Here is a 1,030,066-nt window from a genome sequence, read left to right on the forward strand (position 1 = left end):
AATGTTAGTTGCGAATGACACCTTTTCTAATCGGTCCTCAGTTTTCTTCCCCGATGGTATTTGTCTTTTTGATATTGAGTAAGCATGTACCAACTAACCCAACAAAAAGATTTATTAAGGTGGCGATCCCTTTCCGGCAGCACCCACTCTGCATTTTGTCATTGTTTGTTGACATTCCAAGCTCAGCCTAATCTTGTGAACTGTATTGCAATAAAAAGCTTATATTCTCCACTTTATAATGAAATCTAGTATTGTCGCCTCGTCCAAAGCAGTATTGCAGAGCAATCAAAACAGTGCAAGCAAATACAAGGGCTTTTGTTCTACAAGCCTCCGTTGCACTGGCAGTGTGGCAAATTCATGAACATAACCAAATGAAATTTTCTGAGCCTCTTCAATAATCATTATCCAAATTTTCTTTGAAAAGAAATAGCCAGCAAAGAAATCAGAAAGTCATGCAGGCTTCAATCAAAATGGGCAGTACAATGTAACTTCATGCGTACATAGCTTTTTTATTTCTTTTTTTTTGTGTGTAGAGAAAAATATTGAATTGGTTTCCAGCCTACAATGTACGTGATGTCTACATGAAGTTCTTTTGCAATCTGAAGAATAGTTCAAGAACTATAACTACTTGAACTCACAAACTTATGGATAATCTTGTTCAGGAATTACCGACGAGGCAAAAAACTGTCCAAGATGAAAATCAGAAATTTTCAATATTGAAGCAGCAAGCCTTTCCACGAAGAGAAAATTGTGGTAAGTTGATTAGAAAAATGTAAACACCAGTAAATTTGGCTCATTTTCCTGCTTGCCAGGTTTGTGCCAATTTACTTTTTTTGTTGTATTGCTAATTCACAACATTTATCGCACATTAGAAGGACCGTGTCGTGTTTGGTAATTACCGGTGCTCACTAACTTTACGTAGCAGAGCATGAACCAAAAGCTTTATAACAAATAATAAATCTTGCAAACGTTTTCTGGTGGTGGCGTCATGCGTGAAAAGAACCATGAAATTGTCTTGTGTCAGTTCTGAAGTTTGTCAAAAGTGATGGCGCTGAACATCACTATGCCGCGAAACACGTATGGGTTATTTTTGCAGATTCTAGACTTGGGTGCCTTTTAGCCCCGTGGGTAAATCTAGTCGCTACGTCTGCAATACACAATTTACCCCCAAGAAAATGATGAAAAAAAGAAAAATAACGAAAGGGAGTGACAAAAAGAATGAAGGCGACAAAGCGTGCCACAATCCTCACATTGTGGTTTTGAAATTGTGCCGAGTATTCTAGCACCTGCTTGGTAGCTCGTCTCTATAGCCAGGGGACTACAGAAGCGCTTCTGAAGTACACAAAAAACTTGACCTTGCCCTCTTCTATTTTGAGACTTGTAGAACATAACACATTGGTTGAAGGGTAGTATAACAATGAACCTTTTTCGAGAGGCTAGCCTGCACATGCGAAGGGGTGGCGAGATGACGCACATCAGATTTTTTATTGGGGGGGGGGGGGGAGGGGTGTCACAAGGTTAGGCAGCCTCCATTGACGTTGCACAGGGTGGTGAAAGGTGCTAACTGAGAAGTCCTCCGAATAATCTGCATATAATTTCTGAAAAGTATCAAGCCCCCGATATTTCTTTACCGGTGCGTGGCGGATAACTTCAGAGGCCGGGTACCCCCAGTTTCGATTTCGGTGAGCTCTAGGGAGGCACTTTTCAGACTTGAAAAGGGCCCATTGACAAATTTGTGGATAGTTTGCGGGCAAGTTTGTGGAAAACTAACTTGATTATGCTGAGTAATTGCATTGTAAACTGTGAGTTTTGTGTAGCGATAGCCAGGAAGTAGTAAAAGATAGCTTTCCGGGTAGCTTCTGCATGTACCGGCATAAGTATCAAGCGGAGCATGTACAACACCCGCAGTAAATGTGCAGAGGGGTTGATGGGAACACCAGAGCAGGTGTAGTCTGCTCTGGTGTTTTTTGTTTTTTTGCGAATTGCCACATCTAGTGGCCACATGATCAAGTAAAGAAGGTGACGTTTAACGTCCCCGGAAACGGGCTTGTCACCCTCGCCAGCCATCGCTCGTGTCTATTAACCCACTACACTCCCACTCTAGAGTACCCAGAAAGAGTATGAATAGCACAGGCAGTGAAAAATGCTGCCGGCTGGAGAGTAAAGCACCGAAATGGGGGGGGGGGGATCTTAGCACCTTTGTGGATGGTAGTATAATTGATTTATATGTGGGGTTTAACGTCCTAAAACCACCATATGAAGATGAGAGATGACGTAGTCGATGACACCGGAAATTTTGTCCACCTGCGGTTCTTTAACGTGCACCCAAATCTGAGCACACGGGCCTACAATATTTCCGCCTCCATCGGGAAAGCAGATTCCACAGCCGGGATTGGAACCCGCGACCTGCGGGTCAGCAACCGAGTACATTAGCCACTAGACGACCGCGGCGGGGATTTCTCTAAGAAAGAGTGCACGATGTAGAGCAGAGGTGTATAGAAGAAAGTAGCAAGACAGAAAAGCGTGCAGCTTACAGATGCCGCAGAGATGTCTGACATTATGGCCATAAATATGCTGCCTCACAAAAACTGGTGTGCAGCTGCGGCGTGCTAGCAGTGTTCCAAAAATGCAGGCAGATGTTCAGAAACACAGAAAGTAAATGGTTTATCGTAACTGGAGCTGCTCTCAAGTGGAATTTCGATGCTTTCGTCTTTTTTTCTGTTTTTGTTAAGTATGCTTTAAGCTCGGAGGCATTATAGAGGGGTACATATTAGAGTAATTTGAGTGTCAGAGAGACATCTTGTTGTAAAGGAAATGTCGTAAAATGCATTTATTCTGTTGCTTTCCACAAGGCAAAATGTTGCTAACAGAAGATATACCAGTATAATGATGGCTAGACATTGTACCTGAATTAGCCATGTTTTGTTGTGAATTTGCAGCTTAACATGGTTTTCAAGGGAATGCCTCAGCGAAACTTCTGATTCTGCATCTTCATAAAAAGGAAGTGCATAAATTTTGAATCTTACATGGCAACTTAGAGCAAAAAACTAAGCTTGTCCTATTGTAAGAAATGGGAATACTTTATTTCAGGGAAATGCATGAAATTGGGTTCATTTTTTTTTGATGCTTTAAATTTAGAATTTCGAATCTGGAAGAGTGAGGAGCACTCGTTGAGCTAACTATTAACCAAGAATTTTTTGGTCAACTGTCACTTTTTAGAATTAACAAGGTGGTGTATCGAAATAGAAGAGACGCATAAATAACGCTTTGCAAAGAAAACAGTTCACTGATAGTAGCACTATTATGGGATGGTAGATTATCAGTAGTAAACACATGGTATGAATGCTGAGTGGCAATGTTTATTTTTGTCTTAGGAGGGAAATACGTTAGCAAAGATAGAAAGCAAGTCTATAAGTATTTCTTTTGTTTGAATAACAACATTTTTTTCTCTGGAAATAGTTGAACTAGGCCAAATTAACACAAAATAAAACTCTGCTCCTTAATTATTATATTATGTACTCCGTCTCTACTTAACAAAATATAACGAAAAATTCAGATATTTCGCCTTCTATGTGAGTGGCATCTCCAGTATACACTGGCACCAAATGAGCAAAGGTCCCCGAATTCACTGCCTGTCTCGTATGTTTTTCACATTCGGTAGGGGGCCATGGTTGTTGTTGCATGCTGACTAGTCACGGCTTCTGAACCACGGCTCGAGAAGCTTATTCTTCCGTCACCTTTCTTACCGAGTTAGCGTCCTCGCAATATGGAAGTCGAAGGCTTGCCCCAATGTGAAGCAGTGTTTGACGAGTTATGTCTTAAAATGCGCAACTTTTGTGACCTTTTTTTTCGCTTCTTAAGCATCGTTTACCGCTTGCTGTCTGTTTTGCAAATCTAAGGGTTGTCGCAGTAACTGCACGGTACCTTGTAAACAACCCTGCTTTGATCCTGCTTTGAGGGGTGCGGTGTTTGGGCTCAGTGAACACGTTTTCCAAGGTACAATGAGGCTTGAAAATAGTTTTAATGCCCAGCGGACGAAGCGCTTTTCGAACAGAGTCTGACGAACCCTCAACATACGGTATAGAAACAATTCATGTTGTTATTTCTCGTGGCACACTGCTTGTTTCCTTTGCATGTGTTTCTATGTGTCCTAGATAAATATTCTCAAATAATGACTTTGTTTCAATGCAATAACCACATTTATCATCTTATATGACTGCAAACTCTCATCAGAACAAACAGTGATGAATGCAACACCACATGCATCAGTTGAAGAGGCAGTAAGCGGCCAACAAGGCTACAGGAGCACAAAGGGGACATTGCAAAAGTCGCGCATGCCACGCATTTCAAGACGGAACTCTTCGAATACTGCTGGACAACGGGGCACGCCTTACTCTTCAGTACTCAAACGACGCTGGCTCGGGAACAAAAGTTGGTGAAGGAAAATCTTCTCGAGTCATGATTCATTCATTGCGACAAGTTGGCATGCAACAAACACCACGGCCGCATACTTGATGTGTAGAGACATGCGACACAAGCAGTAAAGTGCGTGATCTCTGCTTATTTGATGCCAGGGCATACTGAGGATGTCAGCCACAGATTTGGCGAAACCTCTTTGTAGATTTTGTTATATTTTGCTGTGTAAGGTCTGATTCTATATTGTTATTCTTGAATTCACCCGTATTTTGCAACAGTTTTGCATCGACTTCTTATTTATTACTGTGCTTCATACGGTAGTATACCAAAGAACCTGCTAATTTTATTTTGACGTTTTGATTGAAATGTTTTTATTTTGTTTTAGGTACATATGCAAATGCTGGAAGACGAAAATGTGATGCCGAATTTAATCTTAGTTTGCCACCAATGCAGCTGATGAGGGGTGACAAAAAGGAACAGTACGCTGTGAGAGCCATATGCTTGGTAAGCACCATATTATATGGCAATTTTAAACCTCTAGCACTTGTTTTGTGGATCATATATGTTAACTCAACGAACATTGCCACTCTAAATACAACTAGGTAGACTTAGTGTGTTTGAGCTAAAGCTGAAATAAGAATGTGAGTAAACTTCGAATGTCGATTCTTTGCTTTCATTTATCAGTAAAGAGGCAATGGTTGAGCACAAGATAGAGCTTCACAAATTTTGTGTCTGCACTATTCAAGTTTTCTCACTGCTGTGTTTTTCTACTGCTAGATTGTTACATAGCTTTGTGTCAGTCATGGCACAGCTTTCATAGAATCGATCATTTGAAAACAAAATGAAAAATAAATACACCAGATTATTTCGAATCAAGTCCAATTGTTTTTTTTCTTCAAAATTCTTTCTTTCAAAGCCCAGGGTAGGTTTTGACCCGAGGATATTTAGAAACGCGCTATTTTTCATTGAGAAAAGTGGTGCAAATCTAGCGCCACCTAGACGGCGTTGTATCGATTAGTAGCTGAGCCAACACCTTGCTTAAGTACACACTTCAGGTCTCCATTTTGATGTCTCTGGTGAGCTTTGAGCCGAACCGTTTGGCATTTCGAGTCGCTCTTCAAATTGTCTGTGTGTGGCTTAGCTCAGTGGTGCCAAACAGGCGGTGTCGACAAACGCCGCTTATAAAAGAAAAGTAGTCTTAACTTCGTAGATTTGATCCAACGTTCAAGCCAGACGAGACTTTGGAGTGCATGAAAAAAAATGAGCGTCGCTGCTGCAGCGTCGGACGACATTGAAGGAACTCTGACTATGCGCTCTTTTAAAAAGTGCGGCATATCCAGTGCTCTTGATAGCACCAAGAATTGCGCACTGTTTGAGGACAACAACTAAGTAGTCAGCGACGAGGCAAGCAGGGACTGGGAGTCTAAATGAGAATTTTAGTCTAAGTATAAACTATGTACCTGATGACAACGATCCCAGTAATAAACTAAGCGAGAACCCCCTCTTCCCATACTTCTTGTGGTCGTGACAAGACACATTGTTCCAAGATGTTCCCGAGTTTGTCGTCTGAGTTGAAGCGTTTCTCTATCATGTTTTTGATTGGCATGGAAATCGTAGGTGCTGAATCGTGGCCAATTTGACACCGGATGCTGTCAGAAATCTGATAATGCAACGCTACTCTTTGATGAGTGCATCAAATTTCATTCGGACTTGGCGATATGAACACCATCTGGTTCTCTCACGCACAGCCGCATCAATTGGACGGTGTTCTTTATAAAAGCCTCTGCTATTTTCTACGCATGTGAGCACCACCACGTGATACGATCCATGGCAGATACTCCAATCTCCTCCTTCATCTTAGGTGTTTTGATACGTTCTCCCATAGCAGTATAGGCATCTATGTCAACGGTCATCTTGTTACCCTTCATATCTTTTCATTTCAATACATCTTGTAGCAGACACATCTTAGCTCGTTGTCTGCATTTTTGGAGAAGTGTTCTCATTGAATTATTTGTTTGCTTGATAAGCTACTGGTATTCGTATAATCACTTCACCTTCATAGTACAGGCTCTCATTGCCAACCAATCGTCTCGTTTCATGACTTGTTCTACGGCCGTCAGAGCCACCATCTTGGATTTTCTGTTTGTGGACATTGTCGACAGTGTACCTCTCTTGGACGCACCCTGACCTGGCAAGCTTGTTCACTCAAGTTGAACCACATTGGCAATCTCGTGTAAAGACTGGTAACTTCAATTTGCTGCTCAGTTTGCATAAGTGAACTCCACTGGGCATGTGAACTGTATTGGCAGTATGGCTGTTAGTTGCTTCTATGACGGTGATGCAGGTTGGTGTCCATTTGTCATTCTACTCTAAAAAAATTGCATTTCCTGTGCCTGCTGCTGTTCTTGTGCCCACCAGTATGATTGCATGTAAATCCTTAGTTGAACATATATAGTGTTATATTCTTGTGAGAAAGAGGCTACCCAGTAAGAATACTCCTTCCGAATTACATCAAAAAATGAACTTCCTCCCTAAAGACTTCCAAAAACCAGTGAGAGTACTTTGCAACTGTTCCTAAAATGCGCCTAACCACTTGCTACAAAGAATCAACTTCGAAGCTGCATTCATTGAAGAACCAACAAATTTGAAAGTCTTAAATTAGTAGCATGCAGAACGCGACAAGAGTATAATTGAAAAATACTAGACAATCACGCAGAGCAGCTCTTAACATTCGAAAGATAACATGAGCTCACCTCCAGATACAAATAATAAAATATGAACTGCATGAACAAAAACATTTGTTTCAAGGCAGTTTCATTATTTATGGTCCAATGAACAAAAGGACAAGAACTTGTTAATGAACTGAACAGACAATAGTTGCACCCTTGTGTATTCGTTACGTTATCGATATTTTTCGCTTGGTTGTGGCTGGGAGGTCACTGTCCTGTGCGAATTACGCTGAGCAGTTGGTCCACTAATCACATTTTGCTTCTTCTGACCGGGTGTCGGCTACCTTGAATTTCAAAGGCCTATTTTTATGTAATCAAGGGGTCACAAATAATGAGTCGCTTTTTACTGAATGCTTGCCAGCCAGTACTCATAAAGTTCAGTTGCTCTAAAACTGATAAGAACCTTCTTTTGATGTGCAACATGTTTTGCTACACAGATATCGGCAGGTTTTTTTTGTTTTGGTAAAAATGGGTTTTCTATTGAACCTTTTAGGGGAGATGCTACTCGAACACACTTTTTTAAATATTCACCCTAGAGCAACAAAACTTGAGGTGTTTATGGAACATTTTGGCTGGTTTCAAATATATAATTAGTCTTCTTGGAAGTTGCATACTTTTAGCTCTGCAACATGACAAAGTGAAAACCTTAACCCTCTTGCCCCTCTCTTTTCACCCCTGAACTACCATAATTTTTACATTTATTAGTTCATAATATTTAAAGTAAAGTGTAAAATGCAAATAACGAATTACGAAGCACATACAAAGTTTGTAATAGTCATAAAAATTAATAGACATGAAAAGTCCATATTTGACATATCATAGTAAAGGTTTACATACCGTTTTTATTATACAATAACCTATTGAAACGTAAGCTAGATAATTGTATTTGTCATACTTTGGAAAAATATTTGGGCAAAATTTCATGCAGATCCGTGCGCTAGAAGTGCGCGAAGAGGGAGGGGCACACTGAAAAAATTTTCATTGAGGAAAACAAGTATCAAAGTTAAAATTGAGTTTTTATTGATTAAAAATATCAATAAATCTGAATAAATTTGACAACAAAAAAGAACAATTATTCCTGTAGTGGCCACTGCCGCTAGAATACGCCAGCACCATAACTTTGTCCCTCTCGGCTTTTTCGAGCCGAATCCTCACAGACGTTTCGCTTACAGACAGGGCCATGAAACGCTTGCCAAACTTTCACTCCATCTGGCAGAGCCATGTGCCAACTGCAAGCTAGAAAGAAGTTCGACAGGACTGCGAGATCGAAACTAAGTCCAGTGTCATGCCATTATGCGGCCAGTTTGTGCCACAAACCGTCGTATTGCAATATCGTCCCTGCTAAGTTCCCTCACTGCGAGCTCTTTCGACTTCACAACACTGGCGCTGACGTCTTTCGTTGCCACATCATGAACTTTTCGGCTGACGTGTGTGAATGAGTTTGATGAACTATCTTTTGCTAGCCAACAACTGCCGCAAATCGGACCAGCTGCTCATAGAATATTCCTACAGAGCGCACCGCAAAACGGCTTTCACTTCCAAGCATTGACTTTTTTTTCATTCATAACGGAGATAATAACACGAGAAAATCTTTGTTCAACTGTGCTGCTCGACAAGACATGGACCCCGCAAATAGGCACATACAGGCGCGCAGCGGCCGATGGCGGTCTCCCGATCCGTACCACGTGATAAGCCAGACGCAGCGCTCGGAAAACGCGCAGCAGCGTGCTTCTTTTAGGGGCGCAGCTCCTTATGGCAGCACCCGTTCGTCCCTCGTAGCCGTTATAGTGTGTAACAAGTATAACATTTTGACCTAAAAGGTGGTGCCGGTGAGAGATTTCTTCTGTCCGTTGTCGAACAATAAAAAAATAGTGCTCAATGTACATGCCATTGGCTTCTAATGGGGAACGAGAGACAGGAGCGTTTGGCTTTTAGTTAACGCGCACGCTGCAATCACCATTAGCAGCCATTGGCATGTACATTGAGCACTATCTGACAAAAAAGGGTTGCTACGTTATACTCGCTGGGTGTAAACTCCTTAGTTTTAGAAAGGTTTAGCGAGCGTTGAGCCGCAGTGCCATGAATACAATGAACTAGTATATACCATGAACTCGAGGTGGTAAAAGGTGGGAAGTAGATACGAAGAGAAAGCCGTAAGAAAGTAAAAGCCGACATCTCCTGTCTCTCATTTCCCATTAGCAGCCATTGGCATGTACATTGAGCACTATCTGACAGGAAAAGGTTGCTACGTTATACTCGCTGGGCGTAACCTCCTTGGTTTTAGAAAGGTTTAGCGAGCGTTGGGCCGCAGTGCCATGAATATAGTGAACTAGTATATACCATGAACTCGTGGTGGTTAAAGGTGGGAAGTAGACCCGAAGTGCAAGCCGTAAGAAAGTATGCGTGCGCCACCTCTCCTTCAGTCCTTGAAATGTCCACTGGATGACGGTGCTTCTATATGGGGAATATATGATGAAAAGTTGCGAGATGGTGGTATTTGGAGTGTTGAATAGATGGACGAACGGACACACAGACAGATGCATGGATGGACGCATGAACGGAAGCAGGGGCGAATGCATGGACGAATGCAGAGACGGACGCACGAACAGACGCACGCGTGGCCGTGTGGATGGACGCATAGACGGTCACACAGACGGACGAACGGACAGACGGAAGCTAGAACGAATGAACGGACGAATACTTCGCCCCACTCTCCATTGTTCAATCCGTGGACATGCTGCCATTTTTTTATTATTTCTAGCGCTGCATCAGCGAGGGAAAGTTTTGTTGTTTGAAGAGTGAGGCTCGACTCTTTGGTTTATGCGATCAATATGGCTAGTGGTGGCGCATTATTGGCCGTAAGGTGCTCGAAGACTGCCAACTTTGGACTTTTTAACAGGCATCTTGTGCACTTTAGATGCAATTTTAAAGCATTTATTATACAGTTAAGTCTTGACCTGTATGTTTTTCCATAACAGTAGAGGTGCTAATCTTATCAAAACAGGCAAAAATGAAAAATCGGCAATTTCGAAACAAAAACTCGCGTTTTCCGACCCGCATCTCCCCTTAAGCTCCGTCAAAACAAGCTGTATCTCAGTGGAATGTGCCAGTATTTCAACGTCGCTGTATTGTCTCTGTTGATGAAATCGTGACACAGACAGCCAACAGTAGTGGCATCCTTTCATTATATAAAACGCATGCCTCACTGTTAGAACATTATCAACATTGCAATGACTGTCTATACTATTCGTGTCCTCCTATGTTGATGATGATGATGATGATCCTTGACACTCTGGCGCACACCCACAAAGGGGGATCGGCCAAGAACCGGGCGGCAGGATCTTAACTAAAAGGCTAATGGTTTTTCAAAGAAAACATAATTTTGGGCTAGAAAAATATAGAAAGGAAAGCCGAAAATCGAAAAAGGAGTATATCTGAGCAGGGAGCGATGCAGGCCATCAGATGCGATTTGAGACAGAGGTAATGGCGGGTCTATATATATATATACATACATATACACATATACACATACATACACACACACATATATATATATATACATACACACACACACACACACACATATATACATACATATATAGGCAGATTAACATGGCAATCGCTTTGTTTCAATTATGTATTCAAATACCGCAGAGCAGACGTCCCTGTGGCTATAACCGAATTTAATGCTGCCAAACGACAAAATTACTGCCACATTTAATTCTAATCCCAATTTTTCAAGTGGAGCTACCAGGTATCTTTTCCGCTGATGAGAATACCGGCGACAGAACAAAAAGAAGTGATCTATCGTTTCCATTTTTTGGCAAGTCTGACATAAAGGTGACGCCTTTTATGTATTTGACACAAAGTTTCGTCAGCCTCTTCTTCCTCGTCTACGCCCCAATCCATTGATATTGTAAATACTATAAATAAAACCTTTTTTCGTAAAACTTTTCGTAAGGTTGTATAAACAAGATGTGTTCCATTTTGCATCTGTACATGTTTCTTTACGACCCAAAAGTTGACATATTATGAAAAAACTTGCAACGTGTCTTGTTTATATTTAGTATTCAATGCTTAAAATGTGTTTGTAACACTCCCATTCTCGTCTTGCTCTGTGACAATGACAAATAAATAAAAACTGAGTAATCTTCGTAAATGAATGCCTTCTTTTTTTTCTTTCATATAGCATTCAAGCTCTTCGGCATGTTCTTTACTGCCTAAGCGGTGGGACTACCAGTCCTCATGGTTACTACAATTCTGAACATGAAAATACTCCACTCTCAACACATGTTCTTCTAGTGTAGTCATAGCTTACACAGAGCAAAGCCACATTTTTCAATGCTCTAACAAAAATGCAGCATGCACATCACATGCGTTGCAAGCTTTAAGACTTAAAAAGTCTGTTCTGGGTCTTAACGGCACGCACAAGTGTGTTCTAACATTTTATAGTTTGGCTGTTCTAACACTACTTGTTTTTGCACGTACATATGCGTTAATAAATAGCTATTAGGAGAGTTTTTCTGCATGTGCAATAATTATGCAATTTTTCACACCATATCAGAGCTTTTTTCCTGGCCAAAAGCTCCAGGGCGGTCTCCGTAACAAGTCAAGATGCGGAAGAGCGGCTTTTTGGACTAGTTGGTTAAACTTCATTGTAATAGGGGCTGCAGGGCAAGCTCGAGAGTGCTGGAAGAAAGGCAAACAGAAGGCGACGATTGGTAGGCAAACAGGACAACACAAGTTGTCTGCTGTGGCGTCTATTCCTCACCTTCTGTTTGCGTTTCTTCCAGCACTTTTGTGCTTGCACTGCAACCCTTATAACAATGGAAGTCATGATGCCTTTTATCAATAATGCGCACACAGTAGTATGTATTTTCTGTGCACGTTGCATGAAAGTCAACACGTCACGCACCAATGTTGATACTACGTTGCCGGTATGTTGCGAAAACAATGCCTTGATGTTGAAAATGTTATCCTGGATGTTGCTATATTATCCTGAATATTACAAGCAACGTTATCATTTCATTAAAAAAGAGGACCTTATGGCTTTTACGCAACGTTGCTGACTGACAACCGGGTGCTTTCATTCAACGTTGGGATAACATTCTGCGTTACTTGGGTGTGGTCAAGGCTTGAAAAAAAAAAGACCTTACTTATAGCGATAGCTGTTCCCAGGTGAGCCACTGTCAATGAGCGATAGCACAGTCTTGTTAAGCAAGCAGGGCAAGTGTTGAACTTCAAGGAAGATGTGGAAATTTTTTTCAGCCAAATTCGTGATGGTCCCAAATACGCTGTTTGACTTGGAATGGAATGCCACTCTAAAAAAAATTGGCTGTGGCTTTATTCAGTTATGCGTTAGTGTGTGTAGCGAGAGGTACAGTTATTCTTATTGAAACAATTTTGCTAGACTCCGGAGCAGCTTTGCGAACAATGCCTGCCATAGGAAATGATTCGCAAGCTGCATCAACAGAGCAGCTATGTATACCCACTAAATGTGTCTTTTGTTTTCAAATTGACTCTGCAAAGCTATGATTTTCAAGGCCTGTGGCCCATTCTTCATCTGTGTCCTTAGCTCGCAGCCTCTTTTTGGTCTCGTTCCGACATCCATTGTTCCTTTAATGCCATGGCTCCTACTCCATTTTTATATCTGCTGACGATTCTGACCGAGCTGCCCCTTTTAAATTTACAATGCAACGCCAGCCCCTCCTCTCTTAAGTCTAAACAGCACAATAGAGTTGAACACGCACACACAATGTTGACTTTCAATTGCAAATGCAGTTGCAATGGGGTTTGCTACTCCTCTGTCGCATGCCAGATGATGCGGCGAGTGGTGCAACCACCGAATGCAGCAGAAAGGCGATAATATAGTAAATGTAGCTCCCGCTGCGAAATTTTGAAATTAATATGCATAGTAAAATAGGAGTACTTTAAGGTCCAACTAAGCATTTATTTACAATACTGCTGACCCCAGTCAAGGGGTCGTAGCAGGGTGGAAAGAAACGTGTGCTACATTTCACAATAAAACAGACAAAACGAACGCATAACATACATAAAAAAACCAGAAAAAAACCCAGATAGCATTATTAGTATGCGTAAAAGAGGCATGACAGTGACAGTGAGAGTCCTGATATCGTTTTTCTTGACTGGCATGCGCTGATCATGTTGTTTGAGAGGATTAGGCAATAGTGATAGCGTCTAGAGATGAGGCGTCAATGATCAGTGACACAAGGAGCACATTAGCGGGTGGTGTCGACACAGGGCAGCTTGCACATGTGAGGTGGAAACACTTCATTAGCAGACATAACTACTAATTAACAAACCCTTGAAAATATTTAAATTCACTCGGAGCAAAAGAAATGTATGAGTGGTACTAAAAGAAACTAAAAGGTGGTAAGCTTCGGGCTTCGCAGGTCGCATGCTTGTTTCAAAATTTTCCTGAAGCATGAGCACTGTGGTGCTGCGCATTGAAGAACATATGTTCGCTATCTAATGATAAATATAGCGCGTATGCTTGTGTTGTTCCAATCAAACATAGGCACTATCTTGAGGCCATTTTCGCATGTACTAATATTTTCGAATACTGTTTCTTTCTGAGCATGATTGTTTACTTGAATGACCTATATGAGTTATTTCTTTTGTTTTATACCAAATTATGCTTAGGATGATATGATATTTGTTTTGTTGAACAACTTGTGATGTTGTCGTTATTCTTTTCTATTGTAATTATGTAGTCAACTCCTGTAATAGTACTTCATTAGGCTGCAGCACTTGAAAATAATTCAGCAATAATCATCAGTCGCTTGTGCCTGCCACGTTGACTTCATTTGGGACAAAACATGTGACCAATAGCTGCGGTTTTGACAAGTCACCTAAATACAATCGTAGGTTCACTGCGATTTAAAAAAAATATCCTCGCAAATCCTGGTTCCATAAATTTGCACACTGCGCAAAAGCATAGCATCTTCTCACATGCCTCTCTCGCGTCGATGGCAGCTTGGCGTGAGCACATATTGCTGCATATGCAGTTTAAGTACAGCGCACGCAAAGCTTCGCATTTGCGTTGCGCGTGCGTTCTGGGCCAACCTCCCGCAGGCCCCTTTCACATGACGCTCGCAAAGCTACACCTGCAAGCTTTGCGTACGGTATCCTTTACGCAGGTTACAAGTAGCTAGCAGTCAGCAAGCGCTCTCAGACTTGACCTAGTTCGTTAAACGCAGTGTGGTTGATCACATCGCAAGTACGGGGGCGGGAATGCTCTTCTTGGATGAGGCTAGCGAGAAAAGAAATTAAACATACGCAGACAATACGCGGGCCATGCAAGAAAGAATTAGAAATTTTACTTCACCTGTTGTATGCAGAATTACGGTGGCTTAGCGGCAGCCTGTATTCTCATCGGTGCTCTCTGTAAGTACTGTAGGCATCTCCAGGAGTAAAGTCGTCAGCGTCCTTGCGGCTCCATTGCCACACTAAGTTGGCAACTACAACCACACGCTCTTCGCACTTATAACCTTGTGGACCTTTGTCAAACAGCTACATTAAGTATAAAAACTGCGTCTCAGCAACAATTGACATGCGAGTGATCATTCACGCACGCAAGATTCTTCGTGAAAAGCAATAGAAAGAAAACACGCTAGTGTTGCTAACAAAGCCGTAGAAGTGGATGTTGCATTGCTAAAAAAAGATATACTAGCAGTAAATCTTCTTGGCCTATCAACTTTGCTGTTTCAATAGAAAGAACCGGAACTCCAAAGCATAAATAAAGCTGTACCAAGCATAAAACGCTATCAATATTTTAACATGTTGTCACTTTTTGTGTAGTTGGTTTCGGTTTCAAATGACACTAAAGCAAGTCAGTTTGTATTTTATTAGGACGCCCAGGATTGCCCGTATTTTTTTTTGGGGGGGGGGGGGGGCGGGGGGCTCAGGATTATTTTCTTAGCAATAGTTTTAGCCGGTAAGATCATGCTGGTGCAATAATCAAAGCAATAATTACGTACGTGCCCAGCATCTTAAATACAGCTTCAGCCTTCCACAATTTCTACAGAAATTCTTCCGCCTACTTTTCTAAGAAATAACACGAAATATTTTAAGCAGTCAGGTTAATTCTGCCGCAATGTGACATCAAAAAAACTTGATAAAAAGTTGCTACACTTCGGATTCGAACTTGTGACAGGCGGAGTAGCGTACTCGGTGGAAGCGCGCCTATAGTCTCAGCTATAGCAGCACAATGACGAGATAGTGCATAACAGCACATGTATGATTGTGCGACAAAATACAAATGTATGACTGATATAGCATGGTGCGTTTGTGTGCACGCGTGTGCTTATACGTGCGCAGGGTTTCTTTGTTTTTGCGTCAGTACCGTGCACCTGTTGAAATAATGGGCCTGTGGAGGTGTTGGCCAGTCAATTGTTGGCGCGTAGTCATACATCAAAAATCTTTTGCGGAATGTATGGAGCCAGAAAAAGTATCGTCAGCTACTCTAGATGCCGCTTATGTAAGTGCTTTTTGAAGGAACTATTGTCATCTGTAAATCTAGATTAGCACATGGAGCGCTTACTTACAAGCGTGGCAGCTTGGGATAGTTGGTATGACATGACGATAGTTATAGCGCGAGAACAGAACGACGACCTTCGTGTCTCCGTGTCGTCGTTCTGCTGTCGCGCTGTAACTATCGTCAGGAGCCGTTACGTTCGCGCTCATGTGACGCAACCGCTTTTTTTTTTGCCCTAACTGACAGCTTTCCTCCACTGGACGATGTAGTCAGCTGTTTCCCGTCTATGCATCAGCTGGGCGCCCAGCGCGAAAGCAGGGGGGGGGGGGGGAGGATGTTGTAGTAGGGCAATAATGGGAATAACCTGTCATTACGCATATATATGGAGGTTTTAATTAAGTTTAATCTTTAAAAAATGAATGAAGTAATTATTACTAAGTAGTGCAAGCCGAGATAGAAACAATCTCTGGCGTGGAATGTTTCTGTTTAAGCTACTATGTGCTTTTCTTGTAAAAAAGTTAACCTAATAAAAAATTCTTTTAAGGAATAATAAATGAGCTGCGTTGTGATGTTAATATTTTCATTTGGTGTTGCTAGTTATTCAATATGCTTCGCATCTTGCGAAAAGATAGTGATAGAGTAAATGGTGTGGATAAGACGTAATAATTGTCTTTGCTTGCCAGAACCATGAATGGTATATTCTGAAGATTGTACGGTAAAAGCTTCTGTGATCTCTTTATGATCGCATCAATTTGCTGTCCTCATTTTCAGTTTCACATCTGCTGTGAGTGCAATCGAAGCTCAAATATCATGAGAGTCATTTTGAATGCAAAAGTAGCATGCAACGAAATGAACTATTACAAGACATGATCCCTGGCTCGTGGTCCTTGCTAGGTTGCTTAGTTGCGGAAATCAAGAATACATTGCCCGTTGTCCAGAATATCCATAAGAGATCAGTGAGTATCATGAAGTTTGAATAGTATGTACTTTTTATTAACATGCTATACTGGTGGTTCCATGAAAGGAAAAAAAGCAAAGAAACGTGGTGAACTTGTTAGAGCATGTGTCCTGCCCGCTTAAGTGTGTGCTACTGCCTTCATACAGACAACAATCGACAGCTGCTGTTGTCGTTGATTTCAGCTTCTATAGGTGAGGGCCAACTTTGTCATGCCGCTCTCATGTTGTTTGTTGCTCTGTCTACAAGTTCGCCTATGTGCTTACACTTCATGATCTAACATTTGAATGGATAAATCCTTTATATTGTCTTACCGCTGTTTTGTTTCCCTTTTTTCTATGTAGGCAAGTTGAAATACGCTAGCCTAGTACATTGTTGGATTCAAACATGAACCAAGTGTATGGGATGATTTTTTGTCTCTTTAACAGTGAGCGAAGTTTATGTGGATTCGGAAAGTAGTAAAAAGGCTTCTAAAGATGCTCGAGCCATCGATGGTGATGCTGTTCTTGAATTCTATAAAATGAACTTCAGCAGTAATGCCTTCTCGCCACGTTGTGAGCAGATCGGTACCTATGAGCTAGCTGTTGATTTCGTTTTAACAACAAGACTGCAATAGACACAGGTTGATGGCTTAATGAAGCTGCAGAATGAAATATTTAGAAAACAAATTTCCGTCTATTGAAAGGCGTACAAATAAAAATCTTAAAAGCTCATTTAACTCTGCTATACAGATACATTATACGGAGATGACTGTGAGTAAGTGTGAAACATTAGAAAGGCGGAGAATAATAGCTTAGCTTGGTGCATCTAGTGATGTTGACCCTATAGTGTGGTTCTGTTGGCCCCGTGCACGAGTACGGGTAGAGTTGATGATGTCGGGGACAAAAGAAACAAAATAGCTGATTGTACGTCCCTAACAGAGCCAACCGCGAAAATGTGTCAATATCCTTAGCTCCGATGAGGATGTGATGAAAAACTTGTATCATGTCGTGGTGTCAGGGTACAGTAGGAACTGATACTTACGTGTACCTAATTTTTCAAGGTGCCCTTATTCTTACTATTGCACTATGCAGGGTCCTTGAAAGCTTGGCGTTTTATTTGATGCTAAAACAAGCAACTGGTAATTTTTGGATCACAACTTTAGAATACAGATTTCACATACTCTAAGCCATTTCATTTGTGCCACTTAAAATTTTGGCAAACTTTTCAAGCCCCGTATAAGTGGATGAAATTTATAAAATAATTATATTTGTAAGTCTAGTGGCTGAAGTACTCTACTGCTGAGCTGTAGGTCGCGGGATATGATTCTCGCTGCAGTGGCTGCATTTTAGATGAAGGCAGAAATTCAGTAGACTGGTGTGCTCAGATTTAGGTGCATGTTAAACCACCCCTGGTAGTCAAAATTTCCGGCGCCCTTCACTACAGTGTCTCATAATCATAGGGTGGTTTCGAAACGATAAACCCCATATATCAATCATCACCAAGCTCTGTTGCATTTTGTGATAAGAGACTTTGAACAATAAAGACTAAATGCATTCAACACTAATGCTACTTTTTACAACTTTGGAGTGATCAGATGAAAAAGCAAGCAACGGCTCAACTGCCCATTCATTGTCAAAGAAGTGGTTGCAATCCTTATTTTGATAAGATGAAATCAGGTATTGTCACAGGGATTGACAGTCTTGAGAAATCACGGAAGCTTTTTATACGCCACTAGAAGGTGATATTTGTATCAGTCAGTCTTTCCTAGCACTATCAGTAGCAGAAGTTTTATTTCTCGCAGATAGCTTGCACGTTCCATCTTCTACATATCTTTTGAACACGTTCGTGACTTTGAGCTTGCGCAATAGTTTTTTCTTGTCTCTTTTTTGCTTTTTAGATAATATTTAGTCCGCTTTTTTGGAATTAAAATTAGTTGCGTGTCAGTGCTGTAGTTTGTCTTTTCTTTCCCGTCCCTATTTTAGTCGTGCCTTTGCCCGTCAAGATAACATCGTCTCCAACAGTGGCATTCTTGCTCATTATTATCAAACTTAACCATTCATTGTGCTTCAAGTCGACATTCTCGCGTCAAATCGTGGACTGCTTATGTGGATACGCACAAGGTTACCTGTATAGATTGGCCCGGATGCATTGCCTGTTGCAAGTTGGTTGAGAATCGATGTTCTGCTTGTATTTGATCTGTACACACTGCGTTTAACCTCAAAGTACTCGAGGTTCTACGAGAATGAGCATTTTCAGCATAGTTTATGTGACGACCGCTATATTTTTTACCAGAGTGATCTTGCTCAGACAAAGAAAAATGGCCCAAAACGTCTTTAAATGTTTCAAACAAGTTGACACAATGCAATACAAAAATGTTCCACAAAAACAGTACTCATGTTTCCTACTTTTGACAAAGAAGACGTTGTAAAAAAACAGTACCCATGCTTTTTACTATTCACCAGACAAGATTTCGTAACAGCTATCAATACACAGCAGAGTGGGAGGTATTAGAACAACTTCAACTTCTTTCTCACATTTTTCAACTTTTCAGAAAGCACCTGAATTAATTTCTTGTTAAAAATTAAAAGAAATCATACTATCATTCCAAAAAATAACTTTGCTACTCTAGCCATCACGTTCTCACTATGAGTGGAGCAACCTAAAAGATGCAATAACAACCGCTCAAGAGTTTCAAGTCCAATCCAAAACAGATTACATACTATGTGGTTTTCCTGAAATGCCTCTAGACAGCTTTCCCAAATGCTTTTAATGTAAAAGGTGGTGTGAGAGATGATGTAGGCAACCTTCTTGAAAACACCTCACTCGAGTGAGAGCACTTTTGTGTGGTTTGGGCGCGGTGGCCCAGAGGTACTTGTGAGAGATTCTAGGCACTTTTTGCACGTTGTCACTTTTTCAGATTTTTGCGAGCGTACCCACGAATGTAGACCACTCAGAGTGGATTACTGAAGACAACCATGTACCGGAAAAAGTGACACTGACATGTGCATGCTATAAGGTTGACAAATGTGAACACTGCGATTGAGAAAAATATCTACTGCTGCGATATGAAGCAATCCTAAAAAATTATGGTAACTGGTATAAGATGACAGATTACGTACGATTGTGTTGGTTTATATGGGAAATACATCCTAAACAAAAACAGATATATTCACTGCTTTGAAGGGAGCGCGACATTGGACAAATGAAGGAATGCCACCGATGTGCAGCTCCCTAAGTATCGAGTGCGTTGTACGTCACATGCCTTTTATCTGGCACTTCTATTTCAGGCGGCTCCTCTAAACTGTTATTTGGGCATTCGAGTTGCACCATGTATTTGGAGGGGGGAGGGGAGGTATTGGCTTCTTTGGAGCCTTTGTTAAGAACATTACTTTTGAGTGTGTGCCTCGATCATGCCCTAAAATTACGTTGTCGGATAAACGACTTTCAATTCACCTATACTTATATTTAAACATTCTTGCACTGTTTGCTTCTACTGCCACAACGTTAAAGAGCTAGTTTCGCAGAAACTTGGATGTCAGCCTCTACGGTTGTCAGCCAGAAAACATCATCTTGTCCTTGACAAAAAATCAAGAAACTTCTCAAAAAATAAGTAATAACGAATTTCATTCGAGTACGGATTGAACCGAGGCTCTCTGCGTAGAAATCAGTGTTATACTTTAGAAGCACGCCAATGGTCGAAATTGATTCGAACCGAAAAATTATGAATGTCAAGTATAAGTTCTCAATGATATTGTGTCTAACCAAAAAAAGCGAGACCCTATGTTTACATCTCTTTCGCTCATGTAGTAGAAGGAATCCTTTTAACGCATGAAATATCAAGCGGTAGGCAGCGTAGAATTGCGCAAGCCGCCAAAACATGTGAAATGCGCAACGAGTGGGTGTTTTAACGGCCCACTCGCTCCACAGTGTTCAAACATAAGTCCTTGTGTACCCTTAAGCACGCGTAGAGGTTCCTTCATTGATTGGCGTAGTTGGCGCTTAACAATATTACTTTTCATTGACATTCTACGAAAATTTTCTAACGCCTGTGTTGCACGCACAGTCATCCGTTCAATCTTGGAGGGGTTGATTCATACATTGATAGTGAAGCTAGGCTAGTAATTGAGAAGCGAATTCGTGCACTGCCCAGTTACGCTATCGCAGTCAACTGTTGAAGGCGAAGCTCAAGCGTTGTCCAAATTTTCGAATTACTGTGTTTGTGAGAATTGTGTAATTGTTTCACGCAATACGTAAATAGTATTTGGTGGCATCAGCTCTCCCATATCCACTAATCGACCAGGTGTTTGAATAATAATAATAATAATAATAATAATAATAATAATAATAATAACAATAATAATAATAATAATAATAATAATAATAATAATAATAATAATAATAATAATAATAATAATAATAATAATAATAATAACATTAATAAATATATTATTGATATTATTAATAATATTATTAATGAAATGATAATGATCATTTTCTCACAATTATCCTGTCTCAGGCTACGTGTAACGCTATGGAGGGATTTCCTTACTATCGTTCGTCCGCCAGTCAGTCACTGCAGGGCGAAATGAACAGAAGCTACATATACGAGCTCCTCACGTTGCTTAGAGCAGCTTTTATTTTGGCCCCTGTCACTGTGTAACCGTGTGCACAAAACTGCTGCAGTGGATTAGCTTGGCTATGACAGGACAAATGTAGCGTTAGTAGAGGTTCAGCTGAATGTTTTCAGCTTTTCTGGTTGTCTAGATTGTGTAGGATTAGCTTCATTTTCATGATTATTTCTGCTGCAATGACAGATGAGGTGTACGTATAATGTGGAACATGCATAGTTATTCTTGCTCGACGTCACATCGCTTTCCTACTGCCACAAAGCCGGTTTGGTGATCAGTGAAGTGACACGCTGCTGCCTCTATGCCCCCCCCCCCCCCAATAGTATAGAAGTCCATAGAACTAGGCCATACAACGGGTCTAAGTTTTCTTAAAGTTAGAAAAGTTGTTGACAAAAGAATATGGCATGAACTTCACGTGCAAAGCCTCGAACAATATGTACTGGCGGGTACGGCTCCGAAGGGGCGGCGCTTGTCGCTAACACCATCGATGCATAATTTTGCCGAAGGGGAAATGAAATGGTGGAACGAAATTCTCGATCACGCCACACAGGAGCTAACTAAGGTCACCATCGAACACTGTAGAAAGACTATAAACGCACTGACAGACGAGGAGCGGTATTTAAGAAATAACTTTTCTCTTTCGGAGTGAGAAGCTAAAGAACTCGACGTACTTGAGCACAAAAAACGGAGGAAATTGAAAAACTTAAGAGGAAGAAATTCGCGCGGGACAATGTGTCACAAGCTATACCCACTGCTGCTTACAGAAAAAATACCAAAACATCTCACGTTAAAAAAAATTTGCCACCACACCCCAAAGAGCCAAACGTTATTAACCTTTCCGACAAAGAACTTGGCAAAGAAGAATTGAGTATACTATCACGCGGACTTACATTCTGCCCTGGCAACGGCATTCACGCTCCTAAAAGACCTAGACAACTTCGCACGAAATTTACGATTGGAGGAATATTTTTTTGATAAACCCTAAAAAGATAACGCACTTTTTCGTGGGGTAATCGAACGGCAATGGACCCCAGACGCCAATAGAGATCGACACCTGGATTTCTATATAGATGCGGTTCAAAAAGATGTTATACATGCGTACAAGGTGCACAAACCAAGCATGAATAACATATCAAAAAGAGAAAAAGAGGCACTACTCACGTTGAGCAACTGCGAAGATCTCGTCATTAAACCGGTAGACAAAGGAGGCGTGATTGTTGTTCTGAATAGATTGGACTACATTGAGGAAGGCAAGCGACAACTAAATAACAAACAATTCTGCAAATACCTCAAATTTCACCCTACCACGGAGCACAAAAAGATCATTGTAACAACCCTAGAGGATCTCACACGTGAAGGCGCCATTGATTCAAAGCTTAAATAGGCACCTATTACGTTACATTCGGCGCCTGGTCGTTTTTACATGCTGCCGAAGATTCATAAAGAGAATAACCCTGGCAGACCCATTATATCAGGCATGGGAACGTTAACGGAACCTATTTCCAGTTATATTGATTCTTTATTCAAAGACATACCACCCACACATGAGTCCTTCTTGCGTGACACAAACCACTTCCTTCGGGAAATAGCAGACGTGAAAATTCCAGATGGTGCATTTCTCGTAACATTGGATCTTAGCTCACTCTACACAAATATCCCACATGACGATGGTGTAAGGGCGCTTGTTGAATCGTATGGCGCACACAACCCTGTCACTTATCCAAGCAAAAAAGTAATTGAAATCTTCACAAGACTTGTACTTGATTTGAACAGCTTTGAATTTAGCAACCATTACTATCTTCAAATCAGCGGCACGGCAATGGGTACAAGAATGACCTCAAACTACGCTAACATATTCATGCACCACATAGAGTCCAATTTTCTTTCATCTTGTAATATCAAACCATTACTCTATAAATGGTACCTAGATGATATATTCATAATTTGGACACATTCGGAAAACGAGCTCCTCAAATTGATACAGGCATTCAACCAGGTACACCCCAACATTTATTTTACTCACTCCTACTCTAACACTGAAATAAACTTTCTTGATGTACTCATTCGAGTTGACGATGGTGCGTTAGTAACTAACGTATACAGAAAACCTACGGACAGGCAACAATACCTGCACTTCAAAAGCTGCCACCCGTGACATTGCAAGACCAGCATTCCCTATTCCCAAGCACACAGAATCTGACGAATCTGCTCTCGCACCGAGGACTTCCACAAAAACAGCACACATATGCGCAAAGTACTCCTTAATCAAGAATACCCGCCAGCTATCATCAATGAAGCCATCAAAAAAGCTGAAAATCTGGACCGCCAGATTCTTCTCAACCACCAGAAAAACGCCGACCAACACCGCAACAAAAACTTGCTAACTTTCACGAGCAACCCACCGAACATAAACAAGGTCCTAAGAAAACACTTTATCATATTGGAACAGAGCGTGCGACTATCCAAACTTTTCACTTCTCCTCCTTGTGTTGTATACAGACGGCCGAAAAATATAAAGGATCATTCAATAAATTCAAAGATAGGTGTGAAACCTCAAATTCGGTGTCAGCCTTGCGGAAAAAACAGATGCAAGGTATGCAAACACATGCAGACAACGACAGTGGCGAAAAGCACCCACTTGGATTTTAAGCACAGGATAAGAGGTGCACTAGACTGTGACTCAGGCAACGTCATATACTTCCTGGAAGGTGGGGTAAGTAACAAGCAATACGTGGGCCAGACAAATACTCCGTTTCGAATTAGATTCAAGAACCATCGGGCACATGTACGATCTCTGCCAGGCCTTCCACTTTCAAAACACTGCACATTAAAAGACCACAGCTTTGATGACATCAAGGTTACACTACTAGAAAACAACTTTCTAACAATCAGAGAACGGGAACAACGGGAATCTTATTTTATCTACAAATTTAACACGATAAAATACGGAATAAATGAACATCCAGGCACTCTGTCAGCGTTACGACCGCTAAAAGACGCAAACGCTTCTCTCTAATCAGTCCGGTTTCATTACGACAATAATATTACCCACTAACAAAGCTTTCGGCCTATGCATATGACAACATAGAAATGATTTGCCTCATGAAGCACAGCCAGAACGCACAGATAAGTGGTCCCGAATGTCGTACGGTTTCCCCCCCTCCCTTTTTCTTTTCTTTTTTTTCTTCTTTTTTATGTTTTAACGCACATTCTGTTCCTTCACTGACAAGGAGCTGACAGCTAGGTGGTTTCGTTAACTTTTTCATACATGCGCGCATGTCTTCCCAGTGAGCCGCCACTGTGTGGTGACTGTCCCGGATCTCGTACAGTCTCCCCCCCCCCCCCCTGTTTTTTTCCTTCTCTAATTTTCAACGCACATTTTGTTCCTTCACTGACAAGGAGCCATTGCATATAATGAATATCGATGGCGGTGCCTCAATCACCGGCTTTTTCATTCCTCCCGACGCCAGCAACACGCACTCGAAGCATTTACCCCCGAATGCAGAGATGGTACTTGGCTCGCGACTTCAACTTAACTTGAGCAAGTCGGCGTGAAGCAAGCAGTGTACTTCAAAACGCCCAAGTCAGCCTTCGCGTTTCATGGATGCTCAGGCTGTCTTGCTTGGTCAAGTCAAGAACGAGCTTCGAAGCAGAAACTCGCTGCTCGCCTGCGAACGAGGGTAATAATGAAGTTGTTTGCGTAAGGCGTGCATTACATAAAAAAGGCCATACGTTTTAAAATAACTATAAAAACGAAGGGCCACAAGCATATTCTTGCCATTTTACGGCTAACGAGCGGCACGTGGTGCCTGCCGCCACAGCGATGCGCAATGTTGCTTCTATAAAGCGTTCGTTGCCCGCTGGTTTTAGTCGCCACCCAAATGCGGGGCGTTTCTCCATGGTTGCTTGTTTGGAGACGAAACAAGCATCGCGTTGGGTTCTTCTGTCGTTTTTTTTTTTTAATCGAATGCCAAGGCATGTATTTGTGCTGACCTGGCTCACGAGGTGACACGATTTTCATGGTATTTGCTTTTCTGTTCGCCTGTGTGCATGCCTGTAGTGGGCTAGGTTGCAGTTATATATGAAAAAAAAACAAGTTCTTGGAACAAATTTGATTCGTATCCTTTGCTTGAGCTTGGTAAACAATAGAAAAAGCGGGTGTCAGGACATTGCCCTCAGCAGAATTCTGTTTCGCGGGGTGCAGCAGTGTCTCGCTGCATGATGGTGAAGCGAATAAAAAAACCCGTGATAGGGTCACCTCTTTTTTATATGTGCTGAATTTTACGTAGCGTTGTGCTACAAGCGATGCATTTCTGAGCGAGAAACGGCGCCCTAGACGGGACGAAAGGATAGACGAGGCACACAGACACAGCACTGAGTCAATTTTGTACTGAAAGAGGCGGCAATTGTCATCGTGCTTAAGAAAAAAACAGAAATGGCCTTTGCGGTTGCGGCACACTTCGGCGTCGTCCCCACCGAAGCTATTAATATGCACGTGTGTGTAGTCGACACAGCCTTTAATACCAGAGAACTCAGCCACTTCATAAAAGTCCCACAGTCCTGCCGGCTGCGGAAAGCGCACCAGCATTGCGCACAGGTGCTTTGCGACGAGTAGCCTAACTTTTCCTACTGCACGGCAAATTGTCGACTACGTAATGCGCATGAGATTGCCGGTGACTGTTTGGAATGTGCCAGCACCGTAAAACCCGAGATCCATCAGTAGCAGTAACACTGGAGGCACAGGCTGTCCTCGGTTGTCCCCACTTTCACGGAGCGGCAACATACCCAGCAGCTGCCGCATGGCGTTCTTCGTGAATCTGTACCTAGCGTGGAATTGTTGCTCGTCGTACAACTCCATCGGATTTACTTGGTCGCGTAAAGCGGTTCCAAGAATCTTCGGCAGGCAGTGCGCCTCAAAAAAATATTACGCTTATGGCGAGGCAAGCAAACTCAAAAGCGGCCACCTTTCACGCGACGTCCATTCGAGAGGTGGCCATGTTGGAATGACGCGTGAAGTCGCTTTCAAGCTAGCCCCGCAGCTGATTTGAAACTTGTCCTGACTTCGACCGAGCCAAGTCGCCCTCAAGTCATCCGCAAGTTCGAGAACGATTTATGGCGACCGGCAAGACTGTCTTGAGTCAAGAACGAGTCAAGTACGAGTGAATTAACATCTCTGCATTCGGGAGTTAAGCCCTCCCCATTAACTTGTGCTAAACTTCAAAGAGGAACGAGCCGCCAGCGGACTACACGGAAAGGTGAAGCACAAGAACGGCGGCTCACTGCCCACTTGGGGAAGAGTGGGTGCGGGGGAGGTATTGTTGACAATGATGACATTGCTCATCTACCTCTGCCCTACTCTGTTGAGATGCGGCCCCTTTCTAATTACGCCGTGTCGGTCTTGCTTCTTCTCCTAGATTTTCTATATTTTATTTAATGTTTGTCCTCGTGTTTCGCTGTTTCTTCGTCTCTTTTTTTTCTCTCTCTCTTGTCTTTCTTTTTTTCCTTTTTTTCCTTTTCTTTTGACCCCTTCCCTCCTATCTCGACAGGCTATAAGAAGACACGGAACATGTATAAATAGTATTATGCCTTGAAAAAGACGTTGTTCCCGTCGAAACGTCGGCACAATAAACAGTTGTTATGTGAAAGCGCATTTACTTTCATATTTATAACCCTGCGGCAACCGAAATTATTCTTCTGCATATATATATATATATATATATATATATATATATATATATATATATATATATATATATATATATGTGTGTGTGTGTGTGTGTGTGTGTGTGTGTGTGTGTGTGTGTGTATGTGTGTGTGTGAGAGAGAGTGTTTGCTGTGTACATATACAAAGAAGGTAAACTTCTCAAAACGATTCTTGGCACCACTGTCTGCCTACACGCTTGACACCTAATAATAAAACTACGCTTATATTACAAAACATCATCATAAATTTGCTCGCTTGCAATGACATTACGCTAATAAAATATTTGGAAAACAGCACAATTCAGGCAGTCGATACAAATTGAGAACTGCTTACAATAAATTTACGCAGATTAACATACAGGCTATATATAAAATTTGCAAATTTTAGTAAGTTTGTGGGTTGTTTTAATAATTTTAATATGTACTAGGCCTTTCAGTAAGCAATAATTACTTTCTGCGAAGCTGGCATGATAAAACAGTGTCGTCACCGATTAAAGTTGTGACAACGTCACTTATACTCGGATTTCTCGTGAAACAATCGAGCGCTTGTAGGCTCATACGAGGAACACTGTGCTCTGGATATCGTAGAGACTGCCGACAAAACGAGCGTATGATTCATTCACAGTTTTGATACCTCTCCTCTCTTTGTAGTTCGCCAGTAGCCACTTGAGAAGTAACGCAGCTCAAAGTGTTGATTGAGTAACAAGCTAGGCGGATCCGTACAAATTACGATTGACATTTTTTGGTGTGTGTGTGTCGGCAGGCTCTTGAAACAGTAAATGTATCGACGCAGTTTCGGCGTGCTTGCATATGCACCATGATGCGTAGCAGGTGCGTCTACTGATAAAGACTCAGAAACGCATTAAACGCGCTAAAAACGAGCAAATACACTCTTTCGTCCGCTCGAGCACGCGTACTCCAAATGCAGACGCTCCTGTGATCTTCAGTATCATGGGACTACAGCGCCGCCGCTACTGTCACCCACCGAAGAATCAGCCGAGATGCGGCACGGCCACCTCGTTCACTCCACTGCCCCCTTCTAGTACACTGTAGCTCCGGTGCGAACGCTGTGCGACATCACTGAAATTTGCGCATGCGTAGCATGGCTCTTAATGTGCCGCACAAAACGGGCTTGGCTAGGCCAGAGTAGCTAACGCTACAAAAATGAATGAGCAAACAAACGAGCAAGTTAAGTGAAGTGGAGTCGCCATTGCAGTCGTCACTGTTGGAGCACAGCGCAAGGCAAGTCGGCGTACCTCAAGTGTAGATAAATCTGCTTCTCCTCGGTACGCTTCATACGTCGCAAACACGTTTAGTACACGATACTAAGCAGTGTGAGGAAAACGAGAAGTCACGTGTAAATACAGCACAGCATTCACGGTAACTGCTTGCCATGAGGCCATAGCCGCTGCCAACCACAACACGCACGCCCGGGGCCGAGGGAGACAAATCAAACTGTAGTGCCACTAGTTCTCGCGACCGCCACCCGGCCGGTCTTTCCGGGGATCTTTCCAACTAACTTTGTACTAATAAAGTTGGTCATTCCAGTGGACGGCGGTCGCGAGAACTATAGCGACTCTGCAGCAAAATATTGCGCTACTCTAGGTTCATCGTCTGCAACAGCAGCCGACCACGCTCTTGCTCGTGGTGTCTTTTTTTCTTGGTGTTACTATTGTCAAGCTGAAATACTTATCACGCTTCCAGCCAACATTCTTCTGTCACATTTGTGACCTACTAAAATGCAAACCCACAAGGTCGCTTATATACATTCTTCGAAATACGGTGCTCAATCGTTTTTCAACTATAACGGTGAAGCTTCTAGAACAATCAGTCGTGGTTGGCGCTGACCGTCGATGACAGTATTTGGGAGCGTAAACCAAATACAACACGGAAAAATTAAGAAAACGAGCGTGGTAATGCCTCCCTCTGAACAGCATCGTATCGATGCTTGTTGAGCCTCTAGATGTGGCCGTTGATCTGTGAGTGGTACGCTGTTGTCGGGGGGTGGCTTATCTCGCTGTATGCCTGAATACCCTCAGTTAGGTCAACAGCAAATGCCACAACTCTATCTCTGATGAAGACTTCCGGGATGCCGGGTCGTAAGACTAAGTTTTCGAGGAATGATTTTGTTATTTCGGATGCTCTGCCTTCACGCAGGGCTTTTGTCTCGGCGTAGCGAGTAAGGCAGTCAGTAGCTACGACGATTCACTGGTTCGCTACAGCTGACGTCAGGAAGAGCCCAAGTAAGTCCATACCAATTTGTTGGAACTGTAGTCGAGGTGGCCTAATGGGCTACAGGAATCCCGATGCACTTGTCGGCGGTGTCTTGCGTCGTTGACAGCCCCGTGATGTGAAGCATGTGGCATGTTGCAAGCTTCCCATACGGGCCATCAGATGTCGCCCTCATCAAAATGATGACAGTGCAGTGCTGGCAGCGGTAATAGAAATGCCATCTAAGCCTTTTCAGACTTGAGAATAGTAGGCATAAGAAACTTTCTTATTTATTCTAGATATCCAGAAGTGCGCATGGTGTGAACGCGTAGGAAATTGAAAAGTGACGCACTTTAGGTGGCAGCGTGGACAAGAAAACAAACAGTCAAGCTGCACGGCTCGTGCGCCGCACTGATCGTGCAATTTATTCACGTGCGCCACACGCGGATATATTGATAGCAATTACAGAAAGCTTGCCGAATACTGCCAAAGAGTTGTGAAATCTTAAGGTACAGAAGTGCAGAGGCGTAAACGGTATACCCTTACTTACACCAGCCAGGCTTTCGCGAAGTCCGATGTGGATATAAGGGAGCGCTGGACGGCTTTGTTGCACCATGAATCTTAATTGGGGCTGTGCGTAGCACGTACCTTGTATGCACAAGATCGTTGATGCATGCACAATGTTCTCTACTGTACATGCTAAAATGCTACTTACGGGTCTCTTATTTATGTAAACGTCAATTGATTGACTCGCAAAGAAACAATTTATTGCTGCAAGTTTGTGTGATACTCGTTGTCATTTATCTAGGCCTCTATGCGGCAAGAAAACTTAGTGAAGTAAGTATGGCAAATACTTGTGAGCTTCTAGTACGTGGTTAACTGCAATAAAAGCTGCGGCAATGGCGTGGTGAGAGCATTCGCCTCGCATCAAAAGGTTCGTGATTCAAATCCTGGTGCCGCGCAATTCCTAACCGGACAAAAAAAATTCGCGTGGTGATGTAACTGCGTTAAGAGGCCTGGGGAGGGGCCTCACCGTCTACCACCACCGGTAACACAATCTCTCACCAGCGAAGCATTGGCCACTCTGGTGCAGTATCGGGCCAATACCTCCCACATGCATACGTCAATCGACTCACGGCTCTCAGTCCTCAGAAGCTGCGAAGCAACTGACCACCGCGGCGTTCAGATCTGCAACGCATCAGAGGGTGCTAATTATCTCTGGATCCGGACAGGCCACTATTGGAACCAGAACTTGGCAACGTTTAACGCTACAACCTTATTTAGTGAGGCAAGTCTAGCTGTACTGTTCGAGGAGATAGAGTGTGTTAAATGGGATATGATAGGGCTCAGTGAGGTTAGAAAGACAGATGAGGCCTATGCGGTGCTGATACGCAAGAAGAAACTGATACGCAACAAGCCAATCAATGAGCTATCACTGAAAAGGAAAGTACAGGAATTCAGGGTCTCGATTCATAACAGGTACATGGCTCTGATTGAGGAAAGCAACCTTAGCGTAGATAAAAAGAATGGTAATCTGACGAGTATCATTACGGAGGGTGCAGTGGAAGTTGGAGGCAAGGTAGTTAGACAGGACACTGGCACTCTTTCCCAGGAAACGAAGAATCTCATTTAGAAGCATCAAAGCATGAAAGTCGCAAGTACAGCAGAAAAAATAGAACTGTCAGAGCTTTCGAAGTTGACTAATAAGCGTGAGGTATCTGATATAGGAAGGTATACTATGGAGAGAATTGAACATGTTCTGAAAAACGGAGGGAGCGTCAAAGCAGCTAAGAGGAAACTTGGGATAAGCAAAAATCGGATACCTGCATTAAGGGACAAAGAAATCAAAATAACTACCAATATGAGTAGGAGGGTTCAAATAGTGCAAGAGTTTTACATTGATATGTACAGTAGCCTGGACAACCACGACCTTAATGCTATAAGAACTAGCAATAACCCGGTTGGCACCCCACAAGTAATAACAGAAGAAGTCAGAGAAGCCTCAGAGAGCATGCAAAGACGCAAAGCTGCTGCTGAACATCAGGTAACATCTGATCTGCTGAAAGATAAAGGACAGATCGTGTTAGAAAAACTTGCCACCCTGTTTTCGAGGTGTCTCCTGACAGGAAGACTACCAGAGTCTTGGAAGAATGCCAAAATCCCCTTAATACATAAAAAAGGAGATGACAAGGACATGAAGAATTATAGGCCGATCAGCTTGCGCTGCTTAGTATACAAGCTATTTACCAAGGTAATTGCTAACAGAGTTAAGCAAACAATAAAATTCAATCAACCAAAGAAACAAGCAGCAATTCAAACAAGCTAGTCAACAATCGATCACATTTACACTATCAATCAGGCAATGAAGATATGCTCAGATTACAGCCAACCACTATACATAGCCTTCATTGACTACGAGAAGGCATTTGATTCAGTAGAAATATCAGCAGTCATGCGAATACTGTGGCATCAGGGCGTTGATGAAGGATACATAAACATCCTGGAAGAAATATACAGGGGATTGACTGCTGCCCTAGTGCTTCGTAAAAAAGCAACAGAATACCAATCAAGAAGGGTGTAAAGCAGGGGGATACAATCTCCGCAATGGTATTTATCGTGTGCTTAAAGGAGGTTTTCAGAGGCCTAGAATGGGAACAGTTAAGGATAAGAGTTAATGGAGAGTTCCCTAGTAATCTGCACCTCGCCGATGATAAAGCGTTGCTGAGAAACCCAGGGGATGAATTGCAACTGATGTTTAAGAAGTTAGACAAGGAGAGCAGAAACGTGGGTCTTAAAATTAATCTGCAGAAAACGAAAGTAATGTACAACAACCCTTGAAGAGAGCAGCGCTTCGAGATAGGTAATAGTGTACTTCAAGTTGTAAAAGACTATGTCTACTTAGGGCAGGTAAGAACCGCGGAGCCTCACCACGATATTGAACTAACTAGAAAAATAAAAATGGGGTGGAGCACGTTTGGCAAGTACTTTCAAATTATGACAGATAGATTGCCACTATGCCTCAAGAGGAAGGTATATAACAGCTGTATCTTGCCGGTACTTAGCTACGGAACAGAAACATGGAGACTTACAAAGAGGGTTCAGCTTAAATTGAGGACGACGCAGCGAGCAATGGAAAGAAAAATGGTAGGTGTAACCTTAAGACAAAAGAAGAAAGCACAATGGATTAGGGAAGGAATGGGGGTTATGGATATTATAGTAGAAATTAAGAAGAGGAAATGAACATGGGCTAGGCATATAGTCGTAGACAGGATAACCACTGATCATTAAGGGTAACTAACTGGATTGCCATAGAAGGCAAGTGGGTTAGGGTAGACAGAAGGTTAGGTGGGCAGATGAGTTTAAGAAGTTTGCGGGTATAAATTGGCCACAGCAATCAAAGGAACACGGGAGAGGCTTTTGCCCTGCAGTGGACGTAGTCTGGCTGATGGTGATTATATGAAAACGATAGAAGTTGAGAACGGGGGCTTCTACAGCGAGTGGAAGACAGCCATGGCGTAGAAGCAGGTGACGACAGTGTCGTCCGCTTTGAGGAACGCCTGTCGCCATATCAAAATGCCCTCGTGCTTTTGCAAGCTTTTTCATTTTTTGCACAGCAAATAACTACACAAACAGTATTTTTAGTTGTTATTTGTTCGATAATGTTATTTGAGAGTAAAAATAACAAAATCTTTTTCAGTTGTATGTAAATTGGTATTTTCGCGATCTTTTTACAACTGCCCCAGAATCTAAACAGCCCTATCATCGCGTCCGATTTTCATCCCCATTGACTCTATGGGCATGTCACTCCCTTGGCCATGTCCTCACGCAACGAGTGACGTCAGTGGTAGGCGTGGCCAGCACTACATTTCTATTATCCTCTCGAGCTTGCGTCCTAGGTGGCCACCCATTGGATTGTCCTGCAGGGAGTGGAATAGTTTTGGTCGAACAGCTGCAGGCACAGCATGGTACTCGCCTCGAAGCGGTGAGAAGTTCTACTTCTGGAGAAGGTCGCTTTGCAGCAATAACGACACAAGTTCCAACTTGAATACCTTCGAAAAAACGGTAGCTTTGTCTTCGATGCAGTCTATTAGGCTCGTAGTTTCCTGGTTGGCCCTCTATCATTCATCGACCTTATCCTAGTCGATGAACAATAAGGTAAGTGGTGGATCGACAGGAGCACGAGAGTTGCAGTTGGCGTCAGGGTTTTCCGCCTTACTTTTGATCGAAGGTAATGTATTATAGCAACGCGTGCTTTTATTTTAAGTTTTCTTTCATACGGATTTCGCCCACAAAACCAGTCAAGAATTCTAAGTGGAAACTGCGCCTCATTGTTCGAGAAGGTTCGCGTATAATGTGAATCGCTCTGGTAACTTCTCGTGCTGGATGCAAACACATGAGCTTGCGCGGCGACCAGTGATAACCCTAGGATAATCAACAGCATACGCACCAAGTGCGATGGGCTTTGCCGCTTGTCAGTTGATCAATGGCCCATGGTCTAGCCGGCGCTGCGTATCATTCCCTATAGATCTAACTTCACCTTCTGTTTAGGGGGTCACGAATTCGGCCCAAAAAGCAGTTTCATCTTTAACCCATAGCCTGCTCCCATTGTCGACGTCATGACTCCGTGACGTCTCTTGGAGGTGTGCCCTTTCTTGTACCAGACGCCCTCATCATTCCGTGACACAAGCGGCAGTCGGGAAGACATCAACGACGACCCCGAGAAATGCACAAGCAGCAGGCAACAACGTTTACAGAGAGAGTTCGTGCCTATACTTGAGAAGACCCGACAGGAGGTCAAGAGCCTCATCTCGGCCGCAGCGACAATGACAGATCCTATGCCATCTGCAACTATCCTTCTCTGGCAACCCAGGAAGCCGCCAACTTCCACAGCTCATCACTCGAAGATCTTAAAAGCTGGATGGGAGCGTAAGACCACGTAGCAGTTTTCAACGCCTGGAGCCGGTATAACAAGCTATGGTACGTCTACTATGCCATGCAAGATTAGCTTGCTCAGGAAAAGGTTTGGAAACTAAGAGCGCGACATTTTTAGTAGGACAGCGTGGAACATATTTAGTACCAAGCTCCTGGCAATACTCAACAATGTCGTCTGCAAGGAGAGAGCTGAAGCTTTGCACAAAATTCGCGTACAGCTGGCAAACGAAAACGTGGCACTATTCCTGGACAAAATATAGGCCTGTTCCACCATGCTGATCAAGATATGACAGAAGGCAGGAAAGTTCGCTGTTTCATGCGAGCATTGAAGCACGAACACTTTGCGGTACTGATGCTAAATCCACCCACAGCGTAGAAATATTCTTCTCACAAACAATGACGATTGAGAAGCCGCTAGAAAAAGTCGCAGCTTTGCCGCAAAGGTGAAGCATTGATCGCGATAACAAATAATTGAAAGGTCAAGCGGAGAATGGCAAGCAAATCGAAACGTGCCCCGCGTTTCTCACAAACAAATGACGCAGGAAACGTACTCGCAGGTACAGATGCACGCGAACAAGCGTCTCAGTTGTTACTTTGCTGTGGCTGAAAAGCGTTTGCTTTTCGCAAACGTGGACTGCAATAATTGCAGTGACCTTTGTGTGCCCGGGTACTACAACAGAATCGTTCCAGGTAGAGCCTGATTCCAGCCAAAACGTGCGATTCCCCCCCCCCTTGACATCAGAATGGGCGAGGAAGCATCGCCCCCTCCTCAAAGCGGGGCAAAGTGCACGAGGAGGATGAGAGCGTGCGCCGCCGAGTTATGTGGCCACGCGCGCACATTGCGCCATCTGGCTGGTAATGCTGAAAACATGATCATTCTCCCCGACATGTGCATCAGCGAAGGTAAGTGGTAAATATGAATTGATTGCCGTTTGAACGTTGAAGGACGTGCTCCTCGTTGGCTCAGTGGAGAACGCCTCACACTTACGATGCAAAGTGCCAAAAATCAATTGCGCGTGCCGGAGTCTTTTTCTAAATTTGTTTCTTTCTTGCATCTTCACATATATAAATACGTATACACACACGGAGAGTGACGGTGACACTAACGCCGACGCCTGCGGCAATATCCAGCCGCGAGTGTCCGTATAATTGCTATCGCAATGAAATGCGCACCCGCCTTCCTCAACAAAGCGCAGCTGTAAATGCCCTCCGCTTAGACGACCTGCGCAAAACCTACCAAGCGATCGCTAAGGACTACATATAGTACTGCGTAGTGCGTACGCACTAGTAAGCGTGACATGTTTAAGCGACGCCGGCGAAAAGTGGAATAGCTATTGTCAGTCGTCAAGGCGTAGCAGGTGCGCCCATCGGAGCTTGGCGTGCTTGGAGACGGCGGCGCAGAGATATAGAATGCTTCTTTTCACTGTCTCTATTTGCTGTCTTTAGGCCACAACGCACTGTACGTATCAGCACTGGAGTGGAAAATGCCGGCACTTGGGGTTGTGTCTAGAAATTGCGGCCGTGGTTTAGTTCAGATTCATCAACAACCACATCGTTCTGTGTCTGCTCGAAGAAATTATAGATCACAACTACGTGTAGACGAGTGACAGCTAGACGGCTGCGACATAGAGAGAGAAGGAAAAACGTGGGAAACTTACGAAGTGGACTCTTATATGAACGTACATATATCCGTCTTAGTTTCAGATGCGATCGATGTAGTTATCCTCCGCATCGCAGAGCGTGTAGAGCGATGCTTGAGAGGAAAGACGTTTCAGATGCGATGTCGCACAGTAAACAGAGTGGGAAATACACGCGCTTGAACAAAAATGGGGTTGAGGAGCAAGGCACGGGTAAAGTGTGTACGCGTCAATCGAAGAATGCCAAGCCAGCCGAGCTGCGAAGACCATGGACCATTTAACGAAGGCAGTGCGCATGCGCCACTAAGAAGCTGCTCGCCGCGGCCTGGTGAGTGCACCGAACAATCAAGTGACGAATTGGCCACAGTCACTGGCTGCGTAAACCTAGCGTAGCCCACATTGGCCCACGCGACCTGATGCTCCGAACACGTTGGACTTTATCTAGGCCATTAGGGATGAACTACGCAGTCTGTTGCCATAAATACAGCTTGCCATGAATACAGCTTGGATAGTGATCATGAACGCATAACATATTTGTAGCGAGAGAGGAAGATGGCACGGCGGACAACGAGGTCGTGTCGTACTCTCGCCACTTTATTCTATGCCTGAAGCGGAGCCGCGTGGCTTTCCACGTCCGACACACCAAATGCGCTAGCTTGTTCTAATCCTCGCGCAGCTCGAGCTAGCATCAGCTGCGCGAGAGGCGCGGCGCGGTCATTGAGAAAATGATGATGGTGATGATGGCACTACAGTGCTCCCCCCTCCCCCCCCTAGCGCTTTGCGCGATTTGAAGGCATATGAAAAAAGAAAGAGAGCGACAATTGCTATATACATGAGCGACAACCATAAAGTGTTCATTCGGCAAGTCAAGGTTGTCAACGTTTATGGGCCATCGGTAAGCATTGTGTCTCCGGTGGGCGACTCTGGGAGAAGCGCAAGGGACGAAGAAGGAAGTGCCGGGTCGCTGTGGTTGCCGACAAGCGGGTCTCACCTGGTCGGACAGGCCAAGAGTGGACCGTGCGTCGCGAAGTCATGCTGCTAACGTCGGCAGAGGGTCAGCAGTGCGGGTTTTGACGTTGGGGTCGACGCAACACAGACCTCAAAGTCTAGCGGCGTCTGACGTGCCGGTATAGATAGACGTGCCGACGCACGCAGGAACGTGTCCTAACAATGCCGCCAAGTGTACGGTGGGTAGTCGGGTACACGACTGGTGGTGGGACATTGCGTCAGATAGGCCGAGTAGGCGCTTGCGCGGTCTTCAGGGCTGAGACTGCAACTCGTGGCTGCGTAGCATGGCGGCTCAAAAGTTGCCGCAATGTGTGATGCCAAGCACGTTGTCGTCGCCGACGTAGGGTAATGGATGGTAGACACGTATGAGGTATGGGCGTTGTCGCGGTTGTGACACATGATCTGGCGTTGTGGACACACGTCTGGTTGTTGCCGTCCTGAGGCAAAGGCTCCGGGTATTGGTGGTGGTGGAACCCAGTCAGCGTGGGCTCGCCCGGAGTATTAGACGGGACACCTGTGCTCGTGTAATGACCTCTGGTAGTCCGCGCACGAGGGTTGGCGTGTAGGTCTGCATAATTGATGGCTGCGTCTAGCCAACACTCCCTAGATTGCTCCACAGCATGCGTGGTATGCCTGGTGAGCCCTGTCTGAAGCGGACCGGGCACTTCGCCCTCCAGCGCGTCCGTCATAGTCGCAGCGTCTTGGAAGCTTGGCCATGGTTGATGGCTGGTGGCTTTAACTTCAGCTGCGGGAAACTGCGAGGACGATGGCGGTCGTTGCTGGCAGGACGTGCAGAGCATTGAGGCTGGTCGACAGTCACCTTCGGACATCGTGGAGGGTGAAGGTTCCGCAACCGGGAGGTGAATAGCGGGCGTGACAATGCCCATATTCGTGGTAGCCACCAGGGCGTTCGGGGATGTTGCCGTAGTAGAACCTGACGTGTCAGCCGTGTTGTGAGCCATGGAGGTCGGCCGGGATGAGCCGGTGGTAAGCATGCCTGCAGCGTCGTCGGCCGAGGACGATGAAAACACAAACCTCGTGGCTGACTGGTTGTATTCAGCCCAAATGTCGAGAACCTTGGCGGAATGCCATTCGGGCGCAGGACACGCGTCGCTAGTGGCCAGACGAGAAGTTAAGTCTCGTTTATCGGACGTTGTTGAAGGCGAAAGCTTCAAGTTCGGGAAGTCAATAACGGGTGAAAGGTCACCTGTGCCAGGCTCCGAGGCGGGCGGCAAGGGGGTCGTCATGGAGTCTGATGGGGCCATGGTGTCGCGTGCCGTCGCTTTCGTGGAAAACGTGCAGGTAGCAAGCGTGCCAGAAGGACCATCGGCCGAGAACTTCAAAAAAATGCACTTCGTGGTGGACAGGTTGTCGGCAGCAGGAACGACTTCAAGAACCTCATCGGATCTCTGACTGGGTGCGAGAATCACTGCGCTAGTGACCGGACGGAAGGTGGAGGGAGACTTTGTCGGGGAAGTTGGGTTGCGGTCAGATGAGAGCTTCGGGCTGGATGGTCCAGCACGCTGCGACGCAGGGAAAACCTGAAAGTCGCGGGTTCCCGGCAGCGGGTGGTAGGTGAGGCCAAAGCTGGCAAGCACCGCAGAGCAGAGGTCATCATAAGGCTGCTGGCTGGAGGTTGAAGTGGCAGAAAGATGTCGCAACTCTACCAGAAGGGCGTCATAAAGAATGACGTGCATCAGCGGCTGGTCCGTGACGCCATTCAACGCAAGAACGGCATCGAGCTGCATGAACCATACCTTGGGGTAGGTCGATTGGAGCGGTGGTACTGGCGGGCAGAGTTGCGGGAACATGGGAGCGGGCCGCTCGGCGAAGGGCGTGTTCTCCGGGTCACCAATGTAGCGAGAGAGGAAGATGGGACGGCGGCCAACGTGGTCGTGTCGTTCTCTCGCCACTTTATTCCATGCCTGAAGCGGAGCCGAGGGGCTTTCCACGTCCGACACACCAAGTGCGGTAGCTTTTTCTAATCCTCGCGCAGCTCGAGCTAGCATCAGCTGCGCGAGAGGCACGGCGCGGTCATTGAGAAAATGATGATGGTGAGGATGGCACTACATAATAAATAGAGTACAAAACTGAAAATGAGAACATGGAGTCAAAATTAGGAAGCACGTATTTTAGTGGTACACAACTAACAAATATAGCCGAAATAGTCCCGCACGACGATGAAAAACTAGCGGGCAAAGACTGGCCATACAATGAGCTGTTACATGTATTTACGAGAGAATGGAAAGTGCGAAGAAAGTGCGAAGAAAGCCATAAAGGTGGTGGAACAGAGAAATCCGAGGAGCCTTTGAGAAGCGACGTGAGGCATCACGGGAGTACACACAGGCCAAATAGAGAATAGCGGCCACAGGACAAAATCAGCCAAATATAGGACACATATTAAGAAAAAAAAATTGTTTATCACAAATTGGCCGAGGCAAAAATTAAAGTACAAAATGAACGCTGGATGACAAAAATTTGCGATAAAAGGGATGCTGCGTCTAGAGCAATAACCTGTTTGTTCTTACTCAGTGTACAGAAATATCTAAAGTAGAAATGAGGCCCTTGTGCGCAGCTTATCTGAACATCACTCGTGCGTATGACAACGCTAATCAGAAAATGTTGTGCAACCTACTGAAGTAAGCGGACATAGGTGACGACTGTATACAGGTTTTGAGAGAAATATGGCGACAAAATGCAGTTTCAACAGAAGAAGAAGGAATAAGTAGTTATGACAGCGTTGAAATTAAGAAGGGGCTGAGACAAGGATGTCATTTGTCCCTGCTTTTATTCATGCTTTGCATGAGTAAGAATAGAAAAACAATATTTGGTTCAGTCTGCCACAAGAGCAAACCGGCGTGATGATTTAGCAGATGCTTCCAGGTTCATTTCATGCAAACAATATTGTCCTATATGCGGAGAGTTACAGAATTTAAATCGGCTGGCAGATATATGCGAATGGGAAAGCGAGGTTTGTGGGCTCAGATTTAGTGCAACAAATTATAGATTGATGATATTGAATGACCACGGACACCAGGTGGTCTCAATACAGGGCCAAAATATACCGAGGTTAAGCGTCTACAAGTACCTTAGAGTATGAATAAATGAGGGAGATAGATATATGGAGGTACAGAAAAAAGCATTGGCAGCAAAAAGAAAGACGAATGCAGCAATAAATAAGCACAGAGTTTCTTGAATACAATCAGTACAAAGTGTTTTTAAGTCTTTAGAAAGGCATAATGATCCAGTACATCCACGAGCACAGGGGTGTGTATTAAGTCATAGGTGCAATCAGGAATGGATATCATAGGACTGTGGGACGCCTCGCGTCGGGCGCTCACAGGACGACAACGAATGAAGCTGTAAGGGGGGTTGTGGGATGGACAGACTTCGAAGTAACGGAAGCTCATGGCAAAATCAGATTTGAAGAAATACTTAGTAGAATAAAGAAGAGTAGAACGGCAGGGAAGGTGTCAAGGTATTTTATAGGAAGAACGTGGGCACAAAGTGCAAAAAAGAACTAGGAGGCTCACCAACAAGTATGAGGCTAGCAAATTGGGCAATATTGCAACAAAGAGCATTTAGCAAAAAGTCAGAGAAGCAGAGAAGATTATTTGAATGACAGCAATCGAAAAGAAACCGGCCCTCAGTGACTACCGAAAAGGCAAGAACAAAATATTGCAGCAAAATTTTTATCATAATTCAAAGGGAAGTGCTTTAATGTTCAAAGCAAAGTCGGGTTTTCTGAGAACTTGCGGTCATAAAGCGAGATTTATTAAAGAAGAAGAACAATGTACATGCTGTTGGGGAGCAAGCGTAACGATGGAGCTTACTCTGATTGAATGGGGTGATATCCATTCGGGTATACGTGACGGTACAGACCTTCATGAGGCTATGAGCTCTAGGGTAAACAAGGAAAACTGAACACGTGTGCCATTGAAGCAAGTAAGAGAAGCAAGATAGGATCGTTTATTCATAGTAGGTAAGGAGTTAGGCCAACGTAAAAAGAAAGATTATTTTTCGTGTTTTTTTTCTTACGAGCCTAGTGGCACACATGTCACCAACCGGTTATAAAGGTGACACTCATAGCATCTATTCATCCATCTATCCACGAAAGGCCGAAGTTAAGCCTATGACGACGCTGCGATGGAACCCCAAGAACCCACCGCAACGTCTACGTAGTCCCAACGTCGAAACTTCGCGGCCAGAACAAGACCTGACGACGCCACGTCACAGCAGCGGCACAAACTGCCATAGCCATGACCCGATGCCATGACAAAACTAACAACGCGATGTGACGAACTAGTGAACAGAACGTCCTCATGCACGGTCACAGCATCCCTGCTCTTGTAAGCACTGGAGCAGTGGGACATTCGCCGCGAAGTTGAAGAAAGTTACGACTGTTTGGGAAGGCCCCGGAATTCTTTAGGCTGAAGGTCACGTAGTTAATTCGGCAGCATTCTTCACTACCGGAGTCACCATTAAAGGGACACTAAAGGCAACTATTAAGTCAATGGTAATTGTTGAAGTAGTGGTCTATAAACCTTGTAGTGTTACGTTTGTGCCAAGGAAGGAATATTTTGAAATAAAGTCACGTTTTTCTCACCCGCATCAGGTAAGTGAACTTCAAATTACCCGATTCAGGAAGCGGACAGACTCACGTCACTGTTGCCGCACACGACGTTGCCCGACTTTACTGCGCAGTCGGCAACCCTAGTAGACAAATAAAAAGTAGTGGGAGCCAGAGCAGCAATAATGGTCATTGAGCAATTTCCTGCCAATTTCTCCGAGACGGCAGACGTGTTCAATGTAACGTTCAGTTCAGACTGGCACATTAGATGAACGTGATTTGCGAGGGTTTGCGATCCACTGCACAAGTGTTTTTGCATGTTTCGAGCTTGCTTGTAAAAATAATAGGGCAGCAGTGTAAACCTTTATAGCACCCATTCGACTGTCTGGCTTTTGGGGGTGTCAGTCACGAAGTATTTACTTGTTTGTGTGTGTGTGTTTTTTTTCTCCTAGACCGCGTGGTGGGGGTGCACGTACACCCAACACACCAAACTTTGTAGTAGAGCTTTGACTTTTTTCTTTTGGGTAGAGTTTGTCGTATGCCACGTTTTGTATTTATCGAGTGGGACAATTTAGCAGGATAACTGGTGTGAAAAAACATCGTTATAAAAACTGTAAACTGTTCAGGATGCGGGGTGCGTTTCAAAATGGAGGCTAGTGTGAATGCGAATGAATAGGAAACTGACGCGAAATGTAGGCAATGTCAGTGTGATGCGGGTTCTTGTTGCTGATTTGTTTTTCTCCCGGGCTGAGCCTCAGAGAGTTTTTCTAATAAGGACAAAGCCGTTCGGTTTCCAAGAAACACACAAAAAGTTTAATTGAAAAGTAAAAAGGCAAAGATTCCTCACAAAACAAAACACTTAATAAACAGTTGACTGGACATGACGAAACACATCTGTAAACACCCAACAAGAACGTTCAAAGTCAGTAACTAAACCTAACGTTCGAAAGGGGCTGAGTGATGGGAGTAGCGCAAGAGTATCGGTGCAGTCTCACCCACAAGTTGGTTTTCGGCGGTGATGAGAAACCGGAACGCCGTGACTCCTGCGTCAATGCGTGGGCTGGACGAGGACGAGGGAACGCTGGCTGCTGGCGACACGTCGAAAAGCCCTACCAAATCGTGATGGTTTCGGCTTGAGGAGCGTGGACACGTCGGAGACGGGAGAACGCAGGCTGGTGGCGACGCGTCCGGGAACTAGGGTCGACCTAGTCAAGCAGCTGGGCGCACAGCTCGGGCCCGGAGCCCGACGGCTGTAGCTCGCCTGCCGGAACCAAAGTCCGCAGGCCCTGGAAAGGAGTTCAGGACCGGATGGCCACGGTCCTTTGGAGCGGGAACCCGACAGCAGGAGGCCCCGGCCGGTGGAAGTCCTGTAGGCTCGGGTCCGGAACCCAACGGCCCATCTTCAGCGCCCGGTCCGGTGACGACCTTCCGCTTGCACTGCCTGCCTCGAATTCCCCTTGCTCTGGTCCCCCCAGGCTCCTGCTTCAGCTCTGGCCCACTTGTCTCGTTCTCATTGGAGATACTGCTGTTTCGTGGTGTCAAGCCATTGGGCCTTGAAATCTCCGTGTTCGCTGCCCATTGGATGTTTTACCTTTTGTTTACTTCACGTCCTGCCACGCATCCTCGTGCTTGACGCTCTTTAACGTCGTCATTCTTGTTTAAGCAGCACCGCACGTGCACTCTGGTATTTCTCCTTTTGTTTTTTTTTTTTCCGTGACGCGCACTTTTCGAAGGCGCGCACTTTGAACGCGCACCACACATCACAGTCAGGTAGAGGAGAAATATTGGTAAAATGTTGGTTGCCCAGAGTGAACTGGTGATGACGATCGCCGAGCTGGGGACTGCGTAGGCGACAGAGTGACAAAAACAAGGATGTGGGGAGAAATGCTTAAGTATGCCGAGGAGGCACTAGCGAAGGTGAACGAAGGAGCACCCGATGGTGTACGGGTTGATAAAAACACATCTCAGGGACATGGAACAACCTTATAGTGTTCGGAACTTCGTATAGGAATATTGTTATATAACGAAAAGCAGCAGAAATAAAGGTGGTATTGGGGCAGGTATTCATAAACATACACACTGGCAAACGGTGAAGCAGGAGTGCAGGGAAGATTTATGGCTAAAAGATAAAGTGGCAGGGCAAATGACGCTCCTGGGTTTTGTATGCTGGAGAAAAGGGGAAACAGTGAAACAAAAAAACCAAAAGATGGTGCAGTGCAATGAACTAATATTGTTACAAGTAACTTCTTTAATAACCTATTTACGACGCACAGAACTCGACGAGCAAGATGGCGCCAGTCCGGCATCAAACGAAAAACTCACTTCGTCCTCTTCTTTCATGCAGCCGTGTTTAGCGGCTCTTATGTATCATAACCCGTGGCAGTAGAAGCAGCGTATTCGGGCTTTAGCTGAGCCACGTGAACGGTGTCGCTCGGAGCTGACGACGACTTTGTTGGATCGGTTGGAACAATCTCGTACGTGACGTCTGTCACTTGGCAAACAATACAGAATGCTTCAGTGTAGGGCAACAACAGTTTCTCAGACAGTCGAACGAGCCAAGTAGGTGACCAGAAGAGCACGAGAGAGCCCGAAGAAAAGTTCGCGACCCTATGAGGAGAATCGTAGAGCTGTTGTTGATGCGCCTGTGAAGCCTGTAGACAGTTACCAGTGACTTGGCGTGCGTGGTCGGCGTGGGCAATGGCTTCCCCGGCATATTCAGTGGCCGCAGGTAGCAAAGTGTCTAAGGGTAGAGTTGGGTCCCAGCCTTATAGGCGATAGAAGGGTGAATAACCGGCAGTATTGTGACGGGATGAATTGTAGGCTAACGTCACATACGGCGAAGGAATGTCCCAATCCTGGTGGCCTGGCGCAACGTATTTGGCAAGCATATCGCTTAAAGTCGTGTTGAGGCGCTCCGTGAGGGCATTTGACTGGGCATGGTACGAAGTATTAAATTTGTACTTGGTATGGCAAGACCTCATGATTTCGTGAACGACAGCTGATAAGAATATGTGGCCACGGTCGGTGGGAAGTTGGCGGGGAGCACCGTGCACTTTTATTATGTCGTACAGTAACAAGTCCGCAACGTCGGTCGCGCAACTGGTCGGGAAAGCTCGTGTAATTTCGTAGCACGTCACGTAGTCTGTGGCAACAACAATCCATTTATTTCCAGCTGTGAAGAGTGAAAAAGGCCCAACAGGTCGAGACCAACTCGAAAGAAAGGCTCAGTGGGGGCGCCGAATGGCTGAAGGTAGCCGGCCGAGATGGCAGACGGCGTTTTCCGCCGCTGACAGTGCTCACAAGCGGTGACATAGCGTCGAACCGAGCGGGCAAGTCCAGGTAAAAAAAACCGACGTCGTACCCGATCTTATGCGCGAGAAACACCCAAATGACCCGTCATGGGAGCGTGATGAAGTTGATGCAGGACAGTGAAACGCAAGTCGCTGAGATGACAGGAAGTCTGATCCAAAGGAATCAAGGTTACGGCAATATAAGATCCCGTCTTTCAGCAAAAAAACATTCGTAGGGACGGCTCTCGAGGCGATGACTCCAGTTTGTCAATGATGGCTCGTAAAGAAGCATTCTGACGTTGCTCTTTGCCTATGTTCAACAGCTGTGACACGAAAAAAAAACGTCCGTGATAGCATCAGTACCGGTTGCTTTGTCAACAGGGTAGGGGGATAAACAATCCGCATCCTGATGTAATCGCCCTGTTTTATACATTACAGAGAACGTGTATTCTTGAAGGCGTAGAGCCCAACGAGCGAGACGTCCTGTGGGGTCCTTCAGGGAGGCTAGCCAGCAGAGCGCGTGATGATTCGTGACAACTCGGAATGAGCGTCCGTACAGGTATGGACGAAACGTGGCGACTGCTCAAACAAGAGCGAGGCACTCGCGCTCCGTGGTGGAATAGTTGCGCTCAGCTAGAGATAGCAGTCGACTTGCGTAGGCTATAACATGGTCGTGTCCCCATTGTTTCTGCAATAGCACAGCTCGTATGCCGTGTCCACTGGCGTCCGTGTGTACCTCGGTTGGGGCTAACGAATCAAAGTGAGCCAAGATTGGTGGCGTTGTAAGCAGTGTCGTAAGTTGGAAAAACAGTGACGCTTGGTTATGACCTTAGATAAACGAGGCGTCTTTCTTCAAGAGGTCTGTTAGGGGGCGTTCAATGGTCGCAGAATCCTCAACCAAACGTCTGGAATATGAGCACCGTCTCACAAAACTGCAGACATCTTTTGTGGTCCTCTGAACGGGAATGTTTGTGACTGCGCGAATTTTCTCTGGGTCTGGATGCACGCCTTGGGCATCGACAAGGTGACAGAGCACGGAAATTCTACGACGGGTGAAGTGGCACTTGGAGGCGTTAAGCTGGAGTCCGGCTCGACGTAAAACGTCCAGAATAGCTGACCAATGATCGAGACGCGAGTCGATTGTTGGCGAAAAAACAATAACACCGTCAAGGTTACACAAACAGGTGGACATTTCAACCTTTTGTGCAATGAGCCCATCATTCTTTCAAATGTGGCTGACGCATTGCAGAGATCACAGGACATCACCCTAAACTGATAAACGCCATCAGGAGTGATGAATGCGGTCTTCTCGCGGTTAATGTCGTCAACGGCTATCAGCCAGCAGCCTGACCGAAGGTCAATAGTTGAGAAATAAGTAGCACCGTACAGGCAGTCAAGGGCGTTGTCGACGCGAGGTAAAGGATAAACGTCATTTTTTAAATTTTGTTGAGGGGACAACAATCGACACAAAAGCGCCATGTTACATCCTTCTTTTTAACAAGGACGACTGGAGAAGCACAAGTGCTGCAGGAAGGCTCGATAATGTTTTGACAAGCATTTTGCCGACTTCATGTTGTAATACTGCACGATCCGACGCAGAGACATGGTAGGGGCGTCGGTGAAGGGGCATGGCCAGTTTTTATGCGATAAGTGACAATGGTCTTTTGGCCTAAAGAGTTGCTGGCAAAGTCGAAAATGCTACGATAGCTCTCAAGACTGTGGCAAAGCACTGCAGCTTGCTCAGAAGTGAGGTCCGATGACACTATTCGCTCGATGTTGGCGCCCCAAGAACGTGATGGAGTGAAACCACTGACTGAGCAGCAGCAATCGTCAACACTGCAGGGCTCGACATTGTCATCTTGGAGAGTGGTAATTTTGGTCAGCAAAATGCTCTGTGGTAGAACTTGGGTGGTGAGTGAGAAGTTGACCGGTGGAAGGAAGGTGCGGTTTCTCGTAGTCGTTAAATCACATGCAGCACAGCAACCTCATGCGTAAGCATCACGACAGGGACCGGGGCACTATGTAATCACCTTCAGGTAGTGGCGGCGTGGAGCACAAGTCGACATGTGTGACAGAGTTAGGTAGGAGCCCGTGAAATCAATTGCAGCAGAGGCTGGTTAGCAGTGAGCTGGTCATATCGGAAAAAAGAGGTAAATCGAGATGGAGGGAGCCAGCTGAACAGTCTATGAGGGCAGAGTGCGTGGCTAGAAAATGAGTTCATGAAGACAATGCTCGATAACGGCGAAAAGAACGGCAGTGCTTTTCTCCCTAATAGACACTCGCGCAGAGTACATGCGGAGAATTGAGGCAGTTGTTCCATCGGCGACTCGTACAATTCGGTTGAGGGCGGGCGTGACAACTTTTTAAGTCAGTGGCAAGGTTAGCACTCATAATGAACACATGCGCGCCAGTATCTATCCATGCACTGACACGAACATTGTCGACTTAACGTCCAAAAGGTTCCGGTTCGTCGTTAACGTTAAGTGAGGATTTCTTACGAAAGTCGTCAACGCAGCTGCACTTCCAGAAGCTGCACGGCCTAGTTTTCCGGTCGGAAGTGCTGCGAATAGGTCAGGGAGGCAGCACGGCGTTGTGGGGGCGACCGGGTCTGACGACGAGACAGGGACGGTGACCGGTCGTAGCGAGGTCTACTCAGAGGTGCTGCAGGAGCTGAAAATGTGGTCGGCGTTGATGGAGAAAGTGATGGGGACGACTGGTCGACAGAAGTGGCGTGAGACTTAGGCGCATAATGAGAGTTGGAGCCCAGGGGCTGCGGCAGTGACGAGCGATATGACCATATTGTCGACAGTGAAAAACTATGGGTTGTTCATAAAGGGTGCGCCATTTGGACAGATTGCGTTTTATGCGAGGAGCAGAAGGGAGACGGTAAGAAGGCTCAGCAGAGTATACAGCAGGAACAAGATTTAGGCCGACATTCAATAGCTCTTGACTAACGACGGCTTGTATTAAAGACATCGTGGTCGGGGAAGGTGCAGGCGTCGGTAATGGCGTGGCTACCAGTTGTGCTGCCTCAACCTCTCGACGAATGATGCGTGTGAAGCTGTCACATCGAGAGGCCTGGTGGAAGCCGTCATCACACAAGAAAATGGCCGCTGTGTTCGGAAGGCGCACAATGCCTTGGGCTACGCGGCGGGATTTAGCTTGCTCGAGACGTCGGCATACTTTAAAAATGGCGTCGATGCTTGAGACGTTGTTAAAAACCAGCAGGTAAAAAGCATCGTCGGCAATGCCTTTCAAGGCGTGGTTAACCTTTTCATCTTCCGACATGCACTGGTCGGCCTCGGAACAAAGGGCCAAGACATCAAGAATGGAGGAGACGTAGGATTTTGTAGATGACTGGACCTGTGTGGCAAGAGTCCTTTTCGCAGCGAGCTGACGATCAGATAAATTGCCTAAAAGGTCGCATATCTTTTCTTTGAAGAGATCCCAGCTTGTTATGTCGGCTTCGTGGCTTTCAAACCATGCTCGAAGAGTGCCGTCCAGGTAGAAAAGCACGTTGGTGAGCATGAGCGTGGGATCCCTGCGCTGACTAGCACTGACGCGCTCGTACCGGTTCAGCCAAGTGTCAAGATCGATCGTACCACCACCGGAGAAAGTGCCGGGATCCCGGAGGTGCTGGGTTGTGACATAGGTGGTGGCTTGGACTGATGAGGGTGGCGTAGAGGAAGTGCCAGCAGTCGAAGCAGTCGAAAGGTCACCGATGGTGTGACCGCTACGCGTCTCCATTGAGGTACGGGGGTTGTCCACCTTCACCAATAACGCTACGAGTAACTTCTTTCATAACCCATTTACAACGCACAGAACTCGACGAGCAAAATGGCGCCAGTCCAGCATCAAACGAAACAGTCACTTCGTCTTCCTCTTTCATGCAGCCGTGTTTAGTGGCTGTTATGTATCAATATTGATGAACCAGGAGAAAAGTGCTAGGTATTTATACTAAGATATATGAATGCACACGCAGAAGTTATGGATGTATATACTCACCCAACAAGCAGCATGCTAATAGATATATGTGAAAGGCATGATTCAATCAATTGCAACAGTGCCGAGAAGTGTGAAGGTCTGATAACATGATGGTGGGAAGTCTGCATTCGACGATAGATCACGCAGTGATGTTACATAGGATGCATGATTAGCTAATGCTGATGAATGTAGACGAATATGTGTCAACGCAAACATATCAAGCTCAGCTTTGGAAGAGAGAAGAAAATGAGAAGAAGACATTATGAGCAACCTCATGGTAATATTTATTGGAAAGTCAAATAGAAAGAGCAACTAAAGAGATTTAGAAAATAATCACCTAAGATAGTAAAACATATTGGGCATACACAAATGTAACTCGATTGTTTGAGCTAGACCTTGGTAAGGTACGATTCAAATCAACCGGGAAAAGAAGACACAAACAAAAGAGCTGTTGGGAAGAAGAACTTTAGAGAGCCACAGTAAAATGTCAGGAAGCCTCCAGGGAACGCAGGTGTGCTAAACAGAGGGTTGAAACGGAAGATGAAGTCAAAAGAAAATGGGATAACTTTTTGAGCTGCAGAAGGAAGTGTCCGATTTGATAAGTGACAAGATTAGAAGAAAGCCGGCCCAATGAATGGCGGAAGTAAAGAAAAATAATTAAAAAGCAGCGGCAAAGTTTTGGAACCATCTCGATTTTATGAGTAGTAAGACAAGCATCAAACATCGGTTTTAACTACAGTTCAAGTGGTTAGCCTGAAAGGAGCTGAGGAATTAGAGTATATAAAAACAATTATGACAGAAAAATATAAACACCAAGAAAACGCTTCATGCACCATAGAAGAGGAGGATGGGCCAATTACCTGAGTGGTTCCACTGGGACAAAAGACTAGGAAATCTCAGAGAAAAGCATTCCTAATGGAACAACAACAGGCCCAGACGGCATCCCACTCATGCTAATAAAGAAAAAGTGAGACAAAACTTTAAGCAAACATTAAGAGAGGCAGCGAAAAAAGCAATACTGTATTGTGAAACCCCCAATGGCTGGAAACTAAGCAGGATGAGCATCTATAAAGAGAAGGGGGACAAAGCCAAATAAACAACTACCGTTTTATAATAGTGACAATAGTAGTCTACAGAATGGTGATGCAAATGGTAAAAGAAAGACTACAGACATGGGTCGAAGGCTAAGGGGGACTGGGAGAACTACAAAATGGTTTCCGTAAAAAACGAAAGTTGGAGAAAATGCTGTTTTCATTGAATTAGTGTATTTAAATAGCGGAAAATAACACAAGCCCCTGTGGCTGGTGTTTCTACATATCCAGGAAGCTTACGATAGCGTGGTTCAAGAAGACGTGTGGGGAATACAGGACACACTAGATGTTGAAAATGGAATAACTAGTCTTCTAAAGGATATCTACAAAAGTAACAAGGCAGTGACAAAATTGTAAGAACAGGTATCCAAACCTATAGAAATGTAACGCGGGCTTCGTCAGGTTGCAATCTTTCTTATTTATGCTGTATCTACAAAAACTAGAAGCCAAATTCGCGGCTGGTCGACTGGGCTTCCACCTCTTTTTTGTTAAGCCAGAGAAACACGTTGAACAGACATACTCAGCATTGATGTATGCAGTAAATATATTATTATATCGACGACAAATATGATCTGCTGGGATTGTTAGATCTTTGCGGTAATTAAAGATATAGGTTAAATTTGAACATCAGTAGACAAAATCGGCAATCATAATATTTATAGATAACGAAGGCAGTGAGCATAAGACATATGAAGGCACGCTAGAAGTAGTAAATACATACAAATATTTGGGAGTGTAGATAAATAACGAAGCTGAGTACCAAAGGGAGCACGAAAGATACGTAATGACAAGGGTAGCAACAGTTTAGCTGTAATTAAAAATAGAGCATTGCGAAACAACTATAAGTATGACATTCTGAGAGGGATTTGGAAAGGTGTCATGGTCCCGGGTTTTAGACTAGGTAATGCGGCCTTGTGCATGAGATCAGAGGTTCAAGCAAGATTAGGAATAAACAACGTGGCGTAGGTACACTTTTTTGGGAGCACACGGGAACACGCCAAATCAGTGGGTATAGACTGAGATGGAATGAAAATCAATCGATTGCAAACAAGTTAGCAGAAGGATAAAATTTGAGGAGTGATTGAGAAAATGGGAGTCGAATGTTACCCTAGGAAAGTTTTCAGGTACTTGTTCATGAATAACGTTTATACTAAATGAAGGCAGCGAACTCAAAAATTGTCAAAACGTATTCAGACAACAGCAAAATAATAAGCCTTAGGGAAACTTCGATTAAAAAGAAAGTGAGGCAAACAGAGCGGGACATGCGAAAAATTGGAATGTTCACAAAATCAATACTGGTTACCAACCGAACTTTTAAGCCGGAAATTGCAAAAGATGTACCATAATTGTCGTAATATGTCTCTGCCGTTCGAGGCTGGAGTATTGCGGACCAAGATGTACTGAGCTAAATACGAAGGCACAGACAACGTTATTTACTGCGTTGTGCGAGGAGGAGAAAATCGTTGAACACTTCATAATGTTTTGTGAAGGGCTCCACCCTATAGTCCAAGATAATGAAGTGCAATTTTTCAAACGAAAGGGATATGGGGACAGTAAAAGCAAAATAGACTTTGAGCAGGTAGAAATATTTAGGAGAAGGTTAACCGATTGGTGGCTGCACTCAAGGCACAAATGAAATTCAATCCTGCAACACATAGTGATAGTACATAACTTTATGGCTGGGTGGCGTCGACTCGATGAGTCGTAAGGGACTGAAAACGATATTCGGTTTGCCCAGTAGCACTAGCAAGGAGAAACTTGAGCAAGTCAATCAGCTTAACACAGCCGAAAAAATTTTTGAGGGTCAGACAGGGGCACAGATCACACGCCTGTCGTGGACACAGGCAGGCTTTATCATCGTACGAGGCGCAGAATTTTGCCCAATTTTTCAACCAGAAAAAACATACCAACTTGGTAATGACGTGAGGAAACACATTATAGTTGAGCCAATTCCCTGCAACGTTCATTCAACGTTCAACAAAGGGCGAAGGAAGGACAGAGCGAGGGTGCTCAAAAAGAAAGCAAAAAAAACACAACATGCACGCGCTATTCGTAGATGCTGCTCGCTACTATGGCAGGGAGGCGTTTGCCATAGCGGTCGTTGATATTGACGGAAACCTCATAAACGCAGCAACCGTCCAAACAAGTCATGTCTACGAAGCAGAGGAAATGACGATCGCGCTAGCCTTGCAGAGCTGCCAAGCCTACTCCACAGCATACCCAGCCTCTAAGACGGCGGCACGAACGTTCACGGCCGGCCTAGTAGCTAGAGGCACTCGACAACTCACCGTCAACGCTATAAAAGAGTACGAGAGCAAAGGAACCCTTGTTAAAAAAGAGAAAGCTCAAATATACGTATTCTTGTTCCCAGCCCACATGGGAGAGTTACCAAGACTTGACCACTGCAATCCTAACGAAGAGCTCAACCGCCTGGCGCTTGAGCTCACATGCTGGGCCGCGGACAACAACCCCTCGATGAGTGAGTGGTACGAGAATCTCTGCAGCCAGAACAAAGCACTCACATACCACGAGATCACTTCAGATTACCGGAGATAAAGACGTGCCTACCCAGCACCACACCCAAAACTTAAAAAAGCACAAGCTCTAATTTAAGAAGATAGCAAACACGTACGTACATAACACCCTCCACCTTACATAGAGTCAACCCCGACACACCACTCACATGCTCTCTTTGCAACCATCCCTATTGCGATTTCGAAAACATGCTTTGGCGGTGCCCTACCCACAGCGCAGCACAGCTGAATACCCAAGAGGCTTGACAGGAGCCCTCAAAAGCAACGAATACAAGCAGCAACTACAGGCGGTCCAGAGAGTCCGGGACATTGTTACAAGCTTTCGGCTGCCAGCGCCATCCTGGGTGGAGCCTCTAGGTTGAATGAAGGGTCGGAATGGCCCTTTCTCAGCCTCCTCAGGATATGTTTAAATAAAGTCCATCCCTCTTTCTCCTACTGCAGCGCATATAGTGTTGTGCATTTACCTTAATTTCTCGGTAAGTAGGGCTCAGCTGTTCATAATATTTTCGTTTTAGATGTTTTCATAGGTTGAGCTTTAACTTCGACGAAAATTGTTGTTTGACGTAAGTGCCCTTTCACTGCCATATTTATTCTGTAACCTTCGTCGTACTAAATACAGCATTCCTCGAAATTTTTCATCGTTCATGTATGAAGTTTCGAAACATCCGTGATGCCGTTATTGACCCGAGGACGAAGTCAATAACACTATCCACAAAAAAGCACTTCTGAAGCTCATGCATACAGAAACCCACGCCGTCGTTGCGCTGTGAGAACAAGTTGCTGTTCCGTCTCAGTGAAGCGTCATCATTTCTGTCGGAACTGCAAAACCAGAAAACTTCGAAGACTTCAAGGTCATTGAAGGCAACCAGCACCTGTTGGTCAACCGCGATATTTGCGTCGCAAGAGGAATAACCGATCTGCATAGACAGAAAGCAACAATGATACTCGTAAACTTCAGCAGTGAGTAGAAACACGTCAGTAAAGACACGAAGATCGTTTACACCAGAGAATATTCTGAAGCCACCAGCGTTTTCACGTTTATTGAATCTACTAATCCTACTAAACAAACTAAGCTCCTCAGCCAAGATTCGACGTGAACATTGTCCTTCAATGTGCAAGCAAGACGAGCTTATAGCCCTGCTCCTGCAGCGAAAGTTTTTCGTTACCTTCAGGTATTCGGCAAGCTATAGTCGCCAAACAACCAATCATGACAAAGGAAAGTGCTAAGCCACTTCGTCAGAGCCCGTGCAGAGTTTCTACGCGAGAGCGCGAGGCTGTAAGGGAACACGTTAAGGAAATGCTATGCGATGACATCATTCACCGATCCAAGAGGTCGTGGGCGTCTCCTGTGGTGTTAGCGAAGGAGAATTGAACCATTGTGTCGAACACTACGCCTCTGTGTCGACGTCGACCATGACACCACTGTGTCAAACAAGATCACGAGCAAGGACGTATTTCATGTGGCTGTCACCCTAGTTTTTGGTGCTCTGATGTGAAAACATCAGAACACGTAGGCGGTGGAATACACACGGAAGTAGGTGAGATGAACGTTGGTGACATGGACGTTGACCCCCACGATGGGAAGGAAGAAGCGGGGGATTTACTGGATGCTGAAGTGGCAGCTGTTGAGGAAAAAAGAGCTGAGAAGGACGCAGGAGGTGACGACAGCACAGATGCCATGAAAAAGCAGTTGATAGTGCAGGCATTGAAGGCGCGGAGGAAGTGAACGAAGTCAAGTATACAAGGAGGGTAAAGACACCACTCGAGACGGTGAACGGGACGAGATGCAGTGCGTGGACACAGACGATGCAAAGGTAATGAATGGCATGTGCCACGAGTGCTAAGGGTGAGAGAGCTGTAGCAATTTCGGACAACGACACTGAGAACTTCGAAAAGGACGAGAGGAGTGAAGGGAGAAAGCCTGTGTTATTTCTATCGCGAGCGCTGACAGACCACCAGATGAAGAGGAAGAAGTAAGAACAAGCGCAAGAGAAGAAAGAGTCCTGCAAATATTTAGCATGGTCTGAATGGGCTCATACTAATTAATAAAGCTACTTTTGCAGTCACTGCAGTTATTACCACGACATCTGCTATTGGAGAAAAGACCCACACGGTGACTGCGTCATAAAATCACTGCAAGCTGCTCATCCAGAAGACAGACACTGCCGCACGCCAAAGTGTCGAACTTCAGAGCGACCTAGAGCAGGCAGCATCGCTGGACGCCAAGATGATCGAGTTGCGAGAGAAGTTTTGTGAGGGGCAAATGTGCTGTGAACGTCGAAAGAGTGACAATGCGACCAGGATAACCGAAGCAGAACAGCTGCTTTCTGAGCAGTGATGACATCGTAAAAGTTTGGAGCATAAAATTGAAGAACTAATGACGAAAGCTGCTCACGAAGTCTTGGTTATGGCGTACGAGGCAAATGTACTGAAAGTGACCCTGGACTTGAATGACATGGGAAAACTGCTGCTTAGAGCAAAAGAAAAGTTATGGCAGGTGGCCTCGTTGGTGCGCAAGATGCCGCAGATTGTTCAGAATGACACCATGGCAAATTAATCCGAGGACAAGAACAGCCAGATGGCTTGAGGAATGTTCGCACCAGCAGACGACAGGTAGTTCCGCGCGATTGGTTGGCCTGGAGAACAGTCTACAAGAGTCAACACAGTCAATAGGAACCTGTGGGCGATCGCACATTCGATAACACCATAAGGTCATCGAGAAGCTTAAAGGGCAGTTCGTGCCGCTTGCCGAAGACACATCCAGTGGCTATATTGCAAGCATCGGTGACAAAACAACTGAACTCTCACACCAGAACAGCATCCTAGACAAGAAGACCTTGCGGGACGTTTTTGCGAAAAGGCGCCTGCATGTCGCAGTGTCGAAAAAACAGACTGAGAGGCCCGTTGACACGATTGCCAACAGCCGCAATCTGGCGGCAAAAGAGATGCTTGGTGCGCATACCAAGTGGAGAGAGAAGCTTGACAAAACGAAGAGTCGGTTTGAAAAATAGACGGCTCTTGATGCCAAGACAAGTCAGCATCGACAGTTGTGGAAGATCATAGAGAACATTCAGTTGAGAAGTTCAAGTGGAGACGTCCATTCTTTCACTGCGAGACAACACAGGGTGTTATCGTAACAAGGCCTGCCCCAAAAATGTAGCACCTAAAATTATGCGACGGACTTCAATGTGTGGCCGGGAATGTTAATTCTATCGCGAGCACTGGCGGACCACTAGACGAAGAGGAAAGAGTAAGAACAAACGCGAGAGAAGAGACGGGGTCCTGCAAGTATTTAGCAGGGTCTCGATGGTTTCATACTAGTAAATAAAATATCTTTACTATCTCGACAAATCCGAGCCCTCCTACGCCTGCTCCACGTACTAATCTCCCACAGCCTGGGAAGCCAACGCTAGGAATATGCAAGAAACAGTCCCCGTCAGAGAAGATGCTGTTAAGAAATGCTGATCTAAGCCCGAGGCATGCCACGTGATGCAGCAACGACACAGAGGGGGATCACAATGATGTTGAGGCGCACATTTCTTAATGCCGATGTGGCACAAACATCAGCGAAAAGCGAGGAGTGGCCGGCGAAGGCACACGCAGCCACGCCTTCTATGTAGACGTCACGCCTTCATGACTGGCGAGATCACCGGTCATGACTGGCGAGGTCCCTGAGAAGTGGCTGCCACCCGCACGTGGGATGTCTGGATGGTTACAACGGCAACAACATACGGCCACGGCTTATGACTCAGTGTGACCACTGCTGCACTAGGAGTATAAATGTAGCGACATTCTCTTGCCGATGACCCTGGTCATCAACCTGAACGAGTCCGCTGCACCTCCGTCTTCGGACGGCAGCGGAGCGTTGCCTGTCGGCTAAGAAAGTTCCTAGACCCTACCTGGCGGCTAATGAAGCGCCTCGAAGAGCTTGGCCTTGACTTTGCCGACGTGTCAGTAACATGCACCACGTGCAATCCGCTGTGGCCAAGGCTAGACAGGACATTTGCGTGGGCTAGTTTTGTGACATCGCTCATGTCCGTCTTCGCAGCTTTTTTCGGAGGGGATGGGGCAATATGGGAGTGGCATTCGCGAGCGTGCCGATTGTAGGAAAAAGACGACAATGACCACCCCCATCGCGGATGCGTTCGTGGCACACGGCAGCCGCTGGTGGTGGGCAGTTGCGGTCGAAGCTTAAAGGAGTAAACACAGTTTCCATCGGCCCCCACCTCTTTCCCAAAAGGTTCTTGGGCCAGCCTCAGCCTCGAACCCCTACAATTCTAATCCGAATAGACAATGCCCTTGTACGACTCCAGAACGCGAAATGCCTTTCATAGAGAGACCTCAAGACAGCATACTGGCTTAGTTGAGCCCCCGTGAGAAAGAAGCGAAGTGGTGAACTTGTACCACCAGATTGAATTTAAACCTAATTGAAAGAATTATTAAAGAGGAATATGAAGAAACTTTGTAAAAAAACTTATTAGGAAAAAATAGAAGCACAAGCTAACACACAGCCTGCCAGAGAATGAACAAAAGGAAAGGTTACGAAAGCAAAGGTTAGTTTATAGGAAAGAGAGAAGATTGATATAGAATCAGATGGTGTGCTTCCAATTGAGAATGGTGTAGAATAGGGGTCTGAAGAGCTAAAAACTTCATGCCTCATCATTTGTGACGAGCGTGTCTCTTGTTCTGCAAGAAAGCAGCGAAGTGGAGTGACAAACGGCTCGTTGCGAATATGGTGTTGAGAGCCTGGTAGCCCGGTCAGACGAAGTGCCTTGATTAACCGTCGGGCCTGTGCACTTAGGTTTCACCGGTAACATCATTTGTGTGTTTCAAGCATGCTGCTAGCATTTTCGTTTCATGCATAAAGTTTGCCAGGTAAATCCATTTGGTTTCTAGACCTCACATTAACGTTTCAGCCCTGTGGTCTGCTCTTCATTTCTTGTGACTGCATAGTCGTGCACTGTGTAAACATGTTGAAGTACTGTCACGAACTGGCCCAGCTTTCAGTCCTTCTACAGTATATTTCTTCTACATCGCGCTCTTTTTTTCCGTTCTAACAAAAACGAAAGCGCACGTTTTTTGTCCTTATTTGTGTACGCTTAGTCGTGCACTTTGTATATAGTATCGTCCTCATCTTCTCGTTTGCTGGAAGTGTAGCCGAAGGACTGAAAAGAATCTTTTGCCCTATGATTCATCCCACTCCAGCTGGTCAAAAGAGGTATCGTTAATTTTTGTCTGCCAAATGCTGTTCGAAGAGCTGCAATCATAAAATGCAAGATGGCATAGTTGAGCAGCAAAATAGACTTCTCTTGGCTGAATACTCTAAGTAGTTGACAACCTCTGTTGCTGAATAAGTGTTTAAGAGCCTCAATGTAAAACACAAGTGATGGTGGTGTTTGAGATTAGACCATCTTTGTGGTTGTGCCTTGTGTGCAAGGAACATTACGCAGAATAAAAAAACGTTGTTGCGGAATCGATGTCAAGCTGGTCTCTTGCGCACCCAGAAACCTCGCGGGCCATTGTAAGAGGGTTGCGCAGCTTGGCACGCAACACAGATATAGCGAGAAAAATATCTAAAGAAATACTGGGCCTGTAAGACCTGTGTGTTGTATTCGATTTTTGTAAGCTGTGACGAGTTTTACGTTGGACATTCTGATTGATGTGTCATTGTTCAGTTGAGAGAGCATGAAAATCTTCTACCCTAGGGCACTGGTGGTAACTTGCCGTAGCATTGCAATTGCAATATGTGTGGTTGTACGGGCCTGTTTAAAAGTTATAGTTTTCGGTAAGGCTAAATGCAGCGAAAATAGCAGATAATTTACACCTTGCATATCTAGAAATGTGGTCCAGGAAAAAGTGTTAGTGCAGCCTCAATTTATTTCACAAGGAAATAATTTTGCTTCCAGGACCAAGGTGATATGTTCACATTAGGTGTTTTTAGGCTTTTTATCTGGCTTTTTTAGGTTTTTTTCCAAGTACATGCGTTGCATGTAACTGGGAGGGAGGGTTTTTCCGAAATGAAAGTCAGTTGTTACTCCCACGTCTCTGCCGTCTGTTTCTGCCGCTCTGCTTTTTCTGATTTCGATGTTTCGTGGCTTCATTTATAGGTAACTAAGTAAGTACCAACTTGCCCAACAAGCAACTCTCCAGTTCAATCACAAAGAGTGTCAGAAATGCTCAGCGCAAACTGCACCTTATCGTGCGGGAAAGTTTACGATAGTTGCACATTGCGCTATTGAGATCGCGCGCAGGACGCAAACGTTTGAGATTATTTCAGAGCTTGGATGACAACAGGCGATCAGGTTGGAATATTTGGTGGTACATGTATGAATTTCGACGACTTTTGCCCCTTGTCAGTTGATGGAAAGCCGGCGCTCTGTGCACCGCTAAGTGCCAGCTTGTATCGCTGTAATTTGACCTTCAGTTTACCGGACACAATTTCGGTCCAATAGAATTTCTTCTTAGACCTACAGTCTGCTCCCTTTATCGAAGTCACGACACCATGACCGTATTCTTGAAGTCTGAGGCTTCATCATGTGAGGCTACCTGAAGGATCCTTCAAGGTAGCTAACCAACGCCAGTTGTCGTGGTCGCTCAAACTGTAAAGGGCCGGCCATGAAGGCATGGGCAAAAATTCGACGTAGCCCAGATGATAGCAAGGCACTCCTTTTTAGTTGCGGAATAATTGACTTTTGTCATGCTTAGTTACCAAATAGCTAAGTTTAACTCTGTTTCGTCCATCAGTTTTCTGTATAGGAACGGCACCGAGTTCTATTTTGCTCCCATCAGTCTGTTTTTGTGTCTCTGTGAACTCATGAAAGTGCGCAAGTAGCGGAGGCGCCTGCAAGCGTTGCTTCAGTTTCTGAAATGCTTTTTCCTGTCCTGTAGCGTTTTCCACTTCAACTCTAAGTCGGTTCTGGAAGTGAGAGTGAATGGCTCTGCAAGGTGGGCGTATTTTTTGACGAACTGCCAGTAGGCCTGCCGACTAAAAAATTGGTGTACTTCTTTCAAGTCGGCGAGTGGCAAGCAGTCGGCGATGGCAGCTGTTTCGCGTGACGTTATCAGGACTCCAGACGTCTTGATAATGTCTCTCAAAAAGAAGAGCTCCTGATGTCAACCGAACTTGAACTTTATTTTCCATGTATACATCGCACAGATAAGAGGAACACAGATAAAAAGCCACGTAACGGCTTGACGAGGTCGGTGTCCTATTTTTTTTGCGACAAACAGTGAACTGGCGAAATCAATTGTACAATGCATCAAAAAAAACACTTGAATCTGAATCATCGAACAGATCCATATAGAAAGTTTGAAACGCGTCGCTGCACACTTTACACATAATAAACACATAATATCCGTACAAAACATACAACCATAATAAATATTCACTAATAGCTATAAAGATGTTCAAACACATCACCGTTTACTTTAAACATAAAATGCATGTCCCTTAAAGTCAATTAGTTGTGTGATCAACACATCCACCTTTATAACGAGAGAAAGTATGGTTATTAAAAAAGACAGTTAGGTAAAGATGGTAAGACATGACGTAGCATTTTTTTCCATAATTTGCTCGACAATGTGGGACATACAAAATTTCAGTGTATCGTGTACTGGACGTGCCAGAATATGATGAGAGCCGTGGCAGGTGCTCTATAAAACCCATGGTATTTTTTTCTTTCCATCAATATCTGTTTCTTGAAAATTGTATTATACACTGCCTTTATTGGCATGATATCTGATAGGTCAAAGTAGGATCAGTGAGTGCGTCAAATGGAGCTTTTGAAATCGCTTGAATGGCTTCCTTTTGCAACATGAACGAAATATTGGCGTTTGAGCTGGTTGTGTTGCCCTGTGCGAGATGGCAGTAGCTGATACGGGATAAAAAAGGGATAAAGTGAGAGCTTCAATTTTAATAGCGACAAGAGGCGTAATCTTAATAGTATACCTGTAACTCAAGCAAGCTTGTTGGCAATAATGCTGACATGTTCATTCCATAACATGTTCTCCTTAAAAATGACACCTCGACATTTGGCTGAAGGTACTACTTCTATCATGGAGGCTCCTATTTCAAGTCATCCATGAACAATTTGTTTGTCGTCCTTTAGTTAAAATATCACACTTTTGTTTTTGTTGCAATAATAGTTAGGGAATTTGATAAACTCATCTTGTTTATTTGTTCTACAGTATCAGTGGAATTACTGATTAGCTCTCCAACGTTTCTGAAAGAGATAAATAAATTGGTCTCGTCCGCATATATAACAAATCGCGCCGTAGTTTTGATATTCGTTAAATTGTTTATATAAATGTTGAATAATTGTGGTCCTAGAATGCTTCCTTGTAGAGCCCGAGCACGAATTTTTCGAATAGTGATTGCCTAAAACAACAGTTTATTACCTATACTGCAGGTAACGTTTGATGAAGTTCAGAAATGTACTCCTGAACCATAGATATGAATATTTATTAGTAAATGCTGTGATTTATGGTTTCGAAGGCCTTTAAAAAATTGAGAAATATGGCAAGGGTAACCAAATTTTCTTCAAAGCTAAGCGTAAGGAATTCGCCACCTTTGTGACTTGAAGGTTAGCCTGGAGGTCTTGATAGTCTGAAGTACAGCTTCAAGGTGCTTGTCAATGCTCCAGAAAAGCACCAAGATGTCTTCCAAGTACACAATTCAATTAAGTGGGCCACTTCAATCCTGTCAGTACTGCATCCATATTACGTTGGAAAGTCACTTGCGCTGAGCAATGACCGAACGGCGTGACCTGGAACTCGAAAAGGCCATCTGGTGTTTTATTTTGGCGCTAAGTTTTATGGGCGCAAGGGGATCTAAGTCCAAAGAGCGCTAGTACATGCGTTGTTTCATTTCAGGTTATCAGTCTATAACTTAAAACAAATACTGTGTAGGGAATGACTATAAAATATTTAAAACACAGTGCCTTTAAAAGAAACATCACTTTTTACAGGCCTTCATATCGCAGGGTGGAGTCTGGCGATGATTGAGTCAGCAAAGCTCGAGACTCGCATTGCTGAAGTACTTGCCTGAGCAAGAACTGCGAAGGCTCAGCCATACTTGTGTTTTTTGCACCATGCGGTACCTCACACGTGAAGCCCAACCTTGTGTTTACGATGGAATGATATTATCGTTAGAAATTTCACTTTTGCAAGGTAATGTACAAGAGGTCAAACATAGCGCCGAGTGGCAAAAACAGCGCTGGATGGAGTGAAAACAGCGCTGGATGGAAAGCATTCAATCAAAACGGTTTGACTCTCTCCGCTGTGTATACATATAGGTGGATCAGTGCCTGTCAAAAGATGTCATGTGTGGCATAAGTGTGGCCTATTCTGAGCCGTGTTAGAGTGACTTCGGTGAATCTGTTGAGTTTTTGTAGGATAAGTTTCCTTAGTTAAGGTTTTACAATGTGGAGATCGTTTAGACCTCGTTGTCCCATTAAGTTTGCCAGTTGTTGCGTAGCCCTCTACGTACAACAGGTTTTATTTGTACACCCGGGACAAAGGTTCTCTCTTTGGTTTGCCGACCAGCAGCTCCTCCAGCTACCTGTGCATTCTTGTCTACTCTCCAGTGCCCGCAATCCCAGAATGACCTTGAACCCAGCAAATAGCAATAGAAAGCTTTATGCTAGAGGCTGCATAGGTTTAAATAGCGACCTTTTTGAAGGTGGGGTTCTTGCTGTACTTGCCACAAGACAGGGCCTTCACAACACCTAAAGTATGTGTGTACACTATGGACGTTTGTGTCTTGTGTTGTATATTGTGTTGTATATTAAGCAGGATACCGTTGGCTTCCACCGTCAAAATTCTGGTATGTATGCATGGTTCTGGTGTCTGAGAATTTTTGTCCGTAGGCTGGAGAGAATACAGATGTTTGAGACTTTAAGCCATCAGAGAAGAATGCGACTGAACAATATTTGTGTTCAACCAAGAGCAAAGAAATCTTGCTCAATAAATGCACTAGAACAATTTTTTCAAACCTTTTAAAGACCAGTCACAAGTGACTGGACACTGCTAGAAAGGGATGTGATTGGCTAGGTCACTTTCCTGTAAGTCATTGAAAAGAATTCTAAGTTTTTTACTGCAAGTCTTACTGCCAATATAAACGGTGAGGCAATAGGACAGTTTAGGTATAAATGAGTGGGGTACACATCATTCGTAAGTGTTTGCATGGGTGCTGCTTAAGAGACATAATTCCAACTCCATAATTGATACGTGCGCTGATAGTCCAGTGGCCACTGATCTGACTCTGCATAAAGGCTGTGGATATAGCTGGTACGGAAGGCACCAAGTGCCAGCCGGATACCTGGACGTGCGGACCGAGATTCAACTCAACATCACCGCAAAGCATCAACCACATTGCAAGGTACCGAAACTTATGCATGAAAAAAAACGAAAGCGCTTGCTACGATACGTCATCAACTTTTGCTTTCAGCAAACATACATCACTTATGAGACATGGAGCTGGCATTAAACACATTATTCTGCAAATCGTAATTTCGCAATTACCACTAACCTATAGCAACAGAAGAATCGTTAGCAGCATGTTGGCGAGTGTGGCGGCTCCAAATACCACGTAGCCAACATGCCGCTCGGTTAAAAATGTTCATTCGTGTCACCTGGGTGTCGGCGACCCATGTTGATGCGACGTCTGTCCTCATTGATAGTCGCATTCCTGTGTGGCTTGGCACTGATTATCGTCGGAAGTTTCTGCGTTTCACGTATCGCTGGCGCTATTTTTGGTGATCCTATTGAAGAAGGCACGCCGCAAGCGTGTCTCATCACTGGCGTCCATCCAAACTACAGCTATACGTAGATTCAACAGTGCCAGAAACGTGCAGATTGTTATGATTGACCTGCTGGCCTTGACGCCGGTTGAACGCATGAGACATTGTGGCTGAGCCTACCCTCATTTTTCCGAGTTATCGCTCCCAGAGATTCACCTAGAGCGGCGGCAACAGAGAAATCATTCTTGTAGTTATCCCAGGTTGTAGGCGCCCCTCGTCAAACCCTTTTGACACGCCTGACCGACTGATGGATTAGGAAGAGTTGTTGGCCGTCGAGGCGGCGTGCTTTGTCGTCAAGGTGCCCCGGGCAAAGAGCTCAGCGTCTCACAAACGTCTGCGGATGCATATGCCACGTTCTCCGAGGCGCCTTGACGGCGCTGTTCCCACAATTTGTGGTCTGCTTGGCGCCACATAGGCATCACTGCAACAGACTGCGAAATTGACTTCCACGTAAGAATCGACGTATTCGTGTTGTGCTTTGTCATGCGCGGTGTGCAGTGTTTTCTCCCTCGCCATGAGCTAAACTTGGCGTGCCTCTTCCTCCTTTCGTGGGTTAGGAAAGAGGCGGCGTTTCACCTTTACCTTTCGGGGGCGAAGATGAATAAGGCAATTTTCATTGGACTGTTCTGGCCTCCATTGTTTTCCTGCAGGTAATCCTGGGAAGCACCGGACATAAAGTGCGAAGACTGAGGCGCTCGTGACAAGCTCTCACAAGCTCCCAGAAGCTCCCATCGTGCTTCCATCGAGAACTTCCTTGATGCTGCCTCTATCATGTAACACGCTACCTGTAAATATTGTAATTAAAAGTTACTGTTAACAGCTCCGAACTCCTGTGTCGACATTTCCCTGTAACTATGGCTGGCTCCGGTCCACTGGGCAGAACCCCGACTCCATCAAGACATAGAAGAAGCGTTAGCTGCGTGTCTGCGAGAGTGCCGGTTTCAAATACCACAGAAGAGCATCAGAATCCGAATGTCTGTGGCTTCACCAGTAGACGACAAAGATGTCATATAGTCTTGAAGACGTATTGCCTAGCGAGCTCGACGATTCACCATCCGGGGTGGACTCGTGTACTATCGCAACTACAATTCTAATGGCCGCAAGTAGTTGCTGCTGATTCTTCACTACCTACGTCTGCTTCTTTTCACGTGGATGTCCATAGTGGCCACGCCGGTGTATTGATAACCTATGCGCGCCTTCAACTGCAATATTACTGGCATGGAATGTACCACTTTTCCGACAGTACTCACATTCGTGCTCCAAGTTTCAATACAGGAAGAGTCAATCGCGCATAGCCAACGGACAACTGCAGCAGTCGCCTTGCCCCTGCTGGTCTTTCAACTTTGTTGGAATTGACTGGTACGGTCAGCTTCCCTAAGCACTTTAGGGGAGTTGCTGGCTTATCATCACTATTGATCATATAAAATGATATGCTGAAACTACCACGCTGCCTGAGGCACATCACGTGGAGTACGCTTATTACTTATTCACAAAACACAAGCTTGTACTCCGCTGCAGCATGTCTCGTTAGGTATATACTTAGTGACAATGCACGTGCATTCCTCTACAAGGCAGTAAATGTTCTTGATAAATGTAATATAGCACATCGGACCACCAGCGTGTACCATCCGCGAACCAGCAAAAAGACAGTGTGCCTCAATCGTGCACCGGGTGACATGCTGTCCATGTGCTTGTTCACTGGCTACCCCAAAAAGGACTGCATATTACCCTTGGTTACTTACGCTTGTAATAGCACCGCTTAGTCTACGACTGGATTCTATCCGTTCTTCCTTTCTATCTGTTCTTCCGGGCACAAAACTCTGTCATTTATGGATACCATTTTTTGTTTCGCCCGAACGCATCGGCATTCACAACTCTTTGGGAAGTCGCCGCTTATTCTGAGGAATGTAGGTAACTCGCGCGTTCTACCGCGCAAAATATATTGTCAAAATTTAGCGCAACCTTTACTTGGCCGAACACTCACACATCCACCCGAGTTATGCACACACCACTCAGCGCTCACTACTAACTGCTTATTGCTCCTAAATACCGAGAGATGCCTTACCGAGATATGCATTACCGAGATATGCCTCAATGACTGGCTTAGGGTGCATGCGCTAAAGGTAAAGAAAAACCAGGATAAGTATGCACACCTTGTGTCACATATTGCCGTATGTGGGTGTGAACCACGATTCACAGATACAAAGGTTTTTGGGAAGAAGCTTGAATTTATCTGTACGTCGGCTGTTGAAAGCATATTTTATTCAAAACAAAAATAAGGATATCTGGGTCAGCGAGTCATGTTTGGTGTTGCATCAACAAGGAAGATCTTTTCTCGAAGCAAGGCTTTAGTCATTCTGGCTGGTTTATCTGCTTTTCGTGTTCACCTTTTTTTGCTTGTTACTTTTTGTGGGGCGGCGCTATATACCTCACACGCTGAAGGCTTTCCACATGCGCAGTTCTGTTAATTATTGCATTTGTGCATTACTCTGTACGTATATAACAAGGTTATTTAGAAGCAATAAACAGTTGCTAGTGAGCTGTATGTCGTGTTTGCTAATCGGGTTGATGTGGATGTGTTTGTGCAAGTATTTGCGAGAGTCAAGCTTGCGCTAAATTATTCCACTATGAATGATAACCAACTAGCCCAACAACTAGTTTCAATGAGCGCACAAGATGAAGCTCATCAAATTTACCATCACGTCGAAAATCTGCTTACCATATCATAATGTCCAGAAATGTTGGCATGGCTTTGCGTTCCCTTATCTTCTCAATTACTTTACAGAAAGCTACTGCCGAAATACGAAGGCTCATGCCGAGTCCCAAGTGAAGCGTCCTGAGTCAGCTATATATTTGAGCCGGTTCAAGCATTGACGGGCCGACGCCATCGCGGTCGCGAGAGTCTTCACATCAATCGTATAAAGCAGCTCTACAATCCACCCGTTGTACCCATGCCGTAGGTCACCAGGGTGGCTCCTTTTCTGCGGGGGAGTGATTTGCGGCATGGATGTAGGGCACAGGCAGGAGCACTAGCGAATGAAGAGAATGAACACTCTTTCACAGCTAACGCTTCGCTCGATTTACCGTAATTTTCTCTAAACATGTTTCCGGCTCAACGTCAAACCGGTGCAATAAAATTAAGGTTGCCCAGAATACCTAAATACCATGTTGATGCCGCAAATAATAGACATTCAAAACGTTTATGGAATTAAAAACTACCAGGATTATCAAAAGTTGCCATGAGAAGGCAACTAGATGGCTAACGTTTTTTACGTAATTATCTTAACTAGGTGCAACCAACTCACATGATTCATCCATGTCGTGATGCGGTATACGTTCGCATGGTCCATTTAGACGCACGAGGAGCGAGTTTAAGACTGCCACAGGCACACCGTCAACAGCGCTCCGAGGAGGTACCCTCCGCTGGCCGCCATCGAAGCCCCTCGGCGCTGCGCAGCCTCTGAATAGCAGCTTGTGGCGATATCGCTTCAGAGCGCGATGGGCGATGTCACAGCCTCCAGAAGGCCCGGCGAACACAAAGTCGAATGTATTGGGGTTCAGCAAGATTAAATGGTCGCTGGTGGTCTGGTTCATGGGGCGGGGCCATGCCTCACCCCGGCTTGGGGAAACCTGCCAAAGCAAGGACGAAAAAGATTTACGCTATTGGTGCATTCTGTATTATAAATTGAAAAAAGGTACGTGTTATTCTTCTCATGAACTACCTGTATGCGGCTATAGTATAACGTGAGGCTATAACATGATAGTAATAAGCGTGTGTGTTCCGCCTTTGTAGTAGCCACTCAGAGGCTCTGCACTCTTAGAACTTGAAAATACAGGAAATAAGATAATATAAAATATGGACAAAAATGAATTGTTCTGACTACTACTACAGTGACAAGAGTTTTAAAGCTTACCACCCACAAACGGCTGACTTGCGTATGTCTCTTGCGACGCTGTGGCAGTTCTGCATCGGTCACACAAAGAACCACCAGTAGTACATGCGATAGTTTCACGGCGAGAATAAACCGGGGACTTGTCATTGGGATCGCACAAGCCAGATGGACACCTGTATGACCAAAACAAAAATGAAAAACTTGCACGCTCTTTTACTGGTATATGCATTACGGAAAAATTACGAGCTCAGCGCACAATCACGAAGCGTGCACGAAACATGCCGCATAGGTGTAGTATTAGCTGGAGTAGCAGCTGCACAAGAACCAGTTGTCAAGTGTTGAAAGGCGCCCCGCCGCGGTAGTCTAGTGGCTAAGGTAATTGGCTGCTGACCCGCAGGTCGCGTGTTCAAATCCCGGCTGTGGCCGCTGCATTTCCGACAGAGGCGAAAATGTTGTAGGCCCGTGTGCTCAGATGTGGGTGCACGTTCAAGAACCCCAGGTGGTCGAAATTTTCGGAGCCATCCACTACGGCGTCTCTCATAATGATATGGTGGTTTTGGAACGTTAAACCCTACATATCAGTTGAGTGTTGAAAGGCGAGAACTGCAAATACCTAATATTGCCCCGTCGCTGTGATCTAGTGGCTAAGGTACACGGCTGCTCACCCGCAGTTTGCGGGATCGAATGCCGGCTGCGGCGACTGCATTTTCGATGGCGGCAAAATGCTGTAGGTTTGTGTGCTCAGATTTAAGTGCACGTTGAAGAGCCCTCCACTATGGCATCTCTCATATAAATGAGGTGATTTTGGGACGTTAAACCCCCTTATCGATCAATCAAATACTCAATATTGAATGCAATGTCTTACCAGGCACGCATTTATCAAAATGCAGTCCACCTATATGTAGCGCCTTTATCGGATGTGCCTTATGTTCCAAAAAGCACGCGGCGTAGAACGTGCATTCCGACATGAGCTACACATTCGTTTGCAAACACGTTAACCAAACATCAGGTAGTAGTATTTCAAACAAAAGTCAAGAACTTTTGAAACAAAGACCGAAAAATTTCGGGACTCTTTCTTGCAACTGCGCTTATCCAGGTCATGTGCGTTTGTACTTTTACAAAAGAAAAAAATGAAAGAAAGAAACATTGCTCGTGCGATTAGGGTGGATCAGTAGCAAGGAACAAAAAACATTTATACAGCAATGCAGCCGAGTATATAAGGAGGCTAGCGATAAGCAGAGGGAGCATTGCGCATGCACTTTGGTTGACGTTCAGGCATTGCATCTTTCCTTCTTTAAAAAAACAAACAGGTGTTGCAGGGCGTTTTTGCTTGCAAACGATGATAGCTGTGCTAGTTATTAAATTCTGGGCAGTGGGAACGTTGCGGCTCTCGACGTGTGCGCTCACTTCATCAAAGAAAGCTTTGTTGGGCGACTGTTGGTGCTGCTTGGGTTTCTGCAGGCGACTCAGGGACAGGTTTCGCAGCTTCGGTGGCTCAAAGGTGTTCTGTTGTGCGGTGTCGCTGCTTCCCATTGTCTGTAGCCACCCTGTGAGACCACGTTGGCCCGGCAGAACAAACAGCCATAGCTGGAGCCCGCCTTCTACTGTGTATGTCCTATACGGACACTCAGTTCTCACTTAAAGGTCTGGCTCATCCCGTGTCGTTTTGTTCTAGTAGAAACACTGTTTGTCGTACTCCTTGCGGGCAGTGATGAACGTTTCCTGTGAGGAACACCTTCGGCTCTAAGTGAAAGACGAGTACCGGGACTTGACTTCTGTTGTGACGTTCCATGAGCCTTTGAGCTAGTGATTGTAGCCACTCGTCCCTCGTAGTGCTCCGCACTTCCAGCAAGCACTGTAATATTCAAGGGTGGAAAACAGGCATTTGTTAAGCAGGTGCTTAGCTTCCTTAACATTGCATTCTGCTAAGCCGTTGTGGCGTGGAGAGTGGGAGCTCTAATTGATGCGGTTGATGTTAAAATTGCTTGTGAAAGCATGGAAGGCTGCACTGTTGAAAGGCGCCATTGTCACTCATTCAGGTTCCCTGGAGTGCCATGTGTCGCGAAAATTTCTGCACTTGCAATAATTGCAGTAGCCTCGATACCACGAATAAGCTTGCGATCTTCAAAGCAAAACGACTTGAATTTGAACACTATATGGTATTCGTCACCTTCATGGTAAAAAGATCTGTCCCGACATCTTGCCATGGCAGAGTTGATAGCCCGGGGCCGAGCATGGGAGCCTTGCATTCGTTTGTTTCTACTTGTCGCAAACATTACGTGACTTTGCTACACCTGAAATGTTGTATTTATGTTCGGCCAGTACAGTACCTGTCGTGCCCTTGCCTTCGTTTCATCTTCGCCGCATCGTGCAGCGTTTAGTAGGCTAGGAAAGTTTCGGCGTTTCACTGGCAAAAGGCTAGCTTTTTGTTTCTGAGAAGCAACTCATCTGATACGTGTATCACGTCGCGGAAGCTCTACATTGACTTTAGGGCGTTCGGAAGCTGCTGCTTACTTTGGGGGCTATTTTGTACTTGCGTAATTGCAGTGATCGGTCTGTGATTTCATGCTGAGCTGCTGTGGATCTTCAAGGAGAATTACTCGCCAAAAGCTTTACGCAGTAACGAGAGTGGAAAAATATTCGGCTCCTTGCAGCCGCGGTTGTAAACCTTCCGAAGTTGGCATATACTAAAGCTCTCGCAATGTCACCTTGTGAACATGAAAGGTCCAAGCATGTGCATACATTTCCATTCTTCAGTATATGGCGGGACCACGAACACGGTTCTTTCAACTTTTTGTTGACGCCGTCACGTTCTATCTCGTCTAGCTTTGGTTTCACTGGTTCTTGAAGGGCGATAGCAATTCTCCTTGCTGGTTCGGTGGTCGGTCGTACATCAGAATTACAGAGCAGGTGATAGGTGACGACGGCGCGTTGTCCTAGGCCCTGCAAACCATCATCGGAGCCAGATACTAAGATGTCATGATTCGGCGTTGACTGCATCCATGCGTTGTACTACAGTGTCTTGAAGTATACTGCCTAGTGTGCTGAGCCCGCGCATTCCGTACGAGAGAGCGTGGCCACGCATGTGATGACTGCACTCAGATGCCACAAGCAGCGCTGCGTGTCGAGAGGGTGCACGAATGCGCGAAATTCCTCTCGTCCTGTTGCTGCTGGGACCTTGCCACGTTTAAAATCAGTATGTGACAGGTGCCATATGATTTGCTGTGAAGTTAGACGGCGCCGTATGTACACTGCAATACCCTGAGATGTTGAAAGGTAAGCGGTGATTCAGAGAAAGGGCGTGTATTGTGCCGCTCTGTAAAAGAAGTTATCGGTCTGACAAGGGAAAGGTGTCTTGTTTCCCGCACTAACGGATCCAGCATGGTTTCCTTAATGAAAAAGTATGTTGAAGAGGGCAGGCAAAAGGCTGAAACCGAAGGCTGTCGCGTGATAAAAGCAATCTGAGAGTGACTTCATAGAACTATCTTTTCAAATTAGGGTGAACGGTATCGGGAATGAAATCGCTGTTTAGGCAAAATGTCAAATATTAATATTTATCTAAAAAATTGAAAATACCCTAACTGAATTTCATTCACACAGTTTCACTGCCATGTCAACGTCGTACTCCCTTTCCATCAAAGTTTTGGGTATCATATGCAGCGAGTGTAAGATTATTCATTGGCATGTTATCATTCTTTGTTTTCACTCAAATCCTAATGGAATGCAGGCTATGAAATAAAGGTTTCAAGGTCTTTTGAGATAATTCTTGCTCTCAAGAACAAAGCACATTTAAAAACTTACTCTGGGGGTTATACCGTCAATGGTCTTTAAAATTAATTTCTTTGCGTACTGCAACCCCTTTGAGCATGCATCTATCTATCTATCTATCTATCTATCTATCTATCTATCTATCTATCTATCTATCTATCTATCTATCTATCTATCTATCTATCTATCTATCTATCTATCTCTATCTATCAATGTATCTATCTATCTATCTGTCTATCTATCTATCTATCTATCTATCTATCTATTTATTTATCTTTCTATCTATCCATCTATCCATCTGTCCGGCCGTCCATCTGTCCATCCTTCCATCCATCTGTTCATCCGTCCGTCTGTCCATCTGTCCATCCATTCGTCCGCCTGTCAATCCGTCCGTCCTTCCGTCTCTCTGTCTGTCTGTCTGTCTGTGTCTATCTGTCTGTCTATCTGTGTGTCTGTCTGTTCGTCCGTCTATCCGTCCATTCATCTGTCTGTCCGTCCGTCTGTCTGCCTGTCCATCTGACTATCTGTCTGTTCGTTCATTTGTCTGCCTGTCCGTCCGTCTGTCTGTTCGTCCGTATGTCTGTCAGTCCGCGTATCCATATCCAACCTAAATTCTTGTTTTTGCTTTCTCAAAATAGATTTAACATTGATGTAGCGCAGTACCTTCTTCCGCGACCTTTCCAGAACGTACAAAGGGACTACGACGGCAACTTTACAATCTCCAAATCTCGTGTGAACACATACGCACACTCTTATTTTTTCGAGAACCATAAAAGACTGTAAAAAATTGTGAAACGTGAAAAAATTACAATTCAAAACTACAGATTATTTCGTTAGTATACCGTCATGAATGCTACCTACTTTTTTTTCAGTTTCATTGAATTTATTGAAACACAGAAATTCCGTGTGAAAAGTAGAAATTATTATTGTGATGCTTAATGTTCTGCAGTGAATTGTGTATGGGTAATGTTTTGGTAGAGCAAAATATTGTGATGAAACGTTTTTGTTTTTTCTCACCTATGAATTGCTTCTTTAGGCTTGACATGACAGTTTTTATGTCAGGTTTTGTTCACTGTTTATATGCAATGACAGATTGTGGTTTTTAGGTTTTTCGTATAGGATGTTATTTCTTATTTCATGTAAAATTGATTAGATTTATGCCCCACTCCTATAACGGCCCAATCAACCAACAGGTCCTAGAAAAAATTAAGAAATAAAGTTATAGAATAAGAAATTTTGTACAATATTTTAAATTTTCCCTTTATGTGTCGAAAAGTTCGTGTTGACAATGAATACGCTTGCGAATATTGTGTATCTTTTTTACGGCTGTTCAGTGAGATGGTGCTTTTTCTACATAGCAAGGTTATTTCCGAAAAAAAAAAACACTACACACTGCAGTTTGTGTTATGATAAACGTTATCCATTGATTTCTCAAATTTCCAATATGGAGGTACTATATTACTTCAAACGCCTGTTTAGCTCATTTATAATGATTTTTAGGTACTGCTGTCGGAATCAACACGATTCATTGGTAAAGTGGGTGTGTATCCCTTCTTCCTCAAGATCTGCCAAAACATGAACGTATTTGCAATAGCCGTGCCCGCACCCTATTTTACCAAAAAAAAGACAGCTAACGAAAGCACTCCCGAATAAGAGAAGAAACACCCGATCTTCGCACAAGAATGCTCAGACCGAAACTAAAACTACTGTGGCGCGATAGGAAGGCCGGAAAAGGAACCTTGTGACAGCTTAATAACGGCCGCTAGGAGTGCTAGCCGTCATGTTAGCCGCATGGTTCAATGAGACTGTGTTTCAATTCTTAGACAGCACGTAGGCAGTCTACGCAGACTGCTTGGAAGACAGCACCGAGCCCATGCTGTTCGAGAGTTGGAACACTTCTGGATGGCTTTTACGCGACGATGCGTCACCTCGCGGCGAGAAGAAAATGCTACAATAAACGAGCGTAATAGTTCTATTTTCTGGCTTATTTCATGTTGAAATCAAAAACAAATAAACGTTACTCCCATTGAGCCTCTGAAAAAGCGTCTGGTTGTGTGCAGATGACCATTCCGGCGAGATTTGATCTGTCGGAGCAATACGCTGAGCCACCATCTTGTTTAGACAGCAAAGTAGCCTGCATCGTATTTGTCTACGATGTGGTCTTCTCAGAGCTGTCTATTTTGCCGGCTACGCGAGAATCAGAATGAAACTTAAGATGATCATCGTGCATTTAGCTGCCTATTTAGCCGTCTACGGTGACTATTGTAACACAGCCTGAGAGTGTCCGCTCTTTACTTTTACTATGTTACTCTATGGTCGGGCGTCCATTCGGTTATAAATGCGAAGGATTTCTTGGCGAACTCCGGTGACTTTGAGCGTATCTATCTATCTATCTATCTATCTATCTATCTATCTATCTATCTATCTATCTATCTATCTATCTATCTATCTATCTATCTATCTATCCTGGCCGTTTTGATAACGTTATCAATACCAAACTTGGCATGGCATAGCATGACTGTATGAAGAATACATTTGACTTGTTATAATTGAAAATTATGATATATGTCATGAATGTCATGATTTAGATTTCATGGTTCAGCAGCTCTTGTGGTGGTTACGCTCATATCACATGTTGCAAAACTGGTATGGTATGGCATGATTGCATGGCGAACAGAATTGAGAGACCCTAACATGAAAATCATGAAGTGCGTGCGATGTAACAACATGACTACATGCCACGCTCACGAAGCACTCGCGGCCGTTTCGCTAGTGCCACATATACAGAATTTGGTATTACAGTACGTGAATGGATGACGAAGGTATTTGACTGGTGAAAACACGATAATCATGAGATGCGTGTCATGTAACAACATCACTACATGCTGCCTCTTGATGCGCTCGTGACCGTTTCGCTAGCTTCACATGTACTAAGCTCGCTATTTCGCGACGCGAACGGACGGCTTAGGTAAATGACACATCGAAGCATGATAATCACGGCATGCATGTCGTGTAACAACATGACTTCATGCTACACTGATGAGGCTCTCACGGCCGTTTCGCTAGCTTCACATATGCCTAATTTGGTATTGAGTGACGCCAATAGATGACGAAGGTATGTGACTGGTGCAAACATGATAATCATGAGATGCGTGTCTTGTGAGATGTCACAAACAAGTGCTCAAAAAAGGGCGCGCCGCCGAATTCTCGCGACCAAGCGCTAGAGAGACGTCTCAGGGTCAACGGTAAAGAAGAAAACAAGCATCTAAAGACTCCCTGGGTGCGCAGTCCTTCTCCCCTCGGAAGCGTAGGTTAGCCGACCAACCTCCTCACATTGGCGGCCGGGCAAGCCCTGGAAGGTTTTTGAGGGAAAGGGACGTGGTGATGCAGAGTTGCGCCATCTGCCGCGGATGGCCCTCGAACCGTCTTGCGCTTTCCCCAGCCTTCGCTGCGTATCGCGCCGACGAAACGATGGGAATTTTCTGGAATCTGGCGCGGAAGGCATTAACCGAGCAGCAGAGATGGGAAAGCAGGAGAAGGAATGTCACGCCAGTGTGCGCAAGGTTTTTCCGCCGTGTCGTGGGCGAAGACTTTTGTCCTCACTGACAAAGGAGGAGAAGAAGAAAGTTCGCGCCCGTGTGCCTAGGCAGAAGATGAAAGCTTTGCACAAGTGTGCGTAGGGTCTTTCCGCCGTGTGGGCAAAGCCTTTTGTCCTCAGTGACAAAGGAGGAGAAGAAGAGGATTTCCACCTGAGAAGTGAAGACTCGTGCTACTGGCAGGAGTGTGTGTCTACCGCCAGCTAGCGAAGACGCGTGACAACAACTGCGTGTAGGAAGCCGACGTGTTACCGGCGAAGAAGTTTAGTGCTTGGAGAGCGGCGAATTGAAGACGCGAGGTTTCCTGGAAGAGAAACTTCGGGGGCAGCAGAACGACATCAGCGCTGGACTTTGAGTGAGTGATTCTCGGAAGAGTATCATTCAGACTTTTGCTCCAAGGACTTTGGACTGAATAAGTTTTCGAACTCTTTAGTCTTTAAGTGTCTTGGTTGTTCGATGCATGCGACTGCATTGTAGTGCGTATTGTTTTTTTGTGTCCGTTTTTTCGAGTGTGGCTGATTGTACAGAGTAGTACGTTGTTTGATTGGTGCCATATCGTATTCAACTATTGTCGAGTGTTCATACTTGTGTATAGTTTTGATCTGCCATAATTGAGAATATAATTTTGTTTTCTTTATCAACTCTCGGCTCTGGCTTGTTCTTTGGGCCACAGCCGGCGTCCGCTGGCGCGCCAAATAGGACAACTTCTAAATTGTCCACGCTTTTATGGTGCAGTTCGTGGGGCCGATACTTCGGCCCTTGGAATTAGCCCGACGATCAACCTGCCTAATTAACGGGACCTGTGACATGATAACATGACTACATGCTACAGGCTAAGCGTCAATACTTTTCGACGTGACGTGGTGCCCGAGCTGGCCGGCGTTCATTTCGTCGCGTCACGCTGGCGTTCCCACGCCAGGTGCCGGTCCTGCGATATACTCGCAGGTGCGTGCCGCGCTGCGTTGCCTTGACGCATGCGCCTTTAAGTGCGTCCGGCGTCCCTCCATCACGAGAAGATGGAGACGTAGTGCTGTCTTGGTAACGCATTGGCGCGAAATGCAGCATACCACAATTCGCGCTGGTTGCCGTCGGGCTGCGCCGACGGACGCTAGTCGCGCCGGTCGCGCCGGGCGTTTGACTATACAGTGTTCGCGTTTTGCTAGCGTAGCGTCGCTGTGCCCAGCTTGCACGCTCGTTAACGCTACATTGGCGTATACTAGGCCCTTCATGACGTGCTCGGGGCCGTTTTGCTAGCTCCACATAAAGAAAATTTGGTGTTGCGTTACGTCATTGGATGACGAAATATAGGACTGGTGCAAACATGATAAAACTGACGCGCGTGTCATGTAAGAACATGACAACATATCACGCTCATAGCGTGCTCGCGACCGTTTTGTTGGCTCCACATATACTAAATTTGGTATGACGTGACGTGAATAGATCACGAAGGTAAACGACACATCCAAAAGTGATCATCATGACACGGACGTCAAGAATAGCAGCATTTACCTCCACTCCGTGATGTTGTGCTGACTTTAAACTGACATATCAACATTTCTCATTTGTGCTTCGCATATAATTGATTCCCACTGCACGTGGGACCTGCCAATTTTCATATGAAGTTTTCTTCGTCAAGAAAAAGCTTTTTCATCGGCTCGCCCTCAGCATTATCGTCGTCGGCCGTCATCCGATGCTGGTGTTCATGATTTTGCAGCGTTTTACATGCACCTCATTGGCAGAGCTTCACCGCGTTCCATCAGCTCGGCAGCGTGAAGAAGCAACACGGCATCTATTCTCTGCGTCGCTAGAATGGCCCCTCTCGGCAATTGTCGTCGGTGTCATTCGTACGCAGTAAGGTGAAGGTGAAGTCTGAATGTGCACGTGTGTCTTCTGTAGAATGTGCTCGTTTGTGATTTACCGCCCACAAAATGTCTGGCATCAGCGTTACCCCATGTGCGTGTGTGAGTGTATTACTGTGGGGTCGCAACGTGAGAATCTCGGTAATCCTTCGCAGTATGCCTGTGTTGTGCACCCATATCAGTGTTGTAATTGCGGGCGAGGCATGAGAAAAAAGCAATCGAATCGACCTACGAGCGTCACACAGTACGAAAGTAAACAAACTAGGGGGAAAAATTGTGCATTGGTGTATGCATTAAAAAGCAAATTGTGGTCATCGTATGCGTGTGTAATTATTTTGACGCGTGCCATTTGGCACAGCTACGTAACTTTAACGGCGTCTATTGCCACTGGCTAATATTTACGTGCAAAATTGAAGTGTTCGTTGCGTAAGCGCTTGTCTCACGCTCGAAGTACGAACGCCTTCCACGAAAAACGCCCTTTGAGGTTCTTCAATCCACGAAATGACACGAGCTATAAAATATTTCTGCATTGGTCGTTATCGACGCAGCAATCACGATCAATCACGACCAGTTACATCGATCGTGATCGTCACTGAAGCGACGCCGCTAAAGGTATTGTTGAGCGAAAAAAAAGACACATTCCGTTTTTAAGACATTGCATCATCCTTAACAATATTATAATTGGAAGTGTTACTTTTTCTATATATGTTTTGCATGTATTGCGTACGCATAGAGATAGCTCATTTATATTAAATTAGAGTCCCATGAAAGGAAAGACGGATGCATTGCTCTCCGCTGTTAAAGCAAAGTGTGGCATGATATTAACTCGCATTCTCCGGAGAGAGAAAACCCCCTTGCCTGCACAGGAACAACTTCGCACACATTCACGGAAGGTAGTGCCCCTATTGCAGCAAAACTGGGCCCCGCTTTGAAAAAGTTGAATATTCAAGGGCGGACGGGGTTTGAGCAACCCAATGTAAGGCAAATGTCGAAGCAAAAAAAAAAAAACTTCCCCTATAGCTTTTAGTCGCCGCCACTTGGGCTGCGTACATCACCTTGGCCATTAACTTAACGACAACGTATGCAATGATCTCTAGTGTTAGGCACATTGTCTGCTACGCACATTTATTTCGATTAAGTAAGACGTCGAGTGAAACACTGGCGTTTACCTCAAACACGATGACAAGCAAGGTAACACGGAGCACACATTCAGTATTTAAGGCAGCACAAGTATCGAAATTCGCGAAGTCAATCTGAGATCGCTTCTGCGTTATTCGCTTTGAGTCATAGTTGCCATAGTTACAGAAGAGAGCGAAGAAACCGGGCAGCGGAAGTTCCGTAAAAAATTTTAAACAACGTAATGTAATGTTAATATTCCCCCTGTTTCATTTTGTGAAACAGCAAAAGAACCATTTTCTGATTTTAAACTATACGTTAAATGTGGCAATGTTTGCTTAGTACAACTCTATATACCGCGCAGAAACATCACCTTCCAAAGATATACATTGCTTCTTCGTGTGCTCCGAGATGAGTTCAGTGGGAAGGGCGATTTAAACAACATATATATTGCTAAGCGGACGTGGAATTCCACGTCTCCTCACGGTTATTTATCGAGCTTCGGAGTCTGTATTTCAACACCAAATAAGTTTTGTAAGGTAATAACTGCATACGTGAAAATTATGGCCACTGTTCTTGAACTACTTTTTTTGTAGCGCCGAGGCATAGAAAATAAGGGCAATAAGGCCCCATGAGGGGAGCCTATATTTATTCTTATGTTGTCACCAGCTATAGTGACGCTCTTCGTACTGTTACACCGCTTTCTCTGGTTCCACTCTGATACTTACTACAGCTACCACAGGCATGCAGGACCACTTGGATATGTCTGAGAACTAATTGATCATTAATTATGGACGTCACTCATTAGGGACAAGATGTATCACAATTGCATTTACGGCAAACATTGCTTTAGCTGTCAAACACCAACAAACGCTGTAAGCTAACTTTTAACTTACTAATGTAAGGAGATATTTCACTTTCGTGTTACATTAATTGGTATGATGGAGGACACAACCATGATTTCTAAACTTAATTCATGAAACATAGTACATTTTGGGTGCTTTGAAATATGAATCCTAACTATACGGTGAGTTTATGTGTTTACAGTGGACAAAATAGTTCTGAATTCGTGAGACAGAGACGAGGAAGGCTGGAAGCTTAACGAATCATTAGCATCCGGTTCGCTAGGCAGGTGGGAAAATAGGGGCAAGCACTAGAGTGTAGAGAGAGATAAAATAGAAAGAAAACGCACGTGCATTCAAGACCGGAAGCGCGATCAGCCGGTCTTGCAGATTGGTTTTAACCAGAACGCCTTTCCTGTGGATTGATAAAACAGTTGAAGGATTATTAGCTTTGTTCACCCCTGACTGGAAAAGATAGATCTACCTCGGGCATTTGTCAGCAGCTTGTGAAACAGAGTATAGGTGGCGTAGCAGGTAGGGTTTGCTTGACGGCAAGTTGGTGAACTTGTCGGGAGTGTTCGTAGGCCGCTTTGATGCCAGCGTTCATTCGATTACTTGCATCGAAGTGTCATAATGCTGAAACTCTCAAAACGTTTTCTTACGGTGTTATTAGTGTCGTGGTGCAGTACTTCTTCGCTCCGCTCTCAAGCAGCGCAACCACCCCACAAGCGAAGACAGGCACACAGCGAAGGAGTGCGCGTTGTACGGTGCGCCTAAAAAAAACCCTATGCGAATGCGTTCAGGCCTGAGTCACTTTATCACCCTCTTTCAAACGCCTTGGGTTTGATTCCCAGGTATTGCTTTCCTTAGTTGTCTTGTGCTTCTATACCTTTTACGAACGTCATATTCATGACGGATATACGTCACTGGTGTCTTCATGGGTCCCGCCATAAAACACTTTCTTGTTTAACAAAGTCCGATAGACCACAATGAAAAATTGTCAGTTATCAACATTCTTTTGTGAGTTCTCGAGCAATCTTGGCGGCAAATTTATGTCTCTAAACAAAAGGCGTGCCACTTTCTCGACACTATTAGACGCGGCTTTGTAAGAAACAAGTGAGGTCGGTATAGGGACATGTTTTTGGTCTATAACGAGGTAAGCACCATACATGCCAAATCGTGGGATTAAAGGGGTCCACAGCCGGCTCGCATGACCGGGCGAGCGTCTCGGTGAGCACTTTCTCTTAGTCACCGAACACGGGAACCCCATGACTATACATCTGGTGCCGGATTCACAAAACTCACTCACGAAAACATTTTTGCGCAAGAGAAATTTTGTTGAGTAAGTCGATTCACTAAACGAAAAAAAAACGTCGTAAGAGGCCATCGTTGTAATATCGGCCGCTGCAATAAAGCGCGCTGTGACTGCCCGGGAACATGTCAGCGATGGTGATGCAGTTGCTATATTTGCTTACGTTACCGAAAAGTGCTCGTAAGTGGATTCATGAAGCAAAATTTTGCGTAAAAACAACGTAGTTGAGAGAAAATCCTAGGAGTGGTCCGGACCGCTCTTAAGAACGATGTGGCTACTTAGAACCTGCCGCCGCGGCGGTATACTTTGGTGCCCTGGCAGGTTTTGAGTTAATTCACGCCTATTAAGGGCTGCCTGATGACTGCTGATGCGTTTTTGTTTCTTTCGGTGCTTTTCGTTTCGTGTGTTGTTTCTCTTGTACGCAGTGGATGGTGTTGACAACCATCGTCGTCCAATAAGTTCGAATTCGCAGTAATTGAAGAATCCTATTGGGCGTCAATGGCATAAAATTATGCATGTAGCCCGGCCGCGGTGGTCTAGTGGGTAAGGTACTCGTCTGCTGACCCGCAGGTCGCGGGTTCGAATCCCGGCTGCGGCAGCTGCATTTCCGGTGGAGCAGAATTGGTGTAGGCCCGTGTGCTCAGATTTGGGTGCACGTTAAAGAACCCCAGGTGGTCGAAATTTCCGGAGCCCTCCACTACGGCGTCTCTCATAATCATATGGTGGTTTTAGGACGTTAAACCCCACATATCAATCAATCAAAATTATGCATGTAAAGATTTGTGGTTGGATGGAAACGAATGTGCTACGTGAATGGTCGGTGCATTCGAACGTGGCATGGCGTAGGATCAACCCTATTTGTAATGATGTTGTGTTGTGCCCCATCTCATCTAATTAAAAGTACGATTCGAGATCCTTGCCTCATTGGTGGAAGTTACCGCCAAAGAGGTTAACGGGAGCACAATCCTTGCACGCTATTGGAAATAAAAAAGAGAGGAACTTTTTAGTGAGTGGTTCATAAAGCTTGTGCTCTAGTGTAGTTCCATTAGCTCTAACTGTCCAATGGGTGCGATCTGTGAATTACAGCTGTCGATACACTTTGGAACAATCTGGAATGGCGCGTACTTTGTAAACCAAAACGTATTAGTGGTGTGCGTGATTACGCATAGAACTACAAACAAATCAAGCATTTTCACATTCACTGTTGAGAAGCCGATATGTACCGTGACAATATGACGAGCAGTCGGAAAAAATGACCCTAATAACTTTATATGACTCCACAAATACGTGAACCCTCAAGATTCAGGCGCAAACCTTGGCTGAGTTCGTCCCCGCGACAATTACCAGCCATTTAACTTGGCGCACGAACACAATTAAAAGGTAGAGCGAGCCACTGACAAGTATTTTATGTGACGCAGCGACCACTTGACCTGGGAATATTAGCGTTGCGAAGGCGAATCCCCCATCGCATGCTCGGATCGAAGCAGACGACAAACGCGAGCAGACGACGGTTTGGCCGACAGGCACAGCTTGTGATTGGTGGTGAAGCAATACCCTCAACATCAGCTCACTCCGTGACTTTGCCAAAACACTTCCTCCATCTGACATGCCTGTCGTGTTCGGCATATCACCCCCCTCGCACATAGGAGCAAATTTTTTCACGCCGTGAAAATTGCACAAGTTCTTTCCAAGAGCTCTCTTATGTGCTGCGCAGTTGTCGAAAAGTACATGGCGTCGTAAACAGCATATTGGTCGATTCGAATTTCAGCAAACGCTTCTCGCATGATTTACTTCAGCATTCGACCGGATGCGTTGTGATTACGGCAGATCTTTCGATGTGTGTAGCAGTGCAGAAAGCTGCAGCAGTACAATTGTGTACGGTGAAGCGCAGCGAAGCCATTGCGTCGGTGTGTTTATCAAGCGGGGATCGGCGCCGGTGTATCGACGGCAACTAGCACTCGTGAAGCCCGCATTGTGCGTTTGTGTGCCGGTAACAGTTCGTTCGCTTGACTGTCCAGTCTCTCTGTTGGTTGCTGTGCGACATTTCGAATTGACAGCGTTTTGGCACGTAACTTGAGTGACCCAAGTACGTACGGAAACGTATGAACTACGCGCTGTGTTCGGTTCTTGCTTCACCACTGCCTAGCCCATACGCTTCTATTTTCTTGTGAGCAATCTAGTGTTCGGGAGTGAAACGATGTTCGTTGCGAACAGTGGTGCTGTGTTGACGTTTCCAAGACTTCTGAGGAAGCTGTGCTCATGTGACCGAAAATTGAAATACAGCGTTGATAACTGTTTTGGCCTGCGAAGGTGCGGTGGTGGAGCTTGACGCTTTTGTTTGTTAACTCGTCACTTCTTTTTGTGATAACCATAGTTCTAGCGCTGTGATGTGATCAACCAAAGCTGCGAGATGCTACATTCTGTTGTGGATCGTGTTACTTCGGCAGCGCACCTACACTCTTCATCAGTAAGAACTTGAGAGTTATATGTGCCAGCGAGACCCCGTGAACGTCAAGCTTCCCTCCGGCCCCCAGAAAGAGCAAAGATTTCACCGGTGCCTTGCTTTGGATGAAGTTGAAGGCCAATATCGCCTAACTCCAGGTTTCGAGTTCGTCTGGTCATCGTTTTGCACGGCACTAGAGCCTTGACAACAGCCTGCAATGGAGTGTTTTCACACTATATCAAAGGACGTGCAAGCCTGGCCAGCCCTTCATCGCTGTTATCGGCAGCCTCCAGTCTGCAGATGTTATTTGCCTGTTAGCCCTACAGCACACTTGATCCCTCATAACACCGATGGCTACTAAATGCTGCCATTGGTGAGTTGACCTTGCAGAACTAAATTGGTTGCTATTCACGCGGTACTATAACGTGTGCAAGCTTTTACGCCCATCAGATATGATGCTTTCCTATGGTAAGTTCAAGCATGAAAACTTTACTACTACTGTTATATACATACATATGTTATGGAGCAAATACATGAGAAGTTTTTTGTGATTTGATGCAAGTGAACTCTTGTTTGATTATTAGGTTGGGCCTGTCGATTTACCACGTTTGATAGTTGGAAAGTTAATGTGAATTTATTTTCCAGGAGCCAGGTTGCACTTAAGGAATTTACCTTATTTTGGAAAATTAGTTCTATACACGATTACCGCTGTGGTAGCACTATACTTCACTAGGACATATATTTTGCGGTAAGTAAACTTTACATGAGGCTTCAGTTTATTTCAAAGTGAATCTAGCACATTTTGGTCACTTTGACGAAGTGATAACTTTGCCAAACAAGTATTAGAAGTGAGTGCTTTTAGTGATAATTTCTAAATATCTCGTTTTCGCTCTTCACAAATCGCAGACATAGGTTTGTGAAGGTCCTGTGATGCACCGGTTACCCATACTGGCACACAAATCCTCATCATGACTCTGAGCACCTGTACAAAAATAGGAAGAACACGTGCTCCCTAACTGTGCAAGTCTATGTCACTGCTGGGACATTTATCATTCAGCGGACCTGGATGTGACCTGGAAGCATGCATGGCAGCTTGATCTGAAAGGACTGCGATCTGCTTCGGGGCTTTGAGGGCACAAAACTGCCTAACGGCTGGCTGCAAGGTTAGTTTTTCTTCAATACATACGAATAAGTGAGCACCATTTACTGTGCACAAATTGAAAACCCAAGCATGGTTGTTCGCAGTGGATACCTGTATAATTCTCACACATATTTCTTATTCAACATTTATAGAACTAAATTGAGAGATAAAGGGGATTGTTTTAAGTTCGGATCCTGCAGCCTATGAATGAAACTCCAGTCATCTGAGGCTCGAAAGCTTGTGTTTTTGAACGAGCACAAACACTTTGATTCCTGATTGAGCTCTCGAGCTTGTGACTCACTCTGTAGATCAAGTGCTCTGGAAGGAAATAGCAAGTGGGTGAAAATTGCCTGGCTATTCAAAACTTGCAAGGAGAAAGACCTATTGATGAAGCCTTAGACAACATAGGACCAGTAACTGCATCTTTTACTGGATGTAGCTTGTTCCCTCTCTGTTTTGTGGCATGTTGTATTTCAGCCGAACGTGTTCACCACGATTGCATAGTGATATATTTTTTCTACAAATTGTGCCTGAGCTAAGTTTGCATTGTTGATCTCTAAAAGTTACGATCAGTGTGTTTCAAAGCCATGACTCCTCATCTCTCTGTCTGTGGCTAGCCTACTTCAGCAGCAGTGCGATGCAGTCAGCACACATGCAAGCAAAGTCATGGAGTGCTCCTTTGGTGTTCTGTGCAGCACACGGCATATCCATCTGGCAAGGCACTGGTATCAACAATAATGGTGAGTGCTGGTGGCACCCGTAGGAGCTCGTTGTGTTTTTGCGTACGATTATTTCCCCTGATTAAGTGCATTTTTAAAGGTTTTTTTCGTTTGCAATGACAGATGTCAGCAACAAGCTTACTCACAATCCACAAGTGCTTTGTGTCTTCTAGACTGCCCATTTTCTCCTATACGCGGTATGGTGAGCTGGCTATGTTAGACCGCCTTGAAGTTATGAACATTAGCTGTTGCGTTGTAATGCAGTCTAACTTGTGTTTCTTAGTGAACTTATTTGTGGTCTGCTCCTCGCACCTAGGGTAAAGTCGGAATAGAAGAAACTTTAATTGCTCATTATGCTTGGCAGAAGTTTCATGCATCCATCTATAACATTGTAATTTTGCTTTTGTATCATAATAAAATATATTTTCAGTCTTCACTGTTTGTGTATGTGTTAACGCTTGTCAGTGGCTTCTGAAAATACGACATCTGTAAATATTCATGAGCACATATTTAACAGCTATACACTCTAGCATGTAGCATGGTTGTAACAATGATCCGTACTTTCCTAAGTTCCAGCAGTAACAAGGGATACAGTGCTCCACAGTCATGTAAAGTGTATCAAGAACAGAGCACCGAAGATTTACAAGTAGAAAGGGACTGCCAGTTACTGTTCTTCTGTTCAAAGTTTACGACAGCAGAAAGAACACACTGTAATGTCAGGAGCAGTTTGCATTGTATACGTAGAAACATTCTGGGCAGCTGCAGCTTAACTTCTTAGCAGTGCAATATTCAGCATTACCTTTGCTTGCGATTCAAATTATTTAAATTTCGCATGGAAGATACCAAACTATGACACTAATTTGATTGCTGCTGTAGTGTAAGTAGGCAAATAATTTTGAGCTGAAATTTTTAACATGCATGTTAATTAAAGTGCCTGCGTGTCTCTGCATTTAACTGCCATAATTCACAGCATCCATGGGCGGCAATGGTAACTGTGATTTCATTCTTTGTAGTACACGAAGCAAAGCTATGGATGCGGTAATCTTGTACTTAGTCGATATAATTCTTCAGTGTACACTCATTTGTATAGCACCATTGATGCCATGAGTGTATAAGCTCTGGGAAATGAATCTTTGTGGTTTATTTTATTTGGAAGGAAGAGGATCATCACTACTCCTAGTATATCTTACAGTAAATTTTAGTGCTTGTGTATTGTTATCCCACTGCCTGTCCGTCCTTCAACAGTCTACTTCTCTGTTTCTACTGTGTAAGTGTAACTTTTTTGATGTATACTTTTCTCGGATATGTTCGTTCATAATGTAGTTGTGTACTATGCAAGTGACTTATCGTCTATGCAGCTTTACTGAGACTAGAAATTAAAGCATTTATTTTAATTTATATGTAGCTATAGCATGCACTTACGTATATTTTTCTTGGTACCTGTACCATTGTATAGCCCCACAAAGGTACTGGTATAGTTTAATATTGAAGCTGGCATCTTCAAATAGTTTGTAAGTGGAAGTAACAATGTGTTTGCAACCATTATTACTATCCTCAGAATAACTTTGAAAACTCTATGAAAATGTATTTACATTTTTAGACTGTGTAAAGGTAAATGTTGTTGTTCTTTTATTGTGGTCCCTGTTTCATGCAAATGACACATAATTACTTTGTAGTGGCATAGTATTAGTTGTGATTTTAAACATATGTGCTGAGGGTCAACACAGTTGAGGCCAGCAGCAAGACATACATGCAGTGCACTGAAGCATCACCTCACATAATTAGTGTACAGTCGTTGCTCACCAGTCAACTGAATTTTTTTCATGCAGAATAACAGACAGCTGTGTTTATGTGCAAACTTTGAAATCATTTTGAGGAGTGTTTTCGGGGAACGAAATGGGGTCTGTAGTTGTCAATATAAGCACTGTTTTCACCAAAAAACTTAGTAGATTAGAATTGCATTATTCATGTATTCTCTAGAATTGCTTTGCGCTGTGCCGCCTTTCAGCCCAAGTGTCCTAACATGCTTTGTTAGTGTGTTGTGATTGAGCAAAGCTATGTATATAAACTGAGTAATATTGCAGACATGTACGAAATATTGATGCACAGCCCTTTTCTTTAGCATGACATTGTCAAGGGCTTTATTCTTGTGTTTCTTATGAAAACTGCATGTCATTGGGCAGCAGCAGAAACTATGCATCAAGCATTTCCGAGATGGTTTGAGAAACACCGAGTTCAGACATAACAGTGCTGGCGGATTTCTCTCGTAAGTTACTTTCTGTATATGTAAAATGAGTGTATTAGAATTGTTGTTTTATAGCCATTCATCTTAATATTTACACCTCAGTGTATGTATGTATGTATGTATGTATGTATGTATGTATGTATGTATGTATGTATGTATGTATGTATGTATGTATGTATGTATGTATGTATGTATGTATGTATGTATGTATGTATGTATGTATGTATGTATGTATGTATGTATGTATGTATGTATGTATGTATGTATGTATGTATGTATGTTTTAAATGAGAATTCGTTTATCACTGATGCGTAAGTATGGTGATGATTTCGCTGAGTTTGTTTGTAGTTCTTTTCCTTCTGAGCCTTTATGCACAAAAATTAGTTTTTTACTGCACAAAAATAAATGTAACCTTACACAAAATATGTGCATTCCAGAAAGTTGTTTCATTTGACAACGTACAGTCATGAGGAAGAAATTGGGTAAAATGAAACCAACCAGCGAATACTTGTTTAGAGCATAGCTACTCTACATGGCATATCTTGTACACATTGCGTTGCTCAAATATGTTAATTTCAACATATCAATTTTATTCTGAATAAACAAGCTATCACCCATGGTTGTATATGTGTTTGATATTCATGCATATTGTAATACCAGTTCGCAATTATTATTAAGGTCACAAACCTAGCCAAGCTGAATACACGAGTTTTGTCCATGCACCTTTCATCTGTACTGGGACTGGTGTTAATCAAAAATAAACATTGGTTTAAAGATTTATTGTTGTAAAAAAAGCAGAGTATCTCTCTATGACACAAATAAAATTGTCATTGTTCTGTTTCGTTTGGACAACAGGGGACCCTCTCAGCAGAATTCGATCAACTGCTATAATTCAATTTATTCATTGATAGCGACATTACACTAAATCACGCAGCATGACAGATAGCGGGAGGGAAGACACAAACTAATCACTCTGTTTGTGTCTTCTCTAACTGTCTGTGCTCTTTGGCCTTGCTGCATGTAATGATGGCCACCAAATTAGCACGAAAACGTGTCCCGACAAAAGCAGTCAACTTGGCCACAAGCATTTAACTCGCTGCATATGTACACTTTCTTCAAAACACCTTGACGACTGATCGCTGGTCGAATATCCAAACACGTGAAAAGTAATATACCAGGTATGATATTGGTATTTCAGCTCTGGGCACTTTTGAGATAAGAGAGGATGGAGGAAATAATTATGAACCCTGAGGTATGTAATTTATGAAGGAGCACGGCACAGCGCTTTTGGGTCAAAAGGGGAGTGAAAGAAGAAAGCGCAAAAGCCACTTTCTTAAAAATTAGTACCCACCACCACGCATAATCTCAGGCCGGGCAACTTCTTAAAAAAAGTTCTCGGTGGCACTGCGCGGATCGAACTCCGAACCTCCTAGATTGTAGCTGAGCACAGTAACCGCTCGTCCATTGTAGCGATGCTTGCGCTTACCCTAATGCTCATATACCTTCAATGCTTCGAATGAGGCCAAATGCGAAAACGTCTGGTGAAACTTGGTCAAAAATAGAAAAAAAATAGTTATAAAGCGTTTTCCCAAGGTTACTGGAAGATAGAAAGCACCACGTGTGGCTGTATAACCGTGTACTATTTATCTTGTACATTACCTTCATGATGTTGGGATAGCGGGCTATAACGTACGCTACCTTCTCATATAGTTTGCCAATATAATAAAAAATAAAAAATATATATTGGCAGGCGACAACGCTAATCAACTTGCATGTTCGAGGGCGCCTCCGGGGTCAAAGAGATGTGGAGCAAGAGAAATTCAATTACTCCATTACATAAAGGTAATTTTAGTGTGGAAGAGATAACTAAAGGCGATCGAACATACAGGGGCAGAGCATTGGCTGAAAAATTCAATTATCAACTTACTTCCTTAGTAGACAGCGTCAGTGACACTACCGCACTACATTACATGTCCGCGCAGACAGTAGCTTCGTCGGTTTATCTTTCCCCAACTGATGAACACAAGGTTATGGGTGTTTTCAAAAAAATAAAGCAAACTAAATCTAAAGGTATTGATGGGTTAAAGATGGCCTCATTCTATTCCGTCCTAGATATATTAGTCGTGCCCTTAACATACATTTATAAACTAATTTTAGGCACAGGTATGTTCGCAGAACGTATGAAGCATGCAAAGCTTACAGTGCTGTTTAAAGGAGGAGACTAAAGTGATTTGAAGAACTATAGGCCCATTTCTGTTCTACCGTTGTTTTCAAAGCCCATAGAAAAGTTAATACTCAAAAGACTGTCGAACTTCTTTGCAAACCATTTGGTGATTACTCCAGCCCAGTACGGTTTTAGGTCAGGGCTGTCGACAGAGGTAGCATTGTTACGTCAAAAGGAAATTAAATTAGGTAATATAGAGGAGAGGAAAGTTACGCTAGGCATATTTGTTGACTTTTCCAAAGCCTTTGACCGGATAAATCACAATACTCTCTTACTAATATTGCCCTATTGTGGAATTAGAGAAAATGCGCTTAACTTAATTTCTAGTTATTTGAACAATAAATTACAGTGTGTAAGCGTAAACACAGAACAATTATCTTTGCAAAAACTTGCTCAAGGTGTACCCCAAGGTAGTATTTTGGGGCCGTTACTTTTTATCACTTATGTCAACGACATTATAAACATAAATCACACAATCAAATATGTCATATATGCGGATGGCTATTCCTTGTTTTGACAGGTATGAATGTATATGATCTAATTTCTGCAGCAAACATGACACTAGATGACTTGTATGCATGGGCGACTGCTAACTCCCTACAAGTTAACTGTTCAAAAACTAAAGCCGTCATATTTCGTTCAAAAGGAGCAACGTACGAAGTTACTTCAAAAATACACCTGCACAATTCTGTGATTGATTTCCTTCGACCACTAAACCATTGGGAATTGTTTTTCATGAGCATATTTTATGGGATTCACAAACCGAAATGGTAAGAAACAAGTTAAGTAAAGTACATGTCATGTCGAGAAGATGTCAGTCATTTTTACCGAATACTCAGATGCTATAGATATACAGCACGCTTTTTCTTCCCAGTTACGCTACGGCCTTTTGGTGTAGGGTACTGGCACCTTGCACTCTAAGCAGAAATCACTCACACTACAAAAAATGCATTGCGTTCTATTGCAAATGCCGAATATAATGCACATACTTTGTCTTTATCCAACAATTTCAGAGTCATAAGATTTGACAACATGTATTAATATTGTTTACTAGCGTCTTTAAAAACTGAATTTAACCAAGAAAGTAACAATCTAATCTCCATAGCATGCTTAGAGCGCGGCACCTTGACTCGACCTACTAGACAGAATGATTATTGGAAGCTTCTTCGATGCCGAACAAGCTGTTGTCTACAAATCCTGAAATGTTCACTCCCCCACATACAAAATAAATTAAATTTTTCATTGGAGCAATTGTGCCTTCTTTCGCGACAGGATATGTCAAATATTTTTTTTTACCTTCATAACGCAAGAAAGATTTAGGCAGTTCGATAATATTTGTTTTTTATGTTCTGCTTATTTCTATATTTTCGTATTTCCTCAAAGAGTGCGATCCTATCAACATTTCCTAAAATTTTATCTATGCAATATTTCTTATTGGTGCCAGTTTAAACTATGTATTTGTGTTCGTTTAGTTGCTTTGAGGACTTTATGAATTCTGTCACTTTGTCTGCCTTGTATTGATAGAATGTGGGGCTAGTCAAGCTGCGTTTTCAATCGCAGCTTTTTTCCCACATTTCTCACCACACATTGTATGGTGTAACACTGTGGGGAAAAATGAACTTCTACTTCAAACTATTATGAATTCACAGTCACTAGATTCACTTTAACTTGATGAATACTCAGTTTCTTTCCATTAACGTTGTTTAAGGAAGATTTGGCTCATTAACTGACAACTCTCCTAATTAGCATTGAGTTTCTCACATCTAAAGACAGTCAGACTTCATCTCACTTTCTGTGTGGCTGTCACTCTCATAAAACGCGCACTCCACTTTTTTATATTCTCCAAGCATCCGACGCTGCTTTGAGGAAACTTTCCCTGACGTCTGTTGTGCCAGAAAATTGTCTTTATTATCTATCGATTTCAAGCTTTCGTGGAGACGAAACGAGAGTCCCACTCTCTCTTTTTCGTTCTCTTTGCACGTGTGATGACGTCTCTCGACTTCGAGACTCATATACACGTAGCTTGCTTTGTTTGCTCACTCAAACAATGCTGGACGAAATATTTGCACCGTAATTTGAAGAGCATTAGCACTGAAACAGCTCCCGACGAGTCTCCCTCGTTTTACGTAGACACATATCTAAGCGTAATCGTATGCACGTTCTCGCATTCCGTCTTTATAAAAATGCTGCGGTGCATGGAACCAGCGAAATTCTGCTCACAAATTCATTTGATTGCTGTTCTCTATTTCTGCACAATTCGTCCGCAGGAACAAAGTTCGCTCCAGTGTCTTGTAATAAGAATACTGTAAGAAAGGCAACCTTTTACGTCTAGGTACAAAACCCTCCTACGTTCACCACTATACCATGCTCGATTACACCTGATTAGTTGAGTAGCAGCGCAGCTTCATTAAAATGTAAGGTAACTGGTCACACTAAACAGGGGAAGATATTTGAGGCACATTTTCAAACATTGCATGCACCGATTTATGCGTGGTTTCATTGATGTGGTGCATCTGGAGTGTTGTTTACTTATACTTGGCGAGATAGTGCATTGATTGCTCTATGGCTTAAGGCCATCGACCAATTTCTTTTTTAGCTACAGTCATTGGTGAAAGGCGAGTGTTTGGCTTTGCACAGAACACCAAAACATCTACATGGTAAACAACGTACAAGGCATCCCATGAGCACTGTAGCAGACGCTCGCGGAACAGAAATTTGGATGCAGCAAATCATTGGCTATCATCGTATAATCTCGATGCTAGACACTTTGCGTGCTACCTTGATATTATTGACACACACTTATTTCATTCCTTGCAGTTTAATCGGCTATCGTGTGTCCTCCTCGCCCTCCTAAGTACCGAATAAGTTAAATTCGTACCTGCGCCATAGTAATCCCTGCAGATGGGAGAATTATTGGCTAAGAAAATGCGTAGCCAAGAGAAATCTTTGTGAATTCGGCCCTTTGCTAACAGAAGGGCTGAATTCCCGCGCATTTATTAGCCGATGGCCATTTACCATTTATAAATAGCAACATCCAAGCCGCATGCAGTTTCTTGCATTGAGGGCGCGTGTGACGGCCGACACAGGGGTCTCTTGCACTCGTTCTTTAGTGCAGCTCAAAGCACCGGCATATTGTGTGAGGCATCTTCACAGCAGCGACTGCATATTGCAGTGTTCACGCATTGAACAAGCAGTGGAAGGCAACTCAGAATCACAGTGACTGTGGCATCCTAACATTCCATATTAAGCGCAAGTTGGTGCTTACAAAGCAGAGGACGCTCCCACTGATACGGCTGATGGTGTCAAGTATGTCACGCCAACAGTGGTGCCAATTTTTCAGGACCGGCCTCGCGCCCAATAAGATACCTCAGCCGGGAATTTCGATGGAGCAGCTAGCAAGCAGGAGCAATGCTAAATGAGTCAAACTTTTATGAACATTATTTTGAGAAAGTCATGTTAGCGTCACGGTGTCCCACTGACATACTCAACCTCCCATATCTAGGTGGGCCCAGTAGCATGGACATGTCATTAGGTATGCGAAGTTCATTAGCAGTGGCAAGGGTGTTATGTAATGCCATGTGCAATTTTTTATTGGAGTCTGTGCGCAAAGTTTGTGATGAGTGGACCACCTATATGAATAAATGCAATTCCAAGATAGCAAAAATTGAAGCCATGGAAACACCAAGTCATCAAAAGTAGGCTGACATTGCAATGAACAAAGTTGGAAAGAAAAAGAGTCATCGAGTCTGCGTAGTTGATGTAGCAGACTAGGACGGAGAAATATAGTTGGAATATATGCAAGTATAGCTGACTGATACGGTCAAATCCTGCTTGCAACTCGGAGGCTGTTTTCCTTCCTTATAGTGAACAGTAACCTGGAAAAAGCGTACCAGCGCCGAATGGCCCCTAAAAAGTTATTCTGGCGAACCCGTAAATTGACAAGTTTGTCGTAAAGTGACCCCTGTTCATCGCTTTTTTGAATAAATATATCTGTGTGAGTCAATACTATTTCGCTCATTGGGTTAGAATACCGATTTTTACCCAGCTTTCAAGTTGTCCGGACAGTGACAGGAGCCAGAGTATCATATAAACAGTAGCAGTATTTTTTTTTTGGTGGACGTTCACTCAGCGGTTATATATCGCAGCTACAATGGTGAACACAGCAAAAAGTCTTTGCGATGCGCTCTCTGTGTCAAATGATTCAGTCAGTGTCGCAGCGGAAAAGATGTCTATGTTGAGGTTAATGCAGCTGCGCACTCAGTAGATTCAGCTTATACGTAACCGAGCAAACAGCTCTCTGTAAGTCCCTAGTTGTTTCCCCTCGGTTTTCGCACTGGTGTTTCATGACCACAGTGGGTTAAATGGTGCACCATCACAAATGATGTCATAGAATACACCCCCACAGAACAAGAAAGAGGGAATAAATAAGCAGTGCTTGCAATATCTAAAAGAATAGTGTACACGTCATTAGAGTTGCGAAATTCCGCAGTCCTATTAGTTGTAGTTGCTTGTACGCCTGAACAAACGCTTTCTTTGCAAGGCCGATGTTTTCGAAGCAATACGCAACATTTCTACCGTTAAAGCTAGAGAGTTTCGTTGTCTTCATAGAATGTACGCTCGTACCGCGCTCAAAGTGACCACATTGGTCAATACTGCTTCAACTCAACCAATGGTGCCAGAACGCTTCCGAAAAGTTGCCAGTTTTAGCCAAAAGTCGCTAAACAATAATTATGACGGTGATATTTCCTTAGTCTTCAGTTTTTATTTGATAAGCACGCGAATAGGTTATTTTTTATTTAAACAATATTGTAAATTAATTTTGTACATGGCGAATGCAGTTCGACTGCCCTGCTACCACCTGACTATGCCATTTTGGCCCGGTAAGCAGCTGTAGTCCACCTGTTTGCGGTGAACTGTGAACCATTACCCGTTTGGAGGCACTAGAACAGAAGGTATGATCAGAACGGCCACACAGAACGGCCACACAGAACGGCCATAAGACGCTAAGAGCACGCTAAGAGGGTGAATTTGGCGAAACTATCTGGAAGCTTGCTCTTTTCACTGCTCAAGTCATAGAAAAACCACGTCCCGCGGCCGGCGTGCGAAAACTGCTCTGAGACCAATTTTCCCGCTAGGCAAAAGCGAATCCGGATTCCACTTCACGGCTAGACCAAACCACGTCATATGACCAGCCGGCCGCATATTCTACATAGCAGCAAAGACATCGGTGGTGGCTCGCATCGGCTCAAATCGCGAACTATCCACGCAGCACGATGAAGCTCGACGTCCTCAAGAAGGTTGTGTTCACTAAGAGCCTGATTTGGATTACGATTGCCGAAAACTCTGAAATTGAATGATGCAGCAGCAGCGAGTCGGAATGCCCCAGTGTGTCTCGCATTTGTGTACAGCCAGCTGGAGTCGCCGCCGCTGCTGCCGGAGCGCTCGCTCGTGCAGTTTCTGCTGGCTTATCTCCCGAAACAGCGTTTGAAAACAAGCGAGCTGCTTCTCTTCATTGCTTCGCGTGAATAACTAGAATTCGGTACAAAATTTATGCTCAGAAATAAGGCAAAATCTAATAAGTTCAAACGGTAGCGATGGCAGTTGCGCCACCAGACAGAACGAATCTGATCATTTTCGACACGCGTGGTCGTGCTTTTGCAGCCGCTCTGGCATTTTTGTTTTCGCATCACTTCCCAAGTGTGAATGCGAATGCGCCCTAAAGGTCGCACCACCACAAGCAGCTAGAACTTGTATGCTTTGGCCTCATTTATTGAAGCCGGTTCCGATAATTTCTTTGTTCTCATCTCACCATTTCCTCGTTTTCTGAGTCTGTTTTGGAACGCTCTATTGCAAATTTAGAAACTACCCCAAAAAGTCGCTAAGGCTACAATGTTATTGAAATGCCGCTAGTATGACTGAGAAGAGGCTAAATTCAGCAGCTTTCTCGCTAAGTTACACCACTTATAACGGCCACCTTAAACGTATGCGTACTACTTCTCTCCAATGCCTCTCGCAAAAAGATTGTACAACTTGTACAAACAAAATTGAACTTGTCTAGCGCCCAGCCGACCCCTTCAGCGGCCGTTTTCTGCACAAATATTAAAAGAATCACACCTAGCGTAGGCATACTGCATGCTACAGGTCTTTGCGCCAGCAAAAACAAAAGCTTATAGCTCACATAAGGGAGCAACTGCGGATAACAACACCGTTTTTAGCCTCAGGCTCCCCCACTCTTGACATGTGGGATTTTATCTCTACACACACACACACACACACACACACACACACACACACACACACACACACACACACACACACACACACACACACACACACACACACACACACACACACACACACACACACACACACACACACACACACACACACACACACACACACACACACACACACACACACACACACACACACACACACACACACACACACACACACTGACAAACGCATAGGTAGAAAATCCTTGTCCGCCGCAAATAAATTGAGTGCTTGGGGTGACTAGGACGATAAGCTACAAATACTACTAGGACAAAGAAGCTTGAGAGGCATTTAAAGTTTGGCTGCCTTCATTGGGCTGTATAGTTGGTGCAGCACAACTAATTCTTTGTGGTGTTAAACAATGAGTTATTACATAGGACTTGCAAGCGGGTGAATTCAGAAGCACAAGGCAATCATCAAATGGGGGATTATAAGCATGAGCTGGCATTGTCTGTCTGCCTCCGGTCAAGCAAAGTTGACTCGTCAGGTCTGCGCTGGCGACAGGAGCAATTGCTCTGTGCTGGAGGTCGCGATGCAGGAATTCTTAGGTGTGGACTTTCGTCTCAGCAAGGTTCGCGTGAGGCTTCTCAGAAGTGATTCAGCCCCCTACGGTTGTTCCGAACATGTCAGCACCAGTCTTTCATCAGAGGCCAGCCAATAGCCTCACTCAAGGCGGTGCCTGTTGTGCCTCGTCGGTTGTTCACACACAACATCCGCCATCACTAAGCCTATTCATACAGCTCATTTGCTTCGCTAGTGACAACTGGTTAGGATGGAACGCAATGAAAAAAGGAGGCTACACACAAGGCAACAGGTACGACGATGATTTCGTAGTCTTGCAGTCCAGCGCCAAGGCGGGCGACCACCTGACTGAGGGTAACTGAGCCGCTGAGTGTGCGGAGTACCTTAACGAAGTCGCGACGGCGAGGTGAGCGCTGCAAGACAGTGGTTCGAAAAACTAGTCATAGGACATATTGGGCATTATACAGAGGGGAGGTTTAAATAAAGTGTATTTATTTAACTAAGTTGAACACCGACTTAACACCAATACTCACATATTATGTATAATCTCTTTCATCTTCAGCGTATCGCCATCGGTGTTATGAATTAAATGCGCACTTCACAGCTCCAGTGTCAAGGCCAGTGTCATGACAGATCACCCGCTGCTTCCATTGCCAGTGCGAAGCTGACAAGCCAATGTTACATGATCGGTGCCACGCAGACAATGACTGCACATCTCGAATCAACCTTCGATGAAAGCCTTGCGCCTATCATTGTACGCGCACGTGGCCTTCGAAATGCCTCTCAAGCTTCGCAGCCGTCTTTACTGCGCTGTATCTCTTCACTCGATAGCGACACCAACCTCTCTATGCGGCAAAACATGATATGCCGTTGCCCTTCAGTGTTGATTACTAAGAAAGCGAGTACAAAGCTGATTGAGAAACTTGTAGTCATGAAAAGCCGCTTCAACAGAGAGTGTAAAGGTTATCTCATAAAGAGAGGAAGTCCACGTGGAGCCAACTTGAAGAGCCCCGCTGTTGGCGATGACTCTGTGGGCATCGCCCGCTGGATGAGCGCCACGCATTAAGCATTATTGAACATGAAAGTGCTTTGCGTCGGGTTCGTCAAGGCTTCACTGATGAAAGTTTGTGAAGGCCATTACGTTATTAAATTGCGTGGTGACGAATACAAACAGAAACTACAATAATAACTTATGCGCGCAAGCCGCATCATACAAATAGAAGTCGTGTAATAAAGAAATGCAATGAGCATCGAAAGCAGTCAATGATGTCTACGGGTAACTTTCGCGCTATCGTGAAAGGGAGGTTTGTAGATTGAGCTGAAGATCTCTGCGTCTCATGCCCCTGTAGCGCGGTGTGATACATGCATGAACACAGGTTCCTCTGTCACTAGGAAGCGTACTCCTTGGTGTAACGATGTTTGAAGGAATACATAATGAATCGACGTGTTCACCACGTGTTTGCTTATGCCATTTTTGTAAGTTGTCTTATGCTGTGCCGAGGTGTGTGCTAACATTTTCAACTACCACAAAGGTTAAGTCATGATCATGAACTCAGATGTCCGGGTAGAAATGTACGCGTGGGCGTCAATATCGGTGCATGGACGCAAGATGATGCTGTGTCAGCAAGACACCAGTAAATGTTGTACAAGCAGTGATACATCAATTCCATAGAACCAATCAACCGCATCTCTGAAGAGACGTTCCACTTTCGTGCTACAACGAATAATACAACAGAGTGATGAGCCATGTTTTTCAGTTATACTCTAAAAAATATACATACTTACAATTGCCCTGCCGTATTGCAGTGCGCTGACGAAAGCCTTACTTGCAGTGAAACAAGTAACGTGCGTTGTCTGGAGTCTCGCCACAGCTCTATTGTTTATAAGGAAAAATGTATCGAGTTTTCAACAATCTGGTTCCCTTAGTTCAACGTTTCAAGCGTTTGGCTCTGACATCAGAAAAGCTCCCTGGACGCGCATAAGCACAATGAAGCCACAGGTGTTGCTAGAGCGTACATTACAATTCACTGTTGTGCAGAGTTGCCCATTGGAAGGTTCAGTGTAAGGAAACAATTCGTGTCTCCGCATAAAATAAGCGTGGCGCGCTGCATGAGTCTAAAGACGTTGCAAATTATTGTTGCAGTGAATGTGGAGGTGGCGATTGGGGTATCTATTTTCTCAGATTAACAACAAAACAAGTGGAGGAGACCAGTTTAGAGATCACCACCAATGCTGCAGGAGTCACAAAGCTTCGCGAATTTCGTTGTAGCGAATATAAAGGCGGTAGTGGTGTTATCCTTATTTCTTACAGAAAAACGACAAAAAGGTGAAGGAAACCAACGCATGGATGCCCGCCGACCTCCCTTGAATTGTAAAGGCGGCTTTCGTTCAACATCGATCGTTTGATTTAAATTCGTAATTTTGAGAGTGTGAACTCTGAAACGTACTAAATTCTTCATTTGAAGTCTGGTCTAGCGACATCAACGTGATCAGATATATCAAGTTCTTATCGACAAAAACATGCCCTCGGCAGTATACTATGGTGTTGTGGCTGTATATTCATGAAACTGCTACATACGACGACATGATTTTTAGCTTTCAACAGCTCCAATAGCCAAAAAAATAGATTGTAATAGCTTCTACACCCAGTGTAACAGCTATATGTACTCCATGCGAAGACTATCGGTGATTAGAGGTGCGCCAAATACAGGGTTTTCAAAGAAGTATTTTTTGGAATCTTAGGAAGACTGGTGACATGAAATTGTCCCTTTTAGAGCTTTTAATATGCAGAGCGCGTCACAGGTACAAGAGGATCCAACGAATGCGCTAGCAGTGCACAAATACTAGAAATTAAACAAAACAGATGCATGGCAAGTGATTTCCACATCATACAAACACTTCAAGTGCAGTGCTGGGTTTAGAGGATATACGTGGCATTGCGCCCGTACACAAAATTACTGCACAGCCTCTTAGGTAGAAGAGTTGCGATCTAGTTGCGTTGGTACATGCTCACGTGGTTGTGAACCCGCTGAAAAACGACGCTTCTTTTACATGGGAAGTATGTGAGCAGTGTAAATGTATCTACCGACGGCGCAACAAACATGCAGTGTTCGTCCGGTGCAATGGTTGTCCCAGCAATAGCTAATACCCTCAGCTTTAGGACTGGCCACCCCACGAGGTCGACAGCTCTGCTACGCGCTGCACTTTTTTTGGTCACTCGGGAACCAGCTTAACAGTGGTCGATTTTCAGCGACTGCAAGACAGCCCTACAATCCGTGCTATCAGCACTACATCACCAGCCATACGAGCAGCTCGTATTTGAAAGTTCATCTATTAATAAAACACATACTAAAGGGCACCCCGTCTCGTTTCAGTGAGTTCGAAGTTGTTGCGGCGTCATAGAAATTGAACATGCCAATAAAGCCCATCGCGCAGCTCTTGACGGTTTGCATAAAATATTATACCTTCCGCAAGGTCTGAAGCTTAAAGCAGTTTTCTAAGGCGGCTTACTCTATGCTGCCCTTCATGTATTCAGAACAAAGGAAGCAATCCTCAACAATGGTTGAGCTGTTTGAGGAATCTATACATGGCAACTGGACACGGCGAAGCAATGCCAGGCTGATTTATGGTGTACATTAGGTGTGTCATTCACTAAATCTCACTTCTCTGGTATTGAGATAGCCGACAACGCTCTCTGCAATGCGTGCCGTTGCGAAGAGACGCTAGACTACATTTCGTGTGAACGTAAGGTGTATGACGCTCAGTGAAAGGTACTGGCGTCCGTTACAGTTCACCGTGACAATAGACAAGTGTCTGTGACAGTTATAGATTCTAAAATTTGACTCACACCTGCCATGGCCAATAATATATATATATATATATATATATATATATATATATATATATATATATATATATATATATATATATATATATATATATATATATATATATTATTGACAAGGGTAGGTGTGAGCCAAATTTTAGAATCTCTAACTGTCACTGTTGGATCCTGCCCACGGCAAGTGATCTTTTCACCCACTTTTCTTTCTTCTTATTTACATTACAATTGGCCTAATAACTTCCCCTATACTTTCCGTGGCATTATTGTCTGTTAGATCTCATTATTATTGTGTAAAACACCAAAAACACGAAACAAGAAACAGGAATAAGTTCACGTGCTACGTGACGCCAAACAGGCTCATAAAGAGTGTACCACAGTCGCCACCATGGCTACAAGTGGCGCTCACTGAGACTCCCGCGTTTAAATTGACATAGATGCCCAATAAAGTGGCTGGGAGGATGGCTGTCGTGGTAGCTCAGTGGTACAGCATTGAACGAGTTATTCGAAGGTCGCAAGTTCGGATCCTGCCGACGGTAAGTTATGTTTTCACCCACTTTTCTTTCTTCCTATTTACATTACAATTGGCCTAATAACTTCCCCTATAACTTCCTTGGCATTATTGTTTGTTAGATCTCAATAATATTGTGTAAAACACTAAAATCGAGCCCCTAAGTATACACTTGTTTCCCATATATATATATATATATATATATATATATATATACATATATATATATATTGTAGTGGGGAAGAGGGAGAGAGACAGTATCTAGTTGGAGCACCTGAAAGACGACTACGACGAAGAGCTGAGCTCGTGACAGTGACTGACGTTTCTTGAACCAGGCAGTTGGTTTTATTCAATAAACCCCCTTATAATTTGGTGGAAGTGCGGGGTAATCTTCGAAGCTGGAACTACGAAGTCGCACCCTATTTGCAGTACCAGCAATGCCGGAAGAATCCTCCACCCAATGTACCTCGCAAGTTCCCGCGTCTACATGTCCCGGCGTGTGGCCACTGCGTCATTCACCAATCTTCAGTGGCACTGACGGTCAAGACGTTGAGGAGTGGCTGGCTACTTACCACAAGGTGAGCGCAGCGAACAAGTGGGACGATGCGGCTAAGCTGGCCTATGTAAGCTTTTACTTGTCCGGCGTCGCCAGTCTCTGGTTGCGCATTCACGAAGCCGACATTGCCAGCTGGGATTCCTTCAAGGCCTCCCTTTCGCAAGTCTTCGACCGCCCTGCTGTGCGAAAACTCCGCACACAACAACTACTTCGTGAGCGTACTCAACAGCCAGGAGAGACCTTTACCAGCTACAATGAAGACGTTGTTGACTTGCGCAAGCGGGTAAACCCAGCGATGCCTGAATTTGACAAAATCAAACAAATCCTCAAGGGCATATGCGATGACGCATTTCAAATTTTGTTAGCCAAGGAGCCACAAACCATTGCCGAACTCGTCAGCTTGTGCCAGAGTTTTGACGAATTGCACAAGCAGCTCGCCCAAACACGGTTCTCTCTGGAACAACGTGATTCGATCGCGGCCTTGACTCTCGGAGACCAGAACGACATGTTGGCTCGCATAAAGCAGTTCGCGCGTGAGGAAGTCGCTCGGCAGCTCTCCATTTTAATGAGCGTGCCCGAGCCAGCACAAACGCATCCTTTGGCCCCAGATCATCTGGCCCCGGCCATAAGGCACGTCATACAAGATGAGGTAGCTGACACTTTGCCTTTTGCTCGTTCACCACCTCTGGAGGCCGCACTCTTGCCGTATGCGCAAGTCGTTGCAGCCAGAGCACATCGACAGCCCACTTATGCTACCTCACTGATCCCTGTTCGGTCATCACCAGTTCCGTTCAGCCGGCCGATTGCATCGTTTCCGAATCCATGGCGCACCGCACACAACCGTCCGATTTCCTATTCTTGAGGTTACGCAGGAAATGTGGCTTGCTTGTGCCGCCGCCGCCCTCTCGTTCAGAGCGACACCATGCAAAGATCGTCGCATGACTCTCGGCGCTTTAACAACACGGCACGTCAACAAGGATCCTCTTCACCCAACCGCCCTTCCTCAGTCAGTCACCGATCTCTATCTTCCCGACGTCGCTTCCTGTCGCTTACGCGCCGTGGACCCTACCCTTCAGACGCGGAAAACTAGATGCTGCAGTTCCGGAGGGACAAACTGCGTCGTCATCGAAAGAATCAAGTCCTCGAATTTCTCTGACAAACCTCATTGACGTTTTTGTAGATGGTTACCATACTCTTGCGCTTGTGGACACTGGTGCTGCCGTTTCAGTAATTGATTTAAAACTTTGCCGCCTGCTTCGGAAGATTACCACGAGGCCAAAGGAATTGTCCCTCCGTACTGCCAGTGCTCACCATATTTGACCATCAGCTGCCTGTACCGCCCACGTTCTCATCCAAGATGTTTTGTATACCGGTGAATTTCTTGTGCTACAGGCGTGTTCTCATGATGTGATCCTCGGCTGGGATTCTCGGTCTCGTAATCATTTGGTTATCGCCCTGCCACGGTGGTCTAGTGGCTAAGGTACTCGGCTGACCCGCATGTCGTGGGATCGAATCCCGGCTGCGGCGGCTGCATTTCCGGTAGAGGCGGAAATGTTGTAGGCCCGTGTGCTCAGATTTGAATGCACATTAAAGAACCCCAGTTGGTCTAAATTTCCGGAGCCCTCCACTCCGGCGTCTCTCATAATCATATGGTGGTTTTGGGGTGTTAAACCCACATAGGTAATCATGCGGTTATCGACTGTGCTCGTGCTGAAGTGCCCTTCTCTGCGTTGTGTGCCTCGTCTCCGGAATTTCCGTTGAACAATCTGTTTGTCGCTGGCGACTTCGACATACCACCGACTAGCGCAGCCTTTGTTCCCGTATCTTGTGCCGATGTGTCTAAGACTGCAGTGTTGTTTACGCCTTCCCAAACATTCCAAAGTCGCAAGAGCCTCGCGTTGCCGTTTGCAGTTCTAGATATTTTGGCGGGCGCAACCAATTTGTTTGCCACAAATCCCATCCCGTCTCCCACAACCTTGCGTCACGGAGGATGTATTGAAACATTCCAAGACTTAAACGTTTCCTCCATTTTCGACCTTGGCAGTGAAAGTGATTTGCAGCTTAATGCATTGACGCCATCTGCCTATTCACTTGTTCACAAAAACAATTATTTGGCCCCTTGATTGATGGCGAACATGAAGAACCACACCACGGAAAGCTTCTAGAACTTCTTCATCAGTTTCGCGGCTCATTCGATTGCCACCAGACGTCCTTAAGCCAAATACACAACGTTGCCCATCGCATTAACACCGGCTTCCAAGCGCCTCTGCGATGGCGTCCCTACCGTGTATCTCCTGCTGAGCGTCGTGTGATCACCGAGCAAGTGGCCGACATGCTTGAACGTGGCGTCATTCGGCCGTCCAGCAGTTCCTGGTCTTCACCTGTGGTACTTCTGAGGAAAAAAAACGGCTCGATTCGATTTTGCGTTGATTACCACCATTTAAACAAAATCACAATTAAAGACGTATACCCTTTGCCGCGCATCGATGTGTCTCTGGACTGCTTGCAAGGCGCTGAATTCTTCTCATCACTAGACCTGCGGTCCGGTAATTGACAGGTCCCCATGGCACCATCAGATCGTCCAAAAAACTGCTTTTGTGACACCCGATGGGCTATACGAATTTAATGTTGTGCCCTTCGGCCTTTGTAAAGCGCCAGCCACATTCTAAAGGATGATAGATAGCGTCTTGCGTGGTCTAAACTGGAAGACATGCCTAGTTTACTTGGATGATGTCGTTTTCTCCCCTTATTTAGACAGCCACCTCCATCGTGTCAGTGAAGCCTTGAGCTTCCTCACGAGCGCAGGCCTTCAACTAAACATCATGAAGTGCCACTTTGGAGCTCGGACGCTCACAATACTTGGCCACGTCGTCTCAAAACAGGGCGTCCTCCCAGACCCAGAGAAGCTTCGTGCTGTCGCTAAGTTCCCGAAGCCTACGACCGTGAAAGCGCTTCGCAGCTTTGTCGGACTGTGCTCGTACTCTCGCCGCTTTGTAAAGAATTTTGTTTCGATAATCGCACCACTGACACAGCTGATCTCTGGCGATGGACACCTCTCTGATTGGTCGCCAGCATGCAATGATGCTTTTGCAACATTACGCCATCTCCTTACTTCACCACCTCTTTAACGCCACTTCGATCCTACTGCTCAAACCAAGGTGCACACGGATGCCAGTGGCATAGGACTTGGCGCTGTCCTTGCTCAACGCAAGCCTGGCTTCTCGGAGTATGTAGCTGCGTATGCCAGTCGCACCCTAACCAAGGCAGAGCACAAATACTCGGTTTCCGAAAAGGAATGTTTGGTCATTGTTTGAGCATTACAAAAATTTCGTCCTTATGTATACTTATATGGACGCCCATTTGATATATTTACAGATCACCATTCACTCTGTTGGCTCGCTTCATTGAAGGATCCTTCGGGCCGACTTGGGCGTCGGGCGCTACGTTTAAAGGAATTTGATATTCACGTCATTTACCGCTCAGGCCGCAAGCGCACCGACGCAGATGCTCTTTCTCGTTCGCCCCTTTCTTCAGCCGTTGCACCTGTTTCCTTTGCTGAAGCTACCATTGGCAGCATCGATACCGCTGACATGCCTTCGGAACAACGCAAGGACCCTTAGATAGCCTCACTCATCGACGTTCTCTCCTCTTCTTTGGTGACACCACGCCAGCGTCTACCTCGTGCACTACGTCGGCAAATTCCCCATTATGCAATACGGGATGCCATGTTGTACCGTCGCAACTATCAGCCGGATGGTAGGAAATGGCTTCTTGTTATACCTCGTCCTTTGCGCTCCAACATGTGCGCGTACTTCCACGCAGACCCTCAAAACGCGCACGCTGGTGTTTTAAAAACATACGAACGGCTTCGTGAGCGATTTTTCTGGCGTGGAATATACTCGTACGTTCGCAAGTACATACGCTCTTGCACTGAGTGTCAGTGACGGAGAACAGCTTGTCACGCCTCTGCCGAATTACAACCATTGCCGTGTCCAGCTCGGCCGTTTGATAGAATCGGCATCGACCTCTACGACCCACTACCTTGTACTCCTGCGGGAAATCGCTGGATTATTGTGGCCGTTGACCACCTAACCCATTACGCTGAAACCGCCGCTTTGCCAGCCGCTGCTGCACGTTATGTCGCCTTGTTCATCTTGCGTATCTTTGTCCTTCGCCATGGCGCGCCACGTGGGGTGCTTAGCGACCGTGGGCGTGCATTTCTATCGCAAGTCATCCAGGAGCTCCTCGGTGAGTGCAATATTATTCATCGCACCACTACAACCTATCACCCACAGACAAACGGCTTGACAGAGCGCTTTGACCGCACGCTCGGTGATATGTCTTCTATGTACATATCCTCCGACCATTCTAATTGGGACTTGGTGCTCCCTTTCGTGACGTATGCGTATAATAAGGCCACGCAAGCAACTACTGGGTTTTCACCTTTTTTTCTACTGTACCGACGTAAGCCCCTTCTACGCTCGACACGATACTTACTTACCGCCCAGATGCTTCAGAATACCGCCCAGCCTCCGAACTTGTTCAGTGTGCCAAAGAGTGCCGCCAATTAGCGCGTTCATTTACGTCCGTCGCACAAGGTCTCCAAAAAGAACGACTTGACCAAGACAAGCCTGCTCACAGCTTCCCCGTAGGCTCATTTGTATAGCTTTCGGTTCCATTCCAGTCTCCCGGCCTCTCCCGAAAGTTTGCACCCAAGCACAATGGTCTGTACCGCATCATTCAATGCACGTCAACGGTCAACTACGTCGTCGAACCAGTGACACCTGCCGATGACAGACGAAGCCGTGGTCGTGAGACAGTCCACACCAGCCACTTAAAACCTTACTATGATCCCCTTGTGCTTGCTTCGCTGTGAGTCGCCAGGATGGCTTCTCATACCCACCGGGGCAAGTGTAGTGGGGAAGAGAGAGAGACACAGTATCTAGTTGGAGCATCTGAAAGACGACTACGACGAAGAGCTGAGCTCGTGACAGTGACTGACGCCTCTTGAACCAGGCAGATGGCTTTATTCAATAAACCCCCTTATTATATATATATATATATATATATATATATATATATATATATATATATATATATATATATATATATATATATATATATATATATATATATATATATATTGTAGCGACGCCTCCAAACTCTGAAATGGGTCGAACTCTTGAGTACCTCCTAGTGGAGCTACCCAACAAGCACGCCGCTCGCGCTTAGAGCCCATGCTTGGCAGTGACTGTCGCCATTGTATATTCTCGCTCGTTGCCGGCTATTAAACGCCCTACGTATCATGTAAACGCCTTACGATCACGTACACTGCCATCTACTATGTACCACGATGCTTCTCAGCAAACGCCTCCTCCAATGCCACCCCCTTTTCCCGGTGTCCCCAGAATTCGCGATCCACCCATCTTCACTGGCGCTGATAGCACTGACGTGGAGGACTGGCTCGCCATTTTCGAGCGCGTGAGCGTCCCCAACAAATGGGATAAGGACGGCAAGCTGACCAACTTGGTATTCTACCTTACGGGTGTTGCCAATTTGTGGTAGAACACCCACGCGTCCGATTTGGCCACCTGGTCCGATTTTTAAACTGCAATCATCAACGTCTTCGACCGCCCTGCTGTTCGCAAGCTGCAAGCCAAGCAGCGCTTGCGTGAACGTGCTCAGGAGGCTGATGAGTCATTCACCAGCTATATTGTTGACGTCCTGGACCTATGCAACAAATCTAATTACACCATGTCTGAGTCTGACAAGATCCGAAACATCATGAAAGGCATTGACGATGATGCCTTCACGATGCTGTTCGCCAAAAACCCCGGCACCGTGGCTGAGGTCATCACACTGTGCCAGAGCTACGAGGAGCTCCGCCGGCAGCGTTCGATGACCCGATGCTCCGCACCACGAGCTGCTACGCTTGCTGGCTTGGAGGCCAGTTGTGGCCAAGTGGCGTTGATGGCAGACCTGAAGTCTTTTATCCGTCAGGAAATCGTGCGTCAGTTCTCGCTCCTGCCCTTTGCCCACCAACCGGCTGTTCAACAATCGCCTACTACCCTTCTCCCTCCCATCCGTCGAGCGATTGAACAGGAAATAGCGGAGGTAATGCCTTCGTACCACCCCCCGCAGCCTCCGGCTCCTGCGCCCCTGAGTTACGCGCAAGTGGTCGCCAGGCCACCCAAAGTCGTTCCAGCACCCGCCCCTCTGACTTACGCCGAAGCTGCCGCTCGACCTCCGTCTTTTGCAGCGGGTATGCCCGCTACGAATGTGGACGTAACCCCTCAGCCTCAGCTTCAGTCCACCATGCAGCCACCGTTCCGTCCATCGGCCCTTGCGACATGGGTGAGACCTACCCCGGTGAACAGATGGCGCACACCCGACAACCAGCCCATCTGCTTTGCCTGCGGTTACGCCGGTCACGTGGCCCGTCATTGCCATTGCATACTGCCGGCTCCCATTTCTTCACCTGTTGCTGGCCAACTCAGCCGTCCTTATAGCGAAGAACCGCCGTCTATGCCACCTCGGTCTCGCCAAGGTCCATCTCGAAGATCGCGGTCTCCACGACGTCATTCCCTGTCCCCCATGCGGCCAAGTGCGGCTGCTCATGAGCGGGAAAACTAGTCGTAGCAGTCCCCGAGGCAAGCACTGCGACGCTATCGCAATGTGAAAGCCCTCAGAGCAGCCCCTCGAATGTCATTGACGTGCGACGGTGCTTGTGGCTTGTGCATGGGCTCTTATTGACGCTGGAGCTGCCGTATCAGTTATGGACGAAACACTCGGCCGCTTACCTCGAAAAGTGATGACGCCACTTTCTGGGTTGTCCCTCCGTACTGAAATTTTGCATCGTATTCATTTCACAGCAGAGTGCACAGCTCGCGTTATCATCCAGGACATTCTGTATGTCGCCCAGTTCATCATCTTTCCGGCATGCTCTCATGACGTCATCCTGGGATAGGAATTTCTCTCCCGCCATGACGCCGTCATCCATTGTGCCGCCGCCGAAATTGAGCTCTCACCCTTCTCGCATTTGACGCCAGAAGACAGTCCCTTGACACTGAGCAAGATTCTAACAAAAGACGATACAACAGTGCCTCCAAACTCGACGACGGCTGTGTCTGCCTACTGCGCTGGTCTATCCGACACCATTGCACTCGTTTCGCCATCTGACCGCTCTTGCAGCAGGAAAGGGTTGCTAGTACCTTTCGCGACCGTGCAGGTCAACCAGGGCAACGCTCCCGTCCCCGTACACTGTTACCTTGCTACCAACCCGTCCCCATACACTGTTACCTTGCTTCAAGGGGAATGTCTCGGCAGAGCGGAACCAGTCGACGACGCACAAGTCCTGGACGTACCCGATGACAGGCGCTGTCTCAGGTCGCGTATCATTAATTGTGTTTCCACTTCTGATTCGTCATCTGCTGATGTACTTGGCCCCTCTATCGCTGACAACCTTACGGGTGTACAGCGTTCCCAACTTCTGAACCTGTTGCAAGAATATCGTTCTTCTTTCAATGTCAGGCGAAGTTCTCTCGGTCGCACGTCCGTTGTTACGCATCGCATCGACACTGGTGCTCATGCACCTTTACGGCAACGTCCATGTCGCGTGTCGCCTGCTGAACGTCAAGAAATAATGATCAGGTTGACGATATGCTCCGACGCGATGTTATTCGGTTCTCGGACAGTCCATGGGCGTCTCCTGTTGTTCTTGTTGCGAAAAAAGACGGTTCTGTGCGGTTCTGTGCGGACTACAGACGGCTCAATAGGCTCACTCGCAAGGATGTTTATACAATGCCACGTATCGATGACGCGATTGACACCCTTCATGGGGCCAATTTTTTTCTTCTCTCGATCTGCGCTCGGGGTACTGGCAAGTACCCATGGCTGACGACGCTCGACCAAAGACCGCCTTCGTCATGCCAGACGGCTTGTACGAGTTCAACGTTACGCCGTTTGGTGTATGTAATGCACCTGCGACCTTTGAGCGCATGATTGACACCGTTCTGCGCAACTTGAAAAGGTACACGTGCTTGTGTTACCTCAACGATGTCATTGTCTTTGCTCCGGATTTCTCCACGCATTTCCAACGTCTGAACGAAGTTTTCGCACGTGTGAGCAATGCCGGCTTGCAACTAAATCTGAAAACGTGCCGCTTTGCAGCACGGCAACTCACCATACTGGGGTACGTCGTGTCCAAAGACGGCATTATTTCTGATCCTGCCAAGCTTCAGGCCGTGGCAGAATTCCCCAAGCCTGCATCTGTAAAAGAACTGCGTAGTTTCGTGGGCCAGTGCCCATACTTCCGGCGCTTCATACGAAACATCGCCACGATCATATCACTGCTGACGAAGCTCCTTCGAAGTAACGGGCCCCTCAATTCGTGGTCATCCGAGTGCGATGTCGCGTTCGCGAAGCTATGCCATTTCTTGACGTCGCCTCCCATTCTACGCCACTTCGACCCTACATCCCCAACGGAGGTGCACACAGACGCCAGCGGTGTAGGTCTAGGCGCTGTCCTGGCGCAGCGAAAACCCGGATTCCCTGAATATGTTGTAGCATATGCAAGCCGTACGCTCACGAGAGCCGAGACAAACTACACCGTCACGGAGAAAGAGTACCTGGCGATTCACTGGGCCCTTACAAAGTTTCGACCTTATTTGTATGGTCGCCCATTCGATGTCGTCACCGACCATCATGCACTATGCTGGCTTTCATCATTGAAGGATCCCTCAGGCCGTCTCGCCCGTCGGGCTCTTCGCTTACAAGACTACGACATCCGTGTGCTGTATCGCAATGGACGCCAGCATGCTGACGCTGATGCCCTCTCACGCTCCCCTCTACCTCCAGACGGCGTGCCCTTCTCAGTAACCTCAATTGCTGTATCTGCCATCGATGTTGACATCCTCGCTACCAAACAGCGAAAGGATAATTGGATCGCCCCGCTGATCGACTTCCTCTCTGATTCGTCCGCAACACCATCCACGCGTGCCTTGCGTCGTTGAGCTCACCATTTCGTCATTCGTGACGGCCTCCTACACCGACGCAATTACGACTCCAATGACCGGCAGTGGTTACTCGTCATACCCCGCAGTCTGCGGTTGGAGATATGTGAATGTTTCCATTCTTATCCGCAATGTGCGCACTAAGGGGTATTCGAAACTTACCACCGCATTCGACAACGCTACTTCTGGCGCGGGATGTACCGCTACATGCAGCAGTTCGTTCGCTCTCGCCTCACTTGCCAAGGCCGTAAACCGTCAGCACACATGTCGCACGCCGGTATGCAACCGTTACCTTGCCCTGACCGTCCCTTTGGGCGCGTAGGTATGGGTTTGTATAGACCACTTCCTCTGACGTCGGCTGGTAACCGCTGGACCATCGTTGCCGTTGACCATTTAACGCGATACGCGAAACCGCCGCTCTCCCCGCGGCTACTGCGCGCGATGTTGCGTCCTTCCTGCTGCATCGATTCATATTGCGCCACGGACCACCCCAAGAGCTTCTCAGCGATCGAGGCCGTGTCTTCTTGTCGGAAGTCGTCGAAGCCATTCTGATGGAGTGCCATTCTGTCCACTGCAAAACTACTGCTTACCACCCACACACGAATGGCCTTCTCGAGTGCTTTAACCGCACCCTCAGCGACATGCTTTCTATGTACGTCGCTGCCAAACACACTAATTGGGATAATATACTGCCCTTCGTCACCTACGCCTACAACACCACCCCTAAGAGCACGGCCGGTTTTTCACCTTTCTACTTGCTGTACGAAGGCACCCGTCACACACCATGGACACGATACTGCTGTACACGCCGGATCCATCTGAGTGCACACCTGTTTCCGAAACAGCCAGGCTTGCTGAAGAGTGTCGCGAGCTTGCCAAGACATTTACGACGCAAGAGCAAGAGCGGCAGAAGAGTATTCGTGATGGCTCCACCACTTCTGAGCCCACGTTCCTTTCTGGTGCGCTTGTATGGCTCTCGATCCCAACCTCTGTAGCTGGCCTCTCTTCCAAACTACTTTCCAAATACGAAGGCCCCTACCATGTCATCGAGCGCACCTCACCCGTCAACTATCTGATCGAACCCATTGAACAATCTTCGGACATGCGCCGTGGGCGAGACATCGTCAACGTGGAGCGCCTGAAGGCTTATTATGACCCGCTCATAGTAACAAGCTGTTAGGTCGCCAGGTGGCTTCCTCTTCGACCCCGGGGTAATTGTAGCGAAGCCTCCGAACTCTGAAATGGGTCGAACTCTTGAGTACCTCCTAGTGGGGCTACCCAACAAGGACGCCGCTCGCGCTGAGAGCCCGTGCTTCGCCGTGACTGTCGCCATTGTATATTCTCGCTCGTTGCCGGCTAATAAACGCCTTAACAATATATATATATATATATATATATATATATATATATATATATATATATATATATATATATATATATGGGATATGGCACAACGGGAGCGTTGTCAACAAGGATAAATATATTTATTTCCCAACAGTTTCGGGAGGGGACCTCCCTTCATCAGGGGATGAGCTATCAGGGGATGAGCTTCATCAGGGGAGGGGACCTCCCCTGATGAAGGGAGGTCCCTTCCCGAAACTGTTGGGAAATAAATATATTTATCCTTGTTGACAACGCTCCCGTTGTGCCATATCCCATACCTTCACGAAGACTAACTGGCCCATTGAATTATTACTCCCACTATATATATATATATATATATATATATATATATAACTTCGGTTGCCGCAAGGTTATAAATATGAAAGTAGATGCGGTTTCACATAACAACTGTTTATTGTGCCGACGTTTCAACGAGAACCCCGTCTTGAAAAAGACGGGGTTCTCCTCGAAACGTCGGCACAATGAGCAGTTGTTATGTGAAAGCGCATCTACTTTCATATATATATATATATATATATATATATATATATATATATATATACATATATATATATATATTCATATATATATATATATATGTGTGTGTGTGTGTGTTGTAATGACTCTGAATAATGGACGCTCTGCTGCTACTGAAAATGACGATGACGATTGGTGGCAGTAGTAGTAGCTCGTGCACGCCGCTCGCCTGTAGCCATACCTGCCTCTTAAAGCGCATTTCGCTAAGCTGCGTCGGAAGCTTTCTCGACGTACAACACCTCTTATTTAAGTTGTGGAGGAGCCGGGGTTCCCATAAACCTAGAACTTCGCAATCGGACGCCACCCTCACCGTTCACCATGGCTGGTCCTGGCCCTTCTCAAGCTGCCCCACCACCGACAGTCTTCTTTACTGGCGTGCCTCGGCAACGCGACCCACTGATTTTTCACGGCAACGACGATCAAGACGTCGAGGACTGGTTCGCCGAGTACGGAATTGTAAGCGCTTCCAACAAATGGAACGCCTGCGACGAGCTCACGAACGTGCTCTTTTACCTCGCTGATGTGGCCAGCCTCTGGTTCAAGAACCACGAAGGTGAAACCACCAACTGGCCCACCTTCAAGACCCCCATCGTCGCGGTCTTCGGTCGTCCCGCCGTGCGCCGGCTTCACGCGGAACAGCGTCTGCGTAGTCGAGTCCAGCGCAGAGACGAGACCTTTACAAGTTATATCGAAGATGTTTTGTCTCTTTGCAAGCGGGTGGATGCATCTCTGTCTCTTTGCAAGCGGGTGGATGCATGAGAAAATCAAGCACGTAAAGGAGTTGACGACGACACCTTCCAGATGCTCGCCACTACGAACCCACAGACTGTCACCGAAGTTGTCCAGCACCGTCAGGAGTCTGACGAGTTGCCTAAGCAGCATGTGTCGACGCGCAGGGCCGCTGAAGATACAGTTGAAGTTTCCGCCCTTGTGCACGACGTCGCTGCTGATCACACCATCTTACTATCCCAAATCAAACAATTCAGTCGAGAAGAAGTTGCTCGTCAACTTTCTCTGGTGACCAAAGCATCGGAGCCAGTGACCTCGTTAGACTCTCGCCTACGCCAGGTCATTCAGACACAGGTCACGCAGGCACGACCTTCATCGCCATCTGTCTCTACGCCGCTGACCTATGCTGACATTGTTGCTATACCCCCAGCCCCACCTGTCACTGGCGCATACCGGGGCGCCGGGTCCTCCTACCCTACGACGCTGCCTACATACACGGCACCCCATCCTACTACGCCCCCGCATCTTCAGTCACTAACCCATGGCGCACCATCGATAATCGACCCATCTGTATCACATGCGGTTTTGTGGGACATATAGCACGCTACGGTCACAGTCGCAACTTCCAGCCTCCGGACCGTGGGAATTCTGCAAATTACGAGGCTACCCAGAATCCCCAGCGACCATCTTCCCGTATTGCCGACTCACTGTCCCCACGACGCCCTGTCGACTCTCACCGGTCATTACCACCCCATCACCGATCTGCCTCCTCGATGCTTCGGCGCACGAGCACCGCTCGAGTGGAAAAGTGACATCCGCAGTTCCGGAAGCAAGAACTGCGTCGCCGAGGAACTCTTCAAGACTTCCTCTTTGTCCGCCCAACAAAATTGATGTGCTAGTGGAAGGCATTGCTGTACGTGCACTTGTCCACACAGGTGCCGTCGTTTCTGTAATTAGTGAAAAACTGTGTCGCGATTCGAAAAACTTACAACGCCGATTACGAATCTTGCTCTGCGTACAGCCAACTCCCATTTTATCGCGCCGACGGCTCAGTGCACAGCACGGGTTCTTAATCAAGATGTTTGGTACGCCATCAACTTTGTTGTTCTTCCACGTTAATCTTACGACGTGATACTTGGATGGGATTTCTTTTCTACCATCAGGCCTTCATTGACTGCGCTCGTGCTGAACTCACGTTGACTCCGTGCCTTCATGTCAACCACCACAGTCCCTCGAATGTGTTTGCCGCAGCTGATGTCCCCATCGCGCCTTTTTCCGCCGTCATAGTGCCTGTATTTTACCCTGCTGCCACTAACTCGACGCTTCTGTTCCAACCAACTACAGCTAGTGCGCACCACCGAACCCTCGTCCTCCCGTTTGCCGTCATCAACTTTTCCAATGGTTCGGCGGTACTTTATGTGTGCAACGTCTCTGCTTGTCCATACATCCTGCTACGCGCCGAGTTTGTGGGGATCCTCGAGACCTTAAAATGCATTTTCGAAGACCCGATGTATCCCGACAAGCCATTTCTAGGGACTTGTGCCATTACACCCAAAACTGACGCCAATGACCCTGTGGATGTATTCTGCAAGTTCATTGATCGCCACCTCACGCCTGGGCAGCAGGAACAGCTAATCAAGCTGCTCCAGCGTTTTCAAGCCTCGTTTGACCACAATCAGCCTTCCTTAGGTTGAGCGTCATGTGTTGTTCACCGTATAGATACCGATCAAAAGACACCATTACGAGAGCGTATATAGTGTGTGAACTGCCGAACGCCGGGTCATCAATGAACAGGTTGACAATATGCTGAAACGTGACATAAACAAACCATCAAGCAGTCCCTCTGCCTCTCTAGTTGTGCTGGTGAAGAAAAACTGTTCCAACAGGTTCTGCGTGGACAGCCGAAGTCTCAACCGAATCACGCGCAAGGATGTCTATCCGCTGCCACGCATTGACGATGCCTTGGACTGCCTACAGGGAGCGCAATATTTTCTTTTTAGATCTGCGCTCTAGATACTGGCAGGTACCCATGCAAGAGGCCGATCGCGGAAAAACAGCTTCCATCACGCTTGACGGGCTTTACGAATACGCAGTCATGGCTTCCGCCTCTGCAATGCGCCTGCTACTTTCGAGCGAATGATCGACTCTATCCTTCGAGGTCTCAAATCGAACGTTTGCTTTTGTTATTTATATGATATTGTCATCTTTTCAACTGATTTCGCAACCCATTTAACCCGCCTCAAAAACGTCCCCGCTTGTAACTCCACCGCAGGGCTGCAACTGAATCTGAGGAAGTGCCATTTCGCCCCTCGAAAGCTAACGATTTTTGGCCACGTGGTTTCAAAAGACGGCATTCTTCCTGACCCGATGAAACTTACAGCCACTGCAGCGTTTCCCAAACCGACCACCGTGAAACAGCTCCGAAGCTTCATAAGCCTTTGCTCCTTATTCCGGCGCTTCGTCCGCAATTTACGACTATCACCGCTCCTTTGACCAAGCTCCTGGCCGGATCTAGAGACCTTTCAGCTTGGTCTGTCTTCTGTGACGATTCTTTTAATGAACTGCGCCGCTTCCTCACGTCACCACCGATTTTGCGACGCTACGACCCATCGGCACCCACAGAGATCCACACCGACGCTAGTGGTATTGGGCTAGGTGCTATTCTTGCGCAGCAGAAAGACGGCTTCCAAGAGTACGTGGTTGCCTACGCAAGCCGAACTCTTAGCGAATCCGAAATCAACTATTCCGTCACTGAAAAGGAATGCCTCGCCATTATTTGGGCGATAGAGAAATTTCGACCTTACGGTTACGGGTTCCCTTTTGACGTCGTCACTGACCACCATGCCCTCGGCTGGTTGTCGTCACTGAAGGATCCAAGTGGTCGCCTCGCCCGATGGGCGTTACGGCTTCAAGAATATGATGATGGTGTATCGCTCTGGCCGGAAACATTCGGACGCAGACACCCTCTCCCGTTCACCCCTACACCCTGAGCCGGCCTGCTGCGAAAGTCTCATCCGTGATGCCACTGCCGTCAAGATCGCTGACATGCCATCTGAGCAACGCAACTACCCTTGAGTTGCTTTGATTCTAGGCATCCTGGCTGGCTGGATGGCTTCTCCCCCTACTCGCACGTTGCGTCGGCAATTTGTGCACTTCACCACTCACGACGATGTGCTGTACCGACGCAACTACGCACCCGGTGGACGTCAGTGGCTACTCGTGATTCCACGTCATCTGCAATCCGAAATTTGTTCCACGTTTCATGACGACCCCCATTGTGGCCACGCAGGTTTCCTTAAGACATATTCTCGCATATGACTCCGATATTAGTGGCGTGGCATGTACCGTTTTATATGACAGTACGTTCGGGCTTGCTTGACGTGCCAGAGACGAAAGACTCCCCCTCATCACACCAGTGGTACCTTATTACCCCTACCATGCCCATCCCGGCCATTCGACAGTGCCGGCATCGATATCTATGGTCCCTTTTCTAAGACTGCAGACGGTAACCGCTGTATCATAGTTGCCGTCGACCACCTCACATGGTACGCCAAACTTCATCCCTTCCCTCGTCTACAGCAAAAGATGTTGCGACTTTCGTTCTTCACAACGTTGTATTATGTCATGAAGCACCTCGAGAGTTATTGAGTGATCGTGGTCGCGTATCCGTTTCAGACGTCATCACACTATTGTTGCGTGAGTGCCACGTCGTTCACCGCACTACAAGCGCCTATCATCCCCAGACCAATGGAATGATAGAGCGCTTCAACCATACCCTTGGTGACATCCTGTCTATGTACATCTCGTCAGACCACTCCAAATGAGACCGAGTGCTCCCGTTTATCACGTTCGCCTATAATACCACCATACAAAGCACTACTGGGTTCTCTCCTTTTTTCCTCCTTTATGGACGCGAACCTTCTTGCACTATGGACACCATTCTTTCATACAGACCTGAGCCCTGAGAGTCCACAACTCTGTCTCAAAGCGCTACATACGCTGAAGAGTGCCGTAAACTCGTAAGATCATTCACAACTCAAGATCAAGGACGCCAAAAGCACTACCATGACTCATCAGTTAACACTACTTACTACAATCCAGGTGCACTCTTCTGGCTGCATGTCCCTTCTGCTACACCTGGCCTCTCTACCAAGTTGGTCCCCAAGTATCACGGCCCATATCGTGTACTACAGAAAACGTCAACAGTGAATTACCTCATCGAGTCACTGGAGTTATCTTATGACCAACGTCGTCGTGGCCAGTAAATTGTCCACGGGTCGAGACTTAATCCCTGCTACGACCCATTGCTACGAATTTAAGCCTCTCGTCTAATGAATCCGCTGCACTAGAGGCAATTCACCTAAAAGGCATCGTCAAATTTACGCATTGAAAGTCAAGAAAATGTCTTGTAACGGTGTTTGGTGCCCTAGCCAGAACAATGCATGCAATTATGTCTCTTTGCAAACGAATCAGGTACAAGCTTACCCCGACACTTCTTTGTCACCTGCCATTGACAAACATATCGTCAAGGAGCAGAACAATATAGTAAATATTTCGGACATTGTACTAACTGCTGAGGAGTGCAGTGTTCTGTGCCGTGGTCTCAATTTCTGTCCGGCCACAGGCGGACACAGTGAATTTCAATTACTGAAAGACTTGAATAATTTTGCCCGCAACTTACGCTTGCGCAAGTTTTTTCACGACCGGCAAAATACAAATTGTTCCACAGGCGCATTACCTTCTGGGAAACGTTGGGTACTTCCCTCACAACGAGACAGATGCTTAGATATGTATATCAAAGCTGTACAACGAGACGTACTACAGTCGTATCGAAAGCAAACGCTGTTTCGCCATAACTTATCCACCAGTAAAATGAAAACACTAAATGCCTTGTCCTTTCGCAACGACATCGTCATCAAGGCTTCGGACAAAGGTGAGGCTGTTGTCATAATGAACAAGTCTGATTACGAAGCAGAGGCCCAAAGACAGCTCGCATACACGAGTTTTTACAAGCGCCTGGATTACGACCCCACTGAACAATTTAAATCTCTTGTCTAGAGCACTTTGCTAGAGCTTCTGGAAAACAAAAAGGTGCCTGACAATGCGATTCATTCTCTTATTCCCCTAAGTCCAGTTCCCGGTCATTTTTACCTCTTGCCTAAAATACACAAGATCAACAACCCCAGCCGTCCCATTATTTATTTATTTGTTTATTTATTTCAGAAGTGCTGCCAGCCTCACACATGACGCCTTAGGCAGGGGTGGTTGATACAAAAAAGAAAACAAATATAAAGATAAAACAGGAAAGGAAACACGTCACGTAGAGCTACACCATGAAGAACTAGTGCATCAAAGTAAAACGCCAGTACCTACACAATTGTAGTGGTTTACGCGTAAACGTACAGAAAAAAAAAAACTATGATGACTCATACAGAACTAAGAAACAAATATCATATAACGGTTCAAAAATCGGCAACATTTCAAAAATACAACGCATTGATATGGAAAAAGTTATAAAAGTGGAACACAAATGAAAGCCTGTTCCGGATGCGCCGAGGAAAATAGAGCGCGAAGCGCAAAGAAAGATGAAAGTCAAGTGGGTTGCTGGTGTTTAAGTTTCTCCATGAACGACTGAACGGTCTTGCAGTTCACCAGATCGGCAGAAAGAGCATTCGAATTAGTGACAGCGCGCGGAAAAAAGTGTTTTTAAAGGCTTTTGTAGGACAGGAATATTCCTTCAGTTTTTTTGGATGCTCGGAACGAGTTGATCTGCGGTGAACCATTTTTACGTACGCGTGCTTGTCTATGTGTGGCTTGTCGTGGTAAAGTAGAAACATGTACTTCAATCGATCGTGTTGCAGTCTTGCCGGCAATGTATCCAAGTCAACTTTCTTTAACAGTTCACTGGGTGACGTGAGAGCGCTGTAGCGATTATATACAAATCGGATTGCTTTTCTTTGAATCATTTCAAGCGTTAATATTTACTTGGCTATGAGGGTCCCAAAGCACAGATGAATACTTGAGGATTGGACGGATAAAAGTTTTATACGCAATTAATTTTAACTTTGGGGTATATTTGCGCAAAGAACGTCTTAGAAATGCTAGTTTCAGTAAAGCTTTCGTTTCAATGTAGGCAACATGCTCAATCCACCTAAAATCTGCACTTAATAACACCCCCAAATAGTTATAAGTTTTAACAAACAATAGTTTTTGACCATTGGTGGAATAAGAGTGTTTCAAAAGAAGCACCTTGCGCGTAACGGTCATAGCTACCGTTTTCTTTTCATTATTCTTCATTTGCCACCCTGCACACCAAGAAGATATTTTTGCTAACTCTGCGTTTAAAAGCACCTGGTCGTCTGCACTACGTATTTCTTGATAAAGAATGCAATCATCTGCAAATAACTTAATGGAAACCGGGATATCATAGGCTATGTCATCTATAAAAATTAAAAAAAGAAGTGGCCCAAGCACAGAGCCCTGAGGGATTCCCGATTTCACCGGTCGTGAATCAGACTGTACGTTATCTATAGAAACTATTTGATTTCGATAAGAAAGGCAGGCCTCAATCCATTAGGTTATGTACTGTTTTTTAGTATAGGTTTACGTTTGGCGAGAAGTTTTGGATGCGACACGCGATCAAATGCTTTTTCAAAGTCTAGGAAAATCATGTCAGCCTAGCCTTGCCTATCTAGAATAGCTGCAATGTCATGAACGATTTCCAACAATTGTGTGACGGTTGAGAATCCTTTTCGAAAGCCGTGTTGTCGGTCATTGATCAAATTATTTTCCTCGAGAAAAACTGAGAGATGCTTGAATACAATATGTTCTAATACCTTCGCACATGAGCAAAGCAGGGAAATTGGTCTATAGGCGGAGACGAGAGGAGTGTTAGATTATTTGGGTATAGGGATAATTTTTCCGAATTTCCAGTCATCTGGAAGCGCGCGCTGTGACAGTGACTTCTGAAACAAGATGCACAAAAACTTCGAGCACCATTCAGCATACGTCACAAGGAACGCGTTAGGTATGCTATCAATACCAGGCGTCTTTTTGGGATCTGTGTTAAGAAGCAGAGACAAGATTCCTTCCTCAGATATTGTAAGGTCACATATTGGTGGGATATCATGAAGCGTCTTTGAACGTGGCCTACTTCCATCGTCATCAGTAAATACTGAACAAAAAATGTGTTAAATGATTCTGCAATAGTTTCTTTATTTGTTACGATAGTCCCATTTACACATTTATTATGAAAACGCTTCTTGTTTGGGGCGAAATGCTGCCAGAATGTTGCTGGGGATGACAGCAAGAAGTTTTCTAAAGTGACGTTATAGTACTGATCTTTTGCTTCTTTGATACTGTCTTTTAGTTCTTTACGCACGTTACTGAGTTTAGGCACGGTTGACGGAGTGGGGTTCTGACGATGCTGTTTCCTTATCCTGTTTGCCTTTCGCTCAAACGAACAACTGGCATAGTAATCCATGGGATAAATTTTTTTAATATTTTCACTTTTTCCGGCACAAAGTCATAGACGCACTGCAACACAAGGTTTTTGAAGAAACACCAAAGGTTGTTGACAGTATAAATACTACATTCAGAAAGTAAAGCGAATCGAGAAAAATGTAAGTGTAATGTGTCCAGTATTTCTACGTCTTTTGCGCACAAGAAAACAGACACCACGCGTTCTTCCCTCTTGCCTTTTGGAACGTCTTTAGGATTAATGCACAAGTAAACCAATTGGTGATCGGATATTCCATCAAGCACATTGGTGTCTGCCACACGACGCAGCATGCTGTTGCTAACAAAAAAAAGATCCAGAGTTGTAGCAGTAGCATTCTGTACGCGGGTTCGTTGCTTAACTAGTTGAGTTAAATCATGAAAAAGAACTATATCGACTAAACGTTTCGCTGCATTTGAAAACGATACAGGAAAATCAGTATCCTATATAACTGAAGGAACGTTGAAATCACCACCAACTATTATATTACTAGAGCAACTGCGGACCATGCAAAGAAATTCATTAAGCTTATCAAAGAATGCTTCATTTGTGCCTGGGCGCGGTAAAAAACGGCGACTATGAACTTAAGATCGCCTGTGTCTTCTTTCACAATTACGCATTTAAGATCTCGTATATCGGCTAATCTTTCAACTTGTAAGGTTTCCCTAAATATAATTGCAACTCCGCCGCCTCGGCTACTCCAATCTTTGCGATAGATGCGGTAATTCTGGGGCGTGATCTCATCGTCACTAACGTCGGTGCGTAGCCAACTTTCAGTAATTACCAAGAGGTGTGGGTGATACGTTGACACAACACTGTCTAAATCATCGCTTTTTGCTATATTGCTACGGGCGTTAATATTTATGCATCGGAAAAGTCTTCCGTTCTTGTCGTTTCATTTGTTGCGAGTTGCTCTCGTAAGCGGTTTGCTCGCAGAGACCATTCCACGCTGAACTTCATCTATTGTTAGCAATAGATTGTCAATCTTAATTTTGTCATGCACAAGTTTAACCTTTGTGCCACATTTCCTAATATCTGAAGTGCTGTTCCATAGAAACTTCCTGACGTGCCGAGTGCTTGCAGAGAAATTCTCCGAGACTGAGATTCCCTTCACATTTAATTTGAACAACTTTTGAGAACGTTAACTTTTTCCCGATGGTCGAAAAACTTCACGATCACTGGGCGATTTTTACAATGCTGCCTTCACCCTAGCCAATGGATTCGCTCGACTGAGTTTACGTTCACGCCTAAAGTATGCCTGAACACAATGCACACTACGCTATCCATGAGGTCGTCAGAGGCGTCGTTTTCCGGTACGCCGAACACAACAAGGTTGTTACGCCTGCTTCTGTCCTCTAAATCAACAAGCTGACGTTCTCAGTCTTGAACCGTATTTTCGAGACTGCGAAGTTTATCGCTGAATCTTTTAATTATCTCAGAAGTTTCCTCCACAGTTTTCAATTTCAGCTCGATATCATCAAGCCTTTTTTCAATTTTGTTTTGCCCTTCAATCAGCTGTGAGAACAATTCCGCAGTGGAGGGTCTTGGATTGGATTCAACGTCCCCGCATAACATCAGCAGGGACACAAAGACTTGCTCAATGTCACAATACAAGGTATACAAGCTATGTGGGCACGTCAGCTGGAGGAAATAACGATTGCTAGTTTTAACAGATGATACTTCGTTACTAACCTGCACGTAGAAAAGAAGCGCCTTGAACATGGTGCTACAAGATGACCAGCCGACGTGCCCACTGAAGAAATCCGGGGATGGGGGGCGTCTTTTATCCACTTGAATTGACGTTTATGGCGCTGGAAGCAGCGTAGCCCAACCCTTATCGATGATGGCTGACGCTTGCGCAGAAGTAGCATTACGTTCTGTGATGACAAAGTTGGTCGCATCTTGATGTGCGCTAGCCATCGCTGTTGCACCGCACAGGAATATCTGCACGTAGAAAAGGAGCGGCTTGAACAAGGTGCTACAAGATGACCAGCGGACGTGCCCACTCATTAATATTATTATTGGTATAGGTACTGTCACAGAAAAATTGTCCAGCTATGTCGATTCTCTGATCAGTAGTATCCCAGCATGACTTCCGTCTTACGTAAGGGATACTACCGACTTTGTTTCTGGTGTAATTGATCTGATTATTCCTCAAGTTTTCTTTTTGGTCACGCTAGACGTAGCGTCTTGATACACCAACAATCCGCATGTAGACGGAATAGCGGCAGTCGCCAGGTCCTATGAAGCAGCATCACCGGGTAAATTTATCGACAGCAATACATTAGCAGTATTGCTCAGGCTCATTTTAGAGCTGAATAACTTTCAATTTGAAGGGCAACGCTATGTCCAAGTTAGCGGCACGTCAATGGGTACGCGTATTGTACCCATTTACGCCAATATATTCATGGGCCAGCTTGAAAGTGAATTTTTGCAAATCCGCGTGCTGAAACCTTTTTATTATAAACGTTACATCGATGACATTTTCCTTCTTTGGCCGCATGGTGAAGAGGAGTTGCTTTCCTTCATATCTGACTTTAATGATGCCCATCCATCAATATCATTTTCTCACACCTATTCCACATCAACGCTAATTTTATTGATGTAAGCATTTCGGTTGTGAATGATAAGCTATCCACTGCTCTATACAGGAAGCCTACAGACCGGCAACAGTATTTGCACTTTGACAGTAGCCACGTGAAACAATGCAAAACTAGCATCCCCTACAGTCAGGCCTTACGCTTTAAAAGAATCTGCTCAGAGCAATCAGAGTTTCAAAAAAAAACTGCAGAACAATAAAGGATGCTCTAGTCAAACAAAAATATCTGCCGCAAATATTTGATGACGCAATAAATGTGCCGACATGCATAATCGTAAAACTCTGTTGTGCGCTGCTGAAAATTAGACTCTCTCACCGCAGAAAAACTTAGTCCTTACCTATTCTGCACCAGATCCGCGTGTTTCGAATGTGCTGAGAAATCACCACAATATTCTAATGCAAAGGAAACGCTTAAGAACCATTTTCACCAACCGTCTAAAGCAGTGTATCGCACAGCTAAAACTATTCGAGACATACTCTCATCCTCATCATCGCCGAAAGCAGACAGTCCTGACACAATCGGGTCCATCCTTGCCGAAAACCGCGATGCAAAGTATGCCCATACATGCGCACATGCCAACAAGTCATCAGTACTGGTTCCAACTTTTCCTTAAAAATCAAAAGCAATCTTGACTGCAATTCTAAGAACGTGATATACATGATAGAACGTGCGCTATAAGAAATACAGTACATTGGTCAAACAGAAGGGCCTTTTAGACTGCGTTTTAACAACTAGAAATCTCATGCTAACACCTTGCCCCGCTTGCCCATTTCAAGACACGTGCACCTCCCTGACCACTCTTGAAAATCTACAGGTCACATTACTAGAATCTGGTTTCCGCACAAGTTATGATTGAGAAGCCCGTGAATCATTCTTCATCAATAAGTTCGACGCCGTCGTATCTTGTCTAAATGAAAACGTAGGAAAACTTAGTTGCCTATCTGCGTAACCTGTATCACCCAGTCCATCTTTTTTCTACCTTGCTCAGCAAGTCGCACTACATTGTCTGTATCGGTTGATTACGTAGCAGCTTTGTAACGTCTTTGTGATTTTTTCTTATTATTTTAACATTTTTTCTTCTTTTTCTCTTTGCTATTACCAATCGGACTACTCTTCATGTTATGTGCTTTATCTTTTATGCGTTTTATCTTTTCTCTGTAAACAACGTGCTCGCCCCGTGCTCGCGCATGGAAACTATATCTTTTTACTCGTGTATCAGGTGCCCTTCAAATTGTGTGCTTTGCATATATATATGCCCATATATCGCCTTTCTTGCCGGTTTTCATGTTTGTATCTTATTGATATGCACATGTATATAAACAGCACTCGTGCCATAAACTGTATTCTGATGAAGGCTGGACCCTCGGCCAAAACGTCAATAAAATCACTTCGTACGTGCGGCTTCTTCCCTACGGATAATCTTACCCGGACCCAGCATCAATTTTGGTTTTGATATATATATATACATATATATCAGGGAAAGAGGTGTATACCTAAGGACTCGTTTATCCGTGTTTTGACACAATATTAATGAGATCTAACAGACAGTAATGCTAAAGAATGTATAGGGGAAGTTATTAGAACCAATGAAATGTAAATACGAAGAAAAAAAATTGGGGGAAAAAATAACCAGCCGTGAGCAGGAATCGAACCTACGACCTTAGAATAACGCGTTGATATATATATATATATATATATATATATATATATATATATATATATATATATATATATATATATATATATATATATATACAAGGGACTATTGGCCAGCTGCCCTCTGGTAATAAGGTCACGTACGTGCTACGTGACGCTATACATGCTCATGAAGAGTGTGCCACACTGGCAACCATGACTACAGTTGGCACTGACTGACACTCCCGTGCCTAAACTCACATATATACCTAATAAAGTGGCTGGAATGATAGCCGTTGTGGCAACTGAGTGGTAGTTCATTGAGCACGTTATTCAAAGGTCGCAGGTTCAGTTACTGCCCATGGCAAGCTATCTTTTCACCCGCTTTTCTTTATTTGCTTTTACATTGAAATTCAGTCTAATAACTTCCCCTATATGTTCCTTAGCAATATTGTCTGTCAAATCTCAATAATTATGTGCCAAAACCAGAAAAACTAAGTCCTAAATATATATATATATATATATATATATATATATATATATATATATATATATATAAAATAAGGGAAAGAAGTGCATACCTAAGGGCTCGTTTTTCCGTGTTTTAACACAATATGATATATATATAAATAAATAAATAAATAAATAAATAAATATATATATATATATATATATATATATATATATATATATATATATCGTGAAGAAGAAAACGCATCGTTGGCAAGCAACATCGCCACCGCTTGGGTACTGGGTGCTGGGCTTCTCTCGCTCGGCTCGTGCTGATCATCGCCAGCATCTGCTTGACCGTTGCTTTTGCCCGATCGTGTTTCATCGTAGGACCACCGTCGCAACAGTCGCCAATAAACCCTTTTTCAATTTGTGGAGGGTGCTGATATTCCCCGTCGCCTGAACCTGGGTGCTGCCATTCGCCGTCGCCTAAACCTGGAGCTGCGCAACCGAACGCTACCTCCCATCATGGCTACGAACAACGCACAACCTGGCTCTTCCACTGCATCCCTCAGCAACCCCGGCGTTCTTCGCTTGCGAGAGCCCAATGTCTTTAGCGGAGCTGATGAGACCGACGTGGAAGACTGGTTCGCTAACTACGAACTGGTGAGCGCAAAGAACAAGTGGGATGACGCGGACAAACTGACTAACGTCATATTTTACCTCACTGACGTGGCGCAAATGTGGTATGACAACCACAAAAACGACATTACGACGTGGTCCATCTTCAAAACGTCGTTTGCTGACGTTTTCGGCCGACCCGCTGTCCGCAAGTCCATAGCCGAACAACGCTTGTGGACTCGCGCACAGAAGCCATCTGAATCGTTCACCAGTTACATCGAAGACATTATTGGTCTCTGCAACCGTGTGAAAAACTCCATGCCCGAGTCGGAGAAGATTCAACACATCCTCAAAGGGATAAGTGACGGCGCATTTCAGATGCTCCTGGCGCGCAATCCTTCCACCGTTGCGGAATTCGTGACTTTATGTCAAAGTTTCGACGAGTTGAGGAAGCAGCGCGCCCTGACTCGACCATTTTCCTCACACGTTGACTCACTATCTAGTCTTACTTGTGTTCCTGAATACTCAACAACCCTGCAAGAGATCAAAGACTTTGTGCGTGAAGAAGTAGCTCGGCAGCTGTCGTTGATTCCCTTCACGCAGCAGCCGCCGTCCTCTCGTCTGGCCTCACCACTCCGCGACGTTATTGCCGAAGAGGTAGCTCAGGCTGCTCCCGTCGCTGCCCACCAGCAGCCTGTGGCCATGCCTGTTCCCCATGCGCCAGCTATGCAGCCCGTGGCCGCGCCTCTTACTTATGCCCAGGTGGCACGCAGCAGACCCCGCCAGCAGCTTTTGCCACCCATGCCTGCAGTTGCTCCCCACTCTACCCCTCTTTCGACACCTTGGGCCGCACCGCGAGTCAGCAATTCCTGGCGCACTGCTGACAATCGACCGATGTGCTACGCTCGCGGTACTCCAGGACTCGTGGCACGATATTGCGCCGTCGCTTCCAATCGCAACACAACGCTACTTGGCCGTTACCGTATGACCCGCAGCCCACGCACCTACCTGTTCCCTATCCTTCACCGCAGTATGGCTACACTAATCTTCCCGAGTCTCAGTCTCTCAGCCCCCAGCTCCGACTCACTCTCCCCGCTCGCCGTCTCCTCGCAGGCGATCTCTGTCCCCAATGCGTCCCCGACCCGCTTCCTCCAACCGGGAAAACTGAACGCCGCAGTTCCAGAGGCAAGAACTGCGCCGTCATCGAAACGCCCAAGTCCTCGCACTTCACCTGCTAACGTCGTCACCATACCTGTCAATGGTGTTTCTACCTTTTCCCTCATCGACACAGGTGCTGCCGTTTCTGTTATAGCCGCCCAGCTCTGCTGCTCCCTACGCAAAGTGACTACGCCGCTCTCTCGACTACCGCTTCGTACGGCTAGCGCACAACCGGTTCGAACTCTCGGCACCTGCACAGCCCGCATTTTCATCCAAGGCTCTATGTACGTTGTCGAGTTCATCGTCCTTTCGGTATGCTCGCATGACGTTATCCTCGGGTGGGACTTTCTGTCACATCACCTTGCCGTCATCGACTGCACATGCGCTGAAGTTCAAATTTCGCACCTGTCTGACGGACTTTTGCACGAAACTCTTGAGCGGTCCCCAAAACTCGTCATACGTGAAGACACTGAAATTCCACCAGCCTCTCTTGCCGTTGTCCCTGTTTGCTGCGATGACCATAACGACGCTACAGTAATGTTTACACCTTCCGACATTTTCATGAGCCGCAGAGCCGTTTCCTTGCCTTTCGCTACACTCGACGTCACTGCGGGCCGAAGCAATATTTTCGTCCACAACCCCCATTCTGCACCGCTTACGCTACTTGCCGGCGAATGTCTCGGTCGAGTGGAGTACCTCGATTCCTCTTCATTTTTTAACATGCCAGAAGAATCGTGCAGTAGCGCCTTGACCAAAATTCATGCCCTTTCCCCACTGGAATGCTCATCGAGTGACACCTTCTCGAGTTCTATCGCCGACACCTTAAGTGCCCATGAACGCGCCGAGCTTCTTAATCTCCTCCAGCACTTCGTGAATGCATTCGACGTTTCTCAGCCGCAATTGGGTCGGACTTCCGCAGTGCACCACTACATTGACACCGGTTCGCACCAGCCATTGCGTCAAAGACCGTACCGTGTCTCTGCTGCATAACGTCACGTCATCAACGACCAGGTCGAAGAGATGCTACGCCGTCGCGTTATTCAACCATCGCACAGTTTTTGGGCATCTTCTGTCGTTCTAGTTCGAAAGACGGTTGGATTGATTCGATTTTGCGTCAACTACCGGCGATTAAACTAGGTGACGCGGAAAGACGTCTATCCATTACCGCTCATAGACGACGCTCTTGACAGCCTCCAAGGAGCCGAATTCTTCTCCTCCTTAGACTTACGATCTGGATACTGGCAGGTTCCTATGGCAGAAGCTGATCGCCAGAAAACTGCGTTAATTACACCAGATGGCCTGTACGAAATTAACGTAATGCCATTTGGGCTTTGTAATGCTCCTGTTACGTTTGAACCACTCATGGACAACACACTGCATGGACTGAAGTGGTCTGTGTGTCTATGCTACCTCGACGACATTGTCGTTTTCTCTCCCGATTTTCCTACACATCTGCTTCGGCTCCAACTGGTTCTGGCGTGTTTAACCAACGCTGAGCTCCAACTGAACTTTAAAAAGTGCCGCTTCGCAGCGCGAGAACTGTCCATCTTAGGGCACATTGTGTTCAAGCATGGTGTTCGACCCGACCCTGCAAAACTGCGAGCAGTCGCTGGGTTCCCGAAACCCACTACACTGAAAGAATTACGCAGTTTTGTCGGACTATGCTCGTAGTTCCGGCGCTTCGTGCGAAATTTTGCATCGATCATGTCACCACTGACCAACCTCCTACGCGGTGATGCAGACCTTTCATCCTGGTCTTGTGACTTCGACGTCGCGTTTGCCACGCTCCGTAGTCCGCTAACATCTCCTCCAATTCTTCGGCATTTCGACCCAACAGCTGCAACGGAAGTTCACACAGACGCTAGTGGGGTTGCTCTAGGCGCCGTCGTCGCCCAACGCAAGCCGGGCTACTCCGAATACGTCGTCGCTTATGCGAGTCGCTAACTTACTAAAGCTGAGGCCAATTACAGCGTCACTGAAAAAGAGTGCTTGGCGCTAGTGTGGGCGCTACGCAAGTTCCGCTCTTATTTGTACGGTCGCCCATTCGACCTGTTAACGGACCACCATGCACTTTGTTGGCTCGCCACATTGAAAGATCCTTCTGGCCGCCTAGCTCGGTGGGCACTGCAAATCCAGGAGTACGACATTCGTGTCATCTATCGCAGCGGACGCAAGCATTCTGACGCCAACGCCCTGTCGCGTTCGCCTTTACCTCCCGACTCGGCCTGCGGAACCACTGGTACCAACTCCGTCGCATCTCTCGACCTCGACTCCTTTACCAGTGAACAACACAAGGACCCGTGGATCGCTTCCTTTTTAACTGTCTCTCTGGATCGTCAACCATTGCGGTACCACGATCTCTCCGACGTCAAGCTGCTCACTTGGACATTCGCGATCGGCTGCTACACCGACGCAACTACGCCCCCGAAGGTCGTAAGTGGCTCTTGGTTGTCCCGCGCAGCTTGCGATCACAAATCTGCGCCTCCTTTTACGACGATCCTGAATGTGGTCATGGCGGAGTTTTCAAAGCTTACGAACGCATTCGCCATCGCTTCTACTGGCACGGAATGTATAATTTCGTTCGAAAATTCGTTATGGGCTGCCTTGACTGTCAATGCCACAAATCACCGCGTTTCCACTCGTCCGGTGCGCTTAAACCGCTTCCGTGCCCTGCCAAACCTTTCGATCGGATCATAATTGATCTTTGTGGCCCTCTACCGACAACATCAGATGAAAATCGGTGGATTATAGTCGCTGTGGACCATTTAACACGCTACGCTGAGACCGCCGCCCTTCCAAGTGCCACTGCGCGGGACGTAGCATCCTTCATCCTTCATCGCTTCATACTACGACATGGTGCACCTCGAGAACTACTAAGCAACCGAGGTCGAGCCTTCCTATCAGAAGTCGTCACGTCTCTGCTTTCTGAATGCCATGTTGTTCATCGCAAGACCACGGCATACCACCCGCAGACTAACGGGCTCACGGAAAGATTTAACCGCAACCTTGGCGATATGCTCGCTATGTATGTGACATCCGATCATAATAACTGGGATCGCATTCTTCCATTTATCACGTTCGCATATAACACCACGGCACAGTCTACCACTAGATTTTCACCTTTCTTTCTTCCTTATGGACGCGAACCATCCCACACCATCGACACTCTCCTTCCATACCGCCGTGACGCATCCGAATGGCCATCTGTGTCCGAAGCTGCCCGAAATGCAGAAGAGTGCCGTGAACTCGCACGCACCTTTACGTCACAAGAACAACAGCGCCAGAAAGAAAGCAACACCGGCTCTTCACAAAGCCCCCGCTTTTCCCCGGGATCACTTGTATGGCTGGCTGTTCAATACAAAACCCCCGGCATTTCCTCAAAACTCGTTCCAAAGTACGAGGGCCCATACCGCGTTTTGAAGCAAACCTCGCCGGTAAATTTTCTCATCGAGCCACTTTCCCCATCTGGCGACATGCGCCGGCGTGGACGTGACATCGTCCACGTCGCCCGCCTTAAGCCATATCATAGCCCTCTGCCTCCGGACCCTTAGGTCGCCAGGATGGCTCTTTTTTGGCGGGGGCAAATGGTGAAAAAGAAAACGCATCGTTGGCAAGCAACATCGCCACCGCTTGGGCACTCGGTGCTGGGCTTCTCTCGCTCGGCTCGTGCTGATCATCGCCGGCATCTGCTTGACCGTTGCTCTTGTCCGATCGTGTTTCATCGTAGGACCACCGTCGTAACAGTCGCCAATAAACCCTTATTCAATATATATATATATATATATATATATATATATATATATATATATATATATATATATATATATATATATATATCTTTTGACAGCATTGTCGCGTACCAGGCCAACGTCATGAACAGGTTAGTGACTGCAAGTTCGGGTTTGTGCTAATATGTGCCAAATTATGTGGTATTATGTGCCATAGCAAAAACGAAAATGATGAACGACTGCACACAGCGCTTGCGAGGGCACAGGCTGAGGGTCCTTGAATGCAGAAAAGTGTAGTTTAGTGGATAAGTGACTTATGGGGCGGCTTGTGCGTCCCCCGTGGTCGTTGTGCGTAACCTGTGGCACATAACCACATACCGGCGGCATAAACCCGCCCTCGGGCACATCTCCACATGTCCACAAGATACGAAAAACATTGCACGGCGTCATTATCCCACTCACGGTTTTAACAAAGCGCTGACTTCATAATTGTGGTACCTACTCTCGTTTATTCCTTGAATTGTCTGCTAAATGGAGGGACTTGTATATGAAGAATATGTGATAAAAATGAACAAGATGGCGGTACCTGAAGTGTTCGCTGGATGAAAGGACGACCGCACGGACAGACAGACAGGCAAGCAGACGGACAGACACACTGACGAACAAACGGACGAATGGACGCACGAACAGACGGACGCACGAACGGGCGCACGTACGGATGAATTGACGCACGGACGAACGAGTGTTGCTTAGTTTCTTACTAAAACGGCAACAATGAAGCAAGTACTGCACCAATGGTCTGCCATATTTGACCGTCAAGTGAATGCTGCTTCAACTCCCGAAATTTTCACACCCCTGAAAGCAAGAGCCAAGAATAGATTCGCGAGGTCATCCGCTCTGTTATATGCGAAAATATGGAAAAGATCAACGGGACAAGGTAAATTTGTGTCGGTTCTATCATCAGTGTTATCCTTGACGAGGTCCAGCAGGTGCTGCACGCCCAATGTTTTCCGCCAATATCGGTTGATCCAAAAACAGCTCCTGTGTCTATTGACAGTCGCCGTCGTACGTGCGCGGAAGCCTTGCGATCTGCCAAGCCTCTTTCTGGTCAAAGAGTCCCGACATAGACAGTGCTACGCGTCCCGATTTAGACAATGCCATACGTCCCGATCCAGACAATCATGCCTCCAGTCGCGATTCAGTCAGTTCATGCTGTTTTGGACACCGATGGTCACCGGGCACGGACGCGCAAGTCTGATCTCTGGCGTATGCCGGACAGACGACCCTTCTGCTGTCATTGTCGTAAGGCTGGTCACATTTACCGCGAATGCCCACACCGGCAACTTAAACTGCGCAGATTTTCCGTCCATTCCCCTCGTCCCCAAATTGGTCAAAGGTTAAGGGATATTGAAGAATATCTCGCGGAACAGCGTGCACCCTTTACACGACGGCAATCGCGGTCACCATCTCCGAGGAGACCCGGAGCCACTGGGCCACGTTTCGAGGTGACGGCACGGCAACGCTCCCTGAGCCCTCATCGGGAAAACTGAAAGCAGCGGCTTTCGGGAGCAAGGCCGCTGGGACTCAAAGTGCGGAAGACCTACCATCGACGCTTGCACGCAATGCCGAAGGAATTTCGTCAGAGATTGGTCGCAGTACCGAACGAGCGCCGACATCTACATATGAACACAGTGACCGCGTGTTACTTGACACACCTGTGCTGATATACAGTTTTCAGGTCAATGCGTGGGTTGGCACTGGTGCAGACTATTCGATTATCAGAGGGAAGCCAGCAAAAGATCTCAGGAAAGTGATTATGCCATGAAATGGAACGCGAATTCGAACAGCTGGAGGACACGTTGTAACACCACTGGGTCGCTGTACGGCAAAAGTGAAAATTCGTGCGTCAACGTTTGTACTTAGCTCCCTCGTTCTTCGCGACTGTTCACGTCAGCTGATTATTGGCATGGATTTCCTTCTTGAATACGGTACCAGCACAAATCTCCGTGAACGCATCGTGACCTTTTCGACTCAAGGAGCAACAGATTGAGACGCCGATAACTGCCATAGACCGGCACTGCATGTTTCAGACGACAGTGTGACGCTGCTGCCTCGAGCGACTGTTTCCATTGAAGTCACTTGTGAAGACCTCCGAGACGGTGACGTGGTGGCTGAAAGCAACCTATCACTTCTGCTGCTCCAAGGTGTATGCGCTGCCCGAAGTGTTGTGTGTGTCCGTGATGAACAGTCACAGACACTAGGTACGAACTTAAATTACGAGCACCGGCAACTTTTCTGCGGAACTACCATAGCCTATGGGGACCCTGTTGCCGACGTCACGGAGCGCTTCGCGTCGGAGGAAACGCACGAGGATGAGGAATTTCTAGACCACATCGACGTTAATTCGACGCTGTCAGACGAGAGAAAGGCTTCACTTCAGGGAGTTTCAATCCTGCTTCGCCTCTTCTCCCAAAGTCCGTCAAACACACCTCACGAAGCATAGAATTATTACCCACGATGACGTCCACCCCATCCAGCAGCAGCCTTATCGCGTTTCTGTGAAAGAACGCGATGCTATTCAGACACAAGTAAAAGAGATGCTCGATGACGGGATTATTCAACCATCCAGCAGCCCTTGGTTCTCGCCAGTCATTCTAGTGAAGAAAAAAGACGGAACGCTGCGATTCTGTATCGACTATAGGAATCTTAATAGCCTCACGAAAAAAGACGTCTACCCGCTTCCGCAGGTGGATGACTCTCTTGACAGCTTACGACGCGCGAAGTATTTTTCGTCCATCGATTGAAAGAGTGGCTATTGGCAAATTGAAGTGGATGAACGAGACATAGAAAAAAACGCGTTTGTGACTCCAGACAAACTTTACGGATTCTGAGATCTTCCCTTCGGCCTCTGTTCTGCTCCAGCCACTTTTTAGAAGATGATGGACACTGTTCTCGCTGGCTTGAAGTGGCAAAGCTGGCTTGTTCACCTCAATGATGTGATCATCTTTTTCGAGAACTCGAAGAACATCTGAAGCGTCTGAGAAAATTCTGGCGAACTTTTAATCCCTCAACCGATGACGCTATCACACTGACCGATTCCTCTGGCGACCCCATTTCATCTGATATTTGTGCCTCAGTTTTTAACCGTACATTTGCTGAGAACTTTTCTGCCCATTCTGCTGTTAATAACCCCACAACAAACAGCCATACCTTTGAAAGTATGCCACCTATACTAATCAGTACACTTGGTGTTCTTGAGCTCATTGGTGGACTTAGCCTTCATTCAGCTCCCGGCTGTGATAATATTAGTAACAAGTTCTTGAAAAACACTTCGGCCTACGCTGCGTTAATCTTAACTAAACTTTTTCAACAGTCTCTTGATCAGTCCATTCTTCCAAATGAGTGGAAAATTGGGAAGGTCATTCCAATTCACAAGTCTGGAAGCAAGTCATCTCCACTTAACTATCGCCCCATTTCCTTAACCAGCACATGTTGTAAAATGTTTGAGCATATTATTTTCACTAACCTTGTCGGTTTTCTAGAATCCAACTCTTTTTTCTGTTCAGCACAACACGGTTTTAGAAAACAATACTCATGTGAAACTCAGCTAATAACCTTTACTCATGCGCTACATCAAGTACTAGATCGATCATCGATCATTGACTGCATATTTTTAGATTTTTCTAAGGCATTCGACAAGGTTTGTCATAAATTGCTACTGCTTAAACTAAACACGCTTAATATTGGTATTAATTTACTGAAATGGATTGAGTGCTTCCTTTTAAACCGCTCACAATTTGTTTCTTTTAATGGCTTTAACTCAGAGTTTACAGATGTCTATTCGGGAGTTCCTCAAGGTTCAGTCCTTGGGACTTTATTATTCCTAATTTATATTAATGATCTTCCTTCCGTTGTTAACTCTAATATTCTCCTATTCGCGGATGACTGTGTTGTTTTTAGAGAGATAACGAACTCTAATGATGTTGCCTCACTTCAGTCTGATCTTGGCGCAATCGCAGACTGGTGCAGTGAATGGCTAATGCAACTAAATATTAATAAATGTAAAGTCATGCGTGTTTCCAGAAAAACTTCCCGTCCACCACCATACCACATTGATAACATTCATTTAGAATCAGTAACTTCATATAAATACCTCGGTGTTTACATTACTGCAAACCTAAACTGGTCTGCTCATATCGAGCACTTAATTAACAAAGCTAACCGCATGTTAGGCTATCTTCGTCGAAATTTTTATCACGTTCCTTCCTCCTTGAAACTCCTGCTCTATAAAACACTAATCCGATCGAAATTAGAGTATGCCACATCGGTGTGGGATCCCACCCATATCAACTTAATTACTGCTCTAGAGGTGGTTCAGAACAACTCTGTACGTTTCATTCGCGCTAATTACAGTCGCACCGCCAGCATAACTTCTATGAAATCAGACCTTTCCCTCCCATCATTATCACTGCGCAGAAAAGTGTCACGCATTGCCTTGTTTCATAAAATGTATCATCATCCTGATCTGCGCGATCGACTCATCCCTCAACCATCTTATGTATCCCATCGCACTGATCATCGTCACAAAGTTGGATTCGCTTCATGTAATACTGAGTACTTTTATCAATCATTTCTACCACGAACCTCTCGCGATTGGAATGGCCTTCCCGCTGACATTGTAAACATTAATAACTGTAAACATTTTCGCAATTCTGTAGCTAATATTGTATACTCAGGCTCTTTCTAACTTATAGTGCGTCTCTATTGTACTTGCATATTTTGTTCCTTTTATTTTGTTACCTTTTTGTGCTTTTACCACTCCCCCTCTGTAATGCCTCTGGCCCTGAGGGGTATAATAAAATGAAATGAAAATGAAATGAAAAGTTCTGGAAGCCATTCGCACAGCTGAACTCACGCTGAAGCCACAAAATGCCATTTCAGCTATGAAGAGCTGAAATTTCTAGGCGAAGTCATTAGTGCGGATGGAGTGCGACCTGATCCAGACAAAACTGCTGCCGTCGCAGCATTCCCTGTTCCATCAGACTTAAGAGCAGTACCCCATTTCCTCGGCTTGTGCGCGTATTATCGCCGATTTATCGCCAACTTCTCGAAGATAGCTGAACTTCTTACGAGACTCACCCGAGATGACGTGCCCTTTACTTGGAGCACAGAAAAAGATACAGCGTTCACAGTGTTACAATAGATGATGCAAACAGCCCCTGTTCTTGTCCATTTCAACGAGGACGCTGCTACAGAAATTTATACAGATGCCAGCATCGTCAGACGTGGCGCTGTTCTTGCACAACGACACGGCAGCGTTGAGCATGTAATAGCTTACGCCAGTCGTACTCTTTCTCGAGTCGAGACCAACTATTCGACATCAGAAAAAGAATGCCTCGCAGTTGTGGAAGCGACGACCAAATTTCGGCCTTACCTCTACGGCTGTCTATTCAAAGTGGTGACTGACCACCACTCGCTCTGCTGACTGGCCAATCTCTGAAATCCATTCGGCCGTCTCGCTCGGTGGAGTTTGCGTTTGCAGGAGTTCGACATTACGATTGTGTACAGGTCAGGGCGCAAACACGGAGATGCCGACGCGCTTTCTCGAGCGGCTGTGGGACACGCTGTCAGGGGCTGCGAGGATAAAGACGGCTTTCTTGGAGCAGTTAGCGATTCGGAATTCATGTTAAAACAGCGGGAAGATGAAGAAATACGCTCACCTATTGATTCTCTAGAAGGCCAGAACTCTCAGGTCCCTCAACACATTGCTCGCGAGCTGTCCTCTTTCTGTCTATCAAGAGGCATTCTTTACAAGAAAAAACCCGTGGTAGCGACAAAGCCTTCCTACTCGTTGTTCCTACCAACAAGCGTGATGAGATCCTCCTTGCGTGCCACGACGAGCCCCCGTCGGGACATTTGGGCTATTCGTGAACTCTCGCCAGAGTACGCCAACAGTATTACTGGCCGTGACTATCAGGTAGTGTACATCGCTATACAAAAGGCTGCCGCGAGAGCCAGCGCCACAAGACTCCACCTGTGAGACCAGCGGGCCTGCTCCAGCCGATCGCACCACCACGGACATCGTTTAACTTCGTAGAAATGAACTTTCTCGGAACCTTCTATTCGTAGTCCGCTGGGAACAAATAAATTATAGTTGTGACAGATTACTTTACTCGTTTTTCTGAAACAAAAGTGTTATCCCGTGGCACGGCCTCTGAAGTCGCGCTGTTCTTCGTGTACGAAATCGTCCTACGGAAAGGTGCCCCACTATGCCGATTACGGACAGAGGGACGTCGCTTACAGCACGAATGATGGAAGACATTTTTAAATTGAGCTGCACAAGTCATAAAAAAATGATGGCTTATCACCCGCAATCCAATGAACTGACAGAGAGCCTTAACAAGACTATAGCAGATATGCTGTCAACGTACGTGGACGTACCACACAAAACCTGGGCGAGATTCTTTCATGCATCACGTTTGCATGCAATACGGCAACGCAATAAACAACGTAATTTCCGCCTTTCCGACTTGTTTATGAACGCAACGTGTAGACCATGCTCAATGCTATGCTTCCGTGCGACCAAAGCAATGAACTTGCTCCAGATGCTGAGCAATCCACTCAATACGCCGAAGGAGCTCGTCAGCTAGCTCGCATAAACACCAGTCACCAACAAGATGCCGACGCACGGCGTTACAACCTCTGCCATCGAAACGTCACCTACCACCCTGGGTACCGAGTGTGGGTGTGCATCCCTGTCTGGTGACCAGGCTTATCCAAAAAAATCCTAAGCCGTTACTTTGGACCGTACTAGGTTCTTAGACGTGTCACAGATCTTATATACGAGGTATTTCCGGATGCCACAGCGTCTTCTCGTCAACAGCTTCGGCCGGAAACCGTGCAAGTCCTTCGGCCAAAGTCCTACTTCACATGGTAGCCCTTGTGGTTTCACGTGTTACGACACGCCTTGACTTTGCGTTGCGTCTGCGTTTTAAATGCAAAGCATTCCTTAGTGAACTTCGGCGACTTTGAGCGTATCTATCTATCTATCTATCTATCTATCTATCTATCTATCTATCTATCTATCTATCTATCTATCTATCTATCTATCTATCTATCTATCTATCTATCTATCTATCTATCTATCCATCTATCTATCTATCTATCTATCTATCTATCTATCTATCTATCTATCTATCTATCTATCTATCTATCTATCTAGCCGCCTACGGCTTCTAGCTCTCATGGCCGTTTCGATAATGGTATCCATACCAAACTTGGTATGGCATAACATGACTGTATGAAGAACATATATGACTAGTCATAACATGAAAATAGTGATATGTATGTCATGAATGCCATGATTTATATTTCAGCGTCCTGATGGTCTTGTGGTGGTTTCGTTGACATGGAATGTTGGCAAACTGGTATGGTATCACATGATAGCATGCCAAACACAAGCGACCGACCGTAACATGAGACTTTGACATACGTCTCATGTAACAACATGACTACATGCCACGCTCATGCGTTCGCGGCCTTTCCGCTAGCGTCACATACCAAATTTGGTATTACGGTACGCGAATGGATGTCGAATGTATGTGACTGGTGCCAACATGAGAATCATGGGATGCGTGTGATGTAACAACATGACTACATGCCACGCTCATGATGTGCTGGCGGCCGTCTCATTAACTTCCCTTATACCAAATTTGGTATTACGGGACATAAATAGATAATGAAGGTATAATACATGTGCGAACATGATAAACTTGAGAGGCATGTCATGTAACAACATGACATGATATGACTACATGAAACGACATGACATGATACGCTCATGATGCGCTCGCAACCGTTTCGCTAGCTTCACATGTACCAAACTCGGTAATACGCGACGCTAACGGACGACATAGGTAAATGACACATCCAAACAGGATAATCATGACATGCGTGTCATGTAACAACATGACTGCATGCCACACTCATGATGCTCTCGCGGACATTTCGCTACCGTCACTTATGCCAAGCTTTGTAATATGTGTCGCCAATGGATGACGAAGGTGTGCGACTGGTGCAAACATCATAATCATGAGATGCGTGTCATGTGAGAACATGACTATAAAGCACAGTCATGGCACCAATACATTTTGACGTGACGCAGTGTGCGTGCTTGCCGGCGTTCATTTCATCGCGTCATGCCGGCGTTGCAACGCCGCATTTACTCGAAGGCGCGTGCCGCGCTGCGTTGCTTTGACGCATGCGCGCGTCAGCGCGTCCAGAGTCCCTCCGTTACAAAAAAACTCCCAAGCATTTCCCCGAGGGTGAACATGGTTAAGTGCGAATACACGGGGTGATGCTAAGAGGGGTATTTATTAATTCGCACTATTCTATTTATTATTCACACTATGGTGCCTTTATGGTGTAATGGTTCCGGGGAATCGCAATTTGATCACACGGGGGAGTTTACGTTAACTCACTGGCGAATGCCAACGGATTTATCTTTACTCCCCCTCACAACCCGCTCTTGACGGGAGACTGAAAGAGAAGGCGGGCGCGCGAGAGAGGGGGGTGCGCGCGCAGCTGCAGCGTGCGAGGAGGGCGGAGGAGCGAGCGAAGGGGGAGGGGGTATAAGGCGCGTTACTGACACCGATATCAGCGTCGCGTCCGTGGCTTATACGGTAGAGCGTCGCGCTGCGGCCCGCCAAGTCCTCTTTCTTTTAAAGATAGAGAGAAGACTGCGGACGCCGCCGACGGCGGTGGATGGTTTGGGGTCGCTTATAAAGTGTATTCACACTTAAAAAAGGGACACGTATTGTTGTTTGGGTAATGCATCAGTGCAAAAGGCAGCATGTCGCACTTCGCACCGGTTGCCGTCGGGCGGCGCTGACCGACGCTGGTCGCGCCTGGTGTCAGACTATGGAGTGCTCGCGTTTTGCTAACGTAGCGTCGCTGTGCCCAGCGTGCTCGTGCGTCAACGCTACATTGGAGTATATTGGACGCTTCATGATGCGCTCGCGGCCGTTTTGCTAGCTCTACATATACATAATTCGGTGTTACGTGACGTCAGTTGATGACAAAATGTATGACTGTTGCAAACATGATAATCCTGACACGCGTGTTATGCAAGAACATGACAACATACCACAATCATGGCGCGCTCACAGCCGTTTCGGTAGCTCCACATATTCTAAATTTGGTATCACGTGACGTGAATAGAATACGAAGATAAACAACAAATTCGAACATGATATTTACCTCCACCTCGTAACGTTGTGCTGATTTAAAGAGACATATATCAACATTTCTCTTTCATGCTTCGCAATGCATCGATTCCCATTGTACTTGGGATTTGCGAAGTTTTTTATGCTGTTTCTTTTTGCGCTTGGCGTACGTGTTGGCGAAACTTCTTTACTTGCGCTGCGAGTACTGGCACTCTGCTTCTTTTGGTTCTCTAGATCTGCGTGTGTATGGCTTCACTTTTTTTCTTTCTTTACGAGAATGGAGTCGATGCTTTCAACGGGGAGGACTGGTGCCACATGATCTGCTTGGGTGAAATTCATGAGTGAAAAGGACGAAGACGATCTATCTAAGCTTCTGCTTGGCTAGTCGACTCAACAGGTCCATTATATCAAGTATGTCGTGTAAACGTGACAATATTGCAAAGGCGCCATTCCGGGCTGTTCAAAGTGCGAAGCATTTCTTAGCTAACTAAGACGACTTAGAGCGCATCTATCTGTCTATCAATCTATCTAGCGACTTACGTTTGGGTGCTCTGGCGGTCCCCCCCTTAACTTGGCGTCCAACAGGCCTCTTGAGTGGAGCCTATAATTATTCCTACGTTTGCAGACTACAGTGACGCTATTGTGGCTGTTACACCACTTTCTCTCGTTCCGCTATCTCGTTTAATACGGTCACCACAAATATGCAGGACCATTAGGACAGGTCTGGTCAATAATTGATCAAATATAATGAACGCCAGTGATGAGGATTAAGATGTATCACAAATGTATTTACGTTGAACAGTGATTTTGCTGTGAAACTACAACATACAATGTATAGGCTCAAATTGAACTACTACTAATGTTAGGAGATATTTCATTTTCGTGTTACACTGATTGGTGTGACGGAGGAATCAACCATAATTTTTTAATTTATTTCATGAGAGATTAATACACTTATGGTGCTTTAAAATATGAACCCTAATTAGAAGGTGACTTTATGTGTTTGCAGTGGACAAAATAGTTCTGAATTCATGACAGAGAGACGAGGAAGGCTGGAAGCTTAACGAATTTGCACTATCCGGTTCACTAGGCAGGTGGGAAAATAGAGGAAAGAACGTGGGTGTAGAGAGAGATAAAATAGAAAAATAACGCACGTGCATGCGAGATCGCAAGCGCGATCAACTGGTCTTTCAAATCAATTTTAGCCAGAACACCTTTCCTGTGTATTGATAAAATAGATAAGGGACATTAGCTGTGTTCACCCCTAACTGGAAAAGAGAGATCTACCTCAGGCACCACTGCCAGAAGTTTGTGAAATGGAATATAGGCGGCGTAGCAGGTAAGGTCCACTTGACGGCAAGTTGTCGAACTTGTCGGAAGTATTTGTAAGCCGCTCTGATGCCAGCATTCATTCAATTGCTTGCATCGAAGCGCCATAATGCTGATACTCCCGCAAGGTTTTCTTAAGGTGTTGTTAGAGTCATAGGGCAGTACTTCTCCTCTCCACTCTCAAGCAGCGTAACCACCCACAAGCGAAGACAGGCTCACAGCGAAGAAGAGTGAGTTATACGGTGCGCCTAAAAAAACCCTCTGTTATTGCATTGATGCCTGAGTCACTTTGTCGCCCTCTTTCAAAAGCCTTGGGTTCAATTCGTAGGTATTCGTGTTCTTCATTGTCTTGTTCTCGTGTACCTTTTAAGAACGTCATATTCATGACAGATATACGTCACTGATGTCTTCATGGGTGCCGCCATAAAACACTTGTTTTAAAACTTTCAATAGACCACAATGAGAAATTGTCAATCAGCAACATTGTTTTGTGAGTTCTCGAGCAATCTTGGTGACAAATTGATGTATCTAAACAAAAAATGGGCCACTTTCCTGAAATCAATAAGCGCTGCTTCGTAAGAAACAAGTGAGGTTGTTACAGGGCAACTCGTTTTTGCTCTACATCAACGTAAGTACCATACATGCAAAATCGTAAGGAGAAAGGTGTCCACAGCAGGCCAGCATGACCGGGCGTCAGCGAGTGCTTTCTCTTATTCACCGAACATGGGAGCCCCGTTTATAGATCCTGCTAGCAGAAGGGCTGAACGCGCGCGCGTTTATTAGCTGATGGCCGTTTACCAGTTCTAAACGGCACAATCCAAGCCTCATGCAGCTTCTTGGACTGCGGGCGCGTGTGACGGTGGACAGCAGGCTCTATTGCACTCGTTATTTATTGCAGCTCAAAGCACAGGCCTAATGTGTGAGGCACTTTCACAGTGGCGACTGCATATTGTATTGTTCAAGCGTTCAACACGCAGTGGAAGGCAATTCAGAATTGCAGTGAATATGTCATTCTAACAATCCATATTAGGCGCAAGTTGGCGCTTCCGAAGCTGACGATGCTCCCACTGATACGACTGATACTGTCAATTATGTCATGCCAAAAGTGGTGCCAATTTTTCAGGATCAGGCCTCGAGCCCAATAAGATACCTCTTCCGGTTATTTCGAGAGAGCAACTAGCAAGCAGAAGCGATGCTATAGGAGTGACAATTCTCATGAACTTTACTTTGATAAAGTCATGTTAGCGTCACGATATTTCACCGACATACTTAATTTCTCCAATCTAGCTGAGCCCAGAAGCATGGACATGTAATTAATTATGTAATGTTCATTAGCAGTGGCAAGGGTCTCAACTAATGTCGTGCGCAAGTCTTTTTTTATGGGAGTCTGTGCGCAACGTTCGTGATGAGAGGACTACCTATATGGATAAATGCAATTACAAGAGAGCAATAATAAAGCCATCCGAACACCAAGATATAAAAAGTAGGCTGCCATCCCAATAAACAAAGTGGGAAAGAAAAACAGTCAGCGAGTCTGCGCAGTTGATGTAGCAGACTAGGACAAAGAAGTATTCTTGGAATACGTTTAGTTAGAGCTGACTGGGACGGTCAAATCCTGTTTGCATCTCGCAGGCTCATTTCCTTCCTTATAGTGAACAGTAACCTGTAAAAAGCGCGCCAGTGCCAAATGGCCCCTAAAAAGTTATTCTAGCGAACGCCTAAAATGACACGTTTGTTGTAAAGTGACATATGTTCATCGCTTTTTGGAAGAAATCTATCGGTGTGAGTCAACGCTATTTCGCTCACTGGCTTAGATTAAGGATTTTCATTCCAGCTTTCAAGTTGTCCTGATAGTTACAAGAGCCAGAGTATCATTTAAACAATAAAAGTATTTCTTTTCGCGGATGTGCACTCTGCACATCCGCGCTGCAACAACGGTGAACACAGCAACGAGTGTTTCCAATGCGCTCTCGGTGTCAAATGATTCTGTCGCAGCGAAAAAGATGTCCATGTTGAGGGTAATGCAACTGCGTAATCAGTAGATTCAGATTATACTTAACCGTGCAAACAGCTCTCTGTAAGTCCCTGATTTTTTCTCTCTCGGTTTTCGCACTGGTGTTTCATGATCACTGTGTGTTAAATGTTGCACCATAACAAATGATGTCATAGAATACAACCCCTGCAGAATACGAAAGAGAGAATATATAAGCATTGCTTGCAATATCAAAATGAATAGTGTACACATCATTAGATTTACGAAATGCCGCAGTCCTATTAGTTGTAGTTGCTTGGACGCCTGAACAAACGTTTTGTTTGCAAGGCCGATGTTTTCATGGCAATACCCAACAATTCTACCGTTAATGCTAGTTAAAGCTAGAGAGTTACGTTGTCTCTATAGAATGTACGCACGTAGCACGCTCAAACTCACCACATCAGCCAATGTTGCTGGAACTCAACCAATCGTGCCAGAGCGCTTCCAAAATGTTGCCAGTTTTAGCTAAAAGTCGCTAAGCAATGATGGTGACGGTGATTTTTTTCTTAGTCTTCAGTTTTCATTTGATGAAGTACGTGAATAGATTATTGCTTGTTAAAAAGTATTGTAAATCAATTTTGTCTGTGGCGAATGCAGTTCGACTGCACGGCTATCTCCTGGCTACGCCATAATGAGCCGGTGGGCAGCTGTAGCCCACCTGTTTGCGGTGAACCGTGCACCGTTAGCCGTTTGGAGCCACTAGAACTGAAGGAATATTCAAAATAGCCACAACACACGCTAAGGGCGCGTAATGAAGCTAAGAGCACGCTAAAAGAGCCAATCTGGCAAAAGTATCAGGGAACTTTCTCTTTTCGCTGCCCAAGTCGCGGGAAAACTACGTCACGCGGCTGGCGCGCCAAAACTGGTCTGAGGCGAAGTTTTTTGCCTCACGAAAGCGGGTCTGAATCCCACTTCACGGCTAGACCAAACCACGTCATACGACCTGCCGGCAGCACATTTAACATAGCAGCAAAGGCGTCGGCAGTGGCTCGCATCGGCTCAAATTACGTACTACCCGTGCAGCATGATGAAGCTTGACGTCCTTAACAAGGACGTGTTCATCATGAGCCTGCTTTGAATTACGATTTTTGAGAACTCTGAAATTAGGCAATGCGTCAGCAGGGAGTCCGCATGCCCCAACGTGTCTCGCGTTTGTGTACAGGCAGCTGAATTCACCGCCGCCGCTGCCACTGGTGCGCTTGCTCGTGTCGTTTCTGCTGGCTTATCTCCCAAAACAACGTTTGAAAACGTGTGAGCTGCTTTTTTTTAGTGTTTCACGTGAATTACCAGAATTCGGTACAAAAACAATGCACAGAAAGCAGGCAAAATCTAATCAGTTCTCAAGGTAGCGATGGCAGCGGCGGCGTCAGACCCAGAACGAATCTGAACATTTTCGACACGCGTGGTCATGCTTTTCCATCCGCTCTGACGTTTTCGGTTTCGCTTAACTTCTCAAGTGTGAATGCAATGTGCGCTAAAGATCGCAGCACCACAAACAGCTTGCAAACGGGTGCCTTCAGAAGCACAAGGCTATCATCGAACGTGGAATACAAGAATGAGCGGCCATTGTCTGTGTGCCTCTTGTCAAGCAAAGTTGACTCATCAGGTCTGCGCTAACAACAGGAGATATTGCTCTGTGCCGGAGGTCGCGATGCAGCAATACTTAGGAGTGGACTTTCATCTCAACAACGTTTGCGTGAGGCTCCTCAGAGGGGATTCAGCACCCTACGGTTGTTCCGAGCATGTAAGCACCAGTCTTCCATCGGAGGCCCACCAATAGCCTAACTCAAGGCGGTGCCTGTTGTGCCTTGTCGGCAGTTCATACACAGCATCCGCCACCACTTAGCCTTTTCATACAGATCATTTGCCTCGCGAGTAACAAAGATTAGGATGTGACGCAATGAAAAAAGGGAGCTACACAAAGGGCAACAAGTATGACGATTATTTCATGGTCTAGCAGTCCTGGACACAAGGCAGTCGAGCACCTGACTGGGGCAAACTGAGCCGATGAGCGTGCGAAGTAGCTCAAGAAGTCACGACTGCGAGGTGAGCGCCGCTGAACCGAGGTTCGGAGAACTAGTCAGAGGACTTATTGGGCATCATAGAGATTTGGGGCTTAAATAAAGTGTATTTATTTAACTAAGTTTAACACCAATACTCATAATATTATGTATGTTCTGTTTAATCTTCAGCGTATCGTCATCAGAGTTGTAGCGCCTCAATGCGCCGCTCGTCAAAGAAGAAGAAGAGGGCATTTGGGCCACGTGGCGGGAGCAGCGCAATAATAAAAAAAGCAGTTCAAAAACTGAACGCTGTCAGGGCTGGATCTTTCCGGTGTTAGCTCCGACAGTTAATGGTGACCCGATAAAGAACACACAGCCCCAATAATCCCACATGGATCCCGCCGGCTTTGCCACCAATCCTACCCGTCCTGACGCCCAAGAAGACGCCAGACCTAGCGGTGCTGCATTCGCTGCGATTCAACATGTCAACCTGCCACCACTTTGGCCCAAGAGCCCCAGCACATGGTTTCTGCAAGTCGAGACGCACTTCCGTCTACGACAAAACACGAGCCAACAGACCAGGCACTGGCATCTGGTATCCTGCTTACCTCTGAACGTAGCCGACGATTTAGCTGATATTTTAGCGTCGCCGCACCCGAGCCATCCCTACGACACGTTGAAGGCAGCTATCATTTGCCGCAACTCTGAGTCCGAACACAACAGACTCCAACAGCTCGTCACGGCTACAGAGCTCGGTGACCGTCGCCCATCACAGCTCCTGCGACGCTTGCGCCAGCTCCTTGGCGGCCCCTCCGCCCCTCAAGAGGACAAGCTGTTACGTGAGTTGTTCCTCCAGCGCTTACCACAGAGCATGGTCCCGGTCCTCGTAGCTGCAGGAGATGTCCCAGTAGACACACTCGCTGAAATGGCTGACCGAGTGGCGGACTACTCGCGGGCACAGAGCCTCAACGCTGTTACCACACCGCCACCGGCCACCGCTGCACACCCGGCGCTCGCGAGCATCGAGAACCGTTTGGACGCTCTTGTCAGGCGCCTCGATGACTTTGTACCTGCGCATCGTCGACCGTCATCCTGGTTCCAGATACACAGTCGCTCCTCGACGCCCCCACGTTCTCCGGAACTTCGGCCACCCGACACGCCGCGGGACGTTTCATCCTCAACCGTGTGCTGGTACCACGGCCGATTAGGTGCCTCTGCTCGCAAGTGCACTCGCCCGTGCTCCTGGTCGGGAAATGCGACGACAGGCCACTGACGGCGGCAAGTGGTACTGGTCGAAAGTCATGCCGCGTTTTCTATGTTTCTGATAAGATCACTGGCGCTTGCTTCCTAGTCGACACAGGAGCCCAGGTTAGCGTCATTCCGGCCTCGTGTGCAGATCGCCGTCGCAACGAACAGACCTGCCCACCCCAAGCGGTCAACAATTCCACCATTCGCACATACGGCCAACGCTCTCTTACACTTGACCTTGGACTACGCCGTACGTTCGGCTGGATTTTCATCCTCGCTGACGTCTCGCAAGCTGTTCTTGGAGCTGACTTCCTCAGTTTTTTCAACCTTGCTGAGGAGATGCATGCTCATCGCCTCATTGATCTCAACACCCGCCTTTCCGCCATTGGTGTACTCTGTACTTCCTTCTTAACGGGACTGCGAGCTTTCACACCTGCTTCGCCGTATGCAAAAATACTCGACGACTTTCCCAGCATCACGAAGCCGCACACCAGAGAGTCACCAGTGAAGCATTCCATCACTCACCACATTGTGACCACTGGACCTCCCGTTTTTACACGACCCCGTCGACTATCTGGAGAACGCCTCGCCATCGCCCGCCGTGAGTTTGAGCACATGTTTGAACTGGGCATTGTGCGGCCTTCCTCCAGCAACTGGGCGTCGCCACTCCACATGGTGCCGAAAAAAGATCCTGGCGACTGGAGACCATGTGGGGATTACCGCGTTCTCAATGCTCACACCTTCCCAGACCGCTATTCACTTCCTCAAATACAGGATTTCACATCAAATTTGGCTGGGTGCACAATCTTCTCTAAGATTGACTTCGTGAAGGCTTTCTTCGGAATGTAGAACCCGCCTACATTCCGAAGACGGCCATCACCACCCCATTCAGTTTGTTTGAATATCTGAGGATGCCTTTTGGATTGCGCAACTCTGCACAGAACTTTCAGCGCACTATCAACGAGGTCACGCGAGGTCTCGATTTCGTATTTGCCTACCTTGATGACCTCCTTGTATCAAGCTCATCCGGCCCTGAGCATGAAGCCCACCTGCGCACGCTGTTCCACCGCCTCGATGATTACGGCCTCGTAATTAATCCCAATGAGTGCCTCTTCGGCGTCGCTACAATAGAGTTCCTAGGACACCTTGACACTCCAAAGGGTATCCAACCACTCGCCAGCAAAGTGGAGGCTATTCAAGACTTTCCACCCTCGACTTCACTGAAGAGACTCCGAGCATTTCTGGGCCTACTGAACTTCCATCGCCGCTTTCTTTCAAAGTGCGCCACACTCCTAAAGCCCTTGACCGACTTATTGGCTAAAAAGAAAGACCCGGCTGCGCCACTGGAGTGGGCCAAGAACGCTGCATCTGCCTTCGGCACTGCCAAGAAGGCTCTGGCAGACGCTACCATGCTCATACATCCCGTCCCTGATGCCCCAATTGATCTTATCACCGATGCATTATGTGTGGCAGTTGGCGCCGTTCTCGAGCAGCACGTATCCGGTTGGCAGCACCTTGGGTTTTTCTCGCAAAAACTGAAGCCACCAGAGGCAAAATACAGTACATTTGCCCAAGAACTCCTCGCGGTATACTTCGCAATCAAACATTTTCGTCATTTATTGGAGGGCCGGGACTTTTACGTCGTTACAGACCACAAGCCCCTGACGTTTGCCTTCCATCGCAATCACAGCAATTATACTGCACGGGAGATCTGTCAACTATCCTTTATTTCCGAGTTCACCGTGGCTCTCAGACACGTACATAGGCCGGAAAATGCTGCTGCTGATGCACTATCCCGCCTTGATGCCTTGTCGACCCAGCTACCACTAGAAAAGGAAGAGCTAGCAGCTGCCCAAAGCAACGATCCTGAGCTGCATCGTCTTCGCTCTTCATCCACGTCTCTATCGTTCACGTAGTGCCCGCTTTCATTTTCTACCTCATAATAACGTGCGAAACGTCTACTGGTGTCCCTCGGACCTTCGTACCTTCAGCTTTTCGTCATGCAATTTTTCATCAATTGCACAGCATGAGCCATCCTGGTATTCGTGCGACCTGGAAGCTAGTCACATCTCGTTTCCTTTGGCCAAGCATCAATGCTGATGTCCGACGCTGGGCGCGAACCTGCCTTGAGTGCCAGGGCATTATAGTTCACCGTCACACTGTCACGGCAACATCCCCGTTTCGGCATCCAGACGCAAGGTTTTCTCACGTCCATCTCGACATCGTCGGTCCTCTTCCGTCATCGCAAGGAGCCTGTTACCTGCTGACATGTGTAGATCGCTTCACCAGATGGCCGGAAGCGTTTCCCATTTTCGACATTACAGCACCAACAGTTGCCAAGGCTTTCACAAAAGGCTGGGTGTCGCGCTTTGGATGCCCTTCTGTCGTCACCACTGATCGCGGTCATCAGTTTCAATCGGCCCTTTTCAACACACTTGCCAATATCCTGCGCATTCGACATATCCACACCACTGCCTACCATCCTTCCGCCAATGGCATGGTCGAACGGCTTCATCGACAACTGAAAGCTGCCCTCACTGCTCATCGGCCAAGGACACGTTGGCTCGACCACCTCCCCTTCGTACTTCTGGGCATCCGATCAGCATTGATAGTGCATCTCGGCTGCTCATCAGCCAAACTAGTCTATGGCATTTCCCTGCGTCTTCCAGGAGAATCTTCGAGCCATCATCGCCCCCTTCCACTCAAGATGCTTCCACGTACATTCAAGAGCTGCGCACCATGTTCGGGACCTTGCTCCAGTGATTCCTGCCGACCGACACCCCCAGTCTGTCTTCGTCAAGCGGGATCTGCATGACTGCAGTCACGTCTTGGTTCGGCGTCACCAAATACGGCCACCACTAACACCAGCCTATGATGGCCCATTCCGCGTACTCCATTCCGCGTACACCTAAGACGTTCACGCTGGACATCAATGGCCGTGAAGACGTCGTGGCTGACCGACTGAAACCTGCGTATATCGCCGCTCTCGCGCCCGCGGGGTTTCAATATAAAGTCTGGATGCCAACATCCAAGCATGTCCACTGGGCGACTCCTCTGGTGATTCCTACGGCTCTCGCTCTACGGGAGGGAGCCGTGTAGCGCCTCAATGCGCCGCTCGTCAAGGAATAAGAAGAGGGCATTTGGGCCGCGCGGCGGGTGCAGCGTGATAATAAAAAAAGCAGTTCGAAAACTGAACGCTGTCAGGGCTGGATCTTTCCCGTGTTGGCTCTGACAGAGTAATAGATGAAATTCGCACCTCATAGTTCCAGTGTCATGGCCAGTGTTATGACAGATCACCCGCTGCTTCCATCGCCAGTGCGAAGCTGACAAGCCAATGGTACATGATCGGTGCCACGTAGACAATGACTGCACATTCCGATACAACGTTTGATGAAAGCCTTGCGCCAATCAGTGCACGCGCATGTGCCCTTCGAAATGCCTCTGAAGCTTCGTATCCGTAGTCGCAGTGCTGTATCTCTTCAGTCGATATTGACAGCATCCTCTCTATTGCGGTAAAACGTGATATGAAGTTCCCCTACCATGTTGAAGACTATTAAAGCCATCCCAAATAAGCATGGGGAAACTTGTAGGCATGAGAAGCCCCTTCAACAGAGAGAGTGTAAAGTTTATCTCATAAAGAGAGTAAGTCCACATGGAGCCGACTTGCAGAGCCTCACTGTTTGCGATGACTGCTTGCATCGCCTGTTTGATGAGCACCATCTCATTAAGCATAATTGAACATGAAAGTGTTTCACGTCGAATTTGTCAAGGCTTCTTTGACGTAAGCTGGTGAAGGCCATTACGTAAATAAATTGCGTGGTGACGAATACAAACAGAAACTACAATAATGATTTATGCGCGAAACCCGCATCAAATCAATGGAAGTTTTGTAATTAACTAATGTAACGAGCATCGAAAACAGGCAATGATGTCTACGGGCAACTTTCGCGCTATAGTAAAAGAGAGGTTTGTAGATTCAGCTTAAGATTTCTTCGTCTCACGCCCCTGAAGCACAGTGTGATACATGCATGAACACAGGTTCCTCTATCACTTGGTAGCGTACTCCATGGTGTAAGGATGTTTGAAAGATTACATATCGAATTGACGTGTTCACCATATGTTTGCTGATGCCGCCTTCGTAAGTTATCATATGCTGTGACCAGGTGTATGTTAACAGCTTCAACTACCACAAGGGTTAAATCATGGTCATGAATTCAGCTGTTTGGATAAAAATGTGCCCCCGGGCATCATTGTGGTTGCTTGGACGCGAAACGATGCTGCGTCGGCAAGACACCAGTAGACGTTGTACAAGCAGTGATACATCAATTCCGTAGAACCAATCAACCGCATCTCTGAAGAGACGTTCTACTTTCGTGCTACACCGTTTAATATGACAGAGAGATGAGCCTTGTTTTGTAAGTTATACTCTAATAAAAAATATACATACTTGCAGTTGCCCTGCCGTATTTTGGTGCTCTGATGAAAGTCTAACTTACAGTGAAACGTAACGCGCGCTGTGCCGAGTCTCGCCACAGCTGTATTGTTTTAAGAAAAGATGTATTGAGTTTTCAGCATTCTGCTTCCCTTAGTTCAACGTTTTAGGCGTTTGGCTCTAACATCACAAAGCTCCCTGGACGCATAAGCACAATGAAGCCAGGTGTTGCTATAGCGTACTTCCAGTTTGCCGTTGTGCAGAATTGCCCATTGGAAGCTTCAGTAAAAGGAAACAACTCGTGTCTGCGCATAAAATATGTGTGGTGCGCTGTACAAGTTAGAAAAAGTTGCGAATTATTGTTGCGGTGATTGTACAGGTGGTGGTTGTGGTATCTGTTTTCTCAGATTGACAACAAAAATGGCGGAGGGGACCAGTATAGAGATCACCCCCGATCCTGCAGGAGTCACAAGCCGTCGTGAATTTTCGTTGCAGCGAGTATAAAGGCGTTAGTGGTGCTGTCTTTATTTGTTTCTGAAAAACGACACATAAAAGTGAAGGGAACCAACGCATAGTTGCCTGCTGACGTCCCTTGAAGTGTAAAGGCGGCTTTCGTTCAACACAGATTCGTTTGATTTAAATTCGTCTTTTCGAGCGCATGAACCTTGAAACGCACTGAATTCTTCATTTGAAGTATGGACTACTGAGAATATTATGATTAGTAATATCAAGTTCTTATCGACAAGAAGACAAGAACTCCTGCGAAAGCTTGGCAGCTTTGGCAGGAGGTGCTTGCGTCCCTCTGTAATCCAGCGTATGTGGATGCCGCTCATAAGGAGTCTGTCCTTGCATGCCTAGCAGAGAAGTTTCCAGTCCATTCCATGACCCAGGTGCCTGGATGGTAAGGGTGATGGCGGGCCCTTGTAATCCAGCTTAGTTGGAGCCGCGACCTCGGATCATGCCCTCCCCACCTCCTAGAGGTCCGCCTCTGGCAACGTGTGAGTGGAGTCGGATGCTCACACGGCTGAGAGGGAGGCATCAGCGGGCAGTTCACTTCGCCCCATGGTTCTCGTGTAGTGGTTCTCGCTGGCGTGGCACTGCCACGCTGAGGTTGCATTCAGGGTCACTTGTCTTTGTTGGCGTCAGTGCGCGTAGCACAGCGGTGGGCTTGCGACCCACCGATGCTTGGCCATTTTGATAATGGAACTACCTGAAGAAAACCGCCGCATTTCGGCGGTGGTACCAAGCCACTGCTGGTGCGGCGATATACATTTGAGCAGAACTGCTGTGCGAGTAGGGGGGTCACTTTACGGCGCAACCCATTCAAATAAGAAGGGCACCCAGTTGCGCCGTTGAAAAACATCCCCCGACGTGCACGATTATTCATCTCCCGAAGTGCACGAATATACCTGCTCTTGGCAGTATATTATGATGTTGTGGCTTTATATTCATCAGACTACTACATAGGATGCCATGATTTTCAGCGTTCAACAGCTGAAATAGCCAAGGATGACACACTCATGAAAAAGGCTTTATGTACTCTAGGCGAAGGCATCAAGTGATTAGAAGTGCAGGAATGACAAAATTCTCAAATAAATATTTTTTGGATGTCAGAAAGACTGCTGGCAAGATATCGACCCTTTTAGTGGGGAAAATAAACAGAGCACGTTACAGGTACAAGATAATCGAGCGAATCCACTAGCAGTTCAGAAATACTAGAAATTTGACAAAACTGATGCTCGGCACATGGCTTTCAACCCTTCAAGTGCAATGCTGAGCTCAGGGCAAATACATGGTACTGCGCACGTACACAAAATTTCAGCACGGCTTTTCAGGTAGAAAATTTGGGATCTATTTGCGTTAGTACATGTTCACGTGGCTATAAACCAGCTGAAAGACGACACTTTTTTTACATGCCCAGTACGTGCACAGGGTAAATGTAGCTACTGACGGTGCAACAAACATGCAGTGTTTGTCCGGTGCAGTCGTTTTGCCAACAAGAGCTATTGATTGATATGTAGAGTTTAACGTCCGAAAACCACCATATGATTATGAGAGACGCAGTAGTGGAAGTCTCCGGAAATATCGACCATCTAGGCTTCTTTAACATGTCCCCAAATCTGAGCACACGGGACTACAAAATTTCCGCCTCCATCGGGAATGCAGCCCCCGCAGTCGGAATTTGATCCCGCGACCTGCGGGTCAGCAGCCGAGTACCTTAGCCACAAGACCACCATGTTGGGGCTAACAAAAGCTATTACCCTCAGCTTTATGACTGACCAACCCACCAGGTTGACAGCTCTGTTCTGTGCGCTACATTTTATTTGTCACTCGGGAACCAGCTCCACAATAGTTGATTTTCAGCGACTTCTAGGCAGCCCTACAATCTGTGTATCAGCACTGCTTCGTGAGCCATACGAGCAGTTCATACTTGAAACTTCAAGTCTTAGTAAAACACACGAGACAGGGCACCCCATCACGTTTCAGTGAGTTCTAAGTCGTTGCGGCGTCATACAATACGAACAAGCCGTTAAGGTCAATCAGGCAGCTCTTGAAGGTATGCAAAGTGTCATACCATCCGCAGGGTCTCACGCTTCCAGCAGTTTTATAAGGCTTACACAGAAGATCAAGCTTACTGTATTGTGCACACCATGTAGTCAGAACAAACGAATCAATCCTCAACACTGCTTGTGCTGTTTGAGGAATCTCTACATGCCAAGTGGACTCCGCCAAGCAATGCCAGGCTAATTTATGGGGTACACTAGGTGTGTCGTTCACGAAATCTCACTCCTCTGGCATAGGGATAGCTGACAACGCTCTCTGCAATGCTTGTCGTTGCGAGGAGACGCTACACCACATTTTGTGTGACTGTATGGTGTATGACGTTCAGACAAAGGCACTCGCGTTCGTTATAGTGCACCGTGACAATAGACAAGTGTCTGTTGGACCTATTTTTGTGTGCCGCCCACAGACGACATGGCAACTGACTGAAAGCGACCAAGGAACTTCTGAGGTCTCGAAAAGAAAACGAACTTGGACAAGTCACTGTGACAGTTTTGACAGTAAATATAGACTCTAAATCTTTGGCTCACACCCACCCTGAGGGACTAGCCATTATTCGGGTTGCTTAACAGTAAAACACACACAGACACACACACACACACACATATATATATATATATATATATATATATATATATATATATATATATATATATATATATATAGGAAAAATAAGTATACACCTCTAAAAAACTGTTTATTGGTGACGTTTCGATTGGAGACCGATCTTCATCAGAGGGTCTGATGAAGATCGGTCTCTGATCGAAATGTCACCAATAAACAGTTTTTGAGGTGTATACTTAATTTTCCTTAATACTATGGCAACCGAAGCCAGACTCTTTAAAGTGTATATATATATATATATATATATATATATATATATATATATATATATATATATATATATATATATATATATATATATATATTGTAAGGCAACGTTTTGGCTTCAGGACACTTCTTTTACTTGACAAGCCTCTGCCCCACAACACATGTCAGGCTGATGATGATTAGTATGTACATATGATAAAATGACGCGCATGAGCCGCCAACAGTGTGTAGTATTTAATGGCGAAAAATCAAGTTTTGTAAACATCACTTCAGGGGTGCCACAGGGCTCAGTCCAAGGGCCACTTTTATTTTTAATATATATATGAATGACATTTGCTCAGGAATTGATTCTAATATACGGTTGTTTGCAGATGACTGTGTCTTGTACAGAAACATCAGAAATGAGAGTGATGTCGCCCTGCTCCAAAGCGACTTATCGTGCATCCAAGAATGGTGTTCAATGTGGAAAATGACATTAAATGGCAATAAATGCATTCATGTTACTTTCACGCGTAAAAAAACCAAGTTAGCTTCAGAGTATGTAATCTGTAATAGTATAGTAACACAAAAACCGCATTTTAAATATTTAGGTGTAACTTTTTCAGTCGACTGTTTATGGAATGCACACGTTGATTCAGTTGTTGCGAAGGCCGCCAAGTCACTAAATTTTATACAGCGCAGCCTGACACAAGTTCCGGCATGTTTGAAATCAACGTCGTATTCAACATACATTCACCCTATGCTTGAATACGCCTGTGCCGTGTGGGACCCCTGGCAAAGTACTTTAGGTTACAAACTTGAAAAAATACAAAATAGAGCTGCAAGGTTTGTCCTAAGCCGGTACTCAAGAAATGACAGTTGCACAAATATGAAAATTGAACTAGGGTGGGAATTACTCTCAGCGCTTCGAAAGAAACTGCGGCTAAAGCTCCTGTATTAAATATTTCATGGTAAAACCGGCATTCGAAAAGAAAAGTACTTTCACAGTCTTCATTATATATCTTCGCGAAATGATCATTGTTTCAAGATTTTAGAGTACCGTACCAGATCTAATTTGTATGCTAAATCGTTTTTTGTTCGTTTCATTAGAGAATGAAATCACTTATTAAATGAACAAGTGTGCTGTAATAATGAAGATGTGTTTTTCTCGACATTGTAACCCCCCTGCTGCAGCGCCTTTGGGCTAAGCGGGGAAATCATTGAATAAAGAATAAAGAAAAAAAAATGCTCACACTTATTCCCCCCCCACGCTTGAGCGGCCAGCCCGGACGCGTCTTAGACGGAAACTGAACGTCGAACAAATGGCTTCAGACGCGATACGTTGACAATCTCCGAACCACGACAGCAACGATTCGAAGAAAGGTCGCTAGGATCGCCACGGTAGTTCACTGGTGACGTTTGTTCATTGATTGTATAGGGTCCAATGAAGCGTGACTGAAATTTATTGCACAATTATGGAGTACGAATGGGCGTCTAAAGCAACACTTCATCCCCAGGACTGAAGGAGACGTCGCGATCAGAGCTGTCGTAGCGCTGCTTGCGATCTTGCTGATCGGCTTCTGTATTAAGGCGAGCCCGTTTCCGACATTCCTCGAGCCTTGTGATGAACTGCTCTGATACGGTTGCCGAGGCGTCAGTTGGAACATTTAGGACAGAGACGTCGATGGTGAATGTCGGTGAATGGCCGTACACGAGGTAGAAAGGCGAGTAGCCAGTAGTTCTTTAAACAGCGGTGTTATGGGCAAACGTCACAGAAGGCAAAATCGATAGCATGTCTGTTAGTGTCCGATGAAATCTCTCTGTCAGCCCATTAGTTTGGGGGCGGTAGTCTGACCTCGTCTTATGTACTGTACCACAGGTTGTGAGCAGGGTTTCGATTATAGTGGACAGGAACGTTTTGCCGCGATCACTCAGGAGGACGCGAGGTGCACCGTGGCGCAATACAATGGCGTTGAGAAAGAGGTCTGCGACGTCTGAAGCAGAAGTTGTGCGTAGTGCAGCAGTCTCTGCGTACCGTGTCAAGTGATCGACAGCAGTCACAATTCAACGATTACCTGCTGGTATGATGGGGAGAGGTCCCAGTAGGTCTATGCCAACGATGGCGAAAGGAGTCTCGGGACACGGGATGGGTTACAGAAGGCCGGCAGCAGACGAAGTTGGCCGCATCCACCGTGAACACAGATGGCAAGATGCAACGTATTTGGCCACAAAGGTAGAGATGCCAGGCCAAAAGAAACGTTTCCTGATGCGGCTTTGTGTTTTGTGAAATCCCAAGTGGCCTGCACATGGGTCGTCGTGAAAGGCTTCGAGGACTTGGTGACGTAGAGAACGCGGAAGTACTGGAACCCAGCGGTGTCCATCAGTAGTGTAAACATAACGATGGAGCACATTGTTATCGAGCCTAAATTGCTGTAGTTGTCGGCGCAATCTAGCATTAGGAGTAGATGATATACCATTCAGGCGTTGAATAATGCTATTGCAATATGGATCATCACGCTGGCGTGTGGCGAATTCGGTGTAGTGATTTAAAGCCGGGGTGTCGATAACCGCAAGTTGTGATAATGTGAGGGGTGACGCAGAGTTTTGCCCACCAGACGAGCAATCACCTGACGTACTCGATGATGACAGTGGAAGGGGACAGCGAGAGAGAGCATCTGTATCCTGGTGTTTTTTGCCAGACTTATAGATGACGTCAAAATCGTACTGTTGTAGGCGGAGCACCCAACGACCGAGGCGACCAGACAAGTTTTTCAGTGGCAATAGCCAGGACAAGGTGTGATGGTCTGTAATGACTGTGAAGTGGCGTCCGTAAAGATACGGTCGAAATTGTTGTACGGCCCAAACGACAGCAAGGCACTCCTGCTCAGTTATGGAGTAGTACTGTTCAGCAGCCGTAAGAGCACGACTAGCATACGCAATAACTCTTTCCCGTGAAGTGGCCTCCCGCTGTAGAAGAACCGCACCAATGCCATGGCCGCTCGCATCGGTGTGGAGACATGTAGGTGCGTTCTCGTCGAAATGGCACAGAACAAGGTCGGATTCGGATGTTAAAGCATGCTTTAGGGCTTGAAAGGCACGCTCGCAGTCGTAGTTCCAAGCGAAAGTTGATCCGGATGTCAGCAGCTTATGCAGTGGCGACGCGATGGTAGCAAAATTGCTGATGAAGCGGCGGAAGTAGGACGCCAGGCCCAGGAAACTTCGTAGGTGTTTCTGATTTTCTGGCCGAGGGAAGCGTATCATGGAAGCAAGCTTGTCAGGATCCGGGCGAACGCCATCTTTGCTGACCAGGTGGCCCAACACCTTGATATTCTCGTTGGTGAAATGGCATTTCTTTGTGTTTAGCTGAAGTCCAGCAATAGAAATACACGTCAAAACTTCGTCTAAACGATCAATGTGCTGACGAAAAGAAGTTGAGAAAATGACGATGTCATCTGGATAACAAAGACATGTTTTCCATTTTAGGCCGCGTAGAACTGTGTCAATCATGCGTTGAAACGTGGCAGGAGCATTACATAAACCGAATGGCATCACATTGGATTCATACAGCCAGTCTGGTGTTGCAAATGCAGTTTTTTTGTCCGCTTCGTACATAGGTATTTGCCAATAACCAGATCGTAAATCTAGGCTGATGAAAAATTCAGCGCCTTGCAGACAGTCAAGTGCGTCGTCGACTCGTGGGATCGGGTACACGTCTTTTCGCGTGATCTTATTAGGTGCTCAATAATTGGCGCAGAATCGCACCGAACCGTCCTTCTTTCGGACTAGCACTACAGGGAATGACCACGAGCTGGACGAAGGCCGGATAATATCTCGTTTGAGCATATCAGCAACGTTGTTCTCGATGATTTTCCGCTCTGCGGATGATACTCGATATGGGCGGCGGTGTACAATTGTACTGCCTTCTGTTTCAATTCGATGTACGGTGATGGAAGTGCAACCCAAAAGCTTGAAATTTACATCAAATGAAGAACTGTTTTTGAAGGATACCCAAAAGTTCTTGATTTTGCGCGGACGTGAGATCAGGATTTATTGTGGCTGTTAAAGCAGCCGTCGTAGCATCGTCATCAGTACTCGTAAAGAAAGATGGTGCGTCTGCGTGAAGGGGCTCCAGAGAAAGTGGTTCGGTGTCTGTGAAGCAAACCACACTGGTGCCCTGGGGCAGTGCAACAGGCAAAGAAGTAGGTTTAACTGCGGTAACTAATGCTCTGCCATCATGAAAGCGCACCAGGCTAGGAGTGATGGTAAGCCCACCAGAGATGTAGCATCCACACGGTGCTAGGAACACAACACCAGTACTGATCTTATCTGATGTTAGGGTCAGAATATGCTCATTGCTTGGAGGAATAAAACAGTCATCAGCGGTGACGAAGCGCTGGGTATGAGCATCTTTATCGGAAGAAAGCGCAGTATCTGACATACGAATCATCCTGTGACGGCAAGATAACACGGTTGAAGCTGAGGAGAGAAAGTCCCACCCTAAAATGAGCGCATTAGTACACGATGACAGAACGAGGAACTGTATATGGTGAAGGATGCCCTCAATAAAAACTTGTGCTGTGCAAACACCAGAAGGCTGAACGAAAACCGCATTAGCACAGCGAAGAGGAGGGCCATCATACAGTGTCTTCACTTTGCGCAAACGGGAACACAAGTCCACACTAATAACTGAGAGCGATGCACCTGTGTCCACCAAGGCTTCATTCCATATACCCTCAACACACACTGAAAGTACATTTGAAGGGCCTTCCGGAGGAGTTCGATGCAGTCCGCCAAATGCAGCTTTCCCTTCTGAAGCTTCACTGTTTAGTTTTCCGGGCGGTGATCAGACGCCGTGGTAGCCGGACGAAGTGGTGACAAGAAACGGCGCATTGGTGACGGGGAACGACCGTGTGAGGAGCGGAATGTACTGGCTGCGTCGAAGTGCTGTGGAGATGGTGAGCGGCGTTGGTACAGTTGATATGGGTGGCGATGCTGTGAAGCAGTGGCAAACTCATCCCTCTTGAAGTGACCATAGCCCCGCCTTTCGTCGTCTTGACGTTGACGACAGAACCGTGAGATGTGACCACCGTTCCCGTCTCCTGTGCGTATTTCCAACACGACCAAAACTACACGTGCCTCCCGACCACGCTCCCCTTCGCCACTCCGACGCTCTGTTTCACCACTTCGGCCTGTCTCTCAACTGGCTGCCCAGTGATCAGAAAACTAAACAGTGCAGCTTTTGGAGGAAAAACTGCATCGCGGCAAAACGACCCAAGCCCTCGTGAACGACCGTCAAACATATTATTGGTGACTGTGCAAGGTGTGTGGGTGTTGGCTTTGGCGGACGCGGGAGCAACTGTTTCAGTTATGTCTGCTGACTTGTGTTCTCGATTGCGAAAAGTGAAGACACCCTACCTTGAATCATCTTTGATTGGAGCCAATGGAGCAATAATTAAACCATCGGCCCAATGTACAGCGCGTGTCTTCATCAATGGTATTTTTCATCACATCACCTTCGCTGTCTTTATTTCACGTGCTCATGAACTAATTTTAGGTTGGGACTTTCATCAGCATCTGCAATAATTTCTTGCCACCAACGTGTTGTCCAGATGACCATGACCGATCACTGCAGCGAACGCGCTGACGAGAAATCACTGCGTTATTCACAGCTTCCGATTCCCTCCTGCTCCCAGGTCAGGAGTAACTCATCACCATCACTCCTCCAAATATTGCCAATGGTGACGTCCTTATCACCCCTTCCAGCCACTGTCTAGCTCATGGCGTTGTAGTCCGCTCCAGTCTGGTGCAGTTCAAAGACAGTGCTGCGATAATTCTAGACCTGAGCCCTACCTCGGAACCTGTCCTCCTACCACAAGTTTCTGCAGTGTCATGTTATGTGGATACCCAACCGGTATCTTAAGTCTCTCTTGACGCCTTGACAGTTCAGCCACAACTGGGCTAGTGATTTACTTCCTCCCCCTTTGCTACCGGGATAAATAACGACCTAACGACGTTTTTTTTTCAATTTACGTACCTTGAGGCACGTGCAAGAGTGTGTTCAAAGCGAGATGAAATACAGCACGAAACAAAAAAAGCACTGGTGATTTGTACAGATGCCCAATCACACTACCACAAGAAAATGGGGGGTCATTGGTAGTGACAACATTACTAGGGGTGTCAAAATATTTGAAAAACAAATGAAATAGCAGTCGCTAGTCGAATTGAACGAGACATATATGGAATACCTAATATAATTAACGTAATCGGCCAATATGAGACAACCCTGAAGCAGCAAAGCATAGAATCAGCTGAGTGTTTATTTTCTTCCTTAATCTCTGAATTACCACAATAATGCTACCTGAGTATTGGCAACACTATTGATGTTATAGCCATTACCAGATAAAGAATGTTTGCGGCAAAGTGCACTTTCACCCTGTTTCACTAGGGTGGAGCTGCATCGCATTAATCATTTCCTGTCTTCATCATTGAAATTAGAGACTGTGGCTGCATTCACCTTCACGAATAAAAACACACGCAAGTCTTTTATTCGCGTAAATTGATCTTGCAGCTTTCAAGACTTGATTTTTACATGCTCTCTGTAGAGTATATGCCCGAATATATGTTGTGATAGTTTTGTCTATTCTAATAAAACTTTAGCTGAATGAATGGTGTTCCGTTCAAAATTTTTCAGATTTTATGCCAAAATTTTACTTAAAGGCTGGCAACAGAATATCGACTTGAATAATGTAGTTGCGGTGGTACTTCGACATGCAGTTGAATAGTATTTAGAAAGCTCTGGTTGCCGCTGTATACAAGCTTACTACAGTTTTCTTATTTGTACTATTACTTGGTGACAGTTCGTGCATCCTTATTTCAAATAAACTGTTGTGGAGTCTCAGAGTTATTGATTATTTTAAAGAGGTTTTCTGACTATGCCAAAATTATCAGAAGAGGATTAGGGTCGTTTAGGCATTCTATTTGGTTGTACCGCTTTTGGAATGGTATTGAATTCGCTTTTGAAATTCACTACTAACAAAACGCTTTCTTGCGTGCGTCTTGTATAGTATGACATCGGGCTGTCAATGCTTCTTCGCTATACATGTGTGCTTCGCGGTGAAATAAGCAAAAAAAAAAAAACGCCGCCTGGAAGCGGGCTCGTTGTATACACAGCATACAGTAGATTTCGAAGTGTATTTGGCCTAGAGGGAATACGCTGTCATCCGCGTCCTTCTCTTCACATAATAGCGTGGCATCTCGCTCTTGATGTGAACGGAATTAATTCGCGTGTTTATAGAGTGACACTACGAAGATATTCGTTAGCAGGTCTATAGGGAGCTGCTACAGATATTTGTGCTTCTGCTTTCGCATCGCTATCATAATCAGTAGTGGTGGCATTCACTACGAGTAGTCTAAGATATGCCTGAGTGAGTGCAAGCTGATCCTATAATATGTGGCCGATCGATTGACGTGCGTCACGTAGGCACTCAAGTGCTTCGACACCAGCTGTTCGAGCTGCAACAATGGTTTATTGAGTTACGATTATTGTTATATAGTCCGCACATGAACTCTTTACACCGTCATCCTCTAGTTTTTACGGCATATCTGCGTCGACTTCGATGATTCCGGCGATCGTTGCAAACGGAGCGGCGAGTATTTCAGCAGCGTGGTCACCGGCGTGCGCACAGCGTTTCTGTAGCACCTTGGTCACACCGGCAACTATAGCGCCGTCTTCTCATTCATCGTAGACCGTTCGCCAGTACACGTGCATGCGTCAACTTTGTTCTCACCTTCACCGCGGCGTGAAGTTGACGCACGCACGTGTACTGGCGAACGGTCTACGATGAATGAGAAGACGGCGCTATAGTTGCTGGTGCGACCAAGGTGCTACAGAAACGCTGTGCGCACGCCGGTGACCACGCTGCTGAAATACTCGTCGCTCAGTTTGCAACAATCGCCGGAATCATCGAAGTCGACACAGATATGCCATAAAAACTAGAGGATGACGGTGTAAAGAGTTCATGTGCGGACTATATAACAATAATCGTAACTCGATAAACCATTGTTGCAGATCGAACAGCTGGTGTCGAAGCGCTTGAGTGCCTACGTGACGCACGTCAATCGATCGGCCACACATTATAGGATCAGCTTGCACTCACTCAGGCATATCTTAGACTACTCGTAGTGAAGGCCACCACTACTGATTATGATAGTGATGCGAAAGCAGAAGCACGAATATCTGTAGCAGCTCCCTATAGACCTGCTAACGAATATCTTCATAGTGTCACTCTATAAACACGCGAATGAATTCCGTTCACATCAAGAGCGAGACGCCACGCTATTATTTGAAGAGAAGGACGCGGATGACAGCGTATTCCCTTTAGGCCAAATACACTTCGAAATCTACTGTATGCTGTGTATACAACGAATCCGCCTCCGGGCGGCGTTTTTTTTTGCTCATTTCACCGCGAAGCACACATGTATAGCGAAGAAGCATTGACAGCCCGATGTCATACTATACAAGACGCACGCAAGAAAGCGTTTTGTTATTAGTGAATTTCAAAAGCGAATTCAATACCAATCCAAAAGCGGTACAACCAAATAGAACGCCTAAACGAACCAAATCCTCTTCTGATAATTTTGGCATAGTCTGAGAACCTCTTTAAAATAATCAATAACTCTAAGACTCCACAACAGCTTATTTGAAATAAGGATGCACGAACTGTCACCAAGTATTAGTACAAATAAGAAAACTGTAGTAAGCTTGTACACAGCGGCAACCACAGCTTTCGAAATACTATTCAACTGCATGTCGAAGTACCACCGCAACTACATTATTCAGGTTGATATTCTGTTGCCAGCCTTTAAGTAAAATTTTGGCATAAAATCTGAAAAATTTTGAACGGAACACCATTCATTCAGCTAAAGTTTTGTTATAATAGACAAAACTATCACAACATATATTCGGGCATATACTCTACAGAGAGCATGTAAAAATCAAGTCTTGAAAGCTGCAAGATCAATTTACGCGAATAAAAGACTTGCTTGTGTTTTTATTCGTGAAGGTGAATGCAGCCACAGTCCCTAATTTCAATGATGAAGACAGGAAATGATTAATGCGATGCAGCTCCACCCTAGTGAAACAGGGTGAAAGTGCACTTTGCCGCAAACATTCTTTATCTGGTAATGGCTATAACATCAACAGTGTTGCCAATACTCAGGTAGCATTATTGTGGTAATTCAGAGATTAAGGAAGAAAATAAACACTCAGCTGATTCTATGCTTTGCTGCTTCAGGGTTGTCCCATATTGGCCGATTACGTTAATTATATCAGGTATTCCATATACGTCCCGTTCAATTCGACTAGCGACTGCTATTTCGTTTGTTTTTCAAATATTTTGACACCCCTAGTAATGTTGTCACTACCAATGACCCTCCATCTTCTTGTGGTAGTGTGATTGGGCATCTTTACAAATCACCAGTGCTTTTTTGTTTCGTGCTGTATTTCATCTCGCCTTGAACACACCCTTGCACGTGCCTCAAGGTACGTAAATTGAAAAAAAAAACGTACCTAACTACAAGTGATGCGAATTCATGACATGCAAGTAACAAAGTAAGCGTATTTAGTGAAAGTTGCTCTGAATGTTGTAGTCCATAAGCAACAAGGATCAGTTTATAGCACATCTTTTTACTCTTAGCTTATGTCAGTTAACTAAGCATAACAGTGTTCATAAGACCTTATTTATTATTCAATAATTTGTGCAATAATTTTTAAAGCACAAATTAAGACAGCACAAAAGACTCTGTTGAGATAGGAAGAAAGCTAACACAGTCAATTACAAAAAGCTTATGTCAGTTAACTAAGCATAACACTGTTCATAAGACCTTATTTATTATTCAATAATTTGTGCAATATTTTTTAAAGCACAAAGACAGCACAAAAGACTCTGCTGAGATAGGAAGAAAGCTAACACAGTCAATTACAAAAAGTACGTTTTCCAATTCAGCACATGCCCGACAGAAAATGCAGTGAGTGTCAATACATTGGTCATATTCTTGGCTAAATCATGGGCGGCAAGCTGCCTAATTTATTAATGTGCATATAAATAAAATGTACTTTCTGAGAAGCCCCCGCAGGGGCGCCTGCGCAAGTAGGTGTTTGGTGTGTAGCGACACCACGGACCCGAGCTAACGGGGGAGTTTCTACTCCCTCCCACGCCTAGCCGTGCGTGGCTTTGCCGTGTCCGGGGAAAAGGGGATCCTGGGGGTTGAGCCGACGCTGGGTGATTGAACCGTTAAGGCCCCCCGGCAGAGGCAACACACCCCTTTGGCCCCGGCTTCACGTAGACGGCACCCCTGCGCTGACCCACACAGGGGAAATTGGCAGTCGCCTTTTCCTATCTCTTTCTGCCTACATCTTCGCCTTTATCTCTCACTATCTATCTGTCCTGTCTTCTACTCTCTTCCGTTTATTTCCAAACTTCCTGGTGGCTAGGGTTAACCTTGTGTAGTTACCCGACCTTGGGTAGTTATATCTGGTTATAGCGGTGATGTATGACTGGCGCCTTCAAGTGTTCTACCTTGTAGCGTCCCCTTGCTGGGCTCGGTGGTGGGTGGTCACCATTGCCGCCGAACATAAAATGCACCACATGGCAAAAAAACGCCCCACCGTGGTGGTCTAGTGGCTAAGGTACTCTGCTGCTGACCCGCAGGTCGCGGGTTCGATTCCTGGCTGTGACGGCTGCATTTCCGATGGAGGCGGAAATGTTGTAGGCCCGTGTGCTCAGATTTGGACGCACGTTAAAGAACCCCAGGTGGTCAAAATTTCCGGAGCCCTCCACTACGGCGTGTCTCATAATCATATAGTGGTTTTGGGACGTTAAACCTCACAAATCAATCAATCAACCACATAGCAAAATCTTTCCCCCTTCCCAATGATCAGTCCCTGAAAAGGAACCGCTCCGATGAAATCTCCAAACGAACTGGGAGCGATTTTGACCACTTCTCACGATTTCTAGTCATACACTCTCTGGCAGATAACGTCTCTGTTGCAGGACTGTCGGTTTTCCTTATAGCTAAAACCCTTGCTAACCTAATAGGCAAAAAGTACGACGCAAGGAAACTGTCATCCGGTGATCTTCTTGTTGAAGTAAGCCAGAAACAACATGCAAACACTCTCCTTAAACAGAAGCAGTTCGCCCACCTGGACGTATCTATCACCCCCCATCGCAGTCTTAACACTGTTCAAGGCGTCATTTCACAACGTGATCTGATGCGTAAAACTGAAGATGACCTCCTAGAAGGCTTTCGAGAGCAAGGCGTAGTCAGAATCCGGCGGATAACCATCAGGCGAAACAATGAAGAAGTGGTAACGCCTCATATAGTACCAACTTTTAACCGCTCCATCCTGCCATAATCCGTGAAAGCTGCGTTCCTTCACTGCAAAGTCCGCCCCTACATACCCAATCCTAGAAGGTGCTACAAATGCCAGAAATATGGACATGGGTCGAACACCTGTCGCGGAAAACAAACATGTGCAAAATGTGGTGACCATGAGCACCCTACCGAGAGCTGTACTTCCACGCAGAGTGCCCTGTCATGGGCCGCAGGCAGCATACTCGCGGACATGTGAAATTTTTAAAAAGAAAAAGGAAATCATCCAGATAAAAGTAATGGAAAATATCACATTTTCTGAAGCCCGAAAGAAGGTGTCGCTCTTCTCCGGAAGAACATACGCTGACGCAGCGCGCCGGGGGGCCGGGCAGCGTCTAGTGACGGTGGGCACGCAGTACAGCTTTGCTGATGCGTGCACATCTCGGCCCCCCACCAAGCAGCCGCAGGCTGCACCAACGTTCAAAGTCTCGCAGGTCCACCTCCATCAGACCTCGGAGACAAAACAGACAATCCAAACCCCGCAGGACAACCACCGTGAGACCACGGTGACGACGCAGACAACTGAGAGGGCACCTGTCCCTCTTGAAAAACCTCCGTCAGCCTCCGAGTGTTCACACGGGGCAATGGATGTGACACCGGCGTCCTCAGCGTCTCCGACGCTCACGGAATCCATCTTATTGAAGCGGAGCCCAACAGAACGCCTCAGAGGGAAGAAACACCCTCCAGTACAGGCGCCTGACAAACACGGCGAAGTCTGAATAACCCTCCTACCTTTCTTCCTTCTCAAAAATGGCTGCCGAGAGTATCATCTACTGGAACTGCAGAGGTCTACTGAAGAACCTGTATGACATTTATGAAATACTTGCGCAACACCAACCTAACATACCTTGCCTGCAGGAGACACACTTAAACTCAACACACACTAACTTTCTAAGAAGATATGCGGTATACCGAAAGGACAGACATGGCACTGCCCATTCATCCGGCGGTGTCGCTATCGTGGTGCAGAAACCACTACCGTCCGAAAACCTCACTCTGGTCACCGACGTAGAGGCAGTGGCAATACGAACCCTTATTTTTGGACGAATGACAACTGTGTGCTCGTTATATATCCTTCCAGACTACCACCTGTCTACTAAAGAGTTTGAAACCCTAGTCGACCAGCTCCCGCATCCATTCCTTTTGGTCGGAGATTTTAATGCGCACAACCCGCTATGGGGATGCAGAACAGATTTTCGAGGCTCCTTAATCGAAAACTTCCTCTTGTACTCCGGCTCCTGTATATTTAACAAAAAAGAACCAACGTACTTTAACGCAGCATGCAACTCGTACACAGCCATAGATCTTGCTATCGGCTCCCCTTCACTCATGGTAACCACAGATTGGTCTGTTATTCATAACCTCTATGGAAGTGATCATTTTCCTGGCTGCCTAATACACACACACACAGGAAGTACAAGTAAGACGACCACAAATGTATTCAGGTTAAGAGAACAGGATGCTGACTGGACAAAATTCCGAGAACTTACAGAACTGTCGCGTTCTTCTATTGAAAACCTAAACATTGATGACTGTGAAGCATTGGTCGTATCATATCATACAGGCTTCATATCATACAGGCCGCAGAGCGATCGATTCCACAGACATCTGAGAAGACGCGAAACAAACGACGGCGCTGGTGGAATGCGGAGTGCAAAAAAGCTCGGGAGAACCAAAACAAAGCTTGGTCGAAATTTCGGAGGTACCCGACAGCTGATAACCTGATGAATTTCAAGCGTGCAAAAGCAAATGGTAGGCGTATCTGACGAGAATCAAAGAGGCAGAGCTGGCAGTTTTTTCTCTCGTCAGTTTACTCCTATACTGATACGCATATGGTGTACAACAGAGTAAGAGCACTTCAAGGGCACAACACTCATCTGGTCCCTCTCGTCAGTACTGCTGGTGATACGCTGGAACACCAGGCAGATGCCATAGGCCAACACTTTGAGTATATCTTCAGCTCCGCACATTATACAGAGTCCTTTAAACGACAGAAGCTTGCTGAGAAACGTAAGCCTATCCGTGATAGAAGGCCATCTGCTGGAGGCTACAATACTCTGTTTACCATCGACGAATTGAAGGCAGTGCTGGCAACATGTGGCAACTCAGCTGCAGGCCAAGACAAGATTACATATGGCGTGCTGAAACACTTACACGAACACATGCTTGATGTCATTCTCTTACTGTTCAACACTGTATGGTCCTCCGGGCGTCTACCCAAGGCCTGAAAAGACGCAGTTATAATACCCATCCTCAAACAAGGAAAGGAAGCCACACTTGTCGCTATTTATAGGCCCATCGCCTTGACTAGCTGCTTGTGCAAGGTATTTGAAAAAATAGTAAACCGCCGCCTCATGTATTACCTTGAATATAATGGCCTCCTTGACCGCCGTCAAGCTGGATTCAGATCAGGCCGGTCGACAGCTGACCAACTCGTAGAATTCGAATCCTACGTCAAGGATGCCTTCATTCACAAACAACACTGCCCTTCTGTATTTTTTCGACTTGGAGAAGGCTTATGACACGACATGGCGTTATGGCATTCTTCGTGACTTGCAATCCCTTGAAGTGTCAGGGAACATGCTGAATACTATTCAAAGCTACTTCTCTGAACGTACGTTCGTGGTTCGGGTTGCAAATGTCCTTTCAAGGCGGTTTACTCAGAAAAATGGTGTCCCCCAAGGTGGCGTACTTAGTTGCACACTATTCATCGTAAAAATGAACTACATAAACACTATACTGCTTAAAACAATTTCCTACTCTGTATATGTGGATGACATTCAGATCAGCTTCAAATCGTACATCTTAGCCATCTGCGAACGTCAGATTCAGTTGGCAGTAAATAAGCTCTCAAGCTGGGCAGACAAAAATGGTTTTAAGTTTAACTGTGACAAGACTGTCTGCCTACTCTTTTCAAAACTACGTGGTATAAGGCCGCCCCCCAACATTTCAATGAACGGACACAGCATTGCTACTAAGAAGGATCATAAATTTTTAGGTGTTGCGATGGATGAAAAGCTCAGCTTTGTCCTACACATCAAGCAGCTGCGACTGAAATGCTTGAAAGCCTCGAACTTGCTCAAGATTCTCTTGCATCAGTCATGGGGTACAGATCGTGACGGTCTATTAAACCTTCTCGGTAGTGTTGTGCTCTCACGTATTGATTATGGCTCGGTTGTGTACGAATCCGCATCAAGATCCGCACTTAAGATGCTCGATTCAGTGCATCACCATGGGCTTCGTCTGGCTAGTGGCGCTTTCCGTACCAGCCCAATAGCCAGCCTGCATATTGAGACAGATTGGTGGTCATTAGAACGACGACGGCAGTTCACAAGCATCAAGTATGCAACCAAAGTGCTCTCTCATATCGACCACCCATCTCGCGAGCTATTGCAGGATACATCAATTGCCCACCTGTTCTTGAGGCGACCATCAGCCACGCCAACGTATCCCATCAGAGTGGCCTCACACTTTGAAAATCTTAATATACCTGTCTCCAATCTTCAACTAAGTTCCCACAAGGACACCGTGGCACCATGGGAAATGCGAGCTATCAATTGCGGCTTGTCATTCCTAGAGGTAGGAAAGCATGGCCTCCCAGTCGCAATCGATCAGCATTTCATGTACTTGCAGGCAAAATACAGGTGTGCAGAGTACTACACTGAAGCTTTCAAGTCCTCGGACGTCGCATGTGCTGCATACGGCCCGGCGTACTCTGAATCTGCAACATTGAATGAGCATACCAGCATATTTACTGCTGAGTGCTATGGCATACTGCTAGCTATAAGGCACATCTTAAAGAAGAAAGAACCAGCCTCCATCATATACACAGATTCCCTCAGTGCAGCGACTGCGTTGTCTTCCGCAAAGACACATAAAAATCCAGTGACTAATATCCTTCTAAACTGCCTCATGTCAGCCTACAGATCCAACCTGAAAATCACGCTATGCTGAATTCCGGGACACTGCAACATAGCTGGCAATGAGGCAGCGGACCGACTTGCGAAATCCGCTGCACTCCGCCCAACAGTAGACGTAGTCGTCATCCCATATGAGGACTTGAGGCCGCTAATCAGAAACTGAATGCGTAAGCAATGGCAAGAGGAATGGAACGCAGCAATTGAAAACAAATTGCACACAGTAAAGCCAAGAATTGGTAGATATACTTCTGAAAAACGTAACAGGCATCAAGAAGTTGCACTGTGTAGACTCAGAATCGGTCATACACACGCAACACACTCGCACCTTTTAAGCAACTCTCCTGCACCGTGTTGTGAAAAATGTGGTGATCTGCTATCTGTCCTTCACGTTTCAATTATGTGACCGTACTTTGAACCACAAAGACTGCATCACTTCCCAAAGCTATACAAATGCCACATACCGCCTCACCCTTTATTCTTTCTAGGGGACATTCCATGTTTCCCATGAAAGTAGTTTTAAAGTTCTTAGCTGATGTCGGATTCCTGCACTTAAATACATATTCTCACTAATCTCAGCCCTCTCTCAATACTGAGAGAAACACTGAGACTTCTTTACCAGATGTCATGCAGCACGCACTCCTTGTCCTGACAAGGACCACTGCCGCCACTGCGTGACTTTTTAAAACCCATAGGTTTAGACCTTTTTAAACTCATCACACATAGTCATTACACTTAAGTTTAATCCCTATGCCCCACTCTTTTACTCTTGCCACCCTGAGATTTTTTCTATAATTGAACCAATGAAACACCCTGTGTTTGGTGCTCTTTCGCCTGAGTTGCCCTTGCGCCACTAAAATCTACCATCATCATCATCATCATCATCATCATACTTTCTGAGAAGCTTTGGAAGGACCCCTTTTCTAGCTCAAGTTAAGTTTAATGCCTACAAATTCTGGGTGCTTTGTCAAAACCCAAAATAAAAATAAATGCCAATTCTCGCAACACATTTAATTGTTGTCATAAAACAAAGAAAAAAATGCAATGTTGAGTGTTTTTGCCAAAGAATGCTGGGCATGAGACAAATAATTAAGGCTGTCACAAGATGTGTTCAAAATGAAAAAAAGCAACTTGCCATCACGAACTGCTTGCGGAACGTGAAGTCCACATATATTGTTACTACAGCTACATGAGTTGCTTTATATATTTCTCACGGTAATAACACATGTAGCACAACACACTACACTCAGATGTTTTTTTCCGCATTTGGAGATGAAAATATTTTATTTAGGATAAGCTCAGCATATAAATAACAAGCCTGACAACTAATTACACGCATATGGCAAGTGTGTTTTATTTCGATAAAATCGAGTTTCACCAACAAAGACTCTAAGCAACACTCGACGCAGCAGTGTTCCAGGAGCTCCGCGATAACTTGAGATTACCCTGTTGAGTTTGCGGATAGGACATGAATGGTCTAGATCTTATGCAGCCACCAGCAATAACCCTGGAATCTGCGATAGCACATGTATCAAACCAGGCTTGCTGTACTGCTTGTCAGATTAATTATGACCGACCAGGGCAGACTTAATTACGACCGATCAGGGCAGGCTTTAGGTATTGCTTGTAGTTTGACTTTCCAATATTCAAGCTAAGGTTCACTGAAATAAAAAGTTTGTTTTCAATCCCGCAAACTATTGCAGTCTTCAACATTATGACCACATGGCAATATTAGTTTTTGTTTCTCCAAGAGATGTTTACATCTATGAATTCAGAAAGCTGAAATTTCATTTTTTAGAAGTACGTGTATGTAATACTGTAAGAATATGAAATCTAATATCAACAGCTACCTTTTCTTTGTTTTAATGTGAATCCATTGGTGAAGCAGAGCAGTATAAAAGTGCCTTGTTAATGGAGACTATGGTACAAAGCCCATTCATCCTTGGAGCAGCTTCCATTCCAAACTGTTTAGCACAGTATAAAAGGGAATGTTTTGAAACTAATTTCAAAATGAGGCAATGACGTGTTGGTTGCAATTGCCTGCTTTTGGTCCCCCATCATCTCGGATTAGCAATGGTATCTAAAGAGCTCCTATATTTGCACAGGAAAAGTCCTTGGACACCATTACTGTAAAAGAACTGGGGCACAGCTAATAGTTTACCAATTCACAGAAATAAAACACAGTTCAATCTGTTCCATTCTAGTCATTACGCTCTTTCACATACCTTTGCTATTACTATCAACAGCCGCAGACATCTTTGTGCAACTAAGTTCATATGCGTGTGAGTACTCCTAGATGCTCATCTAAAGTACCATCAACACAATTTTCTTATAAGCTCATGGTATCAGAACACTATCGAGGCACGGCCATGCTTCAACATTGCTTAAACTATACTACGCCATTATCCACAGTCATACTACACACTGCATCACGTCATGGGTGAATACTTGTCCAACTCATGCCTTTCCAATTCGTTTCTAAACCAAGCGATGCGCATCGTAATATTCAGTACTCTATATACCAGCGTGTCCCCACTTTTTTAACAGCAAAGTTTACAACAGTGTGTAGTTTACTCGAATATAAACTGGTTATTCTTGTATTTACGTGTCTTAATGGTTTTGTAACTGCGAATGTACTAGAAAAATTCTAATTGGTAAATGCAAATGACACCGGTTTGCCTCTAACAGCAATTTTTGTACCACATACATGCACTAACTACAACAAACACAATACCATATATGCTGCCATATATTTTTGGAATTCAGTACCACTATGCGCTAAGACAATGGTCATTGAACACCTTAAGGTAGACTTGGCTTGTCTGGTGTATCTTTAAATAAAGTCGCTTTTATTTAAGATTTTACTGCCATTTTTTGTAGCCATGTATATTGTCTAAAAACTTTTTGATTATCATTTCTACTAGAATACACATTACGAGTTCGCCTTTTAATTATTCCCCTCAAAATGACTTCCCGCTTTTTTGTTGCCATTTTGCTATGCTTATCAGCATGTATATTTTTCAGAAGAGGTTGCCTTTCAATCCTGTGCAATGGGACTTCCCCTGTATTAACTAACCCTTATTCGTTTATTAATTTTGAAACAGATAAACATATTTGGCTATTTGATCTACCTAGCCATAACAGAGCAGATAAATTGACATGAAAGGCCGAATGGCTTACCCTATAAACTTTTATTATTTTAAGTTGTCTTATAATCAGCAAAAAAATTTCATTTTTTCGGATTATAAACTTGCTAGAAACTGAAGTCATTGCACAGTGAAAAGTACACCTAGCCCTCAAAAAGTTGAGGTGAGTTTGACTTTGATTTCGCCTCTGATGACAGACAGTACTGTGGTGTAACTGTTCTTCCAGATGACTGACCAGGACAGATTTTGCTTGTTTAAAAATACGTGAAAGTGAAAACACTCAGCACTACAAACTTTATTGGCAAATTTTTATTCAATGTATGTATTGTCGCGGTTCAACTTAAGCAGATCACCGAGACGTTGAGTCTGAGAACTGACGGCGTGTGTGTTGATGCAGGAGCCAAGAGTAAGAGACCTCAACAAAAGCACATCGTATTCTTCAGTGTCCCTTTTCACGAGACTGTTGGTGCGCACATCGTCTTCGTTTTCTGTTTCGAGCGCGGAAATTGTCTCCCCTTAAAAGAGCATCGCCCCGATGCCATAGCGTAGCCAGCGATTCATGCACAAAGTCACTTTTTAAAAGCGACGGTGCCTCGCAAAGTCACTCGCTGACGTACGGCTCAATGCACACTACGTGCACATGTTCCGGTCGGTGCTGGCGACGCCTTGTACAGTTAGGGCTATCCGGGACGATTTTGTAGGTAACGTCACTTAGTCATCGCAGCACTCGATAAGGTCCGAAGTATCTTCTGAGCAACTTTTCGAATTGCCCCCGTCTTCGTACAGGCTTCCACACCCATACCCTGTCCGCGGATTCGTACGTTACAGGTGTGTGACCTAGGTTATAGCAACCTGCGTCGTGCTCTTGCTGTTGGTATATTCGCAGACGTGCGAGCTGCCTGGCTTCCTCTGCGCGTTGAGTAAACGCGTCAGCACTCGTTTCGTTGTCATCGCATTTGTGTGGCAGCATCGCGTCCAACATCATCCTTACTTATCTTCGGTGACCAAAGCTGAATGGGGTCATCCGTGTGGTTTCTTGGTTAGCCGTATTGTATGCAAACATTTTGTAAGGGAGAATTTCGTCCCAGTTTTTGTGTTCGATGTACACATACATTGAAACCATGTCTTCCAGAGTCTTGTTGAGTCGCTCGGTAAACCCGTTGAATTGCGGATGGTAAGCCCTCTACTTGCGATGAATAGTACCGCTGAGCACCAACACATGATCTAAAAGCGCAGCCGTGAATGTGGTTACGTGATTTGTTATAACGATCGATGGCGCACCGTGTCTCAGTACAATGTTCTTTATAAACAACCGGGCCACCTCCTCTGCTGTGCCTCTCTGGATGGCTCTTGTTTCGGCGTAGCGAGTAAAGTGGTCGGTCGCCACTATAACCCAGTGGTTACCAACACTAGAGGTGGAAAGTGGGCTCAAAAGGTCTATTACGATCTTGTAAAATGGCGTTGTCGTGATCTGAACAGGGTGTAGCGAACCAGCTGGTTTTGTCGGAGGTGACTTGTGCCGCTGGCAATCAAGGCAGGCCCTAACATGATGATCCACGGCAGCAGTGAGTCTAGGCCAGTAATACATCCCTCGATTTCTGCCCACTTCCCAGTGCGCGCAAGTAGCCTTAATGTCCAAATGTGACCTTGTTGTGGCACGCTTACAATACCTCAGAATTAAGAGTGGTAGGGACGACAAGAAGGTAGGTGGACCCGTCTGACGAGAACCTCATTTTGTAAAGGACATTGTTTCGAAGGCAGAATGATGATAGTCCTCTCGCAAATGCTTTGGGCGCATGCTGGCTTTGTCGATTCCAGTTAAATAATCTAGCCAAGTAGCTCAGGACTATCATGCTGGTGATCTACAATGGTTAACGTGTCGAGGATTCTCAGGAACGCTCCCTCTTCATCAAACGAAGTAGCCGACTTTATTGGTGATCGAGACAGGCAGTCGGCGTCTAGGTGTCGTTTTTACGACTTATACACCATGGTTATATGAAATTCCTGTAGTCTAAGGCTCAAGCATGCCTATCGCCTGGAAGGATCTTTCAGTATTGTTAACCGACACAACGAATTGTGGTCACTGATAACCTTGAATGAGCGGCCGTACGAGTATCGGCGAAGTTTCATACCTGCCCACACATCAGCGAGGCATTACTTTTCAGTGGTCGTGTAATCTGCTTCTGTGCGTGACAGAGTACTGCTTGCGCAAGCGATCACTCTTTCCTCATCGTCCTGGCGCTGCACAACCATAGCTCCGAGGCAAACATTGCTTGCGTGAGTATGGAGCACTGTAGGGGCTGTCGCATCAAAAATGGGCAAGCGCGAAGGTGGTGTGTTGGCGTTGCCGCAAGTCATTGAAAGCAGCTTTCTGTTCGTCGCCGCAAACAAATGCAACGTCATCCCTCGAGAGACGAGTTAAAGGCGAGGCAATGCGCCTAAAATCTGGAATACACCACCGATAAAACTTACAGAGACACAGACAACGCCTGACTGCCTTTTTATGTGATGGTGTTGGAAGCTGTGCGACGGCGGCAACTTTCTCGGGATGTGGACGAACTCCTGCGTAAGTCATGCGACATGGCAAATAACCGTAATTTCTCAAAGCTGAAGTGATATCTCTCCAGCTTGAGCGTCAAGCCTGGGACCCGTATGGCCTGCAAGACCACCTGCAATTTTTCAAGTTGTTCGTCAAACGTTGTAAAAAACACAATGGCGTCGTCAAAGTATACTAGACAGGTTCTTCATTTAAGCCCAGAGAAAATGGTATCCACGAGACGCTGGAAAGTAGCACGCGCGGAGCACAAGACAAATAGTAAAACCTTAAATTCGTACAGTCCGTCTGGCGTTACGAAAGCGGTTTTTTCACAATCCCTGGGGTTTACTTCAATTAGAAAATTTCCGCTCTTTAAGTCCACGGAAGAGAAGTAACGTGCGTTTCGAAGCCTGTCGATCGAATCATCTATGCGGGGAAGCGGGTACACAACTTTTTTTGTAACCTGATTTAGCTTTCGATAGTCGAAACAGAAACGCAGGCTGCCGTCCTTCTTCAGATTAGAATAACAGGCGATGCTCAAGGGCTTTTCGACGATTGAATGACTTAGTCTTCAAGCATTTTTGTTACCTGCTGTTCTATCACTTCTCGTCCTTTGAAGCCACAAAGTACGGATTTTGATAGATTGATCTAGCCGTGTCTTCTGTGAAGATTCGATGCTTGGTCAAGGACGTCCAGCCAACTTTTGAAGTCGACGAAAAACAGTCGTGGAACTCGGCTATCAACACAAGCAGGCGTTCCCGCTGTTGCTGAGTTAAAGTAGGACTGATGTCAAGGTTAGGTACTAGGTCATGTCGGTGTTGTGTAGGTGTTGCTTTGAGTGCTGAAAAGCAGTCCCAAACATCTGCAACCTCGTCAAAATACGCCAAAGTTGTGCCTTTTGGAAGGCGCCGTTGCTAGGAGGTGAAATTGGTTAACAGCAAGTTCGTTCGGCCGTTGGTGACGTTGGCTATTCCTCCTGCTACTGAAATCCCGTGAGTTAAAAGCAGCGAGGTTAGTACGCTGGCGACTCCTTCACCGTCGAACATGCTGCTGAAACAAGGATACAAGATCGAGGCGCCACGACTGTATTGTGGTCTTTGAGGCGAAAGGTTTTGTGCTCTGGTGATGAAGAATCAGTCAGACGAGCACTCTCGTAAAACGAAACCACGCGGTTCTGGATGTTGATTAGTGCGCCATCCTCCCTGAGGAAGTCCATTCCTATCGTTAAATATTTGCGGCACTCTGGGAAAACGATGGAAGTCGCGACGAAAGAAGAATCTCCTATGCTGATTCTTGCTGTGCATCTTTCATTAGGGAGGAGCAATTGACCACCCGCTGTTCCTATATGTGGTCCTGTACATGGCGTTTTTTTACTTTTCTGAAATGATTGGCAATCTTGTGACTTATTATGGAAAAAAGCACCCGTATCTATTAAGACCGTCACTTGCTCTCCATCAATAATTACATTGAGGTCGGCGCTCACCAATTTGCCGTTGTTAGTATTTGTCAGCGTCGAGTCGTTCTGTAGCGGCAGTAGTGGGGACTTTTAGTCATCTTGTGGTCGGGCGACCTTACCCCGAGAGGTCGCCCCTTTAGTTTCCCCGGTAAAGGCTGGGTGACCTTGTTCCCCGAAAGTCAGCAAAAGTACGTCAATTTGGCGACGATGTCGGAGCAGGGGATGGAGAGCGTGACCTGTCGGCGGAATTGGGCTGGTGATTATGAAGCGACTCGTGATAAGGAGACCACGTTGTTGGAGGTTCTCGAAGACCAGGGTCGTCATGGCGAACATTGTAGTCGGCATTGGCATAGCGACTGATGTACCCGGGCCGAGACGGACGAAGCGGTGTGTCGCGGTACCAACAATAGTGAGCTATACACTCTAAAAAAGAGTGAGTGAAAAGGGTGTCTTTTTGTCCCACAACAATAATCGTTATCTATATTGCGTTACATCCCTGCGCTATCGCCCAGCGCCCGGTACGTATCGGTCAAGATGGACATGCCCATTATCAGGGTTACGTTGCATTATCAATAGGAAAGTGGCCAGCACCGAGTTTTCAAGAAAGTAAGCGCACGCAAACCTGATGACGATTATTGTGGGACAAAAAGACACCCTTTTTTTCGATATTTTTAGAAAGTGTGGCAGGCACCACCACAGTTGAAGCAAAGCGGGCGCCGATCGACAGTGCGCCAAGCCTCCCTTCTGCAAATTCGTGGGCGTCCTATGTCTTCTTGTGGAGCTGAGGAAGGCGCGGCAAGTGGTGGCTGGTGGCATGAAGACATCGGAGACATGGGCCGACGTCTGAAAGCCTCCTGCAAAGGTTCCGACGAAGGTTCGGCTGTAGGTGGCTGGCCATCATCATCATCATCATGAGCCTGACTACTTCCACTGCAGGACAAAGGCCTCTCCCATGTTCCGCCAGTTAACCCGGTCCTGTGCTTGCTGCTGCCCAATTATACTCGAAAACTTCTTAATTTCATCTGCCCACCTAACCTTCTGCCTCCACCTAACTCGCTTGCCTTCTCTGGGAATTTAATTAGTCACCCTAAATGAGCAGTGGTTATCCTGTCTACGCGCCACATGCCTGGCTCATGTCCAATTTCTCTTCTTGATTTCAACAATATTATCCTTAACCCCCGTTTTTTCCCTAATCCACTCTGCTCTCTTTTTGTCTCTTAAGGTTACAGCTACCAATTTTCTTTCTATTGCTCGCTGCGTCGTCCTCAATGTAAGCTGAACCCACTTTGTAATTTTCCAGGTTTCTGCTCTCTAGCTAAGTAGCGGCAAGATACAGCTGTTATATACCTTCCTCTTAAGAGATGGTGGCAATATACCTATCATAATTTTAGACTGCTTACCAAATGTGCTCAACCCCATTCTTATTCTTCCAGTTACTTCAATCTCGTGGTTCGGCTCCGCGGTTATTACCTGCCCTAAGTAGACAAAGTGTTTTACAATTTGAAGTGCACTATTACTTATCTCGAAGTGCTGCTCTCTTCTGAGGTTGTTGTATATTACTTTCGTTTTCTGCAGTGTGATATTGAAAGCCACCTTTCTGCTCTCCTTGTCTAACTCCGTAATTATGAGTTGCAATTCGTCCCCTGAGTTACTCAGCAATGCAATGTCATCGGCGAAGCGCAGGTTACTAAGGTACTCTCCATTAACTCTTATCGCTAACTGTTCCCATTCTAGGCTTCTGAAAACCTCTCGTAAGCGTGCGGTGAATAGCATTGGGGAGATTGTGTCCTCCTGCCTTACACCCTTCTTGATTGGTATTGTATTGCTCTCTTCATGAAGCACAATGGTAGAAGTTGATCCTCTGTAGATCTCTTCCAGGATGTTTGTTCATATTTAATCGACGCCCTGATTCCGCAGTGTGTGCATGATGGCTGATATTTCTACTGAATCGAACGCCTTCTCACAATCTATGAAGGATAGGTATAGTGGTTGGTTATATTCTCGGCATTCTCAATTACCTGATTGATAGTATGATTGTGGTCGAGTGCTGAGTAACGTGTTCGAAATCCTGCTTGTTCTTTTGGTTGATTGAATTCCAATGTTTTCTTTACTCTCTTAGCAATTACCTTTGTAAATAGCTTGTATACTACAGAAAACAAGCTGATCGGCCTGTAATTCTTCAAGTCCTTGTCATCTTCTTTCGTATGTATTAAGATGATGTTAGCATTCTTCCAAGACTCTGGTACTCTTCCCGCCAGGAGACACCTCGTAAACAGGGTGGCTAGTTTTTTTAACACAATCTGTCCTCCATCTTTCAGCAGATCTGATGTTACCTGATCCTCACCAGCAGCTTTGCCTCTTTGCATGCTCTCCAAAGCTTTTCCAACTTCTTCTATCATTACTTGTGGGGTGTCATCTGGGTTACTACTAGTTCTTATAGTATTAAGGTCATGGTGGTCCAGGCTACTGTACATATCTCTGTAAAACTCTTGCACTATTTTAACTGTCCTACTCATGTTGGTAGTTATTTCGATTTGTTTGTTCTTTAGTGCATATATCCGATTTTTGCTAATCCCAAGTTTCTTCTCAGCTGCTTTGACGCTCCCTCCGTTTATCAGAGCATGTTCAATTCTCTCTATAATATACCATCTTACATTGCGTTACTTACGCCTATTATTCTACTTCGAAAGCTCTGCCAGTTCTATTTTGCCCGTTGTACTTGAGACTTTCATGATTTGACGCTTCTTAATGAGACTTTTTATTTGCTGGGAAAGCTTACCAGTGTCCTGTATAACTACCGTACCAACTTCCACTGCACACTTCGTAATAATACTCGTCAGATTATCATTCATTGCAACAATGCTAAGGCTGGTTTCCTCTATAAGAGCCGAGTACTTGTCCTGAAGCGAGATTCTGAATTCCTGTCCCTTCGCTCTCAGTGCTACCTCATTTATTGTCTTTTTGCGTATCAGTTTCTGTCGTTCCTTCTTCAAGTCCAGGCGAATTCGAGACCGTACCATTCTATGGTCACTGCATCGTACCTTGCCAACCACTTCCACATCCTGCTCGATTCCTGGGTGTGCAGTCATTATAAAGTCTATTTCGTTCTTATTTTCGCCATTAGGTCTCCTCCATGTCCACTTGCAGTTTCCTTGTTTTCGGTAGAAGGTATTCAAGATCTCCAAATTATTGCGTTGTGCGAATTCTACTAGTAGCTCTCCTCTGGCGTTTCTAGTGCCGATGCCATAATCTCCTACTGCCTGGTCTCCAGCCTGCTTCTTCCCTACCTTTCATTTAAAGTCGCCCATCACTATAGTATACTGTGTTTTTGCCTTACTCATTGCCGATTCCACGTCTTCATAGAAGCTTTCAACTGAAGCGTCATCATGGCTGGATGTAGGCGCGTAAGCCTGTACTACCTTCACGTTGTATCTTTTATTCAGTTTAATTACGAGCTACCACCCTTTCATTAACGCAATAGTATTCGTTTATTTTGCCAGCTATGTTTATGTGAATTAGGAACCCCACCCCCAGTTCCCTTCTGTCAGCCAAGCCCCGATAGCAAAGGGCGTGCCCAATCTGTAGCACCGTATAGGCCTCATCTGTCCTCCTAAACTCCCTGAGCCCCTTTATATCCCATGTAACAGCCTCTAGCTCCTCAAATAATACAGCTAGAATTCCCTCGTTAGATAAGGTTCTAGCGTTAAAAGTTGTCAAGTTCAGGTTAGACTTCCCTCACTAGATAAGGTTCTAGCGTTAAGCGTGGCCAAGTTCAGGTTCAGTATCAATACGGAGTTCGCAGTGGAAGTTGGCAGCAGGGTAGTTAGATAGGACACTGGTAAGCTTTCCCAGCAAATAAAAAGTCTCATTAAGAAGCGTCAAATCATGAAAGTCACAAGTACAACGGGCAAACTAGAACTGGCAGAGCTTTCGAAGTTGAATAATAGGCGTAAGGTACGCAATGTAAGATGGTATATCATGGAGAGAATTTAACATGCTCTGAAAAACAGAGGGAGCGTCAAAGCAGCTGAGAGGAAACTTGGGATAAGCAAAAATCGGATATATGCACTAAAGGACAAAGAAATCGAAATAACTACCAACATGAGTAGGACAGTTAAAATAGACAGTTAAAATAAAAAGCAATAGGTCCGTCTTCCTACAGTTGGGCACTTTCAAAACCAATCCCTTCATGCTAAGTAGCAAGGGAACGCCCCAGGGATTGGTTTTATCCCCGTTCCTTTTTAACGTTACTCTCATACTGCTTGCACGGGAACTTGCCAAACTTTCTTCCATCAATCACTCCTTGTACGCGGATGACATCACCATCAGGGTCAATACTGGCAACCATGGCGAAATCGAATCGAAGCTTCAGTTGGCCGCTGACATTGTTGTTAAACACGCCAACAATATTGGGCTCACCTGCTCGGCAGCTAAATCGGAACTCCTAGTAATTATACTTTAAAAAGCAAGATACATATGTCACATTCAAGTAATGCTTGATGACACCCCTATTCGCATGGTCAATAAAATCAATATTTTAGGCCTCAATATTTCCGACAATGGCTCGAACGCTGACACCATAAAGTTAATCCGCACCTCAGTTTAAACTACAGCTTCCGTCATTAAGCGCATATCCAATCGTCATCGCGGCATGAGGGAAGCAGACACACGCCGCCTCATAGAGGCCTTTTGCCTATGCAGAATTACCTATTCTATCCTCGACCTCTATCTCTCACTTACGGAGATCGAGCAACTTAACAGACTCATTCGTAATGACTATAAAACTGCGCTCCATCGCCCTAAATCAACAGCCACGGATAAACTACTTCAACTTGGGGTGCACAACACTCCGGTAGAGCTTGTAGAGGCGCATCTTTTCAGCCAATATCAAAGACTATCACTCACAGAAACAGGACAGGTACTCCTGCACCGACTTGGAATCAACGTTCCTGGTCACACCATGGCGACGCACGCAGTTCCCGTCACTGTTAGCAGCAATCTATTAATTCCGCCACTCCCCAAAAATTCTTAACCAGAACATAATCGGCCACGACGGGAAGCTCGAGTCAAGTCCCTTCAGAAGCGCTTCCCTCCTAATTCTCCCGCAGTCTATGTAGACGCGGCCGAATATGTACATCATCGAGCTTTCGTGGTAGCCGTCGTAGATGGATTTCAAAAACTGGTCGCTAGTGCGTCCCTTCCAAATTCGACAGAATCACTGGAAGGAGAGGAGGCGGCAATTGCTTTAGCCATTGTTCACTCCTCCGCTGAGTATATTTTTTTTCTGATTCAAAAACTGCAATTCGTAATTTCGCCACTTCCCGAATTCATTCTCCGGCTGCTAAAATTCTTGAATCATCTCTTCCGCCTGATCGCCTCATCACCCTCCTCTGGGTCCCTGCGCACTGTGGACACCCAGGCAACATGGCCGCTCCCACCCAAGCCCGAGCACTCGCCAACTGGGCTCACAGCGACCTGCCTTCGCTTCGAGGTGCCAGGGATCGACTCCTCAGCTATCACGATATCACGCTATTTTACCGAAATTCCCGCCTAACGTATCCCCCGCCACATAAATCTCTCTCCAAAAGTGACCAGGCTTTGTGGCGCAGACTTCAAACGGCCACAGTAACGACTCTTTTTCTTCTCTCCCTTTTTACACATGGCGAAACCTCGCCTCATTGCAACTTATGTCCTAGCACCAGAGCCGACTTCCAGCACATATTTCTGAATTGTCCAAACAAACCCAAGCCTCTGTGGCAAGGGTAAGAACACCAGGAGCGATGGGAGGCTGCTCTGCGCAGCTCGCAACCGGGTTTACAGCTCCGGACAGTGAGCTGGGCCAGAAGGGTTGCCGAAGCACAGCAGTGTACGACCACCTAGAGCGGCCCGACGGCTCGTCGTCATCCTGATTCCAATTCCGCAACCACACCCCCCCTCAAATGATTCCTTCGTGAATCAATAAAGTTGATTACCTACCTACCTACCCTGCCGCCAATTTCCACTGCAAACTCCGTAATGATACTGAACGTGAACTTGGCCACGTTTAACGCTAGAACCTTATCTAGTGAGGGAAGTCTCACCTGAACTTGACAACTTTTAACGCTAGAACCTTATCTAGTGAGGGAATTCTAGCTGTACTATTCGAGAAGCTAGAGGGTGTTAACTGGGAGATAATAGGCGTCAGTGAGGTTAGGAGGACAGATGAGACATATACGGTGCTACAGAATGGGCAAGTCCTTTGCTATTGGGGCTTGGCTGACAGAAGAGAACTGGGAGTGGGGTTGCTAGTTCACAGGAACATAGCTTAAAACATAGAGCAATATAATTGCAAAAATGAAAGGGTGGTAGGAATCGTAATTAAACTGAAGGAGCGATACAAGTAGAAGGTGGTACTGGCTTACGCGCCCACATCCAGCTATGATGACACTTCAGTGGAAAGCTTCTACAAAGACATGGAATTGGCAATGAGTAAGGTAAAAATAATTTTTGTTCAGCGGTGGCGGCTACGGAACAGTAGCTCGTCACTAACGGCTCCTCTCTGACTTTGCAGCCCCGGTGAAATCTTGTTTGCGGATCGGCGCCTGCTGCCACCTCACCTTCTTCGACGCCATATCAAAATCCCGGGTCCATATCAAGAATCGACAACGCCCCCTTTGTGAATTGCGTCAACGAGACGCACCTTCAAAAGGCACAACCCAGACACCGGAGGACCATTTGCTCAGCGGTGGCGGCTACGGAACAGTAGCTCGTCACTGACTGCTCCTGTCTGACTTTGCAGCCCCGGCGAAAGCGTGTTTGCGGATCGGCGCCTGCTGCCACCTTACCTTCTTCGACGCCATATCGAGAATTCCGGGTCCATATTGCCACGTTCCGTTTCCCAAGTTTTCGTTATCGTCCCAAAACACCACACGATTCTCAGCGCAAACCGCGCCGGCAGTTTTCCAGAAGGTTCCGGACTGCAGTAGATCATTTCGATAAGATCACGTTCACTGTGCGAACGGTACAGATTGTTTTGCAACCTACGCCACTGCCAGCGATAACGCTAGAACATTCGATGGCAAGAGTATAAACGCCGACGCGCTTCGCCGCTTGTCTGTTGTTGAACGACGGCCGACGCTCTGTTCGCCGCTATCAGTCCGAGACTGCTATCTGTGCAAGACTGCTGCTGTAATTGGAGTTCCGTATACTGGGCACAGGTTCGCCCAAATAAACAGTTAAATCCCAACACGAAGTCTCCTGTCTTCGGCCACGTCAAGACCCCGTGACATCTGGTGGAGGTGCTGCTTCGTTCATGTACCGCACGCCCCCGTCAAGCCGTGAACCCAGCCCACGTCGCGGAGAAGACACCGACGCCAACCAAGAGCAGTGGACAAGCCGCCGACAGCAAGGTCTCCCACCGGAGTACGGGCTTTTACAAAACAAGGCGCGGAAAGCCAAGGCAATGACCTCTACTGCAGCGACTATCACAACCGGAGCGTCCCAGCCCGCGATCGTCATTCATCAACCCTAGGAACCACCAACGTTTCATGGGTAATCGTTTGAAGACCCGGAAACCTGGCTAGAAACATACGACCGTGTGGCCACCCTCAACCACTGGGACAACGAAGAAAAGCTCCGTCGTGTGTTTTTCTACATGGAAGACACCGCAAGGACCTGGCTAGAGAATCGGGAGTCCACGCTCCGAACGTGGGATGTCTTCTGCGGCGCATTTCTGCAAACGTTCGCAAGCGTCGCTCGCAAAGAGAGGGCCGCTGCTCTACTAAAGACCCGGGTACAGCTACCAAATGAAAGGGTTGGAATTTTTACAGAGGAGATGACCCGCCTATTTTGTCACGCTGACCCAAACATGCCTGAGGAGAAGAAAGTTCGTTTCCTCATGCGAGGGGTCAAACAGGAGCTCTTCGCTAGACTAATGAGGAATCCACCGAACACCGTCCAAGAATTTGTATCCGAGGCGACCACCATCGAAAAAACCCTGGACATGCGCACAAGACAGTATAATCGTCGCCTGACTCCAGAATGCGCTGCTGCTCAAGCCAGTGACTCCGACAACCTGCGTGAAACGATCCGAGCGATTGTGCGGGAAGAGCTGCGCAAACTGTTGCCTTCGGCTCAACCTCAACTGGATTTGATTGCCGACATTGTGCGAGAAGAAGTTCGGCAATCGCTTTGAATTCCCCAAACACCGCTGCCCGAGCCCGAAACTATGAGCTACGCCGCTGCAGTGCGCCACAACGCTCCTCCCCGTTCACGCCGAAACGCCGCCCCGTCGCACTTCCGCTGCCACCACCCCCACCGACGACCTACCGTTCGCCAGCGGGCCAGCGCAGTGCGCCGAGGAAAACCGACGTTTGGCGCACCCCTAACCACCGCCCACTGTGCTACCACTGCGGCGAGGCCGGGCACACTTACCGCCGTTGCCAGTACCGACAGATGGGACTTCGTGGCTTCGCCGTCGATGCACCACGTCCGCAGCCAGGGGAACGACCACGTGATATCGCCGACTACCTGACAGGAACTCAATGGACACCACGAAGTCCTTCCCGTTTGCCGTCGCCCAGCCGCCGCATGTCACCGCACCCCCGGCAGTACTCCGGCCCAACGCGGGGCCGGTCTCCTAGCCCGTATCTGGGAAACTAAGGGCGGAAACCGGTGGAGGTGCGGTTGCTGTGCGACGAACTACCGAAGATCCTCCGACGAAGACGACGCCGCGACGGAGCTTTCCGAACACAACGCCAATAAGGTTAAGCCCTGACGGCAAAAGCTCACTTACCGAAGGTGGCCTGACGACGCAACATGGAAGCAGCGCAACAAGCCGACGCAGCCGTGACCCGACGCCACGCTTTAACTGTAATGCGACACGGCGAACTAGCGACCTCGACGTTTTTATCGACGGCCACAGTGTGACTGCTCTCGTCGATACTGGAGCTGACTATTCTGTCATCAGTGAGTCGTTCGCCGCGAAGTTAAAGAAAGTTAGGACAGCTTGGAAAGGCCCTGAAATCCGCACAGCTGGAGGTCATCTCGTAACGCCTGCAGGAATCTGCACAGCGAGAGTCACCATTAACGGCTGTATTTATCCTACAGACTTCGTAGTCCTACAACGTTGCTCGAGAGATGTCATCCTTGGCATGGACTTCTTATGCCTCCATGGTGCTGTCATCAACCTAAAAACAAAGTCGATAACGTTATCCACAGAAGAAGCACTATCATCGCGCACGCCGTCAGGACACCATGCCTTGAATGTGCTGGAAGAACAAGTCACGATTCCGCCTCGCTCAAGAGTCATTATTTCAGTCAGCGCTCCTAAATCACCTGACTTGGAAAGCGTCGTTGAAGGCAGTCAGCATCTGTTGGTCACCCGAAATATTTGCGTCGCAAGAGGAATTGCAGAGCTGCGGAGAGGCAAAGCAACGGTTAAGCTCACGAATTTCAGCAATGAGTACAAACATGTGAAAAAGGGAACAACGGTCGCATACATCGAAGAAATTGTCGAAGCCACCAGTGCTTTAACCCTCGCCGACTCTGCGGAACCTGCTCAGAGGAACCAAGCCCCTCCCATAGCTTTTGACGTCAATCCCAGACTTCCGAACGATAAGCAAGAACAGCTCAAGGCCCTGCTCCTGCAATACGAAGATTGCTTTTCGTAGTCATCAAAAATTCGGCAGACCCCAATCACAAAACATCGCATCATAAACAAAGAAAATGCCAGACCACTCCATCAGAGTCCGTAGAGGGTTTCGACGCGAGACCTTGAGGCCATGAAGAGACAAGTTGATAAAATGCTGCGGGATGACATTATCCAGCCGTCCAAGAGCCCATGGGCAACCCCCGTGGTGTTAGTGAAGAAAAAGAATGGGACCCTACGTTTCTGCGTCGATTATCGCCGCCTGAACAAAATCACAAGAAAAGACGTGTATCCTCTCCCACGAATAGACGACGCACTTGATCGGCTCCATAACGCCAAGTACTTTTCGTCAATGGACCTCAAGACTGGCTATTGGCAAATCGAAGTCGACGAAAGAGACCGAGAGAAGACGCCGTTTATAACACCGGACGGCCTCTTTGAGTTTAAGGTGATGACCTTCGGCCTTTGCTCAACGCCTGCAACTTTTCAACGCGTTATGGATACAGTACTGGCAGGATTGAAGTGGCAGACTTGCCTTGTGTACTTGGACGACGTCGTCGTGTTTTCCTCAAGTTTCGACGAGCATCTTCGGCGCCTTGAAACTGTGCTTCAAGCCATCAAGACGTCCGGGCTCACACTGAAGCCAGAAAACTGCAGATTTGCGTATGAGGAGCTCTTATTTCTGGGGCACGTTATCAGCAAGTCTGGAGTTCGTCCCGATCCATGGAAAACAGCCGCCATCGCCAACTTCCCGCCGCCCACTGACACGAAGGCCGTGCGCCGATTTCTGGGCCTGTGCGCCTATTATAGGCGGTTCGTGAAAAACTTCGCCCGCATCGCCGATCCTCTCACTAACCTTACCAAGGCCGACGTGGAATTCAAGTGGGAAACGCCACAGGAACACGCTTTCCAAGAGCTTAAACATCGCCTCCAGACGCCTCCGTTACTTGCTCATTTCGACGAATTCGCCGAGACACAAATACATACTGACGCAAGCAGCGTAGGTTTTGGCGCCGTTCTTGTGCAGAGGGCTGACGGACTTGAAAAGGTTATTAGTTACGCCAGCCGATCGCTATCCAAAGCCGAAGCAAATTATTCCACAACGGAAAAGGAGTGCCTCGCCATCATCTGGGCTACGTCGAAATTTCGCCCCTACCTCTATGGCAGGCCCTTCAAAGTTGTGAGCGACCACCACGTCTTGTGTTGGCTAGCCACCTTGAAGGACCCTTCAGGTCGCCTCGCACGATGGAGCCTGAGACTTCAAAAATATGACATTACTGTCATTTACAAGTCCGGCAAAAAACACTCCGACGCCGACTGTCTCTCTCGTGCGCCTGTCGACCAACCGCCACCCGACGACCCGGATGACGACTACTTCTTGGGAACGATAACTACAGACGACTTCGCTGAACGACAGCAGGCCGACCCGGAACTTGAGGCCCTAATAGAATACCTCGAAGGCAGGGCCGCTGAAGTCCCGAAGGTATTCAAGCGCGCACTTGCGTCGTTCTTCCTACGAAACGGTCTTCTACAAAAGAAAAACTTTTCACCGCTTCGAGCTAAGTACCTCCTTGTGGTGCCTTCAGCTCTGCGACCAGAACTCCTGCAGGCCCTGCACGACGATCCGATGGCAGGGCACCTCGGTGTTTCTCGCACGCTCGCGAGGATACAAGAAAGGTACTACTGGCCACGTCTTACCACCGACGTCACTAGTTATGTGAGGGCATGCCGGGACTGTCAGCGACGCAAGACACCGCCGACAAGACCAGCGGGACTTCTGCAGCCAATTGATCCACCTTGCCGACCTTTCCAGCAGATTGGTATGGACCTACTAGGGCCGATCCCGACATCGGCTTTCGGAAACAAGTGGATCGTGGTAGCTACCGACTACCTCACCCGCTACGCCGAGACAAAAGCCCTGCCAAAAGGCAGTGCATCTATGGTAGCTAAGTTCTTCGTCGAAAGTATCGTCCTACGTCACGGCGCCCCAGAGGTCCTTATCACCGACAGAGGAACGGCATTCACTGCCGACTTAACTGAAGCGATCTTGGTATACAGCCAAACAAACCACCGCTGGACGACAGCGTACCACCAACAGACCAACGGCCTACCGAGCGGCTTAACAAGACGATCGCCGACATGCTGTCAATGTACGTCGATGTCGAACACAAGACGTGCGACGCCATTCTTTCGTATGTCACCTTCGCATACAACACGGCGGTGCAGGAGACGACGCAGATATCTTCATACAAATTGGTCTACGGAAGAAGCCCGGCAACGACGCTCGATGCCACGTTACCCAACGTCACCGACGAAGAAAGCCTCGATGTGAGCGAGTACCTTCAACGTGCCGAAGAAGCCCGACAACTTGCGCGTCTCTGTATCAAGAATCAACAGACGACAGACAACCACCGTTACAACCTTCAACGACGCTTCGTGGAATACCAGCCCGGTGAACGTGTTTGGGTGTGGACGCCGATACGCCGACGTGAACTAAGTGAAAAGCTTCTGCGACGCTACTTCGGACCGTACAGGGTGGTTCGACGTCTCGGCCCACTTGATTACGAGGTTGTCCCCGACGGCATCACGAACTCTCAACGACGCCGATCGCGACCTGAAGTCATGCATGTCGCGCGCCTCAAGCCGTTTCATGCGCGTTAACAAACTGAAACAGTGTTTTTTGTATTATTGTTTCATCGTAATTAATTCATTCTACTTTCTTGCATTATTATTGTGCCTTCATCTTTAGTTAAAGCATCGGGACGATGCCTTTTTTCAGAGGGGGGCAATGCCACGTTCCATTTCCCAAGTTTTTGTTATCGTCCCAAAACACCACACGATTCTCAGCGCAAACCACGCCAGCAGTTTTCCAGAGGGTTCCGGACTGTAGTAGATCATTTCTATAAGATCACGCCCACTGTGCGAACGGTACAAATTGTTCTGGAACCTACGCCACTGCCAGTGATAACGCTAGAACATTCAATGGCAAGAGTATAAATGCCGACACGCTTAGCCGCTTGTCAGTTCTTGAACGAGGGCCGACGCTCTGTTCGCCGCTATCAGTCCGAGACTGCTATCTGTGCAAGACTGCTGCTGTAATCGGACTTTCCGTTTACTGGGCACAGGTTCGCCCAAATAAACAGTTAAATCCCAACACGAAGTCTCCTGTCTTCGGCCACGTCACGACCCCGTGACAATATCAAGAATCGACAACGCCCCCTTTGTGAACTACGTCATCGAGACGCACCTTCAAAAGGCACAACCCAGAAACCGGAGGACCATTTGCTCAGCGGTGGTGGCTACGGAACAGTGCCTCGTCACTAACTGCTCCTGTGTGACTTTGCAGGTTGGTGTAAACTGTATTTACAGTTCTCTAATTTGAAGCTGTTTGCCACCACCGCTGTTGCAAGAATTTCCTTATCATTGTAGTTTCTTTTTGTGACCTCTGATACTGTTGAGTCTGTGATTTTTCTCCGTCCGAGATGTCCGAGTCTGATGCCTGCTTAGTCTGTAATGAGCCTCTCTTAGAGAGCGGCTCATATCCAACCTCCTCTGAATGCAAATATGGCTATCACCTGGGAGCATGCTCGGGAATGAGCAAAACGACCTTCAAAAAAGATGATGCCGCAAAGAAAACATGGAAGTGTGAGACATGCCTGGTTTCGGCGGCCCGAAGTGCACGTGGCGATAAGAGCCACGCCGGCGAGCATAATTCGCCGTTCGAGAAAGTACTGATCGAAATTAATAGGAAGCTGGCCCAAATACCAGACATACAAAGAAAGGTGGATGCACTAACGAAAGTAAAAGATACAGTCGACAAATTGAAGCTGTCAGTTCAGCATTTGTCTAATCAATATTGTTACGGGTAACTTATTTAATAAATTAAATACGAGGCACTGTGCTTGGCGAACAAGATGGCGACAGTTCATAAACAACCAGCCACCAACGTCGTCTTTCTCTTTCTTCCAGACAGGCTGTGCCGGCTGTTGCGTATCATAACCCCCCGGTGGTAGAAGCACCGTCTCGGTGCTTGAGCGACGCGGATGCGGTAGGAGGAGGGTGATAGGGCTTGAGCCGAGCTATGTGCACGATGTCACTCGAAGGTGACGATGATGACGTTGAATCGGCTGGAACGATCTCGTATGTAACGTCAGTCACCTGGCGAACGACGCGGTATGGTCCAGTGTAGCGTGACAGCAGTTTTTCAGAAAGCCCTACACGCCGAGTGGGGGACCAGAGGAGGACAAGGAAACCCGGTGAAAAGTGCACGTTTCGATGATGGGAATCGTAGAGCTGTCTTTGGCGCTCCTGTGAAGCCTGCAGGCGGCTGCGGGCGAGTTGGCGTGCGTGGTCGGCTCGCGCGATGGCTTCGCCGACATACTCAGTGACCGAGGGCAGCAAGGTGTCAAATGGTAGGGCGGGTTCTCGGCCGTATAGAAGATGGAATGGTGAATAGCCGGCAGTGTCGTGACGTGACGAATTATATGCGAACGTCCCAAATGGCAAATGAACGTCCCAGTCCCGGTGGTCGGCCGCTACGTATTTAGAAAGCATGTCGGTTATGGTGCGGTTGAGGCGCTCCGTAAGACCGTTCGTTTGTGGATGGTACGAAGTGGCAAACTTGTGCTTGGCAGAGCAAGAGCGCAGAATTTCATCAACGACAGCTGATAGGAAGGTGCGGCCCCGGTCAGTGAGAAGTTGGCGTGGAGCTCCGTGTACTAAAATAATATCATATACCAGAAAGTCCGCCACATCGGTTGCGCAACTCGTCGGAAGTGCTCGTGTGATAGCGTACCGTGTCGCATAGTCAGTGGCGACAGCGATCCATTTGTTGCCTGAGCTGGAGATCGGGAATGGGCCAAGCAGGTCGAGGCCAACTCGAAAAAAAGGTTCGATGGGAATGTCGATCGGCTGAAGGAATCCAGCTGGTAGGGAAGATGGCTTTTTGCGGCGCTGGCAGGGTTCACAAGCGGCGACGTAGCGTCGAACAGAGCGGGCAAGACCAGGCCAAAAGAAACGACGACGTACACGGTCGTATGTGCGAGAGACGCCCATGTGGCCCGCCAAAGGAGCGTCATGAAGTTGGTGGAGAATAGTCGCACGAAGATGTGCTGGTATGACGGGGAGCAAGTCATGGCCATATGGATCGAGGTTACGGCGATACAGGATGCCGTCTTTTACCAGGAACATTTGTAGAGATGCGTCGCGAGGCCTTGACTCAAGTTTGCCAATGATGGTTCGCAGGGAAGCATCCAGGCGTTGTTCGTGCCCAAGGTTGAGTAGCTGCGTCACAGACAGAAGGTCTGGAAAGGTGTCAGTATGGGCAGCCTCTTCCACGGGGTAGCGTGATAAACAATCAGCATCTTGGTGTGACCGCCCTGTTTTGTACGTTACGGTGAACGTGTATTCTTGTAATCGTAGGGACCAACGAGCGAGGCGTCCTATGGGATCCTTGAGTGAGGCCAGCCAGCAGAGCGCGTGATGGTCGGTGACTACCCGGAATGGACGCCCGTATAAGTATGGGCGAAACTTGGCGACTGCCCACACGAGAGCGAGACACTCACGTTCCGTGATTGAATAGTTGCGCTCGGCTGTAGATAGTAGGCGGCTTGCTTGTGCTATAACACGGTCATGTCCGCGTTGATGTTGCATTAGCATTGCCCCGATGCCATGCCCACTAGCGTCAGTGCGAACCTCGGTTGGAGCTGATGGATCAAAATGGGCTAAAATCGGCGGTTTTGTAAGGAGCGTCGTGAGCTGGGAAAAAAATGAGCCTTGATCAGCGCCCCAGAAAAACGGGGTGTCCTTCTTCAGGAGGTTTGTGAGTGGGCGTGCAATGATGGCGAAGTCCTTAACAAACCGTCTAAAGTAGGAGCACAAGCCCACAAAACTGCGAACGTCCTTTGTTGACTTCGGAACAGGAAAGTCCGTGACGGCGCGAATTTTCTCGGGATCCGGGCGGACTCCTGCGGCATCGACGATGTGGCCAAGTACGGTTATTTGACGACGAGCAAAGTGGCATTTCGACGAGTTCAGTTGAAGTCCGGCTCGACGAAAAACTTAAAGAATCGCCGATAAACGCTTGAGATGGGAGTCGAATGTGGGCGAGAAAACGATAACGTCGTCTAAATAACATAAGCAGGTTGACCATTTAAACCCTTGGAGCAACGAGTCCATCATTCTTTCGAATGTGGCCGGCGCATTACAGAGACCAAAGGGCATAACTTTGAAGTGATAAAGCCCGTCAGGAGTGACGAATGCGGTCTTCTCACGGTCCATCTCATCCACAGCGATCTGCCAATAGCCAGATCGAAGGTCGATAGTGGAAAAATACTTAGCATCGTAAAGGCAGTCTAAGGCATCGTCAATTCTAGGCAACGGATAAACATCTTTCTTCGTAATTTTGTTGAGATGCCTATAATCTACACAAAAGCGTCATGTTCCATCTTTCTTTCTGATCAGGACGACAGGAGAAGCCCAGGGGCTACAAGAGGGTTCGATTATGTCTCTTGCAAGCATCTTTTCGACTTCCTGTTGTATGACTGTGCGCTCGGACGCGGAAACACGGTATGGACGTCGGTGAATGGGACTCGCGTCACCGGTATTGATGCGATGAGTAACAACACTCGTTCGGCTTAAAGCCGTGCTGGCGAAGTCGAAAATGTCACTATAGGACTCCAGGACGTGACGAAGGGCTTCGGCTTGATCAGGAGCGAGGTCTGATGGTACCATGTGGTCAACGTCGACGCCTGATGAACGTGTTAGAGTTGGTTCATTGTCTGAGGTGCAGCAATCATCCACTCTGAAGGGTTCAACCGTATGGTCTTGTAGAGCAGTAATTTCGGCCAGGGAGATACCTTGTGGAAGAATTTGGGCAGTGAGGGCAAAATTGACAATAGGAAGGCATGTGCGGTTTCCAACGATTGTCAAAATGGTGTGCGGAACAGCGACGCCATGCGTAAGCATCACGGCATGAATTGGTGCCACCATGTAATCGCCGTCAGGTAGAGATGGTGTAGAGAAGAGGTCGATATGTGTGACACAGTTAGGCGGAAGGCGTGCGAAATCAATGCAGCAAAGGCGACTTTGGGGTGGGTTGGTCAGATCAGCAAGTAGAGGCATTTCAAGGTCAAGACAGCCGGCTGAACAATCTATACGGGCCGAGTGAGCGATTAGAAATTCCATGCCTAGAATTACTTCATGAGGGCAATTTTCTATAACGGTGAAAAGAACAGCAGTGCTTCTATCGGCGATAGTCACACGGGCAGAGCACATGCCAATAATCGCGGCAGTTCCCCCGTCGGCGACTCGAACAGCTCGGTTCAAGGCGGGTGTGACAACTTTGTTTAGGCGGCGACGAAGAGCAGCACTCATTATGGACACATGCGCGCCGGTATCGATCAATGCGCGCACAGGTACATTGTCTAATGTAACGTTCAACAGATTCCGGGTCGTCGGTAATGTTACACGAGGATTTCTTGGAGAGGTCGTCGTCAATGCAGCTTCACCTCCAGAAGCTGCACTGCCTAGTTTTCCGGTCGGGGGCGCTGCGAATAGGTCGGAGAAGCAGGACGGCGTTGTGGGGGCGAACGAGATTGACGGCGAGCAGGGGATGGTGAGCGGGCGTAGCGAGGTCTCGTCAGAGGTGCGGCAGAATAAGAGGATGTGGTCGGCATAGGGGAACCAAAATCAAATGTTGAGGACGACTGGTGGTCAGAAGTGGCTTGGGTAGGAGGCCCATAGCGTGCCGGTGGAGCCCAGTGATTGCGGCAGTGGCGAGCAATATGACCGACACGTCGGCAGTTGAAGCAGATGGGCTTGTCGTCCGGTGTACGCCATTCGGACAAATTGCGCTGTCGAGAGTAGTTGGACCCAAATCGAGGAGCGGATGGACGACGATAAAAAGGCTCGGCAGAGTAGACTGGTTGAATGGGGTGTAGGCCGACGTTCAATAATTCTTGACGAACGACGGCTTGTATCAGTGAGATCGTGGTCGGTGAAGGATCAGGCGTTGTAAATGGAGTAGCTACTGGTTGGGCTGCCTCGACCTCACGACGAATGATGCGGGTGAGGTTGTCACATCGGGGAACTGGGCGGACGGAGTCATCACAAGAGGAAGTAGCAGCTGTGTTCGGCAGGCGCGTGATGCCGTGGGTGACGCGGCGGGCTTTAGCCTGTTCTAGACGGCGGCACTCTGTCAGGATCGTGTCGATTCTCGTGACATTGTTAAAAACCAGCAGGTTGAAGGCATCGTCAGCAATCCCTTTGAGGACATGGTTAACTTTTTCTTCTTCTGACATGCGCTGGTCGACCTTGCTACAAAGCGCCAAGACGTCAAGAATGTATGAGACGTACGATTCAGTAGACGTCTGGGCGCGAGTGGCGAGAGTCTTCTTGGCAGCGAGCTGACGACCAGATGAATCACCGAAAAGATCACGGATCTTCGATTTGAAAAGATCCCAGCTTGTGATTTCGGCTTCGTTGGTTTCGAACCATGTCCGCGGCGTGCCGTCGAGGTAGAACACAACATTGGCGAGCATGAGCGTGGGATCCCAGCGGTGGGTAGCACTGACTCGCTCGTACCGGTGCAGCCAGGAGTCAACGTCGATGGTGCCGTCAGCGGAGAAAGTTCCAGGATCCCGCATGGGTGGCAGGGTGACGTAGGTTGTCGACTCGGATCGAGAGGCCGGTGGGGATGAGGCACTGGCAGTTGAAGTAGCCGAAGAGTCCCCGGTGTTGCGACCGCTGCGCGTCTCCATCGAGGTACGGGAGTCGTCCACCTCCACCAATAATGTTACGGGTAACTTATTTAATAAATTAAATACGAGGCACTGTGCTCGGCGAACAAGATGGCGACAGTTCATAAACAACCAGCCACCAACGTCGTCTTTCTCTTTCTTCCAGACAGGCTGTGCCGGCTGTTGCCTATCAATATGATACGGTGCTAGTTGAAATGCAAAAGCAATCAGCTGAAATTGCAGTCCTCAAAAAACAGGTGCATTCTGCCCAGCTGTCCGACACAACTAAGAACGTCCATGAGCTGCAAAAGCAGGTGTATGCTTTAGAGCAATACAGTAGACGCCAAAATATTGTAATTCACGGCCTGCCTGTCATCCAGAATGAAAACTTGCTCGGTAAGCTCCATAACTTAGCAGTTAAGCTTACCCTTCCTGAACTGACAAGCTCCGAAGTCGAAGGCATACACAGACTTCCACCAAAAACCGGCAAAGTTCCTGTTGTGCTTGTTCGTTTCGTGTCACGAGCAACACGTGACGAGTGGATGGCTAAGAAGGTCGAATTAAAAACTGTTAGCTCTAACGTGTATTTCCTTGACAATCTGACGCCACCAAACAAGAAACTTCTCTGGCTAATGGAGGCGAAGGCAGAGGAATACCAATATCAGTTCGCGTGGCAAAAATCCGGCAAATTTTTTGTGCGCAAGGTGCCTGGTGATCGAGCATTGCGCATTGACAGCGAAAGCGACCTAGATAAGATTCGTTGAACTACTTACGCAACTTCAATTTTCAGTTACTCTCTCAATGGCTGTCTTCCATGAAGCCATATATCATGACGCTCAAACTTTTAAATCAATTTTGCAGGGCCCTTCTTTTAAAGAGCCGGACAGAATGTCGATCTTTCATTTAAACATACGTAGTATGAGAAACAAGCAAACTGATGTGCTGTTTGATTCTTTAAATCATGCGTTCAATTTTTCGGCCTTCACTGAGACATAGTACTCTTGCACGTCCGATGTTGTGTTCATTGAAGGATACAAGCATGAAAGTGTGCATAGACCGAATCGTAGGGGTGGCGGTGTGTCGCAATATATACAAAAAGATGTTCATATGCCGTGTTTCCCGAATTTTGTTGTGTCAGCGCACATCATGAATCCATTGCCGTACAGTGTGTAATGTCCCTGATTGTCACAGTTTATTGGCCCCCATCAGGGGATATTCAAGAATTTCTGTGTTTTATGACTTCAATGCTTGAATATGCGTCCCTGTGAAATTTGTATATTGTGCTTGTCGGTGATATTAGGATGGATTTGTTACTTCTTACTCCACAAAGTAGACAATTTTTAGATGTAATCAAATCATTTTCGTGTAGGAACTTTATAAGTTTGCCTACTAGAATAACAGCAGAAAGTGAAACTATGCTAGACTTATGTATAACTAATTATGATAGATACGACGTCAGTGCTGGTGTGCTAACAACTGATCTGAGCGATCACTTGTCCATATTCTGTTTTTTTCCTGCAACTAAGAAAGAAAAAAATACTGTTAAAGATGCTCCTGTGCCATATCGCTCTTTCAATACCAATGCCTTGTGAGCATTTTATGCTAGTATTGAGAGTATCGACTGGGAGATTGTCTACAGTGAGCAAAACCCTAATATATTGTATGATCTGTTCCTGCAACATGTAAAAAGCTGTTATGATGCTACCTTCCCACTACAATACTATAAAAAGCACGGAAAGTCTAGGAAACCAGGGATTAACAGAGGTCTTTACAATAGAATCAGAGAACGAGATAAACTATACCATAACTTCATTAGGATAAGAGACATATCTATATTACATGAATATAAAAAAGTTCGCAACAAATTAAACTCAGATTTGAAGAGAGCCCGTATTCAGTATTATCAGGCTCGATTTGCAGAGGTCTCTTTCAATCCAAGGAAAGCATGGAACTCGGTACGTACACTCATAGGAACAAGAAAAGATTCTCTTCCTTCAGCATAACAATTGACGGTGTTGAGTTTAGAGAAGCTCGTCTGGCGGATAAATTTAATAATCATTTCTTAACCTCAGGTGCAGCAGCTCAGACAAGAGACGCAGCCAACGACTGTAAAAATACATTTCTTCTTTCTCTGCGAACTCTATTTTCTTGACCCCTTGTAGTCAATTATATATACTTACGTACCTGAAGTCTTTAAATAAAAATACTTCCACTGGTTACGATGACAATAAGGTAGAACGAATTGAACATGTCGCCGAATTACTGTGTGGTCACTGCAGCATATCTGCAATCAAGCTTTTGCCACTGGTATTTTTCCCGATGGCATGAAGATCGCTAAGGTGGTAGTCATCCACAAAGGTGGCTCTCACGACGAGTTGAATAACTACCGGCCTATGTCCGTGCTACCTTTAATTTCCGAAGTTTTAGAATATACATTAAAATCACGACTAATGAAGTTTCTTGGTGACCATCAAATGCTTGCAAGGCAACAGTTCGGGTTCCGTGAAAAGAAATCAACTGAAATAGCAGTCTTGGATATTAAAGAAAAATTACTTATTAACATGGATCATAAGCAATATACTCTTGCAATATTTTTAGACTTCAAAAAGGCGTTTCATTCCACAAAGCATTTCATTTTGTTTCACAAACTTCCTTACTACGGTATTAGAGGTATCGTATTAAATTTGATCCGCAGTTACTTATCTGACAGGGTACAATTCACTAGTCTAAATGGCTACTCTTCTCAATCTCAGCCAATAAAAAATGGCGTTCCACAACGTTCCATTCTTGGACCTTTATTCTTTCTCCTTTACATAAATGATATTGTGAACATACCGCGAACTCCTGGCATAATTCTCTATGCAGACGACACGAGTACTTTTTTTTTCAGGTAAACATCTACTTGAACTTAAAATGTAGCTAATAGATGGCTAACTGAACTTTCACACTGGTTGCATCTAGACCAACTTCAACTTAATGTAAAAAAACTAAATATATTATTTTGAAGAGCAGTAATAAGCCTGTAGATCATAATGCCTGTATAATATTTCAAAACTGCGTTATCGAACAGATTCCTAGTTATAAATTTTTAGGTGTTGTTTTTGAAGAGAATCTGAGCTGGACACCTCACGTAAACAAGATTCATGCAAATATGTGCAGGTCAATTTCAATACTGTATAAAGTTAGCTCCTTGGTGCTAAATGGTTGAAATTGCAGTTATATTACGCCCTCGTTCACTCTCATTTGCAATACAGTCTCCTAATCTGGGGTACCACTACTCAAGCAAATTGTGATAGATTATTATTTTACAAAAAAGAGCTGTCCGTTGCATTGAAAATCTTAAGCGAAATGACCACACAGCGCCATTATTTTGAAAGCTTAATATACTCAGAATAGATCAGCTATTCCAACTAAGACTTGCTATACATACACATAGGCAAATTTAGCTTGCCCCGCAAATCCTGTCCTCATCATCGATATCTGTACATTCACAATATCACCTAAGGTAAAATAGACTCAGAACACCTATGTTCCGAACTAAATATGGTACTCAGACACTAGCCTATTTAATGCCACATTTTCTGAATAATAATCGAGAAATCGCCAATATGATCTAGGACAACTGTTCGACATACAGCCTACGGAAAAAAGTTAAAGATTACCTCTTGTTTAGCTCCTAATCTTCTCTTTATATTGTGCAGTTGCTGTGTTTTGATTTTTTTCCTATTTTGTTCTATACTGTTTTGTAACATTGATCATCATCAGGGCTTGTATAAACATTTTCATGTCAGGCATCATTTGTGTGTACCGAAGATAACTATTCTACCTATTGTGTTTTGATCGCCTGTGCGTTTGTTCTTTTTTGTTTTTTTGCCTTTTCTTGTTACCTGTATTTGTGCTTGTACCGCGGCTTTTCACCCCTGAGCAATGTATGGTTAGGGGGGCCTTTGTCAGGCAGTTGCATCTGCCTTTAGCCCCTTCATCCCAGACCATGACTGTCTGAATAAACTTAAAAAAAAACGCAGTGTGCTATACTGATGGGAGACCTTAATGCAAAAGTAGGGAAGAAGCAGGCTGGAGACCAGGCAGTAGGAGATTATGGTACTGGTACTAGGGACGCCAGAGGAGAGCTACTAGTAGAATTCGCAGAACGCAATAATTTACGGATATTGAATACCATCTACCAAAAACGAGGAAACCGCAAGTGGACATGGAGGAGCCCTTATGGCGAAGATAAGAACGAAATAGACTTTAAAATGAGTGCAAACCCAGGCATCGTGCAGGATGTGGAAGTGGTTGGCAAGGTACGGTGCAGTGACCATAGAATAATACGGTCTCGAATTCGCCTAGACTTGAAGGAGGAACGACTGAAACTGATACACAAGAAGCCAAATAGTTAGCTAGCACTGAGAGGGAAAATACAGGAATTCAGAGTATCGCTTCAGAACAGGTACTCGGCTCTTATTGAGGTGGCTGGTAGTATGATGTAATAGGCGGGAAAGGTGGTGGACGGCGGACAGCGTCGACGTAACTCATTTGACGCTGCTCGCTACTGAGATCAGCTGCTGAAAAAGCATGCCTAAGTTCGTCACGAACGACTGCGGCAACGGCGTCACTGGTGGTTACTGGTGTATCCACTGGAGGAGTCCAAAGCTTCTGAATTTTTTATTGGACAAAATCTCTGATAAAGTCACGTAGGGAGTCCTGATTGTCCAGAGTCACTGAAGCGGCGTTGATTGGGGTGGTAGTGGACGAGCAATCATACTGTCTCGATCTTCGGGCAGAGCACGATCAATGGAAGTGGCTTTTCTTGTAAAATTGCCCACGGTAGTTGGGGCACTGCGCACAAGTCCGGCGAGCAGTTGTTGTTTCTCGCCGCGCATAGGGTAGCACCACTTCTTTCCCTCCGACATATTGGGATGAGCCCGACGACATAGGCGCATCACGACTTCGGCCACCATTGCGTCGCGTTTCACATTGCCACCATTTCGTTAGGTTTTTGAAGCTTTAACTTGAGCAACTGCTAAGCCCGCTCTCTACGGTCAATGCTAGCAAAGATGCCAATCAGCTGATGATGAAAATCTACTCATGTCGATATACGGCGTTCACGATTCTCAAGCCACATGTGAGCGCTGTAATTGAGAGTGAAGTACATGCGGGCAAGCTTCTGTTGGGAGTTCCACTTGATGTCGGCCATGCGTTCGTAATGCTCAAGCCAATCTTCAACATCTTTATGCGGCACACCACTGAAGCGATCAGGTACATGTGGCTGAAGAAGTGTTACCTGGGCAGGATTAGAAACGGGGCTGCCTTGTATCCCTTGGACCACCTGTGGCTGGCTGGCAGAGGCCATTGGAAGAGGTACGTAATGCCTGGTAGAACGTTCGTTCAAGAAGGTCAGCTAAGGAGCAACCTAGCAACCGCCGACTGAAGCGGTGCACTAGTGCGGTAACAGGCGGCTGCGTGTCGGGACATGAACGGCTCCCAGATGGGCTGTTGTGCATCGGCAGGCTTGCAGTCCAGCACCTCCACCAGTGTCACGGTTCAACGTAAGCATATCACCGAGACGTTGAGTCCGAGAACCGACGGCGTGAGTTTTTATTCAGGAACCAAGAGCAAGAGACCTCAACAAAAGCACGTTGTCTTCTTCAGCGTCCTTTTTCACGAGACTGTTGGCGCGCACATCGTCTTCGTTCTTTGTTTTGAGCGCAGCAATATGAAGTCTCAATAGGAGCAGGTTTGATCTCGCAATTCATGGACTTATTTTACAGTTTCAAATGTTACCAAAAGTTATGTTGCACAACAGTTTCCTGTCTGGCAGAATGAGAAGTTATGTGTTAAACGCCTTCAGAAAAAGTCCACAAAGGGGGATGGTGTTCTTATTTCAGTACTTGCTGTGATATGCGAGCCGAATATGACTTTACCGTTCAGAGTACCTGGATATGAAGAATTGACTTCCCAGATAAGTGGAATCTCTAGCAAAGTTACACTATTCGTGAGCTGTGACCTCACGTAATCACATAACTAAATATCTATGCATAGCAGCAATGAGTACCTCTCCATCACGTTGAAGCTAAAAAGACGTATGGTATCGATTATTGGTAGTTACATTTCACCGAGCAGCAGATTTGACGCTGAATACCTGAAGCATGTCATTGACTTGAGTCATGGACCTCACGTCTTTGTAAGCGACTTCAATGCACATCACCATCTTTGGGGCAGCAGCGTCATAATTACTCGGGAAAGACAACTCCTAGACTTCACAAGCAACAATGGCCTTCTTATTCTAAACGACGGATCACCGACATATCTCCGTGGCTCAACGTACAGCGGCTGTCTCGACTTAGCTATCGCTTCTCGGTGCCTTTCAACATCCGCCGCCTGGTGCGCAGACGTTGAAACATAAGGTAGTGATCACATTTATACTTACATACCATTACAAAGGTATACCAACTTTGCAAGTATTCGAAAGCGATGCCCAGATTGGGACCCTTTCCAAGAAGAGCTAGAAAAGTCTTGTAGCTGTATATTTTCTCCGACAGAAATTGAAGAAAGAATAGCCACAGCAGTACAGACCACTACACATGTTGTTACAACATCTAATTCCAGGAAGCCGTTGATGTGGTATACGCAGAGCTGCGAGCAGTTTGTCGTTGAGCTGAAGGCAAATACAGGCGAACGAAATCAATCGCAGACCTGAGGACCTCGCGTAACGCGCAAAAGAAAATTCATAGGTACTTAAAAATGATTGGCCGCCAAAACTGGAAGTAATTTTGCACCACCGTGGACCCACGAAAACCACTGTCTAAGAAAGGGCACGTTGTACGAGCTCTGCTATCTTCTCCTCAGCAACTGCGTCATTTCCGTCCATTGGCCATCATGAGAACATCCAGCAAAAACAGATCGCAGAAGAATTTCGCATGCACTTTTTGGGCTCTGCAACAACGGATGGCTCACTGCTTTGGTGCGCACCGCCTACGGCAGACGTCCGTCTCGACCATTCTTTCACGCTGCAAGAGCTTCGTGCGGCTATGTCCACTTCGTTACGCTCCAGAACACCTGGGCCTGATAAAATCACCTATGCTACCGTGCGCCACCTTGGTCATTGGGCAACCGAAGAACTGCTGTCTTTGTACAACTTTTATCGGGCATCTGGAGCTGTACCGGTACACTTGGAAACTAGCAAGTTCGTGGCATTGATAAAACCTGGCAAGTCTTCCCGTGATATGCTATTCTACAGACCTGTGGCGCTAGCCGTATCTGTAGAAAAAACTCATGAAACGAATGGTTCTGGTGCGCTCGGAATGGTTGCTAGAGAAGCAGAGTATATCCAGCCGGCATGACTGGCTTCTGGAAAGAAAGGTCATCAACTTACAGCGTGATTGATTTGGTGACAACCGTTGAACATCTGAAACAGTTACGGCGAATAACGGCTGCAGTATTTCTTGATATCAAAGATGCATTCGACAATTTACTGCATGGCTCCATACAAGTTGCTCCTAAAGACTATGGCATTGGTTGCCGCATGCATCAATCAATAGCCAGCTATTTATGAGAACGAACTATGTTCATGTCTACTACTGACGGTGACACAAATGAGCATCCCGTCTATCGTGGCGTGCCTCATAGTGGAGTCCTGAGCCCAACATTATTTATTATCATATTTATTGGCCTCGTTAAATTAGGAGCAAAATCTTGATGTCCGTGTACGCAGATGACCTTTGCATTGAAGCACGAGTCTAACACGTTTGCAAGTACAAAAGAAACTACAACGTGCGGTATCGACAACGTCGGCAGACCTCAATACCTGTGGACTGCAACTGTCATGAACGAAAAGTGCAACCCTGCCAATCACGAGAAAATCCATAGCTTGCTACCCATAGTGATCGATGGGAACATAATACCTCCGGTAACTCATCACAAATTTCTCGGAGTTATCATCTATCATGATTTGTTTTAGTCGAAGCAGATCTAATCGCTTAAAATCTAGACAGCTTTGTCCAGGTCATTTGCCATATGTCTGAAAATCATGGGGACCATTGAAATCGTCTATTCTGCAGCTATACCAGGCACTTTTATTGAATCCCTTCGCTACAGTGCTCCTGTTCTCTCCCGTGCTGGCACATCGGCTGTACGTATACTCGAGGAAGCTCAGGCGGGTGCCCTAAGAATTTGCCTAGGAGTACCTCGATGCACTTTTACACGCGGTACTATTGCAGAAGCACGTGCTTGTCCAGCTTGTCTTCATCTTCAACATGAACCACTAAGAGTACATCAGAGGCTACTGACAAGGCATAGAGACCATACAGTAGCAGACACTTTTAACACATGACCCAATGCTGCATACTCTGCAGCCGTTATGTCGCGCCGAGATCTGCTGCCTCCAACTGATGCACCGCATGTTACCTCCGACATACCACTTTGGACGATTCCTAAGCCGATCGTGCGACTTTCGATCCCAGGAATAACAAAGGATTCAGAAATACCAACTGCTTGGCTTAAGTATTTCACTTTGTCTTATATTGACTTATATTGTCACGCAGCAAAGGACGACGCAGTTGTCTATGAGGAAAACAAGTTTATTGGAGCGAACCTGTGCTCCCCTAACAACTGAAAAAATACACAGGCGGCGAAGCAGCGGCCAGCAAACCGACGGGCACGCTAGCGAGTGTCGGCGATCGAATGACGCGGCATCGGCTGTGCGGGAATTTATATCCCTCAGCGCGAGGGTTTCTCGAATAGTCAAATTGTATCGGGAACGCCGTGCTAGCATTTGTTAGAAACGCTGTTCGTTCGTACAGCGTTTCTAACAAACAACGCTTGAAGCGTTGTTTCCATGCATGGTTCGCGTCACTATCGAACAACGCCTGAAGCGTTGTTCGATAGTGTTTGTTCGAAACGCTGTGGTAGCGTTTGTTCCAAACGCTGTGAAAACGGTGATAGCACAGGCCGGCGCAGCCAAGCCGAAAAAACAAAACACAAATAAACAAACCCAATGCATTGTTCGCGGCACAACCCCCCCCCCCCCCCCTCTAAGAGTGCATCGACCCGATGCTAACATAAGGGACAGTCCACACAAATTAAAAGTTCGTCATCATCCGTAGAAAGGTTTTAAGCGAACCACATGGACGACTTCGGGCCGCGTGCGTTGTCGTGATGTACGGGAGTCCCCATCGGGGATCACTTCGTACGTTAGTTCGCCAACACGTCGTAGAATCTGGTAGGGTCCGAAATAGCGTCGTAGAAGTTTCTCACTGAGTCCACGTCGTCGAATGGGAGTCCAAACCCACACACGATCTCCAGGATGGTACTCGGCGTCTCGGCGTCGGAGATTGTAGCGTCCGGCATCCACCAGTTGCTGGTCCGTTATACGAGCTCGAGCGAGCTGGCGGGCCTCCTCTGCACGTTGGAGGTATCCTTGGACGTCGGCGTTGAGGTCGTCGTCTTCTACGTGCGGAAGCATGGCGTCGAGCATCGTAGTCGGTCGTCTTTCATAGACGAGCTCGAACGGTGTCATCTGCGTGGTTTCTTGATCAAGCCGTGTTGTACGCAAACGTGACGTACGGGAGGACTTCGTCCCACGTCTTATGTTCAACGTCGACGTACATAGACAGCATATCCGCGTTTGTCTTATTGAGCCGTTCCGTTAGTCCATTCGTTTGGGGGTGGTACGCCATCGTTCTTCGGTGATCTGTGTTGCTGTAGCGTAAGATTTCTTGCATGAGCTCCGCAGTGAAGTTCGTTCCACGGTCCGTGATTAGGACCTGAGAGGCTCCATGTCGCAGCACAATTTGGTTAATAAAGAACTTTGCAACTTCTTGTGCAGTTCCCCAAGGAAGAGCGGTGGTCTCTGCGTAGCGCGTCATGTAGTCTGTCGCTACGACAATCCATTTGTTCGCGGATCGGGATGTAGGGAACGGGCCCAGAAGGTCCATTCCGATATGTTGGAAGAGCCTCGTTGGGACGGCGATCGGCTGCAGAAGTCCGGCTGGTCTCGTCGGTGGTGTTTTTCGTCGCTGGCAGTCACGGCAGATCCGGATGTAGTGGGTGACATCGGATATAAGGCGGGGCCAAAAGTATTTCGCCTTGAGTTTTGTAATCGTGCGAGCTGTTCCGAGATGTACGGAAGACGGGTCGTGATGGCACGCTTCCAAAATTTCGTCACGAAGGTCTGCGGGGATTACAAGCAGATAATTCGTTCTCGTTCCGGGGTTGAAATTTTTCTTCACTAGGATGGAGTTTTTGAGGCTGAATGCTGGTAAGTTGCGCTTGAACGCCCTAGGCACGGCGACGTTGCGTCCTTCGAGGTAGTCGATCATGGCGCGGAGGTCAGGGTCGGCACGCTGCTGGGCGGCTAGGTCGCTCTCTGTCACGACTCCGAAGAACGCGCTGTTTTCATCGGAGTCCTGTGGTGGTGGGTCGACGGGGGCGTGGGACAGGCAGTCGGCGTCGGAGTGTTTCCTGCCGGATTTGAAAAATATTGTAACTTCAAACTCTTCCAGGCGCAAGCTCCACCGCCCAAGACGGCCAGAAGGGTCCTTCGACTTAGCGAGCCAACACAGCGCATGGTGGTCTGTCACAACCTTAAACGGTCTACCATAGACGTATGGGCGAAATTTCGAAATGGCCCATATGATAGCCAGGCACTCTTTCTCGGAGGCAGAGTAGTTTCTCTCCTCCTTCGACATCCACGGCTTGCATAGGCGATTACCTTTTCATAACTGCTTTGCTTTTGGACGAGGACGGCACCCAAACCGATATCACTGGCGTCCGTGTGCATTTCCGTTTCGGCGTTTTCGTCGAAATGAGCGAGCACGGGCGGGTTTTGCAGGCGTTGTTGCAGCTCGCAGAATGTCTTTGCTTGGTCGTTTTCCCAGCTGAAAGGGGTCCTTTCTTTCGTCAGGCGCGTGAGTGGCTCTGCAATGAGTGCGAAGTTTGCGACGAAGCGCCGGTATTATGCGCACAGTCCGAGAAACCTTCGCACACCCTTCTTATCTTTCGGCCTTGGGAAGTTCGCAATGGCTGATGTTTTTGCCGGGTCAGGTAGGACTCCCGCGGCGTTCACGAGTGACCCAAGAACTTGAGTTCCTCGTACGCGAACCGACACTTCTCAGACTTCAGCGTTAACCCCGACGTACGAATGACCTCGAGTACAGATTCCAACCTTGTGAGGTCTTTGTCGAAAGTCCGGGCGAATACTACAACGTCGTTGAGGTATACGAGGCAAGTGTGCCACTTCAGGCCTGCTAGCACAGTGTCCATGACTCTCTGAAACGTTGAGGGCGCCGTGAACAGCCCAAACGGCATCACCTTGAACTCGTACAGACCGTCCGGGGTTTTAAATTCAGTCTTCTCTCGGTCTTTCTCGTCCACTTCAATTTGCCAGTAGCCGGTCTTCATATCCATAGATGAGAAGTACTTGGCGTGGCAGAGGTGGTCGAGGGCGTCGTCGATTCGTGGCAGGGTGTACACGTCCTTTTTGGTGATTTTGTTTAGTCTCCGGTAGTTAACGCAGAATCTTAAAGTGCCATCTTTTTTCTTCACGAGTACAACCAGCGCAGCCCACGGACTTTTTGATGGCTGTATTATGTCGTCGCTGAGCATGTCATCAACTTGAGTCCGGATGGCTTCGCACTCGTGTGAAGAAACGCGGTACGGTGACTGTCTGGTAGGTCGGTCTCCATCTTCGTTTATTATGCGGTGCTTCGCCAAAGGTGTCTGACGTAACTTCAAGTTCGACGAAAAACACTCGCTGTAGTGACGGATACACTTCAGTCTTCTGTCCCGATTTTCTTGCGACAGCGCCGGGTTCACGTCGAAAGGATGTGGCAGCCTGGAAGCATCTGCGCGTGCGCGTTCAAAGGTGGCGACCGCGATCACTTGACTCGCTTCTTGCGTTTCTTCGAGGAACGCAATTGCAGCGCCCTTGTTTAGATGCTGGTACTCCTCGGTGAAATTGGTGACAAAAACGTGGGATCTGCGTTGCTTAAACCGCGCAATGCCTCTTGCGACAGACACACCGCGGTCTAGAAGCAACCTTTGGTGAGTCTTCACGATAGCGTCGAAGTCAGGAGCAGCACCTTCACAATAGACGGCGATCATCAAGCTTGCGCGGGGTGGCAGGGTGACGTGATCGTCGGCGATCCTTACAGCAGCACGGTGTCCGAGGTACGGCTGCGGCGTCGTGGAGTGATCGGAAGTAAACGTTATCGACCTAGTCTGCTGATCAATTATTGCGCTATTGTCCGTCAAAAAGTCCATTCCGAGAATTACGTCGCGGGAGCAGTTAGGCAAAATGACGAACTCCGAAGGATACGTAGTACCGTCTATGGTGACGCGCGATGTGCACATTCCACTTGGGGTCACGAGGTGGCCTCCTGCTGTGCGTATGTGTGGACCGTCCCATCTGGTCGTAACTTTAGCTTGGACGCGAATGACCCGCTCATGACCGAGTAGTCGGCTCCCGTGTCGATGAGGGCGACTACGTCAAGGCCGTCGATGGACAACTGGACGTCGGATGCCGCTTTCCTCGAATTTCGGGTGCGTCGGGGCGTCGTATCGCGGCTTGCACGTGTTGATGGTCGGGCACTATGCGTCGTCATCGTCGTCTTCTCAGCGGCAGGCTTCGTTATTTCGGGTACGCGTCGCGCAGATGGATTTGATATGTGGAGTTTAACGTCCCAAAACCACCATATGATTATGAGAGACGCCGTAGTGGAGGGCTCCGGAAATTTCGACCACCTGGGGTTCTTTAACGTGCACCCAAATCTGGCGTCGCGTAGCGTAGCTGTCGTCGTTTTCGGGGGTTTCGTCAGGGTGTCGTCGGGTCGTCGGGATGAGGGCATGTCGTGAGTCACGGTCTTGCGTCGTTGGAGGGTTTTCATTTTCTCGCCGTTGTGCAACTTCACCTCCAGAAGTTGCTGTTTTTAGTTTCCCTCTAGTGCGCTGGGGGACCTTCCACGGGCGAAGTCAGCATGGCTGCGACGGTTGGGGGTTTGGTACGGGTAGGGCGACGGTGAACGGTTGAAACGGGATGGTCTACGGCTGGTGTTCGACAGGTATTCTTCGATCTCAAATGGGCGCTGGCCGGCTCGCGGGCGGGGTGCGTCGACGGAGAACCCACGCAAACCCAGCCTCTTGTACGGGCAGCGGCGGTAGACGTGGTCGGCCTCTCTGCAGTGGTAGCACAGCGGACGATTATCTGGCGTTCGCCACACCTCGGTCTTCCTGGGCGTCTGGTTCCGGGTTACAGGGGATCGGGCGGGCGACATTGGGCGGCGGTACGGCGGGGCTTCTTGATAACGGCTTGGGACGGGTCGGGGTCGACGAGCAGCAGCGGAGTAGGTCATCGCTTGTGGTTCGCAAGACGCTTCCGACGGCGTGGAATTCCCCAGTGCTTGCTGAACTTCCTCGCGGACGACGTCAGTGAGGGAGGCGTTTTGGGGCTGCGGCGTTGCTGGGAACAATTTCCTCAGTTCCTCGCAAATGACGGCGCGGATGGTCTCCCGCAAGTCTTCCGTCACCAATCCAGGGGCGTTTACCGGGTTCACCGAAAGGATGTTGAGTGGTCTGTCGTATTGCCGCGAACGCATATCCAAGGTCTTAGGGGGGTTGCGGATGAGTCCAGCGAAGAGCTCTTGTTTAACTCCCCGCATCAGAAAGCGCACCTTCTTCTCTACTGCCATTTCGGGGTCAGCTCTCCGGAACAGCATCTTCATCTCCTCAGCGAACAGTACAACACCTTCGTTAGGGTGTTGCATTCGCGTCTCCAACAAAAAGGTGGCTCGTTTTTTCCGCACAACCGTAGCGAATGTTTTTAGGAATTCGCTCTTAAAACAGTCCAGTCGGTTAGGGAGCCTTGATGGTTCTCAAACCACGTTCGAGCTGCATCCTCCAAATAGAAGAAGACATGCCGAAACGTTTCTTCGTCATCCCACCTGTTAAAGATTCGGATGCGCTCCAGCTTCTCCAGCCACTCTTCCGGGTCTTCACCAGGAGATCCTCGGAATGATGGGGGCTCACGAGGTTGTTGCAGAAGGACGGGAGGGTTGGTAGCGCTGGTCATGGTGCCTGCGTTGATCATCGTGGTTTTTACGTCTTCTTTCCTTTTTTTATCCGGGAGCGGTCCAAACTCTGGCTGAAGGCCTTGCTGTCGGCGGCTGACACGAGTTGGGCATGCTTGTCGGCTTGGAAATGGCTTAGGGTTCATGTACCCCGCACCTCCGCCAGATGTCACGCAGCGGAGGACGACGCAGTTGTCTATGAGGAAAACAAGTTTATTGGAGCGAACCTGTGCTCCCCTAACAACTGAAAAAATACACAGGCGGCGAAGCAGCGGCCAGCAAAACGACGGGCACGCTAGTGAGCATCGGCGATCGAATGACGCGGCATCGGCTCTTCGGGAATTTATATCCCTCGGCGCGAGGGTTTCTCGAATAGTCGAATTGTATCAGGAACGCCGTGATAGCGTTTGTTAAAAACGCTGTTCGTTCGAACAGCGTTTCTAACATACAACGCTTGAAGCGTTGTTTCCATGCATGGTTTGCGGCACTATCGAACAACGCCTGAAGCGTTGTTCGATAGCGTTTGTTCAAAACGCTGTGAAAACGGCGATAGGACAGTCCAGCGCAGCTAGGCCGAAAAAACAGAACACAAATGAACAAACCCAATGCATGGTTCGCGGCAATATGTACGGATATACAGTAGACATTTTTGCAGATGGCTCTGTCACGCAGACCTCCTCGGCTGCAGCTTTCACTGGGCCTCAAATGGGGATCACTCAACGCTTCAAAATAGCACACCAAATACCATTCACTGCCACCAGCATTGACAAGCTGCTTACAACATTTTACAGCAAACTCCAACAAACTTGACATTATTTGACGACTCCAAGCCGGCACCTCAGCTAATTAGTAACAACATGAAACAAGACACTGCACAAAATATGGTGTGTGACGTAATGAACAGGTTGAATGAGGCTGTTCATCGTGGGCATTATTTATTTTTATTTATTTAATTTATTGATACTGTAAGCCTTAACCGCCTCATACAGGAGTGGGAAGAAATTATACAGATTGTTATCTTCACATTAGACCACAAAAAAATGAACACGGGGAAAAATAAGAATGAACAGTACAGACTACTCTAAACAATTACAAATTACAACTGTAGATCTAGTCGAAGAACCAAGAAATAAAATAGAATAAAAACACCACAGGCTAACAGGGAAGAGTGCATATTAGACACAGATCTTAGAATTGAAACATCGAGTGGCATACAAGTCAAAACGTACATTCAATAAAAAGGTGCGCCATTATTCTACAACGCTGCAACTTACTGATCCAAAAACTTTTCAAGATTGGCAGTGAATGATTCGAGAGATTCTGAGGACACTATATCACGTGGCAGGTTATTCCATATTTCTGTTACAGACGGAAAGTAGGAATACTTAAATGAATTGCAACGGGAGATGAAAGGCCTGATACTCTTGTCGTGGTTTGTTCTGGCGGAGCGCTGATATGGTGCTTTCAAGTACTCGTGTTTGTTGATGTTAATGTTGTCATGATAAAGCAGATAAAGAAATTTTAATGCAGCTATGCGTCGCCGGATCGCCAGTGTTTGAATGCTTGCCCTATTGCCGAGTGCGGTTATGTTGACATCTCGAGAATACTGAGAATACACAATTCGGAGCGCTTTATTTTGTATTCCCTCCAGCTGGTTAAGAAGGTAAGTTTGATGCGGATTCCAGATTATACTGCCATATTTGAGGGTTGGTCGTACAAGGCATTTATAACTTGTTAGTCTAACTTTGGAAGGGGCTAGAGCGGGTTTCCTGCGAAGATATCCTAGCTGTCTCTACGCTTTTGTGCACGTCTGGTTAATGTGAACATTCCATTTTAATGTGTTTGTGATGGTAACACCCAAATATTTCACCGACGCGGCCTCTGCTACGTGTAGTCCATTTAAATGATACGCAAATTTTGAGGGTGCTCTCTTTCGGGTTATATGCATATACGAGGTTTTTCCTACGTTTATTTCCATTTCCCATTCTTGAAACCATCTTGAAATGTTAGTTAGGGAGGTATTAAGCCGTAACTGATCGTCGATCGCTCGTACTGCGGTATAAATGACACAGTCGTCAGCAAACAGCCTAACTGTGACGTCAGGTTCAACATGACAATGAATGTCATTAACGAAAATTAGGAAAAGAATCGGGCCTAGCACAGACCCTTGTGGGACCCCCGAGTAAACGTCTAACTCTTCAGATTCAGCGTCGTTTACTTTAACGTGCTGACTGCGGTTTGAGAGGTAGGCGCCTATCCAGTGTACTGTGTTGGTTTCAATCCCGATAATCTTCAGCTTGTCAATTAGTTTTTGATGGGGCACCTTATCAAATGCTTTGGAGAAGCCTATGAATATTGCGTCACATTGAAGTCCTGAGTTAATTACGGTAGAAAAGTTATGTGTTATTTCGAGAAGTTGGGTTATGGTAGAGAGCCCTTTCCGAAAGCCGTGTTGTTTGGAGTAAAGTAGGTTGTTATCTTCTAAATAAGTGGTGATTGCCTTGTTGACTATATGCTCCATTAGCTTGCAACAAGAACTAGTCAGTGAAATCGGCCTGTAATGGGTCACAAGTAATTTGTTACCTCCTTTATGAATAGGAAGGACCCTGGCATGAAGCCAGTCCGTCGGCAGTGTGGCTGTTTGAAGCGATGATATGAAAATTGCATGTAGAAAGGGAGTTATTTGTTCTGCGTAGCGTCGTAGAAAGGCATTTGAAAGATCGTCAGGGCCTGAACGTTTCTTGACGTCAATCTGCAACAACAAGTTAAGTATTCCACAATGAGTTATGACTAGTTCCGACATTGATAATGCAGAATCTAGCACAGTTTTGTTTTGAGCAGACGCAGAAGTGCGTGTAAAAACCGACTGAAAGTACCTGTTAAACATGTTGGCAATAGTGAGAGCTTCATCCGTAATAGTCCCGTTGGTGTCGATTTGAGTAACGTGGTCCGCGGGTTTGGATAGATAGCACCAAAACTTTTGTGGATGCTGTGTCATGAAACTTGTTAATGTCGTTGAAAAGAAAACGTCTCTTGCGTTCCTAATAGATGCCTTTAGCTAATTCGAAAGTCGGCGGATATCGTCAGGATTACGTTTCTTCTTTCGCATTCTTTGCAGCCTTCTTTTCAGGTGGATAACACTATGCGTAATTCACGGGTTTCTGCGTTTTGTACGTTTGAGTCGCGTGGGTACAAATGTTTCCTCACAATATTTTATTATATCTTTTGGTTTAAGCCACAGATTATTCACTGTATGGTGATTTTCAATGAAAAACGTTTCTAACGCTACTTCGAGGTAGTCAATAATGCTGACATCATCAGCTCCGTTGTAGTTTTTAACAGCTACGCGTGATTTAGGAACTGGTACGCTGTGACCGATAGTGATTGTTAGAAGAACAAGTTTATGATCAGATATGCCCTCTTCTAGTGTGACATCAGCTGTTAGATGGTTAGAGATAAATGCAAGGTCTAGCATTGAAAGCGTATGTCCCTGAATGCGCGTTGGTTCTGTGACAAGCTGAGATAATGGAAAACTAAATGCTATGTTCAAAAGCAGCTCAGAACTAGAAACATCTCTACTACCAGCTGTCAGTGTATTGCAGCCAATAGTGGGCAAATTAAAATACCCGGCAAGAATTAACTTAGTACGGTCTTTCAACTTGCCATGAAGGAAGCCGTGAATTTTTATGATGTATTCGTCAGACGCGTTTGGCTTCCTATAAATACCACTAATCAGCACGGGCGATTCATGGGCATATGCAGTGCACCACACACTTTCATGGTCTGGAATGCCTTGCTCTTTACGAAACGATAAACCCTTTTGCACTGCGATAGCGACTCCACCACCGCGACTATCGCGGTCGGTGCGTATAAGAGAATAGGAGGGAGAAACTATTTATGAATCATGAATATCGCCGTGTAGCCATGTTTCAGTTATGCACACAACGTCAGGAAAATGAATGAGATGTATATCTTCTAGTTTTGCAACTTTATTCACAATACACCTTGCATTAAAACTTATTAACGACAGTGAATTCACAACCCGTACTCGTCATGCGTTGTGGTCCTTGGACTTCGCAGCGCCGCCGCGACGCACACTGTTCAAAGGCAGTCTGCATTTTTGTTCATCATTCCATAGGTACAGTTGATCGTTCACTTTGAGCTTATCATACAGTAGTGTTACCTTATCGCCCGCATCGCGCTCTGCTTTAGAAGACTGCCAAAGTTTACTGCGCACTTCACGTACTGAGGCCGACAAGTCTTCCGATATAGATATCGAGCTATTTTTGAGCTTCTTGCAGTTACGCAGAATGGTCATCTTTTCTGTGAAGTTATAAAACCTTATAATTAGAGGTCTTGTACTGTTTGGTCTTTTCTTTCCAATGCGATGTACACGCTCGACTGATCTTGTTTCTACCCCGAGTTTGTCTTTGAACACTCCTTTCACTACCGCTTGTTCTAAATTGGTACTAATTTCATTCAGTCTTTTTTCCAACCCGTAAAAAATAACGTTATTCCTGCGGCTTCTGTTTTCCATGTCATCTATTTTTTTGCTCAGAGTCCTGATGTCCTTACTCATTGTGGCGACATACTACTCGCACTGCTCCACTTTTTGATGGTACTGTTTTATCGATGCTAGGGTACCTTTTATCTCTGCCAGTCTGGATTGTACTCCTTGCAATCCTTCTTCCAATGTTCGTTGCGAAGTTTTAATTTCTGTAACCACTTTTAGGATCTCGTCGAGCGTGTTTGGGCCAGGATTTTCTTCTATATCACCACTAAGCAACAACAACAGTGAGCGAGCAATGCTGAACGATTCATAAACGCAACACAAAATACACTCAGGGCTCGGCAGCACCACAAAGCAAAGAACATCACTTTTGTGGCACTTAGAAAATAGATAGTCCCTTCTAACCTGTACGAGAAGAAGAAAGTGGTTTTTCATGGCGTCCTTGACGGTGCCACCAAGCCCACTGAAGGGAGCACGTGACTGATGGGGCCTTTTGTGTGTTTCGTCCGATGTCGCTGCGTTCCCTGGTTGGCCGAAGGGGCGGTGCGGTGCGATAGTCCAAGTAGCTGGATTCACAGGAAGAAGGATTACCGCCGTCGGCCGTGATAACAGCACAGCGGGGTGCTGTTCTCGATGCAGGATAGCCGACGTTCCCGAGTCATACTGCCGAATTCTCGAAAACTGGTCGCAGCTAGCAGTGGTCCCCTCTAGTCCGAGCAGCGTCTCTACGAGAAGAAAGTGGTTTTTCATGGCATCCTGGACGGTGCCACCGAGCCCACTGAAGGGAGCACGTGACTGATGGGGCCTTTTGTGCGTTTCGTTCAATGTCGCTGCTGTCCCTGGTTGGCCGAAGGGGTGGTGCGGTGCGATAGTCCAAATAGCTGGATTCACAGGAAGAAGGATGACCGCCGTCGGCCGTGATAACAGCACAGCGTTATCACGGCCGACCATTGCGTTGCGATGAATTCCCAGTCATTGTAGCATAGCTTGGAATTAACAAGCTGACGCCGAAGCGAAAATCGCGCACACTAGTGGCGAAGTGATATCAATTCACTTTTCCCGATATGACATAGACGCCTTGCTGTCTATACGTATGAATACCTCTGTGCAAGGACTATGGAATGATCCGGATCAACGCCAAAAGCACTATACCAGGCTTAACTCTTGTGTTTTTCGCCTTCCGTTCCGACTAAGACATAGACTGCGCCTGGGTGTTGCATACACGCGACGAGACTTATGCATGATTTGACAAAAGCAAAGTTTTAACTTCAACTTGTGTAACACGCCAGAAACTATTAATCACATCTTGTGTATGTGCCCTTTATACGATGATGATGAACAATCTCTTAAGTGCCTTACAGTAGACCTAGAATGCCGACCTTTTTCGGAAGAGAAATTTTCGGGTGCTTAAGAACGTGTGGATCACTCACAACGCAGTTTAAAGGGCCTGCTCGCATTTATAAGCAAGACAGGTTTAGATTCCCGTCTTTAGAGAAGCTGCTATCGTAGAGATTTTTGTGCGCGTACTACACCGAGCGAGACATTGTGTGCAGTGACACATTGTGCTATACTAAAATCACTCCTTATTATACCTTCCTCTTTCTTTCCCTTTACCCCTTACCCCCGCAAGGAGTAGCAAGCCAAAAACCCGCTTTCAAATCCGATCTATCCTCCTCCTTCTCATTAAACACGTTCTTCTTCTTGTCTACACTGAGCCGAACAGCAGTACGCGGCAGCATTACAGCTCCAGTCACTGATCCACAATGCTTCGGGGGCCAGTCTCTGAGTGGAGAAGAAGAGAACAAAATGGTTTTATATTTTTAGTTCAGTAACCTGTTCTCTAGCGACATTTTGATTTGTTTTTCAGGACAGTTGCATGCGAAGAAGTCTGCAGTTTTATGTGTGTCTGCATCACAGAGCAAGTCAGAGAAATGACACGACATCGACTACAAGAACCGACAGCTGCACAAGTGGCTAAATCAAAGACTGAATTCAAGGAATGAAAGCAGAGGAAGCTTTGCATTGATGAAAAAAAATATGTGACGTAATTCCGCAATTCTTGTACTAGGGTGCCGTACCGTTCAAGCTGAATACACATGACTCACAATAGTGAGTAGAAGCGATACTCTAATAGTGAGATGAAAGACTGCCAAGTATGGGCTAACTTTCTGTGGTTGGCTACCGCAGCTGCACGTTTAACGAAGCGGAAGAGAATTGCACAAAAACAGAGAAAGAAGCACCGGCCATCATAAAGGCACCTAGAAGCTTCAACGAAAGACGGTGGTGCAGTATTCGTATTGGGGATCCCACTAGCATATGTGTAAAAAGAGGAAATGCTGTCAAGCGTTAAGAAGAAACTGAAGCTTTAAAGCTGACACAAGCAGGATTGATCACAGTGTCACCCACACTGATTAAAAATATTTAATCTGTACCCTAACCTCTGTCACTGGGGCGGTCATGACGGCATCCGGTGGACGTACATGAAGCTAAGCAAGCAGTTCACATGAAACGGCATAAAAGAAGAAACAACAAGATAAGTACAGTCATATCACGAGTGCCAGAATAAGAAGGTCAAGTTTAGGCAGCTGACTCAAGAAATGGTACAATCAAAACACTTTTCTGTGCTGTTGGAGGTCATTTGCATGACCTTCAAATTTTGTGAACATATCCAAAAGTTATGGCTTGTAAAAGGATAGTGGCAGCAAAAGCAGCAAAGGCGATATCAACAGTATGATTTCTTTATGAACTGAAAGAAGTATGACAAAAAGCCAGTCCAATTGAGAGACAGTGAAGCAGATTTACAGAATCATAAACCCAATAAATGGGCAAACGAAAAGCGAACACACTGAGGCTTACCGCTGCATGTATTGCAGCAGTAAATGAGCTAGTGAAGCCAGCTGATTGAGGTATGCTTAAGCATCTATGCAGACTTCTCAGGAGGATGAAAGAGCTGCCTTTAAATAACGTAGCTCATCATGGACAGCCCTAAAAAGCATCTCTCGGGTGCATATCTTTTCTTATGAATTTTTACATAATGTAGCTTCGATTGGGCTATTGCAGCAGTAATTAAAGAAGAAAAACAAGAACAAATCAACATTCATGAATGAACTTTTCACTGCTCCTGCAAAGCAAAATATTTACCAGCCAACGTGGCTGTGAGTTGAATGATGATGAGCCTGACAGAAGAGAGAACTAAAGAGGGTGAAGCTAAGTACAGAAAGAGAGTGGAAAAGAATTTCGACAAAAAAACAGAATACAGCTGAACCAAGAATTTAGGTTTTGGACTTGGTGCCAGTGATGAAAGAATTGCGAAACTTAGCAACGTTACCCCGCGGGCTATTTTCTTTGGTCAAAATGGCATTCCAGCCATTATATTTAAAGATTTCCCGGTACGTGGGCTTCAATGGCACCTTCGAATTGGCCTCCACAGCCAAGGTTCTAAAGGAGTACTGCGCCACTTTTCAAATGCGTGTTTACTCTTCTATGCGGATGTTATGGATACAAAGATGACTCTGAGCAAGTGAGAAGCAAATTAAATTGTGATTAGATATAATATTTTTTATAATAAAGTCAGGTTTCGTATGCCAAATCAGGCAATTCTAGTGACTTATCGCTAAACAATATCAGGCAATATTAGAAACTTATCGCTGCAATCTGTCTTGTTGTGATGACTTTAGATACCAAAATTTACACTCAGCGTCACAAAAACATTTAAAATGACTGCTTGTCGGTTGCATATGAAGCCACAGTACATAGCAGTCGAGCGCGTTTCACGATTTCTCGCACTAGCACTTGACGAGAAGCTTGCATTGTGTCACGATGTTAGGGCACTGTAGAAATGAAAACTAGCTCTTAAATTCATACTGTAAATACTTCTGCAGAGTCCACAGGCTATTAAATTTCCACTCGTAGTGGTGATGGTACAAGAAGTAGGAACGTCTAACCACTATTTCCGGAGTTGCACTTGTATAGCACGTCGTTCCGAAGGACATAGGACTTAAATTCACGGAAGAAACCTCATGGTACCTCTATTTGATGACCCCCCAAGAATTGGATAAGCGGGCGTAGTTCCGAGTTCATTTGCTGACGAGTAGCCATCTCCGACACATTCAGAACTCCAAGAAATGGGATGTCTTGTTCTTGATCAGATGATGGAAACTCCACAGGTGCGCGAGACAGGCAATCCACGTCATTGTGCTTGAGATTGGGCTTGTAGACCATAGTGATGTCAAGTTCTGTAGACGCAGGCTCGATCTAGCAAGTCTTCCTGAAGTGTTCTTGATATTTGCCAGCCAACACAACAAACGATGATCGCTGATTGCTCGAAACAGTCTCCCGTAGAGGTATGGGTGAATCTTGCTGATGGCCCATATAACTGCGAGGCACTCCATCTCTGTGGCCAAGTAATTAGGCTCCGCATTTGATATAGTGCGGCTCATGTAAGCGATAACCTTTTCTTCTCCATTCTGGTAGTGAACGAAAATGGCACCGAGACCAACGTTACTAGCGTCGATATGTATGTATGTATCGGCCTCTTCGTCGAAATGGGCAAGTATTGGAGGAGACTGCAAATGGCGTCGCATCTTTGAGAAAGCTGCTTCTTGTTCTGCCCGCCAAGAGAATCGTATACTTTTATTTGTTAGCCGTGTCAAAGGCTCAGCGACATTAGCAAAGTTTTTGACGACGCATCTGTAGTAGGCAAATAGTCCCAGGAATCGTCTGACGGTCTTTCTGCTTTGTGGTTTAGCAAAAGTTTCAACTGCTGCAATCTTTTCCGGGCCGGGGCAGACGCCCTCCGAACTAACTATGTGCCCGAGGAACCAAAGCTGACGAAATTCAAAGTGACACGTTTCCGGTTTTTTGGTCAGTGTTGCCATGCGATTATCATCCAGTACTGTTTCAGTCGGTCGATGTGCTTCTCGAAGAAAGAGGAAAAAACCGCTACACTGTCGAGGTAGACCAGAAACTAGTGCCGCTTGAGTCCGGAGAGCACAGTGTCCATCATCCTCTGGACGGTAGCAGGGACAGAGCACAAATCTAAAGGGAGCACTTTGAACTCCCACAGTCCGTCTGGGGTCACAAACGCCGTCTTCTCGCGATCTCGTTTGTCCACCTCGATCTGCCAATATCCACTTTTCAAGTCCAATGATGAAAAAAATCAGCAGATCCCGCGTACCTGATAATCCCCGTTATGCGATGCATGCGGAAGAAAGGTGACCGTGTTGAAATTTTTTTATTGAGCGACACGACATGAAACGACCCTAACTTAATGTACAAATGTCGAACACACACACATATGTCGAAGAGTTGCAGATGTTTACATAACCAGTTGCTTGCACTTGCGCATTGATGCCAACTGGGACATGCGTATTAGCAACACCAGAAGCTGATATGAATCGTCGATGCTCGCGAATATGCTTGTCGTGGGCACTGCTACATATATCAACTTCAGTGCAAGGCAAATAACCACATCTGACTTTAACCCGACATGACAGCTGTATCAAAATAGTACATATGTAATGTTTTTGAGATTGGGTAGGCAGCACGGAAACCACTATTAGCGTTTCACGAAGATGGATGATATCATGATTGATAGGTGTGGTTAACGTCCGAAAACCACTATATGATTATGAAAGACGCCGTAGTAGAGGGCTCCGGAAATTTAGACCACACGGGATTCTTTAACGCGCACCCAAATCTGATCACATGGGCCTACAACAATTCCGCCTCCATCGGAAATGCAACCGCCGCAGCCGGGATTCGATCCCGCGACCTGCGGGTCAGCAGCCGAGTACCTTAGCTACTAGACCACCGCGACGGGGCATTTTCACGAAGATAGGATCTATTTGAAAGTAGTTCCGAGACCTGGCGGAGCTCTGTGGTAAAATGCTTCGTTGGCACCCAGAATGCTTGGCTTCGATTCCAGCTGGGACTCGTCGGGCCGACGCTACCGACGTCGGGTATTTCCTAACACTCGCGGGTTAAAATTGCCCATCTGTGTCCTCGTCGTTCTTGGGCAAATACCAAGCTTCAACACCTCTGGCACATAGCCGCATACCAGCGGCACATACCCGCCCATGGGTATCTGCCACTGTTTGGCGGGAAGTGTTTGACGACGTATGCGAAGGGATTGTGACATTATTCACGTCTTGACAAGCGCGTCGTATTCGTCAAACCATCTTGCTCTCGCATGCTAATTTTGGTTCACGCCAAGTAAATTCGGTGACCATGAGAGCACCCAATTGTGAGCGGCTCGATAAATAGATAGATAGATAGATAGATAGATAGATAGATAGATGGATAGATAGATAGATAGATAGATAGATAGATGGATAGATAGATAGATAGATAAATAGATAGATAGACAGATAGATAGATAGATAGATAGATAGATAGATAGATAGATAGATAGATAGATAGATAGATAGATAGATAGATAGATAGATAGATAGATAGATAGATATGCTCAATGTCGCTGAAGTTCGCTAAGAAATGCTTCACAATAAAAAAAGTGAGCATTGCGTAACTTATCCAAGGCATCATCTATCCGCAGAAGTGGGTAGACATCACGCTTTGTGACTTGGTTCAGCTTTCTGTAGTCAACGCAATATCGCAGAGTGTTGTCCATTTCGACTAGCTCTACCGGTGATGCCCACAGACTGTTGCATGGCTGGATCACGCCATCGTTGAGCATTTCGTGTACTTGGTTCTAGATGGCTTCCCTTTCTTTTGGCGCTATTCCGTATGGGTGCTGATGCACAGGTCTCACGTGTTCTTCGACCACGATGCGGTGCTTTGCGACGGAAGTACGTCCTACTTTTCAAGAGGTCGAGAAGCGCTCGGCGAACTCTCTGATGAGGTCAGTAATCTGTTGTTCCTGAGATGACGAGAGCTGTCTCTCAATTTGTACTAATTGGAGTACATTATCTTCTGTCTCTGAAGCTTTATGAAGAGTGAGTGCAAATACCTGAGCATCTGAGGCTTGCACGTACTCATGGAGCGATGCTACGGATGTTCTTTTCGCGACATGCTGCAGGTCATTTACAAAGTTAGTTAATAGGATATACGCACATTCATCCCCAAGGCTGACCAGGCCTCTTGCCACGCATAGTTATTTTTCTAGTAGCACTCCGACGTTTCCGTCCTCTAATCCATCACATTCAGGAAGAACTTCACTGTTCACAAGAACACGAGAGCAGTCACACTAGAACGTGGCGGCACTGTTACATCTTCGTCCACTATGTGGAGAAGTAGAACGATTGGGTTTTCCGCAAGACATATTGCGACGGCATTCTCCATGAAAAACACAACCTGGGATTCTTGCAAGTGAATGACTGCATTGTTTGTTTGGAAGAAGTCCATGCCTATCAGTTCACGGGAGCATTCAGGAAGCACAATAAAAATACTGACATACACGAATCATCTTATTCCTATCCTTGCGGTGCATAATCCCACGAAGCTAAGTGCCCTCCATCTAGTGGCTAAGGTACTCGGCTGCTGACCCGCAGGTCGCGGGTTCGATTCCCGGCTGCGGCGGCTGCATTTCCGATGGAGGCGGAAATGTTGTAGGCCCGTGTACTCAGATTTGGGTGCACGTTAAAGAACCCCAGGTGGTCAAAATTTCCGGAGCCCTCCACTACGGCGTCTCTCATAATCAAATGGTGGTTTTGGGACGTTAAACCCCACAAATCAATCATTAAGTGCCCTCCAACGGTACGTGTCTGAGGTTCGGTCCATTCGGTCATCACATTCTTCAGGTTCTCTACGAGAGCATTGCTGACAACGGAAAGGTCCGCACCAGTGTCTATTTGCGCAATGGCCTCGACGTCGTCGATCGTGACTAATATCTCAGAGGCAACGTCGCTACTGCTGCACTTGGCCGTCGTTCCGTAACTGCCGCCGTCCTGTCGGGCTAACAATGAAGGGTCTCCGGTGTTCAGTATATCAGCGGCTTCACCTCTAGAGGTACCTGGCTCTAGTTTTCCCGCCGCGAGATAAGTGAACGTGTTCTTTGGAGATTTTATGACGGACGAGGACTCAGCGACCGATAGCATATCGGTGCTGTCGAACGTGACTCCCGTTGTTGCTAAGTTGTCTTGAGGTGAATAGCGTGAAGACAAACACTATTCGATTTTGTGGGGCCATTCCCCGTTCTGCGGGCATGGTGCATTGACTGGGAATTCACGCAATCCCGCCGACGATACTGGCACGCCCGGTAAAGGTGACCTGCTTCTCCGCAGTGGTAGCGGAGGAGCCGCCGGTGTACAGTGCGTCATACATCACTTTTACGTAGTCTTGCTTCCGGCATGGGTAGCGGCATACTTGCAGAACACGTCGGAGGCATTACAGCAGCCGTAGCCGTCCGGTTCATGCGTCTGCGGTCATGTGGAACAACTTGCGCGTAGTAAAACTAAGGCTGAGGCTCCGATTGTGCGTGCTGAAGTACTTGTGGTTGTGCTTGAAGAACCGCTTGCCACACTTAACGCAAAACCTCGGCAATCGATTTTGATTGATTCATTTGTGGGGTTTAACGTCACGAAACCACCATATGATTATGAAGACGCCGCAGTAGAGGGCTCCGAAAATTTCGTCCACCTGGAGTTCTTTAACGTGCACTCCAATCTGAGAACACGGGCCTACAGCATTTCCGCCTCCATCGAAAACTCAGCCGCCGCAGCCAAGATTTGATCCCGCGACCTGCGCGTCAGCAGCCGAGCTTCTTAGCCACTAGACCACCGCAGTGAGGCGCCGGTAAGCGACGAAATCACTGGATGACCTTGAGTCATTTGTATTTTCTCAAGCTCTTCCCTTACGACAGCCGTCACCATTTCATGACACGCAAGATCTCAATATTGCTCGTGAGGGTTGCCGGCAGCGTGCTAACAGATAAGACGCTTACACCCCTGCTTTTTGGCGTGCGCCCTGCTACAAGGTCTTTTCTATGATTGTCGCCTTTGTTCTTCATTTCCTCAGCTATGTTCGGGTTGGCCCGGTGAAACATTTGGAACATGTCTTCAAAGTACATAGTGACGCTCACGTTTTTGCGGTGGTTTCGCATGTGAAGAGCGGCTCTGTCTTTTCTTTGCGATCCGTGTTTGAGTACGTAGCTAGGAACTCCTTTCGAAAGTCGTCTCACGACAACAAGGACGCTTCGTGGTTCTCGAACCACGTACGCGTCGAGTCTTGCAGTGCCACGTAGACGTAACGAAGTTTCCTTGCTTTGTCCCAACCGTTCAGTCTGGTGACGCGTTCTAAACCATCAAGCCAGTAATCGCAGTCCTCGAAATTATCACCGTGCAAACAATCTGGTAATCGGAGCGGGTCCATGGCGATTTCAGATGGAAATAAAGTCGCTTGGGTGGCCATTGCAGTGGCTCCGGAACTTATGGTCTCTAGGGGTATCGAAGAATCGAAGAGGGCACCAAACTCATGCTGGTCACGTCGTAGGTGGCAACTCGTGCGTTAGTGTACGGGAGTCAACTGCGCTGGCTCAAACCTTCGGGCTTCTGGGCTATTTTCCCTAATTTGAAATAGGCTTGGAATCATACCCAGCACCTCCACCAGTTTGTAACGAACAAACACAACGCCAGAAGCTAAAACAACTATTTATTTTGGGCGAACTTGTGCCTGTCAACTCAATACACAAAAAAGGTCCTGGGCTCGCTAGTGAAAACCTCTTCAACTTCTTCTGTCAGCGTCTCGCTGCGTGGTGCTCCTTCGAAAAGCCGCCAGCCTTCTTTTTCCAGCGTGTGGTGTGGTGACACATGCAGCCCGCGTTGCATGGCACGTTTAGCCGGGCGCGTTTAGCTTGTCAGTTGGTGTGGCAAAATTTATAACAGCAGGAAGCAGCGCAAGATTTCGGCGCGTGCCTAACAACGTGCGGCAATATATTTTAAATGTTTCACCACATACACGACCTGTATATTTAGGGGAGTGAAACGCAGTAACGGTGCACTCACATTTTGGTGCAAGAATGACAGACTGGACGTGTTAGTGTTGCATATTTGAATCGTACGTTGGTATGACGCTCAATGTAAACAGAAGTAACGCTCGGTGTGCGCGCATCCTCCTTCATTCGTCGTCGCGCCTTACACTTCAAATGGATTTTGGTTGCTCGTTAAAAATACTTCAGATGGCCGAAATTAATCTGGACTCTCAAACCACAGCGTGCCTCCTAAGGATATGATGATTTTAGGACGTAAAATATTATATCATAGCATACGCTCGAGCCGCAGGGGATATATCAAAACGAGTTGAAAAATAACCAAGGCAGATATAAAACATTCCATGGTTTCGAGAAATTTGATGCGGTTATCAGGGGAATCTCAGCGGAACTAAAATGATCTCGATTGTAGTGTGCGTTGCGTGACATGACGACAATCAAGCGAGCAGCCAGAATCAGTGAACATGGTGCATGACCAGGCACGGATATTATCGAAAATGAAACATGCGCTCAGAGAAACATGAGTGGTCGGAGTGGACATAAAATACTTTTTTGTGTGCATCATTACACTTTCAAGGAAGCAGCAAAAAAAATCATGGTATCAGTGATCTTACGATACTACCTTATTAACATCCTATAAAATCATAGGCAAACTCTAATGAAATTGAACACCCCGCATTGAAATGGTGCCAGGGACTGAACAGGGCAGACGCAAGTTTTGTCCTTTCACACTGACCTCCTAATAAATTGAAAGCCCCGTGACAAACTTGGCATTCAAGCAATATAAATTCGAACTCTATACACAAGCGCACGCGAAAGAGTGAAGGTAGTTTGCCGACAGCTCCAAGAATACAAGAATACCACACAATTCCTAACTTGATGGGGCATTTTGCACTAGACCGTACAGTAGCAAAGATACAAGAAAACTTTTTGTTTCCATGCATGCGTAGCTATGTTCGTAAGTATATATCGTAGTGCTTCCAGTCTATAAGCAAAGAGCTTCCTTCCGGAAGTGGGAAGGACTTTTGAACCATATCCCCCTAGGAAGAGGCCATTTGAAGTGGTTGACATGGACCATCTAGGACTCTTTGTGCCAAGCCACCAACGCAACCAGTACCTTTCGGTGATTGTGGACAACCTGACAAAGTTCGCGAGGGTGTTCCCGAGGCACGACATGTCGACGAAGCTGTTGCTCGCAGTGCTACAAGAATTCATAATAGAGAGAGACTTACCTGAACGAATCATTACTGACAGGGGCAGCTGTTTTACATCACGAACGTTTGAAGATTTTTGCAGTGTCAGAGGAATAAACCATGTGCTCAGCTCCACTCGACATCCTCGAACTAACGGCCTGGTCGAGCGAGTGAACCGTACACCTCTACCAGTCATTACTACATCGATGGTCGTTACAGAGCAGCGAGATTGGGACGAAAAGCTCAGTGAGGCAGAGTGCAGCTTGAACAACGCTGTAAATAAGACGACCGGGAAGACTCCCTTCGAGATGTTACATGGTTATCGACCGGAATTTCACAGCGTGGCACTGAAGCGCTTGGTTTAATCTAAATCGTCAGTGTGGGAGGAGCCCGGCGGGCTGCACGAACGTGTACGGCAGTGCCTCATGAGCGAGCAGAAGAAGATGAAGGTCACTTACGACAAGCGCCACTTTCCGACTAAAATATAGGGTGTTAGTGACGTGGTCTTCATGGCGAGGGCTCTAGAACAGACGAAAAGGCCTGCCAAAGCGCCGCCAAATTATACGGGCCCTTTTGTAATCACGGCGGTGTTGCCCGCTGACACGTATCTAGTTACCGACCTTGACGAAACAAGGGTGAGCCGCTTCGCGACCACTGCGCACGTGTCGCAGTTGAAGTGCTGGGCAACGACCAATACGCATTCACACCTTGATGACAACGGAGAGTCTGCGTAGGAGTCAGACGCTCCCGAATGTTAGGTGCAGCGACTGAGGCGTTCGGCCCGTAGCTGCGCCAACATTCATCCCTATGCGAGTGCGCCATAGTTGCATTGGTGTAGTGTTGAGAACTTCAGTGCGTGCCGAGATTTACCGAGTGAACTGTGCAAACTTAAACAGTTGCTCTTTCTTTTTTTTTTGTCTTCTTCGACGATGGAAACAATTCTGTTTGTGTGTTGGCGTGTAGGTTCGTTTATTATTTTTTTCATTAACGGGGACGTTATTGACTGTCAGGACGACCGAGTGTATGCGACTGCTTCAAATCTTCTATGTTTTGTTTATTTCCTTCTTTTTGCGTGTGTTGTGTCATGCGAGTGTCCGTTGGTCACTAGAAGGGGCTGTTCTCCTTGTTTATGGACAGCTGCGATCGGAGAGCCTCCCAGTGCTGCGGGCGCCCAGTCCCCGCTTTATTGAACTTTTCGAAATCGAATGCAAGAAGAGGGAAACATGCCGCTTTGCGCATCCGTGGCCTGCGGGACGTTCGAAACTGCTTCCCGGAATGGCGAAGCGATAGACCTCCCCCACTAACTTCGTGCAACTATTTTTGAACGTGTGTGTGTGTGTGTGTGTGTGTGTGTGTGTGGTGTGTGCGTGTTTGTGTCAGCGTGCGCGTATGTGTACTCGAATCTGTGGTCGAGAGAGGAGAGCGAAAGAGCGCGGGAAGAGCCAGAGACGCAGCGAGAACGGCGAGCGAAGAAGAGTCTGCGAATTGCGAGCAAAATGAGCGGTTGTGCGTTGTGCCATGTGCGGTATTGAGGGGTTGCGCGAGTAATATTGTAACCAAGGTTTCCTAATTAAGTACAGGCTTCTTTTGTTTACGTTTTCTTAACAGTGCATGAGTCGTGTGTTGTGTTTTCTTTCATATTTCACATTTCTACGGCCATATCTGCGACACCCTAAATTTTACCAAAAGCGCGATAGAGGACGCTAACACCTATATGGTGTCGCGCTTCAGACAGGATCAGGTGTTTTATTATAAGTAAGCAAGAACCAATGGACAGAGGAAGTAAAAATCCTGTGAATAATGTCATCTGATTTCTCCTGTCTTAGCATTTTTTTTTCATTGCAACCAACTCACTTTATTATTTCTACGCTTCCATATCAAGCCTTCGCTGTGTTCGGCCATCGTGATGGCTCAGTGGTTGTAGCCTTCACTGTAAGTCACTCTTGCTGCCTTCGTGTGGATGGATGGCTTCAGACAGGCAACATGCATATTCACTATAGGCTCCCAGCAGTTTTTCTTAACTCTGGGACCTGATAATGTGATATTTTTTGCAATATATCTGTTGCATAGCTGTTTTATTGAACTTGACATATATTGACTTGAACACGCTGCGCTCAAGTGTAAGCAGTGTTTTCAGAAACCGAACAAAGAAAGTTCACCTTCATTAGCGAACTGAACTGGACCAGTTGGTATGTACATTACAAAAATGTGCAATTTAGACAAGTCGTGCCGACCTGTTTAAAACTCGCAAGCACAAGCAAGCACCGGAAACTGCTCAAAACATGAATGGCAGTGTACGGCCGTTAGACGCGTTCTCGCGTAGTCCAGTCATGCCGTGGGTTGTCAAACACGCAGCCGGGGATTTGCAGCAGAACATGCTCGATGGTCTCATCCATCGGGCATACCGCACACGCCGGGCTCCCGCAGTTGGTGCAGCGAAATTGCAGCTCAGCGGTGCGGCTGCAGTCAGTGCGCAGACCGAGAAGGAAGGCACGAGCAAGCCTACCGATGCCGGTCCTCGGCAGCAGTCGAATAGGTTTCCCGCAGCTACATGTGAGTCGCGATGGAATGCGCGCACATGGCGCGCAATAGGAAAGTGCGCTACATCACCCGCGCGACGAACGTAGTATTGAGGGTGGACGGGTGGTGGGCCTCCTAGGCCAGGGCGTCCACGGCCTCGTTGCCACGTAGTCCAGTATGCGGAGACAGCCACTAAAAAATCACATCACAGCCACTCCACACAATCACCACGACCTTCCGCGGGAGCCTCTGCGCATTGGGGACGCGTAATGCGGACCGCGAGACGCACAACACAGCCGCTGGTAATGGAAGCGGTTCGGCGAGTTGGTCTGCCACTAGTGTGATGGCAGCGAGTTCAGCTGTAGTTGACGATGCACTGAAAGGTCCGATGCACTGTTCGTGAAGGCCGAGTGCGGGTACCACGCATGCGGCAGCCGCTGCGCCATCGGTGAATATGAGGAGGAAGCCAGAGCGTCGCTGCTCGATGACTGCTGCGGTCTCTTGTTTGAGAACGCACTGAGGGATGTTCCGCTTGGCCCAGATCGTGGTTGAGATCGCAAGGCCCGGATCGTGGTGCGGAAGTATGGGGAGCGTGCCGCAGTTGGGTTGCTGCGGGAGAAGTGCGTGGCTCTCGAGCGCTCGCTCACCCATACCTGAGTGCGGGCAATCGAGCAAATATTCGTCCCCTAAGCGTCCGGTGCATTTGATGTAGGTTTTGCAGGGCAGCGCCTTTTGTTCGCAAGAAAAGAAGCGTCTCTCCGGCCTCCGCGAGGGTGGGGCCGATTGGCGAGGATCACGGTAAGCCGAAGAGGCGGCGCACGATGCCGCGATGATCACCATAGAGCGTGGCCCATTGCGTTGGTTTGAGCCCGAGAAGAGGCACGGCATAAAGAGGCACCGCATAGGCCACTGCGTTGTACAGACGCAAAGCTATTTCCGGGGAGCAGCCTGAGCCGCCCGCGATGAGGCGAGAGGCCATTCCAGCAATCCTTCGCGATCCCTCTCGGATATCGGCTATTGCGGGCTTCCAGCTGAGGCGGTGGTCAATTGTGAGCCCGAGGTATCGGACTCTCCTCTTCCATGGCAGCTGGTGGCCACGAAGGTGCAGCTTCGGGACGTCGTAGCGGCCCCTTTTGCACAGGTGGGCGAGGAGGACCTCGGTCTTAGTGGCAGAAAGTTCAAAGCCTACGCCCCTTGTAAAGCTGTCCACTGCATTTATGGCAATCTGGAGGCTCTCACGGACTCGGCGAGTATAGGAGGCAGGTCCACTCGTGAAGAGCGTGACGTCGTCGGCATAGACGGCCTCACGCACCTCGTAGGCTGTGCCGTGTGGGATGTAGTCGGTGATGCTCGCGAGGGTTACGTTGAAAAGAAAATGTCTCAACCCTGCGGCACACCAGCGGTAACAGTGCGAGGCCCGCTGAGCTCACCGCCGACGCGCTCTAGAAATGAGCGATCACGGAGGAATGCCTCCACATATCTCCAAATGTCGCCGCCCACACGCATGTCACGAAGGGCGTCTATGACGGTGGGGTGCTGGAGAGAGTCCAAGGCACTCCTCACGTCGAACAAGATGAAAACCAGCCTCCCCGTGATGCTTAGCTTCCTCCAGAAGGCTGACGACGTCAGAGATTGAATCCGCAGTCGCCCGATAAGCTCTGAAGCTACTCTGTTCGGTCGCGAGGAAATCAAGTGCAGGGGCTGTCGACTGTAGGTGCCGAAGCGCCATGGCCTCGAACGTTTTCCCCGAAGCCGATGTCAGCCATACGGGGCGGTAGATTGTGGGCTCCGACGTCGCCTTTCCCCTCTTGTCGATCGGGATCACCAGGGCCTCTTCCCTAGAAAGAAGGGAGTTCCCCAGTGCGCCAGATCGTGTTGAAGGCGCCGAAATGCTGCTGCAGGAGGCTACTGTCAGTGTTGCGCATCATCTGAAATATAATGCCGTCCTCGCCGGGCACTGATCGACGCTTGCGGCTGTCAAGCACCGCACGCAGCTCAGAGATGGTAAAATATTCCGAGCAGAGCTCTGCTATCGCCGCGACGATCGCCGGCGTGGTGAAATACCGGAAAGGCGCGAAAAGTTCTGGTCTCGCGTGCTCGGGGAGCTGAGGGGCGGGAGCAGCGGCAGCGTTGACATTGAGGCCGGCGAAGGTGTCTGCCAGTAGCAGCCAGCTTCGCGGCGGAGATGGAGAATGCAACCGCGATAGAGAGCTCGAGCTGACGGGAGACTCGTGGTCGCAGGAGCGCCGGAAAATGCGCTAGGCACGCCGATGGCAGCGTGGGTCATCCAAAGTGTGGCGGAGGCTGAACCAGCCGCGATCCCGTTCTTGGTGGGCGACAAACTGCGTCGATGCAGTTGTAAACGGTCCAGTGCTCTGCCTTATCCGAGCTTTCCGCTCGGCGCTGGGCCAAGCGGTGAGCTGCACGAAGATTGACCAGCTTGATGTCTGGCACAGGTGTTCCGGATGGCAATCGACACAGTGTCGTGGCGGCACTCGCAAAATCAACAATGTGATGTAGGAAGCCTTCCACGACTGCTACTGTAGCACACAGTTCGCGGAAATGGGACCAGTTCACTACACTGTAAACAGTGCAGCGCGGTGCACCGGCGTCGAGGGGCTCGAAGAGGATCGGGTAGTGATCCGAGCCCTCGGTGTCCTGCGCGCGTCGCCGTGTGTAGTGGCACTCGTCCGAGGCCAGCGAGAGATCGAAGGCACTCTGAGCGGTACTGCGGTGGACAAAGTTGTGGCGACCGTTGTTCACGAAGCAGAAACCGGCCGTCACGCTTGCGTCCATTTGGTTCCTGCACTGGCGTCGACTTGTGTGGAGCTCCAGGCCGTGTGATGCGAGTTAAAGTTCCCGCACACCACCGAGTCACCGCCGAGGCGCGTAGCGAGCCGCACGACAAACACATGATTCCACACTCACGGTGAGTGCACGTAAACACTAGCAACACAAGTATCTGCCGCACCGACACGCACTCTAACTGCCGCGCACTCGACACCAGCACAGAGAATGTCAGGGACGGTTATGGGCATCTGCGGGAGCTGTGGGCGAACGTACATGGACGCCTTTGAACATCCGAGACGAAGCGATGAGTCCAAGCAATGTGTGCTGAGGCACGCGCTGCTCTCGCAGGCTGTGGCGCCATGGTATGCCACGTACCATGAGAGGCTCAGCTCCCCCTCCCGAACTCGCGTCTCTTGGAATACAAGAACGTGGAGGTCGCGTTGGGGGCGTGAGCGGTTGAGCTCAGGGTGACGGCAGTGGAGGGAACGCACGTTCCACTGCAGGATCCGCGGCTGTGGCTTCTTCGATGCACTAGCCATGCTGTGCGGTGTCCTCGTAGGCAGCCAGGGCCACGACGCACATTTCGCTCATCTTTGGGTCGCATCCCGCGGTGTCTAGGAGTGCAAAAACAGCCACTGCCAACGTCTTCTTCACCTTATCCCGCGAATCTTCTTAAGGGGTTTGGGCACCAGCTGTCTGTGTGGCTTCTGAAGTGCCTTCTGCATTGGAGTTGCCCTTGAGGGCGTCGCGAAAGAAACGGTCAGGAAGGGTGGTGGCTGGGGTTGGAGTCTCGCATTGAGTTGCTTTAACTGCGGCCTGCTGGATGGCTTGGCGGCGCGTTAGTTTTCTGCCTGAAGTGGCGAGAAGGAAGGCTGCCTGTCGCTGAAGCTCCTAGGACGAGCACCGTGGTTCGTTGGCAGCGTGGGTGCCCCTGTAGTTAATGCAGCGGGGTTTTTTGGTAGTATAGGGGCCTTCTGGGTGGCGCTGGCCACCTTGAATGCAACACCGGTCGCGTGAACAAGTCGCGGTGGCATGTCCGAAAACACCACAGCACGCACACTGGAGTGGGAATGGCATGGGCGCCCGAACAGGCCGTCGCTGCTTGAAGAGTAGTAGTTCCACTTGAACCCCCTACAGTGCCATCGAAAGTGAGCACTAGTGTTGTGCCCCGCCACGCGCACGAGTTCACCTTCACTTGAGACGTGATGTTTTTGGCGATTTTGTCGATGGGGATGTTCAAATCCACTTCGAACAGTTCCCCAACACACGAGTTTGGAAGTAGAATCTTCGCCTTTACACGCACGTCAACAATGGTGTTGATTTGGAGGAGGACGGAGACATCGGCGTTTGGAACGGTGTCCACTGCCACCAAGTTGCCGCGATGATTAACCCGTACCCGCTGCGTGGCAGAGAAACCCGCGAGGAAGGCCGCAATCACGTCTCTTGACGCGGCCAGAAAGTGAGACTTTCGGCTGACTGACCTGCACATGATCGTGTCGCCGATTGCGGCAGCTGAGGAGCCCAAGTCCGTGAGGGAGTGGCTCCTATTTGTGTTTGTGCCCATTTGGGGGGCCTTCGTTGGCGGATCCGCATTTGTGTGCCACGATAGTTGTTTTTTTATTCTTCTGCTTGGTGCCCGATTTGGAATCAAAGGGGCCTAGTGGGGCGCAGAGTGTGACGCTGCCTGATGTGGTGGGGAGAAGTGAAAGCTAGTAGGAGTTCCCTCTCGTGTTGTGTCGGCACCCTATGTCACAGGGACCACAGCAGACCATGCGCTGTTGTTAGAAGCGCGCTGCTTCTACGCTTAACGTGGCCGAGCTGACCCGCTTGAGAGGGGTGTGGCCGGGAGCGGGTGGGTTGCTTCAATTCTTTCTCTCTTGAGAGCGAGTGTGTCAGTGAGAACTTTATTTTGGTCCAAAGGCGGCAGAGACTGGAACGGACTGAAGGCCCCGCCAGCTCGGCCAGGTGGCTCCGCCCAGGATGGTGCCGTGAAGTGGATTATCTCGGCGATGTCCCGGACTCTCTGAACGGCCAGGAGTTGGTTGTCGAGGTCCGTTCTGCGCGTAGCAGCCTCCCAGGATGTTTGGTCTGGTAGTGGTGACCCTGAGTTAAAGGGGCACAACCAGAGCATATGTTCGAAATGACAGTACTCGTGATGACAGTGTGGGCAGTGGGTGAGAACTCTGGGTCGAGTCTGCGCAGTATGGTTGGCATTATGTACGTTTGCCTCTCTAGTTGCCGAAGTTTAACTGCTTGTCCTTTATTCAATTTAGGGGGTGGAAGAGTGAAAACTCTGCCCCCTAGTTTATAAGCTGTGGCAATCTCGGGAATCGTAATCAATCGATCCTTGAAGTTCATACAACTCCATTAACTACCCCTCTGAGAGGGCCACTTACGCCACGGGTAGCTAGTTCGCGTGCAAGCTGGTGAGCCCTCTTTTTCGAATTGCCGGTCGGGTGGGCCGAGAGATTACCCATATGGGCCGGGAACCATGCAATATGTGTCAGGGGAACTTCCGATTCATTTTGCTGAGTAGATTCTTTATTCGTGATGTGAGCAGCCATAGTAGAGACGAAGCCGGATGAGAATGACTGGATGGCTGTTCTTGAGTCCGAAAAGATGGTAACATCCCTCCTTCGTTCGTGAAGAGCAACCGCGATTGCGAGTTCCTCGGCTTCGTGAGTGAATCTGGTGACAACCGTGGCAGCATTTACTAGGCATCCTTTCTCATTAACAACAATGATGACATAAGCATCCTTCTTCCAGTATTGGGCTCCTTCGACAAAGAGGGCAGCTGAGCTTGAGCGCCCGATCTTCCTCATCATGCCCTCTGCTCTTGCTCGTCGGCACCCTTCGTTGTGCACCGAATGGAAGTTCCTGGGGACCGGTTCTACACATATGGCCTCTCTTATCTCATCAGATGTACTCTGTTTTTCTGGTGGCATAACGAGAGGTTGTAGCCCGGCTTCTGAGAGAATCTTGGTGCCTGCTTTGGTAAGTGACAACTGGCATAGCTGCACTATTCGTTGAGCTTCAAATAGCTCTGTTGCTGTGTTGTGCAGTCCGAGCTGTAAGAGCCGCTCCGTTTTTGTGCTTTTAGGAGGATTTAACACCCGCTTTAGCGCCGTCCTGATAAGGGCGTTAATCTAATTTAAGTTCTTTTTTTGTAAGTTTTAGGAAAGGCGTGGCGTAAATAATGTGGCTGAGGAGAAACGCATAAAAGTTATTCATGAGATTATCCTTCTTTCGCCCCTCTCTCTTGTTGGCAACTCTAGAGAAGACCCTACGGAAATTGTGAGCGCTCTTCTCGAGACGTCTGAGTGCCTCTGTGTTGTTGTTGCTGTACTTTCCAATTGCCATGCCTAGAACCTTTACTGATTCACATTTGTGAATTGTTTTACCACTTTTCGATCGCAGACTAATAGGCTGCCCATAAATCTCAAGCCCCCACTTCGGAAAACGCTTGTGTAGGAGGAGTTATGGCTTATCAGGAGATAGCTCCATCCCTGTGCTCGTCAGGAAGTCCTCCGTGACATCGAGTGTTCATTGTAGATTTCTCTTCAGCTTTCCAAGAGTGCCCTCCGCGAACCATATGGTGATGTCGCCCGCGTATATTGCATGGCCAATGCCTGGAACGTCGGCGAGCCGCTGAGACATGTTGTACATTGCAAAGTTGAACAAAATTGAGGACAACACTGATAATTGCGGTGTACCAACGTTACCCAATGTGTACTCTTTGCTCTTTATTGGGCCGATGCTGATTTATCTTTCCGATCTGCCAAGAAAGACTTGACAAAGTTGTAAAATTGTTCACAGAGGCTCAACTTCGAAACTTTGTTAAGAATGTGCTCATGCTTCAATGTGTCAAAGGCCTTCCTCAGATCGAGCGCCAATATCCCTTTGATGTCTAGAGACGTGTTATCAAATACGACCTCTTCATGACAAGCATAGTGTCTTGCGTAGACAGATTTCCGGAAGCCCACCTTATTGTGGCGGAAGAGACCTTCGTCCTCAGTGTGTCCACTAATTCGATTATGAATGACATGTTCCGCCAATTTCCCAAGGTTTGATGTAAGTGATAATGAGCGTAAGTTTTCTGGTCCCAGGAGCTTTCCCGGTTTGGGTATGAGTACGACCTTAGCCCTTCTCCACCCCTCGGAGACATTGCCATCGGACCATACCTGATTGATCTTTTTCTGTAAGGACTTCTATTGGTGCGTTGTCAAGGTTTCTAAGAAGCTTGTTTAAGATTCCGTCTGGGGCGGGCGCCGACCGTCCGTTGAGGTCCCGCAAGGAATCAACGATCCCCGCAACTTCAAAAGGTCTACGCAAGGCTGACTGTGGGGTTCCCTGATATTCAGATGTGGGATTGTCCCACGGTATAGATTTTCCTTCAAGTGGTAAGTATATGCGCGCAAATTTGTCCGCAAAGGTTTGTAAATCGCAGCCTTTCGAGGTGTTCGTGTAGACGAGTTACTCAAATTTCAACCGGACGCTTCTTTTGAATGATTTGGTGCTGTCAGTAAACAGATTCTTGAGTAGGGCGCATTTGCTTTTCTTGCAAATTTTGCCGTCTGCTCCGTTGCAGACCTCATCCTATTGCTGCGCAGCGAGTTTCTTGGCATGCTGTTCTATGTCCTCGTTGAGTTGGGATATCTTGGCTCTGAGCCGCCGGTTCAGCTTTTGTTTCTTCCATCTTTCACGAAGTGCGTTCTTCACTTCCAGGAAATGTGCTAGCCTAGAGTCGATTTCAGGTACCTTCAACTCCACGGAGATTTCTTTAGTTGCCTCGTTAACCGCCTCTTTCAGATTACTCACGAGATGGTCGAATGTTTCTCGGGGCCTGCCTTCCTTGTTTTTGATCTGGCAAAACGTTTCCCGATCAACGTACGTGTATTTTCTTACCGGGGGTTGAGTAATGTGTACGTTGATTTCCGTGATGAAGTGGTCGCTACCCAGGTCCTCCTCTAGGTAGTCTCACTACCTTTCTAAGTGGCGCAGGAAGGCTAAGTCGGGAGTGGTATCACGTTGGACAGAATCGCCATTGCGTGTCAGAAATGGCGGGCCCGTGATGAGTTTTAGACCAAGCGTATACGCACACGCAGCAAGTTTGGTTCTTTTGGCATCATTTTTGGAGTCACCCCATGATTTATTATGCGTGTTAAAGTCTCGATCCTGCAATAATGCCAGGCTTATTTTCGGCCTGTTTTGTAGCCACCAGGAAGAGGCTGTTGAAGTTTCGAAGTCTGTCCCTCGGGGGACTGCAGACGTTTAAAATGAAAATGTTGGCTTTGCTAGCACGAGCGGGGATGATTTCTACCAGCTGTGATTCCAGGCCTTGCTTGATTGCGAGGGTGGTCTTCTCCACAAAGCTGACGTCTTTGCGGACAAGGGTAGCTATACCCTTGCACGTTTGAATTCGGGGCACAGGGTCGGCCTGGTTACCCTGTACCCTGGGAAATTCAGGTTTCGTGGGGATTCAATGACTCTGCTTTCTTGCAGAATAACATGTGGCTTTTTCATACATGATCTAAAGAGCTGTGCTAGACTGTTTTTCCTCTTGTGAAATGAATTACAGTTCCACTGTCACACTTAAGAAGCTGCGGTGAACTATCCATGATGTGGTTGTGCAAGTGTTACGAACCCATTGGCACAATCCGCCTCAGAGTTGTGTGATTCAGTGGGTTCATGTGGCGGTATCACTGGTCTCGGAGAGGACATAAGTGCTGCTGCTGCAGAAGCTGATGCTTGTTTGGCGGTTTTAGGGTGTGCTACTGCTCTGTCTAAGCGATCCAGCCTAGAGTTAATCTGTGCGATCGCCTCTTGTAGCTGTTTTAGCACGGTGCTGATGGTACTCAACGTGTTAGTATGGCTCTTGCGGCGTCGACTCGTGGAGTTACTCTCAACAGCTGAGACGTTGGAGAGGACGTCGCTGATGTCTGACATTCAGTCACTAAACACATCCTCGCCTTCGCTCGACATAGGTGCTACTTTTCTGCGCTTGTGTGTACTTCTTTGTGTGCTTACGACAGTGGGGGCTTGCTCCTAAGGTGGGGAGTTTGTGCAGTGCTATCTGGACGATCGCGAACCATCTTGGTCATTAGTGTCATGAATTCTTCTAGTTTACGCTTTATTTCTCTGTTTTCGCGGTCTAGGGCAAGAATGCGCTTTTATTATTCATTATGCTTTGGTTGTGCCTTACCTCTAAACGGGGTCGAGGGCAGGGGCTCATGTCTCGCTCCGTTGTTGTCACCGCTGCTGCTGCTACCACTCCGCACCTTGTTAGCCCAGGTCAGCTTGGCATCAGACCGAGAGCCGCTCCTGGATCGGCTACCGGCAGATCCCCGGGGACTGCGTTGCTGGTGCGAGCGCCCTCGAGAGCGCTCTCGCTCTCGGCAGCGAGAAGCCTCCGTAGAGCAGGAACGTGCCCTGGAGCTAGAATTTGCCCTGAGAAGGGAGCTTTGCCGCACAGCAGAATCAGATGTGCATTGCTTCATGACCATCCCAGCAGCCTCCTCTTGGTCATCCAGCAATTTGTAGCATCTGTCCCTACGGCGTTTTCTCAATATGTTCGGAACGTGGTATCTCCTTTTGCACGAACGCTCACCCGAGATGTGGTCTCCTCCACAAAGTTCGCATTTGGGGGCGCAACTGTGCGTCTCTCGGGTAGATTCTGGAATTTTCATCCCACAGTTGTGGCACTTTTCCTTTTCCTCCTTGCTCTTCTTACATACGTTGGCTCGGTGCCCCACTTGGCCGCAAGCGTAGCAGATATCCACCGGCCTTCTGTACAGCGAGCATTCCATGTACGCCGACCCGCACGCAACGTGCCTCAGTACGCGTGAACCTTCAAACAGTACGACCACGGCTCGCGTGTTCTTGATTCTCTTCACGCCAATCGCTGTTGGGTTACGGCTGTTCACAATTGCCTGGTTGAGTCGGGGCTCAGTGATAGACGGGTGTATGTTTCTAAGTACCCTTTTGCAGGTATTTTTCGGTGCCGCTGCGTAGGCAGATACCTCGAAGGCTCCAAAGCTTGCGTGTATTCTTCGTATGGTGGCATAAGCCTTGGCATTGGTAGTCACGGGAGTAGAAATGGCGATAATGTTTTGTACCTTGTTCAAGTAAACGAAGTCTTCCTCTGCCTGTTTGTCCGTGAGAGTTGCAGCCATATTCAGAGACTGCAAGAGTGCGAAGCGGTACACTCTGCAAACGTTCGTGCCTCTCTTGGGACGGACGATAACCCTGAGGTGTTCTTCCGGAATTCTGGGGAGTCGGGAGCTGACTACAATCCTTCGAAATGTCGACGGGGTACGATTGTAAGGTCCTTTTTTTCATAATAGCGTCATCACTTTTCATGCCAGACGCAGGCGTCGAATTCTTCATCTGGTCCGGTCGTCTCCGATTACCGTAAGCGGGAATCCAGCCCGCGTCGGAAAGATCATCTTGCGTAGCATCCATTCCTTCCACTGCAATTGCCTGGGGCATTACGTCTGGTTTCGTCGAACGTGGACCTCACTGGGCCCGGCTCTGCCACGTGTAAACCGTAGTCGTGGTCAGCTCGAATGTCGTACTTGCGCTAAGCCTAGACGCTGTCAGGCTCAGCAGCCGATGCACCACGTCGACTGGTCAAAACCTGATCGAAACATTCTCGGAAGTCTCGAAACATTCGCTCACTGCGGAAACGGTGATATTATCGTAAAGAGCGCTGAAGGGCCGTTCACGTAAGTCCAAGAACTTGACTCTAGTTGTCGAAAAGATGGGTTAAATAACATAAAGAAGCGGGAGCCGACACAGACAAGTCCGAACTACTCGGCATCACCTCGCGTCTCTTCTCCCTAAAGAGAGAGTAGGAGAGAGGCTGCCACACCCATCGGGGGCCCGTTGACTTCGGGGGTCGATGGGGTGGGAAAAATTTGATTCTGGCTGCTGCCAGGGATGCTCCCTTGCTTCGAGGTATTTGGAGAGGAGGGTGGTGTGTCATGTGACCACGAGGAAGATGACGCTGTCGGTGGCGAGAATTCAGTCACAGGGCAGGAGGAGCCTCCGCAGGTTGTACTCGTTGTGTCACTCTTTTGTGGGGAGGGAGGCTGCTACAGCTCTGCTTGTACTGCTTGGCTCTCCATCTCGCCGGTGGTGGTTTCCGAAGGCTCGGACCGGTTCCGCTAGCCGGGAGGGGAGGCTGTCATGGCGGCGGCGGCCGTCTGAAGTCTCGTGGCTGGCCGATATTTTGGTGTAACCTTTTTCGCCTGGCGTATTTGGGGCTTTGGTTCTGCTGTGCGTTTGGCATTTTTGGAAAGGACTAGGAGGTTCCCAGCTTCCTTGAGCCTTCTCCCTCGGGCTTGTGTGGTCGGAATCTGATATGGGCGGTGTGTAGGACCTGTGCCGCAGTTTTCAGCAGCAGGTCACAGGCCTTGCTTTGCTCGGCTTTCTCGAGTGAATATCCCGAGGTAAGCCCTCGGGGAAGTCTTCGGCCATTAGTGGTGGCGACGTGGGACTGCAGAATGCAGTGCCATAAGAAGAAGGATGAGACGAAGAAAAAAGGAAGAGGGGGGAATAAAGAAATGGGGATGGACGATTACAATCTGAACCCTGTAGCCCTTAGGAAGGCTGCACGCAAGGTACGATACAAGGCTAAGAATAAAATTAAAAAATACGTGCATGTCAGCGCACAAAATTGAAAAGAACTGGGAACACAGAGGAGGGAAAAAAATGTACCTCCGTCTCTCATGACACGCGTACCTTTTCTAGTGCATTGTACGCGTACGTGTTTTTTGCGTATCTGATAGTGACCTGACTCCTCTTTATCGTTTGCGATTGCACGGTGCGATAACGTCGGGCTGGGATCAGGCATGAATCAGGCGCGAGTGAAGTAGACATGGTGTCGACGCGACGGCAACGTTGTCACGCTCATTGTTCATAAGCATTTGCGGCAGTGAAGAAGCACGAGCAGCAGCATGGATATGCCATAAAAAATGTGCGATAGCGTGCCTGACGTGCGTCGTGGTCTTCGCTTGTTTGGCTGCCTGCCAGCTTGGATACTGGTAGGTATGAACGCTATCAGTACTATGTTAGGTGCGTATTGCGTTTGTCATTGAAGCCTTACGCTAACGTTTCTGGCATTGTGCTCTTCGGCGCAAAGATCTTTTTTGTGCTATTCCCTTCGCGTACTGTTTTCGTGGATTGCTTCGCACGGAAGGAAACTGTCAAGAATGCTTTGCAGCAGGTTTGTGAGAAACATCTTTCTTGGCCCAAGAAATTGAGTCACTGCTCGCATCGCTAGGTTTTTGTTAAGCCACTATCTGTAGTAGAATGCACTGCATAAGTGAGATTTTGTGAAAACTGCAGCTCTGGTCAGTATCGTTGTCTGTGTCATTCGCAAACTGCTTGAAGCGCTAACGAATGCAATATGAGAGAAGTGGCCCAGCCGTGGTGGTCTAGTGGCTAAGATACTCGGCTTCTGACCCGCAGGTCACGGGTTTGAATCCCGTCTGCGGTGGCTGCATTTCTGATGAAGGCGGAAATGTTCTAGGCCCGTGTGCTCAGATTTAGGTGCACAGTAAAGAACCCCAGGTGGTCAAAATTACCGGAGCCCTCTACTACGGCGTCTGTCATAATCATATAGTGGTTTTGGGACATTAAACACCACATACCAATCAATCAATATGAGAGAAGTGGTGAGTATAAAAAAATGTTTACTAGCTAAAGCCAAGACGTAACTTTGAGTAAACACTTCTGCCTCGTTAACAGCCTGCATGTCACCTAAAATTGCTTTGTGTTTGCAGCGGCAACTGCTTTTCACTGTTTTTATGCGAAAGAGCGATGTAGGGTGGGCAAGTGAAATGTAGTGCAAAGGCAGGAAGGAAAACGTAGCCAACGTTAGTGTTGGCTACGTCTGTGTGTTTGTCCCCTTGTTTTCTTGTTCCTCACTATTGACGCCAGTTTTTATATGCAACCTATTTCTTTTCTTTCTTCAGCCGATACCGGAGTAAAGTGCTGAGGCAACCGCGTCGTGCACTGTACGCGTAGTTGCGTGCGTTAATTGTAGTTTATTATGCTGAATGGTAGACGAAGAAAGTGCTTAACAGCGCAAATGACAGGAGGAGATAGAAGAGACGAGAACAGAGCGCCGCACCAACCATGCAGCATCATCCAGCCCATTCAATCGTCTTGTTATTAATCTGCTGAAATTTTTGCTTTATTGTTGCCTTCAAGTTTATTTATTCTGTGTAATCTATGATCATGATATGGCAGGTGCACTTTCGCGTCTCGCAGTGCAATGAACCTCTCTTTGTGCATTTGTTTGTCTAATATTAACAAAGTGGGCATGTGCTCGCCAAGAATATCACTTAAAAATAAAAGATTCGCTCCTCGAATGATTCTCATTTTTTAAATAACTTGTGTGCATAGACACACATTGGCATCGTGTGCTTGCCACTCTAGCAGTGCAGCTTTACGAAGCTCGTCGATGCAGGCAAAGAACGCACTAAAAAATCAAGTACGGCCTCACAGATGAGCACGCACGTCGAAGTAGTCTCGGAGGCTGTATAATAATCCTAGTCACTCAAAAATGGCTTTCAAGACTGTCTTTTCCGCGGTATTCCATCTTTGAGACTGAAAAATTTCACCACTCCCTTTGGTGCGCTGCTAACCCAAATCAGCCACAGGGGCCTATAGAAGTGTCTTCTCTTGGCCTTTTATACTACTCTAGAGAGCACGCCCAAAAATACTTTTCTAGGTGGCGGGGACGTGTCTCTTGTTTGTCTCAGTTTATTTGACGCAGTTCTTTGTAGCCAAGAATTCTTTCTGTTTCTTGCTACCTTTTTTGTCTTTTTCTGTACTCGTTCCTTCAGTCATCCAAGATGCATCTGTTCTCTCACTCATTCAATCAAAGGGGACAAAGAAGGCGAGTCACGGTCGAGTTATTGTGCAGCAGGCACTCGAAGAGCGATTCATGATGTTATCACGAATGTGTAATTGAATGACAAAACGCCCAACAGCTCCTCTGAAACATAAAATTCTTGATTGATTGATTTATTTGTTCATTCTTTTTGTTTAACAGAATTGAATATAAAGTAAATTCTGGGTGGTCCTCCTAGTAAAAGGCTGTGATGAAATACTTTAACTTGGGCTCAGGAGACCAACTACATGGCAAACAGGTGACAGGCGAAAAAACAACCCAAACCCAAAAGTAGCCAAAAAAAAAAGATTTTGCATAAACAAACATGTAAAAAGGCCGCACAAAGCATTATAGGTACACGAGTATTTTTATTACACACTGTTGAAGAATAAACAATGCTGAGTGTATGCTCAAAAGTTACGAAAAATCAATGGCAATAATGCAATCAAACGATATGAATCAATAGCGTACACTACATCCACAGTTTTGGCAGCAAATTACGCAAGACATTACCATCATCCCAATATAATAAAAGAAAACGCTCTACTTTATCATATACACGTATATACAGAAAGAAATAAACGAGTTTGTGAAATAAAGTAAATATATAAAGACTTGTATTTCAGAAATATTTCACGTAAAGTACTTTACTGGGTGCCAACTTTTTGTGGCAGCACAGCCCAAGCTACGAAGCCCGGGCATATCCTTTTTTACTACGCTTCTGCATGTGGTTCACGAACGCCAACATTTGTATACTGCGCAGTATACTGTAAAATATAGGAAGAAAAGATGAAAATATTAGGGTCAAGATTGGACGCATAATTCTTAGGAAGCTTACACCATGCAGGTTTTTTGTTCTTTGCTCTTTCTAGATTCTTAGTTTTCTGATGCCATTTCACCTTTCCCTGCCCCGGTAAGCAATGATGGCATCGCTCGGTTACAGCAAGTTCACATCGAAGCTTCTGAGCAAGCATAAGTGAGTGTTCCGTGGGTGATCTGTATTCATCGAGCAGGTAAAAACGAAGACAGTGGTGCATCCTGAAATATTTTGTTTGCCGCATATGCGATCCCTGAGAAAATTTGTGCGAGGGATACCACCAGCGAAAGTGAGACTATAGTTGCTATAGCCTCTTTGAAATGGACACCGGCAATCTTACAGTCTTTAGGAACACCAGCTGCTTGGAAGGAAAAGTGTCGTTGGAAACTGTACGAGAAAGCAATGACCCTTTCCTAAATTACGTTGCAGACATGGTTGGTATTTCGACTGCCTAATATTGTTGATACGATAACAGTATCGATCTTTACGCAGGGAGTCAGTCTTGGCGCTTCGTGGTAAAAGTAATGCACGAGTATAAATTTACCGGTGCAAACATTCGCCTGTGTAACAGACGCGTTCATGTATATTATCCTGTTGACGTGCAAAAACAGAGCTCTTGGCCGAGTAAAGATTGCGTTTTACCCACTTAGATTTACGAATGCCAGGCGCTCGCTCATGCCGAGGTTTCCGCTTCATGTTGTTGCCTTCACGTTCCCTAAAAATAGCGTAAACATTCCCAGAAAATTCTTGGGTGTCTGAAAGAAGCGAAACAGCAACGCCGACCAAGTATGCACTGCAATTTAGAAAACGACTTCTTCGCTTTGCGTTGTTTTTCTAATTGTCCTCTTGCTGTTCGGCTCTGCCACCATTTTCAATGAAATAAATCTGCACGCTTCAATAAAAATTCTTGTGCTTTTCGTTAAAAATGAACAGTTTATTGATATAGTTATTTTCCTTGTACTCGACTAGCTACAACACTAGCTAAGGACGGAATGTGTTTGAGGTTCAGAATTGATGCCCCTCGATGACTCGAGCGCTGGGTGGCAGCGCGAAGGAAAAGCCGTATTCTGGTGAAGAGACGCTTTATTGCAGCACTTAGGCGTCTCTATTCTACGTTCAAACACCCAATTTTCAACTTTTGGTTGAACAAAGGGTCTCCGCAAAAGCCAATCTCACGTGTTGGCTCGCACCGCCACAAGCAATAGAAGACACTTTCTTAACAGGCACTGAATTGATAAAAACCACATTACGATATATAACATGAGAGAGGAAAGTTTCTCGGCGTGTCACACTCTCTCCCGTGCCAGGTTATGCTAGCCTACGTTGACTGATTTCCGTCGGTAGCCAGTGTTACGCTCGAGCTTCGTCAGCTCTCTCATTGAACGTTGCTTCGTAGAAACCTCCTTAAGCGCGGAAAGTATACTGTGTGGCCCTGTGCACTGACCGGGTGCGCATGCGACAGCGAAGCACCCCGCCATTTAAAAAAAAACTTGGTTATGACGTATAGCGGGGGAAGATACGCCAGTCTCCTTTCTGCAACCATGGTCAGCACAAAGGTCGCGTCGCTGCGGCATTCTCAATAGCGCACGTGCATGCTGACCGCGCTTGACGTGATTCTTGCCAGACAAGTTTCCGAGTGAGCTTTCCTAAGAAGGGGAAAGCTTCGGGGTAAGCTTTTCTCTTCTTGTCCCAGACGGATGTGACCTTGATGGCTCCGCTCATGAACCGTGTGACGGAAGAAGTGTCCTTTCTTTGCCGTGCGCTGGCCTTCCGCATTCGACTTCATAGAACCGATCGGCGTCGCTAGTTGAAGGGTCGGAAACTCACTCCACGCTCTGCAGCAGCCGCATTATTTTCATCACACACTAAACTCCGCTAATGAGTGCCTCATACTAACTCCTCTCCTCTCAAGAGTGTTTCTGGACACTGGATGTCCAGTAATGCGATGCAGAAAAAGAAAACAGAAAATCGCTACAAAATAAACTCATTCTCTATGCGCCCTCACGCATGAACCAATTTTCACTTCAGCTTTAACAATAGAAGTTTCGCGTCCTACTGCAAAATAAACACACCGACACGTATGCAGGTTACTCAAATGGTACTCCGAAAAAAAAAACTCTCGTAATGGACAACAATAAAGAACGCATTCTAAATGAAGTAAGTCCACCGCACCAGCAAGTTCGCGTTAGCTTAAAACAGGGCACACGCACCGTCCATAGTCACGCGGCTATTGTCTCTTAAATTCACCACACCACACGGTCGTTGCCCCAACACATGATACCCACTCCATGTGGCCTCCAGGCCCCGCATAACACACTCAAAGAGAGCGACTGACCCAGCACTATAGGTATATCGTATTCTCAATAGATCGTACCGAGAAAAAAAATATAAAGAACTCACGAACGATACCTTATTTCATGTACATAAATATTCCTACACAACACGTCTAATACACCTGAGAGCAGTTCTAACAATTAAAAGCAAGTTGGTATCTCGAAAACTACAACAACAGCGAAACAAATGCCTAGTACACAACAAACACGGCCTTTTACCATCACGACGGAACTATTAGTTTCTTTGACCTGCTTAACATCACGCATATCACCTAAACGTGCGACACACACCCTTGCACACATATTCAGTTCAAAGAATGTACTTCATTTGCTATATAACAAGAACAAAACAACGCAACCACATGAGACAGCCAAAACATCTTATTAGCTTTAACATTTACAATCACGCATCTCAGTTATACGATATAAAAAAGAGCACCAGCAGCCTTGTCCAGCGCGCCTTTTATACGAACAATTCATTTGTCACATTCGCCTCTCTTTAAACTGAGGACGCGTCCTGTTGCGACTGGCTCAGCTTCCTACTGAATAAAGTGGCTGATCATACACATCAACATGTTTTTTGAAACAGGCAAGAATTGCCATTCACGATACGTCCATGGCTAAGCAAAACACTTTGTTGGGGTCCGAATTTTCCTACCCAGGATTGATGTGAGGGCCTGTTGAACTCAATGAAACGCGACCTGCGCCTGCGAGTTCCACGGCAGAGTATTCGACCTCTCAAACAGTCGTTTCTGATAAATACCTGAAGTTCCACTAAAATGTTTTCACAGTGTCATCACCCTACAGAAATGCACTATACCTACACACTAAAAAGAAAACAAAAAGCTAGCTACTCAAGTAACTTCTTCCCTCGGTGACGAAGCAAAAAAAAACTCTCAAACCTAAATGAACAACCTAAACCAAAATTACCTTCAACAAATTCGGTAGTTAGAGCCTCCAAATAGCTTATGGCTCCACTCTACATTTGAGTCGCACACGTGATTGTCTGCGCCTGACAACCTTTTCTTTTGAACAGGGAATACACAAGACTTAAAATCGACTGGTTCCACCACCAAACCCCAACGCTAGTGGCTTTTTAACGCACTTTCTCGTTTTATTTTCTCAGAAGTTACGGCCGCATAAGTTTTTGTACACTAACACTTTGATTCGGCATGACTTTGGTTCTGCTAACTGTCGTGACTGCTTCCCGTCTACAGCTGCTCTCTATCAGTTGCTTTGGCGTGTGATCCTCTTTTCACCTGGCGCTGCACATCAGCCAGTTGCTCATCTCTCTTTTGCTCTCTGTCGAGTAATATACATCAAATGGACCAAGTCGCTCGCTGGCCGCAGTAGTACCTTCCACAGCAGAAGTACGACTTTTGAACTGCGCCTGCTAATCAAGTGACGCAGAATCAGTCTTTAGCGGCTCCATTTCTAGGGCGTCCTGTTTCTCCTTTGTGCACTGCACAGCGTCAGCGCTAGGGCTTGAACTTCTAGACACATGTTCTAGCTCCCACATTGAGGATACTGCTCCTGTCTAATCTCCTGTCTTACACAGTTAACCCTTGAATCACACTCCTTTAGACCACCAAGAAGCTCCTGCCAGTGATGACGCAGACACTCGTAGGTTTAGGGGGTAAGCAAAACGGATCACACGTAGCCAACTGATCGGTCACTGTGCATCGCAATTTCACCAGCTGAGCAATGCTTCCTGCCGTGGCTGAAAGACCGAGAGGTACCCACACAATACGTATGGTAACACCTTGTTCAAAAGCTTCTGTTAGCCTTATTGTGCCACTACTTTCACTCAAAATCTCAGTGGACACTTCATTCACCTGTAACATCCTGACATACGCACCTGAGTCAACGTGTGTAAAAGGCTTGTTTCCCACAAAAATGTGAAGACGCGGGTCTCTCATCAGTGAGTTTTTTTATGATGGCAGGGGTTGACGACGACGTAGCTCGTCTCTGAAGTGACCACTCAATCTGGGGAGCTACACATGAAACTTCTGCCTGATTAAGAGCTGTATCACTTGAGAGCTCGCCATCTCTCAGAAAGCGGCCCCAATTTCCGCAGCCAAAACACACTCAAGAATTAGGGATGAAATTTGCTCTAGAAAATGGTTTGGCTTGCGGCCTATCATTCAAACTTCTTGGTTTGGTACTGCGGTAACTGCCTAGGCTGCTGCTGCTGCTGAGGTTTTCTTCAAGATGGGTGGCTACTTCCGCAATGTCCTGGAACTTTACAATACGTTATGTTGGGCTAGTTCGTACATATTAAGCTGAAATACGTAGCGCAAGGTTGACAAAGAGAAAAAAAAAGCCGAGGCAGAAAGAGCACCCACTCACAAGTAAGTTTATTTTCTTGAAGCATTCGAAATATATAGGCTCTTGGAGGACATGCGCAGACCATTTAATTGACTGCACGTGCAGGCCTGATCATTTTGATGATATAGCAACCGATAATTGCATTCGTGATATCTGAGCACCTGCAAAAAACAGATATGCCTAATGTAAAGACGTCGGAAAAACCAAACACACCCAAGCCTGCGCAAAAAAAGCGAGGAAAAAACAGCAAAAAAGAACTAACAGACACTTTGTAGCACCCATCTAAAGTACATCTAGATCCAACAATTGGAATTCACTGTTATGCAACACAACAGAAGGCACGCTGACGCACGAGTCACCTTTCTTCATTATGTGAAAGGATTCGAGTAATTCCCGAGCCAGCGCATGCCGGCTCCTTCCAAGTACTCGTGTGCGATCGAACTGCGGCGTGCAGCCACACGAAGCACAGTGAAAGGGCAATTGAGACCCTGTTCCTTTCCTAATCGATAAGGAACGCTCCCTTAGACGGTAATTTGTAGAACGTCCGATCTGGCCTATATAGACCTTGCCACAGCTCAGGAGAATTTCATAAACAGTGACCCCAGCACAACACAGGAACAGCTTTACGTGCTTCTCATCTCACCACCTTGGAACCTCTTGAAGAAACTCGGGCACAGAGCCTTGAAAGCTTATTTGGAGCAGAAAAAGCCACTGGCACATGGTGCCGATTTGCAACCTTTTTCAGGTTGTGGGAAACTTTGTGCATGTATGGTACAACATGCGGTCTTCTCCTCTGTCGTTGCAATGACTCTGGCCTCCTGCGTTCCCCCTTCAGCCTCTGCAGCAATGTTTCAGACACACTGACTAAGACCGAATAAGGAAACCCGGCTGCAGTGAGCCCCGATACCTGAAAGGAAAAAATATCAAACACTGTGTGCTGGCTTGACTTGGACAGCGCAGAACGAAAACACATAGCAGCTATAGACCTCTTCACCACGTTAGAATGTGCATAATGATAAGAAAGCAGTTCTTTTCTCGTTCTATGGCTGAACTTCCAACAGACATGACCCTCGCCCATAGTCAGGTTAATATCTAAAAACTGCAAGCTTTCGTCAATGGGCAAGTCATTCGTAAAAATCAAGCCCTTTCCATGTTGTCGGAACAGGTTCAAAACTAAGTATACCTCGCTAGTGTGCGGTACAGGGTTAGTAGAACTTATCCACAGGCGGAGTTACAAGTTGACCACAGGTGGAGTTGTCTCGTACTAAAAGGATCATGAACTTTCCCTTCTTCAGGCAGACAAAGAAAGCGGATTTGTGGGGATGTCTACTTCCAGTTTTCAGGACAAAGCCAGCTCTGCTATTATGAAGAATTTTGAGCCTACAACTGTAAAAGCGTCAAAGGTAAAACGTCGTGCTGTTGAATTGTGCAAGAGTTTCACTTTAGCCAATCTGGCTAAATAAGTTTTTGAATGCAAGAAAACTTCCTTGGAAGTGTTTTTCTATGTAAAAACGCACAAAGTTGACATGCCGTTTAGGTCAATTGTGACAGAAAATGGTACTTGGCAGCTGCAAGTGAGTCGCTACCTGTTGAAAAGTTTAAATACGTTAGCGTTTGTAGATCCTTTTGCAACAAAAAGCTCCTATGACGTCACAGATTTCTTGAAAAGCAGAAATGACATCAGTTATCTTTTTTCAATTGACGTTGAGGATCACTTTTATTCAGTGCCTCATAATGAACTTTTATCTTGTGTAAGGCACTGTATCGAGGAACTTGGGGGCGCGACTTTTATTAATATCTCTGGCGTGTCTGTTCACAACTTCATGTCACTTTTAGAATTTTACCTTCGTAGCACCTTTGTCTCTTTTAATAATGGGTTGTTTATTCAAAGAAAGGGCATTTGTATTGGCTCCTGCGTTGCACATGTCCTTCGTAGCATTTTTTGGTGTGTATTGATCGTGCTTTAGAAAATGCCGTTGATCCAAGAAAAGTCCCTAAGATTTGTGGATATGTGGACCATTTTCTCGTGGTGTTAACTTCTACTATCCCTGTAACGCACTCCAACGAGATAGACTTAATTTTGAACCTGTTTCGACAACATATAAAAGGCTCGATTTTTACGTATGAACTGCCCATTGACGAAAGCTTGCACTTTTTAGATATTAGACTAACTCTGGCTTAGGGTCATGTCTGATGGAAGTTCAGCACTAGAACAAGAAAAGGACTTCTTTTTTATGATTCGCACATGCCAAGGTAGTGAAGAGTTCTATAGCTACTATGTATTTTCGTTCTGCGCTGTCCAAGTCGTGCCAGCCAACAGTGTTTGATAGTTTTTCCTTTCAGGTATCACGGCTTACTGCAGCCGGGTTTCCTTATTCGGCCTTAGTCAGTGTGTCTGAAACATTGCTACAGAGGCTGAAGGAGGAACGCAGGAGGCCAGAGTCATTGCAAGGGCAGAGGAAAAGACCGCATGTTGTACCATACATGCATGAAATCTCCCACAACCTGAAAAAAGTTGCAAATCGGCCCCATGTGCCAGTGGCTTTCTCTGCTCCAACCAAGCTTTCAAGGCTCTGTGCCCGAATTTCTTCAAGAGGTGCCAAGGTGGTGTGCGATAAGAAGCACGTAAAGCTGTTCCTGCGTTGTGCTTTGGGCACTGTTTATGTAATTCCCCTCAGCTATGGCAAGGTCTACGTAGGCCAGACAAGGCGCTGTACAAGTGACCATCTAAGGAAGCATTACATATCAATCAGGAATGGAACAGGGTCTCAATTGCCTTTTCACTGTGCTTCATGTGGCTGCACGCCGCAGTTCGATCGCACGCGAGTGCATGGAAGGAGCCGCGATGCGCTGCCTCGGGAGTTACTCGAAGCCTTTCACATAATGAAGAAAGTTTACTCGTGCGTCAGCGTGCCTTCAGTTGTGTTGCATAACAGCGAATTCCAACTGTTGGATCTAGATGTAATTTAGATAGGTGCTACAAAGTGTCTGTCAGTCCTTTTTGCTGTTTTTTTCCTCGCATTTTTGGCGCAGGCTTGCGTGTGTTTGGTTTTTCAGACGTCTTAACATTAGGCATATCTGTTTGTTGCTGGTTCTCAGATATCACGATTATAATTATCGGTTACTATATCATCTAAACGTTCATGCCTGCATGTGCAGTGAATGAAATGGTCTGCGCATGTTCTTCTAGAGCCTATATATTTTGAATGCTCCATGAAAATAAACTTACTTGTGATTTGGCGCTCTTTCTGTCTCGACTTTTTTTTTCTCTTTTTCAACCTTCGCCACGTATTTCAGCCTTGAACTTTACCTACTCTTTTACTTCCTGCCTAAGCACAAGTGAACAGAGATCACTTGGCATAACCTGCTTCAGTCTGTTAGCTAAAAGGTACTGCTGAAGACTCTCGAACGTCTCAACCTCTCTAGTTCCCAGGTAGTAGGTGAACATAGTCTGCAGGCGCACCGTCAATTGTCTCCAAGACTCGTCTGCCTGTTTTAATTTCTAAAAAAACATTCGGCGGTACTCGCTTAGCGTCATCCTCAGCTCTGTTAGCACTCTCGACTTCAAATCTGTATACAGCATTACCACAGCTTCTGTTTGATTGGCTACGAACGTGCGCATCCTGTCATTTAAGAGTGGCAATATATTCATGCCCTCAATTTCCTCACGTATGCTCTATGCCACAAAAAGAGCTTCGACATATTTGAACGAAGCGGGAATCATTGCTCCATCAGTGGGCATGGGCGCGAGGAGTGCTTTTAGATTCTATGCGTACCGTCCGATACCAGTAGTATGATTCCGGTTTTACTGCTACTCTGACAAGGTACGCGATGACATCATTTTTTTCAAGTTAATGCTTGAAATTTAACACTTAAACCGCCAGCATCAACTCAAGGGTGCGATTTGATTCATTAACACTATCACCTTCATCACAATTCTATCTGAGTCACCATCTCCCACCATGTGCCCGAACGCAAGTGTATTCAGTAAAAAAAATGGCCTAAGCCTACTTGGTACACTGCAAATATCGTCTTGCGTCTGGAGAAAGTGAACAAACCGTTTATTTGACGTTCTGCGCAAAAGAATCGGTGAATAGTATCTTGGAGGCGCTGCGTTAGAGTGCCTCGAGCGTGTAGTGGAGGTGAACTAGCGCATCAAGGCACGCTAAACACGAGCGCCATCTGGCAGTTATCTTCGAAAACGAAGGCGTGTGCGCCAGCGAAGAAAGATGCGCGCCTGTCTCGGAGGTTATGAAGTGTAGAACGCAAAACGATGGGCAGGTGCCACCACCGTGTCGTCGTTGCGAAACGTTGGAAGCACCATTTTGAGCGTCGCGTCGCACTGTCAGCTCAGTGCGATAAACGCTACAGTCCTTAGAGTTACTTGTGTGTGCCTCTTCGAGTTTAAAGACAGACATACAAAGTATAGACGCGTTGTTATGACGCCTCAGATATGCGTTATAATTGTTTTTAAGTCACAATCGCACAACTATGAGCACTAAAGCTTGAGCAATATGGTGGGCGCTGGAGTTGGTGTTGGCCGTTTGGTGCTGTTTCAGGTATCGTGAAAGGCAGACAAACAGACAAACGTACAGACACACAGACCAAAAGTTTTCAGTCGAAGGTCCCAAAGAAAGACTATCGTCTTTACACAAATATGGGGGGCCCTGAGAGAGCCCAAAACAGACCTCACCATGCAGTGATGCCTTGCCCGAGGACCTACCACGTTTGTTGAAACTGTGTTCGTCTTGTCGCCAGTGATGGTTGCGACGAATCCTTTGATGCTGCGGGTGCTCCACCAGACCACCCCCATCGTTCTCTGACGTCAGCCGTGTTGACTATCCATGCTGCTCTGCTCTAGTTCGCTGCCATGCAGCGCTCTTGCGCTGCCCAAGTTTTGGCGCTGAAGTTCATAAACAGGCTCATCAGGTCCCAAAAGTGGTGAGAGTCTTGTCAGCTTCCCTGGCTTCAGCGCCTTCTACGCACCGGACGCTCCACTTTACTTCACCTGCGACAGTTAATTTTCTCGTCCTCGACTAACTTCAGCACTAGTTAAGAAGGGAATGTGTTTGAGGTTCGAAATGAATACTCCTCGATGACTCGAGTGCTGGGTGGCAGTGTGAAGAAAGAGCCGTAGTCTGGTGAAGAGACGCTTTATTGCAGGCTCAGGCCTCTTCCCGAGTTCAAGCTCGAACCTCCACTCTATATTTCACAGTCAAACACCCTCTTTTCAACCCTCGGTTGAACAAAGGGTCTCCGCACAAGCCAATCATACGTGTGAGCTCGCACTGCCATACGCAATAGCAAAAACACTGTCATATCAGACACTGAATTGGTAAAAAGCACGTTATGAAATACAACATGAAAGAGGATGATTTCTCGGCGTGTCACCCTCTTCTTTCATGTCGGCCCATGCTGGCCTCGGTCGGTTGATTTTCGTCGATAACCGTTCTCACGCTCGAGCTCCATCAGCTATCTCAAAGAACGTTGCTTCGTAGAAGCCTCCTTAAGCGCGGGGAATATACTGTCAGGCCCTGTGCACTGACCAGGTGTGCATACGAGAGCGAGGTGCCCCGCCATCCTAACAACACTTGGTAATGACGTATATCGGGGGCGAATAAGCTCGTCTGTGTGCCGCAACCATGGTCAGCCCAGTGGTCGTGTCCCTGCGACATTCTCTATGACGCACGTGCATAACAACAATGACAAACTCAGACGACTGGGCTTGACGTGATTCTTGCCAGACACGCTTCCGAGCAAGCTTTCAACTTCTAGTCCAGGACGGTGGCGACCTTGACGACTTCGCTCATGAATGGTGCGAATGAAGGAGTCCCCTTCCTTTCCCTACGCAGGCCTTCCGCGCTTGACTTCGCAGAACCGATTGGCGTCGTTAGTTGTCGGGTCCAGAACTCCGCGCTCTGCAGCAGCTGCATTAGTTGTGCCACACACAACATTCCGCTAATGAGTACCTCACACTAGCTGATACCTTTCCAAACAAATGTAGCATTCATTTCATGGTGCTAGGGCGAAAACATGCATGTTGGGTGCACTTGGGATACCGAAACACAAATCGCACTAAAATGATGTACTTGGCGCAAGAACACATGTGTAGCTTAGGTTGTGCTGCCACAGAAAGTTGTTGCCGAGTTTAAGTGCAGCGCTAGGTAAACGTTTATACTCATTTAGAAAACATGACAGCTTATTGATTGATTGATATGTCGGGTTTAATGTCCCAAAACCACCTTATGATTATGAGAGACGCGTATACAGTGGAGGGCTTCGGATATTTCGACCACTTGCGGTTCTTTAACGCGACCCAAATTTGAGCACACGGGCCTAAAACTTTTCCGCCTCCTTCGGAAATGCAGGCGCCGCAGCCGGGATTCGATCCCGGCTGCGGCTTATATTTATATTTAGGAAACTGCAGTGTACAGTCTGCGCGGAAAAGCGGTATAGGCCAATCTCTTATATTACGACTGGTTGTAACAAGATTGTGTCGCGGCACAACAGCAGTTGACTGAAAAAGTCACAGCTTTGTCGCAACGGCAGAGCAGTGAACGTGATAGCAACAAATTTGAAGGTCACGTGCAGAATGGCAAGCCGATCGAAACGTGCCTCGCGTTTCTCACGCATAAATGACGCAAGACGCGTACTCACAAGTACAAATGAACGCAAATAAAGCAAATAAAGGTCTCAGTTGTTACTTCGTTGTGTTTGAAAAGCGCTCCCTTTTCGCAAAAAGAGGCTGTGGAACGATTGCAGTGACCATTGTGCATCTCGTAACTATAACAGAATTGTTCCATTGCAAGCCCAACGCCAGCCAAGACATATGATCCTCCCTACAAGGTGATAAGGGAGCTCAAGAGATCACCACTTCCCTCCCCTCCGAAGGCCAAAGCACGCGTCAGAGATGAGAGCCACCGCGCTCCCCTTGAGTTATCCAACCAATAATATTGAAAACACAATATCTCCCCCGAAATGCCCGCCAACAGCGGTAGTAGTAAACGCCGAAGCTGCCGTAGTAAAAGAAAGGTTCTTGCGCAAATTATTTGCGCGGGAATCCCAACTCGGAAAGCATGAAAATATTAGATGAAGAATCTTATTTTAGTTGACAATATCTATTTTCGGTCGGCGCACAGTCTGCGGACTTATCGCGTGTGAGGTTCAAATCATTAGTTTCAACTCTAAGTTTAATTACCTTTGCATTGTTGGGGTTAATTTTAACTTTGCTTCATGATGAATATAATGTGTTACTGAAAAAACGATTACAACTTTCTACCAACGTTTCTGTATCTGCACCGGAAAATAGTGCAGTGGCACCATCAGCAACTATAAACTTTGCTGACCTATTGTTGTATTCAATAAAAAACAATGAAAATAAAGGGTCCTAATACACTTCCCGGTGGGACACTACTGCTAATAGGCAATGAAGATGACTGATGGTTACCTAAATACAGACATTGTGATCGTTCTGATCAATGTGATTTCATTAGAGCCAGGGATTGTCCAAGGCACCATAGATTTTCAATTTATGATATGGATTACTTATGTGAATGGAATCGCAATCGTCGGTGAAATCAATAGCGAAACCTAATATAAAAAGCCTGCTGTCAATATTCTCTAAAACTAATTTTTGGAGGCGTAACACAGCTTACACGTTCACTGAAACAACACTTAGCACAACTGAAGTCATTTTTTGCGTAAGAAATTGATGATTTACTCTGGAGCAATTTTTTGAAACTGTTGGCAAAAACTGAAATATGTATTATTGGGCGTTAGTTTACAGAACGTTTTCTCACCACCTTTAAAAAGTACAGTCACACAGGAGCGCTTAATTTCACGTGGCAATTTTCTGGGCTGTACTGCTAAGTTATTTTTGCACATATCGACAACGAACATGGAGAGGGGTGAACAGGCTTTTTGCTCCGTATTCAAAAGGAATAAAAAGACGAAGTGATGATTCGTAGGAAACAGCTTAAGAGCTGATGCACTAGCGAAAGCAGTGTTAGACAGCCAGGTATCAATATTTCTCCTACAATAGCTTTTAGAGTAGCAGCCAGATTTCGCAGAGAAAAGATTATTCGAGAATTTTCTACACCATCTTTAAGAAACTTCATGAATTTCAATCATCTGATGACACCCTGGAACACTTCCTCACGCAATAACAAAGGTCTGGAAGCTTTAATGTCTAGACCACGCTGTCGTATTCTTTCATTGAAGTTTTATTTGTTTCGAGCAGGGTTGTCTCCCTCCCCGATTTGTTCTTTTTGTGGTTGAATAGGAAACTGTGGAACAATTTTCGATCTCTTGTTGAAAGTTATCAAGTATAGAAAAGGTATGTGAAATTTACTATTGGTAGGTTCACATACCCTAGCCAACAGCAACAGAAAAGTGTGCAAGGTGGTGCAAGATTTCATTGAATAGTCAAAAAGATTTGCTTAATAACCTCATTGCCAAAAGGTTCTTAGTTAACCCTTGTACTCTACAGTAAAATTCTCTTTGATGTCAATCATTTATTGCTTCTTCAGTCGGAAGAAATTCATTCAATTTTTTGCACAAGAATACTTTACAAAAAATCAACAATTCTGCTAATATTGTTCTCTCTAGTATATAAATTCATTATATATATTTTGTTAAGCTACTCGATTTTTGGGAAATCCTGCAGAGTTGGCGTGAATCAAGAATTTAGGATCTACACCTACATCAATTCTTGGCCAGTGGGTTTGCACCATATTCGATAGGCAAAAAAGAACAAGAACTAATTGGCCGCTCTTCAGCTACTTTTCATGAGCTAGTAAACAGCCTCCTTTAGCACTATATTGATCTTCGTCGAACGTAAGAATATGAACAGCTGTCACAAAAGCAGGAACAGACGGACGAGATTCCACCGGTGAATGGCAGTGCCGTATGTCCTTGTGATGCCGAAACCTATAAAAACCATGCTCTTTCTCAACTGACGCACAACGTTTGTTTTCAGTTACAATTATAACTAGAGCAGTAGCTGGTCAGAATTTTCTTGCTCGTACATGGCCCAGGCTCGAAAGGTTTGGGCCTCGCCACACCCGGTCATTTCAGCAAGATATCTCTTGACCATAAACGAGGCACTGTGTAATATTCGGTTATTGTGAAGATACCTGTTTCAAACAAGATAAAATCTTGGGTGTTTGGAGAACTTCTTCCAGGGTTACCACTTTGTCTGGTCCTGTGTATGCTTTCAGGTAATCCGGCCCGTGAAAATATTGCAAAGTACTTGCACCGTATTATGAATTTTAACTGGAGTCAATACTGAGTAATAAGGCGGGAATGGGGGCTAGTTCGTAATGCTTCACGCTGTAGGGCGAAGAAAACTGCGCCATCTCTGGTTTTTTTCTTACCCTGCAGCCCATCAAAAGCACGAATATATAGCTGGCTGTCTTGCACACCATCAAGCCTTATTTTTGCATTCCGAAGAACTATGACCAATTATAATGCCCCACCCACCTACAGCGAAAATAAAGACAAGTTTCAAGTTTGACTCTACATAAGTTGCATACATGCTGCGGCAATGAAAAAAAAAACACGTGCTCTACCTGTTTCTGGGAAGAATTAACCAGCAGGGCAGCGCTACATAAATAAAGTTGATGTGTGAACTCCTCGACAGGTGACTGTCCGACGTACATTACGTTTCCACACTAAAAACAAGAAACTTGTCTTAGCCACCCTTCTTCCCCGACTCGTCGCCACCACAGTGTCATAGATCTGCCAAATCGAGCCACACTCGTTTGTGATTGAGCAATCATCCCTCCAGTTCCCTGAAGATGCCTATCTTTTCGTCTTCGTCCCGCAAGGGTGCCTGCGCTAGTAGGCGTTTGGTGTGTAGCGACACCACGGACCCGAGCTAACGGGGGGGGGGGGGTTTCGACTCTCTCCCACGCGTGCTTTTGCCGTGTCTGGGGAAAAAGGGATCCTGGGGGTTCAGCTGACGCTGGGTGATTGGACCTTTGGGCCACCCCCCCCCCCCCCGTCAGAGGCAACACACCCCTTTGGTCCCGGCTTCACGTAGACGGCACCCCTGGGCTGACCCACCCAGGGGAAATAAGCAGTCGCCTTTTCTTATCTCTCTCTCCCTACATCTTCGTTTTTATCTCTCAGTTTTTATCTGTCCTGTCCTCTAGTCTCTTCCGTTTCTATCCAAACTTCCTGGTGGCTAGGGTTAACCCTGTGCAAATAGCCTACCTTGCCCTAGGTGCATTGGGTCATAGTGGCGTTGTACGGCTGGAGTCTGCACGTTTGAGCATCCGCAAACTTGTAGCGTCCCCTTTTTAGGCTATGTGGTCGGTGGCCGCCAAGGCTGCTGAACAAAAATAACACAGGCATGCACGGAGCATTCTTCCTACTGCCTGATCGTACCGGCTTAAATCGGGTACACACTGATGACATAAATTTTTTCAATCAGCCAAAAGAAACATTTCCTCACTTCCACGTCATTCACTGCGAGAAAACTGGAAAGCAAGCCAGGACCGTATCACCATTCGTGGTTGCCAGGTGTCTTACTGAAACTTTCGGGGCTGGATACAGAGTAACCAAAATAGCTAGCGCAGACCTTCTCCTCGAAATTCGGGACAAAGAACAATTTGTAAAGCTAGACAGCCTCTCAATGTTTGGTGACGTTCTGATCACCGTAACACCACACAGATCTATGAACACAACTCGCGGAGTGGTATCTGACGCAGACTTACTTGACCTGACCAAAACTGAACTTTTGGAGCGGTGGAAGAGCCAAAATGTCACTCATGTACAGAGAATTATCATCAGAAGAGATAATAAGGAAACACCGACGAAACACTTATTACTTTGCATCTTTTGCATCCAGTAAACTACCAGAATCTATTTAAACAGGGTAGATGAGGACATCTATCAGGCCGTATACACCGAACCCCCGTCGTTGCTTCTAATGCCAGAGGTATGACCTTGGCTCTAAAAGCTGTCGTGGTCGCCAGTCTTGTGCGCAAAGCGGAATCCTAGACCACGTGTCTGAGAACTGCAAACAACCGCCACACTGTGTACACTGTGAAGGAAACCATGCCGCATATTCACACTCCTGCACATACTGGAAAAAAGAAAAACAAATAATTACATTGCAGATGAAGGAGAACATTTCATTTAAGGAAGCACGGCAAAGAGTCGCACCATTCTATGAACCTACAAACGCTGATGCGGCGCGTCAGTGGGCACCGCCGCACCAGCCCTCGCCACACTTTCGGCCCGCGCATAGCGAACTGGCGGTTGTGGCACCTGCCCCCAAGGTGGCTGTAGTTCAGGCTACACCGCCTACTCTCAGACAGAGACCGGAGACTCCTGAGTCCTTAGGTCTCAAGGCCTCGCCTCGCCAGGCGAGGCCCAGAATCCGAACAACCTGGTCTCCCGTGCCGGCATCCAGTGACTCTGAGTAGGCAATGGTTGCGTCGGTACCCTTGGTGCCGAAAGAGCGGCAAGACTCCTTAGAGCGCGTCAAAAAAAGCAACTAACAGGGCCTGGTGATGACCCTGTTACTCGAATTTATTCTCCCCGCCGAAACAGCAACTCGCTCCTCGTACACACATCACTACTTTACCGTCACCATGAACTTTCATATTATACAATGGAATGACTGGGGCCTTCTCAGGAAGCTTGAAGATGTACTATAAATTTTACACGCACGCTCACCAAAAGTGCTGTGTTGACAAGAAACACCCCTAAATGCAAAACACACCAACTTTTCACTTAAATACGCTATTTTCCTAAAGGACCGTGCTGATGCGGTGACATCATACGGAGATGTTGCCATCATAGTGAATCAAGGCATTGCATTCACACACTTTCAACTCCAAACATCTCTTGAGGTAGTGGATGTTCCAGCTGTGCTTTCCGACAAACTCATAAGAAGTTGCACTCTTTGCGTACCTCAAAGCTATCACCTACAAAAACATGAATTCTAGTCTTTAATCGAAGAGCTTCCAAAATCTTTTGTTCTCCTTGGAGCTCTAAATGCGCATAGCAGGCTATGGAGTGACTCTCGTTGAGACGCCCGAGGTCGACTGATTAAACAGTTTCTTCTCCCTTCCAGTGCGCGCCTTCTGAATCGAAAAGAACCAACTTATGATAACCTCGCTAACAATACTTATTCCGCAATAGACCTAAGCACAGTATCTCCATCGCTTGTGCCTCTACTTCACTGGAAAGTCATCACTGATCCCTGCGGAAGTGACCACTTTCCCGTAGTTTTGAGCACACATACATCTACTGAATGCCCGTCACAGGTTCCTAAGTGGCTAATAAGCAAAGCCGATTGGGAACAGTTTTATACCATCACTCATTTAGGTTGGCGCGACATGTGTACTTTAAGCATTGATGCTGCTGTCAACTACTTCACTTCGTTTTTGATTGATGCAGCAACAAAATACATCCTACAAACGAATGGACAACCTGGAAAACGACGTGTGCCATGGTGGAACTCTGAGTGCCAAAATGCACGCAAGGAGCAAAACAAAGCATGGAGGCTGCTTCGGAACTCACCGACAGCCGAAAATCTTTAAATCTTTAGGAAAATGAAGTCTGAGGCCAGGCGAACGCGTCGGCAGGCCAGAAGAAAAAGTTGGCAAAAGTTTTCACCAGGGATCGATTCATATACACAGGAGGCTAAAGTTTGCAACATGGTTGGTAGGGTAGCAGGAAGACAAGTGCACACACTCCCACTCGTAAACACACAGAGTAACACCTGGGAAGATCAGAAGAACTTCCTCGGTGCACACTTCGAGTGGGTGTCCAGCTCATCGCACTACACTGATGCTTTCTAAAAAGACAGAACAAAAATAGAAAAGCAAAAACTTGAACACAAATATACAAGATACGAGCCGTACAACCAAGCTTTCAGCTTACCTGAGCTCCAAACATCACCGAATTCTTGCAGTGACTCCGCTCCACGTTCTTTCCATGTGGTGTACGAAATGTTAAAAACCTACCAAGTGAAATACAAAAAAACCTTACTTTGTACAATGCTAGCTGGTTCTCTGGCACTATCCCTACTTCATGGAAAGAAGCTATTGTTATTCCCATTTTGAAACAGGGCAAGGACCCTTCTTTATTTTAGAGTTATAGGCCGATTGCTCTTACAAGCTGCCTTTGCAAGTTTTTCGAAAAAATGTTCAACTGCCGACTGGTACACTTCTTTAAAACATAGAATTCACTCGACCCATTTCAGTGCGGGTTCCGAGAGTGTAGATCCACCACCGTCCGTTTTGTTCGTATTGATGCACAGATCAGAAACGCTTTCGTTCATAAGCAATACTTTCTTTCTGGGTTCCTTGATATCGAAAAGGCATATGATACAATATGGCGCTTTGGAATACTAAGAGACCTGTTCCACCTTGGCGTGCGTGGCAGAACGTGTACTGTAATCAAAAGCTACCTGTCAAACTGGACATTCCGAGTTCGCGTAGGCAGCGTACTTTCCCAAACATTTGTCCAAGAAACAGGCGTGCCGCAAGATGGTGTACTTAGTTGCGCACTTTTTCTCATCAAAATGAATTCTTTGCACTTGTCCATCCTTTGCAATATGTTTTATTAAACATAAGTCCATGACGTCCACCTTGGCTTGGGATCTTGCAATATGGCCATGTGTGAGCGCCAGGTTCAGCTTGGTTTGAACAAAGTCTCCAATTGGGCTGAAAAAATAGGTTTCGGATGAATGCACAGAAAAGCACACGTGTCTGTTCTCCATGAAGAGAGGTATTCATCCCAAACCCAATATTGAACTGCATGGGCAACGTCTTTCCGTCATTACCCAACACAAATTCTTAGGCCTAATCTTGGACACCAAGCGAACCTTCATACCGCACATAAAATATTTAAAAAACAAGTGCATAGAAGCTATGAACATTCTAAAAGTGTTGTCTCGCACTACATGGGGAAGCGACAAGAAATGTTTAATGAATCTGTATAAAGGCCTCGTACGCACCCGCCTAGACTATGGGGCAATATCATATAAGTCTGCGACACCTCCTGCCCTTAAAATGCTTGATCCTGTTCATCATCTAGGCATCCGCCTCTCTACGGGTGCTTTTCGCACTAGCCCTGCAGAGAGCCTGTACGTGGAATTGAATGAATGGTCACTCCACCTACAGAGGTGTTACATATCTTTTAAATACTATCTTAATGTAAATGCAGACAAGGGTCACGCATCACATTTCACAATCAATGACATGTCAAGCATTGCTGTGGTTGAAAAACGGCCTTCTATGAGACAGCCCTACTCACTTCGTCTGAGGGGTTTTAGCGAAGAAAACCAGTGTGCCACTCGAACACCGCTTGATGGCTTCCGCAGTATGCCTGCCACCGTGGCAGTGGCAGGCGATAGATTGCGACGTGTCTTTCTTGGAGGTTACAAAGCATGCACCAATCACACATATCCAGACACACTTCCTTGAACTAAAACATAAATACACATGTCCTGATTTCTTTACGGTTGCTCAATGTCTAACACTTCTGTCTCGTACGCAGCCGTCGGCCCATCCTTTTTGGAAGCCGGCGTTCTGCACTCTGATACAAGCATTTTCACCGGCAAAGCTTATGCCATACTTGCGGCCATTGAACACATGAAGCAAACAAAACTACAGAAGGCAATATTTTATATGTGACGCTATGATGACTGGGAGACGTGGCCTGGCTCATAAATTATGTTCACTCTATTCTGCCCTTGTTCCTTCTCTATTTCTCCTAACCATCCCAGCCTTCCTACGTCACATATAAAGATTACCTAAGCGTAGTAAAAGCTCTGAAAACACTTAAAAAGCACAAACACCCAGTGCTTGTCTCAGTTTATTCACATCTATTCACAGTATACTGATCCAAGCAGCATGTTGTAGTCTGCTGGGTGCCTGGACACCACGAAATACAAGGCAACGTTGTGGTGGACCAGCTAGCTGGATCTGCCAACAAAACAGCTAGCAATACATTGATACTAGTTCCTGCACTCGACTTCAAAGCCTTCCTAAAACGAAAGCTCAGGGATTATTGGCAAAGCACATGGGACACACACACAGGTAATAAATTGCATATCATCAAGCGGCAACTTGGTTATTGGCTGCCAGTATCAAAATCACGTCACACAGAAGTAGTACTCACAAGGTTAATAACAGGACATACATACACTACACATTCATTTCTTCTGTCTGGTGGCGATCCAACTTTGTGTTAAAGATGTGGAGAAGCGCTCACCGTCCTTCACGTTCTGATCCAGTGTAAGAAGTCAGACACACTTAGAAGACAACACTTTCCATTATCCTACCGACAGAAGATACCCATTCACCCTGTAATGTTTGTCGGTAGGGAACCTCTTTTTACATATATATCATTCTTAGCTTTTTAAGAAAGGTTCACACTTTTCATATTATATATCCGTGAGTTCCGTAGCACAACCTCTCAAGAGGCCTCCACTGTGGTGGCTACACTAAACAAAGCACTTGCCTCACGGCCCTTGAACACAAGGGTGTGAATGATGAAGGCACTTGTGCTAATGCCATACATGTCAATCATTGTTTTTATTATCAAAAACTTTTGTAATGCAATAACACCACACACTTTTCATGGCATAGTCATGTTTTAATTACTTCTATGTTTTACCCTCCTTAGAGCGAGGGATTTTATGGCCCATATACAGCCCATTATCACAACCATTGTCCATATCTCTTGTAACATGAACTGGCGCTCTTTGGCCATTAAATGGCCCTGCGCCACAAAATGTCAAACATCACCATCACTGTCACCGTTGTGTAACAGCCCAGCCAGCACAGAACGTTGGCCTAATGGTGGGGATAAATTGGCAGTTCCTGGCTCAAGATTGGCGTAGGTACAACTTACCGCCAATAATGGCTGGGTCAGCCAAATAGAACGGTGATATTGTCACGGGCTAAGTAGATGCCTGAGGATGACGACGACGAAGTGCTGAACGGGAACGTGCTCGGACTGCAGCAGCGTCGTACGCATTATCTAGCCAGTATATTCGTCAGTACGCTTTTGCTCACCAGTGCATAATTTATTCCCCGTAACACCATTGGTGGAAGGTGCGGGGTACCACTCGCTATACAGCCCAACGAGCTGGATCTTCGCAGCGGACGGCACATTGCAGCTACCACGATGACTGACCAGGCTACTCAATGTCAACAAGATCCGTCAGCCCCGCAGCTGATCGTTGTGGTGCAACCTCGTGACCCAGGTCCATTCAACGGCACAAGTGGCATAGACGTCGATGACTGGCTGGTTCAATATGAGCGCGTCAGCAGCAGCAACCATTGGGGTCCGGCGCATATGTTGGCGAACATCATCTTCTACTTGCATGGCACGACAAAACTCTGGTACGAGACACATCAAGAAGAGTTGACTAGCTGGGACGTCTGTAAGCAGAAACTGCGCTATCTATTTGGGAAACCCATCGGACGTCAAGTGGCCGCAAAGAAAGAGCTTGCGACTCATGCCCAGACATCCACAGAGCCGTACATCGCGTACATCCAGGACGTGTTGGCTTTGTGCCGCAAGGTCGACAAGGACATGCTCGACGAGGACAAAGTCGGACACATCCTGAAAGGAATTGCGGATGACGCCTTCAATTTTCTCCTGTGCAAGGACTGCTCGACGGTGGAGTCGGTCATCGAAGCATGTCGTCGCTTCGAACAGGCAAAAAGTAGGCACATAGTTCACCGATTTGACCGCCTTCCCAACACGGCGGCTACGTCCTCTTGCGAAGATTTGCCCACACTACACCAACCACCAGCGCCAGAAAACCTCACCAGAATAGTCCGTAGGGAACTCGAGGCTATGGCTCCCGCTATGTCTAGCGTCAGCGCGCCAGGACGCAACCTCGATGCTGTTTCAATGATACAGGCCGTGGTTCACCAAGAGATCGCAAATATGGGCATTTCGCCACCTCATCAAAATGCCCCTGCTACTTGCAGCTTGGCTCCAGTCGTTGCGGCTGCCACTCCGAACCACACATTTGCGCCACGACGAAACCCAGCTGAATGGCGCACTCATGATGATCGGCCCATATGTTTCACGTGCCATTGGATAGGACACATCGCTCGCCATTGCCGCAGCCGTTGGACCTCATCACCTCGACCGAGCTTCTATGATTGGCGGCCTCGCTCTGAACGTGCACCTTATGCCCCGTCCTACCGTGCTGAGACAGGTGCAGAGCATAATCCAGAACGTCGGACCAGCCGCTCGCCATCGCCCATGCGTCGTCAGTCCCGCTCGCCCCAACCCCGCCGTTCTCGGTCTCTCTACGACCGTCGCTCGGAAAACTAGCCGGTGCAGCCCCCGGAGGTGACGCTGCATACACGACTCGGACTGCAAATCCTCTGATTACTCCCGACCAGCGGTGCAACCTCCTTACAATTCTCGTTGATGATTTACCTATAACTGCTCTTATTGATACCGGTGCACAAATATCTGTGATGAGCTCAGACCTCCGCCGCCACCTCCAAAAAGCTCTGACGCCTGCGATTGCACCTACCGTTCGTACAGCGGATGGGAGTACTCCTGCTGTGCTTGGAATGTGCACTGCGCGATTAACAATTTCTGAGCATCAAACTTCAGTTATGTTCGCTGTACTGGAAAATTGCCCCCACGACCTCATCCTCGGACTCGACTTTCTGACTTCACACGCTGCGCTCACTGACTGTTCGAAGGGTCTTCTTCGTCTCGAACTACCATCCTTTTCGGAGACCGTCTGTACCAGCCCACCTCGTGTACGCTCTGTCGATTTCCTTAGACTTCCGCCGCAAGCCGCAGTCCAAGTCCAACTCTCGCCATATTCTGCAGTACCCGATGGTGATTATGTTGCTGCCCCAATTTCTGACGTCACCATGACAAGCAATGTTGCACTCCCCAACACGGTGGTTACCGTTAAGGACAACCGAACTTCATTTCCCGTCCTCAATTTCGGCCTCTCAGCGCAAGTTATTGCTCGCGGCATGTCACTTACGCATCTTACACCACTGGTCGACCACACAGTTTCCGCTCTAACCACCGATTCGCCACCCGATTTTAGATGCGGAGCATCTTATACTCGCGCCTTGTAGTGCGCCGTCCGCGCCGTCCGCGCCGTCCGCACCGCTTCTCGAACATTCGACAGCTGACGCGCGCGCATGCGCCGTCGCGCCGTCGCCCACTCTTCCACCATCTGTGCATCCCTTCCTTCTCTACAAACCGCGCGCGCTTCACTCCTCCACCATCTGTGCACCCTTCCTCCTCTACACACCGCGTTCGACATCTACAATTCTCCTGATTCTCCAGTGGACGCGCATGTGGCGTCGCGCTTCGAGAACATTCAACAGCTGACAGTGCATGCGCCGTCGTGCTGTATATATACTCAAGGTCGGCGCTCGCTCGCTCAGTTGCCGTTCGTCGGTTGGTTTGTACGGCGCGTCGACGTCCAAGGTCGCGGTGAAATGAATTCCAACGAATCCAAAAACACAATGATCGACGTCCCTTCGACCAGCGCCGCCCTTTCGCATACGTGTGTTCGTGTTCACTCATTTAACACCCCCTCCTACAACCACGTTAACCAATTTAGCCATCGACCCAAGTAAGTCGCAATTTAACACCCCATTTCACAACCACGTTAACCAATTTAGCCATCGACCCAAGTAAGTCACACTTTAACACCCCGTTAATCAATTATATGGTCCGCATCCTCCTCAGTGTTCCCCCGAGGGAAGCTGCAGGCAATTTTTTTCATCAACGTCGTTCTCGTCACGTTCCTGTACCGACCTTTTCAAGCCAATGCTATCTGACAAGCTCACCTCTGAACAAGTCTCTACTTTCTGCCGTGTGCTTGCTTCTTATCAGGATATCTTTGACTTCGGCGACCGTAATCTAGGCCAGACATCCGTGGTAACCCATCGCATCGACACCGGTGACGCTCGACCCATTCGCCGAGGACCCTACCGTGTGTCGGCCCCGGAGCGTGCTATTATAGAGCGAGAAGTCGATAAAATGCTTGATAAGGCCATAATCGAACCCTCATCTAGTCCCTGGTCCTCACCCGTTGTACTTGTTAAAAATAAGGACAATAGCTGGAGATTCTGTGTTGATTACCGCCATCTCAACCATATTACCAAGAAAGATGTATATCTCCTACCGCGCATAGATGATGCACTCGATTGCTTGCACGGTGCCAAATGTTTCTCTTCAATAGACCTTCGCTCAGGCTACTGGCAGATCGCTGTGGACGACAAAGACAGAGAGAAGACGGCCTTCGTGACTCCTGATGGACTTTATCAGTTCAAGATGATGCCTTTTGGATTATGCAATGCCCCCGCGACATATGAGCGCTTGATGGACTCTCTCCTTCGAGGCATGAAGTGGACCATCTGCCTCTGCTATCTTGACGACGTTATCGTTTTTTCGACTACTTTCGACGACCATCTTACCCGTCTGTCCGCAGTGCTTGATAATTTTCGACGTGCCAACTTGCAACTTAACTCGTCCAAATGCCGCTTTGGGCAACGTCAAATCTGCGTACTCGGCCATCTTGTTAACGCTGCGGGCGTTCAACCAGACCCTGCGAAAGTCCGAGCAGTTCGCGACTTCCCCACACCCCGCTCAGCCAAGGACGTCCGAAGTTTTCTGGGACTGTGCTCCTATTTCCGTCGTTTTGTCGAGAAGTTTGCTGAAGTAGCCCGTCCTCTAACCTGCCTCCTCAAAACGGATGTTGCATTCACCTGGGGCCAACAGCAAGCAAACGCCTTCTCGTCGCTGGTTGACATTCTCACCAATCCACCAGTCCTAGCACACTTCGACCCATCTGCCGCCACGGAGCTTCGTACTGACGCCAGTGGCCACGGCATAGGCGCAGTGCTCGCGCAGTGGCAACAAGGCATGCACCGCGTCGTCGCGTATGCAAGCCGACTGTTGTCGCGATCGGAACAAAATTATTCCATCACAGAACGCGAGTGCTTAGCTCTCGTCTGGGCCATTGCGAAATTCCGACCGTACCTGTATGGCCGACCATTCTCAGTCATTACCGACCACCACGCGCTTTGCTGGCTCTCCTCACTCAAGGACCCTACGGGAGGCCTTGGTCGCTGGGCGCTGCGCTTACAAGAGTACACTTTTTCCGTATCCTATAAATCCGGACAGCTTCACAAGGATGCCGACTGCTTGTCCCGTTACCCAGTCGATCCCCCTCACACGAGGGAAGGTGAGCAAGAGGCCCTCGTTCTTTCAATTACTGACTTCACCGACATAGCTGCTGAACAACGCCGCGACCCCTCTTTGCGTGCTATTATCAATGGTCTGCACTCTCCCCACTCTGACCACTCCTTACAACTGTTTGTTCTTCACAACGACATCTTGCACCGCTACAACACCCACCCTGATGGTGCTGAGCTTTTACTCGTTGTTCCTGTGCATCTTCGCTCAGACGTTTTGGCCCAGCTGCATGATGCCCCCTCCGCGGGACACCTAGGGGTGTCACGCACGTATGACCGCATTCGCCGCCGATTCTTTTGGCCTGGCCTCTACCGTTCTGTGCGACAGTACATTGCGGCATGCGACCTCTGCCAGCGCCGCAAGACACCTGCTCTGAGACCTGCTGGTACCCTCCAGCCCATTGAAGTACCAGATGAGCCATTTTCCCGAGTCGGCCTCGATCTTCTAGGACCCTTTCCCGTGTCGGCCACCGGTAATAAGTGGATTGCTACTGCTACCGACTACGCAACGCGGTATGCCGTTACACGCGCCCTCCCCACCAGCTGCGCTACTGATGTAGCCGATTTCCTTCTTCATAACATCATTCTGTGTCATGGTGCTCCTCGTCAGTTGATCACTGACCGCGGCAGCTGTTTTCTATCTAAAGTAGTCGACGAGCTCCTGCGATCCTGCTCTACCCACCACAAGTTCACTACAGCGTACCATCCGCAAACCAACCCCTCACGGAACGCCTCAACCGTACCTTGACGAATATGTTAGCGATGTACGTCTCCAAGGATCACAAAGATTGGGACATCCACTTACTCTTCATTACCTTCGCATACAACAGTTCACGTCATGATACAGCTGGATTTTCCCCTTTTTGCCTACTGTTCGGTTATGACCCGCCTTTGCCCATAGACACCATGCTCCAATCTGACGCCCCCTCATCGACTGCTCATGCTCGTGATGCCCTGGCCCGAGCTGACATCGCCCGCCAAGTTGCCCGGGATCGTTTATGTGCCTCGCAGCTTAACCAATAGAGTGCTTACGATTGCCGGCACCGCGACGTACAGTACTCTCCGGGGTCACTCGTCTTGCTGTGGTTCCCATCACGTCGTGTTGGTCTCAGCGAAAAACTAATGTCCCGTTACGTTGGCCCCTACCGCGTGATACGCAAGGTCACCAGCGTGACCTATGAGATAGCTCCACTCCATACCACGTCAGTACCAGCTTCAGTGCCGACCGATATAGTGCACGTCTCACGGCTTAAACCATACTTCTCACGCCTCGAGGATTGATCGCACCGGGACGGTGCTTCTGCCACCGGTGGGTAATGTCACGGGCTAAGTAGGTGCCTGAGGATGACGACGACGAAGTGCTGAACGGGAACGTGCTCGGACTGCAGCAGCATCGTACGCATTAGCTCGCCAGTATATTCGCCAGTATGCTTTTGCTCACCAGTGCATAATTTATTCCCCGTAACACCATTAGGCCAGCATTGACAATGTTCCGCTAATAATGGCTTTGGCATTTCATAAAACAGTGATGTTGGACCAGCATTGAGAACTTTCCAACAATATTGGCCTAATCAGCGTATTAGAACGGCCACATTGGACCGGCTGTATAAGCAGCAGCCAATATGGGCGAAGCCGTTCAGTTAGGCTGGCATTTTTGGCCCGTCGTTCGAGTGTTATTGCCAGCGTCGGCTAAAAGCCAAATTCGTTGGCATAACATTGCACCGGCGTGAGCTAATTTCTGCGTCTGCTGCTCTTAGGCGCTGTTCTGGTCCCACTTCACGCGTCGATTTTTCAAGTTTGAGAAAGGAATATTCCGGGCGCTTGATAAATATAGTGTTCTCATTATATCATGGACAACTAGTTGATATGTATGATTGTTGATTGAACTTGCGCAAGGTGAACTATTGTACTGAGACACGTTTGTCGAGCTTGTCACCTGTCAGACGTCTGATGTGGTGCTTTCCTAGATGAAAATTCTGCAGATCTGTGCGGTGAAGCAACCGCGCATGACGGTGCCGTACGCAACGCACTTCGAAGAGACGCAGCGTTCGTTTTGTCGCATCACGCCAGCGATGCCAAGCCAAGCGCTAAGGACTTCGCGGATATCGGACGCAAATCGTATCATATCGTGTGTCCTGCTATGCTATCGCTGTGACCGAATTGATGTTTTTTGCGTTCACAGCTCTGTACCACTTAACGGCATGCAGGTTCTTGACGTATGAGAACCGGGGGTTATATTATGCGTTACGGTAATTGAATCGTACAACGCACGCCTTAATCTGACACACGCACTGACGTTCACATCCTGTATGACAACGACTACACGAATTACCTACAACATTCCAACGAACGGTTAGTAAAGTGTGGTGGAGTGCGAGGGCATCGGGCACTTTGTCGCCGTTGGTTTTCGCGATGATTTCGTTGTGCAACGTTTTTCTGATGATTATTTTGATATACTGTGGCCAAAACATCAGATAGCTTACGCAGTACGTAGACTTAATTGAGCCCGCAGTACAAGCAGAAAAAATAACGTTTCCTTGAGTTCATACGTGCTGATGCATAGAACACGTAACACGTAGGTTAAATTGTTTGTAAACAAAAAACACGCACACTTACGGTGTCATGTTGTTTTCCTAAAATACAGAAGCACAGACTCCTCCCTCTCTCCTGCTCTATTTTAGGGCTGTGCAAATAAGGATGTGCTTTGCACATATCTTGCAAGCTGCTTGCTGTAAAGTAGAGAGTTTTATTTCACATCCGCTGTCCTTTATTTATTTTCCGTTTAGTGGGGCGGCTGAGGCCAGCTGGCTGTCTTTCAAGAAATCAGTTGACGTACACGTTACAAGCCGCAATATGCGTCAAAAATTGCTGTAATCTCCAGAACAGGAGGAAGATCATTTGACAGCTGGTGTCAGGACTGGTCCTCACAACTGAAAGGCAATGTCAATGAATAAATCATAAGCTACTAGTGTGGGACAGTTTGTAGTACTGAATACTGTTGCCTGTGCAGTCTGCAGCTGTGCATTTTTTATTTGGCATGTGTTATCTCCAAATTTCTTTCTTGAAATATTTCTCAATCTACCTCAGTCATATAATTATAGATTCCTTTCTCCGGACTCAGTGCACTAGAGCCAATATTATTGTTGTGTTCAGCAAGTGAATAGTCCATTTGTCTTAACCATTTGTCTTAACACATACTCTGCATGCCATTTTGTGATGTCTTCAGGACGTCCTCTATTCAGTGGGACAGTCAAACACAACTAAAAACAAGCGTAATAGAACGGCTTAGTTGGCCGAAGTAGCAGGTGCGTATCACTTTTCCCGTATTTCATACTTTTGTGACTTATACTACTCTACAAAAATGAAATTCTCATTGGTTTTCATATTCATGTGGCATACGAACATGTTTTCTCAAAACTTTCCAAACTTCAATGACCGTTCTCACTTTTAGTTTGACATGCAGGACACGATATTAACCTTATCAGTAGTAGTAATAGCTGAAATTGTCACTTCCACCAGAGAGGCATTTTAATTGATGAGCCACTAAAGGCACAAACGTGCAAGATGGATGCTTCAAGTTAATCCAATGGTGTAGCCAAGGAATAAAAACGTGCTAAGAGTTGAATGTTGTAACATCGCTCATCTTCCATCCAAGTAAGATAAGGCTACACTGAGAAAAGGTACTGAGGATATGCCATCAGCAAATGATAAAACAAGAACATACAAAGGTTTATTTTCATCCCATAAACAGTCTTCAACTGATAAGGCGTGTAGGCAACTGACCAACAAGGAGTGCACGAGGGAAAGCTGTCACACGAGGCTGTGAGCAGTCAAAAGACAACGCTAAAATTGGGGGGCGGTACCAGGGGTAGGCACAGAGAGGTTGCCGCCCCTCCTCTTCACTCAATTTTCGCCTGGCTCCCCATGATGCATTAAGAATGTGTGTTAAGTCTCTGTTCTTAAAAGGGAACATAGTCGTAACACAATGGCCAAGTTCCCCGTGTCTCTGCTCCTCCTGAAGAACCTCGCTTATCATGGGTGCACCCCCGCTATAGAGCAATCCTGGCACTGACTTAGACTAAAATACAATAGTAACAACAGAAACGTCAAACGAATTGTTAGCACTATACTTTAACTTCTTGCTTAGTGTGCAAATGAATGCGAGCAGTATGTGGAACACCAAAAAAGTACCAAAATCAACACCTGCTATTACCTGCTTTCAAAACAGTACAACGCACTGAAAATGCATGCAAAGAATAATCCTACGAAGGAAAATAGTATAAAGCAACAGGAGGCCCACTGGCTCTGACTGAGACAACACCACAACAAAAAGAGCCTTTCAGTCATGTCAGCAGTTCATGCACAGCAATGAAAAGCCACGCTAAACTTCCTTCAATGCCTTTCTTGCACAAGAACGTTAAAAGGAATACACCCTGATGGAGAAGAAAGCCATTACTCAAAACCGGCTCTTATGCACTGATGGAAGATACTTGGACCTGGATTCCTAACAATGGCTTCAGTGCAACTCTTGAACATGCCCACAAAAGTGCTGACTGCAAGTGGACGAGACATGATGGCAGATTACAAGGCTACACAATGATCACCTAAACTACCAATCATGAACCTATACTAGGGTGGATGCCACAAGAAATCTTGCACATTGGCTCCAACTCAGCGTTCCCAACCAAAATGTTGACCTCCCAGACAATATAGGACTGTTCCGATGACCTATTGGCTCCAACTCAGCGTTCCCAACCAAAATGTTGACCTCCCAGACAATATAGGACTGTTCCAATGACCTGCTGCTTATCGCCTTGATGTGAAACAGGGGAATGCACACACCCAACTCATCTTTACGTGTTTAAACTGCTCTTGCCTCCAGGTTTATAGCAACGGTTTCACCGAATTTCTCTCTAATAAGCTCACCACATTCATTGTTGTTGGGAGTGGGTTCAACTTGAAGGAGAGGGGGCATTGGTAGGGCTGCATGCAGATAGTGTTCTTTGAATAAATGAGCAATGGCCTGCATGGTCATCTTTGACCACTTTTCACTTCTGAGCCATTTTGTATATTCACGTTGACAGGTTAGTGCAGTAGTTGCTCCTAATGACAGGCATGCAAGACATGAATATCAGTAAGAAAGGCCTGTAAACTGTGAGATCTCCTTTATTTATTGCAACATTTGAACTGTGTTACAAACAAAAAAATAAAATGTTGCTGTAACGACACTGTGTACATTGTAGAGAAATATTTGTATTGCGTTTCTGCTATCTTTCTACATGCAATGAGCGGATAAAGCCAGGCTTGCTTCAGCTAAAGTAAGGCTTGGAAGCTGAGCAGAGAATGACGATCAATGTGCTTTCTTGTATAGCCTCGGTCAGACTCGGCTCACAATTTTTATTATTGAATGTAGATAGATAGGGCTCACATGTTCCTCAATTTATATGGCTTTTGTTAAAATCTTATGGTCTGCCTCACTCTAAACAATTTTATTGATACAAAAAATTCTATCGCTAGCTGCCCTCTCACTTTAATTTCCTTGAATGTGTATTTGACTCAGCCACCTGCAGGAATATTTGCTGCATTGACTTTCTGTCAGCGAGAAATTCAGTTCGTAGCAGTAAAGCTGCCGGGTACCTGAATAGCACTATTCCAGTGTGCTAGAGTTAACACAAAAAAGAACTAGTCAGGCAGCATATACACAACAATTATGGCAACAGCGAAGTCGAGAAAAGTTCATACGAGTGGATTTTCACATAAAAAAGTACGGGAAGAACTACCATATGTAATCTTGAGATCCGGTAAGCTTTTTGGTTTTTAGAGTGGCACGACAAAGAAGGAACAAAAACTATTGAGTAACGTGCGCGAGCACAAGCTTCTCGAGTTGTCACGTGATACTGTTATGAAAAAAATTCGCAGATCCCACGTACAGTCGGAATCGATGATATGCGAAGCACGAGTGAATAACGTTAATATGTCACTTTAATATCAGCACAACGTTACGAGATGCATGGAGGTAAATGATGCCGTACATATAACTTCTTTGTCATGATTATCATGTTTGGATGTGTAATTTATATTCGTCATCTATTCACGTCACGTGATACCAAATTTAGTATATAGGGAGCTGGCGAAATGGCCGCGAGCGCCCTGTGAGTGCAGCGAGTTGTCCTGTTCTTACATGACATGCGTGTCAATATTTCATGTTTGCAGATGTCATATATTTCGTCATCCAACGACGTCACGTAACACTAACTTTTGTATATGTGGAGCTATAAAAATGGCCACGAGCGCATCATGAAGGGCCCAATGTACGCCATTGTATTGTTGACGCCCGTGCTCACTGGGCACAGCGATGCAACGTTAGCGAAACGCGAGCACTCATAGTCTTACGCCGTGCGCGATCACCGTCCGTTGGCGTGGCCCAACGGCAACCAGCGCGAAATGCGACATACTGCATTTCGCGCCGATGCGTTACCGAGACAACACTGCGCCTCCCTTTTTTCGTGATGGAGGGACGCCGGACACGCTAAAACGTGCATACGTGAAGCCAACGAAGAGCGGCGCGCGCTTGAGAATATATGACTGGACCGGCGCCTGGCTTGGCAACGCCAGCGTGACGCGACGAAATAAACGGCGAGCACACGCATCGCTTCACGTCGAAATGTATTGGTCCCTTGACTATGGCATGTAGTCATAATCTGACATGACATGTATCTCATAATTATCATGCTTGCACCCGTCACATACCTTCGTCATTCATTGGCGTCACGTAATACCAACTTTCGCATATGTGAAGGTAGCGAAATGGCGGCGAGCGAATCATCAGTGTAGCATGTAGTCAGGTTATTACATGACACGCATGTCGCGATTATCATGTTTGGATGTTCCATTTATCTATGTCGTCGGTTCGCGTTGCGTAATACCGAGTTTGGTACATGTGAAGCTAGAGAAATGGCTGCGGGCGCATCATGAGCCTAGCATGTAGCCATGTTGTTACATGACATGCATCCTATTTTCATCATGTTCCCCAGCATCATACAGTCGTCATCCATTCATGTCCTGTAATAACGAATTTGGTACAAGTGAATGTAGCGAAACAGCCGCAAGTGCATTTTGAGCTAAGCATGCAGTCATGTTGTTACATATGATATGCATCGAATTATTATTATGTTTGCACGAGTCACATACCTTCGTCACCCATTCACGTACTGTAATACCAAACTTGGTATAAGTGACACTAGTGAAACGGCCGCACGGCCGCAAGCACGTCATTGGCGTGGCATTTATTCATGTTGTTACATGACACGCATGTCATGATTTTCATGTTAGGGTCTGTCACTTGTGTTCGTCATCCAATCATGCCATACCATACCAGTTCTGCAGCATGCCATGTGATCGAAACCACCGCAAGAGCTGCTGCACCAAGAAATGTAAATCAAATCATTCATGACATACATGTCATGATTTTCATGTTATGAATAGTCAAATATGCGCTTCATACAGTCATGTTATGCCATTCCGAGTTTGGTATCAAAACAATTATCGAATTGGCTAGGAGAGCTAAAAGTCGTAGCAGGCATGATAGATAGACAGACAGACAGATAGATAGATAGATAGATAGATAGATAGATAGATAGATAGATAGATAGATAGATAGATAGATAGATAGACAGACAGACAGACAGATAGATAGATAGATAGATAGATAGATAGATAGATAGATAGATAGATAGATAGATAGATAGATAGATAGATAGATAGATAGATAGATAGATAGATAGATAGATAGATAGATAGATAGATAGATAGATAGATAGATATGCTTCAAGCCGCCGAAAATCGCTAAGAAAAAGGAACTTATTGAGAAGGTACACTGAAATTTAAAAAAAAAACGATCACGGATCTGTTTTTTTTTTTTCAATTACACTGCAGGGTAAACAAATCCTTCATTCTTGTGTACAACTTGTTTTTTTTTGTTTTTGGTATTGCTTGCCAATTTTGCGTATAGCCATGTATATGTATATATCTGTTCTGATAATTTATTTAAACATCAGCCGTGAATCAGTGCTTGTATTGCTGTGGCTCATACGTTTTTGTAACGTTAGCTACACTGGCCTCGCTGAGCCAATTTCGCGTGGCACTGGTTTGCCCATGCGCAATGATACTCCGCCCGCGTGCGGCTCGACGCCGGTGTGCGCGCAATCGGATGCGCTGCTCAGACGATCAGTGGTGTCACGCACCAGAGCCGGCACCTGCCTCGCACTCGGCTGCAGCCGCGCGTCACTCGCCGCCACTAGTGGGCGCTTAGCAGAGGAGTGCCGTCATAGCCTTGGTAGACATATGGACGCCGACGCGTGCGCCTTCCCTGTGCAGTCGCACAGGGAAGGCGCGTATTTGACACTGCGCTGGAGCCGCATGATACCGCCTCTGACTGGCGTTTGCCACCGTGGTATAGCCATGGAGATGGAGAGGGCAAATGCTGCTCAAGGGTGCAGTAAAGCGGAGAAGCTCAACTCATCGGATCCCGTAGTTGCCTGGCAAAATAAATATACATGTGCCACATAATACGTATACCATGTGTGTGTCATTGGAACAGCTGTAAGCATGATAATCAAGCTAATTCTAGACAATCAGGAAAGCTTTCCAGAGGAGTGAAGTCATTGCCTTGAGAGACATATTGGCGCCAGCGCGGGCGCTGCTATGCGATGCACAGACGATCTGTGGTGTCACAAACCGGAGCCAGCACCTCGCGCGACTCACCACCGCCGCCGGTATGCGCTTTCCAGAGAAGTGACGTCGTAGTCTGGGCAGCCTTAAAGGCGCTGACACGCGCGCAGATATCTGACACTCATTGTCTGACACTGCGCTGGAGCCGATTGATGGCGCCTCTGACTGGCGTTTGCCAGTGTGGTATCGCCATGGAGGAGAGCGCAGATGCTGCTCAACGGCGCACAAGAGCGGAGAAGCTTAACCCTGGCAGTTAGCGTTTAGCGTAGGAGGAATGAACAGAAGGATAAACGTGCTGCGGAGACACTGGAGCAAAGAGAGGAACGTCTAGCAAAGTAGCGTCGCCAGGAGGCTGAGCGACGTGCCCGACCACCTCTGCAGCAGCAACAAGACGCCGTCGATGTCGTGAAGGCTCGCCGATCGACTGACTATACTGTGAAACTTGGCGAAAGCGCCAGTGCGACTCAGACCTTAGAGACGGACTTCATAAACAATTCGTTTGGATATGTGTGTGACGTGTGTGAAAGACTATGGAAAATGAAAGAACTGACGACGCTGAGTAGTGCAATGCGTGAAACGTTGAGTTTAGCGGCGGCACCTGAGTGGGGCGAAACCATGGCGCGGCTTTGTACAACGTGCAACAACTTTGTCGTTAAGCCGAAGATTCCACTCTTTAACGTTACCAATGGGAATCGTTAACCGGCCATGCCGCCAGGTCTACCGGTTCTGAACGATGTGGCCGAGCGTTTACTTTCGCCACGCAATCCCTTCATTAAGATCCGTCGTCTGATGAACTGGAGAAATGGTCCGTTTGGCATTAAGGGACCCGGTGTGAACGTGCCGGTAGACACGGACGAGATGCTAAAGCAGTTGCCTCGTGGCTTGGCAGACGATAATTGCATAGTAGTGAGCATAAAGAGGAGAATGTTTGCCAAGACTACCTATTTGTTGAGCATGGTTTCTCGTAATGTGCTGGGACCATGGGTTGAGGAAATGAGATTCTCAGCACTGTATGAGCACTACGGCATAAACATTGACGAGGGACGTTTGGAGAGGCTGTATCGGGAAGCCATCGCTCCAGATGAAGACTTTAACTTGGAGGCTTGTCCCGATCTTGCTAATTTAGATGATCCGATAAATGTGGCCACAGCTTTGACATTAGACCAGCATACTTTGGTGTACGTTGAAAACGCGGTCTTAACCATGGCACCGGGAGATGGCAAGAGACCTGAGAGCATCTTGTATGATACCTATGCTGAGGAGCTGTCTTTCCCTCAAATTATACTTGGGCCAGGCTCGTTGTATAACCCCAAAAGCTAAGCCTACTCGTTTTCTAATGCCTCGAGTAAGATTCGGAGAAAAGATAGACGGGGGCTTTGCCGATGCACGTACTGTACATGGCTGTGAAGGTGTTGCGTCACCGTGTTTCGTCGCAAATGACAATGATGTATCGGAGCAGCGCGACAACTCGTGGTCTGACGAGACAGGATATCGAAGATCCTGACAAGGTTAAACAGTTCATTGAGCAGGATTTGCTATTCATGGAAGGTGTCTCAAACACTGTGTAGTTCGGCAAGGTTCTGTTTGGCGTTGCTTTGGTTGTTGCCAGACTGAAAGAATCAGTGTTGCCAAACTGCCACTAAATTTAGTCGAGAAATTCACCCCTGTAGTTGTGGCTTCCTCGCGTGAGTTTGGTGTCGTTCGCGGTGCATTTTGCGAGTGCATGAGCAATGCTGGCAGTTTTGATTAACGTAATAAACCGCGCCTTGCAGACGTTGAGGCGTGTTGTCTTGCTGTGTGCGCTGCTGTGCAATTAAAAGATCATGTCTCAGAGTTAAGGAATCAGCTGTGAAACTCGCCCGTACTTGTAAATGGGACCCCACATAAGCATTTAGTATTTGGAATTTTGGTCGTTTGTGCTTATTGCGGGTGGGGCCCTGCAAGTGACGGTGGCTGATCGGCGGGGTCTTATTTACAGGTATGCGTAAGCGAAAGTCGCGCTTAATTCGCTCCAACTGAGTCAATAAGGCAGCCTTACAGGTGTATAAAAGCTGTATCATATCCGACGAACCCGAATTAGCCAGCCTTGGGACGTTTATTCGTCACATTACACGAGTCCGAATGATATGTATTGTGCTGACAAAGCTAGAGGAAGCGCAGCGTCCCCGTCGTGGCACGATCAGCTGTGAAAAAAGAGGGAGGGCGTCGTCCCTAATACTTAGCCGCGATCTTTTAATTGCACAGGTGCGCACATAGGAAGAGAACGCGCCTCGACTTCTGTAACTCGTGGTTCATTACGTTAATTAAGTTGCACACACACTCGCAAAAAAGTTCATCGCACTCGCGAAATGCAGGAAGAACGACGAGTTGTTGATTCCCTAACTCTGAGACACAATCTCTAATTTGCACAGCAGCGCACACAGCATGAGAACGCACCCCGAGTTCTGGAACACTTGTCTTACATGATTAAAAATGAACCAACTCGCCCAAGCTTTAACCTTAACTTGTCTTACGTTCATTTTGTTAATTAAAATGGCCAACGTAGCTCACGCACTCGCAAAATGCACCGCGGACGACACAAAACCCCCACGGAGAAGCCACAACTACAGGGGCAAATTTATCCACTAAATTGGGTGGCAGTCTGGCAATAACCACCCCAAAAACTGGCAACTCACTTATGCAACGCCAAACAAAACCTTGCAGTGCAGTACTGGCACAAAAGCAAGAGCGAGCTGTTCGCCATGATTAGGCAGCTTGGGAAGCCGACGGTGTTTCTGACGCTTTTTGCATCTGAGGTGCATTGGCCAAAATTGCCCGACCTGCTTGCGAAACTGCAGGTTAGGCCCCAGGAGTTGGGCTTTAACGAATACGAGATGAACCAGAAGTACGCGGGGAAGTTGTTGAATAACGATCCAGCTGCGTGTGCAATTCACTTTGAACACATGGTTAGGGTGATTATGAAAGTGCTGTGAAACTCCCGGACAAGCCCATTTAAGCCGTACCACGTGGTGGAAAGTTTCAAGCGTATAGAGTTTCAGCAATGGGGTAGCCCCCATGCTCATCTGCTCTTGTGGCTTAATCAAGCTTCGAATGAAGAGGTGCAAAACAACTTCATGCGAAACACCGTGAGGACGGCAGAGCACCTCCTGTCCGTGGATCACAGTGCTCTGGAGTGCCGAGGTGCCAGGAACACCAGCACACACACCCGTGCTATAAAGGTGGTCATAAGAAGTGCAGTTTCTATGCGCCGTTCTGGCCCATGCTGAGCACTAAAGTGCTTATTCCGCTACAGGCGTCTGCCGACGATGACGAAGCCCGTTTGAAACAGTATTGCTTCCTGAAGAACACTCATGATGCGTTGGATAGTGCTGTCGACACCATTTCCTATCAATCCTTCGCTGAAATGCTTCATTATCATGACCTACGTGACTTTGACGAGTATCAGAAGGTGATTCGCCGTGGACTGGCCAGGCCTACGCTGCTGCTTAAAAGGGATATAGATCATATGAATCTCAATCCCTCTAACTTGAGGATAGCCTCAGTGCTGAAGTCTAACATGGACCTCCAAATAATTCTTGACGGTTATGCCTGTGCACCTTACGTGGTGGAGTACGTGAACAAGGCTAACCGTGACGTCCCATACATGGGCAGAACCATTAAAGCTTTAATCGAACAGGACCCATCGGTCCCGCTGTCGCTTGAAAGTGCTATGCGACAGCTAGGGGTGAGTATGCTGAATGCGTTTGAGATGTCAGCCGAAGAGGCTGCCTGGTTTCTCTTGCGATATGACATATGTACCAATAGCCGAGATGTAATTCACGTTAACACCCATTGGCCAAAGGAGCGCCATCGGAGCCGCAAGACGAAGGCCGAGTTGGGGGAACAGGGAGTGCTGCCTAAGAGTTGTGACATTTGGCACAAAACACCGCTTAAGCGTTATGAACACCATCCCGCTGAAATTGAGGGGGTGACGTTCGCTGAATTTATGGTCGAGTACAATCGCAGTAGCTTGAAGAAGCGTCAGAAGCCAGCCGTGCTTAGGTGCCGAAACTACAGCATTGACGACGTGGTAAACTATAACAGGGAACATGTCATGCTGTATGTGTCGTTTCGTAAGGAATCAAAAATTCTGAATAGCAATGCCTTTGAGATAATGTTTTATGATAACAAAGCAGCCATTATGAAAATCAAACAGAGGTACTTGCTGGTATAACCGTTTCGCAGTTGATTTTGGCTTGCGAGGCGGGCCGTTCGGAAGCAAATCACACAGAGGAAGTGGAACAACCAGAAGAGTCTGCGGTGTCGACTTTGGTGGACATAAACGATAATTCAGAGTTGGTTCCCGAGGAAGTGACGACGAAGACGCAACAGAACGTGGTTGCTGCCACGTGCCCTGAAGCACGTGGCTGTGAACAGCAGGCATCCTTGACACGGGAAGTGATACATCGCGTTACTGACCGGACGACTAAACCACTGCAGATCTTTACCGGACCTGCTGGCTGTGGTAAGACCTTCATGTTGCGCCTCAGCATGGACGTTTACAACCATTACCGTCGTAACTGTACCATCTCGTATGGAAATGGTCAGGAAACCAGTGCGGTCATGGCGTCCGTGGCCTGTGCAACAACCTGTAAAGCTGCCGTTGTGTTGAACGACGTAACTGCACAATCGGCATTCAAGATCGTTATGACCAACAGGAGGGAGAAGCGGGGACTTGGATTAAGTGATTTGAAGACGTTTCGGATGCTGTTTCGCGACGTGAAGTGCATCAATGTGGATGAGGTGAGCAGGCTGTCGTCGGACCTCCTCAGACAAGTGGACTTACACTTGACAGAAATCAGGGCTTCGAAGATGACAGAGCAGTTTGGAGGGTTCGACTTGGTCTTCTGTGAAGACCTTAGGCAGCTCCTTCCGCTGCGAGCAAGTGAGGTATACAAGAGACTGCGGAACGGCGGAAGCATCTACAGTACGTCCATGCTCCCGTGGCACCACCTCTCATACTTCCCTTTAACCAAAGTTGTTAGAGTGATGCAAGCTTCACGGGTCTCCTCACAAAGATAGGCGACGGGAAGGAGTTGAACGGCGACGATCTTCGTGTGCTTGCCGATCGTTTCGTCACTCGTGAACAGGCTGCTATACAGTGCCCCGTGGCAGTCCGTCTCTTCTTTAGTAACAACGACATTGACGTATATAATGGGATGGTTGCTGAATCTTGTGAATACAAGCATGACAGTGTCGCCATACACGTTGCGACTGGCCATCGGAGCAGACAAGAAGAACGTGAGGCCCTCGTGAAAATCCAAGACCTCAGTCGTGCGGAGAGTGGCAACCTGCCATCTGTGGTGACGTTCTGTACTAAATGGCCGTATATGCTACTAAAGAACATTGATGTCACGGATGACTTGGTGAATGGCATGGTCGGTACGCTCATGGAAGTTGAGCTTAACATTGACAATACGCCAGACAGAGTTTGGCTGCAATGTCCCAGTGATGTGGGAACGTTAACCAAGGCCAAAGTGAGCTGCCGTTCTGGCGTGAGGCGGTGTGCACAATGGGTTCCGATTGAGCCCATCACCATGTAGTTTTCCATGAAGGAAAACGCCTTGAGGCATGCATGTATTGGTGTGCAAAACCCAGTTTCCTCTCGCACCAGCAAGCGTCATGACAATACACAACTCGCAGGTTGGTACCTTCGACACTCTGCTATACGACTACGCTAAGGCTCACCCTCAAAAGTTGGTCTACGTTGCCCTAAGTCTTGTCACTACCCTCCAGGTCTCGTATCTGACTAACGTGCAGCAAGACCACACATTCTACCAACATCTTAGCAATCCGGATAACGCTTTGGTGTCAGAGTAGGAGCGCTTAAACAACCACGGCCTGGACACAGCTTGTGCTCGCTGTAGAGCGCTGATGACAAACCCTGCCACAGTCTACACAGTCACCCTGCTCAGTGTCCGATCGTTGATTTGCTATATCGCGGACGTTCATGGTGACCGCCTCTTGACCACTGCTGATGTTCTCCTCTTTACAGAGGTTGGTGTTGCCACGTGATCATAAGCTGTCACAATCCCCAGGTTTAGTATGGTTGCTTATGCCAGTCGTGTTGACGCTACCAGAAGCTCGGGAGTCTGCATCTATGGCAGGAATGGGATTGCTGGCAGTGAACTGCCAAAGATAGCCGTGCCCAACGGTGAAACCTGTGCCGTTTAGCTTGACGAAAGTGGTGTGATAATCGAAGCCGGGTATGTGTCACCAAACAATTCGGTTAAAGACACGATACACGTAGTGGCTACGTCTAGTAGTGCGGTAAGTCTGGCTACGTCTAGTCGCGATATACCTAGTCGTGCGGCGAGTGAACTGTGTGTGGTGGCTGGCGACTTCAAACGTGCTCCAGACTCTCTTTGTGTTCCTTTGAAGGACACATTTAACCTCGACTTAGTCAGTGTTCTAACTGCACGGAAAACCCAGTGTGGAAGCACCATTGATCTTGTCTATCACAGAAAGACAGACAATTCGAAATACCGTGTTGGGGCTATCGAAAAGGCAGCGCGTTACTTCACTGACCACCAAGCCATCTTTGTGGCAATAGAAAAGCTACCTGGACATTGAGCAGAAAATATACATGTGCCACATAATGCGTATGCCGCGTGTGTGTCATTGCAGCCGCAGTAGGCATTATAATCAAGCTAATCCTAGACACTCTGGAACGCTAAGAATAATCAGCTGAACCTTTGCTAACGCTACGTGTATCCTGGCATAGCTAAGCTAAGCAACTGCCATTTTCAATCTTCTTTGTTGTATCGTTCTAATATCATGAATTCTTTCAAACTTAATCTGTAAGTCCTATTCAAGCTTTCTGGCTCCTATAGTTGTATTACTAAACCATGTCATAGCTATGACCTATTCTACCTCTCAAAATGTTTGGAGGATCGTTTGATATACGACAGGGTTCACAGCATTAATCACGGGAACATTGCTTTTTACTGTTCAGGGGCACATGCCCCATCTTAATCTTTCATGTTTGGAAATATGGCTTTACCTTCAAATTTTTATTATGTGAATGAGTCAGGAAAGACAATTCAGCATGACTTACAGTCATGAGCTAGTTGATGAAGAAATAAAACAAAGCTCTATATGCAATACCACACTGTATTTTATTCCAATTGACTGAAAATTCAGATATTTAGAATAGTGTCTTGACCTTCTTTAGGTGAGGTCTGGTTGCAGAAGTCAAGCTCACAGCAAACATAAAGCGACACTTTATTTTTCATAGCACTTGAGCATAAGTACCAGGCAATGGATAATTGAAATTACTTCCTCACTTTTAATTTTTGGCACACGAGAACTAGCACAGTTGCAAAAACCCACGTAAAGCATATAGTTACTGAATATATGAAAACATTAGAGCTCTTATTCAATCAATTTTGTGGCCGTCATAGCTTAGGTGCGACCATTTTTGGTACATTTTTTCGCTCCTAAATTTTATTTCAGATATAACAACTGCACAAAATAACACAAAAGAATATTTTCAGTTTACCTGAAGAATTCATGCTGGTAAAGGTTTTGTTAGCTAGTGTGACGGGAAATTCCATTAACATGCAATTTTAATCAATAATCAAGGCATTGTGGGGAAATGTTATGTAAGTGGGATATTTTTGCTGTTTCAAGCCATTCGTGCACTTATGATGGCTTCTGCATAGGTAGTGAATCATCCGTTTTGTTTCCATAAAACTTCATTAAAGTTACTTGAGAGAAAGGTTTTTTAAAGTTGCAGCATGACATCAATGAGGAATGGTTAGCCCATATCATTTCATTTTGCATGCGTGTACAGGAGTCTAGTTCACTGCTACTATATGTGCATTTCGATGCGCTGTCACAAAGCTATAGGTAGAAGCCTCTTTATGATGTAACACAGACGAGATGTGTTGTGACCGGCAGAAAGGTAGGCTTTGTGACGATCACAATAAAATAACATGGTCACGGCTAAAGCAAGTTTTACAGTGTTACAACTAACGTCTGCCTTGAATTCCATGCATGTACGTTTCATAATTACATTGCTCATTGGTAGCCAAGGCTTGGTGGAATAATGTAGGTCCGTATTATGACGACAGAAAATAGCGCAAAGAAACGGGGACACAAGACGAGGACACACGGCACAAGACGAGGACACACGGCATAGCGCCTGTGCCGTGTGTCCTCGTCTTGTGTCCCCGTTTCTTTGCGCTATTTTCTGTCGTCACAATGCACCAACAAGCCCAAATTTCGACAGAGTAGCTCCGTATTAGCTTTCTCTATCTGCTAGGGTCAAGGATGACTTGACTGATGCAGCCAGCAGCTACAAAAGCAGGCGCAACAGTGCGTAACCTTGTAATGTCTGGAGTGAGCATATATTCCACCGAACGCTGGACCAGGCGTCGAACACAAGTCTACAAGTTTGTCTTTTGCAAGGCAGCAGTATAGTCAATGGCACGATAAGATCCTCAGAAACGTCGCTGAATTAAGTGGTTGGGCCTGCAAGCATATCCAGCAATGTCATAATCTGACCGAATATAGAAGAGCTGCAAAGCATTCAACGCAGGTGGCATGTACCCCCATGTGATGCCTTACACCTTACGTTATCTTCCTAGGAAAGCCTTTATTTTCCTGTGTATTTGAGCATGAAAGACAGTCTAGTGGTGCCAATATGTGTTATTGTGCTTTCAAGGGAACAAAAATGGTCAGTTGGATCACAGCTTGTGTTGAAGCAATTATGTCGCGTGTTACTTGCAAACGACTCCGCACGACTGAAAGTGCAGCGGCGACGAAGCTTATAATTCTTGTAGATGGCAGAAATTGTTGTCATGTCAACCAGTTCCTACTATTTAAGGTCTATATTTTTCTGGGACAGGTGAACATGTTATTGGGCTATGTGACAAGGCATCGATGACAATGTTGACAGCTTCTGTGATATGTTCCAGATATGTTTGATACCTGCTGCAGTTCATTGAAATATGGATGCCACGATTGTAACTGAGGGAGTGTATTATGTACTGATAAGAGATGTACTCATATATTCTGTGTCAAATAGATCACCTATTTTCTTCCATGTAATAATAAAATGACATAAGCACTAACCATTTATGCCCACTTGTAAGAACAATTAGGTATATCACAATTAGAGCGTCTTTCACGTACACCCACGTACACAGGAAATCCAGACTTCCCCAGGGAGGTAACATAAGGTGTAGTATAGCATCACGTGGATGTATATATCACCGGAGTCGATTGCTTTGCATCAAGATTCAGTCGCATTGTGAGAATGCTGGTTATGTTTACAGGCTGACCCAAATGATTCAGTAACATTTTTGAAGATCTATTGGTTTCAGTCTCCACCCAAAAATGCTGTAATGCTCCTCAGATAGTGGGCATAAGTTTTCAGGACATGTCAGGGAACTGACTGGCCGCTCTTTTGACGAGACGGTGATCTAGCACAAATTGCATTCAAGATGTCATTCGATGATGTATAGAGTTCATATTGGAATAATTGGAAGCGCAAACCAACGGGACACAAGAGAAGAGACAAACAAGCGCAGACTGAAACTCAGTCTATTTAGAGAAGTTATATACCAGAAACATCAGAAAAGGAAACAACTGGGGAGAATGTTAAACCTTGATGAGGTGTCGTCCAGATACGATATTTCACAATCTAACAGTGATATAGACGGTGAACTAACACAACTATGAATATTCGTTTTAATAAAAAAGGCTTCCGCCATCACTCTAGTTTTCGTGTCATGATGGCTGTACAAGATAGACGTGCGTGAAAAATCAGGTACGCAGCCACACTTTTCGCAATGAACGGATAAATGTAAACCCGGAACTGATTCCAGCTCCTTGTAGTGTTCTCGCAGGCGAATATTCAAGCAGCGCCCAGTCTGCCCAATGTATAACCTGCCGCAAGACAGAGGCATACAATAAACGACATTAGACCGACATTTGGTGAAGGAATTGACATGCTTGACACCACAACCTTTCCTCACAAGACCTGCTTTCATTCTGCTTTGAAATTCAATTCTACGACACAATTGCTGCAGTTTTCCACGTGCGGAAAACACAACGTCGAGGTTGAATTTTTTTGCACAATTTTTTTACCTTATGCGAAAATTCGTGCACATATGGGACTAACGCAAACTTACGTCGTTTATCTGCCTCCTTTAGGGGCACTCCTTCCCTTTCTCCATACGCAGTACCTTCTGAGCGGCGAAAATGAGGACATTGGACGGAAAGCCTGCCTCTCGCAACCTAGTTATTTGATTAGAAAAAACACGCGCAATTTTGTGGAAACATGATTTCGTTACAGCTGAATTTAGAAGGTTAATTGCTATACCCGATTTTACTACTTTAGAATGCGAAGAAGAGTAGTCCAAGACTGGTTTCTTTGAACATGGAGAGTAGCACCATCATAGATGATCTGCGCGAAAAGATAACTCAAGATCTAGAAACTGCAATATCTTATCATGTGGAACCTCGTGCGTGAAACTTAAACCATGCGCATTTTTTCGAAGGTTTTAATAGTCTTGTCCCGGTTTTTATCCAAAAATGGTGAATGAACGAGTACAAGGTAATCGTTCACATATCTGAAGACAATAAATAAGAGGCTGCTTAGTGCCGTTTGCAAAGCCCTATCAATATATTTTAAGAATATATCGCACAGGACTGGTGCTACACGAGAGCCAATACAATTGCCAGACTTTTGCAGGTAATACTTATTGCCCCATAATACAAGAGTAGAATTCACATAAAAAAAGAGTAGTTCCAAGAACCTCTCAACCGACATCGTACAATTGTTTATGATTGAAAGTTCGTCATTTTCCTGCGTGATGCATTTTTACACACTTAATGGGTTCAGGGTGAGGAACCGGATAAAAGAAATCGACAACGTCGATCCTAAAACCACTGCAGTTAGACAATTTTTTGGTTGCTAAGAAGTCAACAACCTGGTCAGAACCCTTTACAAGAAAAGGGTCCTGAAAATTCAAGGTGGACAAGTGAAACTGGAGGAACGTTGAGACTTCATGCTGCCATGTGCTTCGTTCCGTAATAATTGTTCGAAAGGGGATGTCTGGTTTGTGGGTTTTTGCTGAAAAAAATGGTTCTAATGCGAGTTTTTTCGGTTTCTTCGCTTTCTTCACTTGATCTCTTACTGATGTGGTGGCTCAGTTATTTAGTATATGAAACAGTGATAATGTAATGTGCAATAAGATCGTTGCAACGAAAAGAAGCAGGTGTCTTGCTATGCCTTGAAAACACAATTAATAATTTGACCGATCACTTTGCACCGCTGCAGAACTTTCCTCACTGGTTAAGCTATCGAAAAATTGAAAATTAGCGCTCGTGTTATGCATACTTTTGCTTAGTCCTCGTTATTTTTGCCATGTTTCGCTTATACGTACGCGGGTAGCATAATCTAGTACTTTTCCAGAGTGTATACATTTAATGTTGTTAGGATTAAGTTAATAGCGGACAGGCATAGGTGGACTGTTATGGCTTTGTGCATTTGTTAATAATAAAACATGCACGTGTATACTCTTAGTTATTGTATTTTACGAGCTGCCATATTGTGTTCATGTGGTGTGGTGTATGTCGCACTCAGAGCGAGGTCTGTCTGAAATTGAAAATACACACATACGAGACCATGCTGTGTCACGTTTTCAAGGGCGTAGGCGATGTTCATTTCCGGGTGAAGTGTCGGGCCGACGGTGTGGTTTACGCGGTATTATTGTATTAAAGTGTACAGCTTGAACCCAGCCTTGTGGCAACACCTATCACCGGCCTACCACTTAGTTTAATTAGGACAAAAAATGTGCGCTTGTTCGTGTCTTTACGGCAGGTATTCTCGCTTGGAACTTACGCGTCATTCTCGCACGTACAACCGTGGCTTTTCACGCATGTGGAGTTCATGACTAGTGCAGCTGCATACCATCTGGAGCTTCGGCATAATGAAATGAAATATATGCTGCAATCAGATCAGCTGCTGCTGGTTTTCGCAATTTTGCGAGGATCACCTGAATTTTCTTGCTGACTCTTTGTAACGGTGCCGTTCGATCGAGATCAGGCCCCTCAGGTTGTGTTTGACACAGAATCACACAAACGTTTGGCGCAGATGTCAGCTAAATCACGGCCTCAGAGTCAGAAATTGCGATGCGCAGATCGCGACCGTCTTAATCGCACCGCTATGAGAAGGGTTCGTGTGACACGCAACGCAAGCTTAGCACAGTCGTACGAAGTAGTACGCTTCTTCTTTCGGTTATACAGCGAGCTGGTACAGTATAAAAGCTATAAACTGCATGCTACTCTACTGAAAAATTTCCGTAGTCTCTCGCCAATCCCAACCTCAGTCGTGATAAAAACTTGCCAAGCTGAGCGACAGTGAATTTTGACATTTGCTGGTTGACTACACCATCGCTGCCGTTCTGAGTGGGAAATATTACTTTTCTTAAGGAGGTTTGAAAGCGTTTGCAGTTTTGTTCTGAATAAATACTTTCCTGGCCACATTTTGAGTCATTTCGTCTGATTTCATCGGCATTCTCTTACGAAGACTTGGCAACACTGATTTTGTCATCCGGGTTCGGGGCACACAATGAGAATTTCAGCTGCCTCAGCAATGCTAGTGGCAAGGGAGATTACGTTTGTGAGTATAAGTCACTGTTCTTCTGTACGAGTGCCTTCTTGTTCATACCTTTCACGTCCACCTCAATCAACCGCTTGCCATAGTGTGCGAGTATTCGGCGAGTAATTAGGACGAACAGTTGCGGCTAGTCGCGTACGTGCGGCCCGAGTGATCGATCTTTTTTTTATTCAAGGTAGCATAGTAGAGTACAGGTAATCTTTTGAAGTGCTACTTGTGTAAGCTTACCGCAACACGAAGGGAGCCTATGTCGTCTGCCTATGTTTCGGGTATCCTTTAGAAAAGTGCCTGCCTGTTACAAGACTATGTTTATGAGCCTGCATGTCAAACTTGTGCAGTGGATCGGCAGTGTAAACTAAATGGTGCATACATGTAGCACATGTCGCATTATTTTGCGTAACCGCGTTTTACGGCACACTTAAAACAAGGCCAACTATTGCAGTCTGCCATGAGTTCAGCGTGGCCATTATGTGAATCATGGCCCATTGTAGCTAGGAGCAGTTCTCAGTGTGGGAGGTTAGTACGCTAGACAAGGCTTGTGTAACTTTCTAGCTGGATTAGATAAAACGAGCAGCGACGTTTAAAAGCTTCATTACAACAATACGAATGAATAAAAGTGGCATCAACACTTCTGTCATACCGGTGTCAAACGGGCACTTTCAATCGCGATCAGGGCAATTAGGATCAGTTTTCTTGATCGCGATCAACTTTATGAGCGCTGCTACACGGCTCAAGACGATCTTGTTCGAGCTTGCGTCAGATGAAAGCCCCATGTGGCATTTGTGTGCCGTAAAACATGACACTGAGAAAACTCGGTTTACGGTATATCTATTGAGCCCTTTATCAGCAATTTTATTCGCGCAAGAACCGATCGAACGTCAAAAACCTTGGATGCCACTACAATATTGTTTTTATATATCCATCAATTGAAAAAATTTTTCTAGCACGTACCTATATTGCTCTGGGACCATCTTGACCTTCACTTTTATTTCTGATGGCCCCCGCTCTTAGTTGTGTAGTCGCAGTAAAGCGTCAATCTCGTTGTACGCGCCAATGTTTCACTTCTCACTCATCAAGTCTGTTCCAGTCACTTCTGCCAACGGTGAATTGCAGTCAAAGTCTTTTCATTCGACCACAAAGTGCGCGTACGCCGAGACGTAGTCGAAAGGCTTGCGACACTCATAATCAGTTTGCTTCAAGGTGCTACAACATCTCCGACGGAGCGAGAGTTGCACTAAGCGCTGAAGACAACGGTCGACTGCTTGTCGTCTGATTTTTCCGCAACTACATGCGATTGATGCGAGTCCGAAAATATGCAAGTGCTTCAGATGTTGTGCCCATTTAAACAGTTTAAAATTTGTTTTTTATAAACATATAGCTGTCTTGGAGTGTTTTATTGACCCATTCTAATTTTTTCTGTTTATTGTGTTTTCAAAAAACTCGGCTAGGAGGTGCAGACAACCGCAAAATCGCGATTTCTCAAGTAGATTGCGATGCACGGATCACGATAGTCTGTACACCGAGCATGCCTCATCGTGATTAAAAGTGACCTGTAGCATCACCTAATCTGCATCGTGGTTCTTCCGGATGGACACTGATTGCAATAAAAATTGCCCGTTTGACACTGGTATAAATTACTTCGCAGCGAAGAAAGTGGTGGTAGTGATTATGTTGCAATAGTGGGGTTAGCTTGGCATACAACATAAAGAGATCTGAGTAACTTTTTAATTTTTTCTTGTTTTGTAAGCCCAACAATACCTTTCAGTTTGTTTTGAAAGTTCACTCTTGGCGAGTCAGAAACAAAATAAGAAATTTCATTAAATAATTCATCTGAATTCCTGTTTACCTTGTCTGTTAACTTCATGCATGTGATTTTATTAATATGAATTCCTCACATTCCACAACGATTGATGCTGCTTCTGCGCACTAATGTGCCAAACAAGGTTTCCTGAGCCATCCTAATAAAATCGATGTATTTATGTCATGCTGCATCAGAGTCCCACGTTTGACAGTAAGTATCAGTAACAATAGCATTGCTAGTCTAAACATGTGCTGCTTGATTTCGAGCCAACCAATTTCATAGCCGTGCACCAAGCCTAAGTTTATTAACTGAACAGTGCTGGCACAAAATATGCACTTTGCAAGTTGTGCGCAAGTGCACAACGACCATCAAGCCGTGACAATTTTTTGAAACGGTGCTCTAATGGCGGACTTAAACGCGATTGATTATCTAAGCGCAGCAATCACTCCTTTCGTTTTTCCTTTCACTACCCTACGTTGGCACCTCTTCCGAAGAACCTTTGCCCTCTTATCGAGCACCTCTCCCTATCTTGCGCGGCATACGTCATTCATGACATGCTGCTAAAAACACCGTCTTGATCCGGTTGCCGCGACTCCACCCTCTCTCATCTGTTTGCTTGTTGGCGAACCACTGTTGCTCTGCCAGCCGGTGCTTATGCGAATCGTGCCGGTCTGAACCCTGTGCTACGGGCTACGGTACCTGATTTGCAAGCACGTGCATGCATTGGGGCATCACGACAAACGACAAGTGGCGTGGACAGCTTCTTGCAGTCTAACCGGACGTCATAATTGCTTGCTTGACCAATCACAGCATATTTATTCTTCACGTCAGATTCAACTTCTCAATGACACGTGCCAGGCCGAAATGCACGGAGGAATTGTTTCTTGGGATTTGTGGGGCACTGGTTGCTTGCTGCACTGGCACGTGGAGAATCATTCAGCATGCAGCATTTTTGCCTACTATGCTCATGTTTACTTCAATCGCTCAAAACATATATATATAGGGGTAGTTTAGTGGCCCTTTAAATGGACTGGAGTGGTCAGAGGACTTTAAAATAAGAATTGCTTTAGTGATTTGCTATGCATGAGTAACAATACAGGGCGACTGAGAAAAGGCTATTATAGCGAGACAAAGCTGGGCTAAGGAAACTCTGTTACACCATTGCAAAGCGTAATTTGCTAGAAACGGCGTATGGCAAATGGGGGGGGGTTAATTTGTAAGCATCTTATGTATATAGCGTAAATTATATATATTAAAATAGAGGTGTTGTACGTCGAGAAAGGTTCAGACGCAGCTTGACAAAATGAGCTTTAACAGGCAGGTCTGGCTAATGGCGAACGGCGTGCGCGAGCTACTACTGCAGCCACCGATCATCATCGTCTTCTTCGTTGCCAGCAGAGCGTCCGTTACTCAGATTCATTAATTCATTACAATTACTCCCCGCGAAATAAGGAGCCATCCTGGCGACCTATGGACAAGTAAACACGGGAGGGTCGTAGCAGGGCTTAAGTCTCGAGACGTGGACAATTTCCTGGCCACGACGACGTTGGTCAGAAGATGGTTCCAGTGGCTCGATGAGGTAATTCACCGGTGACGTTTTTTGTAGCACACGATATGGGCCGTGATACTTGGGGACCAACTTGGTAGAAAGGCCAGGTGTAGCAGAGGGAACATGCAGCCAGACGAGTGAATCTGGATCGTAGGAAGTGGTGTTATTTGATGCGTCATGGTGGTGCTTTTGGCGTCCTTGGTCTTGGGTTGTGAATGCTCTTGCCAGTTGGCGGCATTCCTCAGCGTATGTAGCGGCTTGAGACAAAGTCGTGGACTCTGAGGAGTCAGGTTTGTACGAAAGAATGGTGTCCATAGTGCAAGAAGGTTCGCGTCCGTAAAGAAGGAAAAAAGGAGAGAACCCTGTAGTGCTTTGAATGGCGGTATTATAAGCGAACGTGATAAACGGGAGCACTCGGTCCCAATTGGAGTGGTCTGACGAGATATACATAGACAGCATGTCACCAAGGGTGCGGTTGAAGCGCTCTGTCATTCCATTGGTCTGAGGATGATAGGCGCTTGTAGTGCGGTGAACGACGTGGCACTCACGCAGCAATGCTGTGATGACGTCTGACAAGAATACGCGACCACGATCGCTCAGTAACTCCCGAGGTGCTCCATGACGTAATACGATGTTGTGAAGAACGAAAGTCGCAACGTCTTTTGCTGTAGACGAGGGAAGGGATGAAGTTTCGGCATACCGCGTGAGATGGTCGACGGCAACTATAATCCAGCGGTTACCGTCAGCAGTGTTGGGAAGGGGACCATAGATATCGATGCCGACGCGGTCGAATGGTCGAGATGGGCATGGTAAGGGTAGCAAGGTACCGCTGGCGTGACAAGGGGGAGTTTTTCGTCTCTGGCACGTCGAGCAGGCCCGAACGTATTGTCGTATAAAACGGTACATGCCACGCCAGTAATATCGGAGACGTATGCGAGAATAAGTCTTCAGGAAACCTGCGTGTCCACATTGGGGGTCGTCATGAAACGTGGAACAAATTTCGGATCGCAGATGACGTGGAATCACGAGTAGCCACTGACGTCCACCGGGTGCGTAGTTGCGTCGGTACAGCACGTCGTCGCGAGTGGCGAAGTGCTCCACTTGCCGACGCAACGTGCGAGAAGGGGGGGAAGCCGTCCGCCCAGCCAGGATGTCTAGAATCGAAGCAACCCAAGGGTCCTTGCGTTGCTCAGATGGCATGTCGGCGATGGTGACGGCAGTGGCATCACAGGTTATACTTTCGCAGCAATCTGGGTCAGGGGGTAGGGGCGAACGGGATAGGGCGTCTGCGTCCGAATGTTTCCGGCCGGAGCAATAGACCACGCGAATATTATATTCTTGGAGGCGTAATGCCCATCGGGCGAGGCGACCACTTGGATCCTTCAATGACGACAACCAGCAGAGGGCGTGGTGGTCAGTCACGACGTCAAAAGGGCGCCCGTACACGTAAGGTCGAAATTTTTCTATCGCCCAAATAATGGCGAGGCATTCCTTTTCGGTGACAGAATAGTTGCTTTCGGCTTTGCTAAGAGTTCGGCTTGCGTAGGCAACCACGTACTCTTGGAAGACGTCTTTCTTCTGTGCAAGAATAGCGCCTAGCCCGACACCACTAGCGTCGGTGTGGATCTCTGTGGGTGCCGATGGGTCGTAGTGTCGCAGAATAGGCGGCGACGTGAGGAGGCGGCGCAGTTCATTGAAAGAGTCGTCACAGGTGGCAGACCAGGCTGAAAGGTCTCTGGAGCCGGCGAGGAGCTTGGTCAAAGGAGCGATGATCGTCGCGAAATTGCGGACGAAGCGCCGGAAGTAAGAGCAAAGGCCTATGAAGCTTCGGAGCTCTTTCATGGTGGTCGGTTTGGGAAACGCTGAAACGGCTGTAAGTTTGGCAGGGTCAGGAAGAATGCCGTCTTTTGAAACCACGTGGCCAAGGATCGTAAGCTTTCGAGCGGCGAAATTGCACTTCTTCAGATTCAGTTGCAGCCCCGCGGCAGAAATACACGCGAGCACTTTCTCGAGGCGGGTTAAATGGGTTTCAAAATCAGTTGAAAAGACGACAATATCATCTAAATAACAAAGGCAAACGTTCCATTTGAGGCCTCGAAGGATAGAGTCCATCTTCCGCTCGAAAGTAGCTGGCGCGTAGCAGAGGCCGAAGGGCATCACTGTGAATTCGTAAAGCCCGTCGGGTGTGATGAAAGCAGTTTTTTCACGATCGGCCTCTGCCATGGGTACCTGCCAGTATCCAGAGCGGAGATCTAAAGAAGAGAAAAATTCGGCTCCCTGTAGGCAGTCCAAGGCATCGTCAATGCGTGGCAGCGGATAGACATCCTTGCGCGTGATTCGGTTGAGACGCCGGTAGTCCACGCAAAACCTGATGGATCCGTCCTTCTTCTTCACCAACACAACTGGAGAGGCCCAGGGACTGCTTGACGGTTCGATTATGCCACGTGTCAGCATGTCGTCAACCTGTTCATTGATGGCACGGCGTTCGGTAGTTGACACACGATATGGACGCTGCCGTAATGGCGTCTCTTGACCGGTATCTATACGGTGTACAACAGATGACGCTCGACCTAAGGAAGGCTGATTGTGGTCAAACGAGGCTCGAAAACGCTGTAGGAGCTTGATCAGCTGTTTCTGCTGCCCAGGCGTGAGGTTACAATCGATGGACTTGCGGAATACATCCATAGGTTCATTAGCGTCAGTTGCGGGTGTAATGGCACAAGTCGGTAGAAATGGCTTGTCTGGATAGATCGGTTCTTCGAAAATACAATTTAAGGTCTCGAGGCTTCCCAGACACTCACCGCGTAGCAGGATGTACGGGCAAGCAGAAACGTTGCACGCATAAAGTACCGCCGAACCATTGGAAAAGTTGATGACGGCAAACGGGAGGACGATGGTCCGGTGTTGCGCACTAGCTATAGTTGGTTGGAACAGGAGCGTCGAGTTAGTGGCAGCAGGGGAAAACACAGGCACTAGGACGGCGGACAACGGCGCGATGCGGACGTCAGCTGCGGCAAACACTTTCGAGGGACTGTGGTGGTCGATATCAAGGCACGGATTCGTCAACGTGAGTTCAGCACGAGCGCAGTCGACGAGAGCCTGATGGGTAGAAAGGAAATCCCATCCTAGTATCACGTCGTAAGATGAACGTGGGAGAACAACAAAGTTGACGGCGTACCAAACATCTTGAATAAAAACGCGTGCTGTGCACTGAGCTGTCGGCGCGATGAAATGGGAGGTGGCTGTACGCAGAGCAAGATTCGTAAGCGGCGTTGTAACTTTTCTCAAATCGCGACACAGTTTTTCACTAATTACAGAAACGACGGCGCCTGTGTCGACAAGTGCACGTACAGCAACACCTTCTACTAGCACATCAATTTCGTTGGACGGACAAAGAGGAGGTCTTAGAAAGTTCGACGACGACGCAGTTCTTGCCTCCGGAACTGCGGCTGTCAGTTTTCCTCTCGAGCGGGGCTCGTGCGCCGAAGCATCGGGGAGACAGATCGGCGACGGGGTGGTAATGACCGGCGAGAATCGACGGGGCGTCGTGGGGACAATGAGTCGGTGATAGGAGAAGATGGTCGCCGGGGATTCTGGGCAGCCTGGTATATATATATATATGTGTGTGTGTGTGTGTGTGTGTGTGTGTGTGTGTGTGTGTGTGTGTGTGTGCGTGCGTGCGTGCGTGCGTGCGTGCGTGCGTGTGTGTGTGTGTGTGTGTGTGTGTGTGTGTGTGTGTGTGTGTGTGTGTGTGTGTGTGTGTGTGTGTGTGTGTGTGTGTGTGTGTGTGTGTGTGTGTGTGTGTGTGTGTGTGTGTGTGTGTGTGTGTGTGTGTGTGTGTGTGTGTGTGTGTGTGTGTGACGCTATGGTGAATGGGCGACGTGGCCTGGCTGATACCCCTTGTTTATTCCATTCTGACTCCTTCTTTCTTGGCTTCTACCAACCATCGCTACCTTCATACGTCACATGATTCCCCCTTCCCCCGAAAGAATGCGCGAGCTACGAACTATGAAGCATGAACAAGTGGTGTCTCATCATAGGAAAAAATATCACAAAATAGAGTAGTTCCATGCACTTGCACAAAAACATTCACAGGAAATGCAGTCCAGTGACATCTAGAAGACGTTAGGTGGGCGAGGTTGGCTGTTGCATTCTGGCGAGCATAACCATGCATTCGACGTGGAAAATGATGATGACATTGCCTGAATAGTAGCGAAAAACAAACAAGGTTGGGAGTCCTTGTAGCGTTGGAAGTTTGGATGTCTAATGCGTTGGATTCTGAGTCGTTCCTGCTACAGATGCATTGTATCTAGTATGCGTGCTTTTTGAGAGATGGTGACGGCTAAATGCCTGTGTGCTGGCGGCATGCAAGAAGTTGCTCCGCGTATTAATGCGCGTTTTCCGTGGTGTTGTTGTCTGTGTAACCACTGGTGGAGAGAGGGTTTGTGGCGATGTTCCTTCATCTGGAAACGTATTTTTTCTTGAAATGGCCCTTGGATCAAAGTTTTTAATTTTTTAAGTCGTTCAAGTTGGGAGCGTGCTTCCGTTGAAGTTTTCATTCGTCGTCGTCTTTTCTTGATTCGGTAATGGAGCTGAGAAAATTGCGTGTGGTCATCGTCGTTGAATAAGGAGACGCTGTCGGTAGTACCAGCATTATTTACGAGTGGGATGCAAGCATGATTTGTGTCAAGGAAAGCAGTAGATACATTTTTGTTTTTATCGGCGAGACCTGCATACAATAGTGACTCCGTACTGCTTCGACTTTCGGTTTTTCCGGTTCCTGAAGATGACATCACCGCAAACATGGCTTGATGTGGTTCCGAATCCACATGTTTGTTTCTTTGCAGGAGAATTGAGCCAAGCGTTCCTGAAGTACAACAGCTTTTGGAATGGCAGTGGCTTGATAAGTTATTTGGCCGATATTTCAGGTGGTCTGTTACGTATGTGGCGTTATCTTGAGGGGTGCGACGAGAATGACGAGCACCAGACGAGCTACTCGGCACAGAACCGAATGATGGCTTACGTAAGCAAGATGAAGAGTCAAGTACATTGGGTGCTTGAATATTGTCTTGATTTGTGTATTGCATGGAAGAGGTTAGCGTTGGCAACATTTGTGCAGATGCGAAACCAGGTGGAAGGTTGGGCCTTGCAGAAAAATGGCTCGGATGTCTTTCTATAAGCAGATGACTGACTTCGCCTGACGGGAATTGTAAACTTCTGCTGTGTGCTCGAATGCGTGAAGGCTGCGTATGAATGTGATTACTGAGTTTGAATGCATCGATATGGCTGGTTGTAACCGAATCTTGATTATAGTCTTGAAACCAGGTGATCATTTCTTCTTTTATCTTTTGCCAAGACTCGTCTTTCTTGAATATGTGGGTAAGGTAATATTTGAATACCTCACCAGTGACGCAGTCGCTGAAGGTCGTAACCATCTCGCGTTCCGACCAAGATGAAGCGGTAGCGTGGAGCTCTAACAGGTCGAACCAGTTCTGTACGGGTGCGTCGTCTGCTGATCCGGTGTACTTAGGCATGTCAACGTCGTCTGATGCTGCTGTCATGATTCTTGGTGGTCTTGGTGGTCCGCGTTCTTCTGTGGTCCGCGTTCGGTCACTGCGTCTTGCTGAGGTTTTCGATGATGACGGCCGGGCGATGAAGTGGTAGCGAGGTCTTCATCCTGTCGACTCGTGTGACGCTATGATGAATGGGCGACGTGGCCTGGCTCATACCACTTGTTTATTCCATTATGACTTCTTCTTTCTCGCCTTCTACCAACCATCGCTGCCTTCATACGTCACATATATATATATTAATGAGATCTAACAGACAGTAATGCCAAGGAATGTACACAGCTGGTAATTTTTTCATCCACATTTCTTTCTTCTTTCTTCTTATTTTACATTCCATTGGTTCTAATAACTTCCCCTGTACATTCCTTGGCATTACTGTCTGTTATATATATATATATATATATATATATATTGTAATATAACAGACAGTAATATATATATATATATATATATATATATATATATATATATATATATAACGGAAGAACAAGAGGGAGCAAAAAGCCCATAGGTAAGCTAAAAGAATTCGGAAATGCTTTCAACACAAGAAAAAATATAAAATGAGTACAGCTCAACATCAATATTGGCACGTGTTGTTTTTCAAAGCTTGAGATTGCAGAGTGGGATGATTTCAGCCATTTATTTGTGAGTCTTGTGTAAATGCCAGGTGGCGTCGCAATTCGGAGGAGTCATTTTGATGTCATTTTCGCAGCACAATTATGGTAATTCATATTCAAAACAGGCTAATTAGACTCATTTGGCTGAAGCGCTTCATTTCAATCCAATCCAGGTTGTACGAATGCCGTTTCATCTCCATTTTATTGACGCAATGCGGCCTCAACCCGTGCTATGTGATTAATGGCTATTCTCATGTCTTGACCATGAGAATAGCCTCGACGAAGCTACTGTGGCTTCCTTTCATTCTTCTGTTGTATCGCTGTCCCGTTCTAAATAGAACACACACAAAATAGACCCTCTGATTATCTGACTAGCATACACATCTAACTTGAAATAAAACTTTTTACCCTTTCTTTATACATAAAATAACGAATACTTTGCTGCTATAGTCATGAACATACGCTATATATAGCGTTAGCACACAAATACTCTTTATTAAGCTTTTAGTCTTTTGTGCGTGAACAAAATTAAAAAACCTATCCATAAAGTAGGTGCTTATTAGCTGATATTGGGGAGGGGGAGGCATTCGCTCGTAAACAGAACAGTAGGCATAAAATATTTACGTTCAAGTCATCACTTTTGGGGCTCACTTGCACATTAAAATTTGACACCGTTTGCAGCAGGGCACTTGTACCACCTACTGAACATTTGCGAGACCACCTTTGTGCGTAAACAGTGAGAGCACACCCACAGTTAAGGGCAACAGATTTGCCAGAACAGCATTTTTCTACTTTTGCACAATGTTGACACACTTGTGACTTCTATTACTATTTACCGGCGTACAAAGGTGGATACAATGAGTTTTATAAAGAAGGATCAGCATTTGGGATAACATATGTCCCTTCTTGGGGTATAAAATAATAATGATAATAGGGGGAAGGTTACGACATTCGCGTGGCCTTTCTGAACTTGGCCGCCCCTCTGAAAGAGCACATGGAATGCTTGAAAAATACACGCTTCTAAAAATCACTCCAACCGCGCATCGTTAAGGACATTGCCAACGCAGAAAGTTCTCTGCGTCTTTCGTCTGTTTCATTTCTTTTTCTTCTTTTTTCCCGTCTGTTTTTCATAACGTTCCATCTGCCCCTCCTTTTGTGTGTGTGTGTGTGTGTGTGTGTTGCTCTCCTTGATGCTCATTTTCTTTGCATTCTCAGTTTTATTTTTCGTCAGCCAACATGCTGCCAAGTCCTTGAATCTATTCCGCTGAGCGGGCCAGTACAGGGGTACTGAAAGCATATTCCCCATTAAACACGCGCTCTTCAGACCCTATCCGGTATCGCTTACCTTCGACATCTCGGCGTTTAAACGTACGCTGCTTGCTTCTACCCCTGCTTGTGACTGCCTTCTTGTTGTGTATCCCATTATTAGGTGTTCAGGAACAGATGTCGTCGCCACTGTCGGCAAGCCTTTGTAGCAGCCGGACGAGACCACCGTCGGCGGGCTCTTTCATTTCTTCGCGTCTGACGCTGCCACCACTTTTGCAGCATATCGCTCCAACTTTGTGTTTTTCTTTCTTCTATTTCCTTTTTTCACACTCTCCGAAAACAAATTTCGAATCACTACCACCTCACTTTATGGGAAGCGAGGACCGCACTCTTCTGCTTTATAAGTTTTTTTAAGACAATATCTTTCTTGAGGACCTTCGACGCAACAACTTTCGTCTGTCTGTCTGTCTGTCTGTCTGTCTGTCTGTCTGTCTGTCTGTCTGTCTGTCTGTACATTTGTCTGTTTGTCCACTGTTACCGCGATTCAGTTACTTCAAACAGCACCAGCCGATACTCCGAACGGCCGACCACATACGCCGCACTCAAGAATGTTGCTCAAGATTCAGCGTTCATACGCGTGCGATTGTCAATTAAAAAGCAAATATTGCGCATATCTGAGGCTCCATAACAACCCGTATATATTCTGTATGTTTGTCTTCTACTAGAAAAGGAATACATAAGTAATTCTAATAAGGACCGTAGCGCTTATCACGCTGCGCTGACGATGCGACGCAAGCACGGAAAGGCGAGTGTTTCTAACGCTTTGCTAAGAGGACATGGTGGTTGCCCCTACCCGTCAACTTGCGCTCTACACCTTATCACCTCTGAGACGGGCGCACGCCCGTCTCAGGGCCACGCGCTTTGTTTTGCGGGAAAAAAACTGCCAGATGGTACTCATGTCTCACATGTGACGTGGCTTACTGCTCTTGTTCACCTCCGCTGCACGCTCGAGGCGCTCTAATGCAGCGCCTTCGGAATACCATTCACCGATTTTCTTGCACAGAACATCAAATAAAATTTTTGTTCACTCCCTCCACACGCAAGACTATCGTCTTTTGACGACATTTGCAGATTACATGCAAATATGGGGCCATTTTTTTCAGACGGCGATTATCAACTGACACACGAGCCACCACCACGAAAAGACATCAACACTAACCCCTTCAAAACGTCACCACTAACCCTTTGAAGGCACAGTGCCAAGGATGGCACGGCGCCTTTGAAGAAGATAGGTCCTCTTATCAGAACGTTGGCCAGCCAGTCTGAGGCACTTCCACTGTTAACCCTGATTATCCCACTCTCTCGCCAAGGTAACCTAACCGCAGCCCGTGGCAAGCCAGGGGGAGGACCACCAGGCTCGTGCCACCCATGCACTCCTAATTTTCCTATGGTATATAGCGGCGCAGACAATAGCGGTCTACCACATCTGCTTGCCTAGCTGAGATCCATTCTAAGGAAGGTGACCCCTGACTATGAGACCCCTTCGAGAAAAATTTCTGGCAAGGCCCCTGCCATCTGCAACCTCAGCACACTGGGTTCTTTGCTTATAGATCACGTCTGTAGAATGGGCCCATAGCCATTGTCCCTTCCCCTCAGTGTTGTTATGATCTACAGGTGAAAACTTGTTAAGCTTTGAAAACTAGACTATTTTCTAAGAGCTGTCGTGAAATATCACACAGCTTGTGAATAAAGCTTAAAAAACTGGACAGTCCCTATTTCACTGAAAGCTCTGAGCCCCCCCCCCCCCCCCCTTTTTGTCTTGAAGTTGTGTCGTCCTGGTCGCGACATTACATTCCAGCACCATTCCAGCCACGCGAATGTAGCGCCACGGCGAGCCATGGCGCCAACTAATAAGTAGCCTCGCGCTAGGTGCTTTTCTCACGACTGCGTGCGGCCTAGGTACCCAAATGTGCGAACAACCCTAGGCACTTTAGTCCTTAGCGGTGCGCCCGCGCTGGCTGGAGCGATGCGGGTATGTAAAGGCGCCGCTGGCTGCGTTATGGTGTGTCAGCGATTCCTCTATATCGGTGTTGTGCGGCGGTTTGTATTATTGCGATATTATTCCCTGCGAATACGGTGATGCGTAAGTAGTGACTGTTCTGTCTGGACGTTAGTTCAGGATGCGCGGTGCGCTCTGACGTGCTTTAGTGAACGCTATCACACGGGTACTTGCTGCATGTGGTCGCGCTGCACTGTATTTGATCCGGATTACGTTAAAGGGCCATTTACCAGGTTTGGCAGTTTTGAGCTGACAAGCGCAATGCGTAGACGAGGCGTTCATGATCACGTCTGCCAAAATTTGCAAAGCTACTCGCCGCGGAAATGGGTCAAATTTCAAGATGAAAGCTGCTCGCCCTCCCCTCTACTTGCGCACGCGCAGAGAATGAGGGCATGACGTGGGCGTAGGAATTGCCCTACGTACAGCACTGCGGTCACATTGGTCCTCTACGTAGACGACTATGCTCTAACGTTGTCAACAGTATACTACGTGACATGGCAAAAATTATTCAACACAACATGCGTAGTTTGTGTATTTGTTGCTTTAAGAGATGAGTAAAACATGAAACAAATAATGAGACGCAACAAAAAATTGTGCACGTTTTTCTTACATTTTTTTCCCGTGAAATGCTACGAGATGCGGGGCTAGTGTGCCGGTGTTTCACATGCGCTCGGGTTCCCACCGTCAGCGCATTGAACAGATGACCGCCATGGAACGCTCCTACGCGTTCGCGAACTCATTGTGCTCATCTACTCTACCGCGTCTAAGCCAGCGTTTCCAAACAATCCCGCAGAAACAGGCAGAAGACCACAAAGAACGCTGGTCAACAAAGCAACGCCGCTCGCGTGCACGGGGGCTGGGCTTGTTCGGGCACGTCATGCGAACATCACCTCTTGGTCGGATGCCGGAGAGGGTGGGGAAGAGGTTTGGCTTGCGAAGGCTACGCGGAGGAGCGGCAAGGATTCCAACTCGTCTCCTCTCACCCTCGTTTCACGCCGCTTCAAAAAACCCGTTTTCTCCGCTCGTAATGAACCGATTCGAGCAACTTTTGTTTCAATCCTCATCGAACACCCAACAACTTCCACTGTATAACTAAGATTCGGTATGGGGCCTGGTGAGTGGCCCTTTAAACCGTGTAGCGGTGACTAATACCGGTTCTCCTCGAGAAATTTTGATCGCGCACAACAACTTTGTTGCTGCTGCGCTGTACAGCATCGAGTTTGGCGCAGATGCCCTGACCGCGATCACAAGTGTCTGCGTGACACCGGTGGTATGAATATCGCACTATTTCCACTACTTGCACAGATAGTCCAAGTAGCATAGAGAAAAAAAAAAGCTGTGACTGCTGTCGGTGATCACACATGAAGGCTTATACCAAGTTAAAACGTTCAGTTCTGTTCACTTTTGTAGCCTCTACTTCTTTGGCTGCTGCTTAAATGACAATGCAAAAAAAAGCAGTCTATTAATTACATCAAAATTACGCAGAAACGGTGCATCATACTAAGGCAAGTCTCTAAAAAGATGAAACGTCTGCAAAGAAGCCCATGTTCATATTCGGTCTAGCAAACAAGCTTGTTGCTCACGCTTTTGGCAAATGTTGTTGTGAGGGTTCTGCTGACATGTGCCGCAGTAGACCACCACATTATACATATATTGTATGATTGGTGTGTCTAGTGGTCACCTGTAAATTGCAATTTGCATAAAAAGCGAGTGCTTTGCCTTCAGCGCAACTTTGGCATGCTCAGGTTGTGCTTAACACCTAAATCAAAACCTCGTCGTACATTGAAGGTGCCATTATCATCAGCCTGACTACGCCCACTGCAGGGCAAACGCATCTCCCATGATCTGCCAATCAACCCTGTGTTGTGCTTCGTTGTCATGTTATACCTGCAAACTTTTTATTCTCATGGACCCACCTAACTTTCTCTTTCCCCTTCATGCATTTGCCTTCTCACGGAATCCAGTCAGCTACCCTTATAATGACCAGCGGTTATCTTGCCTACGTGCAATGTGCCCGCCTCATGATGATTTCTTCTTCTTGATAACAACTATGATATCGTGAACCCTCGTTTGTTCACTGGCCCACTCTGCTCTCTTCTTCATTTTAAAATCACACCTATCATTTTCCTTTCCTTCGATCACTGAGTCATCCTCAAGTTAATCTCAAGCCTTTTTGTAAGCCTCCAGGTTTCCGATCCGTAGGTATCTACTGGCAAGATGCAGTTGTTATATACATTTCTCTCGAGGGTTAGTGGCCGATTACCATTCATGATTGGAGAATGATTGCTGAATGTGATCAACCCCATCTTCACTCTTCCAGTTACTTCACTCTCATGGTTCGGCTTCGCGGTTACTACCTGTCTTAAGTGGACACATTCCTTTACAACTTCCAGCGTCTCTCCACCCATCGCAAAGTGATGTTTCCTGCCGAGAATGTAGCACATTACTTTAGCTTTGTGCACATTCATTTTCCGACCTATTTTTTGCTCTTCATGTTCATTTCTGTAATCGTGAGCTGTAACTCATCTCCTTAGTTACTCAGGGAGGCAATGTCACCAGCGAATCACAGGTTGCTAAGATACTATCTATTAACACTTATTACTCACTCTTTCTAAGCTAGGGTCCTGAAAGCGTCCTGTACACGATATGAATAGCACTAGAGAGATTGTATTTCCCTGCCATACATCCTTCTTTATTGGGATTCTGCCGCTTTCTTTATGGTGGCTGTGCATCCACTGTAGATTTCTTCCAGTACGTATATGTAGCGTTCTTCGATGCCCTGATTCAATAGTGCCTGCATTACTGCTGATGTCCTGAGTGAGTCAAACACCTTCTTGTACACTATGAAGGCTATGTATAGGTGTTCATTGTATGTGAAGGTGTTGTGTGATATATTTATGGCACGCGATAACGTTACCATTATGGTACAATCCACAGTGCAGTTAAGGGCGGCGTAATTCGGTCGGTGCATCTTCTTTTCATCATCTAGCAGTTACTCATTTTCAGCAAGAATTATCAATTATGGTCTTGTTGTTTTTTTTTTCACTTCTTAATGCAAATTAATTATTAAAAGATACATCTCATACATTATTAAAAGGACCAGGGCAGTGGAGGGCCTTGGCACTTTGATCATGCACTACTATTTTGCAGTTTTCAACTGCAACTCCAAGACCACTGCTTGGCCTATTTGATGCATAATAAGTTCTATTGTTGCAACAATAGTCTGTGTAAACATGCTTATACGATCGACTACAGCTGGTCCATTAGTTTTTAAAAACCACCCAATTAGTACTCCATGCCTACTAATCATAGCACAGCGAAATAGTATTTTTTGAAAATATGCGGTGAATAGGTACGAAACAACAGCGGCGGCACTTTAAGCAAGTTATTTGCAGTTACATAAAAGCTGGGAGCACTTGATCACAGCACTATTTCCGGGAATCTGTCATCATGTACAGATCTTTTGTACGTGCATAAGCTTTTGTACGTAGCTCTCCGTTAAAAGCATAATAAAAGAATTCGATTTACCTCTTGCTGCTAAACATTTCAACGAGGAAGTTTGTTTGGTTAGAGTTAGTTGTGGAGTTACAAGTACTTATGATCTTTAGATGCTATAACACCTCCTGAGGAGGTTCTGGTGGTCAAAAAGAAAATTATTTCTTAGCAGAAAAACTAAAGCAAGGCTTCTGTTGATTGTCACTAAAAAAGCCTTTTCCTAGTCTTTGGCAATTGAGCTTTAACCTTCTTCGCTAACACCAAGGAAAAGTCAGCTGTTTTTCTAGGTCTTAAGCTCTTTTGCTGGCCTCCGAACAATGTTATAATAAGCAATATTTTTACTCTTTATATAGCTTCTTTCCTATCTGTTTAAAACAAACAGCTAATTCCTGAACATTAAATGTCTTGAAATTGAAATAGTTTTGAAGTCAAGATTGTCACAAATTATTCGAATTTTCTTTAGCGTGTGAGGATGGTGTCATAATATATTGAACTTCACTGTAATGAATACAATATTTTTGCTCTGATTGAACAGGTGCTATATCAATGGCCATGCACTTGCACAGATTGTCAAACACATCACAAATGTCCTCATTACGAATGCCTTAACTTAGTAAACAGAAAACTTGCATAAATCAAATGTGTTGTTCTACTGAATCATCTGAAGAAGGCAACATCTTTCAGTAATAGGAATGCTGGTGATCTCCATAGTATTAGAACTAATTTAATTTAAATAATTAGTATTAAGGTTCCACTTTGTTGCATGTACATTTACTAGCATCATAATTATCCCCTTCTTTATGCCTGTGCATTTCATTAGAGATAATTTGACAACCTGGAAGTCATAATAATATTGCCTGTCTTTGTCATATTTCACTCCGACTTAGCATAGTGTTTGATGGTTGATTACAAAAACGATTAATATGTCCCATCTCCCATTCACCACGAAGAGGTTTCTTTTCAAGCTATTGTTTAAGGCAGTGACATTTTTCAGCATTCTACTGTAGATCATATGAGCAATACTGTTTGTTTGTACAGGACGCTATATTATCGATCGCATATACATGCTTTTTTGATCTATACATGTAGCTTTAAAAATCATGTGTAGATGTGGCTGTCTTGATTTAAATATAAAGTAGTGCATTAAAAGAAAGAAAGTCTCTATCTCTATTCTGACCCTAAGGTAAAGGGAAATGGTGCCGTGCAGTAACGGGTGGATCCAGCCAATCATTTTAGGGGGAGGGGGTTCCTTATAGTAACACCGGAGAGAGGGTTGTGGTCACTACTTTTTTTGTTTTTTTGCTAGCCCAAAACTCTATCATACATAACAACGACTAATGTGTGCTTTAAAGAATTTCACTGACTCATTCTAATTGGTGATAAAAGGTGGATAGCAAGCACTGAAGAGAGGGGGGGTGTACTGACAGGCTTTGGGGGGGGGGGATCACCTCTAGCGCCCCTCTTCTGGATCTGCCACTGCGTGCAGTTCTGCACGAGATCACAGGATTGATACCAAACCTCAGGAGTCACATTATAATAGTTGTAATATGTATTAGTGCCCCAGTTCCATGCACACAGAAAAATTATGAGGTCAAAATAATTAAGCTTTCGCTTGAAACAGTGCATCTCATAACCAGATTTTAGTTTTGCGACATGAAACCGTCGAACTTAATTTTATTATTTCTTCTCTAAAACAGCATAGATGTACGGTGCATGCAAAATTCTGCTCCCAGTTTTTTTTTTCATGTGAACGTGCGGTTAATCACAGAATTTATAGCATTATTTAGCAGTGTGATTTTTCAAGGCCTTCCCTATCACCATGACTTTTTCCACGTTTGTTCGAACCAGAAGGCAAGTTCATCAGAGAACATATACTGCATGGGAGGATATTTGAAACAGTTGGCTATGTATGGAAGTTCGCCCATGCACACGCCTTTTGGAAATCAACAATATTTCTTCATCTTCATCAGGCAAAATTATTTATATATTTTTGCAGCAGACATGCTCCTATACTGTCACAGAAATAATGACCCAGACAAATAGAAATGTTTGATAAAAGTTACTGACAAGAAAATGAAAAGTTAGGCGTCTCTCAGTATTCTATGGTGGTTTTGGGACGGTAAACCCACATATAATCAAAAATGATAAGGTAACTTTGCCTGAAAAAGTTGCTTGTCATTTACTACACACCTCCAGGATCGATATAAATTATCTGCAAATAGAGACCTTTAACTCGCAAATAAAGGTGGTGGTGAGTAAGCTGTGCATGCATAAACTTCAGTGCATGACTCGGGCTGCAATTCAAAGCATAAACCCCCATCAGATTTTTAAGTAGAATTGGTTAAAACACAAAACTAAGAAAATGGTTGTGCATTTTTACTGTAAAGTATAGAACAGTAAAAATAGTGTGAAGAGAACACTCGCAGATAGAGCAGCTGAACTGGTAACAATCGTTTCTTGGTTGTACGGGTAGTCACATTCAATGGGCCTCTGGTTTAGCCGTGGCATTGCTATGAAAAAAACATATGCTATCGCCTCCATTCCAACTTCAGTCGCGAGTGGGCACTGTAAAATACCGAGCAAGTGCCCCTTTTTAATTTACAGAAGATTTCGAGTATGTGCCAATGACCGAGCAAGCGCCCCTTCCTTTCGCGCAATCATTTTTCAACATGTTCTCCACTACGAAAGTATGCAGCAGCAGTTCTTTGGAACCAAAATTCTGAGAGCCCTTATATATGCGTAATATTTTTTAACAATTTTACAGTTAGATGAGTCGAGGCTGCATTCTGAGTTGTCAAAAATTGTCTGAACATTTGTATAACATCTTTCCCGGCTTGTGATAACACCTGGAATTGCACACAAGGATTCTCCTCGGGTCTGTAAAACAGTATATGCGTGTGTAATGAATACAACATTTCATTAGAAACACAGCTGCTCATTTTTCCTAAAGGTACTTCTATATTGAATTAGTGTCCGAGACCAAGCAACGGCCCCCTTCCAGATCATTTTTCAGCGTCGAGGGGTTGATTTCTCGGGTTTTTACAGCAGTAGGAAGTTAGAGGTAGGGCGTGGGCCAGCGTGAATCTCTCACGTTGAAGTAATAAGAACCTGGACAGCTTGTACCCACACGCAAAGAGAAGAAACACAGCACACCGAATACGTTTGCACTGTTTCAAATTTTAGTTCACCATGGTGAAACTCGCATGCCCATCAAACAAGATGTGTAAATGAGGGAAGTCTTCAGCCATGTGAAACCTTTGAGCTTCTGAGGACACACTTTCCATGTTACCAGTCAGAGTCAGCATGGCTGTACACTGCTGTCCTTTATGAAAGGGAAAACGTGAGCACGTGGCCTGTGCTCAGCGGCGACTGCCTACAGCACCATAAACCTACAGATGAAGAAAGTATGCCCGCTTCTCTTTTTATCAGCGCCTATCCAACGGCCATAATACATTCTTTTGTTTGCCAATAGATGCCTTCAAAAGGCGATGTGCTTTCTTTAACGGTTGTTTTGGTTGTTCTAATTCAGTTAGTAAATAAAGGAAAGAGAGTACCGACGCAAAAACTGGACGTGTCATTGCTTCTGTAGCAATGAGTGCCTTAAGACCCAGTTATCTTGACTGCAAACGTTTTTTTAACAATGCGCAGAACAGTTAAATTGTTTAAAGACATTTTCATAGTGCTCTGCTTGAGCGTATGAAGGTCGCCTCACAAGGTACCACAGTGTGCAGACTTGTGAGACTGGATATTTTTTTTGCTTGTTTGAGAAAATTAGTGCACGGGCCCTTCTAAATGTACATGTAGTGTGTTTGTTGCAATAAACTGTCCTCTGCGTCACGCTTCCTATCCTCCATTCTTCTAGAATTATACACATTGAGATGTCATACGCCTACCATTAAAACTACAGTGACTTTAATTTATATTTGAGCCAGGTGAATAAGCTGGTCAGCTACTCTACTTCATTCTTAGTTTTTTTGGGTATTCAAGGGACACTAAACAGCAAAATAACTTTTCGCACACTATTAAAATATGATTTCACAACACCACTCTTACCACGACACGACGCTTGGCAAATGCGAAATTGCGCAAAGAAAATGTCTCACCAAACACCACGACAACATTATTTTGATGGCGCTTACTGGGTTCTACATAGGTTATAATAAATAAAAAATGAAGGACATTGTCATCTGTGGGTGTCATAGACCTAGCATACGAAGCTTCAGAAAATATCACCGAACCAATCGCAAAATTTTGAAAAATACATTTAACAACTTTTGACCTCACACATGAACTTTTGGCACAAATTTCAATAGTGAAACTTCAACCTTATTTTCTGCGCTAATAAAGAACTTGGGATAATGAAACATACGGCATTGAAATTAGAGTTCTCAGAGTGCAGTTTGTCAATCTAAACAAGGCCACAATTGCTCTTCAGTGTCCTTGTAATGTTTTTATATAATACACACAAGAATCTTGTGCATCAAGTGCAAAGCTGCACAGTAAACCGGTGTTGGGATTACGGAGTTTGTACAATGTGATTTCATCCATGTCCTATTGCCGCAGTGAAGGGAACCAAACTGCTCGAGATGACAGCAGCAGAAGCATGTAAATCACTCCAGAGTTTCCTTCCACAGTTTCAACCACGAGGGTTTAATAGTGGCAAAACATGACATTTATTCCACTTGTTCTTTACAACTCTAACATAAACATAGACTAACACATGCAGTTTTCTTGGTTTAAGTGTTGTTTTTTTTATCTTTAAGTGGATAAGTAGTTTTGAGGTATTAATGGTAATATTGAAAATTGAATCATTCTGAAGAATAAATTTCATAGCTCCGCTGCTAGCCTCCCTTCTCACATGCACTCATGACGATCACATTCATTGGCAATTGAAGAAGTTTCACCCTATTAGTAAATTTACCATGCATCAACGTTTCAGCAAAATAAACTTCCTAGATATGACCGTATCTATTGAAACATTCTTTATTGTGAGGTATAAAAAAACGAATCCTCTGCCCTCACTATAAACATATAGCAGGCAATGCCAATTAGAAGAGAAAAATAAACAGGGCAGAGCTAAGTGAAATTTCGAGCAGGAAGGATGTGCAGGAGTAGCAGACTCCACCCCCAGTCGAACTGGACAAAAAGAAGAAAAAACAAAGATCTTGGTTTGGTTTACAACGTTGTTCTTGCTGCTAACATGTTTGGCCAAATTTAATCGTGAGTGGCGAATTCTTAAGATGCGCATCCTAATGGGGATGTCTTGAAGTTCTTGCTTTTAGAGTGAAATCAAAGGTTATTCTCTACAAATTCCAATGAATAGCTAACTATTATACATAGACTGCACAAGCCATCATCTGTGACACCACAAAGAAGAAATATTCGTCAGACAGGCAAAGCGTTTAAGAAGCATCTGTACCGACAACGATCACTATGCTCACCTAATAAGTAAACTAATAGAGATATTTGGCGAAATCACCTGCACAACACTCTGAAGAAAATTCGAAATGAAGCTTAAAAATTGAAAAAAATCATCACTAGCTAAACATGTTCTATAGCACAACCTAACCAGCCGCCAGCCTTTGCAATCAAATACTGAAACAGACTATCAGACTTAAATAATATCCTTCGCAAGTATTACCCAACATTAACAAGCAATGAGCCACTTCGGAAAACGTGTCCTAACATCTTAGTGCATGCAAAAGTAAACCCGCATTTTTTTGTACACATGAAACCTAGTTGTCATCTACAATTTAAGACCTGCAAACACCTTCAAGATTATGTTAGAATTAAAAGCACTGGAAGTGATTTATGCGTAGTATTAAATCTAGTTTACCTGCACTAGTTTAAACAATATCAACATAATAAATATACATATTGTCACAAACAGAACAACAGTTTAACATCGTTTAGTAGCACAACTTGAACAAGGACACAGAATACACGAAAACACGACTCGCTTTTCTTGTCATGTGTGTCCCCGTTGAAGTTGCACTACTACACCACATGTAAAATTATATCTCAACAACAAGCACATCTCTCAATCCTACTGAATAAACAGGACAATCGGATACGTTTCATTAAACAGGCATCAAACAAGCATGGCAAATATTTGGAAGTAATGGTGCAGCAATTTATAGTGGCGGGACATATCTTCAACGGTCTTAAAATTTAAATAAAGTAACCAGCTTTTTATTGAAAAAATTGCCACACCTTATTCACAAGTTTAAATCATTCCAGCCAACAAGTATAAATGTTTCAAAGGAGGCACTTGAACCAATTTAACAAGACACTTACACAACGAAAACCTATAAAAAAATAAGCCATTGTTGCAGAAATTTTTTCGGCTAATTATACCAATTGTCAGGTGGTGCTTTCTGGAGGCAAAGATAATTCAGCAAAATGTATTCTCCTTTAGTACCTATCCATGAGAAACCGTTGTTTCCTCCTGCCCCTCATTTCTTTCTGTTTCATGGGCTTTTGATTGATTGTCCCTTTTACATTAGCGCAACCCATCACGGGGGATTGGCTTGCTTGATTCTTTATTTTGTGGATCTCACCCATTAAGGTGGATTTACCAAGAAGCCGGTGGTTAATGCAAGTCAATACCTTTAGGTTTTCTAAACTAGACGAATGGGATTACTTTGTATTGACTTTGAAATTAATTAGATGCAATGTAAAAAAGGAGGGAGAAAAGAGAAGTAATAGAATTTGAATAATTGAATTGAATATCTGAGGTGTAATGATTATATGCAATTTTTCTGAAGGTTAATATATTGCAGTGTAACAGCTAAATATTAAATGGTAGACTGGCTAGTAAAATTCGAGAGCTGATCAATGGCTCAGCAAGGTAATCTTCTTGCGTAATATAGGAATTCGCTGAGAGCCCCACAGATAATCCTGTCGCTGTGTCCTAATGAAGCGGCCCCAAAATACAAAATATTAGGATTAGCAAGTGATATTCCTTCGTTTTTTTTAATAAAAACTTGAAGCAATTTTTTCCTTGATTTTTGAAACGGTGACATGTGATAATAAAATGGTCGATATGTTCAGGTTCATTACAGCTTGAGCACAGATGAGATGGCACCAGACCAGAACTGTTTAAGTAGAAATTAAGAGGTGGTACACGGCTACGTAATTTTGTTATAGAGACTTCCAATTTATGCGTGGGACACAAATTATTATTCCATGCGAAGTGCAGGTGCGAAAATTCTGGATTCAGTATCGTAAATCTTCAGTCTTCAAGAAGGGAAAGTTTTCTAAACCTCGCTGCTGTTACATATGCTGTAGGAGGCATCAACCAGGTTTCCGATGTTGCCAAATAAAACTGTAAAGTCAATTGTAGTAAATGAATATCACAGTCAGATGTAAAAAACGCAATATTATCTGCATATACATATACTTGTACCTTGTCACTCAGTGGTATTTAACTTAACAAAATGTTAAATAGCACAGTCGATAGAACAGAGCCTTGAGAAACACCTCTCGTTTGGCTATACTTCGATGTGGAAACACCAAGTTGGGAGCAATAAAATTTTGTCTTCTAAAAATTCGTATTATCTCATTTGTTATGAACTGCGGGAACGTTAGCTCTTTTAGGGCATTGATAAGAATAGGATATTCAACACTATCATATGCCTTGGCTAAATCAAGGGTTACTAGGGCTGCATGCTGTCGTCTGTGGCGAGCAAGCTTTATACGAGCCTTTAAATCAACGTGCGCCCAACATATAGAGTAACCTGGTCTAAATCCAATTCGGCACGCACTGAGTATTGCATTATCTGTTATGAACTTCGTAACTCTAATCAAAAGTATTTTTTCTAATAACTTTACTACACGTGATGTTAAAGCGATTGGCCTAATGTTATCTATCTGCATTCCTAGTTCCTGTTTTTTAAGAAGCGGTATTATTGTTGCAAGTCTCCAGTCAGGAGGTATCCAACTAATTTCAAATGAATAGTTGACAACGTTAAGGAGGTCTTAAGGAGAGATGTCGAATAATATTTTTAACATTCCTGAATTGACACCATCTGATCCAGGACCTGTGTTCTGCAGAATACGAACGACGTGCGCAAGTTCATCCCTACTTACTTCAATAAAATCAATTCCGAATAAAGGTTTTGCAAACTTTATTTTAATTTGTGATGTAAATCTCTTCTCTAATCCTAATGCAATTCCAGTTAATGTATCTTCCAACTCAATTGGAGGAAAAGTAACTGAGTCAATATTTACGGGTGCTGTAATAGCTTTACGATTACGGAGAAATCTGAATAGAGCTTTCTTGTTGCCGCTCTTGGATAGATAGCTAAACCGTTTTCTTCATAATCGTCTTTGGCTAATGAAACTGTTCTCCTAAACGTAGCTTTAGCAAATAAATAATTTCTCCAATTAGTGGGACATTGGTTGATAAGGAGTATTTTTCATGCAGCTTTGTGGCGTCTATAATCTCTGGCACAATCCAAATTCCACCAGGCAGATATGAATTTTTCTTTTGTTGAAGATAATGAACTGTGACTTTTTATTTGTGCACTTTAGAGTGGAACAAAGGCTCATAGCTCTCATATTTGATTTTATATAGGGCAAGGAAGACAACGTTGAATGTAAATTCTTATTAAATTTAGAGTAGTTTACAAAACTTTTCACCTGACGATCTACCGTCACTAAAGAAACGCTGACTTCAAATACCAGGGGGTAGTGATCACTACTTGTAGCGGTATCAAAAACAGTCCATGACGATATTGTCACATTTGAGCTAGCAAATGTCAAATCTAAGACGGACCTCGAAGTACATCGAACGTATGTGGGAATTCTGGAATTCAAACAAATAAGCTTATTCTGATTAGTCCAGTCCCACAGCCGTTTTTCAGATGAATCATCGCGGAATCCCCACGACACGTGATGGGAATTGAAGTCTCCCGCAAATAGTATACTGTTACTGCAAAAACTCACATTCACATCAAGGGCTCTTTGATCCTTTATTCCAGCGGGAAAGTAGTTGTTGACTATAGATAGTGGCGCGCATCCGGGAAAGTGAATTTCCAGAACCAATACTTCATTATTGTGTGATATTCGATTGTAAACTAAGTGTGCTTTGTGACCAATTTTGAATGAAATGAAACAAATTAATCCTCTACCACGTGAGTCTCTGTCCAGTCGAAACCACTGATAGTTTTGATCAGCAGACAGCAAAGTTTCTTGTAGCATTACGACGTCTGGAGATTGTTGAGAAATTAGGTATAATAAGTCTGTGGTTGCAGAGGGAATTGAACGGCAGTTTCGCTGAAGTACTCTAAGGCGCCCTATGATGATAAGGAAGCAGTAGCAACTGCTTGATCTGAAATACTGTCTTTTAAGAAGTCCGCTTTAGTCCTAGGTTCCTTCACCTTCTTTTTTGTTTTTGGATGAGAAGAATTGTTAAGTTTGCTAGTAGGTGATCTGGTGTGTTTCAAAAGGTGAGCATCATTATCTACATGTCGACTACTTATGGATATTAAATCAGATATACCTTCCTGCTCAGTTGTGTTAGATCGGGAAGGCGTTGCCTCATTATCAATAGAGGCATGTGACTGATGTTCGGCAGGCTTATTTATTGAGGCACTAGGAGGTTGGATACGCTTAGTTATTCGATCAGATACGCCCGATATCTGTGAATCCATAGTTTTAATAAGTGAGTTGAACAGATTGAGCGAAAATTTTTCTAATAATTTTTCTATTATTTTTCTAATACTTTTTCTACTGCCTTTTCTACCATAGCTGAAGTGGACTGAGAAAGTGATGCATCCATAGCAAGAGGTGGACGCGCTGCTATGCCAGCATAACCCTGATTCCTGCTTTGAATTTCTGCCATTGCTTCTATACGTGAGCATAGTCTCCTTTCAATGATTTCAATCACCTGATGTGCCTTTGATCTTGCAAGGCAGTTAGGATCGTCTGCAGCGTAATTACCCTTGCAGAAACAGCGTGTCTTATTGTCTGATTGGCACTCAGCAGTACTATGACCATCCCCGTATATGGCCCCGCATATGCGGAATCGAGTGTCCTTTCTACAACCTTTAGTACTGTGTCCAAAGTGCCAGCATTTAGCACATTGCAACAGACGGGGAGCTAAAGCTTCGACCTTATATATAAGCAGCTATGCCTTGATCTCCGAAGGGCGATTCGTTCCAGTGGATGTGGCAATTACAGTTTCAGTGGGAACTTTCTGTTTGTTTTCCTGTTTGGTACCCCTATTGCAAAAACCAGCACCACTGGGTTCCAGCGTCCCGTGCCATGCCTGATTATGGGCCCAGTATGGCGCTGGTACCAGTGCCTCCCAGCGCAGGTACTGAGACGCTGGAACGGCAGCGTCCCAGTACTCTGCGCAAAATGGCTTCCCAGGGATAAAACTGGGGCGCCCCTTTGTCATAAATAATTAAGTATATAAATAAAACTACGTGCATTCAAAATAAAATATAAAAAATAATAAAAAATGAAAAAAATAAAACACCGCTTGACGGGATTTGAACCTCCTGATTTCTAACCGAGTACGCTACCCACTACGCCACACCAGAGCGTGCCTATGGGGGTTGGTAACTGACTATTTATCCGAAGAATGCGCCGTGCAACTTCATGTTTACAAGTGTGTCAGCTTGGGCTACTTGGTATGGCATGACGATAGTTATGGCGCGAGAACAAAACGACGACACAGACACGAAGGGCACAAAAGACACGAGCGCTATACGAGCGCTATACTATAGCGCTCGTGTCTTTCGTGTCCTTCTTGTCCCTGTGTCGTCGTTTTGTTCTCGCGCCATAATTATCGTCATTCATGTTTACAAGTCGCACAGTCAAGACTGACACGATATTCCTTTCCCAATAACAATTGCATCTTGATTCGACAGTAACGAACGGCTTTCGGGCACCGAAAGACGAGAAGATATTAGCAAGAGCGCAAATTTTTTTGAAGCATCTACATCTTAACTCTGCAAAATCTCAAATTGACTGGAATAGCGCCCACAGATTGCCAGCTGTTGCTGCCGATAGTCTTTTTTTCTTTGATAGTCGTTTCTAGCACTTGCTACTGGTCAACAAGTGCAGATGATTTACATGTCTTGTTTGGTAGATATCCACGCACACGAGTGAATATTGAGTATTTTTATTTCGCGCAAGCGACAATGTAACAGTACACATCTGGCGTGCCAGATTACATAATTGCAGTTGTATCGATATACCTGCAACTAAGCAACGACCGAAGAAATGACTAATTCAATCCGCTGAAAAAGTGTGCCAGTATGCTAGTTCACTAACCCGTACCTAACTGCCAACTCGAAATTGCGTGTTCTAACGTACGAGTCAGAGAAGTACCGGCTTCTGCACTCAGAAGGAAGCTTTTGGTGACAGCCTACGTTGCTCATCGATCGTCACATCGACACATCGACCATCACCGCTCCTTGTGTTGGCATCACACACGCGGATAAATGGTCGATTTAGGCTCAGGGATGCCTAAACTGTACTTTGCCATCATTCTTACACTTTATAATTGTGCCTACTTAAAGTAAAAATCACCGGCAGCATGTACACCGACGCGGGCGGCATGATGGGCCTTGCTGGGAGGGGCACTGGGTAAGGCTGCTTTCGAAGCAGCTGAGGTGCGTCGCTTGAAGTTTTTGCATTTGAGCTTCGCAATATTTCTAACTGTTACCTAAACTGTGTGTGAAGTAAGTGGAAAGTCAATCAATGCCAGATATGCATTTACAGAGTGGCGATGGCGAGCGAAAGCCGTTTTTCTGGCCTCCGCTGGCAGCAAAGAGCGGGCGTGCCAGTGTACAGATATATGCAGTTATATCTATACCGACAATTAAAAAAAACACCCATAGAAATACCAATGCAATCCACTGAAGAAGTATGCCAAGGAAACAGTTCGCGAAGGCGTACGTACTAAATTACCAACTGAAAATTGCGTGTTGTTACATATCAGTTGGAGAAGTACCGGCTAAGTGCAGCCGGCAGCTTTCGGTGACAGTCTGCGTAGCTGAAAGTGCGACGTTCGATCGTCAGCGCTCCTTGTGCGAACATCGACACAAGACAAAATAGTTTATTTATGTTCATGGATGTCTAAACGATACTTTACACTTATTCTCACACTTTAAAGTCGTGAAGCAAGAAGCGCCGGTAACATATATACCAACGCGGCTGGCATGACAGGTTGAATGCTCGCTGGGCCGGGCACAGGGTAAGACCACCTACGTATGCTCGGTATCTGTTAGGGTAGCATCTCATCCTGCCGTCGAATCAAGCGTTTTATATTCAGCGACACCGAAACAAACCACGGCGCGCACTACAATAACATGCACGCTGCAGGTGCTCTGGTCGAAACAGTGCGTGCTCCAGTATTCACCAGCGCTTGCCAGTGAAAATTCCAGCGCTTCCAGCGCTTCGCAATGCGCACCAGCATCATGGCGGTTGAGCCAGTGCTGCTACCAGTGTGACACAGTTTTTTCCCAGTGCGCCCAGCGAAGGGCCAGTGATTACAAGCGTGTACCAGCGTTACAAGCGTTTACCAGTTCCAAAAAACGTACTGGCATCAAGCTGTTTTTGCAATAGGGACAGCGGTAAACAGAAATAACACCTGCTGGGGAAAAGATTCTCAAGATTTCGGCTAGGCTTAGACTTGCGTCTATTCCGCGAACCAATGCTTTGCAGCAAGCTAGAAGAGGTGGGATAAAAGAGCTCACCGGATGTGATGCAAAAGTAGTGCACTTCAGAAATTCTTGGATACAAGCCTTGTTTAGGGAGCAGCATAGTATCCCCCCACGTACAAACTGACGAACCTCTGTTATCAGTAGAGAGTGAGGAGTGATCGCACGAAGTTCCGTTTGGATGGTCTTGGGATTTTTCATGCGGATGAACCCAACGGTGGTCGGAACCAAAGCGACAGGAACGCTGTGGGTTCCATTGCGGAGAAACAACTCAAGGAGCAGATCTTGAGAGGGAACAGAGGCTGACCAGAGGGTAGGCCTCTGCTCCGGAGAAGAAACAGGCATGAAATAAGATGAAGTTACACCTATATATGCACTCAAACAGTTGCGGAAAAAGAGGTAGATTGAATAAAATAAAAGTAACCGCCGGCTACTTGACCGCAACCCTCGAGATGGAACAAGAAACGTTGGGACCTGTGACGCTTTATCCACGAAGAAATGCCACTTGCAAGCTCTCGGTGGAACTTGCCATAGTCTTTCTTGAATGAAACTGGCAAGTTTATCTTGAATCGTGCCACGTTCTCGCGTTCCCGAAGAAGACAACGGCTTTTAACTCACCCAATTCTGCATGCCGACTCCTCGTTTTCATCTCCGGGTTTTTGCATGTGGCCTTCCCTGCTTTGTTTAAGTTGGAGGAGAGGGTAGGAAGAATATACAAATGCACTAAGGTAGGCAAGGGATGAATTTTGCCCTTGTTGTTACAACATATTGGAAATGTTTTGTGGTAATTTGCTGATTTTTAGCTCCTGTGTATGGGGGTTTCCTTCGTCTTGATAAATCTGCTCTATGCAATTCAAATAGGTCGGCAGTTGTAGCCTTTTAAAAATCTGCATGTTGAGACGATGGCGCTGGTGACAACCCGTGTTCACAAATATTTCATCTCTTTAAGCTTGTCTTTCTCTCAACTTCTATTTTTTGTTCATAACATGACACTTCTGATTTAAAAAATATTGGTACTGCCTTGTATAATCCTTGTTAATTGCTCATTTTGTCTGTATTTCGGTAGATTATCAATGCACCCTTTGTCTTGGTATCTTCTGAGCAATCATTTCATTGAGTTAGTGAACCAGGAATTGCTCTTCATCGTTGATTTCCTGTCATCTTTTGTTTATTTCCTGCCATCGTGCGTCTACAGACTAGTACGTACTATACTAGACTGAAAATAAGAAAAAACAAAAAGAATGATGTTTTTACACTGTATCACCGAAATTAGGATATTTAGTAATTGCGTATTTTTATTTCATTACCAGCATGTCAAGTGCCGGAGGCATGAATGCTGGCTAACCAATGAAGTGTTCATTCCTGGGCGAAAGTGAAAAACATTTTACCCCCCGCCGGCGCTCATCTGGAGTTTCTTTTTCGGTGCTTCAATAACTCAAATAGCATAAAAATTTGAAAAGTGGGCCAATTGTGACGTATCACCCTAACTTGTTATGCAGCAGTGAGCAGCCGACTCGTCCATCACTCAGTTTCAGTGCAGCCGATTTTACCTGGTTGAAACACTCCTGCTGCAGATCGGGCACAACAGAAGAGCGACACGTGATCGTAAAACCAGCAACGTGTTTAAATTACATACAAAATAAATGGACATCATGAGTGCGCGTATCGCAACAAGAGAAATACGCAAGACATTCGGCGGAAGTACAGCAAGCAATAAAAGTCTTGCTTTTATTGTCAAGATCTGTATTAGCCTTTACAATATTCTCATAAGGCTGCTGTACAAACCGAGCAACTTGCGGAACGAGAACACTTTCGAATTGTGGTACATTAAATCAGAGCGGTATTACAATTACTGCCACGAAATAATGGTGAAAAAGCGCGTTCACCTGGAGATTAGTTAGAAGTTGACAGGTTACCCGTCCTTGACATGAGGTGCACTATCAAGCTGTGAACATTTGTGTTCATCACTGTCGTCCCTTAAGAGTAGATTTATCGCGAGGAAGAGTGGTTGCCTCAAATAAACGCGTAGCTTGAACTTCGCGCTGGTCGATCGACAAAACCGGAAGCCGCCACGTCACTTTTCCTCACAAGAAACAGACGCAGTGCCAACGAGCCAACGTAAGCCTAAGCTGTTGCGAGCGAAAATTTACGCAGCTACAACCACCAATACCGCAGCGATGACCGGTAATTCGTGCTAATACTTTTTTGTTTTTAATTTTTAATTTAAGCTGTTTGACGAAAACGATCTCTTTACATGCTTGAATTCCAATGTCATCATCATCAGTAAGCCCGCCAAAAGTAAATGCGAAACTTCAAGGCCCCCAAAAGTGCTATTATTATTATTATTATTATTATTATTATTATTATTATTATTATTATTATTATTATTATTATTATTGGTATTATTATTATTATTATTATTATTATTATTATTACTATTAATATTATTCTTACTATTAATATTATTATAACTTGGAGAGAAATGCCAAGGCTCTTCTAAAAATGGAGAAGAGCCATAGTCACGCGCATTCTCAGCTCTGCCTTAGAACACTAGTATGCGAGGCCTTGCAACAAGAAAAAATTATGACATAGAGGAAATGAACAAAACCATAACTACATTGATTCATAAAACGCAACTACAGTTAGGTTAAAGCACTGAACATGAAGTTGGCAAACTCTCCTGAATTACAAAAAACGAAAAAAAAGTATCTACAAAAGCTACGCACTCAAGATCTTAAGTTGAATTAACTGAGCTAAAAGGGCTGATCGACAAAAAGAAAGTTACCGACATGGGGATTAATTGCACCAAAGAATTAGATGAAAAATTCAAAGAAAAGACAGAGGGTGACAAGAGGGAACTATTTACGAATGCACACTCCAACAAATAGAGTAACATATTCAGCAGTCTCAATATCTATAGTAAGGTGGCAGAAGACTTATACTACAGCTCACGAATAAGCCACTTAACAGAAAAACAAGCCAATGATCAACAAAACTCTTAAATTCCACAAGTAAACATAAGCAAAGTTAAAAAAAAACATAAAATCAGAAGCCTAACCAGGAACGAATCTTGTTGGATACTCCACCCTGATAGAATGGAATAGAGTCCTACAAAACATGACCAACAAAAAATCATGCAGCGAAATTGTTGACCCAATAAAGATGGAGAACTCGTGTTTAACAAGCTTGTAACACTTTCTGCACAATGCCTCATGAACTGGAGATCAAATGTGCTACCGAACTGTAAAAATGCGAATACCGAACAAATAATACAGCAAAAAAGATGACAGATTTGAAGAATTATACGCAGGTCAAAAGATGTGCCACTGTGGATCATAGTCATGCGCTGTCAAACTGTAAAATCCGCAGAACGGAACACATCCATTTACTTAGCTTGCAGAGACTAAGAAAAGCCATTTGACTCGTTAAAGATACTAGCACTCTTGGAGTAGCTAGTGCATATTGCATACATGAATACCCTAGCCAACATCTACAGAGAGTCCACAGCAGACAGACAGACAGACAGACAGACAGACAGACAGACAGACAGACAGACAGACAGACAGACAGACAGACAGACAGACAGACAGACAGACAGACAGACAATGAACTTTATTAGGTTCTTGAGGGCCGACTAAAGAAGCCCCTTCATGAGGGAGGAGCTGTGAGAGAGCAGAAAAAAATTATTCGTGAAGTGGATTTGGCAAGCACACAAAATCTGAGAAATATTTCAAAAAAAGCAGCACTTGATAGAGAACAAAAAGGACTAGATGAAAATCTAGCTGACATTACGAAAAAAAAGTGGACCTGGGCAGGTCAAGCAATGTGACGGAGAGACAAGTGACCAGTTAGAAAGATTGTGCGGCTACGAAAAAATGGAACAAATAGCTGAGAAAGGCAAAAAGCTAGATGAGATTTGCACGCATAAGATCGAATAAGCTTGCACAGGTGTGGGAAAATTGTAGGTAATTGGCGCTAAAGCGTTTGTACAGCAATGGACTTAAGAAAGACGGATATACAAGAAGAGCATGTGTTATTGAGCTGTGGCACATTGCAGGTTGGTTTCAATATTAACAGGCTATTCAACTCACATCGCAATACTACTGCTTACGTATTGTAGTTGTACTAGCAACTGCTTTTCGACAGGTTTCTAGCAACGTCGAAACATATCTGAAGCATTTAGCAGAACCATGTGCAGCCATGTCCGCGACTCTGTATAGTGCATTTGCAGCCAGGCTTAATCGGTGGTATGTTGCGGAAGTTGTGGGCTCCGACGTGGTGTACTCAGGAGCACGCGTGACCTACTAGACATGCTGGGCTGCTTTCCACAAGGGTGACCATGTTGAAAGAAGTGCCTGTTTAACCGTAGATGCAAGGTTCTGCAGGGTGCTTTCCGCACGTGAATTCTGAGAGATGTCGCGCTTCGACTGATAACACATGCCTGACTAGGCACTTGTTATTGTGCCTGGTCAAGTATGGTACGGCTGGCATTGCAAAACTTCTTTAGCACCAACCACCAAACTAAAGCACATTGCATGTAGGAGGTAAAAAAATAAGCGTGCCTGCTACCACAATACGGTTTTTAAACTTTTACATAGTTGCTATCACAACCAAATGAAGGCATGACTTCCGCAAAAGGCCATGTTCTACAAGATGTGAGTGTTCTTTTTGGGAAAATCACACCTTCATTTGGTGATGTTACGAAAGTATGTGAATTTATAATTTGTGGCAGCAGGTGTGCTTTCTTTACCTGCTTCGTGCACTTGTTTCAGCTTGGACCTGGAGTGGCTGGCACTGATGAAGTTTCGCGATGCCAAGCGTTCAACAGCACACATCATTGAGGCAAACTGGAAATTGAAGATGAGGCATGCCCGCTCTTTCATACTGAAGCCTGCTCGCACAACCTGGGAAGGCCTCACTGGGCTGGAAAATGTTCACATTGCAGAAAGTGTACGCTATGTACTGAACGAAGGCCCAAAATGTACCTCGAACCTCTGTTTCTGGCTCACTAAATACTGGCATTGCACCGACGAGTTGCGGGGAAAGTCGATGAAGCAGTTAGAGACTATTGCTTACAAGACAATGTCTAAGCTATAGCGAGAATAGGGGGAAAACTCTCTTTGTCAGGAGGATACGTTGGTGGGTGTCGTCATTCTTCAAGTTCAACAATTTGTGCCCGTTTCAAGTGGATAAAGTTAGTGGCTAAGTAGTAATAGACGTAGATTTGTGTAACTTCAAGGCAAGACAAGCAGTATACATTAACTTCGTCTTGTTGAAAGTCATCAAAACAAGTGTTTTGCTTTCAGGAATGCCGCGGAGAGGGCAGTATAAGATTTTATGGCCCTTCTCAAGTTATATGTGAAAGATAGCTCGTACGTTGCTCCTGTGTTGTGCAATTTTTTGTTTGACCATAACCGCTTTATTACGTTCCACCAAAATTTATATTAGTGAGAGGTTTTGGAAGTTTTTCGTATGATGATAATTTTTTTGATTAGTTTAAAGCAACTAACCTCTGTCACATATTAGCCCACTGTTAACAGTTTTCTAGCAGGCTTTCACAGACTGTAAACGGATTGGTGTTTACACATGAGTTGAAGGCTTGTGGGTTTTGCAGTTTTGGTTTAGCGCATTACCTTGCAGAGTTGTCACGGCTGTTGGCTTTTTCGTCTAGGTGTGCTGAAAAATTGCTTCCATACGAATTGACCCATTCCAAAATGGTAAAAAGGGTCATAGCTGAACAATACACAGAATATGCATGTGCAGGGTCACGATCACACGTTATGCAGAAGAGATTTCAAAACCAATTGAACAGGTTGTCTGTGAATGGTTTCCTTCGCATACTCTTTAACGCTGTAGCTGTGTTGCTCCCCCAGACTATCAAGAAGGCAACACGCTACTGGGGTAGAGCAAGCGCGCATAACAGCGAAACCGGGGGTTGTACCGTGTGTGATGGTTAACGGACGTTCGTCACTATGTTTGTTGATAGCGGACGAGAAATCATTAACATGAACTTTTTATTTCATGGCATGGGTGGAACGGCTGACGACGCACGGATACGCTACCGTGTGCAGCGCCGTTGAGTCGGACGTCGCGCCCAACCCAGCAGTCAGGGTCGCAACTCCGGAGGTCCCGGATCAGGCCACGGCTCACGAGGACCACACCCGGTAGGCCTCGCCTACGAACCTGCTCCCGGCCACTGCACCCAGGCAGGAGCCGTTCAGCAGGCCCCGTCCTTGCACCTTGCACCAGCCGGCGGACTCGACCCCGAGCGAACACGCCGGAGCTCGACCTAGCCGACACGTACGGGTCCCACGTCCGGCTCAGGAACGCTCCCAGGAACTCGTCCTCTCGAGCGGCGCACTGCTTCGTCTGCTTTCGTGGCCTCCACCCTCGAGCTCTCTTTTCCGCACGTTCCTTCTTGGCCAGGGCACCGCCAGGTACCCTCGGGTGCACCCTGCAGCTCATGAGCTCGTGGCCCACGTCCGAGTCTGGCCCGTCGCTCGGCACCGCTCGGCGATCCTAGATTCAGCCAGTCTCTCCCCTGGCATCTGAATCCTCGGCCACCCTGAATCCTCACCCGGCTCCGTGCTCCTCTGTGCGCACTCCCGCGTCTCGCCCGGCAGAACATCTCGCTCGTCCCTTGCCGAAGTGCGACGCTCTCGTGACACCGGCGCTTGATGGCATGGGTGCGGCCACGGAGCAGTCAACCCGCATCGGAGACGCGATGCTCCATGCGGGGCATGGCCAGCCCGTCCAGCGAAGAGCGTGCGCCGAGACGCGATGCTCGACGCATCCGTGACCATTAACCAGGCCACGTTCATCGCTGTGTCGAACGGCTGACCGTGGAGACGCCTCGCCGAGATCCGCGATGCCCTCGGCAAGGAAGAGAACAGCAGGCCAGGCCGTGCCCCGAGATGCAGTACTCGTGCCGGCAATGCCGCCCCAGCTGGTAGTTGGACGGCAGCAGCGTGGACGGCCGCGTTCCCTGGCCGAAACCTGGATCACCTGCGTCCGACGCTTCGGCCCGCTGTCTCCCGTCTGCCGCTGCTTCGGCTCGTCCCCAGCCACAAAGCCCACTGCCACGTGATGGTCGCCCGTGGCCCAATTGTGGCACGCCACCTCTATGGGCCATCACAGGTCCTCAGCTGATTGGCGCACAGTTGCCTCGTAATCGCACGTGCCTTCTCTTTTTCATTTCTTGTTGTCGCCTTCGTGCCACCTGCTCTCCGCTCGTCTTCTTCAGTTCTGGTTTGATGCTCCTCGGCGTCTTTAAGTCCTTTCCTTACAATATCCCCCTGCTCAAGAAAGTTGTTTAGGGGGAAAACAACTTTTCTCACACAACAATAAACAGACGTCGCTCTTCGAGGAGGAGCCTTTCAGCCTCCATGCGAGCTATTTCACGCTCATGTTCCGCCTGTGCTGCTAGACGTGCCTCCTCTCGATCTTTCGCTCTCTGGTTCCTCATTTCTTTTTTCTCAGCGCTCACCCATGCCAGCAAAGCCTCTCCACTCAGTTCCATCTCCTTCCCTAGCTCAACTAGCTTTCTCTTGTCGTCCATTCTCGTCCGCCACACACAAACAACGTGAGGCTCTCAGAGGTAACGCGAGAGCTTAATCCTGGCAGGGTCGCCATTTATTGTGATGGTTAACGGACGTTCGTCACTATGTTTGTTGATAGCGGACGAGAAATCATTAACATGAACTTTTTATTTCATGGCATGGGTGGAACGGCTGACGACGCACGGATACGCTACCGTGTGCAGCGCCGTTGAGTCGGACGTCGCGGCCAACCCAGCAGTCAGGGTCGCAACTCCGGAGGTCCCGGATCAGGCCACGGCTCACGAAGACCACACCCGGTAGGCCTCGCCCACGAACCTGCTCCCGGCCACTGCACCCAGGCAGGAGCCGTTCAGCAGGCCCCGTCCTTGCACCTTGCACCGGCCGGCGGACTCGACCCCGAGCGAACACGCCGGAGCTCGACCTAGCCGACACGTACGGGTCCCACGTCCGGCTCAGGAACGCTCCCAGGAACTCGTCCTCTCGAGCGGCGCACTGCTTCGTCTGCCTTCGTGGCCTCCACCCTCGAGCTCTCTTTTCCGCACGTTCCTTCTTGGCCAGGGCACCGCCAGGTACCCTCGGGTGCACCCTGCAGCTCATGAGCTCGTGGCCCACGTCCGAGTCTGGCCCGTCGCTCGGCACTGCTCGGCGATCCTAGATTCAGCCAGTCTCTCCCCTGGCATCTGAATCCTCGGCCACCCTGAATCCTCACCCGGCTCCGTGCTCCTCTGTGCGCACTCCCGCGTCTCGCCCGGCAGAACATCTCGCTCGTCCCTTGCCGAAGTGCGACGCTCTCGTGACACCGGCGCTTGATGGCATGGGTGCGGCCACGGAGCAGTCAACCCGCATCGGAGACGCGATGCTCCATGCGGGGCATGGCCAGCCCGTCCAGCGAAGAGCGTGCGCCGAGACGCGATGCTCGACGCATCCGTGACCATTAACCAGGCCACGTTCATCGCTGTGTCGAACGGCTGACCGTGGAGACGCCTCGCCGAGATCCGCGATGCCCTCGGCAAGGAAGAGAACAGCAGGCCAGGCCGTGCCCCGAGATGCAGTACTCGTGCCGGCAATGCTGTCCCAGCTGGTAGTTGGACGGCAGCAGCGTGGACGGCCGCGTTCCCTGGCCGGAACCTGGATCACCTGCGTCCGACGCTTCGGCCCGCTGTCTCCCGTCTGCCGCTGCTTCGGCTCGTCCCCAGCCACAAAGCCCACTGCCACGTGATGGTCGCCCGTGGCCCAATCGTGGCACGCCACCTCTATGGGCCACCACAGGTCCTCAGCTGATTGGCGCACAGTTGCCTCGTAACCGCACGTGCCTTCTCTTCTTCATTTCTTGTTGTCGCCTTCGTGCCACCTGCTCTCCGCTCGTCTTCTTCAGTTCTGGTTTGATGCTCCTCGGCGTCTTTAAGTCCTTTCCTTACACCGTGTATGCACCAAGCTGCACGCGACATAAAAATGGCTGCAGAAAAAGGTGGAATGCCTATTCTTTTTTCGGCGCCATGAAATTCATCTAAGCTTTCTCATGTATACTATCTGATGGAAGCAACAAAGGTGGGTACGATAAGAGGCACGCCAATCATACACAAATAGTGTCAACGTGGTCGTTTTACGAATTTCCGGTATCTTACGGCAAAAGATGAACGTTGGCCGGGAAAGAATATGCGTGAATGAGCATGCACAGAAACACAAACTTTCAATAAAAAATAAAGATGGGGCACATTTGCTGACGCATTGCGATTCTCATAAGTGTGAGCGGTACCTGGATAAGGTTTAGATAATTGGCAGAAGCAGCTACACAACTACTCGAAAATGCATGGATGCATTCTGTATAAAATCATGAGGTTTATTTGGTATCAATGACTTTTTGTCGTCCTGGTAGGTTGAGAACAAGTTCACAGATTGTGATTAGTTAGCATGCTCTGTTTGTGAGCCGAGCTTACTCCACACGTGTGTGCCTACAGTTTTTGATGCAGGATAATATAAATAAACTGTCGAAACTTTGAGCTCCCCTTGACCCCTTTTCTCATTATTTTGTCATTAAAAACAGCTATATCTTTGTGGCTTCTACAAGAGCATGAACTGATTAGAATAGCAAAGATTAGTTCTAGCCTGATCTTTTTGTCTTAAAAATCCGTAGGGGCAAATTTGACATACAAAAGGGACACCCTGTCTGAATGTTGAAGACTAGGGAGACCTGAGGCTATGTCAAGTTACGGATATGCGAAGACAAGGATAAATATTGCAGTAATTGTGCGAGCATTCCAAGCTGGAAAAAGGCTAGGAGTGACCAGTACCTTTTGTCGCATAAGCCATGAAATAACAAAAGCAACCGCCATCACCTCTGCCGCCATCTGGATTTTAATAGTACTACCAAAGGCTGCATTCATTGTTCTTCTGCACAGGCTTACGACATGCAGCTCCATAAAATAAAAGCGAGGGCACAGAAATGCTTCAATTGTGTTAGTGTCAGAGCGCATACTCAAATCTTTTGCAGCAATTAATTGAAAAATCACTGCTCTTTGTACATAGTCGTTTTAAAAAAACTTTAAATCAGTCTGAGGACAACGTTACACGCTGCAGATTTTTGCTAGTGAATAGAAATTCTTCATTAGGCTGGAAACTTCATAAGATGGTTTTGCTAGATAGAGCTTTATTACTATTTATTAGTAAAATTACACATTGGGGAGCCATGAAAATTTTGCAAACGGGTGGTGGGTGCTAGAGACGATGGTTTGACAAGTGGACTTGTCTTTCACAAAGATAAAAAATTGTGAGAAATTTTGCTCAATACAAGAACCATATTACTTTATCATTGTGCATGTCCCAAGAAATGAAGTTATTTATAATATAGAGGAGAATAGAAATTTAACTTGATGCTAATATTGCACACATGCACCTACGATGAACAAAACCTAATCGTGCACTGGCTACTAAGCGGAAAAAATTGTGCTAATCTGATAGTGATGTAAAGATCACATACTTTTGATCAATAAATACCTCGCAGGAAAACTACAAATAAGACCCAAAATGGCAATGTACTTCCTAAAGAATGAAAAGTCCTTCAATTTTTCATGTGATATTTGATTTAGCAAGAGCGAACACATACATGTGCTTGAATGTATTGTAACATAGGGCAGGATTACACGGACACTAGAGAAAGAACAAATCGCTCTTGTGTCCGCATAGTCGTGCGCTGTGTTAAAGTATGTTAAAGTACTGTCACCAACTGGTCCAGTTTTCAGTCCTACTGGGTAGATGTGCTTATTTGCGGACGTCCTTATATTACAGACCTAGCTACGCAGTATGATGCACCTTTTCAGCATAATTTTGATAGAATAGCTTTGTATACATAGTAAATCGTTTTTCTTGCACGCTCGTCTACTGACGCAGCCAGCAGCCAAGAAGCTAGAGACCACAAGAGCGCACATAAAGGGTTTGAGCATTCGCTCGTGCGATCATACAGGTGTCACACGGACACTTTTGATTGCAATCAGCTAGGGCGTATGCGCCAAACTCAATCCGGCGCAGCAGTGACAGACCTGTCGATCTCGATCAAAAGTATTCGAGTGACACCACTATTAGTCACCGCTAACTGCCCAAACTATTCGGATCAAATACGGTGCAGCTGTCATCTAACTGCTATAAAAAAGAGTGCGACATAACGAACAAGAACCCGTGGGACAGTGGTGTTGTCAGTACAGTTTGTCAGACCCTAAGTCTCATTTGAAAGTATGTCTGCACAGACTTGATCACGCCCAAGCGGGTGTAATTCAACGTTACGGCTCGCATGAAGCAGCCAACACTTACGTATCATCATATGTGCAGAAAACCAAATTTGTCAAATAAACCACCACACAGCACACACAAGATAGGCAGCACTTGAGCATATCACATCGACGCGGCATGCTTGTAATTCAACGCTACCGCCCTCACGAAACACGCACAGCGCTTGCTCTCCCCCCTTTGAAGGATCGGTCGGCCGAGAATCACTGCCACAGCACCAAATTCGCAAGGAATAATACCGCAAGCCATACACACCGCCACACTACACCAAAATCAACCTTGACTAAACTAGAGGAAGCACTGACAGTCGACGTCGGTGCACCGCTAGGGACTAGAGCGCCTAGGAATGTTCACGCGATTTGGGTGCCTAGGCAGCGCGAGGTCGCCAGAAAAGCACCTAAGGCGCGGCCACTCGTATTAGTTCGTGCCATGGCTCGCCGTGGCGCTGCAGGCACTGGCTGCAACGGGGCTGGAATGTAATGTCGCGTCCTGGTCATGGTTCTGGCGATAGACATCTGGTGTACTGTCACCAGGCCAACGGGTGAAGGCCGTTATTACTTTTCCAGGTCGAACGCGCCTTGCAAGGTAGAGGCAGCAATACCCAACCCCACAATGAAAAAAAAACAGCATGAGAAGTTTGGAAGGGGGAGGTGTTGTAGTTAGAAAATTTCTTGGCTTGGGATTCTAACCCGTGCAGGAAACCCTGCATAGTCCACCTTAGCCATTTTACATTAGTGTCTTGCGGAAAATCGTATTGAGATTTGAAAGGGACTGCTCTCGCTAGTCACGGGACACTGGGCATATTGTTCAGTTACTCATGCGTTTGTACGCTGCCTAATTTTGAGTATCAGTATAATCACTGATGTTTATATATGCTACTGGAAATAAATTGAAGCAATTTATGACATTTTCGCTTCTCTAAAAAACAGACTAAGTTGTGCGCCACATTTTTTTCACTACCTGTACTCCTCGGTTTCAGAAATCTCCCAAATTTTATGATGGCGAGCTTGGCAGATCCATATTAAAATTCGCAGGGTCTGTCAAATGATTGGACAGGTTCACCAAATGCTAATATAGACTTTATCATTGTTGGCTCAGTGGGTTGTTCAAATACCAATTTCATTGCAATAGCAGTGCTCGTGTTTACACTACACAATATAGAGGATGTCGAATAGTTTTTACATATTTTGTTTCTAAATGAAAGCCTTACTTTTTATACTGCTCCAGATTTGGTATCTAGTAATAAAAAGGCGTAATTTTTTCCCTGTAACCTGATCAAAATTTACTATTCGGTGCTCCAAACGTATTATTGTGCTGCTCTAAAAATTGCTTCAAATTGTATTTCAGCTTGTTCACCCCTGGCAGAAGTGCAACAGCTGCGCGGATTGCGCCAATTTGACGAAATTCCTAATTTGTGCGCTGAGCTGTGCCAAAACCCACAAAATTGGCTGAACTTGTGCCACGCTGTGCTAAAATGCTCGATCAGCCTCAAAATTTTCTCAATCGCTCTAATTTGAGTGAGAAATAAAGACCACTTTAGCCACCTGTAGTTTGGTTCATCAATCTGTGTGGGCAGACCATAACCTTAAACCACAGTGTAAGATGGCTGCTTATTAGGCCAAGACACTCGCTAAACGCGATAGACCAGATGAAGTAACAACGCCGGGCGCCTCTCAGTCTGCTGACCACTTCAGAATTTTACCGGCGGGACGACACAACTTCAGCACAAAAATATTGTTATGTCTACAAGAGGGGTTTAGTCAGAGGCGACGTCATGGTCGACTCAAGAGTGTACAATGAACGCGCACCTGAGGCATGATGATGATGATGATCCTTGTTACTCTGGCACACACCCACACACCCACAATAGGGGATCAGCCAAGAACCAGGTGGCAGGATCTTTGAGTAAAATGCATATGGTTTTGCAAACACAAAGTTATTTTGGACTGAAAAAAATTATATGGAAAGAAAAGCCACAAATCGAAAAATGAGTATATCTGAGCAGGGATTGATGCTGGCTATCAGATGCGATTTGAGACTGAGGTAAATGTGGGTCTAAAACGAATGATATATATATATTTAGCATCTTTTGACGAGCCATCCTTCCTGCTAGGTGTGAATAAACCGGTCCAGTTCAGCGAGAAGCCAACGTCTACTACAGCCACCTGGCCCTTGTGTCTCGACGAGATGGGCTCTGGCCGACTGACTACCGGTTCACTCAAGCTGAAAGAGCCGCTTCAAAAGCGATTAATGCCAAATCTGGGTGCTACAGGCTACTTAATCTGGCAACGAAAATCGACAACAGCGACGGTGGAAGTGCGCGCCACGGGAAATAAATGCCAGTCTACTGCCTCACACTTTGGGCTCGACACCGCATCGAAAATGTCTGGTTTACGACCCATATTTTTGCAGGTCAGTTATCTCCATCATGCTACCAGCATAAAAAGCAGCAATTATTGTCTTCTGCTGGTATCGTGCCCACCAGAGTGTAGTGATCCAGTGAAACGGGTGTCATTTTGTCTGTCTTTTGCATGTTGTACTTGGTCCGACCTTTTGTTGTTGCTTGCGGGTTACGTTGAGGTAATTCCAGGGTCTATGTCGAAGGCAGAGGCTGACGCATTCGCCCAGGCACTGGAAACAACACGGGAACTCAAAGATGAATACGCTGCTTTGGTTACGCAACATAATACAGTCCTCGGCTAAATTAAGCAACTAAGGCTAAAGGTCAGTGCGTTACAAAAGCTTCAGGTCACCGGAATCGTGGCTAAGGACAGTACACAACCAGCTCTTCGCCATATGTCTGAAAAGCTGCAATCAACTCTACATGAGATTAAGCGCCTAAGTACAAAAGTGGTATCACTTGAAAAGGCACAGTCTTCGGCAGGTGTGAGTTCTAAGGCCACACCTGCAGACACACTGCGAGGATTTACGGATCAGCTTACATCAATATCTTCACGAAGTGATGAAGCGGAAAACAGGATGCGTCAATCCAACCTACTCTTTTCGGTTTGGTAGACAATGCTAATAAGGATTGGGCAGCTTCTGAACAGAAAATTATTAAGTTTTGTTCTGAAAATTTGCAGCTTACACTCACTGGTACTCAGTTTGAAAGGGTTCATATTGTCACGTGCTAAGAGCTCGAAGGAACCTATAAAGGGACGCGACTGTCACAAATCTCAGAGACCAAGAAGGACGTCTCCGCTGGCACGGGTTCCTCGTCTTCGTCTTGCTCGTTCACCGGCACAGAACTGACCCACTGTTCACTGGCACAGAACACCAGGTGGCATTACTCCTCCTCCCTAGAGAGCATCGACCTGATGCTCAAACAAAAGTGTGCACAGCCGTGGGTCGAAGTAGGTAACACAAAAAAACATTAAACAAATTAGTGCACGAGAGAAAATGCGTCCTGGGCCCGGCAATCGGAAATAAATGAAATTTACTGTTCACACGAAGAGTTCAAAGGCACAAGAAGAAAATTCGCATCACCGCGTAAACTATGGTTTTAGGCAGACTACGTGTACAGTCTCCGGACGTGGTAACCTGCGCTGTGATGATGGTGAGCCTCCGTCTGGAACCACTTCGTAGTTCACGTCGCTCACACGTCTTAGTACTTTGTAAGGTCCAAAGTACTTCTTCAAGAGTTTCTCACTGAGATCTCGCCATTTAATGGGTGTCCAAACCCAAACTTGGTCACCAGGTTCATAATAAACTTCTCGATGGTGGATGTTGTACCGCCGTGCATCTGCACACTGTTGAGTTCGGATGTGCACAAGGGCCAGTTGACGTGCTTCCTCAGCGCGCTGAATGTACTCATTGATGTCGGGGGCTAATTGGTCGAGCTTGTCGATGGCCTCATATGGAATCACGGCGTCCAGCATAGTTCTAACATCTCGACCATAAACGAGTCGGAATGGCGTGAAGCGTGTAGTTTCCTGCGTTGCAGTGTTATACGCAAATGTTACGTACGGCAGGATGTCGTCCCACGTTTTGTGCTGCACATCCACGTACATAGAGATCATGTCGGCTAGCGTTTTGTTTAGCCTTTCTGTTAAACCATTACTCTGAGCGTGATACGCAGTGGTCTTTTGATGGGTTGTGTAACTCAACCTGAAGATATCATCCAAAAGTTTCGCTGTGAACGATGTCCCTCGATCAGTGATGACATATGACGGGGCGCCATGCCGTAGCACAATTTGATGCATAAAAAAACTGGCAACTTCAGATACGGTCCCTCGTGGCAACGCCTTCGTCTCAGCGTAACGCGTCAAATAATCGGTTGCGACAATAATCCATTTGTTGCCAGAAGAAGACAAAGGAAACGGGCCTAGGAGGTCCATACCCACTTGTTCAAACGGTGTACGTGGTGAATCGATCGGTTGTAGATTACCTGCAGACTTTAAATGTGGTGTCTTGCGACGCTGGTATTCACGGCATTCCTTCACGTAGCGTTTGACACAGGCAGACATTTTAGGCCAGTAGTAGAGTTGCCGCACCCGATCCATAGTTTTCGAGTGGCCCAGATGGCCAGATGTGGGCTCGTCGTGGCAAGCTAATAAGACGTCATCGCGGAGGGCTTTAGGCACGACGAGATGATGAGATCTGTCACCAGCACCGGCGTTCCTTTTGTATAAGACGTCATTTCGTAGGCAAAATGATGGCAACGTTCGCGACATTTGACGAGGAATGGGCGCGGTGCCACCTTCTAAATGACCTATAATCATTCTTAGATCGGTGTCATTTCGTTGATGAGACATCAGATCCGGTCCGCTGACAGTTGCCACGAAGGCGCCGTCCTCTTCTGCGCTAGTACTGGCGGATTGAAGAGGTGCTCGTGATTGCGTATCGGCGTCTTCGTGCTTTTTGCCTGACTTGTACACGATGGTGACATCAAATTCCTGTAGGCGCAGACTCCATCGTGCTAGTCGTCCTGAAGGGTCTCGTAGATTGGTCAACCAGCACAAAGCATGATGGTCAGTCACCACTTTAAATGGTCTTCCATAGAGATATGGCCTAAACTTTGTTATTGCCCAAATGACCGCGAGACATTCTTTTTCTGATGTTGAATAGTTAGATTCCGCGCGAGACAGTCTGCGACTTGCGTAGGCTATTACTCGTTCAATGCCATCTTGTCTTTGTACCAAAACAGCTCCAAGACCGATATTGCTGGCATCAGTGTGTACTTCAGTGTCAGCATCTTCATCGAAGTGGCCGAGCACGGGAGGGGAAGAGAGCCGGTGCTGTAGTTCCGCAACGGCAGTCTGCTTGTCGTCAGCCCAGACAAATGGTGTATCATCACGCGTGAGGCGTAATAGTGGCTCCGCAATGTTAGAGAAATTTTCAATAAAGCCACGGTAATACGCGCACAGACCCAGAAACCGTCGAAGACTTTTCTTGTCTGTTGGAGGTGGAAAAGCGGTGACGGCATCAGTTTTGTCTGGATCAGGCCGAACACCAACGGCGCTCACGACGTGACCAAGAAACTTTATTTCTTCGTAGCCGAAATGACATTTCTCAGGCTTGAGTGTGAGATCGGCCGATCTAATGGCTTCGAGCACATTCCGAAGGCGACGAAGATGTTCGTCAAACGTTTCTGAAAACACAACGACATCATCGAGGTAGACGAGACAGCTTTTCCACTTGAGGTCTGCCAGGATGGTGTCCATCATTCGTTGGAATTTGGCTCGAGCGGAACAGAGGCCGAAAGGGAGCACTTTGAATTCATAAAGTCCATTCGGCGTTACGAAAGCGGTCTTTTCCTGGTCACGTTCATCGACCTCTATTTGCCAATAACCGCTCTTCAAGTCGACGGACGAAAAATACTTCGCACGTCGCAGCTTGTCCAGAGAATCATCGACTCTGGGCAACGGGTACACGTCTTTCTTTGTGACATTGTTCAACTTTCTGTAGTCGACACAAAAGCGAAGCGTGCCATCTTTCTTTTTCACAAGAACGACTGGTGATAACCAAGGGCTGCTTGAAGGGAGTATCACGCCATCCTGAAGCATTTCCTTAACCTGCGTTTGAATCGCGTGCCGTTCGGTTGGCGAAACACGATAAGGCTGCTGCCGTATGGGATGCGCGTCGTCGTAGGTGATAATACGGTGTTTTGTTATCGGTGTTTGACGTATCTTCGATGAACGTGCAAAGCATGTGTGGAACTCTAGCAACAGCTCGCTCAAGCGCTGCTTGTTCGCTTCAGAAAGCGTTGGATTGATGTCGACGCTGCGGAAAGGCGTTTCAGCAGTGCCGATGGCCTCGGAAGCAAAACACTCGGTAACATTGGCGACTGGGTTGGCGTAGGCGATCACAGTTCCAGGAAAAAGGTGCCGGTGTTCGTAGCTGAAGTTTGTGACAAAAACTTTGCAGTGATCATCACGAAGGTCAACAAGGCTTCTCGCTACGCAGACACCCTGAGACAGCAAAAGCAAGTGATTGCTTTCTACGACTGCTTCACCGTGCATCACTCCGTCCCACGCCACCTGAACCACAACAGTTGCACGGGGTGGTAACGTGACAGCGTCGTCGACGACGCGAAGAGACACTCGGGAGTGGCTGGGGTCGGCGTAAGCTGTTGTGGCGTTTGTGGTCGCGAAAGTGACTAGACGTCGTCGAATGTCAATTATAGCACCATGCTCCCTGAGAAAATCCAAGCCGATAATCAGGTCTCGAGAACACTGCCGGAGAACGCTTAAACTAGCAACAATTGTACAACCGCGGACTTGCAGTCTTGCCGTGCACATACCGAGTGGCGTGACGATATGCCCGCCAGCTGTACGAATTGGCGTTCGGTTCCAAGGCGTCGTTACTTTCTTGAGAAGGGCGGCCAGCTTTTCGCTAATTATGGAATAGTCCGCCCCAGTGTCCACTAAAGCGCTGACTTCGCGACCATCTAGCAGAACAGGAATATCTAAGGACACTCTTCCGCAATCAGCCGGTGGCGTCATTGTCGATGTATCGTCGGTATCTTCAGTCCGCGTCGATAGGGGTCCTTGAGCATGACCAGTGTGAGCGGCCTTGCCCCTGAAGGTCGCTGAGGCTAGTTTTCCCGACGCGGGCTAGGTGACCGGCCCTGTGCCACGCCCGCATAGGTGCGATGATTCGGCGAGAACCGCCGCGGTGATGGAGAGCGTGAGTAGTGCCGAGATGTCAATCCGCGCTGCTGAGCAACGTAGTCAGCGATTTCCGGAGGCCGCTGGCCGAACCTAGGAGGTGGGGAGTTGGCCGAAAAACCACGAAGTCCCAGCTGTCGATAAGTACACTGTCGGTAGATGTGCCCAGGTTCACCACGGTGATAGCAAAGCGGACGTCGATCGGGGGCCCACCACACGTCTGATTTTCGTGGGATCGGTCGGCGGTCACTGAGGTACGGGCCCGCTTGGACTGCCTGAAGCATGGCTGGGGCTGTGGTATAAGGCGGAGTGAAATGTTGTGCAGATTGGCGCAGAGTTTGGTCTGCCGGAAGCATGCCAGGGGCCGCGGTGGGAAGCGGAGCCAAAGGTGGTGCTGGCTGGAGGGGAGTTTGCGCATACGACATGCGAGGGAAGTCATTTAAGGGCCGCGGCTCTGTTTGACAGGACGGTTCTCGTAGTGCCTGCTGAACTTCATCTCGGACGATGCCGGACAAAGAACTGACAGTGGGCGCTGAGGGTGCAGAAAACTTCTGCAGTTCTTCACAAATTGCGGAGCGTATGAGCTCTGGGAAGACGTCGACGTGGGCCCCAAGACCACCCATGTAGTCCGTAGCAGAAGCAAAGTTCACTTGTCGCTCGTACGTCTGGGTCCGTTGCCGAAGCGTGCTTTCATTCAGGACGGCTTCAGCAAGAAACTCTGACGTAGTCTTGGGGGGAGGGGGGCTGCGTACAAGACCACCGAACAACTGCTCTTTCACTCCACGCATCAGGTAACGCACCTTCTTCTCTTCCGGCATGTGAGGGTCGGCTCGTCGAAAAAGACGCGTCATGTCCTCAACATACATTGCTACGCCTTCATTTGGCATTTGCATACGGCACTGGAGTTCACGTTCGGCTCGCTCTCGGCGATCGGGACTTGCATACGTTTCAAGAAGTCGGCGTTTGAAGTCCACCCATGACGTGAACACACCTGCCAGGTTTTCGTACCATTCCCGTGCCCCGTCATTTAAACTGAAGTAGACATGTGGGAGCTTGTCTGTGTCATCCCACATGTTATGAGCGGCAACGAAGTCATAGTGGAGTAGCCAATCTTCAACATCCTCATGGACAGCACCATGAAAGGAATTCGGCGTTTTTGGTTTGAAGAGTGTATATTGCGATGGCGTTGCGCCTTTCATACCGGCTGGGTTGGAGCCGCTTGGGACAGCGCTGCCCGGAATAGTTGGGGCCGTCATCTCTTCAGAGAGAAGTCCGAACTCAGGGTCCAGTCCACGGATCCTGCGGCTAGCACGGTGAACAGGCGTAACCACCGGTATGGGGCTGGAGCTTCTTGTACCAAGAGGGGTTCGGTCCATAGGGTACCCAGCGCCTCCACCAGTTGTCACGTGCTAAGAGCTCGAAGGAACGTATAAAGGGACGCGACTGTCAAAAATCTCAGAGACCAAGAAGGACGTCTCCGCTGGCACGGGTTGCTCGTCTTTGTCTTCCTCGTTCACCGGCACAGAACTGACCCACTGTTCACTGGCACAGAACACCAGGTGGCAATATATAGGGTAAACATGATAAGGAAAAGTGTCGACCAATCATTGCCAAACTTATCTTTTTTAAAGATAAGGACCAAATCTTGTGGCGTGCCCGAAATCTAAAGGGTACTACGTTTTCAATACACAATGATTTTTCATTGACAACGCGACAGACCCACAGAAAGTTAATAGAATTTGCCAGAACTCAAAATAAGCCATTTAGGCTTGTAGTGGACAAGCTGCGCATCGAAAACGTTACTTACATCTATGACGCCGTCTCTAAGTCAGTTATACGCTCAAGCAGATAGCTAGAAAGAAACGTACAAACGTTTAGGAAGCCGGAGCTGCATAAGCCTTGCACTCCTCTATCACTAACAGTATTATTCACTAATATTAGAAGCATCTTATCCAAACGTGAAATAGTGTCATCTTATATCGATGCTAGCCTTTCTGATATTCTTGTCTTCACTGAGACATGGCTTAATGCTGACATCAATGACAACGAGATTTTTACGCATGCTAACAGATACAACGTCTATCGAAGCGATCGTCCAGACAAAAGAGGTGGTGGTATTCTTATGGCTGTTAAAAAAACCATCACGTCTTATGTCGTTGCTTCCTATTAAAAGATTGAAATTATATGGGTAGTTTGCACAATTCATTCCACAAGGATGTTGCTCGACAGCTATTATCGTCCTCCCGATTGTCATCATTATTTCTTAAAAGAGTTGCGCAGCAGCATTAATTCTGCCATCGAAATCTGTGAGGCTCGCATCGTTTATTTATTCTGTGATTTCAATCTACCATTTATTGACTGGGAGCAGCTGTCATCTTCTTGTAAGTACTCAACTGACTTCATTACTTTAACTTTACACTTTCATTTGGCTGAGGTTGTCACTCACTCAACTTGCGGTTAATATACACTTGACCTCGTTCTTACAACTGCACCTGAAACTATTGACCACATCAACTATTTGAATGGCTTTAGTGGCCACAAACTGCTGCAAGTTTATCTTTCTATCTTTCCACCTTTTGCAGGAACCGAATCAAAGAAAATTAGAGATTATAATAAAGCTGATTACGAAGCCATTAACAGGAAACTTGAGTCTTTCCTTGACAATGTGCTACTGCTTTCCTTTTACAGTCGCTCAGTTGAGGAAAACTGGGTTCTTTTAAAGAATGCGATTTCAGCCCTCATATAGAAACACGTTCCGTTGATAACGATTACGAATAATAAAACTAATCCATGGTTCACCAAGTCTTTGCACAGACTTAACAACAAAAAGAAGTGGCTTTATCGGTGTGCGAAAAATTCGCGTTCACACAAGTCTTGCAATATATACGAGGAATGCCTAAAGAAATATTGCCACGAAATTACAACTGCGAAAAATAAATACTATTCCCAGAATTTGCTTTCACTCGTAAAATCTAATCCAAAAAAATTCTGGAAAGTAATAAGTCCTGATCGGGACGATAACTTCATTTCATTACACGATGCAAATAACACTCCTTTTGCCGACACTGATTGTCCTCATGTCTTTAATTCATTCTTTTCATCCGTGTTTACTAGCTAGTATGCTCATCTTCCAGAAATTGTTGAACGCGATTCCTCATTCATGTCACCTATAGATATCACAATTGAAGGCATAGTTAAAATTGTTGAAAATCTCAAGATGTCATCATCTTCTGGTATTCACAATATCAATTCAAAGATAATAAAGAACACTGTTGATGTGTCTGGCCATATCCTGTTTCACATTTTTCGGCAGCCGCTCGCTACAGGAATGTTGCCTTCTGACTGGAAGATAGCGAATGTAGTGCCAGTTCATAAAAGTGCTAGTATAAGTTCACCTGGAAATTATCGCCCCATTTTCTTGACGTGCATATGTTGCAAGATGCTTGAGCATATCATAGCTTCTAACATTTATGCGAATCTAGAATCTAACAGTTTCTTTTTCTCAAACCAGCATAATTCTGAAAGGGTCGTTCTTGCGAGACTCAACTTTTTAAGTTTACCACCGATCTACATTCTAACATGAACAGTATTATACAGACAGATTGTTTATTTTTTGATTTTGCAAAGGCATTTGATCGTGTTGCTCATTGTCGCTTGATAATAAAACTGTCATCACTAAAACTTGATTCACTCACGCTAACATGGCTCAGAAACTTCCTAACTAACCGCCAACAATTCACTATCGCCAACAATCACTCTTCATAAGTCTGTTATGTTTTCTCTGGTGTACCACAGGGCAGTGTTCTTGGTCCCTTACTTTTCCTCATCTACATTAACGACCTGCCTGAAAACTTATCCTCATGTATGCGTATATTTGCCGATGACAGCATCGTCTATCGTCCCATTTGCAACATTAGCGATCATCTAATTTTTCAAAAAGAGCTCGAGCATATAATGGAGTGGTGCAAAACATGGCAGATGCCACACAATGTTTCCAAATGCAAGCTAATCACCTTTAGTCGCAAACGTGATAACTTTATTAGCCAATACAGCCCCGCCGCGGTGGTCTAGTGGCTAAGGTACTCGGCTGCTGACCCGCAGAGCGCGGGTTCAAATCCCGGCTGCGGCGGCTGCATTTCCGATGGAGGCGGAAATGTTGTAGGCCCGTGTGCTCAGATTTGGGTGCACGTTAAAGAACCCCAGGTGGTCTAAATTTCCGGAGCCCTCCACTACGGCGTCTCTCATAATCATATAGTGGTTTTGGGACGTTAAACTCCACATATCAATCAATCAATTATTAGCCAATACATAATTGATAACAGCATTGTAGAACGCACTGATTGTTACAAATACCTAGGCGTAAACTTAACTTCTACACTTTCGTGGTCCACACATGTCACTTCTATCTGTGCCAGCGCATCAAGATCATTTGGTTTTTCGTGCCGAAATCTACACAGTGCTCCATTCGATGAGCGCAAACTGGCTTATCTAGCTCTAATCCGTTCTCAACCTGAGTTCGAATCCTCCATTTGGTCACCATTTCAACAATACCTCATAGATAAGTTAGAATGTATACAGAACAGAGCTAGTTGATTCAAAGCGTGTAATCACAGCTACCGGTCCAGCGTAACACAGATTAAACATAGCCTTGCACTCAAGCCACTGAAAATTCGCCACGACATCTCGCATTTATCACTATTTCACAAACTCATCCACACCAGCATGATGCCATCTGTTCATATTATTCTAGCACATCGAACTTCGAGCAGACTACATAACACCTTTAGCTTATCACGCATGTACGGCAATACTAACGCTTTCAACCAATTGGCTCTTCTACGAGCTATTCGTTTTTGTGGAATGATTTGCCAGATGATCTTGCGCCAGAATAAGACCACACAAAGTTCTCTCATACTCATAAAAATACTTATGCACCAAAAACTGCTCTATCGCATCTTCGTAATCATCAGTGTGTAGAGGACTGTTGCCGATGTTTTTGCACTATTGCTAGGTTGTAGTTACTGTCATAGTAGTTTTTTTTGTGTTTCACCTTCACATACAGTCACTCAGTTTTCTAGTATGTATTTTGCTTACATGTTTATAAATTGAACTGCATTTTCTATTATATTCATTATTTGCCTATGTATGTGTAGATATTATGTATATATGTTTTTCTAACATATTATCGGTACCTTCCCCTTACACAATACTCCTCGAGGGCTCTGTAAGGTGCTGTAAATATTATATATATATATTTATTTATTTATTTAATTGTTTATTTATTTATATAAAGACACTTGAACATGGCAATCGCTACCTGAGACATATTGCCACCAGCCGAACTTCCTCTTCGTCTGGCACCGCCCTGTTCCCCGCTACACAGAGGTACATACCTGAATTGCATATGTGATAACATTTGCCTTTGCCCAAACGAAGCACACTGGGCGACTCAAACGGTCTTTCGAGGAATAAAGCGCTTCAAACGCGCAACATGGGCAACTTGAGTTTTGCTGAACGTTGGCCGTTCGACTGGACACGCACTATGCGGTAAACTAAATCACTGATACGGTCTACAACAAGATAAGGTCCTGCATTGTGCGCTAGCAGTTTCTCGCCCAAACCACGTTTTCTAGTTGTGTCTACAGCACTGTTAGGTCACCGCGATTGTGCGTCACGTGTCGGCGTCGGTGATCAAAATGTGACTTCGAGGGGTCTTGCGAAGCAAGAATGCGCACATAAGCAAGGCGTCTGGCTTCTGCCCGACAGATGATCTTGGATATGAAGTAATCATGGTGGGCCAAACACGAGATGATGGTACTGAGGGTATGACGAGGCGGTCGAGCATATAAAAGAAAGAAAAGACTGTAGCCGGTAAATTCATGCTGTGCGGTGTTAAATGCATAATTGATAAAAGGTAGAATAATGTCCCAATCCTTGATCTGATGCAACATACATAGACAGCATGTTCGTGAGAGTTCTGTTCGTTCGTAGACCGTTCATTTGGGGATGGTAAGGTGTAGACTGCCGAAACTTCGAAGCACAGATACTAAGCATATCTTCCACCACGTATGCTGTGAAATGTCGGCCACGGTCACTGATTACAATTTTGGGAGGTCCATGTTGTGAAATATAAAGCGTAGCATGAAGAAAGACACTTCGGCTGCATTTGCCGACGGTATGGAACCTGTCTCCCAGTACCGTGTTAAATGGTCGGTGCAGACGACTATCCAGCGATTTCGATCAGAAGACTGGGGAAAGGGCCTAAGAAGAGCGATCCCGACTTGCTTGAATGGAGTTCTAGGGGGCGGCCACGGATGTAATCGGCCTGGAGGAGCACTTGTTGGGCACTTATGGCGTTACTACTGGTTAGCACGACACGCATTGTTCCGTCGTTTGGCGCATTTTGGGCATGTAGAATCTTTCTCGATGACGGCAAAGAGTTTTCGCTGTGCTTGGATAACCAGATACTGGGTCATAATGTGTAGCCCGCAAGGCATAAACGTGAAAAATTTTTGAAACCACAAGAAGATATCGTGAGCCGATGCTGGTGTAGTTTTTTTGTAAACTAGCCCGTCTCGGATGCAGAAGAGCGTTGGTGATGATTTTGGTTTGGTAGCAAGAAGTTGCTGTATGGTGCTGTCCCTTTGTTGCTTATCCTTAAAGGTCTTGGTATCAGAAAATGGTTGGTCTATGGATGCGACGTAGGTGTCGAAGTTGTCCGCGTCACATTCCGTCAATGGAAGTGGTAGTCGCGAAAGACACTCTGCGTCAGCATGGCGTCGGCCGCTTTTATAAGAAACCGTGAAGTCTTATTCTAGTAAACGAAGTGCGCAGCGCACCAGCCGTCCAGATGCGTAGCGCAGATTTACCAACCAGCAGAGAGAATGATGGTCTGTCACGATGGTAAAGGGGCGTCCGTACAGGTAGGACTTAAAGCGCTGCACTGCGAAGACTACTGTAAGGCATTCTTGCTCTGTGACAGTGTAGTTACGCTCGTACTTGCTGAGCGAACGACTTGAATACGCTACGAGGCATTCTTGGTTATCCAAGCGTTGAACCAAGACAGCACCTACGCCAATGCCACTAGCGTCTGTGTGAAGTTCAGTGGGAGCCAGAGGATTCAAATGTCGAAGAATCGGATGAGACGTCAAAAGAAACTTCACCTCCAAAAAAGCAGACTCGCATTCCGGGGTCCAGTCAAACTGCGCACCTTTTTGAAGCAGGCACGTAAGCGGGTATGCGATATTAGCAAAGCTGGGAATAAATCAGTGAAAGTATGAACAAAGCCCCTAAAAGCTGCGCAGATCTTTCACCGAGTGTGGTTGCTTGAACGCCTCCACTGCGGCCGTCTTGGCAGAATCCGGTAGGTCTTTCTTTGTCTACTAAGTGTCCAAGGACGAGTGTTTGGCGCTCTCCAAAACAAAATTTCATTGAATTGAGCACCAAGCGTGCTTTGCTTAGGCAGTCCAGCACGAGGCCGAGGCGTGTGTTGTGCTCACAAAAGGTGCGCTTGAAAATTACTACAACAGAATCGAAAGTTAGGCTAGTTGGATATGCATGGTATATTGCTCAGTTAAAACGCACGAAAAACAGACAGGAAGAGAAGACAAGCGCGAGAAAGCGCTTGTCCTCTCTTCCCGTCTGTTTTTTGTGCGCTTTACCTGAGAGTTATACCATGAAATTACTACGTCGTTCAAGTAACACATATACACTTCTCACTTCAGTCCACGCAGAATGTTGTCTATGAAGCACTCAAAAGTTGCAAGCGCGTTGCAGAGTCCAAATGACATAACAATAAATTCAAAAATTATATGTGTTGTAACAAATGCCGTTTTCTCTTTGTCTTCCTTGTGCATTGGAGTCTGTCAGTATATAGCGTCACCTCGAATACTTAGACGAAATGTAAGAGGCCGACGATAGACCATCGATAGCATCGTCCATCCGCGGAAGTCAGTATACGTCTTTTTAGTGATGGCTTTAAGACAGCGGTAGTCAAGACAAAATCGCCATGTGCCATCCTTCTTCTTCACTAGAATTACTGGAGCGGTCCACGGTCTACACGGACTACATTTTTCTCAAGCATCTCGCCAACATCTTCATTGATCACTGCACGTTCTGAAGGTGATACACGATATGGTTTCTGTCACAGAGGTCTGCCACATGTCGTGTTGATTCAGTGTTTTATACGGGAAGCAGGAAATAACGGTGGATTGTGGTGAACGAAATAAAAAATACCAGCTTGTTTGCGCAAAATACTCGCCAGTTTGTTACGTTCGTTGGTACTAAGTGACTTGTCGATAGCCATAATGGTGGTGTCCCGGGCGTGCAGATTATCGCAACGGGTCTTATCCAGGAAATCGCTGCTCGCTGCAAGAATGACAAGTGAAAATACTTGTTGTTCATGAATCTCTGCAAGTTTAAGATCCTTCGGGAGCCCTGTATGTTCACCAGAGTAGTTAATCACCCATAAACCAGTACCCTTTCACGACCGATAGCGTATAGTAGGGTATTAAAACTGCCTTCCTGATGCAACTGGGATGCACGGGCTCTACGGTTGCGCAAATGTTTTCTCGCTTTCAGGTGAACAGACAACAGGGACACATTTGCAGACAATGGCGGCGCAGTTATGTCCATGGACTCGCAAAGAGCACTTTCCTGACTGGGCAAGTTTTCAATAAATGCAATTGGAATACCGGAATCTACTGTAATTTGTCCTGTGTGGCAATCAACAGTGGCCCCACATAGCTTCAAGAAATCATGTCCCAGAATGACGTTATGCATAGTATGAGAGACAACAGCAAACTCTGCAACAAATTTGTGGCACGTCAAACTAACAGTCACAGTGCAGACACCAACAGGTTGTAACACATTTCCGCTCGCTCCACGAAACGTATCAGGACGTTCCTAAGAAAGCCTAACGTTTTGTCCAAGGAAGCGCGTGAAAACAAAACTCGTCACTGACATGGTCGCCCCTGTGTCCACCAACGACATTGTTGGTGCACCATCGATGAGCACTCGAACCTTACTTTTAAACATGGAAGCTAAAGTAGGTGTCGCTGTTAAATCCGAAGACTGTCCGGTGACCTCACCTCCAACAACCACGCCGACTAGATTTCCGTTGGAGGCGAGGGGTGACGGCGCCGAAGAGACGGTGATCTGTTGACGCGAGGAGCAGGCGGTGGTGTCACACTGCGGTCAGAGGCCGGAGATTGCTTTTGTAGCGGGCCTGGATTCTCGTAAGACGCACTTCCCGGGAATGAGGTTGCTGAACGGGGGCTGCCCATCTCTGTGTGGCGGGGCCATGAGAAAGGTGTGGGTCATATCGCAGGTCAGCCGCAAATCAATCACGACTTGGCCACGGAGTTCTAGTTTCGCTGATGGCTGTCACACATACCGATGGTTGCAAAAGAGCTAATGGCACGGCCGTGTAGTAGGATAAACTTGTAGGCGGATGAGGAATGGTTTCGTCAACCTAACCATTTTGTCACTGCAGCTCTTCACGTAAAATTCCCCGATTGGTAGCGGCAAGGTCGGTGGGCGGGCTCACGTCGACGCTGTGACCGTTGTCACATTTGCCAACCTACCAAATCTCGGGGCAATGAAACGAGTCTTCAATTTCTCAAACATGCGGCAGTGATGTTGGACGCCGGAGACAGAGGTGAGGTCACCCCTGCCTATCAGAAAAGTGTAAACGTCTTCCGCTATGCCTTTCAAGAGGTGTCTGACTCTGTATTCTTAAGACATCTGCGGGCTTATAATTTCGCAAAGCTTAAGAACGTCCTCTATATAAGCATTGCACGTTTCTTCAGAATTCTGAGCTTTTTCAGCGGGAGTCCACCCCACGCTTTTATTTTTAAAGTCAAAGTTACTAAAACACTTCTTCAGTTCTTGAGCAAAAAGAGCCCATGTTTTCAAGCACTCTTCGTGGTTTTCATGCCAAATCAGGGCGGTGTCCGTGAGAAACAGCGCGACGTTATCCAGCTGATCAATAGAGTTTCAGTTGTTGTACCGGCTCACCCTTTTGTAATGCGTTAGCCACGCGTCCACATCTTCTCCTGCCATTCCCGTGAACGGGCGGGGTTCCGTGTAGTGATGCCTAGGTGTAGCCAGCATAGACCTGCGCGTAGTTGAGGCGGCTGATTGCTGACCTTAGTTCTGGGCTATAACGACTGTTGTCGGTGGCAGACCAGCACGACGACGCCTCCGACAAACGTCAAACAGCCGTGGCTCCGTGGTACCTCGACGTGAAGTACCCAGCACCTCCACCACACTGTTACGTCTACGAGAGGGGTTTATTCAGAGGCGACGTAAAAGTCGACTCGATGACTATAAAATGAACGTGCACCTCAGACCTGTAGCCACTAACCGAATGTCCTCTTCGTCTGGCACCACCCTGTTCCACGCTACACAGAGGCACATATCTAAATTGCATATATGGTAACAGTATTGTTATGAGACAATCTCCCACAAAAGCGGTTAGATAGGCGCGGAGAAAGACGACATGATTTTGGTGTAGGGCCCCCTTTGTGGGTATGCGCCAGGGTAAAAAGGATCATCTTAAGCTCTTGTTTTGCATCTTGGCTTGCGCGTTGGCGTGGTGTAAATTTATCTTGAAACGCCTAGTATTGCGTGTACATTCACGTAACATTTTGGTGGAAGGTGCTGGGTTACAACGCACGACGGAGTTATGCAGCAGATGCCTAGTCGCTTCTTCCGACATGTCCACCGGCAGCAACGCCTCGTCAACTGCCCAACTGCCGCGCCCAATGCATCAACGGCGCCAACCTCCCCTCTTTTTCTCGTGGCCGCTCCAGCCCGCGATCCCGCCAACTTTTCGGGAACGGAAGGCGAGGACGTGGATAAGTGGCTTAAACTCTACGAGCTCATCAGCGAAAATCACAGGTGGGACCCAACCTTGATGCAGGCAAACGTCATCTCTTGTTTGCAAAGAACGGCCAAGGCATGGTTTAATAACAACGTCGACGCGATCACGAGCTGCGACGTATGCAAGACCAAGTTACGCGAGTTGTTTCGTCAATCTGCCGGCTGCAAGCAGGCAGGCTAGGAAAGAAATTGGCACACGTGTTCAGACGTCCACGGAATATTTCCTGGCGTATATACAACATGTGCTGACCCTTCGCCGTAAAATTGACCGAACCATGGCTGAAGTAGACAAGGTAGCACACGTGCTCAAGGGAATCGCAGACGATGCATTTAACCTCCTTGTGTGCAAAGGCTGTTCCACCGTGCAAGATGTTATCTTGAAGTGCCAACGCTTTCAAGAGGCTAAGAGTCGGCGCATTGCCCCCCACTTTACGCGCCTCCCCAACACTGCTGCAACGTCAACTTGCGAGGATCTTCGTATAGCGACCCAGCCCAATTCACATTCTGGTGACATCACGAGAATCGTATGCCAAAAAATTGAGGCCATATCACCCGCACCCTTGGGAGCACTAGCGCCGAGTGATCCTCAGCCGACCATATCCCTAATACAGACCATTGTTCGCCAAGAACTAGCCAACGCGAGTATTCACACGGTAAGTTCTGTGCACCGTTCCGACGCTGTCAGTTCATCTACCTCCAGCCACCCACAGCATGGTCGCCGGCCTGCTCCACGTAACCGTGACTCAAATGCGTGGAGGACGTCTGATGACAGGCCAATATGCTTTCGTTGTGAACGAGTGGGACACATTTCCTGTCATTTCTGGAGTACGTAGACCTCACCGTATCGGGAAAACTCAAGCTTTTCCAACCTCCATTCACAAGCCTATCTCTAAGGCCGGGAACTACCACGGCGTGATGGCTCAGCTAATTACGACCCGACCACTATGACCACTGCTCAGTACAGTCGCTCACCTTCACCTCGATGTAGATTTTCCTTGTCTCCACCACCACCCCGTTCCCCGTCCCCATCCTCTGCCCGGTGGTTTTCCGCGGAAACCTAATGGCGGCAGCTCCTTGAGGTGCCGCTGCTGATACGACTTGCTCTCGAATACCTCTGTTGACGCTGCCGACCAATCAGAACCTGATCGACGTTGAAGTGGACGGTTTATCTGTTAAAGCCTTGGTGGACACTGGCGCCCATATTTCTGTGATGAGCTTGCACATTCGTAACCGCTTGAATAAAGTCCTTACTACAGCCTCTTCACGCAGTGTTCGTGTTGCTGATGGTGGTACGGCTTCTGTTATAGGCGTATATACTGCACGCGTCACTATCGCCGGCCGCCAAACTTCAGTTTTCTTCACTGTTCTTTCTCACTGCACCAATGATGTGATCCTCGGTCTTGAATTTTCTCCGCTCATTCAGCCCTAATCGGCTGTTTAGCTGGTACTGTGCAACTTGACCTACAGTGTCCGATTGATCCGCTCAGTCCACCCCAAGCTCGTATGTGCTCTGCTGAGCATGTATGTTTGTCAACGCTAACTGTGACCTGTATCACCGTAATGCCCTCACCACCTGTATCCGATGGCGACTATGTGCTCGCGCCCATTACATCCATTCTTTTGACTCACAGTGTTACCTTACCACACACTGTTATTCAGTTACGTACAAACCGCGCATTCAGTCCTGTGCTCAACTTTGCTCTGTGTCCACCAGTGCTCCCGCGTGGAATTGCCCTCGCCATGCCGACTCCCTCTGACGAATGCGTCATCTCAGCTTTGTCACCGAACGATGCTGGACACTGTAGCTACAACCATGCTCGATCTTCGCAACCAAACCCGTCTGCTGACGTTAAAAAAATGATCGCGTCAGACCTTTTGCCGCATCAAGCTGATGCACTCCTTCACGTCGTTGAGTCATACTGGGACGTATTTGACTTTTGTGGTCGTCCGCTAGGTCAAACCACTGCTGTAAAGCACCGCATTGACACCAGCGATGCCTCCCCTGTCCATCGACGGCCATACCACGTATCTCCAACCAAGGGTCAGATAATTCAAGCAGAAGTCGACAAAATGCTCACCAGAGACATAATTGAGCCATCGTGTAGTCCACGGGCTTCCCCTGTAGTTCTTGTCAAAAAGAAGGACAACACTTGGCGATACTATGTTGACTACCGACATCTGAACAAGATTACTAAAAAAGACGTCTACCCGCTACCGCGCATAGACGACGCCCTAGATTGTCTACAAGGTGCTAAGTAGTTTTCGTCCATTGATCTAAGATCAGGGTACTGGCAAATTGCTGTCGACGACATGGACCGCGAAAAGACCGCTTTTGTCCCGCGCGATGGTCTTTAGCAGTTTAAAGTCATGCCTCTGGGTTATGCAACGCTCCGGCCACCTTCGAGCGGATGATAGACTCCTTTTTGCATGGGTCCAAATGGTCAATTTTTCTATGTTACCTTGACGACGTTATCGTCTTTTCTCGGACCTTTGAGACCCACCTCAAACACCTATCCTCAGTATTGGCTGTTTTTATCAATGCCGGTCTCCAACTGAACTCGTCAAAGTGCCACTTCGGACGCCAGCAACGATCCATGTTGGGCCATCTTGTCGACTTCTCTGGTGTACGCCGTGATCCTGATAAAGTGCGAGCCGTGAGGAACTTCCACATTCCGACCTGCACTAAGGAAGTCCGCAGCTTTCTCGGTCTGTGCTCGTACTTTCGACGTTTTGTGAAAAACTATGCGGAAGTAGCCCGCCCTCTCACAAACTTACCGAGAAAAGATGTCTCATTCACATGGGGTTCTGCGCAGGCTACGGCGTTCTCTTATTGCATTGCTAACAGAACCACCTGTTCTGGCCCATTTTGACTACGCCGCCCCTACAGAAGTCCGCACCGATGCCAGTGACCACGGAATTGGTGCTGTTTTGGTCCAGCATCAAAGCGGCTGCGCCCGCGTTATCGCCTATGCCAGTGGTCTCCTCTCACAGGCGGAAAAGAACTACTCAATACCGAATTGGAATGCCTTGCTCTTGTGGGGCAGTAGACCCGATCCGTCTACTCATTTGTTCGCGCTCAAGAATGGCACATTGTACCGTTACAATGTCAGCCCTGACGCACATGAACTGCTCCTGTGGTACCTTCCCACTTACGTGCGAGCGTGATCAGCCAGCTTCACGAAGCTTCCACTGCCGGTCACCTCGGACTGTCTCGGACGTATGACCGTGTACAGCCTCGATTTTACTGGCCCAGTCTTTATCGCTCGGTCCGTAGCTACGTCGCCGCAGGCGACCAGTGTCAACGCCGAAAAAAACCTTCGGTGAGCCCTGCTGGGTTCCTCCAACCACTTGACTTTCCCTTTGATCCGTTCTTTTGACTTGGTCTTGACCTCCTAGGCCCTTTCCCCGCATCCATTTCTGGGAATAAGTGGATAGCTGTTGCGACGGATCACACAACGATGTACGCCATTGCACGGGCTCTACCAACTAGCTGTGCCACAGACGTTGCCGATTTCCTTCTGCACGACGTCATACTTCATCATGCTGCACCACGCCAACTCCTCACAGATCGTTGGCGCTATTTACTTTCCCGAGTAATCGACGTCCTGCTTCGCTCCTGCGAGACAAAACATAAATTCATGACAGTCCACCACCCGCAAAATAACGAACTGTCTGAGCGATTCAACCGGACTTTGACCGATATGCTTGCCAAGTACGTATCGTCTGACCACCAGGACTGGGACGTTGCATTGCCCTTTGTTACGTTCGCCTATAATTCCTCACGCCACAATGCTGCTGGTTTTCACCTTTCTATCTCGTGTTTGGCCATGATCCAACTTTGCCGTTTGACACCATTTTTCCGACAGCCGCCGACTCGACGACTGAATACGCCCGCGATGCTATCGCCAGTGCTCGAAAAGCACGAGAAGTTGCCCGTCAGCGCCTCTTAGCATCGCAAGATCAGCAGCGGCACCGTTACAACTCCCATCATCGCCAAGTTTCCTTTGCTCCGGGTTCTCGTGTGCTATTGTGGACTCCAATCAGGCGCGTTGGACGTTCTGAAAAACTGCTTTCCCGCTACTCGGGACCCTACAACGTATTGCGCCAGGTGACAGATGTGACCTACGAGATAGCCCCACTCGAGTCTTCCTCCTTTTCCCCTTCACTATCTACAGACATTATTCATGTATCTCGCCTAAAGCTTTACCACTCGGCAACATCATAGAAATCACTGACACGGTGCTTCAGCAACCGGGGGTTATGTTATGAGACAATGTCCCACAAAAGCGGTTAAATAGGCGCGGAGAAAGACGACATAATTTTGGTGTAGGGCCCCCTTTGTGGATATGCGCCAGGGTAAGAAGGATCATCATCTTCAGCTCTTGTTCTCCATTTTGGCTTGCGCGTTGGCGCGGTGTAAATATATCTTGAAATGCCTAGTATCGCGTGTACCTTCACGTAATAATATGTTGCCGTAGCCAGCCACCTTTTGTGTGAATTATGAATTTTCTAGTCATCAAGTGCGGCCATGACACGTAAGGAACCATTCGGTGCTAAGGCTGGAAGTGTACAAACTCTCAGCATGTCGAGCTTGTACGCTTCCGGCTTTAGTTCATGCCGTGACCACGTCAGTTGCCATAGAAACGCAACATGTGACAGATATCCGGCGCCGTTGCAAGTTCAACAGGCGCGTGTCATTATTACTTTATCTGGTCAAACGCACCTTGCAATCAAGGCGATAAGTTGTGGCCTGAACCTAACCCCTTCCTGAAAAAATTGGAGGTGGGGGGGGGGGGGCTGTGGTTAGAAACTTTCTTGGTCTTGTTCTAACCTGTGCAGAAACAACGCGTAAGCCTCCTTCGCCATACTACATGGCTGACCTGCGGAAAAGCGTTATAAAATTTAGAAGGGGCTTTTATATATGTAGTCTCTAGACATCGCACAGTTTGTTCAATGATTGATGCAATTATACGCCACATAATTGTGAGTAATAATATGCTCACTGATGTTTAAAAAAGTTACCGGCGAAATGATTTGGAGAACAATATGACATCTTTGTAGCTGTAGAAAGTAAAACAGTTTCTTTTTTTTTCAGTTTTACAAATCTCGTGCGCACCATCTTGGGAGATGCACATTGGAATCCTCAGACTTTGTCAAGTGATTTGACAGGCATGGTAACTTCTAATTTGAACTTCATCATTGTTTGCTGAGTGGGGTGAATAAAGAAAATACAACTTCATTGAAATAGCCGTGCTCACATTCACTAAGCATGATTTAGGGAATTTTAAATGGCTTGTACACACAAAATATTTTTAAATTGAAGCGTTCTCTCCCAAGCTGCTCAAAATTCAGTATTTTCTGGTAAAAAATGAATGTTTTTTTCTTATAACCTGCTTCAAATTGGGCTTTTACTGCTCGTAAAATAACATTGTGTTGCTCCGAAAATTGCTCAAATTGTATTTCGACTGTGGCACCTCTGAAAATGTTTCAGAACAAAATTCACATTGAATGTTCGACCTTGATTTTTATCCAATAGTAATTAAATATATGATTGCGAAACTTGTAGCAATACAGTTCAGACCAAAGTTTGTCCATCTAAAAGACGTGACTTTTTTTCTTTATTGTCCCGAGTATATCTACCTGCGGCCGGCCTAGAGGCACACGCTCGTTTTCTTTACGGCCTATGTACTGGAAAGAGGCCCTGCTTCCACTTTTTGACGCAATCTCGCGCCAAACTAACTTTCTACTGTCCATTGAAAAGAAAGGCTAGCGCACTCAACTAATGCTCAGGTTTATTTCTACTGTAGCACTTCCTGGTGGTACCAACGCAATAGAAACATGGTAGGAAGCATATATAACAACTCTTTCTCATACAATAAGAAAGGACTAAATTGATAAATATTCTATTCTGCACGCATGTACTATTGTGCGTCACGTTTAGAAAGCTTGGCCACATGATGCGTCATCAACTAATAGACAAAATAACAGACAACGTAAACTTTTTTTGAGAAAATTGTTTTCATAACGTTTACTTCTAATCCAAATGCCGGCAGCCAGTGGCCTTGAAAATGATAAATTTTGGCGTTTCTGTTCAAGGTATCACATTTCGTGCTCATTTAAGTAAGTACATCAAAAAGCTGAAAGGCAAAACATAACCGGGATGGCTACTATTTTTCACAAGTAGGTGTGAATAGCAATCACCATAGCAAGCGTAATAACAATGGTGATGAAAATGTAAATAAATATACTATTTTTTCAAAATGAAAACACAGCACTTAGAAACTTGAAAGAGCATGTACTGATACAGTTTTAGAAAGTCGTTGTAGTACAGCGAATAAAAACAACCCCAAGCCGAAGCACATTACGCTGAGTCCTTGCAAACATACAAAATCCCTAATCCACACAAGCCCACCTGCAATCTTCAGCGCAGATGAAAAGATGCGAAACTTTTTATATGCACTAAGGCTCGCGAAATACGCAAAAGAACAATGAATTTAGAGAACGAGAAAATGTTCTCATTACAACTAATATATTTTTATTGCACCTGAAGAAAAAAAAGCACAGTTGGCAAAACTTTGTCATGATGTTTTAACTGAAGTAGTGAAATTGTTTCCAACCAAAAATGCTTTTATGTGGGCTTGTAAACAAAGCCAGATGGCATGTAATTCTGATCCGTTAACATTTTTATGAAATTAACTAGAAGAATCTGGCGAAACGTTTCAGAAGTAATGAGCACCGGCCCTTCTGCGTAACTCTTTTGCGCACTTTCCGGAGAGTTCAGTAGCAGTGAATTTTCATGTATGGCTCAAGAATCAACTGCAGATTGTCAAAGATTTTCGTTCGAGGAAGTTATTTCGCTGATATATTTATGAAAGACGCCATAGTGAAAGGCTTTGGAATTTTCACCATGTGGATTTCTTTAATCTGCTCCTAAATAATAAATCCAACCATACGAGCCTCAAGCATTCTTGAATTCAGGGAATATGATGTGTTCGAACTTTCAAAAAATAATTTTGTACCGGTGATTCTCCAATTTATGAGTGCCAAAAAAATGCAGGCTGCGCCCACACACACCTATACTACTCTCACCTGATCCTACAAATTAAAAAGAAATTAGCATGAGAAGGTGACCGGGAACAGCTGACTTACAATGCAATGCTATGCGACAAAGGGTGCTTTGAAGTGTTGGTTCTCGAAGCCCTGACGTGGAGTGCACTGTCCCTGTATAGAAACAACCATATTGAACACGCGGCGGTACACGCGGCGGTACACGCGGCGGTACACGCGGCGGTACACGCGGCGGTACACGTGGCGGTACACGCTGCGGCCGTAAAAGGAGGGAGCGAGTGAGCACCTCTAGAGCAGCCGTGATCCACCAGCCATTTGTTATTATTGCTCCCTTCACAACTGAGTAGGTATTTGTGCGTGAACAGAAACTCATGCTGCCAAACCATCTATTATTACTGTCCCGATTAATCTTGTTCGCATGACTTGAAAGAGCACTGAGATGAATTTGAAATATTTAGAAATCGTTGTTCCATTCGAGACGATTGGTTTCAAGAAGAGAGTTCTGTGTTGCCTGAAAAGCATCGCATGTATTTTTATTACCTCTACCTTTAAAAGACACTTTCAGTTTCGATATCAAGTGGCTGCCTTCTCCGTGACATTTCAAGGCAGTGTGACATTGCGGGAACTCGGCCATTCGCTACGTACTAATAGCAGATAAGCGGCCTGCTCGTGGTACATATAAACGATGAGTGCATTGCCCATATTGACCATAACAGTGATTCCTGTGATTTAGGTTGCATGGAAGACTCTGTTTGCAAACTTGGAGCACCCTTGTTGATTCGTCACGATAATGTCAACTCCATTCCTTGCCAATACTCTGCAAAAAAAACTTTAAAATCAACGTAACTGTCTTATGCATACTGGCTGACTATTGTGTGGTAAGTGTTAATACTACTCGCATACCGAGGAAACTAAATATCTTTTTTACGATGTCTCAATGTTGTCTCAGTAAATGTCTAAAAGACACTAAAGCCAAAAACAATTTTTCGCGTATTAGTCAAGTACAATTTCTTAATCCAGGAAATACCACTTGTACCATGACACGACGTTTGGTGAGCGAGAAAACGCGCGAAGAGGAAATTGGGTAGAGATGCCGTCATGATCTTCTCGCACGAAACCATGTGACATAATGTAATTTAAACAGGTGTACTGAGTCTTACGTAGATAATTATTCATAAAATTTAAGAGCACTGTCATCTGTCAGTTTAATGAACCTACGATGCAAAGTTTCAAAACTATTCACCAAGCCAATGTGCAAAAATACATTTTCTAAATTTCTACATCATGAAATTTAGGAATAAACTTCAACCCTAATTTTTCTCACCTGATAATGAACATTTGGCATGAGAGGTCTCGATGTGCAGCATGTCAGTCTAAACTGAGACAGTTGGTTCTTTTTAGTGTCCGTTTAAGAAAATATTGCCATCAGCTGGTACAACATGAGAGTCACTGCAAACACTGCTTTGAAGCAATATTTCATTGTAAATGCCCACGAAGTACATTTCAAGTAAAACATCAGAAGTAATATGATGTGGTTCACTGAAATTTTCGTCCTGTAACTTCATTCAACTTGGCCTCGTCGTTGTCCTGTGTTCTGGCGACTTCACAGTGGTCATCATCTCTTTTGGGGGCATGGCGTAGTGTTATTATGATTCCTTTATTATGCCCAATTTAGGGGCTATCGTGATATTTGTGCTGCAGAATGATCCGAAGGCATGCAAAGAATTTACCTGAGATGTCGAAGACCTGTACTACCGTAAAATAGGGTTACATTGTGACAGTTTTTGCATCCATTTTTCTTCTCTTGCTGGCAAATTGTCTATATGTAGGCAAATAAATAATTTCACAACGTTTAAAAAACCTTCATCGCACAACGTCAAGTGCTACTGATCCGCATTTTTTAATACAAACGGCTCTATTGAGGTTACAAGCTGTCACAGTGTTGCCCCATCGTGTGAGGCAACTTTGTGACAATGTTATTTTTGGCTGAATATGATTGGGAAAAAAAGGCTAGCACAAAGCCACAGCATCAAATGTTCATTTGAGTTATTTACAACTGTTTTTGCTCTAGCAACCTCAAAATTGTATGAACGTTTATTCATACATGTACCCCCACATCAAGATGTTTTACATCAAAGATACCCTGTTTGCCTACTGGCATGGTGAATTCAATTGAGTACAGAATTATTTTTTTAGTACAAAATTGCGTCTTCGTCGTCGGGTCATCTCCAGTTCTTTTGGGTCTTCCCTAGCTATAGTGCTTGCTGATGATGTGCCTATGAGGTTTGACTGCTGTCGCTCCTCCCAGGTAAAATGGTGGTTCAAAGTTTACTATGTCGAAGTTATCCTTCTCGAAGGTTTTTTCTACCGAACACACGCCATCGAATCTGAAACGTTGCAAGTATAGAGAACTGGAGCCTGAGTTTTTACAGCCACCCTGGCGTGAGAGCGTGCAATTTTCAGCTGTTCCCACAGACGAGAGTGGCAGCTTGTAGAGGTGGTGCATGCGCGCATCGCTGTAACAAAAGCAAAGAGCGCTGGCGGTACTGCTGCGTAAAGAGAGGACGTAGAAAGAGGAGGCAGCGTTGCATCAAAGCGGTCAGCCGAGCAAATTTCTGCTCTCGTTCTGCTGTCTAGTGCTGTTTGGCTCGTTTCTAAACCGGATGACACGTGTATGCTATATTTATTAGATAGTGAAGGCAGCGACCATTGAAAACCAGGGCCAAACAGCCGGGTTTAAACGGTGTTTTGCCGGAAATAAAATGTGCATAATATGCAAAATACGATATTGTAAACTTTTTTATCTGGCCCGCTGAGCGTTGAGTAGGGAACTTCAAGACAAGAAAATTTTTCATGCGTCCGTCCATTTGACCATGACCACCAAACTCAATCTGATGCCACCTTGTGAAGTGAACGATGCGGTAGACAGGTAGTCTTTTTTTTGTGAACAGTTGCGTCTAAAGGAAAGCTGCATTACCCACAAGACTTGTACGGGGCTACGTTCAAACGCCTCTGAGCTGTCATAAATGCTACTCTCACGGTGAACACTCAATGCCGAAGTGCCTCTGTTTAACTTAATTTGTGCAAAAGACAGGGTTCTTGTTACGAACAAAGCAGCGGACTACTCGAAGCTTAGCTTCATGGAGGCGGCCGATGCAGTAAGCGTTTTTCTCACTGACTGCTATGGCTAAGTAACATCGGAGTTTATGCGTGTCTAGAGAAGTATCAAATTTCTTCGATGTTTACTTGTTGTTTAGTACACCTAACACACAGTTTCAGCTTTTTCCGCTTGCCTGTGTCGGCCTAAAACGAACCTATCTGTTCTGCATCGGTAATTTCTGGGCTTTAATGTGCCAATAAGATATCATTGTGAGGTACGCTGTACTGGGCGTATAAAAATTGTGACCGCTTGGGGTTCTCCAATGCGCACATGTCTCTCGCTTCATGGGTGTTCTTTTGGTATATCGTCCCCATATAAATGCAGCCATTGTGGATGGAGACTGATCTAGCGCTATCAAGCATAGGAGCGCGACACCACCCGTGCTATGCTGTCACAGTGGTTTGCCCCGTAAATACATACCGCAGATAGGGCGTGCATATGCCCCCCCCCCCAAAACAAAGTCATGCCACAGCTACTAAAATTGTTTTTTTACTACAGAAGTGCGCAGTGTGGTATCGTCACCACACGAGCATATAGGCCGGTACTACCTTAGTACAGACCCCAACTAGAAAATGATGACGAGGGAGTCGCCATCAGTGCACAACACAGTCGTTTCGATGCCACATGCATAGATGCAGTCGCTTTGTAGAGCTTCTCTCCGCTTTCAAGTGCCATTTATGTGAGAGTAGCCTTCAGACAGTTTTTTTAAAACCACAGTGCAGTATTACTAGCGCAATATCTTTTAGAGCTGTTCGTTCCAAAATGAAACACGGGAGTTGCACACGTGCGTGCTTTTCCACACGTGCGTCTGGGCGTGGGCGGCTGAGTTGTGTTGCGGCTCTCAGCTGTTTTTCGGCGAGCCACCTATCCAGTCTTGTTCTCCTAAGAGACCAAGGCTTTGGATCAGTGCCAGCCCCAAAAAGCGCGTGAAATTTGGGAGGTTTATTTAGTGCAAAAAAAACAACCTTGGGACCCACTTCAGCACATCTTTCTTAGAATTTGAAGATTCCATAGTAAAATTACTACAGGAGCCTTGCAATATTCCACAAGTGTCAGTGCTGAAATAGGGTTTGCATAGATTCTTTCATCTTGAGTTGTCAATATTGCCGCGACAGGTTGGCCACGTCCAAGTAGCCCGCCGCAATCAACATGGCAAGAGCACCAGAAAGACTCGGCTGGCATGCGCCACGCGTTCGCGCGCTCCAACAACGAGAAAGAGGAAGTTAGTTGAACCTGTGCCTCTCGGCTACTCGGACTCGACGACCATAATCATTAGACTTGTGGGCACAAGTTCGCCCTAATAAAGTTGCTTGTTTTTAGCCTGTCTGCCTCAGCATCGCTACATTTCTGGTGGAGTTGCTGGGTTATGAATCGAAGCCCCGCGAGCTTAAGACAGCGTAGCCCTGACGACCAGCGTATCAACCCCGTGGAAGTGACTCCCGTACACCAGAGGGCAAGTCGCCGTCTTCGAGGTGACTCACCTGAGTTCGGTCCTCTTCACTTCATACCAAGGAGAATTCAAACTATGGATGCCACCACTATGACTACCCAGGTAACACCGGCACAAGTGTTCATTAGCCAACCGCACCAGCCGCCAGTATTCCACGGCGACTCGTACGAGGATGTTGAAGATTGGCTGGACCTGTTCGAGAGAGTGGCGAGCTTGAATGGATGGGACGAAAGAGAGAAGCTCCGTCGCGTATACTTCGCCCTGGAAGACTTCGCAAAGACATGGTTTGAGAACCATGAAACCTCGTTGTCTACCTGGGAGGTATTTCGACGACAAGCGGTGGCTACGTTCGCGAACAAGGACCGAAAAGAAAAAGTGGAAGCTGCTCTTCAATCCAGGAACCAGCTCACAAACGAGAGTGCTGCCACGAACATTGAGGACATGGTCCGTCTTTTCAAGCGTGCGGATTATAACATGGCTGAGGATAAGAAGGTGCGCCATCTAATGCGCGGAGTGAAGCAAGAGCTGTTCGCCGTTCTCGTCCATAACCCTCCAAGCACTGTTGCTGAGTTTTATTCGGAAGCCACGACCATCGAAAAAACACTAGAACAACGCGCTCGGCAGTACAACCGGAATCTTAACTGCGCATCTGCACAGGTATTCTCTGGAGGCGTGCGAAACGACGTTGAAGCCCTGCGAGAGCTCATTAGATCAGTCATTAGGGAAGAACGGAGCAGACTGCAAATGCACCAGACTCCAACTGCACTATCTGTTACAGACGTTGTTCGTGACGAACTGAGGCAGGTCATACGAGAACCAGAGCGTGAGCTGCAGCCGGTTCGACCTATCCGAACGTACTCTGAAGTTCTCCGACAACCCACAGTACACAACAATGCAGCAGTTGCGATGGCGACGACTCCTCTCCCATCTACAGCACGCAGCGCACCTCGTCCACGGGAACCAACGGCTACCTATCTGCCCCCAGGAGCACGTAGCACGCATCGCTATGTGGAGCCTGGGCCCAGGAAAAGTGACATCTGGCGTGATCACGAGCGCAGGCCTCTTTGTTTCCATTGTGGCGAAGCGGGTCATTTGTACAGATTCTGCCCTTACCGACAGGCCGGATTAAGAGGCCTCCCGTCGTATGCACCGTGCCCCCGAAACAGCGAACGACCAGCAGAGATTGAGGAGTATTTGTCCACGCGCCAGAACTCGCCACCTCTACACCAACGTCGGTCGCGGTCACCATCGCCTATGCGCTACCGGTCATCCAGCCCACGTGCACCTTCAAGGCAGCCTGGTCATCGCTCTCCAAGTCCACTCCCGGAAAACTGAAGCAAGCGACCTGTGGAGGTGAGGCCGCTGATAACATCAATTACGAAGATCCTCCAATATGGCTTGAGGGAGACGACGGTGTATTTCCGGTAAATGGGTGCAGCCACGAAAGCGTTACTTCAGATTTGCGGTTGAGAATGGAAGGATGGGAGCTGAATGCCTTAGTCGACACCGGTGCTGTTTATTCAGTGATAAGTCTCAAGATGGTGAAGAAGTTAAACAAAGTTGTGACACAGTGGAGTGGATCGCAGATACGCACGGCAGGTGGTCACAATATTACGCCCCTTGGCAGATGCACCGCAAGACTTGAAATACGGGGCTTTATTTACGTTGCCGATTTCATTGTGCTACCAGAATGTTCAAGAGACCTCAGTATAGGAATGGATTTTTCGCGAGCTAAAGGCGCCGTAATTAACCTGCGTAGGTCCAGCGTGTCGTTTTTCACTAAACGAGCTATACCTGTAGAGGAATCTGAGGAGTGACGCCTAACTGCTCTACGCGTTGTTCATGATGACGTAACTGTGCCGCCACGCTGCAGTATAATGGTGCTCGTAGAGAATGACGCATTTTACAACCGCGAAGGCATAGCGAATACAAATCTAGGGCTGTTTTTGAACAAAGGTGTCTGCGTAGCTAGGGGTTTTGTTCACTTGACAAAAGGCCGTGCAGATGTCCTACTCACAAATTTCTCCAATGAACTTCAACACATCGCTCAAGGCGCGGCTATTGCCTACTTACACGACTTCTGTACGGCGACTGAACTATGCAGCTTAACGACATCAACCACTCGACCAGTGGCCTGCAACATCGACACATCCGTGACCGTCAATCAGAACCTTCCGGACAGTCAAAAGAAACAGATTTACGCCTTAGTAAAAGAATTCTCTGATTGCTTTTCGATTGCCGCGAAGGTCCAGCGCACGTCAATTACGAAACACAGAATTATAACGCAAGACGACACGAGGCCTATATGCCAGCATCCATATCTAGTGTCACAGAAAGAACGGGAAATCATTAGGAAGCAAGTGGAGGAAATGCTTTCGGATGATGTCATCCAGCCTTCGAATAGTCCATGGGCGTCCCCCGTAGTGCTCGTTAAGAAGAAAGACAATACGCTTAGATTCTGTGTCGACTACCGAAAACTCAACTGTGTAACTAAACGAGATGTCTACCCCTCATCACGTATTGACGATACACTAGATCGGCTGCGATCCGCAAAGTTTTTCTCCTCCTTGGATCTGAAAAGCGGATATTGGCAAATAGAGGTAGACGAGCGGGACCGTGAAAAAACGGCATTCGTAACACCAGATGGCCTCTACGAATTCAAAGCGCTTCTATTCGGCCTCTGTTCCGCGCCAGCGACGTTCCATCGAATGATGGACACTGTCCTCGCGGGATTGAAATGGCAGTCATGCCTAGTGTATTTAGATGACGTGGTGGTATTCTCCGCAACGTTCGACAAACACCTAGAGCGACTGCGCGCTGTATTACAAGCCATCCGGTCAGCAAAGTTGAAAATCAAATCCGAAAAAAGCCACTTCTGCTTCGAAGAGCTGAGATTCCTTGGACATGTCATTAGTTCTGACGGTGTTCGTCCTGATCCCGAAAAAACAGCTGCTGTTCAGGGGTTCCCTACACCCAAAGACAAAAAGTCAGTGCGTCGATTTTTGGGTTTATGTGCCTACTATAGGCGATTTGTGGAAAACTTCTCAAAGATTGCGGAACCTCTTACAAAACTAACGAAAGACGACGTGCCCTTCACATGGGAAAGCGAACAACAGAAAGCTTTTGATGAATTAAGAAAACGGCTACAGGGTTCACCAATACTTGCCCATTTTGATGAGACAGCCGACACTGAAGTCCATACCGATGCCAGCAATGTCGGCCTCAGCGCCATCCTGGTCCAGTGGCAAAATGGTCAAGAAAAAGTGTTAGCCTATGCCAGCCGCAAACTATCAAAAGCTGAGGCAAACTACTCTGCTACTGAAAAAGAGTGCCTCGCAGTCATCTGGGCAATAAATAAGTTTCGACCCTACCTTTATGGTAGACCGTTCAGAGCTGTCAGTGACCACCATGCTCTATGCTGGCTAGCAAATCTCAATGATCCGTCAGGTCGACTAGCCAGATAGAGCCTTAGGCTGCACGAGTATGACATTACGGTCGTATACAAATCTGGAAGGAAACACAGTGATGCCGACTGCCTAACACGCTCTTCCGTCGATCCAAGTGTACCTGAAGAGGAAGACTTCCCGTTTCTAGGCGTTGTCGACGCATCCGAAATCGCTCAACAACAACGAGATGACCCGGATTTGCTGGCGCTTATACAACACCTGCAGGGTCTCGACGTTCAAGTTCCTCGAATATTCTCCAGAGGGCTCTTCACGTTCTGCCTTCGAGGAAGTGTCCTTTACAGAAGGAACTTTGAACCTAATGGCGAAACGTTTTTACTAGTCGTGCCCACAGCCATGCGGCAGGAAATTCTGCATGCATGCCATGACAAGCCAACATCTGGCCACATGGGTGTGAGCCGAACATTCGCCAGGATTCGCCTGAAGTACTATTGGCCTAAGTTGCTCGCATCAGTGCAGCGCTACGTGAAAACTTGTCGTCAATGTCAACGGCGCAAAACTCCAGCCGTAAAACCAGCCGGCCTTCTCCATCCAATAAAGCCTCCGGATGCCCCATTCCAACAAGTCGGCATGAATTTCATAGGACCTTTCCCGACATCTTGTGCAGGCAAGAAATGGATTGTCGTAGCTACAGACTATCTGACCCTTTAAGCTGAGACTGACTCTGCGTACAGTGCGACAGCTGCCGAAGTCGCCAAGTTCTTTGTGAACAACATAGTGCTCAGACATGGTGCGCCCATCGTCGTTATTACGGATCGAAGCACCGCATTTACTGCAGACCTTATGCAATGTCTGATGCGCATGACAAATACCGATCACAGAAGAACAACGGCGTATCCCCCTAAGTCAAATGGCTTAACAGAACGCCTCAACCGAACTCGGACCGACATGCTATCAATGTATGTCGATGTTGAGCGTAAAAAGTGGGATGAAATATTACCCTACGTAACATTCGCATATAATACGGCCTGTAATGATGATTGTAGTGGGTCATGCAAATCTCGGCACACACATTGTCAGTGCTAAGCACGAGACGCTCGGCCCGGACTGTCGCTGATTTTGATAGCTAGGCCTACGCTCCTACCTGGTCTCGGATAACAGTTTTGACTGTCTCCGTTCTATATTATAATTGGTGGAGTTTGCTGGGTCTCCTTGCAATCCTGGAGTTGCAAAGCCGGACTCTACCTGCTGTCATGACCACTGAATCTGCCACAAGCCCTCCTCCTATGGCTTCCCAGGCCATCGTGTGCTCCGGCGTGGTCCGTCAGCGGGATCCTCCCATATTCAGCGGCACTGTCGACCACGACGTCGACGACTGGCTGGCTACTTATGAACTCGTGAGTGTCTTGAACAAATGGAACGAAGCCACGAGACGGGCCACTGTCGGCATTTACCTCAGTGGCATTGCCCACTTATGGCTTCGGAACCATGAGACCGACGTTCCCACCTGGACAGCATTCAAAGCAAAGTTCAGCGAAGTCTTTGGTCGTCCTTCTGTCCGCAAACTTCGTGCGGAGCAGCGCCTTCAGTCGAGATCTCAACTGCCTGGTGAGAACTTTACAAGTTATATAGAAGACGTCATTGACTTGTGCAAGCGCGTCGATGTGAACATGACAGAGGTGGACCGTATCAAGCATATTTTAAGGGTATTGACGAGGACGCTTTCCAGATGCTCATTTCGAAAAGCCCTGCTACTGTCGCCCAAGTTACCGAGCTCTGCCAAAGCTATGATGAGCACCGCCGGCAACGTCTCGTCACCCGCCGTGCTGTCCCACATCAGGAATCGATGTCCGGCTTAACTCCCTCGCAAGACCCCGTCCTCCTCTCGCAGATCAAAGATTTCGTGCGCGAAGAAGTTGCCCGCCAACTCTCGCTCATCTCTGGCCTACCGGAGCGCAGTGCACCGCTTAGCCCTACTCTACGGACTATTATACGAGATCAAGTGTCTGAGGTCCTTCCTCCACAGCTGGTGCCACCAGTCAATGCACCATTGACGTACGCCGAAGCAGCAGCACGACCACGACCACAGACGTTCCAAGCGCCGCCTCCACAGCCTGCTCCTGTTTATGCCGCCCTGCCGCCACGACCTCCACTTCGCCGAGTCCCTAATCCATGGCGCACTGCCGACAACCGACCGATCTGCTTTTCGTGTGGTCTACCTGGGCACGTCGCACGTCTGTGCCGCCGCCGTCCACTCCACTCACGTGAAAACCTACGTCCATACGAAAACGATTACACGTACACTCAATACACCCTAGACCCCGAATTGTACGCTCCTCGTCCAAGCCACCGACCAGCTCCTGATCGCCGATCTCCTTCTCCACGTCGACGCTCGCCCTCCCCGATGCGCCGACGCCCCCCTACAATCGACGCGGAAAACTAAATGACGCAGTTCCCGAGGCAAGAACTGCGTCCTCGTCGCAAAGCACAAGCCCTCTTCGTTCGCCGCCGAATGTAATTAATGCCGTTCTTGAAGGTGTACCCGTACTTGCCCTTATTGATACTGGTGCCGCAATTTCTGTCATCGCCGAAAAAGTTTGCCGTTCAATTCGAAAAGTGACAACGCCTTACTTGGGTTCATGTCTTCATACTGCCACTGCACAGCCTGTGCAGCCTGTGGCCGCGTGTACTGCCAGACTTGTAATTCAAGGAGTGCCCACACAGTTCAGTTCGTAGTACTCCCGCACTGTTCTCATGACATCATTTTAGGTTGGGATTTTCTCTCCCATCACCAAGCCGTCATTGATTGCGCCCGTGCCGAAGTCGCCTTTTGTCCCCTTGGTGATGCGCTACCAGTGCACGATCGCCCTTCCGACGCGAAGTTGGTCATTAGTGACGACACCCAAATCCCTCCACGCGCTACTGTCTTCGCACCTGTGTCGTGTTCCACCGTCGTCGACGCTGCCGCATTCTTCACGCCTTCCGCTGCTTTCGTTCATCGCCACCTATCACCGCTCCCAACCGCTCTCGTTACTCTTCAAGGTGGTGCGACCAACGTGCCTGTGAAGAATCCATTCCCATTCACGATTACGCTACTTCGAGGCGAATGTATTGTTTCGATAGAATCATTCGAAACCATCGCTACACTTGACGTTCCTGATGAATCATCGGAAGTCAGTGCCCTCTCCTGTAGTTCCGTGAATGACCCTCCCACTACCGACATTTTCAACCGTGTCATCGACGAAGGCCTAAACCCACAACAGAGGTGTGAGCTTTTGAGCCTCCTTGACGAGTTTCGACAATCTTTTGACAGTCACAGCGCTACTTTAGGTCGCACATCTACCGTATGCCACCAGATCGACACAGGTAATCACCCACCACTACGGCAGCGACCATACCGTGTTTCGCCAACTGAACGCCGTATCATCGATGAACAAGTAGGTGACATGCTAAAGCGAGGCGTCGTTCAACTGTCAAACAGTCCTTGGGCGTCGCCGGTTGTTTTAGTTAAAAAGAAGGATGGCAAGATACGCTTTTGCGAAGATTATCGTCGCCTAAACAAAATAACACGAAAGGATGTTTATCCTTTGCCTCGAATCGATGACGCCCTCGACTCTTTACAAGGCGCAGAGTTCTTTTCCTCCCTTGATCTACGCTCTGGGTACTGGCAAGTGCCCATGAATCCGGATGATAGGCCAAAAACTGCATTTGTTACACCAGACGGCTTATACGAATTTAACGTGATGCCATTCGGGCTATGCAATGCGCCGGCAACATTTGAGCGCATGATGGACACTATCCTACGAGGCCTCAAATGGAACACGTGTTTGTGCTACTTAGACGATGATGTGGTATTCTCACCCGATTTTCCCACGCACCTTCGTCGCTTGGAACAGGTTCTACGCTGCCTCTCTGCAGCCGGCCTCCAACTCAACTTGAAGAAGTGTCACTTTGGAGCGCGCAAGCTGACCATTCTCGGACACGTCGTGTCGAAGGATGGCGTTCTTCCTGACCCCGCTAAGCTACGTGCTGTTCGCGAGTTCCCGAGGCCCGCGTCTCTCAAGCAGCTGCGTAGTTTCATTGGTCTTTGCTCATACTTCCGCCGCTTCGTCCGAGATTTCGCCTCGATCATGGCGCCTCTGACAGACCTACTTCAGGGAGACCGCAATTTATCTGCGTGGTCTCCAGCTTGCGACAGTGCCTTTGCGAAGCTCCGTGAACTGCTTACAACACCACCCATACTGCGTCATTTTGATTCAAGCGCTCCCACAGAAATCCACACAGATGCTAGCGGTGTCGGTCTTGGCGCTGTACTTGCCCAACGAAAGCCTGGTTACCAAGAGTATGTTGTTGCGTACGCGAGCCGCACTCTTACAAGAACAGAAGCAAATTATTCGGTAACTGAGAAAGAATGCCTAGCGATTATCTGGGCCATTACAAAATTTCGGCCTTATCTGTATGGCCGCCCTTTCGATGTTGTTACCGACCACCACGCGCTCTGCTGGTTATCCTCCCTCAAAGATCCCTCAGGACGCTTGGCACGATGGGCTTTACGGCTCCAAGAGTACGACATCCGCGTCATTTATCGCTCAGGCCAGAAGCACGCCGATGCCGACGCTCTTTCGCGTTCGCCTGTTTCTACTGATATTGCGAGTGTCTCCATCCAAGACAACTTCCTTCCACTATCAGGACCCCTCAACATGGCTGCAGAGCAGCGCAAAGATTCGTGGATTGCGTCTCTGATGGATTACCTATCTGAAACACTCGCCCACCCGCCATCTCGAGCGCTACACCGACAAGCCTCTCACTTCGCCATTCGTGATGGAATACTTTATCGCCGCAACTACCACCCTGACGGTCGCAAATGGCTACTCGTCATACCCAGTCATCTCCGCGCCAGCATATGTGCTGCTTTCCATGCCGATCCGCAGTGTGCGCACGCCGGTTTGTTTAAAACCTACGCCAGGCTACGTTTTCGGTTTTATTGGCGCGGCATGTACACATTCGTTCAAAAGTACATTCGATCTTGCACAGAGTGCCAACGCCGCAAGCACGATCCTAGCCGTCCTACTGCACCAATGCAGCCGTTACCGTGCCCAGTGCGACCATTCGACCGGGTTGGAATAGACCTTTATGGTCCTCTACCATATACATCAGCTGGGAATCGCTGGATTATTGTAGCGATCGACCATCTCACGAGATATGCAGAAACGGCCGCTCTACCAGCCGCGACGGCACGTGACGTTGCGTCTTTCCTGCTGCAACGTTTTGTTCTGCGTCATGGCGCTCCACGTGAACTTTTGAGCGACCGAGGCCGCGTCTTTCTCGCGGATGTTATTCAAGAACTTCTTGCAGAATGCCATGTAATTCACCGCTGTACTACCGCATATCGCCCACAAACAAATGGCTTGACCGAGCGGTTCAACCGTACTCTTGGCGACATGCTTTCTATGTATGTCGCCTCCGACCACACCAACTGGGATCTCATCCTTCCTTACGTAACGTACGCTTACAACACGGCACCTCAAGCGACGACAGGCTTTTCTCCATTCTTTTTACTTTATGGTCGAGAACCATCGTCTCCAATTGACACCATTCTCCCCTACCGACCCGACTCATCCGAAGGCACACCACTTTCCGAAGCCGCGCGGTATGCGGAAGAATGTCGGCAATTAGCTCGCACCCTTACAACCCAAGAACAAGGGCTACAGAAATTTCGTCACGACGATGGACGGTCCAACTACCAATTTTCGCCCAACTCTCTTGTTTGGCTGTGGGTGCCCCCCAGTGCTGCTCCTGGTACCTCTACAAAGTTTGTCAGCAGGTACCATGGACCTTATCGCGTCATAGAACAAACTTCCGCTGTTAACTACCTCATCGAACCCCTCACGGCCACTGTGGACATGCGTCGCCGAGGCCGCGAAATCGTACATGTGAATCGCCTCAAACCATATCACGAACCACTTGTCCTCACGACACCTTAGAACACTTACTTGTCATTATCTTCAGCGAGGGGGAAATATGTAATAATGATTGTAGTGGGTCATGCAAACCTCGGCACACACATTGTCAGTGCTAAGCACGAGACGCTCGGCCCGGACTGTCGCTGATTTTGATAGCTAGGCCTACGCTCCTACCTGGTCTCGGATAACAGTTTTGACTGTCTCCGTTCTATATTATAGGCCGTTCAAGAAACAACCCACGTTGCCCCTTTCGAACTAGTATTCGGCCGAAGAGTGACCACCCCACTGGATGCCATGTTACCACTACAGGACGAAAACAGCTATCCACCTGACTTAGATGACTTCTTGCAAAGAGTCGAAGAAGCACGACAAATGGCAAGATACCGAATACGCCATCAACAGCGCATCGACTCTAGTCGGTACAACAAGCGACGCAGTGACGCACTCTATCATCCCGGTGACAAAGTGTAGATATGGATCCCAGTGCGCCGCCGCGGACTCTCTGAAAAGCTTCTTTGTCGATACTTCGGCCCTCATGAAGTACTCAACCGTATCAGCGACGTCACTTATGAAGTCAGATCCGCGGGACACGTGAGCTCAAGACGCCGCAATACCACGGAAGTGGTACACATAGTCGGCATGAAGCCCTATCATGACAGATTGTCGGAAAACTAGTGAGAGGGCGCATATATCATTTCACTCTCTCAAGCATCGGGACGATGCATCTGAGGAGGGGGATAATGCCGCGACAGGTTGGCCACGTCCAAGTAGCCCGCCGCAATCATCATGGCAAGAGCACCAGAAAGACCCGGCTGGCCTGCGCCACGCGTTCGTGCGCTCCAACAACGAGAAAGAGGAACTTAGTTGAATCTGTGCCTCTCGGCTACTCGGACTCGACGACCATAATCATTAGACTTGTGGGCACAAGTTCGCCCTAATAAAGTTGCTTGTTTTTAGCCTGTCTGCCTCAGCATCGCTACAATATGGTGGTCAGTCATCGTCTTGTGTAGTATTATTTGAAGTCTGCCCAAGAATAATCCTGAGTTTAAAGTTCGTGTGGTCGTTTGTCTTGTGCTGTTATAAATTCTTACAGCCATAGGTAAGAGCAGCAGACTAGTTAACCTGGCTTGCAACTCTGTCAGTCATGTTTGCAAATCATGAAATACCTTGTGTTTACTTATAAATTAGTCAAACAAGCTTCTTTTATTCAACTTTTATAGAAACCTCTTCCTAAATATTTCGTTTCTGGCAAATTTTCTTTGCACATTCACCTTTGAAGTATTTGTTCATTTCTTTTCATGATGACCAAATGACATTTGATCTGCCTAGTACATTATACTGTATGCTGTTATTGTTTATCATTGTTTTAGCTGGCATATATGTTATACTGCAGTGCTTAGAACTGACTTTGTCTGGTTTGTTTCTATTCACGTATGCAGGTGTCTGAAAAAGCTCAGCGTTTCATCAAGACGTGGCTGCTGAAGTTTGTTGGCCTCAGTGGAGGTCAGGAAAGGCACTTCACAGATGTCCTCATAGTTTTGCAGCCCGACGCTGCTGCCCCTTGGAGCATGAATCTCCTACAGCCTGTGAAGGTTGGTTTTCTGTCCAATCGCTGCTTTCAGGACCCTGGGAAGCCCACCGTCATTGCCTCATCTCCGGCTGCCGCCTCCAAACCATCACCCCACCCCTGCTGCCCTGGCCACCCCTATGCCCTAGAGCCTTGCTGTTCTGTCCTCCTAGTTTCGGCTGTATTACTGAACAGCAGTTACTTGAAAAACTGCCCTATTGAAAATGCTGGGTTGGTAGATGCTGGAATCGTTGGTTGATATGGTAGAAAAAATAGTGAATATGGTGGAAATATTGGTGAATATGATAGAAACTGTAGTGGATTTAATGGCTGATAACAGCGAGAGAGGAAAAAGTGACGGCAGATGGTGGTGGTGGTGGTGGTGGTGGCGAGCGAATGGTGGTGATGGTGGAATATGCCAGCTGATGACGGATAGAGTGAAAAAAAAATGGTGGCGGATGGTGGTGTTTGTGGTGAGCCAATGGTTGTGACAGTGGTAAATGTTGGCTGTGGGGGGCGAGGCAAAACGTGTTTGGTGGAAGGTTATGTGAGCAAGGTGGATGAAAGTGGTGGAATAGAAGCTTGGTGCATGATGGTAGCATGATGAAAAAGCACATGACAGTGAATAAAATTACTTGTAGTGTTTCATTCTTGTATTCGCAGAGATACATGTTTACGGTAGAAAGAAACCAACGCTGCTCATACCACTTTATAGCAAAATTATTTTTTTACTTTTTTGATGTCAACAACGCTTCGATTTTCGTGGAGCATAGGATAGGTGGCCGTGAATATGTTTACCTTTCGCACACGTATTTATACCAGTTTGACATCCGCGATGTGTTTCTTTGTTGTGATGTTTAAAGACTAAAGGTGTCACTACGAACAGTGACTATAAATGTTTTACATCAGCGCGCAGTTTTCAAGGAATAAACAAGCTCCAGTTCGCAATTGCCCCTTTCAATGTTACGGCAGAACACAGCGGTCACTTGATGTCGCCACGCTAGCGACGCAACTGTGGAAATTCTTGCACACCCTATTGCTTGAGCCGTACCTTTAAGTTAACTAAGTGCGTGCGAGTATGCATAAACTTTCACTTTATACATGCGTCGAGGCGAGCCCGGGCGAATTTGACCTTCACCCTTCTGTTCTACTAACATGATTTCAAGCAAAGGGTAATCCTACCGACCCAGTCCGTACAAGTGTTATCGGCGCTTCTGGGTTTTAGAATGCACAATTTCGACGAGGAAAAATGACAATACAGCACAACTGTGGCATCATTTATCCTAAATGAAGCCTTTTTATTGTGTACGGTGTCCACGCAAGAAATGACAAACCTTGATGTGACGCGCTTGCGGTGTAGTGAAGAGGAATGCCCACTACTGCAGCGACACCGACACATTCGCGCGATGCGCGAGCTAAGGCTGCCTGGTTGCTGCTGTGACGCTGCCTGTTTACTCGGTCTGCTCTTGCTGCTTCTGTATCGACGCTGCTACCGCTTTTGACTTTGCATTTACAATATATTTTTGTGGAGAGTGCTGCGGTCTTTCCCTGTCCTAGAACTGCGTAGCCGAAAGCTGCCGTCCGTCATGCCTAACGACGCTGTCTTCAAACCCCCACCGGCTTCGCCACGCAGGGGCTGTCCCGGTGCCCAGCTCTTGCGAGAACCGGACATCGGCAGCGCCAACGAAGAGAAAGGCGTTGAGGATTGGCTGAAATCTTTTGAACGAGCCAGTGCTACTAACAAATAGGACGATTCCGCGAAGCTAGGTACCGTGGTGTTTTATTTAACGGATGTGGCCAAGCTATGGTACAGAAACCATGAGGCAGATATCCCCACTTGGACGACCTTCAAAGCCTCAATCGCAAATGTTTTTGGACGCCGTGATGTGCGCAAACTTTGCGCAGAACAACGTCTACGAAGCCGGTCCCAGCAAACAGGTGAGACATTCACTAGCTATCATCGAGGACATCCTGGACCTATACTGGCGTGTCCACCCAACGATGGCGGAAACTGACAAGGTACGACATATTATGAAATGCATTTCCGACGACGTCTCTCAAATGCTGCTCTCGAAAAACCCTGTCACTGTCTCTGAGCTCATCGAGTTGTGCGAGAGTATCGACGAGCTCCGACGACAGCGTCTTCTCACGCGATGCTCTAACGTCCCTGATGACACACTCTCAAGCCTAACCACCACCTGTGACCTTGAGTCCCAGTATCGCTGATCAAGGAGTTTGTTCGTGCTGAAGCTGCTCATCAGCTGTCGCTGCTATCTACAGCCAGCCAACCACCTCACCTCTGCCAGCAAACATTCGCTAGGCCATCCAGGAGCGTGTTTGCGCGGCTCAGCCATCTGCCCGTGACACTTCACCGTTGCCGACCCCTGTTGCCTGTGCCTAGGCAAATGCACCTCTAAGCTATGTTGAAGTGGCCGCTCGACCACCTCTCCAGACTTTTACGTCACTGCCATCAGCCATGCCACCGCAACCCACTTCTCGGTTCGCCAGAGAGTCCCTCCAGAGTAGTGGACAATGGCGTACACTCGACAATCGGCCAATATGCTTTGCTTGTGGCCTACCTGGCCACATATCGCAATACTGCCGTCGACGTCTCCCTGTCTACCACCATAGCTACCACCTGAGCTTCGCACCTGCCCCTTATGTGCCACCGCGCATTTTGTGCACAGGCTGTCAGCCCTCTGACCAGATGTAATCTTACACCGTCCCTCCTGTTAACAGCCGTTCGCCATCGCCTCGACGCCGCTCGCCATCGCCGATGCGTCGTCGTCCTTCATCGCCGGTGCGGGAAAACTGAACGCCGCAGTTCGAGAGGCAGGAACTGCATCGCTCGCGAAAGAACCAAGGCCTCTCTCTTCTCCAACGACTAATCTCGACGTACATGTGGACGGCGCGCTGCACTCGCTCTTGTCGACACTGGTACCGCAGTTTCAGTGATCAGTGCCAGACTCTCCCGCTTGCTCAAAAAAGTTATGACGCCAATAGCAAGTATATCACTTCGTACAGCCAACGCAGAGAACGTCACGCCGGCCACTGCCTGTACTGCTCGCATCGCGATTAAGGGCCTCATCTATGTCGTCGAATTGCTCGTGTTGAATTCCTGCTCCCATGACCTTATTTTGGGTTGACACTTTCTCTCCACTAATAAGGCTGTCATCGACTGCTCTCGCGCTGAGGTGAAATTTGAAGTGTTTGGCAACCCTCCGTAAAATTATGCTGTTGAAACCGGGGACAAACTATTTGTTGCTGAAGACGTCATCATACTGCCGCACTCTTTCGCCCTTACCATGGTGTCTTGCAACTCGCTCGCCAATTCGAGAGCCCTTTTCATGCCATCTGCCCTTTTTGTTCGCCGCTACCTTATGCCCTTCTAGAACTTCATGACGGCGTCAGCAAACTTCTCATCTCGAACCTTTTGTCATGTCCTCAAACACTACTTCAGGGTGAGTGCGTCGGGTGGGTTTACAGTCTCGACCCTTCTGCAATTGTCGACATGCCGACTGGTCCTTCCGCCAAACACGAAGTCGCCGGAGTGACCTGTGTTCCATTCGCCGCAGACTACTAGGCCTGAGGTGCTGAGCAGCGCTATCGCCGACACGTTAACAGTATCGCAACGGGCTCAGCTTCTACGACTGCTGGACAAGTTCCGTTCTTCCTTTGACTGCCAGAATACTCCCCTCAGCCACATGTGCTCTGTGTGTCACCGCATCAATACGGGCACCAATGCGCCAATGCGCCAAAGACCCTGTCACGGGTCCGCAGCCGAGCGCCAGGTTATCGATGACCAAGTAGCTGACATGCTCAAGCGTGGTGTCATGCAGCATTCGAATAGCCCCTGGGCATATTCAGTCGTTCTCGTTAAGAAGAAAGACGGGTCAATTCGCTTCTGTGTTTACTACCGTCGTCTTAACAAAATACTTCGAAAGGACGTTTACACCTTACCGGGAATCGACGATGCCCTTGACTGCCTCCAAGGTTCGGAGTACTTCTCTTCTATTGATTTACGAAGTGGCTACTGAAAAGTCCCTCTGGCACCAGAAGATCAGCCTAAAATGGCATTTGAAACACCTGATGGCCTTTACGAACTCTGTGTCATGCCTTTTGGTCTTTGCAACGCGCCCGGAACGTTAGAATTGATGTTGAACAATCTTTTGCGTGGCCTGAAGTGGAAAACATGCCTGTGCTACTTAGATGACGTAGTTGTATTTTCCCCAGATTTTCCAACGCATCTCCGCAGGCTAGATGAAGTACTGCAATGCCTAACTGATGCCGGCCTTCAGCTTAACCTGATGAAATGCCACTTCGGCGCAAGTTAGCTCCCTATCCTCGGCCATGTTGTTTCTAAAGACGGTATTCTTCCTGACACCGCCAAGCTTCGGGCAGTTGCAGAGTTCCCTAAACCTGCGTCTCTAAAGGATCTCAGCAGCTTTCTTGGCCTATGCTCATATTTCCGCCGCTTTATTCGCAATTTTGTGATGGTCACCACCTCCTTGACTGAACTTCTGCGCAGTGACTCGAGAAGTTACAGTTGGTCACCTGCTTGTGATGGTTCTTTTGAAAAGTTTCGCCGCCTGTTAACCTCGCCGCCAATCTTGTGTCACTTTAACCCGACTGCTCCGACTGAGGTACACACCGATGCCATCGGCGTTGGACTCGGCGCCATGCTCGCGAAGCGCAAATCTGTATTCCAGAAGTAAGTAGTCACATACGCAAGCCGTACCCTCAACAAAGCGCAGAAGAATTATTTTGTGACAGAGAAGAAGTGTCTGGCGATTATATGGGCGTTAGATAAATTTAGACCGTACCTATATGGTCACCCCTTCAATGTAGTCACCGATCGCCATGCGCTTTGCTGGTTATCCACATTGAAAGACCCATCCGGCCATCTAGCTCGCTGGGCTTTGCGGTTGCAAGAGTTCAACATGTGTGTTGTCTACAGGTTTGGCTGACGTCAAACTGATGCCGACGCCCTATCACGTTCACCTAACTCCTCTGAAAGCTCTGCATGTCTATCTGCCACGCACGAAATGGTTGCGTTTCCAGAAAATTGTAACTTGGCGTCTGAGCAACGTAAGGATGACTGGATCAGCACTCTTCTGCGATTCCTTTCAGACCCGTTGATTTCTCCATCTTCTGGGACGTTGCGCCGTCAAGCGGCTCACTTTGAGGTCCGCGATGGCCTCCTTTATCTCAGGAATCACAGGTCCGACAGTCGAAAGTGGTTGCTCGTCCAACCTCGCCATCTTCGTGCTGCAATATGTTCGGCTTTCCACACTGATCCTTAGTGCGCACATGCGGGCGTCTTCAAAACACGCACTCGGCTTTCTTCCCGGTTTTATTGGCGAGCCATGTACACCTTTGTGCGCAATTACATTCAGTATTGCCTGCAGGGCCAACGACGCAAAGCTCTCAATCATCCTACCTCTGGTCCGATACAGCCAATTCCTTGCCCAGCCAGGCCTTTCGACCACGTTGGAATCGATCTTTATGGGCCTCTTTCATTCACGGCTTCCGGAAACCGTTGAATTGTTGTCGCTGTCGACTACTTGACGTGATACGGAGAAACAGCCGCTTTGCCTGCTGCCACAGCACACGGCGTATCATCGTTTCTCCCGTGGAACTTCCTTTTCCGTCACGGCGCACCACGTGAACTTCTCAGCGACAGAGGACGTGTATTCCTCTCTGAAGTCATCAACGCACACCTTGCCGAATACCGTATCATTCACCGGACTACCACCGCCTACCATCCGCAGACGAATGGATTGACGGAAAGATTCAACCGTACCCTAGGGGAAATGCTATCTAAGTATGTTGCCTCAGACCACTCCGATTGGGAACTCATTCTGTCTTTTGTGACGTACGCATATAACACCGCTTCACAGGTGACTACGGGCTTTTCGCCATTTTTCTTGTTATATGGCCGAGACCCTTCCTCCACACTAGATTCTATTCTACCCTACCACCCCGATTCCTCCGAGCCTACGGACTCGGAGGAAAACTTCATCTGTTAACTACATCGTCGAACCCGCTACGCCATCCACAGACCAGCGCTTTTGGGGTCGTGAAACTGTTCACGTACAGCGGTTGAAACATTATTACGATCCGCTCGTGCTTTGTTCTCCGTGAGTCGCCAAGACGGCTCCTTTTCTAACAGGGGACGAAATTCAGTGAAGAGGAATGCCCACTATTGCAGCGACATCGACACGTTGGCGCGAGGCGCGAGCAAAGGCAGCCTGGTTGCTGCTGTGACACTGCCCGTATACTCGGCCTGCTCTTGCTGCTTCTGTACCAAGGCTGCTACTGCTTTTGACCTTGCATTTACAATATATCAGTACTTCCACTAAATGTACGCCTCCCCTCATCGACAGCCATCGGTCACGATCGCCGCCACTTCACTGGCTCCTACGCGAGAACACAGACTTGTCAATTCGTATGCTTACTGAACCAATATGTTAGCATAATGTTTCTGGTGCACTGCATTCATTTTGGCCAAGCTGTGATATAGTTGTTCCTAACGACAGAGAAACAGCGGTGCGCTGGCACGGCTGTGCTGTGCGTCGGGCGAAAAACATCACAATCAGTTGTGAGGGCGTATTTATCGAAAGAGCATAGAAGCGCCATAAAGCCTGAAGAGATAACATTCTTTTAAACGAGCGAGAAACGAATAACAAATTTGGCAGTAACCGCCGATAAACTCTATCTGTTGCCCAGTCTACTGTGTTGTTACTTTTTTCGTGGTTCTAAATTGTAACAAAATCATAGCACTGTAGCCATTATCGCAGTGGCAATCGTTACAGACAGCAGTTGGTCGTGCTTATCAGGTGTGTAAATGTTAGTAGCATGTGCAGATCCCGTCCATCTCGAGTAAGCGACAAACAAAACAGAACTTAAACAGTAAGTTTATCAGTTGACTACTTCTTTAACACCGAAGTTTCCATCTGTCAGCGTGGCGCAGTGGTAGTATGCTCAGTTAGGAATTCATAGGTGGCAGGTTTGATTCCGCGCTGTCGCACCTTTTTTACGGGTGCTTTCGACATCCTTTTTTATACAAATATCTTTATTATTTTTTTCGTGGCAGCTCGTCTCGGTGGTTCTGCCGCTGCTTCGCACTCCAGCACTGCCGGCTGGAGCGCGCCGTTCACCATCCGCTCTACTATACACCACCATACACCATGTACCACCAACATTTCCACCACCATAATCCACCAAATCGGTGGATGGTGGAATTCACCATTTCTATGTTGGACGTTTTTAACATAGGGTGAACTGAAAAATAAATGATCTTTACTTAGAAATAGTTTGACTTAGAAGTATTTACAAGTAGTAACTTAAAAATATATAGAAATAGTTATGAAAATTGTGTTGTCGTAGTCTTATTTATAGAATGCTTGTGTGCCGGATATTTGCATCAAGCAGTTTTTTTTTAATTTTAATTAGTTAAGACTTGATGGAACAGCCTAGGTTACAATTTCTTGCAAAACATGAGAAGGAATGCGTGGAGAAAACCAGACACTAACTAGACTTGTGCAGTCATACGCCCTACATGCGGGGAGGGTAATGGGCAACGCAAAAAAAAAATTGGCAGAAATGGATGGTTTAGTGGCATTGTTTAGTGTTTTTACACTAGGTCGTCTAGTGGTCAGTAGCCTCGAAGTATACTACATTGCGAGGATCATACAGGGCTGCTATAAGCTGCTGGGCGAGGTTATCGGGGGTTATTGTAAGGTCTACCAGTTAAGGAATACCAGTAGCAAAAAGCTTCTAATAATAACAGCGAAATATTGGCAAGCCAGTGGTAGCCAATATTCGTCGTAAAGCGAATGTCGGAGTAATAAAGGCATTTCATTGTCAACAACGTGGCCCGAGGATAGCCCTATGCTGGTTGTACGCCGGCAACTAAGTCGGCAAAAAAACGGGCCTTCATAGGCAGGAGTGCAGTGGGCCAGCGTTGTATGAATATTGGCAAATAAAAAGGCATAAGGTCGGGCCTTGGTTGGCTTGAACATCGGTTCTGACATCGGAAGAAGTTGCACTTGACCGAAAATCGAACCTTGGGCCAATATCGCAGCCGGCATTAGCCGCCATGGGTCCAAGGATGGTCCAACACTGGCGTGGTGCCTCGGAGCCGTCGATCCTTTGAAAGTAGAGCCTTTGAAAGTGTTACGTCTCAAAGCAAGACCAATCTAAGGGCTTCGAAAAAAACTATTAGAGCAGCGAAGTGAACCTGCTGGCGACTTCTTTGAAGATGATCGTCGAACAGGGCGCGTCGAGAGTCCGGAGAGCAATCCCCGCAGAGACCCAAAATGTGATTAGCCGCTGATCTCCGAAAGCCTCGGTTCGAACGCGGGGGCGAAGCTTGGCTGCCTGTGGCTCATGGTTGTTTTTTCAGGCTTGCAGCTCACGGCAGCGATAATTCCGGAGAATTTGATGTGGGAACAAAAGAAAAAAAAGCGGTGTCTAATGTGCCAAGAAAAGGTGGAAGACAAACAAGAAGCCAACTTTGAAGAGAGCTAGCGCCCTTGCCGGAGGTCAGTTCTCGGGGACGAGACCTATTGTATTGCTTCAATAGGTTTCATGTTAGAAGGCGTCATTTTTCAGACAATAAAGTAAATTTAATAATAAATTCAGACGGCAAAGCTAAACAGCATGCACAAGCTATTATACAGTTACGTATGAGACCTGGCCTAATACGGGCCTGAGTCAGGCCGTAAGCCGATCCAAGCTCAAAGCTCATGGGCCCAAGCTGGCCCGGGCCTGATCCAACAACCCCTAACTTCTTAGCTCAAACACGTTCCATGAACATTCGTACGTGTACATTGCGACACACTCCCTTCGCAGCATAAAAATATTTAACAAATATACCGTGATGTAATATATTTAAACATGCATATAATCGGATAAATAAAGGTATTTTATTTATGACAGAACCTTACTTTTCATTTTTCTAAATTATCTGAAACAATCAGAATGATGTGTGCCATAAAAGTGAATGCAAACTTTTGTGATCGTCTGTCAGGGTTGAGTCTTCAGTGGTTCTGCTTAGATGACGCCATCGCACGTGCAGTATCCAGGGCCATTTTGTGGTTCGACTGCCAGACCGCGCCTGCGGGAGAAAAATATAGAAACCGATGGTTTCAGTACAGCCTTTTCGAATATAGCGCTTTGACTTTGTAGGACCGTTTCCGTCTTAAACGTAAGAGCACGTCAAGTAAGACTGCTATGTTCATTTCCCATTTATTAACTTCTTTTGATTTTCTATCATCTTGACCAGACGGGCGTCTGGCAAACTATAAACGTCATAACCTAAAGATGAAACCACCAGTGTGATTGTTCTGACCACTACGGGAATGATGCGAAGTAAACGCTTCGGAATGAATCTTTGCCAACAGTTTCAGTTTCATGGTTGGCTCAGCGTGAGTAGCGGGATGAAGTTAAGCAATGCCACTTTGGTCAAAATAGATTGATGACCGCCATAGCTCTCGCAGTTCATTCTGACGTCGCAGCTTTATAGGTTGTATCTGACGAAAATTGGCAAGCTTCGTGGACTCACTGCTGTGGATAGATTTATTGTAGACAAAGAGCGCAAATATGGGATCAACACAGAAAAAAACAATGTAGACAGAAAGGGCGCAAAGTATCGTATGGTTTATTCAATCTTAAAACAGCCTAATATGGGCTATTTTTTCCAAGATCACGAGGTAACGAAATAACAAGAGAAAGTTAGCCAGTTTTCGTGCACTTTATATCACACAAACCTGTGCAGGATATTGCCCTGTGTTCTATATACGTCCATCAAAATGTCGCTTACGCAAAGATCATCATTGTTTTAGTGAAAATCGCTTCCAAGGGATCCTGCCCTACTCTGGTGGTGCATTTTCCTAAAATCTTTATCTTTCTAACCAAAATCTCACATCCCGAGCACACAATGCTATGAGTGGGTATGTGGGTCCCGTCTCTTTTTTTAACAAAAAAGCATGCTATTTAGCGTACTAACTCACGCATCGGCCCGTTTTTCTCACATAAGACCTTCAACATTTAGATAATATTTCATCGGCCACTTTCGTGGTGCATTTTAGGAAGCTATCTGCGTGCTTCGATGAATGAATGAATCTTTTGCGCCAATCTTAGTGCATAGTCCAGTAAGCGTTCTGGGTGCCGAAAAAAATCACGTCCCCACCATGCCTCTTTGCTACCTTTTATTGTTGTAGCTGACCTTGCGTCTATACAAAAATTGGTTTCTTTTTCGGCTGGCAGTGAACGCTGGCGCAGCGTATTTCTTCATTTTTGATCTTAATAAGAAGACTTTCAGCTACTGATGTGATTTTCACACACGGAAATCCCAAGCAGCTATACGCTTGCTTACCTGATTACCAAAGCTATCATGCATTGCATGTGGACACAATTTTGTCAGTGCAGCAGAGTGGCACGCACTTGCACTTGCCCTTCTTACTATCTTTATTTGCACAGAATCAAAGATTATAAGCTTTTTGCGCTCGCAGAGCATATCTCCTGCAGACATGCATACCACTAATTTGCGGGGTATACCGTCTAATGTTTTGTTACAATTTTAATATGCTAACTTGCAATCAGCGGTCAGCGTGAAAGTCAACCGAAAACAAAACTGATTGTTATGCCGTTTACGGACAGAGTCAGCCATAACATCAAAAAGGCGGCAAGTTGGTTTTTTGAGCATCAAGAAAGCTTGCCCTAGATTGGCTCAATGATTCATTATGATATGGGTGCGGAATGAAGCATGTGGATAGCTTCCTAAAGGGTGCCACGAAAATACACCTCTTAAATGTGGAAGGTTTTATGTGAGAAAAACAGGCCGTTGTGTGAATGAGCGCGCTAAGGAGCAAGTCTTGTCAGTTAGAAATAAAAAAGGGGCGCACCTACTCACTCATTGCGGCATGTGCTTAGGGTGCGAGCCTTTGCTAAGGAAAATAAAAATTTTAGGAAAGAAAAGCACCAAGGTAGGCCAGCAACTCTTGGAACCACTTCATAAGAGAAAATGGCGATCTTTGCGTGACACTTGATGAAACTATATAAGGCAGAGCGCCATTCCTGCGCAGGTATGCTTTATATCAGATTCACATAAACTGGCTAACTTTCTCTCCTTATTTCCTTTCCTCGAGATCTTGTAAAAATTGCGTATATTAGGCTGTTCCAAATTAAAAAAAACAGTTGCTTGTCTGTGCTACTTTTGTCTACTTCGTTTTTTTCCCCTTGTGTTTGTCCGAGACCAGTGCACTTTTCGCACAATAACTCATGCACCAGCTCACCCAACAGGAAGTTCTTCTAAGACACCTGCGCATAGATGTAGCCTCCGATGCCTGTGCTAAATTTACGTAAAGTTCGCATCTCTTTAAATGCGCGTCTTGACAAAACTTGCTCAAGTTGACTGCAAAACAATTGTGAAATAAAGTAGACGCATCTGTAGGCGTCGGAGACAGGCCACTTGAATAAACACAACTGGCATCATAAAACATTCAGCGCAGTAGTAGTATTTTTAGAAATACATGATGCGTACTTTCGATCAAAAAACAGGCGAATTTCTTTTCGAGTACCGTAGAAAGTAATTCATTCTGTTCTGCTGCGAAATCAGGAATACAATGGCAGAGGAAGGAATACTATGGTTGTTATAACTGGTTCTCGTTTCTCGTGCACCTGAAGGTCACGAACTGTTTTTGCCATGAGTTTTTTGTACAAAGTAATAAATCAGATTTATTTGGAAACCAGTTCACAAGTACACTCAACCAGCAAGTTTCGAATCTCCGGAACCTAATTCATCCCACACAGATCTGAAGCCTGTGCTTCTTCACATCACCATGGTTCTAGTTCGCTATGCCATGATAGTAAAAAGGTACAAGTGCCGCTGGAGAGCCCGCACAGACGCCAGAATCCCCTCTATGTGTTGTAGACTGAAACTATGTGAAAGACTAATCTGTCTTCATTTCGCACGTGTTCTTCTGCATGCGCTCTGCGTATCTTGCAGACGCCATTCGCGTTCGCGCGCTCAATCCTGTTGCGTGAGAGGATAAGGCCACAGCTGGCATCATGCCAGAGGACCGAAAACTCATCTCCGCGAGTTAAAAGAGTTTGCCCAGAAATTGTAATTGTGCTTCTTGCTCTACATTCTAAAAACTGCAGAGAGCATTGCAGTTTGTGCTGTATACCTCAACATTCTGCAGCGGTGCTCCTCTAACCTGGGTTCCGCCTCCTCAGCACTCTTTACAGTGGCTGGGCTCCATAGTCGTTCCGCTGCCGCGGATGCTCGTGGCCTGTAAATGAAAACACAAGGTGAACCTTCAATAATTCAAACGAAAGTACGTGAAATAATCAGTGTGATTTATTGAAGAATTCAGGAAGAATAGTTATGGCTGGTCATGTTTTCTCAAAGTTAGGTTTCTTTTGCGTATGGTGGAAAGTATCTTCATTCGTGTGTTATACTGCACCCTACCTAGCGGCGTGGCGTATATTGACGGTTGGGCATACAATCTAGTATATTTAAGCAGACAGAGAAGATATAGACCACATCAGTGTGGGGTCTTCGAAGGATATTGCCACCGACTCCAGTACGAGTCTTTCGAAGGGTCACCAGGATATGCGCACATATACCCACTAGTGTTGAAGGTTGGGTGAGTTGGTGCATCGTACTTGAACTGGTGTAGAGCACTACGAGAAAGAGGCCGAGAAGTAGTAGCATGTGTACGTTTGCATCCCAAAATACACGAAATGATTATGAGGAACGCTGTAGTAGAGGACTGTGGCAGTTTGCACCATCTAGCGTTCTTTACTGTGCAAAATAATCGCATAATACTGCCACATGGTTTGCTTGGGTGAGATCGAAGAGTGAAGGAAGACAAAGACGATCTCTCTGAGCCGCTGCTTTAGTAGTCGACTAAACGAGCCCATTTTTATCACGTTTGTCGAGTGTAACGTGACAAGACTGGTGGAGGTGCTGGGTACAACGTCTCAAAATCCACCCGATGCCCAAGACCCCGTCCAGCAGCCGGAACAAAAGCCCTGCACCCGTGGACACTCCTGTTCATAAAGTAAGCCGCCGCCAACGAGGCCTACCGCCTGAGACACCAACCACTGACGCAGTGACTATGACTTCGACACAAGATCCCATGCAAGCTCCGACACCTTCCACGCCGATCTACTGCACCGTCCAGAACCCGCTCATGCCTAGCCCCTTTCACGGAGAGCAGCGTGAAGATGTTGACCACTGGCTGAGTGAGTTCGAACGTGTCGCAGCGATCAATTACTGGGATGATGCCGCGAAGCTCCGGAACGTGTACACGTGCCTAAGAGACGGTGCCAAGACGTGGTTTTTGAACAGGTATGATGTTCTGACATCTTGGCGCGAGTTCCAGCGTCACCTCCTGGAGACCTACAGGAGTCCCGACCGCCGCGAACGGGCGGAGCGTGCACTACAATCACGCATCCAGATGCCCAACGAGACCGTCTCGATGTACGTCGAGGACATGACACGGCTTTTCAAGCGAGCGGATCCTGCTATGGCAGAAGAAAAAAAGTTGCGCCACCTCATGCGTGGTGTGAAGGAACAACTTTTTGCTGGTTTGGTGCGTAGTCCCCCCAAAAGTGTTGCTGAGTTCCTTACTGAAGCGGCAACAATAGAGTGAGTACTGCACCAACGGTCTGCCCAGTTTGACCGTCAAGTGAATGCTGCCTCAACTTCCGAATTTTTCGCCAACCCTGGGAGCAAGAGCCCCGAATGGATTCGCGAGATCATTCGATCTGTCGTCCGGGAAGAAATGGAAAAGATGTACGGGACAAGGCAAATCGATGTTAGTTCTATCACCAGTGTCATCCGCGACGAGGTCCAGCAGGTGCTGCACGCCCATCGTTTTCCGCCCACGTCGGTTGATCCGGAAACGGCTCCTGTGTCTACTGACAGTCGCCGTCGTACGTACGCGGAAACCTTGCGATCTGCCACTCCTCTTTCGGGTCAAGGAGTCCCGATCCAGCCAGTGCCGCACGTCCCGATCCAGACAGTGCCGCACGTCCCGATCCAGACAATGATGCCGTCAGTCGCGATTCAGTCAGCGCACGCTGATTTGGACATCGATAGTCACCGTACACCGACGCGCAAGTCTGATCTCTGGCGTACGCCAGACAGACGACTCCTCTGCTATCATTGCGGTGAGGCTGGTCACATTTACCACGAATGCCCATACCGGCAACTTGGACTGCGCGGATTTTCCGTCAATTCCCCTCGTCCCCGAATTGGTCAAAGGCCAAGGGATATCGAAGAGTATCTCGCGCAACAGCGTGCACCCTTTACACGACGGCAATCGCGGTCACCATCTCCGAGGAGACCCGCAACCACTGGGCCACGTTTCGGGGTGACGGCACGGGAACGCTCCCCGAGCCCTCGTCGGGAAAACTGAAGGCAGCGGCCTTCGGGGGCAAGGTCGCTGGGACTCAAAGTGCGGAAGACCTCCCATCGATGCTTGCGCGCAACGCCGAAGGCATTTTGTCAGAGAATAATCGCAGTGCCGAAAAAACGCCGACATCCGCATCTGAACTTAGTGACCGCGTGTCACTCGATATACCTGTGCTGGTTGACGGTCTTCAGGTCAGTGCATTGGTAGACACTGGTGCAGACTATTCGATCATCAGCGGGAGGCTAGTGAAAGATCTCAGGAAAGTGATCACTCCGAGAATGGAACGCGAATTCGAACAGCTGGAGGACACGTTGTAACACCGCTGGGTCGCTGTACCGCAAGAGTGAAAATTCGTGCGTCAACGTTTGGGCTCAGCTGCCTCGTTCTTCCCGACTGTTCGCGTCAGCTGATTATCGGCATGGACTTCCTTCGGGAATACGGTGCCATCATAAATCTCCGTGAGCGCATCGTGACCTTCTCGACTCAAGGCGCAACAGATCGAGACGCTGATAACTGCCGTAGACTTGCGCTGCGTGTTGCTGACGACAGTGTGACGCTGCCACCTCGAGCAACTGTTCCCATCGAAGTCACTTGTGAAGACTTCCAAGACGGCGACGTGGTGGCTGAAAGCAACTTATCACTTCTGCTGCTCCAAGGTGTATGCGCCGCCCGAAGTGTTGTGCGCGTCCGGGACGGACAGTCAACAATACTAGCTACGAACTTCAATTACGAGCACCGGCATCTTTTCCGTGGAACCACCCTAGCTTATGGAGAACCTGTTGCCGACGTCACGGAGTGCTTCGCGTCTGAGGAAACGCATGAGGATGAGGAATTTCTAGACCACATCGACATTAATTCGACGCTGTCAGACGAGAAAAAGGCTGCACTTGACGACCTTTTAAGGGAGTTTACATCTTGCTTCGCCTCTTCTTCTAAAGTCCGTCAAACACATCTCACGAAGCATCGAATTATTACCGACGATGACGTCCGCCCCATCCGGCAGCAGCCTTATCGCGTTTCTTCCAAAGAACGCGAGGCTATTCAGACACAAGTAAAAGAGATGCTCGATGACGGGATTATTCAACCATCCAGCAGCGCTTGGTCCTCGCCAGTCGTTCTAGTAAAGAAAAAAGACGGAACGCTGCGATTCTGTATTGACTACAGGAAGCTTAATAGCGTCACAAAAAAGGACGTCTACCCACTTCCACGGGTCGACGACTCCCTCGACAGGTTACGACGTGCGAAGTATTTTTCGTCCATCGATCTAAAGAGTGGCTATTGGCAAATTGAAGTGGATGAACGAGACCGAGAAAAAGACCGCGTTTGTGGCTCCAGACGGACTTTACGAAATCCGAGTTCTTCCCTTCGGCCTCTGTTCTGCACCAGCCACTTACTTTTCAGAGGATGATGGACACAGTTCTCGCTGGCTTGAAGTAGCAAAGCTGCCTTGTCTACCTCGATGATGTGGTCATCTTTTCCGAGAGCTTTGAAGAACATCTGAAGCGTCTGAGAAAAGTTCTGGAAGCCATTCGCACAGCTGAACTTACGCTGAAACCCCAAAAATGCCATTTCGGCTATGAAGAGCTGAAATTTCTGGGACATGTCATTAGTGCAGATGGAGTGCGACCTGATCCAGACAAAACTGCTGCTGTCGCCGCCTTCCCTGTTCCATCAGATAAAAGAGCAGTACGCCGTTTCCTCGGCTTGTGCGCGTATAATCGCCGATTTATCGCCAACTTCTCTAAGATAGCTGAACCCCTTACGCGACTCACCCGAACTGACGTACCCTTTACTTGGGGCGCAGAACAAAATACAGCGTTCACAGAGTTACGACAGAGAATGCAAACAGCCCCTGTTCTTGCCCATTTTGATGAGGACGCTGCTACAGAAATTTATACAGATGCCAGCAACGTCGGACTTGGCGCTGTCCTTTTACAACGACACGGCGGCGTTGAGCATGTGATAGCTTACGCCAGTCGCACTCTTTCTCGAGCTGAGACCAACTATTCTACGTCGGAAAAAGAATGCCTCGCAGTCGTGTGGGCGACGACCAAATTTCGGCCTTACCTCTACGGTCGTCCCTTCAAAGTGGTGACTGACCACCACTCGCTCTGCTGGCTGGCAAATCTCAGAGATCCATCCGGCCGTCTCGCACGGTGGAGTTTGCGTTTGCAGGAGTTTGATATTACGATTGTGTACAGGGCAGGGCGCAAACACGAAGACGCCGACGCGCTTTCTCGAGCACCTGTGGGGAACGCTGTCAGGGGCTCCGAAGATGGAGATGCCTTTCTCGGAGCAATTAGTGACTACGAATTTATGTCAAAGCAGCGGGCAGACGATGAATTACGCCCAGTCATTGATTCCCTGGAAAGCCGCCACTCTCAGGTCCCTCAACACATTGCTCACGAACTGTCCTCTTTTTGTCTAAGAAGAGGCATTCTTTACAAGAAAAACGCCCGTGGTAGCGACAAAGCCTTCCTACTCGTTGTTCCTACCGACATGCGTGATGAAATCCTCCTTGCGTGCCACCTCAGGACATTTGGGCTATTCGCGAACTCTCGCCCGAGTACGCCAACAGTATTACTGGCCGCGACTATCAACTAGTGTACATCGATATGTGAAAGGCTGCCGTGAGTGCCAGCGCCGCAAGACTCCGCCTGTCAGACCCGCGGGCCTGCTCCAGCCGATCGCACCACCACGGACACCGTTTGACCTCGTGGGAATAAACCTTCTCGGGCCCTTCCCTTTGTCGTCCTCTGGAAACAAATGGATTATAGTTGCGACAGATTATCTTACGCGTTATGCTGAAACAAAAGCGTTACCCCGTGGCACGGCCTCTGAAGTCGCGCAGTTCTTCGTGCACCAAATCATCCTACGGCATGGTGCCCCGTCATGCGTGATTACGGACAGAGGGATGTCGTTTACAGCACGAATGATGGAGGACATTTTTAAACTGAGCTGCACAAGTCATCGAAAAACAACGGCTTATCATCCGCAATCCAATGGACTGACAGAGAGGCTTAACAAGACCATAGCGGACATGCTGTAAATGTACGTGGACGTACAAAATAAAACCTGGGACGAGATTCTTCCATACATCACGTTTGCTTATAATACGGCAACGCAAGAAACAACGCAATTTCCGCCTTTCCGACTTGTTTATGGACGCAACGTGCGAACCATGCTCGATTCGATGCTTCCGTGCGACCAAAGCAATGAACTTGCTCAAGATGCTGAGCAATACACTCAATACGCCGAAGAAGCTCGTCAGCTAGCTCGCATAAACACCAGTCACCAACAAGATGCAGACGCACGACGTTACAACCTCCGCCATCGAAACGTCACCTACCACCCTGGGGACCGAGTGTGGGTGTGGATCCCTGTCCGGCGACCAGGCTTATCCGAAAAACTCCTAAGCCGTTATTTTGGACCGTACAAGGTTCTTAGACGAATCACAGATCTTACCTACGAGGTATTTCCGGACGGCGCAGCGTCTTCTCGTCGACAGCTTCGGCCCGAAACCGTGCATGTCGTTCGGCTGAAGCCCTACTTCACACAGTAGCCCTTGTAGTTTCGTGTGCTACGACATGCCGTGACATTGCGTTGCTGCTGCTGTTTGTGTTCTCCTGTGTTTTTATGCCTTTTCTTTTTGCGCTTGGCGGAAGCGTTGGCGAAACTTCCTCGTTTGCGCTGCGAGTAGTGGCACTCTCCCTCTTTCTATATCTGCGTGTGTATACCTTCATTTTTTTTTATTAACGAGCATCGAGTCGATGCTTTCAAATTGGCTGACTATTGCCACATGGTTTGCTTGGGTGAGATCGAAGAGTGAAGGAAGACAAAGACAATCTCTCTGAGCCGCTGCTTGAGTAGTCGACTAAACGAGCCCATTTTTATCACGTTTGTCGAGTGTAACGTGACAATACCTACATGGGTCTTTACCATTTTGCCTCCATTTAATTGGAACCACCGAGGCCGAGAGTGAACCCACGACCAAAGGGCTAAACAGACATCCAAGCCAGTTTTATCGGTAAATCGCATCAACTATATACACTTGCACAAGCACACAAAAACACGCGAACATAACGCCAACATTAGACTACACAAACGCAACCTCAGACCAAAGTTTCCCAAATTGTTTACCTGATTAACAAAGAACTTTTCATGTTCCGTTAAAATCCAATGAAGGGAGACTGATACAGGTGACCGTTTCATACATTGCACTTCTGTTATTGCTCGGGTAATTTGTGATTAGTGCTATTTTATCACATCACATATTTACAACAAGGGTGAAAATACACAATCACAGCAGTCAATCCCAATGCGTCCTTGAATTGCCTTGCGCACACTTCAGTGGGGCTTTTTTAGCCTTTCATCAGGGCAGCACCCCACTCAGCCGATATACCTCTTTTAAAATGAAAGTACTATCGACTAAACAACTTCCGCTACACATGGCACGAACCAGGTTTGGTGCTTGGTTGAGCAAAAAATGGTGCGCGATATGGGAGGAAGAACTGCTTAACAAAAGGCTGTAACTTATCTTGCGCCGAAAACGCCACTTTTATTGCCTCTCTTTTCAGTTGGTATGAGTGAGTGATTTTTAAGTAAAAATAACAGGAAAGTGAGCCCCGTAACTGTTTTTCAGGGGGAGGTCACCGCTACAGTAGCTCACGAGGGTTGGGGGTAAAGGAAGGATTAAAAGAATAGGATCAAAAAGGTAAAGTGATAGAGAGGAAGGAGAGAGCAAGATTCATGGACAGCAAACGACAAAAAACGACGGAAATAAAGAGAAGATAGGAAAGATGGACATGGTCGCAGGAGTCTGAGGACGGGGCACCACTCGGCGACAGCTCTTGTCGGCGTCAGGAGATAGCGTAGGGCGAGCTTAGTCGGCCAGGGCTGCGCGGTCGTCGGAGCTCATGGGGGCGCAACCGGTCAGCACAAAATCCAGTGAGCGAGTCCTAGTTAGTGGGAATTCCCAGGCACGTAACGTAAAACTATGGGTTTTTTAAAGCTGTTTGATAGGGGTAAGCTAACAGTTGCAGAAGTTTTATTTATTTTAATCGCTTTCACACTATAGCGGCATAGCTGGGTAGCCAGCGTCCAAAAGCTGTCCAGCTTGAGCTGTGCATAATTGCTCTGCATGACATGATTTTTTTGGGCGAGTTGACTGTTGATTAGACAAAATTAGCAACGCTTACCTTCAACAAATATGGGAACAGTCTAAAAGAGGTTTTCAAGCTTTAGGTGGATGCAGTCAGCCCAGGTGGTCAAGTGAAGGAATGAAGTTTAAATCTAAAAAGTGTGATTCTTAATTGGTATTTTGTGAGTGAATAAAAGCGGTTTGAAATATTCACTAAAAGCCTTCACAATAAACCCGTTCCCTCACTTGCAACTTGAACTACTACAGTCCCGAAGCTTCTCGATCACTGCAGGTGAGGTTTATGCGTATAATTACGTACAGGATGATAACAAAATTGGGGAAGAAACGTGGCGTTCTCCCGTCTGAAAAGGCATCATCCTGATGCTTAAAACATAATATGGGAGAAAGATGCATGCAACAAAAAACAACATTATTGAAAGAATTGATTTATTTTTGGGGTTTAACATTTTAAATTAACAATATGATAATGAGAGATGCCGTAGTGGAGTGCTTCGGAAATTTCGACCACCTAGGGTTCTTTAACATGTACCCAAGTCTGAGCACACACGCCTAGAACATTTCCGCCTCCATCGAAAATGCAGCCGCTGCAGGCGGGATTAAATCCCGCGACCTGTGGGTCAGCAGCCGAGTACCTCAGCCACTATACCACCACTGCGGGGTGATATTGCAAGAAATTATAATACAATGGTACAAGCCATAACGCATGATTATAGAAAAACAACAAATAATACAGACAGTTCCTTCATCGCGCATAAAACAGTCTGAGGCGCACAACATGCAGGACTTCAAGTCCTGTCTGGCGTCGTTGAGAGTTCGTGATGCCATTGGGGACAGCCTCGTAGTCGAGTGCACTGAGACGTTGAACTACCCAGTACGGTCTGAAGTACTATTGCAAAGGTTTTTCACTCAGTCCTCGTGGCGTATCGGCATTCATACCCGAACACGTTCACCGGGCTGGTAGTCCACGAAGCGTCGTCGAAGATTGTAACGGCGGCTGCAGGCCGTCTGTAGATTTTTGATGTGGAGACGTGCAAGTTGTCACGCTTCTTCGGCGCGCCTGAGATAGACGATCACGGTGATGTTTTATTCGTCGCTGAAGTTTGGTAATATGACGTAGACCATCGTGGCCATGCTCCTTCTATACACCAACCTGCACGGTGTCATTTGTGTCATGTCTTGCATGGCAGTCTTGTACGCGAATGGTGCGTACGGAAGTATTGCGTCACACGTCTTGAGTTCGACGTCAACGTAGCTGGCCAGCATATCAGCGATGGTCCTATTAAGACGTTCGGCGAAGCCCTTGGTCAGTTGTTTGTGGGCAGTATTTTATGGCTGTACATCAGCATCGCCTGAGTTAGGTCCACAGAGAAGCTGTACTCTGTCAGTAATTAGGACTTGGGAGATCCGTGATGCAGGAAGATGTTCTTGATGAAGACCCTTGCTACCTCAAAGGCACCACACCTTTGGGCAGGGCGTCTGTCTCCGCGTAACGCGTGAAGTAGTCAGCAGCTACGACGAGTAATTTGTTCCCAGATTTTGACGTCGGCAACAGCCCCGCTAAGTTTATGCCAGTTTGTAGAAACGCTCGGTGAGGTGGCTTGATTGGCTGGAGAAGTCTGGCTGGCCTAGTTGGCGGTGTCTTTTGTCACTGACAGTCCCAGCAGGTCCAGACGTAGTGAGTGACGTCAGTGGAAAGTCCTGGCCAGTAGTAGTTTTCCTGTATTCTTGCGAGCATACAAGAAACACCGAGGTGTCCAGCCGTCGGGTCGTCGTGTAGGGAAAAGCACTTCTGTTGTCCTTACTGTCGGAACCACGGGAAAGTGGTCGGCTTGAAGAGGCGAGAAGCTATCCTTCAAGAGAACTTGGTTTCGCAAGAAGAACGACTCCAGTCCTCTCTTGAAAACATTCGGAACAATCGCTCTGTTACCCTCGAGCTATTTCCAAGGCTTCTGAGTTCAGCGTCTGCTCGCTATTGCTAGGCGAAGTCATCGGCAGTTATCCTTTTTAAGAGGTTGCCCTCATTTAGGCCGTCGGATGGCGGTGGTTCGACGGGGGCACGAGACAAGCAGTCGGCGTCAGAGCCTTTTCTTCGAGACTTATAAACGACAGTCACGTCGTATTCTTGAAGTCTAAGGCTCCACCGTGCGAGGCGACCCGAAGAGTCTTTCAAGTTAGCTAGCCACCACAAGGCGTGTTGGTCGCTCACAACTTTAAAAAGCCTGCTGTAGAGGTAGGGGCGAATATTTGACGTTGGCCAGGTGATGAAGAGGCACTTTTTTATGTTGTGGAATAGTTGGCTTCGGCCTTGGGTAGCGACCGCCCCGCCGCGGTGGTCTAGTGGCTAAGGTACTCGGCTGCTGACCCGCAGGGCGCGGGTTCGAATCCCGGCTGCGGCGGCTGCATTTCCGATGGAGGCGGAAATGTTGTAGGCCCGTGTGCTCAGATTTGGGTGCACGTTAAAGAACCCCAGGTGGTCTAAATTTCCGGAGCCCTCCACTACGGCGTCTCTCATAATCATGTAGTGGTTTTGGGACGTTAAACCCCACATATCAATCATGGGTAGCGACCGGCTAGCATATCTAATAAGCCTTTCCACACCTTCAGACCTTTGCACAAGGTCGGTGCCGAGTCCTACGCTGCTTGCATAGGTGTGTTCTTCTGCTTCAGCTATTTGTCAGCATGTGCAAATATTAGTGGTCTCTGGAGGCGTTAATTAAGTTCCTGAAATGCTCCCACTTGTGGTACCTCCCACTTTACGTCGACTTTTCTTTTCGTAAAGTGAATTAGGGGCTCAGCCATCTGTGAAAAACATTTGTCGAAATGACTGCAACAGCCACACAATCTGAGGAATCGGCATACAGCCTTCTTGTCAGGGGGCTGCGGGAAATTGGAAAAGGCAGCTGTTTTCTGTGGGTCGGGACCGACTTCATACTTACTAATCACGCGTCCCAGGAGGAACGACTTGTCGTACGAGCATTGGAACTTCTCTGGCTTCAGTGTTACTCCAGAGGTGTACACACTTGAAGTACTGCTTCAAGGTGCCGGAGATACTCCCGGAAGTTCGAGGAAAATACGACGTCATCCAAGTAGACAAGGCAAGTCTGCCTTTTTAATCCAGCCAGGACAGGGTCCATATCGCGCTGAGACGTTACAGGCGCCGAGAAAAGACCAAGTTACATAGCCTCAAACTCGAAGACGTCATCTGGGGGGATTAAGGCCGTCTTATTTCGATCTTTCTCGTCAACCTGAGTTTGCCAATAGCCTGTTTTGAGGTTTATTGAAGAAAAGTACTTCGCGCAGTTGAGTCGGCCTTGAGCATCGTCTGTACGTGGGGAGCGTACACGTCCTTTTTGTGAAGTCGCTCAGGCGGTGGTAATCGATGCTATGACGTAAAGTACCCTCCTCTTTTACCAATAACATGGGTGACGCCCACGAACTCTTTGACGGCTGGATGATGTCTTTGCGTGGCACTACGTCGAATTGTTTCTTCACGGTGTCGCGTTTGCGTGTCGAGACGCGGTACGGGTTTTGTCTAACTGGTCGGGCACATACTTCTCTTATGATGTGGTGTTTTGCGACTGCGTTTGTCGAATTTTCGATGACCACGAGAAGCTGTCCTTGAGTTGCAGGAACAGGCGCCTGAGCTGGTTTCGCTCGCAATTCGAAAGTCTTGGGCTGGTGTCGAAATTTGGTTCGGGACCTCAATTTGTATTACCAGCATGGGCAGCATCGAAGAGGGTGAACGAAATGCTGGCCTCCACGAATTAGTCGATTTAGGTGGCCATCTTACGGCGGCTGAGGTGCCTTTTTTCATGACAGAAGTTTTTAGACCCCGCATTTGTTTGTATTTGCAAGTCGAACGGTTTAGAAAAAAACCCACAGCTTTGCCGCAAATGCGAAGTAATGAATGCGATAGCAACAATTTGAAAGGTAACGCGCAATCAAATCGCGCATTTCACGCGCGTGAAAGTAACGCGCAAGCAAATCGAAACGTGCCTCACGTTTCTCGAGCACAAATTGAGCACGAAACGTTCTCACAGGTACGGATCCACGCGAATAAGCGTCCTATCAGTTACTTCGCCAAGTCTGAAAAGCACACGCTTTTCACAAACGGAAACTGTAATGATTGCAGTGACCTTTCTGCGCCCGGCAACTATAGAAGAATTGTTCCACGTGATACCCAAGGCCAGCCAAGACGTACGATTTTCTCCTACTCGCCACCGCGAATTAAGGGTGCGCGAGGAAGCGTAGCTCTCCTCCACTAAGGCGGGTTGAGTACACGTAGGATATTAAAGCGGAGGCCGCTTCGCGATGTGGCAATGTGCTCCCATTGCGCCATCTTTCTGGTAATGCCAAAAACACAGCAGCGGTAAGTGGTAGATACAAATATTTTGCAGTTTGAAAGGTGAAGAACGTTCTCCGGCACGGCTCCGTTGTTAACGCCTCACTTTCACAACGCAAAGGTCCCACGTTCGGGTCCGCGTGCCAGAGGGTTTTTTCTGGATTTTTTTCTTTCTTGCGTTTTTATATATATAGATAAGTATACATACACGGTACATCAAATCGACGCCGACGTCGACACCGGTGGCGAAGTTCAGCCGAGAAGCTCTATGTATTGCTATCGCAATAAATTGTGCTGATGGCTCTCTGCGATGCCTTCAAGGTTTTTGGATTTTCGAAAAATTGCGATGCTACAAAAGACGGAACGGTGACCTGCTCTTCTGGCACATTCAATTTGTGATTACTTGGCGTTTTAGGGGTCGGTAGCGTGTTTAATGAAATTAGCGAGAATAACTCACCTCTCAGATCAATAACAGTGCCATGTTCACTTAGAAAGTCCATCCCAAGTATACCATCCCTGCAGTGATTTCGTAAGATTGAGAATCTCGCAGGATAAGTGCGGTTTTTGATGGTGGCTTGCTGTGCAGATTTCAGTCGGCGTTAATAGGTTAATAGGTAATAGGAACCTCCAGTGGTTCGAATTTCGGCCCTTGCCATGCAGTTCTTACTTTCTTCAACTTCGTCATGAAAGGCCCACTGACGACGAAATAGTCGGCTCCAGTATCGAGGACAGCAGTGAGACGGTGCCCGTTGAATATTACGTCGAGGTCGCTCGTTTGTCATCGTATGTTGCGGTTGGCTCAAGCGTTGCGGTTGGGTCATGGCTACTTGTACTTGCTTCACTGCTTTCACATGATGTCGTGACGTCTTCTTCACGCTGCTAAGGTTCGGCGTCACGATCATCTTGCGGCGGGTGCTTTCAATTTTGTTGTGGCGTTGTCGTCGGTGGAGGACGCTCGGTTGCTTTATATATATATATATATATATATATATATATATATATATATATATATATATATATATGAAAGTAGATGAGCTTTCACATAACAACTGTTTATTGTGCCGACGTTTCCACGGGAACCCCGTCTTATTCAAGGCATATTGCCTTTTTAAGGCATATGCCTTGAAAAAGACGGGGTTCCCGTCGAAACGTCGGAGCAATAAACAGTTGTTATGGGAAAGCGCATCTACTTTCATATTTATAACCATGCGGCAACCGAAGTTATTCTTCTGCATATAAGACTTATATATATATATATATATATATATATATATATATATATATATATATATATATATATATATGGTGTAAGAAGGCAGGGTTGGTTAGGAGAAGTCGAGAAGGAAGAAGCGCTTATGAAATAAACATGGCGTATGAGCCAGGCCTCGTCTGCCATTCATCATAGCGTCCCACGAGTCGACAGGATGACGACCTGCCAGCTCTTTCATCACTCGCTTATCATCTACGCAGTTCTCCGCATGACACCCTGAGCATAAATGGACTATTGTACAAGCTCCTATCATTACGCATCCACCATCATCATGTCAGAAGCATCTACTGACCTTCCCATCCCCAAGTACACCGGAGCAGCGGACGATGGACACGTACAAGACTGGTTCAACTTGTTCAAGCTCCACGTTACTACTGCATTTGGTCGGAACGGGAGATGGTTACGAACTTCAGCGACTATGTCACCGGTTAGGCATTTAGGATTTACCTAACCCACATATTCGAGAACGACGAGTCATGGCAAAAAGTCATTGAGGAGATGATTACCCATTTTAACGACCATGACCAAGACGTACTCATTGCCAACCATCTTGAGACAACCGCACACTATCGTCGACTTCCTAAGCAGTCCTCAATCATTCGAAAGCCCAGCGGGAATCGACAACTGCCTCAAGACGAAGTGGCACATGAGTTTACTTACAGAAGGCCATTCGTATAATGGGAAAAACCCAACCGTCAAAAGCGCCTCTCTTCTGCGCGAAAGTCGGCATTTCCGAAGTCATCGCTTTAGCAGCAATGACACAAGACGTTGCTACACCACCTGATGCCCTTCACTCTTCGTCTCACATACGTGGTCCACCACCTGGGTTTTCGTCACGCGGTTCTTCAAGCGCTCCTAACGCAGACCACTTGCCTTATAAGGCCGCCGTATTCATGGAAGATGACCTGGCACATCAAAAAAATACCCTGTCAAGCCATTCTTCTTCCGTACGGTGTCAAGCATCACCGTCTGGTACACACCCTCGTGAGTCCAAACAAAACAGAAGGCTCAGACGCATCGAACGTCGCACGCTGCCAGGCGCAAAAACTACTCGCAATTAACGGCGAAAAAGAAGCCCCTGAGGAGCTTCGTTTCATTTCTACGGCACCGCAGACTTGCAAAAATCTGCAGTTCAAACCTAGTAATGCCATGCCACCTGTGGTGCCCACCTGCAGAGCTCACCAATTCATGAATCTAGCAAATTCAGAACTACATGATACATCAAACCTCGTACACAATTGTCTTTTGGAAGCGCCCGTAATGAACTCTGTCACCGAAGCCTCTGAAGAGCATGCTAGCAATGACGACGCATTACCAACTATGCCCGACAAGCAAGACACCAGTTCACCATTCATCAGGTAGTCTACAGGACGCGTCAAACACCGAAGGAAATGAATGCCCCTTTCCGAAAGGGGCGCCACTACATCCAGAGCAGCCTCAGCAAAACAACCAAAGCCAAGTTCACGAACTCATGCTAAAACGAGAGAGACTGCAACGAGGGCATCGACGAACGCAAAATTCGTCGGAAGCGCACTCACAAATTGAAGAACATCGGAAAATAAAATCTCTAATTCAAGACGTCAGGCACTTTCGCACAAAGATAAGTCACCAGAGACGCTCCCTGCACTTCCTATTACACCGACTGCACCACCACAGAAAACACCAAGAAAGACGCGGAAGCACTGCTTGCACACCGCAAGCACTCAGGCACTTCGTCACAGTCTGTCAAAAACCACGAAAGCCAGAAGCACCGGAATTGCACCATTCACGATGAAATATACAACCCCAACGACCTACGAGCCGCCGATGCAACAGTTCGTTCGAACCTTGCTATGTCCAGAACAGTTCAAGCACAATTGGCAGTATTCATGTGTAGCGCACCCTGTCCGGAACGCAACAGTCAAGCTCGTTCACCAGAGTCATCATAAAAATCACCGGACTGCCCCCTTGCCCTTCAAGACTTATTCAAATTGTGGAACATCGTCTGGACGTGAAACTCCGAATTTGGCCATTATTTTGTTTATTCTCTTCTTCAATTTGTTGTAGTTTGTAACTGGTGCCATCTTTCGGGGGGAGGAGGAATCCTGTGACGTGAGAAGGCAGCGTCGGTTAGGAGAAATAGAGAGAAAGAAGTGCTTCGGAATAAACATGGCGTATGAGCCAGGCCGCGTCTGCTATTCATCTTAGCGTCAAGCATCATATATATATATATATATATATATATATATATATATATATATATATATATATATATATATATATATATATATATATATATATATATATATATATATATATAGGGAAAATAGAGTACGACGCACGTTGGCTTGCACGTTATATTAAAACTGACGATTCGGTTGGTGGAAGAGCCTTTGTCAAAGTAACAAGTACACGTCAACACGCATGCTTATAAATACGATTCACATGGGATAATAAAGATCGGCGACCTTTATAAGCGATTAGACAATTCATAGCGTGAAGTGTTCATGAAGGTACAGCTAGATATTATGCAAAAACATAAATAAATGTATATACATATATAAAAATGTAGAACACCAAAGAGCAGAAATCACTTTTTAGTGCACACCGCATAACTCTGTAAGAACCGGAGATAGATAATGATAAAGCAACAATGAAAGAAACAATAACAAGAAACCGCGTTATGTTACAGCCAGATTGTGAGTCATATACTCTGCTCAGTCATTGTGGTATGAATAAGGTGTGTAGTCGATGCTTTTATTGCGCGTGCGCGTTCAAATACCGTCTTGCATCCACATTCGTGATAGCGGCGGCGATTAATGAACTCAAGTGACTGTAAACATTGGATACACAAATATACACAATAACTGAAGCTTTAGAGACCGTATTCAACAAGCCTAACCAATCACACTACAGGCCATGGGGTAAAGCTGATAATGCTTAGTGGGCACACTAGAAAGCGTGCCTGTACTTTCGTTTATGCCTGATGACACCGTGTTGAGTTTGTAGATGAGGTAAGAGTTGCGGATTTTCCGATCGTGGTGAGAATGAAAGCCCGATTCAAGTATAGTGAGCCTAATTTTTTCGAACGACTGCCCTGGTAAGCGAATATGTTTTGAGAGTGGGAGGTTAGGTTGCGTATTGGTATGTGACTTATGGTTGTTGAAGCGTATTCGGAACGATGTTTCTGTATGGCCAATATACTGTTCTTGGCAGACATCGCCCTCGAGCATGTATATGACGTTAGAGCTATCGCAATTAAAGGGGCCGCGATATTTAAGGGCGAAATTAGACGACGTATTAACGGCTTCCTGGGTGGTTTTCATATGTAGTCAAACCTTGCAGCGTGGTTTGTTGCAAGGTGCACAGCGAGACGTTATATGTTCGTATAATTTTGACGATGTTAGCATATCGCGGAGATTCCTTGAGCGCCGGTAAACTACGCGAGGTGGTTCAGGAAAGATATTTTTCAGATGGTCACTTTGGGTAGGGATGTTGTGGTGGCAATTGAGTATAGAAATTACCTTTGGCACTGATGCCGAGTAAGTTATCACGAGATTAGTGCCAGCACGTTGTCCAGGCAAACTGTTTGAGCTAAGAATGTCGGCTCTATTCAATTGGTCTGCTCGGTCGATAGCTTCATTCGCCAAGTCCGCTGGATGCCGTGGTTTAATGAGAGCGCTTTTAAGTGGCTCGCAGTTAGATAGGAAGTCTTCGCGATCAGAACACAATCGCTTAAAACGGTGAGTCTGACTATAAGGTATACCTGTCTTACAACGTCGCACATGACTGCTCTGAAATTGGAGAAGCTGGTTTCTATCAGTAGGTTTGCGGTATAACTTTGTGAGCAATTTTCCTTCGGAAAGCGCGACGGTGACATCCAGAAAGATAACAGAATTTGTCGAATAGCTGTGTGAAAGCTTATTTGACATATCGAAATTATTAAATCCATCTCTAAATTTTAAGAATGTGTCCTTCCAATGTATTTAAATAAATGATATATCATCTATAAACCGTCTATAAAACAAAGGCTGTAGGTCAGTGCTGGACAGATAAGTAATATCTAGAATGCCCATGAAAATGTTAGCATAAGTAGGGCCTATTCGGGTTCCCATTGATGTGCCACTGATCTGAACGTAATGACAATTATTAAATTCAAAAATATGGAGTTTAGAGATAAGCTTCAATAACAATTATAGGGCTTCTTTATCGATTGGTTTATCGAGGCAAGAATCCTCGTATGTATTAGGCACTGCAGCAATTACATCGGCATGTGGTATGTTAGTATAGAGTGAAGTGACATCCAGTGTTACAAGTATTGCATTTTGGGGAACGTTAAGACTTATTATGTCTTGTAGAAAATTATTGGTGTCCTTGACGAATGATGGCAATGTCTCGGAAATATGTTTAATAACGGAATCAACATAGCGCGACAAGTTCTCGGTTGTAGTGTTTATACCAGAGCTGATTGGGCGGCTCGGATGCGACATTACATTCCAGCACCGTTGCAGAAAGTGACTGCAGTGCCACGGCGAGTCATGGTGCGAACTAATACGAGTGGCCTCGCCCCTAGGTGCTTTTTTTGGTGACCGCGCGCTGCCTAGGCACCCAAATTGCGTGAACATCCCTAGGCACTTTAGTCCCTAGCGGTGCACCGACGTCGACTGTCAGCGCTTCCTCTAGTTTGGTCGAGGTTGATTTTGGTGGCGTGCGGCGGGGTGTATGGATTGCGGTATTATTCTTTGCGAATCTGCTGATGTGGCAGTGATGCTTGGTTGACCGATCCTTCAAAGGGGGGAGATCGAGCGCCGTGGGTGTTTTGTGCAAGCGGTATCGTTGAATGACCAACATCCCGCGTTGATATGATATGCTCAAGTGCTGGCTGTCTTCTGTGTGCTGTGTGGTGGTTTGTTTGACAAGTTTAGTTCCCTGCACATTTGATGATATCTTAGTGTTGGCTGGTTCATGCGAGCCATGGCATTGAATTACACCCGCGTAAGCGTAAGCATGTTTGTGCAGGCATACTTCCGAATGAGATTTAGGGTCTGACACACTGTACTGACAACACTATTGTCACACGGGTTCTTGTTTGCCCCCTTTTTTCGTACCCTTTTATATCGCAGTAAGATTATGGCTGCATCGTATTTGACCCGATTAGTTAAGGCAGTTAAAGGTTACTAATACTGGTGCCACTCGAAGTTTTGATCGAGATCGACAGGTCTGTCGCTACTGCGACGGATCCATTTTGGCGCAGACGCTCACCCTAGCTGATTGCAATCAAAAGTGCCCGTGTGACACCGGTATGATCGCACGTGCGAATGCTCAACCCTTTTTGTGCGCTCTTGTGGTCTCTAGCTTCTCGGCTGCTAGTTGCGTCAGTACACGAGCATGCAAAAAAAACAGTTTACTACATATGCAAAGCTATTCTATCAAAATGATGCAGAAAAGGTGCATCATACTGGGTAGCTAGGTCTGTAATAATGGGACATCTGCAAATGAGCGCATGTACACAAAAGGACTGAAAGCTGGACCAGTTGGTGACAGTACTTTACCATATTTTAACACTGCGCACGACTATGCGGGCACAAGAGCGATTTGTTGCTTTTCTAGTGTTCGTGTAGTCTTGCCCTGTGTTACAGCACATAGTGTGCACGTGCGTCACGCAGCGCCGATTCGTCATTTCCGAAATGCGCCACCGACATGCCTGGGTACCTACTAGCTCCATGACCAACCGCTGCCATGTTGTTTCCTCATGCATGCGCCCGTTCAGTTTTGCCTAACAATGCAAGTTGGAGCAATTACAGCTGCTGGTGAGGCAAGTTGATATAACAGTCGCCGAAGAGCGAGCGGAGCGTCAGGGTGTACTCTTTGCGGAAAGTTGTTGCCTGAAATTGAGAACGCACACTGCAATTTTCCAAAAAGCACCGGCATGTTTGGCTGGCACAGATTAACGAAAACAACTTGATTAAGCGGTGATATTTGCGTCTTCAGGTGTAACTTCATTACGGGTGTGTGCTATATCCAAGCACGTACCTGCAAACAGAGATAGGTACTCTATATATACAAACTTGTCCGCGACCGCTGCGTGCACAATCAGCGTGTCAGAGAGGTGGTTAATTTTGTAAAGGTTATCGTGAGAATTCGGGTAATACACTCAAACAAACTGTGAAAATGGATGTGAAACGCTATTCGTTCACTCGCGATTTGAAGTATAGACAAATGGCTCGACTTGGGGGGTCAGGTTTTTTAAAAAACTGGTCGATTGATTCCCTAAAAAATAGTTTGCATAAATTTTCAGGTACAATACTGTATCTTAGCGCACAACAACATAAGTAATATACAAGGTAAAAAGTGAGTCATAACATATGCGAAAAAAAAGTGACGGGCGTCAGCGCGGCACGTACCATGCGAAGTCTCTACTTTGCATAATATATATTCCTTGGTTGTTTCCACAAATTCAATCAAAGACGCTCAACATCTGCAATGTTTAAAACACTCGGAGGCCGTACTGCCACTTTGGTGGTGTGGGCCGCGGCAGTATATTTAAATTGTTATTAATAATATATCTCCTATAGACTTGCCTAGCTTTGCACGATGACTCGTTTTTGATGGGAGCTGCGCGCTTCGCTCATCCACTTTTAAGATTGCGGTCGAGAGACTTTAAGCTTTCACTTGTTCTTGGACCACGCAATTTGTAGTTAAAGAGAGATAATGGGCCCTCGTATATCGTGGCGGGCAGCCGGTGTACGCGGTGGCTGGTATACGTGTAACACGTTTTGATTTTCCGATCTTGTATCGAGTGAACAAGCGAGGCCTTCCTGACCCGATGAGCTCGTTAAAGCATGAAAACGAAAAACCACACGGCTTCTCTTTAAACATTGCGCACGGCAACAGATGACGAGCCCTCAACAAACAACGCTGCAGCACGCTAACTGCTGTAGGTACCCAGCCAGGTACCCGGACATCGCGGGAGATGGAGACATCGGCGGAAGTGACATCATGTGAACACTATGTATACGTTGAAGCACATGTATGTGTTCGGTCTTGCTAAATTAAGTATCACTGGAAAATTGAAGGACATTTCATTCTTTAGGAAGTAAAATGTCATTTTAGGTCTTATTACTAGTTTTCCTACGTGTTATTTTTTGACCAAAATGATGTGATGTTTACTTCACTATCAGATTAGCACATTTGTCGCCGCTTAGTAGTCAGTGCACGATACAAGCTTTCGGTCTCCGTTGGTGCTTGTGCGCAATAATAAATAGCATGAAGTTACATTTCTCGGCTCCTCTATATTATAAATAACTTCATTTCCTGGGATAGGCACAATGATAAAGTAATATTACTCTGGTATAGAACAAAATTTCTCAAAATTTTGTTGAGCCTTGTAAAAGACAAGTCCACTTGTCAAAAGTTCGTCTCCAGCACCCATCCCCTGTTCGCAAATTTTCATGGCTCCCCAATGTGTAATTTTTACTAACAAATACTAATAAAACTCTATCTAGCAAAACCATTTTACGAAGTTTCTAATCTGATAAAAAATTATCATTCACCAGCAAATATATGTAGAATGTAACGTCTTCAGACCGATTTAAAGTTTTGTTCAAACGGCTGTGTAAAGAAAAAGCAGTGATTTTTTTAAATTTTGCCACAGCAGATTTGAGCATGTGCTCTGACCCTACCACATTGAAGCATTTATGTGCCCTCGCTTTTATTTTATGGAGCTGCATGCCGTAAGCCTGTGCAGAAGAACAATGAATGCAGCCTTTGGCAGTGCTCTTACGATCCAGATGGTGGCAGAGGTGACGGTGGTGGCTTTTGTTATTTCATGGCTTATGTGACAGAAGGCACTGGTCACTCCTAGTCTTTTACTGGCTTGGAATGCTCGCACAATCACTGCATTCATTCTCCTTGTTATTGCATATCGGTAACATGTCATAGCCACATGTCTCCCTGGTCTGCATCACCCAGACATGGTGTCCCTCTTCTATGTCAAATTCGCCCCTACGTAGTTTTAAGACACAAAGGTCAGACTAGAAGTACTCTTTGCTATTGTAATCGGTACATTTTCTTGTAAAGGCACAAAGATATGGCTGTTTTTAATGACAAAGTAATGAAAAAGGGGTCTAAGGAGCTCAAAGTTTTGACAGTTTATTCATCATATCCTGCATCGAAAATTATAGGCACATATGTGTGGAGTAAGCTCGGCTCACATTGAGAGCATGCTAGTTAATCACAATCTGTGGACTTGTTCTCTACCTACCAGAAAGACAAAGTATCCCTGATACCTAATGAACCTCGTGATTTTATACCGAATGCGTCCATGCATTCTCGAGTAGTTGTGTACCTGCTTCTGCCAATAATCCAAACGTTATCCAGGCACGGCTCACACTTATGAGAATCGCAATGCATCAGCAAATGTGCCCCATCTTTATTTTTTAACGAAAGCTCATGTTTCTGTGCATGCTCATTCACGCATATTCTTGCCCGGCCAACGTTCATCTTTTGCCGTAGGATAGTGGAAATTCATACACGACCACGTTGACACATATTGTGTATGATTGGCGTGCCTCTTACCGTAACCACCTTTGTTGCTTCCATCAGATAGTACACATGAAAAAGCTGAGATGATTTTCGTGGCGCAGAAAAAAGAATCGGAAAGGCTTCTCTGTTTGCGAACATATTTAGGTCATGTGCAGCTCGTTGCATACACGGTACAACCTCAGGTCTTGCTGTTCTGCGCTCTTGCTCTACCCCAGCACCGTGGTGTTCTCTCTTGATAGTCTGGTGGTGCAACTCAGCTACAGCGTTAAGGAGCATGTGAAGGAAACCAACTACGGGCAACCTGTCCAATTGGTTTAGAAAAGTCTTCTGCATAACATGTGAGCACGACCCTGCACACGCATACTCTGGGCATTGTTCAGCTATGGCCCTTTTCACAGTTTTGGAATGCGTCAACTCGTATGTAAACAATTTTTCAGCAAACCAAGACAAAAATGCCAACAGCCGTGAAGACTCTGCAAGGTAATCCGCTAAGCCAAAAACTGCAAAAAGCCACAAGCCTTCAACTCAAATGTTAACACCACTACTTTTTCACTCTGTGAAAGCCTGCTGGAACATTGTTAACAATGCGATAATATGTGACGGTGGTTAGTTGCTTTAAAATAATAAAAAATTATCGTCATACGTAAGAACTTTCAAAACCTCCCACTAAATAAAATGTTAGTTGAACGTAATAAAAGCGGTTACGGTCAAACATAAGAAATTGGACAACACAGGAGCAACATACGAGCTACCTTAACATAAAACTTGAGAAGGGCCATAAAAGCTTATACTGCCATGCCCGTGGCATTCCTGTTGAAGGCAACCACACCACTCTCGTCTGTGCAACTTCTTATGTAGAAAAATAATTCACCATGCAGGACAGAATAAAATAAGTCTTCAACATATACCAAGAAGAAGTACCCATCGAAGGATTCTTTGAAGAAAGTGGATGATACATGGGAAATTCCCAGTTTTAGATGGGTCTCTCATGACAACCGAGCCTAGCAGCTTCATTAAAAACAGACTAATGATGTTCTACCAGATACCTGAATCGCTCACAATTCTCCTGAATGAAACACCCGGCTTATGCGTCTTGGCCGTAAAAAACACAGAAATGGTGTTCTTTTTGCTATCCGCAGTATGCAATAGACTCTGCTAGTCGTGCAAGTTCCGAGTCCTTACTCAGAGTCGCTGCCTTGCTTTTCAAAACTCTTGTTTTGATGACTTTTAACTTGATGAAGTTCATGTAGACTGCTTGTCTTGCCTTGAAGTTACACAAATCTACATTCATTACTACAGAGCCACTACTTTTATCCACTTGAAATTGGCACAAATTGTTGCACTTGAAGAATGACAACAAACACCAACGTATGTATCCTCCTGACGAAGATGGTTTTTCCCCTGTTCTAGCTAGAGCTTAGACATTGTCTTGTAAGCAATAGTCCCTAACTGCGACTTCGATTTTTGCCGCAACTCGTCGCTGCAATGCCAGTAATTAGTGAGCCAGATACAGTGGTTTATGGCTAAATTTCGGCTTTTGTTGAGTACATAGCATAAACTTTCTGCAATGTGAACATTTTCCAGCCCAGTGAGGCTTTCCCAGGTCGTGCGAGTAGGCTTCTTCAGTATGAAACAGCGGGCATGCCTCATCTTCAGGTTCCAGTTTGCCTCAGTGATGTGGGCTGTTGAATGCTTGGCATCGCGAAACTTCTTCTTAGCCAGCCACTCCAGGTCCAAACTGAAGCAAAGTGAACGAAGCAGGTAAAGAAAGCACACCACCTGCTGCCACAAATCATGATTTCACATACTTTCGTAACATTACGAAATGAAGGTGCGACTTCCCCAAAAAGAGCACTCACTTCTTGTAGAACATGGCCTTCTGAAGAAATCATGCCTTCATTTGGTTGTATTAACAAGTATGTAAAATTTTAAAATACGAATTGTTCTGGCAGGCGCGCTTATTTATTTACCTCCTCGATGCATTGTGCATTGGTTTGGGACTGGAATGGTTGGTGCTAAAGAAGTTTTGCAATGCCAACCGTATCATGTTTGACCAGGCACAATAACAAGTGCCTAGTCAGACATTTGTTATTTATTTTATTTATTTTCCAAATACTGTTAGCCTTTCGGCTGTTACAGGGATGGGACATACTAAGAATGTCAAACATCAATACATTCAAATCATACAGAAATTCAAACAGCAACACTTGAACTTAGAATTGTTACTTGACATACATAGGAAACACCGGCTTTGAGGCTGAAGAAAAAATAGTGCAGTCGTAGTAAGCATACAAATAAATTGTAATAAAGTAACATCGTAGACCATGCTTACAGAAAAATATCTTTGAGCCCTTCCTCAAATTTTCCTAATGAATCACAATGAACCAGTGGTAATGGCAAAGCATTCCACTGAAGAATTGTTTTTGGAAAAAAAAGAATTCGCATACACATTGACACGATGTTGTGGCACTTCGTATGTGTAATCATTTACACTTCTTAGGTTTCTTCCGCGGTGTGGCGTTAAGTATTTTGTTGTGTTTATGTTTAATTTATTTTTTGACAATAAAAACAAGAACTTCATCCTTGCCAATTGCCGTCGTTCAGCTAAAGTGGGCAGTTGAAGAGAGCGCAGCATTTCTGTGACTGACTCAGTCGAGGAGTACATTGAAAGAATAAACCTGGCAGCTCGCCTTTGTACTCTTTCTAGCATATTAATGAGGCCGATTTCCGAGTGATCTCACATTATGCTGACATAATCTAATGTTGTCCGAATATACGTAAGATATGCTGCTAGCTTAACGGGAGTCGTAGCAAGTCTTAATTTTCTTCGTAAGTACCATAGTTTTCTCTCCGCCACCGCACAAATGTTTTCCAAATTGGTCCTCCAATTTAGATATCCCGGATATTGTTACACCTAAATATTTTATTTCATTGACGGTAGACAATGTCGAAACTCATCATCTCTCAGAATTCACGGCTGAAAGCGTCCTGAGGAACCATGCATCTACGGTTAAACAGGCACACCTTTCAACACTGCCACACTTGTGAAAAGCAGCCCTGCATGTCTATTAGGTCACGGGTGCTCCTGTGAACACTACATCGGAGACCACAACTTCCGCAAGGTACCAGGGATTAAGCCTGGCTGCAGATGCACTCTAGAGAGTCGGGGACATGGCTGTACATGGTTCTCATAAATGTTCCAGATATGTTTCAACGTTGCTAAAAACCTGTCGAAAAGCAGTTCGTAGTAGTACAACTACAACACGTGAGCAGTAGCACTGCGATGTCAGTTGAATAACCTGTTAGTATTGAAAGCAACCTACGATGTGCAAAAGCTGGATAACACATGCTGTTCTTGTATATCAGCCTTTTTTATGTCCAATTTTATACAAACGCTACCCCCAGTTACCTACAATTTTCCCACCCCTGTGCAAGCTTAATCGATCTTATGCGTGCAAATCCCATCTAGCCTTCTGCCTTTCTCAGCTATTTTTGCCATCTTTTCCTAGCCACACAATCTTTCTAACTGGTCACTTGTCTCTCCCTCACAATGTTTGACCTGCCAAGGTCCACCTTTTTTTTTTCTTAATGTGAGCTAGAATGTCATCTAGCCCATTTTGTTCTCTATCGCGCCCTGGTTTTTTACTATCTCTATATTATCCTAAACATTTTCTGTTTCTATTTTGCATAGTTCTTAGTCTGTTCTGGACTTTTTTTCTTCTTTTTTTACTCTCATTAAAGTTTATGCACCATATGTTAGTACTCGCAGCATACAATAGTTTACCACTGTCTGCTTTAGGGACAGTTGCAAATTGTCTTTTATGATTTGGGAATGTCTGTCATTAAAGCTTTAGCCCATCCATGTTGTACGGTGAATTTCCTTTTCATGAGTAGTGTGTCTTGTGAATATCTGACTTACCTACATATAAATTGTAAGGATTCTAGTGTGCCGTTGCGAACTCTCACTCTCTTGTTTGGCCTTCTAACATTAGATTCTTGTCTTTTACTCATTTATCTGTAGCCCTACTTGAACACTTTCTCGGTTTAGACCCTCACTTCACTGCAGTTCACCGGCACCACTGCTGAAAAGCAAAATATCATTTGCAAACAATAAGTACCGAGATATTCTTTGTAAATGTTTATTCGTGTTTCTTATCAACGTGGTGGCGCAAATAGTTCTGCTAAGCATGCTGTAAGTATTGCTCAGATTTCATTTCCTTACCAGATCCACTTCACGAATAAAATTTTTCTGCTCTGCGACAGCTTCTCCCCCGTAAAGGAACTTCTCTAGTCGCCCCTCAAGCCTTAACAAAGTTCATTGTCTGTCTGTCTTCTGAGGATTCTCTGTAGTTGTTGGCTAGGGTATTCATGCATGCATTATGCACTAGCTACTCTAAGAATGATGGTATTTCTACCGAGTCGAATGCCTTTTATTAGTCTCTGCAAGCTAAGTAAATGAATGTATTTCGTTCGGCAGATTATTTAGTTTGATGGTGCATGACTATAATTCACAGTGGAACATCTGTTGATCTGTATATAATTCTTCAAATCTTTCATCCTTTTTTTCTGTATTTTTTTGGTATTGGCATCTTTACAGTTAGGTTGTACATTTGATTCGCCAGTACGTGAGGCATTGTGCAGAAAGTGTCACAAGCTTTTAAACCCGAGATCTCCATCTTTGATAGGGTCATCATTTCGCTGCATGATTTTTCGTTGCTCATGTTTTGTAGGGCTCTATTCCATTCTCTCAAGGTAGGGTATCCAAGCAGATTCGTTTCTGGTTAGGCTTCTGATTTTATGTTTCTTTCTAACTTTTTTTACATTCACTCATGAAGTTTAAGAGTTTTGTTGGACTTTGGCTTCTTTCTCTGTTAGGTGGCTTATTCATGAGCTGTAGTAAAAGTTTTCTGCCACCTTACTATAGATGTTGAGACGGCTGACTATGTTACTCTATCTGTTGGAGCGTGCATTCGTAATTAGTTTCCTGTTGTGGTGCTTTGTATTTTTTTGAATTTTTTATCTGATTCTTTGGTGCTACAAATCCCCATGTCGGCAAGTTTCCTTTTTGTTAATAAGGCTATTTAGCTCAGTTAATTCAACTTTAGATCTTGAGTGGGTAGCTTTTGTAGATTGTTTTTTTTTCTTTTTTGTGTTTGGGGTGAGTTTGCTTACTTCTTGCCCTAGTGTTTTAACCTAACTGCAGTTGCGTTTTAGGAATCAATGTAGTTATGGTTTTGTTTATTTCCTCTAAGTCATAATTTCTTTCTTGTTTTAACGCTTCGCATACGAGTGTTATAGAGCAGTGCTGAGAATGCGTGTGACTGTGGCTCTGCTCCATTTTCAGAGAAGCCTTGCAATTTCTCTGTAAGGTATAATAATAATAATAATAATAATAATAATAATAATAATAATAATAATAATAATAATAATAATAATAATAATAATAATAATAATAATAATAATAATAATAATATAAAAATAATAATAATTATATAACAATAAAAATGACATTTTTGGGTGCCTTGAAGTTCCGCATTCAAATTTCGCGGACTTACTGATTGATGATGATGACTATGGTATTCAAGCATGTGAAGAGATTGTTTTCGTAAAACATATAAAATGACAGATTAAAAACGAAAACGTATTAAGCACAAATCGCCGGTCATCGCTGCTGTGTCTGAGGTGGTAGCTGCGTTGAATTTTGCTTGCAACAACTTAGGCTTACGTTGGCTCGTTGGCACTATGGCGGCTTGTCGTTGAACCAGCGCGAAGTTCAAGCTACGTGTTTATTTGCGGCAAGTACTCTTCCTCGCGATAAATCTACTCTTCAGTGACGACAGTGATTAACACAAATGTTCAAAGGTTCATAGTGCACCTCATGTCAAGGACGGTTAAGCTGTCAACCTCTAATTGATCTCCGGGTGGACGCGCTTTTGCACCATTAATTTCGTGGCAGTGGTGGTAATACCGCTCATTGTTAATGTACCACAATTCGAAAACGTTCTCGCTGCGCAAGTTGCTTGAATGGTACAACAGCCTGATGAAATTATTATAAAGGCTAATACTGATTTTGACAATAAGAGTAAAACTTTCATTGTTTACCGTACTTCCACAGTACGTGTTGCGTATTTCTCTTGTTGCGATACGTGCAATCATGATGTACATTTATTGTGTGTGTAATTTAAACGCGTTGCTGGTTTTAAGATCATGTGTCGCTCTTCTGCTGTGCCTCATCTACAGCGGGAGCGTTTCAACCAGGTAAAATCGGCTGCGCTGACACTGAGTGACGGACGAGTCAGCTGCTCAGTGCTGCATAACAAATAAGGGTGATACGTCACAATTATCCCACTTTTCATATTGTTATGCTAGTTGAATTATTGAACCACTGGAAAAAAAATTGCAGATTGTTGTCGGCGGGGGGGGGGGATGTTTTTCACCTTCGCCCAGGATTGAACTCTTCATTGGTTAGCCAGCACTCATGCCTCCGGCACTTGACATGTTGGTAAAAAAATAAAAAGACGCGATCACTAAATATCCTAATTTCAGTGCTACAGTGTAGAAACAGCATTCTTTTTGTTTCTTTCGTATTTTCAGTCTTAGTATAGTACGTAATAGCGTGTACACGCAAGATGGCATGAAATAAACGAAGAAGAGTCATCATTGTTTCACTTACACAGTCAAATAACTGTTCCTAGGAAAACCAAGACAATGGGTGCATTCGAAATCTACCAACATACAGACAAAAATGAGCTATTACTAACATGAATTATACAAGGCAGTACCAATTTTATTATTTTTAAAAACCAGAAGTGTAATATTATGAAACCAAAAAAACACAGAAGTTGTGAGGAAGACAAGCTTGAAGAGATGAAACATTTGTGAACACGAGTTGTCGTTTGAGCCATCGTTTCAACATGGAGTTTTAAAGGTTGCAACTGCCGACCTATCTGAATTGTGTAGGGTAGATTTATCAAGATGAAGAGAATGTGGGATACACTGGTGCTAACAATCAGCAAATGACCCCGAAATATTTCACATATGTTGTACCAACAAGGCCAAAAATTATTCCTTGCCTACTTTCGTGCATTTTGTATATTCTTCATACCCTCTCCTCCAACTTAAACAAAGCAGGGAAGGCCATATGCGAAAACGGGGCGATGAAAACGAGAAGTCGGCATGCTGAATTGGGCGAGTTAAAGCTTATCCGCTGTAATGAGTTGCGCCAGGGTAAAAAGGGCAATCAATCAAAAGCCCATGAAACAGAAAGAAATGAGGGGCAGGAGGGAGCAAGTGTTTTGCATGGATGGGTAGAAAAAGCGAAGACAATTTGCTGTGTTATATTTACCTCGAGGATGCACCATTTGACAATGGGGATAATTAGCCTTAAACTTTTTTTGAATAATGGCTTATTTTTTATAGGTTTTCGCTGTGTATGTGCCATGTCAAATTGGTTCTAGTGCCCTCTTTGAAACTTTTATACTTGTTGGCTGGAATGTATTAAACTTGTGAATAATGTGCGACCATTTTTTTTGGAAAGCTGGTTACTGTATTTAAGGTTTAAGATTGTTGAAGATATGTCCTGCCACTATCAATTGCTGCACCATTGCTTCCAGTCATTTGCCATGCTTGCTTAATGCCTATTTAATGAAACGTTAACAGGTTGTCCCGTTCGTTCGGTAGGGTTGAGAGCTTAAATAATTGGTGAAATATAATTTTAACATGTGGCGTAGTAGCACAACTTCGACGGGGACACAGAGGACAGGAAAAGCGAGTGTCGTGTTCTTTTGTACTCTCTGTCCCTGTCGAAGCTGTGCTACTACACCATGCTAAAATGTTGTCCTGTTTGTGACACTATGTATATATATAATCATGTGGATATTGTTTGAACTATGGCAGGTAAAACTAGATTTTATACTATGTGTAAATCACTTTTAGTGCTTTTAATTGTAACATAATCTTGAAGGCGTTTGCAGGTACTAAATCTTAGATGACAACTAGGTATTATGTGTATAAAAGAATGCGGGTTTACTTTTGCATGCACGAACATACCGGGGAACATTTTCCGAAGCGGCTCGTTGCTACTTAATGTTCGGTAATACTTTCGAAAGATATTAATTAAGTTTGAAAATGCATTTCGGTAATTGATTGCAAAGGCTAGTGGCTGGTTAGGCTGTGCTATGGGACATGTTCAGCTAGTGATGATTTCCTCATTTTCAAGCTTCATTTTGGAATTTGTTCAGAGTGTTGTGCAGGACGTTTCGCCAAATGTCTCCTTTGGCCTGCTGAATTGGTGAGCATCATGATCGTTGTTGCTACAGACGCTTCCTAAACGCTTTGCCTGTCTGATGAATATTTCTTCCTTGCCGTGTCATAGATGATGGCTTGTGTAGTCAATTATAGTTGGCTATTTGTTCGCATTATGTAGAGCGTAACCTTTATTTCTCTGTAAGAGAACTCCAATACAGCCCAATTAGGATGCACATCACAAGAATTCACCACTGAAGATTAAACTGGGTCAATCATGTTAGCACCAAGAACAACATTGTAAACCAAACCAAGGTCTTTTTTTTCTTCTTCTTTTTGTGCGGTTCGACTGGGGGTGGAGTCCGATTCTCCTGCACATCCTTCCTCCTCAAAATTTTACTTGGCTCTGACCAGTTCGTTTTTCTTTTCTGTTTGTAACTGCCTGCTTTATGTTTATGGTGTGGGCAAAAGATTTGTATTTTTTTCATACCTCACATTAAAGAATGTTTCAATAGATACCATCATATCTAGGAAGTTAATTTTGCAGAAAGGGTGGTGCATGGTAAATTTTCGACTAGGGTGAAACTTCTTACAATTCCTAATTAATGCAATCGTCATGAATGCGTGTCAGAAAGGAGGCTAGCAGCAGAAATATTGAATCTATTCTTCAAAATGATTCTATTTTCAATATTATCAGTGTTACATCAAGACAACTTATCCTCTGAAAGACCAAAAAAAACAACATTTAAACAAAAAATGCATGTGTTAGTCCCTGTTTATGATAGAGTTGGAAAGAACAAGTGGAATAAATTTCATGTTTTGCCGCCGTTGAACCCATGTGGTTGAAACTGTGGAAGAAAACTCTGGAGGGATTCTTAGGCCTCTGCTGCTGTAGTCTCGAGCAGTTTGGTTTCCTTCACTGCAGCAATGCGACATGGGTGAAATCACATTGTACAAACTCCGTACTCCCAACACCCGTTTGCTGTGCAGCTTTGCACTTAATTCACCAGCTTCTTGTGTGTATTTTACAAAAGCATTACAGCATACTGAAGAGAACCAGTTATCTTGTTTAGATCGACAAACTGCACTCTGAGTACTCGAATTCTAATGCCATATGTTTAACTATCCCAAGTTGATTATTAGTGGAAAAAATTAAGGTTGAAGTTTCACTATTGAAAGTGGTGCCAAAATGTCCATGCATGAAGTCAAAAGTTTTTAAATGTATTATTCACAGTTTTGCGATGGGCTCGGTGATATTTTCGGAAACTTCATATTCTAGGCCTATGACATCAACATATGACAGTGTCCTTCATCTTTATCCATTATAAGTTGTGTAAAACCCAGTAACAGTCATAAAAATTATAGATGTCATGGTGTTTGCTGAGACATTTTTTTTGCGCAGTTTTGCACTTGCCAAGCGTCGTGCCGTGGTAAGAATTGTGACATGAAATCGTACTTAAATGGTATGCGAAAAATTATTTCGCTCTTTTGTGTCCTCTCAACATCCAAAAAAAAACTAAAATGAATAATATGAAGTAGCTGACCAGCTCATTCACCTGGCCCAAAGAGAAATGAAAGTCAGTGTAGTTGTATTGTTAGGTGTATCACATCTCAATGCGTATAATGCTAGGAGGATGGAGGATAGGAAGCGTGACACAGAGGACAATTCATTGCAACAGACACACATTAAATGTACACTTAAACGAGCCAGCGCACTGCTTTTCTCAAAAAAGCAAAAAAATTATGCAGTGTCACAAGTCTGCAGCACTGTAGTATCTTATGAGGCAACGTTCATACGCCCGAGCAGAGCACCATGAATATGTCTTTAATAAATTTAACTGTTCTGCGCTCCGTTAAAAAAGGTTTGAAGTCAAGATAACTGGGTCATTAGCCACTCATTGCAACAAAATAAATGACATGTCCAGTTTTGTGGCGGTACTCTCTTACCATTATTTACTAAATGAATCGGAACAACCAAAACAACCGCTAAACAAAGAACATCGCCTTTTGAAGGCATCTATTGGCAAACAAGAGAATGAATTATGGCCGTTGGATAGGCACTGATAAAAACAGAAGCAGGCACGCTTTCTTCAGCTGTAGGTTGATGGTACTGTAGCCAGTCGCCGCTGAGCGCAGGCCACGTGCTCACGTTTTCCCTTTCATAAAAGAAAACAGTGTATAGCCATGCTGTCTATGACTGGTAACGTGAGAAGTGTGTCCTCACAAGCTCAAAGGCTACACATGGCTGAAGATTGCCCTCATTTACACAACTCGTTTGATGAACATGCTGTAGTGGAGCATACGCACCAACGCGTATGCGCCTTCGGAAGACAACGAAAAGCCCGTGCTCTGATTGCGCGAGAACCTGTGCCGCCTTTGCCAGACTTGCTGTTTGCCCATTTTCCGTCGCGACCTCGTTGCGACTCCTCTGTTCTATAAACATCATCGCATTTGGTGGAGGTGCTGAGATCCCTAAGCAGACCTGGAGCTCCGCTCTCGCAAGTTGGCCGAAAGACTACCGTACAACATGACTGACGCAGTCGTCAACCAGCCCATCCCAGCACAGCCAGCACGATCGGCTGCCCCGTCGACCTGCCCCGGTGCTACCCGTCAGCGGGACCCACCGATCTTCAGCGGCAGTGGTGAGCAAGACGTCGAAGATTGGCTCTCCTTGTACGAACGCGTGAGTGCCAGCAACAAATGGGACAACGACTCTAAGCTTGCCTATGTCATCTTTTACTTGGCTGACGTCGCCAAGCTATGGTTCACCCACCGCGAAACCGCCATCGCCAGCTGGTCCACCTTCAAGACCCTCGTGACCGAGGCGTTCGGCCGACCAGAGGTCCGCAAGCTCCGCGCTGACCAGCGTCTGCGCCACCGAGCCCAGCAACCTGGTGAGACCTTTACTAGCTATATTGAGAATGTGCTCGACCTCTGCAGGCGTGTTAACTCATCCATGCCTGAAGAAGAGAAAACTCGACATATTCTCAAAGGCATCGAGGATGGCGCATTCCAGATGTTGCTGGCGAAGAGCCCGACCACGGTGGCAGTCCTCGTAAGCCTGTGCCAGAGCTTCGATGAATTGCGTCGTCAGCGTTCCATCGCCCGAAAGAGTGTCCCATCACCAGATTCGATCTCGGCCGTCGCACTCGCCAATGGCAACGTTCACCAAGGAACTCTGTCGAACCAGATTAAAGACTTCATCAGGGAGGAAGTCGCCCGACAGCTTTCCCTGCTGCCGCATAGTGACGCGCATACGACAAGCCTCCCTTCGAATATGCAGCAGGCCATACGCACTGAAATTTGCAATGCACTCCCTACAGTTCCGGCCTCTTACCCGTGCACTTCGGTGCCATCTGATCTCTCAACTGCTGGTTACGCACCAACTGCGCCGCCTTCACCTCTCAGCTACGCAGCTGTGGTCGCGCGGCCCCCACCGCATCCAGTCGCCTTATCGGCTCCCCCTCCTCCGGCCTCGCCTCCAGTCTACAGGCCCCCACCTCGCTTTTTCCGTCCATCTAATGAGTGGCGCACCCGAGACAATCGTCCCATCTGCTTCGCGTGTGGCATCGCTGGCCACATTGCACGCTTCTGCCGCCGCCGTCCCACGCCTGTGCACGCATACTTCGGAGCTCCTACCAACGCACCGCAGCAGACCACCACGTCTGCATATGAACAGAGGCACTCCGACTCGGATCGCCACCCATCGACTGCTCGTTTCCCATCACCTCGTCGCCGATCGGCATCGCCTATGCATCGTCGACCACCTCTTGAGGAGGGAAACTAATCAGTGCAGTTCCGGAGGCAAGAACTGCAACTTGTGCGCAATTCCCAAGGCCTCCATTTTCGCCGCAAAATGTTGTTGATGTCGATGTTGAGGGAGTCGCCACATTAGCGTTAATTGATACCGGGGCCGCCGTTTCTGTGATGCACGCAAACTTTTGTAGGAAACTGAAGAAAGTGACCACATCTCTCAGTGGCTTGGTGCTTTCCACGGCTAGTGCGCAACGCATTCATCCCTCGGCTGTGTGTACGGCGCGCGCCGTCATCCGAGACGTTTTGTACGTCGTACAGTTTTTTGTTCTACCATCTTGCTCTCATGACCTTATCCTGGGTTGGGATTTCTTGTCACGTCATGAAGCTATCATCGATTGTTCCCGTGCCGAAGTGTCCCTTGTGCCAACATGTGAATTTCCACCACCCGACCGCTCTCCTCTGCTCTGCAAAGTCATCGCTGATGACGACATCACCTTGCCTCCTGAAGCTTCGGTCCCTATTAGCCTTTCATGTCTGGCGCAACCTGACGGCACGGTGGTGTTTACGCCATCTCCGGTTTTTACTGAACGCAAGGGCATCGTTCTCCCTTTTGCTGTTCTTACAATTGCGTCTCGTTTAACCGTAATGCTGGTCACCAACCACTGCAACTACCCCATTGGCTTACTGCGTGGTGACACCTTAGGATATGTGCAACCTGTTGACCATATCGATGATATTATTCTTCCCGACGAAACGCCATGTCACATTGCTGCAATCACTCATGCGTCTGAGCCATCAAGTTCATCAGCCTTCGACAATGCTATTGACGCAGACCTTCCCCTCTCACATCGCCGCCAACTTGTTGCTCTCCTTAACAAGTTTCGTTCTTTTTTCGACTTTCAAGAACCTACTTTGGGCCGCACCACCACTATCGCTCATACTATTGACACCGGCTCACATTCGCCTCTGCGACAGCGTCCTTACTGCGTTTATGCCGAAGAGCGCCGCGTCATTACGGAGCAAGTAGATGACATGCTTAAACGTGGAGTCATACAGCCTTCTCAAAGCGCTTGTTCATCACCTGTGGTTCTGGTCAAGAAAAAAGATGGCACCGTACGATTTTGCGTGTACTATCGCCGCTTAAACAATATTACGAAAAAGATGTCTACCCGCTACCACGAATAGATGATGCTCTTGACTGTTTACAAGGCGCCGAGTACTTTACATCTTTGGATCTGCGTTGTGGGTATTGGCAGGTGCCAATGACTGAATGTGATCGCCCTAAAACAGCCTTTGTAACGCCGGATGGCCTATATGAGTTCAAAGTCATGCCATTTGGGCTCTGCAACGCGCCTGCCACATTTGAGCGCATGATCGACACCATCTTGCGTGCTCACAAGTGGAAAACCTGCCTATGTTACCTGAACGACATCGTAGTCTTTTCATCTGATTTCCCGAGACATCTTGCTCGCCTCCACGAGATTCTGACGTGTCTAACTTCTGCAGGCCTACAACTTAGCTCCAAGAAGTGCCACTTCGTAGAACAAAAACTAACCATCTTGGGACATGTCATCACCAGAGACGGTGTTCTTCCGGATCCCGTTAAGCTTCGAGCTGTCGCTGACTTTCCGTTGCCCACATCACTGAAAGCCCTAAGAAGTTTCGTCGGTCTCTGCTCCTACTTTCGTCGCTTCGTGCGCAACTTCGCGTCCATCATCGCACCTCTCACGAGTCTGCTTTCCAACAGCAAAGGCATATGCATGGTCACCTGCATATGACGACGCATTTCGCCAGCTGCGCCGCCTGCTGACCTCACCACCTATTCTTCGTCACTTCGACCCTGCTGCGGCCACAGAAATTCACACCGATGCAAGTGGCATCGGTCTTGGTGCAGTTTTGGCACAACGGAAAGGCACCCAAGCTGAATACGTAGTCGCCTATGCAAGTCGCGCTCTCAAGAAGGCTGAATTGAATTACTCCGTGACAGAGAAGGAGTGTTTGGCCATAATCTGGGCGTTGACGAAGTTTCACCCGTACCTTTACGGCTGTCCTTTCGACGTGGTCACAGACCACCACGCTCTATGTTGGCTGACCACCTTGAAAGACCCGTCCGGACGCCTGGGGCGTTGGGCTCTTCGATTGCAAGAATACGACATCCGTGTCGTATTTCGTTCCGGTCGCAAGCATGCGGATGCCGATGCACTTTCGCGATCGCCATTAACACCAGATGTGGCTTCTCTGTCTGCCCCTTTTACCACCTTGTCACCACTCGACACGACTGACATGCTTTCAGAGCAGCGTAAAGACTCACACCTTGCCTTGTTAGTCGACTACCTTACCGATCTGTCTGCTGTCCCTTCCACGAGAGCGCTACGCCGGCAAGCAGCCCACTTTTCCTTACGAGACAACATTCTGTACCGCCGTAACTACATGCCTGGTGGTCGGAAGTGGCTCCTTGCTTTCCCAACTCATATGCGCTCTGACATCTGCATGAATTTCCATGCAGATCCCCAAACTGCTCACGCAGGTGTCCTGAAAACCTACGAAAGGCTGCGCCAACGCTATTACTGGCGAGGAATGTATCGCTTTGTGCAGAAATACGTTCAGTCTTGCACCACTTGCCAACAGAACGAAACACCTCCGCGGCACCTTACTGGCATGTTACAGCCGCTCCCGTGCCCGGATCGCCTATTCGACCGCGTGGGTATAGACCTCTATGGCCCCCTCCCATATAGTATCTCTGGAAACCGGTGGATTATTGTCGGAGTCGATCATCTGACACGCTACGCTGAGACTGCAGCTCTACCGGCAGCGACCGCCCACGAAGTTGCACTCTTCATTCTCCGCAGCTTCATCCTACGCCATGGTGCTCCGCGGGAATTACTCAGTGATAGGGGTCGAGTGTTCCTGTCGGAGGTCATCCAAGCTATCCTCGCTGAATGCAACATTATCCACCGGAAATCTACCGCATACCATCCACAAACAAATGGTCTTACTGAGCGGTTCAACCGCACACTTGGCGACATGCTGAGGATGTACACCTCCTCCGACCACACTAACTGGGACGCTGTATTGCCCTTTGTTACCTTCGCTTATAATACCGCGACGCAAGCGACTACCGGTTTTTCCCCGTTCTTTCTATTGTACGGCCGCGAACCTTCCCACCCACTCGACACTATACTACCGTATCGCCCTGATGCATCTGAGTGCTCCCCGCTTTCGGAAGTCGCCAGATACGCTGAAGACTGCCGTCAGTTGGCTCGGTCTCTGACAAGTGAGGCTCAAGGCCTACAAAAGACTCGACACGACGACGCTCACCGCATAGCTCCTACATTTCGTGCTGGCTCCCTTGTGTGGCTTTGGGTGCCCCCGCACGTTCCTGGCCTGTCTTCTAAACTTCTGGCCCGGTACCATGGTCCCTACCGTGTCATTGACGCGACCTCCCCGGTGAATTACGTCATCGAGCCATTAACACAATCACCAGATTTGCGCCGTCGAGGACGCGAGACCGTATACGTCGACCGTCTCAAGCCCTACTACGACCCCCTCATTGTGCCTACTCCCTGAGTCGCCAGAATGGCTACCCTTCACCCCGGGGGTATTGTAGTGGAGCATACGCACCAACGCGTATGCGCCTTCGGAAGACAACGAAAAGCCCGTGCTCTGATTGCGCGAGAACCTGTGCCGCCTTTGCCAGACTTGCTGTTCGCCCATTTTCCGTCGCGACCTCGTTGCGACTCCTCTGTTCTAATAAACATCATCGCAATGCGAGTTTCACCATGGTGAACTAAAACTTGAGACAGTGCAAACGTATTTGGCATGCTGTGTTTCTTCTCTTTGTATAGGGGTACAACCTTCCAGGTTCTTAGCACTTTAAATTGAGAGATGCACATTGGCCCAAGCACTGCCAACATTTTCATACTACTGTACAATCCCGAGAAATCACCCCCTCGACGCTTAAAGATGATCTGAAAGGGGGTCCTTGTTCGTTCTTGGACACAAATTCAATATAGAAGTGCCTTTAAGAAAAATGCACACCTGTGTTTCTATTGAAATGGTGTATTGAATACACACGCATATACTGTTTTACTGACCCGAAGAGAATCTTTGCGGGAAATTTCAGGTGTTATGACAAGGTGGGAAAGATGTTCTACAAATGTTAAGACAATTTGTGACAACTCAGAATGCAGCCCGGAGGCATCACATTGTAAAAGTGTTTAAAAAATCTTGCACATATATAAGGACTCTCAGAACTTTGGTTACAAATAACTGCTGCTGTAGAATTCCGTAGTGCAGAACAGGTTGAAAAATCATTGCAGGAGGGGAGGGGGCGTTTGCTCTGTATTTTAAATTGCCCACTGATGATTGAAGTTCGAATGGAGGCACTAGCATGTGCCTTTTTCATAGCATTGCCAAGGCTGAACAAGAGGCCCATTGAATATGACTACCCGTACAACCAAGGAATGCTTGCCACCAATTCAGCTGCTCTATCTGCGAGTGTTCTCTTCACACTATTTTTACTGTGCGATACTTTGCAGTAAAACTTCATACCTAATTTCATATTGTGTTTCAACCAATTTTGCTTGAATAGGTGCAGTCCAAACAAAGTGGACACTCATTACAATTTCTTGTGAGAGTTTATGCTTTGAATTCCACCCCGAGTCATGCAGCGAAGTTCATGCATGCACAGCTTACTCACCGCCACCCTTATTTAGGAGTAGAAAGATAGGCTGCTGCTTGACTTGTACAGAAAAATAAAGGAGGAGGTGGAGTAACTTGCTATGTCTGTTACAGGTGGATGTACTTGCTGCCAAGGACCTTAAAAGAGGATAAGGGACAGTAGTGGAAAGGAATCTGCCCTCCAGCCAAGTGCACAACGAGTTAAGTCAGGAACATTATTGAAAGGAACCATAGGAAAAGCATTTTAAAAACTGCTAATAAAGCCTTGTCCTGGCTCTATCATCCAAGATGTGGTCGTTTTCATAATTTTTTTATTTTTCCTAACAAAAACCTCAAGCTGAGCATTCTGTTGTTATTACTAGCACATATGCTTGCAGGTGCTTATTTTGCTGCAATCTTGGATAGCATAATTCGTAAAAGTGCTCAGTGGCATTAATGTTTATCTCCTCCCTAGTTTGGTTTTAGGATGCATTTTTTTCTAGATTTGCCATTTTCTCTAATTGCAGAAAATTCCTTGAGAAGTGTAGTAAATAACAAGCAACATTTTCAGGCAAGGTTACCTTATCATTTTTGGTGATATGTGGGATTTAACATCCCAAAACCACCATATGATTATGACAGACGCCTAACTTTACATTTTCTTGTCAGCAACTTTTACTAAACATTTCGATTTGTCCTAAAACCTTATTTCTTTGACAGTATAGCTGCATGACTACTGCACAATATTTTAAAATTAGTTTGCCTAATGAAGATGAAAAAAAATTTGTTGATTTGCAAAAGGTGTGTGCATGGGCCAACTTGAACACATAACCAACTGTTACAAACATACTCCTATGCAGTAAATATTCCCTGGCGAATTTGTCTTTTAGTTTGATGAAATGTGAAAAAAAAGGTCATGGAAGTAGGAAAGGCCTTGGAAAATCACACTGCTAAATATTGCCACAAATTCTGTGATGAACCACACAATCACATGAAAAAAACTGGGAGCAGCATTTTGCTAGCACTGTACATCTCTGCTGGTTTAGAGAAGAAATAATAAAATTAAGTTCGATGGTTTTATGTCACAAAACTAAAATCTGGTTATGAGATGCACTGTTTCAAGTTAAAGCATAATTAGTTTGACCTCATAATCACCCTTACTGCAAGGAACTAAGGCACTAGTACATATTACAACTATTATAATGTGGCTACTGAGGTTCCGAATCAACCCTATTGGAAAAATTGCCATGGTGGATACTGGAAAACATGGTGGGCGTAGTGGAAATAATAGTGGGCATGGTGGAAATATTAGTGGGCGTGGTGGAAATTATGATGGCTATGGTGGGACGTAGTGGAAAATATGGTGGTTATGCCGGGACATACTGGGTTGTATGGTGTACAGATGATGGGTAAAGTGGAAATGATGGTGGAAAGCAGAGGCTAGATAGTGGGCAATAATGGAACACTCTGCCCACCATTGCGATAATGCTGGGAAGCCCTAAGCATATGGTGGGTGGTGCTTATCATGGTGGGCTACATGGTGTACCAAGCTGAGAAACTCTTCCCACCATTGCGATAATGCTGGGAAGCACTAAGCAGATGATGGGTGCTGCTTGTTATGGTGTACCAAGCTGAGAAGCTCTGACCACCATCGCCATAATGCTGGGAAGCAGTAAGCAGATGATGGGTGGGCTTATAATGGCGGGCAATTTATATAGTGTACCAAGCTGGGATCTGTACACTACATGTTCTACCACCATGATTTCCACCAAAGGTTAGGCCTACTGACCGAGCCCGTACAATTGTGTTATCCGTGCTTCCGGGTTTCAGAATACACGATTACGACGATTAGGTATGACAATACAGTGCAGCCATATGGCATCAGTTAACCTAAATGAAGCATTTTTCATTGTGTATGGTGTCCGCTCAAGAAGCAACAAACATCGATGCGACGCGATTGAAGCATTCCCAGAGAACGTAATTAAGTGTCCTCTCACCGAAAGCCGCCGGTCTCACTCGCCGGCACTTCTCTAGCTTTTGTACGAGAACTCAGACGTGGCAATTCGTGTGCTTGGTGAACCATTATGATAGCGCAATGTTTCCAGCACACTGCATTCGTTTTGGCCAAGCCGTTATGTAGTCGTTGCTTTAGCGAAAGAGCTACAGCATTGCGCTGGAGCGACCATGCACCCTCTACATTATGCGAAAAGCATCCCAATACTCAATCAAATAACTTAGGCGGACGTATCTATGAAATGAGCCTAGAAGCGTCATAAAGCGTGAGCAGATGTCACCCTTTAGAACGAGCGCGAAACGGATATTAAACTTGGCAGACCCCGCCGGTAAACTGTTGCTGCTCCCCAGTCCACTTGGTTTTTTTTTTCCTTGAAGTTGTGAACTATAAAAAAATAGCACTAGTGCCCTTAACATAGTGGCAATCGTTACAGGCCGCAGTTGCTCGTGTTTAATAAATGTGCAATTTTTAGTAGCAGGTGTAGATCTCGTCTATGTTGTGTACACGACAAACATAAGTTGAGCCTTAAGTTTGTATCCCAACTGAGTATTTAACGCGCAATGACCGTCATGTTGGTGTGGCGCAGTGTTTAGCGTCTTCGAATGGGAATATGTAGGTTGCACGTTCGATCCCCCGTGGTGCCATGTTTTTTTTTTTTTACGGGACGGGTGTTTTTTATACCGTTTTTATAGAATTCTTTTTTATTTTCTGTGGCAGCTCGTCACGGTGATTCTGACGTCATTTCGCGCTCAAGTGTTGCCGGCACTGCAGCACCCACCATACCCACCATGCGCCATGGTGGGTGTTTCCCACCATTCACCCACTACATTAATCCACTATAATGGTGGGTGGTGGTTTCCACCATGCCCACCATTCGTTTTTTTTCCGATAGGGAACCCTGTGATCTTGTGCAGAACTGCACGCTGTGGCGGATCCAGAAGGGGGGCAGAGGCGATCGCCCCCGACCCCAAAGCCTGTCAATATCCCCTCTGCCTTTCTCGAGTGCTTGCCGTGCACCTTTTATCACCATTTAGGGCGAATGACTGGGATACCTTTAAGCACACATCATAGTATTCATGCTATGATAGAGTTTTTAAGCTAGTAAAAAACAAAAAGTAATGACCATGCCCGTCTCTTCGGTGTTACATTAAGCAACCGATTCCCCCTAAAATGTTTGGCTGGGTCCACCCCAGAGTGTACGGTACTATTTTCCTTTACCTTAGGGGCAGATCAAAAATACAGACTTTCTTTCTTTTAATTCATTATTTCATCATTAAATAGTGACAGCCACGTTTACAGTGTTGATTTTTAAAGCTACATGTGTAGACCAAAAAAGCATATATAAGCAACCGAGGGTGTAGCGTGCTCATATTTCCGCGAACCATGCATTGGGTTTGTTTATTTGTGTTTTGTTTTTTCGGCCTGGCTGCGCCGGCCTGTGCTATCACTGTTTTCACAGCGTTTCGAACAAACGCTATCGAACAGCGCTTCGAGCGTTCCGAACGAACAGCGCTTCGAACAAACGCTATCACGGCGTTCTCGATACAATTAGACTATTCGAGAAACCCTCGCGCCGAGGGATACAAATTCCCGCACAGCCGATGTCGCGACATTCGATCGCCGACGCTCACTAGCGTGCCCGTCGTTTTGCCGGCCGCTGCTTCGCCGCCTGTGTATTCTTTCAGTTGTTAGGGTAGCACAGGTTCGCTCCTATAAACTTGTTTTCCTTATAGACAACTGTGTCGTCCTTTGCTGCGTGACATCTGGTGGAAATGCGGGGTACATGAGCCCTAAGCCATTGCCAAGCCGACAAGCAAGCCCAACACGACAAGCACGCCCAACTCGTGTCAGCCGCCGACAGCAAGGCCCTCAGCCAAAGTTTGGACTGCTCCCGGATAAAAGAAGGAAAGAAGACGTAAAAACCACGATGATCAACGCAGGCACCATGACCAGCGATACCAACCCTCCCGTCGTTCTGCAACAACCGCGTGAGCCCCCATTATTCCGAGGATCTCCTGGTGAAGACCAGGAAGAGTGGCTGGAGAAGCTGGAGCGCGTCCGCATTTTTAACAGGTGGGATGACGAAGACACGTTTTGTCATGTCTTCTTCTATTTGGAGCATGCCGCTCGAACGTGGTTTGAGAACCATGAAGGCTCCCTAACCGACTGGACTGTCTTTAAGAGCGAATTCCTCAAAACATTCGCTACGGTTGTGCGGAAAGAACGAGCCGCCCTATTGTTGGAGACGCGAATGCAACGCCCTAACGAAGGTGTTGTACTGTTCGCTGAAGAGATGAAGATGCTGTTCTGGAGAGCTGACCCCGACATGGCAGAAGAGAAGAAGGTGCACTTTCTGATGCGGGGAGTTAAACAAGAGCTCTTCGCTGGACTCATCCGCAACCCCCCTAAGACCGTCGCTGAGTTCGCCACCAAGGCTTCGATGATCGAGAGGACCTTGGATATGCGTTCGTGGCAATACGATAGACCACTCAACACCCTTTCAGTGAACCCGGTAAACGCCCCTGGATTGGTGACGGAAGACTTGCGGGAGACCATCCGCGCCGTCGTTCGCGAGGAACTGAGGAAACTGTTCCCAGCAACGCCGCAGCCCCAAGTCGCCTCCCTCACTGACGTCGTCCGCGAGGAGGTTCAGCAAGCACTGGGGAATTCCACGCCGTCGGAAGCATCTTGCGAACCACAAGCGATGACCTACTCCGCTGCTGCTCGCCGACCCCGACCCGTCCCAACCCGTTATCAAGAGGCCTCGCCGTACCGCCGCCCAATGTCGCCCGCCCGACCCCCTGTAACCCGAAACCAGGCGCCCAGGAAGACCGAGGTATGGCGAACGCCAGATAATCGTCCGCTGAGCTACCACTGCGGAGAGGCCGACCACGTCTACCGCCGCTGCCCGTACAAGAAGCTGAGTTTGCGTGGGTTCTCCGTCGACGCAACCCGCCCGCGAGCCGGCCAGCGCTCATTTGAGATCGAAGAATACCTGTCGAACACACGCCGTGGACCATCCCGTTTCAACCGTTCGCCGTCGCCCTACCCGTACCAATCCCCCAACCGTCGCAGCAATGCTGACATCGCCCGTGCAAGGTACCCCAGCCCACGAGGGGGAAACTAAAAGCAGCAACTTATGGAGGTGAAGTTGCAACGGCGAAAAAATGAAAACCCTCCAACGACGCAAGACCGTGATTCACGACATGCCCTCATCCCGACGACCCGACGACACCATGACGAGACCCCCGAAAACGACGACAGCTACGCTGCGCGACGCGTACCCGAAATGACGAAGCCTGCCGCTGAGAAGACGACGATCACGACGCATAGTGCCCGACCATCAACACGCGCAAGCCGCGATACGACACTCCGACGCACCTGAAATTCGAGGAAAGCGGCCTCCGACGTCCAGTTGTCCATCGACGGCCTTGACGTAGTCGCCCTCATCGACACGGGAGCTGACTACTCGGTCATGAGCGGGACATTCGCGTCCAAGCTAAAGAAAGTTACGACCAGATGAGACGGTCCGCACATACGCACAGCAGGAGGCCACCTCGTGACCCCAAGTGGAATTTGCACATCGCGCGTCACCATAGACCGCACTACGTACCCTTCGGAGTTCGTCATTTTGCCTAACTGCTCCCGCGACGTAATTCTCGGAATGGACTTTTTGACGAACAATGGCGCAAAAATTGACCTGCAGACCAGGTCAATAACGTTTTCTTCCGATCACTCCACGACGCCGCAGCCGAACCTCGGACACCATGCTGCTGTAAGGCTCGCCGACGATCACGTCACCCTGCCACCCCGCGCAAGCTTGTCCTGACGTCCACGCTATCGTGGAGACTGACCAAAAGTTGCTTCTAGACCGTGGTGTGTCTGTCGCAAGAGGCATTGCGTGGTTTAAGCAACGCAGATCCCACGTTTTGGTCAACCATTTCATCGAGAAGTACCAGCATTTAAACAAGGGCGCTGCGATTGCGTTCTTCGAAGAAACGCAAGAAGCGAGTCAACTGATCGCGGTCGCCACCTTTGAACGCGCACGCGCAGATGCTTCTAGGCTGCCACATCCTTTCGACGTGAACCCGGCGCTGTCGCAAGAAAATCGGGACAGATTACTGGAGTTGCTCCGTCGCTACAGCGAGTGTTTTTGCTCGAACTCGAAATTACGTCAGACACCTTTGGCGAAGCACCGGATAATAACCGAAGATGGAGCCCGACCTACCAGACAGTCACCGTACCGCGTTTCTTCACACGAGCGCGAAGCCATCCGGACTCAAATAAATGACATGCTCAGCGACGACATAATACAGCCATCGAAAAGTCCGTGGGCTGCGCCGGTTGTACTCGTGAAGAAAAAAGATGGCACTTTAGGATTCTGCGTTGACTACCGGAGACTAAACAAAATCACCAAAAAGGACGTGTACTCCCTGCCACGAATCGACGACGCCCTCGACCACCTCTGCCACGCCAAGTACTTCTCATCCATGGATCTGAAGACCGGCTACTGGCAAATTGAAGTGGACGAGATAGACAGAGCGAAGACTGCATTTATAACCCCGAACGGTCTATACGAGTTCAAGCTGATGCCGTTTGGGCTGTGCACGGCGCCCCCAACGTTTCAGAGAGTCATGGACACTGTGCTAGCAGGCCTGAAGTAGCACACTTGCCTCGTATACCTCGACGACGTTGTCGTATTCGCCCGGACTTTCGACGAACACCTCACAAGGTTGGAATCTGTACTCGAGGCCATTCGTACGTCGGGGTTAACGCTGAAGCCTGAGAAGTGCCGTTTTGCGTACGAGGAACTCAAGTTCTTGGGTCACGTCGTGAACGCCGCGGGAGTCCTACCTGACCCGGCAAAAACATCAGCCATTTCGAACTTCCCAAGGCCGAAAGATAAGAAGGGTGTGCGAAGGTTTCTCGGACTGTGTGCATACTACCGGCGCTTCGTCGCCAACTTCGCACGCATTGCAGAGCCACTCACGCGCCTGACGAAAGAAAGCACCCCTTTTAGTTGGGAAAACGACCAAGAAAAGGCATTGCGCGAGCTGCAACAACGCCTGCAAAACCCGCCCGTGCTCGCTCATTTCGACAAAGACGCCGAAACAGAAGTGCACACGGACGTCAGTGATATTGGTTTGGGTGCCGTCCTCGTCCAAAAGCAAAGCGGTTAGAAAAAGGTAATCGCCTACGCAAGCCGTGGTCCGTCGTAGAAGGAGAGAAACTACTCTGCCTCCGAGAAAGAGTGCCTGGCTATCATATGGGCCATTTCAAAATTTCGCCCATACGTCCATGGTAGACCGTTTAGGATTGTGACAGACCATCATGCGCTGTGTTGGCTCGCCAATTTGAAGGACCCCTCTGGCCGTCTTGGGCGGTGGAGCTTGCGCCTGCAAGAGTTCGACGTTACGATATTCTACAAATCCGGCAGGAAACACTCTGACGCCGAATGCCTGTCCCGCGCCCCCGTCGACCCACCACCACAGGACTCCGATGAAGACACCGCGTTCTTCGGAGTCGTGACAGAGAGCGACCTAGCCGCCCAGCAGCGTGCCGACCCTGACCTCCGTGCCATGATCGACTACCTCGAAGGACGCAACGTCGCCGTGCCTAGGGCGTTCAAGCGCAACTTACCAGCATTCAGCCTCAAAAACTCCATCCTAGTGAAGAATAATTTCAACCCCGCAACGAGAACGAATTATCTACTTGTCATCCCCGCAGACCTTCGTGACGAAATTTTGGAAGCGTGCCACGACGACCCGTCTTCCGGACATCTCGGAACAGCTCGCACGATTACAAAAATCAAGGCGATATACTTCTGGCCCCGCCTTACATCCAATGTCACCCACTACGTCCGGAGCTGCCGTGACTGCCAGCGACGAAACACACCACCGACGAGACCCGCCGGTCTTCTGCAGCCGATCGCCGTCCCAACGAGGCCCTTCCAACAGATCGGAATGGACCTTCTGGGCCCGTTCCCTACATCCCACTCCGTGAACAAATGGATTGTCATAGCGACAGACTACATGACGTGCTACGCAGAGACCACCACTCTTCCTAGGGGAACTGCACAAGAAGTTGAAAAGTTCTTTATTAACCAAACTGTGCTGCGACATGGAGCCCCTGAGGTCCTAATCACGGACCGCGGAACGACCTTCACTGTAGAGCTCGTGCAAGGAATCTTATGCTACAGCAACCCAGATCACCGAAGAACGACGGCGTACCACCCCCAAACGAACGGACTAACAAAACGGCTGAATAAGACAATCGCGGATATGCTGTCTATGTACGTCGACGTTGAACATAAGGCGTGGGGCGAAGTCCTCCCGTACGTCACGTTTGCGTACAACACGGCTATCCAAGAAACCACGCAGATGACACCGTTCGAGCTCGTCTACGGAAGACGGCTGACTACGATGCTCGACGCCATGCTTCCGCACGTAGAAGACTGCGACCTCAACGCCGACTTCCAAGGATACCTCCAACGTACGGAGGAGGCCCGCCAGCTCGCTCGAGTTCGTATAACGGACCGGAAACTGGTGGAAGCCGGACGCTACAATCTCCGACGCCGAGACGCTGAGTACCATCCTGGAGATCGTGTGTGGGTTTGGACTCCCATTCGACGACGTGGACTCAGTGATAAACTTCTATGACGCTCTTTCGGACCCTACCGGATTCTACGACGTGTTGGCGAACTAACGTACGAAATGATCCTTGATGGTGACTTCCGTACATCACGACGACGCACGCGGCCCGAAGTCGTCCATGTGGTTCACTTAAAACCTTTCTACGGACGATGACGAACTTTTATTTTAATTTGTTTGAACTGTCCCTTACGTTAGCATCGGGTCGATCGGGTCTAGTGAGGCGTCACTCAATACTTGTTGGCACTTGGCTTTGTGCAAAAAAGATAGATCAAAAATGGCCGGTCGCAATCTTAGCTGTAAACTTTTACAAACATTAGAAGTACTCAAAAATGCCGACAATGTAGTGACATGGAGCTCTGAACGAATGCTTTTCTCAGCAATCTTCCTACATTTCAGAAATGTTCTAGAAGGTACATGCATAACAGATTTACCAGGAACTGGCAGTCATTTGGAAGCGTTGTCGCGAGCGAGGTTATTCCGGGAAGGGTGGCGGCGGCCCAAGGACTGAGTAGTCTGTGCACTTTCCTCACTCAAGTTCAGGCGGCTCAGAACTGGAGAGTTGATTTCGGCGTCTGGGGAGGGTTGAGGGTAGCACACCCTTGGAGAAGTCTGCGTAGCACCATGTGAAGGGTAACACGACGCGAATTCACACCATAGTGACGCATTGTCTTTTCGCTTGCAGCAAAGTTCACGAATGTGGCTGGCGATGAGAGCGACAGCTTCAAAACTCGGACGAAGACCGTCGGCAGCCAGTAAGCGCGCTGGGGGCAGGTGTTGGAAGCCGTGGTCCAGGAAAAAGACTTTTCTTGAGTGACTGCAGTGACTGCAGTGACAGCAGTGGCTCATTAAACGACGGTATCCAGCGGACTTGGTCGATGACGGTATAGACCGAGCAGACCAATTGAATAGAGCCGACATTCTTAGCGCAAACAGTTTGCCTGAACATTGTGCTGGCACTAATCTCATATTGACTTACTCGGCATCAGTGCCAGAGGTAATTTCTATACTCAAATGTCACCACAACATACCTACCCAAAGTGAGCATCTGAAAATATTATTCCTGAACCCCCTCGCCTAGTTTACCGGCGCTCTAGAAATCTCCGCGATATGCTGACATCGTCAAAATTAAACGAACAAATAACGTCTCGCTGTGCACCTTGCAACAAACCACGCTGCAAGGTTTGACTACATATACATACCACCCAGGAAGCCGTTAGTACGTCGCCAAATTTAACGCTTGAAATTCGTGGCCCCTTTCATTTCGATAGCTATAACGTCATATACATGCTCGTGTGCGATGTCTGCCAAGAACAGTATATTGGTCATACAGAAACATCGTTCCAAATACTCTTCAACAACCATAAGTCACATACCAATACGCAACCTAACCTCCCACTCTCAAAACATATTCGCTTATCGGGGCACTCGTTCGAAAAAAGTAGGGTCACTATACTTGAATCGGGCTTTCATTCTCACCACGATCGGGAAATCCGCGAATCGTACCACATCTACAAATTCAACATGGTGTCATCAGGCATAAACGAAAGTACAGGCACGCTTTCTAGTGCGCGAGTGGTAGCATATCGTATATAGTTGTAGTAGGCCCCGGAAACTCTCAAGTTCAAGTGATCACCTGTAGGGGGCAAAAAATCAACCGCGGCACGTTTTTGCTTCAAACACCCAGAGTGGATCTACGATCCTCTCTCATCACTGGCGCTATTGCACTTTCTTGTAGTGGCGCACTCATCGGGGCCAAGTTTTATTTTAAAATGATCAACTACTATATTTTTGCTTACCGCTACACATAAAAAACAACTTGTTTTTCTACCAAGTAGGTTTTCTTAAACCTGTACTGCGTCATCAATTTTGGTAATAGTTTTTGCTCCAGCTGACTTGAGGTGAGCAGCAGCCTATTGACATCATTATCCTCATTTTAAAGTTGGTGGTAGCCAATAGTTGCGACGGCAGGTGATGGCTCGCGGTGCGTTCAGATGTGTTCCAGGCTGTTTCCTTTCTCTGTAAATAATTCGAGCCTCTACCAACCAACTCACTTTTTCTCGTTCTGTTTATTTTGACTTGTTCAAATGCTTTCGCGAAGGGAATTCAAGTGACTTCGGGGGAATGAAGCGACCGTTGAAGCTTTCATCGGATAAACACCCCTTGCAAGCCTGGGCCGGTGAGTGGAAACCACTTCAGTTTTTAAGGACGGTTGCTTGCAGGGCTAGTTGGAAATCTACACTTCAATAATGTTAAAACTGTAACACTATTAGTTAGATTTTGTGGCACTGCTGAGCTCAACAACACCATGTTTGATCTCAGCCACAGTGGCCATATTTAAATGGGGTGAAACGCTAAGACGCTTGTGTGCTTAAGGGTTTGCTCGAATCACCTGCACAACATGATATATTTTACAAAGTGCTGCACCTCGCCATTTGTTTCAGTGGCACAGCAATATCATCTTCTAAATCGTGTCATTCATTTAAAAAAGTGCAGGAGAGGTACAGCACCAAAACTAGTTCATGACTTTCCTGTATCTTCTGCTCTGAAGGCGCTGGTTTGATGACGCCGCACGCACAGCTTAACAACATAGCATTCGACGTAGGTACTGTACCCACCTTTAGAAATGCGGCATGTTTTGCCAAGATGTTTGCACCTATTTATATTAAGTGAACAAAAATAAGTATTCCACCTTGTCGGCACCTTATCATTAACTTGTGATGCCGAACTGCTAAACTAGTGCTGCACAAGTTCTGAACTTCTCGTTCACAGCTGTGAACCAGTTCCAATTGGTGCAGGTGAACTAAACTGACCCTTAAAAGATGGAAGCTTGAAAATATGAAAAATTTGTTGACATAAGGTGTCAGTGCAAATAATTCGACAAGCAATCTTGTCTCCTGTTAGGCTACAGTATAATTTATTTGAACCCTTGGAAGCCAGAATCAATCTAAAATTGCCCACTACTGTACGACTCACGATCACTTCATACTTCGCATGGGAATCGTCAAAAATTAGTAATTGGAAAATAAACACCCCCGCTGTGAGGGGCAATAACAGGCTTTCCGACATTTATTTTTGCCTTGTGACAGTTTACGAACAACACCCAGAACTGTTTTGGCTTAACTGCATTTACCTCATACAAGTTTACAAAAAGATGCGCCAAAGCTCATAAGGCTGCACTATGTTGCTTTAGCTTTGCACTTATGTTCAACGGGCTCCTACACTAATAGATCATAAAGGTAATGAGCACTTGTAGCACAGCTTCCTCATAGACGTGAATGCTGTCGTGAAGGGCAAGGTTGTGTTTATTGCACGTGGTTCTGTTTTTTTTTTCATATAGCAGGGAAGCGTTCCAGATTTCTTTGAGCACATCTGTTATTGTTTAAATTAAGTTGTCAAGATTATAGTATCTTTCACTAAGAAGTTAAATTCTGTGCACTACGGTCATGAAAAGGAAATTTAGAAAATAGCACGTGTAGTTGAAACAGACATGATCTTGACTTATTCGCAGCCACACTGCAGGAAAGTACGTATTTCAAGTCTTAACCACTGAAAGTAGCACGAAGAAAACAACTTCTGCTTTCAAACACAATTATACTGAAAAACTAAACACTGTAACAAGTGTGTAATAAATGTGACCGTTATTGATCCTGTATTCCGACAGATTCACATCATGTACCACCGATTTCAGGAGAGCTTGCTTGCAAGAGAGTACTCAAGTTCTATCGATATGTCTATGCAAAAAAGAGATTGTGCTCAGGGCTGAGCAGATAGTGTACTGTAAGAGCGCCAAAAAAGATTCACAAACAACAAAATTGTACAATTCATGCCTAAAGCTTACTTTTATCGAATTGGGCTTTTCGATTTGTAAGCACACTCCGCATAAGTGTCCCTTTAGCATACTTTTTTGCTGCATACTCAGCAGACCGCTCATTACCTGCGACGAAAAGTTCTAGCTGTAGTACCTGTGTAACTTAACTGTAAGAATAAATGTAGCAAGCCTGAAATATTTTTAGGCCCATCACCTAAATACATATTACCTATGAGATGGGCTCACGACTGAGAATTAAAACTAGTGCCTACCCTGTCGACACGACGCGACATTGCACAATTGTGAAGTACTCAATGTAGCATTGCAGAGCGAAAAAAACTCAGAAGTGCACGCAGCACGCATCCGCAATTGCCTATTTAACAAATTTAGCAAAACACATTGCTCTCACTGCGCGAGTTATCAATTAGCAATGTGCAAGTTTCCTTCCCGTTCTCACATCATGCATTCACTTCAAGATCAACACTACAGGGCAAGCGCCGCATCTGACGGCAGAATCAGACACTTGTCTTGAAGCCACGCTATTAAGCTCGAGTGCCGCAACACAATGAGACCGACGTTCATTCAGCAATCTCGATGTTAAGCTATATGCATATGCTTGTTAACTTTCAAGAGTCGTTACACAAGGGTTGAAAGCTTTCGATATGTGTATGAGTGACTTGTTTTGTTTAGACCCGACTGTATAGATTGATTGTACCGGCTTGGACACTCGCAATAAACGATGCAAACCTCACTTATTGACGTTGTTTTTGCCAGTCGAGGCCAGCTAGATCACCTGGCGATAATTCCAGGCGCGATTTAGCAAAGACCAAAAAAATAAAACAGAGGGAGCGAGCAGCTCGAACCAGCCGTGGGCCCCCCACCTGCAAAAAAAATCATCTGTTTATTGATAATAATGGTACTACCAGTGCCATCTCGCCTCGCGGTATTGCAGTTCAGTACGCCGCCACTACGTATTTGCATGTTATTTTGGTACAACAGCCAAAAGGTACAGTTTCCGTTCACTAAACTGGTAGGTGTTCTGTGGTTGTAGTATATAGGTGTTCTTTATTGGTAGGTGTTCTCTGCCGGTAGCGAGTCAGTTCACAAGTACTTCGTTTTTTGCGTGTTTTTTAGTAAATTTGTGCGATGACCATCTGTAGTGTATACTCGGGGCTAATCGCGTGCACCGCTGGATGTACCTGGTGGCACTTTTCACGTATGTCAGCTTCACTGTTGATCAATAATACATGGTATTTGCATGCAGAGCTCTCAGCTGTACGATCCGTTAATTCTTCCTCATTATGTCAACTGAGAACGCACGCGAACTTTCGTTTTTATTATTGTAGGCATCGTGTCACGTTTGTAGAAGTTGTGTCGTTCATACGGAAAGAAAAAAAACGTTTCTAGTTATCGGACTAAATGTGAATTTTTCGTATAGTGTGCGCTCACTGCACGTTAGTTGTGTGCACACTGGAATTACACACTTTGCGGGCACGATTGCGCACACAATGCAGTGGTGTCTTCTTACCGACGTGAAGTATGTCAAGCACTGGGCTGGCGTTGTGCAGGATAGCTACTAAGCAAGCTCTCAAAATCTTGTATTGGCGCACTGACACTGCAAAAAAACTGCTAATCAGCCCGCCGGGAAATCTGGCAAAAAAAAAAGGCCTTACGGCGAGTAAAACACGTAAGTCACTGCCGGGTGAGTTCGAATATGATGATGCAGGGGCCGATTGATTTTGATTACGACACGTACCTGTGCTCTGTGCTGTTGCACGAAAACACTTCACAAAGTACTCGAGCACCACGCACTTGGGCTTGCCACGCACGAACAGACTCAGAAAGGTGTGCTTGCGACACTTTACTGCATGCAAACCATAAAATACTCGTGAAGTTTACGCCGGGGCTAAAAGTCCTCGAAGAAGTGAAACAACGCTGAGAGCACGCCACGGAGTGTCTGCTGCTTTGTTTGCCCCGAACTGGTTTGTTTGTCCCATAAACTTGACGTCCCTTCCACCACACTTCTCGCAATGCATTGAGATAGGATAGGGCCTCTCCTAAGTTTTTTCCTTCCCACATGTTATGCGGCACAACTTTGCCTAGGGTTTTCAGCAAACACTCCTTTAGAATGTTGTATGTGGAAACACCTTTGGGTTGTTCCTCTAGTGACAAGCCAGTTTACACCGTAAAGGTGTAAAAATACTGTGTAAAACGCGCGTTTTACCGATTAATTGAGAACAAACGCATTGCAATTGTTTGTTCACCAGTCCGTCGTGCGAGTGCAGGGTACAGTTGACACTCCTAGAATAGTACTCATTTCTGCTTGAATAGGATCACGGGATACCCCTGTGGCTATGTTAGGCAATGCATCCTGCGGACGGCGGACCTCAAACATCTCAGCCGCATCTTGCAGTCGTCCTCAAGGAGACTTTACAAGCGCAGCGTAAAGCTGCCATTTCTCAAGCACCTTATTTTTTTGTGGTGCCTCTCCTCACTCCCTTGCAAGCTGCTGGTGCCGTTTTGAGTCGAACAAGGGTAGCACGCTGCCAGTGTCAGCTTTTTCTTAATGGTCTCGCGTTAAAATGACCAACACCTGTTCTCGCCGTTTTTCGATAGACATAAACTACTATGAATGACCTGTGACAACCCCGCGTACCTGTGACATACCAAACCGTGGGTATGAGCCCAAACTTTAGTGGAAAGGGTTTGACGACGTACACGACGTGCGACGTCATTGTCAGATTCTTCATTTCATTACCAGCGTGTCATATTCCTGAAGTCACCTTACCGTTGTTTCACCTCAAGTAAGGGGTTGATCACCTGAGCACCCAGGCGTATGCGGCTAGATAGATAGATAGATAGATAGATAGATAGATAGATAGATAGATAGATAGATAGATAGATAGATAGATAGATAGATAGATAGATAGATAGATAGATAGATAGATAGATAGATAGATAGATAGACGCCAAAAAAGTGTCTGCAGCCCGCAAATTATAGCTGAGAATGTAAAAAACAAATTGCTGAGTTCCACTTACCATGTCCTGCTGATGAGATTTGTGCTGTCTATGAACTCGCCCCATACACAGGCTTCACCGCCAAGCACCAAGGCCTTTTGCTGAGGTGTACCTGGCAGAGTGACTCACAGATAAATATTGGCGCAGATTACGTGAAAGCAGACGAAGATTGACCTGCCTACTGGCGACACTGGCATGAAACCACTGAACAACACATAGGTATTGAAGAACTAAGAGGTCAAATTTGGTGATCCGCGCTAGATTGCGTCACAACTCACACACTGAAGACCACTGCCGTTACGTCAAGGCCGCATTCTTTTTTAAGTAAGGAACATATTGGGCACGAGGACATACCATGGTGCCACCATGGAAGCATTCCAGTGACGTACAAGATGGCATTTCTCAGCAAGTCCTCTTGCGCACACCCCGCTGTCTTTCACGACTGTTTATTTTGCGATTCTCGTTGCACTTTACTTTTACGAAATCTGTAAAGTATAGGTTTGGCATCTTCGCAGACTGTATGGAATACAAAATATGGCTCCGAAAAAAATGTAGGCTTCTCAAACTGCTTGACATTCGGTTCGCTAGAGTAACTGAATATGCTACCTTTAGGTAGTCCTGTTTGGAGCATATACCGGTACTCTAGGCGTCGCCTGCTGGGACCGCCACCTCTTTGAAAACCACGGGGATATTACCAACTACTTTTGTAACGTAACGCGTCATTCTGCACCGAATGCATGTAATAAGTGGTCATTAAAGCATTCTTGCGGCGAAACAACATATTTTAGTTCAAGAAACACATGCACCCATGCTAGTTCGTGGGTTCGCATCAACATTACGAGCCTTGGTTGACCCAGGAAGCATGCAAAGATTTGCATTCCTATTTAGCGCACATAGTCATACAAAGCACAGCATTCCCCGCTATGTGGAAAGCAACCCAGCACACTTATACCGGTGACACGGGCATCTCGGAGGCCATCGAGCCGATGGTCTATTAATACAACTGACCAGAAGGAGCTGCCACCCGGGCGATTTCGATGGTTATCGAGTGAACAGTTCATACAGTGAACGGAGCACCCCACATGCCTGTTAAAACTTCAAGGACTATTGAGCGATGGAAGCGGAAACAGCGCAAACAAGCACTCTCATTCGCAGTGTGATCAATCCCCAATATGAAAAAGAAATGTTGCGCCATTAGCATGTGTCGGTGTTGTAGATTAACTATGAAAGTATTTGCGCCATTTTGAACGTAGCAACAGCTCATACTCCAACAACAACAATGTGCTGGTTCACCGTGCTCGTTATTTCTATTCAGCTTCAGCCACCATATTGCGCACAGTCTTGTTCAGATGTGCTATGGCAACACAGCTGTGCCTTGTTTTTTATATGTGTTTGTCTGTGTGGAACAGTGAGTTCTCGGTTGCGTTTCTTTTTTCGGTGTAATTACTGCTTTTGTGCATTTTGTGCAGAATGAATGATACGTCGCCACCAAAAAAAGAAAAAAAAAGATGCGCCAGCATCACACCAGCTCTGAGGTGAGCGAGAAACTGCGTGCCTCATAGATTTGTGGGAGTACCGCTTGTTAATGAGGAGTGCTCGTTTGAAAAGACTTCTCGCCAAGCAGTGGCATGATCTCTCCTTGAATCAACGCGCCTAGCGTGAGATAACCACCTTTTTCTGTCTACACTGCGTTCGGTCACCACGTCTATGATCGTCATGAAGTTGTTTACGAGCAGCAGCTCTTCTTCGGCGGCGTGGCTGCCTCCTGCACTGCTTCAAGGCCAGCACCAAACTAAATTATCAAACCCATCTAGAAAACCACTGCAGCGTTTTCTTGTCAAAATTCTGCTTCGTGGTTACTCGTGACGGTGGAAGCTTGCAAAGCAAGCCGCAGCAGCCTGATAAACGTGTAAACAAAAACAACACTGCACAAACACAACCACAAAAGCACGGCCGCAGCTGCTCATGCGGTGAAAGCATTGCTGCCGTTTCGCTGCTTAACCCTTTTGTGCCTGGCGTCCTGTAAAAAGGACGTAAAAAATTTTGCTGCCATATGTGACCTAATGAAGTCAGATATTGGAAGAGGTTTCCGAACTGTCCTCAATACACCTGCGCAAGCAGACTTAGTCATTTTGTTTTTGTCTTCATCTACTTTTGAACTCTGCAAAGTAGAAAACAAAGTGAGAGATTGCGAAAGCGATGACACTCGCTACAACCGAATAATGACTGAACCCTTACTAGTACTCCGCAGAAGCCGTCAGTGAACCTATTAGATCTGTAGCTATCGTATTTTTCATTTTGTTTCTAAGATGTCCAACTTACTTTTAACCAAGTGAGTCTTCCCTAACCCTAGCGTATCACCGGCAGCAGTCGATTTTCTTGCGAAGGCATCGCTTTTGACACCCATCATTCATATTTTCTCTCGTACAGTACAGATTACGGTGGCGCGATTTCTCACACTTAAAATCAGGCAAAATTTATCAGAACCTGTACTGACGGCTTCTGCGGAGTACAACCACTTGTTATTTTCCTGGCGTAGTGAACCGTGTAATTCAAAGATGGTGGAAGTTTTCATTGCAAAATTTCGTTGCCACGTTACCTCCGTTAATTTTTACTAGGATAGATTATGTATATTGAATTGCCCTCTGTGCATTTAATGTAATCAAAACAAATCGATCAGTCATTTTCATTACATTGTCGCCGTTTCGATTTCTTCAGGAAAAATGCATACTAGCACCACCTCTTCAAAAACGGGGCTTGCAATTATCACAACCTGATCTTCTTTCATTTGGAGCCTCTACACTGGGTTTCAGCCACAGGGATGTTTTATTCGCCGTGAAGGAATTCATCATTGCGACTAAACGATTTTCTTGCTAAATGACGGTTTCACTTTTTTCTTTTTTTTCTGCAAATTTGCAATGGGCATTTCAAATCACAATTCAATAACAAAAGTTTTTTAAGAATGACGCAATAATGAAAGTATCCGACAAATTCACCTTATAATCGGCCAACCCCTCCTTCGGGTACGAGCCATTTGCACAGGGAAGCAACAACGACAACCTTCATCTCCTACATGTAGAACACCACGACTCAGTGATTTTCAGAACTCTGAATGCATTCAGGTTAACCCAGATGTTTAGGTCTGCTAGAAGTTTCTGATTGCTTGTTATTCTAGACGAGAAACCTGCCCACATCACTTAGATAATATGTAAGGGGCGTCTAACAGCGAGATAGAACGTGATGAACAATAGTTTGTTTTATGAAATATAGTAATGGTGTGTGAAGAAGAGCAAAGAAGAAGACGTCGGACTATTAGGCCGAGGTCGATGTTAACTGCTCCCTAATGTCAACTGTTAATTGTTAATATTGTACACTGCTCTTTACAGCACACATGGACTCTAAGCGCATGGAAAATTGCTAAAGTTGTGTTGCAGCGAGAAAATCAAAACCCGGATATGTTCTGGAAAACATTCGGCCAATTTCGCTTATATCAAACTTAGTTAAAATAATTGAAAAAAATACCATAGTGGGCTCAGGATCATAGTGGGCTCAGTGGGCTCAAGGCAAGTAGGATTTAAACAGGGGTGCTCGATATGGTCGGCTCAAGTTGATTTGGAAAGCCGAATTTGCCTTGCAAAAGTAGCTGGCGAGTTTTCTGCAGTAGCCACATTAGATATTGCAAAAGCCTGCGATAGTGTGGAACACAGTACATTGATTTTAAAAATAATGGCCTGCGATGTGCCTAAGTACAATAAATCTTTGGTTCAGGAGTTTTTCTTTGAGAGACAATTCTCTTGTTGCCACGAGGAAATTACTTCCTCCTCATATAAGCAAACAAAAGGTGGTCCGCAAGAATCGGTTCTGTCACTTCTTTTATTTAATATCTTATTATCATGAGTTTTAGTTCATAAAAGTGCTTCTGCTTACACCTACGTCAATGATATTACTTTTTTCTCGTAATCTTGAGATATCAATACATTGTATCAAATCTTACACTCGTATTTGAGTGAGCTTGAGGTATAGCTTTGCGGGCTGTCTTTTTCGCTTAACGTTAGCAAATGTGCTCTGCTTGTATTTCCTCTATCCATTCCCGTATTTCTTTCACTGAATTGTCGAAATGATCTAATTCCAAAAGTAACGGCATTAAAATATCTTGGTATTGTTTACATGGACAATTTAAATTGGAAGCAAAAAATAGAATCGAACACCCGTAAAGCAGAACCTGCATTAGGAATTATACGCCGGTTTTGCAATAAGAATTCAGGAATGCGCAGGGATACGTTACTCATGATATACAAACTTTACGTACGCCCAATTCTGGAGTTTGGTTGTGTTCTGTTTTCCGGAAGTGCTGAGTACAAATTAAGACCTCTTGTATTGCTAGAAAGGCAAGCTCTGTGGTTGTGTCTCGGGCTACCAAGGTGTGTTGCGAATAACGTGCTTTATTTGGAAGCTCGAATCATTCACTTGATGCAAGATTTCGACAGCTTACCGAGCAACCATTTTTAAAACTCCACGATGCGCCCCTCTTCTGTTCACAGACAGTTTTCATTAAATATCTAGTTTCTTTTTTTAACCGCCTGTGGTGTCGTTATCAAAAACGCGAAGTCTATGTTATCAAAGCTTTCCCTCCAGCATTTACCTCCTCAAACCATATGCTCAATGCCAGTTCACTTAACTTTCAATTACATTTAAAAAAAAAAACGCCAAGTTACTTCCAAAGCATGCTCTGGAGGGCCACCTTCAAGACAATCTCAGTCATTTTCCTTAATACGTAGTAATTTCGATGAATGGAACGCAAGATATTCAGAAGGCCGGAGTAGGTATTTTTCATCATAAGCTGAACTGGTCTTTTGCGCTACGATTGCCTCAAGTAACGCCAATTTATCACGCAGAATTCCTCGCTATTACGTTGGCTCTTCGAAAACTCAGTTCTCAGCAATTGAAAGCTACTATTATTTCAGATGCTTTGTCTGTTTGTACACAGTTAACATCCGCAAAGCAGTCTCCTCTTCTCAGGATAGTTTGGTCTATCGTACCGCGTAGCCGATCAGAAGTACGGTCTCTTTGGAACCTGGGCATGCTAGAATTGCACTAAATGAAACTGCTGACTTGCTCGCTTCGGCATATTTGAATTTCGCGGCGGTACTAGTAGCTCCTCAGTTTTCTTTTATTACAGCCAAACGATTCAAACACCTGTTAATCTTGAATATACACGAAACATCCCTGACAATCCAAAGAATTTCGGCACTTGCACTTCATATGGAACACTGCAAAATGGCTTTCTCGCCAATGTGAGGTGACCCTCACAACATTTCGTTGTAGAGTTCCTCGATTAAATTTCTATTTTCATAAATCAGGATTTTCAATCACTAACTAATGTGCAGTTTGCAATGAACCTGAAACAATAGATCACTTTCTTCTCACATGCCACCGCTTTGCCTCACTGCACCGAATGATTCTTGAAAAACCGATTGGTATTCTCGGATTGCCAGTCAATACATCCACCCTATTATCGTTTGGAGCCAGTCAGTTAGGTGTAGGCCGCAGTGCTATTCTGTCAGTGCTACATAAATTCATCCAGGCACCCGGAAAGATACGCTGCTATTGGTACTGCCAGATATGATAATGACGAAAATGATGATGAGCCTCCTTGTTACTCTGGCGCACACCCACAGAAAGGGATCAGCCAAGAACAGGGTGGCGGGATCTTAAGTAGAAGGCCTATTGTTTTTCAAACACAAATTAATTTTGGACTGAAAAAATAATATATGGAAAGAAAAGCCAAAAATAGAAAATAGAGTGTATCTGAGCAGGGATTGAAGCAGGCTATTTAATGCGATTTGAGACGAAGGTAATGGTGGGTCTAAAGCGAATAATATATAAATATATATGAATATGTATATATGTGTATATCTATCTATCTATATATATATATATATATATATATATATATATATATATATATATATATATATATATATATATATATATATATATATATATATGTATATGTATATATATATATATATATATATATATATATATATATATGTATATATATATAACCATTATGAGATTAGTGCTTCCCGTGGGCAGGAGCCTGCCCATGAATGACAAGTTATTTTTTCACCCACTTTTCTTTCTTGATAGTTACAATACAATTCAGTCTAATATCTTTCCCTATACTTTCCTTGGCATTATTGTCTGTTAATTCTAATAATTATTGTGTAAAACACGGAAGAACGAGCCCTTAAGTACACACGCCTTTCATCCCCTGATGAATGATGAAGGGAGGACCCCTCCCGAAACTGTGGGGAAATAAATATATTTATCCTTGTTGACAACGCTCCCGTTGTGCCATATCCCATACATTATATATATATATATATATATATATATATACGAGGTTGTATACGAGGGACTATTGGTCAGCTGCCAGTTAGTAATAAGTTCACGTGCTACGTGACGCCAAACAGGCTTATAGAAAGTGTGCCACACACGCCGCCATGGCTAAGTATGGCGCTGACTGACACTCCTATGTTAAAATTGATATAGATACTGAATAAAGTAGCTGGGGGGATAGCTGTCATGGTGGCTGAGTGGTAGAGCATCGAACGCGTTATTCGAAGGTTGCAGGTTCGGATCCTGCCCACGGCAAGTTATCGTTTTACCCATTTTTCTTTCTTCTGAATTACATTACGACTGGCCTAATAACTTCCCCTATACCTTCCTTGGCATTATTGTCTGTTAGATCTCACTAATATTGTGTACACACAAAAAACGAGCCCTTAAGTATACACTTGTTTCCCTTATTCATTAACGAGGGTCTCGTACTGGCAAACTTGGTGCCTTTAGGTTGTGTACGAGGGACCATTGGTCAGCTGCCAGTTAGTAATAAGTTCACGTGCACCAACCTGGAATTTCGGGCATTCCGAAGTTTTGTTAACCTATAAACTGGCGAGTATTTATTATAACACATGCGGCATTACCAAACCACACAAAGATAGCGTTCGCCACAATACCAAACTCGCTGTAAGTAATGAATACAGCAGAAGAGGTTGTCAAACCGGGAAAATCCTCCGGGTCGCAGGCGTAGTATTTCTTCCAATTGGTGCCGTACGATATATGGTCGAGATACCAGCAGGCGGACAGCAGTACTTTGTATCCCGCAGATGTCACTGAAGCCATTTCAAGCTCTTGCGGCTGCTTCCAGACGTGGACAATGGTGTCTTGAGTGATCTGGGACATGGCCAAGGGAGCATTGATAGCAGAGATGAAAGCATAGCCAAACTGTTTATGATATTTATGGTCGCAAAAATTTTTTTGTTTATTGATTTATGCAAGATGCTTTTCAGTGGCTGGGCAGGGTCTGTGAACAAAAATATTTTTGTTCTGAAAAGGAGCAAGAGCTGGCGGGAATTATAAAAAAAAGTGTAGAAATACAGAAGGTTCGATCGGATTAAATTAAGAAAGCCACAAGAAGACAGATGGTAATTGGCTGAATACCTCGAAAACTGACCACAAATAAAACGTAGTTCCACATGTTATACAATTTTAGAGAAAAAAATGGGTAGAAATTTGAAGTTGGATCATTTTTTTGTCAGAAAAGCTATAATGAGAAACGACAGACAAATAAATGAGCTCGTGCTTGTTTATGTGAATCACAAGCTCCAATTTTCGAAAAGCAGGAATTTCAGCTAGTTGGCAAGCCTTCATTCTAGAAAAAATGGGCATGCGAACATAATAAGCTCAGATATTTCAAACGCCAAACACCTGAGGAGGGGCACAGTGGCAAAAAAAAGATGATATTCTGCACTTGTATAGGTACTTCGTGAGCCCGTAATTCCGGCACGCTCGGGGTCTAGCCGAAAGTTAGGCATTTGATTTCTTTTTTTTTGGGTAGAAGTAAGTGGGAATGAATAAGTACGTGGAATAATTTAGGCATTACATACCCATAATGATGGTGGTGGTCAGCTACCATCGATGAACTAGCATGAATAAAAGTTTGCGGATTTTACGTAGAGGGGGAATCGATGATATACAAAGAATGAATGAGAATTGTTGTTATGTCACTTTAAAATCATCGCAGCGTTACGAGGTGGGGTTCAATGATGCCGTACGTGTATTGCGTGTCATTATTATCATGTTTGGATGTGTCGTTTACCTTCATCATCTATTCACGTCACGTGAAGCCAAATTCAGTATAAGTGGAGCTAGCGAAGCGGCCGTGAGCACATTATAAGCGTGGTATGTAGTCATGTTCTTACATTACGCTCGTGTCAACATTATCATGTTTGCGCCAGCCATACATTTTGTCATTCGTAGACGTCACGTAACACCAAATCGGGTACATGTGGAGCTGGCGAAACGGCAGCGAGCATGTCATGAAGAGCCCATTATACTCCAATGTAGCATTGAAGCGCACGCGACGCTGGACACAGTGACGCTACGTTACCAAAACGCGAGCACTCAATAGTCTGACGCCAGGCGCGAACAGCGTCTGTCGGCGCGGCCTGACGGCAACCGGCGCGACAAGCGACATGCTGGATTTCTCGCCGATGCGTTACCTAGACAACACTGTATCTCCCCCTTTTATTGTAGAAGGGACGCCGGATGTGCTGAAACGCGTGTGCGTGAAAGCAACGCAGCGCAGCGCGTGTCTGCGAGTATAGGGAAGCACCGCCACCTGGCGTGGCAGTGTCGGCGTGACGTGACGAAATGAACGCCGGCGAGCACGTGCACCGCGTCACGTAAGGATGCGACATGACACGCATCTCATGATTATCATGTTTGCACCAGTCACATACCTTTGTCACCCATTGGCGTCACGTAATACCAAATATCGCATATGTGTAGCTAGCAAAACGGCCGCGTGCGCATCGCCAGTGTGGTACGTAGTCATGTTGTTACATGAAACGCATGTCGTGATTATCATGTTTGGATGTGTCATTTACATAGGTCGTCCGTTCGCGTCGCAGAATATTGAGTTTGGCACTTGTGAAGCTAGCGAAATTGCCGCGTGCGCATCATGAGCGTAGCATGAAGTATTGTTGTTACATGACACACATATATCATGTTCATAATGTTTCCACCAGTATCATACCTTTATTATTCATTCACGTTCTGTAAGACCAAATTTGGTAAAGGTAAAGCTAGCGAAACGGCTGCCAGCGCATCAAGAGCGTGGCATGTAGTCATGTTTTACACGACACGCATCTCATGATTATCATGTTTGCAGCAGTCACATACCTTCGTCGGCCATCCGCGTACTGTGATACCAAATGTCGTAGATGTGACGATAGCGAAACGGCCGCGAGCCCATCATGAGCATGACATGTATTCAAGTTGTTACATGGCACGCATGTAATGATTTTGATATTAGGGTCTATCGCTTGTGTTCGCCATGCAATCTTGCCATACCATACCAGTTTTGCAACATGCCATGTGAACGAAACCATCGCAAGAGCTGAAGGGTCATGATATGTAAATCATGACATCCATGACATGTATCATACTTTAAATGTTATGACTAGTCAAATATGTTTCTCATACAGTCATTTTATGCCATACCAAGTTTGGTATTGACATTATTATCGAAACGGCCAGGAGAGCTCAATGCCGTAGGTGGATAGACAGACAGACTGACAGACAGACAGATACATAAATAGATAGATAGATAGATAGATAGATAGATAGATAGATAGATAGATAGATAGATAGATAGATAGATAGATAGATAGATAGATAGATAGATAGATAGATAGATAGATAGATAGATAGATAGATAGATAGATAGATAGATAGATAGATAGATACGCTCAAAGTCGCCGAAGTTCACTGAGAAATGCATCGCATTTAATAAATCAAATGTCTTAACAGTTATCTTTCACGTATACCACCACGTTTCCAAGAATGATGGCTTCCCTATTACCTTGCCATGCGCAGATAAGCTTTGTATTTTGTCTCGTTTTCTCCACAGGGCACTTCAGTTTTTATTACGCATTTGTAGTGTCTTCACTTTTTTTTCTGTCTCTTTAAAATCATGTTCAGGAGTTAAAGCAGTCATTTGGGGCAGCTTAGAGAGAAGGATTATTGAAGCTTTACAGCAGCTTTGTAGCATAGAAAGGTGTGATTGTGGGCAGGTCGTGCAAGCTTTAGAACATATTCTTGGGCTGAAACATTATTGTAAAACCACAACCACGTGCACTCGGTTTGCGATCAACAGCGCCATACTTGTACCGCCACGATGGCTGCAACTGTGTCGACGACAGTTTCATTGTTTCTAGTTTGAAAATAAACGAGTGCATGCCCGTGATTTCCGAAAAAAAAGTTAAAAAGTGGGCCTATGGAAACGTGCCAAAATAATTACTATCTTGTGTGACATAAAGAAGCAACGAAAGCATTTCACGGCATTCTTTTGTCGCGCTCTATGGTTTAACCTGGAAAGGGTGCCCAGAAGTGTACGCTACAACAGCAAAAAGATCCACTTTTCATTAAAATTTCTAATAGCAGAAAGCTACTATAACTCAACACACCAATCAATCAATCATCATTCAATAATTTTGTTTTCTTTCGATTAGGAAAAGTACACGATTAAAAGCTCATGAGCTTGACGAGGTTCCGATCCGTTGACAAATCGGCAAAGCACCAGGAACGGCGAACAATCATGCAGATTGAATATGGAAAAAAAGACTCATGCGTATATCATCGTAAAAAGTAATACAATGTTTATGAAAAAAAGCACTGAAATTATAAACACAATAACTGAAATGTATTGCCATGAAGTGGCAAAATTAAGAAAAAGGAACAATCAATGGGAAAGAATGGCCAGAGTTCTGAACGATTATTATTCACGAAAACAACCAAGCCCAGCAAAGTGTTTATTGTGACAGTTTCGTTCAGAAGAAGGATCAAAATCTTTGAAATTTAGGTAGTGTATAAGAGAAGGTAGCCTGTAAGACAATAATTGTTCGTCATAAACATTTGATGGGGTGGGTACAATCCAAAGTTCTTTGTGGCTTGTGAGTCGAAAATTTGGTTTACATTAAGTTTAGCAAGACTAATTGTTGTATTGGTACAACGCCTAACACTCTTTATAACACAACATCAGCCTGCAATTGTACCAAAAACTGGTAGAATATCATATTTGGGAAAACAAACTTTTCTAGAGGGCATATAGTGTTCAGCAGCAATATGTCGTATGACTTTTTTCTCTGATAGATAAATTGCACAAATGCATCACACTGGTAGTAGACCGCAGTATGCTACAGTACTGTAACAAAGATAATACCAGTGCATTGTATATCATAACTTTTAAAAACGATAGTCTTTCTTGGGGACCCTCGAGGCCAAAATTTTGGTCTGTCTGTCTGTCTGTCTGTCTGTCTGTCTGTCTGTCTGTCTGCCTGCCTGTCTGTCTGTCTGTCTGTCTGTCTGTCTTCCTGCTTGTATGTCTGTCTGCCTGCCTGCCTGCCTGTCTGTCTCTCTTTCTGTCTGTTTGTCTGTACATTTGTCTGTTTGTCTGCAGTAACGATCTGCCCTCAAACAGCCAACCCCATCCGCAGCGCCCACCAATTTCGCTCAAGTTTCAGCGTTCGTACTTGTGCGATTGTCGATTAAGAAGCAATTATTGCTCATTTCTGAGGCTTCGAAAGAACACGTTGATGTTTTGTATGTATGTCTTTATACAAGAGAAGCCCCTCCGCCTCCGGTGTTGCTGCGCATTCCTATGGACGCTCATACCGTCAAAACTCCGACAAGTGACGAAATCAGATCAGTGATGCCAAGCATCGGCAGTATAATTGCTCCAATTTTCTAGGGTCCCGGCAGTGGGCAATGCAGTAGCAGCAGCAGCAGCTTCAGCATGTTGCTAAAAGCTGCTTCTTGTTTATACAGGTACGTTATCTCGAGAATTCGTATCTGTATTCGCTCTGATGACCGATTCCTGCTGCTGTTCTATTGCCCTCACAATTGTTTGAGTAGTAGTTTTATTTGCAATGGTTCTTACGTTATGAATTGCCTTGGTCGTCTTCTCATGTGCGGTGACGTTGAGCTTAATCCTGGTCCCAGGAAACCATTGTCCTCTAAAACGAGCAAATCTGATGAATCCCTGGCAAGCCCTCTTAGCTTCCTTGAGATCTCAGCTGAACTCGTAATGTCTAGTTTTGACAACCCTTCTCTTGTGAAAACGATCGCTGATTTAGTTGCCTGCCAGAAAGGTATGTGTGAAGACATATCAGATATAAACATTGCTGTGAATAGTCGTTTCGATATCTTTGAATGGCATGTGGCTGCTGTCGAGAATTCGCTTTCCAAGGCACTGGCGGATCAAGACTCAAATCAGCTTCACCCTGAGATAGTTCACTCAAGGCGCAGTGTTGCCGAACTAACCACGAAATGTGACGATCTAGAAAATTGTTCACGAAGGAATAACATTATTCTTTATGGTATACCTGAAGACACGAACGAGTCTCATGACACACTGCGGTCCAAGGTTTCGAACGTATTCAACAAGCTTTCGCTGCATTGCCCGCGGATGGAACTCTTCCACAGGTTAGGCAGAATGCGCTGTGGAAAGTCTTGTCCTATTATTATAAAGTAGCTTGATTACAGTGATAAGTGGGCAATGCTTTTTGAGAAACGCGCAATACCTAAAACAGACTGGTCTAAAGCTCTCCGAAGATTTTTCATCTAGAGTGCGCTCAGTACGCAAGAAACTCAGGGATGCTTCGATTTATTTATTTATTTATTTATTTATTTATTGTACCCTCAGAGCCAGAGGCAATGAAGAGGGGAGTGGGTTTACAAAAAATGGATTCAAAAGGAGAGTAAAGGGGAGTACAGGATTCAAGGTTTACTGAATAATCAATTTTAGCTGATAACAAAGTTAGTACACAACAGCAGAACAAAAGAGATCTAGTGTACATATTTTAAATAATCTTAGTATACACCTCTAGCTACAAAACACATCAGAACACGCAAGAACATAAAAAAAACGAAAAAGGCACACATCATAAGTAACCTCAGTTTACAATGTTTGTTAGTGCAGTGCGAAACAGCTGATAATCAGTTCTCGCAGCAGTCGCTCCAGGAAGCTGGTTCCAGTCTTTGCTGGTGCGTGGGACAAAAGATTCTGAACACGTTCTTGTTTGGCATATCGGTATACCAACTTTGTGCGCATGATCGATGCGAGAGGACACGTAGGACGGTGAAAGAAAAAGATTAGCACGAAGGTGGGGCTGTTATGGAAGATTTTATGAAAAAGGCACAGGCGAAAAAACTTACGACGAGAAGAAAGGGAAGTCAGCTGCAACGAGTTTTTCATAGCTGTAACGCTTGCTGTTTGATCGTAATCGTGTAGGATAAACCGGGCAGAGTTATTTTGGACCAGTTCGAGGGCTTCAATCAGATAAACCATGCTGGGATCCCAAACTGAAGCAGCATATTCTAATTTACTTCTAACCAAGTTCTTATACATCAGTAGTTTTAGAGATGCAGGTGAAGAAGAAAAATTGCGACGAAGATAGCTTAACATACGGTTTGCATTGTTAATAATGTCGCTTATGTGAACGGACCAGGTCAGGCAAGAAGTAATGTGCACACCTAAGTACCGGTAAGATGAAACACAATCGAGTAGAACATTATTAAGATGGTACGAGGCGGGAGTGGTTGAAGTTCGACATACGCGTAAAACTTTACACTTTTTTAATATTAAGGTTCATTAGCCAAAGACTGCACCAGTTTGAAATAGCGTTAAGGTCGTTTTGTAAAATACTAACATCGCTTGTGTCGTTAATTTCACGAAATAACACACAATCGTCAGCGAAAAGGTGTATGTTTGATGAAACGCAATCAGTGAGGTCATTGATGTAAATTAAAAATAAGAGGGGGCCCAGGACTGAGCCTTGGGGTACGCCCGAATTAACAGAACATTCTGAGGAATTATATGAGTTGGCTGCAACAAACTGTGTACGGCCACACAAAAAGTGTTCCAGCCATTTGAACACATCACGACCAAGGTTAAGTTTGCTAAGTTTCAGGAGGAGGAGATTATGGGACACTTTCTCAAAGGCTTTTGCAAAGTCTAAAAAAATACAATCCGCTTTGGAGCGACGGTCAAGAATGCGGTGAAGCTGGTGTGTAAAAGACAGTAATTGGGTTTCACACGACAATCCCTTTCGAAAACCATGTTGGGCATCCGTGAAAAATGAGTTGGATTCGAGAAACGTTACGATGCTCGTGTACATGACATGCTCCAAGACTTTACTTTACAAGGAATGCTCGTAAGGGATATAGGGCGTTAATTTAAAGGAGATTCTTTGCTACCTGTTGAGCAACGTAACGATGGCTCTTACATTAAAATGAAATTTGATCACGTATTCATTGATAATATCTCTTATAACTGGGAGAGCGTCACGAATAGCTTGGTTCGAGCTGCTGGTTTTGAATCTATGAGCACCAAACCGCCAAACGCATCATTTTTATTAGGTTGACAATTCCACTCAACTATTATGTTGCTGGCACTTTTGAATGGTAATGTTAAAAGCATAACTAACAAATTTCCACAGTTTTTTTTTCTAGTTTATTCATCTTCTCCCTATGTTATATGCATCACTGAAACATGGCTTCATGAGGATATACAGAATTCACTCCTCCTGGTTACGTCGCCATCCGGTGCGACCACCAGCATAAGAAAGGTAGAGGCGTTGGTTTACTCTTGCGCGCTGATTTTAACTTAAAAATTTTTTTCAGGCCCTCCTAATGTAGAATAAGTTTGGTACAGGTTGCTAGCACATAAGCAGAATTAGAGAATTTGTGGTCTTTATCACCCTCCTGATAGCTCCATAACTTCTTCTATAACATTGCTCAGTTCATTCTCGACCATAACCTCGACAGCACAAACGTAATCATTTTTGGCGACTTCAATGTTCCGGGCATTTATTGACCTTGTCTTACATATTCCACCAACAGTTCATCTATCTGTAGGGTATAAATTTCATTTTCCTCGCGCTACAACCTGATACAATTAGTTGAAAAGAGCACGCGGCAGAACTCTATACTCGACCTACTCTTTATCAGTGACACTCTTGCTAAATTAGGCTTTAAATGCGATATATCAGAAGGAATTTAGAACCACGACGGCATTCTTGTACATATAAATTGTCCTATCTCGCATGAACGTTAGAGCTACACAACATTTTGGGATTTCAATAAAGCTGATGATACGACTATCTCTGATACTCTAGCGAATAACATTCACCATTTCTTGTCACCTAGCACTGCGTCTCCTGTCGACAGTGTTGTTGGTTATTTTGAGACATTATTGAAATTCTGCATCAATAAATACATTCTATTAAAAACAAAAAAGGTGAAAAACAATCTGCGTTGGATTAACAGGGATATATTACATTTATCACGCCGTGTTGCCAGACTGCGTAAAAGCAGACATGTTAACGCTGAGCTTCAAGCTTCTTTTGAGAAAGCCAAGGTGGAATTTCGCGATTGCACAAAAAACGCTAAAGACTTCTAAAACCCCAGGTTGTATGAATTTCCGGAGCCCTCCACTACCACTTCTCTCATACTCATGTGGTTGTTTTGGGATGTTAAACACCACATATCAATCAAATATTGTTTTTAAAACAAGATAGCCAGCAGTACAATTATAAATGACGTTTCACGAACATGAAAATTCATATAAAATATAGCTCCAAAACATTGTACGCTTTTTGGTAGAATGCTTCATTAAGACGCAGACTTGCGGGGTTTTTTTTTTCTGCTGGGACTTTTCACATTTATTGATTGCATTCAACGGCTCAACGCTGCCGATGTCAGCATTGAAAGAGGATATTTTTCTTGGGAAGTGCAGAAAATATTGTCTGTCTGCCTTTGTGGCAGTTCTTCTGTTGAACGATCTGTTTTAACCCCTTGCTCAACTCCCACCCATCCTGATCTGATATCTGCGTTCATACTTGTGAACATTGCCAATCAAAATAAATATTGCACATACGTGAGTCGCAACGTCATTACTTATGCGTTATGCCATGTGTATTTTTATGTATAAATTGTATAGAGACGTAAATCTTAAGGTAGAAGTGTTTATTGCGCAGATCTGACAATGCAACATTATGAACAAAAAAGCGGTAATTTCCTACTCTTCGCTAAAAACTCATGGGCTTTAGTGCCACGGCTTTCACCTAGCGGTAGCTCTCTGTTTTAAAAAGAATTTTGTTTCTTCACACTACTGCCAGATGGCGCTACGTCTCAAGCAGCGTGGACTGTCGCGGTTGATGGACGTGTTTTTGAGCGCTCCCAATCGACTGCACAAATAAGTGGTTGTGCATGTTTTGAGCGTGTCTTTGTAAATATTAGGCAGCAGTTGAAATCCCTGTAGCACTTATTTTTTTGTTGGGATTTTTGGGGGTGAGTCACCAGGTATTTATTATATATTGCGTGTGCGTGTGTTTATTTTTGTGTTTTTGTTGTTTTTTCAGCCACCCGTGGGGGAGATGCACGTACAATGAACACGCAAATTTTTGTAGTAGACCTTACACATTCTCTTCTTCGTAGGACAGGGCTCGAGGTTCGCAAACATTGAGTGAGAACCCCGCCGCGGTGGTCTAGTGGCTAAGGTACTCGGCTGCTGACCCGCAGGGTGCGGGTTCGAATTCCGGCTGCGGCGGCTGCATTTCCGATGGAGGCGTAAATGTTGTAGGCCCGTGTGCTCAGATTTGGGTGCACGTTAAAGAACCCCAGGTGGTCTAAATTTCCAGAGCCCTCCACTACGGCGTCTCTCATAATCATATAGTGGTTTTAGGACGTTAAACTTCACATATCTATCAAATATTGAGTGAGACAAGTCATAAAAAAATTTGGTGTCAGAAAGACATTATGACTGTAAAGTATTCAGGATGTGGGGTGGATTTGAAACTTGACCCAAGTGTAGAAACGGATGGAAAAGAGGCTGACGCGAAGTGCAGGTAATGTGATTTTGAGAAAAAAAACGGAGAAAATGATGGTTGCCCCGAGTGACCTGCTGATGAGAATCACCGAGCTCGAGACTGCGTTGGCGACAGGGCAAGAGAAAACGAGGGTTATGGGAGGAAGGCTGAAGTCTGCCGAGGGAGCACTAGCAAAGGTGAACACAGGAGCGGCCTACGGAGTGAACAGTAGGACACCGGCAACCAAAACAGAGGAGAAGAAAGAGCAAGCAAGTTTGGAAAAAACAGGTTCAGCCGGTTCAATTGTTGCAAGCGAAGAAGTGGTGGGGCTGGTAGGGGACAAAGCAGTCGGCGTCAAAGTGCAAGTAACGCCGAGGTGCAAGACGCTCCAACTGAAAAGTCAAAGCATGTGACAAGCGCCGGGGACTCGAATTTAAATCGATGCACAGAAGCCATCAAAGAGAGGGTACAAGGTGACAGGAGGGTTGCAGTAGAGGCGTTCCCAGGACGCAAGCTGGAAGCAGTCATGAGGCAAGCGAGCACAAACTCAAAACTACAGCTGATAGATGAAACCTCGTGATAATTTCAGGTGGTTTAATGGATGTCCTAAATGAAGATACAGCAAGACTAGCAACCACACCGGCGAAAGGCGTTGATGACATGCGCGCCACTTCTACTCAGGTGCAGGTAGTGATATGCACAATACCAGAGGTACCGGTGTTTGATAGCAACCTGCAAAGAGCAGTTGTCATCGCCAACCAAGAGATATGGCGGATGAGTCGAGATAAGGGCTTTGAGGTGGTGGAAATAAACAGAGAGGTGCATAGATGTGGTGGTTTTAAACGAGACAGGATTCACTTCGATGGGCGGCTAGGTCATGAGGTGGGTTGGCGACTTGCAGGCCGCACAGTATATCTTTTAGGGGGGGGAGGGGCAAGTGTGCCCTTTGGGGTGCAGGAAAGCTAGTAACAAAGAACACAACCAGGGAGACTCTTTGACAAGTGGTATGGACAGATACGATTCCAAAGTGGCACCAGTTTCTAAGATAGGTAAACTCCGGGACAGTAATGGACGTAGCCACAAGCACCGAACCAATTCAGACATAGGGTATATTATCATGCAGGGTGGCAGGAACAGGCTGAAGTGGGAAGAATAAGAAGAAGAGCTAAGAGAGGCGAGGTCGATTGTATACGGTTTTGTAGAAACACGTCTCAGGGACATGGAACTTCCTCGAAACAATCTGGACTACGCATGGGAATATTGTAATAGAACAGAAGGCAGCAAAAAGGGGGGTGGTATTGGGGCGTCAATTCATAAATCATACCGGCAAAGGGTCAATCAGGAGTGCAAGGAACATTTGTGGCTAAAAGAAAAAGTGGCAGGGCCAATGACACTCCTTCAGTTGGCGTACTTTTCGACGGGAGCAAAGGCCAGAGAGGAAAACCAGCCAATGGTAAAGTGTATATCAAATGACATTCGGGAGTTAGGAGGGGAGTGCGAGATAATTATACCAAGAGATATGAATGCGCACATAGAAAATTTAGATGGGTATACCGACCCGACAGGCAAAATTATCATGGCATTGTGTGAAAGGCCTGATTTGATCATTTGCAACACTACCGAGAAGTGTGAAGGGCAAATAGCATGGGAGGCAGGCAGGCTGCAGTCGACGATAGATTACGCACTGATGTCACGTAGGATGTATGATAAGCTCAGTGGAATGCACGTAGATGAAGGTGGCTCTAGAAATCTGGGTAGTGATCACAAACGTATCAAGATAAGTTTTGGAAGAGCAGTGAAAGTGGGAAGGATACAAGTTGAGCAACTACAGGAAAATGTTTATTCGGAAAGGGAAATTGAAATAGCTACTAAATAAATTGAGAAAGTAATCACTGAGGATAATAAAACAGTGTGGACATACAAGTCACCCCGCAAAAGAAGACACAACTCCAAAAGTTAGTGGGATGAGGAAGTTAAGAGAGCCGTAGCAAAACGTCAGGTATCCTCTAGGGAAAAGACATGCTAAGCAGAAGGGTGAACCGACAGATGATGTTGAATGAAAATGGGAAATCTTTCTAAGCTGTAGAAGGGATGCATCCCTTCTGATAAATGAAAAGATTAGAAGAAAGGGAGCTCAGTGGCTGGCAGAAGTACATTAAAAGATAGAAGGGCAGCTGCGAAGTTTTGGATCTATATCAACTCCCTAAGAAATGAGACCAGCCTAGAGCAGAGGTTTATAACTACAGCTCAAGGTGCTAGGCTAGAAGGGGACGAAGGTACTGAATATACAAGAACAATGGTGACTGAAAATTTTTAACAAAGAAGAGCTTTATGAACCACAATATACAAGGATGAATCAAGTGGCGCAATGGCTCCATTTTCAACACGAGAGTGGGAAAGGGATGAGAAAAGGGTTCCCAGTAGTACAACAACAGGCCCAGATGGCATTTCAATTTCGCTCATAAAGACATTAGGGTTGAAGTCTAAGCAGGCTTCGAGAGAGGCAGTGAGCAAAATAATAATCGATGGTGTCGTTCCCGATAAATGGTAACTTAGCAGGATGAGCACGATGTATAAAGGAAAGGGGGACCAATCTTACATAAACAACTACCGTCCTATAGCAGTGACATCAGTGGGCTACAGGCAGGCGATGCAGATTATAAAGGAAAAAAATGCAGGCATGGATAGAGAATGAGGGGGTGCTGGGGGAACTGCATAATGGGTTTCGGAAACACAGGAGGTTGGAAGACAGTCTGTTTTCACTGACGTAGTGCATCGATATAGCAGAAAAGAAACACAGGCCCCTGTGGCTTGCATTTTTTGGATATCAAGGGAGCATATGATAGCGTGGTTAAAGAAGAATTGTGAGGAATACTGGACACACTAGGCTTGGAAGATGTAGCCACAAATCTTTTAAACGATATCTATAACAATAATAGGGTAGGTGTAAAGTGGAAAAACAGGTATCCAAGCCTGCAGAGGTAAAACAAGGGCTTAGACAGGAGTGTACCCTGTCACCCTTTTTATTGATGATGTACCTACAAGGATTACAGGCCAAATTAGAAGGAAGTGGGCTTGGCTTCAACCTCTGTTTCGTCAAATGAGGAAATCTCATTGAAGAGGCACTACCAGCATTGATGTACGCAGATGATATAGTGCTAATGGCCGACAACAAGGGAGATTTGCAGAGATTGGTGGACATCTGCGGTAAGGAAAGAGATAAGTTAGAATTCATATTCTCAAAGGAAAAATCAGTAGTCATGTTTTTTTTAATGACAATGAAGAAAGTGAGCTTAGAATACAGGAGGTCACGCTAGAGATAACAGATGAATACAAATACCTGGGCGTATGGATTAGCAATGGGGCTGAGTACATAAGGGAACACGAAATATACGTGATGACTAAAGGTAACAGGAATGCAGCGGTCATGAAGAACAGGGAACCGTGGAATTACAATAGATATGATGTTGTGAGAGAAATATGAAAACGGGTCATGGTTCCTGGTCTGACGTTCGACAATGCGATCTTGTGCGTGAGATCAGAAGTTCAAGTAAGGTTAGAAATTAAGCAACGTGGAATATGTAGGCTTGCCTTAGGAGCTCACGGGAATACACCAAATCTGGGAGTACAAGATAATATGAGATGGACATCATTTGAGGGCAGCTAAGCTAGCAGCAAGATGAAATGCGAGAAGCGATTGAGAGAAATGAGGGAGGAGTGTTGGGCTAGGAAGTTTTTAAGCTACTTGCACATGAAAAATGTCGATACGAAATGGAAGAAGAGAACCTGAAAATTCACTGGTAAATACTTATAAAACAGCAGGGGGCCAAACCAAAAAGAATTATCGGTTGTGAATAAGGTAAAGGAAGCTGAGGCCAATATTGGAGAATTGGCATGTTTAAGAAGTCCGCGCTGGAGATCTGTCGAACTTTTAGGCAGGGAATGGCCAAGGAAAGGATGTATGATAATACTCAGGGTAGTTCGCTACTGTTTGAGGCCAGGACGAGAGTGTTGCGAACCAAGACATACCGGGGCAAACACGAAGGGGTAGACATGGTATGGAGTGCGTGTGAAGAGGAAGAAGAAAGTACCGAACAGTTGATAATGTTCGGTAAAGGGCTTCACCCTATAGTTCAGGATGACGGCCTAGAGTTTTTCAAAGCACTGGGGTTTAGGGACAGGGAGGGCGAAATTGAGTTTAAGCAAGTAGAATTAACGAGAAGGAGGTTACCTGATCGGTGGCTAAATTCAAGGCACAAGTAAAAATTAAACCATGCACTGGAAGGTACGAATCCTCAACCTCACAATTTAAAGAAAAAAAATTAGCTTTTTGGTTCATTAAGTATTATGGCTTGGTGCCGCAAGCCACCGCCAGATCTAAAGGGTACAGCCATATTCATCCATCCATCCATCCATCCATTCATCCATCCATCCATCCATCTATCCATTCATCCATCCATATATCCGTTGAGTTCAGTTCGGACTGGCATGGTGGATGGACGTGTTTATTGAGCGCTCACGATCTACTGCACAGATATGGCGTTTTGCATGTTTCGAGCTTCCCTTTATGATTAACAAGGCAACAGTTAAAACATTTGTAGCACTTATTGCATTGTACGGCTTTTCGGGGGCAATAACCAGGTATCTACTACTTTGTGCGTGTGTGTGTTTGTTTCTTTGTGTTGTTCTTTTGTCTGGCCACTTCGAGGAAGAAGGTGCACGTACAGTCAACACACAAATTTTAGTAGTAGAGCTTGCTTTTGCTCTTTTAGGGGCGAAGCTTCTTATAGCGGCACCCGTTCGTCCCGCGTCCCGTCGTAGTATGTAACCAGTCTTACGCTTTGACCTGCAAGGTGGTGCCGGTGGGAAATTTCTCCTGTGCGTTGTTGAACAATAAAAAAGTTCGCAGCGTGCGCGTCAACTAAAAGTTGAATTCTTTTGTCTCTAATCCCCATTAGCAGCCATTGGCATGTCCATTTAGGAAACGTTAGTAGAAGTAGAAGTGTAAGTGTTAGCTAAAAGCCGACTTCTGCCATCTCCCATTCCCAGTAGCAGCCATTGTTTACCACCGTGATTAATGTTCAAAACGCCGTTGATTGATAAAAAACCAACGAAAGACGCCAGATGTGTTCTAAAAGCAAAACAAAAAGACGCCAGATGTTTCTAAAGCAAAACGAAAAGACGCCAGCTGCTTAACGAAAGACGCCAGGTGTTTTTGTGCCTCGGGCATCTGCACTAAGTATCCACCAACTCTGCCAAAACCGGTCCTTTTAGACAGACGGACGCTTCGCCCCACTCATCGGCATTCACTCTGTGAAAATGCCATGAGTTTTTTTATGTAAGGCAGGAATTGAGTTTTGTAGTTATCAATTGAGACAAGTCATAAGGACAATTTGGGTCATAAAGACATCCTTACAAAGGCTGTAAAGTGTTCAGGATGCGGGGCGGGTTTAAAAATGAACCCAAGTGCAGAATCGAATGAATAGGAGGCTGACGCGAAGTGTTGGCAGTGTGAGGTAGAAGAAAAATGGAGATCTACAGAGGAAGCACTAGGGAAGGTGAAAAGAGGAGCGGCAGACGGAGAGAACAGTAGGACACTGAAAACCAGAATGGTGGTAAAGAAAGAGCAAGAAAATTAGGAAAAAACAGGTTCAGCCGGTTCTATTGCCGTAATGCCCAGCTTCAGAGAAGTAGTGGTGGGGCTGGGAGGGGACAAAGCAGCCGGCGTCACAGGTGGAAGTAACCCCAAGGTGCAGGAAACTCCAGCTGAAAAGTCACTCCACGTGATAATTGCCAATGACTCGAATTTAAATCTATGCACAGAAGCAATCAAAGAGAGGGTAAGAGGTGACAAGAGGGTTGCAGTAGAGACGTTGCCAGGACGCAAGCTGGAAGCAGTCATAAGGCAAGCGAGCGCATAACTCAAACTACAGCTGATAGACGAAACCTTGTGATAATTTCAGGTGGTTTAAATGATGTCTGAAATAAAGATATGCCAGGACAAGTGACCACACTGGCGAAAAGGATCGAAGACATGCGCGCCACTTCTACTCAGGTACAGGTCGTGATATGCACGACACCGGAGGTAGCAGTGCGTGACGGCAACCTGGAAAAAGCAGTTGTCAACGCAAACCAAGTGATATGGCGGATGAGTCGAGAGAAAGGCTTTGAGGTGGTGGAAATACACAGGCAGGTGCATAAATGGGGTGGTTTCCAACGAGACAGAATTCACTTCTGTGGGCGGCAAGGTCTTGGTGTGGGTTGGTGATTTGCAGGACGCGCAGTAGCTTTTTTGGGGCATGTGGGACCTTCGCAGTGCAGGATAGCTAGTAATGAGGGACACAACCAGGAGACAGGGGGTATGGACAGATACAATTTCAAAGTGGTACTAATATTGTCACGTGCTTGCCCAAGAAAGATGATGACAGTTGTGCATGTGCCACGAAGGACTACGAAATGGACGAAGAAGAAGAACTCGCTAGCGCGTTCTAATTAAAAAGATCGACCTGCTTCTGGTGTCTCAGTCTCTACGGCAAGACCTCTGTTTTGACGTCGTGACACTGGTGGAGGTGCTGGGTACAACCGGATGCAGGACAGTCTTCCTCGGACTCGTTCATCTAGTCCAGAGACCCAGCCCCTCGTCACAACTCTGGTGCACCGATTCAGTCGGCGCCTACTAGGCCTAAGTCCGGAGTCCGTACCTGTTCCACCTCTAACCAGCATGGCAGCTCCTACCACATCCACGGCTACCCTTCCATCGCAGACCACACTTCCCTCCCAGGTGACTCTTGAACATCCTCGCGTTCCTGAAGTTTTCCATGGGGAAGAGTACGAGGATGTCGAGGACTGGCTCGAACAGTTCGAACGGGTCGCTGTATCTAACCACTGGAACGAACAGCACAAACTTGGCCGTGCATATTTCGCTCTTGAAGATAGCGCTCGCACGTGGTACGAGAACCACGAGGCTACTTTCCAATCTTGGGAAGATTTCCGCCGAAACCTCCTCGCCACATTTTTGAACACAGACCGACGGGATCGCCCACAGCAACTGATTGAGGCTCGCGCACAAAAACCCAACGAAACAGCCACCATGTACGCAGAGGGTATGATCCGTCTGTTTCGACGAGCTGACCCTGACATGCCTGAGGCGAAGAAGGTGCGTCACCTAATGCAGGGTGTCAAAGAACCAGTGTTTGCGGGCCTCGTGCGAAATCCACCTACAACAGTAGATGAATTCATAAGAGAGGCGACTGTCATCGAGCGCGCACTGCGACAACGATACCGACACTTTGACCGCCTGCCGAACCACACGGCAGTAAGTGCTGCGGCTCAGAACACTGCCGTGTGTGAAAGTTCCCTGCGACAAATGATTAGAAAAATACTGCGTGAGGAACTTCGGGCCCTCTGCGTCCCTACTACCCAACCGCCCGTCGCATCTGTTGCCGAAATCGTCCGCCAGGAGTTGAGGCAAGCCGTTACACCACCGGCGCCAAGTCCTGAGCCACATCCAGCGAGCTACGCTGATGTGGTCCGTCGTCCTCCACCGTCATTTGTGGCGACACCCTTCCTGCCACGACCCGCGGCCGTACCTTGGTGGCAACGGGATTCAATGAGACGACCACCAGTTCGCCGAACTAACTTGTGGCGCATGGCCGACCATCGACCTATTTGCTTCCGCTGCGGAGAACCAGGTCACATTGCTCGCTATTGCCGTCATAGCAATTCCGGCTTCGGGAACTTTTCTCGTCCCGCTTTTTTCCGCTCTGAAGACCGTCATGCCCATGATGCCGATCAACTGTCGACTGGCCAAGCAACTACACCGCGTCGCTGGCGATCTCCATCTCCTGCGCGTCACCATGACTTCCCTCAGAGCTACGCGGACGTCACCAGAGGCCGTTCGCCTAGCCCGCGCCGGGGAAACTAACTGCTGCGACCTCCGGGGGCAAGGTTGCAAATCGTCGAGACACCGAAAAGTTCCCCCTATCATCGCAAGAAGGTATGACGACTACCACGACGAATACGACGACGAATACGACGACGAATACTAATGCCGGTGAAGTTGTACGTGCTGATCTTGGCGTTTTCATTGACGGACATTACGTTACAGCACTGGTCGACACTGGCGCCGACTTCTCAATCATGCGACAAGAACTCGCCGACCGCCTTAGAAAGGTCAAGACACCGTGGACAGGGCCACACATAAGGAGTGCTGGTGGTCAGCTGATGATTCCCACGGGTAAATGCACCGCTCGACTTCGCATTGGGGATTCTAGCTTCGTGGCCACTTTCGTCCTGTTGCCAGACTGCTGTAAAGAGCTAATATTGGGCACGGATTTTCTTCGAGATCATGGCGCTATTATCAACATCCCTCAACGTATGGTGACGTTTTGCACACATCCGTATGTCGATGACAGCAGCGACGAACTACACGGCAGTTTGCGAATAGCCAACGATGTGACGCTCCCACCGAGATCCTGCTGCCTTGTGTCTGTGTCCAGTGGGTTGCCTTCCTATAAGGATGTGATAGTGGAGCACATAGTCGCTCTTTTGCTCACTCAAGGCATTTCCATCGCGAGAGGCATCCTAACGCTAACTGGTGGACAGGCAGAAGTGCTCCTTACAAACTTCAGCAACGAGCGCCGTCAAATCCAGAAGGGTACCGCAATTGCCTACTTCGACAATATAGACCAAGCCGGGGATTGCTGTGCTTTGCAACCAGATGACGCGACAGTCCCTGCCTCGACAACTTTGTCGGTGGACATCTGCTCCACGCTACCGTCCTCTGATAGGAAGCGTCTGCTTGGAATTATACACCAATTCGAAGACTGCTTTTCGCGTACGTCAAAGGTCCAGCGGACACCATTGACCAAGCACCGCATCATCACCGAAGACAACACGCGACCGATTCGGCAGAACCCCTACCGTGTGGCTCCTAAAGAACGCGAGGAGACTCAGAAACAAGTACAGAAGATGCTCGTGGATGACGTCATACAACCTTCGAAAGGTCCTTGGGCGTCCCCCGTAGTTTTGGTCAAGAAAAAAGACGGCAGCTTGCGTTTCTGTATTGATTATCGCAAGTTGAACCAAGTCACGAAGAAAGACGTCTATCCACTGCCTCGCATAGACGATTCACTCGATCGGCTGCGTCATGCGCGCTACTTCTCTTCAATGGACCTCCGAAGCGGCTACTGGCAGATAGAAGTCGACGAGAGAGATCGTAAAAAACGGCCTGATGGCCTTTACGAATTTAAGGTGCTTCCTTTTGGGTTGTGCTCGGCACCAGCCACTTTTCAGCGTCTCATGGACACCGTACTATTGGGCCTGAAGTGGCAAACATGCTTGGTCTATCTGGAAGATGTTGTTGTATTCTCAGCATCATTCGAGGAACATCTCAGCCGTCTATCCACCGTACTCTTAGCCATACGCTCGGCCGGCCTGACTTTAAAACCAGAAAAATGTCATTTTGGTTTCAATGAACTCAGCTTCCTAGGCCACGTCGTCAGTCACGACGGTGTTCGACCTGACCCGGCCAAAATAGACGCCGTAGCGCAATTTCCTGCACCCCGTGACAAAAAGGCTGTGAGACGCTTCGTAGGGTTGTGCGCCTATTACCGGTGATTTATCGAGGACTTTTCGTCTATTGCGGCGCCCTTGACACGACTCACACGTGAGGACGTCCCCTTCTTTTGGGGTGAACAGGAGCAAATGGCATTCATTGAACTGCGACAACGCTTGCAAACACCTCCAGTCCTTGCGCACTTCGACCAGGACGCCCCTACAGTACTTCACACTGACGCCAGCAATGTAGGTCTAGGTGCCGTCCTGGTGAAGTGGCAAGACGGCTGTGAAAGAGTAAAAGCCTACGCCAGCAGAACTCTCTCTCGCACGGAGGAGAACTACTCGACCACCGAGAAGGAGTGTCTCGCCGTGGTGTGGGCAGTCATCAAATTTCGTCCGTATTTGTACGGCCGCTCCTTCAAGGTTGTTAGCGACCATCACTCTTTGTGCTGGCTCACCAACCTTAAAGATCCATCTGGTCGTTTGGCGCGCTGGAGCCTAAGACTTCAAGAGTTTTACATGACCATCGTCTACAAATCTGGGAAGAGGCACACCGACGCCGACTGTCTCTCACGGTCGCCAGTGGAAACTGTCGCTCCTGATGACGAAAACTTCGACGCGGCATTCTTGGGAGTTGCCAACACAGCCACTATTGCACGAGAGCAGCGCAGTGACCCTGAGCTGTTACCACTCATTGAATATTTAGAAGGACGACGTAAAGACGTGCCGCGGTTATTTGCTAGAGTACTGTCATCTTTTTGCTTGCGAAACGATGTTCTCTATAAGAAAAACTTCTCACCAACTGGTAACCCGAACTTGCTCGTCGTGCCTGCTACTCTTCGAAAAGTAATTATGGAAGCGTGCCATGATGAAGCAACTTCTGGTCATCTAGGCTACACCCGAACATTGTGACGACAACGATGCAAGTACTACTGGCCAAAGTTACCTGCTTCTGTTAACCATCACGTGCGAACGTGCACCGACTGCCAAAGACGCAAAGCGCCTCCCAGCAAGCCAGCCGGTCTTTTACATCCAGTCGAAGCACCAGAAAAGCCGTTCACCCAGATTGGAATGGATTTCCTGGGTCCCTTTCCAACTTCCACAACAGGGAACAGATGGATTATTGTGGTCACTGATTACCTGTCCCGTTATGCGGAGACTAAAGCTATGCAGCGTGGCACAGCAGCAGAAGCCGCTCAGTTTTTCATCGAAAACATCGTCCTTCGGCATGGCGCTCCGACAACAGTGATCAAGACAGAGGACCTGCCTTCAACGCAGAGCTTTTGGAGTCGGTTCTCAGACTCAGCGGTACAGCTCACCGGAGAACAACTGCATACCATCCGCAGACAAACGGACTGACGGAGCGCCTCAATAGGACCCTCACAGACATGATCAGTATGTACGTTGACACAGAACATAAAAACTGGGATCAGATATTGCCGTACGTGACCTTTGCTTATAATACCGCTCGACAAGAAACCACTGGAATGACACCATTCAGTCTGATCTATGGTCGCGAAGTCACGACAACATTGGACGCCATGTTGCCGCATGAGTGTGACGACATCCATGTAGACACCGAAGAATTCACTCAGCGTGCCGAAGAAGCCAGACAGCTCGCGCGCGTGCGCATCTGTCATCAGCAGCATCAAGATGCACAACGCTACGACAACCGACACAAGTTTGTTAGCTACTCACCAGGCGACAAAGTGTGGTTCTGGATTCCAATACGTCGACGTGGACTGTCTGAGAAACTGCTAAGACGGTACTTTGGTCCATACAGCGTCACGCGACGCTTAAACGACGTGAACAACGAAGTTGTTCCCGACACTAATTGTAGTTCTAAGCGCCAAAAGCGTTTGCCCGAAGTCGTGCACGTCGTGCGTATGAAACCATATTTATCGAGTTAATTAGCTCCCGGTTACCGTTTTCGTACGACCACTTCATACGCCAAGTAGAGCACCTAAGTTGCGCATAGGGACGATGCTTCTTTCGGAGGGAGGCAAATGTCACGTGCTTGCCCAAGAAAGATGATGACAGTTGTGCATGTGCCACGAAGGACTACGAAATGGACGAAGAAGAAGAACTCGCTTGCGCGTTTTAATTAAAAAGATCGACCTGCTTCTGGTGTCTGTCTCTACGGCAAGACCTCTGTTTTGACGTCGTGACAATATTTAATAGAGTTAAAGTTCGGGGCAGAAATACACGTAGCCACGTGGGCTGAGCCATTTCAGACATAGGGTATATTAACATGCACGGTGGCAGGAACACGCTGAAGTGGGAAGAGATAGGAGAACAGCTAAGAGAGGAGAGGCAGATGGTATAAGGTTTTGTAGAAACACAATTTATGGACATGGAACAACCTGCTAACAATCCGGACTACGCTTGGGAATAATGTAATAGAACAGAAGGCAGCAGAAAGGGGGATGGTACTGGGGCATTCATCCATAAAAGTACAGACTGGCAAAGCGTGATGCAGGAGGGAAAGGAACATTTATGGCTAAAAGGGAAAGTGGCAGGACGAATGACATTATTTGGTTTAGTGTACATGTGGATGGGAGCAAAAGCCAGAAAGGAAAACTAGGCAATGGTAGAGTGTATCTCAAAGAACATTGTGGAATTAGGAGGAGAGTGCGAGATAATTATACTAGGAGAAATGAATGCGCACATAGAAAATATTGATAGATACACCGACCCAACAGGCAAAATGATCATGGATATGCGTGAAAGGCATAATTTGATCACTTGCAACAGTACCCAGAAGTGTGAACGGCAATAATAAGGTAGGTAGAAAGGCTGCAGTCGACGATAATTACGCACTGATGTCACATAGGATGTATTGCCACATTGAATATGCAGCACAAAGAGAACAACGAAGAACACGCGCAGCGAGAGAAGAAGACGAGGCTCTCTTCCGATCAGTTTGCCAGTGTTCTGGTACAATAAAAGTGAGTTCCCTGGATACGACCGCTGCTGATTCTGCATTGTGACACTGGTGGAGGTGCTGGGTAAGTCGGACCCGCGCAAGCTGCACCATACATCTACTACACCGTCTTTTGTAGAAGAGCATCGGGACGCTGCTTTCTGGAGCAGGGAAAATGCCACATTGAATATGCAGCACGAAGAGAACAACGAAGAACACGCGCAGCGAGAGAAGAAGATGAGGCTCTCTTCCGATCAGTTTGCCAGTGTTCTGGTACAATTAAAGTGAGTTCCCTGGATTCGACTGCTGCTGATTCTGCATTGTGACAGTATGATAGGTTTATGGGAATTCACATTTATGAAAGGTGCTCGAGAAGTCTGGGTAGTGATCACAAATGTATTAAGCTAAGTTTTGGAAGAGCAGTGAAAGTGGGAAAAAGACAAGATGAGCAACTACAGAAAAATATTTATTCAGAAAGGCAAATTGAAATAGCCAATAAACAAATTAAGATTGTAATCAGTGACGATAAAAATAGTGTGGACATACACGATTCTGATTAGACTGTTTGAGCTAGAGCTTGCTGAGGCACGTGACAAGTCACACCAGAAAAGAAGACACAAACCCAAAAGTTAGTGGCATGAGGAAGTTAGGAGAGCCATAGCAAAACGTGAGGAAGCCTCTAGGAAACCCAGACATGCTACGCAGCCGGGTGAACCGACAGATGATGATGAATGAAAATGGGAAATTTTTCTAGACTGTAGAAGAGATGCATCACTTCTTATCAATGAAAAGATTAGAACAAAGGAAGCTCAGTGGCTGGCACAAGTACATAAATACGATAGGAAGGCAGCTGAAAAATTTTGGAACCATATAAATTGCACAAGGAATGAGACGAGCCTAGAGCAGAGGTTTATAACTACAGCTCAAGACGCTAGGCTAGAATGGGGCGATGCTATTGAATTTATAAGAACAAGGGTGACAGGAAAATTTCAAAAAAGAATTGCTTCATTCGCCACAATTGACAGTGATGAATCAAGTGGCGCAATGGCTCTATTTTCACAACGATAATGGTAATGGGCTGAAATGGGGGTTCCTAGTAGCACACCAAAGGCCCATATGACATTCCAATTATGTTGATAAAGACACTAGGTACGAAGTCTAAGCAGGCTTTAAGGGAGGCAGTGAGCGAAATAATGATCGATGGTGAAGCCCCTTATGCATGAAAAATTAGCGGGATGAGAATGATCTCTAAAGGAAAGGGAGACAAAGCTGACATAAACAACTACCGTACTACAACCGTGACATCAGTGGTCTACAGGCTGGTGGTGCAAATTTTAAAGGAAAGACGGCAGGCATCGAGAGAAAATGAAGGGGTGCTGGGAGAATCGCAGTATGGGTTTCGGAAACACAGGAGGTTGGAAGACATACTGTTCTTTCTTACGCAGTGCATCGAAGTAGCAGATAAGGAATACAGGTCCTGTGGCTAGCATTTTTGGATATAAAGGGAGCGTACAATAGCGTGGTTCAAGAGGACTTGTGGGGAATACTGGACACACTACGTGTGGAAGATGGAGTCACTAATCTTTAAAATATATCTATAAAGGTAATAAGGCAGTTTTAAAGTGGGAAAAACGGGTATCCAAGCCTGCAGACGTGAAACAAGGGCTTGGGCAGGTGTGTCCTCTGTCACCTTTGTTATTCATGATGTGCCTACAAGAATTAGAGGCCAAATTAGAGGCAAGTGGACTGGGCTTCAACCTCTCTTTCGTCTAACAAGGAAAATTCATTGAACAGGCACCACCAGCATTGATATACACAGATGATAGAGTGATAATGGCCGACAACAAGGAAGATTTGCAGAGATTGATTGACATCTGCGGTATTGAGGGACATAGTTCAGATTTCAGATTCAGTAAGGAAAAAATCAGCAATCATGTTTTAGGGGCGAAGCTCCTTATAGCGGCACCTGTTTGTCCCGCGTAGTATGTAACCAGTCGTACATTTTGACCTGCAAACATTTTGACCTCCAAGGTGGTGCCGGTGAGAGATTCCTTCTGTGCGTTGTTGAACAACAATAAATAGTGCTCAATGTACATGCCAATAGCTGATAATGGGGTATGAGAGACAGGAGCATTCGGCTTTTAGTTAACGTGCACGCTGCGATCTCCATTAGCAGACATTGCATGTACATTGAGCACTATCTGAAGGGAAAGGGTTGCTACGTTATACCCGCTGGGTGGAACCACCTTAGTTTTAGAAAAGGTTTAGCGAGCGTTGAGCCGCAATGCCATGAATACAATGAACTAGTATATACCATGAATGAACTCGAGGTAGGTAAATGTGGGAAGTAGGTACGAACTGCAAGCCGTAAGAAAGTAAAAGCCGAATTCTCCTGTCTCTCAATTCCCATGCAGCCATTGGCATGTACATTGAGCTCTATCTGCCAGGAAAAGGTTGCTACGTTATACTCGCTGGGCGTAACGTCCTAGGTTTTAAAAAGGTTTAGCGAGCGTTGGGCTGCAGTGCCATGAATATAGCGAACTAGTATATACTATAAACTGGAGGTGGTTAAAGGTGGGAAGTAGACACGAAGTGCAAGCCATAAGAAAGTGTGCGTGTGCCACCTCTCGTTTAGTCCTTGGAATGTCCGCTGGATGGCGGTGTTTCTATATGGGTATATATGATGAAAATATGCGAGATGGTGGTACTTGGAGTGTTGAATAGATGGACGAACGGACACACAGACAGATGCATGAAAGGACGCATGAACGGACGCAGGGGCGAATGCATGGACGAACGCAGAAACGGACGCACGCACGGACGGGCGGATGGACGCATGGACGGTCGCACAGACGGAAGGAAGCAAGAACGGATGAACAGACGCATGCTTCGCCCCACTCTCCATCATTCCCTCCGTGGATATGCTGCCAATTTTTTAATGATAATGAAGGGAGGGAGCTTAGAATACAGGAGGTCACGCTAGAAATAACAGATAAATACAGATATCTGGGCGTATGCATAAGTAATGGGATGAAGTATCTGAGGGAATACGAAATATCCGGGACGACTAAAGGTTACAGAAATGCACTGGTCATGAAAAACGGGGCACTGTGGAATTACAATACGTAAGATGTTGTGGGAAGAATATGGAAAGGGGTCATGGTTCCTTGTCTGACGTTCGGCAATGTGGTCTTGTGCATGAGATCATAAGTTCAACAAGAATAAAAATTTAAGCAACGTAGATTATGTAGGCTTGCTTAAGGAGCTCACGGGAATACAACAAATCAGGGAGTATAAGGTCATATGAGATGAACATCGCATCAGGGCAGTGACACTAGCAGCAAGATAAAATTTGTGAAGCGGTTGAGAGAAATGGAGGAGGAGCGTTGGGCTAGGAAGTTATTCAGCTACTTGCAAATAAAAAAAATGTCGTTACAAAATGGAGGAAGCGATCCAGATAATTGACTGGTAAATACTTGGAAAACAACAGGGGGCCAAACCAAAAAGAATCATCGCTTAAGAAGAAGGTGAAGGAAGCTGAGACCAATGTGTGGAGAATTAGCATGATTAAGAAGTCTGCACTTGAGATCTATCGAACTTTTAAGCAGGAAATTACCAAGGAAAGATTTAATGATAGCACTCGGGGTAGTTCTCTACTGTAGGAGGCGAGGACTGGAACATTGCGAACCAAGACATATCGGGCAAAGTATAAAGGGGTAGACACGGAACGCCGTGGGTATTGAGAGGAAGAAGAAACTGCCGAACGCTTCATAATGTTCTAGAAAGGGCTTCACCCTATAGTTCAGGATGATTGCGCAGAGTTTTTCAAAGCACTGGGGTTTAGTTATAGGGAGGGCATAATGGACCTTAAGCAGGTAGAATTAACTAGAAGGAGGTTATCTGATTGCGGGCTAAAGTCAAGGTGGGAGTGGAAATTAAACCCTCCACTGCAAAGTACCAGTCCTCGACCCCACTATTTAGAGGGAGAAGAAAAGATGAATCTAGTTTTTTGGTTCACTAAAGAGTACGGCTAGGTGGCATTAGCCACCGGCTGATCTAAAGGGTACAGCTGTATCAATCCATTCATCCATCGTCTTCTTTTTAGTTGTTATAAAAAGATTGATTTATTTAAATTTGATAAGGCATTCAGCGCCTATAAAGGGAAAGTTGGATGTTTTTTTGTTGCAAGCCTCTTCGCACACATGCCACCGCCCCGCTATAAAGAGGATGAATTAGGATCCATTCATCCATCCGTCTCTAGACAGAAGACTCTCTTTTCGACGTAGTTTGAAGCGTAGAACAGGATAGGAGGCCGATTTCTTCTTAATGGCTAGCGTTAAACTACACATGTCTGTTCTCGCCGTTCTTAGGTATATGTAAACTGTCGGTCACCTTTGACACATACCATCATGCCTGTGGCACTTACCTTCATGCGGGTTTGTGCAACACATTTGGCGGGAAGGGTTCGACGACGCACGCAATGGGATTTTGACAATATTCATGTCATGACGAGGCAATTATATTCGTCATATAATTTCACGCTCTTATAATGATAATTATTTACACCAAGTAAAAGGGGTGATCATGAGAGCACCCCGACTTAGGCTGATAGATAGATAGATAGATAGATAGATAGATAGATAGATATATAGATAGATAGATAGATAGATAGATAGATAGATGGACGATTAGTGCCCTTACTCAACGCCGCCAGCATGGCCTCGTTTCATTTCAACACATATTTATCAGTACATTATTAACATTATTTGTTCATTTCCCAAACGTATGTTTGACTTGAACACTCAACTACTGAACGTCATCAACTAACACCCTAATAGCGAATGACAAACGCACTATTGGAAAACGTGATGATTTCTAGAAATATATTTGCGAGGAAGATGCAAATATGCTCTAAAAACGCAAGCAGCCACCCAGTAACCTAACAAGCTGATGAGCAAGAAAAGAATCCCCAACCCGCCTATTATAGGTGGAATTAGCAGCTCTGGTTTAGCCCAATATTTTGTGACCGTGTGTCACAAGACGTGCGCCGCATGAGACCTACGCTGTTTTGGGTACTCCGAAGTAACATTCGTTCCAAAAATAAATATTTTGGAGTTCACACTCGTGCGTCTCTATCTCGTGCTTGTCTACTGCGGACGCTAAAAAAACTGTAGTAACGCATACTCTTTTTTTTCTTGTGACAGTAGACTTCTTTCTCGCTACAAGGAACATTGATGCAGCGAGCCAATCGGGGTGGTGCGTAGAGATGTTTTCGCGTGTTGCGGAAAACTTGGCTGAATTACGTGTTCAACATTAGATGAAATTTACCATAAATATTATGAGTCCTTTAGACTTAAAGCAACCAGCTTCCCTTTCTGAATATATAGCTAGCCTGGGCGACCTTGTGGTGGTGCATGTGGCAAGTCGGGATGCTTCCTCGTTATCGAGGGCAACGGTTACGCATATCTCTTCACATTTTTTCTGAAAAGTGATTATCCCGTGAAAACAAAATCTAAGGAATGGAATAGAAAGAATAGTGTAGATCACATTACCGAAGGCACTAAGCATGCATGTCACTCGATCAGTCGACTCAACGAGCATAACGTGCGCAATCGGCCCAGGAGTTTTATGCAACTCTGCTTGATGTCGAAAACATACCACGCCCCACAGCAAATACAATTCAGCAGATCCCACGCACCTAGAAATGGATGTTATGCGAAGCATGGGGAGGGAAGGTGACCGTTTTGCAATTTTTAGATTGAGCAACACCTCTTAAATTGATGCTAAATAAATGAACAAATGTTGCACGTACACACATAAGCTGACGAGTTTAAGATGTTTATATAACCAGTTGTTTGCGCTTGCGCAACGATTCCAACTGGACCATTGGTATTTGCAACACCAGCAGCTGATATGAAGCGCTCATTCTCACGAGGATTCTGGCTCTAGACACTGCTAGATAAATCAACTTCTTCGCATGGAGAGGTTGAACGACAATTGACGTTAACCAGACCTGACGGCTGTATGCGAACAGTACATATGCAGTGTTTATAAAATTGGTTAGGCAAAACTGCAGGCACGCATGACTTTGCACCAAGATTGGCATCTGACTGAAAAGTAGTTGCAAGACCTGGCATAGATTTGTGGTAAAATGCTTCATTGCCGTACAGGATGCTTGGGTATGATTCTAGCTGGGGCCCTCACAATTATTCTTCGCATTTGTTGGGTCGATGCTCTAGCGATGTCAGGTATTGCTTAATGCTCACACGTTCCATGTGTGTTCTCGTCGTTTCTGGGTAGATACGAAGTGTCAATCACCTGTGGCACATACCCGCATACCAGTAGCACATACCCACCGATGGGTATGTGCTACTGTCTGGCACAAACTGTTTGACGACGTACGCGTAAGGAAAACGAAAAACGGTGAAGTGAAGTTTATTTCCTTTCATATAAATGAGGAAGCCGGGGCTAGAGGTTGGGGTGCCCGACAATGGCTTCAGCTCCATGGTACAGTCTGGGAACAGTTAACAAAACAATATGACTGAACACATGACATAATAAATATATAAATAAGCTACACTTGAAAGTACAAGATACACGGTTCTTAATCATATAGCAGTGAAAATATTAGACCTAACAGAGACCGGAGTCGAGTAAATATTCTTTTTTTCCTTTTTAATTAATGTGACAATATTCATGTCTTGACCAGTGCGTTATATTTGACAAACTATTGTACCCTACCATCCTAATTTTAGTTCACGCCAAGTTAAATGGGTGACCACGAGAGGACTCAAATGTAAGCGGCTAGATCGATCAAACGACTGATAGATAGATAGATAGATAGATAGATAGATAGATAGATAGATAGATAGATAGATAGATAAGTAGATAGATAGATGACAGACTCACCTGCACTTTGTTGTCGAACACTTCTTGCCAAACCATGCAACTCTTGCGCAATACCTTTACAATCTCGAGCAATCTATAAAAAAAGTCGTGCAATTAGAAAACAGAGCGTTAGCAACTTTTTGGTGCAGTGCCATCACGTGCCACGTTGAAGTACAATACAGATAATCATATATATTACGAGCTGAGCGTACCAGTACATACTCGGTGTGCTCGTGAGATTTTTTATTTAAGTCGTATTATTATTGTAATTATAAATAGTGTAGGCCAATATGCTCTCCGTTCGAGGAGCGTCAATACAATAAACAAACCATTACAAAATAAACCTAATAGTAGGAAATGAAAGAAAGAGTAGACACTTCTTGAAAAGGATGCGACTTAGAGCCATATTGCGGAAGACGAAGTTGTTCTTAGGCAAAATTTCCCTTCCGTGAAGAACTGCGTGCAAGTAACATCAGCGAACTCAAAGGTGACACACTAAACATAATGAAAGAAAAGAAAAGGAACGCACGAAAGAAATCACAAATCAGTCACAAAACAATGAAACTCTCTCAAAATAATAGCAAGGCACTGCACACAGTAAGATGTTCACATTAACATGCTAACTTTTAAGCTAATCAAGTGTCTCCATCTTTCTTGTCCACGTCTACTGTGGACGTTAAAAAGGTAAATATAGTAACACATACTGTTCTTTTTTGTAATATATAGTAACACATACCCGTCTATGTAATACCATAAAAAGAGCAATCAGGGGCAAAAAATATTACGAGGATGTGGAGCTCTGCTCAAGTTTATGCTTCCTTGTTAAAAGAATTGCTGTTCTCATTCTTTTGCAAAGTTACTTGATTGCAAGTCATGAGGAAGGGAATTACATATCAGTATGATTTGCGTAAAGAGTACTATTCGTGTGAAATTTAGTTTTGACAAATTGTGGTGTAACGAAAAAAGCTGTCGAAGCCTTGTTGTTCTTGTTTGTAGAAGTGTTACATAGTGCGGTAGCTGAAGCCGAATTTATAATGCTTTCTGGAAACAGTACACGACGAAGTTTACGACGCTATGCTAGTGAATTTATATTATTATCAAGCTTTAGTAATGCCAAAGAGTCTTCTCTTCTTCATTATCCAATTATAAACCTAACGGCCCTCCTTTGCACATGCTTGATATTTAATGTGTTCTTGATGTGGAGATTTCTGAAAACCACCGCATATTCAATGTCTGTAGGCACTACTATGTTACAGGCTAATATCTTCGCATTTAAAGGTGCTTTCAAGGCTTTATATTCAAAAACAAACTTTTCGCATATCTGCAGAGCAGGTAAGCGATATATGGTCACACCATGTAAATATGTTATTCAGTATTTGTATTTCAACAAATATAATTACCGTGCCGTTTAAAACATAAAAATATTCTAGTTACCTTTTTCGTGATACTCACAGCAAGACTATTTCTCTACAATCATTTCTATGCACAAAGTTCACACCAATCTGAAATTGCTATTACTGAATTCTTCAACCATTGGTAAATGTTTCTTGAGGCTAAGTTTTTAACATTCACCCGCAAAGAAGTTCAAATGCCCTACAAGAGAGATATTGCCTGCTATATGACTTAAATAAATCCAGAACAACAGTGCTTCAAATACGCTGCCTTGCGGCAGGCCCGAAGGTACGTGGCGCGCCGCAGAATATTTCTTAATTTCTACTAATTGCTGGCTGGGTTGAAGATATCCCTGAATCCATGGCATAGCGTTTGAAGGAAGACAATATGCTCGATAATATTTCTCCAGGAGGCACATTACCAAATGCTCAACCAATTAAAAAAATTTTGCAGTTCCCAACCACCTTGAGAATCAACATTATTAACGCCAAGCATGCAGAGGAAAGGTGATGATGTTCTAACCTTTTTATTGGGTGACACGCTAATAAATGACGCTAAATATAGGTACAAATGTTGCATGCAAAGATATATGTTGAATAGGTGCAGAGGTTTATATAACCAGGTATTTCCTCTTGTGCAATGATTCCAAAAGAAACATGAATGTTATATCAATGCCAAAAGCGATAAGCTATGAAACGCTGGCGCTCGCAATGATGGTAGTCCTGGACACTGCTGCATGAATAAACTTCACCGCTTGGCAGCTAACTACAATCGACGTTAACTCGACAGCGCGGCTGCATTACAGGACTACATATGTAACATTTAAAAATGCGGATTGCCAGCACTGCAACTAAGACTGACGTTTTCCCAACAGTACGGTTTATTTGAAAAGTAGTTCCGAGACTTAGCATGGCTCAACTGCCACGCAGAATGCTGGGGATTGATTTCTCCTTTGAACCCGCCATTTACTTTTTACACTCGTCAGGTCAACGCTGCCAATGTCAGAAATTAGATGCGAAGCACCTTAGGGTCGAGCTCAATCCTATGGACGGCGTGACCATCCTTTGCTGACCATCCTTTGGATGCGCTGCGCATCCTTTCCCTCTCTTTTGCCTCGCAGCGCCAACGCACGGAAGCTCTGTTAAAGAGACACTAAAGTCAAATACCGATTTACGTCAAAGTGAATGCTCAAAGTAGGACAACATCTAAAAGGACAATATTATCAACTGCAGTGCCCTACTTACCGAAAAGTTAAGGTAAATGCATAGGAACATATGCGCCGCAGTAGGCCATTTTAAAAACGATTGCGAGGACATCAGACGGGTCACCTACATTTAATTATTTGTAATAAATCTAGCTGCAATAAATAAAGAACCTTCCGTGAATCAAGAGACGCGGTAAAATTCAACTTCTTCGTTTCTGTTTCAATAATGAATAAAATAACTGCTGAACGTTACTATGAGGAATGGCGCGAGTGGCTCAAAAATTGAATTTTCGCGTAGTTAAACAGAACATTTGGTGCCATCTAACAGGGCACAGTTCAACCGAAAAATGTCTGCGATCTCGAAGCCAATGGCAGGAATTTGATGATTGGCTATTGTGGCTGCTGTCACTTCTTCTGCTTTTTGTCTGCTGCTAGTAGCGCAGTAAAGCTGGGCAACGTTTGTTCATCGCAACAGTGACGTGAATCGGTCCAGTCGGTCCGCTTCTTGAGGTGGGTAACTTGAAGTGCGCTAACTTTATGCGGGCCACTGAAACTTCATTTTGTTTAGAAATAGGCCCTTTCTTTACACAAAACCTACACTACGAGGCTTCTGGACCGCTATTTCAACAATCAAAGTCAAAAGAATAGTTGCCTTTAGGGTCCCTCTGACCAATGGTTGCTGTTCTCTCTCTCAAAATGCCGCCCCTCTACACCCCCATTGCGCTTGCGCTTTCGCACCTCCTTTCTCAACTCCTACGCTTTCTCTCTCTCACCCCGTAACACTTAAAAAAGCAGCATCAGTTATTCGCAATGTTCATTGACTGTTGCACCACCTAGCGGAATTCAGAAACGTTCTCTCGAGGAGGATCAGTAGACATACGCTCCCAATGATCCTTCAATCGGCGGTTCTAGCCGCAGTGTTGACACGTTAGCAACAAAAAACATAAACCACTATGCTTTTCTTGTGAATCAGTAAATATACCGGACAATTCGTGACACGATATATCTGATTTGTTCTTGCGAGATGCGAAGATAACGCGAGAAAAACGTGCCAACTCACGCTCTCGGTTATAGCCCGCAGAGTACACATATAAGCTTTGTGATGTTTTCTGCAGCCACATTAGATAGGTAAATGTTATGTGCATAACATTTACCTAGTAAACTAGCCTTGTTTTACGTGCGTATAGCATTCGCAGTACTTTTGTAGTGCATGAATGCTATACCATTCATTGTACGTTGAAAGTAGCGCAGGCTCGCTACTTAATTACGTTTGTAAACCTTGGCCTACGCTGCAACGCGTCTTTTGTTTGCGTTCGTTCATACATAGCAGCACACTGAAGGCGATTTATTTTTTGCCGGGTACTGGAACGAAATGATCTCCGCACGCTGAGATAAACGTACGTGATGAGTAACGCGTTGTTGGTGCTATCGAAGTCGTTGGCAGAGAGAACTCCTCAGATTACTTTCAGCGTTGATGTTCAAGAAAACCGTTTTGACGTCGAGGATTTTTCACTGGACGTAGGTGGTTGTCAACGCGCCGAGAATGACAACGGCGATGAACGATCAGCTGCAGGATCACAATCAGAGAGTGGCACCTAATGTCCCGTCGTGCTTTAGTGTTTTCTCACGCTCGTAAGTCAATTTGATTGTATTTATTGTATGATATCCTTCAGAAAGCTCAAAATAACAGAGTTCATTTTCTTGTGCAATGAATGTATCCCAGTTACAGTAGATATTACAAAGCGCCGCATGCCACCAACACGCTCGAGTTCGACCAGGGAAGCGATATAGTTACGGAGCTACGGAGCCAAATTGAGTGTATCCTCTTGCCACTGAAGTTAGCTGCAAACTAGCGCTCGTATTTTCAACCACGAGCTATAAATGTCCCTCAATCATTTTCTACGTGGAGCTATTTGAGACAGGACGCAGTTCACACTAGTAAAATATTCATGTTTCTTTTAGTTTATCTGTTGTGACTTTGCGCGAGAAAGCCCCGCATTTTTACGTGCAATTCAACCGCGAAGCAGTGTCTGCAGTTATATAAAACGCTGATAGTGCGCCCCCATAACCTTTATTTTATTATTACGTTAAGTTTTATTGGCGCAAGGGCATCTAAGGCCAAAGAGCGCCAGTACAAGTGTTTCATTTCGGTTATTGGTTTAAAAATTGAAACAAATGATTAAAACATGATTAAAAATTAACAAATATCTACGAACCATTTAAAACGCAGTACACTTAAAAGAATGTCACTTTGTTTAAAAAAAATGTCACTTTGCTAAAACCTTCATTTTGTTGGCTGAAGTCTGTGCTGAAAAATTTGTCTGCAAGGCCCAAGACCCTCGCAGCTGAAGTCCTTGCCTGAGCAAGAACTGCGAAGGCTCAGACATACTTTTTATGCACCAGGGGGTACCTCACACTTGAGGCGCAGCCTGGTGCCTAGGATGGAATGATATCATTGTTAAAAATTTCACTTTCCCAAGATAATGAAGAAGCCTCTTAAGGTCAACCACTGCATCAAGTGATAAAAACAGCGCTGGATGAAGTGGGATATGATATTGATAGAGCTGCCTGAAATGGGTCAGTCGTGCTTGGTGAAGCATAGGACATTGTATGAGGACATGCACAACGGTTAGACTCTCTCCACAGTGTATACATGTAGGTGGATCAGTGCCTGTCAAAAGGTGTTTATGTGTGGCTTGAGTGTGGCCTATTCTGAGCCGTGTTAGAGCGACTTCGGCGAACCTGTTGAGTTTTGGGGGGATAACTTTTCTCAGCTGGGGTTTTACAAGGTGGAGTTTGTTGTCGACTTCTCTGTCCCATTCAGCTTGCCAGTGGTTGCGTAGACCTCTACGTACAACAGGTTTTAGATCTACACCCGGAACAGAGGTTATATCTATGGTTTGCCGACCAGCGGCTTCTTGTGCATTCTTGTCCACTATTTCATTGCCCGCAATTCCAGAATGACCTGGAACCCAGCAAATAACAATAGAAAGTTTGAAGTTGTAGGCTGCATAGATTTCATTAAAGAGCTTGTTGAAAGTAGGGTTCTTGCTGTACTTGCCACAAGACAGGGCCCTGACAACACCTAAAGAATCTGTGTACACTATAGACTTTTGTATCTTGTGTTGTTTAATGTTTTGTATAATAAGCAGGATACCATAGGCTTCCGCTGTGAAAATGCTGTTATGTGTATGCATGGTTCTGGTGTCCGAGAACGTTTGTCCATAGGCTGCACAAGATACAGATGTTTGAGATTTTGAGCCATCATAGAAGAACGCGGTTGAACGATATTTGTGTTCAAAGGCCAAGAAATGTTGCTCAATAAGTGCACTTGGACAATTTTCCTTTATGATGTCTTTGAAAGACCAGTCACAAGTAACTGGACATTGCTGCCAGGGAAGGATGTGTTCGACATGGTCACTTTCCTCCAAGTCATTGAAGAAAATTGCGAGTTTTTCTACTGCAGGTCTTATTGCCAATGGAAACGGTGGGGCGATAGAACGACGGTTTAGGTATAACTGGGTAGTAGACACATCGTTCATAAGTGTTTTACATGGGTGCTGCTTCAGAGACATGATCTTAACTGCATAGTTGACTCCTAGATACGTGCGCTCATAGTCTAGTGGCCACTGATCTGACTCTGCATAAAGGCTTTGAATAGGGCTGGTACGGAAGGCACCAAGTGCCAGCCGGATACCTAGGTGGTATACAGGGTCCAACATTTTCAGTGCTGTCCTTGAAGCTGACTGATATACTATGCATCCATAGTCTATACGTGACAGAACCTGGCTTCGAAACAGAGATATGAGACAGTTCCTGTCTGTCCCCCACGACTGATGCGATAAAATCTTTAAAAGGTTCATGGTCTTGAGACATTTGAACTTCAGCTGTTTTATGTGCTGGATGAAGGTGAGTTTGGAATAAAAAATTACACCGAGGAATTTTTGTTCTTTCGCGATGACTATATTTTGTCCATTTATTAGTATGCAGGGGTCAGGATGCACACCTCTTCGTCTCGAGAACAGCACACTAGTAGTCTTGTCAGTGTTAAACTTAAAACCATTCTCGTCAGCCCATTTTGCAAGTCGGTTAACACCTACCTGTATCTGGCGTTCGCATACAGTCAAGTTACACGATTTGAAACTAATTTGAATGTCGTCCACGTACAGAGACTACGATATCGCAGGTGGAATAACAGAGCGAAGAGAGTTCATTTTAACTATAAATAGCGTGCAGCTTAATACTACTCCCTGCGGCACTCCATTTTCTTGGATAAATGTGCGCGATAACACAGTACCTATTCTTACACGGAACTTCCTTTCAGACAGGTAATCTTTTAAGATAGTAATCAACCTGCCACATATACCGAAAGACAGTAGATCTTGCAAGACTCCATATCGCCAGGCAGTATCATATGCCTTCTCAAGATCGAAGAAAACAGACAGACAGTATTGATTGTGTACAAACGCGTCACGTATATATGACTCGAAGAGGACAAGATTGTCAGTTGTGGATCTAGCTGTTCGGAAACCAGACTGGCACGGGTCCAATATGCCATTGTATTCCAAGTAATAGACCAAGCGGCGGTTAATCATTTTTTCAAACACTTTGAGTAGGCAGCTTGTGAGGGCGATAGGCCTGTAACTATTTACCGAAGAGGGATCTTTGCCCTGTTTAAGGATTGGTAGTACTATTGCCTCTTTCCAAGCAGAGGGTATTTTGCCGGTACTGAAAACCTTGTTGTAAAGTGCTAAAAGGCAGTTCAGGGTTTCATCGGGGAGATTTCTGATCATTTCATAAGTAATCGTATCAGAACCAGGAGCAGAACTTCCACAGGAACCAAGGGCGAGCTTCAGTTCGTATACTGTTAGTGGTTTATTGTATTAGTCTGATCGAGCCTTGTTCCGGCACAGAGGTACACTTCAGCTATGCTTTTGTGGCGTAAGAACTTAGTGGTATAGTTTTCTGAGCTTGACATTTTCTCGAAGTGTTCGCCAAGAGCGTTTGCCTGTTCTTCTATTGTATCACCGCAGTCATTCACCAAAGGGGAGGGATTTGGGCCTTGTCCTTTAAGTTTATGCACCCTATTATAAACCTTGCTGACGTCTGTGCAGGAGTTTATTGAGGATATATAGCGTGTCCAGCTTTCCCGTTTGGCTATACGGCGAACACGCCTTCCATTCGCTTTGCAACCTTTAAAGGTTATCAAGTTTACTGCTGTTGGGTAGCGAGAAAAAACCCTCCATGCTTTGTTTTGCCGTTTTTTAGCAACTTCACAATCCCGATTCCACCATGGCTTTGCGTTAACCTTATCATTCCTGGACTGCGGTATGCACTTTTTTGCACAAGTAAGAACATATTCCGAAATATAGTTGGCCATCTCTTCTACTCCCAAATGGTCTACCTCTTCGAGGTGTAGTGTACATAGCTCTCTGAATTTCACCCAGTTCGCAACATGAAAGTTCCACTTTTTGGGATAAGACGGCCGGTCATCCCGTTGTTTTGTAACTAAAAGAGTTGGAAAATGGTCACTACCATATGGATTATTAATAACTTTCCAATCTAAGTAAGGTAGGAGTGATGGTGACCCAATGGCTAAATCTATGCATGAATATGTATTGTGTGTGGTACTGAAGTATGTTGGCTCTGCCTTATTGAGCAGACAGGCTCCAGATGCGAGAAGAATGTTTTCTATTGTACGACCTCTCGCATCACATTTGGTATCACCCCATAGCAAACTGTGAGCATTAAAATCTCCAATTAACACATATGGTTCTGGAAGCTGATCAATAAGCTTTTCGAACTCTGTTTTATTGAATGGTTCGTGAGGGGCTATGTAGATCGAGCAGATAGATATAAGACGGTTGAATAGAATAGCGCGAACAGCCACAACCTCAAGAGAGCTTTGTAGCACAATGTGCTGGCATGCTACGCTTCTTTGTGCAATGATGGCCACACCTCCAGAAGAGAAATTGCCACCATTTCGATCTTTACGAAAAACCACATATTGATTTAGGAAATTCACATGAGTCGATTTTAAACGGGTTTCTTGAACACAGAACACTTTTGGCTGATAGTCATTAAGCAAGTCTTTGATATCATCTAGGTTAATAAATAGGCCTCTGGCATTTCACTGTAGTATTTGCGTGTCCATTTTAGGTGTGTTTTGTGTTCTGTGCTCAAGGATGGAAAGTAAGCTCACGGACCCTTTCCTGGGACCGTGACACGAGATTTTTCTTTTTTGGATCGGTCGACAGAGTCACGCCGATCCTTAGGCGCTGGCTGTGCCTTCACGCTCGGTGTTGTGTTCATTGCCTCTTGCGAGGCGCTGAACACACGCTCTTGCGAGCACTGCATTTGTTTTGAGGGCCTCGCCTGAAAGGACGAGACCTTCGCGGCCCCCAGCCCGGAGGTTGGTGGGTCTTTCTTGGATGGCGGAGCAGCACTTGCTGCAACCGCCGAGGGGGCGGAAGGCGTCACCGCTGGCTCACTACGCGTGTGCCAGACAGGCGCCGGGGGCCGTCGTGGCGCTGCCCCCTGACGCGCCACTTCGGCAAAGCTGGTTTCTGGTAGGCAGGACACCTGTTTTCATGCCTCCCTAAATGAAATGTTTTGTTTCACTTTACTTGTGATAATTTCCTTTTTCTTTTTTCCAGCATGGGCATGACCGTGAGTATGCGGCATGCTCCTCATTACAGTTCGCACAGTGAGGAGAGATTTCACAGGCATCAGATGTGTGGTCTTCAGCACTGCATTTTGCGCAAGTTAGGCGGCCTCGGCAGTTCTGCGAACTGTGGCCGAACCGCTGGCATTTGAAACATCGTAGAGGGTTTGGAATGTAAGGCCTCACTCGAAGCTTGATGTACCCAGCCTCAACAGAATCAGGCAGTACACTTAAAATAAACGTAAGTATTAGGTGCTTAGTCTGGACTTTTTTGCCATGACGTCTCATCCTAATTGGTTTCCCGTTGATGACATTCTGTTCGCTGAAACCCTCCAGGAGTTCAGCCTCAGTCAGCCCTAACAGGTCATCATCTGAAACAACACCACGGGTGGTGTTCATGGTTCGGTGTGGGGTTACTATGATTTTGGTATCTCCAAATTTCACTAGATTAGGCAGTTTCTCATATTGTTTCTGGTTGCGGAGCTCCAACAAGAGGTCACCACTTGCCATTCTCGATGCTTTATATCCTGGGCCAAAGATTTCCGTCAAAGACTTCGAAACAAGAAAAGGTGAAATTGTTCTCACTGGTTTGCCGGGTGTGTCAGCATTGATAACGTGGAATCGGGGAAAGGATACTCTCTGGTGACCAAAAAACTGGAATACTTCATCGGTGCGCCCTCTTTTCTGAGGGCGATCAGGGAGTGGGGGGAAGGAACAAGCCATAAGAAAAAGTTCATTTTCGGCAGCAGCGCCAGCCACCCACCATGGAGTCCTACAAGGGGACGCTGCAGGGTCTGTAAGCACAGGACCTGCAGACGCCAGCTGTACACCACCACTATAACCGAATATGGTGTATCCAAGGTAGGATAGCCACACAGGGTTAACCCTTGCCGCCGGGAAACACGGAAGTCAACGGAAGAGAAGAGAGGACAGGAAAGATTTAAAGTAAGAGAAAAGACGAAGATGTGAGGGGGAGACAGGAAAAGGCGACTGCCGATTCCCTCAGGCGGGTCAATCCGGGGGTGCCGTCTACGTGAAGCCAGGGCCAAAGGGGTGTGTTGCCTCTGCCGGGGGGCCTTAAAGGTCCAATCACCCAGCGTCAGCTCAACCTCCAGGATCCCCTTTTCCCCGGACACGGCAAAGCCACGCACGGCTAGGCGTGGGAGGGAGTCAAAACTCCCCCGTTAGCTCGGGTCCGTGGTGTCGCTACACACCAAACGCCTACCTGCGCAGGCGCCCCTGCGGGGCCCCCATAACCTTTACAAACGTTACGATACGCGCGCCAAAACGGACTACTTTGCGTAGTGCTACATGCGCAGAAGCTCCACCTCCATAGCTTTCCTTTCAGTGCCACAAAAAAAAACTGTTGCCGAATAAAGTCAGTATCTTCATTGAAAAACCGACTGCGCACGCTGCGAAGCCGTTCACTGGCGACCCCGTTTTTATAGGGACAGGATCTTGGCCTCCAAGCTAGTGCAACTGGGAGATTTCTTGTGTTCGTAGTTGAACAATAGAAAATGGCAGCGTGCGCGTTAACTTAAAGCAGACTGAGCGTGTCTGTCTCGAATTTGGGGATCTGGATCATGGCCCCTAATCTCCTTCTCCTTCCTCTCATTGCCGATGAACAGCGATTGACAGGTTCTTAGGAAATACCGGTCCAACACTGCGTGCTTTGTGCCTCCCGAGGTTTCTCTCCTGCGCAACACCGTGATGAGTGCCAGCATCAACGTCGCTGCCAGTGTAAGCGTTAGCGCCCACTGTATCGCATCTACACATGGTTTGCTCGAGGGGAATGTAGTGTGATTTTTTCTTAAAGCTCACGCGTTAAAAAGCACCATCTTCGCTCTCGCCGTTTTTGGGTGGATACTAAGCGCCAATCACCTGTGTCACATACCTCCATACCATTGATGCGTACCCCAGGACAGGCATGTGCCACTGCCCGGTGGGAAGTGTTTGACGGCATACGCAACAAAATTGTTACGTTAATCATGTCATGATGAGTGCGTTATATTCGTCAAATAATCTTGCCCTCCCTACTAATTTTAGTTCACGCCAAGTTACAGGAACACTTAAGTCAAAAAAACATTTGCGTCACAGTGAGAGCTATACGTATGACAACATCTAAAACGACAATAATGTTGCGAGTAACTTCTTTATAATCTATACACAACGCACAGAACTCAGCGAGCAAAATGGCGCCAGTCCAGCATCAACCAAAACTAACTTCTTCCTCCTCTTTCATGCAGCCGCGTTTAGCGCCTGTTTTGTATCGTAACCCCTGGCGGTAGAAGCACCGTCCCCGGGCTAAATCTACGCAGATGATGTCGAAGGGGGGTAATAGGGCTTTAGCCGAGCCACGCGAACGGCGTTGCTCGATGATAACAATGACTTTGTTGGATCGGTTGGGCCAACCCCGTACGTGACATCTGTCACTTGGCAAACGATATGGACTGGTTCAGTGTAGGGCGACAACAGTTTCTGAGACAGTCCTGCACGCCGAGTGGATGACCAGAGGAGCATGAGAGAACCCGGGAAAAAGTGCAAGTTTCTACGATGAGAATCGTAGAGCTGTCGTTGTTGCGCCTGTGAGGTCAGTAGACGGTTGCGGAACACTTGGCGCGCGTGGTCAGCGCGGGCGATGGCTTCCCTGGCATATGCAGTGGCCGCAAATAACAAAATGTCTAAGGGTGGAGATGAGTCCCGACCCTATAGGAGATATAGGAGCGAATAGCTGGCAGTGTATTCGCGGGATGAATCGTAGGCGAACGTCGCATACGGCAAATGAATGTCCCAATGCTGGTAGTCTGGCGCAACGCATTTGGTAAGCATGTCGGTTAGGGTCCTGTTGAGGCGCTGCGTGAGGCCATTAGACTGGGGATGGTACGAAGTGGTAAATTTGCACTTGGTATGTCAAAACCTTGGAATTGCGTGAAGGACAGCTGATAAGAACATGCGGCCACGGTTGGTGGGAAGTTGGCGGGGAGCACCGTGAACTAATTGGATGTCATACAGCAGAAGGTCCGCAATGTCGTTAGCGCAACTGGTCGGGATTGCTCATATGATTGCGTATTCCGCGTCGTGTAGTATGTGGCAACAGCTCTCTATTTATTTCCCGCTGTGTAAAGTAGAAAAGGGCACAACAGGTCAAGACCAGCTCGAAAGAAAGATTGAAAGGGAACGTCTATCGGCTGAAGGTAGCCGGCTGGGAAGGCAGACGGCGTTTTGCAACCCTGGCAGGGCTCATAAGCGGTGACATAACGTCGAACAGAGAAGGCAAGTCCAGGCCAAAAAAAAAAACGACGTTCTACGTGATGGTACGTGCGAAAAACGCCTAAATTACCCGTAATGAGAGCGTCATGAAGTTGGTGCACGACAGTGGAACGCAGGTGCGCTGGAATGACAGCAAGTAAGTCTGACCCTAAGGAATCAAGGCTACAGGGGTATAGGACCCCGTGTTTCACCAAAAACATTCGTAGGGGCGGGTCGCGAGGTGTTGACTCCAGTTTGTCAATGATGGCTCGTAAAAAAGCATCCCGACGTTGCTCATCGCCGATGTTCAGCATTTGCGACACGGGAAAACATCCACGCTAGCGTCAATATCGGTTGCTTCTTCCACAGGTTAGTGGTATAAACAATCCGCATCCTCATGTAATCGCCCTGTTTTATGCATTACAGAGAACGCGTAAAGAGACGTTCTGTGGGGTTCTTCAGAAACGCTAGCTAGAAGAGCGCGTGATGATCCATGACAATACGGAATGAGCGTCCGTAAAGGTATAAACGAAACTTGGCGACTGGCCATACAAGGGCGAGGTACGCGCGCTCCGTGGTGGAATAGTGGCGCTTGTCTGGAGATAGCAGCCGACTTGCGTAGGCTATAACACGGTCGTGTCACCGTTGGTGCTGCAATAGCACAGCTCCTATGCCCTGTCCATTGGCGTCTGTGCGAACCTCGGTTGGGGCTGATGTATCAAAGTAAACCAAGATTGGTGGAGTTGTAAGCAAGCAGAGTCACAAGTTTGGAAAAGGGTGACGCTTGGTCATGACGCCAGATAAACGAGGCGTCTTTCTTCAAAAGGTATGTGGGGAGGCGTGCAATGTTCACAAAGTCCTTAACAAAGCGTCTGAAATAGGAGCACAACCTGAGAAAACTGCGAACATCCTTTGTGGTCCTCAGAACCGGAAAGTTTGTTACTGTGCGAATTTTCTCTGGGTCTGGACGCGCGCCTTGGGCGTCGACAAGGTGACCAAGCACGCAATTTTGACGACAAGCGACGTGGCACTTGGAGGTGTTAACCTGAAGTTCGGCTCGATGAAAAACGTCCAGAATAGCTGATAACCGATCAAGATGTGGGCCGAATGTGGGTAAAGGGACAATACCATCGTCAAGGTAACACAAACAGGTGGATCATTTCAAGTGTAGAAGCAATGAGTCCAACATTCTTTCAAGTGTACCTGGCGCATTGCAGAGACCAAAGGAAATTACCATAAACTGATAAATACCAACAGAGTTATGAATGCTGTCTTCTCGCGGTCCATGCCGTCGATGGTTATCTACCAGTAGCCCGACCAAAGGTCAATAGTTGAAAAATAAGTAGCACGATGCAGGCAGCCGAGGGCGTCGTCGATGTGAGGCAAAGGATAAACATTTTTTTCGTAAATTTGTTGAGGTGACGATAATTGATACAAAAGCGCCATGTTCCATCCTTCTTCTTAACAAGGACGACTGGAGAAGCCCAAGGACTGCATGAAGGCTCGATATTGTTTTTTGGCGAGCATTTTTCTGACTTCCTGTTTTATTATTGCACACTCCGACGCAGAAACATGGTAGGGGCGTCAGTGAATGGGAGTCGCATGACCAGTATCAAATTCGATAGTTATTGGCTTAGAGAGTTGCTGGCAAAGTCGAAAATGCTACGATAGGCCTCAAGAGCATGGCAAAGCGCTGCAGCTTGCCCTGAAGGAAGGTCCGATGACACCATTCGCTCGATTTCGGCGCCACAAAAACGTGATGGAGTGGAACTATTGACTGAGCTGCATCAATCGTTTACTCTGAAGGGCTCGACATGGTCGTCTAAGGGAGCGGTAATTTTGGCCAGGGAGATACCCTGTGGTATAACTTGGGTGGTTATTGGGAAGTTTACCAGTGCAAGGAAGATGCGTTTTCTCGTAATCGTCAGAATCATATGCTGCACAGCAACCCCATGCGAAAGCATCACGGCAGGAATCGGAGCCACCATGTAATCACCATCAGGTACTGGCGGCGAGGAGGATAAGTCGACTTGTGTGAGAGTTAGGTGGGAGGTGCGCGAAATTAATGCAGCAGAGGCTGGTTTGCAGTGGGCTGGTCGGGTAAGAAAAGAGGGGTAAATACAGATGAATAGAGCCAGCTGAACAGTCTGTGAGGGCAGAGTGCATGGCTAGAAAATTCATACCAAGAATGAGTTTGTGAGGGCATTGTTCGATAACGGCGAAAGGAATGACAGTGCTTCTCTCCCCATTAGAATCTAGTTGGAGAGTACATGCCGAGAATCGCGGCAGTTCCTTCATCAGCGACTCGTACAGCTTGGTTGATGGCGGACGTGACAACTTTTTAAAGTCGGCGGCGATGGTTAGCACTCATATTAAACACATGCGCGCCAATATCTATGAATGCGCTGACACGAACATGTTCGACAGTAACGCCCAAAAGGTTCCAGTTCGTCGTTAACGTTAAGCGAGGATTTCTTACGAAGGTCTTCAACGCAGCTGCACCTCCAGAATCTACATGGCCTATTTTTCCGGTCGGAGGTGTTTCGAATCGGTCGGGGAGGCAGCACGGCGTTGTGGGGGCGAGCAGGACTGATGACGAGCAGGGGATGGTGACCGTTCGTAGCGACGTTTTCTCAGAGGTGTTGCAGGAGCAGAAAATGTTGTTGGCTTTATGGAGAAAAAAACGGGGACGACTGGCGGACAAAAGTGGCGTGAGACTGAGGTCCATCATGTGATGGTGGAGCTCAGCGGTTGCGGCAGTGACGAGCAATATGACTAACGCGTCGACAGTTAAATTATATGGGCCTGTCATCAAGGGTACGCCATTCGGACTTGGTGGAGGTGGACGACCTGCGTACCTCAATGGAGACGCGCAGTGGTCGCAACATCGGTGACCCTTCGATTGCTTCGACTGCTGGTACTTCCTCTACCCCGCACCTTCCCCAATATTATAACCAGTAACTTCTTTGATAATCTATTCAGAACGCACAGAACTCGACGAGCAAGATGGCGCCGGTGCAGCATCAACCAAAAAACTAACATCGTACTCGTCTTTCATGCAGCCCCGTCTAGCAACTGGTATGTATCAGTATTAGCAACAGCAATGCCCTAGTTACCGAGAAATTAAGGTAAACGCGCAAGAATGCATGCGCCGCAGTAGAAAATTTTCAAATCGATGTTGATGACTTCAGTAATCCACCCCTAGCTGCAATAAATAATGTTTCTTGCATCAACAGACGCTATAAAATGCTGCTTGTCCGTTTCTATTTGATTCATACGTAAAAGAACCGCCGGACGTTACCATGAGGAATTGCGAAAGTGGCTAAAAAATTCAATTTGGGCGTGGTGGGATAGATAGATAATTGTATCCTGCTATGGCCGTTAGATCAGGTGGTAGCTTACGCCGCCTAACCATAAAGGTAAGTAGTATCACTATGTGTTTAAGGACTGAATTTCACTCGCGCCTTGATTGTAGCCACCAATCAGTTAGCATCCACCTGGTTACTTGAAAAGTAAAAACAGCGCAAAAATATGGACAAGAACAGAGTAGGAGACGACACCACGCTGATCTCGCAACTTAACTTTATTGAAAGATACTCGCACATAAATAAAGCTTTTGACCCGGTCGCGTGGACAACCAAAGACATTTGCGAATCAAAGCAAAAAAGGTATAAAGACAAGCCTATTCATATTGATAATCAACACGTGTTTAACTACCAAGAAAAACACAAAAAACGTGCTTTCCTAGTTGCCAAAACTTACGGAATGGTCCCCAACAGACTAACAATCACTTTAACGTGGCTGCGCTAAACGCCGGCACCGAACTTCTTTTTGACCAAGGGCCACAGACGGCTTGCTTACACACCTTTTCCTCTCCTTTTCGATCAAAAAAGCCTCCATCACTTCCCGGGTACACTTATCTCGATGTCCAAACTAACAAGTGACTTTATCTGCCAAAGGTTGGCAGCCACACTCCATACAATGAGCTGGCAGGTGCAACCCGCCAGCGGCCGTTAAAGAGGTCAAGTGTTCTTTTAGTCTTACGTTAATGTAACACCCGGTTTGTCCTATGTAAGACCCCGCATGACAATGGCAACATATATACAACACACGATGTACACTGAACATATTTATTTTTTTCTCTTCTCCAGACAGTAGAGCAGGTCATTCGTAGACCCGAACTTCTTTTATGCACGCGGGAGCAAATAAAGGACAACTTCTTGGGAGCGGACATCACTACGCGTACCCCATACCTACTGGCCAAAATTTTCAAGCAATGTGAATTCTTGTGCACGTAGGGTACCAAAACTGGTTTCTTTTCATTGCGCACGTGCTCTGTTTTCGTGTGCGTATCTTTTACGCCTTTAACCAACTTGATTAGCTTCTGACAACTCCCTAAGATTTCCGTATTAAGGTAGCCCGCCAATTTCAGCTTTTGCCCCGCCGCGGTGGTCTAGTGGCTAAGGTACTCGGCTGCTGACCCGCAGGGCGCGGGTTCGAATCCCGGCTGCGGCGGCTGCATTTCCGATGGAGGCGGAAATGTTGTAGGCCCGTGTGCTCAGATTTGGGTACACGTTAAAGAACCCCAGGTATTCGAAATTTCCGGAGCCCTCCACTACGGCGTCTCTCATAATCATATCGTGGTTTTGGGACGTTAAACCCCACAAATCAATCAACTTCAGCTTCTGAACCTGGCTCATGAAACTTTCTTTTAACGCATTTGTGCACGTTTTCCGTAGCGCACTCCGTGGCGCAGTATAAATAATGCCCGATTTAACTATCTTGGAATGGCCTGAGGTGACCAGCAAGACACACTTTACGGACCGGGGCTTGTAGCACCAACAGAAATGTTCCTCGTGAAACCGCATTCTAATATCAAAAATAAGAGATCCTTTTTCAGGTAGCTCATAGGTGAACTTGAGTCGTTGGCCAGAATCCTTGAAAAAGTTTAATATGTCAGCTCCCATGCTATGCTGACTCGGTTTTCATTACAATAAGGAAATCGTCAACATACTGAGAACTGCGGCAGGACATATTCATAAATATATCGGCAACAGACCTGTCGACTTGTCCCTGGGAAATATTACTTAAAACTGGTGCCACCCTAGATCCGATGCGAACACCAGATTTCTGGACATCCGTTTCCACTCAACACACATTGACCACAAAAAAAACGTCAGTAATTCCAGAAAGCTTCTAAGGACACACCGCAACTGTTAACAAAATTAACTTCATTATTGTCTTCAACCAAACATGACTTAACACTCTGCAGAAGTTCAACATGCGATAAGGAGTGAAACATATCCTCATTGTCGATGCTGAAAGCCAAGCAATAACCCGGGTTATTAGTTTTGAGAAATTCTACTACACCTTCAGAGTTCTTTACTACAAAAGAGTCGACTACACTGAGGGCTTCCAGGTGCATCTGCAAGTAACACATCTCAGACAGCCAAGTCCTTTTTTCCGATACAATGGCTCTGAAACGGGAATCAAATTTATGAATTTTCAGAGAAAAAAACTTACAAGTTTAATTCTTCTGCCCTTTTCACTCTACTGACAAGACCAGACCGATTCCTATCTTGCAGCATAGCAAAAGCTTGCTCTTTCACCTTCCCTGTTTTAAAGTCCACTTTTTTGAAATTCTTCAATACGACTGTCTCAGATTTTGTATTGTAAACGCCCTCATTCATGACCGCAAATATTCCTTCCTTATCTGACAAACAAACCCTGAGCCCATTCTCCTGTGAAAATTCGACGACCACCTTGTCAGGGGAGAGCCTTCGCCTAGCCAACGACGTTTGAGTGCGTACATCTATACAATGAGACACGCACTTTATCTGCTTGCCTTCAGGCACATACCGGAAAAAGTTCCTTTAAAAAGCTACCTTTTCTGCCGGTAGAAAATTCGGTTCAAACGCGAACTTGTGTTCCAGTTTCAAAACCTTCTTAATGTCCTCCGGGATAAAACAATCACCAAGAAGACGCACTTCATCTTGGGTCAGTCCTATCTTATTCCTGGTTGGAAGTGTCGGTAGCACATTTCCCCGAAGGAACTCGGTGATACCCTTGGTCATCTTCCTTCATGCTTTCAGGCGACGCTGTTGCCTGTAGGTTGGCTCAGTGGAGCAGGCCGCCACCAAACAGTCTTGGAGAAAACGAACTTGCCTCCACTACTCAGAGCGCAAAATGCGGAACATACTTCTGTCGTGTCCCACCGAAGGTTTGAGAAACCCACATATCCCTTGAAGTCCAGGAGGGCACAAAGCCTGTTTTATATACCAAGAGCATACCCTTACTCTGCCCAAACACACGGCTATGGTGGAAGCCAAAGAGGCCGGGTCATCGTGAAGAATGTTGGGATAGAGAGAAGAGCCCGATGCACAAGAAATGAATTGCAATAATTGCGAAAGTTAGGCTAGTTGGTGGGTCAAATTTGGGAAATAAAAACAGCGCAAAACTATATACAAGGACAGTGAAAGAGACGACACCGCGCTAAACTCGCAACTAAACTTTATTGAAAGATACACGCACATATATCCAGCATTTGACCCGGTCACGTGGACAACCAAAGGCGTCTGCGCATCAAAGCAAAACAAGGTATAAAACAAGCCTATTCATATTGAGAAGCAACGCCTGTGTAACAACCACGAAAAAATACAGAAAACGTGCCTTGCTACTTGCCAAAAAACTTACGGAACGGTCCCCAGCAAACTAACAATCACTTTAACGTGGCAGCGCTAAACCCAAGTACCGAACTTCTTTTTCACTAAGGGCCACAGACGGCTTGCTTACACACTTTTCCCTCTCCTATTTCAATGAAAAAAGATTCCATCACTTCCCTCGCACACTTATGTCAATGTCCAAACAAACAAGTGGCTTTATCTGCCAAAGGTTGGCAGCCACACACGCTACAAGGAGCTGGCAGCTGCAACCCGCTGGCAGCCGTTAAAAAGGTTAGATATTCGTTTAGTCTTACGTTAATGCACCGCCCGGTTATCCCTTTGGCAGCAAATTTCTTTAGCAGCAAACCTTTGGCCGCAAACCTCTACTGCCTGGATTGAAATGTATTCCTTGTGCATCGGGCTCTTCTCTCTAACTCAACGTTCTTCACGGTGACCTGGCCTCTTTGGCTTCCACCATAGCCGCGTGTGTGTGCAGAGCAAGGGTATGCTCTTGGTATATAAAACAGGGGTTGTGCCCTCCTGAACTTCTATGGATGTGCAGGTTTCTCAAACCTTCGGTGGGACACGCCAGAAGGATGTGCCACATTTTGTGCTCTGTTTGGTGGAGGCAAGTTCGTTTTTTCCAAGACTGTTTGGTGGCGGCCTGCTCCACTGAGCCAACCTACAGGCAACAGCGTCGCCTGAAAGCATGGAGGAAGACGACCAAGGGTATCACCGAGTTCCTTCGGGGCAATGTGCTACCGACACTTCCAACCAGGAATAAGATAGGACTGACCCAAGGTGAAGTGCGCCTTCTTGGTGATCGTTTTATCCCGGAGGACATTAACAAGGTTTTGAAACTGAGACACAAGTTCGCGTTTGAACCAAATTTTCCACCGGCAGAAAAGGTAGCTTTTTCAAGGAACATTTTCCGGTGTGTGCCTGAAGGCAAGCAGACAAGGTGCATGTCTCATTGTATAGATGTACGCACTCAAACGTCATTGGCTAGGCGAAGGCTCTCCCCTGACAAGGTGGTCGTCGAATTTTCACAGGGGAAGGGGCTTAGGGTTTGTTTGTCAGATAAGGAAGGAATGTTTGTGGTCATGAATGAGGGCGTTTACAATGAAAAATCTGAGACAGTCGTATTGAAGAATTTCAAAACAGTGGACGTTAAAACAGGGAAGGTGACAGAGCAAGCTCTTGCTATGCTGCAAGACAGGAATGTGGCGGGTCTTGTCAGTAGAGTGAAAAGGGCAAAAGAATTAAACTCGCAAGTTTTTTTTCTCGGTGAAAACTCGTAAATTTGATTCCCCGTTCAGAGCCAATGTATCTGAAAAAGTGACTTGGCTGTCTGAGATGTCGTATTACATGAAGATGCACCTGGAAGCCCTCAGTGTAGTCAACCCTTTTGTAGTAAAGAACTCCGAAGGTGTAGTAGAATTTCTCAAAACTAATAACCCGGGTTCTTCTTCGGCTTCAGTATTGACATTGAGGACATGTTTCACTTCTTACCGCATGTTGAACTTCCGCAGAGTGCAGAAGACTGAGGCGCAAAAAACATAACGTGAAGTAGGAAGAGAAGGAGAGAAGACAGAACAGCGCTGTGCTGTCTTCTCTCCTGCTCTTCCTGCTTCAAGTTATGTTTTTTGCGCCTCAGTCTTCTGCACAAAATATGCACCAACTAGCCCAAAAACAAGTCCTTTTGCAATACCTTTCTGCAGAGTGGTAAGTCATGTGTGGTTGAGGACAATAATGAAGTTAATTTTGTTAATAGTTGCGCTGTTTCTTTAGAAAGCTTTCTGGAATTGGTGATCCTTTACTTGTGGTCAATGTGTGTTTAGTGGAAAGGGGGCATTTATGTCCAGAAATCTGGTGTTTGCATCGGATCTAAGGTGGCACCAGTTATAAGTAATATTTTTTAGGGACAAGTCAACAGGTCCGTTGCCGATTACTTGATGAATATGCCCTGCCGCATTTTTCGGTATGTTGATGACTTCCTTATTGTAATGAAAACCGACAGTCAGCATAGCATGAGAGCTGACATATCAAACTTTTTTTAAGGATTCTGGCCATAGGCTCAAGTTCACCTATGAGCAACCTGAAAAAGGAGAGCTTCGGTTTCTTGATATTAGAATGTGGTTTCACGAGAAACGTTTTTATTGGCGGTACAAGCCCTGATTCGTAAAGGGTATCTTGCCGTTGACCTCAGGCTATTCTAAGATAGTTAGTTCGAGCTTTATTTGTGCTGGGCTGCGGAGTGCGCCACTGAAAACGTGCACGCATGCGTTGAAATAAAGTTTCATGAGCCAGGTTGAGAGGCTGAAGTTGGCGGGCTACCCTGATACGGAAATTTTGAGGAGTTATCAGATGCTAATCCAGTGGGTTAAAGGTGTAAGTGATACGCACAGGAGATGAGAGCGCGTGCGCAATGAAAAGAATGCGGTTGTGGTACCCTACGTGCACAAGAATTCACATTGCTTGAAAATTTTGGCCAGTAGGTGTGGGGTATGCGTAGTTATGTTCGCTCCCAATAAGTAGTCCTGCATTTCATCCCGCGTGCATAAAAAAAGTTCGTGTCTACAAAAGACCTGCTCGTACTGTCCGGAGAAGAGAAAAAATAGATATGTTCAGTTTACATCCAGTGTTGTATATATGTTGCCATTGTCATGCGGGGGTGTTACAACAAACCGGGCGGTGGAAGACTAAAAGAACACTTGACCTCTTTAACGGCCGCCGGCGGGTTGCACCTGCCACCTTATTGTATAGAGTGTGGCTCCCAACCTTTGGCAGATAAAGCCACTTGCTTGTTTTGACATGGAGATAAGTGTACCAGGGAATTGATGAAGCTTTTTTTTTCATTGAAAAAGAAGGGGAATGGTGTGTAACCAAGCCGTACGTGGCCTTTGGTGAAAAAAAAGTTCGGTACCTGGGTTCAGCGCTGCCACGTTAAATTGATTATTAGTTTGTTGGGGACCGTTCCGTAAGTTTTTGCAAGTAGAAAGACACGTTTTTTGTGTTTGTGTTTTCGTAGTTGTTACTCACGTGTTGATTATCAATATGAATAGGCTTGTCTTATACCTTGTTTGCTTTGATGCGCAGACGCCTTTGCTTGTACACGTGACTGGGTCAAATACTTGTTGTATGTTTGAAAAATTGAATTGCTGCACAAACTTGAAGAAAAAAAACAAGAGAGACAGCGCTTGTGAAAGCTTTTAGCTAGCGCTTGTGAAAGCCTTCTTAAAAAATACAAGGGCGGGGGTCCAACTGTCGAAGGAAGGCAGAAGAGGCCTATTCATGTTATGCCTTACGTACATAGTGTTTCGCATAATGTAAAAAAGGTGGCTAATAGGTACGGTGTTGATGTACTGTTTTCTGCGCCTACAAAGTTACGTCAGATCTGCTCGTTAATGAATAAACAGAAGAAGGCAAAATGCACAAAAAAGCATGCGAACGTGTTCATTAGGTGTGTATTTGCGGTTGTATATCTGATTCCTTTGTCGTGTGGGAGGGTGTACATAGGGCAGACGGGGCGTTGCCTCAACGAACGCTTGCGTGAGCACAGTCTGGCCGTAAAAGGAAAAAATGGCGGTCATTTAGATTTCCACTGTAGGACATGTGGTTGCTCCCCCCGTTTCGAGAGTGCGTCAGTCATGGCTAAGGCGCGTGAAAAGACCGAAAGAGAAATAATTGAAGCGTACTTTATCAGACAATATGATGACAAGTGCATAAGCATGCCTTCCATTTCACTTTCGGACAGGGAAATGGTCTTCCTGCAAGGTCATGTGTAATGTTGTGGCTAACGCCTTGCATTGTGTTCTCTTCTATTCATCTTTCTTTGTGTTGTTTATTAGTGTTCAGTTTTCTTTCCCATGTGACGCTACGAAATGTTGTGTTAGATTTTATGGTAGTATAGTTTTTGACTCTCTCGGCGTACTGCTTCTTCTGGTTTCTCATTTGGGGCTGCTTGGAGTGAATATGAAAATGTTAATTTATTGTTTTATTTGGTGCTAAGCGCTATTTTTAGGGTTTTAAAACTAAAATCTCTAGAACATGTTTTTATTTTTTCATGCTTTAGTTGATGCTTGGTGCAATGAATAATAAAAGATAAAAGATGAGCGCACACCTTGGGAGTAAGCAGTTTAGATCGTGGTGGGTATCACTTTTGTATTTTGCCATTTTTCACGTTTGTCATTGTGGTGGCAGTCAATTTTGATTTGATTTGGTCGGCTTTGTTTGCGGCGTCTTTGGTTTTGTGCGCATCGTGGAAGCGCAGCGTAGCATGTATATATTGGCTTCAAAAAACGACAATAAACAGTTGGTAGTCTGCACTCTTTCCTGTCTCTCTTGTTTTTTTTCTTCAAGTTTGTGCAGCAATTCAATTTTTCAAGTATGAACCAACTAGTCTGCAAAAAAGTATTGCTTGTTGTATGTGCATGTACCTTTCAATAAAATTTAGTTGCGAGATCAGCGCGGTGTCGTCTCTTCCTCTGTCCTTGTCTATATATTTGAGCTGTTTTTGCTTCCCAAGTATGAACCACCAAATAGTCCAACTTTCGCTATTTTTCTTCAAGGTTATTTGAGCCCGCCTAAATCTTTTTTGTCTTTACTGTCCTTAAACTACAATGGTTTGAGAAATTCCGTGCCATTAGGTTGGATGATAGGATGGAGCCCGTTACAGAACACTATCAAGTGTTCAGACGTTTTCTGCTCTTCTCCACACGCACTCTATACCATGCCTGTGCCTTCGTATTTGGCTGGGTACGTCTTGGTCCACAATTCTCCCGTTCTGGCCTCGAACAGCAGAGAACTACCTCGAGAATTATCGTATGTCTTTTCTTTCGCAATTTTCTGCTTGAAAGTTCGGTAGGTCTCCAGTGATGATTTCCTAAGCATTCCTATAATTCATATGTCCCTCTCTGTTTCCTTCACCTTCTTCATAACCGATGTTTTCTTTCAGCTTGGTGTTCTGCTGGGTTCTGAATACTTGCTTAACAACACTTCAGTGCGCTTCCTCAATTTATAATCAACATTCTTCATGTAAAAGTAGCTGAAATCTTTCTTCGCTTCACGTTTATCTCCTATTTTTCCCAATTGCTCCTCGAATTCTATCTTGCTGCTAGCTTGCCTGCACTCAAACAATGTCCATCACACGTCACCCTGTACCCCTTCATTTGGGGCATTCCCATGTCCTCGAAACAGAAGTATACCTATGCCACGCTGTTTATTTCCTATCTTTCTTGAACCTCTCATTTAATACACAAGACCGCATTTGTGAGCATCGAACCCGGAACCATTACACCTTTCAAAGCCTTCTCACAACGTTAAAATTAATGTAATTGCACACTGCCCTATTTTTTATTACAGCTGCATTCTTGTTACCCTTAGTCACTACGTATCTTTCGCGCTCCCTTATATACTCAGCCCCGTTATTTATTCATACGCTCAATTGTTTGCATTTCTCTACTAATTCCAGCGTGACTTGCAACTTACGCTGACTGCCTTTGTTCTGATTAAAAATCATGATTGCCAACTTTTCTCTGCTGAACTTTCAATTTAACCTAATCACCTCATTACTGCAGATGCCTGTCAATCCCCGCGGATATTCCTTCAGTCACCTATTATTACTATATCATCTGCATACAGCAATACTGGCAATGACTGTTCAATGTGCTTTCTTTGCTTGGCGAAAAAGACGCTGAAGCCGAGTCGACTCCCCCCTTGTGTGGCTTTTAGTTCCTGTGGAAACAGGATAAATAACAAAGGTGACAAGGGACATCTCTGTCGAAGCCTCTCTAAAGGTTTCGATACCTGTTATTCCCATTTAATAACTACTTTTGTTACTTTTATAGATATGCTTTGGAAGATTTGTTATTCCGTCACTGACATCTAGCGTGTCCAGTATTCTCCACAAGTCTTCTTGAATCACACTATCGTAAGCTCCCTTGATATCTAGAAATGCCAGCCACAGGGGCTGGTACTCTTTTTCCACTGTTTCAATACACTGGATCAATAAAAAATTATTGTCCTGAACCTCCTTCGTTTACGGAACCCATTTTGTAGTTATCGAAGCACCCCATCATTCTCCACCCATGTCTGTAGTCTTTTCTTTACTATCTGCATCAGCAGCCTGTAAACAATTGATTTCACTGTTATAGGGCACTGTTATATCGGCTTTGTCCCCCTGTCCTTTATCGACCTTGCTCATTCTGCTTAGTTTCAACCTATTGGGAAATTCACGATCTATTATTGCTTTTATCGCTGCGCCTTTTAATGTTTTTTAGAGTTTGGTACTATTTTTTTCATTAGCGAGATTGAGATGCCTTCAGGGCCTGTTGATGTGCTACTAGAAATTATTTTCTCTGCACTTTCTCACTCTCGTTGTCTCAGTGAGGCCACTGAGCGAATTATCCTTATCTGGTACAGTACATGCCGCGCTTTTTTGGTGTTTAATTTTTTTTGTCTTTATAGATCCCATTGCCTCAATTCCTTCTAGTATGGCCCCTTGAACTGTAGTTTTAAACTTCTGTTTCATGGTTGACTTATTACTCAGAGGATTGAGATGGTTACAAAACTTTGCAGTTGCCTTTCTATCCTTTGTTTACTTCCGCCATTCATCGAGCTTTTTTTCTTCTAATCTTTTCATTGATGAGATAGGACGCTTACTTTCTGTAGCTCAAAAAGCTATGCCGTTGTTACTTGACATGACTTTCTGGTGCAACCCTCTTTTCAGCAAACCTCTGTTCCCCGGAGCATTCCGGACGTCTTACTATGGCGCTCTCCTAATTTCCCAATTCCACCAGCTCCTGGGTTTGTGTCTCTTCTTCCCGGTTGTTTTCACTTGTACTTTAGCAAAAATTACCTCAAACAATCGAGATTGATTCGTGAACGTCCACTCTGTTTTATTTACCTGAGTTATTATTTTCTTGACCTCTTTAGTTGCTATCTTGAAATGTCTTTCTGAATAAATAATCGAATTTGGTTGCTGAAAACACACCCTTTTTATTTTCATTTCTCTTCCAAGACTCTTCTTGATATGTTTCTGATCACTACCTAAGCTTCTCGACTCATATTTATTTATGTTCTTCAGCCTTATACGATCATACATCTTATGTCACATCATTGTGTAATCTCTTGTCCGCTGAACCTTCTCACCTACCATGTTATCTGCGGTTCGCATTTCGCGGTACTGTTACAAATGATTAGGTCATGCCTTTCACACATAGTTATGAGCATTCTGCTTGTTGGGTCAGCATATTCTTACATATTTTCTATGTGCGCACTTATATCTCCTTATATATTTACCTCGATCGAATAACTATCTTACACTAAAGAGGCCGTGCCATCTAGCACAGCGCAGTTGAACAAAAACACGTCTGCCATCTCGGAGCCCATTGCACGAAATCGATCAATGGCTGTTGTGACTGCTTTGGCCGCCGCTGCTTTCGATCTGTCTACAAATGTCGGTGACCGCGAATTGTTCCACTTTTTGTGGCGGGTATTTTGAAGTGCGCTGACCTGATGCCACCCACTATAACGTGATCTTATTTCAAAGTAAGCCCTTCCCTGACGCTAAACTATCACTACGAAGTTTTCAACAAGCAACGTCGACACAAAATAACACTACCGCTATTTCAACAATTAACGTCGACCTAATAGCCGCCTTAGGTGTCCCTCTAAGAGGTGATCGTGAGAGCACGCAGATGTAGGCGACTGGATAGATCGATTAGATAGATAGATAGATAGATAGATAGATAGATAGAAAAATAGATAGATAGATAGATAGATAGATAGATAGATAGATAGATAGATAGATAGATAGATAGATAGATAGATAGATAGATAGATAGATAGATAGATAGATATACTCAACGACAAATTTACTTGGCATTGGAGCGAAGGCTACAAAGACAAATTCCGTGCATCCAACTACCAGTGAAAGTAGTTCTACATTAGCGCCCGTATTTTCAACGTGAAATAGAGAAGTCCCTTCTCCATGTTCTCGTAGAGCTGTTTGAGGCAAGGCGAACCTCAAAGTAGTGGGATATTCAATTTTTTTAATTTGATCTTTGCCTTCGGGTTTTTGAACGCGCGAGAGAGTGCCGCTTTTTTACGTGTACAACGAAGGTTAAGCGGCGCCTGTGTCTGCAAGGAACGCTGATGGTGCTCCCGGTCACTTTTCACAGCGTTACGAGACGCGCGCCAAAACGAATCACATTGCGTAATGCTACATGTGCAGAAGTGCCGCTTCCGTAGCTTTCTCTTCAGCGCCAAGAAAAGTTGTCGCTGAGTGAACGAAAACACGTCTGCCATCTCGGAGCCCATTGCACGAAATCGATCAATGGCCGTTGTGACTGCTTTGGCCGCCGCTGCTTTCGATCTGTCTACTGATGTCGGTGACCGCGAATTGTTCCGCTTTTTGTGGCGGGTGATTTGAAGTGCGCTGACCTGATGCGGCCCACTAAAACATGATCTTATTTCAAAGTAAGCCCTTCCCTGACGCTAAAGTATCACTACGAAGTTTTCAACAAGCAACGTTGACACAAAATTACACTACCGCTATTTCAACAATTAACGTCGACTTGATAGCCGCCTTAGGTGTCCCTTTAAGAGGTGATCACGAGAGCACGCAGATGTAGGCAGCTGGATAGATAGATTAGACAAACAGTTAGATAGATATATAGATAGATAGATATATTGATAGATAGATAGATTGATAGATAGTTTGGTAGATAGATAGATAGATAGATAGATAGATAGATTAGAAGGATAGATAGATAGATAGATAGATAGATAGATAGATAGATAGGTAGATAGATAGATAGATAGATAGATAGATAGATAGATAGGTAGATAGATAGATAGATAGATAGATAGATAGATAGATAGATAGATAGATAGATAGATAGATAGATAGATAGATAGATAGATAGATAGATGCCAGAAGTGCTTGGAGTACGCAAACAATAGTCGAGAGTTCGACGGAATGCCGTCTGGTCAGGTAAAGGCATTGTTGAAAAAACAGGTGACTGACCAATGTCAAATAAAAACAAAGACGTTTCGGGATCCGTACGGATCCCTTGTTCACAATGGAATGACGGCTGGGCAACAGGTTTTTATGTAACATTGAGCGCATGACGCAAAGTCCGGGAGTACGCGTGGTTTAGTGTGCCAGATGATCTATTGATTGCGTTACTTGTCGTTTGAGTGATTAGTGATTCGAGGTTCAGTCTGGTTGTAAAATTCTTCTCCGTGGCCATGATGCGTGCGTTGTCCCAGCTTATCTCGTGGCCCGTCTTCTCGGCATGCTCTGCGAGTGCATTTGTCACTGTGTGGCCCTTGGCGACGTCATTCTTGTGTTGCATCAGACGTCTGCAGTAATTTCCACTCGTGCCAATGTACACCGATTCGCAATCGGCGCATGGTATCTTGTAGACAACACCAGGAAAGTGTTGCCGAGGGAGAGGATCCTTCACATTTAGCAACTCAGCCTTAAGCTTGCTTGCTGGAACATGCGCGATCTGTACACCACGTTTTCTGAATAGACGGGCTAGGGCTTCGCTTATATTTCGAATATAAGGAATCGATGCACGCTTTTTCGTAGACGATGTGTTATGCATGGCTTGACTAGTCGACTGCAGTTTATTCATGACGGATTTAGTTGTTTTCCTAATAAAAACCTTGGGGTATCCATTCCTGATCAGGTCATCTTCAATGGTCCGGAGCTCCTCCTGCAGGCTTCCTTCATCGGAACAAGTGCGAATTGCTCGTTGAACTAAAGACCGAATCACTGAGCGTTTGTGGGCTACCGGGTGGACTGACTCATAGTCGAGGTATCTACCGGAGTGCGTTGGCTTTCGGTACACAGCGAAGGCGAGGCCTGTGGGAGTACGTTTTACAACTGCATCCAAGAAATGGAGGCAACCGTCTTTTTCTTCTTCCACAGTAAGCTTGATGGAGGTCTCGATGCCATTTAGGCAGTCAAGGAAAGCTTGGACGTCTTTCTTCTTTATCACGCAGAAGCAGTCGTCGACGTATCTCAGAAAAACCTTGGGTCTCGGCTGAAATGTTCTCAATGCTTTCTGCTCAATTGCTTCCATTGTGATATTCGCAGTTGTGACCGAAATCGACGCTCCCATTGCGGTACCGAAAAGTTGCCTGTAGAATTCACCCTTGTACGAGAAGTAAGTGTTGGATAGGCAAAACTGTAACAAGGTGCACAGCTCGGTGACGTCGAACGGTGTGCGATCGGCCAATGTCGTGTCCTTGTGAAGCAATTGTCTGGAAGTGTCTACAGCAAGGTCGACGGGAACACTTGTGAAGAGGGAGCAGACATCAAATGAAACCAGTACTTCGTCGACATCCACAGTGATACTCTTCATTTTGCTTATGAAGTCATTGGTGTTCCGGAGCTTAGTTTTAGTCTTGCCTGCAAGGGGAGCCAGGATGCCGTGAAGATACTTTGAGAGGCTGTACAGGGGTGACCTAGTGAAATCTACTATGGGTCTGAGAGGCGTTCCGCTTTTGTGAATCTTCGGTAAACCGTATATCGCTGGAGCAGAAGCATTGGTGCACAGCAGCTGGAAGTATAACCTTTTTTGCTGATGCAGGAAGCGTCTGAAAAATACTAGAGAGCGTCTTTTGCAGGCCAGTTTGGACTTTCGAGGTAGGATCCTTGTTAATCTTGGCGTTCGTTGTACAGTCCCCCACTATCTCCGTCATCTTCGACTCATACGTCGACCGGTCAAGCACAACCTCAACAGTACGTCAAGCTCAACAGTACGCAAACAAATGCTTCGCATTTGTTGAAGAGAATGCCCGTCACCTCCTCTAAGAGAATTGTGAAGAATGCGAATGCATTGCGTAGCATCTACGGCACTGCGCCATGCTCCCGACCGGGTTGCAGAAATTAGGTGCCTTTTCTCATCTTCTAACCACTACCACCACCACCATAGCCGCGTTTTGCACGTAAGAAGCCAGCATCAGAAGAATTAAGTTTTCTTTTTTTTCTTACACCGTGCCACCAATAGGGCCGTCCGCCGCACGTGGTGGTTTTCGGTCATGAAAATTGTGATATGCGTTTCGAGGTCTAGTAGCTAGTGTACACGGGTAAAAAGTACTACCAAGTAAACAAAACAAACAGAGTTCTCGACTCGGCGTTGGCGTTTCACAGCGGCGTCTTAAGCACACACTTCCGGAGGCTCTATAGTGGTAGTAGTAGTCAACATTCATTTAATAAAAGAGAGGTTGCCAGGTTCTAGAGAGACACCCAGCGAACGATTGGCCGAGAGTAACGGACGAGACCAGAGCGCTGGGAAAGAGTAGTGGTGAATTACTGTGCGTAGCCTCTCCTACACTCTCTCTTACTACGCGCTCCAGTTGCTAGAGGTGAGGATAAGCATGCACGGCCTCAGCTGTTGCTATGAAAGGGAGATAACAACTGCTAGCGCGCGGACAACTCCAGATGTCTGACATAACGCGACAAAAAATTCATTTGCATATAAAAATGCCCCTTCTCTCAGAAGGGAATCACGGGGTTTTCTTGCGCCGAGAGAGCGTACCGTTGCCATCAGACACTCGCCTTCATGGACTTCTGCCATCGCCTTGAGAGGCACCCAGCTAGCGAACGGTCCAGAGTGAGCGGCGAGAGGTTAGCTTGTGCTCCACTTGTTACGCACAGCTGTAGCTTGACGGAACTACTTATTTACATCTTAAAAAAGAGAAAAAGAAAGATTGTAGAAAGCATGCATATCTGTGCAATTAGTTCAGTACCACCATTCGCACCTTATACGCATTTGATTTTTTTCTCTCATTCTGATCACTATGAAATGTGGGGTAGTGATAGGTCCAGCCAGAAAAGCTTAGTGGCTGACGGCGCTTGCGCTACACTGCCTTTACCACGTGTATTCACATGTTCTTGCACAAGTTAGATTATATAAAAATTGATATAATAGTTTTGCAGAAAGCTTCCGTCGATAAATTACGTGCATGGCAGTGCTACAAAACAAGTTTGGGTAATAGGACAAGCATGTTTTTTTTCAGACAAAAAATAACCATTGCCTTCCGTCGATCACTAACAATGCCACACAAAGGCTGAAGACACTGCAAAAAACAAAATTTTCAGTGAAATCATACGACATTGTATATGTATAAGACATGCCGTATGAATTATTTTCAACGTACGGGCTCTTTAAAGCGTTCCTAAATTTAAGCACATGGTTGCACACGGCAACTCTGTTTTAGGTACAGTTAAAATACCGATATGTCACAGTTTATGTGATGGTAATATTTCTTTGTAGTACCATAGCCAGATAAACACTACTAAGGCTCCTCGCAAGATCGGAAACTACAGTGCCGTAGCTGCACACCAATCTTTGACGACTTGCGCGTGAAATCACATTTTCACTAATGTGCTCACTAAGCAACCAAACGAACCATCAACACCACATGTCCTTTTTTATGGCTCTCTGCGTGCCCACTGGTATTGATCGAAGAGGAGCCACCCTTCTTCATGGCTTATGGCTAAGAGTGGCATTTAAAGAATCTTATTCAATTGTCATAGGAAGGGCCGACAACACTCTCTACGATGCCTGTCGTTGCGGAGAGACACTACACCATTTCCTGTGTGACTGTCCGTTGCATGACATCCAGAGACAGTCACTGGCGTCTGTTCTAGCGCGCATCTACAACACCCGGATATCTGTGGACGCTATTCTTTCAAGTACCCGAGAGAAGACATTGCAACAGAAGGCGACAATGCTCTGTAGAAATTCCTACGTGACACGGACTCGAACAAGCAACTGTAACAGCAATGTCACACACTGCCAAAGACAACACAGGACTATGATTGAGTGTGCGTGCGTGTGCTGCAGAATGTGCTGTGCTTATCTCTCTTTCCTCTCTTCTCTCAATCTTTCATCTGCCCCATCCCGCTCCTATGTGCATGGTAGCAAACTGGCTGCGTGTAGGCTAGTTAACCTCCCTGCCAGTCTTTCCTCTTATTTTCCTTCCTTCCTATCAACAACACGCGTGTGCATGGCTTAAAACCTGTTTTTTCTTTAACAACCGAGTCGCGGTAAAACGCTGCATTCAAACATTATTTATTAGTCCTCGTGTTTGGGAGGATGCCAAGAGCATTTTGCGATGTGCCTAAAACAGAAAGCGGCACCCACTCTGAAAATATTCTGCTTAGGGGAAGGTATGACAACTAAGCATCCCTCTGGAAAGTTGCACTAGTCAATCACTTCACTATGCATTACCACGCGAGCAAGACCAAATGCTTTCGTATGTCGTTGCAGCCATGCGTAGACGCAGTTACACTCGTGCTTACATGACCGGACAAACAACACTTTGAGATCGTGCATGACGAACGCGCCCATAGAAACACGACGTGGGTAGCAGACAACAGAAGAAGCAATACACACTTCGCCACTTCGGCCAGTTGCCGCCAGACGGCGACTCTGCTCAATCTCGAAGCCAACAGTTTGACGCCAGGTGCAACCAGCGTCCGTCAGCGCGGCCTGACGGTGATCGACGTGAAATGCGACATGCTGCATTTCACGCCGACGCGTTACTAAGATAACACTACGTCTGCCTATTTTCATGGTGGAGGGACGCCGGACGCAGTGAAAGGCGAATGCGTCAAAGCATCGCAGCGCGGCGGGTGCCGGCGAGTATATAGCAGGACCGGCGCATAGCGTGGGAACGCCGGCGTGACGCGACAAAATGAATGCCAACAAGCACACGCACCACGTCACGTCAAATTTTATTGGCACCTAGACCCTGACATGTAGTCAGGTTATCACATGACACGCATCTCATGATTATCATGCTTGCACCAGTATCATACCTTCGTCATCGATTCAGGTTCCGTAATACCATATTTGGTATTATTCCGTAATACCATATTTGGAGGCTAGCGAAACGGCCGCCAGCGCGTCATTGGCGTGGCATGTAGTCATGTTGTTACACGACACGCATCTCATGTTCATTATGTTTGCACCAGTCACACACTTTAGTCATACATTCACGTACTGTAACACCAAATTTGGTATATGTGACGCTAGCGAAGCCGCAGCAACGAATTATGAGCGTGGCATGAAATCATGTTGTTACACGACACGCATGTCATAATTTTCATGTAAGGGTCTGTCGGTTGTCTGCGCCCATGCAATCAGGTCAAACCACACCAGTTTTGCAACATGCCTTGTGAACGAAACGACCGCAAGAGCTGTAGAACAGTGAAATGTAAATCACGATATTCATGATATGCATGACACGATTTTCATGTTACTAGCCAAATATGTTCTTCAAACAGTCATGTTATGCCATACTAAGTTTGTTATCAATACCAAAATCGAATGGCCAGGAGAGCTAAAAACTGTAGGCGGCTAGATAGATAGATTAATACGCTCAAAACCTCCAATTTCCGCTAAGAACTACTTCGCATTTAAAACCTTGCACCAATGACACATTGGGGCTTGAACCCAGATCCGTTGTGTATACCAGCTCATAATTATGCCATTAATTTACGCCGGTGCTTGTAACTTGTCAAACTTTCCTTAGGCAGGCTCGATGTCGGGAGAGCAATCGCATTATTACGACTCAAAAACTCAGCCGATCCCACGTACCTGTGAATCAACGTTATGGAAAGCATGCGGAGAAGAGGTGACCATGCTGTAATTATTTATTGAGCGACACGGAATGAAACGATGCTAAATATATGCACAAATGTTGCACGCACAGATGCCCTGCCGTAGTGGTATAGTGTATAAGGTACTCGGCAGCTGACCCGCAGGTCGCGGGGGCGAATTCCGGCTGCGGCAGCTGTATTTTTGACGGAAGCCAAAATGCTGTCGGCCCGTGTGCTCATATTAGCGTGCACGTTAAAGAACCCCAGGTGGTCGAAATTTCCGTAGTTCATCACTACAGCGTCTCTCCTAATTATATGGTGATTTTGGGACGTTAAAACCCACATATACCTTTATACATCTGCATGCACAGACATATGGTAAAGATGTTTACATAGCCAGTTGTTTGCAGTTGCACAATAAAGTCAACTGCAACATGCGTATTGGGAACACCAGAGGCTGATATCAAGCGCTGGTGCTCGCAAAGATGCTGGCCCTGGACACTGCTACATAAATCGACTTCAGCGCATGGCCATTAACCACAATTGATGTCAACCCAACTTGACGGCTGTATCAAATGAGTACATATGTAATGTTCATAAAATTGGATAGGCAGCAATGCAACCTATGAACGTTTCTCGAAGATTAGCGCCAATTTCAAAAGTGTTTCAGAGACTTGGCGTTGCTCTGTGGTAGAATGTTCGACTGCCACGCAGAATGCTTGGGTTAGATTCCTGCTGGGACCCTGAAATTTATTATTTGCATTCGTCGGAGGATGAATGCTGCCTATGTAAGATTTTTCGTAACACTGACATGCCTTTGTTGGGACGACGCTACTGATATCCGGTATTCCTTAACGCTTGCGCAGTAACATTGCCAATATGTGTTCTCGTCTTTCCTGGGTAGATACTGAGTTTCAATCCCCTGTGGCACCTACCCGAATACCAGTGGCACATACCCGACCGTGGATATGTGCCACTGTCTGGCTGGAAGTGTTTGACGACGTACGCGACGGCATTGTGACATTATTTAAGTCTTCACCAGCACGTCATATTCATCATACGATCTTACACTCCCACGCTAATTTTGGTTCACGCCAAGTTAGGGGGGTGACCACGAGAGCACCCAAACGTAAGTGGTTATATAGATAGATAGATAGATAGATAGATAGATAGATAGATAGATAGATAGATAGATAGATAGATAGATAGATAGATAGATAGATAGATAGATAGATAGATAGATAGATAGATAGATAGATAGATAGATAGATAGATAGATAGATAGATACGCTCAAAGCCACCGAAGTTCACTAAGAAATGCTTCGCATTTAAAATCGTTTTACGACAGCGAAAGAACAACCAGTCGGCGCACGATGAGAATAGCGTAACAAGTGAGCTATTCAATGCTCCAACCAATTACAGCAGTTTGTTCTTGTGTCCCTTTTAACTTTGGCGCCTATCCACTTCAGCCATAATTCCTCATCGTCGTCAGCCAGTGCATGGTCAATTGGCACAAAATTCTTTGCAAGTATTTAGCGGATACCACGCTCCTAAGGAGAATGACCAAAAATAGCAAAGCGAATGCCAGCCTAATGCCCAAAAGTTTATTATTAACGCCCTAGTGGGTACCAAGCCAGTGTGCTTGCAGAAGTTACCCAAAGAGTGTTTTGAAAAGGCTCTGAAAAGCCGCTCTTCTTGCTTTTGCTGTGACTGTGTTGCGACTTTTGCACATACGTGGCGTTTTTTATTGTTGATGACAACGCTATTGTGCGTACTGTGTCCCAAGACCCCGGCCAGCAACTTTAATTGAACGCTGTTACTCCTTGCTTTATGCCGGATGACGACTCCTTGTATATTTTCAATCGCTCTATCAACAGCAAGCTTCGTCCGGATTAACGGAAGCAGTTAATAACCCTTCTGAATGAATTCGGATATTTATTTGAGCTTCCCCAAAAGACACTGAGTCAAACTAACACCATAACTCGCAAAATCTAAACTGAAATGCACCCTCCTTTGCGCCAACGCCCCAACCGCGTATAACTCAAGGAACGTAGTGTAATTACGGAGCGAGCAGACGATATGCGTCTGCATGATTTCATCACGCCACCTTCTTTCCCCTAGTCTAGAACTGTTGTGCTAGTGAAGAAAAGTGCCAGCTTTACCGGAAAGACGAAGCAATAAACGCGATGGCAAGAAAATGAAAGGTGACGTGCAGAATGGAAACCAGATGGAAACATGCCCCGCGTTCCTCATGCACAAATGGCGCACAAAATGGTACGGATGCAAGCGAATAAGCGTCTCATTGGTTACTTTGCTGTGTCTGAAAAACGCGCGCTTTTCGCAAACGGAGACTGCAGTGATTGCAGTGACATTTGTGCACCCGGTAACTACAGCAGAATCGTTCCAGTCAAAGCCCGAGGCCAGCCCAGGCGCACGACCTTCCCTCCTCGCCACCGTGATATATGATTAGGGCACGTGAGGGAGTGTCGCTCCCCTTCTCTAAGCCGGGAAAATACACGTAGGAGATAAGCGCCATCTTGCTGGTAATGCTGAAGATAGAATCCCCCCCCCCCCCCTTCCTCGAGATGCTCGTGAGCAGCGGTAAGTGGTAGATATAGGTAGCTTGCCGTTTGAACAGTGAACCTTTTCTTTTGCAAGTACTTAGTTGTATGCGTAAAAGCATTCATAAAATGCACAGAATATTCGCCATGTTCATCTGAAGCTCTACATGAGAGCGAACATCTAGAACGAACTTGTTTCGGCGTGTTAAGCAAGGAGGGCTGTCTTTGTGCCATCTGTTTCTTAACCAGGTAGTATCACGTTTCCTGCTAATAAGAGACCAGAGAGGCTGCTTTTATGTTCTATATTTCAAAGAACGCTGTCACACCACATGCCTGACTTCTCTGTATCTTCAGACAGGGGAGAACGACGCACCTTGTCACCGTTCTGGCGCAAAGTTGTGTTCTCATATCATTACTTAAGGACAAGGTTTTCGATAGATTACCTAGCTAATGTGAAAAAAAAACGCTCTATGAAAGACTGAATACATAATGTTTTTCCTGTGCCCCTTTACCGTTCAAACTATGAAAAATCATATGAACATGACGTACTAAAGCGAGTGAAAAACATGTATACACCACCCAATGTTAAAACCTTCTTTTTTATACTTCATACGAGAACCTTGCCAGTAAAAACGTGGCTTGAAGAGAGAGGGATGTATGTACCACGGGCAAACAGCTGTCTCCTGTGTAACAAACCTGAGACCATTGGACATGTGTTTATTGATTGTAATAATGCTATTTTCTTTTGGGACAATTCACAGAAGACTTTAAAGGGCCACTCGTCAGGCCCCATACCGAATTTTAGTTAGACAGTGGAAATTGTTGCGTGTCTGATGAGGAACCTTATTCTACAAAAATTTTTCGAATCAGTTCATTACGAGCGGAGAAAACAGGTTTTTTTGAAGAGGCGCAAAACGAGAATGAGAGGATGCGAGCTCGAAACCCTTACCGCTCCTCCGCGTAGCCTTCACAAGCCAAATCTCTTCCCCACCCTCTCCAGCATCCGACCATGAAGTGACGTGCGCATGACGTGCCCAAACAAATCCAACCCCAGAGCACACGAGCAGCGTTCCTTTGTGGACAAGCGTTATTTTGTGGTCTTCTGCCTGTTTCTGCGGGTTGGTTTAGAAACGCTGGCTTAAACTTAAACGCGGTAAAGTAGATGAGCACAATAAGTGCGCGAATGCGTAGGAGCGTTCCACGGCGGTCGTCTGCTGAATGCGCTGACCACGGGGACACGAACGCATGTGAAACACTGGCACATTAGCCCCACATCTCGTAGCATTTCGCAGTAAAGAAAGGAAAGAAAACATGCATATTTTTATTGCGTCTCATTATTTAATTCAAGCTTTATTATTCTCTTAAAGCAACAAATACATAAACTACTCATCTTGTGTTGAATAGTTTTTCTCATGTCACGTGGTATACTGTCGACAACGTCAGAGGGGACTCGTCTACACAGAGGACCAACGTCACTGCATTGCCGTGTACGTAGGGTCATTCCTACGCCTACGTCACACCCTGATTCTCTACGCGTGCGGCAGCAGAGGGGAAAAGGAGCAGTTTTAATCTTAAAATTTGACTCATTTCCGCGGCGCGTAGCGTTGCAAAGGTTGTCAAACGTGATCACGAACGCCTCGTTTACGCATTGCGCTTGTCAGCTCAACATTGTCAAACCTGCTGAGGGGCCCTTTAAAAAAAGATTTATTTCTTACCCCAGAAGGGCGCTGCGATTGCTGATGCGAGCCGACACTTGTTCGCGTCAGCTCCGATTTCTACGCATGAGTTTGCAGCAAAAATCACCAAATACCCACAAGTATTTGGTACCACAAGATCCAGCTCGTCACCAGGACTCATCTGACTCCGCAATCAAGGTGGGAAGAAAAGTTTTCTCTACTGCACGGCTATTTAACATAGGAGCTTGCGGATCGAGAGCTGGGACACGCACATGCACGGCTGTTGCCACTGCCGCTGCCACGAACGCTGCTGAGCTGATAGGTGGTAGCAAGGAAGCACCGGTCGACGCGCCTGAAACGCCTCATTTTTCTAACAAGATGGAAGTCACCGTGGATGGTGAAGAAGTCTCCAGTGATAATCTCGAAGAAAACGCAGGGTGGCGGACAGTAGGCTCAAGGAATTCAAATCGTGGGCAAGCGTTTGCTCCCCACGTGGAAACTGCGGATGGCAACTACAACAAGGAACAAGGCGAGCAGCGTCTACGACAACTCATCAAAGCGAATCGCATGCCACATTTACCTAGAGGCGACTACAAGCTATTTATACGTCCAAGAGGCGGCCTCGGCATCGCTGATCACGGAGCTGTCTGCATAGCAACCAGCGTCGACCTAGCAGCATCATCCCGAAAAAATCTCAAGATGAGGACATGGTCTGCCTTAATATACAACAAAATATCATCGTCGTGAGTACACCCTTCGACGCACATGCTGATAAATATCAACGTATAACCCGCATCCCGGCCGGCCAGAACACGTACGAGACCAGTGCCTACGAGGCAGACCTAGACTATGCTTGCTAAGGCGTAATACGCGGCTTCCCCCTGGAAGATAGCCCCCGCGAGATCACCGCCAGCGTTGTCTACCCATATATCCCACGTTAAAAGGCTGAGTAACACAACAGCATTGATCGTGCTGTTCGAAGGATTCAGAGTACCAACGTACGTTCGCTACGGTGGAGCTCTACTGCGATGCACTCTATACCGGAAACAAGTCGATACATGTTATGACTGTGGCAGACCGGGACACCGCGTGGATGTGTGTCCGAATACCCAAGATTGTATATGTCGAGGATGCGGGGCGCCGAGCCCCCCGGAAGACCACCAGTGTACATCCACATGCCAACTCTCCGGAAGCAACCGCCAGACGGCCGACAGGACCTGCACGGCACGCTACAAGACCCCTTATACCGTTACATATCGCCGCTGGCAGCGCCAACAACAAGTTTCGCCCAAGCCTACAGCCATCATCAACAATGCAAATGAGCAGGACACTCTTCCTGCTTCAGCCCAAATCCCGCACCCATTCAAAGTCCGGATCTAGGTCACAGAGCCGAACAGCCGGACCACACGAATTGATGTGGGCAGACGTGGTAGGGGGAACGCAGCATAGTTCTGAGGAGACCGCATCTAAAAACTCATTGAAAAGGTTAGGGTGAGAGATAGTTTAACTCAAAAAATGCCTAGTCAATGCAATAAAAATAAATGCTTTAGGCGAGGAAAACCTCATGTTCAAAGAGGAGCTTCATAAATTTAATAACACAGAACAACACCCAGTAAATACCCTCCTACAAATTATGCCTGAAACACCTCTGAAACAAACGGAGGAAGGGCCGACCCCTCACCCCCTATACGTAAAGCGGAAACTTCGAATAGTGGGGACGGACCTACACACACTACTGTAAAAATTTCATTCTTGTTGACTTGAATAAATCAGTTGAAGAATTCCGTGCGTGGATGACCACTACGTCTCACCTCATACCTACTCTCACCGTTCGTGTTGATACGCTTACTCAATTATTACAACAACAAAATAAGCACTTTAACCAAATATTGAGAGCAGAGGAGCCGTGGACCTCCTTGCAACCATAGAACGGAATGGCGCCCGAAACTCAACCTCCGCAACCCATTTCGCCACCCACTGGTTTGAATCAGCAGGCTACATTTACACCCCCCACTTCTCAGCATGGCTCAGAAACCTACGTACAACATTTGGCAGTAAAAGTCTCGAAGCTACGCGAATAAGAAAGCTGCTTTAACCCAATATATCTGTGATAAGAACAAGCCAAATATTATTATTCTACAGGAGTCACATGGTTTGGTCAAATTAGCAGAGTACAGCACAATTGACGGTGCCACTGAAGATACCACCACCCTTACAACCATAGTCCGCCGAGACCATACTCTTATACAACACGATACTAAAATTGGGCACATCAATAACATTCTCACTCAAATCATACCACACCACAAAACACAAGCTAGCCTCTTCCTATTTAACATTTACAGTAACCATTAACACAAAAAACAGAGATTTGGCACCTTCTTTAAGAGCACCCTCAACATCGCTGGTTCTGGTTCCATTATAATTGGAGGTGATTTTAAAGCTTCATACACAGCTTAGAGATATTCTTATGCTCACCCAAAAAGTCGCGATCTTTGGCTCGACACCTGAAACGAAGGCTTAACTCTCATCACGGATCCAAGCGCGCCTACCCGTGCCAGCACCAGTTCTAGCAAGGACACTACACCAGATCTCACATTCGTCAAACATACACCCACAGCAACATGGCGTAACACACTAGAGGCTTTAGGTAGCGACGACTACATCATCAATATCCACATAAAAGGGGGCCCTCTCAAACCGGCAGGAAAACAACATAAGCTAGTCGACTGGGCCAAGTTCCGCGAGTCACGAGAAAATAATGTCTCACTCATTGATGATATTGAACATTGGACCAAAACTCTAGGACAGGACATTGTTCACGCTACACAAACAGTGCCCCCAAAGGCACACCTTGAGGAGATTGATAGCCAAGTTCTACATATGTGGGAAGCAAGACAATCACTCCAAAAGAGGTGGAAAACCCAGAAATTAAACAGGAACGTACGGAAACGTATAGCGTTCCTCAACAGAGAGATCCACACATATGCTAAAGAATTAGGCCAGCAACAGTGGCATGAAATTTGCAACTCCATGGAACAGCAAGTTAGTTTCGGAAAAACATGGCACCTTCTCCGTCATCTATTAGACACTGAGAACAACAAAGCAGTCCACCGTCAACATATTGATACAAAACAGCCGCTAAACACGGCTGCATTCAAGAGGAGGACGAAGTGGGTTTTTCCGTTGGATGCTGGTCTGACGCCACCTTGCTCGTCGGGTTCTCTGCGCTGTAAATAGCTCATTAAACAAGTTACTCGTAACATTATTGGTGGAGGTGGACGAGCCCCGTATCTCGATGTAGACGCGCAGTGGTCGAGTTATCGGCGACCTTTCGACTGCTTCGACTGCTGGTACTTCCTCTATGCCGCCCTCATCAGTCCAAGCCACCACCTACGTCACACTACCACACCTCCGGGATCCCGGCACTTTCTCCAGTGATGGTACGATCGATCTCGACACTTGGCTGAAGCGGTACGAGCGCGTCAGTGCTACTCACCGATGGGATCCCACGCTCATGTTCGCCAACGTGCTTTTCTACCATGACGGCACTCCCCGAACATGGTTTGAAAGCCACGAAGCCGACATAACGAGCTGGGATCTCTTCAAAGAAAATATACGTGACCTGTTTGGCGATTCATCTGGTCGCCAGCTCGCTGCGAAGAAGACACTTGCCACACGAGCCCAGTCTTCTACCGAATCGTACGTCTCTTACATTCTTGACGTCTTGGCCCTCTGTTCCAAGGCCGACCAGTCCATGACGGAAGACGAAAAGGTTAACCACGTCTTGAAAGGCATTGCTGAAGATGATTTCAACCTGCTGGTTTTTAACAACGTCTCGAGCATCGACACAATCCTTAAAGAATGCCGACGTCTCGAACAAGCTAAAGCCCGCCGCGTAGCCCAAAGCATGGTGCGCCTTCCGAACACAGCGGCCACTTCTTCGTGTGACGACGCCTTCCACCAGGCCCCTCGATGTGACAACCTTACACGCATCATTCGTCGAGAGGTCGAGGCAGCACAACCGGTAGCCACGCCATTACCGACGCCTGCGCCTTCCCCGACCACGATATCTTTAATACAAGCGGTCGTTCGTCAAGAGCTATCGAATGTCGGCCTACATCCTGTTCCTACCGTATACTCTGCTGAGCCTTCTTATCGCACCCCTTCTGCACCTCGCATACAACGCAATCCGTCCGAATGGCGTACTCTTGATGACAGGCCCATATGTTTTAACTGTCGACGCGTTGGTCATATCGCTCGTCACTGCCGCAGCCGCTGGGCTCCACCGTCCCATTAGGCACCTCAGTATCACACCACTTCTGCTCGCCAGGCGTCCCCACCACTTTCTCCATCAACGCCGACCACATTTGCCGCTCCTACAGCACCTCTGAGCAGACCTCGCTACGACCGGTCACCGTCCCCTGCTCGTCGTAGGTCCCGGTCGCCCCCACAACGCCGTGCTGCCTCCCCGACCTATTCGCAGCATCTCCGACCAGAAAACTAGGCCGTGCAGCTTCTGGAGGTGGAGCTGCGTTGACGACCTTCGTAAGAAATCCTCGATTAACATTAACAACGAACCGGAACCTTTTGAACGTTACTGTCGACAATGTTCGTGTCAGTGCATTGATAGATACTGGCGTGCATGTGTCCAATATGAGTGCTAACCTTCACCGCCGACTTAGAAAAGTTGTCACGCCCGCCCTCAACCGAGCTGTACGAGTTGCCGATGCAGGAACTGCCGCGATTCTTGGCATGTGCTCTGCGCGAGTGTCTATTGGGGAGAGAAGCACTGTCGTTCTTTTCGCCGTTATCGAACATTGCCCTCATGACCTCATACTCGGTATGGATTTTCTAGCCACGCACTCTGCCCTCACAGACTGTTCAGCTGGCTCTATTCATCTGTATTTACCTCTCTTTTCTGACCCGACCAGCCCACTGCAAACCAGCCTCTGCTGCATTAATTTCGCGCACCTCCCACCTAACTCTCACACAAGTCGACTTATCCTCCTCGCCACCAGTACCTGATGGTGATTACATGGTGGCTCCGATTCCTGCCGTGATGCTTTCGCATGGGGTTGCTGTGCCGCATATGATTCTGACAATTAAGAGAAACCGCACCTTCATTCCACTGGTAAACTTTTCACTCACCACCCAAGTTCTGCCACAGGGTATCTCCCTGGCCAAAATTACTGCTCTCCAAGGTGACTATGTCGAGCCCTTCAGAGTTTATTTATTTATTTATTAGAATACCCTCAGGGCCCGTAGGGCATTACAGAGGGGGTGGGTACAACATTTATAACACACAAGAAAAAAAAGACAAAATAAAGAAACAAGTGTCAGATGCGCAAATCAGGAGGGCAACATAAGTCAACTAAAAATGTATAAGTAAGAATTCAAGCACATACAAGACAAAGATAGATAATGGAAACTGCGTATAGTTACAAGCATTGCTGAAAAACTGCAGTCTTGAATAACAAAGGGTCTGTTATTGTTACAACGGAAGAGGGAAGGTGGTTCCAATCGGCGGCTGTTTTCGGTAAGAAGGCTGCTGAAAAGAATTTGGTGCGGCAAAACGGAATGGCAACCTTATGCTGGTGATCAATGCGCGATGAGTGGTATGACGGTTGTGAAATGAGGTCTCGCTTCATTGATGGATGGTGAAAAAATATCTTATCAAAAAAATGCAGTCGCGCCAGTTTCCTCCGGACAGTTAAATTGGGTAGGTCAAGGTTAGATTTCATTTCTGATATGCTAGCAGTACGGGAATAATTAGAACAAATGAACCGAACTGAGCGGTTCTGAACAGATTCTAACGCGTTAATTAAATTTTGCTGCACGGGATCCCATATAGCGGACGCGTACTCAAGCTTTGGGCGAATTAGTGATCGGTATAATAGAATTTTGAGGGACAGCGGAGCGCCCTCAAAATTCTATTGATGATTGCTGCAGCTCAGTCAGTGGTTCCACTCCATCACGTTCTTGGGGCGCCGACATCGAGCGAATGGTGTCATCGGACCTCACGCCTGAGCAAGCTGCAGCATTTTGCCACGTTCTTGAGGGCTATCGTAGCATTTTCGACTTTGCCAGCAACTCTTTGGGCCAAACGACCATTGTCACCCATCGCATAAATACTGGCCATGCAACCCCCATTCACCGACGCCCCTACCGTGTGTCGGCGTCGGAGCGTGCAATATTACAACGTGTCGGCAAAATGCTTGCGAAAAACATTATCGAGCCTTCATGCAGCCCCTGGGCTTCTCCAGTCGTCCTTGTTGAAAAGAAAGATGGAACATGGCGCTTTTGTGTCGGTTACCGTCACCTTAACAAAATTACCAAAAAAGACGTTTATCCTTTACCTCGCATCGACGACGCCCTCGACTGCCTGTACGGTGCCACTTATTTTTAAACTATTGACTTTCGATCAGGGTACTGGCAGATAGCCGTCGACGAGATGGACCGCGAGAAGACCGCATTCATCACTCCTGATGGTCTTTATCAGTTTAAGGTGATGCCCTTTGGACTCTGCAATGCACCAGCCACATTTGAAAGAATGATGGACTCATTGCTCCAAGGGCTGAAATGGTCCACCTGCTTGTGTTACCTTGACGAGGTTATTGTTTTTTCGCCCACATTCGACTCGCATCTTGATCGGTTGTCAGCTATTCTGGACGTTTTTCATCGAGCCGGACTCCAGCTTAACGCCTCCAAGTGCCGCTTCGCTCGTCGTCAAATTTCCGTGCTCGGTCCCCTTGTCGATGCTCAAGGCGTGCGTCCAGACCCAGAGAAAATTCCCGCAGTCACGAACTTTCCCGTTCCGAAGACCACAAAGGATGTCCACAGTTTTGTGGGGTTGTGCTCATATTTCAGACGCTTTGTTATGGACTTTGCCACCATTGCACGCCCACTCACAGACCTCTTGAAGAAAGACGCCTCGTTTACCTGGAGCCATGACCAAGCGTCATCGTTTTCGCAACTTAGGACATTGCTTACAACGCCATCAATCTTGGCTCACTTTGATCCATTAGCCCCAACCGAGGTTCACACCGACGCCAGTGGACACGGAATAGGAGCTGTGCTATTGCAGCAACAACGCGGACACAACCGTGTTATAGCCTACGCAAGTCGACTGCTATCTCCAGCCGAGCGCAACTATTCCATCACGGAGCACGAGTGCCTCGCCCTTGTATGGGCAGTCGCCAAGTTTCGCGCATACCTGTACGGGCGCTCATTCCGTGTTGTCACGGATCATCACGCGCTCTGATGACTAGCCTCCCTGAAGGACCCCACGGGACGTCTCGCTCGTTGGGCTCTACGCCTTCAAGAGTACACGTTCTCTGTAATGTACAAAACAGGGCGATTACATCAGGATGCGGATTGTTTATCCCGCCATCATGTTGACGAAGCAACCGATACTGACGCTATCACGGATGTTTTTTCCTTATCGAAGCTATTAAACATTGGCGGAGAGCAACGTCGAGATGCTTCTTTACGAGCTATCATTGACAAACTGGAGTCAACGCCTCGCGACCCGTCCCTACGAATGTTTTTGGTAAAAGACGGGATCCTATATCACCGCAACCTTGATTTCTTCGGATCAGACTTACTTCCTGTCATCCCAGCGCACCTGCGTTCCACTGTCCTGCATCAACTTCATGACGCTCCCATGACGGGCCATTTGGGCGTTTCTCGCACATACGATTGAGTACAACGTCGGTTTTTTTGGCCTGGACTTGCCCGCTCTGTTCTACGCTATGTCGCCGCTTGTGAGTCCTGTCAGCGACGAAAAACGCCGTCTGCCCTCCCAGCCGGCTACCTTCAGCCGATCGACGTTCCCAACGAGCCTTTCTTTCGAGTTGGTCTCGACCCGCTGGGCCCTTTTGCACTCTCCACAGCTGGAAATAAATGGATTGCTGTTGCCACGGACTACGCGACGCAGTACGCAATCACACGAGCACTCCCGACCAGCTGCGCGACCGACGTTGCGGACTTTCTGCTGTACGACATAATATTAGTGCACGGTGCTCCCCGTCAACTTCTCACCGACCGTGGCCGCACGTTCTTATCAGCTGTCGTTTATGAAATCCTGAGGTCTTGTCATACCAAGCACAAATTTACTACTTCGTACCATCCCCAGTCAAATGGCCTAACGGAGTGCCTTAACAGGACCCTAACAAATATGCTCGCCAAATACGTTGCGCCAGACCACCATGATTGGGACATTCATTTGCCGTATGTGACGTTCGCCTACAACTCATCTCGTCACAACACTGCCGGATATTCGCCCTTCTACCTACTATATGGCCGGGACCCAACTCTACCTTTAGACACGTTACTACCTGCGGCCACTGAATATGCTGGTGAAGCCATTGCCCACGCCGACCACGCGCGCCAAGTCGCCCGTAAACGTCTACAGGCTTCACAGGCGCGCCAACAACAGCTCTACAATTCTCACCATAGGGACGTGCACTTTTCTCCGGGTTATCTCGTGCTCCTCTGGTCACCTACTCGGCGTGTGGGACTGTCGGAAAAACTGTTGTCGCCCTACACTGGACCATTCTGTATCGTTCGCCAAGTGACAGACGTCACTTACGAGATTGTTCCAACCGATCCAACAAAGTCATCGTCAGCTCCGAGCGACACCCTTCACGTGGCTCGGCTAAAACCCTATTACCCCCCTTCGACATCATCTGCGTAAATTTAGCACCGGGACGGTGCTTCTACCACCGGGGGTTATGATACAAAACAGCCGCTAAACACGGCTGCATGAAAAAGGAGGACGAAGTAGGTTTTTCCGTTGGATGCTGGTCTGACGCCATCTTGCTCGTCGGGTTCTCTGCGCTGTAAATAGCTCATTAAACAAGTTACTCGTAACATTATCAATAAGCTCATCTGTGAATACACAGGTACAGAATAGGAACTCTTGCGAGAGGTAGCAAACACACATATCTTCCAAGCACCTCCTCAACTACACCCAGATTATACCGGTCAGACAAATGCAACTCTTGACGAAGAACTTTCGGAAGCAGAGATTGGCACTGTACAACAGCGCCCTAATTCCAAATCCGCTCCCGGTTTTGACTCCAATACGAAAAAGACACTGCGTAACCTAGACGATGAATGTATTAGTCCCCTTACGGACTACATTAACGCATGCTGGACCACAGGACGTTTACCCTCACGACGGAAGGTTGCCAAGATTATTCTTATCCCTAAACCGGGGAAGCCACTGAACATTCACAACCTTAGAACCATCCCCCTAACTTCCTGCGTAGAGAAACTCATGGAGCACAACTTCTTAGCTCGACTAACAGATTACCTTGAAGACAATGACGTTCTCCCAAGCACTATGTTACGTTTCTGAAGGCACCTTTCATACCAGGACACTAAGCTTCAATTGAAGCACCAAATCATAGACACCAAGACCCGCTCAACCAAAGCTATAGTAGGTTTAGATCTTAAGAAATCATTCGATAACGTTACACAAAGTACAATACTCCAACATGTTAACACCTTAAATATCGGAACTCAAACGTATAACTATATTCGCAACTTCCTTATAAACCGACAAGCTGTAGTCAAAGTTGGCGCACTAACATCAACTAAGATAACCATAGGAAGTGCAGGAACTCCACAGGGCTCCGTGATATGTCCTATGTTATTTAACTTGCTCTCCTCGGTATGCCCTCAAAACTGTCCATGATTCCCGGGCTTCATCACAGCATATATGCTGGCGGTATTACCTTCTGGATATGTGATTACAGAGATGGCTCTATAGAAGAACTGCTACAAGAAGCGGTAAACGTAGTGGAACAATACCTACGCGCAACAGGGCTTTCGCGTTTGGCGGAGAAATCCCAACTCCTCTTATACCGCCCCAAACTCAGTGGCAGACCACCCAAATAGTGTAGTCCAACAAGCTCATACACAGACATTACCCTGAAGACAGCTGATGGATGCGTCATGCCGACAGTCTATAAATTACGGGTTTCAGGGCTTTGGTTGAAAGCAAAGGCAAAAATGGTGAGGCAATCCGCAAATTAGAAGGCAAGGTTACAGAAACGATGCGACTCATGAAAAAGTAAATAAACAACATCAGGGCATGAAGGAATGTAGTATTCTCCGGCTTATCCACTCCTTTGTTCTCAGTCACCTTACTTATGTTACTGCCTACCATCGATGGTTCGCGGCGAAAAGAGCTAAACTCAAAGCACTCATCACACGAGTTTACAAACAGGCGCTAGGGCTTTGGCACAGTACCAGCATGGAACTCCTTCTTAAACTAGGCTTTAGTAACACGGTTTAAGAAATATTTGAAGTGCTACAGATGTCGCAGTGCGAGCGCTTTAGCAATACGAAAGCAGGTCGCCAAATTTTTGACATTCTCAGCATCTCTTACTACGCACAGCATAGTATGAAATGTGACATATTACGCGAAATCCGCACTAAACTCATGATACCACAATAGCCAAAAAACATGCACCCTGATCAATACAAACGTAGAAAAATCAGTAGAGCCAAAATTATGCTCCAAACTAATGGAAGAAATAAGAAGGCGGTCTTTGTCGATGCAGCGCGCTATGGAAACTATCGCCGTTTTGTTTCTGCGGTTGTAGGTCATACGTACAAATGCATAACCTGCGCCTCAATAAATACAAATAACGTGGATGCAGCAGAGTAGATCGCTATCAGGCTCGCCATAGCTCACACCGATGCCCAGTATATTATCAGTAATTCACAAACAGCAGTTCGAAATTTCACAAATGGTAGGGTTTCTCCAGTGGCGTGAAAGTCCTTACAACAGGCAAAACCCACTCTGACCACCTAATCGCATGCATTCTTTGGATTCCCGGCCACAGACCTGTCGACCACACGGAGGTCAATCTTAACGAGGGGGCGCGCGATGTGGCTCGAGGTCTCACGTTTCGGGCAACGTCAGTGGTTGACACCAGCTGTAGAGACTCTCTTGTGGAGGAGTGGGAGTGGGGGGATACACTTACAAAATTCAACGACATCATCCAACAATGTAGACTTCAACGACGAAAATACACCCCACCTCACCCCAAGCTCAACCGGGCTCAGTCCGTTCAATGGCGGCAAATAAAAACAGGCAGCTACAATAATCCCGTAATTATGAAACACATTTACCCCGACTTGTATATGACCAATTCGTGCAAGTATTGTAGTAGTAGGGCCACATTAGCGCATATTCTTGGGAGTGTCCAGCACTAATTGGCAAAACGAGAGACACGGCCTCGAATGAGGACCTAAGGAAGCGTTGGCAGACCGCGCTGCTCAGCTCAGGACTAGATAATCAACTCTAGGCTATCCAGCAGGCCAAAGAAGCTGCTGAAGGATATGGTCTCTCAACCAGCTCCTAGGTGGGAACCCAGCCCGGTAACCTGCAGGACGTGAATACAGTTGTTCACTCACTCACTCACTCACTCCAAGTGGAATTCGATTTTTGCCTTGTGATAGTTCTGTGCGAAAATTGGATGTTATATTTTTACTTGGTCTTCATTCGGTTTGGCGTAGTATGCTATCGCACAGACACTATGATGCAAGAGTTCTATCCGTTAATGAGTGTTTCGTTGAAGCTGTTACAAAAGTTCGAGATTTGCATGAGACTACCGAATGTGTTGAAGATGTGATATCTTTGTTGGAATAGTTATCACACATAAAATGCCTGTGATAGTGATTGTCATAATAGCTTTACGTCTAGTCAAAAAGGTAATAAAAAAAACTCCGGAGTGGCTGATTGGTGAGCGCCTCGCTTTCCCGACGCAGAGGTTCCACGTTAGACTCCACGCGCCGGAGTGTTTTTCTGAATTTTTTCTTGCGTTTTCGTATATATAGATACGTATACATATACGGTCCATGACATCGACGCCAACGTCGATGCCGGCGGCAAAATCCAGCCAAGAGTGTCCATATAATTGCTGTCGCAATAAAATTGGGATCGATTAGATTTTGGATGTACTACAAGTGACTGAACGAATTTTTACGGAAACTTGTGTACCCTCTTCTCTGACGTGACGATTCTAGGAATTGCCTAAAAGGTGCCGATTTTTTCGTCTTCACTAGACCTAAGTTCAAATTACTTGCTGGTACCGATGACAGAGTGTTCTTGTCCCAAGACGGCGTTCGTTACGTTGGATGGCCTATCAGAATTTACGATTATGCCATTCGGTCTCTGAAGTGCACGTTTAACCGTTGAACGAATAATGAACCACATTTTACGTGGTCTTAAATTAGAAACATGCTTATGTTACCTTGATGATGTTGTCGCCTTCTCTCTTGATTTTCCTACGCACATTGACCATCTACGCAGAATTCTTCAGTGTCTTACTATGGCGAACCTCATGCCTAATCTGAACAAGTGCTGCTTCGGGGCTCACCAAGTTTTTATACTTGGCCTTGTTATGTCGAAAGATGAAACACTTCACATCCGTACAAACTTCGAGCCGTAGCTGAATTCGCGAAGCTGACTTCACTCAAAAACTTCGGAGCTTCATCGGCTTAAGGTCAAATTTTCGTTGTTTCATCCGCAACTTGATTCAGTATTCAATCGATTAACAATGCTAATCGCATGCTTGGCTACTTACGACGTAACTTCTCCAAAGCACCCTCTTCCTTGAATCTAATAGTCTACAAGTCTCTCATACGCCCCAAACTCAAATATGCATTGGCCATATGGGATCCCAGTCATGTTAATCTCACCACCTCTTTTGAACTAGTACAAAATAACTCTGCTAGGTTAATCCTCTCTAACTGCAACCACTCTGCAAGTATAACTTCAATGAAAAATAAATTATCACTTATTTCATTGGCACACCGATAAAAATTGCCTGTATTTCACTGTTTCATAAAATTTTCCATCACCCTACACTTCATAATGACCTGATACTGCAGCCTCTGTACATCTCAAACCGTGTTGATCATCGCAATGACGTAGGAATCGCATCATGTCACACTAGGTCTTTCTTTCAATCATTTATTCTCCGCACATCTCATGATTGGAACCACCTTCCCTCGAATGTCGCAACCATCACTGACTTCAAACTTATTCACAAAACATTAGCTAACAATGTATAACCTAGAAAATCTGTTACCTATGCTTCTTGCTTCTGTTTTTGTATAATTGGAAATAACTATTTTTGTACATTCTGCAGAAATATTGATATTATCTGTCTTATATTCTATCGTGTGCTCAGATTTGGGCGCACGTTAAAGAACCCCAGGTGGTCAAAATTTCCGGAGCCCTCCACTACGGCGTCTCTCATAATCATATAGTGGTTTTGGGACGTTAAACCCCACAAATCAAATCAATCAATCATCTTATATTCTATTGTTTTATTTGTATTTTTCATGTATTTACCCATTCCTCTCTTCAATGCCGTTTTGGCCCTAAGGGTATTATATATATATATATATATATATATATATATATATATATATATATATATATATATATATATATATATATATATATATATATATATATATATTTGCCCCACTCACGCAATTACTGGCTGGTCCCGCTAATCTTTTTGACTGGATCCCAGCATGTGGCCAAGCCTTCCTTACCTTGCGCCACCTGCTTACGAAACCACCAATTCTGTGTCATTAGGACCCAAGAGCTCCCACTGAAGGGCACAAAGACGCCAGCGGAGTTTGTCCTATTCGCCCAGCGAAAGCCCAGTATTCCAGAGTATGTGGTCGCGTATGCTAGCCAAGCACCGACGAAAGTGAAACTCAGCTACTTAGTCACTGAGAAAGAAAGCCTTGCAATCGTTTTGGCCTTGAGCAAGTTTTGTTTTTGCTTATACGCACAGAGTTTCGACATTTTGACAGAGCACCGCGCACTTTGTTGTTTGGCGTCCCTAAAAGATCGTTCAGGTCACTTTGGACGTTCGGCTCTTCAACTACAAGAATTCGACATTCACCTCATCTACCACTCAGGCCGAAGACATTCTGATGCGGACGTCTTTTCACAGTCACCAGTGATGTACAGCACGGACCCGCATTCAGACGCTGCGTTTCCCAGCGCCCTTATTTATGTCGCGAACATTTCATCTCAACCACGAAAAGCTCGTGGATTACATTTCTGCTTAACATTGTTTCCAACTTCAGTGAAGAGGACCGTGGGCTTTTCGCTGCCAAGTCACACATTTGTAGATACAGGACACGCAATTATACCGCATCAACTACCACGGGGATGATCGTAAATGGCTCATGATTACGCCAAGCCGCATGCGATCTGATGTATTTGCGTATTTTTATGCTAACCAAAAAAATGCTCACGCCGGTGTGTTTAAAACATATCGCCGGCTCCGCCTACGTTACCACAGACTTGGTATGTACACCTTTACGGAAAAATACTACTGGGTAAACTGGTGTGCGCAAGTGCAGGCAAACCACAACAGAAAAGACGAGACAGGGACAAGCGCGAACTTTCAACTGAATTTACTTCATTGTCATCGTTCACATGTAGAGTCACATATAACAAAGTCAAGTGGTCAAAAGGTCAGAACCAAAAATCTTACAGCAGCTGCGCAAAAAATCACGCTCACTATCAGATAATGATAGTGACGTATCACTAACACAAGTGTTACCTCTTGCAGCGATATAAAAGGCTCTCATCAGTCCACGGGCTGTGGTATCAGCACTTATACACAAAACCGTAATCTCTGAGAAAATCTATGAGCACATACACGCTTTGCAATGCGCAGGCAAATGTGTGATGCCGTTATTTCTAAGTGAAAGCTCATGTTCCCTTGCACGGTCGTTCACGTAACGCCTTGTATGGTCTACGTAACATTTCGCACAAGACACGGTCCTGTTCCTTATATGAACAACGAAAGACAACGGCAAATTTACCCTGATTACTGCAGCCTCTACCGTGTCTTGCGCAACCTTTCGACCATGTTCGAATCCATTCATATAGTTCTGTACAGTGCAGCTGGTAACCAATGAATCAATATTGCCCTCAACAGTCTCAAAAGGTACGCTGAAGCAGCTCCATTGTCTTTTGCTGGTGCTCGTGACGTAGCCAGTTTTGTCTAGCGACGCTTCGTGCTCGATCAGGGTGCACCACCTAATTACTGAGTGATCGAGGGCGTGTCTTTTTATCTGAAGTTGTACAATACCTAGTTTGGAGACGTCGCATGGCGCACCACATCTCTACCGTCTACCATCCAGACACCAATGGTCTAACTGAGCGCTTCAACCGAATGCTGGGCGACATGCTCGCGATGTATGTCAATTCCTACCAATCACACTGGAATGTCATTCTCGCCTTTCTTTCTTTATATGGCGGCGAACCATGCTCCAACCTTGATACGATTCTGCCGTATCTCGTCCCGTCGTCTTGAAGTTCAACCCTCTTTCTGAAGTTGTGCAACACACTGAATCGTGTCGTCAGTTGGCACGATCATTCGCCTCATTCAAGGAAGCCTTCAATCAAGAGCACCACGACCATGACCGACAAGTCGAGATTTTACAGTAAGCTCTATTTTCTGCCTCCAACTGCCCCTGCACTGCTTAGTTCTGCCATATTTTGCCCCCGAGTATCACGGTCCTTATCGCGTCGTCAAACGTCGATCTCCAGTTGCATTCGTGATCGAGCCGGTCGTGCCACCTACAGACAGGTACCGCCTTGGTCGTGGTAATGATCCCCACGTGAGTCGCATCAAGCCCTATCACGACTCACTCCTACTCTCGTCCCCGTGACTTGCCACAATGGCTCATCTTCGTCACCGGGGTACTGTAGAGAGGAAAAGGATCATGTGCTACAGTGGGTCACGACCTAAGCGAAAGGGGCCACACGCGAGCGGTTAGTGCTACGACTGTGATTATGCAACGGTTTGCGCGCTCACCTTTAACGTGTGCGAACCTTCAGCAGAAGGGCTACCTGTCACAAACAAAGCCCGTTGCACACGTCATCATGTTACAACAAAGATTTATAGACGATAGTCCTTTTTGGAGACCTTCGACAGAAAATTTTTGGTCTGTCTGTACATTTGTCTGTTTGTCCGCCCCTAACAATATCTCAAACGGCACCGAACGGCCAACCCCGTTCACAGTGCCCACCAATATTGCTCAAGGTTTAGCGTTCATAGTTGTGCGATTGTCAATTAAAAAGCAATTATTGCGCATCTTTGAGGCACCATAACAACACTTCGAAGTTTTGTATGTCTGCATTTAAACTAGAAGAGGCGCACAAAAGTAACTCTAAGAAATGTAGCGTTTTAGAGCGCTGCACTGACAGTGCAACGCAATGCTCAAAAAGTTGTTTCCAACGCTTTGCTATGACGTCATGGTGGTGACGTCTGCCCGTCGCTTTGCGTTCTACACTTTATCACCTCCTAGACTGGCGCGCATCTTCTTTCGCAGGCTGCACGCCTTCGTTTTCGAAGATAACTGCCAGATGGCGCTTGTGTCTAACGTGCCTTGATGCGCTCGTTCACCTCCGCTACACGCTCGAGGCACTCTGACGCAGCGCCTCCAGAATACCCTTCACCGATTTGCTCGCGCTGAACATCAAATAAACGTTTTTTAACTCTCTCCAGACGCAAGACTATCGTCATTCGACTACATTTGTGGTTTAACATGCAGATTTGAAACCAATTTTTTATATATACATTGGTTTGAATGGCAGACTGTGCCATTCGGTAACTAGACTATGAGATATGCAATGAATCGATAACCATATTTTGACGTTTGGTAACTAGACAAGAAATTTATTACAGCTTTCACGAAATTCACGCGCCTCTAAAAACTAAGAGAGCATAGAGAGGGCCCACACGCCGGCATATATTTATGTATTTTCAAGTTACTGAATCATGGTAAAATAGCTGAATTTTTATATAACTCTGGGCACTGTGATTAGCGATGATCTGCAAGTGTCCGTCTAGATTCAGGTATGCGGGCTATCATAAATGATAAATTTTTGGCTTTATAATGAGACCGATTTTATTATCACTGTAAAATAGGTTGGTTCCACGAGAGATCAAACATGCATGTCCAGTAGATATTTTGTTTGGCCTAGGTTTATTATATGTTAGATCGGCTCATTAAAAGTGCAATAAACTAAAATTGTAATTTACAAAGAACGCGCCAAGTGCCAAAAAATATTGAAACTGGCAGTCTCGGGATCCAGTTGTTGCTCACCACCAAATTTTTATATTTCATGGTCAAATCTAACCCAAACAGCATACATTGTGTCGAAAATTTCTTCAACAGGCTTCAGTATACGCGTTGCTGTAAATTATAGCAATTTTGTTTTGTAGAGCGCCCCCAAAAGATAAAAAATGTAAGAACGATCTCAAACTTGGTCCAAAAAAAAAACCTTCATAACTTTGAATCACCGCGTCTCCTGCTCAACAGAGACTTAGAAACGCTGTCAAATATAGACAAAGGCATTGCATCATTTCGTTGAAAGATGTTTTACCAAGAAGGAGCGTGAAAAAAGGAAAGAAATGAATGTAAAGAGATTTTTTTTTTCAGGCACGCAAAGCTGTGCTAACAGAGGTCGTAGGTGTCGCGGGTACCTTTAGCTTTGGCAGGCAGGAAACAAAAAAATTGGTAATGGACATGAAATTGCGGAACGAAACTGCTTTCAAGAAAAACTGTTTTGTGAACGTCTAATAAATGTGACAGAATACTCAGGCCAAATCACACGCACGGCGTGTAGTGAAGAGCTAGGCCAAGTCGAAACGTTTGTACTTAAGAGCTCCTAACTGATTTTGTGCGCTGCTCTCATGATTGTTTCCAGAAGCGCTCACAGTTTCACGTTCTATCACCCAGTATGTTTAAAGGCTTTGTAATGGGATAGTTAACGCAGGGCTAAAATCATAGACAACGTCAATCTTGTGCGGCCAACAACCTTTGTTGTTCTCGGTGTGAGACTGCATTTCAACAAGTGGGCCAAAGACATCATAAATTAGGCTGCTTTGCCACGTATGGTTTGGTAAGACTTAACCGCACGTTTTCTTGCTGCTGAGATGTGGATAACCTGAAGACGCAATCTGCGATCTCGAAAACATGTGACTTGAAGAAGCGAAATTTTACGGCCAGAAAACGTGCGATTTATTTGGGCACACGTGATCAAAGCACCCCAATTGATAATATCTTATCGTCGCCTTGCTAAACTGCTTTCCCACGTCGAGAAGAGCAGAAGTCATTTGGGCCGCGAAAATGACGCTATCCATAATTTTGACAACGAGTGTGGCCCAAACGTTCATTGTTAAACAATGCCTTGTCTTCTGAAGAAACAATAATTGCTTGAGCATCACGGCAGTGAACATAAAGTGTATGCCAGTGTCGTAAGACTGCTCTTTATTCGAATGAGTCCTTTTTTATTCTCTCAACATACAGAACGAAAAACTGACAAAAAACCGTCTTTCAAGCAGCTCGAAAAGCACGTCAGTGCAGTTGCGGCTGCCGAGCGTGCAGAAATTACTAATAGGAAAATCAGAACCAACCTTTGGATGTAGTAGTCCTCGAGTTTGTCAAAGCGCCTTGGAAATCCCATCTGTCTCATGAAACTTGTAACGTTCGGATTAGATATCCTGCAGAAAATAGTAATTGGCAGCAGATTTATTAAAGGAATACTAATGGAAACGATTAGGTCGACGCTTATGGTTGAAATAGGGGTCGAGAAACCTCGTAGTGTTGCTTTTGTGCCAAGAAAGGGCCTATCTTGAAATAAAATCACGTTTTAGCGGTCCGCATCGGGTTAGAAAATAGATTCTGTAGAACCAAGCTCGAAGAACAAAGAAATTCGAGACATAAAAGGTTAACTTAACAAAGCAGAGCAGCATAACAGAGAGCTAAATCTGGAGTTTCATGGAATTCGTAAGACTGAGCATGAGAATTCACTGTAGAAGGTCAATAACATAGCTGCGTCAATTGCGATGCCTGCTCTGAGAGCAAATGATGTCACCGCGATACACCATCTTCCTTCTAAGGCGGACAGGACCACAGGCATCATCGTACGTTTCTCGTGACAGTCAGTTCGAGACAGCTGGCTACATAGTCGCAAGAAGCTAGGGGATGCCAATTCTGAAGTGATAATTCAGAAGATAATAACCAAACAAATGCGAAGTCTACTTTGGGAGGCAAAACAATGGGCGCGAGGAAATGACATTCGCTATGTGTGGTGTGCGAACGGCAAAGTTCTAATGAAACGCAAGAATGGTTTTCCTGCCGTTCTTGTAAAGAGGAGGGAGGATTTCGCGAAATTGACTTGAAACATAAAGATCAGTTGAACCGTGTTAATTTTTCCCTCATATCTACATAAATACATTGGAGACTACTATATGACCAGCATGAAATTTTTCCAACTAAACTGCCAGTCCGCGAGAAACAAATATGCATCGCTAGATTCCTTCTTTTCAGAGCTTCATTTCCGATTTGACATCTCAATGATGACTAAAACTGGGTACACGAATTATGAGAACGCATTTTCTACGCCTGGCTACAATGTGTTCTGTGTTAATCGTACGCACAGTCGTGGCGGTGTCTGCTTACTTGTGAAAGTAACCTTTGATTGTAAAACCCTAACAGAATTTTTTTTTGTTCAAAACCTGATTGTGAAATGCTGACTGCTGTCCTGGGCGATGACGTCATCTCAGTTATGGGCCGTCTTCTATCTGGAAGTATTAGGACATTCACCACTCATTTGGAGAACTAATTTTACCATTGCATGCTGAATAACTACGTAACTGTTTGTCGCGGCGACATTAAGGTTGACATGCTGTCTCATGAAACTTCTAAACATGAGATGACGTGTTTGTTTGAAAGCTTTGGATGATCTAACATAATCAATATGTCAACAAGGAATACTACCAGTTCATCTACATTAATCGATGTCTTTCTTACGTACCTTGATTCCGAGACTAATAAAGCTGGGACCATTTTATGCAATATAAGCGATCACTTTCCTTATTTTTTGTTATTAGGCAATAAATAAAGAGGAAACGGCTTTCTATACCAATGCGTTTTACAACAACCAAAAATCTTGAAAATGTTTGTCGGCAACTAGTTCACACGTCCTGAAACGATGTTCTCGCAAATGACAACCAGAACATTGTTGGTAATACATTAATAGAAAAATTCAAAACTTATATGACCACAACTTCACTCAGATTACCCATCGTCCATCTAAAAAAATTAGGAAGCCATGGATAACATGGGACCTGTTGGATCAAACTAATGAAAACTATGAAATGTATATTGCATTTGTGGTTTTTCGAGACTGACAACAACTTAGAGTTTAAAAAAATTCGTAATCATCAAAACAAAAACATCCAGAAAGCTAGACAAAGCTACTTTCACAACATCTTTATGCAATCATCTGGTAATTCTATTTAGAAAAACATCAAAAGTACAAGGAACACTGACCTGAAATAGCGTAGTTACAGAAATTAGAATTAATGGTTGTGTAATTAGTGGTAGTAACCTATCTAATACATTTCACGAAAATGTAGTAAAATTAGCTTTTCGAGAAACATCTCTTGATGCAACATAATACGTTTCGAATAAATGCCCAAGTACTATGTTTCTAAGACCTACTTGTAAAAGCGAGGTAAACAAAACAATCATATGGATTATAACTAGTAAATTTTGTGATTCTTTTCATTTTCAAATCAAATCTATCTATCAGAGTATCTGCGATACTTCGACTTGCTCCGATAATCTCCAATACTTCAACCTGCTAAACCGTGCATATTGTACAAAAAGGGAGATAAAATAATTTAGCAAATATAAACCCAACTCAATTTTGCCAGTAATTTCTTAAAGTATAAAACAATTCTTCACTCTCAGCTGGCAGAGTTTAATAACAAACATAATATATTATGTGACGCACAATACGGGTTTAGGAAAATTCAATCGACAGAGCTAGCTCTAATCTATCAGAAAGAGTTGATTTTGAATAGCATACAATGTCAACAACTAGTACGTGGCATCTTTATCGACTTCAGCAAGGCTTTCGACTCTCTGAATAGACGGTTACTTTCACGTAAGCTAGATTTATACGGTGTACGAGGCGTTGTCTTAGACTTGTTTGAGTCATACCTAAGTGAAAGGAAACAATACGTGTGTATAAACAATGTTTCTTCGACGACTAAACTGAACCGTCTTGGAGTACCTCAAGGCAGTATTTTAGTCCGTTTTTTTGCTTAACTTATACATAAATGACATTGTAAATATAGATCCTTCAACAAAATTTGTTATTTATGTTGTTATACAAGCGTACTTTTTGCACATGACGATACTGACCAGTTCATTGAAAGAGGAAATAATATATCAGAAAAGATATATAAGTGGGCATGTTCCAATGGGCTAATAATGAACACAAAAAAACCAAAGCGGTTATGTTTCGAGCAAAAGGCAAGCAGGTACAAGTAACTTCTCCGCTCTGTCTCAATAACAGTATGATTCAAATGGGGATAATGTTAAAACATTAGGTGGTGTATTTTCAAACAACATGCTATGGGGCGCACAATTAGAACAAGTATAGCGACAAAAATGGCACGTGTGCATGGTATAATTTAGCGCAACAATCATCTACTTTCATTAAAAACAATGTTTATTATTTATCAGTCTTTATGTCATATGCTAACTATTGCTTTGTAGTAAGGGGTAACGCAACACAAAGAAATATTGATAAGCTCCGTAGACTTGAAAATAGATTCCTAAAAGTTATCGCTAAGAAAGAACCTTATTAATCAGTTATGTGCATGCAACAAAATTATAAACTAATCGATTTTCAATAAGTTTACAATGACAACTTTGTTAGAGTGTAAAAAAAAGAGCTGAAGAAAAAAATTGTGCTATCTAATTTAGCCAACCTACAACTTTCAGAAAATAAGTAAGACACCCGTAAGCGTAAGCTCTGGTTAACATCACGGTCATGCACAAAATGTTTTGACCAGACGATGCGCAATGTTATTCCCAGAATGTTGAAATATTTACAGCATTGATGCAAATATGCAAAGTATGACCACAAAAAATATTGCATTATTGTTCAGATAGATATTCATCATTTCGTTTATTCTTTCGTACCAGTTGAATGTCTTATGCATTCTATAAAACATGTATACATAGCCTTTTCATAGGAACTGCTGTGTCTGGTTCCGTTTAGAATATGTAAATATATTGATTGACATTACCGTATTTTTGTATAGTATGTTTTTTATATGTATGCCAATGCTTCCAACCCAGTCATTTCAGTTAGCGGGAGCTATTCAAGCTATTTTAGTGCAACTTTACTCCCGCTATCCTTCGTGTCGACTCCAACATAAAAAGAAAGATTCAATTCACCTCGTTTTAAATTACCCGCGTCAATAAGCGGACTGACCGGACTAATTTACGTCACTGTTCCTGTGCACGACGTTCACCAGATTTACTGCGCTTGTAGCACCAGGCCGAAAGCAGCGGGAGCCGCAGCAGGAACAATCGCCATTGATCAATTATTCGCCTCTGGCTTCAGGATTGTAGACGTGTTTTGTTTGGGCTGCGCCTCGCTAGACAGCACCACCTGTCTTGTGTAACCACGGGAGATTGAATTTTTGACCACTCGCATCATTCCCCATAGTAACGTCCAGCGGTTCTTTTTTACCTTAATCAAACAGAAACGAACAAGCAGCGTTTTATTGCGTTTCTTGATGCACGAAAGGTTCTTTATTTAGTGCAGTTAGATCGATTACTAGTGAATATTTGTAGACGATCTGTCTGATTTCATCGGGATCGATTTGAAAATATTTTACCGTGGCGCTTGTGTTCTTGTGCATGCACCTTCATTTCTTGTTAAGTAGGGCCCTGTAGTTGATAATATTGTCGTTTGAGATGTCATACATTGAGCTTTCACTCTGACGTAAACTTTATGTGTCTTTAGAGTCTCTTTAGATATAGACATGCCTTCACGTTCGTTCTGTGAAAGGTCTTGCAGTTCACTCTGATAACTGCAAGATAGCAAAGGCGAGATGGAAATGAGTGTTGTAAAAGAGAGAAAAAAGCAAAAAGAGTGGTAGACTTCACGCACTGTGGAGATCGATGTACTGCAAAACAGCCAAAAAAAGAACGCAGCAAACTATGCACTGCATGACATATATATCAAAAATTGCGTCTTCTGACCTACTATTTATGTTCGCCGTAAATGCACGTTATTCACTACCAAGTTTAGTACGTGTCAAGCTAGCGAAACAGTCGCAAGCGTCATGAGCGTGGCATGTAAGTCACACAATGCTTCTCATGGCTATAAATTTGCAATCTACCATTTATTTTCGTCATTCAGACATGTCATGCAAGACCAATTTTGGTGTATTCAAATCTAGCAAACCTACCACGAATGCCCCTTTAGCTTTCCATGTAATACATGTCGGACAAGACATGCATGTGATAATTTTTATATTATTACCAGTTATTCATGTTGGTCATGCAATGACGTCACCCAATTCCGAGTTTGGGGCTTGTCGAAGTAGCGAAATGGCCGCAAGCACCGCATAAACACGGCATGTAAATGACAATTTACATGGCATGCTTTTCACGATATGCCTCTTAAGACGTACCACTTTTGTTCCCTTACATTTATTCCACGCTCATGCCAACTTTGGCATATATCAAGTCAGTCAAACGGCCGCAAGAGCACCAAGACACTGGAAAGCAAACCATACTGTTTATGAAATGGCGTCATGTGTTTCATAGTATCACCTGCCATTTATGTTCGCCATACAGTCTGTTATGCGACGCCAATCTTGGTTAATCTCCTGGTCACAATAAAACCAGGAAAACAAAATTCTATGTGGCTAGAAAGCAGGGCGGGGCAAAAACGCTTTGAAGTTGCATCGCGAAAGGATGCCAGATGCTCTGGCACGCAGTATTTCAAGGACAGATACGAGATACCACCGCACAATTGTTTCCAATAAGACACATCAATATTATTTAGGATATTTTGATACATTCCCCGATTTGTTGAAATCGGCCCCATAATTCAGCAGCGAAAGCCTCTGCGCAAACATTCCTGCTGGAAAATGGCTCAAATGTGACCAATTTCATTGCAATATCGTCAAAGGCCTCTTAGTACTTCAAAAGTTTTGTCTACTTCAAACGATGTTTGGTTACTTACAAAAGAGCTTCTTAGAATTTCCTTTAGCTGCTTGACGAAGCACTGACATCAAATTTACTCATGCCAAGATTTTTGCGTCAGCGACTAGCTATAGACCCCGTAGCAGCGATTCGCAACCTAAAAGGCAACAGAGGGGTGAAGAACTGTCAGTTTTATTTATTTATATCACTGGTATCCACCACTATTCAAAACGGCCGGCAAACCCACCATTTCTTGCTGAGAGCACGAGCAGTGGCGCTACCTCGCGGTCACTTCCAGATCACGTCACAGCTGACCGCTTCTCCATAGAAAAAGTGACGTCAGACTCAGCTGCTCCGCAAACAGTTTGTCTGATGAAACGACACATTGAGTCATGTCTTATTTTCACCTGTGTTGCTGTCGTCGTCGTACAAAGTGTCGATTTGGGTTCAATACGATAGTCTGGAGCTTGGAATTTCCGCGATTCCCGCGATTTTGCTTCAACCGGCCTTTTGCTGAACATCGATTCCGAAATTCCATTCCAAGCAGCAGAGCAGAAGTGCCCGAGGATGCACGCTTCAGCCATGTTCGCTCGTGTGTCTCAGTTAGCTATATTTGTGTGTTTTGGAGTGCAAAGCATTCAGGTATACGCAGAGGGATCAATGCAATATAGCTATCGCGAATAAGAAACAGTGGAGAAATAGAATAAGTTTGCTGCTTTTCAGGTTTTTTTCGTAGATAGAGATGGCCCCACCGATCCAACCTTTCGCGGTTAACACGGTATTATCACTTGTACGTGGACGCAAAGTTTACAGAGGAACTAAAATTCAACGATACATGTGTGGTACTTGTTAGCGATCATATCTGAATATACGCTGTTCCACTTTTGGTAGCTTGTGGTCGTGTTGATGTGTAACACATACGTGGTATGTGAAGACTCCCTCATTGCACTTTTTCCGTGCTTCGAACTAGACGACTGCAATTCAGCTGCAAGTCACAACAAGTTCTCGGAGTGCTGAGCGCAAGCACACGTTTGATCACGCTCTCTTCTTTCGACGTTCTTTTAAAGGTGGTTTTCATCTTGATAGTTTCACGACATCATTCAAAACGGTGCGGCGAAAATCAGATGCGACGAGTTAGTGCGCTTCTGCGCTTCGGCGCCAGTCGACGCCACAATAAGAACCCTAGGGTCGTACACGTGATCGCTACTAGGGCATCATCACTCATGATGGCATTTGTGGAATGTATCACACCAAACACGTAGCACTAGTGTCATTGTCACAGGGCAGTATATTTACCGTTTTTTCTCCTTAGCTTTTCTACGCTGTCTCACATCGAATTAAAATAACTTCAACGCGAGGGATGCCGCTCAAATTCGGCCAAGAAGGCCTATGCATACCAAGCGATTGAATGATGGGCACAACTTGATCTTGAAATTTCGTGTCTCTGCTCCTTTATTAGGACAGCAGTGTACATAGATGTATTATCGGAAGGGAGGGGGGCAACGCAGGCGTGAGCCTCTACACACTAAGAAACGTTTGGGGGGGATGAAATCCTCCCGCTTTCGACAGCAGTCTCTCTTGGCTGCACGCTCGGGGAACCAACAAGTAAGGCGAAATTTCCCGTCACGACAGTAGTAACTCAATTATGTTCTGACGGAAGAATGCAAATGTTATGATCAATGAAAATTACTCAAATTTCGCCAACAATTGCGCTGTGATAATTTTCTTTGTAGATTCTTTGTGGTATAGGTCACCTATGCGGCGGCTGCATTTCCAATGGAGGCGGAAATGTTGTAGGCCCGTGTGCTCAGAATTGGGTGCACGTTAAAGAACCCCAGGTGGTCTAAATTTCCGGAGCCCTCTACTACGGCGTCTCTCATAATCATATAGTGGTTTTGGGACGTTAAACCCCACATATCAATCAATCAGGTCTCCTATGCGACGTTTTTGCGTCTTCTGCTGTGCATTGCAGAGCAGGTAAGCGCTGTGCAGGGGCCCCATAATACTGCATCACTTGTTCAAGTTTTTATTCTACTGTGAATTGTTTATGCAGTTAAGGATTGGAACGAGCAATCTTTTTATGAACCGTTCAAATCATTTGTGGCTTCCGGAACATATTTTTTTTTTCGAAAAGGGTATATCATCACCACGGCTTTATTGAAGCTGTTGCGAGCCGATGAGTGCGACGAATCGATTTTGATGTCAAGTTTTTCCGCACTAATATGTCAAAAAATGTTTTTCAGTCACTGATGAACCTGATCAGCCTTGCTTTAGTAACTTGGAAGCTGAAGCTATAGCGGCAGTTAAACGCGAAAGTAGAATGCGGCTTTACAGAGGTAAGTGAATATTTACTGTACGTTGTTAAATGAGGGTTTATTGAACGTACGTCATTTAACGTGTATATACGTATTCTTGTTGACGCTTGCTACATCTTCATCTCGACGACTAACATCCATGGTAAATTTATTAAACAAGCTATTGTGGTATCTTTAGATGTTAACAGCCAAAGTACATTCAGGGAGAAAGTGGTGTGATAGCAAGGTGACCGTCGCATATTGGACACGAAAATCGGGCTAAGGGCGCCATTCCTTGGCCTCGATCGTTTAAAGTGTGATTTAACTTCGTGGTGCCTGAGAAAGCGCCACCTCTGTCTATGCAGTAAATATATATATGTATATGTATATATATATATATATATATATATATATATATATATATATATATATATATATATATATATATATATATATATATATCTGTAACTGATAGGCCTGGCATCTGAGTTTGTGAGTTTGCTGCATCCTAACCACACAAGCTTCAATATACAGCCTTCATACGATGCCAACAAACACGAGTGTGTAGTTCGACCTGGCCGAGAGCAAGAGCAGACTGTTTATGCAATACCAAATCACCAGTTAACAGCAGCAAGAATGCTTGTACCAAAATATTTCAGTGCACTGCTTATGTGCAGAGCTTACTAAACATGCATATATATACTAAACATGTCTTTTATATTTTTCTTATTTGCTGGAGTTAAGCGTTTGCAATTATTATACTCATTAACGCGCCATAAATGTTTCTTCAATACGAGAACATCTGCCCCTCACAAATGCCTTAGAGCAAATATATTGTCACGTGGTTTGACTATGCAGAAAGCGGCAGTCCCTTTGGCAGAGACGAAACGCTTTATTGGGCTTATTTTCGCATAGAAAACCAAGCAACTCAATGTACAAGCAAAGCACGTGAACGCTGACAAGGACAATGAATGTCGTTGGCATTTGGTAGTCTGACTATGAGCTACACGCGTATTGTTTTATACGACAGTGATAGCACCTTATAGCGTTATTGCTGGGGCTCGCGTAAGCTCCCAAGTGAACTTGAGTGCTCGCGTACTGAGCGTAATTTCAATACTATATGTTAACTTTTACGTCCTAAAACCACGTTATAGTTGTGGAGCACGCACTAGTCGGTACTCCAAATTTTCACTACCTGGTTTTACCATGTACCTAAATCTAGGTACATAGGCCCCTAGCACTTCACCTCCATTGAAATCTCGCCGCCGCTGCTGCAGGGATTGAGCCTAAATGTATCAAAACTATCTCAGTCAATCTTGCAAATTTTGAAATGTTGCGAAACAGCTTGCGCCAAGCGGCGATAGCACTTTTTTACAGCAAGAGCTGTTATGAGATCACTTTTCGGGTCACACGCAGTTGCATGTTGTCCACCGCCGCCATCAGTGTCCGTAACCACATCGCGCGAAAAAAAAACAACAACCTCACGCCAATGGCACAGCGGGGCTCGAACCCTGGTCCTCTGGGGGCCAGCCCAGTATTTTACTACTGAGCTTCACCGGGTTTTTTTAACTGAGCTAAAGCGGTGCTTGTGATTTGTTGCCAAACTTGCCTTAGGCAGGCTTGATGTCGGGAAAGCAATCGCGTCAATACGACTTATAAAGTGTTTTACAACAGCGAAAGAACAGCCAGTCGTCGCATAATGCAAATAGCATAACGAGTGGGCCAATCAATGCTGCAATATATTACAGAAGTTTGTTCTTGTTTCCCTATAACTATGGCGCATACCCACTTAAGCCATAATTCCTCATCAGCGTCAGCCCCTGCATAGACAATTGCCATAAAATTCCTTGCAAGTGTTTAGCGGATACCACTCTTCTCAGAATAATGACAAAAAATAGCATAGCGAATGCCGGCCTGCTACCCAAAAGCCCGGTCTCGACAAAATAAAATAGCGCGCGGTTGTACTGGCAGTACAAGTGCAACACCGCTATTTATGGTACGGCCAAGATGTTTCGGTAATCAGTAATAGTGAGAAATAGAGAGGCAGAAAAAGGCAACATGCTCATAACTGAAATTCAAAATCCGTTGCGTATTGAACATAGATGGTGAAGAAGTGTAAAACAAGATACTTGTCGCACCTATAATATTAATGACCATTAAGCATGAAGTATCTTCAAACAACTTGTTAAAGTAAGACAATAAAAAATGCACATTTATGGAAAATTGCCTGAAGTGGATCATTGGGGAACTCATGAGAAGGACGGATGCTTTTGTACAACAATGTGTCTATAGTCCTCTTCTTGAGACCTTTACGGTTAAATATAAAAATTTTAATTTAAAATGCAAACTTGAATTTTGGGTTTTACCAAGCAATAATTAAAATTTTTGTAGTGTATATTCAACGATCACCCACAAAATGACAAATTTGTTTTTCAAATCACCTTGGCGGACGTTTGAATTCAAGTGAACTGCGATTGTATAAACACTTACGAAAATAAAGAACAGATCAACTAAGGAAGCACCTTTGCTAAAAACTGTGATTTCAAGAGTTCTGTGTTTAGAGATGTATATTCTCACATATAGTGAACACCAATGACATCTCGATATAACAGAACAATTGCAGACACAAAACTCTTTCATAGAAAGGTTGGTATGCGTGTTTAAATTACAATCTAAACAATTAAAAAGGGCTAAAACTTGAAAATGTATGAGTAGCACAATTACATGGAATTTATGCCGGCACTGAACAGACATCAGCCTGCCAAAACCTGACAGGCTGAAAGACAGGCCTCAAGCGTCTCTCACCGCTGAAGACAAAAAAGAAGGACCAGTGTCGAAGACATTCCTCCTTAACTCAAAAGAGGGGCTCCTCCGGCGGAACAAAGAGCATCTCTGTGTACCACCACTCTTTCAAGATCAGAATGAGAATGTAACGGCTACGGCTTGCTGCGAACGCTTCGCAGTTCTTGCGCAAGAGACAGTAAACACCAGAAACAACTAGATAGCAGGCGAAGCAGCTTCGACAAAAACGCTGTGAAGAAACAAAGCGAATTACTTAAAGACTGTGAAATTCTGCATGGCTGGCCCTCCAAAAACACGAGAAATGGCGCACTGCCTCAGAACCTTGGAAAAGAGCAGCGCTTCGAGATAGGCAATAGTGCACTTCAAGTTGTAAAAGACTATGTCTACTTAAGGCAGGTAATAACTGTGGAGCCGAACCACGAGATTGGAGTAACTAGAAGACTAACAAAGGGGTGCAGCACATTTGGCAAGTACTCTCAATTTATGACAGATTGCCACTATCCCTCAAGAGGAAGGTATAGAACAGCTGTATCTTGCGAGTACTCAGCTATGAAAAAGAAACCTGAAGACTTACAAAGAGTGTTTAGTTTAAATTGAGGACGACGCAGCGAGCAATTGAAAGAAAAATGGTAGGTGTAACCTTAAGAGAACAGAAGAGAGCAGAGTGGATTAGGGAACAAACGGGGGTTATGGATATGATAGCTGAAATTAAGAAGAAGAAATGGACATGGGCTGGGCATGTAGCGCGTAAACAGGATAACCGCTGGTCGTTAAGGGTAGCTAACTGTATTCCCAGAGAAGGCAAGCGGGTTAGAGGGAGACAGAAGGTTAGGTGGGCAGATGAGATTAAGAAGTTTGCGGGTATAAATTGGCAGCAGCAAGCACAGGACCGGGTTAACTGGCGGAACAAGGGAGAGGCATTTGCCCTGCAGTGGACCTAGTCAGGCTGATCATGATGATGATGATGATGCCTCAGAAAATGCTGATTTGTTTTCTGTAGAGAGCAGTTCAGGTAAGTTGCTGACCTGACCATTCTCCATCTTTCGAGGCAGCGAAGGACAGAATGTGCGATGAAGTGCTTGGAAAGTGCTTACAATATATAAAAATACAATATATATATATATATATATATATATATATATATATATATATATATATATATATATATATATATATATATATATATATATATATATATATATATATATGTGACGCTATGCTGAATGGGCGACGTGGCCTGGCTCATACGCCATGTTTATTCTACTGTGCTTCTTCCTCCTCAGCTTCTACCAACCATCACTTCATACGTCACACGATTCCCCCTCCCCCCGAAAGCTGGCACCGGTTACAAACTACAACAAATTGAAAACACAATAAACAAAAGAATGGCCAAATTCGCAGTTTCACGTCCCGACGGAGTTCCACAATCTCACTAAATCTTCAACGCCGAGGGAGCAGTTCGGTGATATTTATAAGAGATCTGGCGGTCGAGGCTGATGGTTGCGTCCTGGATAACACAAGAATGCTTTGGACGTGGAGGTAGCGGAAATCGCAGCCGCCATTCTTGTGAAGAAGAAACGAGGTTGGAACACCTTGCAGAATCGACAGTTCGGATATCGCAGGCATCGAATTCTTCGTCGTGGCACAGGCCGTGCAGGCAGCTTGCGTGCGCGTTGATCGAGGTTGATTGGGCGCTGCCTGTGTTTCTGCCTAGGACAAGGGGTGCTTTTGTGGCTTCTGGAAAATTTTCCATAGCGATGTCGCAGATGTTTTGATCGAAGGCCCATTTTTGATCTCTGGTGGAGAATGTATCCACGACGATGGGCCTTTTCGCCATGTCCTTTGAGCCTTAATAGTGGTTTCGATGAAGTTTTCTTTCGTCGTTGACAATGTTGAAGCGTACGTTGACGTTGTAGTTTCTTGCTTTCGTCGACTTGCTTGGGGTGTGACATTGATCGTGGTGTGCCAGGATTCTTAGCGATTCCTCTGCAGGCTTTTACGACGCCAACCAATGCAGCTGTTTTTGGTGCAAGACGATGTGGAGGGTTTCGCGCACTTGAATCTTCTATATTCATAAACTGCTCATTGTTGGTGGTTGCCTGAAGAGTACTTGTGTCATCCGAAGTAGCACCTGGGCTTTTGTTTTCATCTTTGGCAGTGAGGTTGTATATTAGATTCACGTCGCTTTGATCTTTTGATTGATGAATACCAGACACTTCTGCAAAAGACTTTTCTTCACAAGATGCTGATTGTGAATGCTTCTGTCTTTGTTGAGCTGCTGAGCTGAATACTTTGACCGAATAAGATTTCTGTGAACATTCATTGTCTGGTTTGGTTTCGTGCGGATTTACTAACTCATCATGCGTAAATGTGATGGTCTTATGAGGTGCTTCCTCAGGTTGATCAGTAATGTTGATGACAGGTGATACCAAGTTAGTTTGCAAGGTACGCATGCCGCACGAAGTATTAAATGCACCTGGGTCATAAATAGTGGATTCAAATCTTTTATGCAGCGAAGAGTTAAGCATTGGCGATAATTGCGCTGATGAGGAACCAGGTGGAATGTTGTGAAAACAATCCCGTGGTCTTTCCGTTAGCAAGTGGCTAGCTCCACCTGACGGGAATTGTGAATCCATGATCCGTGGTCGAATGCGTGAAGGCTGCTTATGACTGCGATGACGGAGTTCGAATGCACTGAGAGTGCGTGTTTTAATCGAATCTTGATTATAGCCTTGAAACCAGATGATCATTTCTTCTTTTATTTTTTGCCAAGACTCGTTGTTGTCGAATATGTGGGTGACGTAAAACTTAAATGCCTCACCGGTGACATAGTCGCTGAAGTTCGTAACCATCTCCCGTTCCGACCAAGATGCAGCGGTAGCGTGGAGCTCGAACAGGTTGAACCAGTCCTGTACGGGTTCATCATCCGCTGATCCGGTGTACTTGGGGATGTCGAGGTCAGCCGATGGTTCGGTCATGGTGCTGGTTGTTGTCCTCCTAGGTGATGATTCGGTAGTCAATGTACGGTCAGGGCGTCTTGTGTAGAACTGCATCGATGATGAGACACTGATGAAGTGGCTGGGAGGTCTTCATCCTGTCGACTCGTGTGACGCTATGCTGAATGGGCGACGTGGCCTGGCTCATACGCCATGTTTATTCTACTGTGCTTCTTCCTCCTCAGCTTCTACCAACCATCACTTCATACGTCACATATATATATATATATATATATATATATATATATATATATATATATATATATATATAGTCCAGTAGATCCTCTGTGAGTGGTCACAACGTGGTTTATTTCGACGTTTCGGCCTAGAGTCTGGCCTTCATCAGGATTAAAGATACAGTTTGTCGGTGTTTAGCTTTATACAAGGTTCGTTCGATTCACCTGCACCAATTAGAACTGGTTCATGGCTGTGCACGCGAAGTTCAAAAATTGTGCAGCGTGCATTCAGCGGTGCAGGTACAGCGTGACCCCCGAAACAAATGACGATGTGCCAACAAGGTGCAGACCTTATTTCTGTTTGCCTAATTTACACCGTTCAGCTAACACTGAACGATGGCGAACCGCACATGCGGACAATTTATGAGGCGCAAACATCTTGGCAAAAACACACAGCGTTGGTAAAGGCAGATACGGCGCATATGCTCAAGTGCTGCGTCGTCTGCTCAGTTGCATGCACGGCTGCACCAAGCCGGCACCATCAGCGTAGGAGGTGCACGAAAATCGTGAACCAGTGCTGCACCTCTTCTGCACCTTTTGAAACGAATGACAGGATTCAGAGGTCGTCGATGCTGCACCACTGAAACGAATGGCAAAGTGCAGCACCCCGTGAACTGGTTCACGTGGTGCAGGCGAATCGAACGCACCTACAATCTCAAATCAGAGGGCGAGGAAAGAGGAAAAAAAACTGGAAAAAAAAGGAAAGAAAAAGAAGAAAAAGAGAAGAAGAAGAGAAAAATGATATACGGCGGACGCCCCTCAGGTGCCCCCCTTCCACTCTTCCTTCCACTTTCCCCTTCATCTCTATCCTTCTTCTCCCATTCACCTTTCTGATGTCAGCGGTCTGTGTATGTTTCCGTTCACTAATGCATTCCTCCCGATCAGACGGCCCCTCCTGGCACTGGCGGTTCGGTGTGGGGCAAAAAAGAGCTCTTCAGGAAGTCCTGAGCCTTTAACTACTCGTAGTCCCATAAACAATTCGTCGTAGAAGGAGGGGTGCCGCGTATTGTGGCAGAGGCTTGTAAGCGGGCATTTTAAGAAGTTCTAAGCCTTTAACTGCTCCGGGCCCTGTCAACATTTCGTCGTAAAAAGAGGGTTGCTCCGTATTGCGGTAGGCTGTGCAAACGGGTGCAATGCAAATTCCTTGCCCGCTTCTGGGTTACGCGTGTAGTGGGGGCCTCCCGGCTGTGCACAGGGTTGCTGTTGGGCATGTCATGCATGGCACAATTGATTGGGTAGTAAAAATAAAACAGAAAACAGATGACAGCTGCATTTAGGAAGAGTAGGATTTAGAAGGGTAGTAAAAATAAAACAAAAAATAATTTAGGAAGAGTAGCATTTAGAAGGGTAGTAAAAATAAAACAGAACACAGATGACAGCTGCATTTAGGAAGAGTAGTTACACTTGGAATTGTTTTGGGTTGTCCAGTGTCCTTCGCAGCTGCAGTGCCGTGAACTCAGTTACTATTTTCATTGTTGCCGTTATTGTTTTCTAACGCTTTAATTGCTGCAAGTGTACCAGGATTCTCATTTATTCCTCTATCGAAGGTGTTAAATCGGTGGATAAGGTATGACTCTCGTTGTTCACGTTCTCGATTTGATTTAAATCCCGTCTCTAAGAGCGTTACTGATAGTTTGTCGAATGCATGGTCGGGAAGATTGAGATGTTTTGATAGAGGTAGACTTGGGGCTGATTTCGCATGGGCTCTGTAAATATTGAAGCGGATCCTAAATGGTGTTTCTGTTTGTCCGATGTACTACATACCACACACGTTGCATTCGAGTAGGTATACCACATTAGAGGAATCGCATGTTAGGTTTCCTCGTATGTTAATCGAAAACTTGGATTGCGTGCTGGTTGCTTTGTCTGTTTCTCACATCGCCTTACATACAAAACATCGTGGCTTTAAACAAGGGCGGCATGAATTATTGGGGGGTGATGTGTTAATTTGGGAGTGGACAAGGGTGTCTTTGAGGTTACGTGGTCGTCGGTAAACGACGCCTGGAGCGGATGGGAATGCGCGTTTCAGACGTTCACTTTATTCCAGAATGTTGTAATGTCGTTTAAGGGTTTTGTTTACATTGGGGAAGTTTGTGCTGTAAGTCAGGCAGAGGTTTGTTTGTGGCGGGTCTTCTCGTGGTGGTCGCTTCATAAGTAAGTCTTCACGCTTTAGTTTTCTCGCTTTTTGAACAGCGTCATTAATTACATGTGGGGGGTATTTTTGTTTCTCGAGCATAAGTTTTAGTCTCTGTGAGCTCGTGTCAAATTCAGCGTCTCTAGAGCAGATTCGCTTAAACCGGTGAGGCTGGCTGTATGGAATACTGTTTTTACAGTGGCGTGGGTGATTGCTTTGGTAATGGAGGTATTGTTGTCGATCCGTTGGTTTGCAATATAGGGTTGTAAAGATCTTCTCTTCTTCTATAGTTATGGTAACATCAAGGAAATTTACGGTAACTTGCGAGTATGTGTGTGTGAAGTGTATGTTCGGATGTACAGCGTTGTAAGTGTCGATAAAGCTGAGAAGTTCATCCTCACTGTGGGTCCAAATAAGAAAGATGTCGTCTATGTATCTTCTGCATAACATTGGTTTCAAGAAACTTTGTGGAAGAAATTCAGATTCTAGCTTTCCCATAAATATGTTGGCATAATTAGGTGCCATTTTGGTGCCCATAGCGGTCCCGCTGATTTGTCGAAAATACTCTTGGTTAAACTCGAATGAATTTAATTCGAGGACCATCCTCGTAAAAGTTGCAATGGCAGAGAAATCTGGGGTGTTGGATTGTCTATGGTTTGTGTACATGTTTTGTAGTGCAGCTATGTCGTCATCGTGAGGAATATTTGTATATAAAGAAGAGACATCAAGAGTAACCAAGTACGAGTTTTTCGGCACACACATACCTGCAATGTCTCGAAGAAAATGTGTGGTGTCTTTTATGTACAATGCGAGGGTGCATGGAATGTGACTCATTAGTTTGTCCACGTACCCTGATATGGGTTCAGTTATTGTACCGATGCCTGATATGATTGGTCGACCTGGGTTACCGGGTTTATGAATTTTTGGGAGGATGTAGAAGCGACCTGGGCGAGGGTATGCTGCTTGCATCAGTTTGTGGTCAGTGTTGGTTATCTTTTCTGCATCCAACAGTTTCTTTAGTTCTGTTGATACGATACGTTTGTATTCGTCTGTCGGATCACATGGGAGGCGTTCGTAAAATCTTGAGTCGTCTAGTTGGCGGTATGCTTCTTGTAAGTAGTTGGTTGTATTAAGGACTACAATTGCTCCTCCTTTGTCAGCGGGTTTTATTGTTATGTCTGTCCTAGATGCCAAATTTGCCTAGATGCCAAATGCCAGGTCCAAGCACTTGTCTCGATTACTGTTCGGTGTCCAATCATTTGATTTACGACGGTGAATTGTTTCGTGGTTAGAAGGCTTGTCCAAGAAATATTCGCGCAACCTTAAGCTTCGAGCGAAGTTGTCGAGGTCTCGGAGCAAGTGGAATTCATCGAAAATTTTGTGGTCGGGCAGAAGCTTAGTCCCTTAGATAGCAGTTTTTCTTCGTCAGGTGACAAGCTCTTGTCCGATAAGTTTACAACCACAGTGTCACAGGGTGTGTTCCTAGATGGGCGCTCGTCTGTACCATTAGTGATTTCCTGAGTGGTAGTGTTGTAGTGATAAGGAACTATATCAGGAAACGCGGGTTCGGGCACATGGTCTCTTTTGAGTTTATGAGCTTTTGTGGTCATGATGGCTTGGTATTAATTCTGTTCAAATTCTGTTAATCGCGTGATTTCTTCGTTCGATAAAGTGTTGTGGCGGAGAATGGCGTTGGTCATAGCGACCAGTTTCTTTACCTGCTTATCACTGTGATTAAGAGCGATTTCTGTTAATTTAAGAGATGCCTCAAGGAGGACGTTTTTCCATGTTATTTGGTCGTGTTCATCTAAATTTGTAGCGGCTGGTGTGAGGGAGAGTGTCATACCCTTGGGGGCTATTCTAGCACGAAGGTACACTTGCAATGTTGATTTATGCATTTCATGTTTAATTCGTTTGTCAGCAAGTTTTCGTACTTTAAGGAAAATGGCACTGCAACTGGGAAGCGATGAGCTGGACTTACATTTCAGAAGTCAATATTCTTTTTGGTGCGGGGATGGCGCTGATGAGGTGCGCCGGTTGTAGTTATGTCCGGCAGGCCTTCGTCGTTGTGGGGAGGATTTCGGCGTTGGGCTCCCGGCGAACGTGTTCGTTGGCAGTTCCGGGGTCCGCAATAGGGGGACGCGGTTTCGTAGTTCAGCAGGCTTCCCTCTGAGGAGTGGTGTAGTGGTGCTGTCGCGTAGTGGTTTTGGTTTCGACATCCGCAATGGAGGGACGCGTGTTGGCTGTTCTGCAGACTTCCCCCCGAGTAGTGGTGCGCTGTTAATGATGGTGAGGGGTGCTTGTGGCTCGCGGGAGTCACAGTTTCGCTGATCGTCGGGAACTCATCTGTGATGTTGGGTGGGTGTGGCGCTCCTGGTGTATGTTGATATGCAGAAGTCTTCTCGTGGGCGTCTTGTTGTGTTGAACGTAAATTCACGGGAGCTGCTGGTTGAGTAGACAACCCCGTTGTAGCTTCAAAATCTCCACGACTGAGTGCTTTCTTGATGGTTTCGGCAATCAAAGCGACACCCATAAAACTCGGATGGAGCCCATCCGCAGCAAGATATATATATATATATATATATATATATATATATATATATATATATATATATAAGGGAGAGAAGTGTATACCTAAGGGCTCGTAATTCCGTGTTTTAACACAATATTAATGAGATATACCAGACAGTAATGCCAAGGAATGTACAGAGGAAGTTATTAGAACCAATGGAATGTAAATAAGAAGAAAGAAGAAAAAGAATTGGATGAAAAAATTACCAGCTGTGAGCAGGAATCGAACCTACGACCTTCGAATAACGCGTTCGATGCTCTAACCACTCTCTCTCTCTCTCTATATATATATATATACATATATAGATATATATATAAGTATATAAATAACTATATATATATAAATACCAATATATATATATATATATATATATATATATATATATATATAATGAGATATAACAGACAGTAATGCCAAGGAATGTACAGGGGAAGTTATTGGAACCATTGGAATGTAAATAAGAAGAAAGAAGAGTGGATGAAAAAATAACCAGCCGTGAGCAGGAATCGAACCTATGACCTTCGAATAACGCGTTCGATGCTCTAACCACTGAGCTACCACAGCGGCCTTCCCTCTATCCACTTTTTTGGTTTATATGTGAATTTAGAAGTAGGAGTGACAGTCAGCGCCATCTATATGCCAAGCGGTGAGTGCGAAAACACTCTTATGCGCATGTTTTGGCGTCACGTAGCACGTGAACTTATTATGAGCGGGCAGCTGAATAATTGTCCCTCTTATACAACCTAAACACACCAAGTCTGCCAGTACGCGACCCTCGTTCAATGAAATAAGGGAAAGAAGTGCATACCTAAGGGCTCGTTTTTCCGTGCTTTTTCACACAATATTAATGAGATATAACAGACAGTAATGCCAAGGAATGTACAGGGGAAGATATTAGAACCAATGGAATGTAAATAAGAAGAAAGAAAAGTGGATGAAAAAATAACCAGCCGTGAGCAGGAATCGAACCTACGACCTTCGAATAACGCGTTCTATGCTCTAACCACTGAGCTACCACAGCGGCCTTCCCTCCATCCACTTTTTTGGGTTTATATGTGAATTTAGAAGTAGGAGTGACTAAAGCGCCATTTATAAGCCAAACGGCGGGTGTGAAAACACTCTTGTGTGCATGAGTTGGCGTCACGTAGCACGTGAACTTATTATGAGCGGGCAGCTGAATAATTGTCCCTCTTATACAACATAAACACAACAAGTCTGCCAGTACGCGACCCTCGTTCATTGAAATAAGGGAAAGAAGTGCATACCTAAGGGCTCGTCTTTCCGTGTTTTTAACACAATAATAATGAGATATAATAGACAGTAATGCCAAGGAATGTACAGGGGAAGTTATTAGAACCAATGGAATGTAAATAAGAACAAAGAAAAGTGGATGAAAAAATAACCAGCCGTGAGCAGGAATCGAACCTACGACCTTCGAATAACGCGTTCGATGCTCTAACCACTGAGCTACCACAGCGGCCTTCCCTCTATCCACTTTTTTGGTTTATATGTGAATTTAGAAGTAGGAGTGACAGTCAGCGCCATCTATATGCCAAGCGGTGAGTGCGAAAACACTCTTATGCGCATGTTTTGGCGTCACGTAGCACGTGAACTTATTATGAGCGGGCAGCTGAATAATTGTCCCTCTTATACAACCTAAACACACCAAGTCTGCCAGTACGCGACCCTCGTTCAATGAAATAAGGGAAAGAAGTGCATACCTAAGGGCTCGTTTTTCCGTGCTTTTTCACACAATATTAATGAGATATAACAGACAGTAATGCCAAGGAATGTACAGGGGAAGATATTAGAACCAATGGAATGTAAATAAGAAGAAAGAAAAGTGGATGAAAAAATAACCAGCCGTGAGCAGGAATCGAACCTACGACCTTCGAATAACGCGTTCTATGCTCTAACCACTGAGCTACCACAGCGGCCTTCCCTCCATCCACTTTTTTGGGTTTATATGTGAATTTAGAAGTAGGAGTGACTAAAGCGCCATTTATAAGCCAAACGGCGGGTGTGAAAACACTCTTGTGTGCATGAGTTGGCGTCACGTAGCACGTGAACTTATTATGAGCGGGCAGCTGAATAATTGTCCCTCTTATACAACATAAACACAACAAGTCTGCCAGTACGCGACCCTCGTTCATTGAAATAAGGGAAAGAAGTGCATACCTAAGGGCTCGTCTTTCCGTGTTTTTAACACAATAATAATGAGATATAATAGACAGTAATGCCAAGGAATGTACAGGGGAAGTTATTAGAACCAATGGAATGTAAATAAGAACAAAGAAAAGTGGATGAAAAAATAACCAGCCGTGAGCAGGAATCGAACCTACGACCTTCGAATAACGCGTTCGATGCTCTAACCACTGAGCTACCACAGCGGCCTTTCCTCCATCCACTTTTTTGGGTTTATATGTGAATTTAGAAGTAGGAGTGACAGTCAGCGCCATCTATAAGCCAAACAGCGAGTGTGAAAACACTATTATGCGCATGTTTTGGCGTCACGTAGCACGTGAACTTATTATGAGCGGGCAGCTGAATAATTGTTCCTCTTATACAACCTAAACACACCAAGTCTGTCAGTACGCGACCCTCGTTCAATGAAATAAGGGAAAGAAGTGCATACCTAAGGGCTTGTTTTTCCGTGTTTTTTAACACAATAACAATGAGATATAACAGTGAGTAATGCCAAGGAATGTACAGTTGAAGTTATTAGAACCAATGGAATGTAAATAAGAAAAAAGAAAAGTGGATGAAAAAATAACCAGCCGTGAGCAGGAATTGAACCTACGACCGTCGAATAACGCGGTCGATGCTCTAATCACTGAGCTACCACAGCGGCCTTCCCTCCATCCACTTTTTTGGGTTTATATGTGAATTTAGAAGTAGGAGTGACAGTCAGCGCCATCTATAAGCCAAATGGCGAGTGTGAAAACACTCTTATGCACATAATTTGGCTCACCTAGCACGTGAACTTATTATGAGCAGGCAGCTGAATAATTGTCCCTCTAATACAATCTAAACACACCAATTCTGCCAGAACGCGACCCTCGTTCAATGAAATAAGGGAAAGAAGTGCATACCTAAGGGCTCGTTTTTCCGTGTTTTTAACACAATATTAATGAGATATAACAGACAGTAATGCCAAGGAATGTACAGGAGAAGTTATTGGAACCAAAGGAATGTAAATAAGAAGAAAGAAAAGTGAATGAAAAAATAACCAGCCGTGAGCAGGAATCAAACCTACGTTCTTCGAATAACGCGTTCGATGCTCTAACCACTGAGCTACCACAGCGGCCTTCCCTCCAACCACTTTTTTGGGTTTATATGTGAATTTAGAAGTAGGAGTGACTAAAGCGCCATTTATAAGCCAAACGGCGAGTGTGAAAACACTCTTGTGTGCATGATTTGGCGTCACGTAGCACGTGAACTTATTATGGCGGGCAGCTGAATAATTGTCTCTCTTATACAACATAAACACACCAAGTCTGCCAGTACGCGACCCTCGTTCAATGAAATAAGGGAAAGAAGTGCATACCTAAGGGCTCGTCTTTCCGTGTTTTTAACACACTAATAATGAGATATAATAGACAGTAATGCCAAGGAATAAACAGGGGAAGTTATTAGAACCAATGGAATGTAAATAAGAAGAAAGAAAAGTGGATGAAAAAATAACCAGCCGTGAGCAGGAATCGATTGATTGATTGATTTGTGGGGTTTAACGTCCCAAAACCACCATTTGATTAGTGAGCAGGAATCGAACCTACGACCTTCGAATTACGCGTTCAATGCTCTAACCACTGAGCTACCACAGCGGCCTTCCCTCCATCCAATGTTTTGGGTTTATATGTGAATTTTGAAGTAGGAGTGACAGTCAGCGCCATCTATAAGCAAACGGCGAGTGTGAAAACACTCTCATGCGCATGTTTTGGTGTTACATAGCACGTGAACTTATTATGAGTGGGCAGCTAATTATTGTCCCTTTTATACAACCTAAACACACCAAGTCTGCCAGTACGCGACCCTCGTTCAATGAAATAAGGATAAGAAATGCATACCTAAGGGCTCGTCTTTCTGTGTTTTTTAACACAATATTATTGAGATATAATAGACAGTAATGCCAGAGAATGCACAGGGGGAGTTATTAGAACCAATGGAATGTAAATAAGAAGAAAGAAAAGTGGATGAAAAAATAACCAGCCGTGAGCAAGAAATGAACCTACGACCTTCGAATAACGCGTTCGATGCTCTAACCACTGAGCTACCACAACGGCCTTCCCTCCATCCACTTTTTTGGGTTTATATGTGAATTTAGAAGTAGGAGTGACAGTCAGCACCGTCTATAAGCCAAACGGCCAGTGTGAAAAAACTCTTATGCGCATGTTTTGGCGTCACGTAGCACGTGAACCTATTATGATCGGGCAGCTGATTGATTGTTCCTTTTATACAACCTAAACACACCAAGTCTGTCAGTACGCGACCCTCGTTCAATGAAATAAGGGAAAGAAGTGCATACCTAAGGGCTCGTCTTTCCGTGTTTTGAACACCATAATATTGAGATATAATAGACAGGAATGCCAAGGAATGTACAGGGGAAGTTATTAGAACCAATGGAATGTAAATAAGAAGAAAGAAAAGTGGATGAAAAAATAACCAGCCGTGAGCAGGAATCGATTGATTGATTGATTTGTGGGGTTTAACGTCCCAAAACCACCATTTGATTAGTGAGCAGGAATCGAACCTACGACCTTCGAATAACGCGTTTAATGCTCTAACCACTGAGCTACCACAGCGGCCTTCCCTCCATCCAATTTTTTGGGTTTATATGTGAATTTAGAAGTAGGAGTGACAGTCAGCGCCGTCTATAAGCCAAACAGCGAGTGTGAAAACACTATTATGCGCATGTTTTGGCGTCACGTAGCACGTGAACTTATTATGAGCGGGCAGCTGAATAATTGTTCCTCTTATACAACCTAAACACACCAAGTCTGTCAATACGCGACCCTCGTTCAATGAAATAAGGGAAAGAAGTGCATACCTAAGGGCTTGTTTTTCCGTGTTTTTTAACACAATAACAATGAGATATAACAGTGAGTAATGCCAAGGAATGTACAGTTGAAGTTATTAGAACCAATGGAATGTAAATAAGAAGAAAGAAAAGTGGATGAAAAAATAACCAGCCGTGAGCAGGAATTGAACCTACGACCGTCGAATAACGCGTTCGATGCTCTAATCACTGAGCTACCACAGCGGCCTTCCCTCCATCCACTTTTTTAGGTTTATATGTGAATTTAGAAGTAGGAGTGACAGTCAGCGCCATCTATAAGCCAAATGGCGAGTGTGAAAACACTCTTATGCACATAATTTGGCTCACCTAGCACGTGAGCTTATTATGAGCAGGCAGCTGAATAATTGTCCCTCTAATACAATCTAAACACACCAATTCTGCCAGAACGCGACCCTCGTTCAATGAAATAAGGGAAAGAAGTGCATACCTAAGGGCTCGTTTTTCCGTGTTTTTAACACAATATTAATGAGATATAACAGACAGTAATGCCAAGGAAAGTACAGGAGAAGTTATTGGAACCAAAGGAATGTAAATAAGAAGAAAGAAAAGTGAATGAAAAAATAACCAGCCGTGAGCAGGAATCAAACCTACGTTCTTCGAATAACGCGTTCGATGCTCTAACCACTGAGCTACCACAGCGGCCTTCCCTTCATCCACTTTTTTGGGTTTATATGTGAATTTAGAAGTAGGAGTGACAGTCAGCGCCATCTATAAGCCAAACAGCGAGTGTGAAAACACTATTATGCGCATGTTTTGGCGTCACGTAGCACGTGAACTTATTATGAGCGGGCAGCTGAATAATTGTTCCTCTCATACAACCTAAACACACCAAGTCTGTCAGTACGCGACCCTCGTTCAATGAAATAAGGGAAAGAAGTGCATACGTAAGGGCTTGTTTTTCCGTGTTCTTTAACACAATAACAATGAGATATAACAGTGAGTAATGCCAAGGAATGTACAGTTGAAGTTATTAGAACCAATGGAATGTAAATAAGAAGAAAGAAAAGTGGATGAAAAAATAACCAGCCGTGAGCAGGAATTGAACCTACGACCGTCGAATAACGCGTTCGATGCTCTAATAACTGAGCTACCACAGCGGCCTTCCCTCCATCCACTTTTTTGGGTTTATATGTGAATTTAGAAGTAGGAGTGACAGTCAGCGCCATCTATAAGCCAAATGGCGAGTGTGAAAACACTCTTATGCACATAATTTGGCTCACCTAGCACGTGAACTTATTATGAGCAGGCAGCTGAATAATTGTCCCTCTAATACAATCTAAACACACCAATTCTGCCAGAACGCAACCCTCGTTCAATGAAATAAGGGAAAGAAGTGCATACCTAAGGGCTCGTTTTTCCGTGTTTTTAACACAATAATAATGAGATATAACAGACAGTAATGCCAAGGAATGTACAGGAGAAGTTATTGGAACCAAAGGAATGTAAATAAGAAGAAATAAAAGTGAATGAAAAAATAACCAGCCGTGAGCAGGAATCAAACCTACGTTCTTCGAATAACGCGTTCGATGCTCTAACCACTGAGCTACCACAGCGGCCTTCCTTCCATCCACTTTTTTGGGTTTATATGTGAATTTAGAAGTAGGAGTGACTAAAGCGCCATTTATAAGCCAAACGGCGAGTGTGAAAACACTCTTGTGTGCATGATTTGGCGTCACATAGCACGTGAACTTATTATGGCGGGCAGCTGAATAATTGTCCCTCTTATACAACATAAACACAACAAGTCTGCCAGTACGCGACGCTCGTTCATTGAAATAAGGGAAAGAAGTGCATACCTAAGGGCTCGTCTTTCCGTGTTTTTAACACAATAATAATGAGATATAATAGACAGTAATGCCAAGGAATGTACAGGGGAAGTTATTAGAACCAATGGAATGTAAATAAGAAGAAAGAAAAGTGGATGAAAAAATAACCAGCCGTGAGCAGGAATCGATTGATTGATTGATTTGTGGGGTTTAACGTCCCAAAACCACCATTTGATTAGTGAGCAGGAATCGAACCTACGACCTTAGAATAACGCGTTTAATGCTCTAACCACTGAGCTACCACAGCGGCCTTCCCTCCATCCAATTTTTGGGGTTTATATGTGAATTTAGAAGTAGGAGTGACAGTCAGTGCCGTCTATAAGCCAAACGGCGAGTGTGAAAACACTCTCATGCGCATGTTTTGGTGTCACCTAGCACGTGAACTTATTATGAGCGGGCAGCTGATTAATTGTCCCTCTTATACAACCTAGAAACACCAAGTCTGTCAGTACGCAACCCTCGTTCAATGAAATAAAGAAAAAAAGTGCATACCTAAGGGCTCGTTTTTCCGTGTTTTTTAACACAATAACAATGAGATATGACAGTCAGTAATGCCAAGGAATGTACAGGGCAAGTTATTAGAACCAATGGATTGTAAATAAGAAGAAAGAAAAGTGGATGAAAAAATAACCAGCCGTGAGCAGGAATCGAACCTACGACCTTCGAATAACGCGTTCGATGCTCTAACCACTGAGCTACCACAGCGGCCTTCCCTCCATCCACTTTTTTGGGTTTATATGTGAATTTAGAAGTAGGAGTGACAGTCAGCGCCATCTATAAGCCAAATGGCGAGTGTGAAAACACTCTTATGCACATAATTTGGCTCACCTAGCACGTGAACTTATTATGAGCAGGCAGCTGAATAATTGTCCCTCTAATACAATCTAAACACACCAATTCTGCCAGAACGCGACCCTTGTTCAATGAAATGAGGGAAAGAAGTGCATACCTAAGGGCTCGTTTTTCCGTGTTTTTAACACAATATTAATGAGATATAACAGACAGTAATGCCAAGGAATGTACAGGAGAAGTTATTGGAACCAAAGGAATGTAAATAGGAAGAAAGAAAAGTGAATAAAAAATAACCAGCCGTGAGCAGGAATCAAACCTACGTTCTTCGAATAACGCGTTCGATGCTCTAACCACTGAGCTACCACAGCGGCCTTCCCTCCATCCACTTTTTTGGGTTTGTTTGTGAATTTAGAAGTAGGAGTGACTAAAGCGCCATTTATAAGCCAAACGGCGAGTGTGAAAACACTCTTGTGTGCATGATTTGGCGTCACGTAGCACGTGAACTTATTATGGCGGGCAGCTGAATAATTGTCCCTCTTATACAACATAAACACACCAAGTCTGCCAGTACGCGACCCTCGTTCAATTAAATAAGGGAAAGAAGTGCATACCTAAGGGCTCGTCTTTCCGTGTTTTTAACACAATAATAATGAGATATAATAGACAGTAATGCCAAGGAATGTACAGGGGAAGTTATTAGAACCAATGGAATGTAAATAAGAAGAAGAGTGGATGAAAAAATAACCAGCCGTAAGCAGGAATCGATTGATTGATTTGTGGGGTTTAACGTCCCAAAACCACCATTTGATTAGTGAGCAGGAATCGAACCTACGACCTTCGAATTACGCGTTCAATGCTCTAACCACTGAGCTACCACAGCGGCCTTCCCTCCATCCAATTTTTTGGGTTTATATGTGAATTTTGAAGTAGGAGTGACAGTCAGTGCCATCTATAAGCCAAACGGCGAGTGTGAAAACACTCTCATGCGCATGTTTTGGTGTCACCTAGCACGTGAACTTATTATGAGCGGGCAGCTGATTAATTGTCCCTCTTATACAACCTAAACACACCAAGTCTGCCAGTACGCGACCCTCGTTCAATGAAATAAGGGGAAGAAATGCATACCTAAGGGCTCGTCTTTCTGTGTTTTTTAACACAATAATAATGAGATATAATAGACAGTAATGCCAGAGAATGTACAGGGGAAATTATCAGAACCAATGGAATGTAAATAAGAAGAAAGAAAAGTGGATGAAGAAATAACCAGCCGTGAGCAGGAATTGAACCTACGACCTTCGAACAACGCGTTCGATGCTCTAACCACTCAGCTACCACAGCGGCCTTCCCTCAATCCACTTTTTTGGGTTTATATGTGAAATTAGAAGTAGGAGTGACAGTCAGCGCCGTCTATATGCCAAACGGCGAGTGTGAAAACACTCTTATGCGCATGTTTTGGCGTCACGTAGCACGTGAACTTATTATGAGCGGGCAGCTGATTAATTGTTCCTTTTATACAACCTAAAAACACCATGTCTGTCAGTACGCAACCCTCGTTCAATGAAATAAGAAAAGAAGTGCATACCTAAGGGCTCGTTTTTCCGTGTTTTTTAACACAATAACAATGAGATATAACAGTCAGTAATGCCAAGGAATGTACAGGGCAAGTTATTAGAACCAATGGAATGTAAATAAGAAGAAAGAAAAGTGGATGAAAAAATAACCAGCCGTGAGCAGGAATCGAACCTACGACCTTCGAATAACGCGTTCGATGCTCTAACCACTGAGCTACCACAGCGGCCTTCCCTCCATCCACTTTTTTGGGTTTATATGTGAATTTAGAAGTAGGAGTGACAGTCAGCGCCATCTATAAGCCAAACAGCGAGTGTGAAAACACTATTATGCGCATGTTTTGGCGTCACGTAGCACGTGAACTTATTATGAGCGGGCAGCTGAATAATTGTTCCTCTTATACAACCTAAACACACCAAGTTTGTCAGTACGCGACCCTCGTTCAATGAAATAAGGGAAAGAAGTGCATACGTAAGGGCTTGTTTTTCCGTGTTTTTTAACACAATAACAATGAGATATAACAGTGAGTAATGCCAAGGAATGTACATTTGAAGTTATTAGAACCAATGGAATGTAAATAAGAAGAAAGAAAAGTGGATGAAGAAATAACCAGCCGTGAGCAGGAATTGAACCTACGACCTTCGAACAACGCGTTCGATGCTCTAACCACTCAGCTACCACAGCGGCCTTCCCTCCATCCACTTTTTTGGGTTTATATGTGAATTTAGAAGTAGGAGTGACAGTCAGCGCCATCTATAAGCCAAATGGCGAGTGTGAAAACACTCTTATGCACATAATTTGGCTCACCTAGCACGTGAACTTATTATGAGCAGGCAGCTGAATAATTGTCCCTCTAATACAATCTAAACGCACCAATTCTGCCAGAACGCGACCCTCGTTCAATGAAATAAGGGAAAGAAGTGCATACCTAAGGGCTCGTTTTTCCGTGTTTTTAACACAATAATAATGAGATATAACAGACAGTAATGCCAAGGAATGTACAGGAGAAGTTATTGGAATTAAAGGAATGTAAATAAGAAGAAAGAAAAGTGAATGAAAAAATAACCAGCCGTGAGCAGGAATCAAACCTACGTTCTTCGAATAACGCGTTCGATGCTCTAACCACTGAGCTACCACAGCGGCCTTCCCTCCATCCACTTTTTTGGGTTTATATGTGAATTTAGAAGTAGGAGTGACTAAAGCGCCATTTATAAGCCAAACGGCGAGTGTGAAAACACTCTTGTGTGCATGATTTGGCGTCACGTAGCACGTGAACTTATTATGGCGGGCAGCTGATTAATTGTCCCTCTTATACAACATAAACACACCAAGTCTGCCAGTACGCGACCCTCGTTCAATGAAATAAGGGAAAGAAGTTCATACCTAAGGGCTCGTCTTTCTGTGTTTTTAACACAATAATAATGAGATATAATAGACAGTAATGCCAAGGAATGTACAGGGGAAGTTATTAGAACCAATGGAATGTAAATAAGAAGAAAGAAAAGTGGATGAAAAAACAACCAGCCGTAAGCAGGAATCGATTGATTGATTTGTGGGGTTTAACGTCCCAAAACCACCATTCGATTAGTGAGCAGGAATCGAACCTACGACCTTCGAATTACGCGTTCAATGCTCTAACCACTGAGGTACCACAGCGGCCTTCCCTCCATCCAATTTTTTGGGTTTATATGTGAATTTTGAAGTAGGAGTGACAGTCAGCGCCATCTATAAGCAAACGGCGAGTGTGAAAACACTCTCATGCGCATGTTTTGGTATTACCTAGCACGTGAACCTATTATGAGTGGGCAGCTGATTAATTGGCCCTCTTATACAACCTAAACACACCAAGTCTGCCAGTACGCGACCCTCGTTCAATGAAATAAGGGAAAGAAATGCATACCTAAGGGCTCGTCTTTCTGTGTTTTTTAACACAATAATAATGTGATATAATAGACAGTAATGCCAGAGAATGTACAGGGGAAGTTATTAGAACCAATAGAATGTAAATAAGAAGAAAGAAAATTGGATGAAAAATAACCAGCCGTGAGCAGGAATTAAACCTACGACCTTCGAATAACGCGTTCGATGCTCTAACCACTGAGCTACCACAGCGGCCTTCCCTCCATCCACATTTTTGGGTTTATATGTGAATTTAGAAGTAGGAGTGACAGTAAGCGCCATCTTTAAGCCAAACGGCGAGTGTGAAAACACTCTTATGCGCATGTTTTGGCATCCCGTAGCACGTGAACTTATTATGAGCGGGCAGCTGATTAATTGTCCTTCTTATACAACCTAAACACACCAAGTCTGCCAGTACGCGACCCTCGTTCAATGAAATAAGGGAAAGAAGTGCATACCTAAGGGCTCGTTTTACCGTGTTTTTTAACACAATATTATTGAGACATAACAGACAGTAATGCCAAGAAATGTACAGGGGAAGTTATTAGAACCAGTGGAATGTAAATGGGAAGAAAGAAAAGTGGATGAAAAAATAACCAGCCGTGAGCAGGAATTGAACCTACAACCTTCGAATAACGCGTTCGATGCTCTAACCACTGAGCTACCACAGCGGCCTTCCCCCCATGCACTTTTTTGGTTTATATGTGAATTTAGAAGTAGGAGTGACGGTCAGCGCCATATATAAGCCAAACGGCGAGTGTGAAAACACTCTTATGCGCATGTTTTGGCGTCACGTAGTACGTGAACTTATTATGAGCGGGCAGCTGAATAATTGTCTCTCTTATACAACCTAAACACACCAAGTCTGCCAGAACGCGACCCTCGTTCAATGAAATAAGGGAAAGAAGTGCATACCTAAGGGCTCATTTTTCCGTGTTCTTTAACACAATAATAATGAGATATAACAGACAGTAATGCCAAGGAATGTAAAGGAGAAGTTATTAGAACCAATGGAATGTAAATAAGAAGAAACAAAGTGGATGAAAAAATAACCAGCCGTGAGCAGGAATTGAACCTACGACCTTCGAATAACGCGTTCGATGCTTAACCACTGAGCTACCACAGCGGCCTTCCTTCCATCCACTTTTTTGAGTTTATATGTGAATTTAGAAGTAGGATTGAAGGTTGGAGCACACCGGCGACGAGCCGCGGTCGCGCGACCATTTGCGACTGGCGACCAAATTGCGAGCGACGTTCACACCGGCAAGGCTGCATGCGAGCGACCGGAAGTCGCAAACCCGGAGAGTCACGTACGGATCTCGTTATCAACGAGAACTTTGGTGACCGGCGGTGATCGGAGCCCGCTGTGTGCGACGCGCCTGTTTCCGACGGCTGTGTTTGCGTAGCGTTCTCCCGGCAGCATCATGGACTTCGAGTCTAGTGATGAAGAAGAGGTTGTGGCGGTGCTGATGTGCTCTGGCAACGTGTCAGCGCTGGCTGCACGAAAACCTTCACAGCAAAAAAGGCGGTGGTGGGTGCGACCGTCCCTTCGCTCGCGAGAGGTGGCTGGCCACGCAGGTCGTCTGCTTCCCGACTTGCGCTCGCACGACGAGGAGTATTTCCGAAAGTAAGTTTATGGTTGTTTTACGTGCTTATAAGATAGTGCATAACCTGTTATCTCGTTCTCTTTTGGTGGTTAGCTTCATGCGGATGCCGCCACGAACGTTCGACACTTTGCTCGAACTGCTGCGCCCCGCAATATCCAAGCAGGACACAAACTACCGGCCTGCAATTTCAGCGCACGACCGCCTGGCCATGACCATTAGGTAATAGGTTTGAAGATTAATATGCTGTGGCTTGCGGCTGCGCATCGCTTGTAAGGAAGTTTTGCTTGGGTGGGTAGAACTAATTGCATTTTTGACGAATGCGAGCTCGATGGCGCAGTCGTTACTGCGGTCCGCAGTTTACGCGTAGGTGACGGGTTTGATTACGGCCGCATCGTTCGCCTTTAGGTGGAGACGAAATGCATTTAAGTTGGCGCGTCTGTTGCGCACGTACGTTAAAATCTCAGGTGGTGAAATTTTGAAAACCATCTGTTGTGGCTTATTGCGTAAGCACTACGTGGTTTCCGCTTGTAAAATCCCAGAAAATGGGATTCTGCACTACACAATGACATTACATTTCGGGCGTGTCAGTTTCAGTTTTCTGTTTTCCTGATACACAGATACTATATAGAGCGCAATTATTAATGATGTCATAAAATAAGTGAAACACAATCCTAAGCTTAGAGTGTACAATTATGCACAAATTGTTAGGACAAATTGATGTGCTGTTCGAGGCGCTCAAAGAGTATTCATGCCAAAAATATTTTTCAGCATCGGGGAGGGAGGAGGTTTAACCAACCACACTTTATGTATCTGCATGCACGCTACAATAATGCGTATGTTATGTTAAATTGACAGTGACCAAATACACTGTGGACAGTAGTGCAGTGGCAAAACGTATTGTGGACGGTAGTGCAATGTGTGAAAGCAGTTTAAGCAATAGACTTGAGGGATGTATGCTTCGTGAAATAGGTTCACCTTGAATTTCCAGCTTTTCAGAAATCCATGCTAAGCAAATTGCTACAGGTACGTTTAGGTCGCCCATCTTCAACCTGAGTGATATGAGCACGTATACTCTTCCATGAAAAGATTGATGCATGCTTATGATTCGCCAAAATGTGTACGCACATAAATATTCACTGCATATTTGTCAGCTTGCAGAGTTCACAAGCAGTGCAGTGAGATTCTGAATGCTAACTGTCCAGTCACCTGTAAAGTAATTATTGAAGATGCTCAATTAATAAAGAAAGCTCTATCAGAAAGGATTGCCATCATAAGCACCGAGTAGTGTACCTAATGCATGCTAATTTCCGTGTATTGATTTATTTCACTGCTGTATCTCATTGCCTTGCCAGGTTTCTGGCGACAGGCGAAACCCAAAGGGACGTGACCTTCAACTTCCTAGCGGGGAGATCAACCGTTTCTTCCATAGTGTCGAAGGTCAGTGAGGCCCTTTGGCTTGTATTTCAGCCACTGTACCTCCAGCACCCTTCAACAACAGATGAGTGGATGAAAGTATGACAGGCTAGTTTTTCCTGCATTTTCGCAGCAACGATAATGATACATTGCTGGCTTGTGCTGCTTTGTGTGGTGTAATTGAAATGCAGCTAGGACAATACCAAAATAGCACACACTTCAGGACACTGCCTTTCAGGCAATGCACAATATATTGGAACAGGCAAGGACATAAAATCGCTATTTGATAGATTTGTGTATGCATTGGTGAGACAAGGTATCCTGTGTTCAGAGTGTGAAGGTGGTTGACACACAACTCAATAGCAGCAGCTTTACTGGCAAAGTCTAGACAACGCAACGTAAAGGTAACACAGTCATTAAAGGAGTGTGCAACATTGCAACGTTTTCCATAAAAATGCTCATGGCTGATGTGTGAGAGTTTGGTTTCAACTGAGAAATGACTTGAAAAACTGAATGTGCTTGCATGTGAGAAGTGCAATACAAGCACGATCAGCTTATGTCAACGCAAATATATTGTGGCAACACACTGGAAACACACCTTTACTGGAAGGGAGAAATGAGTGTTGAACTAAACTGGGAATGATGTGCTTATGTTTAGCTCATCGTAATCCTGACCCTCTCAACACAGGGGAGCACATGAGGATAATCATATGCAAAATGCATTACACCACAGGCTTCATGTTCATTAGTACTCAATAACTTGCATATATTTGAAGTAAACATTCCGTTTCACTAGGAAATGCAGGTTGCCTATCAGAGTTTTTTGGCAACCTGTTCGGCATAGCATCAGTGTCATAACCTCTGTGAAATTGTCTCAAGAGCCCCTTCAGGAGAGGCACATGTTTAGCTACATATGTTTTTGGCCACAAAAAGTTTTGTGTATTTGAAGCAGCCAGATGTACATTTCGTAGCATTGGCAACGTGTGTGAAGGCGATCATTTGTGGGATTTTTTTTTCCGCAGATTTCACAAGAATTTCACGAGAGGTTGAACATCCCTCACTGCCTCGGTGCTATAGATGGCAAGCACGTGACGATAGAGTGCCCTGCGAACTCCGGGTCTATGAACTTCAATTATAAGGGCTCATTCAGCAAGTCGCTGCTTGCTGTGTGTGATGCCCAATACAGGTGATTCTGGGTTGTATTGAAATGTGCACACTAGTAAGGTAGCATTAACAATTGGTGTTAACAATTTCATTAGGTGTTAACAATTTCATTAATGCACAAGGTAACAAGTGATATTCAAGAGGTTGAGTGATGTGTATGGTTTTCCTTTGCCATGTCTACATGCGTGTGCACATAACTTTAGAAGGCTAAACAGTAGTCCATCCTTCAGAGTGACGGCACTGCTGTGCCACTTGGTAACTCATTAGAGATGAATGCTGCACAAAACAATATAGGTGTCTTGTTATTTTGTGCACCACTGATGTAACAACTAGTATTGTATGCGGGCAACTGTAACATGGTCAACCAACATTTTTCATAGAAAGACGATGGGTTTCAAGACATGCACTGAGTATTGGTGGCTGGCCTTTGCTGATATACCTGAAGTGAAGTCTTATAACTACAGTACTTTTGCACCCAGGTTCATATACGTGGAAGTCGGGCACTCTGGAAATGAGAGTGACGGTGGGATTTTCTCCCGCTGCAATCTCCAAAAAATATTTTGCAAGAAGCACTGGGCTTGCCACCAGTGAGCACTGTGGGCAACGAGGGTCCCCTCCCTTATTTCTTCGTCGGCGACGAGGCCTTCCCGCTGAAAGAGCACGTGATGCGTCCATACGCAAGACGAAGTAAGTTAAGAATGTGTGAAAGAAAGGCTTAGTGCTTTTCAGTTTATGTGAAAGAGCTGTGGAGAAGGTATGCTACAGCAAACCCTGTTGTGATTTTGGACATCACTTAGGTGGCTCAAGGCATCATTACCTGTTTGTGTTTACCATTTTTTAAGTAACAACATAAGCTTTGAGGACTCAAGCCGTTGTATTGTAGCTCTCACATGCCATCTTATTTTTACTAAGGAATTGTTGCACCGTGACGTGTCTGTAGAAATGCAGACTATGCATGTATTTTAGGGGAAAGTGTTGGCACACTTCTCTCGCGATTGGACACAAGTTTGATGTTGTGGGAAAAAAAGTGCTTGCACTGGTACAATTACAACACATTGCACCCCAGCAATATGTAATCCCAATTATGCCTCAACGTTTTTTTTTTCGCGAAATTCCGCGGTTTTGCGTAAATCCTGTTCGGTTGTTCCCGTGTACGGCAAATGTTTTTTGCGCCTTTTGATTTTTCCTTTCTGTTATTGTTTGTTTATTTTTCCAGTTTATGCGGATATTTCAAATATGTTTCATATGTGTATCCACACTCCTGCTGCATTGTATACCTGTAGAGTGTTTTACCCCTCACTCCTCTCTGTAATGCCCTTGGCCCTGAGAGTAAATAAATAAATAAATAAATAAAAAACGTAGGTGAAAGCAGGGCCTCGCTACTTACATTTGGAAAAAAAGAGAGAGAGGTACGAATTCCGGCGTTATACGACTCGACAAATGACCTGGGAGATTTGTAAAAGCAATATGCAATAGGGATGTCTTTGACTAGGCAATCATGCTTCAGAAGCATGCAAAACTGGTTCGGTTGGTGCAATGCGAGAAGAGCCACCAAAACTCAGAACGAGGAGGAAAACAAGGGCGAACTCTTTAAGCACACACTGGCGACCAGTGCGCCTAATTGTGCTTCCTTGTGTGATCATTGTTTTTAATTTTGAGATTTTTTTCTTGCATGGATGTAGGCAATAGCAGTTATACAGTTTATATGTAAGAGACCTTTGAAGGTCTCTTACAGAAACATCTGTAATGGCAAGTTAGCATCTCTGCTGGCCCTTTGCGACAGTGCGGGGCGGTCCGCATGTTTCATTTGTAATCACCAATCATAGCGTTATGTTATATAAGGCTTGTGAGGTTATTTTTCTTACAATGCTCAGTGTCTTCCTTTTCAGCACTGCACGAAGACGACGACAAGTCGTACGAGCGTCGCGTCTTCAATTACAGGATGTCCAGGGCACGCCGCACTATTGAGAATACCTTTGGCATTCTGGCACAAAGGTGGAGGGTGCTACGCCGACCCATTAAGGCGAAAGAAGTCAACATAAAGGCATACATTGGAGCATGCATAGTGCTACATAACTTTCTCCTTAAGGAGTCCACAGCATCCTCCCCTGCCTATTGCCCGCCTGGTGCCACAGACAGCGAGGATTGGGAAGGACATCTTTCACCTGGAAGCTGGAGATATGAGGCAGCAGCCGGCGGAGCGTTCATACCATCAAGGCCTACCGGCTGCAATGCTGCGAGGTATGCTTTTATTCAATTAATGACTGATGAGGTGCCGTGGCACATATAGTGCGCGACCGACAAAAACTGAAGGATGCAGAGAGGATATAAACGAGAGGCACACATGTGTTAGTAATGGGGATTTAAATAGTGCTCCGACAGTAGGTTTTGTGTAAAAGCATACGACAAACACACATTGTAAAAAATGTTGCTCTGCAGTGAAGTTTTTAGAATGCATGTTTTAAAAGAAAACATGTAAAGACATGAACACTACATGTATGTCAAATCGTCTGTGTTGCTCAAGAGCTAGTAAATTTTTACTACTTTGAATTAGAAGCACCTGTTGGTGAAAGTTTTTCAGTACAACCACACATCAAAGCAAGGGAATGTGTACTAATTCACAATGACAATATGAAGAAAGAAGTGTAGTGAAAGAATACCTTGATGCGGGCGAAATGAACTTCTGACCTTCAAATATACCGTTCTATGTTCTACCAAGGTAGCTTCTACCAAACTCCCCGGTCACTTTATGGGAGATTCGTGGGCACAAGTTTTGTCCCTAGAAGTGCCGATATTTACGATTTACGTCCATTTGGTTTCTTCACATTTATATCATAATACCAACAGCATCCTATATATTTACGTTAGTTTTTTGTTTGTTCCAATTACGACTGTGTTTTAACATCCTAGATTCTTTTACTTTTTATTGTAGCTGAATATATGTTAACTAGGAGCAATAAAAAAACATAGAGGTCAACTTTCTTCCAAATTGATGGGCACAGCCATGTGCCGCGTAAGATGAGGTTTTAACAAAAGAAAACGATATTCATGTTGAGTACGTTGCTGATGCCTATTGAACGGGTCCATCAATTATGGTGGATTTTGAACTGACCGAGCTACATTTAATTAGGTTTAACTGTACGGGGCAATCATTCTCTGAAAAGTGTACAATGGTTTTGTCCAAATTGGAGCAGTTGCTGACGTTGGCTGTCACGGAACTTGACATATCAAAATTTCTAAAGTTAATCAGTAAATATGCATTCTATCACAAGCTGTGATGATGCCGTAGAAGACAGGCAGCAGAGGTAGCGCTCATTAATACATCAAAAACGAGGAACACTTTGGCAATATAGCGTCATGACTGCGACACTGAAATTCAACTATGCGTGAGATTTTCAAGCTCAGCATGCTCCTTTTACAGTGTGTGTCTTCCATCATGGCTGTGCCGACAGAAATTTCACATGGCGCTTATGCGTTGTAGGTATGCCAAGGAAGTGCGAGATAAATTGGCGCACTACTTCGTCACAGACGGTCAGGTGCCTTGGCAGGACAAAGTGGTGAACAGGACTTGAGGCATACAAGGTAAAGGTGGGTTGTAAATGCATTTTATTGCTTACAGAACTTATGTACATAGCATCTTTTTAAGCTAAACAAACAGGAGAAAAATCGCCCGTGACACAACAGATACATTACAGAGAAAACTGTCATGTCCAAATATAACCATGAAAACACAAAAATAAATAATCCATGTAAAATATTTGAGTTATTGCACGGTTATCACTATAATTATCACAGAAATAGGTTGCCTTAAAGCGGTCATGAGGCCCCATTTTCAACCATAACGTGTGTTGTATGAGCTGATTCTTGTATGTTCACATACAAACTGGCAAACTTCGAGCGATTTGGTCAAGCTGTTAATTTTAAATCGCATATTTTTATAAACGAGCTAGTCGCCCGACAGTTGGGCAATACTGACGCACTCACTATCCATGACATCACGAACCGCTTGCTCGACAAGCTGCTGCACAGTGTGCATTCTGGCAGACGGTCGTGTTCCGTCATCAACTGCGCTTGCAATAAAATTTTTTTGCATTGTTGAACTCTCCACTAAAGCTAAATGACTTCCAGGGGTCGAAACATGGCTACTGCGTCAGCAATGTAGCGCTGGTAATTGCAGCAAATAATTTCGAATGTCAAAATGGGTCCTGTAAATGTGCAATGCGTATACTATTTGCCATTGCTTCTTCGGCTTGTGACGTCTCGCACGCCATGACAAAATGGCGGTCACTTGCGGTAGGTTTTAAGTTTTAGGAGCCGAGCACTTCTACGGCATATTTTTGACTAAAATAATCTCTTAAGGCCCCTTTTCACACGTGTACTAGCACATTTTACTCTGTAGTTTTGTTTTTTGCTGACAACCAATAATTGTTGAGTGACCAGTCATGACCCCTTTAAGTTAGGACTAGAAATGTGAACACAAGATAAAAAGGTGGGTGTCATTGACATTATATAAACATTTCAATTTGCTTCACTGCTCTGACGCAATTTCACCTCTGCTTCATACAGCATGAATTCTACTGCATGCATTACATCTAGTGCAATGTGCATTGGTAGCTCCCTGAGGCGTGCATCGGTACGTAGAGCGAAGAAACCAATGTTATCTTTTTTGATGACCCCCTTGTTCGCTTTGATGTGTTCAAGGTGCTCCATGCACACTTGCGCCACAGCTTCATGACTTGTGCCCTCTCCTGCATTGCTGTAAAGCAAGTGTGATCTGTGATTCATGTATGTGATTGCTTTAAGGTTGCATTGTTGATTCATAAAGCACCATTTAGCAAAAAAAGTGTGAGAACGACAAGGTAGAAACGGAAGAAACAAGACAGAGCACTGACTTTCAACTGATGTTTGTGATTTTCGGCACTAAGAAAGAAACAATATAGAGCAGCTGAAGCAAATTAAATAGCACACTTAAAAGATAAATGTGTCAATAGGGCGTCTACCTCTCTGTGAGAAATAAATGGGCTTTTGATCTTTAAAACGGACACTCGTGTTTTGGGACAGGGTGCTGATGTTCTGATATTAACGTCTAAATATTACGGTAGTTACATGGGTTCTGTCTTCCTTAGTATAATTGTGCCCATAATAAAAACATCAGTTTAAAGTCAGTGCTCTGTCCTGTTTCTTCTGTTTCTACCTTGTCGTTTTCACACTTTTTTGTTACTATGTCTGTGTACCAACTTGACCGAGCGTTAACCTTATAAAGTTTTGTATTTTGTAGCATGTGCGGTATTGTTAGAAAAAAATCTGCAAGTTTATCCTCTAAGAGTTAGCGGTATATCTCACCTAGCGCCCTCGCAGGTCCGTTCTCGTCTTGCCGAGCGTGACCTGCAGTGAATTATACATATTGCTTAAATGTACAGAAAGAGATCCTTTTCGAAAAGTTGTGATTGTGATCTCTTGCCAGGAGTACCTAAAATATTTTTTTTCGTTTACACACCGTTTTGATGGTGGCTCCTCTCTTGAGGTGGTTGCTGAAGCATCGCTGCAGAAGGAGGCAGTATTATTATACAACTTATAAAGTGTTACAATTGCATGCAGCAGAACCTGGTGTGAAAACATTAGGCACATTCTCCAAATGTGCTAGAACGTGAAGAAGGTTACAAAACATGTTTTTAAGATTTAATAGATTGGCTATTTGTGCATGCCCTTCATTTGTCATTACTTAAGTGGATTCATAAAGGTTTTACCTATTGCTGCAGGTGTCGACACCAGTCTCCTCAGCCGTATCAGGGGTACGTTCCGGTTCCGCTGCATGGCTTGGCCGAGGCTGTGATATGCAGTGATAAAAGCTTCTCTCTATGTATTTGATGATGCCACTAGTACATGGACAGTTTTAGGCATTCTTTGGGAGTTCAAATGCCATTATGATTTCACTCAACACGAGGTTTATTTATCATAAGAAGTCACTTGCGTTACCTCTTGATTGAGCACTGCTGTATGGAAGGTGTGAATACAGGTGTGCCTTTTATGTTAATAAAATGCTATGTAGGCTGCGCATCTAAATGAGAGCAAGAGATATTGTCACGGAGATGAAGTAAAGGTGCATTCTGAAGTAAAGGTGCACATTTTTGTGCATGCTCACCTCTCGTTAGCCTCTTCTGCTGTGATGTGGCTGCTACAAGAGCACATGCAATATGTGATTCTGTCAGTGCTATTGTGTGCATCTTTAGAGCATTTTCACTGTTTTGCTACAATATAAGTACTTATGCTGCATTCTTGTAATGAATATGTGATGCTTGCCTATGAACAGCCTCATGATACATGCAATAAGCGATCTTTTTAGATTTTTAGATTTTGTATTAAGCCTTCCTTCTTTAGATAACTGAGAGTCGAGAATGACACAGAAGTACACTCAATTCTCTCATTCTTAACTGTTCTGTCTTCAATACTCTGTTTAGTGAAGCTGCCCACGTGCCACTTGTATGGTATGCTATATTTTTTTGCGTTCTGCTGATGCATTGTGCTATGCTAACCAAAACATTTCATTTTCTGTTAATGGAGGGTAAGCATTATACATTACCTTTGGTCAATGGCACTCATGTTGCACAGTACCCTGAAAGAATGATGCACAGAGTTATTCTTTGTAGCTGTAGCCACAATTAATTGACATCAAAACAGCCCATTGCCACCATGTTCATGATCACATGCATGCCCACTGTGAATTACTTCTTGGGACTTCTGTGTTTATGTGCAGTGTACTTATGTGTATTGATATGTGTGTATTTATGTGTATATATACCAGTCATGTGAATTAAATCAACTTTTTTTGTTTAGTACTCAAAAGTCAGCTAATATTGAATTTACACCCCAGGCTCAGACTCTCCTTTCATTAATTCAAGCATGGCCTCAAAATGGGGCCATTTTATTGTAGGAATGTCCGCTGCTCCGGCTCCACTTCTTTGTTTTTCACGTATGTCTTGTTGTTTCCTTTTGAAGATGTCACGCAGGTTCTTGAATCGTTTCTCAACAAGGACACCTGAAAACAAAACCCTTGCTGTAAGAATGTCTTGTGCATAATGTATCGCTGATAAATTTTCTACTTTATTTCACCACAATTGTGAGCGGTCTTTATTTTCTTTGCCCAGATCATTTCGGTTGCAGCACCCTAAAATCTGAATTTTGGGCGTCAAAACGAATCACATGCCATCTAAACTTAGGTATTAGTAGGGGCTTAAACATTGCGAAACCACAACATGATTGGGGGAACCTGCAGCCGAGGGTTCCAGAAATGCCACCCACCTAGTGTTTTGGACTGTCCACCTACATGTGCACGACATCACAGCTGACGCAATGATGTCGTCCACCTACATGTGCACGACATCACAGCTGACGCAATGATTAGTTGCGCAGAGAGTTGTGTACACTTTTTCTTGAAGGTAAGCATGTCTGCCAAGCTATTGTAACAGAGAGGCTGTTTATACTCTTGGCAATAGAAGTTCAATTGCAAAAAGTCTATTTCATGAACCAGCACATGATGTTTTTATCACCTTCACAGTGAAGCTTTCTAAGCATTACTGCATTGTGCAAAACTCCACAGGTGAGTATATACCATTGGTATCGGCCAAGCGCAACTGTCGTGTACAGCGGGAGTAATTGTTGTCAAACAAAAACAAACATGTTAAATAACTTGAAAAGAAGGATGAAACTAACTAGAGCAAGATGACAATTTTTGATAGAAAGAAATGCAACAAACATAGTATATGACTCAACGTGTAACATAGAGAGAGCGAGAGGAAGGAAAATATAAGAAAATAAAGGGACCAAAACATGAAAACATACCAACACATAGAAGCAGACATGAAACATTGACTTTAAAATATAGGAACAAAGAAAACAAACAAAAACGGGGCACAGTTGGAAGCGGAGAGATATAACCTCTGGGAATAAAGGAATAATCGAAATATAAAGGCAGCAATAGACAAAAACACAGGAGAGGAAAGGAACAGTTGTAAAGAAATGAGGATTAGATATGGGCCACATTACAGAGGAATAAATTCCCCAATCTGTGCTTTCCTTCAGTGTTTGCCCAGCCACTAGAACACTACCATATCTTTTTTTTCACGATTGCATGTCATTTGGCATCAACAGCATGTCTGACTCCCGAATCCGGACATTTGAGAGTGCTGCTAAACATGTTTTGTATGTCTTAATTACACGCTATGGGCGCACAAAATGCGCTCAAAGCAGAAGCTACTTTGCATTCTTTTTTAAAACAGCACAACTGCAATGCATAAGCACAATTAAAGCGTAACACCTCCCTCACCGCTCACTAGATATTACGCATTGCAAAGGCCGCACGTTCACAAAAGCACACATTCCCTTGGCCAGACGATGGCGTACAAAAACAGCAAGGAGCATGCGCTAGGTGAGTTGGCAACTGCGAGCAGTATTTCGAACGTCTGAGCTTTATTATCAGCTTTACAATTTTTTGTCACGTCGATTTCGATGTTAAACTCGGAAAGTCGCGAGAACAAACGTGCACACAACTGCGCTCGCATACATCACAGTCAATACATCTAATGCAAACTAACCAAGTAACCTTGCAGTACAAATACCAATATTTTCATTGTTCATTCATAGGCAACGCCAGCCATGCAGTACACACCTGTTCTTGCTTACATAGCTACTCAAACAAAAAATCTCTGTACTTACTCGACATGCCGAACATGCGTCCGATCTCTGCCCAAGCCCGGTCCTTCTTTGTGCGATCTTTAATAGAAGGGTGCCGCTTGTCATAGAGATATGGGAACATTTTAATCGCGTCGATGAGGAGCTCGGCCGAGTACTCAGAGCTGGCCGTGGTGGCATTCGCCTGATGCCAGGAAAAATCCATGGAGGAACGTACACGTGTCGTTTGTACATCGCGGCAGTAGGCAAGCGCAATGAGAAAAAAAAATAACGTACGGGGAGGCCAGATGTAAACAAAGACTGACGTCACTTCTGGTCTTCGCTGCTTGGTTCTACTGTTTTGCGACTGCAGTCGCGCGACCAAAAAATTGGTCAGGAAGCGACTGGCCAAAACAGTCGCTTTGCGACCGTTTGCGGCCGTTCGCGACTGCTTGTGACCAGACGCAAATGGTCGCGCGACCGCGGCTAGTCGCCGGTGTGCACCAACCTTGACAGTCAGCGCCATCTATAAGCCAAACGGTGAGTGTGAAAACACTCTTATAGGCATGTTTTGGCGTCACGTAGCACGTGAACTTATTATGAGCGGGCAGCCGATTATTTGTCCCTTTTATACAACCTAAACACACCAACTCTGCCAGTACGCGACCCTCGTTCAATGAAATGAGGGAAAGAAGTGCATACCTAAGGGCTCGTTTTTCCATGTTTTTAACACAATATTAATGAGATATAACAGACTATAATGCCAAGGAATGTACAGGGGAAGTTATTAGAACCAATGGAATGTAAATAAGAAGAAATAAAAGTGGATGAAAAAATAACCAGCCGTGAGCAGGAATTGAACCTACGACCTTCGAATAACGCGTTCGATGCTCTAACCACTGAGCTACCACAGCGGCCTTACCTCCATCCACTTTTTTGGGTTTATATGTGAAATTAGAAGTAGGAGTGGCAGTCAGCGCCGTCTATAAGCCAAACGGCGAGTGTAAAAACACTCTTATGCGCATGTTTTGGCTCACCTAGCACGTGAACTTATTATGAGCGGGCAGCTGATTAATTGTCCCTCTTATACAACCTAAACACACCAAGTCTGCCAGTACGCGACCCTCGTTCAATGAAATAAGGGTAAAAGTGCATACCTAAGGGCTCGTGTTTCCGTGTTTTTTAACACAATATTAATGAGATATAATAGACAGTAATGCCAGAGAATGTACAGGGGAAGTTACTAGAACCAATGGAATGTAAATGACAACAAAGAAAAGTGGATGAAAAAATAACCATCTGTGAGCAGGAATCGAACCTACGACCATCGAATAACGCGTTCTATGCTCTAACCACTGAGCTACCACAGCGGCCTTCCCTCCATCTACTTTTTTGGGTTTATATGTGAATTTAGAAGTAGGAGTGACGGTCAGCGCCGTCTATAAGCCAAACGGCGAGTGTGAAAACACTCTTATTCGCATGTTTTGGCGTCACCTAGCACGTGAACTTATTATGAGTGGGCAGCTGATTAATTGTCCCTCTTACACAACCTAAACACACCAAGTCTGCCAGTACGCGACCCTCGTTCAATGAAATAAGGGAAAGAAGTGCACACCTAAGGGCTCGTTTTTCCGTGCTTTTTAACACAAATTTAATGAGATATAACAGACAGTAATGCCAAGGAATGTACAGGGGAAGATATTAGAACCAATGGAATGTAAATAAGAAGAAAGAAAAGTGGATTAAAAAGTAACCAGCCGTGAGCAGGAATTGAACCTACGACCTTCGAATAACGCTTTCAATGCTCTAACCACTGAGCTACCACAGCGGCCTTCCCTCCATCCAATTTTTTGGGTTTCTATGTGAATTTAGAAGTAGGAGTGACAGTAAGCGCCATCTATAAGCCAAACGGCGAGTGTGAAAACACTCTCATCGCATGTTTTGGTGTCACCTAGCACGTGAACTTATTATGAGCGGGCAGCTGAATAACTGTCCCTCTTATACAACCTAAACACACCAATTCTGCCAGAACGCGACCCTCGTTCAATGAAATAAGGGAAAGAAGTGCATACCTAAGGGCTCGTTTTTCCGTGTTTTTTAACACAATAATAATGAGATATAACAGACAGTAATGCCAAGGAATAAACAGGAGAAGTTATTAGAACCATTGGAATGTAAATAAGAAGAAAGAAAAGTAGATGAAAAAATAACCAGCCGTGAGCAGGAATCGAACCTACGACCTTCGAATAACGCGTTCGATGCTCTAACCACTGAGCTACCACAGCGGCCTTCCCTCCATCCACTTTTTTGGGTTTATATGTGAATTTAGAAGTAGGAGTGAGTAAAGCGCCATCTATAAGCCAAACGGCGAGTGTGAAAACACTCTTGTGTGCATGATTTGGTGTCACGTAGCACGTGAACTTATTATGAGCGGGCAGCTGATTAATTGTCCCTCTTATACAACATAAACACACCAAGTCTGCCAGTACGCGACCCTCGTTCAATGAAATAAGGGAAAGAAGTGCATACCTAAGGGATCGTCTTTCCGTGTTTTTAAAACAATAATAATGAGATATAATAGATAGTAATGCCAAGGAATGCACAGGGGAAGTTATTAGAATCAATGGAATGTAAATAAGAAGAAAGAAAAGTGGATGAAAAAATAACCAGCCGTGAGCAGGAATCAAACCTACGACCTTCGAATAACGCGTTCTATGCTCTGACCTCTGAGCTACCACAGCGGCCTTCCCTCCATCCACTTTTTTGGGTTTATATGAGAATTAAAAGTAGGAGTGACGGTCAGCGCCGTCTATAAGCCAAACGGCGAGTGTGAAAACACTCTTATTCGCATGTTTTGGCGTCACCTAGCACGTTAACTCAATATGAGCGGGCAGCTGATTAATTGTCCCTCTTACACAACCTAAACACACCAAGTCTGCCAGTACGCGACCCTCGTTCAATGAAATAAGGGAAAGAAGTGCACACCTAAGGGCTCGTTTTTCCGTGCTTTTTAACACAATATTATTGAGATATAACACACAGTAATGCCAAGGAATGTACAGGGGAAGATATTAGAACCAATGGAGTGTAAATAAGAAGAAAGAAAAGTGGATGAAAAAATAACCAGCCGTGAGCAGGAATTGAACCTACGACCTTCGAATAACGCGTTCGATGCTCTAACCACTGAGCTACCACAGCGGCCTTCCCTCTATCCACTTTTTGGGTTTATATGTGAATTTAAAGTAGGAGTGACAGTCAGCGCCGTCTATAAGCCAAACGGCGAGTGTGAAAACACTCTTATGCGCATGTTTTGGCTCACCTAGCACGTGAACTTATTATGAGCGGGCAACTGAATAATTGTCCCTCTTATACAACCTAAACACACCAAGTCTGCCAGTACGCGACCCTCGTTCAATGAAATAAGGGAAAGAAGTGCATAGCTCAGGGCTCGTCTTTCCGTAATTTTTAACACAATAATAATGAGATATAATAGACAGTAATGCCAAGGAATGTACAGGGGAAGTTATAAGAACCAATGGAATGTAAATAAGAAGAAAGAAAAGTGGATGAAAAAATAGCCAGCCGTGAGCAGGAATTGAACCTACGACCTTCGAATAACGCGTTCGATGCTCCAACCACTGAGCTACCACAGCGGCCTTCCCTCCATCCACTTTTTTGGGTTTATATTTGAATTTAGAAGTAGGAGTGACAGTCAGCGCCATCTATAAGCCAAATGGCGAGTGTGAAAACACTCTTATGCGCCTAATTTGGCTCACCTAGCACGTGAACTTATTATGAGCGGGCAGCTGAATAATTGTCCTTCTTATACAACCTAAACACACCAATTCTGCCAGAATGCGACCCTCGTTCAATGAAATAGGGGAAAGAAGTGCATGCCTAAGGGCTCGTTTTTGGTGCTTTTTAACACAATAATTATGAGATATAACAGACAGTAATGCCAAGGAATGTACAGGGGAAGATATCAGAACCAATGGAATGTAAATGAGAAGAAAGAAAAGTGGATGAAAAAATAACCAACCTAGAGCAGGTATCGAACGTACGACCTTCGAATAACGCGTTCGATGCTCTAGCCACTGAGCTACCACAGCAGCCTTCCCTCCATCCACTTTTTGGGTTTATATGTGAATTTAGAAGTAGGAGTGACAGTAAGCGCCATCTATAAGCCAAACGGCGAGTGTGAAAACACTCTTATGCGCATGTTTCGGCGTCACGTAGCACGTGAACTTATTATGAGCGGGCAGGTGATTAATTGTCCTTCTTATACAACCTAAACACACCAAGTCTGCCAGTACGCAACCCTCGTTCAATGAAATAAGGGAAAGAAGTGCATACCTAAGGGCTCGTTTTTTGGTGCTTTTTAACACAATAATTATGAGATATAACAGACAGTAATGCCAAGAAATGTACAGGGGAAGTTATTAGAACCAATGCAATGTAAACAAGAAGAAAGAAAAGTGGATGAAAAAATAACCAGCCGTGAGCAGGAATTGAACCTACGACCTTCGAATAACGCGTTCGATGCTCTAACCACTGAGCTACCACAGCGGCCTTCCCCCCATGCACTTTTTGGGTTTATATGTGAATTTAGAAGTAGGAGTGACAGTCAGCGCCGTCTATAAGCCAAACGGCGAGTGTGAAAACACTCTTATGCGCATGTTTTGGCGTCACGTAGCACGTGAACTTATTATGAGCGGGCAGCTGATTAATTGTCCTTCTTATACAACCTAAACACACCAAGTCTGCCAGTACGCGATCCTCGTTCAATGAAATAAGGGAAAGAAGTGCATACCTAAGGGCTCGTTTTTCCGTGTTTTATAACACAATATTAATGAGATATAACAGACAGTAATGCCAAGGAATGTACAGTGGAAGTTAATAGAACCAATGGGTTGTAAATAAGAAGAAAGAAAAGTGAATGAAAAAATAACCAGCCGTGAGCAGGAATAGAACCTACGACCTTCGAATAACGCGTTCGATGCTCTAACCACTGAGCTACCAGCGGCCTTCCCTCCATCCACTTTTTTGGGTTTATATGTGAATTTAGAAGTAGGAGTGACAGTAAGTGCCATCTATAAGCCAAACGGCGAGTGTGAAAACACTTTTATGCGCATGTTTTGGCGTCACGTAGCACGTGAACTTATTATGAGCGGGCAGCTGATTAATTGTCCTTCTTATACAACCTAAACACACCAAGTCTGCCAGTACGCGATCCTCGTTCAATGAAATAAGGGAAAGAAGTGCATACCTAAGGGCTCGTTTTTCCGTGTTTTATAACACAATATTAATGAGATATAACAGACAGTAATGCCAAGGAATGTACAGGAGAAGTTATTAGAACCAATGGAATGTAAATAGGAAGAAAGAAAAGTGGATGAAAAAATAACCAGCCGTGAGCAGGAGTCGAACCTACGACCTTCGAATAACGTGTTCGATGCTCTAACCACTGAGCTACCACAGCGGCCTTCCCTCGATCCACTTTTTTGGGTTTATAGGTGAATTTAGAAGTAGGAGTGACTAAAGCGTCATCTATAAGCCAAACAGCGAGTGTGAAAACACTCTTGTTTGCATGATTTGGCGTCACGTAGCACGTGAACTTATTATGAGCGGGCAGCTGAATAATTGTCCTTCTTATACAACCTAAACACACCAATTCTGCCAGTACGCGACCCTCGTTCAATGAAATAAGGGAAAGAAGTGCACACCTAAGGGCTCGTTTTTCCGTGCTTTTTAACACAATATTATTGAGATATAACACACAGTAATGCCAAGGAATGTACAGGGGAAGATATTAGAACCAATGGAGTGTAAATAAGAAGAAAGAAAAGTGGATGAAAAAATAACCAGCCGTGAGCAGGAATTGAACCTACGACCTTCGAATAACGCGTTCGATGCTCTAACCACTGAGCTACCACAGCGGCCTTCCCTCTATCCACTTTTTTGGGTTTATATGTGAATTTAGAAGTAGGAGTGACAGTCAGCGCCGTCTATAAGCCAAACGGCGAGTGTGAAAACACTCTTATGCGCATGTTTTGGCTCACCTAGCACGTGAACTTATTATGAGCGGGCAACTGAATAATTGTCCCTCTCATACAACCTAAACACACCAAGTCTGCCAGTACGCGACCCTCGTTCAATGAAATAAGGGAAAGAAGTGCATAGCTCAGGGCTCGTCTTTCCGTAATTTTTAACACAATAATAATGAGATATAATAGACAGTAATGCCAAGGAATGTACAGGGGAAGTTATAGGAACCAATGGAATGTAAATAAGAAGAAAGAAAAGTGGATGAAAAAATAGCCAGCCGTGAGCAGGAATTGAACCTACGACCTTCGAATAACGCGTTCGATGCTCTAACCACTGAGCTACCACAGCGGCCTTCCCTCCATCCACTTTTTTGGGTTTATATGTGAATTTAGAAGTAGGAGTGACAGTCAGCGCCATCTATAAGCCAAATGGCGAGTGTGAAAACACTCTTATGCGCCTAATTTGGCTCACCTAGCACGTGAACTTATTATGAGCGGGCAGCTGAATAATTGTCCTTCTTATACAACCTAAACACACCAATTCTGCCAGAATGCGACCCTCGTTCAATGAAATAGGGGAAAGAAGTGCATGCCTAAGGGCTCGTTTTTGGTGCTTTTTAACACAATAATTATGAGATATAACAGACAGTAATGCCAAGGAATGTACAGGGGAAGATATCAGAACCAATGGAATGTATATGAGAAGAAAGAAAAGTGGATAAAAAAATAACCAACCTAGAGCAGGAATCGAACGTACGACCTTCGAATAACGCGTTCGATGCTCTAGCCACTGAGCTACCACAGCAGCCTTCCCTCCATCCACTTTTTGGGTTTATATGTGAATTTAGAAGTAGGAGTGACAGTCAGCGCCGTCTATAAGCCAAACGGCGAGTGTGAAAACACTCTTATGCGCATGTTTTGGCGTCACCTAGCACGTGAACTTATTATGAGTGGGCAGCTGATTATTTGTCCCTCTTACACAACCTAAACACACCAAGTCTGCCAGTACGCGACCCTCGTCCAATGAAATAAGGGAAAGAAGTGCATACCTAAGGGCTCGTTTTTCCGTGCTTTTTAACACAATAATAATGAGATATAACAGACAGTAATGCCAAGGAATGTACAGGGGAAGTTATTAGAACCAATGGAATGAAAATAAGAAGAAAGAAAAGTGGATAGAAAATAACCAGCCGTGAGCAGGAATTAAACCTACGACCTTCGAATAACGCGTCCGATGCTCTAACCACTGAGCTACCACAGCGGCCTTCTCTCCATCCACATTTTTGGGTTTATATGTGAATTTAGAAGTAGGAGTGACAGTAAGCGCCATCTATAAGCCAAACGGCGAGTGTGAAAACACTCTTATGCGCATGTTTCGGCGTCACGTAGCACGTGAACTTATTATGAGCGGGCAGGTGATTATTTGCCCTTCTTATACAACCTAAGCACACCAAGTCTGCCAGTACGCAACCCTCGTTCAATGAAATAAGGGAAAGAAGTGCATACCTAAGGGCTCGTTTTTCGGTGCTTTTTAACACAATAATTATGAGATATAACAGACAGTAATGCCAAGAAATGTACAGGGGAAGTTATTAGAACCAATGCAATGTAAACAAGAAGAAAGAAAAGTGGATGAAAAAATAACCAGCCGTGAGCAGGAATTGAACCTACGACCTTCGAATAACGCGTTCGATGCTCTAACCACTGAGCTACCACAGCGGCCTTCCCCCCATGCACTTTTTTGGGTTTGTATGTGAATTTAGAAGTAGGAGTGACAGTCAGCGCCGTCTATAAGCCAAACGGCGAGTGTGAAAACACTCTTATGCGCACGTTTTGGGCCCCGTTAGCACGTGAACTTATTATGAGCGGGCAGCTGATTAATTTTCCTTCTTATACAACCTAAACACACCAAGTCTGCCAGTACCCGACCCTCGATCAATGAAATAAGGAAAAGAAGTGCATACCTAAGGGCTCGTTTTTCCGTGTTTTTTAACACAATATTAATTTATTTATTTATTTATTTATTTATTTATTGAAAATACCTTACAGGCCAGAAGGCATTGAGTAAGAGGGGTTACAGTGAAAAATCGCATGTAAATTTCAAAATAAAAACGGTACAATGTCGGTTAGTAATAACAAAAAAAAAATTAACAAAGCAATAAGTCAGCAATACGTAAACATGGCGATGAAGTATATAAGAACACTCCGTGACATAAAAACCCTCGGAAAAGAAGTAAAAGAACGTCAAGATGAAATATTAAGGAAATGCGTCTGAACTTTTTGCCGAAACGTGTTGGGGTTGCTATCAGAGGCGATATCGTCGGGAAGATCATTCCACATGCGGATGGCTTGTGGTAGTGCGGATGTGTTGAACGCGTTCGTGTTTCCAAAAATGCGAGTGAAGCTGAGATGGTTATGTAATGTGCGTGACGTGTAGAGCGGGCGTTGAAGGTGCAACAACGATGTTTTGTTACTGTAGACGTACTTATGAAATAGGCATAACAAGGACACGTGACGACGAACATTTAATGCTTGGAGGGAATGATGGAGTTTAAGCTGAGTCACACTGGAATTGATGTCATAGTTTCTAGAAATGTAACGGGTGGCTCTGTTCTGGATTGTTTCCAGCATGTTAATTTGATACTGAGCGGAAGGGGACCAAACAGATGAGGCATATTCAAGTTGCGGGCGGACGAAAGTTAGGTAAGACATTTTGCGAATGTTAGTGGGACAACGACGAAGGTTTCGGCGTAAATACCCCAATGTTTTGGAGGCTTTTGCACAAACGTTAGTGATGTGATCAAACCAGGAAAGCCCTGGTGTAAGGTGGATGCCAAGATACTTGTAAGAAGTCGCCGTGGAGAGCCTGTCACATTGCATATGGTAAGTGAAGTTAGATATGACCTGTTTACGTCCAAAAGAAACAACTTTACACTTATTAGTATTCAACCTCATAAGCCAAGTGCTGCACCAGTTAGAAATAGTGTTCAGATCATCTTGAAGGATGGAGTGATCGTTAGGACAGTTTATAGGTCTGTAGAGCATGCAGTCATCAGCAAAGATTCTGATATGCGATGATATGTTAGTTGGGAGGTCGTTGATGTAGATAAGAAAAAGTAATGGGCCAAGAACGCTCCCCTGTGGGACGCCAGAAGAGACATACGAAGAGGGAGAGGAAGAATTATTAACGATTGTGAACTGCTTGCGAAGTGACAGAAAATTGCGTAGCCAAGATAAAGTCAGGGAGTCTAATCGGAGGGCAGATAATTTTGAAATAAGGCGACAATGGGCGACACGATCGAATGCTTTGGCGAAATCAAGAAATATGCAATCAGTCTGTAGGCCATTATTTATGTTGTAATGAATGTCTGTAGTGAATTCTAGTAACTGTGTTTCGCATGACATGCCCTTTCTGAATCCGTGCTGGTTTGAAAAGAAGAATTTGTTAGTCTCGAGATGACTGTATACGTGGGAGGCGATTATGTGTTCGAGGAGTTTGCAACATATGCATGTGAGCGAGATTGGGCGATAATTTTTAGGTGAGTTCTTATCTCCGGATTTAAAAATGGGTACTACTTTGGCTATTTTCCAGTCGTCTGGAAGTTTTCCAGACGATAGCGACTGTCGAAAAATGTGGTTTAATGTAATGCTAGATATGGAAACAGTATTTTTAATTACCTTAGAGTTGATATCATCTATACCAGCTGATGAGGATGCCTTAATCTGTTTAATTCGACACGCGATACCCTCCACCGTAATTTCAATAGGCTGCATGTATTGGAAGTTGTAATCAGGGATATGTGGTACGTCAGAAGAATCTTCTTGGCTAAATACAGATGAAAAAAAGGTATTAAAAGTAGTGGAGCACTCGTAGTCTGAAAGCGGAATGTTGTTTTCATTAAGTAATGACAACTGGTTGGAACCGTGGTCAGGGGATATGAGGCGCCAGAATTTTTTTGGATTATTTTGCAGAAGAGAAGGTAGGTCGTTGTGAAAATATTTTTCTTTGGCGTTGCATATTGCTTTACAGTAGTCAGTCAAGTACTGCTTGTATTTTTCCCAAGCGGATGGCGTAGCACTGCGTTTGGCATTGCAGTACAGGCGTTTTTTCTTGTTTCTTTGCTTACGAAGGGATTTAGTGAACCAGGGATTAGATAGATCATTAGAAACAGTGATAACAGGGATATATTGGTTTATCAATGAAGACATCTTGTCTCTAAAAAGCACCCAGTTTTCATTTACAGACCTGTTGTAGAATGACGGAAAGAGGACATTGCTAAAAAATTCTTCGAGCTGTGCACTTATTTTGTCAAACTCTGCTTTGCTGTAGTCCCGAATTTTCTTTTTGGATATTCCTGCAAATGGTACAGGTAAGTCCAACGTTACCTCGATTAAATTGTGATCACTGAAGCCCTTTAGGCAAGAGACTGTCCTCACTGAATCAGGAGCATTAGTTAGTAATAGGTCTAACGTATTTAAACCACGGGTTGGTTGATCAATGACTTGCGAGAGGTTAAAGTCCAAGACTAAGTTAATGAATTCTGTGGAAAGGCAGCATGGTGATGAGAAGTTTGTCCAATCAATCAGCGGGAGGTTGAAGTCACCGAATAGGTAAACTACACCAGTAGGGCAAATATCTTTGGTATTTTTGATGCTATGACGAAGATCACGTACAAATGTGTTATTATAATCAGGCGGACGGTAACAATTGCCAACCAGAATTTTAGCGTGTTTAGTCACACACATTATCCAAATTATTTCAATGGGTGAGTCAAGATTCAGTACATACGAAGAGATTGTATTTTTTACACCAAGAAGTACACCACCACCTCTCCTGTCGACGCGATCTTTGCGGTATATGTTATATCTTTCACTGCCAGCAAGAACTTCGTTATTTGTGATTGCAGGGTATAGCCAAGTTTCCGTGAGCACGAGTATATCTGAATTGTTGTCTTCCAGAAAAGAAGACAACAATTCAATAATAAAATATAACATACAGAAGACAACAACAATAATAAAATATAACATACAGTAATGCCAAGGAATGTACAGTGGAAGTTATTAGAACCAATGGGTTGTAAATAAGAAGAAAGAAAAGTGAATGAAAAAATAACCAGCCGTGAGCAGGAATAGAACCTACGACCTTCGAATAACGCGTTCGATGCTCTAACCACTGAGCTACCAGCAGGCTTCCCTCCATCCACTTTTTTGGGTTTATATGTGAATTTAGAAGTAGGAGTGACAGTAAGTGCCATCTATAAGCCAAACGGCGAGTGTGAAAACACTCTTATGCGCATGTTTTGGCGTCACGTAGCACGTGAACTTATTATGAGCGGGCAGCTGATTAATTGTCCTTCTTATACAACCTAAACACACCAAGACTGCCAGTATGCGACCCTCGTTCAATGAAATAAGGGAAAGAAGTGCATACCTAAGGGCTCGTTTTTCCGTGTTTTATAACACAATATTAATGAGATATAACAGAAAGTAATGCCAAGGAATGTACAGGGGAATATATCAGAACCAATGGAATGTAAATAAGAAGAAAGAAAAGTGGATGAAAAAATAACCAACCTAGAGCAGGAATCGAACGTACGACCTTCGAATAACGCGTTCGATGCTCTAGCCACTGAGCTACCACAGCAGCCTTCCCTCCATCCACTTTTTGGGTTTATATGTGAATTTAGAAGTAGGAGTGACAGTCAGCGCCGTCTATAAGCCAAACGGCGAGTGTGAAAACACTCTTATGCGCATGTTTTGGCGTCACCTAGCACGTGAACTTATTATGAGTGGGCAGCTGATTATTTGTCCCTCTTACACAACCTAAACACACCAAGTCTGCCAGTACGCGACCCTCGTCCAATGAAATAAAGGAAAGAAGTGCATACCTAAGGGCTCGTTTTTCGGTGCTTTTTAACACAATAATAATGAGATATAACAGACAGTAATGCCAAGGAATGTACAGGGGAAGTTATTAGAACCAATGGAATGTAAATAAGAAGAAAGAAAAGTGGATAGAAAATAACCAGCCGTGAGCAGGAATTAAACCTACGACCTTCGAATAACGCGTCCGATGCTCTAACCACTGAGCTACCACAGCGGCCTTCTCTCCATCCACATTTTTGGGTTTATATGTGAATTTAGAAGTAGGAGTGACAGTAAGTGCCATCTATAAGCCAAACGGCGAGTGTGAAAACACTCTTATGCGCATGTTTCGGCGTCACGTAGCACGTGAACTTATTATGAGCGGGCAGGTGATTAATTGTCCTTCTTATACAACCTAAACACACCAAGTCTGCCAGTACGCAACCCTCGTTCAATGAAATAAGGGAAAGAAGTGCATACCTAAGGGCTCGTTTTTCGGTGCTTTTTAACACAATAATTATGAGATATAACAGACAGTAATGCCAAGAAATGTACAGGGGAAGTTATTAGAACCAATGCAATGTAAACAAGAAGAAAGAAAAGTGGATGAAAAAATAACCAGCCGTGAGCAGGAATTGAACCTACGACCTTCGAATAACGCGTTCGATGCTCTAACCACTGAGCTACCACAGCGGCCTTCCCTCCATCCACTTTTTTGGGTTTATATGTGAATTTAGAAGTAGGAGTGACAGTCAGCGCCATCTATAAGCCAAATGGCGAGTGTGAAAACACTCTTATGCGCCTAATTTGGCTCACCTAGCACGTGAACTTATTATGAGCGGGCAGCTGAATAATTGTCCTTCTTATACAACCTAAACACACCAATTCTGCCAGAATGCGACCCTCGTTCAATGAAATAGGGGAAAGAAGTGCATGCCTAAGGGCTCGTTTTTGGTGCTTTTTAACACAATAATTATGAGATATAACAGACAGTAATGCCAAGGAATGTACAGGGGAAGATATCAGAACCAATGGAATGTATATGAGAAGAAAGAAAAGTGGATAAAAAAATAACCAACCTAGAGCAGGAATCGAACGTACGACCTTCGAATAACGCGTTCGATGCTCTAGCCACTGAGCTACCACAGCAGCCTTCCCTCCATCCACTTTTTGGGTTTATATGTGAATTTAGAAGTAGGAGTGACAGTCAGCGCCGTCTATAAGCCAAACGGCGAGTGTGAAAACACTCTTATGCGCATGTTTTGGCGTCACCTAGCACGTGAACTTATTATGAGTGGGCAGCTGATTATTTGTCCCTCTTACACAACCTAAACACACCAAGTCTGCCAGTACGCGACCCTCGTCCAATGAAATAAGGGAAAGAAGTGCATACCTAAGGGCTCGTTTTTCCGTGCTTTTTAACACAATAATAATGAGATATAACAGACAGTAATGCCAAGGAATGTACAGGGGAAGTTATTAGAACCAATGGAATGAAAATAAGAAGAAAGAAAAGTGGATAGAAAATAACCAGCCGTGAGCAGGAATTAAACCTACGACCTTCGAATAACGCGTCCGATGCTCTAACCACTGAGCTACCACAGCGGCCTTCTCTCCATCCACATTTTTGGGTTTATATGTGAATTTAGAAGTAGGAGTGACAGTAAGCGCCATCTATAAGCCAAACGGCGAGTGTGAAAACACTCTTATGCGCATGTTTCGGCGTCACGTAGCACGTGAACTTATTATGAGCGGGCAGGTGATTATTTGCCCTTCTTATACAACCTAAGCACACCAAGTCTGCCAGTACGCAACCCTCGTTCAATGAAATAAGGGAAAGAAGTGCATACCTAAGGGCTCGTTTTTCGGTGCTTTTTAACACAATAATTATGAGATATAACAGACAGTAATGCCAAGAAATGTACAGGGGAAGTTATTAGAACCAATGCAATGTAAACAAGAAGAAAGAAAAGTGGATGAAAAAATAACCAGCCGTGAGCAGGAATTGAACCTACGACCTTCGAATAACGCGTTCGATGCTCTAACCACTGAGCTACCACAGCGGCCTTCCCCCCATGCACTTTTTTGGGTTTGTATGTGAATTTAGAAGTAGGAGTGACAGTCAGCGCCGTCTATAAGCCAAACGGCGAGTGTGAAAACACTCTTATGCGCACGTTTTGGGCCCCGTTAGCACGTGAACTTATTATGAGCGGGCAGCTGATTAATTTTCCTTCTTATACAACCTAAACACACCAAGTCTGCCAGTACCCGACCCTCGATCAATGAAATAAGGAAAAGAAGTGCATACCTAAGGGCTCGTTTTTCCGTGTTTTTTAACACAATATTAATTTATTTATTTATTTATTTATTTATTTATTGAAAATACCTTACAGGCCAGAAGGCATTGAGTAAGAGGGGTTACAGTGAAAAATCGCATGTAAATTTCAAAATAAAAACGGTACAATGTCGGTTAGTAATAACAAAAAAAAAATTAACAAAGCAATAAGTCAGCAATACGTAAACATGGCGATGAAGTATATAAGAACACTCCGTGACATAAAAACCCTCGGAAAAGAAGTAAAAGAACGTCAAGATGAAATATTAAGGAAATGCGTCTGAACTTTTTGCCGAAACGTGTTGGGGTTGCTATCAGAGGCGATATCGTCGGGAAGATCATTCCACATGCGGATGGCTTGTGGTAGTGCGGATGTGTTGAACGCGTTCGTGTTTCCAAAAATGCGAGTGAAGCTGAGATGGTTATGTAATGTGCGTGACGTGTAGAGCGGGCGTTGAAGGTGCAACAACGATGTTTTGTTACTGTAGACGTACTTATGAAATAGGCATAACAAGGACACGTGACGACGAACATTTAATGCTTGGAGGGAATGATGGAGTTTAAGCTGAGTCACACTGGAATTGATGTCATAGTTTCTAGAAATGTAACGGGTGGCTCTGTTCTGGATTGTTTCCAGCATGTTAATTTGATACTGAGCGGAAGGGGACCAAACAGATGAGGCATATTCAAGTTGCGGGCGGACGAAAGTTAGGTAAGACATTTTGCGAATGTTAGTGGGACAACGACGAAGGTTTCGGCGTAAATACCCCAATGTTTTGGAGGCTTTTGCACAAACGTTAGTGATGTGATCAAACCAGGAAAGCCCTGGTGTAAGGTGGATGCCAAGATACTTGTAAGAAGTCGCCGTGGAGAGCCTGTCACATTGCATATGGTAAGTGAAGTTAGATATGACCTGTTTACGTCCAAAAGAAACAACTTTACACTTATTAGTATTCAACCTCATAAGCCAAGTGCTGCACCAGTTAGAAATAGTGTTCAGATCATCTTGAAGGATGGAGTGATCGTTAGGACAGTTTATAGGTCTGTAGAGCATGCAGTCATCAGCAAAGATTCTGATATGCGATGATATGTTAGTTGGGAGGTCGTTGATGTAGATAAGAAAAAGTAATGGGCCAAGAACGCTCCCCTGTGGGACGCCAGAAGAGACATACGAAGAGGGAGAGGAAGAATTATTAACGATTGTGAACTGCTTGCGAAGTGACAGAAAATTGCGTAGCCAAGATAAAGTCAGGGAGTCTAATCGGAGGGCAGATAATTTTGAAATAAGGCGACAATGGGCGACACGATCGAATGCTTTGGCGAAATCAAGAAATATGCAATCAGTCTGTAGGCCATTATTTATGTTGTAATGAATGTCTGTAGTGAATTCTAGTAACTGTGTTTCGCATGACATGCCCTTTCTGAATCCGTGCTGGTTTGAAAAGAAGAATTTGTTAGTCTCGAGATGACTGTATACGTGGGAGGCGATTATGTGTTCGAGGAGTTTGCAACATATGCATGTGAGCGAGATTGGGCGATAATTTTTAGGTGAGTTCTTATCTCCGGATTTAAAAATGGGTACTACTTTGGCTATTTTCCAGTCGTCTGGAAGTTTTCCAGACGATAGCGACTGTCGAAAAATGTGGTTTAATGTAATGCTAGATATGGAAACAGTATTTTTAATTACCTTAGAGTTGATATCATCTATACCAGCTGATGAGGATGCCTTAATCTGTTTAATTCGACACGCGATACCCTCCACCGTAATTTCAATAGGCTGCATGTATTGGAAGTTGTAATCAGGGATATGTGGTACGTCAGAAGAATCTTCTTGGCTAAATACAGATGAAAAAAAGGTATTAAAAGTAGTGGAGCACTCGTAGTCTGAAAGCGGAATGTTGTTTTCATTAAGTAATGACAACTGGTTGGAACCGTGGTCAGGGGATATGAGGCGCCAGAATTTTTTTGGATTATTTTGCAGAAGAGAAGGTAGGTCGTTGTGAAAATATTTTTCTTTGGCGTTGCATATTGCTTTACAGTAGTCAGTCAAGTACTGCTTGTATTTTTCCCAAGCGGATGGCGTAGCACTGCGTTTGGCATTGCAGTACAGGCGTTTTTTCTTGTTTCTTTGCTTACGAAGGGATTTAGTGAACCAGGGATTAGATAGATCATTAGAAACAGTGATAACAGGGATATATTGGTTTATCAATGAAGACATCTTGTCTCTAAAAAGCACCCAGTTTTCATTTACAGACCTGTTGTAGAATGACGGAAAGAGGACATTGCTAAAAAATTCTTCGAGCTGTGCACTTATTTTGTCAAACTCTGCTTTGCTGTAGTCCCGAATTTTCTTTTTGGATATTCCTGCAAATGGTACAGGTAAGTCCAACGTTACCTCGATTAAATTGTGATCACTGAAGCCCTTTAGGCAAGAGACTGTCCTCACTGAATCAGGAGCATTAGTTAGTAATAGGTCTAACGTATTTAAACCACGGGTTGGTTGATCAATGACTTGCGAGAGGTTAAAGTCCAAGACTAAGTTAATGAATTCTGTGGAAAGGCAGCATGGTGATGAGAAGTTTGTCCAATCAATCAGCGGGAGGTTGAAGTCACCGAATAGGTAAACTACACCAGTAGGGCAAATATCTTTGGTATTTTTGATGCTATGACGAAGATCACGTACAAATGTGTTATTATAATCAGGCGGACGGTAACAATTGCCAACCAGAATTTTAGCGTGTTTAGTCACACACATTATCCAAATTATTTCAATGGGTGAGTCAAGATTCAGTACATACGAAGAGATTGTATTTTTTACACCAAGAAGTACACCACCACCTCTCCTGTCGACGCGATCTTTGCGGTATATGTTATATCTTTCACTGCCAGCAAGAACTTCGTTATTTGTGATTGCAGGGTATAGCCAAGTTTCCGTGAGCACGAGTATATCTGAATTGTTGTCTTCCAGAAAAGAAGACAACAATTCAATAATAAAATATAACATACAGAAGACAACAACAATAATAAAATATAACATACAGTAATGCCAAGGAATGTACAGTGGAAGTTATTAGAACCAATGGGTTGTAAATAAGAAGAAAGAAAAGTGAATGAAAAAATAACCAGCCGTGAGCAGGAATAGAACCTACGACCTTCGAATAACGCGTTCGATGCTCTAACCACTGAGCTACCAGCAGGCTTCCCTCCATCCACTTTTTTGGGTTTATATGTGAATTTAGAAGTAGGAGTGACAGTAAGTGCCATCTATAAGCCAAACGGCGAGTGTGAAAACACTCTTATGCGCATGTTTTGGCGTCACGTAGCACGTGAACTTATTATGAGCGGGCAGCTGATTAATTGTCCTTCTTATACAACCTAAACACACCAAGACTGCCAGTATGCGACCCTCGTTCAATGAAATAAGGGAAAGAAGTGCATACCTAAGGGCTCGTTTTTCCGTGTTTTATAACACAATATTAATGAGATATAACAGAAAGTAATGCCAAGGAATGTACAGGGGAATATATCAGAACCAATGGAATGTAAATAAGAAGAAAGAAAAGTGGATGAAAAAATAACCAACCTAGAGCAGGAATCGAACGTACGACCTTCGAATAACGCGTTCGATGCTCTAGCCACTGAGCTACCACAGCAGCCTTCCCTCCATCCACTTTTTGGGTTTATATGTGAATTTAGAAGTAGGAGTGACAGTCAGCGCCGTCTATAAGCCAAACGGCGAGTGTGAAAACACTCTTATGCGCATGTTTTGGCGTCACCTAGCACGTGAACTTATTATGAGTGGGCAGCTGATTATTTGTCCCTCTTACACAACCTAAACACACCAAGTCTGCCAGTACGCGACCCTCGTCCAATGAAATAAAGGAAAGAAGTGCATACCTAAGGGCTCGTTTTTCGGTGCTTTTTAACACAATAATAATGAGATATAACAGACAGTAATGCCAAGGAATGTACAGGGGAAGTTATTAGAACCAATGGAATGTAAATAAGAAGAAAGAAAAGTGGATAGAAAATAACCAGCCGTGAGCAGGAATTAAACCTACGACCTTCGAATAACGCGTCCGATGCTCTAACCACTGAGCTACCACAGCGGCCTTCTCTCCATCCACATTTTTGGGTTTATATGTGAATTTAGAAGTAGGAGTGACAGTAAGTGCCATCTATAAGCCAAACGGCGAGTGTGAAAACACTCTTATGCGCATGTTTCGGCGTCACGTAGCACGTGAACTTATTATGAGCGGGCAGGTGATTAATTGTCCTTCTTATACAACCTAAACACACCAAGTCTGCCAGTACGCAACCCTCGTTCAATGAAATAAGGGAAAGAAGTGCATACCTAAGGGCTCGTTTTTCGGTGCTTTTTAACACAATAATTATGAGATATAACAGACAGTAATGCCAAGAAATGTACAGGGGAAGTTATTAGAACCAATGCAATGTAAACAAGAAGAAAGAAAAGTGGATGAAAAAATAACCAGCCGTGAGCAGGAATTGAACCTACGACCTTCGAATAACGCGTTCGATGCTCTAACCACTGAGCTACCACAGCGGCCTTCCCTCCATCCACTTTTTTGGGTTTATATGTGAATTTAGAAGTAGGAGTGACAGTCAGCGCCATCTATAAGCCAAATGGCGAGTGTGAAAACACTCTTATGCGCCTAATTTGGCTCACCTAGCACGTGAACTTATTATGAGCGGGCAGCTGAATAATTGTCCTTCTTATACAACCTAAACACACCAATTCTGCCAGAATGCGACCCTCGTTCAATGAAATAGGGGAAAGAAGTGCATGCCTAAGGGCTCGTTTTTGGTGCTTTTTAACACAATAATTATGAGATATAACAGACAGTAATGCCAAGGAATGTACAGGGGAAGATATCAGAACCAATGGAATGTATATGAGAAGAAAGAAAAGTGGATAAAAAAATAACCAACCTAGAGCAGGAATCGAACGTACGACCTTCGAATAACGCGTTCGATGCTCTAGCCACTGAGCTACCACAGCAGCCTTCCCTCCATCCACTTTTTGGGTTTATATGTGAATTTAGAAGTAGGAGTGACAGTCAGCGCCGTCTATAAGCCAAACGGCGAGTGTGAAAACACTCTTATGCGCATGTTTTGGCGTCACCTAGCACGTGAACTTATTATGAGTGGGCAGCTGATTATTTGTCCCTCTTACACAACCTAAACACACCAAGTCTGCCAGTACGCGACCCTCGTCCAATGAAATAAGGGAAAGAAGTGCATACCTAAGGGCTCGTTTTTCCGTGCTTTTTAACACAATAATAATGAGATATAACAGACAGTAATGCCAAGGAATGTACAGGGGAAGTTATTAGAACCAATGGAATGAAAATAAGAAGAAAGAAAAGTGGATAGAAAATAACCAGCCGTGAGCAGGAATTAAACCTACGACCTTCGAATAACGCGTCCGATGCTCTAACCACTGAGCTACCACAGCGGCCTTCTCTCCATCCACATTTTTGGGTTTATATGTGAATTTAGAAGTAGGAGTGACAGTAAGCGCCATCTATAAGCCAAACGGCGAGTGTGAAAACACTCTTATGCGCATGTTTCGGCGTCACGTAGCACGTGAACTTATTATGAGCGGGCAGGTGATTATTTGCCCTTCTTATACAACCTAAGCACACCAAGTCTGCCAGTACGCAACCCTCGTTCAATGAAATAAGGGAAAGAAGTGCATACCTAAGGGCTCGTTTTTCGGTGCTTTTTAACACAATAATTATGAGATATAACAGACAGTAATGCCAAGAAATGTACAGGGGAAGTTATTAGAACCAATGCAATGTAAACAAGAAGAAAGAAAAGTGGATGAAAAAATAACCAGCCGTGAGCAGGAATTGAACCTACGACCTTCGAATAACGCGTTCGATGCTCTAACCACTGAGCTACCACAGCGGCCTTCCCCCCATGCACTTTTTTGGGTTTGTATGTGAATTTAGAAGTAGGAGTGACAGTCAGCGCCGTCTATAAGCCAAACGGCGAGTGTGAAAACACTCTTATGCGCATGTTTCGGCGTCACGTAGCACGTGAACTTATTATGAGCGGGCAGGTGATTAATTGTCCTTCTTATACAACCTAAACACACCAAGTCTGCCAGTACGCAACCCTCGTTCAATGAAATAAGGGAAAGAAGTGCATACCTAAGGGCTCGTTTTTCGGTGCTTTTTAACACAATAATTATGAGATATAACAGACAGTAATGCCAAGAAATGTACAGGGGAAGTTATTAGAACCAATGCAATGTAAACAAGAAGAAAGAAAAGTGGATGAAAAAATAACCAGCCGTGAGCAGGAATTGAACCTACGACCTTCGAATAACGCGTTCGATGCTCTAACCACTGAGCTACCACAGCGGCCTTCCCTCCATCCACTTTTTTGGGTTTATATGTGAATTTAGAAGTAGGAGTGACAGTCAGCGCCGTCTATAAGCCAAACGGCGAGTGTGAAAACACTCTTATGCGCATGTTTTGGCGTCACGTAGCACGTGAACTTATTATGAGCGGGCAGTTGATTAATTGTCCTTCTTATACAACCTAAACACACCAAGTCTGCCAGTACCCGACCCTCGATCAATGAAATAAGGAAAAGAAGTGCATACCTAAGGCCTCGTTTTTCCGTGTTTTTTAACACAATATTAATAAAATATAACATACAGTAATGCCAAGGAATGTACAGTGGAAGTTATTAGAACCAATGGGTTGTAAATAGGAAGAAAGAAAAGTGAATGAAAAAATAACCAGCCGTGAGCAGGAATAGAACCTACGACCTTCGAATAACGCGTTCGATGCTCTAACCACTGAGCTACCAGCGGCCTTCTCTCCATCCACTTTTTTGGGTTTATATGTGAATTTAGAAGTAGGAGTGACAGTAAGTGCCATCTATAAGCCAAACGGCGAGTGTGAAAACACTCTTATGCGCATGTTTTGGCGTCACGTAGCACGTGAACTTATTATGAGCGGGCAGCTGAATAATTGTCCTTCTTATACAACCTAAACACACCAAGTCTGCCAGTACGCGACCCTCGTTCAATGAAATAAGGGAAAGAAGTGCATACCTAAGGGCTCGTTTTTCCGTGTTTTATAACACAATATTAATGAGATATAACAGACAGTAATACCAAGGAATGTACAGGAGAAGTTATTAGAACCAATGGAATGTAAATAGGAAGAAATAAAAGTGGATGAAAAAATAACCAGCCGTGAGCAGGAATCGAACCTACGACCTTCGAATAACGTGTTCGATGCTCTAACCACTGAGCTACCACAGCGGCCTTCCCTCGATCCACTTTTTTGGGTTTATAGGTGAATTTAGAAGTAGGAGTGACTAAAGCGTCATCTATAAGCCAAACAGCGAGTGTGAAAACACTCTTGTTTGCATGATTTGGCGTCACGTAGCACGTGAACTTATTAAGAGCGGGCAGCTGATTAATTGTCCCTCTTATACAACATAAACACACCAAGTCTGCCAGTACGCGACCCTCGTTCAATGAAATAAGGGAAAGAAGTGCATACCTAAGGGCTCGTCTTTCCGTGTTTTTAACACAATAATAATGAGATATAATAGACAATAGTGCCAAGGAATGTACAGGGTAGGTTATTAGAACCAATGGAATGTAAATAGGAAGAAAGAAAAGTGGATGAAAAAATAACCAGCCGTGAGCAGGAATCGATTGATTGATTGAATTGTGGGGTTTAACGTCCCAAAACCACCATTTGATTAGTGAGCAGGAATCGAACCTACGACCTTCGAATAACGCGTTCAATGCTCTAACCACTGAGCTACCACAGCGGCCTTCCCTCCATCCAATTTTTTGGGTTTATATGTGAATTTAGAAGTAGGAGTGACAGTCAGCGCCATCTATAAGCCAAACGGCGAGTGTGAAAACACTCTCATGCGCATGTTTTGGTGTCACCTAGCACGTGAACTTTTTATGAGCGGGCAGCTGATTAATTGTCCCGCTTATAAAACCTAAACTCACCAAGTCTGCCAGTACGCGACCCTCGTTCAATGAAATAAGGGAAAGAAATCCATACCTAAGGGCTCGTCTTTCCGTGTTTTTAACACAATATTAATGAGATATAATAGACAGTAATGCCAGAGAATGTACAGGAGAAGTTATTAGAACCAATGGAATGTAAATAGGAAAAGAAAGAAAAGTGGATGAAAAAATAACCAGCCGTGAGCAGGAGTCGAACCTACGACCTTCGAATAACGTGTTCGATGCTCTAACCACTGAGCTACCACAGCGGCCTTCCCTCGATCCACTTTTTTGGGTTTATAGGTGAATTTAGAAGTAGGAGTGACTAAAGCGTCATCTATAAGCCAAACAGCGAGTGTGAAAACACTCTTGTTTGCATGATTTGGCGTCACGTAGCACGTGAACTTATTATGAGCGGGCAGCTGAATAATTGTCCTTCTTATACAACCTAAACACACCAATTCTGCCAGTACGCGACCCTCGTTCAATGAAATAAGGGAAAGAAGTGCACACCTAAGGGCTCGTTTTTCCGTGCTTTTTAACACAATATTATTGAGATATAACACACAGTAATGCCAAGGAATGTACAGGGGAAGATATTAGAACCAATGGAGTGTAAATAAGAAGAAAGAAAAGTGGATGAAAAAATAACCAGCCGTGAGCAGGAATTGAACCTACGACCTTCGAATAACGCATTCGATGCTCTAACCACTAAGCTACCACAGCGGCCTTCCCTCTATCCACTTTTTTGGGTTTATATGTGAATTTAGAAGTAGGAGTGACAGTCAGCGCCGTCTATAAGCCAAACGGCGAGTGTGAAAACACTCTTATGCGCATGTTTTGGCTCACCTAGCACGTGAACTTATTATGAGCGGGCAGCTGAATAATTGTCCTTCTTATACAACCTAAACACACCAATTCTGCCAGAATGCGACCCTCGTTCAATGAAATAGGGGAAAGAAGTGCATGCCTAAGGGCTCGTTTTTGGTGCTTTTTAACACAATAATTATGAGATATAACAGACAGTAATGCCAAGAAATGTACAGGGGAAGTTATTAGAACCAATGCAATGTAAACAAGAAGAAAGAAAAGTGGATGAAAAAATAACCAGCCGTGAGCAGGAATTGAACCTACGACCTTCGAATAACGCGTTCGATGCTCTAACCACTGAGCTACCACAGCGGCCTTCCCCCCATGCACTTTTTTGGGTTTGTATGTGAATTTAGAAGTAGGAGTGACAGTCAGCGCCGTCTATAAGTCAAACGGCGAGTGTGAAAACACTCTTATGCGCACGTTTTGGGCCCCGTTAGCACGTGAACTTATTATGAGCGGGCAGCTGATTAATTTTCCTTCTTATACAACCTAAACACACCAAGTCTGCCAGTACCCGACCCTCGATCAATGAAATAAGGAAAAGAAGTGCATACCTAAGGGCTCGTTTTTCCGTGTTTTTTAACACAATAATAATTTATTTATTTATTTATTTATTTATTGAAAATACCTTACAGGCCAGAAGGCATTGAGTAAGAGGGGTTACAGTGAAAAATCGCATGTAAATTTCAAAATAAAAACGGTACAATGTCGGTTAGTAATAACAAAAAAAAATTAACAAAGCAATAAGTCAGCAATACGTAAACATGGCGATGAAGTATATAAGAACACTCCGTGACATAAAAACCCTCGGAAAAGAAGTAAAAGAACGTCAAGATGAAATATTAAGGAAATGCGTCTGAACTTTTTGCCGAAACGTGTTGGGGTTGCTATCAGAGGCGATATCGTCGGGAAGATCATTCCACATGCGGATGGCTTGTGGTAGTGCGGATGTGTTGAACGCGTTCGTGTTTCCAAAAATGCGAGTGAAGCTGAGATGGTTATGTAATCTGCGTGACGTGTAGAGCGGGCGTTGAAGGTGCAACAACGATGTTTTGTTACTGTAGACGTACTTATGAAATAGGCATAACAAGGACACGTGACGACGAACATTTAATGCTTGGAGGGAATGATGGAGTTTAAGCTGAGTCACACTGGAATTGATGTCATAGTTTCTAGAAATGTAACGGGTGGCTCTGTTCTGGATTGTTTCCAGCATGTTAATTTGATACTGAGCGGAAGGGGACCAAACAGATGAGGCATATTCAAGTTGCGGGCGGACGAAAGTTAGGTAAGACATTTTGCGAATGTTAGTGGGACAACGACGAAGGTTTCGGCGTAAATACCCCAATGTTTTGGAGGCTTTTGCACAAACGTTAGTGATGTGATCAAACCAGGAAAGCCCTGGTGTAAGGTGGATGCCAAGATACTTGTAAGAAGTCGCCGTGGAGAGCCTGTCACATTGCATATGGTAAGTGAAGTTAGATATGACCTGTTTACGTCCAAAAGAAACAACTTTACACTTATTAGTATTCAACCTCATAAGCCAAGTGCTGCACCAGTTAGAAATAGTGTTCAGATCATCTTGAAGGATGGAGTGATCGTTAGGACAGTTTATAGGTCTGTAGAGCATGCAGTCATCAGCGAAGATTCTGATATGCGATGATATGTTAGTTGGGAGGTCGTTGATGTAGATAAGAAAAAGTAATGGGCCAAGAACGCTCCCCTGTGGGACGCCAGAAGAGACATACGAAGAGGGAGAGGAAGAATTATTAACGATTGTGAACTGCTTGCGAAGTGACAGAAAATTGCGTAGCCAAGATAAAGTCAGGGAGTCTAATCGGAGGGCAGATAATTTTGAAATAAGGCGACAATGGGCGACACGATCGAATGCTTTGGCTAAATCAAGAAATATGCAATCAGTCTGTAGGCCATTATTTATGTTGTAATGAATGTCTGTAGTGAATTCTAGTAACTGTGTTTCGCATGACATGCCCTTTCTGAATCCGTGCTGGTTTGAAAAGAAGAATTTGTTAGTCTCGAGATGACTGTATACGTGGGAGGCGATTATGTGTTCGAGGAGTTTGCAACATATGCATGTGAGCGAGATTGGGCGATAATTTTTAGGTGAGTTCTTATCTCCGGATTTAAAAATGGGTACTACTTTGGCTATTTTCCAGTCGTCTGGAAGTTTTCCAGACGATAGCGACTGTCGAAAAATGTGGTATAATGTAATGCTAGATATGGAAACAGTATTTTTAATTACCTTAGAGTTGATATCATCTATACCAGCTGATGAGGATGCCTTAATCTGTTTAATTCGACACGCGATACCCTCCACCGTAATTTCAATAGGCTGCATGTATTGGAAGTTGTAATCAGGGATATGTGGTACGTCAGAAGAATCTTCTTGGCTAAATACAGATGAAAAAAAGGTATTAAAAGTAGTGGAGCACTCGTAGTCTGAAAGCGGAATGTTGTTTTCATTAAGTAATGACAACTGGTTGGAACCGTGGTCAGGGGATATGAGGCGCCAGAATTTTTTTGGATTATTTTGCAGAAGAGAAGGTAGGTCGTTGTGAAAATATTTTTCTTTGGCGTTGCATATTGCTTTACAGTAGTCAGTCAAGTACTGCTTGTATTTTTCCCAAGCGGAGGGCGTAGCACTGCGTTTGGCATTGCAGTACAGGCGTTTTTTCTTGTTTCTTTGCTTACGGAGGGATTTAGTGAACCAGGGATTAGATAGATCATTAGAAACAGTGATAACAGGGATATATTGGTTTATCAATGAAGACATCTTGTCTCTAAAAAGCACCCAGTTTTCATTTTCAGACCTGTTGTAGAATGACGGAAAGAGGACATTGCTAAAAAATTCTTCGAGCTGTGCACTTATTTTGTCAAACTCTGCTTTGCTGTAGTCCCGAATTTTCTTTTTGGATATTCCTGCAAATGGTACAGGTAAGTCCAACGTTACCTCGATTAAATTGTGATCACTGAAGCCCTTTAGGCAAGAGACTGTCCTCACTGAATCAGGAGCATTAGTTAGTAATAGGTCTAACGTATTTAAACCACGGGTTGGTTGATCAATGACTTGCGAGAGGTTAAAGTCCAAGACTAAGTTAATGAATTCTGTGGAAAGGCAGCATGGTGATGAGAAGTTTGTCCAATCAATCAGCGGGAGGTTGAAGTCACCGAATAGGTAAACTACACCAGTAGGGCAAATATCTTTGGCATTTTTGATGCTATGACGAAGATCACGTACAAATGTGTTATTATAATCAGGCGGACGGTAACAATTGCCAACCAGAATTTTAGCGTGTTTAGTCACACACATTATCCAAATTATTTCAATGGGTGAGTCAAGATTCAGTACATACGAAGAGATTGTATTTTTTACACCAAGAAGTACACCACCACCTCTCCTGTCGACGCGATCTTTGCGGTATATGTTATATCTTTCACTGCCAGCAAGAACTTCGTTATTTGTGATTGCAGGGTATAGCCAAGTTTCCGTGAGCACGAGTATATCTGAATTGTTGTCTTCCAGAAAAGAAGACAACAATTCAATAATAAAATATAACATACAGAAGACAACAACAATAATAAAATATAACATACAGTAATGCCAAGGAATGTACAGTGGAAGTTATTAGAACCAATGGGTTGTAAATAAGAAGAAAGAAAAGTGAATGAAAAAATAACCAGCCGTGAGCAGGAATAGAACCTACGACCTTCGAATAACGCGTTCGATGCTCTAACCACTGAGCTACCAGCAGGCTTCCCTCCATCCACTTTTTTGGGTTTATATGTGAATTTAGAAGTAGGAGTGACAGTAAGTGCCATCTATAAGCCAAACGGCGAGTGTGAAAACACTCTTATGCGCATGTTTTGGCGTCACGTAGCACGTGAACTTATTATGAGCGGGCAGCTGATTAATTGTCCTTCTTATACAACCTAAACACACCAAGACTGCCAGTACGCGACCCTCGTTCAATGAAATAAGGGAAAGAAGTGCATACCTAAGGGCTCGTTTTTCCGTGTTTTATAACACAATATTAATGAGATATAACAGAAAGTAATGCCAAGGAATGTACAGGGGAAGATATCAGAACCAATGGAATGTAAATAAGAAGAAAGAAAAGTGGATGAAAAAATAACCAACCTAGAGCAGGAATCGAACGTACGACCTTCGAATAACGCGTTCGATGCTCTAGCCACTGAGCTACCACAGCAGCCTTCCCTCCATCCACTTTTTGGGTTTATATGTGAATTTAGAAGTAGGAGTGACAGTCAGCGCCGTCTATAAGCCAAACGGCGAGTGTTAAAACACTCTTATGCGCATGTTTTGGCGTCACCTAGCACGTGAACTTATTATGAGTGGGCAGCTGATTATTTGTCCCTCTTACACAACCTAAACACACCAAGTCTGCCAGTACGCGACCCTCGTCCAATGAAATAAAGGAAAGAAGTGCATACCTAAGGGCTCGTTTTTCCGTGCTTTTCAACACAATAATAATGAGATATAACAGACAGTAATGCCAAGGAATGTACAGGGGAAGTTATTAGAACCAATGGAATGTAAATAAGAAGAAAGAAAAGTGGATAGAAAATAACCATCCGTGAGCAGGAATTAAACCTACGACCTTCGAATAACGCGTCCGATGCTCTAACCACTGAGCTACCACAGCGGCCTTCTCTCCATCCACATTTTTGGGTTTATATGTGAATTTAGAAGTAGGAGTGACAGTAAGTGCCATCTATAAGCCAAACGGCGAGTGTGAAAACACTCTTATGCGCATGTTTCGGCGTCACGTAGCACGTGAACTTATTATGAGCGGGCAGGTGATTAATTGTCCTTCTTATACAACCTAAACACACCAAGTCTGCCAGTACGCAACCCTCGTTCAATGAAATAAGGGAAAGAAGTGCATACCTAAGGGCTCGTTTTTCGGTGCTTTTTAACACAATAATTATGAGATATAACAGACAGTAATGCCAAGAAATGTACAGGGGAAGGTATTAGAACCAATGCAATGTAAACAAGAAGAAAGAAAAGTGGATGAAAAAATAACCAGCCGTGAGCAGGAATTGAACCTACGGCCTTCGAATAACGCGTTCGATGCTCTAACCACTGAGCTACTACAGCGGCCTTCCCCCCATGCACTTTTTTGGGTTTGTATGTGAATTTAGAAGTAGGAGTGACAGTCAGCGCCGTCTATAAGCCAAACGGCGAGTGTGAAAACACTCTTATGCGCATGTTTTGGCGTCACGTAGCACGTGAACTTATTATGAGCGGGCAGTTGATTAATTGTCCTTCTTATACAACCTAAACACACCAAGTCTGCCAGTACCCGACCCTCGATCAATGAAATAAGGAAAAGAAGTGCATACCTAAGGCCTCGTTTTTCCGTGTTTTTTAACACAATATTAATAAAATATAACATACAGTAATGCCAAGGAATGTACAGTGGAAGTTATTAGAACCAATGGGTTGTAAATAGGAAGAAAGAAAAGTGAATGAAAAAATAACCAGCCGTGAGCAGGAATAGAACCTACGACCTTCGAATAACGCGTTCGATGCTCTAACCACTGAGCTACCAGCGGCCTTCCCTCCATCCACTTTTTTGGGTTTATATGTGAATTTAGAAGTAGGAGTGACAGTAAGTGCCATCTATAAGCCAAACGGCGAGTGTGAAAACACTCTTATGCGCATGTTTTGGCGTCACGTAGCACGTGAACTTATTATGAGCGGGCAGCTGAATAATTGTCCTTCTTATACAACCTAAACACACCAAGTCTGCCAGTACGCGACCCTCGTTCAATGAAATAAGGGAAAGAAGTGCATACCTAAGGGCTCGTTTTTCCGTGTTTTATAACACAATATTAATGAGATATAACAGACAGTAATACCAAGGAATGTACAGGAGAAGTTATTAGAACCAATGGAATGTAAATAGGAAGAAAGAAAAGTGGATGAAAAAATAACCAGCCGTGAGCAGGAATCGAACCTACGACCTTCGAATAACGTGTTCGATGCTCTAACCACTGAGCTACCACAGCGGCCTTCCCTCGATCCACTTTTTTGGGTTTATAGGTGAATTTAGAAGTAGGAGTGACTAAAGCGTCATCTATAAGCCAAACAGCGAGTGTGAAAACACTCTTGTTTGCATGATTTGGCGTCACGTAGCACGTGAACTTATTAAGAGCGGGCAGCTGATTAATTGTCCCTCTTATACAACATAAACACACCAAGTCTGCCAGTACGCGACCCTCGTTCAATGAAATAAGGGAAAGAAGTGCATACCTAAGGGCTCGTCTTTCCGTGTTTTTAACACAATAATAATGAGATATAATAGACAATAGTGCCAAGGAATGTACAGGGTAGGTTATTAGAACCAATGGAATGTAAATAGGAAGAAAGAAAAGTGGATGAAAAAATAACCAGCCGTGAGCAGGAATCGATTGATTGATTGAATTGTGGGGTTTAACGTCCCAAAACCACCATTTGATTAGTGAGCAGGAATCGAACCTACGACCTTCGAATAACGCGTTCAATGCTCTAACCACTGAGCTACCACAGCGGCCTTCCCTCCATCCAATTTTTTGGGTTTATATGTGAATTTAGAAGTAGGAGTGACAGTCAGCGCCATCTATAAGCCAAACGGCGAGTGTGAAAACACTCTCATGCGCATGTTTTGGTGTCACCTAGCACGTGAACTTTTTATGAGCGGGCAGCTGATTAATTGTCCCGCTTATAAAACCTAAACTCACCAAGTCTGCCAGCACGCGACCCTCGTTCAATGAAATAAGGGAAAGAAATGCATACCTAAGGGCTCGTCTTTCCGTGTTTTTTAACACAATATTAATGAGATATTATAGACAGTAATGTCAGAGAATGTAGAGGGGAAGTTATTAGAACCAATGGGATGTAAATAAGAAGAAAGAAAAGTGGATGAAAAAATAACCAGCCGTGAGCAAGAATTGAACCTACGACCTTCGAATAACGCGTTCGATGCTCTAGCCACTGAGCTACCACAGCGGCCTTCCCTACACCCACTTTTTGGGTTTATATGTGAATTTAGAAGTAGGAGTGACAGTGAGCGCCGTCTATAAGCCAAACGGCGAGTGTGAAAACACTCTTATGCGCATGTTTTGGCGTCACCTAGCACGTGAACTTATTATGAGCGGGCAGCTGATTAATTGTCCCTCTTACACAACCTAAACACACCAAGTCTGCCAGTACGCGACCCTCGTTCAATGAAATAATGGAAAGAAGTGCATACCTAAGGGCTCGTTTTTCGGTGCTTTTTAACACAATAATTATGAGATATAACAGACAGTAATGCCAAGGAATGTACAGGGGATGATATTAGAACCATTGGAATGTAAATAAGAAAAAAGAAAAGTGGATGAAAAAATAACCAACCTCGAGCAGGAATCGAACGTACGACTTTCGAATAACGCGTTCGATGCTCTAGCCACTGAGCTACCACAGCGGCCTTCCCTCCACCCACTTTTTGGGTTTATATGTGAATTTAGAAGTAGGAGTGACAGTCAGCGCCGTCTATAAGCCAAACGGCGAGTGTGAAAACACTCTTATTCGCATGTTTTGGCGTCACCTAGCACGTTAACTTATTATGAACGGGCAGCTGATTAATTGTCCTTCTTACACAGCCTAAACACACCAAGTCTGCCAGTACGCGACCCTCGTTCAAAGAAATAAGGGAAAGAAAAGCACACCTAAGGGCTCGTTTTTCCGTGCTTTTTAACACAATAATAATGAGATATACCAGACAGTAATGCCAAGGAATGTACAGGGGAAGATACTAGAACCAATGGAATGTAAATAAGAAGAAAGAAAAGTGGATGAAAAAATAACCAGCCGTGAGCAGGAATCGAACCTATGACCTTCGAATAACGCGTTCGATGCTCTAACCACTGAGCTACCACAGCGGCCTTCCCTCCATTCACTTTTTTGGGTTTATATATGAATTTAGAAGTAGGAGTGACAGTCAGCGCCATCTATAAGCCAAATGGCGAGTGTGAAAACACTAATATGCGCATGTTTTGGCGTCACGTAGCACGTGAACTTATTATGCGCGGGCAGCTGATTAATTGTTCTTTTTATACAACCTAAACACACAAAGTCTGTCAGTACGCGACCCTCGTTCAATGAAATAAGGGAAAGAAGTGCATACCTAAGGGCTCGTTTTTTCGTGTTTTTTAACACAATTACAATGAGATATAACAGTCAGTAATGCCAAGGAATGTACAGGGGAAGTTATTAGCACCAATGAATTGTAAATGAGAAGAAAGAAAAGTGGATGAAAAAATAACCAGCCGTGAGCAGGAATTGAACCTACGACCTTCGAATAACGCGTTCGAGGCTCTAACCACTGAGCTACCACAGCGGCCTTCCCTCCATCCACTTTTTTGGGTTTATATGTGAATTTAGAAGTAGGAGTGACAGTCAGCGCCATCTATAAGCCAAATGGCGAGTGTTAAAACACTCTTATGCGCATAATTTGGCTCACCTAGCACGTGAACTTATTATGAGCGGGCAGCTGAATAATTGTTCCTCTTATACAACCTAAACACACCAATTCTGCCAGAACGCGACCCTCGTTCAATGAAATAAGGGAAAGAAGTGCATACCTAAGGGCTCGTTTTTCGGTGCTTTTAACACAATAATTATGAGATATAACAGACAGTAATGCCAAGGAATGTACAGGGGATGATATTAGAACCAATGGAATGTAATAAAGAAGAAAGAAAAGTGGATGAAAAAATAACCAACCTAGAGCAGGAATCGAACGTACGACCTTCGAATAACGCGTTCGATGCTCTAGCCACTGAGCTACCACAGCGGCCTTCCCTCCACCCACTTTTTGGGTTTATATGTGAATTTAGAAGTAGGAGTGACAGTAAGCGCCATCTATAAGCCAAACGGCGAGTGTGAAAACACTCTTATGCGCATGTGTTGGCGTCACGTAGCACGTGAACTTATTATGAGCGGGCAGCTGATTAATTGTCCTTCTTATACAACCTAAACACACCAAGTCTGCCAGTACACGACCCTTGATCAATGAAATAAGGAAAAGAAGTGCATACCTAAGGGCTCGTTTTTCCGTGTTCTTTAACACAATAATAATGAGATATAACAGACAGTAATGCCAAGGAATGTACAGGAGAAGTTATTAGAACCAATGGAATGTAAATAGAAGAAAGAAAAGTGGATGAAAAAATAACCAGCTGCGAGCAGGAATCGAACCTACGACCTTCGAATAACGCGTTCGATGCTCTAACCACTGAGCTACCAACGGCCTTCCCTCCATCCACTTTTTTGGGTTTATATGTGAATTTAGAAGTAGGAGTGACAGTCAGCGCCATCTATAAGCCAAACGGCGAGTGTGACAACACTCTAATGCGCATCTTTTGGCGTCACGTAGCAAGTGAACTTATTATGAGCGGGCAGCTGATTAATTGTCCCTCTTATACAACATAAACACACCAAGTCTGCCAGTACGCGACCCTCGTTCAATGAAATAAGGGAAAGAAGTGCATACCTAAGGGCTCGTCTTTCCGTGTTTTTAACACAATATAATTGAGATATAATAGACAGTAATGCCAAGGAATGTACAGGGGAAGTTATTAGAACCAATGGAATGTAAATGAGAAGAAAGAAAAGTGGATGAAAAAATAGCCAGCCGTGAGCAGGAATTGAACCTACGACCTTCGAATAACGCGTTCGATGCTCTAACCACTGAGCTACCACAGCGGCCTTCCCTCCGTCCACTTTTTTGGGTTTATATGTGAATTTAGAAGTAGGAGTGACAGTAAGCGCCATCTATAAGCCAAACGGCGAGTGTGAAAACACTCTTATGCGCATGTGTTGGCGTCACGTAGCACGTGAACTTATTATGAGCGGGCAGCTGATTAATTGTCCTTCTTATACAACCTAAACACACCAAGTCTGCCAGTACGCGACCCTCGATCAATGAAATAAGGAAAAGAAGTGCATACCTAAGGGCTCGTTTTTCCGTGTTCTTTAACACAATAATAATGAGATATAACAGACAGTAATGCCAAGGAATGTACAGGAGAAGTTATTAGAACCAATGGAATGTAAATAAGAAGAAAGAAAAGTGGATGAAAAAATAACCAGCTGTGAGCAGGAATCGAACCTACGACCTTCGAATAACGCGTTCTATGCTCTAACCACTGAGCTACCACAACGGCCTTCCCTCCATGCACATTTTTGGGTTTATATGTGAATTTAGAAGTAGGAGTGACGGTCAGCGTCGTCTATAAGCCAAACGGCGAGTGTGAAAACACTCTTATTCGCATGTTTTGGCGTCACCTAGCACGTTAACTTATTATGAACGGGCAGCTGATTAATTGTCCTTCTTACACAGCCTAAACACACCAAGTCTGCCAGTACGCGACCCTCGTTCAAAGAAATAAGGGAAAGAAAAGCACACCTAAGGGCTCGTTTTTCCGTGCTTTTTAACACAATAATAATGAGATATACCAGACAGTAATGCCAAGGAATGTACAGGGGAAGATATTAGAACCAATGGAATGTAAAAAAGAAGAAAGAAAAGTGGATGAAAAAATAACCAGCCGTGAGCAGGAATCGAACCTATGACCTTCGAATAACGCGTTCGATGCTCTAACCACTGAGCTACCACAGCGGCCTTCCCTCCATTCACTTTTTTGGGTTTATATATGAATTTAGAAGTAGGAGTGACAGTCAGCGCCATCTATAAGCCAAATGGCGAGTGTGAAAACACTAATATGCGCATGTTTTGGCGTCACGTAGCACGTGAACTTATTATGCGCGGGCAGCTGATTAATTGTTCTTTTTATACAACCTAAACACACAAAGTCTGTCAGTACGCGACCCTCGTTCAATGAAATAAGGGAAAGAAGTGCATACCTAAGGGCTCGTTTTTTCGTGTTTTTTAACACAATTACAATGAGATATAACAGTCAGTAATGCCAAGGAATGTACAGGGGAAGTTATTAGCACCAATGAATTGTAAATGAGAAGAAAGAAAAGTGGATGAAAAAATAACCAGCCGTGAGCAGGAATTGAACCTACGACCTTCGAATAACGCGTTCGAGGCTCTAACCACTGAGCTACCACAGCGGCCTTCCCTCCATCCACTTTTTTGGGTTTATATGTGAATTTAGAAGTAGGAGTGACAGTCAGCGCCATCTATAAGCCAAATGGCGAGTGTTAAAACACTCTTATGCGCATAATTTGGCTCACCTAGCACGTGAACTTATTATGAGCGGGCAGCTGAATAATTGTTCCTCTTATACAACCTAAACACACCAATTCTGCCAGAACGCGACCCTCGTTCAATGAAATAAGGGAAAGAAGTGCATACCTAAGGGCTCGTTTTTCGGTGCTTTTTAACACAATAATTATGAGATATAACAGACAGTAATGCCAAGGAATGTACAGGGGATGATATTAGAACCAATGGAATGTAAATAAGAAGAAAGAAAAGTGGATGAAAAAATAACCAACCTAGAGCAGGAATCGAACGTACGACCTTCGAATAACGCGTTCGATGCTCTAGCCACTGAGCTACCACAGCGGCCTTCCCTCCACCCACTTTTTGGGTTTATATGTGAATTTAGAAGTAGGAGTGACAGTAAGCGCCATCTATAAGCCAAACGGCGAGTGTGAAAACACTCTTATGCGCATGTGTTGGCGTCACGTAGCACGTGAACTTATTATGAGCGGGCAGCTGATTAATTGTCCTTCTTATACAACCTAAACACACCAAGTCTGCCAGTACACGACCCTTGATCAATGAAATAAGGAAAAGAAGTGCATACCTAAGGGCTCGTTTTTCCGTGTTCTTTAACACAATAATAATGAGATATAACAGACAGTAATGCCAAGGAATGTACAGGAGAAGTTATTAGAACCAATGGAATGTAAATAGAAGAAAGAAAAGTGGATGAAAAAATAACCAGCTGCGAGCAGGAATCGAACCTACGACCTTCGAATAACGCGTTCGATGCTCTAACCACTGAGCTACCACAGCGGCCTTCCCTCCATCCACTTTTTCGGGTTTATATGTGAATTTAAAAGTAGGAGTGACTAAAGCGCCATCTATAAGCCAAACGGCGAGTGTGAAAACACTGTTATGCGCATGTTTTGGCGTCACGTAGCACGTGAACTTATTATGAGCGGGCAGCCGATTATTTGTCCCTTTTATACAACCTAAACACACCAACTCTGCCAGTACGCGACCCTCGTTCAATGAAATGAGGGAAAGAAGTGCATACCTAAGGGCTCGTTTTTCCGTGTTTTTTAACACAATATTAATAAGATATAACAGACAGTAATGCCAAGGAATGTACAGTGGAAGTTATTAGAACCAATGGATTGTAAATAAGAAGAAAGAAAAGTGAATGAAAAAATAACCAGCCGTGAGCAGGAATCGAACCTACGACCTTCGAATAACGCGTTCGATGCTCTAACCACTGAGCTACCAACGGCCTTCCCTCCATCCACTTTTTTGGGTTTATATGTGAATTTAGAAGTATGAGTGACAGTCAGCGCCATCTATAAGCCAAACGGCGAGTGTGACAACACTCTAATGCGCATCTTTTGGCGTCACGTAGCAAGTGAACTTATTATGAGCGGGCAGCTGATTAATTGTCCCTCTTATACAACATAAACACACCAAGTCTGCCAGTACGCGACCCTCGTTCAATGAAATAAGGGAAAGAAGTGCATACCTAAGGGCTCGTCTTTCCGTGTTTTTAACACAATATAATTGAGATATAATAGACAGTAATGCCAAGGAATGTACAGGGGAAGTTATTAGAACCAATGGAATGTAAATGAGAAGAAAGAAAAGTGGATGAAAAAATAACCAGCCGTGAGCAGGAATCGATTGATTGATTGATTTGTGGGGTTTAACGTCCCAAAACCACCATTTCATTAGTGAGCAGGAATCGAACCTACGACCTTTGAATAACGCGTTCAATGCTCTAACCACTGAGCTACCACAGCAGCCTTCCCTCCATCCAATTTTTTGGGTTTATATGTGAATTTAGAAGTAGGAGTGACAGTCAGCGCCATCTATAAGCCAAACGGCGAGTGTGAAAACACTCTCATGCGCATGTTTTGGTGGCACCTAGCACGTGAACTTATTATGAGCGGGCAGCTGATTAATTGTCCCTCTTATACAACATAAACACACCAAGTCTGCAAGTACGCGACCCTCGTTCAATGAAATAAGGGAAAGAAGTGCATACCTAAGGGCTCGTCTTTCCGTGTTTTTAACACAATATTAATGAGATATAATAGACGCAATGCCAAGGGATGTACAGAGGAAGTTATTAGAACTAATGGAATGTAAATGAGAAGAAAAGTGGATGAAAAAATAACCAGCCGTAAGCAGGAATCGATTGATTGATTGATTTGTGGGGTTTAACGTCCCAAAACCACCATTTGATTAGTGAGCAGGAATCGAACTTACGACCTTCGAATAACGCGTTCGATGCTCTAACCACTGAGATACACAGCGGCCTTCCCTCCATCCACTTTTTTGGGTTTATATGTGAATTTAGAAGTAGAAGTGACAGTCAGCGCCATCTATAAGCCAAACGGCGAGTGTGAAAACACTCTTCTGTGCATGATTTGGCGTCACGTAGCACGTGAACTTATTATGAGCGGGCAGCTGATTAATTGTCCCTCTTATGCAACATAAACACACCGAGTCTGCCAGTATGCGGCCCTCGTTCAATGAAATAAGGGAAAAAAGTGCATACCTAAGGGCACGTTTTTCCGTGTTCTTTAACACAATAATAATGAGATATGACAGACAGTAATGCCAAGGAATGTACAGAAGTTATTAGAACCAATGGAATGTAAATAAGAAGAAAGAAAACTGGATAAAAAAATAACCAGCCGTGAGCAGGAATCGAACCTACGACCTTCGAATAACGCGTTCGATGCTCTAACCACTGAGCTATCACAGCGGCCTTCCCTCTATCCACTTTTTTGGGTTTATATGTGAATTTAGAAGTAGGAGTAACTAAAGCGCCATCTATAAGCCAAACGGCGAGTGTGAAAACACTCTTATGCGCATGTTTTGGCGTCACGTAGCACGTGAACTTATTATGAGCAGGCAGCTGAATAATTGTCCTTCTTATACAACCTAAACACACCAAGTCTGCCAGTACGCGACCCTCGATCAATGAAATAAGGAAAAGAAGTGCATACCTAAGGGCTCGTTTTTCCGTGTTTTTTAACACAATAATAATGAGATATAACAGACAGTAATGCCAAGGAATGTACAGTGGAAGTTATTAGAACCAATGGAATGTAAATAAGAAGAAAGAAAAGTGAATGAAAAAATAACCAGCCGTGAGCAGGAATCGAACCTACGACCTTCGAATAAAGCGTTCGATGCTCTAACCACTGAGCTACAAGCGGCCTTCCCTCCATCCACTTTTTTGGGTTTATATGTGAATTTAGAAGTAGGAGTGACAGTCAGCGCCATCTATAAGCAAACGGCGAGTGTGACAACACTCTTATGCGCATGTTTTGGCGTCACGTAGCACGTGAACCTATTATGAGCGGGCAGCTGATTAATTGTCCCTCTTATACAACCTAAACACACCAAGTCTGCCAGTACGCGACCCTCGTTTAATGAAATAAGGGAAAGAAGTGCATACCTAAGGGCTCGTTTTTCCGTGTTTTTTAACACAATATTAATGAGATATAACAGACAGTAATGGCAAGGAATGTACAGGGGAAGTTATTAGAACCAATGGAATGTAAATAAGAAGAAAGAAAAGTAGATGAAAAAATAACCAGCCGTGAGCAGGAATCGAACCTACGACCTTAGAATAACGCGTTCGATGCTCTAACCACTGAGCTTCCACAGCGGCCTTTCCTCTATCCACTTTTTTGGGTTCATATGTGAATTTAGAAGTAGGAGTGACAGAATTCAAACAGGAGATGATTGATTGATTGATTGATATGTGGGGTTTAACGTCCCAAAACCACCATTTGATTATGAGAGACGCCGTAGTGGAGGGCTCCGGAACCTTCGACCACCTGGGGTTCTTTAACGTGCACCCAAATCTGAGCACACGGGCCTACAACATTTCCGCCTCCATCGGAAATGCAGCCGCCGCAGCCGGGATTCGAACCCGCGACCTGCGGGTCAGCAGCCGAGTACCTTAGCCACTAGACCACCGCGGCGGGGCAAACAGGAGATGATTACTTGTTTTGACGACTATGACCAAGACCTACTCAATGCCAACCATCTCGAGACAAAAGCGCACTATCGTAAATTCCCTAAGCCGTCCTCAACCATTCGAAAGCCCAGTGCGAATCGACAACTGCCTCAATACGAAGGGGCACAGGAGTTTACTTACAGAAGGCCGTGTGTATATTGGGAAAAACCCAACCGTCAAGCGCGCCGCCCTTCTGCGCGAAAGTCAGCATTTTCGAAGTCATCGCTTCAGCATATGACATAAGACCTTCTCAACTACCTGATGCCCTTCACTCGTCGTCTCGCATACGTGGTCTACCAACTGGGTTTTCGTCACGTGGTTCTTCAAGCACACCTAACGCTCACCACTTGCCTTTTAAGGACGCCGTATTCTTGGCAGCTGACTTGGCGCATAGGAAAATACCCTGTCAAGCCATTCTTTTTCCGTACGGTTTTGTGTATCACCGTTCGGTGCAGACACCCCTGAGAGTCCAAACAAAACAGAAGGCTCAAACGCATCGAACGTCGCACGCTACCAGGCGCAAGAACTACTCGCAGTGAACAGCGGAAAAGAAGCCCCTTAAGAGCTTCGTGTCATTTCTACGGCACCACAGACTTGCCAAAATCTGCAGTTGAAACCTTCTATTACCATGTCATCTGTGGTGCCCTCATGCAGAGATCACCAATTCATGAATAGAACAAATTCAGAAGTACATGTTACATCAAACCTCATACACAGTTGTCTTTTGAAAACGCCCGTAATGAACCCCGTCACCGAAGCCTCTGAAGAGCATGCTAGCAATGATGACGCATTACCAACTATGCCAGACAAGCAAGACACTGGTTCACCATTCATCAGCTGTCTACAGGACGCGTCAAACACCGAAGGAAATGAATGCCCCATTCCGGAAGAGGCGCCACTACAACCATCTCCCGAGCAGCCTCAGCAAAGCAAGCAAAGCCAAGTTTACAAACTCATGCTACATCGAGAGAGACTTCAGCGAGGGCATCGAAGAACGCAAAATTCGATGGAAGCACACTCTTGATTAGAAGAACATCGGAAAATAAGATCTCTAATTAAAGACGTCAGGCACTTTCGCACAAAGAAAAGTCACCATAGACACTCCCTGCCTTAGCTATTACACCGGCTGCGCCACCACAGAAAACGCCGAGAAAGACGCGGAAGCACTGCTTGCACACCGCAAGCACTCAGGCACTTCGTCACAGCCTGTCAAAAAGCACGAAAGCGAGAAGCAATGGAACTGCACCATTCACGACGAAAAATACAACACCCACGACATACGAGCCGCCGATGCAACAATGCGTTCCAACCTTGCTTAGTACCCAGAACAGTTCAAGCATTATTGCCAGTATCCATGTGTAGCGCACTCTGTCCGGAACGCAACAGTCAAGCTCGTCCACCAGAGTCGTCATAAAAATCACCTGACTGCTCCCTCAGCCTTGAAGATTTAGTGAGATTGTAGAACTCCGTCGGGGCGTGAAACTGTGAATTTGGCCATTATGTTGTTCATTCTCTTCTTCAGTTCGTTGCAGTTTGTAACCGGTGCCATCTTTCGAGGGGAGGGGGAATCTTGTGACGTAAGATGGTTAGGAGAAGTAGATGAGGAAGAAGTGCAATAGAATAAATATGGCGTATGAGCCAGGCCACGTCACCCATTCATCGTAGCGCCACATATATGTATATTTCTACATGCATGTATATTCATATTCTAGGAGAGACACGCGTGTGTGCCTCACAACGAAGAGGAAGGCTTGCCCCAGCTTCGTCGATACGGCGTCTCTTCTTTTCCGTAAAATATTTGGTGCAGGTGGAACGCTCCACTTCTTCACCACGAAGCTTCGCAGTGGCCACATTGTTCAGTCTCCAGCCATGGCTACGAATGACAACAAACCGTCCAGCGTCTCCATCTGTAGCTCCAGCTATTACATACCTGACGATGCCCACCCTCCGTGATCCGGTATATTTTCCATAAAACCTGGGCTTGACGTTGACCACTGGCTCCGTAAGTACGAGTGTGTTAGCGAGACACACCGATGCAGCCTACCATGATGACCGCCAACATAATATTTTACTTGGACGGCACCCCACTTGTCTAGTTCGACGCCCACAAGGCCGAGTTCACCAGCTTGGATACCTTCAAGGAGATACTACGCGACATCTTTGGCTACCCATATGGTTGCCATATGGAAGCGCGAAAAGAACTCGCCACTCGTGTGCAGTGCTCAACTAAGCCGTATGTCTCATACATACAGGACGTGCTCACGTTGCGCTGAAAGGTGTACGAGCGAATGACAGAAAGTGACAAGGTGGGCCACGTACTGAAGGACATCGCGGACGACGCCTTCAACTTGCTCGTGAACACCGATGTCAGCACCGTAGATATGATTATCAAGGAATGCCGCTGTTTCGAAATGGCTAAAACCCACCGTGTTCTGCCTCAATTTACGCGACTACTAAACACAGCTGTTACATCAACCTGTGCCGATTTCGGTGCCACACCACCCATGCAGGGCAGCGTGACACGAATAGTTCGACGGGAGCTTGAGGCGTCAAGTCGGGCACCACATCCGCTCCATCATGGTGCCACACAAAGGCCTCCAGCGGTCGCGGTTATTCAAGCTGTCGTGAGGCAGGAAGTTCCAAAGCTCGATTTTCGTGTGGCCTGCTCTGTCTTCCGACCTACCTCTCGACCAATGAAAATAAAGGCACCACGCCATGACTCACACTTTCTTCCGCGTTCCGACAATCTGGCGGAATGGAAAATTGCAGACGACAAACCGATCTTCTTCGGCTGCCACCAAGTTGGCCATATCTCCCACTACTGCCGAAGCACTTGGACGCCCTCAAACTGGAGCTCATTTTCCTCATCTCGTCCATACGAGGACTCCCATCGGTATTCATCCAGTCGTGTGTACCCTTCTTCCGACGTCCCTAACAGCCGCTCCCCCACTCGATTGCTGTCACCTCAACGCCACCGTTCCCCTTCGCCCCAACCACGCAATCATCCGTCGACGGTAAACTATGGATCCTCACGGACGGAAAACTAGACCATGCAGCTCTGGGCGGTAGTGCTGAATCAATTGCGGCTGATCCAAATTCTCCGTTGAAGCTCCCCACTAATACGAACTTCATTGGGGTGTATGTACACGGTATTTTTTGACGGCGTTAGTGGATACCGGAGCTCAAGTGTCCATAATGAGTGTGCACCTGCGTCGCCTACTCAAAAAAGTCCTCACGCCTGCAGCGACTAAAGTCCTCCGTGTAGCTGATGGTGGAACGTTGGCCATTACTGGAACGTGTACCGCTCGGGTTAGCATTGCCAGCAGCCATGTCCCCATTTTACTTACGGTGCTTGAAAATTGCCCTCACGACCTAATCTTCGCCATGGACTTCCTATTGACGCATTCTGCCGTGATCGATTGTGCCACCGGTACTCTCTGCCTAGAACTTCCTCTTCTTCCGGATTCTCACCCCGAACTCCCGAACAGCCTGTGCACCACTGAGTTCTTCCGGATACCACATAAAGCTCTCACATTCGTTCAATTGGCAACACCTTTTCCCATAATCGACTGTGATTATAGCGTGACGCCCATTACTGATGTTCTCTTGGCGCGTGAAATTACTGTTCCACACTCCTTCGCAACCATGGCCTCTAACCGAACATATTTACCTGGTATCAGTCTCGGTTTCATGAAACAAGTTTCACCCCAAGGAATTTCGGTCGCCATGCTAAGACCCATAATAGACGACCACGTCACCTGTTTTACGGCAGAAATATGTCCCGTATACCCACATCACTCGTAGGATGCTACATTTCTCGATGTGACCTTACGCTCCAAGACCGCCTCGGACCTCGAACCTGAGAAGTCAGCTGCGCTATGCTGCCTTCTGGCTTCATACTACGATATATCCGACAACGACAGCCGCCCACTCGGCCAGACTTTGCTCGTCAAGCACCGCATTAACACAGGTGCTTCTCATTCCACTCATCGGCGACCGTACCGGGTGTCTGCCACCGAGCGCAAAGTAATTCAACAAGAAGTCACCAAAATGCTAGCCAAAAGATTTATTGAACCCTCTTCGAGCCCTTGGGCGTCCCCTCTGGTGCTCGTTAAAAAGAAACATGGCACGTGGCACTTCGTGAATTAGGCCATCTGAATAGAATCACGGAAAATGACGTTTACTGTTTACCCCGCATCGATGACGCTCTCGATTGTCTCCACGGCGCCCGATACTTTTCTTCAACAGACCTACGTTCCGGCTACTGCCAGACTGCTGTTGACGAAAAAGACCAAGAGAAAACGGCGTTTTTAACTCTAGATGGCCTTATTAGTTCAAGGTTATGCCGTTTGGGCTATGCAATGCCCCAGCCACGTTCGAGCGCATGATGGACTATCTGTTACAAGAGTTCAAATGGTCAACATGTCTTTGGTATCGCCCCGCCGCGGTGGTCTAGTGGCTAAGGTACTCGGCTGCTGACCTGCAGGTCGCGGGATTTAATCCCAGCTGCAGCGGCTGCATTTCCGATGGAGGCGGAAATGCTGTAGGCCCGTGTGGTTAGATTTGGGTGCGTGTTAAAAAACCCCAGGTTGTCTAAATTTCCGGAGCCCTCCTCTACGGCGTCTCTCATATTATAATGAAGGTTTCGGGACGTTAAACCCCACATAACAATCAATCAATCAATCAGTCAATCAATCAATCAATCAATGTATTTTGTATGTTGAGGATTTCGTCGTAAATTCCCTAAGATTTGAGACCCAATTTCAGCGTTTTTCAGCTATTCTGGACATATTCCGCACTGCAGGCCTTCAATTATACTCGACGAAGAATACCTTCAGACGCCGGCAAATAACAGTGTTGGGCCACCTTGTAGACACCTCTGGTGTGCAGCCGGACCCCGAGAAAGTTTGTGCAGTCACCAGTTTTCCTGTAGCCCAGTCAGTCGAGGACACCGGAGTTTTGTAGGACTTTGTTCTTATTTCAAAATGCTTGTGAAAGATTTCGCAATCATCACTCGACACCTCATATAGCTTCTGAAAAAAGACGTCATATTTACGAGGTGTACCGACCAACCTGCTGTTCAATCTCACTAAATCACACTTCTGACGACTCCACTTATATTAGCTCACTTTGACCCATCCGCTCCGACAGAAGCCCGAACCGATGCTAGTGGTCACGGAATCGCAGCCGTATTAGCCCAACGCCAAGGGGGACACAACCGAGTTCTCGCCTACGCTAGCCGCCTCCTCACAGCTACTGAGCGCAACTATTCCATTACAGAGCGTGAATGTCTTGCTCTTGTTTGGGCAGTCTCAAAGTTCCGCCCATATTTATATGACACAAATTTCTCTGTGACAACTGACCTTGTGCTTTTGGCTTACGTAATTAAAGGATCCTATTGACCGGCTCGGGCGCAGGGCTCTGCGACTGCAAGAGAATACCTACACGGTGACGTACAAGTCCAGACGTCTACATAGGTGCGCAGACTGCCTGTCCTGCTACGCGGTTGCTGAGTCGAACACTATGCCTGACGCCGACACCGAGCCTTGCGTCTTTTCGCTTTCGCAAATGACATGCATCGGTGACGAGTAGTGCCATGATGCGTCCTTGCGTGCTAATATTGAGCGCCTCGAACCATCATCTTCAAATTAGTCCCATCGCTTATTCGGGCTGCACGATGGTGCATTATACCGCCAAAGTTTTGATCTGGATGGACCTGTCCTGCTGTTTGTCATTCCGAAACACCTTCACTCGGGAGTTACCATGAACTTTATGACCTTCCGAGTGCTGGTCATATTGGTGTGTCACTTAAGACCGAATACGCCACCGCTTCTTTTGGCCAGAGTTTGCACGCTCAGTCAAAAGATACGTTGCAGCTTGTGAGAAAAGTCAGCGCCGCAAAACACCATCGACACTTCCCACCAGACGTCTTCAACCACTTGACATTTGGTTCTTCCGCGTTGAATTGGACCTACTTGGACCCCTTGTCTTCCTCGGGTAACAAGTCGATAGCCGTGGCCCCCTAGTACGCTACACGTTATGCCATCACACGAACTCTTCCAACAAGCTGCGCCCCACATGTCGCCGACTTCCTCCTCAAGGACGTGATTTTGCAACATGGAGCCCCACAGCAGCTGCTTACAGACCGTGGCCTCACCTTTTTGTCTAAGGTCATAGCCGACGTCTCGCAGTCCTGTAAAACGAGACACAAGCTGACTGTGCCATACCACCGGCAAACCAATGGTCTCACGGAGCGTCTAAATCGAACTCTTACAGACATGCTAGCTACGTTTGTTTCTACCAACCACACCGACTGGGATCTCGCGTTGCCGTACGTCACATTTGCCTAACAGGTTGCCGATATTGTACCTTGTTCTGCGCTTGAAGCCCCACAACTCTTATAGTGAAGTTGACATTTAGATGCACCGAGACGGCATTTGTGCATATATATATATATATATATATATATATATATATATATATATATATATATATATATATATATATATATATATATATATATATATATATATATATACATATATATATATATTGTGGGCATTCGTTACGCACATCTACCTTCACACATGTTCATCATCATGTGTGTTCGTTGTTTTCATCGGTTGTGGGAAGTCGTCGGCTATAGCTGGTGATTTCTGCCTTGTGTGTAGTCTCTCATCGTGCCTTCGGGGTTAATACAGGTCGCTTTAACCGTGATATTACAAGTGGTGGAGGCTGCTCATCGATCTTCCCTCCTCTCACTGCAAGTTTTACCTCCTGGAGCTCCGCTCGTGTCACCATCATTGACAGGTGTCCGGTAACCTGTCTCAGGACGAGCCAGCCAGTGCTCCTGCATCTACCTCCACAGCCCCGGCTACCACGGCCTATCCACCGAGGATTAACACTAGATACCATCGTGATCCACCTACGTTCGCCGGCGTTTGAGGTAAAGATGTCCAAGATTGGATGCATCAATACAACCAAGCCAGTGCAACTAACAACTGACTGATCTGCCTAAGCTAACCCGCGTTTTTTTCCACCTGACAGGCGCCGCTAAAACGGGGTTTTCAACAATCAACTTGACATCATGAATGGGAAACAATTCAAGCATCAGCTCCGCGATATTTTCGGCACCCCTGCGGTTCATTCAGCTCCCGCAAAGAAGACTCTGAATATTCGAAAGCAACAACGTGGCAAATCTCACACCTCATACATAGAGGATGAGCTTGCTCTTTGCTCCGTTCCAACTCTTTCATTACGGAATCAGAGAGGGTTCGCCTTCTACTGTAAGGCATTGGCACGGTAGCTTAGATTGCGCTGGCCATCAAAAACCCGTCACCAGTCCCCGACGTTGTTTCTACGTGCCAAAGCCTAGATGAACTAGAGTCCCAACGGTTACCACCAGATATCTCCGAAAACACCCAACCACCGATCCCTAATTACGTGCTATGATACGGCTCATTATACAGGAAACGCTGCCCTCCCTTGGCCTCTCTATGGCCCTGAGTCTTCCTTAACCCTCCAGCACACTTCTGCGCGACGTCATCAAGAAGTAGCCGACGTCCTTGGCCAATTCAGCATATGCGGACCCTCCGGCTGCTGGACTCCAGCCTACCTACACCCAAGTCCTCGCTGGTTCACCAGCCATCGTATAATCAATGTCCACACACTCGACGCCTGTCCATTTGGCTCCGATAACTCGAAATGTGTCTAGCCAGCCCATTTGCCTACCATGTCGATCACCTTGTCCTGTATGTTTCAACTGCGGGTATCGAGGCCACATTGCACGCTTTTGTGGGAAGCATCAGCAGGTTGAGTGTAATGAATTCTGCACCTACGAGCGGTATGACGGGGAAGCCGAGGCCACTTTTCAATGCCGTCATTAAAATCTGTCGTCACATCGCTCTCCATCGCGAACTGCGACATGTGCAATAGCACCTCCTTGCCGCCCTACTAGCTCCACTTCCTATGACTGTCACACACAATGAATGGGTAGTTACAGCTGTCGACGATTTAACACACTACACCGAGAACGCTTCGTTGCCTTCTACATCAGCATGCATGAGACTTTATTCTACGAGCAATTTTCCTTCGTCACGGTGCTCCTCATGTCATCCTGAGCAACGGTGGAAATGTTTTCTTTTCGCAACTTGTCAACGAAGTGCTCAAGGCCTCTGGCGCCACTCACAAAAGAAGCTCCAGCTACCACCAGCAAACGAACGGGCTGACAGAGTGTTTTCATCGCACGCTGTCAGACATGATAGCCAAGTATATTGACGCGGTCCACAGAAACTGGGACGCCGTAGTGTTTCTTTTGCGTACAATACTTCCGTTCTGCACACAAGCAGTTTCTCGCCGTTCTGCTGCGTCTACGGTCTCCCCCTCTACTTTCCTCGACATTTCGTTCTTCTCTGTGCCCGTAAAACTATCTGCATTCTCTAGTGAAAAATATGTGCCACGTCTGCTTCATTTCCGCCTGCTAGCCCGCGTAACACTGAAGCAAACAACAGGATTGCAAGGTTGACAATGACGCATCTTATTGTGAAGTGTCCTTCAGCCTTGGCGATGAAGTGCTGCTTCTTACACCCATTCGCACTGCTGGCCTGTGGAAACAATTTGAAATACGCTACATTGTCTCCTGCACTGTTTTGGAGCAAACATCTTCGGTCAATTATAGCGTGGCATTCGCTATTCTGCAAACGGTCCGTTGCCGCCGGGCCACGGAGATTGTCCACGTATCACGCATAAAGCCTTTTACAGCGCGTTCTTTTTCACTTTAAACCGCTTTCACGTGCAAAAGTTAGTGTGGCCATTTATTACGCCCATCTATCTTCACATCATCATGAGTCTTCCTTGTCTTCAACGGTTGTGGGAACTCCGCTTGCTGATCTGTGCCTTGAGTGTGGGTTCTTCATCTTGCCTTCGGGACCTAATAAAGGTCACTCTACAGTGATAATAAAATAAACATATGTAATTGTCATTTTGTGATATCAACTATACCCTGATGTAACCGAGGAGCGGGACACAGGCGTTCACACAGGTGTCGAAGAAGAACTCTTTCAAGGCTTCTTGCTCACACAAAGAACACCATATATTTACACATTCACAGGTGTTCAATTGAATAGGCGTCGAGATGCGCCTTTACACAAGACACGACCGGCCGGAGCGTAGGCCCGAGAGAGCCCTGAGCGAACACGTGAGGAGCACTTTATATCATTAGTCCGTGCATGCACTTCTCTTCAAATGCAGGCTGTCTGTCGTAGAAACGCTGATGCGTGTTCACTGCAGTGCCCCAGGGCACCTCTTGCGTTTCTGCTGGACGTGTACTACGCTTGGCAGGTATAGTGACGAGCGTTCGTTGCAGACTCGTTCTTTTCACTGCTGGTCATAACAGCCCATCCGCCGGCCTAAGAGCCCACGTAAAGCTGCATTGTCACTCCTCCCTGAAGTGGCCGTAGCACATCTCATTGGGCGTCACCCTCATGGCCACCACAACCCATAGCCGCACACCACACAGGGTCTAACAGTAGGCACACCCAAAAGCCTTGGCGTCGCAACCCCTCTCAGTATACAAATACAATTCGTCACAGTAGGCGTCGTCCACAGCTACAAAAGGAACCCCTGCTCGGTTGTTGCCTGGTTCACTGCGGAATGAAGCGGCGCACCAAACCCAACACCGATGCTCAGAACCCTGAGCTCTCCCGAGATCCACTAAGTGTAATCTTCTGCATAGAGAGAGAGAGACAGAGAGAGAGACGAAATCTTTATTATTATATATATATATATATATATATATATATATATATATATATATATATATATATATATATATATATATATATATATACATACAGGAAGTACGATGGAGATGGCTCGATGTGGGCCGGCCCCAAACACACAAGGTGGGCTGCTCGGTACCGAGCTCGAGTCGCAGTGACTCGACTCGAGCTCGGTTGACCAGGGCTTTCCGGCTCGCCAGGTCGGAACAGCTGAACAGAGCTACCTCCCAATCTTCCTGGGATGGCTTTGGTATTGGGGTAAGGTGCGGAGTTGACTGGCATGCCCACACCATGTGGAAGATGCCAGAGGACCTCTCCGCACAGTGCGGGCATTTTCCTGTACACGCAGCATCAAGATATTTCAAAACTGCCGGGCATAGCAGCCTTTTGGTGTAAAGAAGAAGGAGTAAGCGTTCCTCTGCCTTTGTAAGACCCTTACAGGGTTTATGATAAATCTCGTGGCCGAATTCAAAGAATTCAGTAATTTCTCTAAATGTTAAGAGCCACTTACATAGATAAAAAGACAAAATATTCGAACACGGCGAGATTTACTGACGCTGCACCATATCGGGCAAATGCGAAGAACATGGTGGCCGTGGTCACAGACCAAAAAGGAAACGTCACAAGTTTTGCCTCCATATCCCAAGCCTCTATCACAGAAGTGGAGGAGATAGCGATCGCGCTGGCAATCAAGAAGGGAAGGGAGCGAATAGCCCCAATGACAATAACCAGAGATTCGAAGGCTGCATGTAGAAATTACGACAAATGTAGAATATATATGAAGGCCTTCGAAATTCTAACCAAAGCTCATAATGACTTTTCAATTGAATACACCAAAACCATTATCTGAGCGCCAGGGCACGAGGGCGTCACCGGGGACCAGTTTGCGGATGAGGCTGCTCGAGGCTTCACCAATCACCGAGCTTCCTTGCACACTGCAATAGAGGATCCAACGCCCCTAGACCCAAACTTTGGTACAATTCTTCAGTATTACAGAGACAATAGAAAACTGTATACAGCACCGCATAAGAAACTCACAGCAATGAAATCGGTGGCATTACGCAGAATCCAAACAAACACATACAAAAAACTTACACAGGCTGCATACCCCACAGCATACAAAAATATATGTCCGTGGTGTGGGGCTACACCAACCAACACATCACGTGGAAGTGTACGCATCACAATGAAGAACACTACAACATGAACAGCACAGAGGAACAATGGCTGGCACTGCTGTCCAGCTCGGCCATTTTTGATCAGCGCTGGCTGGTCCAACGGGTAGAGATGATGGCTAGGGCCGGCGGAGCCCTGGAATAGGGGCCCGACCATTTGGAACGCTCCACGTTATGCGCAAATAAAGTTTTTTTGTCTCTCTCTCTCTCTCTCGAAATGGTACGGCCGGAAAGGGTTCGGAACTCATTCCGGAAAGGTCTCAAGGCATTACCCGGAGAATGAGCGCACAGGTAGCGTCGTCTGCGGTTTCATCGCCTCCGAGGCCCTTGTGAGCTGGCGCCCATTTGATGCTACGGACATGGGGGCTCCGACGTAATTACTATTTTGTAAGATGTGGTACGCCAGGTGTGGGACGTATACACATTGAATGTTTCTGCGGGCCCCTCTCGAGTCCGCAACGATGATGTGCCAGTCCTGGTCGGCGGCAGCTAGAGTGATGGCGACTTCCTCCGCACGTTTTATGTCCTGTGTTCTGAATGTGAGACCATTCACCGCGATGTTTGGGTGGACGACCGCAGCCGTGTACCACCCCCCATGGTGAGGGCCGGAGGCGTCCTCACAAAATATGCCGTGTTTGTTCCTACAGTGGCGGGCTGGTGGCTCCGCCCTCGCAAGGCACCTGCCTTTGTGGTCGTCACGTGTCATGTTGGCCGTAAGAGGGCGCACGTGAAGGGCGTATCTCCATACTTCTGGGATGCATGCGTGCTCTTCCGTCTCTGTTGAGTGGTGAATGTGTAGACGGGCTAAGAGGCGGCGACCCGACGGAGTGTTCGGAAGTCTCATGTATCTATTGATCAAGTGTACCTCCCAGAGCTCTGTGAAAGTGTTTATGATCCCCAGACGCATAGGTCGCTGGTTGGACGTGGTTATTTGGATACCGAATCCCGCTTGTACATCTTCCTGAGAATCACCTCAAGGGCGTTCTTGTCAAACTTCCGCAGGAGGAGGTAAGGAGCCTAGTAGAGGACTCGACTGGTTACGAATGCATGCGCCAGCCGCAAGGCATCTTTGCAACGTAACTCCCCGCGCTTGTTGGAAACCTGGCAGACCTTACGGCCCACCTGGTCCTCCACCTTACACGGCGATGTTTATGAATGAAGAGACCCAGTTCTCTCATCTCTTCGTGTTCTGGAATGAGTCCACTTCATAAGGACAATTAAATTTTGCCAGTGCACTTTGCCGAGAGGTGCAGGCATGCAGCGTGTGCTGCATGCCTTCAACATAATCCAGGTGAGCCGGGAGTTTTATCATAGCCAGATAATACAATAGGCGTGAGAGGACCGCACCCTGTGGGGGGCCTCTCATACTTAACTGAAAGGCACCTTGTTCTTCACCTTGTATTCGGATGTATGGCTGTCGGTCAGAGATGAATTGTCAAATGTATTGAAACATGTGTCCACAGTTCGTTTGGGAAAGGACATTCAGTAATTTGTCGTGTGTGAAGTTGTCAAAGGCTATCTTCAAATCAAGGGCGAGTACTGCCTTATCATTTGGAGGGTATCTGACAGGATTTAGAATTTCGCGGTTTAATTAAAGCAGGACATCCTGTGCGGACCGGTGTGGGCGGAGCCTCAGAATTGTGTCTGCAAACACGTGTTGGTTTTCCGAAAACTTGGACAAGCCATCTCGCAGTACAGTCTCCATCAGCTTTCCTGTGCAAGACGTGAGAAGAGTGATGGGAAGAAGGTTGTACGTGTTTATGGCTTTGCCGGATTTCGGAATGAAATCGACAAGGGCAGTCTTCCATTCGAGTTGAAGGGGTGTCTCACCAAGTCAGATTGAGTTCATGTACCCGAGGAGTGCGTCGTATGCCACGTCGGGAAGGTTGGCAAGTAATTCCACTGTTACTTCGTCTCTCCCCGGTGCCGTTCCCCGCTTCATTCTGGTCAGAGCGCCTTCAGGTCCTGGAACGGGAATGGTTAATCCAGTTCCGTGTTCTCGGAACCTGCATACGGGTGCGCTGGCCTCTGGATGTCATGTCGGAACCAGAGGTACTGATCGCGTAGTTTGCATGCTAATTTCGTCGTGTTTTCGTCGAAGGCATGCATCGCCCGTTGGAGATGTTTTTGTGTCTTGGCTCTGGTTTGGCTCAGATCAATCAAGGCGCGAAAGCGACGCCAAGTGTTCCGGCTGGACATTTGTTTAGCAGCCATGTTGCATCGGGCTACCCCATTCAAGTCGGCGAGCTGGGCCACGTATGCTGCTGTTCGTTGGGTTAGCTCGGCAATGCGAATTTGGAGTTTTCAATTGTGTTTTTGGTGGCGCCATCTGTGTACGAGGCTGTGCCGTGCCTCCTAGAGGTGAAGGAGGCGATTGTTCACCCCCGGCGTAGCCTATGAGAATTGAACTTCAGTTTCCGTTGAACAAATGTGTGTGATCAATTCTCGGGACTATGCGTGGTAACCTGTTTGGAGAATAGGGGCCAGTTTAGGGTGAAACTTTGTCCAGTCAGGTATGTGGGCTTGGGCATATAATCTTGCCATTGGTTTCGTTTTGACGGCAGTGTTCAGTATGCAGTTGTCACTGTCGAGGGTTTCTTTTGTGTTGGCCTCGTCTGCATGTCTAATGTCTTTCGTGAAGGTAAGATCCGGAGATGGGTACCGAGCCACGGAGTTTCCTACCCGCGTTAGATGTGCAGGGTCAGTGTGAAGAGTGAGTCCCAGCGTGGACACAAGTTCCGTCAGCTTGCGTCCACGCTTCTCATCACGCACATATCCCCATAGTGTGCTCTGAGCATCCAAATCACCCAAAATAACCAGAGGATCCCTGCTGGCAGCATTGAGGGCGCGACTGAAGAGTGCTGCGAACGTTACATTTTTAAGCCTGGTTCAAAGAGATATGCTAAGTACGTGGAATGTCACATCTTGTTTCTTGTGGGGAACAAGTTTCACCATCGCGTAGTAATACAGAGTTTGAAGTTCAGAGTCGACAAGGCTAGCTGTGTAATTTTTATCCACACAGACGCAGGAAAAATGGTCCTGCTGGAAAGTGATGTAATTTTAAGAGTGGTGCCACTCCCAGGCTCCTGAAGGGTAGCCACCGCTGGAAGTGAGTCAAGGGTTGATACGAATAGTCGAAGATGCGCCTGTTTTGTGTGGGAGCGATTGCCTCGACAATTCCACTGAAGAATGTTAACGGGCATGCCGAAAAGGTTTTCGTGAAGCGTATAAGCTTAGGGCTGCTCGCCATAGGCAGTTAGACTGAACTGAGAATGTTGTGGAGCTGCTGCAGAGCCTGCATTCGCAGTGAAAGAGGGGTCCTCAACACTGGAGAGCGAGCAGCTGTCATCATCATCTGTGTCTGTGTTACGTATAGCAGTTTTAACTGAGCGGCCAGAAACGTCCTTGCAGGGACAGCCAATCCAGCGCGAGGGGCGCGATAATTGCAAAATTTGCTGGGCTGTGATTGCGGGGATCGTCTCCTGCAATATAGGCATGGCGGTGACCATTACTCATATTTGGTTTTCATGGTGGCCAATGGGGCGTTTATGGCTCGGATACGGGCCTTGAAACGCGCCTCGAATACGGCGTCCGCGCTTGTTGTCGCCTCTGAGTCCACGAGCTCACTTTGCACTACCTCAGCCACAGGGCAGCAGAGGGCAGAAAGAAGCTGGTTGATTTTGGGGTATAGCAGCGTAATTTTCTTTAGTAGTATTTTGTTTTGGGTCCTGAGTGCTACTATTTTATTTTGTTCCACACTCCGCGCCATTGGGATGGGAGTAAAAAGGGAGGCACGAGAGGCAGCCCCACGCGGACCGCTCACCTGTAGCCTATATATAACGGAGTTAACCCAGGCCCCGGTCTTGCCGTGCGCCTCCGTTGCTCGTTTCTCAGGGTCGCCGTGTGCTTGAGACTACATCGACGGACGCATTCCAGCAGCCCCAGAAAGTGGTACTGGCTTGTCACTTTTCAAGTTATCCCGGCGAGGATGGTCGCAGGGTAACCCATGATGGTTGCTTGTCTTTTTCGGTGCCGGTTTCTTTTTGCCGCCTTTCGGTAAGGTCATCTTCAGTGTTCGGAATTTCGCTGCACATTTGCGAGAATTGGTGGCATGGGTGCCACCACACGCGGGACACTGGGGAACCCATATGTGAGGAGCCCACACCCCCTCCACTAGCGGAACGTGCTATGGAGTCCGCAAAGTTCACATGTGTTCGGCTGCAGATTTGGGCATGCATCCGCGCGATGCTCGACGGCTCCAACACGCTGCAGGCCGGAATAGTTTTGTGGTAGTTCTAGTTGTGTAGTAGCACGGAGATGACGATATTGTCATAGTGCACGTAACGAGGCTTCTCCTTACCCGCGAAGGTGATGCGTCCCTTAGTGGATGTTGAATATTTTTGGATTTTTACGACGGTTTTCGAATGTTAGTATTGGCATGCCAGAAGACTCGATCTTGAAGAGTTTCTATGGTGTCCGTGTTGCAGACCACAATCACTCTGTGGGAGATGTTGCTGCCTTCTTGCCTTAGGTAAACTTGAAGCAGGACTGACTCTTTCTCCAAATTCACTGCAAAGTCTTCAATGAGCAGGTCCGCTGCCTCGATATCCGGAGTATGCACGACAGTGATGTTTCGGTCTCGTGATGGAAGCACGGAGACTCCGTGGTCTCGCTCTGACCAGAGGCGTGCCGAGATGGTGGTGCCGTAGCCGATTTCCGTGAAAGCGTTGCGAAGAAAAACGCGTTCTCTGGGTTTGATTACATAACGCAGTCTTTGGGAGCAGGCTTCAGTTTAGGACGCGGCTTCCACTTCGTGGATGTCTTGCCCTTGCGTCCTGTGCCGCGCGTCGCTGGAGAATTTGTGTTGTCAACCGATGAGCCCGTGGCCGAAGCTGCATCAGACGCGGTCGTCTTGGCTTTCTTCTGGGAGTGGCGTTTCGACGCTTGAATCAAGTCAAGTATATTACATATTTCACATTCGGTTACATGGTAAAATTAGTACAGTAGGAGGTCCCAAAGTTTCATAGAAACTGACGGGGGGACCTCCTATGGTCACATGAATGGGGTAACTAAAAACTACAGCAAAAGTTGCGAATTTGTTAGCAAAGACTAATGAACATAATTAACAGGAACAATACAAATATTGCATACCATGATGGTACTGTTACCAATAAAAGTACACATAAATTTAGTAACAGCAGGGGTTAAAACAAGAACAAAGCAAAAAAGAACTGTACATGACAAAGGCAACTACTTTTTCGTCAGTTATTATGTTGCAGAAAGGCAAATGCTAATATAAAACTAACACTGAACTGTTGAAAGCTACCAACAGTTCAGTACATGAATCAGTTGATTCCATTGGTTCTTGAGAAAATGCTTTTTCTGCTACGCGAAGTGAAATATGAAGGTTGTGCGATGACTTCATTTTGAAGGGCCATGAATTCTAAATTGCTTTGCTAGAAAACAAGGTTGTGAACTTGCCGTAGCTCCTCTTACGGCTGCTAACAGAGCATTATTACTCCTATATTAAGCCTGGTAATATTGCTGTTAGTTAAATGGTGAAGATTATTGCCTGCAATGACCATATCATGCGTGATGAGCCTGCAGGCTACGATTGAGAATTTGTCGTGAATTAATTGTCTTAATGATAGTATATTCGAACTTAGAAATAATGAGCTACAAGAGTGATAAAATGGTTTAAAAATCATTTGTCTAACCGCTTCTGCAGTAACTTCAATCGTTCAATGTGCGTGATGTAAGTGTTAGCCGAAGATGATACGCAATACGAAATATGACTGTAAATGTAGGCAAAATACAAGGAACGTATGACGTGAGGTGGAAAGTACGTACGTGTCTTGATGATGACATAAATTCCAAATATAAACTTTTTAATGAGTGAAGCGGCATGTTTATGAAATTTTTGTTCATTATGTAAGATGACGTCAAGAAATCGTGCTTCAGGGGAAATGTTCATGACGTTATACCGATGTGGAGAGATGTTGGTATATCAAGTGAAATCCGTGGAGAACGAAACACCATAAATACGGTTTTGTTGCATTTATCTGCAACTGATTTCTGTGGCACCATAGAGTTATGTAATGTAAATCTTGGTTGACGTCAGTATGAAGCGTAGAAACTGATTTAGATGATGTAAAGATGGTTGTATCGTCAGCGCAGAGTATTCACTTGGTCCTAGTAAAAATGCTAGGCAGGTCATAATTCACATCAAAAATAATAGTGGGCCTAAAATTGATTCCTGTGGCACACCTGCGTTAATGAACGTGTGTGATGATATGTGACCGTTTACATGTATCATTTGAGACCAATTAGTGAGGTAGCTTTTAATCAGGCTTAGAGAAAGGCCAGGCATGCCGAAAGATTCACGTTTTTCAAGTAGTATGCAATAATTTATTCTGTCGAAAGCCTTCGTCAAATCAATAAAAACAGACCCAACGAGTAGCCCTCTGTAAATAGCTTGTTTGATTTTTTCAGTTCAGGTGATTATTGCCAGCTCAGTCGATTATCCTGGATGAAATCCGAATTGTTGTTGAGACAAGAGGTTACAATTTTTATATAATTCATTGATATTATGTGGAATAGTTTTTCGATTACTTTACCGAAAAATGGGAGGACACAGATAGGCCTATAGCTTTGAACAGAAGCCTTTTCGCCCTTCTTAAGAACGGGAACTATTTTACCAACCTTAAGAAAGCTCGGAAACAAACCTGTAGAAACAGCTCATTGATAATAAGTGACAAAGGTTGGGTTATTATGCCTGAGACTAATTTCTCTTTAAAAGGATCAATATTGTTTAAACCAGAACTCGTGGTCTTCAATGATACGATGACCTGAAAGACTTCATCTTCAGATGTCAAATGTTAATAAGATGAATGACGACACCGTGGGATATCAAATACATGACTTGCTGACTCCTGTAGATGCACAGATGCGCAGAAATTTCCACGAAACGCAGTAGCCCCTTTTTCAGGGTCGGTATATATTTCTTCCTATTGCTTTATTTCTATTGTGGTTGCTAAGCACTCTTTTTTGTTCGGAAATTCTGTAATGGTTCACCAGCAACGTTTCGTGGTACCCGTATTTTTTAAAAAATAACACCCTGGTAGTAGTTTTCTTAGCACGCTTCAATAAAAAAGATAATATTGATGAATACTTCTGGTCGTGGGATTTTCGTGCAAACTTGAAAAGCTGAAACTTTATTTTTTGACAAGAATATTCTGTTTATTATTGAAGCGGTATGAGCCTTTGGACAGAAGATGAAGAAGCGCGAGGGCCGGGGCAGGAAAGAAGAGGGGGATGAAGTGAAAAATAAAGCAGATTAAGATGGACGCCAGTTCCATACTGAAGCTTTAATGCTGTTCCGTTATTTTAAGTAGGAACACTACATTATTTTGGCGCAGCCGGCCATCGAAGCCATCATGTGGGTGACGTTCTTCATAGACGAGACCTCCGAGGAGATCATCTTTTCGAAGTACCAAGTTCAAGACGAAGCAGCGGTAGACCTACCTCGTGAGCTCAGCTCGGAAGAACTCGTAAACCTGGTTGTGGAAAAGGCAGCCGTAGACACTACTGAACTACGACGGAAAGGTGCTGTGAAAGTGAACTTGCGTGTGGCGACCTTCAACGACCTAGTTCTTGAACCAGCGCGTCGAAAACACTCAGGATCACGATCTCCGACGGAAGAGGTGAGCCTCGTTTTGAAAGCTTTTCAGCTGCAACAGGAACAGATGCTTCAACAAAACCAAATAATGACATCTCTTATAAGCTCTCTGAATGCTGAGAGACCGACACCTAATTTCGTAGAACCTGATGCTTTCGACGGTGTGTCTTCAAATCCAGAAAGTTGGCTTGATTTCTACGAATATGCCGCTGGAAAAAACAAGTGGCTCTCTGATGAGGCTAAAATCACCAACATGCGCGTTTACTTGAGAGGTGTTGCGCGAAAGTGGTATGAAACATGCATTCTGGAAGACAGTGACGACTCTTGGAGCCAGTGGAGGAAAAAGTTTTTGACTGCATTCCGAAGCAATCCAGTAGAAAGATGGAACACGGCGCTTAATTTCAAGTCTGAGCAAAGCTGCCTTGTCGAGTACTTCTTTGAGAAACGCCGTCTTTTAAAGCTGGCGGAGCCTTTGCTTCCATCTACGGCCGTAGTTGCCTTAATAATGCATGGATTGCACACTAACGTGTTGAAGCAAGTGCAAATACTGTCACCAAAGACTCTAGATGACCTCCTCGCGTGTCTTCAGAACATACCATCAGCTTCGGAAACAAGCATAACCGCCGAGTCAAGCAGCTGTTTCAGTCGGAGTAAATCGGACTGGTCAAGCCGCGCTCAGCGAGAACCGAGCCACCTCGCAACTCGCACAGATAACTTGCCCTGGCGTGTTCCAAGAGGTCGAGTGAATAATATCGACACTGAAGCTCAGGAGTATTCGACAGAAAAAAACTAATAAACGAGGGTGATCAGTCCCACCCGATGACTCCAAATGAGACTGTTTATTTAAGTTGCTCTAGCCTACTTCACATTCCCGTCAAAGTAGGAAACAAACATATGATGGCTCTGGTAGACAGCGGTGCTTCTGTGTCCATTATAAATGCCAAGCTGGTGGATGCAAATCGCTTGCATAGTGGAAGAATTCTACGAGTACAAGGCTATGATGGAAAAGTAACGTTGCATGATCAGTGGGCCTTGGTAAACATCGAGTTCCAGGGTCAGCAAATAGAGAGCGAAGTGTTGGTGATAGAGGGGGTAACGTACGACTTTTTGCTATCAAGACCAGATATAAAGAAACTAAAGATCAACGTGTACTGGGACGATATGGTTCTAGTAGAAGGAGTAGCAAGGAACGAGACAAATCAGGGTAGACAAGATAATCTACGAGTTGTCAAGTGCGCGGAGGATATCGCAACGACCTACCCTGAACTTGTATGCATAGGAAGCTATCCTCAGGCGATGAAGTCCCACAAGGTTCCTTTCGAACTCGCTGACAAGACCGTCATCCGGAAAGCACCTTACAATATGTCAAGGGAGCGAAAGATGTGGCTCAAGAAAGAGTTGCAGGAGATGCTAGATGCTGATATCATACGACCTTCGGTATCACCCTTCGCTTCTCCCATAACGATCGCACCGAAAGAAGACGGAACCTTCAGATTATGCACCGACTACAGGGTTCTCAATCGTCAGACAGAACTCATACCATTTCCTATGCCGAAGATCGACACAATTATAGATGAGACCGGGGGTTGCCGACATTTTTCCCGCATCGATTTATGCAAAGGTTTCTGGCAGATCCCACTAACCGAAGAAACAAAAATGTACACCGCTTTTATCACGCCATTCGATCTCTACGAATACAACCGGCTCCCTTTCGGTTGGAAAAACTCGCCAGCGTGGTTCCAGAAGATCATGAACGACGTCCTAAAGCCATTCCTTGGTGTTTTTTGTAATGTGTACATAGACGACATTATAGTCTTCTCCAAAACAGAGGCTGAGCATCAGGACCATCTGTCTCAGGTGTTAAACGCCTTGAGCTTGGCACATCTCAAGGTTAATTTTAAGAAGAGTGTATTCTTTCAACGAAAAGTGGTGTTTCTTGGAAGAGTCTTCGATGGGAACACCAAAAGCACAAAACAAGAGTCCGTCGAGAAGATCTCCCAGTTGAAGAAACCATATGACGTCCATTCACTGCGTGTGTTTTTGGGATTGGCAGGACATTTCCGATCTTTCATAAAGGACTTTGCTGTCAAAACTAGATGCCTCACGCGCTTAACGCAGAAAGAAGTTCCCTTTGAATGGAGTGACGAATGTGAGAGAGTCTACCGTGACTTGGTGCACAGAATTTCTTCTGACCCCGTTCTGCGTATACCAGATTTCACTTTACCCTTTGAATTGAACACTGACGCCTCACATTATGGGACTGGTGCAGTGTTGTATCAAAAATGTATTGAAGCATCTGGCCGAGAAAAGCGACACGTAGTCGGTTACTACAGTTACACTTTCAAGCCGTCTGAAACAAACTACACTACTACGGAAAAAGAAGCACTGGCGGTTCTGAAGGCCGTTGACTACTTCCGCACGTACCTGGAAGGTACGAAGTTCACTTTGTTCACCGATCACCAGGCACTCACTCATCTCTTGAATATGACCCAAACTAAAGGGCGTATCGCCAGATGGGTGAATTACTTGCAGCAATTTGACTTTACCATCTCGCACCGACCAGGACCGCTTTTAACCGATGCAGATGCTCTATCAAGATTGATGGTACAAAACAACACAGAAAAATCTGAAGAAATCAATGAAGTGAAGCTGTGGGAAGGCTCAGAACAACTGGTTTTTACGGAAGGTCGGTATCAAGTCCCACCAACTCTTGTTTCCAAAGTGCTTTACTTGTACCACGATAGCCCAGAATCTGGAGGACACGACGGCTTTTGGCGTACCTACAACAAGTTGGTCAAGAGGTTTACGTGGCCTCACATGAAGAAAGACGTTAGTCAGTACGTTCGTTCATGCCATGTGTGTCAAGTACACAAAGTCAAGTATAAACAGCCTACGGACACCATGATACTACCTTGCCACTCGAACGTGCCTTTTGAAGTAGTTCACCTGGATTTCGCCGAACTTAACAAGAAACGGGAAGGAGTCAGAAAAACGCAAGCTTTTCTGCTGGCCATAGATGAATGCACCAGGATGGTCGCGGCACGAGCAGGAAAAGAAGATGCAAATAGCGTCATAACCCTTCTCGAAAGGGACATGTTTAGAACTACGCGGACAATCGTATGCGATAACGGCCCCGCGTTCAAGAGTGAAAAGCTAGTAAGATGGGCTCGAGATCACAATGTATCGATCAAGTTCTGTGCGCCATACCATCCTGCGGCGAATGGGCTTGCAGAACGTGCCATACGGGACGTGAAACAATACATCAAGATGTACGATAGTTTTCCTGGGGGATGGAAATGTTCTTTAGAAGCAGCCGTAAAACATCATAACCGATCCTACACAAGTGGCTTGGGGTGCAGTCCACAGTACGCTTCTACAGGAGAGACCCCTATTCTGCAGGCAGACCGTGAGTTGGGACTCTTGGAAAACCTCAAGATTGTCGAGGAGAGGCAACAAAAATCACAGGAGGAGAGGTACCGAAAACGAATGAAAAAGAATTTCGACAAGAGGCATCGAGCAGACATGCCAGACATTCAAGTCACCGACCTCGTACTAGTGAGAAAAGGAATAAGAGATTCCAGTGCCAAATTTTATGGGCCTTACTCTGTGACCAAGACAGCCACCCAGAACGGAATTTTGAAGACTGTCTGGTACACTGGTGAACGTGGATCTGTTGAATGTGCTTCAATTGGGAATGTCTTCAAGTATTACCCCAGGAGGGGTAATTAAAAGAAAGCGGGAAGGGTGAAGCGGTATGAGCCTTTGGACAGAAGATGAAGAAGCGCGAGGGCCGGGGCAGGAAAGAAGAGGGGGATGAAGTGAAAAATAAAGCAGATTAAGATGGACGCCAGTTCCATACTGAAGCTTTAATGCTGTTCCGTTATTTTAAGTAGGAACACTACAATTATTATACTTCAACAATGAGTTAGTAATCAATGTATTTCTGGGTGAACGATACCACTTCATGACAGTAGTCGATTGGGTACATGCCTCTATACTTTCGACAGTTACTTCTGAGAAAGACTCAAAAGCCTTTTCTGCGCAGGCCTCACAAGTCACCGGAGTCCAGTCGACTGCACTAATTATTTGCCGAAATTTATCTGAACCGAAACGGCGTTTAGTGAAAACGTTCCTAGCCTTTGCTTTATTGAAACCCAAAATGAAAAAAAATGATTGATTGACTGATATGTGGGGTTTAACATCCCAAAACCACCATATGTATATGAGAGATACCGTGATGGAGGGCTTCGAAAATTTCGACCACCCGGGGTTCTTTATTGAGCGCCCAAATCTGAGCACACGGGTCTACAGCATTTCCACTTCCAATGAAAATGCAGCCGCCTCAGCCGGGATTCGATTCCGCGACCTGCGGGTCAGCAGCCGAGTACCTTAGCCACTAGACCACCGCGGCGGGACCCCAATATGAAAAAAAACAGGATTATGATCTGTAGTACTATGATCTAGCACACCAGCAGTTTAAGCACTTGAAATATTTGAGATTATGTGATCTAATAATGTATTCGAACTTAGGAGATTGGTTCTAATTGGTGCGGAAATATGAGAAGCAAAGGCAGTATTGTATAAATATTGCATATACACCCAGGCACGATGCGCTTTTAGGATGAATGATATTTATGTTTAAATTGCCACATAACACAACGTTTTTGTTTCCTTTCGCTAGGTTGTTAAGAACGCTGTTTAACTGAAAAAAAGTCGAAATATGATGAAGAAGGTGACCTCTAAATGGAAGCTATGATAGTGTTACGGCTATTGACTGATTTAAAATAATGGCTAAATTCAAGCCAGGCCAATGCAAAGATGATTGTTGAACATGATGTCAAGACGGCGTGTGTATGTTAAGGATGAATTGACAAGTATTTCACTGCCCCCACGACGACAAATCTCGCCATTACAGTATTCAGAATATTAATCTGGAAATTCATACTAGTTACCGTCATTGTCAAATATTCAAGTCTCTGATAAGCATATGACAGAAAATGAACCATCAAGCAATGAGAACGATGCGACAAAATCATCCTGATGGTTTCTAAGACTGCGGATATTTAAATGCAGTAGTGATAGCACTGGGCACTTTTCGTGTAGCAATTCAGATGTTTGCTGGCATGAAAATGCAGCCATGAATAACCAAGGCTGATTTAAATTGAGAAGTGATAGGATATCTAACAGAATATACAAAGATCTTCTGCGCATGCAATTCAATATACGCGAATATTGTCCGATTTCCTGGCTTTATTTGTGCAGTTGTCGTTTCAAAGGTGCTCCTGTTGATTTGGTTTTTAGAGCAAGAGCTTGCGCGAACAGACGTTTTTGCTCAGGTGGGAGGTGATCATTGGCAAACACTGGTTTAGGGCCTGTGCTTTGAGGAAATCCAATATCTACGGTAGACAGCAGCGCCTTCCTGGCCTTGTTGGCAAATTCAACCTTCTTATTTTTCGAACAAAATTGCGCAACAATGTTGCTTTCATTCTTTGCAGGCACACGATGCGCAGTGTCAATGTCGGTATCATCAAATGGACAACCAATCTTCTCACCGACAACTTGACCAACAGTCAGGCAGTTCTCGCCCTCTGTGTCAGGAATTCCTTTCAGCTCAACAATATTAAGCCACCAATATTGTCCAAGATCACACATCAATTTACTCAGTTGCATATTCTCATCTCTCAGGACCTTGTTTTCTTTGGTCAGTGCCTCACTGTCATTCTTTGTATGTTCGTACAGCTCATTTAATGTCCCAAGGCTTGTTCTCATCTTTACAACCTCCTGCCGAAGAGCCTGTAGTTCCTTTGCTTATTCCGTGCAAGTCGACAATTTTAGGATAAGCAATGAAGAGAGGAAACTCAAATACAAAGCACACAATAAAACAATATATTTAAAAGGCAACAGTGGAAGCGGAGAAAAAACGCAAAAGAGAAAGAGGTGTCAACACGCAACGAACCTGGACAGAGTGAAGAAAAGGGTCAATGCTTGCACACAGCCGCAACCACTGCTGGTAAAATTACGAGCAATGGTGAATGGTGGCGTATTTGTAGGGTTTTTCCTCCTGTACATGGCAAACGTAGTGTCTGCAGTTTAGGGACGTAGTTGCATGTGCCCAAGAAACAGCAGCCACAGCTAAGCAGCGCTGTCCAGAGATCCGTGCATATAAGATTCACTATCTGGAGGGAGTGCGTCCCTCATAATTATATAGTGGTTTTGGGACGTTAAACCCCACATATCAATCAATACCTGAACGGGGTGAAGACAAGGGTCAATGCTTGCACAGCCGCAACCACTGCTGCCGAAAATTGCCCTCTTGCACGGCTTGGCTCCAAATTTTCGGCAAAATTGTCGAACTTGGGTCACTGTTGGTGGAGACTGAGGTCCCCGACATCGCCTCGAGTTCCTATCCACGTAGTTGGAGCACGAAATCAGCCAAGTTTCAGCGAAAGGGCCTATTCCACAGGGCCGAGTGCCGGCATCGGTGACCACGGCACCTCCGTGGTTGGTAGACCAACGGCGGAAAACTCGGAAGAAAATGGCCCACCTGGACGCAGTGGGTATCCAGTTGCGCCGCTTGGTGTTGCGTATTGCACGATGCCGGTTTTGTCCGGGTATGATGATTCGGGCCGCGGCACCCGCCAGAAATTGGCGGAGCCGTTACACTTACACTTCACGTTCGCTCTTATCGCGCGCTTGCAGCGCGCTCCTCTGCATAGCACCTTTCTTAATCTTTTTTGTACAAAAAGTCTACATTTTGTGCTGACCAAGTGAACTTTGCACTTTTGTGATAGCGTTCCGAGTCAACCTTTTCACATGCTCAGGCAATCCTGCACAGAATAACTCTTTGAAGCGCGTTCTTTGAGACGCCTGTCTGAAAATTCGCGTTCCACCACCGGGATGCTTTCCGGAATTTCTCTCCGTGTTTCAGCAATGACAGTACTTGAAGCAAACGTTTGTTTTCGTGCACGCTAATAAAAGGAGAGTCTGAACGACCCCCACCTGCATCCTAATGCTTTCATCTGGCTTATCTCTGGCAGACTAATTATTGTTGAGTAAGAGCCCTCTGTAAGCGCAGAAGCGACAGAAAATGCCGCAGCCTTTTCGCCGCTGAAGAAGCATTGTACTGGCAATCGGTTATTTCCTTTGTCTTTTTCTCGATCTTTAGCATCTTAAGCCACACTCCTGACAGTTCTCGCTTGGCTAGCCACCATCCACGTCTTTGTCTACTGACGATATAGCACGTCTGGCAGTATGATTCCTGGTTTGACGAGTTTTTCTGCACACTCTTCCTGCTCAGTCGAAGATACCACGTCTGCCCCTAGCCGAGAAAAATCTTTCTTTACGACAGAGTCATCTTGAAATTTTTTCATGCTTGGGACACCTGTGGTGCAATTTATACGCATTTGAAATCAGGAAGGAGGCGTTTTCCTTCACCAAAACTCGTGATTGGCTCATTTGAGCCGTGAGGAGTGCCATGAAATATCATATCACGTGAGCCGAATTTGGAGAGAGGTGTTCCGTTCCATCAAGTCACACGCGACTTGCCCAATTGAGTCGTGACGAATGCCGCGATGTTTTATGTCACGTGAGCCAAGGTGTCACGACTCTGATTTCGTACATTTTTAAGACGGAGGCAAAGGAATGGTCGGAAAGACAGTCCGAAACGAGACGAATGGATTGCAGAAGCTGCGAGGAGGCATGAATTGAATTGAAATGTAAGGCCTTCGCGCCTGTCTAGTATCAGGGTATTCGAGACCATGGCGTCGCAGCGGGCTCCATGCACTTACGTTGTTTCTCAATCTTCCACTGTAGCCTTCCCGTCTGTCTGTCCGTGTCCCTTTTCGTAGACAGACAGACAGACACACAGACAGAAAGACAGACAGACAGACAGACACACAGACAGACAGACAGACAGATAGACAGACAGACAGAGAGACAGACAGACAGACAGACAGACAGATGGATGGATGGACGGGCGGACAGACGGATGGACGGACAGACAAACACACAGAAAGGCAGATAAACAGACACATGGACTGATGGACAAACAGACAGACGGACAGAGAGACAGACAGACAAACGCCCAGGCGGTGAAACAGGCGTACAAACGGATGGACAGACAGACAGACAAAAAGACGAACACACAGACGGACGGACTTATATATAGATAGACGGATGGATTTTCACGGTTTATCAATAATGCTTTTTCAAGCTTTGCCCCAATCATCATTCACTGTGAGGTGTTACGATTGTGCTGGCGCCCCTTGCAAAGCCACTAAGCCCGCCCCTCACCGATACTTGGCGCGTCCTTCGCAAACACTATACTCGGCGACAACTTTCTGTGGCAGCACAGTCAAAACTACGTCGGCCTAGCTGCTGCACCTTGGTTACCACGCCAACTGATCCTTTTTCGTTAGATTTCGGTTTTGGCTTTGCAAGCGCATCCAACATTTCATTTCATTTCATTTTATTACCTTAAAGACCCCATTGAAGGGGTATTACATAAGGGGTGGGTACATATATGAAAACGTGAAAGCCATATTTTTTTTACAATGCAAGGTAATTTGTTACGGTGTTCAAAAAGGTGGTAGGACAGGTTATGGCGGTGATTTCGTTAGAAAGGGCGTTCCAGTTCGTAGCTGCACCAAAAAAGAATGAGGACGAAAAAGTGACGGTGCGCGTACGCGGCCGCTCAACTTGTTGCGGGTGACCAGTGCGAAGGGAGATGCGTGCCGGAGGAAGAATGTATGGTGGCCTGCCGAGCGAGCTGTAAAACAACTTGTGAAAAAGGGAAAGACTAGAAATGCGGCGACGAGATGCAAGCAATGATAGGCCAGATTCTGTTTTCAGTGCTGATATGCTGGAGTGACTCGAGTTGATTGATGAGATACGCTTGATGCGGGCTCCAAATGGCTGATGCGTATTCTATCTTCTTCTTTACGAGAGATTGTTAAGCTTGTAATTTGACATTATTAGGAGCGTGACGCCAATGGCGTTTTAAGAACCCGAGTGTTTTGTTAGCAGATGCAATGATGTTCGTAATGTGCGTTGCCCAAGTTAAATCGCTACAAAGGGTTACTCCGAGATATTTATAGGAAGGAACTAATTCGAGGTTTGTGTCAGCAATTTGGTACGGGAATACTATCGGATTTCGACGGCGGTGAAAGGAAACAGTTTTACATTTGTTAGGGTTGAGTTCCATCAGCCAAAGGTTACACCATTCCTGTAAGCTTAGTAAGTCAGTTTGAAGAGACGTGTTATCCGAAACGTTGTTTATTTTACGATAAATAACGCAGTCGTCTGCAAACATGCGTATGTTAGAAGATACATGTAATGGTAGGTCATTAATGTAAATCAAAAACAGAAGCGAGCCTAGGACAGACCCTTGAGGGACACCTTAGGTTACCGGGGTAGTGATAGTAACATTTGATTGTTGACGGAAACTGATTGCGAACGATTAGTTAAGAATTCTTTAATCCATGTTAATACGTCATTATTTAAATTCAACGCGGCAAGCTTTAGTAGTAGGCGCTCAGAAGGAACCTTGTCAAATGCTTTTGCGAAATCGATGAAGATGGCGTCAGTCTGAAGGTTAGAGTCGACATGTACTCTTTCGCAGAACACCATGCAATGAATCTCATATGAGTTTAGAAGGAAATAATTAAATGTTCATTTTTAAGTAAAAAAAAACAGGAAGCTTCTTTGAGCATCAAGATTTATTTCAGAAAAAAGAAAGGTATGGCCGAGCAGGTACTGGGCGATTGGAACAACGCGAAGCAAAGAAATCATTTCCTAAATTGCAGTGCATACTTGGTCAGCATTATTGTTTTCATTCTTTTGTTTTCCTTCATTATTGTTTATTGTTTATTTTTAAGAGACGCAAGAGCTTGCTGGAGGGGCTCACATTATTTTTCAATGTACGCGAAGGCAGCGATAAGAAGCAGAAATTTTGACACCGATCGGTCATGAGCGAGCGTCTGACATTCGTAAATGCAAGTTGGTGGACGCAGTTTTTACTCGACCAAGAACGCTCTTTTTTCTTCACCGTCAACAGGGTAATAATACACATGATTGCAACTTTTACCCAGGCAAAGCGCAAGCAACGACTTCCTACGCAGCATACCAAAGTAAGCGTTCGTGGACTACATGCAGAAGCGCACTAAGAAAGGACGTGCTTGGGCTTCGTAGCCTAGGCTGTGGTGCCACAGAAAAATGTTACCGAGTATAGTTGCGTCTGTCTGAGCAACGCCTTCTCTATTAAGATGTTTGCCGCATGAGACCAAAATCAGCAGCCACATCCTTTTCCTCCTTCATTTTAGAATGTTCTCGGTCGCTAGCGTTAGCTGTGGCGAACGGTGCAACAACGCAACACTTTGCATAGCCTCCGAAATAGTGGTGTACCGTTGCAGGTCTCAAACAACTGTCGACTGACGTGCCCCTATGAGCCACAGATAAAAACCCTTAGCTGGTACCGCCCGCCGCCGTGATGATGGTGTTGGTCGCAAACGCCACCGCAGGGCGCTTGTTTGAAACTGAAGGCAGGACAACTCCGCTGGGAGTGCGAGCCATTCCTCAAGCATCTTGCTAGAGTAGGCATTGGTCTGAGATACGGGGCGCGTCCCACAGAGACGCTGGACGTAAAATTTTCAATTGCGCTCAATTAGTCCTCAAGCTCACGTCACAATTGTGAAACAGACTCTTGAGACCTTGTTCATCTTTCCTGTCTTCTCCTTATTTTTGTATGTGGGTATCTCTCTCCCCGCCCTATCTCTATCTCTATCCCTGAAATCCCCCTATCCCTTTCAATTTCTTCAAACCCCAATCCCTAGTGCCACTGTTGAGGTGTCTCACTATGATGCAGACAGTTATGGGGCTCACGTTTATCTTCTTTTCTCTCTTTCAAGAACCACTTACACTTACAGCCAAAGGCATTCACCCATGTGCTGGGGAAGAACTCTTTCAAATTTTCTTGCTCACAAAAAGAGCACACAAATAATTTAGATTTGTACGGCTGTTCAATGAACAAGCCGTCGAGACGCGCCTTTACGCGAGACCCAACCGGCACGAGCAGCCGTAACAAAAAGCTGGAGAGAGAGCTCTGTGTGAACACACGATGGCTTTTTATACCCTTTGTCCGTGTATATGCGGTCTGTCTGCCCCAGAAATGCTGATGCGCGTTTCATGCAGCACACGCGGACACCTCTTGCGTGTCTGCTGGTTGCGTACCACGTTTGCAAGGTACACCGATGAGCTTCCATTGAACACTGCATCTTTGCACTGCCGGTCTTAACCAACCAATCAAGTTTGACCGTCTATGATCTTCCTGACAAAAATTTGGGAGGTACATGTGAATGTACCTGCCGTTATTGAATGTGCTTAAGTCGTTATTGAGGCTTCATACTTCTGAAAACAGGTGTGTGTTGTCTATATATGTCAAGTGGTTTCTTGGTCATGTCGCTACGACTTATGCCTAGAAGGTCGTTCAAGCTTTGGACACCCAAGTGAAACTGTGTCGCACTAAATAAAGTATATCTTAATAGTGGTTTGCGCAACTAATAAGACACAATTTTTTCTTTCTTTTCAAGGTGCGTATGATATATGACTATATCTCCTTAGGGCAGGTAATAACCGCAGAGCCGAACCACGGGGTTTAAGTAACTAGAAGAATAAGAATGTGGTGGAGCACATTCGGCAAGCACTCTCAAATTATGACAGGTAGATTGCCACTATCCCTCAAGAGGAAGGTATATAACAGCTGTATCTTGCCGGTACTTAGCTACGGAGCAGAAACCTGGAGACTTACAAAGAGGGTTCAGCTTAAATTGAGGACGACGCAGCGAGCAATGGAAAAAATTGGTAGGTGCAACATAAGAGACAAGAAGAGAGCAGAGTGAATTAGGGGACAAACGGGGGTTAAGGATATCATAGTCGAAATAAAGAAGAAGAAATGGACATGGGCCGGGCATGTAGCGCGTAGACAGGATAAGTGCTGGTCATTAAGGGTAACTAACTGAATTCCCAGAGAAGGGAAGCGGGTTAGGGAAAGACAGAAGGTTAGGTGGGCAGATGAGATTAAGAAGTTTGCGGGTATAAATTGGCAGCAGCAAGCACAGGACCGGGTTAACTGGCGTAACATGGGAGAGGCTTTTGTCCTGCAGTGGACGTAGTCAGGCTGATGATGATGTGATGATGATGAAATATGACTATGATAGTTTGTTCATTTTTTATCAGTCTTTGTTTTTCGCCTTGGCGAAAAGTTGCTATGCTCCGCACGTCTACTAATACGAAAAACAAAAACAAAATTCCGGTATTTTATTCACATTTTCTGTTTCACAGATTGCAATATATTAAAATAACAAAGTTTTTTGGAAGCAAACGAAGCGTGAATATGGCCCAAAAATTGTCACCAATTCAGAAAATAACCAGTTTGACTCATACTTCCGCCTATATTTCTCAGTGTGATAAAGACTGGGTTTATCTATTGTTGCATAGCATGCTTTTTTAGTAACACATGAAGAAATCTCCAGAACAGTACTTTTTAACCTAAGGGAAAACAGTATCCATCTGAAGAACCACAAGTAGTCAAGCTTGTCTTCGCCTCACCTTCACTGAATGGCACACCAGCGGGATTTTTTTCGGCGGTGAATGATGAATGTCATGCCACTCTTTTCACTTGTTTTAGTAATACTGCTGTATTGCTGTACAGCATCGTATAAGTAAAATGGACTTGTTTTGGGAAATATAACGCCTGTAGAGGTACTTCACATATACGTACGTGACTTTCTTCAGCATGATCAAAGATGGTCAAAAGCTTACTGGGTACTATATTGGTGTTTTGTTTATGTGAATGATACAAACACTTTTTCGTGTCCAGGTGCCATTCTATTTAGTTAGAACCTCACATTGACACTGACACTTCTACGAAGTAGTTCCCGTATCACAAATGAATTACAGTACTTGAGCAAAATCAGAGTGCAATCTCATAATAATGGTTTGCTCACCAACACAGAAAATCGACTTCGTCTCCCCCCAAGTGCAGGTACTGTTCAGGAAAGACACGTGCCACTTCCGCGAAGAAGTGGGCCAGGAAAGCGTATGTCTGGTTACGTGTTGGGTCTATTGGACCCAGTCGACCATTTGGCACGCCACCTTCATAGCACGTGGTGAGCAGCTCCGGATACGCTTCGCCCCATGACCGCGTGTGACCTGCCATTGAAGCACAAAGCACAACCACCACACAAGATAAAATATATTAAATTTGAAACCGAAAGTAAGCAAAACAGAAAAACTGGTCCCACATCTGCACTGATTTAACCATAACGAGGGGCAAAGCTCTGCGTATCGCATGTCTGAGTAACCCTATGTTGCCCCATATAATGTATATTGAGTGAAATAAAGTGACATGAGGAGTCTAAGTCTACGATAGGTCCTAAGGTCTATTATTTCTACGTGGAAGTCGCCGACTAGCATGAAGACTGTGTGTGTTGTCTCGTCATAACTGGAATTGCTGTTCGTCTATTGTAAGCCTTTTTATTCACATACACACGTAAGTTTTGACTAAAGCAGCAGTTTTTTATACGCCATGACTGCGCACAGAGGGATGCCCCGTCCTTATCTCCATGATGCGTAAGTTGAAGTAAGTCGGTGACAAGTATAAAAAGCGCGCTTTCAAGTGGTTTATATTGCTCTATCACAAATACTATTGATATTAGTCTAAAAATAAACGTTTTTTTTCTCCCACTCACACATATCCTCGTGACGGACATCGCAGACGATGAGACCCATAAATCAGACATAAAGCGTTTCGCCTATAGAAGAGTTTTCACAGAGAACAGCCTCTGCTTCGAGCTCTGTGAGTTTTCTTATTCCTTTGCCAAGATTTATCAATAATCGACACACCTCAGAAAGACATTCCCCCTTAGAAGGGGAGATCAAAACCACATCCAGCAACCGGGACCGGGCTGACCACATCATAAGCGTCTGACGCAAGTTCTCACCCCGGCCCAAGCGTGGTCAACGTTGACAACTCTGGTGACTCCTCCGTTGAAGATAAGGCTTCGGGCAGCGACTACGTCGTCGTACCAAGCCAACGCCTGAAGAGAAAAATCAGCCGGACATCGCCGACTGGCCGGCAAGCACAGACCAAGGCGAGTAGCATGCGGTCGTACACCATTTCGTATGTGCTGACATCGAAGACAGGCATCTTGAACTCTCTAAATAGGCAGAACCTGTCGGAGTACTTTGAGCTCATCGCTCCAGGGAAAGTCGTAGAAATACGCATAAATACTTGAAAGAACATACTGTCCATAGACGTCCCTACGAAGGCCTCAGTGGACAAGCTGAAAGCGATTGTTCAATTAGGAAACATTCTGGTTTGCGCATTGTCCGCGTACGACGAAGAAACGACAACAGGAGTTAAATACGAGGTGGATGAGGAGATAACAGACTCAGGTCTCGAGAAACTGCTGTCATCGTCGGCTCCCGTGCTTGATTTCCACCGCTTTAGACGCACGTGATGTGTTAAAGTATTGTTTCAGTCGAACACGTTACCCACACATGTAAAACTTGGGTACGTGAGGCACTCGGTACGTCCTTACGTACCAAAACCTCTGCGATGTCATTAATGCATGAAATTTGGGCACATTAGTGCAGTTTGCAAGGGTGGTGTAACCTGCAAGCATTGCGGTGGCCTTCATGTTGGTGATAACTGCAATGCTGTGGCCAAATGCCCAAACTGCTCAGGCGCCCACGACGCAACATCACAGAATGTCCTAAAATGAGGAATGAAATTAGTATCCTGAAGAAGATTGTTCGAGACCACTCCACCAATAAAGAAGTGCAGGTGCTTTACGGCGCCGTAAACATCGTTCGCGACAACGACGCAAGCGAAGCCGCAGTGCTCAAAGCGTATCAACTTTGACACAAAAAACTGTGCCCTCACAACCTCCTAGCCTACTCTTGTCGGCCAAAAAGGAGGATACAGATGCTCAAATGCCAATACACTTCACGCAAGTACAATGTACCCAGTTATTGGCTCTCACCACGTCGCAAACTCAGTGGCCTTCACTACCGTCAAGAGCTACGATATCGCCATCATCACATAGTGCCCCTGCCCCCAATGAAGAAAACAAGAAGATAGACAACGCAGATGTCAATGCTATGCTTAAAAATTTGATGGGATCGATGCGTAAGATCCTCATCAGCCTAAACACTCCCGCTGCTAAGGCGGCTGTGCAGGTACTTGAGGTTTTGGAGCCTCTTCTACTGGTTCTTCAGTAAGTGAACATGGCATTGATGTTCGAAGAACGCATGCGCCAGTCACTTGTTATGCAATAGAATGCTCGTGGCCTACGTGGCCGTCTGTCAGACTTCCGACAATGGGTTTTTAAATATCAATTTTCTGTTATCGTTATATGTAAACCAAATATGGTTTCAACTTTTCGTATATCTGGATATATCCAGATTTGGTCCCACGGTGATCAACGCACGAGCAAAGTTCTCGTTTGTATACGCCGTGATTCGACGTTCTTGAGACATGAAGTGGCGTCGCATACCAGCAATGAATACGTGAGCTTGAATATAACACATAAAAAGCGGACATTCTCAGTAATAGGAGGATACATACACCGAAGCGCACAGATGAACTGCATCCACCTGGGGACAATACTTCAAGCAGCACAAAGGCCACTCATTGTGATTGGCGATTTTAATGCACATCATCTTCTCTGGGGTAGCATTACAATGAAATATCGCAGAAGGAATTTGGCCAATTTTTAAAGCAACTATAGACTAAGCGTACTCAACGACGGATCACCTATATTTGTTCGTGGCACCTTCTACAGCAGCTGCCTCGACGTCTGTTTCGTTTCCAGATGCCTTCTGTCTTCCGCATGTTGGTGCACAGATTTTGACACCCGCGGCAGTGACCACCTTCCAACCTATGTTCAGTTTAGGTGGTTTCCCCGCACGCACACACGCTACATCCGTCAAACCGACTGGACACTGTTCAAGGCAGCTGTCAAGTCTGGCTGTGAGCGCACGACTGATCCATCCGAGGTAGAGAACATCATTGCTTCTTCACTGCGTGACACAACCAAACAGGTTAACCTACCGATGCAGAGATCAGCAGTGGACTCCCAGTACGAGGTCCTTCATGCAATCCGTCGCCATGCCGAGCGCCGATACAGACGAATGAAGTCGCCTTCTGACCTTTCCGCCTGTCGTCGAGCTCAACAACATCTTCTTCGGCATCTTGACAAGATTGACAGGCAATGTTGGAGAAAATTCTGTGGCTCTCTGGACCCCAGGACCCCAGGCAACCTCTGTCTAAGATCTGGTGGATGGTACGAAGTTTGCAGACAACTCTCCAACGTCAACCATTTGAAGCTGTTGCTCTACATCAGGGGCAGACAGAAGTTGAGATAGCCAGTGACTACTGTAGCCTCATTGTGGACACCACTGATGGTCTTGCCACTAATGAGCCTCTTACCACCATTGCGCCTCCATCGTCTGACGAGCGCCTTGATGTACATTTTACAATGCATGAGCTTGACGCTGCGATTTCTGCCTCCCGTCGATCATCGGCACCAGGACCTGACGGAATCGCGTATGCTGCACTTAACCATCTTGATACAGAAGCACGACGTATCCTGTTATCTCATTATAACACCTCATGGGAGTCAAGAGAAGACCCAGCTAATTGGAAATGCAGTCGCATTATTGCATTGCTCAAGCCGCGGATGTGTCCTTATGCACTTTTCTTTTACAGACAAATCGCCTTAGCCAGCTGCGTCGGGAAAGTAATGGAAAGAATGGTACTGTCAAGATTAGAGTAGCTTCTAGAGAGCAACAACTCCTTTCCTGCATTTATGAACGGCTTTAGAAGAGGCCGATCTGCCATTGATGGTGTGGTCAACTTGATCACCAGCGTTGGAGAGGAAAGAAGCCGACACAGACTAGTGGCGGCGGTCTTCCTAGACATTAAGGGTGCCTACGATAATGTGCTTCATTATGCGATACTTGACGCACTGGAGGATTTCGACATCGGTGGACGACTGTATGCTTGGACTTTTAGCTACGTTAGGGAACTCACCATTTACATGACGACAAATAACGGAGACACTGATCGATATAAGGTTCATCGTGGTGTTCCCGAAGGAGGAGTTCTCAGCCCCATCCTATTCAAAGTCACAATGATCAGCCTAGCAGCAGAACTTCACAGCACGGTGAAGATCAGTGCATACGTTGATGAAATATTCTTATGGGCATCCGGAACTTCTCGTCCGCAATACTGAGCTCGACTACAGCGTGCAGTGAAGATCACATACAAATATCTACGACGTCAGGGGCTCACTTTTTCAATCGACAAATGCGCAGTGCTTGCGTTCTCGCGCAAGAATATGTCGAAATACCCTACAATCATTAATGGGACAGCGATACCTGCTGTAACGCACCACAAGTTGCTTGGGGTTGTCGTACACGGAGATCTATCGTGGATGAGGCATGTCGCAGTACTTAAATTTAAATTAAAGAGCTTTGCTCTCGTTCTTTGCCACGTAGCAGGAGCAAGATGGGGCCCATCAGAATCATCGCTACTTCAATTGTACAATGCTCTATTTGTGAGATACATTCGATACAGCATGCCGGTGCTTTCGAATATAAGACCTAGTTGTGTGAAGACGCTAGAGATTGTTCAAGCTCAATGCTTAAGAAGATGATTGGGTCTACTGCGCTGTACTTCAGCAAATGGGACAATCGCAGTGGCTCGGGCTTGTCCTATCACTGTATACATGCTCAGCGAGCCACTTAGAGTTCACCTCCGATTGCTGAGCAGACAGAGACAGCACCTACTGTCAGCACTACCCGCCACTCACCCAGATTGCAGTTTCTCAAGAGTAATATCGCGGCATGAGAATATTATACCATCAAGGTTTTCCCCGCCATATGCCCCTGCAGTGCCTCCCTGGGGCCTTCCTAAACCACCTGCTTCTTTTACGATACCTGGAGTTACAAAAAAGTCGCTTTTCATCTGTTGGCCTCAGACAACTGACCCTGTATCACAATTATACAACGTACAGTGACTCTCTGCACGTGTAGACCGATGGGTCCGCCCCACTTAACACCTCCGCCGCAGCCTTTGTCATCCCAGACATAGATATCGCTCGACGATTCAAAGTGGACTATAAAACCACATCAACTGCCGCATAGCTTGTCGCTATCCGGAAGGCAATAAGATTTTTTTCCGGAGAGCGACCTTGAGCCTGGACGATTTTCTGTGATGCCAAACCCGCTTTGCAAGCCATTAATTGCATCATGAAGCAAAGGTCCGTATTACAGCTTGGCAATAGAAATCACAGAACTTATTCAGGTTGCTTCAACAAAAGGCCATCTTATCAATTTTCTGTGGATTCCCCCTCATTGCTGCGTGATGGGAAACGAAGAGGCAGACGCTGAAGCTAAAGATGCCTTAAGCAGTGCCCCTGAAGTACGTATTGCGTTTCCACGACCTGACACAAATGCCCTGCTTGACTGCGTGATGCGCAGCTACACACTTCAGCACTGGACAAAACCAGAACGGCTACACCAGCGACTTTACAAATGGGACCCGGAAATGAGGTTCCGCATGCCCCCTAAATTTAAACGGCAACTCACAAGTATGATCCACCGCATTCGTCTTGGTTTGGAGCACACCAGATGTTACGCACATATCATCGGTCGCAGTGACACCGGTCCTAATTGTGAACACTGTGATGTGCCAGAAACACTTGAGCACATATTTTGTGTCTGCCCAGCATACGCACGTGAACGACCAACATTGATTTCTTCTACTGAACTATATCACAGTAAGTTATTAACTGATGAGACCGTATTGGGCCCTTGGCCAGACACCAACAGTGCAACTGCGGTCACGAGAGCAGTTATAACCTTTTTGGAAACAACTGGACTACATGCGCGGCTATAAAATGTGTGTCAGCTAGAAAGAACACAACATACTCACCTCTCTATCTCACCATCGTCATTCATTATTCCTTCTTTTTGTCCTTTCCCCTTCCCCAGTGTAGAGTAGCAGGCTAGAGCAAGCTATGGCTCAGGCCGACCTCTCTGCCTTTCTGTCAATAAACTTATCTCTCCCTCTTCACCTATGAAAAAATGCCGGTCCTGCGTGGAAGGCGCAGCACTATCACAGCAAAAGCTGGAAGGGCACTATTTCTAAAATCTTTCGCAAACTCTCTTGGGGCTGCAATTACAAGTTTGCTTTAAAACTGCCATTACCTTATCAATTTGTCTGGTGGCTAATGACGATGAAGAATCATGGCGGAGTCTTTCTAATGCGTTAGATGAACTCAATAACCCACTTGTCTCGCAGTCCACGTTGTGTGATGCTTGGTTACACCATTCGCATTCTGTCTCGCTTGCTTGTCATGTTACTCTTCTACCACCCTTTATTACGTATGCGAACGCGCCTCTTCCTGACATACTGCTCGTAAACAATTTTTTGCGCAGGAGTTTCGAGCACCGGCATTGCTTTGTGGAAGAATAATGCACTGCTACGGAGAGGCGCTAGGTTTGAAGCCCACTTTATTTCGAATAATTTTTCCTATTGTTGTCAGCCCCGCAGGAGTATCTCCACAAGTAAGTGTTTGGTGCGTAGTGCTACCATGGACCCGAGCTATCGGGGAGGCTTCGACCCCCTTCCAAGCTTCACCATGCGTGGCTGAGCCGTAACCAGAAAAAAGGGAACCACGCCGGGTGAAGGGACCTTTAGGCCCCCACCTCCCCCGGCGGATGCAGCACACCTCTTTGGCCCCGGCTTCATGAAGACGCCCCCCCCCCCCCGGGCTGACCCAGCCAGACGTAACCGGCAGTCGCTTTTTCCTATCTATGTTTCTCCTAATATCTTCGTCTTTTTCTCTCGCTTTCAATCTTTTCTGTCTTGTCTCTTCAATCTACTTCCATTTTTTGGTTGCAAAGGTTAACCTTGTGTATGTGCTCTCTTTTGAGCACTATACATTTGGTTACAGCGGTATAGTAAGTTTGGCGTATGTAGCGCTTTTAGAGGCGAAGTTCTTTAGGGTGTGGGTCTGTTCTTTCCCCGTTGTTGTATGTAGTCACCAGTGGCACAACATACCCGTTCTACAGCGGGTAAGTGCCACAGGGAATGCGAGATGTGAGATGTGAGATGTGCTCACTTGATAGACACACGGACAGACGAATAGACAGACTAGAAGTCGGACGAACAGATGGACGGACACGTAGATGTATGTATGCATAAACGGATGTAGAGACGGGTAAACTGACTCACGGACTGACGCATTGACAGACGGACGCACGAATGGATGCGAGGATGGTCGCGCAAACGGACGGAAGCAAGAACGAACAGACGGATGGAAGCACGGACGGGCTGACAGACGCGTCGCCTCACTCATCATCATTCCTCCCGTGGATATGCTGAGGTTTATTTTGATGCTGCACGGTAGCCAAGTTTGACTCCATGATGGCCAGTCCCTGCTGCCGCCGAATATACACAGTTTAATGGGAACATGTTCTCTCACTTCTTACTCGATCTTTACCCTCTAAAAAGGGGACATACCGACAAATTAAACCCTTTGGGTGAACTCAGAGCAACCTATCCAAAATGATACATCAGAGCTAGTGCAAATCCAGCAAAACAAGCATAAACAGTTTTCCTACTTCATGTATCAAAGTTTGTGACAGAAGCCTTAAGAACGGGCTATAAAGTGACAAAAAATGGCAAACGGATGATTTATGCTTGAGCTGTTCACAGTGAAAAGTATGAAAAACTTGGAAACCTTGTGACGATTCGCAATAATGAAACATGTCTCTGAACATATATTGTTTTGTTCACGCGGAGTTGTGTCGGAAACTGACCTACTCGAACGGTCAGAACATGAACTATTATAGGCATCAAAGAACATGATGATGATGATATATGAAGTTTATTGGCGAAAGGGCCTTGTGATGGCCAAAGAGCGCCATGAACTCTGATAAGCGAAAAGCAATGGTATGCTATTGAATGGATATGAACAGTATATGGAAAATGATGGCGTTGCGCGACTGTCAAGGGGCCTAAAATTTTGCGCCTGAGGGTTGATTAAGCTAAAAATATTGACATTATGGTGGTGACGTGAAAGGCGTGGCCTTGAATTAATGGCAGTGTTGGCAGGGAGGGGCGCCGCAGCAACAACCTCTGTGCAGAGATCGAGCTGCGGATCACATCTGTGTTTGGAGTGAAAACTGTGTACATCTTTTAAAAAACGTAAATGTGACTGAAATTATAAAAGCGCTCCCCTACTGATGAGCATGACCGGATGTAGTTGTAGCTGCTGCCGGTAAGGCAATAAAAAGGGTTTTTTTTTCTCTAAAACATCTGAATCACTACACTGAACTAGAATGTGTGGAACCGTAGGTGAATCTCAACACCTCTCACCGATGGTTGGGTCATAGCCAGAAAAAAGGAATGAGTGTCTAGAGTGTGGGTGTCCTATGTGTAGCCTTGTAAGTGATACTTGATTGTAGCGTGATCTGGATATTGGTGGCCAATTTCCTAGTGTCTGTTTAATCGGACGTTGATCGGAATTTTCTGGTGTCGGTTGATGTATTTTGTTTTCTGTTTGCCTATCCCATAGATGCTGCCAGCACACCCTGAGCTCCCACCATAGGAAAGGGTTCATGTCAAGTGCAGGGATGGTCATGTGTGTTCTGGCGGTTGTGTGGTCAGGCGCAGACGCAGCTAGCTGGCCTGCCACCACGTTTTCAGGAATTTCACGGTGCCCTGGCACCAGACACGAAACGTGTCGTTTTAAGACGTACATTGTGCATAAAAGAGAGTAAAGCGACACAATTAGGTACAGAATTTTTATTTTATGAGTGTTTTTAAAGTTGTTATGATGCTCAGGAAATCTGTTTCTACTACCACGCATTGTAGTTGTAATTTCTTAACATGTTTGGCAGCCACTGATACCGCATGGCTTTCTGCGGCGAGACTGCTTGTTTGAGGGCGCAATGTACCGAAGTTAGAAAATTATATATGGACAAACACCTGCATAGGACACACCATTGTGAGACTTTGACGCATCTGTAAAGAATTCTGGGTATGTATATTTGTGTTCAATTTTGAAGAAGTGCATGCAGATATGTGTAGTATGCGTTTGTTTAGTTATTAACACATAAAATACAGCGCAGTTGATGCCTTGCCACTGCCGTGGTGGTGGCTGTGCGGCGGGAGCCATCAAACGGTGTTCTAGAACTGGCACACTTGTTTCGTCAGTGAGGTTCCTCACACAGAGGGAGTAGGGCTCCCTCAGCGAAGGATGGGTAAAGAGCAAGGTAGAATAGGACGGATCATTAGTTGTAGAGTGGTAAGATGTTTCTCGTCTGCACGTTATAGCATGTAAGGACATCTAACATCTGAGCTGATATACCGACCATTCATTTGTTTCTGCGTAAAAGATCTCTACGGTGCTAGTTCTGAAAGCACCTGTAGAAAAACGAATTCCTATGTGGTTGACAGTGTCGGTTATATTTAAAGCTGATAGTGTCGTAGAGTGGTAGTTACAGCACCGTAATGGAGACGAGTGCGCACAAGGCTTCTTTGCAAATTCATCAGGCACTTCCTGTACTACCCCACGTAGCGTGTGACAAACGTTCAAAATAATCATTAATATTAAGCGACTGTTCTTAAATACTCCATGTGGAGTATAAAGGTTGGTTTGGTGCCTAATAATATATCCAGGAACTTATCAAGGATGAGAAGGGAAATCTGGGCTAGTTGATGATAGTTAATTTTCAATAACTCACACCTTAAGAAGGACGCAGACGAAGTATAGAATAACACGAGCGCTGACTCTCAAATAAAGATTTATTCAAGGAAAGGCACGAGTATATACAGACGTTAGCCCACTTCGACAGAGCAACTGCGCATGTGCAGCAGTGTCGTTCACGGGATAGCACATTTTCAGGACACGTGGAGCATCTACACGCCTCCAAAAACCAAAAAAACACATAAATTTAATATATGCTATACTAAAGAAAAACAGACTTGTGAAGCATCCTAAGATAGGCGGCACTTTAGAAATTGCAGTTCCTTTTTGCTAAGAGCAACAGACGGATGCCTTATGCACCCTTAACCTTGTCTGTCGATGGAGCAGGCATTCATTATTTCCCTAGTAGTCTGATGCTTATGGTGGAGCAAAATATTTTCTTCCCTCACAATCGGCTGACAAGAACATTATCTGCAGCGCAATTGGCTGGTGCGAACCGCCCGTAGCCCTCAGCGAAGCCAAATGCTCTCTCATTCTAATGTGTAAACATCGTCCGGTTTGACCCCTATATACGCTCCTGCATGACAACGGCAACATGTACACAACACCTGACTTGCATATAATGTAACTATCTTTCTGTTTTTCTGAAGATCAACCGCAAGCTTTACCAACGTCCGACTGTTTTCTATGCAAACGAGAAAAAATGTTGGCAAGTTTGTTTGGGGCGGATAAAGCCTTGCGCCCCCCATATCAGCTTCCTATATTCCTCTGGCAGTGTGAAAGGTTTTGTACGTAAGGCACGACCACCAGCCTCTTTTCATTTCGCCCATGCTCTGTTGTAGTTTTTGCCTTATTAGCACCCTTAACTCACTTAACCTGCTTATGGCAGGCTCTCACAATTTCCATTTTCGCGTGTGCAGCCGTCTGTAGTTTTTAAACTGGTTTTGAAAACTTCCTTTCAGATAATGTGTGCAGTTCTCTTGAAGGAAACCGCGCAAGGCCGCGCTCACAATACCGATTTTCAACGTCTTAGAACTTATGCTCAGACTGCACAGACAGACATTGACCACGACGGTTGATATCGCGATGGGATTGAACACCCCTCTTCCGGCAGAACAAGATGCATGTGCTCTTTTGAGCGTTCAATTTAACGTGTTTCTTATCTGCCAATTGGGAAACCTTGTTCAGCCAAATTGAACCTGCGATTCACAAATTCAGAGGTTGTTAGATTTTAAACAAACCTGTACATCATCAACGTAAGTACAGTAAAAAATTTTGCACGGGATAGCGAGGCGTTCATTTGGACTGTAAAAAGTGAAGCCACAGTCCCTTAATACCGTTCTGGTCACGAAACTTCTCCGTCACTCTATGGGAGAGCTTGATATGGTGCCAAGAGCGGCCGCTACGCGGCGCAAGCCGTCCTAGGGGGGCCATCGCCCGCTGCGCCCGGCGGGGCGCACTGGCCGCGGCGGCATCCCGAAGGCGTTGTGTGGTGGCAGCTCGCGGTTTCTGCATCAGCGAAACGCGAACTTCATGTGCCAGTGCACCGTGCTCAAGGTGGACGGCATGAAAATTCGAATGAACAATGCCTAAGACGTGCTGTGTGACGGGTTGCAGCTCCGGATACCGAAGCAACAAAGAAAAGGCGTCGCTCTTCTGTTTCCCAAGTAGCGCCGAACTCCGAGAGAAATGGAAGCGAGCTATACCGCGGTTGGAAGCTGGTGGTTTCAGCTTCGAAAGTAAAAACGTTCGGGTGTGCGAAAAGCATTTTGATGCCAGCGACGTTGTGAGAACCGACGAGCACATCGTGAACGGGGTGGTCGTGTCGCTTCAGCGAGAGAGACCGAGGCTTCGCACGAACGCCGTTCTAAGAATTTTTCCAAGAATCGAGGGGCTATTTGAAAGTACCTAGCAGCCGTCTTCTTGCTCTCCTGAAAATTGTTGAAGAACATGTAGAGACGTACACGGTGCAAAACATTGCATGCGGTGACGTGTACGCGAGGATTGTTGAGGGCATTTTGCTCGACAGCCGCACAGCGTCAGCAAGTGTAGGTTGTCTGTTGCACTTTTTAGGGACAACAGCTGAGGTTGTACACATTTTTTTGAGATGTAGATTACATTTCTTCACTCGAGAAAAAAACAAAGCCTCGCGGGCAGCTGTGCGCAGTTCATGCCCTGCAAGTGGTGGGTGGAAGCCACAGTGTTAAGCATAATGGCTGTGTATGTGCGCACGCCTTCCCATTTGTATATAGTGTTGTATATCTTGTATACATTACACTGTAATATTTTCGTACTATTCATATTTATCTGCATATAGTGTAAATAGTGTATATTCAAATACAGTTTATTTTAGGCAGTGAGCTAAGGCAGAGTGCAGCTGTTAATGAAACGAAATACACATTGTACAGTAGAGTCACAGATTGTGTAACATTGCTCAGAACAGCTGCAATAGTTTCTAGTGCTTTTCTTCTCCAAAGTGTTGTTCTTAGTGTATTTTGTGTAAATAAATGTTTTCCAACTTTCTCCCCATTACTTGCACCATATGTTAATCTCCCATTCATAAGTACACACCTGACTACTAGGCGGCGTATCATTAGCACCAAATTTAAGATTTATTGCATGCCTTAAATCATAACTGCCCTTCCCCCCCCCTCCCACCCAAGAAATAAAAACAAATGTGTGATGAGGTACCTCGGTAGTGGCAGAGGCGGCCAAGCGGCTAGCACTGGCATCAAAAGGAACTTTCAGATTAGGCTGCTGTACTTCCGTTTCCGGAGAAATCATGGGTTGCCGGCCGGTAAATAATAATGCCCTAAACAGTAAACACAAGGAAACGTCAAGCGGCGGATGTCCCGTGTAAACTGCGTGGAAAGAAGTGATCGATCAAATGTTGGGCACGTTTAGAGCGGTCGCGAAAGCCCTCGGCATCGAAAGTCCCCGCGTCAAAAAAGCGATCGGCGCTCACAAACGTGTGTCCAACACAACTGCGCATTTGGGTGTAAACTCACTTGAAAGGTCTGGAATAAAACTTCTGGCTCAACCATTCAGTTCATTTGAATACTTGGGTAGTAGCGCGCGAGAGGCGAGCCGGATATAAAGCAATGTGATTGCTCCTGTACTACCAAGTCGTGTTTCATTTCGTTCTCCTTCCTCCCCCTATTAGCGGCCCTACCAGAATATACAGCTCACCTACCGCATAAACATAATCGCCCTTTGGCCGGGCGCAAATACAAACATGTTGTCGAGCAGATCAAGCAGTAGCTGCTCGCATCAAGATCATGGATCATAAGCATCGTCTTTCAACACTTGCGAGCTATAGCTCGCAAGTACCGCTTCGAGGCATCGTAAGTGTGCATATAATTGGGCTATGAGACAATTATTGACACAATGCGTTATCGCGCGGTGTGAGAACACTTTTGATGCGCTGCTGTTTATAAGGTGGGCCCGCACTTCCAAGTAAACTACGCGTGCGTTCCAAAGTAAACAGCTCTCATTCGTCGTCGACACTGGATCCCGTTTCGACTTATTTATCTGGTGGCATTGATGCGTTCAGAGACGTTTAAAAAAAGGTAACAGGAAGAACAGCACGCACATAATCGCGTCGAAACGTCGGCCGCAGGGCGCATACAAGCCCAGCAGTGGCGGCGGCTTGTGGCCCCCATACGACGGATGGCACCTCTAGCGACAGATTTTGTCCCTATATCAACCTTCGGGCGAAGTTTCGTGACCAGAAAAGCATTGAAGGACTCTGGTGAAGCTCTATACACTTCCTTGCGGCATTCCTGCTTCCTGGACAAATGTTCGCCAGAATATAGTGTCTAATAGAACACGGAATGTCCAATTGGTCAAGAAGCTTTTGATTATGTTCAACATTCTACCCTGAAAATTGAAGTGTGAAAGGTCTCTCTATATTGAAGTGTAACATAGTATCATAAGTCTTCTCCATATCGAGGAACACATAGAGCCAAACTTGATTATGAGCAAAAGCATCATGGATTTATACCTCGATACGAACATGGTGCTCAGTGGTAAACGTAGCTTCTCGAAACGCGCACTGGTACGGGAAGTAGGTCATTAGTGTCAAGAAAGTGTATAAGTCGCCTGTTTATCACTTTTTGAAAGGCCTTACAAAGACAACTTTTTAAAGCGATTGGCCAATACTATTAAACTGAGGACGGTTCCTTGCCTTTTTTAGAATAGGAATAACTATGGCTTCTTTCCAGTTCGAGGGGCCCTCGCCAGAAAACCATATAGCGTTATGCAGGGAGAAAAGAGCTTTCTGAGTTTTGATGGGCAAGTGTTTCAGCATTTCATATGACACACGGTCTTAGCCACCAGCAGACTTATTGCAGCACTTAAGTGAGGCCTGTAGCTCAGCTAAACAGAAAGGTGTATTGTATGCCTCGGAGGTGGTGGATTTGGGCTGTAGGTTTTTTGGTTATTCTCGCTTTATATTGTTGAAATCCTGCGGTATGGTGTGACCAACTAGAATCCTCCTCGAAATGTGCGGCGATGAAGTTGTCATAGACTTCAAAGCGTTTGCCCTGTGTGTTTACAAGAGGAAGTGATTGTGCTTGTCTTTCTGCTACTTTGCTAACCATGCTGTAAAATTTACCTTCACCTGTATACAAATCTATGACTGTTCAAATTTCTGCCAGCTCTCCCATGTTGCCTGTCGGCGCCCTCTTTTTTAGACTAAATCTTCTTTAGACTATCGAGGTTTTAGGCTGTGGTTGAGTCCCGAAGCAACTTCGATGCTTTAGTTTGTCCATTATGCCAAATTGACACTCGTTATTCTATCAAGTGACGTGCCGTTTCGTGCCAAGTCTCGTTTGTGGGATACGCTTTGTGGCAGCGTCAATTAGAAAAGCTGCCCATCTAAGCTTAGGTCCATCTAAGCTTAGATGGACAGGTTCATCAAAGCTTAAGCCACACATAATAGACCAAATTAGGTTGGTAGCATTCTGAAACTTTTCCTAGTTTGCTTTGTCAATCTGCCATCTGGGAGCCTATGGATGACCTATATTATCTATTTGTGTAGTCAAACTTAAAGGAAAATGGTCACATTATTCTGAATTACTTATGTCTTCCCAGCGTAAAAAAAAGTAGGAGCGATGGAGAGACAATGCTGAGGTCTATCGATGAGTAGGTGTTGTTAGCGAGGCTATAGCATTTCGGGTCCTTTTGATTGAGAAGACAAGGGCCAGAAAAAAGGAGCTGTTCATTTAAACGGCCTCGCGCATCAAAGCGAGAGTCGCCCCATAAACTACTGTGTGCATTACAAATACGGTTCTCGAAGTTCATCAAATAGTGACTGGAATTTGTGTTTGTTCAGTTGATGGCCCATAGGTTTTTATATACCGCAAATTGGTACCGGTTTCTTGAAAATGATGGCTGGGACAACTTCTGCTTCAAGAGATGCTTGAAGCGATAAATATGTACAGGCTGTGCTTTGACGAGTTGTTATGGCGACAACACCGGTTGAGGTGACAGCATCAGTTCGGCTCTTTCGAATGATAACGTAATAGTGTAGAAAGTTAGTGTGTTTCGATTTGAAGCGTTTCTCTTGCACACACAGCCTCTTTGGTGATTGTTTCTGTAAAAGTTCCTGGATATCGCTGAGGCTTCTCAGCAGTCCTCTGATGTTCCTCTGTAGTATTTGTGTCATTTTATTATTGCGTAGTGCTTTGTGTGTTTCTCTTGCACACACAGCCCCTTTGGTGATTGTTTCTGTAAAAGTTCCTGGATATCGCTGAGGCTTCTCAGCAGTCCTCTGATGTTCCTCTGAAGTATTTGTGTCATTTTATTATTGCGTAGTGCTTTGTGTGTTTCTCTTGCACACACAGCCCTTTTGGTGATTGTTTCTGTAAAAGTTCCAGGATATCACTGAGGCTCCTCAGCAGTCCTCTGATGTTCCGCTGTATTATTTGTGTCATCTTATTGTTGTGGGGTGCTGTGTGTACAAAATTATTGCCTTAGCTTACAGGGCATTTGAGGGGCTCTGTAATTTAGCGTTTTTCTTTTTTAGCGCTCTCCAAAGAGTTGCGCCTATCCTTCGGCGTCTGAGGTGCCATAGGTGTGGGCCTTGTATCCAACATTTCTTGTGCGGTGGTGGATAGTGTGTGGTCATCAAGCACTTTCACACAACTGTCGGACCTAACTGCTCTTGCAGTGCTCCTAGGTCCACCAGACACGACGGTTCCCCGACACTGTTTGTCATGTGGCGGAGTAGTACAGGCGGCTCTAGCCGTGGGCGCTGGTGGCACTACCACAGCCACGCTCTGTGGGACAGTCGCGGGTGCAGAAACGTGTGGCGCAGCACCCGGTGCACCACATCGGCGAAGGAGGCAAACTATGAGTTGTGTATTGCGAAAAGTTTACGTGGCTTTTGGAATGACACGTTGGATTTGACCTAGAATTATTATATGTGTCTGTTTTTTCCACGCGGGACTTAGTCGTGAGTAGGCCGGGTGATTTCTGCCACACTACAGACAATGAGCTTCTGAAGTTCGGTTGTCGGGTATGTTTTGAATGAACGCACATTTTGCGCAGATAGCAAGCCCTATATAACTCTGCGATACAAGCCCTTAATGTTGACATTTGAAACATCGACGAAGACTGTGAATGTACGGTCTTATAGGGGGCTCGCAATAGCTGGTTTTGATTGATTTTGGCACGTCATTGGCTCCAAAGGTAATTATTATGTGTTTTGTATGGTTCCGCCTATTGACGCGCCTTATTGTTATTCTTTGAAATTTAACCACGTTCCGGTGCTGCCAACCTTTGAGCAGTTATCTTTCAGATAGTTCAATAAGATCCTCAACGGAATTCACGCAATGGACAGTGTTCATTGCCCTAAGTGGGTCCACCAAAAGAGGAGTTTTCCCAAACGCTACAAGTTTCAAAAGCTTCTGATACTAAGCTTTGTCACAAACTTCCATAAAAATTGCCCCTTCCCATCTCTGTCACTTTATAACCTGTTGATTGATTGATTGATTGATTGATTGATATGTGGGGTTTAACGTCCCAAAACTTTATAACCTGTACACATTTCTTCTGTGAGAGTTTTGTACATGACAAAACGTGAAATCGCTAGGACTGTCTACTTTGTTCTGACTGAGGATAACATATTACTTGGAAACGGCGGATTTGGTGTGTTGAGTAGAAAAGGGTCCTCTGTGCGCCACGTTATTAAGAAACAATTATGAAGAGAGAAAATCATTTGCCATAAAAAAGACTATGAAGTTCATCGATGGTGGTGGCCACCCAGCGCCAAGCCCAACAAGAGTACGCAGCAAGGTTGAATAGCAAGCACTTGGAGACGCCGGCCATACATCGCTCCTATAACCTGCTATAGTTACTCTAGGTTGAATAGCTACACCAGGTGGACCCTTGCCACCAGAAAAATTGGAAGTAAACAGAAATGAGAAGATGACAGGACAGACAAAACGTGTGAAAAAAAGATGAATATGCGGGGAGAGAAAGAGACAGAGAAGGCGACTGCCAGTTTACACTGAGTGGGTCAGCTCAGGGCTGCCGTCTACTTGAAGCTGGGGCCAAAGGGTGTGTTGCCTCAAACGGGGAGCCTTAAAGGTTCAAGCACCCAGAATCGGCTCAATCCTTTGTTCTCCTTTTCCCGAACACGGCTAAGCCACGCACTGTGAAGTGTGGGAGGAGGGCAGCTCCCTCCCCCCTTGGTTCGGGTCCGTGCTGTTGCCACAGACCAAACGCCTGCTTGCGAAGACGCCCCTTCGGGGAAGGGATGGAAAGAACAGCACGTGACCAGGGTAAAAAGTATATACATCAGACGTGACAACAAGGATATTCCAATAAAAACCAAGTCCTAACTTTTGAATTAAGCGTACTACCCGAAACAATTCAAACCGGGTACATAAAACTATCCGTTCGCCCTTACATACCAGACGCTATGCAATGTTTCAAATGCCAGAGATACAGCAACGGCTTCCAGAGCCGCCGAGGTCATGAACTTTGTGGAAGATGTAGAGACCGAGGGCGCCCATTTGATAAATGTACAAACACGTCTCACTATGTTAATTCTGACGGTGATTATGCAGCCTACTAACGTTCATGTCCAAACTAAAAAAGTTACAACACTAAACATAAAAGATAACATCTAACTTACGGAAGCGCGCAAAAAGTGCGCACCTTTCTACGCAACAGCATATGCTGTGTCGGCACGCCGGGGGGCAAAAACGCACCAGCCCCCGCTACAATTTCGGCCTACACAGAGTGTGCCATCGGCTGTAGCACATGCCGCCCTCTTGGCGATAGCAGCCCAGTCTGTTCCACCAGCTCGCGAGCAGGTACCAGAGACCCCAGGGTCATCAGGTACCAAGGCCTCGCCTCACCAGGCAAGGCCTGAAACGCGAAACACCGGCTCGCGCGTGCGGACATCCAGTGCCTCCTAGGAGACAGCGGACACCATAATACCCCTGTTACCGAAAGAGCGGCGCGGCTCCTTTGAGCGCATCAGGACAAGAAAAAAAGCTGATAACAGTGTCTGATGATGGCTCTGTTACTAGGACTCGGACCTCCCATGTAAGTAACACCACCCTAATTTTCGTGCACACCGCATTATTTTACATTCATGATAAACGAAAGAATTGAACATTGGAACGTCAGAGGCCTTCTCGGGAACCTTGACGATGTACAAGAACTTGTAATAAACATTAGCTAAAAGGGCTCTGATTACATGACAACACACTTAAAAACCAAACAATCTGTTTTCGAAGATACATTATTTTCTAATTTCTTGGTTATTTTGAGTACAGCATCATTACAAGAATGTCCTTAATTATCATCATCATGCAGCCTGACTACGTCCATTGCAGGAAAAAGGCCTCTGCCATGTTCCGGCAGTCAACTCAATCCTGTGCTTGCTGGTACAAATTTAAAGCTGCAAACTTCCTAATCTCAACTGCCCACCTGACCTCCTGTCTCCCCCTTACCCGCTTGCATTCTCTAGGAATCCCATTAGTTACCCTAATGACCAGCGGTTATCCTGTCTACGTGCTACATTCCCGGCCCATGTCCATTTCCTCTTTTTGAGTTTAACTATGATATCCTTAACCCCGGTTTGTTCCCTAATCCACTCTGCTTTCTTCTTGTCTTTTAAGGTTACACCTACAGTTTTCTTTCCATTGCTCGCTGCGTCGTCCTCAATTTAAAATAAACCCTCTTCGTATGTCTACAGGTGTCTGCTTGGTAGCTATGTACTGGCAAGATGTAGCTGTTATATACCTTCCTTTGAGCGATAGTGCCAATCTACTTGTCATGATTTGGGAGTGCTTGCCAAATGTGCTCTACCCGATTGTTATTCTAGTTATTTTAGTGTCGTGGTTCGGCTCCGTGGTTATTACTTGTCCTAAGTAGATATAGTCGTTTACAACTTCAAGGGCACTACTACCTATCTCGAAGCGCTGTTCTCTTCTGAAGTTCTTTAGATTACTTTAATTTCCTGCAGATTAATTTTTAGACCTACTTTTCTGCTCTCAGTGTCTAACTCCGTAATCATGAGTTGCGATTTATCCCCTGTGTTACTCAGAAATGCGATGTCATCGGCGAAGCGCAGGTTACTAAGGTATTCTCTACTAACTCTTAAGCCTAACTGTTCCCACTCTAGGCCTCTGAAAACCTCTGATAAGCACGCACTGGGGAGATTGTATCCACCTGCCTATGCCCTTCTTGATTTGTATTCGGTCGCTTTCTTTATAAAGCACTATAATAACAGATGATTCCCTGTAGATTTCTTCCGGGATTTTCACATACGCTTTGTCGACGCCCTGATTCCGCAGTGTCTGCATGACTCCTGATATTTCTACTGAATCAAACGCCTTCTCGTATTCCATGAAGGCTATGTATAGTGGTGCGCTATATTCTGAGCATTTCTCTATGACCTTAGTGATAGTATGAATGTGGTCGAATGTAGAGTAGCCTGTCCAAAATTCTGCTCGTTTCTTTGATTGACGGAATTCTAATGTTGTAATAATACTGTTAGCAATAACCTTCGTGAATAGCTTGTAGACTACGGAGAGCAAGCTGATCGGCCGGTAAGTCCTTGTCATCTGCTTTCTTATGTATTGGGATCATGTTAGCATTCTTCCAATATTCTGGTACTCTTCTCGCCAGGAGACACCTCGTAGACTGGGCTGATCAGCCTGTAAGTCCTTGTCATCTCCTTTTTTATGTATTAGGATTATGTTAGCAATCTTCCAAGATTTTTGTACTCTTCTCGTCAAGAGACACCTCGTAGACTGGGTCGCGAGTTTTTCTAACATAATGTGTCCCCCATCTTTCAGCAGATCTGATGTTACCTGATTATCACAAGCAGCTTTGCCACTTCGCATGCTCTCCAAGGCTTTTCTGTCTTCTCTAATTACTGAAGGGGTGTCATCTGGGTTTCTGCTAATTTTTATATTAAGGTCGTTGTTGTGCTCGCTACTGCACAGATCTGTGTAAAACACCTCCGCTCAATTTACTATTCTATTCATTGGTAGTTACTTTGCCTTCCCTGTCCCTTAGTGCATACATCTGGTTTTTGCCTATCCCGTGTTTTCTCTTCACTGCTTTGATATTCCCTTCGTTCTTAAGAGCGTGTTCAATTCTTTCCATGTTATAAGTTCTTATATCGGATACCTCACGCTTAATAATGAACTTTGAAAGCTCTACCAACTCTGTTTTGTCTGCTGTAGTTGAGGCTTACTTGCTTTGACGCTTTTTAATGAGATTTTTCGCTTCCTGAGGCAGCTTGCCAGGGTCCTGTATAACTACAGTACATCTAACTTCCACTGCACACTCCGCATTGATACTCACCAGATTATCATTCATTGCGTCAACGCTAACAAGGTTTTGCTCAAAAATAGCCGAGTGCCAAATCTGAAGCGAGACTCTAAATTCCTGTATTTTCCTTCTCAGTTCTAGCTAATTTATTGGCTTCTTACGTATCAGTTTCCGTCGTTCCTTCTTCAAGTCTAGGCAAATTCTTCACCGTACGATTCTAAGGTCACTGCATTGTACCTTGCCAAGCACTTCAACGTCCTGCACAATGCTAGGGTGTGCACTCAGTAATAAGTCTATTTCGTTCTTATTTTCCGCATTACGGCTCAATTATGACCCCGTACGGTTGCCTCGCTTCGCCAGAAGGTATTCGAAATCCGTAAATATTGCGTTTTGCGAATTCTACTTGTAGCTCCTCTCTGGCATTTCTAGTACCGATGCCATAATTTCCTAATTCCTGGTCGCCACCGTGTTTCTTCACTACTTTCACATTGAAGTCTCCCATCAGTATGGTATACTGTGTTTTTAACTTAGTCATTGCCGATTCCACGTCTCCATAGAAGCTTTGAAATGACGCGTCATTATGGCTGCATGTAGGCGCATAAGCCGTTACTACCTTCATCTTGTTTCTGCTATTGAGTTTAATTACGATACCTACCACCCTTTCATTATTGCTACAGTATTCCTCTATGTTGCCAGCTATGTTTCTGTGGATAAGGAACCCCACTCCCCGTTCTCTTTTGTCAGCCAAGCCCAGATAGCAAAGAACGTGCTCGTTCTGTAGCCCTGTATAGACCTCATCTGTCCTTCTAACCTTACTAAGCCCTATTACATGCCATTTAATGACCTCTAGCCCCTCAAATAGTACAGCTAGACTTGCCTCGCAAGGATCTAGTGCTAGACGTAGCCAAGTTCCGGTTACAAATGGAGGCCTGTACGGATCCAGAGGTTCTTAGCACCCTCCTTTGTGCTGCAGATCTGACCGCCGCCATTATCAGTTGCTTCGCAGCCGCTGGGGACTGAGGGTTATAAGTTAGTTGACATAGGCATGTGGGAAGTAGTGGCCAGATACTGCACAATGGTGGCCGATCCTTCTTTTGTAAGGTATTGCGTCAACGGTGGTGGTCACTGGTGAGGCTGCACCTCAGGCCTCTAATACAGGTACCCAAATGGCTCACCAAAAAAGCTGATTAGGAAAAGTTCCCAAAAAGTCTTTTCTTAACACTGACGGACTTGTGCACGTTGAACGTAGAGGCCGCTGTCGACTACTTCACAGCTTTGTTAAGTGACCTTACCACCAAAGGTATTCCACAAACAATTAGACTGTCTGGCAAACCACGTGTTCCTTGGTGAAATAATGAGTTTCGAAAAGCCCATAACAACAAAACAAAACGTCTAGATTGCTTCGAGAATCACTGAAGGCCAAGAATCTCACAGATATTAGGAACACAAAGTTTCAGGGCAGGAGAACGTGTAGGCAGGTCAGCTCAGAAAGTTGGCGAAATTTTTATCAGGGATCACATCATATACACATGTGGGTAAGGTCTAAAACAGATTGAGGCGGGTGGATGAAAAGGTGATTGTATCCGGCTGTGCCCTTTTGATCGGGCGATGGCTCATGTCACCTAGCCATAAAGTCAAGTACTGCTACTACGTTTTTTAAGGATTGAATTTTACTCGTGCCTTGACTCACCGATCAGTTAGCCTCCTCCGGGTTATTTCTACCCGCTTAAGGTCTATTTTGCTTTCAACGTCCCTAAACCTCAATTTTTTGCAAAATTTCACGCCATTATCTTGGACTATAAGATGAAGGCCTTTACAGAAGACTATCAAACGTCTAGCCATTTCCTCCTTCTCTACACGAGCCCTACATACCCTGTCTGTGCCTTCGTATTGGGCTCGGTGCGTCTTGGTTCACGACACACCCTTTCTGACATCGAATAGCAGAGAAATACCCCGAGAATTATCATAAATTGTTTGTTTTGCAATTTCCTGCTTTAAGTTCGGTAGATCTCCACTGATGATTTTTTAAGCATTGCAATCTTCCCTACGTCCTTCTCTGTTTTCTTCGCCTTCTTCCTTAAAGATGTTTCCATTTGTCTTGGTATTCTACTGTTGTCCAATTATTTCCTCGACAGTTTTTGAGTTCGCTTTCTTAATTTAGTATAAACATTTTTTATGTAGAAGTAGCTAAAAACCTCGTTATGATCTGTGTGTCTCAAAGGCTCTCCAAAGCCGATGGCATTCATTATACTATTCATGCAGCCATCACCTTATTGTGTACTGGAGGCAGCGGCGGACGAATACAGGCCGCGCTACCGCAAGTCTACTATCACAAACTAACTGCTCTTCAGTGCTTTTCGCGGATATTGAAAGAGCTTTTGTATGGACCAAACCACAGGAGCCTCAAACCGAGAGGTGGAAGCGTTTTAAACACGTCCGCATCACTCTTAAGACTTGTGAAGGCTTGACCCTCCGGGTAGACTCCCTTCATGTTCTAGGTATGACCATCCAATTGATCGGCTGCAATAAGCTGACGGTAACGAGACTCGTGAAAAAAAATTTGGCACATTCCACGTACACTGGGAATTGATTATATGCGAAGCGTGATAAAGAAATGCTGTTATGACACTTTAAAAGCAGCAAAACTTTAAAAGATGGAGGTAAATCGAGCCTTACATGACGTCCCTGTCACGATTAATATGTTTGGATCTGTCGTTTACTTTCGTCATCTATTCTCATAATGCGATACCAAAGTTAGTTTATGTGGAGCTAGCGAAACGGCCGTGAGCACGCTATGAGGGTGGTATGTTGTCATGTTCTTACATGACACGTGTGTCAGTATTATCATGCTTGCACCAGTCAATATTTGGCCATCCCTTGATGCCACGTAACACCAAATTAGGTATTTAGAGCGCTTGCGAAACGGCCATGCGCGCATCATGAAGGGCCCAATATATTACACTGTAGCGCAGACGCGCGCGCACGCTGGGAACAGTGACGCTGCATTAGCAGAGTGCGAGCACTCCATAGTCTGACGCTAGGCGCGACCAGCGTTCATCGGCGCGGAACGACGGCAACCGACGTGAAATGCGACATGCTACATTTCGCGCTGATGCCATAGAATAACATTACTATATGCCGATGCGTTACCTAGACAACACTGCGTCTCTCTTTTTTCGTGACGGAGAAACGCCGGACGCGCTGAAACGTGCATGCGTCAAAGCAACGCAGCGCGGCACGCGCCTGCAAGTTGATGGCAGGACCGGTGCCTGGCGTAGAAACTCCGGCGTGACGCGACAAAATGAACGCCGGTGAGCACACGCACCACGTCATGACGAAATGTGTTGACGCCTTGACTGTGCATGTTGTCATGTTCTCGCATAACACGAATCTCATGATTATTATGTTTGCGCCAGTCACGTACCTTCGTCATTCATTGGCGTCACGTAAAACCAAATTTGGCACATGTGAAGCTAGCAAAACGGGCGCGAGCGCATCATCAGTGTGACATGTAGTGATGTTCTTACATGACACACATGTCGGGATTATCATATTTGGATGTGTCATTTACCTATGTCGTCCGTTTGGGTCGCGTGTTACTGAGTTTGGTACATTTGAAGCTAGCGAAACGGCCGCGAGCACATCATGAGCATAGCATGTAGTCATGTTGATACATGACACGCATCTTAGATTATCATGTTTGAACCAGTAACATACCTTCTTCATCTATTCAGGTGCTATAATACCGAATTCGGTATATGTGACGCTAGCGAAACGGCCATGAGCGCTTCATGAGCGTGGCATGCAGTCATGTTGTTACATGACACGTATGACATAGTTTTCATGTTAAGCTTTGTCGCTTGTGTTCGCCATGCAATCGTGTCATACTATACCAGTTTTACAACATGCCATGTGAACGGAACCACCGCAAGAGCCGCAGAACCATGAAACGTCAATTATGGCATTCAAGACATACATGTTATGAATTTCATAGTATAACTAATCAAATATGTTTCTCATACAGACATGCTATACCCTACTGAGTTCGGTATGAATATCCTGTTTAAACGGCCCAGAGACCTAATAGTCGTAGGGTGCTAGTTAGATCGATACGCTCAAATAGCCGAAGTTCGCTAAGAAATGCTTCGCATATAAAAACTGACAATGCCAGTTAACATATAGCAATAGTTGCCAACAGACAACAGCGACTTTGAAAAGACAACCTCGTAAGTCTGTTGCACGCCTTTAGAATGTGTCCTTTTACCTACATTGCAGTCATGCCCAGCTGGACGAAATAGGAGCATGACAAGCCAACACGTTAATGAGAAAAGCCATCAAGCGAGCTTTACGGGCTCGCCTTGTACATACGCTTGGACAGACTGCTTCGTCTTGGCATGGGCGACACGCCGGAAAAAATTGCGTTGACACAGGAGAGGGTACAATTCGTAAGATTGCCCACCTGGCGTTCCAGAGGAACATCGAGCAGAACAGGGGATCCCACATATGAAGTGTTGTTTGTTAAGTTTTCTCTTTCATATGCGTAAACAAATCAGCTTGTCCTCCATTCTACAAAGTCCACAACGAGAATCGCGAGGGTAGAAGACGGGCCAGTGCTTAGGCTCTACTACAAATTATTCAGGAATACACTGCGGACTGTGACTTCGCCAATACGGCCTGGTATCTAAATTGGAAAGCGTTTGCGGCACCACGAGGGCAGTTTCACGAACTCGACAACGGTTCGGACGATGGTGGCTTTAGCAGCAGAGTAAGAGGCGATGCGTCAGCCTTGCTGGACAGCAGAATTTATTTCGGCTCTACATGGTGATCGTAAGCGGCTTTACGGGTCGTTCGGACAAGATCAAGCCACGCTCAGACTCGTTTGGTTCCTATCTCACATTAAATGCACTGAGGGAGTTCCGCCCATTTGAACGAGTCAGTGTACATAGCTGCGCAGGGACTACAAAAACATGTAGCTATCGGGGGGGGGGGGGGTTGCAGGGCTGACGTTTTGTAGAACCAGGACCCTCCCATCTCGTATAACGAATTGGCGGCTCAGTTATACCTCGCGCAGAGACAATACCCGCCCCCCCCCCCCCCGCACAGAAAGTTAGGCAGACCTCAGGATCTCACACGCAGGCTTATTCAGGACAGGGCGTACCCTAACCCTATGCAACTGCGCACGATGTATCCAGAAATGCAGCCAACTAATACATATCACTTCTGTGGTGATATAGCTAACTTGCCAATTCATCGCACCATCCAAATGAAAGGTGCTATTGCCAGCTCAAGACTCGAGGCTATATGCAGGATCGGCCGAGTTTCGCGAAACTCAAGGTATTCCCGAGCTCTGGCGAAACCCCCTTATGAATGAGCCAAGAGAACGAAAAAGTCAAATCCACCCCTCAGCACGCCGTGTTTCATCGGTTACGATGAAACCAGTCATCACTTAAAGAACGGTCGACTACTTTGGGCGTTTTTTTTTAAACCAAAGGCATCTTTCATTTGTTTGTCGCTACAAGGCATGCAGAAGTGAACCTATGCAATAAAAGAGTCAGAAACATTTCGTGATGATATTTTCGGGTGGCACAGGTGTTTAAATTTATTTTAAAGCTTCTGATGCTCCAGTAAGTCTGTTTTAGAGTAACCAGCACAGTTGCCTCTGAGATGACTATTGGCTCATCACGTTACAACATCGCGAGCACGGCTATATCCGACGCCACATGTTGGTCTGTACATTCTAGGAGGCCTCGTGTCAGCGTGTACTACATTCAAGCGTTGCTCAGGTGGTGCGGGTAGACTTTGTTGTTATCACCTGTTAGCAACCGAGCACGTGCGACTGGCTAATTAGCTAATTAGCCTAACGGTATATTGTGCCAGTTAGGCAAGAACATGCTATGACTAAGCAAAATACACCAAGTCTTGGTAAGGCCCAGGTAATTACGCCACACCTCATCTTAAGAAGAACGTGCTGATTAAGCCATGTAAAGCTATAGCCTGGCTAACTAATGCGTGCAAGTTGAAGAGCTAACTAAACTGTGCTAAAAAACAGGACCTTATGCATGAGCACGCAAATTAAAACTATGATAATCAGCCCTTACTAATATTATGACATTTAGTGTTCTGCTAATCAGAATTACGTCTATTAGCTTCACACTGATCATTACATTGCTCATCGCACACCATATAGTTGCTTTCAATTGAAACTTCATATATAAAAACATGACACCTCAGTGTAAAGGTCATTAGGGCTCCATCGACTAGTTCAATCCAATTCAAGACAGAGCTGATGTGGTCTTCTCTTCGAACCCGATCACGCACATGAGTAGACTACCAACTCAAAAAGCTGCTCGAAGCTAGGTTGTCATAAGCTCCTCCATGACTCAAGCCTCATACAAGTAGTTTAAGCGCCCCGCCGTGGTAGTCTAGTGGCTAATGTACTCGGCTGCTGACCCTCAGGTCGTGCGACCGAATCTCGGCTGCGGCGGTTCAATTTCCCATGTAGGCGGAAGTGTTCTTGGCCCGTGGGCTGAGATTTGGGTGCACGTTAAAGAACCCCAGGTGGTCAAAATTCCCGGAGCCCTCCCACTACGGCGTCTCTCATAAACATATGGTGGTTGTGGCACGTTAAACTCCACATATCAATCAATCAAGTAGTGTAAGCCAACAAAGTTATTTTATAAGCAACGCTGCCGCTTAGCGTTGACTGTATCAAACGCTTGACAAACACAAAGGGAAAATCACAGTCCCGAGTTAAACTCGGGCCTAGAATCAACGAGATTGTATCCGAGATTCCGCGTGAGTCAGTTTGACCGACAGGCGCCTGTGGCGGAGATCGGGTACGTGCAGCTCGTTTGCTCTTGCCGAGGAGCAGTACCCAATTCGAGCGGCATGATTTATCTATCAGTTTTATTGCACAGACTATGCACACACGCACGCAGACGTAAAAGTGATTTATTCACGCGGCTACGATGTCTCGCCTTGAATTTCACTGCGTTCATGGCGTTGCCAATCACAGCCACGTTGCCGCCATGATGCTAGCGCCCCTGATGACCACCTGTTCCTATAATTATCTGCAATACTTGATTAGAGCGAAACGAGCAGCTCAAGCGTAGTGCGTGTGCACCCTTGGCGCCTTCGAGAGTGAAAAATTTCACGCTGCAGGTAGAACGAAAAACGTGCCTAAAGGGGAACAAACGCCCACGAGCACGCCTGTGGGAAGTGCATGTTGAGTTGGCGAAAGGATAGAGTGACAATACGTTGACGTTGCTGAACTATCAAAATGTTGACTGAGTGGCGACGCTGACGTGTTCACACACAGTGTTTTTTTTTTTTTGATACCCGCCGCTCATTTTCCACATGCCTTTCCAACGCCACGCGCGTTCTTTCAACCAATTTTAACAACGCTGCTCTCACGCGCTTCACACTGTCTTCATGCCACGGCCACTGCAGAGCAAGTTCACTGCAAACTGGTCTGCCGAGATGCTCGGGCCATCCTGCATCGCACCCTCGAACAGTTCTGGGCCGTCAAACAGAATCTTGACACAGCGGAGAGACTAAATATTTTGTTTTGACAAGGGAGCGGCCCGCAACGTTCGAAAATGCCTTCAGAAAGACCTAATAAAGTTCATTCATTCATTCATTCAGTGAGAAACGCCGCATTGCTACGACCACAGCCGTCTTTAGACGGCCAGGGCCACATTAATGTCATATCGCGCGGCATCATGGCAGTGCTGTCTTACCGGGTGTGTCGAATTCAGCCATGACACGGATGCCTCTTGTGGTCGCTTCGTCAATAATGTACTGAACATCAGCAGGCTTGTAGACATGGGTCTCTGGGTCGAACGCACCCTGAAACATTTTTTACTGACATTGCTTCAGCCCTGCATTGTACACAGACTGCCGAAAAATCACAATCCTCCTCATGAAAGTAGCATTTCTTCATTGATTGTAGGGTAAACTCTATAGGGTTAACACGGGTGCCTGTCTGTACTATATTAAAACAGCCACTGCTGAAACGTTTGTTGTGTGTTAACCAAAGGTCACTACAACATAGGTTGTGGCTGACTGGAGGCTCAATATCCATTTTCCTTTACATTGTCGAGAGTGAAAGTGCACGCCAAATTTTAATCAATGTGTAGTTTTGTATACACGCAAAAGCAACGAAACTCATGTGTAATCATAGGGTAATAGAATATTGATAAAAGCAGTAGCGCATGCGTGAGTTATTCACTGATTAACGTGCACAAAGAAATCAAAAAATCGAATCCCTCAAGAGTTGTTTTTCCCATCGACCCCCATGCGTGCCGGATCGATACACTCAAAAAACGGGGGAGTGGGAATGAAGAAATGAGCTCCGTTTCTCCTTCGGCACAGTGACTTACTCCTTTTCAGCCGCTTTACTGGTCCCGACATCTCGCGGCAAGAACCTAAGGAGAAACGTTGCTCCTTCCGTGTTGACGTTTCTCCCTAACCACGGTTTTCTTGCCCGTCGTGAGTAATTACTTTTACCTAAGTTTGAGGCATGCAATGCAGGAGTGACGTTTATTTTTCTGTTTTATTGGTGCCTCTGTTTTTTTGTCGCCAGGCACTTGCACGATGCTACGCACACTTCCATGTGTGTCTTGTGTTGTTTCATAATACACATTTGTCGCAAATACAAGGAGCTAGGCTTCCCTAAACAGTCTTGCTTTATCGATTACCTTATACTGTACACAAATATAGCATTTTTTCGGTGTCAACCTACTTATGAAGCATATGCACTTTTAGTTTTGCACAGCACCAATAGCAGTTATGAATTCAAAGAGGCACATAAACAAGCATCAAACTTAAGTTTCCAACATTCCAGAAAACGTGATACAACTGAAGAGTCCATGCGTGAAAGCACAATCATATGCAATTGGTGGAGAGTTATACGTGCCGTTACTGTCATGTGGGTGATCGTCGCACCCCCCCCCCCCCCAACCCCACCCCACTTCATTACGGGCGCCGTGGCCAGAAGTGGAACCCACGTCTTCCAGCATAGTCGAACGACTCCCGAAGAGGCTATGCTACCACGGCAGGAGAAAGCACAAACGAGACAGGCTGCGAAGTCTCACCGAGCGTTTTTTTTTTCCCATACTGGGTTACAATCTCCATGAACGTTTTAAAAATCACAATAACTGCATTTATGTGAAAAGTAAAAGAATGAATTCTGTCAGTTAAACCGAATTCTCGATCGCTTGCGTTTTGAATTGCCAATGCCAGCTGTGAGAGGTAAGACGGAATTATGTACGCATGCAGTATGCCTTTCTCGTCCACACAATTATCCTTTGTCGGAAGAAACTCAAATACAAGATGCAATTCTGGTAACAGCTGTGCACAGCAGGTAAGTAATAACATTCTCACTCACCATTGTGAAAAGAGTAATAAAAAGCCAGAGTAATAGAAACCACCACACCCACAGCGCTAACAACAAAACTGTGGCACGCACAACGACTGAATGTTGACACGCGAGGCAAATCGCGAGACGCATGTGAAGCGAAAAAGTTTGTAGGCACAGCATGCTATAATAACATTATAGTAACTTTGCGCACTGCAGTGCTAGTTTCTCCGATGAAGTAATCTAGCTGCCGCAACGCCAACTGCCACTGCCATCGCTCTCGAAAGAACACCATCGGGTGCGGGGTCATTTCTTATTTTTCTCGCACGACCCACGCCCCGCCGCAGTAGTCTAGTGTTTAAAATACTGGGCTGTTGACCCGCAGGTCACGGGTTCGAATCCCGGCTGTGGTGGCGGCATTTCCGATGGAGGCGGAAATGTTGTAGGCCCGTGTGCTCAGAGTTGAGCGAACGTTAAAGAACTCTTGGTGGTCTAAATTTCCGGAGCCCACCACCACGGCGTCTCTCATAATCATATGGTGGTTTCGGGACGTTAAGCCGCACATATCAATCGTTCAATCGCACGACCTACGTTGTAACGTACGTATACACTGCTAAGACTGTCGTTACCGCATGAAAAACATTGTCATTGGAGGGCTAGAGGTGTACTGTATCCATGGCTAACGGTCACACTTGCGGTAAGCACGTAGAAATAATATAAGCAAACGTTAACACGAAATAACTAAACGAGGTCGAGTGACCAGAGAACATCTACCACGACGAAGGCCAAGTCTGGCCAGCATGCTGCGCCCTCTCCGAATAACAAGTGGAAGAATAAATAAAGACGTGACTTCCGAAATTGCAAGTGCATGGCAAGCGTTTGGTTTCTCGGAGGCTTCAAGAAAAAAAATTACTGTCGCAGTAGTCAACAGATGGCGCAGCCTTCGGAATGCCCATGGCATTCCATGCATGGCTTGGGGTAATCGTTCTAGCGAAAACCTGATAAGATCTAGTCATTATTTCACTCATTCTTGTGCAACCGGTAATAAACTTCCGATTGCTAAGGATCAGATACAACATAATTATCTGTGCGCATGTTGTGGTATGGCTAAAAACGTAAAAATGTTGACCAAAGTTTGCTTGTCCCTTGTGCCACTATGATCACTCGAAATACATTGCTGATTTGATTTGATTTGATTGATTTGTGGGGCTTAACATCCGAACTAAATTCATTGCTATACAAGCTTGCACGCTTTCGTAGTAGTGTGTGAGTAAAGCATTGAAAGTGTGTGCCGCTGTGGAGAATTGTTGCACATACTCTTGTTCATTGCAGTCACTCTATATGGGTATTACCTGTCCTTGTGTGCATGTTTACCTATATGCAACGAATCACCATATATCGGGCGTCCGGTGTCACTGAGTAACAGTGTTGCTAACTTTAACGAAAATTCCTTTGATCAAGAGAATTTTGTTTGTACTTAGGGAAACAGAGAAATTTGTCAACATCTAGGAAAATTTTTTGCTTCTACGCGAAGCATACAAATTGACAGAGAGACCTCCCGCCCAAAACCTCTTTTTTTGGTTCTTTTTTCAACTTTTCTTTTTTTCACCCCTTTACGCTGACCTAAAAGCGCTGTGCCATGCCCAGCAGCGATTCCGAGAGTTCAAAGGGGTGATAGGGCCGGTCTCCGTACCCAACCCTGTGCGAACGCTCCCCTCTCCCTCACTTCATTGCGATTGATTCTTTGTCGTGAATATTCGACGTCTATTGCCTGAATCTCGGTTAGAACCAAAAGAAAAGTGCTCTCTCTGGAGTTCGCCAATCATACGTTTTCGTTTGCACCATCCTCCTATTTTCTCGTCTTTCACCAGTGGCGTTATTTCGTTGTTTTGTTGTTTTTTTATAAGTTTTACTTCTTTTCGAACGCTGTCACGTTGCTAGTGAGCTGCCGCGTAGAGCCATGTGGCTCCGCTAAGGTAACTAAGGTTTCCGTAAGAAGCACGGTCAGAGCAGCAGGAATGTATGCGGTTGTTTGCACAGCTAAATAAAAGCTAAAAAAAGTGGCTAGTGAAAGAACGCAAGGATATATTTGAAAGGAATATATGGCAGTGAACATTTCCAATAAACGTATCTTTTTGTAACCATTCAGCAGGTTGCGAGAGGTGGACTGCCACACAACATAATATGCTTTCATGGTTAAACTATTTTTCGTCACAATATGAAACGTTTTTCAAGACATCGTTTATTATTTAAGAAGTGTGCATCACTTCATGTTTTATATGAACACAGACAAGTATTTTCTGAAGGAGAGTTGCAAAATAACAGAATCGCGAAATATTAACAGAATAACAGAAATTGCAAAAAAACATAATGGATGATTTTTGAAAGCTTGCTCGCCGGAATATTTCACGTGCTGGGCTTTATATGCTCGTTCTGGTTATTATTGTAATTATTAATAAAAATATTGGTTTGTAACTTGCCTGCTATTACAAGTGCACTGTATTGCAGTGTAAGATTTTGTGTTTTGCATTGAACAGCTAGCAGTGCTCCTAAACATTAATTCGATAATTTATCCCTTCTTTGACCTATATGCAATGCTTTTTTCTTGGTGACTTGCATAAAACCTTGCGATACTACATGTCCTCCCCTCCCCTTTAAGTGTGGTGACTGCTTATATTTGCAATTTCACGGGATAAAATGCTTTTAAAATTGTACTGCGACATATTTTCACCTTCAACATTGTAACCTTATTGTATATTTTCGTACAAATCTGCTGTCATATTATGAAAGTAATCTGGAAATTGTTTTCCACAGCACAAACGCATTATAATCTTCAAAACAAACCGCTCTCCTTCAAAAACTAGGAAAATTTTGGAAATTATTTCACTCTAGAGAGAGAAAAAGTGGCTTCTTAAGTTGGCAGCACTGATAAGTAATCCATAAATGGGCTGATTCGCCATTTATCTGCCAGAAGTCGTGCTGGTGGATATGACGACGTACGTTACCGCAGGCAACCTTTTTTTAGTATCGTTCTGTTCCTCCAAGTTGTGCCAGCTACCCACCTACTTCGTGCCTGTGACCATAAACTTTCATACATTGAAACTTAGAGAAGAATCTGGCACTTAATTGTGTATCCCCATGGGAAATATGGCAAGTACAGGCTTCGGATTTGATTGGGGTATCTAGCGGACTTTTTCCCACAGTTTAAGTTTCGTTCTTTGCGCAGCGCGGATAGTGGGGTGAGGTGAAAAAGGCTGAAGCAGTGACTCTGTTGTTCGAAGAGGCCGACGACTGCTATCTCCTAATTTGCTGTGAAGTTGGAGCTTTACGAGTTGTGTTTGAGAGTTTAAACGAAGCGTCGTCCACTCACTGCTGAGCTCGGATGTGGTGTCTTATGTCAGTGCATATTATTGCCGCAAGTTCATGTCTTCCACTCGCATGTCTTGGCTAAAATCAATTTAAATCAACTGCAAAACGATGACGAAGCTAAGTACACGCACCATCACACTCCGCTGACTCGACATCACAAGAAAACCTGAGGTGTGTTGGCGAAAGACCGCTGCGACAGACGCACCTAGCGTCGCAGAAGACGAAACCTTAAGTGTTTCTCACTTATTACTGTACTGTTGTTTTCTTAAATAGATAAGCATACTTTTGAGAGGAAAACAAGCACGTTGGTTTTGAAGTGTTGTAAAAAATAATTTAATAAATATTTACGCAATATCTATAGGGCAATGGTAGAGTGATGCACAGTTTGATAGTTCAATTCACATAGGTTCCACTTTTGCCGCCTGGTCACGAAAACGTTTTACAATAAAGTTTGCGTGCAAATATTTGAAGCAAGATTTAATGAAATTTTAGTTCATGTCATTGTGTTTTACACTCGGAAAAGAAGCCTCGCGAATCTCAAGAATGGAACCCATCCGAAGCGGATCCGAAGTATGTACTTCCCATAGTTCCCATGGGAATACAAGAGCCGCTGAAGAAGCCCACTGATACATTAGTGCCAGATTACCCTCTACGTATTATTGTATGAAACTCTATGGCTGTGACGTTATCACACCTCAAGCTACTTATATAACGTTGAACAACTATCTATCAAAACTGCACTACTGAGTCGGAATGGTTTCGCTGCGATAAAGTCTCCGGTTTGGAGGCACATCTCATGACCTATGGCCCCGTAAACGCATGGATAACATCACTACATTAAGAGTATCTGCGAGAAATAAACACAGCAAGCCTGGCATGCACTTTTCGGGTGAGGACTGTAGTGTATCTGTGTCTTTCAGAGTGAACATCACCTCACTGGCTGAACGAAACCCACTTGCTCCGTCGTTCTCTTTCGCGATGTTTTCATCGCTACAGGTTCATCTGCTTGTTTTTATAATCATTTTGTTCTATATCATGCTCAGTGGGACCATTGTTTGTAACTTTCAGTGCCGTGTACTCCTTATACGTCGAGAATCGATGCATTTCCTAAGCCTACTCACTTCGCTAACCTGGGGTCAGCAGTCTTGATTCTCGTAGGAAGAAACATGTTTCTGTGTGGCAAAAGGAGCAACGTTTCTTTATTTAAAGACGATCATTGCGGACATTACTGTTTGTCCCTAAATGTAGAGAACGTGACTACAATTTTTAAGAGTGTAGGTTCACCTGTTCCCTGTGCATCCGCACATAAGTTTTTCTGCCTTATTATTTTCGCCCGTTTCCGACTTCGCAGTTGTTATTCAGCGTTTAAGGTGTGTCGACTTTTTCTTGCATTGGTGTTTGCACGCCTAGATTGTAGCGATACTTGAGAGCGAGCTCAGCCCTCTGTCATGCTAAGTTGGTCTTTTCTTTTTTAAGAGTGTCAGGGTAGTAGAAAATCGATACAAATCACAGCAATGCTCAAGATAGCGAAACAAAAAGGTTCAGAAAGAGTAAAAAGGCATTGATATTTTAGCGGATAAGGATTTACGTGTGCCGAGAAAACGTACGAGTTTTGCCTGATGTTAGTCCGCTGTTAAATACAAACTTCTCGGCTGATACTCAGTTTTATATTATAGTTTGGCGCTTTGTAACATAAATTCCCGCGTTCCTAATTATACATTTATTGTGTGTTGCGAGCTCTCAGTACTTGCAGCATAATTTCTTATGCATACAATATGCAACAGGCTACCTGCTCTGGACATGCTGGAGTCACTAGGGCATATCAGGCCAGAAAAATTTCCACTGGTCAATGACAGCTATATGTGCTACCTTGTGCTAATGGATTGTGGAATGCACTTCCGGATTTAATGGAATCTGAAAAAAATTTTGATAAATTTTGTCTACTCATCATTTCGCAATATTCTGCATAAGCCTGCAAAAATGTACTATTCTTTCTCTAATAATGTATGTTTAATTACTTCCGGTATAAGAGTTTATTTTTTTTTCGCTCAATCCTTGCACTCCATGTTTTTTCTTTGAATTGCCTGTGCGTATAACCAAATGTGTTGGTTCATGTTCTTTCTAATTGGTTTCAACAGTACATGCGTTAATCTACCCTTTTGCTTCATTTTTCATCATCACGCATTATTTGAATATGCTGTAAAGCTATTTGCATAATTTATTCCATTTCATACTTCATGATGATGCGTATTCACTATGTGTGATAACTTGCTTTTTTTTTGTGATGTCCTCCACCCAATGCCTTTATTGAGACCTTTAAGATTTTTAAATCAAATAAAAGTGTCGGAAGAAAGGAACACTCATGCCTATTCTTTTAAAGGGATACTAAAAGCAAATAGGAAGTCAACGTTGATTGTTGAAATAGCTGTCGAGAAACCTTATAAAGCTCCTTCTTTTGCAAATAAAGTCCCAAGTATAGATAAGTTTACGCTTTAACGGTCCGCGTCACGTTGTTTCACTCCAAACAACCCGCTTGAAAACAATCTTTCTCACGTCACTACTGCTGTGCCCAGCGTTGCCCACTTTTACTGCATGGCAGCCGACTCTACTAGCGTGAGCCACAGCAGCAACCATATCCACTGAACAGTTTTTTACTTCCTTGGTTCAACAGGGCCCCACTAGATGATTCTGCCTTAAACAGGCGAGGACAAAACTTTTGAACCACTCACGTTATTCCCTATAGCAACGTAGGTGGTTCTGATTTCTATAAAATAAACAAAAACAAACAAGCAGCACTTTAATACGTAAATAATTATGCACGAAAGGGACTTATTCTCTGCAGATAGTTTCGTTTTTACCGAATAATTGTATTCAGACGCCCTCACGACATCAGGAAGATTTCGAAAATCGGTAGACCCTTGAGCTTCGCCTTTAAAAGCTGAACGCGATAGCGAAATCTGGTCTCTAGTGCGCCCTTCATTCAATAAGTGCATACTTAGTAATATAATTTTTGACACACACACACGTGCGCGCGCGCGACGTTTTTATAATATTGCAGTGACTGTGCAGTTTGGACACTTCCCTCCGCTAGAATGGCGCTCTGCTGTAGTCGAGACACGTCTTTCGCATTGTCTCACAGACGGCACACAGACACGCACACACACGCATGGGCGCGCGAATGGTACATGCAGGTATTGATCTAAAGCAAGAGTCACATAGCATCCATGATATACGCTACGTGCTCGCCATCTCGGAGGTGATAGGGAGTCTCACGATGCCTCACAGATGGCAAGCACATTATCTATGGCTCACTGTTTGCTTGATCAAGGCCTCTGGAAAGACGTATGTTTTCTGCTTGATGGATATAGGTGTCCATATTTAGAGCTGTTTGAAATTTCTGGGTGCTTTTAGCGGTGATGGCTGCACTCTCTAGGCCTTTTTCGACGTAGTTTGGTGGCATGCGAATTATGCATACAAATCGCCGAATGGGCACGTCCTCGTCATGGCACCTGTCGAACAGAATGCGTTGAGGAGGCTCCTTTCACTACATGGCATTTATGTAGTGTTTTTTCATGAAGCAGCTGCAAGTAGCATCATGAATTTGTGGTAGGACACCTGTTTTCCACGTGATTGACCGGGTTCAATATTTAGCAGTACTCAAGCATTTATTCTTTATTTTATGTGCTTTTCCAATTTTTCGCTCACGGACAATTTTTCGCTCAAAACCAATGGTGCCTACGTCAACAGCGGAATTTCTGCTACACCAGCTCTCTAACGCTATCGCATTAAAATAGTACCACTCGTGGAACACGTCGTGCGATAGATTTAGCTGAACTACTTCGTAAGTACGGTGCAACTACTGATAAGATTTCAGTATTTTTCACAAACAACGGTGCCTACGCCGACGATAGAATTTCGGCGACACGAGCTCTCTTACAATATCCCGGTTTAAATGTAGCACTCGTGGCACACGTCATGCGATACATTTAGCTTCACTCCTCGATAAGTACGGCACTGGTACTGATACTATTGCCGTTTTAGATGTTGTCATACACTAATATTTCACTATGACATGAATGTTTATTTGCCTGTAGTGTCCCTTTAAGAAATATATTTTGCCCTGACTTTGAGGGATCGCATTGCCGCGGTTGCCTAGTGACTGAGGTACTCGGCTGCTGACCCGCAGGCCACAGGATCGAATTCCGGGTGCGGCGGCCGCGTTTTCAATAGAGGCAACATGCTCCGGGCCCATGTGCTCATGCTTAGTTGCACGTTAAAGAACCCTAGGTTTTCCGAATTTCCGGAGCCCTCCACTACGCCATTTCCCATAATCATATGGTAGTTTTGGGACGTTAAACCCCACATATCTATCACCTGTGACTCTGAGGGATAACTCTGTCTGAGACTAATTACACTTTTTCTCACTTGGACGCACTCAGACTCAAAGACATTGACTCATTACGAAGTCAAACTCACTTAAACTAAGACTCACGGCTTGACTTGAGACAGAGCTAGCCCAATTAGGTTGACTCAGTCATCTAAATTATGATGAGCTTTCTCAAAACTGTTGTCGATGCTTGTTGACGCCGATATTTCACTAATCAATTCTCGACAATACTTCTTTTTAGTTTGTGTTCCTAAATACGAGATATTAGTGGTGTCAATCTAGTAAGAATGTTCTTATAAAATACACGGCTGACATGAAAAACGTCAATAACTTCCCGTTAAGGTGCTTGAGTGTGGACTTCTTGACTGTCTCTCCTTCCTTAACTCACGCATCTGTATACTAAATATAGAGGTTGCGCATGAACGCAACAAGGGGGGTTCTGGTATGTGCTAGTAGGCTTGAGCACAATGTTAAGCGAATATAAGTCTCGTAGTAACGCTAAAGAATAGTAGGTATGGTTCATGACACATACGTTTCAATAGAAGTCGGGCAAGTTTTGCCTTTCTAACAAAGTACGTTCGAAGCGCGGGAAACATAGGACCTGCCGTTAACCGCATCTGTAGTGGACGGGCACCATATTTAATTCGAAAGTAACATCTGTATGAAGGTTACTATGGCTGCCCAAACTTTCACCAAGGCAAACAACAATAGCGGTTTTTGCAAGCACCTGATTCGCCACCATGAATCAAGAGCGATAATAGTGCTCAATTGAGAATACAATTGCGAATACTTAAGAAACTGCAATAGAATCACGCTCACATATCTACAAGGCGTCATACCTTACCTTTTCACTCAAGGACGGAAACGTTCTGCTCACGAATGGAAAAGACTGGTCATCTGTGATGTGCCAGTGCAGAACATTCATCTTGTTGTACGTCATGGCATCCTGAAATCACAGTATACAGCTGTTAGGGAGTTGAAATAATGAGCTCGCTTTTGTTGCAGGCAAAGTACATATGATGGCCAGTGCAAATTATCAAGACACATTTAAGTGTGATTACCCAAAAGGGAATTACAAGCTACGTAACTCAAAGGATTGGCTAAAGTTTCGGCTCAACCAAGGTACACAATAGAAGCATATGAAAGAACTTTTCATAGCGAAACTGTCTCAGCTGGCTGTAAAGTGTCGACCCGGCGAATGTCATTGTCATAAACAAGTATTCGTCATAGCACTTGCGGAAATGCCACTCCTTACCACCGCTCCGTTGCCTGTAGTAAGCCTGATGTGTAAGAGAGGAGCACAGTAGAAGAGAAATAAATTGAGAAAGAGAAAAAGAGGAGGAATTATATTGCAACAGCGAGATGTGATGAGATGGTTTTATTTACAGGAGGTGAACGATGGTCGTTTGCGGCAGCACACTGCGATCGTGCCAAGACTCTTCGTCTTCCTCTGCTTCTCTTCTCTACCTTTTTCTAGTCTGTTACATTCCCCCGCAAGCAGACGAAGCCCGTAGGGCGAGTTATGATGCACAAGGAGGGTAGAAAGGTTTCAGGCGAGCAACGTGAGTGAGCTGCGTTCTGCTCGATCGTCGATAATTGGACAAAAGACGAGTTATTACGTAAGTGAGCTGGTTTAGACGCTACAAAACTACAAATAAACCTGAATATCGTGACAGAAGCTTTTGACACAATCCACACTTGCGTTGCGGTGTCCAAAGTAACACCAAGTCACCTTTTTCGAATAAAACCAGTTCGTGACGGTCGTCGTATCGTTCCCTCGAACGACGTTGAGAGGCCAGACTACGAAGACGAGCGATTCGACGGGCTTCTTCCGCGAGGCACAGGGTGTTTGATACAGGGTCGTCATTGTGTAGAATGAAGGGTAAGAAAGTGTCTAGAGGGCTTAGTGGCAACCTTCCGTACAACAGATAAAATGGGCTGAAGTTCGTTCTTTCATGTTTTGCCGTGTTGTACGCGTACGTGATAAAAGGCAGCACTTCATCCCAGTTATTGTGATTAGAAGAAACGTACGTGGCAAGCATGTTGGTCAGCGTTCTGTTTGTCTGTTCAACGAAGTCATTTGTCTGTGGGTGGTACGGTGTGGAATGACGGAACTGTGTCGTGCACATGCGTAGTAATTCTTCAACGGCATCGGCAGTGAACTGGCAGCCACGGTCGCTGATAATAACACGCAGTGGGCCATGGCGAAGGACCACGGAGTGAAGCAAGAAGTCCGCCACGGATGCAGCGGTAGAAGAGAGAATAGCTGCGGTTTCGGCATACCGCGCAAGATGATCTACGCAGACAATTATCCAACGCTTCTTATTGTTAGATAACGGGAATGGACTCATAATGTAAATTCATACTTGTTCAAAAGGTGTGCTGGGTGGTGTCAACGGCTGAGGGGGCCTGGTGTAGCGGTGGCCGGGCGCTTGTGACGTTGGCACGTCTCGTGGCGAGCGACGTAACGCTTCGTTGTTTCGTACATCTTGGGCCAGTAAAAGCGTTCCTACGTGTGGTTCAGCGTTCTAATGAAGCCGAAGTGACCGGACGTCGCATCGTCATGCATGGCACGTAGAACATCGGAGCGAAGGCTCTCGGGGACAACTAGAAGAAAACGTGCTCCAGGTCTGGAGTAGTTAGTTTTATAGAGCAACTTCTCTAGGACGGTAAAGCGACCACGGTGTTGGGAGGCACGTGCGGCGGAAATAAGAGGATCCAAGGTGAGATCTTTGCGTTGTTCTCTCTGGAAATCAGCCGCGTTGGGGAACGTGCTTGTAACAGCAGCAAGGCAGTCGTCAAAATTCTCAGCATCGCAGTCAGTAGTCGCAAGAGGAATCCGGGAGAGCAGTCTGCGTCAGCGTGACGACGGCCACTCCTGTACGACACCGTAAAGTCGTATTCCTGAAGTCGCAGCGCCCAACGTGCAAGGCGGCCAGAGGGGTCACGCAAACCGACCAGCCAGCATAACGAATGGTGATCAGTAATTATTTTAAATGGCCTCCCATAAAGATAACAACGAAACCTCTGTTCAGCGAAAACAGCTGCCAGACATTCCGGTTCCGTAACTGTGTAATTGCGTTCTGACTTGCTCAGGCGACGGCTGGCATATGTCACGACACGCTCTGCACCATTGTGACGTTGCACAAGCACCGCGCCTACACCAATACCAATAGCGTCCGTGTGGACCTCAGTCGGGCAAGACAGATCGAAGTGACGCAACAGTGGTGCTGACGTTAGTACACAATTAAGTTGTGAGAATGCGGCGTCACACTCTGGTGTCCAGTTGAAGGTTGCATCCTGTCGCAAGACGTTTGTCAGCGGATACACGATCTCCGCAAATCGTGAAACAAAACGACAAAAATATGAGTCTAGGCCGACAAATGAGCGAAGTTCTCGTGCGAACTGCGGTGATTTAAAAGAGCTCACTGCTTCTATCTTGCGAGGATCGGGTCTGACGCCATCCTTGTCGACCAAGTGCCCCAGCACGAGAGTTTGACGTTCGCCAAAGCGACATTTTTCAGAATTCAGTACCAGCCCGGCTTTTTCGATGCAGTCGAGAACAAGACTGAGACGGTTGTTAAGTTCCTCAAACGTACGGCCAAAGATCACAACATGGTCATGGTAGCACATGCATATCTCCCATTTTAGACCACGTAATACTGTGTCCATAAATCTTTCAAAGGTGGCTGGAGCATTACAAAGGCCAAAAGGCATGACATTAAATACAAATAAACCATCCGGAGTTATGAAAGCAGTCTTTTCTTTGTCGCCGGGTTCCATAGGTATTTGCCAATAACCTGACCACAAATCAAGCGTTGAAAAATAGGAAGCGGCATGCAAGCAATCTATGACTTCATCAATCCGTGGTAAGGGATATACATCTTTCTTCGTCGCAGTGTTTAGATGCCTGTAATCTACACAGAATCTCCAGGCACCATCCTTTTTCCTGACAAGAATTACCAGGGCTGCTCACGGGCTGGACGACTCTGGCACGACCCCTTTGTTCAGCATGTCCTTTACTTGTTCGGCGATAACTTTGCGCTCAGAGGATGACATTCGGTAGGGCTTTTTGCGGATGGGGTGTGCAGAGCCAGTGTCTATTCTGTGATGAGCGCAGGACGAGGGTAACTGAAGGGGTGCATCTCTATGTTTGAAGTCGAAACCAGCAACGTGCCGGGAAAGGACCTGCACCAGCGCTTGCCGTTCCGTCGTACTGAGAGTCTTGCTGATCATAGCGAGCATTAGATCTTCATTATGGCGAATATCACAAGCAGAGGAAGAGGTGGGGAGGTCCGTAGCTATGGCTGCTATCGAGTTGCATGAGGCTTCATCAAAGAGAGCTATCTTCATCCCGCGAGGAAGCACAACCGGCGTGGCAAACAGTTCAGCGCTCACAATGTTGCTACTCCTTTCGTCATGCACACAACAGAACAAGGCACAAGTATGTCCTTCTTAAAACAGTTCTTGCGCAGAGGCCCCACTACGAGGTCAACACAAGCATCATCAACCGCTGTGGAAGAGACTCGAACGGGTGTTAGGCACCAAGATGGTGCTATCACTTCCTCAATCACACTAAGTGTGTTCCTGTCTTCGCCACAATAGTCGTCTTCGGAAAGTGACGGTAGAAATAAATTGTTTAGTGATATTTCCCCACTACCACAGTCAATGGAAGCCCCGCAATCCTCCAGAAAATCGATACCAAGAATGACATCATGCGAACAACGAGAAAGAACCAGAAATTCCGATAAAAATACTTTTGCAGCCATTGAAACACTCACAGCACATACACCAAGAGGATTAAGTCACTCGCCGCCTACACCACGAAAGGTGATTGTATCGTCCCATGAAAACATAACTTTGCAACCTAAGCGGTTTCTGAAGGCGAGGCACATCACAGACACAGTCGCCCCAGTGTCAACTAACACCATCATTGGTATTCCATCAATAAACACATTCACTTTGTTTTTGATCATAACAATAGGCAGAGGTATATCTTGAAAAGACCGTCCGGCGACCTCACCTCTATTGGCCGCGAATGCTAGTTTCCCGGCGGCGGAGAAGAACGACGCAGAGGAGACGGCGAGCGACGAGAACGGTTGGATGGTGGTGTGAAACTCGGCTCGAATGCTGGCGAATCACTGCGACTGGTCTCGCGCAAAAAACGGTAGCTTGGAAACAAGTCGGTTGTCCGCAGGTCATATGAAGCACCGGGTCTTGGTGGCGAAGACATGGCTGGTGTCCTTCGTGATTGGCGGCGTTGTTGGCGGCAATACCGAGCAATATGCCCAGTGAAACCACAGTTGTAGCACACGAGAGGGTCACGGTTTATACTATAATCAATGGAACGAATCCTGGGCCGCTCCTGTCAGCGAGGAAGTTCGTTATCACGCGAAGAACGGGATTCTGCCACTCTCTGGAATTCATTTTATTCGTCGTAAGTTACATCTTGGTAGTAGGGTTGGTACTGTCCTTGCCGCAGCGGGACGTAGTCCGGCTGAGAACCGTGAGTATAAGAAGGTGGCTGTGCTCGTCGTGATCGTGCGTCATAGGCAGGACTTCTATCGTATAGACGTGGCTGATACTGAGGTCTGGCATCAGAATCCTCAAAGCCCTCCGCCACTCGGTGCGAGGAGAATGAAGCAACGTTTCGCTCGAACTCTGGTGGCTGATAGGGAGGATGAGTGCTTTGGCGGTTTGCCACATGCGCGTACAGGCCGAGTTCTTCACGTACGATCTGCCGGATTGTTGTTGCAAGATCAAGCGCCTGGTTGCTGTCTATACTCGCGATGGTCGTCACATTGGGCAGCCTGCCGAACTTTGGCATGATGCGCCTCGTCTTTAGTTGCTCAAAATTGCGGCAATGACGAATGACAACGGTGACAGATGTCAAGGTGTGTTTCGCAAGGAGGAAATGGTAAACATGCTCGGCGATTCCTTTTAGAATGTGCCCGACTTTGTCTTCCTCAGACATTCCGGAGTCAATGGTCCTACATAGCTTTATGACTTCCTCAATGTAGGTCGTGCAAGTTTCACCTGGCACTTGAGCGGTTGCATTAGCGTCTGTTCTGCTCTTTTCTTTACCGTTGTTGGGTCGATGATAATTAATTTATATGTGAAGTTTAACGTCCCAAAACCACTGTATGATTATGAGAGATGCCATAGTGGAGGGCTCCGGAAATTTAGACCACCTGGGGTTCTTTACCGTGCACCCAAATCTGAGCACACGGGCCTACAACATTTCCGCCTCCATCGGAAATGCAGCCGCCGCAGCCGGGATTCAAACCCGCGCCCTGCTGGTCAGCAGCCGAGTACCTTAGCCACTAGACCACCGCGGCGGGGCGTTGTTGGGTCGCCGAAACGCTCTTTGATTTCAGAAGCAAATTTGTCCCACGTCGTTAGCGTTTCCTCCCGATTCTCGTACCACATTAATGCAGTATCCATCAGAAAGAACGCGACGTACAAAAGCTGAGAAGCGGCATCCCATTTGTTAGCGGCGCTCACCCGTTTGTAATGAGTGAGCGAAGCCTCTACATCTTCATCTGGTCTGCCGGCAAAGGGAGGAGCATCTCTCAGTTGTGGAGCCGAACTGATCGGCGCAGAAGTCGAGAGGGGTCGGTGTTCATTTGAGTTGTGGGACATGTCCAGACAAGATGGATTCGGTGGAAGCCCAGCAATGTGACGGCTCCGCCGAAGAACTTGCGGTTCACGTTCCGTCTTCGGGTGTCGATTACCCAGCACCTCCACCACAACTGTAACAGCGAGCTGTGATAAGATGGTTTTATTTACAGGAGGTGAACGATGGTTCTTTGCGGCAGCACACTGCGATCTTGCCAAGACTCTTCGTCTTCCTCTGCTTCTCTTCTCTACCTATTTCTAGTTTGTTACAATATGTAGAAAAAAAAATTTATATCCTTGCCGAGGAAACTCTTGCCAAGGTATAATCGGAACTAGCACGGCCTCAATCTGAGAACGACGGCTCTAACCACTCTCCACGCTAACAGATTACAGCATAGCTTACTGTAAGGTAGTTACCTTATACTTGGTTTGGGTATGCGCATCTGTGTAGTGGGAAAGAGGAAGGGTGGAGAAAAGGACGTTCAGATAGTTGGAAAAGGAACGTTATTATTGTTTTTATCTCATTTTTCTTTCTTTCAGCAAGCATTGTATGAAAAATTTACAATATAATGTCCAGTGTGGTCAATTCTCCTTGTGAGTATGAGTCAAGATCGTCTAGGTGAGAAGACAAGACAAAGTCTCCAGTGCGAATTCGTTCAACACCTTCAAGTATACCATTACATCACGTCTGAATAAACATCTTTCGAGGATGTAACAGAGTGGTGGAGGTTCAGGGTACCGAACGCCAACGTACTATAGAGCCGCCGCTCTTTCAAATTCTCTGAAGCTGTCGTTTGGTGAATTGCCACCGATAAAATTGTCATGGTCGAGCATGAACACAAAGACTCAGCTACCTCAAATACGCGAAGTCAGGGCCAGCTCGCCCTAGAAATCACTACATCGAACACCGACTGTCCGCAAGGAAAACCGGATGTGTGAACATGTGCATTTCACATTACAAAAAGGTGAGCAGATGCAACCGCTGGAACTCCACCAACCGTGTGTAAATCATCACGCTGTTTATCACAAAAACCACCCTGATGTGGTACGAAATACCTCAAGAAGTCTTTAACAACGTGGAACCATTTTGCTCAAGAACTGAAGTGATTTCGTTAATCTTACTCCAAATAAAAGAGAGTGTAGTTCACTCTGACTCAAAGACCTAGGACTCCGGGAGACACGCGCATCACCTATAGAAAGGGAGTTCTAAAGCTCAAGTTCTTAAATTTTGTAATATCTTAAACTGGCAGACATCTGACGGAAACGCCAGGCCCAGATGGACAGAAGGCGCAGCACATTCATAGCGAAAGCTAGAAGAGTGGACTTTCAGAGCCTTTTTGAACACTCACTGGTAACTGCTGCAAGCACCCTTGTTTGATGCCCACTACGTCACCAATAATAAATATTGCAGGGTAGTTGGTCGACCGCGCTATGCTAATTTTGTCACTCTTCTGAGAAGCATGATATCCGCTAAACTAATGCGAGAAATTTCGTTCCAACTCTTCATGCAGTGCCTGACGACGACTAGTAATTATGCCTAAAGTGGGTACGCGCCACAGTTAATTGCTGAACAAGAACAACCTTTTGTAATTAGTCAGAGTATCGGACGACCCACTCGTTGCACCTGTCGCATTGTGTGATGATTGCTTGTTCTTTCGGTGTGTTAAAGCGCATTATTAGTGATATTAACTCTATTGCTTTCGCGACATCAATCCTTTCTATGGCAAGTGAGCGAACAAGTACTAAGCACTGGCGCTGATCACTTGTAGAATATAAGGCTGGAACGCATTCGACCGAGGTTCAAGCCCCACTGTGTCATAGGTACTAGGTTTTTTTCTGATTTCGCGCGATGGTAATACGGACATTGGCGGTGGTGGCGGCGGTCAATTACGGCACTGCCAGAGACCGGAGTCGCGATCTCATAACAAATTTCGCTGTAAAAACAGCGTCAGATATTTTTAGGAGTATAGCAGAATGCGTCTACAATTTTTTGACAGGTAGGGGCGACCTCAGCCCCGTCTCCAATGCCCAACGTCACTACCGCAAGTTTGAGAAGTTCAATCCCTCGATTCGGTAGCCTAGAAAATGTGACATTAGTCGCCGGCGTCCACGCGAGCCCGCCCACCAATCGTGCGTAAAGAGCTGCAGCAAGAATACGTAAAGGTCGACGACACTGCCAATCACCCGACTAGCCTTCCACCATACTAACGGCACTATTACCTCTTTTACCACCACTATGAACGCCAGCGAAACTAAAACTGTGTGGCCACGTTGGGACTAATTCTCGTCTGACCAATAGTATGGCCAGCGCATTCGTACCCGCCCCGCCACATACAGGCGGGTGTTTCCCGTTCAGCAGGCTGGTCCACCACATTTGGTTAGGCAACCAACCACAGCTCAGTTCCCTGAACAGGGCTTCGGCACACGTCCCCAGTCTGCAACTACAGTGATGTCGAAAGCCACATTGCCAGAAGCTACAATTACCGGCGGCCACCGAGGTACAACGGATCATCGAGATAGAATCGGTCTGGCGTTTCGCTAGCACCGGTATTCCTAGGAAGTGAATATTACGAGATCCCGGGACTGCTACGAAACTATTCTAAAGCCTCTGACCACGGAGTGACATCAACGCCTTCTACGTCAACCGATTGCCGTGTCCCCGGCGCTGCCACCCCTCGCCTCCTCCAGAAAACTATTCATTGTGGCTGTTGGAGATGGGGTCACTGGACGTTCTTAGGTTTTTACAGAAATACATTTATTCATTTGTATGTTTGAAGGCAATGGTTGTGGGCTTATTGGCGGTGTCTCAACAATGGCCTTATGGGCACGCAACCACGTCAGTGAGGAGCCTTGTGATCAAACGCTTCTTTGTACTAAATGTCCTGTTTTGTTGGGATCATGCTAATACGTTTCGCGGAGTTAGCGATGTGTTACAATCTGTCGGTATCAACACTGTGATTGTTTGTTTAGGTTGCCATAAATGATTGCGGAACTCACTGCTCTTCGTCATACTGTGCGGGACATAGTTCTGTGACTCGATTTCCTAAACAGTTTTGCTGCCACAGTCGATTGCCGCACAGGAGAGATTACAGTATATTCAGATGTTCCTCATGCGTTTGCGGAAAACCCAACCTGTCAAGAAAGTTTCGTATTTTTGTGCATGAACGCAGTTGTGTCACCTTTGTCTGCGAAGTGTGTCCTTGTGGTCTCTCCCCTTGCAAGCGATAAAATGTTTGACCAAACAGTACAGCCTGCTCATTTCAGTTGCATAAAGTCTCCTCATATGGTGATGATGTAAGTTGTGCAGGGGCATACTAGTTTATAGGTGATCGGCTGCTCCAATGAACCTATGGTACTGGCGAACGGTCTAAAACTTCCCGAGGTTCATGAGCATCAAGTATTAGGACATTTCATTCTTGTAGAGGGTAGTGATTCCCCAGATGAGGCCCATTCCGATAATCTACTCGCGAAGGACACATCCGTTAAGGCTACAATCGACAAGTCACCCAGCACCAACGAGTGTAATGAGCAGGCGAGCATTCTATCCAAATATGCTCAATGTCTGATAACTGCAGGCTCTATCAGCATTTCTTCCTTCTCGTATAAAGCACTGTATAGGTACGGCATCCCACAGACGTATGAAAGGAAACCGTACAGTGGGTCCCCTTCGGTAAAAGCAGTGAACAATGAACAGGTTTGTCAGATGCAAAAAGAAAAAAAATGCGCAAAAAGGGGTTGTGTCGAGCCCACGTTTCAACAGAAACCCTGTCTTCAGATATTTTATTGCAAGTATTCACTTTCCACTTCCTACAGTTTTTAAGTGTGAAGAGTTTCTATGGGTGCTACAAGCACGTTTGGCATCTATCTATCTATCTATCTATCTATCTATCTATCTATCTATCTATCTATCTATCTATCTATCTATCTATCTATCTATCTATCTATCTATCTATCTATCTATCTATCTATCTATCTATCTATCTATCTATCTATCAATCTATCTATCTATCTATCTATCTATCTATTTATCTATCTATCTATCTATCTATCTATCTATCAATCTATCTATCTATCAATCTATCTCTCTATCTATCTATCTATCTATCTATCTCTAGCGAGCTACCTAGTTAGCGGCCTTAATTGGGTCGCTCTTGTAATCATAACTTGGTGTTATCCAAAATGAGTGTGCGAGGGTAAGATGATATGACAAATAAGACTCGCTGATCATGACATCAATGATGGAACGATCCCGTCGCCTACGCAAAGTTGTTTCTTTTCCGCGAGACGTGCGGCCACAGGTCTGCGGGATATATGCTACGGGAGATTGGCAGCTTATTCTTTACCCAGTAGCGGCGAAAACATGCGTGGGTAATTTTAGGGCTTGAGTGTTTAGAAAAACTTAAGCAGGCAGCGTTGACCGGACAAGTGCAAAAAATAAACGTCAGTGCCCCGGCAGAAATTCAACCCTAGCATTTTTCGTGGAAATTAGGTTCTTTACCACACCGTCATACCAGGTCTAGGAAATAATTTGCAAATAGACACTCATATTCGTGAAACGTTATTTTTGGTTGCAGTACTGGTTGTCGCGTTTCACAAACTTGACGTATTTGCTCCTATGATGCGTGCGTCAGGTCAGATTAACGTAGTTAGGCGCTATTTGCTCAGGTTGATTTGTGTAGCAGCGTTGAGGGCTACCATTCTTGTGAGCCCCTGCGAGCATACCAGCGCTTCATATCAGCTTACCGCTACTGCTGTTGTTACTATCCATGTTGCTGTTGGCACCGTTACGCAGCTGCAAGGAACTGCAAATATAAAACACACACAGTGTTAAATGCATGTTTGTGTGTGGATTTGTACATATATTCAGCGCCTCTTCCTAACATCTGACTCGATAAAATATTACTCTTGAAATTGCACGCGCATTGCCAGGTACGTGGAATCGGCAGTTTTTTAAGGGAAATGTATTTTAAGAATAATGTCCATGGGTCGCTCGAATAATTCTAGTCAAGAAGGAATGTGTGACTTAGCAATTTTGCGTTAGACTACCGCCGTCTTAACGCCGTCACCAAAAGAGACGCATACTCACTACCGCGGATTTCTGATGCTATCTTTTATGGGCCTCATACTTTTTTCTGTCAATTCGAGGTGAAGATACTGCCAGATTTGATAGGATGAAGCAGGCGAGATGGAAATGGTATTTGTGCAACCGAATGGACTTTCTGAATTTAATGAGGTGCCGTTCGGGCAGTGCAATGCCTTGGCAACTTTTGAGCGCCTTATGGACTACGTTCTGCGTGGATTGTAGTGGGAAGTCTGCATGTGTCTCTTGGAGGATATAGGGACTTTAGGGCGCACCTTCTGTGAGTGCAACACACGCGCCGCCTTCGAGCCGGATTGCCTAAGCAAAGCGAGCGTGGTGTGCTCAACTCAAAGAAATGTCACTTTAGCGAGCGCCGAACACTCGTACTTGGACACTAAATGGACAAGGAAAAAACATGACCAGATCCCGCGAACACGGCTGCAGTGTAGGCGTTCAAGCAACCTCATACAGTAAAAGAACTTCGTCGCTTTTTGACGCTGTGCTCTTACTTCCGTCGATTGATTCCTGGATTTGCCAGTATCGCGCACACACTTAAAAGCGTGCTACCAAAGGGTATGAAGTTTGACTGCACCATGGAAGGTACATCCACTTTTTCTAAGTTGAAGTTTTTCTAAGCTTTTTCTAAGTTAAAGTAGGACCATCTCATTTTTGGACACTTCGATCCTATGACTCTCACAGAAATTGACAGAAATCCTAGCAGAATTGGTGCTGGCGCTATATTGGTTCAGCGAACGAAAACCACGTCATGGAGCATGCAAGTAGTTCGCTTCACAGAACAGTGCTTCTGTTCACTAGAGACAAAGTTCTCATCGCTATTTGTGCGTACAAGCAGAAAGTTTATATGCCGCTGGCTCGTCGTGATTGACGTGTTCTTTGCCTCCACACTGCCATGGTCCATCATGAAGCAGCTTTCCTTCGCTACCGAAAGCGTCCTTTTAAGAAAGTGGTAATAAAATATATGCGATGGATTCTCAGGCACCACAGTACTCTATTGAGCGTTCTCGACACTCGTGCTCTTATTTAGACCAACAATTCCAAAATATTTAAAGTTCGTTCTCTTCAGGACCTAGCATTCACATCGTATGATAGAGGTCCTTCAGGACCTCTATCATACGATGTGAATGTTAGGATGCCCTTCAGGACCTCTATCATCAACATCCTATATCTGCACCGATTTTAACGTGAGAGCACTTGGAGGTCGTTACGCTGAAATTCCGGTGTCGGTATCGTTAGTTGTGGGGAAAGAATTATCATCTTGTTCGTGATCGTAAATTCATAAAGGTGCAAATAAATAAATACTCCAAATACCCGGGTGTGCGTGAGGATTCAACCGAGGCTCTTTGCGTCGCATGCTGGTCTTCTACATTACAGCCACGTATTTGTTTGGAAGTACACAGTAAATATTATCCTATTTTTAAGATAACCGCATTAAAATTGTTACGGTCTATCGTCCCGAAACCACCATCTCACTATAAGACACGCCGTAGTGAAAAGCTGCGAAAACTTCAACCACGATTAACGTGCACTTAGATCTAAGCACACGGGACTTAGCGTTTTTGCGTCTATAAAAAGTGCGGCTACACAGCGAAGTTTTAATACCGTGACCTGCTGGTCAGCAGCCGAGTGCCTTAGCCAATACACAACGAAAGGCGGGAAAACTTTTTGCATGCTTTACAAACACCCGCGTCTTAAATACGGGCTTCACAGTACCACATGTAATATTGTTGTAATAATGCGTGGTAGTAACGTACATGCTAATCGGACATGACAACATCTCATTATGAGAGAGTTATAGTATACCGGGCTTACCATGATACCGGGCGTACCGTGATGCCGAAATCGAAGTGCGCATGCGCAGATACGTACGTTACGCGTACCGCTTACCGTACGCACAGTATTTTTCAGATTTAAGGTAGCGTAGGTGCACGTAGTGTACTTAAACATGGCGGCGCTCTCGGACGCCCACTTCGAAGTGATTTTGACGCAGTAGTTGAAAGATTCACCTTGTTCGCAGCAAACAACTGTTCGTAGTGGCTTCGCTTGCCTTCAGTTAGCTTCGATGACTCAGTATTACGGATAGGTTGGCGTAGTTTTTGAGATAGCTTCCCATTTCAAACGCGCCTAGGCCTAACTACAAGATCAATGTAAACAAATCAACAACGTAGATGTTTTCGCGTTTTGTACGTGGTTCATATTTATTTACTTTTATTATCAAAAAAATGAACTTCTAACAATGCTTTGCGCGGTGGCATAGGCAAACATTCTCGTTTTCTTTTTATTTTCACTGTTTAACTTATTAACCATCTGATAGGCGGCGCCACCATCCCACTTGGGGGCACTCAAACCACGTAAGCGCCATTTCGCTAAACTATAATACGCTGCCTAAAACGAGCGTTTGCTGCACGGTAGCGCCATTCCCTTAACCTACGCTATCACGCTAATGCTAAACTATAACTGTCTATTGTAACTACTTTCTCCGTCCTTCACTTCGACTATTTCGCAAAGTATCCACCGTGCAGCAATGTGCTCTGCTCCCGTCGTCATTGAGGACATCAAGTAGGTCGTCATTGAGGACATCATCATAACCGCATGCTGTCAAGACATCACCCTTGGATGGAGTTCTGTCTCTCGTTACAATGGCGTCTTTGAGTGTTAGAGTGTTTTCATAGCCATGTATAATTACTGAACGTTGTTTTGTTGCCTTTTTACTGGAATATATATTGCAGGTTTGCGCTGTTTTTATTCCTATCGAAATTACTTGCTGCTTTCATTTGCCATATTGTTGTACTTATCAACGTGTATACTTCTTACAGGAGGTCCCCTTTGAGCCATTTGCTGTGGGACCTTCTTCTGTATATACTAACCAAAATGGGTTGATCTATTTTGCAAAAAAGAAAGATTTTTCGATCGATTTATTTGCTTCATTGTACCTCCGCAAAAACTTAACTTTCACTGTTCTCACATCTTACGTCAGCAGACAGTCTCCTGGCACTGAGCAAGATTTTGTCAACGACGATGCAACCGTACATCCAAACTCACCAACATCTGTGTCAGTGTACTCCACTGGTCTCTCCGACGCATTAGCACTCATTTCACCATCGGACCGTGGTTGCTGTAGCAAAGCGTTGCTGGTACATTTTGTGACCGTGCGAATAACTCAGGACGTCACCGCTATTTTAATTACTACCCTCTGCTGTACAATATTAAGTTTATGCGAAAGCGATGTCTCGGCAGAGTAAAACCCGTCGACGACCCACGAGTCCAGGACGCACCCAATGACACGCACCGTGCCCCTTTCTGCACAATTAGTGCTGTTTCCAAGTTTTATCCGCCATCTAATGGTGTATTTGGGGCCTCAATTGCTGACAACCGTACTTCGGTCGAGTGTTTTCAGCTTCTGGGCCTGTTGAAAGAATTTGTTCGTCTTTCGATGCCGGGAAAACATATCTCGGCCTCACAGCTACTGTTGAGCAAAACATCAATGAGCATAACACCTAGCCACCACTTCACAGCGTTCACATCACGTATCACCTGTCGAACATCAGATAGTTAATTAGCAAATCGACTTTATGCTTCTACGCGACGCAATGCCGTCCCATGGGTGCCTCCTGTTGTCCTAGTTGCGTAAAAGAACTGCTCTGTGTGGTTTTGTGTGGATGACTGGTGACTAAATAGAATCACTCAAAAGGATGTTTATCCACTGCCGCGCATTGAGGACGTGAATGACAGCTTCAACAGAAACGACTTATCTTCTCGCCATTGGCGTTCGAGGCACTGGCACATATCCGGCTGACAACCTTCGACCAACGACAGCCTTTGTCACACCCGACAAGTTGTGCGAGTTGAACGTCATGCCGTTTGGTATGTGTAATGCGCACGTGGGTTCTTTGTCCTTTAGACTTTGATGGACAGCGTTTTGCGCAACTTGAAATCGCACACGTGCTAGTGTTACCAGGACGACTCTATTGTTTGCGCTTCGGATTTCTTCACTCCACTACAACGTCTTATAGGAGTTTGCACATGTGTGAGCAACGCCGGCCTCAAACTAAATCTCAAGAAGTGCCAATTTGCAGCGCGGACAATTACAACCCAAGATTACATATTGTCCAAGCGCGGAATCATTTCCGATTCTGCCAAGCTTCGGGACGTAGCCAAATTTCCCAAACCCGCTTGCATAGGCCTTTGTTGGTACAATTCACACGCAGAACTGTCACGATCATATAAAGACTGACGTAACGGGCTCCTCAATCCATGGTCATTCGAGTGCCTGATGCGTTTGCAAAGGTCTGCCACTTTTTGGCATCTTCGGCTATACAACGCCATTACAACCCTACGGCCCAAGCGAAGTGCACATGGACGCATTGGTGTAGGTATCTGCTCTGTCCTAGCGCTGCGCGAACCCTACCTCTCAGAATATGTCATTGCATACGCAAGCGGTATGGCCGCGACAGCTGAGACAAGTTACACCATCTTGAAAAAAGAGGGCTTCGCAATTGCCTTCGCTATTACAAAGTTTCGACTCTATTTTTATGGTGACACATTTGATGTCGTCATTGAACATTATGGACTGCGTTGGCTGTCGGCAAGGAACGATCACACAGACCATCTTGCCAGTTGAGTCTTTGCCTGCAAGGCTACGACATCCACGTGCTGTTCTGCAATGGACGTCAGCATGCCCACGCTCTTTCACTGGCCAGACGACAGTGCACCCTACTCAGTATCTTCCAATGCTGCTTCTGTCATCGACGTTCATGTAATCGCCCCCGAACAGTACAAGATTATTGGGACGCCCCGCTGATCGACTTCCTCTCTGATCTGTCCGCAACACAATCCACTCACGCCGTCCGTCATCAAGCTCGTCATAACGGCCTCCTGCACCAACGCTATCACAACCCCGACGGCCGGTAGTCGCTAGTATTGATACCCTGCAGTCTGCGGTCAGAAATATGTGACTCCTTCCGCTCTGATACGCATTGCGCGCACTATGAGATATCCAAACCTTACCGCGGCATTTGGCAATGCTACTCCTAGCAATTGATGTAGCACTTCGTTCGCTTCTGCCTCATTTACCAATGGCACAAAACGTCCTCTTACATACACATATAGCCAGCCGATCTACGAAAGTGGGTATTGTGGGCATCGATTTATATAGTCTACTTCATTTGACGTCAGCTGCACACCGGGCCATCGTCACCGTAGATCATATAACGCAATAAGGCGAAACCGCCGTCCTGCTTGCAGCTTGTGTGCGATGCTGCCTCATTCCTGCTGCACCGATTCATACTGCGTCACGGTGAACCCCAGGAGCTTATCAGTCATCGAGGCCGTCTCTTACTGTTGGCACTCATCAAAGTCGTTCTTACTTAGTGCCATTATATGCACCACAAAACTACTGCTTGTCACCCGCAGATGAGTGGCCTTACCAAACGCCACCACCAAATGTCAAGGCTCTCGGTGACATGCTTTTCATGTACGTCGCTGCCAACAACACGAAATGGGATGCTATACAGCGCTTCGTCACCTACGCCTACAACGTGGCCCCTCAGAGCTGCACCTGTTTTTGACTCTCCTTCTTATACATCTATGACGTAAGAAGGTAGCAAGGGTAAGTAGAAACAGAGAAAGTGTGTCGGAATAAACATAGCGTAAGAGCCAGGCCACGTCTCCCAGTTATCATAGCGTCACAAAAGTAGGAAGAATGAAGACCTCGCAGACATTACATTAACCATTCATCATTATCAAACACCTCAGCAAGACGCAGTGACCAAACGTTGACCACAGAAGCGCATCCGCACTCTACAGCATGACCAGAATTATGACGGAATCATCGACGGATATTTCTATCTCTAAGTACACCGGAGTGGTGGACGATTGGCCTGTACAAGAACAATTCAACCTGTTTGAGCTGCACGCTACCGCTAATCATGGTCGGAAGGAGAGATAATTACAAACTTCACAGACTACATCTTCGGTGTGACATTTAGGTTTTACCTCACACACATATTTGAAAACGACGAATCGTGGCAAAAACCAAACAAAAAATGGTCGCCAGATTTTAAGGATACGATAAATACTCAGCATAAGCCATCAGCTTGATTCCTTTGATCTCGCCCAAAACAATGACGCAAGGTCTTGGCGAAGCAACTACAGATAGCAACCGAGACATCATCCAACAAAGTCGTTGATAGACCCATCATGCGAATTTTCCAAATATAACACACTCGTTCGAGCACCTAGTACGAATGTACAGCTCCCAACAAACAACGTAGAGCCTCAGCGGACTGAAAACCATGTTGCTCATCTGCCTAGGAGACCCTACGTACCAAGTTTGCCATATGCATGCAAGAGAGAGAGAGAGAGAGATAAAGATGCAACAAAAAGCAAGGAAGTTAACCAGACGTACGTTCAATATGCCACCTTGCACTGGGTAAGAAATCAAAGGGAGAAAAAAGGTAGGACAGAAGAACGATACACACAATCTCGCGCATACTCGGAGGAGCACATGCAGTCTACAGGTGGTCGCTCAGCTTCGTTGTCTTCAGGTAATGTAGTAGTGCTTTAGTCGCCTTCTGCGCAATCGAGACACCCGACAAAGTTCGCAGAATATTCTGCACTAAGAATGGTCTACAGTCTAATCTGTTTAAAACCATCCGGAGCTGGCATCGCTGCGTGTCGTAGCAAGCGCAGCTGCACAATACGTGTTCGATCGTGTCTTCAGCTCCTCAAGAGTCGCATGTAGAGGTGTCTACCATATCAATGCGAAAAGAGCACATCTTTGTTAGTACAACACCCAACCAAAGGCGGCATAACAGTTTCGCATCGGAGCGCGAAAGTTGTGATGGTGGCTGTATATTGAGCGAAGTGTCCAGTTCATATGTGATACCTTTGGAAGTTTGTAAACGACTAGAACCTGCGTGCGGTATCTTGAGCCAGCAAGCAAAGTTATTTTACCACATCAGTCCTTGATGAAGTAACTGGGAGCACACGTGCTCTTTCATGTGCCGAGTGGGCTGCATCATTGGCTAATTGATTTACAGTAATATTGATATATCTAGGCATCCACTGATATATATCATGCCCTTGTGCTAGAGCTTTATAGTGGCAATGTATTATTTCATGTACCAGTCACTCATGATTCGTCTTACGTATGGCCGACTGCGAACTCTGAAGCGCTGCCTTCGAATTGCAGAATATGACCCCTTTTCCTCGATGCTCTTGAGCCAGGTATCGTAAAGCGGCTCTTATAGCAGCAAGCTTTCATGCCTTAGGTGAAGCCATATGTGACAACCTAAATTTGATTGTTTTTGCTGCAGCCAAAATCGCACTGGCACATGATGAGCTGCTGGGCCAGACCGACCCATCAGTGTATATCTGCGTTTGGTCGAAGTAGACTCATGTAATATTAGCAGTGTTGCTTGATTCAGTGCTACTCTAGAGTGATTGCTTTCTTTTTGGATAGCTGGAATTTCTAGATGAACCTGTGGCTGGTCATGAAGCGACTAAAGACAAGCAATTCTCGTACCTGGCGTATATTCTGACGGAATGCTGTTCCCCTAATAAGACTGCAAGCTTTACAGAACCACGCGGTTTTCTGTCACGCAGCTCATCAAGTCCTCCTAACGCTCACAGATTGCCTAATCAAGACACTCTGTTCATAACAAACGACCTGACGCATCACGAAAATACGCTGTCAAGCCATGCTCTTTCCGTTTTCCGGACGGGTTCATGCATCAACGTCTGGTGCACACACACTCAACGCATAGAACATCGCACACCGCCAGGCGCAAGAGCCCTTCGTAGTGACCAGTGAAGAAGCCTCTGAAGAGCTTCCTGTCAACTCTGGACCATTAAATTTCACTGCCCGAACAGAATGACAACAGCCCAATGACTACCAGTGGCCGAGTGGACACCACATCAAGTTGTCGAAAAAACCGCCATGGCGTTCGATGAGGGCTCCTACTTTAGCACGTTCCACGACAATAGCAGCAACGCCAGCAATAGCGTGTCCAGTGATCCCAGACACACCAACAGACACACTAACAGGGATGGTGATGCAAAGTGATTGATTGATTGATTGATTTGTGGGGTTTAACGTCCCAAAACCATTATATGATGATGAAAGACGCCGTAGTGGAGGGCTGGCGGAAATTTTGACCACCTGGGGTTCTTTAACGTTCACCCAAATCTGAGTACACGGGCCTACAACATTTTCGCCTCCATCGGAAATGCAGCCGCCACAGCCAGGATTCGAACCCGCGATCTGGGGGTCAGCAGCTGAGTACCTTAGCCACTAGACCACCATGGCGGGGCGGATGCTGAAAAGTGAGTCTCTTTTTATATATATATATATATATATATATATATATATATATATATATATATATATATATATATATATATATATATATATATATATATATATGTCTGTGTGTGTGTGTATACGTTTTTATGTTTATTTATTTATTTTCAAGTACTGCAGCCCTATACAGGGCTATTGCAAGAGTGGGGTACACTTACGTGAACAAAGTACACTGATTACATGGCTGAACAATCACAGAAATAATAGAATAGAAATCACAGAATAGCACAGAAAAAAATGGCAGGATATCCACGGAGTGAAGGATGGAGAGTGGGGCGAAGCATTCGTCCGTCCTTTCGTTCTTGCTGCCGTCCGTTCATGCGTCCGTGTGTAGGACCGTCCATGTGTCCATCCGCCCGTCCATGCGTGCGTTTGTTCGTGCGTCCGTCCTTGCGTTCTTGCATGTATCCATCCTCCGTCCGTTCATGCTTCCATCCATTCATCTGTCTGTGTGTCCGTTGGTCCATCCATTCAACACTTCGAGTACCACCATCTCGCATCTTTTAATTATATATTCTCCATATAGAAGCACCGCCATCAAGCGGACATTCCAAGGACTAAACGAAAGGTGGCACACACACACTTTCTTACGGCTTGCGCTTCGGGTCTACTTTCCACCTTTAACCACCTCGACTTCATGGTTCACTCGACTAGTTCAGTGTATTCATGGTACTGCGGCCCAACACTCGCTAAACCATTCTAAAACCAAGGAAGTTACGCTCAGTGAGTATAACGTAGCACCATTTTCTTGTCAAATATTGCTCAATGTACGTGCCAATGGCTGCTATTGGGAAATGAGAGACAGGAGAATTCGGCTTTTACTTTATTACGGCTTGTTCTTCCTATCTACTTCCCACCTTTAACCACCTCGAGTTCATTCACGGTATATAGTAGTTCATTGTATTCATGGAACTGCGGCTCAACGATCGCTAAACCTTTCTAAAACTAAGGAGGTTACACCAAGCGAGTATAACGTAGCAACCCTTTCTTGTCAGATTGTGCTCACTGTACATGCAAATGGCTGCTAAAGGGGATCGCAGCATGCGCGTTAACTAAAAGCCGAACACTCCTGTCTCTCATTCCCCATTAGCAGCCATTGGCATGTAGATAGAGCACTATTTTTTATTGTTCAACAACGAACAGAGGAAATCTCTCACCGGCACCACCTTGGAGGTCAAAATGTTATGCTTGTTACATAATACAACGGCTACAAGGGACAAACGGGTGCCGCTATAAAGAGCTTCGATCCTAAAAAGAAACAATGAAATACTTAAAACAGCGAATCTACAATATTTGACAACGAGAATTCACGCATAGTGCCGCATAATTCATTCCGCCTTTAAATAACCCTAGGAAAAGATCTCTTCTTAAAAATGTTCAGTGCTCTGCATCTACAAAATCTGACAACGACAATTCCCGAATACAAAAGGTAATTTGTTCCACCTTTCAATAACTCTAGAAAAAAGCTGTTCTTAAAAGTGTTCGTGTAAAGAATGTTCGTAAAAAAAGACTTTAAGTGGTGCCTGTGGTAACACCTAGTTGAAAGAGTATTAGCATATGAGATTTATTCATCAGAAGATAGTCGACAAGAGGAGTGAAGAAATGAATGCAATAGATTTAGGAATCGGTATCCCGTCTGGTGGAGAGGTGAGGGAGTTTTAAAAAATCCATTGCTGAAAAGGGGAAAAGTTGCGATAGTGGCAATGGCAAATGAAGCGAACCACCTCCCTTTGTACATATTCAACTTTGATGACATCACATGTTTTATAGGGTTCCAGACATACGAAGCATGCCCCAGTAGAGGGCGTATAAGGGTTTTTTACAGCAGTAACTTGGTGCATTTCGATGACTTAGATAACGTACGACGCAAGTAACCTAATTTGTTCAGTGCTCAATTGGATTGGATGTAATCAAGAGGTGTTACCCAATTGTTATTTCTATGTTAATTGCTATTTCAAATGGGTCTGAAATCACCTTACCATCTAGTATAAACAATATAGTATCACTTTTATAGGTGTTATAGAAACCCGAAATTTGCGTGGATGGGATTGGGTGGAAATGCTGGAAGTTCAACTAAAAGATAAAAATCTTTAGCTTTTAGCACTTCGCTGCGTAGTTTCAACAAGACACCAATAAATTGAACAATACTGTCAGGATCTTGCATATTTTTGGTGGCGAATACGACGAACGTGACGTGATGTATGCAGTAGAGTTCGAACAAACTCAAGACATGAGGCATATTCGCATAAGGGTTTGACGCCAGAAACGCATTTGGCACAAGAGATTAAGATTGCGCCTAAGATTACAGCTGCGAAACCAGAGGAAACAGCTCCGCCGCGGTGGTCTAGTGGTTAAGGTACTCGGCTGCTAACCCGCAGGTCGCGGGATTGAATCCCGGCTGCGGCGGCTGCATTTTCGATGGAGGCGGAAATGTTGTAGGCCCGTGTGCTCAGATTTGGGTGCACGCTAAAGAACCCCAGGTAGTCAAAATTTCTGGAGCACTCCACTACGGCGTCTCTCATAATCATATGGCGGTTTTTCGACGTTAAGCCTCACGTATCAATCAATCCCGAGGAATCGAAGAAAGATATGAGGAACGACCATCTGAACAACGCGGGGACTAAGACACCTTCCCATCAGCCGTGACCATCGCACACAAAATCTAGAAGCACACTGCCTGTGTCCGCTTTGACACAAAATTTGATGCCTTCGACATCTACACTTTTAATCTCTTATGAACTCCCAAAGTTTTGCGTTGCTCCCAAGATCTTAACCGACTTCAGCATCATGATAAATGGCGTGTTTTCGTTATCCAGTTTGCAACAGCCAGCCTCTTTCACTAATGTTCCGTTAGATATGACCGGACCGTTCCCTCTGCTGTGAATTCTTTATGAGAGTTAAGAACATCTTTCGGAAATGCAACGACAGCACAATATGATATTTTTCACTTTAACACTGCTTTTCTTGTTGTGTTGAATGTAACTCGCGCATTTTTTTTGAGAGGAGAAGGGGGTATTTTGTGATGCAAGAAGGTAGCGATGATTGGTAGGAACGATGAAGAAGGAAAATGAAATAAACTTGGCATATTAGCCAGGCCATGTCTCCTAGTAATCATAGCCTTATATAATGACGCGTGTCTACATGCGAACGAAAACGATTATAGGAGGATTTAGAAAACAAAATAAACATGACGTATGAGCCGGGCCACGTCTCCTAGTTATCACAGTGTTATATATTGACACGTGTCTACATGTGGACGAAAACGATGATGGTTGGTTGGTTCCTAACAATTTGGCGCAACCCACCTAGGGAGATAGACCACGGTGCCCTGCTTTTTGAATTATTTCATTTATTCGAAGAAAGGGTTGAATCAATTAGGTAATATAGGTAATAATATAAAGAAGTTACATTTCTAAACAAAGAAACAAGAAAGCTTGAAAAGAATAACATAAAAACACTCAAATAAGTCTATACATACAACTGAATTTATATATGTTTAGCATTCCATTTTCTTAGATTCTCGAAAGAAATTTGTAACAGTGGTAAAAACGCTGCTATGGATGAAACCAAATGCGATTGCGCCAAGTGAAAGAATCAGCCGAAGTGTCAAGTTTAAGTCCAACTTTCATAGGGATTCTTCTAGTAGTTCCTTTAGTTGACTTTTGTATTTTTGGTATTACAAAAAAGTGCTCCGAAAATTCCCTCTCACAACAGTCAAGGCACAAAGGCGACTGTGCAAACCCGACCTGTGAAAATAAAAGTTCAATGAAGAGACTCTTCAACGCAGCCTTGTAATCACAATTTCTACCTTTCTTGACGAACAGGACTTGTTTTTCCAGGGGAAGTTTGGCTGTGGATAGTCTGATGAAAGCAAAGAAGAATTATTGAAGATATTGGCCATTGTGCGTTTTTGAAAGCGTGCTCCTGTGATAAAGTGAGAAACTGGCAAAATAGGTAAAACAGGACAATCAAGGGAATATACAGCTAGTTTATCTGCGTGCTCATCCATAGCTAAACCTCTATGGCCTGATACCCAAACTAGTCGAACGAGTCGCACATGTCTAGAAATGAGCGAGTAGAAAGTTTCTAAAGTACCTGAAAAAGTTGGTGAGCTTAAGGCAGTACAGACAATTCGCGATATGCTAGAACTACTTCCAGTAGCTCAGCTTGGTAAATAGGGGTGAAGTCGGGTAATCGAATTGAAAAGTCCCGATCTAGAGAGGATGATGCGATTCCTACACCAGCCTTCTCTTCATAAATGGAAGCGTCAGTTGCTATCATAATAGATATTTCTAGATTGGCCAAATGATCTTCCAAAATGCCTATTATAAACTGATATGGGAATTTTGTTTCGCATTCTAGGGATATATATAATCAAATTTGATCCTAGTTGCATCTACAGTGTTGAGTACTAGTATTTCCCAAACGTTAACCTTTGAAGGGTCCAAAAGTTTCTGTGTAAATATTACTTGAGGGCACAGTAGTTTAGACCATTGGCGGATGAAAATTGAGGTCTGCTGGTTAATGAACACATAATGTGACCTCCTCTGAGTTGATGCGTAGATTTCAAGGAATGTTCATACTGTTAGAATATGAAATATTTCGATAGGAGAAGGCCGGCAGGATTCTTCACGTAGAATATTGTTCGCAACATATTTAGGTAGCCTTAGGCCTAACCGTAATGATTCGCGTTCTAACAGAATCAGTGGTCAAGCTTTGTAAATCGGAGCACCAGGAAACAAAGCAAAGCCGAATTCTAATATCGTTCGAATGTACATGCACATGACGAGTACATCTCTTCGCAAACCGGAACGATAATTACTGAGCTGGCGCAGCATCCCTACGGCACGTGCGCTTTTACCAGCCAAGGTTTCAATTTGGGGACTCCAAGTAAGTGTTTTGATGCAGGTTACCCCAAAGTACCTAACTGACTCGACCTGATGAATGACATCTTGTCGGTCGGTACATTAGTGAAATTCGCACTGGGGAATTTTGTGCGAAAACTATGATTGTGCTTTTGTTATTATTGCGGGATAAGTTGATATCCTCTAGCCACGTTTTGAGGCTATTCAAGTTAGTCTGCAGAGTCAGGTTCAGTGTGTGAATGCACGCCGACGCCGCGAAAATCGCAATAACATCAGCACACACATAGAGCTGTACATCTTGTTGTATGGGAATCGCACATAGTAGTACATTGAATAATAAGGGCAACAGTACTGACCCTTGCGGTAGATTTCTCGATTGTCTATATATTGAAGATTTGACACCAGATTGTGAGCAGTAAAATTCTCTATACCTTAAGAAAGCATGGATCCAGACCACAAAGTATTAAGGCAGTCCTAAGTTCTGAAGCGAATCTAGCAGTTTCACATGCTACACGCTCCATAAGCTTTTCTGATATGTAAGTTTACCAATACGGAATATTGTTTCTCATATTGAGCAAGCTGAATTCTGCTCTCTAGATCAACGTGCCCACACTGAATTGATTAACCACCTGAGTCCATTATGACATGAGCTCAGTGTCATTTTTCCGACATCCATCGATCTATAAGTCCATAAAAAATTTCTTCCGTGAGTTTTACTAGGTTCGATGTAAGTGCAATGGGCCTGATATTATTTAAAGTAAACCCAGCACCTTGCTTTTTATTAATAGAATCACTTTTGCTTTTCTCCAATGAGGTGGAATCCAAGAGCTTCTAAGTGAGTGATTATTAATTTCGAGTAGGCCAAGTGGGTATATTTTATGTACTGATCTTATTAGCGACGTCGTCATGCCATCAGGGCTAGGAGCAGTAGGGGGTAGTGTTCTGACTACGTTTGCTAGTTCTACAGGTGTGACCTCTCGGGGGGATTTAGCGGACACCAGATAGTGGGCCTCTGGCTTTACTCGTGAACGAAGACAATGTTGCGGCTCGGCTGTTGAGAACACGCTGCCTACGCGGTCTCAAGGCGTACCTGTATTTTTTTGCGTTGTACTGCAATACTGGTGAAGGTGTGGGTTCACAACCCTGCCTGATGCTCCGCACTCCCGCTTGGAGCAGTTCACCCAGTCCTGACGCATTGTCACCTGCTGCAACTCCTATGCATCGGTTCAGTCGATGGCGTCGAGGCTTGGTGCCAGAGCTCACTTCCTCGCCGAAACCTCCCATGCAACGCTTACCTCAACCAATCGCCAATGCAAGCCACCTACAGGTGTCCCAAGGCAGCTTTCCGAAGCACCCATCTTACGTGACCATCTTTCGACCACTCGTTCACGATCGCTTTAGTGGCGGCGCCCATGAAGACGTTGACGACTGGCTTGACCGCTATGAGCGTGTTGCTAAGATAAATCACTGACCAACACAGGAAAAGCTGTTTTGTGCCTATTCCGACCTGCACAATGGTGCTCGTACTTGGTATGAAAGCCAATCTGTTAACTTGGCCCCCCTTTCGACAAAACTTCGTTGATACCTTCGCCAATGTTATTGGAGCTACGGGTTCAAAAATCTACCGAAACCTTTGAATATCTGCCGAGGACATGACTCGTCTCTTTCGTCGAGGTAACCAGCACATGACGGAAGATAAAAAGTTGTGTTACCGAATGCACGGTGTCAAGGAACAGCTTTTCGCTGGGCTATTGTGCAACCCTCCAAGTACCGTGCTTGACTTTATTAAGAAGGCAACGGCTTTCAAGTGGGCCCTTCATCAACGCTGCAGGCAATATGACTGCATGTCCAGCAATGTCTCAATAAATGCTGCTGCCATAATGTCTGAGAGCCAGAGCTCCTTGCGAGACTTCATAACGGAGATAATTCGCGAAGAACCGCAGAAGTTCCGGATTCCCGTTGTTGAAACTTCCATTGCGTCGGTCGTTGAAGTCGTACGTGACGAAAGCGTTGTCTATGCCCGGTCCTGGGGCTCAGCAGCGTCCCATGAGCTACTCGGCCGCTCTCCGACGTCCGCTACTCGTTACGCTGACGCCGTACTGCCAGGCGACAATGGCCCTTTGGTCACCGCCGCAAAAGCAGACGCGACAGCAACCACCCATGCTACAGCCATACAACCAGCCATCCACAACCACGCCATAGGCATCAAAACCAGGGTAAATGCTCAGACGTCCACCGACCCGAAGAGCAAATTCAACAGACGTCTAACAGACAAACACAGTCAACAGACGTCCACTATGCTTTCACTGCGGAGGTGTAGGTCATATTGACCGTTATTGCTGGCATCGGGGTGATCCATTTCGCCCTCTTCGACCTTGGTTTGACGGTCGACGTGCCAATAGCGAATACACTCCACGCCGCGATGACACCTCTTTCTATGAAGACCATTCTCACTTTGAGGACTGCCGTACCACCACAGAGGAGGCAATGCCTACTCACCCGCCTGGTCTGGGACGTTGAACCCACTCTCCGTATCCCGCGCCTTCACCTTTCTGGTACCGCCGCCCCTAAGCGGACCTCAACACAAGAAGGTCACCTAGCCCGCGCCGGGGAAAGTGAGGGCGGCGGCCTCCGGGGCCAAGGTTGCAGGCCATGACGATGACTAAAAAAAGCCCCCACTGCATGACTTCGTACAGCCCATACGCCGTGAAAGCGATGAAATCGCTACTGCCGACCTTAGTATTCTTCTTGACGACCATAACGTGGCAACATTAGTCGACACCGGTGCTACTTTTCAATTATCAGTCAGGAACTCGCCGACAGCCTCAGAAAGATGAAGACGCTGTCGACGGGACCTTCTATAAGAGCGGCAGGGACCAGGTATTGATGCCATCTGGAAGCCGTACAGCAAGAATTGGCATCAGAGGTTCTCCTTTCACTGCGTCGTTTGTTATTATTGCCGCATGCTGCAGAGATGTAATCCTTAGCACAATTTTTTTATGAGAATGTGGCGCCGTCATTAACATCCCAAAGAGTTTGATTACTTTCTACAATAGTGCGGGCTTACCCGATTATCCAGAGGCGCGATCAAAAAACTGCGTTTTATTGATGACGACGTTGTTCTCCCTCCTAGGCCATGCACGCTTGTTTCTGTGGCCGCCGTTGTCCATTTGAAGCCGAAAGATTTGCCAACCAAATAAGCTCGCTTCCCTTCACCCACAGTATTTCCGTCGCACGAGGTATCGTCAGTCACTGCAGGATGCACAGACTTGCTGCTGACGAATTTTAACGCTGAGCGCCGGCACCTTCCAAAAGACACTTCTGTCGCTTACTTCGACGATGTCATAGATGCCGAAGGCTCCTTGGCGGTAGTTGACGAGGCGCTAAACTCGATTCCGCGCCTGTTTAGGGCGTTAGCATTACTTTGCCAAAAGACGAGTGACGCCGACCCCTTTGAACTATTGACTGAATTCCAAGACTGCTTTCCGACAACATCAAGAGTTGGCCGCATGGATCTAACCAAGCATCGAATAATTATTGAGGAAACGGCAGGACCAATTCATCAGAACCCTTATCGCATGGTTCCAAAAGAACGCGAAGTGATACAACAACAGGCAGACAGAATGCTTGAAGATCACGTCATTCAGCCTTCACAGAGGCCCTGTGCGTTGCCTGTGGTCCTCTATAAGAAAAAAAGATGGAAGCCTGCGCTTTTGTGTGAATTACCGGACGCTAAGTTAGGTGACAAGGAAAGACGTATATCAACTATCCCGTATAGACGACTCTCTCGACAGACTTCGACATGCTCGATACTTCTCTTCAATGAACTTGCGGCGTAGATATTGGAGAGTCGAGGTGAACTCGAGAGACCGCATGAAGACTGCTTTTGTGGCACCAGAGGGGTTATATAAATTTAGGGTCTTGCCATTCGGTTTATGCTCGACACCTGCTACCTTTCAAGGACTCATAGTTACGGTGCTTTCCGGGTGAAAGTGGAAAACGTGCTTAGTATATCTCGACGATGTCATAGTGTTCTCCGCAACGTTTGACGAGCATTTCGAAAGACAATAATTGGTTATACGAGACATAATGCCCGCGGGTCTGACTGAGAAGTGCCACTTATGCTACGAAGAGCTGCGATTTCTCGGTCACATTGTCGGTCATGCAGGTGTTCGTCGCGATCCTGTAAAAGTCGTAGCCGTTGCACAGTTACCTGTGCCGACCGATGAGAAGGCTGTCAGGCGCTTTCTAAGCCTCTGTGCATTTTATCGGCAATTTACTTATTTATTTATTGACGATTTACACATCGCATCGCCGTTAACTCGCCTCATGAGTGAAGACGTCACCTTTGAATTGAAAAATGAAGAGGAAGCTGCTTTTAACGATCTTCGCCAGCAATTACAAACACCTCCAGTCCTTGCCCACATCGACGAGAGAACCCGTATGATTCTTCACATCGATGCTAGCAATGTAGGTCTGGTAACTGTGCTTGTGCAGCAGCAAGAAGGCACAGAAAGGGTAATCGCCTATGCCAGCAGAACACTAACACGCGCTTAGGCTAATTACTCCACGACTGAGAAGGAATGTCTCGCCGTGGTATGGGCGGTTACAAATTTTTGCCCGAATTTACATGGCCACCCTTTCAAAGTAATTAGTGTCCGCCACTCACTGTGTCGGTTAACAAATCCTAAAGACCCTACCGGCCGATCAGCACGTTGGAGTCTCAGGCTACAAAAGTTTGATATGGCAGTCGTACATAGGTCAAGGAGGTTGACTGTGTGTCCCATTCACCTATTGAGTCGGGGACCCTACCCCAGGAGGAGGAAACGGCATTTCTCGGTGTCCTCGCACGATCGCCATTGCGCAGCAACAACGTGACGACGCTGAGTTGCTTGACTTAATTACCTTCTTGGATCGCAGGTCTCAGAAGGCGCCAAGAACTATCGCAAGAGCATTGTCATCGTTTTGTTTACGAGGCGCAGTACTCTACAAAAGGAATTTTCGTTGAAGGGATCTGCCTATCTGCTCGTCATCCCAGCAGCCCTTCGCACCGAAGTACTCAAAGCATGCCACGACGAGGTGACCTCTGACCATTTGGGTTACACGAGAATTTTGGCCAAAGAACAGCAATAGTATTACTGGCCAAGACTTACCACAGCCGTGAAGCACCACGTTCGCATCTGCCTCGACTGCCAGCGACGCAAGTCACCGCCGACTAAATCAGCTGACCTCCTGCAACCCGTGCATGTCCCAATGACTCTATTCGAGCAGATCGGCATGGACATCTGGGCCCACTACCCACTTCTATTTTTTTTTCAAATTCTAAACCTTCTTTGAATTTACGCACGAAAACTGTCTGCATCAATTGGTAAGAGATCCTTCCCGTAAAGATGATACTGATAACGTGCTTAATTTGTTGCTGTGTGATGCGCCGAACATTATTTCAGATATATGTGCTTTGCCCGGCATAAGGAATCATAAGGTCAATGTAGCGGACGCTACATTTCAAAATGAGTGTTTATCGAAAAAAGCCCCTAGATTAATGTATGCATATAACAGGGCTAATTACGCTGCAATTAATCTAGCTCCTGAATCTTACTTTCCTATTTTTGACACATTAGCAGATGAGTTAAACGGGGAAGAGTTATGGATGTACTTAAAGAGAAGCTTTTTGAATTGCGTGCTAAATTTGTTCCCGTTCAAAGCCTCTCATCCAAAAGTTCAAAAGTTAAACCATGATTTAAATGGCAACTTGGCTGTTTATTAGGAAAAATAAGAAAAATCTATCGGCTTAGCAAGACTCATAAATCTGATAGTCGCTACATACAGTGAGCAGAGTTAAAACGTAGTTTTAGAAAGCTCACTGGATCAGCGAAACAAACATGCTTCGCTCACTTAGGCCAGAGGCTGTTAGACGATCCGAAGGAAAATACGCTAAAAGAAAAGGCAAAGAGCACACTTCTGTTCCACCATTGCACTGTTCCGACCAAATTATCAATGATGATCCGAGTAAGGTCGAATTTTCGGTTATTTACTTTTCATCGGTATTTCAGACTGATTTTTCAGATGCTAGTGCAGTTACAATTATTGATTTGTCTTTCCAAGTCGACAAAATGTCTGAGGTTGTGTTTAGTGCGACGCGAGTCGACAGATTATTGCAAGGCTTGAAACACACAAAAGCGAGTGTTGTGGATGATATTCCGGCATCATTTCTTATTACCTGCTCGGGCACTCCCTGTTTATAATTTTGTCGTTTATTTCAAAATTCCTTAAAGGACGGCATTGTTTCTTGGGACTGAAAGTTAGCCGGAAAGGTACCAATCCATAAAAGTGGACAGAGGGACGAAGTTGAGATATATAGGCGCGAGTCGTTAACTAGTATTGTATGCAAAGTTATTGAACATGTGATTTATAGCAGCATCATGTCTAACCTTGTTGCAAATAACCTTCTTCATCCTAGTCGGCATGGGTTCCGGCAGGGCTTTTCTTGTACGACGCAATGGGTAGAATTCATTCATGACCGTGCCTCAGCTGTTGACAAGCAGCAAAGTGTCGACTGTATATTTTTGGATTTCAGAAAAGCTTTTGACGTCATTACGCATAGTCTCTTCATCGCTAAACATCGATATTAGAAATTGCATGATAGGGTTATTGCTTGAATAGCTGAGTATCTTCGCTCAAGGCAGATGTCTTTGGCTCTATGCGGTTGTTCCTTTACATAGGTTGCTGTGACCTCTGGTGTACCACAGGGTTCAGTCGTAGGTCCGCTTTTATTTTTGTTGTTCATAAGTGACAACACTTTCGGTATCACATCATTATTTAGAGTGTTTTCAGATGACTGTATAATATTTAGGGCCATCAATTACGACATTGACAAAAAAGCACTGCCAAACGATTTACATTTATTTGCCGCATGGTGTGAAAATGGAAAATGTCATAGAATGAGGAAAAAGTGTCCACATCACCTTCACTGGAAAACTCTAGCACTGCCGAAATCATTACACGATTATTAATGTTGTTCTTCGGTATGTCACGGAATATAAATATCTAGACGTATTTTTCACTTTTGTTTCGAGATGGAATAAACATGTCACTTTCGTTAAGAACAAGGCGGTACGAACATTAAGTTTTCTGAAACGTAACTTCAGTAGTTTACCACAAAAACTTAAAGAGCAGTTCTATTTTACACACGTTCGTTGTATGCTGGAGTATGCGTGCGTCTGCTGGGACACATATACTAAGAAACTTACAGATAAACTTGAAAAAGTGCAGAATAGAGCAATTCGATTTGTCCTTGGAAATTACGACAGGATGCTTAGTGCGACAGAGAGCAAAATAACATCAAATTGAGATCTTCTTAAAAACCGTCGCTGAAACCTCAGAATAAATAGATTTCATAGGATATATCATTTGAGAACAGGAATCATCAGGCAATTGTATTTTCAACCACCCAACTATGTTTCTCAAAGACGCGATCATCACTTAAAAATACGCGAGATTCTTTTTGGGGGTGACGCTTGTCGCTACTCTTTCTTTGTTCACACTATAAGACAATAAAACAATCTGCCACCGGAAATAGGCTCTATTGATTCAAGTGATAATTTTTTTCATGCTTTATAAATGTTCTTATATGTGTTGGATCATATGTACTGTACCTTCCTTGCTGTAATTCCTTATGTCGAAGCAGATACTTAATAAATAATAAATAAATAATTACTGCAGGGAGCCGCTGAGTTATTATCGCGATAGAATATTTGAAATTGAAAATGAAAATGAACAGATTTTATTTCTGGAGAGGTACAGAAAAACGAAGCAAAGCTAAAGGTCATTCGGCCTGGCGTGGCTTCGCTACGTCAGGCCGTATATGACCCCTTACACCCACACAAAGACTACCCAGAGAGGTACAGCAGTGGAGGTGGCAAGACTTTTCATCGAGAATATTGTACTGAGGCATTGTGCACCAACCGTCGTGATCCCAGACAGAGGAACCTGATTTACGGCGGCTCTTTTAGATCACGTCCTGGTGCTTAGTGGACCAACGCAAAGTAAGACCACCGCGTACCACCTACAAACGAACGGGCTGACAGAGCGTGTAAACAAAGCGTAGACGTTGAACACAAAAACTGGCATGAAATCTTGCCTTGCAAAACATTTGCGTACAACACGGCCAAACAAGAAACGACTGGCATGACCCCGTTCGGCCTCGTTCGTGGACGAGAAGTACGAACCATGTTAGATGCGATGTTACCGCACGCAGGTGACGACGTCTATCCAGATGCCAACACGTTTACGGGACGCGCGGAAGAAGCTAGGCAACTTGCGCTTACGGATCCGCCAGCAGCAAGAGTACGATGCAGGCCGCTCCAATGCTCACCGCAGAACAGTCGTCTACCAAACTGGCGACAAAGTATGGGTTTGGACGCCCGTACGGAAACGAGGACTTTTCGAAAATCTTTCGAGAAAATAGTTTAGACCACACCAAGTGTTGCGAAAAATGAGTGATGTTACTTACTAACTCGTTCCCGACAGTTCGTACAGAACGAGGCGCCGCCAACACCATTCTGAACTCGTTCACGTAGTGCGCTTGAAGCCTTACGTCAGCGAGTGATTGTGTGAGACTTTTCTTTAAAAAAAACTGCATGACTGACTTGGCATTGGGTCGATGCTCTTTAAAAGGGAGGCAAATGACGCATGTCTACATTTGGACGAAAAAGATGATGGGATATTTAGCGGACGCCAGGCTATACTCGAGAACGAAGAAGACAATCTCGTTGCGGCTCAGCTGTTGAAAACATGCTGCTTTCGCTGTCTCAAGGCGTACCTGTGTTTTATTGCTTGAGGCTTGTTGCCTGAGCCGTTGCTTGAGGCTTAAAATTGCTGACAGCAAATTTCAGCCTCTTGTCCAATGAATCCGCCGCACTAGAGGCATTCGCATCTAAAAAGCATCGTAAAATTTACGCATTGAAAGTCAAGAAAATGTCGCGTGATGGTGTTTGGTGCCCTAGCCAGAACAATGCATGCAATTACGTCCCTTTGCAAACGAATCTGGAACAAGCTTACCCCGATACTTCTTTGTCACCTTCCATTGACAAACATATCGTCAAGGAGCAGAACAATATAGTAAATATTTCGGACATTGTACTAACTGCTGAGGAGCGCAGTGTTCTGTGCCGCGGTCTTAATTTATGTCCTGCCAGAGGCGGACACACTTAATTTCAATTACTCAAAGACTTGGATAATTTTGCCCGCAACTTACGCTTGCGCGAGTTTTTTCATGACCGGAAATTACAAATGGTTTCACAAGCGCATTACCTTGTGGAAAACGTTGGGTACCTCCCTCACAACGAGACAAATGCTTAGATATGTATATCAAAGCTGTACAACGAGACGTACTACAGTCGTATTGAAAGCAAACGCCGTTTCGCCGTAACGTAACCACCAGTGAAATGAAAGCATTAAATGCCTTGTCCTGTCGCAACGACATCGTCATCAAGCCTGCGGACAAAGATGGGGCTGTTGTCGTAATGAACAAGTCTGATTACGAAGCAGAGGCCCAAAGACAGCTCGCAGACACGAGTTTCCACAAGCGTCTGGATCATGACCTCACTGTACAATTTAAATCTCTTGTCCAGAGCACTTTGCTAGATCTTCTGGAAAACAAAAAGGTGCCTGACGATGCGATTCATTCTCTTATTCCCCGAAGTCCAGTTCCTGGTCGTTTTTACTTTTTGCCTAAAATGCACAAGTTAAACAACCCCTGCCATCCCATTATTTCAGGTATAGGTACTGTCACAGAAAAATTGTCCAGCTATGTCGATTCTCTTATCAGTAGTATCCCAGCATCTCTTCAGTCTTACGTAAGGGACACTACCGACTTTGTTTCTGGTATAATTGATATGATTGTTCCTCGAAGTTCCTTTTTGGTCACGCTAGACGTAGCGTCTTTATACACAAACATTCCACATGTAGACGGAGTAGTGGCAGTCGCCAGGTCCTATGAAGCAGCATCACCGGGTAAATTTATCGACAGCAACACATTAGCAATATTGCTCAGGCTCATTTTAGAGCTAAATAACTTTAAATTTAAAGGGCAAAACTATTTCCGAGTTAGTGGCACGTCAATGGGTACGCGTATTGGACCCAACTACGCCAATATATTCATGGGCAAGCTGAAAGTGAACTTTTGCAAACCCGCACGCTGAAACCTTTTTATTATAAACGTTACATTGACGACATTTTCCTTATTTGGCCGCATGGTGAACAGGAGTTGCTTTCCTTCATATCTGACTTTAATGAGGCCCATCCATCAATATCATTTTCTCATACCTATTCCACATCAACGCTTAGTTTTCTTGATGTAGGCATTTCGATTGTAAATGACAAGCTATCCACTGCTCTATACAGGAAGTCTACAGACCGGCAACAGTATTTGCACTTTGACAGTAGCTACGTGAAACATAGCAAAACTAGCATCCCTTACAGTCAGGCATTACGCTTTGAAAAAATCTGCTCAAAGCAATCAGAGTTTCAAAAATATTGCAGAACACTAAAGGATGCTCTAATCAAACAAAAATATCCGCCGCAATAATTGGTGCCAAAATGAAACGTGCCGACATGTATATTCGTAGAACGCTGTTGTGCGCTGCTATAAACTCGACTTTCTCACCGCAGACAAACTTAGTCCTTACCCATTCTGCGTCAGTTCCGCGTATTTCGAATGTGCTGAGAAAGCACCACAATATTCTAATGCAAAGTGAACGCTTAAGAACCATTTTCACCGAACCACCCAAAAGCAGTGTATCGCAAAGCTAAAACTATTCGAGACATACTCTCATCGTCATTATCGTCAAAAGCAGACAGTCCTGACATGATCCGGTGCCATCCTTGATTGATTTGTGGGGTTTAACGTCCCAAAACCACCATATGATTATGAGAGACGCCGTAGTGGAGGGCTCCGGAAATTTCGACCACCTGGGGTTCTTTAACGTGCACCCAAATAGGAGCACACGGGCCTACAACATTTCCGCCTCCATCGGAAATGCAGCCGCCGCAGCCGGGAATCGAACCCGCGACCTGCGGGCCGGTGCCATCCTTGCCAAAAACCGCGATGCAAAGTATGCCCGTACATGCGCACATGCCAACAGGTCACCAGTACTGGTTCAAACTTTTCCTTAAAAATCAAAGGCAATTTTGACTGCGATTCTAAGAACGTGATATACATGACAGAATGTGCGCTATGTGAAATACAGTACATTGGCCAAACAGACGGGCCTTTTAGACAGCGTTTTAACAACCATAAATCTCATGCTCACACCTTGCCCCACTTGCCCATTTCAAGACACGTGCACCTCCCTGGCCACTCTTTTGAAAATCTACAGTTCACATTACTAGAATCTGGTTTCCGCACAAATTTGGATAGAGAAGCCCGTGAATCACTCCTCATCTATAAGTTCGACGCCGTCGCATCTGGTCTGAATGAAAACGTAGGAAAACTTAGTTGCCTATCTGCGTAACCTGTATCACTCTGTCCATCTTTTTTAGACCTTGCTCAGCAAGTCGCAGTACATTGTCTGTATCCGTTGATTACGTAGCAGCTTTATAACGTCTTTGTCATTTTTATTAGTATTTTATAGTTTTTTTTTTCTTTTTTTCCTTGCTTTTACCGGTCGGACTACTCTTCATGTTATGTGTTTTATCTTTTATGCGTTTTATCTTTTATTTGTAAACAACGTGCTCGCCACGTGCTCGCGCATGGAAGCAATATCTTTTTACTCGTAGATTAGGTGCCCTTCATCTTATTTGGCTTGCTTATATATATATATGCCCATATATCGCCTTTCATGCCGGTTTTCATATTTGTATGTTATTGATATGCACATGAATGTAAACAGCACTCGTGCCTATAACTGTATTCTGATGAAGGCCGGACCCACGGCCGGAACATCAACAAAATCACTTCATACGTGCCTCTTCTTCCCTATATATATATATATATATATATATTGTAGTGGAGCATACGCACCAACGCGTATGCGCCTTCGGAAGACAACAAAAAGCCCGTGCTCTGCTTGCGCGAGAGTTTGTGCCGCCTCTGCCAGACTTGCCATACGCCCACTTTCCGTTGCGACCTCGCTGCGACTTCTCGGCTCGAATAAACGTCATCACATTTGGTGGAGGCTGCTGAGATCCCCAAGAAGACCTGGAGCTCCGCTCTCGCAAGTTGCCTGAAAGACTACCACGAAACATGACTGACGCAGTCGCCAACCAGCCCGTCCCAGCCCAGCCAGCACCATCGACTGCCCCGTCTACCTGCCCCGGCGCTACCCGCCAGCGGGACCCACCAATCTTCAGCGGAAGTGGTGAGCAAGACGTCGAAGACTGGCTCTCCTTGTACGAACGCGTAAGCGTCAGCAACAAGCGGGACGACGACTCTAAACTCGCTTACGTCATCTTTTACTTGGCAGACGTAGCTAAGCTTTGGTTTACCAACCGCGAAACCGCCATCACCAACTGGTCCTCCTTTAAGACCCTCGTAACAGAAGCGTTCGGCCGACCAGAGGTCCGCAAGCTCCGCGCCGACCAGCGTCTGCGCCACAGAGCCCAGCAACCTGGCGAAACGTTTATGAGTTACATTGAGGATGTTCTCGACCTCTGCAGGCGTGTTAACCAATCTATGCCCGAAGAAGAGAAAATTCGGCAGATTCTCAAGGGAATTGAGGATGGCGCATTCCAGATGTTGCTAGCGAAAAGCCCGACCTCGGTGGCAATCCTCGTAAGCCTGTGCCAGAGCTTCGATGAATTACGCCGTCAGCGTTCCATCGCCCGACAGAGTGTCTCACCACCAGATTCGATCTCGGCTGTCGCACTCGCAAATGTCAACGTTCGCCAAGAAAGCCTGTCCAACCAGATCAAAGACTTCATCAGGGAGGAAGTCGCCCGACAGCTCTCCCTGCTGCCGCATAGCGACGCGCCCACCGCAAGTCTGCCTTCGACACTGCAGCAGGCCATACGCACTGAAATTTGCGATGCCCTACCTACAGTGCAGGCCCCTTACGCATGCACTTCAGCAGCATCTAATCTCTCAGCTGTCAGCTACGCACCACCTGCACCATCTTCACCTCTCAGCTACGCAGCTGTGGTTGCGCGACCCCCACCGCATCCAGTATCCTTATCGGCTCCAACTCCTCCGGCAGCGCCACCGGTTTACAGGCCCTCACCTCGCTTTTTCCGTCCATCTAATGAGTGGCGCACCCATGACAACCGTCCTATCTGCTTCGCGTGTGGCATCGCTGGCCACATTGCACGCTACTGCCGCCGCCGTCCCACACCTGCGTACGCCTTCTTTGGAACTCCTACCTATGCGTCGCAGCAGGCCACCACGTCTGCATACGAACAGAGGCACTCTGACTCGGATCGTCGCCCATCAACTTCTCGTTTCCCATCTCCTCGTCGCCGATCACCATCTCCTATGCGTCGTAGACCACCTCCTGAGGAGGGAAACTAATCAGTGCAGTTCCAGAGGCAAGAACTGCAACTTCTGCGCAATTATCAAGGCCTCCATTTTCGCCGCGAAATGTTGTTGATGTCAATGTTGAGGGAGTCGCCACACAAGCGTTAATTGATACTGGGGCCGCCGTTTCTGTGATGAACGCAAAATTTTGTCGCAAACTGGAGAAAGTGACCACATCTCTCTGTGGCATCGTGCTGTCCACAGCTAGCGCGCAACGCATTCAGCCCTCGTCTGTGTGTACGGCGCGCGTCGTCATCCAAGACGTTTTGTACATCGTCCAATTTTTCGTACTACCATCTTGCTCTCATGACCTCATCCTGGGTTGGGATTTCTTATCAGGTCATGAAGCTATCATCGATTGTTGCCGTGCGGAAGTGTCCCTAGTGCCAAGTTGTGAGTTTCCATCGCCCGACCATTCACCACTGCTCTGCAAACTCATCGCTGACGACGACATCACCTTGCCTCCGGAAGCTTCAGTCCCTATTAGCCTTTCATGTGTGGCGCAACCTGACGCCACGGTGGTGTTTACGCCATCCCCGGTTTTTACTGAACGCAAGGGCATCGTGCTCCCATTTGCCGTTCTTACGATTGCGTCTGGTTTAACCGTAATGCTGGTTACCAACCACTGCAACTACCCCATTGGCTTGCTTCGTGGTGAAACGTTAGGATATGTGCAACCTGTCGACCATATCAATGATGTTATTCTTCCCGACGAAACGCCATGTCAGATTGCCGCAATCACTCAGGCGTCTGAGCCATCAAGCTCACCAGCCTTCGACGATGCTATTGACGCAGACCTTCCCCCCTCGCATCGCAGCCAACTTGTTGCTCTCCTTAACAAGTTTCGCTCTTCTTTCGACTTTCAGAAACCTGCTTTGGGCCGCACCACGACTGTCACTCATACTATTGACACCGGCTCACATTCGCCTCTGCGACAGCGTCCTTACCGCGTTTCTGCCGAAGAGCGCCGCGTCATTACGGAGCAAGTAGATGACAATCTTAAACGTGGAGTCATACAGCCTTCTCAAAGCGCTTGGTCGTCACCCGTGGTTCTGGTAAAGAAAAAAGATGGCACCGTTCGATTTTGCGTGGACTATCGCCGCTTAAACAAGATTACAAAGAAAGACGTCTACCCGCTACCACGAATAGACGATGCTCTTGACTGTTTACAAGGCGCCGAGTACTTCACATCCTTGGATCTGCGTTCTGGGTATTGGCAGGTGCCAATGGCTGAATGTGATCGCCCTAAAACAGCCTTTGTAACGCCAGATGGCCTGTATGAGTTCAAAGTCATGCCATTTGGGCTCTGCAACGCGCCTGCGACGTTTGAACGCATGATAGATACCATATTGCGGGCCCACAAGTGGAAAACTTGCTTGTGTTACCTAGATGACATCGTAGTCTTTTCAGCTGATTTCCCGACACATCTTCGTCGTCTCCACGAGATTCTGGCGTGTCTAGCTTCTGCAGGCCTACAACTTAACACCAAGAAGTGCCACTTTGCAGCCCGCAAACTAACCATCTTGGGACATGTCATCACAAGAGACGGTGTTCTTCCGGACCCCGATAAGCTTCGAGCTGTCGCTGACTTCCCAATGCCCACATCACTGAAAGCCCTAAGAAGTTTCATTGGTCTTTGCTCTTACTTTCGTCGCTTCGTGCGCAACTTCGCGACCATCATTGCACCTCTGACTAGTCTGCTTTCCAACAGCAAAGGTATATCTGCATGGTCACCTGCATGTGATGACGCATTTCACCAGCTGCGCCGCCTGCTGACCTCGCCACCTATTCTTCGCCACTACGACCCCACTGCTGCCACAGAAGTTCACACTGATGCAAGCGGCGTTGGTCTTGGCGCAGTTTTGGCACAACGGAAAGGTACCCAAACCGAATACGTAGTCGCTTATGCAAGTCGCGCTCTTAAGAAGGCTGAATTGAATTACTCCGTGACAGAGAAGGAGTGTTTGGCCATAATCTGGGCGCTTACGAAGTTTCGCTCGTACCTTTACGGCCGTCCTTTCGATGTGGTCACAGACCACCACGCTCTATGTTGGCTGTCCACCTTGAAAGACCCGTCCGGACGTCTGGGCCGTTGGGCACTTCGATTGCCGGAATGCGACATCCGTGTCGTATATCGTTCCGGTCGCAAGCATGCTGACGCCGATGCACTTTCCCGATCGCCATTTACACCAGATGTGGCTTCTCTGTCACCCCCTTTTACCACCTTGTCACCACTCGACAGCACTGACATGCTTTCGGAGCAGCGTAAAGACCCATACCTTGCCTTGTTAGTCGACTACCTTACCGATCCGTCTTCTGTCCCTTCCACGAGAGCGGTACGCCGGCAAGCAGCCCACTTTTCCTTACGTGACAACATTCTGTACCGCCGCAACTACACGCCTGGTGGTCGGAAGTGGCTCCTTGCTGTCCCAACTCATATGCGCTCTGACATCTGCATGAATTTCCATGCAGATCCCCAAAGTGCTCACGCAGGTGTCCTGAAAACCTACGAAAGGCTGCGCCAACGCTATTACTGGCGAGGAATGTATCGTTTTGTGCAGAAATACGTTCAGTCTTGCACCACTTGCCACAGAACAAAACACCTCCGCGGCACCTTACCGGCATGTTACAGCCGCTGCCGTGCCCGGCTTGCCCATTCGACCGCATGGGTATAGACCTCTATGGCCCACTCCCATATAGTAGCTCTGGAAACCGGTGGATTATTGTCGGAGTCGATCATCTGACACGCTACGCTGAGACTGCAGCTCTACCGGCAGCGACCGCCCACTAAGTTGCACTCTTCATTCTCCGCAGCTTCATTCTACGCCATGGTGCTCCGCGGGAATTACTCAGTGATAGGGGTCGAGTGTTCCTGTCGGAGGTCATCCAAGCTATCCTCGCTGAATGCAACATTATCCACCGGAAATCTACCGCATACCATCCACAGACAAATGGTCTTACTGAGCGGTTCAACCGCACACTTGGCGACATGCTGAGGATGTACACCTCCTCCGACCACACTAACTGGGACGCTGTATTGCCCTTTGTTACCTTCGCTTATAACACCGCGACGCAAGCGACTACCGGTTTTTCTCCGTTCTTTCTATTGTACGGCCGCGAACCTTCCCACCCCCTCGACACTATACTACCGTACCGCCCTGATGCATCTGAGTGCTCCCCGCTTTCGGAAGTCGCCAGATACGCTGAAGACTGCCGTCAGTTGGCTCGGTCTCTGACAAGTGAGGCTCAAGGTCTACAAAAGACTCGACACGACGACGCTCACCGGATAGCTCCTACATTTCGTGCTGGCTCCCTTGTGTGGCTTTGGGTGCCCCCGCACGTTCCTGGCCTGTCTTCTAAACTTCTGGCCCGGTACCATGGTCCGTACCGTGTCATTGACGCGACCTCCCCGGTGAATTACATCATCGAGCCGTTAACACAATCACTAGATTTGCGCCGTCGAGGACGCGAGACCGTACACGTCGACCGTCTCAAGCCCTACTACGACCCCATCATTGTGCCTACTCCCTGAGTCGCCAGGATGGCTACCCTTCATCCCGGGGGTATTGTAGTGGAGCATACGCACCAACGCGTATGCGCCTTCGGAAGACAACAAAAAGCCCGTGCTCTGCTTGCGCGAGAGTTTGTGCCGCCTCTGCCAGACTTGCCGTACGCCCACTTTCTGTTGCGACCTCGCTGCGACTTCTCGGCTCGAATAAACGTCATCACATTATATATATATATATATATATATATATATATATTTATATATATATATATATATATATATATATATATAAATATATATATATATATATATATATATATATATATATATATATATATATATATATAAATATATATATATATATATATATATACTTATATATGCCCAAACGTACGGGCACAGCATATGTCACAACAGTGAAACATCACTAGTTTGTCGCTCTCTCCCATTTCTTTCTTCCTCCACCATGTCGATGCGGCATCATCGCACAGCGTCGTAATCGTTCGCGAACCCTGACGAAGACCGCTTCACCGATGAAATAAAAAATGAAATCAAGACAACCGCTGTGTTGTGGCTCTGCCTTTCCAAGTACGTTTGGCCCATATATATATATATAGACAGAGAGAGAGAGAGAGAAGCGTAATTCACACACAATGAACGTTTCAGCACAGAAACGGTTTTGAGTCATAAAAACTATTTATAGAGCACTGTGTGATATCACCCTGTGTCAGTTGTTGACAAGTGATACGGCTTCACAGGATACACGGGTAAATCGCGGCATTACAAACGGGATAGTTTTTTTACAAAGATAATTGGTATGTAAAAAATACGCGTTGCAGATTACAAGTAATCACAATATATATATAAACAGATCGCTTTTCTCAGCAGAGCGCGCTCTCAAATAAAAAGTTCCACTGTCAAAATAGTCGGCTGGGATAAACAAGCAGGCTAGCGTACGCTTGTTCTACTGTTGACGAATATAACCTACGTAGAAGGAAGGCACGTCAATGTTCCTGCATCCTCATTGATACTATCTGCTAAAGTAATGAACTTGAATATCAGGTATGATTCCCTCCTTCCGGAGCTACCCCTTGAAAGGCCCAAGAACGGTTCTGGTGGCCGAGGATGGAGAGAAGTGTTTGATCGTAGGTCGCAAGCTGCGAGGTATGCCAAAAGCATAGGCCTCCCTCGGGATTCTAACCTGGACTACTTGCACCTGTTCCAACCCAAGACACTATTTTTGAGAAAATCTAGATTGACCACGTTGGTCCAATACCGACCACAGCAAGAGGGAACCGATACATCATAGTCGCAGTGGACCACTTTTCCAAGTTCGTGGAGGTTGCTGCATTGCCCTCTCTCGGGGCAAGCTGTGTGAACAAATTCCTGCAGGACCACTTCGAATAGAAACACGGCCTACCTAGAAAGATCATCTCTGACAGAGCGACTACTTACCGTAGTTAAGAACTCCGGACTTACCTCTGAAACGCTGGTGTCGCACAACATTTCACTTCAGCGTACCATCCAAGCGAATGGCTTGACAGAGAGATACAACCAGACTCTACAGGCTCGACTTATTCCTTATTGTAGGAACAAGAAACGAATTGAAGCTACAAGCAGCCGCATATGTGAATAACAAGGCATTCCAGGTTGGCATCCAGAGAGACGCTGATGCTTTTGGCATACCTCGCAGCTTGCGACATACGATCGAACGGTATTCTTTATTCTCGGCCACCAGAACCATTCTTGGGCCTTCCGAAAAGTAGATCGGCAACCCACGTCTTCATCTTCCGGGGCATCATGGATGGCGTGCAGGGTTTCAGAATGCATAGTCGATGGAATGACTAAGAGGGTATGTTCTTCTTGGTTAGTGGTGAAATGTGTCTATGCAATGGTATTCCACGAAGGACTAACTGAATTACTGTGCGTGCCTTCCAGAAGCGTTATTATTGCTGCCAAATCTGTATCGTACTGTTGAAAGTTTGAGATACGCTGTTGCGAGAACCAAATCCAGCCTTCGTTATCTTGTAGAGAGGTTTTCTTGAACCGGTTTAGCGACAGTCTATTGGCAATCTGGTTTAGTGTTCCAGCGCGATGCCTCAGGTCGTAGGTGTAGTCTTGTAGCCAGATGATTCAGTGAGCAAACTTGTGTGTCAGGTGTTGCTTGGCAAACATCCACGCAATTGCAGCATTGTACGTCACTGCCGCGAATTTTCGACCAAACAAGTAGTGCTGGAACTTCTCGTCCACGCTGCAGACCAAAGCTAAACATTCTAACTTGTTTGAATGGTATTGGCAGTCCGCTTCGGATAGCTTGAGGCTAGCGTAATCTACTACATGCTCAGCTCCATCTGGGTCACGCTGAACGAGGACCTCTCCTAGACCAACCTGGCTTGCGTCCATGTGCACTTCATTGTCCCATTTATTGTGAAAATTACTCAAAACAGGACACTAGGTGAGCCATTGCTTGAGTATATGAAAGGCAGCATCCTGTGAAGGACCCCACGCAAAAGTCGACGGTTTCTTAAGCATATTTGTGAATAGGACTGCCGTTGATGCAAAATTAGGAACAAATTAGTGCAGGTATGACGCGAGGCCTAGAAATGCCTGCAGCTGTTTGAGACACATTGGAGCAGGAAAATTAGCTACTGCGGCTACTCGTTCAGGCAAAGGTTGAACGCCATCTGCAGAAATAATGTGTTCCAGGTAGGAGATCATGGGCGATAAAATTTGCCATTTTTCTCGTTTAAGCCGTAATGCGCCGTCAATCAGTCGTTGGAGAACGACTTCCTAATTTTGCAGACGTCCCTTTCCGCTGCTCCCATGAGCAATTTGTCAAGACACACGACACAAGCGTGATAATTCAGTGGACCAAGTACCACATTTATGGTTGCTGAAATGTACTCGGTGCTGTTCGCAGCCCGAAGGGCGTGCGGTTAAACCCATAGAGACCCGAAGGCGTCCGGAACGCATTTTTGCACTTTTATTCTTCGACAACACTAATTTGCCAATATCCCACACGGAGATCAAGTGACGAAAAAAAGTTAGAGTGTCATACGGTGTCTATGGCGTCATCGATGCGAGGAAGCGGGTATGAGTTAGTAATTGTGTGCTTATTCAATTCTCTAATATCGACACAAAACCTGAGGCCCCCATTCTTCTTCCTGACAAAGACGACAGGTGCTGCTCAAGGGCTAGACGATGGTCTTATTACGTCAGCGGCCAGCAATTCCTGCACTTGATCGGCAAGTACGGCCCGTTCGCGTTCGGCGAAACTTCGCAGTGGTGTAGAGATGGGTGCGTGACCATCTATGGGTACGCGATGTTCAAGTAAGCTAGTACCTGGTAGCTGCGACGTGCTTTCCGCGAAAATCGCTCTCTGCCGTTCGAGCACTGAGGAATGTGTTGTAGGCCCGTCAGCCTCACCTCTACTAACTTCAGTCGAGCCCGAGACCAATGGACGCAGAAAGACTTCGCCATGCTTGGTGACTAGCTGTACGTCAACAGAAAGGAGATAGTCGGCTCCCAGAACCAAGTATGTAAGGAACTGCTCGAAGACTAGAACAGCAGTCAGGAATTTACTCCCGGCGTCTGTTTGGAGCTGCATGTCAAGTGCACCGACCACCACATGTACTTGCGTGTCTGAAAACGCTGCCAGGCTTGGGCAGCTCCTCAGAGACGATCTTCTGCGACAAATTATTTGGTGAGTTCTGGCCCAGAATACCTTCGCGCGACAAAGTTGACGGTGCCAGTCCAGGTAATTGTGTCGTCGCCAAACCCATAAAACTCCGGATTATCAGTCTCAGGAAGTAAGCTGAGTGCAGCACACTCAATGTGGACGTAGAGCATCGGGCCGTTTTGTTGAGCTGTTGTGCCAGCATGGCAAGGTCGGCGTCGCCGTACTGCCGTGCAGCCACTGTAGAGGCTTGAACGCCGTCATGGAACTCCGGGAGTAGCATTTCCGATGGAGGCGGAAATGTTGTAGGCCCGTGTGCTCAGATTTGGGTGCACGTTAAAGAACCCCAGGTGGTCTAAATTTCTGGAGCCCTCCACTACGGCGTCTCTCATAATCATATAGTGGTTTTCGGACGTTAAACCCCACATATCAATCAACTCCGGGAGTACTTGTTGACTGGAAAGTGCCACGGATGTAGGCAGGTTAATGAATTCTGATGACTGTACGGTTTGCGACTGCGCCATTGTAAGGAGTGAGAAAGACGCAGCACCCGTTCCTCGGGGAAGCTGTTCTATTCTGTTCTGTGCCAGTCCCAAGTCCATACCCCACATTCCAGTTCTCCTCTTCGCCTTCGGTCATCACACTATATATAGATAAATATATATATTGTTATTTCTCGATGGTTTTCCTGGAATCGGTCGGGTAAACGAAAAAACGATGCTTTATTGCCAGCATTACGGCCGGGGATCGGTCTTCGTCAGGACATACATGCGCACAGAGCATACATACAAATATACGCCCTGACATAGGCCGGTTCCCGGCCGTAAGGTTGGCAATAAAGCATCTTTTTTTCGTTTTCTCGTCCGCTTGATCTGGTGGTATATATATATATATATATATATATATATATATATATATATATATATATATACATGTATACCACCAGATGAAGCGGGATATATATATATACATATATATATATATATATTTGTCTAAACGGTTGTTTTTATTTTATTACCAACGGTTTAGATCAGTGGACCGGTCTTTGTCACGGTTTTCGAACAAGTGCGACGCTATGCGAACATGCCGCATCGACATGGTGGTGAAAGAAGGAAACGGGAGAGGGCGACAAATCCGTGGTGTTTTACAGTGGTGACATAGGCTGTGCTGAACAGTCTCTTCTTCGTCTCATTCGCTGGAGCAAACCAAAAAGAACCAAAAAGAAGAAAGAAAAAAGGAAAAAAAAAGAAACAGGGGGTAGTAGGAGAAAGAAAGGGGAGGATAGGGCGGCTTCCGCGACGCGCCTTTGAAGGTCATGGAGGGACATCGTAGGTGAGCTTGGATAGCAGGCAATTACCTGTAGCAAGACGAGGAACTCCGGCGGGGAGAGTGCTTGATTCAGTCCCCTTTGTGGTAAGTTAGAAAAAGGAAAGGAGAAACACGTGTGTTTCGTTTCCACTGAAACTATACTGACACACTCAATATAAATATATATATATATATATATATATATATATATTGCTGTCAGTTTTGGTGTGTAGTCTGCGGAATATTTGGCCAAGAGGTCGTCCAAGCCATTGCAAGTTAAACGCGAAACCACAGTGGAAACCTTATCTCGCACCATTAGTGCTGCAGGCTTGGAAGTGTTTCGCTCACATACTCAATCAGTCGATTGGACATGCGTGTTTGACAAAAGAAACTGAAATGCAGCATACGAGGTATTTTTTGAAGAACGTAGACTATGTTATCATCAAGCATTTTCAATGACCTTGTGAAAACGTAGGCTATGTTATGATCAAGCATTTTCAATGACCTTGCAAAAATGAAAACCCAAACTTTCAAGGAAGCCGTGGATTGATGAAAAGCTATTGAAAATGATTAAAACAAAAAAAAATGTACCACACATTTGTTCAGTCACGGAACCTGGAGGCGTTGTAGGAGTTTAAAAAATACCGAACTAGGTTGAACACCTACTTAAAGCGTGCGAGGGAAACATATTAGGAAAAGGTATTTACGAAAATAAAAAATGACTCTGGGAAGGTGTGGGACGAGGTCATAAATTTAATGTCAGTGAAAAAAGAGTCACCACCGTTATGTTTTCATACTAATGCAGGTACCTTATCTGATAGTGACGCAGCGAATATGATGAATGATTACTTTGTCACCAGTGCAGAATACAAAAACGTTAGCAATATATCTCCCTGTGTTACAAAAAAAGAGTGTGGGCTTATACACTCCCTGTCACTATCCCTAGTAACAACAGAGGAAGTAATACAATTATTAAACCAGTTAAAAATAACGTAGCCGCTGGATTAATGAGATCAAGGCAACTCCGCTTAAATACGTAGCTGATCTTATAGCTCCAGTGATTGTTTATATAATAGATAGAATGTTTGAAACTGAAGTTTTCCCAGACAGCCTAAAATAGCGAGAGTATGCCCAGTCTTTAAGGGTGGTGATAAACAGCTATTTACAAACTACAGGCCATTATCCGTTCTTTCTGTTTTATCTAAGGTATTTGAGATTGCAATAAACGTACGCTCGTACAAATGTTTTGACAAGTATAATGTGATCAGTGAGGCTTAGTGTGGTTTAAAAAAAGAAATCTTGTGAAGCAGCTTTGCTTAATATTAAACATGAACTGATCACAAACATCGAACATAGACTGTACTCACTAGGTTTGTTCAAAGACTTCACAAAGGCGTTTGATTCGGTATGTTATGAAGTACTAACGGCTAAACTTAGCAAGTATGGTGTACGTGGTGTGCTTCTTGAGTTAATGAAAAACTATCCAACAAACCGCCATCATTATGTTTGCATAAACAAAAGTGCATCCACTTACTTAAACATAACAAGAGTAGTACCACAAGGGTCAATTCTTGGTCCTTTATTGTTGATAATTTATATAAAGACCTGTGTGATATCCCTTGTTCTCCCAAGTTAATAATGTATGCAGATGACACCAACATGTTGTTTAGCGGCACATCCATTTTAGAGCTTGAACACCAGGTTAATAACTACCTAAGAAAGTTGCCCGCGTATCTTAGTTTGAATAAACTGCAACTAAATGTTAGTAAAACCAAATACATTGTCTTTGTTCCACCTAATAAGCCGCGTGACTATAGTTCAACTGTTTCAATTGAGAGCAAAGATATAGAGCAAGTCACCATCCAGAAGTTCCTAGGTGTATGGTTTTCTGAAGGCTTGACATGGAACGCACATAAAGAAAAATTAACGGTAGAACTCACTAAAACCGTTAGATGTTCATATAAGCTCAGCCCAGTCTTACCAAATGGTTACAATGAAAAACATAATATCCCCTTTTCTACTCTGAAATGGCACATGGTATCTGGGTATGGGGTACTACTAAACAAACAAACTATCAAAAATTACTAGTTCTGCAAAAAAGAGTTTTGCGAGCATTCCAGCAATACCATTTTATTATCAGGAACTTGAAAACCAAACCACTCTTTGAAAAATACGCATTACTAACGGTAACAAAACTGTATCATTTCAAACTTCTGCAGTGGATTAAACAAAACAAGCCACAGGTTCTTCAGAACCCGCCTGACAAGACTCATTATACAATGCGTCAGCAGCGCCAGAAAATCCCAGCAACAAGGACAAGTTATGGCAAGCAACACGTTCAGTATCAAATATCCACAATGTTAAATCGTTTACATGGTCTCATAGATTTCAATTTCGTACCTTCGAACACCATTATCAAGTCAATCCTAATGAACCATGATATTGAGTATGCTTATTACAGTTTCAGTACTTGATTTGTTACATCCTATCTATCAATTTCAGTTATGTGTTGTAGTTTTTTTTCTTATGCTTTATTTTACATTCTGTATTGATGTTTTTTTGCGATGACGCTTTTGTGATGAAGTGATTTTTCTAAAGTTTTGCCTGAAATTGTGTAACAAGACTATGCTACATTTTGTTGTATTATGGTTTATTTGGTGTGTTATTTATTTAGTTCTGTGTGTTATTTGTTGTGTTATATATTTATTTCTAAAAACATATGCAACAGATTGAGTGGCCTGCGTGCGAAACTATATTTAGAAGCAGAGGCTCCATGTCAGGCTATATAGCCTTTAGCCTCTGCTCCCGATTCTGTAAGAATTTCAGGACAAATAAACTTCAATTCAATATATATATATATATATATATATGTATTTATTCGGAGCAAGACGGGGCGGCGAGTTCAGCAGAGTGTGTCCATTGGTGCAACTAGAGCAGGCTAGCTAAATTTATAATTTAAATTTATCGCGTGTGCCACAGCTTCTCTGCAACACACTTCGTTATTATGGCAAAAATGGCCAAGAAAAATTGGCTGATCCCACGTGCCGTGGGAATCGAATATACACGAAGCTTAAATGAGGAAGGTAATATGTCACCTTAAAATCAACACAACGTTACGAGGCTAACCTGAATTATGCTATGCATGACTTTCGTCTCATGAATATCTTGTTTGGCGGCGTCATTTACCTTCCTCGTCTATCCAGGTCACACAACACCCAATTTGGTACATAAGGAGCTAGCGAAAAGGCCACCAACGCGCTATCAGCGTAGCATGTAGTCATCTTTTACAAGACAGGCATATCTTGATTACCTTTTTTGGACTTGTCATTTACTTTCGTCATCTATTCACGTCACGTGATAACAAATTTTGTATATGTGGAGCTAGCTAAACGGCTGCGAGCGATTCATGAGCGTAGTGCGTTGTCATGTTCGTGTATGATACACATAACATGATTATCATGTTTGCATTATTTACATACTTTCGTCATATAATCACGTTTCGTAATACCCAATTTGGTGTATGTGAAGCAAGGGAAACGACCGCAAGCGTACCATGAGAGTGGTGTATAGTCATGACTTACATTACGTGCATGCCATGATTTTCACGTTAGAATCTGTTACATGTGTCTATCATGCAGTAATGTCATACCATACCAGTTTTGCAATATGTCATGTGAACTAAACCACTGCAAGAAAAGCAGACACATAAAAATAAATCATGGCATTCATGGCATACATATCATGATTTTCGTGTTATGATTAGTCGTTTATGTTCGTCACACAGTCATGTTATACCGTACCAATTTTAGCATTGATACCAATAATGAAACGGCCAGGAGAGCTAAATGTCATAGATAGATAGATGGATAGATAGATAGATAGATAAGCTTATTGTCGCCGCAGTTCACTAAGAAATCTTAACACTTGAAAGTCGGTACTCGGTGGTCAAAGTGCGCACGAGGGACAGGATAGCACCATCGTGCTCCACTTTTGAAGGCAGAACTTAAGGGTTCCCCAATTTTCGCGTATCTGGTGGGAAACCCCACTCACTTATGTAATAGTTAGCCTAAAACTAAATACAGCTAGAGCTTAATGAGCACGCCTAAAAACGTTTAACTGTTAACACATACAAATAAGGCCGCTTAGATACCAGCGGCTGCCGTGAGGCGTTGCTAGTGGTCCAGTAATGTTTAAGAAAGTCATAAATAGGGTTGTGCAAGGTGTATCGTTTAGCTCAGAGACAAGACGACGATGAACACGTGGCTGGGCCTCGCCATAACGAAAGACCCCTGGCCGTTTATTTGCTGGGCTTAAGTAGCCGCGCTCACAGCGGGGAAGGGGGAAAGAAAGAAAAGGAAGGAACGTAAAGCGCACGAAACGGTGGAGCGGAGGAGAAGACGATATCGCCTAGGGCGAATGCTGATAGCAGATAGTCCGGTCTGTTACATCTTCTCTTCACACATTTTCAAAACACTGATTTCTTTTGCACTCATTTACTTGATGGAAGGATGGCCCGTGGTGAAGGCGCTTCGGTTCGCTGCGCTGGCGTCCTGACCTGCGCAGGCCAGCCAGTGGGCTTCCTGGAGTGTCTGGAGAAATGGTGGCGGTATAACCTTCTTCTGGCTGAGCTGGTTGCACCTGGTGACACCCCAGTGGGTTGTCTGGCGCTATGTTGCCGCGGTGTCCATCACTGAACTTCGTCGGGGGCCTCGCGTCGGGGTTCGGATTACCCTCGGGGCTGACCTTGTCGTTGAAGTTTTCGTCCGTTCGCAGCAAGTGTTGTCGGTTCTGTCTCAGGAGCCCGTGGTCTTCCGTTCTTACCACGTATGATCGTGGTGCAGTCTCTCGTACCACTTTCGCTCGGCGTGACCAGCTTCCATGTTTGATCCGGGCCACATTTCCGGCTTCCAAGGGTGGTAGCGGCCTGCCTCGGGAAGACTGTCGCTGTTTCCATACGGGTATGCCTCCGTCGACGTTGTATTCTGGAAGAGTGGCGTGCAGGCGACGACCTTGCAGTAGTTCTCCGGGTGAGTGACCGCTGTCAAGGGGAGAAGATCGATAAGCCAACAGACCAAGCCATACATCACCCCGGGACTCGTGGGTTTTCTTTAGAATACGCTTCACGATCTGTACCCCCTTTTCAGCTAAGCCATTTGATCGTGCGAACTCTGGACTTGAGGTGATATGCTCGAAGTCATATCGGCGCACGTAGGACGCGAACTCTCGCGATGCAAATTGAGGCCCGTTGTCGGTGCAAACTTGGTTGGGAATGCCGTATCGCGAGAAGATAGCAGATGTCTTGTCGATTACTTCCGCCGCCGTGGTACCTCTGAGTTCCGCCGCCGTGGTACCAATAGCGCCACCATTTCTCCAGACACTCCAGGAAGCCCACTGGCTGGCCTGCGCAGGTCAGGACGCCAGCGCAGCGAACCGAAGCGCCTTCACTACGGGCCATCCTTCCATTAAGTAAATGAGTGCAAAAGAAATCAGTGTTTTGAAAATGTGTGAAGAGAAGATGTAACAGACCGGACTATCTGCTATCAGCATTCGCCCTAGGCGATATCGTCTTCTCCTCCGCTCCACCGTTTCGTGCGCTTTACATTCCTTCCTTTTCTTTCTGGGCGTATCGCTTTTCACTCGGCGTCAGCGCTCTTGAGACGTAGGTCACTGGGCGCCAGTCATCCCCGTGTCTTTGCAATAAGGCAGCGCCAATACCTGTTCCTGAGGCGTCCGCAGTTATCTTAGTTGTTCTTTTTTCATCAAAAAGAGCCAGCAATGGAGGCTTAGCAAGCGCTGCGCAGATCTGGTCCCATTCGCGCTCATGGGCTGTTGTCCACTCAAACACCGATGCTTCTTTCACCAGGCTACGCAGCAACGCCATTTTATCACTCAAATCTGGCAGGTACTTCCGAAAGTAGTTCACAACCCCGAGTAATCTGCGCACACCCTGTTTATCTTTTGGGGCTGGTATGGCACGGACGCTTTCGATTAGATCGGGGTCCGGACGAATTCCGTCTCTTCTGATAACGTCGCCAAGGGATGCAACCTGCGTGGTGCCGAACACGCATTTAGCTGGATTAAATGTCAGCCCTTCCTCTTTTCGCCCGCCTTAGTACTGCGATGACGCGTTCGTCGTGTTCTTCCTTTGAGTCGCCCCATATTAAAACGTCGTTTACTTAGACGCGCACTCCCGGCAGCCCTTCGAACATCTCTGTTAGAGTTTTCTGGAACACCTCGCTGGCTGAGGAAATTCCGAAAGGCAGACGCAAAAAACGGTACCGCCCAAATGGTGTCGCAAAAGTGCATATTCGTGAAGTGACCTCATCTAAAGGAATCTGATGAAAGCCGGCTTTAGCGTCGAGCCGGAAGAAATATTGTGCTCCTGCCAGCTCGCTCTCTATGTCCTCTCTTGAAGGGATAGGATAGTGCTCCCGCTTAATGCTCCTGTTCACTGCTCTAGGGTCAATGCAAATGCGAAGGGTACCATCCTTCTTGTGCACAACTACCAGGGGCTCACCCATTCAGTTGGTTCATCCACCTTGACGATGATTGAGGCCTTTTCCATTCGTTGCAGTTCTTGTCGCAGGCGTCCTTTCAACGCTATGGGTACTCTGCGGGCAGGCTGCACGACTGGAACGGCATCCTCTCGTAGCACCATTTTGTAGGGTCACCTGACGCAGCCGGTGCCGCTGAAGAGGTCAGGAAATGCAATCTGGAATTTCGTTTGCCCATCGCCTACCTTCACGGCGTCCACCGTCACCGGTACCAGACCAAACTGCTGGCATGTCTTTAAGCCAAGAATGGCTTGGCGCCCCTTTTTTACGATAAAGAACGAGACTTAATGCTGTGCTTCGTTTATCTCGAGATCTTCGGTCGCCACGCCAATGCGTTTGATTGTACTGCCATTGTAGGCGGAGAGGACAGCGGCGCTCTTTCGCGGAGTGCTTGCGTGGGCGATTCGGTTAAACAGGGTTAGGGGCAGCAAATTTGCCTGAGACCCGGTATCTACCTTGAATTGTATTTCCTGATCGGCTATTTTTCCGCGAACCATCCAATCCGCTCCTATATCTCCGGTGACGCCGCCAATGCTGATGCCCAAGATGTCAAAATTTTCATCGCTTTCTTCGGCTTTGTGAACCTCGCTTATCCTGCGCGCATTGTTGCAGCATGCGGCGAAGTGATTTCGTTTCTCGCATACATAACAAATTTTTCCATACGCCGGGCACCGCTCGGGGGCATGTATCTTGTTACAATTTCGACACCGAGTTCCATTCGCAAACTTCGTGCGGTGTGTGCGGCGTGTAACGTCAACGTGCAGGCTTTCATTTGACCATGCTGCGCTCTGAATGGCAGCAATCTCAGCAGCTTTGCAAATTTCTTCTGCTTTCTGCAAGTTTAAGTCTTTGTCGCTCAGCAACTTTTCTCGAAGTTTCGCATTATTTGTCCCAAACACCACTTGATCACTGATCATGGACTCTTCAAGCGTACCGAAGTTGCACAGTTTTGCTTGCTTTTTCAAGTCCCGTAGGAACCGCTCAAAGGGCTCGGCCTCTTCCTGCTTTCGCAGTCAAAAAATGTGCCTTTCGTAGACTTCATTACCCTGGTCGACACAATATTCTTCAAATTTCCGATCTAACGTGTCATAATCTTCTTTGCTTTCACCTGCCGCAAACGAGAAGTTGTTGTAGACCTCGAGCGCCTCGTCCCCCGCGGTGCTCAGAAGAATCGCTGCTTTTACGGCCGATGGGCGGGGCTTCTCCGGTTCCGTAGCGGTGATGAACAGCTGCAGCTTCTGCTTGAATATCAGCCAGTTTTTCCTGATGTTGTCGGATAGTTGCAGCGGTTCCGGGGGCTTGACGAGGTCAATTTCGAACCTCAGTATCCCACTTCTGACACCATGTATCGTTCAGCTCAGAGACAAGACGACGATGAACACGTGGCTGGGCCTCGCCATAACGAAAGACCCCTGGCCGTTTATTTGCTGGGCTTAAGTAGCCGCGCTCACAGCGGGGAAGGGGGAAAGAAAGAAAAGGAAGGAACGTAAAGCGCACGAAACGGTGGAGCGGAGGAGAAGACGATATCGCCTAGGACGAATGCTGATAGTAGATAGTCCGGTCTGTTACACAAGGCATACCTGGCACCACCTTTTAAAAGGTGTTGAAGGCTTGGAAAAACCTAACAGAAAGCTACTGTTGAATGAAGAAAGCTCTAAATGGTCTTTGCAAGCTCGGAATCCTAGTAAATGTGGCAAAATGTGTTTTTTTTTTGTAAAATCGCACAGTATGTGGGGCACGGGATAGACCGACACGGTCTGCATCCAACAGTGAACAAAGTAAAAGCAATGTTCAAAGCACCGAATTCTAACAGTGTGACCCAGTTGACGGCATTTTTGGCCCACTTAACATCCATGCAAATTGTTTGCTCGATTGCTGGACGACCACACACGTATCACCAACTTCAGCGTGAAGGCACAAATTTGGCAGTGGTCGCGTCAGTGCAATCAGTGTTCATGCAGTGTAAGCCACTGCTAACTAAAAAACTTTCTTGTAGCTGTATAACGCGAAAAAAATTTTATCACGTGTGATTCTTATCCTTACAGGCTGGAAGCCATTCTATCACACGTAGTGATTGACGTTGAACTTCCAGGCGCATTCACCTCGATATCAATGCCACTCGCGGAAACTATGCTCACATTGAAAAATATGCACTCGTTATCACTTCCGGCTTAAGTAAATTTTATTTGTGTCTGAGTCGCGTCGTTGTTTTCACTGATGACCAGCCGCTCACAGAAATGTTTGAAGCTAGACATTAAAGCAGTGCTGCAGCAGCTGTGCGAATACTTCGTTTCGTCATTTTTCTGTCAAACGACCGCTTTCGCATTTTAAAATAATCAGGGGCAAATATTAGCTATGCTGAAGGCTTATCGAGTCTACGGTTGTCTGAAAACACTGATGATGTAGATAAGATTTATTATTTCTGACCGGTCAGAAAGTTGCATTTATAGGAGTACTGGCATGCTTTGAGACACTGTGAAAGGTACATTTGTAATTTTCTTCGTATGTAGTGTCAACACTCGTCACACACCAGAGTCAGAAAACACGTATAAAATATGTTTTTTTTACTTTTAAATGTTTCTTCGCTGAGTGAGCGCACCATAAGCTAGCCCCATTCCAATGGAGTTTATCCTGACGAGTGAATACAGTTCGTGAATTTGCGAGCGCTGCATAAAGACGGCAGCCAAAATCGCAGAAATCACTATCAGGGTGACTGGACGAGAACTCTTTTTGTTGTATATGTGCGACAAAAAAAACATGGTAAATTTGTCACTAGTACATCGCCAGTTGCTGTCTTTCCATGACGTTACAATGCTCTGACCCGTCACGGAGAAGCCACATTCAATATCTAAACCAAAAAAGTGCCTTAAAGGCAGCGGCTCTAGAAAGATAATCGATGCATTTCCGATCACGACAAGACTCGCTTTCAATTTCTAGAGATCCATACCGTCATTTCGAACAGCAATCCAAATTTTTCCGAAGTTCGTGTCAGCTTTTCTTCAAAAACAAAGGACCCCGCACGTGAAACATTTCCAGACACTGTCTTTAATGCTGCCCGTGAAATGCCATCACATGGCTGGCTGCAATCTCTTGATGTGCAGTATGAACATTTTTTGTGAGATGCTTTGAAGCTTCTGCAGATTAGGGCTGCTTAATTTGAAAGAATCACGTGATTATACCCCCAGGTTATTAGAAGAAAGCACTATAGCTGCTATATCAATGACACTTAAGCATAAGTAAAAAGAAAGCTCTGGCTAGATCATTGGTATGATGGCCGGGAATATTTGATAGCTGCCTCTAGAAATTGTGAAACAGTGTCACATCTGTGAGAGTGTGAGGCAAACAGGCTCGCCAGCACCACTTGCCCCGTCGAACTGGTGAACTAACTGACAGGAGCGAGTGCATCTAGAGAATGCGGAAAACGAAAACAAGACGTTTCTGGTAACCATTGTCTCACCCTTCAGTTGGGTAGATGTACAAATATTATATTCAAATAGTGCTCAAACTAGATTTGAAACAGTATGGTAACTGTTTTGGCAAATACGCGTTGCCTCATGAGTTAGCTACGCACAACAGGTCACAGTTCTAGGCAAAATAGTTTGAATATTTCCTGCAGGCGAATGAATGGCGTCAAGCATACTTGACTCCGACTTATCATGAACAATCGAACGGTGCAGCAGAACGAGTATTGCAGACTTCAAGCAGTCATTTCTGAAGCAGCTGCTAGAGCATGAATGAAGCTATTGTTCAAGGTCCTTGCAACAATAGGTGGAACACTTCGTTTTTCATACAGGACGACGTCACACGCAGTCACCAGTAAAACAGCAAAACAGTTGGTTTTAATGATAAAGTTGCGAACACGACCGTCTGCGCTCAAATCAAACATGCACGGTACGATCAATGTACAAAGCAACATGCACAGATTGAGGCAATCGCGCTTTATCTGTTCGTGGCCCTTTCTAGTGTTTTTTTCTATTTTAGCGCATTTTTTTCTGCATGAATTGAACCAAATAGCCCCTAAAACGTCATGGTTGTGATACCCCTTTGAAAACGACTAGTACACCTTATGTGGCACTAAATTGCGCTGATTTCTAGGTAATTCTTGTTACTGTTAGTTGTGCTCCTCTTACGAATGTGGGGAGAACGTGATATACCCCTGTCCTATTTTCTGAAAGAGAACAAGTATAATTGTACTAAATTCTAGCAGTTTTTTTCGTTTTTTGAACTCTCAAATTGGCATACCAATAATTAACTTTATAGACCGTTACTTTACTAATTGATTTGGTTGATATGTGGGTTTAACGTCCCAAACCACATATGAGAGAGCCGTAGTGGAGGGCTCCGGAAATTTCGACCACCTGGGGTTCTTTAACGTGCACCCAAATCTGAGCACAGGGGCCTACAACAATTCCGCCTCCATCTGAAATGCAGCCGCCACAGCCGGGATTCGAACCCGTGACTTGCGGGTCAGCAGCCGAGTACCTTAGCCACTAGACCACCGCGGCAGGGCTAATTTCCTTCATTCAAGAGCAGAAACCAGGCGGAAGTTTTTCCGTGAGAACGTAGCTAAATAAGTGAAAAACATTTGTTTTCGACACCCTGGCTTGGAGGTGATTACAGACCCATGCGTCTACCATGCAATTAAAGATTTGCACTTAGATATGAGCGATACGTGTAAGCTATGCAAGTCAGCTAAAGCATGCCTTTAACACGTGTTTTGGGAAATGTGCGGTGGTCCACCACGCTGCTCAATTCAGAACTGACGCATCAGCTTTGGTCGTTTAGCGAGCCATTGTGGCAGCGCGGGAGCAACAGCTCCAGGTGGCCATTTAGGTGTCCCGAGATCCGGACCCTCCGTTCACTGAATATTATATAGGCTTATTATTCACCACTTCACAACCAGTTCTATAATCGGCGGCAACTTTTCTTGGCACTCGAATGAAAGCTACGGAGGCGGAGCGTTTGCACATGTTTCACTACGCGAAGTAGTCCGTTTTCGCACGCGTCTTGTAACGCTTTGGAAAGTTACTGCGGCGTATCATCTGCGTTTCATGTATACGCAGACGCCGCTTAGCTTTTGAGGTTTACGTAAAAAGGCGGGGCTTTCTCGTGCGTTCCAAAACGCAGTCACAACGAATAAGGTAAAGTAAATACGACTATCCTAAAGGTGGGAGTTGTGTCTAGTCTCAAATAGCTCCACGTAGAAAATAAAGGGGTAATTTCTATATTTCATAGTGAAAATAGGAGCACTGTTGTGGAACTACATTGATTGGCGGCCCGCGATTTGGCTCGGTAGGCTTCAATCCAATGCCAAGAAAAGTTGTCGCCGAGTATAGCTCTATGAGCACAATCAACAACTCAGTGTCTCATCAGACGCTGGAAGCTACAATCTTGAAGCAGTTCTGTCCCGAGGAGGCTCACGCGGCAATCAGCGGTCAGTCGCGTATACTTGAAAAGCGTTGGCCTCAGCTGAAAGAGCCTACTGTCAACTGCGGGGAGAAAGCTCTTAGGATAACTTGGGCATGTGATGAATTAGGACAGTACACCATCGGGCTTCACTTCGATTTAGAAAATGGTCAAAAGCTTTCAATGCCCATTCTTTTTCATAACGAGGTCTACAGCCTAACACCCAGACTTCTGCGACTTCGGTTACGCTTTATGCGTTACGACTACGAGACCACTTTAATAGCCTATCGAGCAAGCAGCTTGTCACAGGCGTTTAACATTTGTGGGATTTCGGGGCTCTGGCTAAGCTGAGAACCCCTCAACGAAGGGGCGGAGACCGACAGAGCACCATGTTTGCTGATTGGAACCTCGACGGCAACTGTCCGCTGCCAGCGGCTGCTGCTTGCCACGAGCACGCTCACGATCATCGTTCCCCTCTTCTACATACAATCGGCACGCTGGCGGTCACCGCTCCCATACAGTCTAATTTGCTAGCCATTTTCAACGCAGGACTCTAAATAACTCGGAAGGCGCAGTATAAGCGCACTCAAGCGTCTTAATGGGCCTTTTGTCGCCGTAGGTAGCACGCCTTGAGAAATTTGTCATGACACAGAAGCACGATCGGGCAAGTAAAACCATAGAAGCTCTTACGAGCAAGGGCTTTTATTATACAGAACAAAACAGCGCTGTTAGTGGTCTCCGCTCATACCAGCAGCACGCACCGGAGTGGCGCGAGAACTCTACCGCAGAGCCATCCAGTGGGTGCTCTGAACAGCAGCGTAGCTACGAGAACGTACAAGTGAAAAGCCCTGATCATAAACTGCTTCACGTCTGAAACTAAGAAATATGATCGTATTCACTCAGATTTAGCTCAATCGGCAGCTGCTAGCTAGGCAAATTGGTTGCTCAGACAGTGACTAAGAGTAAGAATAACTATTAGCATATAGTAACTGCGGTGATAGTTATATAGTAACCAGTCAAGTACTCAACAGAAAAGAAAACATATCAAGTACGTGCCACAATACCAGCAGGCATGCCACGCAGCAATCGGGCAAACTCCCCTATCACCACTTGTCTACGAGAAGTGGAGTTGTCCTAGTTGATGATTTCACATGACGACAATCGTTCTGGGTCCCTGAACAGTTCACGGCCTTGGAATACGTGGTAAGCCAACGACTCTTCTTATATGAGGACTGTGCCAGCTCATGTATATGCCTCCAAAATTGATTATTTCCTGAACAAAGCGCACGTACACTAAATGAAAAAGTTGCCATCGGGCTGAAAACGTGTTAGCCATATATGTCGCGGAAACCCCCCTATTTACCACTGATCCTCTTAAAATATAGGATCCACGTGGACACTAAGAACATATGCATGTCGTATTGAAATCGGGCCCACCCGCTACCCAGCACAGCACGACTGAAATGTCCAAGTATGGATTACTATGTAAGAATACGTGCGCTTCTTGAATGGCTGCTCAATGGCTCAAATGTTCAATACCTCAATGCTCAAACGTCTGCCGCTTAACAAAGACGCATGACGACCCAATAGGAACTTTAGATGAGCATGCGCAAAACAAAAAAAATACATTCTGTTCTTGAGCACGTTTGATACAAATTCTGTGTCATTTCTGTTCCTTGTGCTACACATATTTCTTGGTAATCCACCTTGAAACAATGAAACAAATTATCAATTTTTTATTTATTAAACACTCACCAGTGTTTCAACAACCTTCTTGAGCGGAATAAAGTGCCTGGAGGTGTCGATGAGGAGACCACGGTGCTTAAATCTTGGGGCATCGTGGATCGTAGTCTCGTTTACGGCGAACTGCGTAGCAGATGTACAACACGAAAAGATTCACATTCAGATTTTCTATTTTTCTTGAATTACAACAAGGAAGATTCGGAGGCTGAAGATATAGCAACACCTGACGAAAGTTCTCTGTACCAGCTTTACAAAATAATAAATAGCAAATATGCAGAACATGTTCATTGCATACAATTTTATTTTGTTACAGCGTGGATTGGAAAAAGACCAACAAAAACTCAGTTCACAATACCAAATGACTGAACGAAAAGAGTCTTTTGTACAGTAGTAAAAAAAAATAATTTTAACGGTAGCATATTTACTTGCTGGTACATTTCTGAAGCTACCATAATTGTGTCCAAAGTAAATAAAAAAATTCACAGAAAAAAATTGAAAACAAGTTAATCTAAACATTGTATGACATGTCATTTCGCAGAAGCCCCAATTGCGTACTTATACACCAAATAGTAGCATGTATTTTAATTCAGCATCCTCAAAGTGAGTGCGTTAATTATTCAAATTCGTCTCAGCTGTTTTCTGAAAAGGTTAGAAATCACATTGAAGTCCAAATCTCCTTCCATCCGGTTAAGAAAAACATGGTTTGAAATTTTATAGTTTTCTTATCATAATTTTTTCGTGTTGTGGGCATGTGTCGCTTTTGTGCTCTAAAGCAATACGCTGTTTATTTTTGTTCTTTATGATATATAATTTTTCACGATGTACTAATTAAAGTAACTTGAGATAGAAGATTTGATCAGCCCTTAACACGTTTCCTATAAATAAAACAAATGGTGGGCATGGTGGAAACTACCGCCCACAATAATAGTAGAATAATGTAGTGGATGAATGCTGGAAAACGTTCTGCATGGTGTAGGTGAGATATAGCAGATGCTGCAGTGCCGGCAACGCTTTAGCGTGAAATTGCGTCAGCATCACCGTGACAAGCTGCCACAAAAATGAATGAAAAGTGATGTTGAAAAACAGGCTACAACGGAGATTCAAACGTGCAACCTGCGGATTCTCAATCGAAGACACTAACCACTGCGCCATACCAACGTGACTAAACTGGAGTGTTAAATAGCTAGTTCAGCCGTCGCTAGTTCACATATGAACTGATGGTTAGACTTCAGTTTTGTTTCTCGCGTACTCGACATAGACGAGACATGCGCCTGCTACTATAATTTTCACATTTAATAAACACAATGAACTGTTTTTGTAACAATTGCCACAGTGATAATGGCACGGGCGCTATGTTTTTGCTAACACTCACATTCGCAAGAAAAAGAAAACCAAGTGGTCTGGGGAGCAGGTGCAGTTTACCAGCGGTGTCTGACAAGTTTATTAACCGTTCCTCGCTCGTTCTCATGGGCGACATCTGCCCAGGCTTTATCACGCTTCTAGGCTTATTCCATCGATACGCCCACCTAATTGATTAAGTATTGGGATGATTTTCGTCCAACGTCGAGCGCAGTCATGCCAGTGTACTGCTGTAGCTAGCAACAACGACATACCGGCTTGGCCAACACGAATGCAGTGCACCGGAAACATCATGCTTTCATAGTGATTCAGCAAGCGTACGAATTGTCAAGTCTGTGTTCTCGCATAAGAGCCAGAAAAGTGCCGGCTGTCGGTAAGAGGAGACGTACGCTCTCTGGAAATGCTGGAATCGCGTCGCATCGATGTTTGTTTGTTCTTGCGCGGACACCTGACACAATAAAAATTTTTATTTAGGTTAATTGATGCCATGGATGTGAAATATTATCATTTTTACTCGTCGCAATTGTGTATTTTTAAACCCAGAAGCGCAGATAACACAAATGTACGGGTTCGGTTGGTAGGCCTAAACTTTGGTGGAAATCATATTGGTAGAACATGTAGTGTGCAGATCGCAGCTTGGCACACTATGTATATATTGCCCGAGGTTATAAGCCCACCATTTATCTGCTTACTGCTTCCCAGCATCATCGCAATGGTGGGCCGAGCTTCTCATATTGGTGCACCCAGTGGCCCGCCATAATAACCATCACTCATCATCTGCTTAGTGCTTTTCAGCATTATCGCAATAGTGGGAAGAGCTTTTCAGCTTGGTAAACCATGTGGCCGACCATAATAAGCACCACCTAACATCTACTAAATACTTTTTCCAGCATTATCGCAATAATGAGCAGAGCCCCCCATGATTTCCCACTATCGACCCGCTACTTCCCACCATCGTTTCCACTTTATGCACTATTATTTCCACAACGCCTGCCATGTTTTCAGTGCCCACCATGGTAGATTTTGCGATAGGGTTATGCTTTATAAATAATGGTTCTGTTCTTAAATCCTGTGGGTAGCCGCTCTATTGCCCAAAACAGCGTAGTAAACGTTTTTTTCAGTATTTCAAATTTTTTATAGTTGCCTTGTGTTGTCGTCCTCCATACTGAACTTCTGTAGCATAAATTCAAGGACAACAGAGCATAATACATTGATTTCATCTGCCTCACAGGGATGAAAGCAGCAGCTCTGTACAAACATCCCACATATTTTTCCAATTCCACTTCTACGCTGTTGATATGTGCATTCCTGGATAGGTGCTCTTCAAAAAAAAAAAACAGAACTTTTCGCGTTTCGACTGTATTGATACACTCCCCTTCATACAGTCCAAATCAAATCCTGGCTAGACTGCACGCCCGCAGGCAGGAAATCGAGTCAAACTATCGCCGCGTCTAGGCGACTAAATAGCCGTGTTGCAGAGAAACCGGCCCGATTTGAGGTGGCCTTCGAATTAGCCAGGACAAAGAATAGCCGGGATTTTAGGCTAAACTTTTCCTGGCAAGGCACGGCCTGCGATTAGGCGTGACATTTAGTAGGCGGCCCGGCCTTGATGCGGTGGCGGGAAAAACGTACTATTTTACGCTTTTCAGAGCGCTTTCTCGCCGAGACTGCGGCGGAAATTATGACTACAGGTAATTATAGTTCTCCTAGAATCACAATTACCCATATTAGCGAGAATAACATGCAAAGCACATCCCTGTAATTGAACTCAGGATCGCATGCACGTGAAGTAGATGGCTTACCCACTGCACCAACGCCACCGCGTGGCGGCGAGTCTTTTTGCCGGAGCATATATCTACCAAGTGGGTTTTTGCAAACCGCCTGCGGAACCTTGAACTGTTTTTGTGCCATGTGCATGCATTTGATCAGCGAATAGTTTGTAGGGCTTCATGAATTCGAGACAACTACGGTGAGCGCTTTCGGCTCCGACTTCGAATTATGCAGCGCCGTTCTGCAAGACCGATTACCGTGTGTTTGTGCGTCGTTTTAGTGCTTCCCCATCAACTGCGGGTGTTACGCTCACCGAAATTCGCGGACGAGGCTGTGTTCGGCTGTCGAAACCTGCGTATGTTCTCCGCATGTGCGTGTGCTGTGAGAAATTGGACCGATTTGTGTCGGAAAGTACACAAGTGTCCGTGACAGTAGCCTATTCTCAGCTGTTTGAAGACAATTCGCTTTCGCACGTAAACGTTGCATGGATATTTTAGCGTACCTACTCTAACATTTGCATTTCGTACGCGCGAACTGCCGCGACTTGTATGCTGGGAAAACAGCACGTTTTAGCATTTCAACGATTAGTTATTTCTGCAATGAGAATTTATGCACAATATTTCGCATTACTGAGTGCTTTTTACTCATTTCTGTCTCTAACTGACTTTATTTAAGGGGAGTGGCTACTCTTATCCTTATTCAGCATCACATCGTTGTTCAAGAGAATGCCAAAACATGCACCAAGGTCAAGTATGACGTACAAAAATTAGCGATGGACAGGTCGGTCTCCCTCCAAATAAATAATGCCTCTGCACATCTCTTTCGTGAACGTCGGCATGCAGTTGAGGTCAAAAAATGGTGCAGAACGAACCTCAAATTATCTATTCTTACTGCTAGCAGTTGCTCTTTAGAAAATGAGGATTTTTGAGCTGGTACATTTTCTCGAGAGCAGTACACTAGTTGTCTTGGTCATGGTTCACTGTTACAAATTCATGCTGGAATATGAGAACTGTACTTAATATTCAAAAGAGTGAGCAAATGTCGCTGACATACGCTCTCCTGCTAACTTCGCTTGATTAATTGATTGATTTATTGATTGATATGTGGGGTTTACGGTCCAACAACCACCATATGAATATTAGAGACGCCGTATTGGAGAGCTGCGGAATTTTCAACCACCTGGGGTTCTTTAACGTGCACCCAAATCTGAGCACACGGACCTACAACATTTCCGCGTTCATAGGAAATGCAACCACCACAGCTCGGATTGTAACCCACGACCGGAGCAGCAGCCGACTACCTTAGTTACTAGACCACCACAGCGGGGCTCTCCAGCTGACTTCTGCACCTGACTTCTGACTTCTGTACTTGATGTTCATTATCAAATTATGCAACCACTAATCAAAGATTGAAAAATAGATTTTCAATTTTGATCTTTTTCTGTCTCGCAGCCCTCGGTTTATTTGTTTTTTGCCATACTTTCTCAAAATCACCAGTTTAACTTGTTTGGTAGAGCATGAGCATGAACATACATAAGCCAGTGTTTCAGAAAGCTGTCATGCGTGCACTAGTACTCTTTTATTTATTGTATGACACAGTGTCATACCTCGACAACTGATTAACGGATAGTTGTTTGTACTTTTTATTGAAGTCAAAGGAGTAACAATGGCACTGATTATCCCAGTGTATACCCAAATGCAGAGAGATGTATGATATTGTAAATGAAGTGTGCCATATAGCATTGGAAAATGTTTTCGTTTCAGACCACCTTTTAGAAAAACGACCATCACAAGACTTTTGCCTCGAGAGCTTTAGCTCTTTACATTCAAAGACTACGTTTGTAACGTCCGCAAACTTGACTATTTCTGGGGAGTCACCGATATTTACTAGATCGTTTACATAAAGTAAGAACAAAAGGAAGCCTTGAGTTGACCCCTGCGGGACACCTTCAGTTATCAATAGTTTGGAAGAAGTGAAGTTATTTACCGTGACTACCTGAAAGCAACATTTTAAGTAACTGTCAACCAGGTTTAACAGCATACCACATATGTCATACTGGACTGTTTTTTAGGCAGTATGTCATCATGGATGCTGTCGGACGCCTTTTTAAAAGATGTATATTAATGATTTTTGTCGAATGACGCCATGGTACGACATTATATACTCAACACTACGTTTATTAGGCAATGCGTCTTAATTCCGTAACCACATAGGCTCCGACTGTAGCGGTCACATTTTTATTACTCAAAATGTGAGAGACCCGTGTACTGACAACGTCAGAACAAGGTAAGCGAGTCTTGGCCCCAAACATCGAAAGCGAAATATTGAGTGAGACAAATTTATGTGGGAAAATAAACCACATTTACAAAATATTAGGGGCAAATAGCCTATAACATGCTTAGGATCAATTTTAAAGTGCATGTCCTGCGACAGAGCGAGATTCGGAGCAGATATTGACGCGGTGTCACAGTAAACAAACTGACGTCACGAGATTGCGTTAGCTGGTCAGTGCGGTTCTGGTTTTTGCCCATTCTTGTGCGAAACACCACTGACCATTTTGCGTGATTGCGTGGCCTGCTGTGTTTACGTAGCCACCGAAGTGCTCCTACTCAGCTCGGGCATGTTTGAAATGAAACTCCGACTGCGCGCTTCAAAAACATCTCTTAAGAGCTACTGATTGTACACTCGCGCAAATGAGGTTTCAAGCAGTGATAAGCAGGTCACAATCTACCGATTGCAACAAAAAAAAAAACAAGGTGCAATTTGGTTGTGCCAGTGATTTAAGCCGTTACAATACGCGTTGAAACGCGCCAGCACGTTTCGTGTGTGCTTGGCATCGTGCACTTGGCATCTGACTGTTGAGAGATAGGCTGTGAGGCTCCGGAAGCTCGGCACCCTCTTTATGGCTACCGAAGCTCGGGTTGCGCTATTAAGGTTCATTCTTAAGTTGCATATTACGTGATATTTTAAAGCGATAGCGATAAAGAGCTCATTTGCCAGGAATCGTTGTTGATTGATATGTGAGGTTTAACGTCCGAAAACCACCACATGATAATGAGAGACGCCGTAGTGGAGGGCTCCGGAAATTTCGACCACCTGGGGTTCTTTAACGTGCACCCAAATATGAGCACACGTGCCTACAACATTTCCGCCTCTATCGGAATTGCAGAATACCACGTATTTTAGGAATACCATGTAATAAGAATACCACGTTAATAAGAATACCACGTATTTTAAGGAGCTTTTTCTATGCTGTTACAATTGCGTGGGTAAGAGAGAATCATGCCAAGCGTCCAAATTTGAAGTAGAAAACAACGTTAGAAGGATAAGAAGAACGATGGAACCAAAGCTAGGCACGTATAAACAACAAAATTTATTTCATTTTTCCGGTTCATCTATATTGCCCCATGGTTGTGACGTTAATAAGGCACGCATGATGTTTCTGAAATTGAACCCGAATTCCAGCTGGGAAATGTAAACTCGAAAGTAGACCTGACACTGCACCACTGATATCGGTGAGCACAGCGTCTGCCGTCGATACGCTGATCAGTGGCATGGTGCGTCGGTTTTATTACATGCGGCAACGAACAATCTAGCGTTATAGCTGGAAGCGGCTTTTTTTTTCAAGAATAAACTCGGTTCTTTGCGTTTGTGTGCTCCAACCTACCCGAAGCTCCCAATATAACCTAAAATGCTCCTATACATTGCAGCACTGTGCAAGGCTACCCGCGCGATGAGCCGATAAATAGATACGTGAGAACAGAGTGTGGCATTGCCTTCTTATTAAAAAAGGCATAGTGCACATTCTTGAAGAGTAAAATGAGGTAAAATATTAAAGCAGGAAACTACAATAAGCAGTAAATTCAAGCAAGAAATTACTATAATAATGCTAAAAAATGGAAGATTTAGCAGTGGGAATCGATTATATGCCAAGCACGAATGATAAAGGTTGATTTATCACTTTAACATCAGCAGAACATTACGAAAGATTTGTAAATAATGCCGTCCATGACTTCCATGACATAATTATCACCTTTGGATGTGTCATCTAGCTTCATTGTCAATTCACCTCACGCAATACCAGATTTGGTACATAAAGAGCTAGCGAAACGGCCGCGAGCGTGCTATGAGCGTAACGTGTAGTCGTACTTCACAGGACATGCATTCACATCACGTAAAACCAAATATGGTATATGTCGAGCTAGAAAAACCACCGCGAGCAAGCTAAGAGCCTAGCATGTAGTCACGTTTTATATGACGGGCATATCAAGATTATCATGTTTGAACGTGTCATCTACCTTTGTCGTCCATTAGCGTTACGTAATACCTAACTTAGTATATGTGAAGGTAGCCTAATGGCCACAAGCGCATATTGAGCGTGCTATGTTGTCATGTTCTTACATGACACGCGTATCATGGTTATCATAATTGCACCTGTCATATACGTTTTGTCAATTATTGACGTCAGGTGCCACCAGACTTGATATATTTGAAGCTAGCAAAATGATCGCGAGTGCACTATGAGCGTAGCTTGTATTCATACTTTACATGGCACGCATGTCACAATTATCATGTTTGGGCATGTCATTTACCTTCGTCGTACGTTGCCATCTCGTAATACCTAATTTGGCTAGCGAAATGGCTGCGAGAGCACCATGAGCGTGGCATGTAGTCATGTTGTCACATGACACGCATCTCATGATTATCATGTTTGCGCAAGCCACCTATGTTAGTCATCCGTTCTAGTGAAGTATTACTGAATTTCGTATATGTGAAACTAACGAGCACATCATGAACGTGGCAAGTAGTCTTGTTGTTGCATGACACACATCTCATTCTTATTGTGTTTGGACGTGTCATTTACCTTTGTCGTCCGTTCGCGTATCGTAATACAAAATTTGGTATATGTGAAGCTATTGAAATGACTGCGAGCGCATCATGAGCGTGGCATGTCATCTTGTTGTTACATGACACGCATGTCATCATTTTCGTGTTAGAGTCTATCGCTTATGTTCGCATAAAGTCATGTCTTACCATAGCAATATTGCAACCTGCCATGTGAACGAAACAACCGCAAAAGCTGCAGTTCCATGAAATTTAAATCACGACATTTGTGACATACATGTCACAATTCTGATGTTATGAGTAGGCAAATATGTTCTTCATACTGTCATGTGCGTTACCAAGTCCAGTATTGATACTATCATCGAAATGGCCAAGAGAGCTAACAGTCGTAGACGGCTAGATAGATAGATAGATAGATAGATAGATAGATAGATAGATAGATAGATAGATAGATAGATAGATAGATAGATAGATAGACAGATAGATAGATAGATAGATAGATAGATAGATAGATAGATAGATAGATAGATAGATAGATAGATAGATAGATAGATAGATAGATAGATAGATAGATAGATAGATAGATAGATAGATAGATAGATAGATAGATAGATAGATAGATAGATATGCTCAAAGTCACCGACGTTCGCTAGGAAATGCATTTATTATCAAAACATATCCACGGAGAGAATGGTGATGTGTTAGTTGAAGAATCTGTGTGTCCATCCTCTGTGCATGCGTCATGTGTCCGATTATTTTCAAAATGCAGACAGTGTGCAAGTAAAACGGACGAGACGCGAGCCAACAAAGCCGAGCGCAAGCGTCTTGAATGCGACTGCCACTCTTCTTCGTCAATGCCCTTCCAATAATTCCCCACATACGGCGACTATCCAGGAGACTGAAAGAGGCACTAAATCTCCGCCTACGCAGCATCATAGAGTTTCTTAATATACACTACAGGGAACTCTGGCGCTAGTGTCTATGAGAGCTGCAACGCACGGCGCTTCAGCGAGCATGGGAATGATAGGTAGTACACATATTTGTCTAATTTTTGTACTTCTGGCCTGCTTCTGGCTGCGTTTTGTGTTCGTGTGGCTTGGAGCTCTTTTTTCACGAAATGAAAAATCAGCAAATGTTCAGTGATTTTGCTTCACCACCTTATCTTTTAAAACATAACTTTTCAAACCAGGTCACGAAGTTCAAAAGGTTTCATACTTTTCTTTAAAACGAAACCGTAAGCAGCAATAAACGAAGCCGCAAGTACGATTCGCCACCCGCAAGTACGAAGACAAGGCAAATGTGTGTACTGCCCATCATTCCCATGGTCGCTGAACGATCACAGCACCTGAGTACCCTCTATTCACTTTTAGGAAACTCTATGCCCAGCACAGCCCACGCAGCAGCCAATCAGAGAGTAGTGGTACAGCAGCCTCTACAATATCCTCACGCAGCTGCAGTTTGTAAGTACCTCTATGATACTGCGCCGTCTAATGAACTATTCCGGAAATACTGCATTCTTTTCTTTCTCGTCTCTTTTCTCTGTTACACGTGACGCATGACAAATTTAGACTATGAGGATCTTCGCCTCTAAAAGCGCACACCTCATGTTCTCTAACGAGCGTAAAAGTGCGCGAGGCGCAAGATATAAACAACTCCTTGCAGCGCACAGCGTCGTTGAAATTTCATAGTGCCTTCCGGGATAACTAGGTAGTCTAGAGCAACCAGTAGTCGAAACTCCTTTTATGACTGATAGTGTCGTCGAAGCAGTTCTCCTGTAAGTCCACGCCGTATTATCTGCGTCAACACCCTATCATGGTGGCCAGGCTCGTATTCCATGAAGCGTCGTCAAATATTTTAGCGGCAGTGGGCGGACCTCTGCTGGTTCTTGATATGTAGGTGGGCCCGTTGTCGGGCTTTCTCGGCGTGCTGAAGGTATAGAGTCACACCGAGGTTTCTTTCGGCAGGGACGTTTTGCAGCATGGCGTCAAGCGTCGTCGCCGTGTACCTTCCGTAAACTAACTTGTAAAGCGTCATTTGCGTCGTTTTTTTGAACAGTGGTGTTGGATGCGAGAACACGAGCGCAAGAAAATCATCTCACGTCTTGTTTTCAACGTAGACGTAAATAGCCCTCATGTCGGCGATAGTCAAATCTAGGCTCTCGGTGAGACCGTCAGTGTGCAACTAGTCTGTAGTAATTCGATGGTGACTTGATTGCTGGCTGTACGCCAAGATCATCTGGGTTAGCTCTGCAGTAAATTCCGTATATCTGTCCGTTCTGAGGACCTTCGAGGCACCATGACACATGACGATGTTTTCAACGAAAGATTTCGCAACCTGAGATGCACTGTCTTTGCACAGGTCTTCTGTCTCGGCGTCTCATCGAAAAATGCAGCTACGAGGCTGCATTTTTTTATCAAACTCGAGGTGGAAAAAGGTTACAGTAAGTCTTTTCAATTTGCTAGAACGCTGGCAAAGTGACTCGATTGACTGTAGAAGTCCAGATGTCGGTGGTTTCTTCCGTCGCTGACAATCATGGTCAGACTTCATGAAACGACCAGCGCCGGCAGCAAGAGGCTGCCAGTAATACTTTCTTTTCAGTTTGGCGGGCGTGCGGGAAACACCCAGGTGTGCTGCTATGAGGTCATCGTGGAGGGCCCTGAGCAGTTCACGATCTGCAAGGTAGCTGTAGAAAATCCTTGGCTCGACGAGTCCAAAAGTTTTCTTTAAAAGGACGTCGTTTCGCTAGATAAACGATGCAAGTGCTTGCTTGAAAGTCTTCAGCATAACTACGGGATTACGCTAGAACCCCTTTAAGAGCTCAAAGTGCCGGGTCAGCTCATTACCGCTAATGGTAACAATGCTTAATCATCAACCCGGTCATTTTGCGGTGGTACGTCGACGGGGACACGGAAGAGGCCCTTAGCATCTTGTAAAATACGGTTATAATTATTTCTTGAAGTCTCAGGCTCCACTGTGCTGGGTAACGCGAATGATTTTTCAGACTTCCTAGCCAACACGAGGCTTAGTCGTCACTCACAACTTTGAAGGGTCGGCCGAAAAGTTAAGGGTGCAAGTGAATTCTAGCCAAAATCATGGGAGGGCGTTCTTTTTCTGTTCTAGAATAATTGGCTTCGTCTTTTGATAGACACCAGTCAGCAAAACTGATGATCAAACAGCCCGTCGTCGGCGTCTCCTAAAAGACGATGAAGTTCCGCCTTATCTGTTCCGTGCGTTCTAGCCGGGCGCAAGAGAGGATGCCGACCGGAACGACAGTGTTTATGGTTGTTCATTATAGAGCAAGCATCATTAAAAGATTTGGTAAAGCCAATACCTCATATCTTGCCACAAGACCCAGATTTGGAACAGCAACGCGCCACTGGCTCGTCCTTCCGCCGACACACCAAGTCTTGCGGCCATCCGTAATTCTTTGATGGCCCCGGTAAGGACCTCAAGCCCCGTTCATTTCGACTGACGATTGACACCACATGACACCGTGAGTCGACGCCGAATTCCACGGTACCCAGACCTGTCATCGCTACTCTCAAGCTACCGAACAGTTTTGGAAGTCAAACTCAGGACTCTGGTTTCTGCGAATCGAGCCCCTCTTCCTGTGACAGCGGGCACCAATACAATCAAAAAAGTTTGTCAACGTCATCGCCACGTTATCACCTGCTGTCATTACCATTGTAAGAGACATTCTGTGCACTACACGTCCTCACACCTTCTACAACAGATTAATATCGTAGCTCATACGTCCGACAACCGAGTCGGAACCGCGTAGGCAGCAGCAGCTTCCCTTCGCGTAGGAATTTGACGACCGAAAGCCTATGATCGCTTGCCTCGCAGCGTCGGCTGGTACTAGTACTGACATGAAACATGCCTTCTTCAGTGTGGTCAGTCATCGCAGATAGCGGGAAACCTACGGGTCATTGCGTGGGCCTGACACACAGTCACCTGTTCCCCGTCACGGACCACGTCACCAAAGTTCGGACCGACACAGGCGCCAAAGTGTGTGTCGAGAACGGCCCCGGTGAGTATTTTTCAATTTGATAGAATGGCCAGCAAGGGGACTCACCAGCCGTTCCTACGCCATCACTCCTACTATGCTAGGGGACCGACGATGAAGCCAAACCACGCCGCCTGTCACCGCTGGTAATGGCTGATCCATACGGCCCTATAGAAAGAGATTTCCTATTCTTAACATCGCCATGAGACGCACACTCCGATAGGCTTCATTCATCGCTAACGTGCGTGTACCAATTACAGCTGTGGATTTTTTTTGGTCTTTCAAGCTTCCGGTAGACCTATGACACAGCCGTCTCGTAGATTCTGAGACTCATCTAGCATTTCAAGGCTTGAGTTCAAGTTGTAGGGTTCTCGGGGCTGTGGGTAGCCCGAAAAATCCTCTGGGAAAAGGCGGAGACTGACAGAAATTATGTTTTCTGATCGAAACCCTTTCCACAACTGCCCGCTGCCAGCGGCTTCGGCGGGCCACGAGCCCACCCGAAATTGTCACCACTGTTTTCTTCCTACGATCGGTGCTCTTGCAGCTGCCGCTGCTATACTGTCCCCTCTCATTCGGCGAACATTTAGAGAGGAGCGCGATGCGGTAGCTTCTAGGCCTCGCCACGATGGAACGCGGGCGGCGCAGAAGACCACATCCCGACACAGTCAACCGCGCCCAGCGGCAAACTCCGCTGCTGCCCGAGAACGGAGGCGCACCGGACTCGCTCACGTTGACGACCACCATCTTCGGCGAGCGCAAGTATGAGCACACCATCGTCGGCGAGCGCATGCCGATGCTCCTGGCGCAGCACCAGTATTGACAAATTATAAGCCATTCTCGTGTGTTGGTTCTGTTGGGGCTATTCGGACCAGTCGCGCGTCGTTGGCGGACATTCCTCCATGTGGTAGTCATCGAACACGGCAACCTCGGCAGCTTTGAGGTACGGACATCCCCGCCGTAGCTCTGTGTGCGTTCGCCTGCGGTGCTCACTTCTTCATCCTCGCTGATGTTGGCACGTGATCGCCTTTTAGGTTCTGTCTCGGCGCAGCTTTGGTCCTTGAAAACAGCGACATCTTAAGCAAAGCCAGACAAGCTGATGCAGTTGCTCACGTTGTCGGCAGCTTCCTTCAACTGCTCCGCCTTTTCTCTCGAGCTTTCCGTGTATTCCTGCAGTGGCCTCACTCCACCCAGTCTGGATTGTTGTTTGTCCACTTACTCCTTGCTTGCCTCATACTCCATCAGTCGCTTCTTCGCCATATCTGCCGTGGCCATCTCTCGTTTCAGCTTTGCAAACTCATCATACATTGTCTCTAGGTCAGCCTCGCAATTTTTTCAGACTGTGCTTCATGGTTGTCTCAATGTGCAACGAAACACTGAGGAGTCCCTGAAATTCGCAGAGCTTTAACAACAAAGTACTAGGGTCAGCTTCGAGCCCTCGAATTAGCTCTTAGTTCTACTTGCAATTTGCTCATTTCTTGCTAAGTTCTAAAGTTAGTGCCTGCGCTTGGCTGACCTCTCGATCGCGTTCCTACTCAGCCTGGGTGAGCTGCGCACTGCACGCGGAGGTCAGCTGCCTGCATTCGCAGCTCTTCTACCTTGAGACTCCTGGAATGCACGCTACCGCTGAAGCTCCTCTTCGCGACTGCACTGCATGTTCGTCAGCTCAGTGTTCTCTCCAGCAAATGTGTTTCGAACTGGGCAGACTGCTGCTGCTGCTGCTGCTGCTGCTGCTGCTGCTGCTGCTGCTGCTGCTGCTGCTGCTGCTGCTGCTGATTCTTCAGGCGCAGCTGCGCATCTGCGAGCAGCTACTCCCAAGTGCGAACCTTGTTTTTTATGTTAGAATTGTGGTGGTTCTTCTCCTCAACGATAGGGGTTGCCCTGGATTTTTGCGTGCGCTTGAGCACGTCGTGTTCATGACGGGTCGGGATCGTGCGGGTGCTTCAGCTCATCATGTTCACGAATCAAGTGTCCCAACTCTCACTCCAGCTGGCTGATGTGAATAGCGCGCTGCAATGTAACCTGCTTGAGACGACCAACTTAAGTCGCAACGGCAGCGTTGTCCCTCACAAGGTCCCGAGCGTGAGCCTGCTATGCTTCCTGCTTGCAACACTCGACTTCCATCGCGTATTCATTCTCGCCATCCACGCTGCAGCCTTCTTCGCATTCGCCAGCCCCGTCTCTCTCTGCACAATGATCGCCTTTCACAAGCTACTCGTCTTTGCCTACAAATCAATGCACCGCACGTCGTTGTGTCTTTCTTTTTTGTTGCTTTCCTTGTTTTCGTATTGTAAACATCACTATTAGAGCCATCGGTAGCTTCTTTTCAAGCCACAGCGCCGTCTCATCACGCGGCGTCTCCAAACATGGCGGCCACCTCCACGCCAGCGACATGCCATGCATCCTCACGACACGAATGGGCCTCTGCCGCGCCTCCATGGAACTCACCTCCACCTACGCGATGACGGATACGGTGGCTGTATATGGCTCTGAAATTTTCTGAGCAAATTGAGGAAGCTCTTCGAGGAACGGAAAGGAGGGGCCTACTAGGTGTAAATGAAAATAGGAGTGGCATCACCGGATAACGTGCAAAACCTTAACGGCCTCAGGAGCAGTGCGGTCCACCCAACGACAGAGCTCCAGCATGGCCTAGACAAAATCGCGCACACCCTCCTCTGGATGTGGCGTTAAGACATCGAGCTCGCGCTGGATATGGTTGCCGTCGGTAACCAGCAGGAACTCCACCCGGAATGCAACGACGAACTAATTCTAGGAATGGAAGGGAGGTTGAAGGTGCTGCCATTGTTCTGGGGCACACGTAGCGCAGCTGGGAGGACCCGCTGAAGCACGCGTTGGTCTCCGAGAATTCGTTGACAGTCGATTACACAAAAAAATGTCACTAATATCGAGGGCGAATTTTATAGAGCCTCGGCACAAAAAGAAGGACATGGTCAGTTCCGTCCTCAGGGCCATGGCTGCAGACTCTGCCAGGTACCTCGATTATGTCGGGATTTTGAGGCTATGCCTAGCCAAAGAACCCCTCAGAGAAGAGATGGAAACGGACGGAAACCAGGTTTACTTATCCCAACCCTGGCCGCAAGTGCCCACTGCAGCGTGCCACGAGCACACCCGCGATTGGCGTCTTCCTCTTCTACCTCCTATCGGCACGCTCACGGCAGCTGCTTTCATACTGCCCCCTCCCATCCGAAAAAGTGGAGAAGAGATGCCGCATAGATTGAGGGGCTATCCCTGGCCACGGCAAACAGCAGGTGACGCACGAGACCACAAGCCGGTGCACTCGATTCGCGCAGGGGACAGCGCCACCGTCGACGCCTGAAGACGGATGTGCAACCGACTCGCAACTGCTTCGCAGGACAGAACTCTATGCTCTTCACGCAGCCCCTTAAGAAAATGTCGTATACTGCGCTTATATAAATTATATTTTGTCGCATATAACCCTATATTTATTTATTTATTTATTTATTTCGACATACTGCCAATCCCATCAGGGATTTTAGCAGGAAGGGCGTGAACATAAAAATTCGAATAGGTACACAATAAAGACATACATCGCGATAAAGTACAGAATGAAACTAACAGAATCGGATCATTTAACAATTTCAGATCAAAGAAGGCATAAAACATTAGTGTAAAGAGAAGTTGTCAGAAGAAAATAAATGCAGCGACTTGGTTGACACATTGGTTGACATATTGGCATATGCATCAAGAAACACAACAAGAAATCACAGCAATAAGAAACTACCCTACAATATGGCAAAGTATTTCAAGGAAGGGCAAATTTATACACACTGAAAAACAGAAATATGTTCAAGAATCAACAGGGCGATTTCTCTTCACCTGGATTCAGTACTAAAAATTGCTTAAAGAAAAAAAAATGATGACATGATACTTCGCTCGTACATTGTTCACACGAATACCCATATTAAAATCAACCAGGTGATTCCGTTTGCATAATACAAAGTTCATTTTCGACAAGGGTTAGAAATCTTGCTAATTCGGTAGTGCTGGAGATACTCGGATCCAGTTTATTCCATTCATTAGTGGCTAACGGAAAGAATGAGTACCTAAAGCAGTTTGCGTTGAAGGAGTATTCGTTAAGTCTCATTGGGTGTTTCTGGCGTGTTTTTCTAGTTTGATCAAACGTAAGATAGGCGGATACTTCAATGTTTAAATGACCATGTATTAATTCATGTATGAATTTTGCACGTGCTAACCTTGTTCTATTACTTACTAGAGTAAGTAATCCAGCTTTTTTCATTAGTTCAGTCGGAGAATCTGTATGTCTGTACTTGTTGTAGATGAACCTCAAAGCTTTCCTTTGTATTCCTTCCAGTTTCGTTAATTGCTGTTTTGTGAATGGTGACCAAATAATATTACCGTATTCCAGTAATGATCGCACAAGGGAAGTGTATGCAAGCAGTTTTAGAGAAGGCGGGGCCTGGCGAAGCCGGTATTTGAGTGTAAACAAACGGCGTAGTGCAGCTGAAGTAACGTAACTTATGTGTGCATCCCATCTTAGATCTTCAGTTATAATAATTCCAAGATATTTATGCTGACTTACTCTAGTTATGGGAATGTCATTAATGGTGTAAAGAAAATTTGACCTAGTTTTTTTTCGACTTACTGATAAAATTGTACACTTGTTTACATTAAGTGACATCTGCCATTTACGGCACCAGCAGGAAACATCTTGTAAAGCACTATTTAAAGCTACATGGTCCTCCGTGGAGTTTATTTCTCGATATAGCACGCAGTCATCCGCGAATAATTTGATTTTTTCTTTAATATTTGTAGGCAAATCATTAATAAAGAGAAGAAACAAAATTGGCGCCAGCACACAGCCCTGCGGAACTCCAGATGTGACGGAGGTGGTAGCAGAGGTTTCATCGTTAAATTCCACATACTGTGTACGATCAGTAAGATAATTTTTGATCCAGTTAAGAACAGTAGAATTTCCTAAGGTGGCCTCAAGTTTTTGAAGTAGTTTCTTGTGCGATACCTTGTCGAATGCTTTGGCAAAATCGAGGAAGATTAGATCAGTTTGTTTTTGGTTGTCAATACTCTGGGATACCTCATGTGTTAATTCCACTAATTGAGTTATGGTTGAAAGACCTCGGCGGAAGCCATGCTGATAGGGAGATAATATACGTTTTTCTTCTAGGAAAACAGTTATTTGTTTAAGAATTATGTGCTCCAAGATTTTACAGATTGTACATGTCAGGGATATAGGTCTAAAGTTAGATATATCATTTCCGCATCCTCCTTTATGCACAGGAACAACTTTGGCCTTTTTCCACTCCACAGGTAAAGAGCACGTTGATAGTGATTTGTTAAACATGACGCACAGATATTTAGCTAGCACCTCTGCATATCTTACAAGAAAGATGTTAGGAATGTTGTCAGGCCCTGCTCCTTTTTTTGTGTCCAAGTTTAACAAGAGATTTATGACACCGGCCTCATTGACAATAATCGGTTCCAGGGTACCTTCCGCACTAGTGTCGATGTCTGGAATGTTTCCGTCATCGACAGTGAATACAGACTTAAAATAGTTGTTCATTTTGTCTGCAGTGATCGGGTTATCTTTTTCTGGGGGTGCGTTGCTTTTGTTGTTTTTTGCAGGCTTTAGGTAGCTCCAAAACTTGCTGGGTGAATTTTTTAGAAAGTTTGGCAATGTTTTAGTGAAATAGTTGCTCTTTGCTGTTTTGATTTTTGTTTTTAAGTCACTCACAGCAGCAGTCAAATTATCTACTGTTACTGCTCCGGGTTTTCGTTTCATTCTCTTTCGTATTCGCTTTACTTTGCGTTTCGCATGTATTACCTCACTGTCATATGTCAGCATATGCGGCTTCTGTTTACCATATATCAATGTATATCTGGCGGGGTAGGTTCACATACGAGCTTATATACATATGGCATGGTTGGTCTATATAAGGAGTCAAATTTGGTCTTATAAGGCGCGTTTACGCCATGTATGACATATGAAGTAGATCCCAAAAAGCGGAAGCCCGGCATTTCCGAGATGAACAACGCATTTATATAGCACCGCGATCACAACCTTTTATGAGGATTTTTATATATAACAATCCGTACACAATATCGACCTGATTATTTTCAGCAACAACAAGGGTATTAAGTTTATATATATATATATATATATATATATATATATATATATTATATATATATATATATATATATATATATATATATATATATATATATATATATATGTATATATATACTGTTCTTAGCACTGCAATAAAACAATAATTAGGCTTTGTGTATCTAGTGGGGGCAGCTACGCATACATTAGTGTAATTTATATTGTACAAGTTTTTCATTAAATTTAGGTTTCCAACAACAAATTACTTTGAATACGTCGTAAATAATGTATATGAAAGCAGACATATTTTACAAGAAAGGAATCTTGGCAGGTCACAAAAAGCATTGAAGCTCCCGAATCTCGCTGTTCTGATCAAGCAATCTTATACAGCACTGCCCACTCATGCTGTACAGCATACAGCATGAGTGGGCAGTGGAACGGAGCGGCCGCCACCATGGTCTCATCTAACCACTTTTTGCTTTTCGTACAGTTGTTCGCAGTCATCAGCACGAGCTCGCCGGACTGCGTGGAACCACATGCGCCTGGCACGCCATACGGCACGTGCCCTCCGCAGCCCGAACCGAGCCGTTATTGCCCGGTGCCACTTCAGCCTCCCGTTCCGGTAACCCCTTACGCTGCCACCAAGCCAACCGCATCGACATCGTCAAGCCACCCAGAAAACTACAAATACAGCCAGCCTTGCACCGGGCGCCTCAGTGGGCAGTGGAACGGAGCGGCCGCTACCATGGTCTCATCCAACCACTTCTTGCGTTTCGTACAGGTTGGTCCCTCCCAAGATTATAGCGCTAAGTGATCTGGCAATTATTGTCTGCTGCTCCTTCCATGCCCACATGTGTTGCTTGATATAGTCGCAGAGTGTTTTGTCGTTATAAAGGAACTTCTTCTTTGCGGGGATATTGAACAGAATCCTGGTCCGAATAGCGAAGTATTAGCCGCCATCAGCAAACTAACCGCACACTTGGATGAGCGTCATGACAACTTGCAGAAGACTATTAACGAAGTTAAAGAAAACCAGTTGCTACTTGATTCCAAAGTAACAGATTTAACCTCCCGACTAACTGTACTTGAACGGAAGGTTATTTCCCTCGAGAGCGTTCCAGACAATGCACAGATGCAAGGTCTTGAAACGGCTGCCGTGCGACACGAAAGTGTCGCTCTCAGTTCACGGCTTGATGACTTCGAGGATCAATCTCGTAGGAAGAACCTATTTTTTATGGGATATTGGATTCTGCTTCCGAAACCTGGGCTGAGTCGGAGCTTAAAATTCGTGAAATCCTGTCTGCGTCCCTTAAACTGGAACTTTCTAATGAAGCCTTCTCCCGTGCACACAGGCTTGGAACATATGTACAGAACAAATGTCGACCTGTTATTGTTCGCTTCAGTTCGTTCAAAACAAGAGAAAGTGTCTTTATTAAGAAATCGATGCTTCGCAGCACCCCCCTGTCAGTTAGCGAAGATTTCTGCAAGGCCACGCGCCACATCCTGAAAAAGCTTTAAAATTTCGCGAAAAGCACTGGGCAGCCATATTACTTGAAGTATAACAAGATACTAATCAACAAGAAAGCTTACGTTTATTGTCCGGTCACCGATCATGTGACTGAGGCAGGACCTATTTATGATAACCCCATCCACGTTGCTCCCGAAGTAAGCAATGCAGAATGAGCAGGGGCCAGCGCTCCTCCTTCACATCGATAGCTAAATAAGCATTTCCGAGCTCACTAATTTTCTTTTTTGCTATGTAATTCTCGAAGTGTTATTAACAAGCGTGATGCCCTATCTGCGCTAATAGATACATGTCTAGCTGATGTCATCGTAGTAACTGAAACTTGGGTGTCCGCGGAAATTGAAAATAACGAAATATTTAACTGTTCAAAAAGTTTAAATTCTACCGCTGTGACCGGGGTACGAGGTGCGGGGGTGGCGTATTGATTGCCATTAGCGACGAGAGTAGCTCGTTCAGCGTGCCTGTTGTTTCACCGCTTCAAATTGTTGTCGCGTGTGTTCGCATTAACCACAAAGATATCGTTGTTTGTGGCTGCTACCGGCCTCCTGACATTACTACCGGTTTCGCAAATGAATTACACGATGTACTAAATAAGTTGCGAGTAAGGTTTCCGGCTGCGCCTGTTTCTCCTAGGTGACTTTAACTTCCCTAATGTTTCGTGGTCTCCCCCTTTCCCAATAATTTCATCAACTTCTGCTGACAGTGCTGCCTTTCTTGATGTGTGTTCAGACTTTAACCTTCCCCAGCTGGTTAACGCTCCAACCCGCATTACCTTGTCCACCTCCTCAGTTCTAGATTTAGTGCTGACCACGCATCCCGACCTAATTAAATCCCTATCAGTTATTCCAGGCGTAAGCGACTATCTAGCTATTTATTTTAACATGACTAAAACAACTAAACGAAATGATAGCTCAAAAGTTTTTAGGGACTACAAAAGAGCCGACTATGTTTCAATTAATAATGAGCTTCAGCTTTTCTTAAACGATTACCTTTCGCAATTTCTGGAAAGTTCCGTGCAACAAAACTCGAATTTGTTTAAGCAGAAGGTAGCAGAACTTACCAATTGTTTTATTCCGCTCCAAAGAGTTACGCAAAACGCAAAGTCCCCTTGGTTCACGCTTACACTAAAAAGACTACTGAATAAAAAGAAACGAATTTTTTGAAGGGCAAAGCTAACTAACAACGCGGAAAGGTGGTCCGCTGATCATCACGCAGCTGACGAGTACACTCGCGCATTATCCGTTGCAAAAGAAAATTATTATCAACAAACGCTTCCCTCCCTGCTTGCAACTAACCCACATAAATTTTGGCAGATGATTAGGGGAAATGAAAAAAAGGCGATAGAATTAATTCATGATGATAACAGCCGTGTACCAAAAGAAGAGTTTGTGTCATTTTAAGCTCTATGTTTTCATCATGCTTTGTTAAACCTACAGCAGTTTCCTTTCCCAATACCTCATCCACAACTTTGTTCCCATAGAATCCCTTTTATTTGACTGTGTCGGCATACAAAAATTGATAGAAAACATCAAATTAGCCAGTGCTCCAGGTGAAGACGGTATCTGTGCAAAGTTTTTGCATAATACCTCTGTTTACTCATCTCTCGTTTTATGTAAGCTTTTCACACAGTCTCTGGAATGTCATTGCCTTCCGGGCGACTGGAAAGCGGGAAAGGTGGTTCCTCTTCACAAATCAGGTGACGTTCATAACCCCCGCAATCACAGGCCCATATTGTTAACAAGTATACCGTGTAAGCTCATAGAACACGTCATCTACTCCCACATAATCACTTTTTAGAAAACAACTCGTTCCTTAGTGATCACCAGCATGGATTCCGGAAACAGTACTCGTGTGAGACCCAACTTCTCTGCTTTACTAATGACCTTTTTCTTGCCATTGACGCTTCCCTTGTTGACTGTATTTTTCTCGACTTTGCTAAAGCTTTTGACACTGTACGCCATAAACTGATACTGCTAAAACTAAGCAAGCTTAATCTTGATGATGTTTGATGTTTTATGGCGCAAGGGCCATTTCACGGCCAAAGAGCGCCAGTTCATCTTACTAGAATTATGGACAATGATTGTGATAAGCGGCTGTATAAGGGCCATAAAATTCCTCGCAGTAAGGCGGGTAAAAACATACAAGTAATAAAATCTTGACCATGCGGTGAAAGGTGTGTGTGATGTGAATAGATGACAAAAGTTGGTGATAATAAAAGACGATGGTGCATATGTATGGCATTAGCACAAGTGCCTCACTCGTTCATACCCTTGCGTCCAAGGGCCGTGAGGCATGTGCTTTCTTGTGTAGCCACCGCAGCAAAAACCTCTCTGGAGAGGTCATGCTACGGTATGCCCGGGTATATGACATGAAAGCTATGAATTTCTTTTAAAAACGCTAACAATGATTTATAACTAAAAAGCGGTTCCCTACCGACAAACATTGCAGGGTGTAAAGGTATATGTTGTCGGTAGGGTAATGGAAAGTGTTGTTTTCTTACAGTGTCCAATTGTTTGCACTCAAATAAAATGTGAAGGACTGTCAATGCTTCACCACATCTGTCACACAATGGTGGATCGCCACCGGACAAAAGGTGTGTGTGTGTCGTGTATGTGTGTCCTATTCTGAGTCTCGTTAGTATCACCTCTGTATAACGCGATTTCGATACGGGCGGCCAATGACCAAGGTGTGGCTTAATAACGTGTAGTTTGTTTTGTGTGTGTGTATCCCACTTGCTCTGCCAGTATACTCTGAGGTTTCGTTTGAGGGATGGTTTAAGATCGAGGGCCGGGATTGATATGGGTGTAGGGGCAGTGCTTTTGTGCACGGATGCAGCGAGCTGATCCGCCCTCACGTTGCCTTGAATCTCACGGTGCCCTGGCACCCAGCACACTACAACATGTTGTTTGAGTGTGTAAAGTGTGCATAAAATAGAGCAAAGTGAGACAAGGACTGGGTTTTTTTGTTTTTTAAGACTGTGCAGAGCCGTTACCACACTTAGGGAGTCTGTATAAATTACTGCTTTTTGTATTTGTAATTGTTTGATGTGTTTAGCTGCCACAAGTATCGCGTACGCTTCCGCTGTGAAGATACTTGTGCGTGGATGTAGTGGACCAGCATCCGAAAAGGATGGGCCTACAGCAGCGTAGGACACAGAGGAGTTAGTCTTGGAGGCATCTGTGAGGAACTCAGGACATGTGTATTTGTGTTGAAGTTCCAAAAAGTATGTTCGGATATGGACAACAGGTGCATGTTTTGTAACTTCTAGGAAAGACACATCGCAGTCTATAGTCTGCCACTGACACGGTGGCGGATATGCTACAGGAGCCATTAAACTGTGTTCTAGTGAGATTCCAGTTTCCTCAGCTAGACTCTTCAGGCGAATAGAGAAGGGCTGCCTCATCGAAGGCCTGTTTTGAAACAAAATTGAGCTCGACAAATCATTAATAGTAGAGTATGAGGGGAAGCTTAATCTTGATGCTAACATATTAAAATGGATTGAATGCTTTCTAATAGACTGCTCCCAATTTGTAACTGCGAATGAATCCTACTCCCCCCTCTCACCCGTAACTTCTGGCGTCCCCCAAGGATCCGTTCTTGGCCCACTACTCTTCCTGATTTACATTAACAATTTGCCACATAAGATCTCTTCTTCTATTAAACTTTTCGCCGATGATTGTGTTATTTACCGCGACATTGAAACCCCTTCTGACCACCTTGCCCTTCAGTGTGACTTAGACAATGTTTCATCTTGGTGTGATACTTGGCTAATGAACCTTAATGTTACTAAATGCAAGGTAATGAGAGTTTCACGTCGAACATGTAATATTTCTACTAACTACGTACTTAATAATTCTCCCCTTACTAAAGTTAGCTCTTACAGGTACCTTGGCATTACAATTTCTGACATCCTTTCCTGGCAGTCTCACATAGACCTTATTGAAAACAATGCTAACCGCACGCTTGGTTATTTACGCCGTAACTTCTCCCTTGCCCCGATGCAACTGAAACTTCTGCTCTATAAAACATTAGTCAGACCAAAGCTAGAATATTCGTCATCTGTATGGGATCCCCACGTAAACATCCATATCAGTAGCACCAGAGCAATTCAAAATCGCGCCGCTCGTTTCATTTTGTCGAACTATTCCGGTACTGCAAGCGTAACCCATATGAAGTCAACTTTAAATCTACCTAGCCTATCATTACACCGCAAAATCTCGCGCTTGTGCCTCTTCCACAAGTTTTACCATACCATGCACTCACTGAGTAACTCGCTTTTTTTGCCGCTGTCCTACATTTCATCCCGCAGCGATCATCACTTCAATGTTGGAATTACAAGAAGCCGTACAAACCTCCATTTTAATTATTTCGTGCCCAAAACAAGCATGGACTGGAATCACCTTCCTGCTTCCATCGCATCCATCACTGACCCGGCCAACTTCAAGAGTACCATAAACGCATACCTTTTTTAAACATGCTCCATTTGTTTGTGCAGATTGTTACTTGTTTTTCCACCTTTCCTCTCTGTAACGCCTTGTGCATTGAGAGAAAATAAATGAAATGAAATGAAATTATGTAACAACGACATTCATGCAACTTATATTGCTCACATTATTGCATAGTAAGTATTGGTACTGAAAAATGGCAGCAATTCTTAGCTTACGCATTGGTGGACGAAATCGCTCATTAATCGAATGTTGTGATGGCTATATGCTCCCTTATTTTAACAAGATTTCATTTATTCTTCTGTTCCTCGATGTGCGATTGGTTTGAGCTGCCATTTACCATTGTAGCGCCACCATCGCCATCATTTTGCTGACCACCGCGCCGCGTCGCTCGTGCAGCTGATTAGAGCTCGAGGTGTGATAACAGAACGAGCACACGCATTTTGCGTGTCGGACGCTGGCAGCTGCCGCAGGTGCGCTTCAGGCCTGAAATGAAGTAGCGAGGTTGGCACGGCCACATCGGCTGCCTTCGACATCTCACGTCTCTACCCTCGCTCGGTATAGTGGTGAGCCGGAGAACGCGTCCTTCACCGAGCTACCGGCTGTCAAGCTTCCGCTACTCTGCCCGCCAGTACCGCCGTTCCAGCCGACTTTACCCAAGGCATGGCTCATGCGGCTAGACGACATTCTCGCTGTGAATGACGTCACGGACCTGCTGCTTATGCAAGCCGTCTTGCTCGATGCGCTGCCGGTCGAGTTTCGCCATCTTGCTGTCAAATTGACCCCAGGCCCGCAGCCACGTGACGCCCTCTGCACTGCGCTGCTTGCTTGCTACGGCCTTACGTACCACCCGCTTCCGTGGTCTCACGACTTCGGGGTCGCCATTGCGTCGCAGCACCCTCTGCCAACCAGCTCGCAACCCTCCATTGATTGCGACCTCGCTATCCGTGCTAAGACACTTTTTACCTCAGATGCAGTCGCAGGAACACCCAATCCTGCACCTTACTACTTCGATGATGGAGACGAACATTCTACTTCGACTGATCTCAGCACCGAGAGGTGCGTTCCCTTGGAGCCTCAGAACAATTGTCCTTCGCTCGTGCCTGCCACCTGCACGTTTTGCTTGAACTCTTCCGTCTGAGACAGCTCAGGCAGGTGAGGCTCTACAACGGCAACCTCCCCGCACGCCTTGGAGCCTGCCGGAACTACGGACATTGCCGCGCCCGCTATTCGCCCCCTATCGCGGAGGAATCGCCATCGACGATGTCCGAAGTTGACTCCCAACCGACCTTAACGCGCTGTACATCTTCCAAGCAGCCACAACTATCTACCTCGACGTCTCCCGCAGCTGCAGTTCCTGCCCGCGACATGCTACGGTGGAAATCCTGGAGGCTGCTACATTAACCAAAGACTACGTGGCAGCTTCATCAACAGCCAAACAGACCGCACATTTTGTACTACCCACGCAGGCGGATAACCGCCAGGCTGCCCCGAGGAGCACGGGTACACCAGCCGACCTTTCGATAGAGCCCACACATTCTGGGTCTCATGACCGTCCTCCAGTGTTTTCGAAGAGAGACACGACCTCGCAACAATGCACGTTGAATTCAGACGTGTCCCTCGCCACGCCCCAGCCATCCACTACCTATCCGCGGTACACTCGCAGAACAGTCGCTTTTTACCTGCTTACTTGCCATGACCTTTGTGCGCTTCTTCGAACACGACGTGTTCACGTCCGTCGAATCGGCCACCAGCGCGAGCGCGGCAGTCGCACTGTAACGCTGAGGTCGGTGTTTCATAGACTAACGCGTACGCATCAGCACAACCAGCCAACTGCTCCTTGTCGACAGCCTTGTCGGTGCCATGTGCGCTGTCGGAGGCTCCGCCGCGACCGTTACATTCAGTCCTCGGTCGTCATGGCTGCACTTTGATCCATCAGGCCGTTTCGCCCACATCGCCAACGCGGATTCTTCAGCACGTTCCCAAGGCTCTAAATCGGGGCACCTTTGTCAGCCGTGCAGCCCCAACCATCGGATTCACTCCCGAATTTTCCCACCGAGCCATCGTAGGACGCACTTGCCTATGACTCCAGCGTCCCGGCACTTTCTTCTCCGTTCGCAGCGTTTCTCCCTGATTCGCCCACCAGAGACCCACTGGCTCCTGATGGTCCGTTCACGTTGACAAACTGGACTTCCAAAATGGACACCTTATAAATTGTCTTTCACGTGGATAGTATCTGTTGTTCTCTTTCTCTTTCACATATTTCAAATCACGCAAAGCGCTAGGAGGAGAGCCCTGTTGGGCTGTCATTGTCATCATTTTCGTGACCACCGCGCCGCGCCTTTCGCGCAGCTGGTTCCAGCTCAAGCTGTGCGAGAGCTTAACGAGCACACGAACTTGGCGAGTTGGATGCTGGCAGCCGCTGCGGCTTTGCTTGATGTCTGAAATAAAGTACCGAGAGTGGCACGGCCACACCAGCCACCTTCGAAATCTTCTCACGTCTCTACCTCGCTCGCTACAACCATATTAGCATGCGCAGTCCGACATTTGGACAAGCATCTTCGAAATCAAAAAAAAAAGAACTTACGTCAGTGCAACTCGAAGGCATTATTATGCCTAAACTTAAGATGGAAGTTGTACTAATTTATTGGAAAAATTCATTTGGCGTTTTCTTTAGCTAAGTATAACATTATTTGCTGTGCAAATTGTACTTTTATTGAAGATTTCTTGAGTGCACTAGTAAAAAATTTATTTACTGTGATGTTTAAGAGCGTCAAATAAATCTCACGTCATACACACCTAACATTCATACGTTATAAAGGATGCAACTAATTCACACATGATAGAATTTACCAAAGCATGTGTAGAGATGCTGAAGCTAAATAGCAACCTTACCGTAGGCTGCTGAATTCACAAAACTTCTATTTTGTGTGGGCGTATTATTAATTAGTCGTGGTTGCTAGTGCGCACGTGCCTCATCAAAATTAGCTTAAACATTACCGTGCGAATATAATTAGTATGACACGACTTTGCGATTAAGGGCTAGCATGGTGCCTAAGCCAAATGCTACGTCATGTACACAGCCCTCAGCGGTGCAGCCACGTAAAAACAAAAATACTTGCAAACATATTCTTTGAACACTAACGCTGCAGTGCATTTGAATATAAAATGTGAATTCCTGTTCATACGGGCGAAAATACGCAATTACACAGTCACGTATAGCGGTTGACGGACATACGGACACTAGCGATTGGTTCCATGAGCCCAAATATTTTCGGCCATATGAGAATACTAAGAGTGTATTATTATTATTATTATTATTATTATTATTATTATTATTAATAATATATCTCGCAAAACGTTCCACGTGTCAAATTCATACTCTGTGAATTCTATGTCGCTATGTAAGGTATATAAGATCAGCGATCTTGGTGTTCTATTTGATAGCATGCAAACTTTTTTCTACTCGCAATAAAAGCGCTGCCATGCGTGGCCTTCGTTCTCTCTCTGTTGCAGAATCTCTTGAGAAATCAGTTATCCTACAGCCTTCTACAAATTGTACCCCACGATATGTCTTGCTAAACATTAGTATATATGCATATCTGCTCTAGAGTGGCCTTGCAAAGTCCAGCAGTAACGCCACTGAGTCCTGAAAAAAATTATAAGCATATACACCCATCATTTTGCAAGGATTTGCTTTGGGTGTCGTTTCAACACTGCTAGAATATTACCTTTGCCATCAATTTGCTGCCTACAGAATTGTGCTGAGCTAATATTTCTGTACAAGTTAGTTTACGGTAGCATACGCTGGCATTCTCGTTTGTAATAATTTGTAAATTCCGCATAAGTTATCCAGTGGGAATCGACCGTTGCATGCATCTGACAGCTTCTTCCAACACTCTATCCTTTACAGAATACCGAGTCTTTCTGACGTCAACTTTCTTCATTCTTTATGTCTTCATAGTATACAGTCCTTTTTTTATTTGGGAGGTTTGTCCTGTCTTAACGTAATTTTGCACATGTACAGGTTCTTCCCTTTTCTTTCTTTCATGAAGCCTTCTGCACAGTTGTGTATATTCCCCGTTATTTCCAACTCCTACTTCACAAATATATTTTATTTTTTTTATTGTTCTGAATTGCGCTGATTTCATTTTGTCTATGCGTCCTCTTTTGTAGACTCTCTGTAATGTATTGTTGCTTATAATGTTTTATTTTTGCGTGCGTCAGCACAAACTACTCTATGATTGTTCCTGGACACGCTAAGTAAATGATTAATACTATTATTGTAAATGCTTGAGAAGTATTATGAAAATATGGCTGTAACGCGTTTTGATAGCCAGCGTACACGAAGCAGTGATTGCAGCTTCACCGCATGCCCGTCTCAATGCTCATGCACCTGCAGCTTTCTGGGCCTGTGGTGAGAAGTTGAGCTCTACTGTTCCAAAAACCCACCTGACCGCACTGAAGCCGCTTGCAAGTATTCAAGGAGTGCGCATGGTAGAGAATGCAAAATGGCATCAGCCAGAGCGTGGAAAATTCGGGGAACGTTTTCTGCATACAGCAGGCGTTCGACGCAACAGACAGGAAAGCATCGCGGCCCATTTTTAGTAAAGACGGACAAAATAGTTTGCGAAAACTATAAGTCGTATGGTAATAAAATTGCGTCATTGACTGTGAACAAATGAAACTGCGCTCGCCAGTAAGCTTGTCAAACCTTAGTTGCAGTGAGAAGCGCATAAATCATCAATTTTAAGGCTAATAAAGGCTGCCCTGTAAAGTATGCAGTGAATCCATTAACGCGATTGTTGCTTCTTCGCTCACCGGAACAATGAGTGCGCATCGTGTTCTTCACTTTTCATTCCTCTTGCTCGTATTTCAGGTTCAACTACTGCTGCGATTTACACAAGATAATAACGCAGCTATAAGTAATCTACTTCGCTGTACGTAGTGGAATTGTGGACGGACGTCGAACGTTTTTGTTTGTTTGTTTGTGTGTGAGTGTGTGTGGGTGTGTGTGTGTGTGTGGGTGTGTGTGTGTGTGTGTGTGTGTGTTTGTGTGTGTGTGTGTGTGTGTGTGTGTGTGTAAAACGCTAGATTGGCCATTGTGAACTTTTTGCGTGAAAAAAAAATTAACGTCCATGCTTGCGGGCAAGCTTCGCTTCACAACTTCTCTCAAAAGCAGTGCGAATGGACGTGGTGGCCTTCAGGTTTTATCAAGCTATGTGGACTATGGGGCTCCGTGAAAGACAAGTCTTGGAAAAATGTCAAGGTAATTTCATCATTGTCATTAACTTCGCACGTTGTTCGCGTGTAATATGATAACCCATAAAACATGGCGCATTCAATGTTTCATGAGTAAATACCTTCATAGTAATCGTAGTTACGTGATTAGCCCGTTTTCTTTACACGATATAGCAACACTATCGTTTTTCCACTTATTCTAGACAGAGCTCTTTTTAATCGAAAACTAGACACCAGCAAAATTTTGATTTTTGACCTATTGTACTTCTGGTAAATATCAAGATCGATACGTAATTATATTTGTTTTATATTTTGCTCATTCCGACGCTTGAATAATTGATAAGGATAATTTACAACAGGTGCAATCAAAAATGAATAACTGTTAGATATCTCCATTTCCAAGGATGTCATGAGGTTTATGAGCCCACTTTCTATTTTAGTCTTTCCCCTTGTTTTTATTATTATGCGTGGCGTGACAAGGACACGCGGTGAGAAGTTTTAGCTAGTTCGGTTGCTAAAAAAAGATTGCAGAGCTCACGGATTAAAGTGGACGACTTAAGATAGCGCATTATTTTGTTTCCTGCTTGTACAGTTGGGGAGGTATATATGTGTAATTTGGACTGATTCGTTCATCAGAGCCAATGTAATCGTTTCAGATATCGCAACATCGCGTAGTTATCTTGAGGAACTGCACATACCGTAGTTACAGAAATATAATGAAATATCACGTTTTAATCCGTGCAAACTCTACATAATTTTACGCAAGCCCACAAATTTAACTCGTCTGATGCATTAGGGCTCTCTACTGTGCGAATAAGCTGGGGGACAATCAAGCTCTGCTTTTCAGAGTTCAACACGATGGCAATATCCTGAACTTTGTGCGTAATTCAACCACTCAGTGGGTACTTTTTTTCTTATTGCTATATAAACAATTTTTTGGTCGAATAATACTGCGTAATTGAGAAAGTTGAAGTGTCTTGTCTAAGTGAAGGATTCGCAAATAGCTCAAATCTGTGTAAAAAGGCTAGCATAGCCTAATCCATGCGCAATACTATGAGCAAAAATGTTTTAAAACTTATAATGCACCAACTACGCAGTCTTGAAGGAATAGGCGGAGTAACGTGTGTGCCTTTTGTAATGATTGCATTTTTTAAAACCACGAATTCACGCAAGTAATAACGTGTTCTGATGCCTGATGGCAATTTACGCTGGTACAAAACAATATTGCTGCGATATTACGTGATCGGCTATGAAACCTGTTTGCAGGACGCCTGTGTTTGTCAAGCATGAAAGATAATTTTCCAGCATTTCCAACCAGAGAAAGCTATTCATACTTTTTTTACAGGCAGAGCCTAGCTGTGCGGATGGCATTTATTATTTTGTGCTATAAGTAGCTATGCTCTGCGCTATGTTTCTTTGTAAAATTTATTCATGTGTTTTTTTTCTTTTTATTTTATAACATTATATCCAGTTTGATGTCCTTTGTCGCTGTGTAACCGCTTGAGTAATTATGTAGGTATGTCACACAATTGGTCCGTATACTAGCCAGTTACGCTATGGGACCAAACAAGCGTTTGCGGAGTTTTTTTTAATATGTGGATGCGAGAGTAACAGTTAAAAAAAACACAAGCTTGCCACGCAAAGGCCTGGTTTTAATAATCACTCAGATCTGCAAACTTTTATTATTTGCTTTATTTGCACTTTTTTTCAATATTCTTGCCGGAAAAAGATAGTTATTCACTCAAAACTACCAACGCCTGCGCAGAAATTTCTGCGGAACGAGCTCTTTAACGCTGTCCCGTTAATAATGCATTATGGGTGGAACGGAAAGTGGGTTTTGTTTTCAAGAGGTTTTTTCAGTGTCCGGTTGGCAATAAATATTGATAAAAGCCTCCGTTGCCACGTAAAGAGAGGCCTATAAACACCAATTTTAGCAGTCACACTATAGGTCATACCTAGTCACAAACTTGTACATCACAAGCCTGCATACCAGTCGCTTTCGACAGAACTCCGTAAAATTTGATTATCAAGTCTTTTATAATACTCAATCCACACCCCGTTTGTAGTCAACAGCAAGAGAAAAATGCTTTTTGACTCACTGTGGGCGCTCAATTGATACGCCAAAACAGCTTCAAATAAAAACACTGTACACTCTCTTTCCGAGCCCCGCCGCGGTGGTCCAGTGGCTAAGGTACTCGGCTGTTGACCCGCAGCTCGTGGGATTGAATCCCGGCTGCGGCGGCTGCATTTCCGATGAGGGAAGAAATGTAGGCCCGTGTGCTCAGATTTGGGTGCACGTTAAAGAACCCCAGGTGGTCCAAACCTCCAGAGCCCTCCACTACGGCGTCTCTCATAATCATATAGTAAATTTGGGACGTTAAACCTCAAATATCAATCATCAACGCTCTTTACAAAACTAAATAAAATATCGATAGATAAGCAATCAATTCAAACACATCCCGACAGGAAAAGTGAACTAGCAGTGGTATTCTCGCACAGCAGTTGCAGCGTACAATACGCAGCTGCTTGATTCACACAGCGCTGCTTTTGCAGATAACCCGTACTGGGCTCCTGTTCATACTGGATTCTTCGTCACGATACAACTGGTTTGCCACAGGTCCAACTTCGGCTCTCCGAGCATCAATCGACGCGCATAAAAAACTGTGCTAGCCAGAATCACCGACCATTCTCGCACAGCTGTGGCAGTGGACAATACATAGCAGCTTGTTTACACTGCACTGCTTTTGCAGGTAACCCGCGCTGGGCTGCCGTTCATGCTGGGCTCCGTTCATGCTAGATTCTTCGTGACGATACAACTGGTTTGCCACTGGTTCAACATCGGCACTTTGAGCATTGTTCAATGCACGTAAAACGACTGTGTCGGCCAGAATCACCGAACATTCTCGCACAGCAGTGGCAGCGGTAATACGAAGCAGCTTGATTTACACTTCACTTCTTCTGAAGGTTGGTCACTTTACGTCGATCCCGAATCATTCCTCAGTACCACCTTCGCCGATAAGAGATCAATCAACTTGTTCACGTTCTTTCATTCAAACGCTAAAATATTAAGAAGAACTAGAAATTTTCTCTCCTCGATAAACCATAAATTCGGCGTGCTCGCGTTTTGTGAGACCTCGTATTCTAGCACTTCTAACGTCACCCTCCTCACTGGCTACGAATGTGAGGCGTTGTACCGTGAATATAACAATGGTGGTGGCATTGCGCTCTATATGAAGAAATCATTTTTGTATAAGGTTATCACGCACTTCTCGGCTATGCTTTCAAGCTCTGAAACTCTATTTATAAAAACATGCCATTTTGTCATGAGAGTTGTTTATCGGCCACCATCACGATCTGTCGCAGATTTTTTCTGCTTTCTGGAATTTGTACTACGTGATCTCACTCTCGTAAAAATTCCGGATTTAATCTTCGGGGATTTCACTATTCATCTTTTCAATCCTCTCCATCTATAGTCCGATTCACAAACATACTGCATTCTAGTGGCTTTTGTAACCTCTTTAACGTTCTAGCTTGCATCACAACTTCTTGCGAGTCTCTAATAAATTTATGTCTGACAATATCACAGGAAAACTTACTACTTCATGGCTCATATCATGTGACCTAGGTGATCACTTGTCTCTATTGCATAGTCCCAAAGCCTTCGATTTACGCGGAGTGTCTTACTAAGCTTTATATACCTTTACGTGCTATAAAACAGGTTCCGATTCTGCACTTTCGCAAGCTGGGGACTTGCGTATATTAGAGCCAGCTATTGCGAGGTGCAAGTGCCGAGTCTAGTTCGCTATATGACGTCATTTTAGGAAAAATATTTGAATTTTATGACCGTGCGTTTCCAGTACCAGTACGAAGGAAGTGCAAAAAAGCCAAGTGTGTTCTCTCTCAAACGTGTTTCTAAGCGTAATAATTATTCAATAAGTTTTTACACAGCAGAGATCCCGAAGTTTGGAAAGAGTACAAAACGTTCTGGAACTGTTTAACTGTGGACCTTAAAAATGCCAGGAAGCAGTTATATTTAAATAGATTTGACCAAAACTATTTTGCCCACGAAAAACATGATGCACCGCCAACGATGTGCTGCAAAGAAAAAATTATAACACACTTACTCAAATTAGTTTAGGTGACAAGAATGGAACAGGAGAAGACCTAGCTGATGAATTCATTTGAAATTTCGTGACTGCGGAACAGTTTGATTGCCCTGTTGATCCAGTAGTACCAATCATTTCAAGGATTTTTATGTGACCAACACTCTGTTCCTCAATTCAACCTCTTCTTCAGAGATCCTCAGCATCAATCTTGAGCTTACATATATTTGCTCCCCAGGTTATATTTAGGGCCTTACATATTAAAATGTCGCCTCTTTGATTTCTGAAGTATTTTGTGATATATCTAATTCGATATTGTAACAGTAATATTGCCTTACCAAATGAAAATTGTTACAATTACTGTTTTTATAAGGGGGCTCCATTATTAATATCAAAATCTAAATCCAATATCGATCCTTCCGTGTTTTTTAAAGATTGTAGAAGAGTGATTACAATAGACTAGCGAAGTACTTGAATAGGTATGACTTGTTATCCGAACAACATTATGGTTTCCAGAAAGCCAAGTCTACTGGGAGTGCCACTTTCAGAATTGAAGAAAAAATATTAGCTATTATAGAAAGTCAACTGTACACTGTCGGTATATCTTTAGACTTTAAGAAAGCATTTCATTCGGTTAAGCATGAAGTTCCCTTCGCTAAAATACCCGGCTATGAAATCAGAGGCGGGACATTAAGTATTATACTAAGCTGATTATTTGACTGAAGCCGACTTGCGAACCATTATGCATGGCATGCCGCAAGGATCAATATTAGGGCCTATCTTGTTCAATATATATATTATTGGCATTATTTTTATTCCTCACACCCCTAAATAGTTCTTTGTGCAGGTGATACGAGTGTTTTCTTTTCTTCTTCTAAATTACCTCGCCTTGTGGACATTTAACAGACTGGTTAAGTACTAATCAGCTAACGTAAATAACAGCAACAAAATTCATTGTATTCCATGCCATTATTAAAGCAGTTCCTTTATCGTCAACGCTAATATTTAACACTCAAGTATTGCAATGAGTTTCCCATTGCAAAATTTTTCGTGTACAATTTTACGAAAACTTGCGATGAACACCACATGTGAAATTTCCTGTAAGCAACATAGTCAAATCAGATACCAGACCTGGTTACCAATACCCTTAAAACGTCAGTTACACTTTACTTTAATTCTTTCTCGCTTGCTCTATTGTGTTCCTATTTGAGGAGTCACGTCGTGGTCTAATCTGAACAGCATGTAGTTTATGCAAAAGAGAGCTCTACGATTTATTCATAACCTATCATTCCACGAACACGTAAATATCACCAGTGTCTCTCCGAGCTCATGTTTTTAGAGCACAGAAATGAGTCTGAATGCTTGCTCAATACCTACACTAACAACGCTCAAAACTATACCATTGGACATTTCACCTTTTCAAACCAAGAACTAAAACAACCTACGGTCAGCAACTTTTGAAATGGCAAATCTATAACCTACTAAATAGTCATTCCCAAATATATAATTCCTATTGAGCGCTCTTCTCCCGTGTTTTTTTTTTCAAAAAGAAGACGGAGATGTACCTCTCAGTTTATATATAATATGCGCGCACTTGGTAATGCAATTTTTTTGCATTTGTATACATGAAGTTTTATTATGTACCCACTTTTCTTATTATTCATGCACATATGCTCTCTTATGAAACACTGGTGTCCGCACAACTATTTTTCTCTTCATCGCTTCTGTTTATTTGCTAAGATACGTGTATGTATTCTAAACAATTTTTTAGGCTGTGTTGTAATCTTTATTTGTATAAGCTTTCTCCTAGTTTTTCGCAATGTGATTGTGTCCTGTTGCTTCTATTTTGTCAATGCAGTCGCTCTGTGCGAAGAATGTACGGTGTGGTGCTGTAGGCTTAGTCAGCCGAGACATAATGTCGCCTTTCGTCTCATGCACCAGGGCAATCATGTATTGTCAAAAAAAACTAACTCAAATAAATCAAAATTGTGCCCACAAGAAACTTTAAATAGATTCAAAATTTACAATTTTAGCAATAATTTCTTGAGATTAACTCGAGATATAAAGAGCATTACATTAACAAGAACGTTGAGAGGATACGCACAACCTTTGTTTTGGAGACGATGGCGACTGCATGCAGACCTGTTAACACACAGCAAAATGTCTAGCTGTAGAAATATTTATGGGGCTATAGTTTATGCTGGCGACACAAGCTGAATTCTTAGAGACGAATCATCTGAATAGATCTATATAAAGGTATCCATATGGGCCATTTTTAACCTTATGCGCATGCCTCTATATATAGTCATATATTGATGACTGCCTTATATTACAAAATGCAGGAACATCCATATATGTGTATAATATATATTAAGTATATCAAGGTATATAAGGCCCGTATATGGCTACATCAGGAATTGGGCATATCAGGTTATACAAGGGCCATATATGGAGATTTCATATAAAGCCTGATACACCCGATTTCTGATGTAGCCACATATGACGTTTTATCATATAGGTCCATATATGAGATTTTCATGAAGCGCATCGGTGCGGTGAATCGTTATCCGTTGTGTGTCGATGCCGTTGTAGCTGCCTGGTCCTGTCACATGCTGGCGGCGGTCACTTCTCCTGGTAGGACTCATTGAACAACGGCGACCTCGACAGCCATGGATGCGTGCCATGGATCCGTGACAATTTTTTCGCTTCACAAAAAAGGCTTGGCTGCCTGTGCCTTTGGTGGCCACTCTTCAGCTCTTTCTGATGTTGGTACCACATCAACTTTGAGAGATGTGCGCCTCGCAATCTTTGTGGTTTCTCTCTGCGTTGTCGCTAAACCACCTGGTGTACCCAAAGCTTAGCTAAGCTTTAGTTAACTGCATCGTTTTCAGCTGAGACGATTTCTGGCATGATTCTAGCATTGGCTTCTCATGCTATTTCACTTCACTCCTCTCAGCCTTTTCGAACTCCTCAGGGTCGTTGATTGAAACTTCTGAGGCTGTCTTGTCCTCAGCACTCGTGGCACCGTTCACGTCATCCACGGCCTTGGCAACGTCGGCGTTCACGCCCAGCATCTCGTCCCATTCGCCATCTCAAGTGCAGCTTTAACCCTCACAGTACTCGAATTCGTTCACGCCCTCTGCGGTTTCACTGTCTGCGCTGTAAGCTGCTCCTTCCCAGGCTTCTGTGCGTTGTCCCCTCTTGCGTTCTCCTCAGCTCCCTTTTCGTCAACGGCCACTGCGTCAACACCCAGAACTCCACTACTGCTTCTTTATTGTCGTGGTGGTCAGTGTCTGCGTAATAAATGCTCACTTTATCTATTTCAGAGTGTTTAATCACCGATGTGCTCCGTGGTCTTCACATCAGCGCGCGGCCCTTTGTGATCACTATTTTCTTCATTTTCCGCCTTTTCTATTTGCCTTCTAAACATCCCTGTTTTCGCCATCGGCTCTTCCTTCTGAATCTGCGACGTCATGTCATCGCGCGGCGTCTCCACACATGCGTCGCAGCTACACAGACGAAGATAGCTTCCTGTTTGCTGGTCCAGCACTCGCCAATAGCCTTCTTGCCACCTCGGGGGTCGTTAGGTTCGTTCCCGGAGAGCTGATCTACCATCACCGTGGTCGGCACGGCATTCAAGCCTCCGGGTTCATGGCAATGCATGTGTCTTCACCGCTTTCGTAGTCGTCCTGTGTTGCCACCATGGCGGACGAGCCCACCGCAACATGTGCCGCCGCTGGCCCTCCCCGAGGCCTCTCTCTCAGCTTCCGCAAACATGCAGTTCTGTCTCTCAGCACACTCATTGTCGAGGTGCCTGTCGTCCACCCTGTGATTCTTGTTGGGTGCCGGTGAGCCGCCTTGGTCATCGAACAACTTTTAAACGTTGTTCGGGCAGCGGCAGCCTTGCTGGTGGAAGATGCGTTGCCACCACATCATTTGTCATTTAGAGGTGCTGCCCGGCTGGACGAGCTCACTACGCCCTCTATGGCATGCACGCGTATCTGGATGCCGATAAAAGAAGCGATGTAGCGACACGCAACAGAGACGCACCGCATCTCGTTGGGAGTCACAAGCCACGGAGTAAGAAAAGGTCGTAGAGTATCTGAACCAGCCAGTGCAGCCGAAACTGGTCACAGCTCCAAAGCAGGTTATGTTTAGGCCGTTTCCCGAGCTTGTGGCCGGTATCACCATCGAATGGGCCGAAGTCGGGAGCCGGTGGGAACCATCGGATGGATGCCGGGGAGCACATGTTAGGTGAGCATCCTTAAAACTGGGCTCAATGTCCGTGGCCGAATGAAAGAGTTTAGAGGCTTGGCTAGCCCGAGACCCCCTCCGCAAAGACGTGAAAATTGACAAAAGGTAGGTTTACTGATCCGAATCTGAGCGGCAACTGCCGCTGGCAGCGGCTGCTACGTGCCACAAGCGCACCCACGATCGCCATCTTCCTCTGTTACCTCCAATAAGCACACTCGCGACCGCCGCTTCCATAAAGGTTACTCCCACTGCATCTTGTTCAACCTTACACCCAAGTGTGCCTTATGAGGTGTATGCCTCTGGAAGAGTTTTCCTGTCTCTTCTGTTGTAGACATTGTACGCCACAATGTCACTCGTCCCATGGCGTCAGCAGTAGCGCTGATGTGGGCACGTCCTCTTGATCTCGCTCCTGAAGGTGATTTTGTGTAAAACAATTGAGCACACGGTCGTGCTCACATACATTCTTCGCTTTTCTGGTGCTTTTTTAGCACCACGATTCATTGTTCCCAAGCCTTCAGGTGGCAAGCAGAGGGTGTGGTGATTAGCGTGTGCTCAACAAAGCCACCAAATCACACCATTACCTGATACCGCACATCCACGACACCACGGCATTGCTGCATTCCTGTACCGTATTCAGAAACGCCGACCTAGCGACAGAATATCCAATAATGTCTATGGACTGAATTATGATAAGTGGGTGAAGCTCTGGATGTACATCCGTAAACCGCGAATGCCACCCGTAGCTGTTCCAGAGTTTTGAGAAGCCTGTCCCTGTGTACTTCCGCGTCAGAAAGCGTGATGATCATATACGGTTAGCTCCACTTGCGAATTATGGCACCCACCGCCCTTTAGTTGCTACCGCGTGAACGAGCTGGTGATGGGAGGGAGGGCTGCAGCTCCTTCTAGTGCGCTTTCCGAAAGTAGGGATTACGGACAAGCCAACACGCAAAGGTGCTTCGCCCCTAAATATAGCTGTCGAGCATCCCGATGTATTGAAGGCTGGCATCATAACACCAAACGGCGTACAACACACGCCCTTCGGTTTACGAAACACTGCAGGCACCTTTCAACTGTAAGGGCGCGTTTACACTAGAGAGACACGACACTGACATGACCCCAACAAAAACGCGCGACATATGCAAGCCATCGGCTGACGAGTCACCCGCTAACAAAGTTGCCCAACCCTATAGTCACACTAAGCCAACGACAAAGACGATGCCTCAAAAGACAAAATTTCGTCATAGTATAACATGATGAGAGACCGAAAACACCAGCAAAACGCATCCGAACACCTGTCGTCAGCGTGTCTTTGGGAGATCAGCGGTTGAGCGAAAGTGTGCCCCATGTCTCTGCTTCAAACGACCACGAAGCGGGCAATTCTCAGGCAATTAACAATGTCCTTTCCGAGGCTTCCACGGCGTCTGAATACGTAGATCGAGCACTCAAAGAAAGTCTTTTTTTTGCTTCCCGAATGTGTCCACCACCCCCGTTCCTCGTTACCATGGATTATGGTAGGAGCTACGGCGCCTAGCCGGAGAGGGACAATGGCAGAGCAAGGAGCATGGCTGAAAATGAGGTGCATGTGTGCAAGTTTAGGCGGTGTGGCTGCATGTGTGCCTCCAGTTTGACTAAACAATTGGTCAACGCCAAACTGTGAGCACGACCAGACGCTGGCAGGGTCTTCTAGAGACAACGAACAGCAGACTGTCATATGTTTTATTAATGCATATAGGCCAACAACAAAAGAAAATACATTTTAAAGACAGCCGGCACACCAAAATTAGGCTCGTGTCTCTCGTGTAAACCGGCCTTGATAGGACCAGGTGCTTCGTTGGTTGACCTTCTGCTTCAAGTATATTGATAACACCCTCATTTTCAGCACCTGTGGAATTCACAAGTATCACCTGCATCAAGTTTTCATGGCACTCCACAAATATCGAATATTCATCCAAGTACTATAGAGCAAGTTCAGAGTCTTGTCACTGGATTCGTTGGCCATCACATGGATTCCCGTGCCATCTGTACAACGGCTCCCCACGTAGAAGCTATCGTACAGTTTCCGTGATCAATAACTTCTGAATAACTGCGTGAATTTCTCGAGCTTGCCAACTATTACCGGTGGTTTATCTCACACTGAGCTGCATCTTTCATCTGTTCACTTCCGGCCAGTCAAATGAACTGGAACTCTCTTATTACCTGCACAGGCAAGCCGAGACAGCTTTCATTTATACCAAAAAAGCTCTGGCCAACGCTATGCTTCTCGCAGATTGAAAGAGAGACGCCTCGGATGTCGCCATTGGAGCAGTCCTTATGCAGTTTGTTGGCGGAGAGGGGAAGCTGATATCTTTCTTTTCACAGAAGCTTTCACAGACTGAGAGGAGTGGAAGCACGTTCAGTGGTGAACTACTGGTGAACTATTTGGCTGTCGAGGAGGCTCTGCGAGAGCGCGAAGAAGCAATACGTGTGGCACATCAGCTCCAACGATTTTTGGCTGGACCCATGGCTCAATCATCTGCACTCCGCGAAGCCCAACGTCCATCGACGCAACAAATCATCTGGACCCCGTTAGAATCACGTTTGACCCAGCAGGTCCAGGTTTCAAGTTTTTACGACCGAAGTTCACCCGGCCACGAGGCGACGCCAATACGCCTAACGGCGACGCCGGGACTTGGTGGCCTGGAATGCTGATGGTGTCGCACCAGCCACCCGAGGTAACATGGCAGCCACGGCGTCTCGCCTGCGGGGTTACGATCGCGAAGGTATGGCCTGGACTATAGTTCCATTCTCTGAAAACGACAACTCCACTGCTCCGAGTTTTCGGCAACAATCACTGAGTGAAGCTGTAGCGCGCCCGTTCAAGCAAATACAGCGGCGTGCAACGCCATCTTTGCCTCCGGAACACCTGCCGGCAAGAGGCAGCCCCTAGTATTGCGCGCTGCAGGCGGCAAATGCAAGGCTATTACGGACTGTAGGCCTCGCCCAATCACAAAAGAGGGCCCAGACGATTTCATGGTCGTGCTCAAGCCACGCGAACATGCGTCGCTACACGAAGCCTTTTCAGAAATCCCGTACGAAGCCGCCTTTACAGTCTACCTAGGATGGGACTTGGCGAAGTAGGTCACGGTTGTGCCGTGCCATGACCAAAACCTCATTTTGATCCACACCCTGAACCTGGCGGTGGCGGATCTGCTTCTCGGGAAACTTTCGGTGAACACTGAGCGTCGGGTGATCCCACTTCATGGATACCTGCGACAAGACGGCCACAATGTGTGCCATGGCGTCATTGTCAGCAGCTCGGACACCACAGAATCACTTCGAGAGAAGGTGAAATGGAGAGCAGGCACCATCATTGATGTTAGGAAATTCGGTTCCTTTAACAAGGCTCGGATCACCTTCGCCAGGAAGGTGAAACCGCGTTTTGTGCATTATGAGAACATACTTATTCCCGTACGAAAATATTTCCGGACTATTCCAGCCTGTGGCTTGTGTGGGTCCATCGGTCATCGAGTGTATGCATGTCCCAACACGCAGCCCAACACGTGAGGACTCTGCGGCCAAGATGCTCTGCCTGCTGTGGAGGGAGTGTGTGCCCCTCACGAGAGTGTTCCGCAGTACTCAGTATGTGGGGGGAAACATTCGACAAACTCGCGAGAGTGCGCGGCAAAATTTTGTACTAACAAGGTGATCGACAATGGTGGGATGAAAATGAAATCGGCAGCTAAGAAGAAGAGCCACCATCAGGGCCTCCTCGGTAAGCCACCGAGCCAGGATGACGACAACATCTGCTAACAACGACGGCAAGTGGCCGCCAAGCAAGCCACCACCACAAGGCGACAACGAAAAACTGTCGATGACGCCACAACCCAGCGAGACCATGACCTAGGCCAATGTTGCAAAACATAGAACGCTAGCGAGTGGTACAGGCAAGGCCGCCCCTCCTCCCCCCATGCGGCACGCACTGCCGAGCAAACCAAGACAGCAGCTCTCGAGGGTAAAATTGAGATGTTGCTGAAAATAGCGCTCCTAAAACCCAAAGCGAAAGAGCTAATTTTTCACCCGCAACGGAGGCTATGGAGAGTGAGCCCACGGCCCCGGTGGCAGCACTGGGCTTGGAACGCTGCACTTGAGGCTCGCCTAGAGGCCCGCATGGACACGCGTCTCAATGCCTTAGGATATCAAATTTCCGCAGCCACAACCTTTGCTCTCGCCGAAATGACCTAAGCGATCTCCGCAATCATCACCCATCACTTGGCACAATCGTCGCGTAGCATCCGACAATTCGGTGGGATGAATAAAGACGTGTCTGGCCGCTATCCCAAAACCTCGCTTCGCGCCATAGAAAATGATGTAGATGACGACAGCTGCACGCTTAAGGCAATTGAGGACGCCATCCTCGCCGCGAGTGCTGGCTCTGCAGCTGCGTCCCTACAACCGTTTTTAACTTGAACGACCATGGCGGGCCATGTTTAAGTTTGATGCTATCCAAGTTACAATTGTCCCTCCTTATTGAAATTACTAAATGGGATTGCTGGGTATTACCTTCCCACGCCAAACAGGCTAACCTTTGGCTTGGCCTGTCGATTCTCGCTTCATTCCCGCACTGGTTGCCCTCCAGGAGCCAGGGAGTGGTGTTAGCCTTCCAAATAATTCCAAATTCCCGCAAAACTCTTCTTCTTCTACGTTCGCGCACAAAAATATACGGCGAACCAAGTCAATTTGGAAACTAATACTAAATATTGCTATGCGATGGTCACCCTTCTTCCACTCAAGAAACGAGATGCACCATTACACAGACTCAACATCTACTGGTCTCCAAACTCAAAAACGTTTCTTTCGCAAAACCCTCAAGTCGCGCCCTGAAGGCTGTAAACAGGGATCCCCTCGTGATCGTGGGCGATTTCAACGCTCACAGCACACTCTGGGGGTACGTGCGTGATGAGAAGCGTGGGCGCAAGCTTGCGGAACTTGTGTCCGCTCTGGGCCTCACTCTTCACACTGAACCTGCTTACCCAACGCGAGCGGGTAACTCTGTGACTCGGGACACGTGTTCAGACCTTAACTTCACCTAAGACATTAGACTCGCAGACTGGGCCAACACCGAGAAAATTCTCGGCAGCGACCACTGCATACTCGACACAACCATCACAACCACACCACTGGCAGGATACTACGCCAAAGCCCGCCTTCCTGACTGGACAAAGTTACAGAAAAACTACACCAATCTGGCCCCGTTTCTCAAAACAGGTCACCATGCATGGTCACAAGAATCAGTTTCCCACCTCCTTTCGACAGAAACTCAAGTTCAGCTCTCAGAGGCTACGTCAGAGGTGGACAACCATCTTCTTCACCTCTGGGAGCCATGGCACAGCCTTGTTCGCAGATAACGCCACCAAAAACAAAATCTAAAACTCAAAATTCGCATTGCCAAGCTCACCCAACGAGTGGCTGACTACGCAGCCTTGCTCGCCGACATGAATTGGGTGGAACGATGCAACATGGCTGCTAGAAAAATGTCCAGCCGGAACACTTGGTGTCTCTTTTGCGCCTTGATTGATCCGAACCAAACCAGAGCCCAGTCACAAAAGCATCTCCAACGGGATATCCAAGCCTTCGATGAAGACACTTGAATATTAGCATGCAAACTACGCGATCGATACCTCTGTGTCCGACGTGACATAAAGAGCCAGCGTACTCGCATGCATGTTTCGAGAACATGGAGGGGGAGGGTGATCAGCCGTTCAAGCTCCAGGATCTAAAGGCGGCCCTGGCTAAAAAGAAGCGAAGAACGGCACCGGGGAGAGACAAAGTAACAGTAAAATTTTTTGCCAATCTTCCCTATGAGGCGAACAACGCACTCCTCACCTACACAAATGCTATCTGTCTTGGAATGTAAGACTGCCCTGGTAACTTTAATTCCAAAAGCCGGCAAAGCTATGAACACGGATAACCTTTGCCTCATCTCTCTCACGCCTTGTGCGGGAAAGCTGATGGAGACCATTGCGCGAGATTGCCTATCCGAGTTTTTAAGAAAACAAAGACATATTTTCTAACATCATGTTCGGGTCCTGTGCACCGGCACAGGATGTCTTGCTTCAGTTAGACCGCGAAATTCCAAATCCTGTGGATTACCTCTGATTGACAAGGGAGTACTCACCCTTGACTTCAAAGCAGCTTTCGACAACGTCACACATGATATCATTCTGACAAACCTTTCCCAAACCAACTGTTGATACAACACATTTCGATACGTTAGACGATTCCTCTCTGACCGACAGTCATACATTCGAATACAAAATGAAGAACACAGCCCCTACCAATTAGGAACGAGTGTTAACCCACAGGGCGAGGTCCTCTCACCCCTACTCTTAATTCTGGCTACGACGAACCTACCGGCTTCGCTGGAAAGTGTGGAAGACATACAACATGCACTTTATGCCGACATTACCCTATAGGCTAAACACGAATCGGTAGAATGCATAGAAGCGAACCTGCAGCAAGCAGCGGAGGTCATGCACACCTACACCCGCCGCTGCGATCTTCATTGCTGCCCGACTAAATGGGAATTTGCGCAAATTCGCTCCTTGCCAAAATGCACAACAAAAATTGGACTGTCCTTTCAAAGCGGACCAATCGCAGAACACGATGAGATCAGAATACTGAGTCTGTTTATTCACAAACATCGCTGAATGTCGCTGAGTGGGGGCGGCAGTACGCTCGCGACCATGTCGCTCACGCACGCATGGCTCTCTTTGCAGTTGATGCCGCTTATTGTCGACCAAACGTTATCAAGCGTGGAACTACCAACTTTTCCGGATCTGCCGTGTCTGCAAGCATATGACGTCACTTGGAACACCCAGTGTGACCAGCCTAGTGGGTTAACGCCGGAAGCCAGCCGCAGCGTGGATATAAAGCCGTCGCCGAGCCCGCCGGACTTCAGTGGGGGCGGCAGTACGCTCGCGACCATGTCGCTCACGCACGCATGGCTCTCTTTGCAGGTTAGTTATTACTCAAAAACAAGTTATCGTTCTAACTGCATTTTTCTTGTTGTGCTGCCGCTCCAACTGGGGCGTTGTGAAATTCTGTGCTCTTTGTGGTCGTATCAGGAAGTGTTACTTTCTGTTGATTTTGAAACAAATGCGGGCCCAACCACTCAGGAACTCCTTCAAAAAATTTTAGACAACCAAAATCAAATGGAGGCCAGGCTTGCTAATATTGAGGGCAAAATTCAATCTCTGGCGTACCAGTGTGGGAGGCTCCTTGGCCTCGAAGAAACCGTCCGCAACCTAGAGCGAACTATCCAGTACCAACAGCAAAGAATAACTGCAATGGAAGATAAAGCCTGACAGAACAATTTGATTGTATTCGGTATTCCGGAAGCTGAGAACGAAACGCGAGAAGATAGACAGGATAAGGTGCTAAAAAGCGTATTCACTAAACGTCTTGGTGCCACTGTGTCGTCCGTAGAGCGAATCTATAGACTTAGGCGAAAAAAGGCCGATAAAGACAGACCTATTATCATGAGGCTATATGACTACAACGAAAAAATCGCGATATTCAACCAGTGTAAAAAAATGAAAGGATCAGAGATCAGTATATCCCATGATTACTCACAGGAAACTCTTGAAAAACGAAGGTTACTTTGGCAATCAGCCCAAAAAGACAAGAAAGAGGGAGCGAAAGTCAAGCTTGTTCACGACAAGCTCGATAATAATGGTGCAATGTACACGTGGGACAAGCAGTCGAATGCTCGGGCCAGAATTCGCAGTAATAATGGAACTGCTTCGCGGGATCGGGACTGACAGCAGGCGAGCAATGGAATTAAGCTACTAAACATAAACGCCCGAAGTGTCGTAAACAAGCTTGAAGAATTGTAGTGCGTATCGTTACAGCATGATCCACATTTAATTGCCATAACTGAGACATGGTTAAACGAAGACATTACGAATGACGAAGTATTTCCCAGTTCATACAGCGTAATCCGTAAAGATAGGGCAACGAGAGGGGGTGGTGTGGCATTGCTGATTAAAGGTTCCATCAAGTATGAGCAGTTACCCCTTTTAGATGACCACGAAAGTGTTTGGTGCAAGATATTTCTTGACGCAATAGCTGTAATAATTGGCGTTATTTACAGACTCCCGGGAAGCCCGGTCAAATGCATTCAAAAAATAGATGATCACTTAACAGCCCTAACTAGTACCAAAAGCTGGATAATTATGGTTGGGGATTTCAACTTGGCTGGAATAGATAGGCAGGCGCGCATTCCTGGGCCCTTAGAGAAGCCTCACGCGGAATGCATATTGGAAACTATGGCAACACACAGTCTTATTCAGGTAGTTGATAGCCCCACGCGAATACAAGGACAGTGCCAGAGTTTGCTGGACCTCGTATTTTTGTCAGAAGAAACGTTTCATTACACAGTCGAAATTGAGGAAGGGATCTCTGACCATAAGATTGTCGTGGCCACGAATCAAATTGCGAAAAAGGGCGTAGTAAAGAATGCGATCGTGAAGGTTTACAATTTCAAACGCGCTGATGACACATCCATCTTGATCTACTAGAAACTGCTCTTGATAAGATGCCCAGAGGAAATAACGTTCATGAACTTTGGGAATACTTTACACTTACTGTGAGTGAATGCTTATCTCGTTTTGTGCCGAAAAGAAAGAAATGATTACAAAAAACAAACCCGTGGGTTAATCGACATATAATTTATTTGAAACGACGACTGCACCGAGCACGACAAAAAAGACCGAGAAATACCCGTTGCCATCGCTACGCTTAGTACCGACGTGCGGAAGGAGTTAAAAACTGCTAAAAAGCATTTTGTTTCAACAACGTTGGCTGATTATTTGAAAATTCACCTTAGAAGTTCTGGAGATACTTGGTTGGGTCAAAGTCGGCTACAACCAGTGTACTTTTAAATGGAAACGTTTGCAGTGATCCAGTTTCAGTTGCTGAAGCTTTTAACAATTTCTTTAACAGTACATATACTAGCCCGACGGACATGGCCTCGATAAGTCAAGAACATGGTAGCCATTGTGAAGATGACATTGTTATTTCTAAGGATGGTATAATTGAATTGCTTTTAAAATTAGATGTCAAGAAGTCTTCAGGGCCTGATAAAATACCGAACGAGTTTTTAAAGTGCTATTGCGAATGGGTTGCATTATTTTTAGTCAAAATTTTTGCCTCCTCATTGGAAACTGGTGTTGTACCGAGTGATTGGCTGCTAGCAAGGGTTGTGCCTGTGCCCAAAGTTGGAGACACGCTGATGGTTGAAAACTATCGCCCCTTTTTCATTACATGTACAGTGTGTAAACTTTTAGAGCATATAATTGGTAAACATCTTGTTGCGTACTTTGAAAATAACAACCTCTTTTACAACAAACAACATGGTTTTCACCGACGCCTTTCAACTGTGACACAGTTATTTGAAACCATTCATCACTTTGCTGCAGCTATGAATTCGAAAGAACAAATAGATGTTATTTCATTAGATTTATGAAAGGCTTTCGACAGGGTATGTCATGCGAAACTTCTAAATAAATTACATGGTTACGGTGTTGATTTACAAATAATTAGGTGGATTCAAGCTTACCTGACGAATCGTCAACATTTTGCTTGAACTCTTCCGTCTGAGACAGCTCAGGCAGGTGAGGCTCTACAACGGCAACCTCCCCGCACGCCTTGGAGCCTGCCGGAACTACGGACATTGCCGCGCCCGCTATTCGCCCCCTATCGCGGAGGAATCGCCATCGACGATGTCCGAAGTTGACTCCCAACCGACCTTAACGCGCTGTACATCTTCCAAGCAGCCACAACTATCTACCTCGACGTCTCCCGCAGCTGCAGTTCCTGCCCGCGACATGCTACGGTGGAAATTCTGGAGGCTGCTACATTAACCAAAGACTACGTGGCAGCTTCATCAACAGCCAAACAGACCGCACATTTTGTACTACCCACGCAGGCGGATAACCGCCAGGCTGCCCCGAGGAGCACGGGTACACCAGCCGACCTTTCGATAGAGCCCACACATTCTGGGTCTCATGACCGTCCTCCAGTGTTTTCGAAGAGAGACACGACCTCGCAACAATGCACGTTGAATTCAGACGTGTCCCTCGCCACGCCCCAGCCATCCACTACCTATCCGCGGTACACTCGCAGAACAGTCGCTTTTTACCTGCTTACTTGCCATGACCTTTGTGCGCTTCTTCGAACACGACGTGTTCACGTCCGTCGAATCGGCCACCAGCGCTAGCGCGGCAGTCGCACTGTAACGCTGAGGTCGGTGTTTCATAGACTAACGCGTACGCATCAGCACAACCAGCCAACTGCTCCTTGTCGACAGCCTTGTCGGTGCCATGTGCGCTGTCGGAGGCTCCGCCGCGACCGTTACATTCAGTCCTCGGTCGTCATGGCTGCACTTTGATCCATCAGGCCGTTTCGCCCACATCGCCAACGCGGATTCTTCAGCACGTTCCCAAGGCTCTAAATCGGGGCACCTTTGTCAGCCGTGCAGCCCCAACCATCGGATTCACTCCCGAATTTTCCCACCGAGCCATCGTAGGACGCACTTGCCTATGACTCCAGCGTCCCGGCACTTTCTTCTCCGTTCGCAGCGTTTCTCCCTGATTCGCCCACCAGAGACCCACTGGCTCCTGATGGTCCGTTCACGTTGACAAACTGGACTTCCAAAATGGACACCTTATAAATTGTCCTTCACGTGGATAGTATCTGTTGTTCTCTTTCTCTTTCACATATTTCAAATCACGCAAAGCGCTAGGAGGAGAGCCCTGTTGGGCTGTCATTGTCATCATTTTCGTGACCACCGCGCCGCGCCTTTCGCGCAGCTGGTTCCAGCTCAAGCTGTGCGAGAGCTTAAAGCTTAACGAGCACACGAACTTGGCGAGTTGGATGCTGGCAGCCGCTGCGGCTTTGCTTGATGTCTGAAATAAAGTACCGAGAGTGGCACGGCCACACCAGCCACCTTCGAAATCTTCTCACGTCTCTACCTCGCTCGCTACAACCATATTAGCATGCGCAGTCCGACATTTGGACAAGCATCTTCGAAATCAAAAAAAAAAGAACTTACGTCAGTGCAACTCGAAGGCATTATTATGCCTAAACTTAAGATGGAAGTTGTACTAATTTATTGGAAAAATTCATTTGGCGTTTTCTTTAGCTAAGTATAACATTATTTGCTGTGCAAATTGTACTTTTATTGAAGATTTCTTGAGTGCACTAGTAAAAAATTTATTTACTGTGATGTTTAAGAGCGTCAAATAAATCTCACGTCATACACACCTAACATTCATACGTTATAAAGGATGCAACTAATTCACACATGATAGAATTTACCAAAGCATGTGTAGAGATGCTGAAGCTAAATAGCAACCTTACCGTAGGCTGCTGAATTCACAAAACTTCTATTTTGTGTGGGCGTATTATTAATTAGTCGTGGTTGCTAGTGCGCACGTGCCTCATCAAAATTAGCTTAAACATTACCGTGCGAATATAATTAGTATGACACGACTTTGCGATTAAGGGCTAGCATGGTGCCTAAGCCAAATGCTACGTCATGTACACAGCCCTCAGCGGTGCAGCCACGTAAAAACAAAAATACTTGCAAACATATTCTTTGAACACTAACGCTGCAGTGCATTTGAATATAAAATGTGAATTCCTGTTCATACGGGCGAAAATACGCAATTACACAGTCACGTATAGCGGTTGACGGACATACGGACACTAGCGATTGGTTCCATGAGCCCAAATATTTTCGGCCATATGAGAATACTAAGAGTGTATTATTATTATTATTATTATTATTATTATTATTATTATTATTATTATTAATAATATATCTCGCAAAACGTTCCACGTGTCAAATTCATACTCTGTGAATTCTATGTCGCTATGTAAGGTATATAAGATCAGCGATCTTGGTGTTCTATTTGATAGCATGCAAACTTTTTTCTACTCGCAATAAAAGCGCTGCCATGCGTGGCCTTCGTTCTCTCTCTGTTGCAGAATCTCTTGAGAAATCAGTTATCCTACAGCCTTCTACAAATTGTACCCCACGATATGTCTTGCTAAACATTAGTATATATGCATATCTGCTCTAGAGTGGCCTTGCAAAGTCCAGCAGTAACGCCACTGAGTCCTGAAAAAAATTATAAGCATATACACCCATCATTTTGCAAGGATTTGCTTTGGGTGTCGTTTCAACACTGCTAGAATATTACCTTTGCCATCAATTTGCTGCCTACAGAATTGTGCTGAGCTAATATTTCTGTACAAGTTAGTTTACGGTAGCATACGCTGGCATTCTCGTTTGTAATAATTTGTAAATTCCGCATAAGTTATCCAGTGGGAATCGACCGTTGCATGCATCTGACAGCTTCTTCCAACACTCTATCCTTTACAGAATACCGAGTCTTTCTGACGTCAACTTTCTTCATTCTTTATGTCTTCATAGTATACAGTCCTTTTTTTATTTGGGAGGTTTGTCCTGTCTTAACGTAATTTTGCACATGTACAGGTTCTTCTTTTTTCTTTCTTTCATGAAGCCTTCTGCACAGTTGTGTATATTCCCCGTTATTTCCAACTCCTACTTCACAAATATATTTTATTTTTTTTATTGTTCTGAATTGCGCTGATTTCATTTTGTCTATGCGTCCTCTTTTGTAGACTCTCTGTAATGTATTGTTGCTTATAATGTTTTATTTTTGCGTGCGTCAGCACAAACTACTCTATGAATGTTCCTGGACACGCTAAGTAAATGATTAATACTATTATTGTAAATGCTTGAGAAGTATTATGAAAATATGGCTGTAACGCGTTTTGATAGCCAGCGTACACGAAGCAGTGATTGCAGCTTCACCGCATGCCCGTCTCAATGCTCATGCACCTGCAGCTTTCTGGGCCTGTGGTGAGAAGTTGAGCTCTACTGTTCCGAAAACCCACCTGACCGCACTGAAGCCGCTTGCAAGTATTCAAGGAGTGCGCATGGTAGAGAATGCAAAATGGCATCAGCCAGAGCGTGGAAAATTCGGGGAACGTTTTCTGCATACAGCAGGCGTTCGACGCAACAGACAGGAAAGCATCGCGGCCCATTTTTAGTAAAGACGGACAAAATAGTTTGCGAAAACTATAAGTCGTATGGTAATAAAATTGCGTCATTGACTGTGAACAAATGAAACTGCGCTCGCCAGTAAGCTTGTCAAACATTAGTTGCAGTGAGAAGCGCATAAATCATCAATTTTAAGGCTAATAAAGGCTGCCCTGTAAAGTATGCAGTGAATGCATTAACGCGATTGTTGCTTCTTCGCTCACCGGAACAATGAGTGCGCATCGTGTTCTTCACTTTTCATTCCTCTTGCTCGTATTTCAGGTTCAACTACTGCTGCGATTTACACAAGATAATAACGCAGCTATAAGTAATCTACTTCGCTGTACGTAGTGGAATTGTGGACGGACGTCGAATGTTTTTGTTTGTTTGTTTGTGTGTGAGTGTGTGTGGGTGTGTGTGTGTGTGTGGGTGTGTGTGTGTGTGTGTGTGTGTGTGTGTGTTTGTGTGTGTGTGTGTGTGTGTGTGTGTGTAAAACGCTAGATTAGCCATTGTGAACTTTTCGCGTGAAAAAAAAATTAACGTCCATGCTTGCGGGCAAGCTTCGCTTCACAACTTCTCTCAAAAGCAGTGCGAATGGACGTGGTGGCCTTCAGGTTTTATCAAGCTATGTGGACTATGGGGCTCCGTGAAAGACAAGTCTTGGAAAAATGTCAAGGTAATTTCATCATTGTCATTAACTTCGCACGTTGTTCGCGTGTAATATGATAACCCATAAAACATGGCGCATTCAATGTTTCATGAGTAAATACCTTCATAGTAATCGTAGTTACGTGATTAGCCTGTTTTCTTTACACGATATAGCAACACTATCGTTTTTCCACTTATTCTAGACAGAGCTCTTTTTAATCGAAAACTAGACACCAGCAAATTTTGAATTTTGACCTATTGTACTTCTGGTAAATATCAAGATCGATACGTAATTATATTTGTTTTATATTTTGCTCATTCCGACGCTTGAATAATTGATAAGGATAATTTACAACAGGTGCAATCAAAAATGAATAACTGTTAGATATCTCCATCTCCAAGGATGTCATGAGGTTTATGAGCCCACTTTCTATTTTAGTCTTTCCCCTTGTTTTTATTATTGTGCGTGGCGTGACAAGGACACGCGGTGAGAAGTTTTAGCTAGTTCGGTTGCTAAAAAAAGATTGCAGAGCTCACGGATTAAAGTGGACGACTTAAGATAGCGCATTATTTTGTTTCCTGCTTGTACAGTTGGGGAGGTATATATGTGTAATTTGGACTGATTCGTTCATCAGAGCCAATGTAATCGTTTCAGATATCGCAACATCGCGTAGTTATCTTGAGGAACTGCACATACCGTAGTTACAGAAATATAATGAAATATCACGTTTTAATCCGTGCAAACTCTACATAATTTTACGCAAGCCCACAAATTTAACTCGTCTGATGCATTAGGGCTCTCTACTGTGCGAATAAGCTGGGGGACAATCAAGCTCTGCTTTTCAGAGTTCAACACGATGGCAATATCCTGAACTTTGTGCGTAATTCAACCACTCAGTTGGTACTTTTTTTCTTATTGCTATATAAACAATTTTTTGGTCGAATAATACTGCGTAATTGAGAAAGTTGAAGTGTCTTGTCTCAGTGAAGGATTCGCAAATAGCTCAATTCTGTGTAAAAAGGCTAGCATAGCCTAATCCATGCGCAATACTATGAGCAAAAATGTTTTAAAACTTATAATGCACCAACTACGCAGTCTTGAAGGAATAGGCGGAGTAACGTGTGTGCCTTTTGTAATGATTGCATTTTTTAAAACCACGAATTCACGCAAGTAATAACGTGTTCTGATGCCTGATGGCAATTTACGCTGGTACAAAACAATATTGCTGCGATATTACGTGATCGGCTATGAAACCTGTTTGCAGGACGCCTGTGTTTGTTAAGCATGAAAGATAATTTTCCAGCATTTCCAACCAGAGAAAGCTATTCATACTTTTTTTTACAGGCAGAGCCTAGCTGTGCGGATGGCATTTATTATTTTGTGCTATAAGTAGCTATGCTCTGCGCTATGTTTCTTTGTAAAATTTATTCATGTGTTTTTTTTTCTTTTTATTTTATAACATTATATCCAGTTTGATGTCCTTTGTCGCTGTGTAACCGCTTGAGTAATTATGTAGGTATGTCACACAATTGGTCCGTATACTAGCCAGTTACGCTATGGGACCAAACAAGCGTTTGCGGAGTTTTTTTTAATATGTGGATGCGAGAGTAACAGTTAAAAAAAACACAAGCTTGCCACGCAAAGGCCTGGTTTTATTAATCACTCAGATCCGAAAACTTTTATTATTTGCTTTATTTGCACTTTTTTTCAATATTCTTGCCGGAAAAAGATAGTTATTCACTCAAAACTACCAACGCCTGCGCTGAAATTTCTGCGGAACGAGCTCTTTAACGCTGTCCCGTTAATAATGCATTATGGGTGGAACGGAAAGTGGGTTTTGTTTTCAAGAGGTTTTTTCAGTGTCCGGTTGGCAATAAATATTGATAATAGCCTCCGTTGCCACGTAAACAGAGGCCTATAAACACCAATTTTAGCAGTCACACTATAGGTCATACCTAGTCACAAACTTGTACATCACAAGCCTGCATACCAGTCGCTTTCGACAGAACTCCGTAAAATTTGATTATCAAGTCCTTTATAATATTCAATCCACACCCCGTTTGTAGTCAACAGCAAGAGAAAAATGCTTTTTGACTCACTGTGGGCGCTCAATTGATACGTCAAAACAGCTTCAAATAAAAACACTGTACACTCTCTTTCCGAGCCCCGCCGCGGTGGTCCAGTGGCTAAGGTACTCGGCTGTTGACCCGCAGCTCGTGGGATTGAATCCCGGCTGCGGCGGCTGCATTTCCGATGAGGGAAGAAATGTAGGCCCGTGTGCTCAGATTTGGGTGCACGTTAAAGAACCCCAGGTGGTCCAAACCTCCAGAGCCCTCCACTACGGCGTCTCTCATAATCATATAGTAATTTTGGGACGTTAAACCTCAAATATCAATCATCAACGCTCTTTACAAAACTAAATAAAATATCGATAGATAAGCAATCAATTCAAACACATCCCGACAGGAAAAGTGAACTAGCAGTGGTATTCTCGCACAGCAGTTGCAGCGTACAATACGCAGCTGCTTGATTCACACAGCGCTGCTTTTGCAGATAACCCGTACTGGGCTCCTGTTCATACTGGATTCTTCGTCACGATACAACTGGTTTGCCACAGGTCCAACTTCGGCTCTCCGAGCATCAATCGACGCGCATAAAAAACTGTGCTAGCCAGAATCACCGACCATTCTCGCACAGCTGTGGCAGTGGACAATACATAGCAGCTTGTTTACACTGCACTGCTTTTGCAGGTAACCCGCGCTGGGCTGCCGTTCATGCTGGGCTCCGTTCATGCTAGATTCTTCGTGACGATACAACTGGTTTGCCACTGGTTCAACATCGGCACTTTGAGCATCGTTCAATGCACGTAAAACGACTGTGTTGGCCAGAATCACCGAACATTCTCGCACAGCAGTGGCAGCGGTAATACGAAGCAGCTTGATTTACACTTCACTTCTTCTGAAGGTTGGTCACTTTACGTCGATCCCGAATCATTCCTCAGTACCACCTTCGCCGATAAGAGATCAATCAACTTGTTCACGTTCTTTCATTCAAACGCTAAAATATTAAGAAGAACTAGAAATTTTCTCTCCTCGATAAACCATAAATTCGGCGTGCTCGCGTTTTGTGAGACCTCGTATTCTAGCACTTCTAACGTCACCCTCCTCACTGGCTACGAATGTGAGGCGTTGTACCGTGAATATAACAATGGTGGTGGCATTGCGCTCTATATGAAGAAATCATTTTTGTATAAGGTTATCACGCACTTCTCGGCTATGCTTTCAAGCTCTGAAACTCTATTTATAAAAACATGCCATTTTGTCATGAGAGTTGTTTATCGGCCACCATCACGATCTGTCGCAGATTTTTTCTGCTTTCTGGAATTTGTACTACGTGATCTCACTCTCGTAAAAATTCCGGATTTAATCTTCTGGGATTTCACTATTCATCTTTTCAATCCTCTCCATCTATAGTCCGATTCACAAACATACTGCATTCTAGTGGCTTTTGTAACCTCTTTAACGTTCTAGCTCGCATCACAACTTCTTGCGAGTCTCTAATAAATTTATGTCTGACAATATCACAGGAAAACTTACTACTTCATGGCTCATATCATGTGACCTAGGTGATCACTTGTCTCTATTGCATAGTCCCAAAGCCTTCGATTTACGCGGAGTGTCTTACTAAGCTTTATATACCTTTACGTGCTATAAAACAGGTTCCGATTCTGCACTTTCGCAAGCTGGGGACTTGCGTATATTAGAGCCAGCTATTGCGAGGTGCAAGTGCCGAGTCTAGTTCGCTATATGACGTCATTTTAGGAAAAATATTTGAATTTTATGACCGTGCGTTTCCAGTACCAGTACGACGGAAGTGCAAAAAAGCCAAGTGTGTTCTCTCTCAAACGTGTTTCTAAGCGTAATAATTATTCAATAAGTTTTTACACAGCAGAGATCCCGAAGTTTGGAAAGAGTACAAAACGTTCTGGAACTGTTTAACTGTGGACCTTAAAAATGCCAGGAAGCAGTTATATTTAAATAGATTTGACCAAAACTATTTTGCCCACGAAAAACATGATGCACCGCCAACGATGTGCTGCAAAGAAAAAATTATAACACACTTACTCAAATTAGTTTAGGTGACAAGAATGGAACAGGAGAAGACCTAGCTGATGAATTCATTTGAAATTTCGTGACTGCGGAACAGTTTGATTGCCCTGTTGATCCAGTAGTACCAATCATTTCAAGGATTTTTATGTGACCAACAATCTGTTCCTCAATTCAACCTCTTCTTCAGAGATCCTCAGCATCAATCTTGAGCTTACATATATTTGCTCCCCAGGTTATATTTAGGGCCTTACATATTAAAATGTCGCCTCTTTGATTTCTGAAGTATTTTGTGATATATCTAATTCGATATTGTAACAGTAATATTGCCTTACCAAATGAAAATTGTTACAATTACTGTTTTTATAAGGGGGCTCCATTATTAATATCAAAATCTAAATCCAATATCGATCCTTCCGTGTTTTTTAAAGATTGTAGAAGAGTGATTACAATAGACTAGCGAAGTACTTGAATAGGTATGACTTGTTATCCGAACAACATTATGGTTTCCAGAAAGCCAAGTCTACTGGGAGTGCCACTTTCAGAATTGAAGAAAAAATATTAGCTATTATAGAAAGTCAACTGTACACTGTCGGTATATCTTTAGACTTTAAGGAAGCATTTCATTCGGTTAAGCATGAAATTCCCTTCGCTAAAATACCCGGCTATGAAATCAGAGGCGGGACATTAAGTATTATACAAAGCTGATTATTTGACTGAAGCCGACTTGCGAACCATTATGCATGGCATGCCGCAAGGATCAATATTAGGGCCTATCTTGTTCAATATATATATTATTGGCATTATTTTTATTCCTCACACCCCTAAATAGTTCTTTGTGCAGGTGATACGAGTGTTTTCTTTTCTTCTTCTAAATTACCTCGCCTTGTGGACATTTAACAGACTGGTTAAGTACTAATCAGCTAACGTAAATAACAGCAACAAAATTCATTGTATTCCATGCCATTATTAAAGCAGTTCCTTTATCGTCAACGCTAATATTTAACACTCAAGTATTGCAATGAGTTTCCCATTGCAAAATTTTTCGTGTACAATTTTACGAAAACTTGCGATGAACACCACATGTGAAATTTCCTGTAAGCAACATAGTCAAATCAGATACCAGACCTGGTTACCAATACCCTTAAAACGTCAGTTACACTTTACTTTAATTCTTTCTCGCTTGCTCTATTGTGTTCCTATTTGAGGAGTCACGTCGTGGTCTAATCTGAACAGCATGTAGTTTATGCAAAAGAGAGCTCTACGATTTATTCATAACCTATCATTCCACGAACACGTAAATATCACCAGTGTCTCTCCGAGCTCATGTTCTTAGAGCACAGAAATGAGTCTGAATGCTTGCTCAATACCTACACTAACAACGCTCAAAACTATACCATTGGACATTTCACCTTTTCAAACCAAGAACTAAAACAACCTACGGTCAGCAACTTTTGAAATGGCAAATCTATAACCTACTAAATAGTCATTCCCAAATATATAATTCCTATTGAGCGCTCTTCTCCCGTGTTTTTTTTTCAAAAAGAAGACGGAGATGTACCTCTCAGTTTATATATAATATGCGCGCACTTGGTAATGCAATTTTTTTGCATTTGTATACATGAAGTTTTATTATGTACCCACTTTTCTTATTATTCATGCACATATGCTCTCTTATGAAACACTGGTGTCCGCACAACTATTTTTCTCTTCATCGCTTCTGTTTATTTGCTAAGATACGTGTATGTATTCTAAACGATTTTTTAGGCTGTGTTGTAATCTTTATTTGTATAAGCTTTCTCCTAGTTTTTCGCAATGTGATTGTGTCCTGTTGCTTCTATTTTGTCAATGCAGTCGCTCTGTGCGAAGAATGTACGGTGTGGTGCTGTAGGCTTAGTCAGCCGAGACATAATGTCGCCTTTCGTCTCATGCACCAGGGCAATCATGTATTGTCAAACAAAAACTAACTCAAATAAATCAAAATTGTGCCCACAAGAAACTTTAAATAGATTCAAAATTTATAATTTTAGCAATAATTTCTTGAGATTAACTCGAGATATAAAGAGCATTACATTAACAAGAACGTTGAGAGGATACGCACAACCTTTGTTTTGGAGACGATGGCGACTGCATGCAGACCTGTTAACACACAGCAAAATGTCTAGCTGTAGAAATATTTATGGGGCTATAGTTTATGCTGGCGACACAAGCTGAATTCTTAGAGACGAATCATCTGAATAGATCTATATAAAGGTATCCATATGGGCCATTTTTAACCTTATGCGCATGCCTCTATATATAGTCATATATTGATGACTGCCTTATATTACAAAATGCAGGAACATCCATATATGTGTATAATATATATTAAGTATATCAAGGTATATAAGGCCCGTATATGGCTACATCAGGAATTGGGCATATCAGGTTATACAAGGGCCATATATGGAGATTTCATATAAAGCCTGATACACCCGATTTCTGATGTAGCCACATATGACGTTTTATCATATAGGTCCATATATGAGATTTTCATGAAGCGCATCGGTGCGGTGAATCGTTATCCGTTGTGTGTCGATGCCGTTGTAGATGCCTGGTCCTGTCACATGCTGGCGGCGGTCACTTCTCCTGGTAGGACTCATTGAACAACGGCGACCTCGACAGCCATGGATGCGTGCCATGGATCCGTGACAATTTTTTCGCTTCACAAAAAAGGCTTGGCTGCCTGTGCCTTTGGTGGCCACTCTTCAGCTCTTTCTGATGTTGGTACCACATCAACTTTGAGAGATGTGCGCCTCGCAATCTTTGTGGTTTCTCTCTGCGTTGTCGCTAAACCACCTGGTGTACCCAAAGCTTAGCTAAGCTTTAGTTAACTGCATCGTTTTCAGCTGAGACGATTTCTGGCATGATTCTAGCATTGGCTTCTCATGCTATTTCACTTCACTCCTCTCAGCCTTTTCTAACTCCTCAGGGTCGTTGATTGAAACTTCTGAGGCTGTCTTGTCCTCAGCACTCGTGGCACCGTTCACGTCATCCACGGCCTTGGCAACGTCGGCGTTCACGCCCAGCATCTCGTCCCATTCGCCATCTCAAGTGCAGCTTTAACCCTCACAGTACTTGAATTCGTTCACGCCCTCTGCGGTTTCACTGTCTGCGCTGTAAGCTGCTCCTTCCCAGGCTTCTGTGCGTTGTCCCCTCTTGCGTTCTCCTCAGCTCCCTTTTCGTCAACGGCCACTGCGTCAACACCCAGAACTCCACTACTGCTTCTTTATTGTCGTGGTGGTCAGTGTCTGCGTAATAAATGCTCACTTTATCTATTTCAGAGTGTTTAATCACCGATGTGCTCCGTGGTCTTCACATCAGCGCGCGGCCCTTTGTGATCACTATTTTCTTCATTTTCCGCCTTTTCTATTTGCCTTCTAAACATCCCTGTTTTCGCCATCGGCTCTTCCTTCTGAATCTGCGACGTCGTGTCATCGCGCGGCGTCTCCACACATGCGTCGCAGCTACACAGACGAAGATAGCTTCCTGTTTGCTGGTCCAGCACTCGCCAATAGCCTTCTTGCCACCTCGGGGGTCGTTAGGTTCGTTCCCGGAGAGCTGATCTACCATCACCGTGGTCGGCATGGCATTCAAGCCTCCGGGTTCATGGCAATGCATGTGTCTTCACCGCTTTCGTAGTCGTCCTGTGTTGCCACCATGGCGGACGAGCCCACCGCAACATGTGCCGCCGCTGGCCCTCCCCGAGGCCTCTCTCTCAGCTTCCGCAAACATGCAGTTCTGTCTCTCAGCACACTCATTGTCGAGGTGCCTGTCGTCCACCCTGTGATTCTTGTTGGGTGCCGGTGAGCCGCCTTGGTCATCGAACAACTTTTAAACGTTGTTCGGGTAGCGGCAGCCTTGCTGGTGGAAGATGCGTTGCCACCACATCATTTGTCATTTAGAGGTGCTGCCCGGCTGGACGAGCTCACTACGCCCTCTATGGCATGCACGCGTATCTGGATGCCGATAAAAGAAGCGATGTAGCGACACGCAACAGAGACGCACCGCATCTCGTTGGGAGTCACAAGCCACGGAGTAAGAAAAGGTCGTAGAGTATCTGAACCAGCCAGTGCAGCCGAAACTGGTCACAGCTCCAAAGCAGGTTATGTTTAGGCCGTTTCCCGAGCTTGTGGCCGGTATCACCATCGAATGGGCCGAAGTCGGGAGCCGGTGGGAACCATCGGATGGATGCCGGGGAGCACATGTTAGGTGAGCATCCTTAAAACTGGGCTCAATGTCCGTGGCCGAATGAAAGAGTTTCGAGGCTTGGCTAGCCCGAGACCCCCTCCGCAAAGGCGTGAAAATCGACAAAAGGTAGGTTTACTGATCCGAATCTGAGCGGCAACTGCCGCTGGCAGCGGCTGCTACGTGCCACAAGCGCACCCACGATCGCCATCTTCCTCTGTTACCTCCAATAAGCACACTCGCGACCGCCGCTTCCATAAAGGTTACTCCCACTGCATCTTGTTCAACCTTACACCCAAGTGTGCCTTATGAGGTGTATGCCTCTGAAAGAGTTTTCCTGTCTCTTCTGTTGTAGACATTGTACGCCACAATGTCACTCGTCCCATGGCGTCAGCAGTAGCGCTGATGTGGGCACGTCCTCTTGATCTCGCTCCTGAAGGTGATTTTGTGTAAAACAATTGAGCACACGGTCGTGCTCACATACATTCTTCGCTTTTCTGGTGCTTTTTTAGCACCACGATTCATTGTTCCCAAGCCTTCAGGTGGCAAGCAGAGGGTGTGGTGATTAGCGTGTGCTCAACAAAGCCACCAAATCACACCATTACCTGATACCGCACATCCACGACACCACGGCATTGCTGCATTCCTGTACCATATTCAGAAACGCCGACCTAGCGACAGAATATCCAATAATGTCTATGGACTGAATTATGATAAGTGGGTGAAGCTCTGGATGTACATCCGTAAACCACGAATGCCACCCGTAGCTGTTCCAGAGTTTTGAGAAGCCTGTCCCTGTGTACTTCCGCGTCAGAAAGCGTGATGATCATATACGGTTAGCTCCACTTGCGAATTATGGCACCCACCGCCCTTTAGTTGCTACCGCTTGAACGAGCTGATGATGGGAGGGAGGGCTGCAGCTCCTTCTAGTGCGCTTTCCGAAAGTAGGGATTACGGACAAGCCAACACGCAAAGGTGCTTCGCCCCTAAATATAGCTGTCGAGCATCCCGATGTATTGAAGGCTGGCATCATAACACCAAACGGCGTACAACACACGCCCTTCGGTTTACGAAACACTGCAGGAACCTTTCAACTGTAAGGGCGCGTTTACACTAGAGAGACACGTCACTGACATGACCCCAACAAAAACGCGCGACATATGCAAGCCATCGGCTGACGAGTCACCCGCTAACAAAGTTGCCCAACCCTATAGTCACACTAAGCCAACGACAAAGACGATGCCTCAAAAGACAAAATTTCGTCATAGTATAACATGATGAGAGACCGAAAACACCAGCAAAACGCATCCGAACACCTGTCGTCAGCGTGTCTTTGGGAGATCAGCGGTTGAGCGAAAGTGTGCCCCATGTCTCTGCTTCAAACGACCACGAAGCGGGCAATTCTCAGGCAATTAACAATGTCCTTTCCGAGGCTTCCACGGCGTCTGAATACGTAGATCGAGCACTCAAAGAAAGTCTTTTTTTTGCTTCCCGAATGTGTCCACCACCCCCGTTCCTCGTTACCATGGATTATGGTAGGAGCTACGGCGCCTAGCCGGAGAGGGACAATGGCAGAGCAAGGAGCATGGCTGAAAATGAGGTGCATGTGTGCAAGTTTAGGCGGTGTGGCTGCATGTGTGCCTCCAGTTTGACTAAAGAATTGGTCAACGCCAAACTGTGAGCACGACCAGACGCTGGCAGGGTCTTCTAGAGACAACGAACAGCAGACTGTCATATGTTTTTTTAATGCATATAGGCCAACAACAAAAGAAAATACATTTTAAAGACAGCCGGCACACCAAAATTAGGCTCGTGTCTCTCGTGTAAACCGGCCTTGATAGGACCAGGTGCTTCGTTGGTTGACCTTCTGCTTCAAGTATATTGATAACACCCTCATTTTCAGCACCTGTGGAATTCACAAGTATCACCTGCATCAAGTTTTCATGGCACTCCACAAATATCGAATATTCATCCAAGTACTATAGAGCAAGTTCAGAGTCTTGTCACTGGATTCGTTGGCCATCACATGGATTCCCGTGCCATCTGTACAACGGCTCCCCACGTAGAAGCTATCGTACAGTTTCCGTGATCAATAACTTCTGAATAACTGCGTGAATTTCTCGAGCTTGCCAACTATTACCGGTGGTTTATCTCACACTGAGCTGCATCTTTCATCTGTTCACTTCCGGCCAGTCAAATGAACTGGAACTCTCTTATTACCTGCACAGGCAAGCCGAGACAGCTTTCATTTATACCAAAAAAGCTCTGGCCAACGCTATGCTTCTCGCAGATTGAAAGAGAGACGCCTCGGATGTCGCCATTGGAGCAGTCCTTATGCAGTTTGTTGGCGGAGAGGGGAAGCTGATATCTTTCTTTTCACAGAAGCTTTCACAGACTGAGAGGAGTGGAAGCACGTTCAGTGGTGAACTACTGGTGAACTATTTGGCTGTCGAGGAGGCTCTGCGAGAGCGCGAAGAAGCAATACGTGTGGCACATCAGCTCCAACGATTTTTGGCTGGACCCATGGCTCAATCATCTGCACTCCGCGAAGCCCAACGTCCATCGACGCAGCAAATCATCTGGACCCCGTTAGAATCACGTTTGACCCAGCAGGTCCAGGTTTCAAGTTTTTACGACCGAAGTTCACCCGGCCACGAGGCGACGCCAATACGCCTAACGGCGACGCCGGGACTTGGTGGCCTGGAATGCTGATGGTGTCGCACCAGCCACCCGAGGTAACATGGCAGCCACGGCGTCTCGCCTGCGGGGTTACGATCGCGAAGGTATGGCCTGGACTATAGTTCCATTCTCTGAAAACGACAACTCCACTGCTCCGAGTTTTCGGCAACAATCACTGAGTGAAGCTGTAGCGCGCCCGTTCAAGCAAATACAGCGGCGTGCAACGCCATCTTTGCCTCCGGAACACCTGCCGGCAAGAGGCAGCCCCTAGTATTGCGCGCTGCAGGCGGCAAATGCAAGGCTATTACGGACTGTAGGCCTCGCCCAATCACAAAAGAGGGCCCAGACGATTTCATGGTCGTGCTCAAGCCACGCGAACATGCGTCGCTACACGAAGCCTTTTCAGAAATCCCGTACGAAGCCGCCTTTACAGTCTACCTAGGATGGGACTTGGCGAAGTAGGTCACGGTTGTGCCGTGCCATGACCAAAACCTCATTTTGATCCACACCCTGAACCTGGCGGTGGCGGATCTGCTTCTCGGGAAACTTTCGGTGAACACTGAGCGTCGGGTGATCCCACTTCATGGATACCTGCGACAAGACGGCCACAATGTGTGCCATGGCGTCATTGTCAGCAGCTCGGACACCCAGAATCACTTCGAGAGAAGGTGAAATGGAGAGCAGGCACCATCATTGATGTTAGGAAATTCGGTTCCTTTAACAAGGCTCGGATCACCTTCGCCAGGAAGGTGAAACCGCGTTTTGTGCATTATGAGAACATACTTATTCCCGTACGAAAATATTTCCGGACTATTCCAGCCTGTGGCTTGTGTGGGTCCATCGGTCATCGAGTGTATGCATGTCCCAACACGCAGCCCAACACGTGAGGACTCTGCGGCCAAGATGCTCCGCCTGCTGTGGAGGGAGTGTGTGCCCCTCACGAGAGTGTTCCGCAGTACTCAGTATGTGGGGGGAAACATTCGACAAACTCGCGAGAGTGCGCGGCAAAATTTTGTACTAACAAGGTGATCGACAATGGTGGGATGAAAATGAAATCGGCAGCTAAGAAGAAGAGCCACCATCTGGGCCTCCTCGGTAAGCCACCGAGCCAGGATGACGACAACATCTGCTAACAACGACGGCAAGTGGCCGCCAAGCAAGCCACCACCACAAGGCGACAACGAAAAACTGTCGATGACGCCACAACCCAGCGAGACCATGACCTAGGCCAATGTTGCAAAACATAGAACGCTAGCGAGTGGTACAGGCAAGGCCGCCCCTCCTCCCCCCATGCGGCACGCACTGCCGAGCAAACCAAGACAGCAGCTCTCGAGGGTAAAATTGAGATGTTGCTGAAAATAGCGCTCCTAAAACCCAAAGCGAAAGAGCTAATTTTTCACCCGCAACGGAGGCTATGGAGAGTGAGCCCACGGCCCCGGTGGCAGCACTGGGCTTGGAACGCTGCACTTGAGGCTCGCCTAGAGGCCCGCATGGACACGCGTCTCAATGCCTTAGGATATCAAATTTCCGCAGCCACAACCTTTGCTCTCGCCGAAATGACCTAAGCGATCTCCGCAATCATCACCCATCACTTGGCACAATCGTCGCGTAGCATCCGACAATTCGGTGGGATGAATAAAGACGTGTCTGGCCGCTATCCCAAAACCTCGCTTCGCGCCATAGAAAATGATGTAGATGACGACAGCTGCACGCTTAAGGCAATTGAGGACGCCATCCTCGCCGCGAGTGCTGGCTCTGCAGCTGCGTCCCTACAACCGTTTTTAACTTGAACGACCATGGCGGGCCATGTTTAAGTTTGATGCTATCCAAGTTACAATTGTCCCTCCTTATTGAAATTACTAAATGGGATTGCTGGGTATTACCTTCCCACGCCAAACAGGCTAACCTTTGGCTTGGCCTGTCGATTCTCGCTTCATTCCCGCACTGGTTGCCCTCCAGGAGCCAGGGAGTGGTGTTAGCCTTCCAAATAATTCCACATTCCCGCAAAACTCTTCTTCTTCTACGTTCGCGCACAAAAATATACGGCGAACCAAGTCAATTTGGAAACTAATACTAAATATTGCTATGCGATGGTCACCCTTCTTCCACTCAAGAAACGAGATGCACCATTACACAGACTCAACATCTACTGGTCTCCAAACTCAAAAACGTTTCTTTCGCAAAACCCTCAAGTCGCGCCCTGAAGGCTGTAAACAGGGATCCCCTCGTGATCGTGGGCGATTTCAACGCTCACAGCACACTCTGGGGGTACGTGCGTGATGAGAAGCGTGGGCGCAAGCTTGCGGAACTTGTGTCCGCTCTGGGCCTCACTATTCACACTGAACCTGCTTACCCAACGCGAGCGGGTAACTCTGTGACTCGGGACACGTGTTCAGACCTTACCTTCACCTAAGACATTAGACTCGCAGACTGGACCAACACCGAGAAAATTCTCGGCAGCGACCACTGCATACTCGACACAACCATCACAACCACACCACTGGCAGGATACTACGCCAAAGCCCGCCTTCCTGACTGGACAAAGTTACAGAAAAACTACACCAATCTGGCCCCGTTTCTCAAAACAGGTCACCATGCATGGTCACAAGAATCAGTTTCCCACCTCCTTTCGACAGAAACTCAAGTTCAGCTCTCAGAGGCTACGTCAGAGGTGGACAACCATCTTCTTCACCTCTGGGAGCCATGGCACAGCCTTGTTCGCAGATAACGCCACCAAAAACAAAATCTAAAACTCAAAATTCGCATTGCCAAGCTCACCCAACGAGTGGCTGACTACGCAGCCTTGCTCGCCGACATGAATTGGGTGGAACGATGCAACATGGCTGCTAGAAAAATGTCCAGCCGGAACACTTGGTGTCTCTTTTGCGCCTTGATTGATCCGAACCAAACCAGAGCCCAGTCACAAAAGCATCTCCAACGGGATATCCAAGCCTTCGATGAAGACACTTGAATATTAGCATGCAAACTACGCGATCGATACCTCTTTGTCCGACGTGACATAAAGAGCCAGCGTACTCGCATGCATGTTTCGAGAACATGGAGGGGGAGGGTGATCAGCCGTTCAAGCTCCAGGATCTAAAGGCGGCCCTGGCTAAAAAGAAGCGAAAAACGGCACCGGGGAGAGACAAAGTAACAGTAAAATTTTTTGCCAATCTTCCCTATGAGGCGAACAACGCACTCCTCACCTACACAAATGCTATCTGTCTTGGAATGTAAGACTGCCCTGGTAACTTTAATTCCAAAAGCCGGCAAAGCTATGAACACGGATAACCTTTGCCTCATTTCTCTCACGCCTTGTGCGGGAAGGCTGATGGAGACCATTGCGCGAGATTGCCTATCCGAGTTTTTAAGAAAACAAAGACATATTTTCTAACATCATGTTCGGGTCCTGTGCACCGGCACAGGATGTCTTGCTTCAGTTAGACCGCTTAATTCCAAATCCTGTGGATTACCTCTGATTGACAAGGGAGTACTCACCCTTGACTTCAAAGCAGCTTTCGACAACGTCACACATGATATCATTCTGACAAACCTTTCCCAAACCAACTGTTGATACAACACATTTCGATACGTTAGACGATTCCTCTCTGACCGACAGTCATACATTCGAATACAAAATGAAGAACACAGCCCCTACCAATTAGGAACGAGAGTTAACCCACAGGGCGAGGTCCTCTCACCCCTACTCTTAATTCTGGCTACGACGAACCTACCGGCTTCGCTGGAGAGTGTGGAAGACATACAACATGCACTTTATGCCGACATTACCCTATAGGCTAAACACGGATCGGTAGAATGCATAGAAGCGAACCTGCAGCAAGCAGCGGAGGTCATGCACACCTACACCCGCCGCTGCGATCTTCATTGCTGCCCGACTAAACGGGAATTTGCGCAAATTCGCTCCTTGCCAAAATGCACAACAAAAATTGGACTGTCCTTTCAAAGCGGACCAATCGCAGAACACGATGAGATCAGAATACTGAGTCTGTTTATTCACAAACATCGCTGAATGTCGCTGAGTGGGGGCGGCAGTACGCTCGCGACCATGTCGCTCACGCACGCATGGCTCTCTTTGCAGTTGATGCCGCTTATCGTCGACCAAACGTTATCAAGCTTGGAACTACCAACTTTTCCGGATCTGCCGTGTCTGCAAGCATATGACGTCACTTGGAACACCCAGTGTGACCAGCCTAGTGGGTTAACGCCGGAAGCCAGCCGCAGCGTGGATATAAAGCCGTCGCCGAGCCCGCCGGACTTCAGTGGGGGCGGCAGTACGCTCGCGACCATGTCGCTCACGCACGCATGGCTCTCTTTGCAGGTTAGTTATTACTCAAAAACAAGTTATCGTTCTAACTGCATTTTTCTTGTTGTGCTGCCGCTCCAACTGGGGCGTTGTGAAATTATGTGCTCTTTGTGGTCGTATCAGGAAGTGTTACTTTCTGTTGATGTTGAAACAAATGCGGGCCCAACCACTCAGGAACTCCTTCAAAAAATTTTAGACAACCAAAATCAAATGGAGGCTAGGCTTGCTAATATTGAGGGCAAAATTCAATCTCTGGCGTACCAGTGTGGGAGGCTCCTTGGCCTCGAAGAAACCGTCCGCAACCTAGAGCGAACTATCCAGTACCAACAGCAAAGAATAACTGCAATGGAAGATAAAGCCTGACAGAACAATTTGATTGTATTCGGTATTCCGGAAGCTGAGAACGAAACGCGAGAAGATAGACAGGATAAGGTGCTAAAAAGCGTATTCACTAAACGTCTTGGTGTCACTGTGTCGTCCGTAGAGCGAATCTATAGACTTAGGCGAAAAAAGGCCGATAAAGACAGACCTATTATCATGAGGCTATATGACTACAACGAAAAAATCGCGATATTCAACCAGTGTAAAAAAATGAAAGGATCAGAGATCAGTATATCCCATGATTACTCACAGGAAACTCTTGAAAAACGAAGGTTACTTTGGCAATCAGCCCAAAAAGACAAGAAAGAGGGAGCGAAAGTCAAGCTTCTTCACGACAAGCTCGATAATAATGGTACAATGTACACGTGGGACAAGCAGTCGAATGCTCGGGCCAGAATTCGCAGTAATAATGGAACTGCTTCGCGGGATCGGGACTGACAGCAGGCGAGCAATGGAATTAAGCTACTAAACATAAACGCCCGAAGTGTCGTAAACAAGCTTGAAGAATTGTAGTGCGTATCGTTACAGCATGATCCACATTTAATTGCCATAACTGAGACATGGTTAAACGAAGACATTACGAATGACGAAGTATTTCCCAGTTCATACAGCGTAATCCGTAAAGATAGGGCAACGAGAGGGGGTGGTGTGGCATTGCTGATTAAAGGTTCCATCAAGTATGAGCAGTTACCCCTTTTAGATGACCACGAAAGTGTTTGGTGCAAGATATTTCTTGACGAAATAGCTGTAATAATTGGCGTTATTTATAGACTCCCGGGAAGCCCGGTCAAATGCATTCAAAAAATAGATGATCACTTAACAGCCCTAACTAGTACCAAAAGCCGGATAATTATGGTTGGGGATTTCAACTTGGCTGGAATAGATAGGCAGGCGCGCATTCCTGGGCCCTTAGAGAAGCCTCACGCGGTATGCATATTGGAAACTATGGCAACACACAGTCTTATTCAGGTAGTTGATAGCCCCACGCGAATACAAGGACAGTGCCAGAGTTTGCTGGACCTCGTATTTTTGTCAGAAGAAACGTTTCATTACACAGTCGAAATTGAGGAAGGGATCTCTGACCATAAGATTGTCGTGGCCACGAATCAAATTGCGAAAAAGGGCGTAGTAAAGAATGCGATCGTGAAGGTTTACAATTTCAAACGCGCTGATGACACATCCATCTTGATCTACTAGAAACTGCTCTTGATAAGATGCCCAGAGGAAATAACGTTCATGAACTTTGGGAATACTTTACACTTACTGTGAGTGAATGCTTATCTCGTTTTGTGCCGAAAAGAAAGAAATGATTACAAAAAAAACCCGTGGGTTAATCGACATATAATTTATTTGAAACGACGACTGCACCGAGCACGACAAAAAAGACCGAGAAACCCCGTTGCCATCGCTACGCTTAGTACCGACGTGCGGAAGGAGTTAAAAACTGCTAAAAAGCATTTTGTTTCAACAACGTTGGCTGATTATTTGAAAATTCACCTTAGAAGTTCTGGAGATACTTGGTTGGGTCAAAGTCGGCTACAACCAGTGTACTTTTAAATGGAAACATTTGCTGTGATCCAGTTTCAGTTGCTGAAGCTTTTAACAATTTCTTTAACAGTACATATACTAGCCCGACGGACATGGCCTCGATAAGTCAAGAACATGGTAGCCATTGTGAAGATGACATTGTTATTTCTAAGGAAGGTATAATTGAATTGCTTTTAAAATTAGATGTCAAGAAGTCTTCAGGGCCTGATAAAATACCGAACGAGTTTTTAAAGTGCTATTGCGAATGGGTTGCATTATTTTTAGTCAAAATTTTTGCCTCCTCATTGGAAACTGGTGTTGTACCGAGTGATTGGCTGCTAGCAAGGGTTGTGCCTGTGCCCAAAGTTGGAGACACGCTGATGGTTGAAAACTATCGCTTCTTTTTCATTACATGTACAGTGTGTAAACTTTTTGAGCATATAATTGGTAAACATTTTGTTGCGTACTTTGAAAATAACAACCTCTTTTACAACAAACAACATGGTTTTCACCGACGCCTTTCAACTGTGACACAGTTATTTGAAACCATTCATCACTTTGCTGCAGCTATGAATTCGAAAGAACAAATAGATGTTATTTCATTAGATTTATGAAAGGCTTTCGACAGGGTATGTCATGCGAAACTTCTAAATAAATTACATGGTTACGGTGTTGATTTACAAATAATTAGGTGGATTCAAGCTTACCTGACGAATCGTCAACATTTTGTGGAAATAGCCGGCGAACATTCATCTTTTTTGCCCATTCCTTCTGGTGTGCCACAAGGGTCCGTTTTAGGCCCAATTTTGTTTCTGCTCTACATTAATGACATTGCAAGTGGTGTACATCCCAACATTGAAGTGCGATTGTTTGCCGACGATTGTCTTTTGTTTACACGCGTCAAGACTGTCTCTGACCACACTTGTTTAAATGTTGCCTTAAACATTATTCACAATTGGTGTGCAAAATGGGCTATGGAAATAAACCCTTAGAAGTCTGCCTGCATGACAGTCTCAAACAAGAAAACGCCTTTAATGTTTGACTATACAGTGAATACTAACCAAATAAAAAGATCCACCCAAATTAAATATTTTGGTATGAGAATTACAGATACACTAAATTGGAATGCACATACTGACAATATCTGCGGATCAGCGCAGCGGAAACTTGGACTACTGAGGCGTAAATTAAGAGGTGCTCCTCCCGAGGTTAAACTTCAGGCGTACAAAACTATTGTTCGGCCTACCTTAGAATACGCTAGTATGATCTGGGACCCGCATCACCAATATCGAATAGTTAAACTGGAGCGTGTTCAGAGGCTAGCAGCGCGATTTATTTTTTCCGTTTATGAGAGGAGGCAATCAATAACAACCCTGCTCACTGAGGTTAAACTTCCTCAACTTGCCATTCGCCGAAAAAATCACTCGACTAAAGTTTTTATGTCAGCTTTACAACAGTAAAATCAATTTAAACCCTTCTTTCTATTTGCGTCCCCCAGGAAGAGTCTCATCAAGAACCAATCACCCACACGTAATTATGCCCTGCACACCGAGAATTGACACATTTAAAAACACTTTTCTTGTAAGAACGATTGTTGACAGGAACTGTCTTGCCGCCGATTTCTTTGAGAATGTAGACACAGTTGAATCTTTTGTTGGTAAATTAGAATTGTCATTGTATGATGTAGTTCCCACTCTGTAACAGCCCGATAGGGCTTACAGTATTGTGAATAATAAATCGATACAGCATTGACAAAACTGCGTAAGGTGGGGGACCAGGTGGGCCGTATGGCTCACCGCGTTTTTAACAAGCACGGGAGTTCATAAATAAAGAGACGCCTTGTGGCTGTCGGATGCATTCGTAACTAGTCGAGTTCCCTATTTGGCTCCTTACCTCTACCTGCGCAAGTTCGACGAGAACGCTCTTGAGATGAATCTCTGGAAGATGTAAAGGCGTGCCCTCGATTTCACAATAACGACGTCCAACTGGCGTAATATGGGCGTGGGCATGGGAAACACTTTAGCAGAGCTCCTGGAGGCACACTAGACCAATCAATACATGATAATTTCAAAGACTCTGTCAGGTCACCGCCTTTTAGCCCGACTACACATTCACTATCCAACAGAGGCGGAGAAGCGCTAAGGCATTCCAGAAGTCTGGAGATACACTCTGCGTGTGCACCCTCTATCAGCCAACATGACACGTAACGACCACAGTGACAGGCGCCTAGCGCAGGCGGAGGCACCAGCTCGCCACTGTGAGAACAAACACAGCATATTTTACGTGGACGCCTCCGGCCCTCACCATGGGGTGTGGTACACGGCTGCAGTCATCCATCAAAATGTCGCGGTGAATGGCCTCCCATTCAAAGCACAGGACATAACATATGCGGAGGAAGTCGCCATTGCTCTAGCTGCCGCAGACCTGGACTCGCACGTCATTATTACAGACTCGAGAGGGGCCTGCCGAAATATCCAAAGAGGGTATCTCCCACACATGACGTACCGTATCTTAAAAAACAGCAATTACGTCAGGGTCCCCACGTCCCGAAGGATCATATGGGCTCCAGCGCACATGGGCCACGAAGGCTATGAAACGACTGACGCCAGCTCTCGCGCACTCACTATCCGGGTAACGTCTTCAAACCTTCCGAAAAGGATCTTGAACGCAATCCGGCCTTAACGATTTGAAAAATTACTGAATTCTAACGATTCTGCCATTCAATTTATTCTAAACCCTGTAAGAGCCTTACAAAGACAGAGGAACGTTTACTTCTCCGCCTTTACACCTAAACACTGCTGTGCCCGGTACTTTTTAAATATCTCAATTCTGTCTGTACAAGAAAATGCCCGTGCTGTGCGGAGAAGTTCTTGGACATCTTCCACATGACCTGAGCATGCCAGTCAAACCCTCACCTCAACTCTAAACTGAACCACACCCGGCAGAACTGGGAGGCGGCCCTGCTCAGCTGCTCCAACCTGGCGAGCCAAATGGCCAAGGTCAACCGAGCCCAAGTCGCTTTGGACGCCAATGGGCTTCTGTATAGAGGAGCCCACCTAATGTTTGTGATGGGTGGCTCGCACCGGGCCACCACCCATATATTCCCTGTATATAGATATAATAAACTTTTTTCTATCTCTCTGGCTGCCAAGCATTTTCGACGCTTCCTGAAAGGTCGGCGATTCCACAATCTCACACACTATATTTCACTTTGGAGTTCCGAAAACCATCCCTAATAACGAGGTCGTCCATTTGACTTCACTCTCTTCCAAAGTCTGTCCCGAATGCTTGGTGTAAACCATTTGAATACGACGGCCTACCTTTGTATTTAGGTGGTTTGAATAGGGTGCGAGGCTTTGCGTTGGCGATTTGATCGGCAACTCAATGCCTCGTTCAGGGCGTAGCGATTTCATCCACTAGACGGGCACTGATCCCCTGTAGCAGTCGTCGTTCTCACTTTTCGCAGCACAAAACTCACGGATGCATCGTCGTCCACAGAAGAAATAGTTTTCGGCACGGCCAAAAGCCTCTCTTGTCAGTTTTAAATGCAAATGCATAACTTAGTTGGGCTATGTCAGGCTTCCATCGGGATCCGTCCACCGCCCTTTTCCTAAGCAACAACTGCAAGCACGCGCGTTTCTGTAACCGGATTCCCCAACATGTAACGCTTTCACGTAGGCTCTTGTCAGAAACAGCTGCGGGCGCACGCGCTCACCCTCAAGAGGTCAAGGAGCGCGTAGCGAACGGTCGCGAGGAACATGGGCTCTGTCAATTTTTAACTGCAGCCACGAAGCTTTCCACCAGACACCGGAAATTTTGTGGCCTCTGGACCCAGCAAGCCACCTCGATTATGGAGAAATTTCATTTGTCAAGGTTGGCTGATATATCAAGAAACTGGAGCGACTTCACCATCTCTCCTCGTGGCGCGTAAGCTGAGCCACATGGCTGAGTTAGCGTGTGGCAGTGGGGAAGTGGACGCTGATGCAAAAATAGGCGCTTTTTTAACTCAGCGCGGCTGCGACCTTGAGGAAATGTCGCGGTCGGCCATGTTACACGTTGGGAACCAAGATTTCGCATCAACGAAGCCCATCCACAATGAAAATCTGTTCTGTCTTGTGAAGAGCCGCTCCCAGCGACGAAAGGCCAAGATGGTCGGGGCCGCAGGCTGCTTCAGAAAAGAAGTCATCCAAACCACCAGCTCCTACCTCATGCAATGAGAAGGAGCATGCCACGCCAACACGGAAGCTGAAGCCTCTTCAGAAATTCCACCCGGACGACATTGTAGTTGTCCTAAAGCCCCAGACTACCCTGGTGCTCAGAGCCACTTTGCAACCATGTGTGCTCAGCCTGTCCTTGCGCACTTACCTTGGTGCGCAATTGGCTGCAGACTTTAGCTTCGTGCTCTCTCGTCAGAAGAACCTTCTTGTCGCAAGTACCCAGAACGCCCACATGGCCGACCCCTTTCTTAGAGACTTCGTTATCAAAGTGGCACAAGGGGATGTGGCCCTTCGTGGCGATCTAAAACAATATTACCATAATGCCAGCTATGGCATCGTCTCCGTAGCTAATCATGAGACGATTGAAGTCCTGAGGAATAGTATTAAATGGGAACAGGAAACTACCTTAGACATTCGCAAGTTTGGGAGATCGAACAAGGCCAGACCCATGTTCGCTGGGAACGTCAGGCCGCGCACTGCCTTCTACAATTCGGAGATCAGCACTGTCCGACCCTACCTCCGGACCATCGCGACCATTGGCGTGTTTGGCACCGTGGGACATAAGATAGACACTTTTCCTGATCCAAAAAAAGATATTTGTGGCCTGTGTCGACAACACGCGCCATTTTTTGAGGGGGTGCAGGCCCTTCGCCTAAGCAGCGCGAAATGGGCAGTTTGTGGTGGTGGCCACGCCACGAACCCAAGAAGCTAGTTCCGAAGCTATGGTCCTTTCAAATGTTAAACGTAATACTTATAAATGCAGGACACCCTTCTTGCAGGCAATCCCCTAGGTCTAAATTGGCTTTTCCCACCATAGTAACCTAATGGAACCGTCGAGTACTTCGGTCTCGTACTAAGCGAGCAAACTTTCAGATGTATATTTCAACTTACTTAAACGCCCACCGTTGTGGCACTTTAGGAGCAAGGAAAGGGCACCACTTAGCAAAATTATACGACATTCTATGAAGACCCCTCGTCTTATCTTTGTGTCCATAAACACTACACTGCCACCATGGGCGACTTTGACCTCTAGATGGAATACTCCTATGTGATGGTGACACTACTTCCCATCCGTAAATCATATCAAACATTACGTACCCTTAAGCTATACTGCACTCCGAAACTGCCGAATGTTACATTCTCATCCTCTTAAGACGCGCGCTAAGAGTTGTGGATAGGCCTGATTGTGGGCGACTTCAACGCTCCCAGTCGAGTTAGGGGGTACGTGTGGGAGCAAGTGTGGGCGCAAGCTGGCGGAACTTCCGTCAACGCTGGGCTCTACTCTTCACACCGGGCCAGTTCACCCAACTCGCATAGGCAAATTTGAGACACGAGATACGTGTCCAGGTTTGACCTTTTCCTGCCACATTTAGCCTACAGAATGGGTCAACACGGAGAAAACCCTCGGTAGCTCCACTGCATTTTCAATACAATAGTCCGGAACAAATCATTGGCACATCTGATATCTCAGGCCCGACTTTCACACTACTCAAAATTTAGGTCAATTTATAACACAGCGAGATTGATAGTCGAGAAGAAGCTACGATGCGTGGTGCAACGAATTTGTTAGGAACCTTCGCTCCACCTAAACCAAAATTCTGCTTTTAGAGGTGGTCTCGGAATGGATATTCACCTGCTCCACCTCTTGGAAACACGGCATTGCCTTGTTAGTCGACGAAGCCAACAAAACATCACCAAAAACTTAAAGCTCGAATTAGCGAGCTCACCCAGAAGGTAGTCGAGTGTGGAGCCCGATGCGCGGACATCAACTGGGTGAATAGATGAGACACAGCAGCGCGACAGATGTCCGGCAAACTACTTCAAGGCTTTTTCGTGTGCTCGTAAACCCAACGCAGACGCGCACCGAAACTCAGAAGCACTTACAAAGTGCAATACATAGCTTTCAAGGTCATGCAACCTAGCTTGCGCAAAAATTAAGGAATTACTATCTGTGCTCCCCACAAAACACGGGTGGATCAGCGTACTTCTATGCAAATGCGGCGAACGTGGAACAGGATCGTTCATTCCCGTTTTTAGAACTTCCAAAAACCCTGGCTAAAATGATACGTGGCAACGCTCCGGTTCGAGACAAAAATACTGTGAAAATCTTAAATAACATTCCCGACCCAGCTTGTAAATCACCTCTAAATGGTTTCAACTCAATTTCGCCAGGGAAAGTGCCGCTTTTCATGCAGTGTAAGACTGCTCTAGTAAAATTTTACTGATACCTGGAAAGCCCATGAACACAGATAACTTTCACCTCATTTTTCTCACATCATGTACGGGCAAACTAATGGAGACGATGGTATGGGATCGTTTTTTTGATTTCATCGAATCTCAACATATTTTCGCTCATTCGATGCATAGGTTTTGCCAGTACAGATACGCGCAAGACATTGTGCTTCAACTTAGTCAGCATATCCTAGACTCTGTCGAGTACCCTCACAAGGACAAAGTTGCACTCGCCTTGGACTTGGAGGGGGCGTTTCACAATGTTGCATATAAGTCAATTTTAGCACATCATTCACAAACCGGCTGTAGCTTCGTGCACACACACCCCTCATCAAGGGCACGGCCCTTGATGAGTCTTACTGGAGACAGTTCAATCCCTGAACAAAAAGAAGTCAGAGTATTGGGGCTCTTCAGTTATCAAAACAGACGGTAAGACACCACATTGGCTAATCTCCAGAAAGTGGGTGACCAGGTGGGCCGGGTCTACCGGTTATCAAATAAACGTTGGGGGCTACGGTGCAGAGATGCTTTGCGGATGCCACATGCATTTGTAGCCTGTAGAACCTCATTCTATTCCATACCTCAACCTGCAAAAGCAGGACGAGGATGCACTTTAAGTCATACTTTACAAAATTGTAGAGCAATCCCATGACTTCCCCGTGAACACCTCTAACCAGGGCCTTCTAGGCCTGGGCATTGTAAATATGTTTGGGGAGCTTCAAGAGGCCCACCTCACAAATCACTCCACTCGACGTTCACAGACGGTAGCGGGGCGCTGCCTATTAGCCCGTCTACACATACAACACATTCACATCGCGGAAGATCTCGTTCAAATTCCATTCGAGTGAAGATGCGCCCTCCACGTGCGTCTTCTTCCAAACAGTATGACAAAAGAGGACTACAAGAGCTGGCGTTCTGTGTGGGCGGAAGTCCTGGCCCGCTATGATGGATCGAAACCCAGCGTGTTCTACGTAGACGCCTATCACCCACACCCTGGGGGCTGCTGCATGACCGCTGTCGTACACGAGAACCAAACAGTTAACGGGCTCCCGTTTCGAACCCGAGAAAATTATGCGGAGGAAGTCGTTATTGCATTGGCCGCTTGTCACCCCAGGACGCCAGCGTTCATCTCCTACTCTCCTACTGCAAACCTACTACTCTCCTACTGCGTCCCACTGCAAACCTACTGCTCATCGCATCGTTCGGATGATCAGGAAATCCCTGCACACCGCCGTATAGTCTGGGTGCCTCTTTACTTGGGAATCGAAAGGAATGAGCCAGCCAACACAACCGCCCACGCGCTCTCTCACAGGGCATTCCCACTCATCTCCATGATCAGGATGACCTTGAATAAAACCCGGTGTATTCTTTCCCTAAATTCTGGATCATTACCAATTCGAACACAGTTTTTATCCACTCCCATGGATGGTTGAATGGATGTTTCTGGCTGTGCCCTTTATATCGGGTGGTGGCTAACGCCACCTAGTCATATCGTTAAGCACTCTCGCTTTGTGTTTAAGGATTGAATTTCACTCGCGCCTTCATTGTAGCCACAAATTATTTAGCCTCCTCCTGGTTATATCTACCTGTGTACAGTCTATTTCGCCTTCACTATCCCAAAGCCCCAATACTCTGAAAATTTCCGCGCCATTATCATGGACTACAGGGTAGAGCCCTTTACAGAAAATTACCAAACATTCAGCCGTTTCTTCTTCTTATCTATATGCACTACGCACCATGCCTGTGCTTTCCAATTTGGCTCGCTATGTCTTGGTCCGCAATACTCTCGTTCTGGCTTCAAGCAGCAGAGAACTACCCCGAGAATTATCCTAGATCTTTTTTTTGCAGTTTTTCTGCTTGAAAGTTTGGTAGGGCTCCAGCAATGATTTCGTGCGCAATCTAATCTTCGACATGTCCCTCTCTGTTTCCTTCACCTTTTTCTTAACTGATATTTCTGTTTGGCTTGGCATTCTGCTGTTGTCTAAACACTGGCTTGACAATTTTTGAGTTCGCTTCCTCCACTTAGTATCAACATACTTGATGTACAAGTAGATAAAAATTTTGCTAGCCCAATGCTCTTTTTCCGTATATCTCGATCGCACTTCAAATTTTATCTTGCTGCTAGCTTCCCTGCAATCAAACATTGTTCATCCTGAATAACCCTGAACCCCCTGATTTGGGGTATTCCCGTTTGCTCTTAAATGAAGTCCACCTATGCAACGTTGCTTATATTCCAATCTTGCTTGAAACACTGATTTCAAGGCTGCAATACCGAACCTCAAAACCGGTGTCATGACACCTTTCCGAATTCCTCTCACTACATTATACCTGCTCTCATTCCACAGTGCCCTAATTTTCATTACAGCTACATTCCTGTTACCTAGTCATTACGTATCTTTTGTGCTCCCTTAGGTACTGAGCCTTGTAATTTATTCGTATGCCCAAACAGTTGTATTTATCCACTATTTCGAACGTCACTGCACGTATCTTATGCTTTCCTATCATTAAAAGCATGATTGCAGATTTTTCCCTGGTAAATCTAAAATTTAAGCTATCTCCCTCATTACCACAAATGTCCATCAATCCCTGCAGCTTTTCCTTGTTGTCGGCTAATAATACTATATCACCTGCATATATCAATGCTGGTATTTATTGTTTATTGTATTTTCGTTGCATGGCACAAGAGAGGATGAAGCCGAGTCGACTCCTCTCTCATTTGAATTCTATTCCCTGTAGATACAGCACAATAAACAAAGTTAACGGGGGACATCCCTGTTGAAGCCCCCGTTATAATTCTATAGGTTCAGATATCTGTTCTTACTATTATAACTGCCTTCTTACAGTTATAGGTATCCTTTAGAAGATCAGTTATTCCATCTTCCACACCTAGTGTGTCCAGTACTCCCAACAAGTCTTCTTGAATCATACTATCGTAAGCTCCCTTGATATCTTGAAAAGCCAGCCAAAGGGGTCTGTGTTTTTTTGCCGCTATTTCAATACACTGCATCAATGAAAACAGATTGTTACCCAACCTACTTCGTTAGCGGAACCCATTTCCTAGTTCTCCATGTACCCCTTCACTCTCCACTCATGTCTGTAGCCTTTCCTTTATTATCTGCATCACCAGCCTGCAAACTGCTGATGCCACTGTTATATGACAGTAGTTGTTTATATCGGCTTTGTGTCTCTTTCCTTCATAGATCATGCTCATTCTGCTTAGTTTCCACCCATTGGGGGCTTCACCATTCATTATTGTTTTGCACGCTGCCTCTGTTATTGTTTTCTGTGAGTTTGGTCCTAGTTTCTTCATTAGCCTAAATGAGATGCCGTCAAAGCCTGTTTATGTGCTATTAGAAACACTTTGCTCTGCCCTTTCTGACTCTCGTTGTCCCAGTGGAGCCACTGCACTAATCGGTCGATCCTCATCTGGTACAGTACATGCAGCGTTGTTTTGGTGTTTAAATTTTTCTGCCGTTATTGCTTTTATATATTCAATTGTCTCATCTGTTTCTTGTCTGACCCCTTGAACTGTAGGTACAACCTGCTTCTATGCTGGTCTTATTACTCAGAGAAGAGATGGTTTGAAATCTTTGCAGCTGCCTTTCTAGCATTTTTGTTTAGTTCCGCCATCTATTACGCCCTGTTCGTTCTAATCTTTTCACTGATCAGAGCTGACGTTTCCCATGCAAAGGCCTAAATAAAGCAGAGAAGCGGCTTTTAATCCGACTCTTCACGAACATTATGCTGTGCCCGGTAGCCCTAAAATATTTCAATCATGTCTTTTCTGGCACCTGATCACACTGTGGGATGTCTTCGGACATCAACCACATGGTGTGGGCCTGCCCATGCCACCCTGCTCTATCCCCTATACCAAACCCTTCACGGAAGCAGTGGAGGTGACTCCGCTTGGCTGCTCTAACCTTCAGACCCAAAAGACATTGGTTCGACGTGCCCAATCAGCAGCCGACGGCAACGCAGTCCCGTACTAGGGATCCCCACCTACTCGTTGTGGGTACCTTTCTCTTATGAGGTGGTCGCTGACTACCTCCTTTTTTGTTGTAAAATAAATGTTTTACCACCACTACCCGCTTATTCTCTCCCCTGGAAACCAACGCCCCTTCTTCTTGACTTGAACGTAACTTGCCATCGCCTCAATGCAGTGCGTTTGAAACGCGTTTCTAGCGTTTCGCTGCCAGCGTTTGTGTAATGTTTGTGTTAATTACACGCTGACATTATGGCTGTCAGGTGCAATGACAGGCGCTGCGCTTTGCCACCCCTTCAATCGCCATTCGCTGTCTTTGCTCCTTACGCCTCATTTTGCCATCCGCTTGCTGGGCGCCTCTCAAGAACACCCAAAAATCTTTGCTCGAGACGCCACTGTGAAGCACCCACATTGATCTAGGAATGCTGTTTGCTTTGTTCACTTCATACTATTTAAAACTGTGCATGCTAGCTACTAGGTCTAGAAGCGCATACCGCGTTTTTCCCGACAGAAAAACGCCAATTGTAGCGAACGGCGCTATTGGCTGCACGGTGTAAGAAAAAGAATAACATTATTCTTCAAACGCTGGGTTATACAGTGCGAAAGGCTGTTATGGATGCTATGCAATACACCCGCATCTCCTCACGATTGCAGTCAGGAATGTCAAGCGCAAGTGGCACCGCGATTGGACGCTGACAATTATGCAAGTTACCTCAGAAATGGCATGGGACGCGTCTGCAAAACCGCCACATCAACACCCACACCCCATGTTTGTTATTCGTGCCAATGCCGCTCGATAAAAAACAAGGCGTGCCCTGCTGTGTGCCGCCGAAGCGGCGGGACGGGCCTAGTTCACTCGCGCCCTTTCTGGCACCACCACTTCTCCTAGGAAAAACGCTTTCACACGAATTTCTACGCGGCACTGTAGACCGTAAATTACATGTTTCCTAGCTAGGCATCACAGGTTTGATTCTGAATAGTTATTAGAAGTACCTATTACATGACATAAGTGAAAAGTCTGCCCTAAAATTGCCACGCGTTTATGGAGTATGAGCCTCAATACTCAGCATGAATGCTGCCTTTTTGTCTTACCCGAAACAAAAATGGTCACTGATTTCGTTCATGGGGAGGCAGTCGGTGGGCTGATTTCAAGACCTGACGCATCGGCCCACGGAAAAGCACCTCAAAATATGAACATTTTAAATCTTGGTTTCTTTAGTGCATTAACAACTCCTGTTGCGGTTCAAAGACAGAGCTAAAAAGCAAAAGCTGACACAAACAAAATATGTATTCCCAAAGAAAGGCCTCACACAAAGTTGCACAATCTGCAGCTAGCACTAATACTCACGATATCACTTAGAAGGTAATTAAAACTACGGGAACGAACTTACTGCGCTACAAATGCAATCTCGCGCATCATAACTAGTGCAAGAACACTTAGCAGCTCCAAATATTCACCATACAAGACTACTACACAACGCTTTGAACGTGTATCAATAATATATTTCATGAAAACAATGAAAAAAAAACTCCAGCGCTGGTCTTCGTCCCAGCTACACTCTTCAACAAAGTATCTAGCGGCGTCATAACTCGATTCTTCAACATTGACTGACTGCATTACACGCCGGACTCCCACCGCTAAAGCATTACAGCTTCTTGGCCAATGTTCACCAACCGTCCTACCCTCCGACATCTCTTGTTTGGATTCTTTGCGGTTTTATGAGCATTCCCAGTAATTTTACTGCACGTACCATAAGCATACCAGGACAGCAGCCTGAAAAAACTGTTTTGTCTGTCCAGTTTGTCTGCGAAAACATTCGCCCCTAAATGACGCCCTATTTGAATGCCTCAATTTCTCCTCATCTGTGCTGGTTAGCTGTCGCATGTGTAGAGGGTGAGGGCACGTCCTAGGCGCCTTTTGATCCTTGCTTTTTTATTCTGTTGGGCGCGCCCTTGAACGGAACTTGCGGCAGGGTGATTTTTCGCTGTCGTCTTGAGTTGGCGGTGTGCGTTTGCTTCAGCGCTAGTTTGTAAAAAATAGGTGCTTTGTGACGAATAATACGCACCACGATACGCTTCTTAAAACTGTAGAGGGGGGGGGGAGTTAACATTTTTTGCACAATCGCCACCCTCAAAATTTTACTTTGCTCTACCCTGTTCATGTTTCATTTCTAATTGCCATTGTCTGCTATATGTTTACGGTTCGGGCTGAGGGTTTTTTATTTTTGACAATAAAAATTGGAATTGCAGGGAAATACGTTATACGTCAATGTAGAGCCTTCTTCCGCGTTCGAACTGCTCAGCGGCGCACAAAAGCCTCATGGCGTCACGTCACGGAAAAATCTTCGACCACACAAGCGTGCACTAAAGAATCGTGTTTGATCACAGGAATGAAGAAACAAACTGCCCCCCGCACATGATCACACACAAGAAAAGCCCGAGAAAGCTCACGTATACGCACAAAGTATTATACGCCTTGACGGGCGAAGCGTCAGTGCCCTCCCCCAAACAGTGGCCGAAGCTGTTGACTATGCCCAGACGCACTCGCCCGATGACAGGGACACGATACAACAGGCCGTACCTCGTTTTCTCATTGAGCGGCCGTGATCGTGCTGCCCGCGATGCACACACTTCTATGTATGGCCCAATATCAGAGACATGTAGTTGCACGTCTGAAGCAGCCGTATTGACGCCGCCTGCCAGCCATTTGTAATGCGAGGCTGCGTCCGTACAGCTGCTGTGGGCGCGCAACTTAATCAGTCAAATATATCAGACCAACTTTGTCAATGCCTTAAAACATATTCCTTAAAATCGCCACACGTTTCCCGAAGCTTTTTGTCCTGCTGCCTAATGCACGCGAAGACACCATTCACCGAATAAAGTCGCCTTTCTCCCACGAATGCCGTCCTCTCAGACAAACGATCTGCCAACACCACACGAAAGCACTTCTCAGTAGCGAAAGCGTCCAGCCAATATATGCACCGACAGTAGACCAGAGGGTGCGACGAAGCTCTTTGAACCACCTCAGCATTATATTGTCACGACGCAGACACAGCAGGAGTTCGATATAGAAGAGCTCACTTTATTTAAAATGGAAAGGCGCTCGTAAAGAGGACCGGGCAAGAGCTTCGTCTTCTTCTCTGGCTGTGCGAGCTCTCCTCTGCAGGTTGAATGCGGCATTTGCCTCCCTCCAGGAAGAGCATCGACCCGATGCTCGGCTACAGAATACGCGGTGTATGTAGTTGACGTATTACGCAACTGGCTCATTGAAGTATGGCTTCATCCGCACAACGTGTACGATTTCAGATTTTTGAGCTCGCGAGGAACTGTCAGGGATGACCTCATAATTCACGCCACTTAGGCGCCGTATAACATTGTAGGGACCAAAGTACTTCTTCAATAACTTTTCACAAAGGCCGCGTCGGCGAATAGGGCTCCAGACCCACACTTTCTCGCCTGGTTGATAAGTGACGTATCGGTGTCGCAGGTTATAACGTTGTGCGTCAAAACTCTGCTGTCGGGCGATTCGCACGCGTGCTAGCTGCCGTGCCTCTTCAGCTCGTTGGGTAAAGGCTTGAACATCCGTGTCTGTATCCTCGCAGTCGTGCAGCAGCATGGCATCAAGCATTGTCGTCACTTCACGGCCATAAAGAAGACTAAATAGCGTGCTCCGCGTAGTTTCCTGCTGCGCCGTATTATAAGCAAACGTCACGTATGGTAGATTGTCGTCCCAATTTTTATGATCCACGTCGATGTACATACTAAGCATATCAGCAATTGTCTTGTTGAGGCGTTCTGTTAAGCCGTTGGTTTGTGGGTGGTAGGAGGTAGTTTTTCGATGCGCTGTTCCACTCAACTCAAGCACTGACTTGAGGAGCATGGCCGTGAAAGCGGTAACTCTGTCTGTTATTATAATTCTAGGAGCACCATGCCTCAGAACGATATTTTCAATAAAAAATCGTGCCGCTTCTACTGCGGTTCCACTTGATAAAGCCTTTGTTTCTGCGTAGCGAGTAAGATAGTCCGTAGCGACAATTACCCACTTATTTCCAGTATGCGAAGTCGGAAATGGTCCAAGGAGATCCATTCCGATTTGTGCAAAAGGCATGGTGGGCACTTGAACTGGTTGCTACAATCCGGCTGGTTTTAAAGGTGGCGATTTTCGTCGTTGACAATCGAGACACGTGCGGACGTAATGCTTTACAGTGCCTGGAAGCTTCGGCCAGTAGTACTTTTGTTGGATTCTGGCCAATGTGCGCGTGTATCCGAGGTGGCCGGAGGTTGGCTCATCGTGGCAAGCGCTCAGGATCTCATCGCGAATGGATGTCGGGACGACAAATAAGTGGGCGTTTCCGCTGGGGGCAAAGTTCTTCTTGTATAGGACACCACTGCGCAAGCAGAATGATGGCAGGCTCCTTGCAAATATCTTGGGAACGCTTGTAGACTGGCCGTTCAGAAAATTAATAAGAGGGAGCAACTCACTGTCTTCTTTCTGCTTAGACGAAATGGTGACCGTGTCGACCACTTCTAAAAATGCCATGTCATCATCTTCTGAGACATCATCTTGCTTTATAGGCGACCTGGATAAGCAATCAGCATCAGAGTGCTGTCGTCCCGACTTATAGACGACCGTCATATCAAATTCTTGTAGGCGTAAGCTCCAGCGCACTAGCCGACCGGATGGGTCCTTCAAGTTCGTCAGCCAGCAAAGAGAGTGGTGGTCGCTGACTACGTGGAAGGGACGGCCGTAGAGGTATGGGCGAAACTTCAGAACTGCCCATACTACAGCAAGACATTCCTTTTCCGTTGTGGAATAATGGGACTCGGCACGGGAAAGCGTCCTACTTGCATATGCAATCACTCTCTCGGCTGAGTCTTGCCACTGGACGAGTACAGCGCCTAAACCTACGTTGCTGGCATCAGTGTGGATCATGGTTGGAGCGTCCTCGTCAAAGTGAGCAAGCACAGGGGGTGTCTGCAGGCGCTGTCGTAGACCGTTAAATGCTGCTTGTTCCTCTTCGCCCCATAAAAATGGAACATCGTCTCTCGTTATGCGTGTTAAGGGCGACGCTATATGTGAGAAATTGGCGATAAATCTGCGGTAGTAGGCGCAAAGGCCAAGAAAACGTCTTACGGCCTTCTTTTCTGTTGGCACCGGAAATTTTCGGACGGCGTCGATCTTGTCGGGGTCCGGACGAACACCTTCATGGCTCACCACATGTCCTAAGAATCGGAGTTCCTTGAAACCGAAATGACATTTCTCAGGTTTCAGCGATAAGCCAGCGGACCGTATTGCTCGAAATACTAATAGCAGCCGTCTTAGATGTTCCTCGAATGTTGGTGAGAAAACAATGACGTCGTCGAGGTATACCAGACACGTCTGCCACTTAAGGCCTGATAGGACGGTATCCATCAGTCTCTGAAATGTTGCTGGGGCTGAGCACAATCCGAAGGGCAAGACTTTAAACTCGTAAAGCCCGTCAGGCGTAACAAAAGCAGTCTTTTCTCTGTCCCGCTCATCGACCTCGATTTGCCAATAACCGCTTTTCAGGTCCATCGACGAGAAGAAGCGTGCATGCCTCAGCCTGTCAAGTGAATCGTCAATACGCGGTAGTGGGTATACGTCTTTCTTGGTCACGCGGTTCAGCTTGCGGTAGTCCACACAGAAGCGTAAGCTGCCGTCTTTCTTCTTAACTAGCACTACCGGTGATGCCCAAGGGCTTTTTGACGGCTGAATGATGTCATCATTGAGCATTTTCTGGACTTGTTCTTGGATTGCTTCGCGTTCTTTCGGTGCCACGCGGTATGGGTTTTGTCGAATTGGTCTTGCCGTCTCTTCCGTTATAATTCGGTGCTTTGTCAGTGGCGTTTCATTTACTCTCGAGGTCGACGAAAAACAATCTTCAAACTGGCCGAGAATATCTAGAAGACTCTGCCTCTGCGCTGGCGATAAATCTGTGCTCACGTCGACAGGCAGTGGTGTTGAAGCGGCCGGCGTCTCTGCCTGTTGTACTGCGAAGCACTCGCGGAATTCTACAATTTCTTCAAAGTACGCAACTGTGGTACCCTCTGCAATGTGTCGACGCTCGTTGCTGAAGTTTGTCAACAGGACCTCTGCTTGCCCAGACACTACACTGACGAGACTTCTGGCAATAGCGATTCCTCGAGAGAGTAAAAGCGTCGATATTTGTTCCGCGACACCTTCTCCACTATGCTGCGTGTTACACGTGACAGAGACGAGGCGGCATGACAACGGTGGCATGGTAACGTCGTCAATCACGCGCATGGGCTTGCGCTGCAGCGCTGCGCTATGGTCCGCTGAGAAGGTCAGTACACCGTCCGGTATATTTATAATGGCACCGTACTCCCGCAGGAAATCCATACCCAAGATGGCCTGTTTACAACACTCAGAAAGAATAATGAAGGTTGCCACGAATGATGAATCCCCGATCTTGATTCGTGCGGTGCACTTTCCGGTAGGTGTCAGCAGCTGGCCTCCGGCTCCTCGAATTTGCGGCCCCGTCCATTCCATTTTTACCTTCTTGAGTTGGTCGGCCAGATTCGCACTCATTATTGAAAAGTCCGCACCAGTGTCGACCAGTGCGGTCACGTCGTGACCGTCAATTGAAAGTGTAATGTCGGCGGTGACAATCTCGTCTTTCGTCGGTTCATTCGAAATGTGTGGCACTTCATGCGGCGGCCATGGGGGATTTTCAAATCTTCGGCAATTCGCAACCTTCCCCCCTAAGGTCGCTGCTTTTAGTTTCCCCGGCGTGGACTGGGAGACCTTCCTCTCGCCATGTCCATGGTGCTACCTCTATTAGATCGGGGAAAATGACCTGGGGAGGGCGAGCGTGACCGGAACCCAGGAGAAACGTCTCGCGGGATCGTCGCGCTCGTTTCAACGTTGCGTCTTCCGTCGAAATAGCGCCGAGGGGTAGTGGACGGAAATCCTTGATACCCGGCAATGCGATGAGGACAATACCGCACGATGTGGCCTGCTTCCCCACAATGGAAGCACAGGGGCCTGTAGTCAGGGGTACGCCATATGTCGGTTTTGCGGAGTGGGGGTCGCATCGGCGTCGACGTTTCCCTGTAGTACCAAGGCACTGTCGGCGGCTGTTGCTGGTGGTACTGTTGAGGTGGCGGCACGTTAGACCTAGGCTGTCGACGGAGAATATCTGCATATAATGGCCTAACTATTTCAGTGTTCGGCTCGGGAAGTGAAAGCGCTTGCCTTATTTCTTGTCGAACAACTTCTGTGACCGACGCAATCGCGCAGTCATTCGGTGTGGCGGCGAGCTTTTTCACCTCCTCTTGCACAATTTCGCGTATCAAGTCACGCAAAGAACGCTCGTCAGGAGTCACCGTGGTCACGGCGGTTGCGCTGATTTGTCCGCTGTTGTTTGGACGGTCGTACTGGCGGTACCGTAGCTGTAGTGCGTGTTCTATGGTGGTCGCCTCCTTCGAAAATTCGTCGACGTTTGAAGGTGGGTTCCGTACGAGACCAGCAAACAGCTGCTCTTTAACCCCACGCATGAGGTGGCTGATCTTTCTGTTCTCGGACATGTCGGGATCGGCTCGATGAAAGAGACGAGCCATGTCTTCAACAAACATAGCAACAGACTCGTTGGGCTTTTGAATCCGTGATTCAAGGAGTCGTTGTGCATGCTCCCGCCTTTCGGTGTTTGCGAAGGTGTCCAGGAACTTCCGCCGGAACTCGTCCCACGTTGACCACACGCGATTCGTGAACCACGTGCGAGCCCCGTCTTGAAGAGGGAAATACACGTACCCCAACTTCTGTGCGGCGTTCCACCCGTTAACGTTGGCTGTGCGCTCGAACTCCTCAAGCCAGTCATCTGCGTCCTCATATGAGTTGCCATGGAAGTCCACAGGAGTTTTAGGGGTGAAAACAGTCACCTGTGTCGTGCTTGGGCTCGTCATGGTGGGGCAACTGCTTCCTGGCGCAGTCATGTTTTCCGTCCAAGGACCGAACTCTGGGCTCAGGCCTAACAGGCGGCGGCTGGCGCGGTGAACGGGTGTTTCGACGAGCGGAAGTCTTTGTGGACTAGATCCCGGGCTGTTGGAAGGTGTCCTGGACATGTACCCAGCTCCTCCACCAGTGTCACGACGCAGACACAGCAGGAGTTCGATATAGAAAAGCTCACTTTATTTAAAATTGAAAGGCGCTCGTAAAGAGGACCGGGCAAGAGCTTCGTCTTCTTCTCTGGCTGTGCGAGCTCTCCTCTGCAGGTTGAATGCGGCAATATGTACCGACCGCCAGGGATACTGAGAAAATGGAACGCTCGCGGAACTCAGTGACACGCTGAAGTGTCAGTGCCTTTTTGGCACGTTTTCAAAGAATGCTTCGTGGACGCTTACTTAATCAGCCATGACCACCTTGCTCACAACTAAAGAATAAAATGATATGCATGTGCAATTTTGGTTTCGCTGCGTCTACTCGCTAGGCTACGCATTGAAAGACTCGGTTGTGCTGCGCCTATTCGCTGGGCTATGTGTTCTGGCGCTACCATCAGATTTCGCAAACTGCATTGCCAGGTGCCTATAGGGATTGCTCCTTCGATTTCCGGGTTTCCCGCTAAAAGAAGAGGTGGTGCCTTTGGCAAGTCGTCAGTGTCTCATAGATGCTGACAAACATGCGTCTTTGCTGCCTTGAGCGTCCGAGCCGAGCGTGTTAAAAAAGACGCAGACAATAACGACAGCGTCTGTGGTTGTCCATCGCAGAGCAAGCGTCAAAATATGTGGTAAAGGAAACACCTTGCGTCTTCCCACAATTCTGTTCACTCAGTTGTCTCGGGAAGAACGACGCCGATTTCTACACAGATCACGTCGGTATATACTTCTGTTCGTCGAAATGCACGTATAACTGTGGTGTCAGCAGGCGTCATATTAGTGCTTGATATGCTGCCTCCAGTGGCGTTTCTTCCTTGAACTCAAAATTGTTCCTGGGAAGGTTAGTAAGTAGCTCGGAACTGTGCGCACTATTCGGTACCTACAACCTGTGATAGGTGCACAGGCCCAGACGTTCAGGCACAGCCTTTTTGTCAACGGGTGGCGGGAACTTGGCGACGGCGCCTGAGTTCTGAGGTCGGAGCGTACTTCAGAGTTGCTTACAGCGTTGTGCAAGAACAACGGTTCCTCCTATGCAAACCTGCACTTTTTTGCTTCAGGGTGAGTCCTGTAGTATTGATTGCTTGATGTACTTTTTGAAGGTGCCGGGGGTTTTCATAAAAAGTTTAGAAAAACACAACAACGTCATCCTTGTACTGAGGCAAGTCTGCCATTAAAGCCGGCCATTTCTGTATTTATCACGCGTTGAAGTGTCGCGAGAGGCGAGCAAAGAACAAAAGACGTGGCGTTAATGTCGACCGGGTTAGGTTGTGTGGTGTAACAAAGTCAGTCTTTTCTCGGTCTCTTTCGTCAACATTGATCTTCCAGTAGCTTGTCTTGAGGTCTATCGATGGAAAGTTGTTTGCGTCATGGAGTCGATCTAAACGTCTATCTGTGGGAGGAGATACACGTACTTCATGATCTTTTTCAAATGAGGATAGTCAATGCAAAAACGCAAGGTACCGTCGTATTTCGGCACAAACACCACAAAATAAGACCAAATACTTGTGAAAGGCTAAACTAAACTGTTGCCATTCGTTCCCCGAATCTTTTTGTTAATGCATCGCATTCTCGTCTTCAACCTCGATAAGAGATCTGACAGTTTAGTCGGGGACTACGTTCTGTTATGATGTGACGTATCACTGCCCGGTCTGTTCGATTCTGAACAACGACAAAACGCAATCTTTTACTTCCAGTGTTTTGTTTGGTCTTGCTCGGGCTTCGGAAGGCTCAGATCGACATCAAGATCTTCTTCAGGATCTCTATTGTTTAAAACAGGTTCAGTAGACTCGGTGAGGGCGATAGATCTGCTGGTTTCAACAATTTCTTCCATGTAGGCGAACAGCATGTCTTTGCTCACGCGCTTGTACACTTTGCTGAACTTTCAGCATCCCTGTTAGTTTCCCTCCTCGTAACTCGGCTATTTCTCTTGCGACGCAAACTTTACTGTTTGTGAACAGGTGCTGCTCACCTTGAACGATGACGTGCTGGCCTGTTCATTATTGTTTATTTGTTTATATATTATTTCTTGTGATAGAAAATATATGAACCCTGTCGGCTGAATTTTGTTTCAATGAATAAATCATTTATTCGCACAAAAATGATAGTTACTATTCGGGATACCAAAAATACGAAGGAAGCTCCGAAATTCAACAGACTGTATGGGGGCCTCCCATAAGCAATGAGCAACAAAAGTGTACAACGTAGCTATATATGAACACAAAGTAAACACTGTAACAAAGAAGCCCGGTACTGACGTGATCTGACCATAAAAAGGGCTAAAAAGTGGTGATGATTAGTGGATGTGCTAAGTACAAGTAAGAAGGAAGGTTGAAGTAATTGTGTTGAAACGAGAGAAAGTGTGAACATGGCATGGCAATGAGTTCCACAGTTCTGTGGCTGAGAAGTTAGTATTGAACTTGCCATAATTAGCTCTGGGTCTCGGTAATAAATAGCTATTGCTGGAAGCAAAGCATAATAGGCAGTGAGTGAGAATGCTGGCTTTTGGTGATTATGAGGAACGGAAGCTTTTCATTGACAGATTTGTGCATCGAAATTGCGAGTGCGCATTTGCGAAGTTTTTCCTTCGACAACATGCAGTTAGAGATTAGCAATGAAGATGCTTCTAATGTATAGTTGCTATGTGTTAAGATAGAAACAGCTTGAATTTTTGTGCGCTGCAAAGGCGATAATTGAACCGGATAGGTGTTTAATTATGACAATATGCAGTAATTATAATATGCATAGGAAAGAAAGCGCACTGAAGAGAGCTCAGAGTTTCTATAATTGAGAAATTGCAAAGTTTATTTATTATTCTAATGCCATAAGCTGTCTTTTTTGTTAACGCTAAATATGCTCATCAAAGTTTAGGAGCTTATCTGATATGACACCAAGAAACATGACATTACCAGTAAGGTAGATTGTGCTGGAAGCAAAATTTAATAACTGGAATCCTGAATAATGGTTTTTCCAACAGGACAACTTGACGAGCTTGGATTTTGTAGCAGTAATATGTAGTTTTTTGTTGACCCCAGGTACCTACGGTATCCGCATTGTGGTCAACAGTATAATGAATCAATGTTTTATCTGAGCAGAAACTAGACGGGGCGTCAGAGTAAAAAATTGCCCGCAGCTTCCCTCGGGGGAACACTGGGGAGGATGCGGACCATATAATTGGTTAACGGGGTGTTAAAGTGCGACTTACTTGGGTCGATGGCTAAATTGGTTAACGTGGTTGTGAAATGGGGTGTTAAATTGCGACTTACTTGGGTCGATGGCTAAATTGGTTAACGTGGTTGTAGGAGGGGGTGTTAAATGAGTGAACACGTACACACGTATGCGAAAGGGCAACGCTGGTCGAAGGGACGTCGATCATTGTCTTTGTGGATTCGTTGGAATTCATTTCACCGCGACCTTGGACGTCGACGCGCCGTACAAACCAACCGACGAGCGGCAACTGAGCGAGCGAGTGCCGACCTTGAGTATACATACAACACGACGGCGCATGCACTGTCAGCTGTTGAATGTTCTCGAAGCGCGACGCCACATGCGCGTCCACTGGAGAATCAGGAGAATTGTAGATGTCGAACGCGGTGTGTAGAGAAGGAAGGGTGCACAGATGATGGAGGAGTGAAGTGCGCGCGTTGTGTAGAGGAGGAAGGGATGCACAGATGGTGGAAGAGTGGGCGACGGCGCGACGGCGCATGCGCGCGCGTCAGCTGTCGAATGTTCGAGAAGCGGTGCGGACGGCGCGGACGGCGTGGACGGCGCACTACAAGGCGCGAGTATAAGATGCTCCGCATCTAAAAATAGTTGTATGATTGTAGGCGTTGTGAATTGTCATTATTATATAATAAGAATAAGAGCAGGCCTAATGTTCAACTCTGTAGTAACTCGATGTTATTTGGCTGCGTGTAAGTGTTACATATTAGTACATTATATTCTCTATTTTTCACGCAGTTTCATAGTAATTTGAGTGTCGGTCCTGCTGTATAAATATAATATAATTTAGCAAAAAGTATGTTGTGAACAAGTGAAAGAATTGTTTTAGGTAGATAAATAAATAATGCTCCAACCAAGTTCCTTAATCAATTACCTGCTGAATGCAAGCTGTAAAATTTAATGATGCTAAATTAGTTGAGAAGGCCTCTCTAAATTGAAATTCATTTATTCATAGGAAGCAAGATTTGGTAAATGGGAAGTCAAGCATGTTAGCACTACTTTTTTGAAAACTTTACTAAAAATAAAATACGAGGGATAGCTATAGAAGGATGGTTAGATATATGACACTTATGCCCTTCTTGAAAACAGGAATAATTTGGCCTTCCTAAATGAAGTTGGAAAATTTCAAATGGTAAAAATAAGGTTGACTGTATGACAAAATGTCGCTGAGATTGAAACTTCTGTCGTTTTAATGACAGATAGGTATAAGAGACTGAGACGAGGCCCCGAATTTTCCAAACTAAATATAAGAGTGGCTTTCAACTAGATATGCGAGAAAAACGCTTTAAGGCATATGTGGGTAAAATTTCTTTGGTGGTTCATGATGCCTTTGGTTCTCAGTAAAAAAGAAGGGAATAAAACAGTTAGCACTATCTGTGGGATTACCCAGAAAAAGAATTCTAGACCTTTATCACTGATATTTCGGCATCCATTTTTGATTTGCCCAACACAAAGTTTTTTACTTTCGATTGTTTTACATCATTTTTAGGCCACCTGAGTTCCTTTTCATAGTGGTGTTTTTTAGCCTGTTTGAGCAGTTTTCCTCATAGAATAGAATATTTTTATATGTATCATGAAATGAGATATTAAAGGGCTGTTTTATTGTTTTTCTTTATATATGTGATTTTTCCTGCAGGCAGTTTAGCAAACTGCATGATAGCCATAGGTTCCGAGGAGTTGAAAACGTTTTCTCTAATTCGTTCTTAGAAAATAAATTTGCAAGGGTGTTTGTAATTACCTTTAAAAATTTATTGTAGGCAGCTTTAGGGTTATCTCATATAATGACTGAGTTCCAGTCTGTAGCAGATAATACCTAAAATAACATTTTTGAATTTCATTTTCTCTGGTAAAGCGCGTGACAGTAGTTCGATGAGTGTAGCCTTAAACGAACAAATTTAGGATAGTGATCAGTGACACAAGCCCAGACAACACCACAATTGGGGTTCGTAAGAAGTTTCGATAGTGCATGTTCAATAACTGTACCTTGTTTACTTGCGGGGCACCGAGTTGGAAGTGTAACTAGGTCCTCATATCCAAAGTCATTTAGGCAGTGAATGTGATCATTGTATAGTGTACGGGATGTATCTAGGAGATTACTATCAATAATTCACGTGGTATTTACATTATTATTCTCAAACAATAATTTGTGCAGCAAATCACCAAGGACTGAGCAGTACGTACGCCACATTATGAAAGTGAACGATAAATGCAACCAACTATCAAGTATTTTTGTATCCTCTGAAAAGAGGGAGTTATCAAATTCCACCCAAAAAGATTCGCAGCTTGCCATGTTGAGTGTCAACTTGAGTACCTGTGAAACATTATTCTGAGGATACGGATATAGCTACACCATCGTGGTTAATGTTGTAGTGGCTGAACTATTCAGCAGAGTTTGAAGGTAAAGTGTACAAGTGGTTGTGAGGGGCACAGATCATTGTGTCACTAATGCAAATAACAGAAAACTTATGACTGGTCGCTGACAACGAAGTTGTAATACATTCCATGACTGGCAAACTGTGTGCATTGAAATTGATTATTGAGTAGCAGGGGAAGAGAAAGTAGGTCTCAAATTTGTGAGGTAAAACGTACGAAGCCATTTCACACAAATGAAAGATACACTACTGCTGCTATTGCAATTTTTATTCAGTATCGCATAAATGAGAATCAGAGGTAATGCAAAATATGCAACTGGCGGGAGTTTTCTGCACCTTTATTAGGCAATGTTTTGTCCAGAAGAACTGTAGGTCTTTTTTAAGGCTAGCACCCGAGAGAACAAACGCGTATTGTCTTAAAATAGGTGTTCATTGACAAATATTGCCTCTGCCTTCTGTCCTGAATACCCTTTGCTTCGAGTGTTCAGCCGGGTCTTTCTTAATTTCTCCGTGAACTCTGTCTTTTTTTTCACGAGAGCAAAAGCACACAATTATACTTCAATTATAATCCTTTCGCCAGACTTTGAAGGAACACGATGCACTTTGTCGACATCGATGGCTGAGACCTTACAGTTCATTTTGTCGCGATGGCAGTAAGGATTGCAGAAGAATCCTCCCCTTGTTTAGAGGGCGCCCTTTTTATTTTGAACTTTCTTAACCTTGAGTACTGCTCAAGGTAGGCAGCTTTTCTTTGAAGGGCATCATTTTATGCTTTGAGAGCGCGGTTTGTGGCACACAGCTCGTGCTGCTGAGAGCGAGTTGAGTCGACTACCTCGTTTAGGATCTTTAGACTGTAATGTATAACACCAACTTCGGTTTTCAATCCACCGAAGTCTATGCCAGTTTGTTCAAGCTTCACTTGTACGCTAGCTACAAGTCGGTAAACTAGTTCGTTTACCTGATGCTTGAGTAATTATTCTAGCTCGTTCAGTGGCTTACAGAGTTCGGCGTTCGTCGGCATTGAGAAAATGGCCAAAATCGTGAGTACAAGGTGAGCCTACAAGCAGTAAAAGAAGAAAAACCGGTAGGACCAACAGTAGCAGCAGCAGCAGTTGATAGATTGACAAATACTCGGAAAATGTCAAGAATAAAAGCAAACAGCCTGGGAAACCAGGAAATTTCGCTTAGGTGCGTGCTTCGAATACAACTGCTGCTGCTACGACAGAGATGCTCTCGCAGTGGGAGCTCTGGATGGATGGGTGGATGGATATGGCTGTACACTTTAGATCGGGCGGTGGCTAGCGCTTCGAAGCCGTAATACTTAATGAACGAAAAACTAAATTTATTTTTCCCCTTAAATAGTGAGGTTGAGGATTCGTACTTTGCACTGAAGAGTTTAATTTTCACTCATGCCTTGATTCTAGCCACCAATCAGATAACCTCCTTCTAGTTAATTCTACCGGCTTAAAATCTATTTTGCCCTCCCTGTCCCTAAACCCCAGTGCTTTGAAGGACTCTGCGCCATCATCCTGAACTATAGGAGGAATCCCTTTACAGAACATTATGAAGTTTTAAGCAGTTTCTTCTTCCTCTCCACACGCACTGCATACCGTGTCTACTCCTTCGTATTTGGCCCGATATGTCTTGGTTTGCAATACTCCCGTCCTGGCCTCAAACAGTAGAGGACTACCCCGATTATTATCTTAGATCTTTTCCTTGGCAATTTCCTGCTTAAAAGTTTGATAGATATCTAGTGCGGACTTTTTATTCATGGCGATTCTCCAAATGTTGGTCTCAGCTTCCTTCACCTTCATCTTAACCGATAATTCTTTTTAGTTTGGCCCCCTGCTGTTTTCTAAGTATTTAGCAGTAAATTTTTTGGTTCGCTTCCTGCATTTTCTATCGACATTCTTCATGTACAAGTAGCTGAAAACCATTCTTGCCAAACGCTACTCCCCCATTTCTCTCAATCGATTCAGAAATTTTATCTTGCTGCAAGCTTCTCTGCCCTCAAATGATGTCCATCGAATATCACATGGTACTCCATGATGAGGTTTATTCCCGTGACCTCCTAAGGCAAGCCTACCTATTCCACGTTGCTTAATTTCTAATCTTGCTTGAACTTCTGATCTCATGCACAAGACTGCATTGCTGAAGCTCAGACCAGCAACCATGACCCCTTTCCATATCCTCTCACAACATCATACCTATTGTAATTCCACAGTGGCCTGTTTTTCATTACCGCTGCATTCCTGTTAGCTTTAGTCGTAACTTGTGTTTCGTGTTCCCTTAGGTACTCGGCACCAATGCTTATCCATACGCCCAGATATTTGTATTTATCTGTTATCTCTAGCGTGACCTCCTGTATTCTAAGCTCACTACCTTCATAGTCATCAAATAACATGACTGCTGATTTTTCCTTACTGAATCTGAAATCTAACCTTTCTCCCTCATTACCGCTGTTGTGGTCCACCAATCTCTGCAAATCTTCCTTGTAGTCGGCCATTAGCACTATTTCAACTGCGTACATCAATGCGGGTAGTGCCTGTTCAATGAGTTTTCTTTTCCGTGTTTGACAAAAGAGAGGTTGAAGCACAGTCCACTTCCCTCTAATTTGGCCTCTAATCCTTGTAGGTACATCATGAATAATAAGGGTGACAGGAGACGCCCCTGCTAAGCCCTCGTTTTACCTGTGCAGGCTTGGATACCTGTTTTCCCACTTTATAATTACCTTGTTACCTTTATAGATATCCTTTAAAAGATTAGTGACTCCATCTTCCACGCCTAGTGTGTCCAGTATTCCCCACAATTCCTCTTGAACCATGCTATGGTACGCTCTCTTGAGATCCAAAAATGCTAGCCACAATTCCTGCGTTCCTTTTCTGCTATTTTGATGCACTGCGTCAGTGAGAACATATTTATTTATTTATTAGAATACCCTCAGGGCCCGTAGGGCATTACAGAGGGGGTGGGTACAACATATATAACACACAAGAAAAAAAGACAAAATGAAGAAACAAGTATCAGATGCGCAAATCAGGAAGGCAACATAAGTCAACTAAAAATGTATAAGAATTCAAGCACATACAAGACAAAGATAGATAATGAAAACTGCGTATAGTTACAAGCATTGCTGAGAAATTGCAGTCTTGAATAACAAAGGGTCTGTTATTGATACAACGGAAGAGGGAAGGTGGTTCCAATCGGCGGCTGTTTTCGGTAAGAAGGCTGCTGAAAAGAATTTGGTGCGGCAAAACGGAATGGCAACCTTATGCTGATGATCAATGCGCGATGAGTGGTATGACGGTTGTGAAATGAGGTCTCGCTTCATTGATGGATTGTGAAAAAATATCTTATGAAAAAAATGCAGTCGCGCCAGTTTCCTCCGGACAGTTAAATTGGGTAGGTCAAGGTTAGATTTCATTTCTGATATGCTAGCAGTACGGGAATAATTAGAACAAATGAACCGAACTGAGCGGTTCTGAACAGATTCTAACGCGTTAATTAAATTTTGCTGCACGGGATCCCATATAGCGGACGCGTACTCAAGCTTTGGGCGAATTAGTGATCGGTATAATAGATACTGTCTTCCAACCTCCTGTGTTTCTGAAAATCATTCTGCAGTTCCCCCAACACCCCCTCATCCTCTATCCATGCCTCTAGTCTTTCCTTTATAATCTGCATCGCCAGCCTGTAGATCACTGATGTCACTGTTATAAGACGGTAGTTGTTTATGTCAGCTTTGTCCCCCTTTCCTTTATAGATCATGCTCATCCTGCTAAGTTTCCATCCATCGGGAACTTCTCCATTGATTATTATTTTGTTCACTGCCTGTCTCAATGCCTGCTTAGACTTCGGACCTAATGTCTTTATCGGCATAAATGGAATGCCATCTGGGCCTGTTGATGTACTACTATGAACTCTTTTCTAAGCCCTTCCCCACTCTCATTGTGAAAATGGAGCCATTACGCCACTTGATTCATCTTTGTCTATTGTGGTGCATAAAGCACTACAATAGACCACAGTTAGCACCACACTTTGTTGAAACTTTTCTGTCACCGTTCTTCTTATATATTCAGTAGCTTTGTCCCGTTCTAGCCTATCACCTTCAGCTTAGGATCGTCTCATTTCTTAGGGAGTTTAGATGGTTCGAAAATTTTGCAGCTGCTTTTCTATCTTTTTTATGTACTTCTGCCAGCCACTGAGCTCCCTTTCTTCTAATCTTTTCATTGATCAGGAGGAATGCATCCCTTCTACAGCTTCGAAAGCTTTTATATTTCTTTTCAACATCATCTGTCGGTTCACCCCGCTGCTTAGCATGTCTGTCTTCCCTAGAGGCTTCCTGACGTTTTGCTATGACTCTCCTAACTTCCTCATCCCACCAACTTAGGGTTCGTGTCTTCCTTTCCGGGGTGACTCGTCACGTGCCTTAGCAAGCTATAGCTCAAACAGTGTAATTAGGTTCGTGTACGTCCACACTGTTGTAATATCCTCTGTGATTGCTCTCCAATTTGTTTAGTGGCTATTTCAATTTGCCTTTCTGAATAAAAATTTTTCTGTACTTGCTTATCTTGTCTCCTTCCCACTTTCACTGTTCTTCCAAAACTTAGCTTGATACGTTTGTGATCACTACCCAGACTTCTGGAGCCAACTTTACCTATGTGCATTCCCTGAGCTTATCATACACCCTATGTTACATCAGTGCGTAATCTATTGTCGACTGCAGCCTTCCTTCCTCTCATGTTATTTGCCCTTCACACTTCTCGGCACTGTTGCAAATTATCAAATCAAGCCTTTCACACATAGCCATGATCATTTCGCCTGTCGGGTTGGTATACCCATCTATGATTTCTACGTGCGCATTCATATCTCCTAGTATAATTATCTCGCGCTCTCCTCCTAACTCCTGCATTTCATTTGATATACACTCCACAATTGTCTGGTTTTTCTCTCTGGCCTTTGCTCCCGTCCACAAGTACACGAAACCAAGAAGTGTCAATTGCTCTGCCACTTTCCCTTTGAGTCATAAATGTTCCTCGCTCTTATGGCAGGGAATCCCTGCTCTTATGACAGGGAATTGCGCCACCTGGTGGCAGCTTGCGGGTTGGTGCAGCGCAATATGTGCCAAGGCCAGAAAAGTAGTCCTTTCTACGCAGGCACGTATGCGATGCACAGGTGAGAATTTAGGCAGTCGCCGTGGTCAGCCAGAAGACAGCCGGTACAGGGAGCCTGGGAAACCAAAGAAGTTCACTTAGGTGAGCGCTTGAGAATGCAAATACTACTGCTATGAGAAAGATGTTCTCGCTGGGAGGGCTTTTATGGAAAGGAATTAACACGCCTGGTGGCAGTTTGCGGGTGGCTTCAGCGGAATTCGCGCGAAGGCCCGAAGAGTAGTTCTTTTTGCGGAGGCAGGTGTAACATGCACAGGTGAGAAGTCAGGCAGGTTCCGCAGCTAACCAGAAGACGGGCGATGCAGCGAGCCTGTGAAACGAAGGAAGATCGCTTATGTGCGTCGTTTGGTCGTTTGTAAAAGGTCGTTTGGAGGCGGCGCCCTGTGATTTTTTGTGATTGTGTGAGTTAGAGATGTGGCGGTGGTTTTAATCGACGCGGGAGGCGATGTGCTGCGATAGTGCTGAGGAAATGTGTGATAGGATATGAGAGGCTCGCCGATGTTCTCTGGGTCGTGGCGGGGCTCTTCATTCAGCTGACAAATTCTCGAGCTTGTCAGTGGGCGGCCATGAACCCCGGGTTCACAGCATGTGCTGAGCCCAGGCGAGATATATGGGAGGTGGGTTCTCGCCTTCGAGGTAGTCGAGGGACTGAAGAAGCCGTAAAGTACCGGGAGCAACGGTACCGCGAACACAATGGGAGATAGCGGTTTTCGAGTCGCTGAGAATCGTAGTGAGCCCGGAGGACATGGCGAGAGCTATGGCTGCTTCCTTGGCTTCGGCATGGTGGAGGGCATGGAGGGAGCGGGCTACTCGCAAGATTGCGTTGGTGTTAGAGGGTGCGAATTGTTATTAAGCTAAGTGCGTACGCAGTTGGTTGAAAGTGATAGCGGACCGCGTCCTCGTATGCCATTTCGGGCTGCGAGGATTAGTCGTCATGTAAGGCTTAGACTCGTGCTCACCGTCTACCATCGTGGTGTCCTGCAATCATGTTTTTCGGCAGTTGTGTAACAAAAAATGGCGACGTAAAGTCACAGGTAAAAAGGCCGAGTTTACGACCGATTGCGAGGTGGTAGCCTTACTTGAGCGAGTATTCAGACGCCGCTCTTGCTACCGTGAAGTCTCTGATTCTGTGCTGTGCGGTACGCCTGGATGAATTCACCGACAGTGTTGTGGATGCCGAGGCTGAGGCGATGCGATGTAGAGGTTGTACGAATGAGGTCAAGAGCCATCTTGTACACTGTGTGAATAAGGCGGTCAAGCTTGTCTCTCTCGCATCCCAGAGTGCGCAGGTATGGAAGCGCGTGCGGGAGACGAGATAAGATACAGGCGTGGATAAGCTGCAGCAGCTTTTTTTCTTTCATCCCTTGCTTTCGAGCGGACACGTGAGCAATAAGGCGGTTTGTTTGAGTGGCGACAACGGCAACGGCAAACAATCCGGCCTGCCTCGAGTTGCCGCGACGCAATATTCCTCGGTGTTCTGATCTTCGCTTTTGTACACTCATGAAAGCTGCGACGACAATAGGAGTCTAAGCTTTCAGTAAGACATGCCTATACACGTGTGCACCGAGCAGACGAAATGTCAAATAAAGATTGAGTCACCACATCTTCGGGCCATGTGATCACATAGGGCGGGACCACAAAAGGCGACCTCTTGGCTCGGCAGCTCTGCAGTGTGTGCACAGCTTAAATTTGGCGGGCTTTGCAGCCGTTTTGAATTGGTTTCGACACTGGTCTACGAATTGATGTTGCATATAGTCATTCGTACATCTGTTGCATAATTAGTAACGAATCGTTACAAGTGCATCAACAAGTAGCGTTGACGCAAAAAAACGCGACATCCGCAGAGTTGTTGTCACCGATCCTTTAAGAGAATGAAAGCTACTTGGTGAATCACAACAAAACTGAAACGAGAATAAGACGAATGAACACAGGAAAAGAAAAATTATGTGAAGCCAACGGAAATGCTGAAGGAGCAGCGAGAGAAAGGTGACTTGGTCTTCAAGCACATTCAGGGCTTGCTTTTCTGGCAGCGTATAAGACAGTAGTGGTTTCACTGTGAATAGCGTTATTGACTTAGATTTCGAAAGGATGACCTTACTGCAAAGGCTTGACGAGTCCATACTGAGAACGACATGCACAATTTCAGCACCGATGTAGTACTGTGGAGCTTGCGATATAAATTCGTTTGCAGATTTTCTCCTACGTTACAAGGCCTTCAGCTGTCTAGATTTCAGGTCTTCCTGGGTGGTCTTGAATCTCTTGACACTCTTCACCTTCGTGGCAAACGATCTACGTATGTCAGAATAATTGGCTGTGGTTTTGACGTGAGCTGTCACGCAACGGCCCCCAATAAGATTGTCGAATTGCTAGTTCATCGCCTCGTGTTGTTGTTAGAGCCAGAGTCGGATCACGGCTGCGTTCGTTGTTCTGCTGCTTCCACGATTTATTGTGACGTTTGTTGCAAAATAATAACGGGGGAACTAAGGAGCGTGCCGCACTCTGTCGAAGAAGATGAAGCAGAAGGTGAATCGGGGCACGCGCACGTGGTCGGAGCAGTTAGCGGCTAAAATTGGCAATAAACGGACGTCTCTCTTTAACGTCTGGGCGACGGCTCATTTCGTTACATTTTGGTGCTGAAACCTGGGACTGCCCCTCGAGAGACTTTCTTTCACGTTACCGCCATGGCAAACTCAGACCACCTTTGTAAGAAGCGCGGCTCAATCAGATCTGGCGTCACTCGAGCCCTGGAACTACTAACGAACCTTCTGCATCAACCGGATCCTGGCGCCTCTCAGGTTAATGGGCATATGGATTAGTTAAAGTAGAAGGAGGCAGTACTATCGAAGCTTGACGACATAATCCTTGTGTCTACAGATGAAGAAGTTTTGGATAACGAAGTAGGAACGGCGCAAGAATACAACGAGAAAATTTTATACGTGGTGTCGCGCACCAAGTTCTGGCTTCAAGAACGTGAGAGGGTGGCCAGAACGCAGGCTCAAGCAACTGATCCCGGGCTTAACTACTTTGCATCACCAGACTTCGCCGACGCAGCAGAACAGGTGAGAGAGCACCGTCCGCGTTCAGTTCAACTACCAAAGCTACAGATACCAAATTTTGATGGTAGTCTTGTATATGGCAGTTTTTTGGGACCATTTCAACGCTACCATTCACAAGAATACCGAGCTGCCACGCATCGAAAAATTTAAGTACCTCCTCACCTACTTGACCGGGAGCGCGAAGCGATCTGTGGAAGGCATTTGTCTAGCAGAGCAAAAATTACGACCTTGCAATCAAGACCCTCACGGATTGTTTTGGACGCCAGGATTTGCTTGTGAACGAGCATGTTGATCGTCTTCTTCCGCTAAGCCCCGTGAAAAGCTTGTCAGAAGTCTCAAAGCTTCGCCTGCTGCACGATAGTGTGCAGTTCCACGTTAGTGCCTTGGAAGGCCTCGGAGTGGCGCCCGACCAATACGCCATGGCCTTCAACCGTTTCCTGATGCAATGTCTTCCAAAGGATCTTGCCATTATGTGCCGACAGACATCAAAGGAATCACACTGCGCCTCCAGCATCGCCGAAACTTCTGAAGACCGAACGCGGCTAGCCGTGGGGTTACTAACGTTTCTCCGCATTCAAGGGGAAATCTCAGAGAGGGCCGGCTACAGCCTCGTCGTGCGTAGCAAGATGAACCGAGGACCTGGATAGCTGAAAAAGTGAATGCCATAGAAAGCATACCATCAGTGTCAGCACTAACCAGATCTAAATTGCCAATTAGACCGCCATGCCAACTATGTCATACCAACGATCATGCCATCGCTGTCTGCAACGCCAACTTATCAGCTGAGGGGAAGCGAGTAAGGCTGCAGTACGCCAATTGTTGCTTTGGCTGTGAAACACGCAATCACATGGCGAGATTGTGCCCAAAATCTATTGGCCTCAAGTGTAATAGCTGCCAGTGCAGCCACCTGACGATTCTCTGCGAGCTATTCAAGCCAGCGGCACATCCATGGCCAAAGAATAAGTCATCCGCGTCTCATAACCCCCGTCAGGTGTCGCGCGAACCGTCGCGACCGCCCAAGACGGTTACATGGAATCTACTCCTGTATTATTGCAGACAGGACAAATTTCGGCAGAGTTCGGAGACGAACGACTCCTTTTGCGATTACTGTAGGATAGCGGCTGTCAGCGGTCATACATTCGCGAAGACCTGTCAAAGATTCTTAAGTGCTCCGTAGCGGAAAAGAAGAGCTATCGTTTTCACGTCTGGGCGACGAGTCATTTTGCTACATTTTGATGCCGAAATATCAGACCTATTAAATGGTCGACAAGCTTGCTTGGAGGCTATGGGGCAAAGGATTTGGACAGAAGTATAAGCGTGGGAATTATTGTGGGAAAACCAGGTGAAACTTCTTCAACTCACATATTGATGGGCCGTCCATATGCCAAAATTGTCCGATATCTGCGATCACCTGCCTGACGGCCTTGCATGCTTGATTCCGCCTTTCGTAGAAGGCCTCCATGAGCAGATCTAGTGTCGGAAACGTGAAAAGTCACTGGCCGGCTAGGTCACGAGGTGAAGTCGGAGTCCACTTGGCATTCATCGCAGACTGTTCGCTCAACGAATATCTGTAAGTTGTCGGGTTGTCGTTCTTCGTGATCTTGCGAATATCGAGCCGTCGTCGTGAAGGGCGAGTCAGGACGAAGCCGAAGTAGTTGTGAGGGCTCCCGTCTCGCAAGCTTCCACGCAATGCCTGCACTCACGTTGATGCACCTACAATATGTACGTAGACGAACTCCATGGACTGTCTCGCCTTGCGCTTAACAGGCCGTCGTCATGAAGGGCGAGTCAGAACGGAGCCGAAGTAAACGTGAGGGCTCCCGTCTCGCGAACCTCCAGACGATGCCTGCACTCACGGGGCTGCACTGTCAAGATGCACGTCGTCGACCTATGGACTTTTTCACTTCTGAACGTCAGGCTTTCATCGTGAAGGGCGTGTCAGGACGGAGCCGAAGTAGACGTGAAGACCCCCGTCTCGCGAGTCTCCAGAGGATGACTGCACTCACGTCAGTCCAGGGGTGGTCCTAGTGGTCTCAGTTGCAACCGGAGTCACGCTCCCAGGCCTCGGCGGTGGTTAGACCTACCACATCAGCTTTGCCCAGGGCGGCTCCCCAAAAATCCTCGAGGCTACGACGATGGTCGAAATTCGTAAAGTCCGCTTCATCTCACTTCCGAAGGCTCTTCCACCCAGGTTTCACGGCACCAAAATGCTGAGAAAAGGACGAGCCGCCGTGCCCAAGGCGAAGCCCACCCGATCGACCTTTTTTTTTCGAATGCCGGTGATAATGCCCCTCATGATGATAGTGACTATCTTCGTCGTTCACACAATATTTACTATCCTCCGCACCCCCAATAAAGATGCATGACGACGAGAAACACTAAACACGCACCCATCTTCTTAGTACACAGTACTAGTGAGTAGTTAACCGAGTTCCAAGTCAGTTCATATGAGACAATCCAAGTTTTCTCCAGTGCCGGCTCTTCCAGTGGTGTTTCCGATGCTTGTTTCAAATGCGTGCTTATGAACGTGTTCCCCATGGTGGACTTTCGATGAACATTTTAAGTTCACAAGAACAACGATGATGCAGTCTCTTCCACAATGTTTTACTGTAGCTCGCTTTCGACAGTTTACTTGACTTTCTCGTCCTGCCTTTGTTTGCCCCAGAAGCACCAGCCGCCTCTATCTGTTTTGGTCTGCTCTGTCTTATTCGTGGCTGTGATGCTATTTCGGCATTCTTTGCTGAAATAAGATAGGTCCTCCGTATTACCCTCAACCTTGACGTTTGTAGCTTCTTAAAAGAGGATAACCTAAAAGCTGTACAAGGGACTTGCATCTGTGTCTTCGCGGTATTCTTTCTGTTCGCACTCGCTTTCAGAAATGGTCTAGTCTTGCTTCCGCCAGGAGCTTCTAAGCATATTGGTGGTGACATTATTTGGTGTGGAGTTGTCGTCTTCGGTGTGCATTCACCTTTAACACCTGGTGGTTTACCCTTGTGATCTTCAAAGGCTTCCCAGTTTTCTATCAAAGAAATGTCTCTCACCATGATCAGCTTAGTTGTTGTAGACAGTCTGTCATTACCTTCGTGGGTACAGTCCGTTGGCATGAATTCTAAAGTCGTAGAAGGTGTGTTCAGACTTGGAGGTTGATTTTCGGTGTCGGGTTTTTTGTTTGCCTTTTCTGTCGTTGGAACCCTGGTTTGTATGCTGCAGTTATGTTCCCCCTTTTGTCCTGAGACCTACTCATCTAGCTTCTGCGCGACAAGATTGCTATTCGGCACGTTATGGCTAGATGGTGATGACGGAGACGAAGAGAGTATTTTCCTTTTTGCTTCTGCTCTCATTCGTTGCTTTATCGCTTCCTCGTGACTTTGCCGAGCTTTTGTGCATCGTCAATGTTATACTCTGCTCTCACCTTTGCTAGAATAATCTGGTGTTCATGAAGTTCAGCTTCTTCCATTTCCGCTTCCAAATGATCGATGTCAACTGTGTTTGCAATCTCTTCACCGATTCCTCTGAGAAGCTCGTACTGTTCAGTCAAAATACGGTGAAAACTCTTCAACTCACATATTGATCGGTGGTTCATATCTCTCGTCACGTTTGGCGACTCAAGGTTAGCCAGACAAATCTACACAGAGCGTGAACGTGCCACTGCGCAGCCAGTTCGACGACTCAGCAATAACCGTTGAAGCATTAACGATTCCGGAAATATGCTTTGTCACAAGCCCACTGCTCGACCCCAACACTTTGCTCTGGCTTGATGAACGGGGGTACAACGCAGTTGACAGCCGTCAAACAAATGCATGACAACCTGAAGAGATAAGTGTCCTCATCGGATCTGACACTTATGGGCAAGCTGCTCCTGGGAAAATTGATCGCTTCAGCAGAGGTGTAACTGCGATCGAAACTACTTTTGGATGGTTGTTGCAATGCCCATGAAGTCCAACTTAAGCGCCCTGTCTAGCGCGCTGTTTGCCGTGAGTCACGGTTCCGCTACGAACATCAACGTATAGTCACTGTCACCTTTCATTGCTATCGGAATCGATGGCATGCATACTAGAACCTTTGAGAAGCATCACTTCCAATCTACATTCGAGCAGGGAACTAAGTGGCATCAACTTGATGAAGCAGTGGCCAGCGGCAGAACCATGGAACAATCTGATATTGCCAGGCCAGCGAGTCGACAGTCGTCATGAATGCACAAGTGTTTGTCATCAACAGCGCCACGATGGTAATGCCGACTTTGCGTGACTTGATCCAGACTGGTCATGGTCACGTCTTCGACATTCGTCACATCGAATACAGCGCTCCCAAGTATGCCAGGATTACTGTGTACCTTATAATGGTCGGTTTCAAGTACGTGAAGGTGTAGGACAGCCGCAAATCAATGCTGAGATGCTGAGATGCAGCCGCGATGCTCAGGCAGTGCCTGAAGCATGGAAAGCGGCGTGCAAGAAAAACATGCTGTTAATCAACTGCGAAAGCCCACTCAAGAATGTTTCGACCGCAGACCGCAGAAGGAACGCAGAAACTCAACAGTTCCTTCGTGTGGGCGATGACTCATTTTGTTACAAATTTTTCCTGGACACGTGATGTTTCGTCTAGTTCAAGCCATGTTCTAAAATTTTTGTCAAGGCATCGTTGGTGTCAGCACAATGTCATCGGTAGGTCATCTTAGAGCAACCACAGATCTGTGGACAGCTGCCTGGGATTTAATATCAGGGTATTCGTTGGGCACAGGACCGCCAGCCCAGGAAACAGGTTTATCAACGAGTGCACACATGAAACAAAAATATATTTACGGCGGAAAATGCCAATACTAAAGACGCATAAATATTGTAAGCCTGTCTCAAGCAGTCATTTCTAAATGCGCGCCTGGTATAAAAATATCTCGCTGTGTTTGGCCAATCGTTTCTTGGTCGCCGCTTATTCAGGACGTTGCGCCTCCAGCTCACTGCTGTCCTGAGCGTGAGTCGGTCCATGCGATGAGGTGGCTGTCTTTCGCACCCACAGAAGTACGGTAGCGGTGGCTCACCGAGATCATGCCAGCCTCTTGGAGTGGCAGCCGAAGCAGCAGCGCACAGCAGACCGGAACTCGCAGCCACTCTGGACGGCGGCGGGAAGCAAGGCACTACGCCTCAAACCAGGACCAGTCACCCAGCCAGAGTGCAGCCGTCGTCCGTAAGTCGCCCAACAGTAACGAACGGCAGCAGGATCAGCCACATGCCACCTGGTCCCTGGACGTCACCCAGCCGTATTCCAAGGACAGAACAGTATTCTGAGGACTCTCACGAGTTCACCAGATCGCACTTCCAGCTAAGAGCTGCCTCGAACGTCACACGCGCGATTTCGCCGCCTGTATACGTACTTTTTCTCGTCGTCTTCAATGCGGACTTCTCTGTTTCGGTTTCGTTTCGAACCCTATATGACACATTCCTCAGTTTATATGACATGAGCTAGGCGACTAATCCCGGGTTTAGCCATTCCACCAGACAGGACGGCGTGGTTTCTCCGTTGGTGTGACGCGTCCGCAGCCAGCCGAACGCCCTCGTGGCGTCATCGACTACATCAACTATGTACCTGCCGGCAGTGCGGCGAGATGTAGCAGCCGGGCGACGGTGAGCACTATAATCGTCGTTATTGGCACTGTACACTGCTGATGTAGTCGGCGACGTCACGAGGCCATTAGCCTAGCTGTGCTCGTGGCACACTAACGGCGCCACTATGTTTTCCCGTCTCACGTTACTGTGATAGGCGGTACGTGTGGCGGGCTTCTCCGCAATATTACGATAGTGTACAGGGGTCGGAGGCGTGCCAGATATGTCTTCCTCGGCGTGTAGTAGGTGAGGTGGTGACGGTATTTTGCGTTGGACGAGTTTGGCAGTGGTCGTTTTGCTGTGCGGCGTCCTGATTGTGGCGTTCAGACAGTACGTTACATCGGGCGGCAGCAGTGTAGCTGAATATCGGCGCTTGAGGCTGTGGCGATTCATTGGTACTTAGCGACTGCTGCAGTTTTTCGAGAACAGTATCGGCAATCGAATCCATATAAGCTTGTGATCTGGGCAACAACTTCTTCAGCTTCTCACGCACGGTCATTTAGTGCAGATTGTTGGCTTCTACTACTTAACATCCCCGCAGGTCGTCGTGGGCATGTGACAACTGTATTGCCTGCTGCAGATATTTGTAGTGCTTTTGAATAATTTTGTGGTTTCCCAAACAAGCTCCAAGACAATTTTCGTCGGGTTGTGTTCTTGTCCTATGAAGCACGATCTTGTTGTGCTCTTGTCAGGCGGGAAGTTTATTCTCTCACGCCTTCTTTTCTTTGGACATTTAAGCATCGGTGTTGCCGGAAAATGGAGTCGCCTCCTCTGCAAAAATGGTAGCGCACCTCATTCGGAAGCTGCAATAATGTATCCAGTAAAATAGCAGCCACTTTTTTCAAACGACACCTGTTATTATTGCGAGGAAGTGATCCTGAAGATCTCCAACATTGCCAGGGCGAACTCCCTTTTCTCAAAACAGGTCCAGTCACTGTCTTCTAACAAGGAGTATAATAGGTGCATCTTGTCGTTCAGGTTCCCAACTGTTGATGAGCGCAGTCTGCCCGTGCGACTCAAGCCACATCCTCTTAACCTCTCATGGTGATTTCCGAAATATTAGTGGCTCTCATGGCTGCTGTTTCATGTTTGGAGACGGTGACGCAGCGGCAGCTGTCATTGATGCTGCAGTCGTCGTGGTGACTTGAATAATAATATTTGGAGTTTTGAGGGACACAATTGTGATAATAATATGAGAGACGCCGTAATGAAGGGTCCGGAAGTTTCGACCACCTGGTGTTGATGCATGGAAAGGGCCCTGTATATGATCGTTTACCACTTCGCCTCTTTTAAAATGTGAACGCCACGACCGGGTTTAAACCCATCACCTTTGAATGAGCAGCCGAGCACTTTAGCCACTGATCCATCGTGGCAGACGTGGTATTGTTTTCGGTTTTCCGGGTCACTTGAGGTGAAGACCAGCACTCTGGTGGCATATCTTGTTGCCTACGCCTTCCTCGATGCTCAGGGTTGGCATCGATGTCTTCTTTGGAACTTGGACTGAGTTCAAAGCTTGACGGGAGCGTGTAAAAAGTGGAGAAACAGCAGCCTGACAAGATAGGACGTGGTCGGGATGTTGGCGAAGGCAGAGTCAGTGTGTCCAAAATAAACTTTATTTGGCCGAGCTTGTGGCCAGGAGATTGGAAACTAGAAGCATTGCACACTCTAAGCTGGTACTAGGGAACACAGCGTCGGTCCCCGCTCTCTTTTTTTCGTTATATCACACGTCTACTTTTCTATTTTCTACCCTTCTCATTTTTCTTCCCTATTCCACCTGCTCCTAGTGCAGGGTAGCAGACCAGACATTGAGATATCTGGTTGACCTCCCTGCATTTGTCCAACTTTAACCTCTCTGTCACACAGCGCCGACCGTTGATAAACTGATCAGCAGCACGGCACGTAGGCATTTATACACGCTGCTTGGAACATTTAAGAGTTATAGCAAGGGGCTGCGTTTCTTCAAGAATAGACCTCGTCATACGCGTTTTTGCGTTCAAGCCTATCCGATGTTTCTAAAATATATATTGTACTACAATTTTAATAAGACGGAAAAGCGAAAAAAAAACTACACAGAGAGTGAGCCTTCCCAGAGGCTAGAAAATGCTCAACTCGACAGACATATTAACTCCTTCAGAAGGAGCCAACTCGAGAAAAGGCTTACTCACACGTAGTTGCCATTGTAGAAATAATATACTGCATTACTGAGACGCGTGCGTTCCTTGTGGTATCTTGACAGGAATGAATGTCACATCTTCAAAGATGGCTCGTAGTCGCAGTCATTGCTGCGGAAACTGTCTGTGCCTTGTTCGTGGACCTTGTTCACATGAAGCGCAAGGGTTCTTTTCGTGTGTATTTCGGGCTTGAGCAGCGCCCAAATTGTTGCGTGCTGTTTGGTGTTATTGTCGTCACAATTAGGTAGAATTCCCATCGCATTTATTGCTTCGCCTTTGCGACAGAAGCTCTGACTTTTCAATTACTTCACTTATTGCTCACTAGAGACTAACAATGATAGTGCTTCACCCAAACAACATTGACTCATACCTTGGTGCCGTCGTAAGGGTAAACAATCTGACTGAACGTTTCCAGACCCCGGAGTACTCCCCACACCGAGTCCGCCGTCAGCGATGGCTGTGCCTTTGCCGACAATTGCAGAGAATCTACGAGACAAAGGTAGCACGGTATAAATCAAGGACCCTATATGTTTTAAATAAACGAAAAGAGAAGGTGTGCGAGAGAGAATAATATGGAAGCAGCGCAGACAATGTGTGTGTGTTTGAGCGATATCTGGGTGGGGGCGAACTTCCCAAAACCACCGTATGATTACGAAAAACGCTGTAGTGGAGTACTCCGAAAATTTCGACCACCTGGGGTTCTTTAACGCACACCCAAATCTGGGCACACATGCCTATAGCATTCTCGATTTCAATGATTGTGTGTGTTTGTGTGCGTGTGTGTGTGTGTGTGTGTGTGTTTGTGTGAGTGTGTGTGAACATTATTAGATTGCCTAGCCTATACTTATGAAAGCAAGTGGTGACAAAGATACCTATGGTTCAAAATCAGTTAATGTGACCAAGCTACGCACAATTGGTTTGTGTTTAATTTCACGGAAACACACCCTTTTACTATGTTTTCGGGAAAGACCCTTTGCGAAATTTAACCAATATGCTTCGGAAAATGTGGTGCCTAATGAAGAGAGAAGAATGAAGAACATGCACGGTTTCTTCGCTTCAATAGTTAGCGTAAATAGCTAATATAACCTTTCCGAATTGAACATTTCAGTAGGTTAGTAAAGTGTTCTTTGACAAAAAATAATCGCTGGAGTGTTGCGCCATGTCTTAAGGTATTTGTCCTTGACTAAAAATGCGTGGACTGCCACCACGCAACTCACATGATTCGTCCATGTCATGATGTGGGGTGTGCTCGCAAGGTCCACGGAGGTGGATGAGGAGGGAGCTGATGTCGGCCACCGGTACTCCAACAGAATGGTTGCGGCGAGGTGTCCATCTCAGGCTGCCAGACACTCCTCCCGTCGGTGCGCAGTCATTGAAGAGGAGGTGAGTGCGGTATCTCCTAAGTGCCCGATCCGTTACGTCACAACCACCAGCAGAGCCGACGAACACAAAGCTGAAGGTTCTTGGGTCAAGCAAGATGACGTTCGGGCCTGTCGTCTGAAACATTGGTCTAGGCCATGCTTCACCACGGCTTGGCACTACCTGAAACGAAAGCAACCACGTATGTACCTTTATCGAAACTGCCCAAACTATGAACCGGTTGTTCCCCTGCAATCCTCGACCACAACAAAAGGCAAGTACACATTCTGTACCAGATAATTTGTATCTGTGTAAAACAATTGAGGATCTGAAAAAAAGTTATTTTCTTTAACTGGAAAGATGCTTATATTCGATGTCACCACAACGCCCCGCAAAAAAGTATGCTTCACAGGAATTTGGCTAACCCCAATGCTTAGTACAGCAGGTGCCAGTGTGAAACGAAAGCGAACATCTTGAAAAAGAGCAAGATAAAGAGTGTGGTAGAATTACAGAGGCAGACATCGACGGAGTGATAAAAAGAAGAGGAAGAAAAATTAAGATATGAAAAATAATAATGACATGAAGTGAGAAAGAGGCAGGGTAATAAATAAAAGTAGAAAGAAAGATAAACATGGCAAGGAGGGCGAGACAGTAGGAAAGCCAGTAAGGCAGAGCAAAAGGAAAGAGTGTGAAAGATGTGTAAAAATACACACATGAATATTTGATAGAAAAAAGAGCAAACAAAAGAAAAACATAAAGAAAGGGAAAAAAAGAAGCAGTGAGAAAGAACAGAAAAAGGATGAAGACAGGAAGAACCAGAAAAAATGCAATAGAGAGATAATGCAAAAAACACAAAGCAACTGCCACAAAAATATAGATAAAAAAACTGAGAGGAAGATATAGAAGAAAAAGAGAAAGAAATGAAGAAAAGCGGAAATATACCGAACTTCTCTCTTACTTCAGGGTTCAAACAATTAGCGTCAAGCATGAAAGAAGCAGCCACAATTTTTTACATTACTAATCCTCGGCCAATAATTTCTTTGGGTTGAGATAGTCTAGAATAAGGCAGAAAGATATCTAAAGATATCTTGCTCCCTCATTACAGGTGAATTTTCTAGGTGAACTGGCCAAACTGAAATTTTGTTTACATGTTGAGATAACCTTACCAATAAATGTGCCATAAAAAACCTCAGAGTATGCACAAAATCACCATCTGAACCTATTTCATCATCTCATTTTGATGTCAGGTGCTAGGTACGCATTTTATTTTTCGTGTTTTAAATTATATCTCAAACAGGTCTGTTTTCTTAAGTTCAATGTGACGTGGCGATTATCAGGAGTGCTTCTTACCTCTATTCCCCATTATTTGCGTACTGGAATGATATCACGTGCACTTATTATTTTTTAATTTGCAATTGTGATTCTGCCACACAAAAAACAGCACTCAGCGCAAGCCCTGCCACAACGGCGTAAAGTTCGTAAATGTAGTCTAGCCCCCTTTTTGGGCGACCATAAGTAGAGAAAGTTTCTAATACCGCCTCGGTGACAAAGGATTCATACAGTGGAGTTTACGACTACCCTTGCACCACCTGCCGTAGCGACGGGAAAATGGTGGGACGGTAAGCACCAGCTCGGCCGGCTGTTTTTGCGCGCAACGCAGACGGTGCCGCCCACGGTTTGGGCTTTTTATCTTTGAGTCGCCTTATTAGGTGCGAAGCATTTCTCAGTGAACTTCGGTGAGTTTTACCGTATCTATCTATCTATCTATCTATCTATCTATCTATCTATCTATCTATCTATCTATCTATCTATCTATCTATCTATCTATCTATCTATCTATCTATATATCTATCTATCTATCTATCTATCTATCTATCTATCTATCTATCTATCTATCTATCTATCTATCTATCTATCTATCTATCTATCTATTGATGTGACCGAGGAGCGCGGCAGAAGCTTTTATGCAGGCGCAGGGAAAGTAGACAGTCTTGCAGGGCATCTTGCTCACACAAAGATCAAGCGAGTTGTTTACATATAACAAGATCTTTAACGAATTATGTGAGCAGAAGCACTTTTACATGGTACACGAGAGAGCAGGGCCAAGCGAAGACCAAATGGAGAGCAAGCAGCGCAGACGCGACGCTCCTTTATTAACCCTCGGTCCGTGCACGCGCCTCTTGTCCGACGCCAACTGCGCGTCTCAGTGACGCCGATGCACGGTGCTTGAAGCGCACACAGGCAACGCTTGCGTTCCTAGAGGATGCGCACCGCGTTTGAATGGTACGCCAACGAAGGTGCCCACATGCGTGTCATTGCAATGCCGGTCATAACAGCCCGTCCGCCGGTCGAAGAGATCACGTAAGTGCCGGTTCACACTAGCCGCAAGTCTGCCTTGTCGTTCGACGTTTTTAGGCAGCCATGCGCGGCTGTTTGCTTCGTGCACGTCTGCCATTCTTCGCCGCTCGAAAAATGGTTTCGGGCCGGTGCACGCTAGCGGCAAGCCTGCCGTAATGGTGCCGTGCAGTAGAGCGGCGGCCACCACCATCCGCAGGAAAGCTGTTCGAATCGCAATGCAAGCTCCTCCGACAAACATGGCTGCCATTCCGAATGCAGTTGTCGACCACCTCAAACCTATCAAACGGCCGCCGTGAGTTTTGCAGCTTGCTCTCATTTCAAAACAATGGTATCCCGCTGTTTATCAAAAACACATAGACGCACACCACACCTTCGCACCACAGAGCAAGACCTTAACCCTTTATTGCCCACTGTTTCTCTGGGGCAACAACTTAACAGTTTTTGCAGCAAACACACACAGCTGCGCGACATTTCTGGCGCTATATGTGGTAAGAGACAAACTCTACCGAACGTCTTCAGTTTTAAAAAATTACGCAAGTATAAATGCATAACTTTTTTATAGTGTTTTGCCCCTGCGTTTCACAGATGGTAAAAGAAGCTCCACAAACAGAAAAAATATTTATTCGACTAAAGTGGAACAGCGAGCTACAGCGACATCGGTTATACCAAAAATAACTTGGAAGGCATTGTGGAACGTTCGGAACACGAAACAAGCGTGCTGTTTTCAGTATGTTTGTTGATTTTAGTAAGGCCTTCGACAACATTCAGCATTCCAGGTTGTTTGAAAAGTTTCAATGCTATAGAATTCGTGGTCATGCACTAGACCTAATAAGAAGTTACCTTAAGTATCGCAAACAGGTCGTTGAAATAGATGAAAAATTCTCAAAGCTGGAGCCTAATAATACGAACGTACCTCAGGGAAGCATCTTTGGACACCTTCTTTTTATAGCCAACATAATTTATTTAACTCGTATTTATCCAGATGCTAAATACGTCGTATATGCCAGTGATGTCAGCATGTTTGTTTCAGCTGAAGGTAGTATCACGCTTGAGGAAAAAGTGGACCAGATTTTTCTTTGTGATACTGAAGGTCTGGTCACGCTGTAATATTTTAAGCATGAACACTATAAAACAAACGTGGTAATATTCCAACCTAAAAATAAGCCCGTCAATAAAAACATAGATCTCAAGTATCGCGATTTCTGTATTGAGCTAGTAAATAGTGTAAAATTTCTAGGAGGTATGTATATTTTCAGGCAATGTGTTTTGAAACGAACACACTGAGAGTGTGGTAGGTCACTTACCTCGCGTAGTGCGTATGGTGTACAGTAGCAAAACTGTTCTATCATACAAGGTAAATCTCTTACTTTAGAAATCACTTTTCTATTCCTATTTTACTTATTGTTTCTTAGTATAGCGGACTACAACTTACACGAACTTGCGAAAACTGTACCTGATGCACAAGAAGTATATTAGAATCATTTTTAACTTGTGATATGATGCTCACACAAACTAATTGTTTAAGCAGGCTAGAGTACTACCCTACATCATCTCTACAATTTTAAGTTAGCAATGGCGATCAGGCGTGAATTTAAAGAAAGTCGACATTTTTTTACAACCTCTCAAAACTACAGCCAAATATTACATTGTTTGAAACACGAAATAAAGAAACATAGAAAATAAAAAAATGGCCCCGTATCTGCATGTTAATCTGCAAATGTCGTCGAAATACGATAGTCTTGCGTATAGAGAGAGCGAACAAAACTTTGATTTGATGTTCTGCGCAATAAACTCGGTGAATGGTATTCTAGAGGCGCTGCGTTAGAGTGCCTCGAGCGTGCAGCGGAGGCGATCGAGCGCATCAAGTCACGCCACACACGAGGCAAGAGCGCCATGTGGCAATTTTCTTGGGAAACTATGTGCGTGGCTCAAACACGAGTGTGTGCACCCGTCTCAGAGATCATAAGGTGTAGAACGCAAGGCGACGGGCAGGTGCCACCACCGTCTGGTATTAGCGAACTGTTGGAAACGCTAGATTTTTTTATGGCAAATGTTGCATGGTAAGCGCAGCGTGATAAGCACTATGGTCCTTAAAATTACTTATGTATGCCTTTTCCTGTAAAAAATGAACATGTAGAACATATACGTGTTCTTATGGTGCCCCAGATATGGGCAATATTTGCTTTTTACTGACAGTTGCACAAGTATGAACGCTAAATCTTGAGCAACATTGGTGGGCACTGCGAATGGTGTCGGCCATTTCAAGTACCCGGTGCTGTTAAGAGTGGACAAACAGACAAAGATACAGAGAGATAGACCAAAATGTTTGCGCAGACGAACCCAAGAAAGACGACCGTCTTTAAAACTTCGAAAACAAACTCTTCCACAGAAACGTTATCTTACATATTTCCTACGTTACTTAATGTCTATGTAAAAGCGGGCATAAATTTCTTATACAGGGCATAGACTGAATTACGCAATATACACATATTTAGTTTTTAAGATTTATTTGCAGTTGCTGTAGTATCGTGGTTGCTATTTTTGTTTTGGAATTTGGAATGTATATTTATATTGTTTATATTTTACCTGTTTATTTATTCTTTTGTTGTTGTTGTTGTTGTTGTTGTTGTTGTTGTTGAGTTCACATTACTGACTATTCGCCACTGCTGTCGGTCTGAAAGGTGGCTGTGGGCCTTTGTCAAGCTGTCTATTTCGGGGAGCAGCTTTTACCTGTAGCTGTCCTTCATCAAACTATTGAAGAAAAATAAAACTTTATTACTAGTATTATTATTTATGAGCATTTTTATTATCGTGGCTACAAGTTACATCATTGATATCTTGATACCAAATGGGTAGTTGCTCACGAGCAACATTGGGAAAAAATGGGAGTGCAAGAAAACATGTTAAAAGGCATTTGAAGTAATTTTCGTTGTGCGCAGCTGTTATATTCGATGCTTTTAGAGTGGAAGAAAAAAATATCATAATCAAGAGCCAGTTCACACTCCCTTCATCCCCCTCTTTTCATCTGTGTCACGCCCAGAACAAGCGTGCCGTTCTTTCCGGCATAGGAAAAGGGGAAAAACTTATCTTTACTAAAACATCTGCGTGTTTCAATGCCTTTGTTTTTTCACAAAAACAAATCTAAAAGGATTGTTTTGTCATACAAAACAATAAGATATACTCTCATTTTTAGCTTTGAAAAGTTTTTATTCTAGGCGATATGAGTGTGATGGTAGTCCTCCAGGGCATGTGTAAACCAAAATTTTAGGATATACTCATTTAAATCTCTATCTTGAATAGTGCAACGTGCATCTACGCCTTATTCTTGCCGCTACTGTTGGAAGGCATTCAATGTGAGGTTGTAACATTGGTGCGCAATGTTGCTCAGGAGCAACTTAATACTCATTTAATTATTTACAACGTTTTCGGGAAATGGTATGGTTGTAGTTGGTCATTTATTTTTTGTACTAGTTTTCTTTGTGTTGCTCACTGGAACAAAGTTTTGGGCAAGAATGATTAGCTTGGATGCTGCATGGGGTGGTTCAAAACTCTGTAGGCCCAGCCACTGCTGCCTGGTCATACACAGGTGGAAAGTGCCCGAAACCACCGAAGAAATACCACACTCCTCAGTGGCTAGTTCTTCGTAGACCAGTAAGCATAGCTGGGCTTTTCTTGTGCCTTGCGTTAGCTGGGGAGAGTGCACACAAGCAGGGCAACGACGCAGAGCGCTCAGCCCTCCAGAGATCACCAAGTGTAGGCTACTAAAAGGCTCTCTCTTTTACCATTCTTGCGCAACAGAAGCCTGCGCTATGGTGACCAGTTATTTAAAATTGCGCTTACGTGATAGCATCCCAAACCAAGATTTTGACAAGCTTAACCGACCCTAGATAGAAACTCTTTACTGATGTTCATAGCTACAAAACTTAGCGAAAAAGCGACAAGAAACAGTGAAAGCATACACACACAAGCACAGATTTACAAGTTAAAGCTCATTGAACAGTACACATATATAGCTGGCGAAAAAAATTGACGGAAAAGATAAGAGGTTGGGAGTGATATAATATAGCATTAGTTGGTGCAAAGTGACCCAAGGCTTCGCAACTCACGTGTTGCCATACTTGTGTATATAAAAAAGCCTCAGCAACTTCTCTCGCTGCCCTATTCCTGTGCCATGACAACGTCCTTGTTTCGCTAAGTAACACTTGCAATCCCTGCAATGTACTCTTGCATTCGACAAAGGGTGGGCCTTCAGCGATGCCCTGTGATCCATTAGTCGGTTATTCAAACACTTTCCAGTTTGCTCATATATCACACCGTATGACAAGGGGATAAGATACACCGCACCCAATCCTTATTCAACAAATGTTTCCCGCTGACTGACCTCAGAATCACACACTTTTTTGCCTTCAGTTTTTTATCCACCGCTGCCCAGATTCGGTCCAAGTTAATTCTGCACTCTAAAACTATTTACACCCATAAGGGTGTATCTGTTTTGTCCCATGAACAACACCCTTCTAGGGTGTCTAAGAACACTCTAAACAATAGAATGTTGGGGTGTAACACTAAGAAATCCCTTGAAACGATGGCAGTTATAAGGATAAGCATACTTGATCAAATGAAGCGCGAATAATGAGACAACAAGAGTAGAGACACAGGAAGTGACGCTTAGTCTTGTGTGTTGAGGAGAGCCGTTCATAGCACTTCATTCCATCAAATATGCATCACCATTAGCCCAAGCCTCAATTGTTTTCAGGGAGAAGCATATATGAACCTTTTCTGCAGCTGACAAAGAAGGAAGATACTGGTGTCACCCACTGCACTTATACCTGCATGCATGCAGCTGATAAAACAAGGTGCCGTGGTCTTGAATGAGCTGCATAAACCAGTGTATATATGTGTAGGTAGACTGGGCCAAAAACGACAAAGTAGGACACGGAATGCACTTACACACGCACACACACACACACACACACACACGCGCGTGCGCGCGCGCGCGCGCACGCACTACACAACAGTAGGGCAAGCAGTAACCTGTAGCGTAAGGTTCAACCGAACATAACGCCGAAGCGAAAAACAATCAAGCCCATATGTTAACATCTGCCTTTATTATAGAAAAACTGCAAATCTCACAAACAGGACTCTGATGGCATTCTGCAAAATTTTGTAATGTCTCACGTGACCAAGTTTTTTCTCTCTCTATAATAGAAATTCAATGTTTTCAATACAATAAACCCCCACAACTTTCAAAAACATTTGCGCTAGCCGGGCGAAACACTGAGAGGCATGGCGTTGATTTACGCCTATACAATAGAAAAAAAAACACGTACAAAGTGTAAGCGAGTTTCTGGAGTCACATTTAACCCTTTTATATCTCGCAGTATTAGATTCAGTATTAAAAATGAGAACATTCAACAAGGTGGTGTATTTGGGGTTGTATTAATGTAATGTCAGTGTTCATATACTTCTAACTGCAAAATCACTTGTGACTTCTGCTTTCACAATCATCTTCAGCTGCTGAGATGACTGGTGCCTTCGAGAGAAGTGGGGCGAAGCTGTTCTTTTTGTACAAGAAATTCAATCCCGGAAGCCTAACACAATTACACAAGGAATAATGTGAGCGAAATTTCACAAACAGTGCAACATACAGCATGCACCCTGCATGACTAACTCCTTTTTTATGTGTAAGTACAAATTGAGTGCACAGCAAGCATATTCAGTGAAAACGGGCTCCACTGCAGTGAGAATCGCTAGAAAAGGTATGCTGAGCAATAAACGCCATAAAAAGCGCGCTGTGGGAGAATCATTTTACCTTTCGTGCCGTAGATATGAACTTAACCTTACCCTTTCAGCTTGCTCGTGCAGCCAAATAAAAAGGTGCTGCTCCAAGTTGATAATGTTCCATTAGCTGCATGCATCGACCAATCTAAATGAATGTCAAGTTCCATGCTTAAGTATGCATCAACACAGCTGCATGTGTGTTTCTGCAGATCTACCCTGGTACTCATTCGATTAGTTTATTTTAAAGAATACAGTACGAAGCGCAACAACATATACATATTTTATCTCTATTGCACAAAAGCACACTGCCACTGAGCATACATGACGATATGCGCATTGAGAAGGTATTCAGTGCAGGTAACTTGTAAAATTAAGTACTGTACAGTTACGCATTAAAATGCGAATGATAATAGTATTCTTGAACTGGCTCACATTGACACGATTATATGATGGAATATTTCGCTATTGGGCCATTCCACGTCAGACGTCCCACCCATTTTGGCGGCCATCTCAAATGTATTCGAAAAAACATCGCGCTCATTTTACTTTGCTAAAAAAGGTAACTGCTATATTTCGCAGACAAGTAATTTTTCGGTCACGTGGCTGCCTCCTGAACTTCCCGAAATCTCGTCTGTATGTTTGTGAAAAAAATAATTTCATAAGTATCTGTTCTTCCATGCCAAATTTGGTCTACAAGTTAAGTGAAGGGCTTGCTAAACTGTTTGAAGCTCATTAATATTATTATCATTTTTCGACCACGTACGCCTCAAATATATTTAGCCGAAATGTGTTCTATCTGCGTTTTTCTATATCAATACTGCACTTTGAATGAATATCTGAGGAGTGAATACTTATTCCACATAAGGTATATTTCGAGGAAAAATACTTTACACCTCTCAATCTTTCAAACTTTACAAAAAAAAATCGCTAATTTCACAAAATACTTATTTTGTCTTTAATAAGACGCAACTTGCACCATGTGGTGGTTGAATTAAAATTGACTTTGTACCTAAATCGAAAGCAAAAAAAAACAGTTCTTTTCCTGTGCCAAACTTTGTCATGGCAATTGATGCTTTGAGAAAAATATCACCGCTTAACCATGGAGTGAATGATGAAGAGTGGGGCGTAGCGCTTGTCCGTCCGGACGCACAAACAGATGCACAGACAGTCTGACACCAGTATGAACGGACAGAAAGACGGATGGACTCACGGACAGACTGACACACGGAAGCACGGGCGGATGGATGCACAGACGAACAGACGAAAGCACAAATGTACGGACAAACGATTCGCCCCACGAATCATCATTTTGTCTGTGTATATGCTGTGAAAACCACTAACGCTATCTATTGTGCAACTCATAAAGTGGCTACATATTACTAATACGACTACAGAGGAGGAGACGACCCACGTCCTCAAAAGCTTTGCCCCTAAATGATTTTTGAAGTTCCAAGTTCCCCATTTGCCATTTGGTCATACGGCAGCCGATGCCTCGAAGTTTCCCATTGCCGTTGATGTGAAAATTCAAAAATTTTTTTATTCCTTCAAATGAAATTGTAGTGATAAAACTTGTCACATACAAAGAACTGTTTATTTGCTATCAATTTAGATAAAGGTTATCTTTAGTCGGACCGCCACATGGTGCAAATTTCGTCTCAATACGGCCAAAAATGACAATTCTATGAAATGAGTGATCTTTTCTCGTAGAGGTTAACCGCTTCAGAAGATGAAGAAACTTTATTTAATTAGCAGAAAGGTCCTCTTCCCCTTTCAGGTGCGAGAGGAGAAGGAAGGATCAAACCTAGACGACGGCCATGATCCCATGGGCCCTGGCGGCGTCTTCGGCCTGCCGTATTAAGCGGGCTTGTAATTGAGAGTCAGAGCTGAGGAGCGCGGCATCCCATCTACTCCCGTCTGGAAATTCGCCTCTCATGGGGGCCTGCGGGCATGCCCATAAAAAGGGGCTCAAGTCCGCCCTGTTATGGCAAAATTTACACTTGTCCGAATGAAGTTCCGCTTAAGATGTCTAAAATAATTTTTCATCAAAATATCTTTTCTGCGATATCTTTTCTGCACAGCTCAGATATTCATACAAAGTGCAGTATCGCAATGAGAACATAAAAACATAAGACATTTTGGCTAAATTCTTGCAGACGTATTTGGCCGAAAATTTGTATTATTGTTACTGAGTTTCAAAGACCTTACATAAGCCCCTTTACTTAACATGTACCAAAATCGGTATATATAAAGGTGCGGTACTTGTAAAATATTTTTTTCACAGGCAACACTCAAACAACAGTGTGGAAAGTTTGAAAGGAAACCAAGTGACCAAAAACTTTTTTCTCTGCGAAATATTCATGTACTTCACTGTTCTCAGTGCATTAAATCACACATTTTTTTTTTCAAACACATTTGCCATAGCCGCAAAATTGTCTGGGAAATTTGGAATAAAGTGACCCTGTTACTTTCACTCAATGTCTACTGCATACTGCTAAATTAGGGCCCATTTAGGGGCGAAGCTTCTTATGGCGTGGCTTGTGCGTCCCTCATAGTACGTAACCACCAGTGGCACATACCCTAAATAGTGGTCCTTTTAATGTCTGCTGAATGGGGGGGGGGACTTGTATATGATGAATACATGATGAAAAGATGTGAGTGTGAGATTTTGACCTCCAAGGTGGTTCCGGTGAGAGATTTCTTCTGTGCGTTGCTGAAAAATAAAAGATAGTGCTCAATGCACATGTTAATGGCTGCTAAGGGGGAATGAGAGACAGGAGCATTTGGCCTTTAGGTAACGCGCACGTGTGATCCCCATTAGCAGTTATTGGCATGTACATTGAGCACGATCTGACAAGAAAGGGTTACTACGTTATACTCGCTGGGTGTAACCTCCTTGGTTTTAGAAAGGTTTAGCGAGTGTTGGGCCGCAGTGCCATGAATACAGTGAACTAGTATATACCATGAACTCGAGGTGGTTAAAGGTGGGAAGTAAACCCGAAGCGCAAGCCGTAAGAAAGTGTGCATGTGCCACCTCCCGTTTAGTCCTTGAAATGTCCGCTGGATGGCGGTACTTCTATATGGAGAATATATGATGAAAAGATGCGAGATGGTGGTATTGGAGTGCTGAATAGATAGACGAACGGACACACAGACAGATGCATGGATGGACGCATGAACGGACGCAGGCGCCGATGCATGGACGAACGCAGGGACGGACGCACGGACAGACGCACGCACGGACGCGTGGATGGGCGCATGGACGGTCACACAGGCGTACGCAGGAACGGACGTAAGCAAGAACAAATGAACGGACGAATGCTTCGCCCCCCTTCCCATCATTCACTCCGTGGATATGCTGCCATTTTTTAAATCATGCTGGCAGGCTGAGAAAGCATAACTCCTTCCCGATGCTGTGCAGTGGCTGTGCGTGTCGCGTTCCCAGATAAATATGCTACCCAGTCTTACATTTTGGCTGCAACACCTGCTTAGATACCGTACAGTATGTGTACCATTAAAGTGTTTTTGTGGAACAAAAAACTAATAATTCGTTTCACATAGCAAAAACACCTTTAACATCTGAAGTACTTAGCGAAGTTACACACCAAAGCGAGGCGATGGCAATAAATCTCTGAAGAACAAGAATATTTTGAAAGTTAAACATGTGGAAACAATCTGAATAAAATGTGCTCGAACTGGCAGTTATGTTCAAACAAGCGTTTGCACTGTTCAAGTAGGCAATTCAACCACACACACAGACGAAAGGTCTGTTCAAACAAAAGTCCAGCCTCAGTGCTCAATCCGCTACACAGGCACGACTGTCGGCAGTGTCACGCTACGTTGCGGGTGAACGAAAATACCGGTGAAAACGAATTTACCGAAATTGATTGTATTAGCAAATAGGCAAACATCGCGAGGCACACCTAACGCGAAGCAATATGCTGTGTTGTCACCCGATACATCAACCCGAGTTATAACGGCAGTGTTACCGCGCAAAACGAAAAAGAACCGAAAAGAAAGACATGGACACTGCGACCCTGTTTTCCGTTCTCGGTGTTTTTGTGCAATAGGAAAAAAAGAGAGTAACTGAACTACCAACATGCCCAAGCATATGCGTCTTAGATACGGTTGATGCTCCGAGCTAACAAACGCCGTCCCCACACATGTATTAATTAGTAAGCTAAAATTGATGTGCATCACAAGCGGGCTCCGTTAAAAACGGCTGCCAACAAAGGGCACCGCGAAAATCTGGTAAACTTCTTCGCTGAACCTCAGCGACGCACGCACACTCTGCTTTGTACTCCAAACACTCTAAACAAACAAACGAAAAAACGTGCCCACAATCACACTTCGTCATCCTCCCCGTGAAACAGTTCGGACAAATATTCTCGCGAAGTAAACAAATGCTGACTTGTCATCATTTAGTTGAAAACAAAACTCTTTGAAGGCGTTATTCTCGTGCTCATGCAGTTAACAAAGCACTGAACGAAATAATGTGAGAGCGATACTCACTATTTCACTTCGAGCGCTCCACAATACGAATTCACAGGTCCAGTCTTCAGGATGGTGCACCTTCGCAATAATCAGCACTCACAAAACACAAAGGTCGAGCACAGAGCACAGGAACATTTAAAACTAAACACCGACTACTAAACTCTACCGATCGAAAATCCACGCGCAACACAAGCACACACACGGGAGAGTTTTTCGCCAGCGCACGCTGTGACATGTAAGACGATGTCGGTTCCTTTCCCGCGCTGTGCGTCCGAGCGCGCAGCAATACCCGGCAGCCAGAGTTGTCTGGGCGACGAGACTTCGTGGCGTGGCTGCGCTCTGAGACAGGCTAGATGTGGTTTAACGCTAGCTCCGGCCTTCTACAATTAGCGCGGACGCTGCTTTTTTTTTGTCTTTTTCGCGGCAGCGATCTGTTGCGTTATACTTGTTCTTTAACAGTGCATCTGAATTGCAGTGAACATTGTAACGGTGCAGTGCGACCACCACGAACTACTAGTCAGAACGTGCATTTGTTATATTCCAGAGCAATTTTTAGCGTACTTTCACCGACCTAATGTAGTGAATACCGGTAAAAAAGCTAAGCTGATGCTTTTTATTTAGCTCTATGGGACTTTAGGGACTGCACATTCAGGATCAAGCAGGTGATATTTTATCAGCACTTTCATTTCAGTAAAGACATTGCAACATTGCATGCATCGGCAATGCATAAAAAATACTGACCTGCTGCTGCTTTCTGAATCTATTAATTACTACTTCTGTCTTCACGTTGCGACAATACGATTGTGCTTAGCTTGCAGTCCTTGGAACAGGAACACGGCTGAAAATATTTCATCAATGTTGTTTTCTCACTACCTACAAAGTCAAGGCTTTGGTTGAAGTACGTCTGCTGGGGAAGTTACATAAATTAAAAGAAGGGGATCCACAAAAGAACGGAGATAGAGAGAACTAGAGAATGCGGTTCGGCTCCCCTGAAGAGAGCTTTGTTCGCAATTTGGTCAACAAGTCTCCCGTCATTGAAAGCAAGGCTGCGTCAAGGTCACGGAAATGTCTTTATTCTGCATTTTTCTTCATGGTTGGTGTCCTCTTCCTAAATTTTATTGCGCATTTTAAAGGGCGCATGAAGAGGTACATTCGCTACATTATTTAAATAAAACGTGCCTGCTAAAAGTACATAAAGTCAATGTTCGTTTTTAAAAGACCTGATGGCCTGCTGACGAAGTGGTTATGGCTAAACAATTGTGCTGTTGTTGTTTGTTCGGGTTTTTTTGCAGGTGGCGGACGTTTCATCGCCAGCTTTAGAAGTTTCGATCTTATGGGCGACGGTGGGAGGGAAAGAGTGCTCTATGCATGACTACAGCAATGTGCGCAACGTAACCTTGTTTAGGCAAATCAGTGCACTTTGTGAGTGTTGACTAATCACGCAAATGACACAGGTGAAAGAAACAGATATAGGAGAATTGGTCCTTACTCTGCTGAACAAGTGGCGCTCCTGATGTATCTTCCATCTTATAGTAGTTTGCGTGCTTTATGGATGAAAACTGCGTTTCGGTCACATTACTTCCTGCTTTGATTCATAACTCGACTTGCAAGCAGCTAGTAGTAGGAGCCTTGCTGGTATCGAGATGGTGAATGTATACTTATGCTATAAGCAAAACTGCCCGAAAACGTCGTGCATTTGTAGCCTTGTAGGCACATGTGCTCAAATTTGGGTGCACGTTATAGAACCACAGGTGTTCGAAATTTCCGGCGCCCTCCACTACAGCGTCTCCCATAATCATATGGTGGTTTTGGGGCGTTAAATCTTACATATCAATCAATAATTTGTAGCCTTGTTCATAACACCCAATATATAAGGGTGTAAAAGGGGTGTTTTGAAGGTGTTTTATTCACAAACGCCTCAAATTTTGAAAATGGAGTGTACAAAGGGTGTTCATTTGGGTGCTTTTATAGCGTACATCCGTTTTACTCTTTTTAGGGTGTAAAATTTCTTAAGAGTGTGGACGAAAATCTTTGTTAACACCGAATCTGTTACTCTTTTTTCATACGGTGGCAGAAAGCATGAGGATAAGGAATGCACGTGAAAGGCAAACCATTACCAATGCCCACCATGCCATTACCGCCCTGCTTGAGTTTTTTAATAATCCTTCACTGAGATGACCAAGCTTTTCTTTTCTGGAAATTTCAATAACCTATGCCTAGTAAGCTGGTCATAAAAACTGTTTACATTTGAAGAGTGCATAATTTGTGCAAAACAGATTCGAGACTTGAAGTGGCAACACCAGTATTGACTAACTTTGAGTGACAAGAATGAAAATCAAAAATGGGCTTCACCGACCTCAGTGATACCAACAGCACGCGTGCTCCTGCCCAATCCGAACTTTCATATGGAGAAACTGAATGCAGCCATTTTTCGGGACCTCAAATGTAAACTTTAAACCCCACCCGTTCTTTTTATACAATTTCAGCACATCAACTCTGGAAGTTACGGAAATGTTTCTTTCAACAAACAGCAGATAATCACATACGCATCTCATTGTCTTAAGTGTTATATTGTCTAAGCCCCCTTCAAGGTCTTGATCTATCCTGCCTAAGTATACCTCACTGAGTTTAGGTGCAACACGGGAGATGCCCAGAGCCGATTTATGCATGACCACACAACCTTTCTATTCTACCAAAGTCGAGCGAAGATACATCGAGAACAGTTCCAAGAAGGCCGCCACAGAGACTCCGGTTTATTAAACCAGTGCTAGCTCTAGGACAATGCGCAGTCGTGGCTGGCTCTCGAGCAGAGAAAAAGCACGCGATCTTCTTTTTTCCTCCAGATTGAGAGCCACTTTAGCAGTCGACCCACTACATGTGGGTGTCAATATCCCCCTTTCGAAAAAAAATTTCAAAGGAAAGAGAGAAAAGTACATAGCACCACCCCGATGTTATAACATAGGCACTGAAAAAAGAAATGGGAAATTTGGATAAAGTGAAAGTAGAAATGAAAGAGCGTGCTAATATCGGAAAAGTCAATGAACGAAGAAGCGAGTTCACAATAATAAATAAATAACTGAAACAATGATGTACGGTTAAAAATGTTACGAACAACGCGTAATAAAGGGTTTCATGCGCAAAACAAGAACTACGTATGGCCTCGGTCGTGTCCTCCTCCGTGCTTGCGGTGTTGAGTCCGGAAAAACTTCGTAGTTCACGTCACTGACGCGGCGTTCCAGTGTATATGGGCCAAAGTACCGGCTCAGTAACTTTTCACTTAGGCCACGGCGACAGACGAGCATCCATACCCAAATTTAGTTTCCGGGGTTGTAAAACACTTCTCTGTGGCGGGTGTTACAGCGTCGTGCCTCTGCCTGCTGTTTCTGGCCGATGTGCAGTCATGCGAGCTGCCGGGCTTTTTCAGCACGCTCTGCGAATTCTTTGGTGACAGTCGCCAACTCGTCTTCATCTTGACACGGTAGCTTGAAGTCTAGCATGGTCTGCACTTCGCGGCCATAGAGACGCCAAAATGGCATGAATCACGTGGTGTCTTGCATGATTGTATTATACACGAAGGTCACGTAAGGTAACATCCGGTCCCATGTTTTGTGCTGTACGTCAATATACATTGTGATCATGTCTGCGAGGGTCTTATTCAGTCGCTCTGTAAGTCCGTTGGTTTGCGGGTGGTACGCAGTTGTCTTCCGGTGTCTGGTCTTGCTCAGTTTGAAACCTTCGTTCATAAGCTGCGCCGTTAATGCTGTCTCTCTGTCTGTCAATATACTAGAAGGAGCACCGTGTCGTAACAATATGTGGCGCGTGAAAAATAATGTTTCCTCAGAAGCCGTGGCTCGTGAGATCGCCTGCGTCTCAGCGCAGCGTATCAATTAGTCGGTCTCAACGATCACCCATTTCCGCAGATAGGAAAATGGCCCGAGAATGTTCATGCCAACTTCGTCGAATGGCGTGCAAAGTGCTTCAATGGGCTGAAGCAAACCAGCTGTCTTAACAGACAGTTGCTTTCGGCGCTGACATTCCCGACAGCTCTTGATGTACTTTTTGATGCTTGCGGAAAGTCCTGGCCTCTCGCTCAATCTGGCAAGTGTCCGTGAGTAGCCCAGATGACCGGATGTGGGTTTGTCATGGCAAGCGAAGAGGACATCGTCTCGCAAGTCTCAAGGAACCACCAGGAGGTAAACATGGTTGTTCGAACGAGCGTTCTTCTTGTACAGCGCACTGTCTCGAAGGCAGGAGAACTTCAACGAGTGGGATAAATGACGTGGTATGATTGTGCCCTGGCCCTCTAAATGATCATTGATTGGACAAATCTCTGCGTTATCTCGCTGCCGTTTGCTCAAATCTGATGAGCTAATGGCGCCCGGAAGCCTTCGTCTTCCTCTGCTTCCTGACTGACAACATGGAGGGGTGCGCATGACTGTTTGTGAGCGTCCTAATGCGTACGGCCGGACGTTTGGACGATGGTGACGGTAAATTTCTGCAACCGCAAGCTTCACCATGCTAGCCAACCTGAAGGGTCGCGTAGGCTTGCCAACCAATAGACGGCGTGTTGGTCCGTCACAATCTTGAAGGGATGACCATAAAAGTACGCGCGAAACTTGGTGATTGCGCACACGACTGCAAGACACTCTTACTCCGCAGTGAAAGAATTAGCCTCGGCACGAAATAGAGAGTGGCTAACGTAGGCTATCACTTGTTCGATGTCCTCTTGACGCTGAACGAGCACTGCACCGAGCCCAACGTTACTAGCGTCAGTATGGATCTCCGCGGCAGCATCATCGTCGAAATTAGCGGGAACGGGCACTCATTGCAGGCGCTGTCGCAGTTCATCAAAAGCTGCTTGTTCCTCATTTTCCCAGACAAACAGCGTGTCATCCCTTGTAAGACGAGTCAGAGGTTCTGCTATCTGAGAAAAGCCGTGAATGAACCGGTGACAGTAGGGGCACAAACAAACGTAGTGTCGGACGGCTTTCTTATCGACAGGAGCTGGTAATTCGGCAAGAGCGGCAAGCATGTCCAGATCAGGCTGGACTCCTTGGGTGCTAGTTACATGTCTAAGAAATTTTAATTCTTCATAGCCAAAGTGGGACCTCTGTGGCTTTAGTGTGCGGTCCGCCGATTGGTTAGCCTCCAGGACGCGGCGCAGGCGTTGAAGGTGCTGCTCAAACGTGGCAGAGAAGAACACCACAAGATCAAGGTAGACAAAACAAGTTTGCCACTTGAGCCCTGTGAGGACAGTGTCTATCATTCGCTGGAAAGTTGCCGGCGCTGAACACAAGCCAAATGGGAGTATTCAAAATTGGTATATGCCGTCTGGAGTCACTAAGCTGTCTTCTTGCGGTCTCATTGATCTACTTCTATTTGCCAGTACCCGCTTTTGAGATGAAGAGAAGAAAAATAATGGGCACGACGAAGTCTATCCAGCTAATCATCGATACGTGACAGCGGGTACACATCCTTCTTGGTCACGTTGTTAAGCCTTCGGTAGTCGACGCAGAAGCGTAGGAACCCGTCCTTCTTTTTGACAACCATGACTGAAGATGACCGCAGGCTGTTGGATGGTTCGATAAGCCCATCGTCAAGCATGTCGCGGATATGCATACGTATCGCTTCACGTTCTTTAGCCGACACGCGGTGGGGGTGCTGATTTATCGGGTGTGCGTCCTTGTACATGATGATTTTGTGTTGAGTGATGGGCGTCTGGCGGATCTTTGAGCTACTTGCAAAGCAAGAGCCGAACAAGACCAAAGCGCTCGCAACGCAGTCTGGTTATCGGTGTACAGGTCAAAATTGATGTCAATATTACTCATTGACGTGTCTGCGGTATTCACTAGTTCTTACATGAGACAGTTGGTAACGTTTGCTACTTTTTGGGCAAATGCTATCGAAGTGCCATGGAAAAGGTGTCGATGCTCGTTGCTACAGTTGGTAATGAGCAATTCAGATCGGCCAGATCGGCCTTGAATGTGTACTCGAGTAGTGCAGGCAGCCCTCGGAGTAACGACATGGCCACCAGCTGTCCGAATCTACGAGTTACGCCACGGCGTGATTACTTTCTTCAGCTGCGTTGTCAGTTTACCGCTTAGTATGCAATAGTCGGCGCCGGTGTCCACTAACGCATTAAGTGCACAACCATCAATTGTCACTGCTATGTCGAGTAAAAGCCGGCTACACTTTTCAGCAGCAGGTAACTTCGCACGTTTCTGCATGGTTATGCGTCAACAGGATGTCTTCAGCGCGTCAACGTTCCGCGACCCCGGCCCAGAGGTTGCTTCGGCTAGTTTTCCAACCGGGGGCTGGGAGATCGTGCTGTAGAATACTACTGGGGCGTTAAGGAAAATCGCTTTCGTAATGGCGAGCACGACTCGCACCCTAAAGATGGGGTTGCATGCTCATAGGAGAGGAAATTTTTGATGTGACGTGGTCTCTGGCCGTAACGGGGTGGTGGCGAGTACGCAGAGAAGCCGCGAAGCCCAAGACGGCGTTATGGGTACTGGCGGTACAAGTGATCAGCTTCTCCGCAGTAAAAGCATAAAGGCCGGTGGTCGGGTGTGTGCCAAACATCAGACTTCCGAGGAGACGTGTGCCGATCGTGTATGTACTGGGCCGGTTGCACCGAACGATGGACAACAGAAGCGCTACGAACAAAGTGTAAGGGCGGTTGCGTGTACATGCCTTCGTAGTACGGTATGTGCTGCGCTGACTCGAGTGAAACAGCAGACGCAGGATGAACGAACAATGGCGGCGATGCAGGAGGGCGTTTCACGGCTTCCGCGTAGGTCGTCCTACAGCGGTATTCAGGAGGAGTTGGCGCAGCTGTATCAGGAGGCGACGTGTACCGAAGGGCCTGATGCAGCTCATCTTTGATCACAGTTGCAATAGAGCTAACCGTAGGATGAGGTGTTACACCAGCCTTTTGCAACTATTCACGTACTATATTACGGATCAGTTCACGTAGAGAGTTATTGCTGGTTCTAGTGGCGGTGAAAATGTCAGCATATGGACATGTCATTGACTTGCCTGTCGTATTGGTTGGATCGCTACTGCAGCACTTTTCGCTTTGTCACGGCTTCGGACAAGAACTCCATGACCGTATTCGGACCGCTTTGCACGAGACTGGCAAAAAGCTGGTCCTTGACACCGCGTATCAATTGACGCAAGTTCCAGTCTTCCGTCAGTTTTGCATCGGCCCGTCGGAAGAGGCTCGTCATGTCTTCAATGTATGTGGTCACACTTTCTTTTGGCAACTGGACATGGGTCAGAATAGCTTGTTCAGCTCTTTCTTGTGAATCAGCGCTGGCATAGATCAGCAGAAGTCTATGAGAGAATTCCGGCCACGTCGTCAGCTGCTCCTCTCAATTTCGATACCACGTATGTGCTCCGTCTTTGAGATAGAAATAGACACGACCCAGTTCCGCCGCGTCGTCCCACTGATTTAAGGTGGCTACGCGCTTCCAACCACCAACCAGTCCTCAATGTCTTCGCGCTCTGTACCATGGAACGTCACCGGTGCACGTGGGCTTTCCAACCTATAGCAATTCGACGTAGTGCTTCCCGTTCCGATTGGCGAGGTTTGCACCGAAGCGCTGGTCATGTTTATCGACGAAGTGGGAACAGTATCGTCGACTTCCGGAGACAATCCCCTGATTCGGCGTTTCGTCCGATGAACTGGAGTATTGACTGGTACTGGACTCGTATTACCGCTCCTTGGAGGGGGGGGGGTCTGCAGCATCCGTGAGACTACCCAGCACTTTTACCAGTTTGTCACGATGAATCACAAGTACTGGGGGTTTGTTAAACCACTGAGTAGCTAGCTCTAGGATGATGCGTCAGTCGTGGCTGGCTCTCGATCAGACAAGAAGCACACGATCTTTGTTCTTCCAGATTGAGAGCCGCTCTTCAAGTCAACCAACTACGCGTGAGTGGCAATATATATGCAGTTACGAGAACACGTGGGGTGAAAGACAATAAAAGAGATGAGCAGATAGATTGCATTATAGATGCATTTCCAGAAAACCTACCTCAGCGGCAAGTAACATAACCGAAGCTTCCGCGACACATAAATCACCAGTTTTGTTGATGAGATACGCCTGTTCATTTTCCCGCGTTACCTTGTCAGACACTCTAGCTTGAACTACCGTGTCACCAAACAAGAGTGCGCAGCTACAGTCTCAACAATGCGATGAGTTAGAGCATGGTTGTCTCTTAAGGAAAGTTTTGGGACGTTAAACTTCACATATCACGATGAGTATCTTTAGAGAAGATTTGTAATTCATATTTCTATTATTGATAACACGCCCCGACTGTTCATACTAAAGCTTCCCAAACGACGGCCGAGTGCCGTTCGCCACAGCGAAGGGACAGTCGGCCTATTTGGCCCAATGTTTGACCTGGCAAGTAATCTTTCCATGCCGCTCATCTTCGATCCTCCTCACAACTGTCGGGCAAACGCTGCCTAAACGATATCTGTCGAAATGAAAAGATTGCAACCGTACCTTGCTGCGAATCTCTCTAAACGGTGTGAGACACCATGTAGATATGGGATGCTGGGAATCAGCAGTTCTTTCGAGCCCCTATTATGCGTGAAGCCTCTTGTCTGCGCTTTAACAACCTGGAGAACCCTTTCAGCCAGTCAAGCCAAACGGCCCCCTGGAAACCAAGACAGCTTGAGCCTGTCTATTTGTCTGTCAACTTGCACTTGTCCTGAGGAAGCTTCCTCAGGACAACTTGAAGGTGTTCTTCAATGGTTGTCATACTCCTTGGACGTACGCTCCAAGAAGTCAAAAGCCTATCCTTGATTTTCGGTCCAGGCACTCTGGAGTCCTAAAAATGTTGTTGCAACCACATGTTTGAAGGCAGTGCCCAACACGTCTTGCCTGCACAGGATGGAAGAAAGCCTTCACGATTTAGAACCACGATGCCTCAGTAAACTTTATTGTTTCGAACGTACGCTCAAAGCTCACGAGAAACATTTCAATATTCTCCGCTACCTAGACAGACTGCATGAGAGCTTCGTACTGGAATTTTTCGTGGCTCAGAGACTGGAATGGGTGCTTCAACGCTCGTTGCCTTCGCTTTCAGAACTTTCAGATCTAAGCGCTTCATTTCGAACTCATGCAATACCCTCCGTTTTTCATCGGTATGCCTCTTTTTCTCATTTGTGTGGTGCTATTTAATATTTCGCAGGATTCTAAAAGTCCGCTGTCGTCTCTTTCTAAGGCAAGCAATGTGCGGTTTGCGTACGCCTTTAGCCCCGTCCAGTCCTAATTCCGTGCACAACATTAGCAAATCAGGCTTGCGTGGCGAATTGAAAGCGATTACCAGCTAAGGCAATGAACTCTGCTGCCTATCTATTTCTTATCAAATGTCACCAAGTGCTATCACGCCAAGAGGCTGAATATTATTGAAACATGCCAGCTTCGAGCTAAAAACTACCTTAAAAACCTGGAAAGTCTCAAAATATATAAACCCAACAATCACGTCTCTGAAGTTACCCGCTCCGCAGCGTTGTACAAGTTTCAGCTTACTCAAGTAGCAAGGTCCACTGCAATCCCGCCACTGCCAACCAACTGTTACGAGAGACCCCGCGGGGTCTTGGTTATCGTATCGCGAGGGCCAATGCTGGGCAGGAAGCATCCCGGACATGGCAAGGAAACCAGCAGCTAGAAGGAGAAAATGTTCAATGAACAATGTATAGTGAAGTCGAAAGACGTTGATACCATCGGTTCAACTATCATTAACACGAAAAACTGGCACAAGATCGGCGATTGAGCACCGTCATCTGGGTCCGCGTGCGTTCCTTGCGAGCTACCACCCGCTTGCTCAGTTCCTTCAATAAACCCCCTTTACATTTGGTGGATCGTGCTGAGTAACTACATCAGCTAGGACCTGGAACTCCGACCATGCACCCTGCCGCCGACCATGCAAGTTGACGCTGCCCAACAGACAGCATCTGTCGCGGCCGCGACTTGCCCCGGCCGCGACTTGCCCCGGCCCACTGCAACCGCGAGACCCCCAGATCTTTTCGGGCGCCGAAGACCAGGACGTCGAAGATTGGCTGTCATCCTACGAAAAATTCAGTGGACCAATCAGGTGGGATGACGTTGCTAAGTTGAGCACCGTCAACTTTTACTTCGCTAGTACGGTGAAGCTGTGGTACACAAACCACAAATCCGAGTTCGAAAACTGGGCCGCTTTCAAGCAGGCAATATCCTCGGTTTTCAGTCGCCCTGCCGTGCGGAAGTTGCTCGCCGAACAGCGCCTGCGTACACGGGCACAAGAACCTGGTGAAACGTTTACCACCTATATCGAAGATATACTCGATCTCTGCAGGTGCATCGATGCCGCAAAGAGCGAAAGTGCCAAACTCTAGCACAATACTGCCGCCTGCATAGCTATATCCGTTCGGCTGGTAGGATACTTCTGGAGCCAATGGACGACGCACAGCGTCTGCGTAGGTAAACGAGTTTGGACTGTGCGGTGGAGCGGAATATGGCTGAGGAGAGGCAAACGCCTGTTGAAGTTCATGGCGAACGACTTCAGCGACGGAGGCTACCGTGGACTCCTGCTGTGGGGGCGCCTGTGACTGCAATGTGTATTTTGCGTTCTCCCTCGCGATCTCCTCACGCACGATTTGTCCAATCAGGTGGCGTAGAGAAAACTCGTCGTTTGCGGTAAGTGTGGTGGCGCCTGCAGCTGCGCCGGGGGCCGGGCGATCAGACTGTCGGTACCGTTGCTGCAGCGCTCGCTCTATTGCGGTGGCCTCTCTGGTGAACTCTTCCACCGTTGTTGGCGGATTGCGCACAAGACCAACAAATAGCTGCTCTTTGACGCCCCTCATGAGATGGCTTAGCTTTTGAGCTTCGGGCATATTGGAGTCCGCACGGTGGCACAGACGCACCATATCCTCAGCAAACATGGCGACGCTTTCATGCAGCTGTTGGGTGCGTCCTTCAAGAAGGCGTTGTGCGTTTCCGCGTCGGTCCGCGTTACCGAAGGTGTCTAGAAACCGACGACAAACTCCTCCCATGTCTTAAATGTTGCCTCCCGGTTTATAAACCACGTCTTCGCGCCGTCTTCAAGGGCGAAGTATACGTGGAAGAGCTTTGAATTGAGACTCCAGTAGTTCGATTTAGCTACCCATTCAAACTGCTCAAGCCAGTCTTGCGCATCTTCGTTTGGCCGGTTATGAAATGGTTCAGGAATGCGCATATTCCGGACCGTCACCTGTGCAGGACTCCTTGCCATTTCTTGGATAGGGGTGGCTATCGGAAGTGTTGCTCCCTCTAAAAGGCCAAATTCTGGTTCAAGACCTTGAAGGCGACGGCTTGAGCGGTGCACAGGTGTCTCCACGCGTGGCTGTCTCGTAGGGCTGGACTCGTGGCTCTTCACAGAGGTGCTAATCATGAGGTGGTAGTACCCAGCTCCTCCACCAGTGCCAGTGTCGCGGATTATAAATTACAGGGGGTTTATTTAAAAACACGGACAGTGGAACTTGTAGAGACGCTCTCTGAGAAGGCCGCTAAGAGTGTCGTCTTCTTCACTCGCCTGCGCTGCTACCGAATTGCTACAAACCTATGATACTGGTAATGGACTTCTTAAGAGAGTACGGTACTGTGGTCAACATGCGCGATGGTGTAATCACATTCGCCGCTGACAAGCCTGTGACCCATGATCCAGACCAAAAACCCAGGGTGTTACGCGCGGTCGACGACGACGTCTGCGTGCCACCACTGTCATGTAGTCTTGTTTCCCTGTGTTGCGGCGTGAACTGTAATGAACACGCTATAGCCTAACGCATCACTTCCCTTCTTTTTCGCCAAGGCATCGCCATCGCTCGCGGCATCGTCAGCTTAGTGGATGGGCGTGCAGAGGTGCTTTTGATCAACTTCGCGAATGAGCGCCGGCACATTGGTAAAGGCACGGCTGTGGTGTACCTCGAAGAGCTCGACTACTCTCACGACTGTCTTATTATGCAAGGGGAAGCCACAGCTCAATCAGCTCCACATACACCGCCAGTGGGTATCTGTCCGAGTCTAACACCGACTGAAAGATGCCGTCTCATGGAGCTACTCGACCAGTTCAAAGACTGCTTTTCATTGACATCACGAGTGGCTCGAACGCCTCTGACTAAGCATCGCATCACTACGGAAGACCCAGCAAGACCTATCCGACAGGACCCATATCGCGTCGCTCAGAAAGAACGTGAGGTAATCCAGCAGCAAGTCAAGAAGATGCTAGAGGATGATGTATTCTAACCATCACAGAGTCCGAAAATGGCGGTTTGCGTTTCTGCATCGATTATCGCAAGCTGAACCATGTTACAAAAGAAGACGTTTACCTATTATAACGGATCGATGACTCTTTAGACAGGCTACGGCATGCGCGCTACTTCTCGTCAATTGACCTTAAAAGTGGATACTGGCAAATAAAAGTAGTTGAGCGTGACTGAGAAAAGACCACCTTCGTGACTCCAGACGGGCATTATGAAATCAAAGTTCTCCCTTTTGGTCTATGCTCAGCCCCTGCCACGTTTCAGAGGCTAATGGATACCATTCTGTCCGGCTTAAATGGAAAACATGCCTTGTGTACTTCGACAACGTGATTGTTTTTTCGGCCACGTTTGAAGAGCACCTAAAGCGGCTACTGTCAGTCCTTCAAGCCGTACGGTACGCTCGACTCACACTCCAACCGGAAAAATGCTACTACGGCTTTGAAGAACTCCAGTTCCTGAAACACGTGATCAGTCGCGAAGATGTGAAACCTGACCCAGATAAAACGGCAGCCGTAGCATAGCTCGCAAGGCCTGTTAATAAAAAGGGGGTCAGGCGTTTTCTGAGTCTCTGCGCTTACTACCGGCGAGTTATAGCAGGCTTTGCACACATCGCCTCTCTACTCACCCGCCTTACAAGGGAAGAGTTTGAATTTGTATGGGGTGAAGAGCAAGAAGCTTCGTTCAACTAGCTGCGACAGCATCTACAAACTCCACGTGTCCTCGCTCACTTCGACGAGAATGCACCAACAGCCATCAATACAGAGGCCAGCAATGTGTGCCTAGGTGCTACTCTTGTCCAATGCCAAGATGGTGTGGAGAGAGTGGTTGCCTACGCTAGCAGAACGTTGACTCGTGCCGAGTCCAACTACTCAACAACGGAAAAGAAGTGTCTGGCTGTCGTTTGGGCAGTTGCGAAGTTCCGCTCGTACTTATATGGCCGCGCTTTCCAAGTCGTAAGCGACAATCACTCTCCTTGTTGGTTGACCAACATGAAAGACACATCTGGACGTTTAGCACGATGGAGCTTACGGCTCCAGGAGTACGACATGACCATAGTTTACATGTCCGGAAGGTAACAATTAGACGCCGACTGTTTGTCAAGGTTACCGATTGAATCACTGGCTATAGAGGATGATGAATTCACAGGTTTTTTAGGAGTTGTTGATGCAGCTATCATTTCTCGGCAACAGCAAGATGATCGGGAGCTGAACTCGCTTATAGAATTCTTGAAAGGACGAGCCGCCAATGCACCGAGAATGATTTTGAAGAACTTATCGTCATTCTGTTTACGGGACGGAATTCTGTACAAAAAAAATTTTTCATCCACAAGTAGAAGCTTTCTGCTGGTAGTTCCTGGAGCTCTCCACAGCGAAATGTTTCAAGCCTGCCATGACGAAGCCACTGCAGGCCGCCTCGGTTTCACAAGAAAACTGACACGCATCAAAGAAAAACTTTACTGGCCAAGAATCGCAGCAGAGGTGAAACATTACATCCGAACATGCATTGACTGTCAGTGGCGCAAGGTACTACCTGTCAAACCCGCTGGGCTATTGCATCAGAAGAAGAAAGAAGAATCAGAAATGCTTTTATTTTCCAACGAAATTGGTGGGGGTCCTTCAGGCGAAAAGCTGCATAGTACAACTTAAATGTGCCTGAAGGCCCTCACAAAGCAGCAGTAACACCTAAACCAACATAGATACAGATGTTTAGCATATATCCAAATATAATACATCATTTTAATTGAAACTAAGAACTTGCAACATGTTGAATAACACTAGTGATTTCTCATGAACACATGGTACTTAAAAATAACATAGAAATGTAATACATATGTGAGAAGAGATGTGACAGTACATTGTGATACATAAGAAACAATAGTATTTACAAAACTAAGAAAACCGCTGCTATAAATATGACTATGATGCACAGTATGATGATAATTTGTATATTGAAACACTGAGCGCGAAGTAGATAATATAACAGGAAATGCGAAATTGTGATAACGATGTCTTTTAAATGTTCCTTCCGATTTACAAAAGTATTGTCTAATTTGTTTGCGAGTCAAAGTATTCGGATTACATGTTTCCCCTTGCACTTTATTTAACAACGAAGGTAGGCTATGTTGTAGTGACTGCATAAGATAATTTTTGCGTCTGAATGGTACTAACCACCTGTCTTGGCTACGAGTGCGCGAGTCACTTTTTTGTATTCGAGTCATGACGTATGTTTTTAGAAGGGTTTGATATTGTCGGAGCCGAATCAAAATGATTATAAAAGTTGGTATTCGTAAAGATTTGTTGCACGTATTATATTACGTTTTTGAAAAATTTGAGCGCTAGGATGAAAATAGGGTACATTGGCTATTTGTCGAAGCACGCGTTTTTTAAGTTGAAGAAGAATACGAATATTAGCTTTCGTGGGAGTGGCTCATACAAGCACACAATAGTGAAGATGCGATTCAAACAAGGCGTAATATATTTGCAACTTCACCTTATCAAGAAAAAAATGCCGACAGCGAGACAGCACACCAGTGGCAGATGACGATTCTGATATTAGTTCAACGTAATCGGTACAATTCATGTGTTTTGAAATCGTAACGCCTAAGACTTTGCATTTCCTCCAAATTTCATTGGGAGCACCGTCAAAGAATAATTCTTGATTGAAACAAGAATGGCTGCCTCTCGCCCTGAACAATATGGCTTTCGATTTTGAGCTGTTATTTGTTAGAGCATTATTACGAGACCACGCCGACAGATTAGAAAGAATATTGTGAGATTTCTGCGACAGATCATGAAGTTCATGGCCAGAAACAAACTTGTATCGTCAGCATACAGCACAATGGATGCATCACAAACAATTTCAGCAATGTCATTTACATAGACATTAAATAAGGTCGGTCCCAATACGCTACTCTGTGACACTCCCGATTTACTTTCGTGTTCTGAAGAGCAGAAATTTTCAAGAGCAACGCAGTGAGTCCGCCCGCAGAGATATGATTGAAACAAGTTTGCCACGCCCCGAATACCATAGCTGTCAAGCTTTCTTATTAAAATTTTATGAGTTAAGCGATTTAATGTTTTGCTATAGTCTATAATTATACGTAAAGTTAGTTTTCGTGCATTATGGTTATCAATTATTAGCTACTTTTGACATAACGATGCCGTCCCTCGACCTGCCTGGGCGGAATCCGTGCTGACAGCCTGACAGAAGGTTATTCTTCAAAAAAAAATTATTGATTCTAACTGAGATCATCTTCTCTAAACCCTTAGAAAAGGTGGGCAGAATATAAATAGGCCTATAGTTCCCTAAGTCATTTTGATTACCCTCTTTAAATCACTGAGACCCTGGCTTTCTTCATAGCACTTTGAAAATGGCCAGTTTCTATAACGAGATTAAACACAAATGCAAGAGGGATCGCGATGACGTCAATTACAAAATTTATTGGTCTGATTTGAATGCCATCTGCATCAACAGCATTGCTGTTTTAGGTCCAAAAAAGTACGAGAAATTTCAGTGTCATCAGTGGGCTCGAAAAAAATGCTATGCATACATTTGTTAACAGCTGTGCAAGTTACCGCGCTACACGATGACGTCATCATGTTCACGTAGTGATTATTGAAGCGTTCAGTTAAAGTAACGCCTGTGACCTTTTCATTGTTGAGGTTGAATTCATGGAAAAGCTGTTTCACAATTTTTTGTCTTACGGCATCGTTGATAATTTTCCACGTTTTGTCTGGATTTTTCCTCAGTACTGAAGCAAAAAGGGTTTCCTAATAGTGGGCTTTAGCCTTTCGCTGTTCTTTGTTTATTGCATTTCGTAACTTTCTAAATGCAACGAGATCGCTTTCGTCACGCGTGCGCAAAAATTTATTGAATAACCTATTTTTCTTACTCATCATCCTAATGTGTTGAGGCTGCACCCAATGCTTTCTAATACGTTTCTTTACTTTGCCTTTTTTAGTGAAAAAGATAAATTGTAAAAATGAGTGAACATTGACAGGAATTCGTCCTATGCCTCACTAGCATCTTTTTTGTTATATATAAAAGACCAGTCTGTGCGCAGTGCAAGCGCGCGAAGATGTTGCATATTTTTCTTAGATAGACATCTATCACAGAACGTGGTATCAGGCAAGCATTTTTCATTGACATAAATTGAGCATACTACGTATATGGGGCAGTGGTCGCTGATATCATAGCTGATGGTCCTGGCTGTATAAATCTGTGTACCAGCGTTAACTATGAAATTATCGAGAGCTGATTGACAAGATGCTGTCACACGAGTAGGTGTTTTGATAGCGCTACAGAAACAGAGGAAATCCATAAGGTTAACAGCTGTACGGGTCGAAGTGCCATCATCGAGCATGGTAATGTTGAAGTCGCCAACAAGAATAACTTTGTACTTGTGAAAAGAAGCCTGCTGTAAAAGTTTTTCAGTGAATTCTAAGAAATTAGACACGTTGCCAGTAGGTGGTCGGTAAATCACGAAAAACGGAATGTTGTCCGATTCAACGCTGAGCACTTCATGATGGGGCGTGATGCAGGTGAATTCCTCAAACACATCGGAATGTATGCCGCGCTTAACATGCAGTGCAACGCCACCACCACGTTTTCCTGCGCGATTAACAAAGAAGTGGTTATACCCATCTATGATAAGCATTTCACTGTGTTCTTGATACCATGTTTCAGAGAACATAATAACATCAAATGAAAAAGTAAACTCGGCAAGAAACATGGCTAGAATGTCTTGCTTATGAGCGAGTGAACGCGAGTTCACATGAAGGGCAGAAATATTTCCCCCGTGTGTAGGCAGAAATATTTCAGATGGTAGGCTGAATTCTCGATACATTATGCAGTCAAAAGGAATATGAAGACTTTAGATTACGCATACCGTATTCTACGCGATCTTTTGAAGGTCAGCCTCCGAAGCAATATGGACTACGCTGCTAGCATCAGTTTTGCGCGCATGTACCTTTCCCTTTCGCGTCTAGACAAAGCGCCATTGATATTCACGCCTTCTTGCCAAGGCAAGCGAAAGAAGACGCTACAACGCCGGGCAGAGATGCTTATTAACAAATACTCTGGCATCATCAGGAATTCCAACCTGGTTATTTCGCACCCTCGCCTTCCGCGCCTTCTTAAGGACAGTGTCCTTTTTCTGAACGCTCTTGAACTGAACAATTATGTTCGACTTTCTAGCTTCTCGAGTGGGCACACGGTGACAAACTTCAATATCAGAAGGTGCAATGTGCTCACCAAGTACATCACCAAATTTTCCAACGAGTCCTGCAACACATTCGTTTTCCTGTTGTATAAGCCCTTTAATTTCTACGTTTGACTTGCGCGAGTATTGCTCAGATTGAACAGCTCTCTTCTGCAGTTCCTAAATGATGTTATCATTCTCTTTGCACTTAGCACGTAGCTCTTCATTAGCTCTCCTCAGGGCTTCCCTTTCCTCTGTGGCTTCCCTAAGACGCTTTTTTATGTCCTCGAACTCATCGCTCATTAACTTGACACTGATGGTTAAAGACTTCATTTCAGCACGAAGTTCCCGAATTTCGGATTGGTTTTCGCTTTCATTCGTAGAATTTGTCATGTCTTTTGAAATGAAGAGTAGTAGCAGTTGAAAGAATGCATAACGCAAAAACAAGGGAACAAGCGAACAGCAGGTACACAGCAACACAGAAAGGCAGCAGCGACAGCATAAATTATTCAGTTACGAACTATGCATAATTCGTACACCAAACTGCAGTACAGGGAACAGTTTTTTAGCGTTGCGCCGATGTGCCGTCGCTGCTGCAAAGTGTGGGTTCAGCGCCAGACAAGCGGCTTTTGTAGGGCTTGTCCCGATGACGTCGGCGATGGAAGAGCAGTGAGGGAAACGATGCAAGCAGACCAAGGCTCACGGTGACCGGCGAAATTTGGGATATCTGCAGTACAAGGAACAGTTTTTTAGCGTTGCGCCGATGTGCCGTCACTACTGCTGCCAAATGACGGCACATCCTGTGCCTGAGCCAGAAACCCAGTTTTCTCAAATCGGAATGGATCTGCTGGGCCCATTGCCAACATCGGACAGTGGCAACAAATGGGTTATAGTGGCGGCGGACTACCTCACTCGATACGCGGAGACCAAGGTAATCGCGAGTGGCACTGCAGCTGAAACGGCCCAGTTCTTCATTGAGAACATTGTCCTGAGACATGGTGCTCCAGCTGTCGTCATAACAGACAAAGGTACTGTGTTTACAGCCGAGATTTCGCGCACTGTGCTTACGCTCAGTGGCACAGTGCATAGGAAGGCGACAGCTTACCAGCCACAAACAAATGGGCTTACAGAACGACTGAGCAAGAAAATCCCTGAAGTGCTTTGCATGTACATCGATGTGGAACACAAGAATTAGGACCGAATATTGCCGTACATTACATTTGCGTATAATACAGCGCACCATAAAACAACAAAAATGATGCCGTTCACACTAATTCATGACAACGAAGTTACTACAATGCTTGACGCATGCTGCCTTACGATTGCAATGATTCAGAGACAGACGCCGCAGACTTCACTGAGCACGCCGAGACAGCAAGGCAGCTTGCCCGCGTCAGAATAATGAACCAGCAGCAACTTGACGCCGAACGGTACAACTTTCGCCATCGATTTGTCATTTATCAATCAGGAGATAGAGTCTGGGTTTGGTTTCCTGTACGACGACGAGGCTTCTCAGAGAAACTCCTACGCCGATACTTCGGACCCTACAAGGTTTTGCGCCGTCTTAGCGACGTGACCTACGAAGTCGGGCCCGACGCCTCCTCTTGTTCGAAACGTCGCCAGCATCTGCCTGTGACAGTGCACGTGGTCCGCGAGAAAATTTACCACTCTGAGTGATGTAAACAGCCGCTGGCCGCATCTCTACCTGTCGAGCATAGGGACGACGCTAGCTCTGGCGGGAGGGTAATGCCGCATACATAGCTGCATTTAGCGGTGAGATATCGACGACGACGAAGAACGCGGATTTGCTCGAGAGGCGCAGCACAGACGAGTGAACAAGACGACAATCTTAGCGGCCTTCTCTGAGAGCGCTTCTACAGGTTCTACTGCCCGTGTTTTTAAATGAACCCCCTGTAATTTATAACCCACGACAATATGAAAGATGTCGATGACGACGTATTTCGAATGCTCCTTGCGAAGTCTCCCGGCACACTGTTTGAAGTGGTAACTCCATTCCAGCCCTACGACGAATTGCGACAATAACGAGCTCCCACCTGTCGTCCATTTCAGCCTAACCAACCACTCGCTGCACTGGACGTCGTGCCTGCACACTCCCGCCTTCTAGCACAAAAGAAAGACTTTGTACGTGAGGAGGTCACACGTCAGCTTTCCCTCCTGCCGTTTTGTCAGCGCCAAGAGCTCCCGCAGCAGCAGTAAGAGTGACCACCTACCCCGTTAGCTGCCGTGCTCCGACATGTGCTTCAGGACCAGATTGGCGAGACTATGCCAGTTCCCTTTCAGCAAGAAACAAGTTGTCGCAGCTCCTCTTACTTATGCTGATGCAGTAAAGAGGCAGCAAGCACACCAGCTCTCGCCATTCAATGGACTGCCACATGTCACCGCTCCTACTCAGTCTACCGTCGGATTGGCACCTCCCCTCGCTACCACAGCCTCGACACAACAGTATGCCGCGTGGGTCGCGCCCCTCGCTGCAAATGCCTGGCAAACGCGCGATAACCGGCCGATTTTATATGCGGCGGCCCTGGCCATATCTCCCGATTATGCAGTCATCGCGTGCCGGCTACACAGACGCCCGATCGTACAGGAACTACATGGACCGACCCCTTTTGGTCATGAAAGTTCGGATCATCCATCAAGCACAACTTCCCGTGACTATATAGCAAATTCGTCTCGTCGCTCACCTTCACCAAATCGTCGCCCCTTGTCACCCATGCGGCCACGACCAGCCCCTTAAAATGAAGGAAACTAGCCATCGCAGTTCAAGAGGCAAGAACTGCACTATCTAAACGTTCAAAATCTCGCACTTTGCCGTCAAAAATCATCGAAGTATTTGTAGACGGTGCCCATGCATACGCTCTTGTAACTACCGGTGCCACTGTGTCTTTTATATACGCCAAACGTTGCCGCTAGCTCCGAAAGGTGCCCACACCACTTGATATGATGTCCTTCCGTTCAGCAAATGGATAACCTGTTCAACCTATAGCCGCCTGCACTGCCCGACTCACCATTGCGGATGACCATTACATTTTTGAGTTTATCGTCCTTTCCTCATGCTCTCAAGGCTTCATACTTGGCTGTGATTTCCTACAACTAATCACGCCGTTACAGATTGTGCCCATTCCGAACTTGAACTGCTTCCGTTGTTTGACGAGCCCTACGACCACACGGATCAAGTCGCGCACAAGCCAGTTGTCAAACAAGACACTGACTTTCAACCGACAGCAGCTGCTTTGCTCTCTGCGGCCTCCGCTGGCATGTGGGATGAAGTAGCAGTTTTTGAGCCATCAAGCCTCCTTATAAGTCGGAAACCACTTCTGCTCCCCTATTCAGCCCTCCGAATTTTTAATGGAGCCAGTGCTCTTTGCTTTGCCAATCCCTTTCCGCATACCATCAGACTTTTTAAAGGCAAATCTCCTGGATGCGTGCAGCTCATTGATAATGGACAAATGTTTACCATGCCGCCAGGATCATCCCAGAGTGACCTCGCCGCCGTCAGTGCTCTTAACCACTCTGATCTACAGACTTCGAAAGTGTTATATTCGGCGTTCGCAGACGGACTGTCACCATCAGAACAATCTGAAGTCGTCCGACTGCTGTAACAGTACCACGAATCTTTCGATGTTGTTCGACCTTCACTGGGTCGCACTTTTACAACGTAGACTTCATCTATACCAGCTCCCATGTGCCACTACGGCAACCAACATATCGTGTTGCTGTGGCGGATCGCCAAGTTATGAACGAACAGGTCGACGATATAATGCAACGTGGCATCATTCAACCTTCCAAAAATCCATGGGCCTCACCTGTAGTACTCGTTAAAAAAAGGATGGTTCCGTTTGCTTCTGCGTAGATTACCGGTGCCTAATTAAGGTCACTCGAAAAGACGTGTATCCTTTGCCAAGAATTTACGATGCCCTTGAAACTTTACAAGGTGTCGAGTTTTTTTCATGATTAGATTGGCGCTCAGGGTACTGGCAGGTACGCCTTGCAGATGCCGATCGCCCAAAAACAGCATTAGTGATACCCGATGGTCTATAGGAATTTAACGTCATGCCCTTCGGCCTCTGCATTGCGCCTGCCACCTTCGAGCGCATGATGGACTCAGTTCTCCGGGGTTTCAAGTGACAAATATGTATCTGCTCACTCGACGATATTGTCGTCTTTGCGCCAGACTTTGGAACGCATCTCGAGCGCCTGAAACAGGTCCTCACTTGCCTGAAGAAGGCAGAGCTCAAACGCAATCTCAAGAAGCGCCACATCGCTGCTCGGCAACTTTCGATTCTCGGGCATGTCGTATGAAAGGTCGGTATACTTAAAGACCCGGCTAATTTAGGTGCTTGTCACCGACTTCCCCAAACCAACTACTATGAAGTGGTTACGGAGCTTCGTGCGGTTATATTCCTACTTTCGCCAGTTCGTGCGCAACTTGGTCTCTATCATTGCGCCTTTGACCGAAATTCTAGGCCGTGCCACTGATATTTTGTCATGGTCTTTTTTGTGTGACCAAGCTTTCTGTACCCTTCGTCGTCTTCCCACTTCACCACCAATACTGCGTCACTACGATCCTACGGCGGCAACTGAGGTTTACATCGAAGCGAGTGGTGTCAGCCTCGGTGCGGTTCTCGTGCAACGCAAGCCTAGGTTTGACGAGTATGTCGTCACCTACGCTAGCAGAACTCTCACCAAGGCAGAATCGAACTACAGCGTCACCGAGAAGGAATTCTTGGCGATCGTTTCGGTGCTTGTCATGTTCCCCCCATACATTTATGGCCGTACTTTTGATGTAGTAATGAACCACCACCCATTAGGCTGGTTGTCTTCGTTTAAGGATCCATCGGGTCGTCTATCCCGTTATGTTCTTCGACTTCAAGAATATGAAATCCGCGTTTTATATTGTTCCGGCCACAAGCATACCGATGCTGATGCACTCTCGTGATCTTCCCTATCCCTGGACATTGCATCTGTTTCTGCGGTCAACACGTTGTCAGCTTCTAAAAAGACACCATCTCTTCTGCACAACGCAATGACTCATGAATCGTTCCGCTTCTTGACGCGTTATCCGAGGCGCCGATACTTCCAACCGTTCGAACCTTGCACGTCCAGGCTCCACCCTTTAGTATTCGGGATGGCCTTTTGTACCAGCGCAACTATACAGCAGATGGTAGGAAATGACAACTAGTCATTACCCGACGGCTGCACTCTACAATCTGCGCGTCGTTTCATTCCGACACACAATGGGTTCAAGCCGGTGTTTTCAAGACCTACTAGCGCCTACGAAAAAAGTATTACTGGCGTGGAATGTTTACCTTCGTCCACCTTTTCATTCGCGGCTGCCACGAATATATACGGCGGAAAAACCCATCACATCTTGCAACAGGTTCATTGCAGCCGCTTCCATGCTCAGAGTTCCCAATCAACAATGCAGGAATTGGCCTCTAAGGATCGCTACCCTTGACAACGGCAGGCAACCGATGGGCTATCGTGGCTATGGATCATCTTACATGGTAAGCTGAAACTGCTGCTCTACCCACAGCTGCAGCACAAGACGTCGCAACTTTCATAATTAATCCAATTGTGCATGGTCATGATCCTGCTCGCCAACTCCTCAATGACCGTGGGCGTCTTTTCCTCTCCTATGTAATCCAAGCACTTCTTCAACAGAGCATATTGTACACCGGAAGAGTACAGCCTACCACCCACAGACGAATAGCTTGACTGAGGGGTTTAATTGTGCTCTGGGGGACATGCTCACGACGCATGTCGCTTCTGATCAAACAAGCTGGGACCTCGTTCTCCCATTTGCGACACACGCGTATAACACTGCTGCGCAAATTACTACCGGGTTTTTCCCATTTTTTTTCTTGTACGACACCAACCATCGCACACTATCGACAATTTACTGCAATATTCGCCAGATCCCTCCGAATGCACGCCTGTCTCGGAAGCCGCTCGTTACGCAGATGAGTGCCGCAAGCTGGCCAAGCAGCTTACTACAGCCGACCAACAGCGCCAGAAGGAGACCCGTGACGACGACCACCGTTCTGCACCAACTTTCGTTCATGGAGTACTTGTATGGTTGCATGTACCGCCCTTTGACCTTGGTGTATAACCCAAGCTACTCTCTCATTATCATGGTCTCTACTGCGTGGTCGAGCGTACCTCACCTATAAATTTTGCTTTTGAACCCCTCACGCCACCGAGCGACCGTTGTCGGCGTGGACGTGATATTGCTCGCGTAAACCGTCTGAAGCCCTATTTCGACCGGCATGTGTCCACGTGTCAGATTACGAGGAAGGCTTCATCTTTTTCGCCGGGGTGTAATTATAGTGAAAAACGAAGATGTTGATACCATCGGCTCAACTATCATCAACACCAGAAAAAAATGGCAGCATATCCACGGAGTGAATGATGGGTAGGGGGGCGAAGCATCGGATCGTTCATTCGTTCTTGCTCCCGTTCATCCATTCGTGCGTCTGTGTGGCCGCCCGTGCGTCCATCCACCCGTTCATGCGTTCCTCTGTTCGTGCGTCTGCACGTTCCTCTGTGCGTCCGTCCCTGCTTTCGTCAACGCATCCGCTCCTGCGTCCGTCTGTGCGTCTATACGTCCGTGCAACCATCCGTGCCTCCGTCCATGCATCTGTCTGTGTGTCCGTTCGTGCACCTATTCAACACACCAAGTACCACCACCTCGCATCTTTTCATCATATATTCCTCATATAGAAGCACCACAATCCAGTGGACATTCCAAGTACTAAACGAGAGGAGGCACACGCACACTTTCTTATGGCTTGCACTTCATGTCTACTTCCCACCTTTAAACACCTCCAGTTCATAGTATATACTAGTTCACTGTATTCATGGCGCCGCAGCCCAACGCTCGCTAAACCTTTCTTTAACCTAGGACGTTACGTCCAGCGAGTATAGCGTAGACCCTTTCTTATCTTCTTTTCATTGTTGAACAATGAAAAGTTCGCAGCGAGCGCGTTAACTAAAAGCCCAATTCTCCCGTCTCTCATTCCCCCTTAGCAGCCATTGGCGTGCACTTTGAGCACTAGCTTTTATTGTTCAACAACGCACAAAAGAAATCTTTCACCAGCACTATTATCGAGGGCAACATGTTATACTTGTTACATCTTACAACAGCTACGTTGGACGAACGTGTGCCGCTATAAGGAGCTCCACGTCGGCTAGTGACTCCAGTTTGCAAGTGCTAAGGACGTCCCTGATCGTTCTACGATCAGGGGCGTCCATCAGTACGAGTCATGGTGCCCGTCGCGTCTTGAACGCCTTCGAAGGCGCTTGTCTTCGATGTTGTTGTCCCTACGGGAACTAGCGCCGAGACCGTCGTTGATGCGACAGTCTCAATAGTCGACCTCTCAGAAGTATACTGCGCGCAGCATCAGGGAGCTCGAAACTTCCAATTCACCGTGAAGAGCATGGCCTGCAGGTCTCTAATCGTCAATGCTGGCTGCGTGGTGATTGGCAGCGAGCGTGTTCAAGTCGTTCCCGTTGGCTCACAAGTGACCAACGTCGCCTGTCTGTTCCTGCCATCGTTCATCTCAAACGAAGCTCTCGTCCAAGTGTTATCTCCATATGGCAAGGTGCTCACTGTCACCAGTGGTTCGATGAATGGGCAACGCCGCGTACTTACTGGAACGCGGTATGTTCGAATAAAGATCAGCGCCGCTAATCCTGTGCCGAGCTACCTGCGCATCTCCGGTCAACGTGCTACGTTTCACTACCATAGTCTCCAGCGTGTATGTCGAAGATGCGGCTCAGAGGACCATCTACGAGCCCAGTGCACAACACCGTATTGTGGTCGCTGCGATGTGCACGGTCACGTTAGTGAAGGATGTGACCGCCCGTGTCGACGCTGAGGGGACGGCCACCCAACTGTGGTTTGCTCTGTCCGCCGCTCTTACTCAGACGCTGCCGCTGGTGCCTTTCCACCTCTGACACCGGCAACGGAACCAACTACCGACTCGGGGGACGCAAAGGACGCCATCAACGTTGTGCTGGCCTCACCCCTAGAAGTTTCTTCAAACGAAGCGCACAACGAAAGCGCGATTGTCTATGCGACGCTTTGCACATCGGCGTCGTCGCCGCTGATGCAGGAACCGTGCGCTTCGAAAGACGCAACGCACTGCCCTGCAAATGGCGTTGGCGTCTCTTCTCTGACGCGACTTGATGTTAAGTGCGCAAATGACCCCAGTTCTCAGGCTGCTTCTGTTGGAGTTGACCCTACGACCCCTGTTATTTCTGAAAACAGTGGCGAAAAAACCACATCCTCTCCTGTTGCGGCCGCTACGACCATTAAGACATCGCGTCGTACACGTAAACAATCGCCCACACGAAGGGTGCCTACACTGGCCGGCCGAGACGTGGACAGTGCTGCCAGCATGTAGGATATGAATCTAAACTTGCCGGCGGCTGAGTCCCTACCTCCACAGGACACGTCTTTCGAAGACGGCTTCAGCCTGGGACTGGATAGTAGCATCAGACTGTCTAGCCTTGCCGATTTTGACGTAGACATGGGAGCTCCACATGATACAAAGCGAGGACACACTTCCAGCTCTTGCTCCGATGAACGCAGTGATGGCCGTGGTAAATCCCAACAATCCAAAAAAACTCGACTTTCTTCTGGAGGGTCGAACAGTGCGTTTTAATTTGGTTGAGCAAGTATTCCCTGGACACTTTCCAGGACACCGTCTAGAACTAGGCGTCCAGGTTAGTCTTTACTTTATACTATGACTACTACACTGCATAATATTTCATTGAACGCTCAGGGTTTTCGCAGTTTGGCAAAACAGGCTGAAGTGATTAGTGTCGCCCGCGCTGCAAATTGTGATGTTTTGTGCCTCCAGGAAACAAATTTCTTCTCGCACTCCGACGTACTTGCTTTTAAACGAAAGTTCAACCTAGATTGTTATTTCTCTTTCGCTACATCTGCATGTACGGGAGTAGGTGTTATTAATTTTAATCAGGCTTTATTGCGGGATCATCATGCTTTTTACGACGGCGTGGGCAGGATTTTGACTTTAGACTGTAGCTACTTTTCTTTCAGATTAAGGATACTGTGTGTGTATGGGCCAGTGCAAGCTGGACAGTCTAATGACTTTTTAGAGACCTGGATGTGTTTTTTCTTGACAGTCGTAATGTCATTCTGATTTGCGACTTCAACTGCGTTCTAAATACGTGAACCGATGTACAAGGTGCTGGCTGGGGCTGGTCTGCTTGGAATTCACGCGAGCTGCGACGCCTTGTCTACCACTTTTCTTTACTGGACGCACACAATGCAGTGCACGTAAATACCTTTGCTTGGACATGGCGACGCGAACGATCATCCAGCAGGCTTGACCGGGCTTATATCCCACAAGCGTTAGAGGCGTTTGACTCCGATTTATGCGTACTGTCCTTCCCACCTTCTCCTGTGTACGTATCTGATCATCGGCCTATTGTCTTGAAGTTCGAAGTTCCATTTTCTTTTTCGAAAACGCCATGGCTTTTGATGATGATGATGATGAACCTTCGTCTTTGCTGGCACTCGCCCACAAAGAGGGATCGGCCAAGAACCGGGCGGCAGAATCATCAAGTGTGTTTAGTCAGGCATTCAGGTAGTCTCGTAGCCGTAAATAGTAACAACAGGCTAACCGTGTAATCTCTTTGTAGCCCTTATGTACTCGCACGCAGCAGAGAAAACCTCCCTGTACCTATAACCTAATGTAATCCCTCCGAAGGATAAAATTAGTTCCACGTTTATTTTTAAACCTAGCTTCTCAATTGGCGTGACCAGGTATCTTTTCCTTTGATAAGCATAACGTTTACAGGATAAGAAGAAATGATCTATTGATTCCAATTCCTTGCAAAAGAGGCACAACGGAGGTGCTGTTGGTCCAGCTTTATGTAGGTAGTAATTCAGATGCGGAATTCTGAATCGTAATCTGGTGATTGTAGTTTCTAACTGCCGAGATACACACCACTGTTTCTTCCGGCAATATCTTAGATGTATGAAGTCTCTGACTTTATCCAATGATAATTTTTCCATTTCTTTGTGCAAACAAATCTTTCTATATCTGAGTGCTGTTACGTAGGCAAAATCAGGTAAAATAGGTAAATTGGTCCGCTTAAAGATGCTTTGGCTAACGTGTCTGCCATCTCATTTGGATAAATCCCGCAGTGGCCGGGTATCCACAGCAAGTGAAATGTTTTCAGGTTTTCTGGTAATAAACTGCTAATCATACTCAATAATGTCAAATTTTTTGCTGTAGATAGTGCAGTGCATACTGAGAGAGAAGCAGTAAGTATGACCGCTTCTGATTCGCTTGCAGGAAGTTTATGAAGTGCTAGAAATAGAGCAAATAATTCAGCGACGAATATAGGCGTGTAATCTGGTAATCGAACTGAGAAAGACCAGTTAAGAGAAGTACAGAAGATGCCTATTCCAGCCTTTTCGTTCAATACAGATGCATCCGCCGCAATAATGTTGTTTATGGACAGATGAGTCAAGTAATCTTTTAACCGAATATTTAAATGTTGAAGGGGCAGTTGTTTTGCATTAGAGGGGAGAATATCATAAAATTTATTTCAAGTTTTGAATTAGGTGTCTTCGTTATGCAAATCTGATGAATATTTACATTGAGAGGCTCTAGCAATTCTTGCACGAACCTAATCTGAGGGGAGTGTAGTCTAGACCATTGTGTTCAAAAGAATGCGGTTGGTTCTTGAATAAAAATGTATGAAGCTTGTCGCAAAGGCGAATTGTATATATTTAAGAAAGTTTGAACTGTAAGTATTCTAAACCGAGTTAACAAGGGTGGAAGGCGCGCTTCCACATACAAAACATTATTTGCAACAAATTTTGAGAGTCCAAGACACAAGCGCAAAGCTTCTCTTTCTAATAATATTAATTGTCTTAACTTGTAAGCCGCGCTGCCTGAAAATAATACACACCCAAATTCCATGATAGGCCGTACATACATCTTGTAAATCATTATCAATGAACTCCTACGCTATCCTATTTTTCTGTTTCCCAATTTGCGTAACCACCCCAAGGCACGTGATGCTTTACAGCCAACCTCGTCTATATGGCTTTTCCAATTTAGCCTTTTATTATATACGATGCCTAGGTATTTCAGGAAATCGACCTGCGGAATGAGCTCGGTACGATACATCAGGGAAATGTTGACACGATCCTCAAAAGAGAATGGCAGAAGCGCGCTTTTTTTGACGTTCAATGACATATGGATATTGTCAAGCCATCCTTCTAGCATGTTCATGTATTTCTGTAATGCCTGATACAATGAGTGCAGATCACTGTTTGTTGCGAAGAAAGCAATATCATCTGCATATACGTAAATTTGTATATCCTGATGAGTTGGAATGGAACTTAGTAATATGTTGAATAACACCGGGGATAATACTGAACTCTGAGATACACCTCGTGTCTGCTTATATTTTTTAGAAGAGCATCCATCCCAGAATCAATAAAATTATCTGTCTTTCACAAACTCTGTAATTCATACTGTTATATATTTTGGAAAGCGATGGTATTGCATCTGCTGGATTGGGATAGGACGTTCCACTTTTTCGTACGCTTTAGCTAAGTCTAGAGTGACTAGTGCATAGTATTCGCGGCGACGACGAGCCAGCTGTATGTGACTTTCCAAATCCACATGTGCAAACCAAATGGAGTATCCTGATCTAAAGCCAATTTGTCTGGGGTTTAGCATTGTATGTTCATTGATGTTTATTATACGGGCATTTAAGACTCTCTCTACAAGCTTGACCAGGTTAGATGTCAATGAAATAGGCCTTATGTTATCCAGAGTAAACTCCATTTCCTGTTTCTCAAGTATCGCAATTATTTTGGAAAGCTTCAAATCGGCCGGAATCCGAGAATTTTTCAGTGAATAATTAACTATATTACGGACTTCTTGTACGTATAACATGTTACGTATGTAAAGGGGGTTTATTGAATAACTCAGCAAGCGGGTGGTAGTTCTAAAGGAAGGCAGGCGAACCCAGATGACGGTGCTTGATCGCCGATCTCGTGCCTTTTTCTTGAGCTGATGATAGCTGACCTGATGGCATCAACGTCTTTCTTATTCACTACAATTACCCGCGGCGAAAAAGTTGAAGCCATCCTGGCGATCTAACACGTGGGGACAAGCGGGTCAAAGTACGGCTTCAGACGGTTTACGTGAACGATATCACGTCCACGCCGACGACGGTCGCTCGGTGGCGTGAGGGTTTCAATGGCGTAGTTCACGGGTGAAGTACGCTCGACCACGCGGTAGAGACCATGATAATTAGAGAGTAGCTTGGGTGATACACCAAGGGCACAGGGCGGTACATGAAGCCATACAAGTGCTCCAGGAACGAACGTTGGTGCAGAACGATGGTCGTCGTCACGGATCTCCATCTGGCGCTGTTGGTCGGATGTAGTAAGCCGCTTGGCTAGTTTGCGGCACTCTTCTGCGTAACGAGCGGCTTCCGAGACAGGCTGGTATTCGGAGGGATCTGGCGAGTATGGCAGGAAAGTGTCAATGGTGTGTGATGGTTCGCGACCGTACAGGAGAAAAAATTGGGAAAACCCGGTAGTGACTTGCATAGCGGTGTTATACGCGTATGTAACAAATGGGAGAACGAGGTCCCAGTTTGTTTGATCAGAAGCGACATGCGTAGCGAGCATGTCCCCGAGAGTAAGATTAAACCGCTCAGTCAAGCCATTCGTCAGTGGGTGGTAGGCTGTACTCTTCCGGTGAACCATATGGCACTGTTGAAGAAGTGCTTGTATTACATCGGAGAGGAAAACACGCCCTCGGTCACTGAGAAGTTCTCGAGGAGGACCATGACGAAGCACAAAACGATTGAGTATGAAAGTGGCGACGTCTTGTGCTGCAGCTGTGGGGAGAGCAGCAGTTTCAGCGTACCGTGTTAGATGATCCACTGCCACGATAGCCCATCGGTTGCCTGCCGTTGTTAAAGGTAGTGGTCCGTAGAGGTCAATTCCTACTCGGTCGAATGGGCGGTCTGGGCATGGAAGTGGCTGCAATGAACCTGTTGCCGGATGTGGAGGGCTTTTCCGCCGATGACATTCGTGGCAGCCGCGAATGAACTGGCGGACGAAGGTAAACATTCCGCGACAGTAATACCTTTTTCGTAGGCGCTCGTAGGTCTTGAAAACACCAGCGTGAGCACATTGCGGGTCGGAATGAAACGACGCGCAGATGGTAGAGCGCAGCGTTCGGGGAATGACTAGTAGCCATTTCCTACCATCTGCTGAATAGTTGCGCCGGTACAAAAGGCCATCCCGAATACTGAAGTGCGGAGCCTGGCGGCGCAGGGTTCGAGTGGTTGGAAGTGTCGGTGCCTCGGATAACGCGTCAAGAAGCGAAGCGATCCATGGGTCATTGTGTTGTGCAGAAGAGATGGTGTCCTCGTCAAGCGCTGACAACGTGTTGTCCGAGGAAACAGATGCGATGTCCGGGGATAGGGGAGATCGTGACAGTGCATCAGCATCGGCATGCTTGTGGCCGGAACGATATACCACGCGAATGTCATATTCTTGAAGCCGAAGAGCCCAACGGGCAAGACGACCCGATGGGTCCTTAAGCGAAGATAACCAGCATAATGCGTGGTGGTCCGTTACTACATCAAAAGCACAGCCATAAAGGTATAGGCGGAACTTGACAAGCGCCCAAACGATCGCCAAGCATTCCTTCTCGGTGACGCTGTAGTTTGATTCAGCCTTGGTAAGAGTTCTGCTGGCGTAGGCGACGACATACTCGGTGAATCAAGGCTTGCGTTGCGCGAGAACCGCACCGAGGCCGACACCACTGGCGTCGGTGTGGACCTCAGTTGCTGTCGTAGGATCGTAGTGACGCAGTATTGGTGGCGAAGTGAGGAGACGACGAAGGGTACAGAAGGCTTGGTCACACTCAGAAGACCATGACGAGATATCAGTGGTGCTGCCTATAAGTTTGGTCAAAGGCGCAATGATAGAGGCGAAGTTGCGCACGAACCGGCGAAAGTAGGAGCATAACCCCACGAAGCTCCGTAACTGCTTCATAGTCGTTGGTTTGGGGAAGTCGGCGACAGCACGTAATTTAGCCGGGTCTGGAAGTATACCGTCCTTTGATACGACGTGCCTGAGAATCGTAAGTTGCCGAGCAGCGAAGTGACACTTCTTGAGGTTGAGTTGGAGCTGAGCATTCTTCAGGCACGTGAGGACGTGTTTGAGGCGCTCGAGATGTGTTCCAAAGTCTGGCGCAAAGACGACTATATCGTCGAGATAGCAGAGACAGATTTGCCATTTCAAACCCCGAAGAACCGAGTCCATCATGCGCTCGAAGGTGGCAGGCGCATTGCAAAGGCCGAAGCGCATGACATTAAACTCATACAGACCGTCCGGTGTCACGAAAGCTGTTTTTGGTCGATCGGCATCTGCAAGGGGGACCTGCCAGTACCCTGAGCGCAAATCTAATGATGAAAAAAACTCGGCACCTTGTAAACTATCAAGGGCATCGTCAATCCTGGGTAAAACATACACGTCTCTTCGAGTGATCTTATTTAGGCGCCGGTAATCCACGCAGAAGCGAACGGAACCATCCTTTTTTTTTTAACGAGCACTACAGGTGAGGCCCATGGACTTTGTGAAGGTTGAATGACGCCACGTTGCAGCATATTGTTCACCTGTTCGGTAATAACTTGGCGTTCTACCGCAGAAACACGATATGGTCGCTGTCGTAGTGGCGCATTTGAGCCGGTATCGATGTAATGTAGAGTGGTAGAAGTGTGGCCAAGTGAAGGTTGAACAACATCGAAAGATTCGCGGTACTGGTACAGCAGTTGGAGGAGTTCAGATCGTTCAGATGGTGACAGTCCGTCTGCGATCGGCGAATCGAACACTTTTGAAGCCTGTAGACGAGAGTGGTTAAGAGCACTGACGGCGGCGAGGTCACTTTGGGATGATTCTTGCGGCACGGTCAAAAATTGTTCGTTATCAATGGGCTGTACGCATCCAAGAGACTCGCCTTTAAATAGTTTGATGGTATGCGGAAAGGGATTGGTAAGGCAGAGAGCACTGGCTCCATTAGAAATTGAGAGGGCTGAATAAGGGAGCCGAAGTGGTTTCCGACTTAGAAAGAGGCTTGATGGCTCGAAAATTGCTACTTCATCACGCATGCCGTCGGAGACCACAGGGAGCAAAACAGCTGTTGTCGGTGGAATGTCAGTGTCTTCTTTGACAACTAGCTTGAGCGCGGCTTGATTAGTGTGGTCGTAGGGCTGGTCGAAGAACAGAAGCAGTTCAAGTTCGGAACGGGCACAATCTATAACGGCACAATTAAGGGATAGCAAATCCCAGCCAAGTATGATGTCATGAGAGCACGAGGAAAGGACGATAAACTCAACAATGTAGTGGTCCTCCGCAATTTTGAGTCGGGCAGTGCAGGCAACTATAGGTCGAACAGGTTCTCCATTTGCTGCACGTAAGAACATATCAAGCGGCGCGGTCACCTTTCGGAGCTTGCGGCAAAGTTTGGCGTCTATAACAGACACAGCGGCACCGGTATCCACAAGAGCGTATGCATGGGCGCCGTCCACAAAAACTTCGACGATATTTGACGGCAAGGTGCGAGAACTTGAAGATTTCGATAGCGCAGTTCTTGCCCCTTGAATTGGGACGGCTAGTTTCTCTCATTTTGAGGGGCTGGTCGTGGACGCATGGGTGACAAGGAGCGTCGATTGGGTGAAGGTGAGCGACGAGACGAAGTTGCTGGATAGTCACGAGAAGACGTGTTTGACTGACGATCCGAACTTTCATAACCAAAAGGTGGTCGGTCCATGTAGTTGCTTCGTGGTCGGACGTCTGTGTAGGCGGGCACGCGACGACGGCAGTATCGGGAGATATGGCCAGGTCCGCCGCACGCAAAACAGATCGGCCGGTTATCGCGCGTTCGCCAGGCATTTGCAGCAAGGGGCGCCGCCCACGCGGCATACGGCTGAGTCGAGGCGGTGGTAGCGAGGAGAGGAGCCCATGCGACGGAAGACTGAGTAGGAGCGGTGACATGCGGCAGTCCATTGAACGGCGAGGGCTGGTGTGGCTGCTGCCTCTTTAATGCGTCAGCATAAGTAAGAGGCGCGGCGACAACTTGCTGCTGAGAGGGCACTGGCATAGCCTCGGAAATCTAGTCCTGAAGTGCATGTCGGAGCATGGGAGCTAACGGTGTTGGTGGTTGCTCTTGCTGCTGCTGCGGGAGCTCTTGGCGCTGACAAAACGGCAGGAGGGAAAGCTGACGTGCGACCTCCTCACGGACAAAGTCTTTCATTTGTGCTAGAAGGCGGGAGTGGTCAGGTACGACGTCTAGTGCAGCGAGTGGTTGGTTAGGCTGAAATGAACGACGGGTGAGAGCTCGTTGCCGTCGCAATTCGTCGTAGTTCTGGCACAGAGTTACCACTTCAGACACCGTGCCAGGATACTTCACCAGGAGCATTTGAAAGACGTCGTCATCAACACCTTTCATAATGTGCTGGGTCTTGGCACTTTCGCTCATTGCGGCATCGACGCGCTTGCAGAGATCGAGCATATCTTCGATATAGGCGGTAAACGTTTCGGCAGGTTCTTGTGCCCGTGAGCGCAGGCGTTGTTCGCGCGCAACTTCCGCACGGCAGGGCGACCGAGAACCGAGGATATTGCCTGCTTGAAAGTGGCCCAGTTCTCGAACTCGGATTCGAGGTTTGTGTACCACAGTTTCGCCACATTAGCCAAATAAAAGTTGACGGTGCTCAACTTAGCAGCGTCATCCCACCTGTTTGGTCCACTGACTTTTTAGTAGGACGACAGCCAGTCCTCGACGTCCTGGTCTTCGGCGCCCGAAAAGATCGGGGGGTCTCGCTGGTGAACCGGGCCGGGCCAAGTAGGAGCCGCGAGAGGGGCTGACTGTTGGGCAGCGTCAACTTGCATGGTCGACGGCAGGGTGCGGGATCGGAGTTCCAGGGTGTAGGTGATGCAGTTACCCAGCACGATCCACCAAATGTAAAGGGGGTTTATTGAAGAACTCAGCAAGCAGGTGGTAGTTCTAAAGGAAGGCAGGCGAACCCAGATGACGGTGCTTGATCGCCGATCTCGTGCCTTTTTCTTGTGCTGATGATAGCTGACCTGATGGCATCAACGTCTTTCTTATTCACTACACGTTTAACACTTTAATCATGTTACGGATTTCATGTTACGTATAACATTTTAATCATTGTAGAGGTCACCTCATCAGGTCCGGGAGCAGCGGGCGGTAAGCTCTTCATCACATCCGCCAATTCAGCTAAAGATACCTCCTGGAAATCACAATCCATTCTTAGTTTCACCATGGACTTTGGCATAATTGTCGTAAACCTGGTATGCAAGCCTTTAGCAATATTTTCCGAGAATTCAGAGAGTTTGCGAGGAGACAGATGGGTGGAATGACTGCTTTCTGTCTGTGGAATCATTTTTCTCGCACGTAAAAACCTCAAAAGCATTTTCTTATTTTCAGTCTTAGACAGTTAATTAAATCTATTCATATCATAGTCTTCTTTTGCTTTGCGCACTAGACGCTTAAAATCGGTGGCCATGAATTTATAATGCCTCCAATTTTTGGGGCATTGGTTAATTAAAAGCTTTTTCCAAGCTGCTTGATGTTTGCCTGCTGCAGGGCGCGCGCTCAAGATCAGATTCGTCACGCGCAATACGTTTGTCGCCCACGGTGTCTGGTCCTGAACATTGGGATGCGCTTAAAGCACAGTGGCAACTGCGCTGCGCAGTAGAGGGGCGTTCGCTTCGTCGAAGCGTCTCTAAAGAGCTTGCTGATACTGCGATGAAGTTACGCATTGCTTTGCGCGCCGAGACGCCTTCTTCTCTGATGCGAGCGTGGCAGCGTGTACTGCGCGAACGCTTTCAGCGCTTAACTGCTGCTTCGTCCCTGGCGGCAGCAGCAAGGCGCTGTAGAGGCAACCCATGTGTACATCCCGAGGTGCTGCGCTACGCGATACATTCGTTTTTTGGGCAATCAGAGCCAACTGTCTCTATAACAGCACAAATACCACCTGCGCAGCGGCTTCCTACGCGTGATCAATCTGTTTTCTCGGTGCATTTTGAAGCAATATCGTGTTCGGCCATGCGGACTAACTGTGATGAAACACCGCCAATGCTTAGAAGTTTGCCCCGTATTCCCCAAGAAGCTGCGGATTGCCTGCACATCCCTCCGTCGGCTGAAGAGGTAAACGCGGCACTGATATCTATGAAACGTGGAATGGCCCCAGGGCCAGACGCTTTTCCTGTTGTGTTTTGACATTTTGGGATGAGATTGGTGCTACCTTTACCGTGGTTAGCCGGCGATGCTACGAGGACGGTGTCTTTCTATAAAGTTTTCGAGATGGACGCATTGTGCTTATTCCAAGGGGTGATGCTTCCTGTGTTAATCCTGAAGATTGGATACCTATCATGCTCCTCAAAGTTGACTATAAGACAATCGCGGCGGTAGCCTTTCAACGTTTCAGGGGTCTGTTTAACACCCTGGTAGGTCATCACGAGCCTTCATCAGCGCTTGGACGAGAAATGCACAGCTTGTCATTTACAACACGGGATATCATAGGCTATACTCTGTCGTAATCTGCGCGTGGTATCCTTGTGTCTTTGAACCAGGAAAAAACGTTTGACCGACTAGAGTACGCGTATTTTCTTAATGTGCCCACAGCCTTTGGCTTTTCTCATTCGTTTGTGGAAATGTATAAAAATACATACACTGGTATGAAAAGCACACTAGTTCTGGATGGCTGGGAAAGTGCTGCCTTTTCCATAACACGTTTGCTCCATCAGGGATGTACATTGTCTTCTGTGCTATTTGTCTTCAGCCCTGAGCCATACTTGCGAGCTCTTGACGCGGATTCACTTGTCCGGGGTCTTGCACTTCCTGGTAGCGGTGTCGTGAAAGTCACAGCTTTCGCTGATGATATAACCCTGTACATTTCAAATAAAGGTAGCCTTTCACGCAGCCTGCGTGTATTTTCCCACTATGGCTACATTTCAGGTGCAGCTTTGAACATCTCCAAATTCCGGTATTTCTTCATTGCCTCTCCAAACTCCAGGCTGAGCGCCGGTTTTTCCATTCAGCCGGCCGCGTCTCTTCGCATTTGAGGTATTTTATATCACCTCTACGGCATTTGCGAATCCGTTTGGTTAAACGCTCTCGAAGAAGTAAGACTGAAAATTCGGGATGGACGGGATTTTGACTTCCCGCTTCTTGAGCGGAGGTACCTTACGCAGACTGTATTTTGCGGTCGCATTTGGTACCTTACTCACGTCGTGCAACCATCTTTACGTATTGTGCGATCACTGCAGTGTGCTTTGGGTTCCTTTTTATTGTCAGGTGGCACTGAGTTGGTCTCTCGCGCGGCACAGAGACAGCAGCGTTCTCAGGGAGGCTTTGCTTTCCCTTCAGTGTCCATACGCTGGCGGCTGCTGGCACAGCGCTTCGTTTTGCGCCTAGTGCAAGTGAAGGAATCTCCCACACGAACGCTTGCATATATCTTTCTGGGTATTAACCTTCGGTATTTGATACTTAATGTGCCACTTAACAGGAGGTCGCAGTCAATAACACTTCCTGCGTTTTATGCAACAACTGTTGCATTTTTTCGCCATGCCAAGTCGAGCTGTCCTGGCATAGATGTTTTGAACAACCACATAGTTGAGACAACTGCTGCTGTTGTTTCCGTTGGTCCCGCCAGCCCGCCCTGCTCGCTCTAGACGGGTGTCTTGGAGCAAGTTAACGGCTTCTTTTCTGCCTGGACACCTCCGGGACTTCATGTGGCGCCTTGGATGGGGTGTGCTTGCCACTCTTGACCACCTCGAAAGGTGGAGAATGGTCCAGTCAGCAACACGCCCGAACTACTCCCCTCGGGCAAACAAATAAGCATTTTCTGATGCATTGCGTCATTGCTCGAGTTTTTTTGGAGAGCCGTACTTGTCGGATTTCACTGCCTCAGAGTAAATTGCTTTGTTTCTTTTGGGCGTTGTTCGCGAGGCCGCTTCGCTTGTATTCTCAATGTTGACGTCTCTTTCTGCCTCTGGCGCAACCGCAGCGGTTCGCCACCGCCGCACGCTCTACCCACTCCTAGAACGATTGTACTTGGAGCTGCTGTCTTTTCTCGGAGGAGCTCTTCTTCCTCGGTGAAGAGGAATTTCTTCGGCACTGGTCTTGCCCTTTTGTGTCGGTCTGTGACGGACGAGAGAAACTTGTGTTTCGGCCGGCCTGTTATTGGTAGGCTATGTGTCGATGTGCCGGCAGAAATGGCATGCCAACTTGTAAATATGCAATATGTACATATTCATGTTTTATTTGTGTCTCTTGTTTACGTTGAAGTATTTTTTGTGATTGTGTTTGTGTGAACCCTAGAATGTAAATGTTCTTTCAACGTCATCTCAAATCCATGTTCATGTAAATGACGTCTGTTTTGTCATCATCGTTAGAGTATGTCCAAGAAGGAAATGTTCTGTTGAGTGTATAATGAAGGAATGATGACAACAAAAGGGAACAGCAAGCATTATCGCAGAGTAAGGCACCACGAGATCGGCGCACGAGCTCTTCCATCTTCCTCGTCCTGTCGCTATCTCCAATCTCCCACCGGCCCATTTGGTTCGCCCAATAAACCTCTTTACATTTGGTGGAGGTGCCAGGGAACCACATCGCCTACAGCCTCGAACTCCGGTCCCGCACCCTGCCGTCGACCATGCAAGTTGAGGCTGCCCAACAAACAATACCTGTCGCGGCCGCTACTTGCCCCGGCCCGGTTCATCAGCGAGACCCCCCGATCTTTGCCGGCACCGAAGACCAGGACGTCGAGGACTGGCTGTCGTCATACGAGAACGTCAGTGGACCCAACAGGTGGGATGACGCTGCTAAGTTAGGCACTGTCAATTTTTAACTCACCGACGTGGCCAAGCTGTGGTATACGAACCACGAAACTGAGTTCGCGAATTGGTCCGCCTTCAAGGAGGCAATATGTGCCGTTTTTGGTCGTCCTGCCTTACGGAAGCTACGCGCCGAACAACGTCTGCGCACACGAGCACAGGAGCCAGGTGAAACTTTCACATCATATATAGAAGATGTGATCGATCTCTGCCGGCGCGTCGATGCTTCCATGAGGGAGAGTGCGAAGATACAGCACATTATGAAGGGCGTCGACGATGAAGTTTTCCAGATGCTTCTCGCGAAGTCTCCTAGCACTGTGGCAGAAGTAGTGACTTTGTGCCAAAGCTATGATGAATTGCGGAGGCAACGAGCTCAGACGCGACGCTCATTCCAGACAATCCAACCAGTGACCGCACTGGACGCTATGACTGACCAGACAAACCTTCTCGCACAAATGAAAGAATTCGTGCGAGAGGAAGTGGCTCGGCAGCTTTCTCTGCTGCCTTTTGCTAAACGCCAGGATCTCTCGCATCAACAGCCACTGCGACACCCACCACCATTGGCTCCCATGCTCCGACATGTGGTCCAGAAGCAAATTTCGGAGGCTATGCCGGTGCCCTTGCAGCAGCCCCCCGTCACCACGCCTCTTACTTACGCTGAGGCACTAAAGCGACAGCAGCGAATTCACCCCCCGCCGTTCCAGGGACTGCCATATACCTCAGACCCGACTCAGCCGTCCACGGCCCGGGTTCCTCCCATTGCCACCACAGCCTCGACTCACCCGTCTGCCGCATGGACTGGTCCCCTCGTCGCCAATACTTGGAGAACGCGCGATAACCGGCCCATCTGTTTTGCGTGCGGCGGCCCTGGCCATATCGCCCGTTACTGCCGTCGTCGCGTGCCGGGATACACAGACGCCCGGACACAGACAGCTTCATGGACCATTCTCCATCCCGTCTGAAAAATTCTGACCCTCTGTCAAGCTCGTCTTCATGGGAATGTCCGCGTACTATGTCTGGTCGCTCACCTTCACCCCGTCGTTGCTCCCTGTCACCCATGCGTCGTCGGCCACCTCCTGAACACGAGGGAAAGTAACCGCCGCAGTTCAGGAGGCAAGAACTGCGCTGTCGAAATGCTCAAGTCCTCGGACATTGCCGTCGAATATTGTCGAAGTTTTTGTAGAAGGTACTCGAGCATATGCTCTAGTGAATACTGGTGCTGCCGTTTCCGTGATAGACGCTAAATTTTGCCGCATGCTCCGAAAAGTGACGACGGCTCCTAATATGATGTCCTTGCAAACAGCGCATGGGGACCCGGTTCAGCCTGTAGCCGCCTGTACTGTGCGACTGATGATCTTGAAGGACCACTGAACTGTTGAGTTTATTGTCCTTTCGTCATGCTCACACGACATCATACTTGGATGGAATTTTTTATCGCGTAACCATGCCGTTATTGATTGTGCAAGATCGGAGCTTGAACTTTTCCCGTTTTACAACCAACCAACCAGCCGCATTCAGTCCGCCGTACACAAACTCGTTGTCAAAAAAGGCATTGAAATTCCTCCGACAGCAGCTGTGTTGCTCCCCGTGTTCTGTTACGGCAATAGGAACGAAGCTGCATTCTTTGAGCCATCAAGCCTCTTCCTTAGTCGAAGATCACTTCTTCTGCCTAATTCAACCCTATCTATTTCTGAAGGAAACAGTGCTCTTTGCCTCATCAATCCCCTTCCGTATCCCGTCGAACTGTTTCAAGGTGAATCTCTTGGACACGTGCATGCCATTAATAAAGAACAAATTTTTACCATGCCGCCAGATTGTTCCGGTGACTACGACGCCATCAGTGCCCTCAACCCTTCCAATATACCACCTTGCGAGCTTTTCGATTCATCGATTGCCGACGGACTATCGCCATCTGAACGCTCTGAGCTCCTTCAGCTGCTCTACCAGTTTCGTGAATCCTTTGGCGTTGCTCAACCTACCCTTGGCCGAACTTCCAGTTTTTTTCACTGCATCGACACAGGTTCCGACGCGCCCTACGACAGTGCCCATACCTTGTTTCCGCCACGGAACGTCAGGTTATCACCGAACACGTGACGATATGCTAAAGCACGACGTTATCTGACCTTCCCAAAGTCCATGGGCATCACCCGTCGTTCTTGTTAAGAAGAAGTATGGTACAATTCGCTTCTGCGTGGATTACAGGCGCTTAAATAAGATCACTCGCAAAGACGTATACCCTTTGCCCAGGATTGATGACGCCCTTGATTGCTTACTAGGTGCCGAGTTTTTTTTCGTCGTTATATTTGCGTTCGGGGTATTGGCAGGTGCCTTTATCAGATGGTGATCGTCCAAAAACAGCATTCGTGACACCGGACGGGCTATATAAGTTCAATGTCATGCCCTTCGGCCTCTGCAATGCGCCGGCCACATTCGAGCGCATGATGGACTCGGTTCTGCGGGGTTTGAAATGGAACATATGCCTCTGCTACCTCGACAATATCGTAGTCTTTGCACCTGATTTCGCAACAAACCTTGTACGCCTGAAACATGTCCTTACGTGTCTGAAGAATGCGCAGCTCCAACTGAATCTCAAGAAATGCCACTTCGCTGCTCGGACGCTCACCATTCTCGGTCACGTCGTATCAAAGGATGGTGTTCTTCCCGACCCGGCTAAACTACGCGCTGTTGCTGAATTCCCCAAACCAACGACTGTGAAACAGTTACGCAGCTTTGTAGGATTGTGCTCCTACTTTCGACGGTTTGTGCACAACTTTGCTTCCATAATTGCCTCTTTGACCCAACTTTTAAGCAGTGCCGACGACATCTCATCATGGTCTTCCGAATGTGATCACGCATTTACCACTCTGCGCCGTCTCCTGACATCACCGCCTATATTGCGCCACTATGATCCCACGGCTGCAACTGAAATCCATACAGACGCCAGCGGTGTCGGTCTCGGTGCAGTTCTCGCTCAACGCAAGCCTGGATCCCCTGAGTATGTCGTCGCCTACGCCAGCAGAACGCTCAACAAGGCTGAGGTAAACTACAGTGTTATCGAAAAAGAGTGCTTAGCCATACTTTGGGCAATTGTGAAATTTCGCCCATACTTATATGGCCGCACCTTTGCTGTAGTTACAGACCATCATGCCTTATGTTGGTTATCGTCGCTGAAGGATCCATCAGGTCACCTTGCTCGTTCGGCTCTGCAACTTCAAGAGTATGACATCCGCGTCGTGTACCCTTCCGGCCACCAACATGCCGATGCTGATGCGCTCTCGCGATTACCACTGTCGACTGAGGCTGCCTCTATATCTTTTATGAAACACGCGCTGTCCGCTCTTGACATCGACACAATGACCTCTGCAAAGCGCGATGATCCATGGATAACTTCGCTTCTGGACGTTTTATCTCGGGTACCGACCCTTCCCATCACTCGAGCAATGCGACGCCAGGCTTCGCACTTTACCATTCGAGGTGGCCTCTTGTACCGGCGCAATTACTCACCAGACGGCAGGAAGTGGCTGCTCGTTATTCCCCGAAAGCTGCGCTCTACAATCTGTGCATCATTTCACTCCGGCCCGCAATGCGCTCACACCGGTGTCTTCAAGACCTACTAGCGTTTAAGGAAGCGGTACTACTGGCGTGGGATGCTTACTTTTGTTCGACAGTTTATTCGCGGCTGCCACGAGTGTCGGCGACGAAAACAGCCACCGAATGCAGGAGCAGCTCCACTACAGCCGCTTGCGTGCCCTGACCACCCATTCGATCGCGTCGGAATCGACCTTTATGGAACACTACCATTGACCACAGCAGGTACCGGGTGGCTATCGTTGCTGTAGATCACCTGACACGGTACGCCGAAACCGCTGCTCTTCCTACGGCGACCGCTCAGGACGTCGCATCTTTCATCCTCCATCGGTTTGTGTTGCGTCACGGCCCTCCTCGCGAGCTCCTCAGTGACCGGGGTCGTGTGTTTCTATTCGACGTAATTCAAGCACTTTTCCGTCAGTGCCATATTGTACACCGGATGAGTACTGCTTACCACCCTCAGACGAATGGCCTGACAGAGCGGTTTAATCGGACCCTGGGTGACATGCTCACGACGCATGTGGCATCTGACCAAACGAACTGGGACCTCGTTCTTCCGTTTGCGACCTACGCGTAAAACACCGCTACCCAAGTCACCACCGGCTTTTCTTCATTCTACCTTCTATACGGACGTCAACCATCGCGCACAATTGACACTTTGCTGCCATACGCACCAGATGTATGTGAGTGCACGACCGTGCCTGAAGCCGCCCGTCACGCCGAAGACTGCCGCCAACTAGCGAAGCAGTTTACTACGGCTGACCAGCAACGCCAGAAAAAGGTCCGCGATGACGACCACCCTCCTGCCGCCAAGTTCGCCCCTGGAACCCTTGTATGGCTGTTTGTACCACGCTGTGCACCTGGTTTGTCTACCAAGCTACTTTCAAATTACCATGGCCCATACCGCGTGGTAGAGCGCACATCGCCCGTCAATTACGTCATTGAACTGCTTACGCCACCCGGTGGCCGTCGTCGGCGTGGACACGATATTGTTCACGTGGACCGCTTGAAGCCGTACTTCGACCCGCTCGTTCCCACTTGTGAGATCGCCAGGATAGCTTGATCTTTCTCGACGGGGGCAATTATAATGAAGGAATGATGACAACAAAAGGGAACAGCAAGCATCATCGCAGAGTAAGGCACCACGAGATCAGTGCTCGAGCTCCTCCATCTTCCTCGTCCTGTCGCTATCTCCTATCTCCCACCTGCCCGTTTGGTTCGCCCAATAAACCTCTTTACAAGTGTTATTGACGTTTGTGGCAATAACTTTTTTCTAAACAAAGGCACGAAATCGGTGATCGAGCACCGTCATCCGGGGCCGCCTGCGTTCTTTTCGAGCTACCACCCGCTTGCTCGGTTCCTTCAATATACCCCCTTTACAAATGTATGTACAAATTGTGAACGAGGAAGCAGCTCGACAATTAATGCGCCAGCCTTTCATATTTGCCGAGACAATTGAGAATGAGGAGGCATCCCCGCGCTTAAAAGGCATTCAGGATCTCTGAGGGACGCGCCCAGTGTCAGTGACGGAGGCACTGAGTGCCTCTGACTGACGCACTCAGCGTCTGTGGTGGGTCTTGCAGCACTTTTCAGGCAGACGGTCTCCAGCTTCCATCTCTGAGAGCCTTGCAGTGGTTGGTCGCAGCACGCTTGTAGCAGTGGTCTTTTTGGAGGGCTGGCGGAAAGGAGACCTCGATTCCGTGAAAGGAGCCGTGCGTGACACTTGCGGGAATACACCTATGAGCTCGGCAGCTAGATGGATTAAAAGTAGATAAGGCGTGGTAGGCGGACTGGCATTGGCTCCTAAATTCTAGCTGTAATGCCGGGCAGCCAGTGGCTGCATAGTGGTTCTGTAGCATATATGCGCCAGTAAAAAACTGTGTTATACCAGCAAGATCCTGGTACATTGGGGCAGCGGCTTCCTGTACGACGGCACAAGCTGCAGTGTTGCGCTTTTAGCGTACTCCTGGGAGGTCGAAGGCAATGGAGAGTAGCGTTGGTGAGGTAGCGACCACAGGAGAGTCTCCTGTGGAGGGGGACAGATGTTGATGTATTCGATTTTGCAGATAGGGAAGGAGGAGGTCAAAGGGTGAATTATTGCTTAACCATTTAAAGCATGGCAGCGCAAAGAGCGAAAAAAAATGTGTCAAGCAGCTGCTACTATAGGATAGCCAATGCAGGGTATACTAAAGGAGTTAGGGATAGGAGAGGTGATGTAGGGTGGGGAAAATGAAAATGAGAAATAGATGGTAGAGTGTGCGCAAATCATAGTACAGCGAAAGCGTGCAAAAGGGCAGTGAAAAATTATGTGAGGCTGAGTGGGAGGGAAAGGCAAAGAAGGAGAATTCATCACCTGGAGAGGTCCATCACGTCATTTTTTTTGCGAATGAATATGCTGATTGCTCTCCATTGCACAATCTCTGTTAGCCCCCAATGAGGTTGAAGTATGTATAAATAAATATCAAACGAATAAGTGTTTTTATGGTAATAAGATTCACTGATATCGCTTCTCACATTAAAGATGTTCCTGTTCAATAGTTTGTTTAAGCACACACTGAAACTACTGACACTGCATGCATAAGCTTGAGAACTCACCACACCTGGGCGACTCAGGCGCCCAGCCTTTCTTTGGTGCGGCGCTGGGGATGCGGACGTCATGCACAGCAATACGACCAGTAAGCTAGGCAGCGCTGTGGCGGAGGTCTGCCAGCAACACTTCATGATGACGGTATAGGCAAGCCAAAAACTGCAAAGAACAAGCAGAGAACATGCAAAGCCATAAGTTAGAAATTTCGCAGCTCTTGGCTCGAGCCTAACAGTCCAGCATATTTATTTTCAGGCACTGTAATGTTATGGAGTTTTATTTTTACAGATTTCATTAAAAACGTCTGGCTTTAATGAAACCCTGTGTGCACCACGTAGCTGTGGTTTTTTGACACAGAACTCCCATATTTCTTTTTATTGCAGACTGTCACTCACTCCTGTTACATTACGCCTCACGTCATCAATTGGCCATGCAGAAAAACAAATCTTAGAAAACGACATGACTTAAGAAAAACAAGCAAGTGCATCTCAAAACGTGAGGTCCAACTCACCGATGGCTAGAAAATGCATGCAGTAGAGAAACCTATTGTAGAACAGCTGCGAAAATCCGTGACCAACAAGCCCTCAGCCTGAAACAGGTCACTCGACAGTGGTACGTTCTACCGGTCATTTTGAAGCGCTGCATAGGCATCCTAATTATAAGAAAAATAGCTTACCATTACTGCCAAAGTAATTCGACGAATACATAAGAGAGATGGAGCATGACTTGTATACCTCCTTCTCGTTTAGGACTGTTGAGCTCAATAAACACGAACAATTCAAATATAGTTCACACGTTCCGAGGCCCCACACAGGGGTGAAGCAAATGGGTGGCACACCGTTCGCCGAAATTTGTTTTCTCCCTCATGCTTAAGTTCGTTTTCTTGCCTTGACATAGAGAGCAAAAATGGCCATTTCGAAAGGGTGTCTCTCCCGAAGCCCCCACGAAAAAATTTCTGGCTACGTGTCTGGCCCAACAATACTGTTATTACCGATCTTGACACCACTGTGTTGGAATGGGCACCTCAGTTCCATTCCGATTTCATGCCGTGGAAAAGCTAATTGCTGTAATTCTGTTCATTTTATTTCCTCGGAAATAAAAAAAACTGCCCATTCCCAATTTGCGAAAGACCAGGCAGGTCAATTCCGTTTCCACGATTCTTCACGTAGAACAGGTATAACTTGATAGCTTTCCCGAGCTAAAATTGATTGCACCAACATAAATGTTATGTCAGTAGATGTATAAAAACTTCACAAGTACGCTAAACACGTTCCCACAGTCGAATAATAGTGGCTTGGTGACTTATTTTGTGCAGTACCACCACACAGAGTACTCGTATACAGATTCAGAGAACGCGGAGCTGGATCGACTTATCCAACTTTATGACCTGAAGGCGGCCCTGACTAAAATGAAGCGAGGAACGGTGCCGGGAAGAGACTAAGTAACAGCGACACTACTTGCCAACCTTTTGAACCCGGCCTACGACGCATTTCTCGGGTAGAAAAAATCTGGCTTGGTGGGACACCCCTTCCAATCGAAAGGAAGACTGCCCTGGTCAATTTCATTCCAAAATCCGGCAAAGCCATAAACACGGACAACCTTTTTTCTATCTCTCTCACGTCTTGCGCGGGAAAGCTTATGAAGACTGTGGTGCGAGATGGCATGCCCGAGCTTTCGAATACCAACACATATTTGCAGACAGAATTCTCAGGCTCTGCCCACACCGGTCCGCACAGGATGTCCTGGTTCAATTACACCGTGAAATCCTAAATCCTGTCGAGTACCTTCCTAATTACAAGGCAGTACTCGCCCTTGATTTGAAGGGGGCTTTTGAGAACGTCACACATGACATATTACAGAAGCACCTTTCCCAAACCAACTGTGGACACATGCGTTATTTCATTCGACAATTCCTTTCTGACCAACAGTCATACATCCGAATACAAGATGAAGAACGTGGCCCCTAACAATAAGGTACGATAGGTACCCCACAGGGTGCTATCGTTTAATTCAGCTATGATGAAACTCCCGGCTCAGCTCGATATTGTTGAAGGCATAGAGCACGCGCTGCATGCCAACGGTATTACCATATGGGCCAGACAGAATCGGTAGGAGACATGGAAGTCAACCTGCAGCAAGGGGCGGACATTGTGGACGCCTATATGCCCGCCGCTGCAGCCTCCGATGCACCCCGACCAAATCGGAATTTGTGCACTTAGGCCCCTTGGCAAAGTGCACTGCCAAAATTGAACTGTTCTTACAAAGTATACCCATCCCAGAACACAATCAGATCAGAGTACTGGGCCTGTTTATTCATAAACATCGCCGAGTCGATACAACAATGACCAATTTGTGTAACATGTGGGACCATGTGGGCCGTATGAGCCACCCGGTTTTCAACTAGCGCGGGGGGTTACGTTGCAAAGGTCTCTTGCGGCTGGCGCATGCATTCCAATCCAGTCGGGTCTTCTACCCGGCTACTTACCTCCACCTGCGCAAGTTTGACGAGAAAGCCCTTGAAGTGATTCTCAAAAAGATGTAAAAGCGTGCCCTCGATCTCCCAATAGCCACGTCTAACCAGCGCCTTATATGCCTGGCGATGGTAAAAACTTTCGTAGAGCTGCGGGAGGCACGCTTTATTAACCAATACATGAGACTTTCGAACACTCAGTCGGGTCAACGCCTATTAGCGTGACTACACATCCACCACCCAATAGAGACAGGAGAGCGCGTACGCATCCCAGAAATATGGAGAAACCCCCTGAACGTGCGCCCTTTTCCGGCCAACATGGCAAGTGACGGCCACAGTGGCAGGCACCTTGCGTGGGCAGAGGCACTAGCCCATCATCATGGGAACAAACACGGCATATTTTACGTGGATGCCTCCGACCTTCACTATGGGAGGTGGTACACGGCGGCCGTCGTCCACCAAAACAAGCCGGTGAATGGTTTCACATTCAGAGCACAGGACATCACACGTGCAGAAGAAGTCGCCTTCGCACGAGCTGCCGTAGACCAAGACTCGCGCGCCATCATCACGGACTCTAGGGGGGACTGCAGAAATATTCAACGCGGGTACGTCCCATACATGGCGTACCACGTCTTTCAAAATAGTAATTACGTCGGGGCTCCCACGTCCCGTAGCAAGATAAGGGCTTCAGCTCACACGGGCCTCGAAGGCAGTGGAACGGCAGACGCCGCTGCCCGCGCGCTCACTCTCCTGGTAACGCTTTCAGACTTTTCCAGTATGAATACCGAACCTACTTCGGCCACGAAATTTCTAGAGAATACTGAATTCTATCAATTCAGCCACGCAATTTATCAGAAACCTTGTTAGGGCCTTACAAAGGCAGAGAACGTTTACTCCTCCACCTTTACACCAAAACACTGCTGTGCCCTGCCCAGCACTTTTCAAACATCTGGATCATGCGTGGACAGAAAAATGCCCGCACTGTGCGGAGAAGTCATTTGACATCTTCCACATGGTGTGGGCATGCCAGTGAACTCCGCACCTGACCCCGGAACGAAACCTCACCTGGGATGACTGGGAAGCAGCCCTGCTTAGCTGTTCCAACCTGGCGAGACAGAAGGCCCTGGTCAATCAAGCTCGAGTCGCGTTGGATGCCATTAAACTTCTCTAACCAGGAGCCCACTTATCGTGTGTGAGGGGTGGCCCGTGACGGACTATTTTCCTCCTACTTCCTGTATATATATAAATAATAATGTTTTTCTGTCTCTCTACATCACACTGATAGTTCCCAAAATGTCAGTTCTTGCTCTTCCTATGGTATTTTCATGGTAAGAGAGAGAGAGAGAAAGAGAAGTGAACGTTTATTTAGAAAACAGGGTTCCGTGCGATCCCCGGTGTCACCCTTAGGTGAGAGGGTTCCCTAGTCCAGGAACCCTCTGGAATCGAGTGCCCTCTGGGCCCGAGCGACCAGTTGTCGCTGGTGTTCCAGGTCCTCGAGGACGAGCTTGGCCTTCCATGTTTCTATTAGGTGGTCGTCGTTTAATCTAACGCTGCGTCTGAGTTGCGTCCCTTGACTGTGACCGACGCTAACTCTCGGCCTTGAGAGTTGACGACGCTGAGAGCACACGTGTTTCTACGGGGGTACTTGGCCGCGTCGGTATAGCGGGTGTTCGGGTCTAGCCTGAATTTTAGTAAGCTCAATAAAAATATAAGTAAATATTTGTCAACTCATGCACTGACTTGTTTTGAGCGTATTTTACCAACTTCGCGGCACCTCTTTACTATATCGCCAGCAGCTAGCAAAGCTTAAAGCTTTCGCCGCTACTAACCAGGATTGCTTTCTACGAAACTACTAAGACACATACGCTACTATATTTCTTATAAACACCACCGTGTACCTTGCAGTAATCTTGACACTATCAAGAAAATTTAGACCAATCTTGAATTTGTCGATTCCTTTTGTATATAAATTTTGAGCTAAGTAATCCCACACATATGTGACCAGCAAGAAAATTTACAAAACGCCTGTTATTTTTCTCAATTCTACTGCTTCTAACCTCTACACCATTGACACAAAACGAGTGCTCAAAAAAGGCGCGCCGCCAAATTCTCGCGGAGAAGCGCCGAGAGCTCAACAATAAAAAAAGAAAACAAGCATCCAAAGACTCCCCGGGCGCGCGTCCTTCTCCCCTCGGAAGCGTGGGTTCGCCGACGAACCTCCTCTCATCGGCGCCCGAGCAAGCCCTCGAATGTTCTAGATGGAAAGGGGCGTGGTGATGCCGGGTTGCGTCATCCGTCGCGGACGGCCTTCGAACCATCTCGCCCTCTCCCCAGCCTTCGCTGCGTTTCACACCGATGAATTAATGAGAACTTTCTGGAATCTCGCACGGAAGGTATTTAATCGAGCAGCCGAGATGGGAGATCAGGAGAAGAAGGAAGTTAACGCCGGTGTGCGTAGGGTATCCCGCCGTGTTTGTCGGTGAAAGTTTTGTCCCTAGGGACAAAGCAGGAGAAGAAGAAGGTATGCACCAGAGCGCGTAGGGTGTTCCGCCTTGCGGGCGAAGCCTTTTGTCTTCCGTGACAAAGGGGGAGAAAAAGAGGATTTCCACCTGAGGGATAAAGGCTCGAGCTACAGGCAAGAGCGCGTGTCTACCGCTATCGAGCGAAGACGCGTGGCAACAGCAGCTGCGTGTGTGAAGCCGATGTGTTTCCGGCGAAGATGTTTTGAGCTTAAAGAGCGGCCAGTTGAAAACGCGAGGTTTCCAGGAAGAGAAACTTCGGGGGCGAAGACGCGAGTTTTCCTGGAAGAGAAACTTCGGGGGCAGCGGAACGACAACAACGCTGGACTTTCAGTGAGTGATTGTCGGAAGAGTATCATTCAGACTTTTGTTCCAAGAACTTTGCACTGAATAAGTTTTCCAACTCTTTAGTCTTTAAGTGTCTTGCTTGTTCGAGGCATGCGACTGCATTGTAGTGCTTATTGTTGTCTGTGTCCATTGTTTCGAGTGTGACTGATTGTACTGTGTAGTACGTTGTTTGATTGGTGACATATTGTATGCAACTATTGTGGAGTGTGCAAGCTTGTGTCTTGTTTTTGATCTGCCATTATTGAGAATATAATTTTGTTTTGTTTATCAACTCTCGACTCTGAATTGTTCTTTGGGCCACAGCCGGCGTCCGCTGGCGCGCCAAAAAGGACCACTTCTAAATTGTCCACGCTTTCGTGTTGCGGTTCGGGGGGCCGATACTTCGGCCCTTGGAATTAGCCCGGCGATCGCCTCCCGAATTAACGGGACCTGTGACAATTATTATGGCATCCGCGACAGGACCTTTTGGTGCACAGTGTGTCCAAAGTAGTGAGAAAGAGCCTCTAGTTGTTGATAGTGCAATCAGAACGATTTTGTGTGTTGCTCAGTGTTCTCGTTAACGAGTGCAGGAGAGTGTTTCGATATACTGATTTAGGCAGATATTTTTTGCACGCGGCAAGGTTTTATTTGCGAGACACAATCGATCTCGAAAGGTCGTCGCTCTTGGTGAGAAGATGGGCCTTTTTGGGGACAAACTACGGAAGTGGGTCACCCAGAAGGAAAAAGAAGAAAAAGAGAGGGCCAAGGAAGAAAAAGCACCTGAGTTGGAGAGAGGTTGGCAGCTGAGAGAGCGAAAGTAGAAAGAGAGCAGCAATTGAAGTTGGAGCTGGAGAGAGAAAAGTTGGCAGCTGAGAGGGCGAAAAAAGAAAGAGAAGCGCAGATGGCTGAAAGGTAACGGCAGCGGCAGCACGAGATGGAACTCGAGCGGCTCCGTTTGCAACAGCGAAGTGAAACTCCGGTCCAAGCTAGAGTTGAAAGCAGTGAACGGGAAGATCATGGCTTCCGCTTGAACCCAAGCAAGCTGCTCGTAGCGTTTGATGAAAGGAAGGACGACCTTGACGCGTACCTTCACAGATTTGAGACGATTGCAAGGAGCCAGAATTGGCCGGAACATCAATGGGCAACTGCTTTGAGTACTTGCTTGAGTGGTGAAGCGCTCAGTCTGTACGGTAGGCTGACGCCGACCGATGCAGCTAACTATACAAAGGTGAAAGCTGCTTTGCTGAAGCGATTTAGATTTACTGTGGAAAGATTCCGGGACAGATTTCGGACAGGAAACCCAGCTGATGGTGAGACGGTTACGCAGTATGCCGCCCGACTTTGCCATTATTTCGACATATGGATTGAACTTTCAGGGACAGCGCAGGAGTACGATGAACTTAGAGAGCTCCTAAATAGAGAACAATTTCTTACTAGTTGCCACCCAAGCCTGTCGCTGTACTCTAAAGAGAGGAGAGCTAAGTCACTTGAAGACATGCTTGAATTAGCTGATCAATTCTTGGAAGCGCAAGGCGGCACTAATTTGGCCAAGGTCAAGAAGGAGTGTCCTGAAGATTCGAAAAATTCGGCACCCGAACAAAAGAAGCGTGCACCGCAGAGTGTTCCGCGATGTTTTCTGTGTAACCGAGTGGGTCATCGCGCAGACAACTGTCGTACTAACTTTACGAGCCCTACGGTAGTAAAATGTTTCAAGTGTGGTCAGACTGGGCACAAAACGGACGCATGTCGTAACGGAGTGAGTCAAACTCACCAGGTATTCTGTGTGCTAGCAGCACCAAAATCCGATGGTGATGCCGCCACCGACGGATTCGTATAATTGAAAAATGGGGAGAAAATTCCTATTGTGGGTGCTGTAATGACAATACAGCCAACCGGTGTTACGAAGGCAAAGCCAACGCTGTCTGGAGAAATTGCGGGCAAGAAGGTTACGGTACTAAGAGATACCGGCAGCTCCACTGTTATCGTGCGGAGAAATTTGGTACGAGAAAGTGAGTTAACAGCCAAAATTAAACCGGTTTGCCTAATTGACAGTACAGTTCGGATGCTTCCCGAAGAAGAAATTGAGGTTGAAACCCCGTACTTCAGCGGGAAGGTTACTGCTCTATGCATGACGACCCCCCTGTACGATCTCGTCATCGGAAACATCGACGGGGCGCGAGGGCTTAATGATCCAGGACGATTGGGAGAAGACCCGAAGATGGAGCTCCCACCGACACAGGGACCGCGAGATACAGCGGAGAAGAATCCCGTGAAGGATTTCACTCGAGCCCAAGGCGCAAGAGACAGTGAATGAGAACATTATCTTATTGAATGAGTTTACGTGCTGGGCAGCTGGACTTACGTCGGCTCGACCTCAACTGACCGACAATGTAAAGATGACGGAGTCGGCCAGCCAGGCCAAATGTCGGGACATGAACAAGCGGGTTAATAACCGGACAGGATCGGTTGAGCGTCATTACCCGCTAACAATGTCGGAAGTGACAACGATGGCTGAGACGCCGCCTCAGATACCATCGGTGGAATGGGCTCGCCGGAACAAAACGAGGAAAAACAAGAAAATATTGAGCGAGCACCGCAACAAAGGGCGCACGCGCAGCTCGAAGTACTTAGGATAGGTGCTGAGGTCAAATCGGAATGCGTTTGGCTGTGTTGTTATTGTGTTATCCTGTGTCACAAGTGTCGAAGTGTTTGTGCTGTGACGTGATGTATAGTATTGTACAATTGTTGTAATGAGAGAATTTTGTACATTTGTATTGTTTGGAATATGTGGTGGAGTGTTGTACTCATGTACCTGTGGTTATATTTCATGTGTTGTGAGATTGAATTACAATGTACAATTGTATTGAGTGATTTATTGTGAATGTGACGTGTCGTGAGCGACGGACTATGTTACAGTCTTTGAGAGTGTGGGGACTGTTTCCGGTCGTTTGTGTGGTTTTGAATATTATGAGATAATATTCTTAAAGTGGGGGGCAGTGTCACAAAACGAGCGCTCAAAAAAGGCGCGCCGCCAAATTCTCGCGACGAAGCGCCGAGAGGTCAACGATAAAAAAAGAAAACAAGCATTCAAAGACTCCCCGGGCGCGCGTCCATTTCCCCTCGGAAGCGTGGGTTCGCCGACGAACCTCCTCTCATCGGCGCCCGAGCAAACCCTCCAATGTTCTAGATGGAAAGGGGCTTGGTGATGCCGGGTTGTGTCATCCGTCGCGGACGGCCTTCGAACCGTCTCGCCCTCTCCCCAGCCTTCGCTGCGTATCGCGCCGACGAAATGATGAGAACTTTCTGAAATCTCGCGCGGAAGGTATTTAATCGAGCAGCCGAGATGGGAGACAACCATGCGCTATTTTAAAGTAGGAGCATTATTAGCCCTCAAAACAGCTGCAACAGTATACGACACCAGCTAAGAATATCAAGAGCCGTAACCGGCTCGCATATGATGTGCGCGTTTGGCGGTGTGTCCTTGTCTGGGATTTGTTCATGCCTCTGCGTATGTTGCTGTGATGCGTACTTGCCATGGTAATTATATGAATTTAATAGTGGTTACTAGTAGCCTATGTGGACATTTGCACGCTTATCGTCGTGTATATACTTATGTAATGACTGATCTTGATGCGGACATGCACATGCACATATATATGCCCGCTAACAATAAATTCAGTAATGTAATAATTATACGTGTCAGCACTATTCACCACCTTGCAAACTACAAGTTTCACTAATCAGCAGTCTACTACCTAGATTTATAAAAAGGTTTCATCTTTTTGCGACAAGGAAATGCTTAGTTTCAAGATAAAGGGAGTGAATAAGCAGGCCTTTTTCTAAGAGTGCACATTTAACAAATGACTTTTTATTATGATTTAAGCTTAAATTCGTTAACGCTAAATTGACGACTTCCGTAGAGATTCAAGGCGGCGTCACATTGGTTACGTGGGATCACCTGCTTTGGCTAGCTACATGAACTAATGCAAAAATCTATTCTATACGGTTGATCTTGTACAACAGATCATTTCCCATAGTGTTCACACAGTTCACCGTGTAGAAATGTGTGCTAAGCTGACCTATACATCTACCTTTGCGATAATTTCAGGGAAAGGCACCCATGTTGCACCCATGTGCTAGCAGGTGTACGAAAGCTTGCATAAACGCATGCATCGCAACGGAAATGTCACGCATCAAAACCTTTGGATCAACTATTGAATATGCCTCCGAGCCACCGATGGCCGCAGATGCAAAAACAAATTGAAGGAGAAGGTCACAGCAGGCGGCTGAAGCGCTGCTGAGAAAAAAAATTACTAGGTGTAAAGAGCTCAAGCCACCAACGTATAGTTCCGCAAGACGGACACCTTTGCTACAGAAATGGTAAGCAAAGAGTAGGAAAAACCTCCGGAGCAACATATCTTATATAGGTACATAATTTTGGTAGGTAAGTGCGTTGCCTGTAACTGTACTATGCATGAAATTAGCCAAACCTTTTTAAATTACTGTGTGACACGCTGTTGTGGCCGGCGGATATACTGGATTCTGAGGCGGTCTACGAAGGACGTGCACTAACTTTCAAGATCAAGTAGAGACTGCCAAACCGTTTTTTTATTTCACGTTCCTCGAGCGCTCACGAGCTCGGCACTGATCTACTTCGTTTTCCTCGCGCAAAGGCGCGAGTCGCGCACTGAGCGTGGTCTGCTATCCGCCGTGCTAACTGTCCGCCGGGGTGCGCTGAGCGAGAACTGCGCCGATACCGTGGCCACTGGCGTCGGTGCAAACTTCTGTGGTGATAAGGCACACGGAATTCACTCCAATGTTCTCAAGCTCCTGGCACACAATATCTTAACAAGAGGAACAGTAACAGGAGTGGTATCGGTACTGCGCGAATAGAACGCCAAGGGCGCCACTGCTTCCAGTTCACGAGGAATAATGCGTGTCAGTTCTCCCGATGGCGAAGGACGTTGTGCTGCGGACTAGTCTTCGCAAGTCAATGTTGCAGCGGTGTGTGGAAGTCGGGCGAATGTTTGCATAAGGTGGCGACTTTTCACTTGCTCAAACTGACGACACTCTTTGATGATCGCGTTCACGGAGGAACAGCCCTTGCACATCAAGAGATTGAACGCATCGACGGCAATCCTTTTCAGGACATGTTCGACCTTGTCACCTTCTGTAAGGTCGCTTTTAGCCTTTCGGCAAAAAGCCAGCACGTCTTGTATGTATGCGAGGTATGAATCTGTGAGGATTGGGCACGGCAGGCCCATTTCTTTTTGGCGGCGATCTTACGACCGGTAGTTTGGCCAAACAATTCTCGCATGCTTTGTTTGCACTAGTTTGAGCTTGTGAGTTCTTCTTCATTGTTTCAATACCACACCTTGGCTATGCCTCTCAAGTAAAACAGCACATTAGCCAACTGAAGTGGGGTACCCCAGCTGTTCGGCACATTCACTCGTTCGAACATGGCCAACCAATTGTCAATGTTGACGCCATCGGTCCCGCAGAATGTACCAGGATCCTTATGCGGCGCGAAAACGTGTGGTTGCGATGCCGCGTTCGTCAGAGACGCTAATGTTGATGCGGAGCGCGCAGCATAGGCCATGGCTGGAAAATTGATGCGACGACCTCTGTGGAGCTCCGTTGCCTGATGGTTACCCAGCACTCCTCACCAATAGGTTACGGGATTGGTGAATTCTTTACAAAATGCATTTACAAAGGAAAAACCATAGGCAAGAGTCACAATGGCTGATTGGCACACTCGGCGCCTGTCAGACGCTCGTGCTATTCCTCTTCCTTTGCTTAGTCTTCGTAACAATGTGCTGGTTTTGGGACGTTAAACCCCATATATCAATCAATCAATCGAGCTTATTGCGGAAGAAGTATTTTTTCACAGTTGTCCACAAGAAAGGTATGGTCAAAAGTGACAAGGTAGTTGTTTTAAGAAAAGACTTCACCTTGGTCCTTAGTTGTAGGTGGAAGCTTGTTCCCTCGTGCGCATAGAGCGAACAAGGTTTAGGAAGCCAGTTGAAACTCACGAGCTTCCAGATGGTATCAACCTTTATAGTTATGTTGACCACATGAAGATATGCACGAACTGTCATAGCTGATTTAGTTTGATTTTCATTGCAACATCAGCATTGAAGATCTGGGACGTGCGGAGGTGCACTTTCGGGCTGTCCCAGAATGACTTATGATTACCATGCAAGAACACAAAATAAAATCGGTGAGCTCAAGGAAAAAAATGAAGAAATCTACAAAAACAACAAAGTTTTAGCTAAAATTGCGCTCGACTAATAAAAAAACTAAGAAAAACGGTTGATAGGGTCATGGTTTTGGAGAAACAATGACAAAAACATTCGGAAAATAAAAACGCAGCTTTCAAAAGGTTGTAGCAGTCGAGTGGACCAACTGATGACCGGCCTTCCTCCAGCACAACAACCGATGCTGCTGAGTGAAACCACTTTGAACCCAAATTCGCAAGGCATTTCCTTGATAATTTATTTGTTTAAGGCGTGACGACGTCAGCAGAGGCAGTATGTTCACCTTTCACATTAACCTATAAGCAGCATCAAGGCTCGATATTTTAAATAGCAGGCTGATAATCAGCCACTCGGTTTTGTGGCGTGACCCTCAGGCTGATAATATATGGTAGCACAGACAAAGGACACCGACTAGAGAGGGCACATTCAAGACAACACAGTGCTAAGTTGCTTTGAATGTGCTTTTTCTTGTCCGTGTCTTTTGTCTACACTACTATATTTTATAATACTACTATACCAAGAAGCCCGAAACGCCACCCTCTAGCTGACTTCATTTTGAAGCTTTCAGCGCAGCACAAAGGGCAAATTTGAAAAAAAGCACTTTCCGGATAAGCTCCGTCTTCCAGAATAGGAGTGCCTCGAATGCCACAGCCCCGTAGTTTTCAAAGCAGTTTATTGCGAACTATAACAGAGAATGCTTTTGCCAAGTCAAAAATTACGCCCATAGTGAGGAGCTCACTTTCAATACTTCGCCGAGTTTTTTTTCGTTAGGGTAAGCAAAACCATTTCTGTACTTTTCAAATTAATGTCGCCATACTGCATTGTTGATAAGATTCTGTTTTTTTAATATCAACAATGATTTGCCTAGGAAGTACTTTTTTTCCACTACTTTAGAGGTGAAAGCAAACTAATCAGCAAATAATTTTCAACAACTAGTTTTTATTATTGGTATTATTTTGCCAACTTTCAAAGCTGTTGGAAAAACACAAGAAGGAAATGATGTGATGATTATGTGGACTACGGATTCTACAAAGAAATTCACTGATTGTTTCCACAGGGCGACAGGTAAGTAATCATAACACTAGCACTGCACTTCGGACCTCAGTAGGTTCAGTAGCTGCCAGATAAAAGGAGCTGTTTTGATGCTCAAGTATAGAAAGTCATTATTCTGTTGAAAGTTGGCAGGTTGTTTTAAGGTTTGCTCTGCATTGACGTCAGTGATATAAAAATAATTTTTTGCCAGTGTATAATAATCCAATATCACAATGCTTCCGTGAGCATAAGATATTAAATACTTGGATGTGTTATAATATTCATTGTGGAGTTGTGGAGTTGAAAACTTTCTATGTTTTAGCATTGTTAGTAGTGCCAAGAATTTTTTGGTTAATGATAATACTCGGCTTTCACAATATGAAATAATCTTTCTAGACGTTTTTATACATATTGCATTTCACTCGCAAGTCTATTCTATATGGACAAAACTTAAGTGTAAATATACATTATTATTATTATTTATTGACTCTAAGAGGCCTTGGATATTTCAAGGCTATATTTATACTTTTCATACCACCAGATACCGTAGTGCAAGAGTTGACCATTGAATCATTTAATAAATTTATATTAGCATCAAGATATTCATCAGTAGTGGTGGCACTAGAAACACTGGCCTATGTTTCTAAACCTATTTTTGATGTTTTTGCTCAGCAGTCATACACTTTACTGAAATGTTTTTTTTTATTCTTAGCAGAAGATTACGAAGTGAATGTAGTGAAGATAGGCTGTTAGTCTTTTACATCGGCAGATATTGTACCACTTGCTAAGGCAGAGCATGAATAATTAGTTACTATGTGGTCTAGAGTAGTATGCTTGTCACCCCTACAGTCATTTTGCACGTTAAATTTTTGGGTTAGACATTATACGCCAAAAAAGCTTTAAGTATTCGCAAGCTAGGTTGTTCATGCCAGAGGTATCAATAAAGAGGTCACCAGTAATGAATATGTTTGTCTCATTCCTTACGTGTTCTGTGAGAAACAATTGTAGTGCTCGAAGGAAATGGTCCTTCCGGTTTTGTGGGGATCCGTACCCAAAAGCGTAATTTTGGCCTATGGGTTCTGCTGTAAAGCATCCCAGGCAGCACAGAACGTTGGCCCAATGTTGGGGATAGATCGCCAGTTCATGGCCCGAGAATGGCCTAGATTTGACGACATACCGCCAATAATGGCTGAGCCAGCCGAATAGAACGGCGATGTTGGACCAGCTTTGATGACGTACCGCCAATAATGGCTGTGCCAGCCTAATATAACGGCGACGTTGGACCAGCACTGACAACGTTCCGCCAATAATGGCTGTGCCAGCCGAATAGAACAGTGATGTTGGACCAGCATTCAGAACTTTCCGCCATTATTGGCTGTGCCAGCGCATTAAAACGGCCACATTGGACCAAGTTGTACAACCAGCAGCCAATATGGGCGGAGCCATGCAATTAGGCTGGCATTATTGGCCCATCTTTAAACGTTAATGCCAGCGTCGGAGAAAGAGTCAACTTCGTTGGCATAACATTGGAGTGGTATCAGCTGATTTCTGCGTCTGCTGCTTTTGGCGCTGTTCTGGTCCCACTCACGTGTCAAATTTTCAAGTTCGAGAGAGTTATATGCCGGGCGCATGAGAAATATATTTTTGTCAATAAATCACGTACAGCATTTAACCATATGGTGTAGTAGCGCAAAATTCACGGGGACGAAGAGGACAAGAAAACACGACACTCGCTACACTCGCAACTAATTTTTATTTCAGAAGCAGCACTTCATATATAACCCATAACCCTAGCGACACAGAAAAGAACTACGAACACTGAATCATTGCCAACAGAAGCTTTTGCGCAGACTCAAGCGATAGTACACGGCAGTTACGCTTAGACACTTTAAGACGACATAACTAAAACAGCCCTGGGTAACATCAAATAAAAAAAACCAAAAAATTTTGCGGGAATTCACACGTGTTTGAAACAAAATTTTGAAACGACAAAAAGGAGAGTATGACACATGCAAACACTGATCTCAATTAAGTCCTTCGAGGTAGCTTCGAGGTGGCACTGGTAGTTGTCTGTGGGGCAAAAAACAGCTTTTTAGGAAGTTCTAAGCCTTTAACTACTTGGAGCCCCGTCAACATTTCTTCGTAGAAAGAGGGGTGCCGCGTATTGCGGTAGAGGCTGGTAAGCGGGCGCTATGCGAATTCTTTGCCGGCTTCTGGATTACGCGTGCAGTGGGGACCTCCCGGCTGTGCACAGGGTTGCTGTTGGGCATGCCATGCATGGCACAATTGATTGGGTAGTAAAATTTACTACCTCATCTATTGTGGTATGCATGACATGGCCCAATTGACATGGAAAGTTAAAGGCTCAGAATTTCCTAAAAAGATCTTTTTTGCCCCACACCGAACCGCCAGTTGCAGGAGGTGCCGTCTGGTCGGGAAGAATGCGTTAGTAAAAGGAAGCATACACAGACCGCTGACATCAGAAAGGTGAGAGGAGAAAGGAGAGAGAGATGAAGAGGGAAGTGGAAGGAAGAGTGGATGGGGGGCGCCCGAAGGGAGGCCCCCTTATATTCTTTTCCTTTTTTTCTCTTTTTTTGTCTTTTTTCCTCTTTCCTTTTCTTCTGATTTGATTTTGTATAAAGCTGACCACCAACAAACTGTACCTTTAATCCTGATGAAGGCCAGACTCTAGGCCGAAACGTCGAAGTAAACCACGCTGTGACCTCTCACGGAGGATCTACTGCACTATATGCAACGCTACGGCCCCTCTACCACCATGCCTGCCTGCCTATATATATATATATATATATATGAAAGAGAAGCTGTCCTTGGATCCAGAGAAAGAATACCAAAAAGTGGAGGACGTGCAAAACGAAAACATTTTATTTTTCCTACGTTTCAGCCGGAGACCGGCCTTCATCAGGGAAAACACGATACAAAAATGCGCTTTTGTTAAGCAGGCATGATATATCAAGGGCCCCTGACCCTTGAACTATCACTATCATACATTATCTACTGTGACGTGGCAAGTAATGAACGGTGAGCAGAGAATGTCAAAGAAAGACTATGAGAATGCATGAACGGTGTTTACATCAAGTAGATCACATGAATATCAGTTTGAAAAGTACAGTAATATCTACAAACAAAACTATCAAACCCATACAGCAAATTAAACGCACAAAAAGACAAGAAAATAAAGCAGAAAACGTTCGAATGGAACAAGGTGTGTGACTATGAATTTCATGGGGCACAAACAGAATCGATAACACAAAAACAAGAAATTCACTGCACCGAAAAGGAGTAGTGAGAATCTACGTGTACAGTGATTATGAACAGACTGTGGTGAAACTAGAACTTAATTCTGCATCGAAAGAAGCGACTGTTTGCCTGGATTTTCATTTATACCAAATAACATCGCGTTGAACTTGTGTATCAGAAATGACTCGCTCAGTTCCCTATCATAGTGTGAAGGGAAGCCTGATTTCAGTATAGTAGCTCTTAGTTTATTGAATGAGTGACCAGGAATTTTAACGTGCTTAGACAAAGGTAGGTTGGCTAAGCCTAATGCAGGTGACTTGTGGTTATTAAAGCGCAGTCTAAAAGGCGTTTCGGTATGTCCGATGTATTGGAGTTTGCACAGAGAGCTTTCAAGCATGTACACAATGTTGCTTGTGTCGCAGTCAAAATTTCATTGAATTTTTAGATGAAAGCGTGCACGTTAAAGAACCCCAATGGTGGAAATTTCCGGAGCTTTCCACTACGACGTCTCTCATAATCATATGGCGGTTTTGGGACGTTAAACCCCGCAAATAATCAATAAATCAATCAATTTGTAGATGAAAGTTTGATGCTGTACTCTTAACCAAAGTGGTCTTCGTTATATGGTTACAAACTTTGCAACCGGATTTGTTGCATGGATGACAAACAGAAAAAGTGGTGGCGGTAATCCTTGATGAGGTTAGTATGTCGCGTAAGTTCTTCGATCTGCGATATACCACACGTGCGGGATCAGGAAAGATTTTTTTAAGATGATCACTCTGTATTAGTATGTTGTGATACTGCTGAAGAATACTGTTGATGTTTGGTGCTGATGTGGAGTATATTATAACCAGGCTCGTACTTGAGGGTGCGGCGTTCTTCTTCCGAATAAAAAGTTCCTTATGGTCAATGTTCCCAGCCCGTTTAATAGCATCCCTAATGATTATTGGTGGATATTTTTGTTTATGTAGAGCCTCCAGAAGTTTGGTGCAGTTGTCTGTAAAATCTGAATTGTTCGAACATATTTTCTTAAAACGCGGTGCTTGACCATATGGGATTCCCGTTTTGCAGTGTTTGGATGTGAAATATTGAAATGTAGGTATGACTGCCTATTCGTAGGTTTTCTAAAGAGTTTAGTCGTCCCTTTATTAGCACGTATATTAACCGTGACGTCAAGAAAACGTATTGCTGTGCTTGAGTATGATTCCGAAAAAGAGATGGTGGGATGAGCCTTGTTGAAGTCTGCAAAGAACGACAGAAGTTCAGTATCCGTGCTTGATTGATTTGTGGGGTTTAACGTCCCAAAACCACCATTTGATTATGAGAGACGCCGTAGTGGAGGGCTCCGGAAATTTTGACCACCTGGGGTTCTTTAACGTGCACCCAAATCTGAGTACACGGGCCTACAACATTTCCGCCTCCATCGGAAATGCAGCTGCCGCAGCCGGGAATCGAACCCGCGACCTGCGGGTCAGCAGCCGAGTACCTTAGCCACTAGACCACCGCGGCGGGGCAGTATCCGTGCTTCCAGATCAGAAAGACGTCGTCAATATAACGCTTATAATAAAACGGTTTGAGACTGCATGCGTCTAAGAATTTCTCTTCAAGTTGGCCCATGAAGATATTTGCAAAGCTTGGTCCAAATTATTACCCTTAGAAGTGCCACTAACCTGTACAAAATGCACACCGTCAAATTTAAAATTGCCAATGTCAGAATTAGTTCTAGTAACCGCGCTAGTGTCTTGCTGTCCACCGTTTTATTAGAATCTTTTTCTTCATAAGCCACCAATATTGCTTGAATGCCTTCAATAGGCGGGATGTTCGTATAGAGTGAGGCTACTTCTAGTGTCACAAGCAATGAACCAAGTGGCACGTCGAGGTCAATGATGTCGAGCAAGAAATAGTTTGTATCTTTCAGGTATGAATTGAAAGTGGGTGGGTTATCCTTATTGAGATTATCAGCGAATCTAGACTTTGGTTCAGTGACGGCGCCAATAGCGGAAACAATAGGTCGGGCAAGGAATATTTACGTTGTGTATTTTTGGCAGGATATAAAATCACTCGGGATGGAGCTAAGGGGGATTATTGACCGCATAGCTGTCTCGCTGATTTTGTCTTCTTTGACAAGGTCTTTTATGTTATTGGAAACAATTTCCTTGAACTGCTCTGTCGGATCGTCATCAAGGGGCTTGTAGAAATGGATATCACTCAGATGTCTTTGAATCTCAGTAGTATAATCAGACTAATTCATTATTACAACATCGCCATCTTTATCAGCTGGTTTGATAATTATGTGTTTTGCGATCTTGAAGCTTATTTAGTCTTGCAGCCTAACTTTTCGTTTTGCTTGTCCTCCACTTTTCAAGATATATATATATATATATATATATATATATATATATATATATATATATATATATATCTCTGCTGTAGCCAAAACATCAGCTAGCTTACGCAGTACGTATACTTAATTGAATCCACAGTACGACGCGCGAAAAAAAGTTTCCGTGAGTTCATATGTGCTGATACATAGAACACATAACACGTCGGCTCAATCGTTTATAAACAAGCAACACGCATTCTTACGGCGTCGTTTTGTTTTGATCAAATACAGAACCACAGACACCTCTCTGGCGCCCTTCCTCCTGCTTTTTTATGTCTGTGGAAAAAAAGTGATCTCCACAGATCTGGCAAGCTTGTTCCTGTGAAGTACAGAGATTTCACACTCACACTCGTTGTCCTTTAATAATTTTTCGTTTAGTGGGGTGGCTAAGGCCAGCTGGGTGTCTTTCGTGAAATCTATGGACGTACACAGTACAAATCGGAAAATGTGTCAAAAATTGCGGTAATCTCCAGAACATGAGGAGGATCATTTGACAGCTGGTGTCAGGACTGGTCCTCACAACTGAAAGGCAATATTTATGAATAAATCTTAAGCAACTAGTGAATGACTGTTTGTCGTACTGAATACTGTTGCCTTTGTTGTCAGCAGCTGTGCATTTTTTGTATATTTGGCATGTGAGATCTTGCAAGTTCTTTCTCACAGTGTTTCTCAATCTAGTTCAGTCATATTTTTGTAGTTTCCTTTCTCCAGACTCAGTGAAGAAGAGCAAACAGGATTGTCGTGGTCAGCGATTAACTAGTTCATTTGTAATAATTATCACATACTCTGTGTGCAATTTTGTGGTGTATGTGTCTTCAGGACGTCCTATAATCAGTGGGAGAGTCAAACAGAGTCTAAAGCAACGAGCGGCTCAGTTGGATAAATTAGCTGGTGCATATCACTCTTCTGATATTTTATACGTTTGTGACTTATACTGCTCTACTCACATGAAGTTCTCATTGGTTTGCATATTCGTGTGGTAAATGAACATGTTTCCTCAAAGCTTTTTAAACTGAAACGACCCTTTCAACTTTTGTTTTGACATGCAGATCACGATATTTAGCTTATTTGTATTATCAACGGCTGAAATGGTCTCGTCCACCGGAGAGGCAGTTTAATTGATGAGCCGCTGAAGGCGCAAAAGTGCAAGATGTGTGTTTCATAGTTATTGCAGTGGTGTAGCCGAGGAATGGGACACTGGGCGAATGGCCCACCCTTAAAATTTTTAGCAATGAAATACCGAGAACCATATAACACATACTCGATTTGCCTGTACCGAAGACCAATTACGTCACCCCCTATCCCTCCACCACACAAAGTTCCGCCTATATCAAAAGTTATAAGTCCACGGCCCATCTTCAAGAATTTCGCCAAGGTTTATGCGACCTTATGTTTTCAAATGGAAACATTTTTCTAAGAGAAACAAATATAAACATTTAGCATAAGTGGCGACATTTGTGTATGGAATTGTTTATGCAAGCTTTGTCAACTTGAGGCCAGAATAGAGTAAAATACATAGTTAGTTAGATGAACTGAACCTTCTCCCTAGTCAGTATGTCCCGACTTGAGCTCAGTCTGCTGCACACAATGGTAGCTTATCACTATAGTGAAGTAACTGTAATATTTTGTTGTAGCACAGAAAGGCGGGCGAGTTGGAACTTATCCATAGTGGGCAGCGCACAAAAGGAAACACACAAGAGAAGGAATCAGGACAAGCGCTGGGTCCATTGGCATTATTGTCAGACCTAAAGCTTGAACGACTGAGGTCCTTGGCGAAGAATTCAAAAAGCCTGGAGTTGCAGGTGTTCTTCTCCGCCAAGACGCATAAACCCGATGTACCCTTTCGGGCATTTGTGTCGGAGAGTGGCTCGTGGCAGCACGTTGTCTCGGGCTACTTGCAAACCCACCTCAGCTCGTTAAATTTAGTGGATCCATTCTTGGTTAGGAATTCACAACAGGTTGTTGATTTCTTGGGTAATCAGAACCTTTGGGAAAAAAAGTCTGCCTTCAGTGTCGATGTTCAGGACCTGTTCTACTCACTGCCGCATAATTTTCTGTTACTATGTGTTAAGGAAACTATCACTGAACTAAATGAAGAAACGCGGTTTGTTGACAAATGTGGTATTTCTGTTCAAAGTTTCCTTGAACTTCTTCGTTTTTATCTTGATTCTACTTTTGTTTCTTGGCAAGGGGATTTGTTTGTTCAGGCCTCAGGTGTATGCATAGGTTCCAGAGTTGCCCCGGTCCTAAGTGACATATTGTTGAGTAGAATTGATCGCGATCTAGAACGAGATTTTGAGGGTCGGGGTACACGTATATTTAGGTATGTGGATGATTACTTGGTTTTTTTGGATAGTGTTAGTAGCTTACATGATAAGGTGAACATTCTCAAGGCTTTTAGGGAAAGGGGGCATGGTCTTCAGTTTACGTGTGAAGTCCCCAATGAAAAAAATGAGCTTCAGTTCCTTGACCTAACATTGCGATTCCAGGACGCGCATGTCTGTTGGTTATACGCTCCCAGATCGGCTAAACCCCTCCTAAACTTTAAATCTGCTCATTCAAAACTGGTAAAAAATGGTATAGTCACTTCATGCCTTCATTCAGCTGTCGCAAAATCCTGTTTCCATGCCACAGAGGAAAGCTTTCGTAATCAGTGTGATCGGCTTAAGACAGCGGGTTTTCCCACCGCCTTTCTCGTTTCTGCTTCCGAGCGTTTGCTAAAGAAAGTAAAAAGTAGCGCGCAGCCCGCCAACCAACCAGCAACCTCTCAACGCGAGCAAAAGCGTTTTGCAGTGATTCCCTATGTACATTCCATTTCACATAGATTAAAGAAAGTTGGGGGGCAATATGGTGTTGACGTTGTTTTTTCAGGTGGAAATAAATTGGGTAGCTTATGTGGCAAGATTCAAAGACGCGTAAAGGGTATTACGAGGGCGGTTGATAACACTTGTTCAATCAAGCACGTTAAGAAGTATACCGCATGTTCGACCGGTGTAGTCTATAAAATTCCTTGCTCGTGCGGGAGTGTCTGCATAGGACAGACCGGTAGATGTATTAATATTAGGCTACGGGAGCATGAAAATTCTTTAAAGGGTGGGGTTCCGTCTCACCTCGCCAGCCATTGCCGCGATTGCGGTTGTATTCCTTCATTTGAGCAAACCGCAATCATCGACCGCCATCATAATCAAAGGACACGTGAGATTGCTGAGGCTTACCACATGGCGAAGAGTGTTGGCATTTGCGTTAGCCAGCCATCTGTTTCTTTATCTGAACAGGAGATTGGTTTCATTGATCGGATGTAATCTTGCGTAGCACATGATTTTCTGTGTACACATGTATATATATGCTTTCTTTCAAATAAAACTTTCAGTTGTTAGACCAGCGCTTGTCCTGATTCCTTCTCTTGTGTGTTTCCTTTTGTGCGCTGCCCACTATGTAATATTTTATGGGTCATTCGAATCTTGTTCTAAAACCATAGTCAAGTGTTGCTTTTCTTCTCCTGAAATTAATGTAGTGAAAAACTAAATGCACACACATCAGCAGCTTATGATTTCATTCTTTCTATATCAAAACTAAATATAACTTACAGCAGAAGGATGAAGTATTTAAATTCATAGAAATTTAGTGGCTTGCTCAATCTCACACAGAAGAACACAACATTTTCTCCCTTGGAATGTAATATTGGGTGCCTTGTGATTGTGCTATCTGAATTTGCCACATTTGTTGACAGTGTGTTATAACTCACACCTGAAGGGGCTATAATCTTAGCAAGTGTTGATAGTACTCTTCGGACGTAATTTGCAGCTAACTAAAAAAAGAGACTTTGCCTGTCGAGCTAGTAATACATGCTCAGGACATCACCACTGAAAAGATACACCAGCCGCAACCAAGAAAGCGCACAGACGCAGTGATTAGTCCACAATTTTCATGTTTTCTGCTGGGCCATTAGGGCTGGCTGAGTGAGAACTGCATCCGGTACCAGGAGGCTGCAGCGACAAAGTCCTACATACAAAACACTCACCAGCTGAGAGGAGAAGTACTGACTTGCCAACCATCCAAAACGGAATGCCGGAAAAAAGAGCGGTGCTTACTTTTACAGTCCATAAAAACATGCTAAGAGTTCAAAGTTGTAACGTCGCTGATCTTCGAGCGAAGTAAAATAAGCGTAGACTGAGAAAAGATACTGAGGATACGCCATCGGAAAATGACAAAACAAGAACCGACGAAGGTTCGTATGCATCACTAGAACAGCCTTCAACTGATAAGGCGAGTAAGTAAATTACAAACAATGAGTGCACGAGGGAGAGCTGTCACACGAAGTCGTCAGCAGTCAAATAACACAGACTGGAATCGGGGGTGGTGCCAGGGTAGACACAGAGATGCTAGACTGGAGCCCCCCCCCTCCCCCGATTTTCGCTTGACCCCTGTGTTGTGTTATGACGATGTGTTACGACTATGTTCCCAAGAGGAAACATAGTCGTAACATAATGGCCATGTTCCCCACCTCTCTGCTCCTCCTGAAGAGCCTCGTTTATAGTAGATGCGTCCCTGGTATTGACCAATCCTGGCACCAACCCTGGCTAAAATACAATAAGAACAACAGAAAACTCAAAGCAAATATTACCACCATACTTTGACTACTTGCTTTGTGCGCAAATGAATGTAGCAAGAAGTATGTGGAACACCTAATAAAAGCACCACAGTCCACGCCTGCTGGTACCCATTTTCATAATAGTACAAAGTGTACTATTATGTACACTTGTACATAATAATGTACAAATGCCCTACGGGCCCTGAGGGTATTCTAATAAATAAATAAATAAATAAGTGCTGAAGAAGCATGGAAAGAACAATCCTAGGAAGCGAAATATTATAATGCAACAGGAGGCTGTGTGGTCCTGACTGAGACAACACCACAACCTTTCAAGCATGCCAGCAGTTCATGCACAGCACTGAAAAGTCATGAAAACCTACCTTCAATGTCTTTCTTGCACAAGAACATTAAAAGAAATACACACTGATGGAGAAGAAAGCCATTACTCAAATCCGGCTCTTATGCAATGATGGAAGATACTTGGCTGGATTCCTAACAATTCTTCAGTACAACTCTTGAACATACCCTCAAAAGTGCTGACTACAAGTGAACGAGACGTAAAGGCAGACTACAATGCGACACAATGAACACAATAACCACCAATCATGAACCTATGTTAGAGTGGATGCCGCAAGAAGTCTTGAACACTTGGAATACTCAACATTCCCAACCAAAATCTCGACCTCACAAACAAAATAAGAATGTCCGATGACCTGCTGCCCATCGCCATGATGTGAAGTAGGGGCTTATACACACACACAACTCATCTTTACGTGATTAAAATACTCTTGCTTCCAGGTTTATAGAAACCGTCTCACCAAATTTCTCTGTGATAAGCTCACCACCTTCATCGTTGCTGGGAGTGTGTTCAAATTAAAGGAGACAGAAGGCACTGATGGGACTGCATGCAGATGGTGCTCTTCGAATAAATGAGCAATGAACTGCATGGTCATCTTTGACCAGCTTTCACGTCTGAGCCACTTGTTATATTCACGTGGACATTTTAGTGTAGTAGTTGTGCTGAATGGGACGCATGAAAGACATAAATATCAGCAAAAGAGGCATGTAAACATTGAGACGTCTTTTAATTTTTGCATATTAAATCTGTGTTAAAATTAAAAAAAACAAATTGTTGCTCTAATGACACTGTGTAAATTGTCACGGGGTCGTGATATGGCGGAAGACAGGAGACTTTGCGTTGGAACTCAACTGTTTATTTGGGTGAACCTGTGCCCGGTAAATGGAAAGTCCCATTACAGTAGCAGTCTTGGACTGATAGCGGCGAACGGAGCGTCGGTCGTCGATCAACAACTGACAAGCGGCGAAGCATGTCTGCATTTATACTCTTGCCGTCGAATGTTCTAGCGCTATCGCAGGCGGTAGAGTAGGTTCCAGAATAATCTGTACAGTTCGCAGAATAGGCGTGATCTTATCGAAATGATCTGGTACAGTCCGGAAGCTTCTCAAAAACTACAAGCGCGGTTTGCGCTGAGAATTGTGTAGTGTTTCGAGACGATAACAACACTTGGCAAATGGAACGTGGCATTGCCCCCCTCTGAAAAAGGCATCGTCCCGACGCTTTCACTAAAGATGAAGGTACAATAATAATGCAAGAATGTAAGATGAAAAAATTACAATACAATAGTAATACAAAAAAACACTGTTTCAGTTTGTTAACGCGCATGAAGCGGCTTGACGCGCGTGACATGGACGACTTGAGGTCGTGATCGGTGTCGTTGAGAGTTCGTGATGCCGTCGGGGACAACGTCGTAATCAAGTGGGCCGAGACATCGAACCACCCTGTATTGTGCGAAGTACCGTCGCAGAAGTTTTTCACTTAGTCCACGTCGGCGTATCGGCGTCCACACCCAAACACGTTCACCGGGCTGGTATTCCACGAAGCGTCGCCGAAGATTGTAACGGCGGCTGTCGGTCGTCTGTTGATTCTTGATAGGGAGACGCGCAAGTTGTCGGGCTTATTCGGCGCGTTGAAGGGACTCACTCACATCGAGGTTTTTTTCGTCGGTGACGTTGGGTAACATGGCATCGAGCGTCGTTGCAGGGCTCCTTCCGTAGACCAACTTGTATGGAGATATCTGTGTCGTCTCCTGCACCGCCGTGTTGTATGCGAAGGTCACGTATGGAAAAATGGCGTCCCACGTCTTGTGTTCGGCATCGACGTACATTGCCAGCATGTCGGCGATCGTCTTGTTAAGCCGCTCGGTGAGGCCGTTTGTCTGTGGGTGGTACGCTGTCGTCCGGCGGTGGTTTGTTTGGCTGTATGCCAAGATCGCTTGAGTTAAGCCGGCAGTGAATGCCGTTCCTCTGTCGAAGATAGGGACCTCCGGAGCGCCGTGACATAGGACGATATTTTCGACGAAGAACTTAGCTACCTCAGATGCACTGCCTTTTGGCAGGGCTTTTCTCTCGGCGTAGCGGGTGAGGTAGTCGGTAGCTACCACGATGCACTTGTTTCCGAAAGCCGACGTCGGGAACGGCCCCGTAGGTCCATACCAATCTGCTGGAACGGTCGGCAAGGTGGTTCAATTGGCTGCAGAAGTCCCGCTGGCCTTGTTGGTGGTGCCTTGCGTCGCTGACAGTCCCGGCATGTCCTCACATAACGAGTGACGTCGGTGGTAAAACGTGGCCAGTAGTACCTTTTTTTGTATTCTCGCGAGCATGCGAGAAACACCAAGGTGCCCTGCCGTCGGATTGTCGTGCAGGGTCTGCAGGAGTTCTGGTCGCAGAGCTGAAGGCACCACAAGGAGGTACTTAGCTCGAAGCGGTGAAAAGTTTTTCTTTTGTAGAAGACTGTTTCGCAGAAAGAACGACGCAAATTCGCGCTTGAAGGCGTTCGGGACTTCGGCGATCCTGCCTTCGAGGTAGTCTATTAGGGCCTTATGTTCCGGGTCGGCCCGCTGTCATTCAGCGAAGTCGTCGGTATTTATTGTTCCCAAGAAGTAGTCGTCATCCGGGTCGTTGGGTGGTGGTTGGTCGACAGGCGCACGAGAGAGACAGTCGGCGTCGGAGTGTTTCTTGCCGGACTTGTAAATGACAGTAATGTCACATTCTTGAAGTCTCAGGCCCCATCGTGCGAGGCGACCTGAAGGGTCCTTCAGGGTGACTAGCCAACACAAGGCGTGGTGGTAACTCACAACTTTGAAGGGCCTGCCGTAGAGGTAGGGGCGAAATTCCGACGTAGCCCAGATGATGGCGAGGCACTCTTTTTCTGTTGTGGAATAATTGGCTTCTGCTTTGGATAGCGATCGGCTGGCGTAACTAATAACCCTTTCAAGTCCTTCAGCCCTATGCACAAGAATGGTGCCAAGACCTACGCTGCTTGCGTCAGTGTGTATTTCTGTGTCGGCAAATTTGTCGAAATGGGCAAGTAATGGAGGCGTCTGGAGGCGATGTTTAAGTTCCTGGAAAGCGTGTTCCTGTGGCGTTTCCTACTTGAACTCCACGTCGGCCTTGGTAATGTTCGTGAGAGGATCAGCGATGCAAGCGAAGTTTCTCACGAACCGCCTATAATAGGCGCACAGGCCCAGAAATCAGCGCAACGCCTTCTCTTCAGTGGGCGGAGGGAAAGCGGCGATGGTGGCTGTTTTCCGTGGATAAGACGAACTCCAGACTTGCTAATAAGGTGCCCCAGAAACAAGAGCTTCTCGTACGCAAATCTGCACTTTTCTGGCTTTAGTGCGAGTCCGGACGCCTTGATGGCTTTAGGTACAGGTTCTAGGTGCCGAAGATGCTCGTCGAAACTCTAAGAAAACACGACGACGTCGTCCAAGTACACAAGGCAAGTCTGCCACTTCAATCCTGCCAGTACTCTATCCATAACGCGTTGAAAAGTTGCAGGCGCTGAGCAAAGACCGAAGGGCATCACCTTAAACTCGAAAAGGCCGTCCGGTGTTATAAACGCCGTCTTCTCTTGGTCTCTTTCGTCGACTTCGATTTGCCAATAGCCGGTCTCGAGTTCCATTGACGAAAAGTACTTAGCGTTATGGAGCCGATCAAGTGCGTCATCTGTTCGTGGGAGATGATACACGTCCTTTCTTGTGATTTTATTCAGGCGGCGATAATCAACGCAGAAACGTAGGGTCCCATCTTTTTTCTTCACTAACACCACGGGGGATGCCCATGGACTCTTGGACGGCTAGATAATGTCATCCCGCAGCATATCATCAACTTGTCTCTTCATGGCCTCACGTTCTCGCGTCGAAACGCTGTACGGACTCTGGCGGAGTGGTCTGGCATTTTCTCGGTTATGATGCGATGTTTCGTGAGTGGGGTCTGCCGAATTTTTGATGACGACGAAAAGCAATCTTCATAAGGTAGGAGCAGGGCCTTGCGCTGTTCTTGCTTATGGTTCGAAAGTCTTGGATTGACATCGAAAGCTATGGGAGGGGCTTGGTTCCTCTGAGCAGGTTCCGCAGAATCGGCAAGGGCGAAAGCACTGGTGGCTTGGACAATTTCTTTGATGTACGCGACCGTTGTTTCTTTTTTCACATGTTTGAACTCATTGCTGAAATTCGTGAGCATAACCGTTGCTTTGCCTCCCCGCAGCTCTGCAATTCCTCTTGCGACGCAAATATTTTGGTAGACCAACAGATGCTGACGGCCTTCAACGCGCCTTCCAAGTCAGGCGATTTAGGAACGCCGGCTGAAATAATGACGCTTGAGCGAGGCGGAATGGCGACTTGTTCTTCCAGCACATTCAAGGCATGGTTTCCTGGCGGCGTGCGTGGCGGTAGTGCTTCTTCTGTGGATAACGTTATCAACTTTGTTTTTAGGTTGATGACAGAACCATGGAGGCATAAGAAGTCCATGCCTAGAATGACATCTCTCGAGCAACGGTGTAGGACTACGAAGTCATTAGGATAAATACGGCCGTTAATGGTGACTCTCGCTGTGCAGATTCCCGCAGACATTACGAGATGACCTCCGGCTGTGCGGATTTCAGGGCCTTCCCAAGCTCTCCTAACTTTCTTTAACTTCGCGGCGAACGGCCCACTGATGACGGAGTAGTCGGCTCCAGTATCGATGAGAGCGGTCACACTGTGGCCGTCGATAAGAACGTCGAGTTCGCTAGTTCGCCGTCTCGCATTACAGTTAGGGCGTGGCGTCGGGTCACGGCTGCGTTGGCTTGTTCCGCTGCTTCCATGTTGCGTCGTCAGCTCACCTTCGGTAAGTGAGGTTTCGCCGTCAGGGCTTTGCCTGGTTCGCGTTGTGTTCGGAAAGCTCTCTCCCGGCGTCGTCGTCGTCGGAAGATCTTCGGTAGTTCGTCGCACAGCAACCGCACCTCCATCGGTTGCTGCCCTTAGTTTCCCGGGTACGGGCTAAGAGACCGTCCCGGTTGGGCCACAGTACGGCCGGTGGTGCGGTGACGTGGGGCGGCTGGGCGACAGCGAATGGGAAGGGCTTCGTGGTGTCCACTGAGATTCTGTCAGGTAGTCTGCGATGTCACGTGGCCGTTCTCCTGGCTGTGGACGCGGTGCATTGACGGCAAAGCCAATCAGTCCCATTTGTCGGTACTGGCAACGGCGGTATGTGTGTCCGGCCTCGCCACAGTGGTAGCAGAGTGGGTGATGGCCAGGGGTGCACCAGACGCCAGTCTTCCTCGACGCACTGCGCTGGGCCGCTGGCGAACGGTAGGACGTCAGCGGGGGTGGTGGGCGATGGTGGCGTCTGGCGACGGAAGTGCGATAGGGCAGTGTTTTGGCGTGCACGTGGAGGAGGGGCGTGGCGGCGGGCTGCAGCAGCATAGCTCATGGCTGGCAGCTGAGGCTCTTGAGGCTGAGAAACGCCCAGCGATTGCTGGATCTCCTGGCGTACGACGTCCGCGATGGATTCCACGTGAGGCGGCGCTGAAGGAAGCAATTTTCGCAGCTCTTCTTCCACGATCACTCGGATCGTCTCACGCAAATCAGTGGTTCCAAGCGCTTGAATGCTGGCGTAGCTTGTAGACGAGAAGCTACGGTTATATTGCCGCTTGCGCATCTCGACCGTCTTCTCTATTGTAGATGCTTCTGAAATGAATTCGGTGACCGTCTTTGGCGGGTTTCTGATCAGCCCGGCGAAGAGTTCCTGCTTTACTCCTCGCATGAGCAGACGGACCTTCTTCTCCTCGGACATGTCGGAGTCAGCGTGGCGGAAAAGTTTAATCATATCTTCCATGACTAGCGCCACGTTTTCGTTTGGCATCTGCATGCAGGTTTCGAGAAGAGCTGCGGCCTTCTCTTTGCGCATCACACTTCCGAACGTAGTGTGGAACCTGGTGTGAGAGACGTCCCACATTGTAAGGTTTCGCTCTTGATTCTCGGACCATGTCCGAGCAGTATCGTCTAAGGCAAAATACACATGCCGGAGCTTGTCATCGTCTGTCCAGTCATTGAAGGTGGCGACGCGGTCGACCCTTTCGAACCAGCTTTCCGGGTCTTCCAGTGGTGCGGAAAGTTGGCGGCTCTTTGGGTTGCCGGAGCAGGAGTGGTGCAGGCTGTACGGGGGCGGTCATGGTTGCAGTAGTTGATGGCGGGATCCGAGTCTGCCTGGCTGCTTCAGGAAGGGGCTCGTACTCTTGTTGTAGTCCCCTCTGCCTTCGGCTTGTTTGCTGTTCAGGGTTAGCGTCCATGTCTTCTTTGCCGCTTGGGCTGGGGTCACGGCTTGAAAGTGGCGTCCGGAACATCAAAGAAGCAGCACCTCCACCAGATGTCACGGGGTCATGACGTGGCCGAAAACAGGAGACTTTGCGTTGGAATTTAACTGTTTATTTGGGCGAACCTGTGCCCGGTAAACGGAAAGTCCGATTACAGTAGCAGCCTTGGACCAAAACAAAGAGAAGTTTATTAACTTCAAACTCAAAAAAACTCTTTACATCATTTTATACATACGGTGCTCCATCAGACACCCCTCTTGTGCACTATGGGGCTTACAAACTCTATTATCCATAGAGTATATATATATATATATATATATATATATATATATTGTAACGACGAGAAATAAGAGACAACGCCTTTGCTGCAGGCCGGCTGTTCTTATTCTGCTTCGTCTTCCTCTGCTTCCGTAACCCTGCCTCCGCCCTTGCCTGAGCCCCACTATTTAATATCATTACACTCGGCCCCGACTGCGAGCCTCGTGGGCTACCGACAATGTCTCCGGTGGGCGGCATTGACTATTCCGGGGTGGCCGGGCTCGGCCAAGCTGATATTTCACATGGAAGTTTGTTGAAGGAGATTCCGGAGGACGACACTGGCTGTGACGTGATGGTCGGTGCAGGCGTCGTCCACGATGGGGCCAACGCTGTTGACTTGGACAAGATGCCGCTAGCAGGAGATACAGACTCCTGCAAAGTGGCCGCGTTGGTTTAATCTCGTCGGTTTGAGCATCCTGTCGCAGTCGTGTTACAAATGCTGGAAATAGTCCACGCTGCACCGTCACCTGCTGCACTGAGCGTCGACGCCTGCGTTGCTTGCGGTGTGGCAAGGGGCGTCGGGGTGTCTTTGTAGTCATCTGAGAGCCGAGTTCAGGTTGCAGCTTGAGAGGCAACGCGTGCTCTTGCAGCACTGCCTTTGTCGGACTCATGCTCAAGCTGCTTATTCCTATAGTTTCACGTGCAGTAGAGCCTTCATTGTCAGATGACCTGTCACTAACCGGAAGTATTACCTTCTCTGGTAGGTCTTTGCTGACAGTGACTTTGAAGGAAGCGGCGCTTAGCGTGTGGCAGACGTCCGCACACTCGGCCACAGACTGACGTGATATCAGGAGATGTCGCTTCGAAGCGAGGGTCAGCACTGTAGGGTTGTTCGTCCCAGGGTAGGTGGTTAAATTGGCTGTCGGGAAGCTGCAAAATACAGCTGAAGCCGCGAGGGTGGTCTCCTTCTGGGATCTATTCTCGGTAGCGGTCGCGTAAGACTGGGTGGTCGTGGAGAGGTGATGGTGACTCCGTCCAAAAGCAGCTATGAGCTTGTCACTCCAGTCCACCCAGGACGTCTGCCGCACGCCTTCGTATCGATGCCAAGCCGCGGCAGCATTCCGAAGGCGGTCTATGGCCATGCCCCACTTCTTTTGGTCCGTCCACGCTGCGTGATCTCCGACAGCGTTGACGGTTGCCACCCATTCCTTGGCATCGTCCTGGAAGCCGCGAAACTCCGGTAGCTCGAAGGAAATCGGCGATGGCGGGACTGCGGGCAAAACTCCGAAATGTGCCCACGCCAAGCAGTTCACTTGCTCTGATACCTCCGTGAGAGAACGTCCGAGATTGCGACGGTTCTCGGGCGAGCTTACCTCGAAGTTTTGTGAGGCGGCCGCAGCCAACATGGCATTGAGTGCGCACAATGTTGGCAAGATGGCAGGACGTAGCTGGGAGCTCGACGCTATGAGGGCGTTGGTCGTGACGCGGAGTTGCGCGATGGTATGCTGCAGCTCCGCTGCGCTGTCGTGCGATCCGCACGAAGAGCCAAGGCCCGCCTCTGCGGAGGATATAGTGACTGCGGTACTCGAGGTGGTACAATTGCTGACCAAGGACGCGTGGACGGCGTCCCTTGGAAATCCAGCTGTGGTAGGAATCGTGGACATGGGTTCCAGGGCGCTGGAAGCGTCAACGACGTTCCCAGGCAAGCGGAACCCATGTGATGAGTTGTGACCTGGTACTGTGGCGTAGATGAAGCGGTCTTGCGCCGCCGGGTAGGCCTCGACGCCGTACACGGTGGGTGCTAGAAGCGCCGACAGGTTGCCAGGTATGGAGGAGGCATGTACGCCATCCCTAGGTGAGAGAGGCCCGTGCGCATGGTTGCCGCGACGTGTCGCGTCCCAGGACAAGTTTCCCGGAACCACAACGGAGGCCTGGACGCCATCCGTCGGTACTGGGATCGATGCTGGCCGCGACGGACGCCTTGCGGGTTCCATCAGCGAAGAAGCGTGACGGCGTTCCTTATGGTGAACTGGTACCGGTAACGGGTGCTGGAGCCGCCGAGGAGGCCTTGACGCCGTCCCCGAACGGTGGTGTCAGTAAACAGCTGCCGAGGAGGGCTTGACGCCGTCCTCAAGCGACGCTTACCGCGGCTGCACGTCGGCGGGCGTTGTGGATGACGAAACCGAGACGTAAGCCGTTTTCTTCGTCGACTGCGCCATTGTAACGACGAGAAATAAGAGACAACGCCTTTGCTGCAGGCCGGCTGTTCTTATTCTGCTTCGTCTTCCTCTGCTTCCGTAACCCTGCCTCCGCCCTTGCCTGAGCCCCACTATTTAATATCATTACAATATATATATATATATATATATATATATATATATATATATATATATATATATATATATATATATATATTTATATATACACAATTTATGCTAATATACGCATACATTCGTAAAAAAATCCACAAATATATATTTACAATCATATATACTTATGTTTACAACAGATCGTGAACGTGGGTAGGCATATTTACAGTACTTCGACTCGCGCTATACATACACTTGTAACACAATGTTTTGGGGAGAAGGGGTTAGTAGGGGATTATGGGGGTATGGAGTTTTGCTCCTCTGACGAAAAAAGCTTTGTGTGGCAGCGGCGAAGGAACTGGTCCTCCCCGCCAGCTTCCAGTTGCTTGGCCAAGTACTGCACTATTTTCTGCCTGATCATGGCTAATGCTGGGTAGGCCGCTCTCACTGGGGTGTTTTTACCTCAGCAAGGCACCGGCGTTTCCAAATCATGAAGAGTGTGATGGCAACCACCAGCCTTGCGAAGCAGCCCCTATTCCTTTCGAGGGCCGGGGGAGGACGAATGCTGAAGCACCTCGCAACCAGGCGCCATACCGACTTGGCCGCCCCGCATTCTAACAACGCGTGGGAGATCGTTTCCTCAGCGCGGCAATTAGGACACTGGCTATTCGGCGTGATGCCGAAACGGTGCAGGCGATGTCTCGTGGGCAAAACTTGCCACTTGCGCTTTCACTCAAAGTCATGTATTTCGCGCGGTCGGTACTTATTGCTTTTTTTGTTTGCACAGTCCTAGACTTTTGATTTGTTCCTTTTCTTCTTCGGACAACTGATGTTCTGTTATCACTTCGATGATTCGGGCGGGTGGGTCCTTGTCAATGTCGCAGTTCGGGGCTTCTTTTTCTATGATCTTTGTCGTTGTTGCCGCCATCCTGTAAATGTGTGAGAGCACTTCCGCGCGCGGGCCAGTGTATTTGTGGTTTTCCAGATAGTGCGTGATGGTGCTTGTCCAGTAGTTGATTAGATTCTTCTCAACGTATTTCGCTGCGTAACAAAGCATGCGGGTAAACTTGAGGGCCAGTATCTGGCTGGTCATTTGTACGTGTGGGAGGCCGAGGCCACCTTTGTCCTCGGGTAGTTGAAGGAGGTGTCGCTTGACTGGTGCCGGTTCCCCTTCCTTTAGCAAATCGGTGATCACGGCGTTTAGTTGGCTCGCGGTTTTCCTAGGGATCACCGCTACCCTACTGGCGTAGAACGCAATCGCAAATAAATGGTGGTCCTTGCTGCCAGCGCTTTTTCACGTAACGTGAAGTTTAGGAGCCGAATGCGGTCGGCTGCCTGCTTTGCCCTCTCGAGGGCTCTCTGCCACGTGGCTGGTGCCACCCCTTCACTGGAGAAGTAGATTCCCAGTACTTTAACGATGGACACCACTTCGATGTTTCCTAGGGCTTCTCTGGGGAAAGTTTCTAATAGCATCGCCTTGCTCTTGTCCGCATTTATCGCCGCTCCGGATGCCTGCGCTCCGGATGCCTCAAGTGAACGTCGCACTGAAGGCTTGGAGGCTGCTTTCATCCCGAAAAAACAGGGAAATGTCGTCCACGTATGCCAGCACTTTCACCTGCGCCTGGCCCGTCAGTGGGAAGTCCCGTATGCCTTCATGCGCAATAACACTTGTGATCAGCGGCTCGCACGACATGACAAAAAAGGTCGGGCCCAATGGGCATCCTTGCCTTATGCCTCTGCTATACTTAAATGCTGGCGTCGTGACTCCGTTTATCACAACGGTGCAGGTTAGGTCCTCATACAAAGTTTTTGCCAGTTTTGTAAAACTTGACGGTAAGCCAAACTCCTGCATCACGTCGAAGAGGTAATGATGTCGTACCCTGTCAAAAGCTTTAGCTTGGTCTAGGGAAAGAAAAACACCATTGAAACCTCTTGTCGTCGCGTATTCGAACGAGTCACGGATCACTGTGAGGTTCGCAAAAAGCGACCTTCCTGGAATCCCGCACGTTTCGTACGGGCTAATGATGTCCGGTAACAGGAGCTTGAGCCTGTTGTTCAGTATAGTGGCTACCAGCTTGTAATCGGTGTTCAAAAGCGTAACTGGACGCCACGCCGTGGGCTCGTTTGGTTGTGCATCCTCTTTCTGCAGTAGTACAATTTTACCCACTCCGAAGGAGTCGGGTTTCTTAAAGGAACTGAAGATCGCATTCACCATCGCGAGCAAGGGTTCTTCGAGAACTTCGAGAAAAGTCACATAGAAGGCTGCAGTCAGACCATCAGCGCCTGGGGCAGAATTGGGGGTCATGTTTCTTATGGCTTCGCGAAGCTCTGCAAGGGAGACTTCAGCGCTAAGGGTTGCTGGCTCCTCCTCCTCCTTAATTCGCTGCAGATGTTTGCAAAGTTCTTTGACATGGTCGGGTCCCCAATTGGTGTCTATTATTTCGGTGTCTTGGAACTGTATGCTGAAGTACTCTCTGACGATGTTCTCAGTTTCAGCTGGGTCGTCGGTTACAGAACCGTCTAAGCGCTTTGCCTTCGTATTTCGCAAACAGCCATTTCCACGTATTTCCCTCACATCAACTCCGGTCACCGTGCCCAACAGTCCATGTTCATTTCTAGGTCGCCTCATGGTATCTCTGAGGAGTTGGTTGTACTGCTCCTCGAGCGAGGTCAGGTACTCTGTTGTACATGAGGTCAATGTGTCGGCTGCCTTGATGATCTGCATCTTGCGAGAAGTTCTTTCATCTTTTGTGTATGACGTCTTTTTCTGGCTTTGCCTTCTTTTTGTAACAAGGCCTTCCATTCTTCCTTAAGTTTTTCCGACAGAGAGGGGTAATATGTCCGGCATTTTCTACTGATGCACTGATGGCAGATTTCAAGTTTTCTACGCAAGTCTCATCTCTCAGCAGCTCAGAGTCTATTCTCCAGCTATTGGTTTCAGGGTGCGGGCCGGGGGATCCCTTTACCATCGTGACGAGCGGGGCATAATCCGTCTTCTCTTTCAGGTTGACCGGGAGCGCGAGTACTTCGCATCCTTCAACCAAACGGAGGAGGAGGTCCGGAAAGAACATCCGGTCTATTCTACTTCCTGCTGATCTAGAGGTACGGATTGCTACGAAGCGGTATTTATTTAGGTGTACCCATATGTCCGAGAGGTTTAGGTGCCGAAGGGTTTTCACCAACTCTTTTGCATTGTAGGTTGATCTTCCATGGCTTGGCCCCCTCATGTCCCGGTTAGAATCTACCACGCAATTAAAATCACCGACCAGTACGTGGGGAACGGGCTCTAGGAGGAGTTGGTGCATCTCTTGAAAAAACTTATTCGTATGTTTTCTTGTCACGGGGGCATAGACGTTCACAATGCGTATCTTTTTGCCTTCGATGAATACGTCAATCATTATGTACCGACCATTCGCCCCGAAAATACAATGGGATTCTGATCGAATTCTGCCTGATACGAATATTACTCCGACCCCGCATGCACTCGTGTTCGCCATAGAGAAAAAGGCGTCGGTCTGATGATCTCGGCGGAAATTAACCACATCCAGCGGCGTTCAGAAATTCGCCTCTTGAATAAAGAGGAGGTCTATGTTCTGGTTCCTAGCAAAACCTAGGATGGCTGCTTGTTTCGCCCTATCTCTAAACCCTCGGATATTTTACGTAGCCAATTTCAAAAAGGTCATCAAAAACCTTAAAAGGAAGAAAACCAAACGCGGGAAGTATCGAGGCTAGCAAGCAGCGTGGCCGTCATCCGCCGATTGGGCGCGATGCCAAGCGCTGGAGGGGAGAAGGAAAGAAGGGTGGGCGAATGCACCGAGCAAGATAGGCGACAGCCGCGCGCCGACAGAAAGGGGCGAGGAGGGTGCTGCACCAGAAGGAGAATGGAAGGCAAGCGGGACATAGTGCGGCCGGAGCGATCAAGAGGAAGCGAAAAGGGCCGTGAAGCCGACAAGGCAGGCGCGCCGCTTCAGTGACGTGCGTCTCGGGGCTTGAGGGGCGGTTCCCTTTTTCCTACACAGTCTTTCTCGAGCTTCTGAGCCTTCGCGTGTGGTGGAGCGTCGCTATCACTGCTTTGGCCTGCTGGCCCGGGTCTACGCTGCCGGGCCTCCTTGCTGGCTGCCCTCTCACCCAGATCCCGCTTATCGTCATCAGGGCGTATTCGTGAGCGCGAGCGAGCTCTCTGCTCTAGCCCAGTGGCCATCTGTCCAGTTTTCGCATCCGATTTCCGGCTTGGGCGTGCCGAATGGGAGGCAGGGGAGGAAGTCCGTGCAGCAAGGTCGCATTCGCTGTCGCCGGGTAGAAAGTAATACCCTTTACTTTTTATGGGGGCGTCATCACCGGCTGGGCCTTGGGTGCCGGCCTCCAAGTCCAGGCTGGTCACTGGGGCCAGGATGTTGACGGGTGTGTGGGATAAAAAGAGGAGGGCCTCTCCCTGCTCGTTAGACTTAGGGGTCGCTCAGCCACGGTCAGCGAATTCCTGCAGTCATCCCGGCTCGCCGAGGGTAGAGGCGGCTTAGGGGGGGGGGGGGGGGGGGACGATTGCGCCGAACCCGTCGCGATATCACTCGACTCTGTTTCGGTCGACCCGGTGGTGGTCTCGTCAGAACTCCGGGCCTTTCCCCCTCATTGGCGGACGAATCGCCCATGCCACTGCCTGAAGTCAGATCGGAGTCTAAGAAGTCGCGGTCACCGGAAGGGGATCCCCTCTCGGTTGTGCGTGATGTGGACCTGGACGTAAGGACCTGCATACGCGCCGAGTTAGTTGTTCGGGCACAGGCGGGGCCGCTTGACTGAGAGTGCGACGAAGCGGATTCAGATAGCGAGGGGAAGCCGGGGCAGCCGAAGCGTATAAGCGCTTGCGAAAGCCCTCGCGTGTTCCGTGGTGACCCTCGCAACGTTTACAGTCTGCCGAGCAGCCCCCAGCATCGTGGCCGAAGGTGCCGCACCGCTTACAGAGGGGGCGGTCGATTTCATAAGAGCAAACCGAATGCTGTGACCCTCCCCCTGTTATTTTTTTATACCCCAAGAAGAGCAAATATGTTATTCCAAATGGTGATCCTCCTTCATAAAAAATCTTTATCCACCTTTGTGCACCGTAAAATGTTAATAGATATCCCAAGTGTGTCAACACTGTTCAAAGCTAAAAAATTGCTGTTCTGGAAAATCTGTTATCCTTAACTGTGGGTGCGCTCCTCCTGTTTAGGCACAAAGGTTGTTTCGCAAATGTTCAGTAGGCAATACACAACTGCCCTACTGCAAACAGCGTGAAATGGTAAGGTGCAAATAAGCCCCGAAAATGAAGATGTGAACCCAAAAATTTTACACCTACTGTGCTGTTTACGAGCACATGCCCCCCCCCCCAAAGGGTATTCAATATAATACCAGCTAATCAGCACCTTCTTTATGGATATGCTTTATGGATATGGATTGAATGAAATACCAGCTAATCAGCACCTACTTTATGGATATGCTTTTCATTTTTCTTTTTAACGCGCAAAAGAATGAAAGTTTAAAGAATTTTGCTTGTGTGCTAATGCTTTATATAGTGTACGTTGATGACTACAGCGGCAAAGCATTGTTTATTAGAAATATAAAGAAATAGTAAAAAGTTTCATTTCAAATTAGAGGTGCGATAAACCGGAGCGGCACTTTTGTAAGTATTAAATCTAGAACAAGGAAGACATGAAACAAAAAAATGAAATGGAGCCACACTAGATTGGTGAAGGCTATTCTCATGGTCAAGACATGAGAATAGCCATGAAAGGCGCACAGAACGGGTGGAGGCCGCATTGCGTCAATAAAATGGAGACAAAATGGCATCCGAACAACAAGGATTCAGTTGAAATGAAGCGCTTGAGCCCAAAGAGTAGAATTTGCCTGTTTTGCACCTCACTTACTATAATTCTGCAGCGAAAATCACAACCAAATGACTCCTGCGAAACGCAACACCACGCAGCATCTACTCAAGACACAAATAAATGGCTGAAGTCATCCCAGTCTGCAGTATCAAACTTTGAAAAACAACACGTGCCAATATTGATGATGCACTGTATTCATTTTATATTTTTGCATGTGTTGAAAGCATTTCCGAATTCTCTTAGCTTGTCTACAACCTTTTTAATTCCTCTTGTTCCTTCATTCTATCTACTCAAACTCTAAATAAAACGCTTACAAATTAACCCCGACGTCGACATAGACCGTTTCTAGTATAATACGTTTTGCAGTAATGTAACAGAGCGTCCTTAGCCCCCAGCTGTGTCTCGCGATAGCCTCTTCTCAGCCACTCTGCACCTCATGAATTGCAAACAACTCAAGCAATGTTTATTTTAAAATCCGGCGACTGCTCCGGTTCAATTAGAGGGCCCCTAAACTACATCCTATAATATTTTTTCAAACGTTCGCAGTATACACGCACATCACATGCAAAATGCTGCATGATCAATGATTCTCCACGTGGCACCGCAACAAGCCGCCATTGCTCCACAAATTCCAAGAAACAATCCCCCCATGCCTTTCGCGCTGGGACGTGACATCAAGAAGTTGAATCTGACGTGCAGAATAAATATGCTGCAATTGGTCAAGCAAGCACCTATGACTTCCTGTTAGCCTGCAAGAAGCTGTCCACGCCACTCGTCGTTTGTCGAGAGGCCCGCATGCATGCACGTGCTTGCAAATCAGGTACTGTGGTCCGTAGGACAGGGTTCATACCGACACTATTCATATAAGTACCGGCTGGCACAGCAACAGCGATTCACCAACAAGCACACAGTTGACTGAGGGTGGAGTCGCGGCAACCGTAACAAGACAGTGTTTGAAGCAATATGTCATCGATGATGTATGCCGCGCAAGATTGGGAGAGGTGCTCAGCAAGAGGGCAAAGCGACTTCGGGAGAAACACCAACGGAGGGTGGTGAAAAAGAAGAATGAAAGTAGTGATTACTGTGCTCAGATAATCAAACGCATTTCGCTCCGCTATTACCGCACTGTTTCAAAAATTTTAACGGCTTTATGGTTGTTGTGCACTTGCGCACAATTTCTTCACCATAACTGAATTCCACCTCTGTGTGGTTAAATAATCCATCTGGTTTCTGGCTGCATGCAGTATAGCACATATGGCGTGCCAGCACTGTTCAGGAAATAAAATAAACCTTAGGTAATGGTTGTCAGATTGGTGGCCTCGAAATCAAGCGGCAAATGTATAGACCAGCAATGCTATTTCCACTGAAGCACACTGTCAAACGTGGGACTCTGATGCAGCACGGCATAATCTACTTTGATTTAATTAGGATGGTGCAGGAAACTTAGTTTGGCACATTTGTGCGTAGAAGCAGCATCACTCGATGAGGAATGGGGGCGTTTACATTATTCAAACCACACGAAGCTAACAGACAAGGCAAACATAAGAATTCAGATTAATTATTACTTCAAATTGCATATTTTGTTTCTGACTTGCCACGAGTGAATTTTCAAAACAAATTGAAAGATATTGTTGGGCTTGCAAAGCAAGAAAAAACGAAAAAGTCACTCAGACCTCCTTTTGTTGTCTGCCATGCTAACCCCGCTAGTAGCAACATAATCACCACCACAACTTTCTTTGCTGCGAAGTAACTGACCTTAATGTTGATGCTACTTTTATTTACTCGTATTGACGTCACGAAGCTTTTAAACGTCACTGCTCATTTTATCTACTGTGGCTAGCAAGTTACACAAGCCTTGTCTAGCGTACTAACCTCCCACACAGAGAACTGCCTCTAGTTGAAATGGGCCACGCTCCACAGAATGGCCACGCTGAACCCACGGCAGACTAAAGTAGTTGGCTTAGTTTCAGGTGCATCGTAAAGACGCGGTTATTCCAAATGGTGCGAAATATGCTACGAGTATGCACCATTTAGCTCACACTGCTGATCCACTGCACAAGTTTGACACCCAGGCTCATAAAATTAGCATTGGTGACAGGCAGACACTTTTCTAAAAGATACCCGAGATATAGGTAGACGACATAGGCTCCCGTCATGTTGCGGTAAGCTTACACATATTGAAAATTGAAGGTTACCAGTACTCTACTTTCTGCCGTCGAATCGAAAGAAAAAAAGATTAATCACTCTGGACGCACGTACGCGACTAGCCGCCACTGTTCGTCCAACTTACTCGCCGAATACTCGCACACTACGGCAAGCGGTTGATTAAGGTGCACGTGAAAGGTATGAACAATAAGGCAATCTTGCATAAAACAGTAACTTACACTCACAAATGTAATCTGGCTCGTCGCTGGCATTGCTGAGGCACCTGTAATTATCTTTTCCCTGCCCAGAATCCAAATGACAAAATCAGTGTTACCAGGTCTTAGTAAGGAAGCGTCGTCGAAATATGACAATTTCGCCCGAAATGTGGCCAGGGAAGTGTTTACTCACAACAAAACTAAATATGATTTCAAGCCTCTTTAACAAAAGTTATATCTAGCACTCAGAAAGGCAGCGATGGTGTAGTCAACCAGCAAATGTCAAAATCTACTGTCGCTCCGCTTGGCCAGCTGGTATCACGACCGAGGTTGTGGTTGGCGAGAAGACTGGGAAATAAGTTTTTTAATGAAGTAGCATGCAATCGATAGCTTTTATACAGCACCAGCTGTCTGTATAACCAACAAAGCAAGCGTACTACTTCTTACGACTGTGCTAAGCTTGCCTTGCGTGTTACACGGACACCTATCTTAGCGGAGAGAATAAGACTGCTGCAATCTGCGTATCGCAATTTCCGCCTCTCAGGCCGTGATTTCGCTAACGTCTTCGCTGAACGTTTGCGTGATTCTGCGCCAAACACAACCTGAGAGGTCTGATCACGATCAAGAGACACCGTTATACAAAGCATCAGCAAGAAAAATCAGGCGATCCTCGCAAAATCGCGAAAACCAGCGTAGGCTGATCCGATTGCAGCATATATTTTATTTCCTCATGCCGGAGTTCTGGATGGTATGCTCTGCAGTAGTCTTAAACTCGACATGCGTGAAAACCCACGGTTGTACGTGCGCGAATGACGCATAAATACCAAGCGAGAATGACGGCCGTAAAGTGGTGAAGAAGCGTATAATTTTCGTCCTAAACATATTAGGTGGTAGTATAAGGTGCTAGGCGTCGCCACAAGGTTGGGTTCAAACTATACAATTCAATACAATAATACCGGTTCAGCACACCGTGGGTTCGATGCTTCACCTAGAAATAAACCCTGACTACGCCCTTGAAAACGTGACCCAACATGGTCGGATGCGTGTGTACTTTTAATCTCAGATACGCCTCGCTCTGATTGCTACATACACCAGACCAGGTGAACACAATACGGAAGCACATAAAATACAATAACTAAGCGTATACACGTGCATGCTTTATTAGTAAGAAAGGCGCAAAGCCATAACGGTCCACCTATGCCTGTCCGCTATTGACTGAGTCTGAACAACATTACGAGTAAACACTCTGGAAAAGTACCTCATTATGCACCCAGCGAGCGTATAAGCAGAACATCACAAAACTAACGAGGAATATGGCAGAGTGGGCGCAAAACGAGCGCTAATTTTCAATATTGTTTGCAGCTTAACCGCTAAGGAAAGCTCAGCATCGGTGCGAAGCGATCGGTCAAATTATTACTTGTGTTTTAAGGCATAGCAATTGTACCTGCTATTTTCGTTGCAACAATATTCTAGCACACTACTTTATCAATGTTTCATATATTAAACCAAGGAGCCACCACAGCAGTATGGGATGCCTCTTTGAGACAGAGCTCTAGTCTCAGGGCTCTGATGACAGAGAAACAAAGAAGAAATCATTCTGCATATGGTAAGTCAACCATGAAATTGATGTGCTACATAAGTTATATTAGAAGCACCATCTTAATCGTGCTGCAGGTGAAAAGAATTTTCGAGGCAGCCTTACTAAATTACGCATATATTTAAAGATTTTGTCGAATTCACTCAGCTCAATGTTAATGTGTGTTGGTGTTACTGTGTTCTGCGAATGGTGCTGAAGTCTAAATCAGGATGGTGACAGCATAGCACCAACAGTCAACTTAGCCTAGCTCTTTCAACCCAGCACCTCACACTCGTGTATGATGTCAGATATATGATGCAGAACCTCCTAAATTGGCCTCATGTGGTTCAACTATCAAATCCTTTAGGAAGATGTGTAGATTTCAAATAACATACTGATAGTAACACCAATCATCGTATCTGATCTTCAACATATGCCATGCGGACTGAAAAATTTCAGACATACATTTCAGCATTTTCCCCAGCCTTGAATTCTATCACGCTGATTGATTGATTGATTGATTGATTGATTGATGTGTTGGGTTTAACGTCCCAAAACCACCATATGATTATGAGAGATTCCGCATTGGAGGGCTCCGGAAATTTCGACCACATGTGGTTCTTTAACGTGCACCCAAATCAGAGCACACGCGCCGACAACATTTCCGCCTCCATCGGAAATGCAGCCGCCGCAACCGGGATTTGAACCCGCAACCTGCGGGTCAGCAGCCGAGTACCTTAGCCACTAGACAATTCTATCATGCTTGCCTCGACAACCTACTCATCGCGAGTTCAACAGATCAACACAGGTCACATCTGAATTCTGTAATCCAACATCTGAACAAGGCAGATTTGTTAGCGTAAGCAGGAGTGCATTTGATGTTCAAAAGCTAGCCTGTCCTATCCGCGTGTTCCCCCAATCCAGTATTCAGCTCTACCCAGGCAGATTTATATGTGTTGAGAGCTTCCCATCTCCGAATACTAGATGCTGATAAGCCCTACACGCTCCTTTGTCTTATTTTTGTGAGCTATGTACTATACTAACATTTTGTACCATGGTGCCAGGCCATTATACGTATTCCCTCCACTCGTGTTATTCATACACAGAAATGCTACTATATTGAGCTCCCTTAGGCAAAGAACTCCCATATAAACTTTTGGGGATCACCAGATGCTTGCGTGACAGTATATGCTACTCCTCGAATATCAAACGAGAGTTCCACTATACATCATCGTACGACATCTTGATACAATTCGTGCTTAATCACCGACTCGTCAAAGGAGTACATATGGCAGCCAATCAGTTCCCTGACATGTCCTGAAAACTTATGCCCACTATCTGAGCAGCATCACAGCATTTTTTTCTGGAGACTGAAGTCTATATATTCTCGAAAATGTCACTGTATCATGTAGTTGGCCCTGTAAACATATCCAGCAATGTGACAATGCGACTTAATCTTGAAGTGCCACAAAGCATTCTACTCAGGTGGTACGTACGCCCACCTGATGCTATACTACACCTCATGTTATTTGCCTGGGAAAGCCTTTGGATTTCCCGAGTACGTTGGCGTATGTGAAAGGCTCTCTAATTAAGATATACCTCATTGTTTTTACAAGTGGGATAAATGGTAAGTGCTTATGTCATTACATTATTACATGGAATAAATTACGTGATTTTTTTGTCATAGAATACGTGAGCTCACCTCTTATCAGTACATGTTACACTCCCTCAGTTACAATTGTTGCAATAAAAATTACCAGGCAATGAAAAGTTACCAGGCAATAAAAATTGAAATTACATTCTCGTTTGCTATTTCTGGCACTCGAGAACTAGCACATTTGCTTACCCATGCAAAACTCAGATTTACTGAATCATATGATAACATTACAGCTGTTATTCAATAATTTTTGTAGCCATCATAACTCAAGTGTCACAAATTAAATGGGGCCTTTTTGCACATAAATAAATGCTTCGGATATAACAAATGCACAAAACACAGAAAAAATATTTTCACTTTGCCTGTAGAATTGATGCTGGTAAAGGCTTTATTAGCTAGATTGACTTGACAACCAGTTAACATACACTTTTAATTGTGGCATTGTGGGGAATGTTTATTGATGTTATGTAAGTGGGATGTTTTGCTGTTTCCGGCCATTTGTGCACTGAGAATGACTTATGCATAGGAAATGAATCATCTGTCTTGTTTTCTTAAAACTTCAGTAAAAGTTGCTTGAGAGAAAGGTTTTTTAAGGTTCGCAACATGACACCAATGAGGGATGGTTAGCCCATATCAATTCATTATGCATGCATGTAGAAGAGTCTAGTTCACTGCTACCATATTTGCCTTCCAAAGCGCTGTCACACAGCTATTGGCAGAAGCTTCTTTATGATATAACATAGATGAGATGTGTAGTCACTAGCAAGAAGGTGGGGTTCGTGTCGATCAGAGTAAAAGAACATGGTCACTGAGTAGACCTACAGTCAGTCCTAAAGCAAGTTTTACAGTAATGCAACCAATGTCTGCCTTGAATGTCATGCATATACGTTTCATTTTTTTCATTGCTCATTGGGAAGTAGGGCTTGGTGGAATACTGTCGGTCCATATTGACTTTTTTGTCTGTTGGGACCAAGGATAACATGATTGATGCAGCCAGCAGCTACAAAAGCAGGAGCAAGAGTGCGTGACCTAGAAATGTCTGAAGTAAAAGTATATTCCACCCAACGCTGAACATGCAATCAACACAAGCCTACAAGTTTGTCTTTTGCAACGCAGCAGTACAGTCAATGGCATGATAAGATCCCCAGAAACATCACTGAATCAAGTGGTTGACCTGCAAACATATCCAGCAAGGTCACACTGTGATTGAATATTGATATGACGCAAGGCATTTGACACAGGTGGTATATAAACCCACGTGATGACATACACCTTACGTTATCTGCCTGGGGAAGCCTTTGGATTTCCCGCGTATTTGAGCATGAAAGACAGTCTATTAATATGCCTAATTGTGCTGGCAAGTAGGCATAAATGGTCAGTTTTTGGGTCACAGCATGTGTTGAAGCTAATATGTCTTTTGTTACTGGCAAACGACCCTGCTCCACTGAAAGTGTTGCAGCGTCGAAGCCTATATTTCTTGCAGATGGCAGAATTTGTTGTCATGTCAATCAGTCGCCACTTTTTAAGGTGTATATTTCTCTGGGACAGGTGAATATGTTCTTTGGGCTACGTGACAGGGAATCAATGACAATGTTGACAGCTCCTATGATATGTTTCCGATAAGTTTGACATCTGCTGCAGTTCTTGGGAATACGGATGCAACAATTGTAACTCAGGGAGTGTAACATGTACCGATAAGAGGTGTACTCACGTATTCTATGGCAAAGAAATCACGTAATTCCTTCCATGTAATAATGTAATGACATAAGCACTTACCATATATGCCCACTTGTAAGAACAATTAGGTATATCACAATTAGAGAGCCTTTCACATACGCCCAAGTACTCCGGAAATCCAAGGACTTTATCAGGCAAATAACATGAGGTGTAGTATAGCATCAGGTGGGCGTACGTACCATCTGAGTAGAATGCTTTGTGGCACTTCAAGATTCAGTCGCCTTGTCCTATTGCTGGATATGTTTACAGGGCCAACTACATAATACAGTGACAATTTTGAGAATATATAGGCTTCAGTCTCCACAAAACAAATGCTGTGATGCTGCTCAGATAGTGGGCATACGTTTTCAGGACATGTCAGGGAACTGATTGGCTGCCATATCTACTCCTTTGACGAGTCGGTGATTAAGCACGAATTGCATTCAAGATGTCGTACGATGATGTATAGTGGAACTCTCGTTTGATATTCGAGGAGTAGCATATACTGTCACGCAAGCATCTGGTGATCCCCAAAAGTTTGTATGGGAGTTCTTTGCCTAAGGGAGCTCAATATAGTAGCATTTCTGTGTATCAATAACACGAGTGGAGGGAATATGTATAATGGCCTGGCACCATGGTACAAAATGTTAGTATAGTACGTAGCTCACAAAAGTAAGACAAAAGAGCGTGTAGGGCTTATCAGCATCTAGTATTCGGAGATGGAAAGCTCTCAACACCTATAAATCTGCCTAGGTAGAGCTGAATACTGGATGGGGGCAACACGAGGATAGGACAGGCTAGCTTTTGAACATCAAATGCACTCCTGCTTACGCTAACAAATCTGCCTTGTTCAGATGTTGGATTACAGAATTCAGATGTGACCTGTGTTGATCTGTTGAACTCGCGATGAGTAGGTTGTCGAGGCAAGCATGATAGAATTGTCTAGTGGCTAAGGTACTCGGCTGCTGACCCGCAGGTTGCGGGTTCAAATCCCGGTTGCGGCGGCTGCATTTCCGATGGAGGCGGAAATGTTGTCGGCACGTGTGCTCTGATTTGGGTGCACGTTAAAGAACCACATGTGGTCGAAATTTCCGGAGCCCTCCAATGCGGAATCTCTCATAATCATATGGTGGTTTTGGGACGTTAAACCCCACACATCAATCAATCAATCAATCAATCAATCAATCAGCGTGATAGAATTCAAGGCTGGGGAAAATGCTGAAATGTATGTGAAATTTTTCAGTCCGCATGGCATATGTTGAAGATCAGATACGATGATTGGTGTTACTATCAGTATGTTATTTGAAATCTACACATCTTCCTAAAGGATTTGATAGTTGAACCACATGAGGCCAATTTAGGAGGTTCTGCATCATATATCTGACATCATACACGAGTGTGAGGTGCTGGGTTGAAAGAGCTAGGCTAAGTTGACTGTTGGTGCTATGCTGTCACCATCCTGATTTAGACTTCAGCACCATTCGCAGAACACAGTAACACCAACACACATTAACATTGAGCTGAGTGAATTCGACAAAATCTTTAAATATATGCGTAATTTAGTAAGGCTGCCTCGAAAATTCTTTTCACCTGCAGCACGATTAAGATGGTGCTTCTAATATAACTTATGTAGCACATCAATTTCATGGTTGACTTACCATATGCAGAATGATTTCTTCTTTGTTTCTCTGTCATCAGAGCCCCGAGACTAGAGCTCTCTCTCAAAGAACCATTCCATACTGCTTTGGTGGCTCCGTGGTTTAATATATAAAACATTGATAAAGTAGCCTGCTATATTATCGTTGCAACGAAAGGAAGCAGGTACAATTGCTATGCCTTAAAACACAAATAATAATTGGACCAATCACTTCGCACCGATGCAGAGCTTTCCTTAGCGGTTAAGCTGTAAAAACTGTTGAAAATTAGCGCTCGTGTTGTGCACACTCTGCCATTTTCCTCATTAGTTTTGCGAAGTATTGCTTATACGCTCGCTGGGTGCATAATCAGGTACTTTACCAGAGTGTGTACTTGTAATGTTGTTCAGACTCATTCAATAGCGGACAGGTATAGGTGGACTGTTATGGCTTTTCACATTTCTTACTAAAAAAGCATGCACGTGTATACGCTTAGTTATTGTATTTTACGTGCTGCCGTATTGCGTTCACGTGGTCTGGTGTATGTCGCAATCAGAGCGAGGCGTATCTAAGATTTAAACACACACACATCTGACCATGTTGGGTCACGTTTTAGAGGGCGTAGACAGTGTTTACTTCTGGGTGAAGCATCGAACCCACGGTGTGGCTGAACCGGTATTATTGTATCGATTTGTATAGTTTGAACCCAACCTTATGGCAACGCCTAGCACGTTATACTATCACTTAATTTATTTAGGACGAAAATTGTGCGCTTTTTCACCTCTTTACGGCCGTCATTCTCGCTTGGTATTTATGCGTCATTCGCGCACGTACAGCCGTGGCTTTTCACGCATGTCGAGTTCAAGACTACTGCAGAGCATACCATCCAGAACTCCGGCATGATGAAATAAAATATATGCTGCAATCGGATCAGGTGACGCTGGTTTTCGTGATTTTACGAGGATCACCTGATTTTTCTTGCTGATGCTTTGTAACGGTGTCTTTTGATCGTGATCAGACCTCTCAGGTGGTGTTTGGCATAGAATCACGCAAACTTTCAGCGAAGACGTTAGCTAAATCACGGCCTGAGAGGCGGAAATTGCGATACGCAGATTGCAGCAGTCTTATTCTCTCCGCTAACATAGGTGTCCGTGTAACACGCAAGGCAAGCTTAGCACAGTCGTAAGAAGTAGTACGCTTGCTTTGTTGGTTATACAGACAGCTGGTGCTGTATAAAAGCTATCAATTTCATGCTACTTCATTAAAAAAATTATTTCACAGTCTTTTGCGCCAACCACAACCTCGGTCGTGATACCAGCTCACCAAGCGGAGCGACAGTTTATTCTGACATTTGCTGGTTCACTACACCATCGCTGCTTTCCTGAGCGCTAAATATAACTTTTGTTAAGGAGGCTTGAAAGTATATTTAGTTTTGTTTTTAATAAATACTTCCCTGGCCACAATTCGGGCGATTTTGTCATATTTAGTCGACGCTTCCTTACTAAGACCTGGCAACACTGATTTTGTCATCCGGGTTCTGGGCAGGGAAAAGATAAATTCAGCTGCCTCAGCAATGCCAGCGACGACCCAAATTACATTTGTGAGTATAAGTTACTGTTCTTTTGTACAATTGCCTTATTGTTCATACCTTTCACGTGCACCTTAATCAACCGCTTGCCGTAGTGTGCGAGTATTCGGTGAGTAAGTTAGACGAACAGTTGCGGCTAGTCACGCACGTGCGACCAGAGTGATCGATCTTTTTTCTTTCGATTCGAGGGCAGAAAGTAAAGTACAGGTAACCTTTATTTGCAATATGTGTAAGCTTACCACAACACGACGGGAGTCTATGTCGTCTACCTATGTCTCGGGTATCTTTTAGAAAAGTGCCTGCCTGTCACCAATTCAAATTATGAGCCTGGGTGTCAAATTTGTGCAGTGAATCGGCAGTGTGAGCTAAATAGTGCATACTCGTAGCATATGTCGCACCATTTGGAATAACCGCGCCTTTATGATGCACCTGAAACAAAGCCGACTACTTTAGTCTGCCATGGGTTCAGCGTGGCCATTGTGTGGAGCGTGGCCCATTTAATCTAGAGGCAGTTCTCTGTGTGGGAGGTTAGTACGCTAAACAAGGCTTGTGTAACTTGCTAGCCACATTAGGTAAAATGATCAGTGACGTGTAAAAGCTTCGTGACGTCAATACGAGCAAATAAAAGTAGCATCAACATTTATGTCAGTTACTTCGCTGCAAAGAGAGTTGTGGTGGTGATTATGTTGCTACTTGCGGGGTTAGCTTGGCAGACAACAAAAGGAGGTCTGAGTTACTTTTTCGTTTTTTCTTGCTTTGCAAGCCCAACAATATATTTCAATTTGTTTTGAAAATTCACTCGTGGCGAGTCAGAAACCAAATATAAAATTTCAAGTAATAATAATCTGAAGACCTATGTTTGCCTTGTCTGTTAGCTTCGTGTGGTTTGAATAATGTAAACGCCCCCCATTCCTCATCGAGTGATGCTGCTTCTACGCACAAATGTGCCAAACTAAGTTTCCTTCACCATCCTAATAAAATCAAAGTAGATTATACCATGCTGCATCAGAGTCCCACGTTTGACAGTGTGTATCAGTGGAAATAGCATTGCTGGTCTATACATTTGCCGCTTGATTTCGAAGCCACCAATCTGACAGCCATACACTAAGGTTTATTTTAATACCTGAACAGTGCTGGCACGTCATATGTGCTATACTGCATGCAGCCAGAAACCAGATGGAATATTTAACCACACAGAGGTGGGAATTCAGTTATGGTGAAGAAGTTGTGCGCAAGTTCACAACAACCATAAAGCCGTTAAAATTTTTGAAACAGTGCTGTAATAGCGGGGCTAATTGCGTTTGATTATCTGATCACAGTAATCACTACTTTCATTCTTCTTTTTCACCACCCTTCGTTGGTGTTTCTCCCGAAGTCGCTTTGCCCTCTTGCTGAGCACCTCTCCCAATCTTGCGCGGCATACATCATCGATGACACATTGCTTCAAACACTGTCTTGTTATGGTTGCCGCGACTCCACCCTCAGTCAACTGTGTGCTTGTTGGTGAATCGCTGTTGCTGTGCCAGCCGGTGCTTATATGAATAGTGTCGCTTTGAACCCTGTCCTACGGACCACAGTACCTGATTTGCAACACGTGCATGCATGCGGGCATCTCGACAAACGACGAGTGGCGTGGACAGGTTCTTCCAGGCTAACAGGATGTCATAGGTGCTCGCTTGACCAATTGCAGCATATTTATTCTGCACGTCAGATTCAACTTCTTGATGTGACGTGCCAGCCCGAAAAGCATGGGGGGATTGTTTCTTGGAATTTGTGGAGCAATGGCGGCTTGTTGCGGTGCCACGTGGAGAATCATTGATCATGCAGCATTTTGCATGTGATGCGCGTGTTTCCTTCGAACGTTCGAAAAAATATTATAGGAGGTAGTTTAGGGGCCCTCTAAACGAACCGGAGCAGTCGCCGTATTTTAAAATAAAGATTGCTTCAGTTGTTTGCTATTCATGAGGTGCAGGGTGGCTGAGAAGAGGCTATCGCGAGACACAGCTGGGGGCTAAGGGCACTCTGTTACTTTACTGCAAAGTGTATAATACTAGAAACGGCCTATTTCGACGTCGGGGTTAATTTGTAAGCGCTTTATTTAGAGTTTGAGTAGATTGAATGAAGGAACAAGAGGAATTAAAAAGCTTGTAGACAAGCTAAGAGATTTCGGAAATGCTTTCAACACATGTAAAATTATAAAATGAATACAGTACATCATTAATATTTGCACGTGTTGTTTTTCAAAGTTTGAGATTGCAGATTGGGATGAGTTCCGCCATTTATTTGTGTCTTGAGTAGATGCTAGGTGGATTTGCATTTCGAACGAGTCATTTGGTTGTGATTTTCGCAGTAGAATTATGGTAAGTGAGGTGCAAAACAGGCAAATTCTATTCTTTGGGCTCAAGCGCTTCATTTCAATTGAGTCCCTCTTGTTGGGATGCCATTTTGTCTCCTTTTTATTGACGCAATGCGGCCTCCACCCGTTCTGTGCGCCTTTCATGGCTTTTTTCATGTCTTGACCATGAGAATAGCCTTAACCAATCTAGTGTGGCTCCATTTTATTCTTTTGTTTCATGTCTTCCTTATTCTAGATAGAATACTTACAAAATAGCCCCTCGGATTTATCGCACCTCTAATTTGAAATGAAACTTTTTACTATTTCTTTATATTTCTAATAAATAATGCTTTGCTGCTGTAGTCTTCAACGTACAATATATAAAGCATTAACACACAAGTAAAACTTTTTAAACTTTTAGTCTTCTGTGCGTTAAAAAGAAAAATGAAAAGCAGCAAGTAGGTGCTGATTAGCTGGTATTTCATTCAATACATATCCATAAAGCATATCCATAAAGTAGGTGCTGATTAGCTGGTATTTCATTGAATACCTTTGGGGGGGGGGGGGGGCATGTGCTCGTAAACAGCACAGTAGGTGTAAAATTTTTTGGGTTCACGTCATCACTTTCGGGGCTTATTTGAACCTTACCATTTCATGCTGTTTGCAGCAGGGCAGTTGTGTGTATGGCCTACTGAACATTTGCGAAACCACCTTTGTGCCTAAGCAGTGGGAGCGCACCCGCAGTTAAGGATAACAGATTTTCCAGAACAGCAATTTTTCAGTTTTGAAGAGTGTTGTTACACTTGAGATATCTATTAACAATTTACGGTACACAAAGGTGGATAAAGATTTTTTATGAAGGAGGATCACCATTTGGAATAACATATTTGCTCTTCTTGGGGTGTAAAAAAAATAACAGGGGGAGGGTCACAGCATTCGGTTTGCCCTTATGAAATCGGTCACCCCCTCTGAAAGAGCACATGAAATGCTTGAAAAGTACCCACAGTGAAGCGACACGTGTGCAAACCACACCACCAACTGTTACATTATAAAACTCCACCATAAAAATGTAACAATAAGCAACATATTCGAGCACAACCAGTCCATTAAATCGAAATCGAGGACATGCAGAAACTACGTGACTAATATGTAATTGTTATCGCAATGTAATTGAGAAATTAATGCTGTAAACAGCAGCAGAGGCAAGCATGAGTAGCCGTGATGCAGCGTTAAAGCTCGTGCACAAGGCCGGTTTGTCTGTGCCTGCATTCACACGGTGCAAAACTGTTTCATTCCGGCATAGCATAAAATAACGTGCTGTGATGAGTGCCAATGTGGTCCCACATTTGGATAGAACGAAGAACATAAACAGGCATTTATATGTAAGCAGCAAAATAAGCAACAGATCTGGCCCTTCGTGTCAGCCACGAGGAAGTCTAATAACATAGAGGTTGATTTCCTGAAAATATTTTTGTAGCATCCCAGTTCCCTCAGTCTGAACAACATGGCACACAAAAATTTGATAGCACTGCCGCCCCATCTGCCACCACAAGTTAATATGAACATTTCGGGCCTGCACAGGTGGAGCACGCCCAGCCTTCAACATTACAGAAATGCGCTCGGTGTCAGCTAGATCGCAGCAGATCCTACACAAGGTCTGTACAACGTTGTCGGGTGTTTTAAAAACACATCAGTTTTCCAATTATTCCTTTTTTTGAAGCCTAGCAGGTGTTGTCGTCCTGCCATGATAGCAAGAAATTCTTTTTTTCTCGTGCTGTTGATCTGTGGTTTGCATTATTTTTGCATCATTTTTATTTTTGCACTATTTCTGCATCATTTTTGAGGCAGCAGCTTTGTTAAGTGGTTCTTGGTTCCTATTCTGATTGCTTCCTACTTGCTCTGCAGCTATCTGGATACAGCTATCTTCAGGGCACGTGTGCGGCTCATCAAATGTCAAGTCCATTGGCCTGTGAATCGCCTACATCCACGACGTCATCATCCGAAAGAGGGCGCCTACTACCGTGACATCACAAGGATAAATGACGCTTCCCGTGGAAGTGCATCATTTTTGAGGCAGCCGCTGTGGCAAGTGGTTCTTGGATCCCATTCTGATTGCTTCGTACTTGCTCTGCAGGTTGGTGTCCTTGTTTTCTGCTCACGTTAGTGTGTTCTCTTTTACCGCAGCTGCTGCCTCCCAGTGCGTGTTTATCTCAGTTTGTGTGTTTGCTATCGTTTGTGTATTTGCGGTCATGCCATCCAACGCAGAATTGGCCAAAAAAATTGAAGCACTTGAGTCTTTAGTTCGCTCTAGTCTTGATACCCTTGCAAATGAACTAACAGCTAAAATTAAAGAAAAGCTAGCACAGGAAGGTCTCGGGGAGCATGCGTCCCTCAGTGATAGTGTTCAGTTTCTGTGTGACAGTTTCGACTCTGTCAAAACAAAGCAGGATGAATTGAAACTGATTAACAAGGAACTAGTTGCGCAAAACAAGGCACTGACTAGAATGGTTGCGGAGTTGGAGCAATACTCGAGGCTCAATAATGTTGAAATTAAGGGCGTTCCGGTCACTCAGGGTGAGGACTGTGCGGCCATTGTGATGCAGATTGGCGAAGCTATTCAGTGTCCTGTCACGCCCAGCGACTTTGACACAGTTAATCGCGTTTCAACGAAATCAGATGAAAAGAACATTGTTGCACGGTTCTGCTGCCGCGAAAAGAAAGACGACTTAGTTCGTAAAGCGCGTCAGACCCGCCCGAACACTTCTGATGTTAGCTTCTCCGGTGGCTCAAGTAAGGCAATCTATGCCAATGATCACCTGTCTCCAGAGAACAAAAGATTGTTTACTAAGGCCCTAAACCTGAAAAAAGCACACAAATGGCAATTTCTGTGGACAGACAATTGCCAGATCAAGGTGCGGAAGTCTGGTGATTGCAGAGTATATCGCATTATCAAAGACAGTGATCTTAGCATCTTTTCATAGCCACTGAGTCCTACGCCCATTTTCGTGCTGAACACTCGTTCACTTTCATCTTATCATCATAGCTTTGCTATCCCCTGACGAGGCTAAACATATGCTAAGTGATAGTAATCGCTCCTTGGTTCACTTCAACGCGCGTAGCCTCTGCAAAAATTCGGATAATATTTATAACTTTATAGATTCACTCGCGCATTCTTTCTCCATCATTTGCATCTCTGAAACATGGCTCTGCACTTATGACGTCAATCTGTTGGGCCCGTCACCGTACGAAGCTGAGTACTGTCACCGTTGTTCAGACGGCTATGGCGGCTCAGCAATATTTATCGCCTCAGATCTGTCCTACACCCGCCGACAAGATCGTTCCTTAGGCATTTCGCATTGCGAATCCGTGTGGATTGAATTAGATCATTCTTTTTTAAAAGATAGTAACAACGTTATTCTGGGGTGTATTTACCGTTCCCCTTCTTCGAATATGAGGAATTTTATTTCTCGCCTGGATACAATTCTGCATAAGTTATCGTCTGAAGGCAAGCGCATTGTGCTAGTTGGAGACATCAACATCAACTTTCTTAACACAGGCAATCATGCATGCAGAGAATATAATGACTGCTTCAGTGGATACGGTTTCGAGTATCTCATTTCATCTCCATCATCATCATCACCGGTGTGATCCATCATCATCCGGTGTGATGGACCTAAGATACGAAGTTTCAGAAAATATCCATCAAGCCATTGTTGGAAAAATACAATGCATTTTAAAAACTTGAGCACCACGAAATTAAAAAAAAAACTTCAACCATAATTTTCTCCACTGATATTTAACTTGTGGCATGAGAGGTGTCGTATGCAGCGTGTCAGTCTAAACTGACACATTGGTTCTCTTTAGTGTACCATTAAGAAAATATTGCCAACTGATGATGCAACACCAGTCACTGCAAACACTGTTTTCAAGCAATATGTCATTTTATGCAAAGTAAACACCAAAGGTTCACTGACATTTTAGTCCTATCACTTTGTTGAACTTGGCCTTGTCGTTGACCTCGTGTTGTAGTGCCTGAACAGCAGTCATGAGTTCTTTTTGGGGTATGGCGTAGCATTATTATGATTCGTTTCTATTGCCCAATTCAAGGGCTATTGTGATATTTCTGCGGCAGAATGATCCGAAGATATGCAGTGAATTTAGCTTAGATGTCGAAGACTTGTACTACTGTGAATTTGGGTCGCTTTGTGACAGATTTGTTATGTTTTTTTTTTCTTCTTGGAAAATCGTCAATATAAAAGTAAATGAATAATGGCAGAACGCTTATAAAACCTTCCCTCGCACTACGGAGTGTTCTATTGATCCACATTTTTAATACAAATGGCTCTATTGAGGTGGGGAGGTGAGGTGGGGCAAATGAATCTTCATCCTGTGGGGTAGCTTTGTTACAATGTTGTTTTTGGCTGAATATGATTGGGAAAAAAAGGCTAGCACAAAGTTGCACAATCCAAAGTTCATTTGAGTTATCTACAACTGGTTTCTGTTCTAGCAACCTCACAGTTGTATGAAAATTTGTTTATACTAGTACCTCCTCAATCAAGATGTTTTACCTCAGATACCTTGTTTGCCTAGTAGATTCAATTGAGTACAAAATTGCGCCTTCACAGTCCTGCCATCTCCAGTTTTTTTAGGGTCCTCCCCATAGTGCTGATGATGTGCCTGTCAGGTTTGACTTCTATCGCTCATCCCAGGTAAGGGGGTCGTTTAATGTTTTCTATGTTGAAGTTATCCTTCTCCAAGGTTTTTTTCCAGAATCCGCACCATCGAATCGTAAACGTTGCTAGTATATGGAACGAGCGTTGGAGTTTCCACGGCCACCCTGGTAGTTAGAGCACGCAAATCTCAGCTGCTCCCGCAGACGAGAGTGGCGGCTGATAGAGATGGTGCTTGCGCGCATCGCCGTAACAAAACCCAAGGAGTAGATACTTGGGCTGGTTGGTATTGCATTTTTTTAAAGACATATACTTCCTCAGAGCGCAGAGAATGTTTCAGAGGGAATATATAGCAGAGAGATAAGACACAGCGCACACTTACAGCCAATTTTATTGCACAGATGGCGGAAATATATATACGGTCAAGATGTCGAGGGGATCACGCACAGAAGAGAGGACAAACGATGGCGCACGCGCTCGACCACCTCATTCTATTCTTAAAATGACAACTTAACTGAAAAGAAACCTATCAATCTGTCGAATAGTGAATACAGGTATATTTTTAGTCAAGTTGTTATTTTAGGACTAGAATAAGGTGGTTTGGCGCATGCGCCATCATTTGTGCTTTTTTCGGTGCATGACCTTCTCGCCCTCTTGACCGTATATACATTCCCGCCATCTATGCAATCAAATTGGCTGTAGATGTGCGCTCTGTTCTATCTCTCTGCTATGTCTTCCTTTTCCAATAGAGGCGGAAATGGTGTAGGCCCGTGTGCTCAAATTTGGGTGCACGTTAAAAAACCCCAGGTGTTCGAAATTTCCAGAGCCCTCCACTACGGCATTTCTCACAATCATATGGTTGTTTTGGGACGTTAAACCTCACATATTATTCAATGCTATATCTTCCTTCTGAAACGTTCTGTGCGCACTAACGAATTATATTTCTCTCAAAAATACCAAAGTGCACTGGTGGTACTGCTGCGTATTCAAGTGCTACAGTATGTAAAAAGGAGGACGTATAGAGGAAAGGGAGAACGTAAAAAGAGGAGGCAGCATTGCATCCAAGTGGTCAGCCGAAAAAAATTCTGCTCTCGCTCTTCTTTCTCTGTCTGGCTCGTTTCTAAACCGGAACCACGTGTCTGCTATACTTATTCGAATGTGAAGGCAGCCACCAGTGGAAACCAGGGCCAAACAGTCTAGTATACACAGTGTTTTGCCGGAAATTAAACGAGAATATTATGCAATAAACGGCACTGTAAACTTTTTTATCTGGCTCGATGATCGTTGAGTAGTGAACTTCAAGACTAACAAAGTTTCCATGCGTCCGTCCATTTACCCATCACCAAACTCTATCTGATACCACTGCGTGTAGTGAACGAAACGATAGGCAGGTTGTCTTTTTTTTGTAAACAGTTGCGTGTAAAGGAAAGCTGTGTTGCCCGCAACACTTGTGCAGGGCCACGTTCATACGCCTCTGAACTGTTATAAAAGATACTCTCGCGGTAAACACTCGATGCCGAAGTGCCTCTGTTTAACTTAATTTATGCAAAAGACGGGGTTCTTTTTTTACTTTATTTTATTTCTCTTTTTGTTACGAACAAAGGAGCGGACTAATCAAAGCTTAGCTTCATGAAGCCAGCCAATTCGGTAAGTGTTTTTCTCACTTACTGCCGCGGCTAAGTAACATCGGAATTTATGTGTTGCTAGAGAAGTATCAAACGTCTTTGATGTTCACTTGTTGTTTAGTAACCTAACACACAATTTCAGTTTTTTCCACTTGCCTGTGTCGGCCTAAAATGAACATGTCTGTTAAACAAGGATAATTGCTAGGCTTTGAAGTAACAAGATATTATTCTGAGGCACGCTGTGGGGTGCGTACCAAGATTGTGGCCACTTGGGGTTCTCCGATGTGCACTTATCTTTTGGTTCACGGGTGTTCTTTTTCTATTTCGTCCCCATCTAAATGCAGCCATTGTGGTCGGAGATCTATCCCGAGCTATCAAGCATAAGACCGCGACACCACCCGTGCTATGCTGTCATAGTGGTTTGCTTGATCAACGTCCACGTACATACATACCGCAGACAAGATGTACATATCCCGCCAGAAATAAAAGTGATGCCACAGCCACTACTTATTTGTTTTTTTACTACAGAAGTGCGCAGTGTAGTATCGTCGCGCACGGGCATATAAGCCCGTACTACCAAAGCACAAAATCCCAACCAAAAAATGATCACGAGGGAGTTGCCATCACTGCACAACACTGTCTCTTCAATGCCACATGCATCGATGCAGTCCTCTTTGCAGAGCTTTTCTCCGTTTTTAAGTGCTATTTGTGTGAGAGTAGCCTTCAGACAGTTTTTTTTAACCACAGTGCGGTATTACTGGCCCAATGGCTTTTAGAGCTGTTCGTTCCAAAATGAAGCACGGCAGCGCCACAAGTGCGTGCTCTCTCTGCAGCTGGTTGTCTGGGCACGAATGGCTTAGTTGTATCGCGACTCAAAGCCAAGTGCTGTTTTTTGGTGAGCCACCTATTCAGTACTAATCTCCTATGAAACCAAGACTTCGGATCAATGCAAGTCTCAAAAAGCACGTGAAATTTCGGATGTTTATTTAATGCGAAAAGAGCAACATAGGAAACCACATCAGCACATCTTTCATAGTATTTTGAGATACCATTTTAAAATTAATACAGGCGCGTTACAATCATCTACAATTGTCAGTGCTAAAATTGGGTTTGCTAGATATTTTCATCCTGTGTTGTCTATCTGGTGGTCAGTCATCCTCTTGTGCAGTATTAGCTCATGTGTGCCCACGAATAATCCAGAGTTGAAAGTTCGTGCGGTCGTGTGTCTTGTTGTCCTGTTATAAATTTATACAGCCATAGGCTATAGCTGCAAACTAGTTCACCTGGCTTGTAACCCTTTAGGTCATGTTAAGAAATCATGAAAGACCTTGTGTTTATTTTTAAATTAGTCAAACAAGCTTGTTTTATTCAACTTTCACTGAAACCTATTCCTAAGTATTTTGGTCTGTGGCACATTTTTTTTTTTTTGCAAAATGACTGTTGAAGTATTTGTTCATTTCTTTTCATATAGGCCACATGGCGTTTGATCTGAATAGGTAAATATAACGTCTCCAGTCATTCTTTTTCATTGTTTTAGCTTGTATATATGTTATACTTCTGTGCTTAAAACCTATTTTGAGGTGTTTATTTCTATTCACATATGCAGGTGTTTGAAAAAGCTCAGCGTTTCATCAAGAAGTGGCTGTTGAAGTTTGTTGGCCTTGATGGAGGTTAGGAAAGGCACTTCACACATGTGTTCATAGATTTGCAGCCCGATCGCTGCTGCCCCTTAGAGCAGGGATCTGCGACAGGCTGTGATGGTTGGTTTCCTGCCCAATCGCTGCTTGTAGAAATCTGGGCAGCCCACCGTCATTGCCTCATCTCCTGCTGCTGCCTCTAAATTATCGCCCCACCTCTGCTGGCCTGGCCAGCCCTATGCCCATTAGAGCCTTGCTGAATTCGCCTCCTAGTTTGGGCTGCATTACTGAACAGCAGTACCTTGAAAAACTGAACTGAAAAATAATTTGACTTGGTGTATTTAGAAATAAAGTTACGAAAATGGTGTTCTGGTATTCTTATTTAAGATTGCTTGTGTGCGGAATATTTGCACCAAGCAGTTATTTTAGTTAATGTTTTTTAGCTAATACTTGATGAAAATTGTAACAGCCTATATCACAATTTGTCACAAAACTGAGGAGAATTGTGTGGAGAAAACTAGACAGTAACTAGACTCGTTCAGTCTTATGCTCTATATGTGGAGAGGGTAATGGGCAATGCAAGAAAAAAGGCAAGAATGAACAATTTAGTGGAATCGTGTAGTGTTTCTACACTAGTCAATCAGTGGTCAGTCGCCTTAAAGTATACGACACCGTGAAGCTCGTACGGGGCTGCTATAAGCTGCTAGGGCAAGTTCTGGGAGTGCAATGTAAAGTTTATCTGCTAAGGAACGCCAGTAGTAAAAAGCCCATTTTAATAACGGTGAAAAATTGGCAGGCCAATGGTAGCCGATATTCATTGTAAAGCGAATACTGGTGTAAGAATGGCATTTCATTGGCAACAAAGTGGCCCGAGAATGGTCCGATGCTGGATGTATGTTGGCAACAACGTCGGTGAAAGGACGGGCCTTCATCGCCATGTGTAGAGTGGGCCGGCGTCAGCTGGATATTGGTAAATGAAACGGCAGAACGTCGGGCCCAAGTCGGCTTGAACAGCGGTCCTACATCGGAAGAAGTTGCACTAGGCCGAGATGCCGATCTTGGCCCAATATTGCGGCCGACTTTAGCCAATACGGGTCCAAGAACGGTCCGACGCCGGTGTGCTGCTTGGGATATGTCTCGTCATACTTCGTAATCCATGTTGTCTTTAAGGAATATAGCGCTACCCCTCCGTACAAAAAAAAGTTCCTGTTGTAAAACGCAAACTTTCTAATTCAAGGTTGTAACCCGGGATATTGCAGTGAACACAAGACGAATCTCTGTGCCAAGTTTCAGATAAACCAATGATGTCAAACGGAGGTTGCAAGGACACGAATGGATGTGATAATTCATCATAATGACATTGGGGACAATGAAAGTATAATTGAAAAAACAAGAAAGATTGAGCTTGCGGTATTCGAGATTTAAATAATTCAGGAAAAATCAGGCAAACAGACATGCAGATCTGTAACGATAATTACTTGGTATGACCATCCGTAAATATACGAAGGTCTACCATTGACTCCATTTTATGTGCGGCACTTGATACATTCTGTAAGGCTTTTGTCACACACAATCGTGGCTTTCTTGGAGACGTCAGTCTTCTTAGAAGCGTGACGCCCGCCGTAAGATGAGTGGTATGGCGTTAGTGGTGGCGGCGGAGGTGTCTGGCGGGGGAACTGTGGCAGGGCAGTGTCCTAACGTGGTCGTGAAGGAGCGTTGCGGCGCACTGTAGTGGCGTAACTCACTGCTTCGGGTTCGAACAGTGGCGCTTCAAATATTTCGAGCGACTGCCGAAATTCTTTGCGGTGAATGTTGGAGATCTCATTAGCTTGAGGCTGCGTCGAAGGTAACAACTTGTGCAGCTCCTCCCACACGATCGCTGGAATAGTCTTGCGTAGGTCGTCGGCGCTGTTGAATGATGCGCCGTGGTTGTACTGCGTTATCCGCATCTCAAGCGCCTTTTCTATGGCCTCGGTACGAATTGCACTGACAGTCTTGGGCGGGTTTCGAACAAGTCTCGCAAACAGTTATAGCTTGACTCCTCGCATCAGGAACAAGACCTTCTTCGCCTCAGCCATGGTGAAGTCGGCGGGACGAAAGAGCCGAGTCATCTCTTCAACTAAGATCTTTGGGAGTTGAACCGGTGTCTCCAGCCAGATGGTGGCCTTTTTCTTGCGGGCGGTGCTCGTAAAGGTGCCCAGAAATGTCGTCTAAAATAGATCTCAGGTTTGCAGCACAGATTCCCTGTTCTCCAACCACGTCTTCGCGGCGTCTTATAAGTAAAAGTAGACCCGTGGTAGTTTTTTTCGGGATCCCAGGTGTTTAAAGTGGTGACTCAGTTGTATATCGTTTTCGAACCTTCCGGATCCTCGGCTAACAATTCACGGAATGTTGGCGCCTCCTTCGACTGCCGGTGAATCATTGGGGCAGGTTGCACGGGTTCTGTCATCATTGCTGCGGTTGACGTCGTGATCCGAGGCCGCCTGGTTGCTTTAGGAAGGAGCCCGTACTGGCTGCTGTACCTTCTGCCGGCGCCTTGTTCGATGTTCGGCCTTCAGTGTCTTCTTTGCCACTTGAGCTGGGTTTGTAGCTGGACGAGGCGTCCTAAACGTGAAAAAAGCAGGATCCTGGCAAGATGTCACGGGTTCGTGACGTGGACGAAAGGAGCAGACTCGATGTTCAGATGAAACTGTTTACTTGGCCGCATTTGTGGCCAAGAACCTGAAGGACAGGTTGCAGCTACGCCCAGGCACGGATAGCGGTGAACACAGCGTTGGCCCGCGATCACCTGACGAGCGGCGAAACGCGTCGGTATTTATGCATGTGTCGTCGATTGTTCCAGCCTTATCGCTGGTCTTCGCGGAAGCTCTAAAATAATCTTGCGTATTCGCGTCTTGCGAGTAATCTTATCAGAACGCTCTAAAATGATCGCGAATGTTCTCGAACAACAATTCGCAGTTCGCGCTGAGCATTCCTGATCTAGGATTTGTGGGCAAAAACCAAAACACACAAAACTAAAAATTTGACTCGTGCTTGGTACTATCTGTTTTATCTTCGCTAGCATTGTGAGCACGTTATGGGAGTGACATTCCTCCTTTACCCGATAACGGGATGGATGCTTAAGATGAAAATCATGACTGAACACCAAGGCGATATATGTCTCTAAAAGTTGGGTATACACCACTAAGAGTATTTGCTATCTTTCTGAAATGCGAAAGGTGGATAGTAGAAAAAAAAAGGCCGTCCGTGGACAGTTTGACTAGCCTACAACCCTTTGTAGTTCGCAGTGATGCAATAATATATATTCATACAGGTATATAGTCCTAAACGTTTACATATGTATACAAAGACAAAGCCACTCACGCACACGTATATTTACAAAGAAGGGCGTACTAATGCTTTAGCCTGTTTCAACACACACTTTCATTTTAAAAGGCAACAAAATGAAAGATGTGTAAGCATTGCAACATGAATCTATAAAGAAACTACTTACATCCTTCTAAGTTCTTTGAAGGAGGCCGTAAAGATCAAACTGTATCGGTTTATAGCTGTTTAGTATTGTAGGTACTGCGTAGTGGAGCATTTGCTTTCTATAGTTTGAACGCGGTGTTGGCACTAACTACACCTCTAAGTGCACCTATCAAAGCTGACAAAAATAAGTGTTCCAGATTTACGTTCAGAAACTACAACGTGACCATGAGATACGCCATAGGAGAGTTAGGAAGTTTTGACCGCCTGCTTTTCTGTAATGTGTTCAATATATTAGTGATTCAATCCAAGGCCTCGGTAGCTACTAGTTCATAATGCCATGCATTATCGAAGCCGGCTGTTGCTGTAAAGGCAATGCCGAAAACCTTGCTGCTTGCGAACTTCTCCTGTGACTTGGGAGGAGCAGCTAATGTTGTTGTTGCTTCCCACGGTTATTTCTTATTACTCAACGACGCCCGCTAGGTCCTCATGGTACAGCGTCCGTATGTATTTTTATACGACTACAATATTCTATTGCGGTGTAAACGACCTGATAAATTCTAGAACTAGGCAATATATCTTCTGTTAGAACATTGACTTTACAAAGCATTGTGTGATGCACATTTACCAGCGTTGTGCAAGTGAGTAAACGTCTGCGTTAGTTAAAGAAGGCATTTATTGGTGCGTGGCACTAGGATGAGAGTCGTTGCATAAATTAGATATCTTATTCGCGTTTGCTAAGTTCATTCTAAAATGATAAATTGCGCCGCGCACGGTAATAATCCTGAAAACCCTGAACAGCCTTTGGACGAAGAAATTAATTCAATGGGGCACTTTGGGCATAGCTGTACTGTGAATGATCGTAACTGTACCGAGGCCAACAAACAAAGAGCGAGATGCACAAGACAACGGCTGACCTAAAGAAAACAGATGGTCGACACAGGCGCTGTGTTTTGTGCCTTCTGCGCTATTTGAAATAATTCTGACCGCTTAGCCACCAATATGAAATTATGAAGATTTCATAGATAAGAGCACAACCCTGAACCCAGATGAAACATTTTCTTACATGTTATTCTTGCAAAAGTGGTGACTAAGTGATGAGATGAAGGTAAGTGAAAGAAATTGTATGCCACAGAAGCCATCCTAGAATCATTGCCAGAAGCGTGGCAGTATAGTTGCTAGTTTTGCAGTTGGACGATACATTAAGAAACCAAAATAATGAGCTCGCAACCTTTACGTTACATACAAAGCACTGCTCTGGCACAAATTTCATAACGTTGTTACAATTTAAGAGCAATGGCTAAAAGGATACAAAAGTGAAAAGAATTGTTTTTCGCATGTTAGTAAAGGACAGTCGTCCAATCCTGAAAACTTTACTTTAACCGCGACATGATGCTTGGTAGTCGAGCAAACGTGCTGAGGCAAAATGCAAGTGTAGATGTCATATATAAGACAGAGTCCTACGTGGTTTCTAATTGGTAAAATGGATGTATACTGTCACCTGTGGGGGCCATAGATGAAGCTTAAAAAATTTGATCCAAAAAATACCTTTTGCAATATTTGACGTCAAGTGAAAAACTTCTGGCGATAATTGAATAATAAACTTTCAGCCTTGGTTTTTCCTTCAAATTATGAGCTTTTCTTTATCAATCTAAGTACTATATAGTTCTGTGAGTGTACTTTATCGATCTAAACCAAGTCAAGCTTACGCTTTCGTGTTACTTTAGGCATGAGGATTGAAAAAGTAGGATGATAAGTACACTCACGTGATCCAAGGATGCTTCTATCGGCAGTTGGTGTTAGCGCAAACTGTGATATCAGCCACTCGTACGGGAAGGCATTCACGGTTTTTTCGCAACTGGACTAGCTGGGCGGAAAGCGGTCGCGATAGGCCTTCTTTCCGCACATTAACTGGGCGGCCTCGGGAGCTCCTCGCCAATCACCCACTCTCCTCCACGTGGCATCAAATTGCGTGCAGTATCGTAGAGACAGATCATACCGCTATGAAAATACCTTGTTGGCCCGCTGGTAGTAGTCGCATAGAAGCCTATAAAACATGGCCCCTTTTTGTGTAAGGATGGTGTGCTCTTCTTCCTAAAATGATATCTGTTTATTTATTCAATGTCATAATATGTGTTGATCTTATTATAGAATAACTTGCGTATAGCATTGGTAAAACAAATCTGATTGAGTTAATGTCATATAATGGGTGTGAAATATCGTTAGTAGCAAATTGTTTAGTGACCTGCAAGGGTCACTAAACAATCTGCCACATTTATCGATGTCTGCTTTACAAGTTTTCTTCCGGAAAACATAGTGTGTGGTGTGTTTTTATTGGGAATGAGTGACTTGCCATTTTTAAAGACGATAGTCTTTCTTGGGGACCTTCGACGCGAAAATTTCGGTCTGTCTGTCTCTACATTGGTCTGTTTGTCACCTCCTAACGGCACCGGGTACTTGAAACGGCTGACCCCATCCGCAGCGCCCACCATTGTTGCTAAAAATTTAGCGTTGATACTTGTGCACTTGCCAATTAAAAATCAATCATTGCGCATGTTTGGGGCGCCATAACACCGCGTGTATGTTCGGATTGTCCGTCTCTTTTTTTAGAAAAGGCTCACATAGGTAACTTTAAGGAACGTAGCGCTTATCGCCTTGCGCTGACCATGCAACGCTTGTACGAAAAGGCGAGTGTTCCCAACGCTTTGCTAAGACGAGACGGTGGTGGCACCGACCCGTCGCTTTGTGTTCTACACTTTATTACCTGTGACACGGGTGCGCACACTCATCTCAGAACCACGCGGTTCTTTTTTTAAAAAACTGCCAGATGGCGCGCATGTCTCACGTGTGACGTGACTTGATGCGCTCGTTCGCCTCCGCTACACGTTCGAGGCACTCTAACGCAGCGCCTCCAGAATACTATTCACCGATTTTCTCGCGCAGAACATCAAACAAATGTTTTCTTCATTCTCTCCACACACAAGACTATCGTCTCTTGACGACATTTGCAGATTATTGTGCAGATGCGGGGCCAATTTTTTTTATTTTGTTCATTTTAAAAAAACAACTACGAAAAAATAATTATACGCGTAAGATAATTAACTCCGCTAGTGTTACAAACTTCTGTTTTTATTGAGTCAAACTAGCTGGGATGAACTATACCATGAATCTGATCCGTCAAAAGCCTACGAAATATTTATTCAAAAAATCAGTGAGAACTAGAATTATGCTTTTGCACTTGTTATGTTTAAGAAGCATAGAAAAGCTAGAAAAGACTGGATCACACTATCATTATTCAACCGCATTATAAAAAAAGACTTCATGTTCGCTAGTTTCCTGAAAACAATAAATCAGGCGGATTTACTCACGTAAAAAAAGTATAGTAATAGGTTAAGCTTAGACTTCAAAAAGACAAAAAAAAAGCATGTTATCAAAATATGGTTTTGCTGCTAATAATAACCGTAAAGCACTTTCGGGTGCTATGAGCAAAGTTATAGGAATGGAACGACCATGTATACCTACCGAACTAAACTATGATGAAACAGTCATCTCTGGCACGACACTTGCAAATCAGTTTACTCTGCGTTTCTTGACAACCGCGGCTGTTCTCTGCCTCAAAATAGCATCCTCTTCGAAATATGCTATTTCCTACATTTCCATGTTTTTAACACCTACCTTGGATGAAGAGATAGCATCTACTATGTTCGCACTGAAAGACACGTTTTCGCCCGGCTACAATGAAATCAGCCTTTCGCTGATTAAAGCTTTTTTCGGTTATATATCTGGTCTACTAACACATATCTAGAACAGAATGTTAGAGACTAGCTTTTTTTCTCTGACAAAATGAAAATAGCGCGTGTAACTGTTATTCATTAAGGAGGCAGTAAAAATGACCTCAATATTTATCGGCCAATATCGTACTACCTCTTTTTTTTTCAAAAATTACAGAGCGTATTATTTTCAAACGATAGTATGATTTTGTTCCATTTCGAAATATTATCTCGAAACACCAGTATGACTTTAAGTCCGCAAAATTGGTAGAATCTGCGCTACTCCGTGTAAAAGAAACGATACTCAGCAATTTCGAACAGCGATATTTTACAGTAAAATTTTCCTTGACTTTCGAAAAACTTTTCATTTGATCAAACACAAAATCTTATTTTAAAAAATAAGGAGACATGGTATCCGCAGACTGACCCTTACATTACTAGAGAGCTTCCTTGAATGTAAGTGCAATATACACAGTTTCCCGAACTGAAATCAGACTTGGATACTTCAACTTTGGGTCCTTCGCCCTTTCTTCTATGCATAAATGACATTGTTAACATTCTTTCTGCTCCCGTCATTGCTATGTACGCCGATCACACCGATGTTTCCTTTTCCGATCCAGATCTAAAATCATTAGAGCAGCGTGCTAATATCGGGCTAAACGAAGTTAATACCTGATTGACGTGAGTGAAGTCAACCTTAATGTAAAGATAAAGGAAACACAGTACGTAATATTTCTTCTAAAAATAAACCTTTTCTTCGTAAAGTAAACTTGAGTATCAACATCAGTATAATAACGTTTAAGAAGGGTAAGAGCGCACTGAAGTATAATAACAACCGTCAACTCTTGCCGACTTTTGGCAGTCGCTTTTAAGTTTGACTGGTCTGAGCACATAAATCACGTTCGTGCTAAGTAATTGAGATCTCTTGGTATGTTGTACAGTCTAAAATATTTATTGCCGTTGCGCGTTAGTAAACAAATATATTTCGCTTTTATTCATTCACACATAACATATTGTCACCTTGTCTGGGGTAGGTGCATTAGGACTGATGCTGAACGTGTTTCCTCTTTACAAAAAAAAAAAGGCTTAAAAAGGATTTCATCCCATCCTCCCCAATCAACCAACTTTTTTATAAAACTCTGAACGTGCCACCATTTTCAAAATATATCAGTTTTCCTTGGCAACAATAACTTTTCAGGAATTCAAACATGATCGTATCATGTTTTCAAACAAATATCCAAGCAGAGAAGTGGCATATCACCTTCGCAGTATTTCATTAAAGGAATCAAGACCAAAAACTAATAACGGTACAGAAACTATAGATTATCAAATTAATTCATTGTTCAATGCATACCCATCCTTAATCGAATTGGCCAATCAAAACGCAAGTATGTCATGTTTTGAAAATCAGTTAAAGCAACTGTTTCTGCCTCCTCTAAATATACAATTGTTTTGAAATCAACGCGAAAATTATGTAGTTTTGTATATTTGTTAACTTTGTATATTTGTCAAACGAAAATAATGTAAACTTATGTAAATTTTCTCCTAATGTGTTTTTACTGTTCACTTTTTGTTTATGTGGGCTGTACAATAAGCATTTCGCTTAAAATTTTTGCTGGTTTCTTTGTACTTGTTCTTCAGGAGCATTGTGCATATTTTCTCTGGTTTGGCTCCTGGCCGTCCGACGTGTGAGTCCGGTGTAACGGAGTAGTGAGAAGACATACGAGTCCCCTTTTGCTTTGCCTCGTGGACATATTTCATGTTGTATGAAACTGTGTCCGAAATAAACTATTACATTCTATTCTAAATTATTATAACATGTATTACGTACCCTTTATACCAGCATTATACTAAAATTTTCTACTGCAAACGCATAGTTTACCACTCATGTCTGATGATTTGACATGGGTTTTACACCCAAAAACACCCTAGGAATATGAGACACCGTACTGGAGGGACTACGAAATTTCTACCACCTCGGATTCTTTAACGTGCATCAAAATCTGAGCACGCGGGCCTACAGCATTCTCACCTCCAATAAAACTGCAGCTGCCGCAGCCGGGATTCGATCCCGCAACCTGCGGGTCAGAAGCCGAGTACCTCAGTACTTAGACCAGCACGGCGAGGCACGACACATGTCTACAGAACCTGGTTGGCCAAGGAGTGTGCATAAATGCAAGACAGCTGTATACACCAGAACGATTACCAGGTGAAGAATAAAAACTGAATTGCGTGCTTGAAAACAATCAATTGCACATTAAAAGCGAATAAACCAGCCAATCAGTGGTCTTTTGTAAAGTAATTTTACTCCCACAGCTATTCAATGCGACAACTACATACCTGCCAAGTCTCCCGGATAAGGATAGTTTCTGACATTTGTATGGTTGGCTGGAAAATCCTCCGGAAATCAAAATTTCTCTGCGTAATCTTGCCGTATTGCCGAAAGTCTGACTAATTTCGGTAACGGCTGTCTACAAAACTTTCGGACTATAGCTTTACGATTGGAACAACTTAGGACGCGTTGATGAGTAGAAGCATCTCTGTTATACTAATTCGCAGAATTACCCAGCCGAGTTCCGTCTATCCTTTGGGCCGCAATTCGTGTGCTCTGAACACTTTGGCGCGTCGTGCCGGATAATACAAACTTCGGTTGGAACCTTGAGAAAACACGCACGGCCAAGGAAAACGCGGTAGCTGCTAAACGTGTACGGCCGCGACAAAACTGACAGAACTCCGAAAGTGCACGCGCGCCCAACGCTCACTCAGTGAAAGCAACGCTTCTTCCAGCAAACACTGCGCACAAAACCTCGACAGCTGCTATAGTAAGACATAGCGAAAAGCGACTTTGTTTTGAAGGCATGTGTGCCGCCAGGGCACGCGGATCAAAATCGAAACTACAGTTTTCCGGAACAGCAGTCGCTACCACGCGATCATCGATAGCGACAACGAGCTCCGAAGGTAGTGCGCGGCTAACGTAACGCGCTAGATTGGTCAAGAGGCACGAGCTCTGACGCGCACTTCCGCGGCACGGGATACCTCATTGGTTCGTTCGCGCGTGTCCTAGAGAGGAGAGTTGTTTGACGGAAGAACTATTTTATTTATTTATTCTATTTTGCAAACCGAGAGGCGTTGGTAATTTCCTTTTACAAAGTGTCGGGCATAAGAATATTTTGGATCCCTTTTGAGATACGTACTTATCACCGACATTTTGTAGTTGGGACACCCCATCAGCTGTTATAAGACCACAACTCCAATGTTTCGGCCCTGTTCAAAAACCCCACCCCTCAACCTTTTGCCACTGTGCTTTTTTTTTTGCTGAAAGAAAAAAGTAACCAAGAATTGTATCATCGCAATCCCCGCTCCGCTGTGCTGTTGTCCCAAATTTCGAATACTTGAACTTGGAAGTTATGCAAGTAATGCGTTTTGAATTTTCGAATTGATGAGTTTGCGCCTTTTCTTACTTCAAAGTTAGCCAACTCAGCACAAATGTGACAGGAAAAAACTATGTTAGTGGTAGTGAGGCTTCATATTACGTCTTCTTTTTTTGTCTGATAGATAGCGCTTTGAAGAATGGTTTACTTTGTATCCTTTAAAATCTGTGCCAACTGTAGCGCGATAAATCCACGTGGCTATCCATGTCGTTGTAATAAATACTTTAACATAAAAGCCCTTTATGCAGCTCCACGAATGGGTGCCTAATGCATATATTGTACGAGCAGTGAAATTCCCCGACAGTCTTCAAATACATATGGTAACTATCCTTCGTAGTTTATGCAGTTGAGAAAATAAAGCGCAAACAGCGTATTTATTAGAGTAAGAAGTCAAAATTTCATAGGTGTTCATATACTGTCTACGACGTTCACCTATTTTTCACGACAGAGTGGTATGTTCTTTTTTCCCCTGTTGCAGCGCACAAAGTTTTCTTTACTTTGAAATAGTAAAAGTAATGTTAGGAACAGACCCTGTTTTTTCTCTCTCTCATTTAGCAACGCCACAGAGTACGTGATGCACAGAACTTGCAAAGCATGCGGCGTGTCCGCTTACCCTCTTGCTGTGCCCTCTGACCCTCAGCTGAGTGGCGGAGCCTGAATTACCATTGTTTGTTTATTCTTTTTGTTCTGTATCCTCTTAAGCCAAAGGAAATCGCACGCCCTTCTCGCAAAACCGGCTGACCGACAAGAACGATTAAGGCTCCTCCAGACTATAAGGCATCCACTTTTTTCTCTTTGTTTGTCGTCACGGCATAGAAACGAGGCTCGTCAAAAGGAAACGGCAGCATTGTTCACTTTTCTCTTTGTTTTTGTTTTGTTTTGTTTTGTTTCCCTGGGAGGTTGGCTCATACCCACTCAGGGGGATTGGCCAAGAAAGTGTAGTGCAGTTTTTCTGTGATAATGTTAACTATGTGTAATGAATTAGTATTATAATAACACTAATGTAAAAATAAAAACAACACAAAAAGAGCAAACAAAAAAATCAAGTTGAGTGAGCAATTTTTAGATTTGAGGTGTTATGATTACCACTCAGCTGCGTTTACTTCACTCTGCCCTGGGGAGTAATAAATAATTTTTTTGATTGAAGATCACAAAGGTATACGCTTGGTTGCCTGAATATAATCGCAAACGGTATTGAAAGCATCCCTGTGGCAATGTCCCAAAGCTGAGGCGCCATTGTTCCTTCTTACTTCGTCGTCATCATTTGTGGCCGAGAGGACTCAAAGCGAAAGTGAAGGACACCTTTCACTGCCCTGCACAAAAACTGTTTGGTCCGCCGTCATAGAAAATAAAACTGGATATTTTTTTCTTTTTTTCTTTTAAAAACGAAACTGTAAATTCCATGAATATACCAGTTCAACATTTTCGGTGAATAATTGTCGGTAGGTTGTGCTTTGGTCGTCTTCCTTACCGCGTTCGTTGCTAGGCACATACGAAGTCATGATTACACAATACGGTAGAGAGACGTACGCACACTATCGGAGCTTCACAAAGGATCAATTAAAATTAGGGTGCACAAAACACAAACATATCAAATAAGCTTCGTACATCACAGGAAAGCTCTTGGGAAGATACATACGCGGAAGGCAGCAAGAAATACTTGAGGCATAGTGACTTGTAGTTTGAGACAGAAAACCCACACGTTTCGACGACTGCAAGTTGTTACTACTGATATTTAGCCTACTACACTGACGTTAATTTTTATGTTGTTGTGAAAAATGCTGGTGAACACATCATCATTATTATTATTATTATTATTATTATTATTATTGTTATTATTATTATTATTGTAAGGGGGTTTTAGCGACGCCAGGTAATAGGCAGACAGCCGGTACGGAAACAAATGCTCGGGCAGTCCAGCGTCTACAGCTCGTGTTCCCGCTCGCGCTTCGCACTCAGCGATAGTCCCACTAGTCATTGCCTTGCGAATTCCCCGCTACATTATTATTATTATTATTATTATTATTATTATTATTATTATTAATATTATTATTATTATTAATATATTATTATTAATATTAATAATATATTATTATTAATATTATTATTATTAATATGATTATTGTACGATATAGACATTCTCTACCAGATTGCTTGTCATCTGCGTACCAAGTCAAAAAAGATTTATCTATTGTTCTTTCGTCCTCTTTTCCTATCATGGCGATTTCTGAAACCTGGCTTTCACCCCTAGACCTTTCAGCACCTTCCGCAGCTACGAAGATTGTAGTGCGACCAAACAAAAACGTGGTAGTGTGCTCATTATCATTCACAGTTCACTGAACGCTGGACGGAAAGACCTGGAATCTGGAAAAATTGATCGCGTTTGAAATCATGGCGGCCGCGCCACAATGGATTGTTGATAGGATGTTTTTTTTCACCACCCTGCATTCATCTGCCTTGTTTCGTGATGTCATATCTTCCAATAAACATGTGATACAATCTTATAGTGGACACAGAAATGTTGTTTTTGGTGACTCCAATGTGCCTGTAATTTACTGGAGCAGGCTTACTTTTTTCTCATTATAGTGGCTTCATTAGGAAAAAGCACAGCCTGATCTTGTATTTTCTGGTGTATAATTCGCTATGGCAACATAACACTGTCGACAGCTACAGAGACGGCGTCTTAGAACTCAAGCTCTCAAACGATCAACCCATTCGAGTTTCGCGCATGACATCTCTTTTGTTCTTCGTCACAAGTTCCAACCACCACTTAATGTTAGATTATTTGTATGCGCCAAAACAACGTGCTACAGCCGTCGTTTTAACCAATCTCCGAAGTTTGCTTCCAAGAGAGGTAAATACACGAGATTTTATTATCACTTCTTAGCTGTTGATTGGTCACAGGTTATTCTAAAAGCAAATGTTATTGACCAAGCTGAGGAGCTTAGAGCTAGTAGTAAGTAGTTTGCGTAAGCTTCTTTTTCCGCAGTACACACGAGAACATCCCCACTTGTTCTCCCCTTAACTTATAAGTGCACTGAAGCATAAAGATCGGGCGCACGAGAAGGGTAAATGTTCTCCACTCTGAAAGTCGAAGGAAGAGTTCAGATTTTTCCGACCTCTCTTCAAGCGCCAATATAAATGGGACCACAGCTCACATACTGAATGATTAGAAAAAAAAATTAACGGACCCTAAATTTTCGCCATTGCGAGTTGACCGTGATAGCAACATTTTTTTCTAGTGTGTATTAAACACATTGCATGAAACCTTTTAGAATTTGCTATGCATCCACTTTATGTGGCGTTATCGGAATAGGCGCAGTAGTATGTATGCCTCTTGTAGTGGGGCACAATCTTTCCACCATATATATATAGCCATTAGAGTATTAACATCTGCTGACGCCTGTTGGAGATTGATGCTTGAACCACACATTATTACTGCAATACTTTATGTTGCATTGTGAACCATGCATACAGGACGCGTGTATTTATGAAGCATAAACGATAATTTCACTGCATTTCCAAGTGGAGGAAGTTATTTCCCTGTTTTCTTGAACAGAGGCGTGGCAATGTGGTAGAACATCCAGTTCCCATGCAAATGACCCGGATTCAGTCTCCACTCGGACCCAAACGACCCTGGTACGGTCTCCACTCTGTTCCACGAATTCTTATTGTATATTTCTTTATTTGCATCATTTTCGATTTTTAGGTCATGCATAAGATGATTTTTTTTGCTCACAACTAGTGACAGTGACAGCTACGCCAGGATTTCTGCGAAACCAGTTCTTTAAAGCTATCGCACTACATATCATTCTTACAGGACAGTTTATTTATGGAAGTACGTACACAAAGAGTCTAGCAAAAGTGGCGAATCCTTCAGATTACTGGACTCAGACGCTGTCGAAATGAATACCGTCGCCGACTGTATTGCCACACATTCTTCATTCGCTCATAAGGCTTTAGAAACTGGGACTCACATAGCATAACAGCACAAGGCAGTTACGGCATTTAGGGGTCTGTCGCAGAATGAAACGCTCCTCTCCTCATGTAGTAAGCGCCTAAAATGGTCCTTATCGTGTGGCCCAGCTCGCACCCCTTCTGCCAATGTAGAGGCTTATGGTAGTAAATTCGCCCCAGTACTGGCTACAATATTTGATAACTGCCTGAACGTTTCCACACTTTTCCCCGCATGTGGAAAACTGCACATGTCTTTTCAGTCCTTAAGTTAGACTGCCAAATTGATGTTTCTAGTTATCACCCGATTTTTTTTTACTTTTTGCCACATCGAAGACGTTTGACCTGGTTCTTCACAACATATTGTATGTTAGCGTGAATAGTCCATCGTTTTATAATCAGCACGGATTTGTCCCTAGTCGCTAAACTGCCACAAATCTTGCTAGTTTTTGAGATATGAAAATTGACACTTCGTTTGTTTCTTCATAATCTATTGTTAGTTTCGACCTTATGATAGAATAAATAGTTTACTCACATATACTAAAAATCATGCTACACAGGCTTACTCAAATGCCACACAGGCCACAAACTGCACGAGTTTCTCTCCGTCACGTCGTCGTCCTCATTCACTAGGTATACAAAAGGCAAGTGCATTTCCAACAATCAGCCATCCTGCAACACTTAACGTCCTGGTTAGGCTGTCACAAGAAAGTTCTTGACTGACCTAATAGTCTGTACAATTTTAACAAAAATCGAACGAGAAAAAGGAAACAGTGTCATTCATGGTGAAGATAGCAGGGTAAAAGCTGCAATATCTGCAGCTTGCCAGGCCCCGATTCACGACACATTGGCAGCAACGTGCGGTATAGAGAGGTTTACTTTGAGGCAAACATTTGAACTCGCACTGCAAAAATCAAGAGAAACACTCAAGAAGCATTTTTATAGAAAGCCAAAGACTTATAGACATATCTGAAATAGAAATTTTAGGCATCACACGTAGAGTATTGCTTGTTATTTGAGTTATTTAGTACAATGAGTAGGCAATATTGTATTTTCAAGACTCTACCAACTCCCCCTCCCCTTTTTTTTCTGAAAGAGGACAGATTGACGTGTTCTGATGTTACCTTAGCAAGGCTTTAGATGCAGTCAGCCACTGACTGGTTATGACTTAACTTGCAAACTTTGATGTGGACACGTCTGTTGTGAGCCTTCCTTAGATCTATCAGCTTCATAGATCTTGTTATGTCCCCGTAAATGGCCAAACGTCTTCTTTATAAAAGTGACTAGTCGAGTCGTATCAGCAACAGTTGCATTCGCAAGCACGCACCTAATCGAACTTTCTTGGTTTCACAACCTCCCTGCACCAGCCGTTTTTTAGACACTTGTGGCGACTGCCTGTGTTTTCATCTGTGCATCGAACTTATGCCGGCGCGCAAACAACTACTCTTTTGGTCTTGGCGCATATTGCGCTTAAGCCACCTCCAAGCTACCACCAGGTGCCCTGTTTGCTTGTCATGAAAGCCCTCCTAGCAAGATAATCGTGGTCGTGGTTGAAAGTCGGTAAGCCACTACGACAGGCACACATGCTACTGCGCTTATTACCCGAAAGACGTGTAGTGGGTGCACATAGTAAGCTCGCAAAAGTTCATGCAATAATGCGTTTTAAGTACGCACTAGGAACTGGATATCAATATCGGGTTCAAATTCTACAGGCGAAGTTTTATGGTCCGCTCATCATCATCATCACCACCACCAACACCACCACCATCATCATAATCGTTATTATATTATTATTATTATTATTATTATTATTATTATTATTATTATTATTATTATTATTATTAAGTGCGAGGAAACTGATCATCCGTCTTTTGACAGAATTCCTGGTTTTCCTGAGGCTTTTCCTGCTTGGGTGACAAGCTACGGTTTCGTCGACGCTTGCCGATGCTGTTAAGCTGTATTTCAAAATAGGAACCTGCTTTTCTACAAAATTCAACAGGTTCATCAGGATAAGAAAACACTCCCTTCGTAGCTCGCGCCCCTGCTCCATACGGGAGCTTCGAACGGGCAAGCTGCGTTTTCATCGGTACCTGCCATCGCCTCTACGCTGCTGCGGAAACCAGCATTTGCTCATCTAGCAACTTGGCGTTGTTCGCCAGGATAATACGCCCACCTTATGCTGCTCGCTTCGCAGTCGGTGGCGAGACACTGGCCTGTAAACTGATCATCCGTCTTTTGACAGGTATATTGTTTGTTTACACCTCTTCTTACTTACTGCAAGCCATTTGCTGCTGACTGCCAAACTTCTTTTTCTTTCTTCCTTTTTTGTTGCCATTTGTTATGAGTGAGGAAGACTTGTGTATTTCATGTCAAAAGACTGTGCCTTGTGATGGTCGATTTATGAAATGTCTTGAATGCAAATATTTCTATCATCTTGGATCTAGCTGCTCAGGCATAGCTCCCAATATATTTACTACTATAGGGCAGTCAAAAAGAGAATGTTGGGTTCGCAAAACCTGCAGAGCCTACAAAAAGCAATGTGCCTCTGCTATGTCTTCCGATGCACCGCCAACGCCAAGCAGCGGCGATTCTATTTCCGCTTTCGTCGAAGAAATTAGAGATATGAAAAGAAGTTTAGAAGTTCTGCCTGCACTAAGTAAGAAGGTGGATTCGCTCTTGCTTCTGAAGACATATATTAGCAGTTGTCAAGGTCAGTCGCTGACCTCGATGAGTCAGTCTCTTTTCTTTCAAAGCAATATAATACCAAACAGAACAGCCCGAATCATCAGAGGGCGCTGCAGTAAACAGAGACAGAGAAATTAAAAAAAAACTGAACGAAACTGTTGAGGCTCAAACTAAAATTTACATCGTTTACAACAAGAGAAAAACGAATCTGACCAATACAGTAGGCTGTCTAACTTGGAAATTCATGGCTTACCAGTCACCCAAAATGAAAATTTGAAAGAAATGATCATAGATCTTGCTGTGAAACTTAAACTGCATGATTTTTTTGTTACTGATGTGGTTGCCGTGCACCGCCTTCCTGGCAAGCAGGATTCTTCTCCAACAGTTCTGGTGCGCTTTTGCAATGTCGCTATGAGAGAAAAATTATATAATAGGCGTGGTAAACTTCGAGAGTTATACCTCACTAAAGTGCTACTGAAAATTTTCTTCAATGACAATTTAACAAAGCTCCACAGGCATCTGTTCTGGCTTGCTGGTCGGTGAGCAAGCAAAACAACTACAGATTTGTTTGGGTGAGAGCAGGCAAAATATTTGCCAAGAAGAATGAGGACGCTTCACTCATTCGAATAATCAGGGACGGTGAAGTTGAAAACATCAAATGAATATGGTGCCATCTGTTGTACTTGCAGTTTCCAACTTCGATACCTTTAGGAGCAGCTTCGGTCCTAACTCCCATTTAGATTTTACTTAGGTTAATGTAACTATTCGCAGCTTGCGCGAATACTGGGAGGGGTTCAAAAGGTTGACAGAAGATGCGAATACTTGTGTGGATGTATTTGTACTGACTAAAAATAATGTTCCAGATTCATTCCTGCATTTATGTGTGCTGAAATGTTTCTCCGCTAAATTCTTAACTTGAGGGCTTCGTAGGGGTGGTGGCATTGCTGTTTTTTGGGAATGATAAGTGTACTGTTTCTGAAGTAAACGTTAGTTTCACCCACGCTGAAGTCCATACTTTAAAGTTGTGTTCCTTTCATTTAAATCTTACTTTGTTACAATCTACCGCCCCTGTAATAATGGAGTCAGTCGCTTTATTCTAAAAGTAGAAGCTGTTTTGAAGCGTTTTAGTTGTGAAGAAACATTTTGCATCACGGGTGACCTGAACATTGTTATTTTATGTCTAGGTAAAATCCAAGTATCTGATTATCTTTCATCTCTGTCAGCTTTCGGCCTGGAACACACAATTACAGCTTTCACACGAGAAGTTGTAAGCGGTCAATTAAAACGCTCTTGTTTAGATGATATATCAGTACGGGCATCGAATCACACTTTGAGCTCCTGTGTCATAACACAACGCCTAGCAAACCATTACTTTACTTCCTGCCGCCTTTCTTCTAAAATGCTGCCTTCTGCCTCTTGCTGCTTGAAAGCGGACAGCTCGCGTGAAGAAATGCATGTGTCAGTTATTGCTCAACGCAAAATGGATTCGTTAGTTAAAGAGTTCGATTGGTCTGCTCTTATTGTTTCTGCTTCTCCTGGTGAAGTATAAGATAGGTTTTGTAAAAAATGCGTAAGCTGCAACATTCTTGTACTCGTATTGCTAGGGCTAAGCAAAGACGTAATCATAACTGGCTGTCCCCAGATATTTTAGAAGCAATTGCTGACAGAGACATGCCTTGAAAACAATTTAAACGGTACCCTAGTAAAACAGAACTTCGTACCAATTACAGAGTTGCAAGGAATAGAGTGGTTGCCCTTATCTGATGCGCAAAACGACGATACTTCCATCATCAGTTTCAGTTATCTACCAGAAACCCGGCGCAGATCTCGTCACTGATAAACCTACTTCGAGCTAAAGAAAATAGCGATGCTAAACCTACTGATGCGTTTACGGCGGACCCTGCGTATACAGCTGATGTTTTCAATCGCCACTTCGCAAATGTGTCTGGTGGGCTTTCTTCGGCGGCGAAAGGCCATTCTGGTTTAAAGAAATCAACACCTGCATCGGCCTTCCTTCCAACTTTGACAATAGACGACCTCGCTAGAATGGTTTCCGGCTTCAAAAGGCGAAACCCAGCAGGTATTGATGGTATCTCTGTATCTTTGCTGCAGTGGTCTGGACGCATTATCAGACATTCTCCTTTTTATGTTTAATGGATTCCTGGAGACAGCTTCTCTCCAATCAGACTTAAAAACAGCAATTGTAAAGCCACTATTTAAAGGTGGACCAAAAAATAGCGTTGACAGTTACCAACCCATTTCAGTTTTATCTATCCTATAGGTTAAACAAATATAGATAGATAAAGTTTTGCTCATTTCAAGCGGCTAGTTTAGCTTTGTCGCATGTCGTGGCACAATCAATCTACTTGAAGAACTTTTCGATTTAATATAATGATGCTTTGCAACATACCATGTTTGCCTGTGCTTTATGTCTTGATATCTCTAAAGCATTTGACACCTAAACCACTCTATATTGTTTGAAAAAATATAATTTCTTGGTTTTAGGGGTCCGTTCTACGACTTTCTTAAAAATTATATTTCTGATCTTTCCCAGGTAGTGCGGTTACACAATCGGTTACCTTTCAGTAACAGGCTTCCCTTGAAATCTGGTGTACCACAGGGATCCATTTTATCTTCACTTTTATTCAATTTATTCATAAATAATTTTACTGCTGCTGTTCCAAACTGTCTTGTATATCAGTATGCAGGCGACACTGTTCTGTTAACTAAACATGTTTGTTACAATAAAGTGTTGTCACTACTACAAGACAGTGTTTATCAGGCTGCGTCATGGTTTACGGATGTGATTATTCAGAAAAAAAGCAAAATTAATTTGCTTTAAAAATTCAATGAAAGCAATGGTTACGACTGCACCCCTACTTCTTCATGCTTGTGATCGCCCCTCGTGTAAGTGTACTCCTATTGAATATGTTAATTCTATAAACAATCTTGGTGTGTTTTTCGATAGCGACCTGTCCTGTAATGATCATTTGGCTTACATTTGTGACAGACTACGAAAAATATCGTGGTTACTCTTCAATATTAGATCAATTGCAACCACCACTATTAAAGTAACCATCATGCTTGCTCTTGCATTTAGTATCCTACGATATGGCATCACTTTATTCGCTTTCTGTTCTTCGCGATGGCAGCGTCGGGTTGACAAGATTTTAAAAAGTATGTTGAAATTCATTGTGTACTTCGTTCCTCAGCAGACAATGTAAATTAATTCTTTCTACTTCCCTGCCGTTTTTGAGAGCGTCCTTTAACCAAACTGTTGTATTATGGCATTTCTGGGGCTCTCAGTTCAAAAGCAAATGCATTGCCTCTCGTATATTTAGAAAAACTTCCCGCTTTTCTGTACCATTCGTCAAAACACGATATGGCGAAGCCACTAGAAAGGTGTATGTCCCTACTGTTTTTAATAAGATTCCCGACAGTGTTTTTTCGGCAACGACTAAACGCAGTCTGTGAAAGAGCCTAAGGTCTCTTAAATGCTGCATCAGTTTTCGCATTATAGGTAAAATCTGTTTAAAAATTTTTAATACTTATCTTCACATTTCTGCTGTTTAGGTAGCATTTCTTCCGCTAATTTGGTTATTGATTGTTATTGTGTTTAAATGCAGTGGAAATGTGTTACATGTATTCTTTCTCTGATTGTTTACATAAACATTTTTCAATATGTATGTCATCTCTCGTTTGCCGATGTGCCGGGCCATGTCCTCCAAGCCACCGTCTGGCTTTGCCAGGCCTGTTATTTGTTTTGTACAACTCAAGATGACAATGAAGAAGATAATTATTATTATTATTATTAATATTATTATTATTATTATTATTATTATTATTATTATTATTAAATGCGAAGGATTTATTAGCGAACTTCGCCAAATTAGCGTATATCTATCTATCTATATAGCCGCCTGGGACTTTTAGCTCTCCTGGCTGTTTCGATAATGATATAAATACGAAACTTAGTATAGCATAACATGACTGCATAAAGAACATATTTGACTAGTCATAACAAGAAAACAATGAAATTTGTGTCGTGAATGTCATGATTTAGATTCATGGTCCTGCAGCTCTTGCGCTTTTTTTTTTCACATGGCATGTTGCAAAACTCGTATGGTATGGTCTGATTGCATGACGAGCACAATCGATAGACCCTAACATGAAAATCTTGACACGCGTTACATGTAACAACGTGACTACATTCCACGCTCAAGAAGCACTCGCGGCCGTTTCAATAGCATCACATATACAAGATATGGTATTACAGTACATGACTGGATGATGAAGTTATGTTACTGGTGCAACATGATAATCATGTGATGCGTGTCAAGTAACAACATGAGTGCATGCCACGCTTATGATGAGCTGTCAGCCGTGTCGCTAGCTTCACTTATACCAAATTTGATAATACGGAACGTGAATGAAAGACTAAGCTTCAATACTGGTGCAAACATGACAAACATCAGATGCGTGTCATGTAACAACATGACTACAGGCTACGCTTGATGCGCTCGCGGCCGTTTCGCTAGCTGCCCTTGTGCCAAACTTGGTATTACGCAACGGCAACGGACGACATACCTAAATTACGCATCTAAACATCATATTCACGCCATGCGTGTCATGTAACACCACGACTACATGCCACACTGATGGTGCGTCGTGGCCGTTTCGGTAGCTTCACATATGTCAGGCTTAGTATTACGTGATGCACATGTATGAAGAAAGTATGTGACTGGTGCAAACATGTATGTGACTGGTGAGAACATGACTACATGCCACAGTCAAGGCACCAAACCATTTTGACGTGATTTAGTGCACGTGCTCGCCGGCGTTCATTTCCTCGCGTCACGCTGGTGTTGCCACGCCAGGGGCTGGTCCTGCCATATACTCGCAGGTACGTGCTGCACTGCGTTGCTTTGACGCCTGCGCGTTTCAGCGCGTCCAGCGTGTCCAGACACAGTGCTGTCTTGGTAACGCATCGGCGCAAAACGCAGCATGGCACATTTCGTGCCAGTTGCCGTCGGGCCACGCCGACAGACGATGGTCGCGACCGGCGTCAGACTATAGAGTGCTCGCGTTTTGCTAACGTTGCGTCGCTGTGCCCAGCGTGCGTGTGCGTCAACACTACATAAGAGTATATTGGGACCTTCGTAATGTGCTCGCGCCTGTTTTGCTAGCTCCTCATATACAGAATTTGGTGTTTCGTGACATCAATGGATGACAAAATATAGGACTGGTGCAAACGTCATAATCGTTACACGCGTCTCTTGTAAGGACATGACAGCATACCACGCTCATAGCATGCTCGTGGCCGTTTTTGTAGCTCCACATAAACTAATTTAGTATCACGTGACGTGAATAGATGACGAAGGTGAACGACACATCGAAACATGATAATCATGACACGGAAGTCATGTACTGCATCATTTGCCTTCATCTTGTAACAATGTGCTGATTTTAAAGTGGCCAATTAACATTTCTCATTCATGCTTCGCATATCAACGATTCCCACTGTACGTTGGATCTGCCAATTATTATTATTATTATTATTATTATTAGTATTAGTAGTATAGTAGTAGTAGTAGTAGTAATCTCATTGTTATTTTGACAGTACAACACAGATCGCAGGTCTGTCAAAGCCAGACATGGAGGGCTTGGACGACAAAGCCAAACAAACGGGCAAACGAGAGACACCATGCATATTGAAAAGCTTGTCCCGTAAAGTAATCAGAAAAAGAAGACATTTAACTATTTCATACTAGACCTAAACAGAATCATATAAACAGAAGAATAACTCCATAAACAGTAGAATGTGATAAGCATCTCTAAAGGTCCAGCACCACAAAACAACATGACTGTTCCTTCTCTCTAAGAATCGATTAGACCCGGCCACGCTGGTCTAGTGGCTAAAGTACTCGTCTGCTGACCTGCAGGTCGCGGAATCAAATCTCGGTGGCGCGGCTGCATTTTCGATGGAGTCAAAAAAGATGTGGGCCTATATTCTCAGATTTGGGTGCACATTAAAGAACCCCAGGTGGTCAAAATTTCCGGAGCCCTCCACTGCAGCGTCTCTCATAATCGTATGGGATTTTTTGGATGCTAAACCCCACATGTCACTCCTCAATTAAAGATGGTTTATACACAAAAGTTATTCTGCATAGTTTCGCCCCGAGGAATAAGTGCTAAGGCGACAAATTCTAATGTAACAAATGCTAATGAAAATCATAATTTAATTCTAATGTAAACCGCAATCAGCTAGAAAGTTGCGGCACCGGAAGCACGCGCAAATTAGCACGCACAGAACAAGTGCGGACTATCAACTGCCACAGCTCGACATTTAAAGCACGTGGCTCAAACAGAAAGACGCACGAAACAAATGCGTAAGTATGCACAACACGAGCGTGAACTACTGTACAGTTTTTACTTGTTCGTGCGTGAGAAGCGTTCTCTTTTCATGAACATGGTGAGGCCAGTGAACGATGTGACCTTCACGCTCTCGGTAACCACTGTACATATAGAAAAGGAGAAAGCGGCAAGGTTAACCAGAAGGACTTGCGGTTGGCTACTTTACATTAGCCATTCAGGGAATGGGAATAGAAAGATGAGAAATAGAAAGGAGGGAAGAGAAGCAAAAAAGTTAGCCCCGTATCTGCATGTTATAGTGCAAATGTCGTCGAATGACGATAGTCTTGCGTGGGGAGAGAGTGAACAAAACATTTCTTTGTTGTTCAGCGCAAGAACATTGGCGAATGGTATTCTGGAGGCGCTGCGTTGGAGTGCCTCGAACGTGCAGCGAAGGCGAAAGAGCGCATCAAGTCATGTCACCCGTGAGACATGAGCGCCATCTGGCAGCTTTCTTGGAAAACGAAGCACGTGGCTCTGAGACGGGTGTGCGCGCCCGTGTCAGAGGAAATAAAGGGTACAACACGAGGCAATGGGTAGGTGCCACCACTGTCTCGTCTTAGAAAATCATTGGGAACACTCACCTTTTCGTGCAAGGATTGCATGGTAAGCGCAGCGTGATAAGTGCTACGGTCCTCAATATTACCTCTATATGCCTTTTCTGATAAAAGACGCACATTAAAAATATATACGCGTTGTTATGGCCCCGCAGACATACGCAATATTTGCTTTTTATTTTACAAATGCACAAATATGTAAACGCTGATTCTTGAGCAACATTAGTGGGAGCTGCGGATGGGTTCAACCGTTTCAAGTACAAGATGTCGTTAAGATTGAGCAAACAGACAAATCTACAAACAGACAGACAGACCAAAGTTTTTGCGTCGAAAGTCTCTAAGAAAGACTATTGTCTTCAAAAAGGAAGAGAGAGACAGTAACTTCACTGCAGTGAGTGAAACTCCACCGCACGTCACAAGCACTCAGGAAAAGCCGGCGTCCTGAGAAGCACAAGCACTGCCTTATGGGCTGTCGTTATATGTGAACGGTTCAGGAATAGCACCTACCCAGAAAGTGGCCGATCATCCTGTCGTCGCGATCCATTTACAAATACTTGTCTTATTAGGCGCGAAACCATGTGATTTTCCATGCGATGCGGCGTGCTGCGTCGCATGGTTCGGCGTGCCGCATGCGACGTTTCGGGACACACGAGGGCAAAGGTGCTATCAGCGGCAGGCTCTGTTCCCATGCGGCGCCTCGGCATGCAGGATCTAACGACTTGGTATCCTCGTAATGAGGCTCAAAACAAACAAGGTTGCCCAGCCACGCTTCGTTTCATAAAATAATAATAAATCGCATTCGTGAACGACAAGCACGTCGTAACCGCGGCAGCAGCTGATTATTCACGACTCCGACAAGGCCTAGAATGGCAGGCGCCAGCCGTCGCCTACGGCGTTCACACGCGAGCTCATCATCGAGCGCTTGTTTTTGACAACACTATCAAGCATTGCGCTCGTATGTAAGGCGTTAGCATACATTAATACTATATTGATGCCATCGATGTGAAGAACAAAGGTGGAAGCCTAGCGAGCCAGCGCAGACACTCGGGTAGCCGTGTTACCTGCGAAAAGACCTTGTATTGATGCTCACGATCTCCGATCTCGCAAGCGGTTTCAAAACGGGCGTTGTCGTGCAGAAATGGCACACTTCAAGCATCACCTTATTCCATCCGGAATAATATGACGTCACCAGGGAAATGGCTTCGATGTTTGTCACACCATCACAGTCAGCGATGTCAGCAAATCAACGCTCGCACCGCTCCATTGACTCGCCTGGAGCCTTGGACCTCGGTTGATGGGAGCAGTGACCGGGAGATGACGCCACCAGCATCGTAACGCCACTCGTATGCTCGCGCTGTGATTCGCTACTACCATGCGGTGGTTCGATGCGATGATGAAAATATCTGGCTGGTTTTATGCTCGCCGCACGAGCTTTGAGGCGTTGCGATGCTATCATACTTCTCGAAACGTCACCACTCCAACTGTCGCACCGTCGCACCGCACACCGCATCGCACGGAAAATCGCACGTCTGTCTCGTGCTTTAATGACATATTTTGAGAGCAAATATCGCAAACACAGAGCAAAGGAACAAACGACGACAATCACAAGCGGTGTACCGTGCGCCTCCACTACACCCAGCGGAGGCGAGCGGTTTCTTAGGCCTGTTTTTGTGATATTTGCGGCTAAACTATGTGATTAGGCAAGTACCAACTTGTACCAACTGCGCAGATAAGTCAAGTACCAACTGCAAAGAAGTACCAACTGCGTAGATAAATCAAGTTTCAGGCCATACAGAGATTCAAGCACAGCCGTTCTAATCGATATGGTGGCAAAGGCTCAGCTAAAGGACAAGTGTGAATTTCTTTGCAGTGGAAAAGGGGTTATGTTTACCCAGTTTCAGCGTTCAAGTCATGCTAGACTTGGTAGAGCATACGTGTCTTCCGAAAGTATCCCTTCGCGCCATGATTACAGAGTTACACCTGTTACATTTAGTGATGACTGTTTGGTTTCAATTTTAATAGGTAAACATAAAAGGAATAGCAAACATTTATCTTGGGACCTCTGGAAATTTCATGTAAAGCTATTAAAGGATGAAGAGTTCAATTGAATTTTTTTAGGGAGCATAGAAGACTTCGCAAATAGAACACTTGTATTCAGGGGACATACGTGAGAACTATTTAAACAGACCATTAAACTGAAAGAACTTGAGAGAGTCAGTATCCCGAGGCAAGCTGAACAAAAAAACTTGAAGTGCGCTTGCGTGAAAACTTGCAACAGTTAGAAGCGGAAGAATGTACCCAGGCCGGTAAATTTTTAGAGGAGATAAACAGAAGTTAACAAAAGCTAGATTTGATAGACCAAGAACGTTATCGCAGAGCATTGATTTGAGCTCGAGCAGAAAACTTGGTAGCGTGAGAAACCCCAACAAAACGAGCTCTTGGAGCTGAGAAGAGACGTGCCTGTAGACGTTAAATAAGAAAAAAGTAATATAGAGGAACAAGGTACCGTACAAAAAAAGCAATAGAAGGCGCGTTTTTTTTTTTCGAATTTTACAGAGAATTATTCAAAGCAACCAGTGTACACGAACATTTAAAGGTAAATTTATTTCAATAATGCCAAGACTTGATTACGAAAGGAAAGAAACTGCAGAATTGCATATAACAAAGCGAAAAGCTGAAAAAGCAATTGTTAAGTTAAACTATGGTAAGTCTCCAAGACCTCATTGCCTGAGTGCTGCAACAAGACTCCAGACAGTTACGACAAAACTCTTTGGGTCCCACCAAACTTGTGGAATACAGTGAAAAAAAATAATGACCAACGTAAACGCACGATCAATTCTAGAAAGTTGTGACGCTATGCATCTAAATGTTGCCATGCTTCAAATTGACCTCGAAAAGTCGTTTGACCGCGTGCCGCATGACTTGCCCCTTTCATCTCTAGAGCACATCAACGTATACAGGGAGTTAGATGATCGACCGAGTGTGCATGGCTTACACGGGATGCACGACGAGATTGGCAATAAGCAGAACTGCGGGTGAGCCTATATCTGTGCTGCGGGCAGTGACACAGGGTTGCCCACTATCACCCAAGCTTTTTGCTATTTTCTTGAATCTTTCTTTTTACGCGTAAGTAATAACAGTGCATAAGCGGCTTCAAATTGCATGAAGCTGAGGTTAGCCTCCTTGCATACGCAGATGACATTGTTGTTTTTGTACAAATTATGAGAGTACAATGCATGCTGTAAATGCCCTGAAAACTTTTTGCCATGTGAGTGGTAGTGCCGTGAACTGGGATACGTTCCTTGGCTTCTGGCATGAAGAATGGGACGTCACAACAAGAATATTTCTAAACAATAAATGGCAGGACTCACCAACGAAATATTTAGGAGTGCCGCTGGAGTTCTATCACAACAGTAAACTGTATTGGAAAAAAGAAACTTAGGTGTCACGCAATGAAGTAGAAAAATGGAAAGGTTGGTGTATATCAATATTCTCACGGGCTACAACGTGCAACTTGTTTCTAGTGAGCAAGCTGTGGTACGTATAGCAGGTTTTGTGCTGCAATAGAGTAAATGTAAAAAAAATACACAAGTATGTGCATTTTTTCATTTGAACCTCTGTCTGGGAAAGATTAAACCGCATAAACCTCTTACGAAATGTTCGAGATGGCAGGAATCGATTAGTTCATCTGTACATAAGACAACTTGTGATTCGTTTTCTTTTTCTGCGTGAGGTAGATGACCTTTTTTTGAGAACTCTTTTATATATAGGGTTATCTAGAGTGCTGTCGGAATTTCTCGTATCGACAACAAGTATGCAACGAGCAATACAAGGTGAATAATAGGAAGTTGTTTCGTCTTTCAACTTTTTATCAGTTAGATTTTCGTTAGAGTATCTGGCTGAAGTACCACGTAAAAATTATATAAAGACTTTGTAGATATTTTACAACCTGTACCATTGTACCGTCAGCTACAATGTACAGGCCCATGACAGGATGTTCTGAAACGTGTTAAAAGAATGCTTGTGGCACTAGGGGTCAAAACTTTTTTCTTTAAATTACATACTGGTACTTTACGAGTTGAAACATGGTTGCAGGATAAAAGAATATTCATGCCATGGAGCATAAACTGCCACTTGTGTAGTAAACCGACGACAATTGAAAACGTGTTTATAGATTGCTGGAGTGGGGTCTCTTTCTGGGACTTATTGCAGAGGACCTTGAAAGAATAATTAGCGTTAAGTCCACACAGCATCCCTCTCCTTTCGGTTGAAAACGAAGCAGGCGTACCTTATAATCTAAACATGCTCCTGGGCCTGCACACTATATGGAAAACCCAATGTGCTTTTGAAAACGCAGATGTATAACTGCTATCTGTGCGCAATACTTTTGGGAATCTGTGAGCCATTTTCTCAAAATGCTGAAGGGCCAACAGGATGTACCAGACTGGATTCTGCGCATTGAGCCATTGTTACGAATGCCCAAGTATTGATCAATAGTCAGTTAAGAAATGACGGTACCTCCATGAATTTCGTGGGTGTATTTTGTGACGCACTTGTATTTGACCAATATGTAAATACTTGAATTTGGAACAGTCTTGATATGCAAGGTAATAAAGAAAAAAATTGGCCTCATATGTGCATGTTAATCTGCAAATGTTGCCGAAAGACGATAGGGTTGTGTAGGGAGTGAGTGAAGAAAACATTATTTAATGTTCTGCGCGAGAAAATTGGTGAACGGCATTGTGGAGACACTGCGTTAAAGTGCCTCGAACGTGCAGCGGAGGTGAACGAGCGAATAAAGTCACGTCATGAATGGATGGATTGATTAAAACGGCTGAACCCTTTAGATCGGGCGGCGGCTAACGCCACCTAGCCGTAATACTTAGTGAACAAAAACTAGATGTATCTTTTTTTTTCTTTTCAATAGTGAAGTTGATGACTGGTACTTTGCAGTGAAGGGTTCAATTTTCACTCGTGCCTTGACTTTAGCCTCCAATGATATAGACTCCTTCTAGTTAATTTTACCCGCTCAAAGTCTATTTTGTTCTCCCTGTCCCTAAAACCCAGTGCTTTGAAAAACTGTGCCATCATCCTGAACTATAGGGTGAAGCCTTTTACAGAATATTATCAAGTGTTCGGCAGTTTTCTTGTCCTCTCTACAAGCACTGCACACCGTGTCCACCCCTTCGTATTCGGCCCGATATGTCTTGGTTCGCAATACTCCCGTCTTGGCCTCATACAGTAGAGAACTACCCCGAGTGTAATCATAGATCCTTTCATTGGCTATTTGCTGCTTAAAAGATCGATAGATCTCTAGTGCGGACTTCTTAAGCATGCCGATTCTCCACATATCGGTCTTCGTTTTCTTCACGTTGTTCTTAACCGATAGTTCTTTGGCCCCCTGCTCTTTTCTAGGTATTTACCCGTCAATTTTCTCGTTCGCTTCCTTCAATTTGAATCAACATTCTTCATGTACTAGTAGCTGAAAATCTTCCTAGCCCAACGCTCCTACCCCATTTCTCTCACTCGCTTCTCAAATTTTATCTTGCTGCTAGCTTCCCTGCCGTCGAATGATGTCCATGCCGTATCACAATGTACTCCCTGATTTGGTGTTGTTGTTGTTGTACTCCCTCGTTGCTTAATTTCTAATCTTGCTTGAACTTTTGATCTCATGCACAAGACCTCATGCTCAAGATCTCATGCACAAGACGTCACACGTGAGACATGAGCGCCATCTGGCGGTTTTCTTGAAAAACAAAGCGCGTGGCTTTGAGACGGGTGTGCGCGTCGGCCTCAGAGGTGATAAGGTGTAGAACGCAAGGGGACGGGTTGGGGCCATCATGCATCGTCTCGTCTTAGCGAAGCGTTGGAAACACTCGTCTTTTCGTGCCAGCGTTGTATGGTCACCACAGCGTTATAAACGCTACGCTCCTTAAATTACCCATGCATGCCTTTTCATGTAAAAGACGCACATTCGGAATGTATATGTGTTGTTATGGTGCCCCAGACATTCGCAATAATTACTTTTTAATTGAGAATTGCACAAGTATGAACGCTAAATCTTGAGCAACATTTGTGGGTGCTGCGGATGGCGTCAGTCGTATTAAACATTTGGTGCCGTTAAGAGTGAACAAACAGACAATTGTACAGGAAGACAGACAGACGGAAGTTTTTGCGTCGAAGGTCCCCTAGAAATGCTATCGTCTTTAAAAACAGATGTGGTCGGTTAAAGTTGACTTGACCAAAATTTTTAAAAACAATTATAAAGCCAGATTTTGGCCGATCATGGTTGTCCCAGTGTGCAGCGCCAGCATGCCTCGTGCAGCGTGCCACATTCCCAGTGTCAGCGCCACATCGGTCTAGTAATCAGGTAGGCCAATGCCAAGGGCTCTGTGATAGGGACAGACAGACAGACAGACAGACAGACAGACAGACAGACAGACAGACAGACAGACAGACAGACAGACAGATGAACGAACGAACGGACAGACAGGGGGACTGATCGACGGATGGATGGACGAACAGATGGACCCACAGGCGGTTGGACAGATAGATGGTCAGTCAGACAGACGAACGGACGGACACAGACAAACGTAAATACATACTAACATACATGCATACGGACAGACAGATGGACGGACGGATGCTTCGTCCCACTCATCGTTATTCACTCCGTGGATATGCATTGGATTGTTTTCTCCTCCTTTGATTTACGATTTAAGCATTGACAAATATCTATGCACGAAGCGGACAAGAAAAACGCTTGACTTTGCAACACGTGACAGGTTGTATGCATCCAACGTCATGTCTTTCGGTTTAATAATGATCATGCCACTTTTGAACTCATGATAGACACAGTTCTGCGCGGCTTTAAGTGGAAAACATGTTTGTTCAACGAGATGGAAGCGCGAAAACACACGTTCTGACCCCTTACATTTACGTTCTATTTTACGTTTTGACGGCATCATCCTGCAGTAATTTCATGCGCACATACAAAAACAACAAAAAAAGACGTGTTAATTCCCGAATGCAATCGGGTGGGTAGAGAGAATATCCGAACGAGTTCACCATGCACCGTTAACCATCATTCGCCAGACATGCTGCCAAAACCAACTAAGCTTCAGAACGCTCGCTGATTCGGAACGTTTACAGCTGACATCGCTTTTCACGATATATATGATGGATGTATAAATGAGACGCGTACTTGTATTTGTTCAACAGTGCCGCCTGTTTCATCAAGGGACTTGGGTGTGTTATCAGCCCTGATTGTTCTGGAAGTTAAAACATTTTCGGGTGTTTGCTATATTTGCATTTACAGAGCGTGCAGGCTGCGATTTGTTTAGGTTCCTATTAGTATTTTCAAAAAGATAGCACGCTTCTCTCAAATATTTGCGTTTCTCAGTTGAATTGGATCTGGAAAGAGGTTGTAAGTACCCGCGCAAGAAAGTTTCGCGAACGAGAGCGAAACAACGTGGGCAAAGACTTACTTATATGAACTCGCATATCTTGAGTTATCCCGAACTGAATGTTGTGAGGAGTCTTTTTTTAGTGTGTTGTTCCAAATTTTTTCCCGAAGAACAGAACGTTGAAAGTAGCTGATGCACTCAGCGCACATTAAAATTTTGCTGGCTATAATTTTTTTAATTCGTTTTGATTAAAGTAAACTGTTTTCGCAATTAATTACGAATAGGGACACATACGCTCTTGTTGGAAAGAAAAGTTTGCGATTGTGAGGAGAAAGGCAGTGTGTCTGAACGTGGACATTCTCATCGCGGAAGCTACGGGTGAAATGGCGAAGAGAAAGTGAGGGACTTAGGCGTGTGTGCTGTGAAAAGGAGGGACAGGTGAACGTAACCTTAGTCGACTTCGTCGTGCATACTGCGTGCGATGGCGGTAGTAACTGGTAAACGCGTAGCAAGTGAAGGCCTGAGATGGCTGTTAGCTTCATGCGCTCTATCGTTACGCGCGCAGAGCTTGGGGTCGTGTAATTGCGAAACGTCGAGGTTTGCGTTAAAGCGAGAAGCAACACATATGCGCTTAGTTGGCTGTGTCAGCATCGTGAGCGCAGTGATTACGAGTGTTGGCGATAATGGAATTTCATCTGTTCCTAATTTATGTAAGCATGAACACAGTTTATAACTTGTGTTCATTCAAAATTTAGAAACAATGCAACAACGTGTCCTTGAGATATCCTCGCTTCTCTGAAGTGGTTTTTCATCATGAACATTTTTTTTGTTTGGCTCCCCTTATTTTCTAGGATACGCTATATAGTTTGATTCTCTCGCTAATTGAGAGTATGGTGCACAAATAAAAATGATTTCATTTGCTCACCAGAACTTTGTGGCTAATAGTAGACAGTGTTTTCGATGTGTTTAAAACACACTGTGTCATGTCATGTTCACAAGAGCAACTTGTTTCAGGGTCCCATATTTAGGCGAGGCTACATAGCGTATTTTATGTAGGAAATACCGTCTTCACTTTGTAAATACATGATGACATACCAGAAACATCATGTATAGCCTTCAGTGAAAATTTCTCCCGAGAACGCAGATTTCTTGTGGCTCCTCGTGGACCATTCAAAATGCTTGACTGTTATCTACAGAGGAAACACTTGCAGCGATGTGTGTATACTGGCTGTTTATTGTGAAATACGCCCGCAGCTAAACTTTGAATATATTTGTGGTGCTGTAACGATTTTTCCTAGTCATTGAGAGAATGCGAAGTTATTCAACATTCTTGGAAAAGGCTCGCGTTCTTAACTTCACATCTCCTTGGTACTTTTTGTCCTTATTATAAATGTGGCAGGCATCTTTTTGTTAGTCTTAAATTACACCAGTGACACATTCTAATTTTTATTGGCTTCTGGGACGTTAAACCCTAGATATTATTATTTCTTAATGGCAAACAGACACACGGTGTTTTCTTGCGATTTCTTTTACGCGACGGTGGTACAAAACATGTGTATATATCATAATAAATATCTATGTTCAACCTTGTACACGTTCTTGGCATTTATCCAGCGCATATATTTACTTCTATATGGTGGTATCCCCGCCGTGGCGGTATAGTGGCTAAGGTACTTGGCTGCTGACCCGCAGGTCACGAGATCGAATCCCGGCTGCGGCGGCTGCATTTTCGATGGATGCGGAAATGACCTAGGCCTATGTGCTCACACTCTAAAAAAAGGGGGAGCGAAAAAGAAGAAACAGCTTTTGTTTCTTCTTGAGGCTTGCGAGTTTCTCTTTATGGCAAGCTTCACGCATCGCACCCTATAGCTAAAATTGAAATTTGAGACACGTTTCTCCCCCAGACGGTGCTGTTTCTCCAGTTTCTCGTTTGCTGGCGTAAGCTGAGTTATCGCGAAGCTGTGCATCGTGATTTATAGATTTTATAGGCTGTGTGCAACTAGTTATCTTCTGCAGATTCAAACAGCGATTTTTTGCTGAGACACTGCTGTCTAGCGGCATAATTTTTGAGATAACCAATTCAGTGTGCAACGCTACTTCACTATCTGTGTGCGATGTTGACACCGATCAAGACAGGTAATCAGAAAACAGGAAATGTAATTTTCTGATTGATAATCGGTACGTCCAGGCGTACTGCTGTCAGCAGAATGGTGTGTTTTAAATATAGTGCTTGTAGACAGCCTTATCTAACTTAAACGATCTAAGCTGCAAGCTGCTTTTGCCGGTTATGTTGTTTCTAGGCGCGGCTGCACGGTCAGCTTTGATCGCATTCACGTTTGAGAATACGACGCTGTCTATGCGTACGATATTCTGTATACTGGGGTTGCAAGGTCACTATTCATCACGATCGAATTCAACCGTAGCTATTCGCTTGCTTGCGCTAGCTGCTAAAGTGGGCCTACCACTGCTGAGAAATTGGATCCTGCTCAGACTCAATCTTGTAGAGTCACACAGAAGTTTCTTACTGTGATGACTGTAGGAGGGGCGTTGCCTTTTTTTGCGGGTGGAGAGGGGAGGTGGTGCTCTAAGCGTACTTTACGCACGTGCGTGAGTTCGTATTGTTCTTACAATCACAGTGGCAACCTGGTTCATAAAGAGAAAAAATGCGAAGGCTACATTGGTCTTTTGACAAGATTCCTTGCATACAATTAGGTTTTCGTGTGCATTTTATAACTTTATTTTTACTGCAGTTTTAAATATACAAATTGCGCAACGCAAAACAAATGACACTGATTTGTAGGGTTTAACATACCAAAAACATGATATGATTATGAGAGACGTCGTAGTGGTGGGCTCCAGAAATTTCGACCACCAGAGGTTTTTGACGTGCACACAAATCTGAGGACATGGGCCTACAACATTTCCGCCTCCATCGCAAACGCAGCCGCCACATCCGGCATTCGTACCCGTGACCTGCGGTTCAGCAGCCGAGTACTTTAACCACTAGACCACCCTGGCGGGCCAAAGAAAATTGACAATTTGTATTATCGTTTTAATTCACCTTGCACGTGTATAAAAAGAAGGTTCCTCAGCTGCCTATATTCCAAAGTTTCTCATGTTAAAATTAACAACTAATTTAGTTTTTAATTATAACATTAGAAACTTTGGACTAAAAGTGGCACGAGAGTTTATTTTGTTTGTACGAATTTTACTCAGCCAAACGGATCTCTATTTAATATGCTCACCTTTAAAGATAACTTGGTATGCCATCCTTCATTTGAAAATATATATCACTTTGTCTATTTTCATTTTGTTAGATTCTTGCAGCAGGCCCTTTTGTTTTTGTTCACAGAATGCTTTCTTCAATCGTTGTGGTTATGTTGTTCCCAGTTCAAACGTTCACACGAGGTCAGCCATGAGGCGCGAGAGTGCCATGCCAAGCAATGAAAAAAAGCCTCTTTGTGGTCCTCTCATGTCTCCAAGATTCACTGAGAGCGTCCCTTGCGGAGATGAGGTGGAGTGGCGAGGAATATGAGGAAAAAGCTCTGAAACAGCTGCAGATTGCAGTCACGTGGTACAAAACTCTGAAACGCCGCTTAAAAGTCACGTGATGGAAAACTCCCCACGAGGTGGAACTAGGTTTTGACACACTTTTAATATTTGCTTCCGAGATAGTGGTAAAATTATGTCATGTACCATCATTTACTGCAACATGATGTAGTAATTTCAAACGAAAGAGTGTTTTCAGAAGTCATGAGCCGCAAAATTTTTAAACTAGGATAGTTCTTGCTTACAGTTCATAGCTATAATATAGACCTTTCACGTATCGGAATGGTGTTGCGTGACTTGTAAATACAGTCTCGCTATCAGTGAAATGTGTCAACTGGCTCACCGTGCAATAATTGTTTATGTACTTATCGACTATTCAAATTTTTCATCTGGCCAATCCAGAATGGGAAGCTTATGACCATTTGGCTCTGTCTTGTTTTCTATCTAGCTCAAAGCAGTGATATATCAATCTTTTGAATCTTTGAGCACTTTCTTTCCAGACGGCATATGCATTTAAGAAGTGCACTTACTCCTCAAATACTTTTTACACTCAAACCCAGTCCTCCCTATATATATTAAGGGCTCAAAAGGCAGTTCTTGCTGCATACATCACTCATGAGAAATTTGTCACTGAGGACGAGAACTTTACGGCAAATTTTCTTCTGCCTTTTCACGTATAGTTCCTCGTCAGCTGGCAACTCGACGTACTGGTGACCCCTTCAGTATGAGACTTGCAAAAGGTCCCAGTTTTGCATGCTGAATGCTACAGCAGAAAAACGAAAGACGCATGCACTGACTTTATAACAAAAGATGGACCTAAAAACAGAAAGGTGCATTGTATAAACTGATGCTTCAGTAAAAATGTGTTGCATCATCAACAAGCTATTTTTACTTGTAATGATGATCGCAAGAAAAATGATGATGATGATGATGACTTCACTGTGGCTCTTGCCCACTCAGGTGGATTGGCCAAGAATTGAGGATGTGAAATCTAAAGCCTTTCGAATAAAACTTAATCCTAACAGGAGAAGGATAAAGCACACGTAAATACAGAAAGAGTGCAACATTTTTTTTGCCATTTCGACCAGACAGAATAATATGTATCTCAAATTGAAATTGCAGTAATTTTAAACACGTTCAAAATTGATGTTTAAAATTTGATTAATAATATTAATATAATAACAAATATGCAAACTAAACTTTAAAGGTGCGTTCGTTTTGTTTCACGTCGATAGCTGCAAACGACATGAAAGGCAATGCTGTGGCTGTAGCCCAGAACTGCAGCACCAAAGGAGAGTATATTCTAAATAGTGAAGGGCAGATCAAGGTAAGCGAATGGGATGGCAAGGAGGCGTTTTCTGATTAGACTGTAAATTCGACATGACAAAAAATAATGGACTATTGATTCCAGATCTGTAAAAAAGTTGCATTAGGGAGATATTCTCAGACCAGCTCTGTGTGAGTATAGATTAAAAGGGGGCACACAAAATCGCAGTCTTGTTAGCATCACTTCCAGTTGTCTAGTATGACACCAGCCGGATTTCCATCGATATTTTAAATGTCTAAATTCAGTGCATGGTGTTACTGATTCTATGGCGTCAGCCCTGAGTGCAAATTTTTGATATCTTATAGCCATTAAACTGGGCAGCACCGAAAGCACAGAAAGTATTGAGCCATATATTGCCACTCGAGCTAATGAGTCCGCCATTTCATTTAACTCTAACCCGCATTGTCCGGGTACCCATGATAATTTTAGGAGCTTAAGCTGTGGAGGAATCAGCGTAAGGATAGTCCTTAAGGAATCTGCGTGAGATGAAGCTGTCAGTGACGTACATACGGAGAGGGAGTCTGTAATTATTATTGCAGTGTGGGCGTCCAAAGTTAGTTTTTGTAGTGCTAGAATCATTGCCAAAAGTTCAGCTACAAAAATAGGTGTAAAGTCTGGTAGTCTTACTGAAAACGACCAGTCAAGTGAAGTAGAGTAAAAATATACTCCTGCCTTCTCATCCATTACTTAAGCATTAGTGGCTATTACATTACTTGTTTCCACGTGTGTAAGGTAATATTGAAAGCGGCTATTTAGTACCCGTTGTTATTAAAATTTTGGCGCACAGGGAAGAATGTCATCATATTTTATGATGAGATTTTGATTTCGCTTGTTTGCTGCTGGTATACCTCGAATTTTTACGTTTATTCTGTGTAGTTGCTTCTGGACAAAATTAATTTGTGGTTTATGAAAACGTGGCCAATGAGCAAGAAAGAACGAGCCTGGGTCAGTAATGAATACATATTATGATCGTCTTACCGAATAGCTATAAAATTTTAGATAAGCCTGAACGGTCAGGATACGGAATCGACAAGGCAAGGTTGGTAAGCGCGCCTCCTGGTACAAAACATTGTTCGCAACAAACGTAGAGAGCCCAAGGCATAGTCGCAGAGCCTCATGCTCTAAAACAATTACAGGTTTAAGCTTATAAGCTGGGCCACCTAAGAATAACACGCATCCAAAGTTCTAGACTGGGACGCATATACAGGAAAAAGACTGCAATGACATCTTCGTCTTTGGCATCGGCCAAGGACACTCGCGGTGCTTCGTTGTCGCCACCACTGGCGAAAACGCGCGGCATTATTCCCCCTTTAAAGAAAACATCGCCCCGGTGTTGAACGTTCGAGAAGCAAGGCAAACCCAAAACTGCAGAGTTAGTCACTGAAATTACGGTTTCATCCGAAGCACGTGGACAATTTTTTGTGAATGTCTGCGGTGCTTCGAACAATACGCGCCGTACGGAACAACCTCGTAAGGAACGTCACTGATGTGTCGCAAAATCTTGTAGGGTCCGAAGTATCTTTGCAACAGCTTTTCGGAGAGCCCACACTGACGAATAGGTGTCCAGAGTCGTACTTTGTCTTCCACATTATATATGACTAGTCTGTGCCAGAAGTTCTAATGTTTGGCATCGTCGTCTTGTTGTTTAGTGATTCGCAACCTGGCAAGTTTGTCTGGTTTCTTCTGCTAGCTGGGTAAACTTATCGCCGTCCGTCTCAGTGCCACCATTTTTACGAGGAAGCATTGCTTCTAACGTTGTCGTAACCTCGCGTCTATAAGGGAGACTGAAGGGTGTCCTCCTGACGAGCCGTGTTGTACGCGAACGTCACGTAGGGCTAAATGACGTCCCAGTTCTTAGGCTCTACATCTACGTACATGGCTATCCGGTGAGCCAGGGTCTTGTTGAGGCGTTCGGTACGTGACGTACGTGACGGGATTGTGACATTATTCATGTGTTTACCAGTGCGCCATATTCATCAAATCATCTTACCCTCCCATGCTAATTTTGGTTCGCACCAAGTTGAAGGGGTGACCACAAGAGCACCCAAATTTAAGTGGCTAGATAGATAGATAGATAGATAGATAGATAGATAGATAGATAGATAGATAGATAGATAGATAGATAGATAGATAGATAGATAGATAGGCCCCGCCGCGGTGGTCTAGTGGCTAAGGTACTCGGCTGCTGACCCGCAGGTCGCGGGATCAAATCCCGGCTGCGCCAGCTGCGTTTCCGATGGAGGCGGAAACGTTGTAGGCCCGTGTGCTCAGATTTGGGCGCACGTTAAAGAACCCTAGGTGGTCGAAATTTCCGGAGCCCTCCACTACGGCGTCTCTCATAATCGTATGGTGGTTTTGGGACGGTAAACTCCTCATATCAGATAGATAGATAGATAGATAGATAGATAGATAGATAGATAGATAGATAGATAGATAGATAGATAGATAGATAGATAGATACGTTCAAAGTCACTGAAGTTCGTTAAGAAATGCTTCGCATTCAAAATGAGAACATTCGACAAGGTAGTGTAATTGGGGTTGTATTAATGTAATGTCAGTGTTGGTATACTTCTAACTGCAAAACGACAGCTCGTCACTGCTGCTTGCACAATCAACTTCAGCTGCTTAGATTACTGGGGCTTTCGAGCGAAGTGGGGCGAAGCTGTTCTTTCTGTACAGGCCATTAAATCCCGGAAACCTAAAATAAATACACAAGAAACAGTGACCAAAATTTCAAAAAGACGGCAACGTACAGTATGCAACCTGCATAACTAACTACTTTCTTATGTGTAAGTATAAATTGAGTGCATAGCAAGCGTATTCAGTGGCATCGGGCTCCACTGCAGTGAGAAATGCTAGAGAAGGCATGCTGAGCAATAAACGCCATAAAAAGCGCGCTGTAGCAGAGTCATTATACCTTTGGTGCCGTAGATATGAACCTTATTTGACCCTTTCAGCTTGCGGTTGCAGGCAAATAAAAGGGTGCTGCTCCAAGTTGATAATGTTCCATTAGCTGCATACATCGACCAATCTAAGTGAATGCCAAGTTCTATGCTTAAGTATGCATCAACACAGCTGCATGTGTATTTCTGCAGATCTACCATGGTACTCATTCGAGTAGTTTATTAAAAGGAATGCAGTACGATGCGCAACAACATATACATACTTTATCTGTATTGCACAAAAGCAATATGCCACTGAGCATAGATGATGGTATGCACATTGAGAAGTTATTCAGTGCAGGTAACTTGTAAATGATGATATAACGCTGCACCAATCTGTCGAAGCCATATCTGCGTGGTGTGACCGCTGGGAAATGAATGTAAACCCTTATAAACTATATTCATACGCATCACTAGCAGGATACAGCCATTTATTTACCCGTACAGTATAAAAGAGGCCCCAATTTTACTAACAGAATGTTAAAAATATCTTGGCGTAACAATCACTAACAAACTAACTTGGTCTTCTCACATGGAAAAGATTTGTTCATCTGCACGTAGGAACTTAGGCATGCTAAGGCATAGACTCAGTAGTTCTCCCCCCAGTACTAAACGTCTAGCTTTCATACAATAATCAGGTCTGGTTTTGAATATGCATGTGAGGTGTGGGATCCGCATACTAAAACAGATATTAACAGTCTATAGAAAATCCAAAGGTTAGCCGTCCGCTTTACTTTCAACCGATTTCGCCGATCTGATTCCCCAACTGAACTAATGCATAATAACAAAATTCAAAATCTAGAATGTCGCAGGAAAATTGCAAGACTAAAACTTCTTTTCTATCTATCCAGCAAAATACTGTACTTGACCTATCAAATATTCTTTCTCCGTTATGTTCGCCTCCAACTAGACGATATCATTCACAAATGTTCACTCCTATCTTTGCTCGAACTAACAATTTCAAACACTCTTTTTTTCCTCGCACATTAACAGAATGAAACGAACTACCAACTCACAGTTTTGAATCTGGAAACGTGTTAAGGTGTATTAAACATTTTCTTGAAGTAACTTAGATTTTGTAACATTATGTGTTGTATAATTACCTGTTAGATTGTGCCTCCTGCATTGTTGCTTTTTTGGTCATATCCTCATACTGTACAACCCCCACTCCTGCCTTGGATATTTTTAGCCTGCAGTATTTTCTAAATAAATAAATAAATAAATAAATAAAAATAAGTACTGTGTAGTTACGTATTAAAATACGAATGATACTAGTGTTTTTGAACTAGCTCACATTGACACGATTATATGATGAAAGAATTGGCTATTTGGTCATTCCACGTCAGACATCCCACCCATTTTGGCGACCATCTGAAATGTATCTGAAAACATTGCGCTGATTTTACTGCATTAAAAAGGTAACTGCTAGAATATTTCGCAGACAATAATTTTTGGTCACGTGGCTGCCTCCTGAACTTCCCGGATTCTCGTCTGGGTGTTTGTGAAAAAAAAATTCTTTCATAAGTACCTCTTCTTCTGTGCCAAATTTCGTCTATAAGTAAGGTGAAGAGCTTGCATAAAGTGTTTGAAGCTCAGGTGAGCGTAGTCACCAACTCTTCTTTATCAATTAGACGTGTCATCATCATTCGTATAATTCCTCATCTGTAGATACCATCATCAGTCTTTGCCAGCTCGAGCTTGTCTCGAATAAAGCTCTTTCTCATAAGTGGTGGACGGTGCTTCTCGATCCCCAAGTCTTTTCGCACGTTACCACTGGAGCTTCGCTCGCGTCGTCGTCTACTACCACCAGCTATGGCAGTGCAAGACAATCCTGGTTCATCTAGCACCACCGGCCGGCCCAGTGCAGCCTCCACCGTTGACCCTGGCCATCCACAGCCACCAGCGTGATCCGCCAGTGTTTTCGGATCTCAGAGGGGATGACGTTAAAGAATGGCTACACACATACGACCTCGTAAGCGATTTGAACAGGTGGGATACTCTACAAAAATTACGTACGGTTCCTTCTTACTTGACTGATGTGGCCAAAACCTGGTTTTGGAACCACGTCTAAGATATTCGCGACTGGGACACGTTCGCACGGCAGATTCGTCAGATTTTTGGTTCTCCCAATGTTCGCGCTGAAGCAGCAACGAATAAGCTTGCTGAACGCATTCAACTGCCGGGTGATTCATACACCTCTTACATTGAGGATGTTTTTGCCTTGTGCAAGCGTGTAAACTCATCTATGCCTCAAAGCGACCAAATACGCTATATCATCAAAGGCATAAATACCATCGCATTAAACGCCCTTGCGTCGCAAAATACTACCACGACACAAGATGTCATCACCATTTGCCAGAGACTAAAAAAGTTTAGTCTCTTCGTCTCTGCCATGATGCACCGGACACTCGTCTTTCTGAGGCCCTCGACATCCGTGCCCTAGTCTGCGACAGCGTTCGTGAGGAGCTTCATGGGCGCTGCTCTTCCTGCACACCCCAATCTACGTTAACCTCAGCTCCAACCAACTTGTAGGACATCATCAGGCAAGAGATTGCATCTGCGTCAAATCCACTATGTTCCGCCGAATCCAGACCTCGTCAGGTACCAACGTACGCAGAAGTTGCGGCGCTCTCAGCACCCACCCCTATCCTAGCGGCTACAGGCCATGTATCTGTGGCGTCAGTGTCACCACCGATGCGCCCACAGCCGTATTACGCCATGCCGCCTCCTCTTCGTCCAATCTGCGTTATTGCGGCTATAGGGGTCACATATCTCGCTTTTGCCGAAGGCGCCAACGGGACGAACAAAGTGGCTAGCTACAAAGGAACGCGGACGCTTCAGTCCGCCCATGAACTACCAGGGCACGCCTTACCGGTCTTTTTTTCAGCGTTGGCCCCCTCAACCTTACAGTTTGGGTCTGCCTATGAACTCCCGTGAGTCTCGCCACCGCTCACCATCTCCCAATCGCCGTTCCGTGTCGCCTCTGCGACCTGCCTCCAATGTTCTGAATGCCCTTTCGGAAAACTCTATAATGCAGTTTTAGGAGGAGAAACTGCATCCACCGGACAGCCAGCAATTCCTCCAGACAGACCATCGACCTTGTTAACAGTGTTAGTTGAAGGTATGCGCGTCGAAGCTCTAGTGGATCCTGGCGCTGCTATTTCGATTATTGGCTCTGACCTTTGCTCCCGTGTCCGCAAAGTCACAAAACCTTACACAGGCCCGGCTCTCCGTGCTGCGACGAATGTCTTTACTCACCCACTCACCCAGTGTACAGTTCGCGTTTTCATAGACAGTATTCGTCATCATATTGCCGTTGCAGTTCTCCGTGAGTGCACCCACGAACTTATTTTAGGGTGGGATTTCTTGTCGTCTGCATGCACTTCTAGATATTGTCATCGGCACCTCATCCAACTCAATCCCGCCGACTCTTCTATATCGGAACACGAAAAGCGCAATCGTCTCGTTACCACTTCAGATTATGTTCTTTGGGCATCCCGAGAAGAAGTAATTAGCGTTAATTGCATCAACATTGTTGATGGCGACGTGCTTTTATTACCTTATGGCCACACGGTACATTGATGCATTCTGATCATTCCAGGCCTTGTTCGTTTTTCCGAAGGGTCGGCTTTTATTACTGCGTTAAATCACACCCCCTAACTATTATTGTTGACCTGTGGATCAACAGCGAAATGCGCTATTGACCCACATCCCGTTGCAATTGTTGCCCTTCCAAGTCAAGAAGAGCTACCAGAGCAAAGGGCGCCGCCACTCAACTCTTCCACTCCTCTATCGGTGACGACAAGCTCTAATCTGATAGCAGCCCAGAGTCAACGATTGCTGAATTTATTAAATAGACATCGCCCTTTGTTTGACGTTCATTATGCTGTCTTTGGTATCACAACTTCGGCAACTTACCAAATTCGGACTGATAGCTCCCGAATTATTCACCGGCGCCCATACCGCATGTCTCTTACAAAAAGAACGGCAATCGAGGAAGACGTCTCAGACATGCTTCGACGGAATATCATACGTCTTTCCTCGAGTCCATGATCTTTGCCAGTTGTTTTGGTGCAAAGAAAAGACGGAACAGTACGTTTTTGCGTTGATTACCGGGCACTGAACAAAATAACGCACAAAAATGTTTACCCTCTCTCACGAATGGACGAAGCACTAGATTTATTGCATGGCACAGAGTATTTTTCCTGCCTAGACCTTTGATCGGGCTACTGGCTAATACCAGTGTCCGAATCTGACAAAGAGAAGACGGCTTTTACCACACCAGATGGGCTATATGAATTTAACGTAACGCCTTTCGGACTTTGTAACGCGCCCACTACCTTCAAACGTATGATCAATAGCGTACTGCGCGGCCTGAAATGAAAAACCTGCTTATGCCACCATTTTTCAACCGCATACGCCTCAAATTATTTAGCTAAATGGTGTTATATCTGCATTTTTTATATCACTACTGCACTTTGAGTATCTGAGGAGTCAATACTTAATCCACATAAGGTATATATGGAGTAAAAAATATTTTAGACCTCTCAAGCTGTCAAACATTAGTAGAATATTCGCGAATTTCACAAAATAGTCGTTTTGTCTGTAATGAGACGCAACTTACACCTTGTGGTAATTGAATAATTTAGACTTTGTACCTAATTTGAAAGCAAATAAACAGTTCGTTTCATGTGCCACATTTTGACAGAGCAATTTATGTTTTGAGAAAAAGATCACAGCATATTCACGGAGTGATTGATGATGAGTGGGGTATACCATCTGTCCATCCGGACGCACAAACGAATGGACAGGCATTCTGACACAAGCATGGACGGACAGAAATACGGACGGACTCACGGATAGACCGACGCACGGAAGCCCAGACGGACGGATGCACGGACAAACGGACTAAAGCACAAAAGTACGTACGAACTATTCGCCCCACTAATCATCATTTTGTCCGTGTATATGCTGTAAAAACCACTAACGTTATCTATTTTGCAACTCATAAAGTGGCTACACAATACTAGTACGACTACAGAGGAGGGAACAACTCACGGCCTGAAGAGCTTTGCCCCTAAATGATTTTTAAAGTTCCAAGTTCCCCATTTGCCATTTGGTCATACGGCAGCCGACGCCTCGAAGTTCTCCAATGCCGTTGATAGGAAAATTCCAAATTATTTTATTTCTTGAAGTAAAAATTGTAATAATTAAACATGTCACATACAAAGAACTGTTTATTTGCTTTCAATTTAGGTAAAAGGTGAGTTTAATTGGAGCACCATAAGGTACAAATCGCGTCTCAATATAAACAAAAATGTCAATTCTTTGAAATGAGAGATCTTTTCTCGTAAAGGTTAGCAGCTTAAGACGTCTCAAAATATTTTTTCATCAAAATATCTTTTCTGTGAGGTAAGCAGTCACAGCTCAGATATTCATACAAAGTGCAGTATCGCATTGAGTAATTGCAAATATAGTACATTTTGGCTAAATTCTTGCAGATGTATGTGGCGGAAGAATTGTAATAATAATACTATTTCAAACACCTTACATGAGCCCCTTTTTTACATGTACCTAACTTGGTATAAAAAAAGGAGCACTACTTGTAAAATAATTTTTCACAAGCAACACTCAAACAACATTCTGGGAAGTATAAAAGGCAACCACGTGACCAAATTTTTTTCTCTGCGAAATATTCAACCAGTTCACCGTTTTCAGTGCTTTAAATCAGCACGATTTTTTTGTGAACACATTTGCCATAGTCACGAAATCGGCCAGGACTTTTGGAATAAAGTGACCCTTTTACTTTCACTCAATGACAATTGCATACTGCTAAACTTTGTTTCAATCATGCTTGCAGGCTGAGAAAGCATAACTCCTTCCCGATGTAGCGTAGGCTGTTCAGTGGCTGTGCTTGTTGTGTTTTCAGATAAATATGCTGCCCAGTCTTACATTTTGACTGCAATACATGCTTAATTACCGAACAGTATGTATAACAATTAAGTGTTTTTGCAACAAAAAAACTAATAATACGCTTCACGCAGCAAAAATACCTTTAACATCTGAAGTATTTCGCGAAGTTACACGCCAAAGCGAGGCGATGGCAATAAATCTCTGAAGGACGAGAATATTTTGAAAGTTAAACATGATGGAAACAATCTGAATAAAATGTGGTCGAACGTTAGCAGTTATGTTCCAACAAGCGTTTGCACTGTTCAAGTAGTCAATACGACCACACACAGACGAAAGGTCTGTTCAAACAAAAGTCCAGCTTCAGAGCTCGATCCTCTACACAGACACGGCTGTCAGCATTGTCACGCTACGTTGCGGGTGAACAAAAATACTGGTGAAGAGGAATATAACGAAATTGAATTTATTAGCAAGTACGCAAACTTCGCGAGGCGCCCCTAACGTAAAGCAATATGCTGTGTTGTCACCCGATGCATCAACCCGAGTTATCACGGTAGTGTTACTGCACAAAACGAAAAAGGACCGAAAAGAACGACATGAACACCACGCTCTTGTTTTCGGTTCTCGTTTTTTTATGCAGTGAAGAAAAAACGAGAGTATATGAACTACCAACCTTCCCTAGCATATGCGTCTCAATTACGGTTCATTCTTAGAGCTTGCAGGTGCTATCCCCACACATGTATTAATCAGTAAACTGAAATTGATGTGCATAACGAGCGGGCCCCGTTAAACACGTCTGTCAACAAAGGGCACCGCAAAAATTTGTTTAATTTCTTCGCTGAACCTCAGCGACGCACGCTCACTCTGCTTTTTACTTCAAACAATCTAAACAAAAAAAACTTGCCCACCATCACTCTTCGCTATCATCCCCGTGAAACAGTTCGGACGAGTATTCTCGCTAACTAAACAAACGCTGATTAGTCATCAACTGCTTGAAAACAAATTTCATTGAAGGCGTTATTCTCGTGCTTACGCAGTTAACAAAGCACTCAACGGAACAATGTAAGTGCGGTACTCCCAATTTCGCTTCGAGTGCTCCTAAATATGAATCCGCAGGTCCAGTCTTCAAGATGATGTACTTTCGCAATAATCAGCACTGACAGAACACACAGATTGAGCACAGAGCGCAGGCACATTTCAAACTAAACACCGACTATAAACTATACCGATCGAGAAGCCACGCGCACCACACGCACACACACGGGCGGGTTTTTCGCCAGCGTACGCAGTGACCTGTGAGAGGATGGCGGTCCCTTTCTAGCGCTCTGTGTCCGCGCACGCAGCAATCCCGGGCAGCCAAGGTTGTCTAGGGGACGAGACTTCATGGCGCGGGTGCGCTCTCAGACCGGCTAGATGCGGTTTAACCCTAGCTCTGGCCTTCTACTGATAGCGCGGGCACTATTTTTTGCGGGAGTGATCTGTTGCGTTATACTCGTTCATTAGTCGTGCATATCAAGCGCAGTGAACATTGTGACAGTGCAGTGCGGTCAGCACGAGCTACTAGTCGGAACGCGCATTTGTAATATTCAGGAGCAATATTTACGCACCTTCACCGACCTAATGTAGTGAATACTGGTAAAAAGCTAAGCGATGCTTGTTGCTTTGCTCTATGAGTCTTTAGTGACAGCACATTCAGGGTCACGCAGATGATATTTTATCAGAACATTTATTTCGGTAAAGACATTGCAAGATTGCATGCATCGGCCGTCACACTATTCGATGAAGACATATTACCCCGTGCGTACTGCTCGGAAGACGAAGAAGACAGCGCGTACGCGAATCTGCACGCTTCTATGCAGCAAGCAATAACAAGAAAAAAGAGGAATGCTCTGGCGCGCAGTAAATAAAAATACTTACCTGCAACTATGGAGTAAATAAAACTCCTGAGTAAATAAAATTGAAGAATAAAGAGGAGGCGCTCGCGGGGAACGAAGCTGTTCGGACTGCCTCGCGGTCCTCGCTGTCTTTGAGGTTTCCTCCGGTGCTTCCAGAGGCCTGAGCGTCCGGTTTCATTTCGGGATCTACCCCCGCTGCTACTTCAAGGGCACCTTCGTGCTTACTCCTGTGGGGGAGCGGCCGGATCGGGCGGTGCGGTTAAGCTTATCAACCTGATGTCTCTTTCCTCTTCCGGCCAGGCATATTCTGCCTGGTCGGCTTTCCTTCCTAATGGTGATTTGCCAATCGATCTATTTTTGCGCAGTGGTCTTAAAAGCGCTCCTGGGGTGCTGGTTCCAACCAACGGCGAGTCCATTCGCATGAAAAACCCGAAACTAATTCAGGAATACATCCGAAAGATTTTCGATTATTACCAAATGATTACTGAGGCGCGCCAATTTGGACGTGGAGGCATCCTGTGCTCCTCGCCGGACCATGACTATATCACAGATCTTTTAAAGTGCACAACGTTTGCCTCAAATGCGGTGAGCTGTTTCGTACCTGTCCAGTTTGCCTGTAAGAAGGGACAAGTTTGAGGAGTGGACTTGAGCCTTTAACCACCCGAATTACTTGAAATGTTTGCGGCCGCAGGAGCAGTCTCTGTATTTCGATGCTCGTGAAACGTTGAGAACAAAAAGGTCCCCACAGAATCAGTGATCGTGACTTTTGCCGCCACGGCTTGACCGACCGAAATTAAGGCATGGCTACTAATTTGTCGTGTATACGCACTATCCTCTCGCCCACTGCAGTGAAAAAAATGCTTGAGGTATAGGCATACTATCAAGGGATCTAGATTGGATGTGAGGTGTCGCACATGTGCTGACCAACGTAAACCCGATAAATACTCAACCCAAGAGGTGAGATGTCATCTATGCAGAGGAAATCACGCGGCTGACGATGAAAGTTGCCCCATGAAGACATGTGAGTTGCAACTTCTAGAGATCATCGAACAACAACGATGCTCCCGGCGTGAGGCCCGATCTATTCTTTCTGAGCGCTCGCGTGGCTATGCCTCCGTTGCCAACCGGGTAAACCAGATGCTTGAGTCGTCGTTGCCTGATTTATTAACATCAACGGTAGAAAGGGCCATTACGAAGCTTGATTGATTGATATCTGGGGTTTAACGTCCCAAAACCACTATATGATTATGAGAGACGCCGTAGTGGAGGGCTCCGGAAATTTAGACCACCTGGGGTTCTTTAACGTGCACCCAAATCTGAGCACACGGGCCTACAACATTTCCGCCTCCATCGGAAATGCAGCCGCCGCAGCCGGGATTTGAACCCGCGCCCTGCGGGTCAGCAGCCGAGTACCTTAGCCACTAGACCACCGCGGCGGGGCAATTACGAAGCTCATGGAATCTCTATTCGTGAGCCTAATGGAGTTATTGGTACAAATAGTGAGCACTCAGTTGAATCAATTATTGCAGGGAATTAACCAATCTACCGTGCCCCCTTCTGTACCTTCACCAGTTAAGGTTACTGATATTAGATCGGAACCAGGCACTTCGAAGTCAAAGCCAGACACGCTGAACTCTGGCCGTAGAATAATTATGCCCCTTGTACAGGACCTAGATTGGAGCTCACACTCCGATTCTCATGCCTCACAACCAAAACAAATGGACTCTGACTCTAGAAATATGAAAAGACGTGCTTCTCCTGAGGCACAACGCTCCTCAATAGTCCTAAATTAAGAAATAAGAGATATCAGAAGGAATATTCACGAAAAAGGGATTTTTAAAGGATAGCATCTTAGAGAAAGCAGTGAGTGCTGCTGGAATCTCTTCAATATAGAAAATTTAAAAGTGCTGCAGTGGAATCGCCACTCCATTTTTTGAGCAGCTACAGACTTACTTCAACTTTGTGATAATTATTTCCCTGATATTGACGCTTTACAAGAAACTTGCCTCGCAGAAAATAAGTATTTTAGAATTAAAAATTATCGCACCTTTTTTCTAGACCACCCAACTTGGGGTGGCTGTTTGGCAATATTTATCTCATCTAAAATCTCCCATAGAGCTAAAATTATTTATCAGTCAACGACTTCAGAAAGCGAGATTTTAGCATCAAGCATTACTATTCCTGGGTCCCTCTCATTCTCATTTATTAATGCTTATTTTCCTGCGGGTGTTCTAAATTCTTCCGTTGTAGGTACTGCAGTTCACTATTGCCAAAAAATGTTGTATTCGAAGGTGACTTCAATTCTCATCATAAGTCATGGGGTTTTACAACTGATCCGAAGGGCAAACATTTATGGCATTGGGTTACCTAGAATAACTTCATATGCATAGACACAAAAACTCCTACTTTTATGTGTAATCAGTCCTCCTCAGTACTCGATCTAACTTTTACTAACACTAACCTATCCATCTTATCATGCATTGTCTGCGATTAACTCGGGAACAAGTAGTGCCCATATGCCAATATTAATCGAGGCGGTATGTCCAATAACGTCCAAGAATAGATCTTCCGTAACACATGTGAACTTTAACACTTTCGAGAAATCGTTATGAGGCGCTCCATCTAACCAAACGAATGATCCAGAACTAGATGCCATCAGAATTAGCGACATTTTATAAGTGTCGTTAACTAATTCAAAATTCACTATTGAAAGCTCCAAACCGTCTACAAACTTTTGGTGGAATGCAGACTGTTCGCGGGCTTATAAACTCAGAAAACCTGCATGGAAAAAAATTACTTTTCAACCAGTGTCCCAGGAACTGGAGTGATTGTATGTAGGCGGCCGCTATTTTTAAGAGAACCATCGCTAATGCGAATGACAAATTTAACAACAGACAATGTGAGTTCCTCTCAAGGTTGGTCAATAGGAAATCACTTTTTCGCTTTCTCAGGATTAAGAAAGTTCTTTCGGTACTAAAAATATATAATCTGTAGTATCATCCTCATTTGACCTGAAGGCCCTTCTGAAAGATATAGGTCAGGGTCTAGAAAGTCGCTTAACGACACTTCTCTCATACCAAGCCGAGGATTTTGAAGAGGTAACACCTGCAGAATTAGCAAACGTACTCAGAACACTACCCCATTCTGCTCCTGGTCCTGATGGCATGACGACGTCGGTGATAAAATCAGTACAGAAAATATACCCACTTTGCCTACTCGAAATTATTAATCACTCACTTGGAAGCTCTTGGATGCCACCTGATTGGAGAATGACAAAAGCGATTTCATTATTAAAAAAGCAAGGCGCTGGGTTTACAGACATACACATTTACTTACATACATACATACACACATACATAGAGATACATACACACGCATACACATACACACACATAAACACACATACACAAACACATGCATACATACACATACACACATTCATATATACATACATACAAACATACACACGCACACACACATACATACATACATACATACACGCACACACACGCACACACGAAAACACACACATACACACACATACAAAAACACACATACATACGCACATACACACACATACACACAAACACGCACACATACACACATCTACATACATATGTACATAAATATATACATACATACACACATACATACACACATACATAAAGACGCACACACACACAAAAACATTCACATACGTACATCCGTACACACATACATATACAAATACATATATACATATATACATACATACATGCATACATACATACATACGTACATACATACATACATACTTAGACATACACACACATACACACATACATACATGCACATACACACATACAAAGAGATACATTCACACGCACACACATATACACACACACATAAACACACATATACCCACACTTATACTTACACACACATACATACACATACACACATACATACATACTATCACACACGCACATGCACATACATCCATACATAAAAACATACATACACCCACAAAATCACACACACGTAAACAAAAAACATACACACACATACACACACACGCAAACACACACATTCACACATAAACACACATACACACGTACGCACGCATACATACATACTTACACACATACATACACACATATACACATACATACATACATACATACATACATACATACACATACATACATACGCACACATGCGCACACACATACATGCATACATACATACACATGCACACACATGCAAACATACATACACACAGACGTACAGAGATACACACATACACATATACATATACACACACATACATACATACAAACATACAGACATAAAGAGATACACACAAACACATATACATATATACACACATACATACACAAATACACAAATATTCATACATACATACACACATACACACACATACATACACACATACATGCACACATACATACATACACATGCACATACACACACATACACACATACACACACATACACACACAATCACACACATACATACATAAATACTCACACATACACTAACAAATAAACACACACGCACACACATACATACACACACACAAATACATACATACATACATATACATTCACATACATACACTGACACATACATACATATACATACATACATACACACATACACACACATACGCACACATACATACACAAATACATACATACACACATAAACACATACACACACATACATGCATACACACATACATACATACACACATACATACACGCACATACACACATACATACATACACACAAACATACACACACATGCGCACACACATACATACAGATACATACACTCGCACACACATATAAACACACATACACACATACACACAACTATACACACATACATTCACACATACATACACATATACATACACATACATACACATACATACACACATACATACATTACCACATACATACACATATACATACACACATACATACACAGATACACACATACACATACATACACACATACACACATACAAACACACACATACATACACACATACATATATACACATACAAACACATACACATATACATACACATACACACACATACACTCACTCATACACATACATACACACATACACACACATGCACACACACACTTACACCATCATCATCATCATCATCATCATTAGCCTGATTACGTCCACTGCAGGACAAAGGCCTCTCCCATGTTCCGCCAGTTAACCCGGTCCTGTGCTTGCTGCTGCCAATTTATACCCGCAAACTTCTTAATCTCATCTGCCCACCTAACCTTCTGTCTCCCCCTAACCAGCTTCTCTTCTCTGGGAATCCAGTCAGTTACCCTTAATGACCAGCGGTTATCCTGTTTACGCGCTACATGCTCTGCCCATGTCCATTTCTTCTTCTTGATTTCAGCTATAATATCCTTAACCGCCGTTTGTTCCCTAATCCACTCTGCTCTGTTCTTGTCTCTTAAGGTTACACCTACCATTTTTCTTTCCATTGCTCGCTGCGTCGTCCTCAATTTAAGCTGAACCCTCTTTGTAAATCTCCAGGTCCCTGCTCCGTAGCTAAGTACCGGCAAGATACAGCTGTTATATACCTTCCTCTTGAGGGTTAGTGGCAATCTACCTGTCATAATTTGAGAGTACTTGCCGAATGTGCTCCACCCCATTCTTATTCTTCTAGTTACTTCAATCTCGGGGTTTGTCTCTGCGGTTATGACCTGCCCTAAGTATACATAGTCTTTTACAACTTCAAGTGCACTCATACCTATCTCGAAGCGCTGCTCCTTGCCGAGGTTGTTGTACATTACTTTCGTTTTCTGCAGATTAATTTTAAGACCCACCTTTCTGCTCTCCTTGTCTAACTCCGTAATCATGAGTTGCAATTGGTCCCCCGAGTTACTCAGCAATGCAATGTCATCGGCGAAGCGCAGGTTACTAAGGTATTCTTCATTGACTCTTATCCCTAACTGTTCCCATTCTAGGCTTCTGAAAACCTCCTGTAAGCACGCGGTAAATAGCATTGGGGAAATTGTGTCCCCCTGCCTTACATTCTTCTTGATTGGTATGCTGTTGCTTTCTTTATGAAGCACTATGGTAGCAGTTGATCCCCTGTAGATTTCTTCAAGAATGTTTATATATACTTCATCTACGCCCTGATTCCACAGTGTTTGCATGACAGATGATATTTCTACTGAATCAAACGCCTTCTCGTAATCTATGAAGGCTGTGTATAGTGGTTGGTTATACTCTGAGCATTTCTCTATTACCTGATTGATAGTATGAATGTGGTCAATTGTTGAGTAGCCTGTTCGAAATCCTGCTTGTTCTTTGGTTGATTGAATTTAAATGTTTTCTTTACTCTGTTAGCAATTACCTTTGTAAATAGCTTGTATACTACAGAGAGCAAGCTGATCGGCCAGTAATTCTTCAAGTCCTTGTCATCTCCTTTCTTATGTATTAAGGTGATGTTAGCGTTCTTCCAAGACTCTGGTACTCTTCCCGTCAGGAGACAGCTGGTAAACAGGGTGGCTAGTTTTTCTAACACAATCTGTCCTCCATCTTTCAGCTGTTCTGATGTTACCTCATCCTCACCAGCAGCTTGGCCCCTTTGCATGCTCTCCAAAGCTTTTCTGACTTCTTCTATCATTACTGGTGGGGTGTAATCTGGGTTACTGCTAGTTCTTATAGTATTAAGGTCGTGGTTGTCTCGGCTACTGTACAGATCTCTGTAAAACTCCTCCACTATTTTAACCATCCTATCCATATTGGTAGTGATTTTGCCTTCTTTGTCCCTTAGTGCATACATCCGACTTTTGCCTATCCCAAGTTTCCTCTTCAATGCTTTGACACTTCCTCCGTTTTTCAGAGCGTGTTCAGTTCTCTCCATGTTATACCTTGTTACATCGCATACCTTACGTATATTAATCAACCTCGAAAGCTCTACCAGTTCTATTTTGTCTGTTGTACTTGACACTTTCATGATTTGACGCTTCTTAATTACGTTCTTCGTTTCCTGGGAAAGCTTGCCAATGTCCTGTCTAACTACCCTGCCTCCAACTTCCACTGCACACTCCGTAATGATACTCGTCAGATTATCATTCATTGTATCTACGCTAAGGTTGGATTCCTCACTAAGAGCCGAGTACCTGTTCTGCAGCGACACTCTGAATTCCTGCACAATTGGCAGCAGCGGTTGCGGTCGCAAACAAGTCGCTAATCTACTGCTACTTTGGTCACAGGACAGTATATGCGAAACTGTCTACGAGCCGAAGCAAGGAAAGGATATCGCCTCTGCACGTGTATCGCCAGCGGACCGTTTCGTCACGACAGTGATTGGTGTGCTGCGTCTGCCCTCTACCGGCCAAGTTCCCGCATATAAGCAAGCATCGCTGGCGCCGAGTCACAATTGGCAGCAGCGGTTGCGGTCGCAAACAAGTCGCTAATCTACTGCTACTTTCGTCACAGGACAGTATATGCGGAACTGTCTACGAGCCGAAGCAAGGAAAGGATATCGCCTCTGCACGTGTATCGCCAGCGGACCGTTTTGTCACGACAGTGATTGGTGTGCTGCGTCTGCCCTCTACCGGCCGAGTTCCCGCATATAAGCAAGCATCGCTGGCGCCGAGTCACAATTGGCAGCAGCGGTTGCGGTCGCAAACAAGTCGCTAATCTACTGCTACTTTCGTCACAGGACAGTATATGCGGAACTGTCTACGAGCCGAAGCAAGGAAAGGATATCGCCTCTGCACGTGTATCGCCAGCGGACCGTTTCGTCACGACAGTGATTGGTGTGCTGCGTCTGCCCTCTACCGGCCAAGTTCCCGCATATAAGCAAGCATCGCTGGCGCCGAGTCACAATTGGCAGCAGCGGTTGCGGTCGCAAACAAGTCGCTAATCTACTGCTACTTTCGTCACAGGTTGGTCTTATTTCTCCACCCAACCATACTTCTTTTGTTCCGTGAATACCGTTGCCGCTGCTGCCCAATCGTGTGCTGTTGTACAGAATGCCGACGAACGCTGAGTTGGCAAAAGAAATTGAGTGTTTACGCACTGAGGTCGCGGCGATGCGTGACAGCCTTAGTATGTTCAACGAGCTTGTCGAGAGTGTTAAGAAGCAGAATTCCGACCTCGCTACTGAAAACAAGGCTCTGAAAGATGAAAATAAGCAACTGACACGAAGGGTTTCTGAACTTGAACAGTACTCCCGACTAAATAATGTAGAAATAAAAGGCGTCCCTGCAACAAAAGGTGAAAGCTGTCTGGCAGTTGTTCAGTCCATGGGTGATGCTGTAGGGTGCAAGATTGCACCTGAGGATCTTGATACCGTGCATCGTGTGCCAGCCAAAAAAGACACGAACATTATCGCGCGCTTCTGCTCCCGAGAAAAAAAGACTGAGTTCTTGAAAAAAGTACGCAAGGCCCGCTTGACGACTGCGGCCCTTGGGTTTTCCCAAAACAATCAGAAGCCCTTATATGCAAATGATCATCTCACACAAGAAAGGAAACGGCTGTTCGCACAGGCACTTGAACTGAAAAAAGCTAAAGGCTGGAAACATCTCTGGACTGATCACTGCATGATTAAGGCCAGAAAGACGGACGACAGCCGCGTCTACCGTATCTCTAGTGCGGGTGACCTTGCTGTGTTGGCCTAGCCTACCAGTATTGCTATTTACTGCTTCGTATTTTAAACCTACGCAACAATGTTTTCTTGTCAAGCTCTGAAAAAACATTTCAGTGATAAAAACCCAAAACTATCACTGATACATTTGAATATTCGCAGCCTACGTAAAAACCACAACAGTCTCATTGCATTTCTTTCTTTAATTAATCACAATTTCTCATTTATTTGTTTGTCTGAGACGTGGTTGTCGCCGGACGACAGAAACTTGTATGCGCTATCAGGATACAATGCAGAGTACTGCTATCGTGCTACACCACGGGGCGGTGGATCCGCCGTTTTTATTAAATCGTCATTGTCATACAAACGCCGCAATGACCTTGCGTTTTCTAATATGTTCTGTGAATCTGTATGGATAGAATTTGACAGGAGTGTTTTCTCAGTCGATGGCCGGAACACAGTATTAGGGTGCATTTATCGTTCGCCAGCATCTTCACAGTCTGAGTTCTGTTTACAGTTCGATAAGTTGTTGCACACTATTACGAACGAAAACAAAAATATCATCATCTGCGGAGACATCAACGTCAACATTATCGACCCTACTAATCAGTCATGTTCTGATTATCTCGGGTGTTTACATGGCTACGGTTTTGAATCTTTAATAACCACTCCCACCAGATGTGACATAGCAGGATCTAGTACGTTAATTGACCACATATTAACCAATTTTGCTACAGACAATACAGAAGGAGTCATTGAGCACAGCATAACGGATCATTACCCTATATTCCTGACTTTGGGCACAGAAAATTACAAGTGTAAGGAAAACAAAGAGAGGATATCTTTTAATTCTCAAAAATTCGTATCTATGGTACAATCAATTGACTGGACCGTCGTAATAAGTGAATCCTGCGCTGAAAAGGCTTATCAGCTATTTTTGACTACAGTTACACAATGCATTAACGAATGCACGACGGTACACATCACAGCTCGTCATTTCAGTAATCCCAGAAAACCTTGCGTTACAAGGGCGCTACTTCGTTGTATCTTGAAGAAAAACCAACTTCACAAAAGAGTGTCTTGTGAGCCATTTAACTCTGAACTTAAAATTCGTTTCAAGAAATATTCCAACACGCTTGCAGCCGCACTTAAATGTGCAAAACGAGAATACTTTCAGAAAAAAATTTTGGATAATGGCAATGATACGAGGCGCAACTGGCAGGTCATAAACGAATTCCTAAATAATAAATGTCGTGAGCAGATAACGAAAATTAGAACTGAAGCAGAAACATACAGCCATCCAACTGATATCGCCAATGCGTTCAGTGAGTATTTTAGCAGTACCTGTGAATCTCTGAGAAATCCCCCATTACCAACATTACCTCGCCAGCCTTATTCTTTCTTCTTGCGACCAACGAGTGCAGAGGAAGTTCTTCGTGTTATAACTTCACTCAGGTCCATGGGACCTGGTCTTGACTCTGTTCATCCATCCCACATCAAGTTAGTCTCTAGTGAGCTATCTCCTGTCATTGCAGATTTTGTTAACAAGATGTTTAAAGCAGGCATATTTCCCGATTCCCTAAAAGTTGGTAGAATAACACCTGTTCACAAAAAAGGTGATCGCGAACTTCTGAGTAATTATAGGCCCATTTGTATTCTTCCATTTTTCAGCAAAATAATCGAGCGTGTTATGCATACAAGATTAATATCCTACCTGACAAAGTTTAATCTGTTGACATCTAATCAGTACGGCTTTCGGCCTGGCTATTCCACTGAGCTTGCGCTTCTAACCCTCACCGATAAAATAAAAGGGGCAATCGACCAAGGCTTCGTAGTTGGTGGCGTATTCATAGATTTAACGAAAGCTTTTGACACAATTAATCACAAAATTCTTATACATAAACTTGAATCGTATGGCATAACTGGCCCTGCACTTCAATTTATATCTAGTTATCTCTGCAATCGCACTCAAGTTGTTCAGATTGACGGTAAAGTTTCAGCAGCTAAGAAAGTAAATCAAGGTGTTTCTCAGGGCTCGATCCTTGGCCCGCTGCTCTTTTTGCTATTTATTAATGATCTACCTAATGTTTTGACCGCTACAGATTGTATCTTATATGCAGATGACACGACCATTTTTACTTATGCTAACAATGTCGATGAGCTACAACGAAACATTAACGTGGATCTACATAATATAAGTTCCTGGTGTCGAATGAACATGTTAAGAATTAATCCATCAAAAACCGTTTTTATAGTTTTTCATTCCTTCCCGACTGTACTTTCAAAATCTATATCTGTGCGTCTGGACGATAATTTAATTCCCATGTCCGACAGTACAACGTTTCTCGGTGTAGTTCTTGACCGGCATATGAAATTCAATCTTCATGCGCAATCACTCATTCGCAAGATAACCTTTGGAATACGCGCCATAATCAAAACTCGTTCATATTTTCAGCCACACATAATCCACTCCCTTTATCACGCACATATTCACAGCCATTTATCTTATTGCATATCAGCCTGGGGTAACACATATTTGACCCACCTCAACCAGCTACAACGCCTACAGAATCAAGCACTTCGACTCATGACTTTCAGCCATTTCTTAACCAATGCAACGCCACTTTATCAGAATTTAAATATACATACTCTTTATCACCTCTTTCAGCTGAAGTTATCAGTTGTGATGTATAGGCTTTTTCGCGGTAATGTGCATATAGATGGCATTGTCTTGGAAGGCCTTGTAAATAATAATATTACTAGGTTTTCTGAGCTTGATAACCGCCTTCTGCCTAAAGTTCGCACAAACTACGGCAAGTTCACTACCACATTTACGGGAATCAAGCTGTGGAATTCCCTTCCTTACGTAATAAAATCATCAACCACAGAACATGCATTCAAAAACCAAGTAAAGAAATATTTTTTGCAACAGTTGTCTTCATCTTAGCAACTGCTTTTTAATGTAGCGATAACAATTGCTACATGTTATATTGTCCTTACGTTTTGTGTTATAACTTGCGCTTGTTTGTTCTTCAGAGTTTTCTTTTTTGCCTTGCTGAACATATATGTATTTTCTACTTTCATTTTTTCGCACTGTGCTTTTTTTTTTCTTACTGAAGATACCGTAACAACTGAATGTTGTATATTTTGTTTCTTCTCCCGTTAACATCATGTATGGGAGCCCCCCTGACAGTTTCCAACTTTGGGGCTCCTTGTGTGTATTACCAATCCTGTACGCACTTTTCTGTAAACTGACATCGTTGTTGAATAAACTTGAAACTTGAAACTTTCCCTCTCAGTGCTAGCTGATTGATTGGCTTCTTGCGTATCAGTTTCTGTCGTTCCTTCTTCAAGTCTAGGCAAATTCGAGACCGTACCATTCTATGGTCACTGCATCGTACCTTGCCAATCACTTCCACATCCTGCACGATTCCAGGGTGTGCACTCATTATAAAGTCTATTTCGTTCTTATTTTCGCCATTAGGGCTCCACCATGTCCACTTGCGGTTTTCTCGTTTTCGGTAGAAGGTATTCAAAATCCGTAAATTATTGCGTTCTGCGAATTCTATTAGTAGCTCTCCTCTGGCGTTTCTAGTACCGATGCCATAATTTCCTACTGCCTGGTCTCCAGCCTGCTTCTTCCCTACCTTTGCATTAAAGTCGCCCATCACTATAGTATATTGTGTTTTTACCTTACTCATTGCCAATTCCACGTCTTCATAGAAGCTTTCAACTGAAGCGTCATCATGGCTGAATGTAGGTGCGTAAGCCTGTATTACCTTCATTTTGTATCTTTTATTCAGTTTAATTACGATACCCACCACCCTTTCATTAATGCTATAGTATTCCTCTATGTTGCCAGCTATGTTTTTGTGAATTAGGAACCCCACTCCCAGTTTTGTGCTGTCTGCCGAGCCCCTGTAGCAAAGGACTTGCCCATTCTGTATCATCGGATAGACACACACATACATACATACATAAATACATGCATACATGCATACATGCATACATGCATACATACATACATACATGCATACATACACACATACAGACACACACACACGCAAACACAAATACACGCTCATACATACATACATACATACATACATACATACATACATACATACATACATGCATACATACACACATACATGCAAACATACACACGCACACACACAAACACATACATACACACATACATGCAAACATACACACGCACACACACAAACACATACATACACACATACATACATACATCCGTACATACATACATACATACATACATACATACATACATACATACATGCACATACACACACATATACATATATACAAAAACATACACACATACACTCATACATACACACACATACACTCATACATACACATACATACATACATACATACATACATACATACATACATAGAGATACATACACATGCATACACATATACACACACACATTAACACACACACATTAACACACACATACCCACACACACACGCGAAAACACACACATACGCACATACACACACAAACATACACACATACATACACATACACATAAATATGCACATTCATACATATATACATATGTACATATATACACATATACATACACACATACATACATACACACATACATACATACATACATACACATGCGCACACACACATACATACATACATATACTGCACACGCATACACACACATACAAACATACATACACACATACATACATACACACAAACACACAGACATACAGATACACAAATACACACACGTACATACATGCACATATACACACACATTCATACATACATACACACATACGTACACATAAACACATACACACACATACATAAACACGCATGTACACACATACATATACACTCATACGTACATACACACACATACACACACATACATATATACCCACACATACATACACACACATACATATATACACACGCACATAGATACACACACACATACACACACACATAAACACACACGCATATGTATGGACACACGCATATGACCAGGGATCAGCGTGACAGCACGTGCGTGCGTCAGGCAGCTAGTGCTGCTCCGTTTATTCAGTCCGTCACATTTATAACACACTCTGGGCAACGCACCTTTGTTCAACACGCGATAGCATCACGATCGGGCGAAGTTCTTGAGCTTATCGTGCGTAACGCACGAGTGAGGCGCGATACGATACATACTTTTTCCTTAGGAAAACAAAGAAACTGTGCAGTTATTTACATATGCGGAAAACACGATAGCTTGAGGTGGCACTTAGTAACATATGAAGAACATATAGAAACAAAGGGAGAGTTCAAGCAATTTGTTCAAAGTCTTGGTCATATTTTAGTCGTCGTGGTGGTGGTCTTTCCGTTCTCAGCGACCTTCTGGGTGCTGGCGTCGGACTACTCTGTGTGCCCGCGGTAGTTGGGTCATTGCTTGGCGCTGTGTCTTCGACGTGCCGCGCAGCTGTCGAGGTGCTTGGCTCTACGCTGCGTCGTTGGGAAGAGAGTCCTGCTTGAAGGATTCTCCAGTCGGTAGCAAGTGCTTGCGGTTGCGCCGGAGGCAGCGCCCTTCCTGTGCGATTACGTGGTACGACCTTGGATATGTTGACGGCTTCAGAACCCGTGCTTTGGTGGCCCACGAGCCGCTCTGGACTCGCACAACGCCGCCTTCGTGGAGTGGGGCTAGTGGCTGTGTGGACGGTCGAGACTGACGATGCGTGACGACTCGGTGGGAAGGGCCACACTGGTAGTCGGGTAGCTGCGTCCGCAGCCGGCGGCCCTGGAGGATATCTGCAGGTGTCAGTCCACATTCCAAATGAGAGGTCCTGTAGGCTAAAAGAGCCAACCAAAAATCCTGTTTAGCTTCGGTAGCCTTCTTAAGAAGTCTCTTCACTACCTGCACCCCCTTTTCATATAGTCCATTAGAACGCGGGAACCCTGGACTTGAAGTAATCTGCTTGAAATCGTAAGTTCGCGCAAATGAAGCGAATTCACTGCTCGAAAATTGAGGGCCAATGTCTGATAGCACCTCCATAGGTATGCCATAACGTGCAAAAATAGCTCTAGTGGCGTTGACGACGGTCCTCGCAGTGGTGTCTCGGAGGAATTTGACTTCCGGGAAGTTTGATAATGCGTCGTAGACACACAGGGAAAACTTCCCGCCATAACAAAAGAGGTCAATGCCTAGGCGATACCAGGATTGGTCAGGCACAGACCGCATCAGAAGTGGTTCCTTCGGCTGGCTGTACGCGTATTTTTTGCCTGTTGCACACCTCTCGGCGACTGCTTAATATCAGAGTTCATGCTAGGCCAGAAAACGAGGCGGCGGGCCCTAGCTTTACATTTGGCGATTCCCAAGTGCCCTTCATAGATCCTATGCAACGTCTCACTCTTCATGCTGTTCGGAATTACGACCTTGAGCCCCTTAAACAAGACTCCTTTAATGGAAGAAAGCTCGGGTTGAAAAGGCTTCAGCAGGCCCAATATTGATTCAACCGTGGTCAACGTCTGCAGCACTACTTTCTGATAGCTGTCATTGGCAGTTTCCTCGGTCAGACGCTTCCACGTTACCTCGCTGATAAATGAGGATACCGTACTTACGGTATGCACTTCTGCGTCATCCGTGCTGACGTCATCCATGCCTTCACTGCTGGGTGCTCTCGACAGCATATCTCCGAGCATGAGCTGCTTCCCTGGAACGAAATGCAGTTCAAAGTTATATTTAGGCAATCACATGAAAAAACGTTGCAGTCTGGTGGCATGTCGCCGATCGCTTTCTTTGATATGCCAATCAAAGGGTGGTGATCCGTTTCAATGATGACCGTTCGGCCGTACACAAAATGGTCGAACTTGTCGCAACCGTATGCAATGGCAAGAGCTTCTTTTTCTATTTGGGAATAGCGTGTTTCTGCTTCGGACAGCGTTCTTGACTCGTATGCCACAGGCTTCCACGAGCCGTTGTATTTCTGCAGCAGCGCGGCACCTACACCGCTGCGTGACGCGTCACATGAAATCTTCGTTTCTCTTGCCGGATCGAACACCGTCAGCAACGGTTGGCTACTCAAGCTGTGGCATATTTGATGCCACTCTTGTGCGTGATTGGGAGCCCATTCGAACACCGCATCTTTCTTAATTACGCTGCGCAGTAGCTTCGTCCTCTCAGCTAATGTGGGAATAAATTTGCCGAAGTTGTTCACGACCCCTAGCATTCGTTGTGCTGCTTGCTTGTTGCGTGGCTCAGGAATCTGCAGCATTGCCTGAATGAGTGAAGGATTCGGCCTGATGCCTTCCGCAGAAATTACATCGCCTAGGGAGCTTATCTGATTGACGCCAACGACGCATTTAGCTGGGTTAAACGTTAGTGCTGCTTTTTCTGCCGCCTTCAGCACCTGCCTCAGTCGTTGGTCATGCTCTTGCCTTGATGATCCCCAAATAAGTATGTCATCGACGTAGCCTTTAGTTTCAGGCAAAGCCTCAAAGATGTCGGTAAGGGCTTTCTGAAAGACCTCAGAGCCTGCTGATATGCCAAAAGGCAATCGCAAAAAACGGTAACGACCGAAAGGCGTCGCAACAGTGCAGATTTTCGACGTTTCGTCATGCAGTGGAAATTGGTAGAATCCTTAATTGGCGTTTAGTCGCGTGAACACCTTAGCCCCTGCGATCTCCGACTCGATATCTTCCCTCCTTGGCATTTCGAAGTGTTCCCGCTTTATGGCCTCGTTATTTTACGCGGATCCATGCACACGCGCAGTTTCCCATTCTTCTTGCGCACTATAACGAGAGGGCTCACCCATTCTGTAGGTTCCGTGACCTTAACAATTATGCCTTGCCGCTACATGCGATCCAACTCCTTTCGAAGCGGCTCCCTCAAGGCCAGCGGTACTCAATGGGCTATCTAGATGACTGGGAGCGCTCCTTCGCGTAGGACCATGCGGTAGTGGCGTTGGAAACAACCGGTGCCAGAAAAGAGATGGCAAAAGTCTTTCACTACTGTTTCGGAACTGGTTAGCGAAACGGTGTCCACCTGTCGCGCGATTATACCGAGTGTCGCGCATGCCTGCAGACCGAGAATCGCTTAAGTTCTTTTGCGGACAATGAAGAAGTCCTGAACGGAAATACGATCATGCAATGTCACTTCTTGCCTCATGATACCCATATGTTTGATCTCGTTTTCACCGTAGGAGCGTAAGAAGCCACTACTGGGCTTTAACAGTGACTCGGGGTTCATGCTTGCGTACAACGCAGCTGGGAGCAAATTAGCCTGAGACCCAGTGTCCACTTTGAAAGCAATAAGTTTTCTTCTCACTTTTACCGTGACTATCCAGTCTGATCGACTGCTCTTACTACCAATCGTGAGAATTTCAAAATCATCATCGCTTCCTTGCAGTTCAATAACTTGCGGTTTTGTTTTGCAGCCTACGAAAAAGTGGTTTTTCTTATGACACGCTTGGCATGTCTGTCCGTACGCTGGGCATTTGCGCGGTGCGTGCGCCCGACCACACTTTCGGCATTTACCGCTCTTCTGCTGCTTAGCCTGTGAACTGCCACTTGTCTTGTGCACGGTGTCTACAGGTTTCTGCTATCGCGTCCAGATTTCTTGGTTTGCTGCCCTTATCTCAGCTGCCTTGCATACTTCACCGGCCTTTTGTAACGTTAACTTGTTGTCGGACAAAAGCTTCTCTCGAGTCTTGGCTTCGTTTGTACCAAAACAATTTGGTCTCTTATCATTGAATCTGCTTGCTCTCCAAATTTGCACGCTCCTGCCTTCGTCTTCAAGTCTCGTAAAAAATGTTCAAAAGGCTCACCTGGTTCTTGCTTACGGGTACGGAACAGATAACGCTGATGTACCTCATTGACTTAAGACACACAATAGTTGTCGAACTTTTTGATCACCACGTCGTAGTCATTTTTGTCCTGGTCTTCAGTGAAACGGAAGGTGTTGTACACCTCTATGGCTTCTTCTCCAGCGATGCTCAACAGCAGCGCAGTTTTCATCGAAGCACGTCGTGCTTTCGTAGGCTCTGTCACTGTCAAAAAGAGCTCGAAGCGTTGCTTGAAAAGTACCCATCGCTTGCCTATATCACCTTCCAACCGCAGCGGCTCAGGAAGCTTCACTAATTCCATGTTTGCATTCCTCGGATGGGCGGCTGGGGGTACGGCCTAGATGCTTCTGACACCATGTATGGGACCAGGGATCAGCGTGACAGCAGGTGCGTGCGTCAAGCAGCTAGTGCTGCTCCGTTTATGCTGTCCGTCACAATTATAATACACTCTGGGCAACGCCCCTTCGATCAACACGCGATAGCATCAAGATCGGGTGAAGCGCCTTGAGCTTATCGTGCATAGCGCACGAGTGAGGCGTGATACGATACAACATACATACACACATACATACATTCACACATACATACACATACACACATACATAAATACACATACATACACACATACATACATTCACACATACATACACATACACACATACATACACACGCACATACATACATGCATACATATATACACACACATACATACATACATACATACATACATACACACACACACGTATATACATACATACACGTACATACACACATACACACACATACACAAATACACACACACATAGACACATACATACACACATACATACATACACACATACACACATACATACATACATACATACATACACAGATACATACACACATACATACACACATACACCTATACATACACACATACACAAATACATACACACACAAACACATAGACACATACATACATACAGACACATATATGCATACACACATACATACATATATACATACACACACGCACACACACATACTTACATACACACATATGTAAACACACAAAAACACACACATACACAAACACACATACACACACATACATACACACACATACATACATACACAGATACATATATACATAAATACATACATACATACTTACATACACGCATACATACACACATGCACACATACATACATGCACATACACACATACACATGCCTAAACACATACACACACATACACACATATATACACACACATACATGCACTCATACATACACACATACACATATACACACGCATACACACACACATACATACACACATACACACATACATACACACATACATACAAACATACACACACATACATAGACACATACACACATACGGACTCATACACACACATACACATACATACATACATACATACATACATACATACACACACACATGCGCACACACACATACATAAACACATGCATAGAGATATATACACACGCGTACACATACACACATACACACATACACATTCACACACACATACACACATACAAACATACACACACAGGCATACATACATACACAAATACACACAGACATACAGAGAGGCACACATGCACACACATACATCAATACACACATACATACCCACATACATGCACAAATACACATACA

At 45.5% G+C, this 1,030,066-nt stretch overlaps 4 protein-coding genes and 2 long non-coding RNA genes across 13 annotated transcripts in view; 2 read left to right on the forward strand and 4 right to left on the reverse strand.

The window, feature by feature from the left end:
* LOC142783798 (uncharacterized) overlaps window positions 1–14,682 on the reverse strand; it is a 37,311-nt gene extending 22,629 nt beyond the window's left edge. The window contains exon 1 of the long non-coding RNA XR_012888459.1: window positions 14,494–14,682. This is a non-coding gene — a long non-coding RNA (uncharacterized LOC142783798). The remainder of the gene's footprint in view (window positions 1–14,493) is intronic.
* LOC119167801 (beta-hexosaminidase subunit alpha) overlaps window positions 1–96,861 on the reverse strand; it is a 608,225-nt gene extending 511,364 nt beyond the window's left edge. For 4 of the 5 annotated variants that reach the window (XM_075882394.1, XM_075882390.1, XM_075882393.1 and 1 more), the window contains exons 1-3: window positions 96,708–96,861; window positions 66,881–67,032; window positions 66,272–66,596 (exon numbers count right to left, since the gene is read on the reverse strand). In XM_075882394.1, the coding sequence (XP_075738509.1) occupies window positions 66,272–66,596; window positions 66,881–67,006 (451 nt within the window). In that variant the 5' untranslated portion in view covers window positions 67,007–67,032; window positions 96,708–96,861. Of the gene's footprint in view, window positions 1–66,271; window positions 66,597–66,880; window positions 67,033–96,703 lie in introns of all 5 variants that reach the window. The other variant, XM_075882391.1, reaches the window with a different exon arrangement.
* Window positions 96,862–376,584: 279,723 nt separating this feature from the next.
* LOC119166687 (beta-hexosaminidase subunit alpha) lies at window positions 376,585–968,916 on the reverse strand. 4 transcript variants are annotated; one of them, XM_075882395.1, is made up of 14 exons: window positions 968,814–968,916; window positions 904,873–905,023; window positions 847,467–847,791; window positions 846,620–846,735; window positions 737,442–737,552; window positions 677,626–677,727; window positions 667,407–667,515; window positions 639,088–639,292; window positions 526,386–526,472; window positions 469,885–469,957; window positions 440,625–440,796; window positions 433,576–433,666; window positions 379,869–379,973; window positions 376,585–376,795 (listed from the first exon to the last, which is right to left on the reverse strand). In XM_075882395.1, the coding sequence occupies exons 2-14, from the start codon at window positions 904,996–904,998 to the stop codon at window positions 376,732–376,734; spliced, it is 1,686 nt and encodes a 561-aa protein (XP_075738510.1). In that variant the 5' UTR covers window positions 904,999–905,023; window positions 968,814–968,916; the 3' UTR covers window positions 376,585–376,731. The 4 variants fall into 4 exon arrangements, with proteins under 4 accessions (XP_075738510.1, XP_075738511.1, XP_037273904.1 ...); XM_075882396.1 differs by lacking the exon at window positions 968,814–968,916 and adding an exon at window positions 945,166–945,226; XM_037418007.2 differs by lacking the exon at window positions 968,814–968,916 and having other exon boundaries at window positions 904,878–905,012.
* Window positions 563,963–566,271, reverse strand: LOC119163035 (uncharacterized). The gene is made up of 4 exons (XM_075882398.1): window positions 566,122–566,271; window positions 565,872–565,916; window positions 565,718–565,759; window positions 563,963–565,130 (listed from the first exon to the last, which is right to left on the reverse strand). Exons 1-4 carry the CDS (start codon window positions 566,186–566,188, stop codon window positions 564,967–564,969), a joined length of 318 nt encoding a protein of 105 aa, XP_075738513.1. The 5' UTR covers window positions 566,189–566,271; the 3' UTR covers window positions 563,963–564,966.
* Window positions 960,937–963,945, forward strand: LOC142783737 (uncharacterized). Its single transcript, XR_012888432.1, has 2 exons — window positions 960,937–963,438; window positions 963,549–963,945. It is a non-coding gene; the product is annotated as an uncharacterized LOC142783737 (long non-coding RNA).
* Window positions 968,917–1,018,980: 50,064 nt separating the features above from the next.
* On the forward strand, window positions 1,018,981–1,019,568 carry LOC142783774 (uncharacterized). The gene has a single exon (XM_075882340.1). The coding sequence runs from the start codon at window positions 1,018,981–1,018,983 to the stop codon at window positions 1,019,566–1,019,568; it is 588 nt and encodes a 195-aa protein (XP_075738455.1).
* The last annotated feature ends 10,498 nt before the right edge of the window (window positions 1,019,569–1,030,066 follow it).

The sequence above is a fragment of the Rhipicephalus microplus genome, unplaced genomic scaffold (assembly GCF_043290135.1).
Source record: "Rhipicephalus microplus isolate Deutch F79 unplaced genomic scaffold, USDA_Rmic scaffold_12, whole genome shotgun sequence".
Classification (NCBI taxonomy): Eukaryota; Metazoa; Arthropoda; class Arachnida; order Ixodida; family Ixodidae; genus Rhipicephalus; species Rhipicephalus microplus.

What these genes read in the sequence shown, in the direction of transcription:
- LOC142783774 (XM_075882340.1), top strand. Translation starts at nt 1,018,981, where the DNA reads ATGCGTGACAGCCTTAGTATGTTCAACGAGCTTGTCGAGAGTGTTAAG.
- LOC119163035 (XM_075882398.1), bottom strand. Translation starts at nt 566,188, where the DNA reads ATGCAGCGGAACCGGAACGTACCCCTGATACGGCTGAGGAGACTGGTG. An exon ending in GTCGACACCTGCAGCAATAG is followed by an intron (nt 565,917 to 566,121) that starts GTAAAACCTTTA and finishes CTCCTTCTGCAG; the next exon opens with CGATGCTTCAGCAACCACCT. An exon ending in CGGACCTGCGAGGGCGCTAG is followed by an intron (nt 565,131 to 565,717) that starts GTGAGATATACC and finishes CTTGCTTTACAG; the next exon opens with CAATGCAGGAGAGGGCACAA.
- LOC119166687 (XM_075882395.1), bottom strand. Translation starts at nt 904,998, where the DNA reads ATGAAGTGTTGCTGGCAGACCTCCGCCACAGCGCTGCCTAGCTTACTG. An exon ending in TCATGACATGGACGAATCAT is followed by an intron (nt 846,736 to 847,466) that starts GTGAGTTGCGTG and finishes TTTGTCTCGTAG; the next exon opens with ATTCTCTGCAATTGTCGGCA. An exon ending in TTCCGTCCTTGAGTGAAAAG is followed by an intron (nt 667,516 to 677,625) that starts GTAAGGTATGAC and finishes AAAATGTTTCAG; the next exon opens with GGTGCGTTCGACCCAGAGAC.